We start from the raw sequence: 1,153,433 nt of genomic DNA on the forward strand, positions 1-1,153,433 counted from the left end.
GCTGAATTTGGCTTCTATTCAACCATACTGCGTGATTGCACAAGGCAAGCAGAAATGAGCCCTGAGCTGTGTTAACCACCCTGTAGGTACTTCATTTACCTGGTGTTCATATTTCTAGTTTTGTGCCAGTAGCAGGAAAAAACAGTGGCTGCTATCACATTATCTTAGCTCTATTTAAAAACTAATAGGAACTGCTAGAATGTCCTAACTACAAATAGATTTAAACTTCAGCTTGACCTCCTTAGCCAAGAGAAAACAAAACCCAAGAAGGGATTGCTTCCTGTGAATGCATAAACCGGCAAAAGCCAAGCAGGTGGGGAAGTGCTCTTTCAGCTGAGGATAACGCCAGCAGAAGAACAAAGGCACTAGATTTGTCATGAATTAATTTAGGATGCTGGCTTGGTAGGAAAAGTCAGGCAAAAATCCCAGAGCTGGCTTTGCAAAGGAGCATCCTTAGGGTGTGAAAGGGATTATGGGGGTGAGTCCTGCAGTAGCCTGGACTCGCTGCCCACGGAGCCCTTCTCAGTCCACTGCTACTTATTCCCATGTTAAAACCATTTAATGCTCTAGTTGGAATTACTCTGATGTTTGGAAAGAGCATTTCTTGTGGTTGCATTGCTTTGGAAAGGCTATTGCTGAGCTGGGAGGAATAACTAGCACCTCCTAGGCTCTCTGCCTGTCTGCTGGTTCATATTTTGCTGTTTGTAGTCTTGACAGCTAGGTTGAGCTCATGACTCTGCAGCCTCTGGTTCAACCCACTGCCTGCTCTGAACCCTTTTCTTGTCTTTCCATCAGATCCATGTCCTGACCTTGAAAGCCACTCTGTCCTAGCTTTCCTCTGTGGAAACCTTACCCCATGTCCTTCTCTTTTCCCATTCTCTTAGCTTCATTCTCACCCCATTTGCCATTCACCTTCCCAGAGGGCAATGATCAATGTCAGTCAGCTTCAGGTATCTCATTGGACTCAATGCTCCATTCTTTACCACTGTTCCTCTTCAGAATCTCACCTGAGTCTGAACACATGGCACATACCTGGGGTGAGTAGGACTGCCTTCCTGTGCTTTGCGCTCCAGTGTCTGCATCTCCTTTCTCAGTGCTAGAACCTGTTATACCTGCTCTCAGTAGGATTTTATAGAAGCTTGAGCCAAGTTTCCAAATGTCACTGGTAGACAGTAACCTTTTGACATGGTGGACACTTGGGTCAATGTTGATGATGACTGCTTATTGTGTACTGCTGAGTACAGCTGTAGCACTCAATGTTGTGATAAAGGCTCTGGTTAAAGTTGGGTGCATGGAAGAAACTTGAATTAGTGGAATTCTGGGTGTGATTGATGTATTTTCTGAGGGAGATCATCCAGTTGATTCTCTAAGGGTCTGTCCTTGATGTTTTACCAACTTTGTCAACAAGTGGAAGATGTGAGAGAAGGTAATGCTTTGTTCAGAGGCAGTTCTCTGTAGTCTGCTGTTGGGTTGTAGTCTGGTGAAGTCTTCCTGATTTCCCATGACTCTTGTGCTGCACATGGCTCACTGTAGAGCACGGCTGTTGTGCCTGTCAGAACGGATGCATCTGTGGGAGCCTGGGGGTTTGAGGTACCCTGGGACAGATCCTCACCAGCCCATGGAGCAACGGTGCCACTAGCCCAGGCAAGCAGGGGCTGTTATGCTCTAAGTCAGGCACTACAGCAAGACAGCATGCACTGTGGCAATGTATTCCAGCTTTGTACTGCTGGAATGGGGGTCTACTCTAACTGGTTGATCTGCTGTCAAATTAATGTCCAAAGCTGGCTTTTGGATTCAGGTCTTTCACAAGGAGCAGCCTGAGTGACATCTAGGGGAAAGAACAGAGAGATGTGAATTTCCTGCACTATAACTCTGAAGACTAAAATAGTTGTTATTGTTCAGCTCAGCTTTGGCAGGGTGCTCTGAAGTCGTAAGTTACACAAAGGAGAACCCAGAAGTGTGCTCAGATACCCTAGATCTTTTCCTTATTGTTATTGTACTAACTCTTCATTTCTAAGTGGCTACATGCCAGATGCATGCCATTTCCCATCCCACCTTAAAACAGTGTTTTAAGTTATGAAAACACTTTTGTCTGAACTTTGGCAAAAGGACACCCACAGCTCTGTGAGCATTGCTAGTCTCCCAGAGATGCAGTCCATAAACTCCTGGCACTTTGCAAGTGCCACAAGATAATATGAACTTCATTATGAAGTTTGTGCACTTTGCATTAGTAGTACTAATATCTCAGAGGAACAAAAGAATGATTTTAGCATCTGGTTTACATAATGGCTGAAGTGAGAATTTGTTCCTTGTTGAATGGGTACCCTGGGGGTCATTTGATTTGCTGCAGAGCTCTGTTTGGTGTGGAAATAGCACAAGACGTAGTAGCACCTGTGGAGCTTGGGTATTTTCTGGCTTGTTGGTGTCTTGCTACAAACCACATTAACTTGCCAGCTGCAGATTAGGTACCTTCCTGCATTTGACTACAGTGATGCTGCTTAGCCAGCCATTAAGTGCAGTGAGAAACCCATGATTTCAAGGCAAGCTAAAAGGAATCCTTACTCACAAAGGAGAGATTAAGATGAGTTCTTAGGCAGAAGTTCTTCCCTGTGAGGGTGCTGAGGTGCTGGCACAGAGTGCCCAGCAAAGCTGTGGCTGCCCCATCCCTGGCAGTGTTCAGGGTCAGGTTGGACACAGGGGTTGGAGCAAGCTGCTCTAGTGGAAGTTGTCCCTGCCCATGGCAGGGGGTTAGAACTGAATGAGCTTTAAGGTCCCTTCCAACCCAAACCAGTCTGGGATTCTATGATTCTATGACAAAGGTGTATTTGGGAGAAGGGTGCTGTGAGTGCCGATGCATCCTGCCCTTACTGGAGGCAGAGGAGGACAGCTTGTTTTAGAGGAGACTGAGGACCAAGGAGGGAGCAGCACAGCAATCAAGTGAGCCTTGGAGCCAGAAGCTGTTTAGCACAGCAGTCGTCAGTGAAAGACACCAGTGAGGTTGATGCTGATGGTCTGCGCACAGTCCTCAGCTATCGCACACCCTCTGGGCTTGTCCAGTGGGGCCGAGCCTCTGTTGGAAATGTGAATCTCAAAACACTGTCTTTTATTGCTCAGTGCCATAAACTAATCTCAGAACCACCCTTACCCTACGATCTGCATTGACAAAGAAAGTTGACACTTGCAAGCCTAAAGAAGGAGGAATGTGTTGTGGTGACATAAAGGGAAAGTAATGACAATTAAGTAAATGCATGCATTTAAAGAGAGTTGGTTAAGCAGTGCTTAACCTAAGTGTGAACAATCATTCAAACCTAGTGAAATCTTCATTTGCTATAATTTACTTGACTTTGAAAGTGGATTAAGGTAAATTGAATTAAGGCCTCTTTAATTCTAAATAGAAGCATCTACATAGTGATGCAATTAAGCTAATCTCTTCTGAGAGTTAATTTGAATAATACATCCAGACCCATGAAAAGGGCTATGGGGCAGTTGCTTAGCTTGAAGAATCATGTTCAGTCTGAATATGGGCACTGGAAAGTATTAGCTCATTTTAGAGATCCATGAAAATGTCACTGGAGCAGGTCCCCATGTTCTAAGCCTGTGCATGGGCTCTCAGACACTGCAAAACCTTTTCAAGCAACTTGTATTCCTCAAGCTGGGGATCCTCTGATGCAGCTTTCTGAGCTGTTTAGCTCAGTGCTCCTTTCCTTGATGAGGAGTCGTACAGCAGCGGCTGTACTGAAAGCAGATAGAAACTCAGAGAAGATGGCTGTTAAAAGTTATTTTGAAAAATCAATTTTTTAAGAATGGAAATCTAAAGTGGTTGTCATTAAACCCCTCTGGTTCCAGAGCACAGGGTAAATGTTTGCTTTTTTAGCTAAAACTTTCTACATATTCCAGCCCAAGAAGGAACATACAGGTGTGGTGTCTATATGCTGTAGACTGACATAATCTTTGTTCCTCCCCAGCCCTCAAAGACTACACTTGTCTTAATTTCCTCTCAATTGCACTCAGGCATTAACTAATACTGATTAACTACTGCCCAAAATAATTATTGCTATCTGTTCCCTTTGTAAATATAACTCCAGCACTGAGCTAGAAGAATAATGACATATTTACAGAAGGCAGCTAATTAAATTGAGCTTCAATTGCTTTCGGTTTGCCAGAAGGAGCCATTTTCACAGCAAAAAATGTGTGCAAGCCTGCATGCGTACGAGGAACAACTTGGTTTAACACAATTCAGAGTTCCCAAGACAAAAATTCAGTTCAAGACAAATTCACACTGGCAATAAAAATCTCATTAAGAAAGAAATGAAGATCTCTCTCCTACACCATGACAGTTAAAAGAGGTTATCATTTTTTCAGTTTATTTAAGGAACAGTATATATTTCATTGTTCCAGAGCAGCTGTGATTGCAAGTGTCTTTCAAACAGTGCTTGCGGTAATGCATTTGTCTTATGACTGTAACTTCAGCCTGTTGATGCATTTTCGTTTGGACAGGAGCAGAATTTGGGAGTTTTAAAGCTCTTTGATGCTTAGTTCAGGTTTCCCCTATTTTTCCAACCCTGGCTCCTTCTTTGGAAAGTCTCTTTATTCTTCAAAAACCTGCATAGATTTCCTGTGGTCACAATTTGTCTCCAAATGTTTGCACCCTCTTTTGTTCCTTCAAGATGTTGAGCTATACCCATTTATGTTAATTACAGAGCAGGAGTCCTTTGACAAATTAAAGTTTGAAAGGACCACTCTTGCTGAAGCCTGTTGTTACCAGTCCCCAGGGCCTTTTCTGTTTTGCAAAAGCAAAAACAAGGTGATTGTTTCAGAGCTGTTTTTCTTGTCCCAGTGTTCAGATGCAAGAAGCCTGGCACACTGATTGTTATTTAGTCCTCCTTGCAACAGTTCACCGACTTGCTGGATGGAAAGCTGATTTTCTTCTCTCTACATATCATTCCTGAATTTGTTTTTGCGTTGGAAGTAACGATTTGGCAGTCATCAGCACTTTCCCCATGTTTAATTAATTCCTTTAATTTTGTGGTAAATGAGAATAATGGGGCTTAATTTTGCTATTTATGTAATATTGATTGGTGATTACGGAAATCGCAAGAGATTTGGCTTTACAAACCAAAATTAAGTGACCTTTCCATGAGGATGCCTTGGCACGTCTCCTTCATTCATTGTGTGGAAGTGGAGATACATGGAAGCAGATGTCAATAAGCTACATTTAGGTTACAGGAAGATGAAATGTGGAAATTTGTCATTTAAAAATGTATTACATTAATGGATGCTTGTACAAAGAGTGAAAAACAACATGCTGGACAAAGACTGTTGCTACCATCTCCTTCTCTGATAGAATGCTGCTTTCGTTTTATTTAATAGAAGATGTGACACTATTGTGCCTCAGAAGACTGAGGAGCATGGGGCAATTTAGATAAATGGATTGTAAAGAGTGTCTGAGTTAATGCTGGGGCTGAGAATACCTGGCTTTAGTCTCTGTTTCTGCCACAGAAGACTTCTGTGCACTTTAGCAGGTTCCTCATTGCTTTTTTCCTGCTGTACTGTTTGGTCTATAATACTTCTGGTCTATTTTGGCTAGCCCGAGTGTCAATGCTTTGCAGAAAGATTTATCATGCAAAGAGCATAACAGAGGCAGGTCTAGCTCCTGCTGTAGGCCTCTTTGTGCTACTGAAAAAAGAGATGGTAAATAACACTTCAAGATGTGCAACAGCATCTGGTAGCTTCTAATTGTCTTGAGTGATCCAGGACCTGGTGGGACAGAGATGCTGTAGGTGAGCTCTCACCATCCTCACTCTGCTGGTGAGTTGATTTGAAGAAATCTGGACTTCCATTTGTGCATTGAGCAAACATGAGCTGAACTGCACCTTCCTCTCAAAGTGGCTTTTCTGGCCTTGCAGTGAGTTTGTGGGGCTGGCTTGGCCTCCCCTGGCTGATGCTGATGCAAGTCCAACACTGATGCCAACCCCATGCAGGTTGTCGGTTGGACCCTCTCAGTTGGGTCAAGGCTCTGGGATAAGACACAGTGGGCTGGACCCAGCAAGATAGAAGAGCTTTTGTTACCCTCTGTCATTCTTTTCTGTTACCTTCTGAATTCTTTGAATTCAGCCTCAAAAATCTAATTTCAAAGGCAACCACTTGCAAATTTCCAACTGTCTTTTAGTCTTAATGTTGAAAGCCCCTTGCATTCCCGCAGTGGCAATGCTCAGCAGCCCCTGAAATTATTTCCAGCATGTATTTTAAGTTTTAAAAGAAGGAAGCATGGGGAAAAAAAACCCCACAATCTAGATTCTTCTCAGTGATGCTGCACTGATACTTGGCTGATCTGTATAATACTGAGCACTGCGGAGCAGAGCTGAGCTACCAGTTGCTAGATAAGAAGAGGATTAGCTATGCCTGCAGATGGGCTGGCATAATTGGAGCAAGAGAGTGTTGAAAATTCAAACCTGGACTCTGGGTGAAGATGGTACAGCTTTTCCTCCAAAGAGTATCATAAATCGTGCCAAAGGAAGCACAGCTAAAGCAGTTGTGTGGCTGGGGCTGAAGAGGGCTTTGCAGTGAGTCAGTTCAGCTCTGCCTAATGTTTGTTACTACTAATAATTGTATTTATATTCCTGGCCAGCCCCAGTACTCTGAGGTTTATATGTGTTACTCAAATCCAATCAAAACATATTCACAAGCTCTCAAGTAGGATCCATTTAACAAATAGCATCCTCCAAGGTGGGCTGGTAAACAAATTGACAGCAAAGAGCTTTCAAAGCCAAGAAATAACATAGCAATGTCTTTTCCCATTGAAATTGGGAGGAGTAGGAATGCGAACACAGCCTTTAGGCGTTGGGGGTGCATACTGTGGTAGCCCTGTGAAACCTGCTCAGTACGGGGGTGATCCCGAATTTCTTGAGGTTCCTTTGAGGCTTCCTCATTAACGCAGATGATTCAAAAGGAACATGGATGTTTCCGAGAAATCTTTAATTGTTTTAATGAACTGGAGAGCAAATTAGTCAATCTCACACTTAAATGTTTACATTTAACGGCTGTTTAAAATCTGTTACTGCTGGAATAGAAAATATTGCCATGTTGCTGTAAAAAGATGAAGCAATTTTACATCATTTTAAATGCGGAACAGAGATGTTTACTGTTTATTTCTGTATTTTCTGCATCATGTTTAACTTTTGCTTTCCATCCTAATCTATTATGAAATCTAAAAGCTTGATAGAATGTAAAATTATGCAATTATATAAAATTTCCATCTTTTTATTATTCTACAAGTCATACAATTTCTATCAATACCTTTAGGTTCCTTTGTCAAGCCGTCTGCTCTTCCTTGTTGCTGATTTATGCTTCTTAACAGAACAGCCATAATTCTTCCATTTGTGATTGAATTTTAAAATTACAGCTCACATTTTAGTTGGGTATTTTTCCTTTTTAACTAAAGAAACCTTTTTTCATGGCTGTAGTATTGTTTTCTTTTCAGTTTCTGTTTTTGCTAGTTGGTTTCTCAGAGTACCAGCGGTCAGCATTAATGGTCAAACTAGTATCTGCAGAGAAAAATGAAATGTGGAGTGAGTGCTAGTAGTGAAGCCATGATGAACATTTAGGTTGGTGACTTTTTTTCTTTATCTATTTATCCCCAGTCCATGGGAATTGGCTGCTGAACCATCTCAATGCTCTTTTTTGTGTTAGAAAAATACTAGTTCTGAAGTGTTTCCTGAAGTGGAGTCCCTGTGGTAACGTAACTTCTCTTGCATATTATGGTAGACGTATTTCAGTAGGTCTGGTAGGATCCCAGATTGACTGCTCTTTATGTGCCGTGGTAGCATCCTGTATTAAATGGGTCTTAAATTTTAGACATCCCTCTAACTCTGTTTTTTTTGTGTTTAGGAAGCGAATGAAGCCGTTTGAGTCAGGACAGAGGAATTACAGCCGTCGGTGACTCAATAAAGAGGTAAAAGATGCAAATTCACTAGAAGACCAAAGAAAGCTGCTGACTTGGGTCAGGTGTAAAGGCACTTTAAGGCACTTGAGCCTTTCTGATGTGTGGGCAAATCACTTTCATGGGTTGGCAGATAGAAGATGGATCCTTTATAGTGACCACCAGCCCTCCCAGAGGAATGAGCAAAGGCTTAAGTTTCAAGCACTCAGAGGTACTCCTGGACACTAAGGATGTTGCTACTTGGGGGAGTCAGATTTTGTCTGTGAGGAGCACAAGTAGCAATTCAGTGATGCTGTCTCTCAGCCCTGGGAGCTGTGAGGAGGTTGTGACTTAGGGACCTGTTTCATGGAGCAATGTGAGCTGGATTAAGTAGGGGAGGGACTGGTCAACTGTAAGAGCTCATAGTGGTAGAAATGAAAGAGAACATCATAATTGCAAATAACAGGTGAAAACAGTTGAAATTAATTAGGACTACAGTGTGAAGTGAGGTTGCAGAAAGCTGTGCACTGTGCTGGATGTAACTACCCACTGATTGCCACCATCTCTTTGTTCATCCACAATTTCTCCAGGCAAATTGTAGCCCATTTGCTTGAGGAGTCGGAGAACAATTGGATTTTGGCCTCAGAGACAACTCTGTGTTAACATGAACACGTAAAACATCCATGCTGCTTATTCTATGCTTTTCATATGCTTATCGGCTATTAGTTTAGCATTTTAGAAGTGAGGCCAAGAAGAGATATTATATTTTTTCCACATTATTTTTCTATAAATTTATTTTCCATGCCCCTGCAGGACCCAACTTTCCCCCCTATTGTTCTTGTTATTGACATTATACATAGATTAAACAATTGAAGAGAGTATTTTTCCTTGTTAGGCAGAGCAGAGATACGATTTACCATAGGCACAACGGTCAGCATGATGCCCCTGCCTGTCTTTATTTTCTCAGTTTGCTTGTGGTCCATTTAAAATTAGATTACAACTGACTGGTTTCTGCATTCAAACTACTTTGCACCACACTCCATCCGTGGGTGAATAAAACAAAACTGAGGTGACTGGAAAGCCTAAGGGATCAATTCCAAATATCACTGTGTAATAAGAACTGTATTTCCTTAATTTTTTATTGATTCAGCATTCATTCCACTGTAATGCTGCTGTGGTAATATTAAAACTCAGTGACTGACAGTGGCATCCCATAAAAGTGATTTGAATAGCGGAAGGAGGCAAGAAAACAGGCTTTGCTCTTGCAACAATTTTTCTTAAATTGGCCCAGAAGGATCTCCCTTGCAGAGAGGGAATAGGTTGTGCGCCTTTTCCCCTTTGAAATACATCATCCAGATTGCTTCCAGCACTGTACTCTGCCTGTGAAGCCAACAGGATGCCTTTTGGTACTGCTTGGTGCAGCCTTGCAGCCTTTAAAAGTCCCTCAAAGTGCCTGGGAGTCCTTTCCTGCTCATGGAAAAGAGGATGGAGATTTTATGTGCTGTGAACCTCCTGAGTCTGCCACACTGCACTGAGGAGAGGTGTTTCTCCATCTCTGATTCCCATGATACCTTTGGTAGGGAAGCAGGTTATTCATAGCACTCTGGCTGGGTTTCTGCTCCCTGCAGGCATGCACAAATAAAGCAGAATGCTTAAAGTGAAATGAAATCTGAAAGTACATATATGGGAGCTCCACAGGCTGCTGGATGCTGGGTAAGACAACCCAGAAAACAGAGTAACTAATCTGCTCTCCTAAGTGTCCCAGAACCATAAAAATATTGTGGCCCTGAGTCTGGACTGGGGAAATGTTAATGGAAATAGTCTCCTACAGTTCTCCAAGGTCTACCTGAAACAATATCTCATGTTGGAGTACATATAAATCTCCAAGATTTGTGTTTTAAAACTTGGAAACCAAACCTGGTGAAACTTGGAACCAAACTGTCCCAGTTGGGATGTGCCAACCAGAATGATTCCCAGAAACTAAATTGATTAATGGGTATGTCTAAAGTAACCCAAAATCATTTATAGAGATTTTTAGAAGAAGAGTGTGATGGTGCCTCTGTAGGGGCTGGGTGAGGGCCTTCCCCTTGGCTCAGCCTGATTAAAAAGTGGTGTGGTTTAAGCCCAGCTGGTAACTCAGAACCGTGCAGCCACTTGCTCACTCCCCCCTTTCCTCCCCCAGCTCCCAGAGGGATGGGGAGCAGAATCAAAAGAATGTTAACTCCCACAGGCTGAGATAAGAACAGTCCAGTAAGTAAGATATAACACAAACTACTGCTGCTGCCACCAATGATAATAATGATAAGGGAAATAAAAAGGGAAGAGAATGCAACCGCTCACCACGCACTGACAGATACCCAGCCCAACCCAAGCAGCGATCTAGCCCTTCCAGGTAACTGCACCCAGTTTATATGGTGGGCATGAAGTGCTGTGGTATGGAATACCTCTTTGGTCAGTTTGGGTCAGGTGTCCTGTCTCTGCTTCCTCCCGACTTCCCCTTCTCCCTGGCAGAGCATGAGACTCACAAAGTCCTTGGTCAGAGCAAACATTACTGAGCAGCAACTGAAACCATCGGTGTTATCAGCGCTGTTCCCAGGCTGAAAGTCAAAACCACAGCACTGCACCAGCTACGAAGAAGGAGAAAAATGACTGCTGCTGCTGAACCCAAGACAAATCAAACCCACCCCTGACAAAACAGGAAGCTGAGGTGTGGTCCCAAATTAAGTTTCTATGGACTTATTTGCTGTTGACTGAAGTCAGGCAGCAGCATTGTTCGGCTGTGATACCGGATGAATATTGAGTGTGCTTCTAACACAAAGTCATTATTTTGGAGCTCATTAAAGTACTGGCCTTGAAAAAATTTCCCACTGCTAATATCCTCTTCCATCACTGTGTCAGGGATTGGAGCTGCTTTAGAAAAATGGCTGTGTGCTCTGCAGCCGCCTCCCCCTCTCTTACCTGGGGGACTGCCGGGACAAGGGCTGGGATAAAGCTTTTTTCAGCCTAAAGCTACAAAAGCGCCAAGCATTAACACAAGCTGTAAATTGCCAAGTAAATCTGGCAAGGTCCCTCAGCACCTTCATTTCCAGGAAAGAACCTGCGGCTATTTCTTCTCTCTACTCCTTCCTTTAGTGAGCTGGGGTATTGTGCCCTGCTGTGTAAGAACACTTCACCCTCTTGGTTTCCCACCCCGCTTTCCCCTTTCTCCCCTCATGCTCCTGAAATTCACCCATTGCTCTGCCTGCAGCAATGGAAGGGAGAGAGCAGGCACCAGTGTTCCCACCCTTCACTATCCTGTGTACGGGAGCCTCAGGAGACACTGTGTCCCATGGGGACACTTCAGAACATGCAGCTTGGAGAGCAGTGTGGGACTGCCAGCTTTCAGTTGCTTGAAGGTAACTCCAAAAAAAGTAAAAAATGAATTGCTGGACCATCATGAAGTGCTTCCTTGCAGCCCTGTTGTGGTTTCCTAGGTGGACTTTGTCAGCACCGTTGTGCTGCCAGGCAGCGAGGTTCTCAGCTGATCGTGGTGGGATTCGAGACAGCAAGTGTCCATGTTGGAAAGCCTCCCTGCAGCCCAACTTTCCTCTAGACAGTGTGCAAAGACTTGTTGGAGCTTAAATACTAATTTGCAGTAATGGTATTTAATCCTCTTCAAACCATAATTTACAGTATCAGATTATTGTCATACTATCTGATCTACAGTTCATAATGTTTTATTGTTATCCCATTACAGGGAGTTCTGGTGGCACTGCATATTGTCTATTTCTCTTACAAATGTTCTACAGAAACCTTATTAATTATTAGTCTCATAAAACACCTGTTAATCTTACCAGTTCAATAAATCTCCTCCTTAATTAAATTAGGTGGTTCTGATAGTAATCCTCTAATGTCCACTGCCTTTCTGCTCTCATCACAGTCAGACTGTAGAGTGGGAAACAATGTTCAATTATAATTGATGTAGGCCATAATTCAGAACCAAATTATAACATATAAAGCCATATGATCTTTGAAGAATATAATAGATCTCCCCACTAAAATGTCATTTGGATTGATTAGTGCTGTTTCTAGAGCCTTGTTAGAGGTGAGAAAAGGCTTAATTCAAAAGGATCCTTTTTCCCCTGCTTTTTCTTTTCTCTTTTTGTCTTAAATTCTTGCACTCTGTTTCCTCCTTGATAAGCAGCATCTAATTCAGCTACTTTGGTATAGGGTTCACAGCGCTTACTTTCCCACTCCTGCTTCAGTTCTAAAGCTGACCTTTTTATTTTGTAAAGGCAGACTACATAATGATTTTATTTAATGATTTAATAAAACTTTTCCTCCTGAGATAGGTGCAAGAAATCTTGCTGATCTATTACTGCTGCTACCCAAGCATGAAAGTACAGTTATATATGACACAGTAATACTAAAGCTATAAGCAAAAAAATTAAAAGCAGATGAGAATGAAGACCTTACCCTAGCTGGTAAGCTGATAAGGCACCAGGAAGGTTTTCCACACTGGAGCAAATGTGCTGCTTGCTTGGGTCCATGTCAGTTCTTATCTGCTAGGGAATATCTCTGGAGAAACCTGTCCTGGAGACCATGCTGATGCTCATAGACCCTGTTTGCATGTGAGGTCTGAGCACCTCTCAGCCTTGACTGCTGCTTTTCAGCTTTCTGAGTGCAGATTTGCCATGTTTTGTGGGATTAATGATGATCTCTTATCTTGCGGGAAACCCTAGAGCAAAGAGCAGAGCTTTCTATGGACTCTGGTGAGACCCTGGCTCTCAGCTCTCCAGACCTTTTCTGCTGCGGGAGAAAGCCTCTGTTTTACACTGCTTCACTGCCTGCCTCCAATCATACTCATTTTCCTTCCCTGTGACAGCTACAGTCATTTATTGCCCAGGAAAGCAATGCAGCAAAATGTTATGTGTCGTTTTAATTGATTTTAATGTAACTTAGAGGCTGAGGTCATAGCAGCTCTTCTTCAGGGTCTCCTCCTTCCTCTGTGCATGCCTGTTCTCTTCCCTCCCCTTCTCCTGTGGTCTCTGGTATCTAGTGAGAGAAGGAGGCACAAAAGCACAATGTAGGCAGTTCTAAGCAAGGTTAAGTTTGATGGCTTTGTAATGGAAAATAACTACAGTGCTTGAAGGCAGTTGACATAGTTTCAGGTCCTTAGGACCTTAGTACAAAAAGTGTATGAAAAGCAGAATACAAAAACCGGACCTGGGGATGGGGAGTATCTGGGACTAGCAGATGTTCAACTAACTGATGTGTCTCCCAGCGCCACAATAAACAATGCCTGCTTGTCAACTTGGAACTCTGTTGGAGAGTTTGTTCCTGGAGTTTTCTCCGAATCACTAGCCCTGACCCTTTAAAACCAACCTGCTTTCTTCCTTTTAAAACTGAATTAATACACCAAAAGTGTTTTGGAGAGAAAAAGCTGCTAGCTTCGTTTGGGAGATGTTGGAATGAAATATTTTGACTTTTTTAAAAAGAAACCTTTTGGTGTGTTTGGATTATTTGCCTCATGTTTTTCCACAGTGGAAATATTCTATAATTTAATTTTTCTTCCACATATTTTCTCATAGCTTGCTAAAACTGTGTGGTTTTTTATTCCTTCTGCAATATTGGATTTGGTTACTCATTTGCTCAGCTCCAGAAAAATCAGTTTGGGGTTTGCATTCCTGCTCCATGTGTATCTGCACTGTATGTCCTTTCAGGTAGGGACTGAAGAGGGATGGAAGATGAGGATTTCAGCCTCAAGCCATTGAAACAAGAAATTAATGGAAATACATGGAAAGCGGCTGTGGAATTTGGACTGCTAAGAGGCAGGTGCAACACAGGTAACTTGCAAGGGATTGAAATGCCCCATGAACAAAATGAGGCGCTGGTTTGGTGTGTCTGACCAAATTGCAAGCTGTTCTCTAGCATTTCTACCACCTGAACTGCAGCTATTGCTTGTTGTAGGCCTGCAGGAATTTGTAAGGAGCAGGTTCTGCAGCAGTCTTGCAATGAGTCATTAGCTCCCGGTGCCCACAATGGATCTCCCTGTGGGAAAGAGACGGTGCCTTTTTCTCTGTCTGCCCCTCACCCCCCCCACCACCGCACCCAAGCAGAAGGTCTCCCATTCACTTGCACACAATGTGATAATTGACAGGGAGTTTCCTGGAGCTGAATACTGCCTGCCCGAGGTCAGCGACTGCGCTTCCATCTTGCCTTCCTCTGACATCCCATATGAACTCCCAGTGTTGTGAGGTGATCTGATGGAGGGAGTCCTCCAGGCTTTTTGTTGCTAATTGGAGAGTTCTTTTGGAGCAACAGTCATTAAGTTGTTGGGAGTGGATAAGGAACCACAAATGAAAGTCATGTCAAAATCCTCTACCTTCATGCATTAACCGCAGAGAGGGAATGATTCTGAAACCTGGGGTACTCTTGGAGCATGGTGTTTGCAATAGATAGTTGGGTGTTTCACAGTGGGGCTATAACTGTGCATAAATGTTGTTGTCCTCTGTTTCTTGGGGTACATTTAAGCCATACAAAGTGTGGTAGAACCCAGTGTCTCGTTGGTCCTGTCTTTGCTCTCTACTCATCAGAAGAGATGCTGAGAGACTATTAACTGATTAAATGTGGTGATGCTCAGAAGCAGTGTGTGGCCCAGCTTTACCGAACTTCGGTAGATGAAGCGTGTCTGTTGAGCTATATTCCTACTGGGGAGAGATGCATTATTCCTACTAGGAGATAATGCACTAATTATGTTGCTTTCACGGCATTTTTTGGAGTGTCACATATCTCTGCTAAAAGAGGCAGGGCATCGAGTCACTCTTGTCTCAGGCACCCTGCAGTTTGTGCCTCACCCTGCACACATAGTTCTTTGGACCATTTAACATCAACCAAATCATGCCTGTGGGCCCTTTGAAAGAAACAGCTTGTGATTTCTGCCTTGGGAGGCCTGATCCTGCTCACCAGCATCTTCCTGGCAAGGAGAAAGCCCTTTGGTCAGTGCAGCTTATTCTCTCTTCTTTCATCCCTGTGGTGTTTTAACAGTCAGCTCAGCTTCCCACAGTTGGGGTGAAGGTCTGGGGAAGGGGGATGGTATCCAATATGGCAATGTGGCTGCTTTAGCATCTTTTTTGCTCTGGTCCTGGGCAGTGCAGAGCTCAGCTGTGCCATGCAGTTCTGTACAATCTCCCCTGTGCCCTGCCCACAATCACTCACTGCACATTACCAGGATGTAGTGGAAAACTTATATATGATTTCCCTCTGTTCAGATAGAAGAGAAATACAGTTCTGTGAGAGAAGTGGGCCTCAACAGAGCTGAATGGCTCAAAGAATGGGTCGTATCAAGATAGATAATCTTCCCTAGCGATAAAGAAGTGGATTGTAAAGCAATTGGATGTTGAGAGTAAGCTGACCTTAATCTCCCTTAACTTTGCTTTTCTCTCCCATCTGATAATAATGGAGAAAATACATGTGCCATAGGAGATTACACACATCCTGCCACACTTTGCAGATGGCTGATAAAAAAATCAGAGACAATGCTAAAATAATTTAAATGCCCACAGAAATAAAGCAGTGTGTTCAGCTCCTTTTGTGAGGCTGTGGCTAACAAAACTGAGCCAGCAGGCCTGAAATGCACAATATAAATCTAAGTAGATCTTATTAAGATTCTGTGTGGCTGTTAAAACATCCTCAGCAGTTGCTTCCAGCTTAGCGTCACTGCTAATGGGGAAGAGAGAAAGACTTTAGGCTACTTTGAGACACCACAGATATATGCGGGAGGCATCCTCTGGTTCTTGAACTTCTGTTTCACTGACCTGCTATGTGACGAGTGGAGTGCCAAAAATACGGAAGACTTGGCACACAAAATCTATGTCTACTCTATCTATTCTGTCTAGGCTGAAAAAAAAGCCCTGAATAAGCCTTGGAGAGTCAACAAATCACTAAAACAGCAGCTAAAAGAGGAAGTTCAGTACGAGTTCAAGTCATTAAAATTCCCTCTAATGTATGCTCTTGCAAATCAGTGGGCTGAGCGGGATCTTGGCAAGGAGAAGGATGTACGTGAACTTGTACGCAAGTAGAAAATGGACAAGGTTGATGTAACTGAACTTCAGTGTTGAAGCCTGATCATTCCTGTCATTTGAGATGGCTATGCAGGAAGAAAAGGTCAGTGGTGCCCCTCTGATCTGGAGAAATCTGCTTTCTGCAGAGCTTCCTTGGCAAATCCCTACTCATGTGCAGAGGAGTGTGGCATATTCATGTTTTGGGCTTTTGCTGGTAGTAGCATGAGGTCCCAAAGGGGAAAACAACTAGGTGAAGGAGTGGCTGTGTTAGAGTGTGAACATGGACCATTCATTTAGAAAACACCTCTTCTTAATGGTAATATTTGGTTAAAAATCAGACAAGGCCCATGAACAGTGACTGTGCTCCTTTTATGTTATTCCACACAGGTAATTAGGGGAAAAAGGAGCTGTAAACCTGCACTGTATACCTTACCCGGATTTCTTGTGGCCTCAAATGAGAGTTGTGCTCAGGAAGTGTGAAACAGAGCTGGTAACTATATTTCCATTTATTCAATAGTTCTGAGATTGAAAATGATAGAGACTGGGCAGAAGAAATAACAGGGGCATCCCATATCCTTTTGTTGCTTCATTAAACATCTGAAAATGGCAATGAAAAAGCAGAGATTGCCAAACGAGATTTCCAGGCAGCAGGATGATAACATAAAAGACTCTTTCCTTTGCTTGCACAATACATATGTGGTCAGAAAAATAAAGGCAGCAAACTATCTTACTGTATAATAGACAAGGCTTTTCATTGCTGTTATTTTGGATGCATTGGATACTGCTTTACACAAGTCTCTTGTTAACTTTGGATGTGTGACATGCGAATGTATAACTGAGATTAAAAAAATCATGTGATTTCATCCTTTTCCTTGTCAGGAAATATTTTCATTCAGAAGCTCCACAAGCAACATTGAGTAGCTAAGGAATATATGACAAAATATTGTAAAGCTAACTGACATTGTGTGCAAGAATATTAGTTAGCTTTTATTGCTGTTTTAAATAGAAAAGATTTGGTCATTCTTTGCCTGCTCAATATGGGAAAAGAAGTGACTAGACCACAAATTCCTGCAAAGCTGCCTGAAGCTGCAATGCTTGCTGAAGGAAGGGATGCTCTTTAGTACTTGCAGAGGCATCAGACAGCCATGGGCGGCAGAACAGTCCAACATTCAGATCCATTTTTTGGAAGTTATCCAACATCTCATCACCTACTTTCTGAGCCCCATTAAAGAGATGAGGATAAAGCAGTCCCGTGGTTTATTAAACTTAAATTGCCCAGGTCTCATCACCCCGGTACAAATCTCCTGAGGCAAATCACTGAACCAAATTTGAAGCCAGCTTCCTCACTGGGGAAGGGCTGCCCCTGAGCTCCTGCCATCGTTTTGTGTACCCTGAGCCACTCACTGAGCTCCCAAACCAAAGGGAGCACATGGGCCAGGAGGAGCCCAGCCAGCCATTTGGTCATCCAAATCTCAGCTGCTGTCCAGGTGGGCTGCTGATGATGTTGGGGGTTATCCTTGCCAGTCCTTACCCTCCCTGCTGCTGGCACCCAGGCTGTAGGCTGTAGCTCCATGGTGCTACTGGGAGTGACAGCAGGAAGTTGACAATGGATATCTCAGCCCCTGCACCTACATCTAACCTAAAAGCCCAGCATTGCTGCTGGCAAGTAATACGTATCACAGCAAAGCCCGCAGCCTCTGGAGTCCAGGTGCACTAGAGCCTTAAGAGAGGGCTGTGCCCCCTAATGGACACATGCCATGGTTTTGAGCATCTTTTCCTGATTGTCTGCTCTTGATCCCTTGTTTCAAGCAGCGCTTACAACCTTCCTTAGTTGTGTCTGTGCCTATTGCTCAGTGCTTGTGTAGTGAAATGGAAGGCAGTAAGAGTGATGGAGATTGAATGAGCAGCAAAGAGAAACCTGAGTTGAATTCTGGGAGGATAATTAATGGTGCCAGTGGCTCCGAGCAGAGTAAGGGGTTTTGCTCTCTTCTATTATCCATGTGGCACTGGGCAAACATGGGGCAACTCCCTCCTTATCCTTCTCTAATTCAAAGGTTTTTCTGGGTAAGGACTGGAATATATGAAGAAGTGATAAATTAAATGCTGTGAGTTCTCTGCTCTGTGCTCGTGCTGCAGCACAAAATAGATTGTGCATCTCACTCCTTTCCCATTGCAAACAGGAGCTTGTGGTGCTTTCAGGTTCCCTCAGCAGGTGAGGATGCATACTGATGTTTTCCCTATACCTGGACACTAGTGGCAGCGCCTAGTGTTAGCGAACTGGCCAGGGTATATACAAGCCTTGAGCAAAGGCAGAATAAATGCTCTGAACATGGTAAGGCTCTGCTGGTGTTAGTCCAGGAGAGGAAAGCAAAGGAATTGCCTTATTCCAGCAGTTAAAAAGCAACAGTAGAGCTGCTTGAAGCAGTTGCCGCAGCCCCTGGGCTGCGCTGGCCTCTTTCCCAGTGGAAAATGCAGCTTTTCTGCCTAACTGCAGCAGCTCAGGTTTCCAACTGACATCACCTGAGCATCCCTCATGGCGCTGGAGGCAAGTGGGGTAGGTAGCAGGGATGAGGCTGGCAGCCCAGAAGGATGGATGGGGAGAGCTGCAGGAGGATATAACACAGAGATACAACACGGTGTTCCTAGCTGACCTCCTTAGAGCTAGCCAAATAACTAATGCAATAAAACAAATCTTATACATGCAGAAAATTAAATGCTTCAGGCTAATCCTAAGGGATTTTTTGGAATTTTTCTCTGAAATATCAATATTTTTATGTATATATTTTTAAAAAACTTGTTTAGAATAAAATGGAAAAGGGAGGGTGTTTTCTTGTGGCCTGGAGTCAGTGTTTAAAAAAATGCAGTTGCAAGTGAAAAATCGTGCCAAAATAAACTTAAAAGCTGTCCGACAATGCTCAGGGAATGTCAAAATGGAAGGTTTTAGGTCTAAAGATCAGGTTTTGAACCTGACTGAAACAACTCAACAGCTAAATAGAATTTCAAAATACTTGAGTGAGTCCAAATCTGTGTGTTCTAGAGAAAAAGTTTTCTTTCCAAATGAATTCCATAGGCATCACCTCCTGGTCTATCCTCGCAGTAGGAGGGATGGTTTGTTCCTATTCTTTGGATAGATACTTTTTTGTTTTAATAAGTAAAACTTATGCATAGTGTAAACACACTGAAAAGCACACCCCATAGAATTTTCAGAGATAAGTATTTCAAATCCAGCCTTTCCCAAAGCTCCAGACATGCATTATTTACAATGGAGAATAATAATGTAACAAAGCTGTATTATATTAAAACTGTTCCATAAAATATGATTATAATTTTTTTTGTAGCTTGGCTTAAGGTTCACAATTTATATAAAACAATATGAATTATTTTCTTTTACAAAAAATTATTCAGTGTGGTCTCTGTGTATTACAGTTATTAATCTTTCTATTTAAATGCAAATTTTTCCTTTCAACTGAGAGCTAAAGATACTTTTCATACAACTAATAAAACACAACTTTGATGTTCTAATCCCTGAGCAGAGGTGGCTTTCTCAGTTGTGTTTGGGATGTCTCTGCCATAACATGGTGTTCCTTTGCAGCAAAGATGTTTTTTCATAAACTCATTGAAAATCATTCCCTGTTAAAAATGAAATATTCATTTGTACAGCAGGGTGTGACTGGGGCAATCCTTAGTTGCTTTGGTTGTGTAGTAAGAGAAAAAGAGCTATAAAGAGTAGTGTCCTTTGTGTGGGTATATGTTAATGCCTGCAGCGTAGGAAGAGAATTTATCCTCAGAAAACCTTGCTTTCTGTCCTGTTTGCTGCTGTGAGGAACTTTAAATCAAGATTTATTTGAGCTGGCTGATGTCAGCTCAGGTGGGACATGGTGGGGTACCTCTGTTACGGGAGCCAGATGGAGTGGTCAGAGGTGTTTCATCCATCCATGAAGCAGTGGTTGAAGAGATGTCAGGCTTCCCAATCACCACAGCATCTGTGTTGATAAGAAGCTTCATGTCACGCTCAAAATACACTATCACCAGAAACTCAAGGGACATGGGAGAAGCTTGCTCTGTATAAGTGTCAGATCCTCTGTCTAAATTCTCACTCTTCTTATCCACAGAAGAGAGTGGAAGTGGCCCCACTGGACTAGGAGGAGACTTCACTGGGAGCTGCCATCAGCTGGTGTTTTGCAAGTCTCGTCATACGTCAAGAATGTGACAGTGCTCAAAGAGAGAGGTAACTTCTGCTATCTAGTGTTTTGTGTTCTGAAGCAGAAATAAAAGTTGGTTTTGTGATTTCAGGCTGATTTCTGCCAATTCTTATTCTGACAAATACTATCATTGCACTGAGCATCTCTAAGAACAGCTTCCTCAATGATGTTTATAGTGTCGGACTTTTAGCTACCAATCTTAGTAGAAGTTGAAAACCACACTGCACCTCTGTCTTTTATCCTTGTATGAGCACAGTCTTTCCATTCCACCTGCTAAGAAATGCTGTCTTGTGCTGGTGGAAAGCTTTCCGATGGTCTCCCAGGTCCTGCATTGGCCAGTGGAGTATGTTGCCCTCTGTTTCCTGGCTGCCTCTTTGGTCTCTCTTGTTAGTTTTGGTCTGATTAACCCTAGGTGGGAGCTTGGTAGCTTCAGCCAGTCAAAATACGGGTAATTGAAAAGGCTAAAGCAGTGAGTGGTGTTATAATTAACTGGCTGTATTACGCATTTTACAATCCTGACACCTCGCAAGAGTGGAATTTTAATAAGAATGGAGAGAGACTCAAAAGCAATCCATTTTTGCGGTGAAGATTGTAATGAAGGTGTGAAATGATGCACAGCTAACTAAACCTGTCTGTAATAGCATCTCTGTTCTAATGTAGTGATATGACAGACTTCAGGAAAAGCTATGCAGTGGGCATATATGTTTATACATATAATATATATGTGCCTTTCCTTACAGTGCTAAGGTGGTGTGTAATGCAGTTTGACTGGATATGCCTTATGTAGGTCAGGTACCAAAATGTGTAAGCACTGATCTTTGAAAGACAACACTTATTTGCAATGTAAAGGTAAGTGCAGCCCAAGGAATGTCCTAGAAAGGTGTTCAAGTGGAACATACGGGTCTGTGAATGTCAGCACCAGGGCCAGCTCTGATATGGCACAAATTCCTTCTGTGACCCATGTGCACTGGCACAATCCCCTCACTACAGTCCTAACTGTGATAAACTTCTTGCCACTGAGGGGCAGAAAGTTACCATAAATGTATTTTCTTCCTATTTGCTTCAAAAAAGGCTGTGTCTCTGGTTATTAATCTAAAATTTAGTGGTAGCAGCTGTAAACAGAGTATACTTTGCGCAGTGGATCCCTGTAGACTGTCACTGCAATTGCATCTCTGCCTTCATTTGCAAATAATGTATCAGATTAGGGTGGATGTGGAGGAGGGAACTGGAATGAGGATGGCACATGCCATGTGGCTACTGGTAACACCTGGGAATGGGTGGCCTTCTGAGGATGTTTCTGCAAATGGGTTTTATGTTCCACTCCTGAAGGTTTTTACTGTCAGCTGGTAAGGAGCTGGATAGCTGTTTAACACCATGTTCTCCATGGTCAGGAGGTCATTTCTGCCCACAAAATGTCCCAGAGGTGTCCCCATCATGGAGCACTGGGGCTTGCTCCAGAAATCGCACTGAAAGGGGCAGGCTTCATTTTGAGTGGATAGGTGCTTGAAGCATGAGCTTCTTCATAACAGCATTTCATGCGGTGGGAACCAGAGTCTGCTGCCACCTTTGCATTTTCAGCCAGGCTGAGCAAGAGTTGAGGGTCACACCTCTGTTTCCTCAGAGGTCTAAGGTTTCCTAACAGGAAATTTAGGCTAGAGCCTAAATGCATCAGTGTGGTTTATGGCAGATGCATGTGGAGCTCAGTTTCTGTTCTGTGCAGCTCATGTCCCGGTTTGATCTCAAAGAGAAAAGAGAGCTTTTACTGTCTGACCTGAGTTACCTTTTCCTTTTTTAAGTGTGTAATCCGTTGTCAAGCAGATACATGACTGATATAAATGTCAAGCATGTAAATGAAGACTAAAAATTGAGATGAATACATTGTTAATTGCAGTCATCATGTGAATTCCTGAGCCCATAGATTCCAGCTCATGTAATTAATTTTAGTTTCCTTTACTTGTCAGGACTTGAATGGATAGGTCTGAGCTTTTTCATAGCTGCTTGCAGGATAGAGACTTGATTTCTAAACTACATGTATCTTGAGTGTGACATATACTGAGGGCTCATGGACCATAATTGTGGAGCATGATCTGTGGGTGACTCCTTTCAGTAACAACAAGATCCTCTAGAAAAGGAGCTTCTTTCAACGATCTCAACCATATGATTTGGGATAAATAACACTTATATTTCCATACTATATGTTTCTGTTTTAGAAGTTTGCCCTTGTTGGTGCTCAAATTTGTTTTTGTTCAGCATGTCACAGGACCTGGAGCAATACAGTTGTGGCAAAATGTGAGGGTAGGCTGTGTAAATACTATGCACGATTTCTATATACTCTGTGTGTCCTCTCCAATATATTTAAGTGATCCAGCTCTGCAGTTAAAGCACGCCCATTAATACAAGTTAATACAAAAAACATGGTTATTTAATGGAAGCACTTCAGTTACATTTTTATAAAGAGAACAAGAGGATCCCCTGAGACACTGTTGTACAAATAAGAAAGGTCAGAAGCTCAACGAGTGAAAGCATGAAAGTGAGAAGTGAGACAAGAATCATGTAGAGTAAAATTCAGTAGGCATATTAGGGTGTATAATATGCTGCTTCTTATACATTAAGAGGCTCCCTTCAGGAGTGAATTGGCTGCTTTTCCTATGGCAGCTTTCTAAACTGGGATTGTCAGAAATTTCTTGCAATGTTCAGACTCAAGATAAGAAAAGCCAATTCCTTAATTCTAATGGATGGAGGTGTCACTTTGATACTTACATTTACTTTTTTCACTACAAGAAAGCAGAAATTGTCCAGAATTATTTTCCCAAGTTGTGCTCCCCTGAGACTCCAGCAGAAACCAGTGATAGTTTTTTGTGTCCATATTATTCTAGATAAATATTTTCCAAGTGGCAATATATAGAAGCCTGAGCCTTAGCAGCTGGCCAGAAAGTAAAGAATTGAGTTTATGGGACTAAACCCAATCCTTATTCTTTTTCCTTAGAAGCCAACAGCATAATTCCAACAAGGTGAGACAACATAACAAAATGCTGCACTCTGGCTTGTGCCTGTGGAGCTCTTTGGTAATGTGACTTCTGAAATCTTTTATGCCTTCCCCAGAACAAAGCTGGGGTTTCCTTTCTGATCTTCTGAGAGAGCCTAAGAGCAAACAGGGCCACTTGCAGCATGTGCAATATGGGGTTTGCACTGAGTTCATACACTTGAGAGCCTGATTTCATGCAGCTTCACATGCTTTAATTTTGCCCTCATGGTAGTTGTCTCTTGGGGACTGCCAAGTGTTCCTACCAGCCAGTGATCTCATGGGGAAAGTGCATCTGTACAGAATCCTGGGAATAATTGCAAGGAAAATAGTTGCTAAGGAATTATTGGCATGTTTTTCATTGCCATCAAAAGCACTTCCCAATTAATTGGCTCAAAGTGATTGTCGTTGGTAACCTTCTTCTGTCAATCACTGTTCCCATGTGTTTATATAGGACTCAGTGATGAAACTACTTTGAAACAAGTGCGAAAACACATATTTTGCAAATTAAATTGCTCTTCATCAGCTAAAAAGGAAAACCAAGGAGGACACTGACTGGCAGAAATAGGGTCTATAGAGGAACTTTGGCAGCACAGAGAGGGAGCTGTCAGCACCAGCTCTTGGTGTGGGGGAATGTGTGGGACAATGAGATTTAATTGAATTCAGTAGAGTTTGGCTGCAACCTCCACCTCACTATGCTGCCACCCTGGGGAGAGATGTTTTCAAAGCAAAGGTTGTATTTATAAAGCATTTTGAACAATGTATGTGTCCTTTGCAGTCTCTTTCTCCATTACTTTTATCTTTTTACACAGAATTGGAAATTATACAATTCTTTTGACCCCTTAAGTCATTATTGTATTACTGAACGCATCAGAACTTGAGTCACTTCTTTCTGTCACCAAAAGTTGAAATTACATTGCCTCTGCTACAAATACACTGTGAGCCAGGGTTTGGTATGGCCTTGTTTTGATGAGGGCTGGTACACAATTTAGCATTTTCATCAGTATTTTGCCAATGTTATGACTGGCTTTGCAAGCACAAGAGCACAGTCCTGTTCTCTTTCTGAACAATTTACTACACTGGCTCCATGTGCAGGCAAACGCAGAAAACAGTCCTGAAACTTCCTTTCAAAGTGTTATTTACAGCCTGTCTGATGGCAGCATGCAGAAATGAAGCAATATGAGCAGCGACGCTTCATTTAATAGTGTGAGATCCTCACAATGTGTTTCAGTTTATATTATTCTAGAGATAAGAATCTTTAAATGCTGAAGGAGACTACAGTGTACAAGCATTCTATTGGCATATTTCTCTGCTATCATAGCCATGGATTCATCTGCTTGCCCTTATGTTAGCAATTTAATTTTAATCCAGGGCAATAATGAAAAAGTGTATTACCAGGGAAGAACAAACTCTTCATTCATAGCCTGTTTTCCTGGTATTCTTAAGGAACTGAATTGCATTTTCTGTTGACAATAACAGACTATCTTTAGGCCTTCCATGAACATCTATGAACAACAAAAATAGGTTTTCTAATGTATTGTCAGCCAGAGGAAAATAGGACTATTTGTAGCTCATGTATTCGGGGGTGGATCTGGAGCCCTGTGGCATCTTTACTCTGCAAAATCCTATGAGGAACTTGAGCAGCTCCTGGGGTGTGGGAAGGCAATTCTGCATGAGCTTATACGGTCATGTAAGCTCATGCAGAATGTCATGTAAGCATGCAACCACTGCTGATTGCAGCAGGTTCTGGAGTGGTAGGTCCCAGCCAGAGCACTCTGGCTATGGAAAGGAAGGGGAGGAGGCTGAAGTTGGTGCCATGTAGGGAAGGTGCAGAGCATGGTGGAGCATAGGCAGGGAAACAGCATTCAGCAAAGGGGAAATTCACATCAGATGGTGCTCCTTGCCCTTGTAGGAGGCACAGCTTCTGATACGGATCGGGGTGCGAGCTTACTGGCATGGTGGGTTCTCCCTAGCTCTGGTAACCTCCAAGGAATGGAGTGCTGTCCATAGGTTTTTTGGGCCCAGGCTGTCATTGCCACAACACAACCATAGCCACAGATTTGTTCAAAACTGGGAGCAATCCACAATCAAACAATACTCAGATCAGAAAGCAAACTTGAGTAAGTGCTCAGGAGTGTTATAAAAGCAGAATAATTTGGATTCCATTTTAAAATAATTTAATATCTTTGTATATACAGTACTCAAAATCCTAGAAGATGGAGCACAGTATGAGATTTATTTCCCTTAGTTACTTTTTTCTTCCCCTAAACTCTTGCAAATAATCTTCTCTTACAATTTTGAGATTTATTAAAGAAAAAATCCTAGGGGAAATGTGTACTATTCTTTACCAAACTACATAGGATGTATTCCTAAGAGCTGCTCACACTCCTCCTCTATGCACATATCTGAGATATATTAAGAATGTCACTATCTTTAATGCCAGAACTATTTCCACCTTCCACTGCAAATACGCAGTAATGCATCTAGAATAGCACTGTCAGGGAAAGAAATCTTCACATGAACAGAATTCAGCTATTTGCATTCCCTTTCTACATCCACTTGGTATTTAATTCTCATGGAATATTTTCTTCAGTGGGATCATGTCAGCCGCAAGTAAACAGAGGAAGAAAACTCTTGTTTCTTCATATCTAAACCTGCTCCTGTCCTTGACCTTTCTCTCTCTAACAGCTTGTGCCCAGTTTAGACCTTGCAAATCTGTAGGAGATGTTGGCTGAAGGGCATTGCACTTACCAAGAGCATGGTGGGTGCTGGGGAATTGGTCCCACACGTGGTGGTTGTACTGAGTATAGCCTTCACCTCCTGAGTCTGCACAGAACTGCTGGCTCCAGTGAGAAAGCAGAGGGGAGTGGAGACCTGAGACTGAATTTGTGTCTGTGCTTCTGCCTCTGACTAATTGCTCTGAAATTTGCACATGTAATAGCTTTCACTTTTCCTAATACCTCTTACTGGGCTAACATTTTAAAAAGATGTATTTCCTTGTTGTTAAAAGCCCTAGATGCAAATTGGGAAGCAGATAGAAATGCACTGCTTCATAATTAAAATAGAACCACAAATTTCAGGGAGCATGGTCATGCTCCAAAGAGGCTCCTGTGTCCAAGGCATGTTGCAAGACCGAGAAATGCACCCACTGCACCACTCCTCTATGGGAATGGACAAATTAGAAATTTCAAGGGCTGTTGAGCACTGTGAATTTCCACTGTGGATCAGCACAAAGTTATCTGGCACAGGAGGTTCTGTAACTGTGATACATTGGGGAAGTTCATATTGTGCAATGGCCCTAAAACTCACCCTTCCGCCTCTAGTATGCAAAGATACAGTGCTAAGGCATGGATTTTAATATAAAGCAGGTGGGTTACTTGCTGACTGGAGCAGGTTTTTTTGTCTCTTGTTGCCTTTTCATTATTCATGTCAGGATCATCTCCTTTGCTGTTTATATTCAGCATAAATAATAATTAAACCAGGGGACAGAGGTGTGATGGTGTGCATGTGAAGAAAAACTCTGAAGTTGCAAAGTTAGCAAGGACTGCAGGAGCCCTTAGTCTGAGGAAACATGGTCTATTGCGAATGCTTGCTAGAGAGCAGGAAAGCATTAACATGCAAGCACTACTTTTAAGTGGCCAGAAGGTAGTGATTAAAGTGCTCTTGCTGTGTGATCTTGGGCCTCTTGCCCTTTTTGTTCTCTAATTAATTTCCTCTCTCATTTATGTATTAATAAAAACAAATTACCTGCTTCATGGGAGGTGAGAGGTTTTATTCATTTATGTTTGCAAACAGCTCTGATATCCGATGAAGGAAGCAGCTACAGAAGTGAGACGGCTGCATGTAGTGCATGAATGATATACAACAAAGTTTTATACCTTGGCAGTCTGATAATTTGGCTTAGGACTAAGTCTTTATCCTTTTCTCCCGTGTAAGTTTCTTTTTGTGACATTGTCAAACAAGGCAGAGCTTTTGCCTTTAGTGTGATATGTAAATGAATGGATGTACAGACAGACACTTGGATTTTGGGTTGATCACTACCTTTGTTTCAGTATTCTTTTGTGAGCATTTATGGAGAAGGGCACTGCCCAGTGACTGTGGAGTCATGTATTTGAAACTGCTGTTGTGATTAAAAATTGTTAACATGTCCATCTTTATGGAATGAACATGGACTTCCCTCCTGGAATGACGCTCTGCTTTCTGCTATTACTAATAGGGTAGCATCGGAGTTTATCCTGCATGGGACAGATGTGTACAGATAGGAATTTTCCATGTAGGTATGTAGAGCTGGTTGTTCTCTACTGTCACAGCTTGCACTAAGATTCAGATTTCTAATGTCTTCCTCTGAAAATGAGCTTGATCAAGGTGTTGCAGTCTAGCAAACCAACATGCAGTAGCGCTGGCCAGAGGCTGCCTATGTAGTCCATAGCTTTGTCAGTGGAGTGCAGCAAAGGCAGATGCATGCCCATGAAAAGCAGAAATGTGCCATCAGTGGATGCTCTTGATGTCTTTTTGCCTGGTGAATAATGCAAACAAACATGACATTCCTTCCTACCTGAGCAAACCAGTCTCAGGGTGGAAGCAACATTAAAAGTCAGCACCTCTTCTCTAGTAATGTCTAATAGTAATGTCTCATTCTGGATTTTCAAAGCTATTGCCTTGAGGTTATCCTGTGATATGGAGTGTATTTGTGCAGAGGCGCTGCCGTGAGAGCAGCTCAGTGCACTTCAGTATGCAGCAAGCTCCTCAGCTGGGGTTCCCCTTGGAGTTCCTCCGCGGGCACTAAGGATGTGCCATCCTTTGAGTCATCTCTTAAAACAGCTTTTCTCTATGAAAGCTGTTTTGATTTTTTTTTACTCCAAAAACTTTACGCAGAACTCTGCCTTTCACAGCTCTTTGCCACAGTTTTTTACACGGGATCAGGTAGGGTGAAAAGGTAGCAGGGTGAGAAGGTAGCAGGTAGCATGAAAAGGTGAGAGCTGCCCCTGGGGCTGCACGGGCCTTCACCCGTTGTCTATTTCATTCCTTTTTCTTCAGCAGTTTTCTTTGTGCCACTTCCCAGTTTGTTTTTCCCAGGGATTTTTAGGAATGGCTGATGCCCTCTTGGACTAAACTATATGGGGTGGTGTCCTGGGTTCAGCTTAAATTGTTCTTGGGTGTTTGCAGTTTGTCTCTTTTAAATCCCAACTCCTTGGATACCTCTTACCCTGTCTCCCATCTCAGACTGAAGCTCAGGTGTCCTGTTCCCTTCTCCGTCTTGAATACTCAAGGGTTTATGTTTCTCTTGTGCTTATAACCTAACTTCACCCTGGGGCAGAAACCTTTATGGGGCAGGGAGAAGGGGAACTGTCTGCCTTTGCTGTGTAAGTGCCCACAGCCTTCCCACAGCAGCCTCCCTTCATTTGGGGAGAGATTTCCATGCTGCAGGATGCTCTCTCAAGCATTATCCTGGAGGCTCCGGCTGATGTATAGCCTGGCTCCCCGCAGGCAGTGGGAAACTTGCCCTCCTCTGCTGAACTCTTCAGGGCCAGGTCCCTGGGCAGCTCGAGGTGATGGGCTCCCATCAACCAGCCCTTTAGAGCCAAGGTCCAGGTAACGAGGTGTGTAAAGACCTCCCGCTGATGAGGCCATCCATGCTGTTCCAGCAGTGTCAAGCTAATTGCACAAAAGGTGAAGCTCCAGCACAGCAAGGATTGATTCAGCCGCAGGCCCTACACAGCGGAGAGCAGCTCAAGATGAGGCATGTCATTGCAGACCCTTAATCCAGCAAAAATACCGGGATGCCTGACCTCATTAGGGGAAAAGCCACAGAACACATCTCACTGGATTGCTCCTTGCTGTGTCCAGTGGAATACTGGGAGCTCGGCCAACCAGCCAGGTATTCCTCCCTCTCCTGCAGAGCACTGTGTTTTCATCTCTGCCTTGGAAACACTCACAGACTCAGAATGAACTTCTATAAGCTCATGGGGAGGAAAACTTAAAAATTAATACATAGACGTAATGTGACTGTAGTCACAGCGATAAAAGCTGACAGAGGGTGTGTAGGGTGGGGGAGTAAGGCAAAAAAAAAAGAGGAAAACATTTGGTCGTATCCAGGTCCAGGAGGGTTTGTAAGCTGGTTATCAGTGTCTCCCTCGCATACTGATTTTATGGGGAAGATAAAGCAGAGCCACTGCACACTTTCAGGGCTGCCAGCTCACAGTCTGGGCTAGCCATGGCATGGCCTTCCCTCTCGCAGCATGTCTGGTCCACCTCAGAGCATAAGCTCAGGTTGCACATAGAGTGGTATGGACTTTGTATGTGGCAGTGTCATACATTTGCTTTCAATGCCTGTCAGCTTCCCTAATGTAGACAGTTCCCTGTTTCTAACAGCAAAGAGCTCTTGCTACAGCCTGACTGTTTGGATGCTGAGGTGCTACACCTCATGTATCTGAAATTCACGTATGGGAAAGGCAGAGGAATACTGGCATTTCCATGCATGTGGCTTAGTTCTTTACAGCAGTTTGCAACCCATGAATCATGGGTGAAGTATTCTTACAAGGTGGTTTGGTCTCTACAGAGGTACTTTTTCAGTGGGGAGAGCAGGGTTGGCATTTGTGGGCAAGGGATGAGTAATGTTCCCCTGTCACTAACACATCACCACTTGTATCATCAAGCAGGGGCGTCAGAGCAGCTTGGTGCAAACCGGCTGAACATTGTCAGCGGTTTGTCATGGTCATTAGTGTGTTGTGAAGCACCATGTCCACAGGCACCCGCTGGGTGCAGTGCTGCAAGGCCTGCAGACCCCTCTGGGACACCCACATGCAGCGGCTCCCATCTGTATCCTTCACCGTTAAATATCAATATGAGCCTATTAGAGAGGCCAGGGGAAGCAGGAGCACAGCTCAGCAGGCAGTGACGGGTCATGCACTGGAGAATGATTGATTTGCTTATTTAGAGCTCTGTTCAGTAAAGATTCAGATCCATGGGGCTTGGGCTTTGTATGAGTTGGGGAGATGGAGCTGTTTCAGCAGCAGAGGAAATAACCAGTAATTCAGGCCTTTCACATTGTGGCGATTCTGCGTTTATTTAACCATTGCACAGCAATGGATTCAGCCACTGTGAGAGGTTCAGGTGCTGCAGCAGCATGGAGGGGAGTCTTGGAAGTGCAGGTTTTGGGGGCTCTGGGATCAACCCAAGCCTCGCGGCAGCAGCCCCTTATTGCAGGGGCTGCTCAGTTACTCTCCAGCTTTTGCTTTGCTGTACATTGAAGCGTGGGCTTTGTGAATGAGAAGGACCATCCCAGGAGTAGGGTCTTGGGGCCACTTTGCCAGTGACAATAACCAGCTTACTAATCTGGGAGACCTTTCTTGTGACTTTGGACAAGCACAGTTAGTGACAGGACAAGGGGAAATGGCTTTAAACTGAAAGAGGGGAGACTTAGGTTAGATGTTAGGCAGAAGCTCTTCCCTGTGAGGGTGCTGAGGCGCTGGCACAGGGTGCCCAGAGAAGCTGTGGCTGCCCCCTCCCTGGCAGTGTTGAAAGCCAGGTTGGACACAGGGGCTTGGAGCAACCTGCTCTAGTGGAAGGTGTCCCTGCCCGTGGCAGGGGGTTGGGACTGGATGAGCTTTAAGATCCCTTCCAACCTAAACCATTCTATGATTCTATGCATTAGCATATCCCAACACTAACCTCTGGTGCGATGTAGCCCCATCTCCACGCCCAGGCATTGCTACGCACCTTTTGAAACCAGAGCATGGATCTGTCACCATCCATCTCGGTAGGAATTGCCAGGCTTAATCAAGCCGGTGATTCATGGGTTCTAGGAGCCTTTCTCAGCGTGTGGGCAGCATCAGCTGCTTCGAGGGAGGTGGGAAAGGGCCCTGACAAACAGCTATGCAGGATCACCAGGGAGGTGTCACTTCCTGGCAGCAGTGTTTGGACTGGAGCATCAGCTTTGTCTCCAGCAAAATATACAGCAAAGCGCAGTCACAGAGCACAGAGATTATAAGGAAAAGGTGTAAAAAGGACTCCCTATTTAAGGTGCTACTTGAGGAGGGCAGCAACTCTTATAACTGCACATGGCTTTCCTGCAAAAGAGTTAGAGCCATCTCCTCCTCCGGACAGGTCTTTGGCTGACAGCAGCAGTATTGATGGGGCTGCCTAGTTCTCCTGCATGTCTTGTCTCTACCAGGACACTCTTTAGTTTAAGTATCTCCTCAGTGCCTATTTAACCACAAAACTTTCTGAGACTGTTTCTTGGCTGCAGCTGCCAATCTGCATACTCTATGATCTGGAAAAAAACAAAACAAACATCTATTAGAAGTAGCCAAGTTGCTAATGGAGACAGATCAAGTGTGAAGTCTATCACCTGAGCACCTAGCACTCAGGAGACCAAGAGGAAGCACTTAGCTATTTAAGAGAGGGATGCAAAGCTGTGGGAGTGAGTTGGCAGGAAGTTGTTGAAAGAGACCTTTATCTGGAGGGTGCTCTAGATACCTGTGAGAGGTATCTGTAGTCTCTGCTAACATCCCACACTGGGTGGGTAGTACAGTAGAAAAATAAATAGGAATAAATCAAAAAAAATCAAAAAAGCTGGAAATTTAGGGCATTATCTGCGAAATACAGGTGGAAGGAATGTGTTCTCTCTTAAAGACTTCCCATGTGGCATTTCACAACACAGACTCAAGTTGATGCAGGAACTCAAATCCTCGCTTATTACCTCCAAGCCCTTTTTATCCCCTTGTTCACTTTCCCAACCTGCACATACATACAACGTTCAATCTCATTGGCCCCTGTAAAACTCTCCAGGTAAATAGTCCAATCACAGTATTGCAGACCCTCTCACTACTCCCACATCCTCTGGCCTCCAACTGAGATTCCCACCACAACTACATCCTCGCCCATCCTCCCAAGGCTTGCTTGTTTACCTTCCCCATCGTTCCAACTCATGGCCCCAGGGCTTGTCAAGCACCAAGGCCTCAGAGCTCTTTCCCAAACTCTTTTTCATGCAAATCTTATCACCTTCACTCCCCACATTCCCAAAGATTTCAGTCCCTTTCCTTCTAATGTCAGTGCTTAAAAATAGGACTGAAGAAGGAATGTAACATTTTTGTTAGTGTTAAGCAGGCAGATAGTGCTGGCTGTTTACTGTATAGGCCAAATAGCTCAGTTGAGACCTGGTTTATGGACCTGCAAAATGGCTGCTCTCAGGAAGCAGGAAATTTGGGAAACTTTTGTCTTTTTACTTCCTAGGAAGTAGAGTGTTGTGCAATGCCTTAGCTTAGGGTAATGAGTCTTTGTGGCTGTGCTCACCAGCCAGGCAACAGCAGGTCAGCTGGACTCCTGGTACAGCTGGGGAGGCTAAAATAAGAACAAGCAAGCTCTTTAATGATCTCTGCTGCAATCCTGAGGAGAGGCTCACCTACGATAATGCTGTCCCCCTCTGAGCGACCACCCACATCATTTACTTCCAAATCTGCTTCTTATACACCTGTGGTTAAGGAGGATTTAAGGCTGTTAGCAAAAGTCAGTGTGCTGTTCGGGAAGGGCACTTCTTTCTTGGTGGTGGTGTAAGCTCTGTGCTGCTGAAATACCCAAACACATATTTGATGACAATGTCTGGTCCACACTGGACCTGTGTAGAGTTGTATTAGGATGCTGTCCCTTCAGTATCTGAACATTCAGTGCTTCCAGTGCTGATTATGTTGCCTTTCTTAAAAAAGAACAAAACCAACAACAACACAACAGAAAAAACCTTCACTCCCAAAAAACCCTCTGAAGGCTGAAATTACTGCTAGAGAGCATGAATCCTTATGGCTGTGGACAAGGCAGGCAGAGCCCATTTACACGGTCCTTGCTTTCTCAGGCCTGACCTGCCCAAGCAACACTTTTCACGGGTAGCATCAGTGGATGTCCATTGTCTCCTGCCGGCCAGGCACTAGGGAGAGATGGTGACACCCCATTGGCACAAGCAGTTGCCTCTGTTGCCAGTTCAGGAGTCCACAAAGCACATTTTGTGGTGGCCCAAGAAAATGTATCCCTCTTCCTGAAAACTATATGAGATGGAGCAGACCTTCTATTTGTGCTCCCTCTTGCCAGGCCTTTTAACATTATTTATTTATCAGCTTGAGAAAAGGTCACCAGCCTGCAGCACCTTCCCTTTGAGCCATGGTCCATGCTTTCGCTCACCATGGCAGGCTGTCCGCTTGCTGAGCGTGTTTTGCTTGCTGTTCAGCTATTTTAAGGACCTGCTCACCAGCTAGGCTTTGGAGAGATTAACATCTCTGCTCTGTACAATGTCCTTGACAAGCCAGAAATCCGCCCATTCGCTGTTTGGAGCAATTAAAACTATGACACGGCCATCAACCCCCACACAACCAGTTGGCGAAAGAGCTCCGCAATGGGAACTCCAGTTCTCGGGAAGTGAATTTGTATGTAGTTTGGCACAAAACAGCCCTGCTGACTTCCCAGGCCGACACTGCTTTGTTACTCAAATGCAAACATCTAAAATCAGCATTAGGCTCTGCAAGCCGTGCCAAAGCCGACTGCTGCCGTCGTATAATAAAACAGCATGTTGAGGTTTGCAGTTCTAATTGGGCAGCCAGGAACCCTGGTGGATGGCAGAGCTTATTTATTGATTGCTCTTCGGATCAGAAACTGGACGGCTCCGCAGGGAGCTAGTAAAGGAGGAAAACCGTCTTAAATACACTGTAAATGCTCCTTTGCAGGATTAATGAGTGGGAAACGCAGAAAAAAAATGAGCGGGAAGCACAGAAAAGTAAAAGCTGGTAAATTCGCATGACTTTGCCCTTCCACATGAGAATTCTGCTTCAGCAGAGATGGGAAATACAGTCTGTAATAAAGCGTTGCTTTGTTGCTGGTGCCTTATATTGGAAAGGAATCTATATTCTTACACGGAAGTTCTTGCAAAATTGGAAATAGTTGAAAATATCGGGGAAAAAGAAAATCCAAAACCCCAGAAAAAAATGACCCCCAAAAAGGATGAGGGGGAGCTGGAGTCAGCAGAAGTGGAAACCTTTCCTGTTGACTACTTATTCCCTCAGGACTAGCTTGCAGAAGGTATGAAATCTGTTCTATGCTCTTATCTCCTGAATAGCTGGGAGGGATTCACCAAGCAAAGTAGCTGAAGGTGTCCAGCAGGAGTGGGTTTCCCAGCTCTGTAATGGCTATGGTGCTACGAAGCATTCCCTCAGTCACTTCTCACTGTGCAACACGTTCCCATCTTCAGCAGCTGGTCTAGTCAGTGTGAGAGAGAGGAGTGGTTGTGATACCATTTATCACTTTGCTGATAGTTTGGATCTTCACCCAAATTCTTTGTGTACCTCTGGTGTACTTTCAAAATGCCTGGGAGGGGAGAGGAGCCACTGACGCACAGATGTGCAATGGAAGCATAAAAGCCTGTGCTGTCATTCTAGGAACATGTGCTGTTCCCACGGTTTGCCAAACTCTCATAATTATCCTAACACCTGCAGCTTGCCTGCAATTCAATCCTGGGTGCTTTTTTCCTGCTTGATCAGCTCATTTCTAGCTGTGTGTGTCATATGGGAGATGCCCTCTCCAGCGCAGCAGTTATCATTACTGAAGCAACTCCTGTGGTCAGGGTGATGGGCAGAGGGAAGGTGTGATTGCTCCATGCATCCCTTGGGTGTTTCATGATTCTGGCTGTAGGTGAAAGGTGAAAGGCACAGCTGGAGAAGTCTCAAGTTTCAGGACGTTTGATGTCTTCATAGTGACCTGACTCCTTGCAGAATGACTCGTGAGTGAAATATTAAGTAAAATGTTCTGGTTAAGTAAACCAGAAAGGTGCTCTGCCTTTGAGTATGTCTACCAGCATCTGTCTGCAGCAACTTCTGGGCCACCAGCCGTGGAAGGCCCTGGCATGGAGGGCTCTCCTAGGACACATCCAGAGCCCCCTGTACTTTTTGGTGCCAACAAACTTTCATTTTCCTTGTTGAGAAGCCTCCCAAGGGGGCATGAGAGGGATCTGTCTTTATTATCACATGGAGAGAAGCACAAATAAAAGCCATTAGAAAAAGGAATAGAGAGTTATTTTCAGGTTGAGTCTGCACTTTTTGTGTCTTAAAAACCAAAAACTCACTAGAGTTTGTCTCTGGCAGCAGAAAGCCTGCTTTGGGGAGGCTTTCTGGTTGCCTCAGCAAAACAAACATACTCAGCATATCTCACTCCATGTGGCAGGTAACAAACAAATAAACCCAATCAGCCCATCTCCGGGTGGCTTTTGATGTCTTTTAGTAACAACCTACCTGCCAGGAGCATTGCTGCTGCCCTGCTGAGAGCTGAAGTGCTGACCAACGGGGGCAGGAGCAGCTCCGCACTAATGGTGGTGTGTGTCCGCCTGTCCTCCGGGCAGTACGATGGCATGAAATAATGGACTAATTCAGCTCAGCAGGGCTGCTGTGGGCTCTCGGATTGCTTGAAGCTTCAGGAGATCTTAGTCACAATCCTAAAAACTCAGAGATTAAGGAAACCTGAGTGTTTGGATGCTGAGCCCACTGCCTTTGAAATGGGTGGCAAAGCCAGGATCAGATTCAGAAGACAAGTTATGTTCGCTGCTTGCATACATCTGGGATCTAGCTGATAAAACTTGGCTTCAGCATATCGTAGGTGGCTATTTTGCAGGCAGAGCATTAGTCTGGTGAAGCCAAGAGTTGAGGGTCAAATCCTCCACAGCCAAAAGCAGATGCAGTTGTTGGTGCTTTTGGAAAAGCTGGCCTAATAGTTATGAATGGAGTATGTGTACTTGCCTGCTTCCAGGAGACACAGACTATACGGGTGTTTGCCTTTGTATAAGACTACAGGCACAAAGTGAAATACAGCAATAGTTAAATGTTAATGCTCATGATCTGATTTTTGGCTGGCTTCCCACATTTCTATTTGCAGATGTGATGGGGTTTTGTGTGTGTTTGGTTGTTTTGGTTCGGTTGTTTTTTAATTAGAAAGAAAACTCTTGAAGAACAAAGAGCCCAAGAGCCCTCTGTGTAAGATCTGAAAGCTCTCCTAATCAGAAAGGAGGGGGAATAATTTAGAAGGCAGCCAAATAAAACTCAGGTTCTAATTAAAAACAAAACAACCTTCCACTGACGTTTGGAGTGGTCTCTTGCTCCTGGAGAGGGAACTGTGTCTGTGGAAGCCTTCCAGTTCAGACATTTGAGAGTCACTTTTATGGACATCAACCTAATGACTCAGGTCAATTGTATTTGCTATAATTATAATGGGATTTTGATTATTCTTTCTCTATCATAGCAAAATCATGAGACTTCTGGACAGTCTACAATGGACTTCGGCTGGAATACTGTGGTTGTTTGATGGCTAATAGCAGCACCACCCATTTAGAGTTGCTTAAAGAAAAATGAAACCTGAGCAGTCAGTGAAATAAGTCTTTTACATAGTAAGGTAATATGCTTCTGCTAATTCAGAGGGGGGCCTCAGCAGCCGCAGCTGGGGGCCTGGTAGGGCTCATTGGCCCTCAGCGCAGGATGTGAATGTACAGCCTGGGGACCTTGGGGTTTTCCACTTGCTTTTGTGGAGATAGGAATCCTACAGGCAGCCTCATTAATTGTGCTTTAAGCAGAAAGTTACTTTTCCAGAACTTGTTTTCTCAGTTCTTTTGCTCCCTGGTTAAATGAGTCTGTGTGTGATAGACCCCCTTAGGGAAAGGCATGGGGGCAGTGTGCCTGCGCAGCCAGGTTTTGACTCTTCCTGTCTCTTTTGCATGGATGTGATGTGCTTGGTTTTGATATATTTTTTAAATTATTTTACTTTGTATTGCTGCATTAATTTACTTTTCTAATTTTATAATCACAAGTGTTTAGAGTATTAATTACTAGAAAACCACATGAGAAAATTGGGCTTTTGTGCCAGCATTCCTATGCTAATGTACCAAAAATAACCCTATTTAAACATCACTAACTCTAAAATACATTTAAGTAGGGACCATTGAAATTCACCTTGTATTTGTGTCAAGGGCTCCAAAACATACTTTTTCTAAAATACAGAAAGTAACATAAAAAAGCCTAGTGCTTCTAAAATGTCATCTCTGAAAAGTAATCTGGATTTCAGCTGGAGGTTGGTAGAGATGCAGCAAGCCTTTTAATGATGGAGCTAAGCAACCCTGAAAATCAGGCTTATAGTACTTGTATCGACAGATTTGCTATAGAAGTTCAACTTCATTATCATGACAACTTGCTACAGAAAAGTGATGGGGCAGTACTGAGAAACTGAGGTTGTGCTATGGGCTGCCTTGAGAAACTCTAGGAAGTGTGAATGCATGCATGAAATCTGAAATGCATTGTCTGTGGAAAACTGGGGCAATTTATTAACATGCATTTCTAATCTGAACTCTTGCTTTCAGTCTGTTTTTTAACGATAAAGGACCTTTGCTGAGGACAGTCCCACGCTGCTTTATGCTGCATTGCTGCCAAATGGAATGGCTCCTCAGGAAAGCACTTAGTCTCAGAGGCAAGACCAGGGGTGATGTTCTGCAGTCCTACAGATGAGCTGGAAGTGGCTGGTAAGTACCTGGTGTGTGGAAACCACACCCAAGCACAATAGACTGTGTTTTGGGTAGTTCATAGAGCTTGTTGGAAATGACAGGAGTGGGACACGAAGCCTCTATCTGTAAGTAGATGGTTTTCTTCTGCTCTTCTCTTTTCTGAGCAGCAAAGTGGCAGAGAGCAGGGGCTGGGCACAGCTCTGAGCTTCCCTGTAAGCCTCAGGGGATATCTGATGAGATGCAGTAAATTCTCCAAATCATTCTTCCTTCTCTGTGTTTTTACTGAGCCTTTTTTGTATCTAATACAGCTGCTATCACTGCCTGACTTTCAAAGACCAGCAGTTCTGGACTAGCTGTGCAGAAGAACCCCCAGTACTCTACACCAGTGACTTTCCCTCATGACCTTCCCTTCTGTCTGTCTTCAAAACCCAGATGCTCTGGTGGAGTTCGAATGTCCCACAGAAATCCAGCCTAAAGAGCTGAAGTGACCCAGAATCTGTCACACCCTCAGGTAAATTATTCCAGTGGTTAATTAATTACCTTCACTGTTCTGCACCAAGAACAATTTTATGTCTCTATAGAAATGAGTTTGGTTTCCAGCCACTGGATCTCAAGATGCTTTTTTCTGTCAGATTAAAGAGCCTCATCTTATTGCTCTTCTCTTTGTGCAGGTGCTTTTTGACCACTCTCAAGTCACTTCTTAACCTTCCCAGGGACAGACTAAATGGACTGAATGTCTCCTGTTCCCCACTGTAAGTGAGGTTTATCAACCTCCCATTATTCTTACTTCTGCCTGCTACACCCCCTTCTATTTGTTCTCATCCTTTTTTTCCAGCTGAATGCAGCAAGGGCTTGTGCAGTCTTTCATGTCTTCTGCCACGGCTGAAGAGCTTCTGACCATCTGCTGAGCCTTGCCCTGCTCTCTGCATCCAGGGACTGAATTTGTTCTCAGCTGCTGCTGTGTCCAGGTTCAGGCAGAGCCCTCTGTCCCTCTCTGGTGTCCCCACAAGAACAGGATGCGGAACACGGAAAGGTCGGTCCTGAGTTTGGGATCTGCTTGGTGTGGTTCAAGGAGGTTTTGTGCCTCTATTTTAGCATCTGTGCTGATGCATAAAGGAAGGTCTTGAGACAGGCATCTGGGGTGGGAAGGAGAGAAGGGGCAGCTGGGAGCTTGGCTGTTTGGAGGCTGCTCACACTAAAGTTCGCCAGCTCCATGTGCATGTAACGGTGGAGACAAAGTAGGAGAAGACTGAAAATCACAATCACAGGGAGAGCATAACTTCCAGCCAAGGCAAAAGGGGCCTTCAGGAGGTCTTGAACCAGTGTCCTTACATGTGGCATGATGTGTGAGCATCCAGCCCCTCCAACACTGGTTAGAAATGAAAACTGTCAAGGGCTATTGAGCACTCTGTGGATTTTCAGAGTGGCTCAGCACTAAGTTATTTAGCACAGGTGTTCAGTAATTGTGATGCATTGGGCAAATTTGCAGTGCTCAGTGGCCCTCAAACTTCCACCTGCTTGGTGTGGTGGTTAAGTATTAGTGCAGTGGATTATAAGAAGAAGTGGACAAAATATGTGGGAGAGACTTGCAGTGTTTTTTCTGGCACTGGTTATGCTTTTTTGTTATTCTATGATCGGTTTGTTTGGCTTATGTGTATTAGAAGGGTGGAAAGTCAACTTTGGTGGCTCTTAAAGATGAGTGGTTTGCACCTAGTGAACATGATGGGGGGTCCCCTCATGGCCTGGGTGAGAGCACCACGGAGAGGAAAGGAGTCTCCAGACCACATCCCTGTATGTATAGGTTCTGAAAATGCCCAACCATGAGTCCTGAAAAGGGAGAGAGGGAAGAAGTGGGAGCTCTGCCCTTCCAAATGTATGTGACTGTAGAGGGCCTACGAGTCCTGGGTGAGTTTTCTTGTAATCATCACTTTCCAAGTCACCTCTGCTCCCATGCTGGCTGTGCTAGGAGGGACCCTTCGGGAAGGACACTGTCTGTCCTTTCATGCACAAATTAATTAATTAGGCATCTTTGCAAGGATGTGATGTGGCCAAGTACAAAGAGTCAGGAAACAGCTTTAATTTTACTTCTGCTTCAGCCCTGAGAGGGGCAAACAAATGGTGAACTGATGACACAGGTCATTATTAGAGAGTAATCAAATACAGAGAATGTTGTATTTTGCTGTCTCCTAAGCCGAACTGTTGGACTGATCCCACAGGCTTTACTGATTTTGTTAGGCTATGGATGGGAGCTAGAGCAAAAGGACCTGCAACAGTGTGGGATGACGGCTTGTGGTGGCTGCTGCCATTTGCAGAGCAAACTGATATTTCATTTATTTTAGGTTTAGGTGCTGAATGGATATTAGCAATGCGATTCCTCTCCTTTCCCAGCTTCCTGACTGACTTTTTCCACCCGGTTCTCTCCACACATTCACCCCAAGCCCTGTTATCAAGGAAATGTTCTTGCACACAGCTATTGAATTGAAGTTTTTGAAGGAGGGAGAGTTCAGAATCTGAAAGCAAAAGGTGATAAACAAGAATGCACTGAAAATCCCAGATCTGTGCTGTGAGAGGGGAAGAGGGGCTGGGCTGGCCCTGAGCCATTCGCTGTATTCTTACGCGGAGGTATAAGTGCAGGTGAGGATCAGGAAAGTGGTGGTTGTGTTGGGAATGGGAATACTTAGATCAGGAGCTGTCAGTGTATTAGTGTGTGATTCCCACACCACAGGAGCTGTTTGTCACTGGGGGATTGCCAGGACCCAATCAGCCTAAGGGCAACCCAGCTCCATCCATGGGGATTGGAAACCCCTTACTGGGCCTGGGAATACTCAGCCTGGAGCTTCTTTTCCATTCGTGGTGCCTAGTCCTCCACCACCCTGCTGACCCAAGTGAAACAGCAGCAATGCTTCCTTTTCTGGCTTCTGCAGCTAAGAGAGCAGCACTTCTGCTTTCGCTTCTTATCTTCTGTGACAGCATTTAGACACCGACTTTCTAATCACAACCGGCCACCTCCTCACACTGAGAAGTGAGTGTGAATCCTAGCAAGGCCGTGGGCTGGCTTGTAGCACGTCATGCTGTGGAGTTTTGGCAGGGTAAAGCACTGACTCTGTGGTGTGTTTGGCTCTTGCAGGCATAGGTGGGACTTTGGTGATGAAACAGCAAACCTATGACAGTCAAGGTTTGTCACGAGCAAGATGCAGCCACCTACAGGGGTCTCCAGAAGGTGAAAATCTGGTGTGTAACTGGAGCCCTCCATGAGATGCAGGTAAAGTTAATGGATGGGTTTTATTTTGAGCTTATTGAAACATTTCAAAATTCCCAATCCTGGCGAGGTTTCAAATGGAAATTTCAGTTATCTCCTCCACACTTTCTCCCCAGTCTCCTCTCTCCATCTCACACCATGCTTTTGGGTGTTATTAATATGTAAATTAAGCTCATTTATAGAAAGTAACATCTTGACAAGTTGACAAGTGTTGTATATGACAAGAGTTTGGGTTGGGAGCCATTTCTGTTTCCGCAATTGCTATTACTCTCTGGCATAGAAATGCAGCCATGCACAGCGGCGGTCAGGGTTCTTACACTGCATTTATCCCCACTTGGCTACAAGGCTGGGACACTGTGCTGGATGCAGTCACCAGTGTCAATGCAGTGTCTCTCCAGGTCCTACCAAAACCAGCAAATCTGCTTTGTTGTTGCTGCTGGAATCAGGTTTGGACCTGCGTGTTGCATAGCAACCCTAAATGATTATAAGAGCCCTCAAAAGGGTATTAATGCTACTCACGAATAAATACAGTTTGTCTTACTCCTGTTTATGAATTGGTTTTCTACTGTTCCCCAGCCGAATGAAGGCTTTCATCTTCCCAAACAATGAAACCTCAAGTTACTGCCAGAAGACTGGTAGCTCTCTCTCACTGGCACAGGGGCTGTAATTAGGCTTTTCCAGTATATACTTCTTGGATTTCATTTTAAGGAGGACTTTAACTTCTTGCTTATTACTCAGAGGTGACCAAGCTCAGCTCGCACTTGTGAAGTTGTTTTCCTGGTGAGCGCTCAGGTCGTGTTTCAGGTGTGGGTGTTTCCTGCATGGATTCACACTCCCAGATGGAAAGTACAGCTTATTTGTCTTCACTTCTATGAAAAATCATCCCTGAAAGCAAGGGATGTATTTTGCTTTTTTCTCCTACTCTTTGAAAGCTGTCAGTACTAATTTAATTAGTTGGTGCATAATCACAGTTTACGATTTCCAAGTCTAATGTATTATAATGTTGTTTATATTGATTTAATGATTAAAGGCCTTGTCACAGTCTTTGTTTCTTTTCAAAAAGAAAATGTATTTAACAGCCTTAAAAAAAAAAAAAAGAAAGGCCTTTGTTGTTATGCAGATGAGACACATCAGATTAACGAGGCTTAGTTTACCTGAACAGGTATTTACAATACTTTTCTGTACTTTTGCTGTCATTTTTGTTATCTGCAGTGCCCTTGTTTTGCTCTGCAAGATAAAACCTGATGAGGACCAGCTCTGTCAAACAGTGCTGTAGCTCTGAACCAGTGTCAGCCCACGCTCATGTCTACCCAACACCCTCTTCTCCTTTACCTGTGATCATTAGCCATCCTCAAAAGGGCCCTCTCTGGCTCTGTGTCTGCTAATCGGATGTCTCAGAGGTTCTTCTGCAGCACAGCCTTCTTGCACAGGGCTGTATTCCAGGGATGTTCCCAGTCCACCTGTGGGTCTCCAGGATGCTCAGTTCAGGGTACTGTGGGACCCATCACCAGCTTGGAAGCCCACAGCTTCCAAGTAAATCACAGTGCGTCCATTGGCAAAAAGCTGGAGGTTGAGGAAGATCCTTGCCTGGTACAGACAGCACTGGTAGGTTTGACCCTGCTTGGCAGGGAGGTGGTGCCATTCTTAAGCTGATGAGTTTTCCCTAGCTGCCCTTCCCAGGGACTATGGAGCCTCCACCAAGATTTTACCAAATATCTTTTTATTTCACCAATCATCTTGCAAGAAGGAACATGTCCATTTTGCAGCAAAGTTGAACTGGAGATCCGGTCAGGTGAGTAACCTTAAGAAGAAAGCCCTGCTCAGAGCAGGTTAACATGTAAACCCTTCTGAGTTTTGTCCGTTCACTGTTTTGCTTTATTTTGTGTGCATAAATAGGGTGTCCTACATGTGATGCCCATGGCTGCAGGTTGTTTCTGGCACTTGAAAAAACAATACGTTTCCTCCATCTTCCTGCTGGAGCCTTAGCTGCAGTTTTCTGCAGTTGGGTGAATGACCGTGTTTATGTCTGTCATCAGTTCCATGGGCTGTTATTTAAATTACAAAGCTTATTCTTTGCATCAGTATATGTATGGCAAGTTAGCAATCTATGCATAAAGTCCCAGCAGGCAATGATTGTCTCCTAAGAAAGGCAGAAGTAAAGGCAGCCCACTGGATTGACAGAAATATTGCTGAATTCAGATGTGCTGTTGGAACAATTGGTTTTCTTTGGAGGAAGGCTGCCACTAGCACTGTTGTGACTGAGCACAGGTGAGCAGCGTGTTGAAAATTAGGCAGCCAGCACAATTACAATGTGGTGTAAAAGACCCCCCAGTGTCATCAGCTTGTTTATGATCTCAGTAAAAACAAACCCCAGACCTGAACAATTATGCTAATCCTGCTTTGATTTACAGCAATGATAAGCAAATGCACTGCTGGAGTTGCTTGATGCATGTGCCAGAGGAGCAGGCAGGGATCTCATGGGGCTTTCTGCAATGTTTTTCCTTAATGGGTCATTAAGATTTGGGTTCTGGTTAACATCTCTTCCCCTTCAGACATCTCCTCCAGCAGTGGGTAAGTGTGATGTGAGCCCATTGACTTGTCTTTACTAGAGGGAAAGAATGTGGGTGTGGGGAGCTGTACTCTCTAAAATGGGGTATCAGTGGTTGGGGTGAGCTGGCAAAAGAGACAAGAAAAAGAGATGATGATGATGACGATTACTACTACTGCTACATTTTTTTCTTTAATTGCAGACCATAATAAGGCTGCTCTCTCCTTGGCCTGGGCAGCAGCCAGGCAGAGAGAGACAAAAGAGACTGTTTTAGCCCTTTTTTGCCTCTGTGGTGTGGTCTTTCAGGACGTTGGCAGCAGACACTCTCAGATGTTCAAGTCTGAGCTGTGCTGGCTCTTCTTCAGCCCCTCAAACAAGCCCCTGCTCCACCAGTACCTGCTGGGGCTGATGCTGTTTACCCATGAGCATGGTGGAGCCAGCAAGAGTACCTTTTGTTCTCCTAAGGTGCTGAGCCGGATGTGTTTTTGAGCTTCCTGTGGATAAAAAGGCTATTTTCATAGAAATCACTAATTAAACCTTCAGTGGAAAAAAAGGAGCTTGAATTTAAAAGTAACTGAGTCTTACCAGTCCATTTCAGTATCCTTGGAAGGGAAAGCTTCCTGGTCTTGCTTGTTTAGCTGGCAGGGACTGAGGAGTGTGTGTATATATCCATACACACACATGCAGGAGAGATACCATGAAGGCCCTGAGCTCTTTCAGTGCTGCCCTTACCAAGGTTCATGGTCATTGACCTCTGCCAGGGTTCAGCTGTGTTCTTTCTTGCTCAAATAAATCAGAGAAAGCAGCTTCTGCCCTGGAGACCCTGCAGTGCCAGCGGATGAAGAGCATCATCCCCTGGTCTCACTGCAGCTGAGCCTGCTTGCCCATCTCCCCACCCCAGGTAGTGCCAAGCAAGTGGAGGAGCGCCCCTTAATATGCCATGAGTAACTTTAACCCTTGGAACTATTTCTAGGTCCCTGGTAATGGTCTTTCTTCTTGCAGCAAAGCAATCTAGGAAAGGTTACCCTTCACTCTCAGGCTTTAAAGTGACCTTTTTTTCCCCCTGTCTCTGACATAAGGCTTAAATCCCAAAAATAAATGTGATAATTTTTGTTCTTTGGGGTTTTATAACGCAATATATTTTGGTTAGTGTGAAAGTTACCCTTGCTGGATGTAGTTCCTGCATGCTTTTCCAAGCAGTATCTGAGTGATAGGATTACAATGGCATGTCTCAGGCTAACGAGTTGAAGCACAAACAGTATTTCTAACTAAATACATGCTCTTAAGTGCTATCTAACTTCCTCAGAAATTAGTAAAACATTGGATGAAAAACATTATAAAAGGCCAAACCGTCACCTGGGAAGCAGCCCATAATGCACATCAATAGAGCTGCATTTCTTTACCACCTTATCGACTCTCAAACACAAAGCTTGTGAGAGTCCTTCAGGATCTTCCCCCCTTCACAACTCTGTTTTATTTCCAAATAGGACTAAAGGAATGTTTTTTTTCCTCGAGACAGTTGCAGAACTTCCTTCTGTTTCACACACAAAAAGCCCCCGTGCAAGTCAAAGGAGCACTGAGCAGTTTAGATGTCTCTTGCCTTTTGCTAATGATGTTCACTAGATTAATCACGGGGAAAGAGTAGTTTCTTTTTATCCATATAGAGGATCTTGAACTTTCTCTGAGGGGAATGACCTTGACTTGTTAATGGAGCTAAACTGGGAAAGCTGCTTTGCTGTTCAAACTGAATTCAGACTACCTAAATAAATAGTAGGCAAAAGAACAACTCTTCTCCCTTAAACCTATGTAAGATATTATGACCTGGCTTTGCAACGATTATAGTCTAATATCCAGCTTGCTGAGAGGTGACGTTTTTCCTTTTTTGCCTGTGTCCCTAACCTTGAATATTCATGCCTGTGGAAATGCTTACTTTTTGCTATCCATTTTGTGCATACAAAGAACAATTTAAAACTTCCATGGCATGGTCAGTCAGAGGTATCTCACTGGGTCTTTGGAAAACACGAATTGTGCTTTATTTTTTTCCTTAATACAAACACAAAACAAGTCAGTGGCACCACATTAATCATCAGACTGATTGGAAAGACTCCAAGTACTAGCTGAGTTTGACAAAAAACCCAAAACCCTCTCCCCCCTCCAAACCCCCAAACTAAACAAAAGCCCCCCTCCCACCCCCACTTTGATAAGAACCAACTGGGAATGAGATTCCCCCCCCCCCCCCCCCAAGTTTCAGGAAGAACAAGAAACAAAAAACGAGTTGAAGAATTGGCAAGAGAACAAATGGAACTATCACGGGTGGTTCTAAGGGCCATGCTTTGGCTCTGGAAAAATGATTCATAAGTATTCATTAACCTGGGGAAACATGAAAAACAGGATTAGACTTATTCACGGAAGTTCATCTGTAGGGTCAGTGCTAGGGTGAAAGAGCCAAGACAGGCAAATTGAAGTTTTATAACATATTTCCTGAGACAGACTAGATCTGCATTCTTCTCCCTTAAAAACACAAGGGAAAAATCCTCAAAAGACAGCAAATAGGCATGCTTCATTTCCTTACACAGCAGAGACGCTGTGTCAGCTCAGGCCTGCCCATGGGTGATGCCCACAGTGTGTCCCTAGGTGCTGTGCCAATAGGACAGCTATAGCTTTGGATGTGTGTCCCTAGGGGCCCCGTGTGGCATGTCCCCAGGGATGGGTGCTGGCCATGGCACAGCTTCCTGTGCTGTGTTTGACCTTTCTGTGGTTGCTTTGACCCATTAACCCTGGGATGCCGGAAGGTCCCTGTGTTCCTCAGCACTGGGAGCCACATCCAGGCAGCCCTGTGCTGGTGGGGGATTAGTGCCCATGGTGTCATATAGCCCTGTACAGCAATGAGGTTTTTACTGCAGGAGAATATCCCACAGTCTGGAAGCTGACAGGGTTGCTCCTGAAGTCCTTCCATACAAAATCAGCGCACAGAAGAGAGCTAATGAGCTCAGAAGGCACATAGGATGGCAAGTATCCACGATGCTTGCAGCAGCCAGCCAGCCCTAAATTACTGTGGGGAAAAGGACTGTGACCTCTGGCAAGGTGGCCAGGAGCAGGAAGACGTCCATATGTCACCTGTCCACTAGAGGCTGAGATGAAGAGAAACAAGTCTTAGGGAAACATAGCCACAGCTGATAACTCAATACTGCAGGACTTGAAGCCACTGCCTTCCTTTGCTTCCCGGGAAAAGGCTGCTCCCCTGTTTATTCCTGCATGACTTGGTTACCTGTTTAGAAGGTGACATTGGTACTGCCTGTTGCCAGATGTATGTGTAATTTCTTAGTGATTGCTCTTCACTGCGGGGATGGATGGCTGTGTGCTGCTGTGAGTAACAGAACTGGGGATTCTGAGTGAGTCCTGTGCTCATATTAAAGGAAAAATACAGGATGAGCATACATTATGAAACATATATTATGAAATCTAGCAGGCTGATGACAACTAGAACTGACTGAAAAAAATCAGACCTCCACTTACCCACCCTCTGCAGCGCACAGAGTTAATCATGCTCTAATGCTGCTAAAACGAGTGGATAAGAGCTTTTTAGTGACTTTATCCATCATCAGTTCAGGACAGATGCACCATTTGTGATTCCTGCAGCTTAGAATCACAGAATCACTCTATTAGGTTTTCATGGCAAGGTTTTTGGTAGCAGGGTGCTATAGGGGTGGCTTCTAGAAGCTTCCCCCATGTCTGATAGAGCCAATGCCAGATGGCATCAAGGTGGATTCAATGCTGGGCAAAATAAAGCTGAATTAATATCTGTAAATATATGTGCAATATATATAATAAATATATATATATAATTATAAAAATAAAGCTGAATTTATATTTTATCTGATATAAATATTTTCTGCAACAAAAAGCAACAAAACCATGGGAGTAAACTGGTTAGTCTGCAGGATCCAGCTGTTAAATATCAGCTTTCCCAGCTCCAGTGGGAAATGGTAATTGGGATACTGTAATACTTGCCTTGCATTTTTTGTCTCTTCTATGTCTGCAGAGTCATTCCTTCCATCTTGTCAGTTACTACTGTCATCTCTGGTGCCTTTTAATATGCCAAAGTAACTCTGAGCAGAAGCACCAGAGCTGAGGGGAAATTGGGCTTTCTCTGCCTGAGTCTTTTTGTGCAGCGTTTTCTGTTTGGTGATTATTATCTTCAACAAGCAGAATCTTCACAAACCAAGGAGGAGGGAAAGGGCCCCTTGGTTGCTTGAGCTTTTGTACCTTCCCCAGGTTGTTTTCCTCTGCTTGCTAGGTTACAGAGATAAAATCACAGTGCTTTAATACTCTTGCTCCTGGGTGAGGGATTTCCAGCTCCCCAAGGTGGATTTCACTGAACAGCTCTGAGCTTGATGACATGGGAAGGCAGAGACTGTTGGACAAGTTCTGCGATGCTATGGCTTCTCTCTGTTTCCATTAGAGCTCCTCACGTGCTGAGCATAACCTGCTCTAAGGAGTAACCAAAGTTAGGCAGTGCCAAACAACCAATTGACCTTTCAGTGGACTTAAAATGCTCCTGCAGTAGGTCACCTTGAGTTGAGCCCAACTGTCCTGTGGCTGTTTGGGTACAGGGGCTGTGGAAGCAGCAGCCTGACTCAGCCTGACAGGGAGCTGCCAGCTTTTGAAGGATACACCACTGCTGTTTTCTCCTCCTGCACACTCAGGCATTTCAGGCAGTACCAGCTACAAACAGGGAGTATGGGGTCTTGTCCCTCCCCACTATGCACTCGCTCCAGTCTCTTGCTGTTTTCTTTCTCTTGCCCTGCATTGATACTTCCTTCACACTTCTGCTGGTCCTTGATCACCAGCAGCCAGGGCATTGTAGCTGTCTATATTTTAACTTGAAGTGAGTGGCATCTTCTCTCCTGGCAACAGGCTGCCTTGCTTTCTTCCTCTTTCCTTCGATAAAAAGTGACAAGTGCTCCTTCACAGAGCAGTGCAATCAAAGGAGCCACTCAAAGAGAGCTGACAGTAAGTTGTGCGCTGGCTGCAAGCTGTTTTACCATGGGACCTCTTAAACGGGGTTCACATCCTTCCCTCCTTCACATCTTTCTCCCTTCTGTGACAGTGCCTTGCACCCTTTCTGATGATATCAGATCTTATCTCATTGTGGCTTATCAGAATAATCACCTCCTGGGTTTCTAAACCACCTCAGAGGCATTTTTATTGTGGTTCTGCAAAGCTCTCCAAAATGTGGTACAGTGCAGCTGAGAGCAATGCTGGAGGGCGTTGCTCCCTCAGTCCCTGCTAATGGCTGGGTCAATATATAAAGAGCTTGTTTAACCATTTCAGGGTTCACTGATGGGTGTCTTTAGCACTGGTTCAATTCAAGCAATCACAGACACTCTTTGGATGGAGGATCGCATTTCACTGAGTGCCAGCACTGCCTAGCAGCAAGGGAGCTTCTCCGCAATGCTACAAATCAGTAACATCTGTAGTTCTCCTCCAAATCCCCTGGAGACAGGAAGTTTACCTCTCCTCTGTCTTCGTCTCACAGTCTTCCTCAGCATTGATGGGCTTCTGTTACCCACTGTCTCAGTGCCAAGTGTTTGCAAGGCTGTGTTGGAGGCATCTTGATTAAAACTGCTTCTGTTACTGGTAGTGAGCTGACAATGAGCATCTGTGCTACCCAGTGCAGCTCTGCTCTAAAGGGAGCATTTGTCATGCTCCTTTTGGTTGGTAATGGCTGCTTTTACAGTACAGCAGGTATCAGCATAAGTGTTGACTGTGGGCACGGCTGCTCCCCTCTGCTCACCACTATGGATGTAGGGAGGACATAGGGCTATTATAGGGGCACAAGCTTTACATTAAATGCATGGTTGAATTCCACTCTAGGTAAAGCTGCTTTTTGTAACCCGGCTTTGCAATTAGGAAAGGGAATAACTGCCATGGCCATGTGCTAGGATAAACCCATGGCTGACGTGCAGGGCTTAGCAAAATTGCTGCTGGAGCAGTGGGGATTCAGGGATGGCTTTTTGCCTCATGCTTAAATCAGAGTCTGCCTAAGTCCCACTAAATATAGTTTTAATTTGTTTGGACCAAGTGCACTATGAGAAGTGTTTTGAGTTCAAAAGAAGTCACCATGTCTTCCAGCCTGGCCTGCTTTATATCACCAGATATTTCGTTTTGGCCTGTTTTCCTAGAGATGGCCCAATAATGTGCAGAGATTATGGCGTATTTCCAGGAAGGAATCAGGCTCAATCTTTGTGTTTTGGTTTTTTTTAACCATATTTGTATCTACAGTGTGTTCCAGTGAATTGGCACCTTCACTGTCAGGGTTTTTTTTTCACTCCTCTAATTTAAATGAATGATTCTTCCCTGTGAGGGTGCTGAGGCGCTGGCACAGGGTGCCCAGAGAAGCTGTGGCTGCCCCATCCCTGGCAGTGCTCAAGATCAGGTTGGACACAGGGGCTTGGAGCAACCTGCTCTAGTGGAAGGTGTCCTTGCCCGTGGCAGGGGTTGGAGCTGGTTGATCTTTAAGGTTCCTTCCAACCCTTCCAACAGCCATTCTGTGATTCTAATGTGGCTTTAGCTAACATAGACATACACTGGAAAGAGCATTAGGAAGTTCAGAAACTACTTTGCAAGGATTCTCCTGCTGCTGCGCTAATGAAACTGGACTTTTTATATTTTGTAATTAGTTTCTGGATGATTATCTATTAATATTTTCGTGCTTGATTCCATGCCAGTGTCTGCTTTTGGCCAATGTCTCTTTTGGCCATCTTATATTGCATATTTGGAGTAAGTTGCTGAAGAAAACACTGCTTTAGCTGTAATCACGGATGCTGCACTCTCTGAGCAGACTGGGGTAGCAATTTGTGAACTTCAATAATTAGTCCTTCATTTCCAGAAGTCTCCTTTTATAGAGCACATAAATGGGAACTAACCTTTAGGAATCCTCTGCAGCTCTGACACCTCGTCTCAAACTTACACTTCACAACCGGATGGAGAATGTATCATTTATGAGCTGGTGAAGTATCTTTAATTAAACCAGCATTTTCCAAATTTTGACTTAATTTAATTTTCATCTAACAGAAAGAAGCACTCCAAGTCCAGCCACACTTTTTCTTAAATACCATCCTTGTTATCTGGGAGGCTTTGAATCGAGTAAGATAGATGATTTTAATTTCCATGTTCTCAGCGTAACACTTGGGGTCAATGTTTGCATACTTATCATAGGCAGTTTACCATTGACAACCACTGTAGCTGTTCAACTTTTCCTTGGTGAAGACCTATTTGACTATTATGCACTTTATTTATTATGTCTCACAGTAAAATATAGATGATTGATTAGTCCATTATTCTATTGACCAAGGCTGTAACAAGGTGTGACAAATACGTGCCATTAGAGTCCGTAGCCAGGTGTGGAAGATAGTGCAGTCAGGTAGGTGGATGTTACAGTGTGTGACTCTTGAAAGCTTTAGCAAACTTTAAGGACACTCTATTTAAAAGACTTTACCTGGATGAATGTTCTCCATTTCTGCTATGTATTTTCTAAGGCTAAAAAGAAAGATAACAAGTCCTGATCTGAAAAGCCTAGAATGTGATTGGAACCCCACTGGAGCCAAGGGATATTCTTCCAATGACTTGCTGGTTTTGAGCAGGGTCCTGAGGGTAATCCCTCTGTTTGTTGTGTCAGCCCCAGGAAAAAAAAATCACCATTTGTTAACTGCATTAAAATGTACAGGGGGGAAAAAGCGTCTTCTGTCACTGGTGTAGCACATTAATGTGAAATATGTGCACGTATCAAGGGGACTTGTAGTTGGAAAGAGAGAAATTCTATACTTTAAAGCTCTTTATCTGCAGCTTGGTATTTGAAACACATAATTTAATTATCTTTTAACTCCTTTGTTTCTTCTTAAAATGAATCATGTTTAATTTTCCTTTTAAATATCATGCACTGATGGACACAGCACAGGGGATCATGGTAACAAAATGGTGTTGAACCAGCTACTGGAAATTAGTAGTAATAAACAATGCACTTCCTATCAGTGTCATATTAATTAGTCTTCAGAATGTGTCAGTGCTTTTCATTTGTATTTAGTGTTGCCTGAGCTTACTGCCAATTAAATACAATGTTGTTAACAATTCAGCTTGCACGTGATTACACTGGATTAGTGTGGTTATTTTCTTTGATCCACTATAATTAAAAATCACACTTGTGATTTTAAACAAGTGTAAAAATATAATCAGTTTGTGTATGCGGCTGCCTTGTTCTTCTCATTTACTTTAATAACATTTGCCTCTTAAGTAACAGTTGCGGAAGTCCCGGGCCCTGTTTAGCAGCTCAGAGGAGACAGCAGCATTTTGCAAGGGCTGGAAGAAGCCCCCATGTAGACCCACTGCCCAACTGGGCAACGTTTTTGAGTGAGATCTACGGCAGTTCAGTCCCCAAATCCTGAAAGAGAACTCATCAGCCTCAAGCAGAAAGAAAAAAACAGCTTAAAACTCAGTACTGCTTCCCTTGAAGCGTGATGTCTGACTGCATGCCTGCACCCTGTTTAATTCGCATGGAGGCTCCAATCGCTCCATTGGGCTGCGCTGTCCACCTCCTTGTCCCCACGGTGTGTGTCACCCCACCCCACACATCCAAGGGGCATATGGTGACATGGGCAACCACACCATGCTGGGAAGATGTGAATGCCTGCATGCCGACCCCAAAACAACCAGTCTACCCAGCCCTGGCTTTTCAGGCTTCAGCTTCTCACTGAGTAGGAGCTCTTGATTTTGGGACCTGCCACCCAGCTGCAGTAAGGAACAGGCAAAATGCCACCATCCAAACCAGAAGGATGATGTTTCCCACCACTGCCCACTTCTCTGCTGCTGACAGACAGGACCCAGACAGCAGAAAGGCTGTAGGAGGCTGCTCTTCTGGAGCAGATAGAAGTAATTAGTCAAATCACTGCAGCGAAGAGAGGGATGCTGGCCCATCTCCCGTCTGGCAGCAACTGACTCATTGCAGAACAACTAAGGGAGTATTTTACTGTATTTATTTCCTCTTCTGTTTTCAGCAGGAAAACAGAGAGATGAATTTTTCAAAAGGCCACCAAGGTTTTTGTTTGGGAGCTTCACCTCCCAGGTCTCCTAAGGCCACTGAAAAGGTCACCACCTGAATAAATGTCAGCAGCAGTCACTCTGGTAGGGATGGAGAGCAAAAGCCTGACTGACTCATTTATACCAACTGTGGACAAAGCAGTGCTGTATCCTGCAGAAACAAGACAGCCCAGGATGCTCACCATGTCTGACCACTCAACCTCCTGTCTCCCCTTGTCTGTGCCACCGCACAGCAAGGACATCAGCACTGTGCAGCCCCCTAAAGCACTGCTGGCTGGAAGAGCATTGTCCCAACAACTAGAAACAAATAGAAAAGTGCTCTTGTGCTTTCAGCATCACAAGGGATGAGTGTTAAGCACCATATTTGCTGAAAGCTGGACACTTCAGCTGAGCTTTGCCCAGTGCTGTGCTTCTTCAAATGCCATTGCAAAGGTCTTCTTCACTTCAAAGAGGCAGTTTGTCTGTCCCACCTTGTGCATTTCTGTTTCCCTGTTCAAAAAGCAGACGAGAAATAACTAAGCAAAGAATTAAGCTCAAATGAGTGGAAGTTAGCGAAACATGAGCCTTACTGGCCCTTTGGTAAGTAATGTGCAGTGTTCTGCTGAGGTAGGGCTCTTTGTGCACACAGTAAGTAATGTTCCAGTGAGATGAAACCTCAGGCTCCTGATTCAGCTGATATTTCTGGCAAATTGTTGACCTACTACAGTTTATTCAGGATTTTTCTTGTCTTGGTAGAGCGGCTCTAACAGCGACAGATTTGTCATGCTGTTCCTAACAAATATGCAGCTTTTATAACTTCTTGAGGCATCCCAGATAATAATTGCTCTGTGGTAACACTGTTTATACGCAAGGAAAAGAATTAATTAAATATTAATTAATAGGATTTAATATTGCTGGTGCGAGCTTGTGTCATAGAATAACTCACAGTGACAACTTTAATTTCACCTGGTATATGCATATTGATGATTTCTCTGCTGGGCTGGAACTGGAGGGCTGTGTGGCTGCGCTGTGGGAAGGGAGAAGGGCAGCCCAGCTAATGAAAGATGGCTGTGGGGAAAGGGTTCACTGGAGCTGTTTGCTACCTGGAAAAGATGCAAAGAGAAAAGAAGGAAATGGCCTTTTTTTATGTTCATCTTGGGGAGGGAGAAGTGCAGAAACTGTTTCCTTGCCTGGCTTTAATGCAGTGGGCTTGGTGGAGAAAATGCTGCTCTCTTAGAGAGAGATCAGATATCTTAAAGATATGATATCTAAGATTAGGTATCTTAGAGTGATGGTAGCACAAGCAAGATTTTAGTCTAATTTTGGATCTGTTAACATTTGGAGGAATTTTTGGAATTCCTGTGGAGCTAGCAAAACATAAGGGCATTGCTTATGTCAGTTCAAAGAGATGTGTCAAATGGGATAACAAACCCAAATGCTACCTTGTGCTTCACTTCCTATTAAACCCAGTGAGAAGCTGTGATCAAAGCCCTGATCTGGGTGTTGCTAAAAGGCTTTTATTAGCAGAGAAATGCAGCCTGTGGGGCCCTGTCATATTGATGTTTCCTTGACGGGGTCAGAGATCAGACACACTGCTACAGCGCTGTACCTTCAAGTTGTCTTTTGATATCCTTTGGCCTCACATTAAGGCTTTTCTCCAAAATACTTGTGTTTATGTTAAATCTCAGGCTGGAGTTTGTACAAGGTGTGAACTAGCAGCTGCTCTTTTGATTTTGAGGGGCACAGCCCAGAGGTCAGGCCGTGCATGGCCCACCCTTGCTTCCCATGGGATGGATCCCCAGCACAGCTCAGCCTGCATGGGTGAGGATGCTCACAGACAGCGGAGGTCTTGGGAATTGCTAATGAAACCAACTGCTCTGCCAGCAAACTATCCTTGGTCCCCCACTGGCTGTGTAATTAAAATGGGGACCGTATGGGTGTGAAGTTAATGCTGTATACATAATGTATCTGTCCCAAGGTAAGCCTTCACATCTGTTCTCTGTAAAACTCTAAGTGCGGGATATAATTAAGCGGGTGAGAAATAGTTCTGAGCAGAGTAAATGTACTGTTGTCCAGTAGCATCAGCTTAAACTGCCTTTTGTTGCAGCAGCGCAGTGAGTTTAACCAGCCAGAGTTAGAGCTGGCGTAAAACCAGGCTGGAGGTGCTGGTGGTTAAAAACACACGTGGGTTTGGGCTTGTTTTCTTTCTTGCCCTTTATTCTGTCATTGAGTACAAGGAGAAACTTCAATCTGTAAATGCCACCGGTTCTCCATTTCACACTGAGGTTCCCAGGGACAGCAGAACTGCCTGTTAATGTCTGTCATCCGGTGAAAACAGGAAAAAAAAAGATCTTCCAGGCTTCTGCACATCCTTATCAACAATAAATAAGCTGTCACTTAACCCTTGCCTGCACTCCTCCTGCTGCTGGAGTGGAAAGTGGTAAAATACTTGCCTAAACACTGCCGCTCTTTGGGATGCAGTTCTGGGAGATAGAAAAGAGGTGGGCAATACTTTTCCTGGTGCTTTAGTAATCTGTCTGGAAGTGCTTTTATGCTGGATAGACAGAAAGGCTCACCCTAAAAAATATATGCAACTGAAGTAACTACCTGCCCAGGCTTTTCTCCCCACCTCAGCTATTTTTTTGCTACATGTCAGTTTGCTTGGCAGGGTTTTGATGGCAGGGTTTTGATGTTATTTATTTCTTCACTTCTTTTCAGCAGGATCCCTGTGTCGGAGAAGGAAAGAAATGACACAGCATGACAGCTTCTGCTTTCTGACCACGGATGCATGTGTGAGCACGCAGCTCTGGGATGCACAGGGGCTGGACAGACAGACAGACAGACAGACATCACATCTCCTGTCCAGGCTGGCAGTGGGAAAGGGAAGGAAAGGTGTCAGGATACTTGTCATGCACAAAAGTGGCAGCTACGAGATTTAAAGGTAAAATGTGTAAACAGAGTGTCCATATTCAAGTGGTTTCTCTGGCACAAAGCAGGAGAATGCCTTGTGCATCCCGGCCACTTTTCTCACCTGCCTTCACATCCCAGTGCTGGCTTTTCAGCTCCCGGCATCTCGTAAGTCAATGGCAGCTCTTGTGTACCTATTGCATAAGTTTTATCCAGTTCCACCTGACTTCATTTACAACTACACATGCATGTTTCATGTATAAAACTACACAGAGCTACAGGGAGAAATAGTATTCCTCTTCTCCTGCAATTTAGGTAATCTTCAGTGATGGGTTGTTGGTTTTCTACACAGTTTGTGTCAGCCCAGCCTCAGAGCCCCACCTGAGCAGCTATTCCTACTGATGGGCCACAGAGAAATAAGAAATGTTAAGTTGGGGTGTGTGTGTGTACTTGTGTGTAGACAACATAATAAACATGTATATGTAGGTACACACCCCACTCTGCCATGTGTGTGTATATATATCCCCATATATATCCCAGCGTTTTCTGGGATCATTAGAGGATACTATCTACATCTTTTCACATTTGTATTTGCCAGGCAATAAGCAAGTATTATTAAAATAGTGCTGCTTAAATTAAAGCAGTTGGGGAATAGAGTTTTCATGAAAAAGCTGCCAGGTTATTGGAGCAATTTCCTTGCCTTACCTCAGGCCTACGCAGGGACTGCAACTGAAATGCCACAGACCTGAGTCTGTGGGTTTACTTATTTATTTTGTCATTCACATGCATAGGTATGCATAAAAATATATGTATATATGTGTATCATTACACATATATATATGCTGATTATATAAATAGACCTTTTTTAAGGACCTTTAAAAGCATGTATTCTAAATATATGTAAAAATTATAACAGTACAAATGCAGACATATATACCTAATGAATAGCATAAAATTATATCTATTTATAATTATATAATTACACTTGGTATAGATAACATGCATCATAATATACATACAATTTAATATTTGAAGTCCGTATAGTTATTATATTGATTTTCTATATGCATATATACATACTCAAATATATGTATATACATGCACATCCATATATGTAGACCTTTATATACACATATGAGAGATATAATATCTATGTAAATGCATATATTATGCCAGTATACGGGAAGGTCTTAAAAGTTTATATATACTTACGTGTGTAAATATGTGTTTGTGTGTGTGTATATATATATATATAAAGGTATTTATTTTAAAACATCTTTACATATATAACCAGCATATAAATATGTGCATGTAAATATACATATATATACACATTTTAAACATCTAAAATATAATTTTTTTGAGATATACAAAGACCTTTATATATAAATACCTGAATACACTCTATAGCTGTGTTTATATCCCTAGCCAGCTAAGACATGTGATTGCTCAACATTGGCCATGTCACCTGCCCAGAAGATATGGCAGAAGGCCCCTGGCCCCATGGGCTGTGCAGTGCCTGTGCTGCTGCTCTTGTCCCTCCTGTCCAGCAACGTGTGATGAACTGCCTCTAGCAGCTTGGTTTGAGCCTGTGCAACATCGTTTTCATTTGTTGCTCTGTCCCTTCATGCCACTCTGTAGGTAAAGGACAGGTTTTCCATTCTGCTCCCTCCACCCCTGTCAGCATTTCCAGGCATCTGAGTTTAGACCTGTTGTGGTTTAAACAAAGTCAGCCATAAATCACGCAGTTGCTCTCTCACACTCCCCTTCTTGCCCTCCCCCTACTCCCAGAGGGACCGAGAGGAGAATCGAAAAGAATGCAACTCCCACGGGCTGAGATAAGAACACTCCAGTAACTCAGGTATAACACAAATCACTGCTGCTACCACCAATGATAATAATGATAAAGGAAATAACAAGGGAGAGAATACAACCCCTCACCACCAGCCGACCGATAACTCGCCCAACCCCACCCAACCGAGCACCGACCGATACCTTGTCCAACCCTGCAGTGCCGTAGCCCTTCCAGATAACTCTCCGTTACATCCTGGGCATGACGTGCTGTGGTATGGAATACCTCTTTGTTGGGTCAGGTATCCTGTCTCTGCTTCCTCCCGGCCTCCCCTCCTCCCTGGCAGAGCATGAGATTAAGAAAGTCCTTGGTCAGAGTAAATATTACTTAGCAACAACTAAAACCATCGGTGGTATCAGCGCTGTTCCCAGGCTGAAAGTCAAAACCACAGCACTGCACCAGCTACTAAGCAGAAAAACTGACAGCTACTGCTAAACCCAGGACAAGACCTGACAAACGTGAAGTGTGCTGAAGCTTGTCCTACGAGAGATGCTCAGGCGCATGCACATGGTTTGCTGTCTTGCAACTGTTAATTTCTTCTATTGTTTCACTGAAAATCATTGTCGTTACGTAATGTCACTGCAGAGAGTTGGCTGATGACAGTGAAGAGCCAGAGCCCTGCTCCAGGGCCAGCAGTGATGGCTTTGGAGATGAGACTGAAGGGTGGAAAGGGATGCTTTTCTTGGCTGCTGGACTTGACTAGAAACCCTCTGTTTAGTGTTTATTGCACAGATACTGATGGTTTGCTTATGATGTGCAGACTGGTTTGTGCCAGGAGAGGTTTGGGACTCAGTGTTCCCTTCCCTTCTGGTTATAGCACTCAGGGGGACTTGCGAGTGCTGCTGGAGGAGGCTGAGGATGCAAGCAGTACCTGGAAAACTCAGTCTAGCTGGGGCACAAACATCTGTGCAGACTCAAAGCAGTGCAATGGTTTTGGCTGTGTGCAGTTAGCTAAAGTTGTTCTCTTGATTTTGTGCTCCCTGGAAACAGGTGGGATTTTTACTCCCTTTTTTTGGTACATTGTTGGCTTGAAATTCCTAAAGCGCTTGATCACCCAAGGAGCTGTGCAACGCTGCCATCTGCATCACTGCACAGCAAGCAGCCAGGGACAGGCCACCTGCTTCAGAGCTGGAAAGTGCCTCTCAGTTTAAGGAGAAAAAACTTTTAGGAAGGAGCTACAGGCAGAATTGGATGAAAAATGGCTTCTTAGAATAACCAAGAATTAGCAGAATCTAAGTGGCATGAAGAAGGAAGCCCTGGCAACAAGGCAAGCAGTGTGTTATAGCTCAGGAAATCAAAGGAGGGAAGGACGTCCTTAGGTAGACCTAGGAAAGACTATTCAAATGCACAACTTCTGCACCCACAGGGTAAGAGAAAGACTGAGAAGACTGGAGAGATGCTGGCTGGTACTACAGGACAGGAGGATACAGGCAAGCATAACGCTATGTGCCCTCTTCCTTCAAGTGGGAAAAATGCCTGGCTTTTGGATTAAGATGTGGAGCACGGGCTTAAGGGCAGCACAGCAAAAGGACTGAACGCAAAACTGGAGGTTAACAAAGATGTGCGGAAATGAAATCCCAAATTCAACAGCCCACAATGAGTTAGGTATGGCTCCCGATTGCTCAGTGGGAACTTGGAACAGGATGATTTTTAGGTATTTGTGTACTTTGTTGGGTTTGTTTGGCACCTAAGGATCCCCATGAGCAGAAAGTGGGCAGTCTTTGTCCTACATTTTTAAACGATCTGGCCCATGGACCCAAATGTAGGTGCTTAACAAGTATATCAGCTCGGGGCAGGGACTGTGCACGTGGAGTGTGGGATATTAGTGCATGTATTTAAGAGCAGTGTGCAAAGTGTCCAGGAGCCAATACTCAAGAGCTTAGTAACAGTTTTCTGAAAGACCATTTACAGAGACAAGAAGATGTTGGAAAAGAGCAGAATTTTGTATGATAAAAACAATTGTAAAAAATAGTAGAAATGATTATGTTTGAGAATTTTATAAATCAATAGTGGGGTTTTGTATATTGGAAAATGTTGTAACTTTGCAGTTTTGTATCACAGCTGCTCTGTAACCAGTGTTGCAACGGTAGTCTTAGTAAAAACCTAACATAACCATATACGGTGAAAGGTGTGGATTTAGAAAAGTATGTACTGGAGACTATACCCAAGTAGAACCTATGCATAAGATAGCCAGAAGAGCATACCAGAAGCAGTCAAAGGAAGATAAGAAAATGCTAGCGTCCACACCTAGGGTTGGAATATGTCCAAGTAAGGGAAAGGTGAAGAGGACAACCTAAGGAAGACTTCTTTTTTCATCTGAGGAAGACTCCTTACTTCATCGGAACGACCACCAGAGGGGGCTGCGCAAGCGTAGAAGAGGCTGATGTCGTAATAGACTGATGTGGCAACCCTTAATGCATATATATTAGTTAAATGTTGTAACCCATGTTGAATATGTATCAATTGTGAAACTTTTAGGATATAAATTGCGGACGCGATGTGACGAGGTTGGAACCAGATTTGGGTGCGTACCCCTGGTTTCCCAGCGCTGCAATAAAGCACCTCATATAACCATTCCAGTGGTTATGTGTTTGTTCCTACGCTAACAAAGGCAAATGGGATAAAATGGAACATGATTTACCAACCAAGATTAACCTGAAATCCTTAACCAATCTTGCATATAAAGGAAATCCAACAGTTCTCCTGCTCTGGGATTTCAGTGAATCCCGTCTTCATGATTTGACTATCTAACAGTATGGATATGTTGAAGACAGGGATTAATTGAATACCTCAGAAATGCACGGGAAACTGGCTAATAGGGCCCAGTAATGGTGAGTGGATTTTTCAGGACTGGGTGAAGCTTACTTTGATCGCACCTGGCTCAGCACCCCCTTGTTCACACCTACCAGGGAAACCCCCATCACAACTGCTCTCTAGGTTTTCTTGCTACACTTCTCCTTGCTGTCATCTGTCTCTCTGCTTGCCTGATTTCTGACTAATGTAAATACCCACCCCCTTCTTCATCATAATGAATACTAACTCCTTAATATGTGTTATTTTCTACTGTATCTCCGTTTCCCTGCTATCCATCTCAGAGCACCAACAATTGCTGTCACCGTTTGTCTGCTGTACGTGATTAGAACAGTTGGCTTAGGTAAGTACCTTTTGCTTCCTTCAGTTCCTTCCTCTGCTTTGCACTAGTTTACCTGGTTGGGATTTTTCTCCATTTCAGGCTCTTTGGAGCAAGTTTTCAAAGCAGGGTGCATGGCTTTTTATTCTGCCCATTGAATTGCAGGCCACCAGCTGCTGAACCCTGTAAAACCTCTGAATTTGCTAAACGCTAACCTTCCCTTTCATTCTCCATTTCTTATTCACGAGGCCCTAAGCGGAACTTGGTAAATGATGTTTCTGTAAGGAACTGCCTGGTTGAGAAAACTGCCTGTCTGGTTTTATTCCCCCAGGATTGCCAAGCATTTGGTGCTGCTGATGCTCAGATCACTCCCAACATGCCCAAAGAAGGGATGTGATCTACCCATTGAGCCATCCTCATTCCAGCAGCAGGGAAACAAAAACTCCCAGTGGCTGAGGGATTCCTGCGGCAACATAAACCCACCTCAGAGACCTGTGAAATTCCTGCTCTTGTCATGTCAGAATTCATCTGGAAAAATCTCCTTTCAGAGGTATTTGTTTAATTACAGTTATTGCAAAGACAGTTAATGGCTGATGAACACACCAGTATATTTTAATTGAACATACTGGGCCCGCTGAACAAAACCACAGCTCTTAACCCTTCCTTAAGCGACATGTTAAGACAAGCTTTTCTACATTTAGAGCCCAGGGAAAGAATGGAGGGGACCACCCACTGCTGTTAATGGGAGCCACCCCTGTTAATCCTTTTCATGTCAGTTCAACAATAGGCTGCTTAATGTCTATTTATTTTCATTTGATACAGTTACTGTTCCCTTTGGAGTGGGAGGAATGATCTGGCTAAAGGGTGCTCCAGGTTGCACCATCTCTGGCCACTCCAACCTCCTGCCATAAACACTACTCATACCATCCTGAAGGCTTTAGGTGATTTAACACCATTGGCTACAGTTTACCATCATTGTGATGGGACAGATCTATGAACTAACCACCCCCTCCTGCCCTCAGGGATCATGACAGGACAAAGCCAGATTTATTCAGGATGCTGGGAACTGCTGGCCCGTTGCCCGCCTGGGTTGCAAGACCCACACCCCTTACCATCCCCTCACCACAGTTTTTATTGATTTCTAAGGAGCACAAGCTGGTGATTAAAGTTTGCTTGTGCTCAAGTACTTCCCCGAATTGGCACTTGGGTCCTTACTCCAGCAAAAACGCACATTGATTTGTGCTGGAGCACAGGATGAGTAAGCCCTCAGGGACTGGCTATGTATTTGCAGCATGGTGCTCTTCAGACACATGACAATTTCAGAGCAATTTTGTAACATTAAAACGGCATTACTGGTGTGTCTTTTAACTGGCCATAAATAGAAGCCTTGACTTGTCTATAGCAGTTTGATATTTCGAGCTAGGCAGGAACATTCAGTCCTGGCTCACAATCAGTTTTATCACCAAAAAGAAATTCTGTAGGTTAGGCAAGTCAAGAGCTTACTCCTGCAAAACTTCAGTTCATGTCTGTGAGCTGCAGTGAGGCTGCATCTAATATTCAAGTGCAGGAAGGAAAGGGAAAGCTCATTAGAGATGGCAGAAAGATACAAAAAGAGCAAAATCGTTTTACACTTGTAAAAATACCCCTAGTAGATTCATATTTTTTAATCTTAAGTAGAAAAGCTCTCTAACTACAGCAAGGCATTAGTTTCCAATGACTAGCTAACTGTTTTTTTCCTATAGCCTCTGGCATTAAAGCTCTCAGTGAAAAGACACTTCAGAGCTAGTTCAGGCAGTTCATGTTCTGTCAATCAACTCTCAGTCTGGAGGTATAAAGGCAGTAACATGACAAGATTTCTATTTTAATATCTTTACTCTTGATAAGATAATCCTGGAGGAACGGTGGTGATCAAATATTTACAGGCAGCACTCACTGGCACAGTCTATTGTAAAATTAAATACACAAAATTATGTGGGGATAATGCTAATGTTGTGATAGGAGGACAAAAGGCAGTGTGCTTGAAATGAAGGTTGGCTCTTCTTAATATATCCTCCTCTGTGGCAGGTAAAGAGAGAACAGAAGAGCAGCTTTCATTTCACATTTTGTGACTTTTCTCTGCTTTTCAGTAGTTTGTTGTTTAAGTGTATTTGTGTACTTAATGATCTTGATTTCTACGTATGTATTTGTGTGTATGTGTATGCGTGTGTGTATCCTGTGTGTCTCTCTGGGATGCACTTAACGACTGATGAAGCCTGTTAGTACTGAGCCATTGCCTTGTCCCTTTGTGAGCCCAGGTTTGGTCGCAGCCCTGGTTAGGGCTCTCTGGTAATGACCAGGTGCTGCAAGAGGCTGTGCAGAGTCAGGGAGAGATGGGTCAGAATAAGCACTTACTTCTGGGGAGCTCTTCCTATGCACCTTGCAGACACTCACATGCCCCCAAACAGCCAGAAGCACCCAAACTCTTGGTTCGACAGGCCATGAGACGCACAGCTAACAAACTCAGGGAGGAGCCTTTGCAAAAGCGGATTCTTTTCTTCCCCTTTTCTTTGAAGATCCCCATTTTGTGGAGTTGGGACCTGCAGTGACATGAAGGCCCTGTCCCTGCCCAGGCTGGCCCAGGGGACAAGTTGGCAGCGCCCAACGTGCCAAGTCCCCTCCAATGCTGCTTTTTAATGCCACTGTTCTGGGGCTCAGCCAGAACCTGAGAAAATGAAGCACTGATTTAGGCTGAAAGGCCAGTGGTAGCTAATATGGGAAATTACTCCAGCAATCATCACTCTTTTCCTGTCACTATGGTGACAAAAGGAATGACAAAAGCTTGAGGAGAACAAGATAGGGTGACATAAGTAAAGAAGAAAAGAGTAAATGCGCTGCAGATGGGTCAGGACAGGCAGCGCCTGACAGCTGCACTGGAGCCACATCTCTGATGGATGCAGTTGTGTCCTCTCTGCACATGCAAGGGTTTGTAAAGTGACACAAGTGCTAAGCCCACCTTGCACCAAGTACCACAGTCAATGAAGCTACCACAGGCCTAAAAAACATTAATAATCCTGGCTCTATAAGGCTCTCATGCTACAGCTTTAATCCTAATGCACTAACCATTGATTTTTTGCACCTCCTTCCTCCACAGCTCTTTGTTATTTGCTGCCTGCCTTAAGGACAGGGTCTGCAACCAGCCTGGCCTCCTGTTCCTGGCCTCCCTGCTGTTCAGCTCTGAGCATCATTAGAGAGCACAGGAAGAAAGTCTGGTCTTCCCAGCCAAAGCAATGATCACCTGTGATAGAGAGAAACACATGTCCAAAAGGAAGGGAAACCACAGAGGGATATGCCTGGAGGCAACCCAGCGCCAGAGGAGCAGATGAAGTAAGCCAGAAACACGGGCCAGCTAGTTGGGTTTACCTCAAGCCCTTTCCAGAACCTACCATCTCCCCATGAACAAAGATATGGGGACTAGCTCCTAGATGTCTAAACAGCAGGTTTTTGAGCTGCTTGAGGAGGGGAATATCTTGAAGATACTTCAAAGAAGAACTTGGGCAGTGGCAGCAAAAAGCGGAGGTCCAAGGACAGCTTACTTAGGAGTCCCAGTGCCAGCAGGTTGGTGCCCGTACTGTAGCAAGACTCCTAGCCTTGGGGGCCAGGAGGAAGTCCCCAAGATCAAGCAGCATCCAATGACTTTCCACTTAAAGCAGCAATTTCTGCTTTCTTGGAATGACCTTCTAAAAAATGAGGTAGGAAGGAATGATGGGGTGCAGGGGGGAGCAGAAGAGGGTGCTGGGAGGAGCAGTGGGGTAAACCTTCATCCTGAAATGCCAAGCCAAATATCCCCCTTGCCCCACCAAGCCTTTCTTTTGTTAAGATGGAAAATTGCATTTTCCAGCCAGCTCTATTCATGAGTGATTGTGAATAGCTCTGCTAACGGGCTATGCCAAGCCGTAGCCACCCTACAGAGCTATTGGCAGGAGAGGTGGCAAGTTGGAGAGGACTACAAGGGAACTCTGCATGGTATTTTTTGATGAGCTGATTATTCAGAAATCTCACAAGTGCTGAAACACATCACTCTGTTCTCAGACTCAGAGCCCTGCCAGTACCCGGGACAGCTTACATAAGCAGCAGTGGTCTCTCCTTCACAGCGCTGCTGGCCGGTATGTTAGGAACCAGATGCAGGAATCGGACAAGGCTTTTTCAGCAGCTATCAACCGCAGTGACAAGAGGTGGGGAGTGGCTGGGAGGACACAGAAAGCTGAGAGAGGAATTATTTAGGTACTTTCATGGCTGTCACTATGTGTGTATTTGAAAGATTTTCCTAGGCTCTGTGGCTACATGGGCATTATCATTCTTACTGCTTTTTACAGCTAGGGTGTGAGAGAAACCCCAGTTCCACATGAATTCAGGTGCTTTTATTTCAGGGTTGCTCAGTCCCCAGTCCCATTTCAGGAGCTGACCTTGACTCCCCCCTTGTTGCAGCCAGGAGTCTCTGTCTTAGATGTCATCCTGACACTGTAGCCAAGTCAGGCTCCTGAAGAGACCAAAAGGTAATTTTCCCCTCTCTGCAACATTAATTAAACTGAAAACAGTGTTATTTTAGCACAGGATCAAATGAGAGCCTCATATCTGGGGCGTGGGGTGCATGTGTGCTGGGGGAGGTTAGAAGCAGCATGGAGCCAATTTTGGAAATACCACACAAAAACTTCAAGATGTGGCACATCCCTAGCCCATTGATCTATCACCACACAAGCCGCTCTGAGCTACCTGGGGTGGCACTGGTTGTCCCATGGAGGACCAGGGCCTGGTGCATCTGCATCTGGAGCAAGACTGATGCTGAATTGCTGGAAGGCAATTAAAAAACAAACATTCTCATGCTGTACTCACAGCCTTTGTTGAAAGCACTGTAATATACCTGCCCTACTGCAAGCAGATATTTGTTTTCTGCTTTTGGTGGAGGAGCTCAGCACTCTGCAGCACTGCCCAGCCCAAAGACAAGCCCTAGCCATGACCCCAGCAAGTGCAAGTGATTGAGGTTGCAGAGGACAAAGTTGGTTACAAAGACCATCAGTGGTCAATGAGGATATGCACAGCATATCCTCACTCTTCCAGCAAATCCATGCTTGTACGCAGCACCCTGCCTGTCTACAGGAAGTGCATGACTGATCCAGTCACCATCCTCGTGTCTTAGGTCTTAGGGAGTGGGTTACTCCACATACTGCTGCAGGATGTTACGTATTTCATGATCTGCCTTTTCTAATCTCTCCTTATCTCTTACTCCAACCCCCTTCTCATGGCCCTCACCTATTGCAAATTCCCTTTTTAAGCTGGAGTGAAGCACACAAATATTTTCATGCTGCACAAATATGCTGTTTTGTGCATAATGCCACAGGAGGCTTTTTAAAATAGAGGACCTTTAGTGCTGTGATAACAGCCTCCTCATTTACACAAATGAAATCTTCCATCCACCTCAGCACTCGTCTGCTCAGCAGTCCCCATGCAAAATGGTTGGCACAGCACCCGCTCATCACAGGCTACAGAATTAATACAGAATATTCCATACTTAATAGGAAAACACTAAGCAGGAGGTTTGGAAATACCTTGCACATGTAAGTGATGTTCAGGTTTTCCTTCTAGTACGTCCCCAGCAGCAAATCCGTTGTCTTCCTTCTATGTGAAATCACTGCTACTCTAAATACTATAGTGCAAAAGAGGACAACTGTGTGTGTTAGCCCATTCACCAGCACCTTGGACCATCCTGTCTGCTCACCTTGACACTTCTTGCTCCCTCACCTTCATTTCCTGTTCCTTCATCTCTTGTTCAGGGTCCAAAAAGCACAGGCACTATCAAAACAAGACTTTTCATTTACTCTGCATAAATGAAAAGATAGTTTTATAACCTCTACGTATTTTAAAAGAGCTAATGGAAGATATTGGTGGCCACACTGGACCATGGTAAATCTTTGACTCAAACTGGCTTTTCAGGAGCAGTATTTTAACAGCATCACAGTAAAATCTGGAATCAGACATCAGCAATTCTGCTCTAATGTTTCTATTTATATTTGACAGCACAAAGACTTCAAACCGAAGGACAGAATTCCTCTGCAGTACATAGCAGAGAGACTTTAGAAAATTATTAATTGTGCATCTTCCTACTTTCTCAGGTCAGGCTGTAACCCTTTAGGGACAGGCTATTGTGGAGCATTTATATTTGTTCTGGAATTCACCACACTGCTACCAGACATGCAAAGCACTCCCAGGCTCTGGTCTGGGCCTGACCCTGACCTCCTCAAGCCTTCAGGTAGACTCTGCATCCTAAACTGCTCTCAGCATGGCTCTTATTTAAAGACTTGGAGCATTTTGTTTCCCATTCTGAGTTTATGAGACACAGAAAGCTTTGGTTGTCACCTCCCTGCAATTCGAGAGCAAGATTATGGGTGCTCTTTTCATGCGCATCTTGCAGACTAATTTCTTCTCCCTTCCATCTGTTGTTTGACTTCTTTTCCTTCATTACACATTAGCAATCAACAGCTAACCCATGGTGGGCCTCTCCCTGTACAGGCCTCTGAACATTTCTTGCTGAGGGAGCATTCCACATGAATGGCTCCCACTCAGGTTTTCTGCTCCAAGCAGGACATTTATGCCTGTCTAACCTTAATGTGATTACTGTCCCATTAGCAGCTCTACCTATTGATTGGCAGAAACGTTCTCTATCACCTTGAAGTCCAGAAGCATTGTAACAATGTATTAAAAAAAAAAAAAGAGAGAGAGAAAAGAAAGAACATAGGATGTTATACATTTCTTATTACAGTACCTTACCTGACAAAACTGCAGCTGTCCAAGTTTATCTTCGCTAGTCTGTAATGAAGACTTCAGTTTTAGGAACTGTCATTCTGCTAAAAGATCCGATTTCTCTGTGATATAATAGCCCATGTACAATAATTGAATCAAAAGCACAAATGGAGTCAACACTTTGTAACATACTTTAGCACAGTAGCTACCTGATTTTGCTAGCACTTTATTTCAATTTAGGCCAAAAGACAATTTAAAAAGATTCCTTCCCAAATACACAATTAGAAAGATACGAGTTACTACTCAGAGCGATATTTTGACTCAGTGCTCTTAGTTGGTTTAGCTGAAATTCAACCTTGGTGATATCCAAACGTCCAATAAAATTGTTCATGGAAAATTCCCGTATTTGTAGACCATCGTTAAGTTGTTCAGCTGCAGCTCCAGGGTCGCTGATATCTGGAGCACAAGGCCTATCTTCCTGGGGAGTTTCTTATGGCACAGGATGTTTTACACTGTTACCTGAGAAATAACAAACATAACAGATAGTTACATATAATAGCATCTTTGATCTTTGTTAGCAAGACAAAAGGTAAGGCTGTTTATTGCTAACAAGTTAGGTGCTCATTAGTATGTTCCAATAGGAAACACTGACAGCAATAAGCAGAAGGAAACGTTCAGTGTTAAATCCACACACAACACATTTCAGCTCCTATTATAGCCAATGCAATAGGGAAAGGAAGAAATCCTTGCACACAACTATCCTAAAATAATGTATCAGAGCAAAAGCAAGGAGCATTTGTTGGATTTATAATCTACTTTTCCAACAAAGTTCACTTCCAGACAATACAAATGCCTGCCTTTCACTCCTAACCCACAAAACACCCTCCAAAGGAGGTCAGGATCATTTTACAAAAAACAAACATGAAGTGAAGCCACCTTGCTGATGTCGCCGAGTAAGACAGCCCAGTCTGCAGCTCTGCCAACCACTAGGCATAGGAACAAAGGATTAGAAAGGGTATTCTGTGTCATCAAATCCAGCTTCTTACTCTTCAAATCAATTCTGCTGCAATAATCTCATGCAAGAGCCTTTGGGGTGCATGATCTCTTATATAAGCTCCTGCAAATGCTCTTTCAAGATCATCATCTCTTGCGTATCCTCATCCACTCTGACCCTGTGGTGGGACTCTACCTAATGCCAAGGTATTGCACACCAGTGATCTGGGACCATTGCCCTGAAAATGTCTCCAGTCTCACATGCTGGAGAATAATGAATGGGGTATGCCCATGAATGGGGTATTCCCATGTCTGCTCCAATTTATGCATCTCTTGATGTTCCATCCTAGTAAAAGACCTGCAACAGGTAACATAAGATATGAAGGTGTTCCTGAAGCAGAGAAATAAAAATGCTGAGAGCCTGACAACTTCAACTGTGAAAACTGGTTGTGAAATCCCTGCATAAACTCATGGCCCAACTGTTACTGCACCATTAACAGGAGGTTTGTGGCAGCCGGAGGTGCTAAGGCAGATACTTGGGCTTACCCCTGCACATACCTGTCCTTTTGTGTCAGACTGCATCCTGGTAAACAACTGAGTCTCAAGTATGCTCAGTTCAATATGTTCCCAAAGTCCATCACTCCCTTCCTTTTTCAAATAGCCACTTAGTGGAGGAGTTATTAATGCTCTTCCACCTACAAAGCCTGGACACCAAAAGCCTGGACTCTGAGGTCACACTTGAGTTGCTGGTTAGAGTGTCTCTCTGGACAGCTCTATTATGCAGCAGCTACAGCAGTAAGGTAACAATACAAACCTTTAATAATAATCGAGCATGAAGTGGGCTTTTTGCTTGGGATCCTCAGTTTTGTACCTTCTCTTCAGAGTGTGGTTAGAGGTGGCTTCAATATTTGGAAAACTATTCCAGCTTATCAAACACAAAGCTGTTACACAACTGTTAGACAAGGGCAGGGCCCCAAACTCGTTCCCTGGGGCTATGAGTGAGGTTTGGATCCTTGCTGTTGTTTCGGCTGCAACTCCCCAACCACCCACTTCTTTGTCTGATTGTCTTTTCTCACTGAAACATATGTTCCTCCTTTCCATGGCATTTTGAGCAACAGTTTCCATTTTATGTCCTTATTGACTGACAGTTTGATGGCAGGCTGTAAATGACTTAGCACGTGTTTTGTGAATCTGCTCGAATGCAGGCCTGGCTGCTTAGTACATGCATCCTTTTGCAGCTTTAGGGGCAAGAGATTAGTGTCATTTTAGTACAGGTTTGGGTGAAAAAAAAGTACTTGACCACAGTTGGTATCACCCTTATTTGAAGCTCAGCATTGTCCTGTACCTCCATTCTTTTACCCCAGATCCTGGGACATAACATCCTTCAGTTATGTTTAGCTTTGCCCATTTTTACTCTCATACAATGTGGCATACGTAAAGCTCAATGATGAATCAGGAATGGATCAGACAACCCAGGTAAGCATTCAGGCTGTTGGATGTGCAAGTTCAGAGAATATCTAGCCCTCTGTCAGCTTTCTTTGCTAACAGTAACACAGTTGATGCTTTGCTTTGTGCGCTACAGTCTTGTCTGCATCTCTGGCCATGACGTTTCTACTGTAGCTATAATTACAGGATCCAAGCAGTGCTGCATGGAATACACGTACTCTTGACAGCTGAATTAAATGGCCACCTACAGGGAAATTGAAGTCCAGAGAATGAGGTGTATAACTTTCAGCAGAGTACTACTTACAGCCTCAAAATTCCAGAGCCCAGGAATAGGTGTGAGGGGGGACATTATGTTTACACTGGCCTCTAACAAGAGGAAGACATTTCACTTAACTATAGCTAACCTTATCACAGCTTTGTTTTCATAAGGATAAGAATGATATGCTTCAACCAGAAAGCATTAGCACACCACATTTATTTACGGAAGCCTTTTGCCCTAAGCCTTCTAGGGCAGGTATTATTGTTGTACACAATTGCTGCACTACTTCTGGCTGCTTACATCTTCCCTTGAAGAGATAATTTAATTCCTGTGCATAAACCTTCTCCCTGCTACAGAGGTGGTGGGTCTGGATGTTGCACACTTTGAAAATACTAGCAAGGGCCAGATTATGTCTGTCTGTTGGATTTCTGTTGATATTAACTCCCCTCACATCCCACTGGAATCACAGAAAGATTATATGTACTTTACTGCAGAAAAAAAAGAGAACTTTGGGCAAGAATACATAGGCCCTATGATCTGATCCATCTTTGCTATTTCCGACTACTTGAAGCATAATGTCACACTAAAGCATTCTCTTCTGACAGATTGTTAACAATGCTTTTCCAAGGTGACCTTCATGAAACATGTTTCTTTTGGAGCTTATATTTCACTCTCAGGTCATAACATTTTCACACAGACAAGCAAACCATCAGCTCCCCATTTCTAATTAATAGTTCTTGGAGGCTTCTGAGTGGGGGATGTAATTAACAGCACTTAAATTTGGAGTGCAGAGAAATCTATAGCTGACTACTAGGATGTGTATTTACTTACAGATTATACACAAACAGCTCCTAAGTGCAGCCATAAAGAGCTCTCAGCGCAGGACCATTCATTACTCTGAGTCTAACTCTTGTAAAGCACTCAAAAAATTGCCCTGCTTATAAAGCAAGGCTATGAGACTGAGGGGGTCCCTTCCTCCTGTACCCTTTTCCCCTGCTCCCATTCCCCACACCAGAGCCTACAGCATGCTGTGTTTCCTGTGATGGATGGTGACTGCTTGCTAAAAAGCTGCCACAACCTTCGCTATGGTCCCCACTGCAGGTACAGCATCCTCTGGGGCAGAGCAGATTGTGTCCTCACTGTATGGCATGTGTCCCAGATCCACTCTGTGGATCCACTTCAAGGCACAGCCATTAGTTTGTGGTTTTATTCAGTTTAAAGTACAATAAAAGGAGTGCTTTTTGTGCAGTAAAGCAATCAAAGAAGGGTGTTGTATGCCATCCTATCATACTTGCCTAAAGTTAAGGAAAGTGATGGGACTGGTTTGGTGCAATGCATGCAGCATGGATTGTTAGAAGTGCTGGAGCAAAATCAGATGCAAGCCAAACTACCAGTTAAATCCCCTCTGGTCAGCTGCTGCTAACAGCGGTAGTTTCCCTACTGAAGTCAATAGAACAGCATATTTTCACACATACTGCGTGCTCTTGGTGGAGAAGAGGCAGCTGTGAGGCAGGATAAGTGCTCTTAAAGAATGAGATCACGCCTTTTTTTGCGGTGGGGGAAAGAAAAAAACCCCAAAGAATAGAATTCATTCTCTGACAAAGTTGAGAAGCCTGTGTTCTCCAGAAACTTCCCCACTTCCAGACTGGGGATGAAGGGGAGAACAGACAACAGAAATCCTGCACAACTCTGCAACCTGCATTATTTGGAGAGGTTTTAAAAAGAACTTGGCATGCTGAATGACACAAAATATTCAGATGGTTAAGCAAGTAAAAGCTGTTGACTATCCGTAACTCTAAAAGCACTAGGCAACAGACTATCACTGTCAACCCCTTTATGCAAAGGGATGTTTTGACATTGTACTTCAGACTGACTCCTTTTCTAATGGCATAAAAGTATTACTTCAGTTATGAATAAAACAGGAAAACTTCCACTGAAACTTGTGTAGCCTGGTTCTTTCTTCAGAAACAACAACACAGAGTGAAACTGCCTTTGAAGAGAAGCGTTTTTCATATACTATATCTGAAGGTTAGTAACTCTTTTAATCTTTAGCTGTTTTGTGATTTTAAATGCACAAAACACCCTGCTATAGATAAAGGTGCATCTGAAAATAAGCTTGGAAATTAAGATGCTGCAGGGGGGGTTGGAACTAGGTAATATTAAAGTCCTCTCCAACCCAAACCTTCCTGTGATTCTATGAGATAGTCTACAAATGCAGGTGATATGTGCTACTGAACCTAGTCAAGTTATATAGCTGTGTGACAGTGTAGGACTTGCGATAAATGCAAAGATATCTGGGGAAGCTCTGAAAGACAGTTCAGCCTGTCCTGGCTAGTCCAGCTGGGCTGGGCTTCTTTGAATGAAGCACTTGAGTAGAAAAATAATGCATAAGACCAGAAAAATTGCTATTTATAGGCTCCAGAACACCCACATTCAGCTCTTTCTCACTTTCCCTGTGCCGCATGAAACAACTCAAGTCAAATATCATCCAGGTAAAGCTATAAATAGCAAAATAAATCCTTTGTAGGTGAAAATTTAAAATAGCTTCAAAGAAGGATGCATATAACCTTGTTAATTTGCCAGAAGTTTTCCATCTTCATCACTTCAGAAGCAAGGTTAAGAGAGCAATAAAGGCTGAGAAATTCAGAAGGTGTTCAAATATACCTTTATCTCAGGTTCAGAGCTTTAAACCTCAGAAGCAAATCAATGTCAGGGAGAAAAGATTGACAGTGATCTTTTGTGTTGGGAATCAAGGGTTGGAAGGACTGCCTGTAGTAGGCAAAATACACTCATGATAATGATGCCAGTAAGATTTAATTTACCAGTCTGTTCTAGGAAAGGTAATGACCTTAAACATAATGTGAAACTTATCAAGAGGTCAGCTGTGCAGACATACACTGATATATTTTCGTAATAAATGGAAGTAAAAGTCCAGCCCCATGAATTTGCTTGCAGGAATGGATTTATACCATTTATCTAGCTTTGTGTTTAGTATCAGAAGAATCTAAGAATATTCGATTGATAAGTGGGGATTTAATCCCACTCCTTTGTGAATCTCTGCAGGAAAACTTTTCAAATTCCATTTCTAACAAAAAAAAAAAAAAAAAAAAAAAAATCCAAAACCTACCAGATATACAACGGGGAAAAACATAACACCGGGATAAGGATGTGCTGTTACAGATGTAAGATGGGAATTACATATGTTAAACAGCTTTCTCTGTGCCAGTCCACAGAAGCATTGACACAGCTAATTTGACTGGAAAAGACAAAAGCATGGTCATCATGCAAAAGAACCGAGTCTGATGAGCTCAAACAAAAATAACAAAATGGCACAGGAGATGAGAGCTGCCATGTGTGCCACGCACACATCCTGTTCATGCTCAAGATTTATCAATGAATAAAGAATATCAAGAATTAATGTTCAGCTCAAGATTTATGAAGCTGGGCTTCAAGCAGTGAGTCACAGGCAGAGAGGAGGGATATTTATGGGATTTCAGTTCTTCAGAGGGAAAAAATACGACAGAGTCAAAAATGGCAGAGAAATGAGAGTGCTGGATGATGGCAAACATCATATGGGGAACAGGGGAAAGGGAGCTTTTGGCATCACTGCTGCAACACACATGCCAGTGTAACTCCTATTGATCTCTGGGGCCCGGTTCATTTCTACTGGAAAAATCTGGCTTCTGGGACTCCAGGTACAAAATGAAAACCTCACAATTTCTAGAGCACCAATGGTAGCATTTACCAAGTGGTTCCTCTTTTCAATTTTCCCCTGCAAATCTTTTTCTTTTAGGGCTAGTGCAAAATTTAGCAGAACAGGCAGTTTTCCAGCAGGCTTAATTTTGAAAGTTGAACTGATCAGACGATTTAAGATTTGAGAGATAAAGTTAGCATTTGCCTATCCACTCTACAGTTTGAATTCTGCTGGGATTTTCTACATAGAGGTGCATATATATATATATCTATCTATATATATATATATCTGAGCATACACAGAAACACCAGGTTTTAGCTCTTCATAGAGGTACCAAGGCTATTTTCTGTTCTAAAGACAGAGGGAGGATATGTTAGGTTAGACATTTCTCCGAAGTAACTGCTGATGATTCTGATTTGCAGATATGTTAGTTTTTGTTGTCTGGAAACTAAAGGCTCTAGGAAGGTGCTGATTTGCTCAAGGAGGAGCATGTTATTTTAGCCACTGTTGCAGTGCTGCGTCCTTTTGGAAGCAACACAAACCTAGGAGCTTCTGTTTCTTTTGTTTCATATTCCCCCTCTGTCCTCAAGAAGCCTATGGAGGCTTGAACAGGTTTTCATGTGTTGCAGGAATAAATCAATGTGTAAATCATTACCTCTAATTTTCCTGAAAATACTTCTTCAGAATTGCTGCTTCAGCTGCCATTTCTTCTTCTGTCCTCCATTTGTCAGGGGAATCCTCTTTGTCGTGTCGCTGCAACTTTTATTGAGAGAGAAAGAAGGAAAAAAAGCGTCTTATTTTTTTTTTTCCCCAGTTTTATTGTAAAATTCAGTGCATCCCTGTGTGCAACCCATCTAACTATTCCATGTGTCTGTGGTATTGAAGGACCTGGTGATAAAGAGATGAAGAGTGAAGGTTACGAGTTTAGAGTGGTGACAGTAGTTAACCGATTCTGATGGACTAATGATGATAACTCAAGGTGCCAGGATAAATGATAGGCAGTGACAGAGTTCACCTTTGACTTGATGGTCAAACACCTTGTGAGTCTTTGATGCAAAGCTGGTAGAGAAGGTAATAGGAAAACAACCACATTCGGGTATCCTGAAGTGTCCATTACATCAGTGGAGTAAGCGATGCAGGAGCTGCCTGGACACCTTGTCAGTAATCTATTTTAAATCTTCTCTCTAGCCTTTCCTCCACGCATGGGGCCACCTTTCCCATCAAAACCTGTTGTGATAACAAGGCCCTGTTGCAGCTGTTTCCCAGTGGCAGCTCATATCAGTAGTTTTCAGAAGAGATACAATCCCTCCCTGCATGCAAGTTATTTGTCCTTCCTTACCCTTGCTGAAAGTGAGACGTATCCCCAGTCTAGAAAGAAAACCTATTATTTTAAGCATAATGATGATGCAATGCAGGAAAAGATACAAAGTATGTGAAACATTTAATTTTTGCATCTAGCTTGCATAATATGCTCACAAAAGTAAGTCCTATCCCATATACAGTAAGCATTAAGTGATCTTATCCCAGACATGATGATTTCAAATACATCCTTTGCCCCTCCAGAAGGACAAGCTGATGGGTTTGCTGATCTCCAGAAGAAGGGATTTCTATTTTATAGCAAATATAACATGCCAGCACTTAGAGTGACTATTTGTACATATGTTCATCCAAAGACTGCCTGACACTCATCAAGGGAATTTACAACAGACAGCAGAAGCATTTGCATTAATGGCTTAAGTACTGAGATTTCCAGTGTGTCTCTAGGAACAGAGCACAGATCGTATTAACAGCATCAGTGCTTCTGGGGAACATTCTAATACTGACTTTTTGTTAATGTCACAAAGTTGGAAACTAATGAATTTACACCTGGACAAATTTTAGCACAGAAGATAAAGCAGTGAAAAAACAAAGATGAAACAATGCTGAACCTGCCAAGCAAACTGCATCACTGTCTACGGCATGTTTAGCAATAAACTAGGATTGTTAGCATACATCCAACTCACAAATACTTTTATTTTTGCTGCATTTCTCCTACTCTGAATTTTGCTGCCAGCTATAGTCCTATGTAGTTTTACATTCTGCAGCACAGATTTCTCCCTGCTCAGCAGATGAACTGCATTAGAAAGCTATTTCCTTTCCTGCCAATACTATACAGTAGCTGTAGGCAAATCAGAGTGTATTACTGTTCGACTAGTAGAGGACTAATCTTCACTGTTACATTAGCTCTAGGTGTGTTATAAATCCACCTTGTAATAATGCTACAGAATTAGAGAGAAAGATTCAAAAGCCAGAAACTGGTACAGCGTGCACACTGTCAACACACCCTTTGTGTCCATGGGCACAGCGTCATCCACTGTATACACCTATACAGTGTATAGGTACCATGGCTGAGCTGGTAATGAGAGGGAGTTATAGGAAAGAACATACAGCATCCTGTACTTTCCGTGGACTGTGAGCACTTATACTTCACAAGAGAATGCACCAGGCCAAGCCAAGTGGTGGTAAATAAATTGTCTGAGGTGTGAGCTGTTTCTCTAAAAAAGCACTGTCTTGCTCGATCGACCTAGCATCAGCAGGAGATACAGCAGGCAACAGCTAGAAGGCAAGGGAGAGCAGCCCCTGTTCCTCAAGGTCACTTTATTTAACCTGCAAGAAGTGCTTTTAGTGACTTGATTTGGCTGCTGGTCTCCCTTTCTATCCTGTTTCTGTGCAACCCAAGTGACAGCTGACTCGAGGATGAGACTAGTAAAGTGCAGGTTTAACTTCTAGTTTTATTTTCATTTTCCCTGGTCAAAGAAACTGAACAGTAATAAGAAGGCATAGCCAGAAAAGGCTGGTTTTGTTGTCCAAATTAAAACAGTGCGAAGTCACAGACCATGGTGACTTCTCAAAGCTGGCAAAGGAGAGGGTTTTTTTCCTACATAACTGTTAACCTTTAAAAACAATCAATCTTTGATTTAAGGTTAACACAGACATATGGAGAGCAGCAATGAATTCTGAAACTTGCCTAGAAACACAACATACTCCAGCAGCCCTGGCTCCTAGTACACAGCCTGCAGTACCAACACAGCAACACCAGCCAGACACAAAGTGCTTAATGCAGCCTGACCATTCTCTGCTGTTCACAAACGTCTCATACTCAGATGCATCCACATTTCTTGGTATTTGGACAGCAGCTCCTCCTGCAGGACATGGCAGAGGGGCTGAGAGGGGGCTCTGCCTACAGACAGCCCTGCATCACTGCAGCTGGAGCAAATGCTAGCGTATGAAACCTTTTACTGTAGAGCTCCGAGACAGTTATCATTTTAAAACTGCTGGTACTTGGCCTGTTTCCATAAGAGACAAGATATTCTACTACAAAACTCAGAAAGCCCCAAATTCTCTGAGGTCAAACCCACTGCTATATTACAGGAGTGTCCCAGGAGCACAAGCATTAACAAAAGGTAAGCAGCCAGATAAGCATAGTTCAGGTAGCTCTAAAAGGAGAGGATGAGAGAGCATATACGTTTCTTTGAGACAATTCCTATTAATCTAACTTTTCATATTCTGAACAAGCACCAAGACACACATTAGTCACTTCCCTAATCGCAGCTGCCCAGCAAATTACACACTGTATCTGCTCCACATTCTTCAAGCACTAAGACTCTTGTTTATAACTTACTACATCTTGCCTTGCAGTACAAATAAATGCACTATTTCTACAATATGCCCTTCTTCAAGCAGATCATTACTGATGTCTGACTTCTTGGGCTTCCTGATAAATTATCCTCCTCTTTCACCTCAAGCAGAAAATGCTCTTCCACCAATAATCCATGACTGTCAGTCTTGATTACTTGTAAACAGCAGAGCTCCTGGAATATTTCTGCTTGTGAAAAGTGTTCATTTTCTCACTCCTGTCTCCCAGTGTGAGATGCTGGCAGACCTGACAGCTGTGCTTTATGTTATTGTATTAAAGTTGTTAGTGCTGCAGAATGGTCTACATTTTTATCACAGCAATTCTTCAGGGAAACACAATATTGTTTTATAACACGGTTGCATTTGGGAAACCTCTCCTTCTTGCCCTTTGCAGAGGAGCCCAAATTCTCTGTGCAACAGATTATAGGAGACCTGAGTCTATGACTGCCTGTTGTTTGAAATAATATCTATATTATGGTTTGCTCTATTTATGCAATAATACCAGCAGAAAAACAACATGGTTTAATATAGAGCACCAGCCAGAAGTATGGGGAAAAAAGCTTTTATGATATTTAGTACTGTTCTCACTCCCCATGAATATTTACTGTTGCTAGTTAGGAGTTTACAACCTCCAGTGCATTTAACTGAAAGAAGAAAATACAGTGATGGAGAGTAATTACGCCAAACTGCAGCAACACAACAAAACTCAGCTGCTTCAGCAATTATAAAATATAGTATTATGAAACCCAGCAGTTAACAAAAACCCCATGAATTCCTGCTACCAGTTTGGATCAGGTATTAGGCAGTACCCAGCTACTGGTCTCCATTATCATCAATACACCTTGGGGTACCCAGGCCTCTTTTCCACACTTAATTCCCACACTTGAGTGAAACCTACAGAGTAATATTTCAGCATCATATTAACATGGGAACCACAAGGAGGCTGCAAGCTTCATCTCCTGTCTCCAGTAACAACCCTTTTCCAGAGACTGGAGACGAAAGTGAGTTCAGGCTGCTACACCTACGTCTTCCTCCCCTTTTGCCCTCCTCACCCTGGTCTTGTTGTCCTTGCCCTTTCCTCCCACCCGGAGATATCTTTCCTTTCAATTCTCTTTGTATTTAGCTTATATCCTCATAGTAAGACTGCATTTCTAGCTCTCCCCATACCATAATTGTGACATTTACTGCTATTATTGCTATCTCCTGCTGTGCTCTATCCTCCCTTCACCCTCTGCTCCCTTTCTGAAGGGAGTGTGAGCTTTTTGGTGGGCAGCCTCCCCTGCCAAGTCCACCCTTCCTGTCTCCATCTCATTTGCCTTCAGTTGTGGCTTGAGCCTCGACTTAATCAGCAGTGTAAAACGAAAGGAAAATGGATGAAGCAAAACGTTTTCACAAAGAAATTTCTCAGGGACGCTGCATTCCCATAGTCCTAAATTCAGTTTTACCTACCTAGGACGTAGGGGTAATCATTGCAGGAGTTCCCAGCCCTGGCAATCCCCAAGAAAAGGCAAAACACAGGCAGAGAACTGTGGCATGTTCCCTCCTGACCACCTAAGAGATCACCTGCAAGATATTGTGGGATATGGTGCAAGACATCCGTTTCTAAGCCCCTTTTACCATTTTCCCCACTCCACAGCCTGAGCAGCTCAGTCAGTTCAGTGCTTCCTACATCTCTGGGCCTATCTCTATATTTAACTACAGCTGTAAGACTGCTGTAATTTAATTGTTCTAATTTACAGTGAACACTGCAGAAAAACACACCATCCTGTAATTTTCTCATCTGCTGACTTTGCTTAAGACTCTATATCACACCAATATCTGCATTTGCAGGAATCAGAAATCCCCAATTTTGGTGTGGTTTTTACTTGCTGTATTAAATTTGAGTTATGTAAGGAGATGAAGAAGCAGCCCAAGTTGCCTCCATTCTATGAGACACCATCTTTTAACTACCTACTGGAAAACCCTTCTCCAGTCGTTTCACTACCTCTGCACAAAATAAGCTGCTACCTCCCAGCTGCTGCTATTGCTGCAAAGTATATATCCCATTGGAAACCTCAGTTTATCAAATCTTCAGAGAATAGAGGTTTTTTTTTGCTCCTATCAACTCTTCGTCATAGTGACTGCAAATATTTTTTTCAGGTTTATTGTTGTGCTTTGGGGAATGACTTGAACCTTACACTTCACAGACATATGAATAACTGCACCCTTTGTACCAAAAAACTTAGATGAGGAGAATTTTGTGGAAACACGCATAAAGGTTAAACAACCCCCTTAAGCATGTGTGTTTAAGTGCGTCGCTAGAATAAATTGTACAAATGCTAGTTTCTAACAATTGTGCATACAAAAATGGGAAGAAAAAAGAATAAATACTATAGGCACCCTAACAAACTTGCTTTTGAAAGTATAAAGGACAAGTAAAGCCCACGAGCAGAATGACAGTTGTATAGAAAACACATTTGCCATTCGGGGAAATATGTAGATTGCACTCTGAAGAGCTCAAATCTTGACAGCCTTCCAGTTTGGCTCCAGCTGAGATAAAATTCTTGGAAAGTGAGCACATTACAACAGAGATACTTGAAGGAATATCCACTGGGGCAAGAAGTCCTGCCAAAGACTTGGAGAACTGCTACTTACAACACGATACAAATGCAGGCAAGAATCCATAAAGGTGTTTGGATAGTTTTCATTATGTCCATTATCCTCGTAGTTAGCATATAATGTTAACACTTCACCTCTAAAGAAAGGTAGATGATTGTGGGGAGCTTCCTAACAACATTGCCTGGGCAGAGCAAGAGAAATGTGTTGCATAGAGGCCTGGGTAAGAAATGGTAGCGTCATCAATGTGATCATGTTGGGGGAAGCATTCTCCTGCGTTCACAGCCAGTCATGAAACAGTAGTCATCTGGGAAAAGGCTGGTTTTAATAAAGAAAAAGCACTTTAATCAAGGAGAGAGTCACTGATTCAAAAAATTCATGCAGGTACATGTGTTACTTGACTGAAAGCCTTTTCCCAAGAGGTCAGAGCTGCAGAGCAACGTGCATGCCCCACTCTAAGAGCAGGGATAACCTTGAGGTGCCTGTATCAGGCTAATGTATTCTGGCTCCCGACTCAGGGAGTTTCAAAGTCAGAACTTCCCCTGCTAATCTTCTTAACTTTAGACAAATATTTGCCATAACCTGAGCACACTCTGTAACATTCACAACGTGCCAAGGAAGACACTTGTGTTAGGGAGGTTCATTTGCTTTCTTCATATTCTTCTGCCAGTACAAAATGTACCAGCTGCAGTTCCTATGGCATCTGTACAGAGCCTGTTCCCTGGGCAGGGGGATGTGAACATTCCCCCCCATCTCCTGGGGGGAACTTCACCCTTCTCACCACATCTCTTGGAGCTGCAGGAAGAGCCCTCAATAGTGAGAGCAGAAACAGATTTCTTCTCTGGGAATTAGCTTATTCGCATTAAACAAATCCACATCCCCATCAACATTTTCTGAAATTTAGAGAAAAACACTTAATGTGTCCTGGAGTAACTCGTACTCTGAGTCACTCTCTCCACTGACTGTAGGAGGATTTTAAGGAGCCTTCAGATGTCTGAAATGGCACATACCACATGCTTGAAGCAAACCACTCAAAACCTGTTTTGATGTGTGCTTCTCAGGGGACTCCTCACCCACCAACAGGCCTTCCTAGGATGTTACTGTCTACTTTCCACACAGCACTCGGGATCACAGCACTCGGGATCACAGCACTCGGGATCACAGCACTCCTGGATGAAGCTACATTTCCTCAATATGACCTTTTACACAGGCATCCCTCAAACACTTCTTTAGCTTTCAGCACTGCGCACACAAGGCTGCTTTGCCTCCAAGATTGCCTGCCAGGGATTTAAGCAGCCAATACTCTCTAGTAAGTAGGTACTAAAATAGGCTGAAGAATAAATTGCTCTCATTTAACATTCACTCCAAAAAATACGGCTGCATTTATTATGCAGCATATTGTTTTATACAGTGTTTTGTTATAATAAGTCATGTTTAAAATGTCATGACATTTAAATCAACAGCGGTAAGAGGGAAATGCTGAAAAAGAGCAAGACGATCAAAAAGGATTTGAAAAATCCTAGTGAAACATCATGGGCCAAGCACCCTCATTATAGTAAAAATAAAGTCACAAGACAGCTTAAAATTCATAGATGAGAAACCCATTGTAGAGAAACCCACTCTGCTCTCCAGGTCTCTGTGTCACTGTATTGTTACAAGGTCCAGTGGCCAAAGAGCGAGTACCACCATCAGCAGTTGGGGCTGGACACAGCAAGTCCCTCTTGCAGGTTTAGCCTCTGTGCTGCCCTTTGCCATTGATCTACTGCAATACTCTGGAAAACTGAATACATCCTTGGAACTTGGTAATGTCATTTGTCTCAGTGAGGAGCTTTATTTCAATGCCTGTGCATTGCAATTCATTATATGAATGAGCTTTACATATAAAAGCCTAATTTAATGTGGCCCCATAGCCTTTGAGGAGACACAAGGACTATCCACCACAGATGATCTACATGCACAATGGCAGATTTTCACCAGAAAGACTTTTAATGTTGAAAAGAAAATAGCTTGGATAAGAGAAGCTACTCTATTCCTGCAGATTCACTGCTCATCTCTTATATCAAGTCTGAACCTATATGCCAGCATCCTTCACTACTGCCTCCATGCTCCCTCACCCCCCACACAAAGGGAAACAACAACTGCAACAACAAAACAGATGGCAATGCAATGAAACATTAAACCCAATCCCAATACCTGAGCCGTACCATGTATATTTCAGTGAAGCACAGGGTAGAAAAGACAACAAAATGACCTTTCCTATCATCTTAAGGGATATCTAACCTTGTAATCGCCATAGGCACACTGAAGACACACAAAAGAGAGACCAAGACTATTTAAAAGAAGTTGTGTATGTTTTTAAAAATCAGTATCTCAATGTTCCCATTATAACCCGCCGATATGAATGACATTTACTCTTGCTCTGAGAAATGAAAGAAACTCTAAAAGACAGACTGTGTTAAGAGTATACTGATATTCTACTGACCTCGTGGCATAAGAACCTGACAAGTTTTGTCAAGGTCAAATACCCCAGAGTCTGCAAATTCATCTCTTAAAGTAGCAGCAAAAGGAAAACAATATCTTCTATGTCTAGAATATTTACAAACCCAGCAGAGGCTCCTACTTCTTAATGTTATGATGGCAATGGATGATGCAAGACCCAGATAGGGGAGCAGAATTGGAGATTTCAGATAGTCAATCATCCTCTTCCAGTTTTTCCTATCAGTTAACATTGCTGTGAAACTTCCTCCGTAAGTTCTCTTAAAATACATCACATGGGATTTTGCCAAATTAATTTTTTTTCCTATTAGACACAACTCACAAAAAAAAATGTTACCCATAGGGGAGTATGGTCCAAGACTCTGTTTGGAATGGATGGACACAGGAAGTGTGAGCTATACAAAAGGTCCCTGCATTGTCTTCCCAGGCAAGGGAAGAAGAGGGAAAACGAGGAACAGTTTGGTACTGTTCAGGCAGGCTCCTTCATCCCTCACATGAACCTCAACTTGTACACTAAATCAATTGAGAACCAAGCCACAGACAAGGGGCCCAGTACAGGAGCCTTTATTTACCTGGTGAAACTCATACTGGGATGATGGCTTTTTCAGGGGGTGGAGGGGCACAGGCTGCCTTCACTTTGAAGGGGAGGAATATACTCGTTCCTCTTCAAAGCTGCAGTGTCAGCCTTCTGTTAAAATTCTTTTTCTGGGGAATAAGACCACAGTTGCACCCACATAACACCCACACTGAAGAACTGGGATAGCATGATAGCCGGGGAATATGACATTCTGCAATCGATATCAGTGAAGGGACTGAATTTGGGGAGAAATAATTTTAGCTGGTTACATGTTGTAGTTAATTAAGGCTGAGAGCTTCTACTAGTAGGAAGCTATTTTTGAGGATAATACATTTTTCTGCCTGGGAAAAAACAGTTGTCACCACCCATGCTGCAACCTCCCAGCCATCCCCATGGCTCTTTATAGGAATTGTGAATTCACAGTATTTGCGTAACAATTATTTACTATGTAGACTTCAGGATCATTGCTTTGGACAGAAACAACAGTTAAGCCTTTGAGCACACATTTTTAAATTATTCATCTTGAAAAGCCACAGCAACTTGTTTTGTTTGCAATACTTTTGCAAGTTCTGGTCCCGCGATGATACCTTGGCAGCAGATCACCACCTTCTCCTATCATAATTCAGAGGACCTGGTTCAGAGCTGCAGAAAATCCCACATGAACATGGCGGAATGGAGAGTAGGAAAGGAAGGAAGAGACGAAAAGCAACCCAAACATTACTGTGTCTCTGAAAATTGGGAATTTTGTTTGCTTTCATTTCAATCAGTGTGTTCATGCCCTATGAAATGATGAGATCAATGGCAATGAAAGCAATTTCCAGCAGATACGAATAAAACATGGCTCAGCTCAGCTGTACATTACTCCAGAAGCTCAGCCAAATACTTGGGGTTTAAATGCTGTAAGAATGGATCTAGCATGGGCTTACTTCATCTCAATTTGCCAGACTAGGAATTTGCACGTTTCCCACTCATTGTTCAGAAGGGAGTTGATTGGGGAATAGGTTGTACAGTCACACACTTTGTGGAGGACTTGCAGAGTCACTTTATTAATCTAGACACAATTTGAAGTCAGAGCAAGGTACCTTGCAAGCAGAACTTCCTCCACAGAAGATCGACTGCTTTATTTCTCTCTCTTTTCTGTCTTGCTTTTTCTTAACTAGCCTTCAAGCAAAGTTCACCAAAAAAATCCTATGTTCTCAGTCTGTTTCTCCAGGGTCCTCCTGCGCACATACTGAGGTGTACAAAGGTGCACAAGCTCTTCTCATTCGTTCTAACCCGTGAGCATTATTACATTACATTTAATTGTGGGAGACACTGTCTTCACAGCTATATTTCTCATATAACATCTTGTGAATTGCTTTTAAGAAAAGCCATTTACACAGCTTCCATGTACATATAAACTAGTACTCTAATGTCATTCTTGTTTGCACGTACCCTTATATTCATGTCAACTAATCTGAAAGCAAAAAGCAAGTGGCCCTTCGTGTATTTCAGTTAGCAGTATGGATTTTCATAAAACAAAAGTTTGACTGATACTATGCAAAATCTGCTCCACTGGAAAACTGGCATCTTGCCCATCATCTTCCACAAAGTTCAGTATCTTTGTCAGTGCTCATCTACTTGACTTCTTAATTGTCTCTGCTCACTGGCTGTATCAAATGGAGTTTTCCTTTTGCTTTTGCTCACTGTGTATTACATCTTTTAATCGGTAAATATAATTACTTACCACAATCTGCCATGCCAGATTTTCTAAGCATTAGTCTAATTAACTTAAGCTTGATAATTATGTTTCAGATATCATAACAGTATGCACAGAACTTGCAGATCATGCTGTTGGCTTAGCTGTTTCTGATAACATTTTTCTCCTATTCTTACTTTTAACTTTTTCCTTCTGCTTTTTCTCTTTTCGTACAGGGTGGGAGCACGAGAGTGACTGCTGTTCTGTTTAAATGACTGGAAGGTTCTCTAAAAGCAAAAGCTGGCTGCTTCTAATAACAAGTCATCAAGTAAATCAACACCCATGCAAACAGATCTAAAATGCAAAGATCTCTTCTTTTTATAGGAATAAAATATAAATATGTCACTGAAGAAAGAAACTTGAGCTTCCAATAGTGGAAACTATGGAGTATTCAAGAGCAAACACATACAACGCTTACTGGCAAACTATGAAAGTACTCATATTTTCCACAGGTCTCCAGCCTGAGCTACTCTAATTATATGGCTGTTGGCAACAGCATATCACCAGGGAGCCAATAATAAAGTGACAACATGCATGGGACCTGGCACACACAGTTTTCCAGCACAGAAAGATCATCCTTCACAAAGTGATGCAGGCCACCTGAGTAAATGAAATATGCAAGCCTGAGACCCCAAGTAAATAGATGCAGAGGACACATGCATCACAGTAATAAATAAAACAAACAAACAAAACCCCAACAAAACCAAAACCTGCAACAGGCTACGGATTCATATTTGGCTTTCTGATGCAAAACAAAATTTCTTCTCACTTTGTCAAACTCATTTTAGTATTGTGCTTTTACAGTGGAGAATGTATCCTGCATTGCTTGGCTGGCCTTTCTACTGGGTGAGGGCAGGGATATCATGTCCCTCAACACCAAACAGCCTCTGCCTAGTGGGAGATGGGATAGAGCCAGGAAAACCAGACCTCCTCTCCTGGCTCCCAAGGACCATGGATTTTATCCCGCTGATCCTGTCCAACAAGCCACATTGATGTTCCAGGGGCACCCACATCACAATTTGGGTATCTGGGGTGCAAATGCATTGATGCTGTGTCCATACCTAGAGCCAGCTTGTTTGAATTTTGAATGCAATGTACATGAGCGCTGTCAAGCTCACCCAGAGAACAAAAGACTCTGTATTTGCTCTACAGTTATTAGTGAGGATTTAATCAGCTATGAAACACTGGAAGACTGCTCAACTCCTCCTATCTTTAAACACAGATTTTATGGATACAGAGACAGGGACAGGCAGTTCCTCTTCCCCAAGCTCCCCTCATTCAAGCCCTTATTTTCAGGTGACTGCAGGGCTGTCACACTTGACAGAAAACATTACCAGCAGTCAGGAAAGTAATCAGGGTGGCCAGTACATAAATAAGCATAACATAAATCTGAATATTAGTAATCAGCATTTGATTCAATCAGACTAAAAGTGTCAGACGACTGTAGCAGCAATCCCTTATAGAAACCTATTTAACATTCCAATTATCTTTAATGAATTAACCTCAAAGTATGGCTGAGGTGCAACATCCTCTTTGCTCATCTACAGTCCACTTGCAGCTAATCTCAGTTCACAAGCCTACCTCAATTAACATTTTTCTGTATTTCACACATGAGTAACTGCAGTGCTGAAATACGCACTCCTTTCCCAAATTTAATAGCTGGGATACTTTCATTTTTTTTTTTTTAATTCTATAAATGAAGGAAAATAATTTCCTGCTACTATCTCAAACCAATTAAAATTCTTTTTATATTGGCTTTGCATCTCTTCAATATATGTATGAAGCAAAAAGGTCCTACATTTTTCACATAGTAATTACTTGTAATTGATTTGCTATGCAGCACTCCAAAGGGGTTTACAATTAGCACATTTTAAAGTCTGGTTTACATCTTCCATCACTGGAGTTTTTAAATAATGTTTTTTTGGTTGAATGTTTTACATTAGGAAAGAAAACTCAAACAATATAACTAAACTATCTGAATTCAAAAGAAATAAATGGGAAAAGTACAAATTTGTTGATAGGCCTGGAAGGAAAGGAGAACACGCTGCTTTACTGGTTACAATTACACAAATAGTTACTGTAAAATAAAGAATGCTTTCGTATAATACACCTTGTGCATTGTGTAGCATAGGCACAATAACAGGTATCTTCCTGCATGATCTCAAATTGTTATGAAATGCCTCTAAGATAGGAAGCTATTGACCAATCTCAACCTATCTGCATAACAGGGCAACTGCTGGACCCCAGGACTCTTTCTGCTTTCTTTGGTTTTCTTTACGAATTACATAAAAAGACAGTGTAATTTAGTATCATTCCTGTTTTAACAGGGAAATATGGTGAAGAAGATCTTGCTTCGCACCACGGTTGCAGTAAAAGGAGCAGCAGCCTTGAACAGATTATAAACCTGACGTTATTTTCCTTTTTACTGCATGTTTGCAGCATTATTTTAGCATTGAGAAAAATGAACACACGTGTAGATAGCAGCATCCACACAGCAATATGGCATAGCTGTGATTTGTCTTACAAGCATCCAATTTAATTTTATCATCAAATACCACACAGTACAAATTCTTATGTTCTATTCCTTACTGATGTCAGCCTCAGTTTAGAGCTAATTCTTTTGTGCTGCACATAGCACCTACAAGCCAGTGTGGAGGAGAGCACTGGACAGATGGGTGGGGATACAGTATGAATACTTCTCATATCAGGACTGCTGGATTTTAATTCTCCATCTGAAGCACCCACACTCAGCTACAGGGCTTCTCTGTCATTTCTTCTCTGAGCTACTAATGTTATAATGAAATTACATACAAAGGGACACAGACATACTGTAACCTGCCCATATAGCTACATAGACTTTATTTTGTATAGTTATTTTAATAAAAACCAGGGATATGCATGGTATATTTGGTTACAGGAGTAAATCCGTGCCCTGAAAGACAATGCTGTCATTAAGTGAAGCCGCAAGCCCAAATCTTATCTAAACTGCTGGTTATTTCACTGGCAGAAAAGCCAGTATACTACAGAGGATAGATCTTTCACTATTGCCACTCAAATGGAAAGCACCCCATAGCAAATTCTGAAAGCTTAAAGAAAGTATTGAAGAGAATGTATACTAATAATTAATAGCTGCTTAATTTAGCTAACATTATAAACTTTTTTAGACAGAACAAGGTTTTTCATATCACACTGTCCTGTGTTCAGCAGCAGCAGTCATTTTTTCTCCTTCTTAGCAGCTGGTGCAGTGCTGTGCTTTTGACTTTCAGCCTGGAAACAGCACTGGTAACACCGATGATTTTAGTTGCTGTTTAGCAACGTTTAGTCTGACCAAGGACTTTGTGAGTCTCCTGCTTTGCCAGGGAGAAGGGGAAGCCTGGAAGAAGCAGAGACAGGACACCTGACCCAAACGGACCAAAGAGGTATTCCATACCACAGCACGTCATGCCCAGGAGGTAAAACTGGGGGCAGTTACCCGGAAAGGTGAGATCACTGCTCAGCTGGGCATCGGTCGGCGGGTGGTGAGCAGTTGCATTCTCTCCCCTTGTTATTTCCCTTATCATTATTATTATTGGTGGTAGCAGTAGTGGTTCGTGTTATACCTTAGTTACTGGGCTGTTCTTACCTGTCCTGGGTTCAGCAGTAGCAGTCAGTTTTTCTCCTTCTTAGTAGCTGGTGCAGCGCTGTGTTTTGATTTTCAGCCTTAGCTGCTGCTCAGTAAAGTTTACTCTGACAAGGACTTTCTGAGCCTCATGCTCTGCCAGGGAGGAGGGGAGGCCGGGAGGAAGCAGAGACAGGACACCTGACCCACACTGACCAAAGAGGTATTCCATACCACAGCACGTCATGGCCAGGGAGGTAAGTGGGAGTTACCTGGAAGGGCATAGGCTCTCTTCAGGGGGTGTCGAACTCATTTGGTGCTGGTATTGTATTCTCTTCCCTTGTTACTTCCCTTATTATCATCACTGGTGGTAGCAGCAGTGATCTGTGTTACACCTTAGTTACTGGGCTGTTCTTATCTCAACCTGTGGGAGTTACATTCTCTTGATTCTCCCCCATCCCTCCGTGAGCAGGGTGTGTGTGTGTGTGAGTGAATGAGCTGTGTGGCTGGGTTTAAACCACGACATTATCTCAACCTGTGGGAGTTACATTGTTTCAATTCTCCTCCCCATCCTTCCAGGAGTGGGGGGGAGGAATCGGGGGAGTGAGACAGAGACTGTATGGCCGAGTTTAAACCACGACACACACAATTTCTCTTTAGCATTTTACCTACACTCAGACAATACTGAATATTGTAGTATTTTACCCTTACCTAAATTTTTGTGAGTCCTTGGGTTATTATAGCGTACTGCACTTTGGAAAGGCTAAATAGGTTTAGTTAAATGACAGTGCTAAGCATCTAGAGACATTTCAAGAGACAGCCTTGAGAGTATTAGGAAAGCTATAAATACTGTGTTAGGGATTATTTCAGTGACACAGATCAAGTCAAGAGTTTCCATTCTTTCACCTCATCTCTGGGGTTTGGCCATCAGTAAAAATTTGGATAAATCTGTTACTGCAAAAAAATTTTGCCAAGTTCACAACTAGAAAGCCCCTTGAAACTTAACACTGTGAAGCATTTCATATTCATTCTTTATAAAAGCGACAGGGAAAGGCTGAGAATAAGCTAGAGAAAGCAAAACAGTTTGTACTATCTTGCTGCACTAAGCACATTACCATGTGAAGACAGATCTTGTGTTGATTTTGGCCCCAGCAAGAAATAGCTCTTATCTACAACTCATCTAATAAGATCCTAGAAGGGAAAGACATTTTCTCTAGATAACAATTTTGTCAGTAAATCAGAAGCTGATTCATTTTCCTATTCAGCAATAGATTTAATACTCTTAATACTGAGCTTAAGCTCAAGATCTGTTTGAACTCGCTTAAATGCTAAAATGGGATTGCAGAGAATAGCAGTAGGCACATATATAATTAAAGAAACCTTCTGAACCTAGTAAGTATAGCTGGCTGTGTGTAACTCATTGTCCACATTTGAGGGTAAGGACTCCTGGTTTAATTAAAGTGATTGAGTGAAGATGTCTGAATGCTCACATATTATGTCAATGAGCACAGTACAGAACAAGAAGTTAACTCATTGTGTAAGTCAGAAAGTTGCATGCAGAGCTTGATGCAAACTAGGGAAAAAGTAATGACAAATTAGCTGAAAGTCTTCATGAAAATGTTATCTGCTAGTTCAAAATTAAACATTCTGACAAATTTTAGGAAAACAACACTTCATTCATAGCATCTCTTCTCTGGCATCTTCAGAAGCTTCTGAAGTTATGACACTTTTCCACTATCATGTTTTGATTATGGCTAATGAACACTTATTATTATTTTTAGTATTCTTGTGCCTCAACATAGAAAAGACGCCTGGTGTGTAAGGTGTGAAAGGAGACCCAACAAGGGAGGACCACGCCTTGCAGAGCTGACTCTTAAGTATCATTCTTATTCACTGATGTCCCTTGATCCACTGTGACAATTGGAGTCTGCAGGTCTCCCATAATTATGAGCTCAGCCCAGGAAAATGTGAGGTTTCACACATTAGTCTGGAAGCCTACAATGATCACTGTTGACAAAAAGAGCACAGAAAGCAAGGAGCCTGTATGCATCCAGGCAAGACAGCTTTGTATGTAAACTCTGAATTGTGATTAGCACAGAGTAAATTTGGAGTCAACAATAACTGGCACATCTACAGTTGTACTGAATTTGTGAAAAATTAATGTGATTAATAACTACTGCAATATTTCCCACCTCACTTTGGAGCTTTCTCTGATTTTCAACTTAATCTTATGCCCAACCAGATGCTGTGCAGTACTCAGCAGGACTGAAGGAGATACCAAATACAACAACAGTGAGAGGACAACCATGAGAGCCTAGGACTTCCTGTGCAGGAAGCACGAGTTGAAAAGAGCCAATTCACAATCAAGTCATGCTGTCCACAGCAGTGTTAGTCTTCTAACAGACTGTTTCAAAAGCATATTCAAATTAACCCATACACCATTTAACATTGATGTCAGAAATTACACATGGAGCTAATTTGATGTATTTTTCTCTAAGAAGAGATGTATTGCTTCCATTTCTACCTGCTAATGTAAAGCTGCCGTGCAAACTGAGATGAAAAACTCCTGCTGTTTCTGCACACCTGCAAAGGAAGTGCCCAATATCCACAGGGCTTTCCTTTAAGAAAGCATTTTTACTACAGATCAAATGGAAAAAAACTACATATTTGCGTATTTCCCCCAGCAACCATGTGTGCATTAGATCAGCCCTTGGCAGCCTTGGCAAAGAGTGAAATCATAATGGGAGATGCAGATAAACCAACCCCATCCTGCCAGGCAGCTGCCGCTGTTCACATCTGTGCCGCGGGTAACGGCAGCACCAGAGCACATCTTGCTGCTGGTTATTCTGCATTATCTGGGATACTGCACTGACTCCAGGGTGTAACTCTGTAATGGGGCTTTGATCTAATGTCACAACAGGTGCAGGCAGCAAGTCAGGCCCCATCAGCAGCAGAATTTGACCCGGATGGGGTCTGCCACAGTCAGTGGAAAAATAACCACTGGCTTCACTGGAAGCTCATTCAGTGTTTCAGTGCCAGCAGGGGAAAAAAAGGCTCAAAAGGTCACACGGACAAAACATGAAAGGGAAATTGTTCCAAGGCACAAGGACTGCTTCAGTTCCTTTTTTGTCCAGGCTGACTATCAGTTTGATTTTCAGCAGAGCAATGCACCTTGCCATGCAGCTTCCCCTAACTAACTAGGCAGGAGCATGATCAGATTTAAAGGAAATCACGGGTTTGTCTGCGGACAATTCAATATTTCATTACATCAGGCCCTGCTCTCTCATACCATTTTTTATTGATCAGAATACCTCAGGCTATTAAGTTTATTAATTAAATGATAATTTTTTTTCCTGGTGAGTATACAAGGAGATAATGTCTTACAAATAAACTCAGAGCTTGCAGGCTGAGTCATGTGGTGATTTAGAAGTCATTTATCTTCTTCTCTCCCCCTCAGCAAAAAGTAATCATTGCCACAATGCTCTGCAAGTCTAATGTGGATGTAAAGTGTGCAATATAAAGAGATTTTTTCATTTCCAGCACAATTATACCAAGCTTTTGTGTTATCCCAATTTGTAATTGCAATGCTAACAAGAGGATATGGATAGCTGCTAATCCATTTAAGCACAAACTGCACCCTTCTGAAGTAGGGAGTGCTCTGACATCAGCTGAAGCCAACCTTTGTAGAGGCTGAATTTAGATTCAAATGCCTTTATTCTTCAAAGACACATAGGTTTGCATATGCCAGAATTTTCACTGCTATTCTGAGCCAGGCCTGGGGTTGACAGGTGATGCTTTAAAGCTGACAGTAGCTCTTTGAAGAGCTTTTCTCCTGTGGGTGCCAACTGACACCAGGTAGAAGGGCCAAGTAATTACCTAGACACTTGAGTTTCGGCTAACAGAAATGAAGAAAAGGGCGTAGGTCCACCCTGGAAGGGAGAGAAGGGTTGCTAGAAACAGATTAGGACATCTCCAAATACAGCAGTGGGTGTAGTTCAACATGGGCACTAAACAAAGCCTCTAGACTGCAAAGACACTGCATGAAGCTCCCACTGAGAAGCAGTTTTAATACATGGTTGCATAGCTGTTGTTTTAAGTGTCTGTGATATTGAATAAACAGAGAAGCTGAACCCAGTCCAGATTCCTTTATTGTCACCCTGCTTCAAAGTGCTTTGATTTACAAGGACCACCATCAGAATGTAGCATGCAGACTAACAGCTGAAAGCTTGGGCAATCAGAAGAACAACATTAGAAGGGAAAGTAGCATGAACTGAGAGAAGCCTAAATAATTAATCTGAAACTGGACTTGTATTCTGCAGCAAGACAAATGATGTCAACTGCTGCTGGTTTATATGTAATTCTGCATTAACTTCAGCAGCCCACAGGGTTTTTGGACCACAGAACAGTAGGAGAGCTGCAGGAGTGACATGGATTCCCTCCTGTGCTGAAGCCCACAAAGATGTACTTGCTGTTCTCAGTGAAAGCAGGTGAGAATGCAAATGATGACCTCAATTTTTGTGCTGTTTATTCTAAAAACTGCAGCTTTTTGTTTCTTTAGGAATATGTTACAATATTCTTAGAAAGAGAGATGTATTGCATAGCACAGAAAGGGATGCAGCAGTGTATGGGAAAAGAATAGTGACCTCGTGTGTAAAAAAAAACAGACTCTAATCTGGATCTCCTTCCCAGCTTTTTCCTCTGACATGGTTTTGTCCAAGTGAAGAGAGACTAAAAGGCCTTCAAGGTTTAGCCCATATCTTTCTCATTGTTAGTTTACCTGCATTTTTAATACAAAATACCAAATATCAGCTTAGCATTTACTAACCTCTTAGAAAATAAAAATCACAGCATTATTTCCCACTGATGGTACTCATGGATTTAGGCAGGTTGAACTAGTTTGGGCTAAGATAGCCTGAGTTGCACCATTCCTTTCAAAACTAACATAACAAGAGCCACATTCTATGTTTGCAGTGTTGCTCTGCAGGTTTAGAACTGGGAGAGGAGCTTAACAGAAAGAGGTAATGACAGCAAATCAGTGTTCACAGGAACATATTTTAAAATCAATAGCAGAGGAATATAGAGTAAGGGCTTTAATTTTTCATCCCCTTTTCTGCAAGCAAGCAGCTGCCACAGTACCAGCAAACAGGTTAAGGGACATCTGCAATTCCTTGGAGGGACTGTGGATGTTGCTCCAATAACACTTTTGACAACAAGCTCAAGAGACCTTACTGACATCTTCCACCTAGAAAGCAGGGCATGGTGTCATCAGCATGCACATGAGACTATACACAAGTCCTTTGGCCTTAAGCACAGAAGACCACATTCCCCACAAACCCACACTCATCGCACTTCAGCCAGCAGTGTCCGCATCAGGCAGCTCTATGCACTCTAAACCAGGCTGCTTCCATCAAAGCAGCTCGGAGGTATTTCTGCAATATCCCAGCCTGCTCTCCAGAGCCGTTTAGTTACTGCTCCAAGTCAACATCTGACACAGATTAAAAGAACCATAGTATGTTTAAAGAAATCAAGACCACAAATGTCCTGTGACAGCTGCACTAAGAAACAGCAATGCTGCACCAAGTGCTAGTTTGTCAACCTTTGCTACTTACACAATTCACAGCCAATTTAATTAAAAATATAACAGATTTGAACGCTGTTAAAATGCCTGCAATGACTATCAGTCATTGGATAATGGTACAAAAGAGCCATCAGAACTGAACTGTAAGCAAACTTTTTCAAGATTGAATAACAGGGCCATTACAGTGCCAGCCATTAATGTCATGGCTTAAAAAAAAAATTAGTTGTCCATCTAGACCTAAAAATAAGCATTTTTGTCTCACAGACATATTTACAATCAAAATACATTTATAAAAGGTACAGTAAATTTCATGGTTACAAGCTGCACATTTTACTTTCTGAACACTAAAACAGCCTCTGACAACTCACTTCATCATTTAGTTGATTTAATACAAAGCCTTTTTCCTCCCCTTTTCTGCTTATTGCTAAGATGAATACTCTGTATTCATTAGTAATCAACGGCAAATGTAATATTGTTGTACAGATGAAATCTTTTTACTACCATGTTTAAATTACTTCCTTTAAATAGTTGTCTCTCGTTATTTTAGTTCAGCTCCTGAAGGAAGATCTGACAGCAACAGCGGACAAAGAATGCCAAATTAAATAAGGTTAAAACACAATCAATGGATACTGGTTATATCAAGTCCTGTTTAGCCATACCCAGAACCATTTGGTATTTCCACTGTGGGATAGTAGTGCTGGGAGAGAATCCTACTGCTGCTCTAGAGCAGAGACCACACTCAACTGCTTTTTGACACTTAAAACAGTGATTGCCTCGACTTTGGGGCATGGATTGGTCCCAGAAAGTGTGCAGAGCCCTGCAGGTCTCCCTGCTAGCAGAATGTGCCCACTAGATCAAAGTCAAGCATTCACAAATCATGTAATCCTGCAGGTGCTGGAAGGCCTCCGAGCTTTCAGAGGTTTGAGAAGGCAGAGAACTTCAGTGCCAGGAGCGTCCAACTGGGAGGTCAGAACAGTATTTACAGCAGTATTTGACTGATCAAGATTCTGAAAATCTAATTTTGAATTTAATTCTGCCTTGAACAAAGCCACAGGTATTTGTTTTATGAGGTACATTTTTCAAATCTGTCTTCTAACTTGAGGACTTCAGATTACCTGCAAAGGAAGGGAGGCAAATAGCTCCAGTTCAGAGTAGCTCAGATGTTGTGCCCACACCAAACTGCCAGCACACAAGCACACAGCTGCAGACGGAAAAGAAAGCTTGCACTCCTGTGAGCCAGGACAGCCAGATGCAAAACTTCCCTAGTGAGAGCTAAAACACTTCAAGATTGTCAAAAACAAGAACCAAAGGAAGAAAACTGAAAACGGTGTCTTCCTTTGATCACACAGCTCCAAGAACAGAGGTCGTTAACAATACTGTATTACATACAGACTGTATATACACACACATATATTTCTATGGAAAGAATTAATGAACCTTGTGCTGGATTGTTAACAAACCTTGTGTGCGAAGAGGTCAATAAACCTATTCATAAAGCTCCTGAGCTCTGTTTATTGTACAAGATTTTGAATGAGATGTGTAAGATTTTATACATCTTATCAGAGAATATTTTTTTCTGTTTAAAACTAGCCCAAATTATTTGCTACATTGAAATGTTGCAAAGTCAGAATATTTATGTATATAGCAGCAGATGCTGCTGTATCTCTGTACAATATAATGCAGCTTTATATCATACATTGCCTTTCACTTCTACTGTATTCCCAAACTGAACAGAATTAAATACAAGGAAGCAGTGGATGCAGGCAGTACACAGTATAAATTATAGAAAACAGTGGTGTGAAGACACTGTATGATGAATAAATTAAGGCATTGAGCCATAAGGCCAATAAAAGAGTGAGGAAAAAAAACCACCTGAGGCATATGCGGATGAGAAAAAGTTGAAGAGATGGGGAACTGATGAGGCAGAAAGACACAAAGAGGCTGCTCCAGATGGTAGAAACAACAACAAGGGTTCCTATACTAGAGTGGCAGGACTATGTACAAAGCAGCACTGTGTGGCTGCAGAGTCTGCAAAAAGACAGCAAGCACAAGAATGGGCTGCATGCATTGCCGAGGTGAGTCACTAGTGTGGAAAAAGGGAGTGACCCTGAAAAGGCTGGACAGAACCTTGGGTGACATGGTCTAGTGCAAGATGTCCCTGCCCATGGCAGGGGGTTGGAACTAGATGATCTTAAGGTCTTTTCCAACACAAACCATTCTATGATTCTGCGACTGAAGAACTTGCCTTGAGCAGGGTCATACTGCTTAGAACGCACATGAAGGCACACAAAACTGTGTCTGTGAAAGGGTCCTCTAGCTCTGGTGCTTGAGGATCCTCTATTGCCCGGCCAGAGCAATGTGCAGACACAAGGGTTGGAAGGAACATATTACCATGTAGTCTGATAACCACTGATTAACCAGGGGACAGACAGACATCTACACAAACCCATGCAATGAGTACACATGCGCAAGTAATTACTTACCTACATCACAAACATTGCATCAAAAGCATTTCCCAAAACATATGGTTAAACTGACATCCCCACAGCACAATCTAGATACATGCTACTGCGTGTATTAGACTCTCCTTATGTGCTCCACATCTTTTATGTGCTGTGTATAGAAGTAGACCTTTAAAAATACTCTGCTACCTGAATAGGTCTTAGCACAAACTAAAGTGCTACACTAGCATCACCATATTATTTATTTTGACAAGTCAAACATGACTCTGCTATACTACACTGTTTGTAAAGTATTAATAAACAAACAAACACTAAACAGTCTCAAATATAGTTCTTGGGCCTGAAGCTATGATAGATGAGTGGCAAACTGGCATAGATGTGTTGGCCAGGATTTACTCAGCTCTGAACTAAATGGCAAAAGTGATGATAGTGCTACTTGAAATCACCAAGAATACATATTTGTATTTTCACTCTGAAGTGTGAGAACAGTGCTGAAAATAAACATCCCTCAGTCGACCTCCACTAACAAGCCTGCACCACCTTTAGGTTTTCAGACTAGCAAGGTCTAGTGCTCACACATAGCTTCCACAGTGGCATTTTCAAGCCGAGAATAACAGCAATGACACATGTAGACCTTGCTCATCTCCTTTCTATATCCAGCTTTATTTCCTTGCCCATCAGCTGTAGACTCTGTCAGCCTACTCCCAAGAAGATCCTGGTATAGTAAACCAGGATTTAGCTACAGTGCTTGTACATGTAGTCTTGTACACCTCAGAAGACCTAAGCATATAAATGCTGTGCTTAATATTCATCAGATAGATCCAATAAAGTTGTAAATGAAAAGAAATAGAAGCAACTATGTGCCTAGGAATAAAGCTAAATTAAATAGGAAGTGTTTATAAGATCAAAACCTAAACCACCAGCTCCAACAACATGGAATCAGTCACTCTGGCACATCTGGTCATTTAGTGACCAGAAATGAGCTTGATTCTGATGCAGAATCCCAGCAAACAACCTACAGATAACTTAAAAGCCCTCAACGGGCTCAAGTTGCTTACTAAATTACTGGCGGGACTGTGTATGGTGGCTGAACATCCATCTCTGGCATCAAATATGGAAGGCAGTAAATGCAAGCTCTCCAGTGCACCCAAACAAAACAGCATGCAAAGATTTAGTAGCAATACAGATTCACTTTCCTGGCTACCTCCTTCTAGATTTTGAATCCAGACATTTCATTTTAACAGCTGACACTTTAGGCATCTTGGTGTTATCACCTCTGAGTAGCCAACTCAGGTAAGCAAGTAAGTAACTCTTAAACATTTTAGGTCAAATGTTATTTTATGCTTGGTTTTGAGGATGGCAGTCATTATAAGGAGCTTGCATTACACAAATGCTGTATTAATTGCTACTGGGTTATATTCATATCAACATGACAGTCCAGGACATGAAATACAATATGAATGGTTGCACTAAAAACCAACAAATCAAACATAAATAATCTGTCTTCAGACTGAAGACAGGATAGTGCTAGCTTTTATGAAATAGCTCTCAGAAAAGAGTTAGATTATTCATCTATAGTCTAATCTGGCATTTAAATAAACTTCAGTTAACTATTAAAATTCAGGTATCTTTTATTTGCTTTGATTTTACTTTTCAAATAAAATTAGTGGACCACTGGATTGACTGTTCAATTGTACTGTGCTTTAAAAAGCATGCGAATGTCATGCATGTACAATGCATTGTAATATAAACAGAGACCAACCCATGACCAAAATAACTTCATGTTTTCATAATGAATTTATGAAACTGTCAGTCACAATCCTTTGCTTGGACCATCATGCTGAGATGCCAGTTGAGATCCCCAGACTGAGCAAGAGCAGTCAGAGCAGTCCAGACCTGAACACTTTGAAAGGGATTAAGGCTTCCCGAGAGTCATGGGCAAGAATACAGCGTTGTTCCTTCTGACAGAGTAAACTCCATCCAAAACTACAGGAAAAAAAACAGTATTTATCAAATCAGAAGCAAGATACAAACAATCATGGCTAGGTGCAATTATAATCTGGAAAAAAAGAAATCACCAGCCACAAATAATCCACTGTCAGTAACCTACTGCTTTTATTCAATCTGATAGAGCAGAAAAAGCCCTGGCAAAAGAATGAACATATCCCATCTTGAGATTTATTTGTAGGGACCCAACTGGTGGGTGAGACCATGTAAGAACTGATCTTTCTGCTTTACTTGAAAAAAAGGTTATGCAGAGACTAAAATTCATTAGCTGAGGCTTCCAGAAAGTCTTAAACAAAACTAAATCATACCTACAATTCACCCAGTGCACATATAGATCTGATCGGGGGGGGGGGGTAGAAGTTGTCATCATCAAGAAATTACTTAATACTGGGCTTTGCTTCAAAGTATATCACATATTTTTAAGACACTGGGACTAACATTAATTCATTTACTAACTAGGTTAATAAAAATTGCTGTAGCCATGAGCTCTATTAAAAGTCCATAATGTTACTTTAATGGAGGAAAACTAATAGAATTCTTTTGGAAGCTCTCCATAAAATTAATATTGTAGAATTTTAGTGGTTGCCTTAAATTAGAAAAAAACTACAACTATTTAAACTATTAACAGACCTAACAATATAATTAAAACAAATTAAAATAATTACTTTCTCTAAGAGGAAGTATTTACATTCCAAGCATCTTAAGGGACTTTAGTCTTCAAAGAATTTGCAAACAATGCTCATTATTCAGCATTGCTAAGTGGGAATTGGCTATCTGGCATCCAGACAAGGAAGATCTGCCAATTTGCAACTACTGTAGCACTCACTCGGAGCCTCTCTGTCTAAACCACTTTGCATGGCAGACATCCAGAACCTTGACCTGCAATACAAACCGCATCCGTGTCAAGAGCCTTCCTGGTTGGAAAGCACTAAACTCACCCAGCAACCAAGGCAAAAAGGCAGACAACTGTAAAACAGGTATTGTATCAGATATTGGCTCATACCATGTTTCTCTGGGCACCACTCAGAAATATACAATTCCCTTGGTTTTATTATACAAATTATACAAAGCCCTTGGTTTTCCCAGGTTATCCTGTATTATTTCTGTGTCTAACTGCTAACTGATGGTCTATGCACACATGCAGCTGAATGAAACCTTCCATTTCTTGGAATTTCCATTACTTGGTTGTAGGGTTAAAACCAGGCAACACAGACAAAGCTCACTGTGAGCCATAGAAGGTTGTCGTGGTTTAAGATGCTGACAGCACTCAAAGTGCTGGAAATGGCACATCCTGGAAAAATCAAACATAGCACTGGAAGCAAAGCTTTTAGCAAACTCTGCTGGCTCTCAGGATAGCAAGGGATGGTGCAGAAGTGCTGTGCACTTTGCACAGCTGGAAGAAACCCAGACTCAGAGGGTAACTTGATCTGGTCACCATCCTTAACTCCTGTTGGTGGGCAGAAAGCAAATTATGATACAGCTGCTTTGGCCAAAAGCAGCCATGGCATCTATGCCTTCAATCAAAACCCACAGAAGCACAGATGAATTTTGCTTTGACCTCACATAGGCATTTCTCAGGGGGTTTACAGAGAAAAGGAAAGCCCCGACCTGACAGAAGGGTACTGAAGCTAATTTACTTTCCTGTTGAACTCTGTAGGCTTCCAGTTCTTCTCCTAAATGAACTAGATGATGAATTTCTGATGATACCATTGTATTTTTAATACCCAATTACTATACATGGGCAATAGAAATTAACGATTTTGGAGCTCTATTGCCCTATGAACATTATCACCAGTCTCAGGCTAGAAGAGTACATTTTCCTTACATATCAAGGTTGATTATAAAAGGTGTTACCAGCACTGGTTCTGTACACCAGGCTGGAATGCACATGCATGCATTAAAGTGATTAAAAATTCATGTCACACCCACAACTTCTTTACCCCTATCACACAAGGATGAAGTAAAGGCTATCAACAGTGATAACCAAGTTTTGCTTCTTGTTATTGAAGTTGAGTTGGAATAGGTATTGGCAGAGATAAATCATCACATCATAGCTGCGGCCAACACTGGAAGATTCCCCCACCCCTGCAATGTCTTGCCAAGGAGTTAAAGCCCTTCCACAGAAGCACTGGAAACTATTTCAACCATTACTTTACCAGGCACATTAAAAGGACAGATCCAAAGGCCATAAGAAGCTCCAGGAAACTTTTCATAGTCTATAATGAGGCTTGTATCAGGCTCCAGGTCCCAGGCAGCCATCCCTAGTTTTGGCATTCATGTTTGCTAAAATTACAAAAATGTCCTTTCATTCCAGAGAATCTTATCAGAAAATTGATCTCTCTCTATATATAAAAGTCTTCAGCCAAGTAAAGTCCTTTCAGAAGTTTTATGGTTTCCTATCATTCTTTTCAAAACCCCCTGGAAACTGGAAAATATGCTGATACTGCCCTATGTTTAAAAGGATGGTTAAATAATAAAAAAATATAGTTCTCAAGTGTTTGCAAATATTCAGCCTTCCCACGTTTCTTTGGCAAAAATAGTAAAGGTTAATAGTGAATAGGTAAAAAAAAATACATGAAAATAACAATTACTTACAGAAGTAACTGTCTGAACATTATCTCACTCAGTTTCTTATAAATAAAAGACCTACAATTCTGCTTCCTCTAGGTATTTAAATTAAATTATCTAATGCAAATGTTATACATGAACAGCTCAGCAAGACCCTGTATTGTAACAGCATACCTTATTCCATGTAAAAGCAGATTGTTAGTTCTGGGACTGTAAATGTGTCAGACAATTTTATTGCTTTGCAAGTAGCAGAACACCCAATGTTCTTGTTCCCAAATGGTGATTGAGTGATAGCTTTTAATATTGTCTAATGATCACAAACATGTGGAGTCTTGTGTTAACATCTGGTTTATGGGTAAAGTTGTGCACAGAAACTACTCACAAAACAAATAACCCCCACCCTTCAAAAGCTAGCGTTAACAAGACATGCTTTTTTATTACTGAGGAAAAAGTAGCAGGGCATGCTGCAAATATTTCAAGGCATGTTTTATGTAGCATAACTAACTGAACAGATCACTTCGCTCAAAAGAGTTTATAGAAGTCACAAGCTCTAAAAGGGGAAAACACTTTGTCAAGACCACTGGAAGAAGCAAACAACCACAAAACTACATCTCATAATTCTAAGCATGTCAAGACAAGGAGAGCTTTGCCTAAGGACAGCCTTAGCCAGTAAAATGTGATGTCCAGGTAAGCTCAGGAAGGTAAAAACAAAGGTAAGCTGAAGGTAAAAATAAAAACACCATGCTGGTTATTTCATCCTTACAGCTTATTTTTCAGCAACGAGCATCACATAACAAATAAAGCCTCAAGGACAATTTCCTTACTTGGTCAGAGCTACATTTTACTTACAGATCTTCTACAAAGCCATATCAAACAGGCTCTGTTGTGGGCTTTCCAGCCTTTTCACATTTATTCCAGTATCCCAAAATTGCACCATCATACATTTTTCCTTTAAAATATGTTTCTTTGTTCTACCCATATCTTCTTCTGTGGCGCTAGACCTTTTCCTAGATGCTTAGATCTTTCCAGATGTGCATTTACAGACCAGAGCCCTGTTACTTGTTTGACTTCCACAGGAATTACTGTCACAGCAGCTCTGCTCATGGGTAAGAGGGCACAGCAGCTCTGCTCATGGCTAAGAGGGCATGAAAACAAGTCCCCCGTCCCCCCCGCCATACCCCATCACATACCTCAGGCCAGCTTGCACCTCTTGCTGGACTATTCTGGAAAGGGCAGGAAATATCTAAGCCCCTGGGCTGCAGAAACTGCTGCACTGCAAAGATGCAGAGGATGGAAAGGAATTTATTGCAATTGTTTAACAGAGCACCAAGGATCTTGTGGCTTTTTTGCAGGCATTTAGAGGGGAATCATCTTGTGCCCAAGAATCTTGTGAAATCCAGGTGAAAGGTGAGACTGCAAATCTACTGTTCTACAGCACTAAATTACAGTAAAGGAAATTCTCCTCTGAGCAGACGGTGTACACAAGGCCTGTTTATTGCACATACCCCACGTGCACCAAAGATTTCAGCCCAGCAACACTCTTGCAACTGGGCCACAGTAACACCCTAAACACCCACTGAAACAAGCAAGTTTAAGCCAAGACTGCACTGATGGGCTAAGTGCTGTAGAGTCCTACAGGCTCCGTGAGCCTCTCCCAGTCCTCAAAACTTATCTTTCAGACAAGTTTTAGAAGAGAAACCAAACGTGATTAATGCTATGAATAATATAGAGAACAGCCTTCAGCATCTTTGAAACTGTGTCGTGGTTTAAGCCCAGCCCATCACTCAGAACCACGCAGCCGCTCTCTCACTCCCCCTGCCTTCCTCCCCGCCACCACTCTCAGAGGGATGGGGAGAAGAATTGGAAGAATGTAACTCCCATGGGCTAAGAACAGTCCAGTAACTAAGGTATAACACAAACCACTGCTGCTACCACCAATAATAATAATGATAGGGGAAGTAACAAGGGGAGAGAATGAAACCGCTCACCACCCACCAACCGGTACCCAGCCTGACCAGAGCAGTGATTTAGCCCTTCCGGCTAACTGCCCCCAGTTTTACATCCTGGGCATGATGTGCTGTGGTATGGAATACCTCTTTGGTCAGTTTGGGTCAAGGGTCCTGTCTCTGCTTCCTCCCGGCTTCCCCTCCTCCCTGGCAGAGCATGAGATTAAGAAAGTCCTTGGTCAGAGCAAACATTACTGAGCAGCAACTGAAACCATCGGTGTTATCAGCGCTGTTCCCAGGCTGAAAGTCAAAACCACAGCACTGCACCAGCTACTAAGAAGAAGAAAAAATGACTGCTGCTGCTGAACGCAGGACAGTCATAAGTTTACCTCTTTACCTGAAAGAGCAGGGCACTATTGCTCTTCCACCTCAGCAGCAAATAGCCCTTACTGTGTACTGCTTTCTTTCCCTGGACAGCAGATTTCTCCAAATCCTCAAAATGCCATCATTGAAATTTGGATGAGACTCAGCATCGCTCTGTTCTAGACCTTAACATATGCATACATTCCTTTCCACACTCTTAGCCCTGCAATTAATTGAAGAGATATATATTTTAACATACTGGTTAATTGAACAGAGCCAAGTTATAAAACTTAAGAAATTTGCCACATTTATATACATAGTAACGAGATCAATTACTTTCAGCTCATGTAGACATATTGAGAACTAATGAGGTACTTAAAACATGCATGGAGAAAGTCTACTTTCTATTTCTATGCTGAAACTTAGTGCTTGTTAGGGATTTAGCTCTTTATCAGTTTGAGTTATGACACTTACATTGATAGAAGGCCTGTTAGCTGTGGCTCCCGACTGCATTAAAAAGTCTTTTAATGCAGTTTTGTAGTGGCATACATCTCATTATAGTGCACAAATGGGCAAACACTGACGACCACGTTGTTGGAAAATACTTTGTCTGAGAACACAGCAAGCAGAAAGCTTATCCTTTGAAGGATAACATCCACCTCACTCATAATTTAAATGAGTAATCTGGAGACCCTTATAATAAAGAAACCTTTATAATTTTTTTAAGCTATTAAAAAATATCTGCAAAGGTAAAGTGCCAAATTCTAAACTTGTTATCTTTATAGGTCACACTTTAACAACAAAACACTATTTCTCCCAATACAAAACACAGCAGTAATTTATTTCTTCAAAGAAATTGCACGGAGAGAACATCTACAACACCCTATGGGAGCGAGGTGCGGGGAGGAAAGAAGGGGGAGCGAAAGAGAAACTGTGTGGCTAAATTACCAGCTGGGTTTAAACCATGACAACTTCACACACTAAGCTCTAGGTTATTACCTGGGAAGCCAATTTTCAGGCAGCGATTTCAACATCTGAGCACAGCTTTGGATACAGCTCCAGGCACATCCAAAGTTTCTCATTAAGTTAGACATGCAATGAAAATGTTGAAAGTTGTTTGAGGGTGAGAAAGAAAGGGATAAAGATATAAATGCACAAGAAAGAACAGACAGAAGCAGAGAAACCTTCGACTCTGGCATGGGGAGTTACAGTTGAAGTCAGCTCAAGAAAGTCTCACCATACAGCAAGTCACACATCCACTTTCCACACAAGCATGCCAGCCAACCCACAGTAAAGCTTTAAATCTTGCTATTCAGCAGATAAAACCCATTTTTTTTATTAACTATAGTTTTGACCACATTTTCTGCCTATTAGATGCTCTAGACATTTTATTTCCCTAGTCCTATATTAAATGACACCCTTTGTATGGAATAGCCTTCATCCATCAGGCTTCCAGGCCAGCACACCATCTTTCCCTAAGGGACTCCTTCTTCCCTCCAAAACCCAACTCAACCCTGGTTGAGAGGCTCCAAGCAGAAACCACAGGGACCACCTCTACTTGGAGCAGAGACTTTCAGCTCTGACCTTCAGCTGCTGAGGGAAAAGGAAAAAGCACTTACCCAGCCATGGTCAAGTGAAACAACCCTGAGGCAGCAGGAGAGCAACAACAAAAGCTGAGGCTGCTGGATCAGGATTTGAATAGCTGGCTCTGGACCCAGCTGTCATACTGCTGGGGTCACCTGCCTCCAGCACAGACTTGATTACCCAGCTGGGTGAAAACATGACCCTAAGATAGGCAGGTCTGTTGTCATGAGGCGGCAAAGCAGATTATCCCCGATTCACTCCAGCTGTGGGTGCATCCAAGGCTGATGCTCCCCACCTGTGCCAGGATCACCCTGGAATTTCATCAGTCGCTACCTACCCCATCAGATCTGTGGGATTTTGTGGGCTGAGAGCTGAGCACTGGAACTCTTAAAACGTGCATCCAGAAAGTCAGCTTTCTATTTCTATGCTCTTAGTTTACAGTGAGAACTGGAAGCGGGTATGTGGCTCCACCAGCTCCCTGGAGAAGACGACAACTATGAGCTATGCCTGGCTTTCATTTTCCTTACACTCAGTATGCATATACTCATATGTAGTGTGTTTAGTCTGAATATACTGCTTTCTGTAGCACTGATCATACATTTGCTTGTCATTACAGTGCCTATAAGTAAATACAGAGAAATAAATAAGAATACTTAGCACTTTAAGCCCATTAAAGCATTGGCAAAGTTTCACATGAGATGGTCTTTAAAGCTTGATGTATGGCAATAAAATTAGTTCAGAAAGAGCTGCATACAAACAATGTATGCCTTCACATAAAACTGTGAAAAATATTTTGACTAGCACAGATTTTAAGGTAGACTTATTTATTGGAGTCATGCTTCAGTAATTTACAAAACAGAATCTGATGAACAGGAGCATCAGATGCTTGCAGAAAGGAAGTCCAATGTGCACTCATTTCAGCTGATGAGTTGGAAACCACATTAGGCTCATATCAAAGATTTATACCCAATGTTGGGGAATTGTCACACTTCACAGAAACTGACAGCTAAGGAAATAAAATTAAAAATAAGTGGAGCAGTGCACTGAAAAGATTATCTAAAATACATAATATGAAAGGAATATCAAACAACTAAGGGTTAATTCTTTTAAAAAATCTATGAGCATCAAGTTTGAATTAAACTAATATATGATTTTTAAATTCTGCTCCTGGACGAGGTGTGTCAGAAAAAACATGCAGTCTGCATCTGTGATCCAGTTAGCACTAATAGATACATTTTTTCCCAGAGAGCGATGCAGAAGAAAAACATATTCATGAAAGCCTCTGCTCCTTATTTATAGCTTTATGCAATTTTTATCTCATCTCCTTCTTCCTGTCCTTTAATTGAAAAGCAAAATTTATACATAAGACCAACAGTGCAATGAGAGATGGTGCCTGTAAATTGGATTTGAGTCTCTAAAGTGAACTGAGTCACATGAATGATGCAGTGTTCTAGTTGTGGTGTGCTCTTTGCTGTCTAGTTAATGATATTGTGAGACAAAGGCACAGAACCAGCAGCAAGCAAGCTTAGCTAACTCACTCCTACCCTGTTTTGAAGTGGTGACTATAGTGGACCCAATTCATACAGACCAAGGAAGAACAGGACATCTTAATCTCTGGAAATCGTAAAATGCGTCAGAAACATCCTATTTTTTTAATAAATATTAAAGGTTTATGTCTTCTGACAAGACCTTGGGCTTAAGAAAATAGATTGCTTTACCTTTTCATATCAAATAAAATGTTTCAAATAGTCAATTTGTATTGGTTCTCCGTTTACACCTGCACTATCGCTCAGCCTGTCTTGCATGAGGAAAGTCCTAGTCATACATTCTCTTCATTGTCTATGTAATTAATTCTCATTACAAATTGAAGAATGTGCAGTTGTATTAAAGTCCATTTATGTTCTGATATGTACTAGGTGTTAATTCAGATCATATTCCTCTAATTGCACAAATTAATTGCTCTCTGATGAATTTTACACCACATCCTTTCTAAGGGTTTCTCCTGGAAGTACACTGAAAAGGTCAACAGCACAATCAAACACTACCCTGTTCAACATGCTTTGAAGATTATATCTACTTAGGAGCTTTTACAATTAGCACATATTGTAAGTTTTCCATTCTATGAATTAATAAGATCCATTTGTATTTATTTACCCTGCCAAACACGTTCATGTTTGTCAATAGTCATGTTCGTCAATAGTCATGTTCATGACTATTTCAGCTCACTAATAGAATCTTAGAATCATAGAATCGTTAGGGTCGGAAAGGACCTCAAGATCATCTAGTGCCAACCCCCTTGCCACGGGCAGGGACACCTCACACTAAACCATCCCACCCAAGGCTCTGTCCAACCCAGCCTTGAACAACCCAGGGATGGAGCATTCACAACTTCCCTGGGCAACCCATTCCAGGGCCCCACCACTCCCACAGTAAAGAATTTCCTCCTTATATCCAATCTAAACTTCCCCTGTTTAAGTTTTAACCCGTTACCCCTTGTCCTGTCACTACAGTCCCTGACGAAGAGTCCCTCCCCAGCATCCCTATAGGCCCCCTTCAGGTACTGGAAGGCTGCTATGAGGTCCCCACGCAGCCTTCTCTTCTCCAGGCTGAACAGCCCCAGCTTCCTCAGCCTGTCTTCATACGGGAGGTGCTCCAGTCCCCTGATCATCCTCGTGGCCTCCTCTGGACTTGTTCCAACAGTTCCATGTCCTTTTTATGTTGAGGACACCAGAACTGCACACAATGCTCCAGGTGAGGTCTCACAAGAGCAGAGTAGAGGGGCAGGATCACCTCCTTCGCCCTGCTGGTCACGCTCCTTTTGATGCAGTCCAGGATACGGTTGGCTTTCTGGGCTGCAAGTGCCCACTACCAGCTCATGTTCATTTTCTTATCTTTTTTCTCATTTTCCCATCGACTAAGTATGAAGGGATGTCATCATCACTTGATATTTTTCTCAGGCAAAGGTCTCCTTCCACCTGAAAGTTTATCCCCTGCATCTACAGCCTGACCAGAACTCTTGGGACAGAAAAGAAATATGAATGAGCTGATATTTAATGTCACGGATATCACTATGCCTTTGTGCAACTTTTTCCATGAAAAAATGATAATATGAGGGGAAACTACCAAGGTATGGGGCACTCTGTGGTGACTGCTGTCCATAGCCACTAGGCAAAGGAGAGGCACAAACCTAATGCATTTCTGAGTCTGACAGAAGTCACAAGGGTACAGATAACAGATTAGTATTCTACGTACTGGCTGATTTTCAGCTCTTCTTTGAAAGCTACACATGCACTTGTACCCCTAGAGAGCAATATAAGAGCAAGACTGTCAAGCCTCATCTTTGCTGTAGACTAATTACAAAACCTATGAGCCTTGTCTGCAAAACCATGTTTCCTTTGCTGCCTACCCACACTGTCTTAACAATATGGGGGATACTTTATTACAGTAACAGATATACTCGGTTTCTGGGTCTCTTTAAAACAACAGAACAGGATGGGGACAGTATCTGCAGCATCCTCATGAGGAAAATGTGCTGGCAATGTGCTAAGTGTACCTCAAATTAAGTAACTGCTGAAATCACAACCATTAGTTTGTTGAGTTGAACTCTATATTAGAGTATGATTTAAATACTGTTTAATTAATGATTACTGGATTAGAAATTAAGTGGATAAAACATAGAAAGGATAAAACATAGAAAGGATAAAACATAGAAAGAAGAAAACATTTAAAAAGAAAAAAAGGAGTAATAATGAAACCGAGGTTTGGTTGTCATCTCTTGGGACAGGATCTCTAACAGTCCAACACAAACATACATGGCTGTGATTGAAAGCCCATTGCTCTCAGGAAGATTTGATTACTTTACAAACACAAGAAGCATCATTCCTCAAAAACCTGCCTTCCAGAGTGTACCCAGGGCTTTCACATCACCATTCATTTAGGGTAGCAACTACCAGCATAGCCTGTCCCACAGCAGCAGCATATCAAACTTCATTTAGAGAATGGCTCATCCATTAGTCTGTCTGCTGTCTGAGTATGCCCAAAACTGCCTGGAGAACTAACTAATATTCCTGAGCTGCCACCACATGGACCATTTCACTGGATTGGACTCACACGTACCCCACAGAGCCAGTTGTGTATCTACTTGTACATCCTCAGGCATGTTCTGTGCCGATTTGCTCACTGTCTTGGATGCAGGATCTCTTTGGAACAGAAAGAGCTAATTATAAATATAGATAACAAAATGTCTTGTCCTTCAAGGCAAATTTTCTTTGAACCTAAATATCACATCAATGATGTCAATATAACAATCCCTCGCCATCAAGGAAAACATGAATCATGTCTCTCATTAGAATTGTTTCATTAAATCCTTCTTTATTGTCCCAGGAAATTCAGGAAAAAGTGAAATTCCATCCACTGCTCAGCCACAACCCCTGTGACATGACATCTAATTGACCTTGACATTTGAGAGCTTCACAAGATGGCAAATTACAAAGAGGACCAAGAAGTCAGCCAGGTTAAGAGAAGTCAAATAATGAATAGCAAGAAGGGCAACACAGCCAACAGTATGGAAATGAGGAATTGTATTTAAGCCAACATATTGCATTATGCATGAAAAGGTGAGCACTAGCAAATAGTTTAAGAAATCTGTCTACAATTAATGAATCCTAAATAGCTTTGTTAATGTAGGTCAAATTCCATCTTCTTGTGGGAATTTGACATTTACTAATATGTCCCTGGATGAATTATTCAAAGAAGCTATATTTAACATATATACAAAATTGTATTGAGTATGCTCCTCACAAAGGCTATATTACACTTGTATTACAAAATCTATAGGGGCCGCTTAATTTCTAATCCAGTAATCATTAATTAAACAGTATTTAAATCATACTCTAATATATCTAAACCCAAATGTTATGCAGAAGACTGCAAAATATTGTTTTACTTGTAGCCTGTAGCACAATGTCATCACCCATCACAGAGCAGGTATTCAAAGTCTGTCTTTTGTTCTTGTAAAATATAAACCTGGTACCAATTCCCACTGTGAAGAAAAACTATGATTAGTAATTAAATTACAGTGCATTAAACTTACTTAACTGAAGTTCACCAGCAGGGAAAATTCTATGCCTCTGGGCTTAACAATAACTCCTAATCTTGCCATTGCCTCTACCTATTTTTTTAAGTTGTATTAGAATTTTCTGTATTGGAATTTCATTAAAAATGGTAATGTCATTACTCCTGTTAATGCTTAAAACCAACACCATAATCCTGAGTTTTAATTAGCAATTATAATTAATCATTATTTCATTAATGAAATGTTTAGTTGCTAATTGTCTTTGAGCACCCCAGTCCCTAGGCTTGTAAGCATTTCACAACATTTAATTTCTCACAATTTCTGATGAAGTGGAACTGTCAACCTTATTCCCTTTGAACACTTTCATATGGTGTGGTACTTTGGGCCTTTTATTTATTATTTGTACCTGCTCAAATGGATGGCTTCAAGTCCAGATTAGTATTTCATTAATGGAGAAACAAATGTCTCAGTTACGCAGCAAACAACACAGAGATATCTGGGAAGTAAAATCAGTTCATCCAGGCTCCTTCCACTCCCTTTGTTGTAAATGTAGCTGTAGATCTGAATTTTCTACTATCTCAAAGTCTGGGTGACATTCAGCAACATAAGGAATGGCCAAAATCAGTGCAGAGGAAGAGTGGATGTGGGAGGGTCGCATGGTCTTCATGGGCATGGGCGACTGTGACACAGCTATGACAGTTGGTGTGCTTGGAATGATCTTGAGCCAGTATAGGTAGATGCAAAGACACGTAGACACAAGTGAAAATGTAATCTGCTTTTAGAAAACCTGGCTCAACCCTAGAATGACTGCAAGAACAAAGTCCCAGTGTGACATCTGGGATCAGCACACCATGAATGTTGAAAGACAGTATCTAGATCTCTGGATTTCCTGAAACAGGTTCCTTTAATAAGTTAGTCATAAAAGTGTAAAAGTGATTAACAGTTATTATATGTATGCTACAGAAATTAATATTATGCATTAAGCATAGTCCTAAATACAAGAAAAGAAAGCCTTAGAGATGATTGCAAGTCACAATGATAATTGTTTTTTGAAGCTGTGGGGCTGTGTAACAACTGGCTTTCTGATGAACAAATATATCATAGCTAACACTAATATATTAATCTTTAATTTATAAAATGGAACTCAGTAGAGTGTAGCCAACTTGATCTGCAAAAGGAGCTGTGAATCTTACAGGGAATGACTGATACTCTGCGTCACCATTTCCTGAGTTAAGGTTCAAAGGTTACTGACAGCCCTTGCTGAAAACCTTATCTTGTCCACAGAGACGTAACACCTTTTGGGTATTTTTAATTTAATACTCCCTGATAAGGCTGCATGTTATCCCTAAGAAATTTTGAGTACTAACAAATGGATGCTGGCCCAAAAGCCTGGAAAGCCAGAGTTCTGGGTTTATGCTGGTGCCGTTGTTATGCTGAGCCAATAATCACTGCATAAAATCTCAGAAATGCAAAATAAGAATTAACCTGAGGTTTTGGTGCAAATCTGATATTTTTGTTTCTGCACAGAGATCTTCTTGTTCCAGGAGAAGTAAAATAACAGAAATACCAAGCATTTTTGAACCCACGTATATTTTTGGTATAACAATAAAATAGTATTCCTGTAAATTACGCAGATTAAGTGTCTACCTATGTTGTGAGCACACACACACACAAAGGTGGGCGGGTGAAGACTTCTGTAAATTATTTTCTGCTTATTTTACCCTGACTATTCTTTAATATGTCTAATCATATGCAGTCTGTTCCAATGAAGAACAAAGGACATATTTTCTCCTTTTCAGAATACAATCCTAGACATTTGATGGCTACCCAAGACAGGGTCAGTGAAAATGTCCAGAAATACGGTGGGATATACATATAAACAAGGACTGGATTTTGAAAGAGGCCTATGGTACTCAGGGAAGCACCTCCCTCAGTTGATGCTCAATTCCACTGGCACAAGTTGAAGTTGGAGTATCTGTCTTAGGGCTGAAGGTTCAGAATACAAATCTCGGCCCCAATGCACACAAGGACAAGAACTGCATGAAATACAGTAACAGAAAATAGACTTCCTCATGGTTCACCATCTGGATATTATCTAATTATTAATTAGGAGGCAGGAGATGTGCAGGAAGCTACCTCTCTTTAAGGTGTGGTCTGCCCAGGAATAGCTGACAACACACAAATTCAAACCCATGATGTTTGCAGACAAAGACACTTAATTGAGATTTATACCACGGTTTCTTAGCTGTACAGAAAATACACATGCAGAAAAGCCAAGAGCATTATTCTGTGTTATGGTGGCTGAAGGATGACAGAACTACATTTCTACTTACTGCACCTCTAAGAGCAACTGGGATGTTTTGCTCCGTATAATGTTATGTTACTAACGTAGTACTTGATTCAGTGAGAGAAATTCTTAAAAGATCATTTTGAAGCAGATGGGGGATCAATAGTTTCCTGTACAGTCTGTACTCTCTATAGACCAAATAGTATTCATACATCTGAAGTTTAGCAGATGGTGTTTTTGCATTAATTTTCTAAACTACCAACTGTAGGATACTCTGTTTTCAGAAAACCAGTTGCCTTAAGGCTTGAATTTTTGAAAGGATTTAAAATGTTTTCATGTGTTGTAAGCACACCTCTTTCCCAGGTTTTCTTTCCCAAAGGTGCCGTTCTAATTTTGGATTTCACAAACAGCAGTTGGCACCAGGCTCATACACGTGGGTTCATACTGTTTTTAACAGGAGGGTGGATTATGGCTGCAGCAGTTCACTGGAGGCTGTTTGCTCCAGTCTGTCTGGCCACAGAACCAACCCTCTGCCATCACAGTACCTTGCTGCTTAGCGGGAAGGAAACCAAACTGGTGGGTGGAAAGTACAATAAAACCATTCAACGCGCTCGCAAGATGCCAAGGACCATTTCCTTCTGTTTCGAATCAGTCTCCAAAGCCCACTCCACACCTGTTTTCATCTATGTGCACTTCTTTTCTGGTTTCAGTTATTTATGTAAACAAAAGAAAACTTGTGAAATGATAAGAATTCATGGCACCTCACAATACTTTAAAGGTACTGGATTCTTCTCTTCTGGCCAGCTATCACAAGCATATCCATTTGACTATGGATATATGTATCAGGGTAGAAAGAGTCACGTGAAGGTCACTGTTTCATGTGTTTCATTTGAGTTCATAAAGAACCCTCCAAAACTGAGAAGTCTTTGATATACACCAAGGCAGGGGGGGGGGGGGGGGGCGGTTGGGGGTGGGGAGAGAACTTCAAAGAATAAAAATCCTCCTACTTTGCACCTGCCTTAACCGCAGTTAGTATGTATTATTTATCGTCCTCACTTCCCTTCTGCATTACTCTAAGCATGTAAAAGTCATTCAATTTAGCTTTTCAGTTTGGTCAGCCTGCCAGGAAGAAGTTGTCTTGCCTTCACCTTCTCTAGCCCTCTTCTGAATGTAAATACAGTGTGACTGCTAATTTGTTGATTTATACAAGGTTTAATCCACTAGAGTCATAAAATATTAAAGGAATCTTTCTCCAGTAAATTTACAGCTAAATAAAATCATAGCTCTCAAGATTGCAGGAAACTAGAGTGACATTTTATTTGCCTGAAATGCATTTTCTGATTCAGTGAGGTGGACTGGCATGGGCAGCTTGCTTAGCTAAACCGCAATGTACACTGTGTGCTTAGCTGGTATCTTCCTGAGAGAGCGAATTTGTTCCCTTATTTCACAGAATGAAGCAGCTAATGCCTTCAACTCATCTTTTATTGTTACTACTAAATAATTGCAATGAATGAGCAGATAGTTTCCACTATAATTAATGCAAAATAAGGAAGAGAAAAACCTGAACTGGTGCAAGATGGAAACTTGGCTGACTTAGGTTGAAAATACATCCCCAAGCACCCTGCAAAACACTGAAATGAGATCTCTCCTTCCTCCTTCCAATTAACGACTAATGGAGTTGGTATCCATGTCTACTATAAAGTGAAGACTATGGTGTAAATACCCAAAAGACTAGACAAAGGATATTAAGTTTCCTACAGCACATCTCTAAACACTGTATCTATTAGTGAATAATTTTGCTGCTACCCAAAGTCCAGGCAGCATGTCTTGAAGACAAAAATCAAAAGGCAACAGAAGGTCTGGGTAACAAGTATTTTTGGAGATTCAGTCCTTTAAATACCTAAAAATAAGATTAAAGAATGAGTCAAATATCTGTATTTGTTGCAACAAATTATTCAGATATGAGAGGAAAATATCAGACTGTAAGCTCAATGAACATTAAAATATGCAGATTATCAATGGGAAAACTAACAGCTTATATTTGTAAAGATATTTATTGAGCAGTCTACTTTTAAAAATGGTTATTTTCAATAACATATGTGTTTCCTAAGAGAACAAAATCTTTTTAGAACAAGTATGTTTTAGCTTGGAATCAGAGTTGTTCCTGAGCAGGATTTGGAGACCCTTACTGACAAAGTTAAAAATGATTAAAGATTTTAAATCTCCATGTGTGGTTTTCTAGATACCATCATAGCACGGCTTTGCTGCTTTTCAGCCTACAAGGGTCCTTGAAGAAGACCAATTAAAAACCAGCCCTACAAATCCTCTCTTTTCTATGCAATTTCCAGAATCTGCCAGTTTCTGAATCCCCAAACTTTGCAGTATTGCAGAGAATCTGTTCAAAGCTTGCCCATGTTGCTCCAGATAATCTCTTTGATGTAACAAAACCAAATCACAAAACAAAAAAAGAGATCTGGTCTCTCTGAAGCTTTTTAAAAAGGGGATTAAAAATTACCATCTTTAGCTGCTCTTCTAATAGCAAGCCTGTATCTAAAGGAATAATCTCCCTTGCCTCTTCGTCACAGAAACAAAGTGTTTCCTTAAGGATATAGCTCCACGGGTATAATCTGATTTACAACTGAGATCACTCAAAACACTGGCACTAGGGATTATTTAACCACACTTTCGTCATCAGGCTTAGGATTGTCTAATGAAAATCCACCTCATTTCAAGCTCCATAATGTATTATTTTCAATAGTTCAACTCGTTACTGACTCATAGGAAATCATATTGTTAAACCGAGATATTTGGGGTTTATGCAAATGTTCAAATGTAGAGTATAAAGCCTGTTATTTCCTTCCATCTTGAGATTTTCCTGTTCACTTCCTGTACTCTGGTCTTTCTGTACCCATCACATGGGAAGCACCGTGTCAGCTGGTAAGTCAGCTATATTGCTTCTTAAAACTGAGTTTCTCACTATGTTTTCTTCTGGTGCACCTTTTAAAATCTACACAGTTTAACCGTCATCCTCCTGCAGGTCTGCAAGCCGGCTCCATTGCCTGTCACATTAGGTTAATTTATCACCATTCACTTTCCTCTCAGACCTTGCCTCTTTTCATAACAGATGTTCCTACAAGTTCCTACTTGTCCTCCTACTTCCTGCAAACCTCAGTATGGCATCAGGTGTAGCTCTGAATTCAGCTCCTGGCTAAACTCTGCCTGCTTAAGCCAAAACCCCTGGACCAGTGCACCTCTGCTCTTGCCTTCATGAGTTACTGCAAATCTGAGTAACCCCAGTTTCACCCTTACATGATCCCATACTCCTCCCAAATGCAAGGTTTTCATTAACCCTAAAATCATCTCCATTTAAGTTAATGACAGTTCATAATCTTGGAGGGTCCAGCCATAGCTGTATGTACAGGGGATGCTAACTTGTTATTTCAGACACTTCAGCTACCTACAGAGAGTCTGATGTGGCAGTGAAATTGCCCATACCTTATGATTCAGTTCTCAGCTGTTGAGAATCCTGAAACTGTTTGAAACTTTCAGGAATTCAGCTGCGGATTGACACATGCTTCAAGCACCACCTGCTGCTATCGTTGCTTTCCTTGTGCTTTTCCTTCAACCAGTGATGTATTTGGGGTTTTTGAATTGAAGCCTTCCTTTTCTACTACCACAGCCACAGCTTGGTTAGACACCACTTCAATCATGTTGCCAGCACCTACTTACACACAATATTGCAGCAAAGATGGTTGGAGCATCCAGCATTTGGGTTTCTTGCAATGGGATTTATCCACCAAAAGACTATCTTGGTTTATACGTTGCAGACTTTACACCTTCAGCTCTGTTTTGGCATGCCCCTCGTACATTTAATATTCATTCCCTTCACTCTTATCCTTACGGTTGTTGAGTTTATAAATCATAATCTGTCTCTCTGGGATGGGGAGGTTGTATTGTGCTTTGTGTGATTCATGTAATTTATTAACAGTTGCAAAAACATGAGATTGGAAAAAAGCTTTAATGCAGGGACATGGATTAATCATAGTTACCAAAGCGCCTTTTTAAAATGGATAGCAACAAAGCATACACACACACTGCAGTTGAAATTTAAACTGCACTACTAGATTACTTTCCCCATTTATATATAAATTATGCATCTAAACAGAAGTGTTAATAATTTAAGTTATTAAGTTGCTCAGCTAACATCAGATCTTAATTAGCCTTTAGTATATCTGTAAAGTATAAATAGGTTGATTAGTACATGTAAATTTATTATATATCTTTTCGGCTCTTAGCACAAAGTAAAAAATTGGGTTTTGCTCCATTGGGGCGTTTAGGTATCCCGATCACTGTGTAAAGCTGGAATTTTGTTGTTACGTTCTCTTACAGGCAACAAACAGGAAAGAACAGAATGAAATATTTAAACAAACTCAGAATTTTACAAGTAACAGGATTTGGCCATGCTCGGGGCTTTCACTGTGAAACATGCTCTGAGTGAACGCAGTAAAGACTTACTGCCATGGAACTAGCTGCAAGGAAATATTCTGGGGCAATACAGTGTGTTACAGCCGAATCAGAAGCAGGACCCCAAGTTCAACAATGGTGATGGGGAAATAACGATGATGGGAATCAATAATGATGGTCAATCAATAATGAAGATGGGAAAAAAGGCACTGATCTAAAAACTAGAAAAGTGTTTTGAAAGTTACTTCTTTTGCTTTCACAAACACAGTTAGTTATACCAATAGTCACAGGCTCCTTCTTTTCTTCGGGATCTGCGTGGCTGCTTGCAGAGGACCTTCTTTTATTTACACATTACGTATTTCTCATTCAGCTTTGAGTTTTATATGGGGGTGCAGAGGGTTAGGAAGTTGAGCATGGGTCTACTATATATGAGAATGGTAGGCACATGCGCACCTTGTCATTGCAGTTCCCCATGCTCGACACCTCCAGCCACACGCCCTGCGGAATGGTGATTCGCCATTCAAAGGGACCAGTGAGGTCTGGAGACAACTGAAAATGATGAAGCACCTCAGTGGTATTGTGGATGGATGGACACAGCCAATGCTGCCATCCTCTGAAAGACCATCAGCTGCTGGGAATGAACCCCCCTAAGATGTGATAACGGTGATGTCGAACCGAAGTGCTCTAAGGTGGCACTTCAGTAGGTCCTGTGTCCCTGCAGACACAGCAGAGTCCTGGGTCTCATTTTGCATTTTTGCTCAGCTGGACCAGGCCCTTTGCTGCTCCCTCTCTAGGCAGGACTGTGGCTCTGGGGCACTCAGGTCCATTTTCTGTTTTCCTCTCTGCAGTCAGTGCCGTTGGTTTCCCCCTTGGAAAGCAGCTTCTTTCACAGCATCCAGAAACATATGTGTTGTTTTGTTTTAACTTCCTACACCTAAGACATTTCCTTGGAGCTGTGAGTTGCATTCTTTGATACAAAGTCCATCTTGGTGAACTGTGAGAGCCTTTGCCTCCAAGCTCTGCTTCACTCACTCACTCGTACTGCTGCAATTTCAGAGATAAATTTTTCATCCTCTGCTTTCAGCATTTCTTTTTCCTTGCAGTTTTGAATAGAAACGACTGTGGAAAGTTTCTAGATACTTCTCTGCCAGTTTAAAAGCACATTCCAGCTCTTCAGTGCTTGATTTTCTTTCCAAGATGTGAGAATCATACAAAGCCCTCCACCTCAATAACCAACTGCCTGTGCTCCTCTGTTGAAGAATATGTATCTGTACACACAGAAATATGTCTGTAAGTGAGGAGATTAACTGCACTCACGGTGTGTGAGGGTGAAGTTTTCTAAACTAAATTCTCTTTGACAGAAAAAATCCGGCTTCAGGGGGAAAAAGAAGCAGCAACTGCTAACACCAGGCTGTCAGCATTTCCATGCAAATCATGAAGAGCAACTATTACCATCCAAACAAGAGGAAACTGCCAGCCTTCACCATATAGAGATGAATGTTTTAATTTGAAAATTTCTCTAGGAAGTTTCCCAACAACAAATACATCTCTTTATCAATGTCCACCCCTGCTCATAATGTCCAGCTTCATAAATAAATGTCCTGAAGCCATGAGATACCAATCATCCTGTGAGCAGAACCCTGTGACTTCGCTAAGCTACCGCATTACAGTGAAATTCAGATCTAACACTAGAGGACCTCAGCCCTCAGATAAAATTGATGCACGTATCTCCTCCTAAATTACAGCCAAGATGTGATATCTGCCTCCTCAAACAGCATGGAAATCCTAGAGGCTGAGCTATTGCAGTTAATGAGGCAGCTCCAGACCGAGCACCCTCACCCAAGAGGTCAGAAACTGAAAATGTGCCCATCATTTGCCAAGTTTTTAATTTAGTATTTCAATTACACAGCCTCCCTCACAGATCTCTCGCAGATCAGGGCAATTTGATCTAATCAGGGAACCTAAGCGAGGCATCTTTGTCGTATGCGAGCAGGTCCCTTTGTGCTGCCCTGCTGTGCAGAAGGCACAGCTGCACCAACCTGGCTCGCGATGGCAAAGAGCAGTGCGGAAACTCAGACCTGGGAATAACTCAGCTACAGACACATTCTTGAAGAAAGAATGAATCTGTCCTTGCCAGTGCCGACAAATGTCTGACTCAAAAATACCGCTGGGAAACTGCTTTGCTTCCTCTCCCCCAGGCTTAATGGAGGTTATTAACAAAAAGTGCTTTCTGTTGCTTTTGTCCCCATATCTAACCCTTAGCTTCCTAGTCAGCACTCACTATGCAAGAGTCAGGGATTTCCCCCCAAGCGCAGCCACAGGGTCTCTGCTACAGAACAGTCTAAACCCAGCAGACAGTAATTTGGGGATCAGCCTGTAATTCAGGGGATCTGTTTCCCCACTCTCCAGAGCTGAAGGACAGTGAAACCCTGACACGGCCACCTCCAGTGCTCTGATGAAGCTGTCAGTTCCACTGGGTGAGAAACGAGAGCCCTCACCAATGAGTTGCAGCCCTCCACCACTGCTCTTTCGAAAGGCCAGGAGAGCCAGTGCACCTCCAAAATGGCTTCCAACTGCCACAGTTCAACTGTGCATCACCTAATTCTATCATTTCTGTCAAACCACAGAATCATAGAACGGTTTGGGTTGGAAAGGACCTCATCCCCTGCCACGGGCAGGGACCCCTTCCACTAGAGCAGGTTGCTCCAAGTCCCTGTGTCCAACCTGGCCTTGAGCACTGCCAGGGATGGGGCAGCCACAGCTCCTCTGGGCACCCTGTGCCAGCGCCTCAGCACCCTCACAGGGAAGAGCTTCTGCCTAACATCTAACCTAAGTCTCCCCTCTTTCAGTTTAAAGCCATTTCCCCTTGGCCTGTCCCTACAGGCCCTCGTAAAAAAAAACCCTCTCCAGATTTCGTATAGACCTCTGTTGACATTGGAAGGCTGCTATCATATATATATATATATATATATATATACTGCTTCAAAGCCCCCTCCTGCCCTTTCATCGGAGGAACAGTGAACAACCATCTACTAGACATACTCTCCAAGTTTTCCTATAATTTTTAGAGATCTTTCAATTTCCTTCCTTTTTTGCCTCTTTTCTAACTGGAGAACCTTAACTTGTTTAGTCTGCCTTCCCAGGGAAGTTACACGGATTCTCCTGATACTGTTTGATCAAATGGATTTCACTGAGATTTCCCTACATCCAAAAAATTCAATTCTGTACTGAAACCAAATATAATAAATGCAATATGCCCAAGAGGAGGGTTTGTTTACAGAAAGCTGTGAGTTCTAGGAAGAAAAAGGAAGGAAGACAATAATGGATGCTGCATTTCAACATTAATTATATCAGAAATGGTTCTGGGTTCTTCTGCGATTTCACATCTTTGTTGTGTGTCCCAACCACAACATAGCAGTTTTCATTCATTATGCAGTTCAGATGCACATCTCTCTCCACAGGCCTTTTTTAATTAGCAAGAACGGGTTTTTCAAAACCTATTATGTCTTACAAAGTTACAGTGAACTTAACACTTGTGCAACAACCATCTCACCACAATAAATGCTCACACCAGAAACCATGCCTTAGCTAAAGGCAGAAACTCATTTGCAAACCTGGCTTGGCACAGAGCAGTTATATTTTAAGCCACTTCAGATTAAAAGTTCTTGCTAGCCTTACATGATGAGAAAATGATACATTTGTAAAATTAATTTGGAGGGAAACAGCCCAAAGATTCAAATTCAGCAAACTGATTATAATTTACACCTCCGAATTGTTTAAATAAATGTATAATGCTAAAAGAAGCATACTTCTGCTAGTACTTCATTTTTTTTATATATTGAATGTCATTTAAATTATTGACACAATTTTCTAGCAACTGAGCTATGTCTTGTTCACACATGCATTCAGAAATCAATCTTTTACATGGGAAACTGGGTCTAAAGACCCTGGAGACTTCCACATAATTGGAGGCAGGAGGGGAGGAGGTGTGATGACAGCAAGTGAGACATCTGATTTTAGGTATCTAATTCAAGTGACATGGCCCAGCACCCCTCTCCCTGCAGTCAGTACAGGCTGCGGTTCCCTCCCATTGAGGAAGGCATTTACCTGCCTCAAACAGATTTGCATGGATTAATATCAGTGTAACACATCACTCAGTCCCATGAAACACTCAGAGACAAACGAGAAACAAGTATTGGGATGAAACTGAGTCCTTTGCTTATTTGTCCCTCATTTTGTTAATTAATCTTTTGCTTTGCAGTCATGTTGGCTATTCCTTCCCACCCAAAGTGTGAAAACTTGGCATGATGGTAAGCACATCCCACGCCGTGCTCCAATGGAACTCGAGTGAGTAAACCTCATTCACAGATCCTCTGGGCAGGTCCCTTTCACCGCTGCCATGGGACTTAGTGCAGCTTCAAAATGACTTCAGAAGTGCTTTAATGGAGCTCTCTCACTTTGCCTTGGAGCATTATTAGGAGGTTACCATCCCACTGACTTCATTTGCTGGGGAGAGTGGATTAATTGCCTTTGTTAAGTTATCATTACTGAGGAAAAATGACTTTCACTGGGAATATCTCCCCCAGGCACCACCAAGTTATCTTACAATCTCCTAACTTGTTCATTTACTGGTAGAAATTTCACCATTTTCCCCTAATTTATATATACTCATATATATTATATATATTCCAGATCAACGACAGACATCTTGTCCAATATCTTGCAGCCCATCAGGGTTAGTAACAGGAGCTTTAAGCCATGTAAAACTACAAATCTCATTTTCCCAATGGAACATGCTTTATTTCTAGCCTTGAAAGGCCATGAAATGATAGGCTATAAATTGCATGTTTTAATATCTATTTATAGGCACTTCTATGGTGTACATCTATGTATAAAAAACTTTCTGATCTCTGAAGTTCTAAAATATATTACTGTCCTCTACTTTCAAGGTCCTTTTGGTGGAAGTCACAGATCTAAAGAAGCCAGGGTTTGCAAATGAAAGGTTTCCATAACATATGGATAAATTCATGCCAAAGTACCAAACTGCTGCCTCCCTGGGCAAAACAACCTGTTAGCGACCGTGTCCACAACACCATCATTTTCAAACTACTTATCCCATTAATATCTAATGAATATTGAAAAGGAAGCACAAAGCAGGTGAGCAGGACAGCTGATGCAATGAGCTTCTGGAGCAGAAATTGGTTCCTACGTGCCCTATTCTTGTGACCCACATGACACTTTCACACATTCTGTCACTCGTGATTAGTATGATAAGAAACAGCAAAGTGTTTTCTGCCACCACTTTCTTCTATACAAGAGCACAAGTGTGTTAACACGTCTGAAGGATGGTTGCACTGAAAACTATTAGCAGGAAGCATTTTCTGGCAAGTTGTGCATCTGCATCTCCAGCAAAACCCTGTACACACATCAGTGACCCACGGTGGTAAGCGCCCTGGCGATGATGGCAGCAGGCTCTAGATTTCTACCAAGACACTAAACAAACTTCCTTCCTGAAATCCTTATTTGTGCTAAGCCTCAGGAGTCTCTCTTGAACTGGGGACCATGCAAGCCAAAGTGAACCTGAAAAATGAGTAATTGCATTAATACTGTCAGAGCAGGCAGCTTCTGCCGGCAGGAACTGCCTCTGAGCCCCTTCTTGGCTGGCCTGGAGTCCTGCTACGCATGGAGATAGCCTTTCCTGAATCACAAAGCTGATATAACAGGGATAAGCAATGTGGAACCATCATAAACAAAAAGTCTGGAGTACCACCACAGCTGGGCTGCTGCTCCACATTGCACATTTCCGCCTCCATTCCCCTTGTGCAGCATCACCAAAACCAACCCCTTAACAAAAACCACTGCATTGCCCAGAAGCAAGGGGGTTCAATGGGCCACTTCAGCCTCCGCATGAAGTCCAGAATATATCAGAAACAAGACCTGACTCTGTTATCAACTAAGGAGAGCTGTGGAATTTTTTCCTTTGCCCCATGGAAACCACGGAAGTTCTTCCTGATTTGTGTCCATGTACCCAAGTGAGGGCCTGACCGACAGCGCTGCCTGGCAGGACCTGCTGCAGCAGTGCACAGAAGAAGATGACAGCTACAGAGTTGAGCTGAGAACTCCAAATGACTTCCCCCCCACCCCTTCTTTTATGTTGACACAGGCCTGAGCAGAATGTTTAATGCCGGTGCACACAGCTACCAGAGTGTAAGATTTATGATTATTTTCATAACATAGGCCTTGTCAGGGATTTTTGATTTGATTTTCGCTGGATTATCTATTGCAATGCCAATAACACGTTTCACGGGGTTTTTTTAGGATGCAATGCAGTCAAGCCTGGCGGAAAGCAGGGACAGACCCACTCAAATGCGATTTGTTAACGTCTGGATCCTAGGAGCTGCTCCCCAGGGGCAGCAAAGTTTGCAACACTCTACAAAAGGCATTTCTTAGTATCTTTTTTTTTTTTTTTTAATTTTCCTAGACAGCTACTTCCACTAATTATTTGAGTAAGATTTAACTGAGATGAAAGGCTCTGGTCTGCCTTTGATGTGAATGCATAACTATCATTAACATTTTATTATTAATGCACATACAGAGGGAAGAATAGATCCCTTCTTATTTTAAGCTAAAGCTTTGCCTCTGTTGGTTTTTTGCCCCCTGTTCCTTTTAGCTTTAATTACTAAAACAAGGGATGAACACACGCCTTGGTCATGTTAACAGCCCACAATACACCTTGTGGAGGTATTAATTAGGTTGTTATTCTTGTGTTCCAGAACAACAAAGAACCCCCAGAACCCCTGGAAACCTCTTTGTTAGAGTTAGGCACAAGCTGCCATCTGAACCTTAGAAAGCATTTATCCCCTGTGAAGACCTTACCCACAGAAGGAAATTGGACTATAAACATGACAGTGAAATTTGCTGTATGAGAAAATCACTTCAGAAGGAAACATTTAGTCCAGGAAGAGCTACATTGGAATGGTGTCACTATAGCAAGGAAGGTATTTTACTACACTATTGCCAACTGATCTATACGTGTGGACAGGCTTTGTATCCAAGACATTCACCAGGCTTTAGGAAAAATTTAAAGGGCATAAACATTGGAAAAATTACACTACATAGGCAGGGTTGACAAATCTTAGGAGTTTTGTAAAGCCTTAAGCAAGATCCAACTAACTCCTAACAAAAAGGCACGTTCTCATTGCAGATCCATTCTCCTGGTTCAGATAAGGAGATTGTGCTTCATCCACAGAAATACTGTGTGAGCAAATTAATGAAGCTAACAGAAACTTAACTTTTTAATTTCCAGACTATTTCATTTTAACTGTGCTGGTTTTATGGTGCATTAATGTTGTTGTTGGCATTTATATGGCATATTAATAACACTGCAGTCAGTTATTTTCTCTGCTAAACTTAAAAGGTCATATCCTTTGTGTATACTTCTCTATATGGAAATTTTATTTCTTTAGCATACCAAATAGAAGCTAAATCAAAGAAATAATGCATTTTCTATGAAACGAGTAAACAGCATTCAGTGAAAGGACAGTTAATCTACAGGCTTGTTGTGAATGTTTGAGCAATAGAATTAATGTTTTATTCCATTTCCTGCAGCAGAGGACCTCAACTACTCTTATACAGCCCTACACATGTTCTGCCAGTGTCAGGACTGCTTATACCTGAGAAGGAAAAGAATAAAGGAGTGTGTATATAGCTTTCTATGTGCATAGTTTTATACATAGTATAGAAATACTTTCCCCAAGAAGATGGCAGCATAGAAGACGTGATATACTACAAGCTATTAAGTTGTCACTAAGCCTACGCTGTGTATCTTCCCCTGAGTGCAATTCTTGGATGTTTACCTTTAAAAAAAAGTAATCCTGGTTATATTTTACCCCCTAAAAAATTCCCTGCAAAAATGAAGATCAATGGGGTTAGCGGAGCAGTGTAAATATTGTCTAGTAGAAAAAGCAGTCAATGCATAAAAGTTACTGACAACAGCTGGGGCGATACAATGATTTTCCACAGAGATGAAACTATTTCATCATGAAAAGTTTGTATAGCAGGAAAATATTCATTCTGCTCAAGCCCTGCTATACCGTATTTCCTTTGTGCCACAAGCTGACATACAGGACACTGGTATGAATTGCAACAATAATGCGCTTTTTGATTCTTAAATTTCAGAGGTATGCAGCAGTGACAGCGCTCAGCTCCTGAGCTTGGGTTTATTTAGGCAGCTCTCAAGAGAACAAAGGCCCTGAGGTCAGGGTATATTCCTTGGAGGAATGACCCCCTGAAACCCACAGAAATTGCATCCAATGGAAGCAGCAGGATTCAGGATGCCATTAGTTGCTGGCAGCTCCTATGAGATGTCAGATCCATAAGCACAGAGGCTCTGTCCAGGGTCAGGGGATGTATGTGTCCCACTCCGCTTTCTCAGCTAGAGGAATGGCTCTGATCTAACATGGGGAGACATTACATCTGAGCCGTAAAATGAAAAAGAACATGAGAAAGGCACAGGACAGCAGTGCACAAACAGGGGGCTGCATGCAGAGACGTGACAGGACACTGTCAGCGTCTCTTGTGCACCTGAGCTGCCTCTGCCTCCCTGTTCTTCATATAAACACCAACATCCTTGTCCCCTCAGGATCCGGCAGCTGCCCTACTATGAATACACAACAGTGCAATATGTAATAATTACACTGCAGTGTAATAACACTATAGATGCTCTACTGGAAACCAGGCTTAATAGCTAAATAAATGTACTTAGAGACCTGATCCACCAACTGCCAGTTTTTGCACCATTTAGGTGTCTGACATCAGACAACCACATCTGAAAAACATTAATTTTGGCCGCACAGTAGTTCAATTTCCACCACCAATAAAATATTACACGACTGCCTGGTGCTTTGTAAAAAGCATCATGCAGCTGCAGAATACAACTGCCATTTCAGTACAGTCACTTGTGCACTGGCCAACTCAGCTGCTGGGTCTCATTGGGACGAAAAAGCCATGAGGAGAGGTGCACCAGGGTTGTCTGTCTCACGGCCATTCCCCACTAAATGTTAAAGTATTTTCCAAGCAGTTTCTGTGAACAGCCCGCAGCACCATCACATTGTGTGGGGCAGGCAGGCATGAAGGGATGGTTAAGGCAGTTGGCACCACAGCTTTTCATTACATGAGTTTCCCATAAGCAATGGCAATTACACCTAAGCATTTGGGTTTTTTTGCTCACAGGACAAAGGACTGGTGAATTAAACTACCTAAGCTTTAGCATTTAATTTCTTCTTTTTTCCTTTTTATGACAGGCTGAGTGCCTTTTTTTTTCTATTTCTGCTAAAATGCAGAAGGAGTTAAGGCTGCAATTAAAAACCAAATATGAATTAGAAAAGCAAATAGAAAGTCATGACATATACACAAAAACCCAAGCAAGCACATGAAGCCACAGCAGCTCTTCAGCAGCTTGGGCTTTCTAAATATATTTCCTTTGGAGAGGGTGGTTCCCTCCTATCACAACAAATATCTTGAAGGGCAGGAAACTGCCAGCAGTGGCAACAGCAATATATGAAATTGCTTCTCAATTCTTCATATCTCCAGTATGCCAGCAACTGTAAATCTAGCAATGTAAAAGCAGTCTGAACCTGCTGGGCTCCAGTTGTGCTTATTGTAGTGTAAAATGGCCAGAAACTAGAAGTGAATATATAACGCAGTGACCATGCTTGTGCCAAGCTCTCTCACCCCAAGTAACTGGTGCACTCAAAGATTTCGGGAAAAGATCATTACATGTAATGGATTTGTTTGCTCTTTTTTATCCATTTTCATTAGCAATTTGTATTTTCTTGTGAGGCCACCCATTCCCCCATGATGAAGTGATGGAGGAGAGAAGTCTGAGGCCTGCTGATGCTTTTCAAGAGGCAGTACTCCCCACCGGACAATGCACTACACGTTATTATGTTGACTTCACTTCTACACCAGGTTTTGGCCACGGGGCAGGAATGCAAGGGCTGTCACACACATCTTCTGCATGGAAGCAGCCACCAGAAGCACGTTTCCTTCTTTTCCATTTCATCCAGTCCTCACACATCCTCTGAGATGATGCATCAGCAAAGAAGCGCAGGCTTTTGCCCAGGCACCACTCTTCACAGCCATCAAATACCATTCCGTGCCCTTTACCCAGCCAGCCAACCCCATGTCATAGCTTCCCAGAATTTCAACTTTGCTGAAGGAATAAAGAAGAGACACTGACATTAGAGAGGACGTTTCACACTTGTGGTGGGTTATCAAATTAGAAACTTAAATTAATAATACCAGATTAGCACTCCAATGGAAAACTAATGCAATCTTTATTTTTTTTTAATAAAATTCCTTTTATGCTGGCGGTGTCACTGCGATATTAACAGTGTTCAAGTATAAATCCTTCCCTCCATGAAGCCAGCATAATTGTGCGCTGCGTGCTAGCTATTCTATTCACATCGGAAATGCATCCTTACAACATTTCAGCTTAAGCCTTGTCAGTACTAATCCTAATGCCTGATGCTGAGATGTGTATTTTATTACTGTGCATAAATGAAAATGGAAAACCTTCATCGAGGATTACAGGGTATAGTAATGACCTCCACAGCATTACAGCAGGAAGATGTTCCCAGGTGCCAAATGGGATTCTGGAATAAAAGTGACATGTGTCTATATAACCTTGGCACCTGCTCCCTATACACATGTACCTACCGGCTGTGGGACTGTAAACGTATGTCCCTTCTAGTGAACTGAATTTTCATTTGCGAGGAGGCTAAAACCAAGGAGAGAGCAGGGGAGATGGATTTTGTCTGAGGCAGCTAATGGGCTCTCTCTCGCCCCTACTTGGGAAAAAGAGTGCTGTTCTGTGCTGTCATGAGAGCATAGACTGAGGCATGGCAGTGAAAACGAGAAATGGCACGAGAATGAAAAACCAGAAGATAACACAGCTGGAGGGGTAGGAGAGAGGAAGGGGGAAGGAACTGAAGGGAGATGCAGGAGGAGAAGAGGCAGCAAAGGGCTTCGGATGGGCAATACATTTCCCTGCTTCCATGTCCCACCCCTCCAAGAGGACTGCCCATCCCAGGGACACTCTGGAGAGAAGCTGTGACTGATCCACCCTGTATTGGGCTGCTCCAGCCCAAATGTCTGCCGTGCTTGGGACTGCACCAAAAAAAAAAACCCGAAAAAAGCAGAAGGGGAGCCAGGCAAGCAGGGAAAAAGGCATGGTTTATGTCATCCGAGCTCCCTACAAATGGCCCTTCCTGCTTTTTCCAATAGCAGTGAAATAGAAGTAAGATGCTTTGAAGCCTCATTTTCTTTGGCCCAGTTTTACCTTAATCTACCCCAGGCCCAGAAACACAGCTTTTCAATCTGCCAGAAAGTTGTTCTGCTGACCCTGAAATGTCAAACTGTTATAGGGCGCTGAATCCAAAATTGATTACTTCAGAAATCAGACAATAGCCAGTTTTACAGGGAGGTTTTTAAGTCTCTCCTATGAACTAAAAAAAAAAAAAAAAAAAAAAAGGGGGGGGGGAAGAGAAATAAAGAAACACTTTTGAATTAAGAGCAAATAGCCATTGGCACAGAGCTTTGCAGACACCAGCAGCAGCTCTTTGCAGGGGAGCGGAAGGAAGCGCACACCAACTGGATGTGGTGTGCACTGCCCCAGGGTAACAGTGAGATCCCGGGAGTACAGCACGCAGGGCATGGTTTTAGCCCAGTACTGGTACACAAACACAGACTGTGGACAGTTTTCTGCCTTGACTAACTCCCAGTGTGATTCCATCACAAGTTTACCCCTTGCAGACTTGCAGAGAGACCTGTGCCTTTTCCCTGTGCCCCACAGCAATCCCCAGTGGCTTTGGGATTCATTCTGCATGGTGTGAAGCTATAACCACTGCTGAATAACTTAGCTCAAGGGGGAGAGCCCCCTCCTACCTGCGCCCTCTGTCAAAGCCCCCTATTCAAGTCCCCCTCGAGCAACGCTGAATGCCCACAGTGAGCATTTGGATTACTGTCTTTAGCTATTAGCCCATCACAAATACTGTCATCTATATGTTTATCCTCTGTAGTAAATATGTGCTCTTGCTAAATTTCAGCAATTACAAGTGCTTCATCCTTTTCTTTAGCCAGCCAGCAATATAAATACATTTAATTAGTTAACACCCCCTGCCAATTACAACATCTGAGCAAAGTATTGCTCAGATTGCTGGTCCTAATTATTTTAATATTCAGGAGAAGCACTTTAACATAACAAGATAATTACTCACGGATAAGGGTTTATGAGAGCTGCAATCCCCTTCTTTATTTTCCACAGTGCAAGCCTGGGCCTAGTTAAATTTCTGGACACATGTTCAGTTTAAGATTAAAAATTGTGATTTGTGAGAAATCATCGAAGTACCACATGTTGGAAGAAAAGTAACTGTATGCAATCTCTGTTAACACTATAGCAAAATAGATTTACTGTGTGTTACATGTGATTAAGAGTGTAATCTAAGGGAAACAGTGTATTTCTTCTTAAATGATCATTTTCTATGTACTGAATTGATCAGCTATGAGAAAAACCCTGACTGTTCCTTAGTTTAGACAGAATGTGTGTTGTCCTTTATTAATCTAGCCTGTATTCTTTTGTATGTAAATCCTCTTTCTCTGCTAACAGCCAGTGGAGAACCTGAGCCACCTTCTCTGCTGCATATCTTAACTCAGATTTCTGTTTCTTGCAGCATGACCATCAATGGAAGAGTTATTCAGCTGAAAAAAAGATTGGTCTCAGTACCAGTTATATGTTAATAGTATAGCATACCCAAAGAGATATCTACAAAAGTTTTTCACATGCCAAATCCCAGAAATATATGCATGTATTCATTTTAAAAAGAGTTTGGCCAGGGCTATTAAACAATAAATTGTGTACTGCTCCCTTCATGTGCATTCAGAAGGAAGCAATTCTTCCGTGTCCCTAGAGACAGCTTTAATATATACCCACTGAAATATTTCAGTGTTTCTCTATTTGTACTCATGGAAGTACAGCCTGTTTACAGTAGAAGCCCATTTTCAAGGGAGATTTTCCTTTAGAAAGCAATTTGCCCATAACTCCCATGTTATGCATTCGCTTGGTCTCTGTACAGTGCACTAGTGGGAAAACAGGAAGATGAGAGACCAGCACCACCATTAAACATCTCCATTTGCCCTGTGCACCTGATTACAAAACTCTTGCTCAGGAGGACAGACGGTACTGGCTTTTGGTTTATACCTACCCCACCACTTTGGGTCTTTGACTCGGGAGATAAATAGACCAGGCACCAACTAGAAATATGAGCTAATCATCACTTTTACTCTCCTCACTACTGCCACCACCAAATATTGGAGCTAAACTTAGGTGAAAGAGGTGCTTAAAAATTGAGGAATAATTTAGAATTTGACTGGAAAAAATGAAAATCTCAGCATTATCCATTACTTTTACTCTATAATCAAAATAATTTTAATTTATTTATGAGAATATTTGCCATTTTTAATAGAGCACACAGGGAAAACCTGAGTAAATATATAGTAACAGGGAGGGAAAAGAAAGATGCTTGATTTAGTGAAACAAACTTTGCCTTTAGCCCAACAAGTCTGCTTTAACTCAGCTGCCAGTGCTATAAAAACAATGCATACCTAAACAGTGGTGATAAATTAGTGAAATTATTCCAAATAATAGGCAAATGTTAAGAGCAGCATATGTAGAATGACTTCAAAGTTAGATTACTTTAAAATAAAACCCTGGAGTAATGTAACCAATTACAAAAATTGCATTTAGCAGTAAAAGAGCAATTAAAAACAACAACAAAAAGAATGTCCTAACCCCAGCCATTATGTGCTGAGGACAGGGCTCATAGAGAACTCAGAGGTGAGCTGGAAATGCAGTTGAACAGAAAGTTTCTCTGGTTTTAGTGTGTTAGGGAATCAAAGTGCTTAGATATGGCCTCATAATACACAGATGAAAGGCTCGTATCTCCCCAGATGGAGCTCAGTAATCAGACACAGAAACAGCTATTTTTAATGAAGACCTGAAAAATCATAAAGGCTTCAATGTTGCTGGCTGCATAAAGCAATGGCAGGCATACTAAGCAATTTGCTAATCTGCCTGGTGGCACGAAGTCAAGCCCCATTGACACATTTTTCATAGCAAACCACATTCGTTCAGTAGGGCTGGCCTGGAAAAGCAGCCATGCCAAGCAAGAGAGGAGCTCCATGCCAAATGGCACACGTGCCCTCAGGTGGGAAAGCCCAAGCTACATTACACAGCCTCATACATTAAAAGACAGAAAATACCTCATGTATTTGTAAGTCCTTCATCCTGACAAACTGTTCCCATCAGTTCATCCAGTCCAGTGTATTCAAAATCCTTTTTTGGTATTCAGGCAGCCAGCCCGGTAATTACAGCAAGAGTGAACATCTCTGTCTTAACCCCTTTCTATACCACACACTACACATCCTTTCAATTCAACATGCTCCAATATGCAAAGCCAACACCGTTTTTTAATATGAAGTGCTACCTTGTAGTGGTAAATCACAGAATCACAGAATCCCAAGGGTTGGAAGGGACCTCAAAAGATCATCTAGTCCAACCCCCCCGCAAGAGCAGGGTAACCTACAGTACATCACACAGGAACTTGTCCAGGCGGGCCTTGAATATCTCCAGTGTAGGAGACTCCACAACCCCCCTGGGCAACCTGTTCCAGTGCTCTGTCACTCTTACAGTAAAGAAGTTCTTCCTGATGTTAACGTGGAACTTCCTATGTTCCAGTTTACACCCATTGCCCCTTGTCCTATCACTGGATATCACTGAAAAAAGCCTAGCTCCATCATCCTGACACCCACCCTTTACATATTTGTAAATATTTGAAAATTGGTGGCAATAAAAGATTTATTTATCTTTGCAGTCCACTCGCATGCTAACAAAAGAGCACTATACCAAAGAAACAAGCACCAAATACCTAATAAAAGTCTTAGTGGAACAAAGCAAGGCAAATAAACACTTTCTAATGGAACAAACTGTATTTCCACATGAAACAAATGCATGCTTACGTTGCTGTCCAAACCAGCCTGAAGTTTTACCGGCAAAGTGAGTGTTCTCTGTGGCACTTACAGTCTATGCACTGAGCACCTGAGATTCAGCAGCATTCCCTATCTGATGTAAAAAAACCCATAGATGATAACTCTGCAAGAAAGAAGTGCTCTCGGGTTCCTGACAGAAGCTATATACATTATTCTTGGCAAAACAAAGTCAGGCTGGTCCTGCTGGAACAGAAATAGAAGCAAGAGACGCTGGCAAAACAAAGATAGTAGTAGAACTCCTATACTGAAATAATTATAAAACAAAGCAAAAAGAACTGTACATAATTCTGGGCAAGGAAAGTACATTGTGTGGGTTTGATTTCCTGACAAGACAATCTGGCATTTGCAGACACATAATACCACATAGACACGGCAACCACTCAGCTCATGCTACGGAGTTGCCAGCTCACCACAAAGCGAAAAAGTACAGAGCATAAGAGTAATTCCACAAAACCATTTTAATTTCTTTGTGAATCCTGGCCAAGTTACATATCTCATGCCCACAACAAAGTCCATCTCTCCTATGTGAAGTCTTTCTTGGGAGCAGAAAATGAGGCAGGGGAGGGAATGCATTACATCCTCGTTTCAGCAGTGCCCTGACTGTAATATTCCCGCAATAAAGAAATAAAGAAACACAACTAAGTTTCATAGGGATGTTAAGCACTATTAGCAAGAAGTCAATGTATGGACTTCTCTGCCACAGCAACCTCAAATCCATTCAAAAATAATATCATGGCTATGAGAGATACAGGACATTTCCCAATGTCCATTTGCAAAGGCCAGTGACCTGCCCTAAGTGGGCTGTCAAGCCTGCACTGAGCAAAACTCAGTATTTGTCTATAAACTCATTTGAGTTCAGTGTTCTTCTGACTCACCTGGCTAAAAGCCTGGCTTTCAGATACCCTGTTCAGGCTTTTTCTGCTTCAGACGACAACCTCCCTACTGATACTGGATGCCAGAAATACAAAAACACACATACAAAAACATTGTTTTGATGGTGGCTTACCTTTACTGCTGCAAGATGAACTGTTTTCACACTTGCTGCTGCTTCCTTGTCAGTTATCTATGAATAAGGCTGAGGATGTGTAAAGGAGGAGAAATCACAAAGATCTAGCAACTTACAACTTTGTACTGAAATAATCTTTACCTTTCAATTCTTGGTAAAACAAATAAATTGAAAAGGAGGCCACAGCATTTCTAGTATACTCATGATTAGGATAAAACCAGCATCTACTGTGAATAACTGCTTCAGTAGCCAAAGTAGGGAGGACGCCCTACCAACCAGAACCTCAGCAAACTGCCTGAAAGCTGAAGTCAAGAACTGGTTCTTGACTGATCTTCTGACCTTGCTCGCCAAAGCCAAAGGGTCCACGCTGCTAGAACCCCCAGTTCTCCCTGTTGTGCACACTCCCAGGGTGGGAGGGTGAGGAGAAACACCAGCACCACAGACATGGGCCTGAACTGAGAAACTGCAAGGCATTCAGCCATATTGCTTCAAAGAACTATGCTCAATCTAGAGAAAAGTCTTTGCAGATGCAGAGGTTCTAGTAAGGAGCCTTCTCACTGGTTATCAAAGTCTATGAGATTTTGATCTCTGCTTCCCTAGGTGCAATGTACTGTAGCCTAGTTCTAAGCATATCAAAACTGCTAGTCAATGTAACTCCTATTTTGGAGCATCACAGGGTCAAGCCCCTATTGTAAGCCTGCAAGTCTTCGAGCCCACTAGCAATCAGTTACCCAAAGCCACCAGACGCCACAGATGGTCACTAAACAACACCTTGTTTCTTAGTGAGTGGGGAGTGCTGGCATTTGTTTTGGTTTGGGTTTTTTGGAGGGGTGTGTGCTTGGTTTTTATGGTAGAGAAATGAAAGGCAGTTGCAGCTAAATTTTACCATCTAAGCCTTTGATTACCTGAAAGCTTGCCCTCGTGGATATTTGAGGGCAAGCATGTTTGTTCATTCCGTTCAAACCCAAACAAGTTGGGATGACTCTTAAGAAAATATATCTTAGATACAGATAAAACCTAAATGACTGAACAAAACTCCTATGAAAGACAGAGGGTGCAATTTGCCAGCATGTAACACACAGTCTGATAATACACTCTTCTGCCAAGAACAGGCAAACCCTATGGTCTGATAAAACAGGGTGCACAAGAGGATCAAGACTCAGGGCCAGGAAATTCTTCTGTATTAACGACAGCAAAAGAGAGAGGGCAACCGCCTAAGCGGAGGAGCTCCATCACTTAGATAAAGAGGAAAGAGAGGGTTCAGCTATGTCATATGTACTCCCAGGGGAATTTTTAACTCAAGAGCCCAGTTTAATGCCAACCAAGTTAAATATATCTTCACACTGGTTTAAATAGGAATGGGACTGGACTCCAAAGAGACTGTGTGAGCACAGGTGTCCTCAGCTCCCAAAGCACTAAACAGAAGCTGGTGGTCTGCATTCCCATGATCAGGCACTAACCACCCCCATATGCTATCTCAGTTAAAAGTGTTAACCATCTTCAGAGTTTAACATTAACTCCTGATACAGCCATAAACTCCTGATACAGCAATAATCAGCTCTTCTTTTTTTTTTTTGTTTAATCTTGATCTAATTATTAAGGAGCAAAACACTGATGAACAACACTGATTGCACATCCTAAAAAACAAGTACCACCCTTCAGCTGCTCTGCTGGTGAATCCCCTGCTTGCTGCTTGTTGGGATTTACTCTCAGCCCCTTGCATCTGAAGCTAATTACTGCAACACCATCCTCAATATTAATTCCCTTCTCCTCCCTGGAATTGGAAGCAATATGCTACATTCAGAAGATAATTTTTCATCTCTCTTCCTAAAGGGAAGATCTCAGCTGTTCAACAGAGATAACAGCAAATGAGTCACCAATTTCAGAAGGTAAAGATTTCCAACATCCCTTTATCAGAAGCCATTGTCCGAAATTTCAAGCTGGTGATTCAGGAAACTTTTTTTATATGAATGTCACCAAGACCTAAAGAAATGTGTCAGCTCTCTGTGCAATCTTAAAGACAAACTGCAGCAATATCTTGGCAACCTGCTCTCTTAAACTTACTTCACTGCCTATTCTCATTGTACCTGTTTCACTATTAATTCTTCTCCCAGAAAACATCTTCCCCAACTTCCTTCAGCAATACCTGCTGGAAATCAAGTATTTTTCTTCCTTTTTAATTAAGTCTCTTTTTTTTTCAGTGAAAAGAAGCTTTTATTCAGTGACCAGAATTATCAGGCAGTTGTATTTATGGTGCAGCAATATTAGTCAGATTATGCCATTAGGCCCTGGTACATTAGTGGGATGCCCTGCCACAGCTGGTTTCAGGAAGGAAACCTTGTCACCTCCCAGAACTCACTCCTGTGTCCCTTCACCTTATCACCCCCACTCCTGCATCTGTCTGATCTCTGCTCTCCGGTGCAGCTGCACATTTGATGCACCTAACTGCGCCCCCATTAAAGATGCTCAGCTCACACTTCAGCAAGCAGCAAATGTGCTGCTGCCCACCTGCTCCCATGGGCCAGGCATCTGAAGAGCGGCTTTTTAAGAGGCAGAGCCTTTAATACAAGAGATACGGCTATAGCAAATATGTACTCATACAGTTTCTGCTATTCAAGAGAATGCTAAAAATAAAAGGAAATGGAAAATGAAGTAATTCATTCAATTCAGCAGGCAAATGTAACTTGTGCCCTTCCCCATAGACTTCCCTACGCTAAATATTAATCATAACAATTAGACCTTCTAGTAGATGACACTGTGCTTTCTCAAATTGCTGCAGAGCACTAAGACTCGCTGCTCGAGTTTTCTGGTGCCTGAATTATCGCATTGCTATGCATAACATTAGAAGAATCAAACAATTCAAAGCTGTACTGTTATGACCAAAGTGACACAACTGAAGCAGTTTTCCCTGTGAGTACACTGAATACTATTTCAGCCTTTCCAATAATATGTTCAAAACATTTACAATGCTCTATAAAGAAAGACAGAAAAGCAGCAACAAGATAAAGCCAAGCCCAGCCAAGGATCAGACCTCCCCAGTCATTTAGGTAAAGATCAGAATGAAAAGCTGCAATATTTCAATAAAAATCTAGTCTAAGTGCTCTATAGATCTATCTAGTCTCTATTTTTTTAATCTATCAGGTTAAAAAGAAGAACAGTTTGTTCAGCCCCTTGTTTTTTCCATTGTGTTGACTGAGAGATTGCATTTGGTACTTGCTATTTGTGGCTCACTGATATTTGAAATAATGCAGCCAAGAAGTTTTCAGCAGATGAAACTGAAAGAAAATAATTGAATGAAGGCAACTCCCATGCCAGTCCCGGAAGAAGGGCTATTTCTGTTGGATTTAGTCTGGTTTGGTCCTGACCTGAAGCTTGAGTAATGCAAAAATCTTCTCTCCAGGATGCTTTAGATTGTGCATCATGAAAAATTTCTTCACAAAAAGGGTTGTCAAACACTGGGACAGGCTGCCCAGGGTAATGGTGGAGTCAACATTCCTGGACATGTAGATATGGCACTGAGGGACACAGTTTAGTGCTGGGTTAACAGTTAGACTCTACGATCATAAAGGTCTTTTCCAACCTAACTGATTCTATGGTTCTGTGATTTTGTATCAGTGCTGCCCTACACATTCCTTGCATGGACAAACCATTATAACTCCATGCACAGAGATGGTGAACAGCTGTATTGTCCAAAGAGGCAACATCCCACTGTTTTTGTTGCCCCCTTTCCTATATGCTTGTGGGTTGTGCAGATGAGCCACTGGAACGTTGAAATGACTCTGTTACACGAGGGGCTGTCATTCCCCTCTGTGTAGCCCAGTTGTGCTTTGAGCACAGTTTTCATGCCCACACTTTGGAAAGGGAGAGCTGCAGAGCAGACAGCAAGCTTGAGAGCAAGCTTTCACTGCGAGAAGTATGAGAAATGTGCAACATCGTGTTTGCAGTTATTTCGTACTCTGTTGTTCACAGAGATATGCTTTCACTTTTACTTGCAAGACCTTTGTGTTCTCCACTACAATCAAGGAGAGGAAATCTGACTATAAACCTTTTCGTTCTGTATTATCATTTCATGTTGGTTTGGTGTGTTAATCAAAGTGTCAGTAATGGCTGCAAAGAGAACTCATTCAATCCTCAAATGAAGAGAAATCTGAGCTTTCTAACACTGGCACATTTTCCAGTGGATAAGCCTTTTCACAAAGTATTTCATTTTCCAGGAAGATTACTGATTACACTACACTGGGAAAAACTAAGAAAGGGGCCCTTTATCTTCCCCATGTTTCTGTAATCCTTGTACAAACTTATACTTGTTACCATGAAAAATGACAAATTTGCCATCTGATCAAAATGTTAACAAGGTAACTGTCAGTGAGATGGATCACTGACTGTCACTGCAAGCCAGAACATGAGGATACATTGATATTTCTCAATATATTCACTGCTTCCCCAACGTTCGCTAACAACATTTCTACTGCAAGTGTAATAAATCACACAGAAATAACAAGCTGCATAGGATCTCTAGGATATGACAGATTTGTCGTAACAGCCCTATCTGCAAGGTAGGAAACAATTGGTAATGATCTAGAGAAAGATCTAATCAACTGTCATTTGCTATAATGTGGTGGATGAAGCAAAGACACGAAATCCAACACACGTCTTTGGCCACTGCCCTCCCCTACACATACACATGCATCAAGCGTGATTAGTAAGAAGAATTAATGAGCTTTGGGGTCACATAATTAGAAAAGAAAGTTAATAGCATGCTCTGGATGCAATCATTGAATTACACACTGTTGAAGAAGGTAAGGGATAATCACGGAAGCTGCACAGTCCTGTAACAATGATAAAGACTTCTCCCCGGCCTGCTCCTCCCCCTTTGCTTGCTTTCTTTTTCATTGATTTCAGTATTTGAGAAAGTACTCATGTCAAAGTGAAACCAAATGTAAGTGGGTCTGGATAACCAAAGGAAAAGCCCATCCTAAATTCCCAGTGGGTCTCAGGCAAGATGTGCCAACACTTTCTAGGTATTGTGTGCAGCTCCAGAGATCAAAACCAAATGGCTGGTTTGCACTGAACTGTGTCAGGTCCTGAACTGGCTGCTGAGGCTTTGGTGTTCCTTTGCCTCCAGCAGACACATGCAAGATGCACAGCATCTGAACTGCTTTCCAAGGAGCTCAAGTGCTGCCTGGGGTTAAAGTCAAAAGGCCTGCATTTTTATACATGGAAATACCCTCTCCCCATCTCATTCTCCACCTGCCTGCAATGGCTTCCAGGTCAAGAACTACCACTCACCTATGAACCCAGGAGCTTCCAAGGTTACACAGACTGTTCTGCACAGGTATTTCTTGCTAGCCACACCAGGGAAGCCTCTCTGGAGAACAAGGCAGTGTAATGCATGCAAGGAAAATCTCGGTTTTACAACTTTAAAAGAAAAACTCAACCCATTTTTATAAGGTGCAAATCAACCTTTCTTCTTTTCCTTTTCCCTTTTTTTCCTCCTGGGAAGGCTGGTGGAAGAATAATGGCTGCTTTGTGCTACTTTGCTTGCAAATCACATTTTGCTAAGTGAATGCATTTTTAGGAACACAGGAATTGCTGTGCTGCCTCAGCACATCTGTGGTCTGCTCCAGCATCCTGCCTGGCAGCTGCTGCAGGGGAATGTGCAGGAAACCTCCTAGTGGGAAATTATGGGAAAACCTGTTCAGATTCCAAATTTTCTCCCAGCTCCTCTATCAAGTCAATAAAAATTGGCAGATCTTGAAACATGGATGCTTGTCTTTTCTCGAACACTTGTTTCAAGTCCTTCTTGATGTTTTTAACTTCGTATTTTCCGTACCAGAGAGTCTGCTAAAAGCCGTATTTTCACAAGTCTTCATCTTCCAGCCTGGCACTAAACAAAGCTGGACAGACTTTGGAAAAAGCTCAGCTCTTTGGTGAAAGAGAGGGACCTGCTGAGATCTTTTGCAAATCTGTCCTAAAAGGGCCACAACAGGAGCTGCTCTGTGCTGAGCAGTGGGAGGTGAGAAGCCTTTGGAAAGCTGGTGCTCAACACTTTTGATAATCTGGCCCCAAGTGAAGTAATAGGGGCCAAATTATATGATTTAGAAGCAGAAATTCCCTACTGACAGCAGTGGAGGTTTCTACTCCTGTCAATGGCTCAATAGGATTCTGGAATAATAGATCCATGAAAAGTGGATAATGCAACAAACAAACACCAAAGGGTAGGACTTTTCTGTCATGTCCCCTTGCACTCTACATAAAAGGAATGAAATATCCTGACATGAGAGAGAAGGAAAGGTTAACTATACAGCTCTGCATTTCCTTCGAAGATGAAAACACAGCACTTTTTAGGAACAGTGTATTCATATGACCCATAATTTGTAGTTTGCACGATATGTAAGACCCTGATAGTACTTGGACTCCTCTCCTCTTCATATGCATAGACATGCACCAAAGAGAGAAGATCCTTGCATTTCTCTAGCTTTCTTCCACACTGGGAGCAGTTTTCTCAATAGCACTCATCTCTTTTGCTTAGGAACAAATGACCTCCCTCCTTCTCCCTTGGATGTTTTCAACATTCAGCCGCTTCCATCCACAATTCAGATCAGAAGTGAGGTTTGCACATAATTATCCTACGACTGCTTGTGGCATTTATGACCAGGAATTTCAGGGGAACTTACTGGTACTCAGACGAGGTTGGCCACACAGAGCTTGAACCTCAGGCAATTCCCCCACATTCCCGTAACAGTCTTGGCCCTACTTGCTACCAAAGACTTCTGTCTTTCACTTTTGTTGGAATAGCCACTTAACTGGGGTGGCCTGTGCATTTAGAGAGGTAGCACTGAGCATGAAGCAAAGGAGGCTATGTGTGTTGTGGGTTGGATGCCAGTGCATCATGTTTCCTTCATGGCTTCAGGTCTCTTCCAAAGCCCTGGACAGAAGAGAGCTATTCACAGGTCCCTGTAACACAGCCCAACACAGGGGCACACAGGATTTTTGGGGCCTGTATACAGAAGCTGCAGTTACCATATTAGGAGGACAATGGGAAGATACCAACGTTGCAAACTGGGGAGAAAAGATGCGCAGTGGACTAATTATCAGAACAAGGTTATTCAGCAAGTGTCAATGGCAGCTTTCTGTTGCAGAAGTTATTTGCCTTGGTGAAACCATGGGGTAAGGAAGAAGAGGCTAAGACATGATAAAAACCTGCACATTCTTTCCCCCCAAATATAGGAACAAGGCAGAGGATGAGCATTTTCATTTCACCAGAGGAGAACTGGTTATCAAGATGTAATTCTTTAATAAGTGTTGCTCCATGTAATTTAAAGGAAAGAACAACAAAAATGATGGTGGACCAGCAGGAAACACAAAACTCTCCACAGAGAGTGGCAATTCGGAGAACACCCACCATGTGGCCCACTTTCCCCATTCTCTCTCTAGAAATAGACTCATTTTATACATGGTGATTAAGGCACTAAAGAAAAAAGTATTGCCATAATTCACATGTAGAAAACAAGGTTATTAGGATCATTTCAGCACATTGTTCTCTCTAATAAGCACAGCAATAAGTAATTGAGTTTCAGGCAATCTCCAAGGTGGTGCTTTGTAGAGAAAACGGAACTTGGCATGATGTCTACTTTTCCTTTAATTACATTGCCCTAATGAGCAACTTTCTTTACTTTCAGCAAATTTATTTCTTGAGAAGAACGAACAGTAATAAATGTGTAAAAAGGATCACCAAGTAGCACCAGAGAAGAAACATCAGCAGCTTAAAATAACAAGAGGTTGCTAAAAGTAGCAGAAAACCACCAGATTATTCTCAGCTTCATTATGTTTACAAGCAGAGTAAATCAGTGCAGCACACTATCCAACCTGGGAACCGTCCTTGTTGTACTGTTCTTTTCCTTCAGCACGTGTTCATGATAGCATCCCAGAAACATGAACTGCTGACACATCAATCCAAAGCTCCTCTGCTCACATGCAGCAGAAGGCAATCCTGCCTCATGCCCTTGTGCAAGATGAGAGGAGAAAATCACTTGCCAATAACATCCTCCTCAGTGTCAATACTGCTCACCGCAACCTAATACAGAAGGATAAAGGGTTGGCTTTTCGAAAGTCTTTAAGGCATTTAGACATCTGAATTACATTGAAAGTCAATGGCAGGTAAAGATGTGGCTGTTCTGCTTATCTTTCTTTACAAAACTCCCCCTGAGAATCCACTTGTTACAAAGGACTCCCTGATGTACCTTTCCAGAGCAAAAAAAAGCTGGGACACTCCATACATGAGTTTATTCTTATAGTTTTTCCCCTATGTATTTGCAAGGAGACGCCACAGCAACGAAGGTAGAACCCCAGCCCTAGTAAAATGACTGTAACATGAACAGTTTACCTCTTATTGAAATACCTGATGTGTCCACCTTCAGAGAGCAGCAACTGCTACAGCTCACAGACCTTAGTTAAATTAGGTCAGAGTAATCAGGGTGACAGTCTGATTTTGTTAATGCCAGCAGTATTATTCTCCAGAAAAAAAGCTGAGGCGAGTTCTTTAGAGTCATCCAAGTTTTCAATGTTACTCAAAGCTGGGGAGCACATCCCAGCATATCTATCAGCTGCCTTAGAGCCACAGTTCAATGCAAGGAAGCATAAACTTCTCGTGTTGGATTACTCCATGTAGCTCTAAGTGGGTGATCAGTCCACCTCCCTCTTTTTGCTTGTTTTGAAGCAGAGGGCTGACTGAAGAATAGGGAGGATTGAAGAATGGGGTTGCTTGAAGAACAGGGTTGTAAATAAGTATCTTCAAGGATGTTAGGCTTTGTTAGCAACTATACAGAAAAGGAAATTACTAAGATAAGCTTTGCCAGAACTGCCTGGTGGTTACTGATATGACAATGATCCTAAAACAAAGCTATGAAGAAATAACCACCAGGGGTCCCAAAGCCCACTACCACATTTCAGTGCCCACGGGAGGCATTCTCTAAAAGTATGACGTAATGTATGTAATCTAATGAATATGTATGTTTAAGGATAATATAATCACAGCCTGGTTGATGCTTGGAGGAGACACACTTGGAGGAGCGATCCCCCGTGTCTCCTGGTGCCGCAATAAAGAATACCTGCTTGTCAACTTAAACTTTATTGGCAAGCTCATGGAGATTTCTCTGCATCAGTTTAGAGATTCATTTTCACTCCATAAATTCACCATGTCCCTTCACCTCTCAGCACCACACCTTAATGCACTCACAGAGCTGGTGGGAAACTTAATTAATACATGTAAAAAACCCCAAACTTTAAGATCTTCACACCAAGGCACCTCAGATATTAAAGTGTAAAATAAAATCATCTTCAAGAAGAAAATCTGAAAGTGCCCCTGGAAGCAGACACCTAAGGCCTTAAGTGTTTATGCAGCTTTATGCATTGTTATTTCTGCAGTAAGGCTGCCACAGAAATGGCAGGGGTATGGGAAGAAAGTATGTTAGCACTTAGAGTCTTCTCATAAATGCATTAAGTGCAACTATTTTACTGAGAAAAAAAATCGGGAGGAGAGCAGAGTCCCTTCTCCTGGGGAGCTAATCTCAATTACCGCTCATAATCATGCTTCAGCTGAAGAAAACCCTGCGTAACTCCTATGCTGTACATGATCTGGCAGTTGTGTGCATTTGCCACTTCAAAAACACAAATGTAATGCAGGAGAACAGCCTTTTTCCTTATAAAAAGGAAGGAAGGAAAAAGCGATTGCTCAAGAAAAACAATATTCTAAAAATAGACCTTCTTCTATTAAAGCCTCCATGTATTACAATACCTTCCCACTTCCACAGAGGTTACAAACCCTAGAAGCAAGTTGCAAGTACACAGAAGTAATTCACATAGACAAAGAGAGCTATAAATGTTTGGTCGGATTTGCTTTTATGTTTACCACAAACTTGTGATTAATTTTTGCAATTAAACATAGGAAGGGGCTCTTTGCCTGCCCCATACACAGTGCTATAACTATCCAGGTAAGATGAAGCCTGCTTTCCTTCCTTGCTTCCCCTGGCTATTGGAATACCTGTGCTTGGATAGCTATAATTAGGTTGCAATTCAGTCAAGTGGGATTTTAAAGCTTGCTTTTTCTTGGAGCAGCAAATGCCACTGCTCAACATGGGCACCAATAAACACTGCCTCCACTCTGCAGAATGCAAAAGCTGAAATTCAAGAAAAATGCTGCACTGTACTACTTGAAACCCTTTCAGTTGCTCTCTGCGACACTGGGAGGCATTTTCAGCCAAAAGATGTCAGCACACAAGTTAGTTGTCAGAAACGTAAGTTTCCTATACATGGGAAATAGCTCCACGAGCTGTTCTGGAGAACAGATTGTACGTTGCTAGTAATTAATTAAATTTTGGAGATGTTTAATTTTTGCCCCCAAGGACACACTGTTAGCTCCTCTCTTGTTCTGAGCATCCTCTGTGTGGTAACACACACACTTAATTCCACAGAGAATTAACAATTCTGAAGACTTCGCAGTGAATCAGGCATTTGAAAACTCCCTGCAAGGGAACATCAGCCAGTGTGCGAGTTAAAAGCTCTCCACTCCCTCCACGCCGATGGGTACCTCGTGATTGGAAGCTGGGAAGTGTGGTGGCTGTGGTTTGCTCATGGCACTGCTGAAGCCCACCCACCCCTGCACTACCGTGTACACCCTGTGCAGGGTTATAAACCCTATCTAATATATTTGAGGGGTGAGGAAGAGTAGGAGACAGGGGAGCAGATTCTCACATCATCAGGAGGGAAACAGACTTTTAAAAAGCCAGTTGTGTCTGTGCACAACAATGAAGCTTTATGTCTATATAAACTGACAAGTCAAATCGTACTCCTGGGCCCAATTCTCAACATCAGCACCATTTGATGCTGATAGCTGCCTCCTGCCACTGCAGCCTAATGGCTCTGTCTGCCAGGAAGGGCAGGCAGGATGATTAAAATAAGCATTAACAGAATGGTTTGGTGATTAGCTTCTTCCTCTCACTTTTTTCTCTTTGCTTTCTTTTTTTACATACAGTTTTGCTCTGCCAAAGACTGCTAAAGCCTTTTTTTCATTAGCAGTGTACTTAACAAGTGTAAATTTAAAGTATTCATTTTCTTAAGGCCAAGGATTAAAGCAATTAAGGAAAACTGCTGCAACCAAGCACTCAAGTCAATCCTTAATGTGGGAAAGAAACAATGGTGCTTAACATATTTAAAGAAAACCAAATTGTGTATAATTATCCTGACACTCTGTCAAACTAAATTCTCACTCTGCTGCAAAATCTCCTTTCTGAAATGGAAATAAACATTTTCTTTCCAGGTAAGGGAACAGGTCTGGGGTCTCTTTGGGCTGCTTTCATAGCAAAGACACTGCCACAAAAGCTGATGTCCACTCTTATTCCCTACTCATTTTACCATCAGCCTTCTTCCTGATATCATATGGGCTTAATCTCTCACCAGGTCTGCAACATGGGAGACCTGAGCCCCTGCAGCCCCAGCAACTGGCCTGTGTTCTTGCATCACTGTGGCCCAAATGGGAAAAAACTCATTTTGAGCAAACGCCTCCAGAAAGGGAATTCATAACCCTGCAGTATTTAGTCTAAAATTCTGTACTTTTGCCTTTTAGGCACATTAAGTCCTTCTTAACATATGGCAATAATGGTGTAGAATGGGGTCCAATCTATGTTTGGCAAAATAAGGAAGGGGGAGATGTTCTGAGTGAAGATGCTTGTCTTCCCAAGTCACCATTAGGCCCAATGGAGCCACGCTCTCTTGGGGATGGCTGAACACCTGTCTGCAATAGGAATGAATTCCTTGGCTTGCTTTGCTTGTGCACACAGCTCTTGCTTTACCCATCCAACTGTCTTTATCTCAACACATGAGTTTTCTCATTTTTACTCCTCTACTTATTTTACTTTCTCGTTTTACTCTTTACTCCACCACTGGGGAATGAGCAAGCTGCTGCATGGGGTTCAATTGCTGGTTGGGGTCAAACCATGACATGATGATAAACTCTACAGCGTTTCTGCCAGACCACAAGCTGTAAAGTGTTGTCTTATACAGAAAGAGGTGCAGTGTTAACTGTGAAACCACAGCGAGCTGGTAAACAGAAAGGCGTTAACTAGAGCCACAAGGATGGCAATTTATATTTCAATGTTGTTAACTGTACCACTGATGACTACTGTAACAGAAATACTGAGCAAAGTCATGATATAATCACATCTTGCTTAGAGATATAGATGCTCAAATCCCATTCACTTCTGCGGAAAATAGAAGGTCCACAAGTTCCCACAAACATAAAGTTTATAAATAAAACCCAAATATACAGCTTTAGGATGCCACAGAAACTCCACGTTTCTGAGTCCTCCATTCTGTCCATATGCCTATACGTGTATGTCCATTAAGTGTATGCTCATAAATATATATATGCAAACGTATAAATACTTGTTTATTTAAAAGTACTTTTCTTCAGACTTCATAATGTTCACTTTTACTGTAATAAACAATTGCACATTTAAAAGTGCCTAAATAAGAGGTTTGGTGATTTTTGTTTCAACTTAAACTATCAGCATGTCATTTTAGTTTGTGAAACCTCACAAACGTTTACTTCTCTATTTTCCATTTTTGTATTATTGCAATTTTTTTCTAACTCTCTTTCAGTTCACCTTCCTTCTATGCTTTCATTTCCCCAGAAGGTAAAAAAAGAAGGAAAACAGTGGGCAAATATATAAAGGAAAAAGAAAGCACGTTTTTTTCCCCTCAAACCAAACAAAACCAGAATACAACCACATACCTGGAAAGCTTATTTCTCATGTTTTGCTTATTTTTTCAGTCATTTGAATTTAAAAAAAAAAACCACAAACTTGACCTTGCAGGTATTGGTAAACCCATCCCATCAGACTTTTCTTTACTTCCCATCCAGGAAGAACACTTGGCTTCATTAATATACCCCCACCTTCAATTACAAAAAACATATTTAGAAAGTGACAGAGAATATCACATCCAAATCTCTGAAACTACTCATTCAGTGCTGGGTAAGCCAATGAATCTGCCAGCAACAACCAGTTCAGACAGTGTTTTCTGTAAGATGATCCTTTCCCAGGTACCTGGTACTTGAACATCTACTGGAAAAAGTTCATCCCTCAAAATAGTGATCCACATTTGCAAGACAGCAGGTAAAGGAACCAACCAAATTACAGGATACAAAGAGCTCTTTCCTTGTGGGATCACAAGCTAAAACCATAGCATCTTTCCCCAGCTGCATATTGGTCACAGGGTTGAAATCAGTCCTATGGATTGAGAAGGGACTCTGCAAATTCTTGTTATTGGCAGGACAAATTGCTGAAGTCATCTGTTGTGCAGTGCATTGGATTTCAGTGTGATGTGGTTTGTAGATTACCAATCAGCAGCTCCCACTACCTGAACCTTAAACAGAATGCATGAAGCATTATTTCCCATCCCTGGCAGTGTTCAAGGCCAGGTTGGACAGGGCTTGGAGTAACCTGGTCTAGTGGAAGGTGTCCCTGCCCATGGAAGGGGGTTGGAACTGGATGAGCTTTAAGGTCTCCTCCAACCCAAACCAGTCTGGGATTCTAAGATTTAGTTCTAAATGTACGGTAATATTTCAGTTTTGGAAAGTCTCTCTTTGGAAAATGCCAACTCCCTGATAGGCTTGTTTACTTTCCTTCTCAACTATTCTAAAAAGTCAGTTATCCAAAGAGGATATTAATGGGGTATGTTCTCCCCACCAGCACAAATTCAGCTTCCACTGTGCATCCAAGGTTAAGCAGAGGTCTAGAGACAGTTTTACCTCATTACTGGGAATACACAAGAAGCACCTGAGCAGCTAAGCAAGTCCAAGCACTTACAGAGTAAAGGGGCCAGAGAGACCATATTTGCTTTAATCCCCTTATCAGCAACTTGTCTGTGGCTGGAGGCTCTTTATCACTAAGTGGCTTGCCAATGAACTACCATCAAGGACACAAAAGAGCAAATACTCCATGAGTAAACACCCTACAGAAGGGGCAAAGAGATCTTTTGTAATGGTCACAATAATTTGTCTCTGCTATATTATAGACTAAATGTAAGTGATTTCTGGAAGCCAATATTTTTTACTTATGAGGAAAACGATTGTAGAAACCTTGAGGCAGGAAAGGGTAAGAAGCAGCAAGAGCAGTGACGGAATGCAGAGAGACAGACGAGCTAGAGGGCAATGAGACTACACGATGATACGTAAAATGTCAAATGTACATTACCTTCCAGATAAAGTCTAGGTGTAAAGGGCATGTGTGTGATCATGAGGGACGGCTGCCTTAATGGGAACCCTTTTAAGCACTTCTAATTCATTCCTACAGTTGAGCTGATTGCACTTCTCTAGATCTGAGGGAAGATATCAGTGAACGGAATAGCTTTTAATCAGATCTGATGATGATATCCTGCTATCTTAAAGTGCAACAATGTACACAGCATACAGGAAGGTCTCAGAGATTTCAGGTATCAAATTAAGAAATGCCTTACAGGGTTGGAAAGGGTAGAAAATACCACAGACCCATGGGGTTTACATCTAGGGAAATATACGTGATGATAGGCCATCTCCCAGTCTTCCTGCTGGGCCCTACTGACAGATTTGTCACTTTTGCCTTATGTAGGTTGGGCACAGGCAAGACCCTTACAGGATGTGCCAGCAGTCTCCAGGGGTTTTCATCCCATAATCAGATAAAATATCATGGTTCAGAAAACAGATCATCCTGTTTAACTCTAAAAGGAAATTTGTTTGATGGAAAAAAGGAAAATATTGTTTCAGGTCAACTCAAAATGACTTTTTGTCTGTTCAGCTCCACATCCAAACCATCATTATTTGCAGAGTTCTAGCTTCTACTGCAATACTCTGTTGGAAATATTCACACACAGTTAATCTGACTTGCCCTGCTGGAGTCGCTAGAATATCATAAGACTCGTGAAGCAACTGGGAAAGGCTTGTGCTCCTTGGCTAGCAGAACCTCCTCTTATGCTTGAGCTCAGAAAGAGCAACATTGTCAAGACCAGGATAAAATCTACAGCCTACTGGGAAGAATTGATTTGCTGCTGCATCAGAAGATTGGGAAATAAACTTGTATCTGGGAAAAAAAAAACCAAAATCTTAAGAAAATACCAATTTAATGATTCAGCGCTGCTTTCCTCCCTTTCCACGGGTTTACCCATGCAGGGTGCAAAGAAAGCAGACTCTGGCCCTGAGGGAGTTCAGATGCAGCAGACTGATCTACCAGCAGGCTGCAGTATGTTCCCAGAAGGTGCAATATAATTCCTAGGCCAAGAAACAACCCATTAGCTCTGCATGCCATTAATTCTCATGAATAGTTCAATCCAATGCTCACAGAAGCTGTTGGGCATCTTTCCATTCTGTCTAGCCGGACCTGGATTAGGGCTTATTTATCTTTTCATTATATACCTTATCTTTAAGTAGGAAGCAGCCCAAACAGCTCAGTGCAGCTGTGTGCATTTCAAGCCCTCCACCAGGCTCCGTGCCCAGCAGCACACGTGATGCTGCCTGCAGGTCAGAGTGAAGGCAAGTCGCAGTCAAAAGCCACTCATGCAGAATTAAACTTCAGGCTTGTTTGACTGAACTTCTGAATTCACCATGGTTCCCCTGTTTTGCCAGCCTGAAGAAGCAGCCCAGCAGGTTCCAGAGTCACATGCCAAAATCCCTCCTTCATCTTCCCTGGAATTTTAAATTATTACTAATAGGTATTCTTGCTGAAAATGATTTAACATAATGTGCTGAATGAGATCACTAAGTTGAAATATCCTTCCCGAAGTGACTCTCTCGCTGCTTATCAGAATGCCAGAGGGAAGGAGGACAGCATGAAGTGAATTCTTTTGCTGTCTTCTGCATTTTACAAAATCTTTAAGTTACTGAAGAATTCATAATAGGAAGTTTCACTGAGGCTCATTACAAGAGGTCCATGATGCAGGTCTGGCAGGCAGCCAGGGGATGGAGACACAGGTGTTTGGGTTAACCTCTCTCGTTCATGCTTTCCCTTTTTACAGTATGTTATACAGTGTAGGCTGGGAAGTGAAGACAGGCAAGGAAATGAGGTGGGCATGAGAGCAAAGCTGGCGAGAGGTTGGGCACTCTTTGCCCTGCATCCACAGCCCTGGATGTGCATCACTGCGGCATCTGCATGTATTACAGCAGGCTGCTACCACCCAGTGAAACACAGAATTCAGGGAGGAAAAGGAGTGTGCACCACAAAACACATCACTGCATGCGAGGGATGCTCAGGGTTTTGCTGAGAGGCCAGGCTGCCCTTACCCATCCAAATCTGTCAGCCTCAAAATTAACTTACTGAGGTCAGTACTCATAACAGTGGTATTGCAGACTTTTGATTCAGTGTTCCTCTCTGAGAAAGCCCCATACTCTCTGCCCCAGTACAGCTATTACCTGCCAAACTAAAGGATGATGAATGTTATTTATATTGCAGTAATGGCTAACCAGTCAGTGGAGACCACGGACAGGCTGTGCTATAGACTTCTCAAACACACACTTGAATGAGGACTGCCCACAGATGGCTGAGTGTATGAAACTACTGAGACATTTCATCCAGAGGGACCTTGACACGCTTGTGAGGTGGGCTGATGCCAACCTCATGAAGTTTAACCATTAAGTGCAAGGTCCTACACCTGGGTCAGAGCAATCCCAGGCACAGCTACAGGCTGGGCACTAAAGAGATTCAGAGCAGCCCTGTGGAGAAGAACTTGGGGGTGCTGGTCGATGAGAAAATGAACATGAGCCGGCTGCAGTGTGTGCTCGCAGCCCAGAAAGCCAACCGTATCCTGGGCTGCATCAAAAGGAGCGTGACCAGCAGGGCGAAGGAGGTGATCCTGCCCCTCTGCTCTCGTGACACCTCACCTGGAGTATTGTGTGCAGTTCTGGTGTCCTCAACATAAAAAGGACATGGAACTGTTGGAACAAGTCCAGAGGAAGCCATGAGGATGATCAGGGGACTGGAGCACCTCCCATATGAAGACAGGCTGACAAAGTTGGGGCTGTTCAGCCTGGAGAAGAGAAGGCTGCATGGAGACCTCATAGCAGCCTTCCAGTATCTGCAGGGGGGCTATAGGGATGCTGGGGATGGACTATTCATCAGGGACTGTAGTGATAGGACAAGGGGTAATGGGTTAAAACTTGAACAGGGGAAGTTTAGCCTGGATATAAGGAGGAAATTCTTTCCTGTTAGGGTGCTGAGGCACTGGAATGGGTTGCCCAGGGAAGCTGTGAATGCTCCATCCCTGGCGGTGTTCAAGGCTGGGTTGGACAGAGCCTTGGGTGGGATGGTTTAGTGTGAGGTGCCCCTGCCCATGGCAGGGGGGTTGGAACTGGATGATCTTTAGGTCCTTTCCAACCCTAACTATTCTATGATTCTATGATTTCAAGATAATGTTCTTAAATGCCTTGGACATGATGACCTCCAACAACTCTGCAGTATTTGTGCTTACTGCACCCACAGAGTGCTGTTCTACAGTAAAGATGATCATTCATACCAAATTCTTATCAGTTACTGTTACATGCCCTTACAATAGCAGAAAACTCATTACTCCAAAGCAAGCAGCTCCTTGATAAGAAGGTCTTTGAGTTCCTTGATTAATAAATGCAAAAATATCAATCTACTTCAAACTGAACAGAAAACATAGATGAATAAAAAGGTGTTCTAATGAAAAGGTTTCCTGATATTTAGCTGCTGTAGTTCTGCTGACCAAAAAATAAAGTAAATCAATGAATAATAACTACTCAAGACGCAGATAAGTAATCCAGCAACAGTAAAACATGAAGGGCCTGATCCTATAAAAACCCAGTAGGACCAATTTAACTCTGAGGTGCAAACTTGCAGAATTAGGCTTCAACTAATTGTAGACAATTGTAAGGACTGAAAAACTATACCTTTAGCTTTCCATTACAGTGAACCTAGAGTGGGGATAGCTAACACTTCCTGGGGAATACTCTCCCAGGAAAAAGGCCTGCAAAGATGCAGAGGATATACATCTAAAACATTCGATGCAGATTTCTATCTTAGAAAAATCACAGTGACTTCTTTCATATGCACTGAGGTACAGAAACCAGAAATATTAAGTGGCATATTCCACCAAGAAATGCCTGTGGAATAGGTGTCAGCCTCTCTATTATCCTTTCTACAATTAATGCTCCAGCACTGAAGTTCTTAATATTCAGCAGACACTAGTGTCCATCAGCAACTTCATTAAAATACAAGTGCTAAAGTTATACCTTACCTCTAATTACACTCTTTATACTTAAAAGCTGCTTTAGGCAAGACTGTGTCAGAGCTTCATAGCCAAGAGCCTTAAGATACCAGAGCCCAGTAAACAGACTAAGCAGGGATCAACCTGATATGCTTTTTTCTGTCTTTTCCGTCAGATGACTGGTCACTCCCAAACCAAATAGGAGAAATGAAGCACACAGTAAGAGACTGGAAGTACTTTCTAGCTGTCTCAACTCTAGAAATCCCCTAAGAGGACTGATGTCTCGACATCTGGGCATTCCTTTCACTGTCAAACACTCCCAGAGCAATGGGGTTTGTCAGCAATCTGCTGAGCATATACAAATGACATCTGCAGAGCCTGGAGAGCTCAAAGGTATTTACAGATAGTAGAGGCTTGCGATAGATGTGTTGAACCACAGATGAGATTAAAGGAGATGTGAAAATTAAGTCAAATAGCTGTATGTAAAGTCTTTAGCTGTGGTAGTTTGTATAGGCACCACAATATGCAAAATTCAGACTGGGTGTGCTTTACAATTAACACGAATTGTTTAAGGGAGGCTGATCACCCTCCGTATGTCATATACTACACAGAAAAGGCTGTTGGGATGAATTTGGAAGGTGGTCTTTGCTGTCTAACCTACGACTCCATCTATTACTCAAATATATGCAAACAAAGCACTGTTTATAAACAGATTTTGGATTGTCCCAAGTACAAATTTCACGGACGATGGATTTAAAGCTCTTTCCAGCACTTACATCTCACCTAATGGTCCTCTATCCCCCATAGATTCTCAGCCTGTTGCCCCACCATGGTCTACATATCTTCCTAAATCTTTTCAAAGATCTTCTTGACAAAGGGATATGTCCTGCTGGTACAACACAGAGATGCATTATATCAAAGATTTTTGCTTTAGTGACATAAGCGCCAGATGTTTTCCAAGTCAGCTGTATTTTCAATAACCTGTCCATTTTGCATTTTCAGAATAGGTTTACCCACTCATGATAGTATGAACTCCTTGAACCCTCCATCCTCCAATCCAGCCAGCTATAGAACTTTGCATCAAACTTTTAATAACATCAAATAGATTTCTTTTTCCTGATATCCTAAAAAAATGTTAAATCTTCATTCAGCTGCAGTCAGTACCAAAGCATAAGTTAGCTCTGTGGTGTTCAAGAATAGCTGGTTAGACTGGATGGCCATACATTCTTCTGCTAAAAGTTATATTATCACATCCTTGTCTAAATATTTTTGCTTCCTTTGTCTGCCAAAAGCAACACCTACAGCTGCTATATCTGAAAATGACAAGACAAAAATGGTTTTCACCAATTTGTCGCCCTTTTGTTTGTTTTTTAACAACACTAAATGTACAGTCTAGTTCATTAACAGAATTTTGCCTGTTTGTATTTACAAATAACAAGGAAGAAATAAATGTGTTATAAAAGAAAGCAATGGAATTGTAAGTACAACAAAAATGGAAACAGAGTTTGTGGGTTGGTGCAGCATCTAAAACCACTTTATACATTTGAAAAGGAAAAAATCATAGTATCATAGAATCATTTAGGCTGGAAAAAGCATTAAGATCATTGAGTCCAACTGTTAAGCCAGCACTGCCAAGTCCACCGCTAAACCATGTCCTTAAGTGCCACATCTACACAATCTTCTAAACACCTCCAGGTATGGTGAGTGCATCCACTTCCCTGGGCAGCCTGTCCCAGTGCCTGACAAACCCTTTCCAGTTAACTTCCAAGTTTCCTCACTTAATTGCTTTCAATTACAGCAGCATATAAGATGGCCATCATATATTTTCATGTGAACTTCTTGCTCAGCACTCTCATTATCAGGTTTTACCTTTATTAGTGGGGTTCTCAGTCTCTACGCTTCATGAAACTGGTCAATAATAAAGTTTTTCACCACTTTTGCATATCGAAGTCATTAGAAAGCTTTACAGTTTTACAGCTTTACTAATAGAACTATAGTTCTTTCGCGAGTGGGGTGTTGTCATCATGTATATCACACAAAAGATAAAATACAAAAGCAGAAAATGTCATTAATTTTACTTCAAGCAGATGGTTTTGCAGCATCACTGAACAAGTTTATATTAATGATTTTCAGAAAGAGAAGGAGATGTCATATTTGAGATGGAGGGTCCTACCAAGCCCACTAAGAACTATCAGTACATCCAACAATAGTGGGATTTTTTCATTAACTCACTGTGACAGCTGTCAAGCTGGGGAAAACTTTCTGTTAATGTCAGTACAATTGTTCATTTAAACAAAAGCCAGTAATTCAGTCATGCTGGAACAGCTCATGTGCCCAGCTCTGCCATACAATCTGCACACAGGTGTTTATCACATATGCATAGTTGCTCTTTCAATTTTCATCTTTGGGGCTACAAAGTGATTTATCCAGAGCCTGAGCAGAGCCCTAAAAAAATCAGGCCAGAAGGCAATTTGTGATTGAGTTATAACAACCTGCCCATGTTCTGCCATGTTAAAGGGGGAGGTTTGGCACCCCAGGCTAACAGCCGGGGTAGGACATGCTCCCTGCATGCCAAGCTAATCATGTGGTTGCAGTTCTTCCTTGTGCCCTCAAAACAGGAGAACACAACTATTGGTAGAGATGTCACCTCACTCTGTGTGCCGTGACAGACTGAAGTACCAAAGATGTTGACTACATCCTCCTTGGGGACCCCGTGTGACCCCGTGTGGCACAGCTTGAGCTGGAGTTCATAAGGAAACCTCAGTATAGGTTTTGGTACTATCAGAGCGTCTTTACAACCAGTAAAGATGCAGAGATCCTAGTAACTACCAACACTCAAGGCAGGGCCTGTATCATTAAGGTGATTTTCTAACATCAAAATCAACTCAGAACAAAAAATGGAATAAAGTCCATACCTCCTCGTAGACATCGTCATTCCTGCTGAAGTCTCCACCCCTCCTTGGAAGCACATGGACATGAACATGCTGAAAACGTGAAACGAAATAATGGTGATTATCAAGGTCCTGACTTTCTTTTCTGGATTGTCAGCATTACTCTCAACACATACAAGTAACCACGCACAGGCTCCCACAGCATTATTTTCAGAGGGAAATACATTAACCTGTTCCATTACTGTATCTCAGCTCTTTGGAGAATATAAAAGATGAAAACCAGAAAAACACGAGAGAGCAGCACTGCTGTACTATATGAGCTTGAGCATGAAATGCCTGGAAGTTTAGGGGCTCTGTGGAATTATTCATAGTTGTCAGTCAGAAACATATTTAGCTACAGCTTTGAAATTACAAGGTACCTTGGAGCTGTGTGTTATGACTTCAGAACTGACACAAATAAGAAGGTGCCAGCGGTGGGATATGGCTGTAGGTGGGCAGAGGGTCTGTGTGGGCATCCCTAGGCTCAGTGCCATGCTGCACAGGCTGAGGACAGAGGAACTGATGGGACACAACAGAGACCATGCAGGTAAAAGGCTGTCAGAAAAGAACACTCACCAGGCTGTACAGCATGGCTAATGCAATGTCTTTAGCAAGGTTAAAAACACCTAAATGCTTTGCCTTTCCTCCTAGGAGGTTATAGCTAGAATAGAATCATAGAAGCAACTAGGCTGTAACAATAGACTGAAACACCCTGTGGTAAGAGGAGAATGCTGGGGGCACATGCTGCAGGGTCATGGGTGCCAGTGCACCAAGTGGTCCCAAACATGTGAGGAACAAGATTTATGAGCCCAGTTTTGCAAAGTTTGAAGCATAAGTGTCACTCTCCTGATGGCAGCGCCATTGCTCAGGGGGTAGCAGAGCTGAGGACTGTAAGATAATACCAGGTATTGGAGGGAGGTGAGGGACAATTTTGCCACAAACGTTGATGAGATACGTGGAAAAAGAACAAAAATATGGACAAGAAAGCAAATATATGACTTGACACCTTACCGACTTGATGTTGTATTATTACTATTGCTATTTTTTTTTCTGTTAAGAGTTGATGACATTCTCTTCATACCATACAGGAAGGATAACTCAACTTTTGCAAGACTCAAACTGTACCAGGAAATCAAATGCTCAGCTACCTGCTTCTCAGCAGAAAGCTCAGCTAGAACACTGCAAAGTGCTCTTTTATCTTTTCCCAGGTCTCTTTCACTCTCTTCTGAGAAAAAAACACAACAAAACCCAACTGAGAATAATTCTTCAGGAAAAAAAACCTCACAGACAACACCTCATAGAGGAGAGGCAGCAAATGATCAGAGTGACGGATTGCATTTATGCACCTCCAGATCATTTAGATGGTGTCCAAATCCTTCAAAAAAATCCACAGAAGACTGCATCAGAAAGAGCACCAAATGACTTACAGAGAATTTAGACGGCTTTCACCTGCCTCAACTTGATGAGGTAGAAATCAGCTAAAATTCATGCCCCTCATTGCAACGTTCTCAAAACAGGATGCAAGTCCATAATGAAATCCCAAAGAAATAAAAAATTCTTAGGTTATTTGTAAGAAAATTCAGACACACCTTTATTGTGTTAACTTCAATCCATAAAAACATTTGCTCAGCGAAGACAATGAAATTGCAAGGATGTTTCAGCTAATGAAATTTTCCAAATACCACTCTTTTCTCTCAGCTCACCCCAGAGAAACCAAAGATGCGATTGCTTATTCTTATCATTATCAACAGCTTTCAGATTCAGCCTAGAGATGAGGATGGTTCTTGATGGTCAAGAACTGTTTTTTTGAGTAATCAGTGATAGTGTTCTGATAGTGTATTATACTAATACAGCATGAGAGCGCAAGTGCTCTTGTGAGTTATTGGTGCAATGTATCATCTGAACCACAGTGTTCTCATGATGCATTGCTCAAAATCACAAGGAGAATTTAAAGATGGTCTTCAGTAGCCCTAGGCCTGAAATTTTGGTTTTGGACAAAGACTGACTTTCAAGAAAACTGAAAATGAAGATGAAAGCTTGCAGCGATGCTGTAAAACTCCAGCACTGTCACACCTCTGATTCATGTTAGATTCTGAATTTAGTCCTAAGAACAGAGAATGATCTGCCAGTTTCTTTCTTTTCTGCGACAAGGAGTGACAGCTTTACTACAAATATCAATTGCCAGGAATTTCTCTTAATGATTGTTGAGGTTTAAGCCCAGTCGGCAACTCAGCCACTCAGGCCTCACTCATTCCCCGCCCCCTTCATTCCCCCTGCTCCCGGACAGATGGGGAGGAGAATCAAAAGAATGTAACTCCCATGGGTTGAGATAAGAACAGTCCAGTAACTAAGGTATAACACAAATCACTGCTGCTACCACCAATAATAATAATGATAAAGGCAATAACAAGGGAAGAGAACACAACCGCTCACCACCCCCTGACCGATACCCAGCCCGACCAAGCAGGGATCTGGGCCTTCCGGGTAACTGCACCCAGTTTCTATACTGGGCATGACGTGCTGTGGTATGGAATACCTCTTTGGTCAGTTTGGGTCAGTGTCCTGTCTCTGCTTCCGCCTGGCTTCCCCTCCTCCCTGGCAGAGCATGAGGCTCAGAAAGTCCTTGGTCAGAGTAAACATTACTGAGCAGCAACTGAAACCATCGGTGTTATCAGCGCTGTTCCCAGGCTGAAAGTCAAAAGCACAGCACTGCACCAGCTACTAAGAAGGAGAAAAATGACTGCTACTGCTGAACCCAGGACAATGATACACACACAGCCTAATACCAGCTATCAAAAACCATATCCCCAGAAGTTCAGCTGCCTTTCAGAGTGATTTTTATCTCTGTGTCAGAATGCTCCAGCACGCACACAGAAGATGATCTGTATACCCACAACAGGCAATTTGGAGTATCAGAAAGTGTGCAGGACTGTAGTCCAATGCTCAGTGCAGAGATAGTGCACTGCAGATGCACAGACCAGCACAGCAGGTAATGAATGAGCCTAATGAGATCTTCTACCCAAGACAAGCTCTTGTGATGAGCATGAAAAAAAGAAGAAAAAGTGTTCATGACAGCCTATGGGCCACCTGGCATCAGTGGAGACATTCTCAGGGGTTAGTCACCTTTACTACATACATTTTGTTCTTACACAACACAAGTTTTCATAGCTAAAATCCATCCACTGCATCAGAAAACAAATTAGTATTTCTAAGGTTTGAGGCAACTAAAATCAATTTAAAAGACAGGAACTTGCCCCAGAAATCCCAATTTCCTTCAAATTCTGAACATGGAACATAAACAAACATATGGATTCTCCCTACTGTTTGTGTAACAGAAATGAACAGGATTGGCAATGGTGTCTCAAGTAGTTTCCTTCTTTTCAGCTTTACCAGGAAAACACAGTGAAATACAAGCAGCACAGAGCAGCGGCTACCACCTAGTGAGAAACACTGAACAGGTGATTTCACACCTTCTCTAATCTACCTTTCAGCTTCTGGCCTTTCCAACTCGCTGGTATACTGATTCATTAAGAGTTCTTTAATTGATCATTTTTGCTCCTTAGCACTACCTGTTTTTGCTAAAGCCTCAATCCACCAAGGAACTTAAGCACCAGCTCGATTTCTAACCTGTGAATTGGTTCAGTGGGAGTATTTGCATCCCAGATATTATGTGTATGCCTCTGTGTTTTGGATCCACTACAGGGAGGTGTCTCCCCAGCTGGTGGTAGAAGAAATTCAAGTTGCTTCCTTCCAGTTTGTTTTCCAGGCAAAACAAAAACCTGCATGTCCAAAAAAGACATTTGCAGTTGACTGAAATGTGTCAGTGGATACAAACAAAACATTTGGCTGCATTTTTTTTCTAAACCAAACAAACAGATTTAGGCAAATCCCCTCAAAACAGTGCGTGGAGACAGAAAGTCCAAACACTGTGTACACAAAATAAAGTATTTCAGCTTTTCTCCCCAGTTACTGCTGGTATCCTCATGGCTGGTGGGTGGCAGACAGCCCCATCACATTCCAGCAGGCTGCATTCAATCACTGGTGATGCCATTTAATTTTTTCCCCAAAATAAAATTGCTTTCCCCTCATTTTGCATCATTTTTATTAATAAGAAAGAAAAGCACCACAGAACAGCCAAGATAGTCACATTAATGAATGAACCAATATCCCCCGCATCAGGGTAGGAAAAATGCAGACACATGGCTGTGTTGCTTGGGGTGCTAGCTGCCATTTCCCCCTCATCAGACACTGATGGAGAAAGATGTGCATGATCACAGGAGATGGGCACACTGGGTATGACAACACCAGGGCACAGCAATATGCCCCCAGGTGAGGGACACACAAAGAGCACAGAATCACAGAATGGTTTGGGTTGAAGGGACCTCAAAGCTCATCCAGTTCCAACACCCCTGCTACAAGCAGGGACACCTTCCACTAGACCAGGCTGATCAAAATCCCATCCAACCTGAGCCCCACCAGTTGCTTTTGATAGCTGAATTTTATAGGACCTCCAAATCTAAAATTATTAGACCTTTTCTAGCGCTGGGTCTGTGGCTTTCTCTGTGGCTACCACCTTATAAATTAAATCACAGTCTGAGAAACTCCTAATGGTGAGAATTATTAAGTGATGCAAAATCACTCTTAAGAGAAGCTTTTTCAAGACCTTTGTACCCAGAATGGCAAGAGGATTAGAAAACGTACTGCAAGGAACAGATCTGTAGTGCATGGGGAAACCACGTGATGTCTCTGACCCTCCACCACAGTAATAGGATCCTCCACTCAAGCCCTGTGGCATTCCCAGCATGCCTGTGGGAGCGTGTGGCTCTGGTGGGCACTCTGGAGCATGCTCATCCCACCTCCGCTGAAATTCGGCAGCAGCACTGTGGCATTTGTGGGATTATACATCTGAATTGTGGGATGACACATCTAAAGTTGATTTCCAGGGAACCAGGGCTGCAAAATGCGCACTGAAGTCTCAGCCAAACAACCTGGAGCCTGTTTTGTTGGAAAAACACCCATTCAGTCAGGTGGCTTTTGCTTCAGCACTCAAGGCCATGCAGAAAGCAACGCTCTTAGTTACAGCTGTTTTTATATACTGAATTATGGTCGAATAACCAATGTGTCACCGCTACGCTGGATGTAAAGCAAAAATACTAGGCAAAAATAGACACTGAAAGAGATTTCCCTAGTAGAACAGAATAGTGAAGAGCAGATGACCCTGACACACACCGTTGGGGAGGACATGGACATTGCCTGCAATAATCCATGAACATTATGTTGTGCTCACTCAGCTGCTGTGCTGGTTAGCAGAGCAACAAAGCTCAGCTTCCAACAGAAAGGGAGATAATAGCCTGTACATGAGCTCCTCAGCATGCACCCAGGGTCTATTAGCAGTAAATGTTGCTATAGGGTGAATACATACAAACTAGCAACGGGCCATACAGTACGTGGCTGAACTGTGCCTTCATGCAGCAAAACCAGATGCCTTTCAGCCGCTTAATCCTTTTCCTCCTTACTTTTCATCCTTTCTACACAGATAAAGCTTTGCATTTGTGGGCTTCCATGGTCTCACGGTGCAGTAACATCAGGAAAGGCCATGATGTAGAGCAAGGAGGGACATCAGGGTCAGGAAGAGTAAACCCCAGTGTCTCTGCCACTGCCATGTTCAGGCAGGAGGGAGGGCAAGAAGGGCATTAGTGACTTCAGTAGATCATTGCATAGCCAGCTCACTGCAATGAAGGCTGCTGGTTTGCAGATAAGACCTTGATGCTGCAAAGTCCCCTGTCCATTAGAGACATGGGCTTCTTACGGGAGGCTGTGATAATACTTCTTTTAAACTACCAGATTAACTGTAGAAGTTCCAAACTAATAACCATTCTCCAAGCAAGACTGTTAGTGGGTGATAAAGAAAGTCGACCATAATACTGAGATAGGCCCATGAAAAATAGAGCAATTTTGCCATCTCTGTAAACTGGGCTTCCATGGAGCCCTTGTTTGCTATTCCTGATTAACTGCTCAATTAACCCTGTTACAAAATTATTCCGTGGAAAACCCTGCCTGTATATCTATAGCTCATTAACAGAAAGCACTCCCTCTGCTGTCCCCGACAATACCTCGCACTACCCAGGCACCAGCACACTTGGTACAGTTGCTCTTTAGAGGCATGGAAAGCCGATTTCTAACGCTTGCAGGCCCTGGCAAAGACATATTCACGGCAAAGCAATTTCTGTTCAGTGAGTATTTATGAGTTCTTGACATTTTTCCTAGTCCTGAACTGGGTTGGGATGTGGAAATAAATCACAAAGTAAAAAAGTCCTATCCAACATTAGGAAAAGAAACTTTTGGGCAATTAAACCACTCCGTTTTCACAGCCTTCAAAATTATTGCCAGCATTAATACTACTTTTCCACATTTCCAGGAGTTATAAATTACACAAACGAAGACCACTTTAAATGACCTAATTTTTATAAAATATTAAAACATGACAGGAAACTACTTTAAACAATTTCTTTCCTACAAAAATGCCTTGTTTCTAGGAATCAGCATTTTCCTTTCACCTCCACTAAAACCTCATGCATGAGGCTGTACAGATGCAGACAGCTGGTGCCTCCTCCCCAGATGGCAGCTCTGGCATCCTCGTGGTAGCGATTACTCCATACCTAGGAAGACTGCACAGACTGACACACTCTTGTAACCCCTTTGCTTTGCCTCTGGTGTACTAAAACCCAAAACTGGAGCTTGCTTTTCTAGCATCATGAGAAACATAAGGATGTGATCCAGATAGAAAGGAGTGGCACACTGCCAGGCTCAAGAGTAGGGTGTGCAGGAGGACAGAAGGATGCTTTGGAAGGGAAGGACAAAGAAATCCACATCAATCTCAGGGCACAGCAGAGGAAAAAGCAGAGATACAGGTGGGAATGGAAGAGCCACTAGAGAACAGGAAAGGTGGGAGCTACCAACAGAATGGAGATGGTGGTGGAAGTTTTGTGAATCAAAGTCATGCAGAAAGAGGGTGCAAAGAGAGAAAAGAGAAGAAACTGGAACAAGTCCTAGGAAAGGAGGCCAAACAGGCTGCCCACACACTACCATGCAGGAAACACTTCTGTGCATCTGCATGGCACTGCACCATACATGTACCCCCTAGGAAGAAAAACGAATGCTTTGCAATGATCCCTACCAACATCTGTGCCATGGATTTGCCTCTAGAAGAGTGAGTATCATGATACTGCCCAGCACAGAGAACTAGTACATTGGAAAGCAACAAAATTGAGAGAATTTGCAACTATGAGAGGAAAAAAGAATCAGAAACCAGACCAAGTGGGGGACTTGCAGCAGAGCACACCTTCAAACATGTAGACAGAGAAATGTGCAGATTCCGCATCCTCCATAAATAATGCATCTGTCAACTGCTGCAAAGTTTTAAAGAAATGAGCTGCAGATGGGCTACAAAAGGGATGCAGACCTAATGAAAACATCCACAGAAAGACACTTAAACCCACTGGAGACCTGCAGTTATAACTTCCACAGCTGAAGGCAACTTAGCATTTGCAAGAGAATTGACAACCCCTCCTCCTCAACCCCAAACCCAAAAAAACCTGGCACAACAATGAGGGTAATCGGCCTGTTCACTGGAAATGAGGATCCAAATGTAATTTCGACATCTATGAGATCCTCTGAAAGGCAACAATGAGTAAGTGGTCATAACAGTGGTATGGTGCTTCTGAACTGGTATTTCCTGACCTCTAGCCTGGTCCACACATGGTGGGAGGAAGGCCAGGCTAAGGACCATCACCAGCTCCTCTTACCTGCCATTATTTAGTGCCTATCCCTTCCCCAGCAACCACAGTGGATGGAACAGGAAGACCCGAAGGAACATCAACTATTACCCTGTGTAAATCAATAGAAAAAACACCACACCTTGGTCCAACCAACTGCTACATCATGTTTCCTGGATTACATGTCAGCAACACTATGATCGGGACACTATGAGACATGTACAGCATCTTCTACACCTTGAAAACCAAAGAACTGCAAAATTAATACGAAACCCTTGCAGCCCCTGCATGAAGTATCACTTCTATTTTACAGATGGGAAGGCTGATGCACAGACCAATGAAGGTGCCTCCAAAGGTGCTTGGGAAGATGCTGTAGGCTTAGGGACAGCTATAGAGCATCTGCCTTGAGATCTGCATCTTTGTTTTCCATCACGGTCACTGGTTTTGTGCAAATATAGTATGGCCAAGACGCAAATGCATTTCCCCTCACCCCTGACCTTTAGCTGAGTCTTGATAAATGTATATTGTTTGAACACTTGTGATAAGTATAATTAGGGTTCTTTAATTTATGTTTCAATAAACCATTCTATAACAAATATTTACTGCTCGGTGAATAAACATTTAAATAAAGCTCCTAATGTGGGTTACATGTTTCGAAGCAGTTCATGGCTTTGACGAAGTCTCTCCCTATACTTAATGAGAGTCATTTCCATAATATGTACATTATTGCTTAAGCCTCCCTTTAGGAATATTTTACAAAGTAAAATTCTGTGAAATATTATCAGCCAAAAGAGAAAATGCTAAGAGGATTATCAAATTGTTCCATTAAAGGGACAGCACAAGCTTTCATTTCCCCCCTGAGATGCTAACATTGTAATTATGTAGAATGTGCTTACTAATTATCATACCGGTGTGTTATTACTGGGTTTTTCCCCCTGAAACCCGGTCTAAATGAAAAGGATGAGAAACTCCTGAGAGGTCTGATATGAAGGGCTATATAATGCTAATTTACTTTCTGATGTTAATAAGGGTAAGGTTTGATCCCCCCCAGACAAATCTTGATGTCAAGAAAGGTCCAGCTCCCTCAGAAAGGACCAGCTGCTGTTTTGTATGAAGTTGTGTACAGCTTCTCCCACAGCATCAGCCCTAGAGCCCCCAGTTAACACCCAGGATCTCATCCCCGTTTTGCTGAGACTTTGCACCCATTTTCCCACTGAATGGTAGAACTTGGTACACTAAGGTCGAGGGGAAGATTACTGTTGGAATGCAGAGAGTTTTCAATTCTCTGGAGTACCTGCAATGATACAAACACCTGTAAGATATTTCTTCCATGTGTCTGAGTACATTTGAGGAGAGCATAAAACTGAAATTTATCTTCTCCTCTAGCAGGGAAGAAGAGCATTATAGCAGCAATGGCTCACTCCCTCTTTAACGCAGGGAGCAGGGGAGAAGAGGAGAGGATAAATCAGGAATGGATGTGGCTGGGGGAAGACAAGCCTTACATATCAGTTATTCTAAGACGGAAATCATTATCTCTAATTTTTGTGGTTACTGCCTTTTTAGACAACTATTGCAACTGATAGGATAAAGAATTAAAATACTGTCCCTGTCTCCCCCTTTCACTAAAGATGTGTATCGGGTTTGTATGGCAAGGTTTTGGTAGCAGGGGGCCTACATCAGTGGCTTCTGTGAGAAGCTGCCAGAAGCTTCCTCCATGTCCAACTAAGCCAATGCGGCCAGCTCCAAAAATGGTCCCGTCACTGGACAAAGTTGAGCCCATCAGTGGCAGTGGTAGCACCTTTGGGATAATGTATTTAAGAAGGGGAAAAAGTTACTGCACAGGGGCAACTGGAGAGGATTGAGCACATGTGAGGGGAACAGCTCTGCAGACTTCCAAGGTCAGTGCAGAAGGAGGGGAGAAGCTGGAGTGGGGTCAGGCAGAAGCAGTGATTCCCTGCAGCCCATAGTGCAGTCCATGGCGAGGCAGGCTGTGCCCCTGCAGCCCATGGAGGTCCACAGTGAAGCAGATATCCACCTGAGGAGGAAGGAGAGGCAGAGACAATGTGGGATGAACTGACCACAACCCACATTCCCCATCCCACTGCACTGCTGTGGGGAGGAGGTAGAGAAACCGAGAGTAAAGTTAAGCCTGTGAACAATGGAGGGGTGAATGGAAGGTGTTTGTAAGATTTGGGTTTATTTCACATTATCCTACTCTGATTGGATTGGTAATAGATTAAACTCATTTCCCCAGGTCCAGTCCATTTTGCTGGTGACAGTAATTGGTGAGTGATCTCTCCCTGTCTTTATCTCAAGCCTTGAGTGCTTTGATGTATTTTCCCTCCCCTACCCAGATGAGGCGGGGTGTGATCCAGCAGCTTTGGTGGGGACTGGGCATACAGCCAGGGTCGACCCACCACAGGATGGAAGAGAGATACTATTGCAAGAAGAAAGAAAATGTTTCTGATGATGGCAACATGACTGACCTTCATCACTTTCTGCAGAGGATGAAATGCATTCAAGCCACGATGCTTTCCATGACAGTATCTATCAGTGCTAAGGGAGATTTCCAAGGCTCTGTGTCAGTACTGAGGCATTTTATACTCTTAAGAATACATTTCCCAAGCGCTAGGAAACATCTCTGTGTGTACCTATAGCACTCACTAGACTGCATTTAGTTATTTATAGTATTAAAATTCTATATAGCAGACATGGGCTCCAAACACGGGCTGTTTCCCTGTTTTATTGCCAAAAATGCACATTCATTGCTAAGGTTTAGCTGCTTCAGTTAAACCTTTTAAATGTAAATTATTTTCTGTTACAAAAAGCTGATTGTGGGAGTTTCAGTATTTCAAAGTTGGTAATTTATGTGACTGGAACAAAATAAAACATTCAACAGAAACAGAATTTTACTTGATCAGAAACACTTTTATGTTTCAATATAGTTTTCATATTTTTCTCTTACAGCAGTGGCCTCTGTCTTTCAATTAGCTTGAAAGAGAAGAACTTCGATAAAACCATAATTTCACATCATCTGTATACGTGTCATTCCACAACTTCTCCCCCTCACATTTAAAGTATTTTTAAGCTGTCATCAACCAAAGTCTGAAATCCCTTATGAAGCTCATCCACTGTTCACCCATCAACAGTTCACCAAATGGGGTGGATGGGGAAGCAGGACAGGTCTCCAGACAACCCACAGAAGTAATTCTCCTCCCTTGTCCCTCAAACTAGTTTGATGGCACATCCAGTGAGTGAGCTGAGAATCAAGAAAGCAGATTTCTCGCATGGGCTATATGACTGATGGTCAATCCTTTTTTCTTTACTTGCTTCCCACAGACACTGTTGAATTTGGGGTACAGAATGGTTTCGTGGAAACAAACAGCCTCTTTGAAAATCACAATTCATAGGTCACTTACAACATCACCTAAAGGTGACTGAGATCCCTGTAATGACTCCTCAGTATCAGCAGTTATTGCACCAGGCCTTGCAGAAGATCAGAATCCACACTGACACAAGTCACCTGTAAAGATTCTGACAACCACCCATACAAGCTCGTATCTCCCACAAGGCTACCAGTGCAAAAGTACCTTCATCCTTGATTTCCCAAGTAACTAGGATTTTTCTTGCCATCTTTCATAATATGCAGCTGTGCTCCAGTTCCCCTTCTGCCCAAGCCAGTGGCAACACTTCAGGTTAATCGCTTCATGATTTCAAGAAATCTGGCAAGCAGATGTGCTAGTAACAGCAAAAATATATACTAGCATGTCCCCAGACTTCAACATAAAATAAAATGCATTCATTACCTTTATTCACTGTGTAATATTTTGCAATCATGTTAGAAAAAATGCTGAAGTTCCCATTTTAAACTTTTTTTTGTTTCTTAAAGTAGTTCTTTTGTAAGCCCCTGCATCGCATGCAGCATTTATACATCTCTCACTGAGGCCAACACTGAAACACAGAGAAACACATTTTCCATTGCCTGTTTGCTATAACAAGAACTCCATCATTTTCACTTACCGATTCAATTACACAAATATATTAGCGATTCAATCTTTCTTCATATTCATGAGCTGGCTACAGAGAAGAGTGAACTGTTCTGCTTAGCACACCTTCACCTTGATAAGCGTGAATTACCCTAATTGGGAAAGGAGTTATTTCCAAACTGTTTAAATCCATAAAAACCTTTCATCCAGGGAACTTTGGTGCATTTGCAGTGCACACTGGCATTTGCCAGGAGCTCAGCTGAAACCACCAGCCTTGCTGTCCTGCAGACCTTTCAACAGACAGTTTGTCCAAATGGACTTTGACTGTGACTAGCAGGACCATATGGGCAGAAGGGTAGCAGAGGTGAACAGTTTGTGATTAAGTCCTTAAGTTGTTTAACCTTCAAAATTACAATTCCATACACTCTGCCACTCAACAAGAGGCTGTACAAGCAGGTGAAAAGATAGATGCCTATTCTTAATGACTGTTTAGGAGACTGCTGAGCTCTGGTCTGTGCCCATGTTGGTTCAGTTCATTAATGTAATTAACCAACAATCAATCTTTTTAAATTAGTTACACAAAAACAGCTACAGCCAGATAAACAGACATGAAAGTCAGGTCATGCTCCATTTCTGCATGATTTAACATCCGCACTGGAACAGAATACAGGGCACGGAGGCATCAGAAACTGAAGCCAAATTCATCTGAAGCCCTACAACTTAATTGAAGTGGGCAAAATCTATGCAGCTGGCTTGGTCTTATTTGCATGGCCTTCCGTTCTTGCAGCTAAACATCTTGGCAATAAAAAAAGTGCTCAGAAAACAAAAGATGAAGAAAGAGAGAGAAAGAAAGGAAGGGAAAGGAAGGGAAGGGAAAGCTAGGAAATACTGAGTAGTGAAAAAAAAAATAATGATTTTAAAGAGTGCAGCTTCATGCAGGGTTTGAAATGGGACCTTAACAGAAGGTTTCATGGTTCACCAGTGGCTCTGTTCACAAAATAAAATGAAAACAGAAGGAGCTGAAATTGCTCCTAGTGTCTGTTCCATTTCTGGCTAGGTAAAGACCAGCAGAACATCCTCAGTTTTTACTGAATACAAGGGCTACAGCAAAGTTTCATTATCAATCTTGACATGCTGATCTGCTTTTCTGGGATCAGAGCTGAGAGCAACTTACAGATCAGGCTCACAACCTGCCTCCCTTTTTTCCCTTCCTCTGGATCAGGTTGGCCCAAACCTGGCACAATGTGTTCTTCAGAAGTGCTGGCCAAGAGGTTGCTAAGGTGATCTACTTCTGCCCCTACTCACCTCCTATCCATGCTGGAGGGATGAGGAACAAACAGCATCCCTGCAGGGTCTTGTTCAGATCGAAGATACCCCCCATCATATAGACATGTCCCGCTGGCACCAGCCTGACAGCTGGTCTCAGGGAGGCAGCTCAGTGAGCTCTGGTTGCTGCCCAGCCTGAGCAAGGCTGCGAGGTGAAGCGCCTGCCTCAGGTTACTGTGGTGCTTGACCTGGCGGGTGCGAGCATCTGCGAGCTCCGTGTGGGTGCACTGTCAGCCTGGCTTGAGACTAATAGACAATTTCTTCCTCACGCCTCTAAGCAGAACCTGAACTAAACTGCTTTCTATTTCCCCAAAAGGCCATGTTTGCAGCTTTGCCTTATGCTTGTCCATTAAGGCAGCATCTGGCTTCTTTTAATCCCTTGCACTAACTGAGTTGATCCAATTGCTTCCACTGGGCCTAACACAGATATTGCTGCTGAATGACTGCCACGCAACCAGGCTCCTCCTCCTAAATCCACCATGAAACAGATGGGCAAGAGCTTCCCTGCGATGCAGTGCTTCATGGGAGTAGGGCAGTGACCAGGCTGTGAGTCTGTGAACATCCAAAACACATTCCTTAAAGTGCTGAGCACCTTCCCTGCTGCTTGCCAGAACAGCCACGGAAGGTTGCAGAATCAGGCCCACAGATTCCCCTTTAAGTGAAGCATAAGCGACACACTCACCTGGGTTTCAGTTTTATGAATAGAGGGGATGAGGCTGAAAAGGGAGAGTGGGAATTGGGGCTGATGGGGAAGGAGAGGCAGGATGCCTGCTTGAGTTCTGCTTTGAAAACTGCATGTAAATTAGCATGACTGGAGGAAAAAAAAGAAGCCTCTACTAGGAGACCGAGGAGGAACATGCAAACTGTCACCTAACATCCCCAGCTCTGCTGCCAGAAAACCACCAGAGCAGGTGCCTCTGGAAATGAAACTGAAGCAAACCTAAGTGAATTTAAAACTAATAACACCAAGAAACTTCAGTGAAACTCTGACTACCCAGAGTGGCTTTTCTCTTATAGGATTTTCATGACTCTACTCAAAAAAGCATCCTAAAAAGTTGCAGGCAGCATATTATCACTTTGTGCCTCCGCGTGAACATACATGTATCTTTCCTGTGTGAAACAGCAAAATGCAAGGAGCCTACCTGGCAAATCCCTTATTCATTACAATAATGATCTCTGATTTCTCAGTATATGCTATTTGTCACTGATCTATTATACACACACTGCTAATTGCACCAGGCTGCTTCTGTAGCTGGAGGTCCAGGTTAGAGGAGCTGGGGTGTCGAGATATTGCCACAGAGGAAGCACCCAGTTTGGTTTGGATTATGCCTCACTCCACAAGCTTAGCATGGAGCCTGAGCTGTTTGTGAGTTTACTATCCAATGTTGCTGCAAGTCAAAAGCACGCTGCAATGCACGAGGAATACAAAACAGAGACCTAGAGGGCAGGCAAAACTTTCATAAATTCAGCTCATCTACCACATTGAAAGAATTACTAATCAGAAAGCAAGCTACGGAAGTGTTAACATTAATTCCACTCTGCTACAAGCCATGTGGCTAACACCATGACACCTTGCCATTTACTGAGGGAAAGCTATTTATTTATGTAACCTATAGCTCACATTTAAATAATTAGTCTGCCTGATAAATTTCAGAACTTGCAAGCTGTGTGCCATGTTTGCATAAGCACAGCACTGTTACTGCAGGTACAGTTGATGAACACTTCCAGCATCATATTAAAGAGTTTCATATAATTAGCAGTTAGCCACTCACTCCAACTTTCAGGCCAGTTACACATTAAAAATGATAATAAATATGCTAGTACAGAGTGAAGCTGCTGCTCCAGAGATCTATCTGTGCTCCTAACAAGGGATGTTCAGAGTGTTAAATGCTGACTAGGAATAAGCAAAGCACATCAGAAAAGATGGGACTTAATCTAAAGTTTGCCCCGAACTTTCTGTTTCTCCAGGAGTCTGAACGCTTGCCAGATCAGTCTGCTGCCTTTGGTTTTCTTTCAGCCTGTCAGGAGCAGAGGCCTGAATTTAAGAGGTGCTGACTACTTGTTACTTGCTTCAGGGTCAGAAGCTCAGTGTTTCTCTATCGCCAGATGCCAGAATACCACCCGCAAGACTGTGGATCAGAGCTGAGTGGTTTTGACATCACAGCATCTTTGCTTTAGGCCAGGTAAAGTGTAACACTCCTGGGATGGTATACTGGATGCAGAAGGTCTGACTCTTCAAGAAGCAGCAGCAGCAATTGCATCGGGATACAACTAATGAGCTATATACACTCGCCAGCAGCATGGTCCTCACTTCCAGGAGGTGCATCAGGGATGAGCTCAATCTTTGCTTCTATTATTTTGACACAGTCAAGTGAGCAGAACCCCAGTTGTGTGAATCATATCATGGCAGTCTCTAGGCATTCTGCTGAGGCAGAATGAGAATGCAACAAATACTAAACACTGTAGTTCAGATTGGAAACACAAAATAAACCTGAATTTTAGCTTAAAAATTGACTGAGTGAAGGAATTGGAGGTGAAAGCTATGCTCTTAGAGTAGACGCCACTGACATTCCTGCTACGTTACAATTCGCTAAACATGAGCTGTAGCCTTCATTTAGAACCTAGGGTGTGCAAAGTGACAATTAGAGAGCAAGGTGATATTCTGAATATCAAACCACAAATTCAGACAGTAGAAATGCTCATTTAAGAGCTTTCCTTTAGGCACATCATCTGAAAAGAAGGCCAGAATAAGTTTGGTTATTTGCTTTTTTTGGTAACTGTTGCTCTTAAGTCAGGTCATTGAACACTCAAATTTAAAGCTAAATTTCTGAAGTCATTTTGCAATGAGCAGCAACTGTGACACTAACACTTCTTGTCAGATTTTCAAAGCACTTTGACATGCAGTACACTTCAGAGAAATTAGCCACCTGCATTATTGACAATCAGCTCTGAAAACCCTGTTTCATCTACGTTAAGGTCATGTGAAAACTCCTATCTATGTATCTTTTCCAAATGGTGTTTAAGCACTTGAGAGACTGTTGTAAGTTTGATTATTTTGGAGACATGTTAAGGTCATTTACATAAGGAATTATTTCCTGGTTCGATCTGTAAGATTAATAATTCAATCTAAGACCAATATATATTAAATGAACCTTAATATCTGTGGAAAATAAGTTCTTCTAAGATGATAAGAATATATTCTCAAAGGAGATGAGCAATGATGATTCTTAGCAGGATGTGTGTAGGTGAAGCACCACATGATACTATAAGAGACATAAAAGACTCTCATAATGGCACAAGGAGAGCCTAAGTAGATGAAGAAAGGGATGAAATATTGCATATTCTTAGGCATGAGAAAGGAAGAAGTTCATATTCAGAGTCCAAGGAAAGAAGATGCTTGTCCTTTGCTGAATCAACACACAAAACATGGCCTGAAAAAAAGGACGCTCTATCCATAAAGAAAAAAACACAGCACTTAATTCAGTTACACCAAAGTCCTCAGCTGAACAGGCATTTTAAGGGGACAGTTTATCCCAGAGTTTCTCAACAAATTCAAAATAACTTAAAGAAATTCTCCTACCCGCCATTTACAAGGAAACAAACTCTCTGTTTGCTACTTCTCCAAGCACAGAACCAGATTCCTGCTCCCTCCACAACAGAAAAAAGGTGGGGAGATACAGGAAAGAGAAACCTCCTCATTGTCTCTTTAGAGAGGCTGTTCACCCAGAGAAACAGGTATTCTCCTGCCAAGGAAGGAAGACACTGTGAGTGGTCTGATATTGGTACGGCAGTAGGATAATGAGCAAGGCTGAGACCATCCAGCCTGTGGCAATGCAACTGTGTGAGGTCCATTTCAATATCATGAATCATTTCTCATGCAGAATCAAAGCCAGAATAAATATAACAGAGTAGGCTGGGAAATCATCCTTTGTAATCTGCAGCACTCCAAACCAACCACCCAAAGGGGTACTCCAAAACAGCTTCTGAAGTGGTGAAGTGACAAAACCTGTGCATTTCTGAAATACTAGTCAGGGCAGAATTAGCTGAACAGGGAAACGCCAAGTTCATAGAATCATAGATTCATAGAACAGTTAGTGTTGGAAAGGACCCTAAGATCATCTAGTTCCAACCCCCCTGCCATGGGCAGGGACACCTCACACTAAACCATCCCACCCAAGGCTCTGTCCAACCTGGCCTTGAACACTGCCAGGGATGGAGCATTCACAACTTCCCTGAGCAACCCATTCCAGTGCCTCACCACCCTCACAGTAAAGAACTTTCTCCTTATATCCAAGCTAAACTTCCCCTGTTGAAGTTTTAACCCATTACCCATTGTCCTACCACTACAGTCTCTGAGGAGTCCCTCCTCAACATCCTTAGATGAGGACGGGAGACCAGCAACATCATAGCCTGAAAAGGTTTAAATAGACTTGTTAACATCCGCTTAGAGTGCAACTATAATTAAAAGATCTCCTTCCTTGTTTGGAGGTTTGAGAGGTAGGTTTGTTTGGAGTTTTGTCTTTGCTAGTTTTGTGCCTTTCCAGTTCTGACAATGAATTTTGTATTAGGACCCTGGGAAAGCAGAGCAGATTTTCAGCATTCACAATCAGGAGAAGCAGAAGATTGTGGCAATGGAAAGGCCGTTTAGTCCCAGTGTTGTTAGATTCTTTCAGGGGCTTATGAATACAAATCTCTAAAAAAAATTTCTTTGCTCATAGATTTACTTCTGTGGGCACTTGTACCAGTAAACACCTAAATCTGCACAAGTCACTGCTGCCCATTTGTCCATACTTCTTCTGCTACCTCAGTCAGAAAAAGAGTCAAAGAAATCAAACCCACACTTGATTCCTTATCTCTTTTAAAAGTATGGAGCCAGTCAAAACTTAGGCGTAAGGGAATAGCTTTCATAGAGCCCAAACACATTTCAAGGGCAGATTTTGAAAGGCAGATTTGTTTTTCTTTTACTATCCTGAGCAGGGGACATTCATTGTGATAGCCAGAGAGCACAGCTTGGAGGGATAGAGGCTAAGGACAGCAAAACAGGCCAGAGGTTCACCCAGACAATGGAAGACTAGCATTTATCTTTGGTAAGTTAATGTAGACCTTCCTAAGCAGGTTTTTAGGGCCCACTTTTGCTTTAGACTGCTGAACCTAATAGGTACTTTTGGCAAAAAGAGCAGGAGGATCTGTTTAAGGAACAACTTGCTGGGAGAATCAAGAGGACATTATAACGTGAACATTTAAACATAAATTCCAGCCTTTCTCTAGAAGGAAAAGGAAAACATATAACAGAAGTGCAAAGGGCAAGGGAAAGACCATGTGATCCAGAGTAACACTGTAGGACTCAGTGATTAAACTAGGCTGGCAAAAGCAGGGTACCTGCAACTAAATTTAGCTACCTAAATGACAGTTTTGGTTTTTCAGAGGTGATGAATGTCAGTCACTCTTGTCAACTTCAGGTGGCCACAGTTAAAATGTTTGGCCTTTAGTTTTCAACTCCAACTAATTGAAGGTTTTAGCGTTTCAAAGCTAAGGGGGTTTATCCAATCCAAAGTGCCATAAAGCTGCAGTTCCTAGTCATGAGAGATATGACACACGAACAACTCAAAGGCAAAGCAGAAGAAAAATGATTATTCCCCAAACTGCATACACTTGAAAGACAGGCTAATGAGTTCTTAAATGACATAATTTAATCCCAAGGCTTCTCAAGTACAATGCTGGAGTTTTCCCTTCCTCAGTCACCAGGGAGTGCATAAGAAAATTCTAACTGTACTTCTCCTGCCCTTTGAAATACAGAAAAACTGTGCCCCTCCATTTAGCTCCCCTTGAGCTGCACAAGAGATCAAATTTGCCAACAACATCTCTGCATCACAGCAAGGCAGGAAAGCAAACCAAAGGGATCCTGCCCTCACAAAGAGCACAAGACACAAGAGCAATCCAGGGCCCATCAATCCTTGAAAGCAGCCTGTGAAAGCAGGGGCCATGACAGGCTTAAAGACACCTTGCAGAGAAGGAGACACCTCTAGAGAGCAGATAGTAGCGCAGATGATTGTACAGAGTTAGGTCCACCAGATGCTCACACAAGGGATAAGTAGGTTTTCCAGAAAGCCTTGTAGGTCATTTAGCATCCAGTTCAACAGATGTAGTGCAGACCATGTGGTTTTCTAACAGGGCTGTTCCTAGGAGCCTCTGACTACCAGGATCCCCACTGGCTTTGCTTTGGAAAGTTAAGCTTACATTGATCTATATGCTGATAAGCAATACAGCACAGATGGTTAACTAGAATCGTAGAATAGTTAGGGTTGGAAAGGACCTCAAGATCATCCAGTTCCAACCCCATTGCCATGGGCAGGGACACCTCACACTAAACCATCCCACCCAAGGCTCTGTCCAACCCAGCCTTGAACACCGCCAGGGATGGAGCATTCACAGCTTCCCTGGGCAACCCATTCCAGTGCCTCACCACCCTCACAATAAAGAACTTCCTCCTTATATCCAGTCTAAACTTCCCCTGTTCAGTTTTAACCCATTACCCCTTGTCCTATCACTACAGTCCCTGATGAATAGTCCACCCCCAGCATCCCTATAGCCCCCCTGCAGATACTGCAAGGCTGCTATGAGGTCTCCACGCAGCCTTCTCCAGGCTGGACAGCCCCAACTTTGTCAGCCTCTCTTCATACGGGAGGTGCTCCAGTCCCCTGATCATCCTCGTGGCCCTCCTCTGGACTTGTTCCAACAGTTCCATGTCCTTTTTATGTTGAGGACACCAGAACTGCACACAATGCTCCAGGTGAGGTCTCACAAGAGCAGAGTAGAGGGGCAGGATCACCTCCTTCGACCTGCTGGTCATGCTCCTTTTGATGCAGCCCAGGATACGGTTGGCTTTCTGGGCTGCGAGCACACACTGAAGCTGGCTCATGTTCATTTTCTCATGGACCAACATCCCCTCCAGTGTATCAACTGAACCACACAGCTTGGTGTCATCGGCAAACTTGCTGAGGGCGCACTCAATCCCACTGTCCATGTCACCGACAAAGATGTTGAACAAGACTGGTCCCAACACCGATCCCTGAGGGACACCACTCGTTACTGGTCTCCAGCTGGACATTGAGCCATTGACTACAACTCTTTGCGTGTGGTCATCCAGCCAGCTCTTTATCCACTGAGTGGTCCACCTATCAAATAGATGTCTCTCCAATTTAGAGACAAGGATGTCATGTGGGACAGTGTTGAATGCTTTGCACAAGTCCAGATAGATGACATCAACTGCTTTACCCCTGTCCATCAGTTCCATAGCCCCATCATAGAAGGCCACCAAATTGGTCAGGCAGGACTTCCCCTTAGTGAAGCCATGCTGGCTGTCACCAAGCACTTCGTTGTTTTTTATGTGCCTTAGCATGCCTTCCAGGAGAATGTGCTCCAAGATTTTGCCAGCCACAGAGGTGAGACTGACTGGTCTGTAATTCCCTGGGTCTTCCATTTTCCCCTCTTGAAAATGGGGGTTATATTTCCCTTTTTCCAGTTATTAGGAACTTCACCTGACTGCCATGATTTTTCAAATATGATGGCCAGTGGCTTAGCAACTTCATTTGCCAGCTCCTTCAGGACCTGCAGATGGATTCCATCAGGTCCAATAGACTCGTGCACATTCAGGTTCTTAAGATGGTCTCGATCCAGATCCTTTCCTACAGTGGGCCTAGGGTCTTCATTCTCACAGTCCCTGTGTCTGCCTTCCAAGACTTGGGTGGTGTGGTCAGAGCATTTGCCAGTGAAAACTGAGGCAAAGAAGTCATTAAGACCCTCAGCCTTCTCCAAATCCAGGGTAGCCAGTTCACCTGATAGCTTCCAGACGGGGCCTATGTTGTTCCTAATCTGTCTAGCAGCACACCAAGGCTACATGAGACTCTCTGTGATACAGTCCTTGCTCTGTCTGTTAGAGATGTTTGAGAAACCACCGTAAATCATGCATAAGACTGTTACAGGGAAAAGGCTAAAGATAACCCCAGAGACAAGTAAATCAAGCACTGTATTACAGAACTGATTCTGTCCCTTTCTCTGCCACAATTTTGTAGTGCTAGGAAAGTCACCTCAGCCAGAACATCCCACAGTTGGTCACCTTCTGGGCATTCACATGAAGCACACTGGCCTGGTCTGCAGAAATCCTGAGCAATGACAAGCATAAATGTAGGATCTAAGAGCCATGAGCTGAACCTGTCATTTAAGTTGTTAAGTATGCAAAATAAGTCAAAGTCTAAAGCTAAGTTGTCACCCATAGAAAATGAGCATTACTTAAAATATAAAATACATGTATTAATGCTTCAGAGACTTTCAGATACTCTGCTGAGAGGCTCTGTAGGAAAGCTTAGAGGACATTAATAACCTTGTGTTCAGGGCAGAATCTGGATGGCATCTGAGCCCTGGAACTTCATGCTGAATGATGCAGATAAAAATAAACACTTGATCTTGTAAACCCTGTGTACAGAATAAAGTAGCAGCTTGCGATCGACTCTTTAAGACTGTATCACATTCATATTCCAAATTAAAGCTACACAGGCAGCCTTAATTCTGCCTTTTCCTTATCCTTCAGAGTTTAATTTTACAGTTCTAACTTCCTTTAAGCAGAACTTTTTGCATATCAGTAATAGTTCACCCATCTCTGGCAAGAATGATTTACATCCAGTATACCAGTGCAGAAAATTCTAATGAAATGATCCTGTGAATCAGAACACAGCATTACATTTAATTGCTATTTTCATTAAATAAGAACATTATTTAAAAAAAAAAAAAATAGAATCTTTGAGGTGCTATCAAGTAAGATTAAACTAATAAGGATAGATTGAATATGTAACTTATTTATATAAGATTTTATGCTGTGCTTGATTCTAGCTCAATTTTAATTTGATTTAGGACATTGACATAAAACTTCCAGCTTTCAAATTTCAGTTAATTTCATGCTAGTTTTAAGAAGTTGAGTCTAATAATGATTGCATTGATAGCATATTGATTTCTTTTCCTGTTGAAGTTGATGTTTTCTAAGCAACACCACTACTACACTGAAAACACAAAAAGTGGGCAGGACTTGTTTAGGGGCAAAGGGAATCTGCTTATGCAATGGAGAGGTTATATGCAGAGTGTAAGCTTAACTTTCTGGAGATGTTTCTGAGTCATGCATTTGCAATTCTCACTTATCCACAAAGTTGCTAAAGGATTTAGGGTCCTATGGTAACAGCATGAGTACAGACAAGGTGGCCACTGACACACATTTGTACAAAACAATCTCTATATTTATTACCTCTGTTAAATAGTGCTAATAAATATGTGCAACAAGGGAGTGGGGAACCTCAGGATACAGACAGCTGAACAGGGAGCTACCATCATATTCCTAAGCAGCCACGCAGAGACAGGCCTAAATGTCACCACTGAGCTATTCCCAGAGGGCTGCCAGGCAGGCTGCAGATTTTAATGTCCATGAGCACTAGTGGACAGAAAGATTTTTTTTCCTGGAGGTAGTCTTTCTTTTGGTGACTGGCTTGAAAAATTATACAGCAGAAAGACCTAGGTATCCGGTGAAGAGAAGTATCTCTCCTTTGCATCAGGTCCTGCCTTCCACAAGTATCAAAACAACCTAGAAACCCGATACTACTGCTTTTAGCTATGAAGACTTCACATGCTCTTCTGTGAGAAATGCACCATCTACTTAATTATCATAAATCATTACGAATAACAGTGACTCTCACAAGCACTGCAGCTTCCACCTTACAGCAGTGGCAAGTATCCATTTCAACAACTCCGAAATGCTCTTGCTTCTGTTTCGTGAGAGAAGGTTCTACAGATGTCCACAACAGAAAGAAAAAAGGATGCAGAGAGCAGCAACAAATTATCACACAAACACCTGGAAATGCCCAGAAATTAGAACACAGAAGTAGGGTGTTTCCATTACTAGTGGGTATTAAAAGCCAGCTGCAAACTTGAAACTAGATTTGAGTTAAATGGACAAACAGCATATCTGAATGACATTGGACCGTGTGAGCAGAGTGGAAATCAGCAGTGTAAGTTGAGTAGCCCATTTGGGCACGACACAAGGAAACAGGAGGTCTTTCGAAAAGGGAATTGTAATAAGCCAAGTGTGAAGCAATCTTTGATTGAATCACTTTTGTAGTTGCAGGCAGTGCCACTTGACAGAGGACTTCAGAAGCATTAAGCAAATGTTACCTCTAAGTCTCAAGAACCAACATCAAACAACAGCCACAAAAGTCACAAGTGAAAATGCTCTCAAGATCATCACCAGCACAATGGGGGCAGAACAGTATCACAAAGAGAAACAAATAGTTTGGTAACTGCAATAAAAGTTGTACACTTTGCTTTATGCCTATTAGATTGTCATTTATATCAGAAATAGGCCATGGCTTTTAGTAATGCCGAGCAACTGAAAGCAAGCTGAAGGACATGTTCCTACTAAACCTCACTTATTTACACACTCCTTTGCAGGCATAGACTGAACTGCAGCATACACAGTTGGGCCTACCAAGTTCACTGAATTTTCAAAAGGATACACTTCATTTCAGAACTTCCCGAGCTTCTCCATAGTTCTTAATTGCATATTCAGATACTGACTTTTGTAAGTTGTGTAGATCCATCTGCACTTCTTAAGGACCATTACCCTGTGCTCTTCACTGTCAATCCAACTCTAACATTCTTAAAAAGAAACAGACAAAAGAAAACCCCAATAATTTTCCGTTTTCATGCCTTTATGTATCTTCAAAATATAAATGTAAAATCTGAACAAATCCAAAGACTCTAATACTGTTTCTTTAGTGTTAGGATCCCTGCATTCCTGTCATATTATTGACAGATAGGGAGGGTATTGGACAAAATCTGAGCACTGATTATGGTTTTCTCTATAGCCTAATCTACGTAGCAGCATAGCCCCTCATTAGCACACACTTTAATTACTGTACTCTATAGCTTATCAACCTACTTAGAGAAAAACAAGCCTTCAAAAAGGGTTCTAGTTCAAAATGGGAAAAATATCTCCTGTCAACTATAAAAGTGACAAATCAGAGCCTCTCTCCCTGGAAAACCCCTTGTCCTCTAGCTATGGTTCTGTCTACAGTCTTCTGAAAACAGGAAACCTCACTGTTTGCACACCCAGAAGGTGGGACACAGGTCGGCATGGATTCAAATGCAACAACCTCATTTACAAGGTGGAAAGCCCAAGCTTACCAGGTTTATTAGCTTGCATTCACCATGATGCCTGCACAGCCTCAGGTATTTTGGTCCAGGGCTGCTTCGCATTCCCCTGACCTGCACCTCAAGCAGAGCTCACTTGCAACTACCCCAAAGAACAGGTAGCCGAAAACTTTACACTGTCTTCCATCATTGTGACTTACAGCTGTTTATTTGCCAGAATACCTTTCACAAATGGCTAAGGAAAAAATCAGACAAATCATTACATGCCTTACTGAGGCTTCCTGCTTTAGAAGCCTTAAACAGGCTTTTTTTGCTCTTAGTAAACTGTTGTATCAACTGGACTTTGGTATGTCACCATTATGCAAGTGTGGATCTGGTGCAAATGTTACAGGAGAGTGTTAGATACTGTACCAGAGCTTTGGATCAGAAAAAGAAACACTGATGCCTTTTGCTTTCACACAAAAAGCATATCCATATTAATATTCTGAAAAGAGTGAATACAAAGGGCCTGTAAAAACATGACCCACCTAAAGCGTAACAAGACACACTATTTGTGAAAAAGCTGTCCCAGGTCTTTTTTTCATTAACCCTGCATATTTTGTTGGAAAAAATAATTCCTAATAAAATGGAAACTCTTTTTTGCATTTATGCATAACTCATCTACTATGTGAAGCTCCCCTGGAACATAGTATGTGGAGAATACAGACAATAAAATTGTTGACATTCTCTCTGACACAGAATGTATCTTATCATAGAAGAGCTTCATATGCTTCTGATAAGAGTATATAGTAGGTCATATTGATATTGAAGGTTTGATAAGCCCCACAGTACAGAACTGTCACTGAGGTTCTCTATACAGCAGCAACTTGTTTATGGCTGATATACAGTAATTTACTTCTGTGAGACAATTCGATAGAGCTAATGGCCAGAGCGCAGATACTCTTACTGTTGGTTACACTGATTTTACTGCTTGAGAAGAAGCTATTAACTAATGACAAGAATTTCCTTTGTAATCTTCCCTTCATCTTTGGCGAAAAAGCCTAATCATGTTCCAAGTGCTTCAGCATTGCGTAGTTCATTATTTCTGGTTGCAATTATTCTGTGTTTTGCTTAGGTTTCTAAGAAAGCCCAGTGGTCATGCTTTAGTTGTATGAGAAATAAACTGTTAACAACAAATGTTTATCTTAACTCTCGTGTGGAGTTAACATTTATCCTCTTGTCTGAATTCTGGATAAGAATGTTATCTTGTTTGCTCTCTACTGCCATGGTTATGTCTGTGCAGGTCATGAAAGGCTGTACTTGCATTTTTTTCCATATTGAAGTAGCAGGAATATTAATCTGGTTTGTGCAATATGAAAACAGTACCAAAATTTACAGCATGTCTGTGCATTTTTTTACACTTCTAACCTCCTGGGGGGCATTTCACATTCTTTCATGGGTGTCTTTCTGGTGGTGGAATTTCATATCATTGACATACAGGTTTAGTCTACTCTTTGAAGTTCATGCATAGGATTAAATTGAACAGAATTGTTTATTTAAAGGAGAACAACCTGCTGTTCATCCAGGCCACTCTAAAACTGAATAGTCCGTAACTCTACAATGTGACAATTTGCAGAGTAAAGCAGCACTCAGTGTTATTGTGGTAAGGTGGAATCCAGACCTGTATACTGCAGGTTTGTAAAGTGACTATTTACGATCAATCCAACCAAAATTAACATGTAAGTGCTACATTTTCTATGAAGTAAATCAGCTGCACCATAATCACTGCTCTAGCAATTTGCCACTTGGTACATTCCATTCAGGTGTAGGTAGAAAGAACAAAATTACTCAGTGAAAGGTGGCAGAATTCAGTGCAGATTAAAACTCTGTAAAAGTGAAGGAGGAAGATAATTACAATCTTTCCAGTGCAGAATCATTCTAATGTGTACAGAACGGCTTTACCTAGTCTCAATCCACATATATTTTCATTTAAATACAGTCCTTTGCTAATTGTACCACTCTCTAAAGTTTACTGCAGGGAGCATGAAAAAGCCGGTCTCTATGAACAGGTGGTCTTTTCAAGGAAATGTAGATACATTTAAATACAGACAAATGTACTGCAGACTAATGGTCCCGTTAGAATGCAAGTTCAGAAAATGGAAAATATGGGACCACATAATATACTAGCCCTTAATTACAGAGGGTTTTTTCCCTTTCTGAAGACAAACTAAGCACTAATGAAGATAATTAGCAGTAAACAGGTACCAGTGTACAGTCATTCACACACTAACAGATGTCTATTGATTGTATTCGACTGAGTACAAATGTGAGTAACTGTTGCGAAAGTTTTATTAGTATAGGATGGGAAATTGTAGCAAAACTGCTACCTCCTCTAAGACAAGTGAAAAATTCAGTCTGTCATGCACAGCTGCATTCATACGTTAAAGGACCAGCTTACATTTGTTGGTAGCAACATCTTCACGTTCAGCACAGTACCCAATGACCCTAGTTACATGTGAGAGCAAAGGTGGAGATATTTTACCAAGATTGGTCCAAATGACCAATATGCTTTTTGTTTGGCTCTGGTTGGTTGGTTTTTTACCTTCCCAAACCCCTCCTGATATTTGCTGCTTTCTACATTTTTGCTTGCTGCCTGAGGCAGCTGCAATTCTGAGCTCCACAAAGGACCAACTGGGACATAAAAGTGTGTTTTGTGTGGCTGCTGGAGTTTTTTGGGGGTTTGTTTTTTCTTTTTAAGGAGCCTCTTTTCTCTTTAATATTCAACAGGGTTTACTTATCAAGTCCATCAGACCTAAATCTATGAAAGGCCAGCTCAACTGGAGGAAGCGAGATGACTTCCCACAGGGGTAGAATATATGGGGAGTAAACACTGCCAGCTGGAGAACACAATCATTCTAGGGCAAAGATACACAGAAACCTTGAAACTGAGGAGAAATCTAACCTTTAAACTATATTGCTTTTTGTGTGCGTGTGTGTTTTCTTTGAGCTCACTACCTGAAGTTTAGGGCAATGCTTCAGTCCTTAGCAGCCCGAATCTATTCTCAAGTCTACAAATACAATGAAATTATAGATTATAAAGTACCTCTGAATTCTTCTTTTTACTGACTGTTCCCTGTTAGACACAATACTTTGTTGAAAAACATTTGAGATAAAGTAGCCAAAGTTATACTTTTGTTCTCTTTTACTCTCTAATGGAAATGGTGAACCTTTCATTTTCCAGAGATGGGCCTTATGGTCTTCCCTATGGGTCTGAGGAAAAGAGCAAAATTATGCGAGTACTAACAACAGCCAAGATCGTTTGGCTGTGTTTGCAATAGGAATAGCAACACATAGGAAATTCTGCACTTGGCAGTGCTGCCTGCTGCAGGACTGCAATTTGCAGAGATGAAAAGCAAGCACAGCTTGGAGCTACGCCACCACCCCAGGAAGCCCTGCTCTCTGGTTGCAATGACACAGATGCACCAGGGTCTGAGGTCAACCAGAGTTGTTCTGATGTGATGAGAAGGGATTGGTATCAAGAGGTATTCCCACTCCTACAGTTACCCAGTGTCCTAAACTAGGAGGCTCTCTCAGTCACTAGGGGACAATTGAAGTCAGTACTGCAGAAGTAAACCTGACAGATCTTAGCAACTTCTTTTGGTCCTAACTGGCTTTTCAAAGTGAAAGAGGCAGCGAATCTGGAAAAGATGGTAAGATGTGCAGTGTATGGCACCGGACAAGGACTTTGGGGTATCAATTTATTTCCAGTTCTGCCTCCAGCTACAGCTTTAGATTTCAGCATGTCACGTCTCTCCAAGTGCCCCTCCATAAAGTGAGATAACAATGCCTCCTTTGTCTCTTTAAGCTCAATTTTAACACTTAATATAGTGACTTATTTCATCAAAGTAACTTCCCATTACAGAAGAGAAACATCTAAAAGAATTGAGGCTGTCTCTGTACAGGACACACAGTGATTTCAAATGCTGCTGAAATATTAATATAAAGATATTAACAATTTATAATAAAGCAATAATTAATATTATAGAATTAATAGTTATTAATAATTATATTTTTGTTAATAATTTATAATAAAGCAATAATAATAAAGCTAGTTGCATTTGAAGATGCTAACAGAAATTTTAATAATGATCAGGTTTCTACTTATTACTTTTTCTAGTATTACAATGGAGAGTGAAACATTCATCTTGAAGTCACTTCATGATGAAGATAGAGAAAGAAGTAAATCAGTAATTAATATACTGAGTAAAGAAATGAAGATTATAAGGCAGATAGTGACACATAATGTCACAACTGAGACAAAGCAACTCACAGAGCAGAATATTCTGTCATAACATGATAACTTATTTCTGTTTCTCCCCTTTTCTGGAGTAAGAAGACTAAACTAAAGAATAGCAATACTACATTCTCTTCTAAAGCAAAAGAGTGAATATGCTCAATATTGCCTTCTCTTCCCTTGGGCAACAAGGATGATATGGCTACCCTTAAACTGGCTGTCCTGGGTTCAGCAGTAGCAGTCATTTTTTCTCCTTCTTAGTAGCTGGTGCAGTGCTGTGCTTTTGACTTACAGCCTGGGAACAGCGCTGATAACACCGATGGCTTTAGTTACTGCTCAAATGTTTAGTCTGACCAAGGACTTTCTGAGTCTCCTGCTCTGCCAGGGAGGAGGGGAAGCCGAGAGGAAGCAGAGACAGGACACTTGACCCAAACTGACCAAAGAGGTATTCCATACCACAGCACGTCATGTCCAGGGTGTAAACTGGGAGTTACCCGGAAGGGTTAGATCACTGCTGGGTCAGGCTGGGTATCGGTTGGCAGGTGGTGAGCAGTTGTATTCTCTCCCCTTGTTATTTCCCTTACCATTATTATTACTGGTGGCAGCAGTAATGGTTTTGTGTTATACCTTAGTTACTGGACTGTTCTTATCTCAACCCGTGGGCGTTACATTCTTTTGATTCTCCCCCCCAACCCTCAGGGAGCAGGGGGAAGGAAGAAGTGGGGGAGTGAGAGAGAGACTGCATGGCTGATTTACAGCTGAGCTTAAACCACGACACTGCGATTTGGCAAAATTATACATGAAATCTGTAACTAAATGAATGCCAAATCTACTAAAATGAAGACAAATGAACTGTAATACATACTATAAAATAGGGAGGATTATTTGAAGCCAGTTGAAATATTCATTCTGTCCTTTTTCCTGTGGCCAGTATTTCAACTGAAGTCCTAAGTGATTGGCCCAAAATTTGGTCTTGCCTCTTGGGCACACAGCAGTGGAAATCCAGAACAAATCCTCTAAAGCAACAGAATTAGTCAGGATTTACTATGGTGTTCTTCAGAGTACACTGAGGCCAGTTGTTCCTTTTTCTTTGAACTTCAGGGTTTAGTTTTAAGAAGGACAGAAAGGACTTCTCTTCTTCAGAGTACAGGTCTATGCTAGCAGCATGGATGTTCTGAATGTCCAACTATCTTATTTCTCTCCTCCAAAAACAACTTGATTCAGACAAAACAGCACAAAAGCACACAGATACCACATCAGAGTTCCCATTGTTTCAAGAAGCAGTGAACCAGTGTCTCATTTAAAACCATCTGGGATTCTACTATTGATTTCACACAGCAGTCACTCAGCTTCTCTAAAGCATGAGTCAGGTGTGTTAGGTAGACACAGGAGTATCCAGTCTCCTGTTTCTGTTCTCCTCCCTCATTTATTTGTTCCAGCCCAGTGATGCATCAAAATGTTTGGAGAAGTGTTAGAAGTTAATATCTCTATCCATTTGAGGCTTCTGACTACAAACTTTGTGAAGGAAGAAATAAATCTCTTTAAAAATGGTAAACTGCATGCTTGACTACCATTCAGAATGGCTTCTGCTCTATGCTACAAGGAACATCCAAAACCAAATAACATGACCACATTGCTGAGCATGTCCTTCATGTCTTTCCACCTTGTTTCAGCTATAGACATGAAAGTTCCTTCATGCAATAATGACCTTTTTGTTTGAAACACATATATGCTCAGTAACAATAAACACATGATTTTCCCAAGGAAATAATTAATTTGAAAAGTCTGTGGTAAATATTTCTTCCTGCTGTAGTTCTAAGTAATTCCATGCTTACTATAACTAAGAAAAGTTTTGTGAAAACACGTATTTGTCCCAGCTCTATCTGTTAGATAGCAATACCCTGAGCACATAATTCTTCATAGAATCATAGAATAGTTAGAGTTGGAAAGGACCTTAAGATCATCTAGTTCCAAGCCCACTGCCATGGGTAGGGACACCTCACACTAAACCATGCCACACAAGGCTCTGTCCAACCTGGCCTTGAACAACCCAGGGATGGAGCATTCACAACTTCCTTGGCAACCCATTCCAGTGCCTCACCACCCTCACAGTAAAGAATTTCTTCCTTATATCCAATCTAAACTTCCCCTGTTGAAGTTTTAACTCGTTACTCCTTGTCCTACCACTGCAGTCCCTAATGAACAGTCTATCTGCAGCATCCTTATAGGCCCCCTTCAGGTACTGGAAGGCTGCTATTAGGTCTCCATGCAGCCTTCTCTTCTCCAGGCTGAACAGCCCCAACTTCCTCAGCCTGTCTTCATACGGGAGGTGCTCCAGTCCCCTGATCATCCTCGTGGCCCTCCTCTGGACTTGTTCCAGCAGTTCCATGTCCTTTTTATGTTGAGGACACCAGAACTGCACACAATACTCCAGGTGAGGTCTCACAAGAGCAGAGCAGAGGGGCAGGATCACCTCCTTCGCCCTGCTGGTCACGCTCCTTTTGATGCAGCCCAGGATACGGTTGGCTTTCTGGGCTGCGAGCGCACACTGAAGCCGGCTCATGCTCATTTTCTCATTGACCAACACCCCCAAGTCCTTCTCCACAGGGCTGCTCTGAATCTCTTCTTTGCCCAATCTGTAGCTGTGCCTGGGATTGCTCCGACCCAGGTGTAGGACCTTGCACTTGTCATGGTTGAACTTCATAAAGTTGGTATCAGCCCACCTCACAAGTATGTCAAGGTCCCTCTGGATGGCATCCCTTCCCTCCAGTGTATCAACTGGACCACACAGCTTGGTGTCATCAGCAAACTTGCTGAGGGCACACTCAATCCCACTGTCCATGTTCACTCTTTACTTCTGTGGCTGATGAGGTATGAAATGCTCACTTGGCCCATCAGCCATAGTGGAGGAGGAAAACAGTAAAAACCTGACTTCCTTGAAGACATCAAATGGGTCTTTAGCAGTTAATTCTGTGGAGACAAGAATGAACTCTGTGGCAGCTTTTTAAGGCAATAATCAGTACAGAACTAATTCAGTTTGTGCAGTTACTTCTGGAAGTTTGATTGCAGAAGTCAGCCAAGCAAACATAGGCTGATGATAAACACTTGGGAAAGAAATCCTTGTTTTATAAAGAATAAACGTATGCAGCAGTATCAACACTCTGACAGCTGTCCTAGGAGCAGCTTAGGTTGTTTCTCTTAATTTGGAAGTAAACACATAGAAATTTGACAATGTCTTTAAAGTTTTCTTATTTCTAGCTTAAGAAACAATATAGAACAAAGAGATGAGAGATTATTTAAGAGTCTCTCGTAACTTTCCATTTGTTTCCCCTTGGATTTGACTTTGACTCACAAACACCATCATTTGCGCTGTTTCTGAAAGAGGTGACGTGTTGTAGTCCTGCACAATTTTAGTTTTACAGATTTGAGACACATTTGTAACTGATTCTGTAGCACAGCCACAGATCAAGTGATGATTAAAATCCAAGTTCTGCTGGGAGTTCAATCACTTCAAAGCCTGTACATAGAAACATTAACATACAGCCATGCATAGTTTTAAAGAGCATGTGGCTGAGATCAGAAGTCCCAGAGGGAAAAGAGGCAGCCTTTCTGTGGAGGCAGATAGCACTCTCAATACTCAAAGGTTTAAATCTCAACTACTGCCAAACCCTCCTGGAAGGAGGAGTCCTTTTGTGTTAATCTCAAAAAGAGTAGCAGTTCTTATTCTTTTACCCTTGCTAAAACAGAATGTAACAACAGAATTTCCATATGTGAGATTAAATGAACTGCTGTTAGCACACAAATGCAGTGTGAAGAGCAATCTTCACATCAACTGCAAACAGGAATCTGCCCCATAAATTAAAAAGGAAAAAGTTATTTTGAAATCCTCATTTCCTATTGCAGTGCTCAGGAGCATTCCCACTGTATTCCTTTGTTGTCTCTTTCAATAATACCTCCACACATAAATGGTACTAACACAATCTGTTTACCTCTGCTATTATTTATTATTCATGTTATGGGAGCACACAGAAACCCCAGCCAGGGGGCCTTGATCTTATTTGCACTTGCTGAACAAATACATCCTAAGAGACAAGTCGCTGTCCTAAAGAAACATTTATTTACGGACTAAGAATGCAGGACAGACAAAGGGTGGAAGAGGAAAGAACAAGGTGAAATGCCTTGCCCAGAGTCACACTGCTAACCTCTGACTTACTGAGGACATGTAATGAGTCGCTGTGAAGTTCAACAACAGAAATCTGGTCAATGGGGTTGCTGCAAAGAGACAAATTCTCTAGCCTGGCCCTGGAGTACAACGTGGTTTGATTTCAGTCATCTTTTCGTAGACACTGCCCTGAGCTATCTCATATGGCAGTCATACAATCCATCACATATCAAGTGCTTTTGCACTCAAACCATCACATATCAAGTGCTTTTGCACTCAAACCTTGAGAAGAAGCGACTAGGTTCAGCGGTTGAATGGAAAATATGCTGCCACAACTGCAGCTCAGCAGCACAAGTTCACCCTGTGAGACATCCAGTTCCTCCAGCTTTCATACATGTCATGGATGCACATCAAACTTATTGAGATTCCTCACAAAGCTACTATACTGCAAGTTTGTCTAGGCAGGGCCAAAAATACATGTATTTATTCATGCCTGTCTTAGTGGCATAAGGAGCATTTACTGCTTATGGGGATCGAATGTAGATGCCTGCAGTGATTAAAGAACATAGCACGGAGAACAGCTCAATCACCTTCCCCACTCCTGAAAGACTCAGGCTCATTAGCCTCATCTGTTCATGCAGAACAATGTTAATTCACCCTAAAACAGCATGGCAGAAGAGGTGAAAGGTTGCTACACATCCCCAGAGCTTACATATGGCACTGATAAGCTACAAGAGATAAAATGCAACTGGAAAATGAGTGGGAGAAGCCCTGGGATTGCAAAGTGGCTGGAGGTGAAACATCTGTCACATTCAGCTTTCTATTGAAGCAGAAAGACTCATTCACTGACTGGCTCTTCACCCAGAGATTTATATGCTCAGTAACATCTAATAGGCAACTGAAGTAAAACTTAATAGTTACAGCTAAAAAGGCAGAGAGACTTATGAAACCCTCACCAAAACCTGAAGTGCTGACTCCCGGTCAACCCAGATTAGATCCCAGACCTCTGATCTGTACAAGCAGAGAGGCTGGCACTTAGATCCTGGGCAAATTGCAAGTGAATTAAGAATGTCTCACCTGACACCTCACTTCCCCACCTTTTAGCTGGTCATTAGGTTTTTCTTACCACATTTTCACATGCTTCTTTTAAATTATAGCACTGGATGTTTCCAAAGATGTGGCTCTGTTTTCTCGCAAATGGAATAATTATATATATATAAAATATTAGATATTAACTATTTTTTTATCTATATATATTTTATCTGCCTCACTGGAGAGCTCTGCAGTATAATTAAAACACAGCACAGATCACAACTACATCACTGCAATATAATGTGCACTTGAGCATCACTTATTTCTTCCTTGCTTCCCAAGGATGGTTTGGAAGGGACCTTAAAGTCCATCCATTTCCAACCCCCTGCCACGGGCAGGGACACCTTCCACTAGAGCAGGTTGCTCCAAGCCCTGTCCAACCTGGCCTTGAACCCTCCAGGGATGGGGCAGCCACAGCTCCTCTGGGCACACTGTGCCAGTACTTCAGCACCCTCACAGGGAAGAACTCCTTCTAATACCTAATTTAAATCTAGTAACAATAAAGACCAACATTTTCATGTGGGCTTCAGTTTTCTGATGCTATTTCATTTTCTCCACTTTTGCACAAAGAAAAAACATGCACAATACTAAACTGATACATGAATCTATGGACAAATATCTAGAGAATATTGGAATGAAGACCTCAGCTCATTCCCACAGCACTGACAAAGCAGCTTCACAACACCGGAAAGAAAGATGCAGTCTGCCATATTTTTTGCTGAACAAGGGAAACAACAGAAAAATCTTAGCTTTTTAATTTCTTAAACTACCTTAGAATGAAAATTAAGTAAGTTCAAAGACTTCCACGAAGTCAGCAAATCACCGGAAACCAGATACTTGGATAAAGCACATGTGAAATGAGTGGTTCAAATGGACTCAAGTAAATGACATTAACTTAAAAATCCATACAGTAAAAAAAACACAGTCAAACACAGGTGAACCATGAAGGCTTTGCAGACAGATGCTGTTATTGAGGTCAAAAACCACTTTATCTTGGCGTGTATGTGTAACCCAAAGGATTGTACGTATCTGTTCGATAGTGTGAACTATCTGCAAATTCAGCAAAACCAGCAAAAGTTATTGATCACTTTATCACTAAAAATCAGTTGATGTGAAGTCCTCTGTGAAGAGGCAGCACTTAGGACCGGAGATATACCCTTTGCTGTTCTTTTTTAGTGACAAGATGAAATGTTAAATTGACTATTCAGGCAAATCTCTCTTCTCACATTTACCCTGGAAATATCAGCATTCTGGAAAAAAAATACCAAGGAATAACCTCTGTTATACAACCAGCATGTCACTTTACTGGGATTTTAAATTTCAGTATTGGTAAACTGAAAATAAAAATATCCATACACAAAAGTTCTGACATTATTATAACTAAGGGAAAATGTTACAAAAGTAATTTCAAAAGCCCATCAAACCCAAAAGTCTTTGCAAGGCAATATCCAGAGGAAGCAGAGTGAAAGACTGGATGATTTCTGGATGTTAGCAAATTGTTTGCTCTGTTGTTGAGTAAGTTTTTTGCTATGATTTTGTCTTTAAATAATTTATGCTCTTTTTTTGCTCCTTCTTTTGCTCACAGGCAGTAGGTTTCCTGCTTTTATGTTTAGCAAAAACAAAAAGCATATTTTCTTATGTAAAGCTAAATACATTCTGGTGTGGTTGGGTTTCTGACATGCACCATGACAGCTTCTATACAAAAAGCCTGTAAGACACTATGGGAGAACTGCAACATTCAGGGACACATTCCTGTTTAGCTCTCTGCGAAAATCAGATCTCAGCAAACCTACAGAGAACAGGATATCCAACAAGCCCTTCTGGCCATAAGCACAGTTTGTTGTTATATAAATATGATAATGTGAAGAGGTTTAGCCGTTGTATTTCTAGCTATCTTTTCCTAAAAACATCTCCTTCAGACTATGTGGCTCTCCTTGAAACTTTGCCCTTCTTTTGCTACTGTAAGTCAGATGCAGGTCACCTTCTATGGCTCAATATTTCTCTTAGTATGCCTCTAGAAAAGCTTTCATTTTCCCAGATATTCCTTCTTCACAGCTCTGTTGGAACCGTGGCTCCTTCCCCTGTGCATCCTACACATGCACGCCAGCTGCTACCTGCTCTTGCAGAGGACACAGGCATATACACTTCCACACTAGACCACAATCGCTGCTGTCTTGTTGGGTTGGGACACTGTCTGAAAACATGGCAAATTAAATCTCTTCCACTTACACATATCCCCAAAGCCCTCTAAAGATCTTCTCTTAGGCCTCCCTTTTGACTATCCTACCTCTCTCTTTGCAATCCTTCATTATCTCACCGTACCTTCTTGATTTCACTCAGCATTTCCTTTCAATAGAGAGATTTACCTCCATCACCAAGTGCACTTCCCTATCACATCCTTTTCTGCTGTCAAACACATTGTTTTAAAATAAGAAATTTGTTTAATAGCAAACATGGTGATAAGACTTCTGTTGTGGCAGAGGCAACACCTGCTAATAATTCTGGTTTGCTTTTTCAGTAAACCAAACGGATGTACTTATGCTTTTTAGTCAGAAAACAACTGCCAACATTTTCAAATAGGCAAAATTACATGAGCGAGACATATAGAAAGCTCTGATAGGCAGACGATGAAATATCAGCAGTCTTCACCCACTGAGTTTGTATTATGGAATATCTTCATTCTGTGCATAAAGAATAACTCTGCATTATTTCCTTTTACATATGACAGATGTTCATTCCTCATTCTCGTTATACAGCAGAACTTGGTGGGAAATAACACACATTTCCTTTAACGGCAGAATTTAGCCCTAGATTTTGCCCTCTAAAACTACAGCATGGCTTTAATCCTAGTTTATTCTAAAAACAAGTAACCCACTGCTCACTACCAGCTGAGGAATGGTAACAGGCAATCTGTTGCAGCCACTTCTCTGTCACACTTGCTGGGTGGTAACAGAGCCATCACCTGAGAGAAGCCACAATATAAGCAAAACCACTCCTCTCTTTCCACTCGGCTGCTGTGTAAGGGAAATAAAACAGGAAAAAAGGTAGCACAGAACTGGTACTGTCCGATGCCATACTTGTCAGGTATCGCTTTAACATTTATCACTAAATTTGGTGGTCTAAAGCCTGATGCTCTCCTGTCACTCAAGCTCTCTCACTACTACATAATGCAGGAGACTGCAGAATGGCCAAATCTCAGCAGATGAAACTGTACGTAGTTGCACAGTAAAAACAATGCCTGAAATTGTGGTGGGCTGACCCTGGCTGCAGGGGAATCTTTGCTCTGGAGCTTGGAGCACCTCCTCCCCTCCTTCCTCACTGACCTTGTGGTATGCAGAATTCTCTCTCTCATGTATTCTCACTCCTCTTTTCATCTGCAATTGCCACTCAGCAGGTTTTTTTCCCCTGCTTAACTATGTCACCCCAGAGGCACTGCCGTCATTGCTGATGGGATCAGCCTTGGCCAGCAGTGGGTCCATCTTGGAGCCGGCTGCTTTGGCTCTATCGGACATGGGGGAAGCTTCTGGCAGCTTCTCACAGAAGCCTCCCCCTTTTAGATCCCCACTACAAAACTTTGCCACACAAGCCCAATACCATTAACCAAGCTGTTAAGTGAATTCCAAGAGGTATAAGACAAACAGAACAAGTGATGTGTCATGGTAAGAATTTTTCTTTGATCAAACAGCTTCCCCTTTTTAGCTGAGAAACAGCAAACAGGCAGCCCTGACTTCTATCACCTTGAATACTTCTGGGCCTATGGGAGAAAGATGAGGAGCATCAGTTAAGCATTGCAGCCCTCAACCATGCCTCACCTAAATAATTTTCACAGAGATGAGTGTATGCAAATCCAACAGAGATTTTGTCTTGCAGTATGTGTCGGCTGTGGACTGTAGACAGGAGCCTAACTGAATTTTGCTGTGAGTATGTGAGACCACTTTCAGCATGCTTCTCACTTGGGGTGCTAAGCTTAAGCATCATTAAATTGACATAAATGCAATAGACTTCAAATAGCAAACTCAAGCATTAGACCTAGAACTAAATTCTTCTACCATCTTGTCTGGACCCCTACCACTCCAGGACTGCTCCCTGGGACACGTGCTGAAACACTGTTTTACCTAATCCTGTTGTATGTGTTTTCTATTCTTGTATAATATTCATCACCACCTTGTTAACATTCAAAGAAAACAATATCCAAGGCCAATATTTAGCACATTAGCAGCACGGTGTCTCAAGACACCACCTTGTTGGGAGACATTTGTAAACCTAAGCCTTGGTATTCAGTTTTTAATTAACAAAGAAAGTTTAATATGCAAATTTTTAAATCCATATGGCACTAAAATTGCTCAGTTGCTTCTGCTGCATTTTCAGGAAGAGTTTTAGAGGAAAATTACAATGTATTTCTCTCTCTATGGTCCACTTGCCTATTTCAAAGGCACAGTGTATTTGGAATTGAGGAAAAAAAAATGTTAGAGAAGATATTAACTGCAGTAATATTTTTATGCATTCTTTCTGCTGGCTGTAGAAAGACCTTTTATTTGCCTTTTCATATGCTTCCAGTGTTCCATATCAGATCTCTGTATTTTCCCCTATCAAATCTTAACACACAAAGAAAAACTCCCCAAAACAGCAATTAATTCACTGTCCATAGTTTGAAAAAGGCCTAACTTCACTGTTCCAATTTAAAGACCCTGTTGTGGTAAGATGGCTAAAAAGCGGAGTACTTTTATATTGCAATGTAGTACTTGATTACCTCAGTGATTCCTTTATCCTCTTGGGGGTATCTTCAGGGACGAGATACTGAGCTTTCAAATGAAACTCTCTGACTCTGTTCCTTCTGATACTTCCAACCCCTGAAAGAAATGTCTGTGAGCTCTGTAGAATCTGCCCTAGCACTCCTCTGTCCATACCCCACCCTGCCTGTTACAACTTTACGAGTGCCACATTATGAAGAAAATTCAAAGAAACTAGAAACAACTTTGTTTCTGACTGAAAACCAGAGAGGGTAGAACAGACAAGGAGCATGTTAGGAACCGCTCTTTTTCTGACTTAGTTTGACTAGATATCTCAGTGGAAATATAATATGGAACATACGTCCATAAATAAAGTTAACATCTGATTAATTCTGTTACAATGTTTTTAATTGATCCATTTCTCAATACATAATGCATGCATTACCATATCTAGGTTGCACTGGAAAGCCCACATGAAGCGCTAGAAAGTGCAGTAGAAGAGACTTTGGGGAATTTACAGCACAAAGTAAGGTTTAACTAAGTTCATTTCCCATCCCCCTTTCTGAAAGGCATCCAGCACACCCCATCTTAACAACAGCTCCCTGAAAGGCATAACACCCTCCATAGCAGGAGTACCACCACCCACCTGAACCAGTCAAGTAACCCACGATGGCCAACCTCTTGCTGTTCTTGCTGGCAACTGTCAGATGCTAGAGCAGAAGCTGAATATCTCTTCATAATACATCTAATTATCTATGTTATCTAGGGGAGGTAAAGAGATTTCTTTATATCTCCACACGGCAATTGATAGGTGCAGGACTTGGGGATACAATCTTTCACTTAACTATAATACATAACTTGTCTACTGCCACCACAGATCCTATTCTTCAAACAGGAGCTACCGAACAAAAGCTACAAACTTCTGAGATCATTACTGTAGACACTGACAATAACATCAGTGTTTTCCCTCCCTGGGAACGAAGGGTGTGTTTATACAGCTATCATTTGCAGGCTATCAAATGCCAACTGCTAATTGTCTTTCATCCACAGCAATTTACTGCAGGACCAAATAGCTTCTTCTGTAAGGGAAATCGGAGAGAGATGGAAAATAAAGAGTTTCATCTCAAGGACTTTTTTTCTAGATGTTTCCTTTCATTAAAACTCTTGTGCAAAGGAACAAACCTGCAAAGCTATGGAGTCCAAAGGTGTCAAGAAAACTCCAAGTTTTCTAGGATATCCTTATCAAGGAAAGTTACACAAAGATCAGCTTCTCTAATGAGAATTTTCTTGCCTTTGCTGGCCCTCAATACACTGTGCTCATTTACATAACCCAGGATTAATTATTTCATTCATTTACAAACCAAATCAGTAACTTTTGAAAGAACTTGAAAGAGAAAAATCTTTGTCTTTTAGCCTAAAAGGCTAAAGGCTACATATCTATGCCTACGCCAGAGTTTGCTATAACCAGCATGAAAAAGGACCTACTCGATGCAGCTTATTCCCCTGGTAACAGGACTTTGAATTTACATTCATTTAATCTAAACACATCAAAAGGAACATCTTAGAGCAGAATGATGTTCTGCAGTTCATACAGCAATTACTATGGGGTCATGTTGTCCATTACTGCGGCTCTTCTCCTGCACTGCATGCTTTCATTGTTTACTAATTATAGGAATGCTGAATCAATTAAGAGAAAATAATGAAAGGGAATATATATTTTCCTCAAATAAAAAAGAGACACTTTCTTTAGAAACATTATATAAGCAAATGAAGGAAATCAGTTTTAATTTAACAGATGGCAATCCATTTGAAGACACTGCTTACCACTAAGCCATACCTCCTAATTAGAGAATTTTGTCTCTGTGAACCTTTACTTATCAGTGCGCTATGATCTTTCCTGCCTAATCTGCTATGAAGGCCTAATTAATAAGAACCCACGCTAGCCAATGCAGATAGACTAAAGTGTAAAGAGAATTAGATACACATCATCTGGAAATAATGCTCACTCTCTGAAAAACAACTAAAGGACTTTATTGACCTAACTCGTTTAACAAATGACACTTAAGTAATTCATTGACAAGCCAGAACAATGGCAGGACTGAAAGCCTATTGATTCATTTTTCTCATAGACATCACACTGCATTGGCTGTAAATTTCTGGTGTAATAAATTAATTAAGACTTAAATATTTCAGTGATTAATTTCTATGAAAAATTCATAAAATATGATGGTGCTTAGGGAAAGAGATTAAGGTTTCTGGCATTTGTTGACTGGGCTACAAAAACCCCAGAATCTATTTAGAAAAAGCTCTCTCCCGGTTTTGCTTCAGACCACTGAGAGCATTTACTGCAAACGCTGTGAAAACAAAGTGCTGATATTGTTCTTACATTTGGTGTGTTTTCATTTTTCATTTGAGGACTGCTTTTAGCAGATTTTATTTTAGGGAGGAATATTCAGCTCAACTCAGATGCACACAGCATTTCCAAGTCCCATCATCCCAGGCCTGCCCACTTAAGGATCTGGCTTACAATGGTGGTGCACCTTGCTCAAATATCACAGCTCCATCTCCTCTGTTCCCTGCTGATCTTGATCCAAATCCAACCCAGCTTGTAGATCAGAGCATGCCAGCCCTTCCTACCTAACCTCAACTCTGTGCCCCTTCTTGTATCTTGAGCCTCCTCCCTTCCCAGCCTTATTATTGATGTAGTGCCTCCCAACCAGTACAAATTACTCTAAATCACTTTCTGCTTGCAGCAAGTGGAAGGCTTTACCATTTAGAGCAAACCACTCAGCTCAGCCTGCTTGCTAGAAACAAAGATGATTTGCTTAGATGCTTCTTCCACATTAACGTCCCAGTCGCACAAGCAAGGGACCCAGATACCAGTGCAAAGCAGCAGCAAAGCCATGAGGCACACAGTGACCACACAGATAAAATTCCTTTCCAATCCATAGGAGATACAGCTTTTAAACCAGCAGGGAACCCTAGATTGCCCACACTGACCTCTGTTTTATGGCACATTAGATTTCTCCTGACTAATATTCCACCAAGATCAGTGGGTTTAGGCCAATCAGCTGATTTTGCAGGATCAGGACTAACTTCTGCCATCCCACAGGAAGTAATAACAAGAAAAAGAAACTTAGAGGAAAATCAAAGGAAAATAATTTCCTGGAATTCAAGCCTTAGCTGTTATCAATGCATATTGCATTTCACTTCATCTTCTACATAACCCTTAGCATATTCAGTACCTCTGATGAAAATCAGCATGGTAGAATGACAACAAACAGACCCAGGGCTCTTCAACCCTCTTGGCTGTATCATTTCTATTTATCTGTTGTCTGCATAAGTCCCTTTATTATAAACTCTTTCTTGAGGCTAAACATTAATGAGAGATATTGCAAATGCAAAGCTCAAGATTTCTGCAAGCTCAATAGAATTTATAATCATTGCAAATGCTTTTTATATAAAAAGCTAATATTTTTGATCTTTTCTTTTTTGAATTAAAAGCCTCTTTCATATTTGATATTCTAACTGTATTAGTATTTGTTCTCTATGGATATCAAATCTTGATGGTAATTATTTGCATGTTAATGAATATTAGTACATTCAAGTGGATGTGAAAAACAAATAGAAAGAAGTGTAAAGTGCAAAACACTTAACATTATGTGATTCTGGAAAGGGATGTGAAGCTCTAATTACCAGTGATTGCAGCCAAGCCTGTAATAATCAGAGTGAAATCTAAGGTGAAACTAATATGAAAACTTTAATGTAGTTTAATGTAAGCTAGAGGGTTAGATTAGTTCATTAAATCTGGAGAGAAAATACAATAAATTTAGTTTCTTTACATTTCCTCAGGTACAACATTTTGAGCAATGTAAGCAGTTAAACAACGTTGTCCCCATAGTCCTCAGTTCTCTCAAATTCACCTGTTCTACAAAGCAGAAGCTTCCACTGCCCACTGCTTTGGAAAGTGGCTGGCACAAAGAGGAAGAGATGCCCAGAATGAACCCCAGCAGCAGGAGGGGCAGGATTGAGCAGGGCACTCTCACCCCTCTGCCATCTCTCATCTGCAGTGGAATTATCAGTCCTCTCGGACAAAACCTGTGTCTTTGTGCACAACCTCAGTCAAGAGAGGCTGGCTCTGGATCTCACAGCATTTTGGGGAGCTGCTGCTGTAGGGGAAGACATCACCCCATATCCACTCTGCAGTGACACAGTGCAAGCTGCCAGGGCTTGTTTTTACTCTCCATGGGAAAGCAAAATCCCTGCTTAGGACAAAAGGGTTATCCCCTGTTGATTGTTTAAATAAAAGCTGCTATGAGACAGTGAACACACACTTGGGCTGTGACTACTATGATCTGGACTCCAGCTCTTGAGGGCACTTTAAGCCTCTTAGCACATCCTAGTCAAATACAGTTCTCCAGTCCAATGTAGGACTTGACCCTGATGCAATCTTGGCCTGAAGGCAGGAAGGACTACCAGCCAAGCAAGGCACACTAACACCTACACTATGACAAGATAACCTCTTCTTTCTTCATGAAAGCTGAGTTTAATTGCAGTTTCATTCATGATAATGACCCACATAATTTTCAATAATTGGATACAATTTATCTGTTCTTAATGAAAAAAATGGAAATTAGCAAAGAGATCAGATACTGGGAAATGCTGCGTTTGAAACCTCTTCATTAATTACCAGGATATCTAAACACCATTATAAGAACTACACTTGTAGAACAAGAATCCGACTAATAATATTTTTCATTGTAATACTCTACCCAAAAAAAGTAAAGCACCTACTGCTAGGAGGTCCTTGGTTTATTTGGGTACCATCAGCTCCACTTCTGAAGTGAGTGACAACTCCACATATACTTTCTTGAACAGGTAGCACAACTACCAATATAAACGTGACTGTACACTCTGAACCCAATAACTGAAGATGTTTAGGACCTATCAGCATCTTTACAAATTGCTCAGATCTTCCCAAGCTTTTTCAGTTGGCTTTGAATCAACCACAGAATTGTTTAAATCCTTATTTTAAAATTAAATATTATTCCAATTCAAATCACGTTCCTCATAACTAGCTCTGACATCAGCACTTGATGGATGAAACAAAACAAGCCAGACCCGGAAACGACTGCTATACTTACTATATTCTTGCAGATGACAAGGATTAATAAAACTCAGCATTACACACTATATTTACCAAGTCTCATTTTACATTTGTCGACTTACTAAATTACTTTGACACATCCTCAGTTTATATTCTATTACTGAAGAATAACAACACAACAGATGGCAGTGTGTTTGCATAAGAATTTTTTTCAGCAGGTCAATCTACAAGGTAGTTATAGGGATTGATATATATTGGTAAGCATGGGGATCTTTTGGGCAATAACAATCAGACAGTCAACACAGTAATTTCTGTATTGCAAAGGAGACGTTTAGTGAACATGTATCATTATAGACAACCCTATAAAGAACAAAACTGTAGTATCAAGGACTAAGATTAGAGTAGAAACAGTAGACAGAAAACAACGTTTCTACACAGAATCAGTTTCAAAAATGGACTTCAAACCTTTAAATCTTCCAAAAATTTTAACAAAGAATGGCTCTGAAATCATATCAGAATTAATTTGGTATATAATTAAATATCTATAGCTATATCTATTGCATTCCTCAGCAACAAGCAATACACAATTATGGACTGTGTCATGTCAAGTGAAAATAATATGTTGGAAATGATGAAATTATTATAAAGGAAAGCTATGCTGCCCTGAAAGCCATCTTATTTAAAAGACAAAAATGCAAATCCAAAACAGAACCTGAAATCCTTGATTCCTGGAATACAGCCAAAAGTATGCGAATAAAAGTTATATCTTCCCCTTACACTGCAGACTGAATCCAACTTCTCAATCTAATGGGAATGTCTTTGGTTGTCTTACCTCAACCGCCACTCCGCAGTGCTACATAATGTGGCAGTACTGATTAATACATCAGAACAGTCTGATTCTGGGTTGAGATGGAATGACTGCAGAGAGGAGGTAGAAAATGAGTCAACCTGCAGCTCAGGATACCTGGCTTCAGTTACCAGTGCCACCCTTGTACTGCTGCTTTGCCATGGAGAAAAGAGTCAAACTATTTGCATTTCAGTAATAAGGATGGTAATTCATTCCTTCGGACCTAAGAACATAAAATATTATATCACAGTGAATGAAGTACAGTTGTTACTTTTAGTTGATGTACACATTGTAAGTGGTTCTTTCTATTCTGTCTTTTTTAAAGAACTGGTAAGTGATATCCCGATTGATTTTCCCTGAAAGAGACAGCAAATATTAATGACTTTCTGTCAAAGTCTTGAAATCAAATCACAATGAAAGAGGTAACAAAACACTGTTATTGTATGTTCTCCCAAAGAACAATATGAAGCTCTGATTAATTAGTGCATTTTTTAAAGAGAACATCTCTTTTGGCATCCTACTTCAGTGTAGGACTGCCATTGGGGAGGGCAGGGAACAGCTGTTTTCCATGACAAATTCAAGCTTGTCTCTGTGGGTGAGTATTTCTGTTTGTGGTGTACCCCGCTTAGTACCAGACCACTGATTTTTAGTAATGCAGGCTCTGTCTTTGAGGCACAAAAAAAAAAGGGTGAAGTTGTGTAATAATTTGGAGGTTGAAAAATTCACTGCTTGATGCCTTCAGCAGTAAATTTGACCCTGGAATATTGAGGGGTGTTAAATAAATTGGACAAAGAGGTGTTTGGGGAGTAAAAGTGCCAGACACACTGCCATGAATGAGCAATTAGATGTTCAGGAACCAGCTCATCAGAAATTACATGCCTACAATATCTATTACTGTAATGACCTTGAGAGTTTACTCATATTCTCCCTTAACCTAATGAGCGTGCTGAGTATAATCAATTACGTCTGCAATTAAAATTGTAATTTGTCTAACAAACTTTCTTCACTTTCAGACACTTTTTAACAAAGCCTGTTACATTCTGGCAAGAGAGAAATATTAATTTTCTGCTGTGTTCTCATTTTTTCACTTACTCTGTGGCTAATTTCTTAAATTTTATTACCTCTCGCCATTATTTTTTAAGTTTTCAGCAAATTTAGGAAAGTTTCAGTCCTGAATGTCATGGGATAAATACAACATTTAACTGCAATTTATCATTTCCCAGTAGGGTTTGCAACCTATCTTTGTCTGCTTACTGAAATTTGTTTGCATGTTCCACTCAATGGTTGCTGCAAATATTCTGTCTTTCACTTCTATACACACACATCCTTTTTACTGGGCTGACCAGAAGGTATCCTGCTGAACAGAGCTGACATCTGTTTGCAAGCTCAGATGTGCTGAGGTCAGGTCAACCCAACATAAGAAAATCACAGCTCTAACCATTAAGGAGCTGGATGTCATTCATTGCAATCTGCTGCTGATTATAGAGTCAACCAGGCAGGCAACTATAGAACAACTTTTTTGCTTATGTATCCACTTAGAAAGATTCATATGGAAATTCAACATGATAATCATAAGAAAATGGAAAGAACTGGAGGGTGTGTGTGTGTGTAAAATGGGTCCATACATTTTTTGTGATGAACAAGTAAAGGAAACACTTCCACTTCTCAGGAAAGGACAACCTCGGGTCTTCTAATGTACAACTGGCTCCAAATTCCCAGTGCTGAATCCCTGCACTAAGCTCAGCAGTTTTGAGTGAAGCCATGTGTCTCTGAATGGTCACTCGTCTGTGCCAGGGCTGTTCTCTGCTGGCAGAGAACAGAAAGGGCTTGGCTGGCTCTGCATCACAAAAGCAGCAGCTTGGTTTCAAGTCTGTGAGGGCCAGGATTTGTAACTGAAAGCATGTGTCTTCAGGGCATCGCACAAAGATGCGCAATCAAATAAAATCAACCTAGAGTAGTGCTCTACCCAAGGCAATATGCTCTACTAAAACCTATAACTAGCCTACCTTTGTGAGCTAGCTCAGCAAGAGCATGCTCCCCAGCATAAAAGCAGCTAAAGGCATGCCCAGCTCCATACAGATGTGCAGGCTCCTGCACAACAGAACAAGCCATCTTGTCTCCCTGCTTCAATCTGCTGCCAGGCAAGCCCAGCGAATGCAAGTAAAACACAGCCCTAACTGCAAATAAAAGAGATGCCATTTCTCATCCTGCAATCTGCTGGTAATTATAGAGCCAGCCAGGTAGGCAACGCCTGAGCCACAGATACCATCAGGGCATTGCTGTGGCACAGCACTGTGGAATTCCACCCAGGGAGCTTTCTCTCCCAGGACAGCAGCATTTTGGCAAGCAGCATTTTTCATGCAGAACAGAATTAGCTTTGACACTCATTTCCTGCTCTCACAATCTGCTTTTAAAACTCCCAATTAAGTGAAAGTGTGGTAAACTGAGGAACTTTATTTGCTTACTTTATTTCTCCAATGTGCCTTTTTCCCAGGACCTTCACATACTTAAGGCTCTCTATGAAATGTTGATGTCTATCTCAGAAATGAGGAATGATGAAGCTGTTAGTCATACAAAATGAATAAACTTTCCCACAGAACTGAGTTCCGTATCCTCAGGATTTTGGATCTTCGTAGCGTACTACATCTGGATGGAGCTTGGAGGATAACTGACTGCTGTGGAAAAGCACAGGAAATGAGGAGAAAAATTTCCTTTGAGTACAGAAATACCCACAAGTCACTCCTCTCAATATGCTACAGATAATGAATAAACTAGCCTATATTTTGCATTTATTTTTGTCCACAAAAATCTAATCAAAGTTCATTTTTTTAAAGAAACTCAATAGTTACACTAAATTAGGTTACACAGAAAATTAAATCATAAATCCATGTAACTAGGCCCTGCCTCTGTCTCTCTTGCTCCAAAACACAACTTTGCTCTCTTGAGCATCTCATTTAATTCTAAGAGGCTGATCTTCCAAACTAGTTATGGATTTGATCATTTAATAACATGAAAGAAGTAATTGTGTGTGGGAAAATTATTATTTAATTAGGCCCTACCGGAAATCAATAGCCATCTATTAATTCATTAATTTATGTATCTCTTGCTTTTATGTGTGTCCACAAAGCCTGTGAACTTTCTACCTTCACTATGCAAAAGGAGGTGCCCCAACGGTATATATTACGTAGAACAAATAACTGAGCAGCAGGAATGCACGCATGCCTTATAGAACTAACTGCAGGACAAGGTTTAATACTGAAAACAAGGAAAAGAAATAAATCAACAAGGCCTATTCTCCCCAGGATGCCTGCTAATTCTCATTAATGTTACTGAGAGATACTAAATGTATATGCACTGAGGGGAGTTTATAAGAACCTAATAAATCCTGGTATTTTTTCCCTTCCTTTTTTTTTTTTACTTGATAGTTACTATAGGAGGGAACTCCTTCAGGTGAAGTGGAAGATATTTAAAGAATAAAAACAATATATCAAATTATGCTTCCTAGGTTTTCTCAAACATGCTATTTTGCATTCAGTATTACTGGATTTACATATATGATTAATAATTGCAGGTTTCAATGATAAACTTTATGAATCAAAGAGTTGCTCACACAAGTAGGGTCAAAAATGTTTGTCTAGAAATGGCAAAAGCTCCATTGACTTACTCCACATGTTTTCACAAGTGAACTGAACCATTTATACCAGAGAATTATCTAGCCCCAGACACCAAGGCTATTCTACTTGCATGGGAGATTCGAAGACAGGTTACAGATTCATATTCTGCTAGATCATAATTCTAAGTGCAGCTCAGGGTGGCCTCACCAAAAGGCCACAACTGAAAGAATGGCTTTTGTTGAGTTCAAGTATGACTTATTTGCAGAAAAACCTATCCGCAAATAACAGCATGAGCTGAAAGACTCCTCAATCTGGGCAGACCAATCACCCTGTAATGACAACTCCTTTCCAGCTAAGGTGTGCTGGAAGGCCAGATAAGAAAACACCACAGTATTATTGGCTTTTCTATACCTTCTCAATAGAGAACTAATAAAGCTCATTCACAGATCCATAAAAAAGAAGAATCAAGTGCTACCTCTGGGCATTATCTTTACCTTAAATACTAAAAACTAGACTTGAAATCAGACAGAGAAATTCAACATTCTTTAAATCAGATAGAGGGATTCAGAATTTCAAATATTAACATCTCTAAAAGCAAGATCAAGACAATCATTCACGTGAACACTTTCCATCTGGTCTGGTTTATTTTCTTCCAGCCTCTCACAGACAGAATTTGAATCAGTGATGCCAGGCAGACCACATGAAATGAAGATTTTCACGGTAGCAATGAAGGAGGTAACTCACAAAAATGGAAAAGAAAATAAAATGGTTTGATTTTTCAGAGATAATAATCTAGGAAATTACAAAAGGAGAAACCATTTTTCTCCTTCCAAAGACCTAAGCAATCTAGTGAACACAGGATGTCTTTCTCATCTTCTGCCATTACCACAGGCTACAGATTTCCCCTGCTTCTGTCTGCAAAGCCTTGCTCTGAAGGGCACTGGAGAATTTATTAGAGGAGATGTGTGCATGGACACACCGCACCTAGCACTGGTTCTTGCACACAGGTACAGGCAGAAACAAATCTATTTAGTCATTCTCAGCCCAGAAGCAGAGGCAGCCTCTTAGCCCATGCTCAAGCTATCAGATCCAGCCTAGTTGCATCCATCCACACAGACATAACCTCAATGGGTTTCATCCATGATGAAAAACTGACTAGTTTCTCAGGGTTCTCCACTTGAGCATGCTGTCCCTTCTTCCCTCCGCACCTTCACAAAGCCAAGCCCCAGGTCATGGAAGAGGGGATGAGAGACAGAAAAAGCTCAGGAGAGAAGCAAGACATGGTACAACTGCAGGACTCAGAACAACAAAATGTCACAGACAGAGGTGAGCTCTCCTGGCATGGCCAGAGCAGGACAGGGCCCTGTGACCCTGCTGCCTCTAAAGGACAAAGTATTATTGACCCCAGTGTGCAGCACAGACCTCTGAAACACACAACTAGCTGAGATACTGCCTGGTGGAGTCACTACGTGAGCAGCACTGCATAAGCCTCAGGTTTTTATTCACTACAAGCAAGTAAAAGGAAAACGTGAAATGGTGAGCACCACACAAGGTGTACTGGCATCCGTTCTTCAACCTGAGAAACTGCTATTCCAGCAATGTTTGCATCACCAGCCAGTGCTAGCCTTTCCTGCCACAAATGAGGAAGGGCCATTTGATAAAGTTCCAGAGGCTGAATTTTAAAGGCATATTTCAAAGCCTTTCAAACTACAATTTAGCTTCACAGAATGAGCAGTGTATGAGTGGTCTTGCCAGAGGGCAACAAGCAACTTTCAGGAGGGATGGAGAAAATTAGGCTTGAGAGAGGGGTTTGGCTTTGTTTTGCAGGACGCTCTTGGCTTGTTCAGCCTCCTTTGCCATAAGCACGATACAAAACCACTGCAGCATCCAGAATGATGGAGTTTTGGTTTGTTCGGGGTTTTTTTTAAACAGTAAAAATATTACATACTCTTCACCCTGTGATCCTGTCTGGAGCTTGCTGCCCAAGTTTTATTCTATTATTTTAACCTCAGTTTTCCATTCCTAAATCACTTCAAGCAGAGGGTTTTCTTTCTCTGAAAGAAAAGTCCTACATGGTGCTTCCAGAACAGATTAATATACCCCAACTACATCAGATATACTTGTATTTCAGATGTGCGTAGAATATCAATGGGTTACAGGACACTGTAACCGCCTACTCTTTCATGTGATAAAGGAACACAGGGCTAGGAAAGGCCTCCATTCCTTGCTACCACATGTAAAAACATTACATATACTGCTTTTCCTATTGACATTTTTAAGCAACAAACTCATTCAAGCTGTGCAGGCTCTCTGGAGAGCCCCAGGGACAGCTTTAAGTTGACAACTCTTTCATTTTCTGAAGGGGATGTGACTAAGGGGAAAAAAAGTATGGAGCCATTTTAACATTTTCTTTATCATGGCGTTGGTAAGGTAGTCAGGACTTCAACAAATGGGTTCCTTTTGTCTGGCTGAAACTGGGTCATTAACACAAGCAAAACACAATGATTCTGCCCTTCCCTGGGAGACCTGGGATGTCACAGCATCCACCCACACAGCTGAGGCCCCAAAGTCTAACACACACCAGTCAACTGAGAAGGCCTTTCCATAGGAATACCCAATAAACTCAACCACAACCAGTTTAAGTGTGGGTAAATACATACGCTGGCATGAATAAGTCTGTTTTGCACATGACCCTTTGGCATCCCTTCTAATCTGTGGTCAGCATAGGAATAATTTTATGGTGGATCCTTGGAGGCACCAAAAGCAGTACCTGATAGGTAAGGATGCAAAGACAAAAGTGTCAAATCACGGGTCAGGGCACTGGCACAAAACAGTCTGTCACAAAGCATTATAATAATGTTTAGAAAGAGTTAATCAGAAACCTAATATTAATCAGAAACCTAATAAACTGAAAGGTAGCTTTGCAACACTTGTTTAATAAACAGCACCTACTGCAAAACACAGAACAGCATCAAGTTACACATTTGAATTCAACAGGAATGCTTTTGCACATTTCTTGGTGAGTTACATTCTAGCTGAAAGCAATGTTTTTGAACAAAAAAAACCCAAACTGAAAAAAACACAAAGTAAGCATCCCTGTTATAGGAAGAGGTTTATGGGATATGAGCTTGACAAAGACAAAAAAGTATTATGGATGAGATGGAGCCTGGAAAGAAATTCATACACTAACCACACAAAAATTAATCTGAGAGTCTTGACTGTGCTATTAATGATTTGAGACCTCGTGCATTGTCTGGGATTTCTAGAGGTTTTACATTTACAGTACAAAAGGCTATTTGTGAGACCTGTACTCAAGAGTGGCATTTGATTGATTGTACATGCTCTGAGACAGAGAATGATTTAAATGTGAAGCATATTGCTGTAACATGGGAACAAAGGAGTAAAAGATACTTACTAATTAAAACATAGGGTTTTTGATCCTAATCTCCGTCATTGTGGGGCAAATGAAGAGCAGCACTTGGAGTAATGAATGGATTTCTCAGTGGCCCTTCCCCTGTTGTTGGGGGGGTTTATCACAATGTGCCAGTTCAGTAAAATGGAAAGTATTTCCAAAAGAGGTGTTTTTATAAAGAAAACGATTTTGTCATCAAAATACCCTGTTCTAACATTTTCAGAGGAAAATTCTTCCGCCTTCCTGTTAGAAATATTTTCTCATCTTGAAATGTAACTGTGTTTATAGCAAAAAAGATTAAAAATGAAGAGCTTTTTACCTCCCAAATAAACCCTTCTGAATGACTGATTTGTTCAAGATTCTTCGTCATGAAAACTGTAAATATCTGAACACACACCAGGAAAAAAAACTCAGTATATTTAAAATGCTTTTGTCAAAGCAGGAGCTGCACAGGACAGTGTGAGGAGCCCTGGCGGTGCTTAACCCTTCCCTGCAGTAATTAGCTCACTGTGGTCCCGGCACCATGGGGTAACTGCTCACTTGCCACTTGGACTAGCTGCTGCACAGTCCCCTCAGGGCTTTGCTGACACACGATGTGGCTGCTGGGCATAGGGACAGACACATCTGTGCTCCCATGGGCATTCCTGAACGCGCACACACCTTCATGTCATGCACATGCAAATACCTTTGCAGGTCTGCACGTGTTACCTCCAGTTTATCTCTTGCCCATTGACCTTTGGGAGAACAAAACAGCCGGCAGCCAGCACTCTGCAAGTTGCTGCTGAAGAGGATAGTGCCCAGCAAGGGAAGAGTGGCATGCTGGATGTGGCCAACAGAGCTGCATGACTTTTTATATCTGTATATCAGTATACAATTTAAACAAGTATTTAAGCCCACTTAGTTAACTTAGTTTAACTTAGGGTTAATAACTCTTGACTAGCTCTGGGGGTATTTCTGGAATTAAACTACCAAAAGACTATTCATCTGATAAATCCATATGACAGGAAGAAAGGGCAGAATTGCATGGAAGAGTAAAATCTTCCTTCTCATTACCATTCTGCAACTTCTGAAATTTCTTTTACTTTCCTCATTTACAGTTGCTCGCTTTTAATTCTGTTTTGGTTTAGTTTTTTCTTTACATTCTAATCCATACACATTCTCTGTTTGTCCAGGGTCAAGGAATGATATTACTTTACAAGTCCAGGGTACAGCATGTCATGACATTCACCACTGGAAATTCAAAATCACCCAGATTCAAAACCATCATAATTCACTGTTAAAGAGAATCTTTCAAAAGTTTCTGTCCCCATCCCTGCAGGGAACTTCACAACCCAATATTTCTGGATCAGACTTCATCATCCAGGTCATCATTTCAATTTATTAGTGCCTTGGAGCATTCGGTATTCTCAGTTAGGATGGTGTCATGTCCATCAATCACTAGGCTGTTTCCACATTCCAGATTTTCTTTCACCTCCTTCAATCTTCAAAAAGCTTCTATAACTTTACATGGGTGTGTACTAGACACAGACACCTCTTACTCACGTTTTAGGCACAGGAACTGCACAAATTACAAGGGCCTTAAAAAGCGTTTTCATTCTAGATCCTGTATATTATTATTTGTATATAAGGAGGGGTAACAGATCTACCAGTGTCTATTTGAACTGCAAGCATAGCAAACAAAAAAGCAGTATGATGCTTTTCCTGGAAAACTTATAGTTCAACCAGAAACTAAATATTACACATAATTAACAGGACCTGGCAAAGATGAAAGTGGGACTCCGGAGTTATACTACTAATTTCATCATAGAAAACATTGGTCTGGCCAAGCGACTCAAAGAGGAATTAGACCAACACAAGGCAGACTTTGAAAAGAGTCTTGAAGGAAAGGGCAAGAATTATTATCTTCAGTGAGCAGAAAACATAACAAAAAAAGTTAGCAAAAGGCTTTAAGGAAGGAGGAAACAAACTGTGTGGATTTCCCTGCTGCTTCCCCATCTCTCTAAAGGTGCAGCATAATTCTGGCTTTGAAAATATACACCACTGACATCCCATCAAAACCCACCCTAATCTAAGTATAGCACTTAGGAAGAAAATTATGAGACATAGCAGCAATGAGACTACTGAATCTGCTGTACCAATTACCTATCTGCAATATTGCATATTCTCCAGTCAAATACCATTAGTGTGGTTCTCAAAGCAATTCACAGACACTGCTGTACTTCATCAAATCAGTTTCGGACATCCCACAAGCTTTCAAGAGAATCATATTTTTTAAAAGTAAAGCAAACAAGACCATTTGTTTCCATGTTTTAGTGCAATCTGGTTTTCAATAACTTGCTTCTTTCTCCCATGTTTTTTCTACTTGGATTTTTATATTTGCGCAGAAGTAAGAAAAATCTTTGCATTTCTCAAACATCACCTTTTTTTTTGTTCTTTTAAGAGAGCAAAAGGTGGTTTCCCACACTCTATTAAACTAGGGCTCATGTCTGCCAGTGTGCAGTCAAAGAAGGCTGAGGCATCAAAAGTATTGCAGTTACTGAATTTAGTCCTTCTATGCAATGAGTCTGCAATGCAATCTGATTACATTTAAAGACTCAAACCTGAAGTCCAGTACTTCAGGTCCAGAGATAAGTAGACAAATAGTATGAAAGAGCAATCTGCTCTTTCTGTGAGTTTAAATAAACCCTGGACTCCACAGTTTAGGTTAAGACTTCTAAAGAATCCAAGCCAGGTGGATTGATTTAACACAGCATTAAAAAAACACCTGGGAAAGAAAAACATGTACATCAAAAACTAATCATGAGACAATCTTCTCAGTGTAAAATAATTAGTGGAATGTGTGACATAAAATACACTTTTTGCATGTATACCCACACTGCTACCATCAGACTCGCTTCCTCATTTATTTAGGTGAACCTGTGATTGGCAAACAGGCACACACTTACTCATGGATAATACTGGAGGTGCTTCAGCTGCTGGAGACTTCAACATTGCTGCAGAATAGAGTATGTGCTCATATGTGTTTGTGCAATGTAGGCTTGCTGTGCAATATTATCTTGTCTCTACAGATAAATTAACTGCATCATGCTCCTGCCAGCTTGATTTGTTTAGCCTTTACAGAGTACAGAGTACACGGAGTTTCTTGCGATTGAATCTCACATAAAAGGTAAACCTGAGAGTTTATTCTGTGCTACGCTATACATCCACCAAGGCAGCTAGAGCATTTGCTGACTTGATGTTGAAAAGAAGGCTATAAAATATACCAGGGAAATCTTGAAACGTCACTCACTTGACATAGTAATAAGAGCCCTGCATTAAGATGCAGAGCTGATTTCCCTGATCCATGAAATTGCCTGGATATTTAAGGTTTTCTCAAACAGAACCAGCATGAAACTCTCACCCTCCGTTCCTGGCACAAGGACACCGTGGGTTTTGTCTTCGCCAAGAAAAGCAGAGCTCAAGATTGCAGATATAAATATTTTTTAAGAGATGACCTTAAGACACTTTCTTTCATTTCTCACGTAAGAAGAAATAAGTATTCAAATTGACTTTAATGCTGAAAGATGGTTATGATTGCTGACACATTTCTCAGAGATGCTCGGGTTCTCTCTTACAAGTTTGTAAAATCATCTCTTCCAATAAAACACAAAGTATGCAAGCCTACGACCACCTTTGGAGGGGGATGTTGTGCTTCTCATAAATAGGTGAAAGGGCTGGAATAGACACAATCTGAGGACAGCTACGAAAAATATTATGAAGGAACATATTGTATTATTTTATGGTCTGAGACCCAGGACATGGGTCAAAATTCATTAGCAAATGTTTATTTCTAGCTGTTAATGGCTAAAAAAAGACCCATCTACACTTCATAAGTATTAGTGAGCTGAGGGTCAGGTATAATTTCTTCCAAGGACCCATCCAAGGCAAACACACAGACGGCAATAATGGGGGATGGACCATAATCTTCCCTACAATGCACTCCTGCAGGCTCTGCTAGCTTAGATTCAAAGTAGGACAGTATCCACAAGGAAAAGAACACAGCAGTAATCGAGCTACATGTTAAACAGCTTCCCATTAGGTAACTAGAAAGGTTTTAGTCCAAGAGGCTTTAAAGAACCCTGGCACTGCAGTACATGATACATCTGCCTGAAATCTGCCCGCACCAGCACGATGAACATGTAACAGGGGCAGACAGTCTCACCACTGATTAATATCCAAAATCATACTGGAAGGGTAACCTGCTTTAGACCTTGTGCATGCATTGCACACAGAATTTTCATAGCCTCCATAGCAAAGAGAGACTCAAACTGAGGTCTAAGATTTTTCCTGGCCATGGGTTTCCATTCCTGGTTGACAAAGAAAGAGAATTTCCTAACCTTTTTCAAATAAAACTTCTCAGGCAGATTTTGTCTTCAGCTAGATGGTAGTTCTTCCCATTTTGTTGTAAAACTTTGCACTGACCAGTTTAACAGCCAGTACCGATCCCCTGCTTCCTGTAATTCTTTTCCTACACAGCACACACAGTAGCCTGTATCTATACAGGTATCCAGAATTACACAACACATGGAAAGGACTCCTGAAGCCATCTGGTACGTGATCCCATTCAAAGCAAGAACAGCTACACCTAATTAGCTCCTGACATACACTTGCCTACCCTACTGAAACAGAGTTTCCCCAAACTCCCAGTGATATTTTTTGTGAGGCTTTCCTATTCTTACTATTAGAATGCTTTTCTAACATTTAGCCCATTCCAGAAATGTTAATTAAAAGTTCCCTTAGAGGAAGACAGCATTACCGTGCATTCTTGTACATGAAAACACACACAGAAACACATGACACATTGAATTTAAGGTTCCTAAATTATATGTAAATCACATAGGTAGGTTTTCAAATTTTCTGATTCAAACAGTTTAAATGGAACCAGCTATTTATGTATCATCTATCTGATTGTTCAATTTAAAGATCTTGATCATAGTAATTTCTTCCCCAATTCAAGTTTTGAAAGCTCTCAGTTCTCTGAAGAGAATAGCTGTTGGCATTTTTAGATGATAAGCATCCCAAAGTGAAGATGATAAATTAATGTTGTCCAATGATGCAGAAAAGAAGACAAATGCAAACTGTTAATCTCTGATTTATGAATAAACACTCTTTATTACAGAATCTAGGGGCTCTCAGCTGTAAGACCTGGTCATTTTCATCTCACTGCTTATTAAAAGTGTGAGAAGGAAGCATGAAAGGGTGGCTACCATTTTACAATACATTAAACAGATTAACACTTCATACTCTTTGTCTCCAGAAGGAATAAAAAATGATACAGAATTTCTTGCCTTTTTTAGACCTACACAAGCGTTTGTTACTGTTCACAATCACAAAGGATGCAAATTTGTACATCTATTTTGCTTATTCATATTAGAAAGTTTTCAAAAGTTTTAATATAATCATTCCTGTATCCTTTTCTTTACGCAGAAAAACCAATTGTCCAAGATAGTAAAACAAATCCTGTGATCTGCTTCTTAAAACATGTTGGTCTTAATGACAAAAATTATATCAGAATGTATTTAAATATAAATATTTCACCTATCAACAGGCATTCCCAGTGAACCCCACCCAAGGCACTCTAAAGAGGAACCTGTTTTGTCACAGTACTGAAGTAAATTCTATTACATTCCTGCATCACTCCTCAGCTTCTCAGAGCTTGGGAATTTTCTGATTCCTTTTTCTTTCTCCCTATTACCTTTCTCTTATATATTCACGGCAGGCAACAAAAAGGAGCAGGAAAAATAAGGTCAATGCAGCAAATTGGAAAGAAGTAAAATGTTTCTATACGCCATCATTTGCTTGTTAGTTATCTTAATCAACCCAAACAGCTTCTTTGAGACATCTAATTTGATTTCACAAAGTGCTAACCCACAGCCATATTTGACTTTCCTTTGATTCCAAATGTGAAAATAGCCTTTATCTAATGTTCAGGCATATAATCTAACTACACATGCATTTGCAGTATGAGGCAGTGAAACACGGCTGGAGAGTCATCTTGGATGTTATCTATGTTATTACTTAAGTGAAGAATATAACCATAAATCCTTCTCTTCCCCTCCACCCCTCATCTTTTTTCAGACGTACACTTAAAATCTGTGTTTAAGCTTCACTGGCCCCATTACATTTGAACTTCAGTAACAAGAATGTGATATGAATATACAGAGAGAAAGCTTAGACAAAAAGGTATGTTTTCATAATGTGGTTCAGTTTAACTGTTCCTATAATTAGCTACAACTCATTAGGCAATAAAAAGACAAACAAAGAGATTATGAATAGAAGGGCAATATTTTCTCCATAAAACAAACAAAAGGCTTAAACAGATGCTTCTTTTCTAAGGCTCTTCTTGCATAAATACACCCAGCAGCTTAGAGATGGTTTTATGAGTGATTTTTTTTTCCTAGAAAGAAAACCTGTAAACATTATCCTGTGCAAACTCAATAAAAACTATTTACAGCTATTGTACACTTGGGATTTTTTAATCTCAAGTATAAAATAACGATACAGCAATGGTCTGCAGATGACTAGCTTTGACTTTTTATTAGTTCTTATAATTGTCTCTTAATTTGTATTCTACATAATAAGCACTCACCTTCACTGTCTGTCCAGCTTCGGGACCATCCTGTAAGCAATGAGAGAAGTCTCAGGTTAGAGGAACTCACAATGACCACACAGGAATTCAGAAAATCTTATTCAATAATAATTTACACTGAATTGTACTGTATGTTAATTTAGCATATTTTCCTGGGGACCATTCAACACAAAGGTTTTGGACAAGACATCTTTCCATCTCGGGCCATGGCAAAGTGAGAAACCACATCTTAGACCATAAAACCAACAGTTGCCATTTTTCATTCTTTCAGATCATATTTTTGAATAGTTAGCAACAGATTTCTGATCCTGTAAATATAAAATCATACCCGTGAGAATTTAATCAAAGAATGCTTGCTTAATTTCTTATTCTAATGAAATAGGCTTAGTCTCATGATTTCTTGAAACACAGCTCTTTTTTTAGCATAAAAACACCCAGCAAAAATAACTGAAAGGTCAGAATTGATAACATATTTACATGGCTACATCTCTTTGCCTGCAAATAAATAGCTGTGAGCAGGAATTACCCGTTTCCTTCACAAGCAGTGGGTTACCTGCTGAACAGCGTGATGTGTGGCTGCCTTCTCTAGGTCAGTCCTGCAAAGACTTCTTTGAAGAAAGAGTATCTGCTGAAATACTAACAAGCAAGCACTGCATTTGGGAGCATTTGCAGGCTTATTCCAAAGTTTTGCAGTTAATTAATTATCCACACTTTGCTGGTTTGTCTTTTAGGTTTCTTTTGATGGCAAATCTGGCAGACTGCAATGCGGTCATTGTGCTGCTTTTTTAATTATTATTATTTTGCATTTATTGCCCCCTGAAGTTTGAATGTCCTTTTGTCATTGGGCTAGGGAAGAAGGTTGAAAGCTTGATAAAACAAACCATTAAACCTCTTTTAGTCACCTGGTTTACAAACCTGAACTGAAATGGTGAGTGAGGTGCCGCAGAAGTGTTTCTCCACCACATTGCCAACCCTTTGTGCCACACAAAATAAATCCGCCACTTCCTCAGGACACAAATCACGGAAACGCTCCACCGGCCGCAGAGGACAAACAAGGACATCTGAAGGTGTTATTGTCAAGGCACAAACGCAAGTTTGAGTGATCCAGAATGAAGTGTCTCAATCCCCAGCCCATACCCACTTCTGATGACCTTTGAATTGCCTAAACTCTTCTCCAAGGATTATAGCTAGAGCAACCACAGCACAAAGCTAAATACAGAAAATCATATGATATTCAGACGCTTTGTTCAGAAGATTCTCAGATTCCTCAGCTATGGTCAAAAATGACTAAACAAAGCTCCAGCAGGTGTCCCTGCTCTTGGCAGTGGGGTTGGAACTACATGATCTTTAAGGTCTCTCCCAACCCAAACCATCCCATGATCATGTGATGTGTTAAGAGTGAAACATCTTCAGGAAATCAAAGCTTTCAGACTCCATGTTACCACTTTGATGGGGAGATGCTCATATTTAACATCTCTGAAAGTCTGAAACATTTGTGATTAAAAATGGAGGAAAGCCAAAGGAATTTATGATGGGTTTGATTGTATGATCCGAGACAGCAGTTTTACAATTCTTTTCCACATATGTGGTATGTACCTTTGATAATCTTGATCTTGCTCCTCTAATTTTAGGTACCCAAATGTGAAAAGCTGACCATACGCTTATAATAGCAGATCTCTTAATTCTACATCCCATTCAGAGGGAACATTCACCTGTTGAAAATATTATGTCCTTAGAAATACATTAAGATAAAAAGATTATTCCCTTTTAAGCACAGTGTTCACAACACTATAAATACACTTCAGTTTTATTCTAGCTTGGTGACTGCTCTTCACAAGTCAGTGAAATGGAGCTACAAAGTAAACAATAGAAGTACATAGACACTATTCACTATATCTGATCTGTTGTGCTCACAGAAATTAATAATTGCCATGATTCCTCAATTGAAAACTAATTTTATAACATCATTAATAAGGTCCAGAATAGCAGAGTTTCAGTTGCGTAAATCCAAAAGACAGGGACTTGGTACCTGATTCTTATTTTAATTCCCCGCAGACAGGACTTTTTTTCTGACTTACAGTATTGTGTTTGCAGAATAAAGACTTTAAAATCACCTTTAACACCACTTGAACTTTCAAGAGCAAAGGCTATGAAAATTAACAACTTATTTTTTTCAGTATTAAGGCAGGTGTTCAAAGGACTAACTCAAGAAAATTAAGTTCCATGCCTTTGTATTTGTCATGCTTATTTTTATTGCATCTTGAAGCCTTCAATTATTCAGGAATATTTTCTATACTCCAGGAAAGGTAACTCGCAGATGCTCTGTAGTTAACAGGTTCACACAAAGGTTACATCAACCTGATTTTCAAGACTCACATTTGGAATAAAGGTTAATACATGCAAGAGACAGGGTCGGAACTAGATGATCTTAAGGTTCTTTCCAACCTAAACCATTCTATGATTCTATGATTTATTTCCATAAACAGACAGACAACATGTTTACCTTCACTTAGTTTATCGTAGGCATTGCATTTATAATTCTGATTGGAGAGAAACCCAGACATCTTCTGGAAGTGAAGAAGTAGGGTAGGTTTTGATCATTTTCCAGAGTCCAGATGAGGACAGACAAGACTGTAATGGGTATTTGCTAAACTGGGAGCAGACATTTTGAGCAAGCTCCCAGCAGAACAGTACAAGACTGGCCCCGGCTGTGGGTGTTAATCTTCATTGAAAATCTGCCCCCACACAGAATCAGCTATGCCATCAGTATTCTTTTTTTCTTCCTGTTACAACTTACGGTATTAAAGTTTAAGAAAGGAGAATTATGTATTTAGAAAGCAGGTACTTGGAAATAAACCAATCCTGCATGGGGACAGAAAGCCTAGTTTTGTGGGGTCTAGTTCTAAAATGCTGTGCCTCTTGGCAAGCTATCGGGCATAATAAATCTCCTGTAATTCATTTGTGCCTTCCCAGCACACTACACAAAGCACCTCCATAAAGGATACTAGTGGCTGAACTTAGGGCCCAAGGGAAGAGCTGGAAACTTGCTTGGCAGACCTGATTTCCATACCAGGAATAAAGGAAAAGAAAACTAATTAATTTTACTCATAAAAAGGAAATCCATGTCAATACTAAAACAGGAAAAAGGACACTCGCTTAATCCGAGTTCATTTTTCAAAAGGAGAGAAGGGAAGCTTTTACCCTTAGGGCATCTAATACTTAAGTAGATAATTATCCTTCTTCTGCAGCACTGCTTTATTATCATGGGTCAATGAACCATTTATGAATGAAGAATTTCCCTTCACTTACCTCTAAGCAAAACTGCTGGTTACATTAAGACAAGTTTCCTTTTCCCCGCCAGAATCTCTTCCCAGCGGTTTCTCACACTCTCAGTCTTGCACATGCCTTGCCAGCAATTGCTTGTTCTCTATCTAGCTCAGGGCCACAGCCACAAGTATGAGTTTTTGCATTAATCATGGATTCTTCAGTCTTCTGTTAACACCAAACTACTTGCCACTGTGATACGTTGTGAAAAACATGGGCTGAATGTTGCCTGGGAGAGCTTTTGTTTCCATAGCACACAGCAGAGGGAGAGTGTGCTGGTTGTGACCAAGACAGGACATCTGTTTTCTCTTCTTAATTCTGTCACTAATGTGCTCTGTCATCCAGGCAAGTTGTCTCTGTACCTTTCTCTCTCTTCTATCACATTTTATCTGTCTTATCTGCTTAGATAGCATTTGCAGTTGGTGCAGTGGATGTTTTCCTATTAAGCCACGAGGCTCTTTGCTCATGTGGGGCTGCAAAGCACCCCCGCAATATCAAATGATGCGCTCATAAGCCATATTGCTCTGCAAAAAGGATTTTCACTTCCTCCTTACGTTACCAAGACTCATTTACAACTCAAACTAGATTTTAACCATATTTTTGTCTTTCAATGTGATAAATAATTCAAAGGCACAATCACACATTGGAGCATCTTTACTGAACTTTCCATCATTTCAAAATAATTCTACAAAGAATAGTGACAGAAATTCTGAATCAGAGCTAAATTAACATAAGAATGTAATTAGGACAACATTCAAGTTATATTTAACTATGAATACATAAAAAGGCAAATGTTAAAATGAATGAATGGATCTGAGGTCATTAGGAAAACAACCATCCACTGCAACATTGAATCACAGTTTATGACTACAGTTTTTAACAGTAGGATAGTTTTTAACTTTGTACCCTGGTCAGATTTCAATCTGGATAAATGCTCAATTCACCTCAAAATTCTTCCTCAGTTTAAAATTAGATAAACTGTTCATTGCTTTCTGCAACTACCCACTGCAAACACTGCTATGAACTACTACTGATGTGCTTCAGGTGACTGTGTATTAAAGATGCAAGTGAAAGTGAGACTGTACTCATGTCTATGTGCAGTTACTCCTGAGACAGAAGCAGCTACTGCTATCTGAGATGCCTCAGCACATACAACTGCCACTCCAAGAAGGGCAGGGGTCTCCCATATGCTTTTTGTCCTATCTGTCAGCCAGGTGGGAAGCCTCAGCCATCTTGGGCTATCTGAAACAGCAGTAGGTGTCTATGTTTGGACAATGGCCCCCACCTTTACAGAGTGGCTTAGCAGAACAAGGGGCTGATACCCAGCAAACGTACTGCATGAATGAAGACAGCATTCTGCCTTCAGAAAGTTTGAACTTTATGTTTCCTTTCTCTAACCGCCATAATTAATAACGTCATGATTTCTTTATTCATTCTGAACTGCTACTGACTGATGAAGTTTCTATTTTTAAGCTTTGATGTGTACAGCTGCTATTTCCTTCAAATTCTCTGAGTCAGCCCACATCATTAGAGTATATGCAATTTAATATGTCAATTTTAAGGACTGGAAAACCTTTACACTTTATTATAATCTGTGAGCATATATTCCCCTCTCTGGATCTTGCAGGAGTCTCTCAACAGCCTTACTTATTTTCCTAATACCTACATAGGCATACACAAATCAACATGCATACCCTCACACACACTAAAAGCTCCATTAAAGATTCATTAAACAATTAGGAATGTCAGTATTTTCCAAAGACTACCAGTAGATAGTAGACTAAAACTCCAGGTATATTAGTGGAAGTGCATAACCATAAAGTAGCAGTGAAGCAACACTGGGTCAGACTCAGTACCCTCAAGCTGGCCTAACACCTAAAGGATAACCTATGATTTCAACGAAATCACTCACTCTTATGTATCAGGTACAGCAGACCCCGCCCTGCACAACCTTGGGAGGGCTGTTTAATGCACCGAAGCCCGTGAGCCTCCTCCATAATTCAAATTAACAGCCTCTGCCTGTTGGTCCATTAAGATTGGAAAAGACCATACTCGCAGCCAAGAAAGAATGGTTCAGCAAGTTTCTCCACATCAGCAGAGCAAGGATGCTGAAACACATGTGCCAGCTGTAGCCCTCAACAGTCAAGGTTGCACACATTAATGTAAATCTCTTTTACTCTTTCATTGCCTTTTTCAGTCATAACAACTGGAGCCCTGTGAGACTGACATTCCAAAGCAGTTACTGCAATGTGCTTCTGCAGTGGGCACTTTCAAACCTCTATACAGTTGTGCTAAGCACAGGTACAAATTCTCGAGGAAATAAGTATTGAAGGATATGCTCACACTGGAGATTATGGGTCACTACCAAGAAGTGAGCATTTGTTAAGTGCATAATGATTTTAAGTTGATCAGAGAGGAGAAAGAGCAAAACACATGGCCAACATCTGCATGCTGACCACTTCAAATGCAATCTTCCTTCCACTAAAACACAGAGTGGAGGCTGAAATTCAAAGGTACAGTAGCAATTTTTATTTGCTTTATCTGAATTTTGACTTTGAAGCCTAAATTACTGTAATTCTCTATTTAAGATCTAAGACAGGCTCTGTGCTCCCTTTAATGGGATTCCGATCAACCCCACAAAGTGCCCATTATAAATTTTCACACACAACTATCAAGGTATACATGTTCTGTAGTTCTGAAATGTTGGGAAAATGGCCTTTGGGGGGGGGGGGGGTGTCAAAAAAAGAAAGAAAACAAAAAAGAAAGAACTCCCCGAGATGTTAGAATTCCTTTCATGTGACAAGCATTAGAACTAAACACAGTTTTTTCCTGGTTAAGCCCATTAATTTGCTATATAGTCAAACTTTCTGTTTTGACTTTTGTTTTATTCCTGAATTTGAACTTCAAACAGAACAATTCAAAGCTTTATAAAGGAAAAAAATTAAAGGCTTTCCAGGTAATGACATTCTAACAATAGGAATAGGTTTGTTGGTTTTTTTTTTTTTTTTGTCTTTTCGAGGACTCACTTAAAAATCTTAAAATTAACACGTTTTCTTAATATGTGAGGCCTTAAAAAGAACAAAATACAAGGGGAAAAAGGCAGAACATCTTAAAGTGAAAAAGTAACTGCTTCTTTATGAAGTTCTTGGGTTTAACCAATAGTGTTAATTTTCTAAAGCTATTTGTTACAAAAGGTTTTAATGTAGGAAAATGATTTAGTTTCGACGTGTAACATGGTCAGGAATCCATGGCAGGATGGAAATACTGTTCATATTCAGGAGATTTTTTAGAAGTCTCCTACAACAGCTTGGGAAAATTATCAAAACTGACTTTTTCCCTAATGTGGCCCAAACTATGGTACCTATGGAGACTTAGCATTACTTCACATATTTCATAAGCTTGAGTGAATAATTTAAAGCCTCTCCCTCCCAGCTGAAAACAACCCAATCATTTACAGAGCAACTCCTGCATTGCAGATGAGCAGGGCTTTGCTCATTTTAGGATTAATCATAGAATCATAGAATAGTTAGGGTTGGAAAGGACCTTAAGATCATCTAGTTCCAAGCCCACTGCCATGGGCAGGGACACCTCACACTAAACCATCCCACACAAGGCTTCATCCAACCTGGCCTTGAACACTGCCAGAGGTGGAGCACTCACAACCTCCCCGGGCAACCCATTCCAGTGCCTCACCACCCTAACAGGAAAGAATTTCCTCCTTATATCCAATCTAAACTTCCCCTGTTTAAGTTTTAACCCGTTACCCCTTGTCCTGTCACTACAGTCCCTGACAGAGTCCCTCCCCAGCATCCCTATAGGCCCCCTTCAGATACTGGATGGCTGCTATGAGGTCTCCATGCAGCCTTCTCTTCTCCAGGCTGAACAGCCCCAACTTTCTCAGCCTGTCTTCATACGGGAGGTGCTCCAGTCCCTGATCATCCTCGTGGCCCTCCTCTGGACTTGTTCCAGCAGTTCCATGTCCTTTTTATGTTGAGGACACCAGAACTGCACACAATGCTCCAGGTGAGGTCTCACAAGAGCAGAGTAGAGGGGCAGGATCACCTCCTTCGCCCTGCTGGTCACGTTCCTTTTGATGCAGCCCAGGATACGGTTGGCTTTCTGGGCTGCGAGCGCACACTGCAGCCGGCTCATGTTCATTTTCTCATTGACCAACACCCCCAAGTCCTTCTCCACAGGGCTGCTCTGAATCTGTTCTCTGCCCAACCTGTAGCTGTGCCTGGGATTGCTCCGACCCAGGTGTAGGACCTTGCACTTGTCATGGTTAAACTTCATAAGGTTGGTATCAGCCCAAAAGGCAAACAAGTCATTCAGAACCTCAGCCTTCTCCAAATCCCGTGTAGCCAGTTCTCCCAAGAGCTTCCTCAGGGGGCCTATGTTGTCCCTAGTATGTCTTTTGCTACGTACCTGTAGAATCCCTTCCTGTTATCCTTAACATCCCTAGCCAAGTTTAATTCTAACTGGGCCTTAGCGCTCCTAACCTGGTCCCTAGCTTCCCAGACAACATCACTGTACTCTACCCAGGCCGCCTGTCCTTGCTTCCATTTTTTATAAGCCTCTTTTTTCCTTTGAATTTTCCTCAGCAGCTCCTTATCCATCCAAGGAGGTCTCCTGGCCCTCCTGCCGCACTTCTTCTAGTTGGGATGCAGCACTCCTGAGCTTGTAGCAGGTGACCCTTGAATATCAACCGAGAGTCTTGGGCCCCGCTGCCCTCCAGGGCTATATCCCATGGAACCTTACTAAGTAGGCTCCTGAAGAGGCCAAAGTCTGCTCTTTTGAAGTCCAGGGCAGTGAGCTTGCTGCACGCTCTTCTCACTGTCCTGGGGATCTCAAATTCGACCATCTCGTGATCGCTGCATCCAAGGCTGCCCTGGACCACCACATTCTCAATGAGCCCTTCCCTGTTGGTGAGCACAAGGTCAAGCATGGCACCTCTCCTTGTCGGCTCCTCTATTACTTGCAGAAGGAAGTTGTCTTCCAATTAATACAGACTGTAGTACCATGGACTCTGCCACCATCTCCTTCTAACAGCAGAAAGCATTTGAAAGACACATAGAGAGTGTCCCTTGAGCATGAGGCTGCTCAGCGGCCATTTCAGCCCTCAGTGGGGTGGGAAGACACCTTGGTGTGGCTGCTGGGAACTCAGAGGCCAGAAGAACCAGCTGCAAAAGACTGTAATAAATGATTATTTCTGACTAACTCATGTGTCTGTATGAAAGACCCCTTCTGCACGTGATGGGAATGCAGAAATAATCTGCTGTGGGAAGCTGGCTGAGAGATTATTCTTTTCTTATACTCTATTTTACATGAATTTGCATCAAGTGCCCCAAGCAGAGAGAATCAGTCAGATGAAGCTTCAGGTATTAAAACTCAAAACAGTGTTGTCCCCAGATTCAACAGAGGATCACAGGCACGGGTATTAACTTCATCATTGCATCTAAGCAGAAGTTTTTCTTGTTCAAAAGCTCTAACTGCTAAAAGACAGAAGTCCTATAGCTCAGAAAAACACATAGGAGAACGCATGATGAATAAAATTAATATAACCGAAAACCAGCTGCCAGTCATTTAGCTTTTTTTTCTGCCCTTGAATAATTCTTCACGTTTTGAAGGCTATGGGAGCAATTTCTCCATATGAAGAAAACAGTAACGGTCAAACAGACACTGCCTATAAAAGGAATTAAGAAGGAAGCAAGAACATCTGAAATAGCGCACGTATGTACAGAAACAAGGCATCAAAAAGCCTTTAAAAAGGAATCAAATACTTATTCTGCTTCATTACGACACCAGTACGTCAAGGCATCAATTCAGTCCTCACTAAACCCACTGAATTTAGGATGTACATGAAACTGCAGTAGCTCAAGAACTGATGCTTCCCCCCTAGGACAAACCTTATTCAATAAGAGGGAGTGACTCACTTTCGGAAGGAAATCCATAGAGGCTATTTGCATTAAGAGTGAGCATTCATAATAGGAACTGGTGGAGGAGCACTCTTTAGCAGGTTTTACATGTACAACTTAATTTAAATATATTTTAGAAAGCTGCTTTGGTACAGTACAGGACATAGTACATCATGGCATTTGCTGGTTTGGGAGAAAACTTACTTGTGAATGATAAAGATGATGAAGAACCAATGAAAATGCAGTAAGATTACAAGAAAAACTTGAAAAATTCTTCAGACTATCAAAACCACACATTTTTTTTTCTTGCTATGCCACATTTTAGGATTAATAAAAAACTCATTAAGACAAGTTATCTAAGCACAGTTGATCCTGATAAGGCAGCTTAGTGCATGTTTACACTAACACAGAAGACCAGATTTATGCAATAAACCAGCGAATCAGTGATTCCAGCAGAACCAAGAACAATCAGTATAAATCTTTGACATGGATCCCTCTGCACTGTTAGTGCACTGGTTTAAGATCACACCACAACTTTTATACAGTGGAATTTTTAACTCTACCTCATCTTCTCATCCCACATGTCAATAAAAGGTGCAATAGTTCCAAGAAATGAACAATAAATAGTATTTTACATCTAATTTAAATATAGATATGTCTTATAGTTTAAATCATGCTATATAGCACACAAAAGTACAAAGTACTGCTACTCAGAATACAATGACTCCACAAGACAGAAGGGCACAGCAGGGAAACGTGAGATTCAGAACTGTACACTTTTCATTTAAAACAAGCCTTTTGGATATTTGATATTCCCTTTAAATGCCTTTAGGGTATGTCAAGTAGGTCAACTAAAAGCTCAGTTCCTTGTAGCAAGTGGTATTTTACTGTAGGATTCATCATTTTCTGCTAGTTACTGACCTCAGGGGCAGCCATGGGCAACAGCAGGTGCTTAAGTGGAACCACCGCGAGAACAGCCATAGGAGAGTTTGTGGCTCAGAAACATGCCTCTGATCAAGTTCCATTTGGTGGAAATTTGCTGCAGACCTAAAACTACTTTTGTAACAGGAATCATGATCATATTCTAGAATCACATTAAGCTTTTGATGTTGGAAGGCTGTCCTGGGTTCAGCAGCAGCAGTCATTTTTCTCCTTCTTAGTAGCTGGTGCAGTGCTGTGTTTTTTACTTTCAGCCTGAGAACAGCGCTGATAACACCGATGGTTTCAGTTGCTGCTCAGTAATGTTTACTCTGACCAAGGACTTTCTGAGCCTCATGCTCTGCAGGGATGAGTGGAAGCCTGGAGAAAGCAGAGACAGGACACCTGACCCAAACTAACCAAAGAGGTATTCCATACCACAGCATGTCATGCCCACTATATAAACTGGAGGCAGTTACCTGGAAACGCTAGATCGCTGCTCGTGTCAGGCTGGGTATCGGTCGGCGGGTGGTGAGCGGCTGTATTCTCTTCCCTTGTTATTTCCCTTATCATTATTATCATTGGTGGTAGCAGCAGTGGTTTGTGTTATACCTTAGTTACTGGGCTGTTCTTATCTCAACCCGTGGGAGTTACATTCTTTTGATTCTCCTCCCCATCCCTCTGGGAGCAGGGGGAGGAAGCCGGGGGGGGGGGAGTGAGCGAACGGCTGCGTGGTCTTTCTGAATTACTGACTGGACTTCAACCACAACAAAGGCCCAAAAGCAATAATGAATGGCCAGATTGGAAACGTAGAAGTCCCAGTATGAAGGACTTCATCTGCAACTGACATAATGCACTGAGAAAAGCTGGGGCTTTATGGCAGTGAATTACTTTGCTCTTTAGGAAGTTTCAGTCCTCCCATCTCTCCAGAATTAAGTTACCCCAAAGAAGGTTCTCTTAGACACACTGCTAGAGAAGCTGCTATCGGATCCACTTGCTCCAACTACATGGTATCAATGGTAGATTATCCAGAACTTTACTCATAATCTGTATAACTCCACACTAAATCTATGCTGAGCAGCACAAAGACAAGCTTGCGATAGCACATGCCAGACCAACAGTGCCTTCATTTCATAACCAGTGAAGCATCTGCTGGAGCAAAGTAGTACAAGATCAATTATCAGAGTATCACCAGGGACAATGAATATGTTTGGATAATCAAGGTTTCAGGTAATGAAGGTAATTTTGAATGTAATGGATAGATAATAAGGAGTATGAATAATAGGGAGTTTTGGAAAACTGAATTTGGATAATTCAGACTTTCTTACACTAAGTGTATTCCTCAAAGAATACTGTAATGTATGCTAGGATCGTTGAAGTTTTCAAATGGAATAAACCACCTGATTCCCATTAATTCTTAGAAGTGTTTTTCTACCTAGCTCTGTGACGGCATTCAGAAAACAGCTCTGATTAAAGTCAAGGGGGAGCTGTGTCTGTCTTAAGCTTGAACCTGTCATGGCATATTTTAAATGCTTAGTTATCGCAATTGCTTCTAAAGCAACATAGTTCCATAGAACTACTTCATGAGAATAGAATGAGCCTAAATCACAAAGAAGAGAAAGAAACTTGCAAAAAACAAATACTTCCTACACCCCTTGCAGGAATGGCTTAGCCCTCCTTAAGAACATCAGCACCTTTAAGAACAGTCTGCAAACCAAAAGAACCTTCTATCTGCCTATGAAAGAGTTGTTCAGCACACTTGCATGGCAAAAAGGCAAATCACTTGCCCTGCAAGGTCACGCCTTTGCTGCTACACCTAAAAATATCCCAGTGTAATTCCATCAGTTCCTTTGAATGCTTAGAATTGCAAAGTCCATGACAAAGAACCTCGATGAATATCTTTACCACACTGGCTAATACACAGTTGAAGTGGATGTAGTAGAGAGATGACTTTGCAAGTAGAAGAGTTTATTACTCTTTTATTACTTTGCTGTTTAGCAGGACCTACTTAAAACTGTTGAAAGCCCAAGGAGTCCTACATTATTCACCAGTGAAGCGCAGGAGAATGCACATATCATTTCATGCATTCAGGAGGCAGTAGCAAGGCAGGGAATCAGCCTTCACTCAGCTGCAGTAGAGGGAAAGGGGGGGGTGGAAATAACCAAAGACCCTGTCTAGTGCTTTAAGCTGAAATTCAGATGCAGTCCAACGTAAAGAGAAATTATTTTAAGCTGCTATTCTTTAGCTACTTAATTTTGACAACTTATTTCATATCTGCTTTAACACAAAAAGCTCAATACCTACAAGATAGTGCATGTGTCAGGGCAAAATGCTCCCAGAGGTGCATTTTCCCTCACCTGCCAGGGGAGTCAGTTTTGGATAAGTCATACTTAAGGGATGAGAAATTCTAAAACAGATGTAGAGTACATCTTCAACATGAAACTATCTGTATGAAGCCATCCTTTCAATACAAAATAAAACTCAAGCAGAGATGGTAAAACACAGCTGACAATAAACGCTGTAAAGGAGGAGGGAAGAAGCAAGGTCTTGCCTGTTTCTCACTTACATAATAAGCCCTTTTGGATAGGGACAACAGGGCCCTGTGTCACAATTGCCTCTGTAGATGCTACTCTAATACTATTATTGTCATTAGTGCTCATTGTTCCCAGCTCTGCACATCATAGTCAGACGCTTCAGCATGCAGGCTACATAAATTCATTCATACTCTCATAAAGGATGCCTGCAATATGAACATGAGAATGAAGAAGACAAACTAGCAGTTTAACTCTGAATAACCTTATTTCATGTGAGTGTCATTTGAAACCATTACTTTAATGTGATTATCTGTTTTTATTATTTCCTTTTTGTGGACTTGGATAAAGACACAACTGAGACTATCTCGGACACGGTCATTGGCATCATTACAGTCTTTCTACTGTCATCAATAGAGATCAGATCTGTAAATCAAGTTAGACTGTAAGGGCTACTGAAGAGAAAGCACTCTTTATCATGCCATTACATAACCCAAGCTATCACTTCCCCTGCCTCACTGAGAAAAACAGAATGTTTTAGTTCCTTTGCACAACCAGAGGAGTTCTTAGTGCACAGATTATTGGCTTAGGGGGGTTTTATCGTGCCCCAGTGTACCAGGGGATTTCTTAACCCAGGATTTCTTTGCATGATCTATTTTCATTGCTCTTTTTATTGTCCAAGTCTGTGATGATTTGCAAATCCGCAACGAGCATTTGCTTAGCTCCTTCTCAGGTGGAAGAGGGAGAAAACATTATCCCCCTTGTCTGCCCTCTCACAATCCAGAAGCGCCAAACCACCTCACACACAGCATGACAAAAACCCTGCAGGGTTGAATGCAACAGGGAGTTGTCTGGCACAGTGTTGGCTTTCTTCCCACTGAAGCATTTCTACACCAGCTTATCACCTTCACAAAATCACAGAATAATAGAATCACAGAATTGTTTAGGTTGGAAAAGACCTTTAAGATCATTGAGTCCAACCGTTAACCTAGCACTGCCAAGTCCTCTGCTAAATCATGTCCCTAATGCCGCATCTATACATCTTTTCTTTAAAATGAGGATGGAGATCTTCCTCTGCTGCTTTCCACAGACATCAGTACGCATCCTCAAGGAGCCAAGTCCATCAGACCAGTGCTCTGCAGGAACAGGAGTCTCCAAGAGTAAATATGGATCTCAAAATGGTCTGCTGCGTATCAGTTGCTAGTAAAAGCCACTGATGTTTGTTTTCTTTGTCTATACTACTGCAAATAGCCAAAGATGTTCATTCCTAGTAAAGGGTCACTGCTGGGAAAAACAAATGTTCAAATGGTCCAAAACAGTGATGTCACGTAACTGGAAAGGGGAGACCCTGCATGCCTTGTAGTTGTGAGATCAACAAAAAAAAAATAATCAACTGAATAAAAGGCACAAAAGATGTTTGTTGCTGTGTCTCCCCCACTCTTTGGGTTTCTGCTCAGTAGGGATCTGAACCTCCTCTCTGACTTTCCACTCTCTCCTCCAATTCATTGAGCCCCAGTTGCATATGTCCAAATAGAATCATCCATATGAACAAAACCTGCAAGAAGCTCTCTATGTGAGCTGTACAGTGTGAGGACAGGGTTCAAGATTATCAGATGCTTTAGGCTGAGGTCCACCAAGGTGAGCATCTGATCTGTGTCGATGGTCGAGTTTGAGATCCTCAGGACAGTGAGAAGGGCGTGCAGCAAGCTCACTGCCCTGGACTTCAAAAGAGCAGACTTTGGCCTCTTCAGCAACCTGCTTAGTAAGGTTCCATGGGATAAAGCCCCAGATGGCAGGGGGGCCCAAGACTGTTGGTTGATATTCAAGGATCACCTGCTACAAGCTCAGGAGTGTTACATCCCAACTAGAAGGAAGTGCAGCAGGAGGGCCAGGAGACCTCCTTGGATGGGTAAGGAGCTGCTGAGGAAAATTCAAAGGAAAAAAGAGGCTTATAAGAAGTGGAAGCAAGGACAGGCAACTTGGGTAGAGTACAGGGATGTTGTCCGGGAAGCTAGGGACCAGGTTAGGAAGGCTAAGGCCCAATTAGAATTAAACCTAGCCAGGGATGTTAAGGATAACAGGAAGGGATTCTACAGGTACGTAGCAAACAAAAAACAGACTAGGGACAACATAGGCCCCCTGAGGAAGCTCTTGGGAGAACTGGCTGCACGGGATTTGGAGAAGGCTGAGGTTCTGAATGACTTCTTTGCCTCAGTCCTCGCTCGCAAATGCTCAAACCGCACCACCAAAGTCTTGGGAGGCAAACACAGGGACTGTGAGAATGAAGACCTTGGGCCCACTGTAGGAAAGGATCTGGTTTGAGACCATCTTAAGAACTTGAACGTGCACAAGTCCATGGGACCTGATGAAATCCATCTGCAGGTCCTGAAGGAGCTGGCAAATGAAGTTGCTAAGCCAGTGTCCATCATATTTGAAAAATCATGGCAGTCAGGTGAAGTTCCCGACGACTGGAAAAAGGGAAATAGAACCCCCATTTTCAAGAAGGGGAAAATGGAAGACCCGGGGAATTACAGACCAGTCAGTCTCACCTCTGTGCCTGGCAAAATCCTGGAGCACATTCTCCTGGAAGGCATGCTAAGGCACATGAAGAACAACAAGGTGCTTGGTGACAGCCAGCATGGCTTCACTAAGGGGAAGTCCTGCATGACCAATCTGGTGGCCTTCTATGATGGGGCTACACAATTGATGGACAGGGGTAGAGCAGTTGATGTCATCTACCTGGACTTGTACAAAGCATTCAACAGTGTCCCACACGACATCCTTGTCTCTAAATTGGAGAGACATCAATTTGATGGATGGACCACTGGGTGGATAAAGAACTGGCTGGATGGCCGCACACAAAGAGTTGTGGTCAGTGGCTCAATGTCCGGCTGGAGACCAGTAACGAGTGGTGTCCCTCAGGGATCGGTGTTGGGACCGGTCTTGTTCAACATCTTTGTTGTTGACATGGACAGTGGGATTGAGTGCGCCCTCAGCAAGTTTGCCGATGACACCAAGCTGTGTGGTTCGGTTGATACACTGGAGGGAAGGGATGCCATCCAGAGGGACCTCGACACACTTGTGAGGTGGGCTGATGCCAGCCTCATGAAGTTTAACCATTAAGTGCAAGGTCCTACACCTGGGTCGGAGCAATCCCAGGCACAGCTACAGGTTGGGCAGAGAACAGATTCAGAGCAGCCCTGTGGAGAAGGACATGGGGGTGCTGGTCGATGAGAAAATGAACATGAGCCAGCTTCAGTGTGTGCTTGCAGCCCAGAAAGCCAACCGTATCCTGGGCTGCATCAAAAGGAGCGTGACCAGCAGGGCGAAGGAGGTGATCCTGCCCCTCTACTCTGCTCTTGTGACACCTCACCTGGAGCATTGTGTGCAGTTCTGGTGTCCTCAACATAAAAAGGACATGGAACTGCTGGAACAAGTCCAGAGGAGGGCCATGAGGATGATCAGGGGACTGGAGCACCTCCCTTTTCAACCACCAGGCTGAGGAAGTTGGGGCTGTTCAGCCTGGAGAAGAGAAGGCTGTGTGGAGACCCTAAAGCAGCCATCCAGTATCTGAAGGGGGCCTATAGGGATGCTGGGGAGGGATTACAAATCAGGGACTGTAGTGATAGGACAAGGGGTAACCGGTTAAAACTTGAACAGGGGAAGTTCAGATTGGATATAAGGAAGAAGTTCTTTCCTGTGAGGGTGGTGAGGCACTGGAATGGGTTGCCAAGGAAGTTGTGAATGCTCCATCCCTGGTGGTGTTCAAGGCCTGGTTGGACAGAGCCTTGGGTGACATGGTTTAGTGTGAGGTGTCCCTGCCCATGGCAGTGGGCTTGGAACTAGATGATCTTAAGGTCCTTTCCAACCCTAACTATGATTCTAACCCTAACTATGATTCTATGATTCAATGATCTGATGGTCCTGCAAACCTTACATCCTACCTCATCCTTGTTAATGTGTATTTTCCTTGCCAATGTTGGAACCAGTGTGGGAATCTGCAAGACCACTTCACAATACAAATTACTTACAGGCTTAAAAGACTCACTGGAGCAAGTTCTGAGTAGCTGTTAGCACTTCACAGCATGTTTACATACCCCTAAAGATTTGGGCTGTGATCTCTGGTTTGGACCTCTCTGTGTTACCATAATGCAAGCTGATAACAACAATATATCTCTGTGCTTGTTGCCAGCAGACAGCTCCCTGAGGTGAAGAAAAAAAATGATTTAAATCTGACATGTCATCAATTTTAGAAAAGAAAGTAAATTTATGCCAAAAGAACTCCAACAAAGAAAGACAACAGTACTCCAACTGCATCCTGGATGTGAGGGAGAAAATGGATGTTGAATTTGGTATCACAAACTTGGTTTCAGCAAACAAATTTCTAGATCTCTGTGTTTCATCTTTAAATTACAAGCACACGGCATTTCTTGGGGGTTTATGATCACCATCAAAGCTGTCTTGCTGAGAAAAAAGGATGTCTTTCTCTCTCTGAAGGTCACAGAGTAGATATCCCATATCTAGGGGCTGAAAGAGTAGGATCATTTGGTACTCCTCCAAATGAAAGCATCTCCACTGTCATTTGTTCAGCTTCCTCTCGTTAAGCTGCTGGAATTGAATCACCCAGTGATCTCCCAACATGTCACTGATGGCTGTGGACAGTTATAAAACTCATGTCTTGCAAAAGTGATGTACACGCTTGTTGCTCTGCAAATTAAGCACGTTCTCTATAGAGCCCCCTTGAATGTGCCTGTCTGCACTTCACATGCAACCCCGTGCTGATACTTACCAATGGTGTGAGAAACACTTGTGAATCATTTTTCCTGGGCTTTGCATTACAATCTTAGGCTTCTTATCAGGCCAGTCAGAACCTGGCTGCATGTCACTGATACAGAATGAAGAGATGCCTAAGTGGAAGCAAGCAAACTAACAGCAGTATAACTAAGAAAAGGCAGAAAACACTGCTTTTCAATTGTTTACAGGAACTTAAAAGTTTTCTTCAGTTATAAATCATTCTGAGCTACCAGTCTGCCTAAGGATGGCTGTGCTTTTGAAGGTGAAAGCTTGAAGATCAGACCTTGGGTGATAAAAAGAATGTTGGTTCCAGTACAAAGTCGATTGCAGAGGAGATAAAATGGTGTCCAAGAATAGGGTAGATCAGGCTGAGATGGTTTTGCCATGCAACTAGTAACCAAGAGATAAAAGTGCTTCTATAGGATAGATTTTCAGTAGGAGAGAACTCAGCTCTTTTAAGTCATATTTGTCATCAAAAAGAGTAAATAAAACCTCCCTTTGACTATCACTTTCTTTGGACATTTGATTAGAATGGAAAGTTATTGAACAAAATCCCCAACTTCAAAAAAAAAAAAAAAATAGTAATTCTTAAACCAATAGTGAACAATTAAAAAAGCCCTTGCAGCCAAGATAACAGAATTGTATTTGTACTACTAATTTGTAAGTGTAAGATAAGCAAAGTTATCAATGGAGATGAGAAGCCAAAGAATTACAAGAGGGAAGGGGAGCTGTTCTGTAGTAAAAACATACTCAGGATATCCTCAAAAGAAGAACCAAAACCTGATTTAATATTGCTTCAATGTCTTCTGTTCCAGAAGCAGCTCATCAGACTGTGCATGAAAACAAAGAACTGGCTTATAAAACTTTCAGACACACTGTGTTTAGAAAGCATTAAAAAACCACCCTAAAAATAAAAATCAGCCTTTTCCAAAGGTGAAAGAAGTGATTTGTATGTAAATATCCCTCAATATTTGCCACCAAAACTAAAGGATTTTGAAGTGAGAGAAGTTTTTTTTTGAATAAAAAGTTTATCACTGCTTTGACGAAATGAGATGCCAGCTGCGAAGCTGCTGCTGTCTCCTTTAACACCAGTTAAAAGGATGGAAAATGGAGCTTGTGCTCACAGGCAGAGCTGACTTCACACATGTAGCACAACTTTGACACATAAAGCTTCAGTGGCAGCAGCTCAGACATCACCAGGCCTATATTTAAAATTAAACACTAGACTTAGTGGCAACCTCTATGACCTGAAGTGCTACAAAATGCATGGAACACTCATATACTACTTTTAATAATTTTATGTTTTCCAGTAAGAGAAAGAATAGGGAGCCAATGTTTGAATAAAATAAAAAGCACACTCTGCTACTGAGAAAGAATGGTCAAACTGGTGTCATTTCAACATGCTTTGAACTTCTATCAGTTTGTTCAGATGAGTGTCTTTGCCCTTAGGCATCTTGGATGGTTTCAGCTGACCCTTCTATAGCCAGCAAGCACCGAGCAGGAAACAAGCAGCACAAATTGCCCCCAGTAACTATTCCTCCCTCCCCAACCCTCATGGAAGGGACAAGCCTTCCAGCATGCTTTAAAGGTCAACAGGAACAAACCCAAAGCCATGGGGTTCACTTAGAGAGTGCCTTGTCAGCAACTCTGCTTTGGAAACATCCAATAATACCTCCGTACTGTTTAATTACACACTCTGCATTTTTATCTGCACTTCCATAAATCCTGAAATACTAAAATCTTGCAAGGTGGATGTCGTGGTTTAAGCCCAGCCAGTAACTCAGAACCACGAAGCCGCCCGCTCACTCTCCCTGCCCCCTTCTTTTTCCCCCTGCTCCTGGAGGGATGGGGAGAAGAATGGAAAGAATGTAACTCCCACGGGTTGAGATAAGAACAGTCCAGTAACTAAGGTATAGCACAAATCACTGCTGCTACCACCAATGATAATAATGATAAGGGAAATAACTAGGGGACGGAATATAACCACTCACCACCCCCTGACCAATACCCAGCCCAACCTGAGCAGTGATCTAGCCTTCCAGGTAACTGCCTCCAGTTTATATAGTGAGCATGACGTGCTGTGGTATGGAATACCTCTTTGGTCAGTTTGGGTCAGGTGTCCTGTCTCTGCTTTCTCCGGGCTTCCCCTCTTCCCTGGCAGAGCATGAGACTCACAAAGTCCTTGGTCAGAGTAAACATTACTTAGCAACAACTAAAAACATCCGTGTTATCAGCGGTGTTCTGAGGCTAAAGCAAAAAACACAGCACTGCACTAGCTACTAAGAAGGAGAAAAATGACTGCTACTGCTGAATTCACAACAATATTCAGAACTTCCTCCTCTCCCAGTAATTTTGACCTCAAGAAGTACTGGAAAATTCAAGACTTGCTCACACTTAGAAAACTACCCACACTTCTAGATGCTACTACCATTGCTCTGCAATAGTCAACTGCTAATTGATCTGCTTTAAACTTGTGTAAGCTATAGACACAGATGTGTACATGCATTGAAACTCAGAGTGTGTTTCCTTGTTCAGAACTCTGATACCAAAATGTCTACAGTCTTCCCGAGCGTGCTCTAGGACAACTTACAGGATGTAAGTAAATCAGTTTTAACAGAGCAGGAGGTGTAGCTTCAATACCTGCATTTAGACTCCTGATTCCTCTGTTTGCATACTGTAAAGATTTTCCAGAAATAATAGTCCAAATAGGTGAAGGCCAAAGTCATTAAACATCAATTTGAATACACCAGAGAACACAATGTTTCCCTAATGGCAAGAACAATGCCAAAGAATGCATCTGCACATAATGGAAAGCGAAACGTGTAAGCAGATGTCAAGAAAATGGATTTACCTTGATTCTGTTTCCTCAAGCTGAAGGATTTCAAAATGGTTTTCTGAAACATGGCTTAACACTGATGGACAAGAGGCTTGGCTGAGGAGTTGGGACATTTGCAGCTCCCTTCTACAACATACTGGTGTAGGTGATGGCACAAACATATGGATCACTCACCTCGCCTTGGGCATCTCAAGGAACATAACCAAGCATGTGCTGCTGATTTGCAGGAGGCGATGCCCAGGGATTGAAGGCATCCTCCACTGCAGGAAGAAGGATGCAGCAAGGTGGGGATGCAGCCCTCACATTGTGCATTATGCCCTGGTAGTGATCTAGTGCATCCTCCCAGTGCTCAGGGTCCATCTTGCAGCACAGATCATGCCAACAGGAAAACACAACTGAAAAATTTAACATATTACATATTTTTAACTACAGAAATAGATGCACGCACAGAACTAGAGCTGTCAAGCGAGATTTGAAACCCAGCTTCTTTGGCACTGGGCACATGAATGTTCAGCAGCTAAAGATCTTGACTGATGGTGGAAGCAGCACACAGATAACGTTTGCTGTGCACACAAACCTGCAAAAGGCAGAAACGGTTTGGGGACTTCTGCTGTACAAAACAGTTTTACTATTCAGAGATGGTAACCCTTGAGATAAAAAAAAAAAAAGAAAAAAAGGCAAAAACTTTCCAAGATTACAACTTTTTCAGATAACAGAAGGCTTATAAAAACCAACAACAAAAAATAGAGAAGAAAGGAGCCTGGGATTCATCCATCCTGCTCCATATAATCCCCAAACAGGCTGTGTGCAATAAGGATTCTATTATTACTTAATATTTTTGCCTTACATAATTTAGCACAGCACTGGATGCTGCAAAACCTTTTAACCCCTGCATTTTTTTCACTCTCCATTTACAAACAACCGGTGACTTTTCTCTATGGAAGCAAGGTACACAAGTTCATAAGTTTGGTAGCATTTCATCCCCTCATGATAAAAAAATCATGAAGAATTACCTAAAAAACAAACCAGGAGAAATCCTAAACAGAAGAAAATCATTAGTGCTAGAGCTTCAACAGAGGGCAATAGAGATGGCCTTGCTTAGAGCACAGCCCCTCACTCAAAAGGAAAATCAAAGGGTGTCTACTGCCTCTTTCACAAATGCAGTTTGGAAGGCACAAAGAAGAGGTTGTAACACCCTGTCAGGCAATGTAAATATGCAGTTATGTGTCCAATTACTTCAGCTTTAAAGACTGGTTCAGTCTAACTATTTACAAGCAGATGGGGTGCACACAGGTTCTGATACGCTTGATGTATTTACCTTTGAAATCTGGCACTGCTGGTGACTCTTGTTGTTCAACCAAAGTGTGTATATGCAAAAGCTAGATCATTTTCATCGTGCTGTGCACTGTATAGCTGCGCCTTTCAGTCTAAATATCTATACTGCTCAAGAAAATGACCTTTTTCTTTTGAAGCAAGAGAGTACAAACCTCAAAGGTTCATTTCTTTGCAAAGACTAAGGCCCTAATGAGCACAGCCAACACACTATTACACCAGCTCCAGGGTTACATGCAAATATAGCCAAGGTAGATCTTTGTCAATACATCTCATAGCAGAAATCCACATTGCAGAGAATAAAGTTGGTATAAACTATACTTTCATATATTACTTTGCATTGAAAGAAATATCGGTGACCTTATCCAGCATGACTGTTATAACGGTAATAAAACTGAATCTTGGAAGATTACACTTCTGGTCAAAGTAGTAAAATGTGACCTTATGTTATTCAACACCGACATTTATTATATTAATTCAGACACAAAAACTGCATTAAAATGATGTTAAGTGTCTGGCTTTCAAGCACAACAGTTAAGAAATTTGATCTGCAAGTAAGACTTCTTCACCAACTCTTCATTTCACATCTCACATTGCAGCACGTGGCACAAAACCCTTAGAGCTACCCAGAGGATCTCTAATCTCGTAGTTTCAGCTCCTTGAATGAAAATCTGCTTGTATCTCAGCCACAAAGAACATGGCAGGGGTGACACAATGTACTGCATCTCCAGTGTTCATACATGGTTGCCTCAATGTAACAAAATAAATCAAAACCCCAGAATGAGGAGTTAATCTTTGGATCATTTGGGAATATAAATGGCTAAATGCCAACTGCTAACCACCAGGATGATGGTTTTCACAATAATTTTTAATATTGCAGCAGCGTTTCAAAGTCAAACACAGAAAAAACATACTTAGTCTAAGGTCATCAAAGAAGATCTAGGATTCTGCAGACCCATGTACTCTGAACTCCCACTGATTTCACTGAAAACACAGGACATGGAGAAAGCAGCATATCAGAGCATTGCAGCTCTCAGAACAGAATGAGATCTGGAACTATTTTGGGGTACAGCAAAAAGTTGCAAGCTAGAGCTCTCTGGCATTCTTTTTTAGTTTTCTTCTATAGTTAGTGCTTATTCACAGGCAAATATTGCTACACCAGAAAAAGATTTTTCAGGGTTACAAGACAACTTCTAGTTTAAAAAAACCCCACAAAAATAGTAATCATTTCAAAAGCCTCCAGAATCTCAGTGATCTCAGAACAGGCACCAATATGGGGATTTGAGCATTCAATTGCAGAGTGGCAATTCTGCACTCAGATCCTGTTAGGAGCATACTGACTGTGTTACATGCTCACAGTGATTTTTAATGAGAAATTCAACAGCCATTTCAGTAACAACAACTAGCAGGACATCAACCATTTTAACTGTTTGTTTTTCCCAGAATAGAACCATATTTTCTGGCCAGCTTAAATTTGCCAGTATGCCTCATTTTAACAATTCTGAGAATTCAATGAGGTCACAAACACCTTCCACTATGTTGGCAAGTTGCAAATTTCTGTTATAAATTTTGGACAGAAAGAGAAAAATGTTGGATTTTTATAGATTTTTACAGATTTTTTTATAGATTTTTATAGATTTTTATAAATTGCATCATCTGTCAAGAACATTGATTTTGTGCCTGACAAATGTTGATACACATTTTTCATGGGCCAAGCAACATCAGCTCAGTGAAGAGAGGAGAATTTCTCCCACCTGTGGGCCAGGCATTGCAAAATGAAGCTAAAACCAAAAAGAAGTGGGTTTGTTACCAGGGTGGCTGACAACCACTTATTTCATTGCAGTAACCTAGATTACAGACTTGGCTTTTTAGGCTCTGATTGGCAACGCTGCAGCTGTCCTGTAGTAAAGGTGACATCTCATTCCAACAGCAGCTTCACCCCAACACATCTTTCAGGTATGTGCACCAGGTGTACTCTCTTCCTAGACCCTCCAGCATCACTGGAGCATATCAACAGCACATTTGTGCAAGAGATCTACTGTTCTTCTGCCTCAGCTGAAGTTGTTCCCTCAGCGATGGGCTGACAGTGCAGTGCTCAGTGTCTATGCAGATGCCTTGATTTGGTTCCCTTCCCCTCTCAGGGGTGCAACTCGGTCACACTTTGTTATAAAAAACAACCTCTTTTTCAACACATTTCAGCAGGTTTCTCCCAGTCTGCCCATATTCACACCTCATCTTCATATAATGCGCTCTTTTAACAATGCGTAATGCACAGCAGGCCCCAACACCTGGATATAAAAGCCTCTTTCTTTCCTCTTTGCCTCTTTTCCTACATTACTTGCATCCCACTATGATCCATCTCCTCTTATTTAAGAGGAAAGAAATGTGACTAGTAAGGCATGCTATGAAATAGTGTTCTACACAAAAAAACACTGCTAAGCCCTCTGTGGACAAACTAATGACAATTGTACTCTCTCTGGCTTGATGAAGCTAAATGGAGACATACAAAATGCCTCTGAAAACAGAAAAAACATGCAAGTGAAAAATGTTCATATGGAGAAATATGCATAGAGCATCGAGGCTTCAGTAGCAGCAGTTTATAGACCCTGTTACTATTACGTGCATTTGAAATTTGAATGCCTCTTCAGTATTCATGAAGTGTATCACAGTTCAATAGTTGTTTTCATGAGTTGTGCCTTCATTAGGTGAACAACATTAAACACCTGGGATACTGTTCAAACTAGTCCTAAGGGGCAAATTTTCATGACAAATGAGCTGAGATAAATTTTACAAGTGAAAAAAAAAAGCACCTCTTTTTTGCAATAGTGAATTTACTACTTGTTTCAAAGAAAAAATATAAAGCAACAAAGACACAAAGTTAATTTAATATTACTTCTACCAAATCCCCACAGAAAAGCTTTCAGTTGGCTGTGCAAATGACGACAGTTTCAACTACCAGAAGGAGAGTAAATACTTATTGACAAAAGTGCTTTTTGCCCCCTTTCAGGGTAATGGGGTTAATTCCCCACTATCTTTGGGAACTCCTCTATGTTCGTTATCAGGGTGACTTCTTATGCCTTTATGGCTAACAGTAACTTACAGCTTTTATCCAAATCTGTTTTCTTTTCTCTTAAGGCTTGCTTAGATCTTATATGGACAATGTTCCACTGGAGATGTTACCAAGTGTATATTTTTATCTGCTCCCTCCCTCATTCGGAGCCTGCCTTGTTCAACACCGAGTGAAGAGTGCCTCATGCGTGCACAGTCGTCTGGCTGAGAGCATCTTCCTACCCAAAAGCTTTGCAAAAGCACAAGGACAGCTAATTGCACAAAGTCCTCTTGCCCTGCAAGCCTGCCATGACTTCCCACAGCTCTGGCCATCCCACAGCACATGTGGGAAAGGTCAAACCCCCTCCAGGATACTGCTGTGAGGACAGAGAAACGTTTTGTAGATGGGGTTTCCTTCTCTCCACTCGCAGCTGGCCCTGTCGAAATGGGGGCTAACCCAGACAGCTGACTGAACTTTAAAATTACTTAAAATTAGTCAGACTAGAGGTCTGACAGCTCCTGTCAGTCTGGTATCAGTGATGGTCATACAGTCTGGCAGAGTCAGGGACAGCGTTTTTCAAGTGGATCCATACAACCCAGACAGCATGACAATGTCAGTTCCATGCCCTGCAGAGAAATATTGATACTGTCATCTACACTGTGAGCCAACACTCACGCCAGAGGCAATAAGGACACAGACTTACACCTTCATTGTGTTCAGACATTGACGTCATAGAGAACACATATGGAGAAGCAGAAGGGGCAGGCAGGACCAGCCTGCTATTCTTAATGCTGCCAAAATCATATGCAGGAAGATTCAGTTTGTGGTCCTTGCTCCTGGCATCTTCTCCTGAGCACTTACAACAGTTACAAACAGAGAGGGGCAGCTGTATTTTGAGATCATTCTATTAACTACTATTTCCATAAACCTTTATTCTAGCTTCCTAAGTCAGTTGGTTCCCCCTTCAATGTTCCCCCCTTCAACACCATCACAGCAAGATAACACTGTCTAGCTGAGTAATATGTGTAGATGCACTAATAGGTGTGGTAGAAACTCTCAAGACATTTTCTTTTATTCCTCTTTTTTGCTGTCTTTCTGGTTTATTGCACCCTATTATATTCCAGGTCTCTTCCAAGCAGCCACTGAGCTTTTCATACTTAATAAAACATAAAAATTAAAGCAGTGAATATTAGAAATATCCTTCTTACTCGATTAGCTACTCCACAGTGGACTGTAACCCTTTCAATGCAGTCTGCTAATCCCATTAGCTGGTCAAGCAATTTTCTCTACTGCTTCTAGGAGTACAGAGCTCACTAAAAAATACATTTAGAACCATGCTCACCCTTTAGATTAGATTAACCTGCCTACACAACTCTGAAGTGTTTCCCTAAGATTTAAGACCTATATAATAATCCCTGTATTTTTCACAATTCAGTGGGTATGCACTGCTCCCAAAAACTACTCCAGGCTCAGTTTCATTTCAAGGTTGGACCCTCCTCCAAAGCGCCAATTAATGTGGAATTACAGGCCAAGGGAACACAGACTTTCTTTGAAGATTACTAAAATCTTTTTCCTCATAGTGAGAAAGGAATTGCCCCAAATTTGGTCAGAAAATTTGAGGAAGGCTTGAACAGGAGCAGGCTGGCTCCTGTGGATTGCACTTCAGTGACTGCTGGCCTTGGATGTGCAGGAGGCTGCAAACCCTGACTCAAGTCTCCCCTATGCTGGTTCCTGTTCATAAGGACTCTGCGGTTTTTTGCTCTAAGCTCATGCTTCAAGCCCTGTATGGGACAACAGGGGAAATAAAGGAGAACAGCTGGAACCTGCCTCCTGCTCTCAAATATCTCCATCAAGGTACCAGGGAACTTCTGAAAACACCCTATCCTCCTTCCATTCTCACCTCTTGAAACCACTTCCTTGATGGTTAATGGATTCAAAGCATGGGCATGCTCCAGAGGATGCTTGGATCTAAATCCATTTTTTCCCGTGATTTGAAGGCTGATAAACTGTCAACATCAGTTATTATTTACCTGCACTACAAAATACCAAACTCTTCAGGTCCCAAAAGCAAAACTAGAAACAAGGTGCTTGCTCCTGCACAGGGAAAGTTAGAAATAGTCCCTCCTAAAAAATATGCAAGGCAGACAGTGAACAGGAATGCAAAAGGAAAATAAATAAAGCACATCTTCAAAAGTGAGACAGATAGCACGATCATCATTTTCTAAGGAAACTGCTAAAACCTCATAATCTCAGAACTAGAGATTATTCTAATTCTGAACAGAACAGTTATATATACGAGTGAAAACAGTTATACATGAGTGAAAAACCCAGTAGTGTTTGCAATGTAAACCCTATCCATGTGGTCTCATTTTAAGAGTGCAAGAAAGCAAATAAGTACCAAAGTTTAGCTATTTACATCAGATAATAATGCCAGAAATGTGTTATGTCACTTTATTATATGCTTAAACAAAAGATGTTAGAAGATATCTTTGACACCAGTAACTAGAAAGGCAAATTATTTTAAACCAGTGTTATCTTGAATGGCATTTTCATAAAGGTTCATAAATTGGCTGGTATTTAAGCTGAGTTTAGCTCAGCTCACAATATTCTTCATAGGTGAATTATTGGAACAACATGAGGCTACTGAGAAAATGTTCTCTGAGATAAGCCCTAATTATAACAGTGTAAAACATACTTTTACTAATAAAGCACATCTTTCAGTGAGAACAATTAAAAAAAAACCCTCTACTTTTTGGAATACGAGTGAATTCTCCACATTCTCCAAGAAGCAGCAGAGTAATAGTAAATATTTGGTTGGCACAGCTTCAGCGTACGGCTCACATACACTGAGATTTGAGGGCTCTGAGTCAAGCAGATGCTTCAGTGAATGCTTAAGTTTGAATATTTACACATCAGTCACCTTCTTCCTCCACAGCTGCTCCCCAGAAGGCCCCTGCATGACAGCACAACCCAGGAGATAAGACAGGCTCTGCTCCAGCTAAATCAAAAGCAGGTAGTGCTGTGAAGCTGGGGATGTCTGAAAAACAATGTCTGCCCTGAACCAGGGATGTAAAGGCCTTATTTTCATAAATGAAACATTTCTGTGATACACAAGCGAGGACTTAAGCAGGAAAAGGACAGACTGCAGAAAATTTACCACATCATAGGTATGCAGAAAAATCAACTGTAACATTTGCCCAAGAAAGGAGATAAACAGAGCTTTGATGGGCAGGTTCTTAAATAATCCCCATGGAAATCTTTAATAGGAAATGCGCTTAGAAACACATTTGTCTGCTTGGAATAACAAGGTCCATGGTTGTATAAAGTCAGGCACACCAAGCAGAACGCACACAGCAGAGAGGAAAGCACACAGGCATGGATCACAAGCACCCAAGCTCAATGGGCAGACAGCAGCACAGCTCCTTGAGCACACAGGGTCACACAACCCTCTATCACAGGAGCCAAGAGGGGTGCTTTCCCTGAAAACCCACACCTCCGGCTAGCAAGGAGCCAAGCTGAGCTCTGGCACAACTGAGGATCTGCATCACAATGGATCATTTAGCAAAAGAAATGCTGGACACTGAAAGAAGTGAGTCCCTAAGCAGGACAATATGAGCAGATTCATCTTATTGCAGACACACCTTTTATCTACTTAGCAGTATTTGACACGTTAACGGAGCCAACATGCGTGGAAGAGAGAATGCATTTCAGTCGGTGACATTTTCACTACCATACTCAGAGTTAAAAATGCATTAGCAGTAACTTTCCATCTATCAAAAGCATGAGGCAGGAAGCAACACTTGCCTGGCAAAGTCTAAGAATGCTATTAAATGTGCCGGAGGCCAGACTCTGTCCTTTTTTATGATTCATTTGCATAAGTAGGACATTTCACATAAGTCTGCATGGTTCTAGGGCAGCATAACTTGCCACCTCTTTACCTGACTGCTACTTTGGATTGCCTCACTACCAAGCATCAAGAGCTAAGGAAAAAAGTTTTTTAAAACACATGTATACCCTGACCCATACAATACTTGCTCATTAGTTGAATTCCTATAGCATATAAACAGTAAGTAATTACAGTCTCATATGGCTGGAATGAGTGCTATGGGTATGAAGTTACATCAGCTGATTGGCAGTAGCTATACAAGCACACACTATCTGCCCTCAGTGAATTCTGGGGACTTAGTTTGTGCTCAAGGAAAGAATGTTACTGTTGGGCAATAAGATCATGAAACCCTCAACAGGCTGATGTGGACATCCTTCCTTCCATATGTGGAGTGACTGAGTCTGCATCTTGCCATCAACCTGCCTTTGGCTTGCAAACCTGTGAATCCCTGTGCTCCTCATTCTTCTGTTCACAGAAGTAGAGATCACAATAGCAGTTCACAATTGCAGTTCCCCACTGATGCAAGAAATGCACCTCATGTGAGACTGACAGAAAGCTGAGGACAAAGGGAATTAAAGGGAATTAAAACACCACTGCACAATGCCATCCTGTAAAACTCTAAACTGCCCCATTCAGAGAGGCTAGCAGCCTGAAGCTTCCCAAAACCTGCCACAACAGAGGCCATGCATCCATCCATCACGGCCCAAAAGCATCAGGGCTGTCCTGATTTGGCTGCCAGTGCTCTACCCGCATTAGCTGCTACTTGCTAGGGGCTTCTGTGTTTATAAACACTTACCAGAGTCCAGCATCCTGCGTTTCACAGTGCACTCAGTTAACTTTCATCTGCACATTTAGCTCTCTACAGCAGACTTGTGCAAGAGACTTTCAAAGAATCTTTGGAGTGGCATAAGGTAGAAACCAGCCACAGGCACACTTGCACCTGCTCTCTGTGGGAAGAAAGGAGTAGGGCAGGTGAATACTCTCAGTGTCACTACTCTTTCTGCTATTCTAATGAATGCTTCTCACAGCTGCCTTTCTGAGGGAAAGCCTGCAGTTTCTTTAAATAGTGACTTCAGAATAAATTGCATGGGGATCAGAACAGCAAGAAAATTATTACTTGCAAGTACAGTTCCCCATCAAAGGCTTCTTAATTACTTCTTTATTTGGATCATACTCACCGTGTTTCTAATGATGCAAGCATATAAACATGTGTAGTGCCTTTACCACGACTAGCAGTTACTTTGGGGTAAAGCCATGAGTGCAGGCATTGGAAATAACCAGCTGATAACTGTGTATTAGAATAAAAATGGGTTTCCTGGCCATTTCTTCAGGGTCCCAATAGTTAATCCTAAAACCTTTCACCTTTCAGTGAATTTTAGATGCTACTTGGAAGTAGCCATGACTTTAGGAGTAGGCAAACTATCTTTTATGTGTTCTTTAGACATCCCTGTTGAGTCATATTCTTCAGGAATTGTTACGGGTATTTAGAATTTGAACAATGTAGATTCTTCTCAGATAATGTTCTCACAGTCAGTGAGATGGTCAAGAGGTACTGCAAGTCTTGTCTAGTAGCACCTGGAATGGGAAACCTATTAGCCAGGGCAGAGGAAGGAACTGAGCGCAGTTGTTAAAAACCAGCGCAGGCAACTTCCTGCAGACACAACATCTCAAGATGCTGAAAAAGAGCAAGTTCTTCTGCTCTTGAATCCAAGAGATGCTGTGGGGTAAGCTGAGGGAAAATTCTCCCTGGGCCTTAAATATGACAGCATTAGAGTCAAACTTCTCCACTCATTTCTTGCTATACCTTGGGCTCAATTCACCTAACTTTAGCCATCTAAATACTAGGGTAGCTTAAATGTGCTTAAATCTAGTTTAAACCTGTCTTCAGGGGAAAGAGCAAGACTTCTCTAGAATGCAATTTTCCTGTCCCATGGCAGCTGTCTCAGCTAACCAGGATAAACTGCCTCCTGGAATTATCTGCTTCTTTTCAGCCTAGATGAGTACCAGATATCAGAGATGACCCATGTGAAATAAAGAGCTGGATAACTATGAGGTGTGTGAGCGGGTGTGTGAGTTACAGTCAAGTTTCCAGCAAGCACAGAACATAGATTTCAGCTTACCCCAGGAAATGCATGGTTGTGGTGGTACCCTGCCTGGTTCTTGCCTTTATCACTAGGATTGTTTTATTATCAAAGAAGGAAAGGTTGCCTCTGGCTTTTAGAGACTCACAGATCCAAACCTGACAGGCTCCAGATGAATGGTAAAGCCAAAGCCATCAATTCCTGTCTTCTGCAAGCTGTAGTGGGGCAACAGATGAAAGCAGAAAGCAAGAAAGGTGGCAGTGTCAGGAACTTGTGCTGAATTACAGTCTAGTGTATCAGGACAGCAGCCAGGCAGGCAGTGCGAGCTACAGAGGCAGTACCAATCCTGGCAGTAGGTCCTAATTTCTAACATTCAGATTAGGTATTGTGTTCAGGTTGCTCAGTGTTGGCAAGCCACCCTCTCTACCTTACCCTGGTCTGAATAGTAACAGTCCAGTGCTTTCATCCTGGCTAGAGATAAAAATATTAGAAGTGACAAGTGACACCAATTTGAAGAATACATGGAAATCTTATACCAGTACGATCAGGTTTACCGGCACCACTTGGAATCAAATTTAAGAAGCCCAAACAAAATCACGGCTGCCTTTTGCTGGAGTACCCAATTATTTTGCAACATTTTAATTTCCTAACTTATAATTCCTGTTTGATCACTCTCATGCAGAAGTGGACTAATAACACTGCCAGGCTTGCTTTCTGTCCCTATCCTTCCCACATCACACTTCTACCAGTCTTAGCTTCTGATTCACACCAAACTATTGAGAACTTGGGGCATCACTTACGGTTCCCTGAAACTTTGAAACAGGTTGTGACTGTTTTCCCCAGTTATTTTGTCCCAGACCATAATTTTAAGTTTAGAAATTAGTTAAACTTAGCCCCCCAAAATGTCAAAGTTGCCATAGAAGCCTAGCTACATTTTGAACAAGTAGGATATAAAGCTTAGGGGGGAGAGAGAGAGCAGGAGCAAGCGAGCAGAATGGCAGATATATTTGTAGGAACCGTATACATGTCTAGCTTGATAAATCTATCTGTCTGCGTGGGCATTTATCTAACAAAAAGAAACTGTAATTGTAAATAACAGCCTCTGTTCTTCTTGTTTCTTTCTAAAAACTAGTCAATTTGATTTCTGAGGTCTTGATCTACATCTTCTGTTGCAGACTATTTATTCCAACCACAGGAAGTCAAAGCGTCTACAGAACATCAGTCTATTATTAACCTTGGGACTGGCAGCTTATTAAAAGTCATAGGTTGAGTATTCCAATTATCATCCAAGGAGATGGAAAAAAGCAAATTAAACATTGTGGCAAACAACAAGGGCCTTGTGTGCCACCGCATGCAGTAAAATGTTGTTTTGTCTAGTGTCTGCTGTTTTGGAGTTCTCAGAATACTGGAGATGGGGGATATTGTCCTCGTTTTCAGAGATTCTTATATATTTGTCTCTGTTACGTAAATTCCTGGTCCCATCAGGGCTGAGAGCTATTAATAGAGATCATGAGGACTCCGAAAATTGCATGTTTTTGTTCCTATACTACTTTAGACTTTGATCCTGTGAACACTCATGCACATTAAAAACTCCACAAGCTTGCAGCATTTAAAAGCACAAGTGTCCATGCCAAAACACACGCTGTATTTCCCACCTTACTTCTCACCTGCTCATGCAGTTACTTTTTCATTTCAAACATTAGAATTCTGTACTCTATCATGGAAACTCATGCTCTTGAAACCTGTCACTTACACAGGCTGTGCCATTTAGGAGTTTGAAACCCATGCATAGGAACGCACCCCCATCCAGTAGCCTGGTAAGTTGTAAATATTGGCTATTTAATGTCACATAGAGATCACAGTTGGTATCTTACATTACAAAATCTCTGGGTTTGGCACAAATAATCTATGTGCTTGCATATACAGGGGAGGACTTGCAGGAGCTCTGTTTTACAGCATCTCAACTGCCTTTTTTATTACTTCCTATTTCTATAATCTACAGAATTTTGTACCCACAATCATGCATTTATGCATGATTTGCCCTACTTGTATCCAAATAGCTTACTGCTGGGACCATAAAAAACGAAGCTTTCTTTGCAGAAAAACTAAATGGAATGAAGAAGCTGAAGCTACTATTCCCCTCCTGTGCCAGTCATATGCATTGCAGCCTTTGACCCTTCACAGTGAATTTGTTAGGCTGATGTAATGTGGAGGGAGTTGCATTTTCCTTTCTAGTGAAGGAAATCATGCCTAATACTAATTATTTTTCATTCACCAGGGCTGCTAACAGATCTGCTGATATAGGCACTACAGAGAAAAAGTTGAGGTATGTTTTTTCCCTTCAAGCACTGTTAAATGAATCTAAATCAGTCATCTCCAGAGATTATCTATTTTTTGTACTGACCTGCAGTACACTAAAGCTCAGAAGTATTTATCCCGGTTTCTACTCAGGTATACAGTGGGTAATCGTGATGTCAGACTGAGAAGAATCAAATATCCTTAAGATAAAATGGAAATGGGATTTTCTGCAGAAAAACTATCCTTACTAATTGGAAGCCAACAATGCCATCATATACCTGTACACTGGCAATTTCTGTGCTCCACATAGAACACAAGCCCCACAAAGAGACACCATTTAGGAAGAGATAGTAAGAATTATTACCCTGTATACAAATGAGCTATGGCAAACATTTGTGTTACTCCTGAAGTGTCACAATTAAAATGCAGAATGGTGTAACAACATACAAAGAGTGCTATAAATGCAGCTCGAGGGAGCAATTTGGAGGGTTTTTTTATTTATATATCTCTTACTTCTACTTTTGTACTAGAATTCTGATATTAACTTATTTTATCCAATCACATTCAGTGACCCAGCAAGAAATAATACATATTTTTTTAAATCAGCCCCAAATCCAAGGAAATCACAAGTTTTCTTCTCTTACCACTCCCTAAAATATAAATAAATGTAAAAAGGGATTGTTCCAGAAAGCAAACGGAGGAGAAGCCCCCTAATGCAGAACAACTTCATAGCACAACAGTAACAAAAAGTAATAAGATCTGAATGTCATCTCATAATATGATTCTCTACAGAAACAAAATACTTTATGAATAATAGAACACTCCCATTCAGAATTACAGTCTCATTCTTTTGTATTTTTAACCTCTCTTCTTATGTGATAAGGAAGGTACCCTTGACTGTTTTGTACTTCTATCCTCTTGAAGCTGAAACGCACTGGCATATCATCTATGAGTCACAGAAGAGACTTCATTAGCAATTCCAGGTTCAGGATGCTATGAACTGACATCTCTAATGTGCATCTCCTTGTCACTTTACCCTTCCTTAGCACAAAAAGTAATAAAAAAATCTCCTGTCAAACACTTTGTAGACACGAGTCTCTAGATGGAAAGGAGTATTTTAAACCCAAATCCTCTAACCACAAAAGGCAATGAGAAACCTGGCTAGTAGTGGACAGTGATAATATTACACATTGATCGTGAATCTTCAAAGCCCAGTGGTGTTACTCTGAAGGTTTCTTTTCTTCCGTACAAATACTAAAAGTAGTTGCTTAAGTATAAGGAAACCTCCTTACAGAGTAACTGGAATATCTGTAAACAAATATAACTTTGCAGAAGTACTCAAAAGCAGAATTACATGTTGGTGATGTCCATAACACCCAGAAGATACATCACAATAAATAACCATGGAAAAAGTTTCTAGTTCCCTACTTCTCAGTGTACAAAAATAATCAGTTATTTGTTTAGTGAATATCCTTAATTCTGTTACAAAGAAGGTTTATGTTACCCATAAAATATCCTATAGCCAGCATGTAAACAAGAGACTGCTTCCAGAGGCAGCTGGCTTGCTACCACACTGAGCAACATTGAGAATAGTCCACCTTGCCTCTTGGCAAGCAATCCTTATGGACCTGGCCTACCTACATGTACAGACACAACTGCCATCCACAGGGAGACAGGATAGTTCCAGCATCACTAAAAGGAAATTTTCCTTTTAGGGTAAAGTTCTTGAAGTTCACACTTGCTCTCACCTTGAACAGACAAATATCAAAGCTCCCCCAAAGTTAGACATGGAAATTTTGGCATTGAGGGGAATGAGTTTTTGCTTTTAAAATAGAAGTATAAACATGATGACAAGACTGAAAAATTTAATCAAGGCAGAAATTACATGACTGACCCTGTTTATAAACATAAACAATTTGCAGCATGACATGTTAAAAAAAATCCCATGCTTTAAAAATAGCGTAGTCAGAAGACAAATCTATACCCAGTCAAGTTTAATTTGTTTGCATTAAAATGTTAAGACAAGGGCTAATACAAAATTTGTAACAGCATCTTTACTCTTCGGTTTATATATTGCTCCTAACAGTTTCATCATAAAATACCATGCAAAACATTAATCACATAATCCTGTCTCCTCTGTAATTTATATTGGTAAACACATTTCACAAAGAAACAAGCTGAGAAGCTAGACAGGTAGACCACAGGCAAAGCTTCCATTTATGCTTAAGCCATTCTAATTTCACTCTTGACCCAGCTTTGTGCACCCTCATGTGCTGTCTGGACTCCGCACAGCCTTCTCCAGTATCGCATCTGCAACTTCTCAACCCAATGTGGATGTGTGGGCTTGCAAGCTGTCTTATTTCTAGATAGTTTTGGTTATTCCTGAATAAGGAACCAAACGCTTGAGAACAGAAGCTCAGGTAATTGGAGATACTTTAGCTCCATGACAGAAGGGAGCTCTGTCCAGCACAGAAAGAGCTCCGGAGACACCCAGACAAAAGCTAATACCCGGCTACTTCTTTCAGCCAAAGATGTAACCTAGGGCCAGATTTCAAATACACATGACCCAAGGACTATTTTGGTCTAATACTTCTGCATGACCTCGGTCTAGATTTAATGAGAAACCTGTTGCTGAATTTGGATAGAGACCATGAGCTAAAGCCTTGCAAGAGTAAAGAGAGCAAAGTGCAATTTTTGAGTTGATAATCATTACCTACTCAGTAAAAAAATACCAACAGGAAAATATACAAAGCTACAAAGGGAGGAAAAAAAAAGGCAACAGAGCAGAAGGTGGGAACTAAGCAAGACTGAGGAACAGGTTTTTCCAAGAGTAACAGAGGTAAACACCGTCCGCAGATTACATCTGTTCTGACTGCTGCTCCTTTGTGGATGGCAAAATATGCTCAGAAAAAAGATGCCCCCCCCCCCACCACCACCAAAGAACAGGCTTCCCAAACATAAATTGGAACTTCAGTAGGAAATCCTACCTTAGGATTCAAGGAGCTTAAGTCCCACTGAATGGCAAGCTGGAGATGGATAGAATAAACATGTCTACAAACATCAGTCAGCAAATCGACTGAAGAAGTCAAAGACAGCTTCAGGCATGGGATGTGCATGTCACACAGTAAGTCTGGGGGATTTACAGAATTGCCTCCTTGCTTCTCCTGCTGCCTATATTTTTGAACTCCTGCACTACCTAGAAAAGAAAACTGAAGAACTATACCCAAATGCAGCACATGCACAGCCATGCCAGGTAGTAAAGAAAGCTCTTTCCACTAACAGGCTCAACAGGGAACTGCATTTCAGACTGCAGAATGCAGTGAGAGCCTTAGTGACCCTTCATTACTATAGAAAACACTGAGCACCCTAAGTTCCTCTGCAGCAGAAGGAAGAGTGGAGCCTACTAAATAATGTGCTGCTGCCCCAGTAAAGCAACAACTGTCAGATTCATTAAGAAATGCTTAATGCAGGGCATTTGTGCAGGTGCACAGGAGGACCAGTTGGATGCTAGCATCAGCCATAAGCAGCCTTGGCTTCTGCCCATCATGCTAATATCAGTGATCAGGCCCTAATTCCCCACTGCTTCACCCCTGCATATCCAGCCTCTGAGTAGGAATAGCATTCTTCCTTCCCCAGGTAGAGGTTCAGAGCTGCCACATCTCATCACCATGCATCATTCTCTTGTAAGCTAGAAGTGAGGTAAAATCTCTCAAAACCAACTGATTGTCCATAAGAAAAAGTTGAAACTATTATGTATCTAGGATTTTACACAGTGAAACCGTTAGCAAGATTAAAACACCCCAAACAGTGCAAAATTAGCACCTACCAGGAACATTTGGGATTCAAACATTGTTAGAGGTTGCAATAAGTAGAGCAGAACAGATAGATATCCTCTCATAACACACACACTGACAGGCAGGTGTCCCTGAACATGCTTTGTTCCCCATTCCTCTTCAAGCCAGCACAAAATTGCCTCTGGTGACTGAGAAAATACACTCTATGCTCAATCATCTGTAACTTCATGAAGTGTTGAAGGATGGTTGGCTTCAGGTGTGAAAGCAAAGCGAAATATTTTAGTAATGGATTTGAGTAGGTTCATAGAATTTACAAAAACATCTACTTGGTGAGACAGTGAGACTGCCAGAGTATGAGAGGTCTGCACACTATCTAAAAACAGTGTGATCTCCAGCTCTTCAAACCCAGACATGATTTGAAAGGCAATTCATTTATTACTATTCTCCTTGGCATGATAGATTTCTTTTTAAGCCAAGACATCAGATCCAGAACTAAAGTAAACAGGACATTCTTCCAGTGAAGAACACGCAACATCACATTTTCTCTCTCAGACTAGGATGTTGGTTCCCAACATGAGGCACTAATTATACAAACATCTTTCCTTATTCCCTTTTCAAAAGCTGATTTGATGAAAACTTACCTGAACCATAGATTCATAGAATGGTTGGGGTTGGAAACGACCTTAAGATTATCTAATTCCAAACCCCCTGCCATGGGCAGGGATGCCTCACACTAGACCATATCTCCCAAGGCTCTGTCCAACCTGGCCTTGAACTAATAAATGCAAACTGATAATACGTGACAGATACGAATTTATAGGTTAAAGATGGTGAATTTCTAGAACCAATCTCAATGGAATTTAATCCACTTCGCTTTTTGTGGCTCTCTTTCAGCAATATTAATCTGTAGGTTCTAATATCTCTCTAGTAGTATTTGGTCTCGAGGCTGACTTCAAAAGGCCAGGGAATGACTACGCAAAAATAGGCACTGGGCCAAAAAGCAATTAACTTTTTTTCCTACCATTTCATTATATTTACACATATATGGAACACATAGCCAAACACCATTTCAAGGTGCTTCTTCTTTTAGATCAAGCTAAAAAAGCAATGCTGAGCACAGATCTAGCAGGCAATGCTCAATGAAAAGTTATGTCTTAGACTGCCGTGATTTCCATATGATTTCTCTTACTACTCTTTCATTTCCAAACTATTTCTGAATGGTACATTCACATTTCAAAGCTATATCTAAGTAACCTATTTCCTCATACGTATCTAACATGACTAACTGTAATGGCAGCAACATAAACTAGACTGATACATTCCATATATGCAACGCTTCCAAGTAAGAATTTCAGCCATTTTGGGTGCAGGTGGCACCCCTTTCAATTGACTAAATAAGCAATACAAAACTTTTAATTTGTAGCAGAGGCCAAGTATTTAAACAGTTTCAAATTGGTAAGTTTCTGGAAGTAGGAACTTTGTATCCCTTTGCTAGTCAATTAGCCTTGAGTTGCTGCTCAAAATCCCTGTCAATTCCTGCTCATAAAGAACAGTGTGATGATTTTGAACGTTCATGGCCAAGAATCCCTATGTGTTTTTATTAAAATCCACTTAAATGGTGAGGTAAACCAGATACACTTAATGCCAGTGCTGGATCAGGACCAAGCTGTGCACATATTATGGCTGCAACTTTTACCTCCAGCCTTACTGTTATAACTGTAACTCTGCCGCCATTCTTGTTCTGATGCTGTAATCTAGACATAGACTCACTACAGGTAGTAAGGATGTAGAAGTGAGTCCATCTTATCTGCTCCATAAGGTACCTACTATGCCTCAGGGCATCACAAACTAATGGAATACAATTATATAACAACTTAAAGGCATGTAAAGCATGATTGCCTCTTCTAAGGAGCCAAAGATATCAGGTAATTCATTGAACTGTACTCACCATTAACTACAGTAACTGGTAACTCATTGCTATGAATTAAAGCTATTGGCTTCAGCATACTTGATATAGCATCATTGTAAGCCAGAGCTCTGACCATGAAAGCTATTTTGAGAAGCATTTGTATAACTTACAGGGCTCATTTCAAGACCTGTCAGAGACCTACATTTTGTAAAGTGCCTGAACAAGTTTTCTGGAAGTCCTACCCACCTTCCCCAAAACCTCCTCAGATTTGGTTTTATCCATGTGAAAAAGCAGTTTGATTATTGCACATTTTGCGATCCTATACGACGTTGTTTGGGTTTTTTTAAACTGTTCATTCTTACTTAATTGCTTTCAGGCAGACTACAGAAGGAACTCAGGATCTAACAAGCTCTCACGTATAGAAAACGTCTGTTCTGTTGAAAGGCCACAAAGAAATGCAACCTTTTAATTTTGCACCCTCCTGATCGATATGAGAATGGCTAGGTTGCCATGCTCCCTCTGAATAATTTATCTTTTGCTACTAGCCAAGTCAGGATCCTGGGCTGGATGAACCATTGGTCCAACCCAGGAGGTGGTTCCTACATCCACATTGCTCCCTTAAGGCAAGGCTGGATGTGGTTTTGGGCATCCTCATCTAGTTGAAGATGTCCCTGCTTACTGCAGGGGGGTTGGACTAGATGCCCTTTGAAAGGTCCCTTCCAATCCAAACTACTCTATGATTCTATTTAAGGAATTCACATTCTTATGAACACCCTTTTTGAATTTAGCTTCCCACTGAGTGATCATTCATAGCTCAAAACATACTTCACAATACTGTCCTAAATAGTGTTAAATTGGTGTTCTCTGCTCCACTGGGCAATCCATCTGGATGTGTGAAGAAAAATCAAGAATTATTTACACAATTATTTACAGTTGACAGACACTGGCAACAAGTAACAGCAACATAACACTTGAAAGCTCTATATCTTGTTTGAACCACAAAAAGATGAAGCTTCATAGCAAATTCATTATTATGATTAGAAGGAAATAATAACCATCCCAAGCCAAACAACTACCTGAGGAAGCAAATGTCACATTTCTTGATTCATTTGATGTATCTTTAATGTAGAATACGTATTAATATAACAAATGAGGAGCCCAACCAAGATTTCAGACGACAGCACTTCAGTACAGCCTGAGAAAAATTGACTTAAAGTGAATTTAGATCACAGAATCAATATCTAGGGATTAACTAAGGATCACTGAACCCTTTATATTATTGATCCACCCAAATATCGTCCTTTTACTATGCAGCACACAATTACTTGTTATTTTTACAAATTCACACAATAAGAATCAACAAACCATGCACTGATTAAAATTCAGTGCTGAATAAATTACATGAGGAATTAAAGTCATCTCAAAAATGAGAGCATGTTGTTACAAAATTCACGGGCTTCATGCCTCTCTTAACTAAGATACAAAATGCATGCTTGCTTCCTTGTCATCTCATTTCAGTCTCTCTGGGGTTCTGATGATAACTGGTCCTCTACACCTTCTCCTAACATAGGAGTATATATGAAAAAGAAACTCGATGAAGTTTTCACTGTATGTTTCTACTTTGTAAAGACAACTGGCTTGATTTTCCTGCTACCCCCCCCCCCCCCCCATAAGCAGGCTACACTGTATTTCTGCATTTCCATCTCTTAATTTATCAGTTACTAACTGCACTGCATAGAAAGAACACTGCCACTCAACTCACATTGCTAATAAAATGTATCATGCTAGAATATGTTTTTTCACCCAGTTTCATACCTTCCCCTCCAAAATTATTAAATGGGGCAAGAAGAGACTTTTCTGACAACACCATTAAGCTTAAACCCTGCTCTCCATAAACAAACTGCATCTCCACAGAACATGCAGCTCTTCAGTGCTAACAAAAGTTGTATTCTTGCGTTCAGGCCTGAAAGGTTCTGGGTGAAAAACCCACAACACAGTTGAGCTAAATCCAGCTAAAGCTTTCAAATAATGGAAGCTTCATTAATTAGCTACACTGAGAAATACATGATAAAAGCTATTCATTGAAAAATCTACCGCACTCACAGGAATAACACGTGCCTTATAAAGATATATCCAACTGGTTTTGAACACAAACCTCTCAAAACACCTGAACCATTTGTTATGTATGTTATTTTCCCTGACATAATAATCATTGCTCTTTTATTCTGTATCAGAATCCCACTGGGACATTGTTAGTAAGAGAGCATGTTTTAATCTTCCATTTCTGTATCAGTCAGGAGGGTGGAAGTCAAGACCATGCCATGGTTACGACTATACAAAAGCCTCAACCAGAAACAGAGAAGCCATTTTATGAGTACTTTATATTTGTGAGGTTTTGTATGCACAAACAGAAATCTGTTGATATATAACAAATTTCAGGCAAAATTGCATTGAGACCCATTAGCTATGAAGTTTGTACAAAACCAATGTAAAAAACAAAACAACAAATGAATGTTTAACTCATGAATATTCTTAGCAAGCTCATATATAGGCTTTAGGTTTCTAAGTAGATGCAGTCCCAGAACACGCAGTTACACAATAGAATATGCACCAAGAAGAAAAGTTAAAATTAAGGATGGGGGAAAAGAAGAAAGAAAAAAAGAAGAAAGAAAAAAATAAAAAAGAGGAGAGAAAAAAAAAAAGTTAAAAGGAGAAAAGAATGAAAAAAACCCCAAACCAACATTGAGTCCAAGAAGACAGAACAACTTTTGGATAGTGGAATTTTGTAACACATTATTTGTTAGAATAAAAAGAATTAGAAAGGTTCCAAGTGTGCAAATAACGGCATCCCACAACACAGAAATTCTATAAAACATAAAATGAAACTGCTCTACAGCTAATTTAAAAAAATGGTAAATTAAATTAGGCAGTTAGGAGAGGCAAATACTCCCACTATCCTTCTAAATTATCCTGCCTTCTATCCAGAAATCAGCCTCCAAAGCTTCTCAAATCTCACCTTGTGAGGCACAGTTCCCAAAGGATGCCTATAAATACAGCCCTGCTTGACAAGCTTTCCACTCAAATAAAAAAGCTGTTGCATTGCAAGTAAATGTAATTTCTAAAATTTCATTGCCTACCACAATCCCTCCATCTCCTCAACTTCAAAAGTAAGACAAAGACAAAATAAATCATTATGTGGAGGCAGTAAAACAATATGGTTTATAATTTTCCTTTTTCTGACCTTTGAAGGCGTGCAGTTCCCTCTGAACTTACTTCAGTGAGCTGTGCAGTGGCTGGCATTTTTCAATTTGAAGCAGTAATGAAGGAGCGTAACTATGACTAATGTGCCATAGTTGCTTTGCTCTATTCTGTCATTTCCTTCCATCCTAAACGATAATATCTGCCATGCATTTTAAAAGTACACAGTGAGGCTTTTCAGCACACTCTCTATACCATCACGCCACTGATTTCAACCCTGTTGTAAACAAGCTGCAAAGATACTCACCAAGGAAAATAGGTTGCACAGCAATCTAGGGACACATTGCAGGGATGGACAACAAAAGCTGTTAAATTCACCTGGTTTTATTACTTTTCTGTAATGCATTCTTAAGGACTCATAGAATATTTAGGGTTGGAAAGGACCTTAAGACCACACAGTTCCAACCCTCTGCTAGGGGCAGGGACACCTCACACTAGCGCATGTTGCTCAAGGCTCTGTCCAACCTGGTATCACAACAGGTATAACATCTTATAAGTCAATTTTATGGGGAGGTGAGAGGTTGCATTCTTAGCAAAGGGAAGCTGCAGAAACTGGGAAACCTGCACCAGTGTATTCTAACAGAAGGCCCTCTTCAATATCTGAATTATCCTTGCAATCTATATTTCTTTACTACAGAAGTTGAGGTTAGCAAAACACAGCACATAAGCTATTTCTGCTGAGTTCCTTCTGAAGGTTTCTCCCTACTGGTGCCAGCAGGGTATACTGGGAAAACACTATAAATTTAATCATGCTTTATCATGAAAAATGGCCTCTCTTCATAAAGGGGGGGCTAAAGGAAGTGAAAATTATTTGGGTTTCTCTTGGCACAGAAAGAAGAGCCCCTCAACTAATTACATTTTTTTTTTTTTTTGTCCAGACAGGTGGAAAGCAATCCCTGATTCAGGACTACTTTAAATGTTAGCTCCATATTTTCACGGACATCAATCGAAAGTGTGCCTTATTAAATAAGCATTTCTTACATTCAAAAGAGTACTAAATACACTGCATTTCAAGGCAGATCAAAAGCATTTTCATAATGATCTGGCACTGAAACGGTTATTTACCAAGCAGTGACCTTAACTATTGTTACACTGAAGAACAACAGAACCCAAGATTCTTTTCTAGATGATTACAAGCTGAATTCCCTTTATATTATTCACAACATGAAAAAATATGATTAAATAGTCAATGTTCTTAACATACTGCAAATATGTATAAAGGAAGTGTTGACTTTCAAAGGAAAAATCCTCATCCTCTCCTCCACCTTGGGCAGTGTGACATTTACCACTTTCAACAAACTAAACTGGAAAAACTTTTAACAGATGTCTAGAAATTATGCACCACTTGCTAACAACTGAAACTTCTCTCCTGGAAAAGTTCTGTGGAAGATTTGAACACTTTCTATATTACACATCTCACAAGAGAACATGAATAAAAACTTTCATCCTCTTCCCAAAGTATTGGGTCCATTTCTTTTGCCCAATAGCAAAGAAAAAGGTTGTATTGTTAAATTGTAAAGTCTTAGCTGAATATTCTATGTGCTATAACTGCCAAGTGCATGCTCTGGAGAAGCAGCAGTCCCCTGATCTCTTAAGGGAAGGAAGCACAGGCAATAAACCTGCTCTCTATACCTTTGCCAGGGCACCAGCCTCTCTTCCTTGCCTTTCCCATCCCCACACGTTTTGACCTTAAGCAATGGGGTCTGATCAACCTTGGCTAGGAACAGCCTCAACATAAAAATTCATAGATATTTCAGGGAAACTGGCAGGCAGGAGAAGAAGAGAGAGTTGGAGATAACACAACACAGAGAGAGGCTGGGGACATGCAGCAGCTGCAGCCTCTTGAGAGCTGCAGGGGCCACTCAGCTGCATGACTTGCAGGCACGTTTGGGATGTCAGAAGACATATGACAGGATGTGTGCACCATGTATTATTCCTTTCATGAACAGACAGCTGCTCTGAGAAGCATTCAGTACAGGGTTAAGACTGCAAACAGAAGTTGGAAAAGATATAAATGTGGATCAGATAAGGACCTTCTCGATCTCCCCACTTGTATGAGTTCTGACTATGAGAGAAGCCAACACAAGTACCCAGACGGCTGTAACTAACCTAGAAAATCTGAAGGGCTGCAGAGAAATACCAACACCACTGGACAATACCAACATCCACATTTCCTGAGCAAAGTGTGTGGATAGGTGAAATGCTGCAATATTACTAATCTAATACCACACATCTTCCCCCAGGCACTAGAAACTACAGTCACTGTCTAATTAGGAGAGTTAGAAAAAACTACTCGCTTTCCCTCAAAATGACACATGACTGAAGAGAATGTCTAAACCTGAAACCATTAATGATATTTGCCAGGAAGCCCACAGTGTGCAGCAAACATTTGGCTGTTTGTTCACTGCGATTTGCTTACTTGTCTTGAAAGCTGCTTTACAAAGGTGACAATATTTGCACAGCTCTTGAAACCCTATTTTACTGCTACTAGATTACACACAGTATAGCCTCGCTCCCTTCATACTGTCAAAAAAAGAGCACCCTACAGTTGCAGCAGTCTTGAATGAATGTCTCTGAGCACAGACACTCTTGGTCTACAAAGTTGTGTTGGCCAGAAAAGCTCTCAGCCACATCAGTTCAAAACAAGAAAACTTTTATTTCAGCAGAGAGGATATTACAGCCTTTAATACTATTACCCAAGAGGTTTAACTAGTGGGAATCAAAGTCCTGTTGTATTTGCAGAGGCTTTTCTCATCGCTATCTCACTTCCCTCTGGGCTCCCATAAAATTAATATGTTAACCCAGTGTTGTGTCAATGATACTGAAAATAACCTATTAATGCTGTGGGGCATCATGGGGAACCTTGCTGAGACTGACGACCATGCAGCTGCCCTCCATTTGGGATAGTTGAGAGGGATCAATGAGCTCACTTACAGACTGAGGAGGAAAACAACGTAGTGGGTTCCAGCCCTTGAACAAAGCTATGCCTCCATCCAAATAAAAACTAGTTTTCTGAGTCTTGTTTGAGTTCAGTTTGTGTTCACACATACGAGAGAGAGCTCAGAAACAGATTAAAAGAAAAGCACAACACAGAGATGTTTCTGTCTGATTCCTTCAGTACAGGGTTAGAATTACTTTTATTCTCTGAGTAACCTACAATGGATCAGAAGATTCACTGGACCAATCCGCAGTCTTGCCTTCTAACTGAAGTAACCCCTGGAGATCCTAAATGTTGACAAAATTTTTGGCTGAAGAGACTACAAACTTGGTTTACTTACACACTCTATTTACACAGCAGCTCTGGAGCAGAGCATTTCCTGGCAGAACTGTCATATTGGCATCTAGAGAAGTAACTGGCAATAAAAGCTTTAGATTTTCCTGTGGGTGCTCCAGATTCTGTATTTGGAAGTTCTAGAGTTTCCAAGAATATTTTTAATTACTTACTCTCTGCAGAAACTCCAGATGCTTCCTGGATTGATTATTAACTTCTTAATAGAAAAGCAATACCTTCCTGTCAACAAGTAATAATCTAACCTTAGTACTAGAGCAGCATGGTAATGCAGAGGGAAAAGAGAAGGTCTCTTGGTTAAAGTGCTGAGCAGAGGCACTGGAGATGAGCTCTAAATACCAGATCACACTATACACTTGTCCCACATAGAATCTCCCTTGGGCTATAGGGATAGTTTCTGACTTCATAGAGGTGGTGCGATGAGAACTTCAGTAATAACCAGGGATTGTAAAGATACTACACTAGTATATACAACTGGTTTGCTGGCCATTTCAGCCAGGATTGTTGTTCATCCCTTAAGGTCTTTAAACTAGTTATGAAGGGGGGAGGGGATTTAACTGGGCCTGTTGGGGACAAGCCCAAGAGGAACATGCTAGGGATTGAAGGATGGCGGGCTAAGGAGGACTATCAATCTCTTGTTTCACTTGTGGGAAAGGATAGCTTTTTAGACCCTGTCCCGCAGGGGAAAAAGGGTACTAGGACTGGCTCCCTGAAATGCCTGTACACCAATGCACGCAGCATGGGGAATAAACAGGAGGAGTTAGAAGTCTGTGTGCGGGCTAAAGGTTATGATCTAGTGGCGATTACAGAGACATGGTGGGACAGTTCACATGACTGGAATGTGGTCATGGATGGCTATGTCCTTTTTAGGAAAGATAGGTCAGCAAAGCAAGGTGGTGGAGTTGCTCTTTACGTGAGAGAGCAACTAGAATGTATTGAGTTCTGTCCGGGGTCGGATGAGGAGCAAGTGGAATGTCTGTGGGTACGAATCAAGGGGCTGACTGGCACGGGTGATACAGTTGTGGGGGTCTATTACAGACCTCCTGATCAGCACGAAGGAGTTGATGAGGCTTTCTACAGGCAACTGGAAGTAGCCTCGCGACTACATGCCTTAGTCGTCGTGGGGGACTTTAACTACCCCGATATTTGCTGGAAGACTCACACAGCCAGTCATTCACAGTCTAGGAGGTTCCTCGAGTGCATTGATGATAATTTCTTAATGCAAATGGTGGACGTACCAACTAGGAGAGCAGCGCTGCTAGATTTAGTACTCGCCAACAAGGAGGGTTTGGTCGAAGTGGTGACGGTCAATGGCAGCCTTGGCTGCAGTGACCATGAGATGGTGGAGTTTAGGATCCTGTGTGGGAGGAATAGAATACCTAGCAAAGCCACAGTTCTGGATTTCCGAAGGGCCAACTTTGGCCTCTTCAGTCAACTGCTAAGGGAAGTCTCATGGGAAAGTGTACTAGGCGGTAAAGGGGCTCAAGATAGTTGGTTAGCATTCAAGGACCGCTTCTTCCAAGCTCAGGATCGGAGCGTCCCAATGAGTAGGAAGTCAAGTAAGGGATCTAGGAGACCGGCGTGGTTAAACAAGGAGCTGCTGGGCAAACTCAAGTGGAAAAGGAGAATCTATGGATTATGGAAGGAGGGGCTGGCCGCTTGGGAGGAATATAGGACAGTTGTTAGAGGATGTAGGGAGGCAATTAGGACAGCTAAGGCGTCCTTGGAACTCAATCTTGCTAGTCGGGTTAAAGACAATAGAAAGGGCTTCTTCAAATACATAGCAAATAAAACTAAACCAAGAGGCAATATAGGCCCACTGCTGAACAAAGTGGGTACCCTGGAGACAGAGGATATAAAGAAGGCAGAGGTGCTGAATGCCTTCTTTGCCTCTGTCTTTACTCCTTCAGACTGTCCCCGAAGGCCCCGGATTTCTATAGCCCCAGAAGGAGTCAGGACAAAGGAGGAGTTTGCTTTGGTAGATGAGGATTGGGTTAGGGATCAGCTATGCAATCTGGACATCTGTAAATCGATGGGTCCGGATGGAATGCACCCACGGGTGCTGAGGGAGCTGGCGGAGGTCATTGCTAGGCCACTTTCCATCATCTTTGGTAAGTCGTGGGAAACGGGCGAGGTGCCTGAGGATTGGCGGATGGCAAAGGTCACACCAGTCTATAAGAAGGGCAAGAAGGAGGACCCGGGTAATTATAGACCGGTCAGCCTTACCTCCATCCCTGGAAAGGTGATGGAACAACTTATTCTTGACTCCATCACTAGGCATATCAAGGATGAGGGGGTCATTAAGAACAGCCAACATGGTTTTATGAGGGGGAAGTCATGTATGACCAACCTTATAGCCTTCTATGAGGAAGTGGCTAGGTGGAGGGATGATGGTAGAGCGGTAGATGTAGTTTTTCTTGATTTCAGTAAGGCATTTGATACTGTCTCCCACAGCATCCTCATAGATAAGCTAAAGAAGTGTGGGCTTGACGATCAAGTAGTGAGGTGGATCGAGAACTGGTTGAAAGGAAGAAGGCAGAGAGTTGTGGTCAATGGCGCAGAATCTAGCTGGAGGTCTGTGACTAGTGGAGTTCCTCAGGGGTCGGTGCTGGGACCGGTGCCGTTTAATATTTTCATCAATGACCTGGATGAGGGAACTGAGTGCACCCTCAGCAAGTTCGCTGATGACACAAAACTGGGAGGAGTGGCTGACACACCAGAGGACTGTGCTGCCATTCAGCGAGACCTGGACAGGCTGGAGAGTTGGGCGGGGAGAAACTTGATGAAATTTAACAAGGGCAAGTGTAGAGTCTTGCATCTGAGTGAGAACAACCCTATGGACCAGTACAGGTTGGGGGTTGACCTGCTGGAAAGTAGTGAAGGGGAAAGGGACCTGGGGGTCCTGGTGGATAGGAGGATGACCATGAGCCAGCAATGTGCTCTTGTGGCCAAGAAGGCAAATGGCATCTTAGGGTGCATTAGAAAGGGAGTGGTTAGTAGGTCAAGAGAGGTTCTCCTCCCCCTCTACTCAGCCTTGGTGAGGCCGCATCTGGAATATTGCGTCCAGTTCTGGGCCCCTCTGTTCAAGAAGGACAGGGAATTGCTTGAAGGAGTCCAGCGCAGAGCCACAAAGATGATTAAGGGAGTGGAACATCTCCCTTATGAGGAGAGGCTGAGGGAGCTGGGTCTCTTTAGCTTGCAAAAGAGGAGACTGAGGGGTGACCTCATCAATGTTTACAAATATGTAAAGGGTAGGTGTCAGGATGATGGAGCTAGGCTTTTTTCAGTGATATCCAGTGATAGGACAAGGGGCAATGGGTGTAAACTGGAGCATAGGAAGTTCCACGTTAACATCAGGAAGAACTTCTTTACTGTAAGAGTGACAGAGCACTGGAACAGGTTGCCCAGGGGGGTTGTGGAGTCTCCTACACTGGAGATATTCAAGGCCCGCCTGGACAAGTTCCTGTGTGATGTACTGTAGGTTACCCTGCTCTTGCAGGGGGGTTGGACTAGATGATCTTTTGAGGTCCCTTCCAACCCTTGGGATTCTGTGATTCTGTGATTCTGTAAGGTCCACACAACATCCTACTTACCCATAATTTTATGATCTATCTCCTTTGTGTTTCTGCCTAACAGGCAGAAGAATATAGATCACCACTCTTTCTGAGCAGTGAAGTATGCTGTCTGTGCTCAGACTGAAATCCTTGATTATAATTTTCCCAACATTCTGAGTAGCCTGTCAGGAGATATTTAGAAGAATAGTAAATCTTACTGGTGTCAGGGCTGTGGAGAAGGGCTCAGGACTAATGCAGAGATCTGTTTTTATGAGTGTCGTCTGTTCCTGTTCTGCCAAAGGAAGAATGGCATATTGAAATTACTCTGCTGTAGGCAAGAACAGCAAGGACAGCACATTATCCTCTGTTGGCACCCAGGGGGGAAGGAAAGAGAAAAAGAGAAGAAAAACACGTTGATGCTAGTACTAGGAAATACAGCAAATGATGTGGTGCAAGTTAAAATAGTAAGTTACTCAGTTACTGAAGCAGCAAAAATTCCAGCAAACTGCATACAGTCAGATGCCGTTTCTGGTTTGTTTGTTTGGTTTTTTTTGTTTGTTTTTTTTTTGTTTGTTTTTGTTTTTGTTTGGTTGTTGTAGGAAAGATTTTCAGTGGCATTATAGCAAAGAAGCACAATATCCTGTAAGCACAAGAGTGGAAGACACACACTGGTGAAAGTGAAATGGCTCTCAGTTCACATGTCTGCTACAGGGGGCAAAGGAGCCTGGCACAGCTGAAGCAACCAACACTTATCAACTGTCCGCAAAAGGATATAATGAGCTTGGAAAGATTCTACTGAAAAATTAAAGGAATTTTGCACATATTTAATCTCACTTGGCAAAGAAACTGCAATAATGGCAGCTATTTCTTTCATGCTGTATGAAGGGTCTAGAAGATGTGAGCACTTGAATCTTTAATGGGGAGGATATAATAAATAAAGTTGAGAATAAAGGGATTTTTCTTCTTCTGTTTATCAGGTTTTGGTCAATAGGTACAACATCTATATTGACGATGTTCATTTATGATTAGCAGCCACACATCATTGACCGCTGAGCTCTTTAAAATATCTTCTGCCTAAGGAAGGTGCTGGAGGCTTTAGATAAGGAACTTCAGTGACATTACTGGTAATGGGCTGCAGGAACCTAAAGAAGAAAATATGGGAACATAATAACCTTGAGATATATATATGCATCTGTTGCAAGGAGAAGACACTGTGTCTGATAGCCAGAGAACACACTGAGCCTAAACTGTAGCATGAAGAGGTCACTGGAGAAAGAAAAATCTTCCTGTGGGGGATGCCCAGAAGGGCCCTGGGATAGATGTGTTCAAAGAGGCTGTGGGACCTCACACTAGTGACAAAGATACAGGTGATTCTTCCTCAGGGCAGGAAACAGATCAGACATGATATTTCTATGTAATTTTGACACAAGAACATGTTGCAGTTATCATGATGGGGAAGCTGTAGTATTTGATAAAGCTGCAGGGAACAGCTCCTATACCAAGTTGGGTAGTGGATGAGCTGCAGAGAACAGCAGATGCTAAGAAGAGGCTGAATTCAGAGGAAAGAGGTTCCATTTTCTATTGAACAATGATCATAATTTAGAGTAACTGGCTATAAAAGAGACATCTGTGGCAACAAAGCCCAGTTAGGGTCTCGGCACTGGGCAAACTGCACAGACAGGGCTGCCAAGACAGCCAATACTGTATTGCCAAGTGCAGAAGATAAACTACAGTCTGGTGCTTCTGAGACTTCTTTATGATTTTATCTAAGATTTTGGTCTTCCATTTTTTCCTCTAGGGACCCAGAAAGGCTTCAAGTAGCAGGCTGTTTTCTTCCAACTGCAAATTGTAGTACACATATTGACATATTTTTCAGGCTTCAAAAAGGTAAAATTTCAGGCTGCAGAACAGGCTTGGCTGGTTCGTAGGATAACCACATCCAGTGACCCATCAATAGCAGAAACTCATTTTCAAAGACATAGCTTTCAAGCATGGCTTTCATCTCCTGAAGAGAGGAAAGAGTTGCCTTCATTTAAAGATCCTAAACCCAGTGTCAATTACTATAAGAATCAGGAAGAATCTCTTCAAACAGAAGCATGGACACATGACAAGTAGCATTTCAAGTGAAAATGTCTCCCGCTTTCCTCTCAAGAAACCCTGGAAACTGAAGAGAGGAGCTTCATATGTTAATATATTCCAGGGAACGAAACCCCCAGATTCACATCCCTTTTTCTTGCTACCAACACTCTGCACACCACACTATCCAGCTGCTTTTTATGTACCACAGAACCAGCGCTGCAAGTGCTCCTCATGCAAGCTCCCAGACATAGAACAGTGAATTCAGAATAAACCCTGAAATATCAAGGCTTCCACATAACAAAGTAAGAAAAGAAAACAGCAAGGCACAGACAGGTGTCACAAAGTCACACTCTTTTAGAACAAAAAAAAGTCTATTTTTTTAGCATGCCAAGTAAGTGATGTTTTCACAAAGTGAAATGGGATCAAATCCTCAGACAATACACTGCAGAAAAGCAGGCACCCTCACTGAACTGTTCTCATTAAAACACTCTCCCTCTGTCAATGCTAACATTACTTTTTCTTAAAAAGGGAAAAAAAACAAATCAGCCTTCATTTTCAAGTGACCTTTAAAAAAATTCCTTTCTATAAAATATTAAAAGCATTGTTTAAAAGGAAAAAAAAAAAAAACCCACAAAAAACCCCTCCTATTTCTGTGCTGATAAAACCACAGGTTGATTACAGACCTTTGTGTTTTTCTCATGTATCAAGCTAGCCTTATGCAGTCCATGCTGACCTGGAATAAAAAAACAACACAAAACCAAGCATAAACCCACAACTATCATTCCCCACACAGGCTCACCATGCACATGCTGGGATATTAGCTTGAACTGGGCAAGTATGAGAGAGGAAGAGACTGTGAGAGATGAGGAGATAATATCACACAATGTCACCTAGCAAATGGTGATCACTCTGCTCATCGGCAGCCAAACAGCCACGCTGATATCCAGCAGCAACATAATTACATTTCAAATTAGTTTTCTGCAATGCAAAAGGGAAAATAAGAAAGATGGTCTGATGTGATCAGGCTAGAGAAAGAGACTTGAGTAATATTTTTGTATTTCCGCTCCATTATTACACACAGAAAATGAGGGTGTACAGTTCCAGCTCATTTTCTGAAGGTTCAGGTCATCCTATTAGGAACAACATATTTACTGTGAACCTGAAGAGTCAGTATTGATTTGAATATAAGTGTTTATACCTGGCTTTAGGATCCCTCTTTTCCTGTGCTGTTCTAATGAGCCATGAAAAAAACCTCAGTTAACTCAGAAATGCCCAACCATGGCTGAAATAGGCCTTGGAACTGCACTACTGTTTCAACACCAGTAACGTGGAAGGAATAAATTTCCAGCTCAGTGGCTTTGCAGAGATACAGAAAAACACCAAGGGGATATGGGAACACCAGGATTGATTTGCTGTAGAGAAATACTTAACAACAGAGGCACAATCCAGGCCTCACACGCAGATGTAATTACAGGAGAAGACAGTTTTTGTGCTTTGTCTTGTCTCCTTCTGCATGGCCTGAAAATGTGTAAAAGGTGGTGCCACAACTGGAGTTTTGGACCAGTTCACACATGTATCAAGTATAAAAAAGAGCATAGTTGAACAATATCTGAACCAACACAGGCTTGCAGCCTAAACTCCATGCTAAGAAGACATAGACAGGCTTCTCAGTGACAGAAATAATGTCGAACCAACCAGTGTTGGGTTTTTTTACTGGATTCACCCCAGTGTTGGTTTCTTTTACTGGATTCATTACAAAAGCAAAAGAAGAGCCATTTAGAGGATTCTTTTTAAGTAATACACTTTGAAACTAGCTTCTTTACATTCCTTTTTACTATACTGGATTTTCCACTTGTTTGATATTTTGCTAAAAAGAAAATGCCTGCCTGTACACAAAAAACTTAGGCACTGAGTCAACAAGCTACTATTATGGGTGAAATCTGTCTGAAGCAGAGATGCTTGGCAGTTCCATTTCATTTGGACTAAACATAGGAAGCAATTAGAAAGTAGAATATTAGAATGATACCGATTCATCCACCCAAATATAAATCTCAGGAAAGGTTATTTAGGAATTGGATCTATGCAGACAGGAATGTTTTGCTAGCTATTAATGTCATGAGAGGTGTGTGCATGAAGAAAGCAGAAAGAGAACAGAAACACATTAAACCTTTTAAGTGTAAGAAACATTCCCAAACTTAGACAGTACGAACAGAACTGGAAAAGTTGCCCTGCAAGTCCAGAAACAGAGCCTTTGAGCAAAGCAGGAACCAAGGCTTGGCCTCATACGGAAAGAAAAGTAGTCTTGTTATCTGTAGCCTAATGTGTCTGGTGAAGCAGGTCACAGGGTGCTTGCTTTGTGAATAAACTTGATGGCAGAAAAAAAATACTAAACTGCATCATCAGCTTTACCTCCCTGAGGAACCAGTCTGCTAGGCTCCAAAAGCTGGCTACCTCCTTGGTTCTACCATCTCAGTGATAGTACTGATTAATGCCTATAATTAATCTTAAGCCTAGGCATTGTGTTTAAACACTTCACTGCATAATGACAACTGCAGGAGAGAAAGGAGAAAACTATATTTTTCCAAGTAATTTCCTTCTGTTCTGGCATCAAATTGTTATTGAACTAGGAGTGTAAAATGTCCCTTTTATGCATAAATGCAAGCTGCAAGGCAGTGTCTTTTAAAAATGGTGTATTTTAAAATGTAGTTTCTTTATCTCCCAGGACCAGGCAAGCACCGGTCCTACTCAGCTCACTGGCAAATCTGCTGCTTCCTGCAGGACCAGGGTCAGACCTGTACTTGTGAACGCTGTCACATAAAGTGGCAGAAGGCCTCATTTCATTTAATTTCATTTCATTTCATTTCATTTCATTTCTTAAGACATCATCCGGTCTCCTCTTTTCTGCTTCCATTTTTTTTTTCTTTCTTCTATTTCTATCTGTCCAGAACCTTTCTGTCCCTTCATTCTCCTTTATTCTATCCCTCATCTATTTCTCTGCTGTCATCTGTCACTTCCGTCTTGTCCTGATCCCCACCCTCTCACTTTGCTATCGCTTCTTTTAAAGTGATAGTTCAATGGTGAAAAGACAAGAAAGGGAAAGATACAGGAAAAAAGCCGATTAGTGCTGCTACCGCAGCTTGTAACTCATTTCTATGGCTTCCCCTGAATCCTGCAACATTTTCTAGCCATCAAGGAGTCACAATAAAATGTAACCCCTGATTATGAGGGTGGGAAAAGCAAGTGGCACAGAAAATTTGGAATTCCCATCCAAGGGCTGCAACTATCTACCGGCAGCAGAGCTGCAGTGACAGGCTGTGATGTAGAGCCCTCACCAGAATGGTGTTATACCAACTAATAAAGAGTTGCAGCAGAGATGTGCTAATTATATTTTTCCACTTCAGTGTGTACTGAACATTGTAAACTATCATTTAGTGTCATTATTTTAATGATATATTACGTTGATAATACTATCTGGGTTAATTCCCAAATCTGAAATCCAGAGAGAAAAAGCTACTCTGATATTTTAAAAATGTGATTTCTCATTAACCCTAAAACACAAACTACTATAGTCACAGCTCCAGAGAAAGCATTCATTTACCAGCAAAGGTGGCAACTATAATTATACTGGAAACAGCTGTCCCAAACTAATTGTAATCTCTGTAATTTTAGTAGGAGAAAAAACCCCAGAGATCAAGCAAGTATTTTGTATAGTAAGGCCCATGATTAAGTGCTTTCTTTTAAAGCATCTCATCTTTTGCTGAGAGAGGGGAAACAGTCAGCAGTGTATTTAGCACTGGCACAGAAGCAGAAAATAGATACACTTTTGTATGCCTGTCTCAAAGGTTTGAGGACATCAACATGTAATACAGTGAAATCAAAATATGTAATTCTAATCATGCATGTTCCTCAGCGTTTTAAGCAGTATTGGGCACCTGATACTTTAAAGGGCATTCCCCCCCCCCCCCCCCCCCCCAGTCTATTAGCCTGCAATCAGCAAGTAACAGTTATCCCTGAAATTGCACCTGAATCAAGAGACAGCTATTTTCTTATAAATGCAAGCAATGAATCTAACACAACCCAGGATGTGATGACAGCTCACACAAGTATTTGCTTACTACTTTACACTTCATTGTCTCTGGACTGCTGCTGAAGCAAGGAGCCCTCTGTAGACTCACTGCCCACAGAGTACTTAACTAATGGCTCAGGGACAAGCTGGAAGTGGTTATTATCCTATAAGAATCACACTTTCTTCAGGTAAGCAATTTTACCTACCTTCGTATTAGATATTTGTGCTTAATATCAACATTTCTCTAAAAGAAGTTTAAAGATTAGATATAAGATTCAAGATTTAAACATCCTTGAAAGTCACTACTGAAAAAGTCCTAAATGTCTAGGTGTTTGAATGGTCCTCTAGACACATGCATCCTGCCAAGAGTCAGTGTGCCTCTTCCCTAACACTCATCAAACCAGGAATGACCAGCCCTAGTAACTCAGGCATCTGCTAATATGGGATATGCCAATGGGACACATGAATCAAGGCTAGGATCTTCAGCATCTTCCTCTGATCTACTGCAGACTGGCAGAATAGGCTCTCTGCTAAACTCCACATACCTTCAATGCCAACTACTTGCTAACAGAACCCCAACAGATTCATACAGTGTTTATCAAACCATGAAAAAAATTATGTTGTTCCCCAGACAGAGAAAGGCAGAAGAATTCAAAAGGACTCACAAAGCATTTAAATTAGCCACTGCTGGCAGCAGCTCACAGGGAAAGAGAATAGTGGCTGCAGTAGCAAACACTCAGTTAGTGGTGCAGGTTCTTGTCCTTAGCCTTGCAGGAAGGGCTTGCAGGAAGTCCCAGCAACTACAGGCAGCCAAAACAGTTTGAAAAACAGTGGGGTTTAGATATTCAGAGGATACATCTTAGAATAGTTAAAGCATTTCACCACTGCACCAAAGGCAAAGGTTTGATCTCACTTCTGACTGTCATTAGCTGACAAAAGCACACAGAATCTTGTCACGGAGAGTAGTGATCCAAATCCCTTCATTTTATCTTGTGCTGTCCTATTTTTCCCCCAGATCTACCCCAGCATAGGGAAGATGTGAGAACTTGCAGGTTACACAACCCTGCTTTTAATCAGTGCTGCTTAGCGCTGCGATGGCTGTAATTGTGATACACTGAGAACACTCGCAACCCTCTGCAGATCTCACACTCACACTTCTGCCCAACTGGTGTGAGGTGCTTGTGTTGTAACAGTTCAACATGTTGCAACGAAAAGCTGTCAAGAATGCTGGCTCAAATGATTTTTCTCCATATACCATCCTTTGTTCAGGCCTTTACATATAGCAGTTAGAGCAGGGGATGAAGGCTCAGAGCGATTGACAGCCTCTCCTATTCCTTATTATGACACTAGGAAAACCATCTAATCTCTGTGTCTCAGAATCCTTAGCTGTCAGTCTGATATACTGATACCCTGCTCAAAAAGGTAAGCAAGGACACACTTGGAAAGGTGGGTGGCATCTGTCTACAGATTAATTATGTAAATCAGAGAGAGGTTTATAACAGATTAGGCATTCCACGAAATTTACCGATTTTGGCAGTCCTGGTCATATCCCAGAGCAGTCAACTGTATTTTCCATCAGCTTACTAATGCCTTGAAGGAAGAAGAAGAAAACGTTTCCCAGCAGCTGCACTCAGAACACAAACATTCTTAGTAAAAGACCCTGACTGGAGTGTCCAAACCTCGAGCCTGGGAAGGAACTAAACATAAATGAAATCTCTCAGCACTAGCTCTTTCTTTTCCATCTCAGAACACTGCTGATTCACATGTTCTGCCTGGGGCATGGAAGCAGGGGGATTTCTTTGAAGTCCTCTGACTTGTCTGAGGCTTTTTTTCCCACTTAGACTTCTCGACCCCTTGAGAAGTGTCTGCTCTGTCAGGTGTGTAATCAAGCCCAAGGCAAGACAGAATGGGCTCCCTTACACTGTCACACCTGGTCTCTACAAAGCCCAAGGGGCTCACACGTTCCGAGATTTGTAAAATAAATTAGGAAAGAGTTGTAAAACAAACGAAATGAAGAGGACATAAAACTTGGTACATATGACTGCAGAGGTCTACTAGAGGCACCTCACTTTTTGCAGCAAACCCAACAGCTTCTGCTGAGATCTTTTGTAAGAAAAGAGCCAACAGATCTGAATCACCATCCCCTTTGCGAAGGTTTCTTAATCTGCACCAATGCATCACCTGAACCTGAACTCAGGTGTCTTTTAATAAACAGATTGTGTGAAAAATTCAGAACAGGCATAACTTATAAGGAACGGCAGACAACAAATCCCTTGTCTTTATTAAGATTCAAATCTTGCTCCACCCCATATTTATCAAACCTATTGATTTGAAAGTCAACAAAACTCTGTATAGATCGGCTCTTCGGTGGGTCTTGAATTTAACCTAAGTGTGCAGGTACCATCATTTAAGCAACAGAAAATTGTGCCAGGCTAGGAAATCCTCCTGAAAAAGTTGCATTCAAGCAAACTACATGCTATCTATGTTATTTGCTATATTGTGTCCTTATATTCTTTCTCTAAATTTATTTTAACCCCTCATGCGTCACACAACTAGACAATTGTGAAGTTTTTGTACATAAGAATCTAAGAAAAAAGACTGATGAGTTGATCTGCAATTTGTTTTGGAAAAAAGGTATTATTATCCACTTCATATCATCATTGCAGAAATTGCTTTTCAAATCTCTGACATCTCAGGCATACTAAGTACACTCTAATAAGTTCAAAAAATGTGTAATGACACTGTTAATTCTATGGCTAGCTTGGAATAAAGACTGTTTCTTTTCTTCAAAGGAAAACAGGATTATCAAGTGCACTAGCAAAATTTCCTTAACATGATTGATAGGAAGAAAGAATAATCACCTTTGAAGTGCTACTACATATAATACCTCTCTAGTGTTCTCTTTCTCCTCTTGACATCCATGAGTAATTGAAAGTAAAGAAGCTGCTTAGTGTGATCAATGAAGCCCATATGACAGCCCCTTCTACAACACCTACCAGCACTGTTGGGTGACAACAATATCTTTGATACTTTAGAGCTGACACAAGGCAACATATTTTTGAAGTGCCAGGGACACTAATGACTTGAATTAGGTGCTCTTCTGTCAGACAGAGGGCACTTTGTGGGGAATAATGCTGGAAGTTGGATTGGAAACCTGAGCCAGAGACTTGCTGGGATTGGAGACTCAATCACACACTACCAGGCTTCTGCTACAGAAAAGCCTGAGGACCTCAGGTTCTCCTGCTGACTCTGGCCACGACATAGGCTGCTGAGCCCTTCCTAAACATCACCTCTGTGACGCTGCACAGGAGAGCAACAGTTCTGCACAGTACATAAGTCAAGGCAGACAAGTTGGGGGAAACTACCATGTTCCCCAGTGCGTGATAAACAGACCAGGATGTATAGTCTTTGTTAGTCACAAATTGTGGCAAATGGACAAAACAAAACAAATTGCAGGGCCCAAGTAAACAGAAGCTGGCTCACTACAGGTTTCCAAGGGATTACATTGACTGAAAAATACACCTGTTCGGATTGCTTTATGTTTCTCCATGTAACATCCTCTAATACTGTTGTTTGGATTGCTTCATGTTTGTTCATGTAATATTCTCTAATACTATTTTGGTGCTAACATCTTAGATATGTATAATTAATTAAATCACCATTACATAAGGAAGTAGCAAAACAACAGCGTCTCTCACTGAACTCTTTGCCAGATGACAAGCTGGTCTGAGCTGACTTGTCTAAGAAAAATTATCTTAAAAGATAACCAACAAATCAAGAAATGTGAACAAATTGGGCTTCTATCCCAAGCACCAGGAAAAAAACTTCTCCTACATACAGAGCATCTCTTAAAAAAACCATAAAATTCAGTGTCACTTTACTGACATTTCAACAGCTCAGATCTATTGTTTCACAGTCCTAGGCACTGAAATTGGAGGTGGCGCACCAAGGTTAAAACACAGTATTGACAGCTTCTTGTGTCAGACACCTGTCAAAATGTAATAAGGAATCCACGAAAAGAAAGATGTCAAAAGCACATCACAACAGGTTTTCTGTTTGGTTTTCGTTTTCATACACCATGATTTCTAAGTCACAGAAACTGAATACCTTGAAAACAATGCGGCAGCTACATGCCAACACTTCTTGTTTTGCAGAAAACTAAGAGTGGGTCAAGCCCTGAAGTCCTGCCCAGGCATGCTCTCAAAGGCTGACTACCTCCATACAGTGCACTGGTAGGGCTGGCAGAGGCAGCAGAGCCTGTTGAAGTCTGGCCAGATCAATACCCTGATTCAGCACTCTCTATCTGCTGTGGCCGCAGCTTCTCCATGGGGTCTCCCACAAAGCTACTGTCCATGAGCCCTAGGATGCACCACAAACCCAAGCTCCCCTTTCTTTACAAAGAAGCTGGTTACGTATCAGACACAATGACCCAAACCAAAATAATTTAAGAAATATCAAAACCATCAAGAGAGTCAAGCCAATATGCTCAAACCCATACTTGGTTAATGTATTTATAGGAATCCTATCAATATACAACTGGACTAGGACACTGGGGCTAGGAAAATGGGACAATCACAAGAAGATGGGTAGTTTCAAATCTGCAGATGGGTCCATGAACACAGGTCCAGGGCTATAGCACTGATTCCTTTTTGCTGAAGGGGCTTATTTTAATATCTGTTCTTTGTAATTAAAGTGAAGTGACTTTCACACAGATGGGCTTTCTGAATGTTATTCAAATGATGCAGTCAGAATAACTCACATACTACGCACACCTCTTGCTTGCAAGCTTGCTTTAACAAATTCTAGCCTTAGAGCAATAAGCAAACTCCAGTATTTATATGAGAAAAACAATGAAAACTGTGGCCAAAAGATGTACCTACATTATGTAGAGGCAATATTCATTTCCATGCAGACAAAGATGGCTTTCCTGTCAGAGCCCAGTCAGCTCTTTACATTTTGTTTTTAAATAGTCCTATTCTGCAATATAGGACAGTGCTGTATTTACTTCAAAGTCTGCTTCTTGAAGTAGATTTCTTTAAAACTGTGAATGATGCTGTCTGTTCTGAACTACCTATGCAGGGCTGCGGCAATAAGACTCCTACTGGCAGGAAGGGGAGCTTATGGCTGCAGCTTTACAAGAAACAAATAATGTTTTCCTGTGATTATTGATTGCCATCTATTTTTATGACACATCTGTGACTTTCTGTGACTTACGCAATAGATGTTCTGCATTATTAATATATGTGCTCCAGTTATCTATTAACTTGAGAAATTAAAGAATATACATACTAATAAAACAAGTCTCAGATTTTCCAGAGAGGAAAACATTAAATGACTACTTTTATATAAAAGTCCACAGCGCAACACCTAACAAGAGGCCAATTTGTTATTTGTACATATGCATGCATACACATCACATATATCAATGTATATATACAGAATCTCCCTTCCCTTTTCCTCCCCCTTTTAGGTGGTTCAGTAACCTGCTGTTACTTCCCTTGCCTGAAGGGCCTGCAGCTGGGCTCAGCACCACCCGCTCCGTCAGGGACCCAGGAGATAAGATTCTGGACCTTATGCTTGACCGCTACTACAAACAATTTGAAAGGGACAAAGTTATCAGCAGTGGTCATTTCCCAAAGGCTCTTCATGCCTCTGCTACTGGCAGGATTTAGAGACCAGCTGCAAAATAAAAACGATGGTTTTCTATTTTTTTTCTGGCAATTTCTAAACACCTGAAAAAAGAAATTAATTACAAAAGTCTTGCTGTGCTGGGTGCACACATCCCCCATAACAAAAAACCCCCAACAGTCTTTGCTAGAAGGTTTGCAAGTCAAGTACCTTTTCCTTGTACTTTGGTTAGCCTCACACTCAACCAGCGCAGCCAATGTCACACCCTGTGTGTTGCACACTGCAGCTATCTGCATGAATTTACACCATAAGAAGGCAATATTAAAAGAAAAAGAAAAGCAGCAGCTTAAGCTGAAAAATTTGTGTCATCTCCAAAAAGTTACTTCTATCTATAGCACTGTTTTTCAGACTGGTGTTTGCTCCTTAAAGTAACTACACTTAATGCTATCCTCTGTGTGTCTTCAAGCCCTCCAGCAGTTCATATTCTGTAAGTGCTGGTTCTGGCTGCCTTGCACTCACTGCAGTCTGCAGCAGCACTGCTGAGCTAACCCACAGCTCCCTTACAAACTCATTTGTTACCAGAAAGTTCAGAACAAAGGGACTTGGGTGTTGGTTCTGGCATTTAGAATTGCAGCAGGTCAAACCTTATGTGACCTTTTATATCTACAGTGGAGATCAGTTCAGAAGAACTGTAAAAGGATACAACACTCCAAAACTGTGCCCTGCTGCTTGTCAAATGGTAGCTACAACATGCAGAAATATCCTTTAATCAGAGTTATCCTAAACCATCTTCCAGTGCTTTGCATTTTATAATTAAAACATGCTAGCCAGAAGGAAATGTTAGATTAACTAGCATTCACAACATGCCTCTGAGCAGAGATTTACTGAGAACAAGTCATTTTAAATTGAAAAGATATTCCAATCCATTCTCAAAGTTCTGCAGAACATGAGCAGAAGTGTGAAGAGAATAAGCAGAAGTATTCATACAGACTGCTAATGTCAAACATGATGAAAATACAAAGTTGTGTAATCCTGTTACTGGTGAAGAAACCTTTTGCTCTGTACCAAGCTCTGCCATCAGTTCTCCTGACTAACCCTGCAAATCTAGCTCTCCACCCGCACCTCCCATTGCAGAGGTTTCTCATCTCCCCCTCTTTGTGCACATGGATGTCCTTTTAAGAAAAAAAGTGATTTAAAATCTCCTTTAATCCTCTGGAAATGCCTCTGTTTGCCCATTAGCTATGGCAAAAGCATTCTGGACTGAGGTGCCTTAGCTCTGCCCCCCTGCTAAACCAAATGAACCCTGAGCCTAAACATCCTCTTCTATATTCAGACCGGCCTTTCTGGTGGTGCTGTGGAAACCACTGCTTTTCTCTACAGACTCAAACCTGCATTAAATACTTTCTTTTACAAGCTAAACTTTCCTTCCTTCCTTCAGTGTTGGTACCATTATGAAAATGGATGCTGAGGGGCTTTGCTCTTGACCTCAGTTCAAGCTCCCTTTGTTTCTCTATTTAGTCCAAACAAAGAGGTAAATGTTCAAGGTGGCTTACAAACACTAATGTCTGGGGAAAGGGTGAGGAAAAACTGCTTATATTATCACACCGCTACTGCATAAATAGTTAAAGCAAGGGACTAGGTTAGATGCTGCATTTAGCATGTTATAAATCTGGAGGTTTCAGTCTTAAATCCCAAGGCAAATGCTGTTCAGACAATCCTTCTCTTTCTAGCCTTTAACAACCACCCTTCGTCCTCAGTCCCCGATAACATGCAGCTATGTAAAAGCAGGTGTTACAACTGAATCACTGAGCCCTTTCTTTAAAGGCAGATTTTGTTTTATGCAGCACATTGCAAACATTTGTAACACAATAGGGCCAATACAAGGAGCAGGGTCATTACTCCTTAGGTCCTTCAGCTTAAGCTTCTGGTTTTGAAATACATCTGCCTTTCTAATTGGGTAAGGGTTCTGTTGCTGTTTTCTTAATCATTTTATATATATCTATCTGCTCTGAACAGATTAGGATGAGAAAATGGGTCACAAACCTCCAACTGCTGAATAGATACTATATACTGCAGTGTTATTTGCATGCATGCCGTGCTGTTACAGATATTGAAAAAAAAATGCATGTTATATATGCAAACTAAATCAGAACAAAGAGAAGAAAAAAGAAGCTAATTAAAACACAAAGGGTGAAAGACAAAATAAACAGAACAAGCAATAAGCCAGATGATAGTGGTTTTTAGGTCATTACAAGGAAGCTTCTTCTCCATAAATACTAGGTAGAAGCATCCATCACCGATAGATTTCTGTTGCTCCCTGTAAAGGCTTTTGTTTTTATTAGCACTAATCTCACTTTTCGAATATACATTATGTGGGTCATGTCCATCCTGGACCACTCTTTATGTCTCAGAGAAGGTTATGTCACAGGATATACAATGGTCTTATGCTTGACCTTCCTGGCATGCCACTTACTGGTGAACCAGGTAGATCTTCCCCTTGCTTGCTGGGATCAGTGGCTTTCAGGAATATTCCTGCTTTTACTAAGAATGCAAAGCAAACTTTTAATCTTCCTGATGGGTGAGAAAAGCCTGAAAAATATACCCCAATGCACCCAAAATGTTCAGAAATCAAAACGCAAACAATAGTAAATCCAAGGTTAGCCCTTCTCTTTCCTCTCAATCTCTTGTTTTATTAAGCTAATCTTAAAATTTTCAGGAGCTGAGACATGCTTCCTGAACACCTGAAGGCAGTCATACCTGCTAGTAGCCCAGTTTAATAATGTTTGATAACAGCTTAAGGGAGCTCCTCTTTTGCAGAGGAATTATCACATCATAAACTGAGGGCTTTCTCTGACCAAGAAAGGGCAACCCTCCAGTTAACTAGAGGCCCAGAGAATTTTATTATACCAAATATTCTCTCCCTGTTATTTCTAGGGGTCTGCTTAAGACTCAAATGCACAGGTAGGTGAGTTCAGAGACCAATTACATGTCTGTGCTTGCCATCCCCTTTACACAGGGTCATTGCAGCAGTGGGAAACAAGCCCCAGCTTTCCCCAGCCCATAGCTGTATGCGTGACACTGAGCACAGTGGAGTCTGGAGCTGACCTGGGTTCTGTCTGGTGGACACTGCACCTCCGTCGGTCACCAGTCAACACCCTTCTACACTGACATAGGGAAGCTCTGGCTTTCGGCCCTTATAGATGAGTTACAGCAAAGCTTGCACTACATCTCAGAGATGAACACCAGTGGTTTTATTCTCCCTTGTATTACCCATATGCCTGCGGACAAGCAAAGACTAAAGATACAGTTTGTCTCTTGACTCTGAAATATTTAAATACACACCTTCTACACAATCCTCTAGATACACTCCTGCAAATCACTGGATGTCTGTAAGAACCTGCCCTACTGGAGATTATTTTATATTCCATTCTGTGGCATATACACATAGGATGTGAAGGCTGACTGAGTTATGACTTTACATATTATAACAAGGTCTTCTCACACTGCTCAAGAATATTTCAGGCATGAGAATAAGATGATATTGAAACACAGAAGCTTGCCAGTTCTCACCCTCACAGACAGTTTGCCTCAAGTCCATCCTAAATGCTAAATCCTGCAGAAAAACAGATGAAATACGTAAGAAATAGTGAAGCTGCAACATAGCCAAAGAGAAAAAAAAGTGCCCTTTATGCCACGGAATAATTTGTGCTTCTCTACAAATACACAACTGAAATAAAACAACTTCTTTCCCCAAAGAAAGACACATTACACTGATAAATTAAGTCAGCTGCTAGAAGACCTTACTCTGAGAAATCTACACCATCACTGGTGACTGCTCCTAAGAGGACATAGCTACATCATTCTGTAAATGACCCTTTGCTGTCACTGCATTTCATCACAGCTTTATGAACTGTGGGCACTGTGAGCCAAGTCAGCAGGATTTTAAGTATCACAGGTGCAGTTTGCATCTAGGCACCCAGTGAATGAAGGACAGATGTCCAATGTATTAAAGGTAGAATGTGGGGGGTTTGATAGTGCAAAAATAAGACTGTGGCCTGAGCAGTACTCTTGCCTTTAAAATGTGAAGCAACACGATTATGCTTTGTTGGCAGGACAAGATACAGCTGAGTGCTTGACTGTGATTTCTAGAATAGTCCTTTTGGAGAGGGTGTTACCTACGTAATTTTTTCTTCTATTATGAAATACATAATCAGCTGCATTTTCCACTATTGTCCACTACAGATGAAGTGCCCTTGTCCCCCAGAATGAAACACTACCCACGAGCAGAATCTTCTTCTTCTTTTTGTGTAACAGGAAATGGCCAAATTGCTAAATGAATGTGTAACTAAACCCCACGAGCAGTGTTGAAGAAAGGCTTACTAAGTTTAGCAGTCAGAGGGTTTTTTCACCTTTATAGCATCCTTTAATAGGTTTTCAGGATAAGTTTGTTTATTAATTAAAGCTGTCACACCAGGGACACAAATAGCATTTAGATTATTTTACTAAAGGACAAGAAAGCGAAGGTCACCTGCTGGCTAATGAAAGAAGCAGAGAACAGAGCCTAGAAAGCACCATTTCTACATTCTCTGTCTTCATTACAACACTTCAGCTCTCACAAGTTTGCTGGCACACACTAAAATGCCATGAGCAACAGCCATGGCTGCTCAGAAGCAAGAAGTTACTAGTGAGTTAGTTAGTGAGAACAGGATGGGTTCTGAGACAGGAAATGGATTAAGAATTCCAACATTAGGTTAAATTTTACCGATTTCAGCTCTCCTAGAGGGGATCTATTGTCTCCAAGTCCTTAAATTAAGAAGTCAGCAAAATGACATGCTGAATCCCTGATGTTAATTGCACAGACTCACTGCATTAGAAATGCAGATAATTAATTGCTGTATTTGAATACATGCTGAACTAAATGGATGAGAAGATTTCCAGTAGGTGCTTCCAAAGTCTAGAAGGGGAAGATTATTTCTTAATAAGTGAGAGCCCCAGAGGCCAGAGTCATCTGAAATGTCTGACTTCAGGAAGTTAGAGAGCTTTGGAGGCTAGCGGAAGGGCCGAGTGAGCGGCTTTAATTCTTGGGTATACAGTGCAGCAGCTCAAGGGAATTCATATGCTGCTAAATTCCTTTTGGTAAGAAGGAAGCAACTTTTCAGCTTTTAGAAATGGGCACTCATTGTTCACTATGTTTTCTGTAAGGTCAGCTATACACAAAATGCTCCATTAGATTTTGCTTTATGAAAAAATACCAAACCACAGCATTTACTGCTATGATACCATAATCTCATTGTCCCAGTTCTTAGGAATTCAGTTTGTCAGTTAAAGCTCAGAGTAAAATAATGTAATGATGGTAGAACTGAGATATAAACCTTTTTAAGGGAAAAATGCCTACCTTTATGAAGACATTCTTATCTGGAAAGTACATAAAGCTAAAACAACAGAACCAACACAGAGACAAATTATTTTTATCATCTATACAATAGTAGATGTGGAAGACCTCAGCCACAATAAAAGCCACGCTGTACTCAGTGTTACCTGCTCAATAAAATCTGAATTGAAAAAGAAGAACAAAATTAAATAGTGGCATGGGGTTTAAGACATAGGTATTCTGTAATGGATTAGGAAATTAAACCTCGCTCCTGAGTTCCCTGCCCACTTTCTTAACTTCACCACTGCTCTCTAACTCCATGCACCAGAGCCTATTGCATGCTGCCTTCCTGGTGTTTCACTGACACAGGCAGAATAAGTTTCTCATTTTTCGTTTTTCTTCTCCAGAAATATGGTTCAGAGACTCTCAGACCTAAATTTATAGAATGGCTTGGGTTGGAAAGGGCCTTAAGATCATCCAGTTCCAACCCCTCTGCCATGGGCAGCGATGCCTCACCCTAGACCATGTCGCCAATTCAGAAGTGCCTGCTGTGTGCTTCCAGGGTTTTATTAGGAACTATGGCTGAGAAGTATAATTCTAAACTATTGTTATCCTGATAAGGCCACAGTTTATTTTCCTGTAACAGATGACCTAAGGGAAGTAATTTCCTGTTTGATGAGACACCAAAATTACATTTAGCTGCAGGTATAAGAAAAACATGCCCTGCAATTAGATTTAAAGAATGTTGAGCTTATTTTGGCTGGTGCCTGATACCTTTTGAATTGCACTTCATCCTTTGCAGCTCCTTTTAAGTGAAGTTTTAGAGTGTCTGGTTTGAAGGTTCATGACCTGGAGGTTATCTTTGATATCAGCCTATCTTTTGATTATCATTTTAGCTACATGACAAAAAACTTCTACATCTGCAGAGGCTAGTAAGTAAGGCTACAACCAAGGCTGTCTCAGGAGGGTGCTAGGCTGTCATTCATGCTTTCATTGCATCTCAGCTGGATTATCGAAACACATTGTTCACAGGCCTTCCAGACCACACACTTCAGAAACTGCAACACAGCAAAAATATTGAAGCTGGAGGGATAAGTATCTGTCAGCGAGCACAGCCTATGGCACCCACGCTGAGAGCCTCAGCGTGGCAAGGCAAGAGCCTCAGGCAAGGCAGCGAACTGCAATTCTGGTCTCCCAACCGCACCTCTAATGATAGTTCTCCACACCTACAGCAGCAGCGAGCCCAAGAAATAGATTTGTCCCATCTGAGTACTACGTGGTTATTAATGACAGGGCAGACAGGGATTCAGGACTTGTTGAGCACTGTGTAGTACTCTGCACATCAGATACCTGTGGGGAAAGCCTTCACACGGTCCCAGAGCCCTGGGCTTCTCCTGCCCAATTTAACCAACAGACCCACTATGTCATTTACTCAGACCTATTGATTTTGTGAAAAGGAAAAAGTCACTGACCACTCAGGCTTTCTCAAGTCTCCTGTATGCACCCAGTTCACCTGGGTGAATCCCAAGTCTCTGCTTTGTAACCAAAACTGTTTATTAAATCCAACCAAACACAAAAAAAAAAAACCAAACAAACAAAAAAAAAAAAACAACAAAAAATACCAAACCAAACAGAAAACAACAAAAAGAAAAAAAAAAAAAAACAAAACCACAAACTAAAAACCCATTTTGACATTAAACCCAAGTTCTTTATATAGATAAGTGAGAAACTGTACTAACCACATGAGCTTAAAACACTACTTCGCTGTAAGGTTAAAATACAGAGCAGATCACCTGTGGCCTTGGCATCCTGGGGTAAAGGTTGGACTTGATGATCTTAAAGGTCTTTTCCAACCTCGCTGATTCTATCATTTGCTCTATTAACAGAGGGCTGCAGCTATTCCTCCCTTCTGTACAGAGCCACAGACAGGGTGCTCTCTGGAGACAACAATTCAAGTGTTGTGCAAAACAGTTCCAGTTGCATTCCTACTTCCTGGCAGGGTGGTTACAAAGTGATGATTAAGTTACTTGCAGTCTGCACGGACATCAAACAAAGTTATACCCAACACTCTTGGAGAACAAAAATTAAAGACAGGCTAAAATTAAAGACAGACGTCACTACAACCAGGACTTCTATGTTAACAGAGTCAAAAGAGCTAAAACATCCAGCTTGTATCTTTGACACTGAGGTTTTACACTAAAGTGAGCTGAGCCATAACTTCCTGAGCATCACATGACAATCTTGGATCCTTTTAAACATAGACATATACATTTATTCCACTGAGTGTATTCACAATGGTATTCTAATATCTCTTCCCTGTAGAGTACTACCTAAGCTTTCAGTCTGTAGTTTCTTACTTCTGTGATTTTTTTTTTTTTTAATGAAGGGCAATCAGAAATTTACTGTATTTTGTAAATGTATTGGTATAATTACAAAATCTCATCAAGGAGGACTTCATTATTGATTTACTGGTTTTCTATTCATTAAACTTCACTATAGAAAGGATTATTGCTTTTAAAGTCAGCATGCTTAAACACAAATGGAATTATCATAAGAGAAACAACATGAAATGGAGCTATTAATATTAAAACAGCTATAGTTTGAAGATTATTCATTTAATAAAACTTTGGGATATTACCAAGATTGATGAGTAGTAGTACAAATGAGGGGAATATGGGAGAGATGATCATTTATTATCATTACAGAGATATAAAGTATGATTCAGTGTTTCATAATGGATGTTAAATTTGATTTACCATATGGCTGACTCATTCTGTGAAAACTATTCTTAAAGACAAAAACCTCACTGGAAAGTCAAATCTATTGTCTTGATAATACACATGAATTATTTTATGATAAGAAAATAACTACTATGTCCTAAGACAAATCAGGCAGATTGTGCAGAGCTGCCAAGCTATATGCCAGCAGAACAGAAAATGAACACCTATAGGTAGAAGCAGTGCCTCAAGCATGTGCGGTAGAAGAGAACTGAAAATAAGCAGAAAATATCTTCGCCTTTCGCAGCAAACCCACATGCCCACAGACTACCTGCCTTTTGCACTCTGCATGTACGCCTGGCACTGCTTTCACCCACACAAAAGACCACAGCAACAGCATATCTGATTGTGAACAGGGTCAGAACTTCATAATTCACATTGCAGATGATCTCTTTGATGTGCAAACAGGGTTCACTTCTCCATACACTTACTGATCTTCCAACACTTGGGCAGAATAACTTTTTCCTAACACAAATGGGCTGTAAGGCAAATCTCTGCACAAGAAAAGCTACAATCAAGTGACGCAGCAAACCTATCAAGGTTCACTGAAAACGCACTTTAACCCCATTCAAGAGGTATGTTTCAGTACTTGGTACACCCAGAGCAGCACCTCCGAGACAGAAACGTGCAGTCCTAAGTTAGAACATCTGCACATTCCAAATATTTCAAACTCCATACAAAGGTTGAGCAGCAGAAACTGAATTTTGTTAGCAGGTTAATACTATCTATTAATATAAAATCAAACATACAGTAAGAAAGGATCATTAACTGCCTGATCATCTAGGAAATACTACTGCTTTAACTATCAGATTTAATAGCAGATTAAAATACATATATAATGAATGAGTCCTCTTAAATGAGTGAGTGGTATTTCTTGGTGAATAAAGTCCTGGCAGACATTTTCTGAGTGCATACCTGATAGAACTGCTATCCAAATCAAGTGTGCGTTCACAACGAGTTCTGTGTCATGGTGACGTTTCTGCTTGGCGATCTTGGCCATAAAGACTTCTGAAAAATACTTCTGTAAATCCATCTTTATTTTGCTGTGAATTAAGAACAAATAAACTGGCTTCTCCTCCTGCCAGTCCCCAAGAATTTCACACCCATGTGAACAGGGCACAAATGAAACTTAATGAATGATGTGTAGCATCCTTAGTATATTCAACAACTGTATCATGCGCAAAGTCACCATTTTCCACAGAGGGCACTTCTGCTGCCTCTTTCCTTGCCTGCAGTTATTTGCAATTATTTTTATTTAATTAGGGAAATAATCAAATCAATACCTCACACCTCACTGCTCCTCTCCCCCGAGATGCAGCACTAACAGGATATTTATTTATTCACTCACCTATTGTGATAGTCTAGTCCTTGGTAAAATACTGGCAGCACAAGTCCCAGCAGTATCGTTTACTGGAAGGTTTACTGTTCTGGCCTACCAGGTTCCTGCTCAGAAATCATTCTCTTAAATAGACTCCAGTAAACGTCTAATGCTTTAATTTCCCACCTTTACAGAGTTTTACTTGTTTCTACACTCTGTCATATGCTATAACTAAACCAGACTTCTACTTAATGGAAAAGGATTGCCGAGCTGCACTGCTACCCCTTCTTATGAGACAATTTACATTTCTGAAGGAAAGACTTTGTCTTGTTCTAACAAATTACAGGCCTAATCCTGGAGCCTCTTGAAGAATCTGGCCTTTAATAACTGACATATTCCTATACATACATCTTCCTAAATACCATCTTCCTGAAGTGAAATGTGACAGACTTGAACATGGAGAACAGCAACAGAGTAATAGAGTCTTTATTCTGTGACTATTATAATAATGTAATCATCTGCTAAAATGTCCCATTCAACTACCTCTATTTAGCCATTTGTTTATTTAGGTAGCAACTGAATCTGCACATCAACTTCACATACATCTCTGAGCCACTGTCATACTTGACCTGTTTCACCTTTTCTCCATCTCTTCTGCGAGAATTTACTTTCTCTTATGCAGCACTATTCAGACAAACTTCTCAGCTGTTAAATGCACTAAAGGAGTATGAGAAGAAAATTGCGACAGGATGAAAAGGTTTCAGAACATTTGGCAATGGATGGATATGCAGATAATCTACTGAGGCAGAGATGATTTGTAATGGGAAAATTCTAGCATCTATGTAGGTTTTAACTCACTCTTCTTTCTAATTTTACAGACTGACACCAGATTCAAAAGCTCCCAGGAGAAACTGAGCATGGCTGAAACGTAGGAGGTCTGGTATAGAGATGAACAAGTGTTAAGTGAAACCTTTTGAACATATATTTCCTTTTTTGTGTGCTGCAGTGAGTTTCTCTACTGCTAGTAATTCACTTTTGCTTCTTTACAATTAAAGAATAACATTCATATTAGAATATACAAGAGAAAAAACACCTTCTGCAGGTGATTAAATGTCATAGAGAAATAAGGATGCAAGTTAGTGTGAAAGCTTGTTAATTACAAACATACTCCAACATCAGCAACGCTGTCACTGTTACACTCTCCTTTCTAGGAAATCACACCAGAAAGAGGATACTTGCAGATCATATGGAGGTATGGACACGTTTTGCTAATGCTTTGCTGGACTATTCACTAATTCTCATTCTGTGAGGGAGTGCAAGAGCAGCTGTGTGGTTCTGAGTTACTGGCTGGGCTTAAACCACGACAGTTCTCTGTGGCACCCAACGTGGGGCATGAAGGGCTGAGATCACGACAGATCTGACCAGAGTGCGTCTAATTGTATTTGTGATAAGCATTCATTGTTTTGGATTTATAGTCACTCATCACAATGCTGATTTATTGGCTCTCAAAACTGTTGCTCTTGATCTCACAGTTTCTATACTTTGGGAGGTATATAATGGAAGTGCTTAGCAATTACATTATTTTTGTTTTTCCCTCCTCTGGTGGTCAACTTATGAAGGAAAAATTCCCTTACTTTCCCAGCTCCCCCACCAGAGTATTTACAGCATCATTTGAGAGTTGTGAAGGTTCTGAAGGCCTCTGAGTACCCTTGAGACCTGCCTGCTGATTGTGATGGGGATCACCATCTTGGCACGCATACAGAGTGTGTTTTACCCGCGACCATTTTGTCTGATCTCGAAAGTTAAGCAGAGTCGGGTCTGGGTCTTGTCTAGGGTTAGATGACGATACAGGAGTACCAAGAGATTTTCCCCAAAGCTGGACAGTCATGAGTGGCAAGGTGTGTGGGATAGTATGCACAAGTATCTAGGCCAGTGGGCTCCTCCAGTGCTTTGGAACTTCAACACTGAACAAGTGCAAAATACAGATGAAGTCGAATGTACGTGACCCATGGGGCAGAAATTTACATAGAGTGCACCATCATCATATGCCACTCACTGACAGCAATAACCTGGAAAGACATAGTACCACCACCAGAGGATGAAATGATCTGTCAACTCCAAGAGTTTGAAGACAATCTCATCCTTTCCATCATTTCAGCTGTGGAAAAACTGTCCCAGGAGTTCAAACAACTGACAGACAATCTACCAACCTGTCCGGCTCCTCACGTGTACCAACCCATGTCTCAGCTATTAACAAAAGGTGTCCCACTGCTCGAGAGAGAAGACACAGGAGGTATACACCATGGTTTTACCTGTGGGATCATGAAAAAGACATGAGAAAGTGGGATGGAAAACCTACCTCGGTTCTGGAGGAAGAGGTGTGTGAATTGAAGAGGAGAACAAAGGTCAAGGATGATCATCCCATGAAAGCTGTGGCTTCAGTCTCTGCTGAGCAGGTTCCCAGATGGAGTAGAAGACCTGATTTTACTCCAGCTCCTGTGATAGAGAAGATTTCTCCCTTTCTACAAAATTTAAGTGACCAATATTGTGATCACTATTATAGGGGCCCTGCCTCCAGCCAGGTTGAGGTAAGGGACAATCGGATTTACTGGACTGTGTGGATCAGATGGCCTGGCACATCAGTCCCACAGAAGTATAAGGCTCTAGTAGATACCAGTGCACAGTGTACCCTGAAGCCACCATCTGTGAAGGGGTAGAACCCATTTATATTTCTGGGGTGACAGAAGGATCCCAAGAGTTGACTGTACTGGAGACTGAAGTCAGCCTGACTGGGAGGAAGTGGCAAAAGCACCCCATTGTGACTGGTCCAGAGGCTCCATGCATCCTTGGCATAGACTACCTCAGGAGAGAGTACTTCAAAGACCCAAAAGGGTACCGATGGGCTTTTGGTATTGCTGCTTTGGAGACTGAGGAAATTGAGCAGCTGTCCACCTTGCCTGGTCTCTCAGAGGATCCTTCTGTTGTGGGGTTGCTGAAAGTCGAAGAACAATAAGTGCAAATTGTGACCACAACAGTGCACCAGCAGCAATATCGCACCAACCGGGACTCCCCGATTCCCATCCACAGGCTGATCCGTAGACTGGAGATCCAAGGAGTGACCAGTAGGACCCGCTCACCTTCTAATAGCCCCATATGGCCAGTGTGAAAGTCTAACAGAGAGTGGAGACTAACAATAGACTATCGTGGCCAGAATGAAGTCACACCACCACTGAGTGCTGCCGTACAGGAGATGCTAGAACTTCAGTATGAACTGGAGTCAAAGGCAGCCAAGTGGTATGCCACAACTGATATTGCCAATGCATTTTTCTCAATTCCTTTGGCAGCAGAGTACAGCCCACAGTTCGCTTTTACTTGGAGGGCTGTCCAGTTCACTTGGAACCGACTGCCCCAGGTGTGGAAACACAGCCCTGCCATTTGCCATGGACTGATCCAGACTGCACTGGAACAGGGACAAGCTCCGGAATACGTGCAATACATTGATGACATTATCGTGTGGCACGATACAGAGGAGGAAGTCATTGAGAAAGGGAGGAAAATACTCCAAATCCTGCTGAAAGCCGGTTTTGCCATAAAATGGAGTAAGATCAAGGGACCTGCACAGGAGATTCAATGTTTGGGAATAAAAGGCAAGATGGACATCCCCTTGGCTCCCCGCAGCCTCACAAAGACGGAGGCGAAGACAAGGGCCAGGGCAGTGAAGAGCAGTGGGACAGCCAGGTACAAGTCCACGGCCACATCCATCACACCATGCTGCCGGAGCCCATCCGTATTACAAGTCTTTGCCATAAGGTACAGTGAAAACAAGAACCTTAGCCCAAGCCCCACACTTGATAAACACTAACACAGCAAATACCGACTCTAAGTAATGTACAGCATTCTGAAACTGTGAGAGCAAGAGAAACAACTTTGAGAGCCAATAAATCAGCATTGTGAAGACTATTAATCCGATCATCTCTGTTGAGGAAGATCATCTTGGGATGAAGCAGAGACAGGACATCTGACCCAAACTAACCAAAGAGATATTCCATACCACAGCACATCATGCGCAGGACGTAAAACTGGGGGCAGTTAACCGGAAGGGCTAGATCGCTGCTCAGGTGGAGCTGGGTATCGGTCTGCGGGTGGCGAACGGTTGTATTCTCTTCCCTTGTTATTTCCCTTATCATTATTATTGGTGGTAGCAGCAGTGATTTGTGTCATACCTTAGTTACTGGACTGATCTTATCTCAACCCGTGGGAGTTACACTCTTTCGATTCTCCTCCCCATCTCTCCGGGAGCAGGGAAAGGAAGGAAGGGGGGAGGAGTGAGTGAGCAGCTGTGTGGTTCTGAGTTACAGCTGGGCTTAAACCACGACAAATTGGAACAGGTGTCATATGAGTATTTGAAGTAAAAAAACTAAAATAAGACTGGTTCTTTATAGTGTTTGGAAAGTCAAATAATATTGATCTATCTTTGGTGCTCATCTTCTCTGGCCAAGTTGTCAGACTTCTCCATTAGCATTCAGGTCTTTTACATCCACTGTAGCTCTTCCTTGCTTCCTGGTGTGGCATACAGGTATCTATGTATACATAAAACTTCATATGATTTTTTTAACTGCAAGATTCATAATTTACTTTAAATTATCTGATTATACCTTCATTATTATTACAAGTTTTTGAGTATGAAGACAACCAAAACTAGTTAATGGTTGCAACACATCAAATACCAAAGATACTAAGTTTATAATCTTGACAATTGCTTTCTCCTAGTGTCTCTTCAGTGGGACTACCTTAACCAGCCATTACCAGACATGAACGCTCTTGATTTGTAGCAGTAGGATCTACCACTTCTACGGATACTCAGGGTTACCCATCTTGGATGAAGAGCTGAGCACATCTGCACCACTGGTAAAGCACTACCAGTTTATGAAAACGATCACAGCCGCAAGAACATGAAGTACTGATGTCTGAAAATGCTAGGCATACATACTGTTGATTATGTCTCTTCCTTCTCATGATCCCAGCTTCTGAAGTCTCTCCAAATAGGAGGTGAGGACATAAATAAGATTAAGCCTTTTTTGTGCAGCACCATTTTTATGTGGATCTTTTCATTCTCTCCTAACCAAGCTTAAATGCCACGTAGATGATTTTCAGAATATATGGCTCTTCTGTTCTTTTTTCTTCTTGAGCTTCCAACACCAATTCTATTGTTGAGCACTCAAAGGCTCTTTGTAGGTCAAAATAGCTGTACCAAAGATTTTGCTGTATTCAGTCATTTTACACAGAACCTGATTCTTATTCTGTGGAGTAGTGATGAGTCTTTTAAACCCTGCTTGCTTTTGCAGGCATTTAAGGTTCAAAAGTCCCTGATGCCTAGTTAATCAATACTTTAGGAAGATCTTCTGTAATGCTCATTAAAGTCTAATGCATTGTATTTCCTCAGCTCCTCTGTGCTTTGTGCTCAGAGCACCCTGCAGCTTCTCTCCAGCTAAATGGCCTTCATGTTCCTCACACAGCTTGTTGAGGTGTTTTCTTGCCCATTTTTCAGTGATACAGCTTAACATCTCAGATAAATCTTTTGTCCTAAATCCTCCCTCTCCTATAGACAATCCATCAAGAAAATAAGAGGGGGGGTGGGGAGAACCAGCTTCTCAAGTGGTAATTCCTGGAGCTGCTGCTGTGCTTTTTGCTCTAAAGTAAAACCCCTGCAGGTTGTTAGAGGCAGCTGAGCACACAGCAAGAACACCCTCACACTGCCTCAGTCCACATGGATGAATTGCAGGATATCTTCGAACACCTGATTTTCTCCATCTCACTCTTTGAACTTTGAACCTAGCAGATATTTGACTAGCAGCTATATATACACACATATTTATCTACTCAGACCACTTTTCACCTGAGATTAATTCCTCCTACTCTGAGTCAGTAGCCTGAGCGGCCCACAGCTGAACCTCCAAGGGTTGGATGTCCAGCAGACTACTTCACAGAATTTGACTTCAGCAGTCATGATCTGGACAGACCTACCAGCAACAATCATGCTGGAGAGGAGCAGAAGGCTGCTGCGGAGAAGCATCACACTAGGTAGCTGCAGCTTCTGACTGGAGCATCCATCCACCTTTGTACTACATGAGAGAAATAGGGTTTTTGTTTGCTGTACTATTTCCTATTTCACTACTCCTGGCTGTAAACCAAACCCATCTTCCATTTCACTGAGTTGGCATGACAATGAATGGTCATTGCATTTTCTCCTCCTTTATTTTCTCCATAATTACGCTACTATTGATCAAATGAGATCTTCTTAGTCAAAGTAAACACCACCTAACAAGAAGCTTACAAACAAAAGGCCAAATAATTAATGAAAATGAATTTATATTGTCCTAATTGAAAACAGAGTATTATAAAATGACCAAACCAGTAGCTAAATTTAGATAAGATGGGATCTTCTAATCTTCAAACACCAAGATAGACTGTTCTTTCCAAGTCAGAAAGGCAGGACAGTGTTTAACATCAGCTTGTGCTTGCTTTATAATGCATAAGCTAGGATGTACTAAGTGACCTAAACTACGAGCTACTGTCACTCTCATCTGTAGCTGTGATGCTTAAAATAGCAGCTCAGAAAACGTATTTCTCTTTTGCCACCTTATCTGGAAAGCACTGTAAAATGACCACCAGTCAATCTCAAATCAGAGCTCATGACAAGTGAGAACTGTATGTCTGTATTAGCAGCACAATTTTACATTCAATTGATTTTTCAAAAGTAGATTTTAGAGAAATCAAGCAGCAATATAATCATGCAGGTAACAGGCTTCACAGTGTAAGTCAGGATGCTTCTTGGTGTGTAAAGACACTTAATTAAAAGACTAGTAAAAGCCACAGTTCAGAACCAGATCTGTCTATTTTCAGATAGAGGGTTCCCATGCACGGCGGCCCCACAAGTCTGGCAAATTTTTAGTTTGATAAGGCAGTCATGGATTTGGGAATGTGAAATACATAAATGAATGAAACTTACACTCCCACACACATCCAAAGCATTTCCCCAAAGACAGCAGCATGATCTCCATTCTACATAAAATGTATTTGCATTCTTTTCTTTTGAATGATATTAATAACCTTATGTGACGAATTATCAAAGGGAAAAACACAAAATAAGAGTTGTTTTCCTAAAGATGCCTTAGTACACATACCTCTAATGAAACACCTGTACTCACCCCACCTCAGCCTCGATCTAGTTAAGCAAGGCTCACACCAATGTTGAAAGGAAGCATCCCCACAAAAAAAAAAAAAAAAAAAAAACCAAAAAAAAAAACCAATTAGAATGGCATAGCAACATTGCTAGCCTTGGCACAGGGCTCAGCTTACTAACAGGAACAGCTACTGCAAGGAGACGCTGGCTTTAGAGACTGACCCAAGCGAGTTGATACTGCCAGCACCAGCCATTTCACCAAATTCAAATCACAGTTCTCTGGAGGATGACTGGCATTTCCACAGCAACTTTGCTCAGCTTTCTGCAAACTTGACCTCAGGCATATGAAAGTCAAGCTGTGCTCTTTATGGTTCACACCACAGAGGCAGCAACAGTGACAAGATCCTCCTGACCAAATCTTGCCTTCAATTATGCTTGTGCAATCCTGGTTCTGTGAGGGTAACTGGAATGCAAAGCAAAAACAAACATGACAAAGACAGCACATGGTTCAGATATACACAAAACTGGCTTGTTGGCAAAAACCATGACATTCTTAGGTGATTTTTCTGATCTACCCTAACTTTAAAGAAACGTCTGTAGGAAGCTATTTGTAGCAAGCAGAAAAAAATAAAAGTAATATTGCAATTTGAAAAGAGATTCTGAGTAAGAATTTTTAGATTAAGTCCATTCCATGCTCCAAGAAACTCCTCTGGAAACACATTTCAACATGTTTATTCATGCCTGTGAACACTGAAACAAGGGTGTACGGTTAGGGTTGGAAAGGACTTTAAGATCATCTAATTCTATCCCCTATTGGTTCTATGCCCTAAAGAGTACACAGCGCTGACCTACCCGTTCAGTGACACAGGAAGGAATGAGGTACTTTAACTCCACTTCAGTCTTTATTTCCATTTCATAACATCTTAGTCACAGACTCCTAGTGCTCATGGAAGCAGGAGCTGCCAACTGTTCAATTCCTTTCCTCCCAAATGAGGTCTTTTGCAAGCCAATGTCAGGAGGAGTGGGTATACAAATCTTGGACATATGTAGTAAATTTCCAACTACTCCTGATTTCAGCTTTGGAGAGTCATAATGATTTCCTAAGGTAATGCTTAGAAAAGAAATGCTTGGAGCCGATTTTGTTTTCTTCTAGAGAATGAAATTCAATAAACCTACTAATTTCTGAGTGCTTTGTAAATAATTGCTGTTTTATTTCAATCATGCTTCTTACTCTCAGTCACATGAAGGTAAATCCAAAGCAGCTACTTGAAATCATTAGAATAACCTCTTCAGTTTGACCCATTATTTTCATAAGCTTATACAGAAATACTTCACTAGAGAAAGCTACAAATTATAAATAACAACAAACTACAGTTTTGGTTTGACTGAGAGGAAAAAATTACCCTCATTTTACCTTAAAGAATAAAAATTAAAGCTTTTTCAAATACTCACAAAATTTAATGGAACTATGCAGCAATAATTACAGTAGAAGAAGCAGAACAAGAGTGGCCTCAGCCCTGACTAAAGGCGCGAGCCTTTGCTAAAAGTCAAATCACTGGCTTCCCACACATCTCTGCAGGATGTGCACTGCCCTCTGAATAACAAAGAGCTTATAAAGCAAAGAACTCTATTTTACCATGACAGAAGCAGTATCCTGTCACCAGCCAGCTGGAATAATCCCAGGCTTTCTGTTCAATAGGATCATACCTGTATAGCTGTATGTTTATTATAACACTGAGCTTTTCCCTCACCTATTTCCATGACCTTCACATTTCCATGAGACAAGACTAAGTCCTATCACCCTACCCACTTTCAATTATTGCTTTGATATTTTGTTGCTCAAAGCTATCAAACTCAGTGTGATCCCAGCCTTGCAGAAAGAAATAGGAATGTGATTACTATTAGGAGAAAAGTTTTGAACCATGTGCAAAAAGTAGCAACAATAATGAAACATACTTTCCCAAAGATGCCTTTTCTCACCTTTGCTTAATATTTTTGTCAGTCCTGTTTAGAAAAATTAATGCCTTGGGAAAAATAATTAGAAGTATCTTTCTGGAGTACAAGAAGCACCCCCTTGGGGTCTTTATTATTCTAACAATTTCCCATTTTAAAATACACAGATACTAACAATCAACAAATTACTACATTTCCTTTAAATGAACTGAAACAACAAAGATAATTAACTAAGAACATAAGCCTGCTTTCCATATGGTAATACACATCCCAAGGGCAAAGCACTTCTCTTTTAAGGAATTCCCCACAGACTTCTTATCCACCTTGTAAGGGTAATTAACAACTGCAAAACACAACTGAACTTGCTTAATGTCACAATATTCTGAATTGCATTACTTTCTCATGGAAAATTAATATGATCTGTAAAAAAGAACACACGACCTTGGAAGAATAACGCACCATTTTCTGTGGTGGAGCATGCTGATGTAAGTAGCAGCATGATTTAAACTCTGAAAAGGTGTTTAGAACAATATTTACATTGAGGGTTATGTCAAAAAGAAAGCTAAAATGAGGAACATAGTTTCCCACTTAGCTAGCTAGCAGATTTTGGTACCTCCTTTGAACAACAATTTTTGGGGAAAAGAGAAAGGAACACATTGGTTAATAGATATTTAATGTGCTAAAATTTAGGTTAGATAAGGCAAACTATGGTCTTATTGTAATTTCAGTAGCTGAAGCAAACAGTACACATAATAATGATGGTTTTACAGAGCACACAGTGCATATTAAGATTCAAAAGCACCTTGTCTACACTACAATTTTAAGCTTGAACAGCGTACTAGGTGTCCTGGGTTCAGGTGTGGCAGTCATTTTTCTCGTTCTTAGTAGCTGGTGCAGTGCTGTGTTTTCAGCTTTAGTCTGCGAACAACACTGATAACACACCAATGATTTTAGTCATTGCTAAATAATGTTTACTTTCACCAAGGACTTTTCAGTCTCATGCTCTGCCAGGGAGGAGGGGCACAGGAAGCCGGGAGGAGGCAGACACCTGACCCAAACTCGCCAAAGAGGTATTCCATACCACAGCATGTCATGCCCAGTATAGAAACTGGGGGCAGTTACCCGGAAGGCCCAGATCACTGCTTGGGTCAGGCTGGGTATCAATTGCAGGGTGCTGAGTCGTTGTATTCTCTCCCCTTGTTATTTCCCTTATCATTATTATTATTGGTGGTAGCAGCAGTGGTTTTGTGTTATACCTTAGTTACTGGACTGTTCCAGTAATGTAAATGGGATTTACATTCTTTCAATTCTCCTCCCATTCCCTCCAGGAGCAGGGGGAGGAAGAAGAGGGAGAGTGAGTGAGTGGCTGCATGGTTCTGAGTTAGCGGCTGTGCTTAAACCACGACACTAGGCAACAAGCATATTGTTATTAGGAATAATGTAAGGAAGAATGTGGTAGGTGGAATGAAATTAAAACTCCAGAGCTAAAAACAGGGTAAGCACAGGGGAGCAGGGAAGGTAAAGTGACATCTTTGGATTGGCTGTGGATTTACATGGAAATGCAGATAATGAGACAAAACCTCACTTGAAGGAATCCAAAAGAGAAAAGATACACCCACAACAGATCAACTGCAACAGAAGAAATTAACACAACTTCTGTCTTACTACAGTAATAGGTTGCTCAGTTTTCCATGAGAACATTTTCATGGCTGTACAATTGCTTCACACCAATGATGTGTCTTTCACCATACAAGAGACCAAACTAGAAAGCCACAGCTACCATTCCTGGGCAAAACTCTTCAGGCAACATTCTGGACAGGTTTGCTTTACGTCTTTAAAACAAACAAAGCAAACCCCACAACTCCACAAATAAAACCAACCAACATACTTCCCTAAGGAAGATGCAAAATAATACCTCAGCAACAGTAGTCTCAATGCCTACTGCCAGCGACTGCAGGAAGGCTATGCAGTGATCAGTAGACCAACTCTGGTTGGTGTTCAAGTTTTCATATCTCATGATACTACTTCAGTGAGGGATTTCGCACCTTACCATTGGTGCAGTGTGGACCAGTTTTAAATACAAGAACATTTTACATGGGATAACTCACTGAGCTGAAAGAAACTGAATGATTGGCACAGGACAGAAGTACTTTTTGCTTCAAGGCTCTGACCTGTTGTTCTCTGGAAAATCTGTTTTATTAAATGCCATTCACACTTCCCAGATAAGCCACTAAGGGATATGCCAGATTCTTTCCTAAATACAACTTGATACTCAGTGCTGATCACTGATGTGAACACAACATCTCTTTTGATGTTCCTAAACACTGAAGTATATACATGTCCCAACACACCAAATGTTTGTAAGGCTAAAAGGAAGAAAGATATCAACCCTTTGGACAGAGGAAGGGCAGAGGAAACTGCAATTTTACTTTAAACATATAAGATACTTAAAAGAGCTCAGGAAAACCCAAACCAGGTGCCAACTGCATGTGAGATTATTATTTTTTTTTTTTTTTACTGGTTACAGCAGGTTTTACTTCAGTGTAATTTCAGTCAATCAAGTAAACATTTATTACCAGGAGACAGGATTTGAGAGGGTAATAAGGTCTACTGTGTAACAGCGATATACCAAGAATCTTCACTGTGGCTTCCGATCTTCTCCTACAAAATACCTCTCTCCATAATCTACCCATGCAGAGCAGAGTGCAGGATCATGGCCTAAGTTTGCAGGTGACCCTAAAGGCCAAAAGAGTAAATGGAAGCTGAATTATCCACACATTTGACTGCAGACGCACACAAGATGCATTTCGTTGAACTAAGGCCCCTCATTTGACTCAGCTAGTCTTTGTCAGATGTGACAGCTAAACACCCTGATACCACCCACCTCAATGGATGCTTTTCACTTCTGAAGAGTATCTCAAAAGAAAAAAATGTATTCTAGTGACACCCAGCAATCAGGCAGTTTATTAGCATGGAATACTACTGTTATTCAGGGACCACACAGAACGCTTGTCTGCTTCAATTATACAAAACATTTTACATTTTTTTAATCTAAAAACTTATGTGCTCAGATCACCTTTAAAGAATTGCAAAGTGCTCTTACATCAGTAGTCCCCCAACACTGAGCATTTAACATATGCAGTATTTACAGCAATAAATGAAGTAGATTAATCATTAACATTGTAAAAATCAAGGATATTGCAACATCAAATCTATCCATCACCAGCACTTATTTCAAATGGCTTTCTCTGCAGCTTAGGCTTGTATAAAAACTTCTCAAATCAGGCACTGCAAGGATTTCAACAGTTATATGTAAGAGCACAGCTCTAACACCCAGCATGCTTTACAGCACTGTTTAAAAGAATAATAACATCAAGAGTCAACCAACTAAGCCTCGTCGAGTATTTCTGCCTATATCATCTGCATTACTGTTTTAACGTCCCTTTTTCCTCTGTATCAAAACCAATGATAAACTGCACACCCACATACATGTTATGGAGAAGACCCACAACTAGCCCTTACACATCCCTCTAATCATTTTCTAAAAAGGAGCGCATCATACTCGGTAATAACCAGCAGCAGGTCATTATAAATTCAGTTTACGAACAGTAGAGGCAGGAAATAAACATTTATAACACAAGCAAATGTACCTCAGGTGAGCCCAGATTATGAAGTGAAAGACCATTGATGCTTCTAAGGACTCCCAGAAAAAGAACTACATGCCATGTTGCAGATATGGGTCTCACAGAATCCCAATTATCAGTTAATACCCAAGTGAAAATAACATAACACCTTCATTCAGCTGAAGGCTGATTCTTGACAACTGCTGCACGGGATTTGCCCAGTCTGCAAATGGAACCCACAGGGCGCCATTTCCGGGTGAGCCCGAGCTCCCATTGGAAAAGGCCCCTCACAACCCACACACTGGGGGGCATTGCCAGACGCACCTCTCAGCCTAGAATTTCACTTCCTGGTCAATCAGGTCTCCTGCCCCAGGTACCAACATATACCACAAAAAGCCCACCACAAAATACATCTGCGTAAGAGGGTTTTTTCCTACTGCTTCAGGCATGTGCCACCATCACAGCTCAGCTCAGCACAGCACAGGAAGCCCAGCACAGTTCAGGATCACGGAGGCTGTAATCCACAGCTTCCCACATTCCTGAGCTCACTTTATTAAGCATTTTTGATCACTCTTTAGGTCAGGTTTTATTGCTTGGATCTCCTGATCAGAGCTCTTTGTGGGTCACGGTATTGCTCAGTAAGAGGAAGCACCAGAATAAGGCCATAAATTTCTGTATTAACAGATGGGCACTAGCAGCAAAACTGACAGAAAAATTATTGATCTCACTCTTCAGGCCCCTTCCAATATATTCAGCATTGTGATTGAATATGGCTGTTCTTAGTCCTCTTCTCAGTGCTGGTCCCTCTCGCATCTACTGGAGCTTTGAGCAGGGCTGGCATGTCCCCATAGCAGCCTCCATTCCCGCAACGGCTGCTTCAGCCCCACAGAGAAGATAAGCTCGCAGGCACGGCTGTGGTGAGACTGCTGGGCCAATGCACACAGCAAGGGGTCAATGCTCAGGGATTCAGTTGGTTGTACAGTTCCTCCAGAGAAAGTTTTGTGTCCACTTTCAAACACATAACTAAAGGTAAAACAACTTGGTCTAAGGGCAAGATTTCTTATAGGAACTAACAAATTCCAGCAGCTCGAAAACTTTACCTGAAGCCTCACAAGCTTTTCTTTATTCCTCCCTCCTTCATAAACCTAGACCTCACCAAACACGCCAGCAGTGTGCTACCTCAGTACATTATAAAATATATAAGAGCCTACAGGATAGCAAAGCAAACGGCTCCAGAAGAAGCGAGGCCCTTATTTCCTGACTTTGGGGTGCTATTCATCTTAGCGCTGCATTAGTGTTATTTTCAGGTGTTTGATGCAGTATTAACTAGCATCATGTTTTGAGGAACAGAGCTTTACATCGCTGCTCAAAGGAAAGAGGAAATACCTTGAAATGAAATGTGTGATCGTTTACAATGCCAAAAGCTTTTTAGCTATGGGCATTATTTCATAGCCAAGGTAAGCACTCTCTCCTAGGGGTACAACCACACAGCTACTGTTTAAAAGGGAAACAGGGTTTCTGTTTCCAGCCTGCCTTTCCTTCTTAAATTCAAATTGATGACAACTGATCTCCCAGCCCTGGGGGTGACAGAGCTGCCCCAAACCCAGCCCTGAGCAGCCACAAAGGGCTTTCCTCTGTGCAGCCCCTCAAGCCTTCTGCAGCACATTCCCAGCACACAAAATCAAGCACAGATATAGGGAAACCCACAGAGATGACGGACATACCTGTCCCAGGAAGAAGGGAGGGATATGAAGCTCAGAGCTGGCATGATGTTGCTTGAAGGCAGTAAGGCACTAAGATGAGTCACTGGTGCGAGGCCAGTATAACCATGGGGAGCAGCTGCTCCATAGGGAAGGTGAATCAGGAGCTGCTCCAGAGACCTCACACAGCTCCACAACATCAAATACAGACACTGCCTCAAGAATTCATCAGCCACCTTGGAAGCAGCAGGGATCGACCAGAATCCATGCAGGACTGAAGACAGGAACATACACTGCACAGCCCAAGGCTGAGCTAAACCAGAGCATGTGTGTGGACATCCCAGGTGAAGCTGATAAGGGCAATTAATGTGCTTAATTAATGCAGGAGTTTTCAACTCCGAAAGAAGCAAGAAGCAGCAATTTTCATATACCTCCATTTAAATCTATTCTGAACTGCAGAGCTAAAACAAAAGGCTTCTGTAAGCCCTCTCTTTGTCTTCAGGCTCAAATCCATCCTAGTTTGTAGAAAGCACAGCATAAGTAAGCATGTGCAACCCCTCTCCATCAGCAGGAGCACACAGCAAGAAAATGAGTTAATATTTGAATTGAAGTAAATAAATGAATACAGAGTTCCCAGACAGACATTGTGTTTAATTCCTCTTGTCAGGTTCCTTATCCCTGAAAAAGAATTTCAGTTTCATCTCATGAAGACCTGGAAAGCTGAACAATCTCTGGAAAATATCTGCCTTTCAAGACACTAGAAATTGGAAATACATATTCTATGCTCCATAAATAAACCTTAGCCTACAAAGAGGCTGACTTCAGCTACACATATATGAATGTACATATATGAATGTGCATATAATTGATGCATACATTTGTTAATGCAAGCTCAGAAGTTTTACACCTTGTACTCAAGTTGACATATGATCTTTCTATTTTATTTTCCAATAGGAGAAAAAAGTAGTGCAGAACTGATAAAACTGTTTGAGGTTAAATTGGATTTTCCACTACAGAAAGCTGTCTGGAGACAGGTATTCCAACAGTGAGACACGGTACAAAAAAAAAAAAAGTCTCTCAGAGCCTTAATGAGAGTGACAAGGGGGAAAAGGCATCTGTACTCTTCCAAAATGTTACTCCAAATGCTACTTTTGTCATAAAGTACTTCTGCTTCTCTACAGAAACTATTTTCTTGTTGTCACTATTTTGCAGTATTTAGCTGAAAGGCTGGAATAAGAAAACTGCATTATGTAAAAATGTCTTTTGTGTCATGCAAGCAAAATCTGACACCAGTTCTGAGTGTAGCAATACACTCATTATATACTCACATGCAAAGATCTAAAGATCTAAAGTCAATATAATGAACAGAGTATATTAGGGTTTGCCTGACAGTACCAAAGGGTCAATTTTACCCTTTATTTTACATTATTAGTAAAGTGATCATAAGAAATATGGGATAGCCTTGGGTCTTGGCTCCACAGAATGAGCTCACTGCACAAGTCCAGAGCTTACTCCATGCTTCTATCCTTTGCTCCATGCTGATCTCCTAGTTTGTCATCTCCTCCTTTCCCACGTCATCACAGCTGCTCGAAGTCCACAACACCTCCTCCATGACTGGGGAATGGGTTTCTTGTTCTCCCCCCTGTGCCAAAGACAATGTTTATTCCTCAACGCACACCGCCTTCCAGCCCATCCCAGGATCTCTCAGTCTTTCAACTCATCTCTGAGTACACATTTGTTTTCCTCCTCCCTCAAGATCCCCGTTATCTCCTATTCCTGTGGGGTGTCACACATCTTTTATTCTCTTCATTGTTTATACTCACAATTCTTGGACAAAGTCATAAGGAAAACCACAAATCCTCAACTCATGTCATGAACAGCAGGACAAATGAAAAACATCCTTTCCTGCAACTCGTGGATCTCTGCAGTCTAGTAAGAGATAAGCTGTCACTGAAGCTTAGACAAACTGAAGATGCCATTGAAGATACGAAGTACCCTACAACCTGAATTATCTCATGATTCTATGTGAATTTGATCTGCATTGGAGCTGGCAAAAAGGTAAAGTTGTGCCTCTCAGGCAGTCGCGGTTGGGAGAGTGATGATAACATTATTTTCAGCCAGATCAGAAGTTCCTGTGTCACTACGTATGCAGAAAAGTTCATGGAACCAGGAAGGTTTTAGCTGAAACACACTTGGCTAAATGAACCAGTATTTTCTGTTCAACTTTGTCATTTCACAAAGTAACTCTAAATTCACACAGACCAAGGAAAGCTTCAGCAATTAAAAAAAAGTATGCATTTTATTTTACTTTCCTGAAGTATGGAAGAATAGAAAGTTGCCAGCTAACTGAGCAGCTAAAGGTAATCTGTCTTTTCAGTGAAGAGCATTTGTGGGCTGAGTTATCAGTTAAATCTACCAAAAAACTTCGAACCAAACACTTAGGGACTGTTAGAGATGTAGAGATTTTTTAACAGGTAGATTTCAGAATATGAACTCAATGGTTCCTGGTCATGAAGTATACGTCTCTTCTGCTATCACCACACATAGAAAAAGAACCCAAGAGTTTCCTTTTTATAGTAAGCATGTGTTAACATATTCTATGTAATAGCATTTAAAAGCTATAAAGATAGCATTTTTAATTGTTGCCTAGTAACAGTTAAAATATTGGAGCTGACCTTCAGCTGGAAGTAAAAAGTATATTTAAAAACAAAAACAATAAAGAAGAAGACAGTATTGACATATTAAAACTATAAAATTAACTCTAAATTACTGTGCTACCATTTCTAAAGGTTCATTATAACTTCTTCCTATTAAAATGTCTGAAAAAGTGAAGTCATCTCCCTATTAAAGCCATTTCCCATTTCACCATCCAAGCTAAGATTTTATGAAGTGCTGCTAAAACAACAGAGGACGAGTCTGTCACCTTGACAGCAAAAGTGTCCTGGCTTTGGCTGGGATAGAGTTGATTTTCTTCCTAGTAGCTGGTTCAGTGCTGTGTTCTGGATTTAGGATGAGAATAATGTTGATAACACAGGGATGTTTTACTTGTTGCTGAGCAGTGCTTACACAACACTCACCCCATCCCACCAGTGAGGAGGCTGGGGTGCACAAGGAGTCAGGGCACAGCCAGGACAGCTGATCCCTACTGATCCAAGGGACATTCCAAGCCATATGTCATCATGCTCAGTGTATAAACTAGGGGAAAGCTGTCTTGGGAACCGGCTGGGCAATGGTCAGCAGGGTAGTGAGCAATTGCATTGTGCATCACTTGGTTTGTATATTCTAATTCTATTACTATTATTATTATCCTTTCCTATTCTGCCCTATTAAGCTGTCTTTATCTCAATCCACAAACTTCACTTTAATTTTCTTTCAATTCTCTCCCACATCCCACTGGCAGGGAGAAGTGATTGAGCATCTGTGTAGTGTTCAGCTGCCCACCAGGTTAAACCATGGCAAAACCCCAAATTGAAATCCCATGTAAGTGAACTTCTGATCTCTGAGAAACTTCAAAGAATAACATAAAAAATGGACTATGTGCATTGTATTTGCTAAATGCGTATTACCTTTTGTTTTCACATCAAACAGGTATAATATTTGCACTCACCAAAAAAATGAATAGGTTCTGGCTAAATTCTTGCTTGTTAGCATGTCCTTACATGCAGCTCTGGTTGGAAATCCTCTTTTATGTGACCAGACAAATGGTATATATATTTTTATAAGCACGAATATTTTTACATATGTCACAATCAGAGATATGACATCCCAAATTACAGTTCTTCTTAGCTGTTGAACTCTTAAGTTGCAAGTATTATTTATACTTACAAACAGGACACAATAATGCTAAAAGATAAAGTTATTTATACATAGTAAGTTCTTTCTGTGGCTGCTGAGTATTTCAGCACTGAAACAGATCCTTTGAAATTCAGAGGTTACAAATCTGGGACTCCTTTACAGCAGCCATATGTATCAGAGAACGTATTTCTCTCAAAAAGAAATTCCATAGGTGTAAAGGTGGTCTTTATGTTAACCAGATCTATATACCTACAGGGCATTCCTAAAACATTGTCTGTTTTTAGATCAGTTCCCTTGTTCAGAAGGCTCAGCTTTAACTGAAGCAGTAAGTTAGCTGATTTTACACATTTGGATTGAAGAGGAAAATAGCTTTTGTGGTGAGCATCTGCTGTTTTGTTAAAAATGTGGTTAAAGACATTAACAAAAGTGACATTACCAGCTGTTCTAATGTCAAACAGCTTAGCAAAACTGTTTTTTGTCAAATGACAACATATGACACCAAAATCAATTCCAAACCAATAACACTCTCTTAGTTGTAAAACAGGCTGCAATCTAGAAAAAAAAAAAAAGTTAATTAAAGTACAAATCATACCTTTTTTTTTTCCACTGAAAGAATAGAATGCCAGATTTACTGAAAAAAAAAACAACCCTCAACCTCTTTTCTAAATTCATAAAAGGCAAAATATATCTACAGTAAGTCCGCTGATGTACAAATAACACCCTATTCCCATAATATACTCGTAAAAGCGATAGAACATGACAGGCTGTGCCTGTCAGGGTAATTAAAGCATGCCTCAGGTGGTTAAAATATAGTGGCCTTTGGATTTAGAGCTTACAACCCCCCTGCCCTTTTGTGCTGTAATCACCGGGCAGGCAATGTCTATTGTGTGCTGCTGCTCAAGTACCCCACGCTCCTGTTCACATCATTCATAATTATCAGATTACTAGAAGGTGACACATTAGCAGCCTTGTCAGACAGCGTTCTTCTAAAGGGAAGATTACAGTCACAGCTAAGCTGTGTGTTTGGGCCGATGCCCTTAACATTCTCTGAAAAAGAAAAAAATACTTGGAAAGAAAGAAGCAGGAAAATAAATTACCAAAACACAAATGGCTTCATTTATACCTGAAAGTCAGGCTCCAAGTCAAAAGTGAAGACAAATTTGCCTTCAACATCTTAATCACTCTGGGAAGAGCAGATAAAATGAAATCCTAAATGCCTGTTGGTACAAGACCTTATTTAAGGGCCATACCCTGGTTTTTGGTTTGGTTTGTTTTAATTAGGAGAAAGATGCATATCAGAAATGTTTGGGAAAATGCCTCCCTGAAACATACGGTGAATTACATGAGTATGAGACTCCAGGTAAGTCTAGTCCTCTGAGACAGCTATGCTGTAAAAGAGATTGGTGGGAGAAGCAAGCAAACAGCTGTGCCTTCTTGTTAACTAAATAAAGGACAAATGCTTTAAATCATGATCGATGTATGCAAACTTGCAAACCTTGAAAAACATGGAAACTGGAATAATGGCTTCCAGATGGAATTAACAGTAGTGCATAAGTGACCGAGGTACAGAAGTCTGGCGGCATCCACTGGATTTAATGCTTGTGAACATAAACCCAGCCTGCGCAGTACACATCATGGCATTTTTCATTTACATTAAACTCAGTTTACTAAACCACTGATTATTATTAAAATATTTTTAGATGGATGCTATTTTCCATTTAAACAACACAAAACACATTTCAATACGCATTTTTCAGCCAGCAAAGAAACAGGATATGTAACATAAGTGTTTGTTGCTGTCCCCTCACACCACAGCATATGGTAGGTGAGTTACATACACTTGTGCTGCTGCTGTAGCTCTTCAAAAATAAATTGTTACATTAAAACTTTAGGCATATGCTATTTTCAAGCTGTAAATTACCTGCTTACTAAAACACACAGATGCCAATAATCCCCATATGTCTTGAGAAGATTTTGAGCCACTTTTAATAACTGATTAGATCTGCACAATGCAAATCTGAAAATGTAATGAGAGGAAGGGGAAAAAAATACCATATTTGTCACAAATAACTGAAGCGCAGAACCCAGACCCCTTTGCAGGCTGAATGTATGTCCAGCATATTGGACTGGGTCACTTTGGCCTTTGTCATATACTCATGAGCTGCACCCTCCCTGCTACAGAGGTACCCTTTGCTTTTTCCCCATGGCTGATTAAATCCCAGCTTGGAAATGATGCAAGTTGCAGAGAATGGGAGAGGACCTGGTCCTCTCTCCCTGGTGCCTGGGAGAGGAGACACCCTCAGGCAAGGTAGCACCTTCTGGGGAGACAAAGATAAAACCCATAAATAAAAAGTGGTTTGAAAACCATGCCAGGGAAGAACAGAGATTACGCAAGTGAACAGGGAGATAGACTAAAACAAGAAAGAAAGGAAGAAATATCCAGTGCAAGTGATTCCTGATGAGGGAAGGAAAAGAACAAAAAAAGATGTAGGATACAGACAGATGTCCCGAGCAGCAGCGTACTGACTGAATTAGGAAGTTGTGGCTTTCTGGTCTGCTCAGCTGCTAGACTGGACTCAGCAGTCTTTTACCACTGTGTTTACATTAGACAGCACAGCAAATATTTTGTGTTCCTTCTGCAGTAGAGAAGACAGTATGCAATGGTTGCTTTTCTATTTAGGAGAATTATTCTGTTCTAATCATTCAACTTGATAATACCATGTGCAAGGAGGTCAAATGCATACAGCAGTTCTTTGAAGAACACAGCTGGGACTTGGTAGCTTCAGGGTAAATCTGCTGCATGGGTCCTGTCCAGCTTGCACTTCCTGTTATGAAGCATCCCAGCACCCTGCTGACAACCCAAGGCTGCACTGTGCTACCTGATGTCCAAAACAAGAAGATGGCTTCTGCTCTTATGAAGCAGTCTTGAGGGGTCTCAGTCTATCAGAACAAGTGCTCTTAGCAACATTTTGCTACCACAGGCCTAGGCCATAGGAAATCCTAAAGACAGGACCCACAAGCACCCAGAAGGTGCCAGGTCTTATCAGTTCACAGCAGCCCATGACTGAGGAGGAAAGCTGCTGTTGTTTGGCTATGTGGTATTCTCAGCAGGAAGAGCCAAGGAATCCTGAGAATGGCTTTTCCGCTTTGAAAATGCTTCTAAAACACAAACTTGAGGAATAAGACTGTTGCACCAAGCCTGGAAAACAGCTGCCAAGGATTTCTCTTTGAACAGTCCCCACTGATCTCCTGGAAATTTCAGTAAAAGGCAGAGTTGCCTGGTAGAAACCACAATTATCTGAATGCACTGTCCCTACAGACTGCTTTGTGAGGCCTCACTTACTTACAAGCAAATCATTATGTACAGTAAATATAAGGGACTGAATTCACACAGTGCAACCACTAATCTAATGCTCTCACTGCATCCACCTAATAAGATGCTTTTCTTTCCAGCCATCTACAGTGCTATGGATTCTCCTCCCGTAACTTCTTGCTTTAGCTTCCTCTAAAACATCACACACACAAAGAAAAATCAAGATACACATATTCCATAGCAATTAATTAGGAAATTAGGATTTTCTAGCTGCTATCATTATTGATTACTAATTGTCTGCACCTTACTACAAGTGGAATTTATATTCTGCATGCTAAAATGAGGCACTGCCAAGGAAACTAAGAGAAATGATGTAAAAGGCTGACAACAGAGATCAGTCAAAACTAAGCACACAAAAAGACAGCAGTAAGCTGAGGTTTAAAATGTGCAATTAATCTGTAAACTCAACTCTTAACCATGTTGTATGTTTTGATCAGGACACAATCTTACGGTAAAATATGCTCAACAGTGGGCTGCATGCTCATGACTCTGCCATTTCCTCCCAGCTGTGCAGCGGCATGTTCCACTGGTGAAAATTAGAAAGCAACGTAACCTCAGCTGACAGGTTTATTAAGACAGAGAAGACATTGCACAAGCCCCTTTGACATTATAATCACTAACTCAGTCAGGAGTAGAAACCTACTTGCTATCATTATTGGAAGTAATTGGTCAAAAAAGAAAAAAATTAGGAAAAGAGTAAGCAAACAGTCTTGTAAATGTCACGTTAATTATTTAGGATACAGGTGCTTTCAGCCACATAGATTGTATCCCATCTGTACTTCAGCAGCTTTCAGTGATCAAAAGTAAAGATCCAGTAAAAGGAGTTTAATTTGACCTTGCTCCATTAGTTCAACTGCTCTTATTTGCATTAATGAAACTGTCCATGCTCCTGTTCCACAGCTAAGGCTGTAACACTGCTACTAGCAAAAGTTCCAGTTTACAAGGATTTGTAATTAAACTATACAAAATTGCTCTAGGCTTCAGCTTGGTATACACAGCCACAATGCAAGTCCTTTCCATTTTATACTTTTTTCTTAAGTAACTTTGATTTTAATGGACTGTCTAATTTTGTTATGTCTTAGGGAAGGAGAAAGATTAAATGGTTTGTCTGACTTCTTGTGCTCTCTTATGTGGACTTCAACACTTAAACAGGTCAGAAAACAGGACTGCAAGGGAGTCAATGCTTCTGGGAAACATGTTAAGTAGCTGTCAGCTTCACCTGGTGGGACACAATCTAGCGCAGTTCAAAAGCAAGTAAAACCTGTTGCCATCCCACATTTAAAGCCCTGCTCATTGCAGTTCTCCCCCTGCCATCCCCTTGCTGTTCCTGCTGTGGTGGAAGCCATCATATCAGGCACTGAATGACAGAAAAACACCATTCCTGCTTTTAGAGTTTGCAGTCTACATACAAAGACAAGAATGAAACCCATGTCAGCAGGAAGTACAAATTAAAATGGAAATTATATCTTTCCCCTAACAAGGACAAATCTAATCGTCATTTTTGTTGACCAGGGACAATTTGTGCAGCCTTCTTAAGAGTTTGGGTTGGCTCCTTATGCCGTGCACTGTCTGAAGAGTGGGTGGAAGACTGTCTAGTTAATACCTTTTTCTTTCTCTACTCCATGACTTAAGAGACTTAAACACTCTTCATCCAACTATTTCTTGAGCTTTAGAGAACACTTGAAAACAAGACTAAGAGCCACATTTTCAAGAGTGCTCAGGCACTCTGCTTCTCTCACCGTGACATATGTGTGAGCACATGTGAAAATGCTGCCAATAATGCACAACTTCATCTACTCCAAAAAATAAGTCCTGTAATTTTACATATTTCCTTTTACACAAACTGAGTAACATTTCAAACTTGACCCCTTTTGGGTGGAATCAAACAATAATTTTAAATTATTTTAGTCTCAATATATGTTTGAACTTTTGCTTTTGCTGCGTTTTGTTCTGCCACTCTGAGCTCCCTGTGTCCTGAGACAGCCAACAGCCACAGGCATGTCCTGTGTAGACCTACTGAAACTGTCTCTGGCTTGACTGTTTCTTTCTGCCTTCAGGTGCAACACAGGTATCTGGCATGAACTCCAAAGAACACAAAGGGAAGGGACACAAAGTGAAGATGCTCATATTTGCAGTCTCCTCTGCAGGAGAGGACCCAAACCCAGGGTTTTTTTAGAGTTCTCATACAACACTGATCCAGTCCCATAAACCACAGAAATCAGACATTAGCAAATGCAGGCAACAGCTTGTGAGTTTATCAACACAGAGGTCCTCTTTTAACTTCAAAACAGGGACCACCTGCAGAGAAACAACATGCAAGTGTTACTACAGCTATGTGCATGGATGAAAGGAGATAGTTCAGACCAGTGCACTCTATTTTATCTTCAAATATTTCTAGATAATAATAAATAGATACGTAACAAACATTTACCATACTGGATTTCCTGATTTCTAATAGACTGTGCCACAAGGGTCCATTAAATACAAAGGAATTACAAAAAGACTTGAATACACAGCCTTTTGATGCTAAGCAGCCGCTGCAAGCATTAAATGTTCACTATACTTGCAAATATGCTTATAAGATGTTTAGAAACACATGTGGTGACATGACTCAGCTAGCTTTAATTTAAGAAGAAACCATATAAAGGCCTTGGATACTCCAGTCTGAAAGACATGATAATATACACTAACACTTGTGCCCTGAAGGGACCTACTGGATGGCTTAGCGGGTACAGAAGCGCTTACATTACGGTATTCCTTTAATTTATTTGCTTTGCCTTTAGAGGCTTATGCTGAAGAGTACTTTGTGAAGATGTCTCAAGGAAGGTCATATTACTTGGATTTTTATACCTTGTACAGAAAGCCCTCCAGAGGGCTACCTGCAAGCCAGTGATGAATAAACATTCCTTAGTGATATATGCTCCCAACTTACCTCAGCAGCCAACAAGGCAAGAGCAGAGCTTTGCTCTCCCTTGCAGGATGCATGCCTTTCATTTTAATGTCTATGAGCCAACACAGGATCTGCTCTTTGCTTTCTCTCATTTCCAGCTGCCTTTTTCCTTTGTCAGAGCTGACAACTTAGAGTACAATCAAAACACCGAGTAAGAAACCCTGTTTGACCTTACTGCCAAGAGTCTTAAAAATTTAATGTTTACAGCTATTTATATGCATTGGGAAATCACCCATTTGCCTTTGACTTCGATGTTTCAAAATGTCTTTTTCAAGCTCTCTGGACATCACTAAACTTTAAGAACTTTCCACAAGCCATAATCTTTACCTTAAAAAAACATACAAGGACTGAGGAGAAAATGATGTTTCTCAAATACCCAAGAGACCTTCCAACCACTGTCCAATGGGTAGATTCACTCTAACACAATTCCAAGCATAAAGCATCCAGCTTCCAAACCTGCCTGTTTTTTACGTTAAATATTTTCTGCTCCAGATCTATTCAATTTATCTCAGTATATATCAAAGTATCAATTCTGCTCCAGATCTATTCAAATGCAATTTATCCTGCAATACTTTCTCCATACCCAAAAACTAAGAGGCATCTTTCTTGTCCGTAATTTTAGGAGTTACACTGGGGTAATCATATCACTTGGAATTTTTTGCATGCCCAGCTTATTTTCCCAATAAAAGATATTCTTTTAGTAGCAGTTATAACTACTGACTGTTCAGCTAAAAAAGCAAGAACAACATGAGAAAATAAACCAAAATTACTGCACACTTTATTCTGTTCCCTACTGAAAGAAGTATTTGTATTCAACTTCTGTACATCAATACTCTTTAGCTTGTCAGTAGAACTGGACACAAAGTCATCTGAAGCTTAAAGGTCAGAGGGTGCTTCTTTAACAATTGATACTGTTCTCTAAGAAAACACTTGACTCCTAAGGAAGAGCACCAAAAGCCCTGCAGAAATCAAACTAGAAATACCATATTGACACATTAGGATTCATCAAGCAAACTTTATCAGATGTCAAGCCCTTGGGTAGCGCTTGGATCTATCTGTCATGATGTTCTGTAACACCAGGTGAAAGCGTGCATGCAACCTAAACAGTGAAATGGTCCTAGTGGCCCCATATGAAAACAGCTTAATTCATCGCCCATGCTGATGTTAGGCATTACTTTACACAGAACAGGGAAAGAGATAAGAAAGGCAATGCACAGACTTAATAAGGAACACATGTCATTTTCTCTCTAGAAGGAGGCTAGCATCAGGGAAATGTTTGAAAAATTGTTAAATCAATTGTTGTGGCAGCTGAACATCCTTGAGGTTAGCCAATGTGATCTAAGCCTTCACAATGTGATTTGAAGATGCCACAAAGCAACCTGGATTGGAAATCACAGTCAGGGTAAAAACATAGCTTCTAGGTCTTTAAGTGTCAGGCAGAGATTGTTCTTTACTATTGCTTCCTGCAGAAGAGGAGCTGGAAATGCAGGGATTGTGAAAGGAAGCTCTGTCAATCAAATGTTACAATTTCTTTTTTCAATGGTTTATTTTCACCCCAAAGCTATACAATTCACCTGATTAGGAAAAGAGGTTGGAAACCTTTAGAAATGTCGAAGACCACTTCTGTATGAGAAAAGTAAGGAGCATGCCTAGTGCGTGCTATTAGGCTGGTAGTCAAGACACTGTCAATATAAGGTGGATGACAGCATGAATGTTGCTTTTTTATCCTGTTTCTTCCAGCAGTAGAGCTCCAAAAGAGCCAAGAGTGAGAAATAAAGGCTTAGTGAAGATAGCCAGAATGATACATTATCAATTAATTGAAAAATAAAGCTGCATTAATTTTATAGACATGCTTAGATTTCTGAGTAGTGTATTACATCTCCATAATGCCTTTAATTCCAAGCTTTCTGCAGACTGTGCAGAAGAATTAGGATACCCTCAGCTAAAAGGTATCCTATAGAAAGTACCTATTACAGAGCTTATATAACCTCGTTGATGGTAGCTACAAATGCGCAGAGCAAGGATCAAAAAAGCTTCTGTGTATACTCTTGGGTGGGAAGCAAAGAAAAATATGGCAATTATGGAGGAATATGGATAAAACAGAATGTAATCCTAAACCTTGCAATTTAGCCAGGTTACCAGGTTTAATATGTAATGTTCAGCAAGCTTAGCAAGAAGAGCAAAGCAATTATCAGGAATGAGTAGAAATCCTGGAGGTCTTTGTTTACTTTACCAGGCTGAACATCCTGGACAAAATCATTCCGCAACTATTGCCACATGTGAACCAAAAAGGCACTTCCCGAGAAAACCAGTGGTGAAGAAACCTAGTGATGTATAGAGCTGAAAGTGAAGGCTCATGCATGTTTATTCCCTTTACATTCTGCTGTCTCTAATGATACCCATGCATCCCTCCCTTAGACTAGACTCCACTAGGCTGCTGCTGAAAAGGAGAAAGATTTACAATATTGCTATGAACAGCGATATCACAGGATAATTGTTGTTCCATTGGATTTGGGTTAAACATTTACCAGTACTTTGAAACCCCAGCCTGAGCAGGAGCCTTCACAGATACTTGCACTTTCAGAAATTCTTTAACTGGCAAAAAGAACACCGATGTGCGACACAAGGATTAAGATTTCTCTTGCCGACCTCCCCTACCAGTCAGGGGAAATCTTCCCGGTTGTCTCCTCAGCTTTTCTGCTGCACTCTCTCCAAGCAGCATTTACACTTGTCAGAAAGCTGCGCTATTACCACGCTCTCAAATTTTATCTTGCATAGCCAAAATACTATGTTATGCCTATCTACAAATTTCAGTGCAATGCATTGCAGCATGTGCATAAAACAGAAGTTCATACACACAAAGCCAACATTAATATGCAGCAGTTGAAAACGGATAATCTCAGCACGCTGGATGCCAATGCTGTAAAACTGTGAGATACACTAAACTTAGATATACTGTCATATTAAATACAAAACTAATGTTACTTTAGTGGTGAAAGGGAGCAGTCGAATTACCAAAAGTGCGTTCCTACTGTTACATTGGGAATAATTACAGGGTATTGAATACATTATAGAGGGAATTTGACGATGTGAAGCAATGATGTAACAAGGAAAGTGTTTCCATACAGTTCCTGCTCTTAATTCCTTTGGGTAACCGTGATAGAGAAAAAAAAAAGAGGGTAAGAGACAGAGAAGGAACACTAAACTATTTCTGATCACCTTAAGTGTACATTAGAGAACCTGACTGCAACATTAGTGAAATTACACAGCATAGCTCAGATCAGGGGGACTGGATTTAATATACAGAAATCCTTTCATAGGCTGTACTGAGGATAATATGGTAAGGAACACTGGGCTGGAAATTTGCAGGGTGAAAAAAATGCACACTGTACGGCCTCATTAAAAGTTTGAGAGCAGTTGATATTCTCAGTAAGAAATCTTCAGAAAGCTATAGCAGCAAAACACAAACTAACACAGCTTTAAGCTGCTAGCAATTGCACCACAGTTTAGATACAATCCATGGCTGGCCAGAACTGCGATTACTGTATTCACAGCCACTCTGCGGAGTGTCTCTTGAAGATATGAGGACTAGTTTGTGACATAAATAATTAGAGAATCCAAAGATGATCTGACAAAACCAACCTAGAAGGAACAAAAGCACTAGATATTGCCCAAAGCACAACAGCTGAAGAGAAATAATGCTGATTTACACAAGGCTCAGACAGCCACTTGACAATCGGCAGCATGTACATGCTTTCAATGCATCTCAGAAAAAAAGAAACATCTGGGAAGACAAAAGCAGCTCCCTAAGGCCACATAGGAAAATGTGTGTCGGTGGGCATGAGATGGGGAATGTGCAGTGGGCAGAATGTGGGCCTGTACAACACAGACACATACAGCAACTTATATTCAGACAAAGGTTTTCTCAGGTCAGAAATGTAGCTAACCGGAAGAGGTGCAGCATGACATAGCTCAACCTAGGGAAAGAGAATTCCCAATATGGGAATTGGATTTAACTAGGTCAGTGCCAAGGCTGTCAACCCAGGAGATGTCCGTGTGACCAGCAGAAGGTCAACCGATCAAGTCCAGTGAGGAGAATCCCAGACTTGTCACCCCACCACTCCATAGCTTTCACCTCTTTCCACAGTTTTCAACGGGAAGAGAAGCACTGGAATTTTCACTGCACAGATCAGAGGAGAGAGACGTAAAAGAAGAAGCACAAAAATAAATACACGGAGAGAGGTACAGAATGATGGGCAACAGACAGGAGCAGAATGTCAGTGGAAGGAGAGTTTTGTAGGGAAAAGAAGGATTTACAAAGATGGGTGTTCAAAGGAGCCAGAAGCTGTCACACAAGCAGAAAGAGAAGAAACACATACAGAGCTGAGGAGGCGGCACTGATCTTGAATAAAAGAGCAGGCAATGAGACATACAGCAGAGACACAGAGAGAAAAGAGGGGCTGGAAGAGGAAGAAATGCTTGCACACTTTCTGGAGGTTGAAGGAAGTTCATGAGCACACATGGAGGTCTGCTGCAGAAGCCTGAATGTTTAAACCCACTTCTTCCTCCAATCCCTTGGTCCACATAATAGACTTTCAAGACATGCTATATGGCTGATCTATTGCTGTAGTTTTAGGTGAGGCTGTGAAATGAGGAAGAGAGCTGCTCATTAAGACAGAGCAGTATTTTATGCTGTGTAGGAGGGTGTTGATCTGGTACAATGCACTGTGTAGTGTTTACATTTACAGGAGTGCCAATAGCATAGATAGATGATTTATAAAACAAACTATGAACATCTTAAAAGTCAAAGGTACACGGATATGTCAAGACAAGGCAAATACTACCCTTGTCTTTTCTAGGAGCAATAAACAGCACATTTACACAGATCAAATGTGGTTAAGGCAAATAAAGCTAAACCAAGGCAAGATTAAGATTGATACACTCTCTGCTTAAGCACTTGCAGAAGAAATGCTGAGCTTCATTCTCAAAGGGTTCACAACCCAGTCACTCCTCAGAACTGGAAACCTGTATTTCATCTCTTATTGAAAGAAGCCATTTATACAATCCATCTCTGTAACTCTCAGGTGTCTGTCTATATCTTACCCTTGACTGGACCATAGCCCATCCAGCACATAAGCAGTTAAGATTATTTCTCTTTTACTGGCAATAAAACCAGTGTTCAGCTTCACTCTGCTAGGGTTCTCACACAGCTAATATGGACATTCTCAGTCCTCCAAAGCAGGCCATGGGTGACAAGCATACCAGAGATGAAGCCGGTTGAAGGACAGCTTCTTACTAGTAAGGAACATATAGGCATAGAATCTGATTAGTTGAAAAAGGGCCAGTAAGCAACCCTTATTAGAGAGCATTGAAGATCCAGGAATAATCCAAAGGGAGGTGCACACCCATCTTCTTGCTTATGCAGTTGGAGGGACCTCTACTTCCAGGAGGAGGACAGAAGCCAGAGCTATTTGGCTTTTCGCAGCACTCTGTCTCAAGCTCCAGATCATTTTATACAGAAGAGGCTTTAAAATAGGTGGCACTGTTACTTGAGAAAGGAAATAATTTCTGCCTACAATCAGCCAGAATCCCTTTATATACTGCTTGGGGAAGGGTCATGGGCCTGAACAGTTATCTATATCCCTCAAAGCGAAAAAAATGTCCTGAGCAACTAAGGTTGGGAAGAGCACAGACAAATAGCGAAGATCAGAGGGTGTCATCTCAAAAAGTAACAGCTAGGACAGATAATGCATCAATTTAACCAGGTGTTGTCAGATCAAATCAGAAACGCTGCTGCTACCCAGCTTTGAGTTAATGCAGGTCAAGGCACTCCATTCCTCTCATCTATATAATCTCCCACACTTGTTACGTAGATAAATGCAAAACAAATCGCACACTGGAAACAGGCTGAAAAGCCAAAAAGATTACTCAGATTATGCCATAAGCATGTAAGACAGCAGGAGAGCAACTTGCTCCCAGATTTGGGAGACAAGGGATATTCATGTTGTTTAAGATTATATGGCCTGTTTTCAGAGTACAATTTAATTGCTCTTGGCTGACAGGTTACAGAGCAGTAACACAGTGTATGCTGTATTCACAATAAATATAGGTATATAACCAATGCAAAGCCTTTCAGTGGAATTTACAGAGGTGATAAAATGAGTCATACTAGAAATGCAGTGACCAAATCAAATTACTGGGTCTTTCTGGATAGAACAAGCACTGAGATACATACAAATGAAGCCACTCTGTAGCAAACCCTTTCTAAACCAAGCAAAAGGCAGCAGGAGAAGCTGAACTGTGGTTGTGTCACTCTGTTATCAGTTAAAAGGCCTAATTCAAAAAGATTAATTCTAATTTTTAATTAGAGAATATTGTTTCACCAGTTAAGGCCCAGTGAAGGGAAATGGTGCCTAAAAGGAAGTTGGACGGGGGCTGGTTATAATAATGTAAATAATAATAAAAAAAAATCTTCTGCCTTATACCGGCAGTAAAATCCTCACAAAATGATACCAAAGCTTTTGGCTTGACCGAGTCATGGACACATTCATCCCTTCTTCATTTCCCCTCTATCATGTGACCGGAGAAAATGTAGGAGAAAGAACTGCCAGTGCTGCAAAGTAGAGCAGTGACTGATCAGACTTGTAAAATTCCTGCTAGTTTGTAAATTGTCATTGCAAGCACCAGGTTATGCTGCTTAAAGCTCTTTATATAGGAACTTCTAAATACTGGTATCTAGCAAGTCACATCTTCAGAATTATCCCAGTGCTGCTGACCCTTTTTGCTCTACAGGCTTCTCTTTTCTCTGAGTCACTAGCACTATCATTACACTACTTCCTTGGGGTAATAACCCTGTTCAGGCAGAATTTGGGAAGTTACTGTCCAGCTGTGAGATACCTCCCTTCAGCTGAGACACACACCGACTGGGCATGTAAAGCAACCAGTTTTATCTTAGTGCAAAGGAAAACACTAAATCATCTTTAATTATTTAAAGCCACCTTGCTGTGATTTGCACTGGAATAGCCCAGACATGCTTATGATTTCCTTTATGAGAAGAGCAGTACTTCTTAGCTGAGGCTGCTAACTGCCTTGATACACATCTTCACCTGATTTCACTTTTTGGGTAAAGGATGCTAATCCTTCCTCGGCTGTAATGCAGAAAGATTAGGACAACTGGCTTGTCTTCAGAAAAGCTCAAAGGCAGTTTCTCAGCTGAAATTATTCCACCTGGACCCTGTCATGGTACCATTTGTTGTATGACATTAAGATCATTGTTGCTAACAATGGAGGGAAGGGATGTTCTCATATCATTAAATATACTAAAATACGTCAGGTTTTATTTCTCGTCAATAATTTCACCAATATTTCATGAAGTACAGTGGAAAACAAACATTTGCTTGGCAAATGAACTGATGAAAGGAAACCCAGCCCAGCTGAGCTTAAAATGGTCAGACTGGTATCAGAGGCATTTCAGTGGTGAAGACAAGGGAAGTATTCTAAGGCTACACAGGTAAAGAAACTGTGAAAGACTTTAAAGAGGAAAATAAGTAGTCTTACAGCTGTCTTCTGCAAAACCCAAAATATTAGCTACAAGCAAATATCACTTACAAGCACTAAATGGAGTTTAAATGCTTTTGATGCACGTAGGATGAAAAGAAAAAATAAGATCAGAAACCAGAGTCAGGTAGCTGGTTTTGAAGTGCTCCACAAATAGCAGGAATAACCCAAAGCAATGTAACTGAAGTATTACTGTAGAAAGGCACAACTTCCATCTGCATCTTAGCATATTATTTTGCAGTTAAACCAATTACACACAGATCCACTTCTGATAGTTATCAGGAGCTGGGAAAAATGTTCCATAAAGGGATACAAAAGGTACATTCTGAAGTAAAAAATAAAACCATCCACACTCCATAATTTTGTCATTTATTTCCAAGCAAACATCCCATGAATCTAAAATGCAAAGCCTGAGCTGGAAGGTGACAGGTACCATCAAATTATGAGGTACTAAAATTTTTAATTCCCAATTTCAGATGAAATTTTCTACCCTAAACATCAAACAGATTTTATGCCTAAAATACCATGTAAAAATGACACTCTTCCCTAGGAGATTTATTACCTACAAGCACAAACATAAAATCTGATCCTGCAAATGCTCCCACACAAGGAATGTCTCAGATACAGGTTGGGTCTCAAATTACTGGTGTGAATGTAGCGGCCAATGAGACAAAGGGGGCAAACACTGACACTACCACAACTTACATCACCTGAGTATTTATCTCAATTTCTGTAGAATTAGATCCATGAACCTGGGTCTGTGTCATAGCTATTAGTCAGTGTCAATAGGAACAGTAGCAAACAGCACTCAATCAGAATTAGAGCCCTATTGAAAAGCCTCTCCCACACACAGAGCCGTTAATCCGATATTAGTATAGCAATTTTTCTGTAGAGAAGGCAAGTAACTCCCCTAATATGATATTATGCATATGACATGGGGAAATATATTAAACTACCCTGCAGCAAGAAATAAGGAGGAAGACCAGGTTTTAGAATCACAGAATCATAGAATAGTTAGGGTTGGAAAGGACCTTAAGATCATCTAGTTCCAACCCCACTGCCATGGGTAGGGACACCTCACACTAAACCATCCAACACAAGGCTTCGTCCAACCTGGCCTTGAACACTGCCAGGGATGGAGCACTCACAACCTCCCTGGGCAACCCATTCCAGTGCCTCACCACCCTAACAGTAAAGAACTTCCTCCTTATATCCAATCTAAACTTCCCCTGTTTAAGTTTAAACCAGTTACCCCTTGTCCTATCACTACAGTCCCTAATTTGTAGTCCCTCCCCAGCATCCCCATAGCCCCCCTTCAGGTACTGGAAGCTGCTATGAGGTCTCCACGCAGCCTTCTCTTCTCCAGGCTGAACAGCCCCAACTTCCTCAGCCTGTCTTCATACGGGAGGTGCTCCAGTCCCCTGATCATCCTCGTGGCCTCCTCTGGACTTGTTCCATGTCCTTTTTATGTTGAGGACACCAGAACTGCACACAATGCTCCAGGTGAGGTCTCACAAGAGTAGAGGGGCAGGATCACCACCTTCAACCTGCTGGTCACGCTCCTTTTGATGCAGCCCAGGATACGGTTGGCTTTCTGGGCTGCAAGTGCACACTGAAGCCGGCTCATGTTCATTTTCTCATTGACCAACACCCCTGAGTCCTTCTCCGCAGGGCTGCTCTGAATCTCTTCACTGCCCAGCCTGTAGCTGTGCCTGGGATTGTTCCAACAAATTCTGCCAATGTTAAATGCAAAACAGATTCATATTCTTTTAGTAATCATGATTTCAGAATGGATCAAGTCTCTCTCTCATGAAAACAAGCCACCAGGAAACAGATTAAAACTGGAAAGAGACATCAGAATGAGCAAAAACGCAATAACCCTTTTGAAGTCTAAAATAACACCTTTCAAATTATTTCAAACACCACCACGAGAACAGGTTGTTGTTTGGGGGTATGGAGTGGGAAGCAGAGGACAAAACTAGACGTGGCTTCAGCAGTATCATCACAGCAGTTCATCCCAAAATGAATGGATCTGGAACATGGACACTGCATTGCACCCCAACTATGACCAATGGCCACACTGGAAGAGACTTGGTCTCCTCTCTTATGTATGTAAACCCTCCAATATTTCAGGGTATCTCACCACTACAAGTGCCACCGTTAAAGGAACTGAAGGATGATCTAGTGGAACAAAGTCTTTAAAGCGCAGTGCAAGGTGAACCCCTGCTGTGCATTACCCTGCATGGGACATGGGGTTCTGCTTCTCTTCAGCACTTTGCTCTCTTCATTTAACTTTCCATCTGTTCATCTAACTTTCCTGTGACCACTGTTTTATCCTCATATATGTAGGAAACAATTTTATAATAACTGTATTCACACAAAAAAAAAACCCCTAAAAATTGGTGACCCAGCTGTAAAAGAGATGGTAACACATTCATTTCTTGGTGTGTGCATCAGAGAGATCAGCAAGAGATCCACTTGATGAACACCTTTGTAATGAATCTCAACAGCAAGACACGCTATAGCTACCACTGCCTTTGCCTCACTCAATGGTATTGTAAAGGAGAGGATTTTAACACAATATGTCTTTTTCAACACATTTCTCAGCAGCAGCATTCATAAGCACAATGACGAGAAGACAGTAACATTTCAGATGACAATCCAATTTCAATTTCAAGCCTCACAGGGTGCTATTACAAACAGCAGAGAAAAATTACAGGAGGTACTTTGGCACCTTTAACTTTTAATAGCCATTTTAATGCAGATGATCTTGACAGAATTTTACTGCCTATTTGGTAATCTTATTTGGAAAATGGAATGAACACAAGATCGTTTTGCATATACATTAATATTTCCTTTTTTTCAGTACCTGTTTTCCTGAGCATCCTTTTAAGGGATCTTATCATAAATCAGTATGCTCTGAATTGCTGGAATTTATTCTACTGTGTTGGCAGCTGGTGCTGATAGCTACAAATGTGAGTCACAGAACTGTAAATTAGAATATAGTGCGCCAACAGATTTCTTTAGGCGGAGACTTTTTTAATAGCATCACACGAGTGACTGCATTTATGGCTCCAGTGGTATCTTGAGTTCTTTTCCAGCTTAACTGCTGCAGTCAGTTGAGAGGCAAGGGACTACAACAATGTTCCCCCTAAAATTTATGTCTATAAAAATCCCCACAAGAAACAAAACTAAGGAACAATTTTGTTTTTTTCCCAGAATACTCCCTGGAATCCTTTTAGGACAGAACCACCTAGGCATGGGGGCTGTCATTTCTTATTAATGCCTCTTCTCTGGGGAAGGAAAAACAGAATAGTCAACCCAAACCCCTCCACACCACCCAGATCAGTGGTATGTCCCCACAGGCTACAATTTTTATGAAGATTAACATTCTTTTTGCCTGTGTCCTTTAGCACTTCAGCATAAAGATGCTGAAACTATAAATAAAAATTCTGAGTACAGCTTCACCAATAAAAATACTTAGAACAAGCAACTGAGCTGTAGCTAAAGTTGCAGCGCAAAATCCCAAGGATGATTTGACATCCCACACATTTGTCTCTCTGCCTTCTGGAGACACTGATGGGCCAAATGGTACATTTTATATTTACCCATGTTTTTGCCACACAGCAGGACCTCAGAACCAACCGTCCACAGGGACTGTGTTTACATATACCCTGGAAGGCAAATTTTCTCTCATAAAGCTAGTGAGAGAATTTAATTAGAATTAATATCTTCTCCATGTGTACTAAAATAAACTCTCACACATTAGAAATCAGAGGGGAAAACGGGACACATGTTTTGATTATATAAAATTGAAAGAAAAGATGAAAATTAGTTCCAGTTAAAAATTAAAACAATGATTAAAACATTATTGACAGATCATAAATTCATAAATAGAAGAATTAAGTAACCTTTAAGCAAATGGTTTGAAAGAAATCTTCTGAAAAAAGAAAATAGTTTAGAAAATGACAAAACTAAATATTTCAAATATTTCAATTTGTTTTGGTTTTAAATTACAACATTGAAAAATTTCCTACTTGCAATTTGTGCTAAAAGAAGCTCTGTTCCATTCCATCCGTTACGTATTTCAGGTAGCCCGACTGTTTCTACATTTACATCGATCAAAATGTGTGCTAACAGTGTATTACCAGGGAGCTCTCTCGTATGAATGCACAGGGAATTATCTGGGATGTGTCATTTACAGCACAATAATTCTGCCTAATCCTTCCCAAAAACCCTCAGAAAAAAACACCAAAGAAAAGAGGAAAGTGAATCCATTTTTCTTTCCCAGTGAAAAGAAAAATCACATCATTACATTCATTGTCATTAATGAATTTGTTTAAACTGCATATTTTGAAGCTTGAACATAGTTTGAGTGTAACAACAATGAACTTTAAATATACAGAAAAACCTACTAGAAGCACAAGTCAAAATCTGTTACAGTCTATCCTCTGCATACATCTTAATGCAGTCACGATGCCAACACACAGGCTGTCCTATTCCTATGGAATGGACTACCAGCATGGCCCTATGGAAAAGCATGTATGCAACACAGAGTCCAATCTGATAACCAGGGCAGATGGAGCTGAAGTCAGACAGTGCAAGTATTTGTTGGATGCCTCTGCTGCGTGACTGGACTAGTTCACATTAGACCTCTGAATTCCAGAAAAAAATGTAAATTCTGAATGCAGGAACCAGTATAGTTTTTCCCCACAAGATCACAGATGTCTATAAAAGCAGGAATAAGTGTATCCTTGTTGTTTTTCAAGTCATTAGTCATTCTGGAGGATGGATGGCATACCTATAGTGAAGGTGGGGAAGAAATTTGGTATAAATTAGTAACTGGTAGTTTGGGGATAATAAAGATTAATAATTGTATATTATATACAGAACACTAAGATTTAAGGAACATGAATAAGATATCTATAGACTAAAAATAACAAATAAAGGCTGCCTGAAACTTAATACTCCAGAGGTGGTAGATATTTAAAGCTTGATACTAGCTTATTTCTGATATTCTAAGAGTAAAATTTCTCCTCTCATTCAAGCCATAAGGTCATCTTGGTTCAGATCTGCCCCAAAGCTCTGGCTGGGCTTGGTTCTCTCTTAATATTATTATTCAATTAAAAAAATGGAAGTGAGCATAATTAGAGTCTGCTGGAAGCAAGTAAATCCAAGCCAAGGTCAAAGAAATGTTTTTTTGTCCCAAAGGCAGCAGCAGGAATGAAGTGGTGAGAATTCTGAACCACTTCCCTGTCCTCTCTGTGCCTGCTTACACATGATAAAAAGAGCTTTCTCAGTCACTCACACACTCACAGAAATCACACAAGCCAATCCATTAATGATAAAACCCTTAATACCATCACACCAGACTCAAGTTATTCTACATTTCAGCTCTTTACTCATGCTTTGTGAAAGGAAGAAAGATAGATAAGATCACAGATATAATGCAAAAAGAGAACTCAAAGATGCTGAAGTTCTGCTAAAAGGTTGTCCTTTGAGAGCTGAAGTGTATAACTTTGTAATTAGACTTTGGATGAGAGGACTACCATGTCTTAGTCTATTGTTGTTCTTATCAGTGGTCTCCGGAGACTGTGGACAACATGCAGTAATGATTGCAGAATTTGATCATGCTTCTAAATTAATTGCGCTTTGGCCTGTAGGGAGTATGCAGTCAGATCCAGCGGAGAGGAAGGCAATAACACTGTACTGTGCCAAATAACCCCAAACAGGCATTATGCTCAGCCTAGGCTGTGATCTAAATCAACTCCATTTACATAATCAAGTTGAACTTATTAATTTACATAATCAAGTCTAAGTACAGTAAAGGTATGTAACTGCAGCACAAACACATTTCTTGTTCAGCATTTGCAGTCTGCACATTGTATCCAAATGGCCTGAAGTTTTTCAACTTTCTCCAGTGTTCATATGTGTCCTGGGTTCAGGACCACAACAATATGGCAAAGAAAAGGATTTATTTTGCTGGATAAAGTGGGGCTGGAAGGAAGATTAAAGAGAATCAAACATTCCAATTTTTACTTTCTATTCCTTTGTGTCTGATCAGATGGTGCCTAATGGATAAGCACCTCAGCAGCTATGACCACTCTGAAGAGGATTCTCACATGGAAGTAACCTGCATTACAGTACTTTGAGTAAAAAAATAGGAAAGGACTTTAGAGATGCTGCACTATTGAGCAAGGTGAACGTTTATACCCCTCAAAGTTTTGCTGACTTCTAAAAGACAAACTGGTTTTGGTTTTGCTTATTTTTTCAGTAAGTGAGAAAGCCATAGACTGGTGTTCAGTAGAATATATCCTCTAGAATACTGAAACCTCATCATCTAAAAAGCTACACAAAAATCACACAATATTCAAATAGGCCACTATAGCTGAGTGCCCTCAGCTGGAGACGATGGTCATGGGACACAAGAGGACTGGCTCAGATAAAGGATGTGCCTGGCCAAGGCACATCTGTCTCCTGCCCAAGGAGATGGAATGCACCACAAAGAAGCCTGAGTGAGCGGAAACCTGGGCTTCTCATCAGCTGCTATGAAGTTCTCGCACAGCTGCTGTCTACCTGTGCTTGGACATAATGCTTAACAGTGATCTGTGAATTTCACTTACAATTCTTACACTTCTACCTGTGCTCACTGACTCACACTTGGACAAAGGCCAGCGCAGACACATCATCTTCCACAAATGCTCAGAGCGACCTTCATCCTTTAAACACAAGTGTCTCTGCGGCATTACTTATGCTGTTTTTATGCTTGAGAAGCACCAGGACTAGCTTAACCTGGCCTCCCTCCTTCTCACCAAAGACTCCCCATGCTGAACTGATAAACTCACTTTTTCCAAGTGCTACTTCAGTGCTAACTCTTCCTTTGGCAGTCATGCCTCCTCTTGCCAAGCATAAGCCCTTAGTAGAGCATTTGCTTGGGCATTTGTGCATCAACTATCAGTACCACATGCCCAGCCCAGGGCATCTGAGATTTGTCACTCAGAGCAAATACTCCATTTCTTGGCTCCTTGGCATGTTAGCTGCAGGCCACCCCAGAAGATGATAAAAATTGATTACACTTCAAAGTCATTTCTGGAAGAAACACTGCTGTTTAAAATGTGAGTGCTTCCCTGTGGTAGTGGTGTCGTTAGGAATAAAAAAAAAAACCACCCAGAAACAAACCTAAAAAGAAATCTGCAGCCCCACAAATACAAGCTGATTCACTTTCAGTGTTTCTAACATTTCCATTCTGGCACCGCCTTTGAAAGCCAGTTTGAAACAACCCCTGCCTACCAAATTGCAGAGGAATTACTTTCAATTACAGCCCTCTGCCTGTTAAAAGAGTACAGCCACTGATCAGTGCTGACCTTTCCTGCAACAGGGCAAACAGATGAAAAACTCTGACAGCCACTCAGTTTTGAAGCTCCAGGGAGAGGGAGACAGGGAAAGAAATAAGGTTCCTTTGCTCAGTTTTATATCATCCTTTTTTGTGTATGTTATTAGTAAAACCACATTTGCTTTCTCTCTGCTGAATAAATTGCACATGGCAATGCAATTTTCCTTAAAGTAATTAGCTTAATGTTTTAATTTTGGTATCATTTGCAGAAATCTTCACACAATCAATCACTTCAGCTTCTGTTTCCTAGTTCTGGACAGTTTTGCTGAGCAGCACAACTTTACTCGTCTCTCTGTCCTGATACCTCTATTATGTAGGTTTCATACAAATCTGGTAGGATTCAGCAATGTCACACTACTGGAAGAGACCTATTGCTGGGGACACTTTGCCAATCTATGCAGTAATCACTGAAAACACTCGAAGCAGATTTGGATTAATTAAATTTAACTGCATGCAGAGAGTTTTCTTAAAAACCTATCTGACATTTACCTGTGACTGTTCCCTCCAAGAAAAGAGTTTCTGTGAAGGGAAGAGACACTGACCTTATGAAAGGTAAACACCAAACAGTCTCAGTTAAGACTTCTTTAGCAAAGTCTGTATACTCCTGCATTCGCAAGGTAGAGCTGTTAATTAGGAGTGGGAACTATTTATATAGCTGGGCTGACACTTCTAAGGATTTAAAAAAGATCAAAAGACCACAGAAAGAAGTGTCCCCTAAGGAGTACTTCCAATCCACATTTAGGTCAGCTCATCCTTCAGCTTACACCAGATGTGTTTTATTAGAGAATACAGTGTTCTGCTCCCTAAAGAATCGCAGTTACTTAATCTCACTGGAAAGAGTACAATCCATCTAGTGCAGCCCGGGCAGGCCAAAGCAAACAGGAAAGCAACATTCTGCTTATGAATGACAGTGAAACTCTTAGGGGAAATGCTGATATTCATATTCACTTGCTATTCTGCTATTTCTCCTACAACTAAAACAGGAAACGGAGGTCTCGAGCTGTTAAATATTTGCTTCTTGAGAACACTGGCTAAAAAGGAAGAAAAAAAAAACTAAGCAGAGAATCGATAATTTCACGAGGCAAAATGTAAAAAAAAGATGTTAGGTTTTATTTTGTTGGTGGTTTGGGTTTTTTTAACTTAGAACAAAAATAACCCCCCAGCCAAACCATCTGACATGACGCCACATTTTTACTTCAGGTTACCCAGAACTGTCCTTTCAATCTATATTAAATGATACCCAGGCTTGGATGCTGCATGTGTGATGACAGAACTTGCTTAATTAAATCAGACTGATTTCATAAGAAGAAGTTATTCTGGAATAAAAATCCAAATTGTTTATTTTTAACACATCAAATCTAAGGAATATTTTCCTACAGCTGTGCATGTCATAACACAGAAACAGTTTTCTTTCATTGACTATTTTAAGCAGCAGGTAAATTATTTGTGTTAAAAAAAGAAAACACAAATTCAATTGCCTGTGTGTCATTGCTTAAGGGGGCAGGAAACTGCTCTATTGTCGCTTTGGACTCTTGCCTAATTATGGAACAAACTTTCTGGCTTTTACCCTCACCTTTAATACAAGTACCCCCACTGGCCTGGTGGGGCAATTCCAACCAGTGAACCTGGTCCTGTATTATTGATCCCTATAAGCTTGCCTTATACTTTGCCTTATACTGTAACCCTAAGAAGCCCACTAGCACATAGTATTTTCTCCTCATGACAACACTTACACCCAGTAGCCACAGCATCTCTCAGTCCTTCTTTTTGATTAAATGACCAGGTTTAAGAATGGCTTCTCCACTCTTGGGCATTTTCTCCACTTCTTGGCTCATTGTTATTGTGCTTTTTTAGAGTCTCACTATTCTTCATCATCCTGCGAGCACTAGAGCTAAGCATGGTACTGTAACACTGTCCCCACTGATGCAGTGTGCGAGAAAGTGAAAGGCTCTGGAAGAAGATAATTTCATCAGCTTCAGTGTTAGCAGAAGACTGCTTCAAATTCATCAAAAAAAGGAGTGCTACAGTCATGCAAACTGCCCTGCAGTTAACAGGCTAATATTTTCAAACTCTTCAATTCTAGCTATCTATTTCTCAGCAAACTGATTAAAAAAGCCCACTTGACATGGAGTGCAATGCATATGTAGAAAGAAACAGGAGAAATCCCAAGGCAGGTTTCCAGCACAGAGCTGGCAATGTGATTCAGCCCTGGTGTTTCAGTAGGTGATTGCTCGCCCATATCCCTTTAGACACTACAGATGTAGGATCTCACTGCAAAGAACAGTACTACAGAGTCATTCTGAAGACCAAGACTGGGGACAGAAACCTGGGACCTGAAGAGCTCTTGTTCTTAATTCCTGTGGTAATTCGTACAATCTCCGGGATGTTGATGCTGCAGCTGATTTCCGATTCCATTTTGCCCACAATCCCTTACAGGCTTTATTTTTTATATAAAAGGTGGGATTTTTGAGCTCTTAGATATTGCTGGGTGCTGCTAAAAGATTCCCACGTCCTTCCCTAGAAAGGATGAGCAAAACAACTATTGTAAAACCTCTGGCCTGCCTCACACCTCACCTTCAACTATTGAGAGGCTGCCCTGACTAAGACCAGCAGAAAATGACCTGTGTTTTACCCAGTTCTCCAGAAAAAAAAACCTCACAATAATTATCCTGCTTGTAATTGCAATTTTGATAATGTGACAACAGCCATAGCTCAGAAGATACTCTGGAGAGAGTATTAAACACACCTCCTCAGTTACTAGTGCTACTCGTACAAGGTCTACAGCATTTTTTAGTTTTGCTATCTTGGGTGGCAATAAATATACTTTCATGACTTTCCAGATGTTAGTGCACAAAGTCTCTTTCATTATTCATGCTCCATAAACCCATACAAAGAGCTGGGCACAGATCAAGCACATGGGAAACCTAATTCCAACTATCTCACCGTATTTTATATGTAATTTAGCAACAGCATGCTCAGTGCCCTTATTTATGAAGGTTATCTGCTTTAGAAATGTATAAAGGCTCTACTTGTCCTTTACAGAAGTTTTTCAGTACTGAAGCTTGTAACGTCACACAAACAGCCAGCAAGGGATAATGCCTGCATACAACTGACAGTCTCTGTTTTGAAAGTAAAACTTCCTAAGGAGGTTAGGCCTAGAGGCTGACATGAAGGCTCATCAATCACAACTTTGTGTTGCTAAACATGAAGGAGTTAAAGACTTCAACTGTCCAAAAAGAATCATGTAACCATGGCTGCAATTCTCTTTTTTGTTTTTTACACAGGATTTGTAAACCTTAATTTGGCATTTTAGCAGACCAGAAATCTACTTTAAACCAGTTCGTAGCTCCCTGGCTGACCACATTACATCATGTGCTTTCAGAATAGAAAATCAGTGTTTTGTTAACCAACTAAATATTCCTAAAAGGTTTATTTAAAGTTGATGTTGGCAAAGACTTAAATACTTCACAAGAAAAAAATCTGCATTCACATTTTATATATTGGCATCATGGTGTCCTTTCTGCACGTGTGTTCCAACCTCTGCAATCAGAAATCCCCAAAACCTCTAATAAACAGCAAACACAACAGCAGAGATCTTCAGATTCAAGTATTCTCCCTCCCATTAAAAAGTCTAAGTGAAAAACTGTATCTCTAATTACTTTGATATATCCCTTACAAGTGATACATGTGCAAGCAGAGGGATGCAAGTTGTAGGTGATACAGGGTATGCAAACTGCTAAGTAAAGCAAGTGATGTTCAGAGAGCCAGGGACTTCTGAAGACAAGGACTAGGACTACACCAGACCTGTGAGGATCCAAGGGATGAGGTTCACCTGTTACTTTTCTCTCTCTAGAAGATTCTGCTAAGCATGCCAAACGGCATGCAACCTTCAGTAGATTCAGAAATCTGTGAGCTCCATTGGCCAAATATCATTTGTTGCTTCATGAAAGGTGGAGGCAACGGTACCAAGTGTGTCAGAAATTCCTACAGCTTAATTCATAACCTGCCTTTACCCGTGTGCAGAAATAAAGAGTGCAGGGAGTATTCTGCCATAAGTACTAGAAAATGAACCAAAATCCTATACCGCGCATATTTATGTGTACATGGATGATACCTTTTTTTAATGCATAGCATTTAATTGCCAAGAGATCAGCTAGAACATATGTATCAAATCATCACTTTTACGGAGCCAACTGTGCAGAAAAACAAACCAAAACCCAAACAAAAAAACTCAACAAAATGTTGTTCTCATTCCTTTAGGGGACACAACCAGAGCAAAGCCTTTGCAACCCTTTTCCTGCACTAAGCACCCTTCCAAGCCCCCTCCTTGCCCACAGCTGGGACAGTCCAGCTCAAAGAAGTGTTCCCCTTTTCTGGACCTGAAAACTTGAAGGAGCAAATCCACAGCAACTGCCAGTGCGAGCTCTGGCTCTCGGCCCTCAGCTTGAAAAGCGTCTAGAGGTGAATCCATGATTTCTGTCCTCTATTGTTGACACAGCCCCCACCCCATACAGAGTCAATTAGAAGATGTGGGCTCTCTGGGACAAACTGTCATGTTCTGACACTCTGCAAAAGCATAACAAGGTCATTCATACAACACAGGGAGAAGACCATGGGACTAGATATGCAGCAACAAAGCATAAATCCAGTGTTACATGAAAGAAGTTGCTTTGCCTTTTAAATTAAACTGAGGTAATTGGCTTTGATTTACCTGAGTCATCTTTCTAGCTTGCAATGTTCAGATGCAGTAATGCCGAACTATATTCTGACCACTTCATGTTAAATTCCCATTCTGTAGCAATGAAACTGATAAGCAGAGAGCTAAGAATGACTATAAAGTTTAGATAATTTCAGGAGGTTTTGTTATTCTGAAAAGCTCTGGCTCCATAGAGGAATTTCATAATTGATTCACTGAAACTAGGATCAAAACAAAAGTTTAAGGAACTCTTGAGGAACCGTGAAGTAATTTTACATCCACATTTCTCATCTATAAACTCAGTAGTGTTGTTATGAAATCTTGCCTGCCTTTCCTGATGATGGATATAACAAACGTATAATTTGCCTCAGAGGCAAAGCAGGAATTAAAAATGCATTAATTCATGCAGACTAAGATCTGGGATACAGACGTTTTGTTCTGTTGTATTATTAAAAGAAGGAAGTTTTAAACAAGATGAAAACTTAGTATGAACCATAATACTGAAATTCCGAGGGTCCACTACAATACTTGGACAGAAATCAAATGCATTTTATCCTAAATGTGGCACCAGCTTCTATCAAAAAATTGCATGTTCAGTCACAAATGGTTATTGTAAAATCTTTATTAACCTAAGTGCATATAAAAATTGTGAATTCTTAATACAAAGCACTATTTGACTTTTAAATTTCATTTTAAGCTTGCCCTGTTCACTTGGAATGTGATTACAGAGTAAATTAAAAAGTAATCACATGTGAATTACATTTCCTCATGAATGTAATGACTTCAGGAGACTGATTAATGTTAAGCAGTGCCTGTCCTACCTAATGCATACCTTCCCAGGTGAGATGTGCAAGATAGCTGTCGTGAGTTGATTTAATTTCCTTTCTCTGGTAGTCCAGTGAGAAATGCTGAACAGAAACCAATTCAGTGCATTCATTAGATCTGTATATGTTCGCTTCTTTTGTCCATCCAAGCACCATCTGCAAAATGCTATCAGTGTCAGCTTATGATTGTGAGCAAGACCCAAGAGGCTGAGCTCATCCTGTACACTGTATTCTAGCCAGGAAAACTCTTTACATTTAGATAGAACAACTGAGCTGGTGCATAGAGCAAGAGATACGTATGTGGCAGCCTATTAAAGGCGGATGAAAAAGAAAACCTTTTCAATAAGCTAGGAAATAGGCCTGTCTAGGAAAATACACATACACAAATATATGCACACCTATTAAAACAAGATATCAAAACATGTATTAAAACATGTTAAATTAATACAATATTACAGGAATAATTTATTAGTTACGAGTAAATTAGATGCCACATAATTCTCTCTCCAACACAATATTCACACATAGCCCAGTTCACACTTTGTTTTCCAAGTATTATTTTTAATGTAAGTAAGAACCAGAAAGAGTATCAGCCTTGGCCTCAATTGGTTTGGATCACTTCTCCTGACATCTCCTCTTTCCCAGGGAAAGACTGATATCCCTCTTTTATTCTTAACTTCGATAATAAATAGGAATCCACTTAATATCATGGCTCAAGTGAGTCACAAGAAATAAATCTGCCTTTCTATACAGGTTGATATGTTTCTATATACGGTTTCTAGTCAGATGATCCTATTTCTGGACCCTTTGTAAGCAAAACATTCAGCAGGATACAGAGAATCCAAAGGGTGTTTAATGCTTATAAGAGTAAGAGCTAAATTCAAAATGTTCTCTGATAACAGGAGAGGAAGACATCTCCAAAGGAACCAGCCCCTACATGACCCATCTCTGGTCTCAGGTACTGAAGTTTTTCCAGTCTTAGACGTCTTGATGGGCAACAGTATGAATGTAAAATGAATATATAGAGACCAGCATTTACAAAGCAAACCTCTCACTTTGTTTTCACCCAGTCAAGGAAATAAATATATAAAAAAGAACCAGCAATGATTTTACACCAACCTACCAGAAAGTAAAAGGCTAAAGCATGATTTTTACAGCTTAATTCAGCCTTGTAAATACTAAACACAAAAGCATGGTCTAATTGTTCCAGAGCACAGTTCATTCTGCTGGCAAGTGGACTGTTTTGAATTCTAAGTGTGCTTTTTAGTGGCAGCATAACAAAAAATTCCAGCATCTTAATGGGGCTTTTAAAAATTATATACACATATCACAGAATCACAGAACCCCAAGGGTTGGAAGGGACCTCAAAAGATCATCTAGTCCAACCCCCCCGCAAGAGCAGGGTAACCTACAGTACATCACACAAGAACTTGTCCAGGCGGGCCTTGAATATCTCCAGTGTAGGAGACTCCACAACCCCCCTGGGCAACCTGTTCCAGTGCTCTGTCACTCTTACAGTAAAGAAGTTCTTCCTGATGTTAACGTGGAACTTCCTATGTTCCAGTTTACACCCATTGCCCCTTGTCCTATCACTGGATATCACTGAAAAAAGCCTAGCTCCATCATCCTGACACCTACCCTTCACATATTTGTAAACATTGATGAGGTCACCCCTCAGTCTCCTCTTCTCCAAGCTAAAGAGACCCAGCTCCCTCAGCCTCTCCTCATAAGGGAGATGTTCCACTCCCTTAATCATCTTTGTGGCTCTGCGCTGGACTCCTTCAAGCAATTCCCTGTCCTTCTTGAACAGAGGGGCCCAGAACTGGATGCAATATTCCAGATGCGGCATATATATTCCTTTTCATCACCTTGTGTTGTCACTTTCTGTTATTTTTGAGTCCCCAGCTGGGTATCGGTTGGTGGGTGGTGAGCGGTTGTATTCTCTGCCCTTGTTATTTCCCTTATCATTATTATTATTGGTGGTAGCAGCAGTGATTTGTGTTATACCTGAGTTACTGGACTGTTTTTGTCTCAACCCATGGGAGTTACATTCTTTCGATTCTTCTTCCCATTCCTCCGGGAGCAGGGGGAGGAAGAAGCGGGAGGAGTGAGCGAGCGGCTGCATGGTTCTGAGGTACTGGCTGGGCTTAAACCCTGACACTCTGATAGGAGTTATGTATTGCAAACCTGGTGGTATAATCAGGCACTAAACTATGCCACTTCAGAAATCATCAGGCAGCCTGGAGAAAGCTTTTAGAAAGCTGAAAATTTTATCAAATGTTCTACTATTTTCCACTTATTTTTGAAAGAGACCAAACGAGATAGGATTTTAAAATACATGTTTACAAGGGATGTATTTCTGAATGCATCTTCTCTCACATAAGGCGGTAGCACAAATGGAGGGGGAAAAGCAAAACAGTTCACTTAAGGTTGCCACCACCTTTCTGAGTTACAACATAGCACATTAGCATTTCTCATAAGTAACTGTTCTTCAGCTTAATTGATGTTACTGGCTTCAAACTGAGGATCTGCCCAGCAGGATTCAGTGCAGAAGGCTACTCATGCCCTAGGAAAAACACAGTTCAACTACAGAATGAATGATTCCCAACGGGTATTTTTTGCCTCCTGACAGCTTCCAAAGAAATCCGATCCCTGGCTCTCTTTTCCTTAACAGTTTGGAAACTCAGGTTCAAGGCCGAAAACAGTGAAGACACAGTACTTCAGATACTTCCACGGCTTTGCAGCTTGGCATACCAGAAGGAAATTTAGCCCAGAGAGACTTTCTGTGGAAGCTGAGGGAGCTAAAGAGACCTAGCGTCTCTTCAACAAAGCCCTTGTATTGTTATGGAGCTCCACAATGCTGCACATACGGCTATAACTTGGCAGTATGGCAATTAAAGTCTTCTAAACAAACTAAATTTGAAAAGCCCTCAAGGGATAGGCAAAACCAATCACCTGAACACACTTCACTTAACTGGTACCAAAGGACAACAGGAAACCACTACATCTTTAACGGCCTCTGCTCAGCATGCACAAGGACAAAATTATTAAGCAGACAACATATAGAAGGAAAAAAGACAAAAAAGACCCATATACATTCAAAACTTAGAACACTCATTTGGGATGCAGAAATCCCAACTTCAAATCCCTGCACTGTTTCTTTCAGTGGCTTGAATCTGGTTCATACCAAATAAACGCCCTAAGCGCTCAGTAACTTTGAAGTGCAGCAGGTTACTTGCTCTTGTATTTTGTAAAACCTTTCAAAAGATCTTTTCATTCCAGTGAAAATGAAGCTGATTTTACAGTACCATGGTTTTGTGCATCTTGGAATTGGTGTCTTTCAGGCAGCCATATTAGCATCCTTCAAGATTTCAGTAAAAAATAAGTGCAATTGCCTTCAATCTTCTCAAAAGCCTTTAAAGCAATTTAGGATTAATCTTCTCAAAAGCCTTGATGTAAAATATTCAAATATGGATTGATTCATTAAGGTGTTAAGTAAATATTCCCTTAACAACTGATTTTATCTTGGCATTCTGCCTTTACCACCTATTGTAAGAAGTCGAGCTAATACAGAAAACCAAGGATTTTCAAGAAGGACATGAAAGCCTGCTGTTATTCCGACTGTCCTTGACGTTCCACTGTCTCATAAAGATACCAGTTAAATCCCCAGCGGTTACAAATGAAGAAATAGTCTATTTAATGTGTTGATAAAGGTGAAATGAAAATATATGAATAACAAAACCTTAAGTTTAAGGCCCATTACACATTTTTCATAGACAGTTTTCAGTAAACCTTGTGCAACATGGCAGAACAGCAGCCTACTGATGGGTAGCAATTCACCTGGGAAAAATACTATTTCATCCACATAACTTGTGTGGATTACCGAAAGACCATAGCTAATTTCATAGCATTACCTCCAAGAAAATAAGAGTAATCTTAGCATACTGTTACAGGGAGGGGTCTTGATATTAAGGGGGTGATGACAACCCTAAAATATAAATGGGGAAGAAGAAGTGAAAGGAAAATTATCTGTAATTTTTGTTCTCAAGCACTGGTAATTCTAAATAATCCCCTGCTGAGCCCCACGCCTCATGATTCTGACAGAAGCAAAGCATTCTGAGCTACTTAAAACATCATACTGGTGATGGATACCTGCTTATCCCATTGCCATGGCTTTTATAGAAAATTCCAATCAGTAAGTTTTCCTGTTCTGCTCATCCATACCCAGAAATCCTGTTAGAGCAACAGGTACATTTCAGTTTGTTCCCTGAAAAAACTTTGCCTTTTTGTTTTCCTTGGGCAATACCAGTTACTGTTTTAAGAAAACAGCTTTTGCCAAGAGCCATCAAACGCAAGATTACCTCAGTTATTTCTTCTTTGAAATAAAAAGGAATAGGTATAGTGCTGTTCATTTTAAAATAGAAACAACAGTACATTTTTTAACTGCTTCATTTCAGCTTCAGAAGGCTCACCTAGAAATACCAAATTTGAGCTTCCTTTGACCAGTATTGAGTCCGTTTTCCTTGTGGCACCACTGTTATGCAATTTGCTGCATTTTTTGCTCAGAATAGTGCCATCTTTAAGGACATTAGGTGGAAGATGCACCCTAGCCAATAGAAGGCACCACACTCCTAGTGCAACAGAAAGGGCATTTTATATTCCCTTTTATAGTCCCCAGGAGACTTATTCTTGTTCAGAGAGCAGAGTCAAAATTAAATTCCAGTAGTTCATTGCACTCCCTTTCACAGAAGAAATTAAGAAGTAAAGATAGATATAGAACCTGTCGAGGAGGTGAATACTGCTGAGTTCCCCTTACTCTTTCATTATTTGAGCCCAAATAAGTTTCATTAACAAGCAAAAGCCACACTAAGGGATGGAGACAGACAGCCCCTTGCTTTGCATTTTGGCATAGACTTTGACGTCTGGACAGAAGGAGATCAACACCTATCCTTCAGGTTGCACAGTTACTTCAATCTTAAGTCTGAGCCAATAAAGTGCTCTACAGTAACTAAGAAACATCAACATAACAGACACGTGCAGATGCAGCAGAGTCTTCCTGAAATCACAATAAGACACAGAGACAAGGGTAGAGTGTGAGTAACATTCAGGCAATGTATACAGAGCAAGCCAGAACGTATAGCGAAGCACATTGCACCTAAATAGCCAAACTACATATACTGTATTTTAGTAAAATTCATGATGAACTGAAGGTAGAGGCATCTCATCTAAATGTGAAATGGAAATATGCATCTGCCATCTTTATTTCATTATTTTTTTTTCACGAGGAGTCTACCCTTGTTTCTGAATTCTTAAAGTATATTTAAGTAATCAAGCATGATAGTGGTGTAATTATTTCAAACCTATTGCAGTTTCAGGACTTTATGAGGAATCTAAGTGCATTTCATGTAGCTATCTCCTAAGGTGTCTCACTTATGAGCTGATTCCCTGCTGTGTCTCTCTGAAAAGAGAGGCAATCACTGGACAAAGAATAAAGAAATCCATGTTATCTGAACAGGGAGGCAAACCAGCAGTCACATAAACTGCCACCAATCCCATAAACTGTGTCCACATCCTCCACAGCACCAGCCTAAGCCTGTAGAAGAGATCTTACAAGACTGTATTTTCACTGGGTTCACTGTAATTTCTGAACCTGGCATCTGTGCCTCGCAGACAGCTTGCAATGCAGTTGCCACCTTTAGGGGAAAAAGAACACCGCTGGGGAGGTGGTGTATAATGAAAATGATTGAAAAGAGGCTTTGCACTTAATAACGCTGCTGCCATGGTGATGCCTTTTTCATTCTGCTGCTCACTGGGTAGAAAACACTTGCCTGTTCCCCTTCATATGTGATATCAACTCTTTTTTAGAGACTGAGGTAGTAATGCTTGGCAGCTTGCATAGCACCAGGGCAGCATAAAGCAGAAAGAACTCTTTTAGGCCATAAGAGACAAAGAAAATGGCTACAACTCGTAAAGAGGTTTGGGCTTGTTTATTTATTTATTTTTGTTTAAATGTGAGCAAGAAGCCCCATTTTGTGGACTGTCCCCAGCGCAGAAACAAAAAGGCAACACAAAGGGATTGTTCAGTGTCTGTGGAACACACATTTTCTGTCCATGTTCCTATCAAAAGTTAAGAACTTGTAGAATGAAAGACAAGAGACACAGGGGAAAGTGACAGGCATCGCTGCAGACCAGGAAAGACCTTTCCCTTTGCAAACTGAAGTGAGCATTGCAGCTTACAAATTTGTTCAAGCCAGGCAAAATCGTTGTCCAGGCTTGCTCCTATCAGCGCATATTTCCTGCAAATGTGGGCCACCTTCCCCTGAAATTAAGCATGGAGATAGGATTAGTTTCAGAGGAGGACTCCAACATTGTTACCTTAGATTGGACTCAGGCTCCAGAACAAGTTATCTTTTGCTTTCTTAGAACTAGTCCAGCTGACTGAACTGTTTCCTCTCAGTAAAACCAAAACAAGGTCTAATGCAGGATCTACTGCCCAAATTATTCTCAAGCTCAGCTTTTCACAGGCAACACATCTAATTATTAATGATTTGAAGAGTGTGAAAAGCGAACTCCAGGAAAACACATTTCTAAACCTTGCCTGGAGATCTACCTTAAACTCCACTCGAAGAATTGCCACTGCTCTAAATACAGACACATACAGATGCTGATACACACCTTTGAACTTTCAGTCTTGCTGTGGTGCAATCAAGACAAATGGGAGGTGACAACCAAGTAGCAATGGTTCTTTAGTATAAAATGAAATTCATTAGATGAACTTTCAAAGGGTCTATACAGTGTTTCACAACAAAAGAGAAGCTTTTCTACAGCCTATTTCAGGACATCCAAGACTATCTTGTTCCAAGACAAGTCTGGCTGCAAGGGAGTTTGGAAAAAAATTGTGATCCAATAACTGCATACACAGTCACTGACAAGGATTAGCAGGTAGCCTTTACGGTGCTACTGTAAAAGGATTAGTTCTTTGGTTTTATAGTGTAAATCCCTAATGTGAGATTTATTTATTTATAATATATGACCTCTAAAAATATCACAGTATCTCTTGTGAGATATGAACTCACTGCAATTTTAAAACACTCTTTATCCTTATCTTTATTGCTGTATTCCAATCGAAAAACAACATCTCCCATGCAATCCTTCCTTTTAGCTCACCCTTTGCTTTATTAGCTCTGTCCTTTTTAGACCTAGTTCGACTTTTCAGGTGGTATTTGATTAATTTGTGATCACTGCTTCTGGGCATCACATTCTTTAAGTCAATATACCATGGGAAATATCATCCTTTGTATTTACCTTTGTTTATTAACCTTTCCCATTCAGCACCCATTTTTCCTTTTGCACCACAGATACTGCTTTAGTGAACAACTGTTTCAGTGAAATGCTTGGACTCCAAACCCACATCTCAAGGTGGCTCTAACAGCAGCTTGGAAACCCCTCCATGTGAGCGTGAAAGACCATTCAAAGGTTCAGTACCAAGGTAAATTTTTCAGAGGTCTCCAGCAGTGATTTCAGTGCAGATGAACGACACACAATCTTCTTTTGCCCTGTACAGAGGACATCCTAGTGGCCTGTATGTGTGTCAAGGAGAGTACAAAGGAAAAAGGAGTGGATTCATAATGCTTTCACAAATCCTTCTTTTTTTCCCTAATCTCAATCCCCTCCTTTAATGTCTCCTTTCAAGTTTCTCCTTTCTCTCTTTGTGCCTGAGCAGTGGTACTGAATGCTGACGAGCCCTGGCCCCGGCAGTTAGTCACTTTGGATACACGTGATTCATTCTCTGTGCACTCCACCTGGATACCACAAGGTTAGACTCTTCATTCAAAGTAATGTTTCTGGTACCCAGCTTTCAAAACCTGCCTGATAGCAATCTCCCGATTCCATGTCTATTGTAACTTTCATGGAGCCTTTTTCATTTTCTCTTCACGAAAGTGCTTCAATCTATCTTACATTTTAATTGAATCAAATTTAATTTAAACCAAATCAAAGGTCCTTTCAATACATCTGCATAAGAAAGCACTTAATCTTAATAAACTACCATTTAAGATGGAGAGGGAATCTACAGTAGCAGTGAAATATATAGCAAATCAAAATTCTCTCTGTTCATATAAAGGAATGAAGCCAAAATAAGCTCACCCTACTGTTTAAACTGTGCTGAATGTAATGTGTAAGGAAGAGAAATGTGCTGCTAAAGTAATGCACTGTGACTGCAAGCTATTCACTGAAATCTGAAAAGAATCCCATTTCCCAAAGCAGCTTAGAAAATGACATTTGCTGGGACCCTGTATTAATGAGATGAAGATCCTTACCCCCTTCAGATTTTATTAAATTTCAGAAGACATTTCAAAAAGTCAAATAATTTACTTTGCTTAGGTGAGGAGGAGTTAACCCTGTGGGATTCTCTGTCTCTTCAGCTCTACAGTTGTCTAGCATATGAATTGTACTAGAGCTGTTAACTTTTATTTCCTGCAATGCATGGATATGAAATACTAACTGCTCCTCCTTTCTGCCTTTGCACTGGGAAGTGTGTACAATTCTTCAAAACCAAACACTGCATAGTCCTACATTAGCTGGCCTATACAGTCATATATTATTCACTACAATTTACATAAGAACTAGCTCACACTGCATAAAGATTTCTAATCTTTCAACAGGAGTGAATAAGAGACACTTGCTTATGGTAGACAACTCAATTAGCTTTCAAATTCCTGCAATAAGATTGGTAGACTTGCCCTTTACAAAAGCATTTTTGCAGGTACCTTGTGAAGAAGCAAGCAGCATTAGGTACAAGTCCTTCAGTCAATGCTTTTTCTAAAGCTCAAAACATGGTGCTTTTTTTCCAGCAAGATCTGTTTAAACTTGTGGAGTCCAGAGAAGCAGCTCCAGTATACACCTTAGTGGTGTACGGAGCAGGGAGAAGAGAGCTACAGGCTCTTTGATAGCCTCTGCACTGAATTCAGGGTCACTTCATGGTAATACCATACAACTAGATAAAAAGATATCACATGGGCATGGCAGTAACAGCATTTTTACTATCAGTGGTAAAAACATGAGATTGAGAACACAGTATAGAGTCTAGATAAGTAAAAGCATAAATGCAACACATGCACCATAGCCTCTCCTACTCTGCTCTTGTAAACACTTCTGGTTCCATTCTCACAGGGAAATAGGCAGGGAGAAATTTTGGCATTCTACTGCACAGATAAGAGTGCAAATCGGTTATATGAATTACCTTCCTCCGCGCTCCACTTGTGGAGTTCTGTTAGCACAGAACGTGGCAAGCAGGAGCCCTGGCGTTTAGCATGGTTTTGCCTCCTAGAAAAACATCAGGATGCCAATCGTATTTGGTCATTAACACGGAGAAGACGAAGGCATTTCACATTGGAGGAGTAAAGGCCAACAAACGACACCTTAACAAGAAAGAGCAGCATGACACCTCAGAGGTAGAGAAAATTAAACAAAATGGGCACATTTAAGAAAGCTATGTATTAACATGGGGCTCCCTTTCCATCAGCCCTGAAACCCAGCAGACTGGCTAAACTGGTTAAAATTGAAGGGAACAAGAGCACAAAAATTCCTGCAAAACAAGTACTGGTTCCTCTTCCCAAATTCTTCTGCCGGGTGTTTTCCACCCGCTGCCCCTGCAAGCAATGTATGCAGCCCGTGTAGGTAAGCTCCACTGGTTCCAAAATAGTTCTCATCTCTGTTCAAGCACTTAAAATAATCTTAAACCTTCACTTTTCAAAAATCCAGCTGGATGTTTTCAAATCGCTCCATTCAAACTACCTAAGTACACAAGATTGCATTATACTTACATGGTTGGAGGCAAATTAGTGTACTCTGTAAAATTAAGTAACTAAATATCTCAAATAAGTTTAAGGAATAAATATTCATCCTACGCACGTATTACTAAACACATGCCTGCATACAGCATAACAGTGTGATACATTTTGGTAGCATCAGGTCAACCTTTTCAAAAAAATACCCTGGCAACAGCCCCTTGTTCATTGTTGAGGCTCTTGCCAACACTGTCTGATGCATAGGAGGCATCAGGCTGGCTGAATAAAGGGGACAATAATACATACCACAGAAATCTGTCATTAATGAGGAAGATGAGAAGATAGAAAATAGGATGATAGGCTGAACCACGCAGGAGGACTGGCAACAGACTGCACCAGAGGGAAGGGAAAGCAGACTGTCAGAGGGACAAACAGATGAACACTGGAGCTTTCAATACATTAATGCAAGTGGGAAGTCAGTACCCAGCCTTAAACTCACCCCATCTTAAACACTGAAATCACTGTGAAACCTCCAAAAAACCAGAACTGTACTCCAAGCACCTGAAATGTTTTCTAGCTAAGCTGGTTTCTGCCTGAAAGAACACACGTGTGCAGGCGCTTTCATGCATGTAAGTTTCAGGGATGTAAGTTCAGCGTGGCACGCTGTATGTGTGTCCCTTACATTACGCCATACCCTGAGTATGGCATATACATTATGCCATATCCAGCCTGAGTTTTTTCTCTGGTTCTTTTCATTATCATGATTTCAGTCTCTGAAACAGACACATTCATAGTCACTTCATTGGGTATTTCCATCCCTTGTCTGATTCAAAGTGCCTAATACCACTACCACAGGCCACTGGCAGTGTTTGACTCAAATCGGTCCTGATTCTTCCTAAATTCCCTGTGTCAGTAAGACATAGTTGCATTTCTGCAGAATTATGAAGAATGTGACAGTTCAAAAATACAAGAAAAACTAAAATTTAGCTCCCTTAATACAGACGCGGATTCCCGCCTGATTTTCAGAAGCACTGAGCAATCATTAGCATATATGGAGAACCAAGCAGGATTTAGGTTGATCTTCCTGCAAATCTCAGCTTCGGTATATACGCCTTGTGTGATCTAACTGGTTTTAAAATCCTACATGTACAACATATTGCACATTACTCATACATCAACCATTCTTTCTCTCCTCCTTGTCCTTTTTATTCTTGTTTTAAAGATTAGTCTTTTTCTGGGAAGCCAACACTGTATTTGTTGAAAATATTTTTGTGCAGCAGCTAGAGATGAATTATCATCTGGCATTGCCTGATGGGGGTATAGGTGAATATAAAAACGTAATTTTTCCCCTTTGTTACATGTGCTAATGGATCAATGTTTTATTTTGCTTTAATTCCTTCCACATCTCACTTATTTGAGGACTTGTGTGGTAGGACAAATGTAAAAGACTGAATCAATCTTTTTTAATATTAACTGTTTCCTGACATATATGGTGTTTCTGAGGTTATGAATTCTCTGGCAGCCTCCATTGCTCCCACATGTTTGACCCCACCAGTCACAGTCTTCAATGCACTGGTGGGTGAAAACCAGACTCTCCTCATTCCCCCATGGCTATCATTCATTTGAAGCATGTTATAGCTGAAGAGGGAAGAACAACGTGCATCAGTAGAGTCACTATTGTTTCTAAACTTCCCATTCCTAAAGATGCTGCTGACACTGCATTTCATTAACCACTCAACAACTTTAAAGATTGGGCAAACAATAAAGTAACCCATTCTCCCAGGAGAAAACTTCCTGTTTATACATGACTCAAACATCAAACTAGCATGTTTAATAAAAAGGAAACTTCCTGCCTAAACATACCTCTTTCCGTATATACAGAAGGAGGAAACAATCTCCAATGCACAATAGCAACTTCTAGGACCTGTGTCCCCCATCAGATTCAAACAAGTAATTTAAGCAGTCGGAGAGGGCATGGACTAGCTGTATGGCTAACAGGAAGAGCCAAAATAGTTGATGTCACTAAAAATACAAAATCATTTTATAATGTAACAAAAAATACAAAATCATCTTAAATCTTATGGGTTATGAATGGAGCCTATTCAAAAATATATCAAGCACCAACTTACTCCACCATTCTCCGAAACAACTGGGGGTACCCAGAAGCAGCTGCAAGATACTGCATTGGCTGGACCTGAAGCTATTTGTTCTGACAGTTCTGGAAAGGAAGATGGGTTAACTGAAGTGTTGGGAGAGTTGGCTCATATAAAATAAGTGGGAGCAAGCTCTGAAAAATAAGCTGGAAAATCATGAGGACAGTGTCTGATTTTATCTGTTCCTCTTTGCATTTCCAGCTGGAATTCAAATGTAAGGACAAGGTAACTCATAAATCTCTCATATTTTTAGTTTTAAAAGTGTTTTCATTTGGGGCCAAATCAGAGCTTTCATACAAGGTAGCTTCTCCTGCCCTAGGAAAAACACATAAAATATTTGAAAGCAGAGAAAGCAATATATTGCTCATGCTTAATACTTTTTTAATGACTGGCCCTCTTCTAACTGGAAATCACTTATATTCAAGCAGTTCAAATTGATGAACTGAAGCTTAGAAATGCCTGGAGATGCTAAGAGAAAGACAATTCTTTCAGTGGTTCTCTACAGCCTGTATTAAAGTTTCTTGCTATACCCAGTATTTGCTATTGTACTGTTGAATAACTATGTTATTCACAAGAACAAAAGTTCCAGTATCTGCCCAGAAAATAACATCTTTTTATGCTCCTTTTGTGACTTCTGATCAAAGTATGGCATCTATGACAAAATTCTTCATTATATGGCAGATACCAAATAAGGATAAATCCCTTGGAGATAAATAACATCCTATAAAGTAGGTCAGCTTTTTAAGCTGAAATGCTCCCCAGTACCTGTGAGCCATCATAGGAAGAAAAAAAAAAGAAATATCCTTATTCTGCCTGACCAAGATATGGATAAAGATTAAAATAAGCCAAAGAAGACTTCAGCCAGAGAAAGAGCAGGTATATTTAAAAGCATTCATTTGCAGACAGTTATAATGACTCTGTCTGGTTTCAGTCTAATCAGAAAGATGAAGAAGAATTCAGAGGCTGCTTCCAGCAGTACTGAGGACATTATGTGGCAGCTGTTTGTTCATACGGTAAATGTATAACATCATGTCCTGATTATTAAATACGTATTTGCAGGTTTACAGGAATATTCCTCTGTCAGACTTCAGCATACTTTACATTCAGGTGCAACAGCCTTACCTAGTGTTAAGCAACCTCAGCATATTAAGTACATTTTGATTTTCTTTCAGTTATACCATGACGCTGAAAAAATTGATTTTTAAGATTTTTATCCATGACCTTTAAGGTTCTTTCAGGGATGATTCTCCGCTATCGTGTCGATTCATAAAAGACTTACATGCCTGGTTGTTGTCCACCGCTCCTTTGCGGTGCTCACTTCTTTATATACAGTATCTTTTGAGAAATAATTCTTTGTGCTAGATTAGTTGCAGGTACTTCTAAGCTCTCTTTGAGATTGCTCTCTCTGTGAAGCTTCCTGCACTGTGATTTCTCCTTCTTAAATGTTAAAACTAATGACCAGGAACTTGCAGTACCCGATTACATTGCATGATAATGAACTTCCTCCTTTAATGTAATTTTATATTACTGTTCCAATTACATAGGCACTGCATATAGATTTCTACTTGCATGCATAATTTCTTCCACAAAAGTTTAAACATAAATTGCCCAAAGCCTTCTTTAAAGAGATGCTTTGTACCACGCTCCACATTTGAAAACAAACTCAGATTAAGCAATTTCTGTTTGAAGCAGCTGCCATTGATCCATCCACTCTGTGTCATGCAAAAGAGCAGACTACCTTAAAGGTTCTTTTGAGTCTGAAAGTTAAAGAAACAACTATGATCTTGGAATAGCCATCTATCTAATCTCCCCATTATGAAAGGATGCTCAGCTCATAGCCAACAGTCCAGGGGTTCTTGCCATAGCTTATCAAAAACATTCCAGTAAATTGTCCATGGATTTAACAGCAAATTCACTGGAGCAGAATAATTTTCACAGCCCTATGTATACTCCGAACAAAAGAAAGTATTAACTCCCATTTTCCTTACAGTTAACACATATCTATTTGTCTAAACATTAAATGTGAGTGCATACAAATTAACTACATAAGCAACACTACCTTTCCCACATGAGAACCCCAAATGCAATAGCAACCTCAGTCTATTTGTCATCTCAGCCACGAGTGAGTCGAATCTAGCATCTGAACTCCTTTTTCACTCAAGCAAACACCTATATAGGTCAAAGGAAAATTGCTTTTGTAAAGACTGAAAATTGAGCAAGGAACATAGGACCTGGTATACAAGTAGCAGGATGCAGCATGCTACAGGGAGATTACACAGTTTTGCTATCCATCTCCACAGTGCTTGGATTTCTCTTAGCAAAAGACACTGCAGCAAAAGCATAAAATACAGCCTACGCACATTGTAAATTCAAAATACAGAAGAAAGTGTCACAAGCAACTAAGTGAAAACAGTGCCTAATAAAGACAGAAGTGGAAACATCATGTCTCCCATCAAGACAATTAAAAGTACCATCAGTGACTTTGGTTAGGCATCTCCTACTGTGAACATGGGTGTGTAACTTTCGCCTTTTTCCTGAGGTATGGCCCTTATTGTTCTCTCCTTCAACAACATAAATAACTCAGTTACTGTACTAAAGAAAGATCCATGGTGGAAGCTGGAAAGCATTATGGGGAAACCTGTCGATTTAACTTGCCCTGTTCTGCTGGCCCCTTTCAGGAACAAGGCCAGATGGAACTGTAATTGCTGTCCTAGGTCATCCACGCTCCTTTAGGCAGAAGAGAGCCTAAAATGAGCTTCTCTGGGTCCTGCTGCCAAAATAACGGAGTACAATCAAAACCAAATAATTTCATTTTGCCTTTGAAATGCCTGTGCAGCCTGTACAGTTTCTAAAGAATTTGATTAAATATATTTACAGGGCCTTAATGACACCTTGAAAGTAATTGTAAAAGCGCTTTCACTTCTAAGATATGTTAATAAAAGAGTGAGGGAAAAAAAATACACATAAAGGCCTTTTTAGATTTTCTTTTCCCAGACATTAAAAACACCAAAAGGGAAATATTTTAAAATTATTCATTTCTAACCTCACAATTGAAATAAAATATTTTAAAATCCCACGAACTTGACAGCCTGCAATCAAATGAATCAAGCAGGAACAGAACCCAGCCAGAAGCTCCTACCACATACTGACATCTGGAGAATGTGACTCTGGGAAGCGATCATTCTCCAGCTACAATGGCCTGAAATTATTTGGTAAACAAGAGGACTTCAATGTAAAGGTACAATAAACAGAGCGATATTAAAAATTCAAGAATGACTGCAGGGACTGAGGAAATTATTACTCTGTGCTTTTTGTTTTATTCAAATGCCAACAATATTTAGTCACCTTTCTTGCTTGTTTTTCTTTCTTGCCTTCCTTTCAAAATACACTTGTGGTGGTAATGCATATTATGCACATATGTAATGTGGAAATGTAACCCTAACAGCACTGCTTAACAGCCAGCTTGACCATCAGGCACTGCAGTCTTTACAGCAGTGAGGAAGGCCTCAGCACTTACTGTTTTGAAGAAAAAACAGAGAAATCTCAAAACGCCCATGCTGGTTTTTGGTATTGAGGAAAAACCTAGTATTACATTCAGATGAACTGTATCTTCCCCAAGGCTAAATAACCTGCTCAGACCCCAAGATCATATACGGACCCCAAACTGAAGGTAATCGCTGCCCCAAACATCCTTTTTATTGCACGGCAGCAGATTCCTAAGCTGGATTTCAGCAATGTAACTGAAGAACATATTCTCAGGCAAAACCTGAATTAACAAATCTAAAATGTTCATTTATCAAAATGCTCTCTCTGATGGAGGTACCAAAGGACACGAGATGCAGCTGGTTCACCTCTGCAGGAGGCTAGGTTTATACCACAGGACAGGACAAATACACATCAAAGACACGAGCACCTTAGTGCAGCATGACCCAGAATAGGTACATCTAAACTCAGACCTAGGATCTTGGGTTTCATTAAGTATTAGTTAAAAAGGAACTGCCAGGAAATTATTTCAATTGCACAGTCACCATAGAATCATAGAATAGTTAGGGTTGGAAAGGACCTCAAGATCATCTAGTTCCAACCCCCCTGCCATGGGCAGGGACACCTCACACTAAATACTCCAGGATCTCTCATCCCAACCCCAAAGTAATGTCAAGTTATTATGTCAAAATTATGGTAATTTTTATTTTACTATTCCAAGCATTTATTGATTTTTATTGTTCTTGACAGAAAATAATTTTAATTTCAATAAAATTGTTTTCTATTTTGATTTAAGAAAGCTCTGCATTTACTTTCTGAGCTATTAGCAGAGAGAAACATTGGGAAAATCTGAGAATATCAAGCAAGAGGTTCTTTTTTAAGGAAATTACTTTATAGTCAAAAAACTGCACATACTTTCCAAATTTGGGCATGTAAGTTTCTAACTTTTCGACACATCATACATTAAACAGTCAACAACCCAGATAACTGAGCCTCGAGCAATTACTCTTCCTCTCCTGATGCATAAAGTCATTGCCCTTTGGCAGAAGCCCAGAAGAGTTTCTGTATTTCTTTTTGTCCTGAAGCATTCTCTAATTTGCCTTCTTAGAACTGTTACTACATGAGCAAGGAGAACTACAGATAACAGAATCCCTGACTGATGAAATAATTAAGCCTTACCGGGTCCTCAGAGAAACTGAAGTTCAGCATGCTAAAGAAAGTAAAAGTGGGTGAAAATTCATGGGGGGTGGGGGGTGCGCGGGTGGTGGTGAGGGTGCGAAGGACAGCAAAGGCGTCACCAACACACTGAAGGGGTGCAAAAAAACAAGGTTTCATGAGTTTTTGAAGTTAAGGAAACGGTACACAATCTATCTGTGAAAGAGTCTGAATTTGACTGATATCTGTTTCTGAGAGAAAACTTAATCAGCAGTACCCCAACCTGACAGAAATAAGATTAAAAAACAAAGCAAACAAACCCAATTATTGACTTGTGTTGTATAAGATATTACAAGCCAGTAAAAAAGCAGAAGTACGGGGGTTTAGTTGCTATTTTGACTTCTCTTGAGAGATTTATGTAATAAGCTTTTAAGAAGGTAGTTCATAATGCCAATCATGTCTGATACTTTGTTTCTTTTCAGTGCTAGAAAGTCAGGCTGGTGCAAGGATTGTAAATTAAATTATATTAAACTAATCTTGCTAGTCGGGTTAAAGACAATAGAAAGGGCTTCTTCAAATACATAGCAAATAAAACTAAAACAAGAGGCAATATAGGCCCACTGCTGAACGAAGTGGGTACCCTGGAGACAGAGGATATAAAGAAGGCAGAGGTGCTGAATGCCTTCTTTGCCTCTGTCTTTACTCCTGCAGACTCTCCCCAAGGGCCCCGGATTTCTATAGCCCCAGAAGGAGTCAGGACAAAGGAGGAGTTTGCTTTGGTAGATGAGGATTGGGTTAGGGATCAGCTATGCAAACTGGACATCTGTAAATCGATGGGTCCGGATGGAATGCACCCACGGGTGCTGAGGGAGCTGGCGGAGGTCATTGCTAGGCCACTCTCCATCATCTTTGGTAAGTCGTGGGAAACGGGCGAGGTGCCTGAGGATTGGCGGATGGCAAAGGTCACACCAATCTATAAGAAGGGCAAGAAGGAGGACCCGGGTAATTATAGACCGGTCAGCCTTACCTCCATCCCTGGAAAGATGATGGAACAACTTATTCTTGACTCCATCACTAGGCATATCAAGGATGAGGGGGTCATTAAGAACAGCCAACATGGTTTTATGAGGGGGAAGTCATGTATGACCAACCTTATAGCCTTCTATGAGGAAGTGACTAGGTGGAGGGATGATGGTAGAGCGGTAGATGTAGTTTTTCTTGATTTCAGTAAGGCATTTGATACTGTCTCCCACAGCATCCTCATAGATAAGCTAAGGAAGTGTGGGCTTGACGATCAAGTAGTGAGGTGGATCGAGAACTGGTTGAAAGGAAGAAGGCAGAGAGTTGTGGTCAATGGCACAGGATCTAGCTGGAGGTCTGTGACTAGTGGAGTTCCTCAGGGGTCGGTGCTGGGACCGGTGCTGTTTAATATTTTCATCAATGACCTGGATGAGGGAACTGAGTGCACCCTCAGCAAGTTTGCTGATGACACAAAACTGGGAGGAGTGGCTGACACACCAGAGGACTGTGCTGCCATTCAGCGAGACCTGGACAGGCTGGAGAGTTGGGCGGGGAGAAACTTGATGAAATTTAACAAGGGCAAGTGTAGAGTCTTGCATCTGGGGAAGAACAACCCCATGTACCAGTACAGGTTGGGGGTTGACCTGCTGGAAAGTAGTGAACGGGAAAGGGACCTGGGGGTCCTGGTGGATAGGAGGATGACCATGAGCCAGCAATGTGCTCTTGTGGCCAAGAAGGCAAATGGCATCTTAGGGTGCATTAGAAAGGGAGTGGTTAGTAGGTCAAGAGAGGTTCTCCTCCCCCTCTACTCAGCCTTGGTGAGGCCGCATCTAGAATATTGCGTCCAGTTCTGGGCCCCTCTGTTCAAGAAGGACAGGGAATTGCTTGAAGGAGTCCAGCGCAGAGCCACAAAGATGATTAAGGGAGTGGAACATCTCCCTTATGAGGAGAGGCTGAGGGAGCTGGGTCTCTTTAGCTTGGAGAAGAGGAGACTGAGGGGTGACCTCATCAATGTTTACAAATATGTGAAGGGTAGGTGTCAGGATGATGGAGCTAGGCTTTTTTCAGTGATATCCAGTGATAGGACAAGGGGCAATGGGTGTAAACTGGAACATAGGAAGTTCCACGTTAACATCAGGAAGAACTTCTTTACTGTAAGAGTGACAGAGCACTGGAACAGGTTGCCCAGGGGGGTTGTGGAGTCTCCTACACTGGAGATATTCAAGGCCCGCCTGGACAAGTTCCTGTGTGATGTACTGTAGGTTACCCTGCTCTTGCAGGGGGTTGGACTAGATGATCTTTTTAGGTCCCTTCCAACCCTTGGGATTCTATGATTCTATGATATTTCAGCAGTTACTTCATATATTAGTAGAACACAGATGTGTTTGCATTAACTATGTAATTAGAACATGTAAAAGGGCAAAACCTGTTCATTAAACAATAAACAGTATATTCTAAAACATGATGTTGCCTGTTCTCATTGCCTTCTCACTTTGCATTGACATAGAAGTCCTTTTCAGCAACAATAACTGATTGAGGCTCCGCTGGCTCAAGCTGTAGACCTTGGTTAAATATTTGCCCATCCAGCGACATTAATAAGGCTTTCGGTTACCATAGGGACTTGCCCGCACCCAGTCAAAGCAAGATCAGACTCCCCATCACAAAGGTCAGGGACTATTCTTGTTATGGACCCTTCTCCCCAACATACACAACAGGCTTTGATGAGAATCCACTTTGTCTTTAAACAAGCTCATAGACAACCATCTGTAGCTTGCTACTACTTATCTGTTAGTCCTTATTTCCAACACACCTCTCAAGTGCCCTCTGGGTACTTCTGATTAAAACTTCAACACTGAGTTTTCAGATTTTACTTCTAACTCATTTATGCCCCCAGTCACTTGGATTTCCCCTATGGCTACCCTCTGATAAGTTTTCTCTATTATTGCACAAATATAGGAACTTCCACACCAACTTTTAACAGGTGAATTACTGTTCATACTGTACATTTTTAGCCCAAGAAATTCAGTCATGATCTTCTTTGTTCAGACACCAACTGATATAAAATTAAGAGAGATGTACAATCTGTAACATAAGCTTACGCAATGGAAGGCAAAACAAGCAAGGTTTTCTGTAACTGCTTTAAGAGTCTTTTTAGGATATATAGGGTTCATATACAATGTGAGTTATTTAGCCACTCTTATTCCAAGAAAGTAAAACGTAAGCAATGACTTTGATATAAATCTTAACCATATGTAGGAATTATTTCAGTTGTACAAATTAATTCTTCTTTGTAACAGATACTTGACTGATTGATTTAATTACGGCATAAAGAAATAGTCTGTGCATTCACTCCAGTTATTCATATGAAGCAAACCTCCTAAATGTATATTCATTTTGACACTTAAATTCCCAGTATCATGATGTTTTGATGTGAGCATGATGCTTATTAATCTAACACAATTACCGCATTTAAACATTACTGCGGTGTTTACACTCGGATATAATGAGACATACACTGAAAACTGGACAACACACTAGCGCAGTAGAATACTTCTGAAAACAACATAAACCACCACATACATTTTGTCAAAAGCCACAAAGCAAATTTAGGTGACACACACATTTTCTTAGATAGCCTTATTTTTTAATTTATTTAAAATATTTTCATGCTCTGGAAAACACCTTATAGAAAGGTTATGTTATTAGTGTCTGTCTATGCCTATTAGTGGCTGTTATTAGTGGATTTGACTAAAGCCCTCATCATCAAAAAACATACAGTTTCATATAATTAAAAAATCCAAGTGCTGTGAGTTGACTAAAATACTGTGGACTCTCAAATAATTCAAATTCGTGTTTCGTTACAGCAGCTGTTTAATTAAAAGGTAGAAACTGCAACTAATCCACTATGGTTGAATGAAATATAATCTATAACAGAGTTTAATCCCCCTAAGACAGAGAACAGCGATATGGGTTCTACAAATCAGGGGTTCCATTTAATGAATCTTATGAAAGAGACCATAACACATCCAAGCCCGTGCATCTTTGTTTCTCTGATTACCCAAATAATGAATCATTTCCCAGCCTGACACTGAAATTATAATTTTCTATTTTAATATTAAAAAGCAATGTTTTCACATGCATTATGTAAACTCTTCTGCTGGAATTTGTACTCAAAGCTTTACAGAGTGAGAAATTAGATGCACAAGAATAGAAGTAATGCATTTTTTTTTTCCTCACTCTTAGCTAACTACTTAATTGTTCATCAATAAAACATTTTGTAAGAAAATCCTTGCACAAATGGCCTGGAAGCATCTTTTGCAACTTAAAACTCAGCTAAGGAAACGGCTGCACACAGGAGTTCCGCAGTTGCTTGCCCTAGCTCAGCTGCAGTGATTCAGGCATGATTTCAACTTGATATCAATTCCCAGAACCACACTCCGAGGCAGCTTTTTGTCTTCACTTCTATACAAACCAGAATCAACAAAGCTAAAAGTCACCATTTGCCTTCTCGGATCCAGAAAGAATTAATCAGTCTGGGCTGGTTTTAATCATACTGAGTTCTGTTTATACCAAGGCAGAAGGACTATCAAAGCAGAAAATGGTAGTCCTTAATTAGAGAGGGCAGGTGGCACACAGAGTCACAGCACAAGTGCCTCTCCACATCCCTGCCAGTGATTGAAGACTTGACCGCAGCATCCATTCTTCAGGGGTGAAAAATAATCCAGTCACCAGGTGGCCATCTCCTTACCACAGACAGCCATCTGCACCAAAACATGCTAAATTATGTTTAGTTCTTTTTAATGTGAACCATTATCCATTAGAGTCACCGCAGGAAACCAGGAGGTCCTGTTAATTGAAACTTCAACTGCGACTTAAACCTCTGTCCCAGACAGGAGACAGACACTTTATCTGCTGAGTCCTTCAGTCTAACACAGAAGCATTTTTTCCTAAGTGATCAGATACAGAACAGTAAATGCCTGATCTGCAGAACAGTGGGAGTTTAGGGAAGGAGTCACCCTGCGCAAGAGTTGCTGTGCATCAGCCCTCAAATCAGTTCGATTTTGCACACCACTGTTTACTTTCCTAAGGAGCTGAAACACAGTTGTACTCATGACTTGCTAACGAGCTGCTATTAACCAAATGCCCTCAGATACAATGCAATGCAATGCAATGCAAGCTGCTAGTGCTGTGACACATACAGAAAGAGGGCTCTATTTCTGCCAGCGGAACCCAAAACTCCTGTCCTACTCTGTCACCTCTCCTGGTAAACAGGAGTCACACAGTTTGCTCACTCATCCATTCCTCAAGTATTCAAGAGCTTGAAAATGTAGACCAAAATGCGGAGGGTGAACACTGTAAAAAAGCACTGACAGGAATACCAAGAGAGAAGTTTGCACCCATCATAAAGATGATCCTTCCAGTGCTCAAATTTCTCTCCAGACACTGACTGCTGTAACTAGGAGAGGCTAAATGGAAACCTCCATCTCCGACAAGACCCTCTATGGGCATGTTGTGACACTCCGCTATATTTCCCCTTTATTATTTCAGCTGCACTTCAAAGAGATCCAGCACTGAACAGGGACTGTCATGAGTAACCACCACCTGAGAAAGACCACTTCAAGGACCTTGGCAGAAGGTGCATAACCAAGGAAAGGAAACACCTGACGGAGGTGGAAGCTTGGGACACACTGACCCACCACATTCTGCATCTGGACGAGCAGGGACTCTGTAAACTGGAAGACACCATGGCATTTACGAAGAGACTTAAAAGTTCATGGGCACCTCATAGTTTGTGAAGTACCAGTAGCATCACCAAGTCACCATCAAGCATTAGGAGACCTGGGCTAAGAGATACCTTCCTGCACTGTCATTTACATCTCCAAGTGCCCAGGCAATCCTTTTAACATGGACAGGTGGAGAGGGTCACAAAGATGTTTTTATTCCAACAAATAAAGTAATAAAGACACACAGTGTTATGACTCCAAGCCCGCACATTAACAGAATCATGGTTCATCAATTTTTAAATCCACATTTAGAGCTTTCTCCTAAAAGCCAAAAAGTAGCTACAATAGATAGTCTTGTAAAACGCAGCATCTGCTCTCTTTCATTCCATGGTTATAGATAACCTTCATAAGCTGATTTGCTCATGACAATAAATTTATTTTCAGAAATTATACTCCTGATCTAATATGGAACAATAAATAATTCAGAAGTTTCACATTATTACAGGGAATTATATTTAGGAGATCAACTAGGGATCTCTGTAATGAGAAACATTCACCTTGCTAGAGGAATGCTACTCTGCATTTAATCTTATAATATTCCCTTCAGGGTGTACAAGACAGTTTGCTGGAAAATATAATGACTCCTTGACTGTTTTTTGATGAAAAAGAGTAGAGAAAACAGTGATATGGAAATGAGATCCACATTTCATTTGAAATTCTATATGCACTATTTTAAAGCCACCTTGTTTCAATATGGAAAAAATCAAAATGTATTTGATAGGCCTGATGATGTTATTTAGAAAAAGAGAGATTAAAACCGCAAAGAAACCTAAAGATGTGGGACATGTGGTCATGTTAATAAAAAGCCACTTACATCTTACAAACAGGAAAAGATCTACTTCAGCTGTTTTAACTTTATTATTACTAGAAAGAGAAAAGTTGGTCTACAAAGTTCCCATTGGACGAAAAGTAAAGGCATCTACTGAAGTCAGAAGTGACTTTTAACCCAGGGCAGCAGCAGCGATGCTTACAGCAGCACAGCTCTGTCCTCACCCTAAGGCTTCCAGGCAATCAGCAACAGTTTCAGCCAAGAACCACGGAAATAGAGGAATACACTTCAGAATACTGCTGTGTTTGGGCACTTATCTTAAAGTAACTATGTTGTAGCAAAGTATTTTTCTCTCATGGCCTCCCCCTCCAATGGCTGTAATTTATGTTTGTCAAAAGAAGGAAACTATCTAATTTGTCTAACCGCAGCTAATGTTGGATGTCTGCTGCATGCAAGGTAATGAATATTGATGTATGCAGCCATTTTCCAAATGAAGTAACTGAACAATACATACATTGTTTCCACGAGTCTGGAGTCTCCAAGAAAAATCATTAAATTGTCAGTATGTATGATCAAGTCTGAAGGAAAAACAAATATTATTGATGATGACAGCATACTATTGTATCTCAGCATCATTATGCCAGAGGTGTACATTTTCAAAGCATCCCATGGGAAGTCAACAGACAACACCACTAATTGCCTCTGGGATTTAAGCATGCCATTTATACGGAACAGCCTGAAAACATGTCTAAAGCTTTAGTTATTTTTTTTAAGCATGGTACAGCCTGCCTCAGAGTATTTCAAATTACATCCTTCGGTGTAATTAGGAAGCTACTCACAATTAACTTTGTGGCAAAAAAGAAAATTCATCTTAATGTCTAAACCCAGATAATCTAAAAGATCAACTTGGATACACTGGAAAGGACAGTGACGCACAGTCTGCAATGCAAAAGAGCTCCAGGAACAGGGATTTAAGAAATATCCATTCTGGTTTCCAACCATGTTATTATTATTGCACATCAAATGTCCACAGATAACTGCCATCACAAAACTTTTTAGGCTAAAAGTGTCTACTGAGGTGCTAATTTCAGGGTTTCACTTTAAAACAAGGATTCTGATATAAAGTCTTACTTTGATCTTTTTTTTCTCTAATATGTCTCAAAACCCAATGGTCTATGTTATATTTATGCAATATCGTATAGTTAATTAACTATACTCCAAACAAGGTTCCAGTCCCTGCAGCATAACATTCCACAACAGTAATGCGGAGACACTGACCCCTGCCAAATATCTTTATGGATATTTTTCTCTAGTTCTGACAGTTTTCCTCCAGAACTGACCTGATCAAATATATTCACAAATTATCATCTTCCTGCTTTCATTTTAGTTGACTGGAGAGCAGGTTTTCTACATACAAACACTGGTTTGTAAACAGCCTAGCAAATGCTGTGCAATCCATGTGAAAAGACACACTGTACATACGTAGTATCCCGATGTAATTCCATCCAGAGGTAGTTGCAAGAATAAAACTCATATTCATTGCAAATCCTGAGCCAAGTAAGTGTTCTTTGCCATTGTGAAGACAACCTCATTTCTATTACCCCAGGAAACACAGCTAAACTATTTGTTACAGGTATTGGTTAACAGCATTCACTACAAATATGTTAGAATGACATATATTACAATTAATTAAATTTCCAGAGGAGTAATGTGGTATTTGGACTTTGACATTAAATCAATTCAAGCTTTACAGATACCCTTGACAACCCCACCCGTAAAATCAATAGTAAAACCTTGTATCCCTCAGAAAGGACAATGATAGCTCTGTGAAAATAGGAATTTAAATAAAACTGGAGTTGTCTGCAGCAGGTAGCATTGGGATTACTTTAGCACTTGTGCAGGATTTACCATGACTTCCGAGTGATTGTTAATCTTATATTCCAAAGCACAATACAGATTTTCTTTAAAGATGTAATTGACTATTGTGACTATTTTCTGTATCTCATGTACGTGGCACTTTCTTTCCCTCCCATTTTCAAAAGTTACTCATTTGGGGAATTAGTTTAAGGTAAAATGTGTGTCTTCTATTAGCACTCACTCTACCAAAGCGGTTTCCCAAATCACACACTGATGGCAAGATTCTGAATTATCCTTCTGATAAGGTGCAGCTGTGAAAATCACTATGGGAACATAGGTAGGAGGCAGCGATACCCTTTGCACAGAACTATCCTTTTCATTTTTTGTGGTACATAATAGAAATTACTATATTTTTAAGTTGGCTTTCATTCTTGTCACCACCCATCGTCCAGCTTCTAATTATGTTAAACAGCAATATCAAAGAAAAAGTGCCTTTTTTTTACCAGAAAGAGACCATAGGCATTAATCTTGGAACCAAGACCTGACAGTGACAGAAGGAACCAACAGGATGCTCTTTCACAGGCACTAAAAATATTAACGCTTGAAATGGGAAAAAAAATTAAAGTCCTGAAGGTGGCAGCTACCACAAAACAACTCCGAATCTTCCAGAGAAGAGTGGAAGAACATAAATATTCATTGTGTTCAACAGAGAATAGCACATTGCATGCTTGCTGCAAAATAGAGACACTTTAGGATATGCTGAGGCCCCATAACAATGGGATTTGCCAATTAAATCCGAGGGCTGTGATCATTTCTGTTGTGATATGGTGAATAGCATGCTGAGAGACACTCAGATGAACAGGTTTTGAATCACTGCAATATTCTGTTTTGGGCAGCTTTTTTTTTTTCCCCATCCTGTGTAAATATGAGAAAATGTGGTAGACAACCCTGCAGAGACTTAAAGGAAGGTTATTTTGAGGTTGTTTTTCTTTACTTAAGACAGCTAAATGCTAAACTAATATCAGCTATATTTACTTTTCTTTTAAAGCCTGTAAATTGCACCTAATTAACAGACCCTGATGAAGTAAGATACCTCCATTCCCCCAGATTTGGATCTAATAGAACTTTTTTCCTGTTAAGTCTCATGATTAAATCTTGAGATTGTGCTGTGCTTACCTAAAGAAACAAATTCCCTTGGTTTCTTCCACCAAGTAAGTGCGAAAGTCAGACGATGACCACACTACCACTATCGTAATTTTTAATCCTTTCACTGCAAGCAGCAAAAATCCCTCCCCGTGACCCTCTGAGGCTGAGGGGGGAAAGACAGGTCCTAATGCGGTTGCATTAGCATTAGGTTGATAGCATTCGTTGAGAGCAGCACTGAAGAGCTCCACATTCCTGCAGGATTCAATGCTAGTAATTCTCACGAGGAGTTTAGCAGGTACCCTTTCCTTTCCTTTTCAATGGCCGAGTTAGGTGAGACACTGAAGTCACAGACTCAAAATTATCATCACCATCATCATTTACATTAACATCGTACCCAGGAGTCAAGTCATAGACCACACAACCCCCAGACTAAGTGCAGTTCAAGAGGAATATAAAGGAACCTTTCTCGGAAATCTTATAATTCAGCAGAAGGCAGGAAGCCCAATAGATGGAAACACAGAATAAGAAACTGCTGTCCAGCATCTCTGCAGTAGTCTCTAGTTATAAACAACCTCTCTCCAGACCTTTAAACTATTATATTTCTGGTATATACCAGCAGATATTTAAGGAGTTTTGAAGAACCAGCATCACCTTATGGAAGTATGCTGGGAATTCTTTACCTAATGGCACAGAATGAGGTGCTTGAAGCACTGATGACAAAGTGGTACTTTGCACTCGCTTCTTTTCTGAACTGATCTGAGGGTCATATGTTTCCAGTTACGGTCGTTACCACTGTTTAACTGGCAGCACAGGTATTTAAAGACATCTGAAGGATAAACTCCTTCATGTATATCTATATATAAATAATGTTTCAGCTGTCTTGTATAAATCCATCCCTACCAGCAACCTACAGGGTATTTCAACCCTCTGTAAGAAGTTGCCACTTTACCATGACATATGCTTGTTTCTTTAGAAAATGAAGTCACCAAACCCTAAAACACTACCAAAAAGACTTTCAAAATGTATTGATGATCAAAGGTGGCTCTGTCCGGAGGATTATTTAGCAGAACTGAAACAAATATGCTCAGCTAATATATTTAACAAGTTTTTGTCTGTTGACATGGTGTCATGCATTAAGAGACAACTAAAGAGTTTTCACCAAGAATGAAGTACCTATTTCAGGTCATATTCTACAGTACATACTTCAATTCATAGTCACCATCATGTCTATCTGGCAGATACCATATAATCTTCATGCAGCTACATAAATTGTTATAAATTTATAACAGATAAATAGATCTATGTTCATTTTTATTGGTAATCTCATTTACCCTTTTCCAGTTGCCATCAGCTTCCAGCATATGTACAGCTATATGCTAAACCTCATTTTGATCTCTAAAAATCATTGTCACAATTTCTTTCGACTTCAGCAAGACTTGGATTTGGCCTGGGGAATTTATCCCATTTATTTGCAAAGCTTTCACTATGTTTGTAAATCCCTGGAGTCATGTTCATATTGCAGGAAGAGAAATTTCTTCAGTGTGACAGGGCTGATAAATTTCTCAGGCACAGAAAGGTTTGGAGGATGCTATTCCTGTTGTCCGAGCACTCACCTGGCACACTGGGTGACAGCAAACTGGTTAATCCAAAGGAATGTAGGAGAATTTTTTAACACAGTTTCCTCTCCATGCTTTTGAATGGCCACACAACTACTGTCAGAGTCTATTAATATGCATTATAGGGATAAAGATGTGAATAAGTTAAGCAGTAGTCTCCTTCCAGGCTGATCCATAAGCCTTACGATGTGTAGTAACATCATTTTGGAGGTCATACACTCAAGAAATTTAATATTGCTTAGTTATCATAAGAACTTCATTGCTGCAAAGTAATTCAGATTCAGCTAGAAAAATAAGCTCAACAATCAGTTAAGACTTAGCTCTGGACTCTCCTTGTCAACCGCAATCCAGAAAGAAGGAGAAGAATAACAACAAGGGTAATGACAATTTTCATAAGCAAACTAGGAGCAGCTGCTCCAAGGTCAGTAACTGGAAAAATGATGTTAATGATCCTGCATTAGCTGGGTAAAGTGTCGCTGCTAAAACAAATCAGTCCAGATTTGAACCATTGTGTGGCTGTACATCAGTATCAATTAGGGTGGCAGATGATGTATAAAGAGCCTGAACAAAGGATATTATTATGTTACAAGCTGTATTGATTTTTACAAGGCTTGTTTGATTGACTGACTGATAGTATCAAGTAATTAGCTTTAATCTTGGGTTACAATGACCAGAAAAAAAATCCTGAATCAGGTTATATTTGATCTTTGATAATACTTCACGATAGGAAACTGCTTAAATAAGGCAGAACCCTGGTTTCCTTTGTAAAGCCACTGTTACACAAATAGTCTGTGCAGTACTTGGCATACCCAGGAGTGCCCGGCTGCATTCAAATTCTAGTCACACAGAGGGTGGTCCGCAAAGGACAACCTGGTAAGTGGTTCCAGCACAGGAGCTCTTCATGATTGGTTTAATGTTTTGGCATCTCTGATTTTAAAAAGCATATATGTAAATAGCATGCAAACCCAGAACTTCTTTTTGAGCATACACATTCCCTCTTCCTAAAGCACAGCCAGAGGGGATAGAGAGGTGAACAGTCACCTGTTCACTGCGGCCACTTCTCCCACTGACAAAGCCAGGACATTTACAAGAGCATTGACAATTTGCAAGCTGCCTACCCATAAGAAAACCAGGCTGATATGGTATCAGGAACCTGGACTTACAAGCGAGCACTCTCCAATGCATTTTCTCATTCCAGATCCCAAGTGGACACTTTGATACCTGAAAGGAAATTCTATGGGGGCAGAAGACCAGGTTAGAGCTATTCGCAATACAAATATTAGTTAGGACAGCTAACACCAAGATGTCTTGGTTTTGTCTTTTTTGGCCCCATTTCTTTTATCCCCATTTCACATACAAGCCTAGTTTTAGACCAAATCTGTAAGAAAAACTGTGTGTTTTGATCTTTGAGCTCCCCCAGATAACAGTGATTTTCCACACACACACTTGCCTTCCCACCTTTTGCATTCCCTCAGTCTGCTGGGCCACTCTCCTTCCTCCAGTATCAGCTCCTTCCCTCAATACATTTCCTCTCCCACCTCTGTACTTCTGATTCCATATAATGCAGCTCCATACCCATGAGGGCTCCTACTTTCCCCCACGCATGTCTCATTGATTTTTCTATATACTGATACTCTCCATTTTTCCATAGGCTTTTCCCCTCTTCCTGAGCAAAGCTCTTCTAGTTAAAGGCATCTAGTTAGACCTGTGCCTGTTGTGACAAACCCAACAATATGGGACTAAAACACCGTCGCTGAATTTGCTTGCTTGATAAGCTACACATGGCTGCAACCATCCCAACGTACTTGTTTGTAAAGCATCTGTCAAACCTTCAATTGCATGCGAATTATAAATAATACTGGTGGAGATCATGAGAGCAAATGTGCCATGATTTTTACAACAGGCAGCCCCACAGAATTAAAACCTAGTGTAAGTGCATCTATAAGAGAAACAGAACATTACTTCTGCCACTGTGCTAGTTATTGACTTGCAGTATATCCAGGCTCAAATATAATTTAATTTCATTAGAATAATTTGATATTCATAGCGTTTGAACAATTTGAAAACCAGAAGTAGTGCCAGCAACTTACAGCTCAACTTACCTCTGTAGTGCCTTTAATATAAACCCCAGTTCTTGGTCATCTAGTTACAGCTGGGGGGGTAGTGTTGAAACACATTAAGTTTTCTTGTTCTATTTCTCTTTTCCCCTTTTTCATTGATTTGCAGATCTTTGCTTCCAGAATGAATTCTCAGCTCCTTTTCTGTTGACACATTTTGTGCATTGATATTTATTGTGGGTTTGGCTATGTATGTATGCCCCAGGGCTTCAGCTCTTATCAAGAGAGAGATTTAGTTTCTCAAAGCTGCAGGTCCTGTTTTTTCTAGTTCAGCACATCCCTGCTCTGGAAGTTTCTGGGTATGCTTGCCTCCTGAGAATTCACAAACTAAGACAAAGTTCCAGAGTGAAGATAAATGTCTGTGTATGCCACAGAAAAAGGAAAATCAGAAAAATCACAGCTGCTCTGATCAAATAAAACTGCCAGCGCATTTGAAAACTTAGTATTAATTTAGATTGAAACAGCATAAGTTGATGCATGCAGGCAAATACTTAAAATCCTTAAAACCACCCTAGAGCCATCCATCGCAAGGACCTGCTAAGAACCGGGTGGCCCTTCAGAACTGGGGACAAAATTTGGTTCGGCCATATCACAGCCCTGCTCATCATGCCCTTGTGAAAGCAAAAGGGAGATTTGCCATTGTTTTCAAAATGAACACAGTTGAGTTCAAAGTTTCCTACTAAAGTGGGCAAATTATGCATTTCCATACAGAAATAGCCTCTGTGAGTGCAAGCCACACCCCCCCCCTCCAGTAACCAGGCCTGGTTATTTTATTTCTTCTTTTTAGAAAGGAATGTGGGTAGCCTGCCATTATTTTTACAGTCATATAAAAATATACAGTCATATAAATATGGGGCACATTAAAAAGAACTTTTAAGAAAACAATAAAGTAGGCTGTTCCTTACTGTAACTTGTAAATGTGAAACTAGCTCTGCCTGGGGAAACATCACTGGTGTTGGAGATCAGGGAACGAGGACAAGGTAGAAGGCATCAGGTAGGAAAATAAGCACGTACAACTGAGATTATTACAACTCCTGTGAAAGCCTGTCTTCACTTTGAAAATTGCCAAGCTGGTGCCACAATTATCAAATTATTTCTTTTTCCTTTTCTTTTTGTTGCCTCCAGGAGAGAGTTAAAAGGACTTGAATTAGATAAAGGCTTCCACTCATGGGGACAATGTACCATAAGAGATGGCTGCTATATATTCTCAGGGATTTCCCTCCCTTTCTCAATACTGCTTCCCTTTCTAAAGAGAGATGAAGCATCCACACAGCCTCTTACAATAACTGTCCTTTTCCCTCTGATGGGATAACAGTTAAGCTAATGGGATAACCTTAGGAAGCAGAAATTTGACACAAACCAGTCAGCAGGTACTTAACAAAGCAGGTTGGTCTGAAACAGAAACAATACCACCTATTTCCCACAACATTATAAGCCACCATCCAAAGCACCAAAATACTAACTAAGTTCTTATCCCGGAAACCAATTTTTAGCCTGAAAATAGAGGCTGCAGATACTCCACCGGATCTATGAACATGCTGCTTTGGATTTTCTATGGAAAATGTTCAGATTGTAAGATAACATACAGCAATATAAACCCCTGAGATTAATTTGAAATAAAGCCAGGAAACACAAGGTTAAATCTGTACAGTAAGAACATGTGACACACTCAGCAGCAGGAGGATATCACACATTTATCCCGTTTTTGAGAACAATAGCCAAATTATTCTTTCTTGGAGTGAAATCCTAGCCCCACTGAAATCGATAGCTGTATTATCAGGGCTTCACTATCATCTTAGTCTTTACAACTGCCAGTTCTTTGGCCAATGAAACAAAATTTCAGAGAAAGACTACTATCTTCAAAATATCTGAACACTATCTTTATTCATGTACACCAAGTAAAATTTTTTACTATTATGACAGACCTGACGTTCATTTTTCAGTTATATAAAACCAGCAGATGCCTTACAAGGCAAAATGGGAAAGACAGGAAGGATAATGATAGCATAAGCATGCTGTTTAGGAAGAAGACATGTATTCCAGTGGGCTTGGGGAGTTTTCCTTTATCTGCTTTGCTAGAAAGAACTGTATCTTTGTGAAACAACCAATATTCAATAGCTGTGGTTGTTCTTTTTCATTCTAAAATAACTAAGACAAACTATAGATAAAATTGAAGATTTTAGATTTGCTCTTGAACTCCAGCTGTTGGACGGGCTCTGAATTTAGAAGCAGATGTAATTCAGCAACACTGCAAGAGTTCCCCACTCCCTCTGCCTGCTCCCCTAAATGATTTATATGCAGCAACAGAAACCGGAATGAGAAACAGCAGATGCCAGATAAAACCCTGCAAGCCACATGCTAAGGGGCTCTAAAGGTACAATTGTAAAGGGAGATGCTGTGAACTGCTGGCAGGATTGCAGCTCCTTGAGCCCTGCCCAGGATGGGGCAGCTACAATGTCCTGATGCCCAGTGTGCATTGCCCACCACTGTTCCTGGGATTTATCTTATCTGAGCCATGCCAGTGGCAGGTCTCTTTAACTACTTTAAAGCTAATACAGGTCTCAGGCAAGCTACAGAAATGACTACAATATAGATACATACAGAGAGACTGTGTTTCTCTTAGGCCAAAAAAGGAGAAAGTACTTCTGTGTTTTTCCTATTTCTGCTGCTATTGTCTAATTCCTACAGTCAAGATTGAGTTACAAAGTTGTTCTTTGAAGCTGAATGCTATTCCACTATCTCTGCTTTAACAGTAGATACCAAAAAAGTCAGCAACATTTCATATTATCTTACAGTGTCTTGAAAGAGCACAAAACCCTCTGAACATAAGGGCAAGCCAAAAGCAATTCAAAATCTTACATCCTGAGCAATTACCAAAAGGGCTTCCCCACATACCATGTGTGTTGAAGAACAGAACTCTGTTTCCAACTGAAGCTGGGTCTGGTATGGACATTTTTATCTTAGAAAATCTACTAGTAATTTTCTTATTATTAATTTCTTTATAAAGAAACCTTAGCATTAGAAAGCATTTTAGCATATTAGTACTGAAATGCCTTTGTGTAAGTAACAAAACCTGCTCTCTGATGATTCAAATAGCACTACCAATCCAGTCAACATTAAAAATAATGACAGCATCCATTCAATACAGCAATAATGTTATCTCCTGAGTTTTAAGAGCCACTTATTTAACAGGAAGGGACCTTGTATATACACTGACACACAGATGGCACTTTAGTTCTTATGAAAGAAAGAGACCCAAATACTTTCCAGAAACATTCAGAACCCAACTGGTAATTTTACTATCTCCATTCCCAAGAGAATTGTCTGAATCTGAAGATCAACTGTCAAACCACAGGACTATCAGAACATGATTACATCTAGAACTTCCAGTAATAAAATCAAACTATTTCTTTAACAAGTTCACTCCAGGACACGGCGCTGTGATTTGAAACTTTAGGGTTTCAAATCACATTGTCTCCTACAGCTGTGCACCTCCACCGTGGGCAAAGAGAGCACAAACCAGGGCACACTGAGGTGCTGTCACCAGCATGAAGAGTGGGGTGATGACCATTCCAGCAATGCTTCGAGGCCAGTCGCACTTCCTCTTGCCAGCCAGAAGCACAGGATGCCTCAGTAATATGCAAAGAGAAGGTGAGACCCACAAGACTGCAGTCCATGACAGTGTGGGAAGGCAAGTGGAGATTGCCTCTGGATCAGCTATGGAAGAAGGGCTAAGAAATGATGCAGTCTCTGAGAGTGAGCAGCGTAAGAATAGTTTAAGAGCTGATGCAGCAGGCTGGTTCACATTTAAGTATATACAGTGAAGCTGAAATGACTTACTATCCTCACCAAAATCAGAGTGGAGAGAAAAGGTGTATGACTGACTTCAGGGACTTGAACAGCAGTCCATTACATATTAATACTAAATTTTCAATATAAAAGGCAACCTAATCTCAATATGAAACCTGAATGGAGTATTCACATTTACTGTATGCACCCATGCATTGGCAGAAATCAAATGTTTTCAATCTAAATGCTTCCATTCCCATCTTTGGTTCAGACCCATCTGTGGGCACACGTACATTCCCTGTTAAATTAACTCCCTGTTTAACCCCATGTTCTCATGGACAACTACAGCACAGATGCAATTGCCAGCTATTTTGGCAGTTTTCATGGCTGAGCAAGATTCATGGAAACTGATTCTGGAAAGGGAAAGAACAGAGAGTTCCTCCTCTGAAACTGCTCATTCTCACCTTTTAAAAGTGCTAAATCTACTCCTGCACAGGCACAGCACAGATAGGTACAGAGTGGGAAATAGCATTCCTTCTAGCAGAAACAAGAGGTTATGTGCTTAAAGAACTTAAAATATCACTTTTTGAAGAAAAAAAAGAAATAGCTCATTCTTTGCTGGCAGATGTAATGAGCTTCCAGACAGAATAAAATCATTTAGTGACTAAATACTTAATGCCTCTGAACTCAGGGTTTCTCTGCCAGCACATCTGCAGAAGTAAGATTAACTCAGCAAAATGTGTCTTTGCGTCCTCCACTGTCCAGCTTCGCCACAGCATCAGGTTTCAGCTGGTGGACGTCAGAAGAAACTCAGTACTAACACCAAGCAATTGGAAACACCAAGACATCAGTACAGACACGCTGATTTAGTTTAGTTTTCAGTTTAAGTTAATAATTCTCAGTTCCAGTGAAAAACAGAGACTAAAACAAGTAACCAAGTGCTCACCAGAACTTGCAAAATTTCTTCACATCCCTCTGCCAACTTACTGCTCAACCTGAGTCCCAAGGTATTAGGAGTGAAACATGCAGATTTTCAACTAAATAATGGAAATGTGATGGAGCTGTGGTATACTAAAGCAAGTCTAAGAGAATCTGAGGATATACATATGCAATCAGGAATATTAAAAAGTTTCTTGGGCACTGCAGTACGACAATGCACTCTGATGATTATCTTTATTAGATAGCACTGAATAAAGAGCCAATTCATTAAAAACTAATGGGACAGTACTGTCATCCATACATTACACATACCCATAAAGCAGATGTGGGCAGCTAAATGTTAAATCTGTTGGAAACTAACTGCAAAAGTGAAGTAGGAGAGTGTGTCATAAAATAGGAGCCATGTAATATGAAGGCCATGTAATAAAATGGGGAGAAAAGAAAGATGACCTCGCTGTACAAGCCTGTAAAATAAAATGAGGAGATTAGAAAAACTACAATAAACCAAAACTTTTCCCTGAAATAGAAAAATCAGTCCCGGAAAGTGTACAACAGCAAATAAAAGAACCTTATTAAAGACCGATGCTTGAGAGTGGTGAGTACAATGACAAATGGCAGGGAGATGTTTGACTGCAAAACAGCAGAGCTATTCGTGAAAAGAAAACAATTTTATTGTGTCTTTTGATGAAAACTCAACAATGTGGGGCATTAATATCGCTGAGGCAGAATCAGCAACAGGTATCAAAACAGGCAGATAAAGCTTTTTTATTCAATCACAGAATAAAAATTCCATTTATATCATGTTCTCTAATTAAATAATTTCCATTTTAGAGCAAGGTAAAAATAAATATTTCATTATTCTAAAATTTCTTACAGTTTTTGATTACAAAATGAATGCCTGTGACAAAGTCCATGATTTTGGATGAAAAGCACTATTCAGAATACTCTTATCAGCGAGAATGATCATTTCTTAAGGTCTGTAGAATGCTTTAGTGTGGACTCCAACTATCATAAATAAACAACCATTTGGTAAGTACAGCCCTAAAAAGACAGTTTAAGTTAAAAAAGTCTTAAAAATTCTTAAAAGTTAAAAATTCTCAAGAACATTTACCATTCTGCATATTCATATAGCTCGATACTTTCCGAAAGGATTTTGCTACCAAAGGATTCCTTCACAGTGCACTGAGAATTAATGTTTCTTCATGGTGGCAATGATGAGGAAGAAATGGAACTTCAAGTAAAACATGTTTAGCTCAAATACAGATGTATTTTCATAAACATTCCCTTAAATCCTAATATTCTCAAGACCTATTCACAAGGCACCAAGTTAAACATATTCAAACAACTCCACCTCTGTGAATCAAATCTCAAGAGGAAGATTATATAGAGTACCTCTCTCTTAACTATGAAAGCTGTCAACCTGGTTTAGGAACACAACAAACACACACTGGTGCAATTGATGAACATGCACAAAAATTGAAGGAGTTAGCATGAGGCTAATTTTAAAATCTGACCTGGCTGAGGCACAGAAGCAGTGTTACTCATATAAAGATACCATTACAAAACACACCTAAACCAGGCAAGTCTCCACTCATTTCCACTAAACTGCAGTGCAATTCTAAGCCTGAAGCTCTAAACTTCCAGACTGACAGTGACAGCAGGAACAACGTCCTGTGTCATCTATGGATCACAGGCACTGGCATTTCTGAGCCACTGTGAATGTCTGTGCTTTCTGTTTCCAGGACATCCTTGGCTTCTAATTCTCATGTTGCACTACAATACAAATCACCCTAAAAACGTATTAGTGCACCTCAGTGGAACTCAGCTCCCTGGACTGAGTCTGAGCCACAGATCCTACCATTTTGCTGTTTATAGACTTCTCCCTAATAAAGCTGTGTGTTGCACATCTAGTTTTACCACATATTTATCATCACAGATAGATAGTCTCATACTTTGATACTTCAGACAACTGACAACCTTTTCATTTGAGCATCTTCTAATGACAGTCCTTTAGAAGAAGCTAGACATAGACAAAGAGTAATACAAAGAGAACCGGAAAACCAAGTCTTGAGTTTGGGGTAGGAAAGACCCCTAACACTTATAGCTGTGGAAAACATCTATACCATGCCTCAAAGATCCTTGTGGTTTATAAACGTGGAAACTACGAACAAAAAAACGAATTATTCACCACATTATTAAACATCACAAAAAGCTTCTGAATTGAAGCTTTAAACAGGCTATTTAAGATTCCAGCAATCCCTGGGACTTTGGCAACAAAAATGTTCAAAAGCCTTTTATAGTTGCTGTCAGATTTATGTAAAGCATTTGAAATTCTTGTGAACTTATTTATATAACAACCTAAAACTTGAAGCCAACTTGGAAGTCTTTCCATTCTAATTATTCAGAATTGGAGGTGCCATACAAAAGATACACAATGTTTTTTCTTGAACATGTCCTAAACAGAGACTTTAGGTGAACATTTTATGGAATAGCTGTTACTGCTGATGAGCTGCATCCTTCAATATGAAAGTTACTTGGTGAGCTGTTTTCTGTTCAGAGAAAACAGGGGGATAGTACCATATGCTACATTCAACTCCACTGGACTGCTCACATCCTGCCCTGTTCATCTTGCGTAATTATTTTAGGAAAATGCTGCATTATGAACAAATAAACTGTTTCCATCTCTTTTCAGAGGTGCAGCACTAGAATAGTCCCTGGAGTAAGGCGGAAGATGGACATCAAGGTATTATCGAGAATTGGGACCCTGCTGACATGGGTGCAAGGCACTGTCATTCAAAACCATTTGGTTCATATCCCACTCTGCCATCACCCTGGGTCATTCCCCTCAGCTCCAAAATGGAAAGGAGCACCAACTGTAAAGGCATCTAGTATCTTTCCAACAGCATCCACGCTGCAGTCACCATAGGAGTAGCAGCAGGACACAACCTAACTGGGTCTGCAAGATGCAGTAAGAGCTACTACAGCAAAGCAACTGCCAGCCAAAGAAGCCTTTCAGGTTTTAATCTTTCAAGACGAATTGAACATGTTTTCTATTTCATTTACCTCTGCCCAAAAGCTCTCAATGCCATTTCCTGTCTTCCCAAGGCCCAATCTTCCTGTTCTCACCATTTTTCTATCTCAATGAGGTCACTCACTTCTCTTCTGTTTCAGCTACCAGCTTCACTCCTCCTTCACATCAGCACTTCTCAACTACCCAAGCTGCGCATACTTTCAAAGATTTAACTGTCAAACAGATTTCTAATTAGCTCATGTCTTTATACAGATATTGCACAAGGGTGTCCGCAGCCTCAGAAAACTATGGGTCTAAGGAGAAATAAACACAAATCCTACAGTATTGACATTCCATATAAACACTGCTGTGAATTACAGACACGACAAAAGGGCATTTGGCTGTATTAGCTGGGATGTGAATTCTCCTTTATAGCTAGGACATTTGCCTGTATTAGTTTGGATCAGCTTCTATTTTATAGCTATTGTGAAACTGGTCAAACTGTTTTATCCCTACTTCTCTATAAGCACTCAATGCCCAAATGATGGAACTTTCATAAAAAGGAAGAATCCGTTCACAAAAAGAGTTCCTCATCATTCTTATTACCTCTATTACTATACAACTCATTTAATAGTAGCTTATAATAATTATTCAAAGTAGGAAAAAATCTATAGTTCAAATGAGAACAGAAGCAATATACACAAGTTCACAATTCTTTTCATTTACCAGAATTTTGTCATGTCAATGTAGCTGCGGTACTCTTAGAAAGAAATGCACACATACCATACTGCAATTAATAAGTATGCAAACCTGTTTTGCTTGGGCTTTTTGTTTGTTTGTCTCTGTGGTGTTTTATTTATATCGTGCTGATGAGCATAGTTTAACACCCATGGATTGTTATAACCTAATGTGGGTCTTCTCCCTGTGTTTCTTTCACATAGCATTATTCCATATACATTCTGGCTGAGGGATTTTTATGGATTAAGAGAGAAGCCAGCAGCATTCTTTATTCGCTGCTTTTGGCATTAAAGCACCACTTTGATTGCTTTCTTTTTTCTACTTAATCATGTTTTAGACAGACAGCATCCAGATTTAACTTGTCCAGGCTCTGCGTTGCCATTTTCCTGTTAGCCATGAGAGCTAGAGACAGAGGTTACAAAGAGCAAGGAAAAGGTAATTTAATATTTAGTTCAATGACGCCTGTGGAAGAATCTTGTGAACCTGTGCCGAGAACTCAGTGAATCACCAGTGACTTATGACGCAAAAACAATGACATAAAGGGGTAAAATGTTCCTGAAGTCTTTAAGAGTCCATTAGCTATCCGAAATATAATATTAATATCGCTATTATGAGCACCCTTAAGATATGCACACTGTATTGCAGGCCCTGGGTCAATCTCATCCAGCTTATGCCAGTACAGATCCTGCAGAACACAATGGTGGAAAACCTATCCCCATGGGAAGCGTAATAAACATGAGCACCTGTAATTTCTCCAGTGTTGCTTGGATCACTTGAGTCAAGCCAAACAAACCCTCCACAACTCCTGATGTATTTATTTTATGGGCAGGCACAGGAATAATCCTAGCTGAAACCTCCTTGGAGGCGAAAGCAAAATCCCATGCCCTTTACCTCTTACAGTAATTCTCATGACCCGGGAATCAATGTGCATTCAGAGTGGACTGGAACATCTATCTGGTATACAACTCCCATGTGAAAACAAAAGCTTTAAGAATCTGAAGACAAACTGAAAGGGTGGGGGACAAACATCTCATTCTTCCTTGCAAAAGACATTTTTCATTCCGGCAGAGAAAATATCCAGCAATACCCACTACCCAAGACAGACAGGCATAACCTTCCTAAGCACGCTGATCCACACAGTAAGTCTGCACTTGCTTCTAAGAAGGGCTGTTTTCATGCTTTTTGATCAGGAATGATTTACTTTGGGGGATTGTATGATACTGAGATTGCTAATGGGATACAGCGCCTTTCACCTGTAGGTCAGTGTCTTCAATTTCAGCACAGCTTATGAAGCTTGATCTTGCAAGATGCCGTGTGCTCCACAGCGACTGCCCTCAGTGCCTGCAGACACCAGGATATGCTCACGGCATTCGACAAGGGACCAGAGCACTCAGCTCTTGGGAAAAGCAATTTCCTGCTGACTGAATGTCAATACGTGCTGTAGAGAGACCTAGGTGAAGCACGGTGCCATTCCCAGGTTTATTGCAAAGAAGAAAACACCAGGGCTGTCCCATGTGTTGCATGAAGTCGTGGTGATAGATGCAACTTCATCAGCTATGTACAGGGCCTTCATTATTTCTGCAGCCCAGAAGAATCTGTTCACAACACAGGAGCACATGACATCCTCCAGCCAAAGGCTCATGATGCCTGTGATTAGCCACAGAGCAACTAGAGTGTTTCTCCAACAACAGAAATTCAGAGCTTTTTACAAACATTAATTCTTTTTTCTTATTAAAAAACAAAGATAACAGTATCTTTTGGATAAACTAACGGCACCCAGTAGGTAGAAGAGTTACCTGTATGCGTGCATTATTTACACACATCTGCTCCCCAGGAAATAATGAGCTGAGTGAGACCGTAACAATTCCAGCCTCAGGTACGGTGGTGGAAAAAGTCAATCCCTCATTTGCACTTAACTGGGTAACGTATTTCTAAGTACCTACATTACCAATTGGGAAGCATAGTGCAACTCCCCGGGATCAAAATTAGCCAAGTTAAGTAACACAGCGGAACTGTTTGGTTGCAGATAACGCCTCTTGGACTAGAAATCATTAGAATCAGCTAGAAAAATACTTATTTTCCCTTGAAGAAGTTTTAATGTTTTTAAGGGAAAACAAGTAAGACAGTTGTCCATAGGAACTATTTAACTCTTCTAAAAAGCATTTACTTTTGACTGAAGTCAATGTCGTATGGCATTTTAAGTCAAAATTTAAATGCTGCCTATAAAATGGGATAATATTTTGTCTTTAAATCGTAAAAACTGCCATTAAAGTACTCTGCAAGTCAAAATGAATTTAGTTCAAAATATTCTCTTCCATTTATTACAGAAAGAAGTTTTTTGACCAAATAAATATTTTCTATTAAACAGAAAATTTGTTTTGACAAAATCATATTTTTTGTTTAGATAACATCTTCCAGAAGTAATTTAACCTGTTTTAAAGAACTAGGGGGGGAGTCCATATGTTCTTCCCCTGCATCAAGAGATGGCTGGTCTTCAGTCTCTCAATTTTGCTGTCCTCTACCATCTAAACCCACTGTAAAGATGCCAGCACTGAACCATCAAGGTGCACCTGGCATTCACCAGCCCAGCGTTCCTGTACAACAAAGACGTATGCCTGTACATGTCCAAGATTTTGGCAGGATTTGACTGAGAAAAAGGACTCTCAGCATCCAGAAATAAAAACGATGAAGAAAACCTGATTTCATAATTGCAATTTTAAAGGGAGAGACGTACAACAAATTTATTATGAAACTATAGCCATCATAAAACAAATACATATATAAACCCCTACCAGGTTATCAATTCTGGGCCTGTGATTGCGATATAAACCCCTACCAGGTTATCAATTCTGGGCACATGACTGAGATATTTGAGAGCTTTCTGCTTGCTAATATATATTCTTCTAGCTGTCGTATTGTATTTCTAAATTGTTAAAAAAGAACCTTTACCTATCAGCCCCTAAGGCATTAATTTTTCCCTGGACTTTATAAAAACTAGAACATGTTTCCGTGCTACTTCTTTTACAATAGGAAGCCTGTTAAAAACAGCATCATGAATATTCTAGTTATGACAGATATGAAAGGACATAATATCCAGGGAACAGTCCTTTCTTAACATATTCATGAAGAGGTCCTTGTCAATCACAGCTAGTGAATTGAATAAAAAAATAACACCGGCAGTCTTAGGAGGATACAGCTGAGTTTTACATGCTGGAGATATAAAGACTCAAGTGAGACCAGGTTCCACTAACAAGATTCCTGGCCTGAAGTATCTTTGTGAAATTATTCAGCAACCTGCCAATAAGGATATTTCAGGCTGCAGCTATCTCTCTTCAGCGGTTGTGCTCCGTGTGGGTCCATGCATTATTGCCACACAGTTAATGGAGTGTCTCAGCTGGTGCTTTAAAGGAACAATGTCTCCAACTGTCCATTCATTTTGGAGTTTCAAAACAATGCGTTTTATGCCCCTGCTTCTTTTGAATATTAAAAAATTTACATCTTGAAATATTCTGGAAAGAAGAAACAAACTGCCAAATGCCTTAAGCAAGAGAAGAACTTAGAAGGCAACTTATATATATTTTAAAGTGGAAAGCAACATTATTTACTATTTATACTGCATTGCCAACTTGTTCAGTGGTATCTGAATAGGTAATTAAACAAACTTTTATATTAAAATTGTTTTTTGCTGCCTTTGCTACTTTTAAAGCAGGTACGAAGTACAATATTTAAAAGATACTACTCCAAAATATACAATGTATAGTCGAACTCTAGTTTACTTTATTCCAGCCAACAGCAGTCTGAAAAATGCCAGATTTCTAAGACTATCAATCAAATGCACCTTTAAACCACATGTCATTTTCCTAAGTGAAGCTCGCAGGACAGCACTTCCTGCAGTGCACATCACAAGCCAATTTAAAAGGCTGTGTCCATTCTACAGGTGTCATTTTTAACATTCTATCATTCAACATCATTGTCCACTCTACAGGTGCCATAATTACATGCCGTTGAAAGTTATTTTACATCAAAATAGTAAAAACCCAACCCCAAGTATAACAGATACCTCTATTTAAAATGAGTGAAATGAAACCAAAACCATAATTAGAACGAGTTGACAGACCACTGCCCCCTGGGTTTCACTGCTGGCCGCCATCTCCCCAGCTAACAAACACCATCAGTGTAACTTCAGCAGCGCTCCTTTGTGCCAGTCAAGTTTCCGGGATGCTGAAATATCAAAATGATATTTGCTATACAGCTTCCTCTCGGTACTTCAAGCACTGCCCCCGGACACACTCTATTTACTTACCTGGCTGAAGATAGAACACTTTCTTTCTCTCACATTTAAAAGCAACCTACATGAGGCCCAGTCTGAAAGTAAAAGTGTATTACCCAGTCAGACGACACCACAGTTAAAGAGGGAACACAGATAAACCTGCAGGCTACTTGTAGTGAAGATGTATGAAATGGCAGCAGCACAACTGGCAGTTTGGTATGGAGAGCTCTTGTCCAAATTTATTGTAGCTAAAATAAGCCTTTAAGTCCACCAACCTGACTCCAAAAGGTTTGCTACTGCACTCAAATGCTACGCGTATATATATAAAAACCCCAAACAATCCAAACCAAAATGAAAACTTCTGCTTGAAGACACAAATCACCAAAATTCGAAACACCAAAAATTTACAACTTTCAGATGGAAACTAACGACAAACTGAATGTCGGAAATGAACCCACACAGATGGCATTACACAGCCTTGCTCCTTCATGGAGATGGAAAAACTTGTGCACCCCTGGACACCACGGCCCACAGGGCAATATGCTGCGTTGAAAACTTTCATAAATTTGGTGTCTGCACCCATTTCACAATGCCAATCCAATGGGATTTCTCTCAGAAAGAGAGCTTTCCACGCCCAGATCCCAGTGAAGAGCTGAGATTTGCCAACTCCTACTGCAAAAACACCTTTAATACTCACAAAAATATTGCCTTTATTTTTACTTTTAACAGGAAACAAAAACAGTGTGAAACAACAGAACACACTGCAATGAAATCTGAAATATGGGTTACCAAAACCTTGAGGCAGAATGCCAAATTGCCAAGAGACTGGTTCTTAAATGGAAGTGTCTCAGACTTTTCATCTATTTGTGGCAGAGTACACTGGACTGCAAACAAATACGCAAGCATATTTTGGATTCTGTTTGCAAGTACCAGTGGAACACCGTAACAAATCTGCCTGGCACTAGCAATACCTACTACAGGTAATGTGTAGCACAGCTCCAAATGTATTATGTTATTCATCCTGTTGAAAACAATGACTATTCATCTGAATAATATTAAAAACATTGTTGAATCAAGTTGAGCCCTGGTTTCAGATCTTTCTCATGTTTGCAGTAACACAAGTTCCCTGAGCCACAGAGTTGAGATATAATCACAAGTACAGCATCAGCACATAACAACGTGAAAACTGCAAGAATAATGAGGAGACGCTCTTTGAAAACAAAATAAAACAGGTCTGAGCTGTGAAAGGATGAATTTGCTGTGCTCAGGAGCTCCGTATTTCACATTTTTCCACTGGGAGTCTAAGCTGCTTCACCTTTGGTAAACTTGATTCATTAGTGTATTAATTGACAGTTGTTTCCTGTTCTAAGTGATTGTTTTCTAGTTCTATTATGTACTGTCAAACAGCAGCACATGATTAATTACAAATAAATCAAGAACTTTGCTAACAATGGGAGGTTTCAAAGCCTCCCAGCTTCAGGAAAGGAAGTCTGATGGTTACGTGGCTGGGATGTTTTGTGGATCTTCCCTCAGAGCGTTTCAAAGACATTCAGCTGCAATGGTCTCTCCAGAGATTTTAGCTGACTTTTGAGGTTGATATAAACAGTGATTTTTATATTGTGCTTTACAAACTGACCCCTTTAATACACAAAGTCATATACCAGTGTTGGTCAGTACATAAACATCTATCGAATGAGAAATTAGAACGTATATGGAGGACAGCAAACGGTTATGTATCAGCCACTTGAGAGGCCTTCAGCACGAATTCGCAGTCCAATAGAAAGCCATCTCAGCCCTGTAGTCTTCCAAAGTATCCTCTGATTGATAGTGAGAAACTGAGATATTTCATTTTGCTGTCAGTGTAATTACTATGAACTCCACTTAAATGAACAGATTATCTACGGCCTCACAGCTCACCAGGACGAACGGGAAACTTAACATGTTGCAATACCAAGGATATAAAGGGAGACGGCTGGGTAGAGACCTCTGACAGGCTATTCATCACGTACCTCTGCACTAATGGCAGGAATCCATAATGATTAAGAAGATACATTCTGTTTCAGGTTCAAGTTGAGGTGGTTTTAACTTCCCCTTGCAAACATGTTTGCAGTGGATTTCCAGGGCTATTATATGAAGAGTTACTTGAATCGCAGACCAAACAGAAGTCCCTTAATCAAAATCTGAACTTGAACTCTTCTTAAATGCTCATACTAGCTGGCTGCCTAGTTTCCTATTACTTGGATGAACTACAGAAAAAAAAAAAAAAGTCAAGAAGTTTCCCTTGGTCTGTATTTCTTTTGGGTTTATATGAAAATTCATTTCAGTAACTGACATTCCTGAAATTACAAGAAGAACTCCACAAAGTGTAATCTTTGCTCTCTTTTAGACCCTATCAAAACATCGGAATCACCTATACTGGAATAGCTTGCTATTTCTACTGTACAATTTTAAGATATTACATTTCTAGAGGAATAGGGTTACTGTTACATAGGAAAAGTACACTTACATAAGAAATTTTGTCATCAATTTCAGTAACATTAACAGAAAATAATTACTACCTCGTGGAAAACAGTTATGGCCAGTTGTGTAGCCAAGACCAACAAGACATCCAAGACAGCTAAGCACTGCAGAAATGGAGACCACTAAGTGTTTATTTTAAGACATGGAACATGGAGGAATAACATTTATTCCTCTGAAACCTATGATGAATAGTTCTGGTATGTCCTTGGTTTGCATATTTGGACAGTTTTAATATGGCTGCTCTTAGGAACCAATGGATTTTTAAGTAGATTCCTTTCCCTCCCGAAGACAGACTACAGATACAAGAAAACGATGATTTTCCTTGGCTTGTCATATAATAAAAAACAAATACAGTTAACTGGGCCCTTCAGCTAAAGCTGTTAAAATACACATGTCAATCATAATTTGGGGGCAGTGAGGAAAGCAAAAGTAACGAAAATTGCTACTGTGAACTTTTGCACTGAATTTTCTTGGGAAAAAACAAACAAAAATCACACACACCCCCCACAAGCATAAGTCTATTGGGAAGTCAAACAAAGTCATTTCCCAACATCTTCTGATTTCCAAAATGTAAATGGATACAATTTGCATGGATTCTTTTACTTCCCAATTTTAAAGCAGTTTTATTCAAAAGAAAGTCCAGTCTACAGCTGCTGAATACTGTAAAAACAGAAGAGCTTAAACCTCTTTAACATACAAACAAGGCTTAACTATTTCAGCTACTCTTAAGACACAAAGACGAGGCATTTTGCTGGCCATATACTTCATTAATATATAGATCATCAAATATTATTTACAAAACTAGCAAGTAAAATTGATGCATAATAAACTGTATGTGCATAGTCCTGTACTCATATCCATAACCCTCACTGGAAATTTTACTAACATGATGTCAGAAAACAGCATCGCTGGGAGTACTTTCATAATTACACAAGTCAAAAAGGTGAAAGGATCACTGTAAAAGCTTTCCTTCTAACACAATATCCTCCTTTTTCTGACAAGATTTCCTCAACTAAGTAATGATTTCTTGTCACAAAGCACTAAATACCCATTCGAAAAAAACCACAACTATTTATTTTTGAGAACAACATTATCTGTTTTGATCAGAAACCTAAAAAGTGTTATTATTAATATTCTGGAAAACATTCTACCTGCTAATCCATTCTGCCATATGCTTTTTCCAACTCAGAGATTATCCTGCTTTCAGGGTAATTCGCTACAATCTCATCACACTTCCACACAGTACCTTACTGCTGACCTTCTCCAGGTCATATGTAAGCCAAATAAACTTAATTGAGCACATTTCTTCCATGTAAAGTATATGTGGATCTTCATAAACTTCAAATTTTGCTAGCTTTTTCCCCTCTAACAGTTGTGATCTGTAGTCACATTTCTTCACTGTTGTCTTACTTCCATCCCTTCATGTTCAACTTGTCTCTGTAAAATCTACAAAACTGGTAGAAGATGAAGAGAATGAGTGAGCTCTTTGCCTCCTTCTGCTGAGGGAAAGAAGTAGTGATGCTTGTGGGTGTCCTGGGTTTACCAGGAGCCGTTTTGCTCCTTCTTAGTAACTGGTGCAAGCTCTGTGTTTTGACTTCCAGCCTGGGCAGAGAGTGGATAACACTGATTGTTTTTAATTGTTGCTAAGTAATGTTTATTCTGGCCAAGGACTCTGTGAGCCTCATGCTCTGCTGGGGACGAGGGGAGGCCGGGAGGAAGCAGAGACAGGACACCTGACCCAAGCTAGCCAAAGAGGTATTCCATACCACAGCACATCATGCCCAGGGAGGTAACTGGGAGTTACCCTGAAGGGCATGGGCTCTCTTCAGTGGGGTCGAACTCGTTTGGCAGTGGTATCATATTCTCTTGTTATTTTCTCTTATCAATGTTATCATTGGTGGCAGCAGCAGTGGTTTGTGTTATACCTTAGTTACTGGGCTGTTCTTATCTCAACCCATGGGAGTTACATTCTCTTGATTCTCCTCCCCATCCCTCCGGAGCGGGGAGGGTCGGGGGGGGGGGGGGGGGGGGGGGTGAGTGGATGACCTGTGTGGATTGGTTTAAACCACAGCAGTTCTTTTTTGGCGCCCAACGTGGGGCTGCAAGGGGGACTCTGCTGCCAGCTCCCCACGCTCACTCCAAAAAAGAACTGTCGTGGTATGGAATACCTCTTTGGCCAGCTTGGGTCAGGTGTCCTGTCTCTGCTTCCTCCCGGCCTCCCCTCGTCCCCGGCAGAGCATGAGGCTCACAGAGTCCTTGGCCAGAATAAACATTACTTAACAACAATTAAAAACAATCGGTGTTATCAGCTCTCTGCCCAGGCTGGAAGTCAAAACACAGAGCTTGCATCAGTTACTAAGGAGCAAAACGGCTCCTGGTAAACCCAGGACAGTGGGCTAAGATGAACTGAATTCAATGTATCTTTGTGACATATTCCAGAACTAACAGATAAAGGTAGACTGTCCCATGAATTTTCAGAAGGAATTCACTCACCATGAGAAACTCCAACAGAGGAGCCTGCATACCTGACAACAGCCCAGAAACACAGCTCTCACTGGCTACAAGTCATGGAAATCTACTATTTTCAAAAATTACTTTGAGACATGCAATAAAACTAAGTTTTCAGTTTAAAAAATTCAGCATTTGAAAAGGAAAGGGCTGTGTATATATTTTATTTGGCTTAAAACTTTAAAGGTTAATGTTTAGACACAAAATGGAAAGATACATAATCCTTGCACTGTATTTCACTGCATTTTATAATTATAATTATTTCATATTTCTGCGTATAAGCAATTTAAAGATAATTTGCTAGGAGAATTTGAATACATCTCAACTTTATTTAAAAATAACTTGGAGAAATGAAGTAGCAGATGTGTTTAAAAATCAATTCATCATATCATATAACTGACAGAATTTGTCATGACTCCACTTCCCAAATCAGCTACAAAATTCACTCTGTGCTTTCTCAAGAACCATCAAGGACCAAAGAGTGAAAAAAGTGTTGAATAAATGAAATGAAACAAAACAAAAATTAAACCAGTACATTGTGCTTGATGCAGAATCACTCTTTACCTTTACAGCTTTCAGCACCAGCAGGGAGCGAACTCTTGAACAGAAATGAGCCAAACAAAACACTGCTGAATTCCTCTCAGCTTCAAATCTAACTCTGGAAACTAACCCACTAGGTCAAGCTTCCTCTTAGGGCATTTTGCAGTCTCTGTGAGACCTGCATTGCGTGGGGTTTGGACTGCAGGAGATGAGTAGAATGAAAGGGAAAACCAGATGGTTGGGAGCCCACGAGACATATAGAACCAGAGTTAAACCTCATGCTTATAGGAAAACCTATGCCTTTCAATGTGCATTTGGTTTCAGCTTCATGAAAATTAACATACATAAGATGATACACGTAAAGAATCCATGAAAGGGCTACACAACCCATAACGTAATTTTGGTGCTGTTACAGTAATTTTGATCAGTTCTTCACAAATCTCACAGGGTGGTTTTGCCCACCCCATCCCCCTTTTTTAAACAATTCCCCATCCCTTTGGAATCACGTATAGAATAATGAAATTTTCCACAAAGGATTTTATTATGCCAAGATTCTAAAACCCACAATAAGTAACTCAACAGGAGAACGAACAGGGAAAAGCAAGTGTCCCAGAAGAAAACAGGCAGTATTTGTCCAGTGCTTCATTTGAAGCACAAGAAGTTACCTCCATCAGTAGAACACATGTACCTGGAAATCCCTCAATTTACAAATGCCAGTATCTGAATATAGATACTTACAGATATACTGGAATCTGCACATAATTGCAGTTGCTAAATTGTCACAAGAAACCACAGTGCACTTGACCCCACTGCTCACAGGACTCCTCAGGGAGCACTAAATCAGCAGAAAAACAGTCTAGCCTAAAAGAAATGAAGTTGGAACTATCTGGTTTCAGGATAGCTGCATTTGGCTGCAGTAGCACAAAGCTCAGCACAGGGAACTGAGTACTTGCTTGCTTAGAGCACAGTGAGCTCCATGCTACTATAGCTACTTGGGTAGAACAAAGCCCAGGTCTGCAGGAGTAGCCATCAAAGCCATGTCAGGTATGGCTGTCCAATACCTCATGCTGGCGACATACTTGTCACCCTCTTTGAACACTGCCAGTGTGCTAACTGTATTTATAACAACATCTACTCCCTGTGGTGCAGGAAGGTGAACTTCAGCATCACCCAGCCATTTCCAACAAGACATCAGTCTCCATTCAGTGCAACGCCCAATCTGCTGGAATACCAGGACATTGTAGTCTTGCTCAGAGCAAACCACTTCCAGAAGAGCACCACCTGCATTGTACTTTATTCTGCTTGCATCACAGGAACAAGTAAAGAACAAGATGAAGCCTTGTTTTATAATTCTGCTGTTGCTCTCAGTTAAAGCCAAAAGGTCTAGCTAGTAACTAGCCTCTAACACGTCCCAGCAGTTCCTCAGGATCAATGGGTAAAAGAAACATTTTCTAGGGTCACGTGTTTAAAGCTATATGAAGTCTTAAAGGAACAAAACTAATCCTCACTGCATGAAAAATATAGCCTAAGATCTAACCCATTCTAATGCCATAAAGCAATTTTCCTTGATTTCCATTTCAACCATTAATGACTACTTATTTACCAAAGCACCTCATATTCCTCCATTAACATAGACACTTGCCTATATAAGGCATGGACTACGTTATTTAACTGTCTGGTAAGTACCATGAGCAGTTAATGTACTGCACAAGTAGCAGCTTCTGAAACTTTGACAAGACAGTTGGGTCAGACACCAGAAAAATAACCTCCCCTCAGCATATCCCCAGATGTACTGTATTATACTGGAACAGATTTTCCTGAAAATGTTGTGGAGCCTCCATCACCAAGGATCTGTGGATAAAAAGGGTTAAACAAACATCTGAGAGGCAGAGCATCAGCATAACCCAACATAGGCTGATACTGTCCCAAAAGGGCACACTAGAATATCATCTGAGAGACCTTCAAAGCCTGTTTTTTCATGATTGTAAACTGCATTTGTGTGTGGTTTTCCCCACAAAAAGCAAACCTACATAGACCAAGAGAAAGACAGTGTTTAGTTTCAAGATCTCAAAGAAAGTGCATCTCAAGAGTGGGTAGAAGCAGGAAAGGTTAACAACTTCAAACATAGCCAAAAGCAGAGTCAGATTTTCAACACTGGTTTGAATATGTTTCACATTGCTGCAAAACTCTCAGAGAAATAATTCCTGAAAAAGCAGCTTGCTTATGGTTCATCCCATACACAAGATGCTGTGTGATACAGGATGATTTTTTATGTCAAGTTTCATCTGTCAGAAGAACGCAGCAGAGCAAGTAAGCGTGGGTTCTTCCAAGCAGTCACATTTCTACTTCTCAGGGCATCAGTACTTCTAGTTATGAACAAACCATGTGCACACAAAAGATTTCACCTCATATTGTTTCACAAAAGCCTCCATATCATGGCAGCTGATGCACAAAACACAGCTGAACCTCCTGCCAATGACCTCTTTCACTACCTATTAAAATGCATGGACTGAAGTTTGAAGGAAGAGCTTTAAAAGTTTCTCTGAGTGGAGAAGCAAGGAAGCAGACACGACAGGAATTCTCCAAGAGGTAGAAGGGTATGCAGGATGTCTTTGCATCTCTGCCTTTAAGGTGTCTGTGAACCCTTCCTGCAGACCAGAGGGAATTTTGTACTGCAGTTAGGGAGGCATGCAGAGCAGTGACCCCTGCCTCAACAGAGCAGCATCGTTCTGGGAGAGCAATTCCAGTGTTGAGTCTTTGAGGCTAGTAACAGTTTAAGATACTATTGCTGTATGATTTCTAGAGCCACAGACTTACATAAATTAGACATGTCATGATAAAGCTGAATTATGTGTCACGTGGTGCAGCAGAGGGTAATATACAGACCTTTATTATGTAATAAAACAATTGTGTGCTGGGGAGATATTTATGGCATAATCCTGTATGTCCTCACAGTACTCTTTGGAAGCATATAATTTAATACACACTGTATATTTTGTCTGTATGTGTTTACATTCAAAGTAATGCAAACTTTATTCTCTAAAATACCAGTAATATATCTGGATAGGTTATTGCATGGCATACCAGTAAACACCACCAGAAGCCACACACTCCTGAAAAAGGCCACTTAGTGCTAGTGACTCACGCTGTATGTTTAACATTCAGCTTTTTAAATCAAAGCAAGCTTCCCAAATATTTACTGAGTAAGCTCTAAGGCTTTAATTTTCAGCCGATCCTAACTTTATTACAAAAGTTTATCTATCCATAAACACACTACTTCACTATGCTGTCATGTTTTTATAAAGTAGTTTATAAAAGGTGACATCTGGCAAAGAGGCAAATCTATAAAAATCATGCTGGTGGATGTAGTGTCATTTTTTCTGCCATCCTCCCAGAAAGAGTAATATTATTTTGACACACACATTCATCCCCACTGTCAAGCTTCTATTTTTATAGTTAGTTTACTGCACATATCCTTAAGCTATACAAAACCTTTGGGCTAATGCAAAGAATGACATTTCTGCATATTTATTAAAACACTTATTTTAGGGGCTGACTTTGCCTGATAGGATTTTTCCAAGTACAGTGTTATTTTCATGACAATACACTTCATTCAGAAACAATAGATAAAGATGCACAATAAGTCACAAAAGGCCAAATATGCACCAACAAGTTTAAAGCAGCTCAGCTTGGAAAGGCCTACATTTGTCCTTCTTTAATATTTTATCAGATGTATGAACTGTACAGTGGAGCTCAGTACAAACTTCAGTGTACACCTAATGAAATCTCTCTAGGACATTATAGCAGAGTGTAATTTTAACACTGTGGAGTTTTCAGCTGTGACATGTCAGGAGATATTTTGTTTCAGAGTTCAGCTTTTTCTGCGTTTGTGTTGGCTCAAGCACAGCCAGGATGCAAGCAAGTGAGAGACACCGAAATCAGGAGACTGACAAAGCACTTTCTGCGCTTTAATTATAACAAGTAACTGATTAATCTCTGCTATGTCTTAGGTTATCTACTAAAGTAGATTATATGAATCCCAGCATACCAAAGGAAAGTTGTTTCATCTGATTGTGCATAATAATTTGCTCTTTCTAGTCTACCTCCAATACAATGGATACTTTTCTTTTTTAAATGTGAAGTCTATCATCATTCACTGCTGCTGAAAGCTAGAACTGTAAATTATTTAGCTTTAAAGCACATTCACTATTCATGAAAAGATTTTTTTAATGCCCTTTCCCAATATTTAAATAAGGAATGGAAGTGTGTATTCACACGAAAAAGCCCAGAAATTAGAATTATTTAACTGCTTTTGAACATGACACTGACGTAGACAAAACCCAAAACAGGAGTAGGAGTCTATTAACAGCAACATTATTCTGCCATCAAAAGGGTTCAGTGCCAGAACATTCCTGAGCAGAGATCATTATTGGCAGCTCACTAAATGATAATTTGGGTTAGAAGCAGCATTCTGTTCCTTAAAGAGAGCGCTATATTTGACATCAATGAGAAATATTTTACACTGTATTTTTTAATGCTGAATTTAAACTAGAGAATCTCACAAATCTGCCAACAAACCAATGTCACCCTCTGAATTGTTCACTATAACTGCTACAGAACAAGACTTGTTTAACTGGATTGCTTTAGGTCAGAAATAAAGATTCAATGCAGTTATTATTGTTGCCATTATCCTTTTGCAGATGCTATTTTCAAAGGCAATTAACCATAACTTTCCAAGATCCCAGTTCCACGGCTGCAAATGAATAGTCAGATTTTTGCATCTGCATGATGCCCCATAAGCTTCAATTACCCAATCAGGCACTATTTTGATGTCTAATTAGAATAACTTCAGTTTGAGCCATGCAAGAGCAGGTCCTCAGGTGCACTAAGCCTGGAGTTACTAAGATTTCTGTCCGTAGGGCACAAGTAAAGGTAAGAGACAGAAGAGAAGTAGGAACCCACTAAGGCGAAAGAAGCAACAAAACTGTCCCATGAATCCACCCTCCCATCTCCTGCTGTAATGTCTTTTCATCTCTATAAATAATCAGGGGTTAAAAACAGGTCCTCAGAAATCCCAGAATAGATGCCTAATTGTACTGAAATGTACATACTGCTGTCTTTCCCAATTTGCCATGTTACCTTTACAAGGTACAGTCGTAGCTAATTCATGTCTACAAGCCCCTTCTGTCCACTGCATTATATTCAGTACAGAAATAATAACTCTAAAGAATTATTTACTGTCTACATTTTATATACATTTACTGGGCATTTGGAACAATCAACCATTTACAATTATTCTGCCATGACTGAATGATCTCCTTTAAGCAAAAATCTTGGGTAGCGTCTCTATCTTTCAATATCATCAAATACAAATCAGCATGTTATGTTTGGATGGTGAGTAAGGGAAAAGGGGCATACACACATATATGTAAAAATCATTACAGGGGCACTGTGAAAAGACTAGACTGAAAAATACTTTCCTGAAGAGTCCTGCAAATATCATGCACTGGGGATGCTCTTGACAGATCTGATCTGCTTTTTATTAGTTTTGTAGCATTTTGCCAAGCAGTACATTACAGTGTCATAGTAATCAAGGACTGGAAGTATCATTACCTACAGTCAGCAATAACGAGAACAGAACCTTTAATTTCAAAGTATAAGATAACACGTTGATTAATAACCATGGGATGATTAGTCAATCCAGGACCTTAATGCACAATGGAGAAATTTATCCATTATCTGTTCAATGTAATTCTTCTTTCATCTTAGTGACTTTAAAAACAACCAAGGAAAATTACTGCCCCTCAGTAAAGGCTTTTGAATTTCATATGCATTTAATTAGATAACTGCCAGCCCAAGGACAGGAACCATGACAAATAGTTGTTCTTTTCACATTAGAAGAATAAACTGTTCAATGAGCAATACTGATGTTCTCTTGTACCAAGTTATACAAGAGCTCTCCTACTACTTCCTTTAATTTATCTAACCTTTTTTAACATCTAATGAGTTTCTGAACACGGTTTTAGTTACATATGCTAGCTGGTCATTTTACAAGGTGTTGCTAACAGCAACAGTACCAGCATCAACATAAATGCACACCCCACACCACAATTTTCTTGGAATTAGGTATAAAAGTATAATTTGCATAGGAAAAGGCACATTAGAAATTAAGAGGCCATCTTTATGCTAGTAGGAAAACAGCAGTTAATCCTGTTTAATCTGTTTAATTGCTTCAATAGACATAATAATAAAGATTAGCTAGCTGTGAAATACTAACTATAAAACAAAGGAGGACTTTTTCCATTTCTGGAACTGAGATGTTGTTTTCTGCTTTTGTGGGATGACGGTAGAATGAAGGGAAGGTTCTTTTTCAGGGTTTGGTATTGTTTGGGTTTTGGTTTCCTTCCCTCCCCCCCCCCCAAAAAAAAAAACAACCCCAAACCCATACAGAAAGAGTATCTCCTTCTTTTTTCGCAACATACAGACATATCTAAAGACCACCTAGCAGATGAAGGACAGTTTATTTCTTAACAGGAGGACCCCTCTCCTATTGCTCAAGGGTGTTAAGATTTGACCATCCCCAGTTTGATAGAAAAGCACTTTAGATTTAAATGGCCAATGGCAAAAATAAGAGCAAAAGACAACTCCTGGAGAGCTTCCCCCACTTTTTAAAGGCAAATTATGACGAAGTTTTGATGCCAAGCTGGCCTACCCAGGCACAGCAAAGAGGCAGGTTAAGGAGAGGCGGCAAGGAAAGAAATTCAGATTAAAAAGAAACAAAACCCAAACCCCAAACAACCCATCACTATTCCACTAAATACAAAGACACATCTCCTTAAAGGTAAGAAAATTATCTAGAAAAGTTGGAGACCTTGAACAACCACCCAACCCGGTGCTTTGCATTTCCTACCTAGCAGTCACCATTAATGCTGCTAATGAGAAATGCTCTGCAGTAAGAACACAGGTGCTTCCAGGTTAACCACCTAAGGGGCTACACTACAGCACCACGCTCAGGGCACTGCAGAGCTGGAATATGCCATTCTTGCTGCCTGCTTGTAATGATCACTCAAAATAAGATTACAACAGCTATCTCAGCCTGTAACGTCCTCCTCAACTGGCTCTTCCCAACATTCTTCTCCACTGCAGAGGCAGGATTTCAGCCCCTGCTCCAGCTGCAGACTTGCAAAACCTGCTTTATGATTAGAGCAACCCACAAAGACCACAACTGCTGCCATCCCCATCAGCCTGGCTCTAACTTAGAGCTGCTCAACAGGCCAAATCTGACAGCCAGTCTAGGTCCATCACTGGTTGTGGCCTCCCCTACAGTACTGACCACCCCCAGGAGTGAATTTGGCTCCAGGCTTCAGCAGAGTTCTGGACACACATCGTCTGCCCACAAGGAGATTAATCACGATCTGTAATCACCTCTCAGACATGCTTCACTCAAAGGAAACCTTAAACACACTAAATGTCAGATCTGAAATAATTTATTCCTGAAAGGGTTAAGCTCACAGGACACTGTACCTGACAAGTATAATGGCAGGCTCTCTAAATATGACATACTGATCCCCAGCAATAAAATGTTTCCCAATCTTTATACCATTTGGCAATTCACTGTGTGTATTACACACGATCAAGATGTACAGGTTTCAGAGGGATTCTGAGCACATCGCTTAGACTGACAGAGCAAGTATTCCAGACAATTGGCTCCCTGAGGGTCAAGACAGTGATGCTCAATCAGGATTCAAACGGGTCATAAACCCTTCATGGATTGTGCTCAAGTGGGTGTTGATGTCTCCCTGGGGCAGCTCATCATTTTCTGCTATAGTCAAGCACTTGTCATTACAGACAAACTCCCCGTCAGTCTTAGGCACTCATTTAATCGAGTCTTAGTGAGAACAGCAAATATTATCAGTGCCACAAAACCCCTAAAGAGACAAATATATTAATCATAACTGCTGGGATGGTAATTTAAGACACTCTCAAAACTCCGCTGGTGGTCCCTACACTATGACTGCATTTTAACGTAGATTTTTAAACCTGGGTGATGAAGTCAGGTACGGCCACTTTGGGTTTAACCTCCTCAAGACAAGTGAACTACTACGGAGAAAAAAGGGGTGCCAGAGTACCCAGTTGCTGAGCATGGGATCTGGGAGTGCGACAGGGCACTCCTGAATGTTGGAAATCTTTCATTAAAAACACAGGTCGGGATTCAACACCTTGCTTTTAAGCACACACAAACATCCAGAAATGCTCAGAATAACTAAAAAGCATTTGCCTTTACAATGGTTCAGATAACCTGGAATATAACCAAGGCTGCTATAATATACTACAGGCTTGAAATAAAACCTATCACAATCCTGGCATCTTGGGACACAATGTTTTTGTTGTACTGTTTTCATACCTAATTATGCTCATACGCAAAACCAAAAAGGAAAAGGCAAAAAAAAGGAAAAGAAAAAACACCATTATGCACTAGAAAAGGACTATGATAATCTAACACTAGGCTTGACTAGCTTTATAAAACCTTCCACATAAGCTTTTCTCCCTTTCCCTACACCAACCTACAACCGCACAATTCCACACTCATACAGTCCCAAATTTAATCTAGCTCAAAATCTCTGCACTGCTATAAACAGCTGTGACTTTTACTTTCAGATCACGTTTTAGGGTAAAGCTAAACACATGATAATTTATCTCTTGACTTGTGACAGCATGCAGAATGAGCTCCTCACTCATTTAGCTGCACACACACAGGTGTAAACCTGAGGATTTTTTTTCCCCCAGTAAAGAAATCAGGCAATACAACAGGGATGTCATGTTGCCATGAGGACAAACCCACCCCCCACACCCCCCCCCACACCCCCCCCCCCAGATATAAATCAGGTGTTGCTCTGCTACAGCCTAAATAACTTACTGGAAGAGAAAGAAAAAACATAACAAATTAGGTTTCCAACCTTGCCTTTCCCACTGGTTCTGGTCCTTACAGGATCTGTACCTATGCTTTCACTCACCACAACACTTCTCTCACTATCTCCTAGTTTTCTCTTGGCTTCCTGGGGAATTTCAGTGCTAACTTATCTAGGGATGCGCTGGTGCAAGCCAATAAATGAGCCTCTGCACCCAGTCTCCAGGAAGCCCAGTCAATCTACACAGCCCCAAACCTTTTGCAGTTACTGGGGGTCCAGGGGCTTGCCCAATCCATCAGTTGGCTCCAGGTATGTTCCCCACAGAAAAGCACAAACATCATTTCTGCCTGGCCTCCCTGAGGGGCAGCTGACACACTCATGAGCCTAAAACTGCTTACACACCAGAGCTGTGTTCAGCACCCATTAGTTCCTTTCACACACACACACACACACACACACACACACGCAGGTATGGTAGAGGCCTCTCTTTCGTCTGTCTGAAAACAGGCAAGTTATTCTTACCAAATTTCCTCCATATTGGACATTTATCAGAAAATCCAGGAATATATAAAATAAATTTCTACATAGGAGATGGATAAAACATTTAATTCATGTAAAACCATTTTAAGTTGAAAATCTTTTGACTATAATCCAAAATATTAAAGCATAAATCAAAGTAGCATTTAGCAGGATAAACCAAATCAGAAGCTGTTTTTCAATAATGAGGTTTTACAAGCTTCTTGTGCTCCATTTTCAACAGTAACACCAGCAGCACAGTAAAGACAAGTGAAGCTCATGTGGTCATTGCTGTTATTACATGAACTTCTTGATCCTAAACTTCTTGCCGCTTCTCTTCAAAGACCTGGGATCTGATCAATACACATATCTAAACAGTCCTGAAAATCAATCTGAGTTTTCAATCCCCCACATTGTACAAAAAAGAAGTAAACTATTTCATGTGAAACAAAAACCAAATAACCCCAAAGCAATGCGACCGTTTTTACAATACCCATGACAGATGTGTGCAAACGTACTCAGTGACCTTATTTAATAAAATGTAATAATGTTATTACATAGTGACCATGCCAGATAGCTCTGAAAATAACATACAGCTAATCATACAGAACTAAAAACATAACAAGCATTGATAAGAATTGTAATATCAGGTGTTAAAGCACTGTCCAACAAAGCACACAGGTTCTGGATTGATTTACACAGTACTGGTTTAACCTGACTTACTGAAAAAGAACCACTTATATGACTAAATCTGAGCATGTAGCTCTCTTCTAGTCTAACCTGGAGCTTCACTGCCTAAACCAGAAGTGGCAAGATGACTGAAAAACAACCAAACAAAACCCCAAACACCTCAGATTTTAAAAGAGCTGTAATAGTTCAGTGATAAGAAGCCCAGAAATATTGCAGAAGGTTAAGCTGGACAAGCATCAATCAGGTACAGTTTAGGCTCAACTGAGCATCCCTTTGGCAGAAGGCTAAAGGGTATAAACTCTCAAGGTCTCTTCCAGCCTATGAAATTTGTGAAGTGATCTGGGATCTATAAAGACAAAATCCATCTTATAAACATAAAAGGGCAAATTCTGGCTGTCTCCCTAGTGTGTGCAGGGCCCCAGACACATTGGGAGAAACGAGCTTTCACTTCAAAAGCATGAAAAGTCTTAGCGCAAAGCCCAGGGCTATGATCACAAGGAGGCCTGAGGTCATGGATCGGATGGGAGATCCCACCACGGCTGCTGCAAGGCAGGCAACAAGGAGGGACAGGGGGCCATGCTTAGTCTTGCAAATAGATGCTGTGTCATGGGAAGTGTCTTCATACGTATTCTTGCAGATACAAACAAAAGCAACCTGCTGCCTGGATTCAGGCACGCAGAACACATCTGTAAACAACTGGAAGGTGGGAATCACCAGCTCAGCCTTAAAAGGCAAAAGCGATCTCTAGAAGAGATTGGCATGCAAAACCACAGCCAGTGCATACGCTACTGGGGACTACGGTCATTTTAAAATGAGAAAATATTTTTCCACTCAGGGTTTTTTTCCTGATTCCTGCTATTTATGATACAACACTGTAACACCAGCTCTTTCTTTATTTTCCATGTATTTTAATTCCCAGTGTCCTGAAAATAGTCAAAATAGGTTTGCTTGAGATTTTACTCATATACTAAGAATTAACACACACTTCATTGTGTCACCAAGGGAGTATTTAGTGAACTTATGATTTAATAAAAAAATAGCACATTAAGTTTACAAGTTTCTTTTCATAACTAAATTACATTTCTCTTGTCTAGTAATAATATTCCGGATTGATCCATGCAGAGCAGGATATTGCTGTGTTGCAAAACACACAGGGAAAATAAAAATATCTAAAAACATGAACCCTAAAATAAATACAGGAACAAAGCAGCTGGTCAAAACCACCCCTTTATTTAAACATGAAGTCTGTTTGCTTGGTGTCTCTGGTGCAATTCAACAGAGTTTTAACATACCTGCATTTTGACTGGTATCAGTTCCCCTTCAAGCTCTTTGGTGTTGTTCACAGCAATAGCTGTATGCTACAGAATGGATTACCACAGTGGAGACCATTTAAGCGCCAGCACCAAATCATCCCTGTTTCCAATTAGTGGAGAGGAGAATTAGCGATAAGCGCAACCACAGCATCTGTGTTGGACTACATCAGCTCTTTTTGTTGGAGTGGTTGTACTGGTTCACCATGACTTGGTGTCTAGCAAGTAAGACTTCACTCGTATGAGAGTAGGTGTAAAGGACACTAAAAAATGTCATTAAAAGGCAAATGAATTGATAAAAAAAGCACAAGAGGGGTGAACACTGCTGAGAAGGACTGCTTAAACAGATCAGAATTCATTCTGATGAACTTCCCTTCTCTTCCAAACCATCTGTTTGTATTAACAGCATCTCTGAGGGTAAACTAGACATGGTGAAAAAACCTAAATGCAAAATCAGCAGTTAGCTCGAGAGCCAGATGCACTTTGCAAAGCGGTGGAGCAAGGGCAGAGGGAGACAGAGTGACATTTGCAAAGAGCCAGCCTTTTAGTACCCAGCTTCAAAATTAAAGCCACCATGGCAACTGAACGCCATCTTTTTTTTGGTAGTACAGAATGCTATTTATCTTTACAAAGAAACACTCACAAAACTAAAAGAGCCGTCTCTGTGATTTGGACTTCTTGAAGGCACTGTTTGAATAAGTGCATTTGTCTTCAGTGTTAAGGACATATTCAAGAGTTCTTCCATTTTGTACCATAGCACTTTTTCTTTTCTGGCTGCACTGCAGGGAACTAAGGAGAGCTGACAATCTTGTGACTCGCAAGTTCTATTTTCTGCCATTATCTTTACTTTTTGCTGCCTGTACGAAAACTAAAAGTGAGTAGTCATTGCTACTTTATTGAATGAACCCTATGAGTGAATGGAAAGTTCTACTAATGTCAAGAAAGGTGAATTTTCTCTAGGATTTCTATAGGACTAAAGCAGCTAACTAAACCAGAACAATAACATATGCTGGAGCACGTCCATATAAATCCTTAATTTTTCTACCTGAATTGAGCTTACAGTATTCTTTGCTATGAAATATTCATGGCAAAAGTGAAACATCTTTAGCATGGGGTTAAGCTTTTAAATACTGCGAAGAGCTTTAAAATGTCATGGCAGTGCAATAGCAAGCAATATAAATAGAAGCTTTCATAAGTCAAATCTTTGGATTTTCTAGGAGTAACAGATTACATTCCATTGCATTTACACGTTAAGGGTTATGCTTCAGGTAAATTCTGCATTGAGAAAGACCTATAGAATCAGTGTGCTACTTCCTACATAATTGGACCTCTCCTTCCACAAAATTGTCAAGTTTCCAGTAGGAACTGTACATGGGAAATGGTCAAGGAGAAGGCATCAGACCCAGTATGTGGAACTTAATTCACCACCTTCCTTTCCTGACATAGAATCATCTGTAATAGTGAGGAGTGTCAATTCAGGATGGAGCCACCAACATTCCAGTTTATGAGATTAAAAGGAGATAGTTCAAATTCAGAAATAGAAACATTCATTTCTGGATCTTACAAAATCCCCTCATTTGAGAGATTAAACCTTTACCATCTGACAAAGCAACAAGAGGAGGAGGAACTACCCATGACTTGATCAGTCACTGCTCTGATCACTTTGCATTCACAATCTACCCTCTCCTTATCCTTCCTCCTGCTGCTGGAAGTCCACAAGGAACAGAATTACCTGTTAGTGGGTTGTCCACTAACATATAATAAAGAGAGAAGACTGACAAAATAAACTTCTCTTTCCCCATCTGACCCCTGCCTCTAGCAGCAAGATGATAAAAGATCAACTGTCCAGTTACTGCGGGTAGAAATAATGGACAGCCAACAAGAATCCAGATCCTCAGAAGTGAAACTGTGTGTTCATTTAAAGACCTTATTGATCCATCTCTCCTTACTTGCTTAAAAGACCTGAAAAGGTACAGAGGAGCAAAGAGAAATCCAGCTTTCGTAATCAAGCTGTTTTGCAGCTCAGATTAATATTTTCATCTTCGCCGTAATTTAAAGATGTTCAAATCAGCATACATTACCAAGTGGACTTGGTATGCATAATTTTAATTCCTGCAATTTGTCACTTGCTTTCCAGACAATAATGTCATGTTGTTTCTAAACACGAATTATAGTGACTTTCTCACTTCATGCATCCTGCAAATTGCTTTGTTTTACACAGCCATACTCCGTTATATTTTCAATTACAGTGTCATTTTATAACACTGACATTCTTAAAAGTATTATATGTTAATATATTAATTTAAGGAATGTCAGATGAAGTGTGTCGACTTAGCACAGAACATATTCTGACAGACCTGACAAAAACCCATGAAAAATGTGTGCTTTCTATCATAATGTTATTTTTCAGATAACACCAGCTGTGCAACTATTAAACCAAGTGACTGCTTTTCCACATAACACCGAGTACCAGCATTCAATCATGAAAGAAATATAAATCTCCATGGGCTTTTTCCACATGCTTTAAATCAGCAGCAATCTGTGCATTTGTATCTGCACTAAAAACATGGTAAAAACTGGGAATGTCTTCCAGCTGGAAACTCTTTGGCATCTTTACTAATAGAGACTATCGTTAGGGTATGTAGTGCAATGGTTATACGGATGTAGTTCAGTTTTAATGTAAGTTCCAAGTTAAATATGATACACACACAAAAAGATTTCACTAACCCAACAACTTGAGCAACTCCAGGAATAATTCAATTCTTACATTTTATCCTTCCACTATTTTATTCTGTATTCCTCATCAACTTTAGGTTAAAACTGCTCAAATCAAATGCATGACGAAAGTTATAATTTCCCTTATGAAACTCAGAGGTTTTAAAGGGGTTGAGTAATTCTTGGGTATTACAAGATCCTGCCTACAAGCTGTATGTTGAAGCATGGCCTTCCCTAACAGCTAATTGGATAACGCCATCAGACATGAAATATGCAAGGCAAAAAATAGTCTTCTGCCTTTTTTCCATCCTACTCAGTAGAATTCAGATGTACTTATTAAACACCTTTAATTCTCTTCTACGTTCATTTTGGTCACGGAATCATACAGCATTGCTATATCTCAGATCAGAGATGTAAAGGAAACAGTCATTTTCTTAGGTACACTCTTTGTGTGATGAGCTATGAATTCTCTAGGGTGACAGCATTTTGAAATGATGACGCTTTGAACTGTTCTGTGACCTCATAATAGCAAAAATGAAACAGCTTAAAGACGTAATAATTACATTAAAATATCTGCTTTGGACTATGACACCAATTCTGGACTCAAAACATGAATAAAACACTATGAAGAAAGGTCTGTGGGTTATAATGTAGAAAAAATAGCATAACCTCAGATTTAGGTTAGTGCTGTGAGTACATGTAGGGCATATAACTCTGGTACATGAGTAAGAAGGCTCATAAAAGGTGTGATCACATTGACTGATAAACAGTTGCTTAGGGCCAGCATGAATTAACCAAAAAAGCAAACTGATGTCAAGGCAAAGCAAGAGCAACCTTGTACAGTGCAATGAAAGATGAGCAAAACCCCTCCCTGGAGCTTCTGCTGGCTCTCTCCCAGGCCTGCCAGATTCTGTTCCATTTCTCTCATTTATGATTATGGAATAAAATAGCAAGACCTTCTGCAAAAGTTTTTTAAACCTAGCTGGGCCGAGCTAGCAGCTTGCCACATGCATTACTTCCTCTTAGTATATCACAGAAATGCTCTCTTAGAACAAGACAGAAAAGAAACAATAATAATGCAAAAAAACACACATCATTTTCTTAAATCCTCTTCGCTCCCAGTTCAAGGTGCCACAGGGGCAAAATACCCCAGAAGAGCAAATGGCCCACATACAGGTAAGACACCTCAATGGAAAATCACATCTAAATCAGTATAAAATCTGCAAGTATCTTAAAGCAAATGCTCTACTGGGCCATTATGTTTTGACAGAAAATTGAGCCAAAGTACGTTTAAACCCACTGGGTACCAATGTCGTGTCCTTTAGTGGGAGAGAACAGAATACTCATGACTTAGGCACTCAGTATACTAAGTCACAAGCCCTGCAAGGTCTTTTGCATTTTCTGACTTCCCAAAATCCTTCAGCACACACACACATTACACTGATGCCCCTTGTCTCAAGTGCAGCATGTCTTCCAAGTAGTTGGATTTGAACATCTATGCGGCTCCTCTAACATTCAACATCCACAGAACACCAAACTCCCTGAAGAGTCCACACCATATCTCCACACATTTCTTTACAATGTTCTTTTCTGTCTTTATAGCTCACAGTAAGACGAAAAATCCTATAAAAATGAAATATTAAAAAATTCAAAAAACCCTACCAACAGCAATAGATGATTCTGAACCTAACACAGCAATAGATGATTCTCTCTTCCTTAACAACTATAAATCCCAGGAACAGCTGAAATTGTCTGCACTGGGCTACCAAACAGATGTGCCCAAAAAGGCCCCTAGACCTTTGTTTCCATCCACTGGTAACTTAGCCAAGAAGGCCAGAATGTTCTACCTTCTCATCTCTTTATTATTCATTATTGCTCTTAACTTTAGGAAATTGTTACTCTATTTGGAACATCTAAGAACAGAGATTTCACTGTGGTTAATAGACTTTTTCATCATTAAAAATAAGCAGAGCAGTGCACTGCCAATCAGTTACAGTAAGCATAATCTAAACAGATGGGTTATGGCCCTTGGGGTGATTTTTCATGCAAATATTTTAATTCCAGTTCAAGCATGGTTTCTCTGGTTTCAAAATCTTTTTTCATTTTGGCTTACTAGACTTAGGAAATGCTGCTGTTAAATACGGTTCCACAAATACAACATAATGCTGAATTATTTACTTGTTTATTAGTGAATCTATTAAAGAATGTATTGATATATAACTACAAAATGGAGTGAGTCCATTTGGAAGTGTCAATAAGAGAAATGCTGGGAAACCTTAGCCATTTCTCTTTGGCCAAGTCCAGCTGAATGCTCCTTTTAATTTCTGTGATTTGCATGGAAACCATGTATTTTGGAGAGCTTTCATAAAATCATAGAATCATGGAGTAGTTTGGGTTGGAAGAGACCTTTCAAAGGTCATCTAGTCCAACCCCCCTGCAGTGAGCAGGGACATCTTCAACCAGATGAAGATGCCCAGAACCACATCCAGCCTGGCCTTAAGGAAGCAATGCGGATGTAGGAACCACCTCCTGGGTTGGACCAATGGTTTGTCCAGCCCAGGATCCTGACTTGGCTAGTAGCAAAAGATAAATTATTCAGAGGGAGCATGGCAACCTAGCCGTTCTCTTTCCTTTCACTTAAGCCATGAAGGTCTTGAAGCTGCTCTTTAACCTTGACCAAATCTGTTCACCCTTTAGATCTGCCCTTTTCCTCTCCCAGTCTTTCATGGATTTTGCCTTTTTAGCCAGTATGATTTTCAGAGCAGGAGATAATCTCCTTCCAGGTACTTAACTGTGATGAAATTCAAATGCTTGGATCGGACCTTTAAACTTTATCATGATACAAATAATAATATGCATTTCTGTGACTAGCTTCTTAATTCTGTAACTGGGCTAAAGCAGGGTGCAGAGAAACTACAGTCTAAGTTGGAAAAAAAATAAATGCAGTAGATTATACAGTTCCTTAGCACATGGTGTGGAATAACAAATATCTAGAGTGCATAGTATATGCATGCGGGTGCACACACAGGCTTGTCTGGTTCACATACACACATTTCCATTCCCCTTTAGCAGTAATAATAGCCTTTTTGAGGTATAGAATTGTCATGGACATTTTACAGAAAGAGACAGCTACAGCCTGTAGCAGCAAGTGACATGCTAAAGTAGTGTCGGTTGTTGCCAAGTAAACACAGCAGCCATTATACACTCAGCAACCTGACCTACAACCATGGAAATCAGTGTTCCTGGTTTATTGGAGTATTAAGTGATAGAGAGGCTGATAGCCAGAACTTCTTTGTCTGCTCTTATTTTGAAACCCACCACATTACCTTCCAAAGTTACCTAAACTACCATGGCAATCAAGCAGGCAGGCTCTCAATTTTCAGCTGCACTTCAAGCACCTTAATCCAGAGCATTGTACGGTTTATTGCCAGACACAAGATGAAGAGTGCATGTGGCTGGGTCATCTGCCACCCGCCGATGCAGGCCAGGAACTGTGAAGCACAATTATTCACTCATTAGGTTTTTTATGACATCTGGTGTTACAAACTCCAGATTTTGAGCACATAAGAGCATCAGCAATCAGGCTGACCAATACTCTTCCACTGGCCTTGGTGGTACTTTGCACGCCTAGGCTGAGTTGTTGCCTCTTGCAGTAGGTATATCTTGACTGGCTTGGGGCGGCAGGAAATACCCATGATTGTATCACACACAGCACGATGTGTGGTCAATCTCAAACTAATACAGAGAGTGCTAGGTTTTTATCTGATTTTCCATATCTAACAGAAGACCTATTTCAGGATAGCACGCCTCAACTGTGTCATTTGGCCCTGTTTTCCAGATATGGATTTCATACTTCCATTCATATGCACATTAGTGGAGAAGGAACAATATTTTCTTTCAAAATCAGCTGTATAATAGATGAGATTCTTCTGCAGAAAACCTAGCCAAAACAGTTCTAGATAATGAAAATCAATCCATTTTTCTCATCTCATGAATGCTTAAGGGAAGATGGAACAGGATAATTTTATTTTTTTAATTACTATTTTTTCTCATAAATTCCTTTGTCCATGTTTGACACAACAAACGACTTTTCCTGTAACAGAACTGGCAGACTCAGAAGTGCAATATTATGGATTTCTTCTGCCAGCATGCCTAGCAGATTGGTCTAACAGACTGGTAATACAATACCTCATGTTTTTCTAATGGGTGGAGCTTCTCCTTCACAATCTTCTACTTACAAGCAATAAAAAAAAGCCTCCTTTTATCAATAATTTCAGCAGTTCAGTAAACCAGTAAAACCACCTGCAATATTTCTGGGGTTTCAAACTGTGTTACACTTAACTTTGCTGCACAGAAATTATTTTATGAAGTGATTCAGCGCTCTGTATAGACCTCAACCCTCTTTAGAAAACTGGTGCTGTTGACTGCAATAGATTTTTCAACAGAACAGTCAAACAACAAGAGTGATTTGCAACATTGCAGGACCCAGTAATTCCCACTATTCATCTTTGCAGAAGAGCTATGAATCCAATGAAGATTTATAAGCAGAAAGTCACTTTGTCTCAAATAATGTACAACTGGCAATATAACACACACACTTTTAGCAGATCCTGTTTACAACATGCTGCGTCACTTTGTGTTATGACACGTTGTGAAGTCTGACCTAATTTGACACAATAGCTAAAATTTAAAGGATGACATTTCCCACTTCACTTCCAAATGGGATAACTGCAATGTTCCAACAAAAGCTGGCCAGGGGAAGAAAGGCAGACGGGAAAGTGTCCATGGTCTGCCAACACCAAATTACTGGTAAGTAGTTCAACATATCTCTACGAAAAAAAGCCCTTAAGAGAGTAATTAATCATCATTTAGGAAAGGTCTTCAGTGAAGTGCATTTACTGTCTCTTATTCAGGCATTCCAGCTTATTAGCAAACACTGAACTTTTGTGCACACATGTCCCTGTACTGATCACAATTCTAAGCTTTCATTCTAAGAGTTCTAAGGTTTTGTCCTAAGGTCTGATTGTACGGATTCGACTGAATCAGAAAAATATGGTCATTCTAAAACTCAAAGCAAAAAGTGCTCAGAGGTGTTTGAATATTCTCCAATTGTCTGGGCTGGTTTTCTTTTTCCTAGAGATTTTGAATCCAGTGATTAGAACACTTCTCTGCTATTAATGCACCTCCTGGGATAGTCTCCTGCATGACGTACTGTGATTAGAAATAAATGAAAAGCTGAGTAACATGAATTGCAACAAAACAACTTGGTGATTCAGAAGCTCAGAAGAGTAAATTCAGAGATCAACAAGTATCTCCCAATCAGTCCAAAACTTCTGCATTGTGAGCTTAATCTGTACGTGCATATCATGGCTAAGATCCCGAATGTTTTCTTCTTCTCACCAGGATATACCCAAGACCTAACCTTTCCATGTGGTACACAAGAAAACTATGAAATCTTTTAACTTCTTAAATTCACCTTAATTTCTCTCTTCAACAAAATACGTAAGTTTTAGAATAGTATCTCAATCTATTTTGCATCAACCTGTAGAAAATACACCCCTGCACTGGAGAAGCTAAGTGATGTACTAAAAAAAGAGTCAACCCAGCAACTGCAGCCTGCACTGTGCTTCAATCCCCAGTCAAGTAGGTATTAGAGTTCAGAACGTAGTCACAGCCTAAGAAAAATGTCATTCAATCAAAGCAAATCCTAATCTTTTGTGCATTTCATGACAGTGGGATGTTTAGAAAATGGGATAATTTTCCCAAATCATCTTAATGTGTGGAAGTCATATGAAAATCTCCATTTTCCATCACCTCTGTACTTCTTTCCCTGAATGAATGCCTGAGGCAATCATCTTAAAACGCTACGACAAAAAAAAAAAAGCTGGGGCATTGGAAGCTGGGTCACTGGCAATGCAATCTGCTTCAAAATTAATAGTGATTGTAGAAAACCTTAGAAAACACTAATAATTCATTTTTCATCCTTTCTGGCAGGTGCCTTCAAAATCTTGGGGGAAGTGAACTCTTGCTTGTGCTTTTTGGCTAGTCTTAATGAACCACTTAGAGCACTGCAAAGGCACTACTATTTAAAAAGAGAGATAAAATAATAATCTTTATAGTAACTCTCATTTCTTCAGTGAATTAATAACATTTCAAAGAAGAATTCTAACCTGTCCTTTTCAGCCTATATTATCTAGTTACAATCACCTGCTAAAACATTATGTCATTTCCATATGTATGGCTAAACCCGGCCTTCTCATGACGAGGTCTGATTACATACCAGGGCTGCAAATTACAGATTTTTGATATCCCTAGAAAAGTAAAATATATTAAAAAAATAAATCAAGTGATGTGACTCTCGTTAGAGAATCATCTTTAGCCATTCAAGCAAATGCGTCATTTATAACTTACAACCAGCTTGACTTTTTTAAGTCATTGTGTCGTGGTTTAAGCCCAGCCGTAAAATCAGCCACACAGTCGCTCTTCTCTCAGTTCCCCTGCCTTCCTGCCCCCACTCCCGGAGGGATAGGGAGGAGAATTAAAAGAATGTAACTCCCACAGGTTGAGATAAGAACAGTTCAGTAACTAAGGTATAACACAAATCACTGCTGCTACCACCAATGATCATAATGATAAGGGAAATAACAAGGGAAGAGAATACAACCTCTTACCACCCACCAACTGATACCCAGCCAGACTCGAGCAGTGATCTGTGCCTTCCAGGTAAGTGCACCGAGTTTTACTTCCTGGGCATGACATGCTGTGGTATGGAATACCTCTTTGGTCAGTTTGGGTCAGTGTCCTGTCTCTGCTTCCTCCCTGCTTCCCCTCCTCCCTGGCAGAGCATGAGACTCAGAAAGTCCTTGGTCAGACCAAACATTACTGAGCAACAACTGAAACCATCGGTGTTATCAACGCTGTTCCCAGGCTGAAAGTCAAAACCACAGCACTGCACCAGCTACTAAGAAGGAGAAAAATGACTGCTACTGCTGAACCCAGGACACACTGGCACATCCCTACAGCTTTGCACAGTGACATTTGCTATTGATTTCTCAAGATCTCAAAGTAAACATCTGTCTTAAGATAATTCCCAATTTGGGACGGCAAAGACTATGGCTCTATTCTGATGGCAGGAGCTATGGCTTTATTCTAAATATCCATGTCTACTATTCACCTTGAGTTATTGTTCTAAATGCTCATCTTAGAAACATTAAAATATAGCAATGGAAAGCTAGAATAGTTTTAATATGTTTGTAACCTAAATACTAGGTTGTTGGGTTTTTTTTAAATAGGGGTACCTAGCTGTAATGTAACCCTCTTGGGTCAAAGAAATGTTGTTATTTATAGCCATTTATAAGGGATGGTGGTGAGAATGTGCCAGTTTGGCTATGTTCCACAATCTATCTACCCAGTGTGTTATTTCTAACGATGACCCCACCAGATGCTTCATAGGGATGAGCAAGAATCACTGCAGCATGCTGAAATAAGACTTTGCATCCTCCACTGAAGGTGTTGGACTAATTCTCAGCATTTGCAGAACCAGTTCAAATACTAAAACAGGACCCTTTTTCTGTCTCTGGTTGTCCTTGGGTTATAACTAACTCTGTGTATACTTCTTAGTATTTTAAATACACACTCTTTCTAAGTAAATTCTCTCAACATTACTTGGTGTAAATTCCACATAAAACACATGACAGCATTAATGAAATAAGCTCCAAAACCCTTCTGAGGCCAAAAAGCACCCTCACTATTTCCTATTGGAAAACATGGGTGGAGACTTGCCCAGGTGCAGCCAGTGGCATGTAGAACAGTTTCTCACTGCATATTTACACCTCCAAACGCAGGACCCTTCTTTTCTTTCTCTCAGTAAAATGCTCCCCATACTTCAGAGCCCTTACATTCAGCACCTGAAATCCCACTTTCAGAGATGGCTTCAAACAATGCAATATTAGAAGGGATTCTAGTATTTCTATCAAAAACTAGACAAAGTGAGGCCTAAATGAACCAAAATGTTTCAGAAAATACTACCGGTCAAACGTATACTTTACATAGAATCACAGAATTGTTTAGGTTGGAAAAGACCTTTAAGATCATTGAGTCCAACTGTTAACCACTGCCAAGTCCACCACTAAACCATGTCCCTAATGCTGCACCTACACATCTTTTCATGACCTCCAGGGCTGGTGACTCCACCACTTCCCTGGGCAGCCTGCTTCAATGCTTGACAAACCTTTTGGTGAAGAAATATTTCCGGATATCCAATCTAAACCTCCCCTGGCACAACTTGAGGATGTTTCCTCTTGTCCCATCACTTGCTACTCTGGAAGAGACTGACGCCATTTCACTACAGGCTTGCTCCCACACCTTTAAGATTTAGTTCTTGAAGAATGTTCAGCCTTCCTGGACGCCACTGCACTACAGCACTGCCTCCTAAGGGACACTGCAACCAGATTCTAGTGTATATAAATTATAGTTTGCAATGTTCTTTGAAGCTCTTTGACTGAATCTAAATACAAAGATTCCCAGGATGCCTACAAACTGAACTATTCTGGTCATGAAACATTACCTTCCCAGCATGTGGTATGCCTATCAGCAGAACAGTGGTAAAAAAAGAACTGACTAACTTTATTTATTACATTTGTATTGCTTACAAAACCATTTATTTAATGGATGAGTATCATTAGCAGTCCAGCCACAAAAAAAAAAAAAAAATAAAAAAAAATACAATGATGTGTTTCATAGGTTCATTAAAACAATATTTCAAAGCAATCATTAGAACAAGAAGCTAAAGATCCAAGAGACAGTAAGTTATCTGCAAATAAATGAGGCAGAACAAACATGTTTTGAAGTAAGTTAAGAAACATGTTTACAAATATTTTGCACCACAAAGAAAGCAGGGCATGAAGCTCAGAGACTGCAGTTCATGCAACTTATTCAACGGAAGTGGCAACTAGGTTTGCGTTAAGGGTCCTCAGACTTGTGGTCAGCATGCTCTGCTGAAGAGTATATGCTTGAATGCATGGCATACAGAAGTTCATAAAGCACAGTGAATGTAAGGTAATGCATAAGAGTCCCTTAGACTAATGCCAGAAAACCACAGGCTATCATCTCCTACTGTGTTAAAATAAAAACCAAAGCAAAATAACACAACCAAAAAAGACCCTCACACTATTGCAGGAGCAAAGAAAACAGAAATAAGGGAAAAACGGATTTTTCAAAGCATTGTGGTAAAAGGACGATACTGAAATCATGCTGGACAAATACAGCCAGGACACAGTTATACTACAAAAAGTTTAGAGAAGGCCAAAGCACAAAGGTATGAAACCTTTTTTCTTATGAATAAGTACTAAATAAACTAGGACTTTCTAGTTTAGAAAAAAGACAAGTGGGTGAGGGCACAGCAGACATCTACAAACTTGCAAGTGGTGTGGATTGAGTTCAACTGTTTATTGTATCTTCCGGCACAAGAACTAGGGAGATGCTAAGCTCTCAGGTAGCAGTTTAAGAAGGGAGACAGCTCCTCATACAATATAACTGTGGATAGTCTTTTCCTGCAGTACTGAAGATGTGACAGTCATCTCCTTTGGCAACTCTCAAAGACAGTTCCTTGACCTGAATGGACCCAAGAGCTCATGTATTTTAACTGTCCTTACATTCAGAGTGGAAATAATGTATCTGAAATCTAATCTAGACAAAGTGACCAGGAAATGGGCTTCTTTGCCCCTCAGCTGGACTTTTTGAGGTCTTTAAAACTGGACTTCAGTGGCACAGTGGAGAAGTGACAGACTAAAAAAAAGTATGCTCTACTGTCCAGCTATGTGTTCCACCTTGGATAGCATCACAGTCTACTAAGTCTTTAGAGGCATCCTGGCCAAGCAACTTCCATGTACTTCATTGTATATTCCAGGTCTACTCACAGTTGTAAGACGGGTTCCTGCTGCAGCTCCCCTTCCCTTTAGCATCCCTTACCATCCTTCCAGCTCCAAGATCATTTTTTAGGCCTCAGGTTCAAGCAGCCAAGATTAACAACTTCTATAATTCTATTAAAAAAGAGAATAAGAAAAGCTGCTAAAAGCAATGCTTTAATCAGCCCAACAATGCCTCTCCAGCAGTGTGACAAGAAGAAATAATCAGCCCAGGAACCTGCTTTCTCCCTGCGCCAGCTGGTCCTGTCTGCTCCCCTGTGCCTGCTTGCCTTCACAGGAGCAGAATCAGATTTGCAAAATACAGAGCTAATAGTTCCACTCCATTTTTATATATTCCACTTCTTTCTAAAAAGGGACTGTGTGAATATTGCTTTTGGTGATGATTTTTAAGTAAAATAAGCCTAATGAGATGGGAAAGCAATAATATTATTAGAATAAAAGCTTTCATAATTTCATTACATATGAAATGCTCTACCTGATTTTCATTCTTTTTCTGAATCTTTACTCTTTAGAAAAATGTAAACAATTGTTGCTGTCATGAAACTGCAAGGACTAACAACTCTAGTGTATAATCAGCTGCTTAGAATTGTCAGCGCCTTTTATTTTCTGGACCACCTCCTATCTAATGAAATTAAGAAAGCTGTCTTCCAGACATCAAAACATAAAGCAGCTTGACTGTCTGAGAGGAACTCTTGTGCTCCCAAAACCACCTGTGCCACAAATGTTTTGTTATGGGCCAGCAGTTACACAGCTATGCCTGTGTCAAACAAAGCGCATGATAGAATGATTTAATAGAGTGTACTGAAGGAGGGAGCAAAGAACGTTGCACAAAGGAAGTAACAGCTCCCGAGTTAAAGCTGCAATCAATTCCTATTACAAAGCCCTCTTTTAGTAGTCTTATAATCAGAACTAGATTGGAAAAGATGCTCAGCTCAAAAATTGCCAGATTTACTCAGAAAGCAAGAAGGAAAGTTTAAACGGGCTTCAGTTCTACCCTGTTAAAATATTGCCATGTTTCAAAAATGCCTATGACATTTCTTAGTCCCAGTCCCTTCAATAAAAAAATAGTTACCTTTCTCTAACACCCCCACATCTTGCAGCCTTACACCCATCTTAGCACTCTTTGAGCAGATGAGCACTCGCTATACACTGTGATAAGCAACAGCATTTAATAGGAAGTCTATTCTTGCTGTGGGTAGTTTGGGGTATATCTGAGATATCTGGGGGTCTTGCCATTTACTTTGGTAGGATTTTACACATGTGAATATGCGCTCAACTACCAATGAGGGAAGAGGTTCTAGCGTTGTTACATTGTGTTTAGGCAAGTAAGTTCAAGTGACTTACCAGCAATATACGCAAGATAACATTAACTGCAGACCAGAAAAAAAGCAATGCTGATTTGCTAATATAGTGTCATACACTTACGTATTTATGCAATACATCTTATCACTGGAAAACTCAGACTCCTTTAGTGTGCCAGAACATAAGCTGACAGAGATCTCAGTTGTAGTACGTTACATAAGGGATTGAGATGGGATAGAAAAAAGGAGGCAAGAGCTGAAGGACAGAGTGGGCAAAAAGATGAACGAGTGTAAATCACAGATTCACAGACTGATTTGGGTTGGAAGGGGCTTTAAATCTCATTCAGTTCCAAACCCCTGCCACAGGCACCTTCCACTAGACCAGGCTGCTCCAACCCCCGTCTAACAAGACCTTGAATACTAAATCAGTAGGTGGTTTTTTTGTTTAGCATTAAAGTGTAAGAAAAAGTGTCATCCATGAACCGTATGTCTTAGGAAAACAGCAATCGTACCCAAGAATAAAACTGCTACTACACGATGCAACTAGCTGGCTAGGAACGCTCTTGGTGAGGGCAGTCTCTGCCTGGGGCGAGGAAAGCCTTGCTCAGCACATCCAGGTTTGCATGCAGCTGCCCTGCAGGCTTCAGACCTGATGTTCCTTGTCTCAGGACAATTCACGGGTGTAACTGGGCCCTCAGCCTGTGCAAGGATGCCCAAGGGTCTTTGTATAAATCAAACTAGAAAAATATGAAACAGACAAGTAAGCAAGTGACCCGGTTTGATCATGCCATTTTCACCGAGTCTGCCCTCAGGCTAACGCAGAATCATCTTTTTCTCTGAATAACATCATCATTAAAGAAAATAAAGTTCCCAAGAATGTGTGGAGTGTCAGCACAAATGGCACCTTCTAGAATAAGCATATCCAGGCCAGTGTGTAACATAGGGCAGGGTGACCTCTGAAGTCCCTGCTGAAGCAAGGACTGCATGCATTTGAAAAAGGAACTCTCGGACTGCAGAGCACCATGAAAATCTGTAGAAAAACAGGTGAGCAGAGTCCTGAATAGACTGATGACACCTACATGCTTACTGCGGGAGAAGAAATTCATAGTTCTACATTAATTCAACTGTTTCCAAAACAATAAATCATTTGTTTGTACAATAAACTGTAACTTAATAAGCTTCATGCTGCAAATATATTAGTGTGAATTAGTAAAGGAGATACTTACCTGTAACTTTTACTTGTGATGAGAAATGCTAGAGAATTACTCACAAGAACCAGCTCATTTTTGACCTCGTACTTTCAAGATCTACCATATCAAAAGCAGCTACAGTTCTGTTAATATGTAAGCATTTAAGAGAAGCTGGTGGAAATCATACATCACACAAAGTATTAGAAACTTCAAGTATAGCCTGAGATTACAGGCTGAGTACTTGCATGTACCAGCGAGTAATACCTCTATTTTGAGTGCCATGAATACCTAAGACAGGATTTTACTAAGCATCATTAAAATAATGTGTTGTATCCCATCAGTATTATATAAATTCATTTATGGATCCTGTGAATTTAGAATTCAGACCAGTTTATCACACAAGTTTTAAATCACTTTAATAGGATGCAGATTCTCAAGACACGAAACGCGCTATTTTTTACATGCAGTTGTCATCTTGAAAAATTCATTAAACACACAAATACACATTAGATACTACATGTATCTAGCCTAAAAACATTATAAATTTAAAAGTCATTCCTATCACAACCACTACTGAAACATGCACAAGAATGACAGCAAAAAACAAACCCAAAACAACTTTTGCTGGGAACCCAAAAATGAAGACATGTATATAGTCTATGATAATATGCATATAGTATATGTAAATATGTATATAGTCTATGATAATTTGCATCCTGAATTAACAGTAGTTCCATTAGATTTTACAGCTTATCCAAATCTTTTACTTTCTTAAGGAATAACTAGTGCTATCATCCTACCCTCTTTGACCAACACCCTAAATAATTCAGCTCATCTAAGGAAAGGAGAGAAACAGGAAAGGAAGAGAATCCACCTCAATTACTCTAAACTCTCTTCTAAAAAATCTCCAGTGAGCCCTCCACAAAGCCACTGCCAAAGAATTGCATTGAACAGCTCTTAATTTATTGCTTCACTCATCCAGTGAGTGCTTAGAAAAATCCAATACTGAATTCATTAATAATATTAAAGCACTAAAATCTATGCTAAAGTTTACATTTTCAATCAGCCACAATTCAACCACATTAAATGAGTACAGCCGCAGCCAGTGAGAATTAAAAAATATGGTTATTAAACAAGAAAATAAACCACCTTCTTTTCTTTGTGACACATCTTTTAATACACCCAGAGCTGATTATTGGTATTGACAAGATTAAAAATTTACTAAGTTACAATTTTAATATATATAAAGCAGCAGTTCTTTACTGTGAAGGTGATGAGGCACTGGAATAGGCTGCCCAAAGAAGTGGTAAATACTCCATCCCTGGCAGTGTTCAAGGCCAGGTTGGACAGAGCCTTGGGCAACATGGTCTAGTGTGAGGTGTCCCTGCCCACGGCAGGGGGTTGGAACTGGATGAGCTTTAAGGTCCTTTCCAACCCAAACCATCCTGATTCTTTGATTCTAAGGTAGTCTAACACACACATCTAATGCTTATCTAAGCAAAAGATAACATGTTCAAATGTACTGACCAACAAGAACTCTCACACTGAGGTCAATAAAAACTTGGAGGCACTCAACACTACCAAAAAAATTATGGGTGGCTAAGAACGGCTATATGGAAGTAAATACAATTTCAAGTTTCAAAAGCCTGTACCTATTCTGATCCTCAGTTCTTGGGCATGAGGACAGGTTTTAAATACTTTTGAGGAACGAAGTTAAAAGCAAATGATTAAAGGGAATGCAGATGAGAGCCTCTGATTTTCTGGCCAAAACCGTGTTCTTCCCTTTGAAGGTGTGGAAACCAAAGGAACAGAAACAGCGAGTTTCAAAATATAACAGCTACAGGAAATCTCAATCCTCTCAGACAGAAGCATCACCATCAAAAAAAATTAAAACCAGACAACAGCAGCAAGCCCTTGTACCCTCAGGGTAAGGACTGTTCTAGACCGCATGATTTGGCCAGTGTTGGAAGCTCCTGAGACCGAACACCTTCTGCTGAAGAGATGCTAGAAGCTAGAGGAAGAGCCTATTGCTATGTGTATCGCTAAGTACAGAATTCCAGGACAGCAAAAGGCCTTCTACACAAGCTGGCAGGCAAGTGTTAACTCATTTTCTGTCACGCAGCTGAACATCTTCTAAAGACACCAACATAATTCTGCCAACATAGAACGGGGATCCTCTTTCCTCACAAAAATTAACAGATTTTCAAAGAGTTACAAAATTAAACAACAGATTCAGTGTATGCTTTAAATGATGCAAACCCCACAGCTATCCACAGATACACAAAACTAGTCCAATTATTTTATCTTGGAAACCAACTGAACATATTTGTTGGAAGTTGAAACAAAAACATTCTGGAAACAAATCCTAAACATTTTCATCCTCTGTCTTCAGCAGAGCAGCAATTATTTCAGGTTTATTATGAAATAATACTGTTCATGGGGTTTTGTCCCTGGAGTTTTGCAGAGATGTCTGGACAGCAGAGAAAAGAGAAATATCACTTCTCCTAGGCAGAGGCTGTACACAATACTGAAACATGGGTAAGGGCAACAAATTTCATCACCCCTTTGATGGGAAGTAACTGGAATTCAGCTGCGCTCACTTATCTGTACAACAGAGTTTGTCCTATATGCTATTAAAAGTCTGATATATAAAAGTGAAACTATTAAAAATCACAGCATCACTGACTCTGAAAGTGTCAGTACAACAGGAGGACTGTGACACTGCAGCAATCCGAGTTGAAGAAGTGAAACATTTGATTTCCAGTTTCAGGCTGTTTTCTTGGCTGTGCACTGGACAGAAAACATGAAAACCACAAAGAAATAGACTACTGTCCTTGAAGACTCTGACCCTAAAATTAATCAAGGCTTGCTTGCTGTTTCTTCTAGAGCTAGCGCTATTTGATCCGAGACAGTTTTCTTTAATTAAACATGTCACAAACGATGTTGCTTAGTTAATTCAAATGGACTTCTGTCTGAAATTAGAGCTCTGTGGTTTGGCTGCAATGCAGACTTTGAAAAGTACCAAGGAAGTTCATTTCAGAAATACAGCCAGGAGCTGGAATAGACAGGGTGAAATACTTTCTCATATACAAAAACGTACATAAACACACAGGTATACGCACACTCCAAGCATTCAGTATTTGTTTCACTGCTGCTTTAGAGTTGAGAATGAAGAAGAAAACGAACTTCACAGGCAAAAGCAATCAACATGACCATACTGTGCCTCTCCTTTAATAAGAGTGGAAAACCTCCCTCACACAAGAGAAAGATAACCTTCAAAGAAGTCCATCCATGCTTACTCCTACGTGCTTTCTGGTGGCAGTAGGCTATCTCTGCTTGAAAAGCTGGGATGTGATCTGGCCCAAGACAAACTAGTAGTATCTGCTTAGTTATACCATTTAGTTGTGACACTAATTCATTCTTTCAGCAGTCAGGCAAGGCTTTCGGCCACCGCTTTACTTTTGTACAATACATATGATTAATAAAGGGCACCACTGCTTTGCACAGGCCTGCACTTCCATAGCCTCAAAGCTCTTCAACAAGAGAAAAAACCCAAGGGAGGGGAAGTGAGGGACTGGAAAATAGAAAAGCTATGAAGGAGCACTCCTAGCATTGCTGACTCCTAGAGACCTGTCTCAAGGCATGCAAAGAATTAATTACTCCATGAGGTAAACAGCTACAACGTCACTTGAAACTATTATATTTCTGGCTAGTTCCCCCGCATTTGTAGCCAACAGGTGCCCAGTAGTTGCACAAGTTTCTAATTAGCTCATGTGCTGTACTTCAAAACTAATTACTAAAATGGCTGCATTATAATGTTGCAGGGAGCCATTCATAGGCCATCTACCATTAAGGAGAGGGAAGTTTTGTGAAGGTTAATTAGCATTCTTAAAGTACTTTGGAGATGAAAAGCATAAACTCTATGCCTAATAAAAGAAGTAGAATTAATACTTTCTATTCCGTGAATTCCTTTTTGCACTGAAAGTGAATTGCAAGGGTTGCTTTAAGTCTAAGAACATAAATTTTCATGTTAAAGGAATTAAATTAACTCCCAACAGGACTGATCTGGAGTTAGGGAGTGGAGAACTCCAGCAAAATGCAAATTATCAGAGGTGACCAGGGCAACCTAGTGCAAGAGGTACCAGCGCTGGTTCCTTGGTAGAGGTTCGATGCAACTAAAATTAGACACTTCCCTATAACCTGCCCTTGACAAGGTCAAACAATCAAACCATTATGAACAGGCACCCTTATATTAAAATAACACACAGATGTCCTCCTCTTGTGTCACCTACTAGCTGTTCTCTGCTCACACAACACCACTGGCCCCTCCAAAAGGGGTGCTATGTACATCTGAATCTTTCCCTGAAGTTGCATCCACAGCACTTTGCATTATTCTTGCCTAGTGTTAAGATTTTTGGAGTGACAAAGGGCAGTAGACACATTTTCTGTAAACAAAATTGTTTTCCCCAGACTTAAATTTACATAGAATATTTTTAATGAACTTATAATTGCTTTTTGTGAGCTTGGGAGATAATATACAAGTCATTATTAAGCAAACACACATTTGGTATAAATTCTGTTTCTTCACAAGTGTAATAGGGAAAAATTAAGAGTATTCATTAATTACAACAAATACATTCCAATTATTTTGTTCATATGATTACTATTTATGCTGTAAATCCAAAATTGTCACTGACTTGAAAAGTTATTACTGTCATCAATAGAAAGATTATTTTAGTGCTACAGATGGTTGTCCTTTTATAGGCCAGTTTAATGACTTCTTCCATCTAATCTGTCATGCATTATTTTGTTGTCATTATGAACTTTTTAAGTTTCATATCAATCCATTTTGATGTTTACTAAACAGATGGTGTTATATAAAAAAGGGAAAGGCATAATACTGACATTTAGTTCTCAAAAATAATCCAACACTATTTTATATTTATTAAGCATGAAATGTGTGTCATTTGTTTAAAAGAAAAAAACAAAACCAAAAACTTACATCAGAAACATTATTCAGAAGTTGTAAACTTGAGCAGCTTCTAAAGCAGAGCACCAAACTGAATTGAAAAGTTTCCCTGAAAGAACATTACTGAGCCTCAAAACTGTTTGTCAATTAAGGTACATTAGGAACCTATTTAATGTAGCTCTCAGCATTCCTTTTCTTTATACAAAGCATTATTGGCAAAAAGTTGCAGTAATTGCTAGGTGATGTAGGCAATTATTTAACACACAGGTGAGATTCCACTTTGCTGCCTGAAATCTACTCCAGTTGTGGTAATTATGAAAGCACCTCAATTTACAGAACGTTTTGCTTTATCTTTGTAATCTTTATGACTCCTTTGTTTAATCAGTGCACTGGCATCAAATAGACACAAAGACCTGGAGAGCTGAGCACTACAGCAAACAAAACTACTCACAGCTAAATGAACTAAGGGTTCAGAGGATTGTAAATAACATTGACATCAGAACAATAACACAGTTCAATCTCAGTTCACCAGTATGAGCTGAAAAACCTTTCCCCTCATCTGTAACTTCTAAGATTTCACAGAAATCTACTTCAAAACACACGTAAGACAAAGTGAAGTATTCTAGATGAGGAAATTCCAGAGTTCAGGATCTCTTAACTCTACACCTTTCGCACCGGCATTCTGATACAGGCTTCACTTTACAGGATTACCTTCCCCACACACAAACTGCTGACATTCCTCTTGATTTCAAACTGCAAACAAAAACTGTTTGTGGAGCTATCTAATGAATCTTCTGTTTCTAACAAATATTATAATGGCTAAAAGAGAATAATCATTGGACCATAGCTCTGAGCCTTCCCAAACTTTGAGTATACTAAGGATGGGTATCCCACAATCTTTCTAACCCTCAGTTCTGGTCTGTTACCACATCTTACTGATAAAAATATTCTCTCTGACATCAAAACAAAATTTCCCTCGCTGCAACTTGTGCCTATCTGCTTCCACCTCTCTTCCAGACCACCTATGCGGTGGCGGACAACTGGACTCCTCTCTTACCCTGCTCTCCTTCAGGCTGAACAAACCACATCTCTCTGCCTCTCCTTCATTCAATATGCTTTCTAAAGGGTATCAGACTTCAATGTGCATATCGAGTTCCACCTATTCCCTATCAGCTATCAATCATCTCCAGGTGACAGTAACTGCTGGAACTAGACCAATAACACCACAATAACCAACCCCAGCAGATGAGTTTAACCATACTTTTGAATGGACGAGGAAGTACTTTCTCCCTGCTTTGTAGTATAAGAAAAAAGAGGAAAATAAATCAGGAAAATAGATGTTCTCTTCCCAAGCATTCTCTCTTAGTAAGCTTGTTACTGAGCTTTCCATAATTTTAGGGGGTTTTATGTTTGTGATAAAACACCACGAGTAAAATGCGACTAATTAGCCTTTGTTAATTGTGTTACCTGTTTACAGTATGCTGCAGTAGAATTGCTATCATTGTATATCTGCTTTTTTAGTTAGCCAACAGATGTGTCCCCAGCAGGAAGTTCCTTCTACAATATATACTTAGAACGGTGATGGTTCCTGCAAAATGTGGATTTCTCTTGGCACAGGCAAAACATTGAAAAGGAGTTATAAAATGGTGTGTTACAGATTTTCCCAGGAAAATTAGTAAAGCCTGTCAATTATACAACTGTTTTTAATGGAAAGGACACCATTAATAAATTCTCATTGTCCTAACAGGAATAAACATGTTAGTGCAATGTATTTATTGCTCACTGGACATGACATGGGCCTCAGCACTTATATTCCTAGTAACTAAGCTGGGCAAAATTTATGTCTGGTACAACTCTGTTCAAGTCATTTGAATTCCACCAAGTCTGCATTTGATTTGATGGTGATCATTAACAATAAACTAAAGGAAGGGTATTACCAAAGCTGATGTCATTGCCTTTCATCAGTCTTCTACAGGGAAAAAAATAGAGTTGACTTGAACACAGGACGACTTCAGGGAATTTTACATATATTTTGACTAGTACAGCATCAGTTTCTCATTAAACTCAACTCATATACATTGCAGAGAATAAAAGTAAGCTGAAAACTTTCCACGTTCTCTAAATAATATATCTTTTTAAAGCACTAAAGACTGTCTCAGTCATTACAGAAGCACGACTCAAAGTCATCTCTAAGCACACTCATACAGAAGTGAATGAAAGACACGATACCTGTGGCCACAGGCTTATATTTAATGAACAGTATTTCGTTTCTTAAGAAAACAAAATCAAGTTCTTTTAATAGACCAATTCTTTCCTTCTTTATTTCCATAGTCTTGCTCCATTTGCATGTCTGGGGTGCCGTTACTCTTTAAATTAACAGAGTCATCTGTTCACCAGAAAAAAAGAAATCATTGAACTATATTTAACAAGATGAAAGGGTTGGATAAAAGATATCAGAGAGGAAAGCTTTATGCCGTGTCAGTGATGAGGTTCACCTCAAATAATATTGGCTGTAAACATATTTGTTTGAAAATGCACCCACTGTTCCTGTGTTTTATCTGGGCTGTACTGAGCGCCATGAATACAGCACACTCTACTTCGGGCCATACTGGGAGGCTAAAACAAAACTAATATTCCCTTATTTGCAGGCTGGAAAAGGCTGAATATGTCACAGTAATAAATACAGATGCTATTTATCAGAATAGACACGTCTTTAGGCTGCCACATGCAACAGTATCTCCTGAAAGCTAGCCAAGCAGCAGTCAAAAGATCACATCCTTAGCATTAGATTGGAAGTTTATGAGAAGCAAAAGCTTACTTTGTACTAAAAGCTAATCGCTTTCCCAAGAGTCACAGCTCCCCAGAGGCTCAAGAAATGCTTCAATCACAGATACAGTCACAGTGTAGTGATCACAGGGATGAAACACCTCTCCTATGAAGAAACGCTGAGAGCTGGGGTTTTTAGCCTGGAGAAGGTGAAATCTTACTGTGTCCTTTCAATGCTAGAGGGATGTTTGCTTGTAGTACTCAGGATACACTTTCTGTATCAGTAGGGCTCATGTAATTAAAAGGCGGGGGGAGCGACTTACAGCAGTTGTTTAAACATGCTGGTAATTTCTTTAAAGAACAGTATTTCCATTATTTGTCTGCATGAAACATCACAGCTAGCTTTTAGAACTATGTTTAAAAACCCTCAAAACTCAACAAGGTCTGCATCATTGCTGCTGCTGTCTGGAGCAATTCAGTCCAATTTCACACAGAGGTTAAACAAATTCTGCCCGATGGCTGATTTAATTCTATACAAAAGATAATGAGCCCACCCTGTTGTCTGTAATTTTCCATTATTACTTAACAAACTCTCTGGCAGGTCTGCCTATAAATATTCCTGTTTTCTGTGATTTTTACAGCTAAATCCATTAACCAGCTTTTCAGCTTTTTTTTTTTTTTGTTAATCAGTGCCTGTACGTAGAAGCATCACTTGGGGTCTCAAAGTTATTTTATTAGGAGAGGTTGAAAACACACATATTGCAGAAAAATGTAACAGAAAAAAACTAGGACTGCACGAAAATTAAAGCAGGCTTCTGATGTGTGTTTTGCTACTCTAGCTTTTCCACCCGTGAGAAAAGCTCTTCTCACCTATCAAGCCAAAGGCATGGAATGAAGTATGGATTGGGTTTTCAACTCCTCTTGCACTTCGTTTCAATGCTTTCTCTTTCTCGTCCTGCTTTTGGATCTTTATTTTCAAGCAGAATAAGCAGTTTGCATGCTTGAGGTAAAGACTGTCCCCAAACACCACCCTTTAGGAGATGCTGGCACAGCTCGGTATCAGAATTCCATGGAGCCTAGAAAAATTTTCCAAAGGAAACCACTAGAACATTTAAAAAAAAAAATAATTCCTTAATATTCTTTTTGGAAACAGATTAATAACTCTGCCTAAATTTTGCAATATAATCACACACAAAAAAGGGCAAACGTGCACTGAAACCATTCAGCCTAAGATCTAAACTGTGTCTGTATTATGCATGATCGAGTTTAGCCCTAAAGTTAATACATGGAAGAGCTGCAAGCAAACGAAAACAAGATGTTTGAGTGTGATGATTTGGATATCTCTACATCAGTGCCATGTATAAAGATGGCAATTTATAACTTTAAACCAGCTTTGCCTGATATTTGCAGAGCCAGGAGTCCATCTTGTGAAGCGGGCCTGCAGCTCCTGCTTAATAAATACTGAGCTCCTACTCCATGTGGATTTTGCTACCTCCAAGCAATTTTAAAACATATCAGTCAAATCCCTGTGAATCAGGAAAAGCAGATGCTGCTGTTACAGGCAATATCACTTGAAGTTTCATTTTCTGCAGTGCTCATTTCATGTAAAATGCAGAGGCAGTCCTTGGAGTGGAGTCTGGATCCTTGGAATTCCTGCCTGTAACTGATTTCCTCAATCTCTAGATTTCATCATCAGGCTCCCCCTTCCTTCCCTCTGCTTAACTGAAGCTTGAAAATACTTATAAATGTATAAATACATCCTCACTTCTTTTTTCCTTTGCAAAAGGCACAGAGTCACCTAAAAGGGGGAAGCATGTCCTTGGGGCAGAACAGAGGCTGTACTCAGAGATAAAGAACTTTCCTAAGACATGAGAGCTGAGGATGGAGCAGCCTGACATCCCAAATGAGCCTTATCCATGGTGTGGAGGAGGTACCACTATTCTTCTCCTTTCAAGTTTGCTTTCTAAGAAAGAGGCATTCCCAGTTCTGCTTTTGATGAGAGGGGTGCCTAACATCAAAAGGTATTGGTCTGTGATTCTCTGTCAGGAGTGCATTATTACCCCACACTGGAGATAATGTTTAAGTGCTTAGAGCAGGATTTAAACAGCACTTTTTCTTCAGTGTTCAGTATGAATAAGCTCAGGTCAGAAAGATAGTGGCTGTTATATCCCACTCTCTATTACACTGTAGGAGCCTGAATATTAACTTAGCATCAAGTCCAAAGGCCAATTATGAGTAAGACCATTCAGCATCAAAAGGTCCAAGTCACTCTGTAGATTTGGTCAATAGGGCACTATGACATCAGCTATTCTCCTTTCCTGCATGGTTTGAAAAACTGTTATGGGAAATAATTGGGTAAACCTATGTACTATGAATATGTAAATTAAATGTTAAGTGGCAGAAGTATATGGTGCCTTTAAGGCAGAGAATAACTATGGGCCATAAACCACTGCTGGCTCACACACAGATCTCTCACTGCTCTCAGTGGGAATCTCAAACACAGACTGAGATCTGTATATGCCCCTGAGAGTCTTTATTCAAATAGGAAATTGAAATGGCTTGCAGAGCTAATGGAAAAAAAGTCAAACCTTAAAATCCTTTAAAACCGGTAAATGAAAATCATGTTTTGTGCCAATTTTATCTCAAATTTCCTTTCTGATTTTATGAAAACATAGGCTTAATGCTTCCAGCTTTCCTTTCTCTCTCACGGAAGCCATTCTCTGGCTGTGGAAATGAAGAATCCCCCTGAAAACAGCAAGATTTTACTTTGGACCAAATGTTTGATTTTGCCTACACTGGAATTTTGTTTATTTATCAGTAAGAAATATGTTCAAGGAAAGATATGGTTCTTTCTCATATCAGATCAAGCTCCTAAAATTTATCAATTCTTAGAAATGTCATAAAGAATTGTTTTACTCCTCAGTGAGGGGGAAAAAAAACCCAACAACCCAACCCAAAACAAGTTAAACCAAAGAGAATCACAAAACTATAGCAGATAAATCTCCTATTCAAGACATTTTTACATGTCACACAATAATTTCACTTTCATCAAGGACAGTCTTCCCATTCATGAAACTGGAATTAAGCCATATGCCATCTAGTACTACCATTCAGGAAAGTAAATGATTGCTAATAGGATAAAAGCTTCCACAATGTAGAATTGAGGACTACAAGCCAATCAATCAGACCTTAGTGGGGAATTACTAAGATAGTAATAAGTATTTGCTTTCTGTAAGGATGTCTTTATAAGTAGATGTGATCCAGAAATGTAACCTGAAAGTGAATTAATTACTCCAGGTGTGTATGTGTGCCTAAGTAAAATGAGGATAAACTTAAAGCTAATGGGTATTTAAGGAATTCCAAGACAAGGGTTGCCAAGCCAAATCCACCCTATTCTTCAATAGCAGTTCAAGTAGTGGCTCTGGGAATTCAAAATCTCAAACCTACATTACTTTAATCAATAGGAGTTAACGGAGAAACAGGGTCAGGACTGACCACAGGGTGCTCACTCTCTGCTAAGACTTGGCTCTACTAAATATATTAGCTTTAAATTACACAATGTATTAGAAAATTCACTGTGAGCTGGGATCAATGAGAGCTATACCAGCAATAAACTGTCCAGAAAGTCTGATGTTATATTAAGATCAAAATATTCTTACTTTGTCTATGTTAGTACAGTGAGCTTTGTCTATACTAAATCTGACACTTTCAGGCAGAAAGTGTACAATTCTATCACAGAAACAATCATATAGTAAGAAAGCTGTTTTTCAAAATCACAGAATAAAATATAACAAATTAACCTATTCTATACAGTGCCAAAATTATTTCCAGAATAGGAATTATATCTACGTTATCTTTTCTTCATCCTTTAAAAACGTATACAGAAAGAATGATCTAGTGTTATAAATGTTAGTAAAGAATCAGATTAAATAATCTAACACTGGTGGAAAAGCTGATATTGAAGCTTATATGAAATTATATGATTTACGAAACACTGACATTCACAATCCATAGTTTGAAACTGAAAGTACGACTTTTGTTTCCAGCAGCTTTGGTTTTCCCCTGTCCTTACCCTGCATTTCACACACCTCACAGGGGAGATAAAAGGTGACAACATCCTTCCACCCCCATTTCTACAGTTAGTGTCAGAGACCTGGAAAGGAAGACTGTTATCTTTTATCCTGGGATCAATTTTGTCTTTCAATTTGAGAGTTAAAGGTTGCTTCAGATGGCACAGAATTTGAAGGAAACTGCAACAGTGGAAAAGTAGAGCAGGAAACCAGCAAACAAAAGCATGAACAGAACAAGTCAGAACAGTATTTATGGAAGTCATGCTATGGAGGGAATTACATCTGTTTATCAAGTTATAGTTATTCCCATGATAGGAAAAAAAAAAAACAACAGATGGAATAAAGGAAGACTGTTTGAAATCATTATCTGACAACACATTCTTGCCTCAAAGTCCCATACAAAAGACTATTAAGGACAATCAGTACTGACAGATGAGAAGTATGATCTTTGATCAAAATGTGTCTAAAATAGTACAGACTTTAATTAACATGACACTAATTAAGACAAAAGTGAGAGGTCACAAAATGACAGCTATTCCTAATGCATTCTTCTTATTAAAGAACAGTGTATTTTAAATTATTAGAGGAGAACTTCCCCTGACACCCATTCCCTCTCGCCTCCCCCATGGCATAAAAAGCCTGTAGAAGATACGGTCTCAAGATTTTGCTGCAGCAACTTGATGGAAGCAAAAAAAGGATTACATATTTCTAAAGCCTACATGCAAGGATAAAGAGGGAGAAATGTATGTGCACGTATTTTAAAGGCTGTGAGCCAGCCACAATGTCAGAATTTTTCTTCCCGAACTCTGGCAAGAACCATGTCAATCCATAATGCTATAGTAAGTGAATTGTTTCATTTTCCTTTCAGCATTTGATTTTCAACACTGTTAGAGAAACAGGATAATGGATAAGATAGACTACTAGCATGGTACTGTAAAGCAATTCTTACATTCCCAAGATACATTAAAAGGCTCTGTTAGTTCTTCACTGAAGCAGTGAAAGCACAATTTGTCTATCAGACTTCACAATACTGTGACCGATTAACAATTAATATATACAAGAGAAATAAGACAACACCATACATAGAACAGGAGAGATGCTTCTGATACCAGTTTGGCACCTCAGCGTCTTTCATTTCTGAGAGGTAGGAAAAATAATATATTAATAATTTGGTATGGAGGACATATTATTTCAGCACCAAATACTGTTTTTTAAAAACATGCTTAAATTTAAATGATCTTAAAAAAAAAAAAAAAAAAGAAAAAAAGAAGAAGTTGAAGAAGTTTTACTGAGATTATTTCCCCAATTAATTCTGTTGTCAGGATTTATCACTGAGATGACATAAGTCCTGGTCACATAGGCACATCTGTCAAACTAAGTCAGTGTACTGCAATGTGACATCAACTGCATTAACTCCTTGCAGAGTCCCCAAAATTTTAAATACATGAACATCATACAATTACTGCTCTATGTTGTGTTGTGCTTTGCAATGTGTATTATTATTGTACTGCATTGTATTACAAGTGTATTGCAAATGTGATAGCAAATAAAAATCCTTTAGAGATTCTTAATAAGGCTCAATTTTTGCACATCGCCAACCTTTTGTAGTCAAGAAGAGTAGAACTCCAGCTGAATATTACTACATTGGATGGCAAGCAGGAAAAGAAAAAAGAGGAGGAATTAAGTGGCCATCTGCCTTTTTTTATGCTCTTTTAAGCACCTGCTACTCAAGGGAAAATAAAACAAATTGACATCAAAAAAAGTGCATTTAAAAATAGTTTAAATCTTCAGCTTTTCTTCACAAATATAGATCTGTTTCACCTCCTTAGACAAGGCTCTGAAAATGTTCAAGACTGATGGCCACCTCAGCAGCATCTCATGTTTGATGTCTTAAAAGAACTTAATCATCCTTGCGACCCTTAGATCATTGTGAAGTGTTACATGTTCAGTGATTCCACAAAACTTAAGAGTACTTAGACTTCATAGAAACACCTCTCTGAGTGCAAGCATAATCTGAATTGTCTATCAAGGGAAGATAAAACATGTCAACTGCTTTTCTTGAATGGTTTTTTACATCTCTCAAACCCTTGCTCTCCTGAAACTGTAACAGTTCAATTACAATTCTTAGTTCCACACTGCCAAAAAAATCCTGGAAAGATAGAAGATGCAAATATGCTGCAACAACTATTTCAGCTATAGGAAATCTAAATTATACGAGAGCACACATTGCTTGAAAGGCCAGATGCTTTTCAAGACTTGACCACGTTTTCAATTAAAATATATAAAGAAACTTTCACTTAAAGGCAGAAATAAAACTATGAGGTTGAACCTCAAAGCATACAAGAGTTCGAAGTATAATACCATCCCCACTACTCGAACCATCAAGCATAAACAAGGTGAGGCAGAACCGCAAGTGACCTATCACTCACCTACCAGAGCAAATTAATTACCCCTTGACATAAGTATCACTTTTCTATACTGAGTTTGGATCATAACGAGGTCTTTACTATGCAACCGTATTTCAAGTAATTGTCATTTTAAGTAAACATGTTTTAATTACTGTCACTTTTTTCATTATTCATTGTCAAGCCCACAATACCTGTCAGGGTTTAACGGATGTCATCTCCTGCTACTTTCCTGTGGTAATGTATGTCCCCATTTATTTCACCAGCAACCTAATTAAAGCACCCAGACTATGTAATGAATTCAGGATCATTTTGATGATGATGGTGTTGCAGTTGTCTATGCTAACAAGTCTTCTGAGCTTTTACCTGCTTCTCTGAATACTTTCATGGTGTTTTGTAACTGGAAATGAGGTGTTGTGTGACTGGTTGATAAAGTGATATTTACCACAAACACTGCCATTTTGAAGAATATCCAAGGAACAAAAAGGAAATCAATCTAATTGCCAGTTAATCAGCTTTAAGTTTTCATTCAATTACATGATACAGCATAGCATATTGAGTATAATATTGAATAGCATATTGAGAATAATTTCAGTTCACCTAGCGCAGGGAAATGAGTGTACAGTCTAGAACATATATTGCTCTCGTATCTAATTCTTAATACCCTTAAAAGTAACCAAATCACTTTATCTAGTCACATCTAAACTGCTTACTTATGTGTTGAGACATTTTATTTGCATTGTTTTTCAACATTGACAGTGGTCTACTGAGAACTTGAAGGCCAGTTCGTTCTGTCACTTGGAGACATTCCTAACCTGTTTACTACTTGCATAACAAATGCGGTATCTCAAATGTTAAGTTGCTGCCATATTCACACCACACACTTGTTGAATCTACTTGGTCCAGCAGTCCTTCATCAATTCCCAATACATGTTTTCCTGGAGCTCTGAAAGGAAAGCAACAGCTGGGGATTGGTGCTCAGTCCTGTGCAAACCTGTAATCTTTATACAGAGAAAACAGTAATTCTGACAAAAGTAGCTTCAGAACAGATCTAAAATGCAAGTTAAAAATAAAGCATAAAAGGGGGAATTAGCAGGAACAAGAGAAGCAAAATTAGCCTGGATTATGTCTATAACCCCACTGACTACAGAGTCTTTACATGGGGCATGATACCAGCTACACCCTGCTCTCGGCACTAATTCAAAGATAGTCATCCTACGTACGGTGAATCACATTCGGCTCGTTTCCAGCATTTCTGGTCTGAAGGGAGTCAGTAAAACTGCAATAGGGAAACGGTAAAACTGCAGTGCCTACAGAAAATAAATGCACATGCCTTATTGGTAGGAATCCTGATCAGCACTATGAAATGAAAGATTAATCTAATACTTTTAATCACATAGAAACTCAGTGACTCATTTCTGTAGGCCACATATACCTCTCATTTCCTTAACCTGACATATAGAGGTGTCTACTTGAACGTCGAGTTTTGAAATTACCATCTGTCTGGCTTTACTTATCAAACACAATCACACTGGGTATGGTTGAAACTTTTATTGCTCCTCTGACAGACACCTGGAGCCAGTGCTGTCATTGCCCCTTTTTTGTAAGAAGTGAGGAAGTGAATGAGACGGACAGCTCTTCAAAGAAATGTTTAACAAAAAGCAGACTGAAGCCTTTTACAAGGACATCACCTTTTGCAATGCAAAAAGGTTCTTTTTGTTTGACTTTCAAGCACTGTCACATTTAGTGGTTCACTTTCTCTCTTCTCAGGCAATTTTTCCCTATGATGAACCTACATTGTGTGACTAAGATAATTGCCAAAAAGCAGACAGAGAGATTTCAGGTCAGGCTGTGAAGGTGAGGCGAGGAGAAAACTGATTCAAGTAAAGGCCTGTAGAGGCAATACAAGGTCCTGAAGCAGCATGGGTGGGAGTTGAAAACCTGCTGTACTTCTGAGGAGCACACATGAGATTCTTCTTCAGTACCAGGGTCACTGGGGCAGTGGTCTCACTTTACCGCCTGCTCTTTCTGGGACAAGGACTAGCCAAGAATTACTAAGAGCAAGTCCTGTGTTAGTGGAGAAAGCTCTTAAAATATTCTTCTTTGTCCATCTGACACTGTAGAACCTGGACTGTTGTCCTGGGTTCAGCAGTAGCAGTAATTTTTCTCCTTCTCAGTAGCTGATGCAGTGCTGCGGTTTTGACTTTCGGCCCGGGAACAGAGCTGATAACACAAATGTTTTAGTCTGACCAAGGACTTTCGGAGCCTCATGCTCTGCCTGGGAGGAGGGGAGGCCGGAAGGAAGCAGAGACAGGACACCTGACCCAAACTGACCAAAGAGGTATTCCATACAACAGCACGTCATGCCCAGGATGTAACGGAGAGCTACCCGGAAGGGCTAGGAACTGCAGGGTTGGACGAGGTATGGGTCGGTGCTCGGTCGGGTGGGGTGGGGGAGTTATCAGTCAGCTGGTGTTGAGGTGTTGTATTCTTTCCCCTTGTTATTTCCTTTATCATTATTATCATTGGTGGTAGCAGCAGTGATTTGTGTTATACCTGAGTTACTGGAGTGTTCTTATCTCAGCCCGTGGGAGTTGCATTCTTTTCGATTCTCCTCTCGGTCCCTCTGGGAGTAGGGGGAGGGCAAGAAGGGGGGGTGAGAGAGCGACTGCGTGATTTATGGCTGACTTTGTTTAAACCACAACAACTGTATTAATTCTTGAGATAAAAAAACCACTGAAACCGCTTCTAGAGGCTAGTGGGCAGCTAAATGAGCAGGGGAGTTAACAGTAATCCTGGTTCTTACTCTGTGCTCTGACTGCTGTGATGATACTGCAAATATGCCTGTAGTAGGCCAGAAACCTTTAAAAGGGTTCAGTCAAGTCTCTACTAGTTTATGTGCTGGAGAGTCACTGCCAGAAACATCCCAGCACAGGGAGGATTGTGATACCTTAGTACAGTATCAGCACACCAGTGAACAAAGGAGCAAAATAGCCAACAGTATTTTGGAAGTGCCCAGAGAAAGTCGAATTGATTACTTAACTACAGCCTATTTCTAACTATTGCTGCTCTCCTAGTGATAAGAAATATTTGCTTTTCTTCATCAGAAGGCAACAGTAGCTGCTGAAGCCATGGTGAATTATTTCTTTCATATCCTTGGAAACATATTATACAGCCTTAATTAAAAGAGATTTCTGAAAGAATAGCAAAACACTCTTAATGGAAAGAGGACATTCTGGCTTTCAATAGAAAGGAAAATAGAACACATTTGTTTACTTCCCTTGATATCTTATAAGCTAGGAAAGGTCTTCTCTCCATATCTCACTTCCCAGAGCTTTGATTTCGTCTATTGTGCAGTATTTCACTTCCAGCAAAGATCAGGTGCTGGAACAGGCCAGTTTTCTCTTACAACGATTTCATTTCTCCTTTGTACCTACATTTAATACAAGCCATTATTTAGACAGAACTAAAAATATCAGGGAAATAGGTTCCTCAAGACCCCAGGATCCAGAAGGGTGGACAGCAAACCTCCTTCAACAAGGAGGAGACTAAGGACTGGTAACTGTACACCATACACTAATGTTACTAAATTGGAAAATTCTAACAAGACCCTTAGGAAGCCTCCGGGAAGAGGAGGCAGAAACAACGCACAAAGTGGTGCAAGTTACACATCACTGAACAAATAAGTCACAGTGGTGTCATACGAATCACATTCATAACTGGGTGAAAAAGGGGTAAGAAATTATTACTACAGTAGCAATAAAACCAAAGGCGCTCTGAAAGAAAAAAAGCTGACAATTAAGAGTAATTACTCAAACAAGACTCATCGACCAGCCTTGTATCAAGAGAAAGAAGATTTCGGCTTTACATTAACTACAAAATTCATACAGACTTCTCATTGGGAAACCAGAGCTATTCAGGCACAGGTGGAAGCACAGCGCCAAATATGGTTAAAAAAATGTTACTTATAAACCAGGAAAGAAGTCCATATATATATTTAAAAAAGGCAATTTTAAATAAATTTTAATAAGTAAATAAAATAATTAAGTAAAAAAATAAGTAAATAAAGTAATACATAAAACTTGTAACAAACCTGTAGGAAAGCAAGACTTCATTTGCTTGTACTATTCCTATGACACAGCTCAGTAGAGCACGATTACATCCCGATTCATTGTCTAATCAATATCTAAGCATTTCAGCAGCAAAGATCATGCATCTTTGCATTTCATTCATGGGCAACACCACCTGAAGAAAAGCCACATACATCTACAAAAAGGGGAAGACAGGCTGTGTGTTGCTCTGAAGTTGTACTGTCTCGACTGTTAGCATATTAGTTATTCTGAACATGTTTGTGCTAACATATGTGCTAGCTTTACGGCTAATATTTATAAAGAAGAAGAATAAACCTTTCTTTTCTGATCTTTCCCAGTTCCTTGGGATCACAAAGCAGGTTCTGCCCAGGCTCGCAATCATTATATTTAAGGATCAGTGCTTTCCCTAATCAGAGATATGCAGTGATCACCCTGCTATATACTGCCCTCTCCTCAGCCCTTCCATTTCAGACAATATAAAAATGTCTTTCCCTCAGAAAAATTATCTCTTCAAAATAACTGCTTCCAGGAAAGCAAGTCTGTCAAATCTTGTATCTTATTCTTCTAACATGTTTAGAGACTTCGCACCCAGTAACTATTCTTCTCCAAAGCCAATCCACACATACCTTCCAGTATCTTATCAAATATCCATAAAATCTCCTTAGCAACTTTTGGCTTCATTTTTCAGGCTGCATTTGACTAAGTTTCTACTGAAAACTGAATAAAGGATAAATAAAATGAGCCACCTTGGGAGAAACTCACAGTGCAGGGAAAATACAGCTGATCCTCTTAAAGCCAAGATCCAGCTCCCAGGATTTTTTCTTTTTTAACAAACAAGAAAATGTAACCCACTCGACACTGGAAATATGGTTTCCTAAAATCCATTCCAATTGCTGCAATTAAATGTGGCACGTAAGCCAGGAACACGTATTATATGCAACACACATGAACAAGCTTAATCTTAAAAAACATTTATAATATATTATCCTCTTTCCTAGTTAAGATTTGTGAGGACAGACATGTTCTGCTGTGAATGTCCTTTAAAAATAAATCACAAGTAGAATCCCTTGCAGGGGTTTTCCCCCCACTCAAAATGCTTTAAGGGATGTTGCCAGAAAGAAAAGCACACGCACATCATGCAGGCCAAAAGTCTCAACACAGAAATAACATGCCTGGAATTTTCTCAACAGGGGACATCCTCCCCCATAATCCACAGTGATCTGGTAGTAATGCAGTGCTCACATCTCCACCCAAACCCAGTATTTCAGTCCACACGGAAATGTTCCTTCATTACCATTCCCCTGAGTTTTTAATCAATTTACCTACAACTACTATGTCCCCCCCATGATTCCTCCGAATCATTCACTCTGTCTCATAATGTTTATAGAATAGTAAAGCATAGAAAAGCAGCCTAATGACATCAAAATTAATTTATTCAAAGCTTAAGTATGGCAATCAGAGAAGGAAAGGTTAATCCTCTACTCTCCAGACATGCACACGAGTAGGAACACTGGCCAAACCTCCTTCCCAAAGCTCTACTTGTACAGAAAGTGTCGATGTTATATGAAAAAACTATTATGTCAATATTGGTGGGAAATACTGCAAACAACATCTAATTAAATTGTGGCACACATATCTACAGAAAAGCATGTAGGATAAGAGCATAAATGGATTCACAGAGGAATTGAATAGATTAATGGAGAATAAGTAATCTATGATTACTAACAGTATAATAGACCAGAAAGCCTGTACATCACTGATGGTTCAAGCTGGAACATACAGTAAGGGGAAAGCATTGCTCTTTATTGATCTTACATTATATTGTCTTGCAGTCTATCCAAGAGCAACCAGTACTGGGTACTGGATTCTTACATTCTGTTTCAAGTATGCACACAGATCTTGAACTGCACCATTAACCACTGTAGCTGGCAGAGAAAACCCTGAAAAGGTTATGTAGTGGTTCCAGCAAAGTGTTACACAAACTGAAATGAAAACACAACATGGGAGCATCTGAACTTTTGGGCCCAAGTGTTTTCTGCTGTAATTAAGTATTTGAGGATAACTCCAAGAAAGATGGGTGCAGTTTTCCAAGTTCACAGGAATGCCTGCATTCATAGACATGGCACAGCCCACCAACTAAATATTTCATGCTCAAAATATTTACTCTGTGTGAGCAAAACATCACAGCTCTTAGATAACATGTCTGGGGCAGATAGCTCTTCAAACCACAGACTTCAGACTGGCTTATTACATCCTGCTATACTGCCCCAGCATTTGCAGTAAAAATATACAACTAAAGGGATGTTAATTATGTGCTGCAGAAAAACACCACCACTGCTTGGGCTTACTATAAAGATGCTGAAAAAACTGCAAAGGGAAAGATCTGTTAATTCTGGTTCAGAAGTACCCTCCCTTCCTTGTGAGGTTGTTCTCAGGAGCTAAGCATCACTGTAGTAAAGACAAAGCTGATTCCATTCCCCTTCCCCCCCCCCCCCCCCCCCCCCGACAAATGCAATCAAACAGGGACTTTCTAAAACATATTACAGCTTGTCTTGCAGACATCTGGAGCCAGGGCTGCCTCAGACACTCTGCTGTTCAGAAGGAAAGTGAAAAAGACAGACAGCACTTCAAAATAAATCAATTGCATTTATTAGCTCTTTTTGCTGATGTTTTGGGAAAGGAAGGAAGGGAAGGGAGGAGAAAGGAAGAGGTTTTTGGCATTAAAGGTCTTATTTTCTTTGCTATTTAAAACTCCTATTAGTTCTAGTCAGATCAATGGCGTTGTGCATTTTCCAATAATTTGTCTGAGATAAAGCTAGAGCTATAAAAGTTTCAGGATTTACTAAGGACATCTATTTCCATTCCAAGAGCTAAATAAAACCAGAAAGAGAAATAGATCAATTTGAGCCTAATATAGTTGGGTATATAGTCCCATTTCCACACACTGAAACCAAGTATAACTCTCAAATTTGCCTTGAAGAAGTTCAAAAGTCAAAACATTTGCTTGCACAGATTTAAGAACATAATTTGTGAGAGTTCACACATTGCTCCATACTGTCACCTTAGAAGCACAATGGATAATCACACATTTTAGGAAGCATAATGCAGTAGCTGCAACATCCTGGAAAGTAGATTTTTTCCACCTAAACCCAAAACCTGAGTAGCTATAAAGTCCACAAGGAATTGATCATCAGAGAGAACAAATACAAACTCTCATAACAGCTTTTAAAATATACCTCTGCATTGGAAGAATGTGTCAAAATGCTGAAGGCTTCACACACGACGCTGGAAAAAACCTCTTACCATTTGTCAACCCAAAATGAAGCCTTCTAGTCACTTTTTCAGACAGCAAAATAAAGCCTGATAAGCTGTCAGAATACTGGAGCTTTCAGAGCTATATGCAACTGCATTGTCTCATTTCTCTTAAAGTAATTCTTGTCAATGTAATTAAACACAGAAATAGAACAGCCAATTCATTAGATTCAGTTTTCCTTCACACTAACGTGAATTGGGAGAGATGAAGTGAAATAAACTGAGTTACTTCCTGATTTGTACTGATGACAATCAGAATCTGGCTTAAATATGATCATCTGCTAAAATACATGAACTAAGAATTTCAAAACAAAACAAAGTCTCTTCCTACAGAAGGCAACTGTGAAAAACAGATGTCTCTGCTGTGAGAATGTTCAGTTTGATGCTATTATAAGAATTATAAAACCCAAGATCCATAGAAACTTCCTTCCCGTTAGAAAATACAACATGGCTCATTTCACTAAAACAAACAAAACCTGCCACGTAAAAAGGCCAAACAAACATACACTGATGTTGCAGCCATTTACAGTAGTTCCCACATTCCAAATTCTACTCTGTTTTCTCATAACCTGTCAAGGTCCCAAAACACTAAAACATTGTTTTAAAATACTTTGGATTCTGCTTGTCTACAAAGTAAAAGTGATTTGGTGGATGACTGGGAGTGGAACGGGAAAGTAAGAAGAATATTGTGTGAGAATGTCGCTGTGGGCATCACACTAACCACCAAACAAGGCTGCACTCCACTCCACACAGCCCTGTAGGAGAGAGGTAGTCAGCTTCTGAGGCTGCAGACACTGAGCTCAAGGCAGTCCAGAACACCAGTTTGAAACAAATTCTGCAGTGTCAAAGAGCATTAGTAACATAAACATACTAAACAGCACATAGTAAAAGAATGGAGGCATCTTCTTGACACCTACAATACCAGTCAGCACTCCTGGTGACTGTACCAACTACAGCTACTCAAAGCAGACTCACTAAAGCGGTCTGAGCTACCTCCAACTTTCCTCCACCAAGCTCTATGGATTCTCAAGTCCTGCTGAATCACCGCAACTATTATTTTCCCTACCCAATATTTATTTCAAGAATTCCTCTCCCCAAAAGACTTTGCAAAATAAGCTTTTATGTCTTTATTTTGGCTTCGAAGCCAATGCCTGTCAGATGCACATCAAAGAAAGAGAAAGAGAGCCTTTTGCTCAGCCCCAGTTTAACTGAAAAGGATTCTTTTCCTGAGTCTCAGAAGCAGCATTCCAACCAAGCTACAGCCATTCCACTTTCCTCCTTTATACAAGAAGCAACTGCCAGAAAACTTGTTGTTAAATAAGCCTGGGGCTTTCATTGCTTCTAATTGTAATCTGATGTTCAGCACAATCAAAACAATCCAGACTTTTTTGATTGAACCATACAAACCAGCACACACTCCTACCATGGATGGTGGAGTGACCGGGACTCAGTTCACACAATGGGTAATGCAGAACAGTTACATTCAGAAGAAAAACCCTGGATCTTCCATTTAGAGATGACTCAAGCAGACTAACTTCAAATGTAAAAGTCTTTTTTTGCAGCTACAGATACTGGTTGAATAGAAGAAAATGACTTTTTGGCTGGTTGATCTCTGTACTTGTATCTATGTCGAAACAGCTCAGCTAAGCAATTCATGCAAACAAACTTACATGTGGTTATGCAATCTTGTAATTGTTGACTGAAACAACACAGTTAATGTACTTTGTTGCTCCTGTCAGTAATTTAACTGTACTGGGTAGCTCAGCACTTCCTAAAAAGAGTGGGAATAGTGGAACACTACTAAGATTATTCAACTAATACTTGAAAAGCTTACATGGAAGCACATTTGACATAAAGCTTCCTGTGATTGTTCTGCCTCCTTGATAGAACTGGCATAATCAAAAACACACATTATGGAAATCTAGGGGAAACGCAAAAGGACTTCAGCTGGTTCTCATAGCTTTGACAGACCAAGGAGTTACCATTATGTACTCTACAGTGAACAGTTGGGATCAGAGAATGACAACCTGCTACCACACATTTATATCATTTGTACTGTCTATTACATACTTCTCAGAAATTATCAAAGCCAAATTAATAAAAGCCAATAAAAGAAGTCAAAGTCCTTCTGGAGACACCTGCAAAAGTCGGCAGAGCTCTGTCTGCCACTAAAAACTCAGAACTGGAAGGAAATACAACACAGCTATAGCTGCCTCCTGCTTTATGAATAGCAAATACAGCAGTTAGGATTCTATTATACCAGCAAGTTAATTAGCAGCAACGAATGGACAACAAAATATGCTGTATGGAGCCTACATGGCATCCAGTTATATAACATACAGCGCCATATAACTTAAAAGAAACCATACATTTTCCTGTATAAAATGGAAAGTATATTTACAGAAACAGTTTTACTATACGCTTACAGAAAGACAAAAATCCCATCATAGTGTGTGTTATTAAACCACTCTAAGAACAACAAAAAAGGGAAGTGCAAAGAGCCTGTTTTGGTTTAAAAAATGGCACTTGTGACTAATCACTGAAAACTTGCTAAAGAATCACAGACCTCTGAATTACTAAAACCTACTTTATTTAACAAAAGCATTTGTACAAAAGACATTGCTGGGGGGGTGTGGGGGGGGGAATAATATCAAACACTTTTCAGACATTTCCAGGAAGTAATTTATTTATTGGAGCAAAGGTTAAGGGCTCAGAAGAATAGACAGGTTAATTCTGAATGCAGGAAAGGAGTCTACAGAGCCTGTATTTATACATGTAGGTAAAAAATAACACAAAGGAAAAGATCCTAAGTTTCCTAAGTTTTGACATCTATTCCCAGCTGGGTTTGTTGGGTTTTTTTTTTCCTTATCCAGAGGAGAGACAAACTGCAAAAAATACTTTTATGCTTTCTGAAAATTAAAATGTGTCTTACTAGAAACATTAGAAGAAAATATGGTTATCCAGATGGCTTTAGATGCCAAACAATTATGCAGAACCATAATCCTGCCCCAGGTTAAACAGGGCAATGCAGAACAGATGAACAAGGTCAAGACGAACTACAGAAAGGAAAACTCACATCCTACAAATCGTTACTTGGAATAATGACAGAGGTGAATATCTCACCTGCCATGAGACTACGTGCCATTGCCCAGAGGGTCTTGCAGGAGATCACAGCACTACAAACCAGCGCTTTAAAAATTACATTTGGCAAGCGGTAAGTACGTAACAAGCTCTAATCACCTTCCGTACATGTGAGGGTAGGAGAGAAGAAATATCAAATACCCATGTTTCAGTTATGGCTGGATTTAGATTACAGCTATTTTGCACGTATATATATACACACACATACACAATGCAGACAGGCACCTTGGTCAGGCATGGCATGTTAGGACCTATCAGTACTGGGTGTTCCTCCCAGAGCACACTCAGCAGTGCCAGATTCCTCTCCCATGTAAGCCATTTGACTGACCCAACATGAGCCCAAAGGGTACTCTAACAACAATTCTGTCAGCTACAAGCTTGCCATCAACCTCAGAGCCGACACCACGCACTTTGCAGACATATTGATGAGAAAATCACACAGATTACTGGTCAAGGTAGAAGCTTAAACAGTGAAGTTGCTATTTGGTGACAGTAAACCACAGAGCCTGGATCTATGTAAAATCCCTAAGTGAAATCATTTAACATACAAAATAATAAGTTGCAAAGTTCTGACTGCAAAGAGGTCTTGGAAATTACATACTAAAACTATCTATCATGTTGACAACAGTTCTCTACAAGATCCTGGTTAAGCAGTACCCTAAAACATATTTCATTACATTTTTGAAGGCAAATAGATATAAACATGGACAATAGCTCAACTGCTCATTCAACTTAGGGAAAGAAACACTTTCACATATAAGAAGAAAACAGGAGAACATGTGTTCATTAATAGCTTCCACTTTGGGAATTTTAGACAGATTCCTTATGTATTCTTATTGCAGATGTCACCATTCTTCAATGATCACAAGACGGATGGAAGCATCAGGAAAATGCAATGTGGGATCTCACTACAAAGCATTCTGGGCTACAACTGGCATTAGGTTCCCTAACCAGATTAGAGTGAGAGGCTGGTCACAGCAGATGCCCTGTCTCAGTTCATTACTCAACACCTGTTAAACTTGATTAACAGCTCCAGCTAATTATCTGTTAAGAGTAACTCATGCTGTAACAGATCCCAAAGGTCTGAGAAGTTGACTTCATTTACATGTTTGTCTCCTCTCACAAGGTCTCAGCTAAACATCACCAAAAATGCCTTACAGAAAGCAACAATAAAACCCGTTTAAGTAGAATACCATTGGCACCCATATGACCTACTTTATCATTTCAGATGTATACCTGCAGGGAAAACTTTACAACAGGACTTGAAATGCTCCAAACACACACCTGCCCTGCAATTTAAAATTGTCTCCAGTGTGCAGTAACCTACAACTATATGCACTGCAGCAGCTGAAACAGATGTCATGGCAGCCAAAGAAAAGACATTCAGTTTTGGCGGTTACAGTGTTTTATAGGACACCAGTTCCTAACAAACACGATGATTTCCGCTCTCCAAGTAGACTGGATATCTCATTATATGATATGCACCACATATTGTTTGCCAACATTCACTGGTCTGTTTTGGTGAAATAAATTATGCTGTGGCAACCATTTCACTCCATTCTACAGATGTGCAACAACGTATAATACAATAAATCATATCCTCCTCTTTTTCAGTAAAGAGGTAATGCTTCCACAACACAGTACAAAATTTTGTAGACCACATTAGTGGTTTCCTTTTCTAAGCAAGCCTCTCTGCCATCACTGAACCTCCTTTCTATCCAAAACCCAATTCCCTTTGCCCTGGGAAGAGTGCCAACATATCCCCCACTTTCTCCTTGCCATTTTCCATCTCTTAATGCACTCGGGGTGACTGGCCATTAGATAAAGCGCATCATGTCTTTTGCCTGGTATTGCTGCCCTCAGAGCACTGGCTCATGTACCAGCAACACCCACTGCTGCTCTTCACATGTCTCCATCCCAAGGCACCTCCTCAGCTGTGCAGGTGCAGTTGCACACTAAGACCCACTGATGTTCTTTGCTAGAGCTCTACAGTAAAAACTTTCATCTACTGTGTAAGTTAAACATTACATGAGCATTACAAATGCATACACCTCCTTGCACTTCACACAAATGTTTGTAGCTGGATTCTTCCAGTCTGCAAGGTGATTTTGCTTAGATCCAAAATTCAACATAAGTAAGTACCAGCCTTACACCGGTAGGTGCCTAATTTCACACACAAGTCTACTGTGGTTGTATTTTTAAAAATAGAGGGGTACTATGCACAAAAATCACTGAAGACTCAGTTTAAATATAAAACTAAAAGCAGTGTACATGGCTTTCCTTTGGAGAACCTAAAAACACTCTTCAGATACAGATTGTATTACCCTGACTTGAGGCATCTTTTCCAGCTCTTGCCTTATAATTGTACTAAACCTTACAGTAACTTACATGAGTGTCAGCTTTAGTGCAATCTCTTTATTCAGTCACTGAGCAAAGAAAACATTATTTTGTAGACATTTTACCATTTGTAAAATGCACTACATAAAAGTAGGCATGGCAATTTTAAATCACACTCTCAAAGTGAAAAAGACAGTGATTTTCAGAGGTCCCAGTATTCCCCTGCTAACTGTCTTTTAGAGAAACCAACACATTACAACCTTCATGTTACAGTGGCATGCTATACAACTGTACCACACATGGAAAGGAGAGGCTTAAAGCTACATTATTAGTACCATTTAGGGTTAATGGGCCACAAAATCTCTAAAGATGAAACAACTTAACCGAATGCTAGAAGGTATTTCTGCATCTGAAAACAAATTTCTCAATCTGTTCATGTCACTTTTAAGCAACACATGCAAAACCTATGGAAAAAAAAAATCTACAAAACCTAGTAGTGGATCTCTTTGTGATTTAATATTCCCAACAAAACTAAATGATGAATGATAGTGTGTAAAAGTTAAGACAGCAGAGCATGCTAAGTAGATCAGGACACATACACAGTTAAAAGAGCTGAAATCAGGTTTTTGTCTCAAGATATGGTTGGCTTGTTGTTTTTTTACCCAGCAATACCAGCAGATCTAATGAAAGACTTTACTCCTTGCAACCAATATATTGCTTATTCTAGCATTTCTTTGGTATCCCAAATGTCATATCCAATTACTTTTATCTGTTCTTTCTCCTCCTATGTATTCCTTCCCCTTATTACTATTGCAATCGACCTAGCTATAATCAGGACTCTTCTGTTCTTCCTTTCTTTGTGCCTTGTGTGCATTTTCAGGGCATGAAATAACAGGTTAAAATGGGCCATAAGGAAGGACAAAAAAAAAAAAAAGTATGAATAGCTATTTTTGGTTTTATTAAACACATTACTATATTTCTGAATTTATCTAGGGCTTTTATACCAGCTAAACAGAAAGGCAACAGTTAAAGACTCTGGGGTTTTTTAATAAATTCAAAACCATTGCTATAAAATAACACATGAAGCAAAATAAATCGCACCACTATCAGAAAGCCATATGCTTTCATATTTCTTCCAGACTTCATAAAGGCAAACAGTATTAAAGTCATTAAAATATTTTTCTCTTTTCTTCAGACTAGCATTTTGAGCTTAATATTTGTATTTTTCCCCTTTCCACAGTACCTTAAATATATTTACTAATTTAAACATTAAATCAATTCTTTCCCCCAGCTAGATTGGCACTGTACTTGTTATTCTCTTCCTTTATAAGCAACATCTTTACTCCAGTATATTTCTAGTTTTCCCTTTCTTGCATCACATCAGGATGTAGAATTGTAATTTAACATTTCGGATCCCAGTACTATCAAATATTAGCTATCTCAATTATGGAACATTTGGTGTCCCTTCAAAACCTTTGCACTTTTTCTCATGCTTCAGTTTGTAATTAGGAAAGAGAATAATTATTTTATAGATAGTCTGTAAATACAGACATTCATTTCACACCTACAAGATTTTTGTGACATTTCAAAAAGCAACATGCCTTTGGAGTATCATGCACTAACAGATCACAGACATATAAAAAGATGTAGTTTGAAGCTTTAGGGGCAGGAGTGAAATTATCACGTCACCAGCCTAAATGTCCCCTTTTATTTTACCTCCTACCACCAGGTTCAAATTCAAAACTCACACATTAGCTAGCCTGACATCATCACAGTCATTGTCTTCTTTTCTTCATTTGTTTCTTTAAAAGCAAGTTGCCAAGCATTCAGTCACTATCCTGGATTCTGAATCATGGCCAAACTCTTCCTTTTATCCTCATGCTTATGAAAATAGTAATTGTTGCACTGCATGTATGTCTCTATAAATATACAGAGGTGTGAAATAGTCTGTAGTAGCAATAGTGGAATAGAGAAAGCTCTTTTTCATCATTATTATGCCTCTGTGAAAGAAAGAGGAGGCAGTAATTTTATGGGCAATAATAAACTTGAATCCATATCATAAACAAAAAACAATTGGTCATAACATAAAAGTTGTCTTGTAATCCTTTCTGCATTACATGAGATTGATACATTTAGAATTTTAAAAAAGACAGAAAAAGAAATTTATCTTTTCCACTGAAAAGGATTTCAAAGTTGCTTTTGATTAGATACACAACAAGTTTCTGCACTTGTAGATGTGACACAACAAAGGGAAAATGGCAAACAGCAGAATAAAGATGTTGCTTTCAAAGAAAGTAAAGGCTAATAAGGACCACGCTGATTCAGTTGGAGGACAGAACTAGAAAGAAAAAAATCTAGTTCATTCTTAAATATATTAATTCATAAAGCAGAAAAAAATGACAAGGATGGTCTGAAAACCACTTAATTTTTAGAAAGAAAGCCCTCATTTCCTTTCACAGTTTTAAAGTCATAATTTAGGGAGTATCAGATCTACCCAACTCGTTTTGGCAGTAAAAGAAATGTTGATTAGCTATTCAGAGTACAGTTCACCTAACATCTCAGCTCTGCAATGTGATGGGAACTCTCAAGCTATGCTGTAACCTACTGAAAAGGCCGATTTAGCCTTACAGGAAATAGAATGAAGAAAACTTGATAGAAAAATAGAATAAATGGGCTGCATACAATGAAAGAAGGAAGTTTCTTTAACAAAAATGAACAGTGGGGAGGATGATCTAGTGCTCAATAACATCAGTCCTGATCTTTGAAAAAGACTCCCAACTCTACTGAAACTACATGTCCTTCATGTCATTCTCTCAAAGCCTGGATTTCAGAGGGGGCAACAGCAAAGGAACTGCAAAAGGAAAATCAAGTATGTTTATTTTACCTGAGTGAAAATAATGTATATTTCAGGCACTGAAAGTGTAAGCCTGCTTATGAATAGGAAGCGGCAAACAAAGGGGTTGCCAAAAATACCCAGACCAAAACCTGTCTCAATACTGAAAACCACTAATGAAATGAAACTGTTCCACAAGGCAGAAGAAGCATTGAGAAGCAACCTACTGCAAAAGCAGCAGAGGGTGCCTCCAACATCACAAGAGCACCTAAATGCTACAGGACAACATAAACATACAATTTAATATGCTGCATGCACACATGCTGTAGAAAACAAAGGGTATTTTTCCTTTCTGAAGAAGCTAGATAAACTCTAAAAATATAAAATATGTTGGGGAAAATATAAATTTCACTGAATGGACTACAAAGTTTAAAAAGTCATAGACTGAGAGCAAAGGTGACAAACCTGCTCATGAAGATAAAATGGAAAACTAGTAACAAAGGCATAAAACCCCCACCAGAATATGGTTACCCTATTGAAGTTATCCACAAAACAAGGACCGAAATAATCAGCTAATTCCTAGGAACCAGCCTGTTCACTTAAACTTTCAGCACTGCTTTGAAGATGCACACGCTCATCTTACCAGCATCCTCATTTTGCAGTTCCAATTCATGTTGCAAAAGAGTAATTGAGCTGAAAAACAGAAAATACACTCTTTTGCCCCCAGGCATCCACAGGACATGAAACTAAGACATTTACTCTATACCTGTCCTGACTTCTGTGCCTAGTTTCAATCAGTGGTACTTCTGCAACAACGTAATGATAAGGAGTATCACTACTTCTCGCCTCCTGTAGGAAGTTGCTGCTTGTACAGAGAGAGGCATTTTTGGTTTATTTTGATTGTTTATCACTTCTGTTGAAGTTCTGGATGCACCAGCTTGCATGTGGCTTCTTGCCAGGCTCACAAGAGACTGACATGCAAAACACAAACACCTTCTGCTACTTAACACCAAACTGAACATAGAGAATACAAAAATATGTCCAAAAAACATGAAACCCCTTTCCTCATATTTTGATGGATGTTAGAGTAAACTGGTAGGTTAAACAACTCCAGGAAAACTGCAGTTGTACATAACACACTGCGCATCTCTGAAGATTATCTCCAATACATCCAGCCTTGCTTTGAAAAGCTTTCTGCTTAAGACCAGCTCTTTTCTCCCATAACCAAATCATCAGACCATGTAAATACCTCAAGGTTAACTGAAGCACAATTATTTCTACCTGCTGGGACTCTGCATGCTGATTTTATTAAAAGTATCTTCTTAAACTGTGCAAATTATTCAAAAGCTATACATGCATCCTTTTCTGCTGCTGGACTCTATTGCATAGAGCAACCTGCTATTCTGTATCTAATGTACCATGTCCAACATTTGATCTTTTCCCTTTGCCCTAGTCTTTTAATAGAAAACTTTCATTCATGCTTAGAGTATTTTTAGTTTAAAAAAACCCTGCACCCATATTTTGTCACTCAAATGTTTATGAAGAATGCACATGTGCAGCTCAAAATATCAAAGTAAAACATTCTGATTTACATGGGCAAGGATGCACGAAGGCAAATGCCTTTCACAACTTGATAAGCATAAATTCGCTCGTTTGGAAACATTTTATAATGATGATAAATGAAGACATAGAGAACATTTTTGAAGTACGCTGACTGACTGTATATCCTTATACTTTGAGGTAATTTTGGGTTTCTTTCTCTTTCCTTGTAGTAACAGACTTTATTATGGTCAACATACAAGTTCCACCTCCTTTTTAGATGTCTTTGATACCATCTGGCACACAGTGTTGAACAAGTAGTGGGAACTGCTCCTTGTATCTTGGATTTCAGTACTGCAACTTACAGGTTTGAATCAGCATGCACGGGGTATGGTTACTATTTTGCCTGCTTGAAAAAAAACCCAAAGATCCAGCGTTTCCTGACACAAAGGATACCAACACCACATTAAATACAACAGCTGTGTGCAGTCTCCTTTCTCTTCCTCACCGTTACTTATGGCACAGGCAATCCACAGGAGGTTGCTGTGCAGTGTACCACCGTGAATGGATTCCCTGTAAGTAAGGTGGGTCATGAATCAGTTCATGATTTGATAATAAGAGGAAGAGCGTGAATAACTGATTTTCTGGCTGAACACTGAAAGTGGGAAGTAAAAAAAGAATTAAGCAAACAACACATTAAAGAACCCCAAACTGGTTTTGATTAAGCTATTCCATTATTAATCTTGTTTTTCCCATCTGACTGCAATGAAACAGCACAAGATTTTCTCAGTTCAGCACAAGATGGTTAATTCAACCTGACATAAAATATTTATTGTAGGCATCTATAAGAAAAGCAAAGGAAAACAAAGGCATGCTTCAAAAAAATGGAACGTAAAGCCAGCTCCCTTTTAATGGTACAGTTCAGAACTTAGAATGCCCTTCCATGAGCCTAGAGATCTGTGTTCGTTTTCCTCCTCTTTAGCTCCCTGGAGATGTATTATGGACTACTCTGCTGGTGGAGTGTTCTCAGTCTCACAGTTAACGCTGCTCTACTGTGTTCACTGAAGCAAATCTGGTACTCCAGGAAACCTCCACAGAGTAACAAATTATTCTTTCTCTCTCTTAAAATGAGCACTTCAAGAGCTTCAAGCCAAAGAAAACACCTCTAGAAGGAGCAAAACATCCCCAAATAGTTATGGTATTTACCTAAGCAGAATTTCAGCTTAATTGTTATTGTACTTAGTCCAAGGAAGGGGTTTGGGTTCCTCTTAGTTCTTTCACTTGCAGAACTATTCCCTGAAATGGTCTGAAGCACTTGCAGCTACAACCCTCCAAACTTATCCTGTAGGGATTTTCAAAAACAGTGGACACATTCTTATTAAAGGAAAAAGTAAACAATCACTTTCTACAGCTTTATTAATAGCAATGGCTTTGCTGCCATTATTGAAGAACTTGAGAAGCTACAAGAGCATATAAATATGTATATTCATACACAGAAAGTCAAGTAATGAGAAACATACCTACCCATCTGCACCGAGATGCTCTAACTCAGAAAACACATGGAAGGAGAATATTATCACATGTACCTTCTGAAGACACTGATACCATTTAACAACTGATATTTTAATGTTAAATCAGTTCTGGAAATAGGAGACTATTTTCTGACTTGCATCTATTAATTCGTTCAAATGAAGGTAAATTAACTACTGACCATTTTAAAAAGTAATGTTTCATGTGTGGCAGTTCACTTCTGAGCACTTAAACATCAGAACTTACAAATACTTCTTTTCTGCAAATACAGTTAAGGCTGTCTCAAAATTCCTCATGACAGAACCATTTTATTTGTCCTGTTGGAACCTCACAAAGATACATTTCTTTGTACAATGCAGCCTGACAAGTAGCATCATATGTATTGTGTTTTTATAGGAATAAAAAAAAACCAACCCTGGAGTTGTTTATATGAAAAACTATAGCGGCAGATAAAATTTGTTACTAGCAATTTGAAAGAAATAAATGCAGATGCTCTTCTCAAAGACAATCACATCTGAAAAAACAGGAAAAGCAATCCTACCTCATTTAAAGATGAAAAAAGCACACAGAATTACTTTGAACAATGGGTTAAGGGACACAATATGAGCATTCAACTAATTTATAATCTCAATTTGCTCCCAAATCCTGCTATTTCTTCAGTATTCCCACGATGGAGAACAGTCAATTTCAAAAAATATTTGATTAATGTTTCATTACTTGTACCAAATAAATACAACACAGACAACAATACCCTAGTTACCATCTAATGAAATTGTCTCTCTGGTCAGCAGCTTTAAAAATAGGTAACAACACTGGCAAAAGGACAAAGGGAAATGCAGAACTTCAGTTCTGACTGTAAATTACTTCCCATTGTTACCGAGGCTACACATTTTACATCTTTGCCTACACACTATTATCTTGGAACTTGACCAGGTATTTTTACCTTAAACTTATCTTAAACAGTGTCTTACTTTGTACATGCCCAGTATTACTTGCTTCCTGCAGAAATTATGCAATCAGAAAATAAAATCAAAGTTTTTTATTTTGCATATATCACAATGAGCTGAGTAACAAATATGCAAAGCAACGCGCGGCTTGAACCGTTATGAACACACTTAACAAACTTTACAGAAGGGAAAATCACTGCTCTTGTAAGCAAGCAAGCAATACGGGGCAAGTGTACTAGAACTATCCTGGTTTTACGAGTAGAAAAAACTAGGCACCAAAAACCTAAGGGAAATAATCCAAGGTCACACAAATGCATGCTATAAACCAAGTACCATACCTATATTTTCCCAGAAACATTTCCTTATCAAAATAATATTGCCAGGTTGCCACATGGTCGTTTGAACATTTACCACACGCTTACACACACCCCTCCTCTTCTTCTCTCTTTGTGCACATACACAGCCCCCTATGAACACACAAGCTTGCAAGGAAGCTCGTACAGGGCTAAAGAGAAAGCAAGCAGAAGCCCAACCAGGTTTCTCTGGCTGGCTGCTGCCCCTGTATTGGGTGTTAAATATCCAGTGGCTGTAGGAACCTACCATGGAAAAAAACCCTAACTAGATCTTAGCTGAAGATTGATTTAATGTCCACTGTGCACAGACAAACTAGGACGTGCTTTCTGCAGCAAGCAGATTAAAGCCAAGTTTCATTGTTGTATATATACTATTTTGCCAAACAGACTATTTGTACACATTCACTAATCAAATTCTTTTAGTCTACTGGTAAATATGATTCACATCCCAATTCTAAAGAATCATGTGCAATTACGGTATCACATAAGACATTCAGCAGAACTGTCTTTATAGAAAAATCTATCCCTTTCTAAAAAATTAAGCCTTAGAATACCAAGCCTATACAAAGATGCTCATGACCCAGTCATGTTCCTTAAACTACCCATTTCTTGATTTTAGACTACGGCATTTAACTTTACAGTCCTAATACCTCACTGGAAATGCAGGCAATCTCTATACAGTAAGACATTTCCAGTCTCAACCCCAAAGGAACTGGCTCTCTCCTCCAACCTCACTGTAAAAGATTTGAAAAACATTTCCTCTTCAGTGAAGAGCTGTTAGAAACATGTTGCACTTTTGTATGTGGATCATTATCAGGCAAAATCCTCATTTAATGCCCAACATGCTGTTTCCAAGCAGCTGGCATTTTACCAACCTTTTCAGCTATTTTGGTCAACAGGCTTTGTGATGAATAAGTTTCTTTTACCTATTATAAAAGTTTGGTGACCTTTCCATGATTTCTCTCCTGCACTTTGGGGGTAAGTGGTGCAATAGAGCAGCTCACTGGGCACCTTTGTCAAATATACCTCTGCATTTGGATGTGCAGTAAATCCAGCTGAAAATGGGCTGTTTCAACATTATCAGTCAAATAACTACCATCACCATTCAGCTTCCTGTTGAGGTTTGATGATTCCACAGTGCTAAGGGGAAAAAGCCTGCTCTGTTCTTGCAAACCACCCTCAGCTTTCTCGTCCTCAAACATCTCCCATCAGATGCAACCACTTGCACCCTACCATCACCAAATGCCCTCTTGGGTGCAGGAACTTCTACTGCCACTAAAAACCAGCCCAAACCAGCGGGGAGAATTAAACCAATTGGCAAAAGGACCACAGTACAAAAGGACCACAGTACAAAAAATAAAAACATTTAAGCATTAATAGGTCAGAGACCGAGAGAATTAGTGGTGGAGAAAGGGAAACAGAGGAGTTAAAAGTGACTTTGAAAAGGATCAAGTGAGGAAACATTGGGTCAGGTAGCCAACTGTTCATGGGAGAAAAGGATAGAGACTATCTAAAGTGAATGGGTCAGGAGGTTTGTGCGCTATCTAGACAAGGGCAACAGACACTAGGCCCGGTGGGTGTGATGCAGTATCATTTAGTTCAGGTGTTTTGCTCATTCAATATTCCTTAGTTTGGTGTAGTCCCGATTTGCAGAACTACTCCTTTTTTTCCCCTCATAGCTGCAAACAAGGGAACACATATGTGAACTTTGTATGTTAGAAGGCTACATAAAGCAGAGCTCTGAAAGATCATGGCTCAGATTGGGCTTCCAATCTTATGCATATGCTTACTGTTCCTCAGGTCCACCTGCATAAATGATGATAAACACTATCACATCATTTCCCAGCAGAGAGAGTCTAATCTGAAGTTCCTTCCCTTTGTGAAGTTCTTACAAAGAGTTGTGATAAGTGTCACAGAGAAGTCCATAAAGCAAACAATAATGCAGATAGTCCTTGCAGAGTGTATAAAAACTATGCACTATGTGCTGAATCATGCAAAGAAGCAAAGCCCTCAACAGCTGCTCCTGAAGCTTGTACCACTCTTTCTGCATACTGAAAGATGCAAAGATCTTAAAGAAAGAAATAGTATGAGCATGTAACTGGAGATAGCACGTACACAGAGGAACCAAAAAACCCTGGGCAAATTGTCTTAGATCTGGCATTTTCTAACTCCTGACTGGTTTTGTAATGTCAGTTATGTTACAGTTTCTATATTTATAGACATATACATGAGATTCAGTTGTCTTGGATGGGTAACACCCCTCTCCCTTGCAGACTTCATTAGTTGTGGTTGGACATCACATAGTATGACAAGCTGCATACAGCAAAAACGACCTGTGTTATTTTTCTGATAATAATAACAACAGCTTCAGTTACTTTAAAGAAAAAAGACAGTGTTATTAAAGTGATTTACAGGATGATAGATATGCTTGCAGGGACTGTATGGGAACAACATTATTGCTGCTGAGATTATAATTAAAGCTTTCAAAGTTGACATGGGAGAAAGAAGGATTCTAAGCAGCTGTCATTTTGGGGAACATAGTGATAGGACTGTCATATTTAAATAAAACACTCTTAAATACAGGAGTTATTTCTGAGAAGGGTGCATTTGTGTCTTCAATTTTAAAGTATTGCCTGTAAGGACATCATGCAAAGAAGCAATAATTATGGCAAGAAAAGAAAACGAGTTGAAAACAAGCTCAGACACGCAAAAGAGGATTGCAGCTGGCCTTGAGGGAAGGCACTTTGGTGATGTGGCGTGTGCTTTTCCAACATGTGCTGTCCATGGCTGCAAAACTAACCAAGCAAGGGAATGCTGATATCTGACAGCAAGCTTGTTGCACTTGATATGCTTTGCAGAAAGCGACTGCTTTTTAGAGGAAAATAGAGAGAGGAGAGAGAATATTTCACTGGAACAATTCTATTCTGGAGTTACTGTACAAATGTTGCCATTGGCATTACTTGGAAAAACAAAAACAAAAGGATAAGAGGGAAGGTGGAGAAAACACAAAAATATGTATATAGTGTGGATTTATTAATGATCTGAAATGCTGTGCGAGGGCGAATTCCAGGAGCACCACGTAACAGCATTCAGGTTAAAGTCTAGAGGAAAGGTTGTGGGTATGGATACTCAGCAAGAAGTAAACAGAGGCAAATGCATACCTTTTACCTTTTTAAACCCATCATGCCTCTTATGAACTTTGTAAATCATCATGTTCTTTTCAGCCTTCTCCTCTTCATAATGAAACGTCCCATCCTTTGTAGACTATCAGTGCTAGGCAGCTCCTTTACCATCGTGATTGAGCCACCCTTCTATATGATAAATTAATGTTTCCATTTTAAGAACTGAAATAACAGCAAGCTGGAAAAATACTATTAAACACTAACACTATGTTGGCTGTATTATCTGTAACACACAACAGAAATCACATGCTTACAGCTCTTCACATCTTCCCTACAGCCATACAGAAGGCTCTTGACAAACTGAATAGCAATGTAAATCTTGCTTTTAGGTCAAAGGCCAAATATATTTGGAAGCATCACACCAGAAGCTGTCTCTGGAAGCAACAGAGGAGGGAACAGAGGTGCATTCATATTGTTGAAATTGTTCAAGTGCATAAGGAGCTTCTGTATGAGAGTACTAAAAGTACATATATCAGTAAGAACAGCTTGAAAAAGTGTAAAGTTGGTGCCAGCTTCCCCCTACACCCCACCAAATACTTTCCAGCAGCTCACATTGATGAAAACAGTATCTCCACTTATGGAGCATTTCCACATTTTAACAAAGTGTGATCTCAAAGTAGCTGTATGAGATTATGGTGTTTGTCCAACTCCAAAATTCTCTCTCTCATCCCTCCCCAATACATACACCACCAGCACCCTGCAGAATCTGCCTGTTGACACACATAATTCTTGACAAGTGGCACCTTTGCATATGAATTTATCTTTGATTCTTCTGCCAGTGAGATACGGGTTTTGTTTGCTTAGAACAGAACACCACACACTGCCTGGATGCAAGCTGCTGCTTAAGATAAGCTGACTGTAATTTCATTATACAGTGGTATATTACTTGCTCTAGAATAACCTGACTTTATAGCAGTTGGATGTATGCCAGTTTCTAATTGTTTGTCTTTAGACTGCTGGCTTCCTTATAATTATTCTTTTCCTCGGATACTTGGCTCATCCAATCTTTCTGTTCCAAATATTCCTTACAAAGTCTTTAAGCTTTCTTGCCTTCTTGTATGGCTAGTATTTCCACTATGAAATAAAGTCTTTGATTATTCAATGCCTGGCAGTCAAAACCTTTCCAAACTTTAAAAGCCCATGCTATCTCGTTGGCCTTCCTTTTAGCCAGCAAGCATTTCAGTGACTTCTTGGTATTTAAAACCTGCAGTCCTCTCTCATCTAACAAGTTAGCAGGACATTTTACAGTGTGTTTACAAGGAAGCTGAAAAGTCTTTTTTCTCCTGTCCGCAAGTATCCCTTGTCCATTGTGATGCTGGATTCTAGCAAATGAAGGTATCTTCCTGGCACTTACATTAAAAATGTCTTTCCATAAGCACTGGTTTGTCTCTACCTTTCAAGGCTGGTAGCAAAGTCATTTTCCCTCAATTCCTTGCTTTTATGTGCAAAGCTCTGTATACAGTAAGGTTAGGGGAAAAGGGGCATTTACTGTTCCTATACACCCCTATAAAAGGAACTATAGATGCAATTCATGTGTCATTTGCACTCCCATCTTTTGGGGGCAGGAACATGTTTTGTTCTGTGTCTATGTTGTAATTAGTATAATAGCACTCCTAATTTCCAGGCTGTATCCCTAGGAGGTAATGTACAATGAATATATACAATTATTAAGCTTGTGGAAACGATCAAGCTTTTCTAAAAACACTATTATGTCTGTTGGCTTATTGTGCTAGTTAATAATTGCCATCATGTTCAGCCTATTCACTACACACACAACAAAATAGACACCCCAATAAGTCAATCACAGACAGAGCTATGGCTAGGTACCAGTATGAAAGAATCTAAGCTACCTGATAGTATAACTTTCAGATAACTTTTCTTCTTGAGAACTACAACAGGTATTTTATGCACTTGGAAACATATAAACTCTGTATATAAGTTTAAAACCATCCTCTGGCTTCCAAAATACGTGTCTGCTACAGAAATTAACAAGTTCTGTTCAGCTTTTAAACCCAAACTATCAGTTTATGTATTAATTTATGCTAAAAATAGCTCTTTATTATGCTTCATGCATAATAAGGGACAGTCTGTCTGAAAAAGGTTTCAATTTAATGAGTACATTTTTAAAAGACATGGGAGGGAAGTAGGACAATTATTCTGTTCTGGTCTGTGGAGAAACTGAGACACAGAGGCTTAGATTCCGCCTAAATAGCAGTCCTGATGCTGTAGGTTCACTCTATCATCCACGGAGAAATCGGCACTTCTTTCCACTGCATCATTTCAGCAAGAGCCCAAGTGAAATCTGAGTTCTTGGAACTTCTGTTGACAGTGATTATAAGCTTCACTATTGCTAAAACAGAGAAAATTAGGAAGGAAGCAGCAAAAATCTTTTCAAGGTCAAAGAGAGTCACTGGAAGACCTGAGGCCTGGCTTCACGTCTGGGGAGATTCAGTGCAGCTTTTAATCCTATTTTATACCTTGATTCAAAGCTCACCTAATTCAGTGGTCTGACTCTTGCGAGCAACAAAGTTTATTTAGATATATTAGATATATTATTTAGATATATTAGAAAACCAAAACTGTGCAGTTACTCTTTTCATATGACGATACCAACTATAATAAAGAGTGCCTGTGAGTATCTTAAGATTTAATGACAGTACAGTAGCAATTAATCACAGACTTTCTGAATTATCATTATAGGAATACGGTTTTTCAAACATTTCTGCAAAGTGAAAAAACCTGAACTGAGGGGGAGAAACCCACATGTGTATTTACAGTTTTCAAGGCACATCCTTTTAAACACACCCCTCTCTTTAAACTCCACAAGTGATAGCACAGCATGGACAATAAAAGCCACATTCGACTCTTGTTCAGACTTCCAAGAGTCAAATGGCATTTCGTATCCTGTATTTCAAAGAGAAAATTCTCACCAACACATAGAGTTTCTGTATAGTGATAACGAACTAAAAGACTGCAAGTATGTATTCATGTGAAAACGAAACAACTTCATCCCCTATTTAAGCACTAAGAAAATCTAAAAGAACTAGGTTACCCTAAGCCCTGCATGTCTGTTCGAATCAAAGAGATGAATCAGAAGGTATAGCACGTAATGACTGCATTATCAAACCCATTTAGAAAAGTCACTGTTACTTACATAGTTCACACAAATTCCAAGCGGTTTCCAAAGTTTTGTGGTTTGAAAATGAACTCAAAGCAATTCCTCTAGGAAATGTTGAAATGGCATTAAACATCATTACAGAGATTCTGACACTTTGCCCTCCAATGATCCAAACTACAGAAACAGGGCTGTGTGCATAATGATGTAATTACATGCAGTCATGAACAGTTTAATTACTGCATGGTTGAGCGAGCTTTCTTTCTTAAAACTGAGGGCAATGTTGGAATTTTCTTACTTCCATACCTGACTGATTTTAAGCATATTGACACTGTAGCCCTAAATTACGGTGTCAGCATATAGAAATCCTTCTGAAGCAGCACAACACAAAAAAGCAAGTCTGCATCATGGATTAAGAGCTCACTAACAGGCATTAAATGATACTTAGGGCTTCTTTTTCTTCTTAAAAAACATTGCCTGTGGTCAGACAGAACTATGAAGGATCTTCATTAAAAATGAATGTGCACCAAAGCAATTCTGAAGTTGCTGTTGGAGTGTCAGCTGCAGCTTGAGTGCTTGAAAATTTCTTAAAGCCTACCCTTAGCTCTTGCATTGTTTTATAGAAGTGTGACACATCTGACACACAAAGCAGGTTCCTTCGAGGACTGCAATATGCTGAAAAAAAAGCTTTCAACCCCCTTTTTGGGACGCGCTGATGCAATGCTGCTCAGTGAAAACCTAAACTGTACAGCCATTTGCCTTAAAAACATGCATGATTCAGGGGAGGGCTCCAGGCAGCACTGTGGGGAGGGTCTGGGGACAAGCAGGGGTTATTTTAAATGATCCTTTGTAAAAGATTATCATTTGGATCACAGCGTTAGTGAGGCAGTAACAGTTTTCCAGAGATTTTTCCAGCATTTCCGTAGTCACATTTGATCTATAAATGAACTTGGCAATTTTTTACCTTCTTTAAAACCTTCTCATTAGTGCTTCCACTGGATTAGCCAAGCTAAGTGAGAAATGCCTCACTTCATAGAACTGCCCCAAGGTACATGGCAAGGAATGAACTGTATGACATTGAGAAGCTGGGAGGGAGCACTAAACTGGTTGTCCTTCATTAGGAGGAAAAGCCAGTGGGGAAACCCAAAGCAGGTCTTCAATCTTCCATTAAAAAGAAAGCAGACAGATGCCTTAATACCTTTTGTACTCTCACACTGTGCTAAACTGACACTATGAAAAGTCTTGTTTCTCCCAAGTATTTTGCAGCACTGCAAGCTACAATTAAGTTAAAGACCCAGTATGCACAACTCCTTCATTAATTAGAATTCACAACCATGTTTCACACACTAAAAATAAATCCTTGCTCATTCTAAATCTGAAAATCTCTCACAAATATGTTCAGAATCTACAACTGTACTGAGAACCCTCCATTGCCACCTACAAATGATTTTAAAATCTACTCCTTTTGACGCTGAACTGTCCCACCAGAGAGATGAAGATCTGCACTCCCATACAAACCCTTCTCCGCCACATGAACTACACATGCTGGACAGTAGCTAGCCCATGTGCCACATGAGCCAGGAGAATAACAACAAAAGAAGGAAACAAGTTAAATCAGAGACGGAAAGCAGGCAGAGGGCGATTTAAACTCTAACCCAATAAGACCATTTTTTTGTTTTATTCTAAGCTTGGCTTTGCCTCAAGCCAATTCTCATTATTAAATGAAACAGACTCGTCATTCCGTAAGTGGAAGTGTGTCTTGCCAAAGGGAAAGCACCCAACTTTGCTGACCTGTCCACAGACTTTTACAGAACATGTTTTCCTGAAAACAACATTAATTTTCTGTTCTTGATAATAACAAGATACCTCATACAACCATTGCTAAAGCCACACTTTATTAATGCTAAAGTATCTTTGAGACTGAAAGGAAGGCAACTAATTGCTTTGAGAAGCACCGTAAGAAAATAAAATTCAAAAACTTTCTCAAGCTGGAATCACTTCAGAAACAGACAGTACTTTCTGTTCATTGTCCCTTTGCCTCCATCATCAGCTCTTTACACTCCACTAATAATCTAAGCACTGCCTTGTGTAGTAATTAGCTTCAAATGTAATTAGAAGTGCAGTAGCACCTTGAAAATACATCCTTGGGGGGAAAAGCATTGCAAAATTCAAGCTGTAATTTTAAGAGGAGGAAGGTGGCAGCAGCAGGGCAGATGATGGAATGAGCATTACCACCCCGATGTGCACTAGCAGCACAAGTTCTCTCAGCATTCCACTTGGTAGTTTCAGCCCTTTCACTGGAGTTACTGCAGGACATGTTGGAATAACTAGTGGTACATCACATGGAAACGCAGATGATAGCTCATGTCAGCTCCACCGGGGCCTGCTTTTAAAACACACTTTAAAACAACACTAATTGCAGAGAAAACACTATTTGCATTAGATCTTTTTTTCCAAGGTTTCAGCTGTTTATCTCCCTGCAGATCCAAAAATTTACTGTACTCTGAGAGCTCACTGTACTCTAGCAATTAAATTAATGGCTGCAGCAACAGCAAGAAATCCTTAAAACCCCTGTGGGCTTGTTTCTTTGATTAGACTAGATCAGTGAAGCTACAGCTATTTGCAGGCAGATTAGACAGGCTAGGTTTTTACTGCCATTTGCACTCGAGATTGAAAGGTCATGTTTGTTGACATCTTACCACTACCCATCTGTGAAAGTTTACTTTAAAAGTTATTCTTCAGGAATATTTTTGATTTTTAAAAGAGTACCATATGGGTCTAAGAATAAGAAATGACCCAACCATACCGACACAAAAGTAGAGGGCTCCACTTACGCAGCAAGCAGAACATACCTAACACCCGCACATGTATTCCCCCTTCTCTAAAAGCAAAGTCTGAACAAATCACAAAACACAGGGCACTCATATTAGGCTTTGGGAATGAATCATAAGGTTGTTCATGATCTGTGTGTGTCTCTGATTTTGTTCTGGCTTCAGGAACAGATTCAAGTAACGGTCCTACTTCCTGTTTGTGTCATGCCATTTTTAACTGCATCGTCTTTTTTCTCCAATAATGAAGAATGCTTATGATGACAAAGCCGTAGGTAGTAATGAGCATCTCAGAACATCTTACAAGCATTAATGTTCCTATGCTATCTGAGGTGACAAATAACAAACATTGTGGTATCAGAAAACATCTGCACAGCCTTGTGAGAACAGCACTGCAATTCCTGATTTCCTGAGACAAAGAGAAAACATGAAAGTTAGTGGCAGAGCTGGGAAGGGAAGCCTTCTGAAGGCCTTATCACCTGCCTTAACAATGACATGATCACTTTCTCAGATGACTTGCTTCTTTCCAATAACACAACAGTTGTGCTTTGAATGGTAATACAGCTTTAGGAACTTCCCCGATAAACAGCAAGATGACACCAGAAGCCAAACAAAAACCTATAAAAAGTGAGCAACTTCTATTTGTTTTTCAGGGAAACAGCAATCAGCTACTGCTGTTCTGATAAAAATGTGTTACATTCCGTACACCATCTTCCCTCATACTTATTCACACAAACACCTCATACCAACCTCATACACCCTCATACAAACACCACCTTCCCTTATACTTATTCTCTCTGTACACATACAATTCACTAAGTGTTAATGCTCAAAGTACTTAACTGTGTGTTTGCTTTACTTTCAACACTAAAGACAACAATACTTATCAAGAAAGACATTGGCTAAAAGGAAAGCGCTGTATATTTTGACACCACATTATTTGTATCACTGAAATATTTTATTTCTCTTCTTTCAGATATAAGTTCATATCTAAAGCAATTCACCAAAGTATTGTAAAAGATGAGATTTCCACTACCCAAATGAAATACCTTCAACTTAGGTTTAAGAAACTTGGTACATTTTGAGATCATCCAAGTTCTCAATAAAATACTTGTTCATTTTTAAAGTCAAATTTGTTTAAACAACTAAAGAGAAAACCACAAAATATATACATATAAATGTAAAATATTTTGTACTTCGTAAAAGCAAGTTTCACACCACCTTATTCTACTCCTGCAGTACCGCCAGTAGTAGGACTGCCTCAAGAGAACAAACCCTTTAATTAAACTCTTTAGAATTTAAATAAATTGTAATTTACATTTTTCTTAGTGATATTAAAATAGGTCTCTTAGGCCACTGTATTACAACTCTGTAGTCCCACTCACTCTTTGTGCTGCTGGTGTGAAACAGATGTCTCTGCTCACAAAGGCATTGCTTTCTGTACAGAATAATATCTCCTAAGGACATTACAGGTTTCCACAGTTAATTTTGAAGCATGTGACTTCATCTGAAATTTTCAAGATTCAAGACTAGTTGCAAATAGTAGGTTTCATTCACTCAAGTTGCAGCCCTGCAAATTCTACTCATTTTCCCCTCTTCTAATTGATAGTACATGGAATTATGCTAGAACTATGAAGAAAAACCACATGTGGCCATTTCACTATAGTTTGAAAATTATCCTCCTTAGGATACATCCAGGAACAGGAGCTCTTCTCTTTGACAATTCCTTTTTTGCTCACACAAATTTTGTCTATTGCTTAAAAAACATGGGGGGTGTGTGTGTGTTAGAGATGAGACTAGGGAAGACTAGAGACCAATGCCACGTATCTTCCTAACAGCCACACAGACCAAAAAACTCTCCTGTAATATCTTTTAAAACTTCCAAAGGCAAAATTTCCAGACTATTCCCTGTAGCCATAACATGTGAATGTTTGTGGCAACTGTAATCCATTAAAGTACGGGAAAGGTCGAGGGAAATTAAAGTGAGATCATACAATCACAGAATGGTTTGGGTTGCAAAGGACCTTAAGATCATCCAGTTCCAACCCCCTGCTATGGGCAGGGATGCCTCACCCTAGACCATGTCACCCAAGGATATTAATGGCAATTTAGTAATTCTCCTTTGTATTTATCCTTTTAGAGAAAACAAAGTTGAACACTTGATGAAAAAACATGGAAAGAAGCTGGACATTGGATGCGTCAGCTTCCTAAGAGCAGGAATCTGTCTGGGACCTGGAACCAACCTGATACTACAAGCTGTTTCCTATTACCTCGGTTCTCCAAACTAATTCTGTGAATAGTCAGTGCTGAGCTTCAGGGTTGAACTCTCACAATGAAAGTCACAGTCACAACTCACCCTTACTTCTGCATGCACAGTAGGAAACATAAGGTTTTGGAGGAATTCACTTCATAATACAGATGAAACCTGGTTCTGACTTCTAGAAACTACGTATCTCAAAACCAAGCAAAGGAAGTTCTTCGTTTCTACTTGATATTTTTCAAGCCCATATATGGCACCACAGAAATGTGCAGTAAAGTAAAAAGGAGAATGTAATAAAACTCATCTTTAATGTTTTCCAGTTTCAAAATCCACACCAAGTACTTTATAGCTTCTATCCCTGCAGTTTTTCAGTTCACTATCTGCAGGAATCCACTGAGAATAAGCATGCAAGAAAATCACAAGGCAGCAAGAAATCTGGGTTGCGACTTACCTCCTGATAGCATCACTCCTTCATTTCTTCACACCCTGAAGCCCAGCCTCTGCTTGATAGCACATTTGTTAAAGAGTCTTAGGAAAGGTGTTATTATTTCATAAGGCAGTAGCAATGGAAGTATCTCCTAGACTTAATTTTTGTACGTCTCTCTATTGTAAAGGGGGAGAAAAAAATCAAGAAACCTACCAGGTAAAATTTCTGGGTGGTTTTCTGAAGAACAGCTGTCTCCTATCAAACCTTTGCATTCACATGGAACTCTCTTAGCTCTTACCAAAAATCTCCACTACAGCTGCAGTCAAAAGTACTTGATTCTCTACCTAAACAATAAAGTTCACAAGAGAGAAATGAGGAAATACATCAACTCTATGGCTTCTTTGATTTTTTATTTGTATCCTATCTTTATGCCATGCACCAGTAATAAAACAAAGAAGTTAATCATTCAGTGAGCTGATATAATTCAGTAAACCACTGAACTTGAATATTTATCATGGGCAATAGCAGCTTACTAGTTGCCTGATCTGTGCAATTCTCTGGGGAAAATTCAATTATCAAAACCAGAATTTCTCTGCCTTTCTTCCAGGCTCTCTTCTCTCTTGTTGATTTTATAGTAAATATCAACAGTAACTACAGAACAACATGTTTATTCACTGTTTCTCATGCTTCACTGTCACTACAAGTCAGCCATATGTAACCCTCTTAAGTCACAGTGACTAAGGAAACATGGACTAATAACTTTAGTTTATAAAACATAAATACGATAGATGCCTGAAATAAATATGACGTGCAGAAGAAGGACAAAAAATATCACTTGAAATCTCTGCATGGGCTCCAGAAAATGAAATTACATACCAGCCACAACTCCTGGATGCATTCTGTAGCAAGTTAACCCATTCCTTCCTGAGATTCTATGTTAACCAAGTCTTAAACCTTGTCAGTTGCTCTTTCTCTAGTTTGAAGCATAAGGCTTTATCTCAGCAAAAAGGAAAGCCCATTTGCTATTGCTTTGCAGTGATAAAGCTTCCTAGAAAATTTATTACAAGTACGACACCCACCAGATGTTGCTGCTCTGTGTAGGAAGCCTCTATGACTGCCTAGCAGATATCATAGAATCATAAAATGGTTTGGACTGGAAAGGACCTTAGACATCATCTAGTTTCAAATGTTTCCCTTCCTCCCAGGGCTTTTTTCCTAGGACTTATTCCCCTGATTTTACGGCATTAAGAGATGCCTCAGTTATCTGCAGAAAGTAAAACCATGCATATTAAAATATTTTGGTACCTAGTTAATAAAACTGTTGGGGTCCTATGCTATCATTGGACTGGGAGGCAAATTTTTATTGTTTTCTGTCCCAGATCAGTTCCAGTTAATTTTTCCAAAGTTCTTCAGCCTAGAAAACCTTTTCAGGTTTTAGTATCACTAATTAAGAGCTTTCTTTTCAGAGAAAACACGAATGGCATTTGAGTCCTGTAGTCTCCCTGCTTAAGGACACCAGAAAATTACAGTAGACTTTTACACAATTGGTATTTCAATATACTGGCAAATGGGAATGAGGTGATGCTGTGGAAAATTTGTTGTTAATGGTACTCAACCAATGGGTTGTAAACTTAGGTTGCTAGTTTCTCATGTTTGAAACATCCCTGTACAAGGAGTTGGATGCACATGCTCCAGTTCTTGCCTGATTATAGTTTAATTTTTTAATCCATAGTCTGGATGGGCTGAGCAGAGCTCATTCTCTAGATATTTAATCATGACCAAACTATTCTATGATTAACAGACATAGGATCTAAGATAACAGTCTATGGACCTAGTTTATAGCAAAAGTACCTCCTATGGTAAATATTACCAACCGTATTAAATACCTCATTGCTGAGCCCCAGTGATTTTTCTTAAGATAGTAAAAAAGCCTGTATAAAAATAGATACATAAACCCACATATATTAAAGCTCTGTCACACGACTGTGTTAATGACAAAGTGCAGTATATAAGATCCACAACTGCCTGGACCATGCACTCCAGTGTCCACCACACCACCTTGGCACGTCTATCACTGGCCATACTGCACAGATATCCATTTCAGCCAGTAGCTTTACAAATTCTTTGGAAGCTGCCAGGAAGTCACACAGCATTGATCAAGGTGTGCACCCTAAAGAGTCTGTTTGCCTTGTGTTAACAGCAAGACTGAGGAGCAGGCAATAGATCTCACAGCAAACTACTACCAAAGAGAAGACTGGATCAATCACAGCACAAAACCAGTTTTTCAAGAAGGATGTGAGGATGCATGGAGCACTAGCAATAAGTAAGCTGTCCTGAGCACAAGTCACAGCTTGATAAAACTTCAGAATCAGGTAAAGGAGAGAAAGCACTTTTCACAGCTACTGTCACCAAATCAGCCAGTGCAAGGGTGACCAGCATGTGCCTTCATCCTGTCACCCAATGTAGCCTCATCGAGCACAACAGCTTACCCAGGAACAGGCTGCAGACACTTCCTCAGTGCTGTGGAGAAACTATTGCGGCTTCTCTGCTTCACGCGATATAGCAAGGAGATGTCTTTATGACGCCCACAATGAAGGGGCATTTTAAAAAGCAGATATTTGGATGAAAAAAGATGAAAGTACAGCATTACTGCTGACTGCATTTATTTCTAGTCCATGGATACCACTTAGGGAATATTCTTTTCATAGCTTTCATTTTCAATTTCAAAGAAGCAACATTACCAGCATATTGGAGTTCATTCATTAGAATTAGAAACTTTCTTATAATACTATAATAGGTTTTATTTTCTCAGTAATAGCTTTTTAAAATTTCTAACTGCATGTTTGCATGCATACACATACATCCTCTCCATTCCAGATGCAGTGTACTGAAGTTCAGAACCTAAATATTTTTATTCCAATATTGAAAATTCATGGATTTCCAGTGTGCTTAATTCTCCTTTACTGACAAAACTCCCCACACTATTCATTTCACACAGAGAACCATCATATTTCATGCACTTCTTCAAACACATTACAAAAGCTTAGGATTTTTTTTAAGCGTTTGTACATTTTGGATTAATAGAAAGTCCCTAAACCCCAAAAGACATTAGTGTTCAAATGAACAGGAATGGCTTTTTGATCTTAAAATTGCAGCAATTATCATATCCCATATATTGCAGGAAAATCAAGTGGCTTGAATAAATATTATTTGCCCAAAAAAAGTGACAGCTAACATCTGCCTCATTGAAAGCTAAAGCATACAAGGGCAAAGGCTGTTTTCTTTTTTTCTGTATGTTATCTTATGTAGATCAAGTGTCACCAATAATAGGTGCGTATCATTAAAAACTCAGTTAAGTCTTGCTTTTCCAAGAAAAGTTGTTAATTCAGGATTATTAAGTCTGATTTGTTGCCACCAATAAGTCATGTAAAAATGCTGCATAAAAACAGAATCCTTTTCAGAACTGAAGAGCTCGTGGATAAGGTCCCTCAGGCCCCAATTTCTCAGATGTTAAAGACTCTCAGGAATTTTAAAAGTGCTTACTAAATTATCCTATAGAACTTCTCCACAAGCACAGAATCTCTTCTATTATGCTGCAGTGTTGGTTTGAAATTCTTAATTTTGAAGCCCACAAAGCATAACAGACTACGAAGACACTGATAGTACATCTTAGAAAATTTCTGATAGCCAAGGTTTCTGCTGATTCTTTTTCTCCCTCCCCATTGTATCTTATTGTTAACCGTCACACTGCTTTTTTTAATGGCTTGTTAAAACTTTCTTTCGTATTCCAAAATTCCATAGGACTCCATCATTGTCTTAGGCAGGATGGTCATAAGATATACCTCTCCTCAAGGAATGCCTTCTTTGGTAGTGGCATTCACTTTGACACTCATCGCAACAGTATTTATGACAACAAAGTGACTGAAACAGAACAGCATCCTCCTCTGTCATGACTTCTGAGGTGGAAAATGTTACGTATTGGAGATGAAGTTGAGTATTCTCAAATCAGCACCAAATATAGATTGCTTTTGGCTTGATATCACTGCACTATGCAGTCCAAAACCATAATTAGTTGACCAAATCACATGACAAGTTTGTTTATTCACCATCTGTCAGTACCTCTAGGTGGTCACCTTCTTCCAGAAGAGCATCTATGCCTATATTCTTGCTCTCCCAGATGTTACGGTGATTTTTCCTACCTGTATCCTATCCATCAAAGCCATGTAACAACCTGCTGGAAGCATACACAATGGTGTTGGACAAATTTACCGCAGTCTTTTGCTATCTGCCAGGGGACAACAACAGATCTAGCACAATTCAGCTTAATGATACTCAACCATGTTCCTCCAGCTGGAATGCTCAAAGACACACTATGAGCATTATGAGCTGTTTGGGAAGACTGAAAACAACTTTGAGATTCTCATTCCTGGGATTCTGCTGTTCTGGAGACACACTGCCCTCCCAATGTCTAGAAAACGCATCTCTCTTCCATTAAAGGGCTTGAAGACAGAAAAGGAAAAATATGGCTTACTGAGTGGGAAAACAAATCTCTTTTACTCAAAAAGGAGTGATGCGTAAGTTTTCTCTCCCCTTCCATCCCAGTAGTTACAGGAGTACATGGGGCAATGTTCATACAGCCCCTCCAGAACGGATGTGACAGCAACAAGACAGGTATTTACAGACATGAATGCTAAAAAAGAAGAGCACGAGGATATAGGAGTAGAAATCCAATGCAGATGACTAGCTGGAGAAGTCTGTCAGGAAAGGAGGGAGGTGAACACTTTCCCTTGAAAAAGGGAAAGTTCAAGGAAAATTTGTTTTTAAACATTCCTTTAAAAGTTATACTAAAATAGCGTTCAATAATAAAATACTTCTGCGTTTTCAAAAATGTTCTAATAACTGTTTCAGAAATTTGAAATTATATGTTTGTGTTAATACTTAAAATTATCTTTTATATTCAAGAACAGAACCAACCTTTTTGATTGAACTGAAACAAAAAATGTCTGTGAAATTTTCATTCTGTTCTCAACAAGGAAAACCATAAAAGGAGAAATTAAACACTAGCAACTACTACAACATCAGTGTGTTATCAACATTATTCTGAGACTAAACCCAAAACACAGGACCATATCAGCTACTAGAAAGGAAATTAACTATCCCAGCTGGAACCAGCACACATAAGGAGGAGAATGTTGTTTCTAGTGAACTGTTTAAAGCAGTATGCAGTTACTGTTGTTAAGAATAGCATTCAACATAATGTTCTAAGGTTTGACCAGGATTTTGCTAGTATTGTCTTACTTTCTGAGTTTTTCAGTCAGCAGATTTCCCTGTATTTTACTAGGTCTCTTTTCATGTCCCTCATCTCCTGGCTTTTCAGTATTAGCTTTGCCAACAGCAAGGCAGACCACCAAAGAGCTAACTGCCCAGGGAGGTTGTGAGTGCTCCATCCCTGGCAGTGTTCAAGGCCAGGTTGGATGAAGCCTTGGGTGGGATGCTTTAGTGTGAGGTGTCCCTGCCCATGGCAGGGGGGTTGGAACTAGATGATCTTGAGGTCCTTTCCAACCCTAACTATTCTATGATTCTATGATTCTAACTGAACTTGCAAAAATAAACAAGGAAGAGAAGACATCACAACAGCTCCCAAACTCTTTTAGTCTTATGTTTCCACAACTGCAATTAAACATACTGAACAAAAAAGGTTTTCAAAAAATCTTATGTTTTCACTTTGACACCAATATGGTTCATTGACCAGAGTTTCTTGAAGGCAAGCATCGATTTGACTGGCAAAAATGTGATTGCTGTTCAGATAGATTTTTTCTTTAAGAGGGTATAAAGAGCTAATTTCAATTAAAATCAGTGTTTTTACCGCAAAGTTCAACATAAATGAAAGGATTAGACATAAGACTTTATAGTATCAGTTCAATATATCAAAGGTAGCTTCTATAGCAGGAAGCATTCTGGCACATCAAAGAGGAGTGAAAAGTTACAGTTGTCTTTTGTAATATTTATCAATTTCTCAATCTAATGTACTTGATACATACACATCTTTTGCTCTATTTAGAAACCTCCATAACCATCCATTCCTTAATTAATATTCAGCAACGCAAAACAGGAGGGTACATGGAATTCAGCATCCCAGTCACACCAGCCCTGGGTAAGTCACTGTGCGCTACTCATGCACTGCTCCAAGAAGCACCCTTCAACACTGCTGCACTGAGCTCTCGTAGCATTAAAAGAAAGGAAGAGAGCAAACCAAAACAGCCCTAAGAGCTGCATTTTTTACCAGTTCCAAAGTAGCATAATCTAAACCTCTTCACTGGAGCTGCTGCACAACAAACATCCGTCTGAACCCTGGGAAAAACACATACATTACACACAGTGTTTGCTCAAGGCCTGACGAACCTTGTTGGGTTCAGTGGGACTTGTTTGTGTACTGCCTGTCAAGTGCGTGAATGTTTCTTTCCAGGAAAGGGAAGCAAAAGGAAAGGTATGAAAAAAAAAATAATGAAATACAGCAGAGAGAAAAACACCTGCAACTCCAAACCAAGACATTCAGATACATCCAACATTCTGTGATGAGTTCCTTACGTTTTCTCTTTTGAATCCGTATTACTGACTACAGATTCTCTAGTAGATTCTCCAGATAGAATAATCTGATACAAACTCACAATTCTTGATGACTTTGCTCAATTCTTTTCCATTTTTCTTTTTTAGAACATTCAAAGTATCAAGCTTTCATCAAAAAGCAAGACTTACTCCTAGGACATTTTGTTAAAGTCCCTGCCTGTAGTAGAGCCCTACATCCAAGCCTCCCATGCGCCCACACAAATCAGGCAATTCTGCCAATATTCCAACACCTGTATTTTCACAGCTCATTCACCTTCTTATTAAGACTACGGGCAAAACACAAACAAGACCCTCTGGACAGCACAGAACTCTTGTATGCTACTCAGGCTAGAGAATGAAACAGCTCCAGCCTCATAATTTTTCCATCAATACACAGTAAGCACATGTTTTATTAATGAACATAATCAACAATAAATACCTTCACCTTAGCAAGGTGAGGCAGTATCTGTCAGAGAGATGAAAAATGTATGGAAGCATGTGAGGGGTGGTGTAGGTTTCCAATCATTTATGATTTATTTGCCTTTATGAATTAGGGCATTTGGGGTGTACATTTTCATTTTTAACTTTCAGAACTCTTGACTTCCAGCTAAATTTTTTGTTTGCTAGAATATGATCTCTAATGTTCTCTGTTAGTTTCTCATTAGTTTCTCTTAGTTCACTCTCACTAAATAACTGCCCTTTAACTTATTCATAATTAAAAACTGGAACTTAGAGAAACAATTCAGAGTCCAGCAGATTCTTACAGGGTCTCAGTGCAACATTCAAATCACCTGCCAAACATACACTTCAAGAGAAGCTGTCTTTTAATTCTCAGTTTACTGACTGGGGATACTACCATGAAAGAGCTGGACAGAAAAGCAGCATAAAGTCAGCCGAGAGGTGACTTCAGGGTTGCCATGGCAATTTGTCTGTGAGTATTCCTCGGTGTGTACTGGGTGTAAGGAAATTCTGTATTGAGCAAAGCAAGCAGATAAGAAGGTTTAGTCTATTTTAGGCTGAAGAAGCTTGGAGAAAAAGCCTGCATCCCACAGCCAAATTATGCAAGGAAGTTGGCACTAGTCATGTTTTTTAATTTCTGCAAGTATCTTACAATTACAAATAATGAATGTATTAAACCAAAAGCACCGTATCACCCTCACTCAACCAGAGCACCCAGTGAAGACTTCAGCCTCTAGCTGGGTTGCATGTGCTACGTACCCACCAGGGCTTTCAAAGCAATATCTCACAGTGATTGGATCAGTGATCAGTAACTCAGCCATCGGCTTCTGGTGCTAATGTAAGAGATCTGAAGTGGGAAAATAATTAAAAATGACTACTTTTCAAAGAGCTTACATGTGGGCAGTTTCTTACTGCAGTACAATCTTACTGTAGATTTTGTTTCCAGCCTCTAAAATAGTCCTGGTTCTGTGTCATAGATCTGATTAGAAATATACATTTAACTATTTACTTCTGAGTCTAGGAAAGTAAGCTATGCCTTGCACCTCACAAGTTGTTCCTATAACAAGTCGCAGCTTCTAAACAACTCACAGTATTACATTTAGAACTACGTTGGCTCTGTCAGTCAGGGGGGAAGCTTCTGGCAGCTTCTCACAGAAGCCACCCCTATAGCTCCCCCACTACCAAAACCTTGACACACAAAGCCAATACCACTAAGTAGCATAACATGTCCTTTTCAGATCTATGCTTTCTGGAACATAACATTTCCAATCTAATTACAAAATTCCTAGGAAATCCTAATATTACCTAGGGCAAAGAAGTCCTGGCTAATAGAAATGGTTTATTTATTTTCAGAGTGAGAGTCAATAATTAAAGCCTGGAGCTTACCCACTTCTCTGAGCAGCTGTAATAACCAAAGGAAAGCTCATTTTGTTACAAGTAGCCTGGTGAGACAGGCATTTTTACAACAGGCAGAAAAAAAAAAGTAGGTATGGTAGTCCTATTTTCAGCTTTTATTTCATATTTCTCTTGTGAAAAGGTCAAGCATGGGCAGCAGCATGCAACTCCTTAATGAACAAAGTGTTTTCTTAGCTTCCTTTCTGCTCCGATATGTGAAATATTCTCAAACTACACCAAGTCTATAACATAGTGAATGCTGCGCTCCAAAAACCTTTCTCAGGTTCTTCATCAAACTTACTGATGCTAACATCTCAGAACCACTGATACAAATTACATCACAGTTAAAATCTTCAAAGAATCACAGAAGTAATAGGTTGGAAGGGACCTTAAATCTCATATAGTTTCAGTCCCCTGCCATGGGCAGGGACACCTTCCACTAGAGCAGGTTGCTCCAAGCCCCCTGGCCTTGAACACTGCCAGGGATGGGGCAGCCACAGCTCTCTGGGCATCCTGTGCCAGCACCTCAGTACCCTCACAGGAAGGAACTTCTTAAGATCTAGTCTAAGTCTCTCCTCTATCAATTTAAAACCATTACCCTTATCCTACTACTCACTACATGCCTATGTAAAAAGTCCCTCTCCAGATTTGTTGGCCCCTTTAGGCACTAGAAGCTGCTCTAAGGTCTCCTCTGAGCCTTCTCTTCTCCAGCTGAACAATCCCAACTCCCTCAGCCTGTCCCCATAGCAGGCTCCAGCCCTCTGATCATGTTTGTGGCCTCATAGGAACTTGCTCAAGCAGGTCCACATTCCTTCTTACAGTGAGCCCCAGAACTGTATCAGGACTGCTGGGGGGGGGTCTCCCCAGAGCGCAGCAGAGAGGAAGAATCCCCTCCCTGAACTGCTGCTCACGCTCTGTGGGTGCAGCCCAGCACACAGGGGGGTTCTGGGCTCAAGCCACACTGAAGCCGAGTCATGAGGAGCTTCTCATCAACGAATATTTACGACACACAGAAGCTGCTTTGAACATATTATTCAATTAAAAACTAAATTTCACCTTCGGAACACAGATGAACCACTGTACATTATATTACGTTCAGTAGTGTACTTCTGGTTCATAATCTAGATAATTCACTTCAAAAAAACTAAGAGGTTTCCTTGTTAGTGGATCAGTTTAGTACATCAAAACACAAGATTTCTCACCAAAAGAAAAATACATCTGATAACATTAGCAATACATCTGTCATACTATATATATTTTTAGATGCTTTATTATGTATTCTTTTTACACTCCAGCTTCACTAATAAACAGACTTTCACAAGAAATATGTGGAATCATTAGCTTGTTGAAAATGAATTTACTACAAGCATGGAAGGACCTGTTTGGACACACAGGCCTATCTTTTTATAAAAGTAACTCTACTGCAGATATAAAGCAGAGAAACGAGAAGGTACCTCTTTGCTGTCAAAAATCAAGGAGTTACAACTGCAGATATCCATATTACAAGTCCTTTTTTGAGGCATATTTTTAGGGCAATTAAGCCTTAATTCTTTAGAAAGCAAACTTTTTACACTTTCGTTTGCAAGAGCATTATCTACATTTCTGTTATATAAAATAGCCTGAAAAGAAAGTTTTGCATGGTAACGATTCATTTAAATAACACTTCCTCCCCTCCCTCAATGTAAGGAATGATCAAATAAAGACATAAGGAACAGACTCAAAAGATTCCAATATCGACGACGATCTGTAGACTGAAAATGAATACAGGAAATAAGAAAGCTTTTCTTCATGGGAAATACTGAGTTATGTTGAGACTAGCAGGAGTTTGAGCAGTTGCACGACTGTAATGCTTGCAAGTCTTTTCTGAACAAGTAATAAGCAAAAAAGCGCAGGTCCTTAAGAGAATGCCAGCTGAATGTTTCCTCATGCACTACACAAGACTACGCGGATCTCACAAATAACTGATTAGTGACCTGAAATACAGAGCTACACACCACCTAAGTAATACAAAGATCCCTAAACTGGGAATTGGCAACTAGTAACTCCCTACTTTTGTCCCCTCAAGCTACCTTGACTTTCCAGTGTTTTCCATTAAAATTTCATGATATAGATACCTGGCAATACTAAGCAGCACAGAGCATTTGTATAAAAAGTCATGGTACCTCCACTATGTCTATTTGGTTTATTCCCCTTGCTTCTCCCCTAGGCAAATTACACCAGTGACGATAGGGACAACAAGATTTCTCAAGTTTTGTATCCACAGGCGTATGCCATTGATGTTAGTCTGTCCAAATATCTTCGCTAAGTAATGAATCCCTGTAAAGTTGTAGGTGTTTTGTCACGCTCTTCCCTAAAACACATCAACTACTAAATAATAATACACGGGTGAAAGCTCTCAAATGCTAGGGTTTAATGATACGCTTTCCCAATAAAGGGCCTGATGGGTTAATGCTTTAGTTAATAAATACTATATACAGAATGGTATCCCATACTCCAAAGAGAAAAGGAAAGGATGGAGGGAAGAAAGACAAATTAACAGGTTAAAACCACTGTAACTGTAATTGTAAGGTCTGGGCATGTTTTTACATCCAGGTTATAAGCCTTGGGAAAAAAAGGAGTTTGTGACACAAATGCTGACGTAACACTATGGCCATTCCAAACACAACATTGTAATTATAGTTGGGATTACCAGCTGGCTGGAAGAATTGCCATCCAGAACAAAACTGTAATTTCCAGCAAGAAACAGTCAATCAGAATCCCAGGATTATAGAAAACTCATACAAGACACTATTATCTATACAGCCACAGCCAGAAGATGTCAGGGAATCAATTCATATAGCATGCCAGCTTAACAAAATCTGCATACAAAATTTATGACTACAGTAATATTCCTTTATATCGCAAGTTATTAATGGTCATTTTAATGAATATCTACAGCTGAAGTGCTTTGGTTCTGTATGATATTTTAATCATCTTTATCCATGTATTTAAACGCATTTCATTTTATAGCCATCAGCTCCTTACAGATAAGGCAGCCTTTACATTCACATGGAGACATTTGAGGTAGCTACTAATTCTGTTGTTATGCTGTTATTGATTTCCTTAAGATTTACTACATGAGGAACGGAACTAGTTGTGCCATTACAACAGTACTTCTTTTAAAGCCCAAACTAGACTAAGAAGGTGTTTATGAGAAGTACTATGTGCAGAATCATTCTAATACTTTTTTATGTTTAAAATACACAGCTTTACATTGCTGGAAATTCAACATTCCCTCAAGACAAATAAAGAAAGTTGAATTCAAATACCAACATCCTTAAGATAAAGCAGTGCTCTTTTTATTCCAGTTTTACATCAAAACAACAGACTTCTTAAAAGCTTATTTTTATTCTAATGAAGGTATTATTCAAAAGTTCATTTTGTTGTTTCTGTATAGAAACAGTCATGACTATAAATAGCTTTGTAATAACTGCCTGAAAGTTTTATCTGGATACATGGTAGGGCAGGAAGGCAAACTACAAAGTAAATCCTAGGAGTCTGGAGGTTTTTGTTATACAGGAAAAGAGCATCTTTTAGATCAAAGCTAATTATTATTAAATGGAATTCACTCTAAAAGACCTGAGAATCCCTACAGGACAGCAGAAAAGCCAGAGTTCAAGATGAGACACAGCTGGCATAGTTTTACAAAAGAATTCCACCTCCTGAACCCTAACAGCCTTAAGGACACAGGTTTTGTTCATGGTCATTGAATTGTCCATCTGAAAGTGACATTATTCAGGTATTTTGCTCAGTTGTTTGTTTTTTTAAACACATGCATCTCTATTGTCTTTCTGGGACAAGAGCTCTTTGAACCAGGGTACCAATCTGAAACAAAAAACTAATTGTGATAAATGATAAATGACAAATCTCATTCCAATCAAGCTGTTTTACTAACCCGAAAATGAGCATGCCATCCATAAACAGATTTTACTGAGCCACATACTTTCTAGTGGGAAATTCATGTCCTAGTCACAAGCATATGTAACCATAAAAACTTACTTGTTTCCATAGTTGTTAACAATTGAAGTACAAAGTATATGCTGAACACATGGCTTGACTAATAATACCCATAAAAAATTGGATGAGATGCAATTTTCATCCTATTGTTTTTGAGACAAGCAAGTAATCATAACATTAGGACCATTCTTTTTCCGTTTGCTATTTGTTTGGCACATATAGCCAAAAGCAAAAGAAGTTAAAAGACTTGGCAAAAGAAATAAAGGTCACCACGCAGGACACGGACAAGGTTAGACTTCCTTTAAGTTAAGTCTACAGCAGATGTACACTCCCATGGAAAACCTGAGTCACTTGCACTTGAAAGAATAAAAGACTAAACCTAAATATCATGCTTATTTTCCATATCATCACTCAGCTTCTTGTCATTCAGCCTGAGCTAAATATGCATCTATGCATCCTTACAGAATTTAGATCTGCTCCTGTGACTCCAAGGGTTCACAAAGCTATTTCTACTTCAATATATATTATGAATACAGGTAATTAGAATTCATTAAAAACCATTTTAATCCATTTCAATTTTCCCCATCTCATCAAGCAAGATAACGTATGCAGAAGCTATTGGACTAAAGCAACAAACTAACCTGAGAATGGAATCAGCTAAATTAAATTATATTGTACTAGCGCTGCAGATTCTAAAAACTAAAACTTGTGCCAGATAAACAATACCTGGAGTATCTAAATATGTGACTTACATTCTCATGCAAGTGTATGTTAAGCTATTGTGTGATTACAATATTATATACATATTATTAAAATATTCCAAGGACTTCAAGAGAAAATATTATTCTTAAATAGGAAGACACTTTCTTCATTTTCATATCATTAATGATACTATAAACAAAGAGTTTTATGAGCAGTGAAAATAGTAAAAACCCAAACTCAAACTTTTTTCCTATGGATTTATGCCTCAGGGAACTGGTTCAGTGTGATACCTCTGCTGTCTAATAAAAGGAAAGACCCTGTAGAACTTTCACTTTGGGTCCCTGCTAGCATCTCTCCTGTTCTGCTGCCTGCTTCCATTTGACATATGCTCTGCCCCCTCTGCCAAAGCTGGTTAAAATTGGGCTGGGAACAACTCCAGTCTGAAGATAAACAGTAATATTTAAATGTTATCGTGATACATACATGATAAATGCTTATTGTTGTTCACATACAAAATCCTTTCCATTTCTCTGTTTGCAAATTTAGTCCAAACTGACAACCTCACTCAGGCAAGACAATTGGAATCTCTGAAACAATAACAGACTGACCCCATACATGCATTATTCTTTTTATTTAGAGCAAGCTGTAGACATGTAACCAAGGACAATAACATGTATTTTATTTTTTATTATTTCTTAAAGCTTTAAAATGTTGTTCTTGTTATATAAATACAGCATTTGCCTCTACAAAGCCTTATCCAAAGCTAGTTTTATTACATTCCCTTATTTGAATCTCTAGGAAGAGCTTCAATTAATTCACAGCAGTACACAAAGGTCAAATTAGCACCACCTTTCCTGCTCTTTTGTGTTTGTTTTAGTCTGTTCTGTAAGATAAGTGTAACAAGATAACACAACAGGAGTTTGAAAATCACATAGGAATCTGTTTACATTGGATAGATGGCCAGGGTCAGAGCCCCAGGCTCTGACCTGCAGTTTGCTGGCACAGGAACCTTTCTTCTGAAACTGCTTTGCAAGCCAGGGTCCTCTATATTCAGAGGAACAACACACTGTATATGCACAATATAACTTGCAAGCATCTGATAAGCACTGTTTCCATGCTGCTACAAAGCCATACCATTGCTGTAGGCGTGCAAAAGACTGTCAACCCAGCTGCTTGAAGGATGAATAATGGTCAAACTCCAAAGTTTTGGAATTGTATTCCAGTGCTTTGAAAAGAAAAATCAGGTTATGCCTCATCATCTTTTGCATACTCAAGGATAGGTGACTTTTCAGCTCCCTGGTAATAACACACTTCAAATCACATGCGCACACCATGTTTAAGGTTTCCATTTACTGCTTGAGCAGCCGTTTGACAACTTGTGAAGTGGGAGCTCTGGTAAGATTGAAAACCCATTGCCTGAGGTAGAAGCCCAGAAAAGCAGGGAGCAAAAGAAGATTCAGAAGTTTCTAACACCCTGAAAATAAGCACTGGAATTGCCTAGCCTTCTGTTAGCCCATTCAAGCACATTTACATTGCACAAGGACTTCAGAGAAAATATGCTTCCACATAAATTCCCGAGCTGCCAACTTCAGCCTGGTTTTAGAACTTGCACATCATGAACAAAAGGTAAATGACATCATTAGAATTGTGACTTAGGCTTAATATAGAAATCAAGCAGCACTCCAAATTACTGTAAGTATATCTACAGGGAAGAAAAAAAAGCTGCTAAAAAAGAGACACTTCAGCTGAGGCTGCATAGAGCTCAACAGAAATTGCAATATTCAACAGTGAAGACAAACTGTACTTCATACTGTATGCGATTAAACTGTAAGAGTACTTGACCAAGACAATGGTTTTGGTATCTTCAGATGGAACGCATTTACATAAGTGTCTATAGGAATTTGGATGATGGTTACTCTTAGCCATCTACCACGGTCCACGATGGCTTTTTTAAAGCTTCAAAGTGCAGAAGTAATTGTGCTAGGAAGCGAGTAGGAAACCTACCCATTGCTAACACTATGAACACCTACCACATAACCCAGAGCCAAGGCACAACCCCATCTCAACCTAAAAATGACATAAAGGTGTGTGATTCTATAACACAGCATGCAACTGTTGTTGGACAGCTTTCCTGTCCACTGTGTGTGTGATCTGCCTTTGGCCATATGATGCTGAAGCCACAGTCCTACTTACAGACCACCCCTGACTAATAAAAGCCAAACTGTGTACCAAATATGCATTATAGAACCCCATAAATCCTATGGAAACTGCAGAAATGCTGAGAAAATTCGCTGTTCTGTGCAGCCAGTTGAATAATTTGCAGCTCCATCCCACGTTCACTGCAAACAGAGGAGCTGGTCCTTCAGCCACTACTTAAGCATGCCACCTCCCATTGGTGAGAATACTACAGCTGGTATCTGCAGGTCAGGGCCTCAAAATTATCTCTTGGCATGACTCAGATCCAGCAGAAAGCATGTCATAAAATATGATTACACTTTCTGTCCTGGTAGGCAAAATTCATTTTCACAGCTCATTCATGTCTCTGGTGTAAGATCTTAATTCCCCAAACCGACACAGGTTACTCATCATTCATTTCTTACAGGCCATCTAATTCAACAAACTGCACAAGCATGTGCTCAGCTTCAAGCAACTGAAAGGCTTATTCCCCAGTATTTGGCAGTTCCTGACCCAGGCCATCAACTTCCTGTGGGTTTAAGTGAAGGAAAAATACCCAGTTGTGATTTCAGTTTAAATTCTACACAATGACTTCTTGGAACAAAGTCTGGACTCTGCATTTAGTCTTCTGAGAATAGAGGGTGAAACTGCAGTTCTACTGCAGACAGACTGTGTGGTATTTTTCCTTTCTACTGATCAAAAATGCCAAGAAACTGTGATCGTTGATACATTTTTATGCTGCAAACTCCTGTAATCTAAAGATATTTTTAATATTTAGCAGAGGCAAAAGTAAAATAGAAGCTAAAACATTATCACTAGTAGTTACTCTTAAGACACTTAACACATGACCTGACCTACGGAAAATACTTTCCTGATATTATTGACATTTGTTTAACCTATAACATTAATTCTTTGTAGCTCAATAAATCCGAGTATCTTCCCCCTGTATTATCAAGAGACTGGGGCTGACAAAGAAAGTCAATCTGCGGCCCACACACAAATAATAGCTTTCCATTACGTTTGCCATTTCACCTGAATAATTCCTGATAATCATGAATAATGAAGTTATTTGACATTCTAATGATATCATGCTGAGCAACTTCAATCCATCAGTCACTGTCAGGAAGGTCAAATATTTGTATTCCATTACATTATCCAGAGTTCATTAAACAGTTAAATGACATTATACACCTTAATTATACTTCCAAATGAAACTAGCACATATCATTTAGATTTGAGAGTCTATGTGATGCGTCTCCATTTAAAAGAAGGATCATGATTTTGAATATTCATATGTGACAATTATACATGCTGGAACTTCAAACAATAATTTTTCAGCTCTATCAAATACTAATGTAAAGATGAGTTTACTTGAGGCACCTAAATACAACGTTCTTCACAACCTAAGATAGCTTGTCATATTTTCTACTGTGTTACTGTAGGTTACTTCTTAGCAATCCTAACAAGGGCTCAAATACAGATCTGTAACTGATAAAGGGGCTATAACTGATATAGGGAACTGTTGACTAGAGCTATCTGTACACAAGACAAAAATACGATATTCATGTAAGAAAACAGGCAGGGGAAAGGAAAAGAAATGTTATTGCCTTGAAAACAATGATTTAAAGTATATCTCAACACAATTCAAAACCTGCTGTGGTGGATCAAAAGCATCGTAAGAAAAAAAGGAAGACGTATATTCAACTGTGGCATTAAAAGAATACTATTTTATTAATACCTAATATTGAAAAGCATTAAGCTCTCTCCAGGTTATCAATGTAAATATTCACTAACAAAGTACTATGGCAAGTAATCTAAAAGATTTGATTTGCATGAATACAGCTTATTTTCTCCCTCCCATCAAAACCATTTTCCTTGACAAGAAAAAAACAAGGGGGTTCTAAGACAGTCATTAAGTGGCCATCAGAAAAAATGCATTGATTTAAGTAGACTTTTTAAGAAATCATTGTACTGAGCATCTCCACTCAACCACAACCTTCTGAGACACACACAATAGGCAGAGAAATGGAAAGATAAATACAAGGAGAAAAATGTTTTAAATCCACAAAAAAGTACAAATAGAGACAAGACCTTTGTTAGATTAATGTAGTTTACCTGCTTACAAAAGGCTTATTAAAATGCAACTCTTAGCTACAAATTGCTGCTTCCTAAATGAGTCTTTGAGTCTAATATTAATAGACCTGACCAATCTTTTTACAAGATTTGATTCATTAGATTATTTTGAGTATGGGAAACACAGCAAATTCATTAGATTACAGCAGACACTAGGTGTGTTCTTCAGTTCTTCATCTAGCTTGTACCACTGATGCGAAACATGATCTTAAGCAATCAAAATCAACTCAGTCATGAATGAAACTGGAGAAAACGCAATCAAACACTACACTACCTCTCCTCCCCCCTCAAACTTGCCACAGTGCATTCACAAGGTCTGATGACTTCATAGGTGGAAATCAGATTTGAAATCTGATTTCAGTCAGCTCCAAAAAGCAGTTAATGCTGCTTATTCTTAGATTATTTTGTTTGAAAAATTTTGTTTTGCAAGAATTGTGTTGAACACAACCTGAGTAAATAATGTGGTTTCCTTCTCCATGTTAGCTTAGCCTCACTTATAGAGCAATATATCTACGTTGGCACCTCTAATTTACAGAAATTTAGCTGAAACAACCAAAGCAATACAGTTACAGAGAATAAATTCAGACATGCTAATTGGGTTAATGACTGCCATCGTCTAGACCTAGATAATCAAAAGAGTTTATTGAAGGTTCAGTTATCTTTTTTTCACTAAGCTATCCATCTTTGTTTTCTGAAGAACAGGATAAAATATTGCTTTCCTTCAGATTACCTGTTCTTTCACAGTTCTAAATCTCTCATAGCTACTAAAAGGTATTAGAGAGAACTGGGAAATAAGCAGTAACAGCCTTCCAGTTCGGGAGTTATTTTTTACTGTTTCTACCGCTTCAGTAAAAGATATTTTCCAGTTTTTGGAAACTGCTTCCAAATGTCCATCAATTGAGGTATTTTTATATTCTCAAGTGAGCTGAGCTACACTGTCATCTGCAGAGTCGAACCCAGTTAATTACTTTTCTACTTTTTGTCAGTGCCAAATGCACCATCACATCCTTCACGGTGGTGAAGGCCAGGCCTTGGGCACAGGCTTCTAAGGGAGGAGACTGAAGGCACCAATGGAAAATAGCACAGAATGTTACACTCTCAGCACTCCCTAGCACAACTAATTCTAAGGAGCATGCCGGCAAGGTGACAACTGCCTTTTTATCTACAGGATGGATATTTTAAACTTAATTTTTGACTGAATCTGCATAGAAAGTTTCGGAGTTAAATTAAGTCTCAATATAAAAAGGAAAAACATGTTAAGGCTAAGAGTTTTACATCAAGAGGCACAAGACAACTAATATCGTAAGACGAAGCATGCCTCTGAAATCAGTCTTAAACTTCGCTAATTGGGCAAATTGAATTGCTTCCAGTATATGCAACACACTTACGCTTTCCTTAACAGAATACAGACAATCCAGTAGTAACTAAAGGTAATGATATTTAATTACTCAGTGTGAATGGCAGTTTTTCAAGGTTTATCACTGTGTCGCATATATTATATGTTTATATTAAAACTCATTTTGAAAGTTTTGCATTTCATTATTGTACTGAACAAAGCAGGACTGTCACAAAAATATAATTAGGAAGTCACAAAGGACCTTAAACAGATATTCAGAATTCTGTGGCTCTGACAACAGAGGCTTTGCAAAGTGCAGTGGCTCAACTGACAATGAACATAAATTAGATTCAAGTTTTGGAATAACATTAGGGTTATATGAGTGTGCTGGCTTTCACTGCACTCCAACACTACGGGGCAAGGCACGCATGGGGAACCTTCTCAGCCCTACAACAGTAAGACAAGTCAAACACACACTGTCTCTCACGACAAAACCAGAACACATTATTTTACCTCCACATTGTTCCTCTTCCTTTTCTAGCCAGTATTTGTACTGGCATCTTTTTGTTTTAAATACATGTTTTTAAAGATCATGTTTCCCAAATATCTGGATTCCAACTGGAAAATACTGTCAAATTCCTTAGACTTAAGAGTATCTTAATCCAAATTCTACTTTTCCTTGTGGATAGAAACAGACAACAATGTGTGAATACTGACCAACTGGTACAGTGTAAAGAATAACAAGAAAACACACCCTGCTTCAGGAAGGACAAATACTGATCTTCCTGAGGTTAATGAAACTGGCCTCCCCGCCCCATCTGCAAGTGGAAACAATTAATACAGGAGTCTCAGCAATGGCCTTGAAAACCTAAGCCACCAGATAAATATGCCTTAAAAAACCCTTAACCACCATTTTAAAAAGCCACATGAATTAAAAACATAGGTAGGTTAGGTAAGCCATTTTCTTTTCTCCTCAAACCTGCAGGGGTAACAACCAGAGGAGGTCTCTATGGTATTTGAGAACAGTATCATCTCCTCACAAAACCACCAATTCAGTGGAGACATTTCCGAAGTATATATGCGTCCTTAAGTTGTGCAGTAAATGGGCACAACAAACACTTGAGATATACAGCAGTTGACAATTTTTCTCGCCAAGATTAAAACGTTTCAGAAGGGAAGGGGAAGTAATGAGATGGAAGATAGTTACTGCTGCTGAATCCTCTGACAGACCAGATGACAATCATTATTCAACTTCCCTTATTTAAAAAGACAAATAGAGCATCTCTCTGCGCCTTTTCAATCGTGACAAAACACAATCATCAAATCACATTATCATCTTTACTCTGGTATTTTGTAGGCAATATAAAACGATCCCCTATGGACAGCACCTTAGCTAAGGTACAAAGTTAAATTCATTCATGTGTGCTTACAATGACTCAACTGCAATGCCTGAATTCTGGTAATGTTAATTTTTATGGCATATTATCAATGTATAATATGTATCATGCATTCTTTCCCTCCAACCAGGCAAATTCTACCTAAGAGAGACAGGAAAAGAAATACAGAACCACACAGTAATACATTTGTAAATACATTCACAAGTAGCTACACTTTTACATACAAATCAGAGCAAAACCTTGAAGATCATCAGACCAGACTGCATGAGAAGCAGGATTTCCAAATTCACTTATTTAAATTCATACTTGTCACACAGAATTTCCAGTTTTATGAAACAAACAGCAATGAGATCATCTCAGTGTGTTTCTGGTTAGTAACTGTTAAAGATAATAAACCCTGAACTAAAACTAACTGGTCTTCAGCAGGTTCTGTAGAGAGGTCACTCATTTGAATGTGCTATGATGGTAAACTGAAGAGTATCAGTAAAGGAATTTTCAGCTTTTATTGAACAAAAATCTGCTCAAGAGAGCTCACTGAAAGTGCTGAGGTTTATATGTCTTGATCAGAAACAGTAGAAGTCGGCAGGTTACAAGGAACAGCAAAAAGTAAAATTATTAACAGACTGTGCACCCTTGTGCAACTTCAGTAACTTAAATATGGCATAAGTGCTAAAGTGAAATACATCTGTATCTATCAACTATGCACTCCATTTCCTACCACAGCCTCATTTTACAACAAAGCCTCTATTGTCTGCTATGTTCATATCTGACTTTACACAAGACAACTTACTAAAACGTAACTTACCCAATTACCTTGCTTTGTCCTACCTAAAAATAATCAGAGATGCCAGAAAAGGTGAAGCTCAACACCTTTGTGTGTTGCATCTCAAGTTGGGGCTTTGCATCTCAAAACTCAGTTATTTTGCCCAGGTATCCAGAAGTCTGGTACTGCTCCAGAGTAAAGCAGTTGTGTTCAAAATACTCCATTTGAGAACAGCTTTCCCTTGGTTGCTCCTGCAGAAATCTGTACTGGTGACTGGACTCTCTTCAGATGTCTGTGCCTGCACTCACTGGGGGAATACAGTAAATTGCATTTACCCTCACAGGATCTACATCTATGCCAGGTAGTCTGAAGAGATTAGGCTACGGCATTTATCACATTCTACACCCTGAAGAAGGTACTAGGATGACACCACAATATACTACTATTCCTTTGGTACGATTAGAGTGCATTCCTGCTTATTTTTCACGTGCATGGAATGACCTTTTCCTCCCTCTGCTGTTGGAGTTTGCACTGGTTTTGTTTGGGACAGAGTGAATGCGTTACTGCTGTGCAGAGCTTACTTTTCTGCTCCTCACACTGCCCCAGCAGCAAGGAGGCTGGGGGTGCACTAGGAGTTGGGAGGGGACACAGCCAGGACAGCTGACCCCAACTGATCCCAGGGACATTCCAGACCATATGATGTCATGCTCAGCGTATAAAGCTGGGGGAAGAAAGAGGAAGGGGGGCGTGTTTGGAGTTAATGGCATTTGTTTTCCCAATTAACCACATGACAGAGCCCTGCTTTCCTGTAGCTGGCTGAACATCTGCTTGCTGTTGGGAAGCAGATAAAGAAGTCTTGATGTTGCTTCACCCATCAAACTATCTTGATCTCAACCTTTTACTCATTTAACCCTTCAAGTTCTCTCCCCCATCTCACTGGGGCAAGTGAGCAAGCGCCTTTGCGAGGCTCAGTTGTTGAGCAGGGTTAAATGACAATAGAAATCATTTAAATATGAGGAGTACAAGAGGATTACTTGTGAAATTATGAAATATCTTCTTTATATTATGGTAAATCAAGGTATATTAATGTAGGTCTCAACAGAAAAATGCTATATATTAGGCTTTCCACAGCAAACAGAAGAGATGACACTTTAACATTGTGTCGCTAGCTTTCCTCCTAGGAGTTGCAACAGGCAATTCATGGCAGATGCCTCTCAAAAATAGGTACACACAGTTGTATTACACTGAATAGCTCAAAATATTCCAATATGCTAGAAACAATAAGCAATAAATGAAATTTCCAATTGACTTTCCAGCAAATCTATTTTAATTACAAATGGAGATTCTGCATGTACTGCATTACTTATGGTAATTCAGTCACATCTATTATGAATAACCATGTATTCCAATCATCTTTTTAAATTATATTCTGCTGTAAGAGCAAACCATGCGACACCTTGCCCAGACTCAGTTAACTGTGTGTGTGCTGCGTATCACATCCCGATGGCTGTGCTGAGAACAAAAGGTCCTAGACATGCACAAACTGTAACAGGAATGGCTTGTAACTGTCATCTTCATTAGCCAGAAATTACTTAAAAGAATTAAAAAAGGTTAATTTAAATCCAGTTATGTACTGAGAGGGAAAATATTATTCTTGCCCTTCTGTTGCCACATTAATTGCAATTGGTACCTGAATGGAAGCACATGGCTGTCTGCTGTTGAGGCAGGTAATGTAATGGCAAAACTGCAAGGGCCGCAAACACCTTCTGTTTGTTATCTATTGGCCATTCATGGCTATTAAGTTTGTCTGGGGTTTACTGATGTGATACAAAGGATAATATTAAAGGTTTGTTCAATAACCACACCAATTGCAAGTTTGCTCTCTGCGAGACTAGAACTGCTGGACTAAACATATTCATTATGTATAAACAGGGCTTCGCTGGTTTTTAAACAAGAATGACAGTTACTATGTTAAACTTCTAAGGAAGCACTCATTTTACCTTTTCTCAGTTCCACTTCAGTTTCCCCATCATTTCCCATACAACAGTTTGCTACCTCTTAATTTTACTTCCTTGTACATAGATTTGCTCTCCTGTCTTTTAAACTTGACTTCTTCCAGGTCCTTAAGATGAGGCTTTTCTCAGTAAACAGGTTTCTAACTATGCTAAAATATGACTGGGTAAAATCGTTTTTCCAGGTACCTTTGTCACCCCAATGGCAGGAACCTCAAAGTAAACTCACTTAAGTCAGTTACTGTAAAACTATAGCTGTAAGTCAATGGCAAAAATGGAATTGGAATTTTTTAGCTGGATCTCAGCATGTGTTAGCAAGGTAGCCCAGAAATTAAACTGCACAGATCTAACCTATTACGATACACAGCTCAAAAGCCCACTTTCCAAAGATCTCACTACTCCCCATACAAGTAAGCTTGAAGGTCATTTGATCACATCACTAACAAGAGACTCAGCCCTCATGAAGGCTCATCCCTCCATGGCATTTGCTAAGACGCACCAGGCTCCAGCCCAAGAGCTGTCTCTCCTGCATGTGGCCTTAAGACAGCTTTTTTAATACTTCTTCCAATGTAGGTTGTGCTACAGTCAGAAAAATTCTTATCACTGATCTGCTGAATGCATGTAAATGAGTAATTTAATTGGCAATTTACTTCATTTGAAAATCAGCAAAAATACTTTGATTTTATTACTTTCTTTTTTTCCTCTCTATTTAAAATACTGGCAAAAAGCACTTAGGATGGGATTTTCATCAACACCATTATATTAGTGCAACTACAACACTACAAACAGAATAGGTAAATCCTTACAGCGAAGTACTTTCACCAGTGAGCACCTTTCAAGGAAGACAAGATTTGAAGAGTTGAAAAGTGTATTTACAGTTGAAAGTTTATTTATCTGTCCAAAGGATACAGCTGAACTCCATTCCCCACAAATAAACGAGTGATAGCCAAGCACTTGTGCACAGAGCTCTAAATCTATTATCTTCAGAAGCAGCATTTCTTAATGAGAGTCAAACATCATCCCTTTGTTTGTAGACTGCAAACAAAAGTACTTCAACTCTGAGATAATTAACCGGCCTCTCTATCATCACTAAATACAAGTGGTTTGCATACACAGAGCAGAGCAGTCATTGTCTGGGCTGTCTAAGGAGAACCTTTGTCCCAGAAGGAAGCTTAATAATACAGTGAAGCTGATGGCTTCTGCTTCCAAGTGACTTGCTGCTGCCAAGGGTGCAGTCCCCCATCCCTGCACAGTATAGCTTCATTTAGCTAAAAATTATTAAGCATAAAACTGTTCTTCCTCACTCTCATTTGTGCAAATAAACATTATGGCATTAGTAAGTCCTACTTGAGAGATCACAACTGCTTATATAAGGAAGAGTCATGGAACAGCTTTATTTGGGTTCCGAGGGAAAAAAAAAACAACACAACCTTGAGACCTTTCCACTGATGCTCAACACGTTCCATCTGGTATCTCAAAAAGAATTTACTAAATATTGACAATACACAAATTAAGTCTAAATCTCTTCTGCACTCATGATGAAGAAATATATTCTACGCTTCTTCCCCATTTCCACACAAGAGCCATCACTTATACCTGTCCTCCCATTCAGGAGGTCTTTTCTACACCAGAAAAGGTACTTCATGATCTTCCTACTACTCTCTTCAATTAGAGTTACTGGACATTTTGAGAAATTCACGTAAGTAGTTCACCCCTTATTGTATCAAACCACATTTTCTGTCTCCACATAGAATCACAGAATCATAGAATGGTTAGGGTTGGAAGGGACCTCAAGATCATCCAGTTCCAACCCCCCTGCCATGGACAGGGACACCTCACACTAAACCATCCAACACAAGGCTTCATCCAACCTGGCCTTGAACACTGCCAGGGATGGAGCACTCACAGCCTCCCTGCGCAACCGATTCCAGTGTCTCACCACACTTCCCTTGCTATCTCCAGCAACATATTTAGGTTACAAATATTTCCCAAACCCCTTATTTTTAGTTCTTTGATCAAGAACTCGAAGGTGCATGACTGCTGTGCTGTCGCAAACTAATGATAATAGCAATGCATACAAAGCTTCTGTAACAGGCACTAAAGAATACTTTCCCACAGGGTTCAATAGGTATAATGTGTGGTTGTAACAGTGCAGCATACATTACTGCAATATGTAAATGCAAATTTATACATTCTGCAATAACTGAATTTTATTTTCTAAATCTTAGTTTTATGGCAAATATTAACACTTGTATAGGCTAAAACCCATAACATTTATAATTATGTAGCATAAATACAGACGTGATAAATGTGCACTGTACAAACTAACTAAATCATAATAAACAGCAGCTCTAACTTTATGAAGAATTAAAATCTCATATAGATGCTAAACACCATAGTTTTCAACCAAACTTGTGAGAGAATACTACTGTTATTTCCAGAGCATATTCAATGGCAATTCTATCAGGACTCTACTAAATTACAAAAATACTTTTAAAATATATTAACAAATAAAGCTAATCGAAAGGATTATTTCCTTCTAACTGCAAATCTTTTAAGAAAAGCATTGTGGCAATGTTTGTGACAATACAGAAGGTGTCAGTCTCAAGTGATACAGCAATTCTGACAGCATACGATGGAGAAGCCATACAGCAAAGCAGATGCTGTTCTTACACTTCTGACCCTGGATCCCACCCCAGCACACGACACTACAGTGTAGGCTGTTATCAAGTCCTTGAAGGAGCATCTGGTTCAACTAATGTTTTGCTCTACTCATTAATAGAAGGAATAAGTTGCGGTAACTCAGAGCACATTGTCTCGGCCACAAATAATAACTATTAACTTCATATAGTGATGAAGTTGCCAGACAATATTACATGCTTTGGGGTTTTATATATAGTCTAATCTCCTCAATCAGAATACTTCCTGAAGGGAAACATTAGATTCTATGGAAATGGCAATACCAAATGATCCAGCAAATTTCAGTATATAACAGTTAAATGGTGTCTTTTTTGTTTCTGCCTTTAAGTGGAAAAACCTTTTCGTAATCAATCCCAGATAAAAAGCTATTGTTAAGTGTTTACTCCAATGTAGTATACGCACATACATGTATATTTACTGAAGGAACCAAAGTGTTCATCAGAAATTTCTATACAATTGCTTGGTCCTGATAACACTCAGCTCATTCTTCCCAGCTGGAAAACCTGGGTTTTTTTAATAGCCAATTCAATAAACTGATGAAAAATGCTTTATATAATATAGCAGTGCCATAGATCTGATGTTTGTCATATGTAGTGCATTCAATCAATTTACAAATGTTGCTGTGCTCCTTCAGTGCTAGTTCTTATAGCATCCTGAGCACAAATCCAAAGATCAATACTTAGTCTACTGAAGAAAAACAGGACATAACAAATAATTTTATCCATAATAAAAAGTCCTAGTCCCCAAATAGATTCTCCTAATGTTCAAATTCATTTTTCATGTTTAACACAAGATGAAAGAAGTACCCCACACAACGCAATGAGAAAGGAAGTGATAATAAACCAGCTAATATTTATTGAAGATATGCGCAAAATCATGCAAAGCTATGGCATATGGCTAGGAAAACATGAATAAAATGGTAGGTCATTCACAAAGTACTTGTTCTCATACTAAAAAGCTAAAAGTCCTTGCCAGAGAGCAGATGGGTTTTCTTTGAGAACACACCAAAGTTCTGTTCTTAACTATGGAAGCAAAAGGATCTGAATGAAATAATTAAAGTTCTTTTAGTAGAAGCTTAGCTCATGCTGTTTGCTAGAGCCGATTCAGTTCATTTTGTGCCTTTTGTGTGACAGAAACAATGTATTTGCTGACTGTAGACACATCCCTGCACTATTCCAGCAGTTGAACAGCCACTTCCTCTAAAACAACTACAGAGCTGTTCAAGGGAGCCACAAATCGCTTCTTTCACAAGTACTTTGCAGAGCAGTGAGACAACACAACCTAGAGGCAACAGGGCCTCTACTTTACGTTGAAAACGTTACTGGTACCTGTATAAGTGTATAGCCCTCCTTCTCCATTTGGTTGTGCCAAAAGAGGTGAATGAGTTTACTACTACTGCCAAACACATAAGCATATTTTAGCTCACACAGTAGAGATTCCAGCATAATGTCAGATATCCCTTACTCAGCAGTAAAATCCCAGTTACTTCCTATTCAAGAATCTGTAGTAATCCCTCAAAGGGATCCTATTACGAACAGGTTCCTGCATCCATGAACTAGTGCGCACTGCTTAGACAGAAATCTAATGCTGGGGCAAACGAGGCAGCTCTCTCCAGGAACAGGGGAACTCTTTCCTTACCATGAATACCATGTTCTTGCTATTGGCTACTCATGATTACTCTCAGCACAGCTTGACTTTGAAGCATCAAGCTGAATTCAGAAGATTGGCAGGTGGAAATAAACAAAGCTTTCTAACGTGTTACTGAATCATCGTGGTTTGACATTGCTTAAATCAGAAACACTGAACTCTACAGGACCATTTTGACTGATTTTTTTCCAAGAGTATAGCTTTATTTTAAAACCATTACAGGAAATTCACAACCTCAATCCTACGTTCTGTTTCAAGATGGAATTTCAACCTTACTAGTTAATTAAAGCCACCACCTGGAGTGAGCTGGCTTTCAAACTGATTTCCTTGTCTCTCTAATTCACACACATTAATATTTTATTTCTACTAAAGAAAAAAAAAAGTCAAAATGAAAAGGAATGTCACAAGTGTGCCAAAGACAAAGCAGATAAAATTATTGCAGTAAAAGAAAGAAAATACACTTGTTACTGCCAGGTCTTTAGATGAATGCTGCATTATACAGACATTTTAAAGGCTTACAACTACAAATTGCTCTATTTTAAATACCATATTCTAGCCTTTGCATCAAGATCTTTGCTAATTTTTTCTTCTTGTAATGAGAAAGGGAAGGGTTTTTTATTACCTGGACATTTATTCAACGGAGAAACAAAGACTACATTAATATATTACAACACATGAGCTATTAAAACACTGTGACACTATAAAATATGCTGCAATACTCATTATGGGATAACAAAGCTAAACCTCAGCAAATAAATGTATCTGCCAAACAGTCTGCAATAACTATACAACTATACAACTAGAGATCATAATCTTTAATTATTTAAGAAGGAAAGAAGCCTGTAATAATTAAGTTTTATAGGCTCCTTAAATTGTCCTCACTAAGTGCTCACAAAACTTGAGAACAAATAGCTTTCAACTAAAGCAACTGTTCTTTATTTTTAACAAAAGATGCAATTGTTCACTATTAATTAAAGAAAAAAAAAAAAAAATCACTGTTTTGAAAACTTCCCCACACAGCACAGATAACATTTATTTACTCTCTGATCTGCACAATGCATAAGCCTACATACTTCTCAGGCAGTTCCAAGCTGATACTGATGTGATACTGTCTAGACAGCTTTGAAAGTGGCTTGTGGTAGTTTTTTTGATAACAAATCTGTAAATCGCATTGGTTCACATCAGATTCTTCAGAAACCGAAGTTGAGAAGAGCTGCTCATTCAGTTCATTGGAATATACTGGCTAGACAGTACACAGTAACATCTTAAAAATTTCTATGAAGTCTATGCATCTTTGCCATGTATTTAATAATCAAATGATCTGACCTGTAGCACAAGCAGACACCATTCAAAGCAGGGGTTCTATACTGAATGATTATAAAGTGCAGAAACAACAGGAGGAAAGGAAGATTCCATATTTCACAAGAAACACATTTATGGGTTTAAAAATGTGCGTATATTAAAGGTCACTAAATTCTAAAACCTACATTAAATTATGAGAAAAACAAAACTACAGAGAAAAAGAAAGATTTCAATAAGCTCCAGACAACTTTCTTCTTTTCCCCAGAAACATTCAGACATTGCCTGAGCTCTTACTAACATTTTACCCTGGACCTCTATGGAAATGAACATCTTGAGTATTTCTAAAAAATCCCACCTTCAGCCACTGAAACCTGCACCGGTTACGCAGCAGCGGTTTTGACTAGAATGTAATACGCCGCACTACAAAATACACTCAAAAGACACACATCTTGCAGAATCAAGTTTCCATACACTTTCTAAGCTGAGAACTTTACTTTCAACATGGAACTCCATTTTTATCTCAGGAAATTTGTGTGCTATACAGATGGTTTATTTAATCCATTTCCACCTAAATTAATCAAAGCAATCTGTCCCAAAAATGTTAAGAGTCTTCATACAGGATTCTGCTGTTGTTTGACAAACTGTGTATATTTAACTAGAAGTTGTAAATGCTCCCTAAAGAAGTTACCACATCTAAAAATAAGTGACATTATTAAAAGGGAAGTGGGATGTGTTATTTAGCGTAATATGAAATTTAAACAGTATCACCTCGGATGCACTTTAAAATGCCTTTAGTGGCACCTGGTTGTTTATACATCTTCCATGGTGAAAAGGTCAATAGAAATTCACCTCTAAGGTCACAGTTGCCAAGCAACCATTTTCAGCAGTTCTGCAACACCACTCAAGCGTGTTACCTTCCAAAGCCTGTTTTCCAAATAACCCTGTGCACCATCCTACCTGGCCTCCGAAGCACACCAAGTTCCTCCTGCTCTTCCTAGAGGGCACACGTACCCCATCCTCGAGGCACTGCTCAAAAGGATACGTCCTGGGACCACCGGCCTCCGGTTCACCAGAGCAAAGGACAGCTCAGTCTTCAGGAAGACCACAGAGGGCTTGATGACGTGCTGCCCGAATCTCAGCATGGTAAATGTTAATCTTCTTGTCTGAAAGAGACAATAGTGAAGATAATGAAGGGACTGACTTAGCCTTTCCAAGCAACAGGAATCAGACAACCAAATTGTCTAGGCAGCTTCTGGAAAGAAGCTACCTCCTGGGCTCACCAAGGCATTGGGTGTTTGGGAAGGGTTGGTAATGCCTTCTTAAGACTGTAGCTTGTTTGTCGGGACGATGGAAAAGTCATCTTTCAAAAGCAGAAAACTTAAATATGATTTCTAAAACCCTTTTCTCATCATCTTAGCAGGGCTATAAAATTCTAGGCAGAGAACATCATTTCTGTCTTGCATTTTCATTTCTTCTGCACTGTATACATTTGGGTCGTGTGCTGGGAGAAGGATAAATAATATCTCACACACCCTTTGCAACAAGGCAAATCAACACAGGACTTAACAAAACAAACCACATTTTCCAACTCAAATTCTCCACTAAATACCTCAGCTGAAGATACACTGACAATTTAAAGAAAGCATATTTAGCCATTTTCCATCCATGCTTTCTGGTTTGAGCATCTGAAATGTGGAGACTATCAACAGTTGTGTGCAACATTTTCTCTTACAGAAAGAGAGCCAAACATTTCCACTTTAATTCACTGAAGTTTTCCCTCCTTCCAAAGAGGACAAAAATCCTCCTTAAATAGCTAAGACACAACCCTAACAGTGTCTATCTTAGGTCTTTAAGCCCTAGAGTATTTAAGTATTTAATTCAATCAGAAATATCCAAAGACATTGCAGGGAAAAAAAAGGAAGTAATGATATCTCATGTGACAATACTTTGGACACATCAAAAGCATTGCACTAACACTACCTTGCTTGAACCAAGTGACTAATCAGAAAATTCAGTTTTGTAAATTGCTTCAGATGAGGAAAGACTGTCAAGAATCATGGAAGGTCTTTTGCTGCAGTTGTTTTCTTGCAAGCCGACTGTGTTCAGTAAAACCCAAATTTGGTTCTTAATCTAGAAGATTATATGGAATATTTTAATTAAAATTAACCCTAAGCTGTATTGGGAAAAAATCTATACCTGAGGGCCCTATCAGAACAATGCCATATATCCTTTTCACACTTCAAAAGAGATTTGGTCAGTTGAGTTGACATCCTGTATGAATACATTCAACATTCACCAAAATAAATACGTGCAACATTATTAGCCACAGAGTTTGGGTCACCATTGATCTCAAATATTGCTGGGTATTTTTTATGCTTTAAAAACTACTAAAAATACATTTTCAGAAGACCCTAAATAGCTCCATACACAGATTCTGCGAATCACAGAATTTAGGCTGATGATGCATTTGTAATATGCTTTCCACGTGCATCTTTACTTACTTGATTGCCATCTTGTTAAAAAATGCCAGAAAGGATCAATAAGGTAAAGCAGCACTGGCCTCACACTTCCCTAAGCAACAGTCTGAAGCATCAAGTTACAGCCTAAGTGGGTTGATCCAGTATTATTAGAACATTTTAAAATCTCACACATAGAATTAATGAAGGTACTAAAACCTTTTCTTATTTGCCTGGTATATAATAACACATCTGAATAATGTATTTGTATCTCTCAGTATCACGTGTTTCAAACAAATGTGTCAGTTGTATCGGTCACACTATGTAATACTGAAGACTTCCTACTTATCTCCAATTCTGAAAAGATACGGCAGGAATTTTTATTCTTAAACAATCATTCATGACCTATTCTATATCACTTAAGCTGTTTTGAGCCCAGTGATCGTCTGTGATTTTCTGTAAACCATGATCATCTATGCTTAGAACTAATGCAAATGTTAAAAAACACATAGGTACAACTGACAAATCCATGGCTGTCCAGCAACACATTGCAGCAAGGCCAGAATATTCCAGAGTGCAGTGAGGCAGGAAACTGCTACCAGCAGAGCAAGTTTTTAGCCACCTGAATTCTACTTGCTTTTTGCTTGAATGGCCTGTAAACAAGCACAAATCGATACAGTACAGGCACATTGCATGCAGGTCATGAGATGCAAATAGTGTGTGCACAAGGCTTCCCAGTAGATTGGAACCACCTCAGTAAGTCTGTTCCTCTGGGGGTTGCCATTTTTCACATAAAGAGGAGGTCATTGCTAGCTAAAACACAACCTAAACATACTTGGTGAAAGATGTTTCTGTAATGATAGTGATCTTTTAATACCCAGTAATAAGGAGGACAATTAGACAGTAATGTTAGAAAACAAAAGAAATCCACTTGCAATAAAATTCCAGCCCAGTTTAATACAGTTCTGTCTATTGAGATGAAAAGTGTATTTACTCTTCTTCACATTGCATGTATACATTACATTGCCTATTTCATCTGCTTCATCTTCCTAACTAATATCCCTCAAACTGTGTTCCTGCAGTCAGAGGTGGGAATATAGCATTAAAGGCTAACGTAGCAAGTAGACTACTTCGATTCAAAAATCACTCAATTTTTTTCTAGTAGCTTTTGTCCCTATCACAGCTTTATCTCTCAGCATCCTCTACTTCCACCCCTGTGCAACATTTAAGTACATATTTTTAGTTCTTCCAGTTTCAGAAAATGGCCTCTAATTAAAAACCCCTCTCCCTTCAGTGAGCCAAAATATCACATTCTACTGCTATTTCTGTCCTGAAAAAGCCATGGAGAATTACAAAACTAGAAAAGGTGCTCAAGTATCTTTGACAGTTGTTGCCTGGATTCTCACCATGGGGATGGTATTTAATGTTCTCCATGGGGTTGAAGGGAAAAGCTTGTGTAGATTATTTTCCATTTTCACCACCCAAGAAGCTACCAAACAGAAAGCAACAAATGTGATGCATGCAACCAGTGCTGGTGGGGTTGACAAAGACCCATTTATCACATCATACACAGATTATGATGGAATTGAATCCACTACACGTGGCTTCCCCTGCTCAATCTACCAGGGAAGAAAACATCAAAACTATTGCTGTTTAAACACGCTGCCATTTTCTTGGCACGATCAATCAAGGTAGATTATCTTAAAATTAAAATAGACTGTGGTCATTTGCATAGTACCCAAGCACCATCATAAGTGTGATGCTAAGGGTCATCTATTTGCAATTCCATAGCCTTCCTTCCTCTTGCAGCTCTGCTTCCTTTCACTCAATGCAGCAGCAGCATTTCCCAACCCCTCTGGGACAGCACTTTGCCATTCTGCTCTCACAGTGCTGATGTCACACATAACGTATAACCCAAACCAGCCTCTCCCAAAAACAAAACAAACCCCACAACCTCCCAGAGAAACAATTCAAACCTCCAGACCCCCACATCTTTGTGGACTGAGAAGGATACAAACAGTGAAAAGGAAGTGAACAGCCCTGCAACAGCACTGAAAGCAACCATAACACTGACAAATTAATCAACAAATGCAGAATCAAGCTAGACATCAAAAGCAATATACCACCCCTAATACATGTAGAGGGCATAAATATCTTTAAATGATGTAGAAGCACTTGTCCAATTCATCTCTGTAGCAAGCATTTTGGAATGCAAATTAGGCTAACTTGTTTGTTTCCTCTAATTCAGGTAAGTAGTGCAAAGTTATGCAGGATAAATGAAAAGGTTTGTAGAGGCAAGAGAACTGTGTAATACATTAAACTTCAAGAAAAATGAGGGCTTAGAAGTGTCAAGAGAGCGCTAAACGAGCTCTATGTTCTTCAGCTGTCCCTATGTACACCGTGTTCAGTGGATGACTCATACAGCACTTAACCATGCTCAGCAAACAATTCTGACAGCAGAAGCTCATTGTCTGCCTCTGTGCTCAACTTTTCCATATACTAGGCCTTGTTTCCATTTACTATATTAATTTTATTATTTGTATTATTTTTTTCTCTCCTGAACCCCTTTATTTCTGTCAAAAAACTTTCTGACGACTAACATGACATAAAATACCTGCTTTGCATTATACTGAAGTTCGTTTATGTCCATTTTATGCCAGAACAGATAAGCATGAACTTAACATACTACAGTTATCACAGAAGATACCTTTCAAACAGAATCCAAATGCCAAGACTTGATCTAGAGCTTCATAATCTTCTGTTAGACTCTCTCTGTGCCCACTTGTCCTCATATTAGCAGAGATGATCAAAGATCATAATTACTCCTTCCATCACCATCCAAGATGATGACATGAATCCAAAGATACGTCTGATAACTAAGAACTTCTCATATACTTTATCAGCGACTGCAAGGAACACGCTTTATGAAGTGGGATACAACCAACAGGCTTACCTCCTCACTGACTTGGGCTTCAAGAACAAAACATGTACAAGCATACATATGCAATAAAATAAACGAAGCTCACAAGTTTTCCCTGGTGTTAATCTCCTAGGGGAAAAAAAAAACCCCACCCCAAAACAAACACACATTATATTTTAGCACTGTTTAATAACTTGCATGCACCACAGCTATTATCCTGATGCATGGAGAAATCATGGGTTTGGTTTTGCCTCTGCAAGTCATTCTGATGAACGAGACCTTTAGCGTTGTAATAACTAAAGTGAGTAATGGAACAACCAATGGCTTTTATTAAGAAGGAACACTGAATAATGCATTACTAACACTAAGATCAAAGGAAAACACATTTTTATCAGGGAAAAATATTAACATCAATCATGCCATTTCTTAAAGCAGAAAGGTGAAAGGCAGAGAAGATAAAATTTTAGGAAATGCTACACAGTATGCGGTAAATGGCAGAAATCATACTGTGAAAATCCTTTTTCTAGTGTGGCTACCTAGGGCTACATTGTGTTCTAGAGGAACAATAAAAAATAGTGACACTTCCTGAGATATATAAGTGTAAGGAAAACTCCCCCTGGTAGACAGAGGAGGAAGGTCGCTACAGAGACTAGCACACTGCACATTGAAACACCTGACTTCAAGCTCATTTCTTTCGAGGCTACAAACTAAGAGAGCTGACATGATGAAACAACTAGGAATGTTCTTTTGCTATACCTTTCAGTGGAAAAAGGTGACTTTAGAAACATGGAGATAAGAAAAAGCTGTTATGTTTTAACATTCTTATTTATTACTTATATAGTACTATATAAAGTCACTATATAGGCTTTAGAAATACACAGCAAGACTAAGCCCTCCCTCAAGTCATTTACTATTCTGTTTGAGTGAATGCAATTTGGACATCTGTAGTATTGGACAGAAGAGAAGAGGCAAAGAGAGTTGCAGAAGAAAGGCTGCAGGGAGCTAAGTGAAAAAAATGAAAAAGTCTATGAGGAGAAGAGCGAAATGAGTCTTCCAAAAATCCTGTTATGGTATAAACCAAAGAATGACCAGAGAGAGAGCAAGCACAGGGGATGCTATGGCAAATGGATGGTCTGCACAACTCAGGGCCAGCACAAGTCCAGACAAAAATAAGTGTGTGATGAGCAGATGATGTTGCATCGTGACTTTCCAGACACAATCCAGAATTTAACTTATGTCACTGAGACACCACTTATGTCACTTCAAAAACCCCTATTGATTCTCTACACACTTTTAAAGACTGATTTTCTCTATTTCATTCTTTTGTCTTTTAAAATCTTTGATACTTAGCACAAAGTGAAGGATGCAAAAAGCTGCATCTTCAGATGAAACTGTTTTAGTTAAAGGGCTGCAGAGTTAAAGTAAACCCAGCCTTACTAAATAGCAAATTATCAACAGAAAGATTGAGGCACACGTATAGTGACTCCTGACCACATAAAGAAAAATAAGGTAAGAAGGAATCCGGGATTAGTGTCATCATACTTAATTTCATTCTGAACGCAATATATTAATATTAAACCATGGTTTTTGCCCCTGCAATACTATATTTGTTATATTTGGAGCAATTCCTGTGATACCGAAGTGTCTCCACAAGCATTTTATCTTGCTGAATTAATAAATGTAACACAAACAGAGGAAAATGCAGACACTGTACTTTACCTAACAGCTCCTCAGGCATATAGATGAAAAGAGTCATTTAATGAAAATTTACTGTCAGATTTCCATTTATACAGCTAATACTACTAGATAGTGGGTTCTTCACATTTATGTACAGTGCATTTATTTCTAATACTAGCTGCTGGAATCTTTAAGACATCCCAGTAGGTTTCATTGTACCACCTTGTATACATACACACTCTTCAAAATAAAGCTATTTAAACCAAGTTGTTCAATGGGCACTGGAATTAATGAAGTCCAGTTTTGAAGGATTTACATCCCCATCTTTCCCATACCTCTTTTTGTTCCAATCCAAGGAGAGCCCTCTTGTATTGTCCTTAGAGTACCCAAGCCAGGAAAGTTACAGCAGTGCTGTGGTTAATTGAGGCTATGTGTGATGGGTTGCCAGCTCAGAGGTGGCCGCCGGCTGCTGTCAAGCAACACGTTGGGAACCAGGAGGGAAAAGATGCTCCAATCGGGATAAACAGGTCAAGGCAACTGCCCCAAAATGGACTCTTCAAACTGTGAGGTCTAATTATACAACCCCCACTGTATACGTACATCTTTGATTGTATACTACACAATTAAATGACGAAGTGTTGCTCTAATGTTGAAATTTGTTAGGGTTTTTTTCTATAATGCAAGCATGCATGACTTCCTCGTGCTATTTTTGGTTCATTTAAACCAGTGGTACTGCAAACCGCACCAAAACAATTGGGGAAAGAGAACAGAGAAAATAGCTGTAAATGAACAAAATGCTTTGCAAATCTTCCCCAAAAATACAGACTGCACACTTGAGTGAACTATTTGAAGAAAGGTGATTATGAGTAAAGGAACCTGAGAAAAAGAGGCTGTATACTTTTCAAGGGTTTAACTTTCCCCCTCTGGACATATTTTCCGATTTTCCACAAATGCTCTCTGTACACTTGACCATATGTTAGAAAATGGCAAATAATATTCCTGCTGTCTGGCAGCTTCCCTGTTCTTGTCAAAGACATCTGTGGCAGGGCTCACAGCCTTCTGGATTTTTGTACAGTGCACCATGAGGTCCTCAGTCAACAAGGTAAAGTTGAATGATAACAAGGCTGCAAGTCAACTGAGAGAATAAGCAAGTTTTGGAAAAGGAAACAAACTCTTTCTCACTGTCAAACCAGCACTGAAGCGTGATAGGAACCTACTTACAGTTTCCTGTGGCTGGTCAGATCATTCTGAACATTATCATTTTGCCTAAATTTAGGAAAAATAGGCCAGTTTTATATGATTGTTTTTCATGAGATGTTACCAAATGTCTTCTGGTAGAAGAAAATAAATTCTACCAGGGTTATATAAAAAATACATCTAATTACTGAATATGATGCCTTTTCATAAGACACTTTCTGCTGAGAAAAAGTGGCTTGCAGTTCCTATTATCTAATACACATGCGCATTAGATTTATTCCAGTAAGATACTAACACTAACAGGTTTGGGTTTAGATTTTAGCAACAAGACCTGACTATTCTCTCTCTTCTTCCCAAGCAAAAGAGCCAAATTTTCTTGTCTAAAGCGGACATCAGGTTTGTCAGAGCCTTTACTGGAGGCAGACTTCAACACATAGATGAGAGTTGCTTATGAAAAAAGGGCCAACGTGGTGTTCATCTGATTTCAGCCTAAACTCGCCTTTGGAACATGGCCATGGCACCATCACATTAGGGAGAATTTGGTTTTTGTATTTTCTAGAAAACACTGATGCATCAAGAGAGCTGCGTGAATCCGTCTCCCCGTTTTCAGATTTATGGACTCTGGAGAATAGGCTATAGTGTTGTCAGTGTCCTGACGTAAGAGCAGCGAAACAGACTCTCAAACTGGAATAATAGAGGATAACAGTTTTGGTGCAACACCATAATGCTGCAGTAAGCCATATCTAGAGTAGGGCCATGACTACTATGCTCCCTGATGAAATAGCCATCATTGTTGCAGACATCTCCCAAGCACATTTAATATTTAAAGACGTTCAGCTCAAATTGCTTCCTTCATGAATCTTTTTCCACTGTAGACATAAGCTCTCAGAAAATTAGCTGCTAAAATGTATCATATAATTTTCTAGCTTTAGTAGGTTACTTTCAGAATCAGGACTTAACTCCAGCATTTTCTCCTTTGATTAATTTACACAAGCAAGAGAAGTCAAAGATGATCTTGTTAATATTCTTAAAGTCAAATTTCAAACCTATAGGTGTAATAAGATATTTTCCTCACTGTAATATTTGCAGCAGAAATACAGAGAAGTCAAAAACAAAGGAGAAGATATTGTGGTAAAGAGCCTAAACCTGCATTTTCAATATGCTGCCTGCATCTTGCATGAAAGATTAAAGACTACTTAAAATGTTTTTTTAAACACCAGAAAATTAAGTGCACATAATTTCTACAAGTGTGTTATTTTAATGGTCTTATAAGTATACTGTAGCATGTATTAATTATAACATTTAACTGTACATCCACATCATTCTCCAGCTTGCTTTTTACTTCGTGGTTGCCAAATATCCTGGAAAATATGCATTTACTCTGTAACTACCCTAACGTGCCTGATTTTTTTCCCTTTTATACAGTAGTCTAGATCATTATATTTTGACCTAATCACACCATTCTGGATTGGATGAGTCACATTATCAAGCCATAAAACAAGCAAATAATTGTGTATGATTTTGCCGTATTTCTGGCTTCCTTTCCAACTCCGCATCACTTCAGCCATCAACAACAAAATGGATTAGTGTCACTGCTTTTAACTTCTCAAGATTAAAAAAGACCCCCAACCATTTATGGTCACACAGTGAACTGGAATAACTGAGACAGTATCATGTTCCCATTTGTCAGGAAACCTGACAACGTTTTAAACAAGAATTGGGTGCCAGATGACTGTTCTGCAACTAATTCTGGAACGAATTTCTGCATAATCTACTAAAAGTGCTCTGGAGTTCCTTGCCAGCAAGGCTTTCTAATAAGATATTCATGAGTAATTAGAAATCTATAGACATGATTAAATCTTAATCTACAATCTGCAGGATGGAAGTCTGGTAAACTGGCAGAGAACTCAATTGGAGATCCCGCTAAATTCAAGAATTTGGCTGGCATTTGGCAAAGCTGAAGCTCTGACTTAACTGTGAATTCTTGAGACTGCACTGAGTTTCACTGGGCAGCTAACTCCTACAGATCAGTTCCACAGCCCTCTGCTTACAGCCCTGACTGCCTGAGTACCAGTATCAAATATTTTACAGAAGGTGGGTACATATTGGTTATTTCTCATGAGACTTCAAACTATCACTGCACCTCTTAAACGCTGGATATAATTTGCCTTTATTTAAAAGGTCATTTGCATGATAGATATGTACTACAGAAGCTACCTAGTAGGTAATTACACTCAGTCAAGCAATTTTCTCACTAACTCCCATTTTTAACTCAATAGCAAGCAGTTGTTCTGCAAGTAATGCCACACAAAGGTCTGGGAATAGCTGGTACTAAGCAGCCTGGAAACAGAACTGTAAACAAAAGAGGCACTGACTGAAACAACTGAAAAATTCATTTCCTCTTCTTGTTATAAGAGGCGTATTGGCTCACACAAGTGCACTCATAGCCAGGACAAAACATCCCAACTTTCTACACATACACAAAACATCCCAACTTTCTACACATGTGTACACATGTACACATACACATTAGGGCTGGAAAGGACCTCAAGATCACCCAGTTCCAACCCCCCTGCCATGGGCAGGGACACCTCACACTAAACCATCCCACCCAAGGCTTCATCCAACCTGGCCTTGAACACTGCCAGAGATGGAACACGCACAACCTCCCTGGGCAACCCATTCCAGTGCCTCACCACCCTCACAGGAAAGAATTTCCTCCTTAGATCCAATCTCAACTTCCCCTTTTTAAGTTTTAACCCGTTACCCCTTGTCCTCTCACTGCAGTCCCTGATGAAGAGTCCCTCCCCAGCATCCCTATAGGCCCCCTTCAGATACTGGAAGGCTGCTATGAGGTCTCCACACAGCCTTCTCTTCTCCAGGCTGAACAGCCCCAACTTCCTCAGCCTGTCTTCATACGGGAGGTGCTCCAGTCCCCTGATCATGCTTGTGGCCTCCTCTGGACTTGTTCCAGCAGTTCCATGTCCTTTTTATGTTGAGGACACCAGAACTGCACACAATGCTCCAGGTGAGGTCTCACAAGAGCAGAGCAGAGGGGCAGGATCACCTCCTTCCCCCTGCTGGTCACGCTCCTTTTTGATGCAGCCCAGGATACGGTTGCTTTCCGGGCTGCGAGCACACACTGAAGCTGGCTCATGTTCATTTTCTCATCGACCAACATCCCCAAGTCCTCTGCAGGGCCGCTCTGAATCTCTGCCCAACCTGTAGCTGTGCCTGGGATTGCTCTGACCCAGGTGCAGGACCTTGCACTTGTCATGGATACGTAGAGTATCCTTGCAGTTTCACAAAGGCTCTGTGCTTGGCACAGTATCAAGAATGCAGTCTAATAACAAGCTCCCATGGTTTAACCCCAATTGGCACCGAAGTACCACACAGTCCCTCACTCACTCACTTCCCCCGTCCCGTCCCCCCTCCGCCCAGTAGGATAGAGAAAAGTGTCAGAATAAGCTAAAACCCACGGGTAAAGACCAGGTCAATAACTGAAATAAAGAAGTTAAATATGATAAGAAGAATAAAAGCAAGAGAAGAGTAAAACCCAAGAAATGCCAGTGATGCACAATACAATTGCTCACCACCTCCTGATTCCCAGCCTTACCCAAGCAGCTGTCAGTGGCTCCTGGCCAACTCCCCCAGTTACTATACACGGAGCATGACATGCTGTGGTATGGAATACCCCTTTGGCTAGTTTGGCACATATGTCCTGTCTCTGCTCCGTCCCAGCTTCTTCTGCCCCTTCTCACTAGCCGAGCACAAGAGACTGAAAAGTCCTTGATCAGAGTAAGTGATATTGAGCAACTAAAACACTGGTGTGTTATCAGCATTGGTCTCACACTAAAGCCAAAACACAGCACTGTACCAGCTACAAGGAAGAAAATTAACTCTATCCCAGCTGAAACCAGGGGACAAGCTAAACATAGGCTAACACTAAAAAGGTGTTTAAAGAAACTGTTTCTGTAACTAGCTAAGCAATTCCACCATACATGGCCACTGTTCACATATGCAGAGCCACACTGAACACAAGCATTTCACTTCTCTAATCACTATCAGCTAAAGATTTCAAAGAACTTTGGAAAAATACATAGAAATATCCATCTTATGGATAGGAAAACAGCACAGAGATTTAGGAGAGCATGAACTGCCTGAAAAGGATACAGTAAAATCTTTCTTCCTCAGTCCATCTCACAAAATTAAAATTCTCTGAAATTAACAGACTCACAAATCACTATATTTAGCCTTGGTTCACATCCATACTGCTGATTTTAAAGAACTATGAAGACTTTCAGTGTCATCTTGAATTATATATGCTAATATTTTAGCAGCCAACAAGACTGAAAGAAGAACTAGCACAAAATAAACTGCCAATGGAAAAAATACAAGTAAAATTAGGCACACGAAAATGTAATTACTACACAAAACATGGACATAACACATAAAAATCACCAATTAAAGTTTTCCTAAACAGAGGAACAGATTTTGCTAGACTTGCTCATGAATCTTCAGGTACTCAGAATGTCTTCACAGAGGAAACAAATCTGAATATATTATGAAAATAAACGAAAGTGCATTTGGAAAGATCCTCAATATTTATTACAGAAAAAATAATAGTATCTTTCAGGCAATATGGTTTCTCAGCTAATATCCATTCCCCAAATTAACTGGATCACAAATTTCAATATTCCCAATTAATCTTTCTCCATCCCCAAAATCAAACAATCATATTGACAAAGGTTGAATTCAGATGGTTTCTGTAACCCCAATTTACATACAAGCACTAAGAAACAGTCTTTAGTAATAAAATCATATATTAGAGTTTTCAACAGGCGCCACTATCTCATCTGCAGGTGATTCACTGAAGTTTTGCCTCTTCCAGTGAAAGCTCAGGGTTCCTGTGTGATACTACACAAAGTATCCTTAATGATCCATACTGCCATGGAAAGTTTACACACTCGAGATACTGGGGAAGATACACAGACACAAGCAAAACACATCTGAAGCTGAAGTAGAGAGTGCAGTTTTCTGAACTCAGTACACAGAATAGGGATCTGAAGGGCTCTAAGAAACCAACCTTATGTCTTAAAATGTGCATCCAAATTTGGTGAAATTTTTCTGACCTTAATCTTTGTCAATTCCCCATCTGTAAAACAGAGATAATACCGCATCCCTCGCTGGGGTTTTGTGGAGATTAATTTAAAACCTGTAAAGCACTTGGATACAGTAGTGATGAGCAGCACAGAAAAGCCTATGAGGAAATTAATAATTCTGACTTCTGAGCAGGGTCTGAAAATAAAGCTTAGGGGCACATGTCAAACACTGAGGATAAAACAACATTGTGAATAGCTGGTCATTAACTGGGCACTGTCTTGTGTACTGAGTTAACAAAGGAGTCTTCTGGAAAAATGTGTTCTTATAGTTACAGACTTCATCATAATGCATAGCATAAGAGAAGCTGAATTTAGGTTGCAATGCCAGCCTTAACGTTAACACCCCCTTCTTTCTGCTTGCTTTTGCATTCTTAATAACGCTCTCTCCATGCTGTTTGTACTTGTAACGTTTATACGCAGAGAATGAGTTATGATCTCATTGTGAATCTCTGATTTCCATGCACAAGTGGTAATGAACAAAGCTTGGTTAAAAAAATACCATTAGAAAAATAAAATACAAAGCTTGCCTAGGCTTGGTAAATCCAGCAGGGCTTCTACTGAATTTTCTCTTCAATTGCTTGAAATGGTCCTTGTGCTACTTCTGTAAACATTTACTATGTATTGCCATAAGAGACTTGGGAAGGGAAAATATATCAGGGGACTGTCCTTTCAGTTTTTATCACAGGCATTCAATTTTAATTCTCAACAATAACAGCAGCTGACATGTTCCCTTTGCCAGTTGCTGTGAAAATAAATCAGGCAGAAATTAAGAAGTGCACATGGGAATCAAGGAGAAATAGTATCTCCCCAACATGCTCCCCCAGTGCCGCCTTCCTCTTCCAAAAAATGCCCCTCTACCCCTTGTAGGAGCAGATAATGGAACAGCTTATGAGGGTTTATATGCAAGTGTTTTTCCAGTGATAAGAATTGCAACAGCCCTCCTACAACAGAAAGAGCCCTGAGCAGACAGTCCTGCTGTCGGACCAAAGCCAGTAGACTCCAGCCCTGATTTCATTTCGATGACATGTAAGTTGCTCATTAAAAACAAAGAGTTACACCTAGCAATAGAAGATCAGAACCAGATCCTACAAGTTTTCTAGAATTCAAGTACTACAATAGCATAATTCATTCACGTTAAAACAAATTTTTTGAATGCTAAATAATTTGGAAATGATCACATATTTATTGATCATGTGAAAAAATAAAGTGGATTTTGCAGAGAAAAAGGCACAAAACTTTAAGCAAATAACATTGTCTTTTAACTGATTTCTTCGGTGTAAAATAATCAATGCTCAATATCACCAAGATAAGTGAAATCTATTATATTCCAGCTAAAATATCTCTCTTCAGAGAGTACTCAGAAGAAATCCTTTGCTCAACCTGACATCAAGTTCACTACACTTTGTCAACAAATCTTAACAATTTAGAACAATTTTTATAGCAATATAAAGCTGGAAGATGTTGTACCTGGAATATTGCATCTTCTCAAAAGGGCAACAGAAAGCCAGAATCTTTTAAATATTTAATTAGGACTCAAATCAAACTTACACAGTGATATGCCACGTTTTCAGCTAGCGATGAAGACAAACATCTCTGCATATTTTCAGTACTTGAAAGGACAGTCATTTCTATTTCACTTTCCTTTCAGAATGTCCCCAGAGGTTTTCACACTACTGTGCATCATTTCATGCGCTTCTTTTAAGTTTTTATTTAACAACTTCATTGTTGATACAAGTAGAGACATTACAGTTTGAACAGTAAAACAGTAAAAATAAAATTTGGTAAACCATCAAAGTTTGAGATATGCCCTAAAATAATTGTATTTGCCTTCAGCAAACATTTTGTTTGAGTTTTGAACAAAAATGCTGATGGAAGCTAATGAAAATTACTCCAGCTTGAAATGCCCTGACAGCTGTGCTATCTAGCAAGGGATTTCCCTGGGAATTTTCTCATTTTCCTTCACTAATTTAGGAAAAGGTTTATTCAAAAGTCCCTTAGAATGCACTGAAGGATCACGTAGTATCTGGGAATATTTCTGGGAAGAAAGTGAAAATGTAGGTAAGAAACTTAGGCTCTGGCATCTTGAAATGGTAAATGTTTATCCATGAATAATAACTTAATAACTTAAATAATGTAACCTTTTCTACCAAAAAAGGAAAAGCAATAAACCCCAAACACGCAGTTTAAGGACATGCATTTCTCACTTTATGAGCCTTTGGAGAAAAGTGGGTGGGGAATGCATGAGAAAGGTTTCTCATTTTTCCTCTCTACTGAAGAAGCACTTCCTTGCCAAGAAACCAAATTTAAATAAACAGGAAAAAAATACACAAATGCAGAACCATTAACATTTTTAATATTAAAACTTTAATAATTTAATAATTTTCTTTATAACCCAGCTGAACTGTGCATTTCTCTCTCCCTTCAACATTACACAAGCAGCAAGTCAAAGGTGCAGAGAGTAGTGGCTATTTTTATAGAATTCCTATGCAATCCAGAAATGTTGGCTTGGAGGAATCTCTGCAAGAGTCACCTCCAGCCTTGGGACAACAGTGTAACCACAGCAAACACTACATCATTTCAACCATCACTGGCCAGCTGAATCTCCAAGGATAGACATTCTACAACCAATCTCAGAATCTTGCTCTTCAGTATGGGAAAGAGGTAGATCATGAATGAGCACTGAAGAAATCATCAGGTTTTCGACAAAGAGCCTTATGGGCCACCCTCTTAGGTTAGGTAAGTATTACACCCTTAACTTGCTAGATGGCATCTCGCCAGACTGGTTTCTTGTAACCATCAGAAACACGGAAAGCTGTGTTTTTTCCATCCTCTCCCAATCTCTTTTCACTGCTTCATTACATGGTAAGAACACGCAAGTATCCACCTCACCTTCACTGAAAGTATTTACAAGCACACTGAAGAAAGCTCCTTTCACGTTGCTGTAATCAAATTCTCCAAACTTGCCTCTCACAATGATACCAGAGAAACTTTTCTCTCTGGTAGAAATAGCTCGTATTTTGTTATTTGATTAAACAGAATGCTTGCAGACATGTATATGTATGAATATATACATTAGTTTTAACAACTAATTGGGGCTTACCTCTAAGATGTAGTACTTCTATTTTGTAATTCATTGTTTTAACTGAAGGCCTTTGAGCAACCTGGTCTACTCTAAGGTGTCCCTGCCCGCAGCACACAGCTGGAACTGGATGAAGCTTTAAGGTCCCTTCCAACCCAAACCATTCTGTGATTCTGTGACTGTATGAGGAATGTATACAAGTTGCCACAGCAACAGCTAATCTGTATTGCTGCAGCTGAATACTCAGATTATTACTTTTACAAAGTACTTTGATATCTCTCTCTTCAGAACGTACAGCACAGGCTACTTCATCTCTTGATTTGCCCAGATGAAGCTTCTCAGTTTGTGCCTGTGCTCTGGACATCTGCACTATTAAAGCAGGCATGTACATTCTGGGGAATCTTTACGTTACTGATAAAGAAGCTACTCTGCAGAACAAGCAAATTGGGAAGAGTAACTTTGAAATCACATTTCAAGAGATGAAACTGCTTCAGGGACTTCTTGTGAGATTGTGCGACTCTTTCATTCAGACTCAAAAGCAGCATGGGGAGCAGCCACATTCTCCCACAGTGAACACCTGGAGTGCTGTGCATGGGGGCAAACAGAGCACAATGACCCCGTTTTGCAGGCGATTTCCCTTCTGAAGGGCACATTAAGAGAACTTTGCTCATGCCTACCCTACTCGGATAGTGAACTGGGTTAGAAGGGTAAATCTTTTTCTCCATTTGCAGCACATCCATAGGGAAAAGCTGGCTAAAATTGCAAAACAACTTTTTACTTAAAAACCTATATCCATGACGAATTATCTGGAGCACTGTACTTCATGGGAGAAGACAAATCAGAGAATATTATTAGCACATCATTTATTTACTAACATTTGGTGCACACGTATATATCCCTTTATCCACACAACACCAAGAGGTAAAAAAAAGGCAGTTCTGTTGCACATTTATTTCTATGGGAGAAAACCCTCAGTAAAGCACATTTCTCTAGCTCGTCACAATCCCCTTTATCTTTCCCATACACTCATATTCCTTGTCCCTACTGAACACAAACATTTATTGGGCACACAGGAAACAAGTCCAGGCACCAGGAGCCAGAGCTATTACTTTTTCAAGTTCAAAATGCAGAATTTACCCACCCTGGTGCAGGGTGTTCAGGGAAAAGACAGAAGAGAGCAGGATGATAGATGAATCTGGAGTGAGCAATCCTTTATTCTGCAAATAGATCTTGCTAATGCAGCAGCATATGAACGATCAGCTCTTCCCCAGAGGCAGCCCTGTTCCCCAGCAAGCTAAGGTATGGAATCTGACATGACAAATATTGATTTCCCCAGAGGAATTTATTTTCCAATCACCAGTAAAGTATTATCTCAAATCAGCAATCAAACCTCAGCAGCACTTTCCATTTAAAGACATTTAAAACTATTATACTGTGGAGATTATAAAATGTAAATAACTGGCTACACCTAAACGCAATACATATTTACATACAATTGTTGAATGCATTAAATCTAAGCACTGCCCTACTTCATTACTTCTGAGTCAACACACTTGAATTAATTTCTCAGCTTATTTTGGTTTTATTTAATAAAGGCACAATCCAAAGCATCTCACAGGAAGAAAAATTCCCATCATACCAGAGCTGACTTATTCACTCTCAGAAATCCTACATATCACATCTATACTGTAGACAGTCTTCCCTGCTGTCATTTGGTGCCAATTCACTTCCACAGAGTTAAACTAGATAATTTTTCCATAATTTATTTCACAACTTAAAAGAATTTATAGCCTATTTGCCTATTTCATCAGTCTATAGCATGGATTTCCCAGACACAGGACTAGCGTATGACCCACATTTAACCAATTTTAATAACAAAGTTCCCCAAACTTGAAGAGGAATGGCAAGAAGACTATAAATGGATATAGCTATTCCATTCAAGAAAACATACTCAAGGTTTTGTTCTATTCTTTCAACATGAAAATACCAAAACAACACAAAATAACACTGAAACTGGAAAATTTAATTCTTGAGTGGTAAAATACAGCGCTCTGACATTCCTCTGATGTATAAAGGGCATCTACCAGTAAACCCCTTCTAATTTATTCCATTAACTCATTGTCTATTTGCACAATTTATTTGAACTTGGGGCAAAGAACAAGTTCTGCAACCACAAGTAACCCAAAGATGATACTAGTTAATTTTTTGTGTCATCTGATTAACTTTCAGCAGCGAGTATACTTACACTGTTACAGCTAGCACATTTTACATTGGTTTTGTAGCAGAAAAATGTTCATATACAAGAGGAGTTAACTAAGTAAACCTTCAGTAAACTGAGTATGGAAACCTGAATAACAAACCAGTGTGAATTGTTCATTATGGAAGTCAGTTGAGAGCTGGTGATTTGGAGGTGTCTAAATTCAGGCACTGCTTAAGAACACGTTGCAAGCTCACAGAAAGTCATGACTCATAGAGAAATTAGGTCAGATTGATTTAAAAACAAACAAACTAACATGGCTTAGATGACTATGAAAGAGGCATAGCAAATGGAAGAACATAAAGCCATTCCCAGCAATACATGAGTCACAACTAAGAAATTGCATAAATGACCAAGGAAAAAAGACAGACATAGAAAAATGAGCGGCCAGCAGAGTTTAGGACACTAAGAAAGATTTCAATAAGAACAGAGAATTTGTAAGGGTTCTGTGTATCGCCATGGTTTGTGGCAGTAATATTAATAGAAATAATAATACAGGAGAAAAAAAAAACCCAACCCAAAAGTATTCACTAAGTATTAGCCTTCAGGAAAAATCCAGATGATGCAGTTGCAACACTAATTAGGGAGAGAAAATTAATCAGCAGTTGCTGAAATTAAACAGATCTGGCTATCTTGCCTCCCAGAATTTGGAGACAGTAAGGCAATCAGCATCAGGAGTGTCAGGAAAAGATTACATTACTCAGCTTTGAAAAACAAGCAAGGAAAACCAAAATCCCTAAATAGGGCAAAAGTCAGGTAATTATATTCTTGTTAGCCTGAAATCAGCTAAATACTGGAATGGTTGATATACGACTTGACTAATAAGCAATTAAAGTAAAACTAATGTCATGCAAGATGGATTTATGGGAAATAGAGTTAGCTATCTGGAATCTAGCTGTTTTTCTTAAATACATTTGAAAGCTTGACTGATAAAAAAGGCTACATCTGCAAAATCACATGTTTCCAAAACCAGCTTAGCAGCACAGAATATTTTCATTAGGAAACTGGAATTATAAAAGTCTAAATTAAACACACAATTGTTTTTTAAATCATTAATAGACATCAGTAATTAACCATAAATAGGAATCATCTGGTTCTAGCTGAACACTGCAGAATCTGGCATTTAACACCATACTAGCATCTATTCAAAAGAAAATTTAAATCATTACAGGTAAGACTTGTGCATAACAGACTGAAGAATGCTCTAAAAATACAGTAGGACACTGATGCTAAGCAAGACTATAGGTTGACAGGGCCAACCAAGCAAAGAGGAGAGGCTGTGCTAAACACCAAGCTTAACAAAGTATGGTGTCATACTTGCATATCAAGGAACAACACTGAGAATCAGCAGCTTAACTGAGACCTGGAGTCATCACTATTACTCTCACAGACCTTGTGGCAAAGGTTTAGCATCAACAATGGATGTGCATACAGGGAAATCCCAAAGCACACAAATGGATGTTGAACTACAACTGGAATAAGACCCTATTCAACAATTTATTATTCTTTTAATTGGGGGGCATACTGAACATTATTCATGCAAGACAAACAAGAAATGAATTAGAACACATGCTTTGCAAAAGGGCACAGAACTCCACCTATCTTGTTCATTGAAGCAAAGCTTGAGGAGCATCCTGAGTGCAAAACTAGATACAAGCCATCCAGATCTTCACAATCCAGAAACAAAAAGGTAACAAAAGCATCTGTTTATGGAAAACAGACACTATTAAAAAAGATCAGATTAGGAATTAAGTCTAGGTTTTGTTTGGTGTGTTTCTCTTAAGGATAATTTATTATTTGAATAAATTACCAAGAGCAGTGATCTTCTATCAGGACTGATTTTTAACATATACAGACAAGATGTTCTGAAACACCCAATTCAGCCATGAATTAATCTGGGGAAGCAGTATGGATTTGTGCAGGGAGTATGGAAGCCAGACTAAGATGACCACACTGCAGCCTGCCCCTGTAAACTAGGAAATAGCTCCTTTCGGCAATATTACTGCTGCTGCATGACATTTTGGTGCATTTGGTGTCATGACAATGATCATTGAGCAGGCAGGTGTAGTAGGACACCGATTAAATGAGGTAATTTGTAATTAAAATTAAAAGCAAGTTTAATTTCTGTTACACCTTTGATTCTGTTATGAATGCTAGTCCAGTACTTGCATAATAACCCACATTAATCAACATTATCTTTGCACCTTTTTAATAACTTGGTATGCAGCCTCTATTCTCAGTGCCAGAAAAGTCTGCCACAGCAAGCAGAAAAACAGTGATTTACATTTACTTACAAAATACAACTTAGAGAGCTTCGGATGACTGTTGGAAGCCCGGTCGGCAGTAACTATACATACATCTTTATCTGCAATCAGGCATAAAACTAAACTTTAGAAGCTGACCGCAGTGCAAACAATACTTAAATCTAAGCACAATATTTTGGGTTGTAAATAAGTAACCAAACATTTGGCTTTTTCTCTCTTCAGTTTCTTCTTCCAAAATTATTTAGTTTGAACCCAGCAAAGCTTATTCAAGTGAAACTAAACAAGGCAGATGGCTAAATGTCTGCATTGTCTGGAATGCCATCAACTTACCAGCTACCAAATTACCACTAGGTATGATTGCTCATCACCAGTACCAGAAAAATTGATGACTCCTTGGGGAGTAGTATAAACCAGCACATGGAGCAGTGGCCTTTCACCTCCAGTGGTCTTTTCCATTATTAGATTCCCAATGGAATTCATACAACATAGTTTAAATTCACATTTAATTCCCAGCTCCTGCTGCCATCACTGTGTGTCACAATGTCTGTCTAGGCATTAGAAAATGATGGGTTTAGAGTTTGAAGATCGATTCAGAAATGCACTTGTGCACTTTTTTTGCCTTAAAAAGGCTATTCCTATTCCAGACAACACTCAAAGATGGGTTGAAACTTCCAATGAATTTTAATGCTGTCTAAAATATAACCACCACTGTAAACAGAAAACCTATGAAAATTTTAGGAAGACTGAGAACCAACAGAAAAGTGCAGCATTTTTTTGGACCTTTAATGTAAATGAAAGCATGTTCACCTATATTCCGTTACAGCAATAGCTGTATGATGCTGAGGAAAAAAGAGAAACAGTAAAATTATGTTTCTGTCAAGTTCTGAAATGCATACCCACGTCCTACAGGGCTGGTGTGAGGCCTATCAAAAGTCAAATAAAGGAATCTCAAAACCAAATTACTCTGGAAAAAGCCTTCCTACAAGGGTATGGTAGCACATACTAACCACATCCTACCTCTGGTTAGGATACAAGGTGGATGCAGTTCCTACAGAGCTGTGTAAGCCAATGCATTCCGAAACAAGTCTAAAATGTATAAAAGGAAAATCAAGTTTCATATAAGAAAACCAGCCTACATACAGAGACCAGTTATGTTTCACCTGATAGGAACTACTGAAACAGAAAAACCGTATTGAAAAAGATATGTAGCCATCTTTGGGATAAGACACAGCAGTTTTACCACCACTACAGAGAACTGTCAGTATCATCAGCTAGAGGGATTAGCAGTAACATATGAGTTTATAAGCTCTTTTGTCACCTACCTACTCATATCCAGTTTTTGAGGGAAAATTAAACATTCCTCTGGTCCAGAGAGCCATCTCCAGCAGGACACTATGCAGATCCTACTTTCTTTACACTCCTTTCATGAGGATGTGGAGGCAAAAAGTAGTAATTTCTCAGCATTACAGCAAAACTAAGATCCTAGACAAATCAGGTGCACTGGGCAGCAGCTTTAGCATAAACACTTTAAGGAAAACCAACCTGCCATCTAAATCCATAAGCTTAAGAGATTGGCTCATGAACAGAAGCCTAAGAGTGAGAGATGATTTGCCCAATGCCAAATATCCCTTTGGTGAAAAGCGAGGCAGGTTTTCCTAGACCCAGAAAAATGGTTTACCCACATTTAGTAGGTGAAATAGCAAAGACTGGTGACTTCTAAGACACACAGAAACCCACCACTTCAGAATTCAAAACAGAACTTTATTAGCCTCCCACTCGAACGATTCCAGAGATTTGAATACGCAAGGACCTTATTTTAAAGGTCTCACTTTGCCTGAAAAGAACCATTATAATGATTACACTGCTGTACAAATACCTCTGCTCAGGGCAGGTCTTCACTTGTTTAAAAACACACTTCTTGTTAAAATGCAGCTTATTTTTACCACAGCAGATAGTATAAAAGAACTGTCATTGCAGGAGGCCCTGTACTCCTTAGGGATAGAAAAGAAAAGCAAAGAACAACCCAGAAACTTATCCGCCTTCATCAGTATTCTGAGCTCCTGGCAACAGGTGTAGAGATCAAGAGCAAACAGATTAGCAGCCTTTTAGGCAAGGCTTAAAACCTGATCTTATCTGTTACAAGGCAGTATGACAAAAAGCAGTAAGAAATGCTGGAGAATGTGCTCAGTTTAATATATAATTCTACATTACTGAGAATTAGTAAGGAACAAAGTTCCCTAACGGAGAGGATAAATTTCTAATTATTCAAATTTTTAAATTCAGGCATATCAGACCCGAGCTTTGGATCCAGAACTGCATTTGAGGCTAATCCTCTAATGTATCCATTCCCTGTTTATGGTATCATTTATGCACATACTTACCTTTCAGTCTGTGCTTATGTGCTATTTTAAGTCATGTGCAAATTATTTTATAATAGTTCTATAATGGGAATTAGCTACCAAAATGTACATAATTCATATTGATTTTTCCATAATTCAAGATTCTGGGGGGGGGGGAAGCCAGGGAAATTATTATTCTATATGCTCACCCTAATATGGGGGGACATAGAATAATTACAGCAGTACTCAAAATACATGGGTTTTTAAATGTTATTTCTTTTTTTAATCTAATTCTGTGGGTTGGGGAAAGATGTGCACTGAGATGCACTTCTTGGCCTTCCTACATCTGATTTAACCACAACTCACAGCAAATGCTCTCCAGAGACTGGCAAAGCTGATACTTAAAGATTTAGTCCGTGTGGCTCTCGTGTGATTACCAGTTCAGCAACAAACACAACCTCCATGGAAACCATCCCTTTGGACTGAAAGGATGGAGAAGGTTTTTTTTCACTGCATGGAGGAGTCTGACACAAGACTGTCAGGTTTGCTGGCAAGACTTGTGATCCCATGGGGGACCCGCACCGGAGCAGGAGTGAGGAGTCCTCACCTGAGAAGGAAAGAGCAGCAGAGACAAGGAGGAACTGACCACAACCCCATTCCCTGCTCTTGCACTTCTCATGGCAAAAAAGTAGAGAAAATGCGAGTAAAGTTAAGCCTGGGAAGAACTGAGGGGTCAGGGGGAAGGCATTTGTAAGATTTGGTTTTATTTCTCATTATCCTACTCTGATTTAATTGGTAATGAACTGATTTCCCCAAGTCAAGTCTGTTTTGCCTGTGATGGTAATGATTGAGTGATCTCTCCCTGTCTTTACATTGACACACAAGCTTCTCACGCTGTTTTCTCTCCCCTGTCCAGTTGAGGAGTGATAGAGCAGCTCTGGTGAGACCTGACACCCAGCCAGGGTCAACCCACCACAGTGATGCTGAGTACTCTGGCAAGAATTTGTTGTGAAGGCTGCAGATGTGCAATATGATGAAAAAAATCTTTGATAAATGGGAAAAGGAAGGGAAAAAAAGGCCAGCAGACCACTTTTCTGGGTCAGACCTAGAAACTGCTTTCCATTCTAATTAGCTGCAAAATGTTTCTTGTAAACACTTCTATTTCTTCCTGCTAAGTTGTCAGCACTAATTTTTACAGAGGTGCCTGCGCTCAACATCTTCTCGTACAGAACCACAGTGAAAAAAGTTCATTTTTCAGCCATGAGAACTGCAGAGTTCCTTTCCCTGTCACAGTTACAGTAGCCAGATAGCCTGAGCTGGCTGAGGTACACCCTCATCATTTCCATTAATATTGTACAGGGCAACATTCTTGCTTGTTTCCCAAGCTAAACTGCTGTGCTCTGTGGCTGTATTAATTCTGCAGTTGCCTCAGTAAGGACTGCATCTTAGCAATGGAGCGGAACTACTTTTGTCCTTAGTGCACTACATAAACCTCAAAGGTTTGAAAGCACGGCAGTGTATTTCCTAACATCATGTAAAATCAAGTTCTCTCAGTTATTTTTAATACATATATAAGGAATTACAAAATGAGAATATGTAGTAAAACCAAGAGACCATTATCCTCTCAGTCCTTAAATAAGCAAATAAAATTAGAGCAGTCTTATTTACAGAAATAAGCTCACATAGAATTTGACCCCACATTCATATTGCAGATAATCAGCGCCCTAGAGCTACACAGGAAAAGCTGCCAACTGTGCGTTGAGAGTTGTAAACACAGACCATTACCTACTGCTGATTTCTTTTTCAGCCTAGGAGAAGAAACCCACTTGCCAGATGCTGAAACCTTCAGCAGAAGAGAATCTATCGTTCTCCTCTCATTACTGCTGTGTATACGAAAAGAACCTTCCCCTGACCTAAGTGCAGTCAGATGACTACAGACTAGAAAGAGAAGAAAGTCCCTTTGTTTTACTAAGCACTTTAAAAATTGATACAAAGAGGACTACAGTAACAAGAGCTGACAGCTTCGAGTACAATCGCCACATTTCCTTTCCATCCCTGTATCATATCCATTCTAATCTAAAAACAATAAGTAAAACCTCATTCTACCTCGTAAAGTTCATAAAATTCCTAAAACCAGCCTATTCGTAAATACAAAGCAAACACAAAACAAAGAAGTAGGCTCAATACCCCAAGTCATGCAACATAAAATGGAAGGGTCTATATCTAGGAAGAAGCCTCTACTTGTATTGTGTGATTAAACCTCATTACATTAAGTGCTCAAAGAGGTGTCTAGAATCACTGAATCACATCCAGACACAAAAAGCAGCATGGTCTCTGCCCCAGATCAGCTCCAAACTGAACAGATAAAGTAGATAAACAAGGCGAATACACATAGACAAGTATAAGGAAACAAAACATTAGTTAACACAATCGGGGTTTTTTCACTTAGAAATCTGTAGATGGACAGAGCATTCCCAATAGTCCCATGCAACATAAAAGAAGGTTTCTCATGTGGTAACAGGATCATTCACACCTATTTTAGTCACATTTTCCATTGCTATTTTTCTTTATTAAAGAAGGCAAGAGCACATAGCTTTAAAATCACAACACCTTGTCTCAGCCAATTGTTTGCCAATGTAACAATATAGTATTGCAGTGTATAAAGATTGAGAGTTAGACTTCAAAGCAAAAACCTATTCAGAAGAATTATTTATAACCTATTAATTAAGTTGCAATAAAAGAGGTGCTAAGGGTTTCTGGTTCTGGGCAGTGCAACACAGACAGAGCAGGCATCGTTTAAATCTTTCAGCTTATAATTAAACCTTTAAAATGTTTGTGCTTAAGACAAATAAAATTACTGCTTCTCTTTTAAGTATAAATACTGACTGTGACAACACCAGTTGCTGAGTCTAACTGCCAGGGCATGTGTATGTGCTTCCAGCACTGGAAATGTTCTGCTCCTGAGGACAGAAGTTTCCTCTATTACTTAGCGACAACTACAAGCAGTCAAATTCATTTTAGTTGAGTTACTTCCAGTCTTACCAATACACCAACTGTGTGATTACTGGCTACAGCATCTTGGCATCACCAGAACACAACCCAGATGAGATTCTCCTGGAAGCAGTTTGGGAGAGGATTAGTAACAATGAAACCTACTACAGAAAACACCACAAAAACCTTACACAAGAACTGAAAAGGCCAAGGGAGACCCTACAAGCTGCACTTTTTTTACTCATTTTCTGCCCAAACTGACTTAGAGTTATGGTATTCTTTTAATGTATGCTTCTGTCTTTGATGTAGCTATTAAGTGAATGTGCCTCTGACCTTGGCTAAATGACAGAGGTAATTGCCCAAGGATGAATTGCTCTTGAAGAGCTCTTTATGATCAGGCAGGCCTGCGATTTCTTTTAAACACAAGCCATGCTTTTACCTATTCCTCTGGCTTGTTTTATTTTTTCTATAAAGCAAGCATATGCCATTACTAAAGAACACGCAAAAAATGCATTGGAAAACGGATGACCCAGGGAATTACAGACCAGTCAGTCTCACCTCTGTGCCTGGCAAAATCTTGGAGCAGATTATCCTCGAAGGCATGCTAAGGCACATGAAAAACATTTGAGGTGCTCGGTGACAGCCAGCATGTCTTCACTAAAGGGAAATCCTCCCTGACCAATTTGGTGGCCTTCTATGATGGGGCTACGGAACTGATGGACAGGGGTAGAGCAGCTGATGTCATCTACCTGGACTTGTGCAAAGTGTTTGACACTGTCCCACACAACATCCTTGTCCCTAAATTGGAGAGACATCAATTTGATGGATGGACCACTCAGTAGATAAAGAACTGGCTGGATGGCCGCACACAAAGAGTTGTGGTCAATGGCTCGATGTCTGGCTGGAGACCAGTAACGAGTGGTGTCCCTCAGGGATCGGTGTTGGGACCAGTCTTGTTCAACATCTTTGTCGGTGACATGGACAGTGGGATTGAGTGCGCCCTCAGCAAGTTTGCCGATGACACCAAGCTGTGTGGTCCGGTTGATATGCTGGAGGGAAGGGATGCCATCCAGAGGGACCTTGACACTCTTGTGAGGTGGGCTGATGCCAACCTTATGAAGTTCAACCATGACAAGTGCAAGGTCCTACACCTGGGTCGGAGCAATCCTGGGCACAGCTACAGGTTGGGCAGAGAAGAGATTCAGAGCAGCCCTGCAGAGAAGGACTTGGGGGTGTTGGTTGATGAGAAAATGAACATGAGCCAGGTTCAGCGTGTGCTCGCAGCCCAGAAAGCCAACCGTATCCTGGGCTGCATCAAAAGGAGTGCGACCAGCAGGTCAAAGGAGGTGATTCTGCCCCTCTACTCTGCTCTTGTGAGACCTCACCTGGAGCATTGTGTGCAGTTCTGGTGTCCTCAACATAAAAAGGACATGGAACTGCTGGAACAAGTCCAGAGGAGGCCACGAGGATGATCAGGGGACTGGAGCACCTCCTGTATGAAGATAGGCTGAGGAAGTTGGGTCTGTTCAGCCTGGAGAAGAGAAACTGTGTGGAGACCTCATAGCAGCCTTACAGTATCTGAATGGGGCCTACAGGGATGCTGGGGAGGGAATCTTTGTCAAGGACTGTAGTGACAGGACAAGAGGTAATGGGTTAAAACTTAAAAAGGGGAAGTTTAGATTGGATATAAGGAAGAAGCTCTTTACTGTATGGGTGGTGAGGCAATGTAATTGGTTGCCCAGGGAAGTTGTGAATGCTCCATCCCTGGTGGTGTTCAGGGCCAGGTTGGACAGAGCCTTGGATGGGATGGTTTAGTGTGAGGTGTACCTGCCCATGGCAGAGGGGTTGGAACTAGTTGATCTTAGGGTCCTTTCCAACCCTAACTATTCTAGGATTCTAGGATTCTATTTTATTTCCAGCTTGCTGAATTCCAGAGTACAGATTATCCTTCTTCTCACCTTTTTTATAACCAGAGAAATATACATGTAGATCCATGGTCTCTTTTAGCAACTTATGTTTCAGGATTTGATACATCTATACCCTTACTCTCATATAACAATAATTTGTTCTTTCCTGTCCATCAAAGAGTGTTCTATTCTTTAATACTGCTGTTGAAAGTGAAGTTTTTGAAATCCAGATGCATTACATGCATTGCATGCATTTTCCCTTCTATTCTGTCCGTATAGTGAAAATCCTGCCATGCTGGTTGACACAATCTGCACTTTACAAATCTACATATCTGCAATGTAAAAAATCCTGCATATTAGCACAAATTAATCCCACTACTCTATGCAGTGTGACCTCACATATGTCAAATACCATTTCTACCAAGGGACAGAATAACACTAGTTCTTTAGTGCACCTGAGGTGCTCTCAGCTGCTCATCACCTGTTTAAAAGCAGAACTCCCTGCATTCGACTGCTCCATTCCATAGGACACACTTCCTCCTCCCTCCCTTTCCCAGTCTGTTCAACCTGTATCCATTCGTTTTGCCTCTCCAGCCAAGAGACTACCCCACCACATCTCCATTCTGCCAACAAGATCAAACTCCTGCAATTCTGAGCAAACTTCCAGTTCTGGTTTGCTTCCTTTGCTGTGTTTTTTATGTGTCAGAAATTAGAAAGCCGCAAGTCAAATCAGAACACTTTAGTCATTGACAGCTGCTTTAAAGCATGTAGCTGCTCAGACATCCAAATTAAACTGAGCTGAGAAAGTTAGTTCCTTTAAAACCGAAAGATTCTTATTCAATAACTTCGTGGGGTCATGGTCAATTGATGCCTACAGTAGAACATTCCATGAAATTATCTATAAGACAACATCTAAGACACGAATAGCTTGATGCTGCCTAATGCAAGCAGCAATAATCAAGAACACAAAGAGTCAATTTATTTTAAAATTGCCATTACTTAAACTGTAAACACAGCTCATTCTTTCTGTAACAACTTGCAAGCACAAATACTTATACTGGATAGTAATTTTAACAAGCTATTCAATATAATTTGCCTGTCTTTTTTAACTGCTGGAAATAAGGAGGTATAAGTTGACTCAAAGCTGCCACAAAGCGCAAGCCCATGCTCTTCTACTGTGGGCTGAAGTTCAGAATCAGCTGCACAGAGACACATGGCTTCCACTGAGGCAGCTAAGTGAGATTCCAAGGGAAGGAAGGGAACTGACTCCTCAGCATTCATTCATTCCCAGACTTGAGATGCCAAAATCAGTTTTTACCTACATGTCAAAGAATTTCGTTATTCTAAACTCCTGTGGCTCTCGTGATTGTAAGCTTGTTGTTTGGGAAGAAGAAATAATAACTACTACTACCACCTCATCTTCAGAAACACGTGAAAGGGAGGCAAAAGAAGATAGATACACACTGTTTGTTCAAAGTTGTATCAACATCAAGTCCTAAATAAAGGACCAGCAGGAAGTCCTTGCCATACTTCCAAATTATTCCGGTAACATTTCTTTAAAACAAATAAAAACATTCAGGTTGAAGATACTGCATTAAAAGGCTCCAGTATTTTGTAACTTGGGCTGCAATTTTGCCCCAAATACAGTGGACTTCATCCCTCATTCTTCTGAGATCATGATTTAAGAATACAATCACCACTTAAAGTACATTATGAACTAAATTTTGTAAAAGTTTAACAGTCTACTATTTAACGGAGAGAAGAGATGCTCAGCACTTCAGAAAGCACTTCCTAAAATGGATCCTATGCTTTTGCCTCTACACGGTTTAGGGTTATGATTCTGCACAGCCCCCTAACAGAACTTAATTACCCCCATGCATCATCCAATTTCTTCTCTTCAGAAATGTAACAGTCCTTCAGCAGCACAGCAATCTTAGACATTGCACGCACAGAGAAATGCAAATTCACATTAATGCAAAGATAAATTATCAGCTGGGCATAAGGAAAAAGGGCATAAACATTACCAATATCAGCAAGTGGCAGTGACAGAACAAAAATACAAACCTGCCTGTATTTCACAGATTCTAAATTCTTTTCAGGTCAAAAACCTGCAACAGAAATTTTCTATTGGAATTTTCAGAGCACTTTATGGATGCAGGATTTCAACCTGTAGGGTAGAACACTTAGGAAAATTAAGAACAAGGTAAAAGATTAAAAAGAATTCCTGAACATCTACTTTCGATGGTTACCTTCATCCACATTTTGACAAATCCTTTCTCTGGAACTCAAATTGCATCTCACAGATTTACTGAGCAGCTCAAGTAGAAATATCAGACTAGTTCGACATTGGAACTTCAGTTAATAAATGTTTAATTTAATAAATAAATTTAATAAATAAATTTAATCAATAAATGTGTTCATTCGGATTTCCTATTTCAAAGACTCATTTCTTTAGGCTGGCCTAATGCAGGATAGCTCTGATGACACTCAAAAAGTCCTCCCTTTCCAAGTGGTCATCTCTAGTTCTAGGCCAAATCCTCAAAAAATCAATTAGGCAAAATTGCCTTTGATGTCTGTTGAAGGAAAAGCAAGTTTTATTTGACTAATTAGCACAGGGCCAACAACAGGAACCCTGAAAGAAGTCAGTCCTCAAAAGAAGCAGTTCCTAAGCTCTCCAGAGGACAGAACTGCCTGAATAGGAGGCTTTCAACATTAAGCTTCATATTCCCTAGGAAACCAAGTGCAGAAGAACCTTACAATGTTAATGAAATGTTAAGATAGAATAGCAAGTAGTTAGATGGAGCTAGTATTAATCTTTCTTCTCTGTCAATTGTGGTCCCGCTGCTCTAAGTCAGTACTTCAAGTCCTCTTTCTTAAATACAATACCAGTGTCTTTTCTGCAAAGTGAAAAATCAATGATGTACAAGCACCCCGGGCGTAAGCAGTTAATAATTATGTTGTTCCAACCTTGGGCTAAAACGTATACAAACCCCCCATGTCACCCCACAGCCTATTCACAGAGTGAGACTATGCAGATATTCTAGCATTCATTCATGGAAGCCACCAGAAAATGCAGATGAAAGTTTTCCCCTCCACTACAGCGTGTCAGGAAATTAGGAAAATGATGCAACATAAGAAGACATGCATTCCTGGAAAGAGAAGGAAAAAGAAGGTGAGATGCCAAGAGAAGGATATGAAGACACATGTAGTAACATTAAAAAAAGCTGCATTAAACTCAAACTGAATACAGATCACTTTCTTCGTTAATGGACATATTCTATGTGTCTACAGCCACAGGAGATGAAAAGAAATTGCAGTGTCTGTTTCCAAAGAAGCAGACCTGATGCCTAATAAGCCTAACTATGAGACTGAATTGGATAAACTTTCTGTTGACCACCCAGTACCCTCTCTCTGATTGCCCTTAATGTCCAACTTTTCAAATCTTCGCTAAAACATTTGCAGGTTCATGTGGTTTAACAGAAAGTGCACATATTTCAACAGCAACAATCTCCATTCTGTTTATTAGAGTAGGAAAAGCAGAGTGGAAAAACAAAGCAATTTCAGTCAAGTTAACGAAATTCTGAGTCAAGTAAAGTACAACTTCAGCACAATTACACATTATATTTGGAAAGAATCAAGAGCAAAGCAAGGGCAGAGTTTCCAGCATGTTGTTCACCTTCCCCTCAAATATATACTTCTCAAGTGAAGAAACTGAAATCCCCAGGCTACTGCAATTCTTCTCTGTGATAACAAATAAGGAAAAAAATGATTAGTAATGATCAAGGGGCAAGAATATAAAGAATTAAAATACCTAGTGTCATCACTGGCTAACTTCACTGAGAGGGAGCTGATATCAACACCAAACCTATGACCGGCACTAGGGAAAGGACTATTAAGACTATGGGTCCTTACCTATGCTACTGCATATTATTCTTGCAGATAGATGTAACGTACTATGGACATGGACAGTACACATACGACTCTAAGGAAAACACAAATGCAGTTTAAGGCATCACATTCAGCGAATTGTTTATCTTTGAAATATCCAACCAAAACCACAGTTTTGTATACAAAACAAAGGAAAGGAAAAGACTTAGATCAGAGAAGAAGTGACAGCATTTTAGAATAGTTAAAGAACAGGGGAGAGTAAGAAAGGTGAACTGGATTTTACCCTTTAGTTTAAGTTGATGCACACAACTTTTTATCTATCATTTTCTTCTCCTACTTCCACTAACAGGTTATGTCGGTGTTTCTGTACTCTTCTTTCTAGGGATCAAATGAGAACTGCAGTAAGCAATACCTCATCAGACCTGCTAAGCAATCATGGTTTATACTAAAATTCCCAAATCCCTATAAGGAGCCATGACACAGGAATCAAACGATACCAATTTAAGGCCTGGACAGGTGGAGATGGAAAGTCTAATAAGCTATGACTGTTCAATCCAAAGACAACAGGAGTGAGACAAATGCAGGTAGCTCAGATATACCCCATTTAACTTCAGGCATCTAGTATTCAGTTATCAAAGAGACAGATGCGCAAGCAGCTAGATAATTTAGGTGCTCAGCCTTCTCTGAGCTAATTGTTATTTGGGTTAGACGCTTATTGTCAACACAATGTAGTTTTACAATAGAAGATCCTGAACCACTTAACGGTAAAAGATTAAAAGGAAGATTGCTTGTTGTTCTCATGGCCTTACTGGAGTTTACCAAAGGTGGTATCGAAAGGGAATGCCAGCAAGTTTAATAAAAACTAGACAACAATGTGAAATTTGAGGTTACAGTGAAAGCAATGTCTGCTCAGAGGCAGACACAAACACATTCAAAGATATGACTTGCCACTTCTATTCAAGAGACAGCAACACACCTGAACTTGAGCCTTAAAACTTAAGGTTTTTTTTCCTACAGTTAGCAATATTTTTTTTCCTTATCCACAAAGGAGACCTCATCAGTGGTACTTTTCCTTAATAAGATAACATCTGGCAGTAACAATTATATCGATTATCTGATTGCAGCTACCTCTGCAGAACAAAGCCTTAGCCAAGAATAATTCTCACCTCTCTATCCTGGTTTATTATGTACTAAGACAACGGTTGAACTGGGGGAGGGAGCCTTCTGCTGCAAGTCTTTCAGATATATTTAACTACCACCTATCTTTTCCTAATAAACACACAGTGACTGGATAATTAAGCCTCATCTTATATTTGCCAACTGATTCTGTTTTCACGGCCCACTTCCATTTTGCTCCTCCTACAAAAGCAGGCATAAAAACCAGCCTACATCAGTCAAGGGCTGAATTACTGCACTGTCAGAGACACTGTGCCTTTATGACAGCAAAATTCTTCTTAAAAGACACAGAAGAGAAATGATCTTTCGTAAATCACCGTTTTCAGACCTAATCTGTTTTATAGCTAGAAAAAGGATGAAACAACACTTCCAATGCATGAGAAAAAGCAACATCTCATTGTGTCACTTATACCTTCTCTCTGCTTACCCTTTAAAAGAGCCAAACCCCAAAACTGCTCAGAAGCCCACACCACCTTCACCACCAGCTTAATACTGGATCCTGAAGAAGGCAGACATCTGGGCCTCCATCCAGACAGTTTGACACTGGCCTCCTGGCATGTCCCACCATGACGAATTCTCCACAAAAGAATTCTAATCGATGTCAACAAATAAATACAGCAGCAACATAGGGTAATATGCAAATGATGTTAGTAATTAACCACTTGTTCTGAAAATACTAATATCATTCCATTTTGTAGGTTCATTAATAGCAAATTACATGGATTGTTTTTATTGCTGTACCATACTTTGGGCTGTGAGCATTATGCAGCTAAATAGCATTGATAAAACTACTACACTGTTATGCAGAATGTAATTAGTATTGCACTTTGCATATGCATATGCAATTGCTGACAAACAAGATTCAGGATACAACCACTTGCCCTCTTTCCAATCATTATATTTTATAATGAAATGGCATTGCTCAATTTAGCTTCTAAGTATCTTAACACAGAATAATGAACTTGAGATGTCCTGGAAAGCAGGGTAGGGAATGCTGTGTTGATAACAGCATTGTGTTCCCATAACAAGAATGATCTGGTGAAGTCTAGGGCATAATAAAACCCAATTCATTGTGTGGGGAGGATAACATTGTGCGGCGAGGATAACATTGTGCTTATGCTATATAAAGTTTGCTCATTCACCTTTGTGTGTATGTGCCTTTTATTTCCAATGCAACATAGTTGAGTATTTGGGTTTTACTTAGTTGTCCCACAAAGTCAAAGTGGAGGAAAACAAGCTAACTGTAGCATGAAACAACTCATTCCAGAGTTCCTGCTTTCTACCCTTTAAACTGATTCTAAGAGAGTTTGCCAGCAGGCATTGAACACAAAAACAAATACCTTGAAACACTCTAGCTTACATAAACTTGGTATTTACCACAATTTCATTTTCACAACAAAAAGGAACAGTACAAACCAGGATGGACAGCTCTGGAGTTGTCCATGGCCGCACACAGACTGTATTTGAGAATGCATTGTTTGAAAAACAAGTTACAATACTGAGACTGGCAGCATGAAGTATAAAACAGAAAAAGTTACTCAAAGGATATCACATATAAAATAGCACCACGTGAATTCTGCTGTCTTCAAAAATAAAATATATATATATATAGTTATATTACTACATCAATACATTTAACTTGGATTTCATTTCTACCACTTCAGGAATCACCCATAGCGTTATGTCAAAGTTCCTTCCTGCTGCAAAGATTTCATTCTGCAGCAGTTATGTCTTTTCTTCTGTTTTCTGTTAATGTCTGGGATAATATTTTACAGAAGTATGCTACTTCTTGAGGTGCATTCACCAAGTGACAGTTTACCAAGTGAGGTATTTACCAAGTGACATTTTAAATGATTTTGTATTTTAGGCATCTATTTCACCCTCTTCTACAAGTGTATTTAAACAATGTGTATAGTGGAAAAGACAAGTGACTGCAGAAAGCACTTGAATGGCTCAAAGACCACATATGCCCACAGAAGTTTGCTATCTTACCTCAGATCACAGTCCTCAACTGCCACAATCTGATCTATAGCAGGATCTAGAAAAAACACCAAACAAACATGTTAATATTTTCTCCACGGTATCGAACCTTACTTATTCAGATGTTGCTGTTAAATTGGAACTAACAGTTGTGGATAAGTGCCATTCACCCATTCTCTTCACTTAATAAGAAAAGCATTTCTCTAAGCTAAAAAAACATATCCATTAAATGAAAGGACACTCCCATTTCCTGAATATACCGCTTGGCATTAGAAGCCAAAGCCTGTATCACTGCTTCAGGTGGAAAGAGAACAGCAGACACAAAAGCAAGCCAGGGAGTAACCACCATCAGATGCCTTCACCTTCATTTCAAATCCCTTTATTTTCTCCTTAAACAAATTAAACCCCCACATGATCAATTAAATTCCAGACTTCCCAACTTGAATAACTCCACATAGAGATTAGCTTCTCAAAAATCTTCAGCCTATCACTAAAAATTAAAGAGCATTATGGCAAAAATGGAGCAGTCACTAATTCACTGTGATCTGATGAGAGATCACCCCTTGCTCTTGTGGTAGCAGCACTTTCTAAAGAGAGCTCTCATTAAGTCTCTCAAAGTATGGTCGTGTCCCCCCCCCCCACCAAGTTTTGCATGCCAGATAAAGATTAGTGAATGTTCCCTCTTAAAAAAAAAAAAAGGGAAGTTTTCAGAACTGAAGTTTCCCAGTAACACATTTACAACAGCAATGTCACACACTAGGTTTTTCTCATCTTGAAAACACTTTGCAATATTAAGCTGGCATCATTATCCCTTTTTTTACTGAAAATGCACAGAAGGGTAAGGAACTTAGCAAAAGTCTTAACAGAGACAAAGCTGGAGAGAGAATTTAGATATCACACCCTGTTCCTTATCCTACTTGCAAGGCTATGCAGCTTCACATTTATCCTGTTATTTACATGAAATTACAAAGCATTAGGGTATCTTTGTGACAAAGGAAAGTTAAAATGTATTTAAAACACCGTGAGAGCAGCCTGCAAAACCTTCATTGCACAGGTTCTAGTGGGAAGTCTCCAGCTGGCCTGTAAAATTATTTCCTTGTTCTTTTCAGATAAATTAATCTGGAACCAGAACAAGCATCAATACATTCAAAAAGAATTGCAATGTCCTATTTTATACTTCACCTGACATCAAATCTGTGCTGGATATAAACCTCAAATATTGACTAGCTCCCAGCACAGGAGTTTGTAACATCTAAATTCTAACAGCTTCTAAAACATTTTGGAAGGGAAACAGCTGTATCTTCCAAGCAAAGTGGAATAGCAATTGTTTTTCCTAGCACTTCCACTTTACATCAAGACAAGTTAAGCTCTAAAGTAATTTCACTCATTAATATGGGTTTAGCAGAATACATTTCACCTGAGCTCTACTACTACCTCACTAGTGCTTGGTGATTCATTAATTACAAGCTAGTCAAAAAATGAGAAACCTCCTCAGAAATGGTAGTCTCCACAGTACATTTTTCACGCCTGAAGCCAGTTAGTACACAGGAGAGGAAACCATAAAAGAAATTTTTTTTCTATAGGCAAGAGCCCATGAACAATGAGCAATAAAAGGTATCAATTATTCACATTGCTTCCCAGCAGTTCAGAGTTTCAAGAAGAGGGAAAAAACAGAAAAAGATAAGAAGGTTTTTGTAAAGAGTAAAAATCACTTGGTGAAATGTAAATATGCCTGAACAAAGAATGTGGATAAAAATATTACTATTAATTTGCAACTAGAAATACATGCCTAGCTTGTGGGGTTTTTTTTTCCTCTCAGTTTCTTAATGATATAGATTCTTTGCCAAAGTATAATTTCCAGAACTGAAAATTAAGATCAGAGAAGCCACTGAATACTTTTTATTAAGAAAAAGGTCAGGAACAGTAATGAACATGTAAAGTAGAATGTCAAATACGTTTCAAATGTTTATTAATACTCATGAGCTAGTAAATATCTTCTACCAATGAAGTAAACTTGGAACAGGAGTGCAGGTTACACATTCTATGCTTAATAAGTTTTTATCTTGACGTACATCCATAGGGAATAATTAAATTGAACATTTTTTTCCTGCCATTTTTTTCCTATTTCAGAATTCACCCATTGCCTCTCACTCATTCACATCATAAGCGCATTCATTTAGATATAGGTTTGGTGGCTATACTTTAACTCCACCGCCTTATGCATTACATGAAAGGGTAGGAAGAGTGCAGACCAATAAAACAAAGTTCACATGAGACTAATCAGCAGGAAAGTTGTATGTTAACACTGAAAAAACACAGCACCAAAGAACTAGAAGGACTGAAGGTGTATTAGAATTTGAAAAGATAAACTTTAAATTATTAGAAATTGCTTTAATTATTTAAAGTAGCTCTGCTAGGCAAAGATCAAAGATGACTGCTGCAGGTGCTCAGAGGACAAGAAGGATGGTTTACAGATAAAGACCAGGTACTCTCCCTAAAATGCATCTCAAATTGCTGCTGTCAGACGGAATGTTGTCCTAGATGTGCCACAGCTCTCATGAAGGAGCATATTGCACATCTTCTAAGCCAACTGAACTGAAACAGAAATGTTGAATATGAAAACCAAGTGAGGACTAACAAAAGCAGGAGCATACAGAGGGAAACCACTGCATCAGGAAGAAAGAAGAATTCTTTGTGCATACAATAATACAGAATCACTCTTCTAAATCTCAAGAGATCAGCCGATGGCAAGAAATGTGGACAGACCAATCTGCATCTAGCTCAAAATTCTGGAATCACAGTACTTACAGAAGACATTTTACAACTAGGATTAATATTATAAGAGTTAATGAAATGAGTCAAAGAACAAAACTGATGGTTGCCCTTTGTTGTATTCAAGCAGATCTCACACCCAAGGTATGAGGATACTCTGGTTTGCAAGTGGTAAAAGGAAAGGCGTATTGGCTTTCTAAGACAACAGATAACCACCTTATCCCTCAGGCATCTCATGATTTTTTCCATTTTAGCTCTTCTTAACGGAAGAGACTCAAAAAACACAGACTCCTGTTTTCTTCCTTCCCTGAAGCCCTTCCGTTATTACGTTAGGGTGGTTTGGAATATTGATATAATGATGCATTTTTCTAAATATTAAATTTGAAGAAAGGACTAGCTTTCCTTTATAGTATTTTCTTAATGAATTCAAGAGGGAAAAAAGGATATTAAGAGTTTATGAACTGTTTAAACATAAAGCCAAAGAATTATAGATAAAGTTCCAAGTCATTAATCCATTATATACTGTGAATTGGACAACCCCAGTGAGATATTTCCAGAAATGAATCGAGCAAAGCCATCAGCAAACAGTTAACACTCTGAACCTCAGAAACACACTTCGATTCAATTCAAGCTGCAAACCTCTATGTTTAGAAGCTAATTTACATTGGAATCTGGAATTTAATCATCTCTTCTCATGCATTTGAAAAAGGATGACTTTACTTCACATAGTCTAAATTAACTTGGAAATTTTGCTACACATAGTAATATAATATCTGGTCAGAGATGCTGATCTTACCTTGAAAAAATTAATTGCTAGATTCCTTCTCTAAAGATTATCCAGATGCTGATAAAATTTTCCTAAGCAGCACTGGACTTGGCTCCAACAGGGCAGGATGTATATAAAACCACATAAAGATCACCAGTGATGGGTAAAGAAACACCCTTTACAGGAGGAAAGATTTAATGCAAAGGGATATAATTTTTTGTTTGATCCAAAGCTCACTGATTTCAAAACAAATCAACCAAAAGCCATTGACGTAAGTAAGAAAAAAGCTGTATTTGCGAACTGAGCATAATGTGGAATTTTACTTTTTTGGCTTGCTTTGTTGTCACTTTTAAGTGACTAGAACTTCTGTGTGCTACTATTTACATCACACTTACTGCAGAAACACTACTGATGTGATTAGCTATGCATTCCCAAAAGGGCCCTGAAGAATCCTCTGGAATGGGAAATTCTGAAAACTCTAGATCTTCAAGCAGTAAATAATGGGGAAAGTTTATGATTTTCTCTTCCTCAAGGAAGAAAAAAGCATAATCAATATGAAGAGTCTTCCTATGCTTCAGCCTATATGAAGGCAGATGTGTTTCCTAAGAGTCAGATAAGAGTCCTCTAGCTCAGGAAGAAAAATGTCAAGTATTAGCACAATCTAATGGGTTTATTCTTGTTCAGCATCTGAAGAGAACATGAAGTTCTTTGATCCTTCTAAGCCAAAGTCCTGACATTCACAGAACCACAATGCAATCAGGCCCTCTCTTAATAAACCACTGTGACGTTAGAATAAGCTATAATTAGTCAGCATTTCAACTGGTTTATTATCACCATGCTTGGCTCTACCAATCAACAGGAGTTTGTAACAATGATCTTTCCACACAACAGGATCTGAGAGCAGCCATTTGTAAGGAGACTATGAAATTCTCCAAGAGGAAACCTCTTAAGATAGATATTGCTAAAGAGAAATTGCTATAAGGGGATAGGAATGCTTAATTCTCTGTAATTATAAAATAAGAAATTTTCCAGGCAGTAGAGTTACACAGAAGGGGAAAGTAGCTTTCCGTATTTTTTGGCAAACTAGAAAAACTAAGTTCTAGTATCTCCATGAAGTATACTGGTCCAGAGACTGAAGCAAGGCTTTGCTACTTCTCAAGGACGTTGGCTTCTTCCATTAAAGAGTAAGCAAAGGCAATGCACTCCCAATTTATTTAGTATGAACAGCATGTTCATACTAGTATGAAACTTCTATCTTATTCCCCCCAAATTAGCAATTAAAATGTTGAGGTCTGATACTGGATTATTAAACATACATTCCACAAACCACAACTATGCATTCATATTATTTCTCCTTTTAACTTCTACCAATTTTAACCAAAATAACACTTGCACTTTATTTCCACAGAAAGTGTATGATTTTATGTATAGTTTATACTATTTCTTACTCTTCATACTATTTAGTACATTAGGCATAACATGCTTTTATATACAATAGAATACAAAATGGTAGCTAAGTGTATCATGTTCTTTGTTATGTGTTTGTGTACCCACAGTAAGCAAAATGATAATACCTTCTGTAAAGATAAATGTGTATATTGTAACCTCTACAAAACAAACCAATGATTGGCCACTCCACACCGATGCTAATCCACTCCACAGCAAAGCACTGTAGAGTATTACATTCAACTTTTTTCCTTTAAATGGCCAAAGTAAAATTTCATTGCTTACCTATAAAATCAGTTCTGCCTTTCACATCTAGTGAACTTTAGTCAGCAGTCAATACAGCTTGAAAAGAATGTACTGGGATTTTTCAGGAGCAATTAAGGTCAATTAACACCCAATACATTGTTTTCCTACTGATAGCTTATACTATAACAGATATTCAACTCAAAGACTTATTAAACTTCCTGCTTACATACTTCTCCTCCTCCCTTGTTAGATTTTTAAGTTATATGAAAATTTAAATGTAAATATGTATTCTTTGAGAAACATTTATCCAATGTATATAAGCTTTTCTTTAAAAGTTTCTTTTTGGCCCTGAATATAAGCAAACTGCAGAATACCAACTTCTCTACTTGCAGAGAAGTCAATGGCTCTGCACACAGCCTCAGTATACTTCCACCCTGAGTTCCGACATAGAGAAAAATAGAAAGGTTTAGTCCATGACAGGAGTAATGCTCGAAGGTGAAGGCTGCTCAGTCTGGAGAAGAGAAGGCTCCAGGGAGACCTTACAGCAGATTCCAGTGCCTAAAAGGACTGCCAAGAAATCTGGAGAGGGGTTCATTGCAATGACATCAAGTGACAGGACAAGGGGGAATGACTTTAATCTGACAGAGGGAAGATTTAGACTAGATATAAAGAAAAAACACATCACTAATGTTGCGGTGAGGCCCTGGCACAGGGTGCCCAGAGTAGCTGTGGCTGCCCCATCCCTGGCAGTGTTCAAGGCCAGACTGGACGGGGCTTGGAGCAACCTGCTCTAGCGGAATGTGTCCTTGCCCGTGGCAGGGGGTTGGAACTGGATGAGCTGTAAGGTCCCTTTCAACACAAACCATTCTATAACCAAATGCTGTGCTGAAACTTTACTCTTCACTCAAAACATCGTGCTGCATCAGCAATAATCTGCTACCATGACAACTGTCATCCATTTCCTTTTGAGCCACAGCCAACATAAGTAATTACAGCAGACAAATGCCTCAAGTCAGGTGAACCTTTACCAGCAGCATGTTGGAGGAACCCACAGTACCAAGTTCCAGCCAACAATGAATGCATTTTAGATCACGCTGCACCTTTCTTAAGAAGAGCAAAGTTGTGGGGTTTAATATGTTAATATTTATTACTATTTAGTAATGTTTAATTTAGTAATATATATTACTACTAAGAAACATCAGAATCTATAACCATTCATGCCATTGACAAACTGACCTCTGTGGCTTTGTTGTTATTATTAATCATACAGTAATGATAGTAAATTTTAAGTTTTCATGCATGCAGCTCCTTTTCATGATTAAGTAAGTAATGTTTAATTTCATTTGAGAACAAATACATCTCTGCCTTCAGAAAAAAACCTGAGAACTAATTCAAACAAGCAGATATATGTTTATCTGCTTTACAATTTAAGGGAAAAAAAAAAAAAAGCTTTTAAGGTAATTTTTCAGGAAAAAATGTGCAATGAGAAAACTAAAAATTTTGAAGGGAAAAAGTGTAAAAACATAACTTGTGGGAAACATTTATGGCAACATGAGCTCTCAAAACAAATGTGATGGATATCAGATGCATAAAATTCAAATATATGTGAACTATTTTGACTTAGTATTCTTTTTAATTTGCATCTAGCAAGTCACCTAAAGTGAAACGATAATCTGAGTTATTCCTGAAATAGATTCCTACCCCACCATCTCTGCATACAGAAATTGATCTTCATAGGTATAACAACAAAAATGACTAATGACCCTTGACATTAGAATTTAAAATGTCCTTTATGCAAATATATTGGTTCCTTGATTCTTCTGTAATACAACAGCAACCAGGTATTAGAATTGGAAAGAAGAAAAAAAGAGAGCAAAAGAAGATGCATGGAAATTACACAATGAAGTAGCTCCACTGTGATAGTGAGAGGAGCATGAAATGAATACAAGGGAACACTGAGAGAGGAGTCTAGCAAGCCTTTCCCCCTCAGACTCCCCATTCACTTAGATTGCCCCCATTGGAAAAAAAAAAAATAAATTAAAAGAAGTTAAATTACATGATTTAATCTGTTCAGCAACAGCTTAAATAGCAGGAAACTATTAGTTTTACTGAGAAAATAAGTGCGTTTTTTCTTAAAGGGACAGTGTCAAATGCAGTTGACCCACAAATTGCTTCCAATCCCATCAGCTCTTTGAAAAAGTAAGCAACAGAATTCCCATGTTTTAAAAAGCTAGAAATTAATATTTAACATTAAAAGTCCTTTGCCTTTCTATATTTTAAGCATAAGCAAAGCTGCACTCCACTGCTATGTGAACATCTAAGAAGTAAAGTTACAAAGATGGCTGCACAAGCTCAGAGTTTCCCTGTAAAAGGGGAATCTTTCTCTACCCCTGGAAATTCCTCTTGCATGCCTTGTGTCCTTGCGGACACACTCCCTTCTGCTCAGCTCTGGCACCCAGCATGCCCTTCTGAAAGCACATTCAAACTCAGTCTAATTCAAACTCAGTCTAATTCATACTCTGTGATACACTTGGCTCCTGATGTACAGAGAGAAGATGTGGACAGGCTGGACAGTACCAAAGAAGAGCCACAAGGACTGCTCAGCCAGACCTGATATCCACATCTTTAAGATCTGGAACATCCTCGAAATCTCCTAACTACATGTAATGCAGAACGATGCGGCCCAGTAATATTAAACATTGCTTTTGTATGAGACTGAAATAAGATTAAGTTCCTTATATTAGACCACTCTGACAGGTTTTACTCTGCGGCAAAGCGATTGTACCCCACTAGCATAGTTAACAGATGCTACAGTACAAATTAAAGATTAAAATAATTAACTAGAGATATAAAAAAAAAAATCCATTTTGCTTCATTTCCATAAAGCAAAAAAACACCAAACAACTGAATTTAATCAGAGCAGGATACATCTCATGGTTAAAGCTCTACACATACTGAAAATTAGCCCAAAACTACCTACTATATCTAAACTATAAAACAGGCTACAAATGGCAAGAACAAGTGACCCTTCAACTTCCGTTTAACTACATATTACACAAGACAAATTGGACAAGAAAAACAATTTGCTTTGCAGCATTCACACAAGCATATGCTATTTACAGAAGGCTAAAATGGTCTCCCAATATTGCATGGTATTTGGATTATCTATTCTATCAAGAGAAAAAAAAATTAAACGTCTTGAAAATCAGATCCACTTGTCATGAAAAGAAAGTTTGAAGACCTATAAAAGAGACTCCAAACTGACAAACTGACTCCAAAGAGACAAATTTCATAAAATTAAAAAAAAAAAAACCCAAAAAAAAACAAAACCCCAAAACAATTGCTCTAGTACCAAAATTTAAATGGAAAAAGAAATACAAGAGAGAAAGGTCTGAGACTATTTCTTGGTAAATTAGAAAGATAACCTTTCATGGGTTCTTGGTCTAATATTGGTGTACAGCACAGTCCAAAAGTACCAGAACATAAGTCATCATCTAACACAGGATCTGTAATGGGTTGTTAAAATGAACAGAGTTATGATCTATGATTCCTTTTGAACAGAAAGATAAATGTGTTGACAAAATTAAGAACTGGATAAAACAAAGCCAGGATTGAAGACTCTGGAAACTGTAAAGCTGTAGGAAGGGCTGTTTTCAACCTAAATACTCTAAATGAAAGGAGAAGGAGAGTTCAGTGCCTGAAGCCCACCAAATTCTAGGAGCCACAGCTTCTTTTCTTTGAAAAGTCCAAGCAAAAACTTGAAGGTGCTCTCTGTGAAAGCCAGAGTATCCTAAAAAACTTACTCAAAAGGGACAGAAGCTTAGAGACAAACCTCACTTTGCATGGATTTGCCAACTTACACATCCAGCCAGCCACTTCAGAATATCCTTTGAGCAAGATACAACTACTTCAAACACACTTGTCCATCTTCTCATTCCCACAGATATGCTCCTCCCTGTCACAGTTTAGACTTGGTTATCCAATGGCACCAAAAGGGTTGTTCATCCACAGCTCATGTGCCTGAATTCAGCTCAATCTTATCTTTGATACACTTATTTACTGTTCTACTGTTCCTCCTCGGAGGCAAAGTCAGGATGCTTCCAAGAGTCTTGAGCTCTTCATTTCAGAAGCTCCCAGGGAGCACAGGGAACTACTTTGCTAAACCAACTGACCTGAAAGCAGTGAACCCATCACTGAACAGGCAACATGTATGTCAAGATGCCATAGTGCTGAACACCGAGGTGATCAACAGGATGTGATCACCCCCTTTCTCCAAGAGAAAAATACATTTCCTGCTTTATTATTGTACCACTACTGTCATAGGGTGTAACTCCAGCCATGCAAATTACAATATGAATAATGGTCATCTATCTGTCTGTACAGATTCTCCTTGTGTGTATCTCTGAAAACACCAGCACACTAACACAGCACATTAAACCCAGTGAACTGGAACATCTTTTATAAAGGCAAGTCCACTTATCCATTTGGTGGGCAGTAAGTCATGCTATCCTGCACACTCACAGCACATTCACAGAAGGAAGCTGTCTCCATGGCACTCATAAGTTAAGAGAATGCAGCCCTTCCTTAACTTGTGAGATCGAGAATATAATCACAAAAGTCTAATTAGAAGTAAAAGGAGCTCAGTATATAATCTCGCATGCTCCTTTATGTACCCTTTTATTCTTTTGTGCTTACATCCAGTTGAAGAATACTTCAGCACTAATACAGCCATCAAACCCTCTCCTTGACACATGAATTCAGAGGTTTTCCAAGGTGTGTCCACTAAATCATGTCAGAATTTAGTCACTGAATGCCAGCTGCATCACTTTTTGTTAATCCCTTTGTTCCTTTAGCCCAAGGCTAGCATTTCTTTTGCTCAATATAAATCTTTTCTGTCATCTTATTTTTGCTGTCACTCTGAAGTATTATGCTGCTGAGCCAACATCTTCATTTATGCCTGGTATTGCAGTCCTGTCTCTCCTGACAGTTACCTTATCATCATCAGCCTCCCTGATCCTCCCAAGTTTGTACATAAATTCACCTCTCAGGACTTGACTTCCATAAAGTCGTTAAGTCCCACCCCATTAATGCTACCTGCTGCAAAGAGAGGCTTGAAAGCAGTCCTGTTGAGAGACAGGAACGCTGTTGTCACTGGGACAGATTGATAGCTGTAATGAACTGTAGTAATGCTGTGAGAGTATTGCCACTCATCACTCTTCATGGTGCAAAACATTTTTCACTAATTCAGAAAGCACTCAAGAGCTGGTGTCTTTCTCTGCTTTTCCTTCCCTTTCTGGAGTGTACATGAGAAGGATGATGGTAACATATCAACCATACAGTTATCCAGCCAGAAGAAAGAGATATTGAGTCTTTAAATACTAGCACTAATCACAACTTCCCCCACATGTTACTCTCCTTCACTTGTTAGTACTAGCATCCTTGCATTTATTTTTTTTCCTGGGTAACAAGCCCATACACATAAACAATTATATACACACATTTCTGACTGTATTTACACCAGCATTGAGGCAAACAAATATTTATTCCCTTCCAACCCACTGAAAAAGTGACAGATTCTGTGACCGTAAACAACATCCTACTCTATCACACCACACTATGATAACAGGAAAGCAAAGTAACTGAAAGCTGAACCCAGGACACCTCTACATGCAAACCACTTTCTGGGCTTGGTTATTAAATCTAAGAATGCCATTTCAAGCTTTTCATGAGTATCTTCAGAAAGAAAACACTGTCCAGAATCACCAATTTCACATTAGACAGCCCAGTTGTTGGTCTCTGCTCGGCACTAGCAGCTAACTTGTGGCAGCCTTTCCTACATCTATTCCTTTAATTACCTAATTATCCCCAATTTTTGAGCAGGCAACTGTTTTACCATAGCAAATAATAAGGGTAATTGCATGCATAAGGAAACCAGACAGGGATACTAATGTATATCCTTGTACTGCTCCCTCGTGCATGTCATTTCCAGAGCTACCACCACTCAGGCCTTGAATACAAAGCAAGATCATAGTTATGTCCTCCCATCACCTACAGGGTTTAGGGATAGTAGTTTGGAGGGGGTGTTGGTGGTCTTACATGCTGAGATAAACACTGTTCATTCAAGGTAACTAAATGCTTGCTCAATATTTCAGAAGGAAGAGAAAACTATACCCAGTAGCGATGTATAGTTTATTCACGCCAGGAAATCTCCACAAGCCAAGTGAGGATATAATTAACAACTTCTGGCTAGAACAGCAGGTAAGTAGATAACTTAATTATTAAGAACATCTGTCAGGAACTGTTTTTGTTTCCATCACCCATTTCTGTTGTGTAGCTTTATCATACCTTAATCTTAAAACAATTTCTACTATCCTGTAAGCAGTGTATTTGTTAAGAGCAAACGATTAAACACCACTTCTGAAGTCACCTTGTTCTGATTCTGCTGAAAAACATCTCCCTAGTAAACACAGAGCAGACAGGCCTGTCCTCCCACAAAGAACATTAATATTTATTTATCCTGATATGACTGAAAAAGTGTGTGATAATTACAGACACAGATCTCATCATCTCTACACTTTCATCCGTTACTGCATTTTTCCATGACTGTATGTAACTTGCCAAAGCATTATTGCTTTATTATAACTCAGTGTAAAGCATTTTATGTCTTCTCATATGAAGCATGCAACAACAATAATCTTCACTTATTGTATAATAATAAAGAAATGCACTGTCTGGTAGACTTCATTGCCTAAATGGATTTTAAAAGGCAGATTTTGGTTTTCCTTAGTTCAGTTAATATGAATTTTTTGGACTAAAATACACTTTCAGGACATCAGTTCATTCATCAGTTTATTGATGACTATCTTTAATGTTAGATCTTCATACAAGTTTTCTTCTGATTGATGAAAAAAATAAATTTTATTAGAAAAATCAGAAACAAATAGCATTTATTTTCTTCAATATTATATATTTGCAATAAGCAACTGCAGTAATTCAGCAGCACTGTTATGGAGCCTCCGAGTAATAACCTGCCATAGTGAGAAACTAGTAAATAAGAGACTGCCCGTCAAGCCAGGTGTTCAGCCTCTGTACTGCACTGCAGCAGAGGTAGAGCAGGAGTCACTTTCTGGAGTGTGAATGCATGAAAACGTAAGTTCATAATCCCCAATACATAATAATCCAAAATTTGTATACACTCTTCTGTAAAGGGAAATGTTTCAGCTTTACTACAGGAAACAGAAGTCAGCTTTACCATATTTGTTCTACCAACTCTTGTGGTGACAAGAAATTCTGTAGGATAATAAATATTTAATGTTTTCTGAAATTTAAAGTCTTTGGAGACTGCAATTTAAGAGCTAGATTATACTGTTATTTATTATTCAAGGAGCATAATCAGTGAGTATCTTAACTGTGTTTAACAGCTAAAATAAGCAAGAATGCCAACAGAAAATAATAATTAAACAGGGCCTATTTTAACTATAACGATAACCGTGACAGTTATCATGTTAATAATTCAATATTGGTTGAAAACCACGCTCTTATGACTGATTTATACAGACTGAAGTAGGCATATGCTATGCTACAGTGGATGTGAGGTCATGAGAAACCATTTTACACTCTTCCCAGAAGTACAGTGTCAAAAAGGTCACCTGTGGTAAAGGTTCTTTTGGATTAGTCTTTCAAATCAATGTATGAATTAAAGGCAATTTACATATAAATGGGCTAATACTCTGGCTTTGAAATTAGATGAATTTTTAAGAGATTTAAGAAACAGCAGAAAAGGTCAGTCAGGCATTAAGTATACATAATGCAATTTTTAAAAACTGCTTGTCTTGGAACTGTATGGTTCTGGTTTATTAATACTTTGTATTCACAGTCTGCTCTGCTCAGAAAGGTACTGCCAGCTATTCGTGAGCGAACGCAGAGAACATATCTATGCCAGGGATAGCAGATTTGATACAAGTATGGTCTAAGACTTACAAAGCAGTATTTTCTTCATATTAATGGAGTTAGTATGTTTTTTTGTTTTCGTAACACAGAACTAAAAACCTTTAGTCAAAAGCCAGTGAGGATAATTATATACTGGAAAACAAACAACAGAATCTAAGGGAGACTTCTCATACATGACTTTTTATGTTCTCCCTTACACAAATCCAGGTTTCAGTGTGGTTTAATTTCTCCCTCATTTGACCCTTATGACAACAATGTCTTATTCATCCCTATACAGCAGAACCCGCACTGGATTTTATTGCGCCAAGCAGCCCAAATGCATGCCACAGACTAAGGCAAGATATAAGAATTAACCTGTGTTTTTTCTTGATTTCAGTAGGACATTTGATACTGTCTCCCACAGCATCCTCATAGATAAGCTAAGGAAGTGTGGACTTGACGATCAAGTAGTGAGGTGGATCAAGAGCTGGTTGAAGGGAAGAAGGCAGAGAGTTGTGGTCAATGGCGCAGAATCTAGCTGGAGGTCTGTGACTAGTGGAGTTCCTCAGGGGTCGGTGCTGGGACCGGTGCTGTTTAATATTTTCATCAATGACCTGGATGAGGGAACTGAGTGCACCCTCAGCAAGTTTGCTGATGACACAAAACTGGGAGGAGTGGCTGACACACCAGAGGACTGTGCTGCCATTCAGCGAGACCTGGACAGGCTGGAGAGTTGGGCGGGGAGAAACTTGATGAAATTTAACAAGGGCAAGTGTAGAGTCTTGCATCTGGGGAAGAACAACCCCATGTACCAGTACAGGTTGGGGGTTGACCTGCTGGAAAGTAGTGAAGGGGAAAGGGACCTGGGGGTCCTGGTGGATAGGAGGATGACCATGAGCCAGCAATGTGCTCTTGTGGCCAAGAAGGCAAATGGCATCTTAGGGTGCATTAGAAAGGGAGTGGTTAGTAGGTCAAGAGAGGTTCTCCTCCCCCTCTGCTCAGCCTTGGTGAGGCCGCATCTGGAATATTGCGTCCAGTTCTGGGCCCCTCTGTTCAAGAAGGACAGGGAATTGCTTGAAGGAGTCCAGCGCAGAGCCACAAAGATGATTAAGGGAGTGGAACATCTCCCTTATGAGGAGAGGCTGAGGGAGCTGGGTCTCTTTAGCTTGGAGAAGAGGAGACTGAGGGGTGACCTCATCAATGTTTACAAATATGTAAAGGGTAGGTGTCAGGATGATGGAGCTAGGCTTTTTTCAGTGATATCCAGTGATAGGACAAGGGGCAATGGGTGTAAACTGGAGCATAGGAAGTTCCACGTTAACATCAGGAAGAACTTCTTTACTGTAAGAGTGACAGAGCACTGGAACAGGTTGCCCAGGGGGGTTGTGGAGTCTCCTACACTGGAGATATTCAAGGCCCGCCTGGACAAGTTCCTGTGTGATGTACTGTAGGTTACCCTGCTCTTGCAGGGGGGTTGGACTAGATGATCTTTTGAGGTCCCTTCCAACCCTTGGGATTCTGTGATTCTGCAATTCAGTTTTGTGTATGTGCATGTGTATGTGTAAATAATCTTTAGAAGTCTGGATTTTTCCTCCTCATCTTCAGAAAGAATCCTTAAATCTACTCCATTATTCAGCATGGACAGTCATGCCTTAGACATTCGTTTATATTATTGTCTTTTTCCATAAAGAAATCATAACTCCTACATGCTCCTGCTTTTTCACCACAGTACATCTTGGTGAATACCCTTTATTTCACAGAACTAGTAAATGACAGTGATACAAGATGCAGTATTGCATAATAAAGTAAACCACATTATCCCCTCCCTTTTGGATATAGCTGTGTAATTAAATAGCATGTGTAAACTTCCAACTCACAGACAGCTCAGTACTCAAACTTAGGCAATGGCCTCTGAAATAAAATAGCTTTTTCAAGGCCAAGTTTAGACAGACAGTGCTTGTTCAAATCATCTAAGTAAAATCCAGCACCACATAATATTTAAAAAACAGAAGCACTGCTTGCTAAAAAGCACTGAAGAATTATAACTTATGTTGCACTGCTTCTGATGAAATCCTTGTATTTGGGTTGTGTGGCAAGGTTTTGGTAGCCAGTGGGCTACAGCTTCTGTAAGAAGCTGCCAGAAGCCTCCCCTATGCCCAACAGAGCCAGTGCAGCTGCGTTCATGATGGTCCTACTGCTGGCCAAGACCAAGCCTATTGGTGACAGTGGCAGTGCCTCTGTGATGACATAGTTAAGAAGGGAGAAAAAAAAACCCTGTAACAGCAGTTGCCGCCCGGCAGGGAGACTATATGAGAGAAAGAACTCTGCAGACACCAAAGGGAGAAGGGTAAAGAAAACTGAGAATAAAACTGAACCCAAGAACAAGATGAGGGTATTAAGATTTTGTTTTATTTCTCATTATCCTGCTCTGATTCAATTGGTAATAAATGAAACTACTTTTCCCCGAAGTCAAGTCTGGTTTGCCCATCATAGTAACTGGTGAGTGATCTTTCTTTGACCTGATCTCAAGCAAAGAACCTTTCATTGTATTTTCTCTCCTGTCCAGCTGAGGAGGGATAGAGCATCCAGCCAGGGTCAACCCATGGCAATCCTACAGTATTCAATAGAAACACAACCAACATGTGCCACAGTGACAAAACTGCTCTATAAAAACGTTCTAAACCATTTATACTGAAGTTCATAAACCCATCAAGAACATAGCACCCTCCAAGAACCAAAACCAAGTAAACCCCTTATTCTCTACTTTGCACTAACTCCACACTGATTTACTTGAGAAATGACCATTCTGCGCAGATACTTGTAAAGCAGAGATTAACTTGCACAGCAATGCTGTAGATAAGAAAGCATGATTACTTTTTGGTATGTAACTGACTTTTTCTAGCATAGTTTATCCCCCCAATGGGGTCATTTCTTTAGTTGCTAATTAAACAAACATAATTTTGAGTAAAAACTGCCATGAAAAAAAAACAGAACGTATAATTTAATCCTTTAGTACCATGGATTTAAATGCAACAAATATTACCTATCTGTACCATTTTGAATGGTTTCACATATGAACATGCTGTAAGTCAGAGGAACGTTACGTATTTATGTATATATGTGCACATATATGAGACTCTGAGCACATGTGGAACACTGCTTACATTTCCAACCTCTGTTTCATGAGACATGCAGAAACAAAGACATAGACATATCACTCATTCATGCGCGTACTGGGAGTTCTGGAATAATGAAAACACAGAGCAATGAGATCTAGCCTTTGGAAAAAGAAATTAACAGTAAATCTTGACGAGTTACAGAAGAATTTTGTAAAAGACCAAATGTATGGTTTATAAGGCTGGAGGAGCTTGTGCAAACACAGCCACAAAGGGCATGAACTTAAGGAAAGGTCATCTTCAAAGAAAACGTTGGAAGAAATGCCTTATACAGAGAATAGCTCTGATGGAAAGTAAACCACTATGACAACCTTTGCAACAAGTGATATAAACTTTAAAAGGCGACAAGCATTTGAAAGACAGTTATTGTGCAAATGAAGAGGCAGACAGAGATGTCTGGCCTTTTCAAAAATAGGCTTTGCATCCATCCATCTTTAAATCACCAGCACTACATTCCTATCTACTGCCTTCTAAGTCCACTAAAAGAGAAAATTGACACCAGACTGAACTGAAGGAGCTAAACAATACAATCCTGACAGCTGAAATGGGTCTTCAAGATTCCATCTCCAAATGTTATTGCCTTGAACTTGCTCATTTCAGTGAAGGAATAAAACTTGTCCCATCTATTTCCAAACCTTCATTCCTGTTTTAATGACGCTTCCACTTCAACAAGCTTTGATTTGAGAATTTGGGTCTTTTACAACAAATGTATAATCTGAAGTGGCTGCCCATCACAAATGTACTGAAGCTGCACATTAAGGAAACTTCTATTTTGTGTCATCTGGATATCCTACTGAATCCCACATCTTTAAAAGCCAGAAAAAAAACCTCTTACCAATGTTATGAAATATCAAGAACAGCTGAATACTACTTTAAGTTCTGCTCAACTGCAGAATAGGCAAGAGAAGCTGTCATAACTCAGGCAAGCCTCTGAAGAAGTCCAAGCTACATCTGGACTTGTATCCTCAGGAAGGTTCAAAAGGAGCTTGACATAGTCTTTGTCAAGGGCATAAATATACAGCTTCAAAGTTAAAAAATAACTCACCGAAACAAATATAGCCAAGTCAAGATTCCTTCTTCTCATGCCTAGTTTTTCAGGGATCAACTAAATAATTTAAATTACAGGATTCCATTAGAAATCATTCACCACTGTACGCTACCATGTGCAATGCAGAAACCCCCCCTCTACTAACCACAGCCAACTGCTTGCTTAAGAGGGAAACTTCTACTATGATTCTACTATGAGATTGGTCTTGGGTTTCTATCACTCACTAATGTTTTTCCCATATTTAGTGTATTTTAGAAAGCGTAAAAAGTTGAATGGTTCTTAAAATATTTAATAATTTGTGGTAACTTTCACCATAAAGATGACTGTATTAGTCTACTAGATGCCAGATCATGCAATGGATCATTAACAGGAGGCTGTTTCCTGAATACTTCCCAGATAAGTAGCAACTGGCTCATTCTTAGCAAACGGACAGCCACAAGCATCCCTTCTCTAATTCACGAAGCTGGTGTCAAATACATCATGTAGCAAAACCTCTAATACTCATTTATAACGTCTTTGTCCCAAAAGCAGCACACTACGTAAACTATCTTGCTAAGATCCAAAATGATACAATCACCATTTTCAGACTCCAAGAAAAATATTAGGAGTTTAATAAAAGCTATTTAAATGGAAAAAAATATATATATTGCAAAACTATTCCAGATGTACCCTAGAGGTGATCTGATCATAAGATATGGGAGAGCACACTTCTTATCTGTCAAAAGAAGTTCGAAGATCAAGACAGTTGAAGAGAATCATTTCAATGGATTAATAACTTCAGGCCACCACATGTGAACAAGCATATCCACACATTCAAAATAGAGGCTAAACCCAATATACTTGCCTATCTGGTATAAGCTGTATATTTTAGGCAAGACAATACTCATGCTCCCTGACAATTGCTGCTGCTCGTCTTACAGAGGAACCTGATCTTTGCATATCTGCAGTGTAAGTATAGAACTAACAGTGTTGCCTTGTTGCAGCTAGTGAAAATGTGCCCAAGGAATAGTTGTAGAAGGGGCTTCCAGCCTTTTTCCAGGGAGCTGAGGGGGAAGGTGGGTAGCTCTCCTTTGGAGAGCAAGCTAGCTCTAACAGAGCCTGTCTCTAGCATCTGCCTCTTTCTCACTGTAATCACAAAGCTGGGATTCAGGAAACACATTATCTGTTCCTCTCTGTCACTAAAATAAAAAAAGTCTCCTGCTATTTGGTCACCTTTGAATATCCGTCTGCTGAACAAGAGCTCATTTCCCTAGAGTTAAGCATAATTTATAGGGGGGAAACAAAAAGAAGAAAAAACATGGAAAAGTTAAAGGGTACAACTTGAAATTTTTATTTCCCTTTTACAAGTGACCCGTTTAAAAAAGAAAAAAATCCTCAGTCACAGTTAACAAAGTGGAAAATCCTCAGCTAGAGCACAAAATTAAAAAGCAACTTATCACCACCAGAAAGCAACAGCTACTTCCCAGAACAGGTGATAATGACCATCCACAGCTTTATACAGGGGAGAAAGGGATGGCTATCAACATACGTGATAGCTGTCAGTTATCACAGTGACTAATTCAGAACTTGGTATGTGTCTGCCAGTACATCAATTGCTCATTCCACAGCTAAACTATTCATTTGTCTTCATAAAAACACAAATGCAAGGGGGAGAATTCAATATCCCACCCTCCTGCAGCATATTAATTTGATGTCATTTTTATTCCATATAGTTACTAAAATGTACATTACTGTACATAATTCTGCCACAAAATCATCAAAACTTAAACAATCATTAACATTTAGAGACTATCCGTTTAAGTACCAGTTGCCAAAAAGTCTATTAGTAAATCGTATAGCAATTCCAAAGACTTACCATTAACACTATGTATTTCAGGATAACCACTAAATACAAATCTGGTCATAAAGCAAAACCTTGACAAACCTGATGTTTCTCTTTGGTGAGAAGCTTCAACACCATGTCTTTTCCTTCAGGCTTTCTTTCAAGCCTCAGCCCAAAGGCTATGACTTATGATTTTCAATTAGATCTGCTTTTTACAAGTCACAACCCTATCCATACAGATGAAACAGCTAGAGCTAATGCATCCTCTGAAATGGTTACATAGAATGACATTAACTTCCCACTACTCTACAATAAACCAGTGCATCATATGAAGAAAACAGAAAAGTAAAGGAATTTCTCATTATTGTACACTGTTAAGAGCTCCTTGTTGGGCCCGATTTTAGCTACACAAATATTTCAGCTTCAAGGATAAGGAAAAAAAAAATCCATACCACACAGGTCAGCGCAGTGGATAAGGGTGATTCTGTAGTGCACAAGGAAGGGACAACATGACCCTATGCGTTTCACTCTCAGTTCACTAGTGTATTACAGGGGAACGGAGATTAAACATTCCTGTCATGCACAAGATGCATGCAGATGCCTCTTGCTATTTGGTGAAGGTCATGAGTAAGGGCAAACCTCTGCCTGCATTCCAGCTAAGTAATGCAGCAGTCCCTTTTCCAAACATGATTTGATAATGAGTTATTAGGAAATACGAGCCTAGGGTAAGAAATAAGCCAATGTTTAGTAGACAAGTATATGCAACAATCCATACTGTTACTAAATTAGCAACATGAAGATTTCTCTAAGCTTAAGTACAGAGACACCATGTTCGGAATTAAACTCATATAGCATTTTGTCTGTCTACAGAGCATTTAGCAACACTGCAAAGTACTCTAAGTAGTAGAGTTTATTGATTCTATTAAATCCCTCTATCCAGGTGCACATTTTGTGGGATAGTCATTTCCTCTCAGCAACTTGTCTATTGTTTTGTTGCCATCAATATGATTTATTATCAACCAATAAAACTCTTTTGGTTTCATACAGGACATAAGCATCCATAAAGAGAAAATATTTTGTTCCAGAAATGTAATTCCAGTGTTTGGGATCGACTGTCACTGAATCAGAAGAATGGAGCAATTAATACTTCGCTTTGGATTCTTCCAAAGCCCCTTCCTTTCTCAAACCTAAACAGAAAGCTAACAATGGGCACAGCATTTGGTATTATGGAAGGGTAACAACATGGGAAAGAAAGGCCTGAGGAAAATACAAGCTCTGGTTGTTAGGGACATAGTATTTTAAAATCTAAGGACTCCTTAAAGGTTCATGTGAGTGCTCATGACCACCTCAGGATGTTCACTCTAGTACTAGTACCTGGATTAGTGTCAGAATGGACACTCAGAGTTTGGATTTGGATACCTAACTGAAAATACCAGATGAGAACGCTCGGGACTGCCTTACTATCAGCTACTGGAAAACCAAGAGTTTTCTTCCAGAACCCATCTTAAACATAACCTCTGACAGCATTAACAAGAACAACTGTTTGCTTGGGGTTGACCCTTTGTTAATTTATGCAGTTTATTGTAGTAGTGGCTAAGGATCTATCAAGAATGGAGCCTCCTGTTCTAAATATTCTGTGAACACACAAAGCCCACACGCCCTGCCCTAAGCAGTCTCCATGGCCCAACACCAGGGACCAAGTCACATGTAGCTTTCAGTATTCACCTTTGACAAAAACAAAGGAAGATTGATAAATGCTGATTCTCTTTTTCTCAACTACACGGGGACATGTAACAAAGGCCATTCAAACAGAAGGGAATCATTCCACTGGGTGCCAGGTCTCAGGAGAGATTACTGTGCACATTCCTTACTGTTTCAAGTGCTAGCAACGCCTACCTTTGTTACAAAAGTTACAGCCTTGCACTGATAGAACATGTAAGGATAAAATGCACTGCCACACGCATTCAAATCAACTTCACTTCAGCTATGAAACACCTAACGCTTCTTTTACTAGTGTTCAGGAATGAGTAATTTGCTTTTTTTCCTCTTTCCCATTCATGGCTAAAAGATCTAATACTGCTCTTTCAAAAGCCATTATCACTACAGAATCCAACCTGCTACAAGAAATCATAATTAAGAATATCTTCCTCACCAAACAGAATATTTTGTCTTCCTTATTAAGGAATTCCTTATTAATCCTACTAAAACCTTTCTATTCTTTACATTGACAAATAAGTACTCGTATTTTTCCAGCTAAGCAATTTAACAGCATAAATGCAACTTCAGAGGCCAACGTAGATGTGATATATACAGACACACATATATAGTATGTATAAGCACCAGTTTGCAAGACAACATTTTAAAGTGACTGACAGATATAAGCATTAACAAAAAGCCTAGCCATCTACTAATTAAGAAGCTTTACACTTGAACATATTTCAGGTATGCTTTGGAACTACAGTAATGTTTCAGTTATTTGACCTTCCTTGACATCACACATATTTGTTCCTCTGTGTCTGTCTCCAAATAATTAACACCAAGCAGATAGATGCATGAAAGATACTTAAAAATAACAGTCAAATGTTACAACAGGATTTCAGCTCATTATATTAAAACTCCATCAGTTCTCAGTTTCAAGCTAACATGGAAAATGAAAACACATTGAGAAATTCAAGCCTTTGTAAAGTTCTACCATTGCGGGGAGTGAGATGAGCTTAGACCGACTTGAAAGTACAGAGTAGCTGTTTGAAAACTGAAATTCCTAATTGTTTTTAAATCCTTATGCACCAGCCCTAAAGTGGCAGCTGCTAACAGAAGTCATGTTAGAGCAGCCACCACTAGAGCAAATCTTAGGACAGATACTTGATTTATGAGCTACTGCACACCTTGGTGACATTAAAAATACAACTATAACACACAACCAAGTGAGGAAATCATCAGAAGAAACAAGCCATTATTGTAATATGAGAAGTTTCTAAGGAGCAGCTTGAGGTTTTTCAACAGTTGAATTCCAGCTCACTAGTAAATGGGACTCACTGGGGTAAGAGTGTGCTGAGTCTACAGAAGAAGAAACATGCCAACTATAAAAACATTGAATAACTTACTTTCTGCTGAATTTAGTGCCTGCCACATCTAGTGCACTGTTTGAAATGGTGTGTTTATCAGACGTCTGGGTAAAATTCAAGAAAGCTGGGAGATAGACAAGTTTCAAAACCATTTGGAAGAAGCTCATAACAGTTTATTGTCAGGCTTCAGGATAGGTCTTTTTATAACACAATGACTAAAAGGCCACTATGAAACCATCCTAAAATTCTGATTTTTGAAGATAACATGAAAATCTTTGGCAGTGAGTGTTCAGGGAATGTCAAAAGGATGGGAATATCAAACCCCTGTTTTGGAAGGCAGTCTGTATCCAGAACCTTTACACCTGAGATTCAAAATATTACTTTTCTTCCCCACTACTTTTAAAACATCTTTCATTGGAAGTAAAGATCCCTTGAATTTTTTTAAGACAAATTTGGGAGTTGTTGCAACATTCAACAGAGCATTGTTTAAGGTGCTCAGCTTGTGCTGAACAGTGTGTAAATACTGAAGAATGCAGCAAACTTGGAAAAGTTGGCAGCAGACATTAGAAGGGCAGTTAACTTGTCCGGTCCTTGCCTCGATGATGGCACAGCTATTTTACATTATCATCTAAAATCCTTGTATTTCAGAAGTTGCTGTAAAGAAAAGCCAACAACACTCAAAGGCTCACTGAATCTGTAGTATTCATTTGTGAAAATGATAAAGCGTTGGCCTGTGAAAACAGCTTTCTCCTTTTTTACAGTAAGGCAGGACTTAGCTTGCATCTTCTCAACAGACAGAATCAAACTGCAGCATTTACAAGGAGCCTGTACTCAGGGAAGAACATTTTGCTACACACTATAAAGCAGCAAACACATTTTTGGTCTGTATGTAAAATCTAAGGCTCCAGAGAAATTCCAGCATCTCAAATACACCTATCAGCCACTTGTGTCCCAGAGCGGACCCCTGCTGCCCTGATGGTTTTCAATTCCACTTGGGAATAAGCCATAAGATGTTCAAGAGGGAAGCATTTAGAAAAGCCCATTACATTTTCCATGCTTATCTTGGGAGGTTTCTTCTCTAGTTATGGGAATAATTTTAAGCAAAGGTTAATTATGCACTAGCTTTCTAAGAGCCTATAAAGGATTTACAACAGATAATTGGCAGCATGTCATAGCACTGATCGCCTCCCTGCACGCCTGCAAAAAAACCTTCAGATCAATAGCTGCCTTATACAGAGTTGCTTTGACTTCTTCCTTATTCCTCTTACAATTTAAGGCAGAAAACCTCATGTTCTGCAATCTAAACTGCACAAAATAAACTGTATGTAGCAATAAACTGCACATCTACAATCAGTGGCAAAGCTTCTGCTAACTTCAAAGCAGCCCAAATTTGTCCAAAAGGAATGCAATAAAAGAATGACATCTGAGGTTCTAAAGGTTAGGTAGAAAATATGAACAAAGGGGAAAGTTCTTTTACCAGCAACTCTCTGCAGCTTTCCTTCAGAACTGTTATTACAACCTGTGATCCATCCACCCAAGGAGCCAGAGGCAGTGACCTGCTGGCAGCCATATACAGAATTGCTTCAATCTTAGAAGCAACTTTACCCAGCTCAACTAGTCAATACTAGGTATTGACAGGTGACTATGCAGCCTAGATACCATTTTCATCTTCGATTTGTGAATTTTCATTATTTCATAACAAATATTAGGAAGAATCAAAGGCCTGCTGCATTACTGCAAATGGAATAAAACTTAAAGTGATGAACTATTTGTTTTAGAAATAATATTCACAGCAGCAGAAGAGAATACAAAAGTTATGACAAGCTGAATACACCACAGGTATCTTCCAAGTACTGTATCTACCACATATTTTTAAATGCCATCCCTGCATAGTTATGTTACAACCCATAACAGCACAACAGAAGCAGTTCAAATCACAAATACAATCAAGGTTCACAACTGCATCAATACAAGAATTGCTCCAGCAGAGCTCACAGTAACCTCTATGCAAAGGAGAAGCTCAGAACAGAGTAGACAGATTAATATCCCTACATGCATTAAAACCCTGTAACTGTAGTTACACATTTCTGAGCTAAGTAACAGGTCTATGCTTTGAGGTTAGATTAACAATAAAGCAAACTCTAGGCAACAAACAGTACAAAAAAGCAGCCAATGTAAAATTCACACGTTTTGCCAGATGATAAAAGTGATTTTCCACATGGAAATTAGATTATTCAAAGCTACCATACTGAATCATTTAACTTGCCTAAATGCTCCTGATGAAGTTGCACACTGCAATGATCATTTGAATTTTAGATTAAGCAAATGAAGGGCAAGCTATTTCTTCATACACACAGTTAGAAAGCAGGATGCCACACAGCTTGTAAAGACAGGCACTAACTCAGTTCAACTTAATCCATTTCATCCAGCCATGAGAAGGATGGATGCATCTTTTACTAATACTGGTTTTACTTAAATATTTAACTTGCAGCCCTTAAACATCCCTCCTATATGTAAGAGCCTCCCAGATAATGCATGGAACTAACCCAGTGTAGAATAGCTACAGTTTCTACTTCAACTCCCTGCCATTCAAACTGTCACCATCTTACCATCATTCTAAGGATCTGTTTAAATCAATTCTTCTTGTTGATCAGACAGGACAGGCTTTCCGATTGTGAAGTCTAAGTCTGAACACAGAGTATGCAGAAGTTGAGCGATCTTAAAAATCTCTTAATAGTGTTTCTAGATCTTAACAGGCTTAAGCTATTTATGTATATTTACTAACACTAAGGACCTCAGGCATGGCAGAAATAAAGTCTAACTGTAATTTGTGTTTCATTTAAAATATAATAAAAGAAGAGCAAAGGTAAAGTCTGTGGAAAAGGTTTCTAAATTAGATCATGAAGCACTTATTAACAGTCTGAGTTCTTGTTACCCTTTGTTGCCAACAATTAAAACAGCCCATTAATGCTACTCATCATAGATCATGCAAGGGCTCATCTCTGACCTGGAGACATAATAATATAACAAAAATGCAGTGCCACCTTAAGTACCTCATCTAATTAAATGTGAATGCAGGTTCACTGATCAGTTCAGCAAGCGCCGAGTAGTCCATCTCTTTCTGGGGAAAGAGATCACCTATTAGATTCAAGTGGCCAAAAATACTTTGTCAGCAACAGGATAAATTTAAAACATCAGACAGATGAAAGAATGGCATGTGGGGGAGAGAGATTTCTAATCTGGGTAGTTGAGTGGAATGTACTTAAAATCCATTTGACATCTCCTTGACCCAACCCCATTCCCACTATCAACTGGTCCGCTTCATGTGGGTTTAACATATAATGGTCATTCTCATGTTGCCATAAGCATGGTCTTGCAATTATTAAGGAAAGAACTCAGCCCTGGGTTTATTACCTACATCTTGGCAGCTACTCTGAGATCCTCGCATGGTAACACGCACTCGTGTGTTCAGTAAACTCCATTGGAAAATAGGGGAGCACTGACAGTTTTCCAATGACACTAGAAGCATGCATGCAGTTATCACAGAGGTTCAACTCTACAGTCCTGCAGAGTAGACCAGAATGGCTCCAATTGATGAAAAGTGTGAGCAACAGCTAAACAGAGACTGAACATCTGCACACTATCCAAGCGCACTTTGTCCCAGGTACAGTTGCGTATCTCGGAAAAGACTCGGTGAATAGGCTAAACATTCAATATTTTAGTACTAAAACTTTCAGAAGTGGCCTGCTTGTCTGAATGCCTGTTTCTTGTCCTACTGCATTACTTAAGAACTGTACAGGGTTAAGTTAGCAAGCCCCTTGATTTCCCATGCAACTAAACTCAGTAGTTTACTATCACTACTAGATGAGAAAAGATTTCTAAGCAATGCACCTGAGGAGCTTAAAACCCTCTGATACAGGGTTTCAAGTCTACCACCAGTAAGTGCCAGAGAAAACTAAAGTTACATTTGCAGCACCGTAAAACAAGCTGCTATGCTGTCAAATGATTTCTTACTAAACCTGACTACAAAGATAAAGCATTAACATAATATATTAGAACAATTAGAATGCATCGTTGTTGTCTTCTAATTAGATTATTCCTTGTACTGGTAATTACATCAAACAAGAAAAGAATAATAGCTTCAGATTGTTAAAATCATCTGTAGAGTATGTGAGGAGAGAATGCTCAATAATACTAATCTACTGGAACACATAGTCCCAGAAAGAGGTATTTTATACTGAGTCATTCTTTATGTAATCAGTGTTATTTCTCAAAGTCCATGTTATTCTCACTCATACTATACTTAAAAAAACCCCAAATGCTAGAGAATAGACACTGGAATAATCAAAACCTTGAATGATAACTGTACTTGGAAGGCTTCTAGGTGAAAAGGACATTACCAGCTTCTCCCACTGAACACAATCCCAGAAGTGAGAGCTTTCATTACCTTTATACAAAGAGAAGAAACTGGTGCAGAACAGGCCTCCTCCCCGAAACTTCCAACACCAGAGATGCTCCAGGACACCTGATTACTTCTAATATCTACCAATAATTAATAGTGTATCTTTTAAATTATTTTCTCAGTGGGAATGTCATCGACTGCAAGAGAAAACAGTTGACCCACACAACTGTTCCAACTTCTCTAAACTTTGCTAGCACTCTGCATTGACTCTGTCAATCAAAGTTGCCTTGAACTTTAAGAAACATTAAATATTTTACAGCTAGAAAAAAAAATACAGTAGGAAGGAAAGAAACGGAAGACGCAAGAAGAATGGATACCAACAAAAATATCAGAACAAACACAAGTAAAAGGTCCAACAGCAGAACACAGAAAGATAGCATCAGATTTTTTCCATATTAATGGATGTAACCCTACAGCTGAATGACATCTCCGAGCAAAAGAGCAGAGTAGCATCAACCTTTACCATATCACTGGTCCTTCCCTTTTCTACCAACATGAAATCAGTACACCAATTGTAATGTCAGTGCTGGTCAATTTAACAACACAAGCTGTGAAGCAGATTAAGCACAGCATTGCCAGGACTGCACCTAACGAACAGGTGAAGTGTCACTTGAGGGGAAATATGAAATATTATGCCATTATATATCATGGTTTAATCACAGCCAGCAACACAGCCCCACACAGCTGCTTGCATGCTCCCCAGTGGTGGGAGGGAAAAAAGAACGGGAAGGGTGAAAATGAGAAACCTCACAGGCTGAGATAAAGACAGTTCAATGGGCAAAACAACAGCTGTGTGCACAAGCAAAGCAAAACAAGGAATGCATTCACTTCCCATGGTCAGGCAGGCGTTCAGCCATCCCCGGGGAAAGCAGGGCTCCATCACACCTAATTGATGACTTGGGAAGACACCACCATCACTCTGAATGTCCTCCCTTCCTTCTACCCTAAGCTGAGCATGACACCATATGGTCTGGAATGTCAGCTGGGGTCACCTTTAAGCTCTGCTCAGCAATAACTGAAACACCTCTGAATTACCAAAACTGTTTCCAGCACAAATCTGAAACATAGCCACATGCCAGCTACTATGAAGGAAATTAACTCCACCCCAGCCCAAACCAGCCCAGTAAGATACAGGCTGACATAAACACATAGTTATACACACATCTGCTTCCCCACGGCGGGGTTAACCACTGGTTCCACCCAATTTATGGGCCCAGAGTCAAAGATGCTCCCTTCCCACCAAGGCCACAGGGAATATAGAACCTGATTACTAATTGTAAAGGTAGAAAGGCAAGATATAATCTATCCTTAAGTTTCAAAAGCTGAAAATACTTATTTTTGTGACAGATTAACTAAGAAAGGCTCAGATGAGAAGGCGGTCCCTAAAGTAGTGTGTTACCTTAAAAGTAAAGGTATTTTATATTATCAGAAATAAATGCCCTCAGCAACACTCATTATCATTTCAGCAAAGAAGATCTGGAAAAAAATATGCAGTAGTGTTTCTTCAGTGCTCACTCTGGAACAACTGCAGCTGTCAAATTTAAGCAGAAAATTCAGCCTTTCACATTCCTTACTTTCAAGGATACCTCAGACAAGCAAAGACCTGACTTATCTACTGATAGCTCAGCCAGCATCCCTAAATGGCCTGCAAATAATTTTCTGAAAGCTTTGTAAAAGTCTAGGTATTTTTCAATGCAGTAAGAAGACAACAATCTTGAATTTCTTTTCCATCAGACATTTTCACATCAGTGAAACTGCGCAGAGTAGGCAAATAAGAGATGATACAGTACAGGCGATTGCACATATCATCAGTAATGAACGTACTGAGACTAAGTTTTTCCTAAGATTAGTCCCAAGTCTAAAGTCCTTTTATATTCTTAGGATTTTAAAGTTTGGTTGGGGTGTTTTGTTTTCTTTCAGAGGACTGGAGGAACACAGAGCTATATGCTTTTTAAAAAGCAACAACAACAGTCACAGCTAATTGCATCCTATGCATTTAACAGCAACATGAAATTAGAAGTATAAACAAGCTGCAAAGAGTTACTTACCATTTAGAAAACAAGCTTAAATCTAATCCTACTGGAATCTTCCCAGGCTCAAACAGACAGGCACCCTACAGTGAGCCAACATGGTTAATTGCTGATGCAGAGTTAACATTTTATGAACCCAATGGATTTGTAACTAACATCACTATACTCACGAATTCACATCTGTGCATAAAGGATTTACAATGGTTTGCTCAACTATAGGAAAGACCTAAGTCTTATACCAGTCAACTGGTAGTACAAGAATAAAACCACAAAGAACATCAACGAACTGAAGGGAGAGAATAATACAAGTAAGTGAGACCACAAAGACAAAAGCACATACAGAGGAAAAGAAATACATGGAAACGCACACAAAGAAAAGAAAAATAACTTAACAGTCCACATAAAAAGGCAGCATCACTGCCAGAGCCAAGCAGCACCATGTTGTTCTGTCTCTAACATTTAACCAACAAGCAGAGGAATTTCCAGTTTGCATACAAGTTGCAGTAAAACAAAATTATTCCCTTGAGAGAGAAACTTATTCTTTAAGTATTACCCAAATTATTTGGACGTTCTTGCCATAACACCTACTTCCCATTGCTTTCATGCAAAGCTTCCCATTGAAATCTCACCCACAGAAGTATGAAAATGTAATTTGGAGACGAGTACAAAAATTTTATTTAACACAGATTTTCGTTAAGTCTTGGCTTTAAGTATTTTAAAGCTTTCAAAGTCACTATATTCCTGCAGGTCTGTCTCTTAACGAAGCACAGATACGGATATGCAACCACATGCGCTATTCATACATTGTTTATAAGTAGCTTTAAAACTCTCACAATAGAAGCTACAACCAATAATCTCAACAAAGCAGCTGTTGCCAGCAGCCAGGAGGAAGTCTGAGAATACAGGCAGTATCATCAAATCTTTTACAATTCTCTTCTACCACCTTCCACGATTCCCTTAAATATAAATGATATTCTCCCTTCTGCCTGCTCCAAGGTTTGTTCCTCCACCTTTTTCTTCCTCCTTTCAAATCCTTTATTTAATGCCACAAAATAAAGACATATTTTTTCCAAAAATGCGGGGGGGAAGGAAACACCAAAAACTTCAGACTTTTCTCTAGGAGCGTATCAGGAAATATTTGCTTCCTGAACTGCCCCTTTTACAAAAGAAAGGTTGAACTACACTACGGGTAACACTGAGGTTTGAAAATGTTAATAAGTGAATTGTTAAAAAATAAAAACTTTACGTTTAGTTCGCACTTAACACTCCTTTCCGGACCTTATTCAGCAAGCATAATTTTAGCATCTACTCACAAGACTGAGATTCGTGTTACCTGAGTTTAGCACTTTGCTCTATCACAGAGTTCAAGACAAGTTTTTCACATATGGCTTGATCTTTCTGTGGCTCTAATGAGGGTCAGGTCTTGGATGTCTGTGGAGCATCCAGATGTCAAGAATAGGGAAGGACGAAAAGAGGTAAGCCAGGGGATGCCCCCCAGTTCACCTGTACCTGGGGACATTCCAGCAGCTTGCAAACCCAGAACATTACTGCAGTCCAAACAAGCAACCACTGGTTTACAGAACTAATACAAAATACAAATTCACACTGATGCCTGCAGCCCCACAGGTTTTACAAAATCAGGCTTGAATACACACTTGAGAACTCAGAGGTTTTTGGACATGAAAAAGCCTAAAATAACCTTCTCCCTCTACAAATACAAATGTAAAAATAAACAACCCGAAACATACATGTGTTACTATTTGTGAAATCAAAGACAAGCAAAAACTCATAGAAACATTAAAAAAAATTCCAGCTATTGAAGTGGCAATGGTTTTATTCCAAGCATCAAAAGCCCACACTAAAAACAGAGGATCTTTTCCATACCTATCTTAAGGATCAAGGCCAATGGGTCTGATCTTGACAGGCTTTATAGATACAAATGATGTACATGGACAGCCACTGAAAACGGGATTTAGTTTTCAGGATCCTTCAGAAATGTACCTTCCCCCCCTCAACCCAGAAGTACCAGTTTCCCACTAGTTACCACATGTGCCTGACTTGTTTCTCAGCACATGCAAAGGGTTGCAACTGCTTACACCCTTTTCCTCTGCATCACCCAAAGCCACCACTCTTGCTCACAAGAAGCTGCATCAGAGCTCCTTCACCAACAGTGTAGAAAAGGGGTCATTTAAAAACAAAGAAATCAGGTTGCTGGCAAAGCCATGGTGAGGTACATTAAACATGGCTCCTATTAATTAAAATACAGAAGAAATACTTGTGATTTAGTCAAGCCTCCTAGCTAGCTTTAGACAAAAATGACATCCTGTAGGTAGCGAGTCAGCATGATCTGGTATTACACATTTTCAAACTATTTAATGAACCTTTTCATTGCTGCTATTTGTAGCTCGAAAAAAATATTTACAAAGAAGTGTTTGAAAGCACAGTATTTAGCCAAAAAAGCTCAAAGCATGGCAACAACTCTGAACTCCCTGCACATCCATCACATCTGTTACCCCAAAGATGAGTAAAAGCAGAGATCGTATGGCAAGCAAAGGTGAGATGGGAGAAGACGCCCATCCTGAGGAAGAGGAGCAAAGGGTAAGTGGAGTAAATTAGTTCAATTCATATATCTCAGTTTTTTTTCATAGCAATTATTCATGAAGTGCTGCAGGTTTCAGCAGCAGCTGTTCTTTAATAACTTGAATTTACTGGAGTTTGAACTGCAAACACTTTGAATTAACCAATCTTTTAAAATATAGAAGCTTTACTATTATCATCAGTAACAGCAACACTGCTGAAGTGCCACCATACTCATAGCCTGAAGATACTTTGCACTAACACTGAACAAGGGGGAAATGGAGATCCTACAGTTCATCTAAGCAAACTAATGAACTAGCAGAATGAGTAGGTAAGAAGTCGTAGTTGGTTTAAGTCTTCTACCTGAACTGGCTCTCTGAAGCCAACACAATGTCAGAAAATCAACTGAGAGTCTGTCCTGAAGGAAGTCTGAAGGATATTCTTCAGGGAAGAGTTCAGATCCCTCCCCACACCGAAGGAAACCATTCTCACAACAGATGAGGATCTTCAGGCAAATAGGAAATCTAAAACTAGAATCTCATAAATTTATTCTCTCTAAAAACCATGCAGTAATTTAATTCTTTTACATGTATTTTTCAACTGTTCTGCCTGTTCAATATCCTGCTGCATCTTCTGCGGGAAGAACACAGCAGGTAAGAGTGCCTGCAACAAAATGCTGGACGCTTCTAATTCTCACCCATCTGGTTCTCCATCAATTGTCACCTACATCCTATGCATCAGCAACTGTAAACAAATTCAGATTTCACAGGAATCTGATAATCACATCTTTGAAGTGTTCTCATGTCATGCAAGCATAAACCAATGTCTAATTAGCTTTTCTGAGAAGGAAAGATAATCTGTGAACCTGTGCAACACTTACAGCAGTCTGGCTGGAAAGAAAAATGTTGATTTTGTCTTAGTTATTTTATTGACCTTTTCTTAAGTAAATGGCACTTTGCACCAAGATCTGCAAAAATAAGGATCAGACACTACAAAAACCAACACATGACATCTTTAGGCGAGATTAATCTTACCTCAATTTTAGAACATCTCATGCATGAATTCATAGCAAGAACTTTGGAAGCCTGTATGCGCCAGTCCCCCTAGATCACTATGACACCTAGAACAATATATGGTAAACAACAACATTAGACGGATGTCTAAGCCATTCGTGTGAATTTCTACATTCTAAAGAGCAGTGTGCTCCAGTCATTTGAAAAGTCTATGTCTGATAATTCTCTAAAGCTAACCCATTCCTCAAGCAAGCACAAAACCTTCAATAAAGCCAACTTTCGAAGTATCGCATTCAAGTTGATAAGAAGGGAATACATTATTATTAAGATGAGAAAGAAAGTTTTTAACCCACTTGGCAAAGAAGTATCCACTTCCTTAAAGTACTGATGGATGTTCAGTGAAATGTTACGCCATCGATGCTATTTCCTATAGTCTGCTGTCAAAATCTCCAGCAAACCTCATCACCTCTTCTGGCAGTTCTGCTGCTGCACTGAAAGCTTATCGGAACGGCACATAACACCATCTTCTGCAGGATGACCAGGTAACAATGCCAACACTGCAACCTTCATTTTATGTTCCCTGCTTTTACTAGCATCTCTCTCAATTAAAATGCTTCAAAGAATTATCTTATCATGGTTTTCAAGCACCTATACAGATAGAATTTGTAAAAATAACTTTACAGGTCTATGGCTGCTGTGCTTAAGCCAGCCTGATAGTCACAGCTCAAGTGTCCTTGGAGAGTATGTAATGGCTCTCCCTTTTTCTTGGAACACAACAGCACAAGATCTTGATATTCCTCTACTCTTGAAGAGCCTATGAAGACAGGATCGTGACCTTCAGAACCTTGGAGCAAATGCAACATTGTCCTATGCTATTTTCATAACTTGCCAGAAAGCCCAATAACTCTCCATATAACCCATTACCTAGATTAGGCATAAACGTATAATGAGAAGGATATGACATACAAGTTCGGCAAAGCCAAGCTGAGTAAGAATGAAATATGCAGGAATTTCACACAAGCTAGAATAATTCCCAACATTTTCCGAAAAATCTCTTTCCACCTTTTGAGAAACCACTCCATTGTATGTGGAAGGAGAAATCTTTAAGATACCTTCTCAAAATTAATCAAATTAGACCCGTGATGAGTATTTCTAAATACTTACTAACCTTTATGGCCAAAGCCTTTTCTCTCAGTTACCTCTTTGTTAATCTTTCTTTGTTAAAGCTGTGATACAAGAATTACCAGGCTTACAAGTCTAGCTTAAGAAGGAACACAGATACCTGATTTAAACCTTAGTTTTGGCCAGAATGCAAAGCTAATGCTCAGACAAGTCATATAATCTCTAATCTATGCAAGACAAGGTCTGCACTGGCCCAGCTACATCATCATGTGAGGAAAAAAGGTGAAACCACTGACTATACTTCCAGGCAGACACAAGTTTTCTGATTAAAACTTGCCTTTCACTAAAAGCACACTCTACAGGCAACAGATAGTATGAACGTAGCAGCAACTACAGTTCTCAGCTGTATTTATCTAAGGGTGCTACTACACTAAATTTTCTCTTATCAAGACCCAAAAATGTTAAACAATTTTAGAGCTTTCTAAGTTGAATTATGTTAACTAGTGATGTAATATTAAATTGATGCTGCCAAAAGCCACTGAATAGATACTTTTTACTGATACGTATCAGTGTTACAGGACAGCAATTCCTTAGGAAGAATAATTATGCCGATATAAGAACTTTCACTCATGCAGCTGCATTTAGGAGAATCAAAGAAAGCATTTTGCCGATATAAATGTGCTGTCATAAGAAAAATAGAAAGAGAAAAAATGTGCATTTCAATACAGCGGAAGTAATGACCCCATTTAACAAGATGCTTCAAGTTTCTCAAGGGAGTTGTTTATTTGCAACACAAAACTCTGCTACTTTGTGTTGCCATTATGTCACGTGTCATTTGTCTTTCTGAAAGACATCTGTATTGTAAATATCCATTTTATTGTTCAGTAAATTTTCATTACACGTGCCATTATCTCTACTTTCTGTTATTTCCCTGCCACACTTGCCACTTTTGATATTTTTCTAACAGTGACAGGTACTTAAATTCACCCAGAAAAAGAATCCCATAAGCGGCCACCTCTTCAGCAACAATTAGCATTTCTCTTCTTCAAGGATAAATAAATTTGCACAACAAATTATGCCTACATTGGACTTACTATTTAGTTTCTTCAGGAAAACTCACAGGTTGATCTGCCTTATTTTAAAGGATGATAAAAGTTCTTAGCCCAGGGCCTGACAATGGAAATCAGCCAAAAACTCCCAACCTGGAATCACTTGCACACCTTCACCCAAAGCACTGAAATCAATTTACCAAAGAGGATTTTAACATATCTGCAGCCATAGGCACAGTCTAAAAGTTATTTCCATCCATTTTGAAAAAACAAACCTCCAAGCCCGCAATCTTAGGTGATACATAAACCTACTGCATTAAAATTCAAAGGTGCATCTCTCTTAGGCCTTTAGAATACTGTGGATCTCTGAGCTTCGGAAGCTTTATTCCCCTGCACACGTATCACATTTCAGATGGCAGAACCAGTCTGAATTTCTTTAAATACTAGTTTGCTTTTCAAATCCCTACGGTGTTTCAACTGTTTCAAGTCGATGCTGCAAATTTAGTTCTGAAACCACCACACCAGTGCCTCATGTTTCTTCTTTGGTCCAGGCGAATCTCACTTTGTGAGGAAAAGCAGCAGCGGCCCAGATCCATCTCTCATACACAGGAGCGATATCTTCACTATCTGAAACACCAGAAATGAGGCTTTCACAGAAACATTAGCCTAAAATACATTTTTTATGTTCCTTCAGGAAGACAAAGGGACTGCCTATTGCAGAACATGAAAAGCAAGCATGAAAATGTAGTACAGACTGCCATATTATTCCGTACTATCCCAAAGGTACCTCTCTCACAAAAGCCTGAAGAGAACCACGATAGAATGACTAGTGTAACACTTAAAATTTACTACTAATAGTTTTGATGTCTTTAGGTTTTTTGAAGCACCACTTCATCTATTTTTCAAACTCCAACACCCCCCAAATGATAAAACTCAATTTGCAAGTGATGCATCTTGACGGCAGCTCATTTTAAAAATACTTAGCTAGTCTAAGTATTACTGCCTTCTTATTCATCTTCACAACACCACAGGGTCTATCACTCCTGCCAGTGACATTCCTGCTCTCATGTTAATATTACATCAAAGTGAAGAGAATCTCTGATTCTGATGAAGGCTCTCCAAGGCAGCACTACAACAGTCAAGAATAAGCAATTCCTACAGTTTTAAAGGATGGTTCAGATCAGTACGCATTCCTGAGCCATCCTATTTCAGGGAATTGTTTGTATTTATTTGTTAACATTTGCCAAGGCTTTTTTCTTGCTTGATAAATACTTACAGGCATCTGGTTTATATACACAAAATGTATCCAGACGAAGCATTAATCCATTAGAATTAATTGGCAGAACCTAGCAATCCACACACTGTAAACTTCTATTTAGAATTTTAGAGGCTACTTAGAGGCTAATAAACCCTTATCACCAACCTATTCCATTTCAAGTCCTACCAGACTCTTCAGGTGCTCACTTCAGATCAAGAAAGACATTAAGAATGACTGAAATCACACTCAGAGTAAATCAAGACTGCGTATGCTCTAGACAACAGGCCATTCCAAATACTACAAACTTAACTCAGTATCACAGCAGGAAGGCAGGGGATGCACAAATAACAGATACACGCCTGAGGATACACACTGCAAGGAACACTTGAACAGGTAGAATCGCAGCAAAAGTTCATGTCAATAGTGGTTTGAGTGACAGCCCATTGAAACCAATGGAAAATCTAGCCTCAGTGTCAGTCAAACTGCTCAAAAGTTAAATGGTATCATTTCAGGTTCAACTGCAAGTTTATGCAGCAATGGTAACAAGAGCATGCCTTATTGTTCTTCCTGAGCCAGGTTAACTTATAAAGATAACCAAAACAGCATCTTGACCACGATGCACATTCCAAGTGCTCAGAGAAGCAACCCTATGCAGCAAGTCTGAAAACACAGTAACCACTAGCAGCGGTGTACAACTTTGCCCACTGGTACAGACAGCTCTACAATAGGTCAGCAGGTGACAGGCACAGAACGCTTCAGCTTTCCCATAACAATTCAATACAAACCACTGCAGCAACATCACACATTCTCTTTCCAGATGAGCAACTTGAAAGTCTCCCTGTCTTCCTGTGCTAAAGCCTACCACATTGTTTCTGAGCAGAAGGGAGACAGTTTATACTCTGTATTTGAGGACAACATAGAGCATTTGGCATGTTTTTCTGAATAGTCTTTTCTTCCTCCAATCTGTTTTAAAAAAAAGAAACTTCTACCAAGTTCTTCAGTTGCTGGATCAACAGATAATAGATAAAATTTCCAGTTGAGCTAAGAAGTTAAAGTAGAGTTAGAGAGGGGTTTTACTAAAAGTAATTTTTATTATCTTACCTTGCTGGTATATTTAATGATGCTGCTACTTGTGGGGAATAAATTGATAGTTCTCTTTGAAAAACACAAATAAGTTATTTATCACACTGTATTTGATAGTGAAAGAATCCAGCCAGAACAGACCACAAAGTTCAGTTTAGGAAAGCAAAGCATACGTTTCTTCTGACAACACTGGCCAGATAAGGGCAGCGCTGCACCTCTGAGCTATTTACAGCCAGTACGTGTTTACTTCAGTAGAAAACAAACCAGCTGTGTATTTGTTTTAAACTGTTTACAAGCACTTGCTGTGAAACAGTGCTACCTCTCCTGCTACACTGCACTGGGAATTAATTCCAGCAAATTCTTCAAGCTAGCCAACAAAACAAGAATTAATTCACAGCAATGGTGTCTGGGTTTGCAAGTTCTCTTACCTGCTTGCTAACCAAATCTGAAAATGCCTTCAGATAACTCCCTTCAACCTGTTAGTATCTACAATCTGTTAATATCACATCTGCTAATATTCTCATTCCAGTGAAAGCAGATAAAATTAGTAATTCAATTAAACTAGGCTGGGATCAATGATTTGGGCATCCTCCTGCTCTGGCATGGGAGTCTCCCCAGGCTGCATGATGGATACCTGCTCCACCATGGCCCTCCACGGGCTGCACCACAGGCTTCAGGGGAATCTCTGCTCTGGCACCTGGAGCTGCTTCTCCCCTTCTTCACTGACCTTGGGAGCCTGTGGAGCTCTCTCTCTCACATACTCTCACTCTTCTCTCTGGCTGCAGTCACTGTTGCAGAGGGGCTTTCCCCTGTGCTACTCCAGACATGCTACCACCATCACTGATGGGCCCAGCCTTTGCCAGCAACAGGGTTTCTGTCCTGGAGCCGCTTGGCACTACCTCTGTCAGACATAGGGGAACCTTCTGGCAGCTTCTCACAGAAGAAACCCCTGTAGCCCCCCTCTCCCGCTACCAAAGCTTCGACATGCAAACCCAACCCCAAATTCCATCTGAAGCAGCAAGGACAAAAGGCAATATGCACAAACAGTAGCATGAACAATTCTGATCATGTCAGGCAAAAGTCTTCAGAAAGGGTACAATTAAGTACTATAGCAGGTAGCCAGGAGGGACTGCAGAATTTCCAGCCCTTTGAGACTTCCAGAGTTAAACAGGAAAATCTCTGAACAACCTGTTTTAGCTTTGGGAGGACTTTAAGCCTATCTAGAGATTTCAACTATCCTATGATTCCACAAAATAACTCAAGTTGTGCTTGACAACCACGAACTGGAAAGCTATTTTATCATAACTGTGGCAGGCATAATCAGACTAAAATGGTTGCTTTAGTGAAAGTCGAACAAAGAAATCTGGACAGTGAAGAGAACTTTGACAAAATCAGGCAGTAATATAAAAGATCTTTCTAAGTCCTTTGTAAGTAGAAAGGACTGTCTAAAGACACAATCATTCAAAAAATGCAAGGAGAGAACATGAGCAACAGCAGAAGCTCAAAATGTTTAGGAGGAGCAAGAGGAGCAAGAACTAATAAAGCTGTAAGTACAACAAATTAGAAATTAACATAAAGTTTGACACAAGGAGAAAAGGAAAAGATCAGCACATGAACCAAGAGTACTGATATAATGAAAACAGTGGCGGCGGAAGCTGCACCTGCATCAGGACAACAGCAAAGGAAGTTAAAGCTTTTGTCACACAGTACAAGAATAGGAAGATCTTCAGTGCTCTGGCATGGTCACAAGAGAGATACAGATAAGTTACTATCAGTCCATCTTTTCCTGAATAGCAACAATATCTGAAAGAAAAATAAGTCACTCAGTGAAAATAATATGCTTGAAACTATTTGACTGTAGTGATCAAAGTATGATAGAAACTAGAGAATGGCAATTTTGAGAAGAAAAAATAATCTATATTTGATCTAGCTCAGGCTTCCTTTGTGTCAGCACTTTAAACAACATAGCAAAGGTGCTGACAAAAGTTCTGTTAACACTACTGTGAAAGCCACTAAAACTAAACAAGGTTTTAAAGACTGCTTCCATTACCTGATGGCCTGAACTACAAACCTAAAACCAAGACTCTACCTGTCATAACCCAAGTTTTCAGCGTACTTGCAGAAACAAACTAAACAGGAAAGCAAAGTCCTCTTTTCATGTAAGAGAAGGAAAAACCCACCAGCGATTCCTAATTTCACCAAGTTTCCAATTCAAAATTGTTTTCAGAATACCCCCCATTTACTATCAACACAAACTGCAGCTATTGGGACCTCAAGCACTTGATCTTTTTCCTTTAGTATGTTACAGTGTAATCTATAGTACCGCAATTCTTATCAAAGCAAGTAGCTGCTCAAAATATCATTCAAGACGAAGTTACTGTTAAAGTCTTTACAGAATTGCCAACATAAGAATTATTTGTTTTCATAATCAAAGAGAAAACAGTAACAGAATACCCAACAGACTAATGATACTGAACTGTGTTAACAGTTGTGTTAATACTCTTGCAGCCTCCTGGACGGACCTTGTTTCTTTTCCACTGACTTTTACTTGCACTGACTGTAGTGGAAATTATGGCTCCCACTACTCCTGCTGAATTATGGACATAGTCCAGAGAGCTTGAGAACAGCCTCACAAGTCTAGATCTGAGCTCAAGCAAGAGAAAAAAAAACTACAGAAGTGGAATATATATAGCATCCTCAGCATAACATTACTGAAGCCACACCAACAGCCAGAGGCATCTGCCCCTGTGAATAAACCACAGCAATGCCACCCATTTCCATCTCTTCTACCTCATCGCTCAACAGCCACTTGCAAACTTTACCATTCACTATAAAGAAATGGGCATTTTAGGTGGCATCAAACAGCAACTTATAAAAAAAGACAGGCATGGTTAAATGCTAAACATAGCATTTACAGAAACCTTAGTATTTAAAGACAAGACAGACACTGTAGTATCTCAGTAAGATTCAGGCAGCCAAAATGTCAAAAAAGCCCCAAGCCCCACTATCTTTCAATACTACAGAAAGAAGAATCAGAGTAACGGCCAATCCCTGTGACGGATGAATTTTTAACTAAGAAATAAGGTACACTTCCAGCTGCTTTACCTCTTTGAAGAGATTCCTAAGTAATACATATATATTGTCTGAGAGTGAAGTCTGTAAGTTAAGAAAACCCCACCTTGCAGTTACATAGACAGCAGACTAAAGCCACCAAAATATTTTCTCATGACCACAAGCAGCAGGGTTAATCAACAGTGCAAGAGATTAAAGGCCATTTTATTACTTCTCAGTGTTACTCTGTCCTTAAAATGCTGCAATTATAACCGGTCAAGTAGACCTTTAATTCGCACACCTTCCAAATACTGATTATCTGTGTTCTGCAGACATCAGCAAATACAAACCTCAGAGCTGCTGACTGTCACAGAATGTTAACCAGGGCCCATTGTTCTTATATTCCTTTTACAGTTGAAACCCAATGCTTTAAGTCTATAAACAAGTCTACTTAGTCATTTTCTTACAAGTTATTCATGTAGAAACTATAACGTTCTCCCCAGAAGCTTATAATACATCGTATGGATAAATAGCATTTGAAAAGATTAAGCATCAAATACAGGAAACACTAAATTCAAAGTATACCTAAGTCATCACTGCAGAAACTCCATTATTTCTTAACGAGTAGGTAGGAATGCATGGGGGGAAGAGAGGGAAACACTAGAAAACACCAAATTAAAACCGAAGCCAAGAAGTTTCAAAGAATAGATGCATGTAAGCACTGTGCAAGCATACAGCCCTCTCCACTATGCACTGGCACTCATAATCATTAAAGAAAATTATTCCATAAACATACTTCTGTCTGGTAGAATTTTCCATTCAGAAATAAGTCATAAACAGTAATATTTAGGATAAACAAACTGAAGTAAATGGAAGAACATCACAGTTAGCTGACAGAACTGAACATGAAGCAACACTAACGAGCATCAAACCAGGTGTTTAAACCTTTGAATTATACAAACTGACCTCAAACAAAACGCAATAAAGTATTAAACATAAACTACAGTAGAATTAGCCTCACATACACCCAGCAGAGCATAAATTGCCACTTGAGTCTCCTAAAAGATGCAAAACACACAAATGAAGCTCTGAGAGAAGACTTGCCCCAGCTGTGAGACAGAGTACTAGGTGCTCAGCTTCTACACCAGCTTGTTCGCTCCTGAGCTAGAAAGTCTTCAGTAAAAACTAGGATATTGGAAAACTAGTCCGTATTGTTTTAGAGGCTGGAGCACTACCTAAGCAGCTTGGGAATACCATCACTGGAAGTTTCTGAGAGTAAGTTCAACAGCAGAAGTAACGGCCACAGGTTCTATCTCAGGAGACTCAGCTGGGTATTAAGTATTGCAGTAGGTCAAGATCCTGTGAAATTTAACTAAACTAAACAATGGTTGACATGATACATTGCTGGCAGTAATCATCCTGTAAAGAGAGATTTGGACCAGACGGCACATAGAAGCCCCTTCCAAGCAACAGGCTGCTCAAGCTGTGGAATGTCCCAGTCCTGGAGATTTTTAACACCCAATGGACAAGGCTCTAACGAATCTGAATTAAACTCAAAGTCAGTGCTGCCTTGAGTGGCAACTAGACTAAGATCCAAGTATAACACGAAGTTCATTATTTGTAATCTTCGATATGCCATGGAACCTGGTTTATCGCTGGCTATGCTTATAGATACACCAATTCAATACCTGTTAGCTACGTAAGGTCTACAGTGCCCAAGTTTGATATGAGATGATTTAGCATACAGAGCATGAACTTTGTGTGAAGTTACACAGCTCCTCAGTGTCAGAGCCCAGAAAGAAAAGATTTTCCAATCCCCTAAAGCCAACTTATTTTACAGTACAGTAATATCAAAGTAGTAAATATTTAAATATTTGCTGTTAATAAACAATGTAGAAAAAGATCAAAGCAACTTTTAGAATTGCAGTGATTGCTTTGGAAATGCAGAAATTGGGAAAATAAAATATTTATATCAAAGACAACTCAGATCTTCAGCACAGTTTTGAACATTTTTACTTTTGAAATAACTCTTTCAGCAAGCAGGTATTAGTAGCAATGCAACTACTTATAATTACAATAAACTCCACTACTTTGCCTATTATCTCAGAGTTGCATTGGTGCCAGCATCTGAAGAGAAAGCGTTTTCAGTGATCAACACCTCTGACACAGCATCTCATCATGCCAGGACAGAGAGAAATAACTGTAATTTAATAATGCTGCTGCAGTGCCCAGCCAGCAGCTGCAAGCATAGAGAATAACCAAGAGTTTCAATACAAGCAAAATGGCAATACTACAATAACTAAGAAAATGTCCTTCCTTTTCTGTCTCTGGCACAGTAGGCTGGGTTAAACAGAGGTCCAGAGATGAGAACAATCATGCAAAACAGTGAATTAATTCAACAATCTGGTTTAAGACTTCAAAAAAAGAGAGCGAGGCAATCAAAAACACTATGCACAAGATTCACCCTTCCTGCCTACCTGGCTTCCTTAGATAAATCACTTTAACACTCATGACTACACACATCCATGTCACTTCACACACCAAGTAAGCAAGAAACTAAATTAACTTTTAGCACTGGCACAAAAGTTAAAAGTATATATAAATCTTCAATACCCAAACGGACACTACTTCAACAACTGAGTTAAGAACTCCATTCAAACCCTGAACCACTGGAAAAAACTGGTTTGAGAGAAGTTTTGTGCCTTACTTTTCACTCTTTATTGCCTGTGCTGCAGCTGCAGTGCACAATCTTTTCAGCCAATTTTGTGTTCAATATGAAAGAGGGTTGAAGGTCCCATTAAAATGAACCTCATTGTCTTCCCTGCAGAACATCAACACCACATTAAATTACCAAGCTCTGCGATTTCTGAACTTTCTGCATCTCTAAATAATGACAAACATTAAACTTGTTCAATTAAATGCACCAGGACAGGAGATAGTTTTCTAAAATTGTTGCTCACTTTTTTGTGTATGTAATTGTTTTACATAAGCCACTGTATTTTGAAGAAATTACCTCATTTCCAATCATGTTAACCATTATCTGTTCTGACACCCATTTACCTGGCAAGGAGTCAGCCACTCATTCTAAATAATGCCATCTGCTACTGTATTAATCATCTAAATAGGTTTTATTGTCTCTTGTCTCTGAGCATCTTCTAGATACCTTCAGCAGCTTTTCCCATTTGTAGCCAATACAGAAAGAAATCAGGATAGAACACAATGCCACTTCTGAAACCAGTAACAAAATGTCACTGGAAACGGTTCATTAAAATTGCAACATATGCACTGCATCCTTCCTGTTCAGTTAGTAGCAGCACTATTAAAGACGCACTTAAAGACAGCAGATCCTGTTTTAAAACTTACCAAAATTTAAGCGTTGAAGTTCTTAATATGGTACCTAAAACATCTGCAAAATACAGAGGACAAGGTGTACCTTATTTGATTATCAAACAAACTAATCCAACTCATTCATTAGATTTAAGATTAATTTTGGTATAGCAACATACATTTTCTTTCCAAGTTTTAACTCATTTAGTGGAAAATAGGCTAGGCAGTATTTCACTAACCCATTCCCATAGTCATTTTTCTAGACAGAGACACTCATGTTATCTAGTGGGCACATGAGCACACAGTACATGAACACAGACGTAATATTGTCCTTCATCAAAACTTGCTCAAAACATTCCATGATGCTGAAGAACCAAACTAGGTTCTTCAAGGGGGGGTGGGGGGTGGAATATCCCTTTGCTATATTACTTACATTCCTGTATAACAGAGTCCTATTCCAGTTCCTTATAATCACTTATAAACAGACTTACTTTTACCCACAATGTTAAGTATTCACAACTTTACACAGAAAAGGCAGGTGAAACCCCAGTATAGGTAAGCAGAAGGCTCAAGCATAGCAAGCAAATACTTGGAAAGTCTGGCATCTTCCAGAAGTGACAAGAAATGACACTCAAGCACTGTTTTCAAGTGAAGTGAAGAGCACAAAGTTTATGTATTTCACAGTTCTAAAAGTATTCGTAAGGTCATATGGGGTATGAGTTACAGAGTACAAAATCAAACCAGCATCTGTTTCTTTCCCTACAGAAAGTAGCTTTGAGTAATTCTTTTTTGTTCCTTCTATCTTCTGTTCACACTGAGACCCAATCTTGGCTTCTCTGAAGGGATCTATCCATCTGAAGTGTCTGTGTTACAAACCCCTAGGCTCCAACCATTACAGTAGGCAGAATCAACCTTACTGATATATGAAAGACCATGGATACACCTATTTGAGAGGTGACATGAAGCCATCTGTTTAAATAAAATACATTCAGTTTGCTAAAACCAGAGGTGCTTGCGTTCCCTCTTACCTACGGTGGGTGATTTCCCAAACTTCGGCATAAACACAACTTTGTCTTAATCCTGTCATCTACTAGTACCAAGTTGCAAATATCTTGCTTCTGAAAATAGGCACTACTACCCCATAACTTAATCTGCCTTTTGCAGTGCCACACATTGTAATCAGCTCCAATTTCTCTGTTTTGGCAAAACGGACAGGTCAGGACTCAAGGATGATGAGGAGACATTGCCAACTCAGGTAACTGCTTTTTGAGGATCGCTGCCCTGCTCCCTGTTCACACCTCTTGTAAGGCTGTATTTCCCAAGAAAGCCAAATGCATGAACATTCCTCACTAAAAAAATGCAACAATTCTCAGCTTATTGTTTTCATTTTCTCATTATTCACTACAAAAGATATTGCTCAATAACAACACACAGACTAAACTCAGTAACAAGACAATGCTAAGGACTTCAAACTCTTTCAAAAGGCACAAAAATTCATAGTTATTTTTGAGGTACTGTGATTTCTGTTCCAAAAGAAATAATAAAATGGAATGCTCCTTCCTTAACATGCAGCACAGTTCAACTCCTTTTGACTCAGTCTGAGCTATTCCCATTTTCCTTTGTTATTCTCCAAGTTATTAGAAAAATGTCACTTCAGGTCTACTGGTAACGACGGGCACTGTGGATTTTAAATTTCTACCCTTGCTCTGGTAGCTAAGCATGTTCCATATTCAAACCAACAGCAGTAGTCAAGCGACTAACGGGGAAGTGCAGCTTCTGTTTTCCCCATTAAAAACATGAACCCCTACTTACCTAACACTTAGAACTTGCAGTAGCCATTCTTACCCCTTTTAGAAAGCTTTTAAACATAGACTGCATTAACTACTTAATTTGACATTAACTAATTCATATACTGACCAAAGAGAAAGGAACTGGCACTGGGAAATGATTACTTTGGAGGTTAAATTAATTAAACTAGTACAGTAGTGACAGAATTTAATCTCCTGCTTCTCATGAGAGCATGGAATCACTCACAGCTGCAGCAATTTGTGATAAATCCACAGAGAGATTTCATGATGGGAGTGGAATTAATTTGTGTCACCCCTAAGAGTGTATGTGCTCACTCAGGAGTGCCTATATTAAACAATCTTAAAAATTCACAAACTGAACAAAGCAAAGGAATTCTCATTTGAGCTTGCACGTGAAACACGCCCCTCAGTATCAAGATCAAATTATTTGCATCAATAAAGTTCAGCAGATCATAACAGTGGTCAGGAGAACCAGAATGTTCTCTACAGTCCATCTTTTATCTGTGTGATACACAGTGTGAATTGTGAATCAACTTGATTAATTTAAGTTCATTCTTTATATTCTACTTTTACCATGACCTCTTTTAATCCAACAACTTGAAAACTGGGGAATGACTTTAAAACACAGTCAAGAAAAAATTTACATGTGCTTGAAGGAAGAAAGAAAAGAGAATAAAACAGAGCTGGGGACAGACAGAAAAGAGGCTCTCACAATACTCAATCTCACAAATACACCTACTAAGGAACAGAGCTACACACAGTTACCCAACTCAAAAAGAAAGATGGACTCAAAAAGATAGATCACTTTCAGGAAACTACCAACACCTCACAAGTCTAAAATAAAGACAGCAGTGATTAGATTCCCAAACAAATTCAGTAACAAAGAAACATCAGAGACAAGCATGAGAAGATGGAAGTATTAGCTGCTCCAAACACAGGGAGTTAGGCTTCTGCATAACCATTGATGTTTCTGCTCAGTCATTTTCTGGAGCTCAATACAAGACATCCTGAATACATCAGCCTTCTACTGAAGTTAGGCTCTACCTACCAAAGTACCTGAGCTGTTCTGAATGCATGATATAAAAAACACAAAACATAGCTTAGAAGATTTGTAAATGAAAGTGAGAGATGGTTTTGCAACTTACATTTGGAAATACAGTCCAAATGGCTTCAAGTTTATTGTTGCAAGCACTACTGACTATGTAGTCGCAGCAGCAGTTTCCAGCATGAATTGCACAATTCTGCTCAGAAGCTAAGGCAAGTGCCCACATTAAGCATGTCATGTGTTTTTTGCCCTGCCATTGGTATTATTAGCAAGGAATCTTATGCGTGTGAGCAGAAACTGCAGATCAGGACAATGGCCACATTCGCTAGGTGGTACTGTCAAACAATTAAGAGTAAAGTTAATAACGAGAAGGAACTATTAAGATGAATCAATATAAAACGAAATTACAATGCTTATGTAAAACTATTATCTATTCATTGAAAAATTACAATCCCCAGAATATAACTGATCTGGCAATACAGATAAATTGTTATTGATTTGCACTGAGAATTTTCCCCTTCTTGACAGTTCTAGAATTTTTATGTAGCTATACATCATGGCTCAGAGTGAAGATGAAATCTATTATGAATTCCACACATATGCTGAGATATGCCATTCTGAAATTAACTGTCTTGAAACCTACATTTGAAGCACATGAAAGTCATTCATCCTCCCAATATTAACTCCTCTTACATCAATACCTGAATTTGAGATAGTCTGCATTCTTGCTCACACTATAGAACAAAAACCTGATCCTTTCTTGTGGATACACAAGAAACAAGTGAAACCAGTATTTTGGGGGCAGTTAGTTGTTCAGAGCACAGGTTTAGCTAACATTTAAGTGGCTGAATAAGTCAATGCTAAATAAACATATGATGTAGTCAAGAGCTTTAGAAGTTCAAGTCATAAAAATCTGATGATTAGCTTTGTTACTATTAATGTAATTTCTTTTTCTATATAAGCAATTTAAGTCTATTTTAACAAGGGTATGGCATAAAATAGACTTGTAACACCTAGTCTACTAGTGAGCTTATGCACAGCTAAAGACCCATAAACACCGCAGTGATCAATTCGAGATGCAGGCCAGCACCTTAGAAAATGGCAGCTCTTAGCATGGATTGTGAGTATGCAAACATGGAAATATGCACTATAGCAAGTTACAATGATGAGGGGCCTCTGGTCAATGCTACATATACTCTGTTAGAATGCAAGCATCAACCACTAAGAGGTTTGTTTTGAACAAAATTCACTGTGACTTAAAAAGCTCTTACAATTATTTTTCTCCTGTGCTGCTGTAATTTCCTGTTGAAATGAAAATTGTGTGATACCAAATGATATCTAATTAGTTGAGGAATACATTATAAATGCAATTGTCTCACAGACACTGTCTTGAGCTTTACATTAACTATCCTCCAAACTCAACAGCAATCTAGTGACAGTGGACATAAGCACCACAACTGTTTTTTGTGAGGGAGGTTAACATTTAAGGTTCACAAACCAGCTACTTGCCTATTACTCTTCCCCAATCCTTACCACTTAACTTATTTATCCTGTCTTTTGTCCTCCATTGTTCATTACATACTCCCACACAAGGAATTAATCAAAGCAACGGAACAGCATCTATGTTACCTTATGTCATCAAACATCATTAATGACATTTCTTTATGAACAAGAAAAAACTGTTTATCAAAGCTCCAGCTCTTACAGGCAGGTGACAGAGCAGCTGTGCGTCCAGCTTCAAAAACAGAATCACACCAAAAGGGCTCAGAAAATTACTTCATCATTATTTGATAATCGTCCTGCTCATGTGGACAATGTTATACTTGCACTACCATCCAGCCTTGCCATCTGCTTGCTCTGTATTACTCTACCTGCTGCAAATCATTCATTCAGTTGTTGAATCTGGAGATACCTGAATGCAAAACACTTCATAGAGTGAGAAGACGAACTAATATACAAGACCAGCACAGAGACCAAGGTCTACTGCAGACAGGCCAGAACTTTGCAAGGCAGAAAATTAGAATAACATTACAGAACAGAATACAAACTGGGTTGAAGCAAGCAATGGGGCATTCAGAGGACAGCAAAACACAGAATCCTCTAAGGAAAACACAGCAGCTGGGTTTTGCTGACCATGTTGGCTTTTTTTTGATTTTTTCTCTCAATAATCAGTATTTTTTGCTAGGTAAAGCTTTTCTCCAAATTGGTTTTAAACACAAAAGGCAAGTCAGAAAGACTAGAAATTACTATTTCTTATAACCACTACTGCAAACTACAGTTAAAATACAAATAATTGAATATAATATGCTGTGAAGGTCTTCCACTTTTATCTGATATTTCACTTGGTACTCAAGAAGAAAACTGTGTGTTACTTTGAAGATGCTCCTAAATTAAATTGCCTTGTCCAAATTAGAAACTTTGACATTTAAAATGAATTTTAATAGGGTAATAAACTCAGGAAATTTCATAGCTCCATCCAAGATAGAGGCATCTCTGACCTACTGTCAGCTTATGCTGAATTAAAGTCATCATTAAACTCTCATGAGGCAGCACACCAATAGATACTTCAGAGTGTGACTGATTTGACTGATAAAGACAAACATCAAGGAAAAAAAATAGTTCAGCCTATATTTAGCACTACCTTTACAAGGACTTCAAAAGCACTTCAAGACATTGTGGGATCTCTCCTGTACCCACAACTGTGCAGCAGGATGCAATATTTGGTATTTTTCTTAGAACACTAAATAGCCAGAATTTTAATATCTCTATTCTTAAAAAAAATAAAATAAAATAGAATTGCTACTTCTTATCTCCTTTCTTCCAGAGGAAAACCTGAAAGTTGACACCAACCAGGCCAAATGGTCAGAAACAAGGAAGTAAATAACAAGAACATTAAAAATTATATATTTCCACCTACCAGCTTTAAGGAGCTTGACTCGAGAGATATTTTTTCATGCAATTAATGTGTAAAACATGAAAAACCACATTCAGTACTTTGTGGCAAGCCATGTAACATAAATATAAAGCTTTAACATTATGTTTTTAAAAAACAGCTATAGTCTGATACTTTTTCTAATTATGCTCCTCTAATTGAACCATCAAGCCACAATGCACTCAAACCAAGCATTTGCACTGTGGTTTTCAGGTCTGCTGTTAAAAAGACCTTGATCAAAGAAGTTTCCAGGGTCATCTTCACCTCAGTATCTGAACCATCATGTGAGGAATCGCTGCTCTCCCCATGTGAGCCAAAGGTCCCCTGCATATCCCTCCTGCAAGTACAACCTCTGAGGGCAAACCAGCCTTATGCAGATCCCCTCTTACTGAAGAGAGAGACATAAAAGATGAGCCACAGCTTATGTTATTTTACAAATTGTACATATTTCTAGAACATTCCCTGCATTTTTCTCTTTAAATTACTATGATTGTACTCAGGATTAAAGATGGGATTTTATAAATTGCTTTCACAGAATATTGCACAATAAAGAATATGGAAAATATAAAGTAATACCACATAACTGAAATAAACCAAGAAATTGAAATAGCAACACGACTTTCCTAGAAAATATTCCATAAATAATGCTCAACAGAAGTTAGAAGACTTTTGTTAGCTCATCTTTTCTCAGTTACTTGGCTATCTGTCTTCTTCACTGCAGTAACTATCAGCTACACCAACAGCCACAATTAAAGTTTGTGGGTTTGGAGAGTCGGGGGGTTTTTTGCCCTGGTTACAACCATATGCAGTTATTCCCTACAGTTATAAATATGCCACTGACTGTTTCTAGTTTTACTTAATATTCCCACAAAAGCAAAGTCTGCCATATATATCTTTCCCACTATAAATAACTACTACCAAATGAACCAAAGAACATTTTCTACCCCTCTGCTAGACAGAAAATGAACATCTCCCCACTATTGAACTGCGATTTCTAAACTCAGTACAGCTGCATGAGACATGTTAAAAATTGGCCCAAAGCAACCTGTAATTCTGATTCCCGTGTGCCACCTGGCTAGAAGGAACATTTACAATCTCCTCCTAGAAGTCAGGCAAATGTTTAAAAGAACCAGACTTGTTACAGCAGTTAAGAAAAAACAGCAGGAGAAAATGCCATTTCTTCTTATAAGAAATTTAGAAGTTTCTCTTCTAAATACTACTGAATGCTTGAAGTCCAGTAGGAGAGAGATCTCCATGCATGCTATACGCCAGTGCACCTTGTTTTTACTAGGATTACAATGAAATAAAGGTCTTATAATTAACTGTTCCATAACGAGCCCCCATCCCTATTGCCTAGCATGGGCAGGACTCCACCTACATCCCCATTCCAGCATAAACATGGAGGTGCTTCAACTCCACTGATCTGTACCACTAAGGGAAGAGGATTCCTGAAGCTACCGTATCTCTTAAATTCTCACTGAGAAAAGGAGACAGCTGGGTAAAGATTTACTTGCTTTAGAAACTGAGCTAATTTTCTGCTTTACCGAAACTCCATTTAAGTAAACAGTCGCAATACCCAGTTTTAATGGAACACTACAGCTTTATAGCAAAAATTGGAGTTTATTGCACTGTATGATAGAAAATAAGTATTGCAAAACAGAATGATGTTTAAGACTATTGTAATTGAAATAGCAACGGTAGCCTTAGAGGGTATAGGAAGCCCCCCAGCTGCACTGCTATTCATACCCTGCTGGCAAATTCATGGAAAGGCATTTGTAAATGGCTCCATAAAGGACACTTCGGCACCTTTCCAACAATAATAGCTTCCAAAAAAATATTAAGGGAGTGAAAATTGCTTGATGACTAAAATGTTCTCTACATGACAAGCACAGACCTTCATTAGTAAAACAAGTTTCCTTTGCAAAAGGGCTCAAAGCACTGTACACAAATTATACGAATCTGCCTCTGTACCTCATCCAGAATATCTATCACTTTACCATTACTACTACCGCACTGAAAGGGGAGACAAGTACTCAGCGCACAATACACACTGTAGTTGATTGAACTTCTTTTAAAGGGCAGGACTGTATTTATGAAAATCATTCACTGCTCATTACTGAGTTACTGGTCAAATGTAAAAGGGATTCACTTCTGTATGCCAGAACCCATATTATGAAAGCAAACATGGAAACTATTTGTGCCTGACTTGCTGTGGAAGATATATAACATACAATGAAATGTAATTAACTACAGTCAGAAAATGTCTGGGATAAGACGAAAAATAGACTAAGTATCCCGGTATCAATATAGCAGTTATCACAACTGTGTCACACTGGCTCTTAAAAATTAAGATTGAAAGCATGATTTAAAAGAGCAATAAAAAAAAAATGAATTGTCTCCAAAACATTTCTCCACGTTGGCTCTGTAGGTGACCATGAAAGGCAAGGAGCTCTATACACGCAGGCTTTCAACTGATGTTCAAGCTGCGCACACTTTCCTACAAATCTCATCTCAATAGATATTTAAGATAAAAAGTCAGACTCCAACAACTAAATTCCAGACTAAGAATCAAGGCTGTATCAAGAAGGGGACTGAGAGCCCTTACTGAAGCTCGAGAACCAAGTGTTCCCAGTGGGCCATAACACTATTTATGCTTTGACTGTCTGTTAGAAAGAACCTTCCTTCCCTTCCCCTCAAACAGAGGCTAGGAGAAGCTAAAACAGATTTGAAACAATCAAACCTACACCAAACCAGGCTATAAATAAGTTACAGAAGCTTATAAAACCAGCATTAGAAAATCAATGGCTGCAATACTCTGGCCAGCTGCAGTTATGAAGTACCCTACAGACTGCTAGTGCTAACCCTCAATATACACACAACAGTGCAGCCACCAGGCTTGTCACGACAGGAATCATGTGCACAAAGGCCATACCGTTAACACCACCATTAGCATGAGCATCAATCACACATCACAATGCTCCTTCCTCTCAACTAATACTTCTTCCAACTCACATAATTAAACCTACTCTATTAATTTCACTAGAGCTCAACAGATTCTGACAAAGCAGCAGTAGTCTGGGCTCTTGAACTAATAAAAACTGTCATCTCCATATTGATAAATGCATGTTCCCAAGTTACCTTCAGAAAAGATGTTAGAGAGTCACATGGAAACACAAGTAAAAAAACACAAACGTGCGCATGAGTGTGTGAACAACAGATAAGCCATACTAGTAATGGGGAGGAATTCAGACTGTATCACACAAATAATTTACAAGACAATATTGAAAGGTAAATGTAAAGCATCTATATATTTGGAATTACTAAAATAGCCATATCACATTCTATATATGAATGTCACAAAAGATTAGTTCCCAAAAATCAGAATAAGCTGAGTGAGAATTCAGTACTTGGTACTTTCCTTCATGCTGCTGTTCAGGAACAAAGAGGGAAGAGGAGTTTGGAGGAAGGAGAAGGAAAAAAGAAAATATTAATTAGACATATATCAACTTTTCATCTTTATCCATTTTGGTTCCACCACCAAGCCAGAATGTTCACTGCCTATTCAGCCGCAGTGGAAGGGAACCCTGCAGAAACCCTTCTACATGTAAGATTTTCAGAGAAGTACTGTTATTAACTCTTAGCTAGGAGAAATACAACTACTGCCAGGCTACTCAGTCTACTTGTGTAGTACTCCACCAATTAACTAGCAGCATAACTCATCTGACCAGTAATGAAAAGCACTTACAAAATATAAGAAAGTTTCTGGTCATATTACCACTGCATATTAGCTACTTCGCAGCAACTCCACAGCCAGCCTTGGACACAGGCTGATTTTCACTATATAACCCTGTGAAAGATTGGTAACATCCTCTGGGTGACAAAACTCTGCTGGAGAAAGGGCTGCCTAAAGGCCAGCACAGAGATGTGAACAAACTACCTCAAGCAGAGCCTGGGAAGGCAGGAGATGGGGAACCCACACACTATTTTCCATTAAGTCATTTCCACTGTTCATTAAGGCCTCAACAGCAGGTTATCACCATCCTCCCCACTAACAACTGCCACATACATCATCAATAAGTATGTTTGGGGGATTTAAAAATTATCCCCCCATCCTACCCCCAAGGCTAATTTCAACATTTTCCCTTTTGACTTCTCTCCTAATTTCTTCCAAATCCCTTAGATGAGCTCAAAAGACAAACACAATGAGGTTTTTTCCCTTATTTTTAAGCATATACGTCATCTGACCATCCACGTTTTGTAGATTTACGGACAAGTTATCTCCTATTCATTCTACATAAAATGCCAGCCCTTGTCCTCCTCCTTGTACATATTTAATGAAATTAGTTTTGAGAAGTGTTCACACTTCATTATTTCACCTGTCACTCACCTCATTAAAAGATTGCTTTATAGATGTCTTACAATCACAGTTGTATGGGTGGTTGAGTTTTTTACATTATCAACGGGTAAGATTTAAGAAATAAAGAAATTCTACTTGATTGCAGCAGATAGGTTCAGTTTGCAATTAAACACCTTCTCATAAGCCAGAATTATCCAGTAAGAAGAACAGAAACACAAGACTACATGCTACTCATTCTGAAGGCAAAAATCAGAAAGATATTTGAAACACAGGGATACTGATGCATTAACACAAATGCTGGGTGCAGAATCAAAGCCTCCATCAAATGTTACACTGGCTAAATGAAATACATTCTTAGTGAAAACTTATTTCTCAATTTTGTACCTTTTAACTGAGTATAAACACTCCTGAGGTAGCAGCAGCGATACACTGCACTGGAGCTGTTTTCTCATCATTTGACCAAAAAGTAGAACAATATGAAAAGAAATACATATTCAAATGCAGAATAGCTAAAAATAGCATTCAGAAGTTTTGGGACAGATGCCCTCATTTCTTGTGCACTGTGAAAGTTGATTTTTAAGCAAATGATGTGAATTTTAAGAAACAAAGAGGAGCAGTAATGTTGCATGTTCCCACTGCACTGAGCAGTGACAGTGACATAAGGGGCAGAATTATCTTAACTACACTGGTGTAAGGCGTTTCAAAGGAAACAGGATGATCTGATTTATAAATTAGGATTACAATAGGCTTATAAAGAAAGTGTTCTTAAAATGAAGAAACAAACCTTGGAAACCAAAACATCTGTACACTTAGCTAAGAAAACTATCTTTTAATTTTTGTATTCGTACATGTTAAACTGGGAAAGCAACAAGACATGATCCCTGGTATTTGTTTTTGCCCAGTTTACCTACCTGCTTTAACAGATATTTAATTGGAAACTAAATCATGAGGGAGACAAAGATAGCACTGGATGTATGTGCATGCAAAGAAAAACGCATGTACATACAGCATTATTTTACAGTATCTGTCCCTTGTTCTTACTTATCTGATGAGTGCGATTTTATCTTTGGTATTTCAATTTATTATCAAATACTATCTGAATCTCTAGAACAGAGATATGAGCTCAAGTAAATGGTATTTTATAGACCATGCCTGTGGGGGGGAAAAATCTACCAAGAATTTCTGGATTTTTATAATTCTCAACCTTTTATTCCAACATTGCTTTTTCTGTTTCCTGAAAACAGGCTTCTTATTACAAGTTCTGTCAACTTAGGCAATTCTCATTTTGGCTAAAACGCTCCTTTGGGGTGCCACATGATAATTTTTAGCATCATAATCAGGGAATAAACCTGCTGTAAGATTCTCTTAAAACATACGGAAGCTCAGTCAGGATACTGCAAAAGACACGATATGTTTAATGGAAACTATGAAATAAAATCATTGCTGCAGACACCCAATAGCATTAGCAAACCTGCAGCCTACCTAAATGTTAAGATATTTGAGAGATCAGAGATATAGATGTTCTCAAGCCTCAACACAGATATTTCAGTGGCTATAAATGCGTTTAAGAGGAGTCACTCCTAAGTGTGAAGGGCAGCATGACAGATATCACAAGAGGTGCTTGCTGGGAAAGTTAACTCTATGCAATTTAAGTTTCACTAAAACTAGTAGATCCAAGAGCTGAGCTGACACCAGACCAAAGGAGGAGTAACTATATATCTGTTTGTATAGCGCAATGTAGATCACTACCCATAATTCACACTTGCAGCTCAGAAGCTTAAAGATGCTATACCACTGACAGAGGCAGTATCTTGGGAATGTCAGTAGTTCTGAGTAGACCGACTGTTTATGGAGCCATGTTCAACTTTATTTCAAAGAAATAAAAGCACATACTGATGAAGCATGTCAAAATACAAACTATAAGCTATTTAACAGATATATTTATATTTATAGATATATAGTGTAGAGCAGTTGATGTCATCTACTTGGACTTGTGCAAAGCATTCGACAGTGTCCCACATGACATCCTTGTCTCTAAATTGGAGAGACATCAATTTGATAGGTGGACCACTCAGTGGATAAAGAACTGCCTGGATGGCCGCACGCAAAGAGTTGTGGTCAACGGCTCAATGTCCGGCTGGAGACCAGTAATGAGCGATGTCCCTCAGGGATTGGTGTTGGGACCGGTCTTGTTTAACATCTTTGTCACTGACATGGACAGTGGTATTGAGTGCGCCCTCAGCAAGTTTACTGATGACACCAAGCTGTGTGGTCCGGTTGATACACTGGAGGGAAGGGATGCCATCCAGAGGGACCTTGACACGCTTGTGAGGTGGGCTGATGCCAACCTTATGAAGTTCAACCATGACAAGTGCAAGGTCCTACACCTGGGTCGGAGCAATCCCAGGCACAGCTACAGGTTGGGCAGAGAAGAGATTCAGAGCGGCCCTGCAGAGAAGGACTTGAGGGTGTTGGTCACTGAGAAAATGAACATGAGCCAGCTTCAGTGTGCGCTCGCAGCCCAGAAAGCCAACCGTATCCTGGGCTGCATCAAAAGGAGCGTGACCAGCAGGGCGAAGGAGGTGATCCTGCCCCTCTACTCTGCTCTCGTGAGACCTCACCTGGAGCATTGTGTGCAGTTCTGGTGTCCTCAACATAAAAAGGACATGGAACTGTTGGAACAAGTCCAGAGGAGGCCACGAGGATGATCAGGGGACTGGAGCACCTCCCGTATGAAGACAGGCTGAGGAAGTTGGGGCTGTTCAGCCTGGAGAAGAGAAGGCTGCGTGGGGACCTCATAGCAGCCTTCCAGTACCTGAAGGGGGCCTATAGGGATGCTGGGGAGGGACTCTGTCAGGGACTGTAGTGACAGGACAAGGGGTAACGGGTTAAAACTTAAACAGGGGAAGTTTAGATTGGATATAAGGAGGAAATTCTTTCCTGTGAGGGTGGTGAGGCACTGGAATGGGTTGCTCACGGAGGTTGTGAATGCTCCATCCCTGGCAGTGTTCAAGGCCAGCTTGGACAAAGCCTTGTGTGGGATGATTTAGTGTGAGGTGTCCCTGGCCATGGCAGAGGGGTTGGAACTAGATGATCTTAAGGTCCTTTCCATCCCTAACTATTCTATGATTCTATGATTATTGCAGGAAGCAGCATCCCAAGAACAGTTAATTGATAAGTGTTTCAGGTTAGGAAGTGGCTGGAGAATACTGCTTGGAGCTGAGCACAAATCAAAGTCGTCTGTTCAATTCCTAGTGCATTAAGGGAAACATATCTATGGCCTTGCAAATAAATAGATTTATTCCCACTAATTCTAACATCCTTTTCTTTGATAACTTCTGAACTGGATAATTGGTTCTGCTAAAGAAATAGCATTAAGCAAACACGGTATAGAAGCTGGCAAAGACAGCATTAGCACATAAACAGGATATGAGATATGGGAAGTAATATCAGGACAGATAAGGGATCCTAAAAACTGATGTGGTTAGGATAAGGCTGCAGAACAAGCATGCAAGGGACCTTTGCAGAAAGACAAGACTACTGAAAAGGCACATTTCGGTCCCATTTTAAGTATCTGTGCCTGTCACTGATGTCAAGAAATGCAGGAAATTTTTTATCAATTAACTCATCACTGGGAGTTGCACAGAGCAAATACATGTATAGAAACCATTTCCTTCTACACTTGCTGCATCTTATACTTGCCCTGATCCACAATGTGTTCACCTGACGTACTCTTTTCAAAAATTAGCTAGAATATCTGCACTTAGCCCATGAGAAGAGGGCTGCATACATCTGGTTATGACAGTAATATCTTACTCTACTCCTAAAATGCATGCATCACTTGTTCTGGATCAACTTGTTCCTGCACAGAACAGGATTTAGCTACATTAAACAAAATGCAAAACTTCTCATCTTTCACAAAAGGTCTATGAAGTATAAATTGCCTTCCTGCTTCCTCTGACTCAGAGCATGAAAAGAATTTGCTAAAAACCCAGTGATGAACTCAGGATATGATCTGAACCTTTCTTCTTCCTTTCTGTGCAGTGCTAACTAAATCCTTCAATCCCATCCAAATTCCACCATAGACATATTCAGGAGTATCTTTTTTTGCCAGATTTCTCTCATCTTCCATGTTTTATGAGACTGGATGCATTGTATCTTCAGTGTAGTAATGTTCTTTTAAGTGTAGATTCTGTGCAAAAGCTCTGTTTACCTGGTTTATTCCTCTTTTCAAAATAGCACTCCATTCTCTTTCAGATACTTCCCACCCTTCAAAGCAGCACATTTTTTCCCGACTCCTTTTCCTTTTAGGGCAACAGTTAAGTCAAGAAAATCAATGACAAAGATGCCAGAGAAAAAGCATTGTAGGAACAATAATGTATACAATATGTAGCAGCCACAGCCCTCGCTACGGCAGTGAGCCTCTGTGTAAAGAGCACTGTTTGTGATTCTGGGGGTTTGCCCTATTAATTTTTAACATCATTAAAAAAAAAAAAATACAGAAAACTTCTCTTTTTTAAGTACAACATACCTTCAGAAACTATGGCATTGATCAAGAACAAATCATTCACTTAAACATGGTTCTACTTACTGCAGAGCCATCACTTCTGAGAATTCAATAAGGAACACTTCCATGCCTCCTCCCCTTCATCATCCCTATCGCAGTACTATGGAATGAAGTAAACTAACAGTCACAGCATACAGCCACTTCCCCTAAGCCAACCACCCCTTAGTTGTTACAAGGTAGCCTGGTTTTCTCACAAGAAGGGGAAAAGCAGCATTAGTTATCCTGGACAGGTACCAACACAGTTTGACAGCACTTTGGGGATCCTAAAGCCTACCTCTGAAGTTGCTACAACTATTTGGAAGTTTTCCAGTAAGCACTAAATATCAAAACCAGCACCTGTACTCAGCTACATTGACTCATCTGTTCACCACTCCTGAGAGTAAAATCATTTAATAAAGTATTATGTAAAGTTCATTGAAACAGCCAACACAAGAGACTGAAGATCCAGAAACCTTTTTACAAAGGTATTAATTTGACACTCACAAGGTTGAGAAAACTGATTAGAAAGGCACTAGATTCTAATGGCCAACCTATGTAATAGCCTGTAAATAAGCGGTAGAGCTTGGCAATAAGAACAGAATAGCATGGGATCTAACACCAGCATCTCGGTAATTGAAAGGACCTGACCTCATCAGGGTCATGCACTGCAAGTCACAACGGTAACAGTGCACGCCATCACTGCTTTGCAGATTCCAGTGTCTCCTACCTGTAAAGAGAATTTAACTAAACTTGCTACACCCTGTTGATTAAAAGTTACTTTTCCCCAGTCTACATGGTTTCTAGAGGCTTTATTACCAGAAAAATCAAAGGTAGGACAGAGCGTTTGAGTGCAAAGGGTTTTTGTCCCCACGATTCTCAAATGTGTCAGTAATTCAGAAAATTAATGCACCATTCCATGTATCATCCACATCGCGATTCCAGTTAGTCCCAGAGGCCCTGGGAAATAACAAATAGCATCCACCCAATGCTACAAACTTCACTCATGCAGTTTACCTTTACTTACACAAATAGTACCACTGAAGCTGATAAAAGAACTTAAGCTAAACCCCAACCCATTCACAAAAACCAAGACAAGACTCGTATCCCACCTGTACTTCAACATATAGTTTTAGGACACTCAGTCCCTAAGATTTCTTCGCTATTTTCCAAATACATAAGAAAGATGCGACTGCTGGGAATAATGTTTGAGTTCCCCATAGGCCCTTTTCCTCTGATACAGGTATACCCAGCATACGTATCTACTAAAAATTCTACAGTATGTACTGAAAATGCCTTTTCTTGGCATTTAATTAGGGGTAAAGGAAAGTGTGCAGGACTAGAATTTTAAGTGTTAAGTTTAATAACCTTTATCCAACTCATTTCTGAATGATTTTCTTCCTCTCTGGAGAGGCTTCTAATGTCAAACACTGGTATTAAAGTGAGTCTTGGTTACTGAAGAGGCACAGAGAAGGCACATGACTAAATTATTAATTATAGGGAGGGAACAAGTCAGAGTATTCTTTTCACTCCATAAATGTCCTTCTGAAACAGAATATTTAATACTTCATTCAAATACACTTTCAACAGTCAATAGCCATTAAAGTCTTCCTAGTGTCAGTAAAAGTTGGAGACTTGAATGTGTCATTTAAAAACCACTGTAAATGAGATTTTTAGAAGGCACTGGAGAATCTGAGAAGACACAAAGGGTTTGTTTTGCGGGGCTTTTTTTAGTACAAAGAAATTGGACAACTATTGTATATTTAAGAATGCGTATGGTCAGTTTTCACCTAACTGAAATCCAGCACCTTATATTCTAATACCACAAGGTATGTATGTTGATACATAAAACACCTTAAAGCAACCGCACAGGGGGAATTTGGGGTTGAGTTTGGTTTGTTGTTTTGGGTTGGGTTTTGGTTTCGTTTGGTGTTTCTATTATTATGATTATGATTATTAATTATATTGTGTTCCTGTACCCATTTTATTTCTACTAAGTTACCAAAGCTATTGATACTTAAAGAGTATTTGGCTTTGATCTTTTATTTTGTATCTTACTTGTAACTGGCTTCCATGTGCTAAAATAAGCACAAAACAACTCCTCTGTATGCACAGTCTTGCAGATGACATGAAATCACCATGTAGTACCATGTAATGATGACATGATACAAAGTTACCAGAAGCTAAAATTAATAGTGGCAGCTAAAGAACATTAGATCCATGAGCAGCATGCAGGGTAAAGCCACTGCATTTAATAAAGCATTTACTGTTGAGCAGTCTGTTTGTCTTCATAATGTCAATGGAACAGCAGTATTTTAAATAAAAACCTTTGCAAAAATTCTAGTACTTTTTACATTCCTGAACAATTGCTACCATCATGTGCATCTACTTTTATCCAATTCGAACAAAAGAGTTTGTAAACTGCAAGGTTCTTAAGGGTTTGGAAACTCTTCCTCCCCTTCCCTCTTCAGCCTTTTCCCCCAAAATTAGTAAATTACGATTAATATTTTAATAGTATCTCATCCATTTACCACAATATATAAGTGTAACCTATAAAAAGTAAACTTCAAAAGCAGCAGGACTCAGAAGTAAATGAAATAGCTTTGGTTGGGTTTTTTCCTCTGATATCCCTAGGTTTGTGTATTTGAAGCTATAAAACCTCTAGGTATGAATTAACAAATTAAGAGTAACTAGCAATTAGCATAAACATCAAGTGCAAGAATATCTTGTTTATAACTACAAGTGCAAACTGCACACAGCAGCTGAGAGGTAAAGCCTTTCACAGAACACCAAGACATCCACACCTCTTCATTACAGCTAAATTTATTTCTTACGTCCAGAAGAAAACAGAGCATATAGCAATAGAAAATTTTGTTAACAAAAGCACCAGACAATGCAGCAACATTATGGCTAGAATTAAGCCCCATCTTATAATTTGCTGTCCTTCACAAGTTAAAGAAATATTTCAGTACAACAAAATGAGTATTTTTGAAGTAATAAAAATAAAGCAGCAGATTTTGGTTTGGTTCTGGTTTTCCTATAGCTACAACACTAAGTATTGTAGTAACTGGAGAAAACTGAAGCCCTTGTTCCTTTAAAGCTTTCAAAAGAAACAAACGATCGACAAAACTTTCTTCAGAAAACTGTCTCACCTCCACTGCAAAATGTACACTACACGCACATTCACCCCAGAAAGACTTGAGTCCCGTATTTTACAAAGCCTCCAGGACAACCACCTCCCCCTAGACTATAGGATGATTATTTGCAAGGTAATGTTTTATCTCTCATGCAGAATATTTAACAGGATTTTAAACCCCCCACCCTGAATCAAGGAAGAAGCATAGCAATTTTTGATTGAAAATAAAACTCTCAAAAGTATCCCTATGGTATCTCCTACTTCCCTCACCCATAATCACAGAAGAGAAAAAAACCTCTACAAATACAACACAGCAGGGAATTACCTATTTCCCACTGCCCTTTCTGAATCATTCCAAACATGTAAAATGTGATTTCAGCACGCACACATCAAGTTTACAATGACCAATATCTAACATATCACGAGAAAGCTTATTTTGCCAGTATTCACTTTAAAGATAGAATTTGCTTGCAGACACCCCAAAATTTAGATTGAGAAGCATGGCAAATACCTAATCCTTGATTTGAAGTCATATACACTCAAAACTTGAACCTCCCAGTGGCAATAAATAAAAGCCACAACAGTAGTTGCTACTGCTTGGGTACTATTACACAACAAAACACAGGCTTATAAAGTATCCCTTAGAAGTTATCTATGGCCATAATACACTAATGTAATAAATTATCAGAAAACTGTAGTAATCAGCTTATAATTAATCTGCTACAGACTGTAAGTACCTGCATCTGCGTGAGAGTTTGTTACAAATAGCAGTTACTGCAGCTTAAAAGATAAAAATCTGGTTTACTTAGAGCCAGGGAGCTTCATTTCAGCCTCCCACCCATCACGGTGAGCAGGCTTCAGTACAAACTGTGTCTTTGAACCAACACTAATCACAATTTAAGCAGGAAGCGCATGTAGAGGAAAGCATAAAGTAATGTTAATGCAGCAAATGTAACTTAGAAATATTTCACTTTGAAAGCCTATTAAAAGTAAAAAAAAAAAACCTCATCATGTTTTTGTCTAGGAAACACTTTATTTGCATTACAGAAAGTCTATAGTGTCTTGCATTCAAGTAATTCTTCAAGTTACTTTCCCTGGTACAAATCCTACTTCTTATTAACACCAGAGCAGTTATCTCTGTCAATGAATTGCATTCATGAAAAGCACAAGTTGTGAATACCATGTTTGTCAACAAGAAAAAATAAAACGTGTCTTAAAAAAAAATGACAGTTTCTATGAAAACCATTCCTGCCCCTTCCATTATGGAAAAGGAAATCACTGTGGGCTCAGCATGTATTTGGCAGTTCACGGACAAGACATGGTATAACTTTACAAAATGCCATTTCTGAACATTTCTCCTTAAAGTTTTGATTTTTCAGTGGTCACAGGTCCAATGGTGAATGCAACTGCAAGCTCTTTGTTAGAAATAGTATCTCATCATCCCTGCACTCTACTGTACCATATCCCCTACATCTTCTGTAGCTTCCAATACACATCTTTAGTCCAAGAACTTCTTCCACATTCCTTCACAACTCTTGTTCCCAGTTATCCCTCTTCCATTTTCTACAGCTACCCTTCACCTGGCTGTTTACTCTTCCACCATATCTACCTTTAAAAACCCTTTTATTAGATCCTGAAAAACTGTGCATGTCTCCTTCACCGCCCCTTTAAAGGCATCATCAGGTCCCTCATTATGCAGGCTCTTTTTCTGGCTCCCTTCAACAGTATTCAAGCTCTTCATTTGTGTGATAGGGATCATTTCTGACCTTATCACCGGAAGACAGTTTGTTGTTGTGGTTTGGGAGTGTTTTTTAAATACAAATATAAAATATAAGAAAGGTTTTTACAAATAAAAGAAAAAACAGCTTGGTATTTATGTTGAACCTTCTGCTACCAGCTGACAGCAGAAAAAAAAAGCGTCAATAAAGAACATGATTTTGAAAATAAACTACGTCTTTCGGATATTTTAGGCCATACTCATACATGAAACCTAAAATAAAAGACACAGGCATTATAATATTCCCAGAGGAAACAGAGAAGTGCTAATGGGAGTTTCATGTTCCTAGTAATCTCTGCTCTTGAGACAGCTGGTTGCTGTGCTCAGTGTGGTGCAGGACTTGGCTTCACACACAGAACCTGACAAAAGCAAAGGCCAGATGTTACAAGCATTCAGGATCATTACAACCAGCTTCAAATGCACAGGATATGCATATCATCTTGTGGTCACACACGACTCAAAGTGTTTCTCTCCAACTTGAATTACAGGTCACTGCTGCTTTTAAATGGGGGAGCAGAGGTGATCTGGCGCCCCTACTATCCTTTATTCTGCAGACCCTGTTCATCTCGAATAAAGGAAGAAAAAGAAATACTACCCCTATTTCTGTTAGATTATTTTTGCCACACTCAGAACTTCTATTTTTTAAAGCATTTATTTCTGACCACTTTTCCCACATTTGTATTTGACAGAGCTTCAGAAGTCTTTTTGAGCAGCTGTAGGACAAGTAGGCTTTGGAAAACACGAGAAAAACCTAGGATCACAAATGTAGAAAGAAATCATGAACATACAGAGTTCAGTCTTAAAAGCAGCAATGAGATGTTTGACTTTGCTGCAATGCAAAACTGGTTGGAACAAAAATGGGCTATCCACATAAAGCAAGGTGGAAGAGGAAAGGAGGGAGAAGAGAGAAAAAAAGATGACTTCTGCAGGAGCATTCAGATGGCGTTTCCTTAATTATGTTTATCATAAGAAAATTAACACAAAACAACAGTTCTGTGTAAGAGAGATGCTTCTGATGAATAAGTAGAACTTGAAATTAAAACAAACCATATCAAATTTAACATTCTCATGGTATTTCCCAATACTGAGTCATGTTTGATAACACGAGGAAGGGCTTGCCAAACTGAAGGTAGGAACAGAAATTCAAAATGACAGAAAAAAGCACTGCAATTGACTGTTTCAGAAGTTCAACATTTTAGAACTGTCATCCTAGATTGTGAGCAGCACACAAAACCAATGTTAAAAACCACTTAAGACCTGAATTTTTAAGACTTCATTGTTATTTAGCTTTCATTAATTAGGTTTTGGTTTTGCAGAAGTAGGGAAGGGGATTTCACTGGATGAACCACCATACACAAATGTTATTGCACTCTCCTTGTTTTCTGCGTCTGTGTTCAGGCAGCCAATGGTCCCAACTACGACTGTCACTGGAAATAGAAAAACTGATGCAAACTATTTTATTAGTAACTAACAAAAAGCAGCCTCCTTTGGTTTATTTGATTTGCAGAAGCAAGAAAGATATAGCCAGACACTTCATTTAATACAAAGGTTTCACACACCACGATTACTGTTCAAATCAATTCTGGTCAAATGGGATATTTTAATTGAACTAATTACAATTAGTTTAATTGAAAGTAATGAAACCTAACTGGAGCCTCAAACTCTACCCACAACAAAAAGCATAGTTTAGCTAATTCAAAGTTTCTGCCATTTCAGATTGCCATAATATTGGCTTTTAAAGACAAAATATACACCAGCATCTATATTAAGTGTTTAAGATATTAAAAGCAAATCTTTTTACCATTACTTACTTTTCAAGAATCACCTGTCATACTCAACATGATTCTGAAATGACACTGCACAAGTGATAACATATTTGAATTATAACAAAACCAATGGAAGATTGTTGTTCTATATTTTATTGCTTTTGATATTCCTTCAGCAATCATCACTGCAGTCTGTCTAAGCAATCCTCTGTGCACTGACATTCACAATAACGTGTTTTCATCAGGAAGTTAGATACTGTCATTAGGTTTCACGAAAGGCTATACTTTACAGTTCCTAGCCATTTTTTTACGCCTCACTGCATCACTGGGATATGAAGGCAACAGTTTTTACATCTGTCAGCTTTAGTTATATTTACTTGAATACAAGCATTAATAACAGATTACTGGAAATCTGGGGAGAGATGATGAATTAGTTATGTTCTTAGTATCCAACACTGCAATGGGACCATGAGAGGAGGGTTTATCACATTCTCTGTTAAAAGAGAACCTATCCATCAGCCATAATCTTCTACAAAGCATGAGAAATTCTGTTTGTGAAGCACAGTTATTGAGGTCTCATTATTCCAGAGTCTGTATTTTACATACCAGCACTTAACCTTTTGATTTCCTAAAACTGGTATAAAATATGTATTTGGTTGTCAACAGGTCAATAGCTTGAGATACAGGTAGAAAATGTACCTAACCTACTGTAATGCCTATCACTTTCACATTTATCTACTAGTGTACAGAGGCTCCAAATACAGTGGTTCTCCCCCCTTTTACTATCTTACACTTCAAAGCAGTTGCCTGTGATGAAAACTTGCCAACAAACGGAAGTGTTGGGGAATTGTTATTGTATACACATTTGTGCACAGAGACCACACAAACTGTCTCATTCTGACAGAGGGGCTTTGCCTCATAAGGCTCTGGAGAGAGAAAATGGAATCACCTGAGGATACCTGCACACAAACCAGATGTCTTCAACGAGGGGTATAAAAAAGGCATGCTCTAGCACAATGACATCTCAGCTGTTAAAAAATGGATATACTTATAATGAAGGGGGGTGAATGTATCTTAAAATACTGGCAGTTATGACAATGATAAATAGCCTCCAAATTCTACAGCTCAGTTGGATTCAAGCCCCAAACTTCCCCCTTGCATAACCTCAGATATTTTAAAGCAAAGTTAGCTTCCTCTTTAAACATATACACACATTACATACATTTATATAATGCTCTTTATTAAGAGCAATTTTCTTATTTGTCTATTTCAAAAGAGTGTATTAACACTAAAAAGCTCACAGAGAAGAAATGTGAAAAACTTGGGAAAAGAGGTATGAATAAATGGTGTCTAAAGGTTCTTGAAATCTCAACCAATTAAGCACCAATTGTCAGCGCATGCACAAGCTGCTTTGTAAGCTCCACACAGATATGAAAAGCCTCCTCATTTATTCATGTCACTGGTGAGCCGTACTCCAGGGACAGCTGCAGTTAGGTACCCCCACGCTCAGCGGCAAGTGTCATTTCTATGTAGGCTAATTCCTAAAAATGTTCAAAAGAACAAAGGAATATTTTGACCCAGTAAGGAAAAAAAGGCATGACAAGTTGAACATCAAACCAAGAAACATTTCTTTAATGCCTACCCAATAGCTGTGGCTTTTTAGCTCTGCAGCTGCACTGCTGCCTCTAATAGTAAAAGTAATGGTCATTGATTAGTCCACACAGATAGTAACAAGGCAAATCAAAATGAAGCATGAATATACCTGGCTCGCAAAAGGCTTTACAAGCATAAAACTAAACCATCTGAAAGATCAAAACAGCGGTAACTGCTTTCTACATGTATCCTGAAGAGTATCACATGAAAAGGCAGCTGTCTTTAAACTTCATCTCCCAGCCACCCACACTGCTACTGAGCTCTGCAGGACCACATCCAATCTCACAACACCCCTGTTGGGGTTGCAGCACAGGTTTCTCTCTGCCAAGCTCACTCACTGCCTACCCTGTAGAGAAACATACATGTGAAAAAGGCAGTGCCAGTTTAATGACCTGCCACTGTATCACTCTCCCTGTACTGGACATGAGCTTTGCACTAGACATAAGCCAGCCATCAAAAACCCACCCTGCTCCAGTGTTCTGCCTCTCTTGCTGAAGGAGCAATGAATGCCAGAAAGGTGTCTCCAAAGAAAGAGATCTGTGAGGCAGTCTGCTTCTCATTCATGTCATCTGTCCACCTGTGAATCACACAGTATTGAAGAGGAATGAGATCTCACTCAAACCTGGTTAAGATCAGTCTGAAGGAGTCAAGCAGACACCCTTAGCAATTAACATTGATTCTCTGTAACTGAGACCCTAATCCAAATACAGGAAGATTATTCAAAACCCTTAACCTGAAAGCCTCTCTTCATACAAAGATAAGACTGCTTTAAAACAGACACAAGAAAACAGACACATCTGCTTTGGTACTGGCAACATCTGATGTTCTCTGCAAGTCTGTACACAGCAGTAGCCCCACATGGCTGGTCTAAATTCAGGTTTAGGCTCAAACTCCATGGCTAACCCTCTAACTGCCAAAGGGATCTTGAAGCAAGATTAATTCTGCATAAAACCTGTTATTTCATCTTTCAGGGATAACGAATTTGGGCGGAAACTCAAAAATAGATCAGATACCTAAATAGCATCTTTCTGCTTATGAAGGAAGATGCTATCAGGACAAGTCTACTGGCTAACTACAGCCCAATACAAATCAATTCTTAGTTACATTTACTAAACATACCACTATCAGTGCAACAGAAACCACATCAGCTTATTTCACCATAGCAGTGATATATAGTGTCTAACAAGCTGAATCAATCCTGCAACAATAGCTAAGATTTAGTTTTATGAGCAGTTCCCTTGAGGGGTTGAAGAAATTCTTTCCCAACTGCTCAATATTTCCACATCAGCATTACATGCAAATCACCTCGCATGGAACTTCTCATACCTACAGCTCACAGACTGAATACTACCGCACATTTTTATCAAGCAGATAGAGTGGCACCTGTTACTTGCAAATGTTTTTGTATACATGCTTTCACTTAACACTAGGCATTCCTGCAGTCAAGCTTGTAAAGAGAAAACCAAAACTTGAAGCCTCTTTCATTAACTAAAGACAGTTACAAGAAGATCATGCATACTGTCGCCATTTTATTACTTAATGCTATTGATGTTAACCCAAATGTAAAACAGTAAATACTGTGGTGTGCTGCTTAATTTTGGGGGGCGGGGGGGGGGGGGGGGAGGAGGGACAGGACACAGGAACAACTTTAATTTTAAAATCTAGGGATAAAACATTAGTTCCCTTTGCTATTTTCAAGCACCTCTTTTCCCTGGGCAGTATATTCCCGTTTACTCCTCTCTATCTTGGAGGAGGGAGAAAAGAAAAAAGGAAAGAATCTTTAGGGACGTGCTGCCAAGAAGCTGAGAATCTCAAAAGCAACATTAATCAAGGAAAATCTCTGCTTTCAACACTTCACAACTATCACACTGAAAAAAGCATCAAGAGAATGAAAAAGGCACTCTTCCTGAGAATACTGAAGCCTGTTAAGACACATTTGTAAGAACAAAAAATCTACAAGGAATAATATTCACAGCTAAGCCATTTTCCTTATGTCATATTCGCTCTTAGGAACAAAACAGTCCCTGGAAGAGTGACATGGTGGTCAGCTGTCAGAAGGAAATCTAATTTAGCAATAACAATAGGCAAGGTATGTCAGACTAAGTACTCAGTGAAAACCACAAAGACCTCCTTGAATGAAATGCTTTTAACAGAAGCTGTATCTGTAGTACAGTTTTAGAACTTCATCTCTGCAAAGAAAGCAGTACTGTGGAATAGTGGTTTTTTTTAAGTACATAAATCATTACAATTACCATTTGGATTTTCTTCTGAAAGTTACCATTTTTCCTCTCTGTTTTCATGTACCTTTGTAAATGGTATATTACTATTCAAAAATAAAGCAACCATGCAGATGGTCCTGAGCACATTCAGTTGTCTGAAGACAGCAGCTGCTGTTTCTGTTTTGCAGAAGCATAGCACAAAGTTAGCAGCTGGGCTCCTTAAGGAGCTCAGGTCATTTACTTATGTTTACTTGGTAATTTTTTATAGTAATTTCCTAAACCACCTTTCTTTGGCTAAACAGTACTTAATGGTACCAAGGCACTTAAGCTCCTTAATACACTCATGGATCTGAAACAGCAGCAGATGCTTACTAAGTCACTGGAACACTCATAAAGGCCTATGCTATAGAAGTTACTCTTGGAGAACAATCAAGTGGTAGACACACCTTGCAAAGCCTGGAGCATTTCACTGATTTAACACCCACCAGCAAAACAAAAAAGCCTTTAAAACACCAAAAAACAATTACGAGTTGAATTCCAAGAGCACGCAAAACTAGACTGTGACCTAGGAAGCCAGAGCTTGAAATGGTGAGCAAACGTTGCCTTACTGAGGCTGCTGCACTCACAGCTGGAGAAGGAAGCGTGTGTTTTACTAGAAAGAGGCCAGAACCAAAGACCTGCCTGACTTGTACCATCACATTCTCGTGGCACAAGAGTTGCCAGCAGCTCATCAGCCAACCCCTGAGCCAGCAGACAGGGCACCAGCTTAAGCGCACCCCAACTCCTGACCTAGCTCACTGCTTCTGGAAGCCAAACAGCAACATTGCTGATAGGAAAAGTAAAATCTCTCTTGTCCTGGTCCTTGTTAGTCAAGCAATCTTAAAAGTAGTTTTTAACAAAATACAAACATCCGTTGGTAAGCAGCACTAATCAGATCTGAAAAAAAGCAACTCCACAGGGAGTTAAAGAGGTGTTAGTTACCAGGCTATTTAACATGTTACCGTAGTCTACAGGAATTTCAGATTTAAGGGAAGAGCGAGACAGTGATAACTTGTCTAACATGCTGCTTTTTCAATTAAAGTGAATAGGAAGACCAAGCTCTTCTGATCAAGATGCAGGCTGCATTCCTGCTTTCAGCCTTGCTTCCACAGGCTTTTTTTCAGACGAATGCAGTTCAACCTTACTGAAGCATTTAACCAGCTCTAAAAGCATTCAACTGAAAACACGTAACATGAAGTAAGGTGACTATGCTTTGCAAGGCAATATATGAACACAAGGACTGAATAATCCTATCAACTAAAACTTCTGGGGGGAGAAAGAGGGAATTTAGAGAAGGAAAAGGAAACCAACGGAGGGCAGAGGAGGAGCTGAGTGAGGATGTCACAGGTGTCTGTCCAGCAAAACCTGACACCATTTCATTGTGCACGTGGACTTTCATAGCACCACTGCCTTTAATATGAAAAACTGAAGGTAACAGTCAGAGGATATTACAGTACTTTCCAATTAAGACAAAAGATTTCTAAGGACATTTGACATTAGGGATTGATGTTTACTCTTTCACTTCAAAGCAAAAACCTTCTAAACTCTAAATAAGGCTGCTGTAATACAGTATTTTTAACTCTACAAAACAAACCAAAACCACCACATATTACAGCCAACTAGTTTCAACATATTCTTCTAAATCACTGTTAAAAAAAAAAAAATCAAGAAAAACTGAAACATTTCTATGACCCTACCAAAAAAAAAAAAATAAAAAATACAGCCACCAAACTTTTTGTTTCAAATCCATCTTAAGTCAGTGAATCTTTACTCACTGATGTATGAAGAAGGTCTGCATTGACAGACATGCAGTTATTCATGTGGTTTTCATCTTGGCTAGAAAGGGACCGTAAGAATTTCTCAGTCCACAAAAATAACTGAGTGACACATTTTAAATAAACCTTCGGAGAACACTGACCTGAAGTACTTCTCAAGTAATCATGATGCACACCTGGTATTGTGTGAAAAGTACAGATATTCTCCACGCAAGCCGCAGCTTTTCAACTCTACAATAGCAATTGTTCAGGAAAAAGAGGAGAACTGAACAAAAATGCAAAAAGGAGGGGAAAAGGCAAGATAATTACATACAATCAAAAATTTGAGGCCTCATAATGCAAGCTTACAAAGAGCTACATCTTGCTGCTCATAAAGCTACAGAAATGAGTGAGAGGTTGAAAAAAAAAAATCTAGAAATGAAATTGTGCCCCGTGCAGTTCAAAGCTACCTTTTTAATATTCCAGTTTTGGAGCTCACAAACACAATTAGTTCAAACCTTCCACTAATGAGCAAACCATTGCTTCCCCCATTTCAACCAAACATCTGAATAGTTAACCTTCAACTTCAGCATATATTTAAGATAAACATACATATATTGATTAAGGGAGTGGAACATCTCCCTTATGAGGAGAGGCTGAGGGAGCTGGGTCTCTTTAGCTTGGAGAAGAGGAGACTGAGGGGTGACCTCATCAATGTTTACAAATATGTAAAGGGTGGGTGTCAGGATGATGGAGCTAGGCTTTTTTCAGTGATATCCAGTGATAGGACAAGGGGCAATGGGTGTAAACTGGAGCATAGGAAGTTCCACGTTAACATCAGGAAGAACTTCTTTACTGTAAGAGTGACAGAGCACTGGAACAGGTTGCCCAGGGGGGTTGTGGAGTCTCCTACACTGGAGATATTCAAGGCCCGCCTGGACAAGTTCCTGTGTGATGTACTGTAGGTTACCCTGCTCTTGCAGGGGGGTTGGACTAGATGATCTTTTTAGGTCCCTTCCAACCCTTGGGATTCTGTGATTCTGTGATTTGAGAAGAATTGTTCATGGTACTTTATAGAGAGAAGAATGCTGAAGCGTGTTTGAATTAAATAGCTCCACTGGATATTACTTTTTCTTCTGAACTTTATATAGATCCATAATGGAGAAGGCACATGACAACAAGCTAATACCGTAAATCTGCAGCACACAGAAGTGTGAACAAGATGTTAAGATCAATAGAACTGGGTTTTCCTAGAAGTGGATTGCAGGAATGAAAACAGGCATAGCAGCTTTCCAAAACTTAATTTACAGCATTTTCCAGAAAACCTACATTAATAGATCACTGTGCAGGCCAAGGAGCTCCTCAGATTTTATGCAATTCCAAAATGTAATAATGCAGGGGTCCTAGTATTATCACATACAGAGATTTGTTTTTATTGAAGGGTAAAATAAACAGCTGAGGCCATTAAGAGCAGAAATGGACAGTCTCCTCTCCAGCAAGTTCATTTTGTCTATGAGTATGGATAACAGCAGATGTTTTCTAACGCTGTACAAACAGGAGTCGTTATAACTTATTGCTATGAAAATCAGACACCTTTCTAGAATACTTAATATGCAAAGACACAAGATTCAGCCTATGTCTAAACATCAAATTAAACTCAAACTCCTATTGGAAACTTGAAATATGTCAGTTAGATAGAATTCTATCACTAAAATAGAGCTGAACATGGAAAAAAACTACTGCCACTTTATGACATCTTATTTAGGGGGAAAAAAAAAGGCACTGTAAAAATCAGTATTACTGCCTTGATTTAGATATATACTTTTCAGTAAATCTAGTTCTGAGGCAAAGTAACTCAATTTTACTGATTCGACACTTTCAGATAGGACAGAATTTAGACCTGTGACTTCCAGGAAGGACACAGAACACCTACAGCTAGACAGGAGAGGAGGTGGTCAGGTGAAAGGCTTATCAGCCTTTTCTTTTTTTTCTTACATCCCTAAACACAGGACATGTGCAAAAAGTCAAGAAGAGGGAAGTCTGGTCCTCTTTGACAAGGAAATTACTTAATTTCCATCCCTTCCAAAAGACACATGAATGGCAAAACTCAACTACTAACAGCACCACCATCCCACTCCAAAAAAAGCAAAAGGCACTGCTATAGCCCTAACACCCCACACTCCCCTGTTCAAAGGACCAACTCACAGCATAGTGGCTACTATGTACATTCTTCAGTTTTCCCAAAACACACAAAAAAACTTGCCTCTTGCAAGTCATCATTCCCGTGTTTCTCCCGAAAGAGGTTTCACGTTATAGATTCAAAGCTGTAACTGTATAGCTCACACATTCCTCTGTAGATCAGAGTCCCAACGAAACACCAGTAGCCCCACACTGACTCACCATCCTCTGTTCCCACCAACTGACAATCCACAAGGTTTCTGCACTGTACGTAAGCAGCTGTCACGTAAGGTAGCTTGCGCACAGTGGGTACAGACATGGTTGAGAAAGTTCTAGCGAAGCCCTAGAAGCAAGCAACTTAGTCATGTCCCTTTTACCATGGGACATTCCAACATAAGCCTGCGTAAGCAGAGCCAAAGCTTATGTCTCTGTAGTGAAATACAAAAAGGTCACCTTTAGTGAATTAAACACACAATAAATCAGGCAGCAAAGCTGAGCAGTCACTGCAACCTGCTTAACTGCTCACCTTATATAACAATTGAGGAGGGAGGGGGGAAATCTACACATTATGTATTGCAGCAGAATTTTGTGCTATTCATCCCCACTGTTGTGTATTCCACCAATAAACAATTTCTGGAATTACTACAATGATTTTACTACCTGGCCCCATGAGATAGTTTCCATGTTACTGAAGTCCTCTAACAGGTTTTCAGACGTTTTAACCAAAAGGCTTTAGCATTATCCAGGCGCATTCCTAATTTTGCTCACACAGAACCCAGACAGCAGCCACATCCTAAACTACAGCTTGCCTAAGGAAAAAAAGCCAACGCGAGACCAACATAAAGCTGTTGTGCATCATCATAAATAAGACCCCTCCTTGTTCTGTTGTTAAAAGCCTTGATGTCTTGAATCTCTTTATCCATTATTAAAAACCTTACATCTCTTGGCTAACTCTAATAGCTCTTATATTGAAAAATTAAAGTTATTTTCTTGTTATTCCAACAAGCACAGCACTAATCTATTTTGCCTTAATAATAAAGTAGCTGGGACGACATCCTTCTAAGTAGAGCAGCACAGGCTGACAAGTAGGCGTACAGCTGAAAGTTGCCCCATCCCAGTCTCCACAACCAACCAGCTACTTCAGTCTCCAGGGTTTTTATGCATCATACAGGATCCGCTTGATTTGAGCCTATTAGTCTGCTAAAGACAACAAGCACAATTTCCTTATGACTGCAGGAGTCACTCTGTCTCAGGGAATCACAGTACTTCTTGGAATCCTTGACGCCAAGGAACCAGGGTTATTACTATTGCTTCCTTGCAGAAAGCTCTGATTATCAGGTTTGTCATTATCTTAGAGCAAAATCTAATCCTGGCTAACTCCTTGACAAGACATTTAAAACATCCAAATACTTGCAGAAACTCTTCTTATACTTTCTGCATCCAGGTAAGTTGAGGTTTTGTACTGATCTTGTACTTAGTTTATTTTCTACTGAAAAGCCAACACAAAACCCTCCTCCTTGAAATTTTCCTGCAGAGACTACAGTTGCCAGGGTATTTAGCACAAATATTTCATACCCATCAAACTTGTATTACATTGTTTTGGGTTTTTTCAGCTAAGCTCTTGTTCAACACTAATAATTTTTACTATACATCTGCATAAATGCACTTAATCAAATGACTTCTCATTTGCAGTTTTCAAGACCTCAATTTTTCACAGATCAGTGCATTTCCATGAATGAAACCTTTACAGCCCTCTGAGTTTTGGAACCCTCAAACTGTCCCAGTCCTACTGGGATGGTCATTGTTCACATGCAGGAACACAGACCCCTGACCAGTAAAGGTCGTTTAAATTAATTAAAGGGATAAAGGACTGGAGTTCCCATCATTCATCTTTCAGATTTCTCCTGAAGTAGTCAGCTTCCAACTGCAAATACCTTTGACTTTGAAAGTCAGGGGGATTTATGAACAAAATCCTCAAAATACTGGACAAAAACAATTATTTTACCAATGCCAAGCTGGAAGTCAGTAAGGAGCAAGAACCAGGAACTGAGCTCTCATCTACTGAACTTAAATCTACTTTCACCCCAACCTTTACTTTCTGCTTCAGTCCCACTGTGCTATTTGCAGCTCCATTTTAAAGACTAGAAATAATCTTAATTCTGCAACAGCTGTCTGTCACATTTGATTAATGCATTCCAGAATCCAGCTTAGACTTAACCAAAGAAGAAATTTCTCTACAGCTGAGTTAAAACCTCTTTTGGAAAGGTTTTATGAGAATTATAGGAGAGAGGGGGAACACTCAAAACCCCTTCAGGTACCAGCAGTGCTCGCAGGGAAGCCATATTACAGAATAAACTTGTTTAACTTTTAGTGGCAGAGTTGAAGTACCTGTGAGCAGCTTTAACTCATTCCCTTCTCACACAAAATGCAGTCCATCAATTTAAACTCGGGCTGTAAGTTAGGTTTAAGTCTTACCTGTGGCAGCAAACGGAGGAAAGTACAACCGAAACCGTGGCTAGCACGAGCATGTCCACATGTTCTACTTCAGAGTTATGCGTGTACTTAACGTAACGTATGAAAAATCTGGCTGAACAAGGAGGTTCTTTACTACATTTATACAAAGCATACATATATGGAATAAGGTGACTTTCTTCTCCCTTATACACATCTAAATTAACTATTTGCAACTAATGGTATGAAATAAGAATGAAAACATAAATCTGAGCTGCAATGAAAGAAAACTAAGGGATTGGAAGAAAAGAGGAAAAGCGGGGGGGGGGGGGGGGAGGGGGGTGTGCTGGGGGCAGGGTAATGAGAAAATAAGCGACCAGCATAAAACTTACAAGTTCCTCCAGGGAAAAGAGCTACATAAATCTGTCCAAAAGAGTGAGAGACCACAGAGAGAAAACAATATACAAGAAGATCCAGATGTGAAGTGACAGAGAATGTTTCCATCCGGCATAGACAATGAAGAGCTTTAAAACATCTAAGTTACATCCACAACATAGCTACACAAAGTTAAGATGTAAAAAAATATAAACCTGCTAGTGACAGAAAAAGAGTTTCAAACCATTTTAAGTACGAAAGAGAGAATTTGGTAGGACAACCACCATGACTGATCAAGTTACCCCTTGAACCGCACAGGGACATTGTCAGAATATGGCAAAGGACAGTACAGTCTCAAGGGTAAGAATTACTTGAATGGAGTCAGCACTCTAATTGTTTCTTTCAAACAGCATTTGCTCAGAGTCTGGCACATGTCCCGGATCAATGAATGAAGGTAACTCCAGGACAGAGTAGAATGGTCACATAAGACTGTAACAGAAATCATTTAGTGCTGAACAACTCTGTTGTTTTAGATGTGATGCAGCTTTAGAAATTCCACCCACTGAATACCCTGGCATACATTTTAATCCATTACCACTCCTTCAATGAACTACAACTCCCAAGGTGCTTTTCCCCTTTTGAGTGACACAAAACAAACCAAACACTTCATGTTATCAGATAACCAGGTTCTGTAGGAAACTGATCTAAAGCCAGTAGAAGCCTATGGAAAGACATGATTGACTCTGACATGAATAGGGGTGGGGTCAATAGAAATAGATCTCTAATGAAATTAAATTCAGCCTGAAAGCTTCATTTCTAGAGATAGCAGTCAGTCCCCTTTCTTTGGGGCTGCTGACATTATGGCGAAAGACAGAGATGCGAACAACAGTAAATCTGTGACATGATGAGAACTGAATACACAGTTCTACTTAACCTTACAGGAGTGTTATGACCATATTTTTAATATACCAAGAAGTTGAATAAAAACAATTAGATCTAAAAGCACAGCGTATCTGAATTAAATAACCCTATACAAACACCACCTACAGAACACTGAATTTCAACTACTCTCAACTTCATTACCTGAAACATTTCATCCTCATCTGTAACCCCACCATCTTCTCAAACACCTCTTTCCAGGCATCTTTTCTCCCCTGGGTTTTCCTTCAATTACTGTGAGTTTGCTGACAGACTGGTTTTGGCTATAATAATTTTCTTCATAGTAGCTAGTATGGGGCTGTGCTTTGGATTTGTGCTGGAAACAGCCTTGATAATTCAGAGGTGTTTTAGTTATTGCTGAACACAGCTTACACATAGTCAAGGCCTTTCCTGCTCCTCACCTCACCACTGAGGAAACTGGGTATGCACAACAAGCCGGGACAGGATACAGCCAGAACTGCTGATCCCAACTGACCCAAGGAACATTCCAGACTATAGGGTGACATGAACACCTTATAAAGCTGGAGGAAGAAGGAGGTAGGGGGGGATATTCCAAGTAATGGCATTTGTTGTCAAAAGTCACTGTTAGGCATGATGAAGCCCTGGTCTCCTGGGGATGGCTGAACACCTACCTGACTATGGTAAGTGGTGAATTAATTCCTTGGCTTGCTCTGCTTGCGCATACAGCTCTTGCTTCACACCTTGCTTCACTGTCTTTACCTCAATCCATGAGGTTTCTCAATCCTTCTGACTCCGTCTCCATTCCACCAGAAGACAATGAGCAAGTGGCTCTGAAGTGCCTGCCGGGTTAAGCTGCACCAGCTGGACTGGCTTTACTGAAGGTACTTGTGAATCTTAAATTTAGTTACACCAGAATTTCAGTTGGAAAGCATTTTCCTCCCACAAGACAGACCAGGGTGCTTTGGTATTACGAAACAAACCCCTGATTTTCAACCCTCACTTTAAACAGCTTAACCTAAACAGTACTTAATACTTAAAGTCAGCATTTAAGTACAAGCTTATTGAAGGCTAAGAACTTTCCTGGGGGGAAAAAAGCTTTATAATAAACTGATTCCCATTACATTAAAAGTATACTGTTGCTCAATGCAAAGTACAACATCCATCTCCTGTTAAGTGGTAAGTGAAATGGCTGTTAATCAGGACACCGTTTTTAAAACACACAGGATAACTCTAGAACAAAAAATATTGTGAAGTTTAACTCTATATGGTATTTTCTGCTCCCCCAGACTGTTCATAAACATCTTCTTGGAAGTCCCAGGAGAACATTCTACTCCCTTTATACCTCAGCACCTGAAGACACACTTAAAGCAGTGATTATGACCACAAAGGGGGACAAAATGTGTCACCTTGTCCGAGGGTGAGCAGAGTCCTACAGTGAGGTATCACACTGGGTGAGCACTCTTCAGAGAAAAGTTTTCAGGTACCTTTGAAAACTCAGTAATTCATTCAACTTCCTTTTCTTCTACCAAAGCTTTTAAGTTGTCCAAGGGCTACTTGGAGGTTTAATGATTTCCTTTCTTATAATATAAAACACTTGAGCAACAATGGTTGCTAGGGCAGCACTGATTTATCAATATGCTACCTCAATATATTAACACTCAACTCTTTTTGCCCAATTTTGTGCAATTACAGGCAAGTCCCCTTGAAGGGAGCTAGAAGCAATCAAACACCTAGAAGCAATCAAGACCTAGAGTGATAAGCACAAAATGGAACTAAAAAGGTTGCTCTATCAAGCAGGTTACCCTGCCCTAAAGGGAAGGGCTGCAGGCCTTACTGCCATGAAGCTGCCAACAAAGAGCGCAAAGATGGTTAAGAGTCAGCACTGCCAACAGCCATGGAAATCAGCTGCTTGCACAGAAAGCTGTGCACTGCTGTCAGCATAAGAACCTGGTTATGGTCTTAAGGAGATGATGCCCCCAAATTCACAGGACCTCAATTATCTGAAGTCCTCTTCCAAATTTGTGTGGCATTGATCTGTGAGTCTGAAGAAAAGATAGAAACATTAACAACAGTGTGAATACATCAGGTCTGTGAATTAGGAATGGATGCCAAAGATACATTAATATAGGGCAGGAGAGGCCAACTTACACAACTCGGGAACATCAGGGACCTCCCAGACTGTTGAACTGAATGCAGCCTCATTAACATCCCCTTGTATAACCTCATTCATTCATGTAAAAAGTTCCACCTAAAGCAAGACCTTTTATGCTCCACAGTTCTTGCTGATGAATTCCCCTAGAATCTCACAAACTGTAATTTAACAAAATTTGCAAAATAGCAGCACTAAGGAAATTGCAACATTGTACACTAGAGCTATAGTTACTCAATTTAAACTAACCCTCCAGGGCTTTTCCAAGACAAATTTTCAGTCATTTAGGTCAAATCTCCTGGTATACTAAAACAGTAATAAAGACGAGCTTATAGATGACTACGCAGAGTCACACGTAAGGCTACATAAAGTAATAGCCTGGAAAGAATTCGAGCAGAAAAAGGAGTCAGGAAGTAACGGCTAAATTTCAGAACCGTGTTTTGCCTGCTCCTACACTAAACCAAATGAAAAAAGACGAGTTTCCATTACTCTGGGAAATCCAGGCAAGATAGAATACTGAATATTGTATTAATCAAATAACGAATGCTACACTTACATATAAGAAGTCTTGGTTCACAAAATCAGCAAGGAACTTTTTGAAGATAAAAGGCAGAGAATTGGTATAATGGCAATGGGACCTCCACACACGAATTCAGACAGTACAATACTGTAACATAGAACAAAATCCGACTCAATTCTGTCTCCATATCGCCCAACTACACAGAAACCATGCTAGAATTCACAACCCATCTACTTTTTTATTGAAGTTTAAGCTGTACACAGTAACTCTAATAAGCAGACATTTAAAAAATAAAAGGTGCTGCATCCCCAAGGGTATCTTGAAAAGTGTTTTCCATCATTTCCAGTTTACTTATAAGGCTGTTGCCACTATATTATATTCTGCAAATAATATTTACTCCTAGGTAAACTATACAGTGTAATTGAGTTTGTCAACATGCAACAGCATCAACTTTATCTCTATTGCAAATAAGAACATAAAAAGGTTTAAGCCAAAGGGAAGCATTCAAACACTTAAATGACACTTTCATCTTAAAAAGCAGTTCTATTCCCAGCACTTCACTCTAGCTATACTTTTTAAAAAACACCACTCTGGTCTATTAATTTAATTGAGACTTTAGTAAATTACAATCTAAAACATTACTGCATACTAAAAGACACTCAAACAGCTGAATCTGGCTTCCATGTCAAGGTTACAAGCAACATGAACCACAACCATGAGCTGAATTCAGTATTCAATTTCCCAGTTTTGATTGCGATGGGTTTTTAATTGAGTTGCCTTTAAGGAGTCAGCTATATTTCCTAGAATTAAACAGAAGCAGCAGTAAGGTCAGGATGACAGAACTTAGCTCTTTCTATTCATCCTGTTCTTAACAGACTTCAAACATGGGATCACATCCCTTTTGCAATGCCACAAATCAAAATACTGTGTACTACGAAGAAAGCGGAACTGTTTTTGTTACCCCCACCCCTAAACCCTTCCAAAGGAAGGGGCATTTCAAGCCATTTCAGATTTTATTCACCTCCCAAAATTGTGCAATGTATTTAGAACACAGGTTTTTCCTTTTTCCTTCGTAAATCGGAGCCTCTATATACTAGAAAAGAGACTCAAGATCTGCATTGGCTCTCCTTTTCTGTGCTTTTCTTGGTGTGCTTGTAGCTAATAGCTAATAACTTTCAGAACCAATTCTGAAAGGCAGACTTAAGACATGAAGTTTTAATGCTGCAAGATAGGGACACCTACAGTTTATGAACACCACTCGTAACTTGCTCTTCATCATTTTTTTAAGCAGGATTAAAGTAGTTAAATTGATGGTGTAAATATGAACCAAAACAAAACAGCTGCTTATTCTTGATTCGACACAGGAGATTTGCAACAGACAGGATGTAATGCCTATCCATGTGTCATCAGTTACATGAATCCAACTTACACTAACAAAGTTCCACACTCCAAATAGCTTTTTAAATACCTGACAATATCATTCTTACACCACAAGCTATAAAATCCATCTAGCTTTTGCCTTTTTTTCTGTTGGCTTTTTAAAGTGATCCCACTAATCAAGTGCTAAAGAAGAAAGCCACAGAAAAACTAAATTAGCTTAAGGTGGGTCAACAAAAAACACTCCATGCAAATCAGCCTCATGCCTGGTTAAAACCTCCCCACACTAATACTTTGAGTAGGACATCACAAACCTTTCCACACGATGTGATTACAAACATTAGATTCTCTCTCAGACATTTCTAAAGAGAAGCAATACAGGTAAATGGAACAATTACAAGCGAAGAAACTGTAAGAAGAGACAGTCTCATTTGTATTCATACCTTAAAACGCTAAAAACCTCCCTTGTTAAAATCACCCATTCTGCTCCTGCAGATCCACTCTAGACCACTATCAAATATTGCACAAGTAAATCCAATACCTTGCAGTTGCAGTAGCACGAACCAAGAGTTCCTATGAAATTTAGTTTATGCACATCCTTTGTACCTAGTATTGATTCTGATGCTACTCAGAAACCCTTTCCCCCCAATATTAACAGTAAAAGCCAATTTTGCTATTTCTGTACAACTGTAAAACCTTATCTGTAAAACAATTAGTAAGGAAGCATAGGAAGTGATCTTTACGTATCATTTGCTAAGTGCAGATTTCTAAATACACTGAGGTTCTATTTTCGCAACAATAGAATCTAAGAAAGAAGGTAGGAAGCTCTGATTTTTTTTGAGCAGATGTATTGAAACCAGTGCAGCACCACAAAAAAAGTACACAGTTTGCCACTTAGATGCCCATTCTTCAAGAAGTGATGTACTTGCTTATCTTTAGATATCCAAGTAGTTCCCTTAGGATAAGTGCATAAATTTTACACTGCCAGCACCTGGGGAGTTCACTTCTCATCCTTAGCCTTTTGCTTGTTACCACAGATGACTCTTCTCCCTCCACTGGCCTAACTGCAAGATTAACTTTGAAGTCTGTTTGAACATCTATTTAAAAATACAAAGAGGGGCAGAAAGAGAAGAAAACATCTTCCTTATGTTGGGTGGTACATATATAAAATGCAGAGCAGGAATAGAAGTAATACCACATTTTAAAGAAACTGAAATACATTTTTGAGAATCAGTAATGGCATGTTGTGCTTTGAAAAGACAATATTATCCCAAGGCCAAAACACAATCTCAATGTGACTATGCACTAATGAGTTCATTTACAGATGTCTTAGAAAATTGCACGTAACACCAACTCAAGTCAACTTCAGTCCCAATAGAGTTTAACAAAAACAATTAATTTTCTTTTCTCAAAATTAATACTATATTTGTTCACCAGCAATTCATTCCTTGCATAAATAAGTTGTGAAATTTAGAATTGCATTGAGTCGTCATCTATTTTTTTTGGTCAAGTTATGACAGATCAAAGTATTGCCTGCCAAACAAGAGCAAGGCTATTAACCTTAAGGTCTGGAGAAGTTTCATCCTTGCTTCAGACCAACAACTTCAGTCATTGAAAAGCCAATGAAAGCTTTGCTATTTATGGCTCTTCTTCAGTGGGGAGGAGTGAAAGAAAAAAATCAAAACCAAACCCCACACAAGAAACCCATGACTTGTCATCTCTAAGAGTCTGATCCTGGTCTTTAAAAATCTCATGTTCCTTGCTTTCCAATAAAACTCAAATTTGAGACATTAAAGTATGTCAGCCACTTATGTAGCTTTGGTCCTACACAGCTACCTTCCATAGCCTCTGAAGGCAGCAGAGGCCTGTTACATCCTCTGAGATGCTCCAAGTCGCACACAACATCAGCTTTCCCCCTCTTCTGAATATGAAAGGAGCCAAGGACAATTAGTAAACTCACCAGGCTAAGCTGGATGCCTCCAAAAAGGAGAAAGCATTGAGTGTTGATCAGTGTTGCATCACTGACATGATAGGTGAGAGAATCAAAACAGTAATGATGATAGGATATACTTACTGTCCTTTACTAATACCCTGTACGTAAAACAAGCTTTCCCCCCCTCTATACTGATGCCTTTCTCCTTTGAGCCAAAGTACAGGGAGGGAAAAGCAGCAACACAAGATCCTCATTAGCCATCCTCAAAGTACAGTGTATGCAGGCACACACCCAGCTCCGGTTTTAAAAAAACCCCACACAAACAGCAAAATAGATTTACTTCAGCAGCAGCAAAAGCCCCATTTAACTCATCTCTTCAAAACAACTTAGAAAATCTCATTGTTTAGACAGCTTATCATAAAACTCAGACAATTTCCCCTGCCATAATGAAATTATAGATTGGTTTACAAAAACATAAAGTATAGAACTATAAAAGTTTACCATTTTGCATTTAATGAAATGCTACATCTTCAGTCTTGGAACAATTTATGCATCTACTCCACGTGATACAGGTGAGGCGCTCAACTGCAAGGGCTGTTAGCAGAGGTAGCAACATTTGGTATAAGCCAATACTGATTTGAAACACACAGTTGTTTGAATAGTTAGAAGTGGGTTTCATTCACATGTAAGATCACTTTCAGGCATAAACCACATTTTATTAACACAAAACTCCTACATTAAGTTGGATGTGCTGTCAAACCACAGCAACAGCATCTTTTTTGTTCATTTTGACTTTCAAGTTTTCTACCAGTGATAATACTTGATGATTCTTATATTCCAACTATGAACATAAATAGGAGTCATATTTCTCAGCTCCGATTTTCATTATTTAATTCTAAACGCCCATTTTTTCACCTTCAGATGTCAGAGCACCTCACTGAAGTACTTGATGGAATGTACAACGGAAAAGTAGAAAGCAAGACCACAGGAAAAAGAAGGGGTGAAGGGGAAGGACAAGAGAACCCCTAAATCTTTTGCTGTAACTTCCCCCCACCCTCACGTTTCAGTCAGTTAGCAGCATGTCGTGCCTCCCATATTACAGATTTCTGTAATACACTGTGCTCAAAGCAAGTCAGTGAAACATCTCCTAAACATGTTCATAAATTACTATCTTTAACAGCCATTTGACCTTCAGAGGCTTCACATTCTCCCCTTTAGTACTACAACACAGCTATTTTCTCCGTTACTTTTACAGAGAGAGAAAAAAAAAAGTTTTCCACTGAAATTTCTATTGTCTAGACCTCTTTAGTTATTTTTCTGCTTTGTAATTCCTGTCACAAAATCAGTTCTAGACAGGACCACAAGAAATTTGAGTTAATAAAACAAATCCCTTTCTTACGTTTAGTAATTTTGAAGGGAAGAATTCTTATGCTATTGACACACTACAGGCACATGTTAAAAACAAGCAAGTCTCTTCTGATGCTTGCTCCCTTGGTACTAGGTACTGGTTTACCAAAGCCCAAGCGCTCTTGTACCAATTTTAGTGCAATTTATCAATGGAAAGGCATTAACATGAACAAAAATATCAAAAGGCTCAAGTACCTTTGATAACCCTGACGTCTGCAGGGAAGGGAAGAAGGAAACTCCCACACCTCTTGTCCCCGAGTGTCAGTCCATAAGTCCCAGGAAACTGATACTGCTGGCATTTAAGCAACAAATATGAAGAAACAGATCAAAATCAATGAGAGCCTCAGGTATTTTTCTGCATGATGGTAGCAAGGTAGGTAACAGTTATATAAGGACACATTCTACAAAAGCGATTCAGATGCTACATGAAAAAAGCTGTGTAGTGCTTCGGCATTCCTTGGCTAGCACATGTATGCAAGAACCTGGATTCAACAAACTACATGAACTATGCTTCTGTAGTTGCCTCCTAGCCATCACCGTTTTCAAGCTGGACAACGAGGTACCACACACACCTAAGTCAGCTGAGGCCTGTGACGTCTCTTGAATCTGCTCTGAAACACTTACATATCAAGATAATACTATCCATCAAACAAAGCAAAGATCACCAAAACTCAAGAAACACCATCAAACAAAACTTTAAAATCTTCATTTCTAACCCTGAAGAAACACACACATGCACCTGCACAAACATCAGGTAAGTTTTCAGCAGTATTTAAATTACCTGGAATATGAAGACAGAGACATAGACAATACGACCTAAACATTCAGAAGATTTGAAATCAATATTAGAGAATAAATTGATCATAACAATCCTTCCCCTTCCATTAGATAATACACCCCTAATTCTGTCCTAAGCAGAGTGTTACTTGATATATGCTCCCTGGATAGTTGCATCTATTTTTTCCTGAGAATAACACGTAAATTTCATTTCTATTGAGAAACACATCAACTGCCGAGACTGAACTTCCATTCTCCATCAAATCTGGTGCTTCTCCCAGCTAGTGGGATAAACACCTGACAGGACACTTTATTCACCAGTGAGGAGCATTATCTGTATACAACTTTGCAAGTCCAAATGAAATCATGAAGTCCCTCTGCCAACGTAGCTGTGCATACCAGAAGTGACCCAAGTTTGTGTTTTCAAGAATGCAGTATACGACCAAGACTACAAAGTATACGAGGGTTAAAGACTGATGAAATGTCTAACTTCTTGTTTCTGTTTAGTACTGTACAAATATAATTAGACCAATCTCAGAGTACAGCTTTGACTGGCACTCTGCTTTTGTTTGAAACATGTTCCTAAAATTACCCAACTGTTTGACTAAGAAGTTAGTTTGTATTTATGTAATCCTATACCTCAAGTAGCAATCACATTGTGTTCAAAAAAGAATAGTCTGACAAATACAGGAAGCTTTTACCTGGCATTAATTTTACATCTGTGTAACTGAAAAATCCAGTCTGCTCTCTCAGAAGCCTGAGTGGCAGAAAGACTAAACATTTCCTGGTCAACGCACTTGCGATTGAAGTAATTTTCTCCACAATGCAAAGGGAATCTGAAGGAAACCTGAAACAGTAATCTGAGATACACTTCTGACACATCTCAGCTTTAACACCAGCCACACTACAGCTGTACCTATTCTGAGTCTCCAAATAATCACATGCAATGATTGACTGATGTGTTAGAAAAACATTTAATAAATCTGACTGTTTCTCCTAGTTAGCACAGTGCATTATTTATATTACACTTACAGGCCACTGTGCCCTTACAGAAATTAGATACAAGTGAAGAGGCAGACGGCAAGTTGTCACAGTCAGCACGAAGTGGACCACTATTTTCAGAACAGTCTTAGATGTTTTCTCATTGCTTGAACAAAAATAAAGAAATAAATCCAGGAAAACCAGTACAGAACTGGTAAACTACAAACACATGCTTGCCTTCAACCAAAAACAAGCTACAGCAAAGCAGAGATGGGGAGAAAGAAATACTGAAAAGTTCATTGGTCATCTTATTTCTGATAAAGGTGACTCTTCTGAACATATTAACCTGTATGTTAATAGTTTACTGCATTTGAAGCTTTAAAAATCAGCTTAAATTAGATAAGAATGCCATATCTCATTATTTTCCTATTTAAAACTTGAGCACTCACGCACTAAGGTAATCGTATTACTTTACAAGCAGCAATGCATTGAAAAAAAACCCACGTTGTTCCAGTTATATGATCCACATAGGTGTTGCATCACTGGCAATCAGCAAGCATAATAAGAAATCCGTATGGTATTTCAATACACCTTTATGTCCCAAAATATTTTAGTTTTTAACTACCAAGAAATAACAGTTTTCAAATCAAGCATTTTAGTGCATAAAGTCAAGTGCTGGTAATTAGAAAGATGAGTGATGAATTCCAACATCATTCATTAACAAAACTGCATTTAACTGAGATTTATTAGATTGAAGCCTGAAATGAAGGTTATTCTGTTTTTAAAATCTTCTGAATACTTCAGTAAAAAAAAAAAAACTACTTCCCAATCAGAACAGATTTCAAACTATCAAAGTTTGAAACTTTCAAACTATCAAATTTTACAAGTATTACGCTGATTTTGCAAATCCAGAAACTATATTAAAGCCAGTTTAAATGACCTGTCAAAGGATACATAAAGAACCATCAGCAGGAGGCTGAAAAAGCTGCAGATTTAGTAAGATCCAATCATTATCACTTTTACTACCAGATCTGCATATACCTGGGTACAAGAGCAGTGGAAATAGGGCTATAAATCAAACAAAAAACAGCCCTCTCTGCTGAATTACTCCTTCCTGCGAATCCAGCAAAACTACAGAAATGGATTCTCCCAGAAATAAAATCTCACTCATTTATTTCTTCAGCTGAAGCTGTATCTTTCATTAAGGAGAGTGAAAACATTTAAGAGAATCATTTTTTGTTTTTAATGAAATGAGAAGCAGTGGTTATATAACATAAATAAGTGAAACCAATATAGGGTCTAATGTCTTTCCCTCTCACTTTAAAATATGTAAGTTAACCATGTTAAACTAAATTAAGTGATAATAGAATGTTGCTATTAAAAACACTAGTTTTGATTTATACTTTGACATAAACTAGCACAAGGTTGCACACAGACACACACTTCGACATGACACTTTACTATTTATCTAATTTAAGCTTCTTTGAGATTAAACCCAGCTCACACGCAAACTGGTTCAGTTGCCTATACTCAAAACTTGCAAAGTACCCAGTGAAAGTTAAAACTGCTTTTGCCATTTCAACTCTATTTTGCGCACAAAGCTCACTGTAATTTGATAAGCCAAACATTTTCAACCACAAAAATAATTTGAAGCCTAGTGCTTAAAGCATGAGACTACAAATCCAGTTTTAAATAGGAACAAATTTTATCGCAGATCACTCGCGACTCTGAGCAGGTTAATGAACCTCCCCACGTACGGTGGGATTGGGACAAGGCCTTCCTTGCAGAAAGGCTTCATTCTTCATTCATTCACGCTTATGAAATGCTGTGAGATCCTTAGATAGATATACTATAAAAAAAAAGCAAACAAGCTCAGCATTTCAAACAGTACTCTGGAAGATAATGTCTATTTGAAAATGTACCTCACTGTCGAGTAAAATGTCAATTCATAAGTAGTATTTGAGTTACTTCAGGTGCAGTGAAAGTATCTTCAACACCATGTAAAAAATCACAAGCAAAAATTACAAAAAGGCTACATATTACCTGTATTTTCCTTCAGCTACGCGCAGAGCTAATTATTACTCAGCCTTTAATAGAACTCATCAGATAGCTGTCAGCTGCAACCACATACATTGCAATTAACTTTGAAGAGCTCCTCAGAGTCTGCCATGCACCAGAACTCATCTCGATTCAGAATCTAGTTCTGATTGCAAAACTAAAGCTCATTTCCAGTGCAGCTCCAGTGCAAACATGTCACTGTACCTTACTGTGCTGGATCCAGCTTAAACCATGACACTTACTTTTATACATTATGTAACCTCCTGATTCTTATTTGCCTTCAGGAGGACAACAGGAAGTACTTCATTCCAAGGACTAGGAGGTTAGATCTAAAACCTGAAGGATGGGGTAATGTCATTGTTTAAGCCCAGCCGGTAACTCAGAACCACTCATTCACTCCCCCTGCCTTCTTCTTCCTCCTGGAAGAGGTGGGGAGGAGAATCAAAAGAATGTAACTCCCACGGGGTGAGATAAGAGCAGTCCAGTAACTAAGGTATAACACAAATCACTGCTGCTGCCACCAATAATAAGTGAAATAACAAGGGGAGAGAATAAAACCGCTCACCACCCACTGATACCCAGCCCGACCCGAGCAGTGATCTGGGCCTTCCGGGTAACTGCCCCCAGTTTATATACTGGCCATGACATGCTGTGGTATGGAATACCTCTTTGGTCAGTTTGGGTCAGTGTCCTGTCTCTGCTTCTTCCCAGCTCCCCCTCCTCCCTGGCAGAGCATGAGACTCAGAAAGTCCTTGGTCTGAGTAAATATCACTGAGCAACAACTCAAACCATCGGTGTTACCAGCATTGTTCCCAGGCTGAAAGTCAAAAATACAGTGCTGCACCAGCTACTAAGGAGGAGAAAAATGACTGCTACTGCTGAACCCAGGACAGGTAACTATAGTCACCAAAAGTTATTAAGGAAGGTTACCAAAGTTATTAAGGAAGAATGGGGATTTTGAGAAGATGCAGCAGGTGTTATGAGGACCAACATTCTCTCTTCCCACTATCTCAGTTGTTAGCTTCTTAGCAGCATGCTTGGACTTTAAACATTCAGCAAAGAGAAATTAGGTTTATGTCACAAAATCCTGCAAAATATAAAACTGAAAAGTAGTTCCATGTTCTCTCTTTCCTACAATGTCTGCACACCACCCATTTAAGACCACCTGCTCTCTGTAATACAACATGCTCTTCTACCTCTGTAGTTATTCATGCCTGCACTTACTTTCAGTTTGGTTTGTTCTTAATGAGAACTGTAAAAAGAACCATTTTTATCTCCTTTACTGAGTAAGTACAGCTGCTACTGCATAACAGGTTATATTTCAACAACTTCAGCGTTTCACTGAGCCTTTCCAATCTCTAACGTACTTAAGGTCTCGAAAACAGACTATAATCCACTAGGTATGCCTAGTATCCCCTCCCTCCCGTCCCCCCAAAGTTGTTAATATAGATACTGCATATGGATCATTCAGTGCATTTTTAATATTTGATCTGACATCCTCACTGAAGCGAATTTATTGGAAGATGGTTACACATAAAGAAGAGTGCACCTAGAATGACTCATTATTTAAATGAAAAAAGATTTTATTCAAGATTTTCTTATCAAATGGAGGCTCCATGGGAACTTCAGTTTGGCATCTTAAAGGTTCTAATCTTCTGATAAAGACTCCATCTATCAAAAGTTTCCATAGCAAACAATGATATGGCTCGTGGCAACACTTTGTCACTCATATACAGACAACATTAATCAAATTAAAAGCAATCATATTACAATACCATATACAAGTACTGTGGTATGCTTTAAATAAAGCTCCTGAATGTCTTGAATCTTGCAGAGAACTGCTACCAAATAACATAGAATCATAGAATCATAGAACAGTTAGGGTTGCAAAGGACCTTAGGATCATCTAGTTCCAACCCCCTGCCATGGGCAGGGACACCTCACACTAAACCATCCCACACAAGGCTCTGTCCAACCTGGCCTTGAGCACTGCTGGGGATGGAGCATTCACAGCCTCCCTGGGCAACCCATTCCAGTGCTTCAACACCCTAACAGTAAAGAATTTCTTCCTTATACCCAATCTAAACTTCCCCTGTTTAAGTTTTAACCCGTTACCCCTTGTCCTGTCACTACAGTCCCTAATGAATAGTCCATCCCCAGCATCCCTATAGCCCCCCTTCAGATACTGGAATATACTGGATATATCTAAACCAGATACAACACTTCTAGTATAAATTGGGATATTTACATTGTCAGCTATCATTACAATGAACATTAACAACACATCTTGAAGGCTCTAGCTAATGCCATTTCACATAGTTGTCTTTGTTCCTGAAGGGGACCCTCTTAATGCTTTTCAGATGTTTTTTCTTTAACTCACTTTAATCAGCTATGGAATGCAAGCATCCTCATTCAGGGAACACTTTCAAGCATTTTCGTGATGTCTTAAAGAAGCCATTTTTGTACGTATGCTTCAATCACTAGACAGAAGGCCTGAGAACGTGAACTGAGGCTACAAAACCATTAGCAAGTTCTTCTAACATTTCACCGATACCCAACTAAAGATGGATTTTTATCTAGAAATAGCAGATGCACAAATAATTGTTTGCCCATGTGCCAACACCTTCAAGCCCAACCACTAAGACTATGATAGAAAATGAATAAATTACCACAGAAGCAGCTACTACACTCCAAAGTTAAGGAGTACATCTAAAAAGAAATAACAGAGAAGCTGCTTGGCTTCGTGTACAGGCCCACAAAGTTTTTGGTCTACTATTTAGTACTGCAAAAGCTCATCTAAGCAATTAGATTTTCTATTTTAAATACACTTTAATGGGATTGGTATAGGAAACAGCAGATGAAACTGCAGCAAAACTGAATGGCTGCAACAATGCTGTTAATTAAATTTACATTTCTCTCTCTGGCAGTACATACTTGGAACATCATGGAAACAGAAAAACAAGAGTGCTTTTATTTTCCATGTATTTGGAAAAATTTGCATAAACTATCATTATAACATAACCCACAGATGATCGTATACTACAATGTTCAGACCCTCCAAAATGTCACAAGCCTTCACGACTGAACGCATTTTCATAGTGTCTAAGAGGTTAGACTATTTAGATATAAGCATCAATCTTCTAAGACAAGTTCAACATATTTTGTTTATGAAATTCATACATCACAAAATGCTTTTGGACATTAGGAGCAACTAATTATTTTTATAAATAACTGAACAGAACTCTGGTATAAAAGTTGGGGCAGTTGTTACCATAAACCCTACTGATCGGCATCCTACCAGTTCTTAAGTGATCCCAAAACTAACCTCATTTTCCTTATAACTGAGTAACACATATTAAAAAATCTAGAATCATAGATGTAGAAACTTCTTATTTTTACTGTACTCTACAATTTTCTTGTACTCTAGACCAACATGTAAACATCTCAATATAAAAAGATTTAAAACTCCAAGACCTGTTACCACTAATAAAGGAAGCATATGTTTATCTAAGAAAAAAAACCACTCTGCTAGAATTACCTTACTGAAATAAGTCAAGTAAAAACATTAAAATAGTGGATTCTGACATATCATATTTGGTTGAATACCATTACTGCAAAGGCAATCACTGTCTCTTACATATAAATTAGCATCCTACCATCTGTCAAGTGTTCAGATAATCACAGGGTTTAATACACAATATGGTTATTAGAATGTGACCTGACAAAAAGAAAAAGAACACAACCTAATTTGGACTATGAAATCTATGATCTCACTGGCAAATGACAGTTTGACAAGCTATTATTCTGCATTTTGGCTTCTACACTAAAAGCAATTTTACGCATATGTAATTCTATTAGTCATACAGCCAACTGCCTGGGGAAGATTACTTCAAACTATAAAATTTGCTTGGTCATTCAGGATTTTGAACTTAGACAAATATTTGCACCTTGAATAGGAATTTAATGATCTGTATATACGCACACCTTGGAACAGACCACAAGTCAGTACACAAAGAGATCCTCTGTGATACTCCCAGTCCTACAAGTGCAGACTTCCCATGTGCATTTTCAAGAAAGCATGCAAGAATTCATTAAACCCGTTCATCACATATACATCAACTGACATCAGCTGCTTCAGAAGTGCAGTTCTGTACGCAATCCGTTTCACGTGCAACTGTCAATCTATTATTAAACACCATCAATTAATACTTCTATTTCCAATGTTACTTACTAGTTTTATGGCTTATTCCACTTCCAATACCTTCTTTTTGCCAAGGTAAACACTATTCAGAGTTGTTTCTACTCAAAACCACTGAAAAATTCCATCACTCTCTGCCATCAGAAAAATACACCTTGCAAGCCCCATGTGCCCATGACTTAACTGCATTGTTAATGCATCAGTATATATCCAAAGGATATACTATAACAATCACTTCAAAGTGTAAAATACATGCTTGGGAAAGGCAAAATTACGCCTCCAAGAATAACAAATAAAACACAGTAAGAAAGTGACACAATGAAAACAACCCATAACAAAACCAAACAAACAAGTTCAACGCATTTTTATTACCTGGAGGACTTCAGCAAGGTAACTACTGTGTAATAAGTAAAACCAAGAAGTGAGATTCATTATATTTCTTTATTTTTGCTTTCATTTAGCCTCAACAGTTTTAACTTTCATGCTTTCTTTAGTCATGAAAAATGAGGCAGTTTCCCGTCATGCTGGCTCAGTACCTTGTGAGTCAGTGCACTGAAGCCTCTGCCTAGAGAATCATGGGATCCGCCTGGCACTACCATACCCATGGGAATGAAGTAAGAACAATGTGATAGATTTTTCAAGTGTTAGTTACACTGCACAAGAACCTGCCTCAATAATAAAGCAGCACGAACTTGCCTTCTGGCAAGAAGGCAAGAAAAATCAGATCATGGTTTATGCAAGGCCTGTCAGCATTTCGAAGTCTAGTACCACTTTAAGCTATACAAAATAGCTCTTCCCAGACAGAGACCTGCTATTCTCATCACCAGTTTCTATCAAAACGGAAAATAAAACTGAAGAACAAACCATAAGGAAGAAATATTTGGAGTACCTCATTCAGGTTCAGTTTTACATGTAAAAGATTTTGCCTATTAAATGCCAGAAACTATCAGCTGTTACCTGCAACTGCTTTGTGAAACTGATTCCCATGTATGGATGAGCCTCTAAGATTGCACATTGATTATTCTTACCTTTATCATAGCAATTTCCCCTTTAAAATAATCTACTAATTCTTTACTAAGATGTCTTCTAGTTTGTAGTGAGTTAGTGAGAAAAACATCTTACATTAGCATGCTCTACAAATGTTTACCTGGAGAACGATCACACAGAAACCCCGCAGTAAATTCTGTCTCTTACTGTTCATTGAATTCATGAGGTAAAAGAGTGTTCAGAAATCAAACTTTTCCCAAAACTGGAATTCACCCAACTGAGTGCTATACCTGAAAAAATTACCTTCTAATTTAACTATTTGGAACACTCTTCCTCCCTAGCAATACCTGACAATTCCAACCAACTTCAGGCTTTACCTAGACAACACTGCACAACAAATCCCAGACTGTGAAAGTTAGAAGACTGCATGGAATCGTACTTGCCTTGTGTCGTGGTTTAAACCCAACCACAAACCTTGTTCACTCACTCCCCCCCTTCTTGCCCTCCCCCTGCTTCTGGAGGGACGGAGAGGAGAATCAAAAAGAATGCAACTCCCATGGGTTGAGATAAGAACAGTTCAGTAACTAAGGTATAACACAAATCACTGCTGCTACCACCAATGATAATAATGATAAAGGAAATAACAAGGGAAGAGAACACAACACCTCAACACCAGCCGACCGAAAACTCGCCCCACTCCCCCCCAGCCAAGCACTGACCAATACCTCGTCCAACCCTGCAGTGAACCAGCCCTTCTGGGTAACTCCCAGTTACCTCCCTGGGAATGACGTGCTGTGGTATGGATACCTCTTTGGTCAGTTTGGGTCAGGTGTCCTGTCTCCGCTTCCTCCCGGCCTCCCCTCCTCCCTGGCAGAGCATGAGGCTCAGAAAGTCCTTGGCCAGACCAAACATTCAAGCAGCAACTAAAAACATCGGCATTATCAGCACTGTTCCCAGGCCAGAAGATCAAAACACAGCACTGTACTAGCTACTAAGAAGGAGAAAAAATGACAGCTACTGCTGAACCCAGGACACCTTGTTATAGTTATTAGTGTTTAATTCTTCCAGGCAGACCTGTTGAGACTAACACTGAAGTTAATCTTCTATGATGGCTGCTAATTGCTAGTGCTCAAGTGACTAAAAGCAGATCTACAAGACCACAGCTGCTAAATCACCCCTTATCAGTTTTACTGCTGTACATGACACTTTGAACAGAATGTAGCTGGTCAGCCCTAAATAACCATGCAGATGTTGATTTTAAGTCGCAGGCTTTGGTAGGAAGCTGTCAAAATATCCATGGTCCCAACAGCACGTTCTAGAGACCGCGTGCCTCGCCGCACACATAATACTGCTGGGATACAGCCCCTGCTGCACTGCTACCGTTAATAGCTTGTGCTGGCAGAAGTAGGGATGGGGAGCAGAAAAAAGGCTTCCGGGTCCAAGCCTCCCTGACCAGCTAAGGGGAAAGGTTCCCACAGATGGTGAAGCTCTCAAGTGAAGGAACAGTAGTACAGGGCTTGCCAGAGAGTATTTACAGCAGACAGGTTACTTTGGCTGGGCCCAGAACAGTCACTTCTACTGCACTGCGAGGAATCTCCTCCAACACCATCCCCAGACCAGCTACTTAAGGGAAGCACCGTCCAGATCCAGGAGGGACTGCACAACACCACTCTGTATGGTGGAGGTACAGAAAGAATAAACAATGCCTTCCAGCATGTGAAGATTATGGCAAGAATCTATAAAGGCTAAACAGATCACATACTCTTTTCTGCTGAGGCAGCACACAAACTCTTTGTTTTGGGGCATAGGGCAGTTTTTTATCACTAACAGAGTTCTGCAGATGAAGTTCTAAGGATGAAGTTCAGCTATTCAAAAATAATTTTTTTGCATTTGTACATCCCAGTGAAGAAACAGTAAAATGAGGAAAGGAAAAAAGACTGTATCAAAACACATCCAAAGCTACCCTTTCCAGTGTTCTTACTCTTTTAATCCTGCAAACAAAGCTGAGAAAAGGTTTTAGGCTTTGAGGATACTCTCTTTTCCAGACTTTGGTTTCCCAAACAAAACACATTTAAGAGATACTGTGTACACACAGGTCTCCCACATTTACATTTTCCCTAAGCAACTGACACATCACAATGCATTTCATTCACCCATGGAAAGGTTTCATTTTAAAGATTCAGTACATCATCCTTTAATTTTCTTTTGTTCAGAGAACAGTGTTCACAGGAAGCTGATCGAGCTTTTGAAGATCAGTTTGCAAGTTCTCTGGCCTACAGTATTAAACAGGGCACTTATATTCTGATTCATCTCACCTGTCCGGTACTCTCTCATGAAAGCATGAAATTGAAAACACTAATATAGAATAATTAACCAGGAAGACAGTTTTCTTACTGAAACCTCTGAAGTAATTTCTCACTAGACCAAGGCTGGGAAAGATGGAAGATTAGTATCTGATTATCCCAAATCAACCAAAACACAAGAGCGGCAGCTGACTTAAAGCAGTATGCTACAACTTCCAAAACAAGTGGCAATGAGAACTCCTCTGTACACTGTGTAAGGAAAATACTGTAGGTGAGAGGAAGAGAAACAAACTTTTAGAGCAGAACCTTCGGTAATCAAAGGAGCTTCATACTTATCTTCCTCCCAGCTTATTCAGCAAATTACATTTGCTTCTCTATAATAATTTCAGCCCTAACAAGATCAGAGGAAATGATTTATTCCACCCCCAGTCTTCCTACGTTTGTACATCATCTTATGGGACACTGCCTCTCTGAATTGCTTTTGGCCATCTGATATTAAATTACTGCAGTCTCCTCTAAGAGCCAGAAAAGAAAAAATAAGAAAATCAAAATAATGACATTAATGCTGGGAATCCAAGTTTATTGACTTCCCCTTGAGCTATAATACCAAATAGCTGGTTACAGAAGTTGTTAACTTATTCAATGATGCCACCAACTCCTCCCTGAAGTTGTCGAAGTATCTTCTGAAAACATTCTCAGAAGTTTTTGATGTACAATAATACATTAAGTCTGGTTCATCTCAATGCCAAAGATAGAAGTTCTCTGCCTCTGCTCCTTCCACCTGCTTGCGCCTACCAACACACTAAGAAACACTGTCATTGTATTGACAACACCCCTTCAAGGATGCTCTAAATTCCTGCATTCCTAAGCAAATCAAACATCTCATTTTCACATCCGAAGTACATCCTACTTACTGTATAAAATCTACAAAAAGCTTTTACAACAATACAGTTCTAGTAAAGGTAAACACCTTACACCCACATGGCAGCTTGCTCTGAGAACCTACATTGAGAACATGGTATTCTGCAGCATGAAGGCTCCAGCTTCAACAGACAGTTTCCAGAGATCATTATCCTTTATTCAGTTGTCATTCACACTTCACATGTCCCCTCCCAGCAAAGAGAGCTGCCTACACGTGTTTTTTCCAAAAGCTCTCTTGAAAATTGCTAACACTTCTTCCCCAGATGTCCTCCATAAGAAAGCAGATTTCTTCTCCCAACACTTTTTCTCTTGGACCACAGGTGTCGAAAGCATCTTTTTTCCTTCCCATCCATTCTTAAAGTGATTTTAAGGTACAAGATTTATTAGTGGGAAGAGGGGGACAGATAATTAGGCAGCTGATACTAGCAAAAAATGGACAGAACTACTTTTTCCATACAGGTCGGCAGTGCAACAGACAATACCACCTCTAACAAGATTTGTCTTTGTATCATTTACAATACTATTGCCTATTTAAAACATACTGAAAACTTTCAATAAATAGCTTCACAAGACAACCTTGTTGTCAAATTTTCTGCATACTAAAAACCGCAGAGTATTTAATTGCAGGGGTAATCACTTTCGCCTTCAACATAACTGTGAGCATGCTATGGAGTGTTTACAGTAAAAGTCTCCCCTCCTTAAGAGGGCTAGAGCTAAGAATCCCTTACTTTTAAATCTAACCATTACCTCTTCTGAACAGCATGCAATTAGAAATCCCATAAAATAGAGCAGATTAAATAAAATATTAATCGTCACATTTTCAGATAAAGGCGGAACTTCTACAGAAGCGAATGAGCAAGACCTCCATTAATCCATTTACCTCAATGATATGGGACAAATGAAGTTCATTAGTTTCGTTACATGGAGACTGAACAAAGAGATTTATGCCAGAACACTCTTGCCAACATATGATACCTGCATGTCTGTAACAGCCTAGCATGTTTTAGTAGCAACAAAGAGACCCTTTGATGTTAAAGTGAATAGGCCCTCTGATACCCATCCACAGTCAATCACTGCATATAAGACCAATTCGCAGCAGAAAAGTGCTTTGGAAATATAGCTTCAACGTAAGATTATTCAAGAAAAGTGTTCAAACAGGGTATCGTGACATGACAGATCAGAAGAAACAGCTTTTCAGTAAGGCAGATGGGGAAACAGCTTTTCAGTAAGGCAGATGGAGCATGCTTCTTACCTTTTGCAAGGGTATTTGCTCCATAACAGTAGAAGAGACAACATCAGACAGAACCAACAACTCAGGCAACAGAACTGGTGTCAGTGCCTCCCACTCCAAGTACAATCCCCTTCATTTAAACACCTATCAGTCCTGTGAGAGGGAGCCAAGATACCCAGAGAGCAGCAAGACTGAACATCTGTACACTTCCAGAGTATAATCTGGTTTACCTATTAAATTAGCTTTTGCCAGATAGGGGAAAACTAAAAAATCTGTAGTTCCTATATTAGGAGAAGCAAAAAAAGCATTACAGTAGAATCACAGAATGGTTGTGGTTGGAAGGGACCTTAAAGCTCATCCAGCTCCAAACCCCTGCCATCGGCAGGGACACCTTCCACTAGAGCAGGTTGCTCCAAGCCCCTGTGTCCAACCTGGCCTTGAACACTGCCAGAGATGGGGCAGCCACAGCTCCTGTGGGCAGCCTGTGTCAGTGCCTTACCACCCTTGCTCCAATCTTTCCAATCAATTTAGAATGCTGCATCCACCACTAAACTTCTGTTTGTATAATTAGTCTTTAAACACCAAAGAAAAGAACTAGTCCTTTTCAGAACCTTGCAGTGGTGTCCAGGCTTGGAAGTCAGCAAAGATTTCCTGGGAAACACAATTTGTGAAACTATTAAAAAGCACAGCAGCAATTTGCATCACTACAGCATTACCTAGAAGAAAATACTAAAAATAAATGCTTCTAAAATACTGATTTCAATAGCATAAAACACCATAGGTTCAGGTTACCACTGTCTTAGTCAACATCTGTTTTTATGATAATGAAAATAAGCAGGTTTACCTACCTGCAGGTTAACAGGTTTACCTGTATTTTAAAATGTACATGTGAATTACAGTAAGAATTCTGGCTCCCTCATGCAGAGTCCAGAACTCTGACATGGGGAAAAAAGAGTAATAAATTATGTCCTGCAGTTTCTTAGTTCTAACCACAAGGAACAACATTTGAGAAGCCAAAAGGAGATCACGACATTTCCTATCAAGGACATGGCAAAAAATCATCCTTGCCTTATAGAACTGAACCAAAGTCTGAGTTTCCCTACAACAAAACCAATCTTTACCAGTCAGGCTCACTGAAACCACCCAGCTCACCTGAGGTCAGTTCTCAGGGCAGGATGGGACAGCCACCAAGTGCCATCTTCCAGGAGAGCAGCTAGAACAGTTAGCTTGTTTCTACCTTCAGTACTCATCTGATTTCATTAAAATTAGTAGAGAATCCAAAAAGCTTCCTTTTCACTTGAAACTTAAGATGGAGGACAAGAGTTTGAGATACAAAACTGTGGCACGGGTCAAGAGACAATAAACACAAACTCTTTGAAGGCTGTTTAATGAAGACCTATTTATTAGAGTTGAACTACTGCAGAATTACCAAGTAGTCACTGAACAGTTAATTACAGAGAAATAGTAACTTTGATTAAAATTGGTATAAATTTCTATCCTTAAAACTGAAATATTGTAACATACAAGAATACATTTGCAGTATTATTATTTAAACTATCCTCACACAAAAATGACATATCTAGTATGGATAAGCAGGAATAACGCCTAAGCTATGTAGCAATAATAGAAATTACATTATGTTTTGAGTCCAGCTGTCCAGTTTTGGATCTGCTTCTGCTCATAAGACAGCTGAACAGTTTCAAACAATAGCTTTAACTTTGCCATGAAGGTACATGAAATGAAGGGGCTCGAATGTGTCAAGTTTTCCTGCCAAGTATGAAAAGCTCTTTGTTAAATCTTCCTGGTGACTTCAAATCCTCTACAACTGGCTGGAAGTACCTTTAAAGAAGTCATTTCCTAATTACACCTATCAGCTGGCTGCTCTCACATGCAAGTGTAACAGTTACCCCTTTTAAGTAGCACAAAAGGTACAGCAGTCTCCATAGTATGAAGCTGTGACAATGTAGGTTTCATTAGTGAACAACTGTAAGGTACGTAAGAAAATAAACTACTACATGATTTCTTCAACTACCTTATCAAACTACTCCTTTCAACATATTCAATATACTAACGCAAAGACCATACTGGTTTGCAGTGTCAAGCAAAAACACAGACCAAGTTTTTCTGTTACTGACCTTCTCATGTTAAGAAAGTTAGGCCAAAGCTTTAACTGAATGATGAAATTTTAATTTCTTACCAACTATGATTAAGTGGAATCCCTTTAACTGTAACCTGAGCATCTTTTTCCCATTTCTGCCCAGAAGCTACAGCTTCAAGAGACACAGAATAGAGAAAGTTCTGCTGTGCATTATACTTTTACAAAGAACATGAAGCATAACATCCAGCATAATGCATTTTTCATGTTTAGCCCTGTGAACAAGCATTTCTTCCCAAGACTGAGGAGTTTGCCTTTAACAAAAGCAAGAGGATTATGAGAAATCTACCAGCATTACCAATGGGCTTTAAAGCAATCTAATAAGGTAGACACACGCTATGTTTTGTGAGACAACCAGCAATCCAATAACCAGATTGTCACCAGAAAGAACATGAGAAACGCATGGGTTTTTTTCACTACTGTTAGCTATATTTTCACTACTGTTACCAGTGAAATACTAGATTTTCCTTGGCCATTTGCATCCTATAAAACCCTGTCCATATCTCAGCGGGCTGACAGACCATCTGCTAAAATGGTTTGGGGCTTGTTTTTTAGGAATTTAAAAGTCTGGAAAAATATTTAAGCATTACATGCCCTATTTCAGGCTTGGAACTATGATGAGAAGAATTCAAGTTTAAGCACCACCTTCCAAAAGGGAAGGATTCAACACCTGTTAGATGCAGAACTTCAGCTCTGCAATGAAATCATTCTGTGTTACATTCATGATACATGATTATTGACATAATCTACCTGGACTTGTGCAAAGTGCTCAACACTGTCCCACACCACATCCTTCTCTCTAAATTGGAGAGACATCAATTTGATGGATGAACCACTCAGTGGATAAAGAACTGGCTGGATGGGCGCACGCAAAGAATTGTGGTCAACGGCTCAATGTCCAGCTGGAGACCAGTAACGAGTGGTGTCCCTCAGGGATCGGTGTTGGGACCGGTCTTGTTCAACAGCTTAGTCGGTGACATGGACAGTGGGATTGAGTGCGCCCTCAGCAAGTTTGCCGATGACACCAAGCTGTGTGGTCCGGTTGATACACTGGAGGGAAGGGATGCCATCCAGAGGGACCTTGACACGCTTGTGAGGTGGGCTGATGTCACGATTAAACTTCATAAGGTTGGCAAGTGCAAGGTCCTACACCTGGCTCGGAGCAATCCCAGGCACAACTACAGGTTGGGCAGAGAACAAATTCAGAGCAGCCCTACAGAGAAGGACTTTGGGGTGTTGGTTCATGAGACAATGAACATGAGCCGGCTTCAGTGTGTGCTCGCAGCCCAGAAAGCCAACCTTATCCTGGGCTGCATCAAAAGGAGCGTGACCAGCAGGGCGAAGGAGGTGATCCTGCCCCTCTACTCTGCTCTTGTGAGACCTCACCTGGAGCATTGTGTGCAGTTCTGGTGTCCTCAACATAAAAAGGACATGGAACTGCTGGAACAAGTCCAGAGGAGGCCACGAGGATGATCAGGGACTGGAGCATCTCCCGCATGAAGACAGGCTGAGGAAGTTGGGGCTGTTCAGCCTGAAGAGAAGGCTACGTGGAGACCTCATAGCAGCCTTACGGTATCTGAATGGGGCCTACAGGGATGCTGGGGATGGACTGTTCATCAGGGACTGTAGTGAGAGGACAAGAGATAATGGGTTAAAACTTAAACAGGGAAGTTCAGATTGAATATAAGGAAGAAGTTCTTTACTGTGAGGGTGGTGAGGCACTAGAATGGGTTGCCCACTGGGAACGCTCCATCCCTGGCACTGTTCAAGGCCAGGGTGGATAGAGCCTTGGGCGACATGGTCTTGTGTGAGACGTCCCTGCCCATGGCAGGGGGGTTAGAACTAGATGATCTTGAGGTCCTTTCCAACCCTAACTATTCTGTGATTCTATAATGAAATAAAGCGAGAAATCATTGATAAGACAAGGAATTAGTTATCCTCACTTAAAACCTGAGGAACATACTCAATTTGGTTTGCAGATTGACTCGATGACAGGTTTACAGCACCACTAAAATACTTTCAAGAAAGTGAACTCAACACACTTCCCACAATTACAAGCTTAACTGCTTTGTTTCCTTAAAAGCTGTGATTTCAATAAATATTTCCATCTTAGTGAAGAAATCTTGGTTTAACAACGTAACTATAATCCTGAGACGGTTGCCTTTTTAGTATCATCTGAACCTCCCACATCAGAAATAAGTTTTATTCAACCTGAACCTCTGTATAAGTTCACATGTCTGGTTGTATGGAGACATTGTATTTCAGTCCTATCATGATATAAAGAATTTGAAGACCATTATGATGTAGTTACCTGGAAAACAAGACTGCCACTGCTGTTATCTCATTCTCCCCATCCATACTTAAATTCTAACATAAATTTGGCAACTAGTATGTTGAAAACTTTTGAAGTTAGAAGTCAATGTAGTATAGCGCCTGAAACATGTAATCCCAAATTTCAAGGTGTAAAATGCATTAATCTTCACAAGTTTGAGAGACAACACCTGCTAAGCTCATGCAGTTAATACACAGGCAAAGATGAGTACCTGGGAAACTAGAAAAAGCTTCAAAGCACTGCTTCCATACCCATGTTCAGGAATAAGAATTCTTACGTATGGAAGGGACAAAATACACTGGCTCTTGTGGAAACACCTTTTTGTTGTTGTTTCACACTACATATTTTAAACCCCTATAGTACATGCAAAATCTAAAGGAATTACTTGGAAAAGCACTAAAAACACAGCTATGTTCTGTTATTGGTTAAAAAACCCTTCTCTTCAAGTAAAGGAACAACATGCATAACATCACTATGGTCTTCAACAAAAGCATGACACATCTTCATTAATACATCAGTAATGTTCTTACATTCTATCTAAAACTGAGGAAGCAACTCAGAATTCACCAGTCCTCATCTGAGAGCAAGGAATTCAAAGTTACCATGTGACTGTAATATCACCCTGGCTGAATATGAAGCATTGAAGACAACATGATATAAGAAAACCATTTTAGAAAGCAATAATGGAAGGAATTACTCCTTTCATCAATTTATGCATACAAAAAGCTGTAGTATCAAGATATACACTGAATTTTACCCCCACTATTACTTCAGTTTTATTTCTTTCTTGACAATCCATCCTACTGACATCCAAAACAACACCCACTGCAAATGGACAAGTGTTCTCACAATGATGCAATGATTCACCTGACTGTACGCTAGAGCTCTGCCAAAGTACTACTGCAAATACAGTTTGTATTGAGCCACAAACCTATGACAAAAATTTGATGACAGAAACACAGCCTTAATTCTTTCCCCTGCCTCCCCATTTATTTTTGGTTTCCTTCTGCCAGCATTTAGAGGACCCTGTTTACAGTGTGAAAACCTACTTTTCCCTCAAGCACTCTATTTTAGGAGTGTTTTCTTCCTGATCAAGCTATTTAAAACTACGTACTTGCTATCAATTCATAGCAAAGCTCCTATTGATGCCATTTCTAATACGGCTGCAAACTAGTCACCATGGAAAGCCCTTAAGCAGCATTACTTGGTTTCATCTACTAAATGGCGTGCTACCATTTGTACTCTCTACCCTTAAAGCAAAAGCTTCAGAAAAGCAGCTGTTTAACAGCTACTATATAAACAAGTAAAAGAAATGAAAAAGAATTCAAATACAGCATAGTATTCTAATTGAATACAGAAAAAGTTCTTTACTGTTTCGTTTCAGAGACAATATACCAGAAATACAACAGAAAATGTTTAGTTTATAGCCACTGAAAATATGAAAGACAATCCTTGAGTATAACATCCAGACCTCATTTTATTCCCCAGGTCTCAGTAAAAGAATAAAGATTTTTCTCCCTCTCCCAGGAAACAGACATTTCTCCACTTCACTGTTGTATGTGTTTATAAGCTTTCCTTTTGTAGCGTTTCTGAATTCAAAGAGTGCTAGGGTTAAGCTGGAGCAAAGCAACATGGCATGCTTGCATCTGCTTTTATCAGGGAAAGGAAAAGCAATCCATGAGGTCTGGATTGACCTTAAAGCCCAAGTATTTATTTGTAGATTTGAAGGACTTCCAAATTGTATTTAGTGAGAGGGAGTCCAAATTCCATCACCCTCACAATGTCACCTTAATTCGAGCAATCACCTTTCAGATCTTCTGGTGCATCAATAATCTAATTAGTATTCTACTACTATAAGTATTCTGTCCTTAAAAAGGACATATTAACCATACATTGCAATTCTACTATGCTGCTTTCTACAGGGCAGAGTGGTGGACTTGGCAGTGCTGGGTAAACAGCTGAAGGTCTTTTCCAACCTAAATGATTATGAACATATATTTCATATAAAGAAAATGACCACTGGCCACCCACAGAAAGAGAACTGTTGTAGCATTTAACAACTCCTCCACTTCCAAAGTGAACACACAATTGTGGAAGGAAAGACACTTGCGTTCCCTGCTTCTCAAGGCTGCCTCCAGAGCTCCTCTTTTCTGGATCTGGAGCCAGACTCATTACAGTTTAAACACAGTTTAAAATTGAGCAGGTCTGCTCAGACCTCAAAGGCAAACTAATCAGCTTCCACTAATACACAGAGATAAATGCATACAACTCCGTTACCACCACGTACAAAGGTTCTACAGCTGTGATTCTTCATCACCATTTTCTGGTCACCCAGTCTGTTTAACATCCTACTAAGGTAATAAAGGCGCATCTGCACTGCCTTTTCAATCCAAAGAAAAGCTGCAAGAATCTCTTAATTTGACATCAAATCCAGATCAGTAGCTTATGCTAAGGGGCAAATCATAGTAGCTTGACCTCAGATCAGTGCTAAAAGGGTGAGACATTAGCTCCAGGATGGAACTAGCTCATATTCACCGGTTCACAATGAAGGTGTAAAAGAGCTTCTATCTGCATGGACTGCAACGTTTGAGAAATCTGTTCATACTAGGGCAGAATTAATCACCTGCTCAGAGGAGATTTTTCCTCTTGCCAGCATCCCTCCAAGGAAAAGCATGTCTGACAATTAATGCAGGTAACAGCAACTGACAGCAGCTATGCAGATGTGCCACCTAAAGGATGCAAGCACTGAAAGGAATCTAACACACATTTTCACCCAAATAAAGAACAGGAGAAAGAACAAGAGAAATAACTGGGAGGTAAAGGGACATGTGTAACAAATAGAAGCCAAAACTATCTAAATTAACAACATAAACTTAAGAAGGCTATTTGGTTCACCAGGTCACCTACAACATACAAAACCAGAGATACTACAACTATAAACAGAAGATTAAGGAGGTACAAACAGCTGTAAACTGCAGATTGCTGCCGCCACATACATAAGTACATTCTCTTAAGTTTTCCTTTGAAAGTACCTTAACCCAGTGAAAATACTTGCTCCAATCTTTTTTTTAATTCATCTACCTATGAACAGCTTAACTGCGCATCTAAACATTCAAAACTAATTTATCATTGATAAAATACAAATATGGTTAGGAAAAAAAACCCAACTCATAGCACAGCACTGCACACATTAATTTCCTCTATATTACACAAATCTGTTGTTTAACAACTGTTTAAACAGTTGATCAGTGATTTACAATTTATGCCACCACAAATTCATAGCAATTTAAATTTTGCTGCATAATGTGGCAATCTTGAATTTCTAAATCTTCCTTTAATGTCGCAGACTGCTTTCATTATCACGGTTCAACTTTCTGAAACTGACAACAGTAATATCTCAAAATGAAAAGCTGCTGAAAACAAATGAGATTACGGGATATTTGAATCAAACCAAAAAAGCTTATTGATGAAAATGGTTTTCCATCAGGGTGCCTGATACTTTCTCTCAAGTTTTCTTTCTGCTACAAAAAAAAAAAACAACCCTATTTCTACTTTAAATATTAATCAAAGAACAATTGTTACACATTTATAAGTACAGAATGCTAAATTCTCTTCAAAGACTACAGTTACTGTAATACTTCATACACAACTATTTTGATCCGCTACCTACATTTTAGCTGTTTATTCATCTAATACATAGTGAAAATTCCACACCTATGCAGTGTTATGTATCTTCAGCTTTCTGTAGAAATGCCTGATTCATACTATTACAGAAGCAAGCCTCATGCAAATTCAGAAACATCATTAAAAAAGATCACTTTTAATTTGTCCTTTCTTTTTTCCCCACGTAGCATTATTCAGCTGGGGCCCAGAAGCAGCACCACTGCATTTATTTTTAAGTACACTAGCACTAATCTTTGCAAACACACCACCACCAAAATAACTTCGGCATTGTGAACAAAGCAGAAGCCAGCAGTCGGTCTCAAAGATTTGGCAACCCTCAGCACAGCAGCTTTCTTTACATTCTCCCTCTATCACTCAGCATTTCTGTATGAAGCAAGGTGGCCAAAGAAGTTGTTCCGTCATCTTTGCCTTTAATCTGTGCACTTAGGCCTATGAATACAACGACAAAGTGTGTAAGGCAATGTCTGAATCCAATGTAATAAATATTAAGAGCATTATCTTTCTGTATTTCAAGGCTACAGAGCAATAATAAATACATATAGAAAAGTAATGACCTGCCTATCAATAAAAAGAGAATTTTGGGCCTATATATTAATGTCTATTTTTCAACTACTACCATATGAAGGTAGTAGGTCTGTACTTTGCTCCTCTAATGCCTGCTCTAATGACACCATAGTATAGTCATTAACACTAGTCATGGAGATGTCACATACACAGAGAGAAAAAGCAAGACTAAAGCAATTTTGACCAGTACTGATTTCGTTTGAAGTTACAAGGGAACTTCACTGAATGTCAGGAGACAACACAGCCAGAAGATCAATTTGTGCAAGCCTAAGTTTAACCTGAAGATGATTAACAAAGAAGTGGAATTCATTACCAAAGGAAGTGGACCCTCATCCCACTCCCAGTGTCTTCAAATGAAGACAAGCATTCCAGCAGACACACTTCAGCCTAGCACAAATAACTTGTCTCCATCCAGGGAAACAAGTGAAATTAACAACTCCTGACACAGGAGATCAAACTAAACAGTGATCTCTTATGAAGATCACTATGAATCTACAGATCACCCCAGTAACGCCATGTATAATTTTAATCTTATTTTAGTACAGTAAGAAACACAAATTTGTCCAAATACAAATTCTTAAGAGCCTTTCATTAAGTTTACCTGGAAGAAATGAATCAAGTGAATTACCTCCTGTTCACCTCAATACTGCTCCACTGAGGAAAATAGATGAACAAAACAAAAAAAACCTTCTACCCTCTTCCCTCTTTTTAATTTCACAATTGTACCTAAATGATGATGACGACTCCTCCGACATAGACCATCAAGATCTGGCTGCATAAGGAGCAAGACACACACTCCAACAAAACTGGGTCAATGTCAAGGGAGAAGGCTGCACATGTGTTAACTCAGAACTTAAGAGTTTAGGACATCAGAGCATGGATTTCAGTCTTCTACATCTCCACTACTGCTGAAAACTTTTAGGGACTGCGAATGTGCATGGAAAAAGTTGTTACCATGTTTCAGCAGCATGAACTTGGGTTATCCTTTTATAAACCCCCTTTTATCCACAGAAAAACTGATTCAGGTTTCACAGTCTGTTACTGGTGAAATAAAAAACAACCCAAAGCAACCCATCCAAAATACATTTTAGCCTTTATATGTTTGTAGAGTTTATTACAGAAACAGCAGCCTTCTGCTGACTTTTCAGAGTGTTCTTTTTCACTTACATTTTATTTCAGAGCTTGTTTTGGGCATTCCTTTTACATCTGTGACACTGCAATCAATTCATTCCGGTCAGAAGTCACAGGGTTTATTTTTTTGAACAAACCAGTGGACTTCCTGAATGAATCACCATCTTTTGGGGTTGTTTTTTTCTTAAAGGAAGCTAACAAGTAATGGTTTTACCAACAAACTGCACTCTGTTCATTACATTCAGAGTTTTCAAGATCACCAGAGGGCATGCCGGTTCTTTGTTATGCTCTCAACTAGGTTACGGACTACAGGTGCTATCTGTAGTGACCAAGTAAACAGAATTCAGCTCAACACCTTGAGCTCATATTTCAAACCTAGAACATACCATTCCATTTCATTTTTAAGAGAATTAGTTCAAATTTTGTACCCAGGACCTGTGTGGGAAAATATGATATTTTTCTTTTTTCCATAGCTATGCCACCCATAGAACTCACCAGGTGAGCTGTCGGCAGCCGCTGTTGAGCTTTACAACAGTCATATTGATTGATATCTCCCAAAGGCATATTGTAATAATTTTACCACTGATATATGCCACAGATAGATCATCTTGCTTGTGGACTGCCACAATCTTATTATAATAAACAGAAACCATTTTATGATTGTTACTAACTAAAGCAAAGCAGGGGGTTAGATGATCTTTAAGGTCCCTTCCAACCCAAACCATTCTATGATTCTATGATCTGTCTACTTCTAACAGCATGTGTTCCACTGATGCCTCACTATCATCCTGAAATGAGCATCACAGTTGTAATACTGGTCTAGTTTCTAAATACCCCTGTAAATCTACCACTACAGTAGTGCTACGTGCCTGTTAGCACCACGACAGGGAAAGTCTAAGTTCTATCCACATGCAAACATTTAAGACATGCCCAATGCAGACATGGTTACGGTGTTATGTGCTTATAGAAGTAATAGATAAATCATATAGCCAGCAGAATCTGTTAAATAAAAAGAGTTGTAAGACAATTCCACAGTAATATAACTAAAAACTAGTTACACCCTGGGTCTGTAAATACTATATCCAGTACCAACACTACCTCATACAGCCAGTTTTCAGAACAGCCCAAAGAAAACTAATTGTCTTTAAATAGCAACAGAACAAATCCATGCCAATATAGCAAGATTATTTTTCCATATTAAAATTAGACTTACTCAGTGTTGCAGTCAAATTGGTTTTAAATATCACCCAAATGCACATCTAATTGGATGCAAGTCAATGTGAACAAACAACACGAAATTCACAGCAGCATCTAAAAAATATAAAAACCATAAGGATGCACACCTCCTCTTTAAAAAGTCACAATCTTGCAGCTTACCATGAATGTGCACATTCTTGTTGCAGTTACCAAAATTACAGGTACTGAGGAATGACATGTTTTCACATGCACTAGGAAGAACAGTGCTTTAATTCAGGAGAATACGAAAGCAAAGCAGAAAGTTGTATTACTAATATTGTGTCTATACAAGAATCACTTCATTATTCTAAGACCTGCAATGACTAGGAAAAATTCCTAAGTACTTCCTGTCTTAACTATTACACCTCAGTTGAACGCATTTAAAAAGTCAACCCATAATTATTTTCCCCAAAGGATTTAACTTCCGTCAGTTGCTACTACTACTATTTTTATATTAGAGAGTTGTAAAGTGGTTCTAAATCAGGCAAATTTTGTAACAATATTTAAAGTTATGTAATTTACCCTCAGTGTTCACACAGGAAAAAGGGACAGTCAGAAAAGTCAGTCAGTACTTTAAGGAAAAAAACAAGTATCTTTCATTTAGAACCAACAAACATTTTTAAAAATACATGAAGCAGCTACAACATAAAAGCCAGGATCAGTGAAACAATTTTTGTTCAAAATTTACTAAAGTAAGAGTTAAACGTCGTATGACTGTAAACTGAAATATTTGGTGAAATGGAATTTCCATCAAAGTTTAATAGCCAAATTCAAATGAATACAAACTGAAATGTTAAGTACTTTCCATAGTTCCTATAACGGCTGATTCAATAACCCTCAATGGAGCCTTATATTTTAAGCTAGGTAAGACAATTTGTCAGCTACTGTACTTTGATAATGCTACTCTAGTAAAAGCATTTTAAACATAAGACATAAAGTGTTCCAAAAACTTCCTCCTATGCTTGACATGGGGAAACACCTCTAATCAACATTTATTAAGCCTTATGTTTTGTGCTGCTTCTACGAATACTCTCAAAACCACAAGTAAAAATCAGTCACTGCATGAGTAAATCAGTCAAGCCAGCCACATATGAACTTCAAACAGCACCTTGCACAAACCCACTGCCCTCATCACGGAACTGTAAAAAGTGCTGAAATGATGGCAATCCCAGCTGCACTATTTGGGAAAAAAATAATGAAATCTCCATACAGGTTTGAACATTTTAAATGCTAAGAAAGTGCTCACAATGGAAACTGAGATGCCTCCTGCCACTGCCCTACTGAACTACGGAACTGTTCTTAGTATTGGATCTTAAATATACAGCTAAAAGCTTTTCATCTTTCTTTTCAGATCAGGTAACTGCAAACCTTCTTTGGAAATTAACCTTCCATGCAATCCAAAGCCTCTCATCTAGTTCCTTGGCATCATTTCATTTTTTAAACCACAAAGCTTTTTGTTCTTAAATGTAGCTTACATTTGCATCTCTAGAAATACTTGTTTTATTCTCTATTTTTCTTAGCATTTCATTTCCCTCTGTTAACACGGGTATAAGCAGGTTGCTGACTGTGTTGATAGGTAGAGAATGGGGAGAAGTACTCTCTCCACATTTCATTGAGGTAATAGAAATGTGCAAGCTGCTCAGTGTGACAGATGAGCTGTGAGCTAAAGCAACTTGTTCCGCTTGTCAGCCTCCAAGAGTCTACAGCAGTGAGACACAACTGCAATGACACCAGGATAGCACAACTGGGTCAAATATACGGTCACTTTAAAACAGAATGTCAACCCTTCTTTCTACTTGAGGAAATTGATTCAGTGACACTAAAAGCTGTTAGATACCATTAGTTTTATACCTAGGTTCAAAATGGAACTGTTACTTTGACAGTATTTGAAGAATCCTCTTGTGAGCCCTACATTGCCATTAAAGTTCACAGGAATCACAAACTGTCAAATAACATCACTATTGCCCATAGGGATTAGGTACTTTATGAACAGAACTCTTCTGTGCTGCACCAGGGGATCTGTACCTTTGGAGTAATATTTCCACTGTGATCTTTGTGGATTAAATGGATTAATATCCTAATAGAATTTTAGAGAAAAAAAAAATCATACAGATTTTTTTGATTGCAGAAATAAAAATTAAAAGGCACCCTGATTTATGCCTAGGCATGTTATTTGGTTTAAATCATCATCTCATACAGAAATTATTTTAGTGGAACAGAATTACTATTTGAGTGATAGTTGACACTTCAAGAGAACTGAAAATTAACACTTAATCTAATCCAATTGTTTCCTTAAATCTTGGAAAATTCCCTTGCACTACGCAGTGATAATGAAATACTCCACACAATACAACTAACATGCACAGTTCTGTTTAAATAGCTGTGGTACACAGATCATGCTACAGGGTGGATCCAGATAACATCTGGAAAAGCAGGTATTAGGATGAGGATAGTTCTGATCTTACTCTGACATTCAATCATAAGAATCTGTACTCATAACATATGAGGTTATTTTCTTCAACAGAATTGCACTGTGCATGTTTCAGCACAGGTAACTTTTGTCCAAAAGCACCAAAACTGTAAAAGGAAGCACCAGAAGTCTGAGACATCCAGAAGTAATCTCCTTCTTAATATTTACCAACTTGTGCTGGCAGACAGAGCCCAGCTCAAACCATGGGCCCTGGCCAGGCTCTGATCCCTAGCCTATTAGATTCCACAGTTGAATTTCTAGTTATTTCTATATACTGGATTCAAAACACTGCATATTTGAGGTTTCGATGTATATAATTTCTGGCTTGTTTGCATTATGTAACTGCCTTTCTGGTTCAACATAACGATTTGCAGAAAAAGAAATGTTTTCAAAAGAACTTCCCATGAAGCTGTTCAGATTTGTATTTCTGTGCAGTTACACTTATATAATTCTTAAAAATAATTGTTGTTTACTTGCTTTGATTTCTATATGTCTTTGATCTCATTTATTAATATTCATTAGTCTTCTGATGTTTGACTAATGAGAATCTTACACATTTATAGGCAGCTATTTAAACAAAGTTATCAGATTTTTTCCTGATTTAAGTTCATCTATACTAACAATGCTTTATGCTTTGTATTCTCCAGCTTTTTCCTCAAACTGCCTGAAGACACAGGCTACATACTCCAAAACAAAGTGGAACTCAACAAATGCGTAACTTAATTCAATTATGGGCACAGAACCCTAAAATGGAAAACAGCATAAACACATAACATACATGGACAGAATTATTAATGCTCATAGTCAGCATCATTTACTTAATGTTTTACATACATTATTTATGCTTATGATGGAGTATCTCTGAAGCAAAAAAAACACAGCCACAATACTGCAGCTTCACAAATTTATAAGCACAAATGCAGCATTGCTGTTGCCAGAAGACACCACCAGCCACTGATATTCCACCTCTCAGGTGCACGCACAACAATGTGTATGAACACCTTGTCACTTGTCTTCTCTGCAGGTAAGAAAGCATTAGTTTTCTTGTTTAGCTTCCACTGTTTGCAGTACACAACCACAAGAAGCTGATAGTAAAGAGTGTACCAGTATATGCCACAAAATGTACCTGCAGTACATCCACTGCATCAGTTAGAAGCACCAAGGGGAACAAAGGTAAGCTTCCAGGCTGAGCCAACCCATCAGAACATGCTAACAGACAGTTTCAGGTTAAGCATCCACTGCTCACTGAGGCTTCTTCTACACTATCAAGACTTGCCATTTCCCAATTCAAAACACCGATTAACACTAGGAGTAACTTAGGCAACGCAATCCTATCTTACCACACAAAGGTAATTAAAATATACAATAACTTTCCAAGAAATATTGCTACTTCAGAAGCACCTATGAAGTTAGCTCCAGCAACTCTTAGTTCTACAAGCAACCCCAAGAGGTATTCTGCTGAATACCATTTTGGTTAAAGAAGTTTACTAGGCACAAACCTCAATGCTAATCAAGTCAATGCCACACGTTCTCATCTGCTTCTCTGGCATCTGGTTTGATCCTCAACTGCTCTTACTAAACCAGGTGACTTATGTGTCTATTATAGCTCTCACATTTTGGGCTTTCACTGGTATTTCCAACTTAAAGATCAAATAATTTTTCATATTATTTAATTAACACCAATTTGAAACCATCCATTAGAGCATTCTATCTAGGAATCAACTCTTACACCACAAGAGAAATATCCATTACAAGCTTCCTAATGTATCCTGGGTTCAGCAGCAGCAGCAGTCATTTTTTCTCCTTCTTAGCAGCTGGTGCAGTGCTGCGTTTTTTACTTTCGGCCTAGGAAAAGCACTTGTAACACGGATGTTTTTAGTTGCTACTCAGTAATGTTTACTCTGACCAAGGACTTCCTGAGTCTCATGCTCTGCCAGGGAGGAGGGGAAGTCGGGAGGAAGCAGAGACAGGACACCTGACCCAAACTGACCAAAGAGGTATTCCATACCACAGCACGTCATGCCCACCATATAAACTGGGGGCAGTTACCTGGAAGGGCAAGTGCACTGCTGGGGGCTGCGTATTATCAGTCGGCAATTGGTGAGGTGCTGTATTCTCTTCACTTGTTATTTCCTTTATCATTATTATTATTATTGGTAGTCACAGTAGTGATTTGTATTATACCTCAGTTATTAAAGTGTTCTTAACCTGTGAGAGTTACTTTCTTTCGATTCTCCTTTCCATCCCTCCAGGAGCAGGGGGAAGAAAGGGTGTGGGGGAGTAGCCAGTGTGGTTCTTGATTTATGGCCTGGGCTTAAACCACGACATAATGACACTACAATAAATGTGCAAAAGCACGAAAGTACATCATTATAAGGTGCCCACTACAGCAACCAGAGACCACAACATTTGCCTACACACCCATACACAAAATGGCTATACACAGAGAAAGCTGTTGCTTTCATCTTAGTATTAAATAGCAAAACAGTTCAAAGAATCCTTAATTCAAGGACCCCCAGCACATCTCACAGGATGCTTTGTGACTAATAGCATTAGAACCCACCCAAACCAAACATTTCAATAGAGGTTTTTATATCTAGCAAAGCTTACAAGATCTTGACTGGTATCTATGTTTATCTGTAAAGCTATAGATATTAATATGAATTAAGTTCTACATTACAATTCTGAGGAAATAAGGAAGTAATTTTAGAAGCTTTAAGTAGTATCCAAAGTATTAATACAAGCCAGATGCTGTGGATAATCATCCATGATGTGCAACATCAGGCCTTATATATTACTCTCAAGGTAAGTATTATTAATCTTCCTCTAAAGATCAATATTTCCTCTCTCTACCTTTCCTCCCTTACAATTCCTCTCTGCACCTGACCTAATGCAAGTCTACATTGAGGTACTGATACTCAGTCTTTAATTCTGACACTCAAACTCACTGCTTGGAGACGCATCATGACAGCATACATCACAAGGAGATTTTATCCCAGCTATATAAAAAATAAAGTCTTTTATAAAAAAGGCACTCAGAATTCACATGACATGAAAAGCGTCAGTGACACAATACTAGGACTGACTTTTTTTCCTGATACCTAGGAAAGAGAACAACAGGGTAAAACTGTAATAGGAATTGTTCCAAGTAAATCAAATACGTTTAATTGTTTCGTATATTTTGTGGTATAGCACACCTGCATTTTAAGGCATACTTTGAATATCCTAAACATCCCAAGTTTTTATGCTTCAGTTGCAGCACTGGGAAAGATACGTATCACAACAGGTATAAAACACTACAGCTATTTAATGGACTAGGATTCAAACAAGGAAAAGCCAACGCAGAAATCTCTCTCACCGAAAACGCTTAGGTAAAGTGAAGTGACAGTGCCTGCTCCTAACAACAATGAATCACTGGAGGGAAGCTTACAAATTATACTAATTAGTAAGAAGCAGGCATGAAAAATAAGAGCCTCAAAGCAGTAGCAGCATCTTGGCAAAACTCCCACAAGCAGCCACATGACCAGTCCAGTCCTCACTACGCTTGCGTCTTTCAAAGCCATCTACCCAGCCATCAGCAGCTCACCACATAAAGTTAGAGTCAACCAGCCTAGCCAAATACCCTATTTACTAAAATAATTGTTTAAACTAGGAAGAAACCTACATGACCAATCTGTTATTAATATCGAAGCTCGGTTACGTTCAGACAAACTGAAGCAACCATTGATCAAATATATACTAATCTTCAGCAAGGAAGACTGGTGCTCTACAGGCATCTATTACTACTGAAACAGCCACAGTTTCCTAGGTGAGGTTTATATCCTTCTACCCATGAAAAGAGACCCAGAACAATTTCGAAGCCTTTCACGTAACTGCAAAGTATGTCCATACTTTCCATAAAATGTGCACTAAAACAGTTTTGTTACGGTTGTGCAATAAGCATGTTCTGCCTCATTCAGATTTCAACTCCTAAAGTCAGAGAAGAATGTCAGAACAGTTTTGTCAGAAAAATCTCATTTGGTTAAACAGCTCAAGACTTCCCAAGTGAATGTAAGCGTTGAGAAGGGTACTCGGGTTTAAGTGAAATATCATCTGCTCTTTATTGCTATGAGTTATTTAAATACATCAACAAAAATATTTCTTACTACAATGCAAGGGGGGACTTAGGCAACAGCCCTTTTTAGGAGCAAAAAGGCACTTTACAGATGCAGTCTCTTGTATTTAACAGCAGCCTACTTCCTTAACAGCAGCCTACTTCCTTACTCATTGTCATTGGTTCTGTGACTGAAAACTGCAATTAGTTATGCTTCACTGACACACAAATCCTTCTGTGGTTCAATGTTCAACTTGAACATTAATAGGACTTAAAAATTCCAAGGGATTACACCACCACGCCTATTTTATGAAACCATTTGTTGCAAGAGACAGTCAAATACTGTGAATCATTTAAATACATTATTCTAGCTAGGAAAATGTTACTCTGTCACATAAATTAAGTCAAGAAACCAAAGCCAAGGCTACTGCCTAATTTGTACAAACAGTACTTGATTTTTAAGATCTCATAAAATCTATCAAAAAATAAAATGCATTACTAATACTGTTTTATTTTCAAACGGATCTCATATAGTTACAAATGAGCTTCACAAGAGAAATAAAATTGACAGGAAATAAACAACAAAGGAAACCAATTTTTATTAGTTCAAATGAAACTAACAGGGGCTACCAGCAGTAAAAACCCAGCTTCTTCAAATTCCAAACTGAATCTCCTCTCCTGACCTTTATAGAGCTCAAGATGCATGCATACAGAATAAACAAAATAATTTGAAAGCAAATTCACTGAGTGCACCTGACCTTTGAAGCAGCACAGATGATTTTAATCAGATTTGCACAATGCTGGTCTGTCTCAGTTTCCATGTAGGAACACACAAAGACGACAGAAGTGCTTAAGGAAGAAAAAACACCAACATTTTATCAAACTAAAAGCATCTTCAAATTTATTTTTTTTTAAATAGCCAAGAGCCCTGGAAGTCTGACGTTCAGGAAAGACTGCTGTGAAATTCTATTCCCACAGGATCCAGCTAAAGCTGCACAATTCAGCACTGCACAGAAAAGCCCTTTCTGCCAGTTGCTCAAGTTTCTGACAGTTGAGTAGAGCTGACACCTAAAATAAAGTCACACAAACATTTTAAAAATAGGGCTTTGCAGGAGTGGCCAGTAGTTGCCTCCTCAACCACCACTTGTACAGTCGGCCTCTCAGTTATGTTGCCATATATTTTCAGACATCATGAGCAAAAATAAGATCAAGACTTGAGGCTTAAGTAATGTGACAAGCAGTGCTGACTACTGACAATCTCTAGTTAACAAGGAATAGAAGTTTCCAGAACTACACAGAAATTAGCCTTAGCTGAAAACAGCTGACCGTATCTTCAAGCTGACCATTGCTTGAAACACCTAGGGGAAAAAAAAAAAAAAAACAACCAAAAAAAAGCAAAACCAAAGAAACCTTATACTTTATACAAGCTACAAACCAGTCTACTGCAACATGTGCCTGAGGAAATGAGAAGAATTATCATGGAGAGCTAAAAACCCTGTTTAAATTGAGAACCTCCATCAGATTAGACCTTCCACACTGAGAGTGACAATGGGATTCCGTGCAAGTGGTAAAAATCTGCATGAGAATAAAATGCAGCTAACTAAAGAGTCTTCTAAACTGCTGAAGTTTGGCTGGGCAGAACAGATACTTGTTAATTTAGTATTTACCCTAATCTCTATTTGAGGGATGCAATAGGAGAACACTGTTTTGTCACATAATGCACATTAACAACACTAGTTCAAATCACTTCTAGCCTAGTTTGTTTTAAAGCTTAATTTCCTGGCATTTACAGTGAAATGTTCAGTTTAACAAACCACTTGGAACAGCCAAAAAGGAATTATGTAGTACATAGTCTTATCTTCATAAATTTGTAACTATACACAGCTCACAAATCCATTTTACACATTGGCTGCTTCTTTGTAGAACCACCACTCACCTTGTAGTATGTATGAGCAGCAAGGTGAGCTAAATGTGTTTCTAGAGTCAGAATTTGGTCACCTTATCTACACTCAGATCATCAACAGCAAGTATCATAACATTTGACATAGCTTCTGAGACAATAAGCAACAGAACAGAGTTTATAAATCATTTGAAAACAAGCACTGCTGACAGCCAACACATGTTAAAGTAGGATCACGAACACGACTGTTTTCCCAAACAGCAATCCATTTCCGTGTCACTGATTCGTCATATAAATTTCTTGTAGGCCAGCCAACCCTTTTACATTATGGCAACAGCCACATTCCTCTTCTGCCTGACTGTTTTGGTCTTTCTCTCCTTTACTCATAGCAGATTTCATCCTAGAGTTGCCTTTTGCCACAGCTATCTGACAGCCTCATCTTTTCCTAATAAGATGTTTAACTCACTCAGCTTATCAGGATTGCTCAGCAGAGAGCTGACCGCTGTGTAGAAACACTTACAGTCTGACAACCGAAGCATTCTGATCTTGCAAACAGTCATACAGGACCTAGCACTTGGAAAAGAACAGTAGAGAAATTCAAACTTGAGTAAGACCCAATTTCCAGGCACCAAAAATCACTCAGAATGAGCTGAAAAGTTTTAAGTAAATACTGAAGTAACTTATGACTATATTATTGCATTACAACTTATTAATATGAATGAGAAGTTATCACTCTGCTGTAAGGTAAATTCCAGTTTTGTTTTGTCAGGGGTAGAAGGAAGCCTACATGTACCACTAATTACTACAGCTTCCACTTAAGAAAACTCATATGGAATGCTCCTTAGTTCAGGAGAAAGATGACAGCTCGATCACATCATTAAAGGAAAAACAATGTCTCTATAAAAAGACATAGAGACACAATGCTCTGTTGCACTGCACTTCCAGGAAAAGCTCATTCAGTCAAAACCTGCTCTTCATTTTTCAAAGGTTTTTTTTTTTTTGTTCTCATTTATCAGCATTCAGACTGAAAAAACCCCAGCCTTGACCTGACTATTAGCTAAACGTTGCTTTTCTCTTTTCTCAACTACAGCTTTTACAGTTTTTTTCCTAACCTCCTTAAAAATCAGAATTGGCAATTACATGTGTCATGGTTTTCAATAGGAAACAACAAGAACGGCACCATCTGTTAAGCTTCAACACCCATCTTAAACCAGGGCAGAGACAAGACATCACTGGAGGCTTCACTCAACTTCACAGGAAGTTCTCCTAAACTGTCAGCAAAGTTTAAAGTAAGAAATTTCACCTAGGAACACCAAGTACTCATCACATGTATTTCCAGCAAAATGCTTTAAGTAAATGTTTATTTCAGTTATTTATTTTTTTAACTTTAATTTAAAACATACACTGTGCTGGCTGCTATAGGGGTATATAGGGAAAAATTATTCAGCATACCTACGAAAAACTGTTGGTCCACTAACAGTGCAGGTCAATGAATAATTTGTTTAACCTGTTGCTAATACACACTAATAAAATAAACTTGTGCTGAACTTCTGTACAATATTGTTATGGCGGTACTGCTGTAAACAATAATGCAACTCAGCTGCTGATCCATTACAACATAGCCACATCCCAGTTTCATACTAATACTGAATAAATCCAGTTTGATGCAGTGCCTGTATTGGCTCAAACTCTGCAAGTAGCATCAAAGGAATTACAGCATTCAGCTTATCTCTAAAATTGATCATAGCATCCCACTACCATTAAGAGTAAGAAGCCGCAGCCACCTTTCAGCAGAGAAATCCAATGATCACCTAGTGCACCTTGGATTGGACTCCCTGATTTAAACAAACCTGTTGAATTTATGGGAGCATTTGCGCCAACATGGCTAGTGTGAAAAGGCTGATTAGGAATTGCTCCTTTCCACCTCAGTTGGGACAAGACACTGATAAAACAGCACTCATCCTCTGAAGCAGTGCAGTAGCACACTCTCAGATACCAATGTTTCCAAGCACTATCTCCTGCATGGTAAGGCTAGCAATTCTTCCACGTAAAGCAGCTCCCACTTCTCTCTCCACATCCTGCATAAGCTTGTGTGAGCAACTGTCTGTAGGCTGTACAATCAATTGGAGCAACGAACACTTCAAGTTTGTCAAGGTTGAAAACAACCTGGTTTCGTATAGTCAATCTGCTCAGATGTCTCCATTAGTCTAATTCACCATACGACCCAGAAACAGCTTTACAAGGGTAACAAATGTGTTACACATAGGAAAGTAAATCAGCAGCTGAGACAGGTTGCTTGATCTGGATTTCTCTGAGCTGGTTATGCTATTAAAAACTAAATAAATAAAAACAAGGATTGAAAGCTTCCATTAGTAAATCCCATTTTTTTGCAGTGGTTGAATCTTGTAAGACTGTCCTTAAAAAAAAAAAAAAAAAAAATCAGTAGTGCCTACACAGCATAAAGTTAGGAAACTGAATTTCTCACTTCAACAGTTGCACAAGTATCTCTAGACAAACCATTGTATCCAGGCTCAAGCACCAGCTCAGTATTTCTTACATCAACATAGCAAGTCTAACAACTACAAGTGCGAGAAACCTGCTCAGCAATCAAAATTTTACAGATGGAAATTGTGAAGCAAAGAGCCCTTTAATAGCAGCATGCTGGGTGTATCATCCATGGACAGATGAGTAACCACACTCAACAGATATTCACAGTTTATATACCTTTCTAGGTTTTGCCTCTTGACTATGCCAGCCTTCCTCTGAGAAATGATTTACATTTTCCAAAAACCGAAACCCCTCCCCTCTGATGGTTCTCAGAGCGTCTCTGGTAGTCATGGGGAGGAAGGCTCCAAGTCTTCCTCACAAATGAACTTCTGAACTTTGTTTCTGGTGCATGCATTCAAGCCTTGCAGTTACCTAAAAAACTCTTTATCTGTATACAGATGTTCCTATCACCGACCGCAAACTCCCTTGGCTGGGGCTCACACTCTGGAACCCCATGCCTTACAGTCTTTCTGCTCTGCCTATAGCTTGCTCATAACAAAACCTCCTGTATTTTTCTCACAAAAGCACTCCCAGTACTGAGCCATCTTGCCTACCTTTGAACATTTCTGCAGTGGTTTCTGCATGGACACAATCCATGCTAGCACAGCTTTGAAACTGACAGTCACTTTGCCTGTATGGCTTTATCCTTCAGGATGCTACTACCACAGCAGCAACGCATTTGGTCTGGCAACCACAGACTCAGCAACATTTCCTTATCATTCCCAAGAAAGCTCTTTTCATTTGACTACTCCCATAAAAATATCTATATTAAAAGGTACTGTGTGGTCTAACATCAGAGTACCACAAATTATATCCCGAGTTCAAAATGAAAATCACAGTACGATTCTTTGCACTGTTGCATGAACATCCAACCACTGCTCAATCCCTCCTGTTTCAAGTCCTGCACCTACTATCCTCTTACATATGAACTGCAAAAACTAATCCTGATTTCTGTTATGAAGTTACAGACCAGAAGCTACTTACCATCCCATACTGAAGAGTCTAACCACTACAGTCCAACTGCCAGGCATATTTTTCCTTTTCCAACTCTGTACTTAGTGTGACAACTCAGAATAAACACATCTGTAATAATTTATTTAATAAATATAAATATTTTATAATACCTACTATATAAATACTAATAGGCAAAGTTTGTTACAGGGAAATGACTACTCTTACACATGATAACTGAACCAAAAAATATTAGTTGATAACCTGCACGCAGCAACAGATGACTGGCACAGTATTTTGACAAGGATTTCGAGAAACATTAAGAACACTGTAGTGAGGCTGAAGTCCAAGGTTGTAACTTTTCTATTGAAATATCATGCAAGCTACTAGCTCTTCATTCAATTCACGCTTGTCTGTATTTTGTTTTTTCAAAGATACTTGAATCTAATCACATTTTAGCCAAAACTACACAGTCTCCTCAGCAAAATATCTGCCTAATCAAAACATATGACTGAAAAGACTTATAAACTTTGGATGTAGGTAAGCTCCCTTCTGACCTTCCCTCATCTCCTTATGAAATTGAATATTTTAAACCCAAATTTGACCTGAAAACTTCTCCACAATGAATAAAATTCTGCTATTCTAAAATAGCATTCATCACAACCATATAATTCTTAAATATTTAATAACCCAACACGCACTAAAAATAAATTGAAAGCCTGAAATCATTAGGAGATGTCCCAGTACAAGAAATAAAAAGGAGATGCACATTTCTCTGCAAGTGTAATTTCAAAGTCCGCTCACATCAGGATCTAAAGACTGTCAGCTTGCTTGCTTGGCTACTGTATATTAAATAAGCATGTAATGAAACTACTGGGTTTGATTCATTGAGATGCAAAAGATCATGAGTACCTAAAAAAAAAAAAATCATTAATTTTATATACAAGTAAAACATAAGGAATTAGTAAGAATCAGGACCATCATTAAAAAGAACAAAATACTGACTGCAGAAAATGAAAAAATTCAGCAGCACTGCATTGTAGTGATCCCTTAGAAAAATAGTAACACATGAATGCTACTTAAGAGCTATTTCAAATTCAAGCCCACTGTGAAATAGTGTACATCTTATTAGTTCAGTGACTCATTATATTATTTTTATTAACAGATTAACAGCTAAAACAGAGTAACTGGCAGAAGCCATCTTGAAAAGATCTGGAAAAGCAAAGAGGAGCAGGAAAGTCCACTACAGCAGCTGACCTGAACAAAGAAACCACAACAAAGGAAAATGAAGTTCAAAAGCGGTGTTAGCTGTTTGGTCTGTTCATTATGAAAACTTGCTTTTTTGAACTCTACTTGGTCTGTAACACCACTCCATATACAAAAAATAAGACAAGAGGAAAAAGAAATTCTAATTACTGCAGTAAAAAGGAGTCCAGTCAACAAAGCATTTCCTTAGAGATGTCAGTAACATACTGCCCACAATTATAACAACCCGATTACTGCAAGATGTGCTTCCAGAATGCTGGTTTTCCTGTACTGGAGTAATCGCTATGCTGATCAAGCTCCTCTTCAATACCACCTCAAGCTACAGTTTAACCCGACTAAGAATTAAGGATGATCCCTTAACGTTCCATTTGCCTATCAAAGCAAATTCTCTGACTGAGTATAGACAGTAATTCTATTAAAATGTAGCTATCATCTGATTACTGTCCCAATCCTTGAAATTCAGCACAAGGATAACCACTTCTGATGGAATATCACAACAATAGCAAAGAAAAATTTAAGTAAAACTGCATATACATGAAAGTACTCATGAAATTTGCCATGTCAACCTCCTGTACTTCACCTGAAGGCAAGAGAAACATGAAAAATAGAAAAATCAACCTTCAATACATTGTGCTGTCTAGCCACAGGATTTCTTATGTCAACAATATCAACTTTTCAGGGTGGATGGTATTTTTCTTGATAACCAAGTCAGTGCACTCAAACCCATTCCCTTTTTCACTCTGTAACCCTGGAACCTATCCATGTACCTTGCTCGGAAGGCAATCTCAGTCCTCCCAGTCTGATACATCTCCCTGAGGGATCACACTCTGCTGAACCCACATTTTGGGACACTTTATAGTATGGGATTCCTTCTCACAACCTAAGCACCTGTTGAGCAGGGCTCTTTTTAGCCAGAACTCTTCAATCTGTTCCTTGAAGGAATACAAATAACAGTCTTTTAAGTTTACATGAGGGGCAGGGCTTAATCAAGGACTGCTGCACAAGCTCTTCCGACAGCTGAGTCGCTGGCTTTTGAGAGAACAAGCAAATTTTAACTGCATACTCACCAAAAAGACTGTATCCACATAGCAAGTGATGGGTTAGTCAGAAACAGGACTAGATCCAGTTCATAGACACAACCAAACATACATGGGAATCAAGTTCAAATAACAGAAGTTCCATTTTTATTAGTAAAGCTTTCTAAATGCTGAAAATTATGAAGCTACTTTTCATATAACGCTGTTTTATTGTCACTTTGTGTGCATGATATTCTATAATGAGATAACTTGACTTAAAAACACTCAGAAGTGAAGGACTTCAGGTACTATCATTGAGTATTTATGACAATATTCAGAATTACCATGTAGCTTCAGGGTCAATCATATTTCCCTCATGCAGACTCAACCACCCAAAGGAAGCCAGCAGGCATTTTATCACCAAATAAGCAAAATCCAGATGTGGTTAGGCCTTAGTTTTATAAAAAAAAAAAAAAGGCAAAAATCCAATTACACACACATTTTAATGCTGCACTCAGAAAGCATGAGTTATAAACTACAAGGATGAATAAAGAACACACTGTGCCTAACATGTCTGATGGCTTTAGTTGATAAATTACTGGTATAGCAGAGAAAGACAAGAAGAATGAACGTAATTTATTAAGACCTTCTTTAAAGCATCTCTTCCCCTACAGCTTATGGAAATAGAGTGACAAAAACATTTAGCCCTGGAAAAATAACTTAAATATAAGCGCAAAATATAAGCCCTGGAAGAATAACTTAAATATAAGTGCAAAAAATGTAACTATAGGAAGGCAAACAAGACATTTAAGCTATTACTAGAAAGAAAAAAAGGAAAAAATATGGATGATACTGGTCAATTTAAGTTCCACTTAAAAACAATTAATCTCAATGCACGAAAATAAAGTACTGCCTATATAACACCAACTTGAATTTCAACTCATTCTAATATTAGAACTTGAGCTTTAGAAGTGAACAATTTTCTTGCAGACTTCAAAGATGAAGATCTGGGCCTCTGCAGCAAACATTACTAACTTGCCTGAAGTTGTTTATATACACATTAACTACATCCTAGTCACAAATCAGTTGCCAAGGTTGAAAAGTAGCAATATTTTTACCTTTTGCTGAAATTGACAGTTATAAATACATGAACTTATGTAAAAAAACGTAACTGACAAAGCTGCAGACACTGGAGAAGAAAGAATTTTTTGTATAAAATTGAGTCATTCTATTTACCGCAAATTCACAAAGGGATTCCTGTGACAGATGACAAAATGAATATGAGAGGATTACACACTAACTACAAGAAGTCAAATCCTATGAAGTACATACAAAGTTGGAATATGCAAGGCGAGTAGGTAATCCCATGCTCAACACTCAGTTATGTGAGTTGACCCAAGCCTTTGTTTCCAATATCATTTCTTTATCTTCCTATTGCCCCAACATGTAAAAATATTAACTTATTAGTAAAGTCAACGGAAACTGAAAACCTACAAAGCAAAAGCTAATAAACCAAAATATTTCACTATTACTACAGCCTCAGTTTAACGAAATCTTCTCATTGCATTCAGACTGCGACATAAACCACAATTAAGATAAAATTGTAACACCCTGAACACAAACATCTAAAAAAGAAACAGACTCAACTAAAACACCAAACAAAACCAAGTAGACTCCACAGCTTTCACATATTGCTGCATTAATTCTTTTAAGTTTTCCCAAGTCCATAATACCAATTAAATTAGCATTACTATTAACAGCATATTTTGAAGAGATTTAGAGAAACAGAACCGCTCACATTGACTGAAACTAGCAATGTTTCTGCCCAAACATCTTGACAATGGGAAAAGCATAAACAAGCTGAAAGAAATACAGCTACAGGTTTCATCTTAAGTGGCAGAACTGACAAGTGAACTAAATCCAGCTTTCAGCAGCACACACTGCGCTATGCAAAACAGGAAAAAGCAGAGCGTGTGTGCAAAATTTCAGCCCATTGAATGTAACTTTTGAAGACTGGAAGGGTTCCTCTGCTGTCATTCAAAGATTTAATACTACTCAGAGTATCTAAAAAAACATTTGAAGGGAAATATGAAAGCAGGTTATGAAATCAGGAGGCCTACTATTTACTGGAGATAAGAGATATCTTGGCCTAAGGAAAAAGGCAAAGTATTTAATGCCATTTTTCCATTAGACATTTCAGGGATTCAATTTCAGACTAAGCAGCCAAGATCTTAGCACATGCTCCGGAATGTCTTATTTGAATCACCAACATTGAACAATTAATTACTCGGAAAACTGCTTACAAATTACATGTTCGATGCAATTATTCTTTAAACTGAACCTCACATTTCCCTCTTTTTAAGAATGTTTTAACTTTTAATTACATTAAACCCCATCAAAATAATGTTAAACCCTCAGCTGCTTTTAATCTCCAAACAGCTTTCCCCTGGACAACCGAGCTCCCGCTTTCACTTCTAGCCTAGAGACAATGACGGGACTACTTTGTTGTATTTCCATCTTGATTTTACTTATTTCTTTAGTGACTACGAACCTACAGAATTAATTTGCTCCTCGGACACATGCTACCGTTAGAAAAATACAGCTACACGTGTATGGGGTTGCCCCCAGTCTACCCAGGTCCAGCTAAAATGCTTTAGGAAATAAGGGCACCAAATCAATCACTGGGACAAAGTGTGCAAAGCGCCTGAAGTGATTTTAAGTGTTAACTACCTTACATGCAATTTCAGGTCAATGAATCGGCCCGAGTCTCTGTGATCCTAACACAGGCAGCCCGTTGCTGGGGCTGCTTTCGTTTTGCTGGCGCACGAATGTGAATTAACGCGCTTTAATGCCCCGCACTTCTGTGCGGGGAGCGGGCTCCCCATCTTCCCCACGCACCACCGAGGTGCGCAAGGTAACGCCGTGTGGCAGAGACGGAAAACCACCACCGCGGACACGCAGTCCGCACAGTCAAACGCAAGCCCAAGCGCAGGGAGATGGCCAGGCGATCCCAATGCATTAAACACGTGGATCAGCGTGTAGCGCTCCTAGAACAGCTTTCCAACACCCAGCAGGAGGAAAAGCACGGCGCGGCGGCGCCAGCGCTATGCAGGGCAGCACGGCAGCCGCGCCGAGCAGCACGGACGGGAGCACACCACGGCCCGCCCCGCTCCGCGACCGCCTCCTCGCCAGAAAGCGGGCAAGAAAACGGGGGCGGACAACAACGCAAAATGGAGACTTACACTCCCTCTCCTAACGCGCATGCGTCACGCCGGCGGAAAGGGCTGGGCTGCGGCCCCCACACGAGAGAGGGGAAGGAGGACGGCTCGGCCCTTAAGCAATGGCGGCGGGGCGGGCCGAACTCCTGCCCTCCTGTGAAGGAGGCGTGTCGCGGGCGTGCGTGCCCGGCCCGCTCATCTCCCTGCGCTTCAGTCGGGACTGTGCGTGGGTTGCTCGTTCAGGTGCCTTTCGTGCGTAAAACCGCCCCTCAGCCCGCCTTGGGTCACAGCCTTTAAGAGACAAGCCTCAGCTGAGGAGGTGAGGGGAGTGTCTGTGGCTCTGCTGAGGCGCTTTTAGATCAGTGCCTGGGTGTACAAAGGTAATGGACAGGGAAGCGTCCCACAAGTTGTGTCGCTGCCACCCTTGGGTCAGCAGTACAAGTAGGCCACACTGGTGTAAGCAGGGAAAGTAGTACCACAGAGCATATCCCGCTTTTGTGCTGTTGCCCGAGGTATCTCTTTTTGCCCTTCACTGGAGTCAAGAGTTGCAGCAGTACCATCAATTTTCCTTTCATGTCGTTTTGATTTTTAGTTTCTATGCAGTGATGGGGTTTATCACCCCCTGCCTCAATGCAGGTAACGTTCCTGTTGAATAGTCCAGCACAGACAGGGGCAGTTAGCTCTGTCCATTTCTAGACTCAAACACAGCCCCATGGAGCTTTGGGCACCTTCCTGAGCAGTGCACACTGTGATGAGCTGCCATCAGGTATTTCTCCCTCCACATTATTCCTAAAGGAGAAAAGCATGGTTAGTAGCTTGATTTAGTTCTGGTTTGGGTTTTTTGAGGGGTTTTTTTGGGTTTTTTTTTTAGTTAAGACAAGGTCTTAAGAGTAGAAAGACAGGTTTTTGGTGGGCCTTCGGTTTGTAAGAGAGTTCATTGCCAGTCTGGTGTTTAAGAATGTTCTCTTACGGAGCTTCCTTATGTATATCCATCATAGATGAATGAAGTTGTTGAACACTACTATTACAACAGTGCTTCACTCAATCGTGTATGCTGGGCTCAAACCCATACCTTGAACTTTATTTTGTATTCTAAGGGAAATAAAATGGAAGACAGTTTTGATGTATTGGCTGGAGCCATACCACCAAAAATTAGTGCAAGGCACTCTTCTTATTGCTCCATTAATGATCACTGCTACAAATAGTGACCAATACCACAAATAGCATACCTTGTCCTGTACTTTCACATTGAAGACATTGTTGTCACCAACCCGTGAATGTGGTATTAAGTGTCATTATTACTTAATGCCAACAAAGAGCCAAGATGCCACTGCCATGGATAATACCTTGGTATCTGTACTTTTACAGCAGAGTCCCCTGCCTAATCCCTCCAAAATCACTCCATGCTGAAGTGACAGCATTGATTCCCCTGCTGTTACCCATTTTGCCAGCCCTCTGTGACAGTGCACAGTGACAGCTCCCTTATGTCAGTTGCCTATGAAGCCACCCCGGATGTGTCCCTTTGACAGTGCATACACGTGTCTTCCAGGATTATGCGATTGATAATCCAGTACTGGCAGCTCTCCCTATATCCAACTTGATCCTGAGAAACATACAGAGTGCTCATTCTGTTTACGAAAGCACATAGAGTATGTACAATCCCCTTACCTGGTACAAGTGAAGTGTTTTGCTATCAGTGTCACTTTTGTATGTTTCTTACTGATAATCTTCTGCAGTTGCACCCTGAAAGGCAGACAGACCTTTCCCTCAAACTACCATGCATTGCAAATGCTAATTTCTGCGTAGTCAATTTTGACTCTCTAAAGATTGTTTTGTACTTCCTGAAATGCTAGCATGAAGTCCCAGTGTCTTTAATGGCATTATAGTTACGCGTTGATTTCATCACCTTGCACTGATTTGGTAGTTTTCCTACCTGTCTGATTGCTGTTACTCAACTAAGTTTATATATATATATATATATATATCTGTATAATAATATAGCACACAAATAGCAGCAACTGCTTCTGCAAATTGGCCCAATTTGAAGACAGTGAAACCTGTCTCTTGAACAGCTTCATCTGCATCACCTTGCTGCCTTTAAGTTACGTGATTTTTCTGGCCATCACACCCTGTAATGATCTTACTTTTCCCTTATGACATGCTTTTTACACTAGCAAAAGCAAAGACAGTCAGACTTCTGTATAGACACTTTTATTGCCATTTGCAGATGGAACTCCATTCAAATCAAAGGGTACTGTGTGAGATGATGTGCTTATCTCACCCTGATGAAAATATGCTCATTTATCCTTTTATGTGTGTTGTCCCTTGTTTACTCAGCATTTTAAAACAGTATTCAAAAACATTCCCTCTTTTGAGGTCTGCTAACAAAGATAAACATTTAAGACTGTTTTGTTGTCCTAGGTACAGGCTTGTGACACTGTGAAAACAAACAACACGCTGAAGTATCTGCTGAAAAGAATTGAGACTTAAGTAAAGCAGAACATCAGAAAATCTGCTTAAATATGTCAGAAAACCAACAAAAAACCCCACCCTGAATGTTATTCAGCAGTGTTGAAAGCAAACTGCAAATCCTAATATCTTAGAATAGCTCTAGTCATAATTCTCCAGTTCCAATGTTGCAACTGCTGTCTGTAACCAGAGATAATGCTTAAATACTTGCAGCTACTAAACTATGTAAAAAGCACATGAAGAGGTGGGCTGCTGCTAAAGCAGAAGCCTTTGCTTACCAAAAAATAGACTTAATATTCTGTTATTAACAGAGAAAAACAAATGCAATACATAAGCAAAAGTGAAGTGTGTTTCTAGTTAATCTGCTTCTAACATTCAGCTGAGTGTGAAATCTCCTTTTGAAGAAAACCTGGATAGAGATCCCAGGAAAACATTCTTCAGCTCACTTCTGCTTGTTTGTTCAATGGGGCTGTTCACTTTGTTGTTTTATACTGAGCTGCGTTATACCTTTATAGTACTTCTTTTTTTATGTATATTTTTCCCCCCTCCCTCTAATCCTTAGCAGGAACAGGAGCCCTTAATATCTTCTCTTTCCCATCCCCACAGTTTCACTAAGTCCTTATAAAAGCTGCAAAGTGATACATGAGAGTCTGTCTGGCTCTGTGATACATGGGAATTGTAGTTTATTTTTCAGTGAATATTGTGGTTTCCACTGTGAAACTATTTTTATCTTAAATCACAGGTCCTAGAACTGTGATGTTACATAGCATGTACTTTCAAACAAACTTTCTTCTGCCTTTTTGCCTTCATATTTGTTACGTATCCAAGAAGCAGGAACACAGTAGTTCTGAAGAAGTAGCAATGGTATTAGTAGATTCAAATCTTGCAGTTTTGTCATCCTTCGTATAACAAGATGATTCTTCTTACGGTCTGTTTCTGCTAGGTACTGTGTTTCTTTCTGTGGGAAATGGTATTATTCACAATCCTCAAGCATCTGTGAGAAGAGAAACATTAGTGCACAGCCATCAGAAAAACCACACAGCATCACAGGACTTTTGTAATTTTAATTGTTTTCCTTTTTTTAGTATTCAATCCTAAAGCTGTCTTTTGTTGATTTTATTTAGATGGAATGCAGAGCATACACTGTGCTGGATTACCACCATTTTAAGGAACATTAATACAGCTTTTGGCATTAATACGGTTTCACTTTCATGGCTACTTCATTGTTACTGTGATGCAGGTTTGCTCTCACCAAGTATTTTCTTTAAGCCACAATGTATTATCTACTAGTTAACTCAACAACTACTTCTTTAAGGCCAATTGGCTGTTTCTTCTAAGGCTATTAGTCATTTCTGTTTTCCTCAAAACCGGCACAGTATTCATGTTTTTGGCAGAGTAACAATGATACTGCATCTAACCAAAACAGCCCCTTCTGTGAAGCCAGTCATTAATTCCTCCCTGGTAGCTTGTCATCACCAGATGTCTGCTGAGTTTACACCCTGTGCATTTCCCATGACTGCACCCACATGGCATCCACAAATGATTCTGTATTTTCAATAACAGCGCCACATCCTTTTATGAACCTTCCCCTTCTCTACCTCAGCAGCTGCAGCTGCTGACCACAGAACTGCAGCCTCTTTTTACGTTGTGTGTTGTACCTCTCCCTTGACTGAGTCTGCAAACAGCACAAGAGTATAGTATTACTTTTACTTTAAGGATGGAGTTTCATCACTTTAGATTTCAGTACGTGGATTTTGCAGAGAAAGCAGAAGTATTTTACATTCAACCGAAAAAAAAATAAAACATTTCTAGTTTCATATCAACAAGTAGAGTACAGAATGTTTTTGTTTCTCATAAGAAGCAGTGGCAATGAAGTCTAACCCTGCCAATAACAAAGCATATCTGAAGGAGGACTCACATTTATATGTAAGCTTGAGGAGAAACATAAGCACATTTCCCTCCAGAAATCTGCACTCACTGTATATGATCACCAGCAGTAGATGCAATTAGCTGTGTCCAATTTACATTTTGAGTGCAAGGGAGAAGCTTTCACAGTGTGCTTAATACAGTCAACACAACAAACTGGCTTTTCTGAACACAATGCACAGTTCTCAGTTCCATGGGAAACTACAAAATAAATGTGTAAGGTATAATTACAGCATGTTACAAATAACATTTTAAAAGGATAATTGAAACAACACTCATTTCTTGAAAAAAGAAACTGGTTAATCGATGTAGGTTCATAGATGTATGTCATAGCATGCAGTACAAAAAATATAGATATATAAACACCAATTTTCAAATCAACACAGCTTGAGAACTTGAATTCAGTTTTTAGGAGCAGCCCCTCAGCTAACTGGTAAAGATGAAGGAAAAATTGAAGGAACTGTTAATATTTTTCCAACTCATTTGGGGTCTTTCTTTCATCTGTTATTTTGCTTGCTCATTGTGGCCATTGAGACAAGTAGGAAACCAGCCAATTTAGTCAGAAAACTTTGCAGCATAGCAGGGAGTCTCATTTGTCATCACATGCGACAGCAGCTGTCTCCATCAAGAATGAAGTTAATCAGTACAGACTAAATAAATTAGGTAATTCTTTAGATGGTTAACAATGTGCTTGGAATGAGCAAAGACCAGCCTTTGTCTCCTGATACTGGGAAACTTCTGTTTCAAATATGCCAATTTTGTGGTTTGAAACTAGAGCAAGAAAGTTCTTTAATGTATTTTTTACACAAATATTTCTGTTAACTGAAGATACTCAGTTTACACAAGGGACACAAAGTGTTAGAATTGTTGTAAGAGCTGTATCCAGACTCAGGTTTCCTTCACCTTTCTTCAACTTCTTATGTTTTATTCTTGATTATTTCAAATACTTGCCTAAATTTCTTAAGCAGCTCGAATCTGAGAATTGTAGGAAACAAAAAAGACAAGACCTTGGGAGCATGTTTCTTCACATAAAAAACTGGAATATACTATTCTGAGTTGATATGCTGAACATGTAGCCAGTAAATTTATAAAGATACTGAACATCATACGAATTTGTCCCCTCCCCAGCCTCTGCACTAAGTAAAGCAGCATGTGAGCTATTCAGGAATCTTCTCATAAATTAATTTTTTGCAGCCTTGAGAACATTTAGGACCTTTTTCAGCCCCAGGTTTTGTCACTTCGCGCAATGTCCCTTGCCTGAAAACACAGATTGATGATGTGGTTTAAATCATCCCCATGGACATAAAAGAAAGAAGAAAGTGGCTGTGTAAGCTTTCTGCCTCTTCTCTATATGTTTATTATAGAACTAATATGTAAAGCAGGTAACAAGACAGGAAAAAAACTGACCTGTTCTGTAAAATACGAGAGTTACCTATTTGGAACTCTGGCCTACAGCCATAGAAGGTTTAGTTTTCTCCCAGTTTGTGTCCCATGCTCCGTCCTCAAAAGATCTGGACTGGATGAATTTGATACTGTAAAAAAACAACGTGGTATGCAGAAAGAAGAGCTGACACGTCAGCCTTCAATTGTGGGAAGAAAGCACATCTCAGAAGGCTGTTTCATAATTCCAAGAATGATACAAAAATGAGGAAAATGAAAAAAGGCTACTACTGATAGCTTAAGGGAAAGCCTATCAGTTAATCATACTATTAAATGACTTTACTAATGGTATAATACATATATAGTATATATACTGTGGGCATGCTGTTTTCTCAGAATGCTGCTTGCCTGAGTGGACAGAGAGCCTGTTCCAAAGATACCATGTGATGAATACCCTCAGAGACTGTTAGAGGGTGATACCTAGAATATCAGTCAAAGGCTGAAAAATAAATAGGTTTGTACATAAAGATTTCAGTATTTATCTTACTCTTATGATCACAGTTCATTAACTCCTTCTGAAAACAATACTAAAGGGTTTCAATCTGAGGTCTTTTTTAATTCGTTCTTCAAGGCTTGAAAAAGTGGTAGATGATGCCTTTTTAACTAAAGGTGCAACAAAAACCTGAACCAAAATCATTCTAATATAAAAAGAACCGGATCTTTATCACAAAAAAAGAAAGCAAGGAAGCTCTCATGTACTACAGAAAACTCATTTAACCTTCAAAATCTGCTAGGCAGTTTTGTGAAGATCCACAGCAACTAAAATACATATTACAACAATTAAATAATGAAGTAAAGGTTGGGCAGCACATGTGTTATCTTCAAAAGTTGTTAAACAATGATTGGGAATATTAACGCAAAGAATATTCATACCTTGATGCTATCAAAGGCATACATCAAAGTTTTGCAAAATCAATGGAAAATTACTTTTGTTTTGGCACTTGGCACGACATGGCTTATCAAAAGAAATGAGATGTTTTCAAAATGTACCAGAGATATTACTTATAATGTATTGTGCTTTACTAGGGAGGAAGAAACAGAAAACAGAAAAGTCACAAGATACTGGCAGTACTTAAAGGAGCTTAGGTAAGCATTGTTACAATCTTTGTTCTTTTGCAAGCAGCTCTAGTCTTCACACACAAGCTCTGTGTAAGGAGTATGGCTCTTGGGTTTACAGAACTTAGATAAAATTTAAGATTCCGTATGTGAAGGTTTCATCTTGATAAGCATCGAATTATCTTTTCCTCCTGAAAATTCTGCCACTTGATTTACAAGCTCTGTTTTATGTAGAAAAATGCTCTAAATTTCTCTTGTAAGCATCTCCCTGGAAGTAGCAAAAGCAGCAATGGGTTTGCTCAAATGTATTTTAAATTTGCTGATGGACTAATGTTGAAGAACTACTCATAGCTATAAATTTACTTTCAGTCAGTAATTTGCATGACATTTCCATATGTCAGTGACACAATGTCTTATAAGGATGTCTTTCCTCAATCACATAAACCTGATTTAAATCAGTTATTGTTTTAATCAAGTTCTGTTGGCCCAACTTAGAGCTTGTCCTTTGAATGCATAAATTACCTGATGGAAATTTACCTTGAGAACGATATGATAAAGTATCAGCAAACATGTAACTCATCCTTTGACAATTCTTAGTGCTTGTGAAAACTGTTGTGGTGAAAACAGCTATGCCAGCAGCTCCTAAAATGCAGTTCCAATCTGGCTTGAGCACACCACAAAGAACTGAAAAAGCTGGAGAGCCTCCTCACCCCTGATAGCTTAAATGTTTCATGTTTTCATATTTATGTTCCAGTTTTAGTAGGTAATGAATATTCCAATATATTTAGATTTCTTTTTCCTTTGGTTTCTCTGGTGATTTCTTTTTGTAAGGTACTGAGGGGTTTGATAATGCCTGTAGGTTTTGTAACCTGTATATGCACAATACATTTCTCTGACCACACACGCGGTCAAGAATAGAAAGATGCTAGAAGAAACAGTAATGAGTTTTGAACAGTAGCAAAGTACTGTCTCATAGTCATTTCTATTACAGCATAGTCTGACCTTAAAAGTCTTCAGGAACTGGTATTACTATAATTTTTAGTAAAGGGGAAGGTTTCAAACTACTGTTTCTCAAGATTGTTCTGAGCAGTTGCAAGGAGAGTTGCATCCTGGGGGCTGCAGCTGGGGATGAAGGAGTCCACAGAATAGCACAGCCTCTCCCTTGTCTTGCATCATTCTATCTATACCAGATAAAACTGGAAGCAGTAGTCCTCCTGTTCCTGTCAGCCAAGCTGTCCCTGTGATCTGTGTCACAGCATCACTGCTGTGAGGGAAGAGTGAGCCTGGGCAGTAGATACACCACTTTTGATTGTTTGAGATTTTAATTAGTTTTAATGATATTAGTAATAGTTTTGGTAATATGTCTGCTTGTTTAGACTTGGGAGTTTTAATAAAGCATGTAAGACCCTGTTTTACATTTCTTTCAATAAGAAACCCATGGAGTTTTGCATAGGTGTTTCCTGATTAACACGAGACTGTGAGCAGTTTTCTCTGTTAACATATGGTTCTCACATCTGGCATTAATCTGGGAATGGAGCAGAAGAAGCATGGCCCTGTGAGAAGGCTAACAAAAATTCACAGTCAATGTCACAGTCTCAGCACAGTCTTTTCACATTATTCCCACCTACATGACTCCTTTGGGGAAAGGAGAGGATTTCAAACTGGGATACCAGCGGAAGTGCCTCTACTGCTGCTTGGTGAGAGGGAGGATCTAAAGGTATGTGGTTTCATTGATGATTTACAGTAATTAACCATAGGCTGCCACTCTGCTTTTGCCTTCATCAGCATCCTGTGGCTGTGTCCTTTGTGTTCTCCCTAGAAATTACCCACAAGTGAGCTGAACCAACTGAGACTAACCTTCCAAAAATGCAAGCTGCTGAAATTAATCAAAAGCTGTATTGCTAAATTCAAGAGGAAGACTAAGATATTTGAGGTTTAGATTCAGTCCTTTATAAGCCTTCTGACAGGATTCATTATGAAGTCACTCATCTTCTAGAACATAATGATTCAGTAGAGAAATTCACAGGTTTTTAGACTGTTTTGCTTTCATACTTTTTGCATAAAAAGATTAGAGTGGAAAGCAAAACTGCACATCTATCAGAGGAAACTTTGAAGCAAAGCAAAATTAACATGAGAAGCAAATAGAGAACTACAGAGAAAAAGGGTGCTACTCAAGAAACAGATAGTACTATTAAGATCCTGTAGTTGGCAAGACAGCAAGCCTAGACTGATTGCCAACAGAATAGCAACAAAAGCGTTCAGATAAATTCCAGTCTCACAGACATTAGGCCACATGGGACCATTTAAATGCCATGTAGTGTACTTGCCTAAATAAGTGGTGGGAAAAAATATTTTATTTTTTGGTAGGGGGGTATATTATATTTGGTAGAGGAGAATGGCTAAAAGCTATGAGCAGAATTTTAACCTAGATTGGCATTTCTACTCAGGCAGTGAGTAGGCGAAAAGGCTTGTTGTAGCTGATCTATTTTACGATTCCTCTAAGATGGGGAAGTATTCTCTACTCCTCACTCATTTCTCAGTCGCTCTCTGAAATGCACAGGTAGCTACTCTCTGCTTGAAAGAGAAGTAGCATTTAGTTTGATCTGGTAACACACTATGCACTGGGTAGCATAGGAATAGAATCATAGAATCAGTTAGGTTGGAAAAGACCTTTAAGATCGTCACGTCCAACCATTAGCCAAGCACTGCCAATATCGCCACTAAACCACATTACAGAGGGCCTTAACCTACACAGGTTTTGAACACTTCCAGGGATGGTGATTCTGCCACTACACCGGGCAGCCTGTTCCAATGCCCGACCACCCTCTCTGTGAAGAAATATTTCCCATTATCCAGTGTAAAACTCCCCTGGCACAGCTTGAGGATGTTTCTTCTTGTCCTGTCACTTGTTACTTGAGAGAAGAGACTGACCCCACCTCACTACAGTCTCCTGTCAGGCGGTTGTAGAGAGCAATGAGGACCTCCCTGAGCCTTCTCTTCTCCAGACTAAACACCCCAGTTCCCTCAGCCTCATAAGACTCATAAGACCTATTCTTCAGACCCTTCACCAACTCCATTGCCCTTCTGTGGACCTGCTCCAGCACCTCGATGTCCCACTTGTAGTGAGGGGCCCAGAACTGAACACAGGATTTGAGGTGCAGCCTCACCAGTGCCCAGTAGAGGGAGACTATCGCTGCCCTGGCCGTGCTGGCCACACTTATTTCTGATACAAGCCAGGATGCATAGTAGGATATGTAGAAATTCAGTTAAAAGGCTGTCTTGAAGCTACAGTGTTCAAGTGAATGCAGCCCTACCCTTAAGCACCGAGAAGAAATCATAAGCAACTTATTTAGCTGAAAAAGAAAGTCCCCGTATTTTTTCCTAATACCTGCTTTCTGACTTTTACCCTTTTCTATGATCTATCTCTCTCCACTGGGAGCAAAATCTAGCTGTGGCTGCTGTAAAATTTGTATGTGATGTTTAATAGATAGCTCTTGGTTTCAGTCTCTTTTCTATAAGATGTCTTTTGAATTTTAATATATTTAGCATTAAATATAAGGCCTATCCCTCTGTATTTTCCCTGTTACAAAAAGTGCAGACATACTACTTGAATGCTGTGAAGGATTATACATGAAGAATAGGCACATAAATCTCCATTTTACAAAGAAGCTGTTTTAAAACTAAGTCGGAATGCTTACTACTGATTTTTATGACAGGATTCTTTACTTAAATTTCTTATATAGCTACTATCTGTGTAATAACTCCCCATGGTTAAGTACACAAAAGCAAGATTAGAACGATAGGTTAGATTTTTGTCTTTACAGGCAGTAGCTGAGGTGGTTGTTTTATCTATAATATTAAACACTTGGAGCCAATTGAAATTGTTTTTATTTGGCTTCAGTATGGCATTTGACTGAAGGCCAGAGGGATAAATTTAACCTGAATTTTTAGCTTGAGGTTTTTTTAGTGTGTTTTGTGCTTAAAACATGCAGAAGCTCATTAAAGTATGTATCACAGCTCAATTTAGAAAATCACCTTTCTCTGAAATATCCAGTATGGTCACCCATGACTTAGAAAAGTTTGAAGAATTTCACACAGAAAAGAGATTTCCATCATCTTGCACAACAGGGGGCATGCTGTGTGCAGTAATGAGCTGGACATAACAGCTCAAATGCAGTGAGGATTTTTACTTTGATGTCAATACTGTTTCTGTAATCAAACATCAATAGTATTTAATAACAGAACTGCTATCATGGTGAAATATTGCACTTACAGACACACAATAAATATGGTGCATATTTAATATTCAATAAGATACATGTCTGCAAGAGATGATTTTTTAAGAATTCATCAGGTACTCCCCTCTGCATAACAATGAGCCATCCCACTTTCCAGAGACATGGACATGCAGAGAAGAAGCAATGGTCCAGAACCAGAGCACAGTTCTTTTTATCAGAGGTTTAAACATTATACTCTGACAAAGAACCTGTGATATGGACAGAGTAACACCCAGTACTTACAGGCATCATCCTGTTCCACTCCCTCCTCTTACAGGAACAGAGAACTTCCGGTAGCTGGTGGGCTTGAAATTCAATTCACTCTACCCAGCATAGATTACTGGTACTGTTGTACTAGTGTAAAACCAGATAAAGCAAGCTGTGAAGCAAGCCTGTTCTGATACCATAGCAGGTGTAATACGAGGCCTTTAGCTGACACATTCATGTGCTTGATGGTGTTACAAATGTCTGCTTGAAAGAAGCAAACTCTGAGCCCTCATTGTATTTACTTGCTATTGCACCTTGCAGGTCACAGTAGTACATTGCCACACCAGAGACAGAGCTGTGCAGCAATGGAGAGCTAGTGGCAATGTGGTTAATTTTTCATGTGTTTATTTGTTAATGCTGATGGCCATATTTGTTGATTTACTTAAATATCACTGACATTTTGCAACAAACCTATAGTAAATATTTAGGGATCTTCAGTTGATATTTAGATAATCTGTCTATTACTTTAGTTATTCTTGGTAGAAAAATGGCTTTTACATACTTACAAAAGAAGACAAACAAATTGGAAAGTGTCCTGCTGGCACATGAACAGTTGGGAAAGGATATAGACAGTACCTCCTTAGACTTTTGTATTTATTTCCATGCTACAAACTGGCTTAGATATTTTATTCAATGCAAACACTGGCAAGTGATGAATATAAACAAAATGATCCCAGATGAGTAGCTCCAGCTCATTGTTATGACCATTTCTCATGCAACTGCCTGTTTTAGCGGTTGAACAATTGCTCCTATTCCTGACTTGAAAGTATCAGTTCCTTTTCTGTGAAGAATCTCACAAGCCAGGAGTGACAGTGGGAAATTGTATAGTATGATGATATAAACTATATAAAAAAATCATGGTTTTGAAGATAAATCTTTTATTCATAGCCATAATTTTCCTGCTATTGCATCTCTATTTATCAGCCTTCATAGCATGTCAGTTTTCACATTCATTCTTTTGGCACTACAGCTTCTAGCAGCTTAGCCAATAAGACAGATACTCAAGATCTCTATCCAAACATGCATTTTCTAGAACATAAGGTAAACCAGATGGAAACTGAATGATAAAAATACAGTAATCACCATCCATATTAATAACCTGTAAAAGTAGACTCTTTGAAATGTAGTCAACATATAGTCCTTTTATGTAGTATATGAAGGTCGTCTTTTATTTATCATTATTGATCCTGAATGAAATAGTTAAGAAAATAGCTTTTACAATAAAAAAGCTACATCTGGACCCATGATATTTACAACAAACTTTGGCATCAGTGAAGTCAATACAGTGTCTCTTTTTTCCATGTTAACCTTCAATTTTAAGAAATTCAAAAGTTCTATTGATTTGGCAATAAGAAATAGCACAAGGAACTTGGTACAGTCCTTTCTTGTTATATCTATAGAGAGACTTTGAATTACACAACATGAGAAAACAACTTCCTTAAGAACTCAGGTTGCCAGTTAAAGACTCCGAACTAGTAGATTAAAGTCAGACAAGAAAATGTACTATGCTCTTGACCCAGCCTTAACTGACAAGCCTGCAGACATACGTGCCACAGCCCCACCTTCGCTTTCAACCACACTTACAAATGCGCATCAGCATCCATTTCCTGATCTTCTGCAGAGTGCTGTTGAATTAGTAAATCTCTCTGGACCCTACATTTAGATGACACCCTAACTATCTACCTGATGTAAGTTTTGTTTCTCTGGAGTAACCATTGTTTAAAAACTACTTAGAGACACCCACACCTGTACTCTGATAGTACTCACAGCATAGCAGTAGTATTTTTATTTTTTTTTTTCCTAGACATTGTCCCATAATTCCAAAAATAGCAACTGGTATAAAGGAATATCAACAATAAAAACTTGAGTCCTTTTGTTTTGGCATTAGGGTTCTTTAATGTCACAGTTTATGGATTTTTTTTAATTACTTAATGATAATAATGAATTCTTCTGCTTCATTCTTTGAAGAACCTTGTGGATGGACCACTGTAAAAGAAAAGAACATTTATACAAATGAGAATGTGAATATATCAGATATGTTGAAAGGATACATTGTCCATAAGTATTTTTATATTATTTTTGAGCAAGGGCACATGAAGGATTCACTTAGGTTGTTCATTAACTCTAAGACAGGAAAATCTTAATTTGACATTAATTCTTTCTCTCTGTGAAAACACTTCTTACCTGGAATATATTGCCCCAGTTCAGCAAACTTAGGCAGAGGAATAATGTTACTGTGTTGCAACTTCTACTGAATCCATAGGTCTAGTTCTAGGCTTAGAGTTAAATCCATGTGTAAATGCAGAATGAGAATAAAATCCTAACCCAGCTGAAGTTGATGGCAAAATTCCCATAGGCTATAGTAATGCCAGCATTTAATCACATAGTGTTCATATTGGAACACCTGCAGTTAACAACCCTCCTTAAATTACTACTTCAAATTCCGTTATTTTAAATAAGCAAAACTGCAGAGCCATTATTCTAATATAGCTGTATATATGAAAAATACATAAAGTACATACTTTCATATTTTTATGAGGCAGTCACAGTTTAATACACAAATTCTACATAGAAATATCCCTTAGTCATAAATATGGCAACACAATCCATTTACAAAATGACAGGAGGAAAAGATCCCATGATAGATGAGAGCTAAAAATACAAGCAGCTACATCTGTAATACTGAACAAAAGAAATAATAAGGGAGAAGGCAAAAAACTAAATTCCAGTTAAGTGTATAACCTGGGAGAAGAGATGAAGAAAATAAATACAATGTGGATAAAAGAAAACAAAGATCATCCTAAATCAAAAGAAAGGTCAAGTGATACAGGCCAAAGAGAAAAAGAACTGCTCAACATCTACATTTTTTCCCTGTGTTTAATATAAGAGGAGAGCATGGAGCTCAGGGAGATAAATATTAATGAAGCTTTGGGAATATCAAGCAGCAGAATTAACAAAAAGCGGGTAAAAGAATATTTAGATAATTTAAATATTTATGATTCAGAAAGTCCAAATCATATGCATCCAAAGGATCTTAAGAAATTGGCTGAGAAAGATCTGACAGACATCTTTGAGACCTCATAGAAAAAAGGTTAGGTACCAAAGAATTGAAGAGAGATGAATCTCAGGAAGCAGGAAAAGGTAAAAAATGGAGAATTTCAAACAAGTTCCCTCTATTCCCTACAATGCAAAATACCACAGTAAATATATAACTAAATAACATATTGTTTAATGCACAGCAACATCAGAGTGCAACATCAGAGCCATCATTTTTGAGGCTGTAAATTCTGTGTCTCTGTCCGTCTCTCTAGTTAATGTCATTCAGTCTCAATCACTGCTGGATGAAAGTAAAAGCTAGTGAGTTTCAAGAAACCTCAACCCACATTACTTGGAAATAAACTATTTACATAATAAACCTGAGTATTTAGCTACAGATTTGTAGAAACTGACAAGTTAATCAGCAAAGATGATAAAAGGAAACAATCAAGATGGCTGTTCACCATGTTCAGCCTAGAGAAGAGAAGCCTCTGGGAAGAACATATTGAAGACTTTAGATACCGTAAGGGGCAACAAGAAATCTGGAGAGGGACTTTTTACAAGTGCATGTAGTGACGGGACAAGGGGGAACGGCTTTAACCTGACAGAAGAGAGACTGAGATGAGATCTTGGGAAAAAGTTCTTCCCTGTGAGGGTGCCCAGAGAAGCTGTGGCTGCTCCATCCCTGGCAGTGTTCAAGGCCAGGTTGTACTGGGTTTGGAGCAGCCTGCTCTAGTGGAAGGTGTCCCTGCCCATGGCAGGGGGTTAGAACGAGATTATCTCTAAAGTTCTTTCCAACTCAAACTGTTCTATGATTCTATGAAATAAAGTTACTTAGAATTACACATTTGTTTTAAAGTTCTTAAGTGCACAAGTTTAGTCCCAGCATAAATGTGACTCATGGAAAGCGATACAATGTATCCTGGGCTGCATCAAAAGGAGTGTGACCAGCAGGTCGAAGGAGGTGATCCTGCCCCTCTACTCTGCTCTTGTGAGACCTCACCTGGAGTATTGTGTGCAGTTCTGGTGTCCTCAACATAAAAAGGACATGGAACTGTTGGAACAAGTCCAGAGGAGGGCCACGGGTATGATCAGGGGACTGGAGCACCTCCCGTATGAAGACAGGCTGAGGAAGTTGGGGCTGTTCAGCCTGGAGAAGAGAAGGCTGCATGGAGACCTCATAGCAGCCTTCCAGTACCTGAAGGGGGCCTATAGGGATGCTGGGCAGGGACTCTTTGTCAGGGACTGTAGTGACAGGACAAGGGGTAATGGGTTAAAGCTTAAACAGGGGAAGTTTAGATTGGCTATAAGGAGGAAATTCTTTCCTGTTAGGGTGGTGAGACACTGGAATCGGTTGCCCAAGGAGGTTGTGAGTGCTCCATCCCTGGCAGTGTTCAAGGCCAGGTTGGATGAAGCCTTGTGTTGGATGGTTTAGTGAGAGGTGTCCCTGTCCATGGCAGGGGGGTTGGAACTAGATGATCTTGAGGTCCCTTCCAACCCTAACCATTCTATGATTCTGTGATTCTAAGTCTGGGTTAGTAACTGTCTGAATCACATGATCTTGCCAAGATCCCTCTTTTCACTCAGAGGTTAGTTATTAAGATCACTATTCAAGATATATTACTTCATCGGGGGGTAACATTTTGGCATGCAAAGGTGATTCCTATCTTGTGGGCTTGCCACCACTATCTTCTATTCATCCCATTCGCAAATTGTTCACCTACTGGATTAGAAGCCACTAGGAGTTTGACACTTACTCCGATTAGAAGTTGTTCCAGTATGTCACTTCTTCAATGACCAGAATCATCCTTCTAATTTAGAGGTAAAAACTATGCATAGGCAGTGTGAAACTGTCCATTATCAGCAATACTTTTAATTTCAGTAGCTACTAACCTTTATGTCTAGTGTTTACCTCTTTGGAGTATTTGAAAACATTAATCAGAACCTTTCTCAGTTTTGGTGGCTAAACAAGTCAAATTCTTTATATTTTCTTTAGTCACATTAGTAATCCTGTTCTTCCAGTCCGTGATTCTCTGCTGTATTCAAGACCAGGTCTCTACATCAATGTCTAAGTGCGATAATATTTCCCATACCCCCCAATCCATCCTAAGATGTTGTTTTCCTTTCTCACTATTTTGCAGTGGTCCTTACATTTATCCTGAATTGATGAAGACTCCTTGATCTCTTTTTGTGGACTTCCATCAGCTAGAAGCCAAAATTCTTCTTTATGTCTCTGAACCCATGATTTCGCAGCATTCAGTATTAAATCCCATTTTATTTGTATTTCTGAGATCTTCAATTGTCCCAGATGATATACTGGTCCTCAACTGTATTGATTCTACCTCCCAATTTTCTGTTTTCAGGAAATTTCATTGCCACATTTTTTTCTATGTCATGCTCATTAATGAAATATTAAATCAGTCTTTGAAGAACTCCATTAACTCTTCTCCTTGCAGTGCTTTCACTTTAAATTCTTATCTCTTCTTTAGCTATTTTCTTGCCTACTTTAGATTTCTTGTACTATTCCCCAACTTCTCTTGGTTAACCAGTAATTTCCCAAATGGTATTGTATCAAAAACCTTTATGAAATCCAGATAAATGAGATCTACTTCATTTCCTTTGTCAAAAATCAATTGCTTTATGTGACGGAAAATATCAGATGTTACTAAAGTTACATTTTGCTGGATATATTTGGATATGTTTGTTTTTCTTCTGCAATTTGATGCAACTTACAGTAGTGTTCTCAGTTTTAAAAACAACTACATGCTGCACTTACCCGCTATCTGCATGCTGTTCAAATTTTCATGAGGATTTTAGTATGCAGAGGCAGTGCTCATGCTTATCAGCTACATTAACACAATGGCTCTTTTGGAGCCATTACGGTTGATCGTGCCAATGATCCATGGATTATATACTTTTATAAGGTCTGATGCACTTGCAAACAAAAGGTTTTTTCCTTTGCATTTCTGTTTCTCAAGAGACATTCTTTTTCTCTCTCTGCCCCGCCCCCAATCATCCTTTAATATCAATGCAAAGCAACCAAACAAAGGAAACCAAGCCACAAAAATTCTGCCTGTGATGATGTGATGAATACACTTAATCTTGGAAAAGTAATTTCTGACTTTTTATATGTTCTTTGTGGCTGCTATTCTCTGCTTCCATAGTACAGAAAGGCCCTGACCCACTCTCAGGATCATAAGCACACATGCAAATTTAGTCCCTTTTTTAACCATGTCTCCAAGACATAAACTGTTCCCTGAGGAGAGCACAGTGCGTTCTTGCGTCTTTCGTATCGTGTTGCTACTTATCCCTGATTCTCACCATTCCCAAATAAAACTGTATTCTGAATCACAGCCATGTTACAATTCACCTGTGCTCCTGCCCCATCGTGGTAGCCATGGCCTCTGGAACTGAGAAAGGAGTCTTAGACAATGTCTAATGATGCAAATTATTTAAGGTACTTGAGAATTTGTCCTGCCTAATGGTAGTTTTCAGACCATGCTGTAAAGTTGGGAAAAATCGAGAAGGGAATATAAGAGGAATGATGCCTTCAGACAGATTTCCATGCTTGTCTGCTGACAAGACACCTGTGAGGATCTCAGGGAAAAGGAGGTGCTAGAATCAACCAGACTAACCAAGAGTAATCCCTGTGCTGAGTGGAAAGGCTCAATTAGCATTACCTACACTGCTTGATTTACCTGTCTCTTAAGCTGAAGCCTCCCAATTGTCCCCACTATATTCATAAAAGTTCCTTGCCTAACCCTTTGACTTCTGGATAAACCCAATTCATTTGCTGGGCAGAGAGACCCTAATATAGACTAAAGGGCAGTGTTATACGGTGTAGACACAATACAGTCTGAGACAAGTTTTATTCCTTCCATGTGACACAGAGCTCCTGTGGTAGCATCCATCTTCACACTCTCACTTCATCCCAGATTTAGTGCAGGTACAGACAACCTGCACCAGAAGCCATTAACTCTGCTTACTATGTGCACAAGACAGTTACTATGTGGTGTTACCTGCTGCACACGTAGTAAAGACAGTATTAATGTAACCAAAGACATTGGCTATCAATAGGGGGACAGTGAAGTTTAATGAAAACAAAGCAAAGCATCCGGAGGAACTCAGGGTTTCATAATACACAAAACAAACAAAAAACCCCAAACTAAATGCCAGCTCCTTCAAAATACAGGTACTGAATCTGCAGTGATATGTCTGAAGATGATTAGTTAGAACGTCATAGAAGATCCCCATAAGAAGCTCTGCTGCAAGTTGCTTGAAAGAGAAAATGTGATTTAACAAAAGAGCTTTAACATCCTTACAACTCACAGTTTGTAGACTCCTCACCAAAGAGTGAAGGCTGGGTTTGGAACATGCCTGTGAGCGTGTTCCAAACACAAAGACCTCCTGTGGGACCACAGAAGTGAATCTTACATTCCCTGAACCTTTGTTACTTATCTGCAAAATGGGTAATGTATTCTCCTTTTCTCCATCCTTTATCTGGTCTGTTTAGATGTTAGTTTCTTTAAAGAAAAAATTGCCTCTCACAGCAAGGGAGAAAGAGTGCAGGCTCAGTAATAATAACACCGAGACCTAGACATTGTCTGACAAAGGAAGATGATTTCCTCTTTGTCTCCTTACTCATCAGGCAGGAGTATCAGGATGTGCAACTCTTTCAAGTCAGTGGGTTTATATAATGGAAGGCTACATAGTTGGGTAACCACAGGGGCATTCAGTGGCTTTTACCAAGGGATATAAACTGTATTTGGATTAGAAGCAACTGACATTCAGGGTCTCCAACAGTACAGGTAATATGGGCTTGTAAGGAATTAGGAAGTACTTATTAAATAGAAAATTGTGCAAAAAGTGCTGACCAGAAAAAGAATATATGAGGACTATTGTCAGTAAGTTCTTGAAGTCATCATCACAATGATCTGGAAAAAAATGCCACACTTGCTGAAATGCATCAATGGAAAGAAGAAAACACAGAGATAGGGAATAATAATGAAAAGACTATAAAATCCTGTGTATAGAAGCATATAAAATCTAGTTCCATCTGCAGTACTGCAGTAAGCTTTGACTAGCTTATCATGTATGGGATGCTGTCAGTCCTGGAAGGGTGCATTGCAGAAAGTCAGGGTGGTTCCAGAGTCTTTGATACAAAGCAGTTCTGAGGAGTTAGGCTTGTTTTCTGTGGGAGACTTACAGGACACTCTAATAGAATAGAACCCAAGGTGACACAAAAGTATTAAATTTACCTTTGTACTCAGCTAGGGAGAACCAGCCACCTCTGAGAAACACATAGCTAAAGATCAGAGTCTAAAAGAAGGACTGAAGGGCAAAATAACTTACTCAGGAGAGCAACTTGCTCATTTCCTCTCTCTTTTGGGGATCCAGATTATTGTTTGATCTCCCTTGTGCCATGTAACTCCATTTGTCACTGTACTGACAAAGACAGCTCCTAAGGAGTGCTAAAGTCACTCAAAGTAATTCCCATTATAGAACAGCACACTGTTAGGACGGAAGTTCTGTATTTCTGTATCATCTTTTTCGTTGTGATTCCTGTATAGGAACAAGACTGGGGATAGAAATGTCACAGAGGCATATAAAAAACAAGTTATCTCAGAAACAAATGAGTTCTTTTGCTCTGCTGAGCAACTAGATTCTTCCTGTGCCTAAGTAAACAGGTTATAATAGGGCAGTCTTCTAGTTTGAATGTTAAAAAGGTTACTGTTGGCCTGTTTTTGTCTCCTTACAACATCCCTTAGCTCAAAAGATTGTTTTGTGCAATAGTTTCCCATGCTAACAGACTTTCCGTTTTATATTCCAATCCTCCTTGGGCAGATATGCGTCCTCTCAAACATGGAACCATTACAGTTTCATGTGTTTGGTGATAGTAAGTTGGTAAGAGTAAGAAAATATGTATTGCATCCTTATAGACTTTCAGAAACTGTGGAAATGAACATATGCTGTTAAGACTGACTTGTCTGTCAGTCAGAAACACCCTGATCATTTTGGCATGCTCAAATTCAGCACTTAACTGAGTTACTTCACTATTATTGTACTAGCAAACCAACATGATTAGTAACTCAAACCTCTTGGAAGGAGGAATACATTTGAATGTTCCTTTGTAAAATGACTATGAAGGAGTATGGATACTTATGTTTTATAGAACAAAGAATGTTAAAATAGTGGAGGACTAGAATGCTGATCAATACCTTAGAATCACAGTTGCTCAAATGATTTCACTTGCACAGCTATAAAAGAAAGTATAGTTTTGTACAGTTAGTTGTAACAGACTCCAGAACTTCACTGTTCATTAAAATTACTGTATTTTTTAGTCATTGTTCTAATCATAATATAAAGTTAAATAATTTATAATTTCCACTGAATTGAAGATGTGCTCCAGTCAACAGGTACTGTTAAAACTATTGAAGTTATTTAAATATGAGAGTATGAAAAGCACAGAAATTACACCTTTTTACACCTTCAGTTATTCAGCAATTATATAGCAATTCAGTAAGAACAAGCTCTTCTACAGTGCTTGTAGTGAACTTGACTTAGATAACTAAATGTGACTTGAGACACTGACACCACATTTCTTCCTCAGACTCACTCTTCACTTGCCTCTTGAAGTCTGTAAATGCAGAACTTGTCCACCAGTAATTGTTCATGATCATAAACAGCCAAGTAGTAATTGATCATGATCAGCAATACCTTTTGCTGTGCTGAACAGTTCAGAGTCTGCTTAAATTTGCCAAAATGGTTGAATGCTCAAATTGGAGACATGACAGATCCCTATTGAGTTTTCTCTTTTCCTGAGGAGGACTTCACCCTGCAAATTCCATCATGTTGTCCTCAAAACCAATAGTCTAAGAGAGAATAGTCATCTCTTGAACTTACAGAACATTGCATGCAGAAATTGAGTATTAATTGAAAAGTCGATATATTTGTAGAGAGAAATAAAAACCATGAGTGCAACTTCTCCATTTGGGAAGTGAGGAATCCTAGGTGCTTTCTCCAATGACTGTTTATTTTTGAATTAGGTATATTATTTCAGATAGGTCATGTCAAATGGAAATTATAACAGTCAAAACTAAGAGCAACTCTCAAAATCCATCAAGCTGCTAAAAAACAGAAGGATGAAGATGTGTCTTAAAATCTGCAGAAGCTAAAAGGAGATTTGAGTCTGTGTTTTTTATATCCTTTACACTCTATGCCTTGATCACCACTTCTTGCTGTACCTTGTGAAAAGGGATCTGAAGTGCAGAGCCAGCCATGCACATCTGTAGAGTTCTGAGGGGTGAAATGCCACAAAAAAGTGGATATTAGGAAGTTACTTTTTGTCTCCTTGGCATTTGCTATCAGTTACATTAGGGTAGTATCTTATTATTAATGTAGCTTTGAAAAATACCAGCTTCTTCCCCTTCACTGGCATACAGAGACTGGTTGTTTACTTTAGTAGGGAACAAGAAGCTCCAGTGGTAAGCCAAAAAGTAGGTATTGCATGCTGAGCCTAGGTCACCTTTCTAAAAGAGTTATTAATTATTTAGTGATTCTGAGGGATTCTGCCAGCTCCAGTTGTTCTGATGAATTTTTAATAAATCACTATTAACATAAATGGGAAGTAGAAATTGCTTGCATTATGCTGTATGCAGCAGTAGCAATGAGAGACTTCTGCACTAAGGTCCAAGATACGCTGCTTTCCTAAAAGCAACTGACAGCTGCACGATGCAGTTCTCCTGGGAGTGTTCTAAAAAAACCCAGCATCTTTTCACCATAAAGGAGTTCTATTTTAGTTTCCAAAAAGCACCTGAGGCAGGTAAGTTACCTGAAGAACTGACAAGAATAAACAGTATTTTAGTGATCTGCTCCAAAGACTTACCTGGAGATGGAAGTGTGTGCTAAGAGAAAATCCAATTGAGCCAAAGAGACTTTGTTTCCTAAGAACATCAGGCAAAACTAAACTCCTAGTAGGAGAGTGTTGGTCTTCTTGAAGCACAATACTTACTGAAGACATTTTTAAAGGCTTAAAGACCAGAACAATAATTTAAGGGTTCATTATCACTAGAGGAATTCCAGTCCGTTCTGCTTTCCCAACAAATTAGAAAATATTTAATAGGTGTTTGCATTAAATTAGGTTGGTTTAACGCTTTTGACAGGACAGTGAGTCAAGCACAGCACTGCGTTTGAGGTGTCTGGACCTTCACCCCAGAGCAGACAGAATGGGTCTAAATTCAGAAAATAAATCTACTTGAAGGAAAACTAGAACTAAAACTTTTTAATTAGATGCTACTTGAAACAGCTTTAAACAAAACTACATTACAGTGTTTTGTACACAACTATCCTATATTGCCTCTTTCCTTGCAGGCAGCTGATGGCGTCCAGCCAACTCAATGGCTTCCTAAGTCACTGAGCAAATTCTCTGTGTTTTCCTCTTGTCCCTGGGAGGGTCTCTTCATCTTTTGTGAGGTTTCCCAAACTCCAGCCTTCCCATCCTGCAGTGGTTTTGCATTGAGCTTCCAGCCAGCATCTTCTTTTTGTGTATCTTTTGCCTGCCTCATGAAGCCTGGAAATGTTTGTGTCTCACCATAATCAACAGCTTCCCCGAGGAAGGAGCCTGCACAACCTCTCTGCAAGGCTCCACCCAGACAGGCTTAAAAGAACATAAACACAGTCCTGAAGACATAAATAAAACAACTACCATCTGTCACGCTAACATTGCCCCATATGTGTAACCACCTTTTCTTAGTCCTTTCAACTGACTTTCCACCATACCCAAATACACATTTGGCTTATTAAAAAATTTTAGCACCTCATGGATGCCATTTCCAACCATTTGAAGTGCAATCCATGCAAGTACCCAAATAATAACAGCCTACTACTTCCTAATCAGCTGTAGATCAGCTGTACAGTTAAGCTGCTTTTATCGGAATTATCTGTAGTTCTTTTAGTCCTTTCTGGCTGTGGAAATTTGTCTGCTCTTCGTTTAAAGATCGAACCTTTCTGAGTTTGAAGAAATTCTAAGAACTACTCTCATTTTACAGAACATTTCAAATCATTTTCCTGCATAGGGTATAAATCAAAGGGGAGCTTGTCCTATGAAGAATTAGGCAAAACAAATTACAATGGTTAGGTATACTATTTTAAATTGTATTTCATATCTTAATCATGGCCTTATTTCAAACATAAGATCACACGATGAAAGGTCAACAGGCAACTTGAAAACCTGTTGACTCTGTAGCATAGAGGGTTACAAAAGACTGTAAGAAATACAATAAATTGGCACTGCCATTGACTATTTGTGCGGGCTTGGGCAGATCATGTAATCTCATGGAGCCCCAGAAGGTCTGTCTAGAATGGATGATTCTGCTTTTTCCCATCTTTTGTCTGTCCTGCTTATTTATGTAGCAAGCTTCTCATCTGAGGAGTACAGTAGATTCTCTCAGCAGTGATGTAATGCAAATCCATGAATGAAAAGCTGCACTGCCTAACAGTATGGGTTAGAATTTGTCACGCCTTTATACCATTCTTCTAACCATAATCTTATTAATATTATAAACTCCTGATTCTCATAAGAAAAGTGCAAGTGAAAGTGATAACATGGAATTTCTCTTCATTTTGGCCCTATGGGACCATAACTGACAATGTAGCTCCTGAAGCTGATTGACAGCTCTAGCTGCAAGATGAACAGCAACCTCATATTAAGTGTCCTGCCTTAGAAGGACAAGAAGCCTCCTACTTAACTGGCCGCAGGCAGAGGAAAACTAGAGACTGTGAGGAGAAGATCAGCTGGATGATATGTAGTCAGAGGAGGCTGAATTTCCCCCTTTCTTCTATCAGTGTCAACTGTAGTACCTCAGTGGTGTTGTATCAGTGTTAAACCATCCAAGTGATGGAAAAATGAAGTTCGGACTCAGTTGCCACAGGCAGGCATATGAGCAGCAAAAGTGCTCAACCTCAGCCTCAAATACCATTTAACAGACATGAGACACTTTCTACCATCACTTGTGTGTTTCTTTCATGTCATATACTGATACGTTCTATTATAGGCACTTAATTTTCTCGGGTTTATTGCAATATCAGAGCACGTTACAGTCGGATGATAAGGTGAGAGAATGGTTTTGTCTCTGCAAGCACAGCTGTATAGGTTACTTGGTACTCTGGAGGCAGGAGGGGGAATGACAGTAAATAACAAGTAAGGAAAATAAAAACAGATTTAAAAGCACGTAACATTTTGGTAAGGATTTTTTTTATAGCCATGGCTTTGGGGGAAATTACTTTTATGGCCAGGTTTTCAAGAAGCCTGCACAAATGTGTGTATAGCGTTTGCAGGTGCACCTATCTGTATGCAAGGCATGATTGGCTAAAGAAAAAGCTTTCAGCAGGCTGAGAGAGTTTTTCTTCCTACTTGCTTTTAAAACATAGGTCTTCTAGGTAAGAAATAACAGCCTCCAGCTGAGCTCCTTAAGCTATATAGTTGGATGAGTAAGAAAGGCTCAGCATCTCCTTTATTAAACTTCCCAGACAAATCCAGTACTGAATTCTGGATGTCACACTGGATGCAACTGGGTGCAGAATCTTGAATAGACCCTAGCCTTAACATCTAGATGACTTCATCTAACTTAGATTTGCATTTTCTTTCCCTCTCTTCTTGCTCCCACCCCCCCCCCCCATTTATATGCAGATATGGCACACACATGCACGTGTATGTACATGTGTGTAAGTTTATATGGCTGCATGTAAATGCATAGACACACCTACAGAGAGAGAAACACAGACTGTGTATTTCAAAAAATGCAAATCTTTCCCATTCAGTCATACCCTGGCTGCAAGTGATGTATTTGATCATGCTAGGAAAGGTATAAGTTGATCATTTTATTCAAAGGAGGGAATTGAACAGAACTTGGAGGTTAGAAGTCCTGGAGGCTGATTGCTGGGGTTGAGAGCATGTATTTATAAGCAATTAATGGCATGCTTGAATTGCTTTTTTTCTCCTACACAGTTTTTTGCCAACGCTAAAGTACTCCGTCTATGGTATTCACCAGCTGTATTATGAAATAGAAAGAGATGAAAGGAAAAGTAAAAAAATCCTGGAATATACTTATTCTCTGTCCATACACAGCTATTTCCTCCTCCTTTTCTCAGCGGGCTGTAATTTCGTTTTGCCCTTTGAAAGAAAGGAGAATTATGAAGAAAATGGTAAACATGTTTAAAAATTGGGCACGAAATGCTAACATATTAAAGTCCTGTGGTGTCACAGCCTCTATGAGGTGAACGCATACACATACGCAGTAGCACTAAGTGTCAGGGACATTGACAACATGGAGGCAAGCAGGATCAAGTACTGTTTGCATTGAGTATTAGGCATGTACACCTGTAAGAAAGAACAGATAAGGAGGACAAGTATATATTTTTTTATTAAGGTTTTAAACCATTACATGAAAGTTAAATGCAGAGTTCTACAGGGGTTTTTTGCCACACAGAAACCCATAAATTTTCTCTCCAGCTGTTGAGTGGAAAAGATTTGGAAACAAAACGGTGTTTCTTGGAAAAACACTGATTTGTCAAAAGCAAAAGTTTTCACAGAAATGTACCGTATTTTTTGATAGACAAAAAAAATGTCTTAGGTTCAGAAATTTCTGGGAAAAGGTGGAGGGAAGGAAGGAAGACTTCTGGAAGTCTCCGGAAGACTGGGAGTAACCCCAGGATATCTTCAAGGTAGGATGCTTGCATAAATGTGGGACACTAGTCCACAACTTCATTTGGAGGAACAGTTGATTACTTCTAGATTATTCCACAGTGAGAGACCTTTTTCATCATAGTCTCATGTAGAGCCTTGTCTTGTGGTATGGGAATATTGACTTACTCCTAGATCTTCCTCCTTTGGGAGTGAAGGATTAACATATGTAAATATTGCATTAATTCAAATTCAAGGATACAATGACTTAAGAAAGAAAAACAGGATTGCAGAGGACCTCAATAGATCCTGTAGTCCACCTCCTTGCTCTGCTCACACAGTGGGTGGGCTAGATTATAGCAGTTTAGAGAAGGGACCTGTTTGTGTGGTAGCTCTTTCCCTTCTTGGAAACTGCAGCCACTTACTCTGGAAGAATAGTGTAAATCGGCATAGGGAAAAAGAGAAGAAAACCTGAACTTTTTTGGGTATATTCTTCAGAATTAACATTCATGAAATTGAACCATGGATTTTTTCCCTTAGTCATCTTTATTTCTTTGCAGAACCACTGACAAAAGTTAAATATTTAACCAAAAGTTCTGAGCATGTCAAGAATTGTGCATGAAATAATGGCAGAATTATTGGGGTTTTCCCAGTCAGAAGCATCTGCCAGTACCAGAGTTGTCTGGTCTTTCAGTATGTAAACTACAAGTCTACTGTATCACTGTAGTCATTAGATCAGCATTGAGAAAATACTTGTTAAACTAAAACATCAGAAGTCATCTGATCTCTGAAGTATGCAAGTAATTTCTCATTATACTAAATACCTTCCTTAGACATTTGGATTTAGTAATGTCTGTGTTTTGGTACCACATTCTCTGCTTCATCTATGGAGACATAAGGAACCATCCAGGTTGCATGTGAGACTTTTTGTCGTGCTCACAGCACATGAGTCATACAAGTTTATTCTCAACGTGCATGTTGGATGATGAAGTCCGAAGACTTTAGAAAGTCCAAAGACATCAAAAATTCATGTCAGCTCTTCTTGCCATGGCGCTAGTCCTAAAGTTCCTGAACCCTGTTTCTCCAGGAATTCTTAACCAGTAGCAAAATACTGGTAACTGTATAGATGTGTGTTGCTGTGCTGTCATCTAGTGGCAAGGATGAATTAGACGTCATTCAGTGTCCTTCAGTGACAGTGGCTGGCAAGGTGTCCCTTTCCTGGAAGTAAGAGTATGGTGTTCCAAAGCTCTGATTTTTGCTCCTTGAAGCCACACTGCAAAAGTCACTCACTCCCTCTGTGCTGTGCAGGCAACCACTGTTGTGCAGAGCTTATGGAATGGACTATGCAATGTAAACTCTTGTTGCAAACAACAGGCTCTACAGAACATGGCACTTCCTACCACAGCATCTTCTTTTTCTCTCACCCATCTGGTCTGTTAATTATTTGCAGCCAGATACTTGCAGGTGGATTTTAAACCATGATTGATACTTTCTTAACTACTGCAATTCAGAGCGGTGTCAACTAATGAAATGAGTAATTATATCTATGATCACCTAAGATCAAGAAGATACCTTTCCCTCAGCAAGAAGTCCTTCCTCCTACATTCACTTTTAATTGACTCTTAGGGAAATATTACGAGTGCCACAATGTGGTTTTGCAGGAGAAACCAGACAGAAATACCTTCCAGAATGGCTCAGATTTATTTGGGTATTTAGAGAGCTGACTGCTGTTGGTTTCTAAGGGCTTTTGTCCTTAGTCTGCATTGATGATGTTATTATTAACACAGATAAACATTTCCAGTTCTGAGTTCATTTTCAAACTGCAAGTGCAGTGCTGGAATTAATGCTGGTCTGGTTTTCTGTAAACTGCTTATGAAATTACATAGGAAGTAGCAGAACCTTAACAAATAAACTGGTCACAATACCTGGAACACCTTTTTGGCACCACCTGCTGAATGCTGCTGGGCTTGGCTGTATTAGGTATCCTTGGCTCCTTGGAATGCTGATCCCATTACCATCTTGATTGGAAGCCTGGCAGCTGCTTTTCAGAACCTACCATCTTCCTTATAGTTGGAGTTCCTCATATGAATGGAGTGGAGGACAATCCATCAGACAAAGGTGGACTCTTCATAGTTATCACCAATGAACAATCCTCACTGCAAAGAAAAACTCTCAAAGAAGCATTTTGCAAATGTCTGAATGGTCTCTTTCCATTCCTGTGAAAATGGATTCCACAAATAATGCTAAGATTCCTTTTTATGAGGAAGTTGGAATTTGTGTTTTCATTTCCCTGTCTTACTAGATTACAGCTTCTGCTCTACCCCTGAATTTACCAAGCATGGTAAAATGAAACCTAAGTCTTCAAGCAAACAGAAGAACGTGCTGATATTCTTTACTGACAGGACATTTAAGCACATTCTTGCCTCTCTGAGGACTTCAGTAGATTCTGAAAAGACAAAAAGAATGACACTCTACATTTATGACCTTCCTTGTTTTGTCTAATTCACAGACCTCCATCGCTGGAAAATATTAATGAGAGAAATGTTCTGTTTTCCAAATTAATTATACTTAGAGGCAGTAAATCAGTGACCTTTCACATTGGAATATGATAAGAGATTTCTTTATAAATAAATTCCAGAACAGGTTTAGGGTTTTTTTGGCTCAGAATTTCATCTTCCTTGGGTGCTTTATAGAAGCAAAATTGCATCTTTTTAATTAAGAAATTGAAAGATGAGCTGTAAGAAGGTCAATCAGATTGAAATAGCTACATTCTCCTTATAATGTAAATGCTTTTTCTTACGTATCTTGATATAGTAAATGGTTATGTACAAATAAAGTGCTAAATAAAACCAGAAGGGTTTAGGTCAAATACAGTGAGTAAAAGTGTATGTGCTTGTATAAAAAAGCTAGACTTTCATACAGAAATAGAAAAAAAGAAAGAGCTCTTGGTAAGCAAGAGTTAAGTGTTAAGATTTAACAGACGTACATCAAAAAAGAAGTGAAAAAGATATCCAAAGCATTCCAGTGTCACCTTAAATGTTTGGTCAGGGTTTTATGGGCAATGACACTTACAACTAAGATTCTATTACAAGCAGTATGTAGAGAAAGATGGGAGCTGCAACATTTACTGCCACAGTAACTGAACTACTATTGTCATTACTGAATGATGCTTTACATGAATGACCATTTGTACATGTATTTTATCCTTTTTGCAGTCATTCTTTGTATGCTCTTATTTCTCTTAGTGTACCCTTTGTACCTGTTCACAAATCCAGATCCTGCTGCTGCTCCTTCTTCCAGATTCTTATCAATACTTACACAAATAAACAGAGTTTGGCAGTTCTGACACTGAATGAAGGAACAATTTGCCAGTTATTACTTTTATCACTTGTAAATTTGTAGTTTCCTCATCAGAGTGACAGGCAAAGGGAAAAAGCAAGGAAGTCTTTACATGTCTTGATCATTTCTCTGTATGATTACATGTGAAAATAGAAGCATAATTATTCCATTTAATGTCATAATCTTCCCTCAGCCTCCTACTTAGGAGTTTATTTCTCTTTGTTAGAGCATGGAAGGAAACCCATAAAATTCTATACTTGCTGATGATTCTTTTGTATTGATGATCCTTGTTTTGACTTGGTTCTTCATGAAGATGCTCTTAAAATGTGGATCACAGATAGTGTTACTTACTCTATGAGGCAGCTTTCAAATTTTCTTTCCGTTCATCTGTTTCTTAGCACACAGGAGATTTTCCAGTTCTTTTCAGCTCCAGAACAGACATTAAAACCTTTCTCTGTTTCATAAACATGTTCAGCTCTGGCCTCACAGACATTTGGTCTGTGTCCTACAAGGAAATCACCACAGAGTTTTTCAGGTAATTTATGCATTTTGCCACTATTTAACTCATATAATGGATCTCTCAAGATGGACTTGTGATAAGGATTGATTATTTTTTTACTTGGTAGAAAAAAATCTTTTTTTTTTATATATATATATATGAAAATACTATCTACATCTTGACAGAGAAATTTGGTTAAATTCCAAGAAAATTGAATTTTAATGTATGTAGTTTCCTTTATTAGATGGGTGTGCAACTCCTACACCCACAGAGAATCTGTATAAATTCATCTTACTTTCCTTGCTTGTGTAAACAATACCAAAGAATAGCCAAAGTTAGCATATTCTCTATAAACCACATTTGCATATGCTACGCACAGCTTCCTACGCTCTTCGTCTTTAATTTAGCAATGGATGGATGATGAAGTCATTGCGTCTTAGGAATGAACTTGTCAGGGTCTAAAGCTTTATACTTCATCCAAATACCATTTTGGTTTGGCCCTTTTTACTGAGATGCAATCCATCGTGGTGCAGAAGATTTAAGTGAGCACCATCAATAAATCAAGCAGAAGTGCATGCTCTACTACAAATTATGTTGCAGGAAGCTGCAAAAGCTACCTGAACAACTCTTTTTTTAATAAATTTGAGGCCAAATTATGAGATTAAGGACTTAGCTAAGGTTTGTGGCTGTAGAAAGGAATCCAAAAAGACCTTGGATGCATTAATATCTATGATGAGAACTGAAGCTACACAAATACTTTGTTTCGTTGCCTTTGACAGTAGCTATAGGAAAGGCATTTCTGACTCAGCCTATGATTTGTGCATACTTAATGCAAGTCTGTCTTTGTAAGTAACAAAGCTTTTTACTTCAGTGATCGATCTGTGCTGTTTTCATAGCCATAGTTAATTCTATTGTATGTCACCATGAAGGCTATGTCATAGGCGTCGAAGATCCTATTGCCTGGGAAGGCTGATGAAAATATGGACCACAATTTTCTACTCAGAGTAATTAAGTGTAGCAGTATTGACTTTGTGAAAGTTATTCTGAGCCACCACAGCCAAGAAAATGGCCTCAGCTTTCCATCACACTGGGTTTATTTTGCAGTGGCTCCATGACTCTCAGCAGTCTCTTTTCAGTCACTGGAGAAAGGTGAAAGCATCTAGCATGTCCTATAGAAGCACTTAAGGTTAGGCAGTGAGAATGTCTCCCTGTGTATCAAAGAGCCCAGTTAGACATAAGGAGTTTAAACAAATGACCTATTTGTTCTGGAAAGTTCTGGAAAAGGACACAGCTTCTGTATGGAAATCTTTAGAAATATTCCTCCTCGACTTCTCACTGGGATACAGGATTTTATCATCTCTCCTGGCAAGTCAGGGAGCTGGAAGTAGGGATTTCCATTGCTGCAGGAAGAAAAAGTAAGAACGGATTCTAGCCCTTTTTATCAAGTAACCCAATGCAGTTGGTATCATTGCTAAATGCCCATAGCTCCATACTTTCAACTGGAATTAACAAACTGCTAATGTAGGGAACCTTGTGTCATACCAAGAGGTAGACTCAAAGCTGTCAACAGAACAATAAATTGATCTACATTTACATTTTCAACCCAAAATCCTATGTCAGGAAACTGCTTAAGTTTGGAACTTAAGAGGTGTGTGCTGAAGATAAATAGGGCACAGTATTAGAAACACAAATTATTTGAACAGTTCTCCTTTGGACACAAAAACTTACACATTCTCCCACTGATTAGGTTGGGTTGGATTTTGGTTTTTTTACCAATCATGTATTGAAACACGGGCCTGTGTATTTCAGTAGGTACCCAGGTTGTAAACCCAGAAATGAGATAGGATAAGATAAACCCAGAAACCACTGAGAACTGGATCACGTGGAATTTCATTGTTTGTCTGTTAAAGCAAATTGGTGCATTTCAACATCAGTCAAAACCTGCATTTTCCTGCACTGTACCAGACAGCTATTTAGTAGGTATTTCCTACCAAGTGTGACATGCTAATGCAAGATTCCTGTATTTATTTAATGGGAATATAATTGTGTTGTAAAATACGTAATCTCAGGTAACCTACTATGATATTTACATTTGATTACCATATCAATGAATGTTCCTTTGCATTACAGATACCTTTGGTGGTGTTCTTTGAAAAGTGCAGAGACATAATGCAGTATGCAGTATTTCAAGCAAAAAAAAAATCTCCATTAGGAAGGAGTTCTGGTGGTAAATGGCTCTCCAGTGCCATTCAGCACTGGAGCAATTCAGCACTTTAATTGGGATGTTTCACTACCATTTTTTGCCCTGTCTTAAATGAAGTACACAGATAATGCTTCACAAATGATTGTACTGCTTTTCTGCTGGTAATTTCACAGGCATGGGAGAGGAGTGCTGGAGCACGTAACCAGATTGTTCTATGCTAACACCATTCCACCAGCTTGTAAGTGCATTATGGCCCTGTAGCATGTATTTTTTTTACTGTTCTTATGGCTTATGTATATAGTAAGAAAAAACACAGCAGGCAATGTGCAGCTGCATAGGGAATGCTTTTCATTAACCTAGAACACCAGTAATAAAGCTAAATTAGACTTAAATATTTCCTAAAGCACCTTGTAATCATTATTTGGGGGAACAATTTCATTAGAGACAGATGTTTCATATCAAAGCCAATCATCGGATAAGATATCATTTTCCATGTTTCCTATAAACTCTCTGTTTTATCCTTCACCTTAATAGTGTCCAGCAATAGCTTCCAGACATTTTCAAATTAGTCAATTCACTTTAATTAAATAGGTTATTTTTCCTCAGTAGAATAATACATTGAATATAGTGATACTTCCCATTCTCCTTTTCCAAATTAAAATCTTTTTTTGCAAGCAAAAATGCAATGTGAAACACTAGGATGTGTAAATGCTTTGTAAATATATTTGCAATACATAGGCATTTCAGGAATGTTTCAACTCTGTAGCTTTTATTTCATTGTCAGGGTTAAGAATACTTATAAATACCATGTGTCTACAGGATTTGTCCCAAACAGCCGGGCGGTTTCATTGACTCTGCCTTCTTCTGATTCTCTCTTTGTTCTTTCAAAGCACACGTTACTCAAAATCATCATAGCTCTGCATTCACCCAATGCATTGCTGAATCTTTCAGCTGTCAAGGAGCTGGACTCCTGGTTTACACTGGGAATTTCTTCACAGGGAACTGTAGTTACATAGTGGTCTCAAGAAGGACTTTTGGAATCTGATATTTAAAGAAATTGGTACCATATATTTAGTGTCTGTATTACACAGTTTCCACCTGAAGCTTTTAGAAAGTGAATAGACTTGGAACTCAGAAATACAAATTCTTTTAAATCAGTTTTCTAAATAGATGATCTAGGCATTTAAAAATCCTCTCATGTAACAAAGATCTTCCTTTTTCAAAGTGAACTGAAATTAATTCCCAGACCAAATGGTATTTTTTTGCTGTGCAGTTAGATACATTTAACTTCTGGGGTTCTGACTTGCATCTTTTCACATACACAAATGGTCATTAAGACATAAGGTCAGTGGCATAGATTTTGTTCCAGATGCATATTAATAGGGAAAGAGGAAATTAGCTTTGCAAAGACCAACTGTAGGGCTATCAGGAGAGCTAGTGCACTACATGGTTAATTATTACTTCAGCTCCTAAAGACTTTGACCAGCTATAATTACCCAATTCTAAAACTGGAGCAATTAAATCTCTTTAGACTTCTTCATGCTGCAGAAGCGTGGCAGCTGCGGCTCTGCAGCTTGGAAGGGCAGTTCTGTGCAGTACTTCCAGCTTGGAGTGGCAAGCACGTTCCCCATCATCATCAGTCATGCTCAACAGCATTTTCCTGTCTTATTCAACTCCAGGAATACATGCTTTGCCCAGCATAAAATCCCTGGATTGGGATTGCTCTTTGGCTTATGCTGCCCCCAGAGACTCTGTCTCTTACATAGAAGGCCCACTCTCTCTCTCCATAGTGCTTTGTTAATGTTAAGCCTTGCCATTAATGCAGAGCATTACTGTATATCTATAGCTACTTTCATTCAAGCATATAAAAGTACTCATAAATATTAATGTATTAAACCTAATAACACCCCTAGGAAGTAGCTGGGAATTTCAGCATGTATTTCTGGATCAAAGAGGCTACATGGCTTGCCTGTTTCTTACAGTAAGCCACTGACCAGAGCTAGAAACAAAATCCAGGAGAGCTAGTTTCTACCAGTCATTATTACTATATATTTTTTGCAATAGTATCCAGGTGTTGCAATTAAAATCCTGAGCCACATAGTTTTACATACCTCACTAGTGCATGATAAAGCCCCTGTCCTAAAGAACTTAGAGCCTAAGTAGATGAGATATAGAAAGCTAAAAAGAGAAAAGAGAAGACAGGCAGAGATTCACACAGTGGAGATCGGAAGACACTCCCTGAGTCCCAGCCCAGGGACCTTGTCTCTGCATATAATTCCTTTGCCTTGTATTAGTCAGCTGATAACTTCCCCCCACCCTTAAACACTTCCCTTATTCAGGCAGACAACTCTCCTGATATCTTGAAACATTAGGAAAAGGTTATTTTCGATGTTTTCTGAACTGAAACACAACAAGGAGCAACTGAAAACTATGGGTTTTTCAATGTTGAAAGCAGTAGCTGAAAGGTGAGAATTACATGAAATCACTTAATTCCAAAAATTCAGGAGTGTTTCTTGCTTATGAAAGACTTTCTGAAAATGATCATCTTTGAGATTAAAGGCTAAAATAAGCTAAACCCAGCATACAGCTATGATAAATGGGAAGGAACTGATTTCAACTGATGTCAACAATTGGTGGATGACCATTACAGATAACGTGTGTGGTATGCAGCAAGACAACATCTGATGACAGTTTTTTTGCTCAGTGGAAGAAAGCTGCCTGGACAGGGTAAAAAGGCCACAACTTTAGCTTCAGCACTTACTACCTATCAAACAGAGAAATGGGAACAAACCTATTGCACCCCCATGCCGCAGCATGGTTGGAGGCAGCTTGTATATACCTATGTTGGGAATAATCAGGCAAACTGAAGGGCAGTCAGAAAGCTGTAGACTTCATAAGCATTAGGATGCCTGAGCAATAGTGTAGAATCATAGAATCACAGAACGGAGAATGGTTTGGTTGGAAAAGACCTGAAGATCATCCAGTTCCAGCCTACTGCCATGGGCAGGGACACCTCACACTAGACCATGTCACCCAAGGCTCTGTCCAGTCTACCCTTGAACGCTGCCAGTGATGGAGCATTCACACTTCTTTGGGCAACCTGTTCCAGTGCCTCACCACCCTCACAGTAAAGAACTTCTTCCTTATATCTAACTTGAACTTCCACTGTTTAAGTTTAAACCAATCAATCACCCCTTGTCCTATCGCTACAGTCCCTGATGAAGAGTTCCTCTCAGCATCCTTGTAGGCCCCCTTCACATACAGAAAGGCTGCTGTGAGGTCTCCATGCAGCTTTTCTTCTCCAGGGTGAACAGCCCCAACTTACTTAGCCTTTTGATTGTTGTCTTTTGGGTTATAAACATTACCGGGGAGGAGAATCCCAGGCTGACTGCACCTGCTGAGCCATTCCTCAGCCTCCGTCTACGCACAGATGTACAGTGGTAACAAGGCAGCACTCTGGAGCCTAATGGGCTTGTTTCTTTGAGGAGAAGAACAATTAATAATAATTGCAAAGTCCTGTGCTAAGGGAATTTATAGCCAATTAATAAAAATGTGGCTGCCACAGTTAAACACCATAAAAATCACTCTCTATGCAGTAGAGACCCATACAGTTACACAATTATGTTCATGTCAACCCTATTTAATGTATAAAGTTTCATGTATATGTAGCTACATTTCCTGATAAAGAAGTAATTATTAATCACAATATTGCACTAAGTTTATGAGGCACTAATGTGTTATCAAAGAATGGCCTTTCATGATATTCCAAACCAAACTCTAGGAAAGCTGTTGGGTTGTACCCGTGTCATGGGTATCTGCCAGGGGCAGCTGCCAGCCGTCACCTGCCCGGCTTGCTCAGGCTGGCCAGTCAGAATGAATCCATCAGCTCTGTGACAAGAAGTGAACCTAAACTAAACTACAGATAATAAGATGTAGTCCCTTGGTCAAAATTTGTGACTTCAGAGAGCTGATAGCAAGGCAAAGGGGTATGCTGTGACATCAGTTTAGGTTATTTCATTATTTTTATGCTGAAACAACCAAACTTTGGCAATCTAAAATATATGGACTAAGAGGAATCTCCTGGGAGACCCTCTAGCGGCACTTTATTGGAAACAAGGGAAAGATCTTTACTTTCCATTTTATCCACAGGGTTTTATTTATCTTTTTCACCTGCATTTCTATTTCTTAGGAAATTGAGGCCTTTTTTCATCTCATCTAAGGCCTGATGGGCTTCTTAGCACATGAACATCTTTGCAGATTTGGTATGATTTCCACTTGGGGTTGTCTGATATTTTCCACTAGTCAGGATTTGCTTGCATGTTCATAGTAACATCACAGAGAAAAGTACAAACTGCAGTGATTATCTGTTGGGCATAACTGTGGAAACCAAAAGTTCCTTTCTTATTTGTGCGATTTTACGTTACAAATGTAACACTTGCAGAAGATGATTTCCTGGCAGAGAAGCAATAGATTGAACAGTGGGAAGGATATGGTTAGCTTTTAGCCTGAATTAAGACAGAAAAGAAATTAGAAAATCAGTACAGCATAAAAAGAGCTTCTTGGCAACAGTAAAATAATCCATGGAAGTGATGCTGAGAGTACAGACAATGTGAATTTCATCTTTGTTTGGGTAAATACAGAACTTTGTGGTAGCAATTTTTTAGGAACCACCTCATCTTGCAGTTCTTTTCTATGAGTGTCAGGAAAGGAAATCTCAAAAGCAGAAACCTAATATTTTAATCTGATTACTGTCAGAGAGCAGGTGATTCAAACCATGACAAAGCCTAAGCAATGGGAATGGAAGGGAGCAGGGGGGGATATTAAGAAAAGCATAGAGCAGACAATGCTTTAGTTTGATGGCATCAGGGAAAAGCTCCTGGTTTCTCAGAAGTGCAGGCAAATTGGATTTTTGCTCTTCTGAAGAAAATAGCTGGAATGGAGGAGCAGGGAGAGATTTGTGGATAGTAAAGCAGCACCTTCTGCTCTTGTGGGAGGAGTAGAAAGGATGGTACTTCTCCCTCACCCATTCTCCTTTTTTGCCAAAGCTCAATCTGGATGGCACTGTGGGCACCACTGGCTACCAGAATAAAACAAAGGGAACTGGAAAGCGAGATGGCTAAAATGGATGGCCAATGATCAAAGAAACAAGAGCAATTCAGCTCTTCGAGTGGGGTAGCAATGGTCTCCAACCAGGAACTTTGCAAGTCAGACCCATTTGGAAAGCAGTGATGCAAGTACAAAACCAGGACCAGAACACAAATCCAGTGTGAGATCCAATGTGAGATAATTCTGCATCAAATCAAGATGTAAGAACATAGACAAATACAGAGTAATGTACTCAATAGAGCTATTTGGTGGAGAATTACAGAAATCATTAAGAGATGCTGAGGGCAGTCTAAAGCAGAAGATTAAGATGATGAAGCAAGCTGCCTTCATATAGCTGCAGTTCCAGCACTGACTTCCAGTAGGCGCACATTGATCAATCATGTAAGAGTTAAAAATGATAATTAAAAAGGGGAAAGTTCAGGTTTGCCAGTATGTCAAAGTAACAGAGGAGAGACAGGAGTGAAATGTAAGCTGCCTACATCTCTCATAAGTGAAGGCAGCTCTCACTAATGTCAAGGGGAGTAGCTTGCACATATCTAAAGGCAGAATATGCCCAGGGATCATCCTCTGAGACTGTCAGCTAAGCACCTTTCAAAAGCATTAAATACACATCCTAAGATGTATCCCTAGCTGGATGAAGCCACTTAGCAAGAACCAAGTGACAGACCTTGGGAATGCTTTGCAAGATCAAAATAAAGGCTACCATGCCTTCATTATTTTCCCGTTGGAGATGAATCCAACAGTGAAAATCACTTCCAAAGTACTTAAATGGGGAGAGTTGAATTCTCAGGTCTGTATCCATAACAAGTAGTTCCCTGAGCAGCTCGAACTAGCATTGCCTGGTTTTCTGTCAATCACACTGAGATTTCCCAGTATCTTAGAAGGTGTGGGGTGTGATTGAAGTTTTTTTCCCCTTAGCAGAAGCATTAGGATCACCTCTTCCCTCTCACAGCCTACTACTGTGTATTAAAGCTGTAGGTATTAAAGACCTCTATCCCCATTCCCACCTTTGCATGATCCCAGGAAACCAGTCTGAAACATTCCTTGACCATGTTATGAAGCATCACAGTCCTGTCTGCTGGCTAATGGCTTTCAAGTGGGCTTTTTGCAGTGGTCCTACGGAAAGCCACCACATGTCCACAGCTGCTGCTATTTTAAGACCTAAAGCAGTAAATGTTTAAAGATTAAATTTTCAGTATGATGGCTTAAGAATCATTTCAGGATACCAAGAAAAAAATACTCAAGAGAAAACTGCCACCTCACTGCAGAATCTACAGGGCTGTTTCTTCTTTTTGCTTCTTGATATGTCCATGTCTTTCTATTTTACTTTTTCTAAGTGTTTTCATTGATTTCTTTTTCATTTTATGCACAAACTGAACACAGTTAATCAGTAGATACAAAATGCATCCTGCAACATTGCCAGTAGCCTAACATAAGGGATTCAATTGCTGAATTGTCGTAAGATTAGGGCTAAGCCACAGTGTAAGCTTCATTGATCCAAGCACAGCAAGATATCCATTCAATAGCACGTGTTTTAGCAAGGTTTTCCACTTGTAAAGACTTCCTGCAAATTAGGGTTCATCCAATATGTGCTATAAACACGGTGGATCAAATCTTGCTTCAGTTTAAAAAACCATCTCACTCCTTAGGAACTGGGTGTATTGTGTAAGCAAAGAGACACAGATGTAATGAAGTTAGCTTTCAGGAGAGTCATAGCTGTCAAGCTGCATGTTTAATAGACACTGTTCTTCCTGACAAGGTGCCTCCAAAAAGCCAAAGGATGAAAGTACAGATGATGTGCTCAATGTTCATAAAGCCATAGGTTCAGTAAAGCTGCTGTTGTTACCAGCTAAGCTGTTCTTAAACATAAGCATCTGCAATGAAGAGGTTACAGAAAGGTGCCTGGCTTTTGTTATTCTGCAGTCCCATCGCTGTAGTATCTGAAAGTCTCAGAGTGCAGTGTGTCCTCTCACCCTGCCCTGCAGTGGGGCAGTGCTGCTGCCATGACATGTATAGGGGGGCTTAGTAGGCAGGAGACAAAGGACTCTTCCGGGCCCCAGCCAAAGGACTCTTCCAGTCCTTAGTAGGCACGAGCCAAAGGACTCTCCACAGCCTATTCTGTGACCCTGGCTGTCCCTCCTCTCAGCCATGGTCTCCACCTGTTGAGAAGAACGTAAGATTTCAGTGGGAAATAAGGTATAATACCACAAGAGATAAATAACGTGGGATTCCAGATCATGCTGGGGGAAAAGCGGGGCTCTGGGACAGGATGATTATCTTTTTTCTGGAGCAGAGGCAGTTGCCAATACCTGATTAATTTGGAGCAGACCCCTGGTGGCATTTTAGGGGTCTCTGTGTCAGCAAGATTGGCAGAAACCCAAATGGCAGAGGTGATCTAAACGCATCCAAGGGTTTGTCTTTCTGCTTGCAGCGTCCCTCGCCCAGCTGAAGGCATGCAACGACATGCTTGTGATCAGACCCCAGAATCAAGCCGTGCCAAATGAAGTGGGCATGCTGACACCAAAGGAAGAAGCTGAATTGTATACAGAGTTTCAAAACGATATACATCTACCAGGAAAATAATGACTTTATATCACCTAAGGCTGTTTTTTCTGTTGAAGCTTTTCTTTCTTTGGATTTTGCCCAAATCACAAGTCTTATTTGGTTCTAAATACCTAAATGTAGAAATTCTGTTTCAGTTCTTCATCCTAAAATCTTAAATGCACAGCATGCAGACTTTGGCATCAGAAAGGACTGACAACATAATGATTTTACAAATATGTGAGGCTTAAAATTACCACCAGTATGGTTTTATTCACTGGATGCTGCTCTTGAGAATAAACTTGAGTACTGGTAAACAGATTCCTGAATGCAGTCTCAGCTGGTACATATACCTTATCATCTTTCCACACAGATTAAGAAAGCCCTTTATTATATAAATGTCCCCATTTTTTCCAGTTGGGAACCGATAGCTTATGTATACTTAATTGTTGGTGTTGCTTGAGGAATGAGTCATCCTTATTTCCACTGAGAATTTCCTCGAACTGCTTTAGTTTCATGTAGGGAGCTGTATTATTTTGCTTAATTATATAAAGATTCCAGATCACGAAGATTTTATGCTATTAACATAAACGTAAAATGATTTAAGCAAGTTCCTAGAATACCTTATTGGGGAAATCAAAACAAGTGCCTTAGAGGAACTGCTGCTTAAGTTCTGAAAGGGTGGGCAAACGAAAGGAATTAGTAAGTCAAGTATATTACTCACAGAAAACTAATAAATAGAAAGGCAAAGATACCTTCCTTGGAAGGTGAAACCTCCAGTGGCTAATGTTTCACCTTCTTTTATTTAGCCTAAAAACCCCACCCTGCAAAAAACAAACAGATCTTTAAATTTATGAGCTGGAGAAGTCTACCCACATGAGTTTTTGCAGGATCAAGACCTGAGAGAATGATTTCTGTTCATAAAGCACTTTTAAAGTTTTATGTGCCAAATTTTGAGAACAATCTATTTTCACCAACCCACTCTGACCTTATTTGCTCAGCAGGCACTATTTCTAGAGCTGCCAGGAACTTCAACATGGCCATACATTTTGCTGTCGACTCTTGAGGAGATAAGGCTAGTGTTTTCCAATGCTTTATGCACTTATTCAGCTAGTTGAATGGTTCCTTGTAGACATGCTGGGTATGGGATTTTTTAGTGAATGCAGATTCAGGGAGGCCCTGCATAGGTCTATTTATGCCATGATTACAGTCCAGGGACAAATTTCCTTTGAATGCAAAGCATGACTTGCACAGAGTCAAAAAGGGAAAAAATGGCCTTTTATAGAGCACAAACAGATGAAGAGCTCAGCTAAGAGGGAGCCTGGTTCCTCCTCCCTGTCCTCTCTCCAGGAGAACCAGGTGGCTTTTGTCACAGCAGAAATCAATCATACTGTTCCCTGCTCCCATTTAGTCACTGTGTGTGAAATAAACCCTATTTCTAGGGCTGAAGTGGGAAGCAGGGGAAACCGTAGGTTGCTGCACCCTATGGATAACACACAAGGTAGTAATCTAGTGGAAGACCTGGATTTAAGGAAAAGTTCCTAAATATGTGTTTGCCCAAAACTTCCTCTTTTTCTAGGTGCTCCAATAATGTGAGACAAAGACACTGACCTTGCACCTGCTTAAGCTTTACTAAAAGAATTGACATTTATCAGTTATGCTTTACCATTCAGTATCTTTGCTTTCCATACCAGAAATGTTTATTAAATATTACCTTCCACTTCATGATTGAAAAGAATAAGAGGTGATTAACTCCACAAATGGTAATGGAGCTTCCAGGAATGTGCCTTTCTCCATCACTGTTTTCTACTCTTTGTCTCCCTAAGGACCCACTCACTGCACAAGCTGGTAGATGAATGGGCAGCTTTGTTGAATAAGACTGACAGTAGCTGGTTTGAAATTCAGACCAGTAGCTATTTATTAACTATAATAGCTTGTTTGTGCTTCTTAAGAAAAGAAAAAATTCTTAAAATCCAACTCTGATAAGCATAATAATTTGTTTCAGCTTTTACACCCATGGCCTTGAAGTTGTCTTCTGTAGCAATTAGACTTTCAACAGGTTCATTTACTCTTTTCAAAATTCTCAGAGATTTCAACCTTTGCTTTGGTTATTCCCTGATGAACAGCCTGCAGAATCATTTCAATCCATCCAAAATCTTCCATGGGCACTACCCAAGCCTGTGGTAAAATGAAACATCACGCTAATAAATAATAGCATTCAGTTCTTGAAGTTTCCTTCACATGTATCTCAGATGCCACATAAAAACTGAAGTTTGAGCATGCAGTTGTGGGATTATTTCTACAAGTATTCACTACAGGACTGGGGACAGTTCTGAGACATACTGGCAATTGCCACCGCGTATCTATGATACATCTTATTTTGGGACCATCCTTTGCAGGCCCTGATTCCCATGTTCTGGATGAATCCTGGTTGTACCTGTGAAATTTTACAGGCTCAGGCAGATCCTCTGCAGTGCCCACCCATCCAGATCCCTGCTTTGGCAGCTTGGATAGCCAGAGGGGACCCAGTTAGCCCAGTTTCAGTTAGCTGAAATAATTGCAGGAAAATATAAAACATTTCTAACTGAATCAAACCATTCATGTGTTAGTAGTAAAATTATCTCCCACTGGTTTATCCTATGGAAAGTGGGAGAGTTTGGGATACCATTAAAAACAGCACAGAGGATTAGCCAAGCTCCGTTTCAAATTCCTGGTGATCTCATTCACCAACCCAAATGAATTTAAATATTTTAAAACCTGATTTTAAAGTAATATAAAATATTTATAAACTGTAATTACAAATGACAGTGAAAAGCAGAGTTGATTAGTGCAGACAAAAGTATCAACAGACTGAAATGGGGAGCAAACACCTCCTCTGGGGTTGTGTAGCTTGCTAAAATACTTATATTGAAAACCCAGAAGCTTTTCCCTTGTAACTCCTGGGAACAGACTTTTTCCCAGGTGTATCCTCCTGTACGGATCAGGCATTACTTTAATGTGTAAGTAGCTCACCAGAAGGTGCTATGCTAGAAATCTAAATATGGTTACAATGTCTCTGCAGGGCAGGACAAAATAAGAGGTTCTGGGAGGACTTGGAGCTATTGTCTCCTGCCAGTGTAATCACTATCTTGTGGCTCTCCTGCACACACTTAGCCATCAGCACTGAGCAACTGGCACAGGGCTGACAGCAGACATGAAATGGGGAGTGACTGCTGGCCTGATGGCATGGTGCGCTTCTTTGTGCCTCAGTGTGGATAGGAATTAGAAGCATCTTTTCTAGTTAAGGTTAGAATACATCCAGGAGGAAAAGGAGGGCAATATTGTTCTCTGCATTCCTCAGCTGGGGAATACAGATCATAGAATCATAGAATCATAGAATAGTTAGGGTTGGAAAGGACCTTAAGATCATCTAGTTCCAACCCCCCTGCCATTGGCAGGGACACCTCACACTAAACCATCCCACCCAAGGCTTCATCCAACCTGGCCTTGAACACTGCCAGGGATGGAGCACTCACAACCTCCCTGGGCAACCGATTCCAGTGTCTCACCACCCTAACAGGAAAGAATTTCTTCCTTATAGCCAATCTAAACTTCCCCTGTTTCAGTTTTAACCCGTTACCCCTTGTCCTGTCACTACAGTCCCTGTCGAAGAGTCCCTCCCCAGCATCCCTATAGGCCCCCTTCAGGTACTGGAAGGCTGCTATGACGTCTCCACGTAGCCTTCTCTTCAGGCTGAACAGCCCCAACTTCCTCAGCCTGTCTTCATACGGGAGGTGCTCCAGACCCCTGATCATCCTCGTGGCCTCCTCTGGACTTGTTCCAGCAGTTCCATGTCCTTTTTATGTTGAGGACACCAGAACTGCACACAATACTCCAGGTGAGGTCTCATATGTAGGAATCACTGCTTACAGCTTGCCTAAAGATAATCTGCCTTTCAGTGTAACTAACTGAGCAAGAAAAATATGGTGTTTGCTCTGTCTTTGGTGTATTGCTGTATGGATCTTACAAAACTATGATGGTTTGGGAGTAAACATCAACACCTTGAGCTCTCAAAATTAAAAAGCATCATTCAGAAAAGCTGAGATCGAACTCCAAACATCACCAGACACCTAGGATAATTCCCTTGTGAAATGGACATCTGCTGCTGGTGCATAAAGCTGAAGTAATGCTACTGAGACACAGCTGGAGGGCCAATTCAAAACTGGCTGCTGAAAACTTGTCCCATAAAGGTGGGAATAGTGGAAAAACTCTCATCAGCAACAAGTAGCTGTCCAAATATTGCGCAATACACACCATTATAAGAACATGGAAAAGAGGAATGTCTTACTGGAGATATAAACAATGCAGACAGGCACAAACACATAGGCTGTGTGAGCTGAGACAGACTGCCTTTGGGGGCAAAATAAGAGTTATCTGCAAAAAGAGGACTATGGATTATAAACTAAGCTGGTACTCCATAAATATGGTATGAGTAGTTTATCTGCAAGAGGATTCAAAGACCAAAGAGAATTTCCTATGCTTAGATCAATGTATTCCTGAAATTCTGCAACTTAACTGTGGCTTCCCTCAGTGTGCAAATGGAAAGCAGAGACTTGATTTATTTATCAATAAATCCACAGCATAATTGAACATACAGACAAAAATAGTGCCTGAGGATAGTTGAAGCAGTATTAAACTACCCCCCAATGTTTGCTGAATCTGCCACTTTTGTCCCTGCAAATTTTACTGTGTCAGGACACCACTGCGTGGGGAACGGGTTGTCTCAGTGCAGGGCAGGAATCTGTGTCAGACACTCTCTTGCTTTCCTCTGTTCCTACCTTTATATGTTCTCTGAGCTCCTTTCTCAGGATCAAACTATAGACTGTGTGGTGCTGGAAAAGAACATGGAAATGCTGGCCATGGTGTTCAGAGAAACCCCTTTATGTGCTCCTTTCAGCTCCAACCAAGTTCTTGCTCATGCATCCCCCAGGGAGAGCCTTTCCTGGACTCTCCCTGGACCCTCTGCAGAAGCAGAGGCAAGAGAAAACAAAGATTGCTTCCCAGATTTCCTGAGAGATAAACATACAGAGAAAGCTTAGAGGATAGGTAGCAGAATAGCTGTTGCTTATTCCCCAATTCCGCCTTCCCCACCTTCAGCATCTCTACTTTGTCTAAGTCCTATCCCTCTGTTAAAACAGCTGAACCTGGAATCATCAGCATCATCAAAAAGACACTGACTTGTACTTGCTTCTGATCTTTGAAATGAATGGTCTACATTCCCAAGGGGTTTTTGGTTGTTTTGTTATTGTTTGTATATTTGTTTTAAATTAAAATTAAGGTGTACCTGCACCTACGAAACTATGCAGCTACAGCATTTCAGGAGCTGAGGGAGGTAAGGCTGGCAAGGATGTTCGGGGCAAGTCCACCTTTGCCAAGGTATGTGCATTTAGTATACCCAGCAAGGTTGTCAGCTGTTTTATTTTATTTGTTCTTTAAAACCCTGTCCTGGGTTCAGCAGTAGCAGTCATTTTTCTCCTTCCTAGTAGCTGGTGCAGTGCTGTGTTTTCGACTTTAGCCTTAGAACAATGCTGGTAACACCAGTGTTTTGAGTTGTTGCTAAGCAATGCTTACTCTGATCATGGACTTTCAGTCTCATGCTCTGCCAGGAAGGAGGGGCATGGGAAGCAGGGAGGAGGCAGAGACACCTGACCCAAACTAGCCAAAGGGGTATTCCATACCACAGCATGTCATGCCCAGTATAGAAACTGGGGGAGTAACCCGGAAGGCCCAGATCGCTGCTCAGGTCGGGCTGGGTATCAGTTGGTGGGTGGTGAGCGGCTGTATTCCCTTGTTATTTCCCTTATCATTATTATTACTGGTGGTAGCAGCAGTGATTTGTGTTATACCTTAGTTACTGGATTGCTCTTATTTCTACCCGTGGGAGTTACATTCTTCCCATTCTCCTCCCCATCCGTCTGGGAGCTGGTGGAGGAAGAAGGGGGAGCGAGATAGTGGCTGCGTGGTTCTGAGTTACCAGCTGGGCTTTAACCACAACAAACCCCAAGTAATGGAAATTCTACAGCTACCCCAGCATCCTGTTCCAGTGCTTACCTAGGCTTATAGTTAGAAAGACAACCTAAATCTATCTTGTTGGAAATTAAAGCAATTTTTTCTGGCCTTACCTCAGTGAGTAATGGATTACTATCTTCTTTTAGTAGCTTCTTACACACTGGAATTGCTATCCTACTGCCCTCAATCGTGTAAATGAAACAAACTGTGTTTCTACAAACTTTTCTCATAGCTTATGTATTTAGGACTTTCTATTTATTCCTGTTCCTGTCCAGTGGGAATGAACTTTTTATTTAAATATATGGTACTTCAGCCAGATTCAGTGTAAACTGGTATAATTCTGATAGTTCTGAGCACAGCAGTTATGGTGCTTGGCATGTTACAAGCAGTGCTACTGTTAGTACATTTTACAAGATTTGCTTTCTTACATCTCACTTCCCATTTACTGTAGATGTCATCACCTTCAGATCTTCCAGGCTTCTGCTGGTTTTTTTGTATGTGCAGATTTGGCTCCTCCTGCCTATATGTGGTTCTTTTTATTTCACTTGAGTGAATGTGACTCTGTTGAATTAGTATAATTTCTCTTTTACTGAGTGCACTGGCTCTAATTGTGGTGCTATAGTATTCCCAGTCCCTTCCAAAATGGTGTCATTCACAAATGTTAATATCTTGAATTTATTCTTTCCAGTGGTAGCTTGTTTAAAGTTAAGCTGAGAAATCCACGCTTTCTTGAGAGTTCCTTTTTCCATTTTCTTGAAAGCAGGTACTAGATTTGCCCTCTTACATTTCTGTGGGACTTGACCTGTCCTTCACAGGTTCTGAGACATAATAACTAATAATTATGATACTGCACTGCTTAATTCCTTAACTTCTGTAGGGGAAGAGGTCCTCCTGTCCAGAATACATGGAACTCAGCTAAATCTGTTCCCATTTCTTCTCCATCATCCTGTTAGAGCAAATCGTGGTTAAGGATCAAGTAACAATTAACCTTTTTTGAGGCAAGACCCTAAGACAGCATTTCGAGAGTGAGCAAAATTGCTACTACATCCTCTTGGCTCCCTTCCCCCTCCAAATGAAGCCCAACAAAGCTTGTGAGAGGAAGAATTAGCAGAAGGCAGAGTGAGAGCACAAGCTGTTATGGCAACTTGAAGTTTTCCTTAGTTATATCATTGTGTTATCTGCTCGACTTCCCTCTTTGTTCTGATTAATTGGCAAACTACTGCTCAAGTCAAATTTCTCAAAACTTAGTTATTTTGCCTCACAACATTTATTTGCACAGCCCCACTCTTGTATACAAAGCTTAGTCTTTAATGGAGTTCAGAACACCGTTTCACAGCATGCATTTTTGTTCAGTCCAAAGACTACAATACACCGTATACATGAGTCTCTAGCTTAAATAAATCTTATTTGGTTTTATCCTGCTTGATTACTCTTTATGTGCTTTCCTTAAAGTCATGCAATTTTTTACTTATTATTTTGACTGTTTTCATTACTTGCTTCCACAATATATTTACGGGGATATTCCACAGTTTGTATTACCTAACTGAAATAGATTTATTTTTATAAGAACAAAGTTAAAAGAACACGGTCTCAGGTGTCCATTTAAGTAAAAGTGAGTGAAAACAAGTAACTGCACACCAAACTCTTTAAAATGTGGGACATTGGAGAAGATGTTGGCACTGTTTCAGCATGTCTGGATGTGAACATACCCATGTGAAGGTCTGTTTTACAGGCTATCTTGGCTGCAGCCGTGCAAAGCACAGCAGGAAGACACATCTGCAAGAGAGTGTATATTTCTGGAGTTTCAATAAAGCTGACTATTGGCAGTGTTGATCTGAACTTCTGCCCAGGTTTGATCTTCAGTGCTAGCTTACAGACACAACAGGAAAATAAACTACATGTGAAACAGACTTATGTGCCCAGAGAAGCTGTGGCTGCCCGTTCCCTGGCAGTGTTCAAGGCCAGGTTGGACAGGGGTTGGAGCAACCTGGTCTAGTGCAAGGTGTCCCTGCCAGTGGCAGGGGGTTGGAACTGCATAAGCTTTAATGTTCCTTCCAACCCAAACCAGTCTGGGATTCTATAGAAGGGCTTTAAGATGAGTAAACATCACCTGCAGTAAAGCTGAAACCTCCAACCTTGGTAGAGGTAGAGGACACCAGCAGTGAGCCACTCAGACTTGGTGCAGTCAGTCTTTGGAACTCATGGAGGCAGCACCCAGACCAATCTGTCTCCGGTGGGGTGGAGTAACAATGAAGATGGCTCCAAACTGGCTTAAGCACACTGCAGAGCCCCGAGCAGATTGCAGCATTCATTGAAGCAATCAAGTCAGCTGCTGTGCTGTCAATGCTCAGACTAGCTAGAATAAGCTGTAGTAACTTGTCCGCTCCCAGGGCAGGCCCGTTTCAAGGTTGGAGTCTCAGGCTGGGTCTGTGCTGCAGCCCCCACAGCCACAAGCCATAAGCACTGACTCAGCACTGCCCACAGGCTTCGCTTGAGAAGCTGCCCCAGGCCTTCAGCAATTGCTTTGACCTCCAACTGTGCTGATAACAGCACCAAAACAAGGAGTCTGAAGGGAGTGTGAGTGTTGGTAATGCTCTATGGACACTTGCTGGCCAAGGGGAATGCACCTTTCTACTCTATGCTAGCTGTTTCCCCGAGGACAGTGAAACAGGCCAGGGCAGAGGAAATGCCTGCAAAGAGCAGTCAGAAGGGGGAAGAAAGCTGAAGCTGTGGTTTGTATTTTATAATTGTTCTTTAAGCGACCAGTTAAACCAAAGCCTGTGAGTGATAGATAGGAATAACACCTACCTGATCTGAAAACAAGAGGCTTGGTGACTTTCACATCTACTGCAGATAAGCAGTATCTTCCTTGGTCATAGATGCACGTATTAACACTGCTATTGCTGCCAGTGTCTAAGAGGGCAGCTGCCCCTATCTGCACATCCAACAGATGCACAGATGCTACTGGTACCTCTGCTTGCTAGATAAAGCCAGCCAGTAATATCAGCAGACTCCAAGCTAGCTTTATCTAACTAGCATGGATGCTAGTGACATGTGAGGGGCATGCAGATCTTAGGAGCTGCCCTCACAGACACTGGCAGTAACACTGTCAAATGCTCGGTTAAGGGTGGAGATGGCTGCTGTGAAACGTTTTAAATGCAGAAAAAAATAGCCGAGTTATTTATCTCATTTTATTTACAGTAATAGGAGACTGTTGGACATTATATAAGCACACTACAATAAAATCAATAGAGAATATTAAGAGCAGCAATAAAGATCAGCCCACTTGAGGAAACTACTAACTTGAATGAAAGGATCTAACTGGAGGGTAAACTGGACAACTCAGGAAAACCAATGCAGCAAAACAAAAGCGAGTAATTCCTGGGTTTGATTAGATAAATCCTGAGCCTTTCACTGAAACAAGGTGCCCTTGACATGATGGTTTCTCTGAAGCCTTTAAAGGGAATTTTGCTCAGCAAGTACTTGAAAAAATTCATAATCAAAGACCTGGAAATGCATCATCTCCACTTTGTCTGATCTCAGATGAATATAATTCCAGAAGCTGATTTACCCTCACTGTTACTGCAGGACTGGAAGCCAAAGAGAGCATTCAACCACTGAGCAAGTCACTCTATCCCTTTTGAAGTCATCGAGTTTTGCCATTGGCCCTAAAATAGTGGCAGAAATTCTCACCTCATGTAGAGGGATAGTGGATTTCTAAGTATAGACAAATGCTTCCCTTTCAGATGTAAGAAATAGGTGGTATCCTAACTTAGCATGACTGAGAGGTTTCTCTGTGATAAAGTTACTCAGATTCTGAGACAAAGTTTTATGGGCAAAGCTCAAGTCCAACTAGAAAAGCTGTTATCTGGATCACTGATCCAGGTTAATCCAGTTTGTGAACCATTTGTATGATAACATACCAAGAAATCTGTTTTTGAAGAGCCAAAACTGTGTTTCCTGTTGGGCTGATTTCTGTCTGGATCAGCTGGACTGTAAATGAGCTATCAAAGATAGCTACCCATTACAGCACAAGCCACCACTATACTTTGCTGAATACCCTCTCAGGAATCACCTGATCTCCTCAGGTTGGTTGCAAGGGCTGTGTTAAACCACCTGCCTCAGGTCCTACTGAAGTATTTCAGACTGTATTGTAACAACAGCTTAAAGACATCACCTGATTTGTTTCTAACCACAGACAGTATGAAACTGGGAAACAATGTAAAGATGGAAACTTGTAAGCAGGTTGAAATCTCTAACCTGAAACTTAAAAAAAAATATATATTTGATCCAAGACAGTTCTTCTGTAAAAATCTGACCCCTGAAAAGTTCCTGAACTTTTCTCAAAGTTACACATTTTGAATTATCACTGTTCAGTGTCTTTTCCTTCATTTTTCCTTCTTTCTTTTCTGCCACTGAATGTCTTAAAATGAATGATCTGTTTCTCCAGTATTAATTTTTCTTGTTCTGCTGCTTTTCAAAACTTTGATGTCTCTTGTGAAGTTTAAGAACAGAAGGAAATCTTGAAAAGAACTCTCTCACTCTCTTGACTGGCAAGTGGCGGGTTCCAAAAACTTTTCAACTGCAGATTCCAGTTCCACTGATCCTAAATAACTGTGCAGGTAATTGAATTGGAAATGGTTCATATTCCTATTTGTAACTGATAGGGAAAAGAAAACAGCGAGTAATGAGAAAGAACCATGGACATTGCTCATAGTGGAGTGGCCTGTGCAGTAGAGAAAGATGGGTAGGAGGGGAGAAACGTTAAATGGGGAAAAATAAAAAGCCAACCTCAAAGAGTTTCTATTAAGGCTAGACATTGATATTTGCATCAAAGAGAAAACGTTTTCAACTGTGAACATACATAACACTTGTGCTTTAAAGGAGATGCTTATTCCATATTGTAGTTCAGCTAAAAATTCCATGCCACAGAAAGCAGTAATTGCTCTGGGTTTTCATATTGTAAACCTGGTCACTGTCATTCTTCCTTTGCCTCCACATGCCTCAATGCCACATTTTCTACAATCGTGGGGAGATTGCCTTGGCTCTCACTCAGCTGGCTCAGCTAATGCAATTCACAGGCCTTCAAACGTAAGCTTGTAAACTGTTTAGTTCTTTTTCTATATAACAGCTTGTCTATTAACAGCTCATTCAATGGAGGAAGGAGAAAAAGCTAGTGAGACCTCTTTTGGTATTGCTCAGCAGTGACCCTGGCTTCCTCAGATCAGTCGCCAATACTCACTAACTGGTGTTTGTCAGTGCTTGTTGTTTTCCTGAATTGTACATTGTGCTAGCAGTGGTCTGTATTAGCAGCAGATACCAATGAGCTGGCAAAGTAAGTGTCTCTCTTATGGTAAGGTCATAAAAATGATGTACAAAAATCCAAGAGAAAGCTCATTAGGATGCTCCAGTGCAGTGCTAGAAAACTTGTGCTGTCTTGAGAGATTTTTGCCAGCACTTCCGTTTGTTCATTGTTCAGGACCCACATTACTGCGCTATGCTCCAGGTTGAGATGGACTTGTGGAATGAGGATGGATCACCTCTCAAGATATGCTACGTGATTTCCAAGCTGTATGTCTACTGATCATGGCATGTACTTCATGAAAGATGTGTTTTGTCAAGATACTAGGCTCATAAAATGCCAGGATGTGTGTACCCAGAGACTGCCCACACCAGGGATGATGCTCATTATTCCCGTAACTATATGGTAGAAGGATGTTCTGTGCTTTGCAATTAAAAATGTGATCTTGAAATGCCTGAACCCTGCTCTGGCACCCTTGTTCCATTTTTGCTGTGCTGAAAGAACATGCCATGCATGTTGCCATGCCATGCAATGGACCTGCCGTGCCCTCTGCTTTCCTAAATGGTTACATGAAATCTGTAGTGTTACCTGATGGCTGAGATTTCTTGCACTTTTCTTAGTGTCCTGTATGGAAATACCAGGCAAGTTGGTGGCTTAAACAGTGCTTATTAATGAAGAGAATTGTGCTTGACACAGATTTCCCCACCAACAAAATCCTATCCACCTTACTTACAAACAATTCATTTACAGAAACATCCTGATCTAGGCTTTTGCCCCGCAGATCCTCTGTTATCTCTCAGGCAAACTGACAAAGCTGCAGAACAGAGAAATCAGGTTTCAAAGGGAGTGATTTATGAAACATGGACTTCTCCGTGTGTGCAGAGAGACTCCCCCGTGTGGCACGCCAGCTCTGGCCGGTGCTGCTGTCAGGCCAGCAGTGAACATAATGAAATGTGGCCCAGTGAAGACTCCCATGTTCAGGAGTGGCCATCACTTTGCAATTAATGTTGACTGATGGAGAATAATGTTGTTCGGTTGTGTTTCTGCTGTAGAAACAAAGTAGTGTAATATTTTACTAACTGATGTTGTGGGAAGAATTATGAGGTCTCATATTTTTTTAATGTGAATTAGTCTCACAGTTTTATTCTCGGCTTCCTTTTTCCCCAGCAGTGTGTCTTAAGATGATACCTTTAATAGATGCTAAAATCTATCTGGGCATCATTAGTTATTTTAAAAACTGGGATTATAAATTCATGTGGATTAACAGAACAGTTCAAGGTTTTAAACATATTTTAATTGTACTCCTCTTTAGGTCATTTATGATAAACATCTCCCTTTTGAGCTCGCTTCTGAAAGTCTTGTTTTCAGTCCAGAATGGAACGCTTTTACCCAATAAAAAGCGATAACTAAAATTTCCTCTACTATGTATTGTATATCTTAAATATATTTTCTTGGGTACAAGCCAGAGGAAGGAACTGAGTTCTTCCCAAGTTGAAGGGCTTGACTCCGTCCTATATTCTACTGGCTCAAATCTACCTGTCAGCTGGGTAAAGAGACGTCAGAGGTAAACCAGCATAGACAAAGGGAGAATTTATCCCAGAGTGTCTATTGTTCCCTGGAACTTGGGATCTTCTTCTCCCATTCTCCTGAAATCAACATGAAACAGATGCTGAAATTCCAAAATGTTTTAAACCCTCCAACACTGTAGCTGTGAGCACAGTGCACTGAAACCACCAGACCTTGATGTCACAAATATATGCATCATGAACATGAAGTCTGGGTAGAAAAGATAAGGGCACAGTCTTTTGACACTTTCAAAGTAGCAAAACGCTGTAGAGAGTAACAACTACATTTCTGAGGCATTTGGTTACATCCCTCCTTGTATTGGCAAAACTTTGACTTGGATCCAAGTAGGTGTTGTTCCAAGAAAGTGAATGCCCAGTCATTTACGTCAGTGGAGTTGTGCCCAGCCACAGTGGATCTATATTTGATGGCAATTGAAAAGATGAATGAAAATAATTTCAGTTGCATTAGGGATGTAAGCTGTCAGGGGTTTGGATTACTGCTTATTCAACTTTTTGGATGGCATCTTTCCACTTTCAAGAAACCCTTTTTAGACCAGGCATCAAGAGGAGGAGGAATGCAGACAAGTAGCCGTGCTCATGACACTGATCTTCGGCTGGAGAGGAAGGGAATGGAAAGGCAAAACTAGGGAAAGCAAAGGATATACTGTGGGTGTGCAGTACTGCCAGATCTCAGTGGCCTAGATACATGTTGTTGTTTAGCTATTTCCATCAGTGCTTATGGGTAGTATTGATCTTGCTAGCACTCATGCCTGTGGGGTCACTGTGGGTATCTGATTTTATCTCTTTTCTTTGGAAGGTTTATTAATATTGACACTTCTTCATTTAATTGGGGCACTGGCTATGGAATCCCTTTTTAACAGAATCATATTAGCTAATGTACTCTCTGTCCACACTCAAATCCAGAGTGCCTTACACAAGCTCATATCTGAGTAACTGATAATATCATAAGAAAAAAACAACAACAGAACACAAATCCGTGAAACCAGAAAGAATGGCAAAGACAGAACTATGCTGCAATCTGCAACCTGCATTTCTCTGTTGTAACACATAGGGCCCAAAATAAAGTCAGGGTTACTTGTCTCTGTAACATACAAATGTTACTTCTTCCCTTGTTCTGTCAAGGCCTCCCCACACACCAGGAGCTGCATTCATTTCTGGAATGTAGTTATTCACATCTGTACAAGCTGTTGTAAGATAGTACCAACTGAAAAAGCTGCAGAACACACAAGTTTGCTCCTCACCTTATACCTGCACTCAAAAAGAGTGTATCTGCGAAAGTATGTGAATTTGGCAAAGGTTCCTCCTTAACTCCCTCTTCTTTCCTTAAACAGATTTGGAGACTGGTTCTACCATTTATAGAGCATATATTTGCCCCCCCTCTCCCCTTAAAGTGCTCTCTTGGGATTGTCCAGGAAAGTGGTTTTTGCAGCCTACTTGATCTGTTTTCATTGTGGAGCAATTCCTGAGGCCTGGCTTTGGACACCATTTGCAGTGGGTTTATATTAGACGGCTATGTCTTGTTACAGAGCTGTTACTGCCGCTCCCCCTTGGGACCATTGCACACCTGTGACTTTACCCTTCACAAGCAGGTTCTGACAACATCTCTTTGACATCCATGCAGGAAGGCAGGAATATGTTGCACTAACTCCTTTGAAACAGCAGCAGTGAAATTGTAAGAGGGGGAAAGAAACAGCAGAAATTGCACTTTTAATAAATTTATTCATTCTTACCGATTTATTTATAGGGGAAAAGATGGAATCTGATGTTTTGGTTGCCATGCATGAAGTCTTTAGAAGAGTAGACACCCCATTGTGATCCTGGCTTTCTGGAGTCCTCTGGAAGACAAGGGGTCTGGAAACAGAGGTTATTAGAGAGACAAGAAGATTTCACATCTTAACTGTCTATAATATGTCTAGGTACAGCATGCTGCACTCATGCTGTTCCTTCTAGCAGCTTATGCACAGCCTGAGTTCCTGCTGCCTGCAAACCCTGCCCTGTCCTCGAGTCAACTTTGCTGTGTAGAAAAAAACTGACAGTTGCAGTTATCTCACTGGCAAACTGATAGTGTTAAAACCACTGAGGTTGGAGAAAGCCTTCCCAGTCAAGAGGATTTTTGCTTTTCTGCAGCTGAACTTCCCAAGACTTACATTGAACTCAAATATTATTGAAACCTATAAATTACTTTTTCGCTAACAATGAAAGTTCATCAGTCTGTTGTCTCATTAGTTTCCACCTTAAATTCTGCAAAGATGGTATATTCCTGGTGAGCTACTTACATGGGAACAGACAAGCAGGACAGTAACCTGGGTCTTCCATGCTCACCCCTCAGCTCCAGTCATTACCATGGTTGCTCTGTTCACTGCTTCACTGATAATAGATTCTTTTTTCTTGTAACAAGAGAGGATTTGTGAATTAAACACATGCTTGCAGCCCAAGCAAGGTCATACCACAGAACTCTAAACTGCAGTTGCTTTAGAGAAAAAGAAACTCATTGCTGATCAGTCTGACCTTCCACTGTGCCGGTTGCTAACACACACTTTTACAGAACACAGTCATTTTGAGGCCATTTCAGCAGACAAAAGCACGATATAACTTCAAGATTAAGATGAAGCTTTCAAGTAGGTATTTCAGCATGTGACTGTCTGTTCTGAATGATTTAGCCTAAGGGGACCCTAAGGTGGAGGTTCCTTTTACAGACCACAGGAACATAGACGTATTGGTCTTCCAAAAGAACCTTTTGCAAACCTCTGTGGGACACTGCCCAGCCAGGACATCTTGGAGCATCATCATGTATACCTGCATTCATATAATGCTGGTAGTGTTACAGATGTGTGGCCTAATAATACTTGCAGTAGTCTCTGCCATAAAGTGGATGTCTTTACCTAGAGCCTGCATCACCTATCAACATTTTTCATGTTTTGCTTTACCTGCCTCTCTGGGTTAATCTATTTTTACGTCTTCATAAATCAGACAACACAGCTCATTGCTATGATTACGCTGAAATAAAGTCCCCTTTGTTTAATCACAGCTACTTTGCTTGCCCTACGCTTCTGTTTCTCAGCAGGTCCTCAGATGCCTTGTTAAGACTTTCAAAGCCTCACAGCACACTCTGAGAAGAATGCAACTGTCCTCAGGCAATGAGAAAGTAACTTTACAACAATATAATTTATGAAACTCCAACTTCAGCATCCTTTTTTTCCTTTGTATGCAAAGCTAAACAGGAATTAGGGCTGCTGAATTAACCTGAAAGTTTATAATCTGAACTGTAGCTGACTTGTGCTCTCAGGGCTAGATCCCCACCTGGTATTTTCCCCACTGCTCCATTGAAGCTGGCTGCATGTAAATCACTGAAAACTCATCTCTTTCCTTCTAAACACAAAACAAGTGTAACTTTCTGTATCTGATTTTTTTTTTCTTTGATTTTTATTTCCCCAATCCTTTATACAGTCATTATAGATGTTAAGAAGCCTGTTTTGGAAATGATTAATGCTATTAATACTTTTCTAATTCAATAAGCCCTCTCCTCTTTGAGCTCCTTGCAGTATTTTTCTGCTTTCCTCAGCTTCCCACTAATTCAAATCTATGACAAATGTGAGGCTTTGTTTCAGCTATTATTTCTCACATCTCACATCACATTATTTTCCCACATCAAATAAATTAGCAGACTTTCATTTCTTTCCTAGGAGTGATGCCCATATGTTGATGAAAGCAGCATAAAAATATTACCTGTTCGAACAGGAAGGGAACCGAAAAGATAGAAGTTATCTTTTATTCACTGTTCTATGCAAAACGGAGATGAGGATCCCATTCCTTTCACCTCGACAGCGCCCACTATGTTTAACAGTAAACATTACACGATTTGCAGCCTCCCCGCATCAATCTGGTTTAACTGCACTGTGTTATAATGTCCCTTCACAATCTCTTCATACAGTAGCAGTTATTTTAATCACGCCACAGTACTTCAGTCACTGGGAAAGGATCAGCTGTCTTATCTAATGTCCACAATGCCCATCACACGGCACCAGCCCGGCAGAGCAGCATGCTGCTAATGCAGTTTTCTCTGTTTGGATAGTTAAAGATACATCTCCAGGCCAATTTGTACCTGTGTATTGTTGATAGACAGAGTGCCGCAGGCAAAGAGATACTGCATGCAGGAAATGGATTCTCATTAAACAGTGGTTTATTTTGTTCTCCGCATCTCCATCATCCATCTTCCCATTTCTCTGCCCACCCAAATTGCTAATGTGAATCAAAGCTACTTCCGCCACCACAGCTCCTAAACTGATGGGTGATGATACAATGATTGATTTGCCACTCCAGGACAAGTGGGTACACATTGTACCACAGTGTGCTGGATCATGGATCTGTGCCAACATTGGGGGTTTATGCATTTGGTTTTAGAAGTTCAGACCTGAGGAGACTACTGTGAATACCCAGCCTGAACACTTTTGGTTTTTGATGGGAGCACTGCCCTTCTAAAATCTTCCTTAGGAGCTTGTCTGAAGTCATCTGTGCTCCTCAGGAGACAGTATTCTGCTTATGTATTTCATATCTTACTTGCATGCTTGCTCTGAGGATGAAAAATGTAGAATTCCTTCAGTTCCAAGACATGGGGGCAGTTTCAGATTCGTCATTTTCCAAGGCAGGAAACCCTAAAGTAATGTAAAAATGTATTTTAAATATAAAGTGATGTAGTTAACAGCTTTTGCAAAGGAGTTTGAATCAGTGAGAAAAATACTGATGCAAACTGCTCTTTGAAAATATCCATAATAGAATCATAGAATCACAGAATGCTTTGTGTTGGAAGGGACCTGCCAAGCCCCTGCCATGTGCAGGGACACCTTCCACTAGAGCAGGTTGCTTCAAGCCCCATCCTGTACTTTTATTCTTCTTTTGTGAGATTACCACAGTGTTTCAGGAGCTTTCTCATGTAATGAGGCCTCTTGAAACTCACTTTAAGATTGTCTCTTACGATACCGTTTGAAGAGGAAGGTCTCCGTGCTGGAGGAGAACTTGCATACCTATCTCTCTGCCACATTAGATCAGCAACATTAGGAATCAGTTATTGAAAGGGAAGTATTTTGCAGGTTCTTCTGGAGCAGCCCAATAAGTAACTGAGCACAGGAGCCACTGCAGAATCCAAAAGGTCAAGGCAGGTGGGGATTTGTTTTCTTGGTTTTCGGAGGAACAAATAAATTCAGGGAAATTTAGCTCTTAAAATTTTATCTTTGTTGTTTTTTGTTTTATTTTTATGAGAGTTGAAACCAACCTCAAACCCCACCTGTTTTGGGAAATGATTTAATGAACAATAAGGCAGATAAGAACTTGTATCAGGGCCCATAATTGTTTTGCTTTGTTTTAGGTAAGGTGGGTTGCTTTTTGTTTTCTTTTAGATAAATCCTTACACAAGCACCTTCTCTTCTCTTTGCACTCCCCAGCGGGTCATGCCCTCCAGGGCAGAGAACACCTTAAATCAGGTCCTTAAATCATCACACTGCTGAAGTCCATATTGGGATGAACAGTTTTGCCTAGCAAGGGCTGCACTTTTAACTTCCAGCTGTAATTTTTGGCAGGCACAATCTGGGATGTGGTGAGAAAGTCAGAGGAAAGCCTGTGAACGCCTCCTAATCAGGGGCCCTTCGGCTGCAGCATAATCCATTGATTTGGCACAGGGTGAACCTGGACGGACACAAAGCCACAGCCTCTTCCAGAGCACAGCAGCAGTACATACCCAAGTCCTGAGGGCTCTGCTCTAGTGATCCCTAAGTTGAGGCAAGGGGACAGAAAATCACTGCCGTTCCACTGAATAAATACGCTTTCTTTTGAATTTCCCTACTCTTCCTCCTCTTACCGCCCATCTCCTCTCCTCTGGAAGCACTACAGATGTGAAAGGTTTGCAGGTAAGCAAGAGGAGATGGTCACAGCAAATGACAGAGCCAGAGCTGAGTGCAGCACGCACTGATAAACCCCTGCCAAAGCCTTTTCCTTCTGAAACAGAATCCTTGTAATGGAAATAATTACCGAAGACACAGACAAAAACTACTTCTGAATGAAATTTAAGCTTCAGCAGACCACAGAACCACCAGGAAATGCCAAGTCCAAGCAGCCATCCCTTCATCCTGAATTCACACCATTTTCTGTTTCTGTTTCCTGTGCAAAGTTATCAATCACTCAGAAAACTGTTGCCAGGAGGGAGGGGGGAGGGAGCTGTGGATCAAGCTTTGGATACAGAGTGCCTTGGGACAGCCTTCACCTGACTCTGCAAAAATACCAGACAGCTCCCTCGTGTTGAGAGGGGGCTCTCTGGAAATACGTGGTGTAATGCACAGTATTGAGGGGAAAAGCAGCAATTTGAGGGGGGACTTTTGGCAATACCCAGAATGATGAGTATTAACTAGGGGAGAAAAGAAGATCTGTGGGGGAAAGGATGACAGAGGGGGGTCTCTGGCTATGCCCAGTGCAGCATTGGGTATGGGGGGGAAACAAAACTGTATGACTTCGGGGAGGGGGGGACGACGACGACAACCTTTGGCAATCCCTAGGATGATGCTGTGTGATCTGGGTGAGCGTTGCTGGCAGCACGCAGCGCAGCACTGAGCTGCATGACTGTGTGTGTGGACCTCCGGCAGTGTGCAGCACTAAGGGGATGGGGGAGAATGACAGGATTGGGGTGCGAACACCGCTGACGGTACAGAGCGATGTCGACAGGAAGTGGAGGGGACACGGACACCCCAACCCCTCCGCAGCGCGCACCGAGGGCGCGTAACGACGCAACTCACCTCAGCCACACACGCGCAAAACCCGCGCAGGGCCACGCGGCGCAGTCACGCACTTTATCCTAGTCCCCATCCCAATACACAGGCACTCCGCAGGCACAGCGGAGGCCGCAGGGGCAACGCCGCGGGTGCGCGCACACGAGCGGGCGCGGCCGCTTTAAGGGCGGCGGGGGCGCGCCTCCGGGGCGCCCGGCGCGCCTCCGCCTCGCCTCTCCGCTGCGCCGCGCTCCCTCCTCTCCCGCTCTCCCTCGCCCCGCTTTAAAGTCTCCGCCAGGATCCGGGCTCGCCCGGCACTTCCTGTACGGCAGGATGGAGCGCGCCGGGGCCCCGGCTGACCGCCGCCCGCCCGCCCGTGCGCGAAGGCGGCTCTGAGCGCCCCGTCCGCGGCATGCCGCGCTCCCCGCTGCCAGCGTGAGGCCCGCGCCCCGCCGAGCGGGGGGACCCCGCGACTCTGCCCTACCCCACACCCGGGGTGAGGGGCTTATTTTTGCCCCCCCCACCCCCCCGTTGAAGATTCGAGCGGGAGCCCCCCGCTTCCTCCCGCAGGAAGAGAGAGGGCTGCGGGAGAAACTTATTTTCAACAAGTTTGGGGCTTTTTTTTCCCTTCTGTTTTTTTTTTCCTTTTTAATTATTATCATTTTTTCCACCCTGTGCGTTAATTATTTCAGTCCCTCTCCCCTTTCGATGTGCGGCTTTGGACATGCGGAGGCTACTGCAACCGTGTTGGTGGATCTTTTTCTTGAAAATCACCAGCTCCGTGCTCCATGATGTGGTGTGCTTCCCCGGTGAGTGAGCGCGGCGCTTCGGGAGCGGGGGGGGGGGTCCCGCTGCTTCCGATACACGTGTCCGCGACCCTCGCCTGGAGTACCGCCGGGGCACCCCGCGAGTGCCGAGGATGCGCTAGGGACCGTGGTGATGGGGTGGTTGCTCCGATGCCGGCTTTCTCTCAGCGCCGCAGCACCCTCCCGGCTGTGGGCAGCGCTGCCCGCGAGTGGGGCCGTGAGCGGTGCCCGGGTTCCCGGCGCGGTATCCGAGCTTCCCGGTGCACTGCAGCTCCCGATGGAGTGGAGCGGGCGGGGGACCGGAGGTCCTGTGCGCTAGCCGTGATCCGCGGGGTTGCTTGCGGGGCCCCCTTTGTGCTGCGCGGCTCTGAGCCCTTGTTGCAGCCTCGCGTCCGCCGCCAAAAACTTGGCTGTGTGCGGGTCTCTGCTCGCCGCACCCGTGTCCGCGGTGGGCGCCTCGCCCTGCCGGCGCCTCACCTTGCCGGGACGGGTGGTGGTGCGGGGCGCGCCCGCTCCGCGCCGGGGCTGCTCTGTGCGAGCACCGCTGCACGCCCGCGGGAGAGGGGTTATGCGGGCGGGGAGCACCCAGCGCCCACCGTGCTTAACACGCGCGCAAAACCCGCATCCCATGGCTTGTGCCTGTCGCTCTCGCTCCGCACCGTAACGCAGGGGCTGGGGCTGCCGGGGCCGGGTGGGCGCCGGGACTCCGTGTCCGCCCCCGGCAAGCCCCTCCGGCCCGGGGGGCACTCGCGGGGCTCCGGCTCTCGCCGCTTCCGCAGTGCCCGCAGTCGGCCGTTAGAGGCGCTCTGAGGCCGTCGGGCCACCCCGCGGGGCCGCGCGTAACCCTCCGCAGGCGCGGCGTCCCCCGCCTCGAGCGCGGGCTGGATTTACTGTCGTGTGTCCCGTCCCCTCCCGCATCAAGGGTTTTCCTGACCGGGGCTGCGCGCCCGCCGGAGCCGTTTGGTTATTCCCCGTCTCCTGCGATTCGGTGGGGTGATGTTGGGGGCGCGAGCAGGACGCTCCCACCGTTCCTCTTGACCCTCTATGGGCGCCTGATGCGGCCCCAGTCATGGGCTGTGTCCGTCCGGTTGTGCGTGGAAAGAAAGGCTTAAATTCAGGGAGCTTCATAGGAACTTCCACTTCCCTTTCTTTTCCTTTTCCCCTAAAATACAGATTTTTCCCTGAAATACACAGACCCATCCTCTCCCAGTCCTTCCAGCAGTTTCTCACATGGTAAAATGATTTGAAGCAAAAAACAAATACGTTGGGAGAGAGGGTTAATACCTTTGCAGCTCTTGAAGAAACATTTATCATCTTTGTATTGATTTCTTCTCAATTTCAGGCCTGAGAGTGAAGTCTTTCTCTCTGGTTCTGATATATATTGTACGGTAATTACATCTAGAAGGCAGGCTCCAGGAATGCTTCACAAAACAAGCCGTGATGTGGGTTTAATATGACAGTATTGTACTGTTCGCTGATATATATCAGTGAGGTTTGAACCAGTTGATATTTGCATTATAGTTTGAATAGGAAGATGAATGTGAGCAGAGAGTACTAGGTCTGTGGATGTTTGCTGTGTGTTGGTAAACTCTTTAATGCTGGAAGGCCTGAGACAGCTGTGTAACACTTCAGAATGCTTTGGGGCTCTTCATGGCTAAAGGTTTCCTTGGAAAGCAAACTATTTTCCAGGAGGGTTTTTGTGGGTTTAGTTTCTGTATAGAGCTGCTGTGTTAGCCCTCAGTGCTTGCTCACTGCTGTATGCTGCCTCCTGAAGAGCAGTAATGTCTGGTGTTCATGCATGTGTGCGTGCAAGGGGGTGTGAGCGAGGCAGCGTGATAAACCAGACTCTGATCCAGTATATCCGAGATGCCTGAGGCAGGGAAGCTGCAGGGAGGATCTCAGTGGACTATAACAGGACATTGGTGCTGACAGCATCCAATGGAAAATCATTGGAATTTGTCTTGGCGGGGAATCCCGGCAAGATATTAACTGTTTAGTATCTACCACAAATGTTTTGGTGCCTTTTCATGGCATTTTCTAGAGAGGATTAATGAATTAAGGCACTTACTTTACATGTTAATTCACAAGCATTTTTCTTCTCTCCACTTCATATCTAGTTCTCTTGAAACAGAAGTCACCATTTATTCTCTCCCCTGCAAATTACTTTACTTTCTGAAGAAACATAAAGGCTATTTATTTTCTTTGTTCAGCAACAACAAATGAAGCATGTAGAAAATAAGCCTTTGCAGTGTTCTTTTGTTCTGAGGACTGTAATAGGTTTTCACTGTTTAAGTAGGTATCTTTTGCTGTTGTTCCTTTGGTTGCAATAAGACGAGGGAGTCATTCTTGCACAAACAATATGTGGGCAAGGTTTTGCTCTTTCTGAAGTGTTTAGTGCATTTCTCTGTGGGCTTGTCGCTGGTAATTGCATTGCTTAATAAATCAAACTAAGACAAGGTAAGAGAGGCTGTTTCCATGGGGTCTGTTTGCTCATTAATCTAAATTCACAGTACCAGAAATCAGCAAGGCACAAATATTAACCTTGCTGTGACATGCTTGGTATCCAGTTTCTCAGTGTTTTACCAAGAGAGGATAAATACTTATTTTTGTGAAGGAAAAAGTATGCATGTGTGCAGTCATTAGCTGTTGCTGTGATGATCCTGTCACCTAAGGAGTGACAATTGTTAGCGTTCTCTTGGGCTAGATGCATAAATGGAAGTAATTTTCTTGATTCTGGATTAGCTCCCAAGTAATGGATGAAGTTGTTGCAGACTTGGTCACTGCCAGGTAACTGTAGATGGGTTTTGAATTTTTGAGTCTTTCTAGTTCTGAGTTGAGGGTTAATTTTACATGTAACTGACTCCTGCTTGGAGGAAGAAATATACTAGGAGCTTTTCCCTTTTACTAATCAAGTGTTACTTCTGGTATTTCTAAAGGCATGGAGGAGAATGGCTTTCTTTATGAAAGGTTTTGCAGAGGAAGGTGCATTGTGCACGTAGAGAAATACGGAATGTACAGGAGAGGGCCCTCCAAGACTTTATTTAGTCCTGTGGCTTTTATGAAGATGACACTTCTTACATTTTAATTATCCCTTATTTTCAGTGCCTTTTTAAAATATGCTTTACGTTACGGGAAATTGCTAATGGAGTCCTTGTAGATAAAGAATGTCAAGTGAGCCTATCCCACGCTGTAAGAGCTGAGCTTGCTGTGTGCTTCTGGGGGGGAAACTTGAGGGAAAGCTTCGCTATCTGTTAGCAGGTTTACAGGAGCTGATTTGTGGTTGTTAGAGCCTGGACACAGGTTTCCTAAGTCTTTGAGTACTCACAGGAGCTATCTGCACTAGTGGCCAAGGTAAAAGGCTATGGAATTTGGGAAAGGAAGAAGAGGCGTCACAGTGGAAGGGATTTTGGTATATCCCAAAAAGAAAGGAACACAGTTGGAGGATAACTGGAATTCCCTCAGTTGTATCTGCAGTGTCTAAAAAAACCTTGAAGGAGTGAGGAGGATGTTTGCCTGTATGTATGAGTTAGGATTTCTGTTACTGCTCCTTCATCTGCTATCTCCTTTTATTTCTCTAAGAAATGGGGACAAAAGGGTTTTGATCCTGTTCAGAAAACAGGTGTCTTGGTGAGAGCAGTGAGGAACTTGCGTGAGTGTGGCACAGGGATGTCACATCATTGACCTGTCCCTCTGCAGCCATGCTGGGAACCTCTGCTGAGGATACAGGTCTTGCTGGGTGGCAAAAAAATAACCAAACCCCAGCTATTGATTTCGGTAGGGTAATGGTTTCACTCCCTGTTGCTGGGCCTTTGCAGGGAGAAGTGTCTGAAGTTACGTACATGCAGTCCGTTAAAGCTGGACTGTTATCGAGATGTGCAAATTTAATAGTTGGTGTTTGTTTCCAATTACAGAAATGACAGACAGCAGTGAGGACTCTGTCCACCTTATGATCAGTGCTCAAGGGCTAACATACTTAAGAGTTTTCTGGAATAAAATTACATTAACGTTAACTCTAATATCGATGTTCAAGTTTCAAGGCTGAATTCAAGAAATGGACTTCAAACTATTAATCTCAACTGTCCTTGAAAAAACACGCATCGTTGGGTTGCTGCTTTTTAGCAGCCAAATGATCACGTGGCATGAGGTGCTCTGAAGCCTCAGGGTGCAGTAATAACACTGTACTTTAGGTAATATGTAACTTTAATCTGAGAAATTACACAAAAATACAGCTGATCTGTTTGCCCAAATTACCATGCTTCCATTTTTAAAGATCACAGTTGCTTCTGTGTGTTGACAAAATAGTAATTATTCATGTTTACATGCCACCCTGCTTAGAGTTTTATTCTTAACAACAATTTTTAAGTATTTTGGGAAGTGGAATCTCATCAGACAAATTTTCTTAAAAGACATGGTGTCATCTAAGGATGCAGATAGGCACCAAAGGTGTTAATTTATGCTTTTATATATATCCCTGTTGGGGACTGCTTGCTGCTTTACATGCCAAAATATCTTTACCCATCTTTCCCTTCTTCGTGAAGCAAATTGTCGATATTTCTTCCAAGTGAAAACTGTGAACCTGCATCTTCTTGCACCAGGTTGTTGGGAATGTGACTTCATCGATTGCCAGAGTTACTCTCGGGAAGAATTAGCCTGTATCAATCCCATAGAGACATGCCAGGGGTTGGAAACAAAGCAGAGAAGGAATCAATGCATTCTTTCAAATAAAGCAGCGGAATGTGGGGCTTGGCCAACTGGAGATGCCCAACTAAGAGAGTAACTGTAGATGAAAGCACTAGTTCCTGCTTTTGTGTGTCTGTAAACCTTTAGAGAAAGCCTAAAAAAAATGCAGAATGATCCTTGGTTGCTGTTAATTTTTCCATTGCTGAGTATCTTGTGGTAGTGCTTATGATCATGGTATCCATGCTGTAGGCTACGGTTACCCGTCCACATCACTTACCCTGGGACAAGTCAAAGTTGCTTCTTTCTTTTAATGCTGCTTACACATGGTACAGATCTCCAAAGTGATCTTGCCCACCTCAGTGAGGACAGGGGTACCCTTAGATGACTCGGGGCTCCTTTGGTCATGTCTTGAAGTGCTTGCCTTTTGATGTACAGTTGTCTTCTTGAGGCACAGCTGCCGGGGCATAGTGGTTAACGCCTTGAGCTCTCACATATTTATAGCCTAAGCAGAGGCTCATCCCACCCAGCAAACGAACAGATGAATGAGGGTGCAGATTGCAAGCACAGCAGTGAAGATCCTGCGATACTCCATGGCTGTTGCTGTGCTTTAATTTTTCCTTTTCTCTGATTGCTAACGGGAAGCTGAAGGAAACTGATGGTGAATCAACTCCCCAGCTGACTGGAGGAGGAGGGAGGACACAGGGCAGCAAGGAAATGGAGAAATTTGTGCAATCACTGTAAGATATGTTTTTATTACACTGAATGGGCTCAACTTACAGCAATTTGAATTCCTCTTCAAGTGAACTATGGTTAAAGTAAAATCAGTTTGTACCCGGCCTTTCTGTTTTTCTTCATGTGGTTTTATTATGCACCACCAAGTTTGCTCGGGAGTTGAAGTGCTGGCTTTCTTCATTACCAAGTCATTTGAATAATGATGAACCATTTTCTAGAACTTAAAACTTGACCGCATTGTGCACCTGCCAGCAGCACTGACACATAAAACCTCAATTGACATGGGGTATTGCAGGCTGTCTGTGTATAAATGCTGCAGTGATGCCTGAATGTGCTTATCCTGTGCCAGTGCCCTTTGAGGGGGTTTGCATTCAGAGCATGGAGGCCTTAGTAAAGGAAATGTAGGTGTTTTGAGACTTGGGTGCTTGGCTTAGGAAAGCTGCTTTGAAAAAGTCCTTTTCTCTGCTTGCGGATATGTAATGAGTGATACCTTGAGCTCCGAAGAGCTGCACTGGTATTCAGGAGCAAAATGTGAGCTATTATTTGGTCTTGTGATAGCTGTTTTATTCTCTTCTTTTAAAATACAATGTTCCTGTCTCCCAGACAGTGTTGTGAAAGTTCTGTTGGGAGTCAGTTTATTCTGCTGACAGTAAAGGAAAACTGTCTGGTAACTCCTTGCAGGCAAAGTGGGCAGTTGTTCAGTTTTCCTGCACTTCACTCTTTCTGTCTTCTATCCTTGCAGGAAGCTTGTAAGAGACATACATAATGCTGTATACTTGCTTTAATCCAAGCAGTGCCTTGCTCTTTCCTTACTCTTATAAAAGCATCTGCAATTTGGGTTATTGTATTTTTATCAGTCTGAAGTTTCAGACCTGGAGTTCCTTAGTCTATTTGTCAGACTAGTTTGAACAAAAGTGCTAGTTGCCCAGAGTGGAAGAGGACTTCACCATGACAAGTGGTGAACGCTGAATGTGCAAGATCTGAAGGTGGAATCCCTTGTGCCAGTGCACTGGACAAGCCATTTTTCTACTGCAGAGGTAAACAGAAACAGTTCTGTCCTGACCCTTGCTCATCGCTGACAGTTAGCAAGTTTGGTTTTTTTTGGCCTCATTCCTTTCCTTTAGAAGAAGGATGTCTGTGAAGTAAACCCTGCACTGCTGAGGACCAGTCCTGCTTTTGTGTCATTTGGTGTGCTTAGAAATGCTCTCCTTATGGATGTGTGTTTATCTATGTCTCAGTTTAATCATTATTTATCATGTGCCTCAGCATGAGACTGTTGTGTCTGTCCTTTCCCTGTGGAAACTCCAAGCTGAGCCAATAAAGATACTACTAGCTTTCAAATAATTAAGTGCAGATCTACATTGCTATCACAAGTGAATTTAGGGATTACGTTTTCGATAGACTTTCACTGGTATTCGGATTCCTAAAGTGCTTTCAGACTTAGGGAGATTATGGCATAGATTTCTGTCAGTCCAAGTGGAAATAAGGGTTTGTGCGGCATGACTGTCTCTTAGCATTTGCATCCATTCATCAGGTGGGCAGAGAGAGCCCGCTGAAGGCTTGTTCTTGCTGGCCCCCCTGCTACTTGTAGCTAGTTTACTCATATTCTTATAATGCAGTAGCTCCTGTATTATGAATTTAAATCCATGCTTAAAACTACAACTAAACTTAGCCTGTTGACAGCAGTTGCATCATATTTTAATTGGTGAGAATCGCTAATGGAGTGTTCAGGTTCTAAAATTAGTTGTTTGTTTTTCCTTCTTTGCCCAAGGGTTTTGCATCAGATTTATACAGTTTCTGTAAAACTGTTTGTGTTCCAAAGCAACACCTTTGTGAGGCTTTAGCTATTTAAGTAAGTGTTAAAAGGATGGGCTCAGTGACAGCAGGTTCAGAGACTGTGATTTTTCTTAAAGTTGTTTCTTACTACATTGTTTATGCATTGTAAAGTGCTTCTGTTTACTGTGAATTAATTCACTGTCATCTTTGTAAACCTGAGGTGCAAAATGTGCAAGTTTGTAATGTTTTATCTTAATGGCAGGTCCTCTGCTGCTGCAGATTGTCCTAGCACGATTGATATGAATGTATCTATGGCATCTTTCATCAGGTGAGGATTTGCACAGTAACCCTCATCAGGACATCACTCAAGAACAACTGTACACATTCTCTTCAGTATTTCCATAGGCTGGCTTTGTATCAAAGGTGCCCAGTTTTAATACTGCCTTTATGTTTTAATACTGCCTTTATGCTTCTTGGAGGCTTTTACTATGCGGTGAAATGGAAACCCACCTCTTTGTGCTTGCTGTGAAGCAGAGGTGTCCAGTCCTTCCATTGAAATTCTCTTTGGAGTGTGTTTGTTATGTGTATCAGTCCTGGGAATTGCTCTGCTATATTGTACCTAATTTTTGACCAAAGCTTTGACGTTTTCTGTCAACAGCTGTCTGTTGTTTGTGTGTTTTTTATCAGTTGCTTCTTTGATGCAGATTGCAATGATACCCACCTGCTTTTCCTTGAACAGTTACCAAAATAAATAACCCAACAAGCGATTTAGTCACTGTAGCTGTGATTCTCAAACTGCAAATACACATCCACTTTAATAACTGTCTTTTATGCTTGTCTTTTCTGTAGTAGTTTAAAGAGCCCTCTGATATTCTGTTACCGTGAGGTACTTACACATTACAATAAAACCATGTCACAATGTCCTGATTAACTCGGTGACCAAACTCCACAAGCCCTTTGCTGTCAGATCTCATCTAGTCCTTAAACAGTTTTTGTAGCAATCTTTTTCTTTTCCTCTTCTCCCTTTTTTTATTTTTATTTCCCCAACTTATTTTCAGAAGGGTGCACACCAGAGCTCGACACTGGTCATATTCATATCGTACATGCATGATGCTGTTGCCCTTTCTGTTTGTCCAAGGATTTTCAGTGGCCTGCTTTTCTGCTGCAGCAAGAAAGAGCATGTTTATTGTTTGCTTGCTATGACTTACAGGGGTTATTGAAGTCAGTGTTGAACAGCATAATCTGCTGTTCAATGGATGTGGCCTGGATCAAGATTTCTTAAGGGTTTTAACTTTAATAAAGTCAACTCTGTGAATATATATCTTTCTTTTCTTTTTTTTTTTTTTTTCCATGTGTGCAATGCTGTAATGGTAATTTTACGAGTGGTGAGCAAGGCAGGCCTCTTTGACTGAACTCCTCTGCAGTCTTAGCATCATCATTTGTTCTGGCTTTGTTTCCTTTTGCAGCCCAGCAGTTATTAAGGAAGCAGCGTTCAGTACATCCTGTAATAGTCCAAGTGCCTGCTGTGGAGTTCTCCAAAAGGGATTTCTTTGGGTTTGAATTTGGTTAAACATTGTGTGAAGCTTTCAGTTTACAGCTCCAGAACATGACTGTGACTTTCTGGTCATAGCTGTCACCCTTCAGTGATAACACTGATGTGGCTAACACTTGAGCTTCATCAGAAACTCAGGAGTGAGGGTTAGAGCTTGAATGTAGCCCCAAGGAGGCAATAGATTTCTTAGGAATGTGGGTTTTGTCCCCATTCATTCCCTCACCCCTTTATACCAAAATCATGCTGCTGCTTTTGGTGTAAAGTGTTTCTTGCAGTGTCCTCTTTTTCTGCTGCTGCTGGATGCAGAGGATTGGATATTGAGCCAGCTGCAAGAGTTTAGAAGATCTGCTCTGTTGCCATGGCCCTTTTTCCACTAGGGTGTGGCCTCCCTTGGATGCTTTAACTTTCCACCTTGATTGTTTTAGGCAAACTTGCACCGTGCATCAGATGAGGAAAAACAATTCCTTCTCTCCCAGCTAATATTACCGTGCCTGGGAGGAGGCTGGTGTCTCTGAAGGTAGGTGAGAAGGTGAAGAGATCCTTATGACTGAAGTAGAGAGGGAGCCCAATCTTCCAAATATGATAGTCTCCACAAAAAAAAATGGTGAGAAGACCTGATCCCTACCTAGTGGCTAATATTGGATCGTTGTCTGGCATGCTGAAAGGATCACAATCTTAATCGTGTTTGGTCAATACTGATACTTCTCATGTGCTTCAGGAGGATGTAGTGCAGCATGAGCCAGGCAGGCACTGGCAGCACATGCAGCCTGGAGAGCACAGGGCAGTGACCAGGCAGTCTGCCAGGAAGGTTTCAACTAGTCTTTACAGTGATGGACTGGATGGCCATCACCAAAAGTCCCTTCCAGCATTGTTCTGTGCTGCACATACCTTACTGCACATTTGAAGTCTCTGGTTGTCTCTGGGGACTGGAGGAATGAAGTGGAGCTGCAGCTGTGTGGTCAAAGAGCCTCTGCTGTGCATGGAAGGGGAGCCTGATGCCCAATAGTATTACTTGCTGGAGCGTGAAGCCTGCAAGTAGTGGTAATACAAATGTATTTCAATTTGTAACCTGGCCTTCTGTATCAAGATTGGACTACTTCTATTGCACATGTACATCACTTGGGGAAACATGCTGATAGTACTTAACATTTAATTGCTTCTCTTGATTTTATTTGTAAATTAGAATCTAGAGGATCTGTAAGGCGAAAAAAAAAACAACCCAACAAACCAGTAGAGCCTAATTGGACAACACTTTAGAGTAACAAAAAAAGACGTGTAGCTTTCTAGCTTTTGGAGCAGAGACAAATGCAAACTTACCTATTGATCCATATGTATGATATCATATTTTAGCTACTGTCTAAACTGAGGTCATCTGTATGCTAGATTGCTTCAGAATCTGTCTATCTTATCACATCTTGTACTCATTTACAGTTGTTTCCATTCCTGGCCTTGTTGCAGAGACAGCTAGTGTTTCAACCTAAATTAAAATCAATAAGAAGCAATTTCATTTGTTTTTTAACTACTTGAGCAGACTTTTTTTGGTAAACCTCTGTATGTTCAAATAAGCCACTTTGTTCTTTCCATCAAGGTAATTGCCAGACCTCATTAATTCTTAATTTTTGCATATGGAGGAAGGGGTTTATTTTCCAATGTACCTGAGAGAATGTCAACAATAATTTAAAAATAAGCATGTATTTTAAATCACTGCTGAGAAATAGCTGCAATAAGGAACTCTTGGCAATTAGGAGTAGTTTAAAAACATCTTGAGGGGAAGCATCTGCTTGGGGCTGTGGTGGATGCTGGTGACATAGGAATCCTGCACTGAGAGGGGAGCACAGGCTTCCCCCTGGTGCATTTGGGCAGTGTTCTGCAGGGAGGACTTCAAGTGGAAAACATACGGTCGGGGTCTCTGTGTCTTCAGTCCTTGGCTTGGATCTTTCTGTATCACACCAATTCATGTAAGAAGCTGTTGTCATGTGGTCAGTTGGCTTTTACCACGCAGCCAGTGGAGTGCCAGTGGTAACAGTTAACCTGGGTCAAATTCAACATGGAATTCAGACTGAAGGAATGTTGGTACTTCCTAGATAAGGCAATGGTGAACCATAGCATAATATTAAATATCTGAAGGTAACGCTCTGAAGTGTTTGAAATGGGATTTGTTGCTGCTCTGGCAAGTTGATCACAGGGGCAGGAAATCACCTTCCTTAGTTTGTAGTGGAGGCTGCCCAAACGGATAGTCACATTACTGTGGAAAATGGTGTAATTGGAAACATAAACCCTTTGTTTCTGAAGGTTCAGTTCTGGGTGGCAAGGCTTCCTGTCCCTGATGTAGGTAGCTAGTTAGAAGAAATACTTTGTGTCTTAAACAGCATTTCCAGAAATGGCAGACCAGCTGATGTGGTGGAGAATCTGGCTCTTGCATGGATGCTTTTGGTATGGTGCTTGCCAAGTTCAGCATTTACCAGTGCTGGGCCAGGGTCTATATGAGCATTTCTGTTCTTCATCTTTTAAGTTATGCAAGGTGAGACTAAACGCATGCTAATGTTTTCATCAGATGACTCTTTGGGTTTCTGTGATCTTGCACAGTGCTTCTCATAACATCAAAAATGATAAAGAATTGCTGGAAACCTTCCTTCTAAAGACAAGAACCTTTTGGATGGTCTAAATCTCATTTTCTGTTTAGTTCCTGAGTATTATGAGCTACCTGTTACTTTAATCTCTTGGGTTCAGTTTTTTTTTATTCAGATATGTTAATGAATCAAGGTGCAAACCAAGGGCAAAAAGAGGCAGATCTGGCTAGTCTGGGAATGAAAACAAGAGTCTGTTCCCTAAAGAAAAGTGCTAAAGCAGTTATTTGTAAGAGCAAAACGTAATTAGTAACTAGATGACAAGGATGAAAAGCAGATTTTCTTCATCCTTGAAGGCAACTGAACAGTTGTATGTAAATTTCTTGAGTTTGATATAAAAACACCAAACAGTCTCTTTTTAACTAATCACTTAAAATCACACAGGAATTCCTGTTTATGTGCCAAGAAGCCAGCTGTGTTTAAAAGCACATAAGCACACCTGGCATGAAGTGATCTAGGAATGTAAGGTAAAAGTGACTTGCCTACACATCAGTGACAGCTATTGTGAGTGATTCCCAAGCCATAGTTCAATGCATGTGATGTATTACAGCACAAATAGGTCCTCTGTCAAAAAGATAATTAATACCTCATGTCAAACACTATCTGCATGCACTGCTTTCTCTATTTCATGTTATTAAGCAGTGTGACCTTTTCTCTTTCAACAATTAGCTTTCAAGGTGAAAACCAACTTAGGAAGAAAATGAACTTTTTTCATTGGGTCTGGGGAATCTTGCAGTTTTGCAGTAGTCTTGAGTGTACCTTCACACGTTGCAGTTTTGATTGCTGTCTTGATCAATGACTCTTGATTTCTGTGGTCTTGACGCTGCATTTTCCTGTTTGCTTCTGTATTTGGGAGGCATCATAAGGCATTTTGGGTGCAGACTGTGTCTGCAGAGCCAGATGAGGCTTGCGAGATGTGTGCTGTCAACGGCTAACAACTCTAGCTTGTCTCATTTGCACCCTATTAGTAACAAATTCACTTGCTAAATAATTCTGTTCTGATCTTCAGTTTTTAATTTACCTGACAGTTGTGCTTGCTGTTGAACTGGGATGATGAGCACCCACTGTAATAAAGCAGCGCTCTCTTTCTTGGCAAAACCAAATGTTTCTAAGCTGCAGACACGGAGTGTGAGAAACAGGGTTTACAGTTTGATTTGCCTTTTTGCTTCTATTGTGAAACAAAGGACATCCCGGAGTTTGCTGCATTTGATTGCATTCTTTGGAAATACTCTTCATAAGGAGTATTCTTTCTGGATGAGTTGGAAATATGTGGTTCTGATGAGCACCATTTCTGTAACCATTGACTGTCTGGGCCATAAAATACTGAGCAAAATAAAGGATCAAAGCACTGTCCTGCCTGCCCTGGAAAGCTGATGGGTTGTTCAGTGTTTCCCTTGGTGCCTTTCAGTGACTTCTGTCATTGATACAGGCAGCATCAACAAAACTTGGACCCTTCTGCTAGCTCTCATGCTTGCTAGTGGAGAAAGCTCAATTTGCTTGGCTGCTTAACACTTTGCTGTTCTCACACATGGGCTGTATGAGGACTGCTTACATGTTTGCTTTCTGTTATGTGACTGGTGTGTTCTGCTTTCCAGTATGACACTTCAGTGGTGCCAAGATGGTTGTGAAGTAGCTAATGCTGTGGCTATGGATATATGTAAAAAAGTGCTTTAGATGTCTTTCAGCTGGGCTACAGAGATAATGCAGTGTTAGTGTCTTTAATATCTGGAGCCTCACAGAAGGAGCTTAGGCTGAAGAATTGGACCGAAGTTCCAGCAAGAGGTGCAATGCTGCCTTCTTAAGCACTGTAGTGTCTTTGCTGAATGTTTTTGTGTCTCCCCTACATGAACCCTCCCATTTGGACTGGGGGCTCCTCTCTTTTTCCCCATTCCTCTCCAGTGTGGCTGGGGACTTATGCTAGTGCTGTGTTTGCTACCCAGGCCTTATGTGGGCTTCAAGCAGGAATTCTCAGTGCCTGAAAGTGTAAGCTGAGGCCAGATGTCATTCACCACTTTGAGCAGTTGGAGCAGTATGTCAGACATCAGGACCTGGTTGCTCAGATATCTTGAATCTCACCCTTATTGCTGAGGAGGATGCTCTGCTTTTCTGTGATCAGTCTCTTGCTCCGTCTTGTCTGTTGAGCGCTTCTGAGTTGCTATTTTGCGTTCAAGTTGCTGTGTGTTGCTATATATATATTTATGTATGAATGCTGCTGCTTTTAAAACCTGTCATTAATATTAATTAAGCTTAGGAGTTATATACCTGAATAGTTTTCTTCCATTAGTAAAGCAGTTAGTAGGTGGATTAGAGCGAATATTCATCAGGTGTCATAGTAGCAGAGAAGAACTGACTTCGCATCTGGTATTTATAATGTGTGTCTGGATTCACTGTTGTAGACAAAACTGTGAAATAAGGTTTTGTTGTTTTGTTTCTTTTTTTTTTTTTTTTAAAGAGTGGTCTTGTCCAAAGAACAGATGAGGCTTCTTTATAGCATAGGAAACTTCTTTGGTAGGTGATACTGAAGTCAGGTGGCCTTGTGATTCCTTTGGCGGAAGTATGTTTAGCAAATGCTTTCTGGTAAACTTTGAAGCCAGGGTTGTACATAAAAACTGATAACACCAGTTAATTCTGCCCTGGGGTTGAAGTGGTATGGAGAAAGGCTGTATTTCACAGTGATAGGTAATTAGTTATACAGGACTCTGCTTTCTTGTGGACAAAACCTCCTTGTTCAGTTCAGTGGAGATTACCACCTTCAATGTGGAATGGCGTGACATCGGATGGAATATGACTAGTGAGTGATTTACTGCAATGTTGACAAGGAAAAACTGTCTAGTGGAGTATATATATGTTGGTAGAGGACAGTGACGCTTCATTGCTGTTTCTTCCTTGAAAAGCTACAGTGGCATTGATGTTTTATTGTTTACATGTTGCTTCGTCAATTTGGGCAGCTTGTGTCATGGAGGGGAAATGTGTGGAGATTGTGCATTTTCAAACACTACTGCCTATAGATGCCTTTCTTTCAATGAGAAAAGCCAGGGAAGGAGCCAGCTATTTGTACTATCATGTTTACAGTCAGATTGCTCCCTCTTCCTGCCTTTGCTCCATTTTACCAACTATATGTTTTTCTTTGGTGTTTCAAGAAAAAGACTGAAAAAGCAATAGGAACAGTGGCAGCAGCCTCTGTGTAAAACATGTATTGGTGTTCTAAAAACCAGTTTAATTTTAGCATGTATTTTAATACAAACTCCAGCTATATTTTTCTTTGCCACTTCTTTCCCAGTTCAGCTGTTTTCCATTCCAAGGAGTGTTTGTGAAGCCCAGAAATGCTCACTGTGTAACATGTGAGAATTCCAAAGTGACAATGACATGAAAGTTGCATAGTGTGATATACCAGATTGTAGGGTATCGTAGGCATAAGATAATTGAAGGGATCTAATGATAATTTGGGGGGGGGGACATGACCCTAAACTGATGCCTGGTTTGAACCTCTGAGAGCTGTGGGATGTGTTGCTTCTCAAGACCCTCGGTATCTCCTGGTGTTCCGGGATCCCAGAGAAGAGCACCAATGGACTGGGCTGTAACTAATTTTAAAATGACAAAGCTGGACAAACATGCTAAAAATACCTTCTTAATTTGGCTTGTAAGTAACCAGCACTCCTCAGATGACAGTCTGCATTTCCGTCACTTCCAGAATGTCAGATCAGGTTGAACTGCTCTAGTTTTTGTTCCTGGAGTTGGATCTGACAGCTGCAGGAAAGCTGAATCTGGTACCCTGCCTTCCTGGCAATGAAGGCCAGTGTGAACACACTGCACTTGTGAATGGCCAACTGAGTTTCTTTGTTCTCCTTAAACCAAAGTCACCTCTGATTTTAATGAACAGTTTGAACCATGTTTATCACAATATACCCACATGCACAGTCTGTCCTGGCTCTTATTGTTCCTGTATCTTATGGTGATGCTCAAAGCATTGCAGTGAAAGGAGGCACTAAGGAAGACATCCCGTGGCTCCCTTGCATTCAGTGACATGCGTTATTTTGGTCAGGGAAACACTGTTATATTCCTCATTGCATTCTTAAAGTTGTGAAAGTGTTGCTTGAAGGTTCTGGTTTGGTTAATGTGGGAGCTTGGATAGCTGAAGATGAATGTCTGGAGGTGGCTGTGTTTTCCTCCTCCTGGACTGGCTCAGTGGGGTGCTGACCAAGTTATTGATGGTACTTTTTAAGACATGCTGCACAAGGATGAGCAGTTGCATGCCCAGGCGTATGCAGTCAAAGCTGACTGAACCAGCTTGCTGAAGCCAGGATGGCTTCTCTCACTATGGTGGCAAAGAAGGTGAACTCCTGAGCTGCAGTTTCGGCCTCAGCTGAATTTAATGAATTTACATGATCTTGAGGGCCTCTCCAGCTGTAACTATTCTATGAGTTTAATCAAATGGCAAATGACTTTCTCCTGCTTTAATCCCTGTGGAGATCAAGAGCTAAGAGAGCAGCCAGGGTACTGTGGAGCTCTTTGCATCCTGGGAGAGAGGAGCACCTTTTAGCTGGGGGATTTCAGGATCTTGGGGCATTGCCATGACATCAGTGAAGCAAGGCTGCCAGAAAGTCCTCTTGGCCTGTGAGTTGTACATGCTGGTGTCAATCAGCCTAGCTGGTTTCTCTGCTTGGGAATGAAGACAAGAAGTGTATGTTGCACAGCAATAGACTGAGTGGATCCAAGATGCTTATGAGGCTTCTGTGATATCTGTGTGGGCAATGGTTATCAGTCTAGGAGACATCCTAATGTTTCACAGTGCTGAATGTGAGTACCTTGACAATGAAGAGGAGATGGTGTATATTGACCAGATAAGTTGCTTTTACCTTTAATGGCTTGAATTCTTTTGGATGCGCCTGTTTATCAGACCACCCTAGACTTAAGCAAAAAGCCTTTCCTCAGTGTTATCTGAGTTTCTCTGACCTACAGGACATTACAGCTACACCTTCACCCTTGGAGCTTCTTTATGGCTCGTTTCAGGGTAAATCTGGTTTGCTCTCGAGCTTCGTAATCATGAAGTCAGTGTTGATAATGAGCTGGTGTACTTTTTCAAAGAGGACATACAGCAGTCATCTCTCCATTTCTCTTAATCAGATAGCCCCTCTTCGGAGAGAGGCCTCTTGTTAGGGAGGCTAGGACCTGTGAACTGATGTGCAGTGGCTGAGACAGATCAAAACTGATTCATCCACTGATTGCAGAACAGTGTCTGAAAAAGCAGGTCTTTTTGGTATTTAAAATAAATCGTCTCTGGGTGATGGTACTGGTATGTTGTTGGTCATGCTACAGCCATCTTCACAAGCCTGAGTTTTCATTTTAAAAGGCATCATTGTCTGTTAAATATTTGGACATTTACACTCCCCCTGGGTCGACCAACTCTTTGAAATGAATTATATGACAGTGCTGTCACAATTAAAGAGCGGTGTGCTCAGGTGGAAAGGTTTGTCTGTTTCAGAGATTGGAGCGGTATGCTCAGTGAAAATGAACATCCTCCCAAGGTTAAATTATCTATTTAAAGCTCCTGCAATTACAGTGTTAGATAGAAGGATTTTTTTCAGTTGTTAATGTGGATAAGAGTTAGCAAAGGACAAATGACATAATTGGAGGGGGAGAGAGAGATTTCATACGTGCTTGCATCTAAAAGAGTGAGAGACAAGCAGAAGGCCAGTGCCAGGGAACTGCTGTCAGACATCTTAGTCCTTTCTGGTTGCCTTAATCTCAAGCAGTTTTTGCAAATTGGGGAAGAAACGAACAAGTTAGTTTGGGTGTAAAAGTTTCCTTTGACTTCTCCTAGATGTGCTCTGTGGGCCTTGTGAGTTGAATTGACATATTCCTTGTGCACATGTTATAGCAACTTAAATGACAGTTACACTCGTAGCAAGAGAATGTACTCTGCTTAAATTAGATCAAGAGATTATGACAGAAAAAGATCATTGAATAAAGGGGGGTTTAAATTAGACAGTGAAATAAATGTATGACTTCAAACTTCCTCTTGCCAGAATTTATTAATAAAACACAATGAGGTTTTTGGAATACAATGCAGATCTCTTCCTTAGAAGGTTACAGTGTGATTTGTATAAATGTTTGTGTAATTTCACTTCAGGACATTCCTTGTAATTTGGTAAACTGCAGGTCTTCCTCCAATCTAATGCATTTTTCTTGTGTCTCATATTGATGCACCTACTTGACTCCTAAGTACGTACTCAGTTTAAAGCCACTGCACTGCCCTTTGGACCTTGAGAAATTCACCTTCCAGTCTGTAATAGTAATCTTTGTATGGATCTTACCTTGTGAAGGAGCTGGCCACCTTTGCTTGTTTCCTAGGTATCCACAGCTAACTGCTGTTCTGAATAACCTCCTTTTGCTGTCGTACAGCTGAAGAAAACTTACTTCATTTTTCCCAGCTGCAGCATGCCATCTTTTGTCAGGAAAGCCAGGATACAGCAGTCAGAGGCATCCTCTTGTGAGGAGCTGGCTGATCCTCTATGGCAATATACCCTAGCATTGTACGTGTACGTATCTGTTTCAGCTGGTCCCTTACTCAATGTTTCCTGCTGGAATGGGATTGAAGACTAACTTTGGGCAAGGCAGTGATCAGCACTGGTAGAATTTTCATGTTATTATGAGAATATTATTACAGTGATACTGTTATTAAATGAGTTTTAAACTTGAGATTTTCAGTGTAAGACAGGTGCTGAAACATCTGGGAACAAGTTCTTGCTTTAGTGCTGTTGAACTGCTTTGAAATTTGAAAGAATATGTGGGCAAATGATTTGTGTCTGGAGACATTAATACTGTGTGTATATGTTGAGTTTGTTCACCTAAACAGTCGTAAGAGAGGTTGCTCTTGGCTGGTGAAGCAGGAAGAGATCTAGGATGAAAGCTCAAAATGCAGAGGGAGGTAAAACCAAATTGGGTAAGAGATGCTTATGGCAGAGTTGAGGGCAGAGAGTCATGTTGAGCAGTCCAGTCACTGGAACTTTAGGTTCCAATAGGTAGTTGGGGTGTTACTGTGTTGCAGTGATTACTCCATTGGCTTTACACAGCAGGGCCTGAAGAAATGGCTGTTAAAACCCTCAGGAATGCTAAGTGTCTTTAAATCTTAAAATTTCACACAATTTTGTACTGAAATTATTTAGGAAGGATACCTCTTCACATATGTATTGATTCTTAAATCGATGGTATGAGACTTCAAAAGAAATTGCACCATTTACAACTTATTTCTACGTCCTTGGATTGAAATATTATGTATAGAGTTCAGAGCAGGAGACGTTCAGTGAAGTTATATGAGCTTAATAAAAATGAACCTACACATGACTTTGCATAAAGGAGGTGGAGAAATCAAAGGACTAACAAATTTGCATAGATGGCATTTGAATTGTTAATTCCTGTTGCACTTCATTGCAAGGATGTAATTTTTAATTAAGAATAAAATGTGGCAGATATTTGAAATGGGAAATGATTATAATTGCAGATGGAAATTGAGGTAATGAGAACTGGTTTAATTAATTGTTAACATTTTACTTTGTTTTTTTCTTTATGAGCTTGTGGTCTGTGGACATGACATTTGTTTTGTCGATGTGTATATTGAAACAGTCAATGATTAAGACATGAAATGTTGGCAGCAGACAGTTTTAGTCTTGAATTGTGTTAGCAACTTGAAAGGGTCTTTACGGATGGACTTTCGAGCATCTTTGGTAAGACAGACTTTGCTGTTGGCAGGATTGGTGTGAAATAGCAGTGTAAAAACTGTTCTCAAAATGTCCTTTTGAAACCATATTTGTCTTTCACTGTGGGTTTCACAAATGGTGGAGATGGATCTCATTTTTCTCCCATGAAGTTGTTAGTACCAAACAACTGTTTTCTTTTTAAAGTCCCCCATTGATGAATACGACAATACTGTATTGACCTGAATTTAACTCTGTGAGTTTCTGTTGAGCTGTTGTGCTGTCTGTGGTTAATTGACACAGGCCTACAGGAAACTGTGGGCAGCTCTTGGTACAGCTGAGCAGATCTGTGCCTGCAGAGGAGGGAAGGATGAACCGGGTGGTGCAGCTCCTATTATCAAAAGCCTTACATGTGTCTGACAGGGTTCCTATGGCTCCAGAGAGTCCAGCAGAAGTCTGCCAGGAAGAAGATGATGATACGGGAGGGAAGCAAACTTCAGGTCTGTGCAAAAGCAGCCCTGCTTTGCTATGCTACGAGAGTATTTTGGACACCGCCTGTTTTGAACAGTATTGGTTGTTGCCACTGTTGGAGAAAGTCCTTCAGCCCTGTGAACAGCAGCAGGGTATAGCCCCTTATGGGAGCTGTGTATGGGGTTCGAGTGGGGACTCTTCACTTTAAATTCACCTAACTTCTCAGTGTGCACTTGATGGTTTTTTTTCTTGTTAAAACTTTGTCAAGGTCTCCTAAAAAGTACAACCTTATTTAGGGAAATGCAGCATGAAAATCTCCAAACCAGTGATTTTCTATGCAGGGAGCTATGACATAGGAGGTAAAGAAAAATATTAATGTAGAATTCTTAGGGTAGAGGGCACTTAACCAAGCTTTCACGTGGCTGAAGTTATTTACCAAGCTTAGAGCTTTGCATCCAGACAGGATTTTCAAATGAACACAATTTGTGTTGCCACTTGTGTTAAGAACCATGTGTGAAGACTTTGCCATCTCTGGCTGCGGAGGAACTTGGAGAGAACAACAATTAGCACTAATTGGAATTGCATCTGAAGCTGCTGTCTGTTGGTGGGAAGATGGACCCTCGAAGTGATTGGCAGGAACTACCTACCTGCTGTAATTCCCTGAAGAGCTGCTCTGTTGCATTGTAGCACATCACAAACAAAATGAGTGTTTACCAGGATTGGCCACGCCAGAATTATCCATGCAGCAAAGATGCTGAGATTCAGTTCATGTTACACAGTGAGTTGGGTACTTGTAGCTATCGTAGTAATAGAGATGCACTACAGTTCTCTTTTGAGAAGTCTTGAGTTTTGTTTCCTGCAGATTTCATTGCACTGTGATGCTCCATAAAATGGGTGGAAGAGAAGGTCTGGCATACCAAAAAGTTGTCTGAGCTTTTCAGTACATGTGGGTTTTGCTTTGTTTTCTCCTTGTTTTGAATTCTTATCTTGTCCCTTGGAAAGCAGCACTTCAGCTGACATGGGGCTTGTGTTACCTATGTTGTTCATGGGGAAAAATTTTGACAAAGTAAATAGAAACTATATAAGCAGAAAGCCACATTTCTGCTTGGTTTTGTTGGGTAAATAAAATAGAAACCCAAGGAATGAATTAATATTCAGTAAAATGCTAAAAGAATTGAATGTCAACATAGTGGTGGGTTTTTTTTCCCTCTGAAGTATGCAACCAGAGATATGAAGTATGGTAATGTTGCTAGGGTAATACACAGCTGATAGCAGTGCATTCATTTGAATTTCTTCTCCTTACCTTGTGTTTCTTTTTTTTCCCCTGAAGCACATGTGTTGGGAATTGAAAATGCAGTTTGCCTATTATACACTGGCAGTAATCTTCCCATTTTTTTAATGTAAAAAATGAGGCCACCAACATGAGCAGCCACTGATGTATGGGGCTATTGATGGGAATTGAATTTGTAAAGGGAAAATGGGATTTGGTTGTAGTCTGAAATGATAATGATGTAGCCCAAATGGTCATTTATTCATTCTTTTTTTTCCCTGCAATTTTGTGGTTTGACAAAACATATTTATGCAGGTGACTATGAAAGTAGCATAGGCTCACTCTGAGTGGGAGTTACTAGCTAATGGCAAACAGTAAGTATGCAAAGTCTGAGCTTGAGCCTGTTCCTGGAACTTCATTAGGTGAAGGAAGGGATGCTGTGATTTACTGTTGTAAGGGACCGGGGCGGGAATATTGATAGTTGGGGTACTGCTGCTTTGTGAGATGTAAGAAATAAGAACAAAATGTACCTTCACATGGATTCTTAAAAACACATGGATTTGTAGTGTCAACCTGGTTGAATGCTTTATGCAGCACAACAAATGTGTGAGACACTTTGCACAGTGTCTAGGAAAAATAGACCTTGTCTGAAGAGTTTCCAGTTTAACCATGACCAAACTAATGTGCATGACACTGAGATGCTGTGTTGGATACTTGTGTTCCTATTGGACAATCCTCCTCAGCCTGTAGGCTGAATCTGTTGTAATTTGTGCTACCCAGGGCACTGCTGAGTTTTCTATATATCCTGGGTGCAATTTTATGTGCCACTCTTCTATGGTGACTTTGATGTTGGTCTGATTCCAGTGGAGCTCAGACTTCCCTCCTGTGAAAGCAGGAGGAGAATGACATGCCAGTGTTTGCATGGTCGGAACAAGCTGGTGGTGACATGAAAATGATGATTTAATGGTGTGGATGGTTTTTTGGCTTTGTTTTCCTCTTGCTTCTATTTTCTTCCTTCTTTTTTTGGACCAGTGGACGTCACTTGTAAACTGCCTTCCTTTTTAACGGGAGTATAGCCTTTGTTAAATGCCATATAATTTAAAAGTATGAATAGAAGTAATTACGGAGTATAGAGGAAGTGCTTCTGGTTTTATAAATATATTCGTTATTATAAATTTTTTTTCCATTTAAAATCAATACAGCCAGTGGTTCAGATGCAAAGGCTGAAACATGTGCCTGTGTAAAGGAATGTGCTCTCAAGCTGTAGAAGACAGAAAGGGAGTGTGTGGGGAAAACCGGCACTGATTTACCTTAGCGTCCCTCTTTTTTTCTCCTGCTGCTGATTAAAGCCTGAGCTTTCTGAAGGAGCTTGGCTTAATGCTCTGAAGCCGAGAGGCAATGCAGCCCTTGTGAGGCCTTCCTGGGGGAGAGCAGGCAGCAAGAGGATTGCTGGTGCGCAGCAGGAAACGTCCTATTGTGAGCAGAATCGCTCGAGTATTTCCTGCAGTGTAACTTCAGCTGTTTTGGCTGCAGGCCTAACTGCTTTTGTCTTTTTCCCTTATTTTTATTTGGTAAGCATTCCGTGTAAGGTCCCGATGCAGAGAGGCTGTGAGCGCTGTAGTCTATTTTAATTGGCTTTGCTCTCCTGATAAAGCTCAAGGCAGCAAGAGCCAGGAGGCTCAGAGTGCTGTGGGTGGGGTTTTAGTTTGTTTGAACACCAGCATTTGTGAGCTGCTGGTTTGTTTTAGAGCTCAGCAAGACTGATGTGGGCTGGGTTAGGCTGACATCCGGTCGCTGTGAACTCTTTGGGGCAGAGACTGTTTCCCTGCCTGTACAGTGTTCAACACACCGCAGACCTCTTAGGAGCTTTCGAGTGCTGCAGCAGTATAAATAGCATGAAGGGTTGGTACTTCTCTCTGCCTCCTTCCTTTGTGAAGTACAGCAGTTTCCTCTCCTGGTCCATTGTTTTGGTCCATTTTGTACTATGATAAAGGAAAAGCCTTTGGTATTTGTCTGCAGCGTTTTAATAGTCTCCTTTGAATGCAGAAAACCTGTGCAGGGTCTGCCCTTAGAAGTGCACTTAAAGAATAAGTGCTGAAAGACACAATGAATTTTGGTTTGATTATGAAATTACTAAACGTTTCCCCTCTGTATTTTCAAATGTTATATTAGATTGGTTTACTTTAAAAATACTATAGTAACTATTTAATATCTTAGTATTGGTTCTAATGGAGTATTCAATATCTTAATATTGATTCCAATGGAGTGAGTTTTCTGTGAGAGGTTTAATCTAATTGTTTTGATACTTAGGACTTGCTGCTAGACAAGCTGATTCGTTGTCATTATATGTTAATTCATGTTTGTGAAGCAGTGGTCCAGAACTGTCAGGACTGTGATGTAACTTGTACTTTAATGAACATCATCTTGGATGGATGTGGGCCCCTAAAAGTTATTTTGTGCTTTCACTCCAGTGCAGTGAGTGCTGTGGAAGGTCATATGCCAGCAGCTGTAAAGCTGAGCTTTGTGTGTGTCTCTTCAGGAACTGTAAATTTGCAGGCACTGATGGAAGCCATGAGCTCATGGATAACACAAATCAACAGGTAGCCTACGTGACATTCTGACTTTGTGCTCCAGGCACAGCTGAATAAAGGTGGATGGAACCATCATGTTGCTGCCTTGTTGGAGCAGGAGCTCTTAGATCATGTAGGGTGTTGTAAATTTAGATGAGATACTAGGGAGAAATTCTTCCCTGTGAGGGTTGTGAGGCACTGGAACAGACTGGCCAAAGATGTGAATGCCCGATCCCTGGCAGTGTTCAAAGCCAGGTTGGATAGGGCTTGGAGAAGCCTGCTCTAGTAGGTGTCCCTGCCCCTGGCAGGGGGGTGGAACTGGGTGAGCTGTAAGGTCCCTTCCAACCCAAACCAGTCTGGGATTCTGTGATTATTGTTACTTAAAAAACCATAAGTATATTCTTCCTGAAGCCATGCAGCTGATTGTACTGCTTGGTATTTCACTTCTATTTTGGCACAATAAGTATTTGTTGCTCTAGTAACTGTCTGCATGTACACCTCTCTGTTTTGTTCTGAGGTGGGTTGGTTGTCTTCTGTCTCCTGGAATTCAGTGGAGGTTTGCACTTCTACAGTCGCATTCTGAAGTGTTTTGGTAGTACTGTATAAATAAAATGGAATTGTCAATTCTAACCGAGAAGTGTTCTGTTTGACCAGTGAAAGCATTTTTTATGGTGTATCTATGTACATGAAAGCATTTGTCCTGAACACTTTTATTCAGTGGCTCGAGGTTCAGTTGTTTTTCTGGAAGCAGCAAGTATTTTCTTGTCTTTTCCTTACTTAGCACCCGCATAAAACGTTACACTCATGAAACATTTATGGTAGCAATCCATTAACAGGAAGACAAAGGTTTTTCTCTGAAGAGAATTGCCAAAATGGCTTGCTGAAATGAAACCTATTCTCCAACTGTTTTGTATGCATTATTGCTGTCTCTTACTGCAGGTTGAGAAGGTGCGTGTGATGTAATGCGATGATACCTTTGTGTGCAAAGCTGCTTGGAAGCAACCTGAGTCAACAGGAAAGCAATATCTTCTTAAAGCTTGTGACATATTAGTTTTGTGATCTCAGGTATGAAGGAGATAAAAAGGGCAAAGGTTTACTATAGATTCTCTTGAAGGCATGTAGGGTTCTTGAAGTAGTAATAAATGGCAGATTAAAATTGATCTTGGTGAGAGTTCCAATGTTAACCAGTGTTAAGGAAGTAAATGACTTCAGCTTTTCGGCCGCTTCATCAAAAGTATCCTGTTGTATTGTGCTGTCAAGAAACTGCTTTATCTGAAAATACCAGCTATGGAAAGAGCCTTTCCAGAGTGTCTCTAGAGCAGTTATCTTAAAACTATAATGAATGATTGAATGACTATTTGTGTGTATATACACACACATCATTTTAATGGAAGAGATAATGTTCTTGATGACAAGATTGAGGATTCGGAGGAGCATTAAAAGCAGAAATATTATTTCTAAGTGAAGGGGAGGTGAGGAATTAGTATTAAAATGTTGAAGTAATGATTAGTACTGCTAGGAAATAGAGGAAAAACTGTCTGGTTCAGCTGGTATAGATGAGCAGTTTTAAAACCACAATATGCCATGAATCACTTCCTCAAAGTGATAGGGTCACTTGGTGTGTTGTTACCAGTGACAGTTCAGTTGTGCTTTTGGTGGAAGAAGGGGAGAAATGTGTCTATATAATGTTGTCTTACAGTTGAAGGCAACTGACTTTGCAAGTGCTAGAAAAACATGGTGATAGGCCTGAAATAAGCAGCTGTTTGAATACAAAGCCTGCACACAGAGCCCTGATCAAATTTGCCATCAGGCAAAATAAGCACATTTCTGCTGAAGTCAGTGGAGTTGTGCACTGAAAAAAAATATTAGTGCCTATTTTCACTACTTCAGAAACTGGCAGACGGTTTGCTTCTGATGCTCAGGTGCGAACTATACTAAGTGGTGCTGTGTGGAGAGTATGGGGGCACATTCTTGGTATTCTCCGCTGCTGAAATACCACTTGCTGGCACCCTGTTATTTCCATGAACCCATACACACTAAAGCAATCACATGGAGAAGGAAAGTTTTATAGAAATAAACATGGAAGACTTTTATAAACAGCTTTTTCAGTTCCGTTTGGGTTTAATTTCTTCCGGATTTGTGCACCGTAGGAGGTGGTCTAATAGTCATGCCTGGCACTATTGCTACCTCAAGATCTGTTTCCAGCACTTCGGTCCTTCACAGGCATGCTTAAAGGTTTAATCTTCTAGTCCTGGCAATTTGCTCACAGGTCCGTGAGTGAAATTTTGTTATAAAAACTATGATGTGCTGAGTAGGTGATGTGTTTTGTCAGGCTTTACAGTTTCCAGAGGAAAGAATAACAATTATGTGAGTTCTCAAGTGCTTAAAATGTCCAAAATATGATAGAGAAGTGATTGGGTTTCTTGTGAAGACTAGAACTTAGTATATCTTCCATGGATGAATAACGCTATTCTGTTCTTGTTCTGCCACACTAGTGTTAAATTAATGAAATACAAATCTGAAGTGTATGTACTGTGCATATTTGCCTTAAGCCTGCAAAGGAACAGAAGTTTATTACTAAGTACAGAACAGTTTTTCGAGGTGTTGGTTTACATTCCTTTTGCTTAGTAATGAACTATGGAAATTGCTTACTAATGAGCTATGGAAATGGAGATTCTGCCTTTTCTCAAGTATGAAAGTGTTCTCTGCACAGTAAGTAGAATGACTTGTTATAGGTCATGGAGTACACGGCTGTTCAACGTATTGCTTTTACATTCTATGCAGCCAGAGATTCAGCAGCTTATAACTTTGTCGTTGCTGCCTGTAGTTTTCTTCTGCTAGTTCTGAAAAGAAAGGTTTGTCATAGATGCATAAATCTGCAGAACTCAAGTAAGCCGGTTTGTGCATATAGAAATTATAAGGTAAGTGATTTTGAATAGACTGAATCCAAATTGAACTTACGCGATTCAGGTTTGCTTGGAAATGCTCTGTTTCTAAGCGCTGAATGTTGTATATTGATCCTTGTGTGCTGTATGGCCTGTGAGCACAGCTGAGGTACTCTGATGTCTAGGTTCTTTTTTTAGCACAAGAACTAGGGAGGCAGAATGTGTGAGATCTGCACAAGGAGGTAGAATGCTGATTTTACAGCCATTTGCTAATCTGCTGTAGATACAGAAGACCTTTCAGAAGAAATTAGGTTAAGAGCTCCTTCAGTTCTGCATATGGATTTCAGGTCTCAGGATCTTGAAGCCAATAAGCTTATGTTGAAATAAAATGTTAACCCAAGTTAGAGGTGTTGAGTGTGTGTCTGTGTGCACATATGCCTATAGTAATATGCAAAGGCTTTAGAAGGGTGGTTTTTCCTGTTCTTAGACTCATGAAGAATTAACTGATTGGAAAGAGAATAAATATAAACAGAAATAAACAGCTGGAATAATATCTTGTTATACACCCTTTAAAACCAAATGTTCCTTTCAGAGGGACAGTAATAGATGTTTCCAAATGAAAGCCTTGGTTAGAGGGGAAGCAAATATAAATGATAAACAGGGGAAACTTATAGGGCAAAGAATATAAACAAGGCAGTAACAGTAAAAGCAGCTGGTGAAGGAAGGTGAGTGTCAGTTAGGAATTCCTGGTCAACTGGTTTATGTTAAATAATGCATATTTTGAATGAAAACATTTCATTGAGACAAACCCAATATGAAATTTTATGAATGAGGATGGTAAATTTGCCAGTATCCACTTGTCTGTATCATACTAAATGAATGTATGTTTTGTTCCAAGAGAGGAACCAGATGCTGTGTTCCCATAATGCAAGAAAAACAACATAACTTCCGTTAGTAAAGAAGATGTTAAACAATCATTATTAAGGATGAACGTTTTTTGACAGCAATTTACACCCACAAAATACTGAAGACTTCTAGTACGTTTTAGGACACTGAGAAGCATGAGGAATTAGAGAAAAAAACATTATTTTTAGGTGTCTAAAACGTGGAGAAACTAGAGATAGTGTGTTGGCCTGAAACCCATCCCAGGCAAAATAAGGAAAAGTAGATGTGGGAAGCGCTGAATAGTGTGAATAAGACCCAGTGATATAACTGATGCTGCCCATCGATGTTTTATGGGAACTGGTCAGGCTTCCTGTGATGGAGCTTCAAGTTTGACTGAAACACAGTGATATAATAGACTTTGATTGCTGTAAGACATTTGATGTAGTTCCACGTGACAGCTTAACTTGGAAAAGAGGGTGAGGTAGAATGGGAGCAATAGCTAAAACTGGGCAGATTCAGTCCTGAAATAAAGTAAACCCACTTGGTCCTACTGGGGTGTAGCTGAGTTTGGGTGCTGGTGCAACAGCACTCAGTTGTAGTATTCCTATGACAGCAGATCACATTCTTTCTTTAGAAATGGCAGTTAACAGATGCTTTTTCCCCCCTTACATGAGTAGAAAGAGCTAGTGCAACAGGAAGCAATGCCTGATGCGAATACCATCAGTTTGTTTGTTTTGTCAGTGTAATACTGTTGAAGCTGTATTGAATGAACTCACTTCAAGCTGTTGATATAGTTCAGACCTTGGCAGCTCTCTAATCTCCTTGAAGCTTTAGTGTTTGATTGCATTTGTTTGCCCTGCAAATAGTCAACCGTGTAAGTTATCTTGAAGTGAGAACATATCGAAACCCTGTATTTAAAATGGACAATTATAAAGGAGTATATAGGAGTACAGAGACCTTGTAAAACACACATGAACTCCTTTGAATATGCAGTGAAATACTGAGTTCTGCTTCCTGAAACCTGTAAAACCATGTGGTTGCAAGAACCCTTTGGACACTTGGCTCTAACTGTTTAATGGCATGTGACATGGTTGCCTGCTGTTGGCAGGTCACTGCTTAGTTTGAGGCTGATATTACAGGGTGGTGCTCTGCCTCTTGTAGATACGTAAAGCATCATATTTTGTCTCTGTTGGAGGAGAGTGATGGGATATGCAAAGTGATTATTATATATATATTTAATTAGATAGTTGACTTCTGTTGTGATTGTCATGTTTTGTCTTCTGTATCCATCAAACATTCCTTCACAGGTTTTGGTAGGGTATGGGAAGCCAATGCATGTTGTCTGTTCCTCATTGAGAAACTGATTTCAAATGCATGATAACCCAGGTATAATGCAACTAACAGAGGCTCTGTAAACAGTTTAATTCTAAATGGCCCCTCCTAGGGCATTGTATCTTCTTAGAGTACCAATTTGACAAATCTATCCTTAGTGCAGAATAACAGCTGAGAACTGGAGTAAATACATATTGGTTCCTTTTTGAGACTATGGAAGAAGGGTGTTTTAAGGAATGCAGACTTTTTTACGTTCTTTTCTTTCCCTGAATATGTAAGCTTCTGTAGCTGGTTCTTAAAATAAAAAGCTGCTTTGGAGGGGAAAGAAAATGATAGGAAGGATTGTTTTCTACCTCATGGGAAGGTATTCAGGCAAGGGGGTTTCTCTTCGTTTCCCTACCCACATGTTCTTTTGTGGGGGTTGCTGTTTTTCCTGTTGCCATTCTCGAGGCAGTGGGTGAATGCTGCAGCCCTGTAAACTTTCTGTTCTAGAACCAGGGACGGGTAACAGCAGTTTGCGAAAGGAAAACAGTGTGACTCCTGCTTGTTCCTTCTTAGGAAACAGAAAAAAACCCGGTTAAAACCAACCAAACAAAACCCCATTGATGGTGATTATCCAGGAGCCTTGATTACCCTGTGTCTGATTAAGACAGACTCCAGTAGTTCTACTGCAGATGTATTAGTTCTGTCTTGAAGGAGTGGATGGATGGATGGGCCGTCCTTTGTCCACCTGCAGTTGCGTGCAGTTTTTGCTGGAGGCTTTGCCACTTTGTGTGGAGTCTTCCACCGTGTATTGGCTCAAGTATATTGGTTGGCAGGGCAGTAATCAGATTTAGGGAGGAAACACCGAAACCATCGTTTTCCAGATGGATGTGTTTCTATCTGGTACATTGCACAGCTGTTCAAACTGCTGTGCTAAAACAGTGGGGGGGATTAACTACTGGAAAGTCATGGGCAGGGTTGTCTGCTTCCAGAGGTCTAAGTGTAGAGTGCTGTTAAATTTCTGTGGTTGTTTCTCATTCAGCTGTAGTAGGTTCTAAAAGCTTCTGATCAATAGTACAAGCAGGTGATTAGCAGTTTGAGTCCTGAACACTTCTCTTAATTTGGTTGGTGTGGAATGTTGCATGTTGAAGGCTGCAGTAAAAAGCTAGGGGTGGAATGAATGAGGGAAGGAAAGCAAATTCTTGGGTCATTTTGTGAACTGAAGTGCTCATAAGCTGTCAAATTGGAACTTGTTGCGTGTTTTAGAATGAAAAGAAAATCACTTGGTTACTCGGGATCGATGGAACTGCCAAGATCACTTGATGTGCCATTGAAGGAAATCAGTATTTGAAGAGAGCGATTCACTGCATTGGATTGTGCAGAGGAATCATTTTCCCACTGATGACACTTCCATCAAACACTGAGGATTTAAATCCCTTCTTCATGCCTCCTGATAGCACCTTTAGAAATTCCTTTGTGTCAAAATGCATGTCAAAATTGAACCGATAAGGTCATAAAACTAATTGAAAAGAAGCAGAAATGCAGGTCTGTCAAGAATGAGCTTGCTAAAATGCAGCACAACTTGAAGCAAAATTGGAGTGGTCTGGTAGAATCTTCTATTTCCACAGGTATAAAACTCACAGGTAGTTTAGGGTGTTGGTGGTGTGTTCTTCAGTGCTCCCGTTGTACTTGTGCGTTGATTGTGGCATGAATCTTTGGCAAATCTGTTCTTTGATAATTCATTTAAAGACTAGAGCCTCATGCAAATACAGCAGGCTAAAAAGTCCCTTTTGTCTAATTTGCTTTAATGTTGCCACTTGAATGCTTCAATCTGCAGCCTTAAAATAGCTTTCAAATATAGCTTTCTGAATGGAACATATAAATAAATGCACTCTTCCTTTCCCAGAGAGGCAGGAAGGGTGTGTATGAGTTTAACTGTTTCATAATTCTTTCTCAGATGTGTTATTAACACAAAACAATACTTCCCCCACTCCCCCCCCGATTTGAAAGCAGCACTTATTTCTTGGTGGAACATGTGGTTGTATCCTGATGTGATTAAAAGACTTACTTCAAAATCTGGTTTCCTCCAAGGCAAGTAGAAGTTCAAATAAACACTAAAAGTTAGGAATGGCAAGTATGGAAATGCAGAAAGCCCTCAGGAGAGTTATTATATATATATATTAACCTATAGAATTGCAGTCCTGTCCTTGCCTTGAAGAGACCCCTCAGTCACAGCTTGAGGCATACATGTGGCCCTTCTACTGCGTGACTCTTCTCTCATTGCGTTTTCAATACTTAAATCTGCAGAAGTAAATTGGCTTCAGAACATGTGGATTTCTACTGCTTAAAAATACGCAAACATGAAACCTTTCAGCATTGCAACCCCAGTTTATCTGGTAGCTTTCTCCTTCCTCTCTTCTTTCTGAATGTTCAAGGTTTGTTATTACAGACAATTTAAATTCCTTTCCCGTCTAATAATCTCTTGCTTGCACATGCTAGATAACAGTCACATATATGGCTTTGCTGTCTTACTAAATTGACAAAACACCAGAGAAAGCCAGCAATGTGTTACGAGTAGAATGAGTTGCTGTTTAACCTCCTTTTTAATTTATTCAGGTTCTATTTGCCTGCTTGGCTCTAGTAAAAGCAACCCAATTGCTTGCTTCAGATCATTCTGTGGCATGCAAACCGATTACAGCGACCTATGAAGATGAATGCTGGGTGTAACTGGGAGAGCCTAGAGCCAGAATATTTGCAGTGTTTTTTTCGGCAGACATCCAGGAAGAATCTGCTCAGTAATCTGTAAATGTGTAATCCTTTTAATGCGTCGACTTCGTTAGAGCACATTAGTGTCAAATGTTAAGTGTAATGTTTTAGTCTGGGAAGCATATTGTTGAAACAAAATTAAACTGAAAATGTAACGGTGGGGGGGAAACCCTGTGGAATCTTCTTGAGATGAATCTGGATTAGCTTCATTAGGTGTTCTCCATCAGCCTCCAAATGCTGGTACCATTACATTAGCTTGTGTCTGTTTTGAAGGTGATCGATCTTGAACCTAATGGTGGCTTCAGGAGACCTCATCTGGTTTGAACTAACTGAAGATGAGACTCTGTGTTTCTGATGTCTGCTCCCAAGTAACAAGTGATAGAACAAGAGGAAGTGGCCCCAAGGGGAAGTTTAAACTGGATATTAGGAAAAATTTCTTCCCCAGAGGGTGCTCAGGCATTGGAACAGACTGCCCATGGCAGGGGTGGAATCACCATTCGTGGAAGTGCTTGGAAACCAAGTAGATGAGGCCTTTAGTGACGGTTTAGTGGTGGACTTGGCAGTGCTGGGGAGTGGTTGGACTTGATGATCTTGTAAGTCTTTTCCAACCTAGTTGATTCTATGATCTAAGTTATCAGTGTTCTTTTTTGTAATCTGTTAATTCATTTCTGCAGCACCCTGGCAAATTTCCAGTGGAATTTCAGCTAGTTTATGGAGATTCCTTGCTAAAGGAATGTCCCTTTCCAGAGGGGTGCAAGGAAGCTTGTGGGGTTCAAGCTGTTACGAAACGTTTGACCTGTGTCCTTTCAAGTTGGTGTGTTTTTTAGATGGGGAGAAGATGTTGTTCTCAATCTGCAGACTTTTCCTTCCTTTCTAATTTTGAACTCATTTCCTCCCCTTTCCTCCACGAACAATCCAGTGTGCAGAACCGTGTTTTCTTGGGTATTTTAACTAGTTCCAAGGCAGGGGAGGGGAAGCCTGTGATAAGAGTTAGTGTAAGACTAGTGCAGCCAGGGCCATAGCCAATTGTGTAGCTGTTGTTCTCTACTTCTGTTCTACTCATTTCTTTCTGTGCCCCTTCATTGATTTATAGTACCCAACCTGTATCTGGGCTGAATTATTGACAGGTTTTCCAAGCTTTATTTAGGCTGAGGATAACTGTCCTCACCATGAGATCCTCCCAGCTTGTAGTGTCTCCCTGGTGTTAGTGTACTGGCACGTATTAGATGGGCACAGAATCTTTAAAATCAGACAGAATTAGTATAAATCAAAGCTTGCTGAGATTTAAGCAGCACACTTGTTTGAGCCTTTTTATCCTTAATGCTACATCCGCCAGCTCTGGCCAGACACTGTAAATCTGCAGCTTGCTCCAAGTGCTTTACGCAGATACTGAAACATCCCAACCTTTTCTCTTAAATTATCAGTGCCTTGACATTAAATATTTCAAGTGGGTTTTGTTGAACAGAATGTAGCTTTTTTTGTGTGTTCTTCTTAAAGGTTACTTCTTGTTGGAATGAAATCGAAGGTTGAGAGCTCTTGGCAGATGTTATGATTAAATCTGACTGGATGTAGGCTCCATCCTCCCCCAGCTCCCAAATGTAACATTTGGGATGATGAATAGCAGAATTTATAAGCGATGTTGGTAGCTCTAATTGTTCAGGTTTTGGTGTATTTGTATGTGCATAAGTAAACTCTTTTTCTATGAGCAAAAGCTGTGTTGCGAAAATGATGGTTCTTCTCTGCCTTGTAACTGTATTTAATATGTCAGTAAGTCCCCTTCATATGGGAATGTGCTGATAACAGTGAATGAATGGTTTGATACATGACTTCAGTAGCCTCAGCTGAAGATAAATCACTAAAAGGACTTGATGTGTGTTAAGTCTTTTCTGTATGTCTGTTGAACAAATTTTATGTGCTTACGTGTTTTGGATAGATTTTATTGTTCTGAAGTGCAGGAACTAGATGTTACTAAATCTTACCTCCAAAGCAGCTCTTCTTACTACTTTTTCTTCTTACAGTGAAATTGCCTCTTATCAGGCTGGTGTTGACCCAGTCATCGAATACCTGCCCCTCTCGCCTCCAGCTTCAGCCTTCAGTTTACTAAGGCATCGCTAAATCGAGCACAATTGAAAGCCTGAGTAGTCCACCAACTGCTAAAAAATTTGATCTTCCATGTACATAAATGTGTCTAAAGTGTGCAGTGTATTGTGGGGGAAAAAGTATTTTTTTCTTCTCCAGTATAATATTTAACTTAAGGTTTCAGTAGCAGTGCTGTGTAATGAGAATGAAATCAGTGCCCCTGTGGCTGAGCCTCAGAAATAAATATTATTAATATACTTAAAAACAAGAGTGCATAAATTCATGCATGTGTGTATCAAAGCTTAAACATTTGGGTCAGGTGGAGACTGGGCTCTTCCAAGGAAAGGCCAGAACTTCCAAATCCAAACATTCAAAATTGAGTCGCTCTGTCCTGTACATTCATGATATCTAAGCCTACACGGGTTTATTTGCCTTGGCTATTTTGTGGAGTTTTGGTGTGGTTGTTTTTTTTGGGGGGGGGGGTTTGTGGGTTTTTGTGGTGGTGGGTTTTTTGGGTTGGGTTTTTTTTTGGTGGTTTTTTTTTGGTGGATTTTTTTTGGTTTTTAGACTTTCAGGGTTTGTTTTCAATGATGATTGCACTTCTTTTTGTGTGGTTAGAGATCCTACCACTGTTGCCCACGTGAGTGTAGTGTCCTGAGTGACACGAAGCAATTGCGTAAGATAGCGAGCAGTGTTCCTTCAGGAAGTCCTTGACCTCCTTTTGCCATACATATTGGGAAGCTGAGAGAGGTGATAAGTGTAATTATTGTACAGCATCATATATGTTGTTTTAAATTGATTTTGGTTTATGTAGAACCAGCTAAGCTGTTTGCAGCTGAGTTTCTAGTGCCAGCAGAGGTTTCTGGGGTGATGGCTGCAGAGCAGAAGCCTTTAGTTATGTTATATGTACTGTACCATACCCTTGCAGTGAAGGGAGTGATTTGGGGCAAAAGTCCATTATTTCTGGACTAGCTTAATTTAAAATTACTAGTTCCCCTTTGAACTGCTGTGCGTTGTCTGGTGGCTTTACAGAGGAGCAGCTAGGGCTTATTGAAACCTAAAAATCAATTAAAAGAAGATCCAGCGTCTCTGTATATCCATTTGTGACCTCAGAGTGGAGAAGGCATACAGATGCCAAGCTGATTCCACTTTCATCTTGGACAAACATTGATAATGAAATATGTTTTACAAAGATTGGCTGAAATTCCTAGAAACAGTATCTACCTATGAGAGACTCTTAGTGCTCTGACCTAGGTGAAGATAAAGTGTATTAAAATATTATTAACACAAGAAGAAATTAACTGGCTGAGTACAGTGGGTTACAGTGTCCTCTCTGTCTGGAGGAGCACTCCAGAGAAGGCTGCTAATACAACTTAAACACTGCTGCTGATAGTCCTGGTCTGGCAGTCTGGACTACGCAGGATGTTTTCAGTTGTCAAAATGACAGTAGACTCAACATTTCATTGTCTTTGTTTATACAGCAACAGTCTATATTTAGTGATCTTGAATCCCTGTTAACAAGCAAAAGTATTTAAAAGAGGGAAAAAAAACCCAACAACAAAGCAAGGAAGAAGAATCTCTGTATTTGCAAATATGATAGGCCATAGTCCCCGTGGACCTCACTGAACTCTATAGGATGTACTAGGGAGTACTGTTTCAGGTAGAAATGAAACAGAAAACAAAAGACCTGGAATTACCAAGCACTCAATTACAAAGCAAGATTTCCAGCTAGGATTGATCCCACTGTTACTTCTCACTCAAGTATTTAGCTTCTAATTTTATTGGTTCCAGTCAAGTAATATATTACTTTTAGTTATGTGTTTATTTGATGGAAAATGTAATATAAAAATGAATTTTTGCTTTCAACAGATCCTGAATTTCACTTGTTTCTTGATGCTTTGTTAAAAAGCTGTAAAGAAAAGACAATCTCTACTGATAGACATGCATCTCCATTGTACTGCTGCACATGCAGCCTCAGAGGAAGGCTGCCATTTCAGTGAGACAAAACCATATGATTCTTGGTAAAAGTATGGCCAGAACATTTCTGTGTAATTGCTTCAGTGTGTGCGGCTCACCATGGTTCTGTTCTTTTGGATGCAGAGGACATGAGCTTCTAGGGGCACATGTGGGGGGCTGTTTAGATGATACCAGTGATCTCAGAGTTAGATTGAGATATCCTTTTGGGTAAATCTGTGCTCATTATTTCTTTACCATTAATAGAATGAGACAAAGCACGAAATCCTGGCTCTAGCAAACTGGGTGGCAGAACTCCCGCTGATTTAATGTGCCTGGGCTTTTTCCATTGTGTCTTGGTGGTTATAACTTCTTTCCCTTCCTATCAGTGTTGCAGTGAACTGTTCAAGGAAAGGAGAAGAGCAAGCAAACTCCATGTAATTTAAACTGTCACTCGGCAATCGTCCTGCGTAGCAGCTGAAGGAATGTGACACTTTTGGTGGTCACATGCCTTGACGGTGAACTTGGACCCGTAGAGACCGTTCCAAGAGTACGCTTAATCAGTGTTCCTCCAGAGAGTTTTGTCATTCTTGCTTGCCTCTTGCTTATGTCACTGTAAATTAGAAGTTACTCTGGTGAAGGTGAAGTAACTAAATCAGCATTAAGTGAGAGGAGAATTGGACCTGTGCCTCTTGATTTTAAACAGATGAGAATAACAAAACCTTCGTTGTTTGTTTCACACAGTCCTTTGAAAAATAACGTCTGGTAATTTCTATCTGACAATAGACATCTTCCTGTTAAACTGAATGACAGGTTGAACTTCACCTCCCGTAGACTATGGAGTACTGTCAAAATGGAGGCCAAAGACCAGTGACATTTACTGACATAGGAGTTTGGGGTTTGGGTTGGTAGTTGCTTTTCTGTTGTTGCTCTGCACTTCCTGGTGAAACTGTTGGAATTAAACCGGGTTCAGTCAGGACAGTGTCATCTTCAGGAAGGCGCCTTTTTAGTGAGTGTCTTGACTCCACTGTTGGCCTTGTTAAATGTCCTGTGAATAGATGTTGACTGTCTCCTTTAGACCTCACTTTCCTTACCTTCTGGAAACATAAGGAGTTTTCCAATATGCGGCAAGAGTACATAGAGGCTGTACTGATGACAACATATGCTCAATGGTCTTTTTTGTGGTGGCCACACTTGAGAATTACTACTGTGAAGTTTGAGGTCTTTGGTTTCATCTGTTGTGCTGTGTGAGCTGTGTTCATTCAGATAACGCACTCTGGACTAGACCTGCTGGGCTTTCTACTGTGATGCGATTTTTGCAATTGCTTGTTGCTGCAAGTAAATGTAAGCTGGCTGAAAACCAAGGTAAAATTGCATTAACTTAGGATTGTTTAAAATAATGCAAGGTGCGAAAGTAATTTGACCTCTTCTTATCCTTGGAACATAAATTCGGGAACCTGTCTGCTGCTCGGCTCTTTGTGTCGGAAGCTTGCACATCGGAGCTTCTCGTCTTTGCTGTGAACTGTACCAGTACAAACTCTTTAAAACCTCATTCACGTAAGAACAGGGATTCAGCAGGCTGAAGTCTCTTCTTGTGTGGTGTGTGAGGAACAGGGTGGCAGTCACTCAGTGGTAACACTTACTCTAATGTTGCAGATAAATTGTGCTTGTTCTTCTCTTTGTATATACATTTATATTTCTTCCCTGCTGTGCACAATTTTATCGCCTGATTTATCAGCCTCATTTACAGGGGTAGAGCTTGATCTCGTTTCCTACATCACTTCTATATGCAGGCAGATGGGTGCATTGGCTGCCATGTTTTTTAAAAACCAGAAACACTCAGCAGCCCATCTGGAATCTCGGTTGGCGTTGGCTAAAGCCAGCATCGAGCAGATTCCAGTTAAGTGCCAGCAGCAACACATTTCTCACTATTAAAAAAATACGGCTTTTCTTTCAGTTCTTGAGTTGAAACTGAAGATGGAATCAAAAACTGTGTTAGTTCCAAAAATACAGAAGCATTGCAATGTTAATGCAGATGCTTTTTGGAATATTCAGGGACTGTTCTGCAAATGTGCTGAGAATCCTGCAGCTACTTAGGCTGTGGTCATGCTGCACTTGAAATTTGGATTGCAGTTTATGCAGGCATTTATGTTGTAGCTCTAATGTAGCTGGTGCACGTACCACTTAGCAGGAACTTCGGTAGTACTGGCTTCCACATGCAGTATGTGAGCCCAGCTGGGAATCTGATGACAACTTTGAACAAGCTTCTCAAAGTAAAATGATTATTTTTAAGTGAATTGAAGTGTGCGTGAAAAATTCTGACCTTCTCATTTAGCTGTGTAAGTAGGTATTCGACGGGGAGCAAGACATCTTTGTGCTCCTCAGGTTACTGATGGCGTATGCCCGAATTCTAAAGCTGATATAATAAGCAGTGTGCGCATGGGTGGTAAGAATGTAGGGGAAAAACAAAAGCAAAAATTCCCCCTTCAGTGTCTTGCATTTGGAGCAGATATCATCTGGCTATCTCAGACTGCCTGTGTGAATGGAGAAAACCCCCACAAAACTTGCCTAGCTTTTTGGATTCTTGAAAGGAATATTGTTTGATTGTAGTTAATTGCTGCAGAAAGACATGTGGCAGGAGTGGGAAGCACTCCAGGATGTAGTCTTGAATTCTTTTCTGCAGGTGTTACTCTTATTTTTAATGTGAAGTGAAATGGGAAGCTTTATTTTCTGACTTTGTGGAACAAAACTACCCATCTGAGAAGGAATTCTGTCTGCTAATAGAGGGAATGCAAAGAAATTCTGTCCCATCTGATATGTATATACTGCTGTCATTACTGATCATACTGTAATTCTGCTTCTGGATCTCAACAATCTCAGTGTGATTTGGGGGGGGAAGAGTTGATAGAGCAATGTAGATTGGTAAATAGCTGTATTAATAAGTATTCAGATTTTTTAGTTCTTCCTTAAAAAAAAAAATAAAAAGCTCAAACCAATAGAGAAAAACCCCAAACACGAATGGTTTTCTTTCCTCCTTAAAACTTGGTGCTTAATTCAAAGTTGTTCCAGCTTTATCTTCAGTTTCTCAACAAGGAGTTTCAATCTGTGAATATGTATTCTTTGAGTATGTTGTGAAGCCTTATTACCATGTGCACGGGATTTTGAAGCTGTTTCCATTTTCATCCATGATGAAGTATTCAGAGACTCTATGTTAACACAAGAGCCATAATGAAGTTAGCTTTATTTACATGCAAGTTATAGGGTATAAAATTCAAGTTAATTCATACAGTTTTGCTGCATTAACTCCTTTCCTTCTCTCTTTTAGGATACAAGAGTATTTTTGTTTCTTTAGACTGGAAACTTACTTCCGTCATTCAGATGGTAGAGAAAAATGGAACTGGAGACAAGCACTCAGTGTGTTTCATCTGTGCATCTGAACGATGCTGAAGCCAGTGCTATACATATATATGTCAACAATTTAGTGGTTTTTTGAGCCATGGTTTCCAGTATATTAGCTCTGAATCCTCCCCATGCTGTCATCTTACACACTTTTTGTTGCAAATGCATGCATTTAGCTGAAATACAATAGCAAATACTGTTGAACTTGGTTCTATAAAGCAGACTGCTGTATTTAGTGGAATGGCTGGTGGAGATCAAGTGAGGAAGCCCTGCTCAATCGTAGGGCTCATTGGCCTCATCTTGGGAAGCAGTGGGTGTCCTGGGCAGGTCAAATAGGCTTCCCATGGGTGCTTTCTTGTCTACCTGCTTTAACTTTTTCCTCCCTAATTCCCATGTAAAGAGGGCATAACAAGTTATTGAGTACTTAAGAGAGGCACTGGTTAAGGGTTGGGGAGGTGCTTGATTTTTGTATGGCAAGGGGGATTTGATACATGGGAGAATTTAGATGCTGTGGACAGACTTGGGTCTTGCTGTCTTCAAGTCACTGCTTTTGAGAGTGCTGTGTTTTTCCAGACTGAGAGTATGACAGTAGAAAGTTCTAGTGTCCTGTGATCTGTGTAATAGGCAGGGCTGGTGGTTCAGTTTGTAGTACAAGGGATTGCTGCCTGGCTATTGCAAACAAATTAAAGCTCGGAGGATTGTGGACTGAGCTTTTGAAACCTGCCTGGCTTGCAGTAGATGATTCCTTGGCCTTGAAAAGCCTTATTGCAGTGGTCAATATTGTAGTTTAAAACAATGCTACAAAACACAAGTGTCTGGTATCTACTCACAGTTTAGGTAGGCTGTTTCATTTAATGTTCTTTGTAGTCTGTCTGTTTAGAGTGGTATTTGTGCGGAGAAAGACATTAGAAATTAGAATGATGGAACTATGAAACGTGTAATCATGGAATTGTTTATGTTTGAAAAGACCTTTAAGATTATTGAGTCCAGCCATTAACCTGGTGTTTTGGAGTTTCCAGTTATGTTTCTTTAAAACTGGGATGACTTTGAACATCCAGATAATGCTGAAGCTTTAGCATAATGATGTGTGGGTGTGGTGCCAGGAACTGTTATTTCCCTTGAGAATATTTGTCATCCTTTGAATAAGATCAGAAATAGATTTGAGTGCTCACTACTATGAGTTCTTCTTGGTATTTATTCTTCTGTTAGATGCCGTTTGCCTTATTGTTTCCTCCTCCTCCCAATACCTCTTCACCCTTCTGTATGTTTAGTCTCCTGCTTGTCCTGTTTGCCTCATGGCTTGTGACCTGTCTTGGCCAGGAACCAGTGAATTCCTGGCAGGGAAGTAGTGTTGTCTGTTGTTCTCCTTGCACCTTGCGCAGCAGGGCTCTGAGCTCTGGGAGTAGGTTCCAATGTGTCGCTCTAATGCGATGATAGATATTCCTGCCTACTCCTCTAGGGTATTTCTCATCTTTTAAGGATGGTTCTAGCTTAAAAGAAAACTAGACCAAATAATGTACCTACCCAGAAACAGCTCCCTGCACTGAAAGTAGGATAACTCCCCGCGTCCCTGCTAAACACTGATAAAGCCAGTTCAGTTGAGAAGCTTCCTGAAGAGCGATGCTGTAGTTAACCCTGGCTTCAGCATCCAAAGAGATGTGGCGGGTGTAGTCTCAGCTGGGAGTCTGTGTTGTAACCCCTGCAACCTTCTCATCACTTGGGCTTCCTTAGGTGCTGTTACCAGATAGGGCATTTGTCTCCCAACTTCTTTTGGTTGGAGGGAAAAAGGAGAGGAGCTGCTCTCAAGTATGTCTTAATCTGCTCTGGAAACCCAGTCTTAAACCATGTGTACCCTGTTTAATCATAGTGTGGGCATGAATCTGTTGCATTAGCATCGATATGTATATAGTACCTTTCAAAATGCTATAGGGTATTTGAGATGATGCCTCATGGTCAGCAAATCTGACAACCAACCTATGGGATGGATACCCATGTCCTTCTGAAGCAGCCTGTAGAGCCCTGGGGGGTTAGAGCATCTTGGATGGGGTATAAATGAGAAACTCCATAGTTTCGTGTGTTGTCTGTCCACATTAGACATGCAGTCTCTGTACTGTGTGCTGATGGAGACCGGAAATATCTTCATCTGTATATTAGAATGAATCTGGCACAGCTTGGGTATCACATAAGCAAAATTGGATCTCATCATCCATAGCTCATTTTTATTAACTTTGGTACAGATATCAGCATTTCATAAATGAGAACAGCATCTTATATCAAGCCAGCTTTCCTTTCTGCTGCTTAGTTGATGGGATCTGGGTGGCAATGGGCCACTAACTCGAAGCATAACTTCAGTTAATACTTGAGCTTTATTTTTCCCTCTTCAGGAAGTGCTGTCAATATGTATGCTTTTATTGGCCTTTCCTGTTTGCATGGGGGTTTGTTTCTTGCACCTGGCAGGTTGCTGCAAAACTTTCTTAAGTGTGTGTATTTTCAGTGTCTCTTTCAACAACTTCTTTCTTTGTTTGCTGTTATGAGGAAAGAATATTCGCTGTGCTTTATTTCTGGCAGGATTGTTAAAATGGGGCTGTAAGCTTAATTTCTTGCTGATAGGGAGCTTTTTGCTTTCTGCTAACATAGAATTCCTTGCATCTGTCTGTGTGTCTGTCTGTGTGTCTGTCTGTGTGTCTGTCTGTGTGTCTGTCTGTGTGTCTGTCTGTGTGTCTGTCTGTGTGTCTGTCTGTGTGTCTGTCTGTGTGTCTGTCTGTGTGTCTGTCTGTGTGTCTGTCTGTGTGTCTGTCTGTGTGTCTGTCTGTGTGTCTGTCTGTGTGTCTGTCTGTGTGTCTGTCTATCCCATTGGCTTTTTTTTCAGTGTCCCCAAGGAGTGTAGAATATGCAGCAGTTAATTATGTCCTATTTTTCTAAGGAATTGCAACTTTGCAGTCAATTCGTTTGTGCATGTAGACTTCCGATACACTTTTTTTGTTGGTATTTTGAGAAAGGGAGTGTGTGTGTGTCCTTTTCTGTTTGGCAGTAGTAATTCACACAACCTGCAAGAGGCTATTTTAAGTCTCTGGAATTAGAATGATTCCTTGCATTAGTACGATTCTTTGTGTGTAGAAAACCTGGAGTAGTGCTGACAACTTCCATGCTACGTAGCCATGATAATGTGCCTTAGAATTGTTTTATATTGTCTGCTCAATAATTAGTAGGTAGAAGAACACTTCTAAACCATGTTTATTTAAAAGTTAGAACTTGCAGCAATTGATAGACACACTTGAACACTGAAGTCAGGTCTGCAGTACACAGCACATGTAGCCATCTCCCAAGTAGCATAAGGATGCCTAATAAATAAGCTCAAATCCCAGAGAAAATTATGCTGTGTTTGAGGGGATATGTGTCATCTCCTTTATCAGCCTCTGAGCTGCTGCTGTTGTGCTCTTGACATGGGATTAGTAATAGTGGGATTAGTAATAACATACTAGAACTCGCAAAGGGAAGGGAAACACCACATTCTAAAGCTGCATGGAGCCTGCAGAAGGAAGAGTGTTTTTGGGTGGTTAGAGGTCAGCTGTTGAAGCTGTATTTGGTGTGGGGATGTTTTTGAGAGCAGAAAGGACAGCTGTAGTTTTATGTTCTCTTGCTGTTGACAGTAATGGTCATCTAATGTTGCTGGTCAAAGGATTTGTAATAAAAGTCATAAAAGGCTTGTTTTTGAATGGCCAAGTGTTTGGTCCTTCTTCTGTGAGGCAGTGCGCTTTTCAGTTGTTACTTTCCCCAGTGGTTTTTGGAGGCAAGGGGTTGTTCCTTAAGGCTTTATTCTTGGCCTTTCTGCTCTTCACGTTGATCTTAAGGTAACTCCTACAATTCATAGCTGAGTTGAGGATAGCTGAGGCTTTCATACCTCTGAGCAGATGATTTTTAAACATGCCTCTGTCCTCTGCTAAGTGTCCTCTCTCACAGTTGTGTACTGGCTTGCCTCTGTAAAATGCCTCACAAATGTATTCTCAGAGCAAATAGGCTGTTAGAGAAACCTCAGTATATCCTTTGCCGCACCAGGCAGGTTATCCTGAATTACTGCCATCTCTCCAGGGTTTTTTCTTGTTCAGGCATTACTCTACTAGCCTGTTCTGAAGTAAATATGTCTTCTCAGTCATAATCATTACTTGTGTTGGTCCAGCCAGAACACTTCTACTACCCTACTTATTAATGAAATTCCTTTCTTCGAAATCCCTTTTAAACTTCTCATCAGTTATTTTATCTGATGGATATTTTTTGTTAGTCTTGGCAGCTGTACATAACTGTGACGCTCTCCATTTAGCTTCCCTTGCTAGACTTTCCAAGGTCTTCTGTCACTTCTGCTCTGCTACTTGCTTGTCAGATGCTTCATGATCCATCTTTGTGCCTCCTTCTCTGTGGCTTTCTCTGTTAATTTGTGACCTCCCTGCATTGATCTGCGCAGGTCCCTGTCCTGTCTGCTTTGTAAGTCCCTCTTGAAGACCTACGTGTATTGTGCCACTCGGTGAACCAAGCTGACAGATGTACAAATTGCTGACTGCTCCCTGAATCAAGGTTCGGAAAAGTGTTTGGAAAATGCCTCGCATCTCTATTTGCTGGCAGCACCCACAAAGTAATAATACTTGAAGTGGAAATCAGTCTGACTTTCTGGTACAACTTCTCCACTTGTAACTCCTGGCATGGATGGCTGAATCATCTTTGTCTAAATAGACAGTGCTGTGAACAGATGGTAAATAATTTACGAAAAGTGAAGCTATGAAGCAGGCCGGAGATAGAAATTTGTGTCTTATCGTTCTTACTGTCATAGATGCAGACTTGCAGCTCTGAATCACAGCAGACTGTACTCCATTTCTAAGATGAATTTTAAGTCGTTGAAGAGTAAATGAGACAAAGCTGAATTTCTTGAATTGGGCTAATAACAGGCAATGATCCCCCGGAACAAAGGGCTGTGAAGGGACAGAAAAGCATTGCCAGGAATTCATCTTGTGCCTCTACGCAGAAGCCCTGGTCCAAAGTAATGCTGAAGCCACTTGTCATTTTCACTTCAGCTGTTCCACTGACACGCTTCAACCCAGCACTCGATGCTGTGTCAGAAAGCTTCTTGATGTTTGAAGAAGCAGCATTAACTGTGAATTCCAGAAGACACCGCAGGAGGAATAAATTCAGTATTGCAGAAGTAAAGGGCCATGCTAGTAATGGTGTGCTTTAAGCATGTTCGCTAACAGTGATACCTCTGTAAACTTGGGATGACTTGCACAGCAGTCCCACTGTCTAACATTATGGCATCCTCTAGCCTTTAGGAGAAAAATGCAGGGGTCTGCAGTTGTAAGTTACATACCTGCTCTGGTTGTAATAAGGGACTGAAAGTACTAAATGATGTTATTCTTTATATTATTACAGTAGACACTGTAGATATGTTCAGCTTTTTAGTTGGTTCCCTCTTCTATTAGCTTACAGAACTGTGATTGTCCATAAACTCTTCTAGGGGACCACAGAGTGTCAGTACTTGTTTGATGTCATACTCCAGCATATAGAGCACTAATTATCTTTCAGTTCTCATGTGATTGCTTGGAAAGCAGACCCAAGATAAGTCAGCAGCAGACACTTTCAAATAACCGATTGAAGAGGCTGTATTGTCTCAATGCTGTATTTTCAACATGTAGAATTGCTACTAGCTCTTGGAGGGAGGTGGTGATCTCAGTCAGCGTAACAGATCTTGAAGAAAAATAAAGGAAAACAAAGAGGTACAGTATGTTTTCTCTTGCCTTTTTGATCAGTTAAGCCTGTCCAGATGTTTTGTGTCTCCCACCGTAGTTAAGGTGGAAATAGCTGTCCAGTTTCTCCCTGCAGCAACTGTCTGTCAAAGGTTGGGTTGGATGACAACTGCCTGATCTCTTTTCATATAAAAATGAGTGTTATCTTTGCTGAACTCAGCAGGCTGAGTGTTGACTTTTATAGCTTGAAGTAGTTACTGTTCTTTAGAATAGTTCCCTCTTCTAGAAGAAATCATTACTGACCTTTGGAGATTTCTGCCTCTGCATTTGTCCTGGTGTAGATACTATTTCAGTTAAGATCTGATTTTTGGCAATGCCTATGGATCTTTTGACAAGATTTAGTGGAACCATTGCATAATTCAGTGGCTTATAGCACAGCCTGCCCAGAGTAGCCGTGCTGTGTATTGATACCTGCAGTTGCAGCTATCTGATCCCTGCGGTAATTGCAGTTTTGCTGAACTGTGGTACAGGTACAACAGGGACTGTGACCCCTTGAACAAGTGCATTCTTATTTATAGAGCCACAACACTCCAGATGAGAGGGAGCTCGTAATGTTTGCCAGAAGTGAAATTAGTCCATATGGCATCTGACATGCTATAGTCAGTGTTTAGCTCTGAGGTGTTATGGTGATTGATATGTGAGAAGTCTTAGATTCAGTTTAGGCTTATGCACTTCTTTTAGGTTCTTTTATAAGTTTTCTTTGAACATGCACCCTTTAATCAAAGAAGTCAGTTGTAAGGCTCCTCTGCAGTAGTAACAGCACTACTCCTCATTAGGCATGAAGGCAGACTTAAATTTCAGTCAAACTGATGAGTAGAAATGTTGTTCGGAATATCAAAGTAGTGATACTGTAGAAGTTTTATCGCAGTAATGGGTGATTTATTTTCCTTGTGGCTAATGTTACAACTTAAATGACAATTCCTGCACAAAGAGGAAAAGGTGTAATTCTGCCAAACAAGAAGTTACATGATTTATTACAAAGACCCTTAATTTGCCTTACTATTTTTTTTTAGGAGCAATTGTAAAGTGTACTAAGCATGGTAGTCTGGCTGAAAACGGTGTGTGATCTCAAAATACCCGGAGTTCTCACAATTATTTGTGCAATGAGTGCTATCCTGTGCTAAAAATACATTGCGCTACTGCAATCATTTTGGAGCTGGATTCACTCCATCACACAAGCTCTTTATCTGAAATTGCTATGAGCCATAACCTAAAGCTTTTTACTTGCACACATCTAATTGAGGGAATATTTATTTGGTGCATATTAAATTCAGACTGGCCGACTTCTGAAGGAATATTTATTACTCCAAATCTCAGTACTTAGAAGAGAGAAGTTTTGGAACCACTCTTATTCGTATGACAAAGTTAATTAGAAACTTGTACTTCAGTTCCCATAATATTTGAAAGGGAGTAGTGTAGTGTTTGAGAAGTATAGTAAATCATGGTTTGTTGACAAAATTAAACTGTAAATGAAAATTTTACTTTTATTGGGCACATTTTGGAACGCTTTACAGGATACGTGGGGAACTTCACAGACAAATCTGCTGGTGTGTTATAGCTTAGAGCTTATAATGCAGCAACATCTATTCTGGCTTTTACAGCTTGATCATACATTATGGATACGTAGTAAAATGGGGACATGTTCCCTGCTGTTGGGTTGGGGAAGCAGTGTGGCGAACAATCTCTATGTCTCTTACAGAAACTCTTGGGTTTTATGGGTATGGAGAAATGTCCAGAATGAAACTATCAAGAACCAAAGCTTTGTCTCAAATATTTGTGAAATACAGATTAACCTGTTAGATCTCAGTATGGCCGTAAACCTGTACTTGTGATTTTTGAGTTGATCCTGTAGCATAGTACTTGGCTTCTTTCACTGAGGAATTACCAGTTTACTGCAACCACAACTACTTGTTTCCTCCCCCATAAACCCCTCTGAAGCAGTACTGTGGGTGTATATTGAGAGTAAGCCATCTTCCAGTAAACTCTGCTCTCTTGCTGATGATGAAGATGAAACGTGCATGCTAGAAATCAGCAGTAATGAACAGCAATTATTGGGCTGAGGCAGTTGCAGTTCTGTGCAGCGCATGTTTAAAAATAGATGAGTTGAAGTAATTCATTGATCATTGCATTACACGGCAAAATCTTTCGTGTTGCATGTCTCACTTGTCTCTAGTCATGTAATGGTGAACTCTTTCTGCTTTAGCTGAGGTTATGGTTAGGATTAGAGCTCTTCGTTTTATTATTATAGATTTCTTCCACCCAGCTAAGAGCTTTTAGCCTGAAATGTGCTGAATCCCAAGCAGTGTATTTGGCATGCTACACGTTAATGGTGGGATGGCCTTGAATGGGGGTTTGGTGCAGCTTGTGTGAGGAGGTGTGTTTGAGGTAGATCTCTTGTGATTATTTTCCCTGTATTTATTTTGGTTGTAGTGTCCCCAAAACTGTCAAAGTCTGAAATACCTATTTTGCTTCTCTTGGAGTTCCTAAAGAAAATCATGTATCTGGACAGAGCTCCGGCTTCAGCATGAACACTTAAAGGATTCTACTTTATCTAGGCACCTATAGGCATATATGTATAAGTCTATGTATTTTTTCAAGAGTCTCTATTTTGCCCTTCTGTGGTGTGTGTATAATGCCTGAGGTGTTGTGTGAAGTCCAAGGAAATTACAAAGTAGCAGCTAACAACTTGAAATTGGATGCTACCTGTTTGACCAGATGCAACCCATGTGCAGATGAGAAAACAGAAATGCTCTCGGCTCCTTTTGTTCAAAACTATATAAAAGCTATTTCATATTATTTGAAAGTACAAAAGCAAAGACAGATCTTGAGCCACTAATGAACTAATGCAGGGCAAAGGAAGATGTTGAGGCAGTATCTCTTTGGACCATCCAAAGTCTTGACCTTCTGTCAGATAGTTCTGGAGTACCTGAATGGTACACCTTATGCTCTGAATGCCTCCTAAATTATTAAGGGGTCATTGATATATGTTGGCACTATTTGAAACTGATTTTAAATATGAATGCAACAAGTCAAAAGTTATGGGAAATAGGACATGAAACCGAAGTGAAGGTTATAGTATGTGGAAGGCAGATTGGGGAAGAAGGGTTGCAGCAGAAACTGGGCTTATGTGGGAGTCTGTAGCAGTTTTTGTGCCAGACTGTTTAGGCTTTTCACTCCTGGGATTTCTTGTGTGTTTTTCTTCCTCTGGCTTGATATTCTTAAACTGCATAGTAAGCAGTGCCGTTTGCAGGTGACCAAAGCATAGATTCTCATCTTGAGATGTACCATCAAGAATAATTTTCTGAAATGGTAAAAACCATATGCTTAGGAAAATAGCCTATCATAAAGTAACTGGAAGGCAAATGCCATACAGTATGTTCTGCATCTTTAACTATGTAATAATAACAGAAATAGATCTGCTGGTAATATGGATCACAATCACAAATTCAAGGTGCCATTGGCTCTTGGCTGTCTGTCATTATGTCATAGTTGAATGCAACCTCAGAATACTGTGGAAAAGGAGCAGTAATGTGGCTCAGTGATCTTTGCAGGTATCTGAAGGTAGCCAGAGAAATGCAAGTGAATCAGCCTAAGCTGATGAGCAAGCGAATCAAGACTCACTCTGAATGTTTCCAATAACATATTAGGTTTCTGGTACAGGTTATTATATAGTCTGCCAGAAAAGGGAATAGGTTTCTCTTCTCTGAGTAAACACTGGCCATTAGCTAGATGGGAAGCAAATACAGGAAGAGTAGACCTACTGTGAAAGTATGGAAATATCATAAATATCATCTGTTTGCCAGGCTTAACCAAAAAACCCCACTGATGTACCTGAAAAAAGTTAAAGACTTAAGATGCTGAATGCATGGAGTTCATTTACCTTGTACTTTAACTACTTACCTTGTGCTTTAATTACTCAGTGTGGTTTTTAATTAGTTACTATGGTCAGACCTATTTTTCCAAATAAAGATCCATCGCTGCTAGAGATATGGTGTGCTCCTGGAGCACTGCAAAATGAAATGCGATTGGGGATCTGAAGTCATGCTTGTGGGAACTGCTGAATAATCTACCGACAGTGGGTTGTTGTTTATTTGGTTTTGGGTGTTTTTGACACAGTTTCGCTTGCACAGAATTTTATTCTCTACCCTGGAAGCGTGAAGGGAATGTTAGACTGGTTGTTATACAAATGTACAATGTGATTTTAACTCTTTTTGTGTTTAATTTACTCACTAGAAGATGTGCTCAGGCATGGTTCAGGCATGCCTTTGAGAAAATTGGGAGACGAAAAAAGCCCCGACCTCAGTACAGTGGATTGCTGCTCATGGAACTGTTCTGTTTCTCAAAATGACTTCAGTCAGGGACTGAGAGTGTGCTTGCAGGCAGATGGGAATTCATGCTCTGCTTCACACAGATGTGGCTACACTCCGAGCTCCAACAGGTACCTGTGATCTTGTGGCTGACAGGATGGATTATTGACCAAAGTGGGTAAATCCAGTTTGCCCAATGTGGCTGCACAGACCCCAGCCCAGGCAGCCTTGCGTCTGCCAGCCAAAGAGTGTGAGCTACCCGTGGGGAGGAGCAGACATCCCTGCTGCTTCTTCATCTCCGTTTCTGAGAACCGTTCCCTGTGCTGAGCGTTGTATGACAAAACCCAGCAACAGCACCGGAGGTCTTCCCAGGACTGCACACTCCTTTCCATGGAGAAGAAGAGTGCTGAAAGCTGCTTACTGGTACCTCTTAAGATTCAGAGGCATCTGCACTGGTAATAGGCAGGTTATGGGATCTTGACCCTTCTAGGAATATCTGGTACGCTGAAAATCTTGCTGCGTTCAGTGGGATTATTTGTGATATAAGGTGGTATGTAACACAAGTAAGGAACATCACAATCTGTCTCTTTAAATTAGCAATCTGTTACAAAGATGAAATTAAAATTAAGGTCAGATTTCCATTTTCCCATGCACGTACTTGGCTGACATGCAAGTCAACAAGAGTTCTGTGTGCGACTCAAGATGCAATTTGGCCCTAAATTAATTTCATTAGCAAAACTGAAACTCAAACATGGTGTGAATGAGACATCTGTTAGTCTGCTGGTTCATGTCAAAAGATAAGTGTCATAAGGATTTTTAGAATGCAATGCTGCATATGAAGCAGCTGCACTGACGTTGCAGATCAGTCTGTTTTACATGAAATCTTTAAGGAATAAACCCTTCTGTGATTCTTTTTGTTGTGAATGTGTGTCTTTGAAAATGCAGAGACTTGTAATGGTGAAAATGAGATGGGAATGCAGTGAAAGAAGCATGGCAGCTTCCTGAAGGGCTGGCCCATCAACCTTGGGTAAATAGTCACTGTACCCCCTCCAGAGAAAGACTTCAGTTAGGTGTGGCAGCACACAGTAGTAAAGAAATTGTGTACCTGGGAAATACTGGCTTGGAATGAGTCTGTTACCTTCCTGTCTGAGCTAGCATTTAATCTGCCTTTTCCATGTAATTTCATTGGATGTGTTCTGCATTGTGCTTTTTTCCTGATTGAAAATGTATTTGCTCCTATTTAATACTCACATAATCACAAACCTTCACTACTGGTGACAAAATGTTATTTATTTATGTTTATTTGTTTCTTATTGGCTTTTATAGCATCTGTTTCCTTTGGCATGTGAGTTTCCCTGCTACTATAACTGGGATTTCAGGAATGTGAGCTGAAACTGCAATGGGATTGCACTTAAAACTGCCTTTAATATGTTTTGGTGGGAGCCTGGGTATGCAGGGATGGCCGGCTAGGTATCATGCCTCTTCCAGTGAGGGTAAGCACTAGGAACACGGGAATGTCAGGGCAGTAGCAACCCTGTTTTCATGCTAATTTCGAGGGAGTAAGAGAGGCATGTTGTAGATGACACATTAACAAGCTGGTTTTTAAATGGGATGTTTTTCCGAAGTCTTCCTTGGGGCACCAGTGACTGTTCAATGCAGTGTTAATGGATGCATTCTCTTGATGGAGTAACAAGATTTTGGAGACTGAAAGAGATACTAAATTTCCTCCTGCCGGATTTTGCCTGTGTTCGGTTTTCCTCCAAATATATACCTGGATCGAAGTCTCAGAGCAGGAGGAAATCCATCCTCATGTCTGCAGTGCCAGTGACTTTTGTTAGAAGAAAGTCTTCTGCTGCATAAGTTTGGGAGGCTGTGAGCAACCAAAGCAGTAATGGCTGTTCCCAATGATTAGAGTACAGGAGATGTATGCTCCAGCACCTGGGGTGCTGTAGGGATGTGGAGTGTCTTCCGAGTCTGGCACTGGTGACGGGAAGGTACTAGAGCCTGTACGTTAATGCAGTTCCTTGAACCCACAAGCACCGACTGCTGGATCTGTTTTGCTTCATCGTGCAGAAGCCTCGTAGCTGCCCGGGAGTTCATGGAGTAGTGAACAACAGCACCACAAGCGATGACAGAAATGAAAAACAAATGCAAAATACAGTTTGGCCTTTGAAAAGTGTGTTTCCTCTCCTCCTTGGCCCCAAGGAGGTTGCCTTCTTCCCCTGTATGGTTTGGCAAGTCAAATAATTACGCTGTTTTTCAAAGTATCGTACTGTTTGCCTGGTCATCTTTCTTAATTTCTTTGTCCTTGCTCTCTTTTTGTACCTGTTGTCAAAATCAGGAGCTTTGAAGGGTATCTCATTTCTTACTCAGGCAGGCACTGCAAGTCAGTTTGGGCACTAAAACTCACCCTTTCACTCATCTCTTGGTCCTTCTGTGTCGTTATTGCAACACCATTGTACATTTTCTCTCTGGTCAGATTGTAGAAAGGCTGTATAGAATAGCAGTAGAGCATCAGCAGATTTCACTGGCTAGGATGATTTGGTACAACTTTCATCTAGGTTATGTGTGATTTCCAGGTCTCTTGTCCGAAGAACAATAAGTGTTTTGTATTTTGAGAGGTGTGGTTTTTATTTACTTACTGGGATGAAGTCATCAGCTCATTTGGATGAAGGTGACTTAAGTTAACACAGCCATAGGAAGTTGAGGTTGCTACGGTACTGTTCCAGGGACATGAAGTATCTCAAGCCTACCAAATGTACCATTCAGGTTAAGTCTTTTGTCAGTTACTTTCTGCTAAAGGTATTCCACTTAACTTAAATACTCATTGTAGCAGAACCTGGAACTTGATTTCTTTCCTCTAACCCCTTTTTCTGCCCCTGGCAAATTCTCGTACCAGGCAATTGAGCCTTTTTCTGATCCAATGAATATTTAAATATTTTATACAGATATTTTCTCTATGTTAATTGAGAACACATCAGCAGACAAGGATAACTCCATATGCTAATGCTTACTGTAGTTTGTTGGTAGTGGGGAAACAGGATGATGCTAGAGCTCCAGAACAGGTTAACTTGTTAGACAGAATTAGTAGCTTCGATGTGATGTTCTGCCTCTTGAATATTCTGTAGCTCAGTAGTGTAAGGGTGCTCAGTGAGCAGGAGATACAGATCTGCCAGAAAGGAGGTTTTTAACCTGTATGTCTCCAGGTGAATGTAATAATTGCTTATTTAAATGTGAGTTAAGTTTATGCATGATTGCATGAACTGCATTCTTTATAATTCTTGAAGGGAGGATGAGAGTGACTTTAGTACAAAAGGACCATTTTAGACCTCATCAGCTTATGCTACATGTCACCTATCTTTCTAAGGCCTTCCTTCCTTCTACATAAGCCTGGAAGAGCAGGGAAGTGCTAATGCAAAAACATGCAAGATTGAAATGCTCCAATATACTCCAAGCACTTCTTTTTAACAACATGAAAATTAGAGTGCAGCATATATGATAATTTAAACTAGATTGCTTAATTCATGACTTGGCATCTCTGATACGCTCGAACAAATGTCTACAGAATCAAATGCCATTGTAGCCATTAATTTTGTTGCCTTAATCCCTTTATTTCTGTGAAGTATAAGCAGTAAGAAGGCAATAAAAGAAAGTAGTAAAGAAGAAAAACCTTTTTTATTGTTTTGTATATTTTTTTATGTATTGTTTTATATGTTTATCTTATGCAAAAGGAATAATTAATGAATGTTACTGCTCTACGTTCAAGTATGTAGGTGTGTTTAAATGTCACTCTGTTGTTAAGCGTCCACCTCTGGCTAGTACTGAGCTGTTAACTTGGAGTGAACATAAAGACTTTCGAGGGACAAGTAACAGAGCAGGTTTTCGTTGGTGTGGGTTTTTGTTTTACTTGGTTCTTTTATAAAGCCCGGAGATACCTGATGAGAGTGTGCGGCAGAGCACCAGTATCTTGATTATACAGGAAAACTGCTTGTCTTTATTGGCAATCATGGTTATTCTTCATTGACAACAGGGTAGAGTCCTCTAATGTTTTTCACTCCAATCTTGGACTTGCAAGATTGAAACCTGTTATCCTACTATTTCTTATTCCTGCTAATGGTGATGAACGAAGATGCTTCTCCTCAAATAAGTGTGTACCTCCATGGACAAGCAAGTCCGGCAATTTTTCTGCTAGTAATGCTGCAGGAAACAATAAAACATATGAATAAGCACACTACTTTTTCTGCGTACCCTAGAATGGAAATCAGTGGCTCAGACTTGTAAGTCACTGCAAGAAGGTATTAATATAATGCTTGTGTCTTCTGTTAGATCAGAAAGACTTGAAGAGAACTTTTTATTCTCAAGATCATCTATTTATTTTGGCTGAAACTGAAAGAGTATTTCTGAATTGTTTTACCAAAGTGGGGGTGGTAAATGATGGACACAACAAAATCCCTTCCAAAAACAATTGTCTAGTTCAGTAGATTTGGTTAAGCTGCAAGAGACATCAGAGCTGGCAAGTTTTGAAACATTGTGTTTCGAAGCTTAACTAAGCGATTTCTTCTAAAGCTAACTATTTCCAAATCCCAAGTTAAACCTTGCCTTCAGCCAAAGCCAGAATTCCAGTAATAACAGCTGAAGCAGCTGCCATGGTAAAGGAGTGGGGATTTTGTCCTTTATTTTCTCCTCTATCCTCCACAAAAATAATGCAGAACATTCATCATATCCTACCACTTTGGCTCACCTATAAAGAATCAAGACTATCCAAGTAGTCAGCTGGATGTTGAGAAACCTTTGCAGTTCCTCACAGGATAATCAGCAGGGTGCACTCATGGAAGCTGGAATTATTGGATTGCTGTTCTCTGCACCTTTTCTGGACCTCTGGTAACATTGCTTGGTCTTAAGTTTATTAAAGGGATCTTAGTCAAGAGCTATTGGGTATATGTAAAGGTGCAACAACTTTGATTCAGGTAATCAAGTATTTTTTATCTGAATAAATAATAATGAAAAACTGTTCTTTATTTTTAATTAGCTTAACAAAGATCTGAAGAATTTTTAGGTCAATGGTTGTAGGAAAACTTGTTTGGCAGAGTGCTAGTAACCATTAAGAGCAGTTCACTGAAACTGCTTTTGAATGCCTTTAGCACTCTTGCACAACGGATGAGAGTATCACAGAAGCAGTTTTGAACTATTGCATTAATAATATTCAGCAGTATATGATATAATCTCAAACTGATTGATAAAATGGCTCCGCAAATAAGAAAGCTTAACTGCCTCATCTCTGGAAAAGGCCTTGAAGCTGCTGGCTCAAATCCATGTCAGTGTGGGAATTGGGCTATGGAAGGTCTAATGATACAGAGCAAGAATAGGATATTTCACAGTGTTGAACAGTTTTGTCCCAGTTTTGTATTAAAATTTGGTAGTCTGGTGCATCATAAGCAGCTTCCTAGAGCCGGCAGTGAGTGCTGATGCCTCCCAGGTTTGCCTCAATGCCTTGCTGTTTTGAGAGATCTTTGTCAGCAGAAAGCATATGGTTTTTGGGCATTGTTTGGTTCTTTGGAGGTTAGTATGGCTTAAAAGGAAAACTGTTTGCTGGGGAGCTCAGGTCATCTGGAAGGTGAAGATCCAGCTTTGCCTGGTGCACTGGCTCCTCAGACTGAAGGCTTTGCATATCCTGTGCTGTGGCCAGCTCAGGATGCAGGGCCGCTTCCAGTTGCTAATTTCTCCCTGAGCGAGCAGCTTAGTAGGTTTGTGCCTGTGGTTGTTAGTTAGATGCTGGCTAGAATTAGCCCAGAAAACCATGACTCTGAGGGGGCTTTTTGAAGGGAATTTAAACCTAATTCTGAGTGTGACTAAGCCAAGCGTTTGTTGGAGGAATTACACAGCGTACACTCGGCAGTCTTTGAACAGCTTATGGCTGATCCTCTCCCAAACTGGGGGAAGGCATCAGCGGTGCCTTTGTACAGTGGGAGAGCATAGTTTATTACCCAGTAGGTGCAATTTAAAAAGATCTGAGGGAGAGATGACAGATGTGAGGAGAACTTTGTGTCCGAGGAGGGTCAGGTATATTTAGATGCCCTGGTATATTTGTTTTTCAAAATGGCTTTTGCAGAAATAGAACTCTCAAAAGGAAGACCGAAGCCTCACCAAACAACATGCCGTTTGATTTCACATCCAACTTTTACGACAGGATAATATTCACTCCAGGGAGAAAGAGTGGCTGAATAAACATGTAGAAACTTAAAGGTACTGAGGTTTTGAGTAATCAGTGCGCAGTGTCCAGTGACAACTACTGGTATTTTACAGAACAGCTCTGTCAATATAGTTGGAGTGGAATTTAACCTACAGTGTAATCAGATGTTTTCAATGAGTCCTTCCAGTCTCTGCCTTCTCCCTTTTGGGTCGTCTAAGCCAAGAATTTCTATAACTTCATGATGTGCTCCTCTGTTCCTGATCCCCTCTGGCATCCTTGCCTATTACCTTTTAAAGCAGAGTAATAGCTCCTTGGGAAGGCAGCTGAGTGTCTCTGTGGCCATGCAAAACCGAGTTGAGTGGATTTCTTATCATGGGCAGGGCCTGCGAGCTTTGATTTCTTTTAATAACACATTTTATTAACTAATGAAATAACTCACAGGGGAAAAAATGATTGCATAAAAACAAGTGGCCAAGTTAGTAGTATCTTTCTAGGAGAAAAAACGGATGTTCCTCCTGGTTTGATTTTTTTTTTTGGTTTTTTTTTTCTTTTCCTTGCCATTTTAATATTTCACTATGGACAGTTTTGGGGTTTTTCCCCCGTAACAAGGAACTCTTGGCAGTTGTATAACAAAGTGATAATTTTTAATGGTGTATTTTGTTTGTTAGTCATTTTATTGTAGGGTTAGCCTGTTGTGGTGAGTTTATTTGTTTCGTGGTTTGCTTTTGTTTGTTTGTTTTCCCATATTAATTCATACAGATCTAAGTTAGGCTGTGTGGGAGTCCCGGATTTGAAGAATCTTCCTCTCCACTCTCACTACTCACCTACATCCTTTTTTGCTGCCTTAAGTCTCTGACTTAGTAAAAGCCATTGCCATTGCTTTTGTTTCTCCCCTTTTGTCCCTCTGATGGGTGTTCCTGCAGCTGCTCTCTGTCAGTTTGAGGGAGGGCTTGGCATGCAAGCAACCAGTTGTGCACAGCAATAAGTGAGGCTTTCCATCTTCTCGACTAGAAGCTACCAGTAGGGATTTGACGCATTTCTGTTCTCCCTGCAACACCCCCTATGTCCAACTGGTTTCTGCTGACTCTTCGTTCAGTTTTATTTACCCCATGTTGCTGCTGCTGCCTCTTTCTCATTCATGGAGACGTGTTTGGGCCACCTTTGGTGACAAAACCCTTGCATGCTCTCCTGTGAGGTCCCTGGCGTGGTGTTTATGATGCTACACAGTGCTTTGTCCCTGTGTTAGTGCAGAACGACTGACTGTAGATGAACAGGACCAAGTGACGTGCAAGGAAGCTGTTCCAGGGTTTAATGACCCACTGTGGTTTGACTCCTTTGTGTTGGTTGTGCCGGTTCTTGTGATATTTAATCAGAAGCCTACAGCACTGCTTCCTCAAGAGCCTTACTTCCTCGAGATGTGGGATTATATGAGAAGCCTGACTGGATGCTTGGCAGTTGTGTGCCAGTTGCTTGTCTTTTAGTAGAAAGTAGATCCCTTGGTCCTTAGAGCTTTAGAGAAAAGCTTAAAAAATGTCACCCAGTAAGGTTCAAAACCTGAAGGGGAAATTAAAAAATAACGTTTTATTTCTGTATAAAAACACACAAGAGAAAATCCTCTTGTGACTGTTTTAAGCTGTATTTGTGAAAGGCTGGGGTGGGAGGCAAGCGTGGAGCAGACCCCGTAGATTTGTATCTTCCTGTATTGCTTTACCGCGTTTCCAAAAAGAAAAAGGAGGGAGGGGGGAGAAATAACAACGCAGCCTTTACAGTGAAGTGCTGTCGGGGATGTTGTGCGCACCCTAAAAACCCCACATTCTTAGGCAGACAGCTGCTGCTCCTCTTTTTATTTTTAAGTAGCTTTAAAATCATGCACTAGATAGTGAGGAGGGTGGAATCTTCGCCCGCTTCTAGCTCAGAAATGAATATTTAGTCATGTAGAAAGGGTTTATGAAAGCAGATTCCCTTTTCAAAGATGATTGTCACAGTAGCTTAAATTGTTTGCCAAGCATCTTAATGGAGTTATACTACTGTAGGAAAACAAAAGCAAAAGATAAGCTTAACTTGCTGAAACAAAAAGAGAACAAAGGGGGAAGAACAGCAGAGTCTCACTGATGACAAGAGAACAGGGTGATTTCCATGCAAGTAACAACTTGAAAGGGGCTCCTAAAATGAGGTTAATACACTGAACAGATTCAGAGATGTTTCTGCAACAGGGCTTGTGTACTATCGTGATAAACATGGGGGAATGGGTTTGTGGGCTCCAGAGCAAGGCTACCTTCCTGTTCTTGGAGGTGGGGCTCTGAGGCAGCGTCTGGGGCCTCACACATATGCAAAAGTCTTGTTGGGCAGAGAAGGAAAGAGATTCCTAAGTGGGAGGAATCATGAAGTGGTGCAGATGTAGCCTAAACCCGTTTCTGACAGTTTCATTTCTTGCTGTCTTTGTTCCTCTGCTGGAAACTGCATCAGTTGGCTGATCTTGCTCTTTCACTGCTTTCAGCTGGTACTAAAGGCATGGCTTAGGCCAAAAGACAACATGAGAGAAGGTGTCCAGGTAAAGCAATAGTATTGGAAACTGTTTTCCTTTCAAGAAGGAGATGTTTGCCTTTGCAATAAGCAGTTAGGAGGCACTAGCACTGTCAGGAAGCCAGAGCTCACTACCAGTCTTAAAATAGCACATACATAGTTTCTTTCTAGCCTTTTGCTATCTCTGAAGCTTCCTATTTTGTTTTCACTTATTAAATTGTTTATAAATATTCGTTATTGGATATGAAATGAATGAGTGAATATCAACCAGGTGAATAGCTCCTAAGACGGTAAGACATAGTGTCTATTGGGATGTAGCAAGCTGTCTCGGTTTCCAGAAATTCAGCCCTAATCCTGCATACGTTTAGACATTTAGGCTTCCTGTAGTGAGTATCTGTGTGACTAGACTTGAACATCGGATGTGAATCCAACCCTAACTATTCGATGATTCTATGATTCTATGAATCTGTCTGTTACAGTATTATGCTGCAGAACGGAAAGGCTTGCCAGGACCTCACTGCAGTGCTCCATGATACACCTTCTGAACTCCATTTTGCTATGAAAGTAGAAAAAAATACAGTGCACAATGCTCTACAATTATCTTGGCCACACCACTTGTCCTCTTTAAATGCTGTGTTTGTGGTTGTGTTTTGTTTGTTGCTTTACTTTTAAGTTTGCAAACCACATATAGAAACAAATGATGAGCAGAATGGTGGAGGCATAACTGAGGCTTGCACCAAGCTTTTCTGCCTTCAGTGTCCCTTGGAGTCAGTGCTGATGCTGCATGTAGGGGCATTGGATGGTTGAACCTAATGTTCAGATTTATATGAATTACATATAAATTTAATTTTTATTTTTTATATATATTAATTTATTTTAATATATATGTAAAAATTAATCTCCTTCCTTGAAAAGGGATCACCAACACACACTCCAAAGCAGTGACACTAAGCCTGTTGATACTGCCCTTCTCCATTGGCTGCATGCAGGGCAGAGCTGAAAGGTTGATCCCTGGGAGTGCTCAAGGCCAGGCTGGATGGGGCTTGGAGCAGCCTGGTCTAATGGAAGGTGTCTCTTCCTGTGGTGGTGGGTTGGAACTGAATGAGCTTTAAGATCCTTTCCAACCTGAACCATTCTATGAGCAGGTGTCACAACCACGCAGTGAGGCGATGGGATAAGCTGGAGTGCGTGTGTGCACTGGCTGTTACACATCTTGACTTCAGTGCCTTGCTGTGGAAGTACTGGTGGGTGCTGGATGCAGACTTGGCTAGATCATCATAAGAGTTTACTGATCAGTGGTTTATTTTGAGAAATATGCAGAGGAACATCCGGAGCATGCCTTGGAAAAGGCCTGTCCTGGTGCCAGTTCTGTCCAGTATTTCCGTTTTCACGGTGATTTGAGATGATGCAGAAGGGAGTGTATTTCAGCTTGCAGATGATGTGAAGCTGGGATCGGCTTAGAAATACATCACATAATCTTAAAATAAAAAAGTTTGGATGTGATTCATTGAAGACAAGTGTAGGAACAATCACTAGGATTAGTGTAGAATGCTTGTGAAGAAAGATCTGGAGCTGTGCTGTGTCACAAGCTGAAGGTGAGTCAGCAATGCCATTGCTGCAAGAGCACTTTTCACAGTGTTGTGAGGAATACAGTGGTCATGTTGGCTGTGCTGCCTCTGGGTCACTTGGCATCATCCCTCTGCTTTGTGCTGTTCCTGAGACCCCTGTCAAGTTATTGTGCCTGGTCTGGGGCCCTGAGCTTCAATGGAAAAGGTGGGATGACTGAGATGAGTTGGCTGATGGTGCTTAAGCTGAAGAATGTTTTTATGAGGCATGATAATAGGCTCCAAAAGAGAAAACCATTCTCTGTATTTCCTGTGCAAGAAGCTTAATCAAGTATCAGGCACAAGGAAAAGCCAAATGGTAAGGCTGGGAAGATTTGTGCTAGATGATTTGGTGGGGTCTGTTTGACAGCCAGTAACAGGCAGGTGAGGTCTGTTAGGTTTATGGAGAGTTTGGTGCCTTTGTAGTGTTTCCTGTAAATCACAGTTAATGTTACAGCCCTGCTGAATCAGTGCCTCTGTGTGAATGAAACCCACCCATTAGCAGTGCTTGGTGTGTCATATGCCTCTTAGACAAGTGCTTACTAATCCTACTGTCTTGTGAGCTCAAGGAGTGATGGACATTGGGCAAACTGAGACGGGGTTACATGTTTTATGTATCTATACCCATGCTTTTTCCAATCCCAATGCAAACAGTTGTGTTGAAATACTATAAAATCCATGTGTGTGTCTACTCCCACTGTTCTGTGTCTCCAGGGATATCATTGTGAGTTGGTGTGTAGGTGCTGGAGTGTTGAGAAGGCTGTGCTTTTGTCCGTGTGATTTCTGAAGGGCAGCTCTTGTCTTGAGAGCATGTCATGTCTGGCACTGGTGCTGCAAAGGTGTAGGAGGGAACTCTTATCCACTCCAAGTAAGCATGCCAAAAGGAAATGCAGGATTCAATTACCTACTTGCTCGGGGTATGGTCTGCTGCCTCCTTATGGTGGTGGTGCACGTTCACTTGTAATGCTGCTCTTTGGTTGTGTTGCACCACTTTAGGCACTATGTGACCTTTACGGGCCCGCACAGTAACCCGAGTCAATGAAGTGATCTAAACTAGAAATAGCCATCAAAGAAAACTGTTATTTTGTTGAAGGCTTTTTTTTTGGCTGAAGTGTGGTTCCTCACTTGAACCCACAGGCAGCTGGACCAACCCAAGTGGGCTTTTTGAGCAGGGAGAGGAATGAATGGAATGGGAGGGCTTGGAGGATGCCTGAAATTCCACTTGTGCCGGTAAAAGCCTGCCTTGCTACAGCCCAAAGGCTCCTGCGTTCGAAGCAAGTGGCTCAAATAGAACAGCTTTGGAAGGTGTCAACTTCAGGTGTGCTACAGAGGCTGTACATAGCATGCAGGTATATTGTCTGTCAGGTAGCAAATACCTAACTTGCGTTCTATCCCCATTAAATCACATGCTGTTATAGTTATGAAAGATCTTTTATATTTAAAGCCATCTGAACTTTAAAGGAAACAAGATTTCAGTTGCTCTTGTAATGATAAGGATGCAAGTTTTCTAGTTTATTTAGAAAAAGCCCTGTTCTTTAATGAGCCTCGGTAATTAGAATTGCACTAGTCTATAAGTGAATTTCTAATGAATAATCTACAGATTTAGCAGCTCTGTCTTCTTTCCCCTTGTCCTTTATAAAAGTTCTCAGTAAGCTACATATTTCCCACTGTGCACTCAGACAACACTACTGTCTTGCCATATGGTTGCCTTCCTCTAGCAATTAATAGGATTGTATGCAAAGGCCCCTGAATCTTTGGGGACTATATATTTGCTTGTGGTCTTGTCAGAACATGCAGCATTTCGATAGGCAATTTCTCACATTTATGTCCACTGAATAACAAGTTGCCCAAAAGGCAGCACAGGAGCATAATGGGGCTGAACTTAAACAGAGCTATTTAGTTTATACGATCTAAAAAAAATGAAATTTAGAGTGGCTATATCTTTTCAAGCTTCTTGGGTCATTTTCTAGAACTAGTTTTTATGGCTGGATGCATGCTGCATGGAGGCGTGTAATCAGTTTCTTGGCAAATGTATTTACATGGCCATTATTTACAGTCATTTTTCCCCCCTGCATTATTTAAAAATGAATACGACCCCAAAGAACTAAACTTGAAGGAGTCACATGGATAGAGATATGTAGTAAGGGAAGGAGGAGAAAGATTATGGAAACAATGGTCAGAGGTCTTTATGTGAAAAAAAGGTTAAATAGCAGCGTATTGATGTTGCTAAGCACTGCACCTTTACCTCGCTTATGTGAGCACTGAAGCATTTGAAGAGTATTTTAGATAAGTTCCACACTGTTTTTTACATCAGAAATGAGAAATACAGGCACCTTTTTAGAATAAATTTAGTCTGAATTATCTCTTGTGCTGCTGGAGTCTACTTGCATGACATTTGAAAGTGGGCATGCATGATTTCCCCTTCCTTGTAGCTCTCATGGGCTATGGCAGAAGCACCTCTGCATCGAGACCCAAGCAGCATTCAGGGCTTTGGGCTACTCTGCTTTAGAGCATCACCTCTGTGGTGTCTGTGTGGAAATGGCTTTATGGTGAAAGAGAGGAGATTGAGATGAGCTCTTAGGCAGAAGTCTTTCCCTGTGAGAGTGCTGAGGCGCTGGCACAGGGTGCCCAGAGAAGCTGTGGCTGCCCCATCCCTGGCAGTGCTCAAGGCCAGGCTGGACACAGGGGCTTGGAGCAAAGCTACTCTAGTGGAAGGTGTCCCTGCCTGTGGCAGGGGTTTTGAACTGGATGATCTCTAAGGTCCCTTCCAACACAACCCATTCAATGATTCTATGAAATCTGGCTTAATTGCCAGTTGGAAATTGAAGAATCTTGGCCAGTTCCTGGGTTTTGGGCAACTAGGAGCAAGCCTCTTGCTTTAGAGCTATTTAGACTGTGAACTTGTGGAAGGTAGAGCATGTCTCCTTCTGTATCTGCTTCAGTGTCTAGTAAAAAAGGACTTTTTTCTGCCTGTCTCTGACATAAGATTAAGCTTATCTTTTTGGATGGAGTTTAGTCCTTCCAAAAGAAATGGGATGAGAAAGATGTTTTGCATCTTTTGCACAGAAATCTTAGCAGCTCTGGGGACACAGTGAGTCAACGAAGTTGACATTCTGAGGAGGCCCGTCAGTATTTTAGTGTATCAATATGATGGTGACTTGAAGGCTTGCATACCTGCCAAGGAATTCAGGAGACTGTTCAAACTTTATTTTCTCTACGTACATTAGGAAGAGGCGGCAGATAGAGGATGATAACTAATCCTCTTGTGATGCTGGAGATGATGATCTGACTAAATCTGTTAAGTTTCTGTGGGTCTGCCTGGAAAGTGGTTTAGGGCAAGGGATTACGGTGCTTGTAACAGCTATTGGATGCAGGGATGCAATGGACTGCCACTGGGTCCTTGCCTTAGTTTCTCCTGAGGTCATGTCAGCATGTGTCTGCTTTATGTGCTTACCTTGATTCCAGGATACTTCCTTAGCGTCTTGGGGAAGAGTTGTTCCCACACCTCCAGTTTACCTCTGGAAGGGCAGTGTCTGTATTCTTTCTCTCCACCTCCCCTTCACCCTGGAATGGAAACATGAGTATGTCATACTTGACTATGCCCTGTGAGCATCAGATAGGTTGGAGCAGATACAAATTATGTCAGGCTAATTTATGTCTACAAACCTGTTGAATTGATATCAGAAAATTTGGCCAGGGGTTTTCATACAGGAAATGCAGCCGTTGCTCTGTTGTTGCTGTTAAAGATGCTTATACGGTCTGACAGTGTTAATGAGTGGGTAACGTCAGCTAAATCTAAAAAGCTATTGCACTGGGAGAGTCCCTTTAATTTCGTGGTCATGGACACATTTTGCCTTTTTAGCTACTCTGAGATAAAAAACTTAGTTATTTTACAGTAACCCAAACAAATGGAGCAGCTTGTCTCCCTATCCCATTAGGTTATGTGTCTTTAGGTAAAATGAACAGTGACTGGGCTGGACTTGGACTGGAATGCTGCAGTGCTCCAAGAAGGGTTTTTATAAGTGTATCTGGTGCAGGAATACCAAACAATAAGTAAGCAAATAGGAGCTGTGCTAATACATGTTGGGCTTTCCTATTTGGCATGAGAGTAGTGGGGAGGTGTTGGCTCCCCTTCCTTGGTGGTTAATTACATTTCCCACATGACATTTCTTTCTTCTTGACATATCCCATCATTCGCATCAGTGATGATTGTCACCAGCCCCGCCGGCATCTCCTGTGCTTGTTTGGAAGATGAAGCCATTTGTTTTAGGGAAAAAATACCCAGTGTTTTTTTTCCCCTCTGTCCTCATTTTCTCACCATCTTAGCTGAGATGCTCTCTGAGGTTTTTATTCTCATAAACAAGTTTATTCTCTAGATGGGCTAGGACATCTGGGAAAAGCCTTATTAGATACCTTGGTTTCCATGTGTCTGTTACCTGTGAGAGGAGTGTGTTTGACATGGTGTTTTCCTAACTAGAGAAATGCATTTATTTATACTCCATACTTACCAGAATACCGCTGTTGTGTTCTGGAGTTTGAGCTGGTGAAGCTTTTTTCAAGCAGGCATTCTCTACATGTCTTAAGTGTCCAAACAGAAATATTCTGTGTACATACTGTATTAAAAAATGACACCAGCTTTTTGTCTTCTGGAGGACAAGGCGGCTTTTATCATTTTAAAGGCATGAAACAATACAGTTGTACTGGTTTATTTTCATTGCTGCTGTTATACCGGTATCCCATTTAAATTGTTTTACTTCAGAATGAGAATCCACATGCAGGTAACAGCAGTCCTAGTAGCTATTCCAGGAACTAGTCCAACAGGAATGAATGCTGCGCAGCTTCCTAGGATGATGCTGACCTTTGGGGCTGGTACGGGGTAGCCCATCTGCCTAATCTTCCTCTGTCAAGTCTCATAGGAATGGGATCAACGCTGTGACTTGCAGGAGAGCGTTGCCTCCTTTCTGTGGCTTTAACATGAACATTGCTAAAAGCTGCCCAGATAGAGTCTCTTACTTTGTTTTTATTCATGAAAATAATCTTCCCTATAATGTTGCCAAACCATGTTGAAAAGTTGTTTCACCTTTACTTAGGCGCTGCTGTGCCAGCAGATGTCCAGTTTCTGTCTCTAATTGCCTTTTAAATAACTAACTCACACCTTGTTAAATATGCCAGGAGATTTGAAGCTTTTTTGGTGTTTTTACCACTCAAATCAGGGCTGAAACTTGGCCAAGCAATGGAAAACTAGATTTAGATCTGGGAAAAGGCTAATAGCAGGGATCCCTGTGCTCCTTAAGCTACGCATTCAATTATTGTTTGGCCAGGGACAGGAAATTATGCAGAATTATTTAGGCTGAGATTGAGGAGCTGTGGAAGGAGGGTCAGGAAGACCTGGGAGGAAGGGCAGCAGTGTGGTGGGTACTGTATGGGGCACTTAGCATAGGAGGTATTAGACCTGTCACTGCCCCTGGTTGACTTCTGAATTAGTAGTAGTCTCATGGGGACAGAAAACGGGCATTAAGGTGAGCTGCTCAGTGCAACATGATGGTGAATGCTTGATGGCAGTTATTGATTCAGGTCTCAGAAACTGGCATATATATTGGATTTCAGAGGTGATGTGTTGGGCTGTTGGAGAGGAGCAGACAGTTTCTGCTCTCCCCCTGACAAGTAGATTCAGTCATAAGACCAGCAATTGCAAGGCATTAAGCTTGAATGGATCTAACTGCCTGGGGCTCTTAGGGTGGTGCTCTTCTGTTTGTCATAGTAGGGATAAACTCTTTTGAGCTTAAAAAAGCAAGAAAAGCAGAACCTAAAACCGTTCAGGTCTTTGCCCTTGCCAGAGGCACTGCTGAAAAGTACAGTAAAGGAAGATGAGGGAATGTCATACGTATGTGTGTGTATGAGGGTGTGTCATATATATATCTGTGGATGAGGGGATGTCATATATATGTATTTATGTGAGTATGTAGGTATGAATATATATATATATTTGTGGGGGGATGGCAGAGGGGAACTTGAAAAGGCTGTAACTCTCAGAGGCTAGTACTGGATCCTGTCTCTTGGGTAGCTATGCTGATATGAGATGAGCTCCCAGCTTATCGTGAAGAAGGTGGTCCTGGATAAGTCTGTGTGTCTGAAAAGTCTCTTGTGCCAAAGTGTAAGATACATAAGATCCTGCATAGCTTTTTAAATTATTCTTAGTTAAAGAGAAGTGTTCCAAGAGTGCTTTTAGTCTGCATGACCTTGGGCTCAGGTTCCCAGAGGATGAGTGCAGCTAGTCAAAACCCTGTTGAACCTACACGGTGGTAAGTAGCTCATAGTATATCAGGGCAGTATACTTTGGACATGTTCTAAAAATGAGTTACAATTAACCTGGAACTTTGAAAGCAGGTACCAGGATAGCAATGCTATCCTGGTTGTAATATATTGGTGGCCTCAGGGACTCAAGACTTAGTTAATGGAAAACCCTCCCCTGTTTCTTCAGGTGACATTTAAATGCAAAATCTTCCAAGGCTTTAGAAAAGAAGCCTGCTAAGTATGGTAGATGCAAAGGCAGAGGGGCTGGAAGTAGGAGTGGAACCCCCAGCTGCGCTTGCAATCTTACTACATTTTACATGAGGCGGCACAGCAGTGAAATACCATTCAACAGCAATAAACTTTAACTAAGGTATAACAGTGGCTTGGGGAATTCCTCTTGTACTGGTGTAAATCTGTAGATTCAGAGGGGTTATTCTGATTTGAAATTACGCAGTTTAGGAAAAGCTGTGGCCCTCTATTTCTTTAGTGCTCTGCTTTATCAGAGCACTTCAGGATGAAATCACTTCCTTGTTGAAGTCAATGACAAAGCTCCCACTTACTTTGATGGAGTCAGATTTCATCCATTGCAAATTGCTGAACGTTATAGAATTCAGTCAGATGTAATCAAAATATAAATGCAAATTGGTATCATCATAATGTAGCAAATACAGGGGGAGTATCTTGCGAGTGGTGGTGTGAAAGACACATCTGTGCATATTTTTAATGCACCTATGCTGTGATGAACAGATTTAGATACTATGTCATTATGATCACAGGGGAGAGACATTTGCACTGTCATTGACTGATTGCTTCTGCTTACTCCTTCTTTCATAGTAAGAAGTCTCGAGATTATGATGGACAAGACAGAAAATATAATCTAGCTGTTTGTGCTGTGGTTTCAGATGGTGGTGACCTTCTCCCCACAGCTTGAATGTCGGCTGCACATGAATGGTGAGAGGCAGTGGAGTTACATCCTTTGAGAAACCAAGGGAGGGGAGAAAAAGTACCTAGCCGTTATCAGGGAGTTTCTGTGATGGCAAAATTAATGAGTGCTGATTAAGTACTGGCTGCTTCAGAACCCTGTGTAGATCTCAAATCAGCGTGATGTTGGAGAGTGTTTTAAGGTAATTTCTTAAAATACAGGAAATACTTCCCAGAAGCTTTTGAAAACTCAATCAGATTTACACTACACTTTTCAGAGGAAAAGCTTCTCAGGACAGTGAGAGTGCTGATGAGGGGATTTAGGTTATTTACTTGGTACAGTCAGTCAATTCACTGATGAAACTGTTCTTGAACCTTTAAGATAATCAGAAGCTAAACCCCAGAACTGTTATTTTAAAACTCAGCCTTTAAAAACATTGAGGGGGAAGACTCTACCTCTTCCAAGTTATCTGAGTCAGCGTGGGAACCTTTGTTATCCAACATGATTCATTTTAGGGAGTGAATCAGGGCTAGGGTGTTGAAGAGGGGGAATCAAAACAGGACTAGGGTGTTGAAGAGGGGGAATTGGCAATAGGTTTAGCGTGTTGAAGAGGGGGAATCAGAATAGAGCTAGGGTGTTGAAGAGGGGGAAAAGTATCTTAAATTATCTTCCAAGCAACAATTTTAACTCAAAAGCTAGTTCTTTCCTCTTGTTCCCTGTTATTATAGTGGGACATAGCAGTAGATAAGCTAGTTGGCAGAGCTGTAAACAAGTTGGACAGTGAGAGATAGGTTTAGAAATAGTTGTGCAGAGTTTCCTAACTGTCAAGTACTGTAAGGAAACGGGACCAGCATGTTTCTTTAGTGGGAGTTAGTTAACCTGCATGGGTTATGAGGAGCAGCACAGGTGGGGTTTGCAGGCAGTTCTGGATAAAATGAGCTGTGTATTTGTGGCCTGTTATTTAGGAGCTTTTGATTAACAGCTGTCTGTGAGCTTTCGGAGTCTGTTCAGCGTTTCTGTCATCGAGTATTGTAGGAATGAGGAGAACGTTCCTGCTGTTAAGGCAGCCATAAAAAGAATATGCAAATTAAGTATTTCTGATAGAATGGTGAGTCTTCTCAGCTAGGATTTTGAATTAAAGTATCCCCATGTATGTGTACTGTGGTTAAAGGAGAAGACTTTTGAGAAACAGCTAACACACCATGCTGACGCCTGTTAGAATGTGACATGGGATTCCTTTTATGCTGTATCACTGTGGCCAGAGGTGTTCCTCCCTCTGTAGTGGTGGAAGCTAACCAGGAGATACAATCTTATGTCTCGTTTCTGTAATGTAAATCCTAAGTGCTACGGTGGGGCTTTTAATGGTTAACTGCATTGATACCAACGTATTAACCTGCAGGGTGGCTCTAGGTGTTGTAAATTATCCTAATAATAAACTTTAAACTATTTCTTCAGAGTGTACCTCCACCAGCAGGATGGAGAGTGGGGAGGAGGAGGAAAAGGAAGGCAGTCTTTTATTCCTGGGCTTTCTATACAACTCGTATAATTGAGTATGTACTAAATGAGAGCAGCTTCTAGTGAGAGTGGAGGAGCAGAATGACAATTGGAGCTACGCGCTTCAACCTTAAAACCAGGAACAAGGGCAGTAAACATACCTGGTTGGTATGAGCAATGTTCTTTCTTTGGGAACAAAAAAAGTGTGGTCGTGATTCCTGTAGCACTGTATCATGTCCTTTCTTTGTCCTTAATCAGCTGCAGCAGAGGCTTGGAGTTCAATACATATTGACTTAGAGCATATGCTGGAGTCTGAACTACTTGAGTTTCAAAAATCCAGTTCTCAGGAGCAGCATACAGATCTGGGTTAAGCTATCTGTTCTTTTAGTGTTACTTCTGCAGTGTAGTCACATGTTTAATTCTAACATATTGAATTCTGAGGTGTTTAAAAATCCATGCATCCCTACCACAGAGCAGCTTGTTGGACTAGCAAGCGTATAACTCATTACAGAAGTCTGATTGCCTTTAGTACGACATTGCCTGTGTCCATTAATCTCAGTAACATTATATACACATAATATATTGATAAAATGTTAATGGCCTAACTTAATGCCAATAGAAGCAGGAAATGAGAGTGTAGGAGTTCAAAGTGTAGCACTCTTTAGCCTTCACTCTTTCTGGTTGGTTTATTTGTTTGCTTACTGATTATTTTTTTAACCCTCCCTCTGCATTGCGCCAGATTGTATGCAGAAGCACACATTGTGCCCAGATTCTGAACTAGCTATTCACACATCGGAGGATGAGAAATGTCCTCGGACTGGCCAGTGCACAAATGTTTTCAGATTCAGATTTAATTTGCCAATTTATGCTGGTTTTTGGGCACCTTTTGTGCATGCTGCTTGTTGCACTGTGGCTTCAGCCAACAAGCAGTGCCTGCCCTGCCCCTGTTGGCAATCAGGAATTGAGTTGTCTCATAGCATGCCAATCACTTATTCCTTTATTTAAATGGCAGCTGGTAGCTTAACAGGCTTTCCACTGGGGATAAGAGCATACTAAGTCGAGTGGTCTTATTTGGACCCTCTCAGAGTATCTGTACCTGTGATTGGTGAAAACAGCAGCAAACACTTAAATTGCTGCTGAGCCAGACTTTGGTGCTGGTACCTACACAGTGCTGTGAAACCCGATGGATTTTTGTAGCTGGAAAGCAAAGAAAAATGCAGCCTGGAGAGGTATTTAGGCTTCCAAGTATTTCAGTTAAAACTTAAACCGGAATTCTGCAATGCATCCAATGGACAGAGGAGAAACAGGGCAACAAAAATCAATATAAAAAATAGTTCATGTTAATGACATTTAACAGTCCTGCCCTGCAGTGTGTTCTTATCCAGGGAGGAGGGAAGTGTATTGGCTATTGAAGTCTTACATAAGGTGTGAAATGAAGAATGTGTGCTGGAGGGCATCTATATAAATATCATAATACGTTTTAATTTTTCCCCTCCTAATTGAACCAAATGAAGCTTATGGTGATCCTCGTGGGATTTTCTTTGGGAGGAGAGGGAAAAATGAGCTGCATCTTAGGTTCTGTGTGTTGAAGGTTAATTCTGATAAATCAGAAAGCAAAGATCTTATAATAGGAAAGGTTTTTTTTTGCACTTACCCAATTAAATGTTAGAAGCTGAATAATGGAATAATTGTAGTTAGTCACTTACTACACAGTCACAATAGCTTGAGTACAACTAAGACTCCAAGGCAGTAAAATGCCGGTGGTAAAATAATAAAGCCATTATTTCAATAATAATCTCAAGTTAATTAGAATAAAGCAGTGCAGCGTATTTTTAATACTAGACAAAAACAATTAGCATAGTGCTTAGTAACAACAATACCCTTATTATCTGAAAGACAAAATAGGATTAATACAGCAATAAAGCATTGAAACCATATGTCGACAAGAGAACACAGAGGAAAAATAACTTTGTCAATAGCCCAAGCCCCAACTCAAGTGATGGAAACTTCCACCTCCAAGGAAGGGAAAGCTTGGTTGTAAGAGATGTATGGTTGAGTTTCTTAATGCAAGTGTGGTCTTTTCCCTGTGCCAAGTGTTTGTTTGTGTGGATTCGTTCTTCACAAAATGTCTCGAGTCTGTTCTGATTATTCCTCCCTCTTTTTTTTATTTCTCTTGGCAAGACCGAGGGATGATATATCCCCACATGCCTGCCTGAGTACATAATAACTGAAAGTTAAGGCTAGAGGGATTACTTAAATCATGGTCTGACCTCCTGCAAAGCACAGACCAGAGAATTCTGCCCCTTTACTCCCGTATTATCAGGCTGACATTTGAAGCAGATGTGTATTGTAGATGCCTCAAGTTTCAGGACTGCTTTACAGCATGCGGCAGTCAGCATTCTGACCCCATCACTTCTTAATGATAGGGTGAAAAACTGCAGTATATTTTGTTGCAGTTGGCCTGATAGAGATCTGGAAGGCTGAGAATCCATTTAGCATTCAAACCACGCCTCAGCCTTACGGCTACAGCAAGCTTTCCATGGGGACATGTGAACACGGTCTTTTGACTTGGAGAGAACAGTCAAGAACAAAATGCTCATTTTTGTTCTAAAAAAATCTTTATGACTGCTTTCAAGATGATCCACAGAACGTGATGGTATTGTCACTTTGGTGCTGCTGTTCCCTGTGGGCTCTGGGTTGTTGTTATAGTTTCAGGGTTTGCGGTGGAGCAAACAGTCTCATGCTCACCCTTACCTACACTGTTACTCATGAGCAAAATGAGGTACTCCTCCATGAGGGAAAACAGTGACTAGCAGTAGTATTTCATTGGTTCAAGTCCTTAAGCTTCACTGTCTTGCTGCCTCTGGCTTGCACTTACTTTCAGGCTAATCTCAGCTCAAATAGCTGGTCAGCCTGCTTCCTTACCCTCCTTTTGAAATCTTAGGGAGGATTCATAGTGTGTGCTTCCTTATTTCCAGGCCCTACCCTTTCAGGACAGGGCAGTTTGCAGTGCACTTCCTTTGATTTTATGCTGAAGTCTGTTACTTGGTTATTCTGGAATAGCACAATGGGGAGGCTTTCTGCCTGTGCTGCCTGACCCTGTGCTCACCAAAGGCAATGGTGAAGGTCCTGTTGGCACAAAGGGATGGAAGATACCCTTGGCTTCTCTGCTGAGACACCCAACAGATGCTGATCAGTACTGCTCGTTACCCAATGCTGCATGGATACCATCTCATCCCCGGTCCACAGCTGCGTGCACCTGGGCAGAACCTGAAATGATGACCTAAATGGGAGAAGCCTTGAAGAGTTGTGTTAAGATGAGATGAAGAAGTGGCATAAGGAAACTGGGAACATGTAAATCTTGTAACTTGCAAGCTGCTGCTTATCATGGTATAAATCATGAGTGTTGGATGTCTGTGAGCTGGCTACTGTTCTTTGGAAAACTTGGTCTTTTTGCATCATGTATGTGTTTTACAGAAAGATACACGTGCTTGTGACCTGGCAGATTTGCTCGTTAATACTGGTGAAAGAAGGGCAGTGGTTCTGGAGAAACTTGGCTTTTTCAGAGACATACCAAACGTTCCTGCATAGCTACCGATATCTGGGTTATATCTGCGACGCTGCAATAATATTTTGCAATTTAAGCCCCAAGACATAAATTCAGGAACTGCGGCATAGTCAATAAACTAAAAAATTGCTTGGTGTGGATAATTATGGCAGTGATCTTACATTACATTTTAACCTACATGAGACCCTGCTGACTTGACAATGTTAGGTGCTTCCTTTTCTTGTAATGCATCATACTAGCCAAAAAAAAAAGGGCCATGGATCTGTTCGATGGTGTTTATTCCTGCTTTACAGTACAGCTATTTGATAGTCACTGACCAGCTGTATGCTGAAAACTTCAGGAGATGCGCTGTGGGGGGAAATATTCTAAAAGCATAACTTTAATTTATTAGAACAGGATCTTAGCATTTCATTCCTCTTCATTATCATTTATGATTTTGTTGTGACTTGTGCATTCCTCTGGGTTCTATTGCTGGAAATAATGGCTGACATTTGATTGGGGAAAGTGGGGTGGTGGAGAAGGTTAGGAAACTTCCCCGTTCTCTGTCATGACAGCTTCCTATTTGATCTAGATAAAACAAGGATCCTAACGAGATGTGTCCTATGAATATTTTGTAGCATTTAGCCTCCTGTTAATTATAACTAACTGTCCGGGGAATCGGTAGGAGAGGGCTAAGTCTCGCATAAAATCAAGCATTTGAAAGAAATCAAAATATATAAGCTAATTCCCACAAACGTATCTCGGAGAGAGAGGCATCTCCCAAAGGCCCTTTACACGATGGGAAAGCTCTTATTTTCAGCAACATCCTAATGTCTTTGTGTTGCTTGAGATTTTCATGATGCTGTCAGCTGCTGCAGACATATGGCTCCAATTGATTTGTCCTGACAATAACAGTTACCAGCACTCATTTCTCCACACTCAGAATGAGGCACATCTGTTATAAATTTGTTGACTGTCAAGGACCAGTAAAGACCTATCTGAAAAACATCCTTTTTTTGTCTTGTGCTTCCCCCACTCTCTCTGCCCCCTCTTCAGCATGGTTGTGACCTGCTCATGGTCCAAGACCATGGCTGTTTAAAGGTCATTTCCGTGGTGTGGCGTATATCATGGGCATTGATTTTTATCAAGAATTTATTGGTGTGACTAAATAATTCCTGAGCACACTTGCTCATTTTATGCTGGGAATTCTCAGTTGCTCAGAAGGGGGCTTTCAGGGCTGCTTTGGTTTCTACTAGGAGACAGTAGCTCTGCCCTTTAGTCCCATTTCAGGCTGTAGGTGATTATTTTAGTGTGCACTTTTGCCCTTGAATAGCAAGCAGAGGTTTATTTTATTTTGAGTCAGGGCTAGAAGATTCCTGCAAACTATAGTGGGACCTTATAGCAGGAAAAAAAAGGCAGAATCTTTTACAGTTTGGCAAATACACAGAGAAATGCTTCTCCTGCTTGCAGGCAAGCATTACACAAGCACACACAGCATAATGTTATCCCTCTGCCATGCAAACCCCTTTTGTTTCAGTTGTCTCTTCCATCAGTTTCTTCTGTGGTTGACTGTCTGGATGCACTTTCTGGCCTAGCGCAGTCTGAACTACTGTCATCACCTTCTGTTTAACTTTAGAAGGACAAATTGGTGCAATTGCCTGGATGGAATATTTCACTGGCGTTAAGGTCTGATCCTGCATTTTAATTCTAATTTGGCTGATAGCCATCAGATGATACTGAGGAATGATTGCTCTTCTCTGCACCGCTGTTTTTCCAGTGCTGAGCACCTTTGCAGAATGCTGCGGTATCTAACATTATACACAATTATTCAAGGGGAGCTTTATTTAGCTATGAGAGAAAACCTCCGTGACTTGGTAGGAGCAAGGAGATGAGATTTTCCTCTTTGTGAGAGGTGTGTGGAATACAGTGATGCTTCATGTTTTCAGCAGAAGTGTGGGCCAGGAGCACTTTGTGGGACCGCTTTTTGGGTTCTGCTTTGGTGACCAAACTCTGTGGCCTTCTCCTAGAAGTTCCCACTCCGTAAGCTCCGATGTGTTCCCTTTGCTCTCATCTACCAGAGTCAGGAAATACAGGTATCTCACATATAAAGGAAGTTTGCCTTCTCTGTTGGTACTGCAGCAAGACATGCCTTCTGGGTGGAGGAGGAATTGGGATGGACAGGCACTGTGCAGGTATTTGCTTCTCCTTTGTCTGGCTTGACTCAATGGAAGATGACTTCTGTTGCCTTGCTCTGCGCTTCATCTGGTGTAAGGATGGCTGTAGTGATACAGAGCAAAAGGCTTTACTTGGTCCCCTCTACTTCAGCAGGAGGAACATGCATCTTGTCTCAGGACCTTTGCCCTTAGACTACACAAAGATGCCAGCTTTGGCTCTCTGGTATCCGTAAGGCTTAATGAAATTTAGTTTTGCCTTTTTGTTGAGTTTGCATAAAAATGGTAAAGTTTCTTTTCCTGTCTCTCATTCAATAGCTGAAGCTGGGATTCATAATCCTGCAAGGGAAATATTAATTTAGAAGAAAAATCCTTTTCCTTCAACTTGAAATTAAATTTCAAATGAAGGAAGACATCTCCGTTCCTCCTGTGGTAATTTTTCTTTTGTTTTTAGTACAGTGTATTATAACATCATATACAGAAATATAATCTTATTAAAAGACATGCAGCAAGTGCTACTTTATTAGAAACTTTTAAAAAAGAATAATTTACCAAGTTGAAATATTAATGCAGCTGGGTGGAAATTGCGGGGTTTTTTTACTAGGACACAGTAATTTTTTTCTTTTAAAGGCAAATTAAAGTAGATATATTTTAAAGTAGTCACATTTCTGATGGTGCCAAGCTTTTACTTGCGTATTCTGGCACCACAACATACTTACATGTATTCTTTAAAAAAGTTCTTGATAATTCATACAATGTAAATAAAATAATAAAAATTATTCTTGCTTTTTCTGCCGCCTTTTCCCCCTGTAATTTTAATCTGTGTTGTTTGTAAGTCTGGAGTAGGAACAAAATGATCTTAACAAGTCTCAATTTGACTGCCACTTGACTTTTATATAGTCCAGATGAACTTACACCAACCGAGGCCCTTGTTTGAGAAATGACATAGTGTATGTATAACTTCTCCGCACTTACCTAATTCTGAGGGCCATGAATGCTGTGTGCTGCATCAGACCTCAGAGGCAATTAAGAACTTGCAGCTCTTCCAAGGATTTCTTTCCTCCCAAATTGACATGTTCCTTACCGCAACCTGAGCAGCTTCTTTTTCCTTTCCTTACCCATACAGAAAATAATGAATAGCTATTGATTACATGTTGCTTAATGGGCTCTAATAAATTTACACTTACAATAAAACGTGTTTCCAGATTAATGGCAGCTGTGTTCCTCTGCAGCTAACGCAGCTCTGCTGCAGTGGAGTGGCTAAAAATTGCAGAAGCATCCTCTTGCTCTGTCTTTTTTGTTCTTACAGTATTGTGACTTACATGAGTGGGTTGCTGACAAGGAAGTAATCAGTGCCATCACAAATTCGTGGTGGGTACTCTGCAATTACTCTGGCAGTCCCTGGCCCTAAGTGGAGTAGCAAGTCTATGCTGTGTGTCTGTTACTCCTTGATTTGTCCTATGTCTGGGCTCTCTCCTTCTGTCCTGTCTCCAATCTTCTTCTGTCGGTTTTGGCTTTGTGTTTGACACCCTTCTGCTCCAGCTACCTGGAGCCAGAAGAGGCTGTTACATTCCCGTCCCAAAATGCTCTATTTTTTTGGACTGCTGTGTCTTTGTCCTGCTGACCTGCCAGACCTGCTGCTGAATGTGTTCTTCAAGCCAGACCTTTCTCAGGGTAGCCAGGCTGTGTCTGAACATTGTGTTCTTCATGGCATCTTTAAGAAATAATCCTCCTTCTCTTTCCATCCAGCTACACACATATGCACGGTTTTGTCCTTGAGCAGGCTGAATGATCTTTGCTGGTCTTGTGTCTGTTTAGAAACCTGCTGGGAAGACTGCCTTTCAAGCCTGTCTCTTTGAGTCCAGGACCTTTTTCTCTTGTACCAACCTATGTCACATTCCCTGAGGCTCAGTCCTGTCCTACTTGTCCTAATTCCGTCTGAGGCCTCCTCTGGCCCGTTGCTGCTGGGCCTCATCCTGTGTGCCCCTCTTCTGTGCATTCTGTAGGTTTGGGGGATGAAAATGAGTATCGTTTGCTGGGATTTACAGGTGTGTTTGGGTGGTTGGGGTTTGGACTGCCAAAATCCTGGTAAGTCCTAGTATCCATCTTAATAGGGTAATGGCTAGAGCCAGCTCGCTGGAAGCTAAGCTTCTTGCAGTTTCTTGGCATTCAGTAGATCTGCTTAAAGTAACTCCTTATCTCACGCTTGTATCTTTTACTTCCTTTTAGAGCAGTGCAGGAATGAGGGGTTTGTGCTCTATGTGGCCAAAGATGGACAAACATGGTCTCTGTGTACACTGTGTTAAGATGGATAATATCAGTTTTCAAATGCGCTCTACATCAGTCTTTATTTTCCTGCAGCTTTAAATCTAATCACACAGAGTAGATGATATTTTACTAATCACGGTTGACTTTTTTCTATAGCAATTTCAAGTCCTATGCTCAAATCGGATTTGGTTGTCAGTTGGTAAGTCGCTTCGGTCTATAGATACCTCTTTGTAATACATCAGTTTGTTCATCAGAGGAAATTACAATGTCAAGAGCCCTCTTCCCCCACCTCCTTGGAATGTTGATGCATGTTTTTTGAAGAAGTCATGAAAGGATTTAAATCCAAAGCTGAAAAGCCTGACTGGAACTGATTAGTTTGAGCTTCTTGTTTACAAAATACGAGTTGGGGGTTAAAAAGAGAAAGAAAACAACATGAGGCTTTCTTAAGAATAGTCTTACTTTTGATTTCTCTAGCAAAGGCTGTGGTGTTTATGGAGAATGTGAAAAAAGCAGAATAATAAAAGCAGACTTAATGAACAGCTTTTTTTGAGGAAAAACTCGTGTTTGATAGCCTGTGCAGTGTTGATTGAAGTTCTTTCTAGTTGTGAGGTGCAGCTTTGCAGATCGCTGTGATGGACAGGGCGAATGCTGTCGCAGAACAAGCACTGATATACCGTCAATGTATAATGCAGTTGTAATTTTTAAAGTAATTTCCTTATTATAATGTATTTTAAAATTGTTTAGTGTAAGATAGAATATCTGTTGTGCACAGAAAGAAGATATTAATATCACAAGCTAGAACATAGGATATTGCCATGAAGAAATCTGTTAAGCATTGCATGGCAAAATAATCTGTGTTTTAACACTGACACCAGGTATAGGGGAAACGGGATACTGTTACAGTTCACAATGAAAGCATAAAAGAAGCATAAAACATGGAAATAGCAACTCTGGAACACATGCACACACTCTGGAATTAACTTGCCTGGGGGGAGTTATTTTCTTGCGTAATTAAACTTTCTGTGGGTATTGAGGATCATTTTGGAGCTTTCTGAGTCAAGTGGGGACTAAGCACAGAGCTGTGCTGTAATTAAATAGCCAAGCCAATCTGCCTGGGAAGTGAGAAACCTGCAGCACTCAACAAACCTTGCTTTCTGCAGGTGGGCTGAAGTCTTTGTGAGGATTCTTGTGATCCATCTTCCACAGCACAGTGCTTTTGTTGTGTAATTTAAGTGCTTGTAATGACTGTAGGATTAGTGACATTGGAAACTGGGGAGTGGCTGAGGGGGGGGGTGAGTTTCTGTGCCTGAGCCTTGCTAAGAAGTAGTGCTCTAGGGGAAGTGAATGCTCGGGCACTGAGGGTGCATCTCTAGCTTTCTTCTACCCTGCCAGAGCTGACTTCAGTCTTGTTGGCCTGGCAGTGTGGGACTGTTCAAATTGCTCAGGTGGGCTGTTTGCCTCTCTACTGATGATCACTTAAGCTATGGTCTCAATGCTCAGCCAGAGCTGATCTGTCACTCAAGCAAAGCATGAATTGCTCCCACCACTTGTATGCACTGAGCATCTCTTCTCAAACCTGCCCCTTGCCTAAAAGATGCTGTATAGTTGAACTCTCACCATGCCTGCCACGAGGTGAAAGCATCTCTTTGTTCCTTACGGAGCTCTTCATCTCCTCCTTTTTCGTTCTTGTGCCGTGAGAGCACTTCTTGTTTGAAGATCAACACTTACGAGTGCTCTAAAAATCTAACTCTTTATGAGGCTTGTTATGAAAATTGATGTATGAAACAAGGGTTGGAGAATAGAGTGGAGCTTTTGAGATTTGAGCATATGAGCGTGGGTCATGCTGTCCAGGCCACAGCAGAGCAGGGTACAAGGTTGGTATTAAAGATGCTTTGATTTATTCCATGTGTTGTGTGTCATCCCCCATCGTCCCTCCCTCCCCTGCCCCAGGTCTTAGATTTTTGGTAAAAAAATAAATATTCTTTTTTTCCTTTTCCTTTTGAGTAATGGGCCTCAAACTGCATGTGGCACTGCAGTGACAGTCTTGCCAAAGACTGTCTAAAACTGAGTTATTGCTTCCAGTATCTCTGTGCATGTGCCCCAGGATAGCAATTGCCTTTTTCTGCAGTGGTATTGCAGCATGAACTTTCATCTAATTCATTATCCACCCTAATGCTCAAGTCTTTCTGCATTACTGCTTTCTAAACAGCAGTCTCTCACTTCATTCCTGCACTGATTATTATTTCTCCCCAACTGCATAGCCTTACATCTATCTTCAGTGGAATGTCTCACTTACATCAGCCCATTTCGCTGAGCTTGCCAGACAGCTGAATATTTTTGAGGCATTCTTGCCTGCTTCTCTTTCTCTTGGTTTAGTATCATTTACATTTACTGTGGCGTTAGCTTTGTCCTCCAGATGGTTAAAGTGGTTGTATAGGAAAGAACAGTGACCCTGTGCCTTTTCAGGCTGTGCTGCTTACCATCGCTGTATGATTGCAAAGTGCGCACCAGTGCTGGCCATTCTTGCCTATTTGCTTCATCTGAGCTCTATTACTGTGTTTTTTTTTCTGTTCTTGCTGCCAAAGGCCGTAGTGCTTTTGCTCTTAGTAGTATGAGGTTCTGTGTCGAGATCTTTATTGCATTCTCTGGAGACAAATGGCCAAGGAACCAAGTATTACTTTTGGATCCTGAACAGCATCAGACTCTCCTGCTGGGAAATATCCAGAAGACTTCTTGCCTGGGTGAAAAACTAATGGTGAACTGCACAGCAAAGGTGGAAGTTAGACTCATTTTACAGATCAGCTCTGTAGTATTTACAGTGTCTTTTTCCCTTTGAACAATGGAACTAGCTTGGAAGGAAAGGAGAGAGTTCTTTAAACGCTAGGTCATGTTTTTGGGTGCATATATCCCTGAGTAACAAATTGTTCAGTCAGCACAAAAATATCTCTATTTATCTCAGTTTTCAGTTTAGATTTGTATTTTGGGAAATAAATGTGGGTGAAACCCTTTGCTACAAAATCTGTATGTAACGCAAGCTGTCAGCCTAAAAAAAAGATTAAAAAAAGCCTGTTTTGTCGATCAGAAGCCAAATTAAATGCATTTTTACACAAATAAAAATGAATGCTTGTTTTCTTTGTTCTGCTCAGCTTTTAAGTTTTATCCTAAAATAATTTTTGTGGATCTGGCTGGAATTTCTGTCACATGCTAGAGGCACTAAATCTGGCTACCTGAGCTCTACTGATCTGTTTCAGTGCAGAGTGATACAAATCTCGAGTTATTTCTACTCAGTCTGGGGGAGCATGCTGGTGTATGCCCTTCCATCTTTCCTCCAGGAGACTGTAGCTATAGATGGTGAGACCTGACTGCAAACTGAGAGGAAGATATGTCACAGTGGGACTAGAGCATTTCTCCTTTCTTTTCTGAAATAGTTCTTTATTGAGCTTTCCACCTTCTGCATTAATTTGAGAGCCTGAACCAAATAACCAGGAAGAGATTCATGTGGCCTCACTTTATTTCCCACAGTCAATAAATTGTTAAATGGGCCAAAGGACACGGGTTAAAAAAATCATTTTATATAAAGAATGAGGGATTTTTATTAGCTGACAGAGCCCCTGTCTCTGAAGACTTTATAATGGGGCAAGTTTGATCTCATGCCATGCAGTGGGAGCAGCTCCATTGGCTTCATAAAGAGCCTCGCCGTTCTCCATGTGAATGAATCGGCACCGTGCCCTGCTTTTCCTGCTGAATGAATGCTGGGCTTGCTGCTGCTTCCATGTTGGAGGCAGGCGAGTTTGAAGGGGCGCCTTGGGGTGCGGACTCCATGCAGTGTCGATGCTGAGTTCTTCTCCAGGAGAGATCCGGTGTGGTCTTATGCAAGCGCAGAGGCTGTTGAAGTTTAGCACAGAAGGCCCTTGTGTGTAGATACATGCTTGTCTTTACTGATATAACACAAAGGTGGCTTTAATGGGGTGATGACATGAGTAAATGAAATTGAAGGCTACCCATGGGGAAGTAGGAAAGTGTCTGACAAGAGGGCAGCCCAGGTGGACAAAAGTTATGCTGAGCAGGTCTGCATCACAGCGTCCTTGCTGTGTTTATTTGGATGAGGTTTTTTTACCAGGATACTTCCTGTTCTGTTATTTAGGGAAATCTCTTTTGAAAATGTAATGAGGCTGCACTACAACAAATACTGGCAGCAGATACAGGCAGAATATTTCCAGAGCAGAGAGGTGGGACTGGTGATTTTACATGAGTTTGTGTGGTTTTGTCAGTGTTACTGGGTTTAGTGAGATAAAATTGGTATGATGCTGCATTAAACAAAGAATTGAAAGTACTCCATTAAGGTCACATTTATTTGCTAGTCAGAGGCTGCTCTTTTAACGCTAGGTATGCTGCAGCCACCTGAGGATGAGAGAGGTGGTTCCAGCCATGGTGTTGCCTGTTACAAACCCATTAAGGTTTAGGGTACATGAAATAAGGCAAAAAATGAAATAAAACTCCTTTAGGTATTGTTAATTCACCATACATACAAGTTTGCATTATACATGCATAAACCATGATGTGAAAGAAGAAACCAAGATGGTCCCTTCTCAGTGTGCCTGTGCCGATAGATTCAGGTCTCTTCTGCACAAATACACTGTGGAGTTTCTGGATTCCAGTTTTTCCAAGCTTGACTTCAAGCCTTCCCTTAGGGAAACAACACACAGATGTAGGAGCTGGCTGTGCGAACAGCCGTTTTGCCCCGGTAACTGGGTTTTCATTGCCATGGTTCACTCTGACCAGGCTACCCCTAGATACTGGAGAACTGAATTTATCTGTTTCCTCAGTAATACCTGCTGTGATTCAGCCAGCACTGGCTTAGAGAGCATTAGCTTTCCTGGGGAAGTCAGCCTTGCTTATGAACCTCTGCTCTGAAGTTTTCTTTCTGTGTCTGCATCACGCATTGTTATGTATAAAATTCAGAGGTGACAGGACCCTTGTGAAGTACAGCATGGAGAGGTGATGAACAAGGATGAGGATTCTTCCTTTTAAGAAATGCAGGTAATGATGGTTAACAGAAGACTGACTGTGAAGGATGCGCAGACCAAGAGTTTTCAAGGTTACAGAGTTTTCAGGTGCTCCCAATTATTTTTCTGTCTGACTACCCAAATCACAAGTGTCTAAAACGAGTGCAACTTTTACCATTTAATGTGCATTAGTCTTCTTTAAGGTATCTCGACTTAGAAGCCTAGAATGCCAGTCTGCTTGAAAATTTTATCTTAAAGGTAAGCGGAGTGGATTTCTGGGTGCAGGGAAGAGTCGGGGAACAGTTCAGTAGGATAAAGATTTTTACTGTGTGTTTGGATCAAACACAGCTGGGTTTGATGTGTTTGCAGTTCTCTGTAACAGGGATGAGTGTTCCTGGAGCTGGGGTCCTCAGGCTTGGTTTCTTTGACTGTCCCCATCACATGCTGTCAGCAGTGTGACATGAACCGTAGCCCCTCCATCGTGGAGGACATGTGCAGTTGTCTGGGTGGTTTTTTTCTGCTCACCATTTCTGCGTTTTCCCAGTGGAAGAAATAACAGAGTGGGGTGGTTTTTGGTTTCTTTCTTTTTCTCTTGTGGTGTTACTAACCTGTGGGTAGATTTGAGTTCACTTACTGCAGTCTGAGAACCCTTAGCCTAAGGATATTCCCCAGGTGCTCTGCCAGAAGTTCTGCTACGGGGCACTGTCCTCCTGGAAGGGGTGATGTTGTGGTTGTTTTAATTTGTGTGTGTTTATCTTGAGGTGGAAGTTGTTGGCACTGCACGTTATCTGGCTGACTTTGCTGATTCCTAGCAAAAGCACTGCAGGTGATGCCAGTTGACTTCAGTGGTCCAAATTCACCAGCTGGTCCAAATTCACCAGCTATCTGTCATATCTTGCACAGCTGATGCTAGCAGAGTATAAGCCGTGAAAAAACAAAATCAAGCCCTTTCTAATCATCAGGCAGCATCTGTCTCTTCCTGGCCTCCCAGGCTTCTTTTTCTGAGTCCCCTTGATGGAACATCATTAGTGCAACTTGAAGTTGCCTCACTGTCTTGCTAATGAGCTTGCTAACCTTGCGTGTAAAGCCAGGCAGGCTGAGAGAAGGATTCATGGGAACTCATGACCGAGGAAACTGCTTTTCCTTGGGAGGGCGTTTGCTCTGCTGGAGAAGTGCTGGTAGCACTGGGTGTTGTGGTACACTTGTGTGTCCTTATGCTGGGTTGCCAGTAAGATTTGTTCTGAAAGAGGACACTCTTCTGTCACCCTTAAACCCTATCCCTTGTGATGTACGGAAAGAACTGCACTAGAAACCTGTTTTCTGTTGCTTGTCTACATCAGCCCTAGTGCTTTGAGACTGGGATTGTGTTGATGCATTGGAGCAATAGAAAATTTCATTACGCTTAGCTTGCTGGCTTTGAACTCAACAGGTTACCAAGGGTTAATGCACCTACTGACTGGGTGTTTTTGTTTGGGGTAAGGGCTTTTAATTCCACTAGTTAATTTAATCCCCATGGTTCGACAGTGTATTCCCTGGATCGTTCTTCATTTTCAAATTGCAATCTGCTGGTTAGTTCCTGTAAAGGCCTGCTGTGCTCTGCACTTATGTTCTTGTTCTGAGGATTTGTGGTGTTACCACATCATTTGTTGGACACGTGAACAGCAGAGAATGAATGGGGTGGAGAGCCCCCATGTCATTTTTAGGAATAGACCCGTGGAATAAAGGGGCTGCTTGGGTGACTGTCATCTGGTAAAGGGATATACGTATCTTGGCAGATTAAGCATCTGGGTGTCTGTTATTTCACTTACGAGAAACTTGTTTGTAGCTCCCATATTGTATTAATGGAAAGCTGTGAAAATTGCATATGCATTCATAGGAGAATGGATTTTGTCTTTTATCTGATAATCAGAAGAAATCTCTGTAACCTAATCAAAGGAAGAAGTCTCATTCAGAATATAATTTGTTGATGCTGTCTGACCACCATATGTTGCTTTAACTTTCATCCTTCTTTGGCAAGATATAAAATAATCTACAAAATATGGAAATCCGTGGCTGAAGAGTCTGTTTAAAAGTAATGCACTATCAAAATGGATTAGCTGTGCCTGAAATATTTCTAGATTTATTTGCTGTCAAAGGGTGGTAAAATATTCAAGGCAAATAGCCTAGTTTTGTTTAGGAAGTGGTCTGTAAAAGAGCTTAGAGACATGAATTTGACCGTTATTTATTTTAATTGTACAAAAAAATGTTAATTGTTCAATATTATAAATTCATTTCCTATCAGGGTTTTGGTTTTTTCCCCCTCCTCTCTTTTTTCGCTTCTGGCCCTTTTGACAACATTTACTCTAAGAAATAGCACAGAAGTCTAAACCGTTTTCAGCAGAGTGTGTGTTACAGTGCATAGCAATGCAGTGTCTTCAGCTTATCTGCTTCTCTTTAGCACAGTCCAATTAAAAATACAGTAAATGCACCTAGATAAAGATGCTGCTTTTTTTTCCATGAGGCTTGCTTGAAGCTTTAGGCTTGCAGATGCTGAGTGTCTTGGCTCACTGATCCTTTAAACTCCTTTTAAGAGATGATATGAAAGCCCTTTGGGTAATGTGGCTGTGCCCCCTCCGCCTTTTAAAATGTGGCGTTGTGCAGTCTTGCAAGAAAATAGGGGCTTTCTTGGTTTTGAGAAGTTTCCATTTGCAGGCATTGATTTGATACAGAACTAACTGCAAGCCTTCCTTTAGTGGGTTCTTTTGCTACACTCTAACAAAATATTATTTTTTAACCCCCCTGCTTTAAGTGTTTTCATAGGGTGACATTACTCTGGATTCCAGTGGTCAGGTCTCTTCTTTCCAAAGGCTGGCTTGTTTTCTAGCAGCAGCACTTGGTTGAACCACATCAGTTAAAAAGTGTGTCCACATTTGGGACTAGGACTAAAACTGATTTGGCTGCTAGTGTGGTCCACTGTGGCAAGTGTGGCAGGGAATGATTATGAGATGGGCAGTGTGTGTACCTTTGACTTTGTACTGTTTTAAGCGGAACAGCTGAGAACAGATTTGTGTGCAACCCTTGTCTTCAAAGAAGGCTTAAAAGAATGAGTTTGGCATGCAATCCAGTTAATCTACCATCATAACTAATGATTTCACTATTCAGACATTAAGTATTGACCTTAAAGGATTTTTCTTACATAGCTGATGGCTTGATACCTTTTAAACACTAATGCCAAGGGTATAATCTCTCTGAATGGTATAATAGCTTTATATTTAAGGTAGATTGGGGATAAAATTTTGTGTTTTCATGTGAACTATGAATACCAGTAAGGTATTCAGGCAGGAATTACCTTATCGTACCTTTGAGGGCACTTATCAAATAATTTTTATTGGAAAGTTAATATGTTGAGACAGAGTGAATGGAAAGCTGATCGGAATGCTAAGGCGTATCCCAGCATTACATTGCTTTTGCTGTCTGCAGATCTGCGGCATGGGCTGATTCATTTACCACATCATCTGAAATCATGTAGTGTTCAGGACCGATTAAAATTATATGAAACTGCGTGTAAGAGATTTCTCCATGTTAGCTTTGAAGGATGCTCTCTTCTTTGCAGCAGCAGTTCTGGTAGGCACAGCACAAACTCGACTGACTGCTCGTGTCGCGCTCCATAGGGACCAATGCTGTACCAGCAGCCAGAGGAGTTGATCAGGATTTAATTTCACGCTTGTGTATCTGAGTGTAAGATTGGTCCCTTCTCTTTTAATCGTGTATCTGCAAGTCTCAGACCATATATTACGGTATTCATTACTCCTCTGTCATCAGCACCCGCGTGGTGTATTAAATGAAACCTTGTAGGACAAGGGCTACTGCTGTCCCTTCTTGCTGCCTCCTGATCTCTGTGTGTGTACCTATAATCCACTCCACCCCTCTGATTTGGCTGTTCCATTTTGAGTCTTCCTTTCGCATGATCCTTCCTCTCCTATTGTCCCAATTTTCACTTCCCCAACTTTTCCAGGGCTTCCAGAAAAGAGGAACGTGTTTGCACTGTGCCAGACCAGCCTGTCCAATTGCTGGCTTTTCTGCAGCATCCAGTTATTGAAGGAGTGGAGCAGGAAACCACTTGGCTGCTCCTTGTTCTTGAGCTGTTAACTGTCTCCCAGCTGAAAGAGACTTCTGGAAAACTGTAGTGATTGGTGCTTGTATAACTTAAGTTCCTTAAACGTTTCCTCCAAAACTTATTTGGATGTTGGGAACAGTGGAAGATTGCAGTTGAGTTCAAGTCCCTTGAAACTGTAGAATTGGAGCATTTCACAAAAAATAAGTGCACTCTAATGGCTGGAGCTGAGCAAAATGTTTTCAGTGAAGGAAGGAAATTCAGCAACACTGAGATGCCCATTAAACTTTCACTGGTGGTGGTGTGTTATTTTGGTTGGAAGGTACGTTCCCAATCCCCCCTCAAATCTGGCAGAAGTAATGATTCTGCCTGAAACATAAGATGTCTTTGATACATGAAGCACTTTGTTCTTTGAAATGACTTGAATGCTGTGGCTCTTCCAAACCTCTATCTGAAAAGCCATGGTATGCAATGTTCTGAACCTTGTACTTCTTCAGGAGTCCATTGACCCCAGTTGACACGGCAGGACAAAAGCCCCATGAGATTGTGCCTGGTTTTCTGCTGACTTTACCAGTGAAAGATATTGCCAACAATAGCTACTTGCTCTCACAGTGTTTTCTCAAGAGTGTTTGTGTGGCCCCACACAAATGTATGGCCTCGCCATGGACAGGAGAACTGAACCAGCTTAGGGAAGAAGGTGGTGTCATGATTTTTGATGGAGATAGACCATTACCTTTCCAGTTCACAGCATGCCCAGAGATCTTGACCTGTCATCTTTTTCTTAGAGTTGCTGCAGCACTCCAATAAGTATATGTCTTCTCTGAATTGCTAATGACTACTGAATTATTGCACGTTTGTTAGGGGGCTGCTGACATTAATGTTGGGCTGCCCAACCGTAATGTAGGATTTTACTTAGAACAGTATGTTCCAATTTGTTTCTTTTTCAGTACTACAGAAGATATTTACTGGTACAGCCAGCAGGTTTCTTCCCACAGTTCTCTTGACAAATACTTGAGCTCTCCTCTTGGTTTCTAACATCCTTTTTGGTGGAAATAAGTCTGTGTAAAGCGTGGCTCTTCACCATTTATTAGTATAGATAAATGTGCAAATCTATTGAGTGTCTATGCAGAAAACTGAAAGTGCATATTTTGACAAGGATGTCAGGGTTTTAATTGCATAATTAAGATGCTGACTGAAGCAAATATTCAATTTCATATTAAAGTTAGGCATTAATAAAGGCTCGGATTTGCATAATTTAGTTTTCTGCACAGAGGATACTGGAAATCAATGGTGTGATTCATAGTCATACCACGGTTGTATGTGGCTTTTTGATGGTTCAAACTAGAAGTACAAAGGGTTTTAAAACTTCAGATGTTTTGTGCTGACTCAGAGCCTTTTTGCCTTCAACAGATATAGATTTAGATATAGTTTCTTTCTTCTAAAGGTAAGCATACAGAGGAGCTCACTGAGCTCCTGCAAAAGTACCTTATTCCTTGGAGGAGGCAGGGTAGAATCTTTGTTCTGCCTGCAGAACGAAGGTTCTGTTCTTCTCTGGGTAGCAGAAACCCACAACTATTTTATTCCTCTATGAGGAGGATGCTTGGAAGAAAGCTGCTGTTGTCTTTCATATTGTGATAAAGAGGGACTTTAGGTCTGTTTCTCAGCACATGTGATTTTTGAGTGAATAATCACACCACTTCTTCTGATATCCTTTCCAGCCACCCACCCAGTTATTTGTGTGTTCCTTTCCTTGGGATTTTATGGTTTCTGATCTTAGCTCAGATTTTCTCATTTTTATTTGCTTTTGGGTGTTTTTCATTCAAGAAGGTTTGGGTCTCCATATCCGTTACCTGTTATTTCCTATTGAGCACCTGTTGCCTCCCAAACTGTTAGATATATTAGTGCAAATCAGAGGATGAAAAAATGTGCTATAGCGTTGCCTGCAAACCCTGGTAGCATGATGTGTTCCAGCATTTCTAGTTTGCAGCCTGGAGTGAATTAACATTTAGAGAGTTGCCAAGGAATTCTAATTCTTGGAAAAGTCATTCGAATCAGAGGCTCATAATAAATTTCACAATTAGTACCTTTGCTCGCACAAGAGAAAATTTGGCAGGGGCAGACCTGTCATGGCTTTCCTGAGATTGCATGACTTTTCCTACCACTTCAGGATTCCAAAATCTGTAGAAACCCATTATCCACACTGCAGAGCGAAGGTTGTCTATAGAGCTGCTTAGCTTGACAGCCCTCTGACACAGCTACTGTGGTACAAAGGAGGTGCCACCCAGAAGCTTTTCTAAGGGGAAATAAAGCCAAATTCTGAATTACTGGTGCATGCTGTTCTGTGAAGTCCTGTTACAAGCTTTGTTTCAGCCTAGTTGTACTTGACCTGGGAATAGAAGGGAACTCAGTGCTTCATGACTCCATACAGGTAGCAGTGCTTTATGTGGCTTCCTGAAGTTTTAATCTGAATTACACAGCTAGTTTCTTCCTGATCAGATAAGTGGTTTGGGATCAGTTGGAATTAAATTTCCACAGAGCCAGTTGGTGCTTACTGGTTCTTTGCATTTATTGTGCATTTATTATAGCACCGAAGTTTTTAGCTTTGGTGCTCTGAGGAAGGTACTTGAATTTATTACAGACTTTCTACTGACATTTTTTTATTCACACATCTCCACTTTGGTTCAGTCAGATGCATAGAAGCAATAAGCAACATTTGCACATGAAATCCCCAAACAACCCAAGTTTTCATGAAAGCTATGCATTTCTCTACAGGAAAACAAATACATACTGAAGTATAAAAGGAAAACCCTAGGATGCAGTGTAGGGTGCATTCTTTTCTGGTTTGGATGGTGAATTTAGTTCATTCTAGCTTGTGAAGTTTTACAAAGATCTGAAGGCTGTACATGGAGGAGATTAGCGTGGTCCTCAGTGAAACTGTTTTACTTGGGATTTTGAGATGTGGTTTAAAATAGGTGCGGTTATGATAACCAGGTTAACACTATAGCAGCATATGCTACCTGCTTGCATCATTCTTTTCAGGATCTTAATAATTTCTTCATTGAATTACAGCTAGTATTTTGATAGTCAATAGCAAAGTAAGGTGCCTTTTGGGTCTAGACAGAGAAAGTTTGATCAAAAGTCATTGCTCGTAATTGTTTGTTTGTGTATATCAGAATGTCCTTATGGAAATTACTGGATTTATGTGTGTATGTGCCGGATCAGGATAATGGCATCAGTGAGTCCTCTGCTGTGAATCATGTTTGGGTGATGGGTTTTTATAGGTGAGGACCATGTCTAATAAGTTTTTTAAAGCCATGCAAAGTCTGTAGTTTTTGCTTAGTAAAGATTTAAGCTTCACAATGGAAACTCCAGGGAGTAAATATCATGTTCCTAATGATCTCTACTTCTTGCCTTCCCAGCTCTGACTGAAGGCTATGTTGGCTCTCTGCATGAAAACAGACATGGTAGCTCTGTGCAGATACGGAGGCGAAAAGCTTCGGGGGATCCTTACTGGGCATACTCGGGTGAGTTGACTTCTTCAGAGGACTGAAACTTGAAATATGCTCCAAATCAAGTTGTTTACTTGCTTCTTGTTACTGCTATGCTTAGAAATAGCTTAAATTAGTTTTACAGTGTGTTTTCTTCTGCTGACTTCCTTACAAACTCCCTCTGCACACATCCTCTCCTTTCTTGTGCTCCTGCATTTACCTGTAGGATTTGCCTTATAACTCTGCTCCCTCTCTGTCATCTTTAAGTTTTTTAACTCAGCCTTTAAAAGGATTATTCCCACAAACTTTTCCATACTCTCCCTGTCCAATTAGTACATTCCCAAACTCACCCTTTGCTTACTCTATCAAGGTTCTAGGAAGACTAGGAATCCGTATAATACATCCAGGTAAAAAAAAATAACGTATGTATTTTACAATTACTTCTTTGTGTGCATGTGTTTTCCTGGTAGTGTGTAATGATAGCATTGAGACACGTCTCTGCAGCATTGCACCAGGGTGCGATGCTGAGAAGGTAGGATGTTAGCGAGTGCTTTATTGTTTATCCTACTGCTCATAAAAGTCTTATGGAAAACCTGATGTATCTGCTCAATTTTTAAATGCCCCAGATTAAAATATACTTCAGAATGATGTCTTTGTATGGTTTGACAGTTGGTTCAGGTCTAGAGAGTATCAAGCCTGTATTTGAAGCTGCTAACATGATTTCAAGTTGTTGGGCTTATTAATGGTTATATTTGCTCTGGAAAAATATCTAATGTCTAGAAAGCTTTTATGAAGGTTTTGAGCATCATAATGAGTTTGTGTGTGCTATTTTGGAAGTTCTGAGATGCATTTCAAACGTTTGGTGCTTGTCCAAGAGGAATGTTGTGCAGGCCTGGTTTTAACTGAAGGAAAAATACTACATTCTAAGAAGCATGAATACTGATACCAGATAAACAGGCGAATGTTGTTTTTTAACTGCCAGCTCCCCTCTTTTATGCAGACCATAAATCTCACTGGAAATGAATGATTACAGGTGGGCTTAGAGATTTTTTTCCATTAATAAGCAAACTATCAGATGTGACAAGTTTTCTCTGTTAGATCTCCAAATGCAAGCTATCTCATTTGCGAATGAGGTCCCACAAGTGAAGGAAATCCAAGGATTTTAGTCCTATGGGACAAATGACCACTTGTTGTGATGGACAGATATTGCCACAAGATATACTTTCATACCACAGCTTAATAATGTCTTAAGATTTTAAGAGCCCAGATTCATGAAGAGTAGAAATAAGCAAATAGAGGGAAAATTTGTATGTTGGAATGAATGGCCTGTTCCATTTGCTGTCCTGTGTAAAATACTACAAGTGCCACTTGGCAGGTTCATTTTGTTTCTGTCACTGTAAAAGGTTTGAAATACTAATTTTGGGTAGTTAAAATGTTTTTAAAGAGGGTAAAACACTGTTGGAGTTATTTTGTTGTTGTATGTGTCAAAACTCTATGCTTGAATTACTGGACTTCTTTTTGCCAGTCCTGGTTTAAATATAAAAGGGGCAAACAAACCCACCACACACCAGTTTATGCATAGGCAGTTTTCCTTATTCTGTTTTTGTGATGTTGTTCTTCCTGTATGAGTAACATCACTTGTTCACCCCTCCGTAAAAGCTTTTACCATCCATGAATCCTTTTAGATTTATGTCAACATAAAATATATATTCCTGATGTGTAATTATACCTTACATTTTTGGGTTTTGCATCCTTTGTCTATCGATAAATCTCCTGCTTTTGGGAGGAAAATAGCCTATCTTTTTCAGAGAACAGATAGTGACTTCTCAGCTGTCAATCACATGCAGTTCTACCTGATTAGTGCTATCTAATTAGAACCTTTTTGTCACTGTTGCTGATAAAAGGAGTACATTAGGAGATGGAAAAGGTGGAAATGAGATATTTACTAGCACTTGTCAAGAAACCAGAAGAGGATACAGTACTATTTTATCTGGATGCTTTGTCAGGCAGCTATTAGAGCAGTGACCTGAATGCCATTTGGAGGGAATGTGGTTTGGGACCAGGTATTCCAGTTGCAGAGCTTGGGTCTTCACTAAAAGTTTTGTGACATGAAATACAGGTGTGAGCAAACAGCCCTAGGTTCTGCATGCTCTGACTGTATAGGTTGTGCTTATACTGCATCTGAACAAGCCCAGCCTGGAAGTGGATGGAGAACTGGTGTCCTCCTGAGCCATGTTGTTGTCTGTGCCTGCAAGGAGGAGCAGCTCTGCCCCACTGGGCCCCACGCAGAGGGCATGGGAGCAGGAGAGCAGGGCCCTATGCCGAGTGTTAACCCTGAGGTGCAGGCAATGGTTTGGGTTGTGTTTGAGAGGGAAAATGCAAAGGCAAATAGAGTGTTGGGAAAGAGTTCTTTGCAAAGGAATTTCCAGCATTGCTGCTGTGTCCTGCAGGAGGCTCAGTGCAGCCAGCATCTCCCTGAGGAGGGGAGGAAATTAACATGAGCAATTAGGTGGGGAAAGGAGCCCATGCTCTGTAAGAAATTAGATGTTTCTACAGGCTGCTGCTTTGTCATGGCTTTTTATATGTAGGAGTTTCTCTTTCCTCTCCTCACTTGGATCCTTCCAGCCCCATGTGGGACTTTCAGCCAGTTCAGCCTTTCTTATCTAATTTCTTTTTTCCCTGTTTGCTCACTGAGGGACCAGAGGTAATGAAAATGCCAAGCTTCTGTGTTTAGGTCGAAGATGGGAATAAATGGTGGGTAGCAGAGCCCAGATGCCAGACAGATGTTTGTTTCTAGCCGAGCACAGTGAGGAGGATGATCATGTTATCTGTTTCTCCTTGCTTCTTCACTCCCCAGAATATTTCCCAAGAACCCTTAGCAGGGCTTGGCTAAGCAGTTTATGTGCTAACAACGTTTGTCCTGTGGGTAGGGTTTTGGATGTGACTAGGAAGTTGACATCAGATGAGCCTACAGAGAGCAGAAACTTTACTCTGCAGTAAGCAATTAGCCTTGTCAATGGTTTCCAAGCTCTTCTACAGACATTATCTGGTAGGCTGCTTCTCCTCCCTATCCTCACTTGGTTAGGCCAGCTCCCCTCTGGTTAATTGTACAACGTCTGCTGGCCCAGCCCCAGCAATTACAGGCAGTGAAGAAAGTTATGCTAGATTGTGTGCTGGTGAATCTGAAGCTTCTTCTAAGGGAATTTGCCGATGAGAGTAGATTAGACCAGAGCAGCTTCTGCCAGACCTCAGTGGACAGCCATCTGTTGAACCCCAATATTGACTAGCATGCCCATGTCTCTGCTGGGCCTACATTAGGCTGAACTATGGCTTTATATTGATTTCAATTGATCTGCACTGATTTACAGCAGCAGAGGCCCCTCAAGTTTACGGCTGTGCCTGCCTGCTTGCAGTGCTTTTGTGTTTTTGGACTTGGGTGTTCTGTAATAAATCCTGAGGTGGTGTGGAGGGCTCTGGAAGCAGCCAGCCAGCTGTGGTTTTCCTGCCTGGGGGTGGAAAAAGGGCACAGCTGTACTGCAAGGAGCCCTCAAGTCTTTACCTTCTACAAGATGTGTCTGTCCTACACCGTGCTTTAAGAGCAAATCCTCTGTGGCCTGTAGGAAACCCTTCTGCTGCTCCATGCTTTTGTGGAGGATGGATGGTTCAGGAGCTGGTTTAGTCTCTGGGGAATTTTCATGGTTTCGTAAGCGATCTATAGCATTACCACCCACTGCCTGGTAATATGCCTTTTCTAAGGCACAAGTGTTCAGAGAGGATAGATGTTAGTTATTGATCAGGAGTCAGGTAACCGTCATGTCTGTAACATTTGTATGATGTCCCTGTGACTATGACTCCACTGCCCGTACTGTGTGTGTCCTGGACAAAGCTGCAGAGCAGCACCGCAGAGCTCCTGCTTCACTGTCTGATAGGAAAGGAAAGGATTTTAAGCCTTATAAAATAAGCCTGTTGTCTACAGACACAGTTCTGACCATAATATTTATTCCTGTTCAGAAATAAAACCCGCAGAAAAATAAAGACTAGATAATTAAATGAAGAAGGCCCATTTTAAATGGGTTCTGTCGAAAACACAGAAGGAAACACAATCAGCCTTTCAGAAGAAACTTCATTAAGTCTGCACTAGCAGCACTTTAAACCAAATTCAGAAGTGAGCAAACACGGAAAACGGAAGAGTAACTTGCCTTTAAATAGGAACTGCAGGACTGAACAGAGTCTGTGATCTCCTAGATGTTCTTTTTAGGGTTTTTCAGGAAGCTCAAACTACATTTCTAGGGAGATTTCTCTGTGTGTGTATGTTTTGGCCAAGTACTTATTCCATGATCGTGTCTTACAGTTTGCCAAAGACTTCCTGAATTGTGACTGGCCACATTAGTTGCAGTGTAACAGGAATGTGGAATAGGCGCAGTCAGAAGTAGGTGTGGATCCCTAATGTGCCTCAGTGCAGTCTTTGCACAATAATCTTTCTGTTAGACTAACCACTGAATGGACAAGTTGGAAGTGATTTTTAGCACATCCTTATAATTGCCACAGAACTCACTATGCTTCTAATACCCATAATAGCAACAAATAGTACTTCAGGTGCTGTAAGTGTGGAAGTTATTTTTGTAAATATGAAAGCTGTTTAAACAAACACAAAATAAAACCTGAAGTCCTATAGAAATATGCAATTGAAATGTCTACCAGATCCAGAGCTTTCTGGCTGGCCCTCCCTTCTGTGATGTATGCTACTTTACAGAGCTAATATTCCAGATATTTAAAGATGCCTCTCAGTGTTAAGTATTGCAGCTATCAGTGCTGAGAGCACTTTGCTGGTGACCCAAGCAGTCCCTGCTTTGCCTTGTAGCTGCTGCAGAAATGGGTAATGAGAGGATTAGGGCTTCAGAATGAGATAACAGTATGAGATGCTGATGCAGATGCTTGTATCTTAAATGATAGTAGCTCTGAAGAGCCTATAGTTACTTGTATCTGGCCTTCTATGCTGTGAAATTAATGTGAGCGCCATTGTCTGAGATTGCAGAAAGCCAGAAATGGCTCTGGGAACATACTGCTCCTTACTCTGTCCCTCAAACTGGGGAAACTCGGAGTCTTCAGATAAAAGGTGTGATGAGTAATTTTTCCTAGTATTACACGTATGATAAACTGGTATGGAATGGGAGGCTCCACAGGCCTTGGGCAGGATGTTGTAGGCGATGGTGCTTTAGTTGCTGGAGTTTACCAGTTGAGTTGCGATGCTGGCACTGGTGGGACTGGTGTACCTGGCTCTCTTGGTGTGTGTGCTGCAAGGTGACTCATTCAAGGAATACTCTCTTTTTAAGCATTCAAAACCGTTTGGGCTCTTGGAGAACAAAAAAGCAGACACTGGCCAAGGATGTATACATGTTCTTTTTACTTGCTCAGCTATGGCTTTGTGAAGAGAACCCGATGTAGAAAATGCATACAGTTGGTTTTGCTCTTTAATCTTATGGAATATTCAAGGTATCTCTTTCCTCTTTGTACCTTTGATCTCTCATTTTCTGTGTGAAATTATTAGCTCTACTTACGACGCTTCTGTTCTTTATGCGTGTCCTTTCTGGTGTTTTTCTGTCTAAAATGTTTTATCTCTTCTTTCCAAGTTTCTGTGCAACTACCATGAACATTAGTAGAAGTTAATGGAAGAAAAATAGGCTTCACAGGAGTGGGGATGACCCTGTCAGTGGGGAAAAGTGTCCATTAAGAATATGAACCGTGGCCATGCTGTCTCACTAGTGGACACTATCAGCGTGTGAATGCTTTGTCCTACAACACTTAAGCAGATATTGCTGTCCTTTAAGATCCTATTATTTAAAATATAATTGGTGGCGAATATAAGAATTGAGTGTTCCTCTCAAAAAGCCATTGCTAGAATTAAAACAGGAAAGATCAGTAAAGGTTATTTCCTGAAAGGATGGTAAATGGTGTTAACTGTGATGAAATGTAACTTGCTGATGTCCTTTGTATATGTGCGAATTTCTCTCTCTTTGCTTAGGTTGTTCTCATTAAATAAGCTGCTAATGTGAATTGGACAGGAAATAATCAGCACATAGTAAGGAAAGCATCAAGACTTATTGAACTGAGAGGTAACTAATGGCCTATTTGCTGCAGTCAGTATTTCACTCTTTCTGTCCTGCAGAATAATAAATCTTGATATTGACCAAAGCTCTGGCATACTACATGCATGGTTAAAGTTCTACTGTAAGAGTACTCATCTCCATTCAATGCAGGATGGCCAAAATGAGTAGGCTCTGGCTCCTTTCCTCAATCTTCTAAACTGACTTTTCTAAAGAGGAACTGAACTGAGAGACCCAGGAAAAATACACCCATTAATATCTGATCAGTAAACTAAGCTTTGAATGTTTCATTTGTGTTCATCAGAGATGAATGTTAGTCTTCACTGAACCCTGCTGAAACCAGCTGTGATGCATGCATTTACATGTGCAATCTTGTTAGAGCAATAGTTGTTCCAGAAATCAGTGCCACACACTTCCCTACGAGAAACATGGAAAACCATAGCTTCAGAATTTGCTGCTCCTCTCTAAGCATGAACCCTGTTTTTTAATGCGCACAGCTATAGTTCGATACTGCTGTGTGTTTTCTCAAATAAAGAGGAAATGCCATCTGTATGCCTTGATTGTTTGTATCTGATGGTACTGGGTCATGAGTCTCCATGTCCATGAGCAAGGCGCTATACAAATGCGCATCCTTGTATGCAGAGTCTGTATCAAAATGTGCACTTACTAGGAGGATGTCAAGGAGAATGCTTTTTATCTGTCTTTAGCTGTTCTGCGTTGTGAAGTAACAAATACAAAGTACTATCTTCTGTTTTACTCGCGAGAGCAAAGAAACAAGTTTTCAAGTCCCTGTCCCTGAGAACAGTATATATCTTCCTAACCATAAGCTAGCGTGAATCAGAAATTCATAATCACATGTTTGTGTTGAGCATTTAACATTAGCAGTCCTCTAAGGAGAGTCAGCCTTGCCAAAAGCAGTCCAAGTAGTCTGCATCATTTTTACTAAGCCATATTGCAGGGGAACACAGCTCTGATTGAGAGTCTTGTCATTTACTTTGTTTGTCTATTGGCAAGTTTCTAAATAATCTGCTAAGAAAACCTCGGATAGTAATTTAGTTCCTACTTCGACACAGACACGATTTCCTTATTGAATACCATTAATACTATTTACTCTCTCGCCTCCTTTTTGTGTGTGCCACGCTTACAGTTTATTCCAAGTACTGTCACAGTCAATGTGATGTCTGGTCTGTAATGCAGTGGTTGACTGAATTTGTAAATGTTGGACACAGTTACGGTGAAATTGCCTTTTTTTTATTATAATTTTTTAGCAGGGCTCTTTCAGGAAGTTGATTTGGGTTTTGTACCTTAAATACATTAGAGCAAATCTCTGATTTTCAAATGCTCTTTTTTCTTTACTGTTTTTGAGTAGATAGGCCATTGGCAGATGAACAGCTTTGAGAAGCTCAAATGTAAGAGGTGCAAAGAATGAGACATTCCCTCAACTTCCAGTCTTTCATGAAGTTTTTCCCTACCACAGCACAAAAGTATGAAATAACTACAACAGATGTTAGATGAAATCTTCAGAGCTTCAGATACAGTTGTTCCAGTACTACATCAAAGTGTTTTTGCTTTGCACTGCTACAATCGCAGCTCTGGCTATCCATGCTGAAATGAGGAAGCACATAGAGCTGCTTTTGCCGGGGAGGGGGGACCTATCACTTCTTTAAATGTACTGTGCTTTTTGTTGCGTTTTGTTTCAATGTGAACACTGGGACATTTGTAGCAAGCCTCTGGAATGATAACAACCAGTGCACTGTTTCATGAAACTGAAAGTGTGCTGAATTGCAGCAAGAAGTTGTCAGTTTAGCTGATTTTTAGGCATTGAAATAGGAAATGGTATAAAACATTTCAAGCTCTTTAGACATAAAAATATGTGAAATGGATGTATTTTAAACATACAAAAGAAAGATGGAGTATTTGGGTAGCAGCTGTGATACAAGCTCAGTAAATGGACTAGAGAATACACAGAAGGTTGGAGTTTGCTGTTGCCTTGAGGTTCCTGAATGATTGCAGTAATACATTGAACTTCCAATCTTGGTTTCCTATGTAACTGATTGCATATAAGAGAATAACAATAGGGAAAAAAGTATGCGAACAGCATGGATACTGCAGGGAGAAACAAAGCAAGCAGGGAGGCTCTGAATAGCCTTGTAGTGTGTGGATAAAAAAGAGTAGCTTGGCACAAACATTATTGCAATAGTCCAAGCATGAAATAATCAAGGAATGAATCAGAATTCTAGTTGCTGGATATAAGTGGAGCCTCTGTATGAAAAGCCTGAGCAAGGCCAATACTGCAGTTGATGCAGTAGATGTAGAATTACGTCTACTATTTTTTGCAATATCAGGTGGGTGCTTTCTGTCATTCCAGTCACTGTTCAGAAGATGGTCTTCTCAGTATCTGTGTCCCAGGAGTTGTCCCATCTCTCCTGATTCCCAGAAAGTATCTCCATCTTGCAGAATGTGGCATTGAAGACTTGCCATTTTAAATCATTATGAGTCTTGAAAAAGCAGCCCCTGCCTGTCAAAGGAATATGTGTGCCCTGCTGGGTTCCCTTGCCTTGCATGAGCAGAGGCAGTGCCACAGTGGGCTTCTGGGTGCTGGCAGGGCATTGCCACGAGCACCTTGTAGGTGGATGGAGATGCCATGCATTTCTTCTATGTTGAATGTCACATCCCTATTAGGGAAAAGCAGAATTAAAGAGTCTTATCTTTGTGTGTTTTGAGGTGTTTTTTGGTACTGCAGCATGAGTACTTGGCAGTTGAGGGTATTCTGATTCTCATAACATGCCCGAGGTAGGAGTGTTTATGTGGTGGGAACTGAAGCACAGGGCAGTTTAAGTAACTTTGATATACTCTAGGCAGCATACAGCATATGTGGAAATGCAGCCCAGGTCCCAGTGCTGCACGCTGTTTCTTAAGCCACACATCCAACCTCATCAAATGCTAACTGAAGAGACCTTGGTTGCCTTGGAGACTGCCTCTTCTTAGGGGTCACCATCTTGATAGCACAGTATAGCGAAGCTCATGAGCTATCTGGAGGCCTTCCTGGAGGTGATCCAGCTGTGGAGCTTAATTCTTCATCCAGCAGCAAACTGAACTGTGCTGCTTTGTTGAAGCTCTCGGTCTATTTGGTGCTCTCAGTTTTTTCCAGAGGGGCTGGGACAGTGTTGGGCTTGAGTCATAAGACATTCTTTTCCTATTCAATGCACTGAGTTTTTGGCTCTAAATTACAAAGTTTTTTATTGAAGAGTTTGTGTGCCCAAAGAGTTGGCTGGGCACACTTCTAACCATCAAATTAAATAAATATGAAATCCTGCTATGGCATGCGGAGCTGTGCATATAAATTGCATCTTTAAACAGCACTTGAGTGATTTTCTGGAAATGTTTTAAACTCTCCTCTGAACTCTTAAGGGTCATCTCTGTAGCCTTCCTATCTGGGGGAGGCTGTTGGCACTGGGATGATTTACTGGAGAGGTAATTCGCTCTGCGGTGTAAAAGTAATGTCAAGCTGTACTGAGAACCTGGGTCTTAAGCTTCTGTTTTTATAGAGCTGGGAAAGCAAGTGGGTTTAATTCAATTAAACCCTGAATGGATGCTTCCTAAATATGTGTTCCCACCTACTCCCGTCCCTTGACACTGCCAAGTTGTGAGGTGAGTGGGACTGCAGGCTGATGATGATAATGGGATGATAAGGATAGTTAGTGAGATGTCTGATTTTGTTCATGAAGGGTTAGAAACCCTGTGTTCCTGTTGAAAAGATACGAAGATTCCAACTTCAAGCTGTCATAGTAAGGACTGGTGGGCATGACTGACACGGCGTCCTTATCTTTGTTCAGACTCAGTAGAGTGAGGTACTTCTGAGACATGCAACTCCTTTAACAATACTCAGGTGGACTGACTTGACCAGCAAGCAGTTCTTCCACCAAAAGAGTCTTCGCAGCTGTGAATATTAGGCCTTTTGTCTTTCTCCATCTCAAAGAAAATCCTGGGTGTCATCTTCCAAGCACTACTGGTGAGTTTAACCTAAGCCGGTCTGTTCGACCTGTGGCTGAAGTAAACCCTTCCTTTGCCTACTTTTCTCTTTGCATGCAGTCTTACTTCAGGCGCGTTTGCCCCACGCTGCTGTGGGATTGCAGCCTTGCAGTCATGTACACTGATACTCATCTATTCTAGCATGTTGTAAAGACCAGAATGGCACAGAGAGGTTGGGTGCTGTGTCTCAAGTGTGGCTGAGCACAGGGATGAACTGGTCTGTACTGCTTTTTTTACCTTGCTGTAAATGAGAGCATTCAGGCCAACATCTAAGTTGTCCAGCTGCCAGAAAGCTCAGGAGGGGCATGTTTCACATGGGCTTCTTGATTGCTGACTCACTTCCGAGACTTTCCAAACTGTCTTAGCGTATAAATTTCCTCAGAAATGAACAAAAGAGGAAATGTCCCTGCAATTGAATGCCTGAAGGTAATGAGTATTGGCATGTGGACTGCAGTTTCTGTTGCTTTTCCTATATGAAACAGTGAAACAAATGTCTCCTGTCTCTTTCCTAGCTCACCTGTAATCCACTCACAGCTATTAACTGTGGTGATGGAGGTTCCATAAATGTCAGTCATGTGCTTTGCACCCTGCTGGATCAGGACCTCTCATGACTCATTTGCTGTATTTCACATCATCTGGACCTTCACCTTCAGCACTGGGGTCAGTCCCATGCGCTGAGCTCCTGTACAAACAAACTGGTAAATGGATGCTCTCAGAACTGAATTGTTCTTTGTGTTTGTGTGAATATAATTGTCAAGTACAGAAATAAGACTTGCCCTGAGGTAATGATGGCGGTGAAGTCATGGAGAGTTTAGATATATCATTTCACGTTCAGTATTACATGCTGTCTTTGGCTCCCGAGGTGTGGTGGTGTGTCTCAGGCTGCTGCTGAAGCCTACTGGCCCCTTGGGGTATAAAAAGCTGTTTTACATGCCAGATGCTAGTCTGCTCCTAACCAGACGTGACGTGAACTTTTCAGATAGATTCCAACTCGGAAGCTTCAGTGACACTTCACATCAGGTTTGTAATTTATATTTCTGTTGCTGGAGACTTGAAATGGAGACACTTATATGCATGATACAGTATAATCACATGCTGATCTCTGATGAAGGGGATTTGCTACGTGAAGTTTGCAGAGAGAGTTGGATGTGACTTTTGTAAAGAAGGGTTTGGTGTGTGTAGCTCAGTTCCTGTTAGTATTGCGCAAGAGCTCCCCAGATGTCAGCAGGACTTAATTGCTCTCAGTGCAAACACAGAAGAGTTACCTCTGTCCTTAAATTTGTACAAGCCATCTGAGAAATGGCTTAGTATTAAATGCATGAGTGGCTGAAGCAGGGTGTAATGAGGTGAGGACTATGAGCTGGAGAAGGTACTAAGAGCCTTCCTTTCCCCACTGTTAAAAATCCCAGAACTGTGTAGCTCTATGCACAGCTGAGTGCTTCATACCCCTGTAGAAGTCTCCAATGTCTGAAAAGCTTTGGGTTTCAGAAGTGCTCCTTCAGTAGTGCTTCCTGCCTCAGTTCCCTGTGTTGATGCTTGTGCTTCACAAAACTGGTGATGTGTATCACCCACTTCCTTTAGACCTGGTCAGTTAGCCACCAGGTTCCAAAGTGGAGGGGGAGGGAAGGGGAATTGGAAGATCAGACACGATAGAAGGCTCAAATGGATAAGCCTGTTTCCTTGGGAAAGTAGGCTAATCCATTATGGGCCCCTGTTCAAAAGTGCAAGCTCTCATGAGTAGATTTTTAGAATATCTACCACTTCAAGTCTTGCTTCTGCATGGAAGTCCTGTTGTGCTGTGTATAACTGTTCAGATGTTGAGGCTTCTCTTTCTGATGGTTTTGCTTCATCAAGGACCTCTATGGTCTTGGTGATATGTGACAGTGAAGGTCTGCACAAAAGCCCTTAGAAGAGTGCATGGTAGACAACCACCTATTTGGCATTAACAGAGGACCTTTAATTAGGGAGGATGGTTGTGTTATGGCGCCTGGACATGGGATTCAACATTGCATCTTATGATTTCTGTATGAACTGGAGTGCAGAGTACAGTAAATATGTTCAGCTTTTTTTCCCCCAAAGTACTATTGGAAACTGTAATAAAAAGTAACTGTTGGGAAAGTAGTTTTGCTGAGTTATGCTATTTTTGAAAATGCATAATACTCCATAGGCTTTTAAGTGATACTGGGCATATTTAACATTCTTTGATGTTAATTTCCTGGTATATGGACATCTTGACTTATTAAAATAAATAAGTACTTTCAAATTTAATGAAATGATGGAGGAAATGGCCTTTTTTCACATTCGTGTCTGCTTCGCTAGGTAATTTAATGTTTTAAAATGTAAGTTCATATTAAAGTTTAAAATTCAAGTATTGGTTTTTGAAATTCTGTAATAAAAAGGTTTTGCTGTAGGAGAGACATATGAATTAGTGAGCATGATAACACAATTAACAAAGTCTAGCTGGTGATTTCTTCTGTACAAAATGCTGGCTGTAAATCCTCCCACTAGGACCTACAGTGATGCTCCGGTGGTAGGATCTTCTGGCTCTAGTAAATGTTCCTTTCTTGGGGCATTACTCCGCAGCCTGTCAGACTTGCCAACTCCCTGTATTCCAGAGTGGAGGTACATCTGTGGAAGGTGTCTTTTGTTCACCTTCTTTCACCACACATTTTACTGTCTGTTTGACCTTATACTGTAAGCTTCTTGGGTCATTTGTGTTGGCTGGCAACAAGATCTTTATATATTCTTTTTATACTAGATTTGCATGTTTGCTTCCAAGGTCTTTGCATCTAGTGGGAAGGATTTCTTTATAGCCTTAGGCATTGCTGTGTTATTAGTACGTATAGGAAATGTGACTGGTCCTCTCTGCTGAGGGAGGATAAGAATTCCCTGGAGGGAAGGAAATGCTCAATTTAATTGACTGGATGTAAATATTTGAGTCCTAAATATTTTAACAGAAATCTTTATGTTTGAATGTAGAGATGTCCAGAGGATGGAAGTTTGCTCTGCCTTGCATTTCTTGAGGGACTGCTTACGTGCTGTGTCGAAGCCAAGGATGGCTTTATTTCATTTTGAGGCAGACGAGAAACTGAAGAACTTATTTTCAGGGAGAAAAATGGCAAGGGACCCAAATGAAAAACCTGCTCAGCTGAAGCAGAGGTGACAAAGTTCACTGTGATTATATTGATTTTAAATTACTGTGTAGAGCTGGGACTAGCCTATGTCTAGTCGTGATCATGATGAGAAGAAGAAAGGAAGAAGGCAGGAATACTCCTCTCTTCTCTGCTTCCAAATATTTTGTTACCAGTAAGATAACAGAGCAGTCTCATCCTCCTGATGTCCCTGACATGCAAAGGCAAGGGCCTTCTGGCATTCTCAGTGGAGCCGAAAGGGGATAAGAGGCACAGTGAGACTCAAATGTGGTTTTTTCCCTTCTCAGCAGCCTACCCTTGTGCAGTGGCTGCCTGAACCAGAGAAGCATGTGGTGCCCTGTTCAGTGTGTGACGGACGCCTACAGTCTGTGTGTGCCCCCAGCTCTGAGAGATGACATTAATAGGAAACAGAGCATGTCTGAGTTTGATGCATTTTGGGTGAGAAGTACACCTGCCCATACCACAACTTATAGCTAATCTAGAATTAATAGCAATTAATAGCACCAGTATTAATTTACTGGAATTTTTACCTAAGTCATTACTGTTTAAGTTCAGTTTGCGTTTGTTTCACTGTCAGTGAGAAAATTAGTAAGAATTAATCTTTTATTTTAGACCATTCTTATCTATTTTAGTATCTAGTGTGCCTTTTGGGAACAAAACCTAAGAGCAAATAAAGGTAATTATGAGAGAGGTTTGCTATGTTACTGTAATGAAACTCTTAGTTCCCACATGACTGAAAGAGCACAGAAAAGATGTCTTGTACCTTCACTAAATCCAGCAAAGTTGTGATGGGAGATGTTGTGTCTCCTTGTTTGGTGAGATGGAGAGAATGCCCGAGGCACTTGGGTAGGGAACATGACTATTTCTGTTTCTTCCCCATGGTTTTTGATCAGTCTGAATTAGTGTGCATGCCTGGGCCTATGCCAAGCAGAGATGCAGCCTCCAAGTGAGACTTTATTGCTACAGTCCTAGATGATTAATTTTGTACCAAACTGTGTGGCCCTGATTAACCCAGAACACAATAATGCTTTTTCGAAGATCTTCAGTCCATTACTTCTGTTTCCAGTGTACTTCTTCACAAGGAAAATACTTGTTTCTTACCTTTAAACCTTCAGGTAGAGTCTGGGCCATGACAATCAAACTGAGCTCACAGTGGCTTGTGAGTTTATGTTTAATTTTGACTTCAGTGAGGGAATGCCTGAGATGTCATTACTAGTAACGCTTTTGTAAGGCCAGAGACTATTGCCCCTACCACTGACTGTAAGGGAGAAACAAATGCTGTTATCTGTCTTGAGCCATCCAGAAGACTGAGAAAGCTGAGACTAGAATCAAAACCAGGGTTTGCAGATGGGCTTCATCTGCAGGCTACTTCTGTACGCAGTAGCACATGTGCGTGAGCCACCCAGGGCAGCAGGTGCTTTGTGTGTTTTCTAATCAGTGAGTCTCCAACTAGCTGGAGCAGGAACTGTTATTCTCCCAGTGCAATATTTATTGAGGCTGCAGAGGGGGCAGGAGGATGCTGCCTGCCTCATGCTGGATCTGTAGAAGTGGGAAGAGTTGGGTTGTCCTTCAGGCACGGCAGGATTACTTTTGCATTCACAGCTCTCAGCCTTTTTTAATAAGATGTTGCAATAGATTTGGGGTAAGTTTGTTGGGGCCTTTTTAGTTTGTTTTTGATTTTAAGTTGGGGAATACTGTGTAGCTCCCTTGCAGAAGTGCAGGTCAGAATAACCTATCTGTTTTTTGCAAATCACTGAACTTTAAAACCTATATCTAAAAGCTCTTCTTGGGCACTGCCAGGCTCTTAGAATCCCCCTGTTAAATCAGTCTTGAGGTTTTGTACAGTTCCGGTTTTTAAAAAATCAGAATAGAAAAACCCAATCTTCCTGTTGTCCTTGGGAAGGCTTGCAGCCTTATCAACATCCCCTGGCTTATCTGGGGAAAGCAAATACACCCCCTTGTGCCAAAGGCCATATACAGGCACAGTCTTATATTATTTGTGTAGGACCATGACTTCTGTGACCCCTTGCAGTTGAGAGCTTGCAGGAATAAATAATGATAATGTGCTGCTGGCTGAATGTACCCACGCTGGGAGTGATGCAGCAGTGCTGGTGTGAAGCAGGAGCACCATTCAGACATTTGCTTTTGTGAGAGAACCTTCTCTCCATACAATGAGCAGTCTAGGTGTCACCTACATAGCCCTATCAGAAGGACCCTCTCCTACTTGGAGGCTTCATATCTAGGAGAGAGACTTGTCAGACTTCATATGGGCCTCCTGAGCCTTACTGATGTCTTCTGAGATGAGGATGCTTAGCAGAATCAGCTGAGGTGACCTCCGTTTCTTAACATGTGCTAGTTCTGCTTTATGCTGCTTTTCAGCCTAAGTCATGCATCAGCTAGAATTGATAGACTTGGGTCTCATTATCTGTTCTTGTCAATACTCAGTTTCCTTGACTCCACACATATTTCTTCCTTGAATATCCGTACCAAGGCAGAGATCTCCAGCCAGTTACACTGCTCAGTCTCTCCTGCAAACACTTTTTTGACTAATTGTGTCCTTTCTGCCCAAGACTGGCTTTCACAAAGGATATATTGCTGACTACTTAGACACCAGCTCTCATTGTCTTGATGCAAAGACATTTTCTCCCTGAATGAAGAGAAAATCATTTATAATCAATGAAACTAAATGCTGTTCCTGTATGGTTTTAAACACAAAGTACTGGAAACAATCTGTGTTCTGCCAGCCAGTGCCTCTGAGAGGTGTTTCTCAAGCAAGCTACCTGCCTGGAGGCTGATAGGGAAAGCTTACTTCTTAAGCAAAATTGGTTCCAAAAAGTCATGTTTTGCCTCCCTGGAAGCCTGTATTTTTTGCAGCCACCTGTCCTGACTGCTTCCCGGTGTGATTTAAACCTGTGCGGTTGCCAGTGTATGCTGACAGATTGTTTTATGGCAGGCTAGGCTGTGCAACTGTGTTGAGATGTGCTCTTAGGAGTATTTCACTCCCTCCACTATATGGAGGTGGGCAAAACCACAAAACCCCGAGTTGAAACTCCACATGGTTCGTACGAAACTTTCAGGCTGTGGTCTGAAACGGCACACATTGAACTGTCAGAAACTGGATCCATCCTCAGTTACAAAACAACAGATACAGGAAGAAGCATCTCCAGCAGGCAAGTTCTATAAGTGGATTTTTATTACATACAGACCTCGAGGACAATCAGATGAGGATTTTGATTTATGAGATAACAGATACCTTTAAAATACTGAAGGGAGGATTCAGGGGAAGGTTACTGATTAATTACTGTTGATAGAAGTGACACAGGTGTAATGTGACATTGCCACAGCGGATGGAAGCCCCTGGATAGAAAGGCAGTGAAAGCATGTTTATTTAGTTTTCTACTCACTTTATCTTGCTTCTTGTTGTACAGGTGACTCATGAACAAACCTGTACAGATGTTGAAGTGAGGTTTTCTGTGTTTAATGCTCTAATAAAAAAATAACCATTGAAGTTTTTATATAAGAAATGCATTATTTAATTTAAGCAAAGTGCCTCTTTTCATAGTTTCTTTCGTAATATTCAGTGATCGCTGTTGTTGGGTTTTTGTTTGCTTGGTTGGGTTTTTTTGTGACATTTTTCCTTTTTTTTTTTTTTCCCTGAATATGGATATTAAAGCAAAACCAACTGATAGAAAAGTGGAATATGTGTTCCACAGCACTAAAAATAGATGGAGAGTTTTGTCTTCAGTGTCTTAAGAAGGGATCTTTCAAGACCTTACATATGAATAAATTTTGCAGACTTAACCTATTTTCAGTTGTTTAATCCAAAATAATACCAGTATCTCCTACAGAAATGGATAATACAAGGAAAGTGTAGGACTTCATTTTCAGGGAGATAAATTTGGTTGAATGAATGCTACTGGAAGGGAGAATTTAGGAGCAATCTTAATAGAAATCTCCAATTAGTTGAATGGCTGGTTATCTGTGACAAGACATATTTACTAGACACTGGAAGCTGCATGAGTACTTAGAAAGAAAAAGGTAAAATAAGATTAAAGCTTGTGTACTGTGTGTTGTGAAATGTGGGCAATCTTTGCAAGGCTTTATGGCTTAAATAAATTGTAGAGAAAATATTGGGAGAAAGGTATTAGTGGAGCATAACATTATGAAAATGGCTGTGTTTTGGTACCTTGTTAAAATCTTTGCCCCAGAGCCATTTTATTACACTTGGCTCTAATTTCATAAGCAAGGCTGGCAGAACTGGGCTCTTAGGTTTCTGTTTGTAAAGGCAGCTCTGTGAAAAGGAGGAAGAAGATCTATCCCTTTCAGTTGCATAAATAAAACCAAAATGAAACAAACTGAAAGCTACGTGGTAAATGGTATGAGGAGTCACCCCTGGGCCCCCAAATAATAATGAAATCCCACAGGAAGTAATTTATGAAAATTGCAAAATCTGTTCTTAGTCCCAGAGATGGCTTGAATCTTGCATTGATTAGACATAGGTGTAAGGATGAGGTGAAGTGGCATTAAGTCATTTGTAGTTCCCGGGTGAATCTTATACTGTAAAATGTCTGTATGTGGCTATATGTGTAAAAGAAAAAAAACAAGGTAGGTCTCAAAGTGGAGTGCTTCATATGAAACCTGTCAGTGATGAATAAAGAGCCACTTTTACAGGTAATTTTCAAAACATTTGTCAGCCCTCAAGCAGTGGCATTTCCTTGTTTTCATACAAGGTGAATTTGGGGTTTCATCACCTCTTTTGAAGCCAGTTAACATCGGCTAGAAGCACGCACCTGTGTGTGCAGCATGTACCCCTGCTTTTGTATCTTGGACTTTTTTTCAGTAGGATTTGAAGACCTGTAGTGATTTCTGTTCTACAATCCCAATGGTGATATTTTCACCGGATGATGATAGAGAGCATCCAGACTTCTGAAGTACCCTGCCACGGCTGGGGACTGAAGCAGCAGAGGAGACTTTAACACATGTAAATGAAATGCTCTAAGGCTAGAGGCGTGAGAAAGAGCCACTGGAACAAAACTATGGGATGGAAGTAAACCAGAGCTGCATCTTCCTTTACTGTATTTGGCTTATTTCTGCACGGAATTATGAATGTTCCTACTTCACGTAGCAGTTGGGCAGTAAGTGTCCTGGGAGATAGTCCTGCAAAGGCCTCAAGTGCATGCTGTTTGTATCATTGCATCTGCTGCAGAAACACAGAGTGGGAAGGGAAAGGGATGAAGGGATGAGATTTGTGTTTGTTTTGTTTTCCTTTGTCTGGAAGAGTCAGAGAAGAAGATAAGAGGCTGTTGAGTTGGTGGCCAGTGGCTGAGCATCACCAGCATCAGTGTCTCTGAGAAGAGCTGAACAGGGTTTTAGCATTCCCTGTGCTCCCCCTGCTAATCCTGCCCTCCGTCGGAAGTTTTTCTCAAACGCTGTTTGAGATGAAAATGCAACAGTCTGGCATGAATGAACACTGATACAAATCTGTCTAATCTCCTTTCTCACTTCAAACTCAGTGATAGTTAAGACAGGATTATAAAGAAGCAAGAAAACTCGGCTCAGAAGTCTTGAAAATCAAAGCAGTTCAGTAAAACTAAGGTATTCTCAACCCTTTCTGCCAATTAACACCAGGCTGTGACAGCAGAGTCTCTTTTAGCTCATGAAAATTCTAACTTGTGCTTACTTGGGTGGGTGGATTTAAGCAGGGGGAGCCTATAAGAATTCCTTTTGATTAGCTTTCCCCAGGCATTACGTCAGATCAAGCAATGCTTGACAGTTGGATTTTTATCAGTTCAAAGAAGAAAATATTTAGCATGATTCAGAGATTAGATACCCATGCTGATGCTGTTAACTGTGCTGAGGACACTTTTTTTCTCAGCCAGATATGTGTCTCGGGAGGTGTTTCTTACTAAAGAACAAGCGTTTGAATTTGGAAAAATTTCTATGGATTTGGGATCAAATCCTATAAACTAGATGATCTTAAGGTCCTTTCCAACATGATTATAGGGAATAAGTAAGATCAAATTTTGCAGTCACTTACACAATCATGAAATCTAATTCATATCAGTAATTCTGTAGAACTATTTCTGTGAATTTGCACTGCATCTGTGCTTTTAATAATGTCAGGTCACTGGCATCCAACTGTGCCTGAAATAAACAAGAATATTGTTGTAATCATCTTTGTGAGTGTTTAAAAATTATTGATTCAGCCCAAGTACCATTACTAGCAATACTGTAGGTGTTTTTACAATGGACCTTTTCCATCTTAAAATTCAATTAAACACAGCATGGTGTAATTAATTTTTTTTTAATTGTATTCCTTCCAGGGAGAGGAATAATTGGCTGCTCTTATAAAATGGCGTTGCTTTAAAGAAAAGAGCAAAATCAGATTACAGTGTTTTCCAACTACCTGGGATCCTCTGAGGGTAATGCAGTATTATAGAATCACAGAATGGTTTGGGTTGGAAAGGACCTTAAGATAATCCAGTTCCAGCCCCCTGCCATGGGCAGGAACACCTCACACTAGATCATGTTGTCCAAGGCTCTTTCCAGCCTGGCTTTGAACACTGCCAGGGATGGAGCAATTACCATTTCTCTGGGCAACCTGTTCTAGTGTTCACTCCAAGTACAGCTGAAATTTGGTCAGCCAGCTCCATGGTGAAATGAAGCAACTGTTTAACAACACTTAAGAAACAAGACAAGCAGCTCAAAATAGATCAGTAGATAAAGAGTATTGAACTTCATTAAAAGCCTTAGGTGGACAGAATATCATTACTGAAACTGAAATTGTCAGGCTCCTGGGATTAATATCTGTACTTTAAAAATGGTCATAGTATCAATGGCCACAAGTAGTCATGACATCAGTTGTGTTTGGAGAGCCTTTAAAGATCTCCTTCTGACCTTAAAAACCCAGTTTTAGATAAGCCCAGTATTGGAAAGGTAGGAACACAGAAGGATCCATAGTGGAGCAGTGGTTAGGTTCCTTAGTTCAGGGTTACATCTCCAGCCGTGGTCAGTGGTTTGTGCTTGTGAGTTTTTGATTAAATCAAAGTCATGCTACCTGGAATTGGAATCACCTCTGAATGCTGCTGCTCTGTGCAGTGTTAGGGCTGCCAGTGGAGCTGGAGTCTGTAGGGAGAAGAAGCTGTTGCCATGGGAATTCTGAAAGCTGTCGTTTCATCCTTTGTGAGCAACTGGGGAGAAACGTGACTCACCGGAGCTAATTTTTCTTGGGGTGTAACTCCCAGCCATGCCAAGGTGCCCACCCAGTGCAGAAACTGGGATGGCTGAAGAGGCCAAGAAGGTGGTGCAGGTTTGCTTGTCCTCTGCCCAGATCACTAGCAGATGTTGCTAGTAACTGGGCTGGTTTGGAAGCTCATGACTACGAGGGTTATTAGAGCATCTTACTCTTTTCCCAGGGCCTGTGCTTCTCCAGCAATCTCCTGGAGCAACTTTTCAAAGGAGTTCTCTATTCTTGTAGAAAATGGTTGTGCAAATGAAAAACTCTTTTGTAAAGGTCAGCCTGAGTGGGGTGCTCAATTGACATTTATGCCTTTCAGAAGTTCCTCTGAGTTGTTGTTTTATATGGTGAAGAATCTTGCTTACAAGGCACTGAGTAATTTTGGTTCACTGTTTTGTTTGTCTTAAGTTGTGTCACCTGTTTGATACCTCCCTGGGCAGTACTATTCAGCCAACTGCTGTCATGGTTCAAACCCAGATTTTCCTGGCAAAGTTCTCCTTCGGTCTGACACTTCACAAGCTTTTCCCAAGCCAGAGATGAATGAATGCTCTTGGAAGGTCTGCTAAGATTCTGTAGCCTGCTATTTTCTGTGCTAAGAATTTAATCCAATAACCATTGCTAGTGGCTGTGTCAGCCTTTTGGATCAGACCCAAAGCATGCAGGAAAAAAAAGAAGAAAGGTTAGATGCTTATGAGAAGCATCCTTCCATGGCAGCAGAATTTTGCAGGTAAGTTTGGGTCTATCCCCCTATTTCTTGCGTGCCCCTGTGCTCAGAAGAGGTAGAAAGAGAGTACTACTTTTTCTTCCCTGCCCATCACTTCTAGTCTGCTAAGAAAGTAATGGTTTGACTTCATATTGTTCCTTCTTCTGTGCTCCCTCTTTTCACTTCTTTCCTTTCCCAGTTTGCTCACTGGCACTGAATGGGTGATGCATGGAAGTGATTCCCCAGTTATTTTTATTTAAACCTTGAAGAGTTCTTGCAGATCGTTATGAACCTCTGTCATCAGACTGTAAATAGATGTCATCAAAAGGCAGTTCGCTACGTGTCTGATACCTGGCTGTTGTCCCATTTTTTGTGACTTTGTGGCTGGATGGAAGTTTTGGGCTTGTTGTCAACACATCCTACATCTGAATACAGAAACCACTGAATCTGTGTTTCCTCATTCTGCTGTCTCTTTCTTGATCTACAGAGTATTTGTGGGCAATGAAATAAAGCAGGTGAAGAGCCTTATCTTACACTGATCCATGAGAAAAGGTAGAGCTCTGCTTGTGGGAGCATCTGCTGGTATATCTACCTTCAGACCACATGCACATTGGTGGAGAAATTAGTGCCCAATCTGCTAATTTTATTCATGTACTGCTTACTTGCCCATTTACTTTCCCCCAAGCAAAGGATGACTTCTTCTTTGAGGGCTGTTTTTCCTCAGTTATCAAAGCACAAAATAAAGCAGCTGTTTATACCAATTTCTGCCATATTGTAAGGATCATTTAGTATGCAGGAGACCAAAAACTTCACTGAGTCTAATGATGCCATTTAACAGACAGTGGTTTTTTTGGCATAAATTAAGGCCCCTTAGAAAAAGGTTATAAAAATTGGAAGAAGCAGCGTTGTCTGGGGGAAATGCTGAAAAAAGAGAGCAGTGGATTGAGGAAGACAGTTTTGTAGTTTTAAGACCTGATAAATCTTCAGCCGAGCAAGAAATTTATGTTGTCATACACTGAATTTCCAGAATTGCTGTTATTTCCTGAGTTGAGATGAAATTCCTGTGCTTATGGAAAGGCATTATGTAGAAGAGGTTTTTTAGCCTGGATTTCTCTAACTCTAGGGCATTGACTTTTGAGAGAAGACATTGCAGAGGAGACAATGTCTCAATTAAAAGAGCTTTTCAGAAAGCAGTTAAGGAGAATGTGTATTTCTAATACAGACAGGGAAAATATATGTTAAACAGGTTGATTAAAATGGCCACCCACCTCAGCCTGACAACTAGAGCTCTGTTGTGCCTAGAGCCTGAATTCTTAAAGGGAAAGAAATCCCTCTCTTGAGTTCATGTTCTCTTATTTCCATGATTAAAATAGGCTGACATTTCCATTGGTTTTGGTTCTCTTTTTTACTGGGTTCTCTAGAATCTCATAAGGTTCCCCATTGCTGTTGTATGTGGTACCTTCCTTACAATGCAGTCGTGAAAATCCCTTTTCTGTTGCTGTAATTCAGACTGAAGTTAAGTCTGATTGACTGATTTGTTTTTAATAGTAACATCCCAGAATCCTACTGCCTATCTTTCTTGCACCAGTTAGCTCTCTGTTAACCAGGAGTGCTATTGCTTTGTGTGTGTCTTCAGAACATGTAAAAAGATAATTGTGAACCTAGATGCCAGTTGGACTTGAGTGAAGACTTGTTTAGAGCTCAAAGGTTTCAGCAGCAATTGATTTGATAAAATAATGGCTTTTGTTCCCATGTGGATATATTTCTGTCTTTTCAGGCACTGTTTGCTGAATGGAGGGAAATGGTCATCAGAGCCAGAGCCTTTAGTAGAGGGCTGCTGAAAGCAGTTGTGAAATGTTCCCTGTAACTTGCATCTCTGAGACCTTTTGATTATGGAACTGAAAGAGAAGCAAACATTTTGTGTGATTCTGTCAGTGCTGTTCCCATGATTGTCAGTGTTCTGTGCGGCACCTTCCTATCCAATCCATTGCATTTTGCATATGATTTTCTTTTTTTACTAGGCTTTCCCTATTTAAACTCATAATGGATGTAGGTGCTGGCTGCTTTAAGCACATTTAAAAACTTGGCAACAAAAAATAAGTATCTCTAATTGGCATCTAAATGTTCATGCAGATCTCCTGCATAGCCTTTTAGGGATGTCTGCATACTGTCATGACAGCCTGCTGCTATTAAACAATTAGCTTCTGTGGCCTGCACAGGTAGGAAAAAGGCTCGAAAAACTGAGGGATGTGTAACTGTATTTAAGTGCTATATTGGCAGAACCCCCTGTATTAAGTGGCGATGCTACTGCTTCTTTCCTCTTTAACTCTTACACTGCAGATGACTGAGTTGAATGCTTCCCTGCTGCTTGTTTGCAAGCTGTTGGTGTTGTTCTGAGGGAGCTCTTACGTTGGTTTGACTTTTCATTTTAGGTTCATGCACTGTAGTTCAGAAGGATAAAATAGACACTTCCGGCTAACTGCTAGAATAGCATATCAGTTTCTATAAGAAATAATTTCTCTGCCTTTTAATTTGTCCTAGGGGAAAAATGAGTGCACTGGGATATGTTACCAGGTTTGGAACTTGCTAGGAGATTTGAGGGCAGCAAACTGAAGATGGTGGCTTTTCTCAGCTCCTGATTCTCCCTTTGTTTGCCAGTAACGTGTTGGGCGAAAGTTCACTTTAACATTTCCCTTTGCACGTCTGCACAGTAGAGATTTTCCAGTGAGGAGTAGTGAATGGTAATGGTGCTCAGGTTTGTCTTTGGTAGAACAGCTCAGCTTTCCTATCAGGTCAGATGTGGGGTAGGAAGAACAGGAACTGATCATTCACCTGCCGCTTCTCTCTGCTTGACTACTCAGGATCAAACTGTGACCACAGGCTATAAAGTCCTTCCACATTTTTAATAGCACATTTTTACAATCTCTACTAATACATCATAGTTTGTTTTGACTTGAACATAGTCAGGAAAACTTACAATCAAGGTATCGACTTCTGTGATGTGATAGAGAAGAGTCTAGTGTTTAGAAAATGAATGAATTTAAAACTGGATAGCTGAAGGTCAGAATCCTATGGTGGTAACTCAGCTAATGTAATATTCATACCTTGGTCTTAAAATAGTGCTGTTTATCAATATGTTATCCCTGTCTGCCCTGATTATATAGGGTAGAGATGCATTTGTGCACTGACAAATATCTAAGGGAGAAAGAGACAGGGTATTATACAGTCAATACATAGGAAAATTCTGGAGTGAGGCATCTGAGAGGATTCATAGGCCATGAACCATTATTCACTTCTGACTAAAGCAAACTATATTGTTTAACCATTAACCACTGTCAATACTTGTCACAGTAGAATTGCCTGGACCATCCTTCAGCTGCTTCTGTGCACCAGATTAATGCCTTGTTTTAATAAAAAAGACTGAACTAGGAGTGGGGGGAATACCTGATTTGTTTCTAGTGGACTTAGTTCTCAAATCCAGAGATGTGTCCTAAGGGCTAAGAATTGTTGCTGCTTCTCCAATATGGATGGACCAATGAACACGTTACATGAGGTATGGATACGCTGTCACCAAATACTAGCCTGATACTGGTTGGCATTCAGTTTGTTCCAGGTCTGAGAAGCAAAACTCATGCATGGATGTTTTACAAGTCAGAGGTCTGGTTTGTGCTGGCAAGGTTTTCTTGGACACTGGTTCATTGGCTGCTATCTCCCCCTGCCTTTCTCTGAGCTGTGTTGCCTGGCTAGGGAAGTTTTCAGGTTACAGTGTTCAAAATCGTAGTTATCCTTTGTCATCCTGAAAGAAAAGATGTGGTAAATTTTATGTATTGTTATCCATCAGTTAAACGAAGGCAATCTGCTCCCTTGGTTTTAAGAAAGGAACATGCCTTGCCCTAAAGAGGCATGAGATGAAACTATATGGCAGGGTCAGTCTGGATCCCAGGGTTGCCAGATGAAAAATGAGGAGAGTGTGTAACTGTATTTGCAAACATTTACTTGGGGAAAACCATACCAAAATTAGCATTTATACACAGACTAGTGAATTGCTTTCCAAGGAGACTTAGAACTTGAACTAACAATAAACACTCAAGGCTAGAGGAGCCTTCTGTATGCATTTAAACTGTCATGCTCCAAAAAGAGCACATGGTCCTTTACTCTGTATCACAAGCAAAGGCCCGAACTGTAGAATTGAAGTGTCTTGAGAGAGGAGTTGTAATGGTTTGCTGAGTTGGATGTGGTGACATCAGGATTTGGTGTCTCTTTCTTTGTATGCCTCTAAGTATTCAGGGCAAAATTGAACTGATGTTGAGGTTTTTTTATTGGTGTTTTGTTCTGGGTTTTTGTTGTTTTTTATATCTTTGGGAATTTGGCAGTGAACTTGGGAGGTCTTGAGGCTCTTTTCAGATCCCGTGTCTTCTGTGTACCATTCCCATGGATATATTGCAAACCACGTTAATGTGGTCATTGCCAGGCTGAAAACATGCCACCTCTCTGCTATCTTGACAACAAAGGGCAGTCAATAAAAGGTAATCCACTGCCTGAATAGGAGATGATCTATTTTTTATGGCTTTCAAAAGAACACCTTTTATAGGGAGGTATGACAGAGAATCTTCTGCAAAGGAGGCAAAGCACTTATATGCAAAATGAGAGCTGCAAAAAAGATCTTCAAACCAATTTATAAATACAAGTGGTTTTCCTCTGTCACTGTTAACCAGATTTCTGAAGAGTCAAGAAAATGAATCAAAAGTAAGCTTCCTTAAGAGGATAGCTAAATAGATGCTGATTTTTTTTTTTAAAGGCACTTTATATTTTGCACAGTTTTTGTAGCCTAGAAGCCCTTTTAACTCATGAAATGGGGGAAAACTCATTGTAATATTTGACAGGTGGTTGTGATAATGATCAAATGCCTGACACTTGTAATTGTGCAGCAGTAAGGGGGAGAGGGGAGAGATCTTATGCTTTCATGCCATTACGGAGACTAGTATGGATTTGCATTATTTGGGTGAATGTGTTGGAAAAAATTGCTCGAATGTCCTATATTTTGTGTACGACTCAAGGAATATGGTGTTTTCAAAAAGGATGCAGTCATCTACTTTAAAAATAACATTTGAAATTATAATAATCTCTGGGGGTTTATCCTCTGATGTAAACAGATCTCTCTCTCTTAAAAGGTATTTTCTTGTACAGCAGACAGGATTCAAATGAAAACAAGAATGAGAGGTATGTTAAAAAGTCCTTTTTGGATTCTGGTGACCTGTAGAGAGGGAAGAAATGAGAAGTGTTGCCCCAGACTCTCTGGTTTGCCAGTTTAGCTTGTCCATGACATACATGATTCTGCTCCAAGCCATGGGAAAAGCTGTGTACCTGATTTTGGGCAGCTTGATGTTTGGTGGAGGCTCAGATGTAAGGGATTGTCATCTTCCTGTTTGTTCATTTAGTCTTAAATGATTAACTGATGTCCGTTCCGGGCTTAGACAAGTTGTCTAAATAACTGAACATCTGAGGTTCATTATACCCATGGCACAGAGGAAAGATGAGTTTCAATAGGTGGCAAATGTATGCCCTTTGACAACAGGAGATGCTAAGTTCAGCCCAGCAGGGAAAAGGGCAGTAAAAATTAGAAACCCTTAGAATAGGGAGATTCCTTCTACCACCTACTGTGAGGAACCACTTACAGGTTGGGTGGAGGTCAGTAGTGTCTTTTTGACTTCTCCATTCTCACTTCATCTCTAAACAAAAAGAAAACTGATGTGCAGTCAGGATCATTGTGGCAATCTTCACATCCCAGGCTCTGTCCTCATCTCGTACTGCGGGCTGAGTGCATCAGCCCTGTAACTGTGCTCTCTGTACAAGTTCCTGCAGGCTGCCATTCAGTATGAGACATGAAGAACTCCCAGTACGTCTGAAGTTTCTTTGTCTCTCTCATCAACACAGGAAAAGATAACTATCCCAAAAAGCCATCTTGTGAAATTCTTGTTGGCAGTTTCAATAGGGAGAGTGTAACAAAGTTGTAGATAATACTTCAAGTTCCTAATGGATTCTTTAAAAAGGTGGTTTTGCTGCGTTGTTTGGTGTTTTTTTGCCTTTTTTTTAAACATGGGCTGAAAAGTCACTGCTGTAAATGTATGAGAGCCATGAGAGGTAACAGATAATCTTCTTCCACATAAAGCTGTAATGTTTTCTTTTCCCTTAAGTAAATAACACCTTGCAGAGGCATATTTAAGTGTGCCAATTTCTCCCTGGTAGGAAGACTGCGAAGGTGTTAATTACAGTGAGCAAACTAGTTATTAATGGTATTTTTACATTCTTGTCATCTGTTGATGGCTAAAGGAGGATGGGGGGCAGGGATGCTTCATTTGTGGTATAGGTTCATTTCTACCGGCAGAAAAAGGGTAGCAAGAACAGGAAGGATTTGGAATTGGAAGCTGGCATTTGTGCATGGAGGGCTGGTTGCTGGAACTGGCCTTTACTGCCTTTCACTTAAGTGATCCGTGAACTAAAGTGTCCCCCAGTAGGATATGGCACAACAACCTGTGACTTGCTCATTAAAGGCTCATATTAAGGCCTTTCTGGGAACTCTCTAATGCCAGATCACCGAGACCATGGACCGGAACAGAGCCTTTAGAGCTATGATCCTTAATGGTAATGCCTCAGTATCTGGCTCATGGGCAGAATATACAGCACTGCTGCGCTGTGGGACTGTTAAAGAGTGTTCTCAGAGATCCCTTAAGGTGAAGATGATTGATACAATAGACATAAAGTGGTTACTGTTCTTAGTGCTAGTAGTCTTCATCAGATGACAGCAGTCATGAGTTGATAGACGTTACCGTAGCGTAGTAATGCTGTATACATAATCAGAATTTCCTGACAGTAAAGCACGGCCAGCTTAGGAGGTCTCTGAAAGATGTAGCTGTACGTTTACTTTACGTTGCTGCTTCATAAAACCTTGTTGTGCCTGTACCTTCAGTGCTCTGTGCAGTTCTGGTATCTGCACCTCAAGAAAGGTATAGCGCTAAGAAACCTGACCTGTGAGCAAGAGCTAATGGGAATTGTCAGAAATGCATCTCTTACCATTCCTGATCCAGCACGCTTTTTCATGGACTTCCTAAACAGCTTCTTCAGTTAACACTGCTGGAGAGACAATAGTAGACTAGCTGGGCATCACTCTGACCCACCAAAGCATTTCCTCTGTCCATAACAGCTTGTTAAAGAGTGATGTGCTGGAACCCAGTGGCAGTAAAATTCGACCAAAGCCAAATGAGAAAAAAGCCAGCAGGGAATAACTTATGTTTGAACATTATACTGCTTTGATCATCTATTTCATCTAAGTATTTTTGAAGATACACTTGTATGGTCAGCAAATGTGTCTGGGAATGTCATTTCATGCTGATAGAGCATAGAATAAAAGCTGATTTTTACTGATAGGCCTTCTTCTGTAGAGATGCAACACAACTTGGGTAGAATCAGTTATTCAGCTTAGAACAAAGGTATGTGGCACTGTCTTAACAGAAAACTCATATGTGTACAGTTGTGTTTTAAGGAATTCTGTTGTATTATGGAGAGATATTAAATAGAGTACAGAGTGTTTTGGGGGTTATTTGAGGTTTTGGGGTTTTTGTTTGGTTGTTGGGTTTTTTTCAGTATAATAGCACAGGTTATAGCATTTATGTGTTAGGAAAAGCAAGGACAGTCATTTTACGCACAAATGTAAAGCTGCATTTCTGTCGTGTCTATGCTTTTGGTGTATGTCAACTGGGTTGTGTATGTATAAGGAAAAATGCTGCAAATTGCTGCTTATTCGGCAGCTCCTCAGGCCACAGTTAAGGTGCTAGTAGTGAAGTAACAGCTAAGCTAAAAGGTCTTGTTACAAAGTAAGTACTGAGAGTCTTGAACCTGGCTTGGGCAAATCCTGAGCACTGGCATGGACTCGGTGAACCCCAAAAGGAATAAACTGTGTTTGGCACTGTGGTAAACACAGGCAGTGATGCTTCCTTAGTATAAAGCCCTAAAAGGATATGGACATGACTGTAAACTGTGGGGGCTGATGCTCATACTGGCAGGAAGTCCGATAGATGGAAAGTAGTTTGAGGATTTAAAATATGTATCAAAAGGGATTTTGAAGTCTGTGGTCCTTAGTCTTGATTTCCTGCTTTGAATGAGAAAGATAATGAAGATGTATGTTGTACTTCAGTATTAGATGAAATTGTGTTGGTTCGAGATCAGTGTTAGCCATTTGCTTCTCTTCACACTCCCCACACCTTCAGTCCCTCAGAGTTTTCTGATGTTTTTTCAGTATATTGTATTTTTTTTCCCCCACTTTGAGTTTTTCCTGGTTTGTGTCTGTCTGCCTGGGTCAGGCATGTGCACTTTTTATTCCTGTGCTGCTGTTACTGCATGATCATTGATTTTGATCCCCCTTATTTCCTTAAAGATAGTTATTGCTTCAATAGTTATTGTTTGGCTTTAGTTAGTTAGAGGTTGCTTAGCTGTAGCCCTTCCTCAGAGCCTGTGGGTCAAACCTTTAGCTGGGTAAAATCAATGTAATCAATAGAGCACTGCTGATACACATCAGCACAGATGAGCCCTTGTGTAACATCAGCTCAGCAGAATCCTACTCGAATCCTTGCTTTATTTCCCAGTTCAGCTTTTGAAAGGCATTTATGGTCACAAACCCCTTCTTTTCTTTCTGTAAACTCTGTGGTTTTCAAAGGATAGAGCAAACAGAACTCATTTAAGAATGATAGCTTCCCATTAGGCATGTCAGAAACGTAGGTTTTTTTTTTTCCTTCACAATTAAATTGAAGCTTGGAATATTTTAGAGGAAGAATTGTGATCTTTTCCCCAGTGACTGAGTATATTAGTTCACAAGTCCCATATTCCAGGTGTTAGCCATTTGCCATTTCATGACATTCTACAGTAATAGTAGCTGTTTATGTGGAGTATAATTAGGAAAATAACTGGTGCCTTTTTGCCTTTGCCTTGGCAATAAATCCCATGTACATGTGTGGGAACAAGGAGAGCCAACAGTACTTGGTCAACCAATTTCTCAGAACATCAACCAGGAAATGTTCCTTCTGCAATTGGTTTCCACTGACCACAGTTTAAAACCACTGGTTTAAATACCTGACCCAGCTACCACTAAAGAGGCAGCAAGGAAACTACTGGTGGAGACCAGCAGTGGTGGCTTTTTAGTGTCCTTTCTGTATGCTGCTTCTGTGTGTCAAGAGACAGTAATACATCTTTCTAGAATAGATGGCTGCAGGATGTGCTAGTAAATTGGTTGACTGATGACAGGAGCAAAATCATCAAGAGATTTGAGGTACAAGCAGTATCATGCACCTTATCCTGGAGCATCTGTACGGACAGTTAAGAATCTGGCAATTTTCAGTGAATTTGAGAGATGTATCTTCTTTTTTTACATGTCCATTGTCTGCAAAGGAAGCTGTTAGGGTGGAAAGGGAGGATCTTTCAAAATATGACAGTAATTACAATTTGTTCTTGATGAAAAGCCTCTTCACTAATGGGTGGATACCCCTCATGGTTCCTATGCATAGAACATCCATTACCCATTCCCGTTTCAAATAGGAAAGGCTTAAAACAAAGGAGGGAAGAGCACTGATTACCAGGAAATTGCAACACAAAATGAAGGAACAACAGAAGAGAGTTAGGTTACAAACAGGCCTCTCTTTCTGACCTGACCTGCAATGACTTCAGGGTCATAGAACAGAATTTAGTCCTTCATCTGCTGGGACAGGCTGGAGTCTAGCAGGTTTCTTCTGGTGGAGGTAATCTTCCAGGTGAGGCCAACTTGGCATGAAAAGAGCAAAAGACTGAAGTTTGAGAGATGGAAAGCACCAAGATAATACTAAATATTTGTTTTGTCTCTGTAAACTTTTGTGCTTCCTCTCTTGCAATATCCTCCAAAGTCCCTGCAGAAAGCAGGGACACTATTTTCCCCAAATGCTTGTGTCTTTGAGCACCTCTGGATACACTTTTCTTATACAGATGGAAATCTGGGATGAAAGGATGCATCTCCTGTCCATGACCTCCCCTTCTGTCTCCAACTGGCTTTTTGTCAAGTTTCCACAGTATTTTTTAGAAATCCTGCATTTCCTCTTGGTTTTTCATGGCTGGTACTCAAGGCTGTGTTGTCACCAGTGAAGGAGCTCTGTTACACCATTTACTTGATAGCGTAAGAAATGCAGGTATGTTAATGAATTAGGATCTATGAAAAGCAGTCCTCTGTAATGCACAGTTGTGCAAAACTTAATGCAACACTCCTGAATGTTTATAAAAGTGTTGTATTCATAGCAGGCTGCTGGTAGCCCTTGCCCAGCTGGTCCCCGAAATCTAAATCCTTTGTGTATTTCAGCAACTAATGTGTAAATGAGAATTAGGAGTTTAAATCCCTTCCTCGATGTAAGCCTGAGGTTTCGGTAAATACCATTTTTCTTTGGTTTATCTCTTAGGTTTGGGTTTAAGTGGTACCACACATTAAAGAAATCTTTCTGCTTTAGTGAAACCATGTCTTTCAATCTGGAAAACAGTATCCTAGCTTGTATCTTGGACCTATCTTTGAAGGTACCCTTGATTTAGTTCATTAATACCTGTAACGAAGTAGAAAGGAAACCGCTCTCAGTAAATTCCAGAAAAAGAAAATAATTACCTAGTCATGTACACATCCGAAAATTTCAGAACATTCAGGGTGATAAATGATATAATGTGTAATACTTGGCAGTTAGCTGTAGGGACCTGGCTTTAAAGAGTTTTATGCCACAATTGTTAGGTGCCAAAAAAAAAAAAAAGGATAAAAATCTTACTATATCTTAAAACATATACTTAGAGACATAGATTTGTTTACATGTTTCAAAATACTCTTTAGTGCCCGAGTGTGCATTACAGACTTGCCAAGATTCTTCCTGCAGTTACACGTTCATTTGTTAATGACTTTGTCTTAATCAATACTTTCTCAAATGGAGATGCTCCGATATTCCAAGAGTCACCTTAAAAGACCTCTGGCGGATAAATAATTAAATGACATGCTGGCTGCCTTTCTCTGCAAAGAACTCCTGGTTAGACACCTAATTGTCTGATTGCAGAAATCCAAACCTGCCAATGTCTTGAAAAAAGGCAGTTTTAGCTGTTTGAAGAATCTCGGTGCTTGTGACAGGTCGTCGGGGTGTTGGGCTGTTGAGTGAAAGAAGAGAGACTTTTAAGCTTTAAAACAACTGAAGCTCACAAAAATGCAGCGGAGGGTGAGAAGGCTGAAAACTAGGACATAAAATCTGATCTTACCAGGTTGCTCATTCGGAGCTTGATTCTGGCATTGCTCAAGCGTTTGTGCAGCTTCGCTAGTCTGAGTTGTGTTGACTGCATTACGCATGTTCGTATGTGGTTGGAAGAGGAGACACATGAAACCCGTTTTCTTTACTGCCCTGACATTAACTTCAGTGGTAACATGGGAGTCTGAATGTTGGGGCTAATTCTCTCCTGTATGTCCTGACCGCTGGATCCTCTGCTCTGACTATTTTGAGCTTGCCTGAAACACCTTGGTCATGATGTGTGTTAAGTTTCACAAATGCACATTTTAATTTGGTAATGAAACAAGTTAGTATTTGTCCTGGTTGTTTATTAGATTGGTGTATTATCTATCTAGACAGAATTCTGCATCTTCTGGAGGCATTGGTCAAGCATGACAGCTGCCAGCATAGAGAAGGGATGGAAACTGGGATCTCAAACTCCTACTCTTCAGGAAAGAACATTTGCCAGAACTGGTCTGTTAGTAGCCTTTCCACATGTGGTGTGTCCTGTAGTTTGTAAATCACTGCAGGGTTCAATAGATGAGCTTAGTCACCATAGAGAGCAGATTGGGAATATTATTACGTTATTTCTGTTGGATTGAGTATTAAGGTAGGCTGTGAGATCATTTGGAAAATGTGGCTGGTTCCTCGAGGAAGCAAGATATGGAAGTCCACTTGTTAGAGGTTAAGGAGACATCTGACACAACAGTTGACTTGAGAATTACATGAATACAGTTGCCTGCTGCTTTGAAACTGTTCTGAATGCCAAAGGGCTCTGCTGTCACAGTCTGGGTTTCAGGTATCTGTGTAAGCTGGTGGGATCTCTTACCCTGTGTAACTCTCGTGGGTGCTGGTCAGATTTTCAGTACCATGTTGGTAACCTCTTTCCCATTAAACTCCGGTCAGGGAGTCAGGTAATCGACCTTGTCAGGATGAATATTAGCCATCATTAGGATTCACTGGTGAATGGTGGCTAAGTGATATGTTGCTATGGAGTTTGATGGGATCAGTGCAGGTAGGCTCAGCATGGAATCTTCATGACTAGGTGTGGATCAGCGGATATTGGCAGGTATGCATTAGAGAGCAGAACTGAGGTACTTAGCTGCCTTTGAGTGGGGTGATTTTTAATTTTGGTTCCCTGTTTTTAGCTTTTTCATCCGTGTGTGTCTGTATCACATATAAAGTAGTGCAAACACTGTCTTTGAAGTCATTGAAGATCAAAATAAAAGTGTCTCAGATTTCTCCAGGAATTAAAATCATAATTTAGCACAATATCTGAAAATGAAAGTATTTGTCAATCTGTTAAGGGGAAAACCCCCGAAGTAATACCCGAGAACAAGCGAAGGAATATATCACTGTGAATTTTGACTGTAAATGTAGTTCATGAGCAAATTCTTCTAACTTTCATCAGGACCCTGCGAGCACGGAGAATTCAGCTCTTGCACCTTTTGTATTTTTGAATGCGTGGTTCATGTATTATAAGACACTGTGTGGTCTCCCTGCCTCTGATCTATCCACCTCAGTAAAGAGGTGGATAAAAGTTGCTTTCTCTCTTCATTTGCCAAGCTCTAAGTTTCTCAGATAAACTGTTCTTTTTATTTAGCTGGTCTAGACCTTGATGTCATAGAATCATAGAATAGTTAGGCTTGGAAAGGAGCTTAAGATGATCCAGTTCCAACCTCTCTGCCGTGGACAGGGACACCTCACACTAAACCATCTCACCCAAGGCTCTGTCCAGCCTGGCTTTGAACACTGCCAGGGATGGAGCATTCACAACTTCCTTGGGCAACCCATTCCAGTGCCTTACACTAAAGAATTTCTTCCTTATATCCAATCTAAACTTCCCCTGTTTAAGTTTCAACCCGTTACCCCTTGTCCTGTCACTACAGTCCCTAATGAAGAGTCCCTGCCCAGCATCCTTATAGGCCCCCTTCAGGTACTGGAAGGCTGCTATGAGGTCTCCACGCAGCCTTCTCTTCTCCAGGCTGAACAGCCCCAACTTCCTCAGCCTGTCTTCATACGGGAGGTGCTCCAGTCCCCTGATCATCCTCGTGGCCTCCTCTGGACTTGTTCCAGCAGTTCCATGTCCTTTTTACATTGAGGACACCAGAACTGCATGCAATGCTCCACATGAGGTCTCACAAGAGCAGAGTAGAGGAGCAGGATCACCTCCTTCAACCTGCTGGTCACGCTCCTTTTGATGCAGCCCAGGATACGGTTGGCTTTCTGTGCTGCAAGCGCACACTGAAGCCGGCTCATATTAAGTTTCTCATTGACCAACACCCCCAAGTCCTTCTCTGCAGGGCCGCTCTGAATCTCTTCTCTGCCCAACCTGTAGCTGTGCCTGGGATTGCTCTGACCCAGGTGTAGGACCTTGCACTTGGCATGGTTGAACTTCATAAGGTTGGCATCAGCCCACCTCACAAGAGTGTCGAGGTCCCTCTGGATGGCATCCCTTCCCTCTAACGTAGATGTTGAACAAGACCAGTCCCAACACCGATCCCTGGGGAACACCACTCGTTACTGCCCCCCACCTAGACATCGAGCTGTTGACAACAACTCTTTGCATGTGGCCTTCCAGCCAGTTTAGTTCATTGCAGTTGTCAGATCAGCATCTTGGTTATAGCAGCTGAATAGGTATACTTGATATTTATAAACTTAAGGAGGTTGGATAAACCTGCAGTCCAGCCATGCTCAGTATATTCTGCAGAGCTCTTTGTTCAAATATTTCCTCCCTTTCCAGAAAAGCAGTTGCATCAGGTCTTTCCTTCTTCCCTAGCCAGGAAGATTCTACTTTAGATAGAGCTGAAGCTTGAAAAGGGAGAAACGTTTTCAAAGTCTTCTGTCTAGTTGTCTGCAGCAGTTTTGTTCTGTGTAAAAGTTCGCAGGTCCTACAGTGATAAGCTGCAGTCACAAAGTTCATGACAGGGATGGGGGAAGAAATGTTACTTTATTCTGCTGCTTTTAACAAAGAGGAATGGCACTTCATGTTTAAATCACAAAGGTTCTCTTTGAGCTTGATTTTGAACCCTGCCATATATGTTAGGCAGAAATGTAGCCGGTGTTCAGTGAGAACAGTTTTGCAGGTAGAAGTTGCACTCGATGCACCCTCTAAAGCTTCCCAGAGGGGTACTTTGGTTCAAAATTCAGCAAATAATGCTCAAAAGATCCCCAAGAAGAGACCTCGTGCAACTTCATACTTAAAGCTGATGTCAGGTTTGTTTCATACCCTTTGCATCTGACAGTCAGTCGTCGTGAGCGTATTTGTCACTTGGCAACTGCTTGTCATAGCTTGTAGAAGCAAATGTTCTCTGCCATACTGAAGCCATGACTTTGTCGCAGTCCCTCTGTGATGGGCCTGCAGATGAGTATTTTAGATTGCAAAGTATTCTCCTCACCCTGTCTTTAGCTTGTCTATTCCCTTAGGTACTCATGGAGGCAGTGGGATCTTAGCAGACCTGACAATGAAATACTAAGGGTGAAAGATGTCTGTTAACTTCCCCTCTTCCTTCTGTTATCTGGCCTATCTCTGCAGTGAGGCTGAAAGTATTCATGTTCTTGCAGTTCTCTCAGCCCTAATCCTTGAAAAGCCCAGTCTATCAGGAGACTGGCATTAAAAATCACACTATTGAGAGGAAGTGAAAAAAAAAAAAAAACTCTGATTTTTCTTTTGAGTTTTTGGGTGGTATTTCTTCAGGTTTTCTTTGAAAACCTGTAAGGATTGACTTTTATTCCCCCCACCCCATTTTCTGGGTGGAAGTTGGTCAGATTTTCCCATAACCACAGGATCTCAGAAGTTGGCACATACATGCCAACTGCACTTCCAAAATGTGGTACAAAATGCCTTCCATCAGTTTTATTTGACTGTTACAAGTTTGAAGAAGCATCACTAAAGCACTCATGTCTTCTCAGGTAGTCAGCTCACAGCTGTGATGGCTTGTCATGCTTTTGGACATACAGTGGCCCTCAGACCACATTTCATTGGGGAGTTCCACTGTGCAATACTCTCGTGGACTCCCCCATGGATGCATCCCCAGGAGGGAGAGGGTCAGTGTTTTGTGAGCTGGCAGTCTGCTCTGCTTGTCCCTCTGTAGCTGTGAGGGGCCTGGGTAGACCTGCTGCCATTGCAGGTCAAGGTCCTCTGTGTATATTCAGTGATGCACTCATAAAAACAGTCAGAGGGGCATCATTTGTAGTGTGGTAGGAGAGGTCAGTCTAGCAGGCTGCAGTTACGTGGCACTCTGCTAGTTGTCCCCCTCATGGTACGTTCAGGGCATTTTGCCTCTTCCTAAGCAGATTTCCTTTCTTTGGAAGCCTTCCAGAAAAAAATGCAAATAGAGCAGTGTGATGGAGCGCATGGTAACACTGATTAGTTTTATTCTGGAAATGTCATACCCACAATCTCAGCTAATCATGCTATATTTATATATATATATGTATTATTTTTAATAAATTAAACTGTAAGGACAAGGGGTTCTTCCTCTAGAAAATTAATTTTTAATTCCTTATTCTTACTGAAAAACGTGGCATACAGTCGCAGGTTTAATTAAAGGTATAGCAGGCTTTGTCAGTCAAGGGAGGCAGAATTCTACTTTGGCTACCTTCCAAAATAGCAAAGGCTTAAAATTAAACCCAAAAAGCCTTCCCCAAAGTGTGTTAACACACCTTGACCATTATTGCAGCTCATGTTTGTTTGTTTTTCTTGTGCCAGTAGGAGAATGCCATTATACTGAAAATCAGATCTAGCAGGTTCTAGTTATCACTGGCTTGGAGCTTTGGATCTTTCTCTGCTGCACTGTATGGCTTTAATTCAGTATTAGGTCAATCTTGTAAGGGAAAAGCCTTTCATAAAGCAATATGTAGGGAATGGCATTATAATATTTCATTTCAGTGGAGGTTTTATTTGTTGTCAGGGTGAGAGATGCATAAATATAATGACAAGTCTACAAGGAAGTATGTGTCTTCTTGTAATGATAACAGAGCTTTGTTTACCTGACCTTCCAATTAGTCAAGTGTGGGTTCGTGTTTATATCCTGATTACCTGATCTCTGTGGGTTCAGCTGGTTCAGGTGCAGATGCAGTTTATAAAAGGCAAAGCAACCCCCTTGAAGCCGATTTCCTGCACCCCGCACCACCTCTGAGCTTGTAAAAGCAAATAAGATTTCAGCGTGATATTAATGAATAGTAACAGAGTTGGAATAATTGGTACCTTCCTGGCTGTGATTAGGATTCAGAGGAGTTACTTAACAACCACTGTTTCTTAAATATGCATTCTGATTAATAACAGAGACCTTTTTCTCTCATCTGCTGTGCCTGTTCCTAACACACTTTGCAGTTGCAGTACTTTGAAATTGTGCATTTCTTTTTATGCACTGTCATGCTTTGAATTGTGATAATCTCAGTGGGAAGTTTTGAGCAGCTCATGTCAACATGACCCGGAGTTTGGGTTTTTTATTATTTTTTTTCTTGTTTTAGTTTATTTATTTGCTTTTGCCTTTATGACTGTGGATCACACTGGTACTGTTTAAATCTGCTGCCTCTTGGAAGAGATACTGACATAAAGGTTCTTGGTTACCTCTGGCAATAAACGTGCTTTCGAAAGTGACTGTTATTTAAACACATGGATGCCGTCAGTGATTTCATTGTTGCCAGTGAGTCATTAGACATAAACTGCTAATGTCACAAAAGTAACTTAGGAAATAAACTTTATTGCGGGGTGTTTTGTTTGTTTGATTTAGTCTCATGGAGGTCTTACAGCTCAGGACAAGTGCTGGAGCTTTGACAGCAGTCCTGGACACGTGCAGTGCGTTAATCCCAAGCTCACTGCCATGTTCACTGCTCTCTTTGCTGTTAGTTTGGTGCATGTCAGTCTTCATTAACTGACTATTTCCGAAATCTCCAGCCATTTCCAGGCTGCAGCTAATTAAGCCTGTTCTAGACGTAGGAGTGCAGGAGGTCAGGGGCTATTTTATGAAGTGTAGTTATTTGTCCAGCAACCCTCCAGCTGCTGCTCCAACGTGTTGTGCTGTTCTGGAAATCTCTGAAGCAAGTGGAAGGAAAGACACTGTCAAGGCATTTCATCTGCTGTTTTATTATAGGACATCGTAGTGTGTTGGGCAGAGCAAGGAGTGCTGACACATTTGGTTGTTCCCATTTGTTGGTGTTCTGGAGGGCCAGAACCATTTCTGTGTCTCGGGTTTTTAGAATTCGGTTTGAGTGTGTGTGAGGAAGAAGTGCAGCATGGAAAATGGATGTTACAGGGGGTTTGCATCAGTGTAGTGAAATTTGCTGTTAAAAGGAGCAAAGCAGCAGGTTTTTCATACCTTTTGAACTTGCGAACAGGTTTTCATATAAATTTAAAAATTTCCCCACTGATGTCAGCAACATATATTTCAGAACTTACTAGGTCAGTTACAAGCAAGGAGCGCTTACTTAATAATAACGTATTAATATTTATGAGGATTGCATATTTATTCAGGGATCTTAAATCGCATTACAGATTAAATGAATTACTGCACACATCACAGGCTGAGGTACAGAGAAGTTAAATCAAACGCAAGTCATCCGGGCTTGGAGCTGGTGAGTGAGTTCTTCAGGGAGTACAGTGATTTTATCCACATCCTGAGCATTTGCAGGTGCTGTGTGGAATCGGGTTCAGTGAGTCAAGGGTAAGGCTGTGAGCTGAGCGTTGCAGGCCTGACTCCCAGGCTTGTGCTTTAGCCAGTAGACCATACTTCTGCACCTTACTTCAACTTTCTTTCAGTGCTAATTTGAACTTGGCGTTAACCCCAAGCAGAAAGCCAATTTGCCGTAGTCAGACCTCCCTATTCTACATCTCTAGTTGATCAAACAGCAAGTTCCACTCCAGAGGTAGCCACGTCCCGTTAGGGAGTTCCTATTTCTAAAAAGGAATGGAAATGAAAGACTCACCAAATCATGTAGAGATGACTCAGATAGCAAACTTTTTAAATCCTCAGGCTGCTCTTTGCTCCTTTCCCCCCACCTCCTTCCTTTTTATTAAGAAGAAAAAAAAAAGAAATCTGTGAACAAACTCCAAAAGGAGTATCAAGAGACTTGGACTGAAAGGAAAGTGTGTGAGCCATTCAGACTACCATTAAAAGCTGGTGGTATGCCAGCCCGTGGTCAGGCACTGTTCTTTGCAGAGTAATTTATTTTACTCCTAAAACAAACCACCCTCACTAACAGCAAACAAAAAAACCTTTTTTCTCCAGATTTGGATTGTTGAATGAAAGGTTTTTGGAGTAAGCAAACCCAACCCACTTAAATTTCATGGCATGCACCTTTGTTGGAGAAAATTGTTTCCCATTTTTGGATGGCGCAGGCTTTTTAGTGTGTCTCTCTGTTAACTTTTCCACTATAGCTTGTGTTGCTGTAACTGTCGTTCAGATCGCAGTAATACACTGGAATTCAGTTCTGGCTATCATCAGTGCCTAATCTGGGCATTCTGGCCCTGGCTTTTGAAGTGGGTAAATTGACTCATTCTTAAAGGTGCGAGTAAACAAGTATTTGTGGTGATTGTAAATCCTATTGAACTAGGGAGGCTGCTTATACACTTACAGTCAAAGCACATACTTGGAAGGATTTATTTCTTTGGTTTGGGGGCCAAACACTCAAAGCTGAGTTAAGTGAATGCATTTAATTTGGATTCATGTTTAACAGTTTATTTTAAAGCAGAACATGACCAAGATGCTCAAGCTCTTGAAAATACAGATATGTGAATCAGGTATGAAAGCTTGGAAACTTTCCAAGGCTTTGAGTATGTAGAAAGTGGGTATGAAATTAGTGTTTTGGAGCCTGTAAATGTGCCTCTGGCTGTGTTGCCCAGCCTGTGTATCCGGAAAGGGATTGAACTGAAGTTTTCTATAACAGTATTGTTTTGATCCAGAGAACCATCAAAATTTGTGTGGATGTTTCAGCTCCCCTCTTTTAGCAAAGATTTGAAAACCAAGTGAATATATAGATAAAGGTTTGTGCATTGTGTACACTTGTGTGCATATACGTAGACATATGCAGAGATGCTATATGCATACAGTATATTTAACGTGCACATGCTGTATACAGATAGAAGATGTAGCTATCAAAAAGTTTTGTAGTTGCCAATTGCTTTTCAAGTTTTTGTACCATTTCCCCAGAGTACTGGAAAAATCTGTACCTAACCAAGTAGCAGCTCTATTTTCTTTGTGTTAAGAATATTTTATATAAAGCTTGCTTTGCCTTTAGCCGTAAAGCCTAAAATTTAAATTGCTGCGGGCTTCCTTGATTTCCATGGTTGAAATAAATGCTCTGTATCATTTTGCTATTCATGTCATTACTCCCAGTAATCACTACCCTCAACCTAGCACACTGTGTAGTATGCTCAGCTGAATATCTCTGACTTTCAGGAGGCTTCGTTGCTGGCTGTTGTTTGGTTCTGAAGCTGCACAATGACATACTCTATTGGGCTAATTTGATAGTTTGCACTCCAGTTGCTGTGAGTTACGACCTGTATTTTCCATTTGCCATGTAAATGAAGGATTGGAATTTACAGGGAATCATTTGCTTCTCTGCTCTCTTCATCTGGAGCCAGTTTGGTGAAATTTCAAAACTTTCACCCTATTCTTCTCCCTGCCCACCTCTGTAAAAGTTAATTGCTCTTGCTGTGTATTCGGCAGAGACCTGGGATGGAAAGGCAGGAGAGTTAATTTCCTGCTGAATGTTGGAGCACATTGCTGCCTGGACTCTCTTCTTGTGATCATATTCACGCATCGAAGCATTCACATGGTGGCCATTTCATTTCCCTCGCATGCATGTGCCTGGAGGTGCTCCTCATGAACAGGGCAAACCATCCTTGTCTGAACACAAGCAGGTGGAAGCCAGCAAAGATTGCAAGATTATACTTAATGCTGCTTTAAGTACAAGTGGTATTGTGAGATTGAACACATGCAACTAGGTTGTGAGAGAAATCAGTTTGATCCTAAACACTTCCAAAGTTTTAATATGGTTTGAAAAACGTTGGTTATCTGTCTGCCCTGTACTTCTGCATTGCCACAGAAGGCTTAAATTATGGCAGAGGCAGCTGAAGCCCAGCAAGATGGGCTGTTCAGGGTGTTCGTGCAAGTAGCAGATTTGTAAATCAAATTAATGTGATTACAGGGTGTTGTGGTTAGTTTCCCTCTTCGTGCCCCCACAAGAGAGAACAGACTGCAAACCCTTCTCACTCCATGCTAGACAAAGGTAGACAAGTAGAACATATATTTTAGTACGTTAGATTTCTGTGGCAGTGATTTACTTCACAAAAAGGTCTCAAACAAACCCCTTATTTTACTAGGAACACTTGGGAAGCACAATGTTTCTCAGTGTGATGAGACATCTTAGACTGGCTTTTGCAACTGCTCGTATTGTGAAAGCTAGGACAACACATCTGTTCTCAGTGTTAGAACAGCTCTGCACTCTGCCATGCTTACCAGGCTTGAGCTCTTATTAAAGCATTTCATACTCTTAAGAAAGGATCTTATTTAGAATATGGGCCTTTCAACCCAAACTGTTCTATGGACCAGCAAGTGAAAGCTGTACTGGCATAACCTGCCCTTCTGGTTGTGGTGGCAGGGAAAGAAAACCTTGTGTGGAGGTTGTTTGATTGCTTGATATGATCACTGAAGCAACCACTGAGAGCTGACATCCTGGGAGGTTCCTCACCAGGGGTTGACTTAACTAATTTCTCTGTTACAATCCTGAGATCCACATCATGCGGGAAGTGAAAATAAAAGGCAAATATGCCACTTGTAACCTGTTTCTTTTGTAGTAGGTGAGACAAAAGACTGTGTACCACTTATCATAACAAAAAAAATGAGTTTAAAAATCTATATGTGTGTAGAAACATACATGTAACACACACACATATATATATTTACTTAGGTTTATCAGTTTAATCCATAAAGGTATGGGGGGTCCTCATCAAGGAAGCCAATTTTAAATAATTGCATTTAAAGAGTAATACAAGGGAAGTCATGCACAGCTATGGAGCAGAAAGCCTCTGTGTGTTTTGTAGCTCTGTAGTAGCTATTATTTATCACAAATGTGCTGCCTGTTTGTTCACGCTGAGTAATGAATGACCTTTCTGTTTCCACAGCTAGACCTGTGCCGACTTCAGCTGATGGGGGTGTAGTGCAGTAGCAATTTATCATGCTTCACTTATGCTGATCACTGGTTTAAGCTGCACCACCAGGGAAATATCTTGGACTTGTGTTATGGTTCAAAAAAGGAGCTTTTATGGGGTTAACAGCTAAGAAAAGCAGCTATTTTGTGTCCCTGGCTGCTGTAATTGAAAATTGACTTTGCTGGAATTTGAATCAAATTACTGCCAATATTGTCATAAGCAAATTTATCAGCCAAGAGCTTGTTTACTGTGTCTTAGCAATGCAGGGCCTGTTTTGTTGTCTGTTTTCTTGGCGATTCCATTGTCAAGCCTCAGTTTCTTACACTGATAAATGGGATAGAATATATGAATGAGAACAAGGTAGCTCAGAAGAGGTAATGCATTTACTTTTTAGCACAGAAGAGGAATATGAAGAAGTTACATTTTTAGCTCCTAATACTGTTCAGAAATGAATAATGTAAAGAACAGAAAAGATAGTACTTGGGAGAGCATGGGGGAGGTTAGGATAGGACGGGAGATTGAAGTAGCTGAACTGTTCTTAGGAGCAGTAAAGGTCTCCTGTTTTGTTCCTGCAGATTGCACCAATTAGTTATGTTTCACTGAGGCAGTCCCTGGGTGTCAGAAGTCAGTCTTTTCCCATATGGCACGTTAAAAAGAATACATTATTAATGCTTGAGGTGGGACCTCTGGAACTATGGTAAAGCGTTAAATGACATTAATTTAGACAATAATACCATCATCATACTGTTTTACAAGCCAATAACCTAGCTTTTGTTCCCCCTAGTAGTTTATCTCAAGGAGGGAAGTGGATTATTGCTTTCTAAAATAGGCTTAATAGTGTTGGTGCTGTTATACTGCTATTATTACAAATGTGTCTGAAATACTAAACAAGAGGTAGCTGAACAAAAATAGAGGAGACTGCAACAGAGCAACATTCACCCTCTGCCATGTAAGTGAACTGAAAACTACATAAAACATTTCACATGTGTAAAGACATGGATGGGAATGTCTTCACTGGAAGAACATGACCCAGGAGGCACTCACACTTTCAACACAGACCACTGGATTGGAAAGATTACGGAGTGAATTTTGGTCTTGAGGCAGTACTTGCGGTTGTAGCAGCATTGCATGATCCATGCTGAATTTGTGCAGAGTTAGAGCAGATACTGTGATATCTCTTTACTACCTGCTGTTGCTAAAGCTTTATCTCACCCTGCTTGTTCCTGGAAAGCTTTTGTTACTCTAAATAGCGTTTACAGCCTTGGACCAGTACATTTCAGATGCTGGAGGGTGTTTCTGATGGGCAAAATGGGGCTGAGACCACCCAATTCAGCACTTGAGGTTGAGGTGATGCAGGGAGGCTTGGTTTTGGGGATGACAAGGGGAGCTGGTAAGCTTTTACTCTTGGACATTGCTCTGGGACTCAGGGAGTTTGGGTATGTGCTGCTGTAGCTCCTGCTGCTGAAGGGATGAGGTGTATGGTCAATTCTTCAGAGGGAGGAATTCACTTTTCAAGGTACAAACCACTTTCCTGTTGTCTGGCAGACGAGCAGTATGTGGTTTGGCACAAAATACCTTGTAGCAGTGCTTTTCGCATGTGGAATTAATGGTCTCTGCTCATTTGGTCTTGAACTCCTTTTCAGTAAAAGCTTTTCAATAAAAACCTTTACAGTATGCAGGAACATAAGTTGTAGGACAGCAGCATTTGATTATCTAACCTTCCCTGTTATTTGGAACACAGTCGTGTCCCCTGGCATTAGTTAATTACTCTGAAAATTACCTCGATTATCCAAAACCTCAGCTCTCCACACACATCCTGTGTTTCTGTGACATTCAGATACCCAAGGTTGTTCTACATTAGCATAAATATCTGACCAGCTCCCAGGAACTGAACAGGCAGATTTTGGTTCTCATTACATCTATGTGTGTTTCTGCCAACCTCCACAAGTCTGCTGCTTTATATTCCTCCATTTAAAGTGACAATTTTTGCATTATACTTATGGTATCTCTGTGCTACATATTGCATAAAGCTATAATATATTGTCTTCACATGATTTTTTTTGTACCATCTAATAGAGAGCCCCTTTTCCTTTATTTGTCAAAAAACCCCAAACGAACAACTTTGACTGCACTGAAAGTTAAGTTGTATTGCTTTAACTACTGCAAAAATACTGAGCAGAGCTGGTTCAGGAAAGAGAAACTTTAAAGTATTTGGTATTCTAATTGTATTTTCAAATGTTTGATTTTGCCTTTAAGTAACTGTTACCTGGAATTAGGTTTTGCCTTGTTTTTCAGGAAAAGCATTGGCTGATGTTACTAGTCTCTGTTTTTGGCACTCTGTGTTTGTATTCAAAACCACTGTAAAAAGTTACATGACATTATGAATTGATGTCTAGAAGTGTTTCTCTTATTCCACCTTGAGTCAGAAGAAGTGGGGAGATAGTATGGAACAGGGATATTTTTCTATTATGAGGTTTTGTCTTAGAAGTGTTGTGCATGTTGCAGTTTACCAAAACCATTACTCACGGTATGTGAGGTAGTTGTCATGAAGTAAAATACTCACTATGTATTTTAGGCTTCATCATAACTTACTGAAGAGAAAGTAGTATGCAAGATTTGTGGGAGAGCACAAAGCATTATATTGATGTATCTGAGGTTGCAAGGGGATGGAGAGATGATTTGGAGTGATAAAGGTTAAATATGTATCTTCCAACTTGGTATGATTTGAGTGAATGCTTTTTTGGTTTCCCCATAAGTGATTGTAACAGGAAAAATACTTATTTGCAAGGGGGAGTCATGCTGCTGGGGGTGTGATTTATTGGGATGTTTTGGTTTCAGTTACTGTGTTCCCTGCTCACACCCAAACCACTTTCTGTTAGAGGTGCCTCTTATTGTGAAGGTCACACCCTGTGTGTGCAATTACGCTTTGAGTAACTGTATCTTGATTGTTCAAAGCATCTTGATTGTTATTTTCTCCTACTGGCATAAATAACGAACTGGTAATCTATAAATCTGTTGATTTAACAGCTTTTAGTAAGTGTTTTATGTGGGCGTACTGGGTTGTCCTATAAGCGATGCTTAAATATGAACCTCTGGAAGGTGTTTTGTTTCAAATGACTGAAAGAAAGTGGGGCTGCCATGTCCCTGCTCATTTTGATTCTTAGTAATGTCTCAGTAATAAGAGCTGAATTCTCTAGAAAGACTTATCCATTGAAAGTGGGACAAGCCTCTAAATAGGTTCAGAAGTGCACTTTCACATTCTTGATCACAGTCATTTAAAAAATTGTTTGAAATGAAGGGAGCTTGTAAATAAGAGAAATGTACTGATATTTATATTGTAATTTGGGAAGCAGGGTGGTATTACCATCCTTTTTGGAACGCAAAGAATGTATATACCACTGGATCTTGGCTTCAGAAGCTTGTTCCCTGTCAACATGCTGCTCACTGCACATACTTCTGTCTTCCTTCTCACAGGTGGGTTTGCAGAGGGTGGAAACCACAGCTTTCTCTGTTCTGTCTTGTGGACTGTTGCACAGGTATCTTCCCTCAGTGTGGAGGAGGCAGGTGAAGGCTTGACTGTCCCTTCTGCTCTCTTGGATCTTGCAGTAGTGCGTATCTATATTAACAAACCAAGTCATTAACCTGAATACTGAGGCCTGGGCTTCTGTTCCATCTTGCCATTTCTTCCTATATCCAGCTGATGAACAGTGGAATATCATTTTAAGCCTTGCAGAAGTACAACAGTCAGAGCACAGCTCTGATTTTTTGCATTGCAGTGATTGACATCAAGAATGTTCTAGTCTTCTGCATGCTGCGGAGCAAAGAACCTCCTCCTTGCTCATTCCTGAGGTAAGCTCTCAAGTTCATTTATTCACTGCTGAACAGTAGGACAATGGACATTAAACGTGTCATGTTTTTTGCTGTTAGCACTTGGTCTGTGCAGGTGAAGAGGGTGGTGCTTATTTTACAGAGCAGATGAGGAACAAAGTCAATTCCTGCTGTGGTTCTCTGGGAAATATCAGTTATAAGCAGCATAGTCTTGGTCATAACCACCACAGAACGATATCTGTTACCACAGTAGAACCAGAAATGATTCTCTTACCAAATCCAACGAAAAACCCAGAAACTTTCTTCTTTTTGAGAGCAGTGTGATGAAACTGCTCAGCAAGAATTCAGATAACAAAATGTGATACTTTCTACCACCGAGAAGAAAACACCACACAAAAAAGCATGCCTTAAGAAATGTATTATGTTTCCATTTTCTGCTTTTCCCCAAAAGCAGCTACAGCTTTTTGGAAACTCTTTGTCTTTCTGGGTAGGTGGTATATATTAATATCTGTATTGAGTGAGTTTTTAACTCTGATCAACAGAGTTAACAGCTACAGTATGCACAGCCGAATAGGTATGGTCCAGGAAGAGGAGTTATATTCCCTCAGCCTCCATGCTTTTCTTTACATTGACTTCAGGACACCCACACACAAGCTTGCAGATGAGAAGCCATTAGATGGGCTAATGGGGCATTGAACTAACCTGAGGCAATGTATTTAGGCAACTGCTTCTCTCTTAACATCTTATTAGAACTCTCTCAAGTATAACAGGAGGCTAGAGGTAATTAAGCTAAATATGCAAATAAACATGGTGTGACCATTTTTATGCCAAGTGACCAGCTAAAAATAAGTATCTGCTTGGCATACATGGTTTCCATGGAGCAGGGTAAATACAAGCTTGCTGCTTGTGGCAGGGTCATGATCTCCTGCTGTGGCCCAGATTGAAAGGTGAAGATTCACAATATTTATCCTTTCAGCAAATGTCTGGGGTCCTGTTACAGGAAAGAGAAAAAGATGGATGATACGGTGGGTTGCTCAAACAGTCTTCCTATGCTGGACCCCTAGGTTACCAGCAGCAGAAGGGGGACAGCCGTTACTGGTGCTGTCTCTGTGGAGACAGTAAAAACGAATTGATGGCTCCACTCCAGCTCCTAGTAGAGCAACTTGCTGTAATTGTGCCTTTTTCTAGGCTGTTTGGCAGAACATAAAGGATTGACTATTTTGTCACTTAGAAGTAACTGACGGAGGAGAGTATGAGCCATGTTGGAGGCAAGACTGCTATGTGCAAGCTTGTATTCCAAGCTCGGCGTCACCTGAGAGTGAAATCAGTCCATCAGTTTTTGCAGGCAGTATCGCACTTTCTTTAAAGGCCTGTCTCATGCCCCATGTCCTTTGTACAGCAATGGAAGCTTTGCCATTGGCATCCATGGATTTGGAATTCGAGATCGTTCATTTTAGTCATCAGATAGCTATTGATAGAGCTGAATGATGCTCAACTTGTGGGCTGCTTTTGGCAGTGACTTCACAGACCACACAGCTTCACAAGATCCGTATCTTCTCATTGAGTCTCCAAGCATTACAGTGCAAAGAAAATGGTGTGCTAGTTTCTTACAACATTGGTTTTGAAGAGGAACAGGTTTCCTGGTAGCTCAGACCTTTCCTGAGCAGTCGAAACGTCTGTGCCATCTTTCCTGAACACAGGCTTTTTCTCAAACACGCCAACTTATGGTTTGGGTTTGAAGTTGTGTTTGATTCTTATTCTCTCAAAAGATTTTTCGTTCAGCAACTGTCTAGCACCAGTCCGCAGTGGGAATTTGCTTGGTGCTGAGTGCCCTTTCCTCCTGTTGGCTTTAAAAGTACTTATGGGTGCTAAGCTGCTTGCAGGATCATGTACCATCATTTATTCTACACAACAGTCTGTTTTACATAATAAGATTTACAACATCAAAGACAGCAAGAATGTTCTTTTTAAGAAAGAGTGTGAACCCTTTACACGCTTAGGAAAAGCATTCCTATCCTGTATGTATTTTTCTCATACTGGAATGCCTGCCATTTAACAGCATCTGGGGATTTAAATGAAAGCTGACAACAGAAATATCCCAGACATACCTCTTCTGTAAATACCTTTAACTTTCAGCTGCCTGTCTTGTGGCGTTGCTTTGTCACAGTAAAAGCCAAAATGTTAGAACGACTGTTTACAGGATTTCCGGAATACTGCAAGTCATTTCTGTGCGTGGTAGAAACCCAATAAAGATGTATGAGAGCATTGTCAAAAATGCACCGAGGAGAATATACCTGGCATTGTGGGCTTTTTTCCCTTTCCATGAAGCAGTTACATTCCTATCAACTCAACTTGAAGCAGGGCCAGCTGCTTTCATTTACAGCTTTTGCTGTAAGGTTAGATTTACTAACCTTGGAAGGGCTGGGGCACCCCAGAGAAGTGTTTGGAGAGCAAGATGGGGACATCTGCTATGAACAGAGGCCTTATCCAATCCATTTGTTAGACAATGCTTTCTTGCAACACAGCGCATGGGTGGTTGAAAAAATACAAAGTATGTGAGTAAGATACTTACAGGTGAAGTGATTAAATATGCATATTATTAGATCCTTGTCTTACCCCTAGAAAAAATACAGTGACATACAAAGGGTGGAAAAGGTGGACTTGTATCTTCTGTGGACCAGGAGACCAGGAGGGGGCACTGTAAAATACAGGTTGCTCAAAGAGTTGTTTAGTGAGTAGAACACATACTAGGAGTAGTGGATTGCTGTTAGATGCAGAAGTCTGACCAGTTGATTAAAACAAATAATTTTCAATACATTGTTGTCTGAGAATATTAGATTCCCCATTCACTGGAGTCCTTAGAAGTCCTTTACTGTTTCAGTGTCCTCTCTCATGCTCCTCATAACCTTGTGAAACGCTCTGGCTCTGCAACCTGAACAGACTTTCTGGCAGCTGCGGTGTCCCAGAACTGTGCATTTTGGGATTTCATAGCAAAAAGAGATCCATGGCAAGCAAGATCTTTACTTCCCACCCTCCCACTACCCCCTGAATGTTTAGACCATTTCTATGCAAGAAACCACTTGTTCTTGCTAAGGCCTACATAGTTGTAGGGTTACTAATGTTGTGAAGATTTGGAGTATGCTTTTAAATATACTCTGGAGACAAATTTTGCCATGGCAGGAAATGGAGAAGATGAACTAATCAGTTGTCTCTGACACCAGTTTTACAATTCATTTTTATGATGCTTTGTCTCTATGAAATCATATGAAATGCATGAAATTGCCCTTGTTTGCGAGACTCCCTAAATGTTTTGGAATTATTATTTGCAAGGCATGTTTCAGCTATAAATACAGCAGCAGATTAGATTTTCCTTGCTGCAGTTTTTCATAACTGCTTCAAGCACAGTCCTCATGCAAATGGAGTAATCCCTTTGCTTTGCAGTCTCTAGGTCAAAACTGGAAGAATGTTTGCAGGGACCTGACTGCCTTTTTTAGCTGGCTCCTGTAGAAGAACAGACAGACAGTTGTTGGAACAGCTCATGACATATGTTTGGCAGCAAAAGTACCCCTGATTCCAAGTTCCAGATTATACTTCTCAGCTATGGCTGGCCCTCTTCCTGGGCACTCATTAGCTTTTCTTTTAGTCATTTTACACCCTGCAGAGGTAGCCTCCTTTCTGCTGAGATTCTCATGTTATTTGTTTTTTACTGCAGAAGACCTGTAATGTAATGGTATAAATGTGTTGGGGTTTCCTTTGGGTGGAAGGGTGGCAGAAAACATGTATATTTTAATGAAGAAGGATATGTGAACTATGGAGAACAGTTAATGAGAAACCTCAAGCGTGTCAGAATCTTATCTTGCACCACATAGCCCTCATGTTTGCACGCTTCTGTGAAAGGCAGAACTGTTTCATCTGCTCTGGCTCAGACACCTATGTACACAGACTGACTTCTTTAGGGCCACATGGGTGGTGGCCACTTTTCAGATCTGGGTTCATCTTCCATTCCTGGCTGCAGCATCTTTCTGAAGGGCAGCATCAGAAAGATGAAAAACACCTACAGCATTTAAAACAGAAGAATGAATAGCAACAAGAGGAACCTCAGAATGCGGAGAGGTGCCGGGCTGGGGTACTTTAAAATAAAAAATGGCTCTTGTCTAGCAGCTCCTTTATAGCACATAGTCACTGTCCAGAATATCTCAGGAAACCATTTTGTATTCTGCTAGTGTAAACCTAGATAGCAGTCGGTTTTATCTTTAAAGATTAGGAGTTATTTGGGAGAGCTTCATTTCATTGTTTCATTCCTGCGGCTTTGTCATCTAACTGTGCTATGTATTAAACTAATTACTTTAGTGAAGCTGAGTTAAACAAATATTAGTCAGACTGCATATTTAAATCTACTTATGGCACTGAAGTAAAAATCCAGTCATCCCATGTCATAAGCGCTTCGCTTCTCTTTCCTCGACTCCCCCCCCAAAAAAAAAGTTTAAGTTGTTTGGTTGTTTGTATTCTTTGGAGAATACGAAGGTTTTGCACTTCAGACAAGCCTATTTCCTTTTTTAATGGGAAAAGCTCCAAGCATTTCTTTTCAAACAGAGCTAGACAGATTATTTTTGCAGACTTCTTTGGAGCAGTTTTGGACGACACCCTGGAACAGGAAACCATGGCTTCTTCTAATTCCTTCAAGATGAAAATAGATAACATTCCTGTTTTAAATTACTAGTCACAATTACTGAGTTCTGATTATCATAGTAATTTATAAGTTGTTTTACCCTTTTACCCCTGCTATATGAATGAGTTTAGTCCATGGTCTAACTTGAAGTTCATTATTGAGCGCAACTGTGTTTGAATTTGCAAGTTTCTTGTGTTACAAAGAATGGCTGAGATAACCAGCTCCTCATGTAAAAACAACATTCCTACGAAATGGGTCTGGGAGTAGGCTTAGTGTTTAGTCAGTGTTGAGAGTAATGGGTTTGAGCACAGGTTAGAAAGAAAGATCTTCAGTTAGAGATGATAACGTGGGCCCTTAAGGAAAAAAGTGATGGAATTAAAGGAACAAATGTTCACAGTTGTGTTGCACAAAAAACATTTTGAACTTTCTCCAGAATCTTTTAATTTTGTATCTGCTGAGGAGTGTAGGTCACACAAATATTTCCAGAATGCAAACTAAACATAACCACAACTTAACAAGCTAAATATAACCACAGCTTTACGAAATATGAGCCATTTTTTCACATGAACTCATGCAGTGCAGTCTGAGAAAGGATATAAATGCCTGTCTAATTTCAAAACAACTTTAGTTGTATCTGAGGATTAATAAATACTAAGTGCACATAATGCACAATGATACATATGAATATCCAAGTGGTATTGCATGGGCGGAGTAGCTCATATTTCTTCTTGCTATTCTGGGTATTGAAGACCATGGGTTATTAGGCAGGGACCAAGACTGAAACTTCCATCTACACTCAACACGATGGCAAACAGTTCTGCGATGCCTTTTTTCTTAACCCATACAGCAGAATGACATGATTCAGCAGTTGAGTCATATTCCTAGTATGTGTTTGCATTTAGTAAGTTTGCATTGCAGTAAGTTTGGATGAGCACTCTTAGTCAAAGTGTGTGCCCTTGATGATGAAGTGTAAGGTCAAGATTGCAGGACATGCAGTGGATGATTTGAAGATGCAAGTGCTATTATTGAAAATCTTCAGGATTGCAGATGTAGGAGAAATTTTACTGTTTTATTAAAAAGCGACAGGCCAAAGACAGCCAGAACTTCTTAATAAGAACTGGTTCTGGGGAAAGTGGAATCTAATCTGTTGAATTTTGCCTCCATTATGTTCTTGGTTCATCATACTCCATGGAAGACTCATCAGGGAGAGTCCCTGCTGTAAGTTAGTTTAAAAACAAGCCCCTCCAATCACTAAAATGTGTTATACGATACGTGGATAAGCATATTTTAGAAACCATCATATAATATGTTTTTTTGCTGGATTCTGGAGTTCCAGAACCTTACGTTAACCTCTTTTTCCTTCTCTTTTCTTCTCTTGTTTACATGAACGCTTAATACAAAGCAGAAAATAGCTGTCTGGCAGTAAATGCTCTCTGGCATTGGAAAGTATTTGATGGTTAAGTTAAGAATGAAAAATAATGGGTTTGGAATATGTGGTGGTTGAACTGCTGTGCTGGCTGAGCTCCTTCCCGGATGGCTAGACCTGTGTCTTGCTGCCGTAAATTTATACTGTGGCTCTTCTGCAGAAGGGGGAAGTAAAGACTATTTCTGAATAGGAAAGGGAAAGGCTTTGAAACAGAGAAGCTGTTTTTACTTCGGATTTTAGATGCTTTCTGAAGTCATCATTTATTTCTTGCCTTCTAAAATATAACACCACTGAATAAAAGAAAATACAGATTACCTCACATTTGCACTTCCTCCTGAAGAGTTCGTTGTTGTACAGGTTTTCCTCTTGCATGTTTGTAGCGCATCTAGGCCATGGAAGCCCAATGCTAATGGAAGCATATAGGCCACAGTTTATTAATAATATTAATGCCATGCTACCACATCTGTGTTATGTTCTCTATGCTATGGAATTACCCTCTTAGCCTGATAAGTGACTTAAATGCCTTTTTTCCTCTTTCCATTTGCTGCAAAAGTGAGACTCGTTTCACTGCTCACTAGCTCAGGAAAAGAGGCTTTGAACATGAATTTCTTCTACAATTGCCACAGTGGGACAGTGCTCACATAGCAATGTAATTTCCATTGCTGTCTGAGGACACTTCCACGGTTTAAGCACTTCAGGAGCCGCCAAAGCAATTTATACACTGGGCAGCCAGATGTGTTCTTGCCTGCACCCTGCTGTGCAGCAGATCTCCCCACGAAACAGAAATCCTGTGTATTGCCCCACCTTCCTCCCATGGTCTCCTCCCCAGCTACACTTGTGATGAGATCAGCTTTCAAGCCAGGGATGTCTGCATAAATGATCTTTGTTCCTGAAGGAATCTCCCTCTCCCGTTGCTCCTGTCCATTGAGTTGCACAGCACTCAGTATTGTTCATGCTGCAGGTGGCTATCACAGTGCCATGAGGAGCAAGACAAGCAGAGTAGAGCCATCCATGTGAGTCTTTCTCTGTTGAGATTAATGTAGTGTATGTTGGGAGCTATAAAATGGTGATGATCTTGCCCAGGCAGCCTGACCCAGGGTATGTCCCATGGAAGGAACTTGCACCTAATTGCAAATGTCAACTTAAAAACCCTCTTTTTTTTATCTCTGACTAAATACATAGTTCAGTTGCCATTGTAAGCTGGTTATGTGCTCTAGTAGTAAAATACAGCTGAACTGAAACTGACTTTCTGAGTAACATCCTACAGCCTGTTTGCAGCGTTGTGGCTGAACAGCGGGGGGGGGAAAGAATGTGCTGTTTCCCATTAATAACTGCTGTCCCAACAGGAGTGCTACCGAGAACCAAGCTACGGTGGGGCAAATTATAGTATGGATCCTTATACATTGATGTTTTTGTTGTTGTTTGAGAGGAGGAAAGTAGCAATGACATTAGAAGATTTAACAAAAGACAAATATAAAGGCAGTGATTGGAAATAGTATCTTCATATCACATGGATACTCGATGTTTTATAACAACAGATGCCAGGATAATACTTAAAGCATGTACAGCATGATTTATATTCAGGAGCCTAGTGACTGGTACTGTTTTAGGAAGAAAAGGCATATGGTTTTAATATGTTAAAATTTGTCTTCAGCTGCAGAATGGTTTCTAAATACTAGTGCCTTTCCTGCTCTGTATGCTTCTCCCATTTCTTGTTTCCAAAATTCCACAAGGTCCAGCCATCTGGCTTTCTCATCTGTCCCATTCTGTATCGTTGCTCTACCTTTCTCTAAAGAAGGGGAGACAAAGAAATTACGTATTTAATTCTGCATAGTTACTGACTCCGTATTTGGAGTCGGATTCTGGTATAATTTGTATTTCTTTGTGTTTCTTGGTCCTGCCTGCTTGTACTCATGTGTTAGTGCCTGCTGATGCTTGCTAGCTTGCTAGTGTGGAGGAAGCATGTGCCTTTTATGGGATGTCAATTTTGCTTGCTATCTAACCTTTACTAGGGTTTTTTAACTCTTTGTGCAGCAGGGAGACATGCTTTTCCTGTGGTTTGAGCACAGGTTAGGCAGCTGTAGCCTCTAGATTGGCCAGCCTTTGAGTAGGTCTTTGAGGGCTTATGAAGAAATCTAGAAGTCCCTTCTGCTTTATTCCACCTGAATGTCTTGAAAAGTCAGGTACTATTTAGAAGCTGCTTGGAAGGACAGGGTGGGTTTGGTTAAATGAAAGCATTACAGCAAGTAGTCCGGGCTCTGTTCCACATGAGTTGGAGAGGCCTCTATGGCCTCGAGGAAGTACAGGAGTCAAGGACTGGGAGAAGTTAGCAAAATCCATTGACATTAATCCAAATTAACCTTTGAACACCTCATGTTTTCTGAATGCTTTTTTTTAAATGGCAGCAGACAGCAGTAAATGATCTTGTTTAATATTTCTGGGCTTCGGTGAATGCGAAACATTAGTATGAAATCTCCTTATTGTTATAATAAATATCTGGTTTAGCCTGATAAGAGGTGAGATGGCTCATAAAATGCTGGATGAGTAAGCCTAAAGAATCTGGATAATTGAATCTTCTTTCTTACAGCGTCAGAGTCGTCGGAAATAGAGGTCTGGGGAATTGTGGTAAAATGCTGCTTTGTGATTTTCTCATTGCCAGGCTGGGCTGGTGATTGTCCTGCTTCGGGCACCCATGAAACCAATTGTAGGCAAGTCACTCTTAACAGCAAACGAGGCACTTTCATACAAACCTCGATGGTATGACAATGTGTGTGTGCGGGTTGGGAGGCCCATAGCTTAATTTCATAGGTCAAACAAGGAAGCAAGGTTGAATTTAACTGTGGTGTTTGAAGTAGCAGGAAATGTGCTTCTTAATGTCAATGTTTTTTCCTTTTCTTTTAGATACCCTGTGCATAGGGAGCGCTTACCAGTTGTGTCTCTGAGTCCCCGTTGTTTACTGATGTGACCTTTTATATAGCTCTCAGATGTGGTGGGTTTTTTTCCCCCATGTAAAATGAAGCTTAAATTTAAATCTGCTGTACCACTCACGCTGGCAAGGCTTGGTCTTACGCAAGCTGAACAAGCATCCCTGTCTCGAGTGAATAATCTGCTGAAGCTAGTTATCTGAGAAAAGGCTCTAAGAAAGATTAGTACATACTACTTGAAATATCCATAGTGCATATGAGACCTTTGTTATGGGGGACAAAAAAGGAATATAGAAGCACAAAAAGAAGCAATCAGCTATCACGATATTTATAAAACCTAAACACTTCAAAGCAAATTGATGAGTAGTTAGGGGGTTCATAAATCTTATGCGTAGGTAGTAAATAGCCACATTATGCTTGCCAAATACAAAGAAATGCTTATTTCTTCACATACAGGTCTGAGCTCTGAACTGTAGATTTCTGAGACTTCTAAGAAGTTACTTCTCATTTTATGTCATGATCTTACTATTTCCTGTCATGCTGCAGCCTTCTCATCATCTGGGAAGAATCATGTCAAGTTGTCAAACAGAATAATTGGTTTAATACTTTGCAATTCTTTCACTTGGAAACCGATTCTTAGCCCATGATAGAATCGCTTTTGTTTTAAATGTTAGTGTCTTTGGCAGCTAGAAGTATTAGATACTTTGATAGGATTTTCAGAATTGCCCATGGGTTTTTGGACATTTAATTCCCATTAATTTCTGTGAGGTTCTTGACTTCCCTGAGGGCACTTTCAAAATCTCAGCCTTTGTAAACCTTCTGGTAATGGCTGGTTTTAGAATCTTTTCAGTTTCAACTTAATGGCGGATCTGTTTTTTCACCCAGTTTCCACAACTATAAAAGGAATGCAAGACTTGTCCTTGGAGTACTGGGTAAGGGAGGCAGCCAAAAGAAGCACAAATAGGAGCACAGTGACAACCTCACTGAGATCCCGATGCCTCTTTGGGAGGGAGCTCTGTTTGCTTTTGCAGTGCTGTGGGCAGAGTGTACATCCTCTCCTTGAAATGAGCTGCTTCCCACTGGGGCCAATGGGAGGGAGAGGGCTTGCAGGCACAGAAGCAACCCAGGAACCCACAGAAGCTCAGGAACCAGCAAGGACAGCTGCGGCTCCCACTGGTGTGCTGCACCGTCATGTCCCTGCATGCAGAAACTCCCAGTAGAGTTGCTAAAATGCAGTGGTGGAAGAACTGGGGTAGATCTCATCCCCTCTCACAGAACCATAGAGTGGTTTGTGTAAAGCTCATCCAGTTCCAACCCCTGCCATAGGCAGGGACACCTTCCACTAGAGCAGGTTGCTCCAAGCCCTGTCCAACCTGGCCTTGAGCACTGCCAGGGATGGAGCAGCCACAGCTTCCCGGGGCAGCCTTTTCCAGTGATCTTGACTTGCTATATTTCCTACCTTGGAGCACAAGCCTATAATAGGACACTCAGCTGGAAGGCTGCAGCTCTGAAGAGGTTAGAAAAAGGTTAGTAGTAGCTGCAAAACCTTTCTTGCGGTTTTGTTCGGAAACATGCAGCTTGAGGAGCTTAGTAAATTCTGTGTTAAAACTAGTAAGTGAATTCAGAGGCAGACAATATGGCCTGTGAATTCTGGGCTGACGGCTGTGAGAAAGCAGAATGTGTAAAACAAAGGGGCTGGAAGCAGGCTGGGAACAGGGAGCCAGCTGCGCAGCCTTAGGCTAGCCTGGGAGTTGCGATACAGGTGATGAAAGCAGGCTGGTCCAGTAGCGAAGCTGTGCCTGTAAATTTCACTTCTGCCCTGAAATCATCCGCCTTCATCTCTGTGCTCGTGACATTTCTTGGCTCAGCAATCTGACTCGTCAGTAGCAAAAGACAACGCGAGAAAAAACATTTTGCAATTCATGTTGCTCCTTTGCGTTCGTTCAGAGTGGCTGCTGGGAAGGGAAAGTCTTCTGCCAAAGTTGAAGAAAGGGAAATGCAGCAGAGTGGCCTTGGGTCATGAGGTGTACTCTGGCTGTGTCTAGTATTACCAGTAATCCTCCAGGAGTAACTCTGGAATGTCTGAAGCCCCTGAATAGTTTCCTAAATGGGCCTTTTCCTCCTCAGAAGGAAGGGTGGGCAGACAAAAGTGACCTTTGAAGTGATCTTCTCAAACAAGGGGCTGCAAAAGAATGTGTTGTTGATCAGAGACACAATTGTGCAAATAACATGCATCTAGTATGCTTCTTCGTTCTTCTGACTTGCATTCCTCTGCTGTTAGTAAAGTCTTGTCCTTTGTCTTCAAAAGCACTGGAGAGATGTGCAACATAAAAGGAACGATCATGGGGCCACCACAGAGTCCCATCTTTGTTGTTGTTTATACCAAAGTATTATGTTATGCTATTGGCAAAGTAATTTTCAGCTCCAAGTGAGACAAGATCAGTCACAGTGGTTTTCACAAGATTGATGTGAAGAGCTAGAGTGGTGCTAATTAATCAGAGATGGGGGAGCGTGTGCCTGCATACTCAATTAGTGTAGCATTGCCTAAATTGGAAAGGAGCTCTGCCATACAGTAGTACCACAGTAAAGCCTGAACGGTGCAGAGATACACTCATAATGAGCTACCTCACCTCACTGCTTGAATGCTTGCACCCCAAAACACTATTGAAGTGTCTTGAAGGTGAGCCCAGGGAGATTTTTCTGTTGTAGGTACTGCAGTGCTGGGAATCGACCAAAATGCTCGAAAGGCAGCATTTGTTTTTATTTAGAAGATGTATAACTAGGCTCCTTAATTATATTTTTACTTAAACAGAAGGAGGAAGGGGTGTTTGCTACAGTAGATCATCTTTGACATAAACCGCATTTAGTTACAGCTGCTTTTCACTGTTTCTTTGAAATTCAGTGTCTTTTAAGAAAAACTGCAGGTTGTGATAGCTGCTACAACACTGTAAATAATAATAAAACGATAGTTCCAGCTTTGTTCTGGTACTGCACGTGGAATCTTAAAAATGAAGACTGATCTCCAACCTAAAAAAAGGTGTAGATGATAGGGTAGAATACTTGCTCTGCTTGGTACCTAAATTCATTTCACTCTTAAACTTCATGCTTGCTTCTTCTTCTGTAGCAGCAAGAATACTTTTTCTTGCCTATAGGTAGAATAACCTGTAAGCCATAGTGATCTGAAGTAATGGAAGACTTTTGTTAAGTCTTTGGAAATAAAGTGATTTAGTGGTATAGCAGTGTCCTGGGTTCAGCAGCAGCAGTCATTTTTTTCTCCTTCTTTTTCTCTGATGTTTTCAGTTGCTGCTAAAAATGTTTAGTCTGACCAAGGACTTTGTGAGTCTCATGCTCTGCCAGGGAGGAGGGGAAGCCAGGAGGAAGCAGAGCCAGGACACCTGGCCCAAAATGACCAAAGAGGTATTCCATACCACAGCATGTCATGCCCACTATATAAACTGGGGGCAGTTACCCAGAAGGCCCAGATCACTGCTCGTTCAGGCTGGGTATCTGTCGGCGGGTGGTGAGCGGTTGTATTCTCTTCCCTTGTTATTTCCCTTATCATTATTATTGGTGGCAGCAGCAGTGATTTGTGTTATACCTTAGTTACTGGGCCGTTCTTATCGCAACCCGTGGGAGTTACGTTCTTTTGATTCTCCTCCCCATCCCTCTGGGATTGGAGGGAGGAAGCGGGGGGGTGGTGTGTGTGTGTGTGAAGTGAGAGAGAGACTGCGTGGCTGAGTTGCCAACTAGGCTTAAACAACGACAAGCAGCTTTAATTTTACCCAGATTTGCAGTTTACATTGGGCACAGCTGTAGAATAAACCTGCAGAATGAACTAGAAATGGATTAATGAAACTCTGAGGCAAATACATTAGAATATTTTAAACAGTTCTCAACGAAACAGTTTTATTTCATTTTAGTCATGTAATGGCTTTATACTCTGAGCAAAATAAAGTGAAACAATAGACTCAAATTCTGAATTGACAGCCAACATACAATTTTTTCCACAGGCTTTTGAAGTATGCAAACCCATATAATTATTTTCTGACTAGTGAAAGTGGTTCATACGGTTTATGAGGGAAAGAAGCCCTCCCTAACAAATACAGTCTATGGCAGCTGGCCCAATACCTGCTATGCTACTCCAGTGGCTATAAAACCAGAGATATCGGTCCAATTTCATTTGTAGTTATGCTGCTATAAATCTGGAGTAAGTTCATTGGTCTGATTTCAGCATTAGAAACCTAAGTTACTTTTCGTCTTCCAATCTCTGTCATTTCAGGCCATGTTCTGTGCAGTATAGTGTCGATGAAATGTGTCTAGCATAGCTGATATCTTAAGTCAGAAATAGGTCACTGATGAATCTCCAAGGGAAAAATACTCAGTTCAGCAGCCAGACAAGGGGAGAAGAGGGATGATAGCTTCTGATAGACTTAACTTCAAAAATCTTCAAGCTGATTATGTGCCTTATTCAAGTTCCTGCCTTATTTCTGCTGAAACAGTCCTTGAAAACACAAACTTCTGTCACTTCTCCAGGTTTGCTGGAGGAAGCTGGGAACCAGTGGCTGTCTTACTCTTTGAGTTGCTGTCATCATCCTTTGTGCATGTGCTACTCCTGTAGCACGGCTAACCCAACAGGAGCTGCCTAGCAAGAAAGTGCCAGCAGGTTTACATGTCTTAATCATATTGCTGTGGTTAAATGGCTGCAGCAGATCTCTTGTAATTTGGAATATCCTCCATTTTGCAGTTTAGCTGAAGTGTCACTACCTGAGAATTTAATTTGGCAGGAGGAAGACTGTACGTGTATGAAGGAGTGGTGGACTCCCACTGATAGACACGCTCAGGCTGAGTTGCTCCGTAGCTGTTTGCTGGAAGTATAATTGTTGAAGCTGGCTAGAGATGAACTTATTCTTTGTTCTGCTTAGTTGGGGTGTTTGCTTGCTTTACAATTAAACCTCTTCCTGTAAGAAGTTGAGGAGGGATCAGGAATGCTTAACAAAAGCACAGGTACTTGGGAGTCTGGGTAGAACAGTGTTTGTAAGAAATAATTATCCTTGCCTCACACTCAAGACATACAAGGTACACTCTTCACCTAACCAGACATGGGTGAAGCTGAGCTTAGCCCACTCGTGGGTGGTTTAAAAAGCCTCTGCGTGTGGCTAAATTCTAGTGCAGTGGAGCAAATCCTCTGGTTGACTTCCTAGGGTAGGGTGTTATTCTACAAACACTGCTGAAATTAGAGAGCATATGTAGGAGTTTGTCTTGGTCCATTCTTTTTTGTATTGTTTGGAATTTCATACCCTTTGGCCACGGAGCATGGCTGATCTGTCTCAGGGTTACCTGCTCTACACCCTACAGAATCACCCGGAGCGACGTTTATCAGTTTTTTCTTCCCTGCAATGACTTGGCTATGCTTAAAGTCAGTGTGAGTGAAAAAATAAATATATCTCAAGTCCGTAAAATACAATAAATAGCATCCCTGTTACAGGTACAAAATGATACTGCTGTACCTCAGTCACGCAGTTGTACAGCAGAAATGCTTCTTAGACAAAAAACGTGATCTTTCACTATCCAGAATATGTTGTGTGACTTCATGGTCTAGTCAGAAAAAGCTCACATTTTTTCACTTAAACCATACTTTGTCTATCTTTGTTCTTTCTTTGTTGACTTCTGTAATCAATCCCAATTATCTCCATATCTCTGCATCTGTTTTCAAAGGATGGGATCACGCCATACCTAAACCCATTGGCATTACCACTTAAATAAAATATGGCAGAATGGTTTAACATAATAACAACTTTTGTTCAGAATATTTTGGAAAGATAATCTGAGTTGTTAAATAGCTGAACAGGGACACAAGTTTTGTCATTAAATGCAGCTGACTGAAGGCTGAGTTAAGTCTTCTAATTATATGGACAAACGACCCTGGAAGCTATTTCTGTTCAAGCTGTTGTTCTCTGATCAGGGGGAGTTTGTGGTAGAGTCGTCTTTTTTTTATGAGATGGGAGATGTGAGTTGTATGAAATGTGCTACCTTAATGTCATCTGTTATGTATTGATATTTTCATATTTCTTGGAATGAAACATCATTTAGAATAGGCTAATGATAGTGGGGTTTTTCTTACTTTGTATGGAAATCATGTATCTCTTGGGCTTTTTTTTGGTCACTGGTTTAGGTTTAGCCTGGATGTAAACTGTGCCACTCTAATGTTTTCAGTGGCTTGTGTGAAATGAGGTGATGTTTTAGCCCCCTTTCCAAAGGAGAGGACAGTATCTGTCCATGAATATAGCTCTTTGGGGAGGAAACTCTGCAGGCCTTTTAATCTGTGAGAATGGGAATGAAAGCTAGCACTCGCAAGCTGGACCCTCAAAATAAAAAAAGATGCACAGTCACGGACCATTGGTCAGAGTATTTCTCATGTTCCCAAGTTCTTATGTCATCTCTTTGGAAGCAGCCGTGTCAGGGTTCTGGATGTCCTTCTTGCTGATGGATGCACCAAAGGATGCCTGTGTGCCAGGCATGACAGAACTTGGGAACAGTTTGCAAAGTTACCTCTGCTATTTCCATGCAAAACAGAGCTGAGTATCTCTTTCCAGCTCTTTTCAGTCTTAGGGTGCGAGATCCTGTTTAGGACCTGTATGTGAAGTCCTTGAATTGGTAAACCTCCTTATTGACCAGTAGCTCTGGGTTATTTAATCCCAACACAGACTGGATGCTGGTTGCCTGGTGGGCTCAGGTCCTGAACCAGCAGTAGTGTCTGGGATTTTCTTTGTCTCTTTGCCAGGTGATGAAAAGCGTGACTTGAAAGGCACAAATTAAATCTAAAGAGAGCCTTAATGGAAAGGCCAAGCAGATGGAGATCAGTGTGGAGACTGGTAAATGAAATAGTAAGACATAACTTGCACTGTCACTCTCAAGCTGCATCTGTTGCTGGAAATAAAACTTGGGGTTATCATTATTTTACCTTGACAAATATATATGAGCTGACAAAAAGCAATTCTCATGTCTCTAAGCATTTTCATGATAATGCATCTTCTGTTTCTGCATTAGGACATAACCCTCCTCCTGCAGGTTCGTGATGCAGGTGCTGAAGACATGAAGCAATTGCGTGTATTCACACCCATATTCAACACCATGCATTTGCTGTTAATCATTGATAAAGTGTATGCCAGGCCAGCTGTACAGTTTAATTTCTGCCCTCTGTCTGTTTGCAAATAACATGACTATGCATATCGAGTCATATTCCAGATACTGACAGTAACTTTTTATAACATTGTACCCACGGCTGTGTTTTAGTGCTTCATCATTGGCTATATATCTAAGAAATAAATTAAACCTAGTTATTTATAACAAAATGACTCTAAGTAAATCTGGGAAATGATTACGGTATTTTTAATAAGCAAAGGATTTGGAAAACACTGTAGTTACCATTTTTACAAGTAAATTTATATAATTATTTGTTTTAGTAACTCAATTAGAAAACTAATCGCAAAGCATGTATTCGATTAATGAACTTGGCTAAAATGCTTATTCTTCAAATGCGTTCTAGGTGGGAAAGGATGAGGTTAATAATAAGATAGCAGCCTTATCATCTCTATAGTTTGAAAGCCATATTGATTTTAAATTTTTTGATGGAATAAAAAAGTGAAAATTATGTTGAGAAAATAACAGGAAGATATAAAGATACAAGTATAGTCCTATTTTGTTTCTAAATTGAATGCTTTAAGTTGCAGGTTATTCCTATTCATTCCTTGTAGCACAAAGTACAAATCACCTATATAACGTTTTAAACTTTCCACTTTAGGAGCTGTGATTGGAAAATATTTTGCGCGTCTGTTTAAATGAATATTTTTTTTTGCTTATGCTTTTTAATTTGGAAAATTATGATAGAGGAGTGTTTAACTTTGGTCAAGTGTATCAAGGATGATGTTTTAGTGCTCTGTACAAAGGTGTGTTTCAATGGAGGTGTATTACATGTATGTATAAAGTCTCTTCCTGCACTGGGACTTTGGCCTTGGATCTCTGATCCCTGTCCTGGTTCTCATATTGGTAAAATGGCTTCTTGCTTATCTCTGTGAAGCCCTTTGAGCTTGTCAGGGGAAAGTGGTGGATATTTTATGGGTAAAGCATGTAAGGATAAAACACATGGGAAGTGGAATAGTGTCCACTGAAATTGATGGATGCCTTTCCTCTTACACAGAGGTTGAACTGGAAGCTAAGACACACAGCAGTCCTTGTGTAGGAGTTCTACACAATACAGTGTGTTTACGTACATGTATACTGACATGCTGATTGTGAATGTGTTAAAAAAATGGCTTTTTATATGAGCTGAGGCTTATGAAACATTTCTAATGATTAGTTTTTTATTACATAAATTCTGCTTTTGATTAGTGTTTGGGTATAAAGACTATTTTACAATTCCTTTTATAATTTTATATAGGAGCAGACAAAATCTGAAGGGATTCAGCACTGTTTGTACATTACGTCAGTCTTGATGGTCTTAATCGCATCAGTAATTAAAACCAAAGTTAACTTGGTACTTGATTCAGATGTAAGGATGTTGGTAATTCGATGTTTCCCTCTCTAGAACAGTGGAGTTTGGGATAAAGTCAGCATTTCACAGTCATTCCAAGAGGTTCAATCTTATATCCATGGGAGATTTAGTTTTTATGGCTTTGGGATGGTTTTTTTTTAGCTTGGAGAAAGCTATTTTGACTTGAGCATACAGGTGGCAAGATCCACATAGGTCCGACTGTGTTTACTGTGCACTATGCAGTAAGCTGGGTCACTTTTTAAAGTTTTTGGGGGGTGGCACCCTGAAGTAGATGGGTGCAAGTGGTTGTGTAGTGAACTCTACAGACTGCGTTGTTGCATAGGGGACTGCATGCCAGTATCCTCCTATTCATACAAATTCTAGGAATACTGGAAGCATTGTGTAGTCTGAGTCCATGTGTAGGATAAGCATAGAAACTATCCAATACTTTCAAAGCCAAGAAGTCCTTGCTAATGTTTTTCCATTGCATAAACAGGGTCTTTAGCTATAGACGGGCTTTATAATGCCTTGATTATTTCCCCCTTGCTGCTAGGTTGAGGTGGCTTCTGTCCCAGCCCTCTGGGGTAGGTTAAAACCGAATGCCTTATAGGAGCTCTCAGAAGCTACCAGTCAGCTCCTGCTCAAGAAGCCTGTATGGCTGACAAATGAATTTCTGCCCTATTGAATTAAAAACAAATAATTGCTACAGGGTGATGGTGCATTTTAATATAAGTAATAAATTAACAGTAAATTATATTTATACTGAAACAGGGAGGCACCGCGTATCTTGGGTGATTTATACGCACTATCTGCCAAGTTAGTGAGCTAATATTAATATGTGGGAGACATCAACCTTGCTCTGCAAGATAATTTAGATTATTCCTTGTGTGTGTCTAAAGCATTCGCATGAAGCTGTAGGAACAACAAAAGTATTAATAAGGGACTTAAAAATGGGGATGCTTATGGGAAAGGAAAAGTCCTATATATCCCTGAATAAATCTTGTTCCTTATATGCTGATTTATTTCTTAATTCTCATTATGCTGTAGTATATTTTCTATAGTTTTCTACCCTGTGTTCATCAGCATGGCTTTTGAATACTATTGGGTAGTCCATTAAGTAGCATGTTCATCAGATCATTATAACCTGTCACCGAGGAGAGGATTAAATAGTGATATTGTACCTATTAATCTGGGAGACTGTGCTTCAGTTACAGCAGACTGGAGAATGGATGAAGAGATGGGTTTTATTGGCGTATGGCTTTGATAGAATATTGGTAGTTTACTTAATTTGGTATTTTTTCTAATGTATTTAGAATGAAATTGAAATTGTCTGGAAATCCACATATAGAATTACCTATCTCTTAGTAGGTAATTATCAAATGTAATGTAATAGTCGCATAAAGAAAAAAGGATGTTAGAATCTGCCTGTCTACCCAAGGAGAAGAAACCCCCCCACATTATTATTTAAAAAACCCATGGGAAGAAGCTGTCAATCTCCAAGGAAAAGGTGAGGAATAGAAAAATCACTGAAATGTATTTAGATGGAGAGTACATGCACTGTAGAGGAAAACAAACCAGAAAGTTCCATCTCCTGGTAGTTACAAAGGAAAAATTCCATCTGCCAGCACCTGAGATTGGAGGGCACATGAACAAGCATCGGCCACAGTTAGGATAAAATATTAAAGAAATATTTTAAACTATTCCCATGCAGCATTCGCACTTCACTGCAAGTACGTGCGCAGGGACATAGAGGGCTCTGTAGTGAGATTACATTTGCTTGCTGGAGCTAGATGGAAAAAATCAGATCTTATGCAAAGCTTTTCAAACCCCAGCACAGCATCAGGGCAGGAGAAACAACAGCTGGGAATGGTGATTTGTAAGAGTTATATAGATTTTTAACTAAATTAATTGTTTTTCGTTTTAAACTTTTGATTACATGATTAAGAGGGAAGTTTTCCAGACTGGTGGTGTTCTGCAATCTTTGCTTCTTTAAAATGGTACAAGGATTTTATGAAACTAAAACGTTAAGGTATGTGTCTCCATCAGGTTACGCATTTTTCATCAATCTTTATGTGAAAAGCAATCTTTTAAAAGCTCAGAGGGGAGAAACCAGCAAAACTTGTCTATTCAGCTGAGACAGCTTTGTGGCCGGAGTTTTGCAGGTGCTATTAATAAGACCATGATTATATCAGCAGCCAGAGGGGCTGAAGTGTGTGTTCTGAGCAGGCTGTTGGCAGAGGAGAAGCAGCATTGACAGTGGCTTTTCTAGCATTCAGAGGTTACAAATTTAAAATAGGAGATTGGCCCATAGTATAGTAGGGTTAATGATGCTTTGGTAATTAAGAATTTTAGATTGGATATAAGGAGGAAGTTCTTTCCTGTTAGGGTGGTGGGGCACTGGAATGGGTGGCCCAGGGAGGTTGTGAGTGCTCCATCCCCGGCAGTGTTCAAGGCCAGGTTGGACAGAGCCTTGGGTGGGATGGTTTAGTGTGAGGTGCCCCTGCCCATGGCAGGGGGGTTGGAACTGGATGATCCTGAGGTCCTTTCCAACCCTAACTATTCTATAATTCTATGAATTCCCTTGTAATGGAGTCCTAGACTGGAATGGGAATGGGTGTCACACATGGGATCATGCTACCTGGGTTTGGTTATACCTGCTCTGTTCCCAGCATCTTATATCATCAGAAATACAGGAACTAAGGGTTTACCAGAAGGTGACGTGAGGGAAAGCAAAAGTAAATGTGAAATGTCCTTTGGATTAAAATACCACCATGGGGAAAATGCAGAGACTGCTTCCTCAATACTTCTGAGTGTGAATGTTTCTCATAAATGGAATGAGATTTAGTGGGTGTGTTATGTCCCTGCTCTGCAATAGAAACAAAACTATATGATGAGCAGAGCAAAGTGCAAGCTTAGAAAATGCATTCGTTCAGTGTGTTGCTGTACTATGTCTATGTCTTGACACTTGTAATTTCTTTATCTTCTGTTGTTACTGAAACAATTAGCTCACCCCCACTATTCTCTCTGGAAGTGTGGGTGATGAGCAGTTAATTATGAAATTACTTTATCACAGTTTCTTAAATGCAGTTTGCTGATTGACCAATGACAACATTCTAATAATTACCTGTAACTCTTTCTGATTTATCTTGTTTTACAGTAAGCTACATTTAATAATAGCAACCTTGCTTTGCCTCCAGCCCTCTAGAGACTTGCTTAAGTAATAATTACTTGCAGATGCAGCTCATTTGTGCCCTGATTCACAACCATTCAGTCACAGTGAGGTCAGGCCTTTCACATTTGTGTCTTCCATCTTTAAGTAAAGCAATATGTTGATAAGAGAATACAAACACTGCAGGATCTGTGTATGAAATCTGCCAGTGGGAACAAGGGCTTTACCTGGCAACTTTCTGGAGAGTCTTCCTCAAGGGATCCCTCCCGGCTCAGGGTAATAGGGACTTCACAATTTCACAACTTGAAGTGCAGATCAGGTGGCTTAATTTCTTGGGCTGATGCTTCTGTCTGCCTCTTTGTTTGCCCCAAAGTGTTTGCATCTACAGGCAAGGCTTCTGAATATGATGGGACAGGAACAGCGGGGTTAGGAGAGTTGAATACATTGCAGTTAAAGTTTTATGAAAGCAGAAGCCAGGATAGGGAAACTCAGCTCTGCTAATGCCTCTCCCTGGAAGGAATGGTGCTGCAGGGACTATACTTTCATAAGACATCAGCAAGTCTCTTGGGGAAAGAGCTGTTGTGAGTGCCTTGACTCCGGGATGAGGGAACCTTAAATGAGATTACACACACTGTTAGACACTGGTGAAGTGAACCACAAGATGTAAAATCCATTGCAAATCCAAGTTCCATTAGTTTTGCTACCCAGCATCATGTGTGCAAGGGTCTGTTCCTATGAGATGCTGAACGCCTTTAGTTCTGATAATTGCTGTTTGCTTGCCTTCAGCCTCTCCTTGCTCTTATAGGGATATAAAGGTTTTTATATTGCATAATGGAATCTCTTCTGAGTAGGTATTAACAAAGAGGACATGGGAAATCATCCCTCGACAGGTTTTAGTGGTGAAATTTCAAAAGTGCTTTTGCCTGAGTGTGCCAAGTCAGGAAAGCTCCATATATTTGCATGCATAGTCTGTGGGTAGCAATGAAGATAACTGACCACTTGGTTTTCTGGGAAAGAAAGGGGCATTATCAGGGAAGATACTGGAAAAATTAATTAGGATACTAAATGAGCAAATATTTTACTGTCATTACATAAGCTTTCCTAGGAAAAGAGATAACTTTACATTAATTGCCTATCAGAGAAATGGTGGAGGATTATGACAAATGAATCTGTGGCATACCAGATGAACATTTAGAAACAGGAGAAATAGTGCAAAACAAATAATATTAATAACAATAATTTCGGAATGTATATGTGTCAGAAATAGTTGAAAAATTTTCTGAAAAATTAATTAATCTTGTACATGTGTGCGTGTGCATGCAGTTTTTCTATTGAATTAGCAGGGACATCTTTCAGAATTATGAAATACAAGCTGTATTCGCCAATGCTGAGAGCTCTTCTAATTGCCAGAAGTACAGTAAATGTCCCTATCATTCTCTGGGTTAAATCTCAGCATAATTAGCTCCTTGCACAATAGAGTGTTTAATTTGAATGGCTGCCAAGGCTCATTAAGTTAGCGAAGTAGTTCCTGAGATCTCTGTTGTTAAAATCAGGTCCCTTCTATGACAGAATTTTCACTGGAGGTGTCACAGGGTGCTTTTTGATATTCCAGTACTAATTTTAGGTGGGAAACTAAATATTTAAAGAAATACTGATGCATCTTTCTGCCACAGGCCAGAAGCTGGACCTCACACCTTGCTCAGAAATGCATCTGCAGTCTTAGCACATCTTTCACTGGACATAAACATTGTGCAATTAGTACTGCCTTGAGCAGGGAAAGAGAATATGTTTCTAAGGAGGGGGGGTATATCTTTGCTGGTGATAGCTGCAAAATAATTACTCTTCTTAATTTGGAGAACAGGAATCCTTACAGTGTATTATTGTGATTTATTTGTGATAATCCTTTCATCTAATGTTTCACCCATATTAAACATCAGTTTAATATGAATTCTTGCCTCTGTTTATCTCTGTTCTGCTTCTCTGGGTTGTTTTCCCACTGCAGACAACTGTTTTCTGTGCATGTAGCTGGCAGTGGGACTCCCCGTGCTGACTGCAGGCAATTGTGTTCCTTGGGTTACCTGGCAATTACCTGTGACTCATTCATAGTGTTACACAAATTAAAGCAATGCTAGACTGCATCGTCTTGATGGATCTGGTATTTCTCTTTCTTCAGATTGGAATACTAACAGTGCTGCTTGATGTTTCTAGACTGTTTGAATCTAGATGTGAAAGGCTCTACCAAAACTGTTTGAAAAAATCAAAAGCCAGCCAGTGTGTTGGCAGAGTTTGAAGCTAAATCTGTGCAGAACTGTGTGCCGCTTTATGTCATTGGGACCTTGTCTGAGTTGCCTGTTGCTTAACGTGTAAATTGGCTATGCAAATAGAAGCTTGATGTGAAGGAAAAAAGCCCCTCAAAACCCCAAAACTGACATGTCTATGGACTCTGTTGTTTTTCTCTAAGTTTGGATATTGTGTTCCTTCCTGGAACCCGATCTTTTTTGATTTCTAGAGGAGGTGCTGTCTGTTCCTTTATCATGTGCTTTGGGATGGTCTCAGGGCCATTATAAAAATAAGTGAAAATCACACCCCTCAAGAAAAGAAAATTACTGTTTTCCATGCTGACAGTGCTGAAGTCTGAAATTCGCGAGAGCTATACCAGATGACTTTCCATACACATCTTGTACTTCTTCGTGCTGACTTGTGTTTCCTACCTCTTGAGATTTCACAGCACTGGCCCAAGACTAATGGACATGGTTTCCATTTAAATTGCCTGAAACATACAGGAGGGTTACTGTTGGGGTTCCTTCATGGTTAATGCATATATGAGATAAATAAAAATGTTTCTGTGGATCACATCTCTTCAACTGTGGCACATTAGCTGCATGAGCTCTGTGGTAGTTAGTATGCCTGTGTAGAAAAATACTATTTTAAATCTCTTTGACAGAGTCAATTAAAAACCCTTTAATTCTGTTCCTCACACTCTGGTTTGGAGGAGGAAAAGCTGCCTCATCTGTTTATATTCTCCCTGTGATCCTTTTACTGTGGGCTTTTTAATATTCCTTGCTGGCTCTGTGAGGTAAGAGCCGTCTCTTCCTCTGTTTGCACGGGATATAATGGGACCCTGGGCTCAGCTGGGCCTGTAACTTCTACCAGAATATCAACATAATTAGTACTAGCTTCAGACTGCAGGAGGATGTGGAGGATGAACTATTTGTTTATTTAAGAAAAGCCTAAAGAGCTTAGATGACAAAATTTGCATGAATTACACATTGCCTCAAAGTGGCTCTACGTTTTCTGCTTATTCCAGTGCAGGTGATGGAGCTCTGGGCATCACTGTTCTTAGCGTGTGATCCCATTGCACCACAATTGAATGTGCCTCAGCTTCATCTTTGAAAAATACTAAAATGGCTCTAGAGGTCAAAGCAGAGCTCTGTTTAGCCCCAGTGTTTTGTGTCTTCTGGTAACTCAGTAAGACGGACTACTGATTAGGGAAGAGCGTAAGAAGGCAGCGTTGTATCTGTGGCTTGCTCTGCCAGGCAGTGATGGTGTGTGATTGAGGGGCTTCTTCAGTCACAGCTTGTGTCTGCGTAATTATTTTTCATAGTCCTTGATAGGATTTTCTCCCAAGCATTTGTCTAATTGACTTTTTTCACCATTTTTATATTTTTACCTTCTGCAGTATCCTGTGGCAATGCGTGCATTAGGTACAAAGAGGAAGCACTGTTTGTTGTAAACCTGCTGCCTCGTAATTCCATCTGATGCTCTGGAACTCTCGTGTTGGCACAAAGCACGAACAGTAGCTCTCTGTTCATCTTCTCCATGCAATTTCTGATTTTTAAAGACTTGCAGTATGTTCTTCTCCACTCCAAATCATCTCTCTTCTAGGCTCAGGTTGTTGGGGTTTTTGTGTCTTTGGAACAGAACCATTCCCCACCGGTTCCCGTCCTTCATGCCTTTCCCGATAGCTTTTTTTACATCCTGTCTGAGAGGAGGAAGCAGAGCTGCTCCCAGAATTTGCGCCCTGGGTTTGTTAAGATGGTTGCAATGGTATTTCACTCTTCCCTAATTCCCAGTTCCCTGGGTTTTGTTTGCCTTCAGGCTGCTGTGGAGGTGACACGTAGAGAACTGCCAGCCTAAGTGATTACTCTGAAGTCTTCCTTGAATATTAACAGCTAATTTCAAGTCCATCATTGTATATGTAATTAGAGTTGATTCTGCATTGATTGTCATTGAATTTCATCTGCTATTTATTGCACAGTATCGTACAACTCTATACAGTCATTTTTGGTGCCAGACAGGTGTCAAGATCTGCTGATCATCAGACTGGTTTATTTCTACATCATCCACAGATAACTTTTAAACTCCTGTTTCAAGGTAAATTAAGATTTGAGCTTCGGTCTTGAGTGGAAATCCCTTCAGTGTCAACTTTCTTCCTGCCCATTTATTACCACTGTTTGTTTCCTGTTTTTAAACAGGGTTGCATCAATTTAACATGCCATATGAACATATTTCTTTTAACACATTAGTGCTACCCCACCTAGGGTATGCTTATTTTAGGTAGGATTAGATTGTATTGTTGCAAATTAATTGAAGTGGGAACATGGTTGAGTTCATTCACCTTCATACTTTCCCTACAAGGATTTGTACCACTTTAATGGGAATGGATTAGAATTTAATTTAACTTGATATCATAGGACGTGAGAAACCGTTACAGAGATGAGTGTATGAGGAGCTGACAGCACCATTTAATTCCAAAAGTGAGAAAAAAAAATCAATAACATTAATTTTTAAATAAATTTGGGCCTTAAGGCAACTATTTAATATATGAAGTTTCTGCTCTGAATTTATATTCTCTAGATTTGTCTGAGTCACTGAATTCAGCTAAATATTTCAGCATTTAATAAAACCCAGCATATATTATTTTTTAAGCATCTCAGAAGCTGTCATTTAGAGATCTCTTTCTCATTAGCAAATAATTAAGAGCAAGGAATTTCATCAACCAAATTTAAAGGCAGGATAATGCTGGTCATTCTACATTGTTGCTCTAAAACCAAACCATATAAAAATAACTATTGACACACGGATGCTTGAAATCTTCAGCTCTCCCCACTTACAGGCTCTAATTAAGCCGGTGAAAGCAGACTGGATCTAAAAAGGCTGGGGAGAGAAATGAAAGGTCCTCAGAGAAATCACAAAAGAAAACTGCAAAGTTTAGAAGTCTCTGAGTTGAGGAGCTGTGAAGAAGACACAGCTTTCATCCTCAGTGGGTATTTAAAACCATCATCTTGCTGTTTGTAGAAGCGTAAAACTGAGTTTCCTTACCTTGGTACCGCTCCGTACATAGTCCACTTAGCAGTCCTCAGAAGTGATGTCTGAGGCTGAGGGGCAAAGTGTGTGAATGTAGGAAGTTACTATCCTATGGGACTTTCCAACTCCAGTGGACATCCTGGCAAGGAAGGTCCATTTACATGGGGCAAGAAATGATTTTGTAGCAGCTTGCGTTTAGCCATATTTTTAATGGTAAATGTGGCTCCAGGAGAAAATCAGTGAAGGTGGGTATGCAGGCCTTTTGCTCCACCTGTGAAATGTGGGAATAGCTGTTGGAAACAGCTCCTTGTGGGGAACGTGTAGGTCTGGCTACCCGCAGGCACGTAAAAAATTGCAGAAGCATGTGATAAATGACACTTGTGCCATAAATGTCATTGTATTATATTGCAATAGGACTTATTTTTGGTTATAGTATTTTATGTTTGAGGTTTTTCCTGTTTAGGTCTGAGAAGCTGCCTGCAGCATTGCAGAGGTATGGAAAGCCCAAGGTATAGGCAGAGCTGTTCTTACCAGCACATTTTTTAATGTATTGTGTGCTCTTTGGGGATTTTTGTAGAGACGAGACAGTTTAATGTGACCAAGGGATTCTAACAGAAAAACAGAATGAGGTTTGTGGCTACTGATAGTCTACAAGAAGAATCTTGCCTTTGTTTTTTTGCTAGAGCTGTTCTTCCATTAGCCCAGTGAGACAACTGCAAAATATAATATTGATTAGACATAAAAGGGAGAGCGTGGTCCGTAGTCCTGCAGCTCTGGGTGGACAAATTCTGCCGTTCCTAGTGCTAATGGCTAAATTATGACCTCAGCCCTGTCAGCCCTAATCTGGCCCTGCTGGAATTAATAATGCAGTTAGAGCTGAGATGTATTTTGCCTTTCATCTCCATTAGATCTGGGGGTTGACAGTAGAGAGTAGAAATTGGCGGTTTGCCTCGGACTACAGAGTTGGCCGAAAGTATGAAAATACGATCCTGTTGTTTGCTCAAACAAATGCCTGCCACGGGCTACTGAATCTTATCACACTTGTTTTGCTTGTGAAATACTGTTTGAACTGCGGTTATTACTCAACCGCTCTTTTATTTCCATTCATTTTATCTATATCCTTCCCAAAGGAGGAGGACAGTTATTTTATGCTTAATTAAGTGTAAATAAATGATTTGCTCTTTCTCTTTTTTTGAGTTTCCTGGGCTTTTATTTCCTTATTTACACACCTGCGTTTGGTCTGTGCTAGAAAACTCATCTATGGAGGGACTGGCCTGTCTTAAATGTGTGAAAGCTGGATCAAAGCCGCATTCGATACATGCGTGCAGTTCCTGGGTGCTAAGTAAACTAGCGAAATGCTGAGAGTACCCTGCCAAAAAAAGGTAAAATATGGTTCCTGTTTTACTAATATTGCTCTTGGAGTTTTGCAGCTGGAACTAAACTGCCAATTTTCTTGTAAATTGAGTTGTAAAGTACTTGTGCCAAAACGACAAGGAGCTGCTTGAGAAGTTGGATGAGTGCGAGCCTTCCTTTGGCCAAATTACTGGGAGCCCAAGTTTAAGTATATTACAAGGGTGAAGAATGTATCTGTTGTGTTCGCTGGGTAACGTGGGCTGTGTTGGCCATGAGCCATTGAACTCCAAAAGGGATTTTGTAGGGTGGAGATTTATACAGGAATTGGAGTCTGCAGAGAGGTTGACAAAGAAGGTACAGCAGAAATTGGAGACCTCTTCATTGCTCTTTTCTGACACTTTTTAATCATTTTGTTTCCGGCAAAGAGATTGTGGGTTCTTAAAGTTGCAGACTTAGAGAAACATGGAAAGCAGCCACAGACTTTTTGGATGTAGATGTATCCCGTAAGAACTGATTTGGTATTAAATGCAAAGCTTTTTTGTCTTCTCAGTGATGATCCCAGATTGTATTAAAATAATTAAAAAAAAAAAAAAAGCCACTTAAAATTCCTTTAACTTTTTGTGCTCTGCTCAGTTATTCCCAAATTCTTCACAGTTGTTTGTTTGTTTGCTCTGCATTTGGAAGTCCGTCAGATGACCCCCTCTTGCCCTGTCTAGATTTAGCGGATAAGCATGTTCACCTTTTTCGGTAGAAGTAGTTCATATATGTGAATGTTTGATCCTTGTTTTTTTCCTTTTTTGATCCTTGGTTTTTTGGTTTTGTTTGTTTTTTTTTTTTTTTTTTTGTTTGGTTTGGTTTTGTTTTTTTTTTTTTTTTTTTTTTTTTGCAACCTCTCATTTCAGTGTAGTCCAGGGACTGTAGAGGAATGTTAGCTTTCATTTTTAATACAAAAGTAGTAGTTTTCTGGCTTTCTGCTTGGAAATTTAACAGCAGTGCACTTTGCAGTTGTGTCCTTTGATAGTCTCAAGATAATATGCCTTCTTATTTTAGCTTTGATGAAAAGTCTCTGTAGTTCTGCAGGCATTGGACTATTGCTGTAGTTGGTGCTGGAAATCTAGCAGTGATGCTCCAATGTCTAAAAATGGTCATTTCTGCTGTTGAGAGGTTTTCAAAAGCAAGTGAAGACTAACAAGATGGCTTTCAGATTTTCTGTAACTAACAAAAGCTGGTATGTATATAATCCAAGTTATTTCATACGTGTAATGCTACAGCTTTCCATGCTGCACAGCTCGTGGTAGATCCTTTTGGCTGTTGTGGGCTCTGTGTTCCATGAATGCAACAATACTTTCAGTAGCTTTTGCAGAAGATGATTCCTTTGTGCATTCCTTGGCTGGTGCTTTGTAATGGTGCAGTGTGGCTGTTTTTTCTTGTGAAATCGCTGAGGGACTAGGTGCTTGGAGTAGGTACTGATAGTTCAGTACACTGATATTTCTTGCTGTTCTGACAAAAAAGTATTGCTTTTTTGTCAAGCAGCAAGGAGCAATCAATGAATAAAATTGCTGTGCGTGGAGAGGAGAGTTAGTAACAATATTATCATCACTTAAAAAAAAGATATTTATGTCATTATCAATTACATCAATATTTATTTCCATTCTTCATATGCATCTGTGGGCTTAAGACAGATGAAGGTTAAATCTGTCTAATGTAAGGTCTTGGGCATATCAGAGTTTGAAATAATCAGCTTCAGTGACTGGAGCTGACTGCATTTTTGTTGAGTGTTACTATAAGAGCAGAAAATTATGGGAACACGTTTTTTTCCTGAGAGAACATAGATTTATGTATCCTTTCTAGGTTCCTGTTTCTCTCTGCTGGTTTGGGGAGAAGCCTAAGTGACTGATGTAGATAGTTCTCTTAAATGGTTTAGGTGAGGCTGGACCCCAGTTTGTTCTCTGTGAAATGGGGCTGGGGTTCCCTCACTGCTTGGGCTATAGAGAAGCATAGATTTGGTCTCTCTGTGAGCAATTATTACAGCGCTAAAGTGATTGCGAATAGCTGGCACTTCAACATGGCAAATGCTGTATTTGTGTGATTTGTTGTAGTAGTGTTTTGTTTTTTTTTCTTGAACATTTCTGTCTCTTAAATCTAAATATTATTATGCCTTTATGGTCCAAACGGGTAGTTTCTGTGTCCATATATGTATTTGCCTAAGACTCTTGCATATGGTGACATGATGGAAAAGTGTTGCACTGTGCTATCTTCTGAGACCAGCACATGTGTTCTGGGTAACAGCAAGGTCAAGTCATGGGTCTCTGGTAAAAGTCCCATTTGGGACATATGAGAATAGGGTTGAAAAGAGCAGTAGAGGAGAAACTCTAAGGAATGGTTCTGGCCTGGCAGGTGTGCAGAGCTAATGGTATAGAAAATCTTCTTTCTCATGCTACTAGATCATATTGTTGAAATATACATTTGTAGTTTTAAAGTTATTTTTTAAGGCATTGTATTTTCTGACCTCTTGAAACATTACTCCCTGCAAGTGGATATTGGTAAGAGAAGAGCATTTTGTATATAATTATCTATCTGTTACCACTATAATTATGAATTGAGAACACAGCCCAGTACAAAAGAAAGGGAATAACACAGGCCATGTTTATAACATACATCACTTCTTAATTTGTGTACTTAACAGTTTCCTGCTTTTTGAATATGTTTCTAAAATGTGTCTTTATTATTAAAGAAAACTATGAAAAGCTATCCTGTGCTATTTAAGTTAGCAGGATATGCTGCCACTTAAAGTATGTCTATTAAAATTTACTGCAATGGCTTTGTTCAATTGGTTTTAGCTGTTTTACCTAAAGTAGCATAATTTAATGTTGTCGAACCCAAAAACAGAAGTCATAAGTTGATTCAAAGCCTACAAAATAAATAATTTTAATTTTATATTAATATTCATATGCAAACATTATAGGACTTAGTTTGATATTTCTTAATGTGTTGAGTGGCCTTATGGATTAATGCTGGTTAGTAACTGAACAGAAGGTTGTAAGAGGGTAATTGGAAGTCAAATTTTATGTGTTCAAAAACTGTGTTACCAGTTCCCTAACAAAGGAATGTAACAGATGTTTTTACATTCAGCCTTTTATCTTGATAGGTGACACATCATTATCAACAACTGTTGATTAAGAGCATTTAATACCCTAGGGACATGATGCTGTAGAGGTGAAGAAGCCTTAATTGGAACACACTTACATCTGTCTGTGTTTAGCATTTAAAAGCTGTTATCTGAATTATCAGGACTCTTCTTTAGGACTCTTCTTTTTATAACTCCGTTTTGATTCTTTCAAAAAGGAGGAAAAAGCATTTGTATTCAATTGCATGAAATACCAGCACTGGAAGATGCTACATAAAATCAGCTGATCTTGGCAAGTTTGGTAAAATTAAACCTCCCATTTAACTTCCCACATAATCTCCAAGTCTTTTATATTTGCAGCTTATCACAAACATTGAAAACAATCGGAAGTTTGTTGTATTTTTTGTTCCTGTTTATAGATGCTAAATTTAATGTATATTCTGTGTCTGTCTCTTGCTTTCAGATGCATGGATGAGAGTCATCACATTTTCTCAGTTTGATTTCATGCAAATAAATAATGGTCTGTAGCTGATTCTGTAGATTGAATCGCAGTGCATGACCTTGCTATTTTGCAATGAAAGCCCTAAGCCTAAAAGATCTAGAATGTATTTCTAGAGCTGACTTCACTTTGGTTAAGCGTTAGCTGGTTGCCATGTCGACAGAAAATCGCATGCAGCAATTTGTTACAATTTCAGTTCTGGATTCTGTGGCATTTTCATTTCTTTTTAATGGCAGTTGTTGCGTGTTGGGATATACAGCAAGGCTGAGAGGGGTACTCAGTGTGTTCTGAGAAGCACTGTAGCTCAGGGAATTCATTAGATAGGTTTTGATCATCTTCAGTTATTGGGGGGGGGAATGTGTATTTTATTTTAAAAGCTTCTTTTTAAAAAGGTGCTTTGTAAAATCACTGGGTTTTATGAAGCATTGGGTTGCTATTGTGCTGAACTCCTCATGTCTCAGTTATGTTTTTTTGCTTATATAAAGCATTTAAGAAAGCAATATATGACTTGGTTGCTGCCTATAAATTCAGAAAAATCCTCAGCTGAACTATTTAGGGCCAATAGACACAGACTTTTGGGGGAAGTGGGACTTCATTACATTCCTGAATGCATTTAGATACATTCAAACAATGTTAAAAGTTTTGTTTAAACTGACAAATGCCAGAATATCTGTGAGTCAGAGGAGCAATTAGGGCAAATAGACGGTGCAGATAAGAGATGTGAATCCCTGCAGATGGAAATAACATCCAGTTTTATGACCCCATATACTGGTATACAACTTTCTGACCCCATGCAAATGGAAAACGATGCCAGAAGATGAGTTCTGCTGCTCTGGCGCTAGTTCCCACACCCACTGGATATGGGATGTGGGAAACTTCAAATACAGCTTGTGAGAAACCAGGCAAGCCCTGTGCTCTGCCTGGGGATTGCCTGAGTGTGCGATGCCCTGAGACCCGGTCTTAGCCATGATGTGCTGCTTGTCCCTGGATGCAAAGGGACTTTCTCAGGCAGGGACTGTTCTGAAAAACGCTGGACCCAGAGGGGTGAGAATGTTTTTATGTGATGGATGAAAGTTCTTTAGCTGGGTGACTTTGCTGGGATAAGTAATGGAAGATAACTAGCTCCACAGTGATGAGAGAGGGAGATGAAAGGAATTGCCTTATCTATCAGTGGCTTTTCTCCCCTTTTCTTTTGATGCTGGAGTGCAGGGTGCCTTACATGTTTAGCTCCCTGAGAAATTGGGAAACTCTCTAATAAAGTATTGAAATATTTGTGGGTGTGATTTGAGAAGCTGGCAGGAAATAACTTTTCTTGAAGGGCAACATGCAGCTGTAGTCTGTAGTACGTAAATGTGGGTACTTGTGGCTCTCCCATGTAATTCAGCATCCAAACTGAAGTGAGCCCTCTCAGCCCTATAGCCTTAGTGCCCTATAGCAGCCATGTCTACCACAGCAAAAGTGTGCTGTAAATAGCTGCTTTTGATTCATAAAGGGTGAGAGTGCTATAAAAGCAAATATTAAATTAATATTTATCATCGTCTGATGTCTAGAGACGTCAGCCTGATCCTCCTGCTGGAATAATGCTAATGTCCCAATTTAGGAGAGTGAATCCTGCCCAGACTTCTCATGATAGCAGGGTTTGTTGCTAATATCCCTTGCAAAATGTAGTAAGGGCTTGGTGAGGGACCATGCAGGTGTTGTGGTTGGAGTGGCCTGGTTTCCACTAGTCCCTACCCAGGCCCCCCCTTGAAGAGCTGTTGCCCAGCTGTGTCTACTTGTTTGTGCCTGTAGTCGCCAAATGTTATTCCGTTGAGGCTGATGGGGTGATTGGCATGTCAGATTCACACAGAAATAAAATAAATCTTTCATCTTGACCTAAGGGGCTGTCAGAGTCTCTAATCAAAGGAAATTGCTTCTGCCTTGATGGAGAGGAAGGTAAAAGCTTTTGGGTCTAGCATCATCTCACAGCAAGGATTCTTTAGAAGCCCTGCTTCAGCATCCCTTAATTGTGCCTTCAGACTTTCCTCCTGAAGTGCTTACCTGGAAGAGTTAAATTAATCACCATGTCCTGGTGCTGTTTTCCTGTTGCGTTCCTCATGCTGTGAGATGATGAGCTGACTGGACAAACTTGGCATCTTGAAATCTGCAACTGTCTCTTAGCATTTTTATATTGCTTTCAAATGTTGGTTAACTTTTAGTGTGTAGTATTAAATATTACTATACCCCGGGTGTTCTAAAAATTGACAAACCCATTAAGAGGAATGCAGGGCAGGTGAGCTTTCAAATAATGGTTTCTCAGAAACTTTAAATATATTTAATGTGTACTGGAGACTGGCTTTTTTCACATGGTAGAACTGACAGAACAATTTGGTTGACATCCGTTTAAATGCAAGTCTTTGTTACCAATACATCTTATGTAAGCTATATTTTTCACATGTGCATTAGGTGGGTTTTAACTGACCCAAAGGGCAAACCTCCACTTCAGATGTTTGCACAAGAAATATACATCCTCCTCTCTTTCCGTAATAGAGGAATTATGAAAAGCAGCAGTTGGAAATGCAATTCTGGAATCTTCCTTTTATGTATCTCTCTGTACATTTTGTTCCCACCTGTCACACTAAAACTGTTCAACAAGTAGTAAATTAGCTGGCTCTGCTAAAAAATCCTTCTTCCTAAAAACATTGAGTGAGCTTTCTTCATAGTTTAGTATGTGTCTTACTAGTGGGTAAATATTTCATAGCCAAGTTCTTAAAAGCATTATACTAACGTCTTTGGGTTTTGGGTTTTTAAATGTTTTTTCATCTGAAACTTGGTTTCTTCTTTAAAGACTTGAGCTGAATATCGAATTAGCTTCAGTGATGTGAAGTTACTGTCTTGCTCCTTAGAGGTGAAGTATTTTTGGAAGGTTCTACTTCCAGCAGATTGCATTAATATACATTACAGTTATCTTATTTACTGATAGTTAGCAAAGTGCTGAATTCTATACATGGTCTTGGGTAACTGAGGAATTAAAGGCGTCTGCCATTGTTGTATTCTTTCAGGAAAAACACATACATTTCCTATGTTTTCCATACATCCTTGTATGACAGATCAAAGTTGGATGGTGATCCCAGTAATGCAAATAAGATCTTCAAGCCTTGTGTGGATCAGAGTAGTTTTTCAGCTCTACCAGCTCCTATGTTCATCTTTGCAACACTGCACTGACTTCTCAGAATCTGAACATCTGTCGGAAGCATCCAAGTGTGGAAGAAAAGGCTTCGTTAATGCAGTCTGAGTGGATCTCATCCCACAGTTCACTCGTTCACGTGATCCTTCTTGTTGCTTTTCAAGGCGGGTCTGTACTGAAGGTCCATGTAAAGCAGTGGTTGCACTTTTGTTCCTAAGTTAAATCTCCAGCCTTTCAGTTCTTGAGAAGGCAGCCGCCTGTAGCAGTGGTGTGGCACAGTGGGGTAAAACAGCTACTTTCCTCTCCATTTCCCGTCTCACATCTTGTGACACGCTCTGAAGACCAGAAGTCATGACTGTTTTTAGGCCAGTCTTCCAAAGCGCTGGGGGAAACGTGAGCCGAAGAAGGGAGCTCTTTAAGCTGAATATTGTACTAGTATTCCTTTTATTTTTGTAGCATAGGGAGCCTTGTGTTTGTGCCTTGAAATACAAGCTAGTAAATACTAAAGATTATAAATTACAGCTTTCTTGGATGTGATTTTTGAGTTAATAAAACAGCAGTATTAATTTCTGTGTTCTCCATAAGCACATAGACATATATTTATGCAGACTACAATCAGAGCTACATGGGATATCAACCGTGCTATCCTACAGAGATGGCCCTTTTCCTTCTTGTCTTTTTTACTAACACAGTTCAGCAGTGAGCACTAAGCATCGATCAGATAGAGCAAATAGGAATCAATTATGTTTTATGAGGTTAAATGGACCATAGTGAAAAGTCTGTTGATATAGCACATATTTATTATAATTAATCTACCTAAAAATGAATGATACTGATATAAAAATAATGTTAGCAATATCAGTGTGACCTGAATACTAAACTCCTGTTGAGGTCACACCATTGTACCTGCTTATCTCTGGCAGGGCAGGCAGGGATGTAGTAGTTGTATGGCGTATTTGCAAGGTCTGATGAGGATTTTTGTGTTGATGTGGTTATTCATTAGAAAACTCAGCAGGAACTGCCCCAAATTTTTGTAGAAATGGTTCTGTGAATTCGACAGCATTACTGTCCACAAGATAATATGCAAGGAAAGCTCATCATGAAATGTGCCAGATAATTTCATTGCTCTGGTACGTAAGAGTTGCTAATTCGGTAAGGGTTCTGATGCTTTGAATTGGTTTAATTTGTCATCCAACAGCTTCAAGGAACTTTACAGTTCCAAGTTTCTTGGGTATACAGGTAGCTTAATTTTAAAATATGTTGAATTATTCTCCTTTTCACTCTTTTCAATCGGATTTATAGGTGATAGGAGCATCTGGAAATAAGAAACGTTTGCCAAATTCCAGGTTCTTCCTGACCTGTAAGTCACACTAATGGCCACCAGGAACTGTGCACTTAGCAGAAGAGCAAACTAATTTGATTTCATATACCATAAAAATGCAAACCAAGCATAGCTGTAACACTAATAATGCAAAGTGTAACAGTACTATTGTATTACACTAACCCTTTGACCCAGTGACTTTTAAATCTTAAATATTTATGATTAAGGTTCTTCGAGAGGTTTCCTTCAGTATTGGAAAGCAGTGTGTTTGGGAGAGGAATGTGGGAATGTTTCCATCTTAGTGAGGAGAAACATTTACTTCAGAGTTTCATGCTGCTTCTAAGTGCCTGATTATATTTAAGTGTTGATACTGTTGCACAACCATGAAAATAAATGTTTAATTTTGTTGGGTTCTTTGGGTTTTTTTACCAATATTTGTCCATAAAGCAAACTGACGCTTTATGGACTTTTTTTTTAATTAAAATTTAATTACAGATTCACGTTGCAGAGATTGTCATCTTTTAGCATTAGTTCTTCCTTATAAAACTATAACCACAAATTTCACATAAGGACAAAACAATTGCCCTTTAATTTCAGAGTAGAGATTTTTGTCATTATGATTGACTTGAATATACTAAAAACCAGTGAGATTTGAAGACATTTTGATGTTTTTATTTTCTCTTAGAACATGCAAGGAACAATAAAAACAATTTTCATTCCTTTGTTCATATCCTTAACATTAAATCGAGACTGAAAGCTTTAAAGACTGAGATGGGGAAAGCATAAGAAAGACAGAATGAAGGATAGCTCATTGTATATAGAATGAACCTTTTGCTTGTAAGTAGGTGACCTGGACCCCAGGTGAACTCTATAACAATGATAAGTAAGAGAACTCTTCAGTTAATGTTTAGGGAAACCAGTTAGAACCAGCTAAGGAGCTGGCAAATGGACAACAGTCTGGCCAACTCCAAAGTTCAGCTAAAGGACAAAGTGACGGAGAGGAAGATGATGTCCTAAAGACCACTACCACATTACTGTGCACATGTGGGAGGAATTTTCTAGAGATATAATGCATAAGTAACTTCATGAATATGCATGTAATGTAATGAGTATGTATATTTAATGGTTATATAATCACAGCTTGTTTGGTACTCAAGCGGGACATGCTTGGGGGAGCTATCCCCCATGTCTGCTGGTGCTGCAGTAAAGAATACCTGCTTGTCAACTTAAACTTTGTTGGCGAGTTCTTAGAGTTTTTCTATGAATCAAGACAAATAAGCACTTGTAAGAATTCTTTTTACTATTTAACAAATCATCATAGATGTGTAAAGCTCTGAATCATTACAGAAGTTGGCAGAGCGTACTGTCAGAATGACTTCTGCAGTGCAGAACATAATGGAGATTCTTTAGCAAAATGCATAAAGATTTGGGAGTTCCACATTGATCTGATTTTTCTTAGAATTATGTATATCTAAGATCTCAGTGGCTTTATCATTTATTCAATAAACACTTTATTAGCATTGGTTTTTCAGTTACTCTGCCTTTGTATGCTGTTACAGTTTCTCTTCTCAAGTTTTTCTTAGTATCTGCATAATCACCTTTAGCACATTTGGTCCCCATCAGTATGTAGCAAAAAGGCTTCTTGGGGGCTCAGGGCGTGGACGCACAAGGAAACACCCATGTAAAGTCGTCTGCTCTATGATTTTATTACATTTACAGCCCTTACAGTATCCATGAGGTGTGTTTAGGAACCAGTGACATGTTTGCTTTGCACTTGACCTCTGAAAAGCTGATGTTTTCCAAGTTCACACTCTCCCTCACCTTTTGTTAGCAGTCTGTGCCTGAGGTTTACCAAGTGGTGGACCACTGTCTGACCCATTGCTTCCTGTGTGTTCTTCTCTTTTGTGCCCTGTTCCCTAAAGCAAGTCTCTGGTTCTGCCATAGCTAATTTGGGCACGTATTGCAGAGTAATTGCCCACTTAAAGCACTGCTCCTGCTTTGTTTGGTGCTTCGGCTGATGCCTGGTGAACAGTTTCTTTTGGAGATGTAATAAATGAATAAACAAATGAAAAACCCTTGTAGCATACAGGGAAGGGCACAGTGCAGCTTCTAACCAACAGCTGTGTGTTATTACCTGCTGAATGTATTGCTGGAACGGAGCATGTTGTGTGCAAAAAAATTGACTCTCCTAATAGTCTGATAATAAGCAGACTCTTCAGAGGTAGCTTATTCATATAGTGTAATAAGTTAATCTTGTTAGCATGAGTTTTATCTAGCTTTGTAATTACTGAATTTGGTAATTTCCTCTTGGATGCTCCTCTTCCTCCTGTTTTGTGTGTGCTCTGCAATAACTTCCCCTCTGCTTAAGCTAGAGCTAGAAGATGCTGAACAGTTGCAGCTGCTTTCTGCACAAATCAGAGCTGCAGAAGTCTGTAGGGGGAGTTCATGGCTGTAGTCCTGAAATGGTCTGTGCCCTGTCACCTTTTAATGATGTACAAGACAATTAATCTTTTGCTGTATAGAGGTGTCTAATCCTTATGCTGAATTCATAATGATGAGCTGGGGCTGCCCTAGGATCCTGTGTGCAGAGGGCAGCCGTGGTGTTTCTCTGGAGCAAGGAGCTCAGCCTGGCACAGAGGTTTGGTGCCTTTCCTTCTGCTTAGGCTGCAGCTGCTTTCAAACCTCAGTCTTTGACTTTTTCCCTTTTAAGGTTTAAGTAAAGAGCAGCAATGGAATTTTATTGAAAGCATTACCCTTCTTTGCATTACTGCAGTGGAAAATAACATCCAAGAAGATCGGACCAGGCAGGCAGGCCATGATTCTCAATTGCAATGCATGGCTTTTCATCTTCGTTTCGAAAAGCTGGGTGGATCCATTAAAGTGTGTATTTTAATTTTGTCAAGAGTGCTAGTCGCAATTAAAGAGCCACTGAAGGTGGGAGCTGACACCTGACAATGTCAAGATTATAGCTTGCTGCAGTAAAACTGTAGATATTTGAAATGAGTGTAAATAGAAACTTGTTGTTGGTGGACCTCTTTCAAGCTAGGATGTTTGATTCCTCCCTGGGGAACTCATTATCTCTTGAGCGTGCTCATCTTTACATGGGCTTTTTTTTTGACATTGGGGATGTATCTTGGGCTGTTTGCGGCTGCCTTGCAGTGCTCAGCCAGTGTGAAGGGTTGTATGTACAGTGTGCTGTACACAATTTTGGCAGCATCTCTTCCTACTCCTGCTAATCTGATGGGAACCTGTGACTGTGATAGTCTTCAGAAGGCAGTGAAAAGCGAGCTCCCAGCTGGGATCTGTAATAACTGTTGTCGGGAGCATCGCGGCAGAGGGAAGATAGATTCTGTTTGTTTGTATCTTTATTTCTGTGTGGAGGGGCACGCCGTGAAAGCCTTTTTCAATCTCATCGTTTCCTTCTTTAATTTTTCCCCAGCATTTAAAATGGGCAAACAGAAATGAGTAAAAGATGGCTGGCTGCCCTCGGGGGTGCTGTGGTAATGTCCCTCTTTGGGCTGTTGCAGCTATAGAGGAGCTTTGTTTGGGAAGATAATTGGTATTTTCAGTTGTGGTTACATCTACAGTAGTGAGGACCTGTAATATCTGTTCAGTCCCTGGGCTCCCTCACACAGCTTTCTCCTTGGAGAAGGCTTTTGTGTGATGAACAGCAATAATATCAATGTGCAGATAATCTACCCTTTCCACCACCCCCCTTCCTCAAAGCAAAGCAGCAGTAGCAGTGTGTCATCTGCATGTCTTTTAAAAGACAAAACAATGATCTTGAACAAACACAGCAGAAAAGGAGAGGCTGCCTGTGCATGTTTTTTATTGTCCTCCTTGTTTCCAAAGAGCAAGAGAATTTCCTGATGATTGGTTCGAGAACCTGGAGATTTGCGCTGGAATCCTGATTAACACACAAGTCCTTCAAGCCACTCCAGTGCTTTCAGTGTGAAAGGAATTGGGATTTACAAGCGAAAAAATCTAAACAGCAATGTGAAATATCTTACTTATTTTCACTGCTTTCATGATTAAGTTGAATGCTTGAAGCTTGCGGTCTTCATTTCACAGTGCACTCTGAGCTTTGAAAAAAGAACAGCAGAGGCATTATTTCCTTCTCAAATTTTGATGATGGAAGAAGTGGTTTTAATTCTGTAATTCTAGGATTGTTTTTAGGTAGAAGGGAGTTTAATTTTCCAGCAAGAAAACTGAACCTACTGGGAACCCATTAGGAAGTGCATAGAATGACAGTGTCACTACTTCGATTTAGCATTATATACCTTAACATCTGCATCTTGGGGAGCAATAGAGCAAATCTTATGCAATGACATTGAACTGCAGCCAGTTCTGTTTGCATTTACTGCCCCTAGCTGAATAGCAAAAAATAATTGCAGCCAGTTCTTGAATTAATGTTCCTGTGCCTCTGCAGATTAGAAAATATGTGGGAAAATAAAATACAGTAAACTGCTCATCTAGCGGAGTTAATTCTAATAAATCCAGAAGGCAAGAAGCAAAGTCAAGTTAGGGCAGAAATTTTTAATAAATATTTCTGTTCAGTAAATCAGATGAGGTATTCAGATGTTGGTGATTTAGCTACGCATCATCACACTGACAAGTAGGCATGATATTGGACAGAAGGTATTAAAATGCTTCATTTTTATATCGTTAAGGACAGGTAACTTGGGTACAAGAGTTCTTGCAGAGCTGAGTTAATTTCCAGTAAGGATGAGTGCTGCTGAATTGGTTTTGAAGGAGATGCATACCCAGCTGAGAGGCATGGTGGAAAACTACTCTCTCCTGTTCTGAGGCTCTTGTCTCTCTGGGTCTGTGGAATTGGAGGTCCAGTGCTTCAGATTCAGAGTTTGGTGATCACAAGTTAGGTGTAAAATTTCGTATCTTGTAAATGCAACAGTGTTGTTGCTTGAGTCTGGACTTCAATTGCAACTACCCTCAAGTCCTATGAAATTCTCAAGTCTCAGGGGAAGTCTGGGTATCCTCCTGTGGTGGTTGTGCAGAAGAGTGATAGTGATGTATTAAAACTTGGCAATATGATTCATGGATTACTATTTTTTTTTCTCCTCTTTCCATTTTATGAATCCGTGGTATAATTTGAAATTTCAAATCAGAAGAGAACCCTGTGCTTTACTTTCTTCCTTGCTAACACAACAACAGAATTTTAATACATTTTACAATGTATTTCCAGGTCAAAAACCAATTTACACATAATTACTAAAAAGAATTGTCTTTTGAACTGTGCACTATGCACCGGACTAAGCAGTAACGCAGGAGCCCTTCATTTGCGTTTGTGATTCATGCTCCTGTAATTGCGCCGTAATAAAATCTAAGCCTTTAAATATCTATCTCTTCCTGTCCTTTTAATCTTTGCAAATAAGTGTGATGTTCTTACCCTGACAATGAAGGTACAGACTCAGTTAAATATTTTAAAGCCCGTGGTTAGATCAGTGTTTCGTGGCCCCGTGTGGTGTGCGTAGGATGTCATAGGTACTTGGTCTCTTTGAAAGTCAGCAATTTGAGTGATGCGGACTTTAAAGGTGTGTTCAGAAAAATCATCTAATTAGGTGTGCTGGCTGACAGTGGTTGAGATCTAGGTCAAGGCATTAGTTAATGCTTAGTGGGCTTACTGCAGCTGTTGAAACAATATGAATTTGGTTGGTGGAGACATGCCAAGACAGACTCGCATCTCCTTATGCTTCAGGAACTGTAGCTTTCAAGAAGCCTCCTGCCCTGCAGTGGCTCAGATCATTGCATTGCTATGTCATGCTGAATAATTCGCAGCATTTAGCACTTAAATTGGCTCATTGCAGACAATCCAATTAGAAGAAAGTCTATTATCATTTCGGAACCTTGGGATGAAATAGTGTTTAAGCAGTGAGTGTGCTGTACTGCTGCCTCTGCTTCCTGAGGCTTCCCCCTGGTCTTGCAGGTCTCATGTGCTGTGCTGAAAAGGTGCCTGCTGCATGCGGAGGGAAGCTCCCGCTCAGCCCTTGGTTGCAGGCTGTGTTTTCATCTGAAGATGTGTGGCACACTGTCTCGAGGGACATGAGGTGCTTCATCTTTTTGTCTCTTTGTATATAAAACTTTCTAAGCATTTTTCTTTTTGTTGAGGCAGTACAAGTTCATGTAGCTGGTGCCGTGATGTGAGCAGTACAGCTGATGAGGGTTGCTGTGCCTCTGCAGGCTTGGGCTTCCCACCCTAGGCTCAGGAACCCACATGTTCTGCTGCGAATTTTGCTGTCGACCTTTTGCTCTGACTTTGAAAGTCAGCAGAGACCAGGTTTGAAAGATACGAGGTTTGGTATGCAGGGGAGTTCTCTAACCACCTGAATGATTGGGGTATTGAAATCCCATGGACTAGAAGGAAATGGCACCTGAGCTACAGAGGTGCACTTGAAATCGCAACTAGAAGCCATCCCTGGCAGTGTTCAAGGCCAGGTTGGACGACGCTTTGAGCAACCTGCTCTAGTATGAGGTGTCCCTGCCTGTGACAGGGGGTTGGAACTGGATGAGCTTTAAGGTCCGTTCCAACCCAGACCATTCTGTGATTCTGTGTGTCTGTGCTGGCCCTTTAGCTTTTCTCTGCTTTAGGGTATGTTTTTTTGGGTTGTATTTATTGGTGACAAATTGGGTATGAATGCTTTTTACCCCTTCTCTGTCAGCTTGTACACAGCCACATGCATCCCTCTTGTACCAGTTTTTGAGTTATGCAATACACTGATCTGGGACCTGTCCCGGGTTAAAAATAACTCTTTTCTTCATCAGACTTTGGCAGATGATGTAGCTTACACATTCAGGTATTTTTGCTTGTATTCAGTAGAACAGTAAGGTAGATGAAAAACTGTGTATGAGCAGGTGCCTATGCTGAAGTGTAAAACGAGAGAATAATACGTGAATATTACATTATAATACTAATATTGAATCCTAATGCTCAGGTTAGTCTCATGGCATTCAGGATGTTTTAGCGAGAGGAGATAAGGGCCAAATCCATTAGCTCTGGTGAGATGTGGATCTGTTTGCCTTTGGATTTCATGAAGCCAGGCACTTGCATCCCAAGCAGCCGTTGCACTGGGTTAACTACTGCTGAGGGAAGCAGGGACATGAAGAGCTCATAGCAAAATGGAGAATGGAGTTTGGCAGTTAGAGTGTTCTTCAAGTGGGGAGATCAGGTGTGTTTTGTGTGCATCGTTACCTTCTTGAAAGGTAGATCTGTGTGTCTAAACATACATGCAGATAACATTTTTCTCAGCCCTGAACAATGTAGACTGGGATAGATTTTTGTGGTGCTTTGCCTTAAGTGTTTTTGCCTTATATGTGTTTGCCTTATTCCTCAGTGACATTAAAGAAACTGTCCACAGAATAACAGTAAGCAACATTAATCTTCCTATTCAAGAAGGCACAGTGTTTGGCATGAAATAGCTACGTATTACGAAAACCACTCGGGTAATAAAATCCTTTTTCTATATAAAAAAAAGCCAAGTGTAAGTCTTTATTGCACACCACTTGCACACAGTGACGTATTGAAAGTTAGTATTTTAATACACTAATTAAAAAGATGCCAAGTCTACGTGTTAGAGTATCCTTGAATCTTATCATTTAGGCAGCTCGGGATTTGTGGATGGAGATAGCTGTTAAATATGGGCAGACTAATTTTGCTGCAGAAGTTAGACTAGTTTTCTTGCCCACTCTCATGGTATACGTGGTACCTGACATGAAGGGCTTCAGTTTTTAAGCCTTAAACACCTAAGTGTAGCTGAAGCATGCCGTCTTTCCTCTGGTCTGTCAGTTGCAAACAAGTGTTCCATTACATGCAACAGCTTTTTTTTTTCGGCAGGAAGGTTTTAAAATACAATTACCTTAGAGTCACAGTGTTCTGGTTCACCTGAGCCAATGCAAGCTGGAAAGCACAGTTCTGTCCTCTGCTCCAGCCACATGTGGCTGCCTGTCCCTGGGCTCTGGTGGCTACACTCGTCTGACCCCCTTGTAGTCTCTTCAGGAGGAATTCACCTTAGGAAAAGAAAGGAATAGTTTCAGGTCCCTGTGGGATCAGCCCAGCAGCCAGAGCAGTGGAGGGGGTGGTAGGTACACAGAGAGAGGAAGGGCAAGTCCTTTTAGCAGCAGTCCCTGGTTAGGGTGGCTCAGCCATATGGTTGAGTTTCATCCTTATGTACTGCTGCCGATCCTGTCATGGTATTTTGTAGTTGCTGCTGTTCTGTCACTGCTAGGAACATTGTGGAGTTGAAAGAAAGCACAGTTTTTACAGTGTAAATATCTGCTTTGTGTTTGAGTCCGAGCAATGCGTTGAGAGGAGTGTGTAGGACCGAGGAGTAGCATTTCTGTAGCACAGCCTCTTCTTTGCTGACTGCAGCACAGCTCTAGGATAGGTGGTAAAAGGATTGTCAGATTGAGTGAACGCTGGTTGGAAAGTGAACTTACACCTGCTGCTTTCTTCCCTGCTCACCACTGTGCTGGCCAAGCAGAATCGGTTTGATGTGGTACCCACTACATCAAGTGTAAGCTGGGGGATGCAGAAGTCTTCTGCTGAGGTGGTATTTTGTGGCTGCTTTAATACACCTGTTGGTGAGAACTGGGGGAAACACTGCATGTCGTCTGGGAATACAGTGCTGTAAAATGCAGGAAAGAAGTGAAGTTTGTGTTGATTATAAAGCCTCTTTGTTTATTCAGTGATGATTACCTTCAGAGCAGTGTTTGGGCTTTGTTGTTAATTTGTGCATTCAGAGTCTGTCATAGAATAGCCAATTAAAGAAAACATACGTAATGAGCACTTACTTTTAACTGTCCTAAAAATAGAGGTTTAGGTTAGAAGTGTTGTCTCAACTTTAACTACACAGTACCATAAGCTATAATAATGTGGTAATAGCTGGAGTTGACGCACCAGGTAATGAATCTGGAGTTGAATATAAACTTTATTATCCAATGTATGGTTTCAGCTTGAGCCTGCCTCTTGTTGTCACAAGAGTAGCATTTGCATAATTAAATAAATGATCCTAAAACTGTCTGCTCCTGTGTGGCTGTGAAATACAACACTTCTTCCTGTCAGTGTTCAAGCTCATACTCATGGATTATTTGAAAATGCATCGCAGAAAATTAACATCAAACCTTTGGTCTTGATGGAATATACAGTAAGCAGAGGATTTACTGAACCAACAGCCTGGCTTTTGTTTCTCATCTCAGTTGCTCTTCATTGAAGACAAGAATTGAAAAGGGTATTTTGAGGGCCTTTTCACTTTGGCTAAAAAAACAACCCTGTGCAGTGGTAAGGAAGACTGAAGGCATTAGGTATTCTTGAAAGGTGGGAGAGATAAGCTGGTGTTCCTGTTCTTTATTTACTTTCAGTATTTCATGAAGCAGATTGCGCTAAGACTCATTGCGGTGTGTTAGCATTAAAACGTGTTTCAGGGGCGTAGCTTCCGCTCTCTCCTTGTCTGGGGGATTTTATTATTATTTATTTTCATCCTGTGTCTCTTGTTGCCAAGGGCTACATTTTCTGGTTTTAATTGGCAGTGCAACCCATGCACTGGTGTGTTCCCATTGCTGTGCCCTTGGAAAAGATGCGCCTGCTATAGCTGTGCTCCAGAAAAGAGGTCTTTAGTTTGGAATATACACCTATAATCATTTTAGTTCTGGAAGGCGCCAGTTCAGTCGCTTGTTTTGGCCAAAGCAGCATTAGAGGCAAAATAGTATGATAGCATAATTTGTATTTCCAGTTTCTTTTTGTTGCAATGGTGACTATGTTCTCTTGCAACAAGGTGTTACCCCAGGGCCTTCACCTTCAGCACATGCTTCTCACTTGAGAGGTCCTTGGCTCTGTCTCCTAGAACTGGTGGAGAGAGCTGTGCTCAGTAGCTTTAATTGCTAACAAAGCTGGCAAAGCAGAGGGCATGGTGCCTAGGAGCAGCCATATGACTAAGAAGGGAGAGGGTGTGTGACCCAGCACCCTTTTGGAATATAATGGAAGACTTTACCACTTTGGGATGCTTCTAAGGCTGGGAAGGAGACCACAGGATTAAATGAATTAAATGAATAAACAAATTCATGCTGAATTTCACAAATTAGTTTTTCTAACAGTTTGAAACAGCCACGCAGGGAATTGAACACAGGAAAATAACTGGCCGGTAGAGGAATGTCAGTGGCAGTGTCATTGAAATTCTCCTTATGTCCTTATCCAGCACCTACTAAAGCCCATGGGAGAGCTTCAGCAGGATATGTAGCAGGGGCTTGTGTCACTTGTGAATTGTTACACAGGCATTGGCACTTCTCGGGGAGGAAAAAAAAAAAGAGAGAAAGCAATATTGCTAAAATGCCATATATGTTTCCAAGCTTTGAGTTTCTGTAAAGGTGTCAACTGTACCATGATATTTTCCAGACATAATAGAATGTCATATTTCTACCAAAAATCTGTGATTGATGGCCACTATAATGAAAGCCAGTGTACAATGATGTACACATTTGAAACTCTTTTTGCCTTTATGCTTTTCCTGTTTAACCTGACATTTCTGATTACTGTATCGAGGTGCCTAAACATGTCAAATGTTTATAGTGCGTAAAGAGCTTTTATAGTTCCTTCCTTTCTTTCTTTCTTTTTTAAAATACTACTAATCCTGCTTGAAACTGCAATTTCTTGAGGGTTTTTTTCCTTCGTTGGACATTTTGTTCTGTTAAGGAAAAGAGTCTCAAATACTGCTATGTGGCTTGTGAAGGGAGGATGACTGATTTGTAACAGGAGTCCAGTCCTCTTTTTTAATCCATCGACTGAATTCAGCTTGTTCATACTAAATTTATTTCCCAAGACGCAGAGCAAACATTTAGTTGAAAAGTGAGGAGCTTATTTCATTTCCATATGTTTTTAATTGTCCTGTTCCTCCGAGAAAAGACCATTAACTGAACTAAATTACAGTTTGGATGTGAATTTTTCAGCGTGGATCTCTGCCCAAAAGGTGATAAATTAGATGATAAACTGTCTTTGATAGTGACCTGAGAGATTAACGCAAAACTATTTTGAAAACAGAAGGGAAGATTTGTTAGCCAGTCCGTGACTGTCAGGTTTGGGCATCATAAATTCCTGCAGTACTTGCCTTATTTGAAGTGAATGACGATAAATAGGCAAATTTCAAGCAAAGTTAACCTTTTGGCATCCCCATAAATCTTGGAATTAAACTTGAGCAGCAGTAATGTTAAAATTGTAAGGAAACCAAACACTTTCTGTGGACTACTGTTTGTTGGTTAGATCTTTGGTACCTTTAGTGCAGGAGCATGTAGACTGGTGGGAATCTATAAGGAGTATGTTAGCTGGAATCTGGGGGGCACTTTGAGTTACAAATAAAGCGATAACAAAATACAACTGAACAATTAAATATCAGCTGCTCTGCGGCTTTGGTTCTTGTGTTGTGATTTTATGCAACAACACAAGTAACAGGTATATTTTTTTCTTCACCACTTTTAGCAGCCCTCAAGTTAAATGAGAAGTGTTTAGAGTGTTTTGTGCAGCTGGGTTTGGTACATTAAATGCACAAGCATGCTGGCTGTATTGACTTGCAAAAGGAGAAGATACGCATTCCTGTAATTTTAGCTGCTTTGTGGTCATTAGGAAAATGTCATCGTTTTCATGCTTACATCTGCTTTTTGATGATGACCTTTGGTGAATGCTCCCAGTGCCTCTCAGCCCATTAATGCATGCGGCTGTGCAATGCGGTGCTTTACTGCAGTGCAGCCCAGGCACGGTCCATCATCTTGGTGATGGTGGTGGTGGAAAGTCTAAATGTGGTCAGTGTAGGACTCATAATTCCTACTTGTCTTAACCATGCTTTAAGAGATGCTTGCTTATAAGGTTTCTGTAGCTGGATCTTCCTTCCAAACTGAGAAGAAACTCATTTTCGAAGGATGCTCGTTAAACATTTTTCCCTTTAGAGAAAATATCTCTTCCTTCAAGGGATTTGGAGGGAGTCTGGGCATGACATTGGAGTAGATAATCCTTGCAGCTGCCTTTTTCAGCAAGCCTCTGGGGAGAAAGGGGTGAAGCAAGTGTCTGGGAAGCCAGGAGACAGGGTATTTCTTCAGACAAGTTGAGAAATAATCAGGGGCTATGTGAGGCTTCTCGGGATGAGAATGAAAAGGAGCAGATGGATTCTGGAGATTACCCAGTGGGATTTAGTGACCACGTCAACATGTAAAGTGGGGGAAGGATATTCAGTTTTAAGAAGTGCTCTGATGGCTTTTATTTTAAGGCATGCCTAAAATTGGTGACAAGGCTGGTGCTGTGTGATCCTTGCGTGCTGCCAATAGTTTACAAAGTTTTGACTAGATTTGATCAGTCTTAAATGTGACAGGAATAAGGAGAGGGGCTGTTGGGAAGGAAATAGTACATCTTACTTTAAGTAAAAACATTGGACTTGACATTATCATAGGGCAGCTGGGAACTCGCATCTGTTGAATTAAAGAATTCTCTTTTGCTTCCACTGGGACATTGGTGAGATTAAAGGCATGCAACTTCCTTCCAAATCCCGCTTTTCTGGGTGTATGCTGTTAAAATCCCTGTCTTTGTATTTTGGTGTCTTGGTCAGGTGTGACAGCAGGAGGCCTGGAGCAGTGCCCCTCTCAACAGATGGGTTAATTCAAGTTCAGTGCCGCCTTACCTGCTAAAATGAAGGAAAGCGATCAGTTTTCCCATACCTGAATAGAGCAGAATTTTAGTACTTTCTGCTGTAAGGAACTCTTTGTAATGACATAGTTTGGTTCTTTCTTTTTCTCTGAAAATAAGTAGTTAAATTTGCCTCTGCAGCAGAAGGCTGATAAAAGGCAGCAACCAGCCAGATTATTTCTGATCTCCCAAGAAGAGTTGAAAATGCTGAATTTTAAGATAGATATTTTTTTTTCTTTTAAAATAAGCTTGAGCTATAATATAGAGCTGTACCTATCAAACATTGAAGAGCACTATTTTTGGTCTGTCAGCCAAGACACGAAGGCTATGGGGAGACACATTTATCCCCTGCTCTTCTGATGACCCTATTCAATATAGTTGTGGGATTCCTACATTTTTCTCTACATATTTTTAGAGATGGTTATTCTTTTGTTTCTTGTTGCTTGGCAAAGCCACTTGAATGAAGAAAATCTCCGCAGAAAAATGATTATAATTACATAGAAGCAAGTGCTTACGGTGTGCTAAGAAATTACTTGAAATGCTTGCAAAATAGTTTGAATTGATTGGCTGGATTGTTAAGTTACTCTAAAAGCATAATGAAGAGCAAATGTAAATAAAATGGGAAACACTGCTTTCAAAAAGCAGATAGCACTGATGTCCATTCTGCTCAAAATGGCCTGTAACAGTCTTGTAGCTCTTTGTATAAATCATACTCCCATCAGCTCTGTGAAAGCTTTCAGTGGAGCTTTTGAATCTTAAACAGGCAAAGCAGTCATATCAGATGTAGACTTTTTTTCTTTCCCCTCCACAGGGCACATAACAGTAAGCAGATGTAGTAGCAGAGGCTGAACAGACAGCAGTAATCCCCACTGCCTGTGTCACCGCTGTTGATCTGTTTTATTATCTGGCTCATTCTTGTACTTTCTGCCGTTCTAATGACGCATCTCCTGTGTTGCTGAATGTCATTTTTAATCTGCAAGAGCCTCCTTTTGGGTTTTCTGCGTGTATTTCCACTTTCAGCTTTGAAAATGTCACATAATAAATACAATTCATAAACATCATGAATTACAGCTCCTCTCGAGACCATAGCTGGATTTAGTGCTGAATGTGTTTATCAGGTTGACTTTCGTAGCGCTATCGGCCAAAATTTTGTGCAACTGTAATGTAGGAACAATGGGAGGTTTAGATTTGAGACTGAAATCCCACCTTGACACTTATCTTGCAAGTATCCATTTGTAGCTGTATTTTGAAAAGCTTCTGTGTAATAATTGATCTGGGACAAATCCAGTTCGTCGTATGGCTGACAGCTACCTGTGGAATTGACTTTTGTGACACTAGTGGCTTTGATTGCGTGAGCATCCCTCTTCCAAGCTTCCTTGTGTGTTTATTAGCAGTTCCTAAGCCCATTGCAATTACAGATTAAACACAAAGCTTTTTGTCTATACGAACTGCTGGTGCTACTAAGAAGCTTTCAGGCAATGTAATGAAAGGAAAAGGAATCCTTGATCTTAATTTTGAGGAAGAACAGATTCTTTGCAACAAGTATTTAATGACAACCCAGAGGACACCAGCATTTCGTCCTACTTTCTATCCCATATTGGTTTCCTGTTTAAATCAAGATTGATTTTCATGTGATGCCTATTACAGTGTTCTGTTTCCTTCTCTGGGCAGTTAAGTTTATATGCACCACTTTTCCTTACAGTTGCTGTTAGGTTCTTATGCTTCAGATTTGACTTTGATTTTTATGGTGGATTTGGAAACAACTATGAGTTTCACCAGAAATGTCACCAGAATTCTTACTTTTTACAAATACTGAGGAGAAGATGTGGGCTCTGTGCCGGTTGTGGAAACTTTGATTTGGGCTGCAATGTTTGGGACAAGCTGAAAATCCTGGCTTCTATTTCGCTTTCGGGTTTTTTTTATGATTTTGTAATTGATACATAATTTTGACCTTAAGTGTTGAAATACATTCATTTGAGTTGTTAAAATCAACTGATTTTACTTGTGAGGAAAGGGAGAAGCTTTATTCCATTCCAGACTCCCTTTGCTTCCAGCCAAGATATCTGCCGAATTCACCTCAAATTATAAGCCCCAAGATAGGATGGCTGGGCAGAAGTGCAGGAGGAGGCAGCAGCTGTTAGCAGCTGTACAGAGCCTGTCCTGTCAGTGGTGTGAAGACCAGTCTGGCTTCCCCTTCATCTTTAGAGAGAAGACACGGTATTGATACTCACCTGTGGTGGTCTTTGTAGTTTGGGGACTGGCTGGCGAGACTGCTTCTGGGGCCAAGAGCTGTCAGGGTGGAGGAAATCAACGGGAGGCCCGTTTGTGATATATCAGGAAGAGGGTCTATTCATTGAAGCAGCCTTAGCTTGGAATTACCTTCCCGCAGTGCCTTGCCAGTTGGTATCTGCTGGCATTCAGGAGACTCTGGCAGGTTCATCTGTCACCGGTGCTTTTGCTCACTGGGCTGATTGCAGAGATTGTGATAAACTTCATCCAGGGTGGGAAGTCTGTTTTCCCTGACATTAGTCAATAAACCATATATATTCTTGTACACAGGCCTAAAGACCATGTGGGATAATGCATTAACAAATACCTAGATAGATGGCTTGCCTTAAACTTAATAAGTGCGTTTTATGTACATGGAGAATGTAGCCACAGACCTCTTTCAGTATAGTCAGCTTCTGCTTTTTACATTTCACTTAAAACCCACATCGGTTGATGCATTTCCCACATCTGCTCTGGGATGGTACAGCCAGGAAAATGTAGCCCAGAAGCGCACGGACTCAAAGCAGTGTATTTCTTCCTTTGATTCTCACAATTGTGTGACCCCTCCATGGGTGGATGTTGACTTCGTCGGATCTGTAGCAGCAGCCAGCGTGCTGTCTATTTGGGGTATAGGAGGAGACTCTCCTGTGGTCACGTCTGCTGGTACTGCAGATCCCTCCTGGGATCCAGCCACCCAGCAGGACTGGAGAGAGGCTGCCAAGGTTTCGCACGTCTTGTCCTGTTGGAACAACCTTGATGGTGTTGAATCCCTGCTTCTAGAAACAAAAGCGGCAGTGGAGGAGGAGGTGGTGGTATTTTGTAGGGAGAGACAGAACAGGTTGACTGCAGCCCATGGGGGCAGAAGGTAACAGGGAGAAGGGACAAGTTACCATAATATGTTTATATATTGAGGAATTGCCTCAATATCTGCGCTGCTTGCCATGTTGCATGACTTTGCTTCAAAAGCCTCTCCTTTCTCTAGCTGCTTTCTAAATGCATAAAACAGGAATGTTTGCAAACCAAGTGCTTGCAGTTTGTGCAGATCCATATCACACATTAAGCACTCGCCAGGACCACTGACACATGGCTCTCCAAGCAGCCAGCTGGCCACTGCCATATATAAAAGTTTTGGCAAAATTGTAGAACAGATTTCACTCGGGAGAGAAAGATGTGCTGGCTTGAGTATGTCTGATGAACAAGTTGGAGTCACAGAAACAAACCCCAGTGTTCCTGTCCCCATCTCTCCCTCGTCTCCTGCATCTTCAGCACTTTTCAGGGGGTGATGTAGTTTTAGTAACTTCGCCAAGCATGCATGTATGTGCAAGCTCGGGGTGTATTTGCTTTCCAGCACTAAGGCTATGAATTTTTTGAAGGTCTGAGCCTTAATACTGCATGATGCTCTGTGTGTGTGCCCTTTTGGTCTCATGGGATCTTGAAAATAAGTCAGAAATGATCTTAAATGAGAAGAAAACCCTGTCTCTCGAAGGGATTGCTGGTGTGAATTTGTGGTTTATGTGAGCCTTTGACTCTCTGATATATGAAAGGATACACTGGACTGTGTGCTTTTCTTCTGCTGTGATCCTGCCTCTGGTGGAGGTAGCAGTTGTTTGTACTGGTATGTCCTGGTATTGTTGGTGGGAGCAGTTATTACTTGGAAAATTGAGGGGCCAAAAATAGATATTGCTTGTTTCTGGATGGGGATTTCTTTCCCTTTTCCTACCACCATGTGCAAACACAAGCTGCATTGTTGTCATGTAGTCTGTTTCCTTTGCACCATAGAGAGAGAATTCATCTCAGAATCTTCTTGGGGAGAATTCCTCATGGCACATTTATGTTGTGAAAAACGGCCTTAATCTCCTATCTTTAAAAGCCAAACTTAACAGTATTGTGTACCTGTGTGAGACTGAAAAATAGAAGCACTAATATGGGAGAGACGATCATCACTGGAGAATATGCAGAAAGATTAGAAAGTCTTCTGGCTCCTTTCCTGGTTGTCTTGATATAAGGAAAGCAAGTGCCTGGAAAACATAGGGTTAAGATACTTCTAACTTAACTTAGGTCTAAGATAGAGAACGGTATTTGTGTTGTAAGGCTGTGGTGTGATAATAGAATTTAGTAGTCTTACTAACAAGAGTGAATTATTTCTTTCCATCTTTCTAACAAGTGAATTATTTCTTACCATCCTTCTAATTATCAGTTAGTTTGGAGACAGTGACTCGCGAGCATCTGCTAGCTTAGGATACTCCTTGTCTGCCCATCCTGTTCTGCTTGCAATAAATTTTGTACGAAGTTCACACTGTTCTAAATCTTTGCCAGTGATCAGAAACTTACAGATATGGCTGGTTTCAGCTGGTTTTGTGATTACTGGGACATCCAACTGTGCCAAAGGTGAGAAGTGCACCGTGAGGAAGACTGCTTACTTCATGTTGAAGACCCCTGCCCACATGAGGAAGACTACTTACTTCATCTCTAAGACCCCTGCCCACGACCATCGGAGGGCAGTGTAAAAGCGCCAAAAGGGAGAAGACTTATGATAATGAGTACCTAAACTAATTGTAATATCCCCACCACTCTCTCAGGAACCTAATGAATATGCATGTTTGTGTGTAACAAATATCTGCTTGCTTAACCCCTCGGTGTGCAAGTTAGGAGGAGCGATCCCCCTTGCACCCGGCGCTGTAATAAGCATACCTGCTTTATAACTCACTGAGTTGTAGAGTCTGATTCCGTGTTTCATCTATCAGTTGTGTAGTTTGCCTTCTACTAGTCCTACACCCTAGACGTTCATGTTCTTTGTCTTTGAAAGAGGAGGACAGCGGCATCACGGCTGCCCTAAGAGCACACTGAATCTTAAATAGGAGTCTTCAGCCAGGCTGGAGACCTTGGCTGACCGCTGGTGGGAGGTTTAGCTGTGCTCTGCTGGGCAGGCTGTGATGGCAAACTGCCACATGAAGTACCAGGGCTTAAAATGTCAAGGAAATTTATTCAGTTTCAGTTAATCTGCGAAAATACCTGGGAGTTTATGTGAGGATCGGAATCTGATGATGTAAAAGGATTTCACATGATGAGACTCTTGATGAAATAGAATGTCAGCAATATTCCCCTTACCAGGGAGCATAGCTGCCTCTGTGAAACCGGGAGGGCAGAAGATAGGGGTTTCTGTCATTGTAGGCACGGTAATGTCCAGGGACTGGGAAGAGGGAGAAATGGGGCCACCCTATTTTGGCAGTACCCAGATGTCAGAGGAGCTCTGCTGGGTCATTTAATCGCCCGCTGACCATGTTTCTGAGAATTCAGAATCCTGAGTTTGGTGTAATAGGGCTTAGGATTGTTTAAGGACAGGAAGCTTTACTGGGTGTGGGATCAGTTTTTTGTCTCGTTTCCCCAACAGCGTGTTAATATTTTCCTCTATGATTATTTCTGAGGAAATGAGATTAAACTATTGGTAATGTTGCTGAGGAACAGAAAGACTTAGAGGGTGCCAGAACAACTTCTTCTAGGTTATGTTTTACTGGAAAAAGTCATTTAAGTTTCACGAGAAAGCCAACACAGGGGAAACTTTGCTGGTGGTGGCAATTTTGGTATTGTTAGTTACTGTAGGTCTGGCACATCTGTTTGTGGCTTGATACCTTCGTCTGCTATTGAGTTGTTATGGTAGAAACCTGTACATTTTTGGTGCGTATACCCATGTTTTGTGATGAGAGGAAAAGGTTCTGGCTCTCATGTAACTGGTAGAAGAAGGCTGCAGTCTGGTCTAAGGGAAGGAGTGCAGGCCATGAGGACAGGGCTCTTTGTCAGCTGTGTCCTCAGTGCAATAAATGTGTGGTTTCCTACTCCCCCTTCCCTTCGTAATCCCTGATTTTAATGGATGTTTTCCCTATGATTTTTTTTTTCTATTTTAAACACTAAGGCTGTTTAAAATGAATCCGTTGTAATCTGTGTAGCAAAGCTGTGTGAGTTCTTCATAATGCCTGTTGGGTTGGGTTTTGCATGACGATCCCTAATCTTTTATCTGTCTGGTCTTCAGACTAGATTTTTTACATCTGGGATTATCTCTTTTCTGGTATCTGTATCAATAGTTCATTTCTTGAGACAGTGGCCAAACAGAAAAACAAGGGACAGAAGGTTGGAGATGGGAAATGTGTTGGATGGATCCTGAAAGAATAACCTTTATTCATGCTGAAATGAAAACGAACCCCTAAGTTTTTAGCTGATTCCTTTGAAGGGTTTGTTTAATCCTTTCCCACTCAAAAATAGGTATTTCTTCAAAGCAAAATATAAAACATTTAATTTAAGGTTGGTCAAAGCACACATGTTAGCTTTTCAAATTTTGGTTTTCATTTTAGCTGACAATACTCAGCAGATCAGACTAGTTAGAATCAGATTTATTGGAGTCCAGTTCAACCTGGCCTTTTTAAGCACATAAACTCTGTATATGAACAGACCCCGCAGACTAATTTGTGTGCATCCATGGCAAATCCTGCTACCTTTGTCTTCTGTTGAGACTCAAGTAACATTTAAAAAGGAAAGAAGTTCCAAGTGAACAATATATTGCAGGATAAAGGGATTCAGCCAGTGGAAGTGGGTTGCACACGGTGGAAATATTATAGTCAAGGGGAACCATCTGTTCCCCTATTAGAAGGAGGGTTGCAAGAGGTGCCTGAAATAAGGCATCAGTCAGTGTCTGCCGGTGGCAGTGGATGGTGATGAGAGCCAGCCGTGGAGAAGGAGCCCTGCAGAATGTGTTGGCATTTCTTCTGCCTCTTACATCTACCTCCTTGCACCAGGGTCAGGGAGTAACGGCACCGTGTTTAGGAAAGGCTTGTGTATGGGAGGAAATTGCTCTATTAATTGCCATTGAGGTTTTAAAAAACTTGTATTGCCTTGATCCAGGAAGACGTGTGGTATTCAATAATCTTACACTATGCCCTGGAGAAATGTCTCTGAGAATAGAAGCCAGGAATAATTTAATTTATGGATGACTTTTTTTTTCTTTCTTTTTGGTTATGCTATAAGCACAGTAAAAGTTTTATAAGCTTCATAAACCTGACTGGCACACACCTTTCTTCAAACCTGAAGGATCACTAGCTGTTACGATGCTGAGCAGTGATCAATAGTACAATAACATCAGTTATGACAGGTTTAAGACCCAAAAGATGCGCTAATGAGAAAGCACATTTTCCATCTTAAATGGGAATTCCTGTCCTGCAGCCTGAGTACTGGTGGAGAGGAATGTTTTTCTATTCAGTAGATCTTGCATTGTGTCAGACAGTAGAATTGAAGGCTAAGACTGAGACCTTCAGTGAAAGACTGACAGAAGTGCAGTGTTGAGGATGTTTCGAGGGTTGTGGGATTGCACAGTGAGTGAGTGAATTGGGGTGAGGCCACGTTCAGTCCCCAGTTAAGGTATTTGACAAAACTGTCAGAAACTGACTTTCCAGGAAATCACTGTAGCTATTTGAAGGTATGAACCGTAATCTCTGATCATGTAATAGATAGATCTAAGCTCTCAGTGTGTTCAAATAGTGAAAATCCTTCCAACAGGATTTGTACCCCTTCTGAACAATAGGTATATGGAATGACATCAGTTGAATTTCAAGGAATTTCTTCCAAGATGTCAAGTTATGTACCAGGAATAACCCAACCACTGGGAGCAGTGCACTAACTAGTGCGGTAGTCAAGATATCAGTACTGTCTTGTGCTACCAGGTTGTTTCAACCTTATCTTATTCCGTACCAGGAGGGACAGCTTCACAGATATCTTTTGGGTGTTATTTTGTTCTGTTTGTTTCAATTGAAATGCTACATTCTACCTCCCTTTCTTTTCTTCCTCGCTGAAAAATATTAAACTGAATGATAAGAATAACACACAAGCTGCTCGTTTCAGAAAACTTTGTGGCTGAAAAAGATTCTGAAAAGTGATTTTATTGCTATTCGTGGGTAATACCAATTTTCCTTTGGTAAATCTAAAGGATGCTTAGACTTACTTTCAGCATATTGCTGTCCTCTGGGCAGGGAACTGTTACCGGCATAGGTATTTCCTCTTTAGATCTTGTGGTCTTGTGTGTTCTGCACAGTTCTTAGAGAGTAAAATGAGGATTTAGCAGAAAGTTATGTGGTGCCTCTACCTGCTGCTATCATTTTCACTTTTCTATTTATTTTAACCCCTTCTTCCTCTCTTTTATGTTTTTTTGTTTGTTTGGTTTTTTTTTTATATTTGGGTTTTAAAACTTCAACCATGGGAAGAAAAAAGAAGTGCTTAAACAGGTAGTGCCAAATATACTGAGCTTTCTCCCTGCTGCTAACTCTGGAGTGTGTATGTGACAGACTTCTATGTATCATCTCTTCCCAGCTGTCTCCCTCGGGGATTTCTCTGTTGAACTGTGCATCATCTTCACTTTGGTGGTGAACTGTTTCTCGTAAAGGTATTCACTTTGATGAACAGTCCAACACATCCTGATGTTCATGGGAGATATTTTGCAGGTTTTATGGCAGTTGAAGATGGGTTATCTGCTAAAAGGGTAGATTTAGAGCAACTGACTCTCTGTGTAGCTCTACTTTGCATCTCTTTCAAGAAGCATGGTTAATACTGGTAGTTTACAAGAAATATATATATGACTACTAACAGGCTGGATGCGTATCTAGGACTTAAATGATTTTCTAAACAGGAAAGAAAGTGAAAACACCAAATTTGCTTGGATTCTTCAAAGAGCTGTTAAGAAAGCACTTTGTTTCTGAAACAGAATCAAATGGGCTTGCTGTCTTCTTAGCCCCATTTGCCTTATGTGATACACAGAGGGATCTAGATGTAAAATAGGCCTATGTAGTGCATGCATACATACACAATAGATACACATGCACATAAACATTTACAGTGTGCATTAAACTTCTGATTGATTTGGGCTTGAGAGAGAAGCCAAGGGTATGGATTTTTCAATACTTATCGCAGTAGTTATTTCTCCTTTTGTGTGGAAGAAAATAACTACTGTAAAAGCAGACTCCACTGGAATAATTAAAAGCAATTAGGTCAGTATGTTTGTAAGTAGTCTAACAAAGTGTCTACTGAAAAATAATCAGTAAAATCATGGTAGTCCTGCAGGGGAACCTCTGAAGAGAATGAATACACAGGGGAGCACCAGTCAGCGAGATGTGCAGTCCTCCAGCACTTAACAAATCAGCTGACAAAGGGAGCTTAGAAAAGAAAATCAATTTAGGGGAAAAGAATGCATCTATCAGAGTTTGATTAAATGATGTAAATATATCACAGGGAAAACAAAGGCTTTCACACAGCTGTTTAAAGTTGTGGTCATCATAAGACAGCTGTGTGTGCTGGTGTCAGCGTCACGGATGTTTTGCGATACTGGATTCGCACAGATGTGTACCTGTTGTAATCTGTCCCAGGTTTGGGTTTGTGGACCCTTGAGGATACCATGAATGGTATCTAAGAAAAGAAAAACACTGGGAGCATTGTTTACGGTTCTGATGTCCTCACCATAAAAAGGACATGGAACTGTTGGAACAAGTCCAGAGGAGGCCACGAGGATGATCAGGGACTGGAGCACCTCCTGTATGAAGACAGGCTGAGGAAGTTGGGGCTGTTCAGCCTGGAGAAGAGAAGGCTGGGTGGAGACCTCATAGCAGCCCTCCAGTACCTGAAGGGGGCCTATAGGGATGCTGGGGAGGGACTCTTCGTCAGGGACTGCAATGAGAGGACAAGGGATAATGGGTTAAAACTTAAACAGGGGAAGTTTAGATAGGATATAAGGAAGAAATTCTTTACTGTGAGGATGGTGAGGCACTGGAATGGGTTGCCCAAGGAAGTTGTGAGTGCTCTATCCCTGGCGTTGTTCAAGGCCAGGTTGGACAGAGCCTTGGGTGAGATGGTTTAGTGTGAGGTGTCCCTGCCCATGGCAGGGGGGTTGGAACTAGATGATCTTAAGGTCCTTTCCAACCCTAACTATTCTATGATCAATAGGCTTAAACCCACAGTTACTGGGCTCTGCACCCCCTTGGGAGACATTCTGCCCTGTTCAAATCAGAAAGGTTGAAACCCTTGAGCTTTGCAACAGTTGCAGCAGTACAATTAGTAGTTGCAGGATTAGTCATATAGCCCATATAAGAATTCCTGTGCATATTTACATCCTTTCTTCAGTACCTCATTTATCTTCAAAAGTGCTGGTTTTGTTTTGCTTTGCTTTAAACCTGCTTCTCTTGAGTTTTGTGACCCTGAGAGTTTGTTACTGTAGCAATGAAATGATGCTCTTTTTTGGTTTATGCGAAGTAAATGTTGATTAAATGGAATTGTAATGTTTACTGTGGTCCCAAAGAAAGATAAAACCATTAGCTAATGACCATAATGATGAACATATTTTCTTAAATTTGGAATAATATTTGATCTGCTGTTATTAATGGTGGTTCTGTTAAAAAAAATCTCTATAAATATAAAGGAATGAGTGTGATTTATGCAGGCAATATGAAGTTGAAATGGGTATAAAGAATCTGTTTGGAGTGGAATTTATTTATATGCAAGTTTGGATGCTGAGTATAGCTGGCAAAGCTTCCTGCTTTGTAAAATAGCAAATTGCCCTGCAGTTACCTATTCCTTTGGAATATTCTTCTCTTATGTTTACCTGAGCAATAGAAAGGGATTAGTAATTATCAGAGAATGATCTTCCAGGAATTAAAATTTATAGTTCTGCACATCAGAGCTTTGATTTTATTTTATTTATTGGAGGTATTGCAGAATCTACATTAAAAATATTTAAATGATGTCTAAGGTGTACAATTTTTATGCATTTCCCCATATCACAGAGGAAATTTTCAGCGTTTCCTTTTTCTTGAGCATTGTTTTCAGTTGACAAAAATGTGTAAGGTTTAAAAATAAGGAAAACCCAAGTACCTGTGTGGTGTCAGTTACCAAAAGCTGCTTAGAGAGGTGGTGTTCACATGAGCTCCAGACTTCCAAATAACATATTTATGTATTTCCATGTTGGGCAAAGCCTTGGGCCGTGTCTGTGAGGTTATTCTGGTTACACTTGATGAAGAAAAAGAGAGTGCTGTAAATCTGGGCTTGGTGCTCTGGCATTTAAAAGAGCCTACCTTGGTGCCTTGTGTTCAGAACACCAGGATGATGCTTATCTCACCTGTTAACACTGAACAAGGATTTGTGAAAGATCCTCTGTGCGGCTGAAATCTCATTTCAGTCTTTGGCGTGGTGCTGTGTGATGCAAACTTTATCACTGTTGTAGGCTTCCCCTGTGCAATTGAGGGAGTGAGAACAAGGAGCCTGGGTTGTAGGGGCATTTCAGGGTCCCCGTTAACATCTGAAATTGAACATGGAAGGAAATTGCAAGCCTATAGAGGTTCTGGAGAACAGATGGAGCATGTTTCCCACAGTTAAAGGGGTGTCATTATCTTGAAATGCAATCAAATTAAATAAAAACTGGCCTAAAAGTCTTTTATTGTTTCTAACCTTGGCTGTCCTGCTCGTATTTGTTTTATAACCGTGATTTATGAGAGAATGGGGTGGTACTTATATCACCAAACTGCTGCTTCATCTTGGTGATGCTGATCCCAGCCAGATACTGATGATAAATACAAAGAAATCTTCCTTTTATCTTGTTTAGCATTAGTGAACATGGATGCTTTTTGGGTCCGGACTGGATAGGAGCATGCTTTTTAAGCTTTGTGTCCTCACAGTGTCTGTGAAGGAAGCTTACAGCTTCTGGTGAAGAGTGGTAGTGCTACCCTAATCTTTCCAAGTATGCAAGGGAAGGCAGACCTGTGCCTTTCTTGTTAAGTACAGACCATTGCCTACTCCAGTGCACCAATACTCCAAAGCAGTCTGGTTATTCATCACTTGAAGACATGTTGTGCCATGTAAATCTGGCATAAAATCAGTTAGCATTGGACTGATTTGCTAAGGGGAAACCCTGCCTGAGCAATTTGGTGTCCTTCTATGGTGGGGCTATGGAACTAATGAACAGGGGTAGAGCAGTTGACATCATCTACCTGGACTTGTGCAAAGCATTTGACGCTGTCCATCGTGATATCCTTGTCTCTAAATTGGAGAGACATCAATTTGATGGATGGACCACTCTTGAGAGAGGACGCCTGCAACACCGGAGCGGAGAGGGGAGAGATCAGCGTCCAGGAGCCTCACCTCAGAGCGACAAGAGCCACTGAGGAGGGAGCCTCAAGTCCTCAACAGGACTTGCCCAGGACTCGGAAGCTCAGCTCCCGCGAGGGGCTGACTCACAGGGGGCGGAGCCAGGAGGAGTGGCACCAGCTGGGAGTGGCTAAAAAACCTTCCCAGGGAGCGCGGCGACCAGAGCCGGCAAACAGAGAGCGTCGAGGCAGAGGGTCGAGGCAGTTTGCGCGGCAGTGCGAGCGGGCAGGCGAGCGGGCAGGGAAGCGTTCCAACCGCCTCATCGAGAGGACTCACCTGGAGTACAGGAGGGGGAAGGAGTGCTGAGGGACGTAGACGGATTGATTGACCAGATAGATCATGGTTACAACACGATCGAAAGCTGTAGTGAGTACTAATGTGGGTATCCAGACTGAGCCTTCCTGCAGACATGCAGCTGTGCAGGTCTCTGGCTGCAGCGAATGCCTGAGCCTGGCACTTGTATTGGAGGGAGCCAGTGACACTGCTTGTGTTCGCTGTGAGCAAATAAATGACCTGCTCAGGCAGGTGGCTGAACTGAGGGAGGAGGTAGAAAGGTTGAGAGCCATTAGAGAGTGTGAAAGTGAAATAGATTGGTGGAACCACACCCTAAGGCAAGGGCAGAGGGAAGTGGTTCAACAAGCTATGGATCCCCTTCCCTCCTACCATCAGACAGAAGGAGAGAGCTTAATGGACAAGGATGGATGGAGGGAGGTTCCTCCTCGGAGAGGTAAGCGAAAACCCTCACAATCCCTTCCTCCCTCCCAGTTGCCCTTGAATAACAGGTACGAGGTCTTGGAAATTCAGGGCCAGGTGAATGGAGATGGTGAGGCAAATCTATCTAGTGAGTCACCCAGGGCTAGTCACTCACCCACATACCTCAGAACTTCCCCAACCAAGAAGAAAAGAAGAGTAATTGTGGTGGGTGACTCCCTTCTGAGGGGAACAGAAGGGCCCATTTGTCGACCGGATCCACCCCACAGGGAGGTCTGCTGCCTGCCTGGGGCTCGGATTAGAGATGTTAAAAAGAAGCTCTCTGAACTGGTGCAGCCGTCTGACTACTACCCACTGCTGGTTTTTCAGGTTGGCAGTGACGAAATTATTACGAGGAACGTAAGGGCAATGAAGAGAGACTACAGGGCCCTGGGACGGCTGGTTAAAGGGTCTGGAGCGCAAGTGGTGTTTGCCTCCATACCTGTTGCAAGCGAGGGTGAAGGGATATATAAGAAGACTCTGCAGGTTAATGTATGGCTACGTGACTGGTGCCAAAGGCAGGGGTTTGGGTTTTTCAGTCACGGGCTGCTGTATGGGACACCTGGTTTGCTGGTGACAGGCGGGATACACCAGTCCCAGAGAAAAAAAAGGGTTTTGGGGCAGGAGTTAGCAGGGCTTATTGACAGGGCTTTAAACTAGTTAGGAAGGGGGGAGGGGATTTAACTGGGCCTGTTGGGGACAAGCCTAAGAGGAACATGCTAGGGATTGAAGGATGGCGGGCTAAGGAGGACTATCAATCTCGTGTTTCACTTGTGGGAAAGGATAGCTTTTTAGACCCTGTCCCGCAGGGGAAAAAGGGTACTAGGACTGGCTCCCTGAAATGCCTGTACACCAATGCACGCAGCATGGGGAATAAACAGGAGGAGTTAGAAGTCTGTGTGCGGGCTAAAGGTTATGATCTAGTGGCGATTACAGAGACATGGTGGGACAGTTCACATGACTGGAATGTGGTCATGGATGGCTATGTCCTTTTTAGGAAAGATAGGTCAGCGAAGCGAGGTGGTGGAGTTGCTCTTTACGTGAGAGAGCAACTAGAATGTATTGAGTTCTGTCCGGGGTCGGATGAGGAGCAAGTGGAATGTCTGTGGGTACGAATCAAGGGGCTGACTGGCACGGGTGATACAGTTGTGGGGGTCTATTACAGACCTCCTGATCAGGACGAAGGAGTTGATGAGGCTTTCTACAGGCAACTGGAAGTAGCCTCGCGACTACATGCCTTAGTCGTCGTGGGGGACTTTAATTACCCCGATATTTGCTGGAAGACTCACACAGCCAGTCATTCACAGTCTAGGAGGTTCCTCGAGTGCATTGATGATAATTTCTTAATGCAAATGGTGGACATACCAACTAGGGGAGCAGCGCTGCTAGATTTAGTACTCGCCAACAAGGAGGGTTTGGTCGAAGTGGTGACGGTCAATGGCAGCCTTGGCTGCAGTGACCATGAGATGGTGGAGTTTAGGATCCTGTGTGGGAGGAATAGAATACCTAGCAAAGCCACAGTTCTGGATTTCCGAAGGGCCAACTTTGGCCTCTTCAGTCAACTGCTAAGGGAAGTCTCATGGGAAAGTGTACTAGGCGGTAAAGGGGCTCAAGATAGTTGGTTAGCATTCAAGGACCGCTTCTTCCAAGCTCAGGATCGGAGCGTCCCAATGAGTAGGAAGTCAAGTAAGGGATCTAGGAGACCGGCGTGGTTAAACAAGGAGCTGCTGGGCAAACTCAAGTGGAAAAGGAGAATCTATGGATTATGGAAGGAGGGGCTGGCCGCTTGGGAGGAATATAGGACAGTTGTTAGAGGATGTAGGGAGGCAATTAGGACAGCTGAGGCCTCCTTGGAACTCAATCTTGCTAGTCGGGTTAAAGACAATAGAAAGGGCTTCTTCAAATACATAGCAAATAAAACTAACACAAGAGGCAATATAGGCCCACTGCTGAACGAAGTGGGTACCCTGGAGACAGAGGATATAAAGAAGGCAGAGGTGCTGAATGCCTTCTTTGCCTCTGTCTTTACTCCTGCAGACTCTCCCCGAGGGCCCCGGATTTCTATAGCCCCAGAAGGAGTCAGGACAAAGGAGGAGTTTGCTTTGGTAGATGAGGATTGGGTTAGGGATCAGCTATGCAAACTGGACATCTGTAAATCGATGGGTCCGGATGGAATGCACCCACGGGTGCTGAGGGAGCTGGCGGAGGTCATTGCTAGGCCACTTTCCATCATCTTTGGTAAGTCGTGGGAAACGGGCGAGGTGCCTGAGGATTGGCGGATGGCAAAGGTCACACCAATCTATAAGAAGGGCAAGAAGGAGGACCCGGGTAATTATAGACCGGTCAGCCTTACCTCCATCCCTGGAAAGGTGATGGAACAACTTATTCTTGACTCCATCACTAGGCATATCAAGGATGAGGGGGTCATTAAGAACAGCCAACATGGTTTTATGAGGGGGAAGTCATGTATGACCAACCTTATAGCCTTCTATGAGGAAGTGACTAGGTGGAGGGATGATGGTAGAGCGGTAGATGTAGTTTTTCTTGATTTCAGTAAGGCATTTGATACTGTCTCCCACAGCATCCTCATAGATAAGCTAAGGAAGTGTGGGCTTGACGATCAAGTAGTGAGGTGGATCGAGAACTGGTTGAAAGGAAGAAGGCAGAGAGTTGTGGTCAATGGCGCAGAATCTAGCTGGAGGTCTGTGACTAGTGGAGTTCCCCAGGGGTCGGTGCTGGGACCGGTGCTGTTTAATATTTTCATCAATGACCTGGATGAGGGAACTGAGTGCACCCTCAGCAAGTTTGCTGATGACACAAAACTGGGAGAAGTGGCTGACACACCAGAGGACTGTGCTGCCATTCAGCGAGACCTGGACAGGCTGGAGAGTTGGGCGGGGAGAAACTTGATGAAATTTAACAAGGGCAAGTGTAGAGTCTTGCATCTGGGGAAGAACAACCCCATGTACCAGTACAGGTTGGGGGTTGACCTGCTGGAAAGTAGCGAAGGGGAAAGGGACCTGGGGGTCCTGGTGGATAGGAGGATGACCATGAGCCAGCAATGTGCTCTTGCGGCCAAGAAGGCAAATGGCATCTTAGGGTGCATTAGAAAGGGAGTGGTTAGTAGGTCAAGAGAGGTTCTCCTCCCCCTCTACTCAGCCTTGGTGAGGCCGCATCTGGAATATTGCGTCCAGTTCTGGGCCCCTCTGTTCAAGAAGGACAGGGAATTGCTTGAAGGAGTCCAGCGCAGAGCCACAAAGATGATTAAGGGAGTGGAACATCTCCCTTATGAGGAGAGGCTGAGGGAGCTGGGTCTCTTTAGCTTGCAAAAGAGGAGACTGAGGGGTGACCTCATCAATGTTTACAAATATGTGAAGGGTAGGTGTCAGGATGATGGAGCTAGGCTTTTTTCAGTGATATCCAGTGATAGGACAAGGGGCAATGGGTGTAAACTGGAACATAGGAAGTTCCACGTTAACATCAGGAAGAACTTCTTTACTGTAAGAGTGACAGAGCACTGGAACAGGTTGCCCAGGGGGGTTGTGGAGTCTCCTACACTGGAGATACTCAAGGCCCGCCTGGACAAGTTCCTGTGTGATGTACTGTAGGTTACCCTGCTCTTGCAGGGGGGTTGGACTAGATGATCTTTTTAGGTCCCTTCCAACCCTTGGGATTCTGTGATTCTGTGATTCTGTGATGGCCGCACGCAAAGAGTTGTGGTCAACGACTCAATGTCTGGCTGGAGACCAGTGACAAGTGGTGTCCCTCAGGGATCGGTGTTGGGACCGGTCTTGTTCAACATCTTCGTTGCTGACATGGACAGTGGGATTGAGTGCGCCCTCAGCAAGTTTGCCGATGACACCAAGCTGTGTGGTCCGGTTGATATGCTGGAGGGAAGGGATGCCATCCAGAGGGACCTTGACACGCTTGTGAGGTGGGCTGATGCCAACCTTATCAAGTTCAACCATGCCAAGTGCAAGGTACTACACCTGGGTCAGAGCAATCCCAGGCACAGCTACAGGTTGGGGAGAGAAGAGATTCAGAGCAGCCCTGCAGAGAAGGACTTGGGGGTGCTGGTCAATGAGAAAATGAACATGAGCCAGCTGCAGTGTGAGCTCGCAGCCCAGAAAGCCAACCGTATCCTGGGCTGCATCAAAAGGAGCGTGACCAGCAGGTCGAAGGAGGTGATCCTGCCCCTCTACTCTGCTCTTGTGAGACCTCACCTGGAGCACTGTGTGCAGTTCTGGTGTCCTCAACATAAAAAGGACGTGGAACTGTTGGAACAAGTCCAGAGGAGGCCACGAGGATGATCAGGGACTGGAGCACCTCCCGAATGAAGACAGGCTGAGGAAGTTGGGGCTGTTCAGCCTGGAGAAGAGAAGGCTGCGTGGGGACCTCATAGCAGCCTTACGGTACCTGAAGGGGACCTACAAGGATGCTGGAGAGGGACTCTTCGTCAAGGACTGTAGTGAGAGGACAAGGGGTAACGGGTTAAAACTTAAACGGGGGAAGTTTAGATTGGATATAAGGAGGAAGTTCTTTCCTGTTAGGGTGGTGAGGCACTGGAATGGGTTGCCCAGGGGGGTTGTGAATGCTCCATCCCTGGCGTTGTTCAAGGCCAGGCTGGAGAGAGCCTTGGGTGAGATGGTTTAGTGTGAGGTGTCCCTGCCCATGGCAGGAGGGTTGGAACTGGATGATCTTGAGGTCCTTTCCAGCCCTAACTTTTTTAGGTTTCTATGATTTTCCCCTTCATGCTGAACTTTCATGGGGCTGCTCATGAGAACATTTTGGGGTGAAGCCTTTCCTGGCTCAGCAATTACATGCAGATTTAAATTGTATATCAATTAAGAAGCTGCCTGTTAAGTGACTCTTAGATACCCCTGTAATGATTTACTGACTGCGTGTAGGGGTTGAAAACTTCGTGGTCACTGGCATACTCTATAATGTCACCAAAATGTCCTAGAACATCAGTTTTCCTGCAGGAGGTGGTGAACTGCAGCAGGGATCCCTGTATGGTCCTCGGAGCTGTGTCAGATGGGCAGCCATGTGAACATAGGCACTGCTTTTCTGTCAGTGTTTGTACGTGTAACCTGGCAAAGCCAGCTCAGGACATTCAGCTGCAAGGAGTTCAAAATATTGTCATACAGATTAGAACGGAAAAACACACAACCAGGTCTCTAATGTCTTCTCTTCGCTCTGCATATTGAATAGTAATTGTTTTATGAAAATAGCCCACAGTAAATATTTATGAACAAACAGGCAAACAGTGAGACCACTGTGAAGGGATAAATAAATAACTGTAAGTACATCAAAGTCCTGTTTCAGAATAAACTTCACATTCCTTGTATAGGATCCTTGCTGCAATCAATGCTTCTCATTTCCTTTCACAGGGTTACACAGTTGTCAGTGTTCAGTTCCAGTGGGATCACACTGGCTATGTTCTGGCTGAATTTTGGTTTAATATCAAAGCAGCATAAAACCAAATAATCTCTAAATATGGGTACTTATTTTTGGTATAGTGGTTACTGCTTCTCCACCGTAAGGGCAATTAAGCCCCAACTAATGAGCAGTTTTCTACATTAGAGTTATTCTGCTCTATCTCAATAAAACTTACTAAATAGCTTACTTCCTCCGGAAAAGAGATGGTCTAAATTCATTACGCATTTTACAGCCACTGGTCAGAAGAGCTTAATCCTTTTATCTTTTAAGGCAATTTCAGTTTCTTTTCTCAGGTGCATCTGGTTTTGTTTACTCTTTTCTTTTTTTTACCCATTTTAATTTGGCATCTCCAGCCAGCTTAGAGTATAAACTTGCTTTACCTGCAGGGCTGGGGCATGGTCTTTCATCTGAAACAATGGGAGTTAATGCAAAGGAGGCATTCTGTTCTGAAGAGTGGGAATTTCATTCTTTGCCTTTTAATCTAATGCATTTAGAGAGCTGGCTCTTTTGAAAGTTGTGCTTTTGGCAGCCTTTTTTCCCCCCCCCTTTTTATTTTGTTGTTTTTTTGGCATGCCTTCTTTTAATAATTGAAACCACCCTATTTTGTAACATCTGAAGTAGTAGCTAAGAAACTTGTAAGGGGCCCAGCATTGTGTGGTTCAGTGGGGAGCCACTCGCAATGGAAATGGCCCAGAGGGGTAACGCAGCGCTGCCAGGTCTGGTGGTTTTATTGTTAGTCTCACAGTATTTGGTGTTTTTCTTAAAGCCACAGCTGCTGAAGTCTTCTAATGAGAGGAAAATTCATCAACTTCCATGTAAAAAATGCAGCAGTGGTTCCGGGAGAGGAACTTGAAAGGCTGCCCCAAGTATTTCTTTCTGACTGTGGAAATAAAAAGTCTTAAGAAATATTCTCAGAACACTCTGATATTTTTATACTCAAATATCTTTATTTGGAGACTGAAATGCCTGAGGGGGCTGGGGATGCTGTAACTTGCGAGGCAAGCTCTCCAAAGAAGCCCCTTCCTCTTCCTAATGTAGCATTGGCTGCAGCCCCTGTGCCAGAGCATGCCTCTGCGTGACTTGGGAGAAGCCTCTGCAGATGTAGTTTTAACACAGGATATTTCATTTCAGGTTTGTTTGGGGGGTTTTATTATTTTTATTCAGCAAACACATCTCCTAAAATGGGTGGAGAAAACGTAATCCTGATGCTTTGTTGAACCATGTTGCCACAATTGTCAGGCCTAAATCAAGGTACTGATGCTGAAGATACTGCGGTAAATCCTATGGTCATTTAGCTTTCCTTTTTCAAATGCTTGACAGTTTAAAACTGAATTTGTAGAAGTGCTATTAAATAAACTCTGACTGTGGCATATTTGCTTTAGGACCCTTTTTAGCAAAGCACTTAAGTAAATGCATGATGTGAAGCCTATGAATAATATTATATCTCTGCAATGAATAGGGTACATAAGTGAGCGCTCAGTGTCCGAGATACGAGGAGCCCTTGAACTGGAACTATTCACACAATTAAAGTTAAACATTTGTGGAAAAGACATTGGATTATTCAGCTATTTAAAGGAAAGCATGTGCTTAAGTACTTTGCTAAATCAGAGCCTATAAAAAGAAATGCCAAAAAAAACCCCAGATGAATGCTGAAAATGGAAACTTATCACTGGCTAACTGATGTTGTGTTGCAAAGACAAGTGAAATAAAGCTGGGTCCGAGACCATTGTTGGCTGAGTTAGTGCTGTGCATCTACCAGTAAGGGTCTAGACACTGAGTTTTGCTTTTGGGTGTTTGTGCTGGCTGCCCTTGGTGAGTAAAAGTGGAGTCTCTTGTAGGGTGATAAATCCACTGCTTAATTTGCAAGTCATCATAGCAGGAGCATTATGCTACATGATGTGCATACTATAAATTGCGAGGCTTCTCTGAACCACTTAATCGAGGCATAAACTGGAGCTGTGAGATAAACTCCAGAGGCTGAGTGTGAGTAAAGAAGATCAATAAGATGTTTCTCAGTAACTACTAAATTAATAAACTCCTATTACTGATTTACTGGCTTCTCTGTATTAGTGGAGTTAGAAGTGGTTACATCCAGAATTTACCTCAGAATAAGCCCTGCTTGCTTTTTCGCTGCTGTGAGAACCTGACACGACCAGCAAGACCAGAAAGTGTATTATGTGGGTAAAAGTCAGCTAGCATCAGTCGCTGACAGTTAAAGAGAGACATAAAAAAGTCAAGTTTTTCTCTTTGCATGACCTTCTGTCCCTCAGAAAATAATCTTTTTTACCCAAAGGTGTGCACTGGATTGTGTTTCCGAAGGCAGGCTTGTATAGGACACATCACAACCAAAGAAGAAACAGGAGTACTAGTATGTGCTTCTAAAAAAGGCCTGGGAAAGATCCAAATAAAGGCAATTTTGGCAGCCCCGCGCCTCTTTTCCTTAGTAGGTAGTGTGAAGTATATAGGTATTGTCTAGATAAAGGCATCCCAAGCTAAGCAGCAGTCTGGTTTTTCACCATTTTGCTCATAGAGACAGTGGAAGTGGCTCTGAGCCAAGCACTGAAGGGTGGTTGGCCTTTGGGCACCTCTGTGGATCATGTGTATTAGCCCAGCTCTCGGTATTGATGGTTTTGGTTTCTTTTGTTATTTCCCCTGGCATGAGATTCTGTTTCATGTTTGTCAATAAACTCAGATACACTGGAGTACTGCCAGGATCAGTTGCTCAGAAGGAATGAGACTGACCAAAACAGATCAGGGGAGATTGAAAAAAGAGAGCAATTTTAAGGTTCTCGTTTGCCTTCTGGCTCCTGGACTTTTATTCTTTTGTGTTTCCAGATTTTCCTCTGAAGCCATAGACCCTGGAAACTTTCTAGTTTAAAAAGCTGGACATAATTCATTCTTATGAGATCAAGACTGCAGACTCTCAGTCCACCAACTACGGCTTTAATAAGGGCATTAAATTACCTAAGACATGCTCTGTAATCAGGAAGGTTGTGTTTAATTATTCATTTTGGTCCGTGTTCCCAAACACTTCTTCCGTGATTACCTTGTAATGCTCGGAATACTCAAACTCATTCTTACAGTTTTGTGCTGGCAAGAAATTCCAGTCGTGGATTGAAATCTAGCTCGTATTTTGCTGTGAACAAAACCAAACCAGAAAACCAGTCTGGTCCTCAAAATGCTCTTGGATTCAATGTAAGATAATAGCACAGGAATACAAACAAGTGCAGTGGGGCAGCGCTGTTACAGGGTAGTAGCAAGTGATCTCACCCTCGCTGTGAGCATGTCATCCAGATTATGGTAGGTGAAACTAGTAAGAATTGACCTAAAGGAATAAAACTTCTGTGAATATTTGTAAGTGGGCCTTAGCCTGGATCTCTTCATCTGTTTCTGCCTTCCATTGCCTTTTGGCTGGTGTAAGTCCATTGGCAAGAGCCAGTGAAGAAATCGTGGCTTTTGGAGGATATGTGATTTAGTAGGGAAAGGATTCCTTTACTCCTCTTTTGATCGAAGGGGCACCCTGTAACTAAGGTAGTGGAAGGCTCTGCTTAGGTCTGTTCAGTGTTTTCATTGAATTTCCATCGTGGCTGACTTCCTCACGGGATGGTAGCTCTGGGCAGCTTTCCTTCTCCTTCCCCGAGGAGGAAAGTTGTCCAGCCCCAACTGTATTTACTACCCAAGGCTCTGCAAATGTACGGTAAGTCCCTTGAGATGTGTGTTTCACCATAAAGGAAGATGCTGTCTCCTAAAGATCTCCTGTGATCTACCACTAGACTGCACTGGAGACCTGATTAGACATTCAAAGAAGTAATCATTAGAAGTAAGCTGCAGATTGAAACTTGGAAAGCGATTAAGTACTGAAACCATCTTTCAAAACAAAATGAAACAAAAAAACCACGCAGCAACTTCTCAAGTCTCGATTTCTTCAGTGCTGAATACCTTTCTGAATGAGGTGAAAACTGTTTTGAAGGCTCTGTGGAGAGGCGACTTTATGAAGTGTAATGACTCATGCTTATCATGTCAGTATGTGTTATCCAACTGTTTCTTCTGGCGTGAAAATCTGTTACCTTTTACTGAAACTGTAAGTGTGGAAAACCAAACAAACCCTGAGATTCCCGCCCCTGGAACACAGCAAGTTTCACAACAGCCTTTTGGAGAAGTAACAAGGTTTTCCTTGATGTAGTGTACTATTTAAAGACCTGAGTAACTATCGAGGATGCTTGTGGTTATTAAGTGAGGTAGTTAAATTTTGATGGAAATTAGAAATAACCCAAACTGGTTTCTATTCCATGCATTAATATTCCTGTCAAGCAAATGGAAATGCTGCTTAAGGAACATCTAGATTGTAAATGAATAAAGATTTCAGGCCTGGAGTAGAGAATTTGTATGAACTATGCAGCCAAAGCTCTGTTGGAGGTGGAATGTGTGGTTCTGCATAACAGGTGAACTGAAAATAATGGGTATGACAGGAGCTATATTTAAATGAGCCGACTTGAAAGCAGGAAGGAATAGAGGAAAATGATACACACAAATCAGGGTGAATTCTGTCCTCCACAGATCCATTTCTTTTGTCACAAGCAAAAATTGCTGTGGCAGAACATGAGGAACTATCTTCTGTGACCGAATGAGTCAAAACAACAGTCTGAGTTTGGCAAATGTACATGCCTTGTGGCACATGAAGGGGAAAGGAACAAATGTTTTCTGGACAAAACTGAGCAAGAGGAAAGTTTCATTTTCCAGGACTTCTGAAGGATTTTCTCCTTGTGCAGAAGGAAGCTTCAAGATCACAATTTCCAGTGTTTTAAGCAATGCAGTCGTAGAACTTCTAAGCAAGAATTTGTCACAAAAGGTCAAAGTTGGGATTAATAATACTGTGAATGGGCCTTTATCCTAGCCAAGTTCCTGCTTTTGTTTCAAGTATTTTCATGTACATTTTGGAGTTCCAGCTTGTTTTGGTTTGAAAGAAGGAGGCTGTAGAGCAAGTAATGTTTTGTACACCGGCAGACTCCGCCAACATGGCATGAAAATACTGAAGGTGATTAAAGTCATAGCTTAGAGTGGGACCAGATCGGAGGAGCAGCCCACAAAGGCTCTGGTATTTTATATGCACAAGGGAGCTGACCTGGTGTTACCAAAGTCAGTACCAGTCCTGTCACTTCAGGCAAAGGCCGCCTTTCCTATTTCATCTCACCAGTCTGCACTGGGGTCAGCCCACTGCCCCCACGCTGCTTCTGGACTAAGTCACCAGCAGTTTGTACCATAACCTTTCATCATACAGACAGATAAGTATAGGAATAACTTTATTCCAGATTTACTTCTTGACATTACTGAAATGACTTGAACATTTCAAGTCATGTTCCTAAGATGGAGTCTTTTAGGTAGGGTGTGGTTTTATTTTCAGAGTTTTCACTGTATTGAACTAACTCAAGGGTTAAAAGCACTCTCTGCTAAAAATAGCAGGTTACCTTTTTTATTTGATATAAAAGTTGAAATGCACTGTTCTTCTGTGCTTCCAGACACCAGTAATCTCAGTCATGCTGCACTGAATTGAATCTCCTCTTTGCTTTGGGCTTTTTGCACTCTTTCTTCCTCTATGCCATATGGATCCTGTGTCCTTGTTATGTCAAACATTCACAAGGGCCGCTCAGGTTGATCTCCATGACCATCTTCTCGGTGAACATCTTTCCTGCTTGCCAGTTTTCCCACCTAAAGAAACTTCCTATATACTGAACTAAACTGATAAAAATGATGTATTTTTCTTCTTACCCCTCAAGAAGCTCCTGTTGGTTTGGGCAGTGTGGTGTGTGTTAGCATTGCATTGGAAAGAGCCACGTTTCTCCAAAGTAGGGCTTTGTTATGAAGTTCATTTGACTGAAAATATTTTGCATGCTTAACTACCTGCCGGTGAATTTTTCTATGCCAAGTAATGTGTCAGGAGCTACCGGAGCATAGTAAGTTAATTACTTGTGTGCATACTGTGAAGGAAAAGCAAACAGCAAGGCACCAGTGATACGAAGAATGAGACTTCATTTCAGTCGCCAGAGATTGTGTTGTTAATGAATCCTCTCAATCAGCAGGGAATTGGTAATGTAGATAAGGCCAGGTATGGCTGTGTACTGATATGGAGATTAGTCCCTCAACCAAAACATTGTTTTTAGTGAGGGCTTGCTAATATTAAGTAGTTTTTCAAAAGCACCAATGAAATAGAAAAACAGCCTGAATAATTATGGCTGTCTTCAAAAGGCACGACGATGATGATGATTTAATGTGCTTTGCAGGCACCATATAAATCCAGTGTCTTACAGATTTCATAGTTAAGTGATACACTTCAGATTCCATTTTATGATATGTGTGACCATGGGCTGCCCAAATGCTGCTGTGATTAAACAGCACAGGGAAGTGTGTTCAAAGCTGACTGCTGCCTCTTACTCCTCACATTGGAGTAAGAGAGGTAGGGATTGCTGTGAAAGCACCTGCCTTGCTCCCAAGCATCCTCCATGGCAGTACATGAAGATGCTCCCATTGCAGGGAGCAGGCAGCTGTGTGAGCTGCAGACAGGGAAGGGAAGACATAGGCAATGCTCTTACCTTGCCCTGAGGAAAATACATCCCAGTGACAAGCCATGCCCTGAAACCTGCAAGCTGCAGTCTGGGGTGACCATCCCTAACTGAAACCTTCGTGCAGTGCTGGGGAAGAGAACATTTATTCCAGATTTATTTTATCTATCTATCTATCTATCTATCCATCTATATTTATCTATTTATTTTGATTTTGTTTATTTTCTTTCTCTCTTTCTCAGCTTTCTCTCTCTTTCTCTATCTTTCTCTCTTTTTCTTTCTGTTTCACTCAGTGTCTGAACGTGCACCACTGGTACTGTGGGGTGAATCTCTCGCACTGCTCACCTCGACTGCATCCATCACCCCAGTTGCTGTGCTGCCAGCTCTTTGCAGCAGCTGGATTTTCCCCACAGCACCTGCTCAGCTGTTGGTGTGCAGGTTCCCCACTGCAGAGCAGTGCCGGAGGCAGGGAAGAGGCTCTGTCTGTCCTGGCTGGGGAATACTGCAGGGACAGGGGACAGTGTGGCAGGAGGGGGAATGCTGCCAGTGCTCTCCAGCACTAGCATCCATCCAGGCAGGAGGGTGTTCCAGCAGTGGAATAAGATCCACCGTAGGAACACAAGCTTTTAACCCTGAACTTTCCTAACTGGAAAACTAAAACTGGTTTTGGATAGTTTCAGCTATTCAGTGTAACATTCTGGAAATAACTGATACAGAACAAATATGAGAAACATGGGTCTAAGCGTTCTCTGTCAGCTACAGAAGCAGTGCTGTCTGCTAGAATGCCTCAGGCTGGACACTATGGTCGCTAATTGTCTTCCTATTTATTCCTATTCCTGATGCTCTTGAAGTAATGGTAGAGACATAGACTGAATGTTAATGGAAGTTGAGGCCAGGGTTCACAATGTGTCCTTAAGTAAAAGCTGGCAATCCCCCAGGAACTCTCCCGGGAGCTATTTTACTGGTGCATATTAGTGAAAGGGACAGCTGGATTGAGAAGGCTGTTGTAACAGGGATGCCATTAAGAACTTAGTTGAGCAAAAGTTGATTTTCACCTAAAAAGGAAATATCATAGCAGAGCCAGTGCTTGTCAATGTTTAATGAGTGATTTCGGGGGCTGCAGTATTGTCTGTGTTATAATTAAGCATTAAGGTCCTAGTATGGTGGCTGTCTTCTGGTCAGGTTGGGATCTGCTTTGGACACTTCTGTTTGTTGTAAATTATAAACCTGAGCCAAAGCAACGAGTGAAAATAATTTCTGTGGCAGGTTTCTTTTGAAATCATGAGTACTTTCACTCCACCAGAGCCTCTGGATAGGCTTTATTGATATCAACCCTTCCCTTTATTCCTGTTCTATATTGCTCTGTGCTCTCGGTGGGTGTTTTATTAACCTGCATCCTGCAAAAATTCAATAAAAATATACAATTTTTTCCTTTCTTTCCTCCTCCTTGTCTTTGTTTTTTTCCTGCTGGCTTTCAGAGGCAGAGCTCTGGGGAAGGCTCCTTTGGTTCCTTAGGAGGAACAGATGGGAATCAAGAAAAGGCACTTTCTGTTCCCATCCCCACCCAAATTTGAGGTAATTAAGTTACAGTGAGGCATCATTTACGTTAGCAGTTGCTTTGGTGAGATCAAGGCTATTAAGGGTACATGTGAGGAGCGGTAGGATTCAAGTCTGTGGTGCTTTGAGGAATAATTGGAAGTGTGTTTTTCCCAGACCTTTTTGCAGGCAGCCTGGCAGCGAGGTCCTCAGTGGCACAGTTGGGTCTTGCACAGTTGGTCTGCTTTTTATCTCTGCAGCTCCCCTCAAGTTTTGAGCAATCCTTGCAGACGTTCTGATGGGAGAGGTGAACTTCTTTTATAAAGGAAGGGAGAGAAACAGAGCATGGAGCTCCTGCTGGTAAGGAAGGGGGCAGAGAGGCAAGATGGGAATTGGAGATTTCCTGTCTTAAATGTCACGGCTTATTACTGTCGCTGTCGTTCAGTGTTCATCTCTGAGGCGCTGGGCAGGTTCAGCAGCGCAAGAGTTCTGATGCTTCAGCAGGGTCTCAGTCAAGCCCCCAAACAAGGCAAGATCTCTGTTTTAAGGACAAAACAGCCCCATGAAAGGCTTCCTTAGCCCCCCATGCTGGTTTTGCAGGTTTCCCTCTTGCCTCACTCTTCCTGCTGTCTCAGGTCTCTCCAATCACAGTTGCGGTTTGGGCTGTGCCCTATGGGACCGTCACCCACAGTCTGGTGATAGGGTCACAGGCGCAGAGGAGCAAGCCGCCTGCTCAGCCCCATTGCCGTTCCCTGCTCTGGGTGTTGGCAAGGCATGTTGTAATTAGCACCAAGCCAAATTCAGACCCTCTTCCTTCCTCTTCTTTCAAGAAAATCTTCTTGAAGCCCCCAGGGCATCTAACAGCTTTTGGGTAGGAATGTTTCCTGCCTAGTTCTTCCTCTTTTTCCTCTGTTTTATTTTCTCAGAGCTTTATTCATGTTGTTCATTCTCCTTGGAGAAGCCCAGACGGAACCATGGTTTACATCAGCGTTACAAGTGCTTGTGCTACTTCTTCATCCATTTAATTCCGTGAAAGACCAGACTCATTTCTTCTTTTATCTTTGCTTTTTGGCAGAATTGGCTTTTCCATTCTCTTCTGTTCCTTGGGAAGGTTGGTCACCTTTCTGGTGTTCTAGTGGGTTATCCAGATCGCTTTGGAGAAGAAAGCATGAAGCAAGGATGGCGCAGAGCAGGGGAGGATACCCCAGGAGGGATGCACATGTTCGAATTTGAGGTGCCTCATGTTGGGTTGCTTGCACCTCTGTCTTACACTGTTCATTTCTAAGCTTTTTGAGGCAGGAGCTGTTTTCTGCTGCATATGTGGAAGAATGTCTGTATTTGGGCACTGCAGTAATAAAAGTATTTCTTCTGTCGAGATCCATCATTATACAGCTATTGCCCTGTACAGGAAAAAAGGATAGTGAAAGAGAGACCCTTCTATGCAGAAAGTTGTCCTGGACATGACCTGCCCAAGGCACTCATGCCCTGTCTGAGTCACTCATTACTGAAATATATGTCTTCCTCTCAGCATCACAAAGTGCTGTCGTTGAGCTACTGCATTGATTCATAATACATCTTAATTCAGTAATTTCCATTAAGATTTATACTTTGAAAAATTATATTTAGGAAAAAATCTATTTTTATGTCTGTCCCTTGCCTTCATGGAGCTTTACTCAACTAGTATAGGAATAGAAGAAAGTAATTTACAGTGTCTTCATAGAAATTAATCTCCTGTTTTCTCTTTATAGTGTATAAGTTATCACTTCATTTATTATATGCAGCTCAGAGGTGAGCAGTTTTAAAAAGCCCTCAGACAGTTATGAAATGAATGGTGTGAGATATCAGATACAGCTATTAAAAATGCAGAAAATGAGAAAAAACAGAGGATGTTGATGTATGTTGTCTCCACCTCTTGCCACCATCAGGCACCTCCTGGACCACAATTTATCCTCCCACTCAGTGAGTTCTGCATGATAATTTCATTGATATTGTTGTCCTCTGTGTGCTCAATATAAATAATATTGAAATATTAGAGTTACAAACCTCCACAGCTCATTAGTCGTGTCTATCAGGAGTTTATTGTGTGAGACACCCCTTTAAAACCCCAAACTATTTTGCCAGTGCAGCTAAACTTAGTCCCTTTTTCACTTTTGTGTGGTGGTAAATTATTCAGCTCACAAATGCTAAAACTTGAAATGTTTATGGAAAAAGCTTGTTTTAGTAATTACATTTACTCCACTTTATTGTGAGCTTCCCGAAACATTTGTCTTAAGGTCCTGGCTTTTCCTGGTGTTGGCTATTTATCATAGATTTGTGCCACTGACAGGTTGATAGGTACAGTGGGAGCTTCATGCAAGATTCATGGCAGCTTCGTACTTTTTCTGGGGAACAAAATTAGGATGCAGAAAGTATGTGTTTGGGAGGATGTATTAAAAACATCACAGTGTTTGTGACTGTTTAATACAGATGTTCACACATATACCAAGTAGTGCGAAGGTTTTCAAAACATGTTAACATACATATCTAAAAACATATATACAATGGGTAACATGCATGTTAAAAATTTGCCAAAGATAATTGAAGGTTACACGGTTTAATTAAAGAACCCAGCAACAAACGTAGCATCTGTGGCTATGAGAATTTAAGGAGAACATGCACCTCACTGTCTTCAGATGTAAAAGCTGCAGGCATTATAGGATAGTTTATGTTTATGAGCATGATTGAAAGCCTTTCTTTGCATCTGCCACGTTTTGGCAGTGAGACAGTATCAGTGACAGGATCAGTTCTGAAGATCAGCTTTGCTTTTGCAGCCCCAGGGCTGGGTGCTTCTGTAGGTCTGGTGGCATTGGTGCAGAAAGGAGTCATCAGGGCTTCTGATGTTGCTGGTAGCAGTTGCTCAAAGGTTATCTAAATCCAGACCCTTTTCATTCCCTCTTCCTGTATTTGTGTTTGTTCCAACAACTGCCAGTTAAGATATCCCTTATCAGAGATTGGTCTTGGGGACATTTTCTTCCCGTTCTCCAGAAAGACTGTTCTTGTCTCTTTATGGCTCTCACGTGTCTTGTGTACTCTTTTCTGTATTGTGCTTGCAGAGTAGATAATGCTTAGACCTGTTTGGGTCTCAGCAAGCTCTTCAGGATCTTGCTTGTGATATTTGGCCTCATTTTTCAAGCAGTAATTGGAATTTTCTGCAAGCATGAGTGTCTCATGTTAAACAGAATGTTGACAGAGAATAATAAAATTAAAAGCCCTTTTTGCCCAGGGTAGGAAGTCCTGGATCTTTGTTCAAAACATCGCTGTGGACTCTTAACTACAGGCTCTCCTTCTCCATCTCTTTGATTTTGATATGCCATCATTTTAGAGCAAGAGAGTAAAACTTTTCCCCCTAATATAATGATTCAACAGCCACATTGCCTTCTCTGCAGTGGTAAGGCCCTGAAAGATGCCGTTGATTTCTATCAACCCTTTAAGGGATTTTAATGCCTTTACCCCTGCAGCTTTGTGGTAAATAATTCAACAGGAGAGACGTCATTCAAATAATTCTTTTCTGCCTTATGTCTAAATGCAGTCATCAGGCTTCATCCTATGGGGTTCACTTTTCTTCTTCCTAGGGAGGGAATGGGAGATGAGAGGAGAGGGTAAAGAGGGGCTGTTTTTATAGCTGGTCTGGATCTGCAGTTACGTCCCTGTTCTCCTGTCATAGCTCGTATGGTGTAAGCACCTTTTCTGGTGCCTTCCTGGATTTACTGATATATTTGCTTTTGAATGGCAAAAAATTATGGTGAGGTCTTGGTTTATGGCATCAAGTAAGAGTATTTAAATTTTTTTTCTTGTCCCAGCTAACAGAGAGAAGCCCCAGACTGACATTTTTGAAGGATCCTAAAATGCACTCAGTTCCGTAGTGAATTTCACTGGTATTTGTTTTAAACATCCTTTTTCCTGTTTGAAAATTCAGCCTGCTATTGTAGTTCATTGCTTTGTAGCTGAGCAAGAGCACCACTTTCTTGCTCTTTCTCAGTGTAGGGAAAGAAAGAAACCGGTTTTGTGTACTCGTGGTGACATTTCTTTTCAGTGTTTCTTGAGATTTGTCTTGTGATGGAGCAGTTCAAGTATAACAGAGACTCAGAGGCAGAGATTTGCATCTTTAGTCTCACTCAGCTAAATGCTGAGATGGTTGGGCAGTTCATAGCTGCCAGTCTGTGCAAAGAAAAGCATCGCTATTATCCAGAGCCTGTAAAACTTGCAGAGGTTCTTGCCTGTGTTGGTCTTTTAAGTCTTTAAGCTACCCATCAGAGCTGCTGCAAGCAAAGGTTGGAAGGTTTTTTGTGTGAAGAGGAAATGCTATTTCGTTCCATCCGTCCTTAGTAACTGGTGGATTTCGCCATAAGAAAAGCCTGGAATTGCCCTTTGTATGCCCGCAGGTGCTGAATGGCATGGTACTGTCACACATCTGAAATAGCCAGATACTTCTGGAAGTTGTGTGTCAGAGGCTGGCCGCATTGACTTTCAGGTGAGATTTGGCTTTTAAGCACCTGGATCCTTTCTGGTATTTTTTATTTGCCGAGTGCTTTGAGCAGGAAGGCATTCTTCCCTGTGAGGGTGGAGAGGTGCTGGCACAGGGTGCCCAGAGAAGCTGTGGCTGCCCCATCCCTGGCAGTGCTCAAGGCCAGGTTGGACACAGGGGCTTGGAGCAACCTGCTCTAGGGGAAGGTGTCCCTGCCCATGGCAGAGGGTTGCAACTGGGTGAGCTTTAAGGTCCCTTCGAACCCAGACCGATCTGTGGTATGTGAAGATGCCAAAAGTTACCAGTCCATTCTGGTTCTGTGCTGCTCTTGCATCAAATACTTCAGCTCCAGGATGGAGCCTATCTGGTGTTTACCTTTGCTTGCTGGTTCTCCCACTGTCTCAGTGGAAGTATATAGTATTTACTAAGACAGGTGAGGACTCTGGTTTTTTGAAAACAGAATGATTTGTCAGCCCTTAAAAGGCCAATTCCAATTCATTCCAAATTTTATTTGATTAAAGGTACCATGCTTACTGTTGGAAAAATGAAACACAAATAGCCGTAAATTACTCTGCTTCAGATGGGTAAATGTCACACACAGAATGATGGGATTTTTTTTTCTACTAGGTTTAAGTGAAACGGAGTCTTTATTTAGTGTCATGTTTTTACTTAAAAGCATTTATTTAAAGTTCTAAAAAACAAAGAATTCAATAAAGCACGACAGGTGTAACTGCAAATGATTAATGATATAATTCTCAGTACTTTATAAAGTGTCTAATGCTGAAGAGATTTATACAGTGCAGAATGGCAATTGTGCTTTGATGGAAGGAATAGGTAATCAATACCTGCAAGCTTAGAAAAAGTGTTCTATTTCCTCCTTTAATGATATAGGGTTTTCTGCAAGGCAAGGATGTCTGGAGCATGAGACACTTGGAAGAAGAATTAATTTGAAAACTGTAGTGGAAGATCAGTTTCAATTAAAACCGCACTTGAATGTCTGTGGCAAAAAGCAGGCAGTTAGGCCTAAACCTTCTGATGGCTACCATTGAATAAATTAATCCTGCACTGTTCTTGATTAGATTTTATCAGTTGTGGAGCTTATTTTTTTTCTCTGGGTTTAGGATGTAATTTATTTACTTTGGTCTCAAACTCAAAAGTAAACATTTTCTTCTCTTAACCCTAACCTGCCTTCACCATTGGATGGCCCTGATCCTTCACTGCTGGGAATGGAGATGTTCGGGTCGTGCCCTCTATTTCTGTCTAGAGTTGCTTCCATAATGGTGTCAGTCATATTGCATGTAATAATTTGCATATCAAAAACTTGTGAAGGAAATTAATGGAAAACCTAGCCATTTATAAAATCCTGTGCTGATTCTAACGAGCAGGTCCTGAACCTCTAAATCAGAGCTTCGCCTTACGACTGTAATTTGGGATGTCAGGACTTAGAGTCACAGCACGAAGCTGGGGGTTTGAATTGCTGAGAGAGTTTCATTGCATTAGATTTTTTCTTTAATAATTCAACAGAAGGACAGAAACATTTTATGCATGAAAACTAATACTATCACATGAAGAGAGCAGATACTGCTAGGCGCTTTTTTGTACGTTATAGATTTAGAAGGAAGTGAAGCGACTATGTTTATAGAAGGAGCTGTATTGCTATTAAATTAATCCAAGCAAGTTAAATTGATTTTTAAAAAGGCAGATTTAATTAATGGAGTGTTTTTAAATGATACAAAGCCTTTAAAGGTCTGTGAGAAACTGCATTTCAGCAAGAGCCAGTCCAGGTACCTGGGTCACTTGAGGTTTTCATTCCATGCGGTGGTTTGTTTGTTTGTTTCTTTTACCCTTATGCTCATTTGATTCATTTTGACAAGACAGTTTTCACTGCAAATTGGCTGAAAGCTGGCTGTACTTTTTAAGTACGCATATATAGAAATTTGTGACAGGGTGCATGCGAGGAGCCCTGAAATCCCTGTTAGAATGAATCTGTCTTCTAAGGGAAAAAAAGAAATCTCCCCATTGACACCAGGATACTTAAAAAAGGCAAACTTGAGTACACGGCTCCTTTTGAATGCACAGCTGAAACCACTGCGATAGCCTCTGTGAGCAGAGTGATTTTGAAAAGCTCACTCCCTGTTTACAACAAAGCCAGAGAGCAGGAGCTGGCAGGTTTGATGATTATGTGTAGCACGAAACGTTTTAAAGCAAATTCCCAAATTTCATGGAGTCAGTGCAAGGTTATATGAAAAGTAAATCTGAATTGCCAATTAATGCACTGCAAACCAATTACTGAGAGCATCCTGCTCCAGGAAAAGTATCTGTGTTTGAGTGGAACATGTCTGGTTTTCCTTGTGTAGGGTTTTTAATAATTCTGTTCTCCTTGGTTGTGGTATATTGGGAAATTAACTGAAAGTGGCTTTTGCTGACAGTACAAGTTGAATTGTGAGGTAAGTGAAACTGATTTTTAACCTGGGCAGATGATGTAAATGACTTCTAAAGGATGTTACCATTTTCCCTAATTGTAGTTGAAAGTAAAACACTTTCTTGTTGTTGTTTTGACTCATAGAGCATTTGCGTGCGATGAGTATAGCACAAAATCTTGCTATTGATTAAGTGTCCTGCTTTAGCCCATGGGAAGATAGGAAGAATGCATTTTGCAACTAGACAGATTAATACCCAGTGGCCAAAGGAGCTGGCCTTTACAACTGCTGGGTTTGGATGGCGCTAATTGAATTTACATACCCTTCTCAGATGAAAGGGGGTAAAAAATGCATATTGGTGCATGATTTGCTGCTGTCTACCTATTGAACAGATACACTGACTATGTAGTTCAGAAGTATGATACAGGTATGACATCAGGGGTCTTGGGAGGGCAGAGTTCAGCTCTGGGCTGCACTTTGGTTTTGGTAGATGAGCTTGGGTAAATTGCTTCCCTTCTCAGGCTGTCAATTTCCCTATCTTTACACAAGAATAACGTTGCGGATACCTGCTGTAAAGCACTTCAAGAACCGCGAGAGAAAAGTGCTTGACAAGAGCTCCGTGCTATTGTTTCAGGAGCTTAAACCACTGTTTGCACTCACAGGAAGATAATCCCTTAGTCTCTATTAATACAATTTAAGAGTTGGAAAGGGAGGTCATAAGAAAAATCTGAAATTCACTGAAGATTCTACTGCAACCAGAGGATGTGCTGCAAGGTGTGCTGCTGAGGGTTCCTGGTGTTATGGTGCATCTACAGCTGGAATATGGTGGGGATGACAAAGTCTGTGCCTGAAACCTTTTATTTTTCCATATTGATTTTATTGACTGTTCACACTGGAGAACCTCACCAAATGGGCAGGGTGAGTTAGGGCTGAGGCGGACAATGTCTGGCAGATGGAGTGATGGTTTGTGGTACTGTCTCTTGCAGCTCCACTGCCACACCGCAAGACACTGCTGCTTTCCTTCTCCCAGCAGCAGTGCTGGTGCAATCCTGTTGTGAAATTTAGTTACACAGCTTGGGGGCTGAGGACTCATAAATAGACCAAAAAGTCATCTGGAGCTGGTGGAAGCTCCAGAACCAGAGCAGGATGCACTCCTTCTCTTGTGCCTTGCGATTTGGGTGGATAGCTGTGATAACAGTAGTGTGATATCCAGTAGTTTTTAAGCTACTACAAATAGACTTTAAAGGGTTATGCTGAGCGTGTGAAGACCCTGATGTGCTGGGGACAGAAGCATTTCAATGTAATTTCTCTTCGCAGCTGTAGCATTCTCCACTTGAACAGTGGCTAGGGATGGGCTCACAAAATACAGAAGCTTCTGTGGCTTTAAACTTCTCCCTGCAGCTTTTTTAAATGAAAAAAAGAAAGTAAAGAGGTGTGAGGGGAGGAAAGGTGCCTGTTTGGCTCTGTTTGCTTTTGACTAGCTGTCATGTAATACGGATGACTTTGATGTGTCCATATGCAAGGCATTGCCTATCAGTCCTTGGAGCTTCTCCTTTACTGTTTGACTTGCCTTGTTTTGAGAGAGTAGTTTACATGAGGGGAGAACAGACTGTGCTAGTAGAAAAAGCAACCTAATAACAAAAGAAGGTTACAGTATTTTTTTGACGGGCCATTGTCCTCTTCCTCCATCCAGAGTAATTGTTATTTCCTTTATTTTCTTCATATTTGCTAACATACACTTATCTTAATTCTTTCTTTTTATCTTTTATGGCTTCAAAACCTTCAAAAGTAATGTGATCATTAATAAAGATCGTATTATCTTAGCAGAGTAATGCACAGACATGAGTTAATTGGTAGGTGTGAGGTTATTTATCTCATGAGAAAAGGTAAACTGTATCATAATGTATTAAGGCTGAAGCTTTAGGAGAGTTCCTATAACACCATGCTAATCGGTAACATATGCACGAGGGGAACTTGGGAGTCATGGATGGTTTTATAGAATAGTAAGTAAAAAAAAAAAAAAAGGCCATTGTTCATTACTGCCAGAGGCAAAGTTGGATGACTGCGCAAAGCTAATGGTGGATTTCAAGCTCCTCATAAGCTTAGAAGTCTAAGGCAAGAAGCGTACCTGCGGTGGAGTTACCTGGGGAGCTGAATTGCTTCATCCTCTTCCTTAAGAGTTATTCCAAACTGTTGAGCCACTGGAATGTCAACTGGCATTGATATGTTTTAACAGGTAACTCTGGTCCCGAGCACTGGGTTACTTCCAGCGAGAAGTGCGGAGGGTCTCACCAGTCTCCCATAGACATCGTAGACCATCAGGCCCACGTTGGAGATGAGTATCAAGAACTGCAGCTGGATGGTTTTGACAATGAATCTTCAAACAAGACTTGGATGAAAAACACAGGAAAAACGGGTATGTTCTTGTCTCTTTGTCTCCATACCCTGCCTGTAGTCAATTAAAAATTCAAGCCATGTTCGACCCTCTTCCTTTTGAATTCTTCTGTTTAGGTTTTGCTGCCTTTTTTTTCCCTTTAATATAATTTTCCAGCAGCAGCAGCTACCTGTCTGTGCCTCTGCATTCTGTGCAGAGCTAGTTCTGCAGATTGATTTTAAGGGGTTTTGGTTAGGGTTTTTTTTTAGTGTAAAGTAATTCTCTTGGGAGTCAGTTGTTCCTTATAATAAAAGGCTATATAAGAGTTTCGAGGTGTAACCTTGAATTATCAGCTTTAGGAGGCCATAAAATCTAATCCAAAAGAATGCTGAGATGCAAGGCTCAGGGGGAAGGAAAGGGGAGGTCTTCGAAACTGGAAAGTTTTGGGGAAGAAAGAGCAATAACTGCTTCAGAGTGGTGGGGGCTCACTAATGTGTTTCTGATATGATTATAGCTGTGTGTTCTTCTCTGAACTGACTCCTCTTCTGCCCTGTCTGTTCTGGCTTTTAGAGAAAAGAACAGTCGAGCACTGCTTATTCTTACCAAAACAGTTCACTGAAAGGTCAAGGTTGATTTATATGCAAAGCCACATGCATTTGATTACTTTTTAATTCTAAAAATGTAAAAAGCAGAAATTATAAGGCCACCCTCTTCATTTGACAAGGTCAGATCTTTTTTAGGGAATCGAATTAAACCACTAATTAATTCAATTTTATTTATTGGAAGTATATTTTTGTCTTCATTAACATTCAGCACACATCTCTCTATAATGCTTTATGTAATGTGTCCCTACTCAGTGGGCTGCTAGCAAAACCCAGGCCATGTACCTGCTCCAGGAGTCTGCAACAGAGCTGTGATTGCAGCATGACCTCAGATACACCCATTGCTTCCAGGGGACTTTAGGTCTGAGCCACAACTTAAGAGTCCAGCAAGCGCTTCAGATCCAGTTCCAGCAATTCAGGATCTTAGCAGGAGTTGGTAGTTATTTCCCTTCAGATGAAATGGAGTGACAGGCTGCGATCCTGCTTTCTTTCACCCCAAAGCACAGCCAGTTAACATAAACCACCACCAGGCATAGCTTGATGTTCTGATGCATTACTGAGGGGTTTTTTTCTCAGCTTCACTAAGAAATGGCTCCTGTTTGCTTTGAAATCCTGACTTTGTTGCCCTTTATATCAGTGTGAGGTTCAGGCAAGGTTGAATGCTATGGAAATTTGATGCTTAATTAATCTATTCATGTTATGCACCCTGCCCTTTTGGTCACAGAGGGGTGTTTGTAGTAACCAGCAATAAATATAATTACAAATACCACAGAAAAGTGATGGTGCTGTTCTTCTAAGAAAGATGCTAATGCTGTACTGTATGTGTAATAGGAGCATATTGCTGTACATATAATAGGAAACCATGTTAGAATCATAGACTTATTTAGGTTGGAAAAGACCTTTAAGAACATTGAGTCCAACCGTTAACCCAGCACTGCCAAGTCCACCACTAAACCATGTCCTTCAGCGCCATATCTACATGTCTTTTAATTATCTCCAGGGATGGTGACTCCATCGCTTCCCTGGGCAGCCTATTCCAGTGCTTGACAAATGTTTTGGTGAAGAAATATTTCCCAAGATCCAACCTAAACCTCCCGTGGTGCAATTTGAGTCTTATTTCCTCTTGTCCTATTGCTATTGAACTATTTCAGGTAGTTGTAGGGAGCAGATAAGGTCCCCCCTGAGCCTTCTCCAGTCTAAACCCCACCAGGTCCCTCAGCCGTTCCCCATCACACTTGTGCTCCAGGCCCTGGACCAGCTCTGTTGCCCTTCTCTGGCCCTCCTCCAGCACCTCAGTGTCTCTCTTGTAGTGAGGGGCCCAGAACTGAACACAGGATTGAAGGTACAGCCTCACCAGTGTCCAGTACAGGGGATCCGTCACTGCCCTGGTGCTGCTGGCCACACTATTGCTGATACAAGCCAGAACCTTGTTCTGTTGAGCTGAAACATGCCAGCAGATTTTCCAGTCTCCACACAGTTGGCAATGAAAGCTGTATCCTCCTTCTTCTCTGCTGGGTGATTTTAGCACTGCTGCTATATTTGATTTCCTCACCCATTGGGGTATGGATTTTTGCTGACATGTTATTGCTTCGCAGAGCAGCAGTAACTGTCACTTTTCATGGTAACTTACGGCCTTTTCCTGGTAACGTGAAGACCCTTTTTGCCTTGCTGTCATCCCCCATTACTTCTGCTGAGCTCTTAACTCCTCCCTGATTTTATCAAGTCCTTTTCTTGGTTTCCTGACCTGTTGAAGAAGCTTGCCTGGGATTGATTTTTAAGGTGGTAAGTGGTAGAGCAGCAGCCCAAGTAGGATGTTTTGGCTTGTGGGTAGAACGTAGAGGCAGGCTGTGCCGTAAATTGCAATGTATTTTGGCAGCAGAGTCTTGGAGCAGATGGCCACATGAGACCTTCATATTGCAGACTGACAGAGACAGTAAACCGAATATCTGTTTGAGCAATGGTGACGGATGTAGAGGGCATTTCTCAGCAATTAATGACTGGTTAAAAGAGACAGGGGTCCGAGGGGAAAGCCAAAGGCCCTTAACCTTGATACTCATTAACTGGCAGGAAATGTGTTACTCAGGTTATTGTTATTGCTATTGGACCTAGCAATTTTTTTTTTTTAGGATAGAACAATTAGTTATTTTTATGCTCTGCAGTGTTAAAACGTAAAGAGGTTATTGCTCTGTAGATCTGCTCTGCTTTTTCTTGTTTCCACCTCCCTACTCCCATACCAGGTGAAGGGCAGACAATGTACAGAAAACAGTATTTCATTCAGAAAATGGAATTGGATTTGTCAAGCCCCTGTCTCGACTAGAAATGTTTTTGTGCAACTGGCAAAGGCCCTAATGTGGGTTCTACTATTTCATCACCATAGTAGCTGGTTCCCAAGTGGTGAAGATCACTTGGAGAGTATTAGCACACTTCATAGCTGTATTTGCATTAGTTGTTTTCATTTGTGCACTGTATAATTAAGTGTTACGTGGTGTCAGCTGGGCCTGAGGCTGATGAGGCTTCTTCAAGCCCAACCTGCCCTGTGGGAAGAGCGCCCGTGGGAGCAGTACCTTTGCGAGCACTACACAGGCATTGCCATTTTACCTCTTTTTAGGTCACTGAGAACTTATAAAAACTCCTTCCACTTAGAGAAACCTACTCAAATTTCTGCCAGAGGTTATGTTTTTGTTAACTTCTTTTCCTACATGATTTGCATCAACGCTGGCTGGTCCTGACCATTATAGCTGCTCTGCTAAGGCAGGGAAAGAGCAGCTTTGTATCCAGGTTTATTTGTGCTCTCACGACAGTGATGAGCATACAGTTCCATCCCCGATCATGCAGTTGTGATCCTGGTGGCCGTGCACCCCCTCCTTTGGTTTTGCAGTCTCAGTTAAACAGGGGTTTTTAATTAGTGGGCTTTGGGGGGTTGCTTCCTTGCTGTGCACTCCGTAGAAGTCACTGGATAAAAGCAGTGCCTCCCAGAGTCCTGTAAGGTGGTCTTTGCTTAATTCAGACCTGAATACTAGAGGTGACATGGGAGGGCAACCCCTGAATCACTGACAATAAGGGGATGCTGTTAAGATAGGAAGGTGATGGGAACATGTGTTGTGCAGCTCAGCAGTGTAAGAAACACTGTAAAATGAACAATTAGATGAACATTTCAGATTGTACATCCTCCTAATTATGCTTTTAATTATTCATCTAAAACAAGTAAAATGACCCCTGACAGAGCCGTAAATGATTTAGGAGCTATCAAATATTTATTAGATGCAACTGAATCCCCACAGAGGTTTTTAACAGATGCACACGAATCTGCTTTCCTGTATTCCTCATCTCCTACAATTTTATCTATGGAATTTATAACCAATTGAGTGAGGTTTTCAGCATTTAAAATACTACTGAGCTCATTGAGAATTCTTTAAGGGAGGAAGAGAGCAGTGGTGCTTTCAAAGATTTAGTGTAAGACAGTAACTACCAGTAGTACCCTGGCTGACACAGGCAGTATCCTGTAGCCAGTCCTGCACCATCCGTCTTTCTACCCAAACAGTTCAATGCAAAACCAGAAATTGCGGATTTAAAAATAGCCCAGTGATGTTGCGGACACAATTTAGAAACATCTGGACATCTGCAATTTAACATTTAGATGGTTTTAACATAAACAGTTTAGAGTCGAGATGTGTCTACATGGTACAATTGCACCTGAGATGGGGCTGCTGCAGCCAGCTGGCTGTACTCACAGGAGGCAGCAGAAAGCCTGGCCCAGAGCAAAGCTGCCGCTGGTTCACCCACAGAGGAATAACTTGCATTTCACAAGGAGATACTTTGGGTTTTTTTCCACAGTGAATAAAATCCTCCCTCTTACATAATAACATTGGATTTGTATTAATGTTCGCATTCTGATGGCACAGTTGGCTTGAGAACACAGAGAAATCCTTGTGGATTATGCTATTCCCATTAAAAAGAACTCAACAAAAACCAACCCAAAAAACTTCAATTGCAGGATTCTGGGCACAGTGAGCAGTGGGTCTGTAATGGCTTTTACAAGAACAAAATTCTAATTTTAGTTCTGTTTTTAAGCAACAGTTTTGTAAGGGATGAGAAGAAAGGATTTTGTAGGGAGGAATTTTTAGGAATCGTGTGTGTTACAAATGGGGGATGCTAGAAAGGCAGATGATCCTGTAGTGAGAGCAGCAGCCAGGAGTTTTGTGAAAGCTGGCTTCAGTTCTTGGTTGGACCGTAGACCTCCTCTGTAACATGGGCCAGCTTTCACCACACGATTCTGCCCTCTGTTTGGACCTAGGGCTTTTATTGTCACATAAAATACAAAGGCTTTTGACATGAAAAGAAACTACAAAGAAGATCCTTTTGACCCTTATTGAATCGCATAATAATGTCAGAGTTACTGTAATAAACCCCAGTTCTTATGGAGGATGCCTCACGAGTGGGTCTCAGAAACATTATTGTCACTCTCCTCATTTTACAGAAGGAGGAGCAGGGAGCCTGAGGGAAGTACCCACCATGGGCAGCTCTAGAGGTGGGACAGGGCACAGGACTCCCCCCCCCCCCCCCAACAGAATAGAGGAATTCCAACAAACAGAAGATCCATTTTTCTCCCTAACTTGTGACCTGCAGACCTTCAGAGGTTTGTAAGGCCAAGGACCGTGGTCAGCCATTACTGCCTGGAAACGCATTAAACAGATTTTGGTGGAGCTTGACATTTAAATTTTAATCAAAGTCCAATAAGGAGGGCAAGAAGTCCTTGAGAAATTTGGACTTTGGGATTTTCTGTAGTCTGCATAGCTTCATAATCACTTTCATAATTAGCCAGCATTACTTGTAGGCTTTTTTAAATCCATCCCTGTAAAAAGGAAAATGGTGACCTGACATTTTACCTGCATTAGATGAAGTGTTTGAATGTAATGAGCAGAAACTGTAAATGCTTCTGAAAAGCTGTGCTAAGACCATCTTTCTCATTGTTCCGTGTGCGCAGTGGCTATCCTGCTGAAGGACGATTATTTTGTCAGTGGTGCCGGGTTGCCGGGCAGATTCAAGGCAGAGAAAGTGGAATTTCACTGGGGTCAAAGCAACGGATCAGCTGGCTCCGAGCACAGCATCAATGGCAAGAGGTTCCCTGTTGAGGTGAGTGGAAAAACATGTGCTTATGTTCTCTCAAAAAAAATAAAACCAGAATGTATTGCTGTAGCTTGAGATGACTGTGAAATAGGGCAATGTTTCCTTCAGTGAACGTATCACTTTCAAGGCCCTTCCGGCCCTCGCAGCACTCTATCTATCATCTGTTATGTGCTTTTGCAGTGTCAGCTCTGAGCTCAGCTTTGCTACCGTTGCCAGCTCTCATGTCCCATGGGTTAAGTTGCAAACAGCCACTTTTCTCATTTCTCCCATAAGCTTTTCATGTGTGGGAGGATCTCCTTGCGAATATCCGCAAAGTGACCTCATTGTCCTCCAAATCTTTTCTTTCCCGTGATGCTTACAAACAAGTAGCAGCGTTTTGGGAGCCTCGGTGCTGTCTTTCATTGCTATTCCTTGCACATGTAGGACCCTCTCTCTACCTGTATTCCACTGCGCTCCCTTGCCTTGTTTTAATGGGATATCTACATAGATCTGTGCAAACAGCAGTGCGTTTGCTCTGCTTCTGCAGGAGCCAGCTGGACCTGGTCCAGCCCTGGTCTAACAACGCCCGGCTACCACAGCATAGAGCTGTGCTACACCAGAAGCGAGGGTGTTGATTCGGCACAGCACCCTGTGAATGTGGCTGTGCTCAGAGCATGATGCTGGCTGACTGCCTGCAGCAAGGACATGCGTTGAGGTAGCAGTGAGGGTCCTGGCACTGTGGGTGCTGTGAAGCCCTGTGCAGTTGGGTCTTGGCTTGTGACTGGTAGTCCTAGGTCCCTCTCTCCTCAGCACAATGTTTTCTGTGTCAATAGAGTTTGTTGATACTTTTCACTCTGTATTCAAGGTTTTGCATGGTGAGATAAAACAGATGTTATCTTGGATTACCTTTGCCTGTTGGGAGGCAGATAAGCACTTTCAGAGCGTGACATGTGGATGTGAGCAGGTTGAGGGGAGCTGCACTTGGGGGCAGAAGTGGTTGTTTTGTGAGCTAGGTCTTGCAAGAACTTGATTCAGTCCCCAGCTTCCCATAATTGGTCAAAATGCAGCTTTAGACAACTCATATTTTTCAGGAGAGGGGAAGGGGTTTCCAAAGCACAAAGGGATGTTGTTAAAAAACCCTGAAGAGTGACCAGATCCTTTGGTTATCACCTCCCTTCTCCAACTGCCCCATCACGTGAGAATTAGAAGCCATTTTTTCATCTCTCAGTTCTGAACCTGTACATTGGATGTTCTGTGAGACAGAGATTTTTTTTAATCTTAATGAGCTTTTCCAACAGCTTTTGGCTTGATGTAGCTGTGATTTCTCACAAGGGGCCACCCCTGAACACATGGAGTAAAGACCCAAACATTGTCATGCTGCCCTGTCTGTCTCAGTTGGCAATACTTTGGAAACATATTTCTGGGTGGTAGAAGCAGCGCTCGGGAAGTAACAGAGCCGATCAACTCCTCTTCTGAAATTTCAGGGAGTGGAGGTGCAAAGGAGCCTGGACCTTCGTGTCTGTCAGAAAGAGGGTTTGTGAAGTGGAAATACTTTTGTACAGTGCCAAGGCTATTTGATGCTGGCTTGATGAATGGAAGCTGGTTTAATTGGGGGGGGGGAAAAACGAAATTCCTAAGAAACAAGTTTCCTTTGTTTTAAATATTCTTCGTTTCCTTTTCAATTGGTTGGAATACTGATTTTTTCCTACTTTAAAATTGGAGGGAGGGGGGAGACTGGCTTTCAGAATTTAGGTCAGACTTTCTGCATGCTGTGCAAAATAAATTGCTATATTGGATAGGTTTAGTGTTAATAATGAAATGTAATTTTATTCATTGCAATGAGGAACTTTTGTTCTCTAGCCTCCCTGGGTATGATGGCATTAGCAGAATTCCCACAGCCTTTCCTTTACTATTTTGTAAAGGAAGAAGAGTTTCCAAACTGAACCTTTCCAAGTTGTAATGCAACCTGCCTCCTGCCAAAGAATTCCAAAGTTCAGTCACATGCTGAAAAGGATTTTCATGGGTAGATTTTGAAGGATCCGGTTGATCCAAGGTGATAAAACTGAGTCCCCCTTGCCAACACATGCTAAAAAGTCCTCATAGTTGGGATTCGCCCTCTCAAACAGTAACTGTACATGTATGTATGGTGGAGCTTTTAATTTGTAATACTAATCGTAGTTCAGCTTCCATCTGCCTGATGCAACCCTAATTGCCTGATGCTGGGAGGTCTGTGCCAGAAATACTGTACTTCCTTTGAGCAGCAGAATTTCTAGGAAGGCTGTAGAAAGGAAGAACCAAAATCCTGTCCTACAGAGAGCAAAACCCAAATCATTCTGATTATTCCAAGCCCATGGAGGTAGGTAGAGCTTTTGAGGAGCACTCAGCCGTTGGCATTCCAGGTCTGCAGCAGCTACAGTGGCGATGCAACTGAACGGAAACACTTTCTGAGTCTAATTGTGCAACCAGATGTGGACTATGCAAAACCCATTAGTTCCAAGCACATCCCAAGGGAACGCAGATAGATCAGCTTCATCCATAGTCTCTGCTCTGTGTACATGAAGTTTAGAAGTTGTTTTTCCTCTGGGAAACAAAGTGCTTGCTGGTAGTCTTTTTTTCTTGAAGAGGATGCAGAAACTAATTAGAAATGTCAGCTATAACACAAAGCGTTATTGTTTGACTGTGTTGCTTGGTTTTTATTATTACAGCTAACGTGTCAGATGGTAAGACTGTCTATGTTAATTGGTTTCCTTCATTGAAGCCCATCTGGATCATATTTTTTTGTGATTTATATGTTGAATTAGTTGGTAAGATATACGAGAACATCCTTTTGTTTCCTGCTTTCAAAGGCATGTTGGATCAAAGGTGTATTATCTTACACTGCTTTTATGCATATGTTGCATATTGTGATTCCTTTTCAGACCATGGCATAGGTAATGGTATTCCTTCATTATGTCATCTTGGTTGCTTATTTATTGATTAGTTTCCTTGGTGATACTTGAGCCTCATGAAGCCATTTACGAGCTTGGCTGTCTCTGAAGTAGCATTCATGAATCGACATGAATGTTTCCAGCTTCCATCCACATCCAGGTTCCAGTTTGATACCTGGCCTGGTCAGCATTAGCCTGAAGTTTCTTTTTCCCTCCTTTTTGCCCTGTTAGCACTATCGTGTGGGTGAGGCCAGGAACTGGTGCTCTGATGCTGAAGATAAAAGCGATACCATTAGCTTATTGCTGTGCGTGGAACACGAGTCCTAATGAGGACGTGGGCTCTGTGCCAGTTTAGAAAAAGCCTCTCCTTTTTTCCTCAAGCTAAGGAAAGTTTTTAACATTGCATTCTCTCAATTTTAATGAATTGCTGACTCCTTTGTATTTTGTTACTGTTTTTCCCACTATAATTACTCAGGTGGTTGTTCTTTCTGAAGTCGCAGTGATATAAATGAACATGCAAACGCTGGAAACCATTTAAATGGCGAAGTGACAAAATTAAAATCAAGATGATGAGCTTCCCCCAGGCCAGGAGAGAACTCAGGTTCCCCTCATTACAGCCAAGATGAGTAACTGCAGCGCTTTAATCTCCTGTGTCACCGCACCGGTTACCAGCCCTGCCTGTGTAGAGCTTGCGGCACGCTGTGCCTGCTGGGAGGGAAACCCGCTGCTTAATATTTCATAGGCAAGAGAAAAGCTGACGTGGCATTGCTGTGCTGTGCTGGCGGAGTTGGGTACCACCATACCAGCATAACTGTGCAGTCATCTTTTTTGAGCTGCTTCGTACTCATTTTTATGCAAAATGCTGATTATTTCTGTGAAGAGCAGAAATCAGAAGAGTGATTTTAATCATGACTCTGTTAATTTGATGTGAGCTTTGGCTGTTTATGAGCTTTCTCTTTAATGGTGCTAATTGTCAGTTATAATGTGAACACCATTATACAGTACTATACAGTAATTTATTTAGTAAATGAGAATCTTATTCCAAGGACCATACTGCAATATGCCATAGAGACCTCATCCCTTTAATCTTACATGAGCAAACTTGCACTGTCTAGGCCAAATTGGTAATAGGAACATCAACTTGGCTTCTGAAATAGCAGTGTGATTTCATACCCACAAGTGCCAGCATGCATGTTTTTGGAGATCTCGAGTAGTTCTCCATTTAAAACAAAACAAAACAAAAAAAAAAAACCCAACAAAACCCCACAAACCATCCCAACAGAAAATGAAGAGCTTTAATACACTTTCATGTCAATTAACGGGCTTTTATGTTTTGCTGATAGATTCATTTTACTAAATTATTATTACAAAACAATCATTTGCATTAACAATTCTTGCTTTTCTTTAAGCCTGCTTCTTAGAAGGCTTTCCAGGTTCTAATGGTGTCTTTGTTCTTGCTACTGCTTTGATTTTCTTCCTTTTCCCTTTGAATATACATACTGACTTCAGCATGGTTTAGATCCTGCAGCTGGTTGCTCTAATTTGAATGCTCAGGTCTCCTGACTAAAGTTTATCACTGTGCTATCCTGCCTCTCATTATATCACTTTAATCCTGATGTGTTATATTATCACAGGCAGAAGACCATCAGTGTCATTCACGTAGAAGAAACGTGCGGTATTCAGTGCGCAAAAACCTTTACTTCAGGGAATAAACTGAGAGTAGTTAATGCTTTTTGTTTTATCCTGGACATTAAGTCTTTCTATCACAGCTGGAATCCTCTACGGTGTATGTCCAGCCTTGTGCCTACCCGTGGATTGCAGGGGAGATTGACTTTTTAATGTTAGAATTGTGATCTCTTCTGTTCTTTAGTTTTATTCTTGGTGCATTTGTAAGTCTGTTTAGATTTGTGCATGCTTTTTGACATTAAAAGATGAATGTGTCACAGTATGTTTTCTGCATATACTGGAGAACTAACACCCTATGTTGCCGTGTTGCAGCTGGGTTTATTATTTCTGGCATCCAGCATACCTGGCAATTGTAATTTTGCAAAGATCTCTCGCACTGGCTTCAAGCACAAGTAAAGACTAATTGTGAAACAGGGAGCCAGCCTTGGTTTTATTTCCTTATATTTTGTTTACTAGTTGCTATTCAAATTTCCTTGCGTCCATCTGCCAGGATGTAGCAAAGCAGAAGTCAATAAATGATGAAGGGACCTAAAGGGGACCATTGGGAATATATCACAGTGAGAGACTTGGAAGTAATTTTACTGTATTATTTCTCTGGAAAGACCAAATCTACACTTACAGAAGGGTACTTAGACCTGCCAGTGACTTTGATGGGAGATGTGCTGGTGAGACTCTGCATGAGGATTTGGCTCCATACTCGTGGTGCCTGTGCTGTAGAGAGACCAGGGAATTTAGCATGCACTGCTTACTCCATCTACATCTCTTAGAACACCCCTGAGTTAATCATTCAGGCAGAGATGGCTTGGGGATTTTCACATTTAGTCATTTTTTTTTCTTTTTTTTCAAACTGACACTTCCCTTGGTTGTTTTTTGTGGTTGGTTTTCTTACAGTTTCCTGCCCCCCCCTTTCTGCATAGTCTTGGGGTCCAGATAGCCATAAAATACTCTAAAAATACAAATACTAAAAAGCCAAAACTGCTGCTGTCTTATCTCCAGTAATGCAAGATTTTACTCTAGGAGTCTCCAGACTTTACTTGTCTTTGCTCTTCCCACTTTTAAAGCTTTTTCAGGTTTCTCATCGTCAGGAAATCAGTGTGTCATAGTTTTAAAACAAAAACGGATGGATAGACTGCGCACATGGGTGAGTTTCCATCATGCTGCACTGTAAAGACCGTGAGCAAGGGAAGTTAAAACATCATCTTATTGCTGTCTGGTTTACTGTTTTATTTTCCTTAATGTAGCTGATGCAGTATCTCCTCACAAGTTGTCTTTAGTGCCTCCCATGTGCTGACAGGAGAATCAGTTGGGACTTTAATTAATGACTTCATTGTAATCAAGGTTCTATTTTACTGCAGAATGCTTCGTCTCGTAGTAGTGAAATATTTAGTCTCCATCTGGCTGATCTTTTCTGTGAATGTCCTGTGATAGTTAAGAAGAAACATGAGAGGATGGTCTGAAATCAAAATATGTTTAGTGGAGGGGTTAACGTATCTTGGGAGTGTTCATGTGGAGACCCAGACAGAATTTAGGGACAGAACAGCACTTTGGTTTTATGGCAGCATCTTCCTGCTCTCTGCCAAGCATCAGTAATTTATAGAGTGAGCTGCAAATGTTACACTGCATCCAGGGCTTTATACTGTAGTAACTATCCAGTAACACAAACCAGATATAACTCTTTTCAGGTTAGCTGGGAATGTCCTGCTTTCCCCAGAGGATTTCCAGTGTCTTGTTGGAAAGGTCGGAGGCAGTAGCACTACACTGCAATTACAGTATGTTAATGATGAGCTAAGAGCTTTACATTCCTCTTAACATAAATCCCTGATTTTCTACATGATTAATTGGAATCTGAAAGACTGACAACGAGGAGGATCAGATGGGGTGAAAATAAGAGATAAGAGGCTGACAGCTAGCTCTTCTTGGAGAGTTATTTTGAATAGGAGGAAAAAATCAATACAAAGGTTGGAGAATTTGACAGAGTTGTAAGAGCAACTTTAATGAAAGGTAGCAGATTCAGTAGGATTGTTACTTGAAATGTGGGATTGTCTGAGTTAGAAAAATGGGACTGTTTCTCCCCAGCTGTAAAGGTGAGCTTTATGTGCTGAGCTTTCGTGCTTAGGCCACTGAATTTACTGGCATTCAGTCTGGGCACTCAAATGTGGCAAGAAAAGGGGAAAAAAAAAGTAAGTATGGGAGATTGATCAATTCTGTTCTTCTAGAATAGTTATTTTGTTATGGGAAGAGAAGGAAGAGGCTAGGAGGTGATAGCTGTTTTTGCTGCTTCCCCATAGAATCATAGAATAGTTAGGGTTGGAAAGGGCCTTAAGGTCATCTAGTTCCAACCCCCCTGCCATGGACAGGGACACCTCACACTAAACCATCCCACACAAGGCTCTGTCCAACCTGGCCTTGAGCACTGCCAGGGATGGAGCATTCACAACTTCCTTGGGCAACCCATTCCAGTGCCTCACCACCCTCACAGTAAAGAACTTCCTCCTTATATCCAATCTAAACTTCCCATGTTTAAGTTTTAACCCGTTATCCCTTGTCCTGTCATTAAAGTCACTAATGAAGAGTCCATCCCCAGCATCCCTATAGCCCCCCTTCAGATACTGGAAGGCTGCTCATGTTAGGTAAGCTACCATGTTAGAGTATCTGACAGGCTTCTGCACAGTAAAGTATTTCGTTATACGGAGGTGACTTCATTTGGCCATAGTTGTAAGGAACAAGCTAAGACTTTAATAGACTCAAATGGACATTTAGCTGGAGCTCTTCCGTGACATGTCACATCAGCCTCTTTCCTCAGCAGTGATGGTGAGAGGTGAGTGCAGGTAGAGAGGCCATGTGTGGAGGCTTTCTACCCTGACTTAGAGGTGAGAGTTAGCTGAACCTCAGCATCCCCCAGTGCAAGTGCATCTTGGGCACTTCATTTAGTGTGGCTAGATACGGGGCTTCAGTAATGCTGCAGAAACTTGCTCGTGCAGCTCTTAGAGGGCTGTTTTATTGCTTTCATTGGAAATGGGCATCTCAGTCTTCAGCAGGAAGGCAAGCTTTCCAAAATTGCTCATAGGTTTTTAAGTTAGGAAACTTAGACACAGGAAGACCATTCCTTCAGAGTCAATGCACAGCCATGAAGTGTTGAGAGGCTTACAGTGAGGTGGGGTTCGGGTCAGTCAAGTGTCTCTGGGATGCAGGCTTGGAGCATGTATATAGGTGCACAAAGTGTGCAGGTCATGTGTGTTTGCACACCACAGTGTGCCAGGCTGGCTGTACACAAGGGTCCTGGGACGCTGGTTAGGAACATGTGAAGTCCGATAAGTGCTCAGCACTATCCCTTTCCTGCAGACAATTCTAACAGTCCTGGGACTTTGGGATGTGCTGCCCTGGAGATGTATGATCCTTCATAGTTATTCCAATAGGCACTGTGTAAATAATAAAGATAGATAACGTTTGGCCAGAGAAGAAAAAGAAAAGAAACATTGCACAAATGTGTTAAGAAGTGATAATGTTTCCTTGGCACACAAAAAATCAAAAGAAAACTTTAATGTGGTTAATGGGCTTCTTGGTAGCTTGTCAGCCAGTATTTCCCATGGAAGTCATTTCACTGGGTCTCAAACAGTGGGAATAGATTTCACCAATGTTAGTCATGATTTAAGGCAGCAAGCAGGAAATGATTTAAATCATCTATTATACTGGTGCTTTACTGATTGCATTTTTGGTTTTTGTTTGATTTTCTTTTCCTGAAGAATTCTAAACAATTGCTATAATTTCATGCCAAGAGAATAAATTACGTCAAACGTGTTTTTGCAGATAGAAAACTCAGTGCATTTGTTTGGGTTTTACTTTTTTTCCCCTCTTTTGTCACATGGTAAGGAACTGTTTTCTAAGGGGTGATAACCAAAAGCTTGTGTAAACCAGAAAGGAAGACTCAGGTCTCCGGTTATTCATCTGTCTGAAAAGGTTTTCATTAAAATTGACTTTGTAATGCAGGTCACAGAAAGGCTTTTTAATTCTAGGGGGAGGCACACTGTGAAATGCGTTCCCTGAGGATTGTGCTGATCAGTAGTATCATGTTTATGTCCTTGCCCTCTCACCTGAATCTCTCTGCTGTCTCATATTGAATTTTAAAGCTCTTTGGGACAGAGGGTGTCTCTTCACTTGGTTTGTGCAGCGCCTGCCCCAGTGGAATTCCTGCTCTGGGATACAGCAGTGCTGCTGGTATAACCAAAGGCTTTGCAGGGATGAATTGCTTTGTTTTTCCTATGATAAAGCTTCACATGATGTAAGAGATCAGGCAGCAATATGATTGTAGTCCCTGTTATTTCACCAGTTCGCAGGCATTGTATTTCCAGACAGGATGGGAATGTTAACTAAAGTTGAAAAAGGATTTAAAACACAGCAAGAGTTTACTGGCTGGTAGAAACGAAATGACAATCAAGCGGTTGAAAATGAGAAAAAAAGGTATGTGTTTGCTCATGCTTTGAGACAAACAGCAGTCATCTTTCTGTAAAGAAAAAGCAATTTGGGGGAAATAATCATATCCCTGAATTCACGTGTCCTCTTGCTCCTTAGTTTTCTACCCAGCTTAATAGGGAAAATTCTGTATTCTTTAATTATTTGGGCTTTTCAGCACATTCCTCCAAAGGCCAATAATGTCCTTTTCTACCACCATCCTATCTAGGCTGGCTGTCCTCAGAGGGGGCTTGCCTTTATTCTCTGGCTACAGAGGGGAGGCAAAGAGGGTTTGTATTTCCAGGAAATCCCAGCTCCTTCTGTTTCCTCCCTGCAGCTCACTGCATGGGCAGGAAAGCCTTTGTTACCTCAGAGGGAGTTTGGGTATCATTGTCCATTGACTGCTCAGGAGGGGTTTTTCTATAAACCATAGCTCCTGGTCTACACATGTGTAAGAAATACAACTTTTGGCTTCCCACCAGAATTAGAAATAGCATTACCAGGTGGGAAAGAGCTTTTCCCCCTGCAGTGGGCTACAGTTTGTTAATAGTTTAGTCAAGCGCAGAAAGCGGTACCTGGTCTGCCAAAGGAGCATTAGTTTCTCCAGAGGGGACTATCAATTGTCCAGGAAAGGAAGATTGAAAGTGTCTCCTTAGTAAGTTAAGGATGAATCATTCTTCTCTGGTACTGTGGGCAAATATGGTTTTTGAGCAGACTCTCAGACACCAAATAAGGGGTGGAGAAACAACTTGGCTCACCCTGGGTGGTGAATGTAACTTGAGAATTAAAAACATGCCTTAGCGCAAGATCTGTCACACATTTGTTATGGAAGGGAGAGCGATCTTTGGGATTTGAGCATCCCAGGGGTGAATTAGATTTCCTGAATCTTTTTTTGTCTTTATTGATCTTCTATCTACACTCTGTGTTTTGAAGTTCATACCTGCAACACCGCTTGTGTTTGCTCTTAACCAGACTGCTGTTAGGGTGATTTTTAGTTGATTTTTATGCCTACACCAAGCCTTTCCATCCCTTCAGGATGGTAGTGCCTACAACAAAGATAATATATTCAGTGTTCCATGCCTGCGTGCAGCGCTCAAGGGTTTTCAAAGAGTAGCAGATTTTACATTTAAAATGCAAAACTACCTACAGATGAATAGCCAAAATTAAAAATGCAGTCAAAAAGAAGAGGAAACCTCTTTTCTTAAAGAATCACCCCTAGTTGAGCAGGAAATTCTCTTCTCTGTTCCCTGAACTCTAGACCCTCTCAGGGCAGGCCAGCGCTCTTGAGAAGAAAGTGGCTTGCTGAGAATTAAGTGACATATTTAATCTTATGGTGGCACGTACCAGGCAGGACCATAATATCCCTTAAGAAAAAGAAATGTCATTCCATCCAGTTCAAAATAGGAGATTGGAGATAACAAGAAGGCTTGAAAAAAGGTTCGTTTTAAATTCTTTGCTTGAGAGGTCTCATTCTGTTTGGGAGGCAGGAATGTGAGTGTTCACTTAATGAGCTGCATTGAAAAGATGAGATTTCAAGAGAGTACAAGTAAAACCCATTATTTCCTGAACATAAATAGTCATCCAGCCTCAAATCTAGAGTTGTGTCTTTCTCCTCAACCTCTTCTAATATTTGCCTTGCTCCCAGTTTAAATAGGAAAAAATATAGAGGCCTTTGCCTCCAGGAAATACCCCAGGTTGATACCTTCAATCATATTAGTCACTGGTGTTAAGCCACATGCTGTTTACTAAGTAACGCTGAAAGCTACATGCTGTTGTTGCTGGCATACCATTTATGAAGGGCCTGTTAGCCCTCCCACTGAACCATATGGTGGTTTATCAGACAGTTTAGTAGTAGCAAGACCAAGACCCAACTTGGTCAAAACTAAAAATGGATATTCCTTATGTTGCCTCTGGTAAAATGTTCCCATTCCTATTCCCTTGGTAGTATAGGGTATGTGTCTGCTGAGCAGCATGTCCCCTTACTGGACATAGCCTGGAATAGAGTTGCTGTATTTCTGGGGTATAGGATTATGATCTTGCAAGTTCAAGAAACTGAAAACAGCAATTTCTGGATGTTTGCAATGCAAACATCTGTTATTTATGACCATTTTAAAGAAAAGAAATCTGAAATAGATATGAAACATATGAAAGCTTAAGTGCAGGGTCAACTCTGAGGAGTTTGAAGGTGAAACCATATTCCGAAGAAGAAAAGCAAGCTCTCATTTCAAAGACAGCTTCATAGCCAGCTGGTTTGGCCTGCTTAACACTTGAGGTACTACCTACTTGAGGTAGTAAAACATCCACATGTGATCTTTGACATAATATTGCTGCATTCTTAGCGGACTTAGTTCAAGTGTTTTCCCATCATGATCAAGTAAGATAGAAGGGGAAAACATTTTGGTGACACTGCAAGGAATAATTTGGCAGCAATCAGAAGTTGGAACTCGAAAAGGGCAATAGGAGAGAAATAATTAGCAAGGATAATTTTCAGGCCTTGACAACCTGACATGTCTTTCTAGCAGTGAATGGATTCACCTGACGCCCAGAGATAGTCATCTGATAGTAGCACTCAGAAGATCAATACATCGATACTTTATCCTTGAAACAGTATTTAAAGTCTGTTCTTAGGTTTATTTCTTTACTTCTGTAAAGTTATAGCAAGCTGGGATTCGAGATAATGCATTCATTGCAGTCTTATCGTCCCTTCTTCATTTACAGTATTTTAATGCATCTGCCGTGATTACTGAAGAAGGATGCTCAGTCAACTTTACCTGCTTATGCTTTAAAAAGAAAGGATGCTCAAAAGATTAAAATGGGGCCTCATACAGAATAGGTTTTGGAGTTTGCAGCACTAACAGTGGCAGGGTGCTTCGTGCAAGAGGTATTTTTGAGTGTGAAGCATATAAAGTGCTGGCTCTGTAGACCGGCATGGTGAGGAGAGGAGGGGGAGTCGAGCACTGCCAAGATTCTGCTTTTGTAGATTGAGATTCTGCCCAGGCTCCCTCCATGGCTATTAATGCCAAAATATCACTGAGTTAAACCTAGTGCTGCTTCTGTCTGTTAATGTGTCTTGCGGGTTTACATCTCTTTGCACTGTGGGGAATTATTTGTGGGATTGTGACGCACACCCCATGACAGAGAAATAGCATGGATACACTTGAAATGATGCTCATGAAGATAAGTACAGCAAGAGATACAGATTTGTCTCCTCTGTATAGACTCACTGGATTCCTCCAAATGCATATGTTTTGAAAGAATTTAAATAGGAATGGAAATTTTATTAAGGAGCTCTGTTGTGAAGGGCAGGAGACGTAGAGCAGGGCAAGTTTGTGTCTGTGATTGAACCATGTACGCAAGGAAGAAGCTCATGTCGAAAAAGACCTGTTTATCTAAGAGCATCAACAAAGATCCCTTCTCTGATAAAACCCAGAAAGACCAGTGGCTGCCCTCTGAGTCCCTGGGAGGCTTTATTCATACCTGTGTCTCTTGGTATTGATGTGTGCTCTACTGCGGCAGGCTAAGGGTCTGATGCCATCTCCACTATGCCACCACCAGCCTTGCCAGCTGGTGGAAGATTTATCACTTTCAAAAGGTCTTGTTCATTTTTAAGCAGATTGTGGCATGAAAGATGGGAGGGGAGATCAGAACTGGCAGGAAGCTGTTATTTGAATAGGACCTTCAGTTTGACACGTGTAATGTCCTTAAGAGAGGAGCCGGCGCTTGGTTTTTGTTGGCAGGTATGCCAACGGCCTTGAGGGATGACTGGCACTTGGGTGAGTTGCTAAATTAATTTGATAATCAGTAAGTGAATTTGCTCGGAGCGGGTACTACAAGCCTTCTTTGGGGCTTGGTTAACCTAGTGACAGCTTGTTTTAAATGTACTAGGAGGCCTTATTTTATTTCTCCTCTTTTCCCGGTGAGAGCTCTACACAGAGCTGCTGCCAAAGAAAAGAAGCCGTTTCTCCTCTGTAAAAGTCATCTGAAGATGACCAGGTTTCACTTTTAGAAAGGAGTAGTTCTATGAGGTTAAACTCTCTCCATTTTCTCCAAATATGCCCAGATAGTGGCGATCACCATCATCATCAGGTCTGTGATGTTTATGTCCCCTTTATGGCTGTGGCTGGAGGTGATTTTGCTCCATTGTGTTTCTCCGTAACCTATAGGCCATTTTGGTTGGATTTGCAGTTGTTTCCCTAGTAGCCCTGCTATTTACTGTGGAATGTCAACATAGTACAAGTCTGTCGCATTAAAACATGCTGCCTCCAGCATCAGGTGTACTTAGCAGAGTTTATGTTAGTTTGTATTGAGCTATTCGGAAGTATTTCCAAAAGGCAACACTGTTTGTAAAGGTTTAATATGCATTTATTTTCTGCTTCCCCAGCAATGCCTACATTATTTGCTTGGGTTGAAATTAGACACATTTGTGTTCTAGGTAACTCAGCTGCCCACCTATTACAAATAAGAAATTTATGTTTTCTTATGTGCATTCGTAATGGTCCTCTCCTTTTAAGACATAAATTGAAATTGTGTCCTTCAGACCATGATGCTCAAACGATTTCCTTTTCAACAAAGAGTACGTAATAAAGGGTAAAAATGATTTTTGCAATCCGTGCATTTAAGTATACATTACTATCTGTTTTAAGGATGGATAATCAATGTAAGAAAATGATACTTCCGTGTATTCCTAATAGGTCACTGTGTAAATATCCATAATGGAATCGATCCCTTAGGTTATGGCAACCATTAGTATAGAAAGGGGTTTCACAATTAATGTATCAGACATTTGCCTTTCATACTTACACGCAAAATGATTATTTATTGATTATTTTCAATCCAGGTTAATGATGTTGAAGAGGTTTTGGTATCTCAATTTAAAGTACTTAAAGTGCTATTCGAACAGAAATATCCTATCCCTTTGAAGAAGTTGTGGCTAATACCTGATAACTGATTTTGCTCTACATTCTCATTTATATATGCATATATATATATAATATATATAAATGAAGGATGTTTGTGCACCTAGAAAGTCTTGGTGGTACATTCAGTATCAGCCTGGGGTGGTTTTACTGTTTCTGTGGTTTTGTATTTATGTAGAGCCCATAGGATATTGCTGAACACTCAGGGGTTCACCCTCTCAAAGCATGTGTGACTCTCATTGGGGTTAATGAGAGGCATGTGCTTGCCACAATAGGGAGGATTTTCTTGCTGAGTGTAGCTTTATTTTAAACTGCACGTTTCCACAAGTTGATGAATGGATTCAGTTATTCCCGTTAAAAATATCCACGTGAACATGGGCATTATTATCTCAGGTAGCCAGCTGAGGGAGCGGGAGCAGAGATATGGCTTCTGAAAACAACCTGATTTCCCTAATAATCTGCCAAGCACATTTTCTTGCAGAGAATGTGGAGGACCAAGAGACAGGAGAATAGGGAACTGCTATGTATCCTTGAATCACAGACTGGTTTGAGTTGGAAGGGACCTAAAATCTCATCCAGTTCCAACCCCTGCCACGGGCAGGGACACCTTCCACTAGAGCAGCTTGCTCCAAGCCCCTGTGTCCAAACTGGCCTTCAGCACTGCCAGGGATGGGGCAGCCACAGCTTCTCTGGGCACCCTGTGCCAGTGTCCCACCACCCTCACCGTGGCAAATTCTGAAATGCAGCCAGATCCCCCTTCCCCAGAAGTCTTCAGGGTCTCCACTGACAGAGGGACGAGAAAGACGACTGAGTATGGTTGCTTACTGATGAAAAGGCATGATGTTTACCTACACTGACACAGTTTTTGTAGTGATTTGCCACCATACTAAGAAACTGCATTGAGCCAGTGGGGGTGAAAACTTGGCCAGACTCAACAGTTGCACCCTGGACTGAAAGAGTACTTGGCTGTGGAAGTGTAGTTGCAAGGAAGAATAACTATTGCATTTCATCCCTGTTTGGCAGAAAACCATTTCCAAGCTGTTAGCCAGACCGGTTTTCTTTAGCAGTCAGCTTTTGGGTCAGGAAAAATGATTGTGTTTTTACTGTTACCTGTTTTATCTTTAACAAATTGCTGCCTAGGGCTGTTTAACACCGAGTGTGAAAAGCATGCATAGAACTGTGTGCTAAAAGACTTACTTGGTTATCACAGAACATTTTGCATTTGTAGAGCTTTCTAACAATATCATACAACTCTTTGGCAGTATTAATGAGCAGTGGGAAGAACATAAAGTGTGTAAGTGACTTAGGATCCTGTGTCCCATTTGCAAAATGACTTGGCACATTGCTTTGAATACTTCCAGTTTGATGCATGGTGGCTTCCTCAGTTCCTGAAAGTCAACCCCACAAGGACCAACACAACTGTTAGTGCAGGAAGAGCTTGATCTCAACTTCTGGCACTGTGCACCCCTTTAATGTGCATTTGTGTTCATAGCCTAGGTCTCTTGTGCAAAGCAGCATCTAAACCCAAAAAGATCTCTCCCAAGCAGCCTGTCCCGCCACAGTCCAAAGGGGCAAAGGATAGGTGAGATGGGACAAGGGCAGTATTTTGTTTTATTTCAAGTGGAGGACATTTTCTTCCTCTGATATGAGACTCCAAAGAAACTGGGATAGAATCGTAGAAGGGTTGGGGTACGTTTCAGTTCAAAGGATTGTTAAGCTGACAGGTTTACCTTCACTTGGTCATACACACAAGCAGGAGGTGGAGCACTGTGTGACAGCTGGGTGAAGTGGCGACCTTGGCAGTGGGGAGGAGTGGGGATGGTGCAAATTCACTGGTCCTTTCAGAGGCAGGCATCGCATTTGAAGGCTGCTGGCATGTGATGCTGCAGCTGCTGCATATAACCTCTGTAAGGCTGACATCTGCTTTTGAATGAAACTCTGTACTGGAAGCTGACATCAACCTTCTATGCTGCTTTAAATTCATACTCTTCTTGAGCGGGGAATCTAGTATTTCAGCGCAGGTGTGAAGTTTTTTGTATTTGTGAGTCTCCAAAACATTTTCCTGCTGAAGTATAGGCCCTTTTTTCAATGAGTTTAAGCCTACTGACAGTAGACTGACTTTTCTTAATTATCTTCTCCAGACCCCTTTAAATTAGTCCCGCAGGGGTCTGTGAACCTCATACTGAAAATGACAGCTTTAATATTTCCTTGCTAAATACTTGCAGAGCATAACCCAGGGATGCTGACTCACAGAAAGCTGCTAACTCCCACTCAAAAAAAAACCCCCAAAATAATCTGGTTTTAAGTAGGAATACATTTAAGGGGATGGGGCACAGTGTGGAGGAAGAGGAGAATGACCATCAGATACGGCCATGGCTTTGTTACGTACTGAAAACAGGAGAGTGTGGGAGGGGAAAAACCGTTTGAAACCATTGAACTCATGCATAAATGTATAGCTTTCAAATAGCTAATTTTTTTTATGTCATAAAAGAAAACTGGCTAGGGCTGGTTCCTTTTTTTATAGCCCTGTCATAAACTCTGAAAAATTAGGTTTATAATTTATGGTCTGAAACCACCTTAACTATTGCAATACAAAGAGCATCACTGTGCTGCAGTTTATTTCTAAAATGCCTCCGGTGAAAATATTGCAGTGCCATAATTAACTAATACCAGGATCCTGTTTGTGGTGCTTTGTGCTGCTTTCTCCAGAAGTATGCAGTTAGTATAAATCCTCCAGGCTCAGAAGATGGTGGTGCTTCAGAATAATCTCCCATCACCATGTCAGTTAAGACAATCACTAATATTGTTTCTGTGGCTCACCCAATCTGTCCCATCACTGCTTGGATTTATAGAGGAAGGGGTTCTGTAGGTTATATATATGTGTGTGTGTCTGTGTATGTACAAAAAGGTACAGAGGACAGCATGCATGCTGTCTCCTAATTACTTTGTTTTCTGATATGTCAGCAACATTGATCTTTCAAAATGATCTCTTGCTGGTGGCATCAGTTTTGTGTTGGAAAATATTCCTGCAATTCTGGCAATGATAAACTAATTACAGACTATACATTTTTAATTATTCAATCTCTTGTCATATTCCTAGAGAGAAGTGATCTTGATTCCAAACAAATCTCCCATGCGTGACCATTCATCATGAAATGTATGGTTTTCATTAAAGCCCGTTGTTAATACAGGCTTAGGATTGTTTTGTTAAAATGGGGAGAGGTTGAGGAGTAAAAGCATGCTGAAAGATTACTGTAATAATGCTGCAGTAAGCGTTTTGAATCACACAGAGCTCCCAGCAACATTCCACTGACATGTGCCTCCCATTACGGAGGGCTCTTGACAAGCCATATGTAACACCGGAGCCGCATGTGTCATGGGGCTTTTGATGGGTGGCAGTTAGAAAGATGCATTCATGTTCCTTTTTCTATGCTAGAAAACCAGGTTTGTGTCACTCACCCCGTCTATTTTAGTCTTTAGGTTTAGGAATAAGGATTAGGCAAGTGGTGGGTCAAAAAACCAGCTTCAGCTTATGTCCTTTTTTGTTACATGCTGAGATTTCAGTTCTCTGCACTGCTGTTGCACAACTGCAGTTTATACCCATGTTGCCACCCTTGTCTCATGGCCATGAGCCCTGATGGGGAGTCTGCTTTTTCATCTTGCATACAGACTAAAGCAACGTGCCTTGACCTCTGACTGATGTCTGAGGGTGGTGCTGCAATGGGGAAAAATGAAACAATCATCTCCTTTGCAAAACAGAAATGGGGGGAATAAATGAAGAGTAGGAAGTGTTTCTAGAGAGACCCCTCTTCCTGTCCCAGCACGCGTATGGTAGTGAAGGGCTGAAGGGTAGTGGGGAGGCTCAGGCAGTGCAATGAAGGCTGAATAGATTGGTGTTTAAAATCCCGATTTTCACAATTTCCGTGGAAGTCCGGGGATGTGGAAGATGTGGATGGGGGAAACCCCTTGTAACCTTGGGGGCTGGACTTAGACAATCTTTAAAGGTCCCTTCCAACCCAAATGATTCTGTGATTTACTGGAGGGATTGGATCAGTAATCCTCATCAGTAGCAGCTCTCATAATTGTGCATCAGAACCAGAAATGGAAGAAGGACTTGGTTCTTTTGAGAGTGCAGATTTAAGAGGTGCTGGAAATATGACAGGGAAAAACAATTGTTAGAAATTTCTTTTACCTAGGGGAGAAATTTCAAGGAATTTCAGTGAGCTGTAAGCTTTCCTGCCATTTTGCTTGCGTTCAGGTGCCTTTGCCCCTTTTCCAGAGAGCTGTTTTCTTGGGTTTTATGCCTCCAATCTCCAGGAAGTCTGAAAATAAGAACAGCAGTTAGAGGAGGCATTTAAAGCAGATCTTCATGTATCTGGACCGGCTGTGTGCATGCTGATACACTTGTAAGAATTTGAGTCAGATGCATGTGCTTTCACATAGCTAATAGAAATCAGAGCCTGTAATTGACCTAAAGAAGTGAGTATGTGCACTGTGAATTAAGGTTCCTGTGAAATTCTTGTAGTTTTCCTGGCACACTGAGGATTAAACTGTTATTATGAACTACAACTCCAATTTATTAATGTTCTGAAGTATGGAAGGAAGCAACAAATCTGATTTAAGTGAAGACATTTGTCTTGGCACTGTGATTTACTCCAGGGTTGTAAATTTGACATGATGGAGACTAAAATGTACTGAAACTTAAATTTCTCCCATCTCTCACTCAAAGTCAAATGATTTAAATAGCAGGAAATGAGAAATGACATGTATCCTTGGATGCAGATATATTTTTGGTGCTGAAGAATTTAATTTCATGTCTGAGGAAGTTTATCAGTTTAAGGACTAAACTTTTAGGAAAATAAGGGTCAAAGTTTGAGGACATTGGTGTAGGGATGCAGCTATAATCAGTTCATCAGCATATGCTGCAGGGAAGGTTTCCTGCCTGGTAGCCTCCTATCCAGGGTCCAGAAATGATAGAACAGGTATTATCAAAGGTGAAATCTGCTTTGCTGACAATGATCCTGATAATGCTTCTGTCCTGCAGTGCTCACCACGCTCCCCTCTGGCACTCTGCCTCCTCTGTCTCCTGCTCTGTAAAAGTCTGTTCAGGAGAAAACATTGAAAGGTGTTAAAGGTAGAAAAATGTTATCAAACCAAAATGGAGCTGGGGTGCGGGACCGAGTTACCGCTGCAGGCAGAAGGCTCCCAGTATGATGTAGCACTGAGCATCCTGCCTGCTCTCAGTCTGGGGGAGGGTTTGTTGGGGTTTTGGTTCTCATAGGACAAGCTCAGGTAGGTGGATCAACCAATGTCTCTAACTTTGGACTCTTCATCCTGGTTTTCCTTTTCATTCAATGACACCTTGCACCTTCCCGAGGGTCACAGAGCCCTGGAATCATCTGCTCTGTGAAGGGGTGCTCTCCTTCCGTTGAGAATTAGGGGAATTTATGGGAACTTCACTCCTTGCTTTCACACATCAGGGGTGCCTGAAGTTAATTTTCAGGCTTTAAGTTTTATTAATCAACATGGAGAAGGCTTTTTCTGATGAATGTGAATTTAACCTAATGGCTACATGGATGATTTAGTGTAGCTTTAATTCTCCTATTCATTTCCTGAGCAGTATCTTAAAAAAAAAAATAAAAATCCCCGTATTCTGAAAGTAAAAATCAGAGCTTGAGTTTAAGGTTATTATTATTATTATTTAAGATAACCCAGTAACTTTTACAGCCTTGCTCTGTGATTCCGTGAAATGGGATTAATTTCTTAGCAGCACTGGACTTGCTCTGTCAGTTCAATAAAAGTAATGTGGACAATTTCAGTCTATTACTTTTAAATTAACTCAGCCCATATGACTCTTCCTAATACACTGCCACCTTGTGAAAAACAGGCTTGTGTTTTATTGATTCATGTGATAGATGAGAATATTAAGTGTTCCCTGGCAAACAGCACGCCAAACAACACGAGGCTCTTAGGCATGCCAGGGCCAGGGAACTAATTATGCTGAGACAGAAGAGGTTATTTTACTCATATGTTGTAAAGTGGGAAAAAATATTAAAGTAACTTCATAGCTTAAACCCCCCCCCCCACCACCACCTTTTCTCCATCTCCCCACACCCTGGCTGATACTTTTTTTCTTGCCATATTTCAAGTCTGTTTCTGAAAATGCAGAATTTGAGAAGGTCATTGGGGAGTGAATAAGAAAGAAACCGAAGCAGGGAAAACCTCAAGCCAGTGAAAATATAAGGAAATTAAAAGAGGCCCTTGTAACGTAACACACCTGATATTTCAGCGCGTGTAGTAGCCCTGTTTCCCAAAAAGGGAGGGGGAATAATGGGTATTGCCCCTTCAGAGATGAAAACTTCTTGGGAAGGTTGCTTGTTAAGATTTCACTTGGCGAAAAATGAGGCCTGGAGAAGCTGGTGTGATGATCCTTTGAGGACGTTTAAGAATAATTGTAGCAATAATGCATTAAAATGTCACAAGGGGGAATGATTAATTGGAATTGCCTTCATTTTTCTCCTCCATTTGCTTGCATTCCTGTCCTTAGTTCCTCATATAAAAAATAAAAATAGTAACATCCAGCCCTAGCACTATATATGAAGTCTTTTATTACTGCAAAGTGACATATGTGAAACCCTGCTGCTGACATTCATGGACTTACATGCCTACTACTTCAATTGCTTTATTAATGTTTTGGCTTTCAGCATAAAAGCTAAAACACTGAAAACCACTGAAAAATTCTGGCCATGGCAGTGACATTTATCATTCTGTAGCTGAAAGTGTGGTAGGTTGTTTGCTGGCTGCTGGTTTGCTCTTTCCAAGGCAGAGAACCTAATTTTCAGTTATTTTTCTCTCCGCTCTTCTCCTCATTGAACGAGGACTAATCCAGGCTGGCAAACTGTACGAAACAAAGATCAGTGATAAAGGTGACTTTTGTTCTTAAGGCTCTAAAGCACAAGCAAAGTGGGAGTAAATGACAGACAGACGTAACAGGAACAAGAGAAATTGGGAGCGGGAAGTTTATTTTCATGAACTCTTGCCCGTGCTTGCTGGTTAACTCCTCCAGATGATGAGCTTTAAAATAGCCTGCTGGGATGGCATCCGAAACCTAACCTTGTGTGGGTTCATCTTCCCTTTGTGCATTTTCCTTTATAAAACCTATGTGTCATTAATGATTGAAAACTCATCCCAATGTTTAGAAAAATACGTGGTTCTGTGTTTCATCAGAAGAGCTAGAGGAGGAGAAAAAAAGGAAGCTACATTACAGATAAGTAAAATAAGTAATCTTCTTGTTGCTTTAGGCATGTTTCTGCTCATTTTAGTATGTTGTCATTCAGTTTGATTCACTTGAACTGATTCCATTTTAATGGTTCACTTATGCATGCAACTACCTGGAAAAAAAGATTTAAAAAATGCCCCTAAAGCAAATCTTACTGAGATTTTGGTCAAAAAGAAGATCATAAATAAGCAGAAGTAAGAGCAAAAGCTAAAACAATATGGCACACATCAAGTAAAAAGAAAGTACAATATGTGAACTGAAGAGCAAAAAACAAACACGAGCTACAACACAGAAGTTAAAAAATAGTACCTAAGGTAAAAAAACTCAAATTCAGTTGGTTTTACAATTACACAGGAGAATGGGTTTCTTCAGCCTTTAGATTCTTTCTTTATTCAGTTAGTTTAAAGACAACAGGGCTGGAAGGGTTATCTCTTCCAAGGCACCAGCAGTTTCTTAGAGCCCTTGCTGAACACTGGAAAATTTAGCAAGGGGGAAAATTGCATATCCTAAGAATATAACATGATGAATATGTTGTGTCGCATGCATACCATCTGTGAGTTATTCTGATAGACAGAACAGCTTGTCTGCCAAATCCTAAAGCACGGCTTTGATTAGTGCATACTTTGTAAAATAATAATCTTGGGGACTTTGGGTGAATTAAAGTATGACCTTCAGCTTGTATTTTAAAGGTCATGCCATCTGGGTGTGCAAGGGGTAACTCCATACTTCTGTAATTAGGTCTTTCTGTAATGAGTGCTGTAGAACAGAAGCTTCCACAAATGAGGCTGCTGGCAGTTACCAAGGAGAGGAGAACTGCATCAGGACATAACGCCTAGGGAACAGGGATGTTTTGCGGCCTTCATGATGGTTGTAAAACACGATGAGCTGTATCCAGTGCTTCATAGTGGGGGAGTGTAATGAGGAGGGGAGTTGCGAACTCACCAGGGTTGCAGCCACTCAGAGAGAGGTGTCCTGTGCACAGGAATTTGTTAGTCATCTGCACAGCTCTGTAAATCATCTGCTTTTGTTGTGGTCTCAATGTTCTCTGCTTCTCAGCCCCATTGCAGACACTTACATGGTGGGAAGATGAGCAGTGCCTCACAGATTTGGTCCTTGCTAGTCTGCTTTTTAGTGCTGCTGGAAGTTAATTTCGTATGTTATCATTTACTTAAAGTTGTTAAATGTTAGCCTGAGTTTTAAAAAACCCTCATTTTAGTGCAATAACATGTTTCAGCTGCGATGGCTGCTGCAGTAAATGTCTTACGAGAGAGGTCCCTTCCTGAGCTATACTGCCCATAAATATTAGCTTTATTTTTATAAGTAGTTGCTTTTTCAGCAGCAGAGTAGCTGTAACCATAAAAATGCTTAATAAGGAATGCTCGCTCAGTCACTGCTTATGTTTAAACATTTAATAAAATCCAATTTTGTATTTCTTTGAATAGCCCTTAACATTAAATGTAAATTTTAAGCAATTGTTTTTCCTCTGGTTTCGGGATTTTTTTTGCAAAATGACTTTGAGCTTTAATTTTTTCTTTTTCCTTTTGAAACTGCTGAGCAGCTCCAAGTGGTGAAGGTTTAGATTTTGAGAATGAAGGGACTTAAAAACAGGCTCTGCATACATCCTCTCTCCACAAGTTGTTTAAATACGGATGTCACCCGGCAGAATCAAGGCAGTTTCAAAATGTGAACTTGCTGTTTCCTGTTCTGAGTCACCCTGACTCATCGTTGTGGTTTCAAAATCACATTTTACTGTCTTTTCAGCTTGCCCTTGTTGCATGGAAATAATAGAGAAAACAAATTAATTCAGGCTGACTTTTGCTAATTCCTTGGAGTGGCATGTGAAAGGTTCAGGTGGTTTAGGTGCCTTTCTGCAAGGGCTTCAAAGGGAGCAAGCAACCAAAAATCCTGGTATGTCAAATCCCGGTTGACTTTCTTAGTCCTTCCATGGGTGGAGAATCTCAAAACCTTCCTGATGCTGTTTGATAGAAGTAAAAAGCTGAGACCATCTCTCGTGACTCTGGAAACATTGCAGAATCCTGTTAAATGGTTTGTGACTCATCTAGTAGCACTTCTCTGTATTCAAGCTTTAAGAAGTTGGAGAAACCTTTTAAGCATAGCAGACTTCAGAGTGGGTAGAGGTAGACCTAGTGAACTGCCATTTGAGTCCAGTCCCAGAGTATCTTGCGCTTTGCTGTATGAAAAGGAAACGATTCGACTGAATCCTCTGCAGAAGTTATATCCTGCCCTGCTCTGCAAGTGTAAGCGTTCGTCAGCTTTTGCGGAGAGAGAAGAAAATCTGGTTTTGAAAGTTTCACCCTCTGTGTTGGAATTGTTTATTTTGGAGTCTGCATTAAAAGAGGGGAAAAAAAGTGGTCAGCAGCTTGGAACTTACCACTTGATAACCAGGAGGCATAGTGAGACTGCAGAACTCATTTCCACTGTCTGTTTGATTTCATCCTGTAAAAAATCATGGGAATGAACACAAGCAAGCATAATATATTCTTCCATTATGCCTTCGTATTTATTTTGTATAACAGGCAGAAAAAAATCAGTATGTCTCTAACAGTTTTCCCTCTAAGAATATTATAGTTCATTTAATTATATCTATACTTTAAAAAAAGCTATATATAGATAGCCTGTTTTCACTTTGGAGGGCTTTGATTCACACATTCCTGTTTTAAATCAACACTATTTTAATCAGAGGTTGTGATCTTTCCTGAATAATATCTTTAAAGAAAAACTTTAGTGGCTTGCACAAATGTCTAAGTTTCATTCAGGCATACAGGGAAAGTCAGTAGCTGTCCTGAATGAGAGATGTCCTTTCCAACCCTAACCATTCCATGATTCTGTGTGATTACAACAAATTCATTGGTTTAAGCCAACCTTATCCTGGGCTGCATCAAAAGGAGCGTGACCAGCCGGTCGAAGGAGGTGATCCTGCCCCTCTACTCTGCTCTTGTGAGACCTCACCTGGAGCATTGTGTGCAGTTCTGGTGTCCTCAACATAAAAAGGACATGGAACTGTTGGAACAAGTCCAGAGGAGGGCCACGAGGATGATCAGGGGACTGGAGCACCTCCCGAATGAAGACAGGCTGAGGAAGTTGGGGCTGTTCAGCCTGGAGAAGAGAAGGCTGCGTGGAGACCTCATAGCAGCCTTCCAGTACCTGAAGGGGGGCTATAGGGATTCTGGGGAGGGACTCTTCATTAGGGACTGTAGTGACAGGACAAGGGGTAACGGGTTAAAACTTAAACAGGGGAAGTTTAAATTGGATATAAGGAAGAAATTCTTTCCTGTTAGGGTGCTGAGGCACTGGAATGGGTTGCCCGGGGAGGTTGTGAGTGCTCCACCTCTGGCAGTGCTCAAGGCCAGGTTGGATGAAGCCTTGTGTGGGATGGTTTAGTGTGAGGTGTCCCTGTCCATGGCAGGGGGGTTGGAACTAGATGATCTTGAGGTCCTTTCCAACCCTAACTATTCTATGATTCTATGATGTGCTATTAGGTTTCATTTTCAGAATGCCTTGAAGAACACCATATAGAAGCTATGGTTGCTTGTGTTCTCCATTGTGAGTTTTATATCATCAAATTAAATAGTGTCAGTGGGTTTTACGGTTTCACTGCTTCATATTCCCCCCCCCCCCATTTTCTGTACAGGGTGCAGAGAATTTGCAATCAAATGTGATTTCTATAAGAACAAGGGGGCCCACCTTGAATGCCTTTGCTAGCAATAGATCTTGGCAGCAAGTCCTCAGGGAGAAGTTGTTTCTGGACAGGAGACCAGCTCATATAATGAATAAGCGATCAGTACATATATTGTTATCTAGTATGCAAAATGCTACAGTTCTCATCTCCAGATGTCTTTTAGATGCTGCCTTGGCCATAGCATGGTGTAAATTAAAAGAAAGGAAAATTTTTTACATATTCCGGTTAGGGCAGCACGGGAAATGTGAATTTTCACAGATAGATCAAGGTGTTAAAATTAGATCTGGTTACAGTGGAGAACAGTTCTGTGGAAGACCGTGTGTTAGAGGAGGAAATGTTCTAGTCCAGAATCAAAAAAACTTTCTAAACCTATGTCTTAAAATATGCTCTCATCTCTAGAATCGCAGATGCTCTCCACTCCAGCTACAGTGCATTGGGAGAAGTCTGCAGTTTTTCAGTTACTGCTAAAATAATGTGTATTTCATTTCAAATTGGAGACACTTTGCAGTTCAGGAAGAAGTTCCCCAGATGGAAGGATGTGAATTACTTACACAATGTTTATCTCAAGGTTTACGTCCCATCACAACCCATTATTAAGGCCATTTCATTTCATTAAAGCTAACAATTTCACATTGGGGGGATCATTTATCTAAGGAAAATGTTGTATTATCCACTATTCAAAAGCTTGGAAGCTTCCATCAATCATGTTCGTCAAAACCTCACAAGATGGGAAAGTAAAGATATTTTGCTGTGTTAGGACTTGGCAAATTGAATTATAATTAATTGGAATTTAACAAATTAAGATTTTGTAGGTTTTTTAGTACTTAGTAGGAAACGATGGGGTTCAGAAGTGGTGCCCTGTCACTTCAGTCTTGTAGTCCTTGGACAAGCCTCAACTCATTCTTACCTGTATGCATAGAGTACCAAAGAGCCTTTTCTCCCACTGAATTGTCTTTAGACATTTTCGGGGTGAGCAAAGACCAAGATCAAGTCTCACAGAAACAGAATGTGTTGGCAAACAAAACTGACTCCTTAGCATGTGTTCAAAGTGGCTGTGTTTGTATGGCAGGGGGAATCTACCATAATTCTCTGTTCCTCTCCTGCTGCCAGTGTCTGAGCGCGACTTGTGCGAAGTGCACCATTAGTATCTATGATAACCACGGCATTATACTGAAAGGTCGTCTTATTAATTTTAGAACTATTTTCCAGTTGAGATACTGCCAGGTCTCACTGAGGTTTCAGCAGATTAGATTAGATGGTCTGATTTGTAGACCTGCTCTAAATGAATAGCATCAGTCCTGGGGAAGCGGGGAAGGGAGAAAGAGAGCCCATTGCTGTCACTTGACAATTATGTTCCAATTTTTGCCCCCAGTAATTGTATCTCCTAGAAAAGCCAGATTTTGAAATCTGAGGAGTTAAGGTCTGGTCAGACAAATCACTGCTGGTCACTGGGTTTTGAAAATCCTAGAGTGACAAGGATGCCAATCTGTAGAATATCTAGGAAAATACAGGCAAAAATAACCCAAATACTAAGTGTACAGCTTTACCTTGGCCTGTGGTGGGTTTTAAAGTATAGAATTAGCTGTGTCTCACATTCCTGGTGGTTCTTTGTGAGATATAAACACTGTCGTAGTAAGAATGTTAAAATACTGATTTGTTCTTGTGGTGGGTGGGATTCCTGCATTATCTCCATCCTCTCTGGGGACAGGCGTTAACAAAGGCCTTTGGAAATCGTTCCATACTAGTTTGCAAATAGCTAAAATTTCTCAGAGTTTTATAAGTAGGCTGTAGTGGTCTGACAATCAGTTATTGTAATTTCACACATTTAAGGGGAAATAAACATTGTTTTTCACAGCATCCTGCTGAAAAGGAACCTATTGTTTCCCTGCGCTTTTGAGTGTATGTATGTGTTTATTTATGTGGAAGCTCTGAATCTTTTAAAGCTCTGTGCATATAGCCACTATTTCTTGGTGAGATATGACAAAATTCTGCATGTGATAAAGAGGATCTAACAGTGGGTGAAATTTCTTTATATCACAGATTTAGTAAAATGCCTGACGTTATTCCTGTGGAGGAAGGTTCATCCTTATTTATGCTGTGCTGTTGTTAACATGGGAAAGGGCAAGATGATAGTGATTACAAACTCAGATTTATATGTGACTGTAACCATGTTACGATATGGAAAGGAGGAGGAAGAAATCTCACCTGAGTCAGCTCCAATAGTTGATTATTTTATGCATTAGGTTTTCTTTAAACCATCTTCCTTTGGAAATGTTTGCACGTCTAGTTAGGCCAGAGAAAATCCAAGTAATTCTTGCCTCTATTTTGATGTTCTTCTATCTGAGTTGAAAATACTGTGCAGAAGTCCTGTCTTTTGTGGTTGTAGTGTTTTTTGAACTAAGCTTCATCTTTGTCGGGTTGGGTCCTGTGTGACCAGCAAGCACGGATGCTGCCCCTGGTCCAAATGGTTTACAAATGGGTGGCTTCAAAGTGAGGGCTCTGCTTCAAAGAGCCCTCACTATCACTGACTATTGATTTTGTTCTCAGCATCCAACTTCTAAGATTTAATCCCTGTCTAGCATTGCACTGGTCTGACTTGTTTTATCTCATATGGGTAAAAAATGAATATCAAAGTGATGAAATTAAGACAATGAACCTAAACCCATCAATTGTGCTGTGTTACACTGCTTGTAACTTATTGCACTCATCTGGCATTTGTCAGGTTGCACTGGTCAAATGCTTTATCTGCATAGAGGCAGGACTCAGTATATTTGTCAGTGAATACTCTTGCATTTGTCTAGAAGATTAAATTTGATATCTCACAGTATAGCTAGCATGATTTTTTTGGTGTGGAGGCTGTTAGTGTGGCTTCCTGAGGAATGAAACCTCACAGGTGGGTCCAGACATCAGAATAATAAAGTCACTGTATATATTAAGGACATTGTCTTCCTTCATATCCTCACTTGCTGAACCATCATGAGCTGAAATTGTTAGATAGCGTTTGAAGGAAACTTTATCTGTGCATACTTACTTCTGAATATATTGGAGCTTTGTTCCTACAGGTCTCAGCACAACAGCGCTAGAAGCTTCTTCCATGTAAGGCTCTGAAGGTTATCTTCTGCATTTACTAAATCTCAATAAATTTCAGGATGGGAAGACACAGAGAGTTGCTGCTTCTGTTTCCCTTGATGACTCACTGATCCACAGAAACTGAAGCTAGGTATAATACAGCTGTTTGGAGGGAAATCCTCTGCAGGTCAAGGTGAAAGCCACATTTAGGTCCAGGAGAAGTGATTTCATTATGCGGTGAGAGTGTTCTCCTTCCACTTCTATTCCTGTGGTGGCCATAGAAGAAGCATTTGTGACTGACCCTCATGCACAGACTGTTTTTCCTGTTTTCAGACCTTCCTTCCTTCCCCCAACAGGGTTTAGCAGAACAGCCGTGCAGCTTTGTTTAGTATTCAGCCAGGCTTCAACTGTCAGTGAGATACTAATGGAAATTTATCGCATGCTGAACCCGAAGTGACATATATATATGTTTAAATGCTGAGTTTTATTGCATACCTAAAAATACTTCACTGTCCTTTTTGAGGTTTTTTTATGTAAAGTCCTCAATCATTGCTTAAAATCTGGCACTTCTGTATGAATCTTTCTCTTTTTTATTTTTATGTAACTTTTTCTAATGAGGAAGAAAGTTCAATGGAAAATTTTGGTCACCAAGTTATCAAATCCGTCATCTTGTTTTCATTCGTCATTCAAAGCCGAATTAAGTATAGGAGCATTTCGTGACACACTGTGAAATGATGATGAAACTACTTGAAACAAGGAGTCAGATAGTCAGTTGCTACAAATTGGCTTGATTGCAGTAATCCTAACTTCTCCTGTCTCTGTATAAGGAGTTGGCCTCTTCTGTGCATTACTGATGGCTGGTTTTGAAATGAAGCTGGGCCATTGGGTGAGCTAGCATGGGGGAAAACACAATCTGACATGGTTTGCTTTGGGAAACTCTTCATCTCTAAAGTTTTCTGAATGCCCTGACAAGTAAAATGATGAGGAGACAAGTACTTTTATGCCTTTTTCTTCCATCTTTTTGCTCTTGACTGTGAAACAGCAACCTTGTCTATGAAGGGGCATGCTTGAATCACTCTATTCACAGACCTCTGGTGACCAGAGAATGCAAATTTCTTTCCCCAGGCTCTTTTATGAGCAGTAAGTAGAATGCAAGCAGGCACAGTTTTAGGAGAAACATCTTTAGGGAGCATGAATAAAAGCCAGCATTTTATAGGAACAAGAGGTGTGCATTTTTCTTATATTCTAGAGCTTTGTGTGTGTCATAAAAGCAGATTCATCTCAAAACTCTCTCCCCAGTCATGCCTTCATTCACTGGCATGAGTTTGGATTGAATACTCTTTCTGTTCCCTGTATTTTTCTGCACTTCTTTCCTAAAATAACAGAGGGATGTTCTGGGGGGACAGACCAGTTATTCCTTGCCAGTTGATCCGTTGGGATTATGGCATTGCAGGAGTTCCCACTCAGGTACCCCATCCATTACTCTTCCTCCCATATGTTTTGCTAAGACAGCTTTCCCTGTGAGTCTGAGTACTGATTTTGCTCTTAAGGAGCCTTTGCTGATGTCTGGAAGAACAAATTTGCATATCCTACTCTATTAAAGTAAGTAGGAGAGACTGCCCCCTAATTTTCTAAGGAATAGTCTTTGAAGTCCAGTTAACAGGTGAGATAAAAATGGCCTATTCCTCATCCGCATGAGGGCTAAAATTGAGTGTAAGGTATTTATCACCATCTTTGTTAGATTTCTGAGAGATTTAATAGTCCCCAGAATTGTTCATTTCTTAACAGCTATGTGCTATTAAACTGAGGCATTATTTAGCAATTGGTGCTGTCTCAAGAGGATAATTATTCAGAAGTATCTATTTGAAAATTCATCTACTGCTAGTTGTATAAATGTCTACACTGCCTGAAGTATTTAAATACTGAGAGGCTTTATGATAAAAGCTACCATACTACAATATTTAACAGAATGGTGGATTTTCATTAATATTGTGTGTGCTTAGATCCAAATGCTAGTATTTTCTCAGTGACTTGTGGGAATACACACCTACCGATGTCAGTCCTCCTGAGTGAAACATTGTGTGACCTGGTACCTGCCTGAGCGCAGAAATGAACGCAGTACGGCAATCAAGCCAAAAGAGCCCCAGCTTACCTATGTGCAGCACTGCTGAGTTTGGAGGGAATGTGAAGTGGCTGCTATCCATGCTAGGCATGATGATGAAGTGCTTTGTGAAGGAGGACAGGGAGAGTCTTCAATATTTCATCCATACTTGTGAAACTAATTGGGTCTCTCTTCAGCTTCGCCACTTAATTGCAAAGGAACTGGCATGGGTGTAAAGTCTTTGAGAACACGAGTGAGCAGTCAGGTTTTGATGAAATTGGTCAGCGCACTCGGAAGTTATTACGAGCGACTGACATGTCATCTGCAGACACACACAAAGCAGAATCATATAAACCTCATTTTCTAGTTTAACTGGGACTCTGAGTTTGCACATATAGTAATGAACATTAAATTAGTTATTGCCACTCAAGTAAATGTTCCTGGTGTCACAGAGCTGTCTGAACGTATGAGCCTAGTGCTCAGCAGTAGCAAGAAGGCAAATAGGAAGATAAGAAGTTATTAGGAAATGAGTACAGCCAACAGGAAAAATGTTTGCTCCATGGTACGTATGATGTGGGCAGTTCTGATGGCCCATACTCAAAATGCAAGGTCCAGGCACAGTCCCTTTCGCAGAGCTGCTGTGATCCCATGGCCAGCAAGGCAGAGAAAAGCTGTGCCCTGTGCTACCTGACAGGAATGTTCAGGTGTTGGCATGGCTGATAACAACCACTTTCATTGCCTGTTTTCCACAGTAATGAAGTTGCAAGTCTCAGTTGCAGAAGCTGTTATCTGTGTGTACACTTCTTTTTGCTGTGATGTTTTTTTCTGCAGACATTAGGACTGGGCTCCAGAACTAGCTCTAACCTATCTCACTTGTTTTTCTGAAGAGCAGCATTTGTCACTTCATTTAATACCATCCAAAGATTGTCCTTGTAAGAAAAACCCGTTTGATAACAGAGATGGGGATAAAGCATATGGTGAAGCTTGAAGACTTAGTTGTTTATATTTGAAATTCTGTATTTTTCTGTACTATTCTTTTCTCTATTTCTATACTATTCTGTATCTTTAATAAAAGGTTATGAAGATGTTTTAAATCATTAGTGTTGCAGTGGAGCTGAGCAGCCTGTGTCTGCGCTCTCAACTCAACCCAAGTTTGACTGTTCAGCATTACAGACAGGGTCATGTTAACACCTTAGCCTGTGACTCTTCATATTCTGTTTTATTGACATGAGTGAGCCATGATGTTGGATGCCTTTTCCCCTAGAGTCACAGGCTCTGTTGCTGGAGGGCAGAAACAGGCTCTGGGTCACTGGTGAATACTGTTATATGAACAGGGTAGTTCAACTCCCTCAAGACTGAACAGATGACATTACAGCTGTTGATCCAGGTCGTGTTCACCACCTTTTCTCTTCAGCTATGAGAGCGAGATGTACTTTTAGTAAGTGAATATGGGGATTATTGAGTAAACACAAGGCTTTCTTATCTAGGGTTCTTATTACAAACCTGCAATATTTCTGTCATAAATTGACCTGGAAGGCTTCTCTTAGTGAAATACTAGCGTTCGATGCTGACAGCCTTTGGAGTGTGTGTGTTTGACAGGGGATGCTGTGGAAGGAAACCAGGCACACTGGGTTAAATGATGAAGCTAGCTGGGGGAGAGAGAAAAACTAAGAAAAACTGAAACAGGGCATGAACCATCTATAAGAGACAACAGACCCTCACCCTCTGCAGCAAGCGCTGCTGCTCCTGAGGTGTCAACACAGGGGTCAGGAGGTGGTGCCTGGACCTGGTTGAAGAGAGAAAACACTGCGATACAAGTACTGACACGGTTATCTTGTGCATCTGGTGAGGAAGACCCTGTTCTTTCGCTGAAATGCCCCCAGTAACAAACCCTAACATACCGCTGGTGTTTGCTGGTTGAATAAGGAAACCGTTATTACCTTGAAACTGGATACTTTGGAATATCCTCTGGATACACACATTTAGGTGGTTGGTTATGACACAGGCTGTATAGTTAGAGCGTCATTTGCACCATGTCGTGTACTATGTAGTGAGTTAACTTTCCAATTCTCTTTGAGATACCGGTCTAGGTTTAATCTTCTTTCAGTATTTGACTGCAGCATATGCTCACCTTCTTCTAAACCTTTATTACCCTAATAGGAAAGTTTAAAATTTAAGTCAAGGCTTTAACTCTAATTCTGTTCCTTGAGCCATGGTGTATTTTAAATAGGTGGCACAGTATATTTGAACAGTCTGTCTGGCAATACCTTGCTGACCCAGACTGAGATATATGCAAGCAGTTTTATTCCAGATTTGTTTTTCGTAATATGTTTGTTATAAAAAGGTCAAGTAGAAGAAATGTAACTTTTATAGAACATAGCCTATAAACAGCCTCTTGAGTGAATCAGTGATTTGTAGGTTAATACTTGAATTTTTAACTTCAGTGCCATGCTTTTAATGTATTTCAGGCTTCTTGATCCAAAGCTTACTTTATATTCTGAAGGTGGGCGATTGTTTGCTGTACTCTCAAGAGAAGATAAGCATGACATCTGGTTCACACCTGTGGTTTTAGGGATAAGAGCGTAGCTGCTTTATGTATTATTCAGGACGCTCTGTTGAAATTGCAAGGAATTTGACTCTTTGAGGCCCTTTGTCCCTAAAAAAAGTAAACATGAAATACAGGCGTCTTCTCTCAGTAGGCATTGAATAGACTTTTTATTCCAACCTATGCCTGCTGCCAGAAGGGAAATTAGTTATGCAGGTTAATTATCAGATTTATGATAAAGACTTTGCTTGTGCAACTCCCATATTTCAACAATTCCATCGAGGCATTTTGGGCTCTTGCAGAACAGTGGCAGGAGAGGTAAATGTACCAGTGGCACATAGGATGGTGTGGTTTTGTATCATAGGTGATAACCTTCCTGCCTACCGCAGCCCCAGCTGTGGCCACAATCAGCATGGGTCATGCTTTCTATATCCAAAAGTGAGAGTCTGCACCATGCTGCAGCATTTCCAGTCTCCGTTGGTGGTAGCAGTGCAAACCAAGTGTCTGGGGCTGGTGGAGACAGCAGTGGCATGAGCAAGAATTAATATAGCCGGCCATTGCTAGAGCCAAAGAAACCCAAAGTCTGGAGAAAATCAGCAGCTGTCATACTGAAAACCAGAACTGCTGTGGTGCCTGTTAGCCAGGTGAATTGTCCAAATGTGAGGTGCTGAGGCAGAAAAGGTGCTTTCGGATATACGCGGATGTGAGCCAGGGTGGAAATGTGACTCTCTGGCTTGAGGCTCGTTTCTGTTTATTAAAATGGAGAGTAGAGGGAAGGGACGAAGCTGGCACAGAGCCTGGCTGAGCAGGGACACAACTGTGCATGCCTTCCACGAGGAGCAAACACTAAAAACTGTGATGAACCAAACCCTCTATAGTTTGGACTCAAACGCCAGTCTGGTGGTGTGTTGTGTTCCTCAGGACTCCAAAGAAGCGGAGCACACCTTTTTTCAACATCAATGGGCCCTTAAAAATTGGAAGTGTTAAAGCGGAGAGGTTGGTTTAGTCACTTTAGATAAGGCGATGCCACAAGCGAGCAGCGGCGTCTGATGCACCAGGAGAGTCTCAACATGGCACCTGCAGACAGGTACCAGCACAGGAGCGGCTGGGGGTTAGATTTGTGTTTCTGTTTCACAGGCATGGAAGAGTAACTTTGACATTTAACAAAGGACTGAAACAGAGTGTATTTGCCAAATGGGTTTGCAGATGTGACAGTGGACAAGGTTCTGACTTTAACAGACTACACGGTTTCTAGCACCTAAACCTTCCCATAAATTCTGCTGCTTACTTGAATATTTTGCTTCCCGCTATGCTGAAGTCTGGTTCTTTTTAATTTGCTCGTGTTAATACAGAATCACATCCTTAAGCCAGTGTCATTAAGGCGGTGTATTCAGCTACACTCTGTGTGTGTGTCTGTACACAAAGTTGAGAAGACAAGAAGTTTACAAAACACTGCACTTCAGATGTGTGCAGACTTCATTTCCTACTCTGGTAAAACAGTTGGAGGGTAAGGGTAAAGAAAGCTAGAAAATTAGAGGCAGAATACAGAGATATGACGTGCAAGGTTTTCCAAGGGACTAGGGAATTGGTGAAGGATTTCAATCTGAGGTATTTTCAAGAGATCCTGAGTTTTCGAAAGGATATTGTGTACTTGCTCCTTGCGTGGTAAGCCTTTTTGAGAAACTTGAAGTAAAACACCCACATGGAGCAGTTGCATTGGAAAAAATCTCTCTTGTGTTCAAACAGGAAGTGTGATGCAGAACTGGTGCTGTCCCCACAGTGCAGGGCTGTCCCACCTTCCTCCAGCAAGTAGCTACTGAGACCTCTGATGCTGAGCACCTCTTTGTTTTACCTTTGGGACTACGTTGATGCCTTAAATCTCAGAATCATAGAATAGTTTGGGTTGGAATGGACCTTAAGTTCATCCAGTGCCAACCCCCCTGCCATGGACAGGGACACCTCATCCTAGGTCATGTCGCCCAAGGCTCTGTCCAGCTTGGCCTAAATGTGATGTTAGATATCCTGCAAAATATGGGAAAGCCCATATTGGTTTTGCCCTCTATAACTGTTATCATAAAAGTCAGTCAGAGAAACCCTCCAAGTACGCTCTTCTCATGGGCTGGTGCTGCTGTAATTGCCCCTGTACTTCGCAGTTTATAAATAAAAGCAGCTCTGCAAGTGTTCAGCCCGGAGGATTTCACATCCCCTCAGAGACAGGAATGGCCTTTCGCCCAGCAAAATGCTTCTGAAAACGTGCCCCATCTGCTGCATGGCTTTGAATCCCGAGATGCAGCAAAACTATAAATATCTCAAAGTTTGTTCTGAGGCGTTTTGAAGATCATTAAACCTCATGGAAGAGCTCGCCTTGCCTATTTATATATTAAAAAAAAGGAAAGAAAACACACAACTCCCCCCAAATAAACCACACGGGATGTTTTGAATTCCACAGTACAAAAAGAATAATTTGTGCTAAGATATGAGTTCTCAAAGGAAAGAATACTTGTGGCAATGCATCTTTAAAGTGAATGGTATATGAAATTGTATTAATCACCCATGCTAGGAAAAGTGTGCTTTTATAAGGGTTTATATTTAAAGAGCAGCTCCTTTCTTTTCCCTGAAGAGTGCTAGAGTGTTTTTGCTGGGAAATCCCAGCAGTTCTCTCAATTCTGGCAGCACTTCTTGACGTTTAACAAAGTAAATGGATCCTTGAAAGACTGCTGAAGTATGGACAGTTTGGGTAGTTTGAAGTTTAAAACTCTTTCTTCAGTACTTTAGTTCTCCTTGTAGAAAGACCATGGGAAACAGATGAAGACGACATCTGGAACAGTCGCTTTTGGGTTGAGTTCAGAGCTGTTTTGTTCATACAGTCAGTCCATTCGGCTTGGTTTTAGTTGCTGTGGCATCTGGTGCTTAGCCACTTCCTAAATTGCCTGTTTGAGTTTTCCACCCCCACCAGCAGCTAAGTATTGCTTCTAATTTTTCTGTTTGGACAGTTCTAGGAAGAGAGTTTGTCTCTCGCTGAGATGGGAGTCTCAGCGCTGTGTGCTCCCACATCCACGTGCTTGTTGTCTTGTTTGGAATGTGCCACGGTTAGAGAAAGCCACTGCGGGTGATGTTCTGAGCTACTCAATAACTAAACCAAAACGTTTCTGGCAGAGTCAGAGTTAAGCAGTGAAGGGAAGAGCCCCGGTTGACTCCAGGAGCCTGGGAAGATGCCCTGGGGTATGTGGCTCCAGCGCCTTGCAATAAGTATCTGCGCTGAGCTCCTGCGACATCAGCGCCATGTCAGATGTGAGCTGTTTAGAAGTTGGTACCAGTATTAAGAGGCAGTGTGCTGTTACCATGAGGTATTTGTGACTGTTACTGCAATATCAAGCAAATAAACAGCAGCCCCAGAGTTCTCCAGCACCCCTCCAAATAGTTTATTTCATGTGCTTTTCAATTCTGGGCCATTCTTTCCATTCATTTCCAATCTTTTGTATTTTTCTTCATAAAGCATCCAGCTAAAGGAGGAATCGGCAATGACTGTAGTTTAAACATGAGGAAACAAACACAGAAATGGGCAGTTATTTATGTGAGGTAGCAGAAACTCTCTCATAGGCCTTTGCAATCAAGTTACCAAAAGACCTGATCTGAGAGAAATACTCCTGCTCCCACCCGAAACACCGAATACGGAGCTATTTGTTTCTCATTTGCTTTTATGAGCTGTTTATTCTTTTCAGGGGGGAAGGAGCTTTGCATTTTCCAGATTTTTCTCACAGGCACGCAGGCAGCAGCCACAGGGTTTTTTAAATTGCAGTGAAGATCCTCCTGGAATCACTTCATTCCAGACCCTTGGACTTCAAGTGAAATACCACATGTCAGGAACCCTCTGATGGAGAGATACAAATGAGCAATACTATGTGGTGTAGTCTTTTATCCTCTTTTCTTACCTCCTCCTCAACTTGGATCTCTTCCATCCCTCGGACATGTGGTTCACATCGTCTTTACAAACTGACTGAGCACCCTATTGTACACTTACCACCCACGTTTCCAGAAAAAGAACCTCCTAAATTTGTGAGCCTAACAAGATGCTCTGATGTGTCTGGATGCACAGGTATAATTACCACAGGATGAAGATATTTAAACATTTTTAGAAGATGAGAAAAGGAGGAAAGGTTCAAAAAAGCCTCCTGCTTGTTACGCTTCAATGCTTGTTTACATCTTGGTATTAAGTTGTTAGCATTATAATTTCCTGTGTTTGGAAGGAGGTCAGATACGAAACAACACTCGTAACAGAAAGAGGATCAGAAATGAGAAGCACTGCATGGGAGGTAATAACCACAGCTCTGTAATTCAGGGGTCTTGTGTGTTGTGAAAGAGAAGACTTACTGCTGATTTTTTTGTTGGTTTTGAATGATTTATGACATTTTACTTGTGGCGAAGTGTTGCAATCTATGTTGTCATGGAAATTCTATTGAATTTATGGTTCCATTTATCCAAAACGATTTTCCAGACTTCATTTCATGGTGAATCATATGGCTGTTACTCAGAGTACAAAGCAATCGCAAAAAAGTTTCATGTTATGGAAAGCATAAACACTGAAACTGTTATTTTCATATTATGGAAATACAAATGAATGCAACATACAGCTTTTTAGCATCAAATACGCTTTCATTGTGTAATGACTTCGTGGATATGTCTGAGATGGATTTTCTTGTTTGGGATGGGAGCAGGCCTCAGAGGTATTTATTTCTGGCAGTAGAAACCAGGGGAGTTTCTGGCTTGCCAAGGTACATCTCTTAACATTCAGGGCTTAACACTCAAGACACTAAATGATATGGCCGTGATCCAACAGTGAAGCCCTGGGCAATCCTACAAGCGTCGTGTTGCCTCACTGTTCCTACTGGATTGTTACTGGACCACTCACAGCTTTAAACGCTGTTCAGAATTAGGGGCAGAACATACAACAACTACCAACTGTAATGTTGAAAATGATTATGAAACAGCTTAATCTCGACTTCTAACATAGATACACCTATGGTGTTCTTTGTGGGCAACAAAGCAACAATTAATGCTTATTAAAAAAGATTAAAGGGAAATTTACCATACTTCTAAAGCATGGGAATGTCTAAATTGAGTTAAATTCTCTTATTTCACTTGTGTGATCTTTGCTCTTCCTGTTGCTTCAACTCCTTTCATTTTTTTTCAGCCCAGCATTGTCTTCATTATCAGGTTGCAATTACGTTGGGGCAAAGGCCCTGTCTGACTCTTTGTTTTGCAATTTACCCAGCACACTTTGAGGCACTGTAAAATACTAACTTATGACATTCAAAATACATCTCTGTACCTGCCTAACTATAGTTAAAAAATTCACTGATGAATAATAGACTAGGCAGGAAAAACATGCCATTATCTACTCCTGTTCAACTTTATCTTCTTTAAAAAATGCAGTATACTCTCTGTTATTACATCAAGCTCTCGTAGGAGAACTGGAAAACATCACGATTCGCTCTTCCCCGCACCTTTTCTAAGCAGGTTCTGAATATGTTATAAATGATAAGTTTCGTGGGTTTTTTTTTCTTTTAAGAGAATGTAATGAGAAGTCAAACACCAGACTCCATTGCCCCAGTGTACATCTCACACTCCAGTAAACAGACTGCAGGACAGTGATTTTGAATTTTCATTGCTGCAGTGAAGATTACATTATGTCTGTAGAAAATTTTTATTCGAGCCAAATGGATCACATCCTCCAACTGGCTGGAAATCTCTGCATGTATTTAAAGCAGAAGTAAGCTACATACAAGCTTTCAATTAAGAAAAACCATGTATGATTCATAATCTTAGCACAGGATTTGTTTTTGCACGACAGGTTTTACATCCAGTTGTAAAAGTGGCTGGGACTAATTTATTCTTACAATATGAGCAGCAAAGGTGCTAATTAAAAATTAGTATATTCAGTGATCATTGTTGAAGGCGAACACTGCAAATTTCTGTTCGGCCACTCCGCAACGATTTGCAGTCTACCTGCAATGCCTGTGTGCTTTGCTCTCAATCTCTAAAGCAGTGCATAATAAAGCACATAGCTGTTGCCTCTGCGTCTTGCCTCCTGATTCATCAAAAAATTGGCTGGCCTATAAAACCTTTTTTTTTTTTTCTCCCTTCCTTTAGCCTTAAATTGCATGGTAGCCCTTGGATTGCTGGAAGGAAATGAGTGGAAAGCTAATTCCGATGATCTTTTCCCTTCCACCAGCATTCCTGATACTATTGAATATTCTGTACTCCACATCTGTGATAGTACAATGAGCCTTTGTTCATTTTTTAATCTGAAGAGAAATCTGCTGTAGGAGGTTGCACAGGGTGATAGCAGCCCAATTTAAAAGTCTCAATTATTTATTTTTAAAATACTTGGCATCTGTCAGTGGAAAATGTTCTTGCTTGGTTTCCATTCTCTCAGAATTGCTTTGAACTCGCTCACATCTTCTGGGATCTATCAAATGCTCATTGTGGCTTTTCTCTTGTAAGTGCTGAATGAGTTTAGCCACGATGGTCTGCATTGGATATAAACTTTCTGTCTTTGTAGTGGGGTAATGAGAGCAGAAGATGTCATGCACGGGAATAGTGATTTCTGTCTGGGTGCCTGTCTTGCCAAGCAGAGGAGGAGCATCTGAGCAGAGAGCCAAAGCCTTTTATTTGTGGATGGGTGGCAGAGAGAAGTCATTCATTTGGAGCAGGCTCAGCTTTTGCAGGCCAGTGACATTTCGTAAAGAGGGTTTAGTCATTCAAAGGCAATTGTACTTAATAAAATCAGAACTGAAATAATTATACTTAATAAAATCAGAACTCCAGTGGGCAGTATTTCTGAGTAATACACATGCACATTTTGGACAACCTGTCCTTACAAAGTCAGCATGGTAGCAGCCCAGTTTTGAGTCAAAATCTCTTAAGCACAGAGCAGGGCCTGATGTTTGCCAGGTCTGGGAAACACCAGATTCCTCTAGAGTTTGGAACAATGTGATTGAATAAAGGTGTTTCTGCAGAGAATAGATTGACCCCGAGGAGAAGGGAATTGCCTGCCCTGGGGCTTGGTGGAGGGGTGGTGTAGCTGATAGGAGCGTGGAAGCAAAGATGCTCCTGGCTGAGGAATTAGGTGTTGGATGTATGTGGTGTATTCATTTGTTTAAGTGTTGTCAGCCGGAAAAAGGCCTGGAGTGCTTGGAAGCTGTAGTGGTTGAGCACTGGACCTTCCTGGACAGAAGAGACTAGAAAACATGACATGGTTTTATAGGGTGACTAGCAATTGTCTCCAGGGTTATGGCGAGGTGAGGGTTTTCTCTCATCTCCTGTTTCAAGGCACTTGTAACATTCTAAAGATTTTCCTCTTTGGTAAGATTTTTTTTTTTCCAGGCTTAATCTGTGCTGTACAGCAAATCTCCCTCAAGTTTGAGTAAAACCAAATTTACTCTTTTAGAGTGTGAAGAGTGTCAAAGCATAAAGTTTTTCCAGTAAAAGAAGACTCTTGCTCTCTCCCTGCCTTGGTAAAGCTCTGTAGTTACAGTAATTGTTGGTAGCATTTTAGGGTAGAGAGAGTCTTTCTACAAGAAAAGCGCCTTTCTGTCACTAGGGACAGTTTGTTTCAGTTTACCTATATCAAAATCCTGGAAAGTTCAAGTTGCTTGGACACTACATGTCTTTTATAATAGATCTTTACAAGGTACATGCAAGCATAGTGCTGTGTTGCATGTCTGAGATTAAGGAAGGTCCATGTAAGCCCTTTCCAGCCTTGTTAGTTGTAACAGGGCTAGATGTGAGTCTTACAAATCTAGTATATTGTGCCATAGAGAACAGGGCTCTTATGGCCCCTGGGAGCTGTGCCACCAGGAAGGCTGTTTGGAGCACAATCAGCAGGGATGCGTGGAACCAAGCATTCTTACTGCAGAGAGCATCACACTTACAGAAACTACAAAGCATATCTCAGGCTTTCCCATTGATAAAGGATTTAGAGCCTTTAAAAAAAGTGTATTTTCCTTGAGTTTTGGAAGCTATTGAGAAATCACAAGGTTCGTAGTGCTGAAACCAACTGAGGTTGGATGAGGAATCTTGGATGATGCTCTGTTCTGCACTTCCTAAATAGCATATTATTATAAGACCCGAATTTGCCTTTGCTTAAATGCCCCTTTGCATTCTGTACTACTGCTTTGTATGTACCGGGCAGAGACAGCAGAAGTCGTTTATATGCATAATGCACCCTGTATATACTAATTATATAATAAGGAGTAATAATGAAAATTTTCTAGCATGTTTAGGCCACGTAAGTATGCAGTGAAATTAATTTTATAGTTAACTATCTTATTCCCAATTTGTACATAAAGAACATTATGCCATCCATGGAAAATATTAAATTAAATACCTGGTGATAAATGCATTCAATACTATGTATATCATCTATAAAAGAACAAAAATGCGTCAGATACCTTTGCATTTTATTGTGAAATGGGGAAAACAGATGAGACTGTATTACGGAAGAGAGCAATATGTGATCACATAATTAGAAAATTGTTATAATAGTAATGCTCAGTGGTGTCCAGGTGTGCCTTTATGAGCAGCTTTGAGGATGTAACTTTGCCATCTTCCTAACGCTGTTTTTGCAGTGTATGTGTGTGTAAATGCTATAATAGCAAGTCCTGAGAGATTCTACTCCTAAAGCATCCCTTCTAGCTGTACGAACACATAAGGAAGCTACTAGATGACAGATGATGATAATTTTTCATACAAGACAGTTCCCCTTGACTTGATGGATGCACAGAGAGGGACCATGCGCTCTGGAAAAACACTAGGGAGCCGTAGTATGATGTTATCAATGTGTATGGTAATCAAGGGAGAGTGTGGTTCTTGATTAGTCTGTGGAATTGCACTGCTGAGACGAGAGATGTGAATTAAGCACTTATTTTACCAAAGCCCTTTGCACTGCTATCCAAAAGTGTATTCTAAAAATTAATTCCTTTAAAGTGCAGAGAGCAAAAGTGATCCAAAATGATTTTGGCATATGCTGAACTCAGTAATACTTTTCTTCATAAACTATGGGGACGATGTAGTGAAGTGTTTTATAGAAGGTTCATCTAATTTTAGACCATATTTTAAAGGGAGTAAAATGTAATTTGTTAGTGTTTTGTGAGGTTTTGTCTGTGCTGGCGAAATTGAAGTCTAAGCAGTTCTATCTGAAACAAACTGTTTCTGATTTCTACATCAATGAATGGCTGTACCTTGGTCTACATTTGTTCAAAGCACAAGCTCTCAGAACCTGGAGGCACCACTAGCTTTGTGAGATATTGCCAGCAAATCTGTGTGTGCTGTTAATATGCTGGGAATAGGAAGGCCAAAATAGGGGAAGAAAATTGCTTTCAAATTTTATGAAGCTAGAGTGAGTGCCAGACAATTTTTTCATGTTTTTGGGGGGGTTTTGTTTTTGTTTTTGTTTTTTGTCAGCCATTTGGTCTATGGTCTTATTTTTATCCTTCTGCTGGAAAAAAAAGTACCTCTACCTCTGAAGAGACTGATCTTCATCTTGGCTTTTTCTCTATATGGTGGTCTTTTATTAGATGTATGATACTGGAAAAGTGCCTATAGCTTACAGCCAATATATACAGTCAGAAACGTGGAAATCAGTAAATATGAGTAGGAGCATATCTAAGCAAGATAAAAGGGCATCATCTTATCTGGCAATATACAAAATTTTCGAATATGGGAAAAACGCTTGCCTTTGTGAATATGTGAGGATTTGTCATGCAGCACAATCTTGGAAAAACCTGATCAGCCCCTAAAAAGTTGTTGATGCCAGCAGAGCATTTGCTTGCAGACAGATTTGCAGGAGGGAGTGATGGTCTGACTGGCAGAGTGTTGAGAGGCATGGACAGTCTCAGCTAGACCTGCCATCTCCATTTAACTATGTACTGTGTGGCTGTTTGTTGTCACCTAGAAATGCTGTGGAAAGCCTGCATAGGTCAGGGTGATGGGCAGCAGAGATGTGCAGGTTCAGGCAAAAGAAGCCTGATGGGTCCATTCCTGTCTCATAGCCAGGAAGAGACTTTTTTTTGGCTGGAGGCAGTGTGCATGAGTGTGTGCATGTTGGCCAACCATCCTGCAGTAGTGTTCCCACAATGGGCACATCAGTAGTGGTTTGGATTGTGAAAGCCATCCAGGAGGTTCCCTTAATGGTCCCCAGAGCAACTGCTGCAAGTCTAGGTCTTGCAGTCCGGCTGTTACCATGAGGCGCATGTCTTTAATCTGTGTAGAGCACTCATGCAGCAAATGTTACCAGTACTGAGTTTATTCTATGAATGTGTGCACACCTACATGGTGTAATGCTGAGAAGGGAGTGTTGCATGTTTTGGATGCAAACCAGATCCACTGGAGCAAATTGTGGTTGATACAGATGGACTAACACTAGGGGCTTCTTTGGGAATGGAAGGGTTGAAAAACTGCTGTAGGATGGCTGGCAGAAGTGGCTAGCTAATGCAGTAGATGGAACAAGAACCGCTGAGGACATTCAGAGCAGTAGTGCCCATAGGCCTCTGTGAGTTGCCCTTACTCATGGACGCATGTGTACTGAAGTGCAACTGTTAAACAGCAATGTGTATGAAGGAAGCTATTTCTTGGACCTCCTGTATTTGTGGCATTTGCTGTTCTGGGGTAATCATTGTTCTCACCTGCCATCACTTTGGATTTGCCTAAGTATTAATATTCATTATTCATCCTAAAATGACATCAAAATATCTGGGTTTGTCTCATACTTTTTGCTAATGCTTTGGAAATAAAAGTCATGAAATTTAACTGTAGGCAGGGAGAAGTCTTGACCCTAACTGATAGTCCTGAATATCAGAGGCTCATAAAAATGCATTGCTACAGAGACAGACTTTTATCTTACAAATTGCTTTAGGACTAAAGGAATAACTCTAAACGTTGAAATCATTCTCCAGAATTCTCTATGGTTTTTGAGATAAATATGTTTAGCACATTTAACAGAGCAGGAGATGAGCCTGCAATGAGCAAAGAAATGTAGAGATTCTGTCAGAAAGCACAAAATTTACCATCTAAACAGACTGACCATTCTGTTTATCCTTAGGTTTGGTGTTAAAATGCATTGCACTGACTCTGTTCCCTGGTTACTGTCCCAGTAGGGCAGTCATGCTATTAATCAAGATGCTAGTTAAACAATATTGTTCAGCAGAATTCCTTTATCTCAGGTTCATAAGACTGGGTTTACGTACGACGTGGATGCATTACCTCGTTTGAAAGCTTCATGAATCAACACTAATGTGATTTTGTTGTTGTTTTTAATTCTTACAGATGCAGATTTACTTCTACAATCCTGATGACTTTGACAGTTTTGGAACAGCAGTTCTAGAAAACAGGGTAGTAGGAGCCATGGCCGTGTTTTTTCAAGTAAGTTTAAACAAGGGCTATATCCATAAACCAAAGCATTCACCGAGTACCATTTAATTCATTGAATTGTTTCAAGCTTAATGGATGCATCTGTTTTCTTGTTCCCACCTGTCTAAGTGAAAGATATTTTATATTGTCTATGTGTGATTTAAAATGTAAATAAGTATATTTAAAAACATAATGAAAAATTTTGCATGAATTGTTCTGATTTTATAGCTGCTTTACAGATGCAGATTGGAGAACACATTTATCATGGAACTTCCTTCACTGCCGAAGCACATTGCTGTGGTCCCTGGAATACTAACAACCCAACATGAACCGGGGGTACTGTTTGGAGAAAAACTTGAAATTCAAACATTGCTGGAGAGAAAATCAATAAGTTTCATCAATCTTATCTGCAGCAGCATCTTCTAAATTGTCATAGTAACAAGTTCTTGAACAGACCAGGTTTCCAAATGAGTGAATTTATGCATCTGCTCTTTTAAATGCATCCTCAGGAGCGTGACTGCTTTGGGTAGCTCATTTGTTGGATCGACACGCTCAAGACCTGTAGTGTGGGTTAGAGACTGGTGCTTGCAAGGGCTGGCAGGTCAAGTCACGTGGCAGTGGTGTTCGGCAGTGTTCAGCAGTTGAGGGCTTTCATCATGTTGCATCAGAAACTCAGTTTTTCCTTCCTGACTCGGGGGTGAATTGAATGGAGGGAGTTGGAGCAGCTCCATACCACCAAGCTGTTGCAGACAGAGAAATGGCTAATGATTTGGAATATCTCAAGGTGCTGCTTTTTCAAAGGAGAGGAAAGAAGGGAGGGGAGAGCAAGGGAAAATATTGGTCCTCTGTGAGGTTTCACACTAGTTTTTACTGTGAATGATAGTGATCTTCCTGTTATCTTTGTGAAGCCAGATAAAAAGGAATATACAAGTACCCGTATGTAAATACATCCCTTTTTCTTATGATGTTGGAGTGACAAGCCTGACTCTCCTGCTCAAATTAAGTAAGGTTGTCTTTTTCCATGTCACTGGTTTTGATCAAATGCTTTGATAAGGAGAAAAGGACAGATCCTTGTGTTGCATAAATTGCTGTATCTCTGCTGACATCAGGCTAGTGGAAGTAGGCATGTTAAATTCATCACTGCTGAATTCTGAGCACTTCTGTGGCGTTTCATGTTAGGGTAAAGCTGGTGGAGCTGCGATAATTTACAGTGGCATAGCAAGATGATTCCCCAGACTTCTTAATCTTCATGTGCTGTGAGGAGCATTGGGCAAATTGAAAGTGGCCTTCCAAGGCAGAAGTTTAGAAGCAGAGCAACCAAAGACACTGCTACTTGATTTATACCACAGTGAAGAGCTACACGTTATGTGTGAGTGCTGTGTCAGAAGGAGCATGTGCTATGCCATGGTGTACAATGCATCATCTGCTGGAATTTAGTTGCTAAATCACCCTGATGTGCCTCACATAAGCCACATGAAGCACTGCCCCATGTTGTACCATTTCCTGGTCTGTATATGACATTTATACCATAAACCCTGGTTTTAGAGGACTTTAAAATTGCAGTAGGGATGTGTTTTGTATTCCCCACCTGCAAAGCCAGGTGCTGCACTTACTGCAAGTCCCACGATTCCAAGGGAGCCATTAAACTCACTAAAAATAACCTAGAATAGTCTGTAATGCTGTTAAAAATGCCATCTTTGATGTTAAGAGACCACAGGCTCTTTAAGACCACAATTGAGTGTTGCAGTCCCCTTAGGGAAGCAGAAATGTATACTTTTCATCATTGCTAGCCCTGCAGGCCACAGGACATTAGGCTGTAAAGCCTGGATGATGGTGCAGCTGGGCTCCTCTGCTCCAAGAGCCATGAAATCTGAAGCCATTACTGCTAAACAGTCTCTGATCTCTTCCAGAGAGTGGGGGTAAGGTAACTCTATGGCAAAGTGACCCAGGGACAACCTGTTTTGCGTCTGGAAGGAAATGAGGTTATTTCTTTGGTATCTTTGTCTTTGGGTTGAAATGATAGATGAGTGGTGTGTTCTTAAACTTGTGAGTGCATCAGGTCTTCCTTCTGGGTAGCTCTGCTCCAAGATGCAAAGCTGCCGAGGAAGATTTGTGGAGCCCAAAGTCTCTATCTTGAAACATCATATGCTGAATTCTGGCCTGTGTAAGTAAATTTGAAGGACTTCAGTGTGGCAACTGCTATGTTGGCCATCATGAGGGTTTTCCAGAGTTTATCCCATTGAGCTTTGTACATAGGGTTGTTAATTGATGGTGATAATCCTTTGCACATCCACATTGCTTGATCAAGGTGATGTTTTAGTTCCCTCAGCTGCGTATCATCTGCTGGAGCTTGTGAGCCACAACTTGGAAAAGCCTTTACAGATTTGCTCAGAAATACTTGATGTTCCTTTAGTGTTGCTCCCTAGGGCACCATGTACATAAGCTCACCATGGCTGGTAGTTCATGCAATTAATTTAAAAGCTGTCTTTTACAACAGATCCTTAGTAACTTTGGAATGAAAAGTCCGTAAGATGTCCATGTTTTGATTGTCAGTTTTGACTATTTGAGCATTGATTTTATAGTTTGCTGTTTTCCAAAGCTGTAGTTCCATCTCTTAACTCATTTATCTAGAGCACAGCTTTAAATAAAATTACCAGTAGAGGTCATACTGTTTTTTACAAATGCATTAGAAAACTGAACTGTGCATGCTGTTCTATGTAAATATTTTAACACAGAAATTATTGGATAGGTTTGCCATTAAGTCAAGACTTGGATTTTTGCTAATGCGTTAATGCTGTGTTGGAATGAATGTGTACTGCACTGCCTGAGTTTATAGTCTGGCAGCTGTTTTTTGTTTGACTGATGTTCACAAATGTTCCTTTGAAAATCAGGTTCTCCAGTGAGTGAACATTATACTGAACTGTATAATTACTGGTGAAACATTAAATAATTAAGAACCCTCTTTCTTCCTTTTTAAATAATTTAACTTGGACTCTATAAGAATTTTCCTTATTGAATTCAGTTTCAGGGGCAATTTCGAGGTGAAGTACATTGGTTCTAAACCTAGATAATTGGAGCACTTGGTACTTTTTTGTAATTGCTAATTAAATCTCTGCTTTTCTCTTTGCCTTCATTGTAAACTCTGTTGATAAATTCTGTTTGCATGCAACAGGTCAGTTGACCTGACAAAAATTAATAGTTAAAATCAGGAAACAATTCTTGCATATACAAACTACTGTAATTGTTCATCTCTATTTCATTGTGCATAGACACTCAGAAGATCTCACATAAAATGGCACTGTGAGGACTTTATAGCAGATATTCCCAATTTGCAAATGAGATGAGCTGGCTTGAAGTCTCTGACTGGGCCTTGAAAGGTATTTCTTGCATTGAGTACAAGTCGTACAGTGAACAGGTATGTTCAGGAAAAGGGTCACCTTGCTACTTGGTGTGCATTCTGACCCTAGCATCACTTCAAGCATCAGTCTTCCAATACATAAAGGGGCTGACAAGAAATCTGGAGAGGGGCTTTTACCATGAGCAGATAGTGATAGGAAAAGGGGGAATAGCTTTGAACTGACAGAGGAGAGATTTGGATTAGATATTAGGAAGACACTCTTCCCTATGAAGGTGCTGAGGCACAGGGTGCCCAGAGAAGCTGTGGCTGCCCCATCCCTGGCAGTGCTCAAGGCCAGGTTGGACACAGGGGCTTGGAGCAAGCTGCTCCAGTGGAAGGTGTCCCTGCCTGTGGCAGCGGTTGGAATTGGAGGAGCTTTAAGGTCCCTTCCAACCCAAACAAGTCTGGGATTGTGCTGGGGACTATTGTACCTATAGGGAGATGCAGCAAATAACAAAGTGATGGATGATTTAGCCCTGCTGAAAATTCCTGCAGGCTTTTGTTCTGTAGCTGTGTATTTGGGGCAGAATAAAGTGCTTGATTGTGCAAAAGCAAAACAGCAAACAAACAAAACCTTGCACCATGCCATGGCATTTCCTTCAAGAACCTCTCTCATCCTTGCTGAGCCTCAGTGACTGTTGTACAGGAGCAAAGTGGTTCAGGAACCTCTGATCTTTTAGTTCAAATTATTGTAAAAGCTGTTAACTGGAACAAGCTGAAAAGGGGAGAAGGGAACTCTAGCCGGCTGGTGGCGTATATAATGATTGTTAAAGCCCATTGGGGGTGGGGATAACAGTGGGGAAAAAAAGGTCTTTTTTTCTGAAAGTGGGAACGTCTGTGGGAAAATGTATGTTTCAAGAGGGAGAAAGGATCAGAGCATTAAACAGCAGTGGGTATCAAAAAGATCTTGCTTCTTTGTTGGTAAGGAAAACTCATTTGTTATTTTAGCAAAAATTCAAATCTTTTCGAGACAAATGAGAATATGCCAGTGATTTCTCTTTGCCTCCTGACAAGTTTCTCAGGAGAAAACAGTATGACCGCTCCTGTCAGTTATGGGGGTTACTTGGTGTTTCTCAAGGTATAGCTAGTGCTAGTGGAAGGTGTTTGACTTCGTATATCCAAGAGTATCCTCGTGGTCTGCAGTAAAGGCATCTGGATTTGCAAAAGCAATAACACCGCAGTGATGAGACTTGTCTGCAAGGCTTCACTGTGTTGTGGACCTTTAAAAGTTGCCTGTGGCTGCTCATTGAGATCCACCAAACTGCTGTAACACGTGGGAGGTCCCAGTCCAATGTGGCACTTCACTCTCAATTTGAATGATCCTAACTTGAATAGTTGGTGCACATGCTTAATTTCAGCCCTCATAACATTCAGCTTGTACTTAATGATTTTCTGGCTCCAGGCCTTGTAAGGCTGAGCCAGTTTTGGAGTAAACCAGGAGTGGAAGGAAAGGCACAGATCTCACACTGGTTTCTGAGTCATCCGTTCGTATACATACATGTAATACATATTTGCAAGTCACATTCAAAATTAGTACTTACTTGGATTAAATGCATTCAGACATATTGCATGGCTTTGTTTTAACCGTCTAACAATATAATTCATTGCACACTTCACTACTTGCTTTATTAAAGCCAAACTTAAATGTGTTCAAAACAAACATATTGCTTTTGCATTTGAAATATTCATCTTTTGGGCCTGCAGTAGATTCATTATGGCAGAGAATACTTCATTGCTTGATTACTGCTGTGGAAAGACACAATACTGATTCCCTAAGCACCCATCAAATATTCGATAGCTCAGAAATTCAGGAGGAGGTGATGGAATTCTTGTTCCTACAGGGAGGGCATATAAATCTATTTTATTATTTGCAAAGAAAACCATCAGTGATTAGTTACTGCATCACAGGTACTCAAACAAATCATCTCTAAAGAAGTTGAAGTAAAAATGAATTTTAAAATAACTTTAAGCAGTGCTTTCATCATTAAAATTATCTTCATAATGATGAGTGATGTTGGTATCTCCATCACTCAAGAGCTTCAGGAGTGCAGGGCTAGATTTTTACAAGTAATTAGGTACTTGGCAGCAAATACGCAACTAACAGTAATTTCAAAGGTACATGGAATAAAAAGCAAGGGGCTTACAGGTTTTTTACCGGGATGCCATTCTTAATGTAATTTTCCAATACTAATTTTTTTTAAGGGTGTTGAAAAAAATGCTTTTAACTTTTAGATCTATGCGTTATATGTGTTTAAATGTCTTTATATTTACTACTAACTCATATATGCAGAGACTTGTTCTTCATTAAAACAATAATTGTGGCCTGGCTTTTTTGTAAGATTGGTGTGCTTCATGAAGGTGATCAATAATTCAATTTTCACAGTGACCTAAATGAGCTAAACAGAATAAATTGGTGGAACACCATCAAAGCCATTGACTCTTTGGTACAGATACGCTTCTTTTCATGTATATTTCTCAAATAACAGAATTCAGCCTTTCACTTCCCTAGAAGCCTTTTTCTTCCCTCTTCTTCCCTTTCATTAACTGCTTCTTGTATTTGCCATCATAACCAGTGAATAGCTGCTTTAAATACAGTAGCTGTTGTGAAAACAGTATCTGGTAGGAGACCCAGTTCCCATGGCCTTACCTCAATTCCTGGCAATTCCGTAATTCCACCTCTCCATTAATATAATGCTTTTTGATTTGAAAATGAGAAAGGAGAGGGAGATGTGCACTTTTCCTGAAACATCAGGTCCATCTACATGAAGCATAATCAGCACTTCAGTGTTTAGGCAGTATCTTAAAGGTGATTTGCAGTAGTTCAAATAACATGTAGCATCATTAACATGCAGGGCATCATCCAGAGTCATTGAGAGGTTTTTCATTTATTTTAATAGAGTTCAGATACATGTAAAGACCTTAAAATTAAATTACACTATTAATTCTTTTAATGGTTACATTAGAACCCATGGTGTTTTATTAATAGTAGCTTATGAATAATAAAACTATTATTATTGATTAGCAGTATTATTTAGGAATTAGTATAGGTATTTTTTTATTATCTTCGTAATATGAAAATGTGTGCAGGCTAAAGCTTATTCAGTGCCTTTGGAAAGTGTAATTTGTATTTGTTGAAGTATTTGTATGTGTACTTGTCTCCGTGTAACAGAATACAAGCAAAACAATTTGGAATGTGTTCCTACTCATTGAGTCCACTTTCCCTGGGTTCTGAAATTATAGCAGCTGTTTAAAACCATTAGTTGTTACTAATAAAAGCAGTACTAGGGCCCTTACGTAGTTGGAAAATACTATAGGGATACAAAGTACCCTGACATACAAAGATAAGTAGGTGTAGGTAGATATGGTCAGTACAGCACTGAGAGTACAGGTTTCTGAGAAACACCTTGTACAACACATGTAATGACGTGTAATAATGCAAAGCATCTCTGGAGCAGAAAATGATTCTCCTAATTTTGCAGTAAATAGATGGGGATAAAACTATCAAAAGACAAAAGTGATTTTGCATCATGGAGGATTTAAATATATAATTATGAGAGCTTCTTGAAGTCTGTTAGATTAGAGTTTAGTATGTGACTGGCACTAAGCAGCCTTCAGAGATGGCCGCTTTAGCCAGAACATGCAAGGTTGGGTGCCTAACAGTAAGTCTTCATGCTGACCAAATAACTTGCACTGAAACCCTTTTGATTGGAAGTTGAGTTTCAGTAAAAGACAGAAATTCATGGGATATGTCTGTTTCGAAAAAATATATTCTACCTTTCCATTAAAGAAAACAAAAATAATTTTTTAAACTAAGCCCAAAATTCAGATTCTCATTTCAAATTCTGTTGAAAGTTTCTTTGGGAAGTATGAATATTTTTGAATATTTTATGTAAAAGAAGAAAGAAAGGGGAGAACAGATGGGGAATAGCTCTGTGAGTAAAAGAAAATATAGATATCTATATATCTCTCTCTATATATATCTCCAGTTTCAATTTTGGTGCTTTTTGAGATTTTAAGTTTATTCTGATCCATACCTTTTGCCCAGATTGGCCATGTTTCAGGTGTTTAATAGTAAAACTGCTGTTTGCAACAGAGATATTTTAAAAATAAAGGTTCCTTTTAATAGGGTTCTTCATCCTTTATTACAAAAATGAGTAGGCTGACTCTTGAGAGTACCAAAGAAACAATTCCTGGTGAAATCTAGAGTTCGATAGTGAAACTTCAAAAGGTTTTTAGCTGTGAGGGGATGCTGTGGTGAGGTGGGCAGAGCTGCATCCTTTGTTGAGCATCATCGCTTGCAGCAGGTGAGGAAGAGGCAGAGTGGTGGGGTGAGACTTGGGACATCACTGAACAAAAGCTGCAAGTGCTTTAGGGAGCACAAGGGGGTGGAAGGGGTTGGGTCTGTAAGCCCAGTGATGTACATTCACTCGTGATGATCACTTGCGAGCTTTGTTAGTGAGCTGAACTGCACTGAAGAAACACTGGCCCTTTCACTTGTGAGGTCTTTCTTTTACCTGATAGTCTTCAGTACTCACATTTTCTGTCCATGGACAACAGCACTGATAGACAGCTTTGCTGCTGGGTCAGTGTGCAGAGCCTGGGCTCGTGGTAATCCCTCATTTCAAATCCCATACAATCATGAGCAAAGTTTCTCTTGATGTGCAGGGTTTGGGCTTTCTCATTTATGGCTGCACATCTGTCATGGCTCATCCATGAGAAGGAGCCCACATGGCTAACTCTAGGACTGCTAAGAGCAGAGGTGTTCACACAGCAGCCTGAACATCCTGAGCAAGTGTGCTTGGAGGAATGAGGTACAAATGTGTGAGCGAAAGGGGGGCTGGATTTGGAGGCAGACAGACTGACAGGGCGGCTGAAACAGATTGTTCTTGGAAGCAAACACATCATTCTGCTTCTGCTTGCCTATGTTCTGCCAAGAGGCATTTGCAGTCTCTAGATCATGATGGCTGCAACCTGCTGTGTTGAAACTTTTCTATCCACAGGCTGACTGTGCAGTGTAGAAAGATAATCTACCTTATGCGCACTTATCTTCTTCAGTGCCCAAGCAATCGTCTTCCTTTTTCCTTCTTCTCTTCAGCTCTCTGAACTCACTCATGACATTTTCCAATAGCACAGAGGAGCAGGAAGCCTGATTTTGTGAGATGACTTCCAAAATGCAATACTTTCAATTAAAGCCTTTTTGTTAGGTTGAGTTTCAAAGGATGTGGGCTGTACAGAAAGTGGTGTCGTGCAGTTCGTTTTACAGTGCAGAGCGAAATACCAGAATACAGAGTCTTTGGCTTTTATTTTGGGTTTAACCTCAGATCTGTCTAGAGAAATGAACTTCCAAAGTGCCTGAAAAAACTCTAATTTAAGGTAAAAATGCACTGTAAATGCTTTCTTAACTGTGAAGTCTAAGATCATAACTCATGACTTGTGCTGTCACTTCTCTTGTTGGATACAGTCGCAAAGGAGGGTGGCTAGCGATGGTGATGGGTTATCGAGTGATTTTTGCTTTGATAAATGACAGACCTTGCTTTGGTTTATTTAATGGAAACCTCACAATTATTGATGCTAGGAAGGAACAGTAAACTTTCTTGCTGTTGAGAGAACTTGGTCTCTGAAGTTCGGCAACGCTACAAATGTAGAAAGCACTCTTTGTATATTTTATGGGGTCTCTCCTCAATATCTTGAGCTATCTGTCGTAACCATTAATGAGAGCTGGTTGTGCATGTTGCACCCTAACTCTGCTCTTCTAGTTTAATGTTCATTTGAATGTCAGGATCACTGTCTTTCAGTTTACAGCATTGTAAACTGTAAACTGACATACAGCTTTTTTTGCTTTCCCAATGCTTCTCAATTGATGAATGTATTATGATTAATCCCGAGTGGGATGCCATTATTAACTTACTTCATTAAATTACATACCAATTTGTTAGCCTTAATTCCCATAATTGTCCCCTTATATTTTAGTGGTTTTATTTTAATAACTTGCCCTTAGAACTTGATCAGCATTCGTGTATTCTTTTGTCTCCCTCTTCTCCTTTTCACCCTCGATGTTCAAAAGTGGAATCAGTTTAGGAATATTTATAGTGCCGGGTGTCAGCATCTTAAACACGGTAATTTACGTCTCTGTGATTTAAAAATATCCTGTCTTTAACAAAATAAACACAAAAAGCCCCAAACCAAACAACGCCCCCCCAAAGCAAAACCACTTTCATATACATAAAAATCTTTACATTGTTAGAAAATTATCTTGTGGAGTTTTCATTGCCAGTCTCCTGAAAATGACACTTTAAATGTCTTATATGTAAAACTTACAGTTGTCAGTGTGTAATCTCACCCTCTCTGTGGTTTAGGAAGATTGATACTCAGGAAGTCTGCCGATTATAACCATTAGACTAAAAAGCAAATTAGTTCCCTCACTACAGTAATGCTTTCTGCATTTTCCTCTCTGCTGTGCTTTGTTATTACATCACTTTGTCACTTTATCAAACAGCACAAAGCAGACCAAGAACTGGATGCCATAAGAGCTGGGTCAGAGTGGAGGGACCCCCAGCCCTCACGTGGGCTCCTCTCACTCGCCAGGTGTCTGCTTTAGAGAAGGGACAACAGCCCCTAGTAGAGTCTTTGTGTCTCTGAGCATTGAGAAGCCATTGAGTGTGGCTTGTTTTCTTTGCTGCAAGTACCTTTTCTCCTCTCTGTGATAGTAACGATTGGTTCATCCCCTTCCTTCTTTCGTGTTCCAAATCTGGTGCATTTTGACTTGACCTTTATTGTTAGGAAAAAGAGAGTGAGAGAAGCTGGAAGTAAAGCATCTATTTTTTGCTGCTCAAGTCTTCAGCGAGTTTTGCTAGATGTGGTCTTATTTACAAAGGAGAAGTAAAGCTGTACGTTCATCTCCTTTCCTTTCTCCCAAATGCAGCAGCTGCCTTTGATAAGTCCCTGTTTTCTCCCTGTTGTTGAACATCCAGCCTGGATTCCAGGAAGATGACTTTTTAATGCCTGTCTGCCTACCTTTCGTTAAATCTAATTCAATTTCTCTTTCTTCAAAAGCCATCCTCTGCAGCCATCCAGGCCTCAAACCTGGAGGGACTTATCAAGTATATTACATGTGGTTTACTTTCATTGTACACACAGGGAGAAATCTAAATCTTAGGAAACTCCAGCTCTCTAATTCACACATTGCCCAGTTCCACAGGATTTTGCACAGGATTTGTGCACACCTTAGAAAAATTACACTTGTTTTCATCCTCTGTATCTTCCATGAAATGGTAGAGACTTCATATGTCTCTGGTTACCAGTTAGTGTTATGGCACATTTTAAGTGAGGGTGAGCACAGGATCTATTCATAAATGATTGCCCAGTTTCACTTTGTGCCATAAAAGAGAGATTGGTTGTAAAGTCTGAATGTATAAAAGGGTAAAATTGGGGCTACCTTTGCCTTTAGATCTTCTGGCTCAGATAAAAATATTATTCTTATTAAATTTAAGCCGTTCTGCCTGAAGAATTATTACTGTTGTTCCAAGATACAACAGTGCCAAGTTTCTCCTAGTATTGGCAATAATAAACAATTCAAGCTTCAGACCGAATTTCCTGGGTAGCATACCAAATGTTCTAGAAAACCTTCTCGGACAGCAGCTAATACATTTTTAATACAAATAAAACATAATTCTTTAGTCTCGTTTCAGCTTGATCCCTAAGGTAGGAAAAGTATGCCGACTATGCATAATTGATGTATTTGTTTGAAGTGTTTACCCGCATACCCCATTCACAAAGTCTCTTTTCGTTAATAGGTTGCTGCAAGATGTAAGAATCACTTAGGGCTCACGTTGTACAAATAAATGGAACGTGTCACTTTTGTACAGTCAGTGAGGTGGGTACAGAGTCATCCAGTCATCCTAGTTCCGCCTTTGCCTGCTGCCCACCTCATCCACCCCTGGCCAAGTCACACAACAGGTCCAGCTGAAATACCAGTATGTTTTTCCCAGATCACATGTGATGGGAAAGCATGGAAGCATGCAAGGGAGGGAAGAGGAGCGTTTGGGACCAGGGGGTGCTGCCTAGCCCTACTGGGGACAGCATGGGTTCGTGTCAGGTTGGTGTGTCCATGGAAGCACCGCCCCAGTAATTATCAATGATGTGCGTGTGGTTTCTTGTCTAATTCCTAAACACTGCACATGATGCAGAGCAAGCATGCAGGAAGGTATCCCTCAGTAATTTAATTATGATCTGCCCTAAATCACTGCAAATCCAGTTACAGGTTACTGACAGACGGTCGAGTTGTTTCTGGAGTTTCTGTGCTGCAGGACAATGGGAGAGATGATTATCCAGGGTTTTCCGAACTGGTGATTTTCTTTCCAGAGGTCAAAGAAAGGCAATGGGAGTAGATCAGAGTCTAGTCTGGACCGTTTCTTTATGTATTTGCGCAGAGGTAGATATTTGTATGTATGGCTGATGGCTTAACTGATAATGCTGATGACATTTCACCCCCCAAATTATTCTGCAGCCGACATGGCAGCTTGCCCAGAGCAGTCCCTGTATCTGATGTTTTACCTCCTGTGAATCTAAATCAGGGATCTTAAAGTTATTAGGGTGGTGATACAGGTGTGTAAACTTGGGAACCCTTATACAGCATGATTTTAGTAGCTTTCAGATGTATGTTCTACATCTGAGATTAACTGAGAAGCTCACTAATCTGACTGAGGTGATGGGTCTGAAATGAGCTAAATGGTCCCAGTTTGAGTGATATTGAACCTCCGTTTGTTTTATGTTCACATGTGCTTGAAGCAGGGTTCCCAGAACAAAACCAGCAAAGAATCTGGGATGTGCTTTTATGCACATTAAGCTTTACTGGAGGTAGATAAGAGCTACAAATGCCAATTGCCATCTTATTCTATGCAGAAAATTGAAATATCTGTTAGACAAAGATTGCGTAAATCTGTTCACAGCACCTCTGAACAGTGAGTTTTCAGGGGCTTGCAAGATGGAGCAGGATTTTTCCTATGAGCTTGTGTTTCCCAGCTCTTGGGAGCATGGAAAAGCCAAGGAAAAGCTGCCTGGCTGATACCATCAGAAAAGTATTTAGGTGCTGATTGTAACCGTGCCATTTCCACGCATCAAAAATGCATCCTAATGCAGTAATTATCAAGAGTAAATAGGCTTTCTGAAAGCAGGTATTGGGTTTGCAACATCTGTACTGTATCAAATGAAGCCTAACTGGAGATTTGGCAAACTGTTCTTTATGACTAAAGTAAAATGATGTACCACATTAGAAAGTAGCTTGGTTATTAGAAAGCTCAGTCTTGCTCGTGATAAAATGGATTTCTTTTTCAGCATAAAATTCATCTTTACTTGCTGCAAGAATATTGCTAAAAGGGATTAACTTCGGATCTCAGTGTATTTTTTAGTGTGTCGCATTTTAAGGCTGTAAATATATTAGCTGATCTGTAAGCTTCACTTAAGTTACTGCTTTCTGGGGCATTGAAGAAATAGGATCATGCTATGCAGGGATCAGGATGATTGAATTAAATCACCCCTTTTGATATTAACTTTCTTTCAGGATCATTCTACCAGGTCAATATTTAAGACAGCTATATGGGTGAGCATTGATTAGAAAGCAAAGCTTCATAACCCAAACTGTTAAGCTAGTGATTATTTCTTATTATTAATTTATCTGTGGTTTGTATGGCATTATGCACATGCCTGTGTATTAGAAGCAGTCAACATTAAACTATTTTCTTACTCCTTCCTCACCCCTGCCTACCTTCCTACCTGGCAAACCTTCTTTATCATATCTAGATCCTATAAAAACATCCAACATAATTTGAAATGCTCTAGTGTGAAACATGATTAGACTACATCAATCACTTCTCAAAGGGTCGGGGTTTTTTTCCCTGCATTTCGTATTCTCAACTGCTAAAAACACAGGCTTTTATATCCTGCTGCATTTTGTGGAAGACATAAGCAGACAGATAGTTCCTCATCTTGGGTGAACCAGTTTTGTTAAGTACTCTCCCCAAGTGCATACCAGTCAAATTAAGCTTTAGGTTAATGTTTTGGAATGCTCTCCTCTTGCCAACTCATTACCAGTGATATGGCTAAGCAAACTGTTGCCTTCTGCTATTCCAGCTATCTACAGAGATTTATCATCTTTCAGCTAATAAGCTTACTTTCTCTAATCACACATGGCCCACCCCGCCTTATGGCTAGACTTGTCTCTTCTCATAAGTTGGGCAGGGAATTAAAGGCCAAGAAGTAAAGCTGGCTTTTAAGCCCTTCTGTGTAGAGCTGTTTGGTGGTCCTTGTGTTGTAGATGGAAACACCCATCATTTTTTACTCAGAATTCTCTCGTTACCTAGATCTGCTCTGCACTCCTCCTCAGGTGGATACTGATACCACTCTGTGGACAGATGGTAGTGGGAAAGGGGGATGATGCCTGGGCTGGTAGCACCACCTCGGTGTGCTGTAGGGCCATATGGGCCATATGGGTTTAGAGAACCTTGGTGTGTGCATGCAGTACAGCTGGCTGCTGCCATACCTGTCTAATAGAGCTGCTGAAAGGCTATGGAAATTCATGCTGAGCTATGGAGATTATCTCTGTCAGCTGTTCTTGTGTCAGAAGCAATATTTGTTAATGCTGCATTTATGTTGCAAGTGCCCAACCTATAGCTACCTGCCTTTTAGGAAGCACCCTCTTTCTTCCTTCATTACTGCTGGCATTTCATCTGAGGCATGTAAGTAGTGTCTTACCTCTAAAAATAGAAGGGTTTTTTATGTCTTTCTTATGCCATATATTAAAAAGTTTGCTGCCCTTCTTGAATCTGAGTGCAGACAGAGCTACAAATGCTGGTGTGTCCTATGAGTGTGATGGGGTCAGTGGCCAGTCTGCAGAGCACATGGGATGCCATGTCATCATCTTTCGAGCTCTGGAAAACATCTCATCCTCACAGCAGCCATCAGTGCAGTGCTCCTCATGTGCATGTTACAGCTGGGTTGGAATTCAAACAGTGCTGGGTCTCAGGCATCCTGGGGAGAATTGCCTGTGCAACCTGGCAGTGAGTATGTCCCTCTGAGGACTGCCCTTACAGAGCATTGGCTTTTTAGCTTGCTCCATACCAGCTCAAGCTTTTGGCATGGAAAAACCTAATGCAGGTTGTAGTGTCAGTCACAGGTGGTTGTATGAAGGTGGTGACATCAAAGGACTATTGCAGCCTGTCAGGTTTTGAGATAAGAAACTTTTCTAAGAGAGTTTCTAAGAAACTTTTCTAACTGGGGTATTGGCAAAGTATGTGCTAGGAGCTTTGGTGGTCTAGCTGACAGCATTGGTGGTAGGATCACAACCAGCTACATGATCTGTGGACACCCAGGATTTAAAGCATTGGGGTGTGAAAAGAAGTAAAAAAGAAGGAAGCAAACACCTCAAATTAATAGGCAGGTTCTCTGGCAAGCACATTGAGAGTGTGTGAGAGAGGAGAGGAGGTGGGAGACTCCTCCTGAGAGCATTCCTGTGTATACCCACCTGCAGGAAGCATCTTCACTGCTCTGGGTCAGACTAGACTTGTTCAAAGAGCCCTTTTTGTTCTAACGATGTTTCAAGTTTTGTTTAAAATCGTGTTCAGTTGCATTTTATTTCTTCTCTTGTACCTTCACTGAGATTTTTAGATTCTCTCAGTTTTCAAGTTATATCCCGTGTAGGAAAAGGGCTTCCTGACCAGAGACAGAGCTTGAAAACCCCCTCCATAGATGGGTCATGCTCCACAGGAGCACCAAAAAGCTCTAAGAAGCCTGTGGAGCAGAGGCATGAAGAGCATCCCGAGGAGTTCTGTTACTTTAAGACTATCAGCTACACACAGTGATTGAATACCATTCACTTCGCCACTGCTGAAATGTAGAACATCTTGAAACAAGCATACATGTCATGTTAGTTTTTTGTATTTCTTTGTATTTCAAGAGGAAGAAACTGCTGCCACAAACTGAATGTTTCCCAGGCTTTTAATGTACTTGTGTTCTAAGAGCTTTTTTCCTGCACAATGATTTCCCCATTTCCTCTAAACACAAGCCATGATACTTGTTGAAATGTTTTTGTGAGGAACTGAGTTGTTGGGTCATTCTTACCAAGTGAAAAATAAACAGCTTGACATGTGAGCCTCACTCTCGCATGTAGTGTTACACCAGGTGAAATAGGGTGGTTTTGAGCTGTACTTTTGCGGCTGCAGAAACTTGAGTAGGTTCGAAGCAGCTGAGGAGAAAATTGCAGGCCACATCCTGCCACTGTCAATTCTGTGGCTTGAAGGAGATTTTTGATGAGGGCTGCCTCATCTCAGCTGCTTCTTTACTGCCGTGACTGCCCTGCTGCTGGTACCCTCCCTGGCTCAAGGATGCAGCTCTTAGAGCATTTGCAGTTTGTAGAATCATAGAATAGTTAGGGTTGGAAAGGACCTTAAGATCATCTAGTTCCAACTCCCGGCCATGTGCAGGGACACCTCACACTAAAATGCCCAGTAGCTATGGCATCCATGGTAGCCTGTGTGCTGGCATCCAAGTTTCCCCTGGATAAGCCTACTTGCCACCCTCAGTAGCCAAGGCTACTTCTTTTTTCTGTCGCCATGAAAGATGTCCAGTTCAGGTTGGAAGGGCACAGAGACTTCCTTGGTGAGGCAGGGGGCAGTAGGTAGAGAGGAGGAAGTGGCAACATCATGCAAAGGTGCACAATGGCGTATGTGGCACGGTTTGGGAAGACAGGATGCTGTAATGTTGGAGGAGACAGAAACAGCTCCTTGGGTGGGAAGAGAGAATGAGGAGGATGTAGCGGGTGAGTGATGGAAGAGGGAGGCAGCTCAGAAATGAGAGCAGAGGCAGAAGTGAGGAAACTCTGAGGATCAGCCGGTGCTTTCTGCCTTAGGTACTGCGAGCACTGAACTGTGCAAGTTCATAGCATTTTGCAAAGCTGCAGGCATCTGCAAGAACTTAAATGACACTGAAAATATAGAGATGAGAAGTAAAAATGGAAGAGCGTGCTTGAAAGAGAAATACAAAGATGTATCGTAGTTGACAGACTAGCCCTCTTGTGCCAGAAAGCTATTAATGATACACCACTGGGTTCTTGTACTGCAGAGACGCCTGAGAGTCCTTCCTTCCCATGGCTGCTCTATTAGACATGGGGAATTTGCTGTAGCAGTAATTCCAGCAGAAGTTCCAGTAGGTCAGTTCACACCTTAAAAATGAGGTAGAGGGAATGGCAAGAAAACTGTGTTGGATCTTGATGTTTCAAAGCAGGAGATGAAAACAAAATCGGCCCTAAACCAATTTGTTTTCACTGGATCTGTAATTTAATTGTGAACTGAGGTGTGGTTGTCATTGGGAAGTGGCTGTGTAACTTAATTGACATTTCTGCATCCTTTGTGTCTGTGACTCATAGATGCCGCTTGAGTCATCCGGTACCGGCGGGCTGGAAGGAGCCGCTGCTGTTGGGAAGTGAGCTGAGGGCAAGGCTGGGAGAGAAAAAACCAAGGACTTTTCATGTAGAATGAAAGAAAGATGTTGGGAAGCTGAAAGACTCTTTTTCTTAGTTTTAAAGGGGTGATTGTTGTGACCTGTCCCACCAAAATCCTTTGTGTTGGCTGGAAGAGAGGGACAAGGCTGGAAATCTCCATTGCATCTTCGGTGAGCTTAGCTGAGGCAATTAGATTAAAACCCCCTGCAAAACAGTGGGTTCCAAATGCCCATCTGAGCCATTCCCTTCCACCCTTTGCACTTTGCCCAGCACGTTTTTTTGTTTTGACACCAAAATTAGTTGTTTTGTTAAAAAAAAACAAAAAAAACAAACCAACTGAAAAAAGAGCTGAAGATACTGCTTCCTCAGTTGCACATGTCTGTACCAAATTCAAGCCAGGAGCAGGAGAAAAGGAAAGCTAACTGCCATCCTTGGTTTCACAGTTTTGAGTTTAGCCTCTCCAGACATGAGAAGCTGTATGTCAAAGAGTGGGTGCTGGAGGATGATCTGGCTGCAGTGCTTGCTATAGTTTTTTTCATTGCACCATTTCATTTTCCTCCCTACGTAGGTCAAAATGGTTATTTTTACCTAACAACTCCCATAAATTGAGCAGATTGTAGAAACTCTAAAAGAAACCCCGTTCCTTTTTTCTGTTTTTTTTTTTTTTCCTTAAACTGAAATGGTGAGAACAGTTTATAACTGATGGCAGTTTTTATAAAATAGCCTCCATCCTGATAAAATGTTACCCCCTGGTGTGTCATTTTTCCAGCTGAACTGCTGGTAGGATTGAGAGATCCTGCACACTGCTGTTTAAATAAGTAGACTACATGCTCTATGAAGAAATCATATTATTTCCTCAAAGGAGAACAAGTAGGCTCAGTGCACCAAAATTGCTTTAAATAAACTTGCAGCTACTCCAGCCTTTTGCGCAGCTGCAGATGGTAAAGTCTATCAATCAAGCTTTTCCAGCTTTGAGAATCTGCCCCTGAAGCTGTCTCTTCTCTGTGTTGCAGTCGCATTCTCTTGTCTTTTACAGGGCTTTGTATCTTAGATATTCTCTTGCTACTAATGAGGCTGTGCTTTTGGGCTGCAGCTATCTTTCATTTTGCCTCAGATATATGCATATTAAGATCTTTCAATAATTTGCTAATTGAATGTGCTGTTCACTTGCAGTGAATTGGCTCCATCATGCTTTTGAAGTGCAAGGATGCTTTGGGGAAATTAATGCCTACCTTATCAATGGAGTGAGTCAAAGTCTGGGCAAATAAGTGGCTTACAAGAAGAAAGGAAAATACATTGCTGGCTGATTCTTACTATCATGGAGGTTGCAAATCTTAAAGTGAATGGAGGTAATGCTGCAGAGGGGGGGCTGCAGAGTCTTCCTCAGCCTGAAGAGCTGATTCGTCAGCTGCCAGCATATCTACAATACAGGATCAATGTTTCTATCTGCTAACAAATAAGCTCAGTGTGCACAAACACAGCATACTCTGAGCTGAGTTACTGAGCAGTACTTAATTCTACCTGAGTTTCATGCTTGTGGTTTCTTTGAGGCAGTCTCTCTAGTGCAAATTCTGTTACACATTCTGAGGTAGCCCATGCTGTCCCTTAGCTCTTTTTATGGCACTGATATTTCAGCCAGCTTTTGGTGTAAGAGTGATTATGCTTGCATTTTCAAGCATCCTACTGGACATAGTGAATGTGGCAGTTTCTGATCTATAACCAAGCTTGTCCTGTCCTTGTCCCAGGTTGTCTGTAACTAACCTGAATCTAGAAGCAGCAGGTACAAAGTGACAGAGAGGGTGAGTTAAGGCTGAGAAGAGCTGTGATTGCAAGCAGCTGCATTGCACTACACCAAAGTTGAGGGACAGCCAGGACACCTGACCCCAAAGTCAGCTCAATAGCTTTTAAAACCATTTTGGACTTGAAAAAGGAAAAAAAAGGAAAAAGGGCAGCTTTCTCTTTGGCACTGCTAGTTAATATCTCACTGTAGATACCCTCCAAAGTTGTGATGAAGTATGAAGTTAATACATCACTGCAAGCTTTCAGTCAGAATGATGTATTATTCAAAGTGGAATTAGCTAGAAGGATCAATGCACACCCATTACTCTATTTAAAATAATAATGGGAAGACTCATTATCTTCTTTTTTCCCCTCTCTTCAAACACCATAGTGAATGAGACATGTAGGAACACCTCCGCCGCCAGTGTAATGCACCTCTGTGACTTCAGTGTATTTTTATTCATAGCAGGATTAACACTTGAAGACCAAAACCAGGATTTAACTCAACAGAATTTGCCGTCAAATCACTGAACCTGAAACCAGTTGCCGTAGGCAAAGGCGAGCTCAGCTCTAATGTGCATTGTTAGAAAAATCAAAGGGCATGGCTGTATGCGTGTGAAATAGCACGTGTGTCAGCATAAGATTGAGAGTTGCATCTTGCCCAAGTACCTGTTATTCTCTCTGATCTTACACATGAGCAGCAACTTGAAGTGTTAAGGGGGCTGTTGCCATTTCTTGTTTTCCCCTATAAACATATTCTGCAGGATACTTACTTCGGGCAGTCCACTCATTACACAGCAAATGCTTTCTGTCTCCCAGCTTACCCCTGTCAGGCTGCAGGCTCTTGGCCAGATTTGTCCTTTTGCATCAATTCATAAGGGAGATGTGCAATTATAGCATATATGGGGGAGACGGAAGAAAATATCATCTGTGGAGGAGCAGCATATATCATTCTTGGATCATTTAGTGCTTGTAAAGATGAAAAACTTAAGAGCACCAAACCTAGCTTATCACTGTGTTAGGAGCTCTGTAGGCATTTTTTTTGCCTTCACAGATAGCTCAGTGTGCTGTGGTATTAGCCAGTGTTTTCCTGAAAAGGCACAAATAAATATATTTTACTGTATTTCAAAGCAAAGCATATGTAAACTTTTCATATCTGTTCATCCACGTTCCAGATCTGGCTGAAATCTTTCACTTCCTTTTGTTCAGAAACATTTAAGAAATATTTATCCACAACCAGCTTTTGCAGTGTGGACTTCAAAAGGGAGAGGAGAGAGAGCTGAGACAATGGACTTTGTGTAAAGCTGAAGGGTGCATACCACAAAGCCAGGATGTGTATCCTTTCTCAATGCTGCAGACCGATGCAGGGTTAAAGCATCATTTTTCCCAAGGGTTAGGAGTAGGACATACCCAAGCTTTTAGATAGCTCTAAAATAATTTGGCCCCAAATACGTGAATTTGAAGAGTTTCACAAGAAATATGCCAAGTACTTTCCCTTTGCTGAGAGAAGTATGATTTTTTGGACAGTGATTATCTTGGATTCTTTGAAATCTGTTGCTGTAGTGTTAAAATGCATATTGTGTGGCATAATGTTCACGTTAATGGGATTGTTCTCATTCCTGCTCTAAAACAGTGAAAATCAAAGTCCTTCCCATAGCGATCGAGGACTGGCACCTGCCCAACGCTGATAAGAGAAGAAATTGTTTAACTGTGTTGATTGTCCTGAAACCCTACAGGACAATTTAATCTCTGCAACCTAGTTTATTTATAACAGTTTTCTTTTTCTTCTTAGTTGTTTGTACAGAGCGTTTGGAGATTTGAGTACTTGGCTGGTGAGCTGTAGATCTTAACTGCAGGCTGAACGGGAGCTGAAAGCGCGTGGTCAGGGGAATATTACCTTTGACTTTCACCGCTGTAATTGAAGGTAGAATTTGACACATTGGCATCTCTCTGTGTCAGCCATTGTCACTGGCTTCAGCTGCCACGGTTAAGTATGTAGTCATTCATCCTTGGCAGACACCATCCTTTACAGCACAAGAGGATGGTCTCTGGATGTTAATGCCACAGCACTCTGGGAGCAGCTGGCTATATCAAATTCAAGGCATGCAGATTGTCTTGGCCATTTTACTTAGCAGATGGGTAAGGCTTGATAGATTGAAGATTCAGTTTCCAAGTCAAGGGCCAGATGTTGCAGTGGGAGAGAAAAGTAAATCATAGCACTGTTCGGAGGGGAAAAGCACAGGTACTGTATCACAAAATTGTTGCCATGCATTTTCCTCTGACTTGCACAAAATGTGTGTCATTTTGCCTTTCAGTATCACCGACTATGGCATTCTGCTTTGTTTTGAGATGCTTTGCAGTACTGTCTGTGAGCCCATTTAATGAGCTTGAAAGCAGTTGCTGCAAATTTATGGCAGTTTAATAAGTCTAAATGCCATATTTTTTTTTAAGCTGGAAGTGAAAGAGAAATCTGTATTTCGTATCACCCCAAATAGTTGGGGTTTCTTGTGTTCTTTTTTCCACACATCCTTTTCTTCAATGCAACAGATCCATTTCATGTTTTGAAAAGGAAAGTGTATTCTTTACTCCTGAGCTGTTCAAGCTATTAATATTCACTGGCTTTTCACAATTGCACTAGTACCAGTGATTGTCACAGAGTTTTGTGGTGCTTTCCCCAACCCTTCTCGTGTTGGTTGGTGGGAGGACAACTTGGCTTTTGGAGAAATGGGGGGAATCTGACCCTTTGGCCAGGGGTCTTGGAGGTAAGATCTGGTGTTGCTGTGTGGCTTCTCTAACTGCCTCAGTGTGTGTTTGGGGCTTCCCCTGTTTTTATTTGTTTCTGTTCCTAAAATAACCATTGAAAGCTCAAAATTTTTGCCTGAGACTTCTGGTGTTTTTCTGCTTTATAGGGCTGTTTCCAGCAGAAAGACAGGTCATGGATTACTCATATGACTCTACCATATGGTTTAAATTCTATAGCATGTGGTATAAATTTTAACACTTTACAAGTCTGCTGATTTTGTAAAATTAGAGGCTTGAGGAGGTTCTGAGTTTGCCCTATAAAATAATTAGCTTAACAGAGAGCTTCAGCTGCTTGGTACAATGAATGATAGATAATGAGAACTAGTTTTTAACTCATCAGGAAATGCTAAACTTAGTACTGCTGTAGCATAGGGACTTTCTGTAGAGTAGTACCTTGGTGCCCATGGTCAGCTGTGGTGCTGTCTGTCCTCTTCCCATGCTTCTGCTCTGCTCCTCTGCTGGAACTCTCCTCTTTGGAGTATTAATAACATTATCCTGATACGGTGCTTGGCCTGTCACCTACCCTGTCGACACTAAGGGTAAGCTGTAGGAATAGCACTTTAAAGCAAGGTGACAACAGGTTGTGCTGCTGAAAGGTGTTAACGCTGTTGTCAATAGAGTTCATGACTGATCAGCCTTGTTCACGGAGGAATGAATCATCTCTCAGTCCCCACATTAGATGTGGCAGCTGTAAGTAAATGCAAGCTGTCTGGGGTAATGATTTCCACCATGAGTTCACCTGAAGAACATCTCTAGTTTATGAGTGCAGGATGGAGTCACTTGTGCATTTACCTTTTCCTACCTTTAAACACTTGTTTTGTTCATTGCATTAACATCAAGCCGTTCATTCTACTTGGAACAGCAGGTGCACCGGGTACTGAAGTCACCCAAAGGGTATGCTAAACAAAGAGATTTTGCTTCCTCATGACATGTTCCTCCCATATTTACCCTATGGTGAGTGCTCTGTTAGCACAGGTAACTGCTTAATGGTATCTCTGTTTATTTTTCCCTTGTGCTTGATGTGATAGTTACCTATTTATTTCTGCTGAAGAGGATTACAGGCATTTTTCAATTATAAATGATGCACGTAAGCATTATTTATCCTGTTTACTGCAAGCCTATAGAGTGTTAGTCTTCAGAAAAAGCGTGTTGTTCAGGAAACATTTGTCATAGTGGTACTGTGGGTATTTTAGGGCAATTTCAGGATGGTTTTCCATCTGTCTATTAATATTTGCTATGCAGCACGCTCATGACTTGCAGCGTAGCAGGTTTGCATTTGTGCATGAAATTCCTGTGCTTGGGAAGGTCTCATTTGTGATGTTTCTTCTGTGTTGGCCTCTTGAAGGAGAGGGAAACTCATTGCTCCTAGCTCACAAGAAAAGAAAAGCTTTCCACAGCTTTGTTAGGTGTGTGTTGGGTGAAGCCCAAGCGCTGAGACCCAGTTACGGGTGCGTGGTCCTTCTCTAACCCTGCAGCCAAGGCATCATGAGAAATGTGGCATGTAAAGCCAATCTGAAGAATTCATTGCTGTTTTCCTAAGGGATATGTTCATAAGATAATAAGAAATACTTTGCTCTAATATGTGTTATAAAACAGAAGAAGATGAAAACAGTTTGTAGAAGGTTACAAGCTCAGGCTTCATGACATGGAATCATAAAGGAGGTCAGAAGGACACTTCTTATTGTAGATATTTTTGTCCCTTTTTCCTTCAGCCTATTTTTCCCCCCTTCTTTTAAGTATCAGCTGTTGTCAGAGGCAGGATTCTTGTATGGGTGAATCTCTGATCTCAACCAGCTGCAGGCCAGTTAAACCAGAGGCGTACAGCAGTAGGGATAGAACTTGGCATTCTGGGTTTCAGAAACCTCTGTTTCTCTGTGAACACAGGCAGAAAAATGATACTGAGCAGTGGGGGGGGGGGGGGGAAATGGGGGAAGAAAATTTAAGGTGGTTTGGGGCTTTTAAGAACTTGAAGCAAAAAAGCTGTGAGAAAAGGTTTGCTCTGAAGCTTGAACCATTCCACAGAATGGGAAGAGTTTCAGGAAATTTCTAATGGTCTTGCCAAGATCCTGAAACAGTTGTAGAGGAGTGCGGGAGAGCAGTGTGTGAGTAGTTGGAGAAAAGGGGAGAAGCATCTCGAAGGAAAATAAGACAATATCCCGTACAGATCTGAACTGACATCTCCACAAGTGGTACTGGTTTGCATGTGATTTTTAAAGAAACATGAGATCCCACTCCCCATACCCTCAGAGAAGACACGATTACAGGTCCATGGAGCATTTACTTTCCAGGTCTCAGAGAAATAACACGACTGTTGATTTCATGCTGTTGAAGAACATAGCACATTTGCAGAATATACCATCAAATAGGCTGCATAGCAGGATCTATTGAGGCACATAGCACCTCACCAGATTAAAGGGGCACTGACAAGACTAAGAATTGATCTACTTTGACATAAAATCCCAAAAGGAAGAGTTTTAACCTTTAGGATTCTTTCCATCTATTTGCTTTCTTCAAACCAATTGCAGCTGTCACCAGAAATAGAAACAAAGCAAACTCTTTACTACTTATGCTTAAGCAACAAAAAATAAAACAGTTTTCAAGCCCAATGCAAGGGGTTTTTATAGTCTTGTATTAAATTGTTGTTTTTTTTTTTTAATGATTTTTTGGTTTTTAAGTGTTAGCCATGGCTTGGAGAAACCTGAATAAATGGAAAAGATGTAGGAACATGTCTTGCAACAGCTCTGCATTTTTAGTGTTTACTGTTCATTTGCCAGAAGCCAGACAGAACCTACAAAGTGGGTCATTGGGTCCAGTGTACTGTGATTATTATTTATACAGCATCCAAAATGTACAGAGCCTCCCCTTTGGCCATATAAAAGTTCATGCTTCAAAGAGTTTACAGCCTTCAGGGCCCATAATATTATTGTCAGTAACATCTAAGCTGTGTATATTTCAAAGCTGCTATTGCTACTTTCATAATTTTATTGCGTATCTTGCCCTACCTGACTGTTGGAAGTTCTGGAGTACCGTGATGAGAAAGGGATCTTCAATTTCCCTTTAAAACACCAACCTGAACCCGACCATTTTGTCTCTAAACAAGAGCAGGAAAATGTGTCCTGAAAACAGCAGAGTACTTCAAAGGCCAAATAAACAGAGAAAAGAAAGGTGGTTTGTTGTGGGTTTTTTCAATGCAGTTGGCCAAGAACAGAATGAGGTTTCTGAGATTCCTAATTAGCCATGGGCAGGAAGGATGAGGAGAAACGTGCTTGTGCTTGTGAAACTTGGGCAGTGGATTCCAGTGTTCTCCTCACACCATTAAAATTTTGGACATTTTTTACTATAAAGCATTTTTGGATGTGCTGTTGTCAGTGATGTCCCCTTCGTAAGAGTGCCCTCGAAGCTGGTCCTGCACTTTGTGCCAAAGTGTGTTCCCTGCGGGGCACAGGGTCCTCTGTCAGGGATAATTTCTTTTGTCTGCACTTCTTTCCCCATATGTTAATATGTGCCCATAAAGGAATCCAACTCTGGTTTTCCTCATGACATCGAGATCCTGGGCAGGCAGCAAAGTCCAGAGGAGCTCTGTTGCTTTTGATGTGTGTGCCCACTGAGAGCAGTCTGTCCAGAAATGGTCAACACTGCTCAGGCTTCTGATGCTGACCGGGGTCAAAAATGTAAGAAAGATGTGCCCGATGAATGAGGAACAAACCAGTATTTATTTCCTAAAAGTAAATTGGGAAGTGTGTTAAAAATGGAACATGGTCACAGGAATTGCGAGTTATCCCTTCAATAGCTCTAAAGAAGCAAAAGGTTAAAAAAATTGCATTATTGGGTGTAAATTCCTTGGCTGTGTTACAAGTGCTGACATGATGGGTTTAACTTGTAAGTTGTGGACTTCGATAGGTTTAATTCTTTCTCCTGCCTTCCCTTCCTCTGGTGCTAGGTTTCACTGTTGCAGAGGTTACAGATGATTGCTGGGTGGTAGAAGAAATAGTGCAAGATACCAGGTTTTGGTCTGGTGGTGCAGGCAGTTACATTGTCAGAAATCAGAGATTTCTTCTAGATCCTCTCACAAACGTTTTTTCTCCCTCCCTTGTCCAAGTGACACTAGATTAAATAAATGTAAAAATCTGAAGAGTGAAGAGATGCCAAGGCCCAGCTCCACTATGGCTGAGAGGGATCCAAGCTTCACCGATTCCACCGGCAACATGAGATTTATTCCTCTATCAGTAAGGGGTGAACTGATCTGAGATAAATTCTGTTTATCACAGCAGTTTTCCTCTATGAAAGCAGAAGGAGAGAAAAATCAGCTCTCTGGTTTTAGGGGCGGCTTTTTGCTGGGCTGATAGAATGGCTAATGTTTTAATGAATTTAGAGGGCGCTTTCTTTTGATTTAACCTTCTTTATTTTACTATGGCATGAAGCTTTGGCATTTGTTGAAGAGCCACTGTAAATGTGAGAACTAAGCAGCTTGTTAGATAACATCTTTTTTTTTTTAACTCTTTAGAAGATTAAACTGAGACTGTTCTCCCTGATGCCAGGATAGACGTAACCAATCCTGTATCCTTTGCTTGTAGGTCAGTCAGAGGGACAATCCAGCGCTGGATCCCATTATCCATGGGTTGAAGGGCGTCGTACATCATGGTAAGTAGCTACTTAAACTTTCTTCTTGCTGGGAAGGGAAGAAGGGCAGGAATATTGTCCTTAAGGGATCAGGTCACCCCCGGAAGGACGCGGTGAGCCTGCACATTCCTCATTCACTGATATTTAAGGGCATCACAGCTATTATTTGATTGGTAAAGACTGGAGTCATTTGTTACCTGAAAATGGTCTGGGGTTAACAGTAAACAATTTGTTTCTTTTCAGTCAGTGCTCAGGAATGCGTAAGTTATCAATCAAACCCTACTGCAATATATCATTCATATTAGTACTTCGAAGGCAGCGTTGATGCTTCGCTCCTGCTATTTATCTTCTCCTTGCTCTAAAATTACTCCTCTCTGAAGTTTCTATTTGTTTATAAATTATTTGTCTTTCAAATTTAGGGAGCTGATAATGAAACAGAAAATTAACTATCTATGAAAATTAATTAAACTGTGCAGCAGATGAACATCTTTCTCATGCTGACATAAATATGATCATTCGGCTGTTCTGATGAATATAAACCTATTATCCTTGAACTTAAAGAAGGTACTGAAATAAATATTAACGTATTTTATACTTTCATAACCAGTTTTTACTTGGGAATTTTCTTGAAACCTTACCACGGGTAATGCATCATTAGCAATGGCATCAAGATGCTCCAGTTCCCGAAGTGCTCTTGTCAGATTTTAATACAATGATTTGTAAAGTTTTAACAGTCTCATTCAAAAGGCATCTGCTGGAATACTGCTAGGTACTCCCAGCCAATAGATGTCAATATCTAGCTCCCACTGAGTAACAAAGCAGGCTAGCAAAAGTAGAGCGAGGATGTATTGTTCTGCAAAGTTTTTTCAGTGGCTGCGCAGTTTGACATTGAAATCAAGCAGCCATTTGACTGGACCAGGATCTCTTTTAGCTTGTTTTCTACCGGCCTTGTACTTCAAGACTCTTTACCTCCTGCAAGTGTGGCAGTGGTTTAGCCACCTCCCTGCTCCTTCTCTTGCTCCTTGCTGCTGCAGCCAAAATAGCCACAAGTGGATAGTCACACCAGTGTCTCTGAAGAGTATTATTCCATTGTCAAAAATACTTATTTGGGTAGGATGTGTCACAGTCCCAAGGTTGTGATTCCCTGACCACATAATAATTAGTCTGTCTTGGTGCTGCCTACCCATAGCAAAATCTGGGTGGATAAAAGGCATTTATTTTTCTTTTGGCTCACAGTGCACAGAAGGCTGCTAGTGTTTCAAGTAAAGGAAATCGCTTGATATAGTTCAATAGCTTGTTTCCTTTTCAAAACATTAAGGAAGAAAAAGAGGAAAATCTTGCTTTCCTTCCTGTTTCAAAGGCCCTGATTAAAGGCCTCTTCTAACGTTCCTTTGGTGGTTGGAGTAAGGGAATTTCCTCCTACAAAGTTGTTGTGCAAAGAAATTGTTCTCTTTAACTTAAATATTGACGGAATGCATCAGTGAAGGATTCTCATCTCATATCTCTCTTTTAATATTATTATATAGAGTAATAGTAAAGATGTGAGCTTTTATTCCAGATGCTGTCATTTCTTTTCTTGATGTAATAAGCTTATATCTTACATAAGCAGAATTTTATGAATTTATCTGAAAAGGTGCTTCCTGCCTTCCTTGACTGGGACCCTAAAGCAACATGGACTTTTTGGCTGAAATACAGTGGAAAACTTCTGTGGTTTTTGGATAGAGTGGTTGGATCAAGCAGGGATCCAACAAAAGGAGCTGGAGAAAGGCAAAATTGAAACCTTAAGTTTCTTTGCATTTTATAACATTTCCTTGCTCTTGTTGGTTTTTGGTGATCATCACAATACAGAGGCACACGTCTGTAATGTAGAAATCAAGAATGCATATGAACATTGAGATGACTACCTTGGTATTAAGTTAGACTGTTCTCTTATATCCTCTCTTGCCTGAAGGGATCACCAGCCCCTAAGCTTCGCTCCTCCCGTGTGCCTCATCTCAACACACCTCATATAAGGTGTAACCTTACTTACACATTTAAGACTTGTTTGGTTTTCTATATCCCTCTCCCTCCAAACTGCAGAGCATCCTCCTTGAGCTGTGCTGGGCAGTCGCTCCTTCCTTACAACCATTCCGTTGCAAAGAGGAAGTTACTCACACAAGCACTCATCATCCTCCTCATTTCATTTGCCTTGTGGTACTACTAGATGGCCTGGTCCTATATGGGAACTCCAGTCTGCACCACGCCATACAGAGCACCTGTGCTGGCCTGTCCCCATAATGGTGACATATGCAGTGACCCTCAGTTAGATATAGGGATGGTACTAATGGGTGGTGAGCTGGTTTTCATTTTTCCTCTGAAGTCCTCGTTTTCTTACAGTGCCCTTCCAAGGGTAAGTGAACAATTCCAGTGTCAGAAGGACTTTCTGTGGAAGTGAAAGCAATTTTTGCTTGAGATTTTGTCGGGGATTTGAATTACTTACTAATTTGATGGAACATAAATAATTGTGCCCTTCACAGTGTCACCAGCTTAGTAACAATGATAGAGAAACGCACCTAAAAATCAATACAGGCTTAGTTGCTACTCGGAGTTCACTTTGTTTCCTCATCTCCAGGCATAATTTTGTAGAATCTTAATGCCGCATTAAGCTTAATTTTACATGAGCAACCATATAAAGTGCTTAGCTGGAAGGAAAAGCAGCGATGTACCAAATACCTAACAATGCTTGGATCAAGGATAATGCATTTGGGTTTGCCCTGGATCTACCTGCCAAACAGTGTGTTCCCAGCAGATCAATGCTCCCCACCTCCCTCACCCGCCCTGGCAGAGCGTTGTAAAGGCACAGGAACACTGAGGAGGCTCTTTCCAGAGCTGTCAGATGCCTGTTGCTGACTTTAAAGCTGCTTTTGGGTTTGTGCTCTGCCAAGGATTTGTCACACCTCCTGGCGGCGAGGTGCATGTTATTCGCACTCCTGCTTTCCCTGCCGCAAAGCGCACAGCAAGCGTGAGTCTGCCATGGAGCTCGACGGGGACTGACAGCTGGGAGCGTGCAGCCCTCCTTGGAGGAGGGATACGGGCTGTGGGTAGGAGTGATAGGCAATCTGTGATGCCAACTTGCTGGTATCTTTCAGCTCTGACCACTGCGGGTCTTTCGCAGCTCCTCTTCAAATGCTTTTGTCATCACAAAAGCTGATGGGAAGGGTCTCCAGTGGTGCTGGTGGGATGGCGCACATCCTTAGTTCAAGTTGAGTCATTAGGTAAAGTAATAGTCACTAGCGCCTGGCTGTGCTTGCGCTACACGTGGGCCGGTCGTGGTGCTGCAAATCAGTCTTTTCAACCTTGGTTTTGCTATAATGTGCTCAGCTGGGTGCACTGCCCTCAGCGCCTCTCTTCTCATCCTTCCTTGTGATACTGAGGAGCACAGGGCAGGATGGATCTGCTCTTGTGCAAAGGCTGAGGTGGCTCCCAGGGGCTTAGAGAGAATGATTGTGCCCTTGTGGGAGTAGGGGAATGTGAAATACCAGGGTATGTTTTGTACAGTTGATTTGCATTAAAATGGCTACTAAAGCTTTTGTCTGCCACATGCTTCAGCAAGATCTCAGAGGAGCATATAGCAGGATGGAGCTGTTGCCCAGAAAGATTGCTTTTCCCCACCTCTGCTGTCTTTGACTTGCCCTTTTTAGTACTGTTTTGTATGTAAGCTTCCTAGTGATGCCTTTTCCTTGTTCTTACAAGCTGCCGTCTTCTCCACCCGGTGCATTTTCCTCTCCCAGCCTGAGCATGGGTGCTCTGCACAGTCCCGTTTTCCCATGCAAGCAAATGGGAGCAGCGTCCCACACTACCTCAGGCCCCTGGAAAAACCTTCAAGGTGATGGAAACCATGTTTTGACAGTCTGTCCTGTTCTCCTGTGTCTTGTCACTAAGAATCTACACAGATCAGCAGAAAATTATTAGCAGAGCACAAATAAATTACCACAGCAGAAAAGCCTCTATTAATGTCACAAAAATGGGGCTCTTATTCCCTTCCTTGTCAAAAGTGAGTACTGAAAATCAAAGTGTAGCCAGATCAAAAGCTTAGGTACAAAGTGAATTGATGGCATCTGTTGCTTGTTTGTGAACACGGGGTGGGGTGAGGGGAAGAGAGGAACCTTTGTTTGTTTAAAAAGGATTTTGGAAGAAAACCTCTGTATTGTTAAAATGCCGTAACTTAAGCTCAGCATGGAGCAGAGTGTGATCTTGGGTCTCCCTCGAGATGGGTGAGAGGTGTTCAGGCAAGTTGGTGCTCACCACCGAAGTTTCAGGGGCTATGGGGGAGAGCAAAATACAGTGGAAACATAATTGCTTTAAGAATGAAAAAGGAAAGAGAGTAAATGTGTTGCACATCTCTCCGCTTGTCCTAGACAAAAATCAGTGAATAACCTGTTAAAATAAATCAGCACCAAAGAGGAAGCAATCCAGACAGTGTTAGTTACCCTGTGGATCTATCACACCAGAAGGCAAAATAACAAGAAAACACACAGCATGACAGGCTTTTGCTTTTGTTTTTAACTTTAACCATAACACCACCTGACAAGCTGTTTGCTTTCTGCACCAAATATCCAGGGGTTGTGGAGAAGAAAGGCGGGGGAGAGGGCTGAGGGTGAGATGTGATACTGTGGGACTTCATCTTTTAAAGTGAAACTTTGAAGCAAGCAGCAGCCCAATTTGGAATAAGGAAGGCCATCAAAGGGGAGCAGCGTGATGTGTTAAACTGAGAAGGAAATGTGGAGGAGCATTTCTGTTTCCTCGGGGATGATGTGAATGTATTCTTTTGTTTTCTTTTTGGTTCTTGTGTTCACAGCCAGAGTGGCCATGTGAAAGGGGCCAGGGCACTGCTGCTGTGAATCAAAGGGGAGAAGGAGGGAAGTGGGAAATGAAGATGAGAGCAGAGGTGATAAGTTCACACCTTTATATAGGGCAGCTCTGTGCATAGCTGCAGGGGTCTCTATGATTTAAAAGAATAAATGATGGAAGTGTTGGAAATCTCTGGTCCTTCACCTGTCTGTCTATGGAAAGCAGTGTTGGTCACTGCTAAGACCAGCAAGCTGACATAGGATTAATAAATTGCATAGAAAAACTAATTCATGCAGTTATTAAGAATGAAGTTGATGCTGAATGTGAACAAAGCAGCTGCAGGGGGAAGGAGCTGGGTGCTTCGCTGGTGGGTTTTAAGGATATTTGCTGAGAAGAGAGGTGTGGTGAAGTCTGAGAACATGCGGCTGTGCTGGAGCAGATATGAACAGCCCATGCTCCTATGGCCACTTCTGCCTCACTTCACCCTACTTCCTCCAGGGTCCAGCTTGCTCCAGGGGTCCTCCTCTCTAAACTCCTTGTTGTGGTTTCTTTTTCTTCCTATTGCTGGTGCCCATTCTGTATTTCTCAGTTTCCATGGTCTTGTCTCAACATGCGCCTCTGCCTCAGGTGAGATTTTGTCTCAACCCTGTCTAGAACCAGCAGTGCTTAAGCATTAAACGTTTAGAATTACTTTTGGCTTATTCAGAGTTAAGACCTCTCCTTCCCAGCTAAACCTTTTCCTTATGAGCTGTTTTAGGACGGGGAGGGAGAAAAATTAAGCCTGAGACCAACACCTGGCATCGAAATGTTCAACTTCTCTTTATTTTTGCATAGGAGACCTTGCCTTTTTTTTTCCTCCTCCTTTTTTATACTACTCACTTCTTGTCTCAGATTAAATTACCCTGCAGGACTGTGTTGTTATCTCATTCCCTTCCTCTTGCCATGCTGTGCATTCTGTGTCCTTACAGTTCCCTGTTGTTTAGCAGAGGCCCTGGTTTTTTTTAAACCTAAATAAAAGTGAGAAAAATAATTGCACAATAAATGACAAGAATTACCCTGAGTACAGGGGACTGTGTCGGAAACTGCTGGATTTACACAGCAAGTACTCATCTGCTGATCTTTTCAGTTAAAATTACATATACTATTTGTAATCTCATCTTTCCAATCACCCCTGTGAGCCCGGTCCCTGGCTCTGGTGTGCAGCTTAACTTTATCTGGGGGGTTCTGGCTCAGTGGGTGTGCGGCATGGTGTCCTTCCTATTGCTTTTGTGTGTTTGCTTTTTAAACGTTTGAATGCAGAAGCTTTAGAATGACTTGGCTCATTGTGCAAATGGAATTGGCAGTAATATTATTTAACAAATTTGGGAGACTTTCAAAGCTCTTCTGTTGGTATTGCAGATTTCAGTTATTCAAAGCGGAGCCTGGTGACGTTTCCACCTATCAGGCATTGCACATACGTTAATTTTGGAAATAAGCTCATTTTAAGATATTGTTTTCACTGCAGCCAAGTTCCTGTTTTCTTACTGAAAAGCATGATGAAAGTCCCAAGGCATTCCATGAGATATAAATGAACTTGGCATATAGTTATTGTCTTGTGATCTCCAATCCAAGTTCCTGTTAGATTTTAAAAGGGTTTTGATCACATATAGTTGTGTGCTGTTTACCTGCATCTCTCCAGAAGCCTCTTACTCTGCAGTGATTTGGTTAAGATTCAGGTCTATCTTTATCCAGCTTTTTACAGAGTATATTTTTAGCAAGTCAGTCCTTGAACTCAAAATGTTCAACTGATGGCTCTTGCAGTATAATAATTGCTGATATCAGCTTGTGAAAACTGCAGTAGCTGGTGGAGATTCACTTCTGGTATCTCCTTTAAGATGTGACTTTTAACTCTGCTTGGAAAACTGTTGTGCACAATTCAGTATTAGTTCACATCTGGTGGTGATGCCTTGACAAATAAAGAGTGTAAATAGGTCAGCTTTTTATAGTATGCCTGCAATTGCTCTGTCTTTGGGTTGTACAAATAATGGCCTTTGGTGCCATGCAAAATAGTGCAGAGATTTATCAGTCCAAACAACAAATGTACTGGTAGTGACTCTTCCTATTACTGTTATGGGAGAAGGGCCAAGAGGTAGACATGAATGTTGTATCAGAAGGTCAAGTATGTTACCAGCTGGCTCTGTTAATTGTTTTTTGTGAATGTAAGAGCTAAGATACAATATTGTCCTTTCATGCTGTGGAGCACTGGGTAGTTTAAATGTCACATTCATTGTCTTAATTGTCAACAATGAATCTATGGTACTCACCCATTTTTCCTTTGGAAATATTAGAGTGGACATGTTTCTACAAGCCTTGGTGCTGTGAACAAAATATTGCTGTTTGTTAGCTGTTAATAAATGCTGCACTGTGTTAGTGGATGTTTGGGGTGCTGCTGGGTGCTGCTGTTCTTTGCATTGCCTAGGAGTGGTGGCTGCAGCAGCACATTCATTGCTGCTTTTCCCTGAGGGATGTTCTATAGGGTCGCATCTCTGGGTCTCTGATCTCCTGGTCGTTTATTTTCTGCTTGGGTGCCTGTCTGCATTCGGGTGCTGAGGTGGGAGTAGGACAAGGAGCAGCCGAAGAGATGCTTCAGTGGGGCTCTGGTTTGGGTGTAAGAACGATCAGGTGGTTCATGTGTCAGTTTTGCAGCACTGATTGCAGTGGTTCACCAGTATTTGCAGGTGAATGCATGTTTTCATCTCTGTGTTTTACTGCTTTTGTCTGCCAGTCATTTCCCAGTACCTGTCAGCAAATGCTGCCTTGTAGATCGTGTAGTTCCCAGCCTTGTCCACTTTCTTCCTTCTAGAACTCCTCACCCTGCTCCTCCGTTCCCAGCTTTCCAGGCCCAATTCGTTCCTGTACCGAACACTGAAAATGGAAAATAGGATCTAGTCATAAAACGGTGAAGAAAGGTTTGATATTATTCTCAACCTTGTTCTTTCCCATTTAGTGGGAATTAGATACATACACATCTGCGTGTATGTGTATAAGTACTTCTACCATATTCAGTGAATGCTGTTGCAGTTTTAACAACAGTAACTGTTTTAAGGTTGAAGTTACAAAATCACGTTTTCAAAAAGGTTGCAAGCTCTTCGGAACATAACTTCATGGCATTTACTGTTCCTATATTCCCTTGAAAGATAGGGGAGGTAGATTCTTGAGTTTCTATGTTTCTTTAAGCTTCATGAGAAGATCTGTTTGTGGCTCTAATTCTAAAACTCTGCACTGTGCATCTAGGTGGAAGCAATACACATGAATGGTCTGTTTTCAAAATGTTAGGTTATTAAAGCATAATCAATTGATTATCATCTATTTCAGCAGTCATTTTAATCCAATTATGTGTATTTTTTTTAATCTTTGGAATTCATTAATGAAAACTGAAAGCATTGCTTACAGTCATGAAAAATCAGATGGAGCACACCCTGCCCTACTTAAACTGTGTATTAGAAAAGCTGCTTTTTCCTGAAGAAATACTGTTTTTCACAGATGACTGTGACTTTCCAAATGCTTTGGAAAAAAACCTCCCTAATTGATAACCAAAATTTAATCATAGTTGGATACTACCAGTTTGCATTCAAATAAGGTATTTCTCTGTCTAAATAAGCTTCCCTTAGTTGATTATTCATACTGTAGTTCAAAATGTTTAAAAATGAAAGACAGAGTTGGATGAAATGTAGACTACTTAATACTGTGTGTATTTAATATAAAAGTCATGCATTATTCATATTTTCAATTTGAATAACTTTGAATTTAGCATCCCTGTTCTTCATCTTTTCCTTTGATGAACAATTAATTATTAAAATATAATATTGTCAGCACATGGCACAAAAATCCTTGAAAGTGTAAAATGAGCTTCGTTCTCCTGCCATCCCTTGATAAAGGGATACCTCATATTCTCTGTTCCTCACAGAATGTTTATCCAGCATCTGAAGTGATCCTGTCAATCTAAATACAAGGTTATAAGAGTTAAAAATAGTTAAATTGTTAATTTTAACTGAAACATTTTTTTCTTAAATGCAGGAGGAATGCTCTTTTCAAAGTGTGCATCTACCTCCCATCTGTTTCATATATAGTCGCTGACTGGTAATGCAAAGAGGATGGTTGCATGTTCTAATGCTCTTTTAGATTCATAGCAGTCCACTGTGTGCTCAGCTTCCATATAGAGAGAGACAGGGTCTTAAACACAAAACCCATATTATTTTGCTGTGCCGATGTATGTGTGCTGCATTCGGAAATCAAATCCTGTGACTGTTTGCAGTTTTTCCAGCCAATTTTCCCTGCATGAAAATAAGGCAATCAAATTAAATGCGACCTTTTTGCTGTGATTATGACTCCTTGATTAGAATCTCTTTGAACTTTGGCCAATCATATATATTTCACTATTTATTATCTCAGCACACTTTTTTTCCCAGAGGTATCCTATGAAAACGAAAAATGTGATTTATCATTTGTTTCCTTTTTGGAGATGCAGAACTGGCTTGTATCTGCTTGGATTAAAAGGAAAGAAATGGTTAATGAAGAGATTGCAGTTTTCTGTCTCAATGTATACTATGACTTTAATAGAATTCCTCGTATTTTGGAATGCTAAAAGCTATAAAGACATTGATACTGGGCAGAAGACTAGAAGATGTCTGAAGCGCATCATGTGTTTGCACCTTGCAGCAGCAGTGGAGGAAACAAATCCCCCTGATGATCAGGCTGCTGCTCAGAGGTATAGGCACCTCGTGATTTGATCAAGACTTGTAGAGAGCTGTGGGATGCTGTGGAATTGAATTCTGCAGACTCCATCCTTTTTCTTTTCCTCCTGACTTTGGAAGACGTGTGTGTCAATCACCAGCCTACCTGCTTCTCTGCTCTGTTGCAAGGGGAGCAGGCTTGCTTAGCAGCTCTGATGAGATGGGAAGAGAAGAGTTCCTGCTACCTACATGTGTACTCTTGTTTGAGACACAGAGAAAGTGAGGAATAGAGATGTATGGGAGAGCCTCACGTGTCCACATGCCCTGAGGCAGTGAACACCTTTGCACAGTCTGAGAGGGAGCTCCGGCTTGTGAGTCAACTTATATTGCAGAGGATAAATGCTCAGGGATGGCAGGGAAATTGTTTGCCTGCAGCCGTTCCCTCCTTTCCTTTATTTATTTTTCCTCACAGTGTTAAATATTACCAGCTTGTCACTGTTACTTGAAGCTAAGCACTTTCACTGCTTAGGTTTGCATTTCAGGCTGTCCAAGGAGCTTCTCAGAGCAAAGGTTTGTCCCCAGACTGATGGACCCTGGGAAGGGAGGTTTTTGGGTTAGGGAGAAGTGGCATTAGTTTTACCTTTGAAGCTTATTTCTTCAGCATGGTGCTGCCTTCTCCATCTCAGCAATCTGCAGAGGAACTGACCCTGCTCCTCCATCTCTTGCCCTCACTGGTGCGGATGGGGTGGATACGGTAACTGATGCTCTTTGGTCAGGCAGCAGCAAGCAGGACTGCTGCAGCCTGGCTGTGTCCCTGCTGGGTCATGGTGAACCCTCACTGCTGTCAAGCTGAAAAGCCATTTACTGAGTACTGAAGCCACTAAACATGGTATTATTTCTATTCTAGCATAAACCGGTGGGATAACAAGGGCACTTCACACCTGCACACATTTAAAATAGGAGTGTGCGTGGTCGGTATAGGATTGACTAGCATTTTAGCTGCTCTTTTAATAATCAACACATCAACTCTTACAGAGACTTCCTGATAGGGTGTTTTCACCTTTCATTATATATATATGATAAAACATGTTGCCGTTACACCTTGTTAGTCCGCCTATCAACTGCTTTAAAGGCATGTAAAAAGAACCAAAGTGTAATTCTGCTTCCCTGCAGAGAAGGAGACCTTTCTGGATCCCTTTGTGCTGAGGGAGCTCCTGCCGACATCGCTGGGGAGTTACTACCGCTACGCAGGTTCTCTGACTACTCCTCCATGTAGCGAGATTGTGGAGTGGATCGTTTTCCGGAAGCCTGTTCCCATCTCTTACCATCAGGTGTGTTTATTTTGTTTGTCCATCTCTCGATTTATCCTCTTTAAAACAGTGTTTTCGAAACCTCCCGTTGTAATTTTGAGAACAAAAAATGTTTCTGTTGACAAAAAAGGAAGTGTTGGTCATTCCTTTTATTCTCTTAAGTAATATTGTTTCTGAACATGAGCCATCGGTCTTAAGAAGACAGTACAGCATGAAACCTGGCTTCCTTTCAGTGATTTATTTGCTATTGTTTTTGTTAAGATTAAATTAAGTGATGATATAAATATTTACATGGAGTTCCTTTTTATTCTTTTTAATTGAAACTCTCTTTTCAAAGTAAAGTGAGTGATTTCAGTTCTGCTTAGATTTAGTCATTTGAACTAATTACAGTAGAAAAGACATCTTTCCATTAATTCTCCATGCTTAACTGTTTTTACAACACAGTAAAGCTGCCATTATGGGCTCAGAGAGCTGGTGCACAAATCTTTAAAACTAGCACATAGTAGCTTTTAATGCAAATAGTCACAATGTCTGGGATTTGTCTGGAGAAGAATGCTCCCGATCAAGAAGCAGCTGGATGGAATCAGATGTTTACCAGTTATTTGGACATTGTGAGACTGTAGTCTTCAGAAAGCCATCCTGCTGAAGTTAGTTTTCCCTTTTATCAACTGGCAAAAGCCACTGAAAGCACTTTTCAAACAGAATCATGGAGTGGTTTGGGTTGGAAGGGACCTCATCCTGTTCCAACCCCAACCCATGAGCAGGGACACCTTCCACTAGAGCAGGTTGCTCCAAGCCCCATCCAACCTGGCCTTGAACAGTGCCAGGGATGGGGCAGCCACAGCTTCTCTGGGCACCCTGTGCCAGCGCCTCAGCACCCTCACAGGGAGGAGCTTCTGCCTAAGAGCTCATCTCAGTCTCCCCTCTGGCAGGTTAAAGCCGTTCCCCCTTGTCCTGTCCCTACAGGCCCTTGTCCAAAGCCCCTCTCCAGGTTTCTTGTCAGCCCCTTTACGCACTGAAAGCTGCTCTAAGGTCTCTTCAGAGCTTTCTCCAGGCTAAGCAAGCCCAGCTCTCTCAGCCTGTCTTGAGCAGAGCTGCCTCAGCCCTCGGAGCATCTTTGCAACATCCTCTGGACTCCCTGCACCACGTCCACATCTTTCTTATGTTGAGGTCCCCAGAGCTGGATGCAGTACTCAGGTAGGGTCTCACAAGAGCAGAGTAGCTACACAATTCTGTAAAACTAAGTGAACAGTTCACTGGGTGATCCTGACTGACAGATGCTGGTTCTCGGAGATTTCAGGCTTTTGTTTTCATGTTTTCTCGATCCCATTGCTTCTCCTATAGATTCTCATCAATTTTGAAGTTCTGTGTTCAAAAATAGTCGCAGTGCTTGAGCCAGGACCCTCTCAAGGCTGAGGGCCATGGCAGGATTTACATGTCCAGCCCCCCTTGCTGATGTTATTTTTCCGTCTTCACAAAAACATGATGTTCTTATCCATGTTCATCTCCTCACCAGCAGGAACACTATTGCTAGAGGCTTTCCACAGCACCCTCTGTAGCAGCGCTGAGCATGTCATGCATTCCTGTACCCGTGGTTCTGGCTGCAGCATGGGACTCTTTGCACATGGTCCTGGTTGAATCGAACCCTTTGTTTTTTCCAGACTGTTTGATTGTCAAGATCATTTAGAATTCTGTCCTTGCCTGCAGGATACTTGCAGTCCCTTGTAGCTTCTCCCTACATCAATGAGTTTACTGTTTATTATTTGGTGGCTGGGAGGCTTGGCCCATGCTCAGTTTTATACCCTGTATGCGCATCAGGTGGGTCATGACTTTCTGCTTTCTAAACAAATGCAAATAAACTGGTAAATCCCAATTATGGCCATCACTTTAATGGTATAAAGGTACTTTATCCTGGCATAGCTTCTTTCCTGTGCTGTACGGTAATAACTGTGCCAAGTCAAGCCTTTAAAATTTGGCATTGTGCTGCTTTATGCATGTATGTGAGGTTGAAGGGCTGGGAATTCTGTGTGTAGACAGACTTTCATTGATACTACAACACATGTGGAATAAGTAATAGTATTCTTCTCCTTGGCAGCTCTAGATGGGTGTATTTTAAAAACCTGCCACCCTGCCATTGCTATGATTATTATTTGTTCCTCTAACAGCAACAGTGCCATATAATCCATTGCCATAGTTTAACCTTCTTTATCACAAACCCCGTGAAGCAGCCTGTAATCCCAGAGGAGGAGAGTGATATTGTTTAAGCTTTGTTGCCATTCCAATTAAATCCTTGCTTTTGTTCGAAATACCTTGCTGTAAAAAGGACAGTACTAAAGTGGTCCAATTGTGGAAGCTTCTCTATTTTATTCTCAGTGCTCCATCATCATCATCTTTCCTGATAATTAGAGAACAAAACAGGACAAGCTGTGTCACCCTGCCGATGCATTGGAAAGCTAAGTACATTCAGTGACCCAAAGCATGGCATTATCTCTTATAATGCATACCTCAGAGTATCTCATTGTGCTTGTAACAGTTTCAGTATTTTTAATTGCCATTTGTATATCCAGCCCATAGAAGACTGTGCATATCAGGCTTTAATGGTTTGTAATTACACGAGTTGGAGTTTTAGATCAGGTTTCCCTGTATCTACAATAGTCTTACAACAGCTTTTCATTTCTTCTGCTGAACAGGAGCTCTTGTACTCCTTGAAGAGCATGAATGTAGCTCCTTGACTGCAGCTTTTTTTTTCTAGCAGCTATAGATAAATTAATTTCTCATTTATGTAGATAATATTTTTATAGTAAAAGTGAAGTTAAAATGACTTATCTGTACTTCAACACATAAAAAGGGGAAGGTTAAAAATCACATTTGAATTGGCAGTTGTTAAAATGCAATTATACCTCCCCAAGGTAGCATGGCAGAAGAAAATATTGTAAAAGTTCTCTCTGAAAGTTTAAAAATTCAATTAATGTCATGGATGTGTAAGACGAGAGACTCGACTTCAGAGAAGCAGTTGCTACCCGAGATCTTGAGCTTTTAAAAAGTAACATTAAGCCCTCTTACCTGGCTTCATCAAAACTGCTTCCAGTATAAGAAGTGCAAAAGATATGTAAATATTCACAAGAGTTTTGGTCTGTGCTTTCATAGAAGGGCATAGCAGGATCATCTGTTGGTTGTTTTTTTTCCCCTGAAGACAGAAGTCTAAGATAATAGTCCTTTTATCCCATTTTTAACCCATCTGTCAATGCTTCTGAGGGGCTCCTGTTAATAATTAGAAATGGTTTTCAAGGTTTTTCAAGGTGTTTCTGTGAAGAATCAGAGAGAATTGCAGCTGAGAACCAAGGAATAGAGCATTCATCTGAGATGCAGAAAAACTACAGTCCAAATCCCACCATCAGTACCTGTGAGGCTGGAAGAGGCACCTGAGCTTCCTGCCTGTGATGGGAACTGGTCACTGGCTGATCCCTTCCTACTGCCCCCTGCCTCAATTTCCCTGCTTTTACAGTAAAAGTAGTTGTGATTAGGGGGAAGCTACTACTCAAAACAGACAAGTTGTGCTATTATCTCAGAGGTGATTGCCAGTAGCAGGGCTCAGTTCCCTTGATTTTATGTTGTAGTGCAGAGTTGCCAAACTCAGGATTAGAGCTGTGAGGTCCATCCGTTCTCCCTCCTGCTATCCATGTGCTGCTCCCACAGGGAGCACATTGGGTAACATTCCTATACATATATCCATCAGCTGGCTCAGTGCATCACTCACTCCATGGGGACTTAAGTTGAACTGAAATGTGTACAAATTAACTCACTCGTGCCTTGGAGGTCAGAGGATTTGTACAGATTTCAGCCTAATAACTACCATCATCAAGCCCAGCAGATTGGACAGGGTGGGTAGCACCAGAAAAAGGGGGTTATGGTTACTGATTTGAAAGGAAATTGATGGTAGTGAGTGCTTCTTGAGTCAGTGAAGGTGCTTAACTGCTCTGTTACACCTTTCTTTGATTGTTTTTATCAGTACTATCAACTGAGGCTAAACAGGGGAAGTTTAGATTGGATATAAGGAGGAAGTTCTTTCCTGTTAGGGTGGTGAGACACTGGAATCAGTTGCCCAGAGAGGTTGTGAGTGCTCCATCCCTGGCAGTGTTCAAGGCCAGGTTGGATGAAGCCTTGTGTGGGGTGGTTTAGTGTGAGGTGTCCCTGCCCATGGCAGGGGGGTTGGAACTAGATGATTTTGAGGTCCTTTCCAACCCTAGCTATTGTATGATTCTATGATAGTTTTTTCTAGATGCAGGTTTCAGGACTCTGACAGCTTCTCTATAGCTTTTAGAGCAGATGCACTTAAAGAAAAGGGTGTAGCTTTCTAAATGAGCTGTCAATAAGCTATGAGTGTAAAGTCTTGGGCCAGATCCTGTACTCTCAAAATCCATATTATCAATATATGTAATTGATGTTTATGCAAACAGTATTGGGATTGAATCCTTCTCAGCTCTGTCGTGCTTAGTTGTTCCAGCAGCAACATGCCATTCACATCCAGAACTGGAATGAGTTAACAAACTCTTAGCAAATGCTATACTGAACTTGATAGCTATGAGAAAAACTTCAGCTGAAAACATTTCCGCCTTAGTTTGCTAGATACTTCTTTCTAAGCAATGCTAAGTTTCGAAGTAACAGGAAAGTTCTTCCTTACAGGTTAATCCATTTTATTAAAAATAGTTCAAATATGAATCCAACAGAAGAAACGTATTCCAAGAGGAATCCACACTAAGCGCTGCAATAGCTATCTGAGAAGCTTAGCCTGGCACCTAAACCTCATATGGTATTTAGAGACAAGGTAGTGTTGCCCTGTCCTGGAGAAGGCTCTTGGGGTGGGATAACCTGGAAGCACTTTTTGACGTGATGCTCTGAAACGAAGTGGTGCCAGGGTGAGGAGGGCTTGGAAAGGCCGTGTCAAACAAAATCCTTCCAGACCAGGGGTCTAAGGGCACATGTTTCCCTGCCCATGACAGACATCCGCAGGTTGATAGAAGGCCTTCCCTTGTTGGGCAGGATAAGCGCTGTGCTGAGATAAGGCAGTTGGCAGTGATTTCAGTGGGCAGCCTGAATTCCCATGTGGTTTATCAGTCTTGGCATCAACATTTAACTTCCTGCCATTTTAGTTTCTTATCAGCCACTCAGATTTCAGTACACTGTTTTTCTAATTAATGTCCTTTCTCTCCCCTGCCATGATGGCTGCGGTCAGCTGGAGGCATTCTACTCCATATTCACCACTGAACAGCAAGACCACGTCAAGTCCGTGGAGTACCTGAGGAATAACTTCCGACCACAGCAAAGACTGAACAACAGGAAAGTGTCCAAGTCTGCTGTGAAGGATGCTTGGAGACAAGATATGACAGACCTCTTGGAAAATCCACTCGGCACAGAAGCTTCCAAAGGTAGATTGCACTTATGAATGTTGCACTTGACTAATAGGAGAGTTTTTTGTCTCCTTTGTCATCAAATGGTGTCAAGGATAGCTGCAAGCTACTAAAGAAGTAGTGGAGGTTACGCAGGCATTCCTTGTTGGTAAGTGTCAATGAATAATTAGTCCTGTGGGTGCCTGCAATTACCTGTGGAACTTGCTGTCGCAAGGTGCCATGGCAATAAAGCCCCAGAATATGTGAGTGTCAGACTGGCAGTGTCCCTATTTCTCCCAACTGGCTGTAGGACCTTGGCAATCCCTGCCAAAAAGAGGAACATGAAGAGACAAGATCAGAGATAAAATTTCAGCCCCATTAGCACTGCCTCCCTGCATGTTTGAATAGGAATAGCATACCCAGATATGGTTATGGGTTTCATTTTTGCAGTAACAAGACTTTTGAAGAGCCGTCGACCTTTTAAGTCAGCGTTTGCATCAATCTGTTTATAATGGTGGCAGGGAGGAAAAAACTCTTCCTTACAGGCAGGTGATTTTCTGATGTCTTGCTGGAGTGTTTCATGTGCCTTTTTGTAGAGCGGCTGGCGCTTGCTTCTGTCAGACACTAGATAATGAGCTGGACGGAGGGGGGTGAGAGGGAGGTTGCAGCCATGTTGGCACAGGCAGCCCTGGCTGGACGAGCACATGAACAATTCTGATAGAAATGTGTGCTGGATAAAATAAGACCAGAAATAAATATCATTTACTACCTTTATTTGCCCTTATTTTATTGAATGGTGTTATTTAAAGGCAGGAATGACTTATACTTCCCCGTCTTCAGTCTTGAGAAGCAGTTGGTGCTGAACCAGTTCTGGGTAGAGGTAAAGAAGAGAAGGGCAGTTTGCCAGAAGGAAACAGCTAAGCAGATTTACAAGCTTCCCTTTCATACCTGGCATTTTCACCTGGCCAGGCACAGAGTATAGTTCTTAGATGATGTGAATCATGAAAACAGCTGCATTCAGCAACTTCACCTTCCCAAGAGAGTGCTGGAAGAGTGTATTCCTCAGGGTTCATTATTCTGTGAGCATGCATATTTATATATATAAAATATACACGTACACAAATCTCATGTATGTTAAAGTCATCCTTGAGATGGAGAATTTACATTAGAAGTGAGGAGGAGGTCTTGGGAATGAAGAAACCCTGCTGTGCTCTGCTGCTCTGGCCTGCAGTTTTCAATCAGTGTTTTAGCAGCGACATGTGTCAGTATGTATTTCTTCAGTATGTCCTGTATATCCTGTGTATGTATTACTTACCCAGAACAGTGATGAAAAGTTAATCGGTTGCTTTATGTTAGAAGTGACAAAACTGACTAGTTTTCATTTTGAGTGCAGCTAAGATACCTCTGGTACATGTGGTACAACATTCAAGAAGATTTTACTGCTTGGGCCACATGCCTGTATATTCTTTGACTCACCGGATGGTTTTTATGATTATAAAAATGCTTTAGGTGATTTTTACCCCCATAGTAAGTAACTAAGACCCACAATTCTGATGGACCATTATAAACACTAAGGTCTGTAGTTAATGAGCTGACCTTGAAGTTGGAGGTATTGATGTCAAAGGAGCACTTGAATAATCGGAAAGATTCTCATTGACTTTGATCTTTAAGAACTCTTAATGCCCAGATGCAGCCAAGCACATATGGCTTAGTTAACATGATGTGAGCCAGGCTACAGGAGCGAGGGACCTGCACAGCCATTAGTCCATGTTTAGAGAAGTTGGTGCCTGGGTGCTTGACACCTTGCATCCTTGGAGGCTGGTTTCCTGATTCTGCCTGGGTCCTCTTCCATCATGTCCAGGTACTCTAATGCTCTGTACTCATGCCTGCCTGGGAATTCAAGCTTAGGACATGCTCAAGAGAGCCTCTCAGCTGGGGGGCATGCACTTCCTGTGATCTGACAACATTCAGCATGCCATCTAATGGCATGGATAATGCTAGAGTCTGTGATTTGTTTTCCCTTCAGCTTTTGCAACAGGAGGCTAATGGTTGGGTAGCCAGTCTTTTTGTACCGACTCTGTCAACTTGTCACTTTTTGGGTTGTGTGCACACCAGGGGACACTGCAAATAGGTGCATTTTTTTCATGAACTCAGAAATAAATAGGTTGCAGCAGTGTTGCTAACATGAAATGGATTGTAGCGTATCCTCCAAAGGTTACAAGATGAGTTATAGCTGTTCCAGAGATATAACGACATGGATGTTTCTGGCCACTTCTTTGACAAAGGTGAACAGTGATGATGTGCCTGGTCCACTGCATGTTCTGAACTACTGACATATAAATAAAAGGAGTTGAAGTCATAATATTTGAGTGAAAGCAAAACCTATTGTTTATTCAGCTAGTAAATACAGTGCCTCTCTATAAATAGTGTCATTCATGCAAAAGTACTGAGGAGCTGAGTGCACAGAGTGCTGCTCAGCCAGGCAGTCTGGCATACAAATATAAGAGTGTAGGGTTAGCATAACACATTTATTTTTATGCAGATCCTTCTGCACACCTTACAGTTGCATCTCAATGCTTTCCACATTGCATTAAGCAATGTGACCAGTGGCTGTCACACGTTGGCTGTTGTCTGCCCTCCCTGTCCGTAGGTTTATGTGTTGTAGAAAAAGGCAAGGTCACAAGAATGTGTCTTTTACTTGCTGCAGGGTGATATGGTTCGTGATGGTCTTCAGCTCTGGAGGGGAAGTTTGGGCTGGTTTGTCGGTGTGAATCTTTGCAGTTTGTTTCCTCTGTCACACTCTATTAAGTCTGTGGGCAGTATTGCTAATCTGGAACACAGTGCAGTGTTCATTATGTAAGGCTTTCTTATTTGGGAGGAAAATGTGCCCAGAGCAATTTGCATAACTTTCAGAATCATTTTCAGAATTCCCTGGTGAATAGGGAATTTCAAATCAGCACAGAGCAATGCAGCTCTGCATTGTTCCCATTCACAAATGCACTATCCTGAACAGTTTGGCACTGAACAGGAATGTCTTTTCTCCCAGCTATCAAAGCTACCTCAGGTCATAGAACCATGACCAGCAGCATAACCTGCAGATACGCTAGAGGAAAACTACTCCTCGCTTTATGCCAGTCCTCTGACTATTTCCTTAGCAAAGCCCTATAAGTGGTGGCATTTGGTAAATAAAATGTCTTTTGGGAAAGGCTATTTTAGGGAAACCAAAACTGTCAGTGCATTTGGATCCAGTGTGTTAGCCAGTGCGAATGTTACCAACTTTTTGTTTTGCAGTCAACTCTCCTCTCCCTCCTCTTTTTTAATTGAAAAGAGGCAATGAAGGGAGGGAGGTGTTTGCAATCATCAGAATAGAATACAAGGTGGTGAAAATATTTAGCTAATTCAAAATAGTGTAGAGGGCTGATTTTCCACTGGGGAGTGAAAACTCCAGTTTTTCTTTTGTGTTAGTATTTAGCAAGAAGCAATTTCTTTGGTTCCATTATCTCATTCCTTCCTCCTGTTGGCAAAAGCTGATTTCAGACAGTTCTCTTGAGGACTGCTTGTATGACTGAAAGAAAAGCATACACATGAGACTGAATCAGGCCCCACGAGCTGCGCTTAATTCTTAAGTTGACACTGGAGCTGTTTCAAGAGACCAGAGAGATCATCTTTAAATAACCTTATTTCTGAAATATACCATTCAGGATAAACACTGTTCAGCTACGTAATTGTAGCAACTGGTTGATAATAAACCATCATACAACAATATGGGTTCAAACTTAGACAGGGGAAGTTCAGGTTAGATAGGGAGAAGTTCTTTACTGTGAGTGTGATGAGGCACTGGAACAGGCTGCCCAGAGAAGTGCTAAATGCTCCATCCCTGGCAGTGTTCAAGGCCAGGTTGGACAAAGCCTTGGGTGACATGGTCTGGGATGAGACATCACTGCCCATGGCAGGGGTTTGGAACTGAATGATCTTAAGGTCATTTCCAACCCAAACTGTTCTATGATTCCATAATATTTATTAAGAAGATGAAACTTTCAGAGATTCAAGGTATACAGTGGATCAAGCTGTTAAATCACACAGATCATCAGGACTTGAAAAGCTAACAAGAGGGCTCACCAGTGTTACGATACTGATTTATATAACGTTTGAAAAGTTAGAGGTTCTCTGTACAGACATATTAAACCAGAATGTATTTATAAAATAATCATCAGATACTGTATCAGTGACAGTGTTTGATTTTCTACACATGACCATCTTGGTTAAAATTGCCTACTATTTCTCTGGCCTGTCCTCTGTGGCTCAGGACTGTGTTGCTCTGTCACATTGCATATCATGCTCCTGCCTTTTCATGGCCTGCTTGCAAGCAGCTATGCTAGAGGGATTGCAAATTATTTATCAGCTTAATAGTGTGCATTGCTCTACAGGGACAAATAGAGTTCTTACATTAAAAAGGCCATCCAGTTCAACAGCCTGAGTCTGCATGTTCCCTGCTACTTTCGCATGTTGTCCCATCAAGCAGAGATGTATTTACAAAACATTACCTGCTTCAGTAAAGGTGTAGGCATGGAAACTCAGGAGGAAAAGGCGTTTCATTTCCTTGTTTCAGGAAGTACCCTAGTGCAACAATATTTGCCCATTTTATTTTGCTGCTGATTAGGACCATCCATGCTCTTTATGTTTTTTAATGCTGAAAAAAGCCCAACCCTTTAACCTTTCTTTCTCATTAAATGTTCTTCAAGCCTTACAACACTGAAACAAGCATCCCACATGAGGGGCTCTTGACATCAGAGTTTTCTTTCACAGATGCCTGATTACTTCCCCAAAGGTGTCTGATTACTCTTTGCTGGAGTCTCAGATGATGCTGTTTGCCATCAGTGGGAATTCACCTCAAAGTACTGTCTTGTCATGGTTTAACCCCAGCCAGCTACTGAGCCCCACACAGCCGCTTGCTTACTCCCATCGGTAGGATGGGGAGAGAATCAGAATGGTAAAAGTGAGAAAACTCACGAGTTGCAATAAAGTCAGTTTAATGGGGAAAGCAAAAACTGCACGTGCAAGCGAAGCAAAACAAGGAATTCATTCACTTCCCATGGTCAGGCAGGTGTTCAGCTATCCCTGGGAAAGCAGGGCTCCATCACACATAATGGTGGCTTGGGAAGGCACCACCATCACTCTGAATGTCCTCCCTTCCTTTTCCCCCAGCTCTATACAGTGAGCATGACACCCTGTGGCCTGGAATATACCTTGGGTCAGTTGGGGTCAGCTCTCCTGGCTGTGTCCCTTCCTGACTCCTTGTGCACCCCCAGCCTCCTCACTGATGGGATGAGAGGCAGAAAAGGACCTGACTCTGTAAGTTCTGTTCAGCAATAAGTAAAACATCCCTGAATTACCAACCCTGTTTCAGCACAAATCCAAAACACAGCTACTATGAAGAAAATTAACTCTACCCCAGCCAAAACCAGCGCATATATTTAATTTTGATCCTAGACTAAGTTAAATAATGAGCAGTCATAAATTCACTTTAATAAAACTGACTTAGCTTTGGACTCTAAATTAAACAGCTGGGAGATTTCTCTCGTAGTGCATGGGCAATCGTTTTCCTTGCTGTTCTTTTGTTATGTGGTAATGTGGTAGTCCTTGTAACTGGATGCTGCTAAAACATGGATAGAAGATACTTGGTTTTCCCTCCTGTGTGCTGTACACTGGAGGCATGGCTCCAGCTATCGACTTGCGGTCAAAGGTACAGCACTGCTCAAGCAAAGCAATTTAGTTCTTATTCACAGTTTCATGGCTCCTGATGTTAGAAATTAAACTAGGGCCTCCTACAAAGGTACTGCCTGCGTGGTGTTGGAGTGCACCTCCACTGCAGCAGTATCCGAAGCTCCAAAGATGCTGTGCAGTGACATCATCATTTTGAGGCAAATAGTTTAGAGCATTGGTGGCAGTGTTTTTGAATGAGAACAAGTTATTTGTCTCATTTATAGCCTCTGTTATTACTTCCAGTAATTTGTTTTTGCTTTCTAAATGCCCGTGTTTTATGAGAACTCTCTCAAAACAGCTTTGCAGTCTCTTCATGCCCTCGGGTTCTCTCTGGGAGGCCAAAGGGAGTGTTAGGCAGAAAAGTTCTACTCTTGCAGAATGTATGTATGTATTTTAGTCAAACCTAAATGACCACAAAATACTCTGTAGCATTAAGTGGAATCTGTCCAAAACAACAGCGTAGTAAATTTAAATTCAAAATGATGCATGATTGAAATCTTAACTCGGGATTACTAAACCAGAATGATAACTGGTTATTTTCTTTAAATATCTTGAGGAAAATGAAAATGAGCAAGAACCTTTTTAGTTAATCTACGAAATGTTTACCATTGCAGTTGATTATTCTTGTCCTTTGGAAGAATCTTGGAAGATTTCTTCATAGATTACCTTATAGATATACTGTGAGGGTGCTGAGGGGCTGGCACAGGGTGCCCAGAGAAGCTGTGGCTGCCCCATCCCTGGCAGTGTTCGAGGCCAGTGTGGATGGGGCTTGGAGCAACCTGCTCTAGTGGAAGATATCCCTACCCATGGCAGGGGTTTGGAACTGGGTCAGCTTTAAGGCCCCTTCCAATCCAAACCATTCTATTAACAAGTCCTTCCCAGTTACCTTGGATAACTGTACTTTTCCCACTTCCCTTTTTGATTTCACTTTGGTATGAAGACTGTCCTTTCCTAACTCCATTCCCCTTTAATCAAGTCAGCACCCTACTACAGCGTGCTGGTGCAGATGGATCTATGTATCATCATTAGGATTGCTGTTGGCTCAGCAGATGGGCTCGGTGCAAAAGGTTGCACATGAGGGTGGTAACATTGTGCTGCTAATTGCTTGCCCGGCATCATCTCTGCACTGCAGACCTGCCCGGCTGCCACTATGCCTCGGTGCTCCAAGTATATGTACTCACCTATTGCTGCGCTAGTCTCTTGATGTGCACCTCGAGTACATGCTGTAATCCCATTTTAGGCAGAAATAGTGTGCTCCTTCGGCATATCTCATCCCTTCCACCTCTTCTGTGTCTTGCTTTGCAGTGCTGGGTCATCGTGTATGCAGCTGTCTTGGAGTACATCATGCAAAAGCAGGAAAGGACAGGCTGCTGCCTTGCAGAGAGCCTCAGATGAGTCAGGCGGAAGGCAAAACGTTTCAGGAAAAACCTGACCCATTTTGAAGGGGAATCAGGTACAAAACGATGTGCTAGGTATACCTGACATAGGTCTCATGCTTCCCCTCCCAGGGGCTCTGTTCTGCAGGGTTCTGTTTTCACCTCTAGTAACTTCCACGTGGTTGTAATGTGAGTAGTGCCTGTATGTAGCAGACATAGATTTATTAATACATTTATTAATAAACAATAAGGGATTGCTTGCACCTGTTTAGGTATTGTAAAGGGCCCAAACCAAAAGAGCAAGAGGAATTCATTATGAAAGTTTAAATATGGTTTATGTTCACAGTTGCCACTAAAGCTGGAAGAGCTGAGCACTTGTAAGGGAGCTTGATGATTTGTTCCATTTGCACCTGCAGGGAATTCCTTTCTGCACTGCCTACTTGCTGCTCCAGCTGTTTGGCCCACAGAATTACTGGCTAACATGGCAAATCCTTGTCCTTCTGGCAGGAAATCCTCTTTTCTTCCCCTGGTGATGTAGCACGTGCCACTGAACGTGATTACACATGCTGCATCAGAAGCACTGTATAAATAAGGACACAGGTGTACATTTTAAACACAAGTCACCTTCTGCGTGGCCACATGTATGTGTGCAGTACAAACACCAGACTTGCAGGGCAGATCCTTGGCAGGCATCAGTTGAGTCCAGCATGGCATCTGATGGTGCAAGGCTGATCTGCACCCGCTGAGGATTCAGGCCACAGCTGTAGAAACAGTGTTTGTGAAATACATGATATATTTGGGCTCAAACAGAACATAGTAAAGCACACAGTCCAGACCTTTCAGTAATACAGGGTATGCTGCTGTGATGTCACGGGTACTCAAATGCTAGAAAGCAAGCCATACAGGAATGAATCCAAATGTTGGTTGTGTGTTCACCTCGGGAAATGGGCAGGCAGCAGAGCGCAAAACCCAGCTTGGCCAGAACCCCTCCATCAGATGTGCCCCACGTGCCAGTTTATTCCCCAGGGCTCAAAACAAGTGTAGGGTCTGTCAGTGTCCCTCACACCTTTAGGAGGTTTGAATCATAGTGAAAGGTAGGAGCAGAGAAGATAAACAGTCTGTCTCCTAGCTACATTCAGCCTGTGGATTGAAGTCAATGAACACAAGTATTTGTGTGTACAGCATGCTCCAGGGCCTGCGATTGCCTGCTGGTGAAGTGCAGGCAAAGGAAAGGAAAAATGCATACTTCTCTTTAAAGCAATTATCCTTATATAGTAATAATGCCATTTATAAGCACTCTGAGAAGTTAGCAACATACACTAAAGCAAAGCACAAAAAAAATTGGAAATGTTTATTAAAAGGAGAATGGGGGGAAATATTGTAAGTGTGCCTCCTAGCACTTTTCTGTGTGTTAAAGCCTGTGTTGTCTCTGCATGTGATCCTCGTAGTCTATTCATTATCCTTTGGGAGCACAGCCCTTGCTGAACTCTGAGATTGAATGCGACAGCCCAGAGCATGCTGTTGTTAGTTATGGATCAAAGTCTCTTTCCAAGCATCTCCACTGAGTCTTGCCAACCTAAGGTAGCTGAGTCTGGCACTGTATCACTTGCCTTACCATGACACTGTTGGCATGGCACTGAGAGCAACCGTGAGTTTTCTCATTGCAGTATAACCCGTATTTCCACATTTCAGGGAAGCTGTATCTATAGTTGAAAGTATTTTTCTTCCCTTCTCTGTCGGTGGCATCACTTTTGTCTTGTCTGCAGCCGGGTTCCTGCAGGGGGCTGCAGGGCTGAGTGAACTTGATGTGCTATTTTGCCAGTAACACTGCCATGGATGTCAGTTTTCAGGCTACTCCTAAATCAGATGGGAAACTTGAGGCTGAGCTGGGTGTTGTTATGGTCAGCAAGTGGTCCATCCGTCATGCAGGACTGGCCCTTCCCAGTGCTGGGGCAGGGGATAAAGAAACACCCTCTCTAACCCAAGCTTGGTTAGCTTGGCTGCTAACTTGTCTTGCCCTTGCAGGGAAGAAAGTCATGGAAACCCCCATACTGAGTTCTTGCCTTACAGCCAGGAGCTTCCTCACAGAGCAAGACAAGACCCTTGTCCCTGTCTTTTAGCTACCTCTAGGCAGTCCTGAGTCAATGACATGCTGTGGGCACATCCTGATGCCCACATATTCCTCCCTTCACTTATCAATTGCCTTAGAAGATCCCTGGCCATCTCACCACAAGGGATTCAGGACTCCACTGGCATGTTGCTTTTCTGTGCTGAATATTGTGAGGTTTTCATCACACAATGTGTATCCCACGGTACTGAGGAAAGGAACGGCATCGCTGAGGCACGCAGCAGCAGGGAGAGAGTGGGATTTTCCAAAAGAGGGCATAGCACAGCTAGAAATAACTGCCTTTAAAGTGGTGACATTTTTATGCATGGAAGAGCTAGCTTAGACCATTTTTAGAGGATTTTATAAATCCCTCTGAGCCCAGTGCAACTGGATTGATCATATGAGGCACCTGTTTTACAGGGAGAAGGTATATGAGCAATAACCGACTATACAGCTCTTGCACTCTTTCAGACTTTCCCTAAATATCTCTTTTTATAACCACAGGTAGCATATGCAAAAAGCATGATGAAACCCAGAAAGCTTGGCTGGGTTTGCATTTCTGTCTTTGAAAGAGCAATGTAGGCTGCTTTAGAAAGAGGAGGAAAAGCTGTAATGTTCTCTTGCAAAGCCCTTTCTGCATTTATGGGTGTGTCTTAATATCAGTGGTTAGTTTCTGCAAAACAATAAGCCCCCTTTTTGTCTTTCAGCTCTCTGAAATGGAGCTGCCAGGAGCTTTTGGATTAAGCTTTATCAGGCTGCAGTTAGGAAAGCCTCATGGAGGTTACGTCGCCAAGTACAACATACAAATCAAATTACGGGAGAGATGAATGCAGAGTTGTTAAATTAATTTTGTTTGTTCCAGCCCATTGGAATGTTTTTAACATGAAGAAAATAATTCTCTGCTGTATGGCTGGGCTGGCCAGCGCTTAGGACTGTCTTAGCATGCTGCAGTTGTCTGCGAGTGGCAAGCACGTTTTCTCCAGGCTTGAGTGAGCCGTGGAAGACAAGGCTAGCCAAGATGCTGGCTTTGCCCCCTGCCTTCCCCAGCGGGCTGATCTGCAGAGGAAAGGCTGTGTCAAGCCCCTACACATGGTCAACAGCTGTAAATGCTGGCTGAGGCTGCCACTAGTCAGGTCAGAGGGCTTTCTCCAGATCCAGCCCTCCCTCTTCTGCAGGACTTCTCCGTGAGTTTCCATAAGCCAGCTTGTTTGCTGTGTTCCCAGTTCAAGCCTTCCCCAAGAGAAGGGTGAGGGGGTGTTTCACTCCAAGAGGTCTGAGTTCTGCCATGCTCAGGGCATCACTGCCTGCCATGAGGCATGCCCATGGTCCTGCAAACACACCTGCTGCTGAGTGCCTCCAAGATGTAGTTCTGTGGCCCTAGTGAGGCTTTTCTGCTTCCAGGAGAGCTGGTACAGATGGTCCGTTAGCCAGGACATCATGGCTTTGTTGTCCTGCTGGACCTATGCAAGGCCAGTCCATGTATCTGCTCACCACAGAAAGACCTCCTGAAAGCCCCCTCAATATTATTATTATCATTTAGTATCAGAACTTGAAAGAGAGTGTTAGTAATACTTGTTTCTAAAAACAGCTGGGATGCAGAGGAAGTTCAGGTTAGATATAAGGAAGAAGTTCTTTACTGTGAGCGTGGTGAGGCATTGGAACAGGCTGCCCAGAGAAGTGGTAAATGCTCTATCCCTGGCAGTGTTTAAGGCCAGGTTGGACAGAGCCTTGGGTGACATGGTCTAGGATGAGGCATCCCTGCCCACGGCAGGGACCTGGAACTGGATGATCTTAAGGTCTTTTCCAGCCCAAACCAGTGTATGATTCTATACTATGTCAATGTGAAATGATGCAGGTTGTCAGTTTCAGTTCTTTTTGTTTTCTCAGGCAATCATGAATGCACAGGCTTGTGTTTCCCTTTAGCGTGTCCTGATTCAGTTCAGAGGAAGATCCAAACCTCTCCCTCCCTGTCCCAACCTCTTTCTGCATTTGTGTGTCCTTCAGCTGCACTTGTTGCCAAATCAGTGGAAGTTCTGTAGCATCTGAAAAGAAAAGCAAGCAAGGAGCCTGTGATACTTGTAATCTTCTTTCAGGAATCCAAGGCACACAGACTATTGAAAGGAAAATTAGATCTCTGGAAATTGCCAGTTATTTTATAGATGGTCAAATCATTGCACTTTTTTTCTTGCCTTTCAGACGTTTGCTGCGTTATTATGTATCACTTTAATTAAATCATCAAATTGAATTATTGGATCAAATGGGTTTTTATTCCACTGTGTCCTGAGCAGGTTTGGTTAAATAAATGCAACCATATGTTTCATTTTATAAAAAGATTTCTTTTTTTTGCCCATTCATAAGCTGTTAAAAAAAGTGGCTGAACAGAAGAGGTTGGTTATTAATTACATCAGGTACTGCTACGTGCCTTGGCGTAATTGGAGCAAAGTCATACTAAGTCATGAAAAATGTGTAGTATTTACTGTGAAATAGCAGTATTGTAAATTGTGGCTCCTTTAGCTGGCTGTGAATGAGGTTTGTCCTCCACAGAACTTGTCCCAGTAAAGTCATTGGGGTCATTCAGCTGCTTGAAACTTCTCATGGCCTTACTGGATCAGAGAGGGTCTCCAGACTTGGAGCCTGTGAGTCGTGTATTTACCCTTGGGAAATACCCACTTGTTTCCTCTGCTTGGCTGTTCGGAATGGCATCAAAGCTGGCTGCAGAGTGGCACGGAACAGAGGACATGACAGTCCATTCTCCCTTGGGCGGCTTGGGGTCCTTGTCTGAAGAGCATCTGGCTAGCCATGGTTCAGAGGGGTGTTACAATTAAGGTAGATCTCTCTGTCTCTTACGGAGGTTACCTGGATGAATTATTTCTAGAACTGTTTGATTCATGATTACTTTAAGTATATAAATCTCTGCATGTCCTCCTGGAGGACAAGGACTGGGTAAGACTTTTAGGTCTGGGTAGTCCTTCACCCTGGGCCAGGGTGAAGTGCAACCAGTTTATCTATCTCTGGATTTGATTAGGTGGAACAATAAAGGCTGGCCTGGCATTTTGAAGGGTAATTCTGTGGTGGCAGAGAGCTTAAAAAAAGGGGGCAGTTATGATTTATTGGTGCAGTTGTCAATAAACAGTGATGTCAGTGAGAATTGATCTGGCTATCTGAGCAGAAATTGGTGAGCATGGAGAGGCATAGGGAGGGTTGTGAAGCTCTGTAAACAGTGACAACAAAGACTACTGTCAGATGTGCTCTCTTGGCTGGGTCTTCAACACCTTCATGCCATGCTCCCTGCAGAGACCAGGAGGGAAGGGGTCTGCAGGCAGCAGACTGAGGTTGTTTCTGGCTTTGCAGCTTTGCCAGCAAAAGGCTGTTTTGTACCCTTAAACTCAGTGTAAATAGAAACTCATATTCATTTTGTCAGTGATGTGAGGTTCTGCAGGGTTTGTTTGCTTTGCTGGATCATCCTTGTGGGTTGAGCAGAAGGATCTATTGCAGAACTCCAAGATTGTCACTACTCATGGCAGGAGCAAACACCAAATATCCTTCCTGCCCAAGCATATTTCTGCAATAGATGTTCTCTTGTTCAGGCTAGCTACAAAATGTGAGTTATAACTGCACAAATGCATTTGACAGGTATTTTTCTATTGAACTAGTAATGCTGGTGTTTACAGCATTTAGTCATTTTTATTTAGGAGCTGTAGCTATTTCAGTAATGTAACATTAGAGCTACACAACCAACCTGCAAAGTCCAGGCAATCGGAGCAGACATTTCTCGCCTTCAGTGCTGCCAAGACTCTTCAGAAGTGAAATAATGGCCAAAGATACACACAGTCACATACCTGCAGAGCACAAATAAGCTGAATGTGTTGGCTTTAAGTAGAAAAGTCCTATTGGGAAAAATAATTCTGCAAACAATGTCAGCATGATGGGCTGGGTGACACTTTGACTTTCCCTGGCAGAAGAGACCAGTTGCTTTGCTACAGCACATTTAGGTGTTTAGGTGTAGTAGCAAGTGATTTTTCCTGGTTCAGAGTTTATATTGGGAAAGAGAATGTGAGAATCTGTCCTGAATTGTGTATTTTAAACATGATTTTTAAAGCTTGGAGAAAATCTGAACTCTTTATACGTGGTGTATTTTTTTGGTAGCTTATGAGTGCCATCTAGTGTTCTCCATCAGTACCCTGACCTTTACATCTCTGGCTTGAAAAGTGTTTTTTCCAACTGCTGGGAGTGGGCTGGGCACATCTTACTCCTGGAGTGAAGACTGGTTTGTGCCTGGGCTTGGTCTTCACTGGGGAAGTTTGGGGGTTGATGTCTGCATTAAGCAGAAGCTGTGTCTTTGCCTGCTGGTTATGCTGTTCCTATGCTGACATCCCCAACAACTTATGCTTGTGGAAGGCGCTGATTTTGAAGGCTGGCTACAGGGTCTTCCTGCCTATTATGAAAAGGAGATGGCCATCAGATGCCACTCTCCTGTGTGCTGGCAATATATTACTGTCAAACAGTTGAGAATCTATGAAGGAAAATAAATAGAGGAGAATAAAGTAAGATGTGCTTATGTGCAAAAACATACTAGGGTAAGAGGAGAATACTTCCTGATCCAACAGTGTCACATTTTCATAGAATCCCAGCCTGGTTTGGGTTGGAAAGGACCTTAAGATCATCCAGTTCCAACCCCCCTGCCATGGGCAGGGACACCTCACACTAAACCATGGCACCCAAGGCTCTGTCCAACCTGGCCTTGAGCACTGCCAGGGATTGAGCATTTAGCACTTCTCTGAGCAGCCTGTTCCAGTGCCTCACCACCCTTACACTAAAGAATTTCTTCCTTATGTCCAATCTAAACTTCCCCTGTTTAAGTTTTAACCCGTTACCCCTTGTCCTGTCACTACAGTCCCTGATGAAGAGTCCCTCCCCAGCATCCCTATAGGCCCCCTTCAGATACTGGAACGCTGCCATGAGGTCCCCACGCAGCCTTCTCTTCTCCAGGCTGAACAGCCCCAACTTTCTCAGCCTGTCTTCATACGGGAGGTGCTCCAGTCCCCTGATCATCCTCGTGGCCTCCTCTGGACTTGTTCCAACAGCTCCATGTCCTTTTTATGTTGAGGACACCAGAACTGCACACAATGCTCCAAGTGAGGTCTCAAAGCTATTATTATATAGTGAGATTCCAGCTATTTCCAGGGTGTGCAGACACACAGGAGTATTTACCTTCATCGTACAGCCAGGAGACTGTGGGTCAGGGAAGCTGGGGCTCAGGGTGATTTGACTTCCTAATGTTCCACTGCCGAGCTCTTAAGTGACTGAGTTAAAGTGTGTGTGCAAATATCAGGACTGAAAATAAGTCAAGAACTAAGCAACCTGCCTGCAGAGAAGGGATTCTATTGCTCCCTTTACTCTGGAGAGCTGAAAGCAGCTGCAGGTGGTATTAAATCCCATTGGTCTCAGTGGATTGCAGTCTAAGCTATTACTGTAGGTAAGGGCATTAAAGCAAATCTTGGCTCTTTTAGAGTGAGGCACAGTTCTTCCTGTTTATTTTCTCTTGGATATTTAGGAAGATTTCATGTGTTTTCCTTCTGTTTTTTAGCTTGCAGCACTCCCCCAGTCAACATGAAAGTGCAGCCTGTGAACAGGACAGCATTACTTGTAACCTGGAACCAACCAGAAATCATCTACCACCCTCCGATCATGAACTACATGATCTCATATAGCTGGACTAAAAACGAAGATGAAAAGGAGAAGACTTTCACCAAGGACAGTGACAAGGACCTGGTAAAACCACAGCATCAACCCCAGACATATGTATCAATCTACCCTTATACTGTTATTTTTCTCAGTAGAAGGAAGTAGAGGAGGAAAGCAGTTCTTACGTTATAGACAGGCTAGTGTTTGGCTCGCAATGAATTGCTATTAAAACGTTCAGCTTTAGTTGAACATTGCCTAACAACTACCCAAAACACTGGAGTGTGAATTTATAGTTTATGGGAGTGCATAAAGGACTAAATCTGCAGACGCTTTTTCATATACTGTTGCTGAGAAGCAGCTGGCTCAGGAAGCGGTTGGGCTCTGAATACCTTTTGGCTTGTGTTCAGCTCACAGATTTTCACACTGAAAGTCTGATACCCCCAGATCTGTTCCTGGGCTCAGGCTTTCACTGTGCCTAGCCCCTTGCAGTCTTTGGAGCAGTTTCTGGCAGCAAGTGCTGCCAGCAATACAACGTGCATGGTCAGGGCTATAAGATCATTGCAGAGTAGCCCTGTACAAGCCCTGCCTATGTCTGGCAGCAAGAGAAAAAGAGGGAAGAGTGAGACAGTTCCAGAACAGATGGAAACACCAATCTGTCTTCTCCATTTAGGATTTGATCTGCTTGTCATTCTTGTCTAAGTGGAAGCAAGTATTGTACCGGTCTTTAGCATTCTCTGCATATAAAATCAAAGTGACACATTCGGATTTGAAAGGGCTCCGTTTATTGTTAATCAAAGAAAGCCTCTAGAATAATGAAATCAGTAATTGTATATGCACATGAAAAATGCAGCAGCACAGAGTGTTATTCCTAATGACTGTTATAGTTTGGGTTTTTTTTTTTCAAATACACGGTCCTCTAGGCCCATTCAATCAGTTATACAATAATACTTCTCTTATTCCCTTAGATCAAGACTCTTTTACTTCATTTCCATTTATATTTTCAATTTCCCCACTAGACATTGTTATCTGGGTCACATTAGGGAACGATCTGCCTCACAAAATCAGAAAGGAATCTATTGAAAGGCACCCAAGGTTATGATGTATTGTAACCTCTCTCTTGTCATAACTTCACGCTCTTAGGGGAGATTTTTATTAATCAGGTATAAGGAGGAGAGCCTTAATCAGCAAAAATGAGGTGGGCACAGTGAAATTGTCCTGTTTTATGTAAAAGAAATAATTAGAAGTGAAGGGGGTGTGATGGAGTGATAGCTTGGAAATAAATTGCAGTGAGACCCTGTGCTGTGCATCAGAGCTTGGAGGTTAAGGAAGCAATGACAGCTTAGTCTATTTTAGGGGCAAGAGAAGGAAACTCTTTCTCAGAGGAAAGTGCAATTTGCTTTCAATGCTCTGGCAGAGACAGTTGGGCTGTCCTGTCTTGAAACCAAGCTAGACAGTGTTTTGCTAAAGAGATCACTGGTATTTCAAGTGACCAACACAGCCACTGCTGCTGTCTGCTGCAAGAAATGATCTTGATGTGTTTTAGGACTAAAGCAACACAAAAGACTATGTGGAAGGCAGCAGGGCAGTGTCTCAGGTCTGAGAGTAAAAGCGGGGACATCCCAGCCCAGTGTGCTGAGCCATCATGTTGTACCAGGCCACTGACACCAAATTGCCATAGCCAGTTTGTGCAAAATAAACAGTTTGAACATGCAGTGACGTATCTGGGTTTATCCCATGTCTGGGTCTTGGATCTCCACCTATAAAAATCTCATTTTAATTCCTGTGAGGTCAAATGATTAAAGATTTATTCTTTTCTGAGGAAAGCAGACTTCCATGCATGAAGACTGTCACGAGAGGAGATGTAGGACATACTCAGTTCTTTCTCATGGGCAGAGTAAGCAGAGGTTGGGTGCATCACTCTGGCCTTGCCTTCTTCCAGAGGACCAGTGAATATTCCTGTTTAGAAATAAGTTTGTCTTACATGGCATAAATGTCCTGTGTTAGCACAATGCTTTATATATTTCAAACTGATCGTGGACAGTTCTGTGGGGGTAAAAAACTGAATAATATCTATTTTTTTTAAACAGAAGGCCATCATTAGCCATGTCTCACCTGACATCCTTTATCTGTTCAGAGTTCAAGCAGTTTGCCGAAATGAAATGCGTAGTGACTTTAGCCAGACTATGCTCTTTCAAGGTAAAAAAACCACATACATGTTTTTACATTAAGTGACTCTTTGTTTGTTTAACATTTTCTCTGCAGAGTGCAAAATATGATGTGGAATGGTTTCAAAAGATGTTTGAATGCATGTAGACAATGCTGATTTTGGATTCTGGACGTTGACTTTATCAGAGTCCTGTTTGAAATGATGGGGGTTTGCCTGCATTTGCCTACAGGGAAGCCTATTCTGCCTCTCTGCTGACAGAGTTTGTCAGATTTTAGGAGAATTCAGAGCTTTTGTTGGTATAGTGTTCTAAAGTTAATTCATCAAAGACTGCTTATGCATCAGAGGCACAGCTATAGGAGAATGTGAGTCTGATCGGTGTCTGTTTTATGTAAAGAGGAAAGGAGATCAGTCCTACCTTGACAACCACATGCAGAGACGTTCAGGTTTTGCCATGCACACAAGCTCAGTGATTTCCAAAACATCCCTATTTAAATGAAAGCAAAATAACTGGAGGCTAAGCTGTCCTTTGTCATGGATTTCCTTTTAAGTTTATTGGAGAAGTCTGGTAAAGCTGAGATTTGGTAGAAGAACTTGATGTTTTCTAGTTTTTTAAGTGCCAAAGTTTTGCTGCCTCCTGGGAATTTATTACTACTTCTTTATTAAGGTGGTCAAAATTCACCTCTGCTGAGAGCATTCCCTCCCACTCCGATTTATAGATACAACCTTGGAATGGGTAGTGGAAGAACAAAACAAGCAGAGAGTTAAAAATTGAAATCCTTAAGATGAAGCAGTGTTGAGTCACTTGGGTTAGAGGCTGTATATGGACCAAAATAAGAGAGGCATTTTTCAGTGTGATTTTTTGAAAATGTAGAGGTTTTAATCCTGCTCTGTTAGCACTTAGCATCTGCAGGACATCAAGCTGTGGACACAATTTAGTTGTGTTCCGGTGTCAGGCCACAGTGTTAGCAGCATTGCAGAGAGAACAGGGATTGGACATGAAATGACTTATCCAAGCAGCATCTGTGTAGCTCTCAGCTTCTTAGTATCTCAGCACAGTGTTTTGGACTTCATGCTAAGTGCCAGGCAGAAGTTAGAAACTTGGGTATTACTGATTGTAGCCTCTCTTGGCAGATAATAGAATGGAAAAAATATTTGAAATTTGACCACAATACCTGTTTAATTACAGTTACAAGTAAATCATTAGTAACAGTTTTGCTGTTACTAATTTATTGTACTCTTTGGGTACTCTAGCCAGTGTTCGGAGCAGTGGAAGACGCATATCAGTGGGAGTAAACGTGTTTCCTTCCATGTCTCCCCGAAAAGGAGCTCTTCTTTAAATCTTTGGCTGTACCCAAGATTTAACCTAGAAAAATAATCCACTTGAGCTTTCAAAACATTCTTCAGAAGCTTATAGTTGTAGTTGAGATAAATTGCAATAAAAAATTATAATATTATCATAAGGGCAGAAAAAAGTAGTATCATCAGCTGCTCTTGCTTCCTGTGCAAGTCAGGACATTTTATCTAGCTTGAGTTTGAAGGAGAGCATGTGTTTTCTGACAGTGCACTTAAACCAGCATTGCCAGGCCTGAGTAATTAAAGACAAACGTATCTGTCTTTAGACACAAGTACAAATTAAGGTGAGTAACACCAAACAAGCTTGAGTTACTTTTACTACAGAGACCCACATACCCGTTTTGTGGTAGCAATATTCACTAACTGATTAAGCAATTTTACCAATGCCTCCCTTCCCGGTCCGCTGACACGCTGTTGTTCTTTGTTTCTCAGCTAACACTACTCGAATTTTCGAGGGGACCAGAATTGTGAAAACAGGAGTGGTAAGTCCATATTTATGGTGGGCCATAAATCAGTGCGGAGCATGAATGGGCAGCAGTGATTTTGGGGTGGCATTCCCACCAGGTGGCAGCACGATGTTGTAAATCTGTGCCTGGACCCAGCTTTCCTGGGGAGGTGGTTCAGACCTGCCACAAAAGGTTTTATAAAGAAACCTCAGTTACTGGAAGGGGTTTGGTTTTCTAGCTTCATGCCCCGAAAGGCTTTGACCAATGGAGAACTAAGTGTAAAGAAGTCTTCCCAAAGATGTATTCAACACATTTAGGGAGGATTTATAACCTTAATGATGACCTGTGGAATTAAATTTAATTTCTTTATTAACTGTATGATCAGAATTACATGCAACACGAATAGGGCTTCACGCACAGCATCTTAGCTGTTCCAGTGCTTTAAAGATACCTGCTATTACATGAATAAAGCCATAAAGGGCTCTTTGTTATAATTCTAATTCAGATGAGACCGTAACAAGTCACTGAAGCTTTTGTATTCCAGAATCAGAAACGTTGATAGATTTACAGTAAAACTGGAACACAGTTTCAGATTTGAAAGCATCTTATTAGGCTATTTAATATAAACTATCCATAAGCTACATTTCTTGGCATTCTGTATACTGAAATGTTCAGTAAAATTTATGGACTGAATTCATATATTGAATTTAGTCTAAGTACATTACTTCTGGTCTTATTCTGTTCCAGTCTGATATACTCCCTAGTAAGCAAATAACACATACAAAGCTTGAATTTGAATGATTAATGTTTGACTAATGATGCATAGAAGTATTATAGACATATAAAATCTGCTGTCAAATTTTAATACTTAGTCCAGCTTGGAGACTGTACATGCCAGCGAAAAGCAAATCTCACAGTGCCTTAGGGATTCGCACTGATAAGTACCCAAAAGTTTAGATGCTTATTTAAAGTTTTGGCTTGGAATCTCTAAAGCACACGTTTTCTTCTGAGATCTCAGGTTCTCTGTGATTGCAGCTGGTCAAAAATAATGTGAGAAAGCTGCCTTTCTTGGTTTGCTGCAGCATTTCGACTACACAGCCTGCCTGAAACTGGGAATTGCTGAGATGTAGAAATACACTTAGCCTATAAATTTCAGTTCCAAAAATAAACATTTTACAGTTTAGTTCAACCTTCATTAGTGCCTATTTAACCCTTGTTTGTCCTCTGATGCATATACCTTTCCAGCTAATGCTTCTCCTGCTGATGAATTCAGTAATGTGAGACATTTTTCAGTATGTCAGAATGTGGTCATGTTGTCTGGGCTGATCTCAGCTTTTCCACAGAATTACTCCTTCTCCTTGGTCAATTCACTTCAGTGTCATTTTCACATGTAATTCAGGAAGGGGAATTGCGTAGTATATACCAAGATCTTTTATTTCCAGTAGAGGATGCACATGTGTGCAGAGACTCATGTGCAAGCATGCCTGTACTGGACTGACACAGAATAACAGTGTCAGGGTGCAGAGGATGCCAAGTCCATGGTTCATCCACTGTTTCCTCTCAGCTCCCTGAGGGACGTAGGCAATGCCAGCCCTGGCTATGGGTCACTGGTAGTGGCCAGGGAGAGCCCTGTATATGGGGAAGACTGAGTATATACATGGGTGTCACAGCCTGGTGGTCCAGATAGAGAAGGCAGTGACTTGCTGAGGGGCTCCTGATGCTCTCCAGGTCCTTCACAGGTGCCCAGCCAGCCGTGTTGCAGGTCTTTTCTATCAAGAGCAAAGCCTTACAGCAGCATCAGAATAATGCTAATGGGTAAATGAAGGGAATAAAAATAGTACCATTCGAGGCCCTCCCAATGTGTGTGGGAAGATCCAGAGTTCCCTGTCAGAGCAGACCCACCAGCCACGGATGCTCACGTTGGCAGCACAGCCCTTATTTTGGGACAGCCCTTATGTAACGCTGTATTTTTAAGCTTCTGTGTTCTAAGGATTAAAGTGCTGTGAGTAATGCAGCTAAACTCATTAAACTCCTTTACATCCTCCTCACCCCTGAGAGGAAACATTATTCACAAGTCACTGGTGACGTGGGTTGAGAAGGTCCCACTGTAAAATAAAGATAAGGATAAAGAGGGTTTTTTTATGATGATGATTGTTTGGAAGTGATGAATGTGGGGATGTTTTCTCCCTTTGTGGTTTGCTGTGTAGCTCTGTAGCATGTCCCGTTCCTGACTTGGTCCTGCACCCAGCTGTAGCTAAGTCATTCATTTTAAGAGAATAGCAACCAGAATGGGGTGTGTGTGGAAAGGGAGGGAAAAGCAAAAGAAAAATCACCCCAGGTAGCACACTGGGACCCCTGCTGATGCTCTCTGCTGTGTTTTCTTCCCCTTTGCTGATGCTGCTGACCTCCTCAAGCCCACAGCATCTCCTGCTTCCTCAGCTGACATGGCTCCCATCAGCTCTGGCTCCTCCACATGGACTTCCTCGGGGCTCCCCTTCTCCTTCGTGTCCATGGCCACGGGGATGGGGCCTTCCTCCAGTGGCAGCCAGGCCACTGTGGCCTCAGTGGTGACCAGCACCTTGCTGGCAGGGCTGGGCTTTAGCGGCAGTGGCATCTCCTCCTTCCCTAGCAGTGTATGGCCAACCCGGCTCCCCGCGGCGGCTGCCCCCAGCAAACAGGCAGGACGGGCTGTGGTGGCTGTTACCGAGGCTTCTGCTGCCGCCTCCCCTGGGCCAGAGCGGGACTCGGCACTGACAAAGGACAGCGAAGGAGCCGAGGAGGGGGAGAAAGATGAAAAGAGTGAAAGCGAGGATGGGGAGCGGGAGCACGAGGAAGAGGAAGAAAAGGATGCTGAGAAGAAGGAGAAAAGCAGGGTGACGGCGGCTGCGGAGGCGCACAATAGCACGGAGCCCAGCGTGGCCGTGGCTTCCCCCAACTGGACTACTGAGGAGGAAGGAAATAAAACCATATCGGGGGAAGAACCGAGCCAAAACATCCCCACGGCTGGAGATGCCGAGGAGGAGAGCTTTGCCGAAGCAGACACTCAGCCCCAGCAGCTCCCATCCACCCAAGTGCCGCCAGCGTTTACTGACGAACTGTACCTGGGGAAGATCCCAAGGAGACCAGAGACAACAAGAAGACCTTTTCTGAAGGAGGACAGTTTTCCAGAGGAATACCCCTCAGATAACAAATTCATCACCATTAACCCAGGTGAGTGACCTCCAGGAAAACTGGTTTTACCGGCATAAGACTATTGGAGTTAAAGATGATCTAGTTCCAACCCCTATGCCATGGGGAGAGACACCTTCCACCAGACCAGGTTGCTCCAAGCCTCAGCCAACCTGTCAAAGGGGAATTTTGGGGATAATTACACAATTCACATTCCCTACTAATTTCCAATATATGAATTTTTGTGGTGCCTGGCTTCATCCCATGGGCAGGACCCAACCCACAAATTGGTATTGGTGAGAGCAGAGGGGGAAGAATCATCCTTTTGTATTCTTGGGACACATTCACGGTCCTTGTAGCTTATTAGAAAGAAAAACCTGGAAAAATGTTAACCCCCAACATGCTGCATTAAGAATTTTGTTTAAAAATATAGGGGAATGCAGTGAACTATAGCTGTGAAATTAATTTGCAAGAGTGGGTGCTGTGCTGAGTTGGTGTTTCATGGGAAGTTGCTATATATGCTATAAGCAAATTTAGTTTATCTGCAGAATTCTCCTTGATGGGGCTTTGAGATATTCTCCCAAATACAGTATTATTGCTGGTTTATTTCGCACCATAAAACCTATATACTCTGATCTTCCAAGATAAGGCACCTCTGGCACTAGGGCTTGTTTTTAGCTATTAAAAAGAGGAAATAAAAGCTTAGCCAGGCAGAGTCTGGTATTTTCTATGTTTGTCCTGATGAGAATTGCCAGAGCTCCTGTACACACCAGCTCTGGATGTATGTCCCAACTCCACAGTATGTACACAGCAAATATGACCTTTTGGAGGCATGCCCAGGTGATCTGCATGTTCACCAAGCCCTGCGTGGTCAGGATTTGCTGCACAGGCTTATGCAAACACAGTGTTTGCAGAAAGTCCAGTGCATAGGCACATGTTTCTGCTTGGGGAGCTCCAGGCTCAGATCTTATAACTGCAATAAGCAAGTGGAGTGCAGGCCTATGGATTTATTTGCAGAGTAAGGACTGAGATTTAGGTACAGTGATGAGTTTATCTGAGCGATTATGTGTATTAGCACAGCATTTATAAGATAGTGCACATCTTTTTGTTTGGATAGTTTTTTACTGTTGCTGTTTATTTTGCTAATCTGTAGACTGTTCTGTATTTTTGTTTTTCCATCAAAGCTGTTCTAGAGTCAGAGTACTGTGAAAAAACCTCACATACTTATTTTTCCCTACATCTATAAACACAAAACTGCAGACATTGTGCACTCGGTTATAGCTCAGAACCAGTTTCAAGAACAAAGCTCAATCCAATCTTTAATAACATTTGTTACAGAAATCCTGACATGACTCTAATGCCGTGAATCATTACTGTTCTGTAAGAGATCAGATTAACAATGCAGAGACCAAGAAACCTGCACCAGGTGGTGCTGATTTTTTTACGATACGCTGCTGTTTTTCGTACTCCTCAACTGGAAATCTTCTTCAGAGTCCAGTGCTCCCACTGAATATGGTTTGAGATGACTGTCAGGCAGCTTTCAGCATGCCACCTGCCCTAATCACCTTTTTAACAGGGAGGAGGGATCTTGTCCTAGCCATGCTTTGCAATGTTGGGAGTAAGCATTCAGCACCATTTAGGTTCAAACCCCAAGGATTAAATCTGCCTGGGTAAACCTACCTCTGAAATAGCTGTCTTCAGTTCTTCCTGCCTTATGCTTCTCTGTTTTTCATGTGCCAGTTTCATGGATGGTCCAAGTACAGTGTCCATTATATAAGACCTGGAAAGAGCCTCATGGCCTTTTTTCAGCCTAATAAATTGGAGGAATTGGGTAGTTGGCCTTCTTTATTAGCTCATGACAAAGGGATTGTTTATTAGATTGGTTTTTATTCTGTGGTGAAGTTAAGATAAAAGATTAAAATCAATGAGATGAGGAAATATTGTTAATATTCCTACAAAGTACTTACCGGTTATTGTGAATCGTACCGCTTTAGTCTGTAGTGATTTCTGTCTCTTTTTAGCACATAGAGAACTATCACTGAAAGAAGTTCAGCACAGCTTTGCCTCCTACTAGACAGGCTCTTTTAAGAGCTCTGCTCACTTGCAGGATTGGAGGTTGAAGTGACCCTGCCTGAAGACTGCACGTAAAGACGATCAGTCTTGAAAGGACTCTGCACATTAGGTTTTCTATGCTTATATGTGGAGGGATGATAACTTAGTAAGATCACTGTGTCTTTATAAAATGACTTCCATGTGTAGGAAATGAAATCTGAAATAACCAGCACTTGTTAGCTGGAGGAAAAGATAAGTGAAAGAGATCATTTTGAGATGTGTCTTAGTGGCTGTGGGACAGAGGCTTTAAGCCTCTTTGTACCAGGTGTGAGGACTCTGTCCTTCGAAGTTTCTTCAGGCAAGTCCTTCTTTTGTTTGCATCTTGTCTCACCAGATACCTGCAGTGCCTAGCTAAAGTCTGCCTAACCTGGAATTTGACCAAATGCTTTACTAGATGTGTCTGAGTAAGGCCTGGCTGGCCTGTTGGGAGTGCTACCCCTGCAAGATGACTCTTGGGAATGCAGAGCTTTCCTCCAGCCTGGTTCTGGGTTACCAAAGACACATGCCAGCAAAACCCACAGCGGGTGAATTGGCTCATCAGTCACGCACTAGCATGAAGCCTAAGACTAGTTGCTTCAGCTAAACTGTTTCCCACAGTAATATGGGAATTGGCAATTCATACAGACCGACCTAAGTCAACAAGGAGTGGAGTTCAGTGGAACTCCAGACATAAGCAGGACCTCTTCCTATGAGAAAGAGCCTTAAAGGTTTTCCATAACAAGGTAAACTTTTTATCAAGACAATGACCAGCAAAGCCAAGAAGACATTGACAGAAGTGTCTGAAAGCAGTCTTGAGCATGAAGACAGTTAAAGGAGGGTGAAGGCCACTTCCAAAGTGAGGAGAAAGAACTTCTGCAGCTTATTGTCTCCCATAGAAGGCAGGAACTTTTTTGGATGCATCTTTTCTGCAGGAAAGCAGCTTTTAAAAAGCTGTCAGGGTTTCAGAAATGTTTCCATGAGCAGAAAGTTTAATCATTTTAAAGAGCAGAAAATTGTTTCATAACAATATACACTTGTAAAATTAATTACATAGAATCAAATTAGCAGTTGTAAGCAGATAACTGAATGGGGAAGTACTCATGAGTGTGGATGATTAGAGGAGAAGAGGGAACACGTGAGAAATTACAGGGAAAGTGCGAGGCCAATTAGTACAGCAAGGCTCATTTTCTTTTAGTGCTTATTTCACAGGCACATACACACACACCTCTCCTGAGGCCGTGTCATTATTATATTCCAAGTGGCATTGGCCTCTTCTTGTCTGGTGGCATCAGCCAATACTGATGATTTTCTTCTGTCACTGAATGCTTGCTTGCGTTCTCTTTCATTTTTCTGCTCATCCTTTTCTTGGATTTGATGCCCACATTATCCTAATTGTACCTTTGATCTGCAACTATTACACATGCAGCTGCTTAGCGTTGTCCACAACTCTCAAACCTGAACATGAGAAATACAGCAGTTAGAATGATGCTTTACCAAAAACAAAACAGAAAAGAAAGAGAACCAGCACGATTCAGTTCAGGCTAGAGCAGATACCAAACCACAGGCTTTTGGTTTGTTGTGCAGACAGTTAAACACAGCCTTTGTTATTTGACGGGAGATGGCAAATAGTCTGTTATGAGCAAAGGAATAAGCATCCAGATGGGGCTTTTGTCTGTGTCATGAGCTAGGACTGAGAACAGAGATTGTGGGTTTGGCCGTTGATCCAAACTTCAGCCAGGTCCTCCCATCCTTCAGTGCTCACCCGCCTCTGCCGAGTTCCTCCCACGAGAGGGCTTTGTAGGGAGATCATGATGTGCGGAGTTAGATTTCAGACCTGGTGTATGCTTTAAGCAGAGCCTGAATTTAGCGGTTTAGAACAGTCTTTGCCAGGTCTGAGGTTACAAAAGCCTTTTGGTTATAACCTCATTAAGATAATGAAATATCTGTGTAATTCTCCACACGTGGCAAGGATTATTAAACTGTATTTTTGTGTGGCACATGAGACACTTTGCATGGCAACTTACAGGAGCAAACAGCAGATTGGCTTGAAAGTAAAAGCATTGAATTACTCAATGTTTGCAAGCAGTATGAATTTTGAATATCTGACATCAGGATTAAATATGATTGGCATCAGTTTACAAAACAGTGAAAAGCCATCCTTAGTTGCGCAAAGCCTGTAAGTATGACTACTGAATGATTGCGTTTAAAGAAACAAGAAGAATATTGCTGCACAATGGCACAAGGCTGTATCAAAAGTAATACTTTCTTTTAAAGCGCTGGTTTGCCTTTTCATCATTTAAGGATATGGCCCATGCTATTTTCCAGAATGAATTGATACCTTTGTATAAGTCCATAACTTCATTTACTTAAAGGAAAGATGAGCAGGTGAATTTCTTCTAAGAGACTGGATGGTCAGAGGCAGTTTGGCAGTAAGGGGTTTCTTTTGGCTTGCAGAACACACGTATTGTCCAGGTTAATGGTATCTGCAACGGTACAACAAACAGGACTTTGTCCTGGTTATTTGTGCAATGGCAAGGGATGATTACAGGTAGATAGGTTATATATTACAGCTATGGTTGCTTATTATAGCAAGCAGTGTTACTTAAGGGAAATAAACACATTTCTATTCTCAGGAACCAATTACCAAGAATACGTGGAAAATCAGTACATTTCACAAAGTGTAGAATGCCCCTTTCTTGCCTTGACCTTTGTGCAAGAGCTGCACTGCCAAAGCCTCTCTTGCTGCGTAATGCCCTCTAATGATATCTGTGCTGGTGCTTCATCCATCCAGGGCCTGGGTGGAACTGCTGAATGGGTGGTTCACAAGAGTTAGGGTTTTTTCCAGACACAGGATTGGATTTAGCAGTGCCAGGGCTTGTATCGTGTGGGACCTCCTGAAACAGATATGCTGTAATAATTTTTATTCCTTCCTACTGGGATGGGTTCCAAGCCAGTAAAAGGCAAACTGAATTAATTCAACGAAGGCATATGCCACTGGAAACTGTTTACATTTCTTAGCAAAAATGGAGTTTCCTGGTCCGTTTTTTAAGCTTTCTTCCCTCCCAAGTACAGCGTATGGTGGGCACCGTTACAAGGATATGCTGTTGACTCTACCAAGGCTCAACATTCTTGCTTTGGAAAAGAGTGAAATGATGACTATTTTATATTTTATAATATTTTGTAATGTAGGAGAACAGGAAACCATGAAGGCGTAGATCTGTTTGGTTTCTGTGTGTATTTTCTTCAAGTCTTTTTCCAAGTTATCCAGTGTGCTGCCTTTCCTTAGGCTCTTCTGCCATGACACTCCACAAACAGGTGCCAGCACTCCAGCTGCACTGCTGTTCTCCTGACCTCAGCTGTCATTCTAGGACAATTTTTATTGGCATTGGTTTCTTTAAGTTCTCTCAACACTTAAGCCGTGGAAAACACCTAAGCCAGCACAGGATCAGTCTCTTTTTTTATTGAAGCACATCACTGCTTGGGCATTCCCAACTGGAATTTCAGGGCCGGCCATCAGCATCCAGGAATGGCATTTGCTATTCTCGGCACTCAGCTTCCTGAACACTTTCTTGTCCTCGCATTTGTGGTATAGGGAGTTGGCAGGGTCAGGTAAGTGTGTTCTCCGCAGTAGACTGGGTAAGAGGAGCATCACGAGCACTGCAGAATTTGTGCGCTGGGATTCCAGCCCATCCTGTGCTTACAATGGAATTTAATTTTCTTCCCATGCAAACAGAAACATATGGTTTTGTGTTGAAATATGTGGCAGTGAAACTAAACAGAATACTGTCCTGGGAGAAGAATGAAGCAACGCCCTAATGGATGTAAGGTGGTGGGACTATTTAACCCTCCTACAAAGTTTTATTACATTGCGTGTTTTTTTGCTTTGTCCCTTTTACGATTCTGATTAGTAACACTTACCTCACAGGCTTAATTTTTTCATGCTGTTAAATGATTTGAAACGCACTAATAAAACCCTGATGCCGCAGGGCTCATGATTTTTGCAAGTTTGGCAAATATAGAGAATAAGCCTTTGCTGTAATTTTGGGCTTGTTCTTCTCATTCTTTGCTAGTCAAGGAAATCAAAGACATTCAATCAAAGTGTACATTCACTTCCCCCAAACATCCCTCTGATTAGCACCACATTTAGGCTGCTTGCTAAAGGGCATTACCTCCATCAGCCTAGTTCTTAAAACTAGAAAGATTTCTTGCTGGGCTTGCAGCAGCCTGCAGCCTTGCTCTGTTTTCAGCAGTCAGGCAAAAGCATTTACAATTAACCTTTACTTCCATGTTAGTTGAATTTTACTCCTGCCTATGGAGGAGTATAATCTAAATGCTATTAAAATAGAGTATGACTTCATATTATGTGACATCTGGTGACTTCCAATTATCTGTGTTTTGCCTGCCTATGGTGAAAAGGCAATTATGTTCTTCTGGCACGATTTGCAGCAGTTTCAGAAGATATGATAATACAGTACTGAATGAGGGCAAGGAAGCACATTGGTAAGGAAAGACTCACATAGGCTAAAAAGTGGAAGTCAAGTGTGTGCGTTTCAGTCCTCATTGGAATCTGAAGCTGTTCGCAGTAATCCTTTCCCATTACATCCTGTTGACAGGTATTGATCAACTACCGCCTGTTTGTTAGGAAACATGAATAAGCTACAGAATCTGCTTCTGTATCTTTCCTTTATTATTCTGTCTTAAACAATTTATTCATTAAGTCTACATGAATTCGCACAACTTAGATGCCTTCAGAAATACGTTGGTATAGTGTCTATGCTCATTGGCTCCAGTGCTTGCAGAACCTCTAGATACTCATATATGATAGGGTAATTTTAATGAGGTGCCATGTGAAAAGTAAAGTGGAGTTACTCGGCCAGATCTCAGGCTATTGACCAACTTTTAATTTTGTTCAAAAGCTGTGGCATAATGATGTCTTCTGTCAGTTACAACACATCCTATCCACTCATTCATCCATCCATCTTGACAATCCATATGCTGACAAGCGCTTTCGTATGCAGTAACTCACCAGATTGTGACAATTCTGCAAATGATGTGGCATGACACCCAACATGTTGAGGATTTTTTTTTTATTTTAAGATGTTACCAAGGAATTCGTTTCTGAAGCAAAGTATTACACTGAGCTCTGCAATCAGGGCTGGCCGGTAGTGTTGAGAAACCGAGTGCATTTATCTGCAAACACTGATGACGGAGCAAAGCGTTTACTTTGTTACTGGGGTGAAATGACTCAGTGGAGTTCTCCACATCTGATAATAGGTACTTGCACGATAGAATCCTGAAATTGTCTGTGAGATTGTAATTACAGGCAGTAGTAAAATCCAAGCCATATGTGGCAATAAACACCATACTTTTGTACTCTCATGTCTCAGACTAAAGACAAATGGAGTCCCACCCTGCAGTTAGAAGATCTTTGCTCTGTTTACTCATATCATGTAAAATGGACAAACTACTTGTTTTGCTTACACATTTTTCCCTACAATAATTTGCTTTCCGTTTACTGATTGGTTTTGTTATGTTTTTAACACACAGCTGACAAGAACAGCTCCAGCATGGCCACAAGACCTTCTCCTGGTAAAATGGAATGGATTATCCCGCTTATTGTGGTCTCAGCACTGACCTTTGTGTGCCTCATTCTTCTCATTGCTGTGCTTGTCTACTGGAGGTGAGCCTATTCCCTTTTGACTGGAAACTGATTACGTTTAAGACACATTTCAGGTGGTGCTTTTTAATGTGGTCCTGTGGTTTTTATAGTATTAGATGTTACGGGGATAGATGCATTAGATAACTTTTTGGATGCTAAAACAGCTCTGTTGGTTAACTATTCAGCTGTCTTAAATATGGGGGTTTGTGTCAGGAATATGAGCTTGGTAGAGCTGTAGCAGTGGTACAGCCAGCTGTAATGCCAACAGATATTTTCACGATTAGTCTCTATATATAGGTAATATAAAAGTATCTTTCTCTTGGGTTCAAGAAAGGTGGTCGTGGGAGAAAAGCCCAGTGAGACTGGCCTTGCTTCCATGGGTGGCTTTGCGACAGACCTCCTCTGTGATCTTAAGCAGTTCTTTTCTTCCTTTAACTGTACTTCAGGAAAGGAGGATGAGCTTGTTTCACGTTACATAGAAATGTTCCAAGTAGGAGTTTTTAGCGTAGGTGAACTGTTCCGAAGTGCAGCTTGCAAGGTCTTATAATGTAAAGATTGGCTCTTAATGAGAAATACTGTTTTTTGTACCAGTGGGCATTGGTTCAGTTGTGGCGACTAGGATTAGCATCAACAAATCCATCTGCATTTGATTTAGAGTAAATCAAAACCTGCAGCACCTTCTTGTGCCAGAACCATAACCCAAAGACACCTCATTTGTCTGGTAGTGAGGATAAACCAGGAATTAGCCTCCTTTATTTAGGAATTACTTCAAAATCTGAATAGATGGGACACAGAAAAGTGCCTGTGATGAGAAATAACAGTCCATTGATCATAATATCTGCAGAATCAATTAAAAAACCCTACCAAGCTGGTTTTCAGTACACCCATTTTGCTGGCAGTTAACTGGCAAATTGTTGAGGCTGGGGACATTTGAAAGACTATTAATAAATAGGTGACAATAGTCATGTAAAAATCATTTCTATTAACATTTGCAAGTAATATCACTGCAGTAAGACAATGAATAAAACTGCAGTGATGAGTGCACAAAAGCTGAAATTGGAAAGGTTCAGAAGATCCCATTGTAACATCTTGTCCTCCAATATGTGTTTTCTTCATTTGAAGGACTAAACTTAGTCACAAGCCCTTGAAGGATATGGTATATACAAAAGCACTGTAATGTAGGGTTAGCAATATTTATCTTGTGTTGGTACAAAATGCTCTTCTGAGGAGGAAAGGCTTTGCAATAAAATGCTAAATGCTATTATCAAGAAGAATGTTGATGCCTCTCATTGTTTGGAAGATGTTTCCATTCCCTGCAATGACACTAATGGATTGTGAGAAATAATTGCAAAATTGGTGTTTGATTCACTCAAAGAGTAACAATACCATCTTCAAGGAGATATTAAAGTTGGAAAGCACTGGCTTAGTGACCAATTGTTAGAGACTCATCTTTTATAAATACTGGCTTCTACTATAGATCATAATATTACCCGAGTCTAGAATTAAGTTATGTTAATTGAAGTTAAATACTTTTTATCTTCAAAATTCCTAACCATCCACCTTATAAAATCTTTATTTTCTTCATAATAGCAAACACACACATAAATTAATGAAGTTACATGAGCAAAGACTTCAACTACAACTGAATCACTTTTCCGGTAATGTTTGTTATTTTGCATATTGACAGTAATTGTTTCGTATCTGCTCTCTGTAATATGCATGAATAGTTAACATTCATCAGTGGCTTTGGTAAAACTACAAGCATTGTCATTAATACCCTTGACAGCAGTGGGGTTTTTTTGTGTGTGTGTGTAAAATTGAGACTAAAAAAAAGGTGGAGATTAGAAGTTAATATAGACATGGAAAGTATGTGATGCAGAAGTCCAAATTTTTTGATAAATATAAAGCGGCAGATTGAGGAACAATAGAACAAACTTGAAAGTGCATGGGTCCTAGCTTCAAAATCATCTCCTGTGTCTGCCTTCATAGATCCGAGGGAGTTTTTTAACCAATTCAGAGAGCATAGGAAAAAGTGAAGGTGTGTGTTAGGATAAATCAACAAGCAATTACAACACGAATCGCCCACAGTAACATTTCATGTTGTGCAGACCATGTCACTGAAGTAGCAACACAGCATTTTGTGTGCCCTTTCCAGTGTGGTTACCTTAGGAGAAAAAAATGTTTCTCTCCGTGAGTGTTTTAAACTAAAGAAAAATAGATCCTCAAACACTGCCGTCTAATTTGGAAGTTTCAAAGGAACAGTGATTGGGATTTTCAGGAAGAAATATTTAGCTTAAAATGTAATGGGCAACATATGGAATAATTTGCTAAATAACACTATCAAAGCAAATGGCATGAAAACGAGTTTGAGACTGATATTTCAATAAGGGAAACATGGTAGTGAAATGCACAGCAGAGAAACACTTGTTCTGAAAGGATAACCCTCCAGAGGACAGGCGTGCTGGACCAAGGGGTCTTTTCTTGCACAGCAGTTCTTTGTTTTGTTGTGAGAAAAAGCATTGCAAAACAAACCCCAGAGAACTAGAAAATGCAGAAGAGACATAGGTACCCTCTGGCAAAACATTTTGAGGGTAAAACAAGTGATATTTTCACTTTTGTGCCTTTGAGCATTTATGGGATTTGAGACCAGAGGTGACATAAGCAGAACAATGAAGCAGAGAGAAGCCTTCTGCTTGTTTGCGTTGCACTGATGCCCTATTATCCAGAGACCAAAAAAAGGAGGTTAGGAAATTTGATTGTGAATGTTTGGCAAAATGTTTATCTCTGTTTGGATCCTTTGTAACTCATTCCGTGATACAGCAATGAAATAAGTTTTGTGATGATGTCTTGTTGTAAGGAGGCTTCATTTTCTCTTCCCTTTATTTGAAAAGGAGAGTGATAGGAAGCATTCATTGTTTGATGAAGTTTTTCCTTTCTTTATCTGTTGAGCTTCCATGCTGTGCTTATTAGAGACTTCTTGTAATTGAATACGTTTGGAAATGATCTGTGCCATTTCTGAATGAGACTCCCTTACTTGCAGAGGTAATTTGCTGTTCTCAGTTCCTTTTCCATGTGGATGCTGGACAAATGGCGAAAGAATATGATTGATATTAAAGAGAAAGGGTCACTTCTGTCTTTTTAGCATGATGGCCATCTCAGTAATGAAAAGGGATGGGAACTTGCAGGCAAGCAGCAGTTCTGAATTACCTTCCTGCTAAAGTTCCCTTGAATTCAGTACTTTTAATGGCACTGCTGTGAAAAGGGTTATGTGATTTTAAGTTGGTCGAGTGGAAAATAAACTAGGTCAGCATAATGAGGCTTTAAAACTTGTGCTTTTATCCCAGAACAATGAGGAGAGCACTGTTGCGGGATGACCAGGAGCTGCTGGGGCTGGTTGGCAGTTGGGTTTCCAGGGCAGGAGGGACAATGATGTCTGTAGCTTAACTTTACTTCTGTGCATCTTTGATTCCTCTTGAGGAAAAGCTGGCCTTGGCTGATCCTTGAGCTGTCATGGGAATAGTGAAGGGGACTGTTGCTCCCAGGACTTCTAGTGCTTGAAACTTCAGCATCAAGCTGAGAATGTTAAGTCTTAGCAGACCGAAAAGGTGAGGAGACCACATCCTTGTTTTACTCAGCAGGTAGATTCACCATTTTCTTCTGCAGTGGCACAGTGGTATTTTTTCTTTTCTGCTTTCATTCCTTTTGTACTGCTTCCCGAAGTTGTGTGCTGTAAGGACAACCACTGAGTATTTCTGAGAACTATTCACTGGGATAGATCTTTCACTGGAGAACTACTAGCTCATGTAGAGCCCTTTAACGTGCAGTTTCCCAGCCACATTATTTTTGCATTTCTGGGCATTTGTTTTGCGTCTGTGATTTTCTACCCAGACTCAGTATCATGAGATCCTTCTGCAGTTCTTCAAGGTCATTTTAAAACTTGACTCGGATTGTCTGCAGTCTTTGCCACTGTTATTCTCACAGCCTTTTCAACAAGCTCTGAGAATTGCAGAGTGTGTTTGGTAGTGACCTCCAAACTATTTAGGGATTGAGTGTGACATCAGGTTTTTTGCAGCAAGGCATGTTCTATAGTATGCTGAGCCATAATATGGCTTGAAACATGTCTTTGCTAGCACTTCCACTATATTCTGTTGCAAATTGAACAGGTCCTGAGTATTGACACTTTAAGGGAAACCCAGGGTCAGTGCCACTTTCTTTTTCACAGAGGTGCCGGAGGGTGACTTGAGTTGGGAAATCAACTAGAATACTTTGACACACATTACGTTCTGTCATTTAAGGGGAAAAGCGTATTTTAGGACTGACTGGTGACCTTCCACTGTTTGTTTTCCATTCTGATTTTTAATCTAAACACTACACTGCTATAGACTATGGTTTCGAAGGGAAGAATAAGCAGAGAATATTAAGAAGCAATTAAGATTTTAGAGTTTAGCCAACAGCAACTTTCAAATGGGAACTAAATTATAGCCATTCCTCATTTTCAGCTAAGAGGAAGAAATTAATTCACAACTATAGCTGGAGAGTTTTCTTTTTCTTTCTTTTGAACAGATACCATAATTCACCTTGAATTATTGCCGCCATCAACATCGTGATCCCAAAGACAAAGCGGGAATATTGTATTGCATTTCTTATTAAATCAAGCTGTTTATACAGTGCTAATATGTTTACATTCAGGAGGGATTTTTGGAACAACACAGCTGCTGCCTTTCAAAGAGCAAGCAAGCTTGCATTGCTTGTTTATAGTCATGTGTGTATATGAGACAGCTTGGGGAAAAGATGCCTCTAATTTTCCTTAGGCAAAACCCTGTAGAACTTAGCAGACAGTAAGAATTTTCTTGGTTTTGTTTGTTAAACATCCTGTTGAATTGAACAAAGTCCTTGGGACGAGTTCTGTGGCAGAGGCTCGGACTTCTCCAGCAGTGTCTTTCTGTGCAGAAGAAATGACGCTGAGCACCAGAAGACATGGGCTCTTTTTCTGACTCTCTCATTGATTTTCTGTGTGACCTGGGGCCAAGTCACGGTTTGACAGTATTGCTGTTGAACTCAGTGGCAAAGACCTCACTGGGAGCAAGCTCAGGTGTTCAGTATTTCAGCATCTTGAGTTCTGTCACTGGTAAAACAGCACGAAGGAGGTTGGTCAGCTGTATTTGTAATACAGAAATGAAAGCTGCAACGTAAGACCAAGTTACCTTGTCTAATAACTCTGCCTTGGAAAACTGCCATTGATCTGGGGAACTTGCACATCTCCATAGCTAAGAGTGTTAAAACTTCAGTCTGGAAGAAAAAAACTTCTGCCTGTAGCAGGTTGTAAAAAGTGCTGGAATTGTTATTTGAACCTATCTCTGGGTTTTATTTTATGAGTACACAGTGTGTTGTTCATCTACTGTACTGATTGAAAAAGGAACATTGCAAATTTACAGACCATTGTAAAATTGCTTCCTTACAATGGTAAAAGCTGCTCTCAGCTTACTCTGAAATATTCCTGATTCCGTTCATTTTCGCTCTTGTGGAGGATTCTAGGTGGTGACACTTTCTGAGAGCCTGTCTGTTGATTTTAGGAACGCCTCGGGTGCAGTTGCATGAGTATTTATTTCCGCAGCAGTGGTTCAAGCAGCCTCCTCCATTCCTGCCCTTGTTCTGCCCTCTGTGACACCAATGCAAATGTTTGTACAACCATGTGAGGAGCTGGGTTGAGAAATAATCCATGTTAAAAAAAAAAAAAATAGAAGAGAGGGGCTTTTGTGCCCTGATTTAAGCCAGATTAGCTCCTGGTCTGATTCATGTGGTAACCGGAGTTGTACCACCATAAACTGAGAGACCAGCACAAGGCAAGAATGAGCAGGAAGGATGGGCATGCTCACGCTGACACTGCCCCCAGCGATGCCTGAGGACCACATCCCAGGTCCTTGTGCTGAGCTTGGGGATGGCAGTGCCCCAAAGCGCAACTCCTGTCATCACAGGCAGTGATGAGCATTAGCCAGCAGGCAAGAGATATCCTAAGCTGGGAGACGGGTAACATCACAGGGAGACGAGGGGAAACATGGAGGTGAGTGGCTTGCCTGAAACCTCTTGAAGCTTCCATCTGCTTTTTAGTGAGCAGATGTGCCCTGCTCAAACTGAACAGGGCACACCTTCATTTTCCTCTGGGAACAGCTACATCTAGTCTTGTATGATGACAAACAGCCTCAGAGGGATGGGGACGGTGCAGATCACTGCCTGGCAAGTGGGATGCAGCCTAGCCTGGTTCAGAGCCCTCTGATCTCCCTGCCTCAACCCAGGCAATGCAGGAAAAGCACTTCAGCTTTTATTGCAAAAGATCCAGGTTGTATTTGATTTTGCCAGTGCCGGAGGTAAAGGTACTGAAATATTAGGCCCTTTGTGTGCTGTATCTCAAAGCACTGGTCGTTTTCATTAAAAGGGAGCAGGCCTGTGATCAGCTCCCTCTTATCCCACACGGGGAACCGAGCTCATCGTTTGTGCCGACGGCAGGCAGCTTGCTTTCAAGCCTGGAGCTTAGGGCAGCTGCCGGTTGCTTGTTCTAGCTGTTGGTATCGTTCTTTGAGCACTCTTCATTCTTCCATTATGAGGAAAATCAATATAAAAACTTTTCTGACAGCATCTGTGCTCTTTCATCCAGCAACACACAGCCTGGGGCAAGGGGGGAGAGCCCACAAGGAGATCTACTGACACCAAATCCTAGCGTGCCGCTGCTGTTCCTCCCATTGTCGACTTGCAGGCTTTTATCTTCCCATGTAGGAAGCTGGGAAGGGTCTGGTCTGGCTGTTTGCTGGGGCAGTGGGACGCCTGGGTGTTCTCCGTGCAGGCAGGGCTGGGGTGGGTGGACACAGCTGTGTGCAGGGGAGTCCCGGATGCGCACCCAGCACTAGCCATTCCTCCGCAGCTCCTTGCTCAATAACCATTTCCCAAATGGCTACTTTAGGGCCTTTCAGAAATCACAAGAGTTGTCAGTTGTTATAGTAACGGACCCCCTGCTGCTGAATTGGCCCTGAGATGCCCATTTGGGCTTTTGAACAGACTAGCTCAAGCTCATTAGACAAAAAGGAGAGAGAGACAGATTTGCAGATGGGAAGTTGCTTTTTAAGCGTGCTGGATGATCTGTTCAGAGCTAGACTGTGGAAAGGGGCATGTTCTCTCATTATATGCCTGTTACTTTTACTCTTCTTTAATTTAATTAACACTAGTTTTCCTTTTTCTTGCAAAACAGAGTAACACAAGATTTCCATTTCCTCGCTGGTGAGGCCAGTAGTGTGCTGCCATTTCACAAACCAACAGGTTTTGTCTTGAGAAAGAAAGAAGTTGGAGGGGATTTGCCAAGCTTAAAGCAGATCAGTGGTGATTTCCAGAATTATCGGGATATCTGAAAAGCTCATAAAATAGTTCCTTTAATCCTAATTATGCAGCATCAGGAGCAACATCTAAAACCAGTAAGCACATTTTGACCCAGGACTGTCCCATTTCAAGGAAACAGCGCAGTCTAGATTTTACTTCAGGGTTAAACCTGAGCAGTCCCATTGATTTTAGCATATTGACTTCTGAGTAACTGGTATCAGCTAAATCAGACCTTGCCTTTGTAAATTTGAGTCGACACGACTGGAGAACCTGTATCGCCTTAAATTGAAAGTGTGCAATTGCAATAACAAGTTCCTTCTTGCCAGGTGTTTGATGCCAGCTTCTTCTTGTGTCACGCATGTCCAGCCTTCATCTGAATTTCATGAAGCAATGTTCTCCTCTCAGCTGTCCTGTAAATGAAAAGCAAATCCAGATTTATAGCAGGCTGGTCTACCTCCAGGTGTAAATAGGGGAGGACTATGGGTGTTCCTGTGTGATACATACTTTTTTTGAGGAACTTGGTTAGACCAGGGCAGGCAGGGTTGTTAGCTGAGAGGGGAAGCAAATGCTCTAATGCATGAAAGAGGATTGCAAGGAGTACATCATTTTCTGCACCCATTGTGATGGGGATGAGGAACCTTTGGCTTAAATGGCCACAAGAGAGAATTTTAGGTTTGACATTAGAAAAAGCTTCTTGATAGGAAAGATAATAAAGCAGTGGTCTACAGAATTGCCATCATCTCTGGGTTCCAAAACAAGGTTAAGCTTCATTTGTCAGGAGCACCACAGGAGTCACCGATCCTGCATGAGAGCTATGAGGCCTGTTCTCTATGGTGTGAGCTTTAAAGCATCTGTGCAAACGTTAGAAAAGAGGAGGAATGGTGTAGTGTGATAAATTGTCCTGTAAATCACAGGTTAGAAGCCTGAAAAGACCTAGTTTAAATGCATTATGTTTAAAGTGAATAACATGAAGAGCACACGTAAGAATTGAGGGGAGGAGAGAGCAGAGCTCCAGCTCAGAAGAGTGAAAGGAAGATAGAAACGGGCAGGAAAGAAACTGCAAAGGCAGCTTGCAGAGGACAACTGTGTCAGAAGACCCACACAGGTTGGTGGAAGAAAACCTGTTTGGAGTTTTGTTCCATCTGTTCTCCTGCAGCGGGGAGCCTTGAAGTAGGGATGAGTAAAGAGTACAACAATGATTTGAAGTTTAAAAGCAAAACAGAGGAGAAAGAGTTGGTATAACTGTGGTTTGTTGCCCCCCTTGTGTGTTATTTAAGGCACCATCTGCATTGCTCGTGTCAATACTTGCCCCGTTATCATCAGTGCTTGCCAACATGAGGCCACCCCTGGTGCCAAGGGCAAAGACCCTGTGAGCAAGCCCCCATGGTGACTGAACCTAGACATCCCTGGGGAGGCTGTTATATGAAAATGTTTCTTGGCAAAGGGAATGGTGATTGCTCTAAGAACCAAGATTTTACATCTCTGAAACCACCCGTCCCAGCACCAGCAATCCCTGTGCCTGTTGGATTGTGACTGTTTCTAACAGTACCTTTAAATGAGATTTCCTACTCTGAAACTGTGTTTGTTCTCATCTCCTGGGCTGTTCATACCATGTGGGTCAGTTGTGTAAACATCTTTTCTGCAGGCACTTTTGTGGATGTGGCCACTGAACTCAGTGGGAGCCCAGATCTGCATCACCTTTGTTTTCAAAGATAATGTCAAGCATGCAATTGTAAGTCAAACAACAGGAGAATATATGCTTCAGTTGTGAAAGACTGGAACTCAAAATACCAGGTCTGTGAGCTTGAAAACTCCCAAACAAAGAAAGTACACTTTTTTAATTTGCTGTAGAGCGTCTATGGGAGCTGAGACACTTAGGCTATACTTTGCCCACAGGCCCACACAGTCCATCCCTAAAGGGCATGAAGTCTATGCAAAAGCCTTGGCAGCAAGTTGGAAAACTGCTGTTGACACCCCTGTTTAGAGGTGTAACATTGCCAGAAATACCTTCTTCTGCAGAGAGAGCAAAGGGGAGCAGACAAGGGCAGCTGAGGTCAGGCAAGAAGGGAGCTGCAGCGCAGCTGCAATTGATCTTTCTGTTTTGTTTCTGTGGAACTAATTAAATGGATTAATTGCAGGCATTTTGTGTTCTGGAAAAGCCTTCCCCAGTGCTGCTGTAATGGTGAGGTCTGAAAAATAACAGGGCAAGATTTTATCTGTGCAGTAACTGGATTAAAGGTAGTAATTTACAAGGCATAAGTTTGAACAAATATTTTTCACATATTCAAATGTTGTAGTTAAGCTCCATTAAGAACTGGTTTGTGTCTGCTGAGAAATAGCATGCTAGGAGGAGTATGGGTTTTCTCATAAGCACATGGGTAGAGGATGCCTGGTACCACTGCCTTCTACTCATATGTTAGGTCTTTTGTAAGCTGTTCTACAAGAAACTTTCCTACGACTTCAACATTTTTGAACTCTGGCTTTTAAAGCTATGATAGGAATTGCAAAAAAGAAACAAATTTCACAAATGCTGTGAAATAAAATCGCTTAAAAGACTATTTCTTAGGAAGATGATTTATTCTTTTTCTATTCCCCTTCTGAGCTCAAAGGAGGAATTTAACTCGCTGTTGTTTGATCTGTGCTGGTTTGTTTTCTATTGCTCTGTTGCTAGTTTATCACTTTTCTATAAGATTCTTAATATGTAAGAGTAAGTTTTAAAGTATATACAGGTATCTTTGAAGCAGACTGGCTCTCATAAATTGGTAGGTTCCGAGCTAGAGGAATGCCTCAGACAAACTGTGAATGAAATATCCTATAATACAAGTAGATGTACCTAGAGGGAACAGTATACCTCTGCTGTGAAACTGTGAATTAGCCACAGCAACCAGATAAATCATATTTTTTCTCTCTCCTTGAAACCATAAAACATAGCTATTGAAGGGGCCTGTGCTGTCCTAAGTCCCACAGCAGCATTTGGACTAACATTAGCACTAGCTATTTCACAGCAGGATGTGGTCTGAGTGTAAAATTATAGGGTAAAAATATTAAATCAGTTCAGCAAGCTTAACTGCTCGGGTAAATGCTAGGGATCAGCAGACTTGTAAAACAATAACAAGCAGGGGTGGACTTAATTTTACTTTTGTTAAAACCTGAGAAGTTCAGGGGAAAAATCATGCCTTGGAATGCACAGCACATGTTGTGCTGCTATTGCAAATAACTGCAGGAATGTGAATCCATTCAGTTTCTTGTAGAATACTGATTTTGTTATTTTAAAAGAAAAAATCTCCTCTGTTGCTATGAGCAGCCTGTATTTTACTGACTTACAGTTTAATAATCCATTTGAGGTCTAACTTTTAAGCTGAAGCAAGCGTAGGTGGCGTGCCTGGTTCTTGACTGGGGGGTTGTTTCATGTTTTGGAAATCCTGTCTTTTCCAAAATAGAACAAAAAGGTTTTGAAATATCCTACAAAGTGACATTTCCAAAGGAACAGAAATATGCCCAATTTGAATTTTAAAAATACTGGTAATGTTAAAAAAGGAAAAAAATCAAAATATTTCTCAATAATGACAAATGTTCTATTGCCTGAAGGCTCAAATTTGTTTCTTATTTTCCTTCTGATCAAATTATCAGTTAATTGATGTATTTCTGCAGTGAGTCACTCTCTAAAACCCTTTCTTAACCACCATTAAAGTTTCCAGTGAGTGCTGGTAAAATTCCTTATGTTTTGTAGCAGCACAAACTCAGCTCATTCACCCCCATCTCAAATACATTTTAAGCTGTTACAGATTAAGGCATATTCTTGTTATGCCACAGGTTGGACTGTGTGCTGCTCTGATGAATCCCTGTGGATGGGGGCTTCTCCAAGTCAAGTATAAAGGGATGATGTCTTTGCTTTTGCGTGTGCATGAGTCTGGTGATCCAGGTGCTCCTCAGCTGGAGCAAATCCCTCACTAGTAGTGGATGGAAATAGGAAATGGGGTTTACCCTGCTGATGGATATTTGGCGTAAACATCAGGTTTGAATGGAAGTGAGAGAATAACCCTCTGCAAGGAAAGCAAAGGGAGTGCATCACCTAAACACGTGGGAAATTACATCTGCCAACCTCATGGTTTATTAGGAGCTTAGTGGTTCATCAGTGAGGAGCATTTTAAGCTATTAGAGAAGTGATGAAAGTAAACTAGCCCGCGAGCTTCCCAGCTACCTTCCAGCTCTTCTTAAGGTATTCATTTCCCCAAGCCAGTTCCACTGTAAGGAAGAGAGGAGGAATGTGGAGGGATGGGCACCACAAGGGCAGAGGATGATGAGCCGGGACCAGGGAGAGCCTCTTCTCCCACAGTGCCAGTCTGTGCTTCACCAGCAGAAGTGATGCAGATGAAGATCAGAGCAGCTGTGTAATGCTGAGGGCATGGAGGACTTCCAACCCCATCAGAACTCAAAATGATGATCATTTACTCTTCATACAAGTTTCCTAAATGTCAGTGATCGTTTGTAAAAGCAACTGGTGGTATAGACATGAAGGGAAAGCTGTGAAGATGCAGTCCTCATACCTGTCATGTTTGGGATTTTTGTTACTTGTTTTAATAAAAGCCTAGGTGCTAAATGTACTGGAATAGTTAGTCTCTTCCCATTCACACAGCTCCTTATTTTGGAAGCATTCAGAGTGCAATTTTAATCAAGGAGTAAATGAGTTTGCTTTGCAGTTTGCTTTTCAGAGCCTGCAAGTTCTGGTTTTGTGAGTTAAGGGTGAGATGAATCTAGGCTTCTTTATCCACATAACCAAGATTTACACAAAAGCAAAGGAAGATTCTCCTGGCCCTGCTATCCGTACAGGCTTCCTGTTCACGTGAATGACCCATGTTTTCACCACTTTCCACACTATTATAGGTACAAACAAACCTTTTAACCTGGAAGGGCTTTTCCTGCTGTTTATTCTTCAGCAAGCTTCTCTGTAAGCTTTGCATGAGAGAAGTTGCAGTCATGTTTGCTGCTAATGCCTTGTCTCCCTACAACTGTACGCTTGTCCCTTGACCTCGTTCTGTTTAATTTTGGGAATGGGAAGAGGAAGGGAAAGAAAGATTTAACAGCCTACCAACCATCAAGGATATTTACTTGGTTTACATCTGCCAGAGTTACTCTGAGCATGCTTTGTGATATTGAGGGGTGTATACACCTTCTGTTTATCACCAGTAATTCCTTATTAGAGAAGCATCTAATGATAATCAATAATTAAGTAACACCATTCGCATGGACAAATCAGCATAGTTGGACTTGGGTGATATTTAATACTGAATCTAATTGGACAAAGCAATTGTATCTCTGTGGAGGTCAATCCTAAAGGAGAAAAAAAGTTAAAAGGCTTTTTAAAATAATTTGGGAAGAGAAAATATTCTCTTTTTTCTGAGACTGTGGAAATCAAGTTCCTGCTTTCCAAAGGAAAATACAGTAATTAGGAAATTTGCAAATGGAAATTAGTCTGTGTTGGGCTTCGTCTTTATGTCATTAACTGGAGTCTTTAATTAGCATATATATTATTCATGTTTCAATATAATCCATTTTATAAGTCCGAGTGCAAATATAAAAATCAAAATGGGCTTGATGCACCCTATTGTTCACATGCAAAGCAGCTAACATAGATGTAAAGATATGAGGTGAATTGAAACATTCATATTTCATAAGGATGCAGTCTCCATTTTCTGAAATTATGGCTTGAACTCTTATTCTTAACTTTTTCTCATTTGCATACATATTAGTCCCTGTTTAAATGATGTGTTAATTCTATTCATTAGACTTCAGTGAATGCTTCTGACTCTCCTGATAATCAAGCATAGGTCCCTGGAAAGCAAATTATGAACTTTCGTGTGGCAAACCCCATTGTAAACGTGACATTTATCACTGCAAAGCCAACTCATGTGGAGCACTTCGCTGCAGTCAGGAGGGCAGAACCCTTCTTTTTGTGCTTACTCTAGTGACTGTAGTCTATGAATAATAAGCGGGCCCCAGGTCCCCAGTGTCTCCTCGGAAATGATTGGGCACTTCACAACCGTATCACCCTCTTGATGGTAAAAATGCCAATTCAGCTCTCTGGGGAAGAAAGAGTAACTTAACTCAGGTCCTCACACAAATATCTTTAAGAAAATGGGCAAGCAAGAATCTTCTGCTCCACATAACGTGATACCAGAGGTGCGAATCTGGGGACGCACCAGGGCTCTGCAGCTCTCTGAAGTGTATTTGGCTGTCAGTGGCTTGACTTGGCTTTGTTGGCATCCAAAATGTGCTTGTGCTTCAGAACCTGCAAGAACAGTAGCCCTGAAAACAAATGCAGGAAGGTGACAGCCATGCAACAGGAGTCCTTTTTCTGGTTCTCTGAGCCAGACCCTGTAGCGAATGCGGGAGCAATCTGTGGGAAGGGGCAACAAAATAGTATTGGAGTCAGGTGCCTGCTGTTGCATATTGGTTTGGCAGACTGTGACAATTCATCTTCTTAATTCTAGGTATAACAGCATTGTTATCCCAGTGTAAACCTGAGGTGATCGATCATTTTGGAAGGTTTTATGTTGATGGGGTGAGCACTGAGTGGTGCCACACAGGGAGTTGCCATGTGTGCTATGATTAGTAAAATAAATTGATGGGAAGAAGAAAGATTCTTAAACCATCACTACAAGGAAATGCTTGACATCTTTAAAGTCCCATAAGTTTAGTTTCCATTTGGTTTTTGCCGAGTCTTAGCCTCCTCAAAAGCAGCACTGATTTGCTGTAGGAAATCGGTTTAGCTTTTTGTGGTAGCAGAAGGTTAGAGTTCAACATCACTATTTTTGTTATCCACAGAGCGACATGGAACGAGTTCCCTGTTGTATAGTTTAAAGGAATAGGTGGAGACTACTAGAAAGAGACCTGTTGTCCCTGCAGTATAGCTGTATTCAAGGTGCACAGAATAAGAGAGCAGAAGAAGTCACAGTATTTGATATACACTCTCAGCAGCTGCTTCATCTCACCATGTCTGAATGTGTAATCTCACTCTCAGGAGCATTCCGCATGAGAAGCAGCTGGGAGCTTCTGAACATAGAAGAAATGCTCCCATTTCACCAGCATTTGCCATAATCCAAGCTGCAGCCAGGCCTGTGGGGAAATGACGAGTGTCTTATTCTGACCGAGATTTCAGTGGGTTGCAGCCTGTCTATAGAATTTGAGCTTGCACTTGGATGTCCTCTCTTTCCTCAGCAATGCTTCCTTGTACTGAAAGTGTGTATGAGAACCCTGGAGCTTTATAACAGCTTTTTTGGAATACTTAACCCATCTACAGAGCTCTCCTTCACTCCTTGGATGGGAAATGTGGGGTCGCATTAACTTCCACACTGTCACTCGGGGACAGGCTGTATGCTGAGCACCGAAAAGGATGCTGAAGAGGGGCTTTAAGCTAACCATGGTCCAGCATATAACGGAAAGAAGCCTGCAAAGTAGACAGCTCAACTCACAGGGGAATAAGGCAGCTTATGAACATTCCATGCCTCCTTCCCACATCCTTTTTCCTTGGTGTGCCAGACAGCAAGTCCCCACCCCAGAGAGATGTGTTGGCAACGTCACTTCTCATTTTATTCTTGTGACTGGAGTAACTTCAGCGTTTTCATTGCTCTCTGCCAACCTCGTTGTATTTACTCGGTTTTCTGTGAAGAAAGAGTTAAATTCATATGGGTTGATGTTTTTTGTTACAGCTCATGTTCTGTTCTGACCTTCTTGGCTTCACATATTTTCCCCTTTAAAGTTACTAGCTGTATCTGAGATCTTAACATCAGTGGGCCACTTTGTGGAAATAAATATTAATGAGATGGCTGCTGATAGCATCATATGGGTAGAAACAAATGCTTTTATAATAAATGGAATTGAATATTAATTGAGTGGCTTGGAGTTAAAGCAGGATATAAAGTGACAAGCTCGTGGCACAGCGAACTGCCCTTTGCAGGAATCCAATTAGAAGAGGGAGCAGCAAATTCTAAGCAAACTTGTTATAATCACACGGGGGTAATACTAGAGTGGAGTATAATTTGGAGCCTGGGACCTGTCTCCTTGGATGTCTCATAATTTCCATGAATCAACATTTAGTTACTCCATGGTGCCAAGTTTGCATTCTTCAACTCTTTCCTGGCAGCGCTGCATCCCATTGCTTTAGTCAAACCGGAGGGGGACAGTATGTTTTGCAATAAAAGGGCATATCAATTAAATGCACTGTGTTCTACTACGTGTCTGTAGGAGAAAAGTGACTCATTTGTTAGCCTGCTGAAATTACTTTGCATTTGAAAATCCTGTGCTGATGTTACAGGGTTTAGCCTGATCACTTGAGGCTGTTACCTTTGCCATTTCCTCAGTGAGAAAGATCCAGAGTTGTTCCCGTTCAAAGTTGCAGTGTTTGTTCATGACTTGGAAAAATAGATGATTTGCTGAGATATGTTGTAGATAAATAGGTAAATGTGCCTGGAGTAACCAAGAGCAATTGCCACAGTTATATCTCGTGTCCTAAAGAGCGTTGGAAAGTGTTCATTGGGTTTGAATTGTTCAAAAATAGATTCTCTAAATGTTATGTATCATTTTCATTTGGCAGATGGAGTTGCAGAAGCTGCTATAGTGAGAGCTTGTTTGTGGCATTTCAGACAACCTGGGTATTGTGTGAAATTGGCTTAGCAAGCCTCTAAAAGGAGGGTGCAGGGGGTAAAGTGATGGTGTAGGAGTGATAAAGACTTAAGCACAGCACTGGGGAAGTTGGGGCAGTGCTTCCAGGCTGATGGGGAAGCACGTGAAAAAAACAAAACAACAAGGAGCAAGTCAATTTATCCACTCTGTCAAAATGGCTGCGATCAGCCAGGAGGCAAATGAATAAATGGATCAACAAGTATTTCACACTTTTGTGTTCTCGACAGGAAATTACAGATCTGAAACCAAATGTCTGGGACAAAACTAACAGAAATAGTGGCAGAATACTCTGCTGTTTAGTCTGCATTTTAAACATTTTTAGCTCACAAAAATCCTTGAATTAAAATACCGGAATAAAACAGGAGCTGTTACTGCAGTTCCCAGTTACAAGCAGAGATGATAATACTTGGAGTGGGTCTAACAGCAGGACCTCGGTCCCCACTGGAATCTCCCTTTGCCTGCATACCTGAATATGCCTTACTGGCCGAGGTGGTTGCTGCTGTCTTTTCCACCCCCAAGCTTACTGTGTAATTGCTGCACTAATGGCAGCAAAAGCACCACCAGAGATCACACCAGAACATGGAAATGAAATGCATAAATACAGTAGGAGGAAAATGAATATGAATTGCTAGAGGTGTCAGGACTGAACAATTCACCTAGGAGCAGACATCTCCCACGTTCCTCGAGGACAGTGTGTCTGCCTGTGCAGCCATGTCACTTCGTGAGCTTAAAGAAAAGGAAGTACTGAGCCAAGAGCTTGTGTTTAATTTACATGTCTGCTTCTGAGCAAGTGCCTGATGGATCCAGGCGCTTTTATTCATACAGTAAGAAGTCTTCATATGTTTTTTTGCTAAGATGCAAACTGCAATTCTTGTGGGTTTTCTCTCTCCTTTTCCCCAGCCCCACATTTATCAACACTGAAAGGTTATAAAGAGCTTAATAAAAGGTAGATTTAAGATTTGGAAACAGTGCAAATAAAGAGAACAGTCTATAAATAGAAAATACATTAAACTGTATCTGGTGTTAAGGGATCTAATAATTAACATAGATTGACTGAATTTCTCCTGTTTTGCTTATCTGCAGTGAACTTTTATCTTGAATCAAAACGTTCGCCTCCTATGATTAGTTTTGTTATTAGCTGTTTCCACAGACGACGGGAAAGCAATAGTTTGTTTGCCCCGGTGTATACTTACTGAAAAAGCATTTGTCATGAGGATGAAAGCAGTTTCTAATTTTCAGCATAATTTTGACTGATTTCTTAAAGGCAAAGTCTCTCCTACCTCTGTTACTTTATGATTTTTCAGTTCTTGACTCTCCTATATAACTGGGGACTGCTAATAGACTTCATGGTAACGTTTCTGATATCCCTCCTACTTTAAGTCCTTTTCGTGTAATAAATGCATTATGTCCTTAACGCTAAAAATCAAGGAGGTTTAGGCCAGGAACTTCAGAAATGTCCTGTTCTGATAAATAGCTTGGAAAAGGAACTCTTGCTTACTTCATTTCAAGCACTTTCAGGATCATCCTTCTAGTCCCTTCTGCCTCATGTTTTAGTGGATTTTACCTCCATTACTTGCTTATAATATTTCTAGAATCTTTCTTATGGCTTAACTGGTCTGTGGAGATGGTAATTTAAAGCATACATTGTATTCTGTCCGTCTTTATTATGCCTAAGTATGCTTATTACTGCTTACTGCTTTTTGGTATTAATTAAATTTTTTCTTAAAGTATTAATTATCATGGAATTTGATTCACATTATTGCTGTTGTTGACACTATTTATTCTTTAGACGCATTCTCACAGAAAATACTGCACTGTTTAATGCAGTGCTATTGGAAGGATCCTACTAATGCAGGGACTTTTTATCCTGATGTATTAATTGATGTGTTTCTGTTGTGTTTAGCCAGGGGACCCCAGTGGATATGTTCACGGTACACTGATTGTCCCATCTAACCAGAAGATCACTTCAATGAATACAACTTGCTTCTCTGTGGTATAGCTCTGTTAATGCAGAACTATGCCCAAGGTGTTTAACCCAGCAGATAAGGAGTATTGGAGCGGGCAGAGCTCACACTAACATGCCTGCATGTCTCCTGGCATTTGAGATAGGTCACTAGGGTCTGACTCGGGTATTTTTGCAGAGCTAGTTAGAGATGTACTCAGCATACCACAGCAGAATACACAACGTGGTATTTCTCAGTTGGTTTGGTTCAGTGGATGGTAGTTTATTGTCTCTGTTGTTTGTGTTTCCTTGTCACATTTGTTAACCTTTGAATGCAAGAAACTCATTAAAGCAATTCCTCAGACACGCTTACTCCAGGCTTCCCCTGAGCTCTCAAGTCACTACCAGATTAGCATCAGCGACAGCAAGAAGCAGATCTCCAAATGGGTTGATTGATAGTGAGATTAATGATCCTCAAGACTTCTGTCCAAGTTTATTATTTGGCGGCTTACAAATCTCTGCTTTCAGGGAGATGGGTGGGGAAGGAGGACCAGCTGGCTGCCTCCTGATCTGTCTGTATTAGCATGATGAGGTGATGTACATGGCCCTGCCAGAGCACTAGCATTAAGTAGTGTATTTTCAGTGCTCTCATTATCTGCCAGGTACTAAATAATTTGCTTCTCTGCTCTCGGTGCCAGCTGCTCTTTTCTTTTCCTTTGTGCTGTGCTTCCAAAGGTATCTTTGTGCCATTTCTAACTGTCTTCTAAACAGAGTTAACAGAGAGACCATAACAATTTTTAAGTGGCTATTTCTTTTTATAATGGCCAGTGAAAAAAGCCCATCCTCCGAACACAGTGATGAACGGAGAAAGGAAATAATAACATTTTTAATATTGTATCTTGGCCCCAAATAAATATGAAGTATGTCCAGCAGTGTTGGGAAATCTTCCTAGTTCTCCCATGCAGCTCTAATCCAGGTGCACGTGGACATGGCTGTTGAGAAAGAGGGAGCTTCCCATTGGGTATTTCGTTATATTTCATTATATATAACAAGCTAGCTTTTCTGCCTGAACATGGGCAGGGCCATCAAAACAAAGATAAAAATGGTGCCTAAATTTTTAGCACCTTTTTGTGTTATGCTTAGGTCGCAGGCCGTGGCTTGGGATACCTAAAATAAGAGTCAGTTGAATGTCCTGATGTGCCATTCAGAGGGAGGAAAGAATTGTTTTGCAAAGGAAAGAGCAAGGCTCTTCAATTTTGAGAGTAATTAGATGGGAGTAATTATACATATTTAGATGAATGTTCTAAAGAGAGACCCAGTTTCTGCTGTCGTGTTTTGGGTGGGATCATCCCTGTATTGGTTTCCTTGTAACACGATTTCAATCCAGATTAATTGCAATTTGCATTTTAAAATCCCTGTATTTTAACCTGCCAGTGTGCCACCCTGTTTTTCTTCTTTCCTTTCCTGAGGTTCATCCCAAAGGGAATTCATGTCCTGAAATGATAATATCAAGTATGCCCGATTTTGAGTTCTTAAAGGTGCTACTAAAAGCTCCTCTCTAGTAAGAGGCAATCTTCATTGATTGCTGCAGTTCTTGTGATTACAGAACAACTCTTCACTTAGTTAAATTTAGCTTCCTTCTGTGAGAAAGTTTTAGGCTCCTTTTTAATATTACATGATGTTTAGTGCATTGGAAGTGCACATTTTATAGAAACTGCCTCAGGTATCATCTGATTGGAAAAGGCATGTCTTTGTTTTCCTCTGTGATTTTCTAGTCTTTGTTATGAATGTTGCATTAACTAAATAGTTGGCTTAGGGAGAGGAAAATATATAGATCAGGGTTCCCTTTGTTTTTTAAAACCATGCCTAATTTTGGAGCCATGTCAAGATACCACCTATAGGTTTCTCTAGCACATTTTTGCCTGAAGACATTAAAATTTTGAGTGCGTATAACCAGGGAGGTTGTTCTCTTGCAGTAGAAAATACTTATGAGTAAACCCATTCAGTCGTCTGTAAAATTGCTGAGTGTATCCAACACAGCTGTTGTGAGTATTGATTAAAGCAAAGGGGAAGGTCTGATGCTACTAGCCCTGTCAGAGGTCACCAGGAGAGTAATTAGCTACCAAGTGTTACGGGGCCAAGTGTCATTGCAAATAAGGTTTCACCACTGCCTTTGCTGTTCTCCAGGGATACCAGGAAGATGGGACAAGGAAGCGTGGAAAATGTTTGTGCTGAGTTAAACTAAGATTTATCCACTTAGAATTTGCAGCTGAAGAGCTGTCTAAGTGCATTTCTGCACTGGCCACCTGGGCGCTTTCTGGTTCCACAGCTGGTGAAGCAGGGAGGGCTTGAAAGCAGCTCATCTTGGGGTGTGTTGTTATTTCTTAGCTGTTTCATTATTTGAATAACCTTCTAAGAATGACTATTTCTAGTATGCTGTCTGAGTTCAGTACTATACGTGATGTATAAATGGGTGTCCAGTCTCTGGGGCAGGATGGGATCTCAGGGGATCAGGTGAAGAGGGTTTTTAATTTGTGGAGAGTTGTGTAGTCAGCTGGCAAATTTAGGCCATAAATTTTAAATTAGCTGTCTTTCTATGTCAGAAATCCCTAGTCTTGTTTGGCAGGTTAGTTTTTCAGTTGGACAGTTTTACTAGTGGCATGTTCACAAATCACAAATCATCACAAATACTGTCTCAAAGCTTTGTCCACCTTTTTTTCCCAGCCTTTTTCCTGTCTTTTATTTCCCTATGATACTGCAGAATGTGTGCTTATAAGGACGTGTGGCTGGACTGGTGATTAGTATTTGGGTCCTTTTTGCTTTTGCAGGATCCTTTTGGCTGTGTGGGTGTGCAACAACTCACTAATGTGAAAAAGTGTTTCTGCTTGCCCAGAGGAAGTCCCCTGAAAGGGACAGTCTTCTTTCGACTGTTCTGTCTGGGAAAGGATGCCAAAGGATTGACAGACTGTGAACTCTGGAAAACCTAACCCTGTACCATCTAGACCTTTCCAGGTGTCATATCTGTGTGATGCTTACTTAACACTGCTCAAAAGATTACAGGCAGAAATTGCTTTGGAGGGAGAAGGCGAATTGTCTTCAGGAGTGATATGCAGGAGAATCAGCATCATTGTAGGGAAATTTTCCTCCTTTTTCAGCTTTCCTTTATTCTCTGTTTTTCATGCATTCCTGCTTTGTATATCCTCCCGTAGCTCAGGTTCGGTCAGCCCTCACTGCGTTACCGCTCCAACGTAGCATAGGTTCTTTTATAACTCAGCTTTTGAATTCTGATCATTAAGCTTTCAGACCTGGGAAGGAAAATAATTGTAGAAAATTGGGGCAATATAAGCCATTTTCTGGCCAAAAAAAGAGTAAATGCAGATGCCCCTCTGATACAATGCACGTAATATCACTGCTCCATGCTGGTCGCTTATTCATATTCATAAGACCAGCTTTTTCATGTGGTTTTCTCTTCTCTTTTTCTTCTTAACGCTTGAGTCAGTTTTATTGCTCATAAAAATCAGTGACTGATGACCCCAGCTAGAGCAGTGCAGACTGCAGACAGCTGTTGTCCAGGCTCCCAGCCACTGCTCTGCTGGTGACATGGTCGTGATTTGCAGCGCTTCTGTTGTTCCGTAGTCTGTGGCTCTTTTCTGAGGAGTCATTGCCAATTCTGACAGTGACAAATGTTTGCCAAGGAATAGTGAAGCTAGTTTAAAGTGCAGAGCCATGTGTTACAAGTACACTTGACTGCATACATACTCTGATTCTTAGTGCCAGCAGAAACCAGTCTTAATTGTGTCTCCTGGAAAACATGCAAAACACTTCAACGAGAATCTGGAGCATCTTTTCTTCTATTGAAATTGAGAATGAATGTGCAGAGGTAGTGAAAAGAATCATTTCCTGTCTTTGGATCTTTGGGAGTATTTTGCAGACGCCTCCCGCTCTGTGATGGAGTAGCACAGTGAATGAATGTCTGTGTCCAGGTTGCATTTGATAAAGACTAAGCCATATCCTGTGCAGCCTGGTGTAGAGGTCCGTTACAGATCCTGGTTTGACTCCTGTCCGCCAGCTAAGGATAGTGTGTGAAAGTAAGGTGACTGTTGCGACTATTGGCCTCTTCATTAATAAATGACATTCTGCAGAGTTGCTGTCTATGGGAGGCTGTTTCTGGAGGAAAGATGGCCAGAGAACAAGGTTTGCCTGCTCTGACAGTAGTGAATAGGCCTTCAGGACCCTTTCAAGCCATCTGCCCCCAGACTGGTCATGCTTTAGGAGGTAATGACCAAGAAGAGATGAGTTGCAAGATACCAGGAGCTTGCAGTTCCTACATGCTGTTACAGAAATAAATCAGTATAAATTTGGCTAGTCCTGGAGAGGGAATACACACTACTCCAGCCAGCAGAAACGCCTAAAAGAAGGAGTGGATCCCTAATGAACAAGGGAGCAATGAATGTGCCAGTCACTTCAGCGTGTGAGGCAGGACACAGCTCTTGGGTGTTCCCACAAAGTAGAGCATTCCGCTTTGATTTTCCCTCTGTTCAGTCACTGTCCTGGTGGTTTCAGCTAGCTGCTATGGAGGCAATCACTTGCCCCTCCTCAATAATCCCTTGCTCCTTCTCTCCCTGCCTCCATAGCAGTGTAGATCCCTCGCCTGTCATGACAGATCAAGAGATACTGCCTCTGCTAGACAGAGTGTGGAGGAGTAAAGGCCAAACTCTGCCCTCAGAGCTATTCCCAGCACTCTCATAGACTGCAGTGCGCGCAGTGTGTTTATATTGGAGGCAGTATTAACTAAACACAAAGGTGCTATCTTCTACATGAAAATAAAATGCGTCCATGCTTTCAGGCCATTATGTGATCTGGTTCTTCCTCTTGCTTTTCAATGAGTATAAAGGAGGAGCTGCTTGGGGTTTATTAACTAATAACCAAGGAAACCTGTTTTGAGTGTCAAAATCTCATGAGGCATCTCTTCTTCTACAGAAGCTAATCTGGTATTTTGCTCAGCGGAGATGGAACAGGCATTTAACCCAGCTAATCAAGACCATCTCTTGGCATATTTTTATGCTTTCAGCTTGATAATAAGGTGCTGCTGCTCTGGACTTTGCATCCTGATAGTTTGCTTTAATAAATCACTGCCAGTATCTCTGCAAAAAGATTCTGGGTAGGGGGATGCTCTCCCTCGTGTTGTCTTTGCTTTCCAGCCCCTGCCTCTGCTCCTTCTCCAGGGAGATGCTAATCTCGCAGCGTTTTACTTTCTGCATTTTGGTCCATATGTGACAACTGTGTGGCTGATCGCCACAATCTTACACAGTTATTGTACCCCAGGGAAAGAGAGCCAAAAAAACATATGGGGCTAGAGAAAACGGTGTGCTTCGCTGCACACAGGCGTGTTTCAGAGACAGATGACTCTTTGGTATTTCACAGAAAAGATGTGGGTTCTCTGAAATCTTCTGGAAGTGAAATCAAGGCTGAGATTTGCTTTTCCACAACCAGTTCTGCAGAAATGCAAGAATCGGTCTAAAATCGGTGTTTCAGTTGTAAAGACTTTAATGATCATTTTTGGCATTGACAAATCCCGGCTGCTCATTCATTAAGGGCTGCTTCCATCAGAAGACAAATCTGTTATTTTCTTCTTCTTATGGCGTTGGTTTCCTGAGCAAATGGGCACACCTGCACTCAGGTACACACACCAGGGTTAAAAGCTACAGGCTGAAGCTCTCATGTGAAAACAGTCGTAGACTTGCACATTGTCTAGCCCTGCATCCACTCCCACCTCCCTCCATGGCTGCTTCTCCAGTGACTCAAAATAAGCAATTTTCTGCTCTCATCCTTTTATCCAGCCCACCCCATATAGCACAGAGATTTACTGCAGCCTCTTGTAGCCTTAGCAACTGCTGCCACTTAGGGTTTGTATACCGAGGGAAAGGTAATGGGTAGGGGAAATGCCAAGGGATAGAAAGGAGCATCCTAAATGGGGGGAGAAGACACATACTAAATTGTCCGAAATGCCTTTTAGTGGCCTTGATCCCAGCCATCAGTATTTATTACTACAGACTAGACAAGAGTTTGCAAAAGGCTCTTCTTGGGCCCGGGCATTTCCTCACTTGGGGAAAAAAGGACATTATCCCAAACTGGGGGCCTGGAGGCATCTGCCTGATGCCTGAAGATGTGTGCTCCCCCCGGAGCTGCGCAGAGGAGAGATGCAGGAGTAGAACACAGACCCAGTAAGCAGAACTTGGAGGAGAATTCATCCAGTGAGTTTAGAAAACCCATTGTAAAAGCTTTTGTAAAGACTGTTCCACTTTATCCTGCTCTGAAGTTAGAGCCTGCATAGTCCTAACAGTGCTGCCTTCTGCTGTCATGGGAGCCCCTGAGACATGGAGGGAGTTACCATGACAGGGATGCGATGGGCAGTGCACAGCGAGCTCAGCTGTACAGGCTAAACTTAGCATACTTACAGCAATTACGAGCAAGGGTGTAAAAAAAGCGTTTGGGAGGCAAGTCTTCACCTAACGTGCCAATATCCACTATTGTAAAGTAGTGAACATGCTGCATTATGTATGTATATACATAAAACGAGTCTATTTTAGTGTGAAGTTTGTGACTTGATGAAACCTTTAGTCAAATTCCATGGTGACTGACTGCCTTTTCAAAACAGCCACAGAAAGTCTTCCAGGAATAAAATACAGAATTGTTAATGACATTAATGATTGGAGCAAACTTTACTATGTGAAATATTCATTTAAAACATTGTTATTCTAGCATTGTGCTCTGCAGAGATATGCTAGACTGGGTATTCAGCTACTGCTATCGTGGGCCTTACAATATCACAATGTCATTATCTAACACTATTGCATGTTTTGAGGCTATTAAGAAAAAGCTGTTTTATGGCTGCATAAAAAACCATAATGCCAGCCTATCAGAGCCTCTTGCAGTATAAAATAACAAATTAACAAAAAATACGTGCTCTTCTTCAGTATCATCAGCTTAAACACTTCCTATAAATCCCTGCGTAAAGGTCTTGTCTTTTCATCAAACACCTTCTTAAGGCCTTCATTACCAGGAGAAGCTGTTCAAGGATTTTTGTAGTATTGACTCAAGGGAAAGAGCCCCAAATATATCAAAATCAGGAACATTTTGCCTGTTTCATATTCATAGTTTCTTCTTTATGTGTGACTGATTTATTCCGCTGCGTGCCCCCAGGGTGTGTATTGTCCAAAATAAAGGCTGCCAAAGGAAGAGAAAATAGAGAACAGGGAGCAAGAAGGGTTGGGGGGGAGTTCAACTGATGTTTTTAAATGCTGTGAGACTATTGAACGTCTTGCATCCCCGTGTGTGAATTCACCTTATGGTGTTTCTTAACAAAAAACATACTCACTATTATAAATAACTTGAGTACAATGCAAGACATCGTGTCTTGAAAATAGAAAGCTGCTCCGAGACAATTACTCCATGCTGTGAAATCCATTCTCTCCTGCTTCAGTATTGTCTTAAGTTGTACTTGTGCTGCCATAGCATGTGCATTATAAAGCACTGTGACTGTGCAGTAGAAAGTACGAATGCATAGGAAGCAAGCACCAATGGTTATTTTAGGTTCTGGTTTTGCCTAAGGTAGTGGTTTGATTTCCAGTGACTTTTTTGCTCTCTGGCACATATGGATCTTGAAAACAAAGGAAGCACAAATTACTTTGACAAAGTCAGTGAAGTGGGCTCTGCACGGAAAGCACAATGCCCGAATTACAGAGAAGCAGACTGCGAGGCACAAACTTACAAGGCACTACATGCAAATATGTTCCAGCAAGGGAACCAGTAACTTGTCAAAAGGCACAGCTCAGAAGGCAAAGCTGAAAACTTTGCCCAGGTATTGAGCAGCAGTTCATTAAGGGCTGCAATGAGGGGGATATTTCTGCAATGGGAAGCTATTATGAAGCACCCCAACAGCCGAGAGCAGACCCCTCTCCTGCCACAATAGCCGCTCACACCAAGCAGGACTCATTAAATATTCAGTTCCAGCCTCAAGCAGCTCATTAAGTCAGCAATGAGCAGTGACGCTGGTGTTGGAAAACCCTGCCTCAGTTAACATCACCATGCAGAGTCTCCTCGGATCCCTTGATGTTATTCTGCTCAGTACCTTTTCTGTGATGACCAGCTTGTGCTCTCTGCTTTGCATTAAATACAGGTAAAAAGGAAAACTCAGGTGGATTTAACTTCTGCTGTTCTTTATAGGCCTTTTCAGAGATCAGTCCTGGGGCCCAAGCTAAGTGTCTATTGCATTTTACTGTAGCAGCATATGTAATACAAGTTTGCAGGAGGAGGATGGGATGAGGGTTATATGGCTTTATTGGTAACAAAAAAATAGCCTTAATATTTGAAAGATAACTTTCATAGCAGAACAGCATGACATGCAGCAGTTACAGATGCTGTATTACTGTCTGTTGGTTGTTACATTGCAGAAACTTCTACAGTAAGTGTATTTTCCCTGGAAATGCTAGTGCTTTAGGTGTATTTTGGCTTGAACTGTATGCTGAATATGTTTCTTGTGTGCTGAGTTTCTTTCTGAATGATGTATTTGAAACCTGTTTTGCAACTAATTTCATATTCAGTAGTACTTAGCAATAATATGCAGAGGCATTTCTGATGGGTGGTTGTAAGATGTCAATGAATGAGAGCACCCAAAATCTGGAATTAGGGTTGTAATTGTACAAAAGTCACAAATGTTTTCACACATTGATGTTTTAAAAATATAATATTTGAAAGGATGGGGCAGAAATGGAGAAGCAAAACACACGAGAAAGTTTTTGGCTATTTTCTCAGAGGGCAGCTTTCCACACCCTGAATCTCTTTTTTGTTCTTTTTCCTTTGGCAGAAAATGTTTTCAGACTGCCCATTTCTATGTGGAGGACAGCAGTTCCCCTCGTGTGGTCCCCAATGAAAGTATTCCCATTATACCTATTCCAGGTAAGACAGGCTTAATCTTCTGTGTTTGTGCTGCTTGGAGTCTGTTTTCATTACATAAAGAAGATTGTATTTGTGACAAATCATGGGGTTTTGGTAGAAATTTGTTGAATCAGTACTGCTTCGTTTAACTCAAGGTGCATTGCAATGGGGCTTTGAGTGCCAATGATGTATTTTTCTACATCTCCCACATCATTTTAATACACAATTTCAGGGTAACCTTTGTAAAATGTCAAAAACACGAGCAACACTTCTTAAGAACACTAGGCTCGTGATAATCAGCTGCTCCATCAGGGCAGGTTGTGGATGAGAGATATGCAGCTCTCTTTTGAGACAGGGGAACTTGCCCCCCACTTCCAGTGTGTGCAGAGGTGCTTTCTGATGGGTCTCAGGGAGCAAAGCAGAACACAGGGATCCTGTGGAAAGTCCAAAGCCATCTGTTAATTTGACATTAATCTGGTTACCATGGGTTAAATTCTCACCTTGGCTATACCGAGAGTGAAGCTGAAAGCACAGTTTAGCGCTATTCTCTCTTCGTGAGGCATTTCCCCTGGGAATTATTAAAAGCAGGATCCAGCTCCCTGTAAGCTGTGGTGACAGAGAACAGCTTGGCGTTACAGTGGCCTTTGCAGCTGCTGCTGTGTTTGATGTGGGTCAGTTCTCCTGGCAGAGTTAAGATACGCAAAATGTTGTATTGACCTCAGCCTGTCAATGCTCGTGCTTGTTCCTTCAAGGTGTTTGAAGTTTCCTTGTCATATTGTGTAATTTGTGTCATTGGCCTAGGATTCAGTCTGCAGCTAATTAGATTCATTTTACCAAAACCCATCTCTGAGACACAGAAGAAACACGCTTCCTACGAAAGTGAGAGAACCCACTTATATTTTCCTTGCTTTTCTTCAATAGACATGTGTGACTTCTTTCTAGAAGGAGTATTTCAAAGTACCCATGGGAACTGATATGAAAGGTTAGCTATTACATTCCTACAGAAAGCATCTGGCAGTTTGCCTTGCAGTCTGATGCTGTGCCACTGAAAAGAAAAGAAAACGTGCCATCATCTCCCCTTCTCTCTGTGACAGACTAAGGTGCACATCCTGGCCACCTCACTTCCCTTCTTCTTCCCCTCCTATAGGGTACAGGAGATGGGAGGTTTTAGTCCTAGACCATCTGCAATGGATTTTCACAAAATAACCTAAAGAGTTGGAGAACTCTTGTTTGCTCTACTCTAAAACCAGGAGTACTTCCCTGTTGTGGCTGCTTTGGGCAGTCAGTTTAATGGTCCCACCTTGACTGCTCCCATGGGATACCTCCTTAGAACTTGTGAGTAAGGGGAGAGTGGATTTAACCTGGACTCTGTGCAGAGCAGTGTCAAAACCCAGGGGATCACAAGCACGAAACAGTGGGAGGAGGGAACTTCAGCCTTCAGAGAGAAGTGTCTTTGGCCAATGTATAGTTTTTTACTGTAATTGAGACAGTTTTTCTTAAAGAAACCAGAAGAAAGCTCCATCTTTTCATGCTGCAGTCTGTGTTGTTGAGGCAGGGGTTCTTTCCTGTTTCACAGGGATGTTTTGATAGGCAGTCCATTAAAGACTGGATGCCATTCATCGCAATGGTAAGATAGGCTGAAGAAGTTCTATTAAAACTGTGCAGGTGGTAGGTCCCATAAGGCCAGCACAGGCACTAATGCTTCTCCAGCAGCTGATCCAGCATGTGACAAGTGACTGAGAAAAGAACATTGCCTTCTGGGGACATCTTCCCGTGACTAGAGCAAGCCAAGCTGCTGGACCATAGCAGCTTTGAGGGTGACATGATGCTACCATCACTGCAGGGCACACTGTGGTCTGCATAAGCTTGGTAATGCTCACCACTGATAATAGGCAGTGCAGATTAAGGCATCTGCTGAATAAGTGCTGCAAGACACCTCAAGCTTTGTAGTTAAAAATCTACAAAGACTGCTGAGGAGCTCTAAGGCACATGAAGAGCTGGGCCTTAGACAGAGGTTTAGTTTAGTCAGATGCAAAGGTGAGTCCAGTCCTCGAATTCCCAATCTAATAACATTTTTGTGAATATAATGGACATTTAGACATCTGCGTACAGACACTCAAATGGAGCTGCCTTAACCAGAATCATGCCCAGAAAGGCTTAAGAGAGAAAAAACTGCTGAACTTTAAGATCTTGGCACTGACGGTAAAGCTGGTCAGGCCATCAAAAGTCAAATCTGGAAGTGCTTCTCTCTGTGTACTGTTACTTGTACAGGGAGTCTGTAATGAGGCTCCAAGTTAGTAGAGATAAATTCCAGCTATGCTGGCTTTTTCCAAAGGCGGGAGATACTGCCTGGAAAGATCTTGAAGCTCTCCCAAACATTTTCCTTGTTTGGAGATGTAGAAGAGGCCTGTTTTCCCCCATATACCTGTTGCTAAATGACAGTCTTCTCTGATGTCAGCTGCTGCTCCCACATAGGCAGCCCACTGAAGTGTCTTAAAACATTAAATGATAAAATTCTCTTGTGAACTGATTGTGACTGATGAAATGATAAGCCTCTGAACTCTTCCTCTGGGAGCTGCCAGAGGGTGTGATAAAGTCTTACTTGCCATGTTGATCCTAGAAGCAAAATAGAAGTGGCATTTTCACAAAAGCAACTTTTTCCAAGTAACCTCGTTAGGTTGTGAAACCCTATCCTTACAGAAGAAATTTGAAGAGATCCCCGTGGGACCATCCGTCTACTTCCTGCAGTTCAGTGGACCAGCTTCTGCTCTCAATTATGAGCAAGCAGCCATCCTGACGGCAGTTTAGAGCACCATGTCTGAAGACGTTTAGTAGAGGTGCCAGTGCCCATCTACAGCCCACAGTGAGCTGCTGGTTGGAGAAAGCTGAGTGGGTTTGGACTGGCTGGTCCTGGCTTAGGTGTGGGGTGGCTCTGCCATGTGTTTGGGAGCCAGGAACAGCCGCATCCTGATGCAGCTCGAGAGGTTTCAGAGGCAGCACTAGTGTCTCTGCATGCCACCATTCTGCTCCGTGACTTGTCAGCATGCTCAGAAGCAGCTTTTGTGTTTATTTCTGCACCACATTCTGCTCTTGTTTAGGCAAACCTGCTGTTTTCTCGGGTCTGTGAACTGTAAAATCAATCTGCCAGCTACCTGCAATAGGCATACAGTGCAACTTTTCAGGTCCAGAATCTAAAAAAGTCTTCTTGGAAAGCCTTGATTTTACCCGTTTGCTATTTCACTTCCCACGGTGTATGTGCTTAATTATTGTGCATGAAGGCACATCACCCATAGGTGTGTGCTTATCTGTGCAAATTTGCTCTGAGACCCAAATCACTATCATTATTCATAATTATCTGCACTGCTTGATCTGGAGAAACACAGGACAAAGGAGATATCATTAACTGAGTCACCCGCTGGATATTACAACTGAGGTATAAATCTAAACTCGCATAAGCCTTGCACCTGACAGTAATGCATCTGTAATCAATGGCAGATTTCTGAAACTCCCCTGCCATTCAGCTCCACAAAATTGTTTCTCCAGATCTTCTGTCTTTGCCTCCACACTCAGTTAAGTTTGGCCACATCCGCATCATTTTTGCCTGGATCTCTTCACTGTAATATTTGGTCTTGGCAAGATCTCTTCTTCAGCAAACCAGCTCCTATTCCTGTTTGGGTTTTTTATTCCATAACTGGGTCAGTTTCTGGTTAAAACATTTCTGGACTTGATCCTTTTTGGTAGAGTTGGGTAAGTAAGAATAACAGCAGCATTCTAGCTGCAGAGCTGTATGTTCTGCAGCACTGCAAAACAAAATACATCCCTTACCAGTTTTCCTTTCTTCTTTTCATGAGACCTGCTTCATGTCAGCAGTGCAGAAGTGCACCTCTGTGCAACTTAGATGATCTCAAATAGTGGAACTAGCACAAATTCCACTTTGATCCTCCTCTTTCCCTTTGTTTTAGAGCTCTCCTGCTCTTGGGTGGTGCACTGTTCTGGATCCTGCTGTGGTTTTACTGGTTCCTTACCCATTACAATGGACCATGTGGCCCTAATGTCAGCAGGACTTGTTATGGGATCAGTACAGAGATAGTTGAGGCTTGATCCTATGGCAAAACTCAAAACTCAGCATAGTCTTGACCACAGTCCAGAGGAACATGGATCATAAAGAACACAATGGCTGGCCAGTGCAGCTAATTCATTTAGCATATTTCACCATTTTTAGTATGAGTAAAATGTCTCAGATGTGATGCCAGTCATTTCAGCTGTGTCGAGACAGCAAGCGAGGAGCATCTCTCAGTTCTTGCATGACGGTGTGTGCAGTTTTAGGGTTAAATGGCAGTAAACTCATTTTTTAACTAGTACTGGTGCTCATGAACAGTGTATGTGAAATAACTAAAAGCAGAATCTGGTGGAGGAACACTCTCATGCTTCTTCAAGAATGACTCAGTGTGGGTGCATGAGCCAAGGAAACAGTGAAGTAGCCAGTTACATTGCAATGAAAAGGTGTCTTGACCACCTCATGCAGTCATGTGAGGGTGTGGAATCCAGTGCAGCCATCACCGTTTAAACCTTCTTTATTCCCTCAATAACTGTGGTTGCCTTGGACCTTTCCTGACAAATGCCAATGGTTAGACTTGGTGTGTTCTTTTACAAGCTCAGCTCCTGGACTTCTGATATCTCCTGGTAGCATCCACCTTGAAACAAACTGTTCCTCTTAAGATCTGAAATAAGAGGTATCTCATTTGACAAGTAGGTTCCCAACAGAGGTTTGGTGCTGTTTTCTGCTAAGATGAACCTGTCTTATCCCAAGAGCTAAAGAGCAGAGCACCAGGACACATCAGTGGCCACTGCAGGGAGAGTGTAGTGAGCACAGTGATCCTCTGTGCTAGAGACTGGGAAGGTACAGGGAAAAGCGCTAACTGCAACTGAGGACTTTCAAGGGCACGAAGCTCTTTGCTGAGCACAGAGGTAGTGCTCTTCAACTGCTTAAGACTTTATTTCTGCTTTCTGCTCCCTGCGGATTTACGTTCCAGCACCATATTGTGAATTGTACCTATCTTCAGCTTCAATTAAATTCATGAACGCAATATTGCAAACAGCCGTCCTCTGAAGCCAAGAAAATATCAAGGTGTTTTAGGGAACATCCACTTTCCTTTTTCTCTGCTACCAGCCCTGCTCCTGCAGTACACTGAGGAATTTATGGTATATCTAAACATGGTACTTGTAGTGGAGGCTTCGGGAGTTGGCTAAATCACCCTAACCCATGTTTTCATGGTGGCCGTGTGAAATGTGCATAGATCCTTTTCTGAGAGCTGTCACACTGGAGTGCAGAGCCCTGGAGTTGAACCTCCACAGGCTTAAATGTAAGGCATGTACGTAACTGATGGCATTACGGAGACCTGAGGATGGGAATGTGTGAGATGATTAAAACTGTGTTCCTTAGCAGGCAGTACCAAACAAGATCGTGTTTAATGTCTGTGCTAAAGGGAAGTTCATATTATTTCATCCTCTTGGACTGGAATTGGCTTTTTGCTTAAAGGGAAGAAGTGTATTGCTGTTACATTTATAATTAATGATAACCTAATCTAAGATTTGTACAAGCAGATTTAAACTGAGCTCTTATTTTGACACATGGAAAATTTTATCATTAACATCTTCATATTCCTGACTGACACATGGCTAATAGCATTGTAGTAGATTAAATCTTGAAGCGAGAGAGATGAATGTAGCTACAATATTACACAGGTGATTTTTCATATTCTTCTTTTTCGTGTGTCTGTCCGTTATCGCAAACGTGCCCTTGTGTTCATTTGACTTGATTAGAACAAATAGATAGCAATTACCTTGCTGAAAGAACTTCTGTGGTTTTCTTTCAACACACCCACCTATCCAGGACTTTCAAATGTATTCAAAGTTTTTTTCTATGCCTTTTCGCTTTGAAAGGTGTTTTGTATTAAAAGCAGTACTTCATAGAATCACAGAACGGTTTGGGCTGGAAAGGACCTTAAGATCATCAAGTTCCAACCCCCTGCCATGGGCAGGGACATCTCACACAAAACCATGTCACCCAGGGCTTGAACACTGCCAGGGATGGCGCACTTATCCCTTCATTGGGCACTCTGTGCCAGTGTCTCACCACCCTCACAGTAGAGAACTTCTTCCTTATATCTAACCTAAGCATGCTATTGCAGTAGCGTGAGCATTAACGGGGAATACTGTCCCCAATAATCAACTCTTAGTAATTTATTATTTATTTTAATTCACAATTTATCCTAATTACTGAGGTCAGTGACTTCAAGAGGATGTCAGCCTTAAAGGGCTTCAGGAGGTAGTCTGATCTCCTAGAATGAAACCTGCTGTATTGCCTATTTAGTATTAATGCAGAACATTTCTATTCCACAGAAAGCAGACACATTCTCAATATTAAGGGTTTTTTAATGACTGTGCTTTATCACAAATTAATTGATAACTCATGTTATACAAATAAAACTATTCCTGTATTTCTGGCAGTTTTTTATACAGCAAGTCAGGAAAATTAATTACTCCAAATGAAATACAATGGCTTCAGTTGCATTATTTTAAATAGTTAATCAAGCAAAGCCAGTCCACTGCAGAATTAAAGGCTCTGACTGTAAAACTGTGTCTAATTCAAATGCATTAAATCTAAAACAGTTCGAAGAAAGCTGGGCACCACCCTCCTTTACGTGTGGAATTGCTCGTGGAGTCCAGTACTTGCGTCACTTTAGGGCAGCATATGGCTGTGGAGTTGACTGCTCAAACGTTTAAGGTTCAGTCAGTGCCAAAAGTTGAGCTGCATGTGGTGAAGTTTGTGGTCCCTGTAAGCGTGTGCACTTTGGAGTATATGCTCTATCTGTACGTTTAGAGGGTTTTGTCTAAGCTTCTTTGTAGAGGTGGACACCTGATCTTAGTGGAATTGATAGGAGTTTGTCAATAACTTTTACTGGGGCAGAATTTTACTTAAGGGTATGCTATTAATCCTTGCCGTATTCTTTATGGTCAGCCACTGCTCTAGAGACTGACCAAATACAGACCTATTTAGGCTTTACATATCCCCATTTAGTAGTGTGTGTTGTGTGCATTCTCGTGTGGTGTGGTACAGCTGCATAGATCCTGTTTAAATCTGTGCCCCATTGCTCGTTATGGAAATTAAGCTGTTGGGATCACACTCCACGTGGTTATTTCTGCTGCAGTGCTGCATGTGAAGCCAGGCTTTTGCTGTAGCTCTGCAGCCTTCACTCTGATCCATATTGTACCTAATGGCTATTAGACTCTTGTTTTAAGTAATAGCATCCTGAATATTGATGCTAGGTATTCCAGCTGCTTGCAGAAATCGTGTCTCAGATCTGTTATTTTTCAGTGAGTTAAGAGGCCAAATCCAGGCCTACTATGATCCTACTGGTAGATATTTCTTTCCAATTGGAAAACTTTTTTGGCAGAAGATGAAAACTGAGAGTATGCTGAGAGTGGATTCTCCATGGTTAATGTGACTAACAGTGTCGCTGGTTTCATGCCTGTCATGAGCCAGGTCAGGTTTGTGCTGCCTTCAGAAAGGGCAGTGTCCCTGTCACTTCACTGTTCTTCATGCTAATGAGTAGAATCAACCCATCTACCCCACAATGACAACTAATTTTTCTTTCCCTTCCCCACAAATCAATTAATCCTTTCTTACACTCATCAGCTAGATCAGCAGGCTGATTCAGTTCACTGCTCAGCCCCGCAGGCAGGGAGAAGGGAGTGGGAGAAACCCCTCGTCCTTTGGCTGAAGCCAGCTGTGAAGTGCACACTGAGAATTGATGGAGGTGCTTCTGAGGCACAAGGGATGGTGTAGGATTGCTGAGCAGTGCAGTAAGCGGCTGCTGTTGGAGCAGATGGGCCAAGCCACGTGATGGCTATGGCACATGAATCCAGGTGTCTTTGCAAATGAGAGACTGAAGTGCAATCACTAACAAACAAATGGGATGAGCTTTCACATTAAAAGTAAGGTGTAAGATACAAGAAGTATGTTGGGTTTAGTGACTGGGTAAGATAATAGCTGAAAAACAGAAAGCATTTACAACGAATGAAAGACGTGAGAATTTGCTTACCAAGACTTCTTCATGTGTGTCAAACATCTGGACTTGAGAAACCGCTAAACTCCAAACTAGACAAAGATAATATGAGGAAGCACTTTGGTTTTGACCTTCTGGATTAATTCCTCACCCAAAACCATCTATTCCAATCCAGTGCCACTGAACTATCCAGTGAGCTCTCAGGCTGTAAATGAATCAAAATGAATCTGAGATCTTATTAGGTGGAAACGCCATCTCTTATACAATATGCTATTTTTCTTTCGAAATTGGCCCCTATTGCTTTAACATTACAAATGCAGCTTATTAAGTGAGAGATATGGGGAAATCCTTCCTGGTAGGATTACTAATTATCCAAACTTTAAATATAACCCTGTTCAAACTTGATTGCTTTTATACACTTTGGGTTTCCTTTGAAAGTGGCTGTCTTCTTAAAGAATGTACTAAGTATTCTGCATTGTCAACTGCCATTTCTTAACAAAGGAGGTGCAAGTGAAGGTTTTTCCTCTACAATTGTTTTTTTAAACAAAGCTTTTCTTCTTGCCATGCTCTCTTTGTGGCAGGAAATGACCTGCATTGTGGCCCTCTGGTTCTATGGTTTTGATACCCCTCTCTGGCCCTTGTCTGGGACTAGCAAATGAAGATGAGAACTGCACCAAAGCGTTAAATAGCTAGCATAGTAATTAAACCTAGTCCCCACCTCTCAGCTTCAGTAGTGTCTGATTATAAAGAATATTATTACAACTTATTTATAATAATAAATATATATATGATTATATTAAAGTTCTGGAGACTTATGCCCCTGTCTATCTGAGATTACTTCTTTCTCTGCATAACACAAAGGGTTAGTATGTTACTGTGGTGCCAGATTCAGCTCATATTTTGAGGTGACATAAATCCAGAATTGCTTTATTGACACTAATAACACAGATGGCTAAACCCAAGCTAGACAGAACTGTAATTATATCTACAGTGTTAGAGGTGAGGGTATGTTATTAAAACATTTCCCTCTTCTCTTTGAATAATGTGTAAGTCTTGCAAAATGTGAGGATCATACTGACAATATCAAATGTCACTTCAGCTTCTAGATGGGAAAAAGTATATGGTGCAAAAGGGAATATGCTCAGAACGACTATGAGCTCCTAATTAGCTATTATAGGATTCCATTAATCTCTTCCATCGACTAAAAGAATTATAGTTGTTGAAGTCTATTTGTCTTAAGATGGCAAGAAGGCTTAACCAAAGCCTTAGGACTGACAATAGTGCAAGGAAAAGCATATTCTGTGCGTCTAGCTATGTCTGTTGGTCACAGCCGTCTTCAGATAACCTCAGAGCAGATACCACTGGGGAGTGCTGAGTGAGTATATTAGAACGTATTTTACCAGAGGTCTGGCAGCTGCCTGTGGCTAAGCATGCATATGCCCCAGCTAATGTTATTTGTGTTCCTGGGGGATATTTTGGAGTTAGAGGCCCAAATTACTTGGAACACTTTTCTGTTTCGTTGGTTAGTATAGCGGAGTATACCTTACATACATGTACTTATTTGTGGCTGCTAAGAGGGGATAGGTGGGAAGCAGCCACATCCTACCTGTCTGCAGCACGCTTGTCCCCCCTGAGCTGGGTATCCCTCAGTAGGTGGCCTCTGCCTGGCTTCTGTACAGTAGCTGCCAGATTTTGCACGGTCAGTAGGACCACGTTATCCCAGAGAAAGCTCAAAATCGTAAGCCTTCCTTTTGAGTTTCTAATTTAACGGTTCTGATTTTAATCTTCCTAATATGAAATAATTACATTTGCTCCAGTGTGGTTTTCCTGAGTTTGTGGGCAGCTTCAGCAGCATCAAGCTCCCAGTGAGCTCATATGACAACAGTATTTCCTATTTAATTTATTTAATGTTTAATTGTTGCCCATGTTATCAAATAGAGTAAGAAACTGCGTTGGGTTAAGGCTTGTGGAGGGAATCAGAAGTGAAAATGCAGAAGAGGAAAAAGGGAGGAGAAACAATAAAGGATAGTGAAAAACAGAGAAGGGAGTTAACACTAGCTGTAAAGGTGGAGACATACTGCCACCATGCAGTGATGATGATAAAAAGAAAACTAACCATATTTTGCCATGGATCTCTGGGGCAGACCCATCCTTGAAATTGGTGGGAATTCAATGGACCGGAGAGCACGTTATCTCTAATGTATTTTTTGGCTCACAGATCACAATTAAAATTAAAATCTGCCTTCTGCAAAATTGAATTGACAATAGTGGTCTGCTGCAGTGAATCCTTGATCTGGGGTGGTCTCAGTTGAGTTGGACTACTCAAGGAAAAACCACAAATGATGGCTATGGAACTTTGCTTCTGAGAGTGTATGAAATTGCTGTCACAGCACAAGGAAAGCTACTGTGTATGGGTTACTTTTCAGGAAGGGAAAGATTGTTTTACAGGCTCCTGCAATTGACTGCTCTTCCTATAAATCATTCCATTCAAGTGTCTTGGCTGCAAAAATATTAATCTGAATGTTGTTGTAAGATGATGACGTTTTCAATATTATATAGCAAAATGTTACCATTAAATATCTTAAAGTGCCAGCATTTCTGCACGCTGCAGCTTTTTGCTAAGATGAGCATACACTTGTCAAATGTTTTGAATTCTGTATTTATTGAGTGAATGAGCATGTGGTTAATTAAAGTAGCATTACTATACCGGGAGGTGATCAGATTGCAAACATATCTTGAACAATTGGCTCTTGCATATAAAATAGAAGAGAGTTCTGATTGAAATCTGAAAACGTCAATGGATGCAAAAAGCCATCTTAGAGCATTACCTGATAAAACAAGAGTTGAGAAGTAATGACATGGTCAATATTAACTGCCATCAGCTGGAAAGAAATCAGATTGTCAGGGATCTATAAAATTCTTGCCAAAGTAGAACCTCATTTACACATACAGATCTTCATACCCTTTGCTAAGAAAAGCATATGTGACAGCTTAGAGGTTTTAGCTGCCAAAGATCTTTCACTCTGAATACAGTAAATGTCACATCTATTTATTTATCGTTAAATTTTGCTAAGTATCTGTAGAAATATTTGGATTTTTTCTATCATAATGTAGATGTTTAAAAGGAAAAGAATCCAGATTATAATGCAGCTGTAGCACCAAACCATATGGCTGCAAAATGGGAGCAAAAATACACCACTGAATTACTGGAAGTAAACATAAACTGGATGCAATCTTCAGAAGAATATTAAATGGAATATATAAATACCAGAGTACTGCCATAAAATCATGCAATCAGACAACAGTAGCCATCAGGCAGTAGATTATTTCACATGCTGAAAGTGATCACAGTTGTATAGCAATTTATGTTTTCTGAATGCCAGACTGAAAATATGAACTACTGAATCTTGGCAAGCACAGCGTTTCTAACTGCAGTGGTGGTTATAACAACATCTAGGCCTTTTCTGAGAGAGGAATAAGGCAGCCATCCTGCACCCCAGCTTCATTAGAATCTGTCCAGAGTCCCAGGTGCTCAGAACAGTCTTGTTTGTCTTTAATTCAATTCAAGCCTTTGGCTTTCTCTTTTAAAGAAACTGTCTGTGGGTGATTTATTGGTATATTTGGTATATTTGCACTGTGCTGAGCAAGAACAAATGGTCCAGTGGAATACATACATATTCAATATTATGAATAGTGTCTGGCATGAGAGAGAACTCAAATCAGTGTGGGTGCTGTGTTGCCTGTTCTTTTCTAAGAGTAAGTTTAAGTCCATTTGGATTCTCCATTGTTGTGTAAAAAGGGAGACGTTAATAACTTCCAGGAGAAAAGCTTGTGTGTCTGCTCAGCCTGCTGAAAACTTGCTTGGGGCAATTGTCAACTGTACTTTGATATTTTGTCTCTCTTCTTTTTATACAATGTGGAAGGAGAGGAGACCTCTTCATCCCATCCACATCCCATTTTCAAACTGCAAACAAGAACTAAATGATCCTTGAATTTCAATTCAACTTTGTAAATTAGCATCCCAGGGAACAGACTTTCAGTATTCATAATTGCAGTGCTTAAAATTAGGAATATAATATAAAGAGTTTACCTCAAAATTGTCCAGATTCATCAAGATTTCTTATTACTGCATATTGAACTAGCTCTGCCCCTGGGAGCTCGGATCTAAGTGATACTGAATAAAGGCTTTTTTCTCTCCTGAAGTCTTCTGTATGAGACAAATAGCAACTCTAAATATGTCTTTCTTTCTACAGATGATATGGAAGCAATTCCAGTCAAGCAGTTCGTTAAACACATCAGTGAGCTGTATTCTAATAACCAGCATGGGTTCTCAGAAGACTTTGAGGTACGATTTAATGATCCACTAATGAAGTGTTGTTTTCCTAAAGTTAATTATGTATTAACAGTTACGGACCGTGAGACATCTGTGTGATGCTGTCATGTCAGGTGAATGCAGTGCTCAGATGTATCAGAAGAAATAGGGAAATATCAATTTGCCACCAGGTATGAGCAGTCTGAAGCTGGACATTTACAGATGCTTTCTAAGCACTGCAGATTCAGTGCCTTTAAGGGGAGACCCTCCTAAGTTTTTATTAGATAGGAAAAACTGACTGCAATCCCCCAGGTATGACATTGAAGATACAAGCAGTTGTTTGTAAATCCAAGTTTTTCTTACAATCTGGAGCTTGTTTTACTCTTTTTGGCCCAGAATTTGTTCCTCTTAGTCGCACTGAGAAATCACTGCCTGAGCAGCCCAAAAGATATAAAATAGTGCTTACTATAAGTAAGAGCAGGAGAATTTGGTCTTTCATGAAAACCCAAACTATGGGTCCATTCCTGGAGTCCTTGTTCATGCTCTGTTCAGCCAGGAAAGATTACTGTTAAAGTCATCAGTTTCCAGCAAAACCGAGGAGAAAGGCTTCAGGTATTTACCCAGTGTGAATATTTTAAAGTAAGCATTGTATTACCTGTTTAGGACAGATTTTGACCTATAAATCTGCAATAAACTGGAGGTAATTCCAGTGAAGTGAAAGCAATTTCCACCTCTGGGTTACCAGATCCATATTGTACAAGGATAGTAAACATCACAGCACGAGAACGGGCTGCGGAATCAGGCTTTAATAAGCACATGTCAGGATTATCTGGGAAGTTTTTAGGCATAGGAAGTGTTGAGAAGCAGGAGGAACTGCAGGAAATTGCACAGAGCTGTGCCACTGGCTTCCCCACCAGCAAAAGGAGGTGCATTTGTGTGCTGCATGTGAATCAGAGAGGCAGCTCCGCTTACAAACAAGTCAATGAACCAAAATAGGTGGCCTAATATCTACGGCTTCTTCACTTAGTGCAGTAAAGACAAGACTGTATGCAGGAATTGTTTTTAATGGGATCATTTAAAACATTTATTGTTGCTGTTTGGTTGCTGTCTATAAAGAGTGGCTGCTTTGTCTGATGCTCAAAAACCATTGTGTATGTTAGAAACATTTTGTATTCATGAGGAAGGCAAATGTGGAAGGTGTTAAAGTGATTTAGTTCAATTGACTGCTGGCTGGATGGCTGAGCAGGAATATTGAGGCATTTAACAATGTTGATGGTATTCAGGACAAACATTTATTCTCCAGAGAGTAGAATTTGATCAGGATGATCAAATGCAACTCACTCTTCTCAATTATTTATGAATTGCGACCCCAGTGCTATTCGTCACCACTGGGTTTTACACCATTTAATTATTCAAAATAATCAGCAACACATCTGTAAACTTGGGCTGGCTTTAAGCAGGCTTTGCTTCAGCTGTCACAAAATCACTGCTATTAACAAATGTTGGACACCTTCTGCCCGTGTTCTAGCAAAGAAAAACATTGCTCTAAAAGCCTTATTTTTCCTTTCCTTCTGGAGCTCCCTGCTGCAAGTGCCATGCTGTGGCAGCCAGTGGGAGAGATGGCTTTGACCGGCTAATCCTGTTTTGGGGACACAAGGTCCCTTCTAAGGAGAAGTTAAACTCTGATTGCACTGCATATGCCAAGTTCTATTCTCCGTGCTAGTTTAAGATTTGGAGCACGTCTTCTGAAGCCAGTATAGCTGCTCCAGATGTGTTTCTCCACAGCTGAGGTCTTGGCTGCCTAAAGAGTAAATGAAATCTCCTCCTGGAGTAAGGAGGAAGAACAGGAACAAGACAATCCCTGTCTGGTGAATCATCCAGCTCCCTTTCATTGCTTATGTTGGGTCCTGCTGATGCCTTGTGGGCCTGATTTTCTTCCTTATGGTTCACAGTGATAGGACAGAAGAGTGAAACCTGGGGTTTTTCACAGAGCCTGTAGGTAAAATGTTTCTCAAGTGCCTAAACTGACTCAGAGATGAGAATACCAGTTCTGAAAGCAGCTGAGGGGTAGAGGACCCTGAGGTTACATTTATGCAGTAGTCATTGGAAGCAGCTAGCAGTGTAACTTCTCATGTCCGGTCATATCCAGCCATGGTCTATGTGCTGGAATTGTATCTGCCAGCTACAGTGAAGACTTAGCTAATGTTTTATGGAGAAACAGCAGGATTCCAGATGAAACAGAAAATCCAGTGTTACAGGGCTGCTAGCCTTAGGTGGAAAGTACCAGAGCCATGTCATGCCCGGGGAACTTCTGAAATGAGGTATTAGGTTCTGCAGTCATACAGACTGCTTTTTATATCTAGAAGTAGAGAGAAGGGGATGACAAGAAGGTGCTGAAAAAACGTGATCAATACTACCAAATAAATCAGTCTTCCCAAAGATAGGCGGTGCACAGGGTGGTTTTAAGGAAAAAGGATCAACAATCCTTTCAGAAATTCCTGTGTCAGGAGGTTTATGGTGGAACCTGTGAAAGAGGAGACCAAGCTGGGCACACACAGACTCTGCCCAGCGTGGAAGGTAAACATTCGCCATGTCTTCGTCGCTAGTTTTTGGTGTGAGTCTCTTCCTGTGTTTTTGGCAGCATGTTGTGGGTTGTGTCGAGTTGTTTTTTACATGAAGAAGACTCCTTTGAAAGTAAATGGTGTGAATACTCCCTCATCCTCTTAAAATGAGCTGTAATTACAGCTAAATATTTTGTGAACGTGCTTAGGAAGTGTTTCATGTGCAGAGGAATAAAGGACTTTGAACTCACCAATCTTGCTTTGGAAAGTACATCCAAAACAAATTCTTATTCCCTCTGGGTAATCATAGTGCAAGTAGCCAGCTTTATTGTCTGGTGATAGCTGGGCTTTCTTGTATAAACAGAATTGTTAAGATTTCCTTTGAGTCTGGTGAATTTTCCATTTCGGATATAGAAATAAAGGGCCCGATTTAATACTGAACAGCAAATAGCTTTTTAAAATAAAGGCAATGATCCTGCATCACCAGTGCTGGTCTTCTGATGGAACTTAGTATTTTACCTTGGAGTTTGTTCAGCCTACTACTGAAAACAGTTCAAGGAGGTTTTGGCTTGCTATCAGGCAGCTCCAGCACTCTCTTGCTATGGCATACAGGGTGAGGTACCACATTTCTACAGGCAACACTGGGGCAGGGTTTGGTGGCAAGGCTGAACAGAGATTGAGGGGCTTCCAGAGCCAGAGATTATATCTACTCCTTGTCTAGCCAGAGATTTTCTTGGCATCAGTATGCTTAATACTTTTTGATAGACCTCTCTACCATAAATTTCTCATTGGCTCTTGAACCCTTCAGACTTCTGATGTCCAAAGCATCCCATGGCAATGAATTCTACAATTTGTTCCACAAGAACGGACTTCCTTTTGCTTTTAATTCATGCCTAATAACTTATCTTGATGCCTCTTAGCTTTATCATTGCAAAATAATATCGCTGTTCACTTAAATGCCTCACAGGATTCTGTCTGCCTCCCTCTCATTCCCCCTCCGTCTGTTTTTGAATCTGCAGAAGTCTAAACTATTTAATCTGTTTGTTTCAGGAAACCATTGATGACTTGTTCCCTTTGTAGCTTTTTCTATTCCTTTACCATATCCTTTTTTAAGATGAGAAGGCCAAAACTGTGCACAGTATTTAATGAGTGGGTTTACTGCAGAGTTCTGCAGGAGCACAGTGATGTTTTCTGTTTGGTTTTCTATTACTTTCCTTCTTCCTAACATCCCATTTGTTTTTTAACAACTACTGAACACTCAGCTGACACCTCCAGAAAACTATCAGCTGTGACCCCAAGGTCTTGTCACTGAATGGTAATAGCAAATTGGGAACCTGTCAGTATATATGTGTAGTTAGGGTTGTTTTTCCCAAGTACATCACTTTGCATTTATCAACATTGAATTTCATTTGCTGTTTTATCACTCAGCCACTCAGTATTGCGAGATTGTTCTGCTTCCCTTCACAAACAGCTTTCATTCTAATTATCCTGTATAATTTTGTATCATAAACACACTTTGTCTCCTCTGCAGTCCATTTGGGAATAGATTAGGTCTCTATAAGGTCCCACTGGTGAAATCTGAGCACTGAGAATTCCTGGGCACGCGAGTCCCACCTCTAACCTATTCCTGTACAAGGAGAGTTTTCCTTTTGCTCCAAGACGTACCAGGTTTTTAAGTAATGTTTTTTGAGAAGCCTTTTCACAAACATTTTGGAAATCCAAATATACTGTTCTGTTCCAGACTGTGCTTACCTATAGACATCTTCAGGGACCTCTCCACAGTCTGTTAGAGGTATTCACTAGCTCTGATATTTATTACCAGCGTCTAGCAGTTTGCCCCACAGAGAAGTCGGATTTAGTGGGCTGTAGTGCCTGAAATCCCTTCTGGATCTCATTTTAAAAACTGATGTCACATTTGTCATCTTCTGTTCCCCTGATAGCCTGACTATATAGGGCATGTGCCCTCCGAATTCTTGTATCAAAAAGAGTGTGAAGTGCCACCTCCCACAGTAAAGCTTTTCACTCCCTCCCCCTGGCCGGTTGCTGGAATAACACAGTAAGATTTTTGAGTAGCTGTGTCCTTTTGCTCTGAGAAAAGAACCAAGGAAGCCAGGAAATCACCCTCCATCCCCAAAGCTAACTGAATTCCTAGACTATACTGCAGTGTTTGGGTTTTTGAGATTGGACAATTTTCTTTCCCCTCCTTCCTAAGAGTGGGTTGGTCAGTGCTGCTGCAGGGACGATTAGAGGGGGTAAGTGCAATCTCTGCAGACTCTCCTGCCTGTGGCCTTGTGAGTGTAATGATTCATTGCCAATTTGGAGTCTGCACAGGCTCGCTGAACTTGGAGGCAGGCTGTCTAGCTCCCTCATCACATAAATTGAAAATATCTTTATACTCCAGCGGCACCTTCTTCTAAATGTCCTCAAATGTAAGAAAATAACATCAATCCATATCTGCAGCAATACGGCAGGGATTTGCTAACATTATCCTCATGGTTGCTGCTGCTCGGGGCAGGGGTCACTAGCTCTTTTTGACCGGTGACCTCAGAATGTTATTCTTTAGTGGAGGGCTGCATTGAAGACAGATAACGCTGCACTTCACACGTTTCTTGAGACACTAAAAACGCTGTATAGTTATACTGGCATCCCTTATAGATTAGACACAGCTTACACCAGACACATGCTTATAACTGCATCTACACCAAGGAATTTGGCAGCAGAAAGACGCCATTTCAAAAACGTGCTGCTAGCAGGCATTGCTGCACTGGGAAATGGTTTATAACCTTGGCCCGAAATTGCCATAATTAGAGGTATTCTGTGCATTGCTGTACTGAAACCAAAGGGAAGCAGCACACTGAAGCTGGATGAGGAAGGATTGCTGCAGAAGAGGGTCTTCCTGGAGTTCCAGTTCTTATCTCCCGGCTTGACTTTCCCTAAGAAACTGGCATCATGGATTAGGAGATAAAGTTGAAGAGAAGCAGTAACAGAAGTTCAGCTGTCTGGGCTTTCTGCTACTAGCCCTAGTACTGCGGCCATACCCAAGGTTTCTGCCTAGAAGCCCTGCACAGGCAATGCCAGAGTTCATTCAGAGTTGGACACCTCCCTGTGCTGTGAAGGGCAGGATAGTACAAGCAAATGTTCCTCCACCATCCTCTCCTCTCTAATTTATTTACATGAATTTTTAGCTATCTAAATACTGTCATTCCTGTGTTGAGTCCTTTTGGTTTGTTTGTTTTCCCCTTCTTTCCAGGCTGTCCCCAGCTCCCCGCTCTCTTGAGTACCGTCACGGAGTTTGTACAAGTGCTAAATTTCCCAAAAAATCCATGCTGTTCCTGTGGGATATCTTCAAATGCTGTCTGCCGTCCCTGTTGGTATGCTGGCTTCGTGTCTGCTGTGATAAACAGCAAGAGCAGTACCACAGAATTCTCTAATTTGGGATAAAAATAATAGATCAAACCTGATTTTAGGGGTGGATGAGCTAGCTGCTTTCGTGCTGAAAAATATCAAAGTAATATCAAAACATAGCTATGGATCTCATTTAATTTAGTCCTTCAGATTAGGATCCTTTCTTTGTTCATGATTCCTCCTCATTGCTATTCATAGGCTTTCACAGTTCAGCCCCTGCTAGGACATCGAACTCAAGTAATGGGAAACAACAGCAGCACTGCATAAGGCCAAATCAAGAGATCGAGTTCCTGCTCAGTCACTGTAGCAAAAATTCTTGCTCAAACCTTATATTGCCAGCAAGACACTGGTGCAGTTTGATTTTACACTTAAATGGAAATTCTCTGAAGTTTAGAAGAAACTAATCTGTAACTTGTTTCAGAAGGGCAATGAAAATGGGTCGTTAAACCTGGGTGTATCAAATTCCAATTAGCATTAGCATGGACAATATAATTAAAAGGTAAATCAGCCATAATAGCAGAGACTAGGACACTTTTTACAGTAACTAACGGTCAATTGAAACCATGTACTTTGCTTTCTTGGGTTGTCAATGATAAGGTGAAAAGACAGAATAAGAGCCTGTATCCATTCATCTTGGAACAGTAATGTGTTCTGCAAAGTTAAACATGAAAAGCAGCAGTGTCCTAGCCAGCTGCCATTAAAATCAGTGGAAGGGACTAAGTGGGATTAAGGAATGCCAAAGAAAATACTCTGGAGCAGAACAGTTTGTGGATGTGGTGATATGGACACTATCTGTCCTACTCCAAAGTGCCAGTAGCAGTTTTGTGCTGACTGGGAGAGGAGTTTTTATAGGCTGCATTGAGCAGCCTAGGATCAGACCTGCCTGCAAACTTAGGTTGTAATAATAATATAGTCATGGTGATGTTTTAAATGCAGATGAAGGACTCGCTAGCCAGTAAGATTTAGAAATCCTAGGGTTTTCATTGCATAAGCAATAGAAAAATCTGGGAAAACAAATATTAATATACATAAATGCGGTAAAATGTCATAATTAAGATGGTGACTTTTTGGAACTTTCTCCAGGGTGATACTTATTAACACTAGGCTGCCCTCTTCTGCCAATGGGTAAATAATCCTCTGAACAGAGGCATAAATAACAGGCTGCAACTAGTCTTTTCTTGCAGCACTTTGTGCATTGATGAAAGACAACCACCTTGGCTTTAATAACAAAGGAATGTTAACTTCTGCCTTACTGTCTGTTAGGGGGAGCCTGTGGTTTAGTAATTTGCTGTTAGAATTTGGAGTCATGAACCAGGGAAGGTAAAAGTGTGGATGACCACCCTCTGCTCTCAACCCCATCTGTCCATGCAACACTGATAGTGGACAACATGGAGTTGGAGGATGTTCTCAGTCCCTTTCTTGTTCGACAGCTTCAATGTACCGAAGTGCCGGTTGCGTCCTGAACTAAGGGAGAGGGCTGAAGTCAAAATGGCCTTTTACTGTTCCACACTGATTTTTTAAAAGACAAAAACAACTGAAGCACATTGGGAGGGGAGGAATTTCTTGAACAGACTCCTTTTGCTATGCATTTGCAGTGTGCAGACATAGGAATCCACCATTATAGCAGCTTTCCAGAGTATTAAAATCGCTTGGAAAGTTACGTGTCAAGAGAAGCCATTTTCAGCTAATCAGCTCTCACAGCATCAGACCTTCTTTTCCACTGCTGTGTTTTTCACTGTCTTAGCTTAATCTTCCTCTTCTATTAACTTTATATTGGCCAGCTGGGAACATGTTCAGTTGAGAAAACAGTCAGCATCAACATAAAAAGGTTAATTAAAATGATTAACCTCACCAACAATTCCCTTATGGAAGAATCCTATAGAATTTAATAGAAAGTGATACATTTACTATCTAGTATTTAAACTGTCAGAGAAAATTCCTTAGCAGGGAGGTAATTCCCTATTAAGTTTGTTAGCTTGTTACAGTATTCTCCACAGCACCTTATTGGATTCATCTGTATTAAATTCTACAGCAACTGGCATAAATATTTCAATGATAATAACTTCTACAAATAATTCTGTAGTGATGCAGGGATGTAGAGTTTGATGTGAGGCTTTTGAGAAGCAAGGGGGTATCTTTTAGGAGCAATCTACAGTGGTGCAGCAGTGATGTTATATGATTTCTAAATGCGAAGGAGAAAAGGTAAAATGAAATTACATTACATCAACCTAACTCATAAGTAATGCTGCTTTTCCAGTTACGACTTCAGCTGAACCGACCCTGCCCATTGTGTAATCAGAAGTCCCTTGCTTACTGGAGCTGACAGGTAGAATTAGGGGAAGCGCACACTTTAATGGTGTTTTTTATTTCTGTGATAGAAATGGAACTATGAAAATTCTATTAGGGCCAGCTGGGAGTTTGGCTTGATTTGTCTTTGTCTTTGCTCAGCTCATCTCCTGGAGCATAGTATGTTTCTCCCTGTGGAGGATGGGGAAGAGAGAGAGAAGCAATTCTTATTTGGGAGTGTCATGTGGATATAAAAGCTGTAAAACGTTCAAGGTTTTAGTATACTTTGCACTTTTAAAATGTAAATGGTGGGGAAGGGATCAAAATTGCTATGCAAGTCCTTTGTGAAATGTCTGCATAATGCTGAACTCTGTTACATCTGCTGTTTGTATAGCATTTCTCTTGATAATTTTTCTCTGTCACTTAGCTTGTGATCTTTGTAGCAGCTGTGAGCTCCTAATGACTTTCCCTCTCAGGCAGGTTCTATACTGTTATTTTTAAAGCCTAAAGTACAAAGTAATTTGGCGCTTCCCCATATATCCTTGGGGAAAACTGGTACCATTAGGTGCGATTTCTGGGACTCACAAAAGATTTGAATAAATGTAGTTTCTTCCACAACTTTATAAACTCCAACCATTGATACATTTTTCAAAAATTTGGAGGTTTAACCAAATATTTAGTGATAAAAAAGGGTTTAGTTTATGCAGGAAGGTTGTGGTTAAATAAATAGTAGAAAATATATCTCGGAGGTGCAGCCCACATGAGGTTTAGTGATTCAGTTTGTAAGACAGTCTCTGAAATGTGTAACACTCCAGGACAGCCTAGCCAATGGGAATAGCTGCTTTTCTCTGGGGTCAGAGAAAAGACCCTCCATTGTCCCATTCTAATAGCCCTGTATTCTGTTTTGGACAATGAAAGTAAGAGGTAAGTAAGAACTAAAAGTATTAATGAGGGTTAGGTATCTAACCTACAGCCTCAACTAGACAGCACTCTGCATCTCTAAACACCTTGGCAAGCCTGGTCTCTTTCTGCTTTGTAAATGTATAAATACATGAATACAACCTTTTATCTTTTTCATTGTACTGTGGGCTGTTAATCAGTGTCCCAGAGGTGGTATTCAAAGTATTTGCTGTTATCTTCAGAGTTCTGTTTTATTTATATTTCATAAAAGGCATCTCTCTGCAGACAACTAACAAAAGGTCAGCGCCAAACTTAAATGTCAGAAACCCTTTTTTGAGAGGTTATAAGCAGAGAAGTTGTCCAGCATTCAGTCTTGTGCTGAAATGCTTTTTGTGCTTAATTTATTACATTGCACTGGCCACTCTTGCCTTTAAAGGACTCTATCTTCCCTTCCCAAGGAGGGAAAGAGTAAAGCATCACAGGAGATGCAGTCCAGAAGACAGATGGACTGCTGGTCAGAGGAGACAGTTGATCCTCAGGGTGCTCAAAGTGCATCTGTCACCAAGTCTGTGGGGAGGAGCATAACTGTACACCTGGCAGCAGCTAACACAGCTCTGTTTGAGCAGACCCTATCATACAGGACAATACTGGAAGACTGTGCTTTATCCCAAAATTAAGATATCAGTACTTTAAATGTGGGATTTTTGAGCTGCTGCAAGAGAAGATAAAGCTCAATTTTCTTGAACTGATGCATTTCGTGTTTGAATATTTTTCATGCCTAGGAAGTGCAGCGCTGCACGGCTGACATGAACATCACTGCAGAGCATTCCAACCACCCCGACAACAAGCACAAGAACAGATACATCAACATCCTAGCCTGTAAGTAAGCACTGGCTGTAAGCACAATGCATCAAGGCCCTCTCCTCTCACAGTGTGTCTGTGTGTGATTGGAAAAGGCAGGTAGCTTCAAGTTACCTTACTACACAGTAGTGAATAAACATGTTCAAGTATGGCTGGGAGATAATTTCCCTACCAAAGGCAAAGGATGTTTTGACCTCTCTGTCACTCTGGATTTCATTTCTGGATTTCACTCCAACTTTTGTTCTAAAATACATTGCAGTTTAATGGTCCAAAAGTAGTTTCAGAAATACCGGTTTGGTATGAACTTAAGTGGAGGAATAACTGGGATAAATTGATCAGAGCTCTTCTGCCTGCTAATGTCTGAGAACTGGCCTTTGCATAGTGTGGAGCAAAGAGTTTTATTGATGATTCCTGAGATTCCTTTATAACCCCAAAGGTGCTAAATCTCACAGAGTACATCTGCTGTATTTCAGCCTGCTTCAGCTGTGTGTATGACTTGGACAAACAGTGATCTCTGTAGCACAGTGCAGGCTTTGCCTGTATTCCTCTGAGAACTGCAAATCTGGGCTCTGCTCTAGAATGCAAATCACTGCAGGTCTGGGATGGAAAGCAGTAGCTTCTTCCATATTGTTCTCTGATCTGGAATGAACGGCAGATGCAGCAGTCACTGAACTACAAAGATGGAGCCACTGATAAAAGGTTCACAGTGTTCATAAACTGCAATAAATCTGGAATGTTGTTGATAGTATAGGAACGATGTCTCTAACAGATTCTCAGATGTAATCAAGGTGCCAGCTAAGGACCAATTCACAGACCTGTAAAAGACTTGCTGTTACGTGGCCTTTGACAAGGGGATTCATTCAACTTTGATTTTAAACATAGATGTCTGGTCCCTCTAGGCACAGAGGGAGAAGTACCATTGGAGGAGAACTGAAGCAGGCATTCCAGTCCTCCAGATTGCCCATGGGGGGGGAACCTTACTCTCTCTATTGAGAGGCACTTAAGGAAGGCAACTGAAACCACATTCTTCATGCTTAAAGTTAGCCCAAGTGTCTCATTTCTACATGAGTTGGAAATGCCACCCAGCCCAATGTTGCTGCCTTGGAGCAGAAGGACTGCAATATTTTCTCTAATTTAAGCCAAAGTCAAGCATTTGGGTGGAACAAAAAGAGAAGCTAAAGAGTGTAACCTAAAGTCTAACCTCTTGGTGTGATGAGGATGGTGAAGGAGTAAGAACATTGACTCAGATCCCAGAGCCAGTAGAGCTGTGTGAGCCCAGCAGTGGAAGATAATGATCTCAGACACTGAGCCAAGCAAGGGCAGCTGCAATGCCTGCGAGGGCCAAGCTATTGTCTCCACATGGTGTTACACAGCCCTGTGGGGCTCTTGGAATCACACTACACTGTGTGATGTGCATGATCCTAGAAATTGTGCTCCTAGGGCTCCAGTGTCTTTTAAAGAGAAGCTGTCCCAGCAAGAACCACATACTTTAAGGGATGTGAAGACTCAGGACCTGCTACAATGAGCAGGTGACCAAGACCAGATACTCCCATCTCCCACTCGCCTCCCATCCAAGGCTAATTTCTTCTGTGTATGAGTAAAGGCTACTGCAGTACCTAGGAAATAGAATGTTTACCTGCAGTTCTGTGCTGTGTTTCCTTAATGCTCTCTTAATGCTCTGTTTTTCATCCTGCAGATGATCACAGCAGGGTGAAGCTAAGGTCTTTACCAGGAAAAGATTCGAAGCACAGTGACTACATTAATGCTAATTATGTCGATGTAAGTTGTTTGAATTGGTTTGATTTCTCTGACTCTGAATCCTTCCACAAGGAGGGAGTATTGCTGCTTGTGAAGTGGTTGTGTGTTCCAACTTCACCTGAAAATTTTGCTACGAACTCCTCTCTCTGAGAAAGGCACCTTTCTCTGTTACCTTTAAAATATTGATATGGCTGCCATGATACTGCTTTCATCTCACTTGGCATTATGGTTTTCTTTGAAGGGTTACAACAAAGCAAAAGCCTACATTGCTACCCAGGGACCTTTAAAATCTACCTTTGAAGATTTCTGGAGGATGATTTGGGAACAAAATACTGGAATCATTGTCATGATCACAAACCTTGTTGAAAAAGGAAGAGTAAGAGATTTTCTAGTTTATTAGCAGTTGCTTCTTACCGCATTCCCGAATCATGGGGGCAGAATTTGGTTTTAATGGTTTGGGATATGATATATATTGATGTATAATATATACCTAACAGAACAGAAGGATACATAGCTAGCCATGGTTTTACTTCTTTAACAAGCTCTAAATACAAATGTAAAGCAACAGCTCAAAGCCTCAGCCAACCCACCCGACTATGTCTTTGTTCAGAGGAAATGCGATCAGTACTGGCCATCAGAGAACAGCGAGGAGTATGGGAACATCATCGTCACGCTGAAGAGCACAAACATTCATGCCTGCTACACTGTGCGCCGCTTCACAGTCAGGAACACAAAGCTGAGAAAGGTGAGTAAAGCCTTCAGTGTTCTCACCCAGAGGCCTTCTGGCTTGTGTAGGATGCGAGGCACACAGGAGCAAAACTCGGCGTTTGCATAGGCAAGTCAAAGCAGCAGGTGGATGGGAAATAAGTAAGCAAAGCCGGCATTACAAGGAACCTGGTGAAAGGTTTAACCTGTATTTCTTTTTCTGAAGTTCACTGCTGCTTTGGTGTCACAGTCATTGCTGTTATTACCTGTTCCCACATGGATTTTTCCTTGAACTCTGTCTCCACCTAGCAGGAGGCAGAGCTGCAGATTTCTTTTGTTAGAATCCAGCAGTTTTTCGGCTGAGCATTGAGTCTCTTTCCATGCTTCTCATCCCAAATCTGTTTGTTCTTTCTGTGCACACTTCGCACTCAGGGTCAGAAAGGAAACCCCAAAGGGCGGCAGAACGAGAGGACGGTCATTCAGTATCACTACACCCAGTGGCCTGACATGGGTGTGCCCGAGTATGCTCTGCCCGTGCTGACCTTTGTTAGGAGATCCTCTGCAGCCAGAACCCCAGACATGGGACCAGTGGTGGTGCACTGCAGGTATGATGGGTGTGAGTGACTACTTCATGGCAAGCATCCCTAGTGCACAGCAAGTGCTCTTACACACCAGCTAAGACAAACACAGGCTGGTGCAACCGTGGTGGCCCAGAATAGCAGCATGTTGGTACAGGGTGGATGTCTGTATGGCTTCTTCCAGCCAGTACCAGTAACAACAGCAGTGGAGACAGGGGCAAGTGTTGGGGCAGGAGAAATCCATGACCATCCTGATTGTCTTGGCCTGTGAGCCCAGCTTTGGTGGCACAGGCGTGATGGCTTCTTTTGTATTCGTCCTCATCATGCAGCAGAGATACCCACAGAAGAGAGGAAATACATAACTGGTAAAATTCCCCAAAAATGAAGTATTTTGCTGAGAAACTTTCATGGTTGGGGCTAACAGAAACATGAAAGCCTGTGAACAGGAACATTTGCTTAGTTCTGCTGTTGCAATCATTTGCTTTCATCTAGCTGTATTATATGGGTTTCTCTTATGTTTTTTTTTATAGTGCTGGTGTTGGCAGAACTGGCACCTACATTGTGATAGACAGTATGCTGCAACAGATAAAAGACAAAAGCACAGTAAATGTCCTGGGTTTCCTGAAACATATCAGGACACAGCGCAACTACCTCGTCCAGACAGAGGTAAAAATTGCAGCAGGCTTGAATTTAAAGCCATGTCTGTTTTATGCTGTAATCGAAAAGAAAACTTTTTTCTGTTACATCCCTATAAAAATGTAATGTATCACTGGCACTTTTTGCTCCGGAATGTCTCTCTTCTTATAGACCAAACACTTCAGATCTGGTTTTTGACTTAGTGAAAGTTGTACATGTGACACTTGTAAATGCTTATTCTGGACTTGGCCATACTTGCATGGGTGCCTTGTTTTGCACATCCTTCCTGTAGTGTGCTGTACCCCTCGGTTAAAGCCAGCTGTTTAGTTTATTCCAAGTGCCTACATGACATGCTTGTTTTTCTAGGAGCAGTACATTTTTATTCATGATGCCTTGTTGGAAGCCATCCTTGGGAAGGAGACTGAAGTGTCTGCAAACCAGCTGCATATTTATGTTAACAGCATCCTCATACCTGGCATAGGAGGGAAGACGCGACTAGAGAAACAGTTCAAGGTATCACCGCCATCCAGAAGGACTTAATTTCCCTACTCTCTTTTGTATGGTTTGTCTTCAACTGTCAGTTGTCATAGATAAGGAACCAAGTCAGAACGCTTCATTAGCAGCTGCAGAAGTTTTGTCCTCCACAGTCTCAGCTAACGCTGCTGGAAATCAGTATTTAAACTCTTGAAGGCAAAAGTGAGCAGGGGGGCATGGACACTGTTTTGGAGTGTGCTGCTAGTCTCCCTGGTCCCACAGGGGCTTGGGTGTTCCTGAGTCTGTGGTTAGCTTGGTTGGAAGTCTTCTTCCAATCTATGGCTCTCCTGCATATATGTGGAGAAGGACATGAGATAAGGTTCTTCGCAGCTGTGGCTGCCCCATCTCTGGCAGTGTTCAAGGCCAGGTTGGACAGGACTTGGAGTAACCTGGTCTAGTGGAAGGTGTCCCTGCCCATGGCAGGGGAGCGGAACCAAATTATCTTTAAGGTCCCTTCCAGCCCCAGCTAGTCTGTGATTCTATTATGTTAAGAAAAATGCTTTAAGACCAGGAAACACAATAGGCCTTTCTCATTGCTACTAGCTGTGCTTGCTGCTTTTCCCTGCTTTGTCATAGCTGATTTCATCCTGGCCTAATTTATTTTTTGCTCAGATCTCCTATTTGAAACCTGAGATTTTCTGATTACGTTTTATTTGAATGCCTTTAAAAATATTTTGTGAGACTGTGTATGATAAGATTATACATGACATCTGTTTTCACAGCTAAACTCACTCAATAACTACCCAAGGAACTGAAACCATTGAATTATACCAGGTGCCAAGCTATTCAAAAACCAAACAGGCTCCTCTCTGAATTCACTCACAGAAATCTCGGTACTCCTCCATCAGTCAAGACATTCCAGATGCTTAATTACTAAATTAAAGAAACAAGTGCAAGCGCAAGCAATACACGCACAAAATGCAGCAGGAGAAAAGGATTTCTTATTAAAAAAATTATATGTATAAGTATATACGTCTAGATTATATGTATAAGTATAAACGTACACATATAAAATGTACACATTAAGATGTCTTCTGATGACTTGTGGCAAACTTTCAGTACCTTGAGTGCCAATTTCAGAAATTACTTTCTCTACCAACGTTGTGCAGGTATTTAGAAACCCCATAACTTCTAATGAGGCCTGTGCCAGGACACAGTGAGGTGAGTGCTGTCTTGTTTAGAGTGCATTTGAAACTGGGATGTGACCAGCAGCAATTATTAGATCTGTCTCTCCCTTCTGCTGCTGCCACAGAGCTGGCAGAAAATGACTTGTGCTCATGGTACAGTGGTTTACATTCAACCATCTTAGAGTAAAATTACGCTGAGTAATGAGTTGCTAGTGCAGGAAATGAAAAAGCCACCTTCACTCTCTTTGCTCTGGCAGAATCTGGGTGAATATTCAAATAGAATCTGCCTCCCTGATATCTTTTTTTGTGCCTTTAAGCAGCTCAGAAAGAACTTGGCAGACCAGAGAATGTAACCCATGGCATCCCTCAGATCATTGGTGGGTTCCCCAAAGGCCTGGCAGAAAAAGAGATTCTACAGGAATGATCTGGCTTTTATTCTGGGAGAAAACATAGGGTTTTTTGTTCTATTTTTCTAGCTCTTCTTCCTTGAGAACTGCTTCTGATTGAACATACTTGCAAGTCTATGAAATATACTCTTAAAGATACCTAAATGTCGTGTTCAGTGAAAATACATTTTAATGGAACTTCATTTTCAGGATGTTTCGATGCTGAGAGCTGCAGAAATCTTTTTATCCATTAAACATGTTGTATGAAAAGGATGATTTCCATTGGCATCTTGAGTAGTTTAAACAAGTTTAACAATGTAGTTTATTCTTCTGCTAATGCATTTTCACAGGAGTTGGCAAAGAAACCTCCTGTCTTCCTTTAGAGCACTGTGAGGACTGACTTACTACTTTATTCTTTTTCAGCTGGTTACACAGTGTAATGCAAAATACGTGGAATGCTTCAGTGCTCAGAAAGACTGCAACAAAGAGAAGAACAGGAACTCATCAGTTGTGCCATGTAAGATGACATCTTTAGTTTGATTACTGCCTAGCATAACTTTCTGTACTGAATTCTCCTGGTTTTATGCATGAAAAGGCATAGCCACTAGGAAGGAGAAATGTAATCTTTTGTTCAGGCCAGGCTGTCTTGTCTTTCAGAATTGCCCTGATGAAACTGAACAAAAGAAAATAGTGACAGTGTCAGCCAGATATACTGTCCAAGAGAAATGTTAATTTGAAGTGCTTAAGAATTTGAATTATTAGGTAGGGGATAAATCTGTGGAATACTGAGAGAATTACTTTGATACTGCTCTCCACTCAGGTGAGATCTCCCAGTGTGATTGGCACAAGTTGTTTGTAATTCAGCTACTACACTCAATTTCTGCCTCTGAGCCTTCCCCAGGTATTGAGGGTATTTAGTGCCCAAGGACACAATTTCACAGTCATTAATATGGACTCTCTGCATGGCTGCCAGGCAGTATGAGCAAACCAAGCGTGGGCACAACGTCATTGCCATCACATTACCAAGGGCATACAGGACAGATGATAGCCAAGCTATGGAGCCTACAAGGATGCTGCAGAGGGGCTCTTCATCAGGAGCTATAGCAACAGGACAAGGGGTAATGGGTTTAAACTTAAACAAGGGAAGTTCAGGTTAGATATAAGGAAGAAGTTCTTTACAGTAAGGGTGGTGAGGCACTGGAATGGGTTGCCCAAGGAAGTTGTGAATGCCCCATCCCTGGCAGAGTTCAAGGCCAGGTTGGATGGAGTCTTGAGTGACATGGTTTAGTGACATGTCCTTGCCCATGGCAGGGGGTTTGGAACTGGATGATCTTAAGATCCCTTCCAACCCAAGCCATTCTATTATTCTATAAGCTTAGCACAAAGTAACAATGACACAGACATGGAGTTTGTTAATTGAAAGGAAAGTCATCAGGATCTATCTTAAACCCAAATGCGAATGGGGCAGAAATAACCTATATGGCTTTGCACTGTGTATCCTGTTGCTGCAGTGATTTCAGTCTGGCACATGGGGCCTGTCAGTTGGTTTGAGGATGTTGTTGAATCCAGCCCTCAAACACGGAGATGTATAGCTCTGCTGAAGAACACACTCGCACTTCTGGGTGGTTAGCCATTAGGGAAGGGTTTTGTCTCTGGAGGTTCTCACCCTCCAACTGGGAGGAGTGAATGATGGTGGTGCTGTGGAGTGATAGGGATAACAAAATAAATCAGCTGGGTTTGTGTGCTGCTGGAGACAAATGGAACACTACAGTCAAGAATTACCTGAAATTCCCTGTTATCACTGCATATACTGTTATTTGGTAATTCAGCCTGCTGTGAAAATCTTTGCTATAGTAAAATTTGATTCCTGAAATTACTTTGTCCTTGTGGGAATATTGTGCAACATTCTCTTTTATATCCTGTGTTAGCAGGCGATGCTTTAAGTCAGTTAAAGTGCTGGCCTGCTCCTGCGGGAGATGGGAGCTGCATGCTGTTTGGTTTGTTAACATCTGAGAAATTCTTACTTTCTGCATTGTGCCATGACCAGACTTTGATCTTTTTGTTTTTACCTTTCCTTTTTCTTTCTGTTTCATTTTAATCTCACAGCTGAGCGTGCTAGAGTGGGCTTGGCACCACTGCCTGGAATGAAGGGAACAGATTACATTAATGCCTCTTATATCATGGTGAGGAAGCCAACACCTAATTACAAAGTAAAATCAATTCTAAGGTGCTAAATGCCAGATGCCTGTAATTGTCTTAATTCTGTATGTAATGGCTGTGTATTAACAGATGAGATTTTAACACCTTCCCCATAATGTAAAGCTATTAGCTGTGTTTTATTAAAGATTGTTGCCTAAAAAAATTAAATACTAGGTGCATTTAGGTGGAATGTGTATTTCTATAAGATAGAGTCAAATAAATAGTGGGATTTAGAGTAAATGAAAACATCAGGGTCTCTGCAGAATGGAAATGGAATTATAAAATTATAGCGTGTGTGAAAATATTGTGGAATAAAATGGAATAGGGTCATTATGTGCCCCCAAAGATTAAATTAATGCTTTAAAAGTGTTGAAAGTAGTAAGTAACCATGTGGTTTGTTTTGCTGCAAAAGGGCTACTACAGGAGTAACGAGTTCATCATAACCCAACATCCGCTGCCACATACGACTAAAGATTTCTGGCGAATGATCTGGGACCACAATGCACAGATCATTGTCATGCTGCCGGACAACCAGAGCCTGGTGAGTTAAGCTGTACCTCCCTGCATGGTGCTGCAGCCAATTTTTGAGCTACCTTCTCAAACTTCTCTATAGCTTGTTATAAAAAGACAGGTTTGAGACGTGGGGCTTGATGTTTGCTCTCCCTTTCTGCACTCACCCCTGGGAAAGACATCTTGAGCTGGATGGATCACAGTACTCACAAGCAGCCCACTGGTGATGACAACATCTTAGAGGCCAGGCTGAATGGGGCTTGGAGCAGGCTGGTCTGGTGGAAGGTGTCCCAGTCCATGGCAGGGGGGATGGAATTAGATGAGCTTTAAGGTCCCTTCCAACACAAACCATTCCATTATTCTGTGAGAGCTCCTGAGGGCTGCCTGCATGGCAGGGTGCAAGACACCGATGTTACTGAGGGGCCAGGGACATGGGTAAGGACTTTGGGAGGAGCAGAAATACAAAGCAGGGGCAGTAGAATAGTTGCTTGTTTGCCCAAGGGCTTAAAGCTCAGGCCGTGCAAGACTATGCCTATGCAAGGTTACAAATGCTATTTTTGATGAAAGTGAAAAGCAAACATATATGTTAATTTAAGTGGAAATAATGAGACAGAGGGAGAGAGAGTAAGGAGACCCTGGTGAAATGCTAATCACTACTTCCAGATTTACTAGCACGTCTCAAGAGGGCGTGTTGAAAAGGATAAAGAACTAAACAGTCCTTTTTTTCATGCATGCATCACCGAGGTGAATAGATGGTTACAGACGAGAATGGAAAAGAAACCACCTTCATTACAGCAGGAAAATAGCAGTCATGAGGGGCTACTAAAGAGGCAGCAGTCAATATGCTTCCTGCGTGCTTTGCGATGAAAGGGACTGCAGGCACTGCAAGGCGAAGAGCCTTCAGAGCAATCAGATCGAATCAGAAAGCTCTAATGAAATGAAAGTGTGTCAGGTGGAAATGAAGAGGCTGATCTTGTCTTTACAAGTACATGGAATAGCTCTGCAGAACAATAGTGATTAAAGGGTAAAGGAGGAATGCCGGATTCAGCCACATCCCTTGCAAGGATGCCTGGTCCCTTCTTTCATCTCCACTGTTCCCAAGGTGGAGGCTGGCCTGCGGGGCAGTGGAACCCATGTGTTTGCGGAGTGGTTAGTATGGCTTGTGTTGGCTGGCACAGGACTGAGTGGCAAGGTGCTGAATGTGTAATACCAAGGGACGAGGTGATAATGCACACTACTTTCTGCATAAGGACCTGTCACTTTCTCAGCCATATTACATTGCGTGCTGGCACTTCTGCTTATTTAGGGCAGATTGTCAAGGTACCCAGAGGACTTAGGACCCCAAGTCCCATTTTCAGAACAAACATTTAAGGCCCAAAGCTCAACAGTATCTTGCATATCACGTGCATTGAGTCTCCAGGCCCACAGAAAGAAGCCTGTTTCAGAGATGTGCTCCGGGGTGCAACGGGATGAAGTAGGTTAGTAGTTCATGTTTTCTCACAAGTTTAACATGGGTTATTCAGACACAAGCGTGCAGTGCTGTACATGCTGCCAGAGCAGCTTCTGTGCTTACACTGCAGGGATGACAGGCTCCTAAAGCCAGAAGAAACAGGCTTTGCAGGTATGTGGTGACAGAGCCTAATTTCCTTTCTCTGCTGTAAATTAAGAATTCACAGTTTTTTCTTAAAGAAAAGCTTTGACAGTCTGTTCTCTACATCCTGTCAATTAGGCGACTGCAGCACTGAACTTCCTCCACCATTCAGTCTCGCTGAGGTTTTACAGTGTCCCTTCAGGAGATGAGTTTTTCTGAGGACCTTGCATGAAGTTAAGCCAGTGTGTTTTTCAAGGCTAAGAACATTTGGGTTTCCTCCTTTCTCCTCCCTCCTCCCCTTGCTCCTAAAAAGTCAAGCCCTACAAAAGTGTCCATCAGTCTTCTAGTAGACCTAGCCCACAGACCTTGAGTTTTGGATTAGACCACAATAAACACAAATTAAATAATAATAATAAGCAATTAATCTTTACAGATCAGTGATGTTTTTTCTAAACAGAACTGTGTAGACAGGAGGTAATAAAACCTGGGATACAATATAAAGGTTTAATATGAGTGAGCTAAGATAACCATTTCCCTATGAAACCAATTAAAAAGTAGACGTTACCTGTTTGGACACACAGAGGAAGGATCTGGCAGCTATTAACAGTAAATCTGTTTTAGACAGAGATGGTTTTTAAAGGTCAGCTACTGATCATCTCTATTTATCAAACCAATTTTTTGATCCACTGGATTTTTCAGACACACACAAGGTGTCTGGAAGGCTGTAGTTGTGTGTTGTTTCATTCCTTCAGGCAGAAGATGAGTTTGTGTACTGGCCAAGTCGCGAGGAATCCATGAACTGTGAGGCCTTTACTGTGACCCTTATCAGCAAAGACAGACTGTGCCTCTCTAACGAAGAGCAAATTATCATCCATGACTTTATCCTTGAAGCAACCCAGGTAAAATAAACCTCCAAATGTGGGTCTTGGCTTTTCACCAGAATGTTATTGATGTCCTTTAAATATGGAAGCAGAGTTCAGAAACAGTTTTGATGATTTACTGGTAAATGCATGTGCATGCATGTTGCTCACAGGGGAGAGGTATTCTCGTTGGCTCCTTCTCCATCTCACTTCTACTTCCAGATAGATTCTTCTAGCTAATTAAGACCATAGTATTAATTGTTTGTCTTATTTGAAAGTGAAAACACTGGTTTTTACATTTTGAAATTGCACAAATAGATTTAATTATTCTTTGTAAAGGACAACCAAGGTTTCTTGTCCTATTTTTGCTTATAAAATTCAGGTTATATTTATAAACTTATAGCTTTTTTTTTGGGCACCTTAATTAAGGGATTTTGTGTAAGGACATTGGTTTTGGGCTATAAACCTGCCTCTAGTCTGCTGTCCAGATTGCAGCTGGATTTTGCTACAAAGCATCACTTTGCAAGCCCTTTTAAATTTGAATTCCTTGGTTGCTTTTCTCTTGGTTGACTGTAGAGCTACAGGAGCTCTGAGAGAGGTTTATGTGGACATAAGCCCTGAACTCAAATACAAAATCATTTCTCAACTAAACATTTTGTTAGAGTTGCATGATTTTAGGGCATTAACTGCTACAGAGATGCTACAGCCTTGTGTCTGTTGTCTTCCTTCTATATAAACTGTGTGGAAGAAGAAGGTATCTCTTCAGTTTTTAGTGAGGCTCTTCCCTCTTTCTGCCTGGAGTAGATAAATGTGAAACTAAAGTAGCTAATGGCCAGGTTGGTTTCTCATTGCAGGATGACTACGTTCTGGAAGTCCGCCACTTTCAGTGTCCTAAATGGCCAAACCCAGATGCTCCCATAAGCAGTACCTTTGAACTTATCAATGTAATCAAGGAAGAGGCCTTAACAAGGGATGGCCCCACCATAGTTCATGATGAGTATGTCATCTCTTTTCTCCCATTTATGTGCAGATTGTACAAGGAGTTACTCAGCTATAGGATATTTGTTAGGACTGATATCCATTCTTGCATGGAGTGGATGGGGTTTATTGGTCTAGAGAAAAGGAACTGAATATTTAGACTTACAGGGTTGAGTTTTCAGTTGGCATCTGAGGCTAAATACACTTTGCTTAGTGCAGTTTTTAAGTTCGTCATACTTATAGGTGGACTCAGAAAGTGAGGATGTGTTTGCTTTGTATCTTGGGTTCTTCTGCACCTTGAAGTATCCCATACAAATGCTACAGCTTGTTTCAGAACCCAGCAGAGCCCTGGTTTAGATAAGGCCCAATACGGGCTTATGGAAGCCAGTTTCAAAACGGCCTGAGCTCCTGCCTAACAGCTCGGGTTTAATGTGCAGTGTAAGATGGAACAAGCTCTGCTCAGCTGTGTCTCAGGATGAGCAGCAGAACTGTCTTGTGACAGAGGGCCCAGGTTTTTAGAGAGCAGATTTATTCTCCCTCCTTCTGCTTCCCCATAACCCTCTAAGGGGCCCATATGGTGCCAAGTGGGAGGGCAGGAGCCTGCTAACACAAGGCCAGCATGCCCAAGCACTTCTCTCCTTTTGTAGTGCAGTGGTGAGCATTGTCTTGCCAGCTATGCTTGAATGCCCAATTATAAAGGATGCTAAATATTGCATTGCATATTACTACTTCGCACACATTGTGGAGCTGCAAAATACCATTACAGTGAAGCTGGAGCCTGGATCCAGCAGGATCTCATTGGAGGGACTGTTTTCCTGGCGGACAGAGCACTTCCTGGAGTCATTCTGCCCTTAAAAACCCAAGGAAGCCCAGTTTCTGGTACTGCTTGAGTTGCCCTTGGAGTGAACACTAAGCCAGCATCAATGACTGCTATACCTGCACCTCCCTGTGCTCCAGTCCATTAGACCTTGCTACAAGACAGAATTAGTGGGAAAGTCTGGGAACTCTCCACCTTCTGTGCAAAAGCATTGCTGTTGCTGAAAGAGCTTTTGCTTCACATCAGGGTGTTGCTGCTGCAACAGGTTTTTCTCCCACCACCTCCTGCCTTGCTAATGCACAGTGTAAGCTCTGTTGCCTTTTGCCAGCACTGATTAATTCCAGGCTAGTTTTAATATTCATGCTTTGGGTGGTCTGAGGTTTTGCTACTCTTGCAGTATTTAAGATTATGTTTTACAGAATTAGAACTATTATTGATTTGGGCATTTCATGCTAGACACCAAAAAAAAAATAAATCAAAATCACATTCCCAACAATGCTGAGTCATTCTTTCTGTAAATTGCTTTTTTTTTGGTTTATTTGTCGGATTCAATGATTTTATTTTTAAGCCTAACACATAATGTGGATTCTGCTTTTCATTGGAGCCTAAGCAAATGTAGCTGAAAATGAAAATTTCCCTTTACTACATGCAGCAACCATATCACATAATCCGCTAATAATTACAACTGCAGATTAATTCCAAATGTATGAATTCGCAGAGACTAACTCCATGTGGTATTTAGGAAGTACATGGTGGGATGAACTTAATAACAACATTTCAAAGAAGTTCAGATATTCCAACTCAAGACAGATGTCAAGATTTTTAAATATAACTGCCCATATGTAAGCAAATAGATTTGCTGCATAATTTTCTGTGAGAAAAACCTTCAGATTGTTGGGAGCTGGAGGTTATCAGCCCAAGTAAAATGAGGCCATTGAACCCTCAGGAGCATTTAAGTTGCGTCTCATCAGGCACATACACTGGCCACCTCATCCACTCTCCCTGTAGATAAGTCGCAGCCAGCTATATGGTTCTGCTGCTTCTCCTATAGACTTTTCATCAAATACAGGAGATCTGTTGTCATCTGATTTGTTTCCCATTTCTAAGTCAAATTGAGTTTGCAAAAAGCATGTGAAGTTAAGTCAGCATATGGCTTGATTTCCACAGGAATGCTGTAAAAGCTCCTAGTGGTGATCTTACTATACAAGATGGCATTGCAGCACTTGCTGATTATTTAAGTTCTCTTGTACAGCTAACTCTCCAAACAGTTCAAACAGCAAGTCAGCACCAATGTCCCCTTTTACAGGTGGGACATTTAGACATAGACGTGCTCGAAGTCACAGAGCAGACCCATGGCACAGCCAGGATTTGGTCTCCTGAGTACTGGGAGAGCAGAGGAGAGCTGAGGCTCCTCAGAAGCAGTCACAAGCCCCTGTTGCTTAGGATCCTTTCTGCCTGCAGCTGCACATATGGTTCAAGCATACCCACAGATACAGCAGTAGTAAGGTTTCTACCTGACCAGTATCTCAAGGACACAGTGAGTGGTGCTCCTGATGCATAACCATTGCTCAGGTTCTTACCAAATGACAGCACAGCTCAACTCTTCAGAATCCATAATGTCTCTTGGGTGCCCAGCTCAGGGATGTTGTCTTTGCCAATGAATCAGACCTAAGGAGTACTTTGAGATGTGCCCCATTTACTTGTGAGCACCTCATATCCATGTTAGCTTTCTGTAATTGTCAGATGTGGAGGAAAAGGCAAAGTCTTATTTCTTTCTAATCATTTCTGTTTTGCTTGAGCTCCCACTAATGAATTTAAAATACGCTCAACTATAATGCAGATGCTTTCAGGACATGTGGCATGTGAGAATTGATTTCAGTGTTACAGTCTCCAGTGTTATAGGCTGGGTATTTTTAAATTGCTCACATTCTTCTGCTGATACACTTCTTTGTATTGAATACTGCAGATACCCTGAGATGACTGGTGTACCATCAAATTTCTCTCCTATAAATTAAAATTGCTAAGAATCAGCTAGTATAAAACAAGCATTTAATAGAGAGAGAGATGAAGTACAGTAATCACATAAGACTGTATCAACATTTTCATGGCTCTGTGTTAGTGCCCCTGGTCTGTTTCTGAGTAACTTACTCCTTCGGTGTGGTTTTTCAGGTATGGAGCAGTGTCAGCAGGAACGCTATGTGCCCTTACCACTCTGTCCCAGCAACTGGAGAACGAAAATGCTGTCGATGTGTTCCAGGTGGCAAAGATGATAAATCTTATGCGGCCTGGAGTATTTACAGACATTGTAAGTCTTTAAATGGAATGTAAATGGCTAGTTTACAAGGTTTTCATCTGTGACCAAAAGCATGAACCAAAACACACAGTGTATGCTATCAAGCCCTACAGCTTCTACTACCAAGCAGAATTTGCATTTGAGCTTTTTATTGTGTAAGTTGCTTTCTATGACCCTGAAGCCCACACTGTGAGTCTCTGATTTGCAGTTAAGCTTATTTCTCATACAGTTAGGGTGCTGCTGTACAGGCAGCCCTAGCAGAGAAAGACCTTTCAGCTTCTCATCATGCCCCTGCCAGCCCTGTGAGTTAGGCTGTGGTATTTAACCAATCTGAAGGGATGCAGCAGAGCAGCTAGGACTGCAGGGAGATGATAAAGCTTCAACACTGGTTCTCTTCACTCACTGTGCAGCGAGAGCAGCACCCTTGCCTCAATGTGCATGGCTCTGTGGTACCAGGGAACAACCTGGGGCTGGGCCTCTGGTCTCAGGTATTGTCCTAGCCTCCTGTAGTGTTTAATACAAGAAATTATATTAAATAATTATATAAGAAATCATATTATTTACCAGAAATAATATAATCTACGCAAAACTGGACTTTTGGGTTGACAAAGTTAAACTAGATTAACAGAGGTGATTGCTCTCTAAGTGTTTTTCTTTGCTACATGTATGCTTCTGGTAATGAATATCCATGACCTTCCCTGGAAATGCCACATGTAAGTGCCATTTGTATACGTGTGCTTAAATAACTTGTTCTTTCTTTTCCAGGAACAGTACCAGTTTCTTTATAAGGCAATGCTAAGCTTGGTCAGCACTAAGGAAAACGGAAACGGTCCCATGACACTGGACAAAAATGGTGCTGTGATGGCCAGTGACGAATCTGATCCCGCAGAAAGCATGGAGTCTCTTGTCTAATTGGAAACCTGAAAAGGCACTTAATTTGTAGAACTTCTGAAGACTGAGTGAACTTTTTTGAGGCCTTTTTTGCCAGACTCTAGGTTATACAATAACCCAATTACTTTTTTACACTGATAAAAGTTTTGATATTTATTTTTTGCCATTTTATGTCTTAATGGTATCCTACTGAGCATTTGCACCTCTGTTTATTTCACGCAGTGAAACACAATTTTATCTAGTTTGCACTATATGATCAGTGTTACTGCCTATAATACTCTAATCCAAGACAAGCCCTGATGTGACATTCCATGACAGCAAGCATACGCTTTTTTCTGTTTCATTTAAATGCAGTGAAGTTTTGCTAATGACAGTGACCCTCGAATCTTAAATCTCGAATGCTAGGCCAGATGGATTCTTTCTACAACAGATACCGAACCCCTTCATATCATATTTATTCCTTTAATGATCATGTCACAGTTTTGGTATTCTGCATTCCAGTGGAGCGGATGAGCAGTGTTCATCCTACAGAAGTTGGCAGGTGATGATTAGCTGCAGTGAAGGTGTAGTAGCCTTGTGGAGCTGAAACAATTATTTCTCTATTGTTTCAAATTGCTGGTTTGTCCACTTTACAGGCCTAATACTTGCTTCACATGGAGTATATAAATTACCTACAATATAATTATAAATTAGATGCAATTTATATATGGGACGCAGTGACAGGTTTTGATTTTACAATTTCAAAGCTTACCCATGTATTCAGAAATACGTCGGGTTTAGCTTTTTAACCAGCCCTGTGATGGGAAAGTGTTTTGGTTTTATTCTCATCAGAGCCAATCCAGTGAGAAACCTACTCCAGCCCCCAGTCAGACCTGTTTTCAGCTATATTGAAGGTAGCAATATTTTACAGTACTAAGCTATTCAATATTTTAAACACATTAATTTCCTTACTATTTCTTGACTATGACCTCACACCTAATGGTATGTTACATGATGACAGGCGTTTCTTAATTTCATAACTGTTAGATGCCATTTTTACAGGTGTGTAATTTTCATACTTTAGTGCTAAAACATAAAGTACTGATCCATATTTACTGGTGAAGCAAACTAATAAAAAACAACTACCTATAAAGTTACATTCTCCCTCTTTTTTTTTGCCAGACTAATTCTTTAGCACAAACCAAGCTTATTGTGTTATCCCTCCCACACCAATGAAGTGGTTTCCCCTAGATTCCATAAATAATTGAATTACTGTTTGGAGCATTTAAGTATACATCCTCACTGGCTCCCTTTTCCTGCATATTTGGTCACAGTTCAGCAAGGTCCATCCCTGTTTAACAGGATTAAGTAAGCACATACTTAATTCTCCTGAAAATTAAAGCTAATGCTGTCCTTCATAGTTTGGCTGAGTAGGGAGGGGTGACTGAATCTGCCTTGCAAAGAAGGATCTATGCTGTTTCAACTATCCTGACATTCGGTATACAGCTAAAGGCACTATCCCTTATCTACGGCGTTAGTTTCTTTACCTCTAGATTTCAACTGCACAAAACATGCATTGGAATTTTTCAGGACTTGTCAAAATGTTACAGCATGTTTTATTCTTTTCATTTAAATGTAAACCCATTAATTTCTGCCAGTCCAGCCTTGCTGAAATAACTGCCATTGGGCAAGGCTCTGTGCATTTTCACCCACAAGGAAGCTGAAAGTGAACTGCTTAATATTGAGAGTAGGTATTTTGTTTCAGAACCTCCCGAGGTACAACCCCAATGTGGCCTCACTGAGAGCAGAGGAGCTGTGCCAACTGATACGTGCTAACATCTGGCCTTCTGTTTTTAATAATGGAAAGATTTCCTAGAATAGATACGCTTGATTAACACCAAAGTATTCCAGAATTCATCAGCAAGCTTTTTACACAGTCACCTCTTACTTCTCAGTTCGAACCCTCCCTGCATACAAGTGATCCAAGTAACTGCTCATGCTGAGCACTGCAGTATAGCTGTGGCTTCAGTAAGGAAATCCCATGTCCAGCAACAGCTAAAAAATGTCTCAAAACAGTGCTTTGTAGATTGCATCCCCTTTGCACTGGGACAGCCTAGCCCCAAGGAGGGAGTTAGCTAACGTCTGGTAGGTGTTAAGGCTGGCTCTCCGGTCACTACCTCGCAGTAATGAGAATGGTTGAAGTAAGTTTCCATGTACTGCTGCTGCAAGGTGTTGCTGAGTGGTCTGTTGGCCAGGGTGCATCAGGGTAAGAGGCTGGGGATCCCCTTTTGTGCCCCCAGCAGTGATCCTGGCCCCAGGCAATTCCGATTGGTTGCACAAAGGGACTCCAATGAGTTGGATCAGTTCAGTCTGAAGTATTTAGGTTCTCGTTGTGGTGTAGGGAGAAGTTAAGAATTCAAACCCTGACAAGAGGGAAGTGACACAAAGATTACGGCAGGCGTCAAGAGGGTTGGATTTGTTCAGTGTTTTCAGCTGATTACTTTTCATTTCAGTGACATGATGGAAGATAACTGTGGTTCGTGATGCACTGCCTGAATATCCTTGGTTCAATCCCTTACCTTCTCACAGCTTTCAAAAATCAATGCAAGAAGGCTGCGGGGGTTGAATTTTGGTAGATGCTTTGGAAATCCATGCATTTGCATTGGCATTTTCCCACACCTGAAATACTTGCTTGGAGTTTAATCTGTGGGGAAATAATGTTCTATGAGTTCTCCATGGATTTTTCTCTTAAGGGGGCTCAAGCTGTGTGTTAAGAGCTGTGCTGACAGTCAGGAAACCAATAGATGGTAGTGATGCATTAGGCTTGAAGTGTATGAAGCTAGGAATTGCTTGTAAAGGTCAGGATTAAGAGAGTGGAAGAGCCGAATCTATCCTACTGGAAGTAGGTGCATGTTTTTGCGTCCTTTCTGTGGGACTCAGAAGGAGTGTGTGTTCAGAGAGGTCCTTTCAGAGCTCTGCTGAGATGCTCTTGTGAGTGCGTAGCCAAAGTCCCACTCTACAGCCTTGCTTTTGCCACACCAACCCCCTTCACTCCCCACTTTAACCACTTGTTGGAATTCAGTCAGGATGGCTTTCAAGCATTGCAACTTCCAAGCCTGCAAATTAAGAGAAGCAAGTATATCCCATCGCTATGAAATGTGTTCCTCAGCACCAGCCCTGAGAAGTAAGGGCATAAAGGACTGAAGTGCACATCCATATGTGTGTCTACATTTAGAAATACTATATCTCCATGTCTTGCACATGTACTGTGCCCGCAGAACATGTGAAAGACAGAAGATTTCTATGCATTGAGCCCGTAAGAAGCAGCTAAGCTTTTCAAGAGGAAATGCTTGGAAAGCTGCTGTGTCATCTGAGGATCTGAAATGGGTGACAGTCTCAGCCGAATGCCCCCATACTACAGACACAGGGTGTGGGTAGGAGGAAGGTCTGGGAGAGCTGATTCTTCTGCAGGACCAAGGTGTAAAGAATGTTCATTTAAACAGCGTTTGTCCTTGGTATTTCACAGTGTCTGTTTCCAATATTAATATAGGAACAGGAAAAAGCAACAATCCGAAACCCTAAAGCTAATTCTGTGTGTGACTGTCGCTGTGCTGTGAGTCTGTTCTAGGTTAGTGGAATCATTTACAGGATCTGCAAAATTTAAGTTGTTTTTCCAGTTCCTGACTGCTTGAATTGCTTGAACCCTGAGTGATATGTTGGAACATTAGGAGAAGAATCTTTATGACACAGCACAACTGCCTTCTTATCAGTCTTTTTGGTTTTAAGCTGATGTATTTTATTTAAAAGCTAAAAAACACAGATATTGATTCTACCAAAGATACATAACTACTAATTCTCAGCAAAACAAAACCAACTTAATTTCAAAATGAAGAAATGAAATGTAGTTTTCTTAAAAGATTTAGCAGTCTTTCTCAAATCCATGTCCTTGGACATCAGATCTTGTGTTCTGAAGTTTATGTTCAGACAGTGCCAGTGAATTTTTATGTGAAGGGAAAATGCCTATTTGTTAACCCACTGCATTGCTTTGCTTCTTTTCCTTTTCTTTTTTGCCACAGACATAATTCCACTCTTACTGTTACCCCTTTGCTCTTCTTCTCTTTGTTGCCATTCTAACAATGTGAACCACATTGGCTTTACTTATCAGAGGAGAAGGAATGCAAACATAAAGAAAGAGAAGGAACTGTAACGAAGAGATTTGGCCTCTACTTTTGTCTTAGCTGTTTAAACTGTTTTTAGTGTTTTTGTTAACTCTTTGCAAAAGGAAGCGTTTTCTACAGAGGATAATTAATTTCAAGCAAAATGTCTTGAGTTTTACGAGTAAAACGTCTCCAAAAGAGGAGACGAGTCAATTTTATACAACGTCACAACTCTCCAACATTTGGGGTAGTGACTCTTTGTGTTGTGTTTAGGACATCCGAAACTAGCGAGCAGCCATTGTTTCTAACGACCGAAGCATTCACGTGTACTCCTCGTTTCTTTTCTCCTTCATTTTTAAAAGAGCAAAGTCATTAAAACTGTAAATATTTTGTTGCTTGGATATAAGCATCTTCTGGGAACTTTGTATCTATGGTATATAATCATAGAATTTTATATTTTCATATAAAGCTAATTTTTTTCTAGTTTCACCTCCTCCCTAGTTCTGTGGTGGTTATGTGAATACATACCTTCTGTGTACCCAGGTAGTGAGACACCATCAGCACACTCCAAACAAGGTTTCCACACACGTCATTCCTTTGGGGCAGTGATTGTGACAAGTTGGGGGTTAGTTTTATTTTGATTCCATTGTCAGTGTGTGCAATAGGAATTAGACTTTAGCCAGTCACTGGATACGTTTGTCTCATTGATCCATTCAGAAGAAACAAAAGCAAATGTGGTGTTTGGTTTGGGGACAGGGTGGGAGGGAGTGTTTTGAGGGAGATTTTTTGGTTCGTTCTGGTTTGGTTTTTGTTTGGGGGTTTTTTGTAACTTGAAGAATCTTCTTTTTTTTTTTTTTTTGTTATGTTAAACTATATCAAATCATTCTATTATAGTGTTATTTAATATGTAAATTGTATTGCTATACATAAAATAAAGTATGGTTTTTGATGTATTTACAGACTTCTTCCTTATTTGCATCAGATACACACACACAGAACAGATGCACCAGTCAGTATTTCATGGTCCCAGGCATCCAGGAAGAATGATGAGATCCAAGGCCTGCTTTAATTAGATCTCAGATCTCCAAGCAGTACTCAGCTGGGAGCTGTCTCTCAGTCACATACAATGGAGATAACTATCCCTTTCTAATTGTCTCTAGCTATTAGTGAGCTGCCAGTAACCCCCTTCCCTCTCCACCACTGGTCCTGCCCAGGCTGTTGTGGCCCATCAGAATGCCTTTTGGAAAGGGGACTTCACTCAGATGGGACCTCAGAGCTTCACTGATGGGTTCTTTTGGTGTGCCTTTCCTTAGGGCTAACTGGTTTATCAGCAGATGTCTGCCTGGAGGAACAGGGGCTTCCACCTGATTTATTGCGATAGCCTGCATCTACTCACTGCTCGACCAACCCCAGAGCTGTGGTACACAAAGCAGAAGTACTCATCCCCATCTCTGGCTGGGAGGGAGGGACAGATGCTCCAAATCCTAGAGAGAGAGGCCAGTAAATACTCCCCATGGAGCACATTAGTGGCTGTACCTCCCTGCTGCACCTGAGACAAGGCAGACACTGAAATGGGCACACATTACACTGTCAATGTGATGTTTTGCAACAAAACCTCAACAGCTCTGCACACTGCTTCCCATGTGGATGCTGTGCTGAGTGTGTGTGTTACTGCTGCTGTTCTTCTGGGAAAACTGCTTGGGTTGGTTGGGTACGTCCTCATCCAGGTCTGCTGCCAGCACGCAGCCTCCAGAGCAGTACCTGCACATGGACAAACAGCAATAATGGGAACTGCTCGTTGATGTAAAATTGCTGTTAAAATCAATACACTGTATGTCTGCCTTCTTTTGTGTTGCTGCTATGGACCTGTATGGTCCACATCCTGGTTGACTGGGAGAAGATGAAGCCTGGGACACTAGATGGGGACCGGCAAGTGTGACATGGCAGTGCTGGCAGCACAGCCTGACTCCTGCAAAGCCCCTGACTTCGTAGCATGCTTTCTACAGCCCTTGTTTCAGGTCACTGCCTTGTGTTGCATCCCAGAACAGCCCAACACTATCCCAACTGCCTTGCTGCTCAGGAAGTGTATGTGGGAGGGTAGGGAGCTGTGTCCCTGCCTGCCAGGCATGTCCTAAGCAATGCTACAGCAGCAAGAGCAGCCCGGTGCCCTCTGCATGGCTTTCAGGGAAGGCTCCTCTGCCCAGCTTGGCTGCGCTACCTCTAAAGATGACAGCCGCTGCACACGCAGGTAGGGGCGTGCATAGTGCTTCATAACAACAGTAGGGGAAAAGCGCTGCTTAAATCCCGCTTGTCCAGGAAGTGCCTGAGGGATGGAGCTGATGGGAAGCAGAACACGTGTCACCACCACCTGCTGCAAAAAGAAGACAGAACAGAAACCTGGCAGGTCTAACCCAGGACCAGGTAAGGAAACCTCCCCCCGGCCTATTCACAGCGGGCTGAAAATTGTCTCTTCTGGGACAGGAAAAAGAGTGTGACCCCACTGAAGACAGGCAGGAGGAAATCCTCTGAACAAAGGATGGACTGGGACATTGCCTAGTGAAACTATGGGGAGACAGCCTGGGAGAGGCAGAAATGCAGCAGAGTCTGGGGTCTGTCTCCTGGTATTTAGAACACTTCTGAAGAAAGGGTGTAATCCTCTTCCTCAATCTTTGGTAGCTACGACAAGCAGTATTGCTGGAGCAGCCACAAGGAAGGCAGAGATGGGCAGTGGGAACATCGCCTGGGATAGCAATGCAGCAAAAGACCAGATTTCTCTGTAGCAGCTACAGAAATCAGGACAACCCAAGGCAGCCCCTTAAATGCCCTTGGATCCTGTGCTTATGCTGGGGTTTTGGCCAGGCTGAGATCTATATCCAGTCGAAACATTAAGTATTTCATTAATACTTTGGCAACAAAGAGATGATTTACCAGCACTTCCCACTACTAACAATACGCCTGAAGTAGTTGGTGGTATCAGGAGATCCCAAGTTCTTCTGTAATAAAGAGCTAAAGAGTTTAGCCTTTAAGGCTTGCAGAGGCTGCTACAGCCGTGCTAAGCAGGAACAAATAACGGCAGCATTTGTACTAAATGGATTCAAATGCCAGAAGGTGTGCTTGCAAAACCTTCTGCAACATACAGACTGATTCTGATCAATGGGTTGGTCCCACTCCTATTCTTTAGCCACTTCAAGCTCCACAAAGTACTTCAAGCACCGATGTGTCACCCCCACCATCTGGCAGCTGCCTTATTGATCATTCGTGGTTTCTGTTTCCCCTCTGCTGCCAATCAATGTTTCTGATGTCTCTCTGACTTTGTAATGCTCTAAGAGGCAGCACTTCACAAAGCAATCTCTTCCTCACACTGTGTTCAATTAATCTGACAGTCACTGGGCTTGCTTTTCTTTCCTGAAGTTGTTATCTTCCTTATGTCTTGAAATCCTTATTTTGGAGTCGATGCCGGCTCTGCTGCTGCTTGATGTTCTGGGTTTGAATTGTGAACAAATTCTGCATTTCAGTTCCATGTCTCTTATGGGAGCAGTTTCCAATACTTCATATTTCACCCTCTCTGTGTCTGTGTCTGGCTCATAATGTCTGTCACTCGCAAATTCAATCCCTGTTGGTCACACATCTGATATCACAGGATATTCTTACACAGTATCTAATCATAAATACTTCATTCCTTTATCTAAGGAGCTGCTGAAAGAGAGTTTCTGAGTCAACACGAGAAGAAAGCCAGAAGGTATGTGTGTTTTGTCTTGGAAGGATAGCGCCGCTGGCTGGAAGCCCAAGGCTTGATAGAAGGGAATGTGGCACAACCCTCCATTAGCCGTTTTGCTGTGGTTTTATGATCTAAAATGATGCCCCATCTGAAAGATGAGGCCTAGCAGGCTCTGAGTACCCAGGCGCCTATGTAACATAGCTGTTGTTCTGCACTGCTTAGGGTCTATGGGTTCATCAGGGCCTGATACTGGCAGCCAGGAGTGAGCAGAGCTCTGAAGTTCTTCCTACGCGTAAATCTGGCTTAGGACATGCACAGACCATGCATTGCCCCACTGCCTGCCCCGTCTCCATGTGCTGTTACGGAGCGGGTGGCAGCTCCACTAATACTTAGGTGAAAAGAGCAGCCTGCCCAGCCCATTTCCTATTGATTTACGCTAACTTCATGCTGGGTCATTGGCAGGCTGCACGTGGGACACAGATGGAGACTTGACAGTCTGCTGGAGTAAGCAGTCAGCATGTCCCACAGTGTTCAGCATGTTCTCATCCATCAGTTGATGTGCTGCCTTTTCGTGAGGCAGCAAATGCTGGTGACGATGACAATCGCCATGAAGGAGGAAGAACTCTATTTCAAATGATACCCATTTGGTCTACGGCACGGGATGTTCTGTAGTTCAGCATCACATCTCTGACGTGCTGCATGCTCCCCTTTAAGAGGAGAAGGCTGCAATCCTCTTCAGCTTCTGGCTGAGAAGGAAAAAGCAAGGGGAGAGCTGACGAGCTTGATTGCAGGAAAAAATGAGATCTTAAGCATTCCCTCAGCCAACGCATGGGAGGAAAATGATGATCTCTTCTCTCTGCAAAGAGGTTCCTATGTGGTGTACAAGAGGCATGGAAAGGGGGTGTCCTGCATGTACCAGATAAATGAGCAATTTCCTGTAACAAGGTGCTTATCAGGTTCCATCAGCAGACAATCACAAAGAATAGTAAGCCATAGAAAAACAATAAATTGAGGCCTTCATTACATGCAGCCTGATGGGCCCATCAGCACCACACAGCTTCACCCTCCAGGGATTGTTCCCAGCTGGCTCCAGTCCTTACCTTTAACAGTATTGTCTCAGTGTCAGAACTGCTGGATGAACTCTGAGCCCATCAGATGAATGCTGATTCTGAGTTGTAATTTTAATTTAAAGCATCATTTAATGTCATTTAAATCAAACATCGGTTTATCCAGGACTGTGAATTCACTGTGACTGTGACCAAAACAAGCTGTTGGCTATAGTAGCTGTAATACAGCAAGCTGTATAAAAGCAGCTGCCAAAGTAAAAGGGTTAAGCTTGGGTGACATGCTTTAGTGTGAGGTGTCCTTGCCCATGGCAGGGGGGTTGGAACTTGATGATCTTAAGGTCCTTCCCAGCCCTAACTGTTATACGGTTCTATAAGCTATTTAACACTTAATCTAGGTATGGAAAGTTTTGCAACTAAAATATAATTTCTTTAGTTTTGCTTTATACACTACTGAGGAGGAATCAGAAAAGCTCTTAAGAGTTCAGTAACTTAGGTTATGAAAGACTCTGCCTTCTGAGTTTTAGTGCTTTAAATAAGCTTCCTTATTACCTAAATCCAATTTTCTAGATAGCCTCTTACTTACAGCCTGTTAGACATACGTTATGCCTTTCCCTGAAAGTCTCCTGGTGACCTGTAAATTGATTGCAGCCTGTGAAATTGGCCATAAGTAAATCTTTGCTCTCCTTTTTTCCCCCCATTTTCTTTTTCGGAAACAAAAACAATGCAGGTGGCTTGTCTACTATCAGGCTATAGATCCTCTCTGCACTTGAGAAATGCTATTGATGAGCTCCTAGCAGTGAGGTACCTCCTGAAATCTGTAGCAGCAGGCTCTTATATAATGAAGCTAAAATACTGCATTCATTGATAATGCCGTATGTAACAAAGCCCTTGAATTCTTCTCAGACTTTGTTGTTTTGTCATCACAAGTACATTTGCAATAGGCAGGGGGTTATTCATCTGATAGGTTTACACACCTCATAGCAATCTGCTATGTAATGTTAATGATGTCATTATTTGTGTTTACCATTTACATGTGTTAGAAGATGCCCAGTATCTTTCTTGCATCATACAGTGCTATGGCACAACAGCCCCGTGCCATAGCCAGCTCTCCTGTCTTTACATCCTCATAACATTCACCTAGCAAACAGGGAGAACACTTCAGGAGTGTGTCGGGTAGAACAACTGATTCAAGTAACCCGGTCAGATAACCCTGTCACAACACAGTTTTCCCTATTTGCCAAGAATTCTCCTCCTGATTCCCCAGCCTGAGTCATGGGCTCACCAGCCAGGGCTCAGCACCTCCCAGTCCCCAGCCAAGATCAATAACTAGTCTCTGATTGATCTGCTTTAATAGATTCTGAAACACATTGTTGTCCTGGTATCCACAGGAATCAGGAAGATTAAGTATGTAACTGCCAAAAAAATACATTAAGCTGGAGTTTGTCATGTAAAAGATATGACAGAAAGACTAAGCTCCAAAATGACAAGCAAAAAGAACACGGTGATTTAATATAAATGGTATAAAGTTGTTCAAATTACACCAAGTTCACAAATAAGGGCTATCAGTAGCTTTCTACCACCTTCACCCCCACTTTATATGCTTTTATTTCTTTTGTATTATCCCTGGTTTTATGCTTGTGCCATTACATGTACCTGGGAGGAAAACCATGTTCCACAATATGATAGAGCTAATGTGGGAAATGATCACAAAGTCACAGACACATGGTACAGACTGGTGACCCAGTCCAATGCAATCCTGGTGGTTTCCAGTTTGTTCAAGGAATTGCTTGGGGCAGCTGCATCCCCACAGACTTCACAACTGATGAGGAAAGTCCATTCTCTCACAAATAGCACAAAACCCCATCCCTTTGGGTGCTTTCACCAGGTATTTGTTATTCACAGGCACTTAACCACAGCCTCAGCAATGAATAACCCAGAGTGGGGCTGGTGTCCTCGCATCACAGCCAGGAGGACATCATGCCCAGATTTTCAGTCTGAACCACCCTTCATCCCCTTTTTGCTCTCAGACAATAGAGTGGTCTGTTCCTAAAATAGAGACCGAAGTCCCATTATGTTATTTCCTTCTCATTATGTCCAAAGAGCATGTCCCAGAAAGGTAGTATTAACTTTGGCAATTGGATTTTTTGCCTTTGAAGCTCTTATTCAACTTTCTGCCTGCACTTCCAGAGACTTCAATCTTTATTGATTTTCCTGTGCCACTTCTCAGCATCCCTCCTAGGCAGCATGATGCGTTAACTTTCCGTATAATGAATATTCCTGTTTGGTTCCACACTCTGAAATACACTCATCTCTGAATGAGATCTCAACGCTCTGCATCGCTGATTTCCAGCTGCATGCCATGGTCCTTGTTTTTCATAGGCTGGGAACACCAAAAGAGCCCTCTAGACCCAGAGATTCTGCTTTTAACACAATCACTGTCGTACTGGGGCAAGGAGAGCCTTTCTATTTTTCAGTCTAGTTCCAACAATAAAGTTGTTAAAGCTATTTCCCACCTTGCAAGAAAGCTGCCTGATGATGATATTGTTCATTCCTTTTAAACTAATTTTATTTCAATATGGTACATTTGCAGTCATCATAATCCTATTGTGGTGTGTTATTCCCAGTATAATCACTGAAAATGCTACTGCTCAGGGGAAGGGGTTTGCTCTGGTTTTCATGGGATTGGGGTTTTTTTCTGTTTTATCTGCTGCTGGAATATCAGAAGATCAGCCAATTTCTTCACTACAGTCCCTCCTATCCGTTCCCTTGTTGACTTCAGTTTCCGGTGATGGACAGAAGGTACTTTGGCAAAGTGATGTGAAGAAAGACCTACAGTTACTCTGCTAAAGGTAGCCTGCATCCACACAGCTAAGTGTCTGTCCCAGCCACAGTGAAAAGCAAGTAGCATCCTTCCTTGCAGTTCAGGTTCTCACAGGAGATGAGAATATATAGACAGATGTTAAGTTATATAGTCAGCTCCTTCACACTGGGTATGGAAAACTGTAGCACTAAACCCATGGCACCCCCAGCGTCCTCTACAGCACTGGAGACATTGCTGGCTTCCTAAACTGAATGGCAGCAGAACCTCCAAATAACAGAATTCCAGATATTTTTACTCTTAACTTCATCCTGGATTTTTAAAACTAATTTTTAGCTTGTGTAAAGCAGGGTGACAGGTTTCACACCGTGTCATTACAACTATTACAGCTCACACGATAGCACAAAAGCACTATTTGGAGTCCCAGACTTAAGGCCATTTAGACAGGAATGCGCTTCAGGAGAGTGGAATTTTAGCCTTCCTGCAATTATGACTTTTGTGTTGAGCACAAAAAACCCAGTCTTTCTCAGACACCCGGGTGAACTGGAATCCAAGTTGGATACGAGGTACTTAGTGACCAGACACAGGGGGCCATCACCCTGCTTGGATATCCAGCTCTGTGCCTGCAGTTAGGGGCTATGATCTGATTGATATGGAACAGTCATTGCAGGGGGGGGGTGACTTCCCGAGGATGTCATTTCACGTACCACAACTTACTTGCACAGCTGTTGTATGTACTGCTATAACAAACTGTTCCTTCATTAAGCCATTACCGCCCAGCTCAAAACTTGAGCTTCCTAACAATATGCAGTAGAAGAAAGATGAATTTCTCTCTCTCCTCACACGTAAGTTCTAGCTGACACATCTCCTATTTACAGAAGAATCTTGTCTTGAAGGATTAAGCAAGTGCTGAAAGACAAAACAGTAATACAGAAGTGATCTCCTATTATATGCCCATTACTGTCATGTTTTGTCTTAAACTTCCTTTTATAAGAGTAAGAATTAATAGATATTTTCACAAACAGGTCTCAATTGTTACAGGTGATTACAGAGTTCAGTAGTTTGATTATTACTGCAAAAAAGCATTATCTGTTGATGAGAATAATACGTTATTCTTATCTGTTAGGTGCTCATATTACCCATTAATAATTTATAAACTAACCTCATTATAAGGTTGTAATACATACTGTGCCAGATTCCAGCACAGGCAGTGTTCAAGCACTAAGTTTCTCTGTGCAGCTCACCCCGGCTTCATTTATGTGTTAGATTTTACCACACACTGTTGCTATTCTGGAGGGCTCCACTTCTTCCTAGGATGTGGTTATCAATAATCCATTTATTGCATTTGCCCATGTGGCAACTGATGCCTGTAGCAGAGGCTTACCTCTTGCTGTCTTGTTGGGAACAAGACCAAGAGTTTGCTAACAGCCTTCAGAGTAAGCAGAGCTCTGCACAGGTTTGTGGGTCAGTGGCCGCCTCTGCTCTCATCCCCATCTTTGAGCTGGTACCTTCAATCCACCTTTCACTGGAGCTCTCTCTAGTGCCTCAAGACACAGCTTCATCAGCACACTAAACTGTGTTTCTCATCCCTGTCAGCCATGCTCTCAATAGATGTATTTCACTAAAATGGCTGCAACATCAAGTACTAAACCTACAAGCATAAGCACTTGCTATAAAACGGCTGGAGAAATTGCCAAAGAAGGGCTGGGAGTGGTTCTTTTCCTGACTTGTGTGTACAGAAGATGGAAAGCTCAGGGGAAAAGAAGTGGTTTATGGTCTACTCTGTGATTTTTCACAACAGTTACTTTCAGTGCTATCCAAATAGCCAGCCAACATCTGTTTTACAAAATCCTTTGTACTTGAATGGCTTTTGCCAGCTCTCCCTCACAAGGTGGCAAACACTGACAACTGTGAGCACCTCACCACAGTGTCTGCCTTGGTGAAAACTAATAGCAAAGCTGGAAGGAGCAGGTTGTTCACACAAAGAGCAGCATCAGGAGAAGAGCAGCAGAGCCATTCACTGTGCACACATACTTGTTGAAATTCAGCTTTTTGATTGCGTGACAGCACACCTTTCCTTGGAGCCCCTTCAGACAAGAGATGCTCACAGGACATCCAGGATGAGCAGCTGGTCTGGGCAGATTCTCAAGGCAAAAATCTGGGCTTCACTGAATCCACTGGCAAAGTTCATTTCGACTTCAGTGGAGCCAAGATTTTCCTGTCACCTTATCATGAAAACTCTTGGTTTTCAGCATTACTGCGTATTTTCCTGGGAAGTTTTATGCATACCTAGTTCAGTCTTCTGACAAAGGTTTTTATGAGGAATAGTAATTATTCTGTTGTAGTAGTACCCTGGGACTTTAGCTGTGGACCCATGTGCATCATCAGTAGCAGTGTGTGGATGCATAATGAAGAGACAGGTTTGCTCTCCATTTCTGTATAGTGCTCTTTACCTTATCCTCAGGCATTTGCGCAAAGGAGTTTAAACTGAGGAGTAAACACGGAGATGTGGATGCAATCTCTGGTTCAGGATGTGCCTGGTCTCCAGACTGTCGGAGCCTGGTAAGAATTAACGTCTGTTGCTCTTTATCACCTTCCCTGGATATCCTCTATTGTCCCATATTCTGTATGAATATTCCTACACTCTCAGTAGTGCAGATTTTTTCTGCCTGTGTTACATTGTGGGAAGCTCTGTCTGGAACATCAGTGCTGGTGTGGCAAACAGATCTGAATCCTGCACCCTGACTGTAGATGGATGGCTCTTTCTAAAGCACTTCTATAATGTGTGCCTTATTTTTCCGTAACTACAAATGGAGCTTTGTAGAAAAAAATGACAGTTTAAAAAGAATGATGCCATTTCTAAGTTAGTGTTTCCACTCAGATGAATCTGATTTTCAGACATCTATTTTGGCCTAGAAAGTAGTTAGAAATCAAACTGCCTGTTAAAAATTTTACTCAAATTAAGCGAATAATTTCTCTCTTCCTTCTCACCCTCATATAATGATAAGTAATTTTCTAAATCTAATCCAATTGCTTTTCTATAAGCTAGTAAACAAAATCTAAACACAGACTATACCAGGAAGATGATGAGAAGGCAAGTATATGTTATCATAACTTCCTAGCCTTCCCACTTCTATTTCCTCATAGTCTTGCAAGCATATGCAATGAGACCAACCAACCAACCAACCAAAAACTACTAAACAGTAGAGGAAAATAAACCTTTCTTTTTTCCTAGAACCTGTGTGGGCTTTGCAAAGACATGGTTCATTAGAAGATAACTCCTTGTCTGGGGTTACTTAATCAGGCTGAGACAGGAGCACTTAGGTTTCTGTGGTAAAAGCACCTCAGGGTGTGGGGTCAAAACAAGGTGGAGAGCACACCCTTTGATGGATGTTTAATTTCTGCTCTATCCTAAACACCAGCAATTAACGCACTTTTAGCTGAGAGGAGCAAATTCTGCAGCAGCTGCTGGTTCAAGTGCATGGTGAGAACTGCTCCTGACATGGCCACACAGCCTGGGGTCATACACTCATCTCTGCAGGCTCTCACAGAGGAACAGGGATTGCCTGGCCAGAGGCTGCTCCAGCTGTGGTCCCAAGTACACCCTGCTGTACACTGTACCGATGGCTGCTAGCCTTTCGTTTGGGTATTATGCAGAGCATAAAAAAGGATGAAGATCAAGAGGCTGCTTTTAGCACACACACAAACACTGGTGTGAGATGGTGTGAAATGACTAAATGGATCACCAGCTGCAGCTTCTCATCGCTATGGGTAGTGGGTATTGGAGTGGGTATCTTTGGGGTGTGTGTGTTGTTCTTCACTGGCTAGGACTGAAGGCACATGGAAAAGAGCAGTCAGCTGAAGAGCCAAAACCAGTGGAGTAGAGCTGAAGTCCTTTAAGGTTTCTCTTCACTGATTCACTTCGGTTCTGTCTCATAATGCATCTCTAAAATGACTCAGTGACTGCATAGCTCCTGACTTGTATAATTTCACATTTACTGTCCCAAATTAACTGGTGCTAATTAAGGAAAAAAAAAAAAACAAAACCCAAACAAACCAAACAAACTCAATTTTCTTTCATAATGAATTCCTGTAGTTTTCTTCATCTGGTCTCCAATTTTAAATGAATGTTACTCCTAATTCTATGCTGTATCTACAGTGATACAGGGAGATGTCCCCCAGAAACAACTCCTCCAGTGTCCAAAAGTGCTTGATAAATAATACCCAGGTTACATTGAAAATGATCTTCTACTGACAGGGATTACACTTGTGGGAGGTACCTTCGGCACCCTGCAGTGATGTACCTGCAGTTTATTGTGAAGGATTTAGGCCATGGATCTCAATAATGCTTTCATGATCTTTCTCACAGGTAACACCCATGGACTGTCATACATGAACAGAGACGATTAACCATTTCTTGGTTATGGGTCTTCCAGTGTGGAGACAATGTGTTTATAACAGTCTAAGACATTTCAAAGTGTATAAAAGTTATAGACTACATTTTCTAATAGAACTGGGAAAGTATAATTTTAATTAGTTCTGTTTGATTATTCCAGTTGGCACAATGTGTAAAAAAGTATCACAAATTATTTTGAGAAATTAGCCAATTACAAAGAGCCATTTCCAGGGAGGAAATTTAGGGCATCTTACTAACGACGTGATTTACACAGCAGTCCATATTTTAGCAGCATATCGTTTGATCACTTATATAAACTGGTTTCATTTCACTTGCTTTAAATACAAGAAAATCATAAGTAGATAAGCAGCCCTGCGAATAAAAGAACCAAGGAGCTTGGTTTCCTATGGATTTGAGGTGGTAGGAAAACCTCCTACATGGACCCTGTGACATCCTGCAAGTGGTAAGCAATCCTTATACCCTTTATTTTTCTCTGACTAGCCATCTGCTCTCACAAAATTTCACAACTGCAATGTCTTTGGGACTAGTAATTTGGTGTTGAATTTGGCTGCAATTGGTCAACTTCTAATGTTACTGATAAAAGAGACATGAAATGCGTGTGCATGCATGTGTGCACAGCTACAGACACACGAAGCATAACTGCATAACTGTAATTAAATTAGGAAAACATGCTCTTTAGAAACAGATATAAACTGCTGTAACTCAACAGATTTTGCCTGTCATCCATTTTAAGAAACTGAAGAGCTAAACATCAACTGATATCCTTCTGCGATATGGTTTAATGAAGAAAACAAAAGATACTCCCTAAGGAAAGTAATTTTCTCATTCCTTGGAATGTATTTAGTTTCTCATATTTCTTACTGAACTTAACTTACTGCTTCAGCTTTCCAAAGAAAATCTCCTTTACTACATTATTGCTAAGCTGAAACATAAATGACAGAAAACCAAGCGTTGACCCTTTTCACGTCACTGGCAGCAATGATATTTTTACCCGTTTATTTTAAAGCCTGGAGTCCATAACTCTGATCACAAATAGAGCCCTGTTCAGTAAAGCCAAAGACACTCAATTGGATAAGAAAATCCGAGACTGTTGTTAGAACTTGCTGTTATTTTAATATTTTAAACTGACAGCATTTGAAAAGCAACATGAAAGCTAAAATACAAATTCACCTGCCTTTCTGTGCCTTAGGCTATGTAATAGGCTCAGACAAACAGCCAATTACAAATAATGTCATGTAGGACTTTGTAATGCAAAGCTCATAGGGAGATCACAGCAAATAGAAGTTTACATTAGGAAGCCTACACAGACACATCTTTACAACACAGAGGTATTTTGTAAGGAATATTCTCCTTCCGAGGCCTGAATGCTGTAGCAATACTCTACACACCTCCATAGCATTAGTGTCAACTGCAAGCAGGCTGGCTCAGCAGGCAAAGCTAAGCAGACTGCACAAGTTCCGCATTACATGGTTTATTACTGCTTTTCCCTCTGCAAGACTGTTCATAGCCAGCGGCACAGAGCAGTAGGTGACTTGGAGTTTTCATTTGCGAGTGTTCTCTCAGAGACAACTGCCAGCTGACTGCAATACTGACGCTGGTAGTGTGATTCTGGAATTTCACCAGCACTGCTCATAGAAGATGGCTGCTGTGGAAGACTTGCTATTGGGAAGGCCCTGCAAGCCAGGCTTCCCTCTGAAGGTCATGCAGAAAGCCATGTCTCAAGACTCCCAGCCACAAACTGATGGTCTGTGTTAAAATGAATCCCTTTCCTTGCTCTTTCTCCCCCTTCATCCTGTCTAAGAGGCTGTCCTACAAGTTCACTTGTCTGATGTTTCAGCACTTTCCTCAGACTTGTGTTCAAGAGGTTTCTTCATTCTGCGATTAAATCCATTTGTCCTTCATGTTAACTCTGCTTGTGTTAGTAGAAAACAGATACTCTTCTTGCTTTTGTTTTGATAAATAAGACAAACATTTTAATCTCTTCTCAGAAAACAAGCTCGCTTCACTATCTTGATAATGCTAAAAGCTTTTTCTATACCTCTTCCTTTTTCCTTAACTCAGGTGACCAGAAACACACCATAACCATCGCAGCCGGTCAAAGAACCTGCAATAGGCCTGCAAGGAGCTCAACTGAGCAATTCCCTCAGAAGCAAAGAGGGGTGAGATAGATAGTCCATCTTTTTCTCCATTTGCTGATTATGAGTAGACCGGAAAACAGGGTTTAAATTAAAGTATGAAGAATTGAAGTATGTGCTGTAATTTGGGATTAGTGCAGCTTATTCATGTCCCTTGGAAGTGTTCAGTAACTGCACTTCTATTTTACTTAGATAACCCCTGTCTCGCTCTGCTTCCCATTCATCCATACAAAGCAAATGTGACACATTGCTATTTATTCTTTACATTGCGTTACAAAGCAAAGTTGATTCATTTTATGACAGAGGTCTTGAGATATTTAGATTCTGTTTGCTTTTCTTAGATTTATGTGATCATGCTGCTTGCTTCTCTGCTTTTAGTACAGTTATTAATGTTCTAAAGGTTTGGTTACGTTCCGGTTACATTCATTTATTCAAACTTTAAAACATGTCCTGAAGAGAATTATTTATCAGAACAATAGTTTGTGCTCCTGCAAAATGTAACTGCTCTCCTAAAAAAACCAACAAAACAAAACCCACAAGAAAATCAAACCAACAACTAAATTTCATAGAAGAAAAACAGAGGAAAGAGATTAGGCAAAGGAAGATATTTGCGCATCTTGCCATGAAGTCATTTCTGCTTACCTAACAAGATACCATTAGACTATTTTTTTTAGCATTGCTAAGACCACCATTCAAAATTATTGAAATTGCAGGTTTTAGCCCTCAGCTACTCTGAAAATCAGGCCCTAAATGGGTCAAGTTGGTCATTTCATGTGAATGAACAGTTAAGAAAACATTTGCTTTAAGCGAGTTGGCTCAGACTATGAATCCACCCTGGAAGAGACAGGAAGAGAACGTGGGGTTTTGACTGACTGATCAAATGATTTGCTTGTGCTATCACCAAGAAAGAGTTTAAAGAATGACTCTGAAAGGTTATTTTCACTGAATTGCTGAGTACATAAAATGTGTTGAAAGAAAGGGTGAAACTTCTTGAAAGGGTTTAGAAATGGCTATATTTATAACCTGTTGTGGTAGGATTTTCAAGTCCAGTGTTCAGTGAAGCTAGACTGACAAATTTATTACAGTTATAAGGCTGAGAAACCTATCAGAAGAAATACAATAGAAGGTACATTTTTTTGGTGAAGCTTTAATAGGAGCTGAAACAATTCCAACAAAAGACTAAATTTGGTAAGGGGGAAAAAGTCATTTATTAAAACTTTCTAAAAAGATTGAGTGACCTTTCTTTAAAAAGAGTGGTCTTTTTTGTAAAAATTGAAAGACTCAACCTTTATAACAACAACCTAGTAAAAGGCTATATTAGAAACTGGCTTCTTTTGCAAGTTCAGTTATTTTTATTGTCAATAAATGGTGTTATGCAATAACAGAAGCACTGTTGCCTTTCTAATTTCTCTCAGGGATTGAAGAAATTCATAATAAAAGCATTCAAAATCTAAACTGGAATAAAAAAATAGAACACTCAGGTTTATACTGCAAGAGACAGAAACGATAGGCTGAGAATTCAGTTCATAAGGAAACTGTGCCAGAACTGTGAAGGTGGTGTGATTTCTTCTACCTCTGCTTACAGTAAAAGTCAAGCTATTAATATGAGGCATCTTGACAGTCACATAAATGCATATATTAAAATTCAAAGTACTTTTTGCTTCTGTAGATGTAAATCATTACAGAGTAAGACAAATTTAATGTAAGACCAGATGGCAATAGCATTACTTAGAGTGGATAAAAGTTAGAGGCTGACTTGTATACCCAGTGTAAATGGACTAAGACTGAAGATGGTGTCTATCGTCATCCCAGAGGAAGAGTGGACACAAAATTAAACAGTCCAGCCTGTTCAAAGCAGCGTGGGAAAGTGGTTGGAAGACTTTTCAAATGACTAGTACCTGCATGGGATTGGATGCACATGAACATTACCAGGCACTGTATTGCTCCTCAGTAAACTTGCTATGGTTTCAAACAGGAATCTCAGATCAGGCCAAAGCTGACGGGCATTCTGCCCACGTGGCTGGAGAGATCAGTGTTGAGGAACTCAAATGAACCTCCGCTAGGGAGTGACAGGCAGAAGCTGTGGTTGGTTTTGAACCAGATAAACACACACTGATCAGGTACATAATTATAGGCAATAACCTGAGGAAGCCAGCTTCAAAAGGTTCCCTGCACAGCCTGTAGAGAAAGATACCTCTGGTCCCTCAGAGCACCTCCAAATGCTCAGCCTCAAGCCCCCATCACTGTCAAGTATCTCCCTCCACTGCCTAAAGAGGCAGCCTAGGAAAATAGGCTTTCTCATGTATAAATCATCTGATGTGACTCTCACTTAAAAGCCAAAGGTGTATTCCTGTCCCTCTTGTTCACATGCATCCTCCTCTTGCTCTCAGGAGGAGTATGTTCTCACTGTGCAGCGGAAGACGGATGCAGTCTACGGAGGCAAGTGAAGTGCTGCTTGTTAGATCAAAGCTAAGCATCTCTGCTCAACATACTTCAAACAGGAACTGAGGATGGTGGTTCTCCAAGTGTTTGCTTTTATTGGGTTTCCTGTGTTCAGTTTAGGGAAAACAGACAACAGGAGTTGTTTGAAATAAAGCTGTAATTTACTATCCTAACATGCTGAGAAGCAATTAGATTCAAGCTAATTACTGTAAATACTTTTTATAATTACTTGTAAAACATTCCACTACCTGTACATCTGCTAAAGTCAGTTGAGGCCTGTAGTAATATTTTTTTTTCTAAGAGAAGGCTTAATGTTGTTACTCAAGGGCCAAACTGTTTTCTTGAAATCTTCAAAAAGGAGTAGCTATGCTGTAGAAACTACTGCTGGAAAACATCTGTTCGGGCATGCATCCCCTTGACAAGACTGTGTGTATCAGTAAACTGAAGAGTTGTCTAGGCTAGTTTATATTTCACAACTATCTCTACTACTACCTGGAAAGACTGTTCCAGAACCTAAAAAGATCTTTGTCAAAAGAAGAATCAAATAATTTTCAGCTGAATACTGATTTTCTTAAGCTTTGTCCTATTATTCAGGCTTTTCTCTCTACTTGAAGTGTACAGAAAACAATCTCTCCCTTAAGTCCTTCTACCACAACCATTATTTTTTAGTTCAGCATCAGTCACTTTGGCCTGGCCCTTCACACTTTCACAGGCACACACACCAGCCGGAGTTCCACCACCTCTGTGCCCTCAAGGTCTGCCACAGGTCTGCCAACTCTTGTTTTGAACTTGACCCAATGGTCTTCAGTTTGGGCATCTATTTCTGCACTGCTGATGGGTGCTCAGCCAATCCCAGTCTGTTGTTTGGGTTCTGGTTCACCTGAAAAGGTCTCCTGAGGTCTGGGGGCAATTCCAAGAAGCACTCGTGGATAGTTCACATTGGTTTATTTAAGCATACAATAATGCATTGGCAACTTTCTTCCACAAAGGGTGACTTTCACACATGTACAAGTCTTTCACACATAAAATATACATCTTAGCTGTCAAATAACAAAACGCAAATACAGGAATGTGTTGTTGGGTTGTCCTACCATTTATGAGCTTCATCTTAGCTCTAATCTTACTACACAGGACAATTAATCATAATCCTGCACATAGAATGCCATGGGACCTGCTGACCATGAGGTTGAGAGCAAACCTCTGTATACAGGAATGTGAGTGGGAAGACAAACTAGAAGTCCATTTTTTCACGTTATTACCCTTCTCCTGCAGTGGAAGGATATTTCCTTGCACACCTTTACCATTTTAGCTTGTTGTAACATAGAGCAGCTTCACACAGGTCTTGTGCAGTTGATGACAGAAATGCTGCCAACCACTTCTGCACCACTTCTGCAGTTGACAGAAAAGCCTGTAAGAAGCCAAGGTGATGGCCACAAGCTGCTCTGGTGGGATTCCACAGCTCTCAGACTTTCCTGTTGGTCTCGTATATCTTATCAATGGTATCACCTCAGGAATGTTTATGAACAGATAGACTTTGGACCTCCAAGTGGATATTAAGCTTCTATAGCAATAGAGGTGTACCTCCAGAAGGTAAGTGAAGAAAGAAGAAGAAACCAAAGCATCAGTAAAAAACCTAAAAATATTTAAGAAGTGTTGAAGTGGTTTCATAGAAAAACCTCGTTTCTTACTGTTTTCCCTTTGAAATACTCCTGGTTTAAAATCCAGATACACAAGACCAGTCAATTTTTTCAAAACTGACATATGGCAAAAAGTGGTAGCAGTAAATAAAAGCACATAAAGCTAAACTGCACCGTTCTAAATGTTAGTAAAAATGACAAAATAAAATAGTTGCTATATAAACTACGCACAGGTGTGTAACATATTACAAGCAAAAAACATAGCTCGCAATTATAAACCTACACTATTTATTTCACTTGTCTGTAATTACATTTTATACATGTTTGTTTAGTAATATCAATCCAAGACATCATTTTGAGGATATAATTAACGGCATGTTAGAACAGAATGCGTTTGATTGGTTTGTGTTGCACGAGAGAAAAGGCTTTGTTAGCTGTATTTAAGTGCCACCTAGTGTTACAATCCAACAATTTCGCCCAGAAAACCCTCCTGAATTGCAGGGCTAAGAAAAACCGAGGGTCACAATCTCAGTGCTAACAGGAAGTTCTTAATCCATGTTTTGGCATTCATGGAGTACCCAATCTCACACATAACGCTTCTACTGCAGGCTGTGATCAAGCAACAGTGAGACCACGCCAGTGTTAAAGTGTACATTTGGTCATAGCAGCACAATTAGGCAGTAAATACAGCTCTCAGGCTCTCACTCACAGTTATCTAGTTTTTAAAATGTTTATACCAGTGATCCAACATGAAGATAGAAGTATCTAATGAAGACACAGTATCTAGGGGGGAAGAAAGTGCTTTTTAGAAAGATAAGGTTTTTTCTGTAAAATGCAGTGTAACTGGAAACTGTCAGGGAGGAGACACAGATAACACACATACAACAACAGAATATGCTGTCATCAGGTCCCAGTGCATTCAAATATGCAAGAGAATGTCTCAAACAGGGGAAGTTGAAGTTAGATATAAGGAAGAAGTTCTTTACTGTGAGGGTGGTGAGGCACTGGCATAGGTTGCCCACAGAAGGGGTAAATGCTCCATCCCTGGCAGTGTTCAAGGCCAGGTTGGACAGAGCCTTGGGTGACATGATTTAGTGTGAGGTGTCCCTGCCCATGGCAGGGGGGTTGGAACCAGATGATCTTATGGTCCTTTACAAACTATTCCATGATTCCCCATGTAAGCGTCTTCTATCTATAAATCTCTCTTTCCATAAGGACCCTCACTGACTTCACGTGCAGATACAAGGAGCTACCTATCCAAACTGGCCTTGCTACTGAGGAGTTCTGGCTGTTACTAGCAGTCTTTCAACAAAACTAAGTTGTTTAAAGCTTATATACTTGACAGCCTCAGAACTGATCTAGGTTGGGTTGCTCTTCTAATGAAAAAAAAGAACAATACTGAAAAAAACAATGCAGAGCTTATAGGTCATTAACTATGAGAGGTTTGTGCACTGTCACATAAAGCAGTAATTAAGGAATGATGGTCTCCATCCTGTCTGTTTCAGCAACACTGAACAATTGATAGTATCTGTCGCTTAACTAAAATGCTCTTTGCATTCTCTCTGCAAATGGCATATATAGTGGCTTACGTAAAGCAAACTTCAGTTTGTCTCTATTCTGTTCAAAATTCATTAGATACTACACGAAAGAAGGATCACTGCCATTACAGAGAACTGGTGCAGCTCAAAGTAGGACATGCAGAACACTTAGGCTTCCCATTGAATTTAGTAAGACAGTAACCATTAGGTTTTCACACCATTAGGAAGGAGGACTGGCTCCTATTTCATTTGTTGGAAAGCCCTGTCTTTAAATCACAGTGGTAAAAAACAGAAATAGGATTTTAAGTACTATTTAACCTGACTGCTGCAATAAGCAAGGGTGAGCTGACAAGTACATCAAAGAACTTCAATTACATGTCAAGAAGGGGATTAATATGAGTTTGTTACAGAAAAATAAAATCAGAGAATGGCAAAAAATAGAGAAAATAAAGAGCTGAAGAATCACAAGCAAAATCTTATTGTCAGTGTTAAGAAAGGCTCATGACGAAGCATCTTAAACACAAGAATCAGAGAACGCGTAGAAGGGAATGAGGGAAGACAAGCTTTCAGAGCGGCCTTTAGAAATCACCTGCAGCTGCAAATGGGTGTAAATCAGACAACGATGACAATTAAGAAAAATGAACTTTCAGCTGTTATTAGAATTGTTTGGTTTATGTTTTCTGTGAAGTACACACACAAAAAGCAGATTAATTGTGCCCTTTTTTTTAATTCATTTTGATGAAAGTTTGACTATAAGGGGTTACAGACAGTCTCTAACTCTTCAGCTTAGAGGCCTGGAATAAACTCTGCTCTTCAATAAGCAAAGGACAGGATCACACCATAGGGTCTGGAAGCGTCGTGGAGAATCTGCCTGGCATTCACACCGAGCTTTCTGTGCCAAAACTGTAACGTTGTGCCTTGTCCGGCAAAGCGTCAACAGGCTTCAATAAGCTTCTACGTCCCGAGAGAACATGAACGGAATGGGAGGCGCAGATTCTGGAACAGGCAATGCTACCCCCTCAGCCCTTTGGAGTGGGTTCACTCCGCGCACCCGGGCTGCGAAGCCGCCTAAGCTCGCCCGAAGTATTGCCCAATGTCCCGTGCGTGTGCTACGGGGAGGTTCGAGCCATCACGGCCGCACAACACCCAAAGCGCTGTCACCCGCCGACGGCTCTCGTCCCGTTCGGCCCGACCTGCCCTGTCCTGTCCTGTCCCGTCCCGTCCCGTCCCGTCCCGTCCCGTCCCGTCCCGTCCCGTCACAGACGCCGCCGGGACGCTCACTCACCCCTAACACTCGCTATCCCAACCACGGCTCCGCAGCCGCCCCCCCCCCAGCAATGATTGGTCCCTGCCTCCTCCGTTCCTCCAATCGCAGTGGAGAAGGCGGATCCTGACCTCGCTTGATTCTGCCTACTCGGACGCAACGGGGCCAATCAGCGCCTAAGCCTAGGCCCCACCTTTCCGGCCGTCTCCATGGCAGCGGGGTTGGGGGGAAGAGGGGTGTGGGGAAGGTTTAAGGCGGTGCGGAGGCCATGGTGGGTGGTGGTTTTCCTTTTTGAAGCCGGCGAGGCTAAAGGTAAACTGTGTCTTCGTGTTTATTTATTTATTTCTGTCTCTTGCCTGACTTCTCCTCCCTCCGTCCTACAGGATGGTACGTTCTGCTGGACTCATAGGTTGGCCTCTCCCCCCCTTCCTCCCAATGGTAGGGCTAAGGGCGGCTCCTGCGTGCCCCTTTGGGTCCGCGGGCCTGAAGCGGGAGCGTCCGTCGCGGCCCTCGATGGCTTCTGTCGAGGCAGGCGCCCTGCCCGGCTTGCTCACGCCTTGGGCCGCTGCGTGTGAGGTGCCCGCCCTGTGGGCGGGGGGTGCCCCGCTGGCTGCTTCGGGACGGCCGCTGGCTGTAGGCTAGTCTGGCCTAGAGACAAGAAGCGGGCGCGGTTGTGCTCCCCAGGCGTTACTGTCTCCCGCTGCCAGTGAAGGTGTTGTCTGAAGAGTGGAAAATGGCGCCTGGGGCAGCAAACAGCATGAGGTTCCCCAGCTGAGGGAAGGAGCGTGGAGGGAATGTGCTGCGTGCTAAGCGAGGGGAAGCATTAGGAATGGGCCGGTTGCATGGAAGTGCTCTTTAGACCGTGGCAAAACAAATCCCTAGAAAATGGCTCTGCTGAGGTGCACGTATGAATATCTTGCTTCAAAGTTACATGTGGATGTCTTAACAGAGCATGGCTTTTCCTGATCTTCTCGTATCTAAAGGATCTTTAAGGTCTTCCACCTTTAAGCATTGCCAGTGTGTGATGAGTTCTTTCATCACCTAACACAGCAACAATGCAGACATCTCTGAGGTGGCCATAAAACACTTCAAGCCTTCTGGAAAGTGCTGTAGGATCTCAGTTCGTGTGCAGAGGGCAGCTGAGCTCCTTCATAGCTCAATAAACCCCACGATAAGGTGTAAGCAATTTGAGGTGTGTTACAGCACTGGAGAGCTGAGCTCAAGAAGTTTTCGCTTAGTTTTTCAAACACTCAGAACCACTCAAAAGTGGTTTAGGAGATTAAAGTTATTTACTTCCATTGCGCCTATACTTAAACACTATGTGAGAGGTAGTTATATTTACAGGTATAACAGTGTTTGGAGTAATGTGACAAAAGCTAGGAATCACTAAGCAGTAATACACAAATCATGCAGCACATAGTTTAAGTGCATGGATATAAGCGTCTGGAACTTGAGAAAGCTTAATGCTAAAATATGACTCAAGTCATACTTCAGTTCTCGTGAATTATTAGGATACAGTAAAATACTAAAACATACTGTGAACATTGGTAGTGTGCATGTATTCAAATCATAATGTAGCCATGTCTTGTGGCAGGCTTTGTGCAGATAGGTGATACGTAAATATTGCATGCAGCTTTATGACATGGAATTGTTTAATACTGAAAAGTGTATGTTCATGTATGCCTTTGGAAGATGTTAATTTCACTTGGTTTTGCTTTTATAGGGTGACAAATCTGGGGCAAATGACTGAAAATGTCATCCTATTTGGCTCAGGAGGTTCACCTTGCTAGACGACATGAAGAGATGTAAGTAGTTGCCTCACAGCAGTTTGTATTGTGGTCTTGGGAGACCTCCCTCACTGCACACGACTGTCGACTGTCGTGTGGACAGTGAATCCAAGCTCTGCACAGAACACCGTGGTATTACAACAAGAGGTTCGTGTTCCAGGAGGTGGCACTCTTCCTTCGTGAACTATTGGAATTCGCATACTTGCCTTTAAGGGTATTTAGATTGATGAGGTGTTTGACTCCCAGTGGTGGCACTGGTTTAAGATTTCCATTGTTAACCTCCTGTCATCATTAAATTCCTGTTTGGGGAAGGTAATTGGATTCTGTCACTCTATGCCTCAGTTATAGAACTGCTTCTTTGTTGCCCTGTAAACTCAGATAGGGAAGCAAATGCAGTAATGATTCAGAAAAATCTGCTTTTCTTGTAACAAACAGTACTTGCCAATGAGCAAGAGTAGTACTGATCAAGACACCCCAACCCACCCTGTCTTTCCTGTTCTGGGAAATTCAGTGCTTCTAAGCACCTTTAGCGTATGAGGACTGCTGGTTTCAACTTTATAGCTTCATACAAGCACAGCAGGTGATGCCTGCCTTGTACCTTTTCCCTCCCCCAGCACACCCACCCTACAGCTGGCTTAATTAGCCCCATAGTTTAGAGAAAACTGGGTAAGGTAAAAAGGTTATTTTCTAGCTCCTGAGCAAAATGTTCTACCCACTTAGCAAAATGTTTTCCTTTGTAGACTGTCTCAGAGATCAGAACTGCTACAGCAGATGGAGACTTATCTAGGAGACAAAAAGACTAAAAAGACATGGCAAACTCAAGCAGCTGATGCAGCTCATAAAAGGAATGCAGCACTTTTAAATGTAAGTTTCTGCAACTACCAGGAACCGCATTGAAATGTCATGGTTATGTAGCTTAGAGCATTAAAAAAAGTGTTTGCTCTATAGTTATCAGTTGAATTCTCCTATATACAGTTCCCTCTTCTGGAACTTGACCAAAGTATTAAATGACAAGTCTTTATTATCTGACGGCATCACTACATATTTCCCGTGCCCTTCTTATATGAGTCTTGTGGTGGCAGCTGCTACTGTCTTCTTTTGGGGTTTTTTAAAGTACATGTAGGGATGCAACACATGCTATTACATGTCTGCCTAGGAGAACCTAAAGAGTCTGACAAGACTCACAGTACCTCTACGCTTTGATTCAAGATGCAGGGTTGTGTTTTGAAACAGGGGCTGACCAGCCTATAATGCTTCTAGTCCAGGATAAGAACTATTCTCCGACTATGGTTGTGTGAAGTTGTGAAAGAAATTCTCAGGTGACTTCAAGAATCTTGGAAGTCTGTAAAAGCAGTGTTTGGTGTTTCTGGCTCTGCCTAGTGGTGATGCTGTTAATAGTGTTCATAGCTGTTCTACATACCTGTTGTCGTATTAGGTAAGATTCATGTTTCCTAGGTAAATTCAGGCAGACGTTTGGGTAATTAAAAAGATGTAGGTTTAATGGCAGGGGCTCTTCTGGAACCCCTAGCATCTGAGTTTGAAGAGATTGCAATTGACCATGATGTGACCATACACTTGACAAATGTTTGTGTGTTGAGGAAATAGCAGAAAACAATTTTCTTTGAACTCTGAACTTTGAATTTACTAAGGGTCATATTGCATGTGTTGTGTTCATTGAAACAGTAAGTTTTACTCTAGGAAATTACAAGATTAATTTGTGTCACCAAAAATTTTTGTTTTTTCATACAAAGCCTGGTTAAGACTTAAAATGTTCACATTTTGGGTGGGTAAAATTCTATTGCATGCCTTCTTGGTATTTAAATGGAAGTTACATTTAAGGAGTGGTAGACACAGCAGATCAGGAATACCTTCAACTATTCTGTGACAAGGAACTTGGACTCTGGTGCTTTTTGGGTGGGGGCAATCAAACCTTCTGTACTGGGTACAGATGAGAGTAGGTGCTTCCATGGGAGGCTGGGGAGAAGCGGATATGGTTTGTTTATTTTTTTCCATAGTTCATAGAATCACAGAATGGTTTGGGTTGGAAAGGACATTAAGATCATCTAGTTCCAGCCTCCTGCTGTGAGCATTGATCCAGCCATTGTGTCTCCCATTTTCCATATGCATTTTATAAGAGATTTTTATTTCATAAATATAGATTTTTGTAAATTATTTGTATTCTATAAATGCGTTCTCAGTTTACAGATCCAGGCAAACATAATAAATGCAGGTTATATTTCTGCATGCTGAAAGCTTGTTGTATTGGAAATGTTAACAATAGCTCAGCCATATACAGAGTGTAAATATTTCTGCAGTTAAACAGATATTTGCCATCTTCTGTCACATCCTCAAAATTGTTCCTTTCAAGTGTCAAAAATGTTGGTGTTTGTAGGGAAAAAAGGCAAAAACATATGTATCAAAACAAATTCTGTTGCAGGATAAAGAAGCATAAATCAGTTGAAATCTATTAATTTTATACTAGTTTTATCAGGCATACACTCCTGCAGATGCTTTCTGATAACAGAAGAAAACGGGGGGGGGGGGGGGGGGGGGAAGCTATGCAGAATAATATATGAGAAGCTTGAAAACAAGACTGATTAATGTGCCAGCTTCAGAATATTGTTCCTGATACCAGGCACTGTACATTTCACAGTTACCATGTGGAGAGTTGTTGATTTGGCCTACTCAAAAATACATGGACATGACGAAGTGTTATTTTTTTATTTGCATTTCTGCTTTTCTGCATGTAAGCAAAATCAGTTGTTTTCAGGATGTGATCATAGCAAAAAGGCATTTTTCTTTCTCTGTGCTGCTTGATACTTATGCACAGGAAAGCATTTTGCAATTAATTTATTTTTTAATCAGTAGAAGGCAGGGAACTAAGCATTATTTTAATTGAAATTTTTACATTATAAGCACTTGTTTGGCACTTGAACAGAATTGTAAGGGTATTTTCCTTTATGTCTTTTGAGGGAGACTGCAGATGAGGGAAATCTGGTACTTGTATAATGTTGTAATAAAAGCAGAAATCAGACCAGTATTTGCCATCTTATTCATGACATTTGTAAGATTTCTTGTGTTTAGAAATATGTATTACTGTGCAACAGCTTATAACATGAAATAGCAAATAAAGAATATGCTATGTACTAATTAGTATTGGGGAGGTAATTTAGACCAAATTCACTTTCCTTCACAGGCATGTAATTGTAGAATTATTGAAGTGGGAACCTGCCAGACTGATATCAATATAAGTGACAGCTGAATTTGGTCCCCTAAAAGTGATGCATGTGTCATGCGTTCCATTTTACCTCTGGGGAAGGGGCTTGAATTGTTTGTGTTCCAGCCCTTGTGGTTTTAAGGGAAGCACTGCAAGATGCTCTCTTTTTTCAGTTCTGTGACATATTAGATTTGTGGGTGTTTTTTCCACAGTGTTTTTACACTGCTGATGTATTTAGTTTTATATTTATGATGAGGATTTATTTTTCCTAAAAAGCTAACTAGTTGTGTAGACACACAAAAAGTGCCATCTAATCTTTTAGTAGTTCCAGTTATTTTCTAAAGCATACTACACCTTCCAGCAAAAATTTATTTCACTGTCTGTCATTAAATCAGTATTCTGAACGACAATAGACTGCACAACATACAACTAGAGTGAGCAACAAAAAGACAAATCCAATATCTAGGCTATGCCAAAGTGACCTTCTCTACTAAACATATATGCACAACTGCCATCTTCTTTCTTGCCTAAAAGACACTCATTTCCTATCAGCATAACCATTCCAATGACTTTGTGGAGTAAATAATTATCTTGACTGATAGTCTTCCTTCCTGTGAACATTCCTACAGGAATTAGGAGGAAGAAATCAGAAACAAGGAAAATTCTATGGAAGAGTATGAAGTGGACATAACTGGTTGATCCTTCTATTCAGTATGGTGATAACTTCTCCAGGCTCCGTCTGAGCCATACTGATATGAGCTTCATTTGGTGCTAATTGTGGTGTATCTGTTCAAAGTACATGCAACAGAGAAATTCTTTCCTTAGGTTCCTGAAGTCTGTGCTGGTCTCTGTTATTTTGATATTGTGACTTCAAGTGGCTTCTATTTTTTGCTTATATTCTTCCTGTATGATTATCCTGTTGTCTTTTCTCACCTGAAAAAGATCAGCCACTATTTCCAAATCTGAGCCTCAGTTTGCTCTTTCTCAGACATCCTTTAGCTTCCTACAAGGGTGTGGACTTTGGTGTAGAAAAGGGAAAATAGTTTTGCTTGGTTTAGGTTAGTAATTATATGCAAGAGAATACAGTCATGCTGTAACAGGAAATAAAGTAAGATGAACACTGTAAATTGAATTAACTGAGTTGTGTATCAGTAAGTTGAACTTCAACTAAAATACGGCTGGTTTTTGCTTCTATTAATCATACTTTACTGAATTTGAGTCATATTTTTCAAACTAAGCTTGAGTCGAGCACTGTTTGCTTATTGATGTGTTCAGATTGGCTATTATTCAATACGAGTAATCATGTTTAGTCTCTCTTATGGATATGCTCCTCCAGAATCTCACTCTTCTTTTCAGCAGCAGTGGTGGTGAATATTTGGGAAGTCCCTTTGGGGAATTTCCTCTCTCATTTAGTTTTTCTGTTGTACTCTTCACACCCGCTCTCTGCTCCCAACTCTGCCATCTGCTATACTTTCTTTCCCCCTCCACTCTGTTCAGCTTTGGCTTCTTCACACCCCACTCCCACGTGCCTTTCTGTCTCTCTTCATCTGCCCACCACTCAATCTCTTCAATGTTTGGGTATGGAACTAAGCCCACAAGAATGGGTCAGAACTTTAAAGGGGGAGGGCGCTTAGTTCAGGGGGATGTTTTGATTTGTTTGTTGCTCTTGTTTTTCGGTTGTTTCTTCTTTTAAATTATTTAGGCCTTTGTGAATCCAGCACATATCCACTGGCCAAGCAGAAACCCAAACACTGGGGTGGATTTTTTTGTAAGAAGGCTATGTGAGGTGCATTGTCATCCAAATTTGTCTGGTGAACAGCTTGCTGCAGCTCTACATTTTTGTGCACATGCTATGCATGCATATTAGCAAGTCATCTTTGTCTTGAGAAGTAAAGATCTTGCACATAATTTGCCTAGTTACTTTACAGTTACAGTAGCTAGAACACATAGTTGAGGCTTCATGCAATACAGATAAAACCATTTTGTTCCTCTCAGAACAGAATTCAACTAACACTGTTTTACAGCAACGGTCTTCTGTAGTCATGAAATTTATTCTTGTACCAGAAAGGTACAGCAAGCATATTTAGAAACTGTAGGATGTTGGTCTTGCAAGTTGGATTTCAGAACAGAAAGAGTAGAACTTCACTGTTAATATTCAAATGCTGTTTAGCTGTAATGAGTTTATTTAGTTCATTTAGATGTCTTTCTGTGAGTTATTGATGTTTAAATGTCATTATGTGAGTGTGGATTTTCCTTTTGGAATTACTAGTGTTTGTTTTTAAAATGTACTTTGCCTGTGTTTTAGGATATAGAAGCAGCGGAAAAAAAGCTGCAAGAAAGAGTGCATTTACATCCACATCCCGATACTGTTAAGTTAGAAGTAAGTCCTGGAATTCTGTCTTTTCATTTGCTGTTTACCAAATATTATGCCTTTTTTCCCCCCTGAAGCATGTTTTTAAAGTGAAAATAATTGATTTTAAAATCCAATGACTGGTATAGCCAAAGGCCTGTGTACTGTGTAGCAAAGCTGAACCTAAGTTCTAGGGCAAGGTCCCTAGATTCTGGAGCATTCTGGTGGAAATACTGAGCAGCTTTCAGATCTCTACAAACTTCTGTTTAAAACTGAAGTCAAATATAAAAATGAATATAGTGAATATCAGGAGTTTACTGTGTTTGTTATGTCAAAATTACTTGGTTTGCTTTATATGGTCATCCTGTTTTCAGTTTGCCACAGATTGTCATCTTTACATTTTAGGGTCAAGAGTTTATCAGCATGAACAGGAATATTTTCACTTCTCAGAGTTATTTTATGGTTGTATGGGAAGTACTGCTACAGCAGGAGCACTCTATTTTTACTTCTCAACCTGCAGTTCCTAAAACATTTAAAGATAAAATTTTGAAAAGCAAGTTACTCTGAGCACCACATATTATCCTGATACAGCATACTAAGTTCAGTTCCCTATTCTCAACACTTTTATCAGTGTAATGCAGTGATGAATAAATGATGAGGCCAGAAACATTGCAGGGAATAGGAATTGGAGCACAGCTCTTCCTGATGCAAACTGAACATCTTAACCACAAGGCCACTGAATCAGATTCCCACTTGTGTTTTTTGCATCAGTGGTTTGTGGGTTCTTCATTGTATGGTGGCTTAGTTTCCACACACATAGTAACACAGAGGGTCCCACACTGATTTGAGTGCTAGGGCACTGTCAAAGGAGGGGAAAGGTACAGGTTTTAGCACTGTCAGCCTGTGAAGAGGGGTGGTTTGTACACTAGTTTCACACCTGCTGGGCAAGTGTTGTAATGCTTAGGCTATTACTTCAATGAGAGGCATCACTTCTTGTTCTGGTTACTGTTAAAAGTTTTTTGTGTCATTGCATTTTGTAAACAGCCTAATCCTATGATGGTGACAGGGTGCACACTGAGTGTGACCATTTAGTCAGGGTTTTCTTCATTTTTTTAGAGATTTTTAGGCAAAAGTGTACTTTTTACTAGATACTTGTACATACTCAATTATGCTAAGAAAGATGCCAAGGACCTAATATTGAACCTATTCAGAAGTAGTTTTAGACTCCTCTGGAGTCATTGGATCAGTTTTGGACTGCTGCTTACTCTGGCCTGTTTTAGCTGTTAAACTTGTGGTGTGTAGACCAAGATCTGTGCAAACTGGAGAACACAGAGCAATTGCTCATGGTTGCAGAGATGTCTACACTGTGCAGCAGCGGTTGGATTTGAGAGAGAACAGAGTTACTATTTGAAGGAGAAGATCCTATTTCAGCCTTTTTTTATACTTCTACAGCAGAGTGCTATAAATAATGGGAAAAGAAAACTTTCTTTCATGGTTTCAGATTTTTGTGCGTGCTTTGTTCCAAAACACTTCTGAGCATATTTCTCTCAGCCATATATGTGCCTGTATTAATATACTTTGAAAGTTATGGCTATAATGGATCCCCAGCTTGCTAAGTTGGAGTAGTTTTGTATGACAGCACATATGCTTGTCAAAAAAGATTCTTTGAGTAAATCTGTTGAAGAAAATATTTTTGTAAATCTGCAAGAGCCATAGTTATATCTGAGTTACATGTAAGGATCAAAATGAGTAGCCAGGAATCCAACACCTCTGCAGGGAAATGTTCCGTTCTGTGGTATGCTGCTTCTGCATTACATACTTAAGTAAAGAAAAACGGCTCAATGCACCATAAACGTTTCCTACTATGAAGTTACTTTTTTTCTGAATGGACATCAGTGTCTAAAATTACTCACATTGGTGGATGGATTGAAGTGTTGGCTTGGTACAGTTCTTTGTTCACATTATTCTGTAGAAAAATATACATGGCACTTAAATTTTTCTATAAAATCCTACAGAGTTATCCTTAGGATACTGACACAAAAATGATGAATGGTGTGTCCATTGCATAGATAAAAAAGTAGTTAAATCTATTACTCAGAGGCAGAGGGTAGTGCAGAGAAGGGGTTAGGTAATCCATTGTGGTTTTCATAGACCACAGGATAAGTATACAGGGGTTTTTGTCTTTTTCGTTTGTGATGCAAATACTGGAGCCAATTACTTCATCAAGTGATTTATCATATCAAAAATTTTACTCAAATATTGTGAACCAGATCACAGCAGCTTTTCTAGGATAACCAGTTTACATAGCACTTTGTTTCTAACATTAAACAACTTTTTCCCACTTCAAAAATTAGATTCCACTAACATACATACTTAAATGGAAAAGTTAATAATCACAGGAAATACTTTGTTAAAGGTACTGTGAGGGTTTAAACTGATCTGTTGCTTACCACAAGAGGGCACATTCAGTCACTTCACAGTTTAGGCTGCAGAATGAAATCTTTCCAGGCTGATATTTTATATCATACAAGAGCTTTGAAATTTCATGTGTAAGTATGTTGTTCTTTTCTGAATTGGTTCCCTCAGAAACCAAGATTTACTAATGCATTGCATATCTGTATTGGTTTTGAAACAGGCTGACACAGATTTTGACATGGAGTTTATTTTTTCTTCTGTCTTTCTCAGACTCTCTATTGGGCATCAGTAAAAGAATCTCTTCCCAAGTGGGAAGAGTTTCTTTTAGGAAGAGCAGAAGTTCCTATTGGTTTTAAGAAAATGAAAACTGCAAAACAGAACATAAGCTACCCAGAAGATTCACAAAAATAAACACTCTAGTTTCATTTCACTTTGCAATTTATGGCTTAAGCAGACAAGATCATCCAGATCAGGCAACAGGATATCATGTAATGTAAATCATTGAAATGAAAATGAACTCTATTGGGTAATTTGCTTCCATTGCCACGTTGTGTACACTTTATTTTTATGCTGTATTAGAGCAGCAATCCTCAAAGGGGCCTTTAGGATCAAAAATGAGAAACGCTGGTGTATAGAAACCCACCAAGGCAATTGCTTTTTCAGTATGAGAAGAGTTTTAGGTTATTTTTAATCCTCTGCTTCTACATATAAGTGTGACAAGTAAAGACAGATACATGCATTATCTTTCTTCACTGCAGTTATCTGTGCTGTATGCCTCTTTGTGCATGAAGGAGAAAGGAGGAATTTACGGTTAACAGGAAAGGTGGGCATCATAGAAGCCTTGCTTTAGCACCTAGAGTCTGTGTGAAAACCTTCAGCAGAGTAGTTGTAGAAGGAACACCTTGAATTTGCGCATCTTGTTTTCCCTGATTTTTGTCATTGCCACTTTCATCACTCCTACACCTCACTCCAGTCACCACTGCTGCTTTTCCCGACCTCCTGCTGCCTGCTTTGTGTTTCCTGTCTGATGGCTGGGTACAGACAAGAGGAAGTAAACAGATCTCTAGGGGTTTCTGCTACTTGGCTGCTCTTGATGCTGTTTTCTTCCTGTTGACGTAATCTACCAGTGAGAACTTTTGCTTAGGCATGAAAAGTTTGGAAGAAGCGAACTGAAAGGTAGCTGGCAGTGGCTGTAGAAGAAGCTGAGGAGACAACAGTTTAATTTTCAACCACTGAACAGCCCCTCTCAGCTTCCTCCTGCAGAGGTGCAGCGTGAGTTTTGACTGTGCGGTGGACTTAACTTGGTATGAAAGTTTAATTGCTCCAGTGCAGTGCTCTTTGAAGTATCAGTTCAGTGGAAGATCCCTTCAGGTGTGGAACTTGGCCTGCAGAAATCTAATCCTTCCTCAGCAAAGGAAGCTTAGGAAAAAAAAAAAAATCTTTGATTTTTTAATTTAATTTTTTTTATTAAGAACCTGGACTTGAGTAAATATATTGTTAAAATTTAATCTCATGCAACAACATCCACCCCCGACCTGAAAGTAGGAGAGAAAAAAATCTGCCAGTGTTTGAGGATATGAAGATATAATCATTGCAGATTTTGCTAGGCTACCACTGAGCTGCTTTATGCAGCTCCATGATCCATAGAGCTAAAACTTACTATTAAAAATTACATCTCTATGTAGCATAAAGAATCACTGACACAGTAAAGTCAAAACTTCAGCTGTGACGTATAATCATAGTATGTTTTCGATGGTAATATTAAGGGTTCACGTAAAACTTTTACTATTGAAGTGTCCATTAAACTGGTGAGTTTTTGCAGAAACTGCCATCTTAGAATTCTCCTGTTGAGTGGGTGTTGGTGTTTGTAACAATAACGTTGTTTTCATAATATGTGATGGCAGATTAGCACGCTTCTCTGCAGTGTTGTTAACAGTTGTAATTAAGGAATAAACAGTAAAGGGTGTCAGTCCGATGACAATTTCATCTATAGTGTCACAATACAAAATGTCACAAAATATTAGAACTGTTATATAACTACAAAAATATCAAATTAGGCTTTCATCTTACAAGCAGAGAAGTTAGAAAAAAACAAAACCTGGCATAGAGACCATTGCAATTTTATACCTACTCAGTGTTCTGTCACAGAGACAACTTGGTAATACTGTCTTCTGTAACATCACAGTGTGGTTCTCAATCTGATTTAGCGGGAATGTCTATGGTTCTTAGAATTGCAGAGTTCACATGTAAAAAGCAAATAATTGGAAGTTATTTGCTTGAGCAGTTGAGCAGACAAGAAGGGAAAGGCTATTACACATGATGCCCAGAATGAGGGGATGGGTGTGCAGTTAGTTGCTAACAAAGACTAGGGTTCATCCTGGTCTTTGCATCCAAAGAGAAATCACTTGAACTAAAATCTGGCCCCATAATTACTTATACGTGTGAATAATCTGGGTCTTTATCTCTCTGGACTCCACCTAAATGTGGGGACACAATGCAGATGCTCACTATCTCCTGGCCCCTTTTGATTTCCCTGGAAGGAAAGCGTGCACTGTGTGGCTGACTCGGCTGCTGGGTGGTGAGGAGTTAGTAGTGTGCTCTGACAGGCACCTGTGAGCAGCGTTAGTGTAGATTCCATGCTGCAGTTAGCTGCTCGGAGCATGTTTCTGATTATTTTGTTGTTATTGGGCGAAGACATTAAGATGAAAATGGAATTACCTTCTTTTTCTGCAGCATAGCTTTAGAAGCAATTGGACAAGTGCATGGAAAACTATATTGGAACATGTCCAGAAAAGGCAAAAATTAAGAGAGACATTTAAAGCAGGAGTGTGTATAGGTGACTGCTCTCAGAGGTGAAGGCCTTCATGCTGGCCTAAGGTCTGGGATATTTATATACAAAAAGGCAACTGCACATGCCTGAAGCAGTGCAACAGTGTAGGGGCAGGGCAGCAGGGATGCTGAGGTGCAGGGGTGTGCATTACCTGGTTCGTCAGAGACCATGGGGCAAGCAGTGGGAGGAAAGAGCTACACAGGATCTCTGTTCTACTTTGATCTGAGTACACAGTTTAATTGCTACAGCTGAGCTAGCTTGCCACTTGCCTTTCTATAGAGACAAATTGAGAAAGCAAATGTTAAATTGTGTTTCAAAAAGAACCCGAAACCAAACTTCCCCTAAACTGTTTGATACCAGTATGGTTTAGTATCAGCTTTAAATGACATATTGAATAGGTATTCTTTACCACATCAAGGCTGTAACTTCTATGCAGTTATACCCTATCTTATCCCAAGCTTTTATATAAAATAAAAAGTATACATTGTATATGTTTTATCATATATGTATGTATCTTGTGTCATTTTCTACACATCTTGTGTAAATATTGGGGTGTTTTTTCCCTCAGAAGATAGCCTCTTGCTCTACATTCTTTACTTCCTGCTTGCCCTTTTGAGTTAAAATGTATGTATACATGAGCTACAGTGGTCCTGAGAGCCTGTTGCTGCTTGTGCTTTTCTGGTAGGTGGGGAAAAGCAATTGAGAGAAGAGCGGTGAGGAAAACCAAAGGGTTTGCCTGCTTGTAAGTTAATCTTTGGGTATCTTACAAGAAGAAATAATTAATCACCCTTTTTTAGGTTTATGCACAGATGAGTAACCACAGTACTAACCCAGGAGCACAGCCTGTTCACCCATCTTGTCACCTCTCCCATCACATTCCCAAGCTCTTTACTTTCTCAGTTATTCTGGCTGTGGGGGCAGTAGCAGAAGGCATGTTACTTTTCCCTCAGATGAGAGATTTCTTACTCCACAGAATCTTTCTCAAGCCTATTAATTTAATTTGAGAGTACATATGAAATAATAAGATGGTTTAGACACATGATACTTGACATTTACTGTGGTAACCTCTTGTCTGCATTTATGAGGGGTCGTGTAGGGAGCTGGATTTTAGGCTGAGCTTAAAGTTCTTAATTTCTCTCTTTTTCACATATAGCAGGTCAGGAATGTAGCTGCTCAGTTTAAGCTTGTTGGTACTGGAAAAATTAGAAAACCAAATTTGAAATGGAATGTACTTTTAGAGGTTACATCTGAAAGAAAACATTATTTACTCCATAATGGTAATTTTCATAATATTTTAATAGTTGTGTTCAGATACAACGTGACCTTAAATATCACCCCAAATGCAAGCTGTTTTAACATATTTGTAATGCAGAAGTCTTCATTACTGTAATATTCTGTTTGCTCAAGGATTATAATCCATGAATATACTGTGTTACAGTCCAAATAAAGCTTTGATCCTATAGTCACTGCCTCTTTGATTTCAGTGTTATGTTACATGTGTGATTTGGATGTAAATAGGTGCCTCCTGTAGCCAAATGTATGGACAGTGATTAGGCCAGTGGTGAATACTTTGCTAAGGTATGGTGTTTGTTTTCCTCTGGTCTGAAATACTAATCTGCTGAGTGCAAATCGGAATCTCAGAAGTTGACTGCTGAAAAATCCAAATGTAATTAATTGCATTTGATTATTTGCACTTTTGCTATTGTTTCACAGTAACGGGGCTAAATCACTTTGGCTATATGATGACTAGCAAGATATGGATAGAAATACTTAAACCTTTGACAAGGAAACAGGTAGAACAAAAAACCCCACAGTTCTTCAGTGCATCCTCCTGCTGTGTCCGGCTCTTTGTCTTTGCCATAAATAATGTGATTTAATTTGGGAATTTGCTACTCCCTTTAAACACAGCTGAAGCAGCTCATGAAGCTGCACTGCGTTGTACCTGTTGTGTGCGTAGTCTCCAGTTGTATCTTTCTCATTGGAGTTTCTTTGCATACGGCTAGGGAGTATGCTCACTTCTTCCTGTAAGTTTTTATCGCTAGTGGTGATGATCTTAAAAATAAACGTGTGGTGTTCTTTCTCCTTGCTCTCAGTCGTATCACCTACCAGAAAGCCCTAATAGGCAACAAAAATAGTGTGAGACTGTATTTACATCACACTTTTGAAACAGATTCAAGCAGAGCCAGCTGCTGGAAGATTATTTTACAAATATATTGCGACTTAATAAAAGGAAAAATTAAGTAAATTACAGTCTCCTTGACGAATTACATAGCGTGAGGCCGCAGTAAATTAGTACCTGCCTCACAGCGGGGTTGGGAAACGGGATTTCGGTTTCGAGGCTTCCATGTGGTTTGTGTGCGTTCCCAATAGTCACGGTGCTCTAACTGTCGCTCAGTACAAGCTTCCGGAGGATAATTTGTTCAAGCAGCTTTGTTAAGCGCGGTCTAACCTGAGCGCTGCGGAGCTCTGCGGAGCCTGCCCAGGGGCAGGTTTGCTCCAGGCTGGAAAAGCCCGAGCCAAGCAGCAGTGGGAAAGGAAGAAGAGATGGGGACGCACACACAAAAAGAGCATTGCTCTCGTTTTCTAGAGGGAGAAGAGCGGCGATGGCTGGGGAAGGCATTGGGAACGGCGGGGGGGGGGGGGGAGTGTCGTCCTCGCCGAGCGGAGCCGGAGCTCCCCGGGAAGCTATAGGCAGCGGGATGAATCCCTTGGAATTGCCCGTAACGATAACCGTGACGGTGGGAAACGAATCTGTACATGTACAGGGGCAGGATTTCTCTGCGTAAACGAAACTATCTTACTCCTGTCATTTGGGAACGGTGTCTAGAACGAGCTTAAACAGCTGGTTAACTCTTCACACTGTTTCCCGGCCGTTTCCGGGTCCACTTGGCTTTTTCCTCTATAATCAGCTTTCTTTTGCTGGATTCATTCAGTGATGCGATAATCCAATGTTGGTAATATCTCAATTCATTAACATAATGAATCAGAAGGAAGAGGCTGATTATAAATCAGAAAGCTTCTATTTATGTGAAATATCTTGGCAACTGGCAGCAGTGAGGAAGACGGGAGAAGGGGTAGCAGACAGTTAACGGGACTTGAGGAAGGCGCTTGCGGGAAGTCTCAGGTGCTCTTCTGAGCGATTTCAACACCTCAGCCTTTCCACAGGACAATCCTGTCCATCGCAGAGGTCTTCCAAGCGCTCATCCCCGATGCGATTGGGCGAGGGTTTTGCTCCCGGCCGCTGGTAGCGGGACAGCGCGGCGAGATGGGGATGGGACCGCTCGGTGGGGCCGGGGCTACTCCCAACGCCTCGGCCAGCAGTAGGGAGAGGTGAAGCAGAGTGCCCGGATCCTGCCCATCATCTGGAGGGGCTTCTGCTCCCTACCAGCTTTTAAAGTTACTCATCAGTTGCTGCGTTTGCGGGAGACTGCAAAGATGCGAATGCTTGTAGGAAAAGTCACGTTTCGGTGTTGTTTCGGGGTTACAAACCCAGAACTCTGAGAGCAGCCCCTTCCCCTGCGCTCCACATCCAGCAATTCGTTGTCCCCGATGAGGACAACAAGGCGTTGCCCTAACTAAACACGCTCTTCCCGGGGTCACTTCAAAGCAGGGTTTTTCCGATTTAAGAGTACTGGTGGCTTGAAACAGCCACGCCAGAGAGCTGTTTGTGCTCCCGATGTCCCAGGGCTGAGTGCACCACCTGAGAAGGAAAAGTAACCTACCCCAACACAGGGAGCACAGGCGTCCGCATGCACCTCGTTTAAATGTTTTTAATTGAGGGCACGTGTTGCCCATGATTCAATCAATCAAGCAGTTGCAGGAGAGAAATAGGAGTAACGTGTGCTTGTGGCATTAGTTCAGGCAGGGTTAGCGGTACGAGTAGGCTAGGAGTAGTGTTAAACGGTCGGATAGGTTTCCTGGAGGGTCGTGGAGGACGGTAGAAGCAAGCTGGTAAAGAGTTTTTTCTCCTCTAAAGACGTGTCTACTGAGGGCTTTAGTTGTGACACTGGGTCACCCTAGAGAGTTGCAGAGCTGGTGGCTGGAAGAAGGGAAGGTCGTAGTGAGAGGAGGGTTAGGAAGGCGAATGGTTTGGGGTGAAGCTCGTTGTGGTGTAAGATCTGCTCGCCGGAGCACTCGGGAGAGTGTGGGGTGAGCATGGGTCACCAAGCAGCTCCATCATTACAGCCCCTCGCAGCGCACCCCCGGGGTAGCAGCCGCTCGCCCCCTCTTCCTGCACTGCCCCCAGGTGTCTCTCGGTGTCCCCCCCGGGATCGGAGCCGGCTGTCGGCGCGGCCCCGATTCTCTGGGGTATCCGAGGTCCACACCCGCAGGGGTGGCGAGGGGCGTTAGGGAGCAGACTGGGGAAGGACCACTGGGGCTGAGCGGCGAGAAGGGCGAGAGCTCGAAGGGCTCAACCTCGAGAGGTCCGTGGGGGGACCCTCGTGGGTGACATGAGGAATGGGCCGGCACCCTCGAGGTCCGGTGGCTCGCTCAAAGATAATGCAAATACTCGCGTAAAACGGCTTAAAGCGGCAGAAGGACGAGTCCTGCGGGCACCTGTGCGTCCGCGGGAGCCCTGCGGGTTGGGAAAGGCATGTGTCAATTTAGCTGTCGTGTTGACTTAAGCGAAAGTGCTAAGCCATTCCTAAACCTAAGTCAATACAGACTTAAGCCAAAATTGTTATTAACGAGCCCTAATCTGATTTAAGAGCCTCCGAGCGAGCCGTGTCTACACGAGGGGAGAGGAGGCGCGTCGCCTTGCGGTGCCCGGTCCCTGGGGGGGTGTCGGGCAAATGCACCCCCGGGAGGAAGGTGGAAGGCGGATTCGGGGCGGCGCGGCCTCCCGGGGAGAGCCAGGCCGCGGTTGTGCCGCCTGGCGATCTACCTCTGCGGGACAACCTCCTAAGGCTGCTGCCAGCGCGGCGGGCGTGGGGTCCCCTTACCCGGGGGGGGCGGTGTGGGGTGAAGCTGAGCCCCCTCCCAGCCCTGACCGGGGGTGGTGCCGAGTCCCGCAGCCCCGGTCTCCGAGAGGGTCATACCGGTAGATTATGGTTTTTTCCCCATCCCAGTGGGGCAGTTGAGCCCTCCACTCCACCCCCCAGTGGGGGCCTTTCTTTTCTTCCCCACCAGCTTTGAGCAGCCCTGTTTCAGATTGGCCTTTTTATGTTTGATATAAAGAATAGTTGTTGGCCAATTCCATCTTTTCATCGCTGCTCTCCAGGCCCGGGTCCAAGCGGCTTGTCAGATGCTCATTAACTCCCCCTTTGGCTCTTTCCAGTGTGTCTCCTAAGCTCATTGTGCCAAGAACTAGCGCTTCTTTCTCTTTACACGGCTCCCTTTCTGTGCTCCATCAGGGAGACAAATTACTTTCCAAAAGGGATCGCCAGGGATGGTTTAATGAGAATTTCTCTAGGGCTGGCCGTGGAAATCAATGTAGTTAACATTCGGTGCACTTAATTGGACTTTTCTCTTCTGCCTCCTTCAAAAAAACTCTGAAGCTATCCTGTTAATCTCTCATTTGTAATCAATTGTGTTGACTAAACAAAAGTCTAGGTCGTCCTTTCTTCCTGTCCCAGACAATCCTTTGTTGCCTCTAAATGCCTCATTCTTGAGTGCTCCTGGTCTTGTAGATGGGTCCGATTTTTGACAGTTCATTATTGCGCTTTTGTCCATTTAATCTCCCTTGCTGTGTTTTGCATGTGCATGCCTTAATGAGCTCCGTTGGCAATTAACATGTTTCTAGCAGCAAACTGGTTGCTCAGACGTTTGGAGAGCGGAGTGCAGGGAAAAGGGCAACGCAGCTGCCTCCAGGTTGTTCGCTTCCCGGTGCCCGGCGGGGCGCACCTGGCTGCTGCCCGGTCCCAGGGACGCACCGGACCGGGCCGAGCCGAGCTAGGCGGGGGGTAGCCCGACGGTGCTGGCTCGTCGCTCTGTACGCGGAGGCACCTCTAACCCACTCCCCCCGAGGCACCGGCCCTGCTCAATCTGTTGTGTGCCTGGCTGCGGTGCCGAGAGAGGGGTTTCTGTGCGGGTTTTTGTGTTATTATTGAGGCTTGCTGGCAAGAGTGCCGAAGTGTGAGCAGTCGTGGACAGCAGAAACATCTTGTGAGGGAGAAGATAATTGGAGGCTCTGGCGTGTGTGTGTCTGACAGAGCCGCCCCTCCCCCGCGATCTGCGGCTTGTGTGTGCCGGGATCCGGGTGAGATCCCGGGGAAGAAGGAGGGGGTGAGGGGGCCGGTGGCGACCGCTTCCCGGTGCGCCCGAGGCCGGGGGACACCGGCGCGACGCCGGCGCGGGACGGGCTGCGCTGCCCACCACCGCCGGCGTGACCCACCGGGCCGGCTCGGCACCCGGGCTGCCCTGAGGATGCCCGCAGCCGTGACGGGGATGCCGCTCCCCCCCTCACAGAGGGCTCTGTGTGCAGCGCCGCTTTTTATAAAAACGCGAAAGGAACGCGCTTCCCTTCATTCCCGTCCCGGGAGCGGGTTTCGCGCTGCTCCCGCCTGGCAGGAGCTCTGGGGAAGCAGCCTGCGCGCTGTCTGGGGGGACCCGTTTTGGGCGCCCGCCTGGCAGCACAGCCCTGCCCTCCTCCAGTGCCGCTGTCCCCGGCCCTGGCAGCGGGGCCGGCTCCGCGGCTGCTCCCGAGCTGCGCGCAACCCGCCGCTCGCCGCCTCCGGGACCCTGTCCTGCCGTGTGTCCCCCCGCACAGTGCCCATTCAGAGGAGAGGGGTCCCTTCCCGGTGCCTCCGGACCGGGGGCTCTCCCGCCCCGTTGCTGGGGAGAACCGGGCTCGGCTGGCGGTTCGCAGCCGCGATCCGCCGGTGAGGGGCTGAGATACAGCCCCTTCACTGCTTGGGGACGGTTTCCCCCCCCTTCCCCCCTCGAGGCTTCCCAGAGCAGAGACTTACAGCGACGGGGTTCAATTTTTCTTATTTCTTTTTTTAATATAACCTGAAACTCTCCCCAAATCTTACAAATTCCACCACGATCTTTCCCCTCTGCCAGGACCACGGGCATCCTTTCCCGCTCCTCACCCGACGCAAACCGTCCAAACGCTACTTCTGGTACTTCAAAATGCAAACCCCGAGCATCTCTGAACTGGCCCGGCTCCCTCCAGCGGGAGCAGGGGCCCCGGCACCCCCCCGGGCCCGGCCCGCTCCTCGGGGAGAGCGGAGCATCGCAGCCGATTAATGAATCCCGAAAGCCGGAGCGAGGGGTCGCCTCCCGAGCTGTGCTTGTCCTTGCCTCCCACCGTTTAGCTACTCAATTAAGCGGAGAAAGGTGAACTCCCTGTTACACCGTCCCCAGGCATTTTGGTGCCTCGCTCGTCCCCCTCTTCATTGGCAAGCTCGGCCCGAGCACACGCACACGCACGGCCGGCTCCAGCTCCTTACTCCGCTAGAATAATATTGTTCCTAACGACGTGGCCGGAATAGACACTCGCATATTAAAAGTGAGGGAGGGGTGGAGATGAGAAGGGAATATTTAGTGTTATCCAAGTGCTTGATTATCCATATTCTGATCAAAAAGAGTTTCTGAGGCCTGCTGGGAGTGATTAGATTAATGTAATGCGGTTTGAAGGGTCTGTGTTTTCTCTCTTAATTTGGGTCATTACTCGGAAAGCAAGCGTGAGATCATTTTATCTGCATGCAGGGGAAGAGAGTCATTCAGCAGCGGATTTAACACGCCGTAATGAACCGGCCGCGGGAAGCGGCGCGGGGAAACTCCGAGCCACCCTTGGCGCAGCCCGCCGGGGGTCCCGCAGCGGCGCTGCCCCGCTCCCGGGGGGCGGCAGCGCCAGGAAGCCGCCCGCTGCCCTCCCGCCCTCGTTCGGTTTCCTCCACAGCGCTCGGTGGGCCCCGGGGCGGCAGGGCTTGGCTCTTCCCGCCGTCGTCCCGGCTCCCGGAGCTCCCGCAAGCCGCGTATAGCCGGCGGACAGCGCCGTTGAGCCCGGTCCCCGGCTCGGACCGGGGCCGAGGTGGGAAATGAGACACCTGCGAAGGGTCGGTTTATTGTCCCATCATAGATAGATATAGATATAGATATATTCCTCACTTATTCGAGCGTACATTTAAAATGGAGATTTACAGACACGGATAAAGAGCGCTGTCCTGACGGGGGGCGGCCAGCCCGGCCCCTCCTGGCCCGCTCCAGCGGCGCAGCGCGCCGTTAAATAAGATTCCTCTTATATACAACTGCGGCTCGGGATCGCTTGCTACCGGCGGCTGAGCTCGCTGGGGAAAAGAAGAGAAGCAAAGGCTGGTTTGGATAAATAGTGCTGGCCTGGTGGAGCAGGTCCGAGTGGGGCGGCGTGCGGGGCCCTTAGCTCTGCCCGCTGCGCCCAGGGTCCCGCGGCGGAGGAGCGCTGGAGATGCTGTCGTGCAACTTTCGGACGTGCTTTTTTAAATCAAAGTTTCTGCAAAATCCTTTCCCGCAAGTGACACACGTAAAGGGCTTCTTGTCATTGTGGGTGTGCATGTGGAAAGTCAAGTTATAGATCTGGTGGAAGGCTTTGTTGCAAATGGTGCACTTGTACTGCTTCTCCCCGCTGTGGGTCAGCTTGTGGTTCTTGTAGTTGCCTGCGAGAAAGGAAGAAGGTGGAAAAGGGGGTTACCGAGGGTGCCCAGGCCGCTCGGCGCACAGGTAAAACCGGGCAGGACGAGGTGGGGGGCATTAGGAAGGGTCTCCCCCCGCCCGCCTTGTCAAACTCGGTCCCTGTCAGCGCGGAGCAGCGTGCAACTGGCGCGGCACAAATGAGAGACGGGGTCAGCCCGGTGACCCGCGGCAAACGGAGGGGCTCTGGATTAGGACCAAGGCCCGGCACCTCTCATTTAAAAACCATTTAGGGAGAACCATCAGCGGGGCCCAGCGATGCGGCCCCGCTTGGAGGGGAAGTAATTGGGAGCGGCGGCTGCTCCGGGCCGAGCTGGGCAGGGCTCGCCGCGTCTAATTTCCGCTAACGGTGGGCGAAGGCCCCGTCCCATCCCAGCCCAGCTCACCTTTCTGGTGGAAGCCCTTGCCGCAGAACTCGCAGACGAAAGGCTTATAGCCGGCGTGGATGCGGATGTGGGTGTTGAGCGTGGAGCTCCTGTTGAACGCCTTCCCGCACTGGTTGCACTTGTGGGGTTTCTCCTGCAACCGGGGTGGGGGGGGAAGGAAAGCGAGAGGCCGGTCAGGGGGGGCTGAGGGGGGCGGGGGCCTGCCGCTTCCCCCCGCCTAGCCCCCCACCTACCTGGGTGTGGATGATTTTGTGCCGGCACAGGGTGCTGGCCTGGCGGAAGCCCTTCCCGCAGACCTTGCACACGAACGGCCTGGCCCCCGTGTGCACCGGCATGTGGCGGGTGAGGTTGTAGTGCGCGTTGAATACCTGCGGGGAAGCGCCGGGAAGGCGAGGTCAGGCCCGCTCCTGGGGTGTGTGTGTGTCCCCCCCACCTCCCCGTTGCCGGCGCCCCCCTTACCTTGCCGCAGACCTCGCAGGTAAAGTTTTTGGGCTTTCCCTCCGCCGCGCCGCCGCCGCCCCCCAGCTTGGCGTGGCCCTTGGGGGGGCCGCCGCGCTCCGCCGCCGCCGCATCCTTCATCACCTGGTCAAGGTGTCCCGGCAGCCGCTCCTTATGGGCGAAGGGCGGCGGTGGTGGCAGCTTCTCGGCCGCCAGCCCCGCTAGCTTGGCGTTTTCCAGCAGGAAAAGCTTCTGGTGGGCCGAGAGGCCCCCCGGCGGCGGGGCGCCCAGCAGGCCGGCGGGGAAGAGCTGTCCGTGCAGGATGTCGGCCGGGTGGTACGCGGCGTCCAGGTAATTGAAGTAGTAAAGGGAGCGGGGGGCGGCCGGCACGGCCCCCGCTTGGTGGATGACCTGCGGCTTGATGAGCCGGCCGCTGGGCTGGCCCAGGGCGAGTTCTGCCTTGCAGCACACGCCGCAGTTGGCTTTGCAGAGCCCCGCGCCGCCCCGCAGGCTGCTCTTCCACAGCTCCGAGTAGCTGAGAGTCTTGGAGGGCACCTCGTAGCCCAGCGGCGGGATGGGGATCACGCAGGGCAGGGGTGAGCACAGGCTCAGCGGCTTCTTGACCGGCTCCGACTCCGGCCCTCCGTGCCGCTGCTCGAAGGCTGGCTTGGGTTCCGACGTCTTGGCCATGATCCGCTCGATGGAGAAGGCCAGGGTCTTGGAGGGGTTAGCGGCGGCGGCCCTGCCGTCGTGCCGGGGGCAGGAGGAAGGCATGACCGTCTCCAGCGACCCCGGGCTCGCCATGTCGCTCCGCCGTGCGGGAACTTGGTGTGAGCAGCGAGTCGCTCCCGCTCTCGGCTCTGCATTCCAGAAAAGCCAGGGAGACAAATCAATTTAATAAGCACCTTATTCTCCCCCCACCCCACCCCCCCCCTCCACCGGCACCCCCTCCCTATTTACATTCAAATGAACATATCCAAGAACAATGGCACGTAGGGTACCAGATTACTGCTCATTAAGCGGAACACGCTAAAGTAACATGCGAGCTAGACCTTGTTAGTATTTAAAAGAAAAAAAAAAAGCCAAGAAAGAAAAAGAAAAGTCTCCCCCAGCCCAATGCCACCCAGCCCAGCCCCACCGATGGCCGCGGTGCAGGGGATGCGGGGGGCAGGGGGCACGGTGAGGGGCGGCGGGGTTCGGCTTGGGACCACTTACCTTTGCCCAGCGCCGGCGAGCCTCATCCAAGCAGCGCGGTGTGGCCACCGTCACATTTTGATAGCAAACATCTTCCTGAGCGTCAGATCACGGTCTCGTACATTTAAAGCTGACATCACATGAAGTCACTTGGAGCAGAATGACATGGGGATGCCACCATGGATCTTCCCTGAGCCGAGGCGCCGGGCTGGAGCGCGGTGGGCTGGGGCAGAGAGAGGAAGAGGAGCTTCCCCCCCCCTTTCTCTCCACGCACAATTTCCTTCCAGTTTAAGACGCACAAATCGCTCGTGTGCGAGCTGCGTTTTTTCCTCTCTCTCTCCCTTCTTAAAAAGCAACTTGCAAAGCAGAGGAATCGTTTTGCATGTGGCAAATTAGAAGGCAAGTGCGATTCACAAGTTGGGTGGAAAAGAGTGCTCCAGTTCTTGCTGGGGTTAGAAGAGCCACTCCGAGTGAGCGTGAGGATTTTTTTTTTTTCCCTTCTTCTTCTTTTTCTTTCTCTTTTTTTATTTTTTTTTTCTTTAAGAAGGGGGAGAATGAATTTTTTTTCCCTTCCTAAAGCAACTACCACGCAACCATGCTCGAGTTATTTTGGCAACCCATCTGCAATCAGCTCCGTTGCAACCGAGCTGGAAGATAATTAATAAATTGTCACTTATCTGCGAGCCTCCCCAGCATGTATAAATTAATAGCCAACCCATTAATTAGGACAGTGTATTAATGTTAATTAAACTAAGTTTAATTCCACCCCTCTCAGGGTAGCTGATGATTAGCCTTAAATAAACGCGGAGGGAGTCGAGTCCGGGGCTGGGTTTTCGCTGCTTTTTAAAAAATAAATTAATAAATAAATGAAAAATATTTAAAAATAAATTAAAACACGGCCCCGTGCGCTGCAAACGGGAGGTTTGCAAATTGTCCCCCCGAAAGGTGCCCGCTTCCCTGGGGGGGGCAGCCGAGCGGCTCCCCCTTATAGCCTTGGTCGTGCCCCCCCACGCCCCCCCCCCCCCCATCCTCCCTCTTCCCCAAA

General features: G+C 40.9%; 4 protein-coding genes and 4 long non-coding RNA genes across 15 annotated transcripts in view; 2 read left to right on the plus strand and 6 right to left on the minus strand.

Annotated features, from left to right (window-relative positions):
- Positions 1-7,311: 7,311 nt before the first annotated feature.
- On the minus strand, positions 7,312-26,020 carry LOC136018485 (uncharacterized). Its single transcript, XR_010614438.1, has 3 exons — positions 25,936-26,020; positions 19,848-19,943; positions 7,312-7,544 (listed from the first exon to the last, which is right to left on the minus strand). It is a non-coding gene; the product is annotated as an uncharacterized LOC136018485 (long non-coding RNA).
- A 39,082-nt stretch (positions 26,021-65,102) lies between these two features.
- Positions 65,103-66,314, minus strand: LOC136018372 (uncharacterized). The gene is made up of 3 exons (XR_010614375.1): positions 66,246-66,314; positions 66,053-66,150; positions 65,103-65,296 (listed from the first exon to the last, which is right to left on the minus strand). It is a non-coding gene; the product is annotated as an uncharacterized LOC136018372 (long non-coding RNA).
- A 1,122-nt stretch (positions 66,315-67,436) lies between these two features.
- On the minus strand, positions 67,437-637,626 carry FHIT (fragile histidine triad diadenosine triphosphatase). Of its 4 annotated transcripts, XM_065687536.1 has the most exons (9): positions 637,522-637,626; positions 544,291-544,376; positions 511,930-511,975; positions 477,667-477,787; positions 212,999-213,144; positions 212,084-212,113; positions 153,927-153,995; positions 74,292-74,395; positions 67,437-67,763 (listed from the first exon to the last, which is right to left on the minus strand). In XM_065687536.1, exons 4-8 carry the CDS (start codon positions 477,764-477,766, stop codon positions 74,294-74,296), a joined length of 447 nt encoding a protein of 148 aa, XP_065543608.1. In that variant the 5' UTR covers positions 477,767-477,787; positions 511,930-511,975; positions 544,291-544,376; positions 637,522-637,626; the 3' UTR covers positions 67,437-67,763; positions 74,292-74,293. The 4 variants fall into 4 exon arrangements, with proteins under 4 accessions (XP_065543608.1, XP_065543606.1, XP_065543609.1 ...); XM_065687534.1 differs by lacking the exon at positions 544,291-544,376 and having other exon boundaries at positions 637,522-637,625; XM_065687537.1 differs by lacking the exons at positions 544,291-544,376; positions 637,522-637,626 and adding an exon at positions 627,358-627,376.
- On the minus strand, positions 416,671-477,640 carry LOC136018371 (uncharacterized). The gene is made up of 3 exons (XR_010614374.1): positions 477,582-477,640; positions 418,663-419,539; positions 416,671-417,052 (listed from the first exon to the last, which is right to left on the minus strand). It is a non-coding gene; the product is annotated as an uncharacterized LOC136018371 (long non-coding RNA).
- A 54,415-nt stretch (positions 637,627-692,041) lies between the features above and the next one.
- Positions 692,042-697,191, minus strand: LOC136018520 (uncharacterized). Its single transcript, XR_010614468.1, has 3 exons — positions 697,052-697,191; positions 694,830-694,924; positions 692,042-692,123 (listed from the first exon to the last, which is right to left on the minus strand). It is a non-coding gene; the product is annotated as an uncharacterized LOC136018520 (long non-coding RNA).
- A 126-nt stretch (positions 697,192-697,317) lies between these two features.
- On the plus strand, positions 697,318-1,105,122 carry PTPRG (protein tyrosine phosphatase receptor type G). Of its 3 annotated transcripts, none has more exons than XM_065687094.1 (30): positions 697,318-697,520; positions 697,717-697,833; positions 786,111-786,215; positions 916,733-916,912; positions 922,457-922,605; positions 966,576-966,671; positions 992,704-992,770; positions 1,003,465-1,003,622; positions 1,008,835-1,009,027; positions 1,023,822-1,024,006; positions 1,026,007-1,026,115; positions 1,027,872-1,027,921; positions 1,030,300-1,031,095; positions 1,038,692-1,038,824; positions 1,065,659-1,065,750; positions 1,078,052-1,078,143; positions 1,088,045-1,088,141; positions 1,089,820-1,089,902; positions 1,090,123-1,090,257; positions 1,090,492-1,090,626; positions 1,091,019-1,091,191; positions 1,091,695-1,091,830; positions 1,092,167-1,092,313; positions 1,094,271-1,094,364; positions 1,095,954-1,096,030; positions 1,096,459-1,096,587; positions 1,098,900-1,099,046; positions 1,099,862-1,100,004; positions 1,102,972-1,103,107; positions 1,103,861-1,105,122. In XM_065687094.1, exons 2-30 carry the CDS (start codon positions 697,749-697,751, stop codon positions 1,104,005-1,104,007), a joined length of 4,269 nt encoding a protein of 1,422 aa, XP_065543166.1. In that variant the 5' UTR covers positions 697,318-697,520; positions 697,717-697,748; the 3' UTR covers positions 1,104,008-1,105,122. The 3 variants fall into 3 exon arrangements, with proteins under 3 accessions (XP_065543166.1, XP_065543167.1, XP_065543168.1); XM_065687095.1 differs by having other exon boundaries at positions 697,318-697,459; XM_065687096.1 differs by lacking the exons at positions 697,318-697,520; positions 697,717-697,833 and adding an exon at positions 713,688-713,811.
- Positions 1,105,123-1,129,391: 24,269 nt separating this feature from the next.
- Positions 1,129,392-1,153,433, plus strand: part of CEP15 (centrosomal protein 15) — a 35,353-nt gene continuing 11,311 nt past the window's right edge. For 2 of the 3 annotated variants that reach the window (XM_065687844.1, XM_065687846.1), the window contains exons 1-4: positions 1,129,392-1,129,470; positions 1,130,882-1,130,963; positions 1,131,686-1,131,809; positions 1,136,468-1,136,542. In XM_065687844.1, coding sequence (XP_065543916.1) covers positions 1,130,911-1,130,963; positions 1,131,686-1,131,809; positions 1,136,468-1,136,542 — 252 coding nt within the window. In that variant the 5' untranslated portion in view covers positions 1,129,392-1,129,470; positions 1,130,882-1,130,910. Of the gene's footprint in view, positions 1,129,471-1,130,881; positions 1,130,964-1,131,685; positions 1,131,810-1,136,467; positions 1,136,543-1,139,197; positions 1,143,220-1,153,433 lie in introns of those variants that run through there. The other variant, XM_065687843.1, reaches the window with a different exon arrangement.
- FEZF2 (FEZ family zinc finger 2) lies at positions 1,149,189-1,152,485 on the minus strand. Its single transcript, XM_065687235.1, has 5 exons — positions 1,152,410-1,152,485; positions 1,151,216-1,152,054; positions 1,150,990-1,151,124; positions 1,150,757-1,150,889; positions 1,149,189-1,150,336 (listed from the first exon to the last, which is right to left on the minus strand). Exons 2-5 carry the CDS (start codon positions 1,151,996-1,151,998, stop codon positions 1,150,080-1,150,082), a joined length of 1,308 nt encoding a protein of 435 aa, XP_065543307.1. The 5' UTR covers positions 1,151,999-1,152,054; positions 1,152,410-1,152,485; the 3' UTR covers positions 1,149,189-1,150,079.

Source organism: Lathamus discolor, chromosome 7 (genome assembly GCF_037157495.1).
Source record: "Lathamus discolor isolate bLatDis1 chromosome 7, bLatDis1.hap1, whole genome shotgun sequence".
Lineage (NCBI taxonomy): Eukaryota > Metazoa > Chordata > Aves > Psittaciformes > Psittacidae > Lathamus > Lathamus discolor.

Bases quoted from the DNA above. Each gene is read 5' to 3' on its own strand.
- FHIT (XM_065687533.1), bottom strand. From the start codon at position 491,635: ATGCAGAGATGTTTGTCTTCATCGCTAGCTGAAAACGTGGCATATCAC. The intron at 212,114-212,998 runs GTTTGTAAACCA...CATTGCTTACAG, and splicing joins CACTCACCATTTCAGTTCAG to GATGGTCCCGAAGCTGGACA. The intron at 74,396-153,926 runs GTATGGACTTTA...TCTCAATAAAAG, and splicing joins ATGACGATGTCTACGAGGAG to TTGCAGCGACACGACAAAGA.
- PTPRG (XM_065687094.1), top strand. From the start codon at position 697,749: ATGCGGAGGCTACTGCAACCGTGTTGGTGGATCTTTTTCTTGAAAATC. The intron at 1,031,096-1,038,691 runs GTGAGTGACCTC...TTTAACACACAG, and splicing joins ATTCATCACCATTAACCCAG to CTGACAAGAACAGCTCCAGC. The intron at 1,096,588-1,098,899 runs GTGAGTTAAGCT...TCATTCCTTCAG, and splicing joins TGCCGGACAACCAGAGCCTG to GCAGAAGATGAGTTTGTGTA.
- FEZF2 (XM_065687235.1), bottom strand. From the start codon at position 1,151,998: ATGGCGAGCCCGGGGTCGCTGGAGACGGTCATGCCTTCCTCCTGCCCC. The intron at 1,150,890-1,150,989 runs GTAGGTGGGGGG...CCCCGGTTGCAG, and splicing joins ACAAAATCATCCACACCCAG to GAGAAACCCCACAAGTGCAA. The intron at 1,150,337-1,150,756 runs GTGAGCTGGGCT...CCTTTCTCGCAG, and splicing joins CAAGGGCTTCCACCAGAAAG to GCAACTACAAGAACCACAAG.